General features: G+C 46.7%; 1 protein-coding gene across 2 annotated transcripts; it reads left to right on the forward strand.

Annotated features, from left to right (window-relative positions):
* The first annotated feature begins 254,328 nt into the window (after positions 1 to 254,328).
* Positions 254,329 to 882,683, forward strand: TMEM123 (transmembrane protein 123). Of its 2 annotated transcripts, XM_069639062.1 has the most exons (6): positions 254,330 to 254,578; positions 486,929 to 487,093; positions 546,944 to 546,985; positions 774,322 to 774,411; positions 839,692 to 839,842; positions 880,272 to 882,683. In XM_069639062.1, exons 1-6 carry the CDS (start codon positions 254,485 to 254,487, stop codon positions 880,294 to 880,296), a joined length of 567 nt encoding a protein of 188 aa, XP_069495163.1. In that variant the 5' UTR covers positions 254,330 to 254,484; the 3' UTR covers positions 880,297 to 882,683. The 2 variants fall into 2 exon arrangements, with proteins under 2 accessions (XP_069495164.1, XP_069495163.1); XM_069639063.1 differs by lacking the exon at positions 546,944 to 546,985 and having other exon boundaries at positions 254,329 to 254,578.
* Positions 882,684 to 1,094,735: the final 212,052 nt, after the last annotated feature.

The following is a 1,094,735-nucleotide window of genomic DNA, read 5'->3' on the forward strand; positions in this document are numbered from 1 at the left end:
TTATGGATCATTGATAAGAACTGTTTTACAATATGGACTGCATATATACCTAAACTAACATGGATTGAAGCATGTGAGACTCCAGTAAAAGTGCAACCAGGAGATGAGTATCAGTTTTGTTTTCGAGGGCATGGAACTGTTCCAGCAGTCACTGACACCAAGTTTAACAAGACAATGTTAATTCCAGATCTTGCAAAAGGAACAGTGGCATCAATGGACATGAACTTGGTATGTGGCCAACAAGCATACCTGTATCTTTCACCTTCTTGCCAAGGCAGATGCGCAGTAACAACATTGCATTCAGCTATTTTGGTGGTGCCAGAAGTACACTTGACAATAGCATCCAAACACAAGATGTTGCAATCTATTTCACCTTCTATCCAACCCTCCCAAATGAAGAGGAGGTGGTCAGTGAAGTCGAGAAGGAAGAGATAAAATTATCTGTCAGAAGAATCGTCCAAGTTTCTCAAAGCAATTCCAGAAAAATACCGGCTGTACACTAAAACTGAAATTTTGTTTGCATCCCTTTTAAACCCAGGAATCCAGGCTGCTGTGAATGCCAAGGGGTTGCAGATTGTTTGATGGGAGGTGATCCAGTCGGCGAATGACATTGAACAAGGTCTCAATGCCATCAAAAGTGAACATAGAGCGATTCGGTTGAAAAAGATATGTCCTGGATCTCCTGATGGTGATGGAATGGGGCTTGTACAAAAAGATTGGGTTGTCATGTTGTACATACATACACCCAAATGATGCAGAGAACGGGTCCCTGACACACATCATAGGGTCCCTGCATAAGCTGAAGACTGCCATGGGAAATTAACCAGGTGTGTAGGCCGAGGATATCGACACATTGTTCTTATTGGCACCGTCCTGTCTTGGTGCACTGGTGAAGATAGTGGTTCCAATGGTGGTGCTCATCTTGCCGTTGTTTGGTATGTGCCAGATGACGCATGGATGCTGTGCCAAGAGTATTCCGAGCTGCACAAGAATGATGGTAACTATTGGGCTGGGATGGCTCTCTCAGGCTCAAAAGATGGGCAGGCTCAAACTGAGTATCCGAACAAGCCACGTATAATCAGAATTGAACAACCTATCCACCCGCCAGGGACATTAACATCACCCCCACCAGATCCTGAAAACTGCACTGATCACTGGGTAAATTTAGCAGGTGACGGGGACTTTATATCTTACCTGTACCCCAGAGAAATATGCAAGTGATGGGGGTAGTTTGCTTCATGTGTGCAGGGCATGGGTTCCTAAAGATGGACCGGCTAGTCAGAGAGAAAGAGAGAAGTTAGTTAATGAAGTATTAACTAAAGGGGGAATGTTGGGATGCATGCCAAGATTGCAACCCCTCCTAGACAATTTAGACTATGAAAAACATACTGGAGAGTAGGTTCAGGATGGTATAGAGGGTATGGGGTTGCTTCATGGATGGGAATAATTGCCCGGAATGGGAAATCACATAGGGGAAACTAACCAGTACCTTTGCAATAGAATTAAGAAGGATACAGTATATATACATAATAGATATAACATTAAGTAGTGCTACGTTTAAGAGAAGGCCTAAATCCTTGCATGCCGTGTTTGAAGACACAGAACAAAGAGGCCTCATCCCTCGCTTGCATTTCACATTCCGATTCCCAGGCACAGCAAGGCACACACACATACACCCACATCAGTTAGGTCTTTGAACAAATTAGGCAGGAATGTGTGTAGTGAATAGGCGAAGGACTGCAGGCCAGTACAAAGGTCATATTCCTGCGAGCTGAGACAGAGATCTTGGGTTGCCAAAAAACAAGCCAAAATTTAAGACACTAGTGCCCCCCATAATGACGGTCATATGTCATGCATTTTCGACCATGGCCATTATGGTCCTCCTGGAAGCTTAGTTGGTCTAGTGTATGAGGCAGCCTATCGCCGGCTGCAAAAGGCCGCGTTTACTCATGTAATCGCAGACCGGAGCATACTGCATCTCAACACTCGGTATTCTGCGATACCCAGCTCAGCACTTCCTTTTTGATTCTCTGTCCTGTTCTGCTCACCTTGTGTCCTTCCTAGCTTGTTTCCTTTCTGTTGTCTTCTGCCTCGCTCCTTCCCTTTCTGTTCAGGACGCTTCCCCACTCTTGTTTGGAACCTGGCTCTTCATTCTGTGAATTCCCAGTTGATCTTCAGTTCTGCCTTCTTGCGAGCTGCTGAACCACTGGACCCTTGCTCCTGCTTCCAGCACGCAGGTGTTTCCCCTCCTTTTGGGGGTTTTCCTGCATTTTGGCAGTTCTTCCAGGGGTGACCTAGCCTGAAAATTCACCTATCAGGCAGGATGGCTTCTGGGGAGGCTCACCCGTATCTACATGAGACCTGCATAAAGCAGAAATCTCGTCAGGAAAAGGACCACAGCAAGCCATCTCAAAAGAAGACACATGTGAAGCATACCAGTGATTGTACTAAATCTGACATCATTCTATTTGAACTACCAGATGTGAAGGAAAATGGGTCCTAAATCCTTTGTGAACTGCATTGATTAGTGTGACACTAGGGGTACTCTTGGGAGGAGAACTGATAACAGGGAAAGCAGAGAACAGGGCTGCTGGGTTCGCAAGGACCAGGCTGACCTGCAAGTTGTCTGCTGAGTTAATGTTGATAACCACGTGAATATCACATGGTTAGGATCAAAGGTAGGGTGCTGCCAGTTGAATTTAACCAATTGCTTTGCAGCATTCCAAGATGGACAAGGATGCTACCCATGTGTGGTGTCGATGGAAGAGAAAACAGCGGATCCAATTGAAGAATGGGCTATAAGTAATCATTAGCATGTTTTAAAGGTGGTAGCCAATGAGGGTGGGGGATTAATACTGTATATTGAGGGCGTCACAAGTGCCAATTTTTGTGTTTATGATCTGAATCTTGTACGACAGGTGAGGGAGATTTCCATGGCAGTGAATTCATAATACCCTGTCACTTTTCCTTATTGTATACAAAATTAAAGATGTTGTATTTCTCGAAAAGATGGTGCACCTAGCCTTATTGCATAGTGGGTTGTATTTCCTTGGTTTTATTACTGCATCAATGTGTATTTACAACACCGCAGATCCAGCCTTCTAGATGGAGGATGGGTGCTTTTGTTAGCTATTACCATCATTATGTGACCATACCGTTCTGCCCATTTGCTGAATGGCCGTCTTTGGGGCATGCCGGCAAGGGCTTGAACATTAAGGTGTCGATTCATGGAATTCATGTGCGCCGAAAATTCCCATGCAGAGGTGCCAAAACGTGCGATTCGCAGTAAAAGTGCGAAAATCGCAGTGCAAGTGCGAAAATCGCAGGGAAACCAGCGCACATCGATTCATGGAAGGCCGTGCGCGAGAAAAATATCGGATGTGCGCTGAAAAAGTGTGCGGCGCACGCCGGCGCACAGGATATTTAACGGCGTGCGCCTCGGCCACAGCGAAATCGCACATAGCGCGGCGCACACAACAAAAATAGACGGAAACACGGGGCGTAACACTCGGAATGGGGAACAACTCGTCAAAATGTGGGCGTCACGGGGGAAGTACAGGAGGCAAGTGCGCGGAACACCCACACACTCGCCTACAACACGTATTCATGGAATCCAATAGGGCAAACCAGAGCACGGTCAAACCAGCGCACAGGCCCAAACACGTCCGCCACAAGAAAGCAGGCGGTAGTGTCCCTGCCCCTGAAATAAATGTGCGCCAAAATGTGCGCCAACAAAAAGCACCTATATACAGCCATGATGAATGTCACATACTGTGGCCCTCTAGGACAAATGACGTGCAAAGGGGTACGCGACAAACACGGACACCCGCTGTGTGAAAAATAGCGTGTGCGTGCATTCTGTGCTGCGCGGAAAGTCCCACATGCGAATTGCCTGGGTCCGTGTATTCCGGGGTGCGCGGGAAGTCCCACACGCGAAATGGCTGGGTCCGTGTATTCCGGGGTGCGCGGGAAGTCCCACACGCGATTGGCCTGGGTACGTGTATTCCGGGGTGCACGGGAAGTTCCACACGCTAATTCTGCAGGGTACGTGTATTCCGGGGTGCGTGTGAAGTTCCACACGCTAATTCTGCAGGGTACGTGTATTCCGGGGTGCGTGGGAAGTTCCACACGCTAATTCTGCAGGGTACGTGGATTCCGGGATGCGCGGGAAGTTCCACATGCTAATCCTGCAGGGTACGTGTATTCTGGGGTGCGCGGGAAGTTCCACACGCGATTTCAGCAGGGTACGTGTATTTCGGGGGTGCCGGGTAGTACTACACGTGAATTGACCGTGTGGGTCCTCCCAGGTGTTCCCTCTACACCCTCCACGGCCCCTGCAGGCAGCCCACACCACAGGGGACTACCCTGCACCCCTGCACATGTCCCGCAGGCAGCCCATCCACCATGGCCATGCCCCCCAGCCAACCCACATGTCACCTTGCACGACTGATCACCAACGCATGTCCCCCTGCACCCCCACCCCCCAGCAGCCAGGGGCATCCTCCACCAGGCCCCCACTCATGTCCCCCTGCACCCCCACCCACCAGCATCCAGGGGCACCCTTCACCAGGCCCCCACACATGTCTCCCACCACCCCCACCCACCAGCATTCAGGGGCACCCTCCACCAGGCCCCCACACATGTCTCCCTGCACCCCCACCCCCAGCATCCAGGGGCACCCTCCACCAGGCCCCCACTCATGTCCAACTCATGTCCCCCTGCACCCCCACCCCCCAGCAGTCAGGGGCACCCTCCACCAGGCCCCCACACATGTCTCCCTGCGCCCCCTCCCCCCAGCATCCAGGGGCACCCTCCACCAGGCCCCCACTCATGTCCAACTCATGTCCCCCTACACCCCCACCCCCCAGCAGTCAGGGGCACCCTCCACCAGGCACCCACACATGTCTCCCACCACCCCCACCCCCAGCAGTCAGGAGCACCCTCCACCAGGCCCCCACACATGTCTCCCACCACCCCCACCCCCCAGCATTCAGGGGCACCCTCCACCAGGCCCCCACTCATGTCCAACTCATGTCCCCCACCACCCCACCCCCCAGTAGTCAGGGGCACCCTCCACCAGGCCCCCACACATGTCTCCCACCACTCCCACCCCCCAGCATCCAGGGGCACCCTCCACTAGGCCCCCACTCATGTCCAACTCATGTCCCCCACCACCCCCAGCAGTCAGGGGTACCCTCCACCAGGCCCCCACACATGTCTCCCACCACCCCTACCCCCCAGCAGTCAGGGGCACCCTCCACCAGGCCCCCACACATGTCTCCCACCACCCCCACCCCCCAGCAGTCAGGGGCACCCTCCACCAGGCCCCCACACATGTCGTCCCACCACCCCCACCCCCAGCATCCAGGGGCACCCTCCACCAGGCCCCCACTCATGTCCAACTCATGTCCCCCACCACCCCCACCCCCCAGCAGTCAGGGGCACCCTCCACCAGGCCCCCACACGTGTCTCCCTCCACCCCCACCCCCCAGCAGTCAGGGGCACCCTCCACCAAGCCCCCACTCATGTCCAACTCATGTCCCCCTGCACCCCCACCCCCCAGCAGTCAGGGGCACCCTCCACCAGGCCCCCACACGTCTCCCACCACCGCCACCCCCCAGCAGTCAGGGGCACCCTCCACCAGGCCCCCACTCATGTCCAACTCATGTCCCCCTGCACCCCCACCCCCCAGGAGTCAGGGGCACCCTCCACCAGGCACCCACACATGTCTCCCACCACCTCCACCCCCCAGCAGTCAGGGGTACCCTCCACCAGGCCCCCACACATGTCTCCCACCACCCCCCAGCATCCAGGGGCATCCTCCACTAGGCCCCCACTCATGCCCAACTCATGTCCCCCACCGCCCCTACCCCCCAGCAGTCAGGGGCACCCTCCACCAGGCCCCCACACATGTCTCCCACCACCCCCACCCCCCAGCATCCAGGGGCACCCTCCACCAGGCCCCCACTCATGTCCAACTCATGTCCCCCACCACCCCCACCCCCAGCAGTCAGGGGCACCCTCCACCAGGCCCCCACACATGTCTCCCACCACCCCCACCCCCCAGCAGTCAGGGGCACCCTCCACCAGGCCCCCACTCATGTCCAACTCATGTCTCCCTGCACCCCCATCCCCCAGCATCCAGGGGCACCCTCCACCAGGCCCCCACACATGTCTCCCACCACCCCCACCCCCCAGCAGTCAGGGGCACCCTCCACCAGGCCCCCACACATGTCTCCCACCATCCCCACCCCCCGGCAGTCAGGGTCACCCTCCACCAGGCCCCCACACATGTCTCCCACCACCCCCACCCCCCAGCAGTCAGGGGCACCCTCCACCAGGCCCCCACACATGTCTCCCACCACCCCCGCCCCCCAGCAGTAAGGGGCACCCTCCACCAGGCCCCCACACATGTCTCCCACCACCCCCACCCCCCAGCAGTCAGGGGCACCCTCCACCAGGCCCCCACACATGTCTCCCACCACCCCCACCCCCCAGCAGTCAGGGGCGCCCTCCACCATGCCCCCACTCATGTCCCCCAGCCAACATGTCATCACAATCCAGATCCCAGGCTCCTATGCCCACCCAAATCCCACCCCACGTCACCCCAGTCCAAACACCCAATCAAGCTTCACATCCATTCAAAATGAAAATACCCATTATATGATAGATAACAAATAAGCAGTATGCGCATGAGTACAAGTCCGTCAGACCCACACAATGGCAACACATGACTGTGAAAACCCACATTCTGACAGGCATGAAACCAATGAGAGAAGTCCACACATTGAAGTAAGAAAAAAAAATGTATTACAGTGTAAATGAAGTGAATGAAATATAAACAAACAATAATGGCAACAAAAATCAAAAAGCAGCATGTCCACAAAAATAATAAATAACGAAAATGGGACTCCAAAATAACCGCAAAGAAATTGTGTCCAAAGTCACTGTCCAACAAAGCAAATCCAAAGGGAAAGTAAAGTGAAAATCCATTTCTCCATGGTGAAAAACATAATAAAAGATGAAGGCCACAAATCCACTGTCAAACTATGTACAAAGAGCAAATCCAGGGTCCATGATCCCAATGATGTAAATGAAACCTACAATAAAAACTACCTAACTAATAACTATATACAAAAAAGTGGGGCATAATCCAAGTGCCCCAATTAAAAAAAAGAAATAAAACCTAACACTAATTAACTATGTACAAAGGCCGCGGGCTAGTCCAGCGGCTCACTCCGTGGTGTCCCGGGCCAGGGCATCATCGAACTCCTGTTCGATGTCCGGAGGCGGTCCTGTTCCATGGCCACGAGGGTCTGCAGGGACGCCGACATGTCCTCCTCCAACTCCCTGCGGATTTCATCGAGGCACTCGGCCCGCCTCAGGGCCCTCCGAATGGAGTTCTCCGCCCTGACCATCGTGACCCGCGCCTCTTCCGCCCGCCGCCGCTCCGCACCTATCTGCTGGCCCAACCGCTGCCACACGGAAGACACTTCCCGTCCTGGGTCCTCCTGCCCTCCGGCCGATGCCTGCCCCTCCGATGTAGATTGCCCCAAGCCAATATGCCTCCCACGTTGACTCCGCTGCTGCCTCTGACACAACTGCCTCTGCCAGCACGACGGCATCCAGGCTGATGGAATCCACCGACGCCGTCGTGCACGTGCCCTGCCCAATGATGCCGGCACATCCTCCATCTGCTGGGGTCCAGTTGCTGTGGTGTCCACCCCTGCTGGACCTACGACTCCCGACTGTGGCAGGGATGGGATCCCCACCAAGCCGGCTGCGTTGGTCAGGGCAGGTCCACAGGGGGCCCTGGTGGCATCTGGGCCGGAAGACGGCATGGAGAACGACTGGCGTATAGTCTCCACAGAGGAGGAGAGGGCTGCCAGATTAGTCGACACATGTATGAAACCCCCGACCACGGCCGATCCCAACTTGGCCACGTTGGCACGGTGCTCTTCGTGATGACGTGCCAGCTCCTCCCGGGAAGCATGCACGTCATCACGAATGACACCCGTGCGCAACGCAACACCAATCAGGACCTTCTCCATATGGCCACGGGTCCCCTCGTCCGCGGGTGGAGGGGAGTCAGATGACATGGACATCCCCCCTACCTGCGGACGGGCCTGGGATGGGGCATCCCTGCTGGTGCATGGTGGCGCAGTCACAGTGTCAGGGACAGTGACATGCACAGACCCCTCCACGGCGACCTGTGCTGCCTCCTGCCCCTGCCCCTGGACTGCACCACTTGCACCAGCAGGGATGCCCCCACCAGGCCCCATGTGCGCCTCAGTAGCGTCCTCCTCCTCCTCTGTGGAAACTACCAACCTGGATGGCTCCACACCGTCTTCCGCCGTTGCAAGCCCCTGTGGGGGCTCACCCACCCCTTCCGCTGCAGCCGTGGGGGCATCCCCGCCGCTTTGCTCCACAGCGCCGTCTCCGCCCTCTTCTTCCCTTGCCGCTGTGTAGAGGGAGACATAGAACACAAGCATCAGGGTACTGTACAATGGTCCCCTAGACAGGAAGCAATAGCAGATGAGTGGCACTGTCAAAGATCACTTCCATCATGTCCCTCCACAACACATGGGTCAGTGCAGGCAAAACACACGCAGTAACAGGCATGGCACATGCTATGGACATTTGCATACATGACCAAGGGACTCTCCAAACATACAATGTTGTTATGGAACTCACATGCCTCATGGGTCATGCCTATCACATGCACACACATCAACGTAATTTCATCCATCCGGCCTTGTACACCCCAGACACAGTGGATACAAGGATAACTAGGCAGCATCTGTGAATCTGTACATTGTCACAGACATGTGTCATGCATCCATGGCATTCACAAGTCATACAGGCAGGTCAGACACACAGACATGGATAACATACATGTACATGGCATCAGCACCCATCCCTCACCCCCAACCATGTCCAGGAACAGAGACTGGCATGCTCTCATGTGTCCAATCCGCATAGGGCTCCCCATGATGCATTCAAACACATGCACCAACCGTGTGGTTCACACATTACTGGTCTCACATGCATGACCATGATGTCCCTGCACACATACATGCGTACATGGCCTATGCCACACATACAGGCAAGCATCAGACAACCAGCACACTGCAACATGCCCTGTCTCACACAGCAATGCTGGGTCTGCCTCGCAAGGATCTGGGCGTGGAGCGCTGGGTCTACACGTTCCAGGACCCTCACCTGGATGGTACTCGTGCGGCCCCGGCCCCCCTCCACGAGGCGCCGGGCCTTCAAGAGGGTCCTGGACCTCAAGTCCTCCCAGCGCTTCTTGACTTTCTTGACTTTCTGGATGTTGCGGGTTGCCACCCCCTCCGCGTTGATGGCAACCACCAAGTCGTCCCAGATCCTGTTCCGTCCTTCCTTGTTGGCGTGTGACGATCCGAAGAGGGCATCATACTGCCCCAGGACTTGCTCCACCAGGACACCAACTTCGGTGGCAGTGAAGCTGGTGCCCCTCTGCCTCTCTGGCCGGGGGTTGCCACTGGTGCCAGATGTTGCAGTGCCCGACATGGCAACCCCAGAGGCAGGAGTGGGTGGGCAACTGGGTCCTGGGGCTGGGCTGTGGAGCGATGGTATAGCAGTCGGGAGTCTTCCGTTCCAGCAGGGGTGGACACAGCAACTGGACCCCTGCAGATGGCAGATGTGCAGGCACAAAATGGCAGGGCACGGTGGCAGCAGGCAGGCAGGCAGCAGCAGATGGCTCGTGGGAGGCTGCTCGGGGCTCTGGGGGGCAGTAATTCGGCATTCTGGGCAGGAGCGTGGTCTTCCGTGTGCTTACGCGTGGCCAGCTTGATACGGAGTGAATTGGCACGTGAAAATCCTGCACGTCAACGTGAAATTTGAGAAAAGGGCCTTAGTGCATAAGCGCGTCAGCACGCATACGCGATTCCATTGGACCAAAGGCCCTCAGCGCGTAAGCGCGTCTGTGACGTGACGCGCGCGGGTGTTTCCCTCATAGCACGTGATGACAGTGCACACGTGGAAACACTGCACGTCAGAGTATCATTGCGTGTAATTGGATGAAAGTGCGCGTACACGCCTGGGTACGTGTATTACAGGGGTGCGTGGGAATTCTCACAGGCGATTTGCTTGGGTACGTGTATTACAGGGGTGCGCGGGAATTCTGACACGCGATTTGCTTGGGTACGTGTATTACAGGGGTGCGCGGGAATTCTCACACGCAATTGGCCTGGATACGTGTATTACAGGGGTGCGCGGGAATTCTCACACGCGATTTGCTTGGGTACGTGTATTACAGGGGTGTGCGGGAATTCTCACACGCGATTTGCTTGGGTATGTGTATTACAGGGGTGCGCGGGAATTCTCACACGTGATTTGCTTGGGTACGTGTATTACAGGGGTGTGCGGGAATTCTCACACGCGATTTGCTTGGGTACATGTATTACAGGGGTGCGCGGGAATTCTCACACGCGATTTGCTTGGGTACTTGTATTACAGGGGTGCGCGGGAATTCTCACACGCGATTTGCTTGGGTACGTGTATTACAGGGGTGCGCGGGAATTCTCACACGCAATTGGCCTGGGTACGTGTATTACAGGGGTGCACAGGAATTCTCACACATAATTTGCTTGGGTACGTGTATTACAGGGGTGTGTGGGAATTCTCACACGCGATTTGCTTGGGCACGTGTATTACAGGGGTGTGCGGGAATTCTCACACGCGATTTGCTTGGGTACGTGTATTACAGGGGTGCGCGGGAATTCTCACACGCGATTTGCTTGGGTACATGTATTACAGGGGTGCGCGGGAAGTTTTACACGCTCGCCAACAACACGTATCCATGGAACTGAACGGGGCTAAGGCATGCGCACAACAAAACGTGCTAATCCGGAAACACGTACGCCTGCAGGAAGCAGGCGTACGTCGACCCGCGCAGCATAAAAGTGCGCACAAACAACAAACAAGCTCAGACGCCAGGATGAATATACCGTTCCTAGCAGCAGTGGCCGTGGGTTACCAAAGAAGGAGGAGGAGGATAGTGAGGGCCGGCCAGAACCAGCCTTTTTGGGAGGCCTGATGACTAGGTGTATGGGAGGTACAGGTTTCCACCTCACATAATACTGGACCTGGTGAGTGAGTGGGAGGATGACCTCACATCACCCACCCTGTGCTCCCAAGCACTCAGCCCCCTGCAGAAGGTCCTTAATGTACTGCACTTCTTGGCCACTGGATCATTTCAGCGGACAAGTGCCATAGTGGATGGGGTGTCACAGGCCACGCAGTCACGCTTCCTACACCAGGTCTTGAACATCATCACTGCACGCCCATCAGTCCGCAGGCACATATACCTTCCCAGGAAACCTGCAGAAAGGCAGGCTGCCGCCCTGGATTTCTACGGTGTGGCACAATTCCCCAAAGTGCTAGGGGCCATTGACTGCACCCATGTGGCACTACGTCCCCCCAGGGCATCTGAGCACATGTATAGGAACCGCAAGCACTGGCATTCCATCAACGTGCAGGTAGTGTGTAATGCCAAGGGAATCATCACCTCAGTATATGCCAACTATCCAGGGTCCACCCACGACAGCTTCATTTACTGAATGTCTACCCTAAGCCGGGACCTGGAAGCTGGGCGGCATCGCGATACATGGCTGCTTGGTGAGTATGAATGCCACTTCACATGCATGCATGTCAGATGCAGAGTCATGTCACTACCCCACTAATGATACCCATCACCTCCTCACCAGGGGACAGTGCCTACCCTCTGAGCACCCACATGATGACGCCAATTCGGAACCCCATCACGCCTCCCGAGGTAAGATACAGCACAGCCCATATTGCAACCCGGGGCATAGTGGAGCGCACATTCGGAGTGCTCAAGTCACGCTTTCGCTCCCTTGACCGTTCTGGCGGGCAGCTGTTATATGCGCCCCCAGTAGTGTGCAGGATCATAGTGGCAGCATGTGTCCTGCACAATGTTGCAACACGCCGGGGCCTGGCTGTGGACATGGTGGTGCCCCCACATCCCCAACCACATGCACGCCTGATGCGCGTGGGAGGGGAAAGGGCACGGGGTGAGGCAGCACGTACGCAGCTGGTGGCTAATTACTTCACATAGAAATCACACCCCTGTGGAGTGCACACAGCCCTGGCACATACCATCTGATAATCAATGATGACTCGAGCTGACAATTATGACGAACAAAGGGACAGTCAACTGTCAGAACCATAGCAGCCTGAGATTGTTCATGTGGAAGTGTCACAATGTGTGCATCCCTACCTACACAAACACCACCAATGCAGTGTCATCAAAAGACACACTTCCATGCAGCAGAAATGAATACCCACTTGCAAAATACTACATGAGAACAGTGCCATGTCACCCAACCCCTCCCCGGCACGACCACACAACACACCATTTCATGTCATGCAATGTGAGAGCAAACAAATTAATCCCCACAACATGCCCCAAGTGTCACCAACTACAGTGTCCCTAATGGAAACTGGCAACACATGAAATGTTCACAGTATTGCAGGACCTACAACACACATTACCAAATACTTACCAAGATTACCAATCACCTACACAACCTCCAACCTACCTTGAACATGACAGTACAGACTTAAAAAATTGGTCGCCTCACTACCTGATGATGCCAGCACTTCGCACACTTCCAAGTATACAGTGTTAGCGCCACGCAAAAGTGTAGGTGCACTGCTTACAACATGGTCTCCAGTTCCAAAGTAGACCGCCTTGTGAAGACATGAGAAATGGACCTGCAAGTTAGGAGGATGAGATGTATGCAGAGTCACATATCAATACAGCATGCAGTGTACAATACAACAACAATATGCACTAGAAATGTATACACAGTATTGACTACAGACTGCCCACACATCAAATGGGAGTCCAACGTCACTGTGTACGTCAATGTCACTTGGGCACACCCTTTGCAAGCCCATGGAAACGGGAAGCAGGAGGGGTGTGTGTCACACAAACCCAAGCATCTCACCCAAATTCATGACAAGCCTGCATGTGCCCAGCCACAATACAGCGTATGCCCACGGGAGCCACACAAGGCAACACACTGTCCAAAAAATCAAAAGTTAAAAAAAAAAAAAAATGCCCGGGCCCGGGGGGGGGGGGGGGGGGCCACACAGGAGGTCCGAGGACAAGGTGCACACCAAAACACACCTGTGTGGATCTTGCGAAAAAAAACCACCTCCATGGGCTCATGGCCTGCACGGCTACCCTATTGTGGGAGAATCGCTGCTGTCGCTCTCCTCACCCTCTGCAGCTGCCTCAGGAGGTGGTGGCACTATGGGAGGCAGCCTACGCAAAGCTCTAGTCTGGTCCTCCATGGCAGCAAGCATGCAGGTGTGGAAGGTCTCGTTCTGGAGGATAATTGTGCAACAACTCACGGGATGCCGGGACCTCCGCCCTAGTTGCCTGCATCTCAGCTGAGAGCGTACATGTGAGACGCTGCAGCTGCTGTTCTGTCCTTGTGTTTGTTGAAGCCTCAAGCTCAACAAGAGTCCTGAGGTGACAGAGTTCCACCCTCAGGGCTTCCCTGTGGCCCTGGGACTCTATGGAAATGTCTTCCTGCAGAGTCGCCAGTGCCGCCCGCCTGTCCCTGTCGGACGCCAACATGTCCTCCCTGTGTGACTGGCAGATGGAGTCTGTTGCCTGCTGCAGTCGCTCCATCAGCCTTTCGGGGGGGACAATGGAAGTGGCCACCCTATCCATGGCCAGAGCCATCATCTCTGATGATGCTGCCTGTTGTGTTGCCATACCGTATATGGATTGCTCCTATGCGGTATTGCCAGGTGGCGTACGGCCACCACGTCGGCGGGCACCACACCTGTCTGGGGTAAGGCGAACTGCGCCTTGCTGTGCCGGCACTGCCTGCGGCTGCAGGACTGCATTCCCCCTCTGATCTGCTGGTCCAGGAACAGGATCAGATGTTGCGGAGTGTGACCCTGCATCCGTAACCACCAAAGGCGTACCTGCCAACACTGACATCCCCATTGAGGGTTCTAACCCTGGTGCAGGTGGGTCGGACAGAACAGAATCCCTCCCAGGAACACTCACCTGCGATGGCACATAGGTCTCATCATCCAAATCGACACCTGAATACAGCTCGGGGGAGGTGCAGCCAGAGACACCCCTTGAGAGCACGACCTGCAGCAGTTGTGGGTTCTCACCCACCACCACACCACGTCCCTCAGTGGTGGTCGGTCGGCACTGAGACCCCTCCTGGGTCTGCACCATCTCCACAACCCCAGCAGTATCAAGTGCGTCATCCCCTGCAAAGACATAAAAGAAAAGAAATGGAAACAGGCATTAGCACTATGGCACACAATTAGGGCTGAGAAGCTACAGAAACAGTACTTGATTGACACATGTCCCACATGACTAAAACCCTCCCATGCATGCACCGTCACTGCTTGTGAAGGGGAGGCAGATGGCACACATTGATGACACCAAGATGGAAGATGAACACATTTGCTGCATGCTGCCTAGCAGTGGCATCACACATTGGCCTGTGATTGGCAGGTCAAAAACACATGCCATCACACAGATGGCATGTACCCTAGCCATAAAGTGAAGAGGGAGAGGAGGGCACCAATTGTTCATTCAGTCTAGTTTGCTCATGAAATTGATTTTTTCATTGAAATGGTTCAAATGTTTAACCTGGAGCTGCCAGTCCAAAATGGTCCTATAGCACAGGGACATGTCTAAACAAATCGTATCCAGGAAACAAAGTCAGTCCACTGTACCATAGCCATGTCAGACATGTGACAATAGGACTGAGAAATGCCTAGTAAAAGTGGTGGTATGCAAACAATCTGCCTGAATAAACAGAGAAAAATAAGCAACAATGTTGTGGCAAGATGACACTTCAAGGGCAACTGGCGTGGTGTTGGGCTAGATGTCTAATGTTGGCAGAAGGGATACTGCTATACCCAAATGCTGGTGCGCAGAATGTATTGGATGAGGCACATGGGTGACCCAAACCACTCAGGCACACACACCCTCACCTGGCACCCAAACAGAAGCCCTCACACACACACCATGCACATGGATGACACACACATGCATGTGCACTCACCGGACAATGCCTCGTAATCTGCCAGTTCTCCAACGCCTTGGATCTGTTCCTCCGTGACGTAGGTCCCAGCAACATGCTCATGTGGAGTGAGTTCTATGTCCTCTGCTGGAGACCCACCTCCAGTCACTAGAGTAGCGGCATGACTTGAGGCCAGCTTATTCTTTGCCCTGCGCTTCAGGTCATTCCATTGTAGCATTCAGTAGCGGTGCGCCTCACGATTCCAAGGGCACTTATGATGTCCGCGATGGTCTGCCAGTGTGCCAGACGTTGTGCAGGTGTGGTCTTGGATCCTGCAACAATCACCATTTCGCGGTCATGTGCGGACACATACTCTACAAATGCATTCTGTTCGGCCTCATTGAAGCTGGGCTTCCTTGACGGGCCGGACTGTGTAGCCGTGTCTGGGGCATCAGCCTCTACTGGACGAGCACTCTTCCTCTTCCACTTGGAAGGTGGTGGGGATCCTGAGTGTCCTACGCCGCTCTGGACACTAGGGGCAGGAGCCCCGGTGGACTCTGTACTAGGAGTGTGGGATTGCATACTCAGCCTGGGAGTTGGTGCAGGCATTAGCTCAAGTGTGATGGTGTCAGGGGGAATGTCAGCAGGATGGACACCCCAAAAAAGGGAAGTAAGGTGCATGCAACCCCTCCTAGATCACGTGTGTGGAAAAATAAACCTGCACTACGCTGTGGCACCCAGAAACACAAGAATGAACGTATGCGTATGACACACAGCCTAGAATGACCTCTGAAGGGGTATGCGACACACGGGGCAAGCAGAGATGTTAAATATGTGCGCGACTCACCGTCTGCCAGGAACAAAAGCATGAAAAATATGCGTGTGTGCGCGTTGGCAACACCCCCGCCAAAAGAAGAATTGTACGCTGTCTGAGGAGACAGGACAACAGTAGAAGGGAACGCTGTTTGAGGAAACAGGCCCAGGAAAAAGAGGAAAAGAGAAAAAGCTGTCAGAGGTAACAGGGAGTACGAAATTGAAACGCCGTGAAGTAAATCGCGTGTGAACCGACAAGAAGTACAGATTTCACCCACTCGCTCTCCACGAAAAGCACGTACAAGGAAATGGCGTTCTACACGTACCTTTTATACACACGTCACAGACGCGCATACGCGATGAGGCCATTTCCACCAATTACACGCTTTGACACTCGGATGTGTATATTTATTTTTACACGCGCCATTCTCTACGGCCATGCGCGTGATGTCATAGATGCGCCTGGGGGCCTTTGGGCCAATGAATTAACGTACGTGTGCTGACGCGCTTACGCGCTAAGGGCCTTTCCTCGAATTACACGCAGACGTGCTGGATTTTCACGTGCCAAATCACTCTGTATCAAGCTGGCCACGCGTAAGCACACGGAAGACCACGCTCCTGCCCAGAAGGCCGAATTACTGCCCCCCAGATCCCCGAGCACGCTCCCACCTGCCATCTGCTGCTGCCTGACTGCCTGCTGCCCATGTGTCCTGTCATTTGCTGCCTGCACATCAGCCAGGGGTGCTGTTGCTGTGACCACCCCTGCTGGAACCGAATACTCCCGACTGGGATATCATCGCTCCACAGCCCAGCCCCAGGACCCAGTTGCCCACCCACTCCTGCCTCTGGGGTTGCCATGTCGGGCACTGCAACATCTGGCACCAGTGGCAACCCCCGGCCAGAGAGGCAGAGGGGCACCAGCTTCACTGCCACCGAAGTTGGTGTCCTGGTGGAGCATGTCCTGGGGCAGTATGATGCCCTCTTTGGAAGGTTGCGCGCTGACAAGGAAGGACGGACTCGGATCTGGACGGACATCGTGACTGCCATCAACGCGGAGGGGGTGGCAGTCCGACTATTCCATCATGTGAAGAAGCGCTAGGAGGACTTCAGGTCCAGGACCCTCAAGAAGGCCCGGCGCCTCCTGAAAGCAGCGGATGCTAAGGGGCGCCGGGGCCACTTGTCGGAAGATCAGATGAGGGTCCTGGAACGCATATCCCCAGCGCTCCACGTCCAGGTCCTTGAGAGGCAGACCCGTCTGGAGTTGAGCGATAAGTGTACATGCATACTGTTTGTAAGCTGTGCGTGTGGTGGTGTGGCAGGAGTGTGCAGGTTGCACATGTGGTTTTATGTGGCCAAGTATGGGGGGGTACAGGGCCGTGAGGCTGACACATGCGAGGGCTCTCATGTGTGACACATGGACGGTGCTTGTGTGTGTAGGCTTGCATGGCAAAGGATGTGGAAGAATGATTGGCAGGTGTGACATGGATGCTGATCTGAACGGTATTACCCAAATTGGTTGTTTACAATTGTTCGAATGAACAATTGACCGAATTTAAAGGGTCACAATTGACCTTTTCACAATTGACCGAATATATATATATATATATATATATATATATATATATATATATATATATATATATATATATATATATATTCGGTATATATATATATCGGTTTGGTAATATATATATATATATGGGTTTTGGGGGTTTGGCGTTGGGTGGGGGTTGTGGGGGTTTTCCCCCCACATATATGGTACAATTGACCTTCACAATTCGGTCAATTGTGAAAAGGTCAATTGTCATTCGAGCAGTTGTAAAACGATCAATTCGTATACAACCGATCTGAACACTGCGACAGTTGGCGGAGGTGTACACATGCATGCAAGTGTGGTGGTGTGTGTGCATGTGTAGTGCACTCCCTGTGTCACATGTGATGTCTGGCTCACCTTTGCCTGCTCATGCTGTTGTATGCGTATGGATGGTGCTGGCTGTTGCAATATGGCTGTGGTATAGCTCATGTGTGCAAGTTGAAATGACATGTGTGTTGGGGATTGTGATGGCATGTCTGAGGTTTGCCAATGCCACTCATGTATAACTGTCATGTGTTTATGAGTCCATTATACAGTGCCCTGATGCCTGTGTTTTATTTCTCCCTGTCTGCAGCGTCAACTGATGAAGAGGGCAGAGAAGGTGCGGTGGAGCACAGCGGCAAGGGTCGCACCACCAGCCGGAGATGCAAGGCCTGGCTCCCCTCCCAGGTTGTGATCTCGTCGGGGAGTGAGGAGTCCGGTTCCGCGTCCGAGGCCGCAGCTGCCAAGGGGAGGTCCAGGAGGCGGAGGTTGGAGTTGGACTCCTCGGCAGCAGAAGGGGCAGCTGGGACCCCACAGGGCCCAACGGAGGAAGATGGCACAGAGTCATCCAGGTTGGTGGGGGGTTTGGTGGAGGAGGAGGCCGTGCAAGCAACAGAGGCGGGGTCTGGAGGTGGGGATTCCACTGGTGCTAGTGGTGCAGTGCAGGACCAGGGACAGGTGGCAGCACAGGCCACCGCGGAGGTGCCTGTGTGCAATCCTGTCCCTGCTCCTGTCACTGCATCATCTTGCACCAGCAGGGATGCCTACCTCCAGACCCGTTCTCAGGGAGGGGATTGGCTTACACCAACTGGCCTTCCTCTCCCTGCGGATGTGGCTATCCTGCAACAGGTTGAGCCTGTCCAGGGTGGGGTGGCGTTGCGTCAACGGGCCATGCGAGCTGACCTGCAGTCTTTCCATGATGAGACTGCACGTCTTCTCACATGGCTCGTTGACCGCGTTGACCCACTGGGACAGCTCACCATGGCCGGATTCCTCCGTTTCCTGGACCTTGTTCCGACCCCTTCCTCAACGGAACCCCCTATGCCCCAGTCGTCCTCCATGCCATCTTCCCACCCATGTATCACCTGGTGTGGAGCTGCCTCTGACCGTGCGGCCAGGCTGGTGGACAACGGATCCCTGCCACAGTCGGGAGTCGGACGTCCAGCAGGGGTGGCCACATCAACAACTGCACCCCAGCTGGAGGAGGATGTGCAGGCACCATCGGACAGAGCACATGGACAGCAGCAGCAGCAGGAGGCTGTAGGTGGGAGCCACGATGGCTCGGGGCCTTCGACATCGGAGGGGCAGGCATCGGCCGGAGGACAGGAGGACCCAGGACGGGAAGTGTCTTCCATGTGGCAGCGGTTGGGCCACGCCATAGATGCGGAGCGGCAGCGGGCAGAAGAGGCACGGCTCACGATGGTCAGGGCGGAGAACTCCATGCGGAGGGCCCTGAGGCGGGCCGAGTGCCTCGAGGCAATCCGCAGGGAGTTGGAGGAGAACATGTCGTCGTCCCTGTGGACCCTCGGGGCCATGGAACAGGACCGCCTCCGGGACATTGAGCAGGAGTTCGATGATGCCCTGGCCCGCAACAACCAGAAGTGAGCCGTTGGACTAGCCCGCTGCCATTGTATATAGTTAATTAGTGTTAGGTTTTATTTTTATTTTTTTAATTTGGGGCACTTGGACTATGCCCCATTTTTTGTATATAGTTATTAGTTAGGTGGGTTTTATTGTAGGTTTCATTTACATAGTTGGGATCATGGACCCTGGATTTGCTCTTTGTACATAGTTTGACAATTGATTTGTGGCCTTCACCTTTTATTATTTTTTCACCATGGAGCAATGGATTTTCACTTTACTTTCCCTTTAGATTTGCTTTGTTGGACGGTGACTTTGGACACAATTTCATTACGGTTATTTTGGATTACCATTTTCATTATTGATTATTTTGGTGGACATGCAGCATTTTGATTTTTGTTCCCATTATTGTTTCTTTTGATTTCATTCGCTTCATTTACACTGTAATACATTTTTGTTTCTTACTTCAATGTGTGGACTTCTCTCATTGGTTTCATGCCTGCCACAATGTGTGTTTTCACAGTCATGTGTTGCCATTGTGTGGGTCTGACGGACTTGTACTCATGCGCATACTGCTTATTTGTTATCTATCATGTAATGGGTATTTCCATTTTGAATGGATGTAAAGCTTGGTTGGGTGTTTGGACTAGGGTGGCGTGGGGTGGGATTTGGGTGGGCATAGGAGCCTGGGATCTGGATTGTGATGACGTGTTGGCTGGGAGACATGAGTGGGGGCCTGGTGGAGGGTGCCCCTGGATGCTGGGGGGTGGGGGTGCAGGGGGACATGAGTGGGGGCCTGGTGGAGGGTGCCCTGCACTGCTGGGGGGTGGGGGTGCTGGGAGACATGAGTTGGACATGAGTGGGGGCCTGGTGGAGGGTGCCCCTGGATGCTGGGGGGTGGGAGTGATGGGAGACATGAGTTGGACTTGAGTGGGGGCCTGGTGGAGGCTGCCCCTGGATGCTGGGGCGTGGGGGTGCTGGGAGACATGAGTGGGGGCCTGGTGGAGGGTGCCCTGCACTGCTGGGGGGTGGGGGTGCTGGGAGACATGAGTTGGGGCCTGGTGGAGGGTGCCCCTGGATGCTGGGGGGTGGGGGTGATGGGAGACATGAGTTGGACATGAGTGGGGGCCTGGTGGACGGTGCCCCTGGATGCTGGGGGGTGGGGGTGATGGGAGACATGAGTGGGGGCCTGGTGGAGGGTGCCCTGCACTGCTGGGGGGTGCTGGGAGACATGAGTTGGACATGAGTGGGGGCCTGGTGGAGGGTGCCCTGCACTGCTGGGGGGTAGGGGTGCTGGGAGACATGAGTTGGACATGAGTGGGGGCCTGATGGAGGGTGCCCCTGGATGCTGGGGGGTGGGGGTGATGGGAGACATGAGTGGGGGCCTGGTGGAGGGTGCCCTGCACTGCTGGGGGGTGGGGGTGATGGGAGACATGAGTTGGACATGAGTGGGGGGCTGGTGGAGGCTGCCCCTGGATGCTGGGGGGTGGGGTGATGGGAGACATGAGTTGGACATGAGTGGGGGCCTGGTGGAGGGTGCCCCTGGATGCTGGGGGTGCAGGGGGACATGCGTTGGTGGGCAGTAGTGCAAGGTGACATGTGGGTTGGCTGTGGGGCATGGGCATGGTGGATGGGCTGCCTGCGGGACATGTGCAGGGTAATCCCCTGTGGTGGGGGCCGCCTGCAGGGGCCGTGGAGGGTGTAGAGGGAACACCTGGGAGGACCCACACGTGCAATTCACGTGTGGTGCTCCCCGCGCACCCCTGGAATACACGTACCCTGATGGAATCGCGTGTGATACTTCCCGCGCACCCCTGAAATACACGTACCCTGCTGCTTTTGCGTGTGATACTTCCCCCGCACCCCTGTAATACACGTACCCTGCTGCTTTTGCGTGTGATACTTCCCGTGCACCCCTGGATTACACGTACCCTTATGGAATTGCATGTGATACTTCCTGCGCACCCCTGAAATGCACGTACCCTGCTGTTTTTGCATGTGATACTTCCCGCGCACCCCTGGAATACACGTGCCCTGATGGAATCGCGTGTGTTACTTCCCGCGCACCCCTGATGTACACGTACCCTGCTGCTTTTGCGTGTGATACTTCCCGCGCACCCCTGAAATGCACGTACCCTGCTGTTTTTGCGTGTGATACTTCCCGCGCACCCCTGGAATACACGTACCCTGATGGAATCACGTGTGATACTTCCCACGCACCCCTGAAATGCACGTACCCTGCTGTTTTTGTGTGTGATACTTCCCGCGCACCCCTGGAATACACGTACCCTGATGGAATCGCGTGTGTTACTTCCCACGCACCCCTGATGTACACGTACCCAGGACAATCGCGTGTGAAACTTCCCGAGAACCACTGAAATACACGTTCCCCGCTTGGCGTTTGCTGTTTGGCAGCCCTGTGAACTGGCCCAGGGTTAGCGCAGCCCTTTGCGATGATTTGGGAATTTTGAGGGCTTTTCCTTGCGCGAGGTCGTTCTTGGGGGCGTAACTGGCGCTGCTGCAGGGTCGCTGCGCCACTCTGTGCCACGGCTGGTTTCGGAGGCTAAAATCCATGAATACGCTGTGCGATGAAAAGGATTTTTTCGCACGCGGCTGGCGCAGTGTATCGCACGGGGACACTGTGCGCCAGCCGCGTGCGCCACTTTTGTGCGAATTTCTATGAATTACCCTGAAAAAGAGTCTAATTTGTTCTTATCATGGCAGCCCCAGTTAATGGCTCCACACTCGTACATGGAGGAACAACTTCATTGTTGTTCCTGTCCTTTTCATTTGGGTTACATTTTTTACCCTTCGTACCAAAATATTTTTAAGATATTTAAAAAATTCATTTTCCATACATTTTTTATGGTTGTCGTGGTGGATCACTGGGGGTGCATGGACTGCCTACTGACATCCCCGTCAAGTTGTAAGGAAGGCATGGTATCAACCAGTAGACACAGACACATTGGATACAAGTTTTAAAACATTTATTTATGAATTTGGTTGGGGTGGTGAAACTCCTAACTTGCCCTAACTCTACAATGGGAGCAATCTTGAACATTAAACAATAATAAATACGTCCACGTCAGACTGGTCAAAATAAAAAGGTCTATTCTAAGAAAACCCAACCTTGCCCTCCTTCGCAAGATAACAGAGGGAATATAAAAAGGAAAATAGTGCGTCAAAAATAAATGTCAGAATAGCTTCTGCACCAACTCCCTTCGCCGGGTGCAATCCCACAGGGTCTAGAGAGTTTCTCAATAAACCAAGGATAGGTGGATGGCATAGTTATATCAGTCTTGCACACTTTGGCTTACTGGTACAGTTCAATCTCAGGCTTTTAACTCCTGGTAGTTCAATCACTTCCTTAGGCTTCAGCCGCCTTGTGATCAATACTTAGTGCATATGCTTTCAATTTCCCACAGTTCTGCACAGGCTTTCCTCTGCCTGGCTCGAACCTGTCTTTATTCTCTTTATCACACAACTTCTTATAGTTCTGCACAGGCTTCACTCTGCAGGGCTCAAGACTGTATTTCCATGGGGGTTCCCTTCCCCATGTTTTATCGAAGATATCTTGCACTGTCGAAGACTTTCGAAACTGCAAAGAATTTACATAGACTTCTGCATGACCACTTCGACCTCTCTTTCCACATTCCTTCAGTTCACAATCTTTTCTTGCAGCACCAATGCCTCTTGGTACTTAAAGTTCTTATTCTCTTTCACTTGCCTTCTTGGCCTTTTCCAAAGTTCTTAAATGTGACTTTTGCCCTCTTGGCTTCTTTCCCAATTTACATATTTAATGTTCCTCCTATTCAAATTTCTTTTGTTTGCGCCCCGCTTATAGCACGTTTCAAAACAAAGTTCATAACATTTCACAGAGACTTTTCAATTGTGCACGTTCCTTGAGAAGGACCACTCTGCTACTTTGTTTCCTTTCCCTGTAACAATTGTCCTCTTCATTCGCATTTTTTTTTTACTTTGTTTTTATTAAGCATTTCGGCATACAAGAAAACAGCCCGGAAGCACCTGGTGAAAAACCTCAATACATTAATTCAAGATAAAATGCCATTTTCCTTTTATTTTATTACCCCCCCTCCCCTCCCTAACCTCCCCCCAGCTCATTAGCCAACCAAGCTCCACAGTGCGGCAGGTTTGAGAGGCAAGGAGATGTAATGGAACTTTTCAGGGTGAGCAAGACAAAGAGATCCAGCGCTGTATTAACAATAAACACTTAGGGACCAGGAAATGAGGATGACAAAGTAAAATACAAGAACACAATGGCTCAAGCAGCTTATTAGGACTACACTCTCATATCAACACATTCCTCATTCAAAAGAACAACAGTCCAGTCCTGCAAAAATGTAGACATTGGCCCTCATTCCGAGTTTGGAGGTAGCCATGGCGCTATTAGCGCCATGGCTGCCTCCAAGATCGGTCCGACTCCGGTCTGGTGAAGGGAGTAATTACCGGTCCAGTCCGAGGTCGGCGGGACCGGTAATTCCCCATTCACCAGAGCCATTCCCCATTCCCATTTGAGCCCCCATAGAGCTCAATGGGAAGGGGGGAGGCGGCAATAACGGTAGCGCAAATTGCAGTACCGTTATTGACCCGGGTATCTCTTTGCGGGTCCCATACTTAATGCCTGCTAAAACCATGTGTTAAGGGAGGGACCCGCAAAGGGACCTCGGAATGGGGCGCAAAGGGATTACCGGCACCGGTGTCATTACCGGTTGCTTGTATCCCTTTCCGCCCACCCCGTAATGAGGGCCATTGTATCATTGGCGATAGCAGTCAATTTCCCATAAGTGAAAATAGCTAATAGCTTATTGAGCCACTCCGACTTCGTGGGGACTGAGGAGCTCTTCCATTTTTGAGCTAGGGCTAGTCTCCCCACTCTCGGCATAGCAACTATCACCTTAGGGAATGAATGCAGTTCAAAATCAGGCATAGGCGTACCCAAAAGCATCTCCAGGGGCAGAAGGGAGGGGCTCGAGCACACAATGTCTTTGATCCAGCTGAGCAATTCGGACCAGTACACCTGAATAACCAGGCACTCCCACCACACATGGAACCAGGTACCCTGATGTGAGCACATCCTGGGGCACAGAGGAGAGACTTTCTCAAACATCTTCGACAAAGTGGCAGGGGGCCATGCCAAGAAGGTAGAATCTTGAAGCTGTGCTCCATGGCTCAGGTATATAATGACCCTGAAAAGATTTGAAGATCGCCCTCCATGAGGATTCCTCAAGGACAAATCCCAGTCTTTCCTCCCAGATCCGTTTAAATGGCTGCCTACCCTCTAAGTTGGATGTGATAAGAACCTTATGAATCTTGGCCAGAGAGCCCTTCCTGGAAGTGGATTCCACTAAAATCTCTTCAAAGGGAGTAAAGGGGCGAGTCACATCTGATAACCAGGTGGGGTGAGTGAGGATCCCCTTAAGATGCAAGTTTTCAAAGACGGAAGGCGGATTGTCCTTTATCGCCTCAGACAGTTGAGTATGTTCAATGAAAACACCCTGGCGAAAGAGCTGCGCCGCTCTTTCCAGCCCCTTGTCCGACCAGGCTTGGGAATCCTGAAAACCCCTAGCTCCGAGGTTAAATGGGGGGCCCCAGAGAGACGACAGTGAGGAGGGCCAGGAAGAGAGACGTTTATTATCCTTATTAGGCTTCCAGGATGCCCACAGAACCACCAACGTTGGGTGAGACCTGAGATACATAGGGAGGGATTTTGGGGGGGCCCAGAGGAGATCTCTAACTTTTTTGGGTGGGTTTGGACATCCTCCACATAAATCCAGTAAGTCCCCAGGTCGTCTCTCATGTGTTCTAACATGACACGCAACTGGGCTGCTTTGTGATACAATCTGAAATCAGGGAGACCAAAGCCTCCACATGTTTTTGGGAGGGTTAAGGTTGAAAATTTAACTCTAGCCCTTTTGCCATTCCAGATAACCCGGTGGACACGGGTCTGTAATAGATTAAAGAACGTGTCGGGATGACGCAGGGGAGAGCCGAGAAGATATAGAGAAGTCGAGGCAGAATGTTTATTTTAATCGTGACCATGCGCCCAAACCACGATAGAGTGAGAGGAACCCAGCGTACAAGGTTGCTGCTTATCTTTGCCATGATTGGGGGAAAATTGGACTCAAATAGTTTACCTAGATCTCTAGGGATAATGGTGCCCAAATACAAGGTGGCCTTCCTTTCTATTCTCATTCCCAGCACCTCGGATTTACTGCTAATTGCATGGTCAATTGGACCCATCGGCATTATGCAGGATTTGGTTACATTAACCTTAAGCCCTGAGAAGGAACCAAAGAGGTTGATGAGGTTGAGCAAAAGAGGAAGGGAATCCTTAAGGTTGGTCAAATAAACCAAAATATCGTCCGCAAACAGCAATAGTTTAAATTCACAATTCCCACATTGGACGCCCAAGATCTCACTATCAGCCCTGATCACAATGGCAAGGGGTTCCATTGCCAAGGCGTATAAGAGGGGAGACAGGGGGCATCCCTGACGGGTGCCTCTGGATAGGGGTAGAAGTGCTGAGGTAGAGCTATCAACCAGAACCCTTGCCAAGGGGCCATTGTATAGGGCCGCGACCCACGCGTGAAACCTATCTCCCAATCCCATTTTCTGGAGCACCTTACCCATATAAGGCCATTTGACGCGATCAAAGGCCTTTTCAGAATCGAAAGAGAGGAGATAGGCCTCTACATCTCGACTCGTAACCTCATGCATGAGGCCCAGGGTTTTCCTCACATTATCTGACCCCTGACGACCGGGAATGAAACCGACCTGGTCTCCCTGCACCAAGGTCGGGAGGAGCTTCGCCAACCTATTGGCTAGGAGCTTGGCCAAGATTAACATCTGTGTTAAGAAGAGAGATGAGCCGGGAAGGGACTTTCCCCTCCTTGGGGAGAACCACAATAAGAGCAGACATCATGGAGTGCGGAAGGGCTCCTGTGTCAAGGGCCGAGTTGAACAATTTGGCCATGAACGGAGCCAAAGTGGAACGGAAAGTCTTATATAAACAAACTGTGAAACCGTCGTCCCCCGGTGCGGTACCACTTTTCAAAGAGGAGATGGTATCTATTATTTCCTGGGGCGTTATAGGGAGCTCCAGGAGGTCGGCCCTTTCCAGGGGGAGACGGGGAATAGGGAGGGAGTCCAAGAATTGGTCCACGTCAGCCCCATCCCCTGCATACTCAGAAGCATGCAAGCGCTCATAGTACTGCCTAAACTGTTCTGCTATCGGGCCGTCATTTAGAATTTTCTCCCCCTCACGGGAGGAGATGGAATTCACTCTTTTGCTGTTCCTAAGTTCCCTCAGCCTCCAGGCTAGAATCTTATCCGCCTTTTCCCCCTTCTCCATCTACTTCTGTTTTAGAAAAGCTAGTTTTCTTTCCGTCTGACCCACCATGAGGTCGGCTAGTTTCGTCCTGAGCTTTTGTAGTTCTGCCCACTTGCACGGGAGCATCTGCGTCCTTAGTTTCCCCCCCGGTTGAATAGTGGCAATTTGCTCTCTTAATTTTTTCTCCTCATGGTCCCTGTCCCTCTTCTTCTTTGACCCCATCCCCCTAAGGATACCCCTGATCGAAGCTTTAAAGGCATCCCAAACTCCCATGACACCCACCTCCCCATTGCCGTTGATGGCAAAGTATTCTTTTATAGCTGCCAAAGGGGACTGTCTCAGCTCCTTATCTTGCAGCAACGTGTCGTTGCACGTCCAGACCCGGGAAGAGGGGGGAGGGGGGATCCCTAAGCTGATCTTAACCAGATCATGGTCAGACCACGGGATAGCCTCTACCCCAGCCTCAGAAACATGCTCCCGAAGTGAGGAGTCTATCAGAATATAGTCAATTCTAGAGAACGCTAAGTGGGGTTTGGAGAAAAAAGTGAAATAGGGGTTGGGGCCATGACCATGGGTATGCGAGTCAAGCAAGCCCAGATCTTCATTGATCCGAAGAAAGGTGGCCGCCAACTTCGTCTGGAGGTGCCAGTCAGGGCATGGGTTAGGTGACTTCCTATCCCTATCCGGACAGAGAACCATATTGAAGTCCCCACCCACCAATAGGGTGCCTTCCGTGAATCCCATGATTGTTTCCTTCAGCCCCTTCCAAAAGATATCTTGCCCCTCATTTGGGTCGTAGACACACACTAAGGTAAACATCCTATCTCTCAACACTCCCTTAACCATTACATATCGTCCCTCCGGGTCGAACCTCTGCACCTTGGGGGAAAAGTGGGCTTTGGGAGAGACTAGGAGAGCAATCCCTCGTTTCTTTGCGGTATAGGGTGAGGCGAACACATGCTGTATGGTCCTGGCCCTGAAATTCGGCTCCTTCCCCTTAACCCAATGGGTCTCCTGCAAAAAAAGAAAGTGTAGTTTGAGCCTATCAAATTCCCTCATCACCATCGACCTCTTAGTGGGCGAGTTTAAACCTCGCACATTCAAGGACCCCACTGTCAGGGAATGTAGGGGATCACCCATCAAAGAAGTGGAAATATCTCTCAGCTCCCAATAAGGAGCCTGACTTGTCTGTCTTAACACCTTGCCTCTGTGCCCGTTAGCTAACCCTACAGAAACCAGAAAAACCAATACCTCTTAGATGCTCTGGAAGGCTTAAAAAACAACTAGAAAGAACTGCCTGTAACCCCGTTCCCCACCCCCCAACCTCCCTGCCCCTAAACGCCTGGACACTGAGCGATAGCAACATGACGCTAGTCCAGGCCACCAGCATCTCCCCCCTCTGGGCTCAAAAGCTCAACAACAACATGAGGCCCTCCCTCCCCCCAGAACAACATGCAAACGCAGCATAAACATAGCCTAAATGAATCAAGCATTAATATATCTGAAGCCCCCTACTCAGGCCTCGCTTGAAGCCACACCCCTTGGCCTTGATGCCAACATTAAACAATCAAATCAATTAAATCACCACTTTAAGACCAATTGAGGCCCCATGTTGGGACCTCCCTAAAGCCCATATACGCAACTGCCAGGAGCTGGATCATCCTCTCCACTCCAGCCAGTCCCTGGAACGACCAGAGGGCCGTCACCCATCCTTTGATCCCGGCGAGGCTGCAGCAACTCTTCTGAATTTTCTATGACCCCAAACTTTGCGTCTTTCCATGGCTAACTTGGGTGTGTGAGGCCCCGTCGGACCTCTTTCCCGCTCAGAGCCTGAAGGTGCAGCGTCCGGATCACCCAAAAGTTCCTGAGATACTCTGCGGATATCCTCCTCCGTGACTAGGGCATACTTATAGCCCTCCAGTTCAAAAGAAAGTGAGAAGGGGTAACCCCACCTGTACCGTACTCCCTTTGATTGGAGCATTTTCATCAATGGAGCACATAGCTGCCGCCTTGCTAAAGTAAAGGCCGACAAGTCTTGGTAAATCGAGATTTGAGAATTATCCCAAGAAATCGGACCTCTCTTTCATGCCAGCTCCAGGATTTTGTTCTTCTCCGAAAAATAGGGACCTCTGCCTGAGGCACCTGCCCTGTGCGCTCTGTCGATGGTTGGCTTGTTAGTATTGGACCCGTCAAAAAGTGAGCTGACCACAGCGCCGACGGCCTTGAGAATGTCTGATTGCGTCTCACCCTCTCGCTCTGGAAAGCCCATAAATCGCAGGTTGCATCAACGCTCCCTGTTTTCCAGGTCATCCAGCTTCAGAGAACATTTCTCCTCCCTTCTCTCCAGTTCGGCCAGACGCATGTCAAACTGGGTTTCGAGTACATCGAATGACACCGTGTTAGCTTGCAGGGCCTGGACTCTGTCGTCGATGGTGTCAACCTTTTTGTCAAGGGCATCCAGTCTCGCAGCGATGTCCGCTCTAAAACATTGTATCTCTTCCAAAAGAGCGGCCATGCCCTTGGTGACGGAGCTGGCATCGACCATCTCTGGTTGCGCAGGAGTGGCCATGTCGCACGAAGGAGGAGGGCAGGCAGGAGTACGATGAAACCTCTGCAGAGATTTAGACCAACTCAAATGAGCCTCGGCCTACCAAGGGCACAGGTTGAGCAAACAAGGGAGCTGGGTGGAAAGGTTGCCCCATTACCTTTTGAGTGAAGTGCTTGTTAATCATTGCCGAGAAGCTGGCACTGGGGTGTCACAGGGGCAGAGGTTAGACCCCAAGCAGCAGACACGGCAGATCATGTGGGCCATGCTGCGAGGACAGCAACTGAAGAGACCAGTGAGTTTCTGTAACATGAGAAACCCGGTGCACGAAGCACAAATGAATTAACATTTCCATTTGTTTTTTAATACATTGTAGCTAGCAGCAGAGTGGTTGTGTGTGTTACCAAAGCACGTTTCCGATGGTGTCTTCCCCTAGGCCTTTTTCCATTGTGAAGTTCAAAGAGCCAGAAATATTTTGTATCGGAGTAGTCACGTTTCTTTTTTTATTTTATTTTGATTTTATTTCATTTGTTACAAACTTTTATCATAATATTTCTTTCATTTATTATCATTTGTGACTTTACATCATCAAGTCAGGCTCTTAATCAGATCAAAAAGTTAATTCAATTGCATAATTTAAAAACTTTGTTCAGGAATTTCGTTCCTGCTAGAGTATAGGAAACATTTTCTCCTGCTAAAAACAAAGTCCACCATTCATCTATGGACAAGGATTTCAAATCTTTACAACAGCTCATTAAAAATTGAATGAAGTTAGAGCTGTACATTCTGTTAGTAAATGTTTAACAGATTCAATAATAGTCATCCGTTGACAGAATCTGCAGCAGGCTTCAGTTTCCCTTTGGGTTAATACTTCTCGTGTGGGCAAAATGATTAAACGTAGGCGCATGAAGAAGTCTCGTAACTCTGGATAAGGAAATTTGGACAGATAGAGTAGGAGTTGGCCAATTAATCATTGACCTAGCCCCATCAACGCCATTAGCTTGTATGTATGTCTCTTTTCTTGTGTATTAATCCAATCAGCTCTCTGATGAATTTAGCCTTCGCTGGATTCATTATTAGAATTTCTTCTGTAATGTCTAGCGAGTATAGAAAGTTTAGGCATAACGTTTTCCATTTGGTAAAAATCATATTGCTTCGTGTCTGATCATTAGGACACAAGATTGTGAACTGGGGAAGGTTGTCCTGCATAATACATTTGCAATACAGTGCAAGGATCTTCCATAGGACAATTGAGTGAAGAGTTATAATCCCCATTCATATCTCACTAAGGCTATTGGTAGACTTTTAGGAAGTTGGAGTACCCATCACCAGAAGGCACCTTCAAGAAAATCCTAGGATTTCCTTGTTAAATGTAGTGCTGTTTTAGCACTGTAAGTTAAAATTGGCATTACTTTTTGTTTGTAGAATATGGCAATAGGAATTGCAGTATATTTGCCATATTTTTTCTTCAAAAGAATTGCCTGTGAGGATAGAGTCTTACATTTAGATCTTAATGTTGTCATCCATCCACTTTCATTGATGTTACGGGTAATATCAATTCCTAAATAGGTGATGGATTCTACTTTCTCAAGTTTTTGTTCACCAATGTAGCAGATTTCTGTTGCTTTTTGTTTACACGATGCACTCACTAGTGACATTGTTTTGGTTTTCTTAATATTAAGTCTCAAATTATTGGTATTGGTTTCCATGTAGTATTCTAATGCATTGATTCATCATTGAAGACCTATTATTGTCTAATCAAGTTGCACTAAGTCGTCAGCATATAAAATCCAAGGTATCTCAGAGGTATCTCAGTGTCATTCATTTTTGGTGGGAAGGCTCAAATCACAGCTTGGCTCAAGTTCATATCGGCCAAATAGATGTTAAATAGAGCAGCTGCGAGAGGACAGCCTTGCTTTAATCCTCTAAAGGTAGTGTTTTTTTCGGAGAACATACCTTCTTTAGGTAAGCATACTTGGATGGAAGTTGAAGAATAAAGAGCTTCAATTGCGTCTTGCAGATCTTCAGGGCAACCCCATGCATGCATCTTGGCCAATAATTTCTAGCGGCAGACGCTATTGAATGCTTGTTGAAGGTCAACAAATATATTCTTGATTTTGCTTTGATGGTTTTAAGCTTCAATAATGTCAACAAAAACAAGTTGAGATTGGTACCAACACCGCTTACAAAGCCTGATTGTCTGGTGTCTAGTCGGCCAGAACACTGCCAATTTATTTAGATGGTGTAGTAATATCGTGCCAAAGATCTTTCTTAATATATCAAGCAAGGCAATAGGGCGTTAGTTGCTAGATTCTTTACAATTGCCTTTTTTCATATATATCGGAATGATCAGGGTAGTTTTCCAATAGGCCGGAACTTCTTTAGTCATTAATATCTCGTTGAAAAGCAACAAACAGAAGTTGGCCCAATCTTCTGGGTTTTGTTTTAGGATAGCATTGGAAAGCCCATCTGGACCAGGAGCTCCCGAAGAGCTTAGTTTTCTAATAGGTATAATGATATCATATCGATCAAACTTAATATTCCAGGGTTTAGTTGTCGTCTTTTGTTTTGCCAATGTATAATTATTTTGTGCTGCAAATAATTTGGTAAAGTATATAAACCATTGATTTTCTGATACTTCCAGTGAAAAGGTGGCTAATTGGAAAGTCAGGTTGTTATTGAGCAGAGCCCGTAAATGCCGGGATTTCTTTGAACAACTACATTTCAGCATTTGTTCAGCATCGTGTTTATATCTAGCCGCACATGCAGCAATCAGCCTGTGTTTACATCATTGTTTCCTGGCTCTTACAAGCTCAATTTTGTGGATAGTCTTACTTTTTTTAAGTTGTCGCAGATCTGCTCTGTATTTTTGCCTGACCATCATCAGATCTTTATCATATACATGTAGTCTTTAGAATTGCTTGCAGCTTTTTCTTTTATGTCTCAGGAAGATAGCTAAGGGGTAATGCGCTCGCCTTGGGAGCAAGACGATGCAGAGCTACACAGGTTCGAACCTCGGGTCCGCACTTAGAATCCTCTGGGTATTTAGCATGTTAAAAATAAACAATAACAACCTAAACGAAAGAAGGTTGGCTCCGAAACACTGAACAAAAGGGAGGCTGCCGGTCACTCGCCATGACCCAGGCAAGAAGAAAATAGCCATCACAAGACTCAATCACAGGCTCTCACAGTAACCACAAGCCTGCTGTGGCCCCCCCTAATTCCACTCTGAAGTTGGGTTCCTGGAACACAAGGGGCTTCTCGCATCTGACCACCAAGACTTATGCAAATTTGTCAAATTTCGATGCGCTGTGTTTACAAGAAACTTGTCTTATTGATAAACCCTCCCTAGACGGCTTCGAATTAGCCCACTCACTGTCATGACCCTTAGCCCTGGCCCTCACTGGCAAGTCAGCCTTCCAGGTCAAAGGCCTTAAAACCTCATCCAAGACTCTCTTGGAGTCAGTCCTGGCGCCTTTGGTGCCAGGCTCATAACCATCATGAAGACCAACATTAGAATGGGACTATTTACTTGGGACTATTTAACTTGGGGGGTTCAGCCAACATGGAGGCACACACATAGCTCAGTTACAAGGAACTGAGCAATGCGGTCTAGTCTTTTGGGTGTGGCAGGCCTGGGACTACTTTACCTGGACTACTTTGGGTGTGGCAGGCCTGGGACTATTTTACCTGGACTACTTTACCTGAGACTATTTAAACCGCACCCAAACAGTAGAACATGCTTCGCATTATTCTGCTGTGGGCAGCGTAACGCTCACTGTGTCCAGTTCTTTGATGCCAGCTTACCTGAAACCAAGGACCTGCAGAGAGAGAAAGAACACTACGAAACTTACCTGGAACAGTATCCTGTCTTCAATCCATCGCCGACTTCAGTTCCACTCACCTGAAGGTACAAACTCCATCATCCGCACCGAATGCATCCTGGAATACCATAACCTGGAAAGAGGAGAAAGAAAGACAGCATTAGTAAGCGTTTACTCACGTTTCCTCCCGAACAAAGAAAGCCACACAATTCTTACCTAGGTAGTCATCTCCTGGTCAGTATCATCGCTGGAACGTTACGGCGCTCGGCGAGGAACATCGCGACCTGCAAGGAGAGAAAAGACACAGGTTAGCAATACAAAAGGCAAAACAGCACAGCGCATCGCGCATTACTCACCGGACAGCATCGCGCACACCGCGCTTTCGCCTATCGGCCCATGCTCATCTTCAAACTGCATGACAACACCAAAATACCTTTCCATACCTAAAAGGAAAGAAGCAAGAGATTAATATTCGAACTAAGAGGAACATAAGAACTGCATATAAAGACTGTAAAGCAGCAAACCAGCAGAGTCTCAGCAGGCCTGGATTCCCACAGGGGGGCTTGCTCCAGTGAAGTAACTTGGTTGCTGCCCGCCCCCCACAGCTACGCGCCCCTGCCACGAGGAGCAGAACGGAGAATCCACCTTTTACAATATTAAGGTGATGAGAAGGCCCAAGGGGGAGGAAGGAGTTGAGGCCAAGGGAGGTGGGAAAACATAAAAACAATCTGGTATTGAATCCAGCTCTCCTATATTGCAGACCCATCTTTAACCAGAGGCCTTACCAAGGAACCGGGAGAGGGTTCGAGAGTGCAAATCATACAACCAGGGCTGGGTGGCGTCCCCGTGGATACCACGTGAGCATAACAGAACGCGAAGCCTCAATAATATTATCCACCTGGGCGTCATGGAGACTTCAGAGGTTGACAAGTTAGCTCAGTTGTTGGGGCAGTTACGCGCTGAAGTACATTCAGCCAGGCAAGAAACCAATGCTCTTAGGAGGGATTTGATAGTTACTAAGGATCGTACCAACGAAATACATTGATGACATCTTAGTGTATTCTGTTACAAAAGAAGACCATGTCAGGCATGTCCGCTCCGTCCTTCCTAAACTCTGCCAACATAAACTGTATGCTAAACTTGAAAAAGGCTCTTTTAATGCCACCGAAGTGGAGTTCCTCGGTTTTATCCTCATCCCAAAAAGTATCAGAATGGATAGGCACAAGGTAGATGCCATTCCTAACTGGCCGTCACCAACTTCATTTAAAGGAATTCAGAGTATCTTTGGCTTTGCAAACTTTTACCGCCGATTCATCCCAGATTTTTCCCAAATAGTGCATCCAATTACATCACTATTGAGAATAAACAATGAAAAGTTCCATTGGACCGAAAAAGCAGAGAAGGCCTTTCAAGAACTTAAGGAAAAATTCACTTCTGCTCCAGTTCTACGGCATCCTCGCCCAGACCTCCCTTATATAGTTGACACAGATGCCTATAGCATGGCTATGGGAGCAGTTCTCTCGCAAAGGGACCCAGGAAGTGGCCAGTTACACCCTGTGGCCATCTGGTCACGAAAATGCTCCCCTCCCGAACACAACTATGCTATCACAGACAAAGAACTCTTGGCTATAAAATCAGCTTTCAAGGCATGGCGACACTATCTCCTTGGTGCTAGACATACTGTCACAGTCATAACTGATCATTGAAACCTGCAATACCTAAAAACCGCAAAGGCTCAATCATCCCGTCAACTGCGGTGGGTTCTTTTCTTCACTGAATATGACTATGTGATCACCTACGTGCCAGGAGTCCGAAACGGAAAGGCAGACGCCTTGTCCCGCATGGGTGTTGATGAAAAGGTATACATAACTCCAGATCCGGTAGCCATCATTCCAGAAGACAAACTCCTGGGTTTTATGACAACATTGACACAGGGTGAACTCCAAAACAAGATCCAACTCTTAATGGATCCCACTCTCTCACAAGAGTGGTGTACTCAAGGAGAACATTACACCATTAAAGAGCAGTTACCGGAGACCACCAGGGGGCGCAGAGGTAATGGCTGCCTAGTGCCAAGCTCCCGCCAGGACTGGGCCTTTTAAGGGGATTGAACCCCCCCAGACCCTCCAGGCGGAATCGCTGTGCTGCCATCGACCCCCGAGATACGCCTGCACGAAAGAGCGGATCTCGCCACCCCCGGGGGACCGGAGTTCGGGACGCAAAGCAGCCCCGGCTGAACGCCCGAGGACGGGGAAAGGCCTGCGGACGGGTGGAGCCCAGCTGGTGAGCCCAGCTGCTTGTCGGATTGCAGCGCTCCGCCGACACAGACGGGGCCAGCGTGCGCAGTTGGCCGACAACACTCCACGGAGGAGATAGGGGGGCCGCGGTGGCGAGACGGCTTGCTGGCCGGGCCCTCCCCTGACAGATCCCGGCAGACGGAACAAAGAAGCGACTCGCAAAGGTGAGGCCCCAGACGGGCGGGTACAGCCCCTCCCGCCGCCACCAGTTCTCCCCGCCGGCCTCACCCTGAACAATATCCCCCGAAAGGGGAGTCAGCCCCCAGCTCCTCCTCCCCATTCCCGGGGACTGGGCCTCCCCCCGACCGCACCGGCCTGGGAAGCACATATGAGCGGCCCCGAACCCAGCACCCGGGGCCTGGAAATGGCGACGCCGATCCCGAATATCCCCAGGAATCAGACATAGGAAAGGGGGAGCGCACCTGGGAGCAGCAGCCGCCGTGGCTTACCACGCAGCACACGCCGGCCTGTCGCGGCCGCGGCTCACCCCGACCCCAGCAACACAGGCCCACCAGGGCCCCGGCTGTGCCGCCGAGCCCAGCGCGAACAAACTGGGGAGACAGGATTGTACCTACCCATCCACCGAGGAACCCAGTGAGCCCTGAGGCACAGAAAAAAGGTCAGCTTCTATCCGCTTCTGTTCAATCAGGTGGTGGCCCCCGGTACCAATCCCGGGTCGTGTGCCCGCCTGACTCCCCCCCGGGTGGAGAACTCTGACAGCAAACAGAGGTTTGAACACGACGCCGGCAGCCCCCCCCACCCCACGAGACCTCACTGAGACGAGGAAGAGGCCCCGGGTGAGAGGCCCCCGCCCTGACGCCCTGAACGGGTGGGGCGTGTGCCCGCCTGGGGGTCTCCCCGGGGAAACCCCCCCAAAAAAGCTCTTGGCCGACGGCGGACCCCGAGTGGGGCACAGCGGAGGATCGCATGAACTGGCTAGAGTCTCTACAAGCGTGTAGGTACAGGGAGACGGGGAATCACAGCAACAGCTACACGGGCACCAGTGGCCCGACCCACCCGGGAAACATGACGTAATCTACGATGGCGATGGAGAGGGGCTTTGCCTCCATCCTTCAGGAAATCAGGGAAATGCGATCAGACATCGCCCAGAAGTTCGAAAAAATGGACCAGAGGGTGGATAAAGTGGAGGATAGGCTCCTACGGGTAGAAACCAACCAGTCCCCGTCAACAGCACAGGAAGTCCAATTTGACATGAGGCTTTCGGCCCTGGAGAAAAGGGACGAGGAGAAGGCCAGACAGTTAGATGACTTTGAAAACAGGGAAAGGAGGAATAACCTAAGATTTTTTGGGATTCCGGAAACGGAGGGGGAGACAGAGAGAGACCTAACTCGAGTTGTGAAAGACATTTTTACCTTTCTATTCGCGGAGGAGATGACCACGGAACTTACGTTCGACAGGGTGCATAGAGCAGGAGGCAAGGCGGGGAACCCCCGATCTGTCCTAACCCGATTCCACTACTATACGGAAAAGACCAAGGTCTTGGAAGAAGCGAGGAAGGCAGGGATGATCACTTATAACAACGCCCAGATCACCATTTTTCAGGACCTCTCCGCCTACACCTTGGCAAAGCACAGAATGTGCCGCCCCCTGACGCAGCTACTCAAGGAGAAGGGGGTGCGTTACAGGTGGGGGTATCCTTTCTCCCTGTCCTTCGAATACATGGGCCAACGCACTATGTTGGTCACAGAAGAGGATATTAGAGGAGCCATACGCGACTACGTGGTGGACCCTACCCCCCCAAGAAGCCCGATCGGCCTGGAAGCAATGGCTAGGGGTGGTCCAGGTCAGTCAGGATCCAGGAGAAGGAGGACCGCCTCGCGAAAATACAAAAAATTGAATACTCCGCCTCCCTCCCAGGAAGGAGAGCAAATGGATTCGGAGGGCTGACGGCGGGAGAGCCCTGACAAGCTGCGGGACAGGATTGGAAGTTTGTGAGGTCCTAGCGATGACACTGTCCCCCGGAACAGCAAGTATAGAGTGGGCAACCGACGGGACGAGGCCGGGGGGAAAAGGGGGGCTCAAGGAGATGAGCATTGTACTGCGGGCCTGGCCTGGGGAGGTCAGGCTGGTGGTCCGGCCATATGCCAGCAATGGCGGAACTTACTGGCTGGACGTCGGGTAGGGGGGTGGGGGGTTCTTTCAAGTTGGCAGGGGTTGTTCCTTCAGGGAGGGGGGAGAGGGGGATGTTTGGGGTCAGTTTTAGGCCCCCTCGGGAGGGAAGATGAGAGAATCCAAGCAATCCAGAAGCAAGACAAATGAAGCGAGATGGGAGTTTTGACATGATGTGGGTGGCCAACCGGGAGAGTTGCATAGATAATGGCTGATGGCTTGCCGGCCCTGGGGGTGGGTACCTTGAATGTGCAAGGTCTGAATACCCCCACAAAGAGATCCCTGGTTTGCAGGGAGTTTAGAAGGGCCAAACTAGACCTGCTTTTCTTACAGGAGACACACTGGGCCCGGGGGAAGGAACCCAAGATGAGGGGAGGAGGAATCGGCGAGATGTTCTGTGCATCACACAGGTCTAAGAAGAGGGGAGTGGCTATCTTGCTAGCGAGGTTCGTAGGCTTTGAGCAGGAAGCAACTCTGAGGGACCCTGAAGGCCGCTACCTACTGGTAAGGGGCTCACTACAAGGTGCCCCCCTAACTCTCGCAGTTGTATATGGTCCAAATGAAGGCCAAGCACAGTTCTGGGAGGAAGTAAGGGACAGGCTTAAACTCTTTGTGCATGGTAAGATGGTGGTAGGGGGAGACTTTAACATGGTCCTGGACCCGTCCTCAGATAGAAAGCGAATTGGTCCTCCAAACGTTAGACCTGCGGACGAGGCCATGGCACGCAGCTTCCAGAGGGTCAATGCCGAGCCTGGTCTGGTAGACACAATCCCGTCCCCTAGGTCTGACATCCCCTCATTCACGTACTACTCGGCCATACCCACCTCATTCTCTAGAATTGATTATATTTTGGTGGACGAGACTCTTCGCCCATACATCTCGGGCTACAGAGTTGACTCGATCCCCTGGACGGACCATGATGTGGCCCGCATCACTATAGCTGACGGCTGGCACGCGGAGCGCAGAGGCCGCTGGAAATGAAATGACTCCCTTCTTAAAGACGAGGTCCTCGCACAGGAAGTGCTAGATGCCATAACGGAGTTCTTTGATTTGAATGATAATGGGGAAGTCGGCATACACACACTGGCGACCCTATGAGGCGTGCTCATCAAAATAGAAGCCCAGAAGAAAAGGGAAAGGGAGGCCCGGGAAAAGACCCTAAGGGAAAAGATAGCCCAGTTCCAACCCGGTGGCCCTCCGGAACGGCCGCTCAAGCGTGACCAGGTCACTGCTCTGGAGGACTATAGACTCCAACTGAAGGACCTCCTCCTACACAAAACAGAGAGAAGCCTCCAGATGGTGAAACAAAAATATTACGACAAGGGGGATAAGGCAGATAGTATCCTAGCCTGGAAGCTGAGGGAAGTCCAATGTAGCAGAATGGTGAAGGCGGTGAAGGACGCCCAGGGGACGATAGGTTATGACTCTCCCCACATAGGGGAGGCTTTCCGCCACTACTACGAAAAAGTGTACACTTCAGAATATGACGAGGGTGATGCCCAGATAGAGGGCTTCCTGGAATCCATTCAAGTCCCGGCCTTAACAAAAGAGATGTCAGAGGGGCTAGAGGGTCCGGTCACCGAGGATGAGATAGACAAGGTGATTACTGGGATGAAGGGGGGAACCTCCCCGGGGGAGGATGGTTTTACGGTGTACTTTTACAAGAGGTTCCGCTCCACCCTGGCCCCGCATCGGGCGAAGGTTTTCAATTCTGTGCTCGAAGGAGGTATTCTCCCTGACTCCATGATGGGTGCCATCATAGCAGTACTGCCCAAGGAGGGTAAAGATCCCGCAGAGTGCTCCTCTTTCCGCCCAATATCATTATTGAACACGGATGTGAAGATCTTGGCCAAGGTGGTGGGGAGGCGGATGGAGGGGATAATGCCGAGGTTGGTCCACGGGGACCAAGTGGGCTTCATAAGAGGGAGGCAGGGGTCGGACAATATCCGCAAAACAATAGATCTGTTCCACTTCGCGCAGGAATCGGATCTGGACGCATGTGTCCTCTCCCTAGATTCCAAAAAAGTTTTCGACAGGGTGGAGTGGAGATACATGGAACTCCTTCTCCAGAAAATGGGCTTCGGGTCACACATTAGGAGCTGGGTATCGGCACTTTATAGAGCCCCCACAGCGAGGGTCCAGGTGAACGGGAGGTTGTCCGAGTCCTTCGCACTCTCACGAGGGACCAGGCAGGGTTGTCCCCTCTCCCCTTTGATATACGTCCTCACGATAGAACCATTAGCTATAGCGATCAGAGCACATACGGGCATCAGGGGGATTAGCAGAGGCGAAGTGGAATTTAAGCTATCCCTGTTTGCGGATGACATCCTTGCCTATGTGGTGGACCGGGCCGCCTCGCTCCCCCCTTTTTGTCCCTGGTGACCACATTTGGCCGCTTCTCCGGACTGAGAATTAACACAACAAAATCAGTCCTGTTCCCAATGAAAGTACGAGACCCCGAGCTAGACCCGCTGGACAGGTTTGAGGGGATTGCGGTGGGACAGACCTTCGTTCGATACCTGGGCGTCCTGCTAACTAGGGATCTGTCTAAACTAGCCTCCAGCAACTATGACCACATAATGGCAGGGATCACGTCAGATTTGAGGAGATGGGGCAAGATGATCCTGTCCTGGTACGGCCGGATGACAGCGGTCAAGATGAATGTCTTACCAAGGCTTCTGTACCTGTTCACAGCGCTCCCCACCACCGTCCCAGAGCAGACCTTTAGGGTCCTACAAAACGCAGTTCAAGAATTCATATGGCAAGGGAAAACCCCGAGGACCGGGAGAGCGACCCTGACATTGCCGAGGGAGGAGGGGGGGTTCGGGCTTCCTGATTTCCGCCTGTACTTTCGAGCTGCACAGTTGAGGGTCCTCTTGGAACACATGAAAGAAGGGATGGGGACATACTGGTCTTACTTAGAGGACATGGATGCCCACCCCCTGAAGGTCAGGGACCTCCTATGGGCCCCACGCAAATCTAACCCAGGAAAGTTAAGAGGTCACCCGACCCTGGGAGTCCTCTGGGAAATTTGGAAGGAGGGCCCACAGACAGCCTACCTCACTTCATGGCCGTCCCCGATGTCCTCCCTTTGGGGACTCCCCCTCAACCTGGGCAGGAGGGGGTTTCGAAATTCTCAGATCTGGTCTGACTTGGGGATGGAATGGGCAGGGTGGATGTTCAGGGAGGGAGAATTCCTCTCATACGAGGACCTGAGGGAAGCACTGTGCCAAGGGTCCCTAACCATTTTTGAGTACCTCCGTCTCAAGGGCATATTGTGTGACCAATCATGGGGCCAAAATTTGAGGAGGCAGCTGACTCCCTTTGAAAAGTTCCTAGACACAGCGACCTCGAGAAAGGGCGCGATATCGAACATGTATAAAATTTTGAACGCCATCAACCTCCCCGGGAGAAGGGGTTTCCGCTCATTCTGGAACGATTTGGCAGGGGAGGTCATTTCAGAAGACGCCTGGTCAAGGATTTTTTAAATTGCTTTCCACAGGAACTTATTCACCGCGGATATGGAGCATAATTTCAAGATATTGCAGGGGTGGCATAGGGACCCAGTGAAACTGTCTAAAATGTTCCCAGGTGTATATCCGATGTGCCCGAGGGGATGTGGCCAGAGGGGATCCAGGAAACACATGTGGTGGCTTTGTCCGAAAGTTGAGTACTGCTGGGGAAGGGTTCGGGCCTGGATTGCGGAGGTGTCAGATGAGCCTCTCCCCCAGGACCCTTTGTCGATGTTGTTGGGCTTACCCCCGGAGGACATGGAAATATATAGATATCCAAGGATGACGGAAACAATGCTGCGGGCGGGGAGGGTGGCCCTGGCACAGAAGTGGAAGAGCCTGGAACCCCCCTCCAAGGAGGAATGGCTGAAAAAGGTAAAGAATATGTTCTTGATGGACAAACTCACAGAAATGGTGAACAATGACTCAGGTTCTTTCCTGGCAAATTGTTATGGGGTGCAACAGTCTTGGGGATGGGACGTCCACTGACTTGAGACAATAGCCTGCACCTTGGGGGGTACGGGGGGCCCGGAGTCCAGCTGGGTCTGCTTTGAGTGCCCACGACCGGGGGAACGGCAATGTCACCTACCACATCATCTCCTGAGTACAAGATATGATAAGGTTGCTTATTGTCTCACATGTCTGAAGTTATAACAGGATTGCGGGGGGGGCATTGTTGCGGAGGGGGGGCAGAGGGAAGTCGGGGATAAAGGGTTGAACGGGTCAGCTAATCGCATCATGTGCATTCTTGTTTATTTAGCCCGGTTTGTAATATTAAGAAAATGCCAATAAAGCCAAAGTTAAAAAAAAAAAAAAGACCCGTTACCATATTTAAGGAACCGTCTATACCTGCCAAGTTTCGCCCACCGGCCCATGCTCATCTTCAAACTGCATGACAACACCAAAATACCTATCCATACCTAAAAGGAAAGAAGCAAGACATTATTATTTGAACTAAGAGGAACATAAGAACTGCATATAAAGACTTTAAAGCAGCAAACCTACGGAGTCGCAGCAGGCTTGGATTCCCACAGGGGGGCTTGATCCAGTGAAGTAACTTGGTTGCTGCTCGCCCCCCACATCTATGCGTCCCTACCACGAGGAGCAGGACGGAGAATCCACCTTTTACAAAATTAAGGTGAGGAGAAGGCCCAAGGGGGAGGAAGGAGTTGAGGACAATGGAGGTGGGAAAACATAAAGACAATCTAGTATTGAATCCAGCTCTCCTATATTGCAGACCCATCTTTAACCAGAGGCCATACCAAGGGACCGGGAGAGGGTTCGAGAGTGCAAATCATCCAACCAAGGCTGGGTGGCGACCCCGTGGATACCAGGTGAGCGTAACACTCACCCGCCCAAAAAGGAGCCACGGGTAGGCCAAGATCTGGCCTAATCACAGCTATCAGATCGGGCAGTGGCCTTCATCTAAAAAAAATAAAGGCATCGGAAATTCATCTTGGCTACCATCATCGAATGGTCTGGGAAATCTAACCCCATTGAAACCAATCAACAGGAGAGAGATTCTGTTGATAAATACATACTGGAACCCTAAACGAGTGAACAACGAGCACTTCATTGATCAAATGGAACGCCTAATTGATTTGTCTTTGACAAAGAGTAAGTCTAGTCACATCATTATCGTTGGGGACTTGAATGTTGTCCTAACCCAACGGTTGGACTCCTCACAAGGTAGAGCCCGCCTATGGACCAACGTACTGGATGCCAGAGAACTACAGAATCTTCAACAGACGTGGGGGCACAAGATCGAAAAAAATCCCAACATGGGAGAGAAAGGACCAAGCGCCGGCGATTGATTACATCCACGTCTCACGCAGCCTACTGACATTATTGGAATCATTCAAGGTGACCAGGACCATACACAGTGATCATAACATCTTCACTTTCGTCTGGTTTTCACGTAGACTCGACGTTCGCTGCACTAACCCAAATTTGGAATCCAACTTGAGTGGCACAAGGCTGAGATTGACAGAGTCAGCAATCGCCCTGCTCACTCAAAATTATGTAGAAGAGAAGAGCTGAGAAACCTCAGGTACAGACAAATTTAGCCGACTACTCCACAGCTCTATCAGTCTTCAAATCAAGAAAAAGAAAGAATGTAACAAACTCTAAACCAACTCAGCACATATTTAATTAACAACTGGTGGAAAGAAGAAAGCGGGTGAGAAAATTGAGACGCGAAGCAGCCAAGTCGAACTCCAAACTCAAAAGGGAGGAGGCTTCAATTGCATTTAGAAACTACAAATCTTGGCTGAGGTTAACCAGGATTTGCCAACGCCATCAAGAAGATGCAGAAGCAATGCTTCGCACTATCTGTGGAAATAATATACGAGATTTCTGGTCGCTAATTAAAGGCGATGCTAAAGGAGTGAACCAAGCACTACAAAACTCAGTAGGTGACCAAAGGTGGAAAACACATTTTGAGGATCTTTACAGAGCCCTGGAGAACTCGCACACACCACAACCCGCGAGAGCAGGGACCATCGGGTCGGTCCCGACGGATTTAGACACGATGCAATCAAAAATAAAAAAACTCAACAGATCCAGGGCGGCCGGTCCAGACAGCATTACCAATTTTGACTTTAAAAAAAAATGTGGAATCTTGGTAAATTTTTATAAAGGAGGTGTTCATGAACTGTATTCACTCAGCTGCAATCCCACCTTCTTGGAAAAAGGCGATCATAGAACTGATATTTAAAAAGGGCTCAAAAGACAATCCTTCCCACTATCGGCCACTCGCCCTACTAGATTCTGTAGGGAAACTCTTTGGCGCTCTGATTCTGGATAATTTACAGGCTTGGATATCTACTTCCAGTTTGGCCGACCCACTTCAGGCAGGCTTTGTGAGAAATGTGGGGACGACAGCAAACATCTTGGCCCTGAGCGCACTCAAAGCTAAAGTCCTAGAAGGCTGACCAAAAATCTTCATGGCATTTATCGATCTGCTCCAGGCCTTTGACCGGGTAGATAGAGTAATTTTGTGGGAAAAATTGGAACACCAAGCTTGCCACCCAGAGATCTTGGACCCTATAAATGCTCTGTACTCAGACACCTCGATGTGTGTCCGCCTAAGCCACAAAGGCTTACTATCTTTGTGGATAAAGACAGGAAGAGGGGTGAAACAGGGCTGCCTGTTGGCCCCTGCACTATACAATACCTACACAGAGGACTACATGGATTGCGAGGACAGAGTACAATCCTTCCCCCGACATTGGGCGAGAATAACATCTCAAGACGGCTTTATGCAGACAATATAATTCTCATGGATCACACGCCGATAGGTCTACAGAGACAGATCAACAATCTAGCTATATACCTGAAAGACAATCTTCTTCAGATGAATTTAAACAAAACGAAAATCATGGCCTTCGGAAAGAGTATCAGGAAAGTGGGGAAATTCACCTGGTCAATGCACAACAAGCCCCTGGAACTTGTGAACAACTTTAAATACTTGGGAATCATATTGAATAAAAAAAAACAAAGAAGTCCCAATACAAGAGAGCCTAATGACAAAATCCTGCCATCTAATTTCACAGACTTGTGTGCTGGCCACCAAATGTGGGCACTTTACAATATCCCCAACTCTGATCTTCTACAAATCGAAAGTTATCCCAAGTTTAACTTACGGGGCAGAAGCTTTGCACTATATATCAGCCAGCTTCTGGACAAGATTAGAAGGTCTAAACTGGAGGAAGGTTCTTAACCTCCCACAATCCCTACCTATTGCATTGATAAGGAGGGAACTTTCCCTGCAATCCTTGAGCTCAATTGTGGCAAGGAATGAAGCAATGCTTTACCGAAAAACCTTGCTCCCCTCACCCCCCGCACATCTTGAAGTAAATAAATCAGGAAATCCAAGCAGGGTCATGTAAAATGCTTCAGGAGGGAGTGTCCAGGACTCAAACGCTCCTACATTGGGTGGGCAGCTCGGAAGAAGAACTTATCAACAATCCAGTAAAAGTGAAAAAGCACATACTGGAGAGAGATTGGATAAACCCCCTGGAAGAAGCATCCTCCTCCAAATTGGCACAAGACCTGCCACCTAACATGACCAAAGTGAACTAAAAGCTTACCTGGCAAAATGCCTGTATAAGAAACTCCGCAAAAACTTCTTGAGAATTCGCTTAAATATCCTTCACACAAAGGAAATCTTGGCCAAAAGGAAACAATCGGAAACAAAATTGTGCCGGTTCTGCCTCCAACCAGATATGACCGAGACAATAAAAAATCTTCTGTTAAATTGTACAGGGGTGACAACATCACGCTCCCTCCACTTGGGCCATTTGTTCAGAAACTTGCACTGCTACGATGAAGAAGAATGGTGGAGCCGGCTCATGAGTGGGGATAAGACGTCATGGATCATCGCGATGGTGGGATTCTTCCGAAGCATCGGCCTACTCAACTGACAAACAAGGCCCATGGATGTAGAGACATTATCTCACTTGGGAAACTCCGAAAGACAAGCACTGAAGGAACTGATTGGAACAAATAACGACTTGACTAATTCAAGGAACAAGCCTTGTAAAAATTGTTTTTATACATTTAAACCAAGTAAAAAAATTATTTAAAAAATAAATTACATTTACATTACATGATTCGATCTGAAGGCAAGTAAAACTCCGGAACAATTTAGGGGCACATTCATAGTCTTTAAATTTGTGCGATAGCTCTCTATACTGTAATGAATATCGCATAGGTTAATTCTAAGTCTATTGCCTCCATATCCAACTTGTAGAGATGGTAGCGATAGAACATCATTATCTAGTTGAACTGTTTTCAAAGTTATCACTAATAAGTTGTGATTGCTATTGGTTGTTGGATTTATTGTAATAGTGTCTATTAACATTCTCATATTTCAGGAGACATAGAAATAGTCTAAGTGGGCCCTTTGTTCATTACGGTTCCATGTAAACCTAGCTGGTTCATCCCCATTTTGTCTGACCGTTTAATATGAACTTAAATCGCGATCCCACTGTGCTTCTGTGGGATTTAGATCACATTTTTCCATTAGCTTGCCACTACTGTCTATAATGTTGATGTTGAGATCACTGCATATAATTATATGTGGGTCGGTGAACTCAGAGTATGTTGCATCAATAGAAGTCGTTAGAGTATCAAGGAAACTGGAGGTTTCTATTTTAGCTGAATTCCAGTAAAGGTTGAATATAATCAATGTTTTTTTATCAATATAGAAGGTTCTTGCCAATCGAATGCTAGGCGTTGTATGAATGAATTCGGGTTTTGTTCATCAAGAAATGTCAAACCTTGTCCAAGTTTTATTAATGTTAACAGGCCCGAGTATGGTCGCCCTAGTGGTTCTTTTGGGGCTGGATTTAGATAGACATCCAATCTGTCGCAAATAGAATGCTCTCTAAGCCATGTCTCTTGGCAGCATATGATGTCAAGGGTTTGAAAATTCAGCTAATTTTCATTAAATAAATAAATGAATCCTCTTGTATTCCAGGATGCCATTTTTAGCACTCTTTGCTTGTTTTTTCATAGTTGTTAATTCAAGCATTTATTAGCCAGAGCTGCCAATATCCAGGACCAGTCTTGTTGATGTTTAGTTGACAAGTTATTTGGTTGTTCATCTGATATTTTTCTTGAGTGATCATTATTCACACTAAAGATTACTTTTATCTTCTTACCCGAAGTATCCAACAGTTCTTTTTGGAGCTCGTTTTATTTTATTTGATGTTTTTCTGTGATTTGAATTCCACAAATCATCACTGAAGTAAATTTTTTGAGAGGTTTCTCAAAATGTCTTTCATAATGTTCTATGAACGTTATCGGGCACTTGAAGGTCTCGAGACTGGGGTATCGGCACAATTATCTCAAAACCAAAAGTAAGGAGATCTTGCCTCGCAGCTAACAGAGTGCTCTTTATAAAACAGGAGTTTAAATGCCGGACAACCCAGTTGGTTCTAGATACGCTTACAAATTGCGCAATCGAATGTCATCAGAGTACATTTCTCATAACTTGAAGCAACAGTGCAATAGTTTCATTACATTTGCACAATTTAGAATAAGACTATCTTTACAAGTTAATAATCTCTCTATAGTTACTGTCATTAATCGTTGACTCTGAGATCTAGGTTGAGATTCAGCTCTATTTTTCTGTGAGTTGTTCTTGAAATCTGCTCAGGGAAAAATAAGGTTTTCCACATTGCAGCATTTCTTTTTTTCTGCAGTGCCTGAAAATGAAGGGCTTCTTGAGCCTGAGAGTCATTACCAGGAGGTTTGTTTATATGTTTAAAGGGGCTCGTTGTATTTATAACTTCAGGTTGTCTGGGATTATCAATCACAACATTTCTTGTAGTGATCGGAAATGAACTGGTTTGTCACGGGTATAGCAATCTTCATCAGAATATGCTGATAGATACATTAGGTCTATGGTATCTGAGATGTTGTTCTCTTTAAGAGCTGTAGTCAAATTAGGCTTACTCGAATAATCATTTACGGTTGCTTGAGATTATAGGTAAGCTTCCTTGGGTGAAGGTTTCCTTCTTGGGCCTGGGTTTGCAGTATGAGAAGCAAATTCAATTGTCTGCAGTGGGGTGGAGAGGTGTCTTAAAAAGGCACGCAATCCATTTTTTTATTTTCTTTTTTGACTGTTGGTTTTTCAATTTTTTATTTGCAAAACATTTGTTTTTTCTTTTATTGGTTCTGAATTTTTTTCCCATTAATTCAAAAATAGGAAAAAGGCGTTGTGGCACTAGATCGGACACAGGTATGCCTGAGGTTTGTAATGTTTCGTCAGTAATCTCGGATTGTCGAGTTTGGGGATCTCTCAAGGAAGACAGGGTATCATGAGCATCAAGTTCTTCTTCAACCTCTGCCTGTTCCTGAAGATTTTCAGTGCTTGAGATTGGTAGTTACTGTAGAGTTAAGATCGCATGGAATTAGTGGGCTTTCAGTTGGTGGTTTTTAATGAGGAATTGATAAAACCTCAACTGGTATCTCTTGAGGGATGCGTTTAGGTCTTATCTCGTTTCTGCAATTACGTGCCCGTTGATCTTTGGTGCACGTTTAACTGTCTCTAGAGTAGCAGCCGTCATATTTGTATCACTACCATCTCCACGGACCAGATCAAACAATCTCTGTTGCCACCGATTTGTTAATTCTGCTTCTTTTTTCAATCATGCTTGAACTTCCATGGTGAACGATTCTAAAAATATTAATTTGCTGTGAATCATAGCCAGAAGGGTGGCTTGGTCTTTAGTAGTTTCGTTCATCCCCTCAAATAATTTGATAAAAGGATTTAGTGTAATACTGAGGGAAGACATTACATTGGATTGGATTTGGGCCATATGTTGAAGGCAGGGATGTCGGCTGAAGAAAAAAGTGGAGATCGGCTGTTAGATTCACTTTCTAGCGATTCTGATGATTACGAAACATATGAAGCAGAGGATCTCGTCCTCTTAGGAGAGAGATGGTACAGCTCTCTTTCTATGGATGGTGCAGTCTGTGTTGTAGAAATACAGGGTCTTTGTTTCTGAGTTGCTTCTTCAAAGGCCAACTGTGTTGAATCAGATGGGTTAGGCAACAGAGGTTTTTATGGCTGACGTTCGCAAGTAAAATTAGTTTGTCTGATAGATCTCTCTTCCATCGAATTGTGGGTGATTTCGCTGCTTCTAGGTTTGTTTACATTTTTTTTGCTGAATAGTTGTTGATTTAAACACAGCAATGTATCGGGTTAATCTTGTTATCAGCGAAGATTGTTGTGAGGTTACATTTGAAGAATTTCTTGTTTTGTTTATAAAGGGATGTGAATTTCTTGTTTTTTTTATAGAGGGACATAACATGGGTCCCACGTTTATAGATGAATGCAATTGTTGGTATTCCGGGCAATCAGATCACATAATTAGTTTACCCATTAAGACACATTCATCTTCTGTGTACGATGACCAGATATGAATGGGATTTTGTGTTTTAGTCTGAGTAGAATCAGTAGCTGGTTCAGTTCGAAATGTCTGTTCGGAAGGCTGAAATTGTTTAGTGACGCAATACGTTGTCAAGACTTGATTAATTATATTGTTGGAACTACTATTCTGCGTCGTATTTGCAATTAAGTCATTAATTGGCATAGTCTCATTATCAAAGAAAAAGGTCTGTGGTTGCAGAAACGCATTATGAGCATTACGCATTTGAGAGGATTTAAATTCAAGGGACGGCGCAGTTGTCATTTGTGTCTTTTTTGGCAAAGAGTCAGCGTTGATTATCTTTGCAGCACTAAGCACCAGCGATACGAAATTCTCATTAGGATTGGATAACTTCTCTGAGCCTGGTAATTTCTCTCCCTCTGTTTCCACCAACTCACCCGGGGACGGGGGATTACAATCGGGATTATGTACTAAATTATTGCATGCAATGTTTTTCAGATGTTTCAAAGGACTGCAGCCAATCATTATTATTTAGTTTACTGGTGGTAGGTACAAACATAAATGCTGCTGCGGATGCAGAACTAACCTCAGGCTCAGTCACAGGTATTGTTAAAGTAGGTAATGAAGTTGTAGATGTTGGTGTTGAAGTCCTATCATCACAATGTTTCCCTTTGGCTTTAAAGCGCGTGCATAGGCCGTTTGGTATTTTCCTAGTAACAGGAGCAATATCGGGCCGTACAAGGTGGTGGTGGTCAAATGTAATGGCGCACTGTTTTCTTGCTTACCGAGACTGCGAGACTGCTCAACTCTGCGCACTTGCTGGGGGTTTTATAGGTAGTCACTCCCCTTACTGCAGCAACTGAAAGCAGACTTGTGTAGAAAGTCCAGAGAGACTGCGAGACTGCTCAACTGTGCGAAACTCACGTGGTCATGTTTCTTAAAGCAGAACGGTTTCGAAAGTCTCGGAGTATGGGGAAGTTCTCTTAAAGTGAAAGGCACCAATGTTCCATAGCCAGCTGAATGAAAACAAGAGCATAATCCAAACCAATGTCCAGAGAACACTGAATTGAATGCAAACGTTATAATTTAGCAGAAAATACTGCATGATACCTTCAGCAGTGAATTGAACTGTGCAATCACTAAAATTCATTGCATGCTGCATTTTGGACACAACTGAACTTTCCAGGTTAAATAAATTACTGAATGTTGGTTCCATTAACTATATGAAATCCTGAAAATAACTTTATTACATGAAGAAAAGAAGTGAACCTGCATGGGGCAAAAGAAGGATGAAGAAAATATCTAAGGCCTTCTTCTGTTGTGTGTTTCAAATTAAGGTGGAAAACATGACTCAGGGAAGGGAGCCCTGAGACTTTATCCCTTGTTCTTTTGAGTTGTGAATTGTGAAATACAAGTCCTGGAACAGGGTATCCTGAAACTTCATGATTCTATCTTTTGTGCTTTAAACGGTGACAACTTTGAACTGCGGAACTGTTTAATACTGGTGGAAGTGTGAGAAACCTGAAGGTGTCTCCCTGACAAGTGCCTGGTGGTCTGTTATCCAGGTGGCCAGGAAATGGCCATCGCTATTGGATCCAGTTCCTGGGGGTGGACCAACGAGGGAGGATCACCTGGATGGGGGTTCTCGGGGAGTGGAAGTGGGCCAACCATGGGTGAGACGCAGTATCCCCCTTCTTATGACAACCTTTCCTCAACCTTCCACATAGGATACACAAACAATTTACCCCCTGCCCCTCCCCTTTCCGACATGAACTCTTTTGCACATTACGAAGGACAACGGACTAACACTTAAGCTATTTACCTGACATGTCTCAACACCAGGGTCAGGCAAAGTCAGGCATTGACCCAAACCACACACACCTGACAGCCCTTTCACTTTCCCACAGGGATAAAAGGTGGAGCACAAGACAAGCAAGGCAGACCACACGTCCAGGGAGCTAACGCAACACGACAGTTTAAGAGGAGGAGAGAGATGGTGAATACCGAGAGGGTGACAAGGAGAGAAGTGACCGTACTGTTTCCGACCAAGGCCCGTGAGACCTCCGCAGAAGGAATCGTAAGACCGCAAACAATAGCCAGCGTATGTTGCAAGGCGAGCACTTGTTTTCAAAAATGATTAGCAGAGTTTGCTAATGAAAATGTTCTTGATTAGCAAACAACACCATTTGATTAGCAATGGTGTACTAATATTTGTAATGCCACCAAAAGTTACTTGTACCCTAGATATAAAGATTTGCCACAATACAGCAGTTATGTGTACCACTGAAGTAAGACGTTACTGAGATGAGTCAGGCCTTGCAAATTCTTTAAAATTCCACTAAACCTGCAGGTCTAATAACTTGGTTTACACACTTGACATAAGACAAATGCACTCGATCCATGGCAACTGATGATATCACATTTAAATGCACTTTCTGTGAAATGGTGCACGTCACCACAAACCCACTTTAGTTTGGCACACTGCTGCCACCCAGCATCAAGCCATGCACAGTGAAACAGTTGATATTTACTGCAAACAAAGTAAAAAAGTTGAAGAAAAGTTGCAAGCATCCCCTTCAATTAGTACTGACCCTTCTTAAAATCTACTCGACTATGCAAGTGGGCAAAAATACTTTGCGAGCCCTGGCTGAGTGTCTGTAAAATATAAAAGGTTAGCTGCATGAATGGACACAGATAGGTATGATAAAAAAGTATCTGAAAACAGTTTGGTCAGCTCATCCCACAGGTGGCAAGATATAATGCATTCATAGAGCAACGCGAGTTCTTGAGGATTACTACAGTGTATGGTAATGCAGCAGATCTAGAGATATACAGACTAGATAGAACTATTGATCACTTAATTGCGTAAACATCTGGTTAGCTTTGTTCATTATGTTAGAGGATAGAAAGTAAGAGACTAAGCAAAGTGTATGGCCTAGCAGGCAGAGAACTGGGCAAACTACGTGGAATATTGTAGTTTGTGGTTACCTCACTTTCGGCGTTGCTGGCATAAAGCAACAGGGTGAGAAGATAGAATGTCAAAGAGTATGGGATTGGCTGGTGGGTTGAGCACCAGTTGCAAGATGTATGTAGCCAGCAGATTACAGAACTAAGTTTGCCATCAAAAGCATTTGACTGTGTGATCATGTACATTTTCAAAAGTGTCCACTCTTCAACATGATGCATCTTCCCCAGCAAAATGAAATACAGTTGACACTGACATTTAGATACACTAACCTAAACTTTACTGTAAAATGCAGTGGTTTACAGTAGCAGTTCTGTGATAATGCATTACCTAACAAATTACATTTTTAGAAATAGAATGGCATGACTATTTAAAAAAATTATTAGCACATATTGGTCTTTGGCAGAGAGGATACAGTTAGCTTAATAAAAGTATTATCCCGATTACTTTTGATTTTCAATTATTTAAAAAAAGAAAGAACATTCTTGCCTGTCACTCCCACAAAGGCCTTTGGCACATAAGAGTGGAGGAGAGGATTACTGTTGTACTCTCTCTATTGGCCCCTTGGAACTTGCAATGAACAAAGAAAGGGAGAGTGGAGAGAGCCCTGAAGGGAAGAGGAATGTAGGGCGAGCTGTGCTTCCATTAAACACAGTAACTTAAAAAGCTAACTTTGCTACACAATTGCCAATTTATTTAGCAAATCTATAGAATTGCATAGCAAATTGCTACGCGACACTGCCTATTTTATGCCTTGGTGTTTCAGCAGATGTCTACGGTACCCAAGACCCTCCTCCACTGATAACCAAGACAGGGAGAGACGCTTGTCTCTGTGGTACCAACCTTGGTTCATCACAGCCACTTAGTTGAGGGGAGAGTCGATAATAAACCGAACTGTGTTGAACGAAAATTAGCAAACGGCTAATTGAACTTTGAAAGAACAATTGTTGAGAAAGGGGGAAACCAGCAACAGAGGAGTCTGGCACCACGTGGGGGCTCACTCAGGAAACTCTGTGCGATTACCCAAGGATTTGAAATACTGTAACAAGAAGTCCTTGGGAAAGGCGAGAAGACGGGTCAAAGTGGTCATACAGGGGTCTTGTAAAATCCTCTATACAGCCGAAAGTCTTAGACTGACAGATGATTGTAAAGCCAAGGGAAGTGAATTCTGCATCGAAAAAGTTGAATGGAAAAGACAAGACTGGCAAGAGTGAACCTGAACGAGGAATGCCGGTAAAGAGGGGGTGAAGTATAAAGTCCTGAAATACAGTGTGTTGACAAAAGTGAACCCGAACGAGGGATGTCCACAGTGAACTATACAAAAAGATATTCAGACTTGTGAAGAACGCCATAGTGAACCCAAACAAGGGAGGCAAAAAGTCGAGAAGTGTCTGAGCACGAATGAAAGAGATCCAAGGGGTGAATAGTCACCACCCGAAGATTACGTGCAAACAGTAAGGAACTTTGAACTTTTGTTTATTATTTTGAACCACAGGCCAATGAAAACAACGGAAAATAACTATCAGAGGTCCGGGTATCATTAAAGAACTTTGTAAGGGATCCTGATATCACTGAAAAGGAACTCTTTGTTCATTATTTGAATGCGTATTTGATACATCAGGCCCACGGTGGCAAGAGACTATTTGATGGAAAAGAGACTTAACCACTCTATGCCCTGATTGCTGAAATCGGAACTGTTCGCTCGTGCTGGGAAAGCTCAAGTGTGTTCTGTGCTCCAAAATCCACTCTTGTCCCGTGCTGAAAATGTGGGGAAGGGAGACCTTAAGTACTGCATCCTGACTTATCATTTGTGAACACTAACTTCTTTCTTAAGAACATTCTCCCACACTGCTTTTTGTATATAGCGTAAGGATTGGCAATAGGTTTGTCGTAGTATAGACCCTGTTATTTGACACAAAGCCACTAGGACTGCCTTATTATTATTATTTGATGGTTGAAGATTGCTCCGATCTTAGATTTAGGTTTAGATGAGGCTTTATTCCAACCTACCTTTACAGTTTAATAAACGCCCTTGAACTGTGATCACTTGTGTCTGTCTTTACTATTGCCACCATCAGTTCATTACAGAAGGGAGCTGAAAGAAATCTGCGAGCTGGAAGAAGGTCAGAACTTTTGGTTCAACACTGTTACTTTTGACTGTTCCATCCCTACACACTGGTTTGTTGTAGTTGTGAGGGCAAGGAAAGGTTTTGGACACAGACAGACTTTTTAGTTGAACTCTTTGACTTGCCTTAGTTTCATTCAGGTAGGAAAATCCCACCTTAGCGTGGAGCAAGGTAGGCTTTCAACCATCCTGACATATAAGTTAATAAATATCCTTTTGTTCAACTTGATGTTTCTTGTCTGTGTCATACATCATGATGCCTTCTCACTATATACTGATTGATTTATGTGGCATGAAGACCTGGAGTATTATCAATAAGATAAATACAGTTTTTGTATTTAACCTGGTTGTGATACGACAGGGGAACTAATTAGAGCTCTTTATTTTCTGTATATGTGTTTAAGTCAAGATATAATTTTTCTTTGATAATTCCTTTAAATGATTTTGTCAAATAAGGACTAAAATAATATGCAAGGTTTTTACTTTATATTGTAATAAGAATGCTGTTCTTTGTTCAGAAAATCATTTGTGAGTTGTAGAGAGTCGTAGAAACGTAGGAGTGCTGGTAGTGTTCCTGGCCGTCCAAGTCAAAGTCCATGTCCGGACATTATTTTTGTAGGCTTTAGTTCAGGGCTTGGGAGCCAACCCCTCGTGTACTACTAGCACCACAATGAGAATTGTTCTGTACCTGTATACATCCCTTAGCATTTAACAGTTGTGATTTGTTACACGCTGTTTGAGATTTGGAGTGCAGTCCCCATTCCATATAATATTTACATGTGGAACACCCAACTGGAGTATCAATGACCTATGTGCTAGATAAGAAGTACAGATAGAGGTTTTCAAGCGGAAACCACAACAAGACAAGGGTGGTCTACATAGTATTAAGCAGGAATCTAAACTATTGGATGGAGGACAAGGTGAATGCTATGGAGTGTAGACATGTCCTGTGCTGTCTTAATGTGGATAATACCCCTCTGACACTGTGCATTGTCTATAGTTCAAACCCCAAATTCCATGTTTTCTTTTGGGAATTAAGAAGGGTATCAAATGGGTTCTGATGGGGCAACTATGTGTTAGGGAGTGATTTTAACCTGGTTATCGACACATTTCTACATGTGTCCATGCCCAGATCTGGACCTGAGATTAAAAGGGAGGGAAAACCTTAAGGGATCTTGTGAAAAACTATTGTTTAAATGACGCATTAAATATTCTTCACCTGGATGAACAAGAATACACCTTTTTCTCCGGGATCCTTGATTCCTATTCTAGATTGGATTATTTAGTACTTTCTGATGCAATCATAAATATGATCTTAGATTTATCGGTCAAACCCCATTTATTAACCCTGATGCTGTAACCTCAAGTAGTCATGGCAAAGGTGGTGCTTAGCCGCTCATAGCCTAAGTGATGACTGATATACAGAAATGGTGTAAGGGAAGATCAGACCTTTTTTTGGAGGAAAGCAAAGGGTCTGCAGCGGTGGATGTGATCTGGGATGCCTGTAAAGCATCTCTAAGGGGTGCATTTGTAAGAGGTTGGCCTTTTTTTTATGAACTTAGAAGATGTTCTGTGCAGGGCCTGGTTGGGTGCTTGAAAAAAGCTCAAAGCTATTATGCCCTCACTGGCTCACTTGAGGATAAATGTCTACTAAGCACTGTGAATCTGACTTAGAAACTATTGTTGAAGGACAGGCAGAAAAGGTGGTTCAATCAACCTGACAATTCATCTGGTAGATAGGGTGGGGAGGCTACTAGCAGACAGCTTGAAGAAACAGGAAAAGAGAAGTTCACTAGGAGTCTTTGCAGAGCCCCTTCTTCTTCCCGTCCCTCCACTCTCTCCTCACCTGAGTCTTCAGAGTTGCCTGCGTTCCGTAGATTCCGCCGGCTCAGGTAGTCCCGTTCTTTTTTAGGTAGCACTTGCCTGTCTCGGTGAGAAGCCACAGTGACAACTGAATAGACAGCCGTCCTGGGGCCCCGTTACCGGGAACAGGCCGGAATAAAGGGAAAAAACCCACACGTGGGAAAAACCCTTAGGATACTTCTGGCAATGAGGTAGGTGAAGATCCAAGCTTGTAACCAGTAGGACTGGAAGCAGATGCGAGGTCCACAGGGTTGAACACAGGAGAGAAGTCCAAAGCGACACCAATGAGAGGTGAAGGGAGCCGAAGCCACCACCGGTCCAAGGACCTACCAGGCGTGGTAAGAAAGAGAGAAAATACAGGAGAGAAAACAATGGACAGAGAAAACAAGGGAAAACTGGAGAGCCGCGAGAGAAAAGAGCGGCAAAGAGGAGAGAAAAAACACACCTGCCGCCGGAGCGGCGAGACTAGAAGGAAAAAGCGAAGTAGTGCCGAGGGATCGGCAAGGAAGAGGCTGCAGAAAAAAAGGCCACCGCAGAAACTGAAACGGCCATCAGGTAAGTAGAAGAAACTTATCCCAAGGAGAAGGGAAAAGCAAACAGAGAAAACCCGCCACACGCCGAGGCGAGCAGAGGGCAAACGCTGGGAGCGCAAAAACCAGAGCTGCTGGTGCAAGATCCAGCAATGGGTTGAAACGCAGTGACTGCCGGGCTAGAAGGGCAGATAAACACCCGGCAGTGCTGTGATTGGCCATGACTTGTTACCAGACACAAAAAAGGGACTAAAACCTATCTACCTGCCGGTTAGCCTCCAACGTGGAAGGAGCCGCCACCCGCGGTAGCGATTGCGGATGACAGTACCACAGAATTTAAATGTTTGAATGACCTTGCTTGAAGATTCAGTATTCTATAGCCTGACGCAAGAAAGTTGTTTCTACGGCACCAACCTGTTGTTTTCTTATAAACGTTTGAAGAAGTTTAACGTTCCGCCTTCGGAACTCAGTTTTTACCACCTCCGCCGTCAGCAGTAGTGGAAGGGTAAGTTATTAGTTATCCGTGCCTTGGACTCTAAAGCAGCACGATTCTGTTTTCAAAAACAGCAGACTTCATATTGTTACATTCTGCTACAGACTTCATATTATTTCATTCCATTAAACAATTCAGAACAAGTTACGTCAGTCCTGTAGTACCACAGGTGTTTCCACAGAACTTCCTGTCGCACTTGCCAAAACCATTTGCTGGTGCATTTTCAGTCCCCCAAGACCATTTGAATCATCAAGAGCCCAGCAGCTGCTTGACACGTTTTCATTTCTCCAGAAGCTCATAATTTCCAGTACTCCTCCGTATTCTGTTTCAGTCAGGAAGAGTTTTTTCTAAGTTCCATTGTTAAAGTAAAGTCACCATTTTCTTCAAAAAACTCAACCCTCTGAGCAAACTCTCTCTTTCCTCGTGGAAGAACAATTTAGATACCAGATTTATAGTGCTCAACTACAGCAAAGATTTTTTCAGCCTCGGAGCCATCTCTTCAGTACACGCACCCCTGCATGTCAGCAGGATGGAGAGCTCACTAAAAATGCAATACTGGTAAGCTATACAACTACCTTCCATTCGAAAAAACCTTAGTTAAGAACACTACTATTGACACTGAGAACAGAGTTGAGGAGGTGCAATCTCAAACCTACTGAGAACATTACTGTTATACCTTGCAGGGTCTACCTGTTCCGCTCCCCATCAGAAAGAACCCCCCAGAGGAACGTCCATAGACCCGGTGCTCCTGCAGATTTCAGGTAAGCGTTACAGAACGCGAAGCCATACTGAAAAAACTCTGCCTGGGCGCCATGGAAACTCCAGAAGTAGATCAACTGACGCAGTTGCTGGTTGAGTTAATGGCTGAAGTCCATTCCGCTCGTTCCGAGACAAGCACTCTTCGATGAGAGTTAGTGATAAACCGAGACCGGACAGATGAATTGGCCCGTCAGTGTTGCAGGCACAAGCGGGACAAGCTCCACTGCCACATGGCAACCAACCGGCTCCAGTTCGAGCTGTACCACCGGTTCCTGTTCAAGTGGTTGTGCCGGGAAGCATCCCATTGGCACCCCCAGAGCGTTTCATGGGGTACCCGAAACAATTTGCAGTATTTTTGAATCAGTGTAGGTTACACTTTCTTTGTAGACCTGGGGCCTCATTATGAGAAGTGCGGAATGTGTTTAAAGGCGCCGGTAATTGTGCCGGCGCCGTTAAACACATTCCGCACTTTTACGAGGTCCCCTCGCGGGACCCGCTCTGCACGTCTGGTTTATCCAGACGTCCAGAGCGGGTCCCGCGAAGGGACCAGGGAGCTAACAACGGGCCCTCTTGTAATGGGCCCGTTGTTAGCTCCCTCCCCATTCCCATTGAGCCCTATGGGGCCTCGAATGGGAATGGGGAAGGACCGGGCCCGGGTTCCCTGAAGGAGGAAATACCGGGCTCTCCATACTCAGAATGGTCCGGTACTTCCCCTTTCAGGGTACCCGGACCCGGACACGATTTTGGAGGCAGCCATGCCCTTATTAAGGGCATGTCTGCTTCCAAAGTCGTAATGAGGCCCCCAGAGTTTTTCCCACAGATCACTCTACGGTTGCGTTTGTGTTATCCTATTTGGGTGGCTATGCTGCAGACTGGCCAATTCCACTAGGGAATATGGATGATCATTTGTTAACGAATTTCTAGGGTTTTCAGAGAGAATTGGAGAAGCTCTTCACCCGCCATACCCAAGGACAGGCATTGGACAATGAGTTGTTATCTTTGCGACAAGGCAACCCGGATTTACTGGCCTATGTGGCCATCTTCAACCGATTGGTAGCAGAAACTAATTGGCTTGCAGAGAAAAGGACAACCTTGTCTTACCAAGGGTTGCGCAGTGAATTGAAGGATGTTTTGGAGCAGGTGGTAAACCCACCGTAGGGTATAGCTGAATATATAGACTTAACCATTCATTTGGATCATCGTCTGCAGGACCGTAGGGCTGATCAAGCTCATGCAGAGAACCGAACATATTTTGTCCACCCAAAAGAAAATCCAGTGAGTTCAGGATCTGAGGCTCGCCCTGAACCTATGCAATTGGGAGGCGTCAGAGGACCAATCTCTCAGGCCGAGTGGGATAAGAGGCACCAACAGCAGCTATGTCTATATTGTTGTGGGAAAGCGGGCCATTTTCTTAAGGATTGTCTGGTGAAGGCACCTCGAAAACCCTTGGGTGGGGTCAATTCTGATAAAAAGGACCATAGTCTGGAAAACTCCAATGCCCGACAAGTTTAGAGATCAGCTTGTCGAGCATGGAAAAGGTTTCGGGAACCTCACACTTTGTGTTAGCCATAATCCTAATCAGCCAAGAGAAACCCACTCAAATGCATGCCTTGCAAGCTTACATAGATAGTGGGGCTATAGGCAATTATATGGATTTTAAATTGGCGAGCAAATTAGGGTTTCCCTTAATAGATAAGTTGGAAGCCGAGAGTGTCTCAGCGGTTGATGGCACCCCTTTAGTGTCAGGCCCCGTAACTCAGCGTACTGACAATCTTCTTTTGCTAGGCCAAGAAGGACACAGAAAGAGGATATTTTTTGACCTTATTAGTGTACCACAGTTTCAGATAATCTTGGGAATGCCCTGGCTAGAAAAACACAACCCTGCAATAGATTGGCGTTCAAGAATTCTGACTTTTGCACCGGAATGCAAAGATTTGTGCGGTCTGCTGGGAATTTCCAAGAAAACTGTGCAGATCATAATGCCCATGGAATCCACTCTGGGAGTAATTGGCAGGTTACCCCCTGAGTATAGTGAATTTCAGGACTTGTTGAAGGAAGAAAGGCAGGCAGAAGTGTTACCTCCTCATCGGCCATACGATTGCCAGATTGATCTTGTTCCAGGAGCCCAGATTCCTTGCAGTAGGATCTATGCACTAACAGAGCCAGAAAACATACATTTGAAAACGTATCTTGATCAGTACTAGGCCAATGGATTTATCAGACCATCTAAATCCCCTGCAGCTTCCCCCCTCTTTTTTGTACCAAAGAAAGAGGGGAATTTAAGAACCTGTATCGACTACCGGGCCTTGAATCCAATCACAGTAAAGAATTGGTACCCACTACCTCTTATTTGAACCCTTTTGGATCAAGTGAAACAAGCAAACATTTTCACCAAACTTGATCTCAGAGGAGCCTACAATTTAATCTGCATCAAGGAAAGAGACGAATGGAAGACGGCCTTTACAACGCGGTATGGTCTCTTTGAGTACCAAGTGATGCCCTTTGGGCTGTGTAATGCCCCGGCGGCCTTTCAATTATTTATGAATGACATTTTAAGAGAGCTGTTGGATGTTTGTGCGGTGGTATACATCGATGATATTTTAATTTTCTCTGCAAAACCTCAGGAACATGTGAAGCATGTGAAATCTGTTCTTCAGAAGCTTGAAGAAAACTCCTTATATGTCAAGTTGGGAAAATGCTCTTTTCACGTCTCTGAAGTTGAATTCTTGGAATTTCTACTCTCCTCTCAGGGAGTGAAGATGGACAACAGGAAGGTTGACGCAATTCATACCTGGCCAGCTCCCACGTCGATGAAAGGAGTCCAACATTTTTTGGGTTTCACCAACTTCTATCAGCGATTTGTGTCAGACTTTTCTCAGTTAGTGCATCCCGTCACGTCCCTGCTCCGGAAAAATAAGAAGTTTGAATGGACCAAGGAGGCAGGTGAAGTCTTCCAGAAGTTGAAAGAACGGTTCACTGCGGCTCCAGTTTTACAGCACCCATGACCAGATCTTCCTTTTGTGGTCGCGACAGATGCATCTAACGTGGCTATGGGAGCAGTCTTATCTCAGCGCAATCCAGACACTCAAGTCTTGCACCCAGTGGTGTTCTGGTCAAAAGAATTCTCAGCGGCTGAACTCAACTACACGGTTACAGATAAAGAGTTGGTGGCCATTAAGAGTGTATTAAAAGAGTGGAGACATTATCTGCTTGGAGCCCGGCACACAGTCACCATCTTTACTGATCATCGAAATTTGCAGTATCTGCGTTCCGCCAAGGCTCAATTTTCTCGGCAGTTGAGATGGGCTCTTTTCTTTGCCATGTATGATTTTGTTATCACCTTTCGGCTGGGAGTACGAAATGGCAAGGCCGATGCATTGTCTCGATTAGGAAATGATGAAGAGGCCTATGTGACTCCAGCTCCAGTGGACATTATTTCTGGGGAAAATATTTTGTGAGTGATGAGTACTGCAGATGCTTCCCTTGATGGATTGAGAAAAGAGGTTAAGTCTAGCAAGACCACAGCAGAAATGCAAGAGCGGAGTAAGCAAAAAACCCAATGTTCCCTTCAGGATGGCTTGCCCTTTTATCAAGGACGTCTATACTTGCCAACTCAAAAACTACAGACACAGATGATTACAAACTACCACAGCTCTTTGATGGAAGGTCATCCTGGGGTGACTAAGACCCTGGAAAAGATTAATAGGTGCTATTGGTGACCAACCTGGCGCATGGATTTGATTCAATTTATTAAGACTTGTGGGATTTGTGCTCAAAATAAGGCTCAGAAAAAGAAACCTGCAGGTCTTCTCCAACTGTTGGCGATGCTGCCCATTCCATGGCATACTCTTTCTTTGGATTTCATCACTGATTTACCCCCATGCGAAGGATTTGATACCATCCTGGTGGTGGTAGATTTATTTTCCAAGATGGCTCACTTTGTGGCCCTAAAAGGGCTTCCTTCAGCACCTGTTCTGGCACAGACATTTCTGGAAAATATTGAGAGGTTACATGGTTTTCCTTCAGCGGTAGTATCAGATCGTGCAAGCCAATTTATTTCAAAATTCTGGAGGAAATGTTATAAGTTGGCCAAAGTTGATATGCGCTTATCTACCAGCCAATACCCACAAACTGATGGGCAGACTGAGAGAACCAATCAAACACTCGAGCAATATCTTCGATGCATGCTTCATCAGACCGAAGATTCGTGGTTGGACATTTTATGGTTAGCTGAATACGCCTACAATAATTCAATGCATTCCTCCACTGGACTCAGCCCCTTTTACACCTTACATGGTCGACATCCACGAACATCTGCCTATAACCCTCCAGAACCTTTGGAGATGCCAGCGGTAAAAACCATGCATGACAATATTCCCACTGCAATATTTAAGGCCCAAGCCCACTTGCTCACAGCCAACGACTCTCAGACCTGATTTGCTGACCGCCTTCATAGTGATGCTCCAGAATATCAAATAGGGGACTCAGTATAGCTAGCTTCAAACAATCTAGCTCTTAAATGGTCTTGAAAATTTCTTCCGAGGTTCTTGGGTCCTTTTGAAATTGAAGCTGTCGTCAACCCAGTGGCTATGAAACTGGCTCTTCCGAAGAAAATGAAAATTCATCCAGTGTTTCATGTTTCCCTGTTAAAACCTGTTTGCCCAGATACCTAGATTCAAGAAGCCCCAGCACCAATAGAACTGGACGGTGATCAGCCGGAGGACGAAGTCAAGGCGATTTTGGATTCCAAGGTGGTGCACAAGAAGTTATTCTACCTGGTTGACGGGAAAGGTTATGGGTCTCACGATAGAACCTGGGAACCACTCAAGAATATCCATGCTTCTAGGTTATTGAAGGCATTCCACCGGAATCATCCATGCAAACCGGGAAGGAGTGACTCGAACATGAGAGGGGGATTGGGGGGAATACTGTCATGATCACTGGCAAGGTACCAAGCATAATCTCTCAGAAGAATTGGACATCAGCTTATCGCACTTGGTCTTTACATAAAAAGAATCCTGTAGAGAAGGAATTTCTATGAGTGGGTATGGAAGTCTGGATTACCTAAAATGGGCGCCAGGTGGAGCCAGTAAGTTACAGTGTTGCTCCACTCATTCAACTCTGTTGTCCTTATAAGCCCCGCCTACTGTGGGATCTCCGCTTCGCGATGATCCTGCTTTGCAGCAGTGCAACGTTTACCGCGGTTCCCATTTGAATCCTGCAGTCCCTTCACAGAACCCTCTTTCTCCACCAGTTTCCACAGTCTTCAGTTATTTCCCTCATTCCAATGTACCCCCTTTCTGCCCGTCCCGTTTATTACCTTATTTTACCTTTCATCATTCTGAAGCAGTTTTCAGTCAGACTCTCGTACCGTGATACACTCTCAAGCCTTCCCTAGCGTATTTATGTGTACACAGCGCTGTGCCTACATTCAACGAAAAACGCAAGTACCACAGAATTTAAATGTTTGAATGACCTTGCTTGAAGATTCATTATTCTATAGCCTGATGCAAGGAAGTTGTTTCTATGGCACCAATGTGTTGTTTTCTTATAAACGTTTGAAGAAGTTGAACGATCCGCCTTCGGAACTCAGCTCTTACGATCTCCGCCGTCAGCAGTAGTGGAAGGTTAAGTTATTAGTTATCCATGCCTTGGACTCTAAACTTGCACGGTTCAGTTTTCAAAAACAGCAGACTTCATATTGTTATAGTCTGCTATAGACTTCATATTATTTCATTCCGTTAAACAATTCAGAACAAGTTACGTCAGTCCTGTAGTACCACAGGTGTTTCCACAGAACTTCCTGTCGCACTTGCCAAAACCATTTGCTGTTGCGTTTTCAGTCCCCCAAGACCATTTGAATCATCAAGAGTCCAGTAGCTGCTTGACACGTTTTCATTTCTCCAGAAGGTCATAATTTCCAGTACTCCTCCGTATTCTGCTTCATTCAGGAAGAGTTTTTTCTAAGTTCCATTGTTAAAGTAAAGTCACCATTTTCTTCCAAAAACTCAACCCTCTAAGCAAACTCTCTCTTTCGGTTACATACCAGATTTACAGTGCTCAACTACAGCAAAGATGTTTTCAGCCTCAGCGCCATCTCTTCAGAACAAGCACCTGCATCTCAGCAGGATGGAGAGCTCACTAAAAAATCAATACTGATAAGCTATACAGCTACCTTCCATTCGAAAAAACCTTAGTTAGGAACACTACTAGTGACACTGAGAACAGAGTTGAGGAGGTGCAATCTCATACTAACTGAGAACATTACTGTTATACCTTGCAGGGTCTACCTGTTCCGCTCCCCATCAGAAAGAACCCCCCAGAGGAACATCCATAGAGCCGGTGCCCCCGCAGAGTTCAGGTAAGCATTACATTAGTGGAAAAGGAAATGGGGAATATCAAGGGCCAAATCAACATTAGCTGGGTAAGAGCAGCCATTCTGTTTATTAATTGTGGAAGTCACAGATCTAGATGGGTTATCTAATGAAATCTAAATCATTTTAAAGACCTACTGGGCCCTACTCTTCGAGATCTTTTTAATGACTGCAAAAGGGAGGAGAAACTCTGTGATACCCTGAAAGAGGACTAAATTGGATTGATAGCTAAACCAGGCCTAACCTGGAAATATGCTCTTTAGAACTAGATATGAATTTCTGTTTATTGGCTACATTGAACCTCACTTTCTGGAAAAAGGTAAACACTATAACAATGTGCAGTCTACAAAGACCGTCTACATGCTGCAAATGATCCCAGTAAAGGCTAGCACTAAAAGCTAAAAGGCCCTTTACAAGTCACTTAAATGCTTCTTTGGGAGAGGGCAAGAGGCCGTCTGTAAACTGGCATGTTATGATTTACATCAGCAAGATTTAGAGGGAGGATCTGCCCTGTTGGGTTTAGAGAAGCAGGCCATGAGAACAAACAACATGTACCAGTTGGTATGAAGAGGCCTGCGAACAATTTAAATAAATATACCTCCAGTGCTCAAACACACCCATGTTACCTTGAGGGTTTGGCTGATATTTAACTGGAACAACCCATAGTTGCACTGCAAAGCCTCTCTATTGGGCAATTTGCCCATTGAAATAAGCAATTGGTGACTGAACAGAGATGCTTGCCGCGGGAAAGATTTTAGAGCAGTGATTTGCCATCTTCTTTTGACCAGCTGCATGATAAATGTGCCCTTCCTGATGTAGAGTGTGACAGGACAACGGTATTTGGAAATTAGGTAAAGGGTAGGGTTCATATTTGGTGACACGCCCCAAGTTAAGAATCAAATTTGGGTTGTCTGTAGAGTCTGTTCTGAAGGCCTGGATATTGTCACAGTCATCCCACGTGTAACTGAAGAATAAAATGACTCGGGAAAAAAATGGGATGGTCCTGGAAAATCTTTACCAGCAGGAAAACATATCAGAAATGACCTCTCTCAGAGGCTGATCCATTAGCAGATAGCCCATAGGCAATACGGGACTCTTGTCTGGATGGTTCCATGTGATTACAACAAAAACAGGAATAACAAAAACCTTTTTCACAACCCGAAAATAACAATAGATAATGAATTATTGTATTTTATTTTAATTTGGGGGATCCCCCACCAAGCCCCCTGTTTCCCTAGGTCCACAACACCCGCCCATGACCCCTCCCGACCCGTTTTATATCCCTTAGCCCACCCCCATATATATTGCCAATAAAAAAATCGGTATTTTTCGTTATGTTAGTGTCGTTTAAAAAGTTGTTTCTTATTCCTAATTGGTTAGCATCACGGTATACCGTCTGGATGTGTGCTTTAGGGTTACTAAACCTAGATAATTGTCAAGGCTGCAATGGCTAAGAAGTCTCCATGTCTGCTGGTGAGAGATTTTTGGGCAGGGCACATTTAGTCTTCAGGGGTACAGTTGAATGATCGGTAAAAGGGACTGCACTTCAGATGCCCTGGTCCAGAGCACAAAAGGCATGGAGCATAGAAGTAGCTATTTAGGGCTTTACTTGTGGCCAATGATCAGATTCTAGGCGTGTGCAGGACCAGGGGAAACCAAAGGGTGGAAATTGCATTGGGAACTCTTGAGACTGGTGGCATTTTAGGACAGGATGTTGTCAAGGATCACTGATCAATACACTGGCTTCTGGGATGCATTTGTGGAGTTTTACTCTTCTAGGGTCGTGTACGAAAATCTTCCAGACATCTATTTATTTAGTGTTTTATCTCCCCATGTCCTGCCTTGTGCATTTGTCCTTTGTGCTTCGGGTGCCTATCCTTGGGTTGTTGCCTAATCCCCCTATTGTTTCTCCCCGTATATGGTTTAACGGCTTTGCTTGCTTAAAGGTTAGACAATCGAAGTATTGGGTTTTACTTTTCTCTGTATAGATTGTAATGTGAGATAACTATACGTTCTTCAGACCATTATGAATGTATTATATATGGAAAGACCAATACAATGTATCATAAAAAACATATATACAGCCAACTCTGAATTTTGTTCTGTCCAGGGTGCCACGATTAAAAAGGGTATCCCAAAACGTGTGCTTCCCAAGCAATTTCTCACAGCGAAAACATTGCTCTCACCTACAGTTAAACACAACGGATGGATTTGCACAAAACTCTCCTGAGACGTTGGCTATCCCAAATGCATGCCTTTGCTTGTTTCACGAAACTCGGGGCTGCGTTTAAAAAAAAAAAAAATGCACACAAATGAGGCACATTCCTATCAGAGATATCTTGGCTCCTGCACCGCAGGGGGCGTTTCTTTGGCCCCAATGTGTTATTGGCATTGGAGGGGCCAGGCCATGCCTGTGAATTTTCGGAAGGGACAAACAGCCAACATGATTGATTCAGTGTCTTTGAACATTTTCTAAATTGCCGCCTTTGTATCACGTTAAGTCTTTTTTAATTGCAAACATTTGAACATCTGAATCTCACCGCAATACTAGGCAGTGACAGCAAAAAAGGAAATGAAAATGCAATCCCTTTTTTAGGGCTCGTACATCGGGTCATTGGCTTGTGCTGCCCCTCGTGCCTGTCTTTAGCCAGGCCTGCAGGTTTGTGCTGGGCCTCCCAGCTCGAGTTAGGTCTTAAGCCAAGCCTGATCCTACCTTGAAACCACATATTGAGTTCAATCCCAGGGGCTGTGACCGTGGGACTAGTGGTATCCAATGGACCCACCATGGCCATTGGGGATTCACGGTTATGGCCAAAAAATATACACCCATTCTGAATACTTTAGTAAAGTTTTATGAAGTTCCAATTTGAGTGGGCAGGCAAATGTATTGGGTGGAGTGTTCTGAAATGTCCATCTAAAATGAATTTGTTTTAGGCAGATTGTGTTTTCGCCTACAGTTAAATCTGCAGGACCGCATTTGCGCCAAACTTTCACAAGCAGCTGGTGTTACTAGCTTGTTTGATGTAAGTCTGTCCAGCATTTCCCCCAAAAGTGCCCACAACTTATTACAGACATCTTGGCTTGTGGGCCTATCAGCCCAAAGCTGAAAAGGGAGTGAAACTTAAACAGTTAACGTTGAATAAACATATTAAGGGCCTGATTCGCAGAACGTTTTCCAATGGGATTGTTCCATTTATAAAAGGCTTCTTTGAATCGGGCCCCAAGTAATCATGTTCAGCAGGTTATTAGAATATATTTTTGATATGGCATGAAGACATGCATTGATGTGGGCTGTCACTGTGTGCCAGAATAAATACGGCTGCACGCTTGGCTGCAAGGCAGTCACGAGTGGGGACCAGTAAAGGCACCAAACCTTGTCCACGTCCTCATTTGCGCAGCAAAGCGTGGTGTGACACGGCCTACCCTCACACAGGACCCTGATGCGTGTGATCACAGTCACACAAAACAAATGGCGACGAGGCTGTTCCGAACGCGGACCGGCTGATTCTACCACCAGCAGGCAGACGCCCAGCATAGGAACACTCACGCTCGTGCAACCCTGCACAGCCAGAAAACAAACATCACTGATCACGGTATCCCGCGGGTAAGAGCCCCGGAAAATCTTTGTTACCACGATTGTATACACTCAATAGAGGCACCCCGCCTCAAATTTTGGGGATGCCTGATCCATTCAGCGAATTCACGGCCTGCATTGCCCCCACGCTGACTTACTCTCCCTCGAGGCAGAGCGAGCGAGCATGCCATCCACCCCGCTCTGGACCACTTTTGTGCACAACTATCCAATGAGAGTGCTCGTGCACCCGCCCACGGTCACCTGTAGGCATCCCCCGTCAACCACCACGGGTAAAAAAGGGTTGCGGCTCCATTGGAGGGCTCGTGTGACCCACCAGTATAAAGGGGAGGGGCACCAGTTGTCACAGGGTGGCACTGAAACAGTGTCACTATGTCTAGGGAAGGTGATGGTACTCCTGCACCGCCACCAAGTGGAAGAACATCCCTAGCCAGCCTAGGCCCACGGTGGATACTTTGGCGCAAATGCCTAGAAAGGTATTTTGGCACCACAGGTGAGCGCAATGACATGGCTAAAAGGTCCACGCTGATATACTCAGCAGGCCCTGCAGTCCACAAATTGTTTTAGACATTGCGCATGACGTATGACTCACTTGGTGCAGCAGTTCCGGCCCTGTCAGGATACGTTGCACCAATGGTCAACACTGATTACAAAAAGTTTGTAATGAGAACAGCTATGCAAAAAAAGTGACGAAAGTCTGGATGCATACCACAGCTGCCTGTGTATGGACTAATGAAGAACCGGAAGTAAGACTGCAAATAATAATCAGATGTTATTCTGTAAAGCTGCGTCGACTGATTCTCTGCAAGCCTGGAATCACGTTACCAAAAATTTTAGAGCTAGGACGCTCTCACGAATTTGCTGACATTAGAGCCCCCAGAATGGAGTCGCATTAAAATCTGTTAAGTTGGAGGAGGTATGGTGGAAAGACGCCCAACAAGGAACTTTGGTGGTAGAGGAGCCTGGCGATAGAGAAAACAGCGGGTTAGCTCCACCCCAGCTCCATGCATGCAATGCGGCTGTGACCTTCCTCACGACAAAGACTGTCCTGCAAAAGGGTACACATGTACCAGATGTGGCAATCAAAACAATTTTACACAGGTTTGCAGAGCACTGGCACCAGCTGCAGTATCCCGAGGGAAGGAACGACCAAGAGTGCCAGCACAAAGGAAATCACTGCTAAATGCTAATGCAACATCCGCAGAGGGAGTGAAAGAACAGCAACAGGGAGGCGAGGAAGACGAGGACGTCTTTTACATTTCAGCAGAAAAAGCAAGCACCAGCCGAATTACTCGGTGACCACAATGAACACCACCGTCCCTATACTCCTGGACACCAGAGCATCAGTAAATGTGATGGCAGAAGCCCATTATCCAAAACTGCACAACCCACCACCACTCCAGGAAACAAAGGTACGAATATTCACATTCGGGAGAAAGACTCCATTGCCTGCAGAGGAAGCATTCATAACCCCGGTAAAGCACAAAGACAAATCCATCAGAGCACGTTTTTTGTTGTGTTTCAAGTGGGTGACTAGACACTGTTACGATGGGCCGCTGCAGAGGCCCTCAAGTTGATTCAAATTGCACACTGAGTCATCGTGGAAGAGGTGGAAGCACTGGTGGAACGCTTCAAGGAGGTGTTCACAGGCATCGGGTGTATGTCAGGAGAACCCGTACACCTTCACATAAATTAATCAGTCCAACCTGTAGCGCTGAAACACTGACGACTTGAAAAAGAAATTCAAAACCTCATTGATCTAGATATCATCGAAAAAGTAGAAGGACCAAGGCCTTGGGTATCCCCAATAGTTGTCACCCAGAAGACAAAACAACCTGACAGTGTGAGAATCTGTGTGGACATGAGACTCCCAAACAAGGCCATAAAGAGGGAGCACCATATAACGCTGACGATTGATGAAATGGTGGCGGATCTGGAAGGCACTACCTTCTTCTCCAAGCTGGATCTAAGAGCTGGATATCACCAACTTGTGCTCCACCAGGACTGCAGATACATAATCACATTCACGCACGGCGGCCTATAATGATACAAAAGGCATAATTTCGGGATCTCGTTTGCTGCTAAAGTGTTTCAGAACACCATCCGAGGAGCCCTACCCAGACTACAAGGGACATTGAATGCAAGTGACGACATCCTGGTCTTCACGAGATCAAAAAGCGAACATCTTGAACGCCTAGGAGCAGTACTAGAAAGAATACAGTCACTGGGGTTAACGCTCATCATGTAAAATGTGAATTCCCGAAGAAGAGAATAGAGTTTTTTGGGTTCATATTCCAAGAAGGAGGAATATCAGCTGACCCAGCCAAAGCAAGGGAGATACGCGAAACCAAGGCACCAGACACCATCTCTGAAGTAAGAAGCTTCCTGGGCATGATCACTTACTGTGGCCTATTCATAAGAGATCTGGCAACCCTATCGGAACCCCAGAGAAACCTCCCCAAACAGTCTACACCACGGTAATGGACACTGCTAGAGCAGAAGTCATTAGAAGAGATCAAAGCAGCTCTATCAGATGACTGTACATTGGCTTTCTTCGACCCTGGCAGAAGCACCGAAATTGTTGTTGACACAGCCCGTTTGGACTGGGAGCAGAACTCACCCAGGCCGGTCAAGATGGAACTCCAAGGGCCATTGCCTACGCAAGGCGAGCTCTATCTCCAACTGAGCAGAGATACTTTCAGATAGAGAGGCCCTGGTAGTGCTCTGGGTATGCCGCCTTTTTCATGCGTATATATATATATAGGGGCAATAGGCACAGACACAGGAGACAAGGACAAGATGGTACGGAAGACGCGCTCAGGAACAAAAACATTATAGAGACGAATATGGAGCAACAAGATATGTCTATCATCAATCTTTCTTCGTACCCCGAATGACCATCTTAAAGTATTAAAACTTGGCCTCAATTTCTGCCCTGCCAGCCACTACAACTATGCTGAAACTTGAATAGACTTTGACAAATAAATGCGAAAAGTTTGGCTGAAAAAGTTCTTTGCCATCAACCCATCCAAGCAACCTGTTCAGGAAATATCAGAAGGGTACACCCCTGTCACCATAGAGGACATGGAAACATTTGCCAATCTCATAAGCCTGGGATTGGACTGTGCAGAATCTGATGATATTAGAGATCTGGACTGGAGTTCTATGAACATACATACAGATTGGCCGAGCACTAGCGAACTCAGGTGCAAATCCAGATTCAATCCCATGTTCAGTCCGGGAGGACACATAGAAGCGTTCCTGGTGATTAATTAGTTTAGTTTAGTTTATTATTTGATAATGCGCTCCAAACCCAGGGATAGCCGGGTGCAGCAGTCATAAGAATACTTAAGCTTAGGTTACATACATAGGATACATACAGAAGATTACAAGTGATGTTAACGAAATGCAATACATATATACAAAAGATATCAGATGTGGGTGCCTCACATCACAAAGGGCAGTGAGATAGTCTATAGTCTAGTTTCAGCTGTAATTATGAAGGTAATTATGTGCAATGGTCTGGGCCTAGAGCAGGGGATCATTTTTTTGGTCGTCTTTGGTCCAGATCCAGCTAATCACATTGCGTCTAAATCTAGAGTAGGGTAGATTCGCTCTCAATGCAGTAGGGAGTGCATTCCAGGCTCGGGCAGCTCTAACAGGGAAGCTTGCTCCACCCGCTTTTGTTAGTCTGAATCTGGGAGTTTCAAGTAGGGAGTGGTTAGAAGCTCTGGTGTGGTCGCCGAGATGTATGGGGGCGCAGTGTTGTTTAGTCCTTTATGGGTGAGAGATAGCGTCTTGAGGAGAACTCTGTCGTTAATTTTTAACCAATGATGGTCTTTCCTGATGTTGGAAATGTGCGCTCTGCGGGGTATGTCTAAGGCTGCTCTAAGAGCATTATTCTGCAGTATTTGCATTTTGTTTATGGCAGTTTTACTAGCTCCCGCATATAGGGCGTGCCAGTAGTCTAATTTAGACATTACTAGGGCATTGGCTAGTGTGATACAATTGGTTTTGGAAAGGTAGGGTCTGCAGGCCCTGATTAATTTGCAGGTGTAAGCAGTGGAGGATGCCAAGGAGTTGACTTGTTTTTTGAGAGATAATGTGGAATCAAGGTAGAAACCTAGTGTTTTGACCGCGGTTGCCACTTTAATTATATTGCCATCTATGTTGAAGGTGAGATAATTAGGGCTGCGTTTTTTTGAGGTTAGAGTCGGAACCCAGGATCAGTATCTCTGTTTTGTCGTCATTCAGGCAGAGGCCGTGGGAGGCCATCCATGCCTGAATGAGGAGGTAAATCTTGTTTACTAGAGCTGTGTCTTCGACAAAGTTGCCAGATAGTGGTATGAGGATCTGCGTATCGTTGCATAATTGGTATAAGTTACCCTCAGTCTGTCAAGTTTGTCGAAGAGTGGCTTAGTGAAGATGTTGTACATTGTGGGGGAGACACATGAACCTTGTGGGACGCCACAGGTGATTTGTATTGGGTCCGCTGAGGCTAAGGGGGAGAACACTCTCATCGTACGGTTAGCTAGGAAGGATTGTACCCAGGCTATAGCTTCGCTTGAGAAGTAGGCGGCGGACGCTAGGTGGTTGCATAACACTGCATGGTCCACCAGGTCAAAGGCCACCAATAAGTCAAGGAGGAGGAGCATAGCTGTTTTACCTTTATCCTTCAACTCGTCAATTTGTGTCTTAAGGTCAATTAAGGCCGTTTCAGTACCGTGTAGTGATCTGAATCCAGATTGGCGTGATCCTAATAGTTGGTTTGTCTCCAGGTAGTTTTGGATCTGGAGGTAGGCTACTCTGTAAATGATTTTAAGGAGAAATGGGACCGTGGTGATGGTCCTATAATTGGTAGGGATAGCAGGGTCAAGGGTCTGTTTTTTTAAGGAGAGGCAATACCCAAGATTCTTTGAGGTTTGAGGGTACAGTACTGGATCTAAAGGAGGCATTGATTAATTTGGAGATGAAGGGTGCTAGGTCTCTAGCTGCGTCCTTAATCACTTGTGCTGGGCAGCTGTCCCCCTGGCAGTTAGATGGTTTCAGGGATGATATCACCTTTTCAGTTTCCAATATGGATATTCTGGTAAATCTGAATGGTTTGCAGTTACTTTGTGTAGAGGTTCTAGGTGTATCTGTCAGATGAGTGGTATGAGTTCCAGTGGAACTCAGGGACGCTTTCTTCTTTGCAATTTTAGATTGTAGAGTTGTGATTTTATTAGCTAAGGCATTTTGGATGATGGTGCACCATTGTTTGTCCTTGGGGGCATTGTCTGTGGGAGCAATCAGGTTTACCATTTCCCGGAGGATGGAAAAGAGTTCTTTGGAGTTAGAGTTAGCTTTACTAATTCTCTCATTAAATGTGTCTTTTTTGGTTTGAATTATTTCCTTCTTATATGTTTTAGCAAGGTTGTCGAGTAAAGTTTTATTCTCAACTGAGGGTGTATGTCTCCAGATAGTTTGGAGTTTACATTTTTGGATTCGGAGATCTTTGAGGTGACGGGTGAACCATGAGTTGAGATGAGATTCTCGTTTACTTTTACGTAGTTTGATAGGGGCAATTATGTCCAGGGCTTTGGACATAGTGTTATTGAATATCTCAACTAGCGTATTAGGGTCAGAGTTAGTAGTGCAAGCCATAAGAGCTGGTAGGAGTGGGAGTAGTTTTACAGCTGTAATTTCTTTTTTTACTTCTAGTTGGCATAGGTGGTGCTATTTCCGGGTTATCTAATTTAGGGGGCTCTATAGTGGATGAGAAGCAGATGAGGTAGTGGGCGGTCCAGGTTTGTGGTAAGATATTAGAGATGGTAGTAGCACAGTTACGGTTGGCTATCCGATCTAATGTACGTCCTTTTATATGTGTAGGGGCTAGAACTTTTTGGGTGAGGCCATGATCGACTAAGATTGATTGGATGGATTGGGCCTGTTTGTCCTTATCATCATTGAAACCCAGGTTAAAGTGACCTAGTAGTAGGAGCTGGGTAGAATCTTTGATGTTATTAGTGAGGAGGCTGGATAGGTCTTCCTCAAAGTTACCTAGTGGGCCTGGTGGTCTGTACACCAGAAGGACAGTTAGTGTAGTATTATTGGAGATAGGTATTTTAGAAGAAAGAAGTTCACAGGATGTAATTGCTGGGTGTGGGGTAAGTCTTACAGCTAACTTAGTTTTGGCGATGATGGCCAGGCCACCTCCCCTAGAGTTGGGCCGATCGGCTCTTAGTATATTGTAGTTGTCTGGTATGGTAATCATGAGTGCGGGACCTGTGGCATCATGGAGCCAGGTCTCGGTGATAGCGAGAAGATCTAGGTTATCCAAAGCAAGTATGTCAGCAATTTCCGTATTATGTGCTATGAGGGACCTCGCATTGATAAGGGCTCCTGAAAAGGTAGGGGTTGTGATTTTTTCTTGGATGAGTTTAGGATTGGGAGGGTTGGTTCTCTTCTCGTTAAGGAGAAAGACAGTTTGTATTTTAGGGTGCCTTTGTGGACCTTGGGCAAAAGGGTTAGGGTCAGAGGCAGTTAGAGTTGATATAGTACCTGATGGTCTAGTTCTTTTGTTTTTAAGGTCATAAAGACGTGGCAGCCTCGCTCTAAATCGCGTGTTTCACTCTTGCACGTTGAAAGGTGTGGAGTTAGTGTGGGCCATTGTTGTGGTGATAGTTAGAATAGTCCAGAGTAGGGAGCAAAGAGTGTACATAAGACAAGTCTTGGTAGTGCACATGTTGGGAGAAAGATAGCAAAGGGGCACCTAAATTTGACAATCCCAGCAGTGACTTAAATGCATGCAACAAAAGGCACCTAAATTTGGCATTACCAGAAGTGACTAAGAATACATTCCGCAGAGTGCGCCTAAATTTGACAATCCTAACAGTGACTAAGATACATACCGCAAGAGGCACCTAAATTTGACAAACCCAGTAGTGACTAAAAATGCATTCAGCAGAGTGCACCTAAATTTGACAATCCCAACAGTGACTAAGATACATACCGCAAGATGATCTGAAAAAAATCAGGAAGACCGAAGATAGTTTCCATGGGAACCTTACCAACCAAGAACAGAACATTTTGAAACAACTCAGCAGTCTACCAGATTGCATCATAAAACCTTCAGACAAAGGGACCAACATTGTTGTGATGAATCGTGTGGATTACATCAAGGAGGCGGCAAGACAACTTACAGAGCATTCCTGCTATGCAATGTTGGAAGAAGATCCCACTGCAGGTATGAATACGAAACTCTTTGACTTGCTTACCATATATCGGGACAAAGGTCTACTCGAAGAAAATATGTGTACGTACTTACATCCTAAGTTCCCAGTGATGCCTACTATTTATTTTCTGCTCAAAGTGCACAAAAGTATGAGGAAGCCTCAGGGACGACCGATTGTGACACTTTGTGGAGCTTTGTATGAGCACACCTCCAAATTTGTGGATGAGACTTTGGTGACCTTTGTGACTACACTTCCATCCTATCTAAGAGATACCAAAGACTTTTAGAATAAAATTAATGGCATTACTTGGGAATCTACCTACTAACCCTTGATGTAGTATCTCTTTATACCTCCATCAGACACATCGATGGACTACGAGCGTGTGAATACTTTCTCCACACTGGGTCCATGAATTTCTTATCACACAGCAAAATGATATTGGATATGATCCATCTCTGTCTGACAAATAATTGTTTCTTGTTCAATACAGAATTCTATGTACAGCTCCAAGGTACAGCTATGAGTACTACATTTGCCCCTCCCTACGCTAACTTGTTTATGGGCTGGTGGGAAAAGTTTGTAGCTTGGCGACCAGAGAACAATCGCTACACCGCTAAAATTATCCTTTGGCTGCGGTATATAGATGATTTATTCATTATTTGGGACGGAACAAGTTCTGAATGGCTGGACTTTGTCCAGAAACTAAACAATAATGAGCTAAATCTTCATTTCACCGAGAGCCACAACAAGACTGCTATCGTCTATCTGGATATTCTTGTCAAAGTGGCTCAGGATGAACATGTTACAGAACTATACAGGAAACCCACAAGTTCTAATATACCGCTACACGCCAAGAGCAATCATCCCACCGCCCTGAAATGGAGTATACCATATGGGGAATTTATCCGCATAAGGAGGAATTGTTCAAAGTTGGAGACATTTGATGCAGAATGTGCACGAATGGCCTTGAAGTTTAAACAACGTGGATATCCTAAAATAATTCTTGAACGAGCATATCACAAGGCCAGGGACCAGGATCGCGCCTCACTTTTAATAGCCAAAGTTTTGCCATCCACAGACATATGCAGTAGTGAGACTCGACTCATTCTCACGTATGGCAAGGCTTCCCAGCATATACAGCAGATCATGCGTAAACATTGGCATGTTCTACAGCTGGATGAACACATGGGAGGAGCCTTGGGGGATAGAATGAATATTACATTTCGACGTTCGATTTCCCTGTAGGACAATCTGGTATCTAGCTTTATTATTTTTATTTTTTTATTTTTTTTATTTCACAGATTTATGTGGTTTTCCTTATTTTAAACCTTTAATCTGTTGTAGACCAAATTTCCGTAATTTGTCTACCGCCTTTGTGTAGCTCACACGTCTTTGGTAATTGGCCCTTTGTCTGTGTCACTACGAAGCCCTTCTAATTTTTTAAGTATTAAAATCACCAGTCTTACAAGCGCTATATTGATCTTCATTATTTCTTCTTCTATGAGGATCTTCCACCAGTCTTCTGCGCTCCTTGTGACGAAGCTTCTCAGGACATTGCCCAAACATTGCTCACGGGCTTCTCTTAGTCCCGTGCAATGGAGTGTGAGATGTTTCAGGGTTTCTTTTTCTCCTTTGAGCTCACACACTCTACATTTTGCGTCTCTGTTCATGACTTTCCTCCTTTGTAATATTTCTCCCGTTGGCAGGATGTTCAGTCTGAATCTTAATAAAAGAGCTCGAAAGTACCGGTTCGGGAATAAAGTCAAGTAGCTCGGAATCTGGTTCAGTTTTCGTGGTTGTGCCCAGAAGTCTTCATAACCTTTGTATTTGCAGATGGTTTCCTGGGTTTCTATCCAGTCTGCCATGTATAGTTTTTTCTTGGTTTTATCTGGGTTTATCCACAGTTCGTCCTCTGATTCGTTTAGGTTCACCAAGATCTCTCGACACGCTCCTTGCCACTCTGTTAGTGTTGCGTCTGTTTTTTTCTTTTATTGCTTTGTTCAGCACTTTAAAACCTCCAGTTGTGTTTTCCTCCAGGCATTTTCAATAGAAGCTTAGCGTTTTCCATATCACTATGGTTTTAAGTGAAGTTAAGGCCAACTCTCTCCGTATCAGCTCTATTGGTACAGATTTGGGGAGTTGTAATACTTTCCGCCAGAAGTGGCCTTCCAGAATTGACCATGTTTGTGTCGGTATGGGTCTTGGTGATTCAACTCCATATGTCAGTGTGGGCACGACGTTCATCCTGTAGAAAGTTACCAATGGTGTTAAAGTAAATCTACAGTATCTTTTCAGCAGGATTTTCCCTTGAGACGCTAAGTTGTTTGCTTTCCGTTTTAGCCCTTCGATTCTTGGTTTTTCGCTTTTCATGTTATTTATGCAGACTCCCAGGTATGTCAAGGCCTCCACTTCCAGGATTCTTTTGCCGTTCAGTAGCCAACCTGACTTTCTCGTTCTGTTTTTTCTCCCTCCTGGGCGCAGCTTTAGGATCCTCGATTTTTCTGGATTAATTACCAAATAGTTTTCATCCACATACTGTTGCAACGCCGTCAGCTGTCGTTGGAGGCCTATTTGGGTCTGGTCCATAAGGACAATGTCGTCTGCATATAGCAGTCTCCCTATTGAGGTCCATGCAATCTTAGGTGGAAAGCTGCGTATAAGTTCAAAGGAGTCCTCGATGTCTGATGTAAACAGGTTATAGAGTTCTGGCGCGAGTGGGCACCCTTGTTTTAGGCCCGTTCTTATCGGGATTTGGTCTGTCAGTATTGCTGCTTTGTCCAACCTGACTCTTATGCTTGTGTCTGTGTACAGGTCTTTGATGTTCTCTACCAGTATCTGTGGGCATTTCCAGTTCTCCAGTTTCTCCCACAACTTGGCTCTTTTTATTGTGTCAAAAGCTTTTGACAAGTCGATAAAAGCTACGTAGATTTCTAGATTTTTGTTCCTTATTGTTCTTGCTTTCATCAAGTTGATCAGAAAAATATTGAGTCCAGTACCTCTCCCCCTCACAAAGCCAGACTGCCAGGGGTCTCGTCGTCTACTTTGCTGTACCCAGGTAGCCAGAGCTTTCAGCAGGGTTGATGCGAAGACCTCCCCCCCGACGTCCAGGAGTGCGATCGGTCTGTAGTTGTCTGCCGATGTTCGAAGGCCCTTTTTGAAGATTGGCACCACTACCGCTGTCCTCCGGGAGTCTGGAATTTTTTCGGTATGTAAGATGTATTCAAACACGTGGTGTAGGAACTTTGCCCACTCACTTGTATTGCTCTTTAATATTACATTCGTCAGCCCGTCAGGTCCCGGAGCTCTTGAGTCTTTTAGTTTCTTTAATATGTTTTCAATTGCCTCAGTGCTGATGTCTATTATCGCGTTTTCCTTACTTGGCATCTAGCTTTATGAATCCAGTGATATTATCCACAGGCCAAACCTGGCTCAACACACCAACTGGAGGCTTCCACAAGTCCAGAAAATGCAAAGCCTGTCAATATGCCAGAGACACTTTGAATTATGAACATCCCATCTTGGCAAGAAACATCTCTATAGGATCACGCATCACTTGTGACACAGAGTATGTGGTTTACATGCTCGTTTGTCCCTGTGACAAGTGGTATGTTGGGAGCACAATAGGCAAATTGAAGCTGCACCAGCATATCTGTGCTATTAAACATGTAGATCCTACGTACCCTATGGCCTTACATTTTAAACAAGTACATCATGGGAAGTTAGATGGCTTTGCATTTTTTGGTATACACACAGTAGCCAAACACCCCAGGGGTGGCAATAGAGAATTATCACTCAGACAATTCGAAACTAAATGCATCTTGGACCTGGAAACAAAAAAACCCAGAGGACATAACTTAGATGAAGAACTTTACACCTTTCTGGGAACCTAGCATTAGAGGAAAAGATTATTGTTATTATGCATGTTCCTTGTTTCCAGTTGTAGGATTTTGGGCTCTTCATCTACATTATTATCATATCCTGGCAGTACTGTTCGTAGCATTGCCCAGTGGAGTTTTTCATACATATGGTTTCCAGTCTGAACTGTACGAGGTTACTGCTATTTAATCTAAGTATCTGCTTTTCTCTCCACTATTTTCTCTCTTTTCAAGACTTAGCCTTTTTTTGTGTAATGACATTGTCTGTGCTGAGAGAGCACAGTTTAGCCATGTACATTAAGCAACCTTTATTAGCCTTTTGGCCGTATAGGCTACTCCAGGTCTGATGGTTTGTTTGTTTTTGCATTTATTATGTACCAGGGACACCATTTGGTCTACATCTCAGGCAGGTCTAATTGTTATAGCCTTATATTGATACTTCTGTAGTACCCCTGACATATTTTTGGTAGTACACTTTTTACAGTTTTTTAGAATCAGAGATTTTTCTCTCTTACTTTATTAATTTTTTCTATTTTGTTCCATTAGGAACGTTCGATAGTCAAGTACATTTGGACATTTACAACAGCCTCTTTTTGTAGAATCACTCCTTAAGATTTATTAATATTGGCGGGCTTCTTTCATGAATCACACACTAGCACATATGCCACAGCCCAGCACACCACACTACCTGCAATTCCATATAGGACCTTGCACATAGCACTTTATTGATGGGATGACATATACATGAGAGGTTTAAGCATAATAGAGGGCTTTAATGTCATATCTTCTCATCTGGTATCCCATCCCTGTATTAAAATAGTTGTCTATGTTTGCATCCATTTACTGTAGTCAATTGTCATTCTGCTGATTTGCACTAGTCGATATGTTTACCGTGAAAGTTTACGGGCACTAAGCACTTTATCCAATGGGAAACATTATGTTGGAATTAATTTATTCCAGCTAAATTGCTGTGCTTATTTGCACCAATCAATATGTTTACAGTGAAGACATTCACCGGCACTAAGCACTTTATTTATTGATGTAATATAAGGTCCTTGCACACTTCTGCTTAACCTAGGCTAATAGTTTTGCACTGTGCGAGTTATAATCGGCCATTTATTTTGGTAGCATTAGTGTTTACAGGGTTAGTGTGGTGGTTTGGGCAGCGAATCACTAGCACATAGGCAGTTATTTAGCGAGAGGCTACAGTTTTTGCACTCTTTTGGGCAAGCATTATTGAGAGTTTTTTCGCAATTGAAATCAGCCCTATTTTAAAATACATTGCGATATGCCTAATGTCTGTGTTTAGATACATGTATAATAACGTTATATATAGATTGCTAGCAGTCGCTGACAACAAAGTGGTTACTTACTGGTGCATACTCTGTATTTAGCACACCTTCCCATGTGAAGAAATTATTCCACTTTCTTCCTTTTCTATCATTTTATAAGAGTAAACTCCTTTTATTGCAATGTGGTGTGATTTTTATACTTCAATAGATTATAGCAAAAGTGTTTGTAATTGTAAATTGAATGATGTCTTCCGTACTTTGCCTAAGAAAAGCACTTTGCTTTACAATGTGACATTCTATCTGGAGGGGATACCATAGAGACTGTTGTACTATTTTAAGTCACCTTCACAATGTCGACACTCCTAACGTGATCAAGTGGTGAGAGCACCGCGAAATGCGTTGTTTCTTTGCTTTTCCTTGTTATGTTGACCAATTAAAAATAAAGGGATTTGCCAGTCTGGACTTGCTTCGGTGACCCTGCCTCATTGCAGAAGGCAAGTTCAGCGTTTTTGCTCTTTTGGGAGAGCATCCCGTTTTCTTTCCTTTTTCTGCCCTTTTTCTGCAATGGAAAATAATGTTTCTCCTTTCAATATATATATATATTACACAGCCACAGTAGTGGCTGTGTAGTTATGGTTAAGTTGCTAATCCCATAGGAAGAGCACTTTTTGGGCGGCTTGTAACTTCACTCCCCCTGGCCGAATCCACACCAAACTTTGCAAAAAAAGTATACGGCCCACTCTGAAAGTTTGGTGATGTTTGGTCCAGGGGCAGCAAAGTTATAGGGGAAGTCCCAAAATGTCTCCATAGACTGAATGGGTAAAAAACGTCTCGCCTACAGCCCAAACCGCTGGACGGATTTTCACCAAATTTGCGGCAGGAGCAGCGGCTTGGTCCCAAAAGCGTGCTTTTGTAAATTTGGTGAAAATCCATCCAGTATTTTCTTTTAAAAAGACCAAAAAGTAGGTCACAAAAAATGTGTGATATCTATGTCCGCTTCGCGGACACATTTCCCTATTCGCTCCGCGGACAGGACACCGATTGGCTAATCGGCTTGAGTCATGTCCGCAGTCATGCGACGTGTCTGCTGATTGGCTGGAATGAAGTGTGAGGTGCGTCGTATTGTTTCGATGCGATATATGTTGGCGTATTCTAACTGTGTATTTCTTCTTATAATTTAGTGGTACTGATTTATCTGTTTGGTTGTTACAGAATTTTGGGGCAGTTATATACCTGTTGGCGTATTGTAGCTGTTTATAGTTTTCGAATTGAAGTTTTATTAATGTTTATGCACAGATTAGTTATTAAGAATATTAAATAAGCGTTTAAAAGATTTGCTGGTAATCTTTGCTTTAGAGTAATGCTACTATCATTACATTCGAACCATCCACATTTCTTTCTCCGCGTTCACAATGCTGGCCAGTATAGATAAATAGGGTTTAGAAAGGTAAGTCCTTCCTTAGAGTCTAGCGCAGCGGCCATACTATATTCATCCTTCCTCTGAGACAACCTTCCTCTGAGACAACTCGACCACCTGATTTAAATCTGAAAGCCTTTATAATCTATGTCTCCGGTTCCTTTCTCCATTTTTCCACATCCCCATCTAAATTTGATTCAAGCACGGGCTAATTAATTACTGGGCTCCACTTACACCCACACACTTTTGAATATTCAGAGCACTTTATATCACTCCAGTGACGACATGATAAATGATCTATGTAATAGCTTCCTCGAGTGACTTAACATTTCCTATGCTGCCAACAGTTTTACGGCAGAGTTTGTGTCCTAATGTTTTAAAAATAGGTTCACCTTTCACTGGTGTCAATTGAAGAAGATCTCCGAAAACAATAATATGTTTTCCTCCAAAGAGCTCTTCATAGTTTGAGTACTTCTTGTAATCTGAGGTGAATCAAAGCCAACTTTAGGTTGGAGACCATGCTCACTTCATCTATTAGTAGCATTTTCATTTGTTTTAACACTCTGCGTAGTTCCATTGCAACTTCTGTAGAAAGTTTGTAATATTCTAATTTGTTTTGGTGTTCTAATGGAAGGAGTAGTAATCGGTGTAAAGTGACACCGCCTATGTTGTAGCATCTAAACCTGTGGGGGCAGTTACAATAGTTGACAGTTTGGTGTTTGTCAATTGTTGAAGGAACTTGCTGATGATTTTGATTAAGAACGTTTTGCCTGAACCAGCTTCACCACTGACGTATAGTAGTATAGGTTTGTAATTTTGGCAGGTACATTCTTTATTTTCATGTTGTACACCATGTGCAATTTCTTTTGTTACTTCTTGAAAAATGGTACGCTGGTCTTTCTTCAGTTTTGATTGTAGTACAGTTAAGTCTTCTGTATCTTCTTCATAGTGACACATGGTGTTTTCTATTTCTGTCATAGCTAATTCTGCCTCATTTGCTATTAGTGGCTGTCCCAGTGGCTCTTGGCTTCCTGTTACCGAAGGCTGACTACTGTCGGGAGTGTCCTTATCTAGTTGGGCCTGGAGTTATCTTCGTGTTGCTGTTCATTGTGCAACAATGTTTTGTACTGTGTAAAGTTTGCATCGGTTATAGTGCTTTCATTTGCTTTGAAAGTGTCTTCATAGGATTCATAGATATCTAGTATCTCTTCTTCTTTTCTCCATGGTTTAAAAAGTTGTAGCAGGGACATGTAATATAGTTCTTTATGTTGAGGAGTTTTAATGACAATTTGATATGATTCATTACGCTTTGTTTGGTAAGTTTCACTAGGCTGCCTTCACAATTTGTCACTCTGTATCTACCTTTGTTTTCATCGGGTTTTATATTATTTTTGTATGTGAAGTTTTTGGCTATGTGGTATAGAAACATAGTTTCCAAAGTGGTACTCCTGTTTGGGTAGTATATGTCTAGTAAATTGTTTTTCAAAATGTCTTGGCTGTTGGGATAATTTTTGGCTATTGTTTCTATGTCGTCGTATGATTTGAGAACTCTTTTTCTAGATTTAGCAGGACCAAGACTTAGCCATACTATATTTTCAGACTTTCCATACAAAGCAGTACCGGTTAAACGATCTGCAGCTTCATAGCAGCCACATTCTCTATGAGAGAGCATTTTTATGCCTAACTGTACAATTTCTGAGTCAGTGTTTTGTCCGATGATAGGTCATTCCAGAGGTCTTGAAGCTCTGTTTTTTCTGCTTTGGTTAAGTAGGCTGTAACATATTGTTCAACTGCAGTGGAATTGTCTGCAATGTACTGCACATCTATGTTTGCATTCCATAAGAGGGCAATGATTGCATTGTAATCATTGATATATTTTGATTCTTCTGTTCTTTTTATGTAATATGTGTTCTTAGGTGATTTACCTTTAACACTATGGGCCTCATTACACGGTAGGCGGTAAACCATGGCGCTATAAGCGCCATGGTTCATGCCGGTAATTTACCGGTACCGCCTTGGAGGAAAGGGGAATTACCGCCCTATTCCAAGGTTGGGAAGGCGGTAATTCCTCCTTCCTCCATTGCCCTTCCCCATTCCCATTTTTGCCCCATAGGGCAAAATGCGAATGGGGAAGGCGCTAATTACGGTACCGCAAATTGCGGTACCGTAATTAGCACCCCGGTCCCTTTGCGGGTTTGTTTTTTAACGCCTGCAAAAAGCAGGCGTTAAATTCCCCAATCCGCAAAGGGACCTCGTAGTAAGGTGGTAAGGGTTTACCGGTACCGGTAAAATACCGGTACCGGTAAACCCTTACCGCCTACCGTGTAATGAGGCCCTATGTCTAACTGAAGACATGAAGTTGTTCACTTCACCTGTTTCTGTAACTGGTCTAGGGAAACCAAAGTGGCATTTGGTGTAGTATTTCCCTTTGTTTTTTTATTTGCAACAATATTTCCCACATTTGTGTCTTTGAAATTGTACAATTTGTGCATGAAGATCACTATTTGTTGCTTCTGATGGAATTTCACAAGTGACATATTTTTCGATAAACTGTAAAACAGTGGCATCACTGTCTTGACCGAATTTAGGAGCATCTTTAATCCATAAAAGCATGTGGATATGTGGTGCTCCTCTGGCTTGGTATTCTTTTCTCCAAAAGAAGTGTTGCACTTCTCCGAGGAGAGGAACAGTTTTAGTACAAATAAAGTGCAGCATAGCAATGAAGCGATGATGGAAATATCTTGAAACATTAAAAGGATCTAGAGAGCAAAGTTCTCCAGGTGTTAGTGTATCTATGTTTGTTTTGTTTTTGTTTGATATGCGTAGGAAACCATGTAAATCTTCCCATGCATATTCTAAACAACTTAATGTAACACACCAAGTGGGTGGGCCAAGGTTCTCTGTGACGTCGGAACCATCCGTGACGTCGGAACCAGTACTCTTTAGTAACACGCATGTTTGCTAACAGATTTGTAATGCTTGATTGTAAAACCTCATCTTTTTCCTTGCACCTTTTGTAGTAATTGCGTAGCTGACATATTTTGAAAGTGGGTTCCTGATTTCAATGTGTGTGCAACTCTGTAACATAGTCGCTAGTTCACTTTCAAAGAATAGGTGGAATATGCATTTCACATTTTGTCTAAATCTGGGATCTTCAGAATACATTTGTAACGAGCGGTATTCTGATGCTGTTATCTGAATGGGTCTATCACCGTACCTTCCTCCTTTCCCAGTAGGAAAGAGAAGAGGAAAAGCACGTGCATCTATACTTTTTTCCCATATGCTGATTGGTGATCCTTTGGTTAGTCGCATTTGGTACGTTTCTAGTGCATCATCTATGGTGTCATTAGAGTGTAATGGATGAATTGTATAATGGTCTAAAATATTGGATACTGTAGCAGGATCTAGAAGTTCAAATTGACCAGTTTCTGGTGACTCTTGAATTATTTCAATTGTTTCCCTTAAGTTTTCTTCAATATTCATTTCCTTGTAGTATTCATTATTGTATTTTAGATATTGCAAGGTGTTAGGGAGAATTCTCTGTTTAGGCTGAATTTCCTAACCTAGTGAGTGCCCCAGCAGTTTTGCTGGATTTCTGGAGTTTGTTTTTTTCATCCTGCCAAGAGTGAGACTTTTTTCCGCCCACTCTTGGACATGATTTGTGGTATTTCTTTGAATGTTAATGTGTTCTATGGGCTATGGGGTCTTTTACTCCATAGGGTCTCATGTATTTTGTTATATGTGTTACACAGCACCCTCCACGCCGTAACACTGGGGTGTCCTAGGTGACCCCCACCACAGACTCCATACCCTGGGACTGACTACTGTCTCCCAGGGCCTGTAAAGTCACCATTGGCTTTACTAGACCTAAATTTACTAACAGAACTAGTACAAACCATCCTATTGTGGACGTACTGGTAGGGGTAATTCGATTACCCCTGGGTCTGTTGTTCGAGGGGGCACTATCCCGTCCCCCCTCGTCGAGTTTTGGCTGGTGGCAGTGGATACTACTTTTTATATTCAACCACGAATATATTCCTATGGGATTCGTCCCATTGTTCGGGGCTAATACTTTTTCACATTAGTCTCTAACATACCGCCGGTTTATTTATCTTAAATAAATTCACCGGTTGGTATTTTCTGCCAGAACTCGGTTTTTAAAATGGCGTATGTTTTCGACTCTGTAACTCCAAACCAAAGGTTGAGCCCTTTGTTCCACTTTTGGCAGGCTTCTACACAGAAGCCCTCCAGAGTGGTGCCATTCTGTCTGGGTACCACAGGGAGTGTGGGAGGGGGTTTAGGCACCCTGGACTGAGTTGCCTTGCCAACTCAAGTCGCACTCTGGTGTGATTGGCCCAAGTGGTGAGCCGCCACGCTCACCACTTAGCATTTTTGATTGACAGCTAGGCTGAATGAATGGGGTTTTCTGCATAAAAGCAGGGCTTTGGGGACTGGGACTTCAGAAGTCGCCACAGGACCTAAGAATCCGACGAGGGTAAAGCTGAGCCGACCTGCAACGACGACACCTCCGGTGGAGCCCTGCTGAACCGACTCACCACTTCCCAATGACAGAGGAGATCTCCCTGCTGGAGAGTCTTCTTCCCTTGACTGGTGGGAACAACCGGTCCCTTGCTTTTTCTTCGCTTCCAGGACGTCTAGTGGTCGAATTGCCCGTGCTGAGCACCCCGGCAACCGGATAGCCACTAATCACTGTACCGCGACCAAAAGGTGGTGCCTTGTGACGGAGCACTCCGCGGCTGGTCTCTTCCCTGGTGGTGCAACGATCTTCACTTTCCTCTACGACAAGATCATCTCTTCTTCTGGCAAAGTCCCGACTTGCATCCACCACCAGGAACAACTGCCACCGCCGGAGCTGTCTCTTCACTTTCAAGGTACTGTGTCCGCCTGGCTTCCCTTGTGACGGTTAGCGTGAGGTGTCTTAAATCCTTACATTTCCACTGGGTCGCCTCCAGACCTTCTTAACTTTTGTTCTAAAACTGGTCCAACCTTTCTGTGACATTTTGCTACAAAGACTTGAAGTGCATTTCCACTGTGATACTTTTGGACATACCGCCATGCCTCTCTCCGAGTGGGCCTGGCCTCCGAACTTTGTGATCTACAGTAGACCCTGCCTTGCTTGCCTTGCATTTGCTTCGTAAAAGTGTTGGTACTGAGTTGGTTTCATACCCTGCCTTTTCTCTCCCTTTCTAACGAATATTAGAGTGCCATCTAGGTTAATGCACTCACCTCTGTCTGCAAATAAGTGGTGCCGTCGAACCTAGACTTGTCGAAATATCGTTAGGGGATTGATATATACTTATAGTAATTGTGATTGAAGTTGTTTGCCATATTAGTGCCAGTGTGTTTTTCATAGATGTGTTTTTTAAAATAAATAATTATATATCTTTACACCCAAGCTCTGATCAGTGTCTGCTTGTTCTACTGTGTGAATTGCCCTATTTTGTATATTTTGTATACTCTAAATACTGCCTAACTCATCTTGAGAGAAGTCTGGCTGCTACCAGGTAAATCTGGGTGGTACAGACTGCTACCAATTGGGTTTACTGCTAACTCCTATAGTCTTAAACTTTTTGCAGTGGTCCCAGAGGGAACTGCACAGGTTTCTGCCTAACACTGGTGTACAGCGGTGGTATTTGTATCGAGTATACAGTTTAGAGTGCTTTTCAACACTTTAGGATAACTAACCACAAAGCATAGCACTAAAAAGCAACTTTCTAAAAACATGTCTACATGGAAGTGTACAGTCAAGAGTCCTTGTCTGGTGAAAATACTGAGAGTTTGAGAGCTCTCTGTAGACAAGAGAATCTTTCTGTAAGAGGCAAGAAAATAGAACTAATAGCAAGATTGCTGGAAAACCAAAGTCTGGGTACTGGTTCAGAGGAACCAACTTCTCCAGCAAATGTAGATAACAGTAATGGTGTTGACCTAAACCAAAGTTCTGATGATAGTGATGAAGAGGCTGATGAGGAAGGAGAGGCTAATGAAACTGTCTCCCCTGCTCCTCTGTCTGCCTTACCAGCTGTACCTGCTGGGCCTATAGCAGGTCCCACACTAAGTCCTCAAGTCCTTGAACTAGAAAAAATGAAAATAGACTTGGAATTCAGAAGGATTACTGCTCAAACCGAACAGAAGCACCAAGAAATGCAACACATTCTTAGGCTCAGAGAAATGGAGCTCAAGCATGAGTTAGAAATTAAAAAGTTGTCTGTTGAAACTGCTTCTCTCTCTGGCTCCTCTAGAAGTTCCAGTCCAAAAGACCCTGGATGCCTAAGGAATTAATTGGTATGTATGAACCAAAGTTGGATGTGTTGGATTGGCTGAGTTTGTTTGAGTATAATCATGGGCTCCAGAACATCACAGGTAATGAGTTACTTACCTGGTTGTTCTCTAGGCTCCCCCCTGTTGCAACTGATGCAGTAATGGAGTTGGGGGAGGAGGATAGGAAAGAGTATGAAAGTGTGAAACTAGCTCTGATAGCTAGATTTGGGAAGACCCCCTTCCCAGTATCTTAAGAGGTTTAGATCCCTCAAAAAGCATGATGGTACCCCTTGGGCTACCTGGGTGAGTGAAGGGTTGAAAAACATAGAGGGATGGATTAAGGGTTACAAGGTGAACACTTATGAGGGTATGAAGAATCTTTTTATGTTGGAGTCAATTTATGATGCCTGTTCTCCTGAGCTCAGACTGCACTTGGCTGATTCAAAGGAATTGGATTCCAGGAAGCTAGCTAGGGCTGCTGACTTGTGGGTTGCCAACAGGGCTACTCATAAGGATTCTGGGGCAACTCAGAAAAAGGATGAGGGAAAACAGCCTTTAAAATATACTCAAAAGAGAATTCTAATAACTCAAATTCCAAAGAGGGCCCCAAACAAAACCATAAGGGTAAGCCACAAGGAAAACCACAGCAGAATAGTGTACCTTCTGGTGCCAAACCAGAGGGAGGCCAGAACAAGCCATCATTCCAGAAAGCATTCGGTAAATGCTTTGTTTGTGGCTCTACTGACCATGTGAAAGGAGATCCCAGATGCAAGGGTAAACCTTCAGGGGTCCAGCTTGTCTCCTTAGCCTTCGCTCCAGAGGAGGAAGTCCAAATGGCAAGTGGAAACTTTCTACTGCTGGCTGATGAACCCATTGGAGTCTCAGCCAGTGTTTCTTTAGTGTCTCTGGGTTTGTGGGAACAACAGAATTTAGATGTCTATAATTCTATCCCAGATAATACTAAAGAGTATTATCAGGACAGTGTCCAGGTGAATGGTCAGGAGACTCCTGCCATTAGAGACACTGGGGCCAGCATAACTGTGGTGGATAAATCTTTTTTTCAGGCTGAGGAAGTTGCTAAGGCACCCAAACGCCTCACCAAGTTAGCTGGAGGGCCTGTGCAGATGCTTCCCCAATTACCAGTTCTCATCCAGTGTAATGACATGACTGTGAAGATACCTGTCAGCATACAGAGTGAGGTACCAGGACGAGTTCTGTTGGGTAACGATTTAAAAACTCTTGGAGTTGTGTCTCATACCCCCAGACCTGCTAGTAAACGGTTACAGGAGCTAACCAGACCTGCAAGCGAGAGAACCATGAGAGGTACTCCCGAGGAGAGGATGAAGACGGATATCACTCCTGCTCGACTGGATTTGTCAGCTGCTGTCTCAAAGAAATCAGAAGCGAAAGGGAAACCTAAAACTTCTAAACTGAAACCAGCAGCCAGCACGTCAGTGCAGCCAACAAGGACTTCCCCTCGTTTGTCCCCAGTTACACCCGTAACTCCCCCTCCAGCTGAGGCTGAGAGGGTGGTACAACCCTGTGTGGTAGAATTAGACTCTGAGGAAGAGCTAATGGAAGGCCAGGAACTCATTGGAGATCTGGATCCTGTCGACCATCCTGAGCTGCAGTCTTTACTGGCAGAAGGTGGACCCAACAGGGCAGACTTCAGTAAGGGACAGAGAGAATGTCCAACTCTGGAAGGTCTTCGCCACCAGGCAGAAGCTCAGGCTGAAGGGCAAGAGCCTGGGAAATACAGGTTGCACTGGGAAGATGGCCTCTTCTACAGTGAACCGACCGAGTCTGCACCTGGAGACTACAAACGACTTGTAGTACCCCAGGAGAACAGACAACAGTTCTTGCAGTTAGCCCACGAGATTCCTTTGGCTGGTCACGTGAGTTTCAAGAAGACTAAGGAAAGGCTCTCTCTCTACTTTTATTGGCCAAAGATGGGGGCCGAAGTAGAAAAACACTGCAGGAGCTGCCACACCTGCCAGACCTCTGGTAAGGTTGGCTCCAAGAATGTGGCACCTTTAGTGCCTCTCCCAGTTGTGGGAGTCCCATTTGAGAGAGTCGGGATTGACATTGTTGGTCCCCTTGATCCTCCAACCTCCTCAGGCAACAGGTTTATACTTGTTGTAGTAGACCATGCTACTAGGTATCCTGAGGTCATTCCTATGAGGACTGTTACGGCTCCGGCTGTGGCTAAGGCCCTCCTTGGTATTTTTACCAGGGTCGGGTTTCCTAAGGAAGTAATCTCTGACAGGGGGACAAACGTTATGTCCCACTACATGAAAGCCATGTGGAAAACCTGTGGAGTTACTTACAAGTTCTCAACAGCTTACCACCCACAAACCAATGGGTTGGTAGAAAGGTTCAACCGAACCATGAAGAGCATGATAGGTGCTTTAGCGGACCCCCTTAAACGAAAGTGGGATCTTCTACTGCCATGCCTTCTATTTGCTTATAGAGAAGTCCCTCAGGAGGGAGTAGGTTATTCTCCCTTTGAGCTTCTCTATGGTCATCCCGTCAGAGGTCCATTGGCCCTGATTAAGGAGGGGTTGGAGAGTGCTCCTTCCCCCAAGGCAGTCAGAGTGACTGACTACGTCTCTTCACTTTCAAGGTACTGTGTCCGCCTGGCTGTGTCCTCCGGAGGAGAATGTCACACATGATGGCAGAAGCAAGTGATAACTTGAAAGCTGGACAAGCATTGGTCAAGCACTGGCATGATCAAAAGGCTAACATGGTTGAGTTCACTCAAGACCAGCTAGTTCTCGTTATGATCCCAACAAGGCAGAGGGCCTTGCAAGACAAATGGATGGGACCCTTCAGAGTTGTGGGTAAACTTGGAGAGGTCAACTATCTGGTGGACTTGGGCAATCCCAAGGAGGCTCCAACAGTCTTCCACACCAACAGACTCAAAGCGTATGTCTCAAGACCTGATGTAGGAGCGTTGCTTCTAGCATCATCAGAGGAAGAAGAAGAGAGTGAAGCTCTTCCTGATCTCCTCAGAGGCTTACCTTTAGACGAAAAGATTGAAGGAGTAAATCTCTCTTCAAATCTGACACCTGAGCAACAAGAAGAGTGCAAAGCTTTGTTGAATCAGTTTGCCTCTCTGTTCTCACTTTCACCAGGCTTGACCCCTTGGGGCCAGCATGACATATTCACTGGTGACTGTCTGCCAGTCAAAAGCAGAGGATACAGAATGTCAGAAAATGTAAGAACCCACATCAAAGGTGAGGTCAGCAAGATGCTTGATCTCGGGGTAATAGAGCCCTCTACTAGTCCATGGTCTAGCCCAGTTGTGTTATTACCAAAGGCAGGATCTAAAGAACTTAGATTCTGTGTGGACTATAGAGCTCTTAATGCAGTCACCAAGACTGATGCCCACCCTTTGCCAAGAACAGATGAGTTGGTGGATAGACTTGGTTCAGCCAAGTTCCTCAGCACATTTGACTTGACGTCAGGCTATTGGCAAATAGCCCTGACAGCCCATGCCAAGGAGAAAACTGCATTTACTACCCCAGCTGGCTTGTACCAATGTAAGGTAATGCCTTTTGGATTGAAAAATGCACCTGCTACATTTCAACGGATGGTAAACCAGGTTCTGCCTGGGATGGAGGACTTCTGCATGGCATACTTGGATGACATAGCAGTGTTCAGCAATTCCTGGGAAGAACATGTGGACCACCTAAGAGATGTTTTGCAGGCTCTTGGACGAGCCAATCTGACCATAAAGGCGAGTAAATGCCAAATTGGACAGAGTAAGGTAGTCTATCTTGGACATGAGGTAGGAGGTGGAGAAATAAGGCCTTTGCTCAGTAAGATTGAAGCTGTGCAAAATTGGACAACACCTACTACTCAGACCCAGGTGAGAGCCTTCTTAGGTCTCACCGGGTATTTCAGGAATTTCATTGAGAACTATGGGACCATAGCTTCTCCTCTGAATGTCATCTCCTCTCCAAAATTCCCTAAGAAGGTTAGATGGAATGAGGAGTGCAATCAGGCCTTTGAAAACCTGAAAAAGGCTCTTTGCCAAGCCCCAGTACTCAGAGCTCCTGATTACCACCAAACTTTCATTGTGCAGACAGATGCTTCAAATGTAGGAATAGGTGCAGTACTCAGTCAACTGGATGGGAAAGGTAGGGAGCACCCCGTTTGCTTCATCAGCCGCAAGCTAAAGGATCGTGAAATAATGGGGGGAAGCAATCGAAAGAGAGTGCTTTGCTATTGTGTGGGCTCTGAAGAAGTTTAGGCCATACTTGTATGGTTCTACTTTTGTCATTCAGACTGACCACCAACCCTTGAGATGGTTAATGCAAATGAAAGGGGAAAACCCAAAACTACTGAGATGGTCAATCTGCCTGCAAGGGTTTGATTTCACCATTGAGCACAGGTCAGGGTGTCACCACCAAAATGCTGATGGTCTCTCTAGGATGTATGTCATCGACTAGAGGTATGAGATTCATCCAGGAGTGGATTAAATCCTCCTGTCCCTTAGTCTGGGGGGGGCGAGTGTTAGGGAGAATTCTCTGTTTAGGCTGAATTTCCTAACCTAGTGAGTCCCCCAGCAGCTTTGCTGGATTTCTGAAGTTTGTTTTTTTCATCCTGCCAAGAGTGAGACTCTTTTCCGCCCACTCTTGGACATGATTTGTGGTATTTCTTTGAATGTTAATGTGTTCTATGGGCTATGGGGTCTTTTACTCCATAGGGTCGCATGTATTTTGCTATATGTGTTACACAGAACCCTCCGTGCCGTAACACTGGGGTGTCCTAGGTGACCCCCACCATAGACTCCATACCCTGGGACTGACTACTGTCTCCCAGGGCCTGTAAAGTCACCATTGGCTTTACTAGACCTAAATTTACTAACAGAACTAGTACAAACCATCCTATTGTGGAGGTACTGGTAGGGGTAATTCGATTACCCCTGGGTCTGTTGTTCGAGGGGGCACTATCCCGTCCCCCCTCGTCGAGTTTTGGCTGGTGGCAGTGGATACTACTTTTTATACTCAACCGCGAATATATTCATATGGGATTCGTCCCATTGTTCGGGGCTAATACTTTTTCACATTAGTCTCTAACATACCGCCGGTTTATTTATCTTAAATAAATTCACCGGTTGGTATTTTCTGCCAGAACTCGGTTTTTAAAATGGCGTATGTGTTCGCCTCTGTAACTCCAAACCAAAGGTTGAGCCCTTTGTTCCACTTTTGGCAGGCTTCTACACAGAAGCCCTCCAGAGTGGTGCCATTCTGTCTGGGTACCACAGGGAGTGTGGGAGGGGGTTTAGGCACCCTGGACTGAGTTGCCTTGCCAACTCAAGTCGCACTCTGGTGTGATTGACCCAAGTGGTGAGCCGCCCCGCTCACCACTTAGCATGTTTGATTGACAGCTAGGCTGAATGAATGGGGTTTTCTGCATAAAAGCAGGGCTTTGGGGACTGGGACTTCAGAAGTCGCCACAGGACCTAGGAATCCGACGAGGGTAAAGCTGAGCTGACCTGCAACGACAACACCTCCGGTGGAGCCCTACTGAACCGACTCACCACTTCCCAATGACAGAGGAGATCTCCCTGCTGGAGAGTCTTCTTCCCTTGACTGGTGGGAACAACCGGTCCCTTGCTTTTTCTTCGCTTCCAGGACGTCTAGTGGTCGAATTGCCCGTGCTGAGCACCTCGGCAACGGATAGCCACTAATCACTGTACCACGACCAAACGGTGGTGCCTTGTGACGGAGCACTCCGCGGCTGGTCTCTTCCCTGGTGGTGCAACGATCTTCACTTTCCTCTACGACGAGATCATCTCTTCTTCTGGCAAAGTCCTGACTTGCATCCACCACCAGGAACAACTGCCCCCGCCGGAGCTGTCTCTTCACTTTCAAGGTACTGTGTCCGCCTGGCTTCCCTTGTGACGGTTAGCGTGAGGTGTCTTAAATCCTTACCTTTACACTGGGTCGCCTCCAGACCTTCTTAACTTTTGTTCTAAAACTGGTCCAACCTTTCTGTGACATTTTGCTACAAAGACTTGAAGTGCATTTCCACTGTGATACTTTTGGGACATACCGCCTTGTCTCTCTCCGAGTGGGCCTGGCCTCTGAACTTTGTGATCTACAGTAGACCCTGCCTTGCTTGCCTTGCATTTGCTTCGTAAAAGTGTTGGTGCTGATTTGGTTTCATACCCTGCCTTTTCTCTCCCTTTCTAACGAATATTAGAGTGCCATCTAGGTTAATGCACTCACCTCTGTCTGCAAATAAATGGTGCCGTCGAACCTAGACTTGTCGAAATATTGTTAGGGGATTGATATACACTTATAGCAATTGTGATTGAAGTTGTTTGCCATATTAGTGCCAATGTGTTTTTCATAGATGTGGTGTTTTAAATAAATAATTATATATCTTTACACCCAAGCTCTGATCAGTGTCTGCTTGTTCTACTGTGTGAATTGCCCTATTTTGTATACTCTAAATACTGCCTAACCATCTTGAGAGAAGTCTGGCTGCTCAGCCACAGCTAGCAGGTAAATCTGGGTGGTACAGACTGCTACCAATTGGGTTTACTGCTAACTCCTGTAGTCTTAAACTTTTTGCAGTGGTCCCAGAGGGAACTGCACAGGTTTCTGCCTAACACAAGGTTTGTCTAACTTTATGTAAGTGTATGAGTTTTTGCCAAATTCTTTTGTCTTTTGTAGGTACACCATTTACTAAGACAATTAAAGATTGCTCTATTGGACGTTGCACTCCCAGAGTGTGCACATTTTCTTTTAGATCTAATGGTAAATAAACTACTTTGCCACGAATGCCTTTGACTAATTCAGAGGGAGGTAATTTTGCTCTTTTTGGTTGAAGGCGTATTATTGCTTGAAATGTGTGCACTGGTTGAATTATGATGTCTCATATAAAGTGAGTTGTTGCAGGGGTTTTGGTAGTGGGAATAATTCTAAGCTATTTGTGATAGCATGTGAATGAGTTTGGTTGTTGTCAAGATTTGTAGTGCAGTAACTGCAAATTATTAAGGGGTCAGTTATTTCGTATTTGTTTTCTGCTATAAGGTAGAGAGCCAATTCAAACCATTTGGAATCTTCATTGTCTTCTATTTTGTATGTTACGTCTATAGTTTTTGTGTTACTTTTATAAAAAAAAGTTCTGCTGCAACACACATACTCATGGTTTGGTACTTCAGCGGATGTACTTTTAAATTTTAGTATTTCTTTTTTGTATGTGTGTAGTAGAAGGTTGCCATCTGTACAATTGTTGCTAGTCTGTTGTAAAGCTACTGCATTTTGTAAGTGGCTTTCACTTGCAAAATATTTTCTCTGGATATGCTCTATTTCTTCGAGCAGGTCTTTGGCTGTACCATGTAGAAGATTGTTATTTAAATTGGCTAGTGCTAAAGCAGGACTTTTAGCATAGTACAGTTTATAGACTAGATTTCTTATAGTTGAATTATGTGTTGATATAATTTTAATATGATGGAAGGTGCCTTTGCAAATAGGTCCTGAAGCGCAGGCTAATGAATGTCCTTGTAGTCCTGTGTATTTGCGCACTGGACAGGTATCCATATTTTGTAGCAGTTTAATTTTGATTTTGTTTTTGCCTTTCACATACTGATTGAGGAACTGGCGTAAAGATTTTTTGCCAATGTTACACATTGACGTGTATGGCCATTTGTATAATGGACGTTCTGGTTCAGTCAAATGGAGAGGTGATACTGAGTTTTCTGGGGATATTTGTTAAGCAGTATTTCTTGTTGCATTATGGTATTAAGTTTTTCATACCCTCGTCCACTGCTATGTATGACAATTGTGTTTGTTTGCTTTTGTTTGTATGCTTCTTCATTGAAATATGGTTATGTGCTCGTGGTGTGACTCCATTCACCTCCACAGATATTTAAGAAGTCATTTTTGTTTACATTCCGTTTATTGAGAAGTCTTTTTTGTAATTTAGTAGTTAGTTTTGTTAGTGGTTTCATTCTGTTTAACACTAAAATAAATAACTTCCTTTTGAGAAGGATTGCACTGTCTATCAAAGCTTCTAAGATTAATTTTCTACGGTAGGTTTTAAGGGTTGTGCATGATTTGTCTCCTGTTTTTATAAGATTCTGAAGGACACTGTGGTGGACATTTTTGCTAAAATACTTCTTTTGGTATGGTTACTTGCAACTACATCAAGATTTATAGGAGCAGTGTTAGCAGTAGTGGCAGCTGAATTCTTGTTAGTCACTTTCTATTTTGTTTTACATTTTGATATAGGAGGCAAAGTTTCTCTACTGGAAGCTTGTTTTGTTTCGCTTATTGACTGTATTAGCTGTTTTGTTTGAACTTTTTGTACAAATTCTGCTACAGATGGATGCTTATTTTTGACACTTTTATTTTCATTTGATCTACTTCTGCGTTGCTTTCTAAGGACTTGCTTTTTGGTAGGCATTCTTAGGGATCTGTTGAAAAAAAAATAAGGTATGGTTGGGCTGTTCTGCATTGTATGTGTGCTGTGTGCATGAGTGTCTGAGTATGATGGTAAGGATGTATGTGGTGGTGTGTGATTGTGCATTGGGCAGCTACAACTAGTTGGGAAGTATATTCTTCTATTTGTGTGTTACTATACTGGGGTTCAGATGACAGTAGAAAGTAAGCTAGTGGTGAGGATAAGCACTAATACTAAATCTAATGGTATAGAATTAAAGTAGTTCTTTGTTCTGTAATACTAACATTCTAGGGGCTTAGTTATGTCATTTCTGCGCTGAAAAACAAAGATTTGTGCGCCATTCTGCCTGCTAATCCCAGTTTACCAAATGGGGATTTGTGGACAGAATGGTGCACAAATCTCAGTTTTTCGGTGCACAAATTCCATGAATCAACTCCACAGTGTGTTGAGTAACAGAAAGAATATTATGGTAGTATTGTACTTACTCATTTTGTGTGGAATGAGCAGGTTTCTTCTGAGTTGTTGTTTGTACTTCAGATGCTTCTGCTTTTCAGGAGAGTGGTCTTCACTGCAATTGTAAAAGAAAGAAGTTAGTAATTTTATGTGTTTATAGCACTGATGTTAATTTAGACGTTGATTTTTATGTTTTTGTAGTAGTATTCTTGTTTGATATCTGAACATAGTGTGTGCATGCAGTTTCCCTTGACTATGTGCAACCTTTATATTTTACTTACAATATGTTAGTTCAACATGCTTTGCAAATTAGTAGAATATTAAGTGTATGAAACTTACTTGGTTTTTTAAGGCTGTGTTATTGAATGTTAGGAGAAAGAAGAAATAATGATATACTTATTTTGCAATTTTTATAAGGTAAATGGCAGATACTGTATAGAAAAGCATGGAATGTATGCATTTGTGAAGGTGTGGGTAATAAATCAGAAGGATGTGATTTACAGGCAGTGGTGTTATTGCATCTGTGAGCTTTTCAATGATAGTGTCTATCTGTGTGAGTGTATGAAGATGCATGACCTTATCCTGGCTGTGTGTAATTTTACAATACACTACTAAGTGTTTTTCTACAATTATGCTGTTATTTCTCCCATCTGCTAATATTGTAATTTTTTAGATAGCTGCGTGTGTAAAAGAAATTTAGATAGCAGACAGGTTTGGAAGTGACAGTTGATTATGGCAGATGGGAAAAATTACAGTAAGTTCATTTTATAGGTTATACAGGTTAAGTGGCAGTTACTCTGTTTATATGCATTCATAAAAGTTGTACATGTACTGTGCAGAAATATGTATTCCTGTAGTTTGTATTCATGCATGTGGATATGCATGCAGCTGCAAGTAGAAATCTTGGAGACGTGTAGAGTAGTTTTTGTAGTAGGTGCTTTCCAATGATATGAGACTTGTACTCTTGTAGAGTGATCAACAGTACATTTGAAGTGCTGAACTCTGATGATGGAGTTAGATGTAGAGGTCTTGGTTGTGATTGGTGGATTGTTGTGTGACTGCTTAGCTGTATCCAATGAGGGAATGGCACAGAGAGTGATGTGGAAAGGGTAGAAGGACTGTCTAAGAGTTTCACGGTCTGCGGACACCGCAGCAGTCTGTGGACAGGGCGTGCCACATCCGGGGTTTTCCAGAAAATCCAGCAGGGAAAGGGGACTGTAGGGATCAGCCAATCAGATGTTGAGGTTGTGGATTTGTGTTGAAAGAGAGTGTGTGTAGTGAAGATGGCAGAGGTGGTGAAAGTCAGGGTGTTAGTGCTTGGAGATATGTTTGTGCATGGTTTACAGCAGTTTGCTCAATGCAGGCATGTGGCAAACAATTGTGATGTTAAAGGAGTGGAGGTGGTGTGGAGCACTGTGCCTGATTGCAATGTACAGGGAATTGTACAAGTTTGTGAAGATATGGGCAGGATGAACAGTCCCCATGTAGTAGCTTTGCACTATGGTGCTTTCCATTTGGGCTATGTTAGTGCCCCTACTTTGTTGGCAGATTTGGGAGACTTGGTTCAAGCAGTAATGAACATCCTTCCAAATGCGAAAGTAATTTTGTCTGGATTATTACCTAGGGCAATATGGGACAATAGTTCTGTTTTTTGTCCTCAGCGAAACATTGCTAGGTGTGCAATCAATCGAGGCATGTGTGCTTTCATGCTTAGAGCTGGTATGTTCTTCTGTAATAATGAGAATGTTGATTCCAGTAATGCTGTTTATTTTAAAGAAGATGGCTTTTACTTATCTTTTATGGGAAATGCCATTCTGTTTTGAAATGTAAGGGTTGCTTTGGAGAAGGTTATGTGAAGATTTTAGGAGTAAAGTAAGAAAGAAAAGAAGAAAAATACAAAATAACAGGTGTCTGTCAAGCATCTGCAAAAAAAACAAAAAAACGGCTCTTTTCAGAGACAACATCAAAGGGGAAATGGGGCACACTATTTAAATTTACATTCACCACGCTCAGATTTTCGATATGTCCACGGACATGACGGTAGTCCGCGGACAGCGCGTATTGCATGCAGGGATTTTGGGGTGGAGAGGCATGCAAATGAGAATGAGCAGAGCAAGGGATTTGTCAGTAAAATCTACTGGGTGTGTTGTGTAAGGAGAGAGTTTGTCAGAAAGTCTTTTTCCTGAGAGAAGAACAGATAGCTATCGTTGTGTGTTTCAGAAAACAGATTATCTGGATTTTGGGAGACTCATGGATACATTGGTTGGAGGTGCATGCAGAACGCTGTGGAGTAGCTGTAGATCTTGGATTCCCACATGTGGAAGTGCACTGGCATGGAGTGCGTGGAATGAAGTGACTGGACTTGGTACCTCTCTGTGCTACTTTGGAGACAGAGCATCATCCATACATAATTATAATTCATTGTGGGGGGAACAGTTTAGGACATAGGTCTGGAATTTCATTGCAATTTGCAATGAAAGAAGGATTTGGGAAGGTCAAGGTCACAGTGGAAATTCCCAAGTAATTTTTTCTCGTATTGTGCAGAGACAAATGTGGTTGCGTTCTTCTTCATTTGGTCCACAAATGGAGAAAGCGAGGCGCAAAGTCAATAAAGCTGTTTGTGCCTTTCTAAGAGATGTTGGCATGTCCTCTTTTCACAATGAAAATATTATGTTTCATAGCACATACATTTTTCGCAGAGATGGAGTCCATCTTACTTATGCTGGCAATCAGATTTTTCTGAGAAATGTACAAAAGGCATTGAAACCTTTTTTGGAGTTGCACCCATCTATTTTGCAGTAGATGTTGACCATTTCAAGTTTTTCAAACACACAAAAACACCACCAAAAGGCTCTTATCCCAGAGAAAAGTGCAATGGTTTTGATAGGGCAATACCCTAAAATTGTAGATGTCCGTGGACTTCTAAAAAATGCACAGGGCCCTGCACCATTTATTTGCCACTTCTATTTTTAAACTGTGAAAGGCGGCTCTGAAAAGAGCCTTTTTTTTGGGCATTTTTGTTGTTTTATATTTTGTTTGGTTTTTTACACACGACACACTAGGAGAGGAGGGGAAAGGAGAGTAAGAAAGGGACACCAACCACGGGGATAAGAAAGGACAGGTGGAGAGAGGAAGATGTAGGGGGGGCCTTACTTAGGTAGTTAGCAGGTCTTCTGGTACTCCGTGACCTCAGTCTCGAAAGCACTTCGAAGACTCTCCTCCCTGCAGAGTACTGCGTCGCAGTACATACACAATATTGTGACCCTCGAAAGGTAAGGGTCAACAGCATCATGAATGGTCTGTGAGGCAGCTGTAGGAATGCGCTCTCCCACAGGAGTGTCTCTTGTGGTGAGAGGAGCAGAAACGGAGGATGTGGTAGAGGAACTCAATCTACTAAATTGATCACAAGGTACAACCTTGCAAACGGCCCCACCGTGGAACGACCTTAGTTGTCGCTTCATGGATGCCGTACCAAAGCTGTACGAACCATGCCTCCCACAACTCAGCACCATTTTGCACTGGTTGCAGGTGACCTTGTTCGCACGTGCTTTTGGTACGTCACCATGAATGGTTTACAACCGCCACACCCAAGACTCACATTGGGTGCTGGTAGTATGGACTTCCACTACCTCATCCTCTTCATCCTCCTCCTCTACATCCTCAAGCCTATTCCCCTCTGCAGGCCCTTGGGGAGGTGGTGGTGGTGGAGGGGTTGGGGGTGGTGCTGGGGCAGATGTAGTACCAGCTGGAGCAGCAGCAGCCATGGATGCCATCAGGGTTGATGAGATAATCTCAGCAAGAGCAGCAAAGGCAGCAAAAGTCAATCTGCAATAGCCAGAAGCACAATGAAGATCAGCTCTGGGGTGTGGCCTTTTATAGGGGTGCTGGTGCAGGCTCCGCGGACAGCCGCGCTGTCCGTTGACAGATCGAACACCCCAAAAAGGCTCAAAAAGTTCCAAAAAGTATGTAGAAAGCCAGGGTCATTGTCTAGTACATGTTCAATGGTGAATTTTGACTGTAAAATTCTTTGGAGTCTCTGAAAAAGTACTTTTAAAATGTTCGGGGACCCGGACAGTGTCCGCAAATCAGGACAAACGCTCAGCGTGTGTGCGGTCACACGATGACGTTGCAAACAAGTCCGCGAAGGGAACGGGTGGTCGCAGGACACCAAATGCACAGGAACGGTCGTGCGCATGCGCGCGGGTGTTCTACGGACGGTGTTCGGATCCTCAAACTAATTAAAAGTGCGACACAAGTGAGACGGACAGTTACAGACAGGCGCGATGTTCGTAGGACTTATGGGTGTGGTGCGCATGTGCGTAGATGTTCTACAGACTGTACGGACAGGTATAGTGTCCTTAGAGCACCCTCATTTGGGTTAATTGTGAACATTCTGGACACCGGGTGAACAGTTCCATTTTGCTTGCGTACAGTACGGACAGATATAGTGTCCTTAGGACACCTCCATTTTGTCTATTTACGGACATCCCGGACACCGCGCGTGTTCTAAGAACAGTTCCATTTTGCTTGCGTACAGTATGGACAGGTATAGTGTCCATAGGACACCTCCATTTTGTTTAATTACGGACATCCCGGACACCGGGTGTGTTCTAAGAACAGTTCCATTTTGCTTGCGTGCAGTACGGACAGGTATAGTGTCCTTAGAACACATCCATTTTGTTTACTTATGGACATCCCGGACACCGAGTGTGTTCTAAGAAGAGTTCCATCTTGCTTGCGAATGGTACGGACAGGTATAGTGTCCTTAGGACACCCCCATTTCGGTTAATTACAGACGTTGCGGACACCCATGCTGTCCGCGAAAACCTTAACTGCCTTTTACAAAATATAAGACACAAAGGACTGAATTAAAACACACATCATATTTTTTTTATTATATACAGATACAACATTTATGAAAGAGAGGGGGAAATATGGGGGAATTAAGGGTTTGGAGAGGATGGATGGGAGGGGATGAAGGGATGGAAGTCTCATCAAAAGTTTTTCTTGGTGTTGAGGGTTTGGGGAAAGTTGACTGGGACATGGAGAGGGGGAACAGGTGCATGTGGGACAAAGATATTTAATTTTTTCTTTTATGTGGTCCTCCACACAATGTTTCAAAAGATTAAAATTTTCCATAAGCATGTCCATTTTTCGTTCCATGCGCTACAGAGTATTTTCTAATGTCTCTTTTGGTGTATTATTTTCAATGTTTGTATGGTCTGTTAAAAAAAAATATATATGTTAAGTGCACATAAAGTAATGATTATTAATTTGCTTATAAAGAGAAGTGTCTACCATTAGTATCACTGGGCCTCATTACGACCCCGGCGCTGGTCCATGCCGGGGTCCGCCTTGGTGAATGGCGGAATTACCGCCCCATTCCAAGGTTGGCGGGGCGGTAATTCCCCATTCACCATGGGCCCTTCCCCATTCCCATTTTTGCCCCATAGGGCTCAATGGGAATGGGGAAGGCGCTAAGTACGGTGCCGCAAATTGCGGCACCGTACTTAGCACCAAGGTCCCTTTGCGGCACCCTACTTTAACACCTGCTAAAAGCAGGCGTTAAGGTCGGGTCCCTTAAAGGGACCTCGAAATCAGGCGTTAAGGGTTTAATGGCGCCGACACCATTTACGGCGCCGTTAAACCCTTAACGCCAGCGTCGTAATGAGGCCCACTGTCTTCAGACATTTCCTCACGTGGGATATTTTCCTCAAGCCATTCCAAAGTACTGGACATTTCTGTGTGAAACAAAATGTATTACTTTTAGTGTACCTAATACAGAAAGTTTAGAAATATATAAGAAAAATTAAGTTTACTTACTAGTTTCTGGTAAATTGTGTTCTTACTGTTGTGTAGGTCTGCTGTTGCTCCTAGCTGTGCAGTTTCTGTGAGGTACTTATGTTGGAAGCATATCTTTTTTGTTTTGGTATATTCCATTTTAGTACATGTGGTATTTAAATGGATGGTTCATGTGTTACATATATAGGTTTCACTTCTTATTTATTATTACATATAATATGTTTATATGCTGCTTTTTGAACTTGTTCAGTGTTTATATAGCATGATAGAACAATCTAAGATTGCCCCTATGTTTTTGGGTAGTGTTGCTGTTGTCCGCGTCCGTCTGCGGACATACGCACAGTCCGCGGACATACGCACAGTCCGCGGACATCAAAATCACTAGCAAGGGGTTCGGCATGTTCTATGTTACATGTATATAAAGTAAGGGAATCCTAGTAAACATCTATCAAATTCACACTATGTATAAGTGTATATAGTAAAAATAATTTTGATAAAGAGAGGTTATGGTTAAGTTACGCTACTAAAAACCTATGAAATTCAGTAAAAAAAACTTTGTTAAAGGGACGTTATTGTTCAAAGTAAAACCAAATAACCCCTGAAATTCGCAAGTTATGGTAAGCTAAGCAACCATAACTCGCACCAACAATGTGCATTGCTAAGACTAACACCCAGGACATCAATGATGACATCACAAATGTCATTGATGACATCACATGTGCATGTACTTTTCATGAAAAGTCTGTACAAGGAATTATTATTATAATGTTGACAAAAAAAGTGTCAAGGATCATTGGAATAGATGTCATGAGCTATGTAGTGCAGTAAGCAATACATTACTAAAAATAGCATTCTATTATGAAGTTCTTTATAGTATAATAATGTACTCATGTATAAACATAAGCATTGTGTGCAGCATACATGAAGGAGGTGCAATATTCATAATCTTCCCATGTTAAATAGTAAAATGCTAAATGCTTTCTTATTAGAGTTTTGTGTACTGTGCAACATGTTATAAGTAGCTAATGAAACCCACATATAATTTCATTATTACATACACATCATAAAAACATAACAACACATACAAATATGAGTTTATACAGGGAAAGTGAAGTATGCAAAAAAGCAGCAGTAGAACCAGAAATTGTTCATAACCTACCTGATTATCTTTATGCACAGAAATTATTGTTCTGTTCCAAACCTACTACTTCCCTATGTATACCTATCACATGATGTGACTGCACCCTAAAGAGAGTAATGTGAATATAAATATGAGCATATCCAGAGAAAGTACAGTAATAAACAAACAGCAGAACAAAAAGAAAGTGTTGATAACCTTACTGATTGTCTTCATACACAGGCCCTCATTACGATACCGGCGCTAAACCATGGCGCTATTAGCACCATGGTTGGTGCCGGTATCGTAACGAGTCCGCCAATGTTCAATGGGGAATTACCACCCCATTCCAAGGTTGGCGGGGTGGTAATTCCCCATTGAACATTGGCCCTTCCCCATTCCCATTTTTGCCCCATAGGGCTCAATGGGACTGGGGAAGGCTCTAAGTACGGTACCGCAAATTGCGGTACCGTACTTAGCACCAAGGACCCTTTAATCAGGGGTTTTTCGGTTTTAATTTGAACCATAATGGGGAGGTAGAATTTTTTTTGTGAAGTACATAGGTTTTTGGTAGGGCAACTTAACCATAACATCCCCTCAACAAAGTTTTTTTTGTATTGAATTTTACAGGTTTTTGGAAGGGGAACTTAATCATAACATTGTGTCAATGAAGTTGTTGTGCTGAATATACACTGTCATCATGTGATTGTGGGAGATATGTAGTATAATGTATGTACTTGATATACTTTAACATAGAACATACAGAACCCCCTCCCTATTGATATTAGAAAGGGACGGACTGAGCGCATTTTTGCGGACGGGGGCAGACGGGATCAACATTACCCAAACATGCAGGGGGTATATGAAAATGTACTATTGTCTTACACAAAAAATCTGCAACATAGAAGAAGGACATAAAGACATTATAAGTAGTAATAAGTAAATATGGAAACCTAAAGGTGTGAAATGAAAACGACACATTTAATAACCATGTAGAATGAAATGGATGGTACCATAAAAAAAAAGGATGCCTCCATCGTAATCACTTCACAGAAACTCTGCAGCCTGGACCGACAGTGGACAGAGGCAGTAGGACGAAGGGAAATTACATCAAAATAGTGAGTGAAAGTCATTTTTTTGTATGTGTGTGTAATTTGTTCGGTATGTGGTGCAGAAATAATAATTTATTTCTGTTGTTTTGACACAGAAATGGCTAGTACTTTGGAGTGGCTGGAGGAGAATTTTCCGCATGGGGAAATGTCTGAAGACAGCGACAATAATGGTACACACTGCTCTGCATATGCAAAATAATGATCAGTATTTTATAGGCATTTAACTTATGTATATTTTTTTGTACAGACCAGGAAAGAAAAGAAGAAAGGCCAACAAACGAGACAGGAGAAGAGAGGATGAAAAGGATTCAGCAGAAAATGAATGTACTGAATGACAATTTTCAAAGTTTAAGGGAGTTTGTGGAGGACTGCGTGAGAGGAAAAGTACGTTAGCATTGTCCCACCTGTACCTGCCCTGCTTCTCCATTCCCTAGTGAACCATCGCCAAACCTTCAAGAAGAAAATAGACGTTTTGGTGAAACATCCATCCCTTCTTCCCCTCACAAATCTTCTCCTCATAACCAGCCCGTGTTGAATCCTAATTCCCCTATATCTATTTCAGTATCTGCTTCCCCCGCTATTTCTTTGAATTGAAGTGTGTGTGTGTGTGTGTGTGGGTGTGTGTTTGGAATGTTTTTGTATAGAATATGTAGTTAAAGAGTTTGAGGAACATTTTTTTTTTTAAAAAGACTTAAAATGTTTGCGTACAGCGCGCCTGTTCGACCTATCCATAAGGAATGTAATGTAGGTGTTGTAAAGGCAGTACACCTACCCTTGCTAATGTCAAGTAAGATGGAGTTGATGTTTGACCGCAACATCTGTTCAAGTTGTGCATACATAAACAGAAAGGGGCATCCTAAGGACATTATACCTTGCTGTGCCGCTTACAAACGAGATGAAACATGTTCGTAGAACACACCAGGTGTCCGGGATGGCTGTAAATGAGCAAAATGGGAGTGTGTTAAGAACAGTTTACCTGTCCGTATCGTCCGCAGCCAAAATGGTGGCGTCCGTAGAACAGGCGCGGTGGCCGCAAGTACGTAGTCAAACAAAATGGAGTTGTCCTAAGGACACTGGACCTGTCCGTACAGTGAGCATATCATGTATGCACATGTGCAGTACAACCGTAAGTATAGTGAACATTGCGCCTCTCCCTAACTGTCACTTGTGTCGCACTTTGAATTAGTTTGAGAACCCGAACACTGTCCGTAGGACACTTGCGCGCATGCGCAAGTTTGTTACTCTGCATTTGCTGTCCAGCGGACTCCCATTTCTGTCGCGGATGTGTTCAGGAGGTCATCATGTGACCGCACCCACGCTGAGCCTGTAGACTCATTTGCGCAGTTTGTGTGCTTCCGCAGCAGTACAAAAGAACTTATAGACACAAGGCAAAATATTGTAGAGCGTAAAAATATCATTTCACATATCCCAGACAATAGCTTACCTCAGGACTTGTTGTATAAAATTTTTGTACCGCTTTGCAGTGATGAAGACGATCACGAGGCACACCCCTCCACCCCTATAAATGGCCACAACCCCGAGCGCATCTTCATTGTCCTTCTAGCTATAGCAGATTGAGGTGTGCTGCCTTTACTGCTGTAGTGACCAAAATGAAAGTAATCAGTATGGCTTCCATGGCTGCTGTTGGTTCATTAGCCTCTGCACCACCCCCACACCCGCCACCACCACCACCTCCCCAAGGGCCTGCAGAGAGATATACGGGTGAGGATGTAGAGAGCGAGGAAGAAGAGGAGGAAGAGAATGAGGTGGAGGAACTCCGCACTACAAGCACTCGCCGGGAGTCGTGGGTGTGTCGGTTGTTTTCCGTTTATGGGAATGTACCAAAAGCACGTGCGAACCTGGTGAGGTGTAACAAGTGCGAGGTGGTGCTGAGTCACAGGAGATTCGGTGCGTACAGCTTTGGTACGACAACCATGAAGCGACACCTCACTTCGTTCCACACTGCGGACATTCGCATGGTGGTGCCATGTGAAGAGCGTAGTCGATTGAGTTCCTCCACAGCATCCTCCATGTCCGATCCTCCCACCACAAGCGACACTCCTGTGGGGGAGCGCCACCCTCCAGCTGCCTCACAAGCCTTTCGCAATGCTGCTGACCCTTACCTTTCAAAGGTGACAGTAGTGTGTGTGTATTGTGATGTAGTACTCTGCAGGGGGGAGAGTTTTCAAAGTGCTTTTAAGGCTACGGTAATGGAGCACCAGAAGATCTGCTCCTTACCTAAGTGAAGCTCACCCTATATCTTTCTCCGTCCACTTGCCCTTTCTTATCCCCGTGGCTGGTGTCCCTTCCTTACCCTCCTTTGGCCTCCTCTCCTAGTGTGTCGTGTGCTGAGAAGCAATAAACATGAAAACAACAAAAATTACAGAAAAGTCTCTTTTCAGAGCCGCCTTTCTCAGTTTAACAATAGAACTATGAAGTGACCGTTGTAGACCCCCGCGGAGTTGTGGAAAAGTTTGCGGACAGTCGTAGGGAAAAAAAAGGAAGGTGCAAGCGAAGCAAACACAATGAAATGTACTCTGGGAGTAAGTGGTGGCTCTGAAAAGAGCCTTTCGGTGGTGTGTTGTGTGGGTCAAAAACTGTGGATTGGAGAAAACGGATTGTCACATAGGCTATTGTGAATCCAAAAGAGGTTGCAATGCATTTTGTACATTTCGAAGAAAAATCTGATTGCCAGCATATGTGAGATGGAATCCATCTCTGCGGAAAATGAAAGAGCTGCGAAACAAAATGTTTTCATTGTGGAATGAGGACATGCCAACATCTCTTAAAAAGGCACAAACAGTCTTATTCACATTGCGTCTCGCTTTCTCCATTTGTGGACCAAAAGCAGAAGAACGCAGCCATATTTGTCTTTGTGCAATACGGGAAAAAAGTATTTGACAGTTTGGAAACTTGTCCATGAGCTTCGCAAGTCCTTGCTTCATTGCAAATTGCAAAGAAATTCCAGAGTCATGGCCTAAACTATCTGGAGGACGCTCTGTCAGTAAAGTAACACAGAAAGGTACCAAGTCCAGCCACCTCATGCCACGCACGCCATGCCAGTGCACTTCCACATGAGGAAATCCGAGATCTGCAGATAAACTGCAGCTTTCTGCATGCACCTTCAACCAATGCATCCATGAGTCTCACAAAATCCAGATAATCTGTTTGCGAGCACGCAAAGCCATGGCTGTGTGGTCTCCTGTCAGGGAGAAGATGGTCTTACTAAATCTCGCCGTTCAGAACACACCCACTGAACTTTATTGACCAATCTCTAGCTCCACTCATTTTCATTTGCATGCGTCTCCACCCCAGAATCCCCGTTGGTGCTATGCGCTGGCTGCAAACTACCGCCATATCCACGTACATGTTTAGGATCAGAGCGTGAAGACGGTACATTAAAGTATTATGCCCCTTTTTCCCCTTTAAGGTGGGCTCTGAAAAGAGCGGTTTTCTTTTGTTTTTGGGCAGATACCTTACAGACAAAACTGTGTATTAACCAAAGTCGTTAAATATAAATATCTTGGAGTTTATATTGAACATAAAAAAACCCTAAGTACTACGACAACTGAAACTAGGGTGAAGTTAAACTCCTTGATTTCACAATCGAAAATCATTCTCAGAAGATATGGGAAATTCACAGTGAAACATGTTGTGCAATTTTATAAGGCCAAAGCAATTCCAATTCTGCTATATGGTGTTGAGGCCCTGGTCCCACAAAATCGTAAATTTTGGGATAGCATAGAAGCTAGATATTGGAAAAAAGTTTTAACACTCTCGCCAGGAACACCTTTGGCCTTATTACGACATGAATTGGGTCTGATTTCCCTATATACCCATGTATTATGGAAGCAATGCGCTCTCCTCCGAAAAATGTTGGATGGTATGGGGAAACGTAGCCTTCTACATGTATTGGCCCAAAATTTATTAACCATCAAAATTGGTATGTCGTTGAAGTGGAGAAATCATACGCTAAATGCGATTTCTGATGCTTCAGTAACGATCGAGCTTCTATTGACAAATCCTGATCGTGCTAAAAACAAAATTCACCAAGCAGACTGGATATTCAACATGACAATCTGCTCAAAACTTAAGGATTTTAACCCCGAAGCATTTGGTGTCAAAAGATATGGGGTAATATCAGAGTATCTACTAAAATATCCATCACCTACATGCCGTCAGAAATATCTAAGATTCAGACTAAATCAATATGAAACTAATGAGATTTTATATAGAAGGAGAATAATATCAAAGGATCAGAATTTCTGTCGGCACTGTAATGACAAAGGACAATGCGAAACATTGCAACATCTTATAACTGAATGCCCCGCCCTATACAACATAAGAGCAAAATGCTTTGGAAATAAATTGTTGGTCCAGAGTGGTACTAGTCACAGACAGCTATGGAATCTCTTATTTTCTAACCCAAGATTAACAATACAGCTTGCAATTGTGCAATTTCTTAATCAAATATTTCCTGATACGAAGACTGCTTGTATCTATGTGAAGTAAAAGGCAATCTGGTAGTCATAACATTATACATTTTACTGTTTTATGCTGCCTTGTAATGACTTGTAATGATTTGTAATGAGATACAAAGAATGATTGACTTTCTTTTAACGTTGTAAGTATGGAAATGTAACTACAAAAATGATAATGAGTGTAAATATTTGAAAAGTTGGTTTACCAGCTAAAACAAATAATAATAAAAAAAAAAAAATAAAAAAAAAAAAGATACCTTACAGACATCTGTTATTTTGTTTATTTTTTTGTATTGTTTGTCCTTACTTTACTCCTACAACCATTACAGAACCTTCTCTAAAGCAAGCCTTACGTTCCAAAAGAATTTCCCAAAGAAGATAGCGCAACGCCATCTGCTTCAAAATAATCTGCATTACTTGGAACAATGTTTTCGTGGCTGCAGAAAAACATACCAGCACGTAACATAAAAGCATGCATGCTGCGATTAATGATACACCTCCCAATACTTTGATCTGGACAGAAAAAATAATTGTTGTCCCATTTTACTCTAGGGAGTAAACCAGAAAAAATGACTTTCGCAGTTGGAAAGATGTTCATGAGTGCTTGAACCAACTGTCCCAAATCTGCCAACAAAGTATGTGCAGACACGTAGCCCAAATGGCAAGCACTGTAGTGCAAAATTACCACATGAGGAGAGGTCATCGTACGTATGTCTCTGCAAACTTGCAGAATTGCCGCAACATTGGCATCAGTCTCAGCGTTCCACACCACCTCCACTCCTTTCACATCGAAATGGTGTGCCACATGCCTACTCTCGGCATAATGTTGTAAGCCATGGACAAAAATGTCTCCAAGCACCAAAACCCTGACCCTCTCCACCTCTGCCATCTTCAGTGTACGCACCGTCTTTTGACACAAAAGAGTAATGTGAACATCTGATTGGCTGATGCCTTCAGTCCCCTTTCCATGCAGGATTTGCTGTAGAAACCTGTATGTGACACGCCCTACCCGCGGACAAGCGTTGTCTACGTGCAGCACGTAACTCTTACCCAGTCCTTTCACCCTTTCCACAGCGGTAGCAAATTGAGTCCCTCATTGGACACAACTAAGCAGTCACACAACCATCCACCAATCACATTGAACATCGCTAAATCTAACTCCGTCATCAACATTGCGCACTTCAAAATGACTGTCGATAATTCTGAATGGAAGTCGCATATCATTGCAAAGCACCTACTTCAGAAGCTAATGTGCAAGTGTTGCGAATTTCTACGTACAGCTCCATGCATGCGCACATGTATGAGTGTACAGTACAGGTATGTATATTTTAATCAGAAAACATGTGCAACCCTTCTGATTTAATTTAAACAAATTAATGCCGCTAAATGTGCATAGGGCAATACATACCAACGCTCCCCCTTTTTAGTGCAAGATGTCCGATTTATCATTGACAAACCGCACGACTTCTTACTGTCTTCCGCATAACCTATACATACGTTGCAAGCATGCCTATTAAGGGCGAAACTCGATTTTGTATTAGAAAATGTCGGAGTTGTGTACTGTGTACGGCCTACAGTAATGCTACTTGCAATGTAATCGTATGACAAAAGTAAGCGCTCCCGATTGCTGTGGTGACATCTCCCTCTGAGGGTCTCGCGATTTTTCAGCATCGTGCTTTTAAATTGCAAGTAGAACATTTTTTCCCATCTACTACTATGCCCTATCGCTTACAAACCCCTCTCCTATAGATAGTACACCTTGTCAAAACAAGGCATTTTTATAACCTTAAAAATGTTAGCAATTTTGAAGGACTTGCAAGTAACATATTGCAAATACCATGCAAAGGCTGCACAGAGTGAAGGAGGCTCGATGGATCCATCGTTTATCCACTCACATTAATGGACTTAATGAGGATGACATGTTTTGGCTTCCATCCCACACCTGGGTTTTGCCTTGCGGGCGGCTGCCTCCTTCCAGCAGCATGTGTTCTGCTCCCCAGCCGGACGCTTCTCCGCAGGCTTCTGTCTGCTTTCCGGCGCGGCAGCTTTTCTTAGTTGACGTTACAGAGGCCGCTGTCATGGCGCCCTTTTGTATCCACCCAAGTGAGTGACATGTAGGTGGGGCAGCTCTCAGCCTATCCACACATCTTGTTTTTAGGCCCAATGAAATGGCGAGTTAGGCCTCCTGCCCTCTTTAGGCTATATGAACATTCGTGCTCGCTTTGCAGAGTGTTGCGAGAGGGTTTCAAGAAAGGCTGTTCCCCTCGTACATCTGCATTATACTTTGGTCAAGTCGTTATAGGTAAGACGCGATTTTCTCGTGGGTTCTTTCCTAAACACAGTTTAGTGTTTACTGCATATATCCGTCCATTCTTCTAACACGATTTCTCGTGGGTTCTTTCTTAAACACAGTTTAATGTTTACAGTATATATCTGTCCATCCTTCTAACACTATTCATCATTTTCTATTTTTCAGAGGCTGTACACCTTTTATGCCAGTGATATGGGACCACACTAGGCTACCCGACGCATGTGCTCTCCGCACTATATACTCCACAGACTGCACCTTTCAAATGTACATGCTATCTAGTTACAGGATTTAATCCACATGTAAGTACATACCTCTACACTCTTCTCCCCATTTGGATAACCTCTATTTGTACTTTTCTTCACTTTTATTCTGATAAGTTCCCCCTTCCATTTCAGTTGTTGTTTTTTCCAATGTGAGTCCTGACCCGATGCAGTTACACCAAGGGCCCTGTTGGCTCCGCTCTTCAGGCATTACTGTTGTGGGCCCCTGAGCCCGTCTTCACGCCTGTATTTCTAACTTATCCACAGCCTACAAAATTGAGGTAATTGATTTCCTAATTTATTCTCTTTTAAACAACAAGGGCAACTTTACTCAAATTTTGGAGTTCGCTCCCATTATGCTTTTAAATTTAATTCCATTTTCTTTCATGTCTGCTTCCCCACAGGGTTAAACTGTTGTGAGGTTCTTTCGCCCTGAGGAAGGCAACTTTCAACTATGTAAAGAAACTATGGCCAGACAGGCGGCATTTCAGCCGAAACGTTGTTGTGATGATGTCAACCTTGATTTTTCTTGAAACATTTTTTTGACACCTACACGTAGGCAGACCTGTCATTAGGAATATTGGAGTTAGAGTTTGAGAGGATACGGTTGTTCTGTGTAGAGAAGGAAGAACTTTTTACCTTAAGAACCGTCCATATATCTTCTCTCCACTAGTACTATATTCCTTTTTTATTTCAAATACCTTTCTAGAAATTTGCCCTTTTTGTTTTCAGAGAATTTCATAAAAATGCATGATACCAGAGTTTGGTACTTTTTTGAACAATTTAATCATGTTGATTTTGATACATAGCAGTAAGGGATCTACGGTGTTATCAGAGTGAAGTGAAATGCACACATGCACTGGGTTGAAATATGAAAGGAGAATGCTGTGACGAAAGATGCACAATTAATGTGTGCAGTATCAGCACTGCTGTAAACACACAAAGTAATTCATTTTGGGTTTTTTTAATCGCAGAATGGCCTCCTCTCCTGAGAATCAACAGCATCTACACTGCAGACGACATATCCGAAGAAACCTGGTCATTTTGCAAAAAAAAGTAAGTACAGTACTACCTTTATATTGTAACTACTCCTTAAAGAGGCTGCGTGGGTTATTTGTTTAATTTGGGCACCAAAGCAAACATTGATTTCTGAACCAGCAACCTACAAATATCCATTTATTGAACAAAGAATAACAGGCAGAATGGCTCACAAATCCCTGTGTGTTTGGAACTCAAATAACATACGTAATCCTTAGAAGGTTAGATTTAGAAAACAAGTTGCTGTTGCAAGTTTATGGCATTTCGTTTAATGATAATGCTTCTCGTCACCTCTAGCCCACTTTTTACTCTCATCTGAAGCACATTGTAGTAGTATACAAACAGTAAAATAGCCTTACCAAATCATTGCCAGAGTCCAATGCACATTCACACAACATGACAAAGAGCTTCCCCATCAAACTCATGCACGCATGCACACAGCACTCATACATTGTACAACAGACCAAAGTATGCCTTCTTTTTTTCAACAGACACCAAAGAATGCCTACCAAAAAGCAACTCCGTAGAAAGGAACGCAGAAGTAGAGCAAATAAAAATAAAAGTGCCCAATCTAAGAATCCATCTGTTGTAGAGTTTGTAGAGAATGTTGGAACAAACCAGCTAAAGCAGTCGGTTAGCAAAACAAAGGAAGCTTCAACTACGGAAACTTTACCTCCTCCATCAAAATGTGTCACAAAACACAAAGATGTTGGCAAAAAATCGACTACCAGTTCAGCTAACAATGCTCCTACTAATCCTGATAGTGTAACAAGAACCCATAGTAAAAAAAGTATTTTATCAAAAATGTTTCATCATAGAGTCGTTCAGAATCTACTAAGAAGAGGACCGAAATCATCCTCACCCCTTAAAACCTACCGTAGAAAGTTAATCCTACAAGCTCTCGTGGACAGTGCAATCCTTCTCAAAAGGAAGTTGTTTATATTAATGTTAAATAGGATGAAAGCACTAACAACACTAAGTACCAAACTACAAAAGAAACTCAGCAATAAACGGAATGTGAACAAAAATAATTTCTTAAATGTTTGTGGTGGTGAATGGAGTCACACAACAACCACAGAACCATATTTTAATGAAGAAGCATACAAACAAAATCAAACAAACACAATTGCCATCCATAGCAGTGGACAAGGGTATGAGAAAAGCAATACTACCATCATGGAACAAGAAACACTGCTTACAAAAGTATCCTCTGAAAACTCAGAATTACCTCTCGATTCAACAGAACCACACCGTCCAGTATACAAATGGCCGTGCACATCAATGTGTGCCATTCCAAACAAAGCTTTCAAATCTTTACGTCAGTTCCTCAATTAGTATGTAAAAGGTAAAGACAAAAGTAAAATGAAAGTGCTGCAAAATATGGATATTTGTCCAGTGCGCAAATACACAGGACTACAAGGACATTCATTAGCCTGCATTTCTGGGCCTATTTGCAAAAGCACCTTACATGATATCAAAAGGATATCAATACATCATTGAAATGTAATAAATCTAGTGTATAAAATATACTATGCAAAAAGTCCAGCTTCAGAATTAGACAATTTAAATAACACTCTTCTGCATGGTACACCCAAATACTTACAAGAAGAAATTGACTGTATTCAGAGAAAGTATTTTGGAAGTGAAAGCCACTTACAAAATGCAATAGCTTTAGAACATAGTAGCAACAGTTCTGCACATAGCAACCTTCTATTACACACATACAGAAAAGTAATAGTCAAATTTAAAAGGTCATCGGCTGAAGTACCAAACCATGTGTGTGTGTGTGTTGCCGCAGAACGTTTTACAAAAGGAACACAAAAAATTTAGACATAGCATACAAAATAGAAGACAATGAAGATTCTAAATGGTTTGAATTAGCTCTCTACCTTTTAGCTGAAAACAAATATGAACTACCTGAACGCCTAATATGTTGCAGTTACTGTACTACAAAATTAGACAACAAGCACACTCCTTCACGTGCTATTAAAAATAATTTGGAATTGTTACCACTACCAAAAATCCTGCAACAACTCAATTTGTATGAGAGCATAATAATTAAAATAGTTCACCCATTTTAAGCAATTATACGCCTTCATCCAAAAACAGCAAAATGGCCTTCCTCTGAATTGGTGAAAGGCATTTGTGGCAAAGTAGTTTATTTGCCAATAGACCTAACAGAAAATGTACACACTCTAGGAGTGCAACGTTCAATAGAGCATTCTTTAATAGTCTTGGTAAATGGTGTACCAACAAAGAACAAATTCTAAAAGACAATAATGAGTACTACAAGGAAATAAATATTGATGAAAGTTTAAGGGAAACAACTGAAATAATTCAAGAGCCATCAGAAACTGGACAATTTAACTTCTGGATCCTGCTACAGTATCCACTCTTTTGGACCATTACACAATTCATCCACTGCATTCCAATGAAAGCATAGATGATGCACTAGAAACTTACCAAATGCGACAAACCAAAGGGTCACCAATGAGTATATGGGAAAAAAGTTTCGAAGCACGTGCTTTTCCACTGCTATTTACTACTGGCAAAGGTGGAAGATACGATGATAGACCCAATCAGATTGGGGCATCAGAATACCGCTCTTTACGAATGTATTCGCAAGATCCCAGATTTAGACAGATTTAGACACTATGTTACGGAGTTGCACACATTTTGAAATCTGGAACCCACTTTCAAAATATGTCAGCTACGCAGTTAATACAAAAAGTACAGGAAAAAGATGAGGTTTTACAATCAAGTATAACAAATTTGTTTGCAAACATGCGTGGTACAAAGGAACACTGGTTTTGACGGCACGGAGACGTGTGTTGTATGATCAGAAACCTTGGACCACCGACTTGGTTTGTTACGCAAAGTTGTGCAGAATATGCATGGGAAGATTTACATGAGTTCCTACGCATAGCAAACAGCAACAAAAACAACATAGATATATTAACACCTGGAGAACTTTGCTCTCTAGATCCAGTTAATGTGTCAAGATATTTCCATCATCGTTTCATTGCCATGCTACACTTTATTTGCAATAAAACTGTACCTCCACTTGGAGAAGTGCAACACTTTGTTTGGAGAAAGGAATATCAAGCGAGAGGAGCACCACATATTCACATGCTGTTATGGATCAAAGGTGGACCGAAATTTGGTCACAACAGTGATAGCACTGTTTTTCAGTTTATCCAAAAATATGTCACTTGTGAAATCCCTTCACAACAGACACATAGTGAGCTGCATGGGCAGATTTTACAATTTCAAAGACACAAATGTGGCAAATATTGTCGCCGCAAATACAAAAACAAAGGTACATACTACACCAAATGCTGCTTTAGTTTCCCTAGACCAGTTACAGAAACAGGTGAAATAAACAACTTCATGTCTTCAGTTAGACATAGTGTTAAAGGTAAATCACCTAAGAACACGTATTATATAAAAATAAGGGAAGAATCAAAATATATCAATGATTACAATGCAATCATTGCCCTCTTATGGAATGCAAACATAGATGTGCAGTACATTGCAGACAATTCAACTGCTGTTGCACGATATGTTACAGCCTACTTAACAAAAGCAGAAAAAACAGAGCTTCAAGACCTCTGGGATGACCTAGCATCAGACAAAACATTATCACAGAAATTGTACAGCCTAGGCATAGAAATGCTCTCATAGAGAATGTGGCACCTATGAAGCAGCAGATCGTTTAACCGGTACTGCTTTGTATGGAAAATCAGACAACATAGTATGGCTAAGTCTTGGTCCTGCAAAATCTAGAAAAAGAGTGCTAAAATCATATGAGGACATAGAAACAATTGCCAGAAATGATCCCAACAGCCAAGACATTCTAAAAAACAATTTACTGGACACATACTATCCGAACAGGAGTAGCACTTTGGAAAACATGTGTCTATACCACATAGCTCAAAACTTTGCATACAAAATAATGTAAAACCCGATAAAAGCAAATGTAGATATAGAGTGACCGATTGTGAAGGGAGCTTAGTGAAACTTACCAAACAAAGCTTAATTAATCATGTAAAATTGTCATTAAAAACTCCTCAACAGAAAGAATTATATTACATGTCTCTGTTACAACTTTTCAAACCATGGAGAAAAGAGGAAGACATACTAGAAAACTTTGACTGCTATGAAGATGCTTTCAAAGCAAATGAAAGCGCTATCACCGATGTGAACTTTACGCAGTACAAAACAATGATACACAATGAGCAGCAACAGGAAGAAGAACTTCAGGCCCAACTAGATAAGGGCTCTTCTGACAGTAGTCAACCTTCTGTAACAGGAAGTCAAGAACCACTAGGACAACCACTAATAGCAAATGAGGCTGAAGTAGCTAGGGCAGAAGTAGAAAACACCATGTATCTGTATCAAGAAGATACAGAAGACTTAAATGTACAACAAGCAAAACTTAACAAAGATCAGCGCACCATTTGTGAAGACGTAACAAAACAAATTGTACGGTGTGCATGGTGTACAGCACGAAAATAAAGAATGTACCTGCCAAAATTACAAACCTACACTGCTGTACATGAGTGGTGAAGCTGGATCAAGGGAAAACATTCTTAATCAAAATCATCAGCAAGTTCCTTCAACAATTGACAAACAACAAACTGTCAGCTGTTGTAACGGCCCCCACATGTTTAGCTGCCTACAACATAGGCGGTGTCACTTTACACCGATTACTACAGCTTCCAGTAGAGCATCAGTAGAGCATAAATTAGACTATTACAAACTTTCTGCAGAAGCTGCAATGGAATTACGCAGAGTATTAAAACAAATGAAAATGTTACTAATAGATGAAGTGAGCATGGTCTCCAACCTAATGTTGGCTTTGATTTACCTCAAATTGCAAGAAGTACTTAAAAGTAACAACGAAGAACTCTTTGCAGGGAAACACATTATCGTTTTCGGAGATCTTCTACAATTGACACCAGTGAAAGGTGAACCTATTTTTAAAACCTTAGGCCACAAACTCTGCCGGAAAACTGTTGGTAGCATAGGTAATGTCAACCTTTGGCAACATTTCCAATACAGAGAATTAACTGAGAACATGCAGCAATCTGCAGATCTCACTTATGCCAACATCTTAAAAAGTATTAGAGTTGGTGTACTATCGCAAGAAGCACAAGTTGTATTGACAAACCGGCACATTCATGCACTTAATGGCGATAATGCATGTGCAACTGATGTTATGGAACAAATAGCGCACAAAAATATCAATTGTATGGCCTTAATGCCATATCTTGCAAGCTGTTTCAAATTCAATGAAACAATGTTAAATAAAGAAATGCAACCGATAATGGAAATTAGCGCCACAGACAAACTAGACGTACATGGTATGACAGTACCCACGTGTGAGCAAGCCACAACAAGACTAAATAGTTTAGAAAATTCAATCTCCAACACAGCTGGGTTGGAAAAAACATCCTTAAATTGTAGAGTAATGCTTAAACGTAACCTTGACGTCGAGCAAGGGCTAGTTAATGGAGCACTAAGTACAGTTGTTGGCTTTCAATCATACCCACGTGACAGCAACATTCAGTTTGTCAATATTCGCTTTGATACAGTTTCAGAAGTGAAAAGGATAGGGCACTCAATTGCTCGATTCCTTCTCTTCAAAGACATGTATGTACGTAGAGAGCAATTTTCTCTAACTCTTGCGTATGCAGTTACCATTCATAAATCCCAAGGTCTTACCCTACACAAAGCATTGATAGATATAGGAAACACAGTCTTTAAGGAAGGCATGAGCTACGTAGCATTATCACGCTTACGTACACTTGACGGTCTATTGCTAATGAACTTTGATCCAAGTAAAGTCAAAGCTGATATTCCTTGCATTCTAGAATACAATAGACTGCGTTCACTGTACACCCCTCATCTGAAACAATATCCTGTTCAATATAAAGTAAAACATGGTAAGAGAAAACTTAATGAAACAGAAATGCAACAGAATACAACAGCAAATTCCTCAAAGAAAAGAAAAGAAGCTAAAGTTTCAGCAATTACCACAAACAAAGAAGAACCTATTAGGGAATGTAAACCAGGGACGTCGTCAAAGAAGGAACAGAAATTCCAAAAAATGCTCTCAGATAAAGAACTAGCTGGTCCATTCAAATTTGCAAATGAAAGTGGGGTAAATTGCTATGCAAATGTAGCAATGATTTTTCTATTTCAATTGCTACCAATTGTTAACAATATTTACTTGCACAGTACAGACCAATTGTGTTTGCAAATGTTAGTGCTTCATAGAAATGCAACAAGCAATCCTGACAACACATACAGTGTTCATGGAATACGGCAAGAATTGGACGACTGTTCTGGAATGGTGAGATTCACTGTGAACTCACAAGAAGATCCACAAGAATTTCTAATGTACTTACTATTAGTATTGGAAAACAAAAGCATACCTGTAAATGAAATCTTCCAGATTTCGTACATGTGGAAACATACATGCACTCTCTGTAGCAATGTGATACAGGAAGAAATCCCAAATGAGCGATTTGTGTATGTTTCCATACCAAATTGTGTAAGCATTCCATTTCAGCAACTTGTACAGAATGCAAACCATGGCAGATTATGTACTATTTGCAATTCAGACAATTGCTCCACCTTACTGATACAATCACATAATGCCTCCATAATTGTATTGTATTGTTTATTTATTTATAGAGCGCACCTGGCCGTTAAGCAACTGGGCGCTTACAGAAAATAAATCTTGGGTTGCAGGTACATAAATAAGTTACATTTCTTATGTTACATGATCATATATCAAGCATTTCTTATTTACAATGTCGGAAGACTTACATGTGAGATATGTTACATATATCAAAACATTTCTTACGTTACAATGTTGGATGACTTACATGAAAGATATGTTACAGTTACAAATGTTTACAAAAAATAAACAGAGTATTTGGTACAGTTGGGGCATGTAGCAGTCGTTGGTGTTAAGCCAGAGTTTAACGTTAGCTTTGAACACATGGAAGGAAGGGATGGCTCTAAGTGCATCTGGGATGGAGTTCCAGAGATGAGCTGCTAAAACCGGGAAGCTGGACCCACCAGTTCTTTTCAGTTTAAAGTTGGGGTCTTTGATGCTGTTTGAGAGGGCCTTTCTGATGGGACGTTCAGAAGTGTGCTTTGTGAATTTTTCTGTGAGGTATGCAGGAGCTTTATTGTTCAGACAATTGTGTGTAATGTTCAGAGTTTTAAATTTGATACGGTCATTGATGGCCAGCCAGTTGACGGCTCTTCTATGGGCAGATATGTGTTGCCCTTTGGGAATTCCTAGGGCTGTTCTAAGGGCATTGTTCTGCAGGGTTTGGAGTTTGTTGATGTTATGTTTACTGGTGCCTAGGTACAGTGCATTACAGTAGTCTAATTTGGAGAGGATGAGGGCTCGCGCTATGGTGGTGCAGCTATCTGTGGATAGGTATGGTTTGCAGGCGTGGATAAGTTTGCAGGTGTAACTGGTTGCTGAGGCTGTAGCATTTACTTGCTTGTCGAGGGTGAGAGCTGAGTTTAAGTAGAATCCTAAGGTTTTAACTTCCTTGGCTACCTTGATTTTGATGCCATCGATCATGATGGAATTGTACAGCTGGGGTAATTTATTCAGTTTGTTGGTAGACCCGATGATTAAGAGCTCAGTCTTGTCATCGTTAAGACGTAGGCCAGGTGTGGCCATCCAAGTTTGGATGATTTGGTAAATTTTATTTATGAGTCAGGTGTCCTTTTCATAGTCACCCTGGATTGGGATAAGAATCTGGGTATCCTCGGCGTAGTTGGTATATGAGACCCCTAGTTTGTCCAATATATCAAAGATAGGCTTTGTAAAAATATTGTATAACGTGGGGGAAACGCATGACCCTTGAGGGACCCCACAGGTGATGGGGACTGGATCCGCTGATGATGAAGGTGAGAAGACTCTTATGGTTCTCTGGTCCAGGAATGAATTTATCCATGCCGTGGCTTTTGTAGAGAAGTTGGCTGCCGATTTGAGGTGATTGCAATATACCTAGTGATCTACCAGGTCGAAGGCAGCTGATAGGTCTAGGAGTAGGAGAATAGAGATTTCTCCTCTGTCTTTGTGCTTGTCTAGTTGGTGTTTAAGATCAAGGAGAGCCGGTTCCATGTCTTGGCCTAAATCCTGATTGTCTTGTCCCTAGTAGATTGTTGATCTCCAGATAAGCTTGGATCTGAAGATATGCAGCTTTATCTAAGATTTTAAGGAGGAACGGGACAGTTGTTATGGGCCTATAGTTCGTTGGGACATTGGGGTCCAGGTTAACTTTTTTTAGGAGAGGTAATATCCAGGCATCTTTAAGGTTAGTTGGCACAGAGCATGATTTAAATGAGGAGTTAATAAATGATGTGACGAAGGGGGCATCGGCATCGGGACGGTTTCAAGGGCTGTCATGATGCCTACCCCCGCGGACCCAGACCAAGTCCAGCAACCCCGGAAGCAGGCATCAAGTTATCCTAAGCAAGCCCAACAACCCCTGCTGGGGGCTATTTGGGTCCAGTCCTGGCGCCTATGGCGCCAGGCTCATATGGAGAGTCAGTCCTGGCGCCATAGGCGCCAGGCTCATAGATTAAAACTTACCTGATGCAGAACATGCTGTAAACTTACCTGATGCAGACCATGCTGCAAGAGCTCCAAGCCAAAAGAGGCTTGGAAGGGACTACTTTACTTAGGGACAATTTTTTTACTCGGGCGGGGCTGGGGAGGAATACTTACCTGGGACTACTTTGGTGGCTATTTAAACCACGCCCGAAGAGCAGCACACGCTTTGCGTTATTCTGCATCCAGCAGCGTAACGCTCACCGCGTCTGCATCCAGCCTTCTGCCACGCCCGCCTCGAGTTTGGAGCTCCTAGAAAAAGGGAGAAAGAAGGAGAAAAGGTTAGAACAAGAGCAATACCTTTGATCCTTACCTGAATTCCCGATCCATCGCGCCTTCGAGCTGGAAGAAAGAAGTTATTTAACGCCCGTCGCCTCACCTGCTGCAGCGCCGCGCTGAACTAACCGGCCTTCGCAGCATCTTCACATTCCACTGCATCCTCCTGCATGTTCCCGCCGCACTCCGGCACCTAAGGAGAAGACAAGAACAGCAAGGTGAGCCAAGGGAATACACAGAGGAATATTAGTTACCCCCCCATAGACTTACCTGATTTTACCACCGGGGGTACTATTCCTCTTCATGGGTCGGCGCAGCTTCCACTGCAACTTCGCCGAACCCCGGCCCCTAAGGGGAAACAAAAGGACAGCAAGGTGAAACAAAGGGACTAACAAGGGGAACCCTCCTCACCACAATAGACTTACCTGATTTTATCGCCAGAGGTATTATTCCCCGAGACTTCAAACTTTCTCTCAGCGCCTGAATAATCCTTACCAGAATACTACCGGTTGCCACGAGGAACTCGTCATTAGGGTCAAGCTGTAACCTACAAGGAATCGGACAAGAGTGAAAGTCAGGCATTTGAACTCTTACGAACTTTATACTTACGGCGTCTTGCCGGGAAACTCGGAGTCAATATTGTTCTGGAACTCACCAATTCCTTCGAGCCAGTGAAGCAACTGGTTATCAACGCGCCCCTGCGCTCAATGCAGGATGGAGAGCTCATCTTTTCAAACCATCAGGTGAGACTATAAGAGGGGACATCAAAGGTGATCTGTGGGGAGAACAGCGGGGGTGCGGGGATTTACGCTCAACTCCACGGGTGGTTAATTCCCTTTCTCCATTTGCAGAAGAATATTCATACGGGCCAAGCAAACAAAGCTAGGTGGGCCAGTCCAGTCCGTCATCTCGGCCCTACGCGTCACATTGGTGGAGACCACAGCTGTCCAGTTCCGATCGACGCCTCTGTGGGAGCCAGGTGAGTGTAACAAGGACAAGATGATGTTCTTAGTTTCCGCAGTAGAGATGGCTCTAAAGCTAAATTGGTTAGGGGGTTTAGTTTGGTTGGCGGCAAGTTCCTGGAGGATGGTTTCTTGCGTAGAGAGGGCAATGTTGTGGAGGGCGGATTTTTTGGCTAATATTTTGTCTTGTAACATTCTGATTTTGTTGCATAGGGCTTTTTGAATGTTAGTGCACCAGGCTTTGGCTTTGGTACAAGAGTCTATGGGTGCAATTGGGGATTCTAATTCTCTCAGAATGGAGAAGATTTCCCTGGTATTCGAGTTCGCTTTATTGATTCTGTCATTAAAGGTCTCTTTTTTTGCCTGAATGATTTGTTTTTTGTAGCTGTTAGTAAGGGCAGTGAGAAGGTTTTTGTTGTGGGGAGAAGGGTTTTTTCTCCAACAGGCTTCTGCATGTCGTTTCTCTTTGCATAGGGCTTTTAGCGTGGGAGTGAACCAGGTGTTCAGATGGGCAATAGGTTTAGATTTAGTGATTTTCAGCGGCGCAATGGCGTCGATCGCCGAGTTGATGGTGTTATTGTACAGGTCGACTAGATCTTTAGGGTTAGAGATCTGGCTAGAGTGATTAGTGATAGGTTGGATCAAGGGGAGAAGATTTGCGAGTGTTATATTTCTTTTAATACTTATGCTTCTACGTTATAATGCAGATGGTACCAAAAAGAACTGCAAACTGACTGGATTCACACACGGTCAAGTATCAGTTGGAAAGAAAACCTTTACAACAATAGGTATAATCTACCATGCAGGAGCTACAACCAATGCAGGTCACTACACTGCATACATTAAAAAGAAATGTGGATGGTTTGAATGTAATGATAGCACTATTACTCTAAAGCAGATATTGCCAGCTAATCTTACAAATGCGTATTTAATCTTCTTAAAGCCAAAATGTAATAAATAATGTGTACTTCAAGATTGCCAAAACATTATGTGAAAGACTACAAACAGTTAGAATACACCAACAGGTATCTAACTGCCCAAGAGGAAATAACAAAGACACAAATAAATGAATATCACAGATTTGTAGGAACAAATGCACAGTTAGAATACGCCTACAGGTATCTAACTGTTGTTAAGAATCGGCAGGAAGGCAACAAACATAACATTAATCAGAAAGATGAAGGAAACAGGATATAACAACAACACAAATAAATGAATGTCACAGATCTGTAGGAACAAATGCACAGTTAGAATACGCCTACAGGTATCTAACTGTTGTTAAAAATCGGCAGGAAGGCAACAAACATAATATTAATCAGAAAGATGAAGGAAACACTCAAAGGAAACAAGGAAGTAGTTAGTATCATAGCAAATGAAGGGTTTTTTTAATCCGACAAGGATTTTTTTTCCCCAGACCCAAGGATTAGAAAAGCAAACACAGAAACTGAGCACAATGCACAGTACACTGGTTTTTAAACTAAATATGAGGGTAAAAAAATGGTAAACTGTCTATTGTGCAATGTAGTAAGTTTTCATAAAATGCAAAGACTAACATACCTTTTTCTTTTATCACAGAAATTAAAAAAGGGATACTTCCGCCAAGTACGAAAGGCATTTAAAAAATATATGTGGATTCTGAACAAAGTAAGGAGTAAGTATATTGGCAGTCATTTTCTACACATGCGAATCTACACGTCTAATCTATGGTAGTAATATGCTGCAGTGGCTGTAGGCTGGCCCTTACATCTTCGGTGTGTAACCTACGCTTTACGACCAAGGTACAAAGAGTATAGTTCCTAGCCACAACCAAGGCTGCATATCGAAACCATGGTCCTTGTAAATTAGCTACTTATACATTTTCCTTTTGGGACCATCGTCTGCAGCCATGCAGCCAAGACATTAGGGCATGCACACAACTACCGCATTACACCACACCCATATTCACTTATAACTCCACTGCTTATGACTTCAGTCTTGGGTGCATGGCCTTTGGGCATGCAGTCAAGACTCTGGGTCCTGGCCAGAAACACCACAGCATATCAGAACCATTGTGCCTTGTCATTTCACTATGTACAAAGTTGGTTTTGGGAGCATGGCCTTTGGCCATGCTCCCAAAATGCTACGCCCTCCCCACAACCATCTTAATGATGTTGCATATTACAAGTGTACCAATAGCTGTGATATGGTGCAGTAGTTTGTAGCCACAGGCTACAGACTTGAGTTTGAAGCCATAGAATTATGAATGTATGGGTGTACAGTATATATATTGCACAGTTGCTTACAACTGCAGTGCTTATTACTTTGTTCAAATACTCTGCATCCTGGACACTACTACCACACCATATGACATCCATTGCGGCATATAACTACACTACATACAAATGTGCTTTTGTGGGCATGGCCTTTGGCCATGCACCCATGATTGCAGCCCCTCCCCACAGCCGCCTGAGTGATGCACTACCACACCATATCACACTCATTGTTCCTTGTAAGTACACTACATATAACTGTGCTGTTTGGTGCATGGCCTCCGGCCATGCACTCATGACTGCAGACCCTCCCCACAGCCACCTGACTGATGTTGAATACTAGGGGTGTCTCTGTAGCTCTGAAATGCTGCACTGTTTGTGGGCCGGGCCTACAATTTTAGGTGTATGTCTATACATTTCAATATATGGTTGTGAAGTGGCTTATAACTCCAGTGCTCACAAGTTTCCTTTTGGGTGCATGCTTGGGTGTATGGCACACAGCCTGCAACCATGCACCCAAAAGTACACATCTTGGCCAAAACCACTGCACTAGATATAACCCATGTGGGCTTGTAAGTGAAGAGGTTATAGCTTTGTTGTTGGGTGCATGGCCTTCGGCCATGCACCCAAGACTGCACACCCTCCCCACAACCAGGCAATCGATACGCATTACTATGGGTGTATCCATGGGTGTGACATGCTGCAGTGTTTGTGGCCAGGGCCTAGAGTTTTGGAAGTAAGGCCTTCGGCCTTCGGCCGTCGGCCATGCATCCAAGACTCTAGGCCCTGGCCACAACCACCGAAGCATGTGACACCCATGGCGGCGTACTAATGAATACAATACCCATAGGAAAAAGTAATGCAATTACGGCATGTTGGCAATTTCAATGTTCCCTAACACCACGCGTGTCCTTACAACAGTTACAAGTTCCCTGTGCACTGCACGGACTGAAATACTGCCCTTATTGAACCCCTCATTTTCTGTGCGTACAAGGTTGCCATAGAAAATACATCATGAAGAGGTTATAACTTTGTTATTGGGTGCATGGCCTTCGGTCATGCACCCAAGAGTGCAGGGTCTCCTCACAACCACCTCAGTGATGTGTGGTAGTGGGGTTTTTTCTATAGGTGTGGTATCCTTCACTGCTTCTGGCCAGAGGCTTCACTCCTAGCTGTATGTCCATAGATATTACATGGGATGGGTGTGCAGTGGCTTGCACGTCCAGTACTTATAACTTTGTTCTTGGGTGCATGGCCTTTGGCCATGCACCCAAGACTGCACACACTCCCCACAACTTAGCAAACGATACGCAATACTACGGGTGTATCCATGGGTGTGACATGCTGCGGTGGTGGTGGCCAGGGCCTACAGTCTTGGAAGTAAGGCCTTCGGCCTTCGGCCGACGGCCATGCATCCAAGACTCTAGGCCCTGGCCACAACCACTGTAGCATGTGACACCCATGGCGGCGTACTAATGAATACAATACCCATAGGAAAAAGTAATGCAATTACGGCATGTTGGCAATTTCAATGTTCCCTAACACCACGCGTGTCCTTACAACAGTTACAAGTTTCCTGTGCACTGCATGGACTGAAATGCTACCGTTATTACACCCCTCATTTTCTGTGCGTACAAGGTGGCCGTAGAAAATACATCATGAAGACCGACCCCCAGAACAAATGCATTAATCACCCATGTCTTACTGTCTGAACCTGTCCCAACGCTCTGTGACACAGCAAATGAGTTTTATAAATATAGCATGTGTACACTGGTTGTTGCTCCGCTATCGGCAAATCCAAGATGTTGGGTGCAGCCAAACAATCTGACGCAGAACACGTCTCGCAGAAGCCAATCGGCAGAGACGTCGCGTGTCCGCGGTCATGTCTGCGGTCATGACGCCAGCCCCTCAGCCAATCGGTATCTTGTCTGTGGACCGAACAGGGAAGTGTGACCGCGAAGCGGACATAGATATCACTACTTTTTTCAGTCCTACTTTTTGGTAATTTTAATGAAAAGTACTGCACGGAAGGTCACCAAATTTACAAAAGCACGCTTTCTGGACCAAGCCCCTGTACCTGCCGCAAATTTCATGAAAATCCGTCCAGCGGTTTGACCTGTAGCAGTTTTTCCCCCATTCAGTCTATGGGAAAAAAGACATTTTGGGGAGCGGAGTTATAGGCCACCCAAAAAGTGCTCTTCCTATGGAAACAGTAACTTAACCCTAACTACACGGCCACTACCGTGGATGGGTGTGCAGTGGCTTGCACGTCCAGTACTTATAATTTATAACTCGCAGATGGGGAGCAGGTGCAAGTGGATCTAGGTCACCTGGCCTAAACCCTGCCCACCTGGTGCCTTCCTGCCTGCTCCTCTTTTTCACCACTTAGCAAGCCCCGCCCACCTGGTGCCTTCCTGCTTCCTGTTCTTTTTCACCAATTAGCAAGCCACATCCACCTGGTGCCTTCCTGCTTGCCGCTCTGTTTCCCTACTTAAGGAGCCCTCCAGCTTCTTTTCCTTTGCAGATGGGGAGCAGGTGCAAGTGGATCTAGGTCACCTGGCATAAGCCCCGCCCACCCGGTGCCTTCCTGCCTGCTGCTGTTTTTCACCACTTAGCAAGCCCCGCCCACCTGGTGCCTTCCTTCACCATCACCGTCGTGTGGCCAATGCTGGATTTGACTTTTATGGACTTCATTCATTCACGGTGCGTCACTCTTTCTCAACTCTCATGCTGGACTTCCTTTGCATCTTGTACTCATGGTGGCCCTGAATCATGCTATTCCCATCCTCATCTTGTATCCTGGCTTGCAACATTATGTGTTACTACTGACTTCTGCAATTGTATTCGCTCTCCACTCTTGCTTCTCCACTCTTTCTGACTGCTTACTCTCTGTTCTCTCCTCCTTTCCCCTCTCCCTTTTCCTATCTCCTCCCCTTACTTTCTTCTATGCACTTACTCTATCAGAATTGTCCCTGGACCTAATACGATAGCAACCTCGTCTGTTTCCTCCACCCTCCCATTACTGGTTTTTTCCTCCCCACCACCTCTCCAGCACTATCTGAAATGTCTTCAGGCCTAGTATGATAGTTGCTTGTTTTGTTCCTCCCCTCCCTTTCTGCACCCCTCTCCCTCACCTTTTGTTTTTCTCTGGCTCCACCAGAAATGTCGTCAGGCCTAGTACGGTAGTCACCTGTCTGTTTCCATTTCCTTCCCACTCTCCCCCTCCCTTCCTTATCTATGTCTTAGCTCTTGCACTATCTGAAATGTCGTCAGGCCGAGTACGATAGTTCATTTCATATCCTTACTGTTCATGGCCTGTAAGAATGTGGTTGTATTTTCCCTTATTCCCTCCCTTGCTTTGAAGCGCTTTGAAACACATTGTGTATAGGCGCTATATAAATAAACTATCATATCACATATATATATATATATATATATATATATATATATATATATATATATATATATATATATATATATATATGGAAAACGCACAGGCCCCTGAACGGTGGTAACACTTAAAAAAACCGCTCAAGCAGGCATATGCAAAAAATATTCCAGCACACAAGACTTTAGCTATTCTAAAATGTCATTTTATTTAGGCATAATACAGCACATTACAAAGACAGGGATAAATAATGCATCCCTGTGACAGACACAAGGTGCCACAAAGCACTCACCCCACGGGTGGATGAAAAGTCACACGTTCCGCCTGAATGCTCAGGCTTCCTCAGACCTTCTAAAATCCAAATGCGGCTAACACATCATGGAATATAAAACCACAAAGCAATTACAGAGCGCCTCCGTGCGTTGCACATCACGTGCCTGTTTTGCGGTCATGTGACTGCTGCTAATGTAAGAGTTGAAATCTCTCCAACACAATGACCTCCATATTGGAATGGTCAAGTGTCTATAGAATAGATATACATGAAGGCATGTATATTGGGGGGGATCAGAAAAGGGGGATCAATCCGAAAGTTTGAGACTCTGCTTCGTTCAGACGCCTCCACTGAAGACGCAGATCAGATTTACCAGCCAGCCTGTGACAGACCCCCTCCAGCACACATCTTGTGCACAGAGGAGGAACTTGTCCCCGTTTCAGACACTCTGAAACTTTCGGATTGATCCCCCTTTTTTGAATCACGGTCCTGATGAAGATGGCCCTAATTTTGAGTGCCATTGAAACTGGTCGACCCCACAGGTCATGAGGGCTCTCATGACCCACACCAAATATCTTCACTGAAAGGAATAAGATATTGCGAGAGAACAACTGTTCCTGCGCACACCCAGATGGAAAGAGTGTGCAATTTTTAGAAGAGCTTTCCCTCACCATTTTGGCCCCTTGGCCATTTTTAATTTGTGCATTTCCAATCGTTGAACCTCAAGTATTCCTGACTCCCTGTGAGCCACGGGAACCATTAAAATAACAACACAGGAAAACAGAATATGAACAGTTGACCTTTTCCAGGTCGGATTACCACCACACAGCTACAGAATCTAATCTTCAGTTCTGGACAGCTATGTAACAACCCTATTGGATTTGCCACTCTCTTGTCACCCCTTGCACTTGAGTTCGAGGATATGAACTCCCAGTTTTTTGCTTCAGATACTCTGAGTAATTAAAAACATTTTCCTACAAAACCGCTGTTTTGTGCTACCACGTCTGACCCCTTTAACGGTTAAAAGGAAACCAACGGCTTGCCCGTGCCCTCCCTTGTTTTTTCTACAACAACGTAACCCTGTTTGTTGTTATACACACAGAATACCAAACAACCGCCCGATCCCAGGGGCAGCACCCCATCCCATCATCGCCAAATTACTACATTTCAGAGACTGCAACCTAACACTCAGGCTGGCCAGAGACAAAGGCGACATTCAATAAGATGGAGACAAAATCCAGATTTTTCCAGACTTCTCATCAGCGGTACAAGCATCGCACAGAGCCTTCGGAGGGGTAAAACGCTACCTATGAGAGGGGCAAATACAATACTCAATGCTGTTTCCAGCTAAACTACGCATCCTCCACGCAGAAAAAACACAGTTCTTTCTGTCCCCCGAAGAAGCCAACTCCTTCCTAGATAAAATCAGATGCCGCCCACTGCAAGATCTGCCTAAGCCACAAAGAAGAGAGAGAAACGGCAGAGAACCACCATGAAAATAATCGAACAGGCACACTTCGTACCATGTTAAAGTCTTAAGAAGAAGCATGAGCACATGATCTCTGTTAACAATTCGGGATCAGCAGTTCTTGGAGGGCACTAGCGCCCTGAGCACAGCACTGTTTATGTTACCACGGGGGGAGGGATCCACATTTGGCGGGTTGGGGATTGCTCGACAGGGGAGGGGAAAGAGAAGACGGGACTCAATTTGGGGAAAGAGTTCCCAGTTGGAACAAGTTAGTAATCTGAAGCATGCACCAACCAGAACCAAGACATCCCACATCCACACCCGACCAGAACCGCTAACCACACATCAATCACTAAGGCGGCTAAATCAAAACAATATATGGCTAGGGACAACCACCCAAACCCACGAAGTTAGTCAACCCAAATCCTCACAGCTTAAACAACGAAAGGAACCCAGACAAATTCAAACCGGCTACGTGGAACATTAAAGGAGGCAACCAGCCAACCAAAATAAGGAAAATAATTCAATACCTACGTCGGCACAAAATCGATGTGGCCTTCATCCAAGAGACACACCGACGCCCCACCTCAGAAAACCATTGGGTGAGAGAATGGGAATGCCACAGATATTTTGCCTCTTTTTCCTCTTACACCAGGGGTGTGGCCGTGCTGATCAACAAAACAACCAACTAAAAGCTGATACAAACCCAAAAGGACTCTGAGGGCAGTACACTACTGGTCCACGGAACTATAGATGGGGAAGAACTTATCCTGATCAACTCCTACGGCCCCAATATAGACAGCCCCATCACCTTCAACTGGGTCCAGACACACCTCGAATCCAACGGAGAAGCTACAATAATCTGGGGTGGCGACCTCAACACACCACTTGACCCACGCAAAGATAGAATCACACAGAACATCGTCCTCATCATCCAAGGCGAGTCTACAGGTCATAGAAATATGCAAAGCCTACAACCTCAGAGACATCTGGAAAAACAAACATTGGGATTCCCAAGAATATACTTTCTACTCCTGGGTCCATAAATCCAGTTCGAGACTCGATTACATACTTGTATCAGCACATAGCAGACTCCACTGGGGTGAATGCCGGTTTCTACCCAAATCACTTTCAGACCACTCAGCAGTCACTCTTGAATGTATCACATCCCTAAGCAACACCACTAGACCCCAATGGAGGTTCAAACACGGATCCCTCCTGGATCAGGTCTTCGCCAACGAGCTACAAACCGAATTGATAACCTTCCGTAAAACAAACTAAGGCACTGTGTCATCAGCTGGTATACTCTGGGAAACATTAAAGAGCTTCATTAGAGGAGTGTGCCTAGCCAAGGAAAACGGAATCTTAAAGCTGATACATAGAGAATTGTCAGCAAGTGAAAGTCGCCTAAAACACTTGAACAGACTCTATTGTCTGCAAACAACCCCTGCCCACTGGCAGCGCTCATACTGGAACTGGAATCCTTCAATACAACAGCAAAGAGAGAAGTCAAGTTCCTAGCGAGGCACCGCAAGATTCAAGCACTCCTAGCTAGACTCGTTACAGCGGAGAGGAAGCCCACGACAGTCGAATCAGTCCTAGACCAATCTGGCAATCTCGTACACTCCGAGGAAGATATTGTAGAAGCATTTTGCAAGTTCTACCAAAACCTATACGACTCCCACTACATCATGGCTTCCAACGAAATAGTACAATACCTAAACACAATAGAACTCTACTGGACAAACGCCGGACTCCGGGAGCCCCTGAATGCACCCATCACCAAAGAAGATATCCTGGAAGCAATAAAAGAACTGGCAAACACCAAAGCTCCTGGCCCAGACAGCCTGACAGGCGAATTCTACAAATTCTTCGCAGATCTCCTAGTCCCACTCCTGCTTCAAGTATATGAGGAAGCTGTAGAAAAAGACCAGCTACCACCAACACTCTACAAGGCAAACATCATACTCCTCCATAAACCAGGCAAACCAAAAGAAGATTGCGCCTCCTACAGACCCATTTCACTAATCAATTTAGACAATAAAATCTTTGCGAAATCCTCACCAGGAGGCTGATGCCACTAATGCCTGCACTGATATTGGCAGACCTAGCAGGGTTCGTCCCAGGCAGAAATACATCATTCGGCCTGAGAAGGATGTTTGGAGTGATGGGAGCCCTTAACCCGGAAACTTAGGCATTAGCAGTCCTTTTAGACGCTGAAAAAGCTTTCGACTCTGTCGAATGGCCCTTCCTCTTTGCTGTACTAGAACGGATGGGCCTCGGCAAACGGTTCATACAAATGATAGCCCTCCTGTATAAACGACCGACATCCAACATAATCCTTGGCAATGAATGCTCTATTGAAATACACTTGCGAAGAGGGACAAGACAAGGCTGCCCATTATCGGCGTTGCTATTCGCCCTGATTATAGAACGCTTAGCATCGGAACCCAGGCTATGTCATCTGCACAGAGGCCTTGCCCTAGGACCACACAAACTAGTGGTGTCACTGTACGCCGACAACATTGCACTTTTTCTCCACAACCCCCGGGAAAATCTGAACCCAGCGATGCGAGCAGTGCTCAAATTTGACAATTTCTCCGGGCTAAAAATCAATAATTCAAAATCAATCATCTTTCCTCTCACAGAATCAATGGAGGAATTTGCAGACGACTTTGGCCTCAAGTGGCAGCATACAAAAGTCAGGTGCCTAGGCATCCTAATGTCCAGATCAAGCCTTGACATTATGCAGGATAACTATGAAAACACGCTAGACATAATCCAAATCAAAGTGAACAGATGAAAAACACTCCCACTCACACTCTGGGGCAGAGTATCTCTAACCAAAATGGTAATCCTCCCCAAACCGCTCTATTTTTTCACAAACATCCCCCTAATACTGCCACAGCGGTTCCTCCAGCGAATTAGGACTATGATCCTTGACCTAATCTGGGCGGGCAAAGTTGCCAGAGTGGCCCACAGCACCATGATTCTCCCTGTGGCACAGGGTGGACTCGCCCTCGCGGAAATAGAAAGCTACTACTGGGCAGCACAGGCACAATACCTCAGCCACTGGTACGCGGTACAATTCATTCGACCCCACGTACAGATCGAGAGAGCCTTGGCAACCCCCCCCCTCCGAGCAGTCATTTTTGGCCAACAACAATTACCCTCAACACCAATGAATACCATGTACACGATTTACGCAATCTGGAAAAGAATAGCCAAAAGAAGTGGAATCCAAACCAGATATTCCCCACTCCTCCCAGTGAGAAGCATACCAGGAATTCCAATCACGTCGGAAAAAGTATTCCAACAATGGACAATAAAATTATAAATGAATACACTGGGGGACCTCTTTCCAGATGGTACATTCATGTCCATGCAACAAGCTTGTGAAAAAGGCTGCAATAACGCCCTAGACATCTTTATCCGTGATTCCTACCTTCCCACTCCCACCCCCAACTTGGCCACTGCTACATGGCGTAATACAAGCCCAAGGTGAAGGCCGATTAGTAACAAACATCTATAAAGCCCTACTGGCCGAAAAACCCTCACGCTGCCTAAACTCCAGAAGACGATGGGAAAGGTCACTAAATACCACGATATCCGAAGATGATTGGACATACATACGAAGACTCACGAAAAAAGTAGCACACAAGATACAAACAGGTACACTTTAATTACTTCCACCAAGCGTACTACACCCTAGCAAAATTACATGCCCAGAGAGCAACGATAACCGCCACATGCACCCGATGAACGCAGACTTCGTCCACCTCGCACGGTCATGCCCCGAGATAGCAGCATTTCGGAACTCCGTATTAGAGAGAATGTCAACAATTATCGGGGTACAACTGAGCCCCGACCCGATGCTGACCTTGCTGAGCTTGACCAACCAACTACCCGAACACACCAGGAAATTGACAAACCTGCTGCTTGTTTTAGCACGCACACGAATAGCATGCAACTGGCGGAGAGGCCCACCACCGAATATACAGAAATGGCTACGAGATGTCACATACTGTCAAGACGTTGAGCCCAGCTATATTAGGACATTGCCCCTCCACGCCCGTCCCCCAGATATTTGGGGCCTGTACATATCATATCTAATGACAACAGATGAAGAAGCGCTACCGCAGAATCCATCTCCGACACAAAGCCAAAATGAACCACCAGAGACTGAGACAACAACATCTGATGCAACGCATCATTCGGACCTGTAGCCTCGGACAACACAATCTCGGCTGCTTGGCAGAACACGGGAAGAGACGGAAGAAGAAGAGGGAGGGGAGGGGGGGAGACTTGGTTTATGTAGACCGGTGCATGGTCTTGTTGCTTATTGTTTAATGGTGTTGAAAACCCAATAAAGAAATTAAAAAAAGAAAACATTCACAATTCTGTGTAGAAGTGACGCAAGCTTATATTCACAATTATATCTAAATATGGCACTGGCTAACATTCACAATCCTGTCTAGAAGTGACGCAAGCTTATGTTCACGATTATATCTAAATGTGGCATAGGCTAACATTCACAATCCTGTCCAGAAGCAACGCAGGCCAATATTTACAAACAGGTCTAGAAGTGATGCGAGCTAATATTCACAATCCTATCTTGATCTGAGGCAGGCCAAAATACACAATTATATCTAGGCAGGACTGGGGATCAGGAAGTGGGACAGAGGGTGTAGGGGGAGCACAGGGGTCTGCTAACTGGCTAGTGCTTTTGGGGGCAACCAAACTAGCACCGCTTACCTGTAGCCTGGGTATAAAAAGGCCCGGGAAGCGTCTGTGCAGAGGGTTAGGCCCTCACTGAGCGCATCCTGATTTGATCAATCAGGGCCTGGGGGAGGGCGAGGGAGGCTGGAATGGGGCTCGGGAAGTGGGAGAGAGGGTGTAGGGAGATCGCAAGGGTCTCCTAACTAGCCAGTGGTTTTGGGAGCAACCAAACTAGCACGGCTTACCTGTAGCCTGGATGGAAAAAGGCCCAGGAAGCTTCTGTGCAGGGGGTTAGGCCCTCACTGAGCACAGCCTGAATCGACGAGGGCCTGGGGGAGGGAGGCAGGACTGGGGATCGGGACGTGGGAGAGAGGGTGTAGGGGGAGCGCAGGGTTTGCTAGCTGGCCAGGTTCCATGTGTTAATATCCCCGCAAAAATATTGCGATACAACAACATTGCCATATTTTTGCGGCGATATTGACCCATGGAACCTGCGGGGGACGCACCCGCAACCCCTGCATTATTTTTAAATGTGCGGGGGACACCCCCGCAACCTCCGCTCCCACAAATTATCGCCCCAAAATATATCACCTATGGCGAGACAAACGACCAATGTACGTAGATATTTTTGGTGGGGATAATAAGTAGGAATACCGCTGGCCGGTGGTTTTGGGGGCAACCAAACTAGCACCGCTTACCTGTAGCCTAGATGGGAAAAGGCCCAGGAAGCATCTGTGCAGAGGGTTAGGCCCTCACTAAGCACAGCCTGATTCAACCAATCACGGCCTGGGAGAGGGTGAGGGAGGCGGGACTGGGGATTAGGAAGTGGGAGAGAGGGTGTAAGGGGAGCACGGGGTCTGCTAGCAGGCCGGTGGTTTTGGGGGCAACCAAACTAGCACCATTTACCTGTAGCTTGGATGGAAAAAGGCCCAAGAAGCGTCTGTGCAGAGGGTTAGGCCCTCACTAAGCACAGCCTGATTTGACCAATCAGGGCCTGGGGGAGGGCGAGGGAGGCTGGTCTGGGGCTCGGGAAGTGGGAGAGAGGGTGTAGGGAGATCGCAAGGGTCTCCTACCTGGCCGGTGGTTTTGGGAGCAGCCAAACTAGCACGGCTTACCTGTAGCCTGGATGGAAAAAGGCCCAGGAAACGTCTGTGCAGGGGGTTAGGCCCACACTGAGCACAGCCTGAATCGACGAGGGCCTGGGGGAGGGAGGCAGGCTGGGGATCGGGACGTGGGAGAGAGGGTGTAGGGGGGGCGCGGGGGTTTGCTAGCTGGCCGGGTTCCATGTGTTAATATCCCTGCAAAAATATTGCGATACAAAAACATCGCCATATTTTTGCGGCGATATTGACCCATGGAGCCTGCGGGGGACACACTGGCAACCCCTGCATTATTTTTAAATGTGCGGGGGACACCCCCGCAACCTCCGCTCCCACAAATTATCGCCGCAAAATATATCGCCTATGGCGAGACAAACTACCATATGTACGTAGATATTTTTGGTGGGAATAATAAGTAGGAATACCGCTGGCCAGTGGTTTTGGGGGCAACCAAACTAGCACCGCTTACCTGTAGCCTAGATGGAAAAAGGCCCAGGAAGCATCTGTGCAGAGGGTTAGGCCCTCACTAAGCACAGCCTGATTCAACCAATCACGGCCTGGGAGAGGGTGAGGGAGGCGGGACTGGGGATTAGGAAGTGGGAGAGAGGGTGTAGGGGGAGCACGGGGTCTGCTAGCAGGCCGGTGGTTTTGGGGGCAACCAAACTAGCACCATTTACCTGTAGCCTGGATGGAAAAAGGCCCAAGAAGCGTCTGTGCAGAGGGTTAGGCCCTCACTAAGCACAGCCTGATTCAAACAATCATGGCCTGAGGCAGGGTGAGGGAGGCAGGACTGGGGATCAGGAAGTGGGAGAGAGGGTGTACGGGGAGCGCAGGGGTCTGCTAGCAGGCCGGTGGTTTTGGGGGCAACCAAACTAGCACCACTTACTTGCAGCCTGGATGGAAAAAGGCCCAGGAAGCGACTGTGCAGAGGGTTAGGCCCTCACTAAGCACAGCCTGATTCAACCAATCACGGCCTGGGAGAGGGTGAGGGAGGCGGGACTGGGGATTAGGAAGTGGGAGATAGGGTGTAGGGGGAGCACGGGGTCTGCTAGCAGGCCGGTGGTTTTGGGGGCAACCAAACTAGCACCATTTACCTGTAGCCTGGATGGAAAAAGGCCCAAGAAGCGTCTGTGCAGAGGGTTAGGCCCTCACTAAGCACAGCCTGATTCAAAAAATCATGGCCTGAGGCAGGGTGAGGGAGGCGGGACTGGGGATCAGGAAGTGGGAGAGAGGGTGTACGGGGAGCGCAGGGGTCTGCTAGCTGGCCGGTGGTTTTGGGGGCAACCAAACTAGCACCACTTACTTGCAGCCTGGATGGAAAAAGGCCCAGGAAGCGACTGTGCAGAGGGTTAGGCCCTCACTAAGCACAGCCTGATTCAACCAATCACGGCCTGGGGGAGGGTGAAGGAGACGGGACTGGGGATCAGGAAGTGGGAGAGAGGGTGTAGGGGGAGCGCGGGGTCTGCTAGCTGGCCGGTGGTTTTGGGGGCAACCAAAAGCACCGCTTACCTGTAGCTTGGATGGAAAAAGGCCCAGGAAGCATCTGTGCAGAGGGTTAGGCCCTCACTAAGCACAGCCTGATTCAACCAATCACGGCCTGGGAGAGGGGGAGGGAGGCGGGACTGGGGATTAGGAAGTGGGAGAGAGGGTGTAGGGGGAGCATGGTGTCTGCTAGCAGGCCGGTGGTTTTGGGGGCAATCAAACTAGCACCATTTACCTGTAGCCTGGATGGAAAAAGGCCCAAGAAGCTTCTGTGCAGAGGGTTAGGCCCTCACTAAGCACAGCCTGATTCAACCAATCATGGCCCGAGGCAGGGTGAGGGAGGCGGGATTGGGGATCAGGAAGTGGGAGAGAGGGTGTACAGGGAGCGCAGGGGTCTGCTAGCTGGCCGGTGGTTTTGGGGGCAACCAAACTAGCACCACTTACCTGCAGCCTGGATGGAAAAAGGCCCAGGAAGCGACTGTGCAGAGGGTTAGGCCCTCACTAAGCATAGCCTGATTCAACCAATCACGGCCTGGGGGAGGGTGAGGGAGATGGGACTGGGGATCAGGAAGTGGGAGAGAGGGTGTAGGGGGAGCGCGGGGTCTGCTAGCTGGCCGGTGTTTTTGGGTGCAACCAAACTAGCACCGCTTACCTGTAGCTTGGATGGAAAAAGGCCCAGGAAGCATCTGTGCAGAGGGTTAGGCCTTTACTGAGCACAGCCTGATTCGACCAATCAGGATTTGGGGGAGGGCAAAGGAGGCGGGACTGGGGATCGGGAAGTGGGTGAGGGGGTTTAGGAGGAGCGCAGTAGTCTGCTAGCTGGCCAGTGGATTTGGTGGCAACCAAACTAGCCCCGCTTACCTGTAGCCTGGATGGAAATAGACCCAGGAAGCGTCTGTGCAGAGGGTTAGGCCCTCACTGAGCACAGCCTGATTTGACCAATTAGGGACTGGGGGGGCAAGGGAGGCGGGATTGGGGATCGGAACGTGGGAGAGAGGGTGTAGGGGGAGCGCGTGGTCTGCTAGCTGGCCGGTGGTTTTGGGGGCAACCAAACTAGCACTGCTTACCTGTAGCCTGGAACGAAAAAGGCCCAGGAAGCGTCTGTGCAGAGGGTTAGGCTTTCACTAAGCACAGCCTGATTCAACCAATCAGGGCCTGGGGGAGGGGAGGGAGGCGGAACTGGGGATCAGGAAGTGGGAGAGAGGGTGTAGGGGGAACACAGGGTCTGCTAGCTGGCCGGTGGTTTTGGGGGCAACCAAACTAGCACCGCTTACCTGTAGCCTGGATGGAAAAAGGCCCAGGAAGCGTCTGTGCAGAGGGTAAGGCCCTCACTGAGCACAGCCTGATTCGACCAATCGGGGCCTGGGGGAGGGCGAGGGAGGCAGGACTGAGGATCGGGAAGTGAGGGAGGGGGTGTTGGGGGAGTGCGGGGGTCTGCTAGCTGGCCTGTGGTTTTGGGGCAACCAAACTAGCACTGCTTACCTGTAGCCTGGGTGGAAAAAGGCCCAGGATGCATCTGTGCAGAGGGTTAGGCCCTCACTGAGCACAGCCTGATTTGACCAATCAGGGCCTGGGGGAGGGCGTGGAGGCAGGACTGGGGATCGGGAAGTGGGAGAGGGGGTGTAGGGGGAGCGTGTGGTCTGCTAGCTGGCCGGTGGTCTTGGGGGCAACCAAACTAGCACCGCTTACCTGTAGCCTAGATGGAAAAAAGCCCAGGAAGTGTCTGTGCAGAGGGTTAGGCCCTTATTGAGCACAGTCTGATTCGACCAATCAGGGTTTGGGGGAGGGCAAGGGAGGTGGGACTGGGGATCGGGAAGTGGGTGAGGGGGATTAGGAGGAGCGCAGGGGTCTGCTAGCTGGCCGGTGGATTTGGGGGCAACCAAACTAGCGCCGCTTACCTGTAGCCTGGATGGAAAAAAGGCCCAGGAAGCGTCTGTGCAGAGGGTTAGGCCCTCACTGAGCACAACCTGATTTGACCAATCAGGGCCTGGGGGAGGGCGTGGAGGCAGGACTGGGGATCGGGAAGTGGGAGAGGGGGTATGGGGGGAGCACAGGGGTCTGCTAGCTGGCCTGTGGTTTTGGGGGTGTGATGTGTGAAGGAGGCGTGAGGAGGAGCAGGCCCAAATGATGTGATGCACGCAATAATACGGGCAGTAACTGACACGGACAGACAGTGTTGGAGTCAAGAGCCGGAACTGCCGTTGGCAGGCTCTGCGCTCGTCTTTATTTTCAGATGCGGTCCTGTGAACATCACATTCCTCCCCAACTTTGGGATAATTAATCAAACATAAATGATGTTCAGTATTTAAAACAAAAATGCTCAACATTAGGAAAACTTTTAAACAATCTGTTTAGACAATAAAGCATCTATGTTGATAAGAAATATTTTCATAAAACATTAACATTAGTCCTTTAATCTCTATTGGCTCTCATATGTTTTCCATCAATTACAACTCTGACTTCTTGTAGATACTATGAAGAACATAATCTTTCAGCCTCGTCGACGGTAGTGGTTGTCTCCTCAGTGTGTACCTCTCGCTCCTCTCTCGTATGGGAGTGTGAGGCATTTCTTCATCTGTTTCTTCTTTTCTCAGATAAGATGGAGACCTGTAATTTGTCTCTTTACTTGGTCCTTCGTCAGAGTGATTGTTTTGAGGTTGTTGATTTTCATCGACACAGTTTTCTCTTTTTCTTTCCTCCCACAGAACTGATGGTATTTTTTGGAAGTGGGAGGCATTTCTTGACACAGACTCTCCATCGCGTAGCTGACACGAGGCCATGTTTTCGTTGGGTTACTGTCCAAGGTTCTGATTCATATGGTAACGACATCTTCCCTTTCCGACTTCTAGTTTTCACTAGTACGGTGTCACCAACTTGTATTTTACTTGTCACTGCTTTCCTTTTTACATCCTCTTTTGCATTATGTAATTGCCTCTTCAGCTCACTGTTATCCCAAACAACCTGGGATGGTTTCCATGAGGGGTGCAAGGGCAAACCACCCTGGATGGGCACTTGGAACATCAAGTCTGCTGGGCTCACATGAGTAGAAGAATGTGGTGTCAGACGATATGTGCGTAGAAATCTGTAAAGTTCAGGAAGCCACCTGCGGCCTTTGTCTTTTGCAATTCGAATAACTTTATTGATAGATGCCATAAATCGTTCCACATCTCCATTTGCTTGAGGCTAGTATGGTGTAATATGATGATGATGACGTATCCCTACCTCGTTTACATATCGGTGAAATTCTTTACTTGTAAATGGCGGGCCATTGTCACTGCGAATCACTGACGGAATGCCATGTATAGCAAACATTTTTTCCAGAGCTGTGGTAACTTCTTCCGTTTCTGTTGAGTATACCGGTTCTATTTCAGGATATCTTGTGTGTTCATCTATTGCTACTAATAAGTAGGCTTCATTAGCGATAGTACAAAAGTCAATGCTAATAGATTCCAACCGGCGAGTACTCCTTGGCAGGTATTCCATGGGTTCCTGCGGCCCAAAACGACGAGAAGATCGGCAAGCACTGCAGGTCTCCATGAAAGCTAACACTTTTTGTTGCATATGAGGCAGCTAGACACGAGACTTTAAGTATGCTAACGTTTTGACAACACCCTGGTGTCCTTCATGTGCCAGCTGAACTCCTCTCTCGTGTAATGACAATGGCAACACAATTCTATGTCCTTTTAGGATCAGCCCTTCTTCTGATATGGACAGTTCATGGCGTATCCCAAATAGTGTCTGTAAGAAGTCTTGCGCTGACTGTGTCCTTCCAGCAACAGCCGATAAGAAGGTCTTCCATTCACCTGTCAGAGCAGCGGTTTTCACAAGCTGTAAACATGGGTAAATATCTGTTTCAGACAGAATTTCCTGTAACGTCATGGTTTTTGGTCTAGCCAGTTCAACAATTTGGCAGACATGTTCTTCAGTAATCTTTGCAGCTTCTTCTTCAGATGCAGTGGCTGCTCGTGGATGGCGTGATAAGTAATCTGCTGGGTTGTCAGCTCCTGCACGATATTGTACATTTAAATCAAACTGCTGCACTTGCAGTAGCCATTGTTCAATTCTTGCAGACGGGTGTGGAGCTGTGCCTCCCAAAATTGGGATGAGTGGTTTGTGATCACTGAGTACGGTTACTCGTTGCCCTAGGATATACACCTGAAAATGCTTACTTTCCAACATAATGGCTAGTGCTTCTTTTTCTATTTGAGCATAGTTCTTCTCTGCCGGAGTGAGTGCTCTGCTTGCGTATGCAATAATATAGATGAGTCCATTCTTGTCATTTTGTGTTAGCACTGCTCCTAAACCAACTGGACTAGCATCCACAAGTAATTCCGTTTTACGAGTAATATCAAAAAATGCCATGGTGGTATCACTGGAAAGTGACTCTTTTATCTTCAGAAATGCGTGTTCTTCTCTGACGCCCCATTGCCATGCAGTTTTCGCTTTTGTAAGTTCTCGTAGTGGGGCAGCAACCGTGGCAAGATCTGGGATGAAACGGCCACAATACGTAGCCATGCCTAAGAAACTTCTTACTTCCAATGCAGTCAAATGTGCTTTTGTATTTTTGATATTGTTTACTTTACTGGGATCTGGTGAGACACCATTTGTATTGAATACGTAACCAAAGAAACTCAGTGACTTCTTTGCAAACTCACATTCCTCAACATGGAGTCTGAGTCCTGATTCTTCCAGTCGTCGCAAAGTCGCTACTAACCGAGTTGTATGTTCTTTTTCTGTTTTTCCATAGACTAAGATATCATCACTAAAGTTGGTGACACCTGGCCGATGCTGGAGCACTCGTCGAATTTCATTCTGGAAAATCTCCGCTGCTGAGGAAATCCCAAAATTGAGCCAACGATATCGTCAGAGCCCTAAATGTGATGAGAAAGTGGTAATGTAGTGCGATTCTTTGGCACGCCGAATCTGATGATAGCCAGATCGAAGGTCAAGTTTGCTAAACACAGTTGCACCAGTAAGGTCTACAATCAGTTCATCAATTGTTGGCGTAATGCGTCGTTCACTGCCAATAGCTGCATTAGGAAGATGCATATCAATACAGATACGCACTGCATTTGGTTGCTTTGGTTTTGCCGTAACTACCATGGGAGAGACCCAGGGGGTAGCTCCTGTCGTTTTTTCAATCATTTTTTGATCTTCTAGTTTATTCAATTCAGCCTCTACAGCAGCTCTCATATGAAAAGGGACCCTCCTGTGCCTCACTACTCTGGGTTCAATAGTTGGGTCAATATGTAATTTCACTGAACAGCCTTTGAGGCATCCAATTCCATTGAAGAGTTTTTCATGTTTCTTTAAAAGATTCTCAATGTTCTCAGGTTGTACTACAAGATTGAACTGTATTACCTCTAGGCGTTCAGCTGTGGTGCAACTGAGCAATGTTTCAATGCCAGCATCTACAACATGGATCCAAGTTTTTGCAGTTTACACCACGATGTGAAAGTTTTGTTTTAAAATATCCTGTTACGGGGAGTGGCTTCTTACACCCATAAGCATACAACAGGACTGAGCGCCGTTTGAGCATCGGTTGTGGTTTCAAGTTTGTCAAATCTGGAGACAGGTATGACATTTACAGTGGCTCCAGTGTCTATCATCATGGTAACTGGAATGTCCTCCACTAGCACTGTGCACAGTCGTAACTTGGCATCACTGTGATTATTATTGTTTCCTGGTTTCACAGCTGATATCATATGCACTTTCTCTTTCTTCTGACTGTAGTTCCATCTGGAGCTGCTTGGTGATATCTCCCTGCTAGATTGACTTTCTTCACTGCTGCTAACACTGTCAGACTCTTCACCTCCAATGGCACGTGCGCGCCCACTTTTGCTTTGCCTGGGTTTGTCTTTTGTTCTTTCCCAATGGTGCTGTTGTTTTTCTCTGTGCGTGGCAGGTCCTCTGTTTCCTACACCATTTCTGTGTCGTGGTGTTTTCCCCTTGCCAGTAGTATCTCTAGTTGGCTTAGAACTTAAGCATACTCATGCGTAATGGTTCTCTTTCCCACACTTATGGCACGTGGTGCCGTATGTAGGGCATGGCTCATTTCTGGTGTGTTGTTCTCCACACCAGATGCAGTCTCTCAACTTCTTGTCGGCTGATTTTCCTTGTGGCCTCTGATGCCTCAGGGCATTTACAGTTGGAGGATTGCTATTTAACAGATCAGCGTCTAGTGATAAACGGCTTATAATCTGTTCCATCTCTGCTGCATGTTCCTCTGTCCTTTCACGTAATCGTCCCATTGTCAGAATAGTGTCGAGTGGGAGGTCTTCTTCAGCTAAAACGGCACGTCTTAGCTTCTCTGAAGACAGCCCGTGTATAACTTGTTGCCGGACTGTAAACTCCTCATCTGGAAAATCACATGACAGTGCCATCTCTCTTAGCCGACTGTGAAAATCATCTATGTTTTCTTGTGGACGTTGTCTGGCTTGACTCATCTTGAATCTCTCAAAATCATGGCTGGATTTTGGTTTGAATTTCTTTGTGAGTACATCTCTAGCAGTGGCGTAGTCATCATCCGTACCTCGGTTTGGCAGGGCATTGAAAATGTGAAGGGCCATGGTGCCTAGATTAAGCATAAGAAACGCTCTTTTCATCTCTTCATCTTCACTTTTACGGGTGTGGAGGGAAAGTTCAAATTGTTGTAACCACAATTCCCACCTAAGACCAATGCGGGTCCCAAATGGTTGAAAAGGTTGCATGAATGTACCCTGTGCAGTATCTAACCACGTGCTGGTATCTGGGTTCCGGCTTTGGCTTTGTAATCTCTGTGGCGTTGTGATATCATCTGCCACATTTGCACTTATTTCTTTGCCACCTCTTCTTGACAGAATGTGACTTGGCTATTGGGGAGTTAATAGAGTCACCACATATGTGAGGTTTCAAAACATGCTCTTCACGTAAAATGAGATAATTGAGATGCTATATTTGAGTTTCAGTTTTTCTTCAGACACTGCAAAATTAGTGTATATGCCACTAAACGCTCAGCATCTGCATGTGCTGTGTTGTTGTTTTTACCTGTAGTAGAAAATGTGTGTCTTTTAATTGGGTTGCTGTTCCTGTATATGTTCAGTTCTAGTATATGTTGTATTACTGTTTTCACTGATACAGCACATTTTCTGAGCTAAAGTTGGGTTCCTTGTTGTTGTTCTCTCTTTTCCTTATAATGTCCATGAAGTAACTACTCCTCACACATGGATTTTCCTCTCTTCAGATGAATTATTATTATTATTTTTTTTTTCACAGCCCCTCCCTCACGCGTTATGCGGGCGTGCAGGGGCACAGCTGGGCTTGTCTAGTTAGCCATTAATTGTTGCGCATGGGACAGGAGGCTCTGCACTTACTGATCAAGTCCGCGACGGCGGGCTTGTGACATCGTGTTTTTTTTTTTTGTTTTACGCTCCCCGACTTTTCCTGCCTGGCGCAAGTAACTCTGCGAGCCTGGCTATCAGGGGAGCGTGAACAGCTGGGGGTTCACAGGGAATCTGACGGGTTCACAGGGAATCCCCAGCCTCGTCGCCAGTGTGATGTGTGAAAGAGGCGTGAGGAGGAGCTGGCCCAAATGATGTGACGCACGCAATAATACGGGCAATAACTGACACGGACAGACAGTGTTGGAGTCAAGAGCCGGAACTGCCGTTGACAGGCTCCGCGCTCGTCTTTATTTTCAGATGTCCACGTGACTGCGGTCACGTGAACATCACAGGGGGCAACCAAACTAGCACTGCTTACCTGTAGCCTGGATGGAAAAAGGCCCAGGAAGCGTCTATGCAAAGGGTTAGGCCCTCACTGAGCACAGCCTGATTCGACCAATCAGGGCCTGGGGAGGCGAGGGAGGCGGGATTGGGGATCGGGAAGTGGGAGAGAGGGTGTGGGGGGAGCGTGTGGTCTGCTAGCTGGCCGGTGGTTTTGGGGGCAACCAAACTAGCACCCCTTACCTGTAGCCTGGATGGAAAAAGGCCCAGGAAGCGTTTGTGCAGAGGGTTAGGCCTTCACTGAGCAAAGCCTGATTCGACCAATCAGGGTTTGAGGGAGGGCAAGGGAGGTGGGACTGGGGATCGGGAAGTGGGTGAGAGGGTTTAGAAGGAGCGCAGGGGTCTGCTAGCTGGCCGGTGGATTTGGGGGCAACCAAACTAGCACTGCTTACCTGTAGCCTGGATGGAAAAAAGGCCCAGGAAGCGTCTGTGCAGAGGATTAGGCCCTCACTGAACACAGCCTGATTCGACCAATCAGGGCCTGGGGGAGGGTGAGGGAGGTGGGACTGGGGATCGTGAAGTGGGAAATAGGGTGTAGGGGGGGATCAGGGTCTCGCAGGTGTGCATATGGACTTCGGCTCCACACATCGTGACTCTCACTTCCTTGTGATGGTGGACCAATGGTCACAGTACCCAGAGGTGGAGTTTGTGCCATCCATGTCCCTGCACGATGTAGTACCCGTAATGCAGAAAATCTTTGTCACTCACGGATTCCCTAAAGACAGTATGTTATGACAACGGACCACCGTTTTAGAGCGCTGGCCTGGACGAGCTCCTGCCAAAACGCAGAATTAGACACCGAAAGATCACCCTGGTATGGCCAGATGGGGAGACTGAGCGTCTAATGCGCACCCTAAACAAAACCATCCGGATTGCTCAGTCAAGGGCTATGCGAAAAGAGGGCCTTGTTTCAATTGTTACTTGAATATCGCATTTCCCGCATTGTTCAACGGGGGTGGCTCCTGCAGAAGCAGTGTTCCAAAGATGCCCATGTACCTTCCTCCCCAAAGTGGAAGGGAGAGCCCCAGACACCATAGACAATGAGGTAGTGCATGTGAACAGAGAAATGCTGATTGAGTGAGAAAACACCCGCTGAGGCCTCTGACACTATGCCATTGCAATAGGGGACATGGTTCTAATCCAGACCCAAAACCCTGGGGCGAAGATGTCACTCAACAATGAACCTCCACCGCTCAGGGTGGTTAAAGTACATGGATCGCAAGTAACAGCAGCAGACAGCCACGGACAGGTCACCAGCTCCAGTTTGTTCCATAAACTGTCTGAGTCACCAAACCAAGAAAGAGAATGGCATGGGAGAAGAGCGAGTGGTCAGGCCTCTCGCCTAGAGATGAGTGATGTGGCGATGACGACCATGGATGGACGCCTCCAGACAGAGCAGATGACCTGATGACAGGAGCCCCCAGTGAGAATGCAGATGTGCCAGATCTGGTAAGTGAAAGAGGATACCCCATGTGCAAATCCAGGTGCCAACCGACATATCTGTGAGACTATGATACAAACACGTGAGCTTAGTCATGGGACTAGAAAGATTGCCCAGTTGGCAATTACTTGCATATGTTATGTTGAACACTGGTGGAAGTCTTGGTTGCTTGCATATGTTATGTTGAACACTGGTGGAAGTCTTGGTTGCTTGCATATGTTATGTTGAACACTGGTGGAAGTCTTGGTTACTTGCATATGTTATGTTGTACACTGTTGGAAGTTTTGTTTCTGTATAAAAAGGGAGGGGTTTGATGTGGCGTGAAGACACGCGGTGACGTGGGACGTCACTACGTGCCGGAATAGATACGGCTCCACGCTTGGCCGCAAGTAAAGGCACCACCTTGTCCATGTCTGCACTTGCGCAGCGAAGCGGGGTCTACCCATGCCCTGCTGCTTGTGATAACAGTCACACACAACAATATTGAGCAATAAACATTGATAATGAAAAAAATGAAAATATAAAGCACGATGGATCTGTTTCCAAGAACAATATTGTAAACATGTGTGGAGAAAAATGTCTCATATGGAATAGCCTCCTGATTTTTGATGTGTGCTATGCTAACCAAATAACATCCGCAAACTAACTTTTCAATATGGAGATTTAGTGTCGCAGCCCGCAGATGGCGCCATAATACAATAAAGCTCAATACACCATTCCCAACAGAACTTTCAGTCAGTCGCATATAACCGGTTAAATAGCGTACTAGCAGTTTGCAACAACCTACGTTTAATACTTTGATCAGATTAATCTCGGATGCTTTTGTATTTGTATGTGCTGAAAACGAAGAAATGCAATGTTTTTACGGTTACATTCTGTATAATCAAATCTGCCGTTGCCTGCGTCATGGATAAAGACCAAAGCGTTTTAGGTTTCGCAAGATGTATTGGCTTTAAAAGAATAAGTAAACTAAAACTCGTGAATGACATCATTGAAGCAGTGTTGTTCCGATGTGGACACTGAATGATAACAGTTTACAGTGTAGTGTACCAGCTGTTAAAACTAATCCACATCCCTCGTGACCACATGCATCTGATCCCTGGTCACCCGGACTTCGTTTGATATGCATCATCATACGCAAGGATCAGGCGTGCTTTCTGTACAGTAAACATCGTGGCTGAACTCTTGCACAGGACCTTCCCCCAAAACACACACTGCGCCGCCGTGTGCAGAGCATGGCTTGACGGCAAATCCAAACAAACCCAGACCAACGAACCGCACGTGACAATAGAAATCCTGCGTTATTGTGACCTGGATAACCTCTGACCCAGCTGATGTACTTCCTGCCTGGGCTAGGTCACGTTAATGACTTCCAGGTGTCAGGAAGCAGGGCTCATATACTGATTATTAGCTAGTTGCAGCCTGCTAATTATAACGCATACCACCTCAATAGAAAAATATGTGTGATCTCTTTAGCTTGGTATCTGTGGGACTGCACCAAATATTGATCATTGGTATTTTGATTATTGATTCGAGCATTCACTATGGTAGCCATGCACCTAGACGCTATGGTATCATATATGCCAGCATGCCCAATTAAATTATTTATTGATTGAACATTTGAATGGCGCCTATACAGCAGAAAGTGTTTCAAGACGCCACAAGACTAAGGGGAGAGGGGAACAGAGGAGGATAAACAACAATAAACGGTCTTAGGCCTTGTGACATTTGGATCGTGCAAGTGCAGTAAACAGGAAGTGCAGGGGGGAATAGGGGAGGGCGGGCAGGAGTGGGTCCAGGGACTGGGAAATGCTGTGGATAGGGGGCCCCAGGGGCTGGGTAAGTGCTATGGGGAGCCCAGAGGACAAGTGCGCTAGGGGACAGGATAAGGGTCAACTAGTGGGAGGAGGGGGCTAGACCAGACTTACTAGTCTAGTTAGGGAAGGGGGCCCGAAGGTAAGAGCTGGTAAGGAGGTGCTGTCATCCGCCGCCGCCGAGACTGGGGGATACTTCTGCGGTGTCGCTTGCAGTATGGATTTAGGGGCTGGTAGTCCTTCCTCAATTTTAACGGCTCTAGCTGCCGTCCCAGTTCCCTCAGCGCGGAGCCCGCCGGGAGTATTTATTCCTCCTCCTCCCGGTGGATACTGCGTTGCAACCCCTCTGGATAGTGTTCCCAGCTTCCGGGGTTACGCTTGCTGCTGACACTCCGTCTGGATCGTCAGTGCTTTTGTCTGCTACTGGCTTCGTCCTCTGTACGAAGTTTTCCTTCTCTTCGCTACTTTGCCTCTTACCGGTTTCATTCCGGTTCCTTCACCCGGGTCGCGTCTCCCTCCTTCAAGACCCGGTGCCTTTGCTCTTTCTGCTTTCTCCTCTCCGTTTCCCCTAGTCCCCTCTCCAGTTGGTTTTCCGGTCTGTTTCCTATTTTTCGTCTTTCTCTTCTCTTACCTGAGTCCTGTGCTCCCTGTGTCCTGCTTGGCTGCACTGGATACCAGCCACGCCTTCTGGCTTCACGTTTGCTACGGATTCTCGTTGTTTTGAGTCTGCGCCACTTCCTGCTACAGCCTTCCTTCCCGTCTGCAACACCACTTCGGAAGTTCCTACTTGGAGTCGGACAGAGTGCATTGCGGTGCCTGACAATGGTTTTTTCTGCCGCTTGGCTTTTTCCCTTGTGTATCGGCTTGTTCCCGGAAAGGGAGCCACAGGCTTGCTGTTCCATCAGCGTTCACTGTGGCTTCCCTCCGTGATAGGCAATTACCACCAAAAAAGGAGAAAGACCACCTCGCCAGACGAAACCTGTCCTCCAAAAGCTTCGACTCAAGCAGCTCAGGTGAGGAGAGCTTGGAAGCAAGGGGTGAAGTGGGAGCAAAAGGGTCACAGAAAGGACAGGTGCTGAGGCAGATTGGTAGAGGGGGACCTGGCCCCTGTATGACTCAGAAGGAGCCAGGCAGCCAGTTGCAGCAACAGGGGGCATTAGCAAGGAAGGGGGAGAGGGAAGGAGGAAGAGAAAAGGAAGGTATTGAGAAGCTGCCCGAACTTAAGGAGATCCGGCTCAAGTCTGAGAGGGGCGGGGAGGCCATTCCAGAGGGAGGCTCCTGTCGAGGAAAGAGATCTACCCCCCACACTCTGCTTGGAGAAACATCTGACCTGCAGAGAGTTAGAGCTAGAGGACCGAAGGACTCTAGCAGGGAGGTATTTAGGGAGAGAACGCTGGATGTAGCATGGTCCCAGGCCCCAGAAAGCATCGTGCATGATACAGAGGTTCTTTAATTCTATCCTTGCAGCCACCGGGAGTCACTGGAGAGATTTTAGGGCTGGCGAGATGCAGTCCTTGGGCTTGAGGCCAAGGATAAGTCTTGCAGCCCTATTCTGGATTAGTTGAAGAGGGCGGAAGGAGGAAAGAGGCAGATTGAGGAAGAGGCTGTTGCAGTAGTCCAGCCTTGAGAGAACCAGAGCTCTAGAGACATTGAGTTTCTGGAGGAAGGTGAGGAAAGGGAGAATGCCTCTGAGGAGGTGAAGCTGAAAGTGAGCCTCCTTGGCAAGATCAGCGATATGAGGTGAGAAGGAGAGCAAGGAGTCGAAGATGACACCCATGTTTTTGCCTCACAAGACAGTCAGGTGAGGGGGCCCAAGGAGGACGGCCAGAGAGTAGAGGAGAAGAAAAGAGGGGAGTTCCATTGCGAAGGATCTCGGTCTTACTGGCGTTAAAACAGAGATCATTTGCAGCACACCATGCCTGAATAGCAGTCAGAGAATCGGGAATGAGAGAGGAGGGAGAGGAGGGAAGCTTAAAGGTGGGATGAGTGTCATCCGCGTAACAATGGAAGTGAGGAGAGAAGGTAAAGATCAGGTGGGCAAAAGGGGCAAGGTACATGTTAAAAAGCTACGGCGAGAGGATAGAGCCCTGAGGGACTCTGCAAGTAGAGAGTGAAGTAGAGGAGAGAAAAGGGCCCATTCAAACCTGGCAGGGCCGGTTTGAAAGGAAAGAGATCAGCCAAGCCAGTGACTGGTCCGTGATGCCCAGAGTATCGCGCAGTCGATTTAAGAGCATGGCATGATTGACAGTGTCGAAGGCAGAGGTCAAATCAAGGAGGATGAGAACAGAAGGAGAGTTGGAGTCGAGGTTTGAGAACAAGTCTTCACAGGTGTTCAGGAGAGCAATTTCCGTGCCTCTGGCTGCTCTGAAGCCAGATTTGTGGTCGTAAAGACAGCCAACAAATTCAGAGTGGTGGATTAGTTGGGAGATCATCAACTTCTCCAAACATTTGGTCAAAAAGGGGGTAGTGGAGATAGGGCGGTAGTTAGCTGGGCAGGAAGGGTCTGCAGACAGCTTTTTAGGAGGGGCTACACAAGGGAGTGCTTGAGAGGTAATGGGAAGGTGCCAGTGGCATCAGCATGATTGCAGAACTCAGCCAAAGAGGGAGCGAGGGCGGCAATATTGTCCTTGCTAGGTCTAGAGGAGCAGGGAAGCACAGATTTGGAGGAGAGCAAACAGTCTTTGTGACCTCTTCCGGTGCTGTGGGTGAGAAGGAGGAGAGTAGGAGGGATGGAAAGAGAGGGGCCAAGCAAGGCCTAAATTCAGGGGGGGCGAGGGGAGTAGAGGAGGGTGAGGACAGAATGTCCTGAATTTTGGTTGTGAAGTAGAAGGCCAAAGCCGTGTAGAGCACCTGGGAAGGAAGAGGAGATGTAGAGACTGCAGTAGGATTGGCAAGTTCCTTGCAGAATTCGGAAAGTTCAGCCGTGATGTTAGTGTCCTCAGATATGCAGGCTTGAATATCGGCCCACTTCTTGAACTGGATGGAGAATCTGTAATGCCCATGGAGAAGCGACAGGCCAGCTTGTCAGAAGATGTGCGAGAAGCCAATCACTTCCGTTCTGCAACTCTGCACTTGCTTTTCAGCGAGGCTAGGTCGGAATCATACCAACTGTTGCACTTGGAGGCAGGCTTCATGCGGACCCTCTTGGCAGGGGCAAGGATGTCAAGGATGTTGGAGATGGAGAGGTGAAGGTTAGCAAAGACTGAGTAAGAGCATGAGTGGAGGGGGGAATAAAAGAGGTGGCAATTGCGGCTACTGACACTCTCTTCATCGGTCAGATGACGGAGAAGAAGGCTGGCAGTGTGAGCAGTGGCTTAGCCAAGGAGCCCAGGAGCTCCAGATGTGAGGAGAGGAGAGATTGATCATACCAAGAGAGAGGTGTACTGAGAGGGTAAGAGTAGATAGGGGAGATGGAGAGCTGCACAGTGCACAAAAGACCTCACCAGGCAGCCTAGCAGCCAAGCAGGCACAGATGAAGCAGGTACTTTAAACAAAATTCAGACAAGGGCAGCAGATTTTAAAATACACGGTGCGCCGTGTGTATCCGTACTGCTGAGAGCTGAGGAAAATCTTTTGGACACTACCAGCATACAATGTTGCTAGTCTGCTTTCCATTGCTACTGTTGGAGCTACAGAGGGTAGGGCTCAAAAGCCCAACACACGCAGAGCGCGCAGTGTGCGCTGTGTGTTTCCGTACTGCTGAGAGCTGAGGAAATTCTTTTGGACACTACCAGCATACAACGTTGCTAGTCTGCTTTCCATTAATACTGTTGGAGCTGCAGGAGGTAGGGCTCAAAAAGCCCTACACACGCGGAGCGCGCAGTGTGCGCCGTGTGTTTCCGTGTTCCTGCTGTGCCCTCTGAGTCCGCAGTGCTGTGCTACGCTTGTGATGTGACGTAGAAGAAAGCTTCAACCAGGTACTTTCACACATACACTTATATTTATTTTTGACTGAACAGTGTCGAAGCTACGACGAGTGGCAGTTTTAGGCAGTCGATGGCTGCCCCTCCGCTCATGCCTGCAAAAGCCCTATCAACTATAACCCAGGAAGACGACCGCAGAAGCATCCGCCGACTTGAAGATACTCCTGAAAACGGACTTAGGCATTCCACAACGACAACAAAGACTTCCATTCAAGCCCCAAATGATCCACCTGTAGACTGCGGTCTGACACTGCCTCTCAGAGGAGAGACGGCGTCTGACGCAGGGTGTGGATCTCCAGCGACTCCCTTGTTTCTTTCGCCATGCCTGGATAGCGGGTCGGCTGCCTGTGGGGCTGAAGGGGAGGCGGGCGGGGCTACGGTGTACCCCAGTGAGCGGGGGCTGGAAGCGGACCTGGCCTGCACTGGGGTGGAAGCTGAGGGACGGAGGGACTCCGGACATGAGGGTGAGCCATTGCCAAATCTTTGAATGGAGATGCGCGTGTGTGCGCAGGTCCATGGAGTGCACTCTGGACCGACGTCTACACTGCTTCAGGATGATGGTATGAACGAACCAGACATTCAAGTTCACCCATTGAGTGCAGCGACCCCTGTACTACATGCCCTGCAAAAAGAGGGGTGCACCACCACCATCACCAGGGGGAAACACTCGACTCCTAGATATGTGACAAAAACAAAACTAAGACTCAAAACAAAGAAACCTTGGTGAAGTTACCTGGACCTGATATTCAAAGGAAGCAAGACAAAACAACCAGGCCCCGACTAAAAAGACTCCAGTGGGGACCCTCTACAGAAAGAGTTCTGGTCAAGTTTGCCTGAAGCCAAACAAATATGTGTCCAACAAGAGGGCCCAACAGAAACCAGCTCTGGACCAGCCTCATTTGGAAAACACTTTAAAAGCCTTCTTTACAAAACAATGTAAACGGAAATTTGACTCCTTGACAGAAGTCTCAGATGTGGAAATGTTGGATGCTTTTTTGGCACCTGAAGCTCAAATGAAACAGCGTAAAGTGGACAATGGAGTTAATGTACCTGTCAAAAGCCCGGGGAAGACTTCTCTAGAACAGCTGGGTGAGACGACAGAACTACCCACTAACTCAGGGCTACACCCCCCACTTGAAGTACTAAATCCAAAGCCCGACAGTAGTCACTTTATCTCTGATACAACGAGGCCTTCGGTGGCAATATTAATCCATAACACCATGAAAAGGACGACAAACCAAGGCCTACCGAAGCTTTTTTACATCTGTCTGGCACAATATGTAATTTTGAGCAGCTGCCCTAGCTAAACGGCAATGAAATGAAAAAAATAGTTAATTTCCAGACACCAATTTTAGAGGAACACCATCTGGTTAACTCAAACCAAGTGCTACCCTCTAACTTAAGACGAAAGCAAGCAACCGCAACCCCTGAAGAAGACGTCATCTTCATAGAAGAGAAGAGTAACATCAAAATGACGAATACTCAGACCCAGGAGGACGTGTAGAAAGACTTTGCAATTTTTGATCGACCTAACGTCCAACCCAAAGCCAACTCATCAACTAACAAAGTCTTAGTCCTGTGCCCTAATCCACCTCATCCCTCTACTTCATTAGCCACTTCACCGCCAGACACTAGTACTCTTCCTGTGACCAAGGGTCTGTCGGAAAGGCCATTGAGGGAAAACAAAGTGGCCATTAATACAACTTTAAACCAATTGGTGAAGTCTACGAAGAAACCATCATCACCAGGAACAGTCAAAGACTTCCTTGAGTCAAGCAAATTAATGGAGCTTAGTCAGCATCATAAAACCTTGAAGAGCTTTCCTCTTCGGAACAAGGTTCATTAACTAGTACTCGACCAGATAAAGGAAAGCGTCAATTAGCAGATGAAACAAGTCTTCCAACTTTAAATGATCGCTTTAAAAACCTGCTCCACACAAAGTCTGACCCCTCCAAAGTGGATCCTCACTTGGACTACTCAAGAAGCAACAAACTAACTCAATCATCCCATTGGTCACCAAGGAAAAATTCTGATACGTCAAGGCATATCGCTACGACCTCAGCAGTGAGCCCTTCACAAAGACAGCGCAAATCCTCTTATCCAAAAGACCAAAACTTTTCTACAAGACGTGATTTTGCCCGTCCAAGTAGGAGGGAAAAGATACACTACCACTCACAGACCACAACGAAAATGTTACCTACTTTCAAGTTAAGACAACGCACAGCCAAAAATAAATACACTGTCCTGAACAGACGGACTGTTTTGAAATTATTTCAAAGCCTATCATCTCTTCGTGCTTTGAAATCAGAAGACTTCAAAATCATTGAACCAAGCCACAAAGCAAAGAAAGCAATCTCCCACCTTTACACTTCCTCAGAAGCGGTAAACACCACGCTAAGAGACTCGGACAAGCAGCTATACAGACAAAGTTTTGAACTGATGGAAATAAAAACCTGTCTTGATTCTTCTCCATCTAAGAACCTGAAAACTCTAGTAAAAAGAGACCTTAATCGACCTTGTGAGTTAGACCTCTCGTTCCAACAGGTTAAAACTGATTTGTCAGATCAGAATCCCTCTTCAACTAAGAGACAAGTCTCAAGACGAAATAGTCCAGCAAAACTAGAAACAAATGATCAACTCTTAAATGGAAACGTAAGATGCCCTCCTGACTCCAGAGCAAAAGGCTCTGCTGCCCGTACTACGCAGTTAGACCCTGAGAGATGCCCTTGTGGCCCACCACTAATGGTAAGGAGAACTATTATCCAGGACATAGAGGGAAGACCTCTGTCATCTGAAGAAAAACTAGAAACATCTCCAAAATTTCAATTGTGGTCTTGGCTTCCTAAGATCTTATCGACACGGCTTCCAAAATAGCAATCCACTACCTTGGGGTCCCAAAATTTAAGTCCACCAGCGACAACCTTGTCCCTGGGTTCCTGGAATACCCTAGGCTTTCTGCACTTAACAGTGTCAGGTACAATCGACCTCGGGTCTTATGACATCTGGTGTCTACAGGAATTATGGCTGACCGACAAACCAAGTCTGGATGGTTTCTCCTTGGCCTTCTCTCCGGCGCGAAAAGGAACGAAAGGACGTCCTTCTTCAGGCCTATTGACGACCATACTTTCGGACATCGGTCTACAGTTGGAAGCAGTATTGTTGGCGTACCGTTCCTTCTTGACAGTGCTCCTATCTTGGTCACATGTTGAAAGCATGACTGGTAATCTCCAGTCTATACCAGTTGTGACTATTAACATCTACTGGAACCCATGTGCCATACAAGTGGAAGTCCTACTCAACAAGATCACCTACCAAATCGACCAAGCCTACGTGAACCACCAAGACACCCACTTGATCATCTGTGGCGACTTAAACGCAATCTGTAGACCTGCTGGCCCACAAAATAAAGTATCAACAACTGCTACTTCAGCGGTAAACAAGGAAAAGCTTGGCTAGAGTTGATGACATCAAGAAACCTTGACGATACAGCAAATATTTTAAAGCCTCTCAAGGCCATACCCACGTGGGATAGAGGAGTATCATCTGCCTCGATAAACTACATCTTTGTCTCATCAGTCACTAATTTCAGAATTGAAAAAAGTAAAAGTTACAATTACAACAGAAAGCGACCACAACTTGCTGTCCATTGAATGGGCCTCAGTAAACCATGCATAAATGTATCCCAAATTTAGAATCTAACAATCGGGGCAACCGCTTGAAGTTGACGGCACAAAACATCCTGGCGCTATCAAATCACTACAAAGGAGTAAATGAGGACAAAATAACAACTGAGGCGCCCCTACAAGTGGACTATAAACCACTCTTAGACCTATACGGAAGCCACCCAAACAGGAACAGTAAAAAAACAAAAACAGGAAAGTAGAAACCACTTGCATAGATTTGACCCGTTTTTGATGGCCAAACGAAATGAAGTACGAAAAGTGAAAAGAAGAGCTGCCAGAGACGATACCACACCTAATAGTGAAGCAGCTTGAGTCTTGGCTCAAATCCCATCGGCGGATATTATACCAACGAGATTCCGAAGAAATGCTGAAACACGTCAACAACCGGAATTCTCAAGACTTCTGGTCACTAATAAGATTTACGGGTAAAGAAGCTATCAATGCTTTGACAAATGCCATAACTGAACACACTTGGGCACCTTATACTCGAATTTGTTCAAATCGCCTTCAACTCCAATCCAGAAGGGTATCGTTGATCCGATCTTGCCTGGATAGACCTTCATGACAAGGAATCCATCAGATCGACGATTTCCAAATTAAAGAACTCGAGAGCACCTGGCCCCAATGGGATTTCTAACATTGACCTAAAGAAAGCACCGGAAGAATGGTCATCCTTTATAAGCCTTATTTTCAAGAGGTGTGCAGACCTTAAGAAAATTCCATCACCTTGGACTGAATCAATCATAGTGCCGATATTTAAAAAAGGCTGCAAGGATGATCCCCTAAACTTTCGACCAGTTGCTTTATTAGACGTTATCGGGAAGGTCTACGGTTCACTAATTTTGAGCAAATTTCGAACATGGGCAAGCAATGCACCATGTGCTGACCCCTTACAAACAGGCTTTAAGAAGATCACGGGGACAAGTGCTAACATCATGACCTTGAGCATCATAAAGGCTAAGACTCTCAAAGGGGGGGCACAAGTGTTTCTTGCATTTATAGATCTTACCCAAGCATTTGACTTAGTCAATCGTGTCAAACTGTGGCAAAAGCTGGAAAATTGGAAGTGCCCGTCAGGAATCTTAGGACCCCTAAAAGCTTGCACAGCGACACCAACGTTTATGTACGGTTAAACCAACAAGGTCTACTCTCAGCTGGCATTTGTACTACTAGAGGGGTAAAACAAGGCTGCCCCCTGGCACCAGCACTTTTTCTATCCTATTTTGGGGATTACAAAGATGTAAACTTCTTAACAAGATGCTTTCCTCCGTCTATCGCAGACGACCTGATTCAGCTTGACCAGACAGCTATCGGGTTACAACGTCAACTAGACAATCTCTCCAACTATGTATTGTCAAATGACCTAGAAATCAACAAGGCAAAAACAAAGATAATGACCATTGAGAAAAGCAAAAAGAAAGGAGAAAACTTGAAATGGTTTCTGGATGGTAAGCCGATAGAAAAGGTAGCTGAGTTTATTTACCTGGGAGTATCACTGGACAGCTCGAAAACAGAAAGCTCACAGCAGCAACTTCTCCAGAGGAAAATATTAAATCTGTCCTCGCAAGCTAAAATCTTGGACAGAAAATACGGCAGCTTCTCACTTTTGCCAACAGTGAATTTTTACAGAAATAAAGTAGTACCAGCCAACACTTACGCAGCGGAAGCCTTACCCAGTATTCCTACAAAAACATGACAAACCTTTGAGAGCTTCTTCTGGAGATCTGTTTTAAATCTCCCAAAATCTACACCCATCACTCTAATTAGAAGGGAATTGTCCCTGACTTCCTTAGAGGCAATTTTGGAGCGAAACACAATTATGCTATATAGGAAAATAGTGGACCCATCAAGTCCGCCGATATTTAAACTGATACGGACGGAGATGGAAAATGGTTGCTGCATAATGTTGATTTGCTGGGAAAAAGCTTGCAAAGACAAACTTCTGCTGATTGGGAGTTCGACTGAGGAGCTAGTCCAAAATCCCACCAAGACAAAAAAAAGGTTGGACGACCTTGACTGGACCACTACTTTAGACAAAGCAACAAAATACAAGCTCACATCACATCTACCGGCAGTAGCTAGAAAATTAAATGACCTCCAGCCTTTTTTGAAGAAACATCCAAGCAGACGAGTTTGCGATATCTTACTTAGAGCAAGGCTGAATCTCTTGCCTTCTAAAGAAATCTTAAAAATCAGAGGCCTTTCAACTTCAAATAGTTGCAGATTCTGTGGAAATGTCCTTGAGACTGAAACAATACACCATCTTCTTCTGTTGTGCCCTGGCACAAGTAGCTTCAGAGCTCCTTTCTTTAATAGAACTTTTGGCTGTATCACGAACCCATGAGGAAGAACTTTGGTGCACCCGCCTTATTGGTGGGGTGAAAACTCCCTGGACAATTGCAACAGTCAAAATTTTAGAACAAATTTTCTACTCGACAAAACGACTATTTCTTCACCTTCAGTTTTGCCCGCATAATCTAAGAAAAACTCGCTACACAAGTCTTTCTCAGATTGGAGTAGTTTTAACAATTCTAACTAGACTTGAACTTATCTTCAACTGCACTATTTTCATGTAAAAATCACTAATGTAATTGAATCTCGTAATAAAAAATAGAAAAATGACTCAGATTTTAGGTTCAACATACATGAGAAATGTCAGCAATTAAAAAGGGCAACAGGTTTTAAATACACCCACATTTGGAAAAAAAGCAGGGAAAATGCAGCAATTCAGCACGGGTAACAGATCATTACATACACCCAGATTTGAAAATCACACATACATGAACGATGTCAGCAATTAGGCAGGGCAACAGGTTTTAAACCAGCATAGCATTTGGCACAGCCAGAGGATTTTGAGCAGCAGGATTCAATATTCAGCAATGTAGACAACATACAACTATTAAGTATAGCCTGCAGAGCCAGAAAAACATCTAGTTTTGAATTTAAAATAAGCAGCCACAAAAGCATCATTTAAGAATTACGTCAAAATAGTTAAAATGCAGATTTAAAACATATCTAGATTCAAGTTTCAGGAATACAGTAAAAACAATTAACAAAATGCAGAATTTAACTAGAGATAGTAGTTTCATAAAACAACCCAACATACAGATATGCAAGACGGATCGGGGTTGAAAGACTGAGGTAGAAATGTTCGAGGGAGAAAAGACTGAAGATTATTTTTTCGAAATAACCTTTGGTCTTTTCTCCCCTGAACATTTGTGACCTGGCCCACACCCCAACACTCCTTTACCCCCACCCCCCTACTACTTACCTTACTTCCCACTCTCTGGTCCCTGCAAAGCCTGTTCCCTTTCACTTTCGTGATCGGGAACCGGCACCGCAGGGTCCTTTGCTTTTTTTTCTTTTCAGGACAGCTGCGGGGGACACCCCTGCAGCCCCTGCTCACAATACACACAATATAGTGAGCAAGGGTGCGGGGGACACTGCCATAGCCCCCAGCACCGAATGCGTGATCTGGTCGAACTTTTGGGCAGTTTAGAATTTTCGAACGTCTGAGATTTGGCCAAATCACGCATTCAGTCATTTTCTTTCGGTCATTTTGGGTAATTCCATGCAAGAATTGCAAATAAGGTGGCACAGTAGTCAAGCCCTGGTAATAACTGCATCCAGGGCTGCCCGAGGCATGGGCAGTGTGTTTGGCTGAGCAAGGACCCGCGGCCATAGGGGCCCTGCAGGCAAAGGCATTGCTAGGTGCGAGGGGCTAAGCGGGCTATAGACCTGGGTCCTTTGGTTGTAGCCAGAAGCTCAGGGGCTACAACCAAAATGCTAACTAGCCCTGAGTCCCGACAGTCCCGACATTAGCATAGACCCAGATATTTTCCAGACCTAGCAACACCCCTGGCACCAGCTGCCTGGCCGTATCACGAACCCATGAGGAAGAACTTTGGTGGACCCGCCTTATTGGTGGGGAGAAAACTTCCTGGACAATTGCAACAGTCAAACTAAATTTTAGAACAAATTTTCTACTCGACAAAACGACTATTTCTTCACCTTCAGTTTTCCCCACATAATCTAAGAAAAACTCGCTACACAAGTCTTTCTCAGATTGGAGTAGTTTTAACAATTCTAACTAGACTTGAACTTATCTTCAACTGCACTACTTTCTTGTAAAAATCACTAATGTAATTGAATCTCGTAATAAAAAATAAAAAAAATGACTCAGATTTTAGGTTCAACATACAAGAGAAATGTGAGCAATTAAAAAGGGCAACAGGTTTTAAATACACCCAGATTTGGAAAAAAGCAGGGAAAATGCAGCAATTCAGCACGGGTAACAGATCATTACATACACCCAGATTTGAAAATCACACATATATGAACGATGTCAGCAATTAGGCAGGTCAACAGGTTTTAAACCAGCATAGCATTTGGCACAGCCAGAGGATTTTGAGCAGCAGGATTCAATATTCAGCAATGTAGACAACATACAACTATTAAGTATAGCCTGCAGAGCCAGAAAAACATCTAGTTTTGAATTTAAAATAAGCAGCCACAAAAGCATCATTTAAGAATTACGTCAAAATAGTTAAAATGCAGATTTAAAACATATCTAGATTCAAGTTTCAGGAATACAGTAAAAACAATTAACAAAATGCAGAATTTAACTAGAGATAGTAGTTTCATAAAACAACCCAACATAAAGATATGCAAGACGGATCGGGGTTGAAAGACTGAGATAGAAATGTTCGAGGGAGAAAAGACTGAAGATTATCTTTTCTAAATTACCTTTGGTCTTTTCTCCCCTGAACATTTGTGACTTGGCCCACACCCCCAAGACTCCTTTACCCCCACACCCCTACTACTTACCTTACTTCCCACTCGCTGGTCCCTGCAACGCCTGTTCCCTTTCACTTTTGTGATCGGGAACCGGCTCCGCAGGGTCCTTTCCTTTTTTTTTCTTTTCAGGACAGCTGCGGGGACACCCCTGCAGCCCCTGCTCACAATACACACAATATAGTGAGCAAGGGTGCGGGGGATACTGCCGCAGCCCCCAGCACCAAATGCGTGACCTGCTCGAACTTTTCATCAGTTTAGAATTTTCGAACGTCTGAGATTTGGCCAAATCACGCATTCAGTCATTTTCTTTCGGTCATTTTGGGTAATTCCATGCAAGCATTCCAAATAAGGTGGCACAGTAGTCAAGCCCTGGTAATAACTGCATCTAGGGCCACCCGAGGCATGGGCAGTGTGTTTGGCTGAGCAAGGACCCGCGGCCATAGGGGCCCTGCAGGCAAAGGCATTGCTAGGTGCGAGGGACTAAGCGGGCTATAGACCTGGGTCCTTTGGTTGTAGCCAGAAGCTCAGGGGCTACAACTAAAATGCCAACTAGCCCTGAGTATCGACAGTCCCGACATTAGCATAGGCTCAGATATTTTCCAGACCTAGCAACACCCCTGGCACCAGCTTCCTGCTGCCTCGACAGCCCGAGGGCCAATCCCTGTCCTGACATGACATCCTTGGAACTATCTTAGAGTTTATTTCTTTCGACAGCCAAAATAATCCTTATCTGTAGCTTCTGAAATAAAAGCATATTGCTAGTTTGGACAATATGGGCAAATATATCCACAATACAAATAAAAACAATTGGGAAATGCCTGCAAAAACAGTAGTTAAGGTCAGTTAGCAAAATACAAGCACCATATTTTTGCCTTGCCTTCCACAGTCAGATGGTGTTTTCAAACAAAGATTTCAAAACTACCTTTTATAAACAATATTTCTACCAATTACATCTGGGAAGAGATGTGTTCAAGTCCCCGAATTGCAGACTGGTCACAAAGCCGGGCTTCTCCACTTAATCAAAGTGTGTGCTCCCGGCCAAATCCTTTTATCTCACTACCCCTTATCTGCCAACATTAAAAGTCTATTTAAGGTGTTCAGCTCACACTGTCTGCTTCTTCAAAAAAACTCTCACTCCTGATATTTCCACAAAGGTAAATATTTATAGTGACAAGTCATATACTGGAAACTCACAGTTTATTATTTCTCCCCTACCTTACTCATGGGAACATGTTTTTATTTTAACTTCACATGATGCCATTGCGTATTGAAGATTTTCCTGTGATATCTCTGATGTCACTATTTAGGCAAATAAAGGGGGACCCCCACACACCTTTTGCCACCAAGTGCCCCGCAAATCCTAGGGCGGCCCTCACTGCACTATGGGCCCTCACTGCATTATGGAGTTTGTATTCTACAAGTTCCAGACTGGAGAGAAAAAAAAACAGGACTGGTATAGCTTCTCCAGAATGGCAAGGGGCATGTTAACACACATGATACCATCATGCCCCATTCCAGTCGAGCCATTACTCCAGTCATGGATTTTGACATTATTGATGCAGAACTACAAATCCCAGAGTGCAAGAAAACAGGGCTGGAGTAGCATTTCCCAATTGGGATGGGGCATGTCGATATGCATGTCACAATAAAATATGCAGTTAGTAGGTGGCATTGAGGAACCTATTTAGACCTGTGCAAAAATGTACACCCGATATTTAGACGTGCCCTGATTATATGCAAATATATATACTTTAATTAAACGTGCCCTATGCAATCAGCTATATTAGAAAACTCTACAAAAACCCACAACTGTGGAGAAAAAAGAATATGCAGAACATAGAAAGATGCAGCACTCTGGATAATAAAACGGGGGTCTAAGGTTAATAACCACCATGTTTGTCAAAAAGGATATGTTTTTGAAGAAAAAGGTGCAACAAGGTGGCTTACTAATATATATAGGGTCTCATAAGTGGACAGGGGGACCTGGCCTTTTTAAAGTACCTTTCTGTTATTTGGTGGTCCACCGCATCAAAGCAGGCTTCTGTGTGACATTCTGCAGGTCGAACCAGTTTGAAGGCTTCAAGCAGCGGTTCGGAGATCAGCAGAATGCCAAAGTAGCACTGCGGGTCCTGTATTTGTTCAAAGGGCGTTGAATGCAGTTTTAATTCAGTTGAAACCTGTCTAACCAGGTGCCCTGTATTGGTTCAAAGAGTGTTGCATGCGGTCCAAATTCGGTTTGAACCCGTAATGGTACATATGGTTCGACAAGTTTTATTAAAGAAAAAGAAAACCCCTCACTAACCCTGTAACTATAGGTAACTAACTTCAAAGAAAATAATAAATTGGTGCTCATCAGGATGTCCTCTGTCCAAAACCTATTCTATCCTATGCTCTCACTACCACTACCACTACAACTAAACAATGTAACTTGGCCTAAGTAAGTTGACTCCCACTTTCCTTGGTTTCTGGTGGCTGGTATCTGACCCACACCCAGTTGTAGCTTTAGTTCTCTCTCCTGCCCAAGCCCTGGCCTCCTGAAAGAGTTCAAAGTTGGGTTCTGTCAGTCTTTCTCTTCTGCTGGAGACGATTACTCAGGACCCCATGCAGTCTGTCTCAAAAGTTCAAAAAGTTCCTTTCCACATAAGAGTGGTTGGTGCTCTTGACCTTGCCTTGCTTGACAATAACAATGAGTCTCTTGTTCACCCTGATCGGGTCTGGTAATGTCTTTATATCTTGTAGATCGAGTTGAGCTGTCTGGTCCTTCAGGCCGTTGCTCTCATGGTGTGCTTTCACCCCCTTATGCAGTGTTCTCACTGTCAGTGCCACCTGGGCTTGCCGGTTTCTCAGGCCTTTGAGTTCTTGGGTTGCTTTTACCCTTTGTGGGGTATTCTCAGTGTCAGCCCCTTGTGGGCTTTGCACCTTCTCGGACTCTTGGATACATGGGTTGCATTCAGCTCCACATGGGGTATTCTCTGTGTCAGCCCTTCGTGGGCTTCTTCGGAACCGCTCCACCCTCCTCCAGCTTCCTCTGACCTGCCGCGTACCTGTTTTCACGCATCAGTGTGCGACGGGGAAGGCGGCTTCCCCGGGTACTGCAGAATCGTGACTCCAACATCTTTGAAGTCGGGTCTTCCACCACAGTTCCTCCTGGTGACAAATGACAGGACTTTGCCATCAGGATTGTGGAAGGCCGGCGGACTGCTTTGGCAGTGGTTTAGTCTTCCGTCAGTTAGGCGGCTCTGGACTCTCAGCCTTCCTCCTAGGCTCAGCAGCATTTTGTGGGCTCTCTGCCCACCATGCCTCCAACGTGGGCATACCTCCAGGGTCCTGTAAGGGAGATGTCCCCTCATCTACACTCCAGCGCAGGTTCTCGGTTTCACCACCCAACTAGCTCTCTCTCCATCTCAGCATGGTCCCAACTATTTTAAGTTTCTTCTGAGAACGCGAGAAGACATGCCATTGGTCCTGTGCTTCAGGTAGGTGTGTCAACAGAACTGGGTCTGAAACCAAGCCAGTCCCTTTTAAAAATCCCTGCACATTAGGATACTGCTCAACTACCATATATCCAACCATTACCTGGGAGTCTGAATAACAGGGAGGTATGGTAGAAGCTCTGCTTGGGATGCCCTGACCCCTAAGGGGGGTCACGCCCAGTGAGATCCCACTTGCCACGTCCCCTAGGGAGTGTTTTGCTTAGCAGGCTCACCTCCCTAGTCCCTGTGTGAATAGGGGTTCTGTTTTGATTCATATTCAGTTTGAACCTGTGTAAACAGGCGCCCTGTATTGGTTCGAAGGGTGGTGAATGCGGATCAAATTTGGTTTGAACCTGTGTGAGTAGCGGTACTGTATTGTTTGAACACGGTTTGAATGCAGTAAGAAAATGAGTTTGAAAACGGACAGCTTTCCAGGTGCTTTGTCTTCTCAGGTGCTGCGGATCCCTTCCAGGGGCTTGGGGACAAGATCGGTCCTTGTTCCCATTTTCCCAAACACAGGGGAGGCTGGCACGCACTTTCAGGAGTCCTACATCTCCAATGACTTCCTGGATACAGCTGTAGCTGGCAGAGAGGCAGGCTTACTCCAGAAGCCAGTCATACCCAATGTTCACTCTCTGGGAATGGTTAGGAAGCAGTGCTTGCCTCTACCTTGGACACTCTGTCTTCAACTCACTGGCGGAGGGCTTTGGAAAATCAACTCTCCCAACAGAGGTCCAATGAATTCTACATTAAGTGTCTGTCCAAATGAGAATCAAAGAAGGAGTGAGAGACCCCAGCTTTTGTAGGTAAAAGTCTACAGGTGATTGGACTAATGAAAGCATGGTTTAAGGTGTCCAATCCCTGTCCTTGAGACAAGTGTTTTTTGTCTTCTGACATCTAACCCAAAGTAGAGGGTACTGGAATGAAAAGAGAAATATAGAGAGACAAGATGGTGGAACCTTCCTCCAACTATGCTGAGCTCCCTCTCTCTACACTAGCTCCTCCCCCTACCCTTGTCAATGGCATCAACAGATGGGTGTGTCATTTGACTTCTATTTCCAGGACAGCTCTTATGGAAGGCCTGTCTTGCTGAAGAGAGGTGATACCAAACCTCACAAAGGATCAAAGGAGAGACACAGCCATTCAGTATCTTGCTCTGCGGGCTGGCAAGGCCAGGCTGTCAGATCAGAATACACACAATCCTTCCACAGCTGGCCTCGGCTCACAGTGCTGACAGATGTGTGATATCAATCTTAATTGGCTTCTTATAGTTATGCGAATTACTAACCACTGCGTCCAAAACTCAGGTATGGCTTTATGTTTAAAGGTTAAACTCCTTCCAGAATAGTAATTCCTCTTGACTATCTGATTTTGGAACATAGATGCACACTTTAAATGCAACATCTGCACTGAATTGGCTTGGCTGCCAAAGCAGCTGTCAAATGGGTACCTGTGACCTCTGGACTTGCTCTGTGCCACTGGAGAGCAGGCACTGCAGATCAGGAAAACCCATTTGCATCAGATACTTTGATGCCCTGCATATATTCAGTTAATTCAGACACTTGGGACTGAATAGATGTAAATGTGTTGGAAATGTTCAATATCCCCATGTATAGCTGTTATTGGACTAACCAATGAGTCTGCACATGACATCCAAGATATCTCATAAATCACATAAAGATTAGATGATTACACTCAACCGAGATGTTGTGTCCCTGTTTGACAGTATCTAGACCATAAATTAATCGTCGTTCCAATCTGTGTAATTGTTCTGCCACATTACCTCCACAGGGGTGTGACTTGAAGGTCTGTAGAATGAACTAGAAAATGTCCCTAGTTCGTGTAATGCAAGAAACAGAAGGTATGCACTATTGTGTTACAATTCATTTGATTCAGAACATTATATCAGATGATTAATTCATTTATAAAAAGCGATGTGCAGACAGAGCTTTTAATGGGGTGTAATTTGTTTTTATTGTAGACACTTTGAACACACCGAAGTTTAGTAAGGAGGGCAGGCTATTTGGATGCCACTCTTTGTCCCGATGATGGCTGGAGCAGGATTTAGCATGAATTTTTAGCTAAAGAGCTCCGCTTGAAATACATGTCGACAAAAAGATCCACCATCTGTTAAACATTGAAAGGACTATGTGAACACTGTATTGAGTCATTTGAATTTGGTGCATAGGCCAGAGGATATGATATGCTAGTTTACCTAGGAAAAGCAAATGTGCATGAGCTTCAGATATGCATGGATTCAGTCGAAAAAATTAAGGTGTTTTTTATGTAGAAATGTTGTGTCAGTATTTTTATACAGATTTGTAAAGTGCTAATTTAACAATTGTATCGAAAAGAATAAATGAATAGTTAATGTGAATTAAATCGCTCAGCTTCTATTTTTAAGAGGCGAAAACACTAATTCACTGGTGCTGTCCTCTGTTCTGTGCAACTGGTATTGATCAATATTTTGTATAAAAATGCCAAGAGGGGACAGCGCCACACCCCAGGATCTACATTGTTCTGGCCAGCACCTTTGGGCAGGGGACCGGGCAGGCAAGTGGCAAAAGGTGGGGGCCAGGTCCAGGCATTTTTGGCCGCTCGCCCAAAGCTAAGGAGGAGACCAATGGAGTTGGGGTCCCGGATTTCAACTAGACTGACAAAACGAAATCAAAGCCATAAAGGTGCAGGGGGAAATAAACCAGCAGCCAGCAGAGGAATGCATCTCACAGGTGAATCTGAGTGAAGAGCACACTGGAGCAGAGGAGAAAACCCGGAACAGCCACCCCTGAAAGGTGGGCTCAGAAGAGGCGATCTTACGGTGTGCACGTGAGAGTAGGCCCAATGCCAGCCAACAAGGGAAAGGGCAGCCCCAGCAAATGATCGAAATCGGCAGCGGCCTGGGATGGCCCTATCCAGTGCTGTTGGGCTAGGGAATTTGACTCCCAGGACCAGCACTGCTTCCAGCATGCACCCCCTGACCAACCAGATGGAGAAATGAGTAGTGTCCCCTCCACAGGTGCTGCATCCAAAGCAGACTTTGAGGCATGTTTTCAAGTATTCCAAGGTAAACTAACTGCTTCCTTCCAAGCGCAATTTGCCACGTTTGTGGGGGAGGTGAAGCAGGCACTCTTGGATATGAAAAAGGACATATCTTGTATGGAAGAACATGTGGATACGACAGAGCGGGCGCTCTAAGAAATTGTCAAAGATAACCGCAAAACCGATGAAGCTCTAGAAGTCAAGATCGAACATCTGCATTCATAATTTGCCCGAGTTAGTGGGGGACGTGTAGCTAAAGGAAACGGTCTTGCAAATCTTCACAGAGATCCAGGGAGAAGAAGGGCCTGCGGATATCCCTATCGACAGGATTCATAGAAACAGACCTAAAAGGCAAGAACCAGGCACATGGCCTAGAGATGTACTGGTGGCTTTGGCAAGATACCCCCAAAAATAGTCCATACTTCGGCCACCCACCTAGTGGAGCCAATCACATACAACGGTGCAGAAATACAACTCTATTAGTACCTGGCCCAGGCAACCCTACAGAAGCACAGAGAGATGTGGGCCCAGTGGTAAAAGTGTTACAAGTGAATTCGGTCAAATATAAGTGGACCTTTCCATTTGGCCTACTCTTCCAGTGGGAGGGATGACAGCGCAGAATCACTACAAGGGAGAAGGGGATGCATCTACTGAACATCGATGAGGAGGACACTCTACCAAAGACAAAAGAAGGGTCCGGTCCCCCACTGACCCAAATCATGGGAATGGTTGCAGACAAGGAGGAATCGCAGACTCAACCACCCACATGGTCCGCACACCCAAGACAACCAGGATAGGTGCAACCAAAGCACGTCACCCAGGTGAAGGAGTATGTAAAAAGGGGACAAGAACTGATAGCGGAAATGGCAAGTAAAAATTCAGGCCCATCAGGCAGATTGGAATCCTGTTCAGGGCTTTAGGATGGCCCACAAGTTGGCCCTGGCTCTATATGCGAGCTGCAGCCACGGGCGTTCGGCCCCGGGACAGTGTAGGTACAGCGGCTCGTACTGGGGGGGGATGGAAGGGAGAGGGAGGTAGGACTGTTAAAGGGAAGTGTGGGGTGTACAGCAAAGGAAAGGAGCCCAGGAAAGGGAAAGAATCTAAAAAGCGGTTATTCCAAAGAAAGCAGCTACGGAGGATAGGACAAACAGACACACATGGTCAAGCTACTAACACTTAACATTCGGGGGCTGAACACCCCGGTAAAAAGAAAGAAACTTGAAAAACTCCTATCACACCATAAGCAGAACATTGTGGCATTACAGGAAACACATATTAAGCCGGCGGACAGGCACACATTCAAGCTACGGCATTATCCTCTAACGCAACAGGCGAATGCCCGGGGGAAGGGATTGATGTGGCAAATACTGAATACATGGGTGGACAAGGAGGGGAGGTTCCAGTTTCTTAATGTACAAATTAGAGGATTGACACTAACGCTGGCGGTCATATATGCCCCAAACTTGGGCCAAGAAGGCTTCATAAGATCAGTGCTGTCGGACCTGGAAACATTTGGTAGGGGCGAGAAGATAGTGATGGGGACTTTAACTTGGCATGGGACCCCAAAAAGATAGAAGAAACAAAAACAGATTCGGTCACACACCGCCATCCTCCTCCTTCAAGATAAGAATGGAACACCTAGCTCTGAAGGATGTGTGGGAAGAGGTGGGCTTTACCTTTTACTCACATGTGCACCGTTCCTTCTCTCGAATGGATTACTTTTGGGCATCCACCACACTCTTGGGCAAGATAACACAAGTAGACCTACACACAAAAGCTCTGTCGGATCATGCCCCACTCTCAGATGACATTAAACCTCCAGCAGAGTAAAAGAGCAATCTGAAGTTGGGGATTTCCCACTGAGATACTAACAGACCCAATTATACGGGAGGAGATGGGAACCAAAATGAGGGCCTATTTTGAAACTAACTCTACCCAGAGGTGCCCGAGAATATTTTGTGGGACGCCTTCAAGGCAACTCACAGGGGAGAAATTATAGCCCTTAAAGCTCAGCGGCAAAATCAAATGAGAGCCCTGAAAATGGAACTAGAGCAGGATTTACAGGATCTCATGCAGAAGATGGTCTCGGACTCCATCACAAGGCTACAGAGGGCTTACAGGAATGCAAGGTGAAAATTATACCTTCTCCAGACGAAAAAAGCGCAGATGGATCTTCTCCATTTAAAACAAAAATATTATGTGAAGGCCAATAAAGCGGACAGACTTCTGGCCAGACATCTTAAACAAAGGGCCGCCGCACAAACAATTCAGGGGATAGTAGGTCCACAGGGGGTTAAAGTAAACACCACCCCCCCCAGAAATCACTGAGCAGTTCATTGATTTCTATTCCACACTAAATAGTTCAGACAGCCGGGATAACGCTAACCAAAAGTCATACCTGCAGTCACTTCCGCTTCCCAGGATCTCTCCAGAAGACTGGGAATCTCTGGAAGCAGATATCACATTAGAAGAGGTGACCCACATGATTAGAAACCTCCCACTAAATAAATCCCCTGTTCCAGACGGTTATCCAACTGCATTCTATAAGACATTCCAGCAAACCCTTGCGCCCAAATGAGTCCATCTATTGAATCCATTCGGCAAGTGTGGCCAAATAAACCAAACAATGGAGCAGGCAAATATAATACTATTCCCCATGCCGGCCAAAGACATGACACAGTGCAGATTGTCCCGGCCCATTGCCCTTATAAATGTAGAAGCGAAGATTTATCCGAAGATACTGGCAAATAGATTAGAGGCCCTCTTACCAAAATGAATCCATACAGACCAAACAGACACATGGCAATATTCGTAGAGCTTGCCATCTCATAGAAAAGGTTTTGGGGAAGGGGGTCCCAGCCATTCTTCTCTCGTTGGACATGGAAAAAGCTTTCGACAGAGTCGAATGGTCTTTCCTATTCAATACTATGGAGGCAATGGGGTTCGGGTCAACTTTTCTGAATACAATTTGGGCAAACTACCAAAACCCAGTGGCCCCACTTCTAAATAATGGTCAAATTTCCAGGCCAATCCTACTTCAGACGGGCACTAAACAAGTATGCCCCCCCTCCTCGTTATTGTACATGTTACACCTGGAACCCTTCCTAATTAGGTTATGGACTAAACAGACAATCCGAGGGATCCCTTTCAGAAAGGAAGAGCATACAGTAATGCCATATGCCGACAGCATTCTCCTGACCTTATCAGATCCAGAAATCTCCCTACAAGTCAACGTGTCAAAGCCCGAAATCCTGAACCTTTCACTGGCGGGGGACAGCCTACAACGGGCTATGAGTGGGACACAATTTAGATGGGTGCAGGAGGGGTCAAAATAACATGGAAACTAGATGGGCTATACAGGGTAAACTATGAACCTCTGCTTCCACAACTTAAACATTAGTTACTCAAATGGGGCGCCTTATCGGTTTCATGGTTACGACAGATAAATGTGATTAAAATGGTGGTTCTCCCCAAGATCTTGTATTATTTTCAAGCCCTCCTGAGACCGGTCCCCCGTCATTTTTACGAGCGCTGAACAAAATGATCACCCCATTCATTTGGAACAACAAAACCTCCTACATAGCACTGAATACTGCCGACTACCATGAACAAAGGTGGCCCAAGGCTGCCAAATTTCAGAATATATTATTTGGCTGCCCAACTCTGAGTGCTTAGGGATTGGTGTGTGGAGGGCTCTGAGAAAAGGTGGATGCAGATGGATTAGGCGGTAAGTGGGGCCCCGCAGGGAGAGGTTCTTTGGCTTCACAGAACAGATCGCCTACCAAATATGCACAACTGCGAGATTACAAACAGTCAGGCACCAACAGATCAGCTCTTTTCCGTCCCACTTCACGCCAAAATTTGGTAACCCCCAATTTACCCCTGCGCAAGAAAGGGGCACCTTTCTCTGCAGGAAAATAGCTAGATGCACCAAACTAAGAGACATGTTTCAGGGGGAGGAAATCACCCTTTACCGAATGCAAGAGCAAGCTGAGGTTGACAGAAGGCGATAGGCTGCAATACTACCAATTCCAGCATTGGCTCCTAGCTCCTATCAATGAGGGGGCAGCAAGCGGACCTCTAACAGCACTTGAGAAATTCTTGGTAACTAGCTCAGGAGATAAACACCTCATCTCCGCCCTCTATAAGGTGGTGGTTGAAGCAGAAAAAGACCCTCTCCTAAAGTACATGGCCAAATGGGAAAAAACTGTGGGTGAACCCATCCTGATGCAGACTGGGAGCAACTTTGGAGAGATATCCCCAAACTAGCACAAGCCATACACATCAGGGTGTTTTGCTATAGATTTGTGAGTCAATCGCAAGACACCAGAGCGCTTACACCGGATGCACCCCAATGTCTCTAAAGACTGTTGGAGGGAGAGCAGGGGCTTAGATGACTGCTTACATATCTGGTGGAGCAGCCCTAGATTGGGGGAATACTGGAAGATGACAAATAGCAATATTCAAAAGTTGTTCGGAATCCACAGCACCAGAGGTCCCAAAGAAAGACTGCTGTGCATTCGGGAGCAGAATGACCGAGCATGGACAAATGTTACGCTCACCTGATATCCACAGGGACGCCACACAATGCTGGATGGAGGCTGTGCGCAGTCCTGGTGCCCTTTCTGCTTGATTGTATGTTGGCTGGTGGACTGGTCCTATGACAGGAGAATGGGGGTTTAGATACTGAGCCTGTGATGGGGGTTCCCACCACCCACTGACCAAGTCCCTTCCCTTAGGGTTATGCCTCACTTTATTTTCTTGTGCGTGAAGCTCTCCGTCCTGCGTCTCCGTGCAGGGGCGCATGTTGGTTGAGGGCATTCTGAGGGCCTAGTTACTTCACTGGTCCTGTGCCCTTGTGTCGGGTCCAGTCTGGCTGTGACACCGACTTGTTTGTGTGCTCGGGTGAGTGTTTTTAGTCTTTGTTCCCTCTCCTGTCTTCTTTTCGTTCCCTGTGCTTTTCGGTGTTCTCTTTCCCTTCTTTGCTCTTAATGTCTCTTTCTGTCTTTCACAGAGATTGTTGCTGTTGCGGAGCCGCAGCGCCGGATAGTTAAGGCTGAGGTAAGTAGATTAGCGCGAAGCACGGCGCTGCACAAGGTGAGCCAGTTTGCTAACTTGTATTCCTTTCTCTTCTTCACGCAGGATACAGTGCGCTGATGATCCGGAATGCAGTTCGTTCGGTGACCGGGTATGCAGGTAAATGGTTAATGGTGTTTTGCGTGTTTTTTCAGTCACCGTAGCAGATTAGCGTAGCGCGATGTTAGAACCCACTGTTAATGTTGTCCTTTACCTTGCAGGTTGCAGAGCACTCCGGAGATGGCGAAGTCACTGAGCGCGGACGGATGAAGAAGCTGTTACAGGCAATTGTTCCCTGCTAATGCTGTTCTTATTCTTGCAGGCCGTAGAGTGCTCCGGAGATGGGTGAGCCACCGAGCGCGGGCTGATGCGCGGATGGATTTTGGAGCGGCTGGTCACAGGTAAGTGTTTCTTGATAATGCTGTTCTTGTTCTTGCAGGTTGTCGGTGGAATCCAGGGATGATTCTGCAGATTCAAGCCGCCGGAGTAGCAGATGAGCTGGAGCTGGACACGGTGCGCGTTACGCTGCAGGAGTGCAGAATAACGCGAAGCGTGAATTCCAGTTCGGGCATGGCTTACATAGCCAGCCACACCTGAAGATTCGACCACACCCAAAACACTAGCCTGCATGCTTCAGTTCATGAAACTGAGCTGCAGGAAGTGCCTCCACGTTGGATTAAGGCCCAAAGTGGGCTTGTCTTATTCTTGATAATGAGCCTGGCCCCAAAGGCGCCAGGACTGTCTCCATGTCTGCTGTTGATGGGTTCTTAAGCCCTTTGGAGTCACTGTGGGGGGCTGTAACCTCACTGCTGTCAGGGGGCTGTTACAACTGAGGGGGTCAGGGAGAGGGATCATGACACCGAAGCATAGCCAGAAGGCATTTGTTATCCACAGTCTTGCAGCACTGTTGGTCATTGCACAGAAGTGTAAATCCAAAGATATCCCTCATAAACATGATTGGCTAGTGAAGGTTTGAAACTTTGTCGCTCTGGAATGGATCACGTACTTCAAACTGGAAAAGCAGTCAAGATTCTCGAGCGAATGGGAGTCAGTGTTATCCTTCCTGAAAGATGATTTCAGGGATCTATATGTTCCTCAAAAACTTGGTATCCTATGGGATTGAGTGACTGTAGTGGGTACTCTGCCCACCCTGAACTTCAGGGAGGGTGGGAGGGTGGCAGGGGGACAGAAGAGGTTGTTGGGGTTAATAGTGATGTTTGTTTAATTAAAATGCCAATACCAAGAAATTTCAAAAAGAACAGGTAATTAAATGAAAAGGTCAAGTGCCAATTTCCAGCAAATGTAATGTGCCATTGGATCCCTTTATAGTCCAAGGTAGCTGAAAGCTAATAGCTGCTTAAGATCATCCAAAGGATTCATAATTTAGTAGACAGCTGGGAGAGTTGTCAAGAATCCTGCCACGAGGGAATTCACATTATATCCCTCTCAACACAAATCCATTTCTGGGTAAGGTCCATAATAGTTGAAGGCTAGTTAAACAGACACATTTTCAAAATCCCAAAATATGTAATCAGTTTCTTATATTGCGCTTCATGCCGGACTACAGACTCTAAGCACAATACTGGGAATGGGTACCGAACCCATGCTGCTCACTGGAGTTTTGTTTACAAGACCAGAGCATTGCCCTGAGCTATCCTTTCCAGACAACATGAAGTTATTACCCAGAACCTTCTCTGACCACTCTGATGTACAAGCCAAGATAAGTAAAACTGGGCCTTTATGAGACTAATGTAGATCAAAGCTGGATAAATCAGTTTACCAAGAAAGCATCCTTTAACCAGATGATTTTAGTGTAGACTGCAGACTACTTTAGCATTCATTTGGGATCTGGTCATTTTTACTTTTTTTTGTATCTAGTTTAAATTAAACCATTACAAAACAAACCATCACAGATAAACACAGAACAAAATTTAAACATAATAAATCAGAACATTAACATAGATTACACAAAAGCTGGGCCACTGCTAAACAAATATAGGAACAAGCAAATACTTTCATAGCATGACCTTTCAGTTACTCAAATTACAGTTAAAGAAAGAAATATAAAACCTAATAACAGAGCACATCACATTTAGTCTCTGACAATGGAGACACACAGATATAACAGCAGATTGAGGCTTTTGATAAAACCCAATATGGCTAATCCTTTATGGGTATTTTGGATGTTTAAACAACGTTTCCATAGGTTTTCATCTATGCATCCTAATCGATACTTCAAAAGGGGCTCCATATGTTTAGTCCTGCGTGGTATTAGCACAACACAGTCAAGTACCAAATGCTTTATCGATTCCAAGCCAGCATTACAGAATCTACATACACTCTTAGCGTCAGTAATTAAGCTTCTCCTAAGTAAGATCTCCTTTGTAGGAAGCAAATTCCAACCTAGCCAGAGAGGTATGCCCCTATGAAGTCGATTAGGGAATTGGGAAAGCAATATAGACAGAATTCCCCAGCGTTTGTGCTCATGACATAGGTGTCTCATAGATTAATAAGAATGGAATAAATCAGTTGTTATTGCCCAATCAAGGTCAAACAGAGCCCTTTTTACCTTGGTCTGATTATTAATTACGGTCTCCAAATCCAAGCAGATTCTTAGAAGGATAGCTTCACATCTCTTACCAAGCTGAGCCAGATAGTGAGAGTTCACCTGCAAGTACTTTTTTACAATTAATAGAATCACCCAAGGTCTCATACAAGGAATCTACAAGTGGTGAGGCTAATTTTGAATATAAAGTCAGCAGCTGGCACTCAATTTGGGCTGTTAAGCATATCACCCCCTGTTTAAACCTAATAGCCGCAAGAGGTATAGCATTAGGACTACCCAAGATCTTTTGCCACAGCTTACCCTTGATCCTATTCAGTAGTTTAAATATTGCATTGTTCTAGAGTTCAAGACCATATATTAATTTTGGAACAAATTTCCCTTCATAAAACACGAGAGCCGGCCTAAGGGAAAATCTGGTCCTTTGTATTGTATTATATTGTATTTGTCATTTATATAGAGCCTTTTACCATTAGTATAGTCTCAATGTGGGAATGCCCTCGGAGGACTGAAGTCCAGATTGTTGGAGATATTGGAGTAAGATTAGGATGTGCGTGTGCATTTGGCCAAATAAGGCTTAGCAGGGCTGACCAGGCTCAGGTAAAGAGCATTTGATGAATCACTGGGATTCCTGCAAGGCATGCGTATTATAAATGCTGACACAATTCCTAAAACTAAAGCTTAGATGTAAGAGTGAGGAATATAAAGGGGTAGGATGTGAAATTACCAGCCTTGAAGTGAAATTTGAGGAAGGTATTTAGGCAGGCTTAAACTATGTGAAGGGCATAGCGTGGCTTCAAAGCATAGCAACACAACAGTATTTCTCTAGAGCAGGAGTGGTCCAGATAGGGGGAACTTTTAGAATATGATGACAGAACTGTGGTGCTTTTCTGGTATGCAGAGTTAAGCTGCAATGCTTAGGACATGTTATAACATGAATAGGAGTCCCCATAAGGGCTGTTAAAAATCACCTTTAAGACAAGTACACCTTTACATATGATCCACCTAGTGCCATGACTCCTGTTCCTCCGACCTTATGATGTGATGCCTCGTTTGGTTGAATCCTTCTTTGCTTGTACGACTAATCAGTACACCCCCTTCACTTTCTGAGCTTCATCAGTCATGAAAACTGTGAGCTGGAAGCACTCACCTAAGGTTTTTCAGTCTACTAAAATTCCCACGTTTTATTGTCTGTTGGATTGTAATTATAACACAGTTGATTTGCCCTCTTTCCCTTTCCCTGTACTGTCACTGGTCTGAAGCCTCCAAGAACTGTGCATGACCTTTTAATTGTACTTATCCTTTCTCTTTGTTATCACCCCTCCTTCCTCTTGGGGCACTACAAAGCTATTGGTGCCATTTACATGAATAATACATAAATACATCATAAATAAAGGTCTTCATGCCATCAAATGATATAGATATGCAAGCATTCTTTGTGCAATTCAATCCCTCACCATATTGGTTAGTTTTCTCACTCAATTATCAATTTGTAAAACAATAATTTCATAGCTTACAGCTACCAAGACTGTCTCCTTTAAATTTATATTTGCATTTATTTGAAGACAAGGATGTCAAGTTCAATCAAAAACCACATACAATTTGCACATGGCAGAGGCATTATTGTGCATTGCTGGAGGGAGTCCCTGGGTTTATTAGGGACAGTGAGAAGAGGTTGGCAAGCTATATCTGAGCAGCAGGTAAAGGTTAAACTGAGGATTTTAAGAGATCCACAGTCAGCGTTGGCTTTGATTGTGATGTATAGTGTCAATAGAGCGGGGTGAGTAGAGATTTTGAGAAGACAGAGATACAGACAGCCAGGTACTGAGGAGCAAGACCATTGATAGCTATATAGGTGAGGAGAAGGAACTTGAAAAGAGAGTGGTTGTGCATGGAGAGCCTTTCAGCATCGTATAGGTGGGTAGAAGTGGGGGTGGATCTGAACGTGGAGTAGAGACTGTGGGTAGTGAAGTTGAGGACTTTATCTATAGGGAGGAAGGAGTATAGGGGCAGCCCAAGGAGTACATACATGCGGCACTCAGTTTAAATTTGCAAAGCACAAATGTTATGAGTAAGAAATAGCTGAATTCTCTAATTATTCAGAAGGCTAATATCAGTATCAGTGGCCATTGTAATGAAGAATTAATGACGTTCGAAGTCACTATCAAATAGGACCCCAATGCAGCAAGCCTTGGTGGGAAATGAAAGTAAAATGAAGATAGGAGAGTGGAGAGGAGGGATGGCATTGGAAGCATGTAGAAAGATGACTTAGATTTTGAAGAGTTCAGCATGAGGCAGCGGAGAGCCATTCAGTGGACAGATTGCAGTGAGGCAGTTCTAATTTGGCTGGGGTGAAGAAGGGAAATGACAAAAAAGATTTAACTGTCTTTGGCAAAGAGTTTCTACTTAAAGCCAAAGGAAGAAATACATCTATCTAAGGCAGATGTATAGAGCGTAATGAGCTTAGGTACAAGGAATGATCCTTGTGGGACACTGAGAGGGGTGAAGTGTGAGGTTTTTGAGTTCCAGGAGATTTCAAAGGTGCATCCTTCTAGGTAGGAGGACATCCATTGCTAGAGGAGAATTTGCGAAATATAGGGTCCAGAGAGTAAGGAGGAGATAGTGTTGAAAGCAGCAGAGTGGTACAAAAGGATGAGTGTAGAGTTTGGAGTGGTGAGCATGAGAGAGAAAGTTGGAAGCATGCATTAGTGCAGTCGCAGTTGAGTGCTTACTACAGAAGCCAGATTGAAGAAGAACTCCAAGGTCATTATCCTCCATGTATTTAGCGATCTGGTTGAAGACCACCTGCTCAGTGACCTTTGAAGAATGGGGTAGGAGGAAAACTGGGCCATAGTTTCGCCGGGAAATGTGTGTGGCAAGGAGCTTCTTCAATACGGGTAGAACAGTTGCAGGGTTGAAAGAGGCAGGAAAGAGTCCAGTACAGAGGAAGATAGGTTACTGAACTCAGAGAGATAAGGTCAGGAGATTGGGACTAAGGCTTTCAGCATTTAAGGAGCATTGCAAAATGGGTTAGAACTGTGAAGGATTGGTGCTAGTTCAATGGGGGTGAAGGGCAAAGTAGTCAAGAGTAGACTAGGTAGGGGGTGGTAGACAAAAAGGGGCCATTGCAAAGTGGCAGTCCAGTAAGCGATGGATGCAGAGCAGGGCTTCAGGCTGGTTAGTTAATTCCACCAGCCCAAAGGAGGAAGGCAACCGGTTTACGTCTTCCAACTCAATCTGAGGGAAGAGGTTCTAAATACAGTGGTTGGCATGACCAATCCTGGTCGTGGCAGAATTCCTCTGCTGGGTCTCTGGTGGTCCTTCAGCTTCAGATGCTCGGATCTTGTGATCAACGGTCTCAAATGGTTTTAGGTCCTCTCTTTTTATCCAGATTTCAGGCTGAGGGCTGTTTCAACTCACCTATGGAAGGGACCTGCAACATTCAATCAGATGGAAGCTGTCCAATCAGCCTACCACATCACATTCTGCCCAGCAATAGGACCATTGGCATACTTTTAGGGGGGGACAAGGGTATTTGTCCCCCCCCAAGTTGCATGGCACACCATTTTGTACCCCTCATTTGTCAGGGGCCCCTTTCCTTTAGATGTTATGTCCCACACAACATTTTCAGCAAAGTTACTCACCTCAGGAGGATATTCCTTGGATGAAGTGGAGATTGGAACTACACACCCAAAAACACCTAGTTCCAGATAGTTCATTCACACAAACCACTGATCGATAGTCCGGAGCTGGACGACTGTTACAGTGCATGCCCTTATTTGGCCATTTCTGACTGGTGATGATACTCAAAAGGTCATTGCCACTGTAAACAACAAAGGTGCACAGCAATGAACCGCGAAAAGATGAAAAATTATCTGATGCCACCAACCTGTTCAGTATACTTCATAAATGTAGCTGGAATGTTACGTAAAGAACAATAAAGGGGAGGCAAAGCATTCCTGCAGCACACCTCTGCAGGTGGGATGTGTTACATTGTAACAATCAAGGTGAAAAATAAAGAAAGACATATTCCTTGTACTGGTATCCTTTGGTACTGACTAGTACAGCCTAAATGAAATGAGGGAAGCAGGTTAGTAGAGCAAACAGGACCTTATTTCCCCCAAAAAGCCAAAAGGATCAGACAAAAAGTCAATTTGCTTCGGGATGCCATTGAAATGAATAAAGGAAAGGTGCAAAAAAAAAAGAAGTCCTAACACCCAGAAACCTCAGTGCACCTGATAAGGTACTCAGTGGGATGGCACACCTACAGCAAGGGGACGCAGGGATCCTCTGTACCCAACGGAAAATGGGAGCTAGCAAGGGAGGAATATATACTAAAAATAAGGGGAGTGGCCCACTGGCACATGAAAAGTAACGAAGGAAGACTAAGTTCCAAATAGTCCACAGTTCAAAATGACCCTTCTAGGAAAGTAATTCCAGAAGTCTAAGCATGCAATGGAAGACATCCAAAAGTTAGATTGGGATCCGGAGTAGGAGAATGGGAACCAGAAAGCAGACAAGTGCATAAGAGAATTAATTCAGATGGTCAGAACTTTATTGGGCTAAATAGAAAGTGTAAAACAGGAACTGAAGGCAGACAGACAGAAGCAGATGGAGCTCAACGAGGCAAAGATGCAGAGAAGAGTGGGAGCAGGAGGAAGAAGGGCAGCCTAACAATAAAATAAAGCAAGGACCAGAAGAGGAAAAATAAATCCATCCAGGAATAGCACAGGGACATGAGGGGTGGCTAGGTATGTGACAGAGGTACCTGAGGGCAGACACAGGTGACCCAGAAAGCGGGATGGGATCAGTGCTAGATTAAACCCCTTTGGAGGCCCCTAGTTACTCTAAATTTCAGGGGGGCCCTCACAAATTATCTCCTAGTAACCCTTCTTTTCGGGGGTCGACATTATGGGTCTACAAAAGACAGATGACAAACAATGTTCATGCTTTGTTCAAGAAAATGAAAGAATTCTTAAGTCTCAGCCGCAAATGAGTAAGTAAGTGCCTGAACAAGATAGATTTGTTCTGTTACGGTAGACAGTGAAGTTAATTAAACTTCATAACAACTCAGAAAATCTAACTCACTTAGTAACACAGACGTCGGGTATATATACTCGTCAGTGTTCTCAAAGCTTCTACTCGCGAATATTCTACTAGGGTCTGGAGTCGGCTGGAAGTCACACCACACTAACTCACAGAAAACGTAGTTTCTGGAGGTTTCTCGGCCACGCGATCTAGTGGGCTAACATTGAACTAAGTAGGGTGCGCGTTGGCCGCTAGATGGAGATTACCATCACTACTGTACATTACACGTATGTAGTTTGCACCAGATTGTTTTACAAACTGACAGATGCCAGAAGATGAACTTTTAAGAGACACACTGTTATGTAAATCTGATATCTCTGGTTTATATAATTTCATTTGTTAATGAGTCTTTAATATAAAGTTTTATTTTCTTTGAGTTGATTCATTTTTTTCTATCGTTTGGAAACAATTTAAGAAAGCTTGGTTGTAATTTTCTTTCAAGATCAAATCAATATTATTTTGATTGGTTGTTGCGGGGCCCCCAAAAGGAGTGGGGCCGATAGGCCGGTGCCTACTTTGCCTATTTGGCAATCTGGGGCTGGATGGGATAAGTAGACTAACAAACCAAGTCTGTGGGAGAATGCAATTATCAGGTCAATAAGAAGGCAAACAGGAAACAGTTATCAACAGTTCAGGTGCATACACAAGGAGGTGCTGAAAAACGCAAAAGTATTCTGGGCTACGACAGGCGTCCATTATGTGATGTCTCAACCTCAGTGCAGCTGGCATGTATATTCTGGGACAGGTCACCATTGGTACAGATGCCATTCATGCTACCTGTAAGTAGTACAGCACAGGCCATACAGCCAGCCCCACAACAGCCAGGGTCGAGGTGTCTGGAACCTGGCACTTAAACACCTGCCAGACTTTCACCCTTTTCCTTGTGAGCACTTTAATGCCAGGGTTGCTTTGTACGCTGGCGAGTTACCTATTTTCATTTCAGACACAGTGTTAAGTATGGAAGTGATTGCCCTGAAACTTTATACATATTCAACAATAATTCAGGGTTTAAGTTTAAGATGATAAAAATGTAAAGGGAATATTGGGTTAACAGAAATCTGGGAGACGTAAGCAAGCAAAGGAAGTCCAGCATTAGGTATTTGGGGATTAGAGTTTGGAAGGGGTTTGGTGAATATGACGATTCACAGTATTTCGTCACTTCTCCCCAGAGGGAAGCCCTTCCCTTTGAGGCTAGGGAGGTGATCCCACTATGCAACTTTCCCCCTAAGGGTGGCGGCAAGCAGGACCTCACAGGGAGGGACTCCCCTCTTGGGGACAAGGACTCCCGTTCCATTAAGAAACTCCCTAAGCCCCTCAATGAAAGTCCAAAATATCATCAGGACTTCCTGAGAACCATCCCACCCAGGTCAATGTTTGTTATTGCAACATCACAGAATACAACCAACATCAAGACGAACATACTGCGAAGAAGAAGAGTCTGCAAGACATGAAGATTACTCAATGCTTGGAAGCTAACCATACTGGGATGAAGAAGATCGAGCGAGTAATAAAAAACACTCCAGGAAGAGAGAAGAAGGACTTCACTTATACACTGGGCAGGACCCAGCACTTTCCAATGAAAAGGAAGGAAGGACCGACATACAGTGTTGTGAAGCACTGGAGTCTCAAAGCTGTCGAGACATAGAAACACAGGGAGCCAGGGAAGTCCTAAGTCAAGAGGACTCTAGGAACCGAGAACGGAAGGAGGCACATAGAGGGCACAAACCCAATCCATGGATGTTCAAGAGAAGTACAGGCAGTAGCGTGACCCAAAAGAGGTGGACCGCCAGGTCCTCAAACAACTCAGAGACCATGAAAGAACATGCTCTGTGGAGCCGCACGTTGAAGCAGGAAGAAGGCAAGAATGCAAGAAGGATTCAGGAAACCCGAGGAAGCCTCTCCACAGAAAGACCCAGTGATGCCGACCCGGCAGTACGACGTGTGGTGTGGTAGAGTAAGGAGTGGGACAAAGGGGTGGCATGTTTCAGCAAAGTTTTATTTAAGAAATAAAGAAAAGAACCTACCTCTACCTATCTCTAAAGGATTATCCCTACCTAAACAAATATCAACTTGTGTGCTCATCGTCAGGATGTTTGTCCAAATAAAAAGTGTCCGTCCTCTGTCCAAAAACCTACTCTACCCCTACTACTAATCTACAAAAGGGTTCAGCATCCAAATGAAAATAGTACCAGAAAAAATGACTCCCTTCTCCTGGTGAATGAGTTCAGTCTATATCTCTTTTCCATCAATCCTTTGCTCTGGTTTCTGATTAAACAAAGAGAGTATAGTCACGTGAATGACTCCTTTCTCCTGGCCCATCTTGCATAGCATTGAGGGCTGTTTTAGGATAGTCTTTTGCAATAGTCCTCAAAAGCCTATTCACTTCTTCCCAAGGGCTCCTGAAAGCTTGCTTTACAGTTCCAGCAATTCGTCCCTGTCTTATGACATTATGAAGATTACTTCCATACAGCTCTTGTTGTCTAGTATCCTCTTCACTCTTACTTGGATTACCACGGTGACAAGGGAAATTCCTTACGATGCGCTCTTGCCTCTTAGGTCTTTGGATTTCACTACTGACACGAGGGAGATTACTCCCAAGGCTCTCTTGACTCTTGACTTTTGGGTATCACTGCTTTGACAAGGGAGAACACTCCAGAGACTCTCTTGACTCTTGGTTCTCTGGGTATCACTACTGTGACGAGGGAGATTACTCCTGAGGTTCTCTTGACTCTGGATTCTCTGAATGTCACTAATGTGATGAGGGAGATTACTCCTGAGGTTCTCTTGACTCTTGAGCTGCCCCAATCCCCTACCGGGTCTCACACTTCTCCTGTTACCTGTTGCATGTCAGGACTGCATCACCATTCTTCTTGGCCTTTCATATTGTCTCGCTACAGAGTATGTGATTCACTGTGTCAAAGCTGGTCTGATCTTGTTTTTCCCATCAGAACTTTTGTGGTTCTGTATTCTTTATTTATCCATTAAACATGATGTTATCATGGAATATCTAGGAATACATCTATGATAGTACCCTGTGAGACCCAGAAAAGCACAAAGATCTTTCTTCCTCTTAGGTAGTGTCTTGGACAGCGCTTACTTTTTCTAACTGGTGCTGCACCAACCCCTTGCCAACAAAAACCTCAAGATATTTCATGGCTGACTTATCCAGATGGCATTTCATGAGATTGACCATCAGCCCTGCCTTTCACAGGGCCCTCACAACTTCATATAAATGGAAAAGGTGTTCTTCCCAGGTTTGCCTTTGGATTAAAATGTCATCTAGGTATTCGCCGCAAAAATGGGAAATCAGTCACAATTCCTTATCCATCAACCTTTGAAATGTTGCTGGTGCCCCGTGTATTTATTATTTATTTATTTATTGTATTTCTTTAGCATGAAACAAAGGTCCGGAGCCATGGAGGCGCTTAACAAGACACACAGCAATCAACAAACATTAGACTTAGTAGAGAATGGAGAAAAAGCTGAATGTAGTCCAAAAGCGAGATCCATGATCTGAAACAAACCCCAGGGAGTGGAGAAAGTGGAGTGGAGAAAGCTCAAAAGGAGAGAAACCCAACGAAGCCTATGTGGGGTTTCATATAGCAAAAAGTAGCCAGGGTACCATTGTATCCCAATTGCACCGATCAGCTTCAACCAGCTTCTTAAGAATGTTTTGCAAAATCTGGTTAAAGCACTTCACTGAGCCATCCGTTTGTGGATGATAAACAGAGGTACGCAATGTTTATATAAGGTTATCAAAATGGATGTTGGATTGTTTATGGTACTTACATTTGGGCACAGTAGAAAAACACTCACAGAAAGATGTAATATTCAGGTATTCAGGTGAGAGGTGGGCAATTAGTGATGCCCACTTTTAGCCCTGTTACATGGCCCTTTGTAAAAACGTGTTTCACTCTATTGAAGGGCAGCACCTGCACTTCCCTTCTGTACATTAAAAAAGTTTTTAAAAAATGTGGGGTCAATTTGTACTTTTTAACTCCATCTCCAAGGTGAAGGTAAAAATATTTAGAATTTCTGCAGAAAGTCTGCCTAAAATTCCTCTGCTAATATTCCCATGGAATACCGCTTATCGTATTTGATCAAACTCTCAATCGAGTGGATGGTATAATTGGCGGTACTTGCCAGATTTTACCATTACCGCTCAACTCTAAATGACTCCCTAATTCTGTGATCATTTTGCATTGTCATGTCCAGAACATTCTTATCTTATTTGAGCCACAAAGGACACGCATGCAAATCAACAATCGATTTAGATATTTAGCTACAAAGTCACACAAGCATATGTACATCTACACTTTACAAAGGGACAAATATGCTCAAACACATCACATATACATACAAAAAACACACACACATACACACACACTCCACCTTACTTGAAAACAAACAATAAAGTATGCAGCTCAAGCTCCCTCTCCATCACCAGATCCCAGGAGGATTCCCCTTGCAGTTCCCTCTGCTTCCATGAACTGAAATATGCAGCCGACTTTCCATGAAAGTGCATGGCATATTTTACTCTGTGTTGGCCAAGTGCAGACCCCATAGCCACAATTACCAGGAAGTCTGCAACCATGGTTTTGTGTCTGGTAGAGGCTGACTGGCAAATCATGGTGTTCTACTGTCTATATGTGAGCCAGGGCAAAGGTATATGTTGAGGTGCAAGTCATGCTCTTGGTGTGATCGTTACCTTAAGGGGGTGATTTGCAAAGAATTGATGACTGTGTAATGAGGACAAGCAAAGGAGGTGTGTTCAAGGTGAGGGGATGGGATTTAGTTAAGGGTTAAAGTATGGAGCAGAAGGGGGACATGGGCATGAAAATTAATTATAAGGAACAGAGAGGCATTGAGAATGTGGTGCGAGTGATGAGTAAGGAAAATAGGGTAAATTAGATGAGATGCGCATCTGGAAAGGTCAGCAGGTTGACAGACAGTTGTTGTCATCTGTGCCTGACCTGCATGCCACTGCACCTGATTGTGGGACTGCTCAACCTCTTCCATTGTTCTGACAAACTGATGTATACTTGTTTTATTAAAATGGTTCCATTACAACCTCTCTTCTATTTTTCAGATTGCTGTATCATGTGATTTGGTGCTTTTAAAGTACATTAAATTGTACAGACTAAAATTATAATTATAGTGAGTTTTCATTATAATCTTAGACTGTACAATTGTTTGCACTTTCAGATGTATTTGCCTCAGGATACAGACAATTAATAAGCGTCCCTCTTGCAGATCCATTGGTGCATTGAAAGCTCAATTTATTTAAGAGTGTACTAGCTTATCCCTTAAATAACAACTTTGCAGACAGTTATTTATTGTTTCCAAAACTGAAGATGGATTAGGAGAACATGAAGTCTGCCCTGCTCTCTTAATTGGAAACAGTGGAAACAGGAAGACAAGACAGCGCTCAAATTCCCACCTTTCACGCTTGTTACATTATGTGATCTTGGGCAAATCACTTCATCAATGTTACTTATTTTCTATCACTATCTGTAGAGTGAGTCTCACTCATATGGGTTCATAGTCTATGGTGTTAATCGATAAATAATTATGATTTTAACCATTCACATAATGTGTACTGGTGGGCAAGCAGGATGCCAAGTGAGGGTCTCATGTTGTGGAGAAGGGATAGACATAGTACCCGGTGTGAATATTGTGCTGTGGGCACGAGGGGCAGGAAGCCAGGTATGGGTCTTTTACCATGCCATCTCATGTTTTGCTTTGTGAGAGAAGCCAGACACCCTGGTTCAGCAATGGCTCGGCTCTACCAATGAATTATCTCGCTTCATCACTTCTTTACATTGGCCTAAAACTAAAGATGGTATAGGATGGGAAGTTATGTTGCCTACTGTCTAATTACAAAGTGGGGCACAATGAAACCTGAGCTCAAATACCAGCTTGCACATTTCGCCAAATATATTATCCTGGTGAAATCATTTTACTATGTTTGGTATGTGGCAGAGTTTCCTGGGGTCCCGGGATGTCATTTCACCAAAATGCCAGGGGTAGCGGAAGTGACATCACACAACCCTTCATCTCTGATGACATCACAGGAAGTGATGTCATGGGAAGCGATGGCACACAACCTTTCACCCCTTGACAAAGCAGCAACTGGCATCACATAGCATTGTTCCTAAGTACACTACGAAAAATATGGTTACAATATCACTGTAATGTGATATACATTTCATACAGGAAAGGATCACATATGTATCGTTAATATCAGTGTGTATAGGCCCATATTACTGTGAATGCTAGCAGACTTCAAAGGTCAAATGATAATGAGGTGTTATTATATTGCACTTAGAGCAAATGTGCATACAATATCATCAAACCTGTGTTGGTACTCATGTATTGAGTTGGCCTTGCTAGGATTCGAACCTGCAAACTGCAGATCACACAAACATCGCAGTATCGCAGCATTGAGCGCTCAACCCACTGAGCTATTTTACCAGCTATAGTAACATTAGCAAATACATGCCTGAATGTTCTCAAAGTCAGAAAGCAAATTACACTCTGTAGTGGATACAATTAAACTGGTAACTGAACAGCAGGCCAGTTCATCTGCAGGTCTGGTACATATTTGTCCACATGTCAAGCTTGTGTGGATCTATTTTTCAGGCTTCAGAGGTTAGCAAAATACATACCGTTGAGAGGGTTCATAACTGTGCATAAAAGAATTTAAAGTAGCGCACGGAAAGCAGCGCACTCACACGGCATTACTCTAGGCACTCGTTACCTGATACATGCAAACATCCTGAACAGTATGCCATGGAGATAGGAAAGATAGACACATTGCAACAAAGCATTTATTGTGGCACAATGAAATCAAGAGCCACTTTATGTGCTATGGTCAAACATGTCTACACTGTACACAAGCTTTTCGGCACAAGGATTTTGTCAAGTGACCTAGGACAGCGAGATGGAATGTCTTGTGATGATCGTAACAGAGACAACGGCAGAAAAAAACATGCTATAACTGCAAACTACGAAAAACAAAATACATAGTCCGAAATGGATACTTATTCTACTCTGAATGCTTTTTGGAAGTTTGTGTCTGCATTGTGAATTTGAGGGGTTTAAGAACAGACTAAATCACTGTTTCAACCCCTGAAGTGTGCCTAAAATAAACCTTTAATGAGTCTAGCAATTATTGTATACAATTCCAGAAAGCCTAATTATTTACTATTTAGAGTCACTGTTACATTTGTGGGACCCCTTGTGTTCTTTAAGAAGCCTGAACAAGAAAGCCTTTCACTCCAGAAAGAAAGAGCCACATGGTGCTGGCCACCGCCCAGGAGCTTCTGTTTTTTTTTTTAAAAAAAAGAAGGGGGAGGGGAGTTTATGGGTAGTAAAGGAGACCACAGGGTTCCCATTTGCGACCCCTGGCGACCCGTAAATGATGTCCCTGAAAGTAATGTCAAAAATGTCTACTGTGTATACTTAAATTACACTTGCCCCGTAGGTTAAATGTTGCCAGTCCTCCCCTGCGTGTGGTTCACCACGCCAACCCCTACCATGGCCAAACCCGAGCATTCCAGTCAAGCGAAAGTACATGAGGAGTACATCTTTGGTGGTACAGGGTGAGGGAAATTAGCCTTCTTTTGGGTGAACTGATACATTGCAGATTAAATGTATCGCTTCTACCCTGCGACCACTCTTCCTCTCTCGACCCCCAAACCAGCTGCTTCACCAACCTGAAGACACTTTCAGGCCAACAATTAAATCAGGCTGTTATGCAGTGCTGTTGCAGGAATCATATGCCCTCTCATTCTTTTATGTGGGAATTTATGGTTACTGCTTCTGTATGGTTTCCATTTTCAGTGCAGGTCTCGGTTTTGATGAAGTTTCTGCAATGTTTGCTGTTTCATTTCTTATTCTTGCTGTACTCCATGTTCCTCTCCTGTTCTTTTTTTGTCCTTTCATTGGTGTCACCAATCACCCATCACTCTTCATAACTGACAGACTTTCCCGCTTGGCCTATTTGTCACCTTATTACTTCATTATTCTCTTTTTTCACATAACAAAACATATTTCCCATAAACCACGTGCGTGTGTTTTTAACAGTTTCATTTGTGCCTGTCCCTTGGTGTGATTTCCAGTGCACTTCCTGCTTTCACCTTCCTTCTCGAGTGTGTGAGCTCTTTTACACGTAGTTATGGATGTGGTCATGTACAACGTGACTCTGTGGTGTAGTATCGGTTCTCGGTTATTGTCATTGGCGGAATTTTTCAAGATGTGTAAAGATTTAGCTATAAGCGTGGGAGAGTCAGGGCCTGATTTACAAAAAACTCTTTTGAATGGGAAAACCCCATTTAAAAAGGCTTTGAAAATCAGGCCATAATGTTTCTGGTGTCTGTTACACTTATCTGATGTTTTAACAAAGGGAACAAGAATACAAAATAAGGAGAAGCAAAATTGTTGAGGCTACCTTGACAAACTATGTCAAAAAGAAACTATGATGTGGGGTGATTTCATTTACTCTATTGTTTGAGGCCAGGTGTTTTTGTTGTATGTCTAGTGAGCACCATGAGGCCTTCTTAAAACTTAAAAACGCAGTATGGGCCCAGTCCCCATTCAATTTGCCATTCGACAAAAAAGAACATTTTTGCTTGAGCACGCAGCGAAAACCACTGGACCGAATTGGACCAGGTACAAAACAACTTGTGCTTGAAACATTGACTCGGTACCCAGGATGGTCTGGGGTTATTGAGTCCAGTACTTTTGTAAATATTTGACGGAGAAGTGGGTGCCACCTTCTCCCAAAATTATAGGTAGATCTCCCATGGTACATTGGTACATTGCAGCAGAAAGGCTTTTCAGAAATGAAAAAGCTGTCATTTCCTTTTTGTCCAATGCAAGAGATATTCCCGAATATTCTGGGTAATATTCAAGGTAATCAAGGTAAATCCAAAAACGTAAAGTTGGAAAAATGCCATTCATTTTTCAGGACAACATGTAAATTGGGAAGTTAGGGGGACAGGGGACCAAGTTCAGAGCTCGAATGCTTTCACATATTCAGGGTTATTTTTTTCATATTCGGGGGTTATTTTGAAAGCGTGTAAAGGGCCCTGGCTAGTGGCTCCGGATTTCATATACAATGCCCATGGCCAAAGGCCGTGGCCACCTAGTGGGTCAATAAGAAAAATATTGGGGGAACATATACAGTGGACATGGTCAAAGGATGTGCCTAGTGGCTTGGTAGCTTTTTAAAATATACAGAGGGCACGGCTATTGGCCGTGCTCACTTTGGCCCTGGTCAGTGGGCCTGAAAGACATGTATAGTGGGTCTGTGTCTACCTAGTGGGTCCAAAAGAAGCATATTGACCCATGGTCAAAGGTCATGGCTAGTGGCCCGGTAGTGGCCCTAGCTGAAGACCATGACTAGTGGCCTGCAAGAAAAATATAGTATAACAAAACCCTTGAAATTCACTGAAAACCCTTAGTTAAGGTGCAGTTAAGTTGGGCAGACTTAACTCAACAAAACCCTTCCAATTCAGCAGATGTGGGAAGTCATGACCAGATTAACTCGGCACGTTACCATTGCAAAGCCCATGAGCACATACATATTATAAGAGATGGGATTTACAATGACGTACAATATGGCATTATGGAGGACATGGGATTGTGGGTGACATCAATGGGGAACATGCCAAGTTAAGCTGGTCATGACTTCCCACATCCGCTGAATTTCAAGTGTTTTGTTGCGTTAAATCCGCGCAACTTAACTAAACCTTAACTATGTTTTGTAAGTGAATATATATATGTATATATATATACGTGAACAAGCTGCGAGTAGGCGGCGAAACGCGTTGTACCGTGCGCTTTTAAATCTGGCAGATGCCTAATAAAACTGGATAATGAATTTAACCCTACACTGCATTGGTTTTTGATTCGAGGAAGTAACTGACACCAGCGTTTTGTGTGTTGCCGCGAGTGCCATCCCTCCCTGGGAGAACTGGAAATTCTTTTTCCCTGCTTTGCAAATATATATATATATATATATATATATATATATATATATATTGCAAAGAAAGGGGAAAATTACTCCTTCTTTTCCCCTAAGGAGGATGGCACTCCGGACAGTGAGGTACTCCCCAGGATAGGGCTTCGTCCTTGATTAAAAGACAATTAGTTTTATCTTTTAAAAATCCAGTTTTATTAAGGCATCAGCCAAAAATTAGAAAAAAACACGGTACAACGCGTTTCACAGCCTACTTGCTGCTTGTTCACGTACAAGTGAGTGCTCTAAGACATTGTGTATATATTCCCACGAATTCCCAACTCTATGGTTCTACAGGCTGTGTTTGTCCCTTTTCAGTTTTCATTACTGCCTGTGCTCGGTACCTCGCAGTTAGTAGACATGGTTGCCATTTTGTAACGGCTATTGCCAATGCTTAGAAATACTAACTGCTGATGAACCAAAGCCCGGACAGAAGAAAACACAATGTGACCCCCAAATATCTCTGCTGAAATGGCAATATGTTTCTTACAATTAAGAGGCATGTTGTCCGTAGTGGAAAAAACAATTATGTAAACTTTTTGCCATAAAGTGCATAGTGCTGATAAATAGTACATGGGTCACAAAAATACATACGGTTAATAACAAGTTGATCAATGCATAGTGCTTCGTTAAGCATGGCCATTTTAAAGAGCAGTTTTCTCTATGTGTAGAAAAGAGAAAAGATGAAAAAATCTAGCTCAGAATAGGTTCGTAAAGTGCTTAGTGCAAATGTAATCCTGGTAATAGATTAATAAAGTGCATAGTGCAGGTATTATCCATAATTAAAAATAACATTTGAATAAACATAAATCAGAGCTAAACTTTAAATGTCCAAATAAAGGTAGTAAAATTGGCTCCTGCTTAAAATCATTCTTGTAAACTCTATGCTGGGACCACCACAGAACCAAATTTAAGATAAATGCAACCACATGTGTATAAAAGCACCAATAAAAACATACAATACACATATATATATATATGCACTTTACTGATATTGTGAGTGCACTACGCACTTTAGCGTTTATTTGCAGCACCATGTCACTACTTATTGCATGACTCAGTCACCAGCATCTGGAAGTCCAGCCTGCATGCTGCTAACGTGGGGGGAAAAGTACTGATGGATGTAAGAGTGCCAACCAATTGTAGGGGGCTGCGTAATTAAGAGCCCTATAGCTTGTGTGACCAATAGGACGTTGTGTATTTAGTGACGTTAATAGTGGCTTGTTTGAGGGGCGGGATTAGTAGTCCCACCTGATGGTGAAGAGCCTATCATTTTATAGACTAGTATGGAATGTACACTTAGATATTCCCTTTAAGCCTATCACATTTGCCACTAGGGTTTTGTAGTTTGCCACGTATGATGACATCAGCCAATACATAGGTTAACGTCATTAATGACAAGTTTTTGCTATAGAAAGAATGATTTTTATGAAATGCATTGAGAGACCATGCTATGAGACGTCCGTTGATGTCCGTTGTACTCCCTGTTTTAGATAATTCATATTAAAACAGTCAACTTTGCCAACTTCCTGAGTTGTTTTGATTATTGATGTTTGAGTATCTTCTGCATCCCCATTCATCTCAAAGTATTGCTACCTCATCTGAAAGGGCTGGGTAGGCTGTCCCGGTTCAATATCAGTCCCCCATATTACAAATACTATATACTCACCAAACAGTACCTATAATTACTATACACATATAACTATGGCTGTGGTCAGAGGCCACAACCACCACAATAGAATTAAAAAATATCACAAGTACGTACAATAAACTTACAAATAAACACACTCACCCTGAACCTCCCCACTCCCAATGACATCCGTGGAGAGTAAAATTGACCCCGGACTCAGTGGCCCCATCATGGCTTTTTTCACCGTTGAAAACATCTCCCAGTCAACTGTTTCCTATGTAGTTATCTACATCCGTTCTTTAACTCATGAGGTGTTTGGTACACTTTTTCAACACAGTGAATTGCATTGGTATGGTTTTTACCCTTGGATACTACAGTTGGGAACCAGTTTTGAACATACTAACTTTATTTTGGTACTTCTATCACCCAATATTTATATCACATAATACAGAATAAATATGACCCTGTCTTTTGGCTAGTGGGTACTCATTATGAAATTTGTGCACGTAGGACTATACATTTAATATAAACATACCTTGAATATTTGGAATTGACTATGTACTTACACATTGCAGTTTTCTACTATACTGACAGTCTGTCAATTACATTGTAGATTAATGAAATGCACCTGGTGAAGGGAACCTGCATCTCGAAATGCATTGTGCTGATGACCTTGAATATAAAGAAAGATGTGAACACTAAATGTACCTCAATTTGTATCATTACCACTAAAAGATTTTCGTATGGAATGTCATTTGCCTTTCAAGTTTAAAATTGCTTATCTAATTTTGGCTGATTTACTCAGCATCAAGGTGTGCAGAGGGTAGGAGTGTCCGATACTTTGGACACCCTTTTGTTGCTCTTGATATCCAACCTCGTGTCAGGGTTGTGTTACCTCCTCTGCACCCAAATTTGTTTTGAATCAGAACTGATGACCATTTTGTAACCTTATTCTTAAGAAGGAGTGCACATATACCATGTGGTTGTTTAAACTTTTTCCCACTGTCCCACCCTTTATAGGCCCTCTTTCAGCTACAATATAACCCCAAATTCATTTTCCAGACTTTTTTCTCACTGAACTGTCCGCGGTTAGCTACGATGTTCACAGACCCAACATGGCGACCATTTCAAAAAGTCAGACGCACCTCACTATTTTTAACATCCCATCAGCGTGCTATTTTAGTGTCCACGGACATGGAGCCGCCCCTGATTGGTCCAGGGCTGTCTGCGGACTCTGAACCAGCAAATGAGTCAGCGGACTGGACCCAGGTGTCACAAATTGTTTGGCCTACTTTTTGGCCATTTCTAAAAAAAAATACTGGAAAGATTTACAATAAATATAAAGAAGCAAGCTTTTGGGACTAAGCTGCCGCTCCTGGCGCAAGTTTGGTGAAAGGGATTGCAGCAAATATGCATGAGGAGGGTGTTTTGTGCCCTCCCTGACTCTACGTGTAAAAATGAATAAAACAGACACTCCCTGGACAGGGAATAAGGCACAAAAGAGCAGGCTGTGAGAGTTCAAGGAAAAGTTTATCTAGATCTCTGAGAGCGCTCTGACCACATCAAGGTTACAACACATTTATATAGTACATTGACATTTTTAACATATGATGCTACGTTAGACCTGGATTGGTCAGCCGGGGTGGTGTCATAGGTGTGGGCATCATCTCTTTCTCCGGGTTGGTTGCTTGGTTGGCGGGAGGATTGACGTCAGACATCTGTGCTCCGGATGGGTGAAGGTCAGGTCGCTGTGAAACACGGTGGTCACTATCTAAACTAAGAAAATACATTCAGAATAATGCATGCACTAAATAATGGTTGATCAAAAAGACCCTCAGTAGTGTATCATGTCATTGTACAAATCACTCAAGGGTTTATATCATCTATAACATTTGGGTGATACAGGTCACAGGTTTACAGACCTTGACCACTATAATACTGTCATTGAACTGTAGGGTTAGTCTCACAAGAATCTCAGGTATGTGGCATTTGTTAGTATTGGGCACGATATACTGCAGCAGGGGTCTAATGTTAGTTGAGGGTTTGTTGGGTGGGTTTCATAGCATGGTTGGCAGTCTGGCACATGAAAGGAATGCCTTGCAAGGACACAGGGTTAGAATGGCAATAAGTTTCAACTGGCGAAGGTAAGAGGGCAAGGACACTTTTGTAGAGATGGGCGAGCTATGTGCTTGGCTCATGTTGGTTCACATGCAGGACAGTGATCTCAGAGGAAAAGAGATGTGTTACATTTATTATTTGTTGCAAGCAGCTCCGGCTTCAGCGTGAGAATGGAGCTGCAGAGTTTTCCAGTTAGAGTGGGAACGAGGGTGGGGGCCATGTGCTCGAGCTGCTGCGGCGGGGAAAAGGGAGAGAGGCATTTTGTACTATCGCAGTGAGGCCTGGTCACCAAGATGGAGTCGAAAGGGGTTACAAAAAATGGATGCCCCTTGTCCTGCTCGGTGGTCCCATCTACGCGAATGTAACCCAAAGTTAACATCGCGTAAGGGCGAGGGGCGTACCCACCACTAGAGGCACTTGGTCCGAGTTTTGTACTGAGAAGTGATGGCAGAGAGGGGCCCATTGGCCCCTCGCTCCCACACATTCCCCCCTTTCGTTACATCAAAAAGTAACGAATATTTCTACTTTTTATTCTTTTCATTCTCCCTTCGGTAGTACTCAGCTTCCGCCACAGCCTCGTCCCACGCAGGGGTGCCTTTTATTGGCATCCACGCTCTGCATACACTTCTTAAGCTATTCCCTCTTCTGGCATATTCGTCTGGTGTACACATTAAGTAAATTCCTCCATCCCGTCTAGATCCACCCAAACTTCTTGGTACCATTGCAACTCCCTTGGTTCTTTGATCGTTGTATGATGCAAATTATCAACTATATCCCCATATTGCCTGTAAATTGCAGTCATCCTATATTGAGGTGTACTGTACTCCCCTGTTTGCATTTGTGCATCTATCATGGTAGCTACCGTTGTCGGTCGGCTCATTGTTACCATCATCATAGCTGAGGTTGGCATGCTTTTCTCACAACACCGTAGTCCCAGTTGGCACACACAAAAGAACAGGAGCACAAAGACGATGATGGGGATCAGTATTTTCATTGGCACATTTACCCATGATGGTATCCAACTGAACAAACTGTCGAACCATGTGCTTTCTTCTGCTTCTCCTTCCGTTCTCATTCTCTCTGCTAGATTGTGTACTGCTGTTATCACATGAGAGAGTGTCCCATTACCAGCATCTTCAGTTGGCACGAATGTGCAACACGCCCCCCAATTTTTCAGCAAACACCACTGTCCATCGCCGTGAGGAGATCTAGGACATATCTGTTTTGCATTGTCATTAGGCGCAGCGCGCGGAGCTCTATTTTTATCACGTTGAACCCCTCTTCAGTGTCGTTAGCCAGTTGAATGAGCTCCCAGCGCACTATCTGCAACCATTTGGCATTTGCTCGTGCTTGCAGTCCCGGGACAAGAAGTGAGGCGAAGAATGTCTCTGCTGATGAAAAGAGCTTGTATTTCTACGGGATCTCAGCAAGGAGTTTTGATGATTCGGATGAGATGTAATTGGAGGATCTTTTACTTCATGTCAATCTTTTCTTTAGTCATATTCTGACAATAGTTCATACTCTGGAGCTTCTGTTATTATTAGTTGGGGCGCTGTCGATGGTTCATCCGATTGCCCTGCTGCCGATATGCCAGCCGATTGCTCTGCTGCCGATATGCCAGCCGATTGCCCTGCTGACCCTTGGATGTGGCTCTCTGGTATTACCATCAGGGCTTTGAGGAGGGTGGCTAGAGCACAAGTTCCTTTCCACGATGCGAGTAGGTGCAGGTAGGCTTGTTTGCCGCAAATCCAGTACATGTCCATCAGTGCAGCGGTGCCTTTCTTCATGTCAGGTATTATGACCGTCTTGTTACATTTCCTTGTCTCTCCCATCTTCACTCTTCCCTCCCCATGGAAACACAGCTCATGTGGCACCTCTTTCTGTATTTTGATAGGCTTTTCTAATGCTGTGACCCACGTTAGCTTTGTGATATGTCGCAACCAGATGGGGTCACATACCTCCTTTATCCATTGGAAAGTGTCATTGGATAGGCCTTGAAGCGCTTCTGCTTTGCATTCGATAGTTTCTTCGTGCCACTTATTTTCTGCATATCGCGTCCCCTTGATCACAAGAAATGGCTCCTTGAGGCAAATTACTCTTGGCGTCTGCTTTTGCACGTTTTCTCATTCTCCAGTTTTTTCAATGTGACGGTGTGCACTTGGAATGTGCTCTTTATTCTGCATAAAACCAGATGAATTAAACATTGGGCCTCCGACAAGGGCACTTCCTGCGGTACTAACATTTTCGATGTTCTTGATGCGTGCAGAATGAGTGAACAGACGTAGCAGCTTTCATTTGTTGCTTGCTTCGCCGTGGCACTCATATCGGAATACCATTTATTTGATTGATTAGGGTGGCGGGGATCTTCTATTTCGTCTTACCCCAAGTCATGATGAATGTCGTATCTTTTCCCTCCCGCCCCCCTTTTTCTCTTCCTCCTCCCTTCCTTGTTATTGTTTTTCACCTTTTTGGAATGTATTGGAAACATTCCAGCCCGGGTTGTATCATTGCTATTCAATATGGTATGTGTATCGTCATCAGTAGCAGCAATGTTGTGTGATGTAGGGTGTGTGGTTGTCTGTGAATTAGTACTAGTGTTAATTAAATCATTTGGCCAATAATAATCTCCATCATATTAATTATATCCATAAGCATTACTCATATTTATATTGAAACGTAACACTGACACACTTGTTGATCCTACAGTGATGTATTCTGAGAGTTGCATCACATCTGTATTGTTGACGTTAATCTCATGTGACTCTTTCCATATAGTCTTTACCCCAGTCCATATCATGTGCGATCCTTCTCGTATCATGTTAGCCCCGCTTCCTCCCCTGTGCATGTCATTAACAAAAGATAAAAGGGTATAATACCAAGCTGCGAAAAACAACATTACTGATATCAAAATTGCAGCACATTTCAAAACACATTCAATGTTACTGAACCTTTTAACCCTAATGGCGTCCCTATCACTATCTAACATTAATTGGTTCTCCGCGATTGCAGTTCCTTGGGCCATTTGTCACCTGGAGGGGCGATATAAATTCGTTAAGTCACCACAATATATACATGTATGTACATTTTTTTGTTCAACTTCATGTTTAACCATTATTTTTAGTCATGGTTGTTCATTTACTCTATTGCACATGTACTTTTGCTATGGAGAGAATGATAATAAAACAGTGATGGAGAAAAGCGTGGCACAATAATCGAAACGAAGGTGGGAGATAGAGAGAGAGAGAGTTGAGGTGTATGTAGAGGATATTTATCAATCAAAGAGGAAAGGAGGAAAACATAGAAAAGAAGGAAGTAGGAGATAAGTTGTGCAGAAAAAAATACATATCATAACTTTTATCTCTGCATGTTCTCTTTACAGACAATTTGGTTATCCTTTTTCAACCTCATTTGTGGTACCAGTGGCACCATCTTGCGCCTCCTGGGGGATTGTACTATCGTGGGCCCTCCTCATGTCTGATAAGTGCACCCAATACTTCAATCCTTTCACCTCACCACAGTGGGTGTACTATAGATGGCCATGAAACCTGGGTGAATTCCAACTATTCACAAAGCTCCGGACGTACACATGTGATCAAAAGGTGGTGCTATTTGTTGCGCTATGCTGCGTACTGCGCGTGTTAACTGGGTCAGGTATTCCTTGAACTCTTCCCCCAGCACTGTGGCAGCCCTGTGCGCATCCGATGCTCTTCTAGTCGGGGATACTGGCGTGTGTATTCGCCTCCCAGTCACAATTTCGTGGGGGCTCAGATGGTGGTCTTTACATGGTTGCGTCCTGAGTTGGAACAGTGCTAAGGGCAAGCAATACACCCAGTTCTTCTTCAGTGTGTTACACAGCTTAGATAACTTACTCTTCAGTAATCCGTTGATCTTTTCTACCATCCCATTTGCCATTGGATGATAAATTGAGCATCACTTCCTTAAAGAGGTCATTCACGAAGTGCGTACCGTTGTCTGATCTTATCACATCACATATTCCCCATCGGGAAAACACTTCCCGAACAAGGAACTTGGCCGCACACTTCACGTCTGGGTGGGGACATGGGCCCGCTTCAACCCATCTTGAAAAGGGGCACACCACCACAATCAAATATCTTGCTCCATTACACCGCTCCCCCATATCAGCATAGTCTATATAGAGCTCTCTAAATGGTCCTGTTGGTCGGGACAGGGTACCGCGCAGTGTTCTCAATGTTATTCCTGAATTATATGTTTGGCATGTTGTGCATTCTACAATGAATTTCGACAGGTGCTCTTGCAAATTGGGGACGAACCACTGTTCCTGGATGTCTGCGGCAATGTGTTGCTTTGCTACATGGCCGGTGAAATGCAGCTGTTGGAATGCTATTTCTAGTAACTCTATGGTCATTACAACCTTTCCTGTTGTCTCCTGTCTCCAAATGAGATCTGTGGCTGATTGTTTACATCCCTGTTTGCTCCACAGTTCTTGCTCCTCCTGTGGGGCTCTTCTTTGTAATTCTATTATCTGTGCTATTGGGGTATTATTGTATGCTTCTTCTAGTGGGTCTGTGGTGGTTGCTTTTACAATGCATTCGAGTGTTGGTGTCACATTGAAATACGAGGCCTCCTTCGCTGCTGCGTCGGCTGCCGCGTTTCCCAATGAGATTGCATCTGTGTTGTTGGTATGGGCTTGGCATTTCACCACTGCCACTACCGATGGTACTGCTAATGCATCTATTAGCTCATTCAACAATGTTGCATGCTGTACCGGAGACCCGTCTGCCCTCCTGAATCCCCGTCTATGCCACCGCGCCAACCCTGAGTGCACTGTGGTAGTTGCATATGCTGAGTCTGAGTATGCCCTTGGCTGTGTGCAGTGCTTCGATCAGGGCAGTTAGTTCGGCTGCCTGTGCTGAGTAATGGGATGGGAGGCGCTTCCTCCATGCGCACTACCGCCATTCTGACGTATTTTTCCCCTGTTTAAGGGTTTTTTGATGCTGACCCATCTATGAAATATATTTCTCCCTCCTGTAGGGCATTTTCACTTGCTTTTGGGATGTCATCACCTTCCCCCTCATATGTGGCACAATCGTGTTCCTGTATGTCCTCTGTCGTGCATGGCTCTGTAATAAATGTTGCTGGGTTTACTGTTTTGCACCTTACAACATGTACGTTGGGGCTTGAAATTATTATTTCATACGCTGTTGCTCTTTGTGTCGTTAGTGTTGATTTTGATCGCTCAAGGATGGCGAATAGGGAATGCTCCGCATATAGCGTTACTGAACATCCCATGACAATGGTGGCGCACTTTTCAATCGCGAAGGCCGCAGCTGCGAGAGCCTGTTCGTACCTGAAATGGCCTTGCATTACTGGGTCAAGTGTCCCACTGTAATACGCCAATGGTTTGTGACCTAACAATGTTTTTTGCGTCAGTACTGCCGTCATCAGTGTTCCATTACAGTGTGAAAACAATAAAAATTCCCTCTCATAATCTGGGTTCGCGAGGACTGGGGCATCAGCAATGAGGTATTTTAATTTCAAATACTGTGTTATCATTTCCTGCGTCCATTTTATTGCAGCTCTGTTTTTCTGTGCTTCTTTTAACGCTTGTAGTAAGGGGCGTGTGTAGGCCGCGTAATCAAGGATCCATGCTCGGCAATATTTGCAAATGCCAAGAAACTTTTGCATGTCTTTCACAGTTTCTGGGATTATTATTTTGCGTATAGCAGTTGCTCTGTCTGGGAGTATTGGCTTCCCATCTTTTGAAATTAGCTGTCCGAGGTATACAACCTCGGCGAGACAGTATTGCAATTTTCCTTTGTCCACCTTGTACCCCTTGGTAGCTAGCACATTCAGTAGTGCTATCGAGTCTTCTCTGCACTTTTCTTCTGTATGGCTACAGACGAGTAAATCGTCTACGTATTGAATGATGGTGCTCTCTACAGCTATGTTTCCAATGTCTTCCCGTAACACCCTGTTAAAAATGCTGAGGCTTTCACAATACCCTTGTGGGAGTCTGCGATGTTCATACCTGTTGTTCCCTAATGTGAACGCTGTCAGGTATTGGGATCCTGGGTTGAGTGGTATGGAGAAGAAAGCATTCTTCAAGTCAATTACAGTGAAACATGTTGATTCTTTTGGTACGCTGCACAATATTGATGCCGGGTTAGGCACTAATGGGAACTCTTTTTGAATGACGTCATTGAGTGGGCGGAGATCCTGGATCATCCTCCACGCCCCTCATTTTGCTTTTATGATCCGGAAAATCGCCGTATTACATGGGGAGTTTGATGGCACTATGATGCCTTGTTTTAGGAGTGCATTTATGGTTTCCCTAATTCCCTCCTCTGCTTCTCTTGATATAGGATATTGCTTTACCCTCAGCAGTATTGCACCTTGCTTGAGTTTTATTTTTATTGGTGTCACCTCATGCAGTAACCCTACATCGTGTGGCCCTGTGGTCCAAATTTCAGGTGCTACCTTTGCCATGTCTTCCTCAAATATAGTCAGTGGGGCATTAATGCTAGCCATCAGTGGGTTGTGTACCTCTCTGTACTGGATCATAATATCACATGGTATGCTTATTTCCATTATTATTTCTCCATCATTTTCACCATCAGTGAATAATTCCTCGTCTGTTATATCTCGTAGCATTATGTTTGGGTCTATGCATAACACAGTTCTCCACTCGCACCCAAGCGCGTCCAGTCCTATGACCACAATACGTTTGCTGGATACTTGAACTGCCTCGATGTCTATGGACATTATCGTGCCTGGCACGACGTCTGTGTGTGCAATTGGCCGGAATATGAAATCTGATGGTGTTCTCCATTCTTTTCTCGTTATCTCTGGCACCGCTCGTGCTAATACCTTGATGCCATAGATAAACATACTTATATCAATGGGTATTCCTCGCACCACAACTTCGTTCATTACTGTGCTGATCATTCATATGGCTCGTACTGGGCATACTCCTGGGGTTGAGCACACTATTCCTCGTTCTGTAAACGAGATGGTCATATTTAATTTGCTTAACAAATCTTTCCCCAGCAAATTGATTGGCGCGTCTTCGTGGTATAGTAAGGGTGCGCACATGGTTTTTCCCCCCACCGTTATATCAGGATCTTTAGTGTAAGGAACTTTTAAAATAGCCCCAGAGAACCCCTGCGCCTCTAAATTCCTGCCTGAGAGCGGAAACCGCCCTTCCATAAGACATGATTTCTCTGCTCCTGAGTCTACCATAAAGATAAACTGCTTATTTCCTATCTCTGCCCCCACTAGTGGTTCCTCTTCTGCACATAGGGTGGTGGGTAGGACTGGACACGCAAGTGTTCCCTGTGGGCTTCCTAATCTGAATGTCTTTCTTGCCCTGGCACTGAAAAGACATTGGGCCTCATTACACGATAGGCGGTAAGGGTTAACGGTCACCGGTAATGGTACCGGTTGCGGTTAACCCTTACCGCCGTTTTACTACGAGGTCTCTTAGCGGGTTGGTAATTTAACGCCTGCTTTTAGCAGGCGTTAAAAACCAACCCGCTAAAGGACCTTGGTGCTAATTACGGCACCGCAAATTTGCGGTACCGTAATTAGCACCTTCCCCATTCCCATTATGCCTTATGGGGCAAAAATGGGAATGGGGAAGGGCAATGGTGGAAGGGGGAATTACCACCCCGCCAACCTTGGAATAGGGCAGTAATTCCCCTTTCCACCAAGGCGGTGCTGGTATTTTACCGGCATGGACCAAGGTGCTATTAGCACCTTGGTCCACCGCCTACCGTGTAATGAGGCCCATTGTCTCCAACCACGGTCACGCCACGGTATGGTGCGGCGCCACGGTATGGTGCGGGCGCACCGTTTGCAGCTGTTGCATAACAATTATTGTTTGCGTTTCGTACTGCGTTTTGTCTTGCCATAGGTTGTGGCGGTGGTTGCTGTCTGAGGTTCATTATAGCATTGGTCTTGCTGTCTTCCTCCTCCCATTGGTAGTCCATAGGGGCTACCTGGGTGTGGGCACCCCCAACCTTGTTCGCTCTCCATGGGCTGTTGCCCCTGGAAATACCCTGAAGGCCGCATTCTACAATCTCTGGAGTAGTGTCCCCATCTCCCACAATTCCAGCATCACCCTTGTAGTCTGCCTCTCATTCCTTGACCACCAAATCCTCTATTCCCCATACCTCCAAACCCCCCTCTCTGGCCACGGTACCCACCTCTTCCTCTTGCTGGTCTTTCTTGCCACTGTTGTCCACCGTATTGCTCTTCTCCGTTCCAATGTCCTTGTCCTCCTGTGGCCCGCAGTGCCGCTATTGTTGCTGGTCTGTTTCCTGCTCCTTCATCCCCCTCGTTTTCTCTGTCTGTGGCTATGCTGGCGTTGACGGCGGCGACCTTCACTAATTTGTTCTGTACCAGCTTTGCTTCGTCTGCCAGCCTTTTTTGTGCTATCTCCTTTTCCCTCTCTTTGATCCTCCGTCAATGGTGCACAATTATGCAATGTATTTCAGGCCAGCCCTTAGCTTCTATCCCAGCTATTTTGTCCAAGGCCTTCTGCACCTTCTTCGGGAGCCCCTTTTTAATGATAAAGTAAAACAAGGCGGTGGACTGGTTCCACGCCGTGCCAGTTTCGCTTCTCCATAAATCCTGCACCCGCAGTATGAATTGCGTAGGATCCTCGTTCTCCTCCATTGTGCACTGCATCACTAAATGTAAATCTGGAATATCTGGAAACTTGCGCCTCAATGCATCCCATACTTGTGCTCGAACGTCATTGAACGCCGACCCATCGCGGCGGTCACAACTCATCGTTACTCTGGGGAATCCGGCCTTTTCCCACACTGCGCCTGCTTGGTCACCAATTGCTGACACTAATAAACTTTTCACATCCCCTATCGCTAATGGCACTCCTGCTGTGTTTTTCTCAAAGGCGTGTATCCATTTCCCAGCCCCTCCCGATAGTGGGGGGAGGACCTTTAGCAAGTTGTTTTTATCCATTTGAGTCCATGGAATGTAGTGTGGCCTACCTGCTCCTTTATGTATCAATGGCATTTGTAACTTGTGTTTCTTTCCTACCTTACTTACCGCACCTTTCTTTATTTTACTTACCATCATATTTCCCCCTCGCTGCCTTAGTCTACCCTGCCATAGTGGTGGCGATGGTGTGTCTGGGTAACGGCGGTTTGGCAGTGGGGACCCGGCCTCGGCAGCTGCCTCTTCATATTCGTCTAAGTCACTCCACACCTCTTCTATTTCTGATTCTTGCTCATTGTTTCCTTCACATCCTTCCCCTCTCTCACTTTCTGGGGTGGGTGGGCGTATAATCCTCACGGGTTTCTCATTTAGATGAAACAGGAACTCCCCTGACCGCCAATCTTTCTCTTGCCCTTGTGGTATGCGTGTTCCTTGTGATGATACTGATTATGCTGGCTCTGAGATCGCTTGCGCCACTTCCCCTGCTGTGCTCAATGTTGGCGTTAGATCCGCCATGGATAATGGTGGCACCTCTCCTCCCCCTGGCAGCATTTGGCCTCTATCGCACAATGCTCTTAGCCGCGTTATTTCCATCTGTGCATTGCGCTACCTGGCGGTCTAATTCTCCAGTGAAGTGTGCCAAATTCACGGGGGGTGCACTTGTTGGGCCATACAAACCTCCTTTATCATAGGGTGGCGGTGCCGTGGCAACTGCTCCGGTTGAGGGTGCGGGGGTGGGACATGGTGGTATGTACAGGGGCTCACTGTATCCTACTGCTGGCCTTGACATTAAAGGATATATTTTGGTTGTATCACTTTCAGCTGTAGTGGTTGTGCCCCTTATACCTTGCTAACAAGTGTGTGGATACTAAATCTAACACCCTTTTATCGAATGACCCGCCTTCTGGCCAAATTGGCGTCACACTGTCTCCTTTTATGTCCTTCAACCATTGATCGTGGTATTTTTGTATTTTCTCACTGTATAACGGAAGGTGTTGACAAATATGTGCTAGTGGTGTTATTCCCCCCATGATGTTATTTTTTCTTCTTTCCCTTTGTCTGTACTTGCCCTTCAATCTCTCTTTCCCTTTAATCACTTCTTCACTGGTCTTTCTTTCCTTCTAGCTGGTCAATACACCACGAATCTTCTCAGTTACTTGTAGTTTGTATGCACATATATGTATCAATATATTTATATAAATCAATTTTCAATGGTACCCTTATACTGGTTGCATGTTCAAATTCAACAGTTCATTTTTGCATATTTTGCCACTTTTATCCACAAATCAATCACAGTATTTGGATATCCTTGACAAAAATGGACAGAACACAAAAGCACATATAACACTACCTGCGCGCTTTTTCTCCCCGTTTTGTTCTTTTTTATCCCCCTTCCCTGTTTCGCCTACTCTTCTCATTCACTCCCCACCTCTTACACCCTCTTACTCTTTTCCAATAATCCTTTCGTACCGAGAAAAAGAATGTTCTAAATAACTACTCCTAGTCTACTCAATATACAAGACTCCTACTATTTTCTCTGTATCTTCACTTATTTATTCTGCACTGGACGAGACAATGCTACGCGGCGCGCCTTCTACCCCGTTCGGGCTAGGATACCACTTCTCTTTTTTCTCTTCACTTCTTACAAACACCTAATGGCCATATAAAGGACAGATCAGAAAAGCCTCATCATCACTCACACAGGCCCTACTCTTCCCTATAACCCATTACCACCTGTCCCCCCTATTTCACCCTTACCTTTCCTTCGTAACCTTCGCAACCGGCACTCACGTGTTCAGTCAGGTGACTAGAGAGTCGCCGCTCGCAGTCCTACCCCAGTCAGGCTCGCACCCCAACCAAGCTGTGGCCCGCCTCGGCGAGCAGCTTTTCAGTCGGGTATTTGTCAACCGGGAACCTTTGACCCTTCTTCGTAGTGCACACAGGCTGGTCGGCCGCGGAGGCGATGGTTTTGCTGGGGGGCATCCCGGATCTCGCCGCACGGCGCCGGCCTCAAGGCACCTCTCCGATCACGTCGCTGGGGGTCACCAAATGTTTGTGCCCTCCCTGACTCTACGTGTAAAAATGAATAAAACAGACACTCCCTGGACAGGGAATAAGGCACAAAAGAGCAGGCTGCGAGAGTTCAAGGAAAAGTTTATCTAGATCTCTGAGAGTGCTCTGACCACATCAAGGTTACAACACATTTATATAGTACATTGACATTTTTAACATATGATGCTTCGTTGGACCTGGATTGGTCAGCCGGGGTGGTGTCTTAGGTGTGGGCATCATCTGTTCCTCCGGGTTGGTTGCTTGGTTGGTGGGAGGATTGACGTCAGACATCTGTGCTCCGGATGGATGAAGGTCAGGTCGCTGTGAAACACGGTGGTCATTATCAAAGCTAAGAAAATACATTCTGAATAATGCATGCACTAAATAATGATTGATCAAAAAAGACCCTCAGTAGTGTATCATGTCATTGTACAAATCACTCAAGGATTTATATCATCTATAACATTTGGGTTATACAGGTCACAGGTTTACGGGCCTTGACCACTATAATACTGTCATTGAACTGTAGGGTTAGTCTCACAAGAATCTCAGGTATGTGGCATTTGTTAGTATCGGGCACGATATACTGCAGCAGGGGTCTAATGTTAGTTGAGGGTTTGTTGGGTGGGTTTCATAGCATGGTTGGCAGGCTGGCACATGAAATGAATGCCTTGCAAGGACACAGGGTTAGAATGGCAATAAGTTTCAACTGGCAAGGGTAAGAGGGCAAGGAAACTTTTGAGGAGATGGACGAGCTATGTGCTTGGCTCATGTTGGTTCACATGCAGGACAGTGATCTAAGAGGAAAAGAGATGTGTTACATGTATTATTTGTTGCAAGCAGCTCCGGCTTCAGCGTGAGAATGGAGCTGCAGAGTTTTCCAGTTGGAGTGGGAACGAGGGTGGGGGCCATGTGCTCCGAACTGCTGCGGCGGGGAAAAGGGAAAGAGGCATTTTGTACTATCGCAGTGAGGCCTGGTCACCAAGATGGAGTCGAAAGGGGGTACAAAAAATGGATGCCCCGTGTCCTGCTCGGTGGTCCCATCTACGCAAATGTAACCCAAAGTTAACATTGCGTAAGGGCGAGGGGCGTACCCACCACTAGAGGCACTTGGTCCGAGTTTTGTACTGAGAAGTGATGGCAGAGAGGGGCACATTGGCCCCTCGCTCCCACACAAGGGTCAGGAAGAACTGGAAAGCATGGTTTTGCAAATATGTGCAGTTTTTTGTTTTTTTAAGTGTAAAATGTAAGTACACAACACTGTGATATCACATTGGTGTCTGGGCAATGAGCCTGGCCATCAGCAAGGAGAAATGTGTTCTGTGATTTGCTTAATGGGGTATGCAGCATGGCCGGAGCGGTAGCTTTGAATAGGAACACATATTCTGCTTGCGATTGCAGCCTGAAGTGGTGGACTAGATTACAACACACTTGCTTGATGAGCATTAACAAGGACCTGAAAGCCTGTTTTTGTAAATATGTATTGTTTTTTATTTTTTGAAAGTGTAAGAATGTAAGTAGAAAAACTAGTGATGTACATTTGGTATCAAGGACCTGAAAGCATGGTTTTGCAAATGTGTTTGTGTTTTATTTTTTGAAAAGTGTCATAATGTAGGAAGAAAAAAAAGTGACATACCTTTGGTGACTGGGCATAGCCTGGGGCTATGGGCAGTGGCCAGATTGACTGCGTCATGACCTAAGGCCATGATCCGGACAATGTGGCTACTGGACATGACTACGAGGGACCAGCAATGGGGTTAAAGTGGGCAGATGGGGAGCAGGTGCAAGCGGGTCTTGGTCACCTGGCCTAAGGATCGCCCAACTGGCGCCTTCCTGGTTACGGCTCTTTTTCCCGACTTAAGGAGCCCTCCAGCCTCTCTTCCTTTGCAGATGGGGAGCAGGTGCAAGTGGGTCTAGGTCACCTGGCCTAAGCCCCGCTCACCTGGGGCCTTCCTGGTTGCCCCTCTTTTCCCAATTTAGCAAGCCCCTCCCACCTGGTGCCGTCCTGGTTGCCGCTCTTTTTCCCTTCTTAAGGAGCCCTCCAGCCTCACTTCCATTGCAGATGGGGAGCAGGTGCAAGTGGGTCTAGGTCACCTGGACTAAGGCCGCCCACCTGGTGCCTTCCTTGTTGCCGCTCTTTTTCCCTACTTAAGGAGTGCTCCAGCCTCTCTTTCTTTGCAGATGGGGAGCAGGAGCAAGTGGGTCTAGGTCACCTGGCCTAAGCCCAGCCCACCTGGTGCCTTCCTGATTGCTGCGCTTTTCCCCCCTTAGCAAGCCTCGCCCATCTGGTGCCTTCCTGGTTGCTGCTCTTTTTCCCCTACTTAAGGATCCCTCCAGCCTCTCTTCCTTTGCAGATGGGGAGCAGGTGCAAATGGGTATAGGTCACCTGGCCTAAGCCCCGCCCACCTGGTGCCTTCCTGGTTTACGCTCTTTTCCCCACTTAGCAAGCCCAGACCACCTGGTGCCTTCCTCTTTGCCGCTCTTTTCCCCTACTTAAGGAGCCCTCCAGCCTCTCTTCCTTTGCAGATGGGGAGCAGGTGCAAATGGGTCTGGGCCACCGGCCTAAGCCCCGCCCACCTGGTGTCTTGCTGATTGCCGCTCTTTTCCCCACTTAGCAATCCCCGCACACCTGGTGCCTTCCTGGATGCCGCTCTTTTTTCCCTACTTAAGGAGCCCTCCAGCCCTCTTCCATTGCAGGTCACCTGGCCTAAGGCCGCCCACCTGGTGCCTTCCTGGTTGCCACTCTTTTCCCCACTTAGCAAGCCCCGCCCACTTGGTGCCTTCCTGGTTGCCGCTCTTTTTCTTTACTTAAGGAGCCCTCCAGCCTCTCTTCCTTTGCAGATGGAAAGCAGGAGCAAGTGGGTCTAGGTCACCTGGAATCAACCCGCCCCCCCTGGTGCCTTCCTGGTTGCCGCTCTTTTCCCCACTTAGCAAGCCCCGACCACCTGGTGCCTTCCTCTTTGCCGCTCTTTTCCCCTACTTAAGAAGCCCTCTATCCTCTCTTCCTTTGCAGATGGGGAGCAGGTGCAAGTGGGTCTGGGTCACCTGGCCTAAGCCCCACCCACCTGGTGCCTTCCTGATTGCCGCTCTTTTCCCCACTTAGCAATCCCCGCCCACCTGGTGCCTTCCTGGATACCGCTCTTTTTCACTACTTAAGGAGCCCTCCAGCCCTCTTACATTGCAGATGGGGAGAAGGTGCATGTGGGTCTAGGTCACCTGGCCTAAGCACCACCCATCTTCTTAGCCCTGCCTCGTCCTTCCTTCTCTTAACTCTTAGATCAAGGGCGTCTCTAGCCCGGGCATCCGAAGCAAAGGGCAGACAAAGAAAATGGCACTTCATGTTTGGACCTGTTCGGACCAGGAGGACCCAGGGCCCGAACCCCTGCTCAGACAGCAGGTAAGCATGCTGTGATGTTGTGGGCCGTTCCCATGCCCCCCACACCTCCTTTCTGTTTGCTTGTGTTTCCTGCCTTGGCTTACTCCTGTCTATCCTGCCTTCCCATCCCTCTTTGCCCTCTCCCTCTGCCCCCTCCTTACATCATACCACTGCAGGAGTTTTGTCTTGATACACTATTGCTCTCCCATCACAGTGTTGTTGCAAATGTTTGATTTTGATTTTGTTGACTCTTGTATCATGCTGTGCCATTTTCATCTTGAATCCTGTCTTGCATTTCCTGTTCCCTGCAACATTATGTGTTATCACAGACTCTGCAACTGCATTAGTCTCTCCCCACTTTTTTATGTATATTGTGTGTTACAGTTTAAAAAAAACTTTTCACACAAATTGCATGGAGAAAAGAAAAATGTTTGCACATACAGTTACATCTTTACATATAAAAATGGTGAATGAACAGCTATACAAAATTAAAATCTGTCTAATTAAAAACAATACAAAACCAATCGGATATGTTCAGAATTAAAACATTCAAAGAATAAGAGATCAACCTTCAACATGACAGTGTGCAATGAAACATAGCTTTGTCTCATATTATCTCTTCTTGTACGCCTACGCAATCCTGCTAAATTTCATTAAATTGAGACCAACGTTTAAGGTGAAGAGCAGTGCAATTCATTTGCCTTTACAAAGATGTGTGTCTTGCCTTTTAGTTAACCATAGCGTGATACAATATACAACATCTAAACAAAAAATAGTTAGATGAAAACCTTTTAGGATCTTAAACTGTGTAAACACTCAATTCCACAGCTCATCAAAAACAGTCCCAGCGACATCTAGATTTCTCTGCTTGCAGTAAAAATCAGATTTTCATATGGGCTGCTCTAACAGTAGCATACATATGCATCAAATGGCGTATAACCATTACATGTGAAATTCTAAATGGTCAACCCCAGTACATTAGAAGTCATAAAAGCTGAAGTGTGCTTCCATCTAAGTAGGCGGTATTAGCGTAACATTCATCAATGCAGCATGAATATTTGTTAAAAGGCGTCCATGTGAAAACATGAATGAATTGTTGGGCCTCATCATGCATTTAGAACATAATGATTCTCTCGTCAAAGAAGTACTTCTAAGATTGTTTTCTCCCAAACAGACATTTCTCACACTCTCAAAGTGGGGACAATAGATAACTAAATGCTTGATGGTAACTTTCTGGCTGTAATTGTTGGAGACAAAATCTACAACTTGCTGTCGTACTTTTAATCCAAGGTTTAATGCTCACTCTGTTCTCTCCTCTTCTCCCCTTCTTCGTTTTCCCTTTCTCCTCTCACCCTTTCCCTTCTTTACTCTATGCACTTACTCTATCAGAATTGTCCTCGGCATAGTATGATAGCTGCATTGTTTGTCCCCCCCCCCTCTCGTTTCTCTTCCTCCCCCTTCCTCTACAGCACTATCTGAAATGTTGTCAGGCCTAGTACGATAGTCACTTGTTTTGTTCGTCTCCTTCCTTCTCCTCCCCCTCATCCACTCCTCCTGTAATCCTCCGGCTCTATCATAAATGTTGTCAGGCCTAGTACGTTAGACACCTGTCTGTTCCCTTTCCCTTCCCACCCACCTCCTCCCTCCCTTATCCGTGTCTTAGCTCTTGCACTATCTGAAATGTCGCCAGGCCAAGTACATTTCACATTCTTATTGTTCAAGGCTTTATAAGAATATTCGCTGTTTGTATTTTTCTCGTGTTCCCTCCCTTGCCTTGAAGTGCTTTGAAACACATTGTGTATAGGCGCTATACAAATAAACTATCATACCATGGTCACCAGGACCAGCATTGTGATACGGTTTTTCGAAATTGGGATAGGTTTGAAAGGGAAAGAAAATGTGCTTGTGGGTATAGGTTGAAGTGCGGGATGGGATTTCAGCAAATATGCACGAGGAGGGTCAGCAAGAACTGGAAAGCATGGTTTTGCAAATATGTCCTGTGTTTTTTTTTTAAGTGTAAAATGTAAGTACACAACACAGTGATATAACATTGGTGTCTGGGCAATGGGCCTGGCCGTAGGCAAGGAGAAATGTGTACTGTAATTTGCTTATTGGAGCATGCGGCTTGGCCGAAGCGGTAGTTTGAATGGGAACAAATATTCTGCTTGCAGGTACAGGCTGGAGTGGTGGACTAGATTACAACAAACTTGCACGGTGAGCATTAGCAAGGACCTGAAAGAATGTTTTTGGAACTATGTCTTGTGCTTTATTTTTTTCCGGAAGTGTAAGAATGTAGAAAAACTAGTCACATACATTTGGTGTCTGGGTAGTGGGCCTGGCCCTTGGCAAACGCAAATGTGTACTCTGATTATCTCATTAGATAATGCGGCATGGCCGAAGCCTATGCCCCATGGATTTGGAGACTGGCCATGGTTGCAAGCCATGGGAACTGGCCATTGGTTACATTATTAGGGTATAGTGGACACTGAGCTCGGATGCAGGGTATGTGCAGTGAATTATAGGGGTGGTTTGGTTCGGCTGGGATCATGTTGGAGCCTTATGCCGTTGGCAATTGAACAATGATTTTCATTCCCAGCATGCGCGGCAGTTAACGGCAGACATAAGTATGTGTTGCAAAAATATGTCTCTTAAAGGAGGTTTATAGTTCTTTCATATATATGAAAAGAGGAATTATTAATAATGTATATGTAGTGATGTAACACCATGAAACATTTTCACTTATAAAAACCTATTAAATTGACAGAAAACACGTTTTTAAAGGGATGTTATGGTTAAGATGCATCCCACCGTTGGGAATCCTCTGCCCCAGTAGTTACCCAGTGGTGTCCCACCTTGGCATACCTTGGCATTTTCCTCCTGGGTTCTCATGAGGGCTTCTCCATCCGTACTGCCTCTTCTATTTATGCACTTCTCTCACTGCACAAAGCATATGTGCATTTATAGGAGCTTTGTGTACATTTGTTTTGTAAAAGTAAGGGAAATGCAGATGCAAAAAATGTGTAAAAGATTGTTAAGTAGCAGTTGGTGTGTGGAAGCTGTCGCCCCCCTTTCTTGTTTTTCTTGGGGTCAATTGTTGTCCATTCCCAGGTTTTCTGAGTAGCTTTTTGGCTGGATGGCGAGGGGTGCGAGGTTTGGGTTTAATCATTGATTCCAAGGACGGCTGCACCCTCCTTGCATGTTGTTACTCTATGTAGTTTCCCTTGCCATTTGAAGATCAGCGCAAAAGGCTACAGCCACCTGTACCGTACTTGCTGACTTTGTCGGTGAGTCAGGACTGGAGCCATACATCGCCTTCTGTTTAATGTGGTCTGGGATATGTACTGGCCGAGCTGTATCTGTGAGTCGTTGTATGTGATTTGGCCAGCGGACCCAGCCTTGGCCAGGATCTGCTCTTTTAGAGTGTAGCTGTGGAAAGCGATTAGGACGTCTTGCCCCTGGTTCTTGCCCCTGGTTCTTGGTGTTTCGGGCCCACACTGTGGATCCTGTCGAAGCAGATTTCTGTGCTCTGATCTGCGTCTACCAAGTAACTAAAGATAGATTTCATGGTTTGGGCAAGCTCTTGGTCTGGAATGGATTCTGATAGGGATTTCACTCGTATGTTGGAGCGGCTAGAGCGGTCCTCTAGGTCTTCAGCCCGTAACTCCAGGTTATGGGTGGCCACGGCTAGGGTCTCCAGCAAGGAGTCTGCTTTGTGTGCTTCTTCAGTTATTTCCTGGATTGCCCTCTCATTTATGTCCACTCTCTCCTCTATCTTGTTAATGTACCTTTTCATTTCTTGGATCCCCTCAGCCAGGTCTTCTCTTAGAGTCTCCATTTGTTTTTGTCCCGCGCTGGTGACTTTCTTCACTAGATCCCCAGTAGATCTTTGAGGGCGGAGTAAGTCAAAGGTCTCTCCTAGTGGTCCTCTGAATTTTCTGTGCCAGCTTGTGCTCCCCAGGCGGTATTAGTCTGGGCTCCCGTTGTTTCCATGTCTCTGTCTCAAATCTGCGTAAGGGTGCCCTCCTGTACCTTCTTTGCCATTTTGGTGGGGACCGGAGTGTCCCTACTCCTGTTCCTACACATCTTGGGAGGCTGGTCGTTAGCTCCTTCGCCGGAGGCGTGCCAGGGGAGGCCCCCTGCTTTAGTTGGCCACTGGAACTGGGTTCCTTGACAGGGGTGGTTACTGCTGCCCCCCCCCATCGTTCGTGATCCTCCTTGGCGCCTACGCTTGCTTGTGGGTGTATGTTTGTGCGGGGCTCCCCCTGCACCCAACCCAGAGCTGATGTGAGGTTCAAGGCAGAACGGGTGCCCCGTCGGGTGGTGGTGGAGTTCAGAGCTGTGTGCTGGGGGGCCCCACGCTTCCCGGCCGAACAAGGAGGATGCTTTATTATGGTGTCACTAGCAGGTCGGGGGGCGGGCAGCCCTCGGTCTGCTCCGGGCCGCGGGTCTTCAGCTGGATGCGCCTCCGGGGCGTTCGGTTCCGGGTGGCCACAGAGTAGCGGTGGTGAATCGCGGGGCGCTCCTGCACCCTCAGGTTCGGCCTCGTGGAGCGTGTCAGGATTTACTGGTTGCTCCCCCCGCGGGGGTGTTTGTCGCAGAAGGCCCACTTGTGAACGGCCAGCAGAGTCTCCCCGTTCAGCCCTCCACGTACTGGCAAGGTTAGGTGGGCTGCTGTCCGCACTGGTGCCCCTGTCCTGTAGTTGCTTCTGTGAGGCGAGGAGGCCCTTTGCCAGCTCAGTGCTTATCGCCGCTGTCCTTCCCGCGCGGGGGTCGCGAACGGGTGTGCAGGCCACCGTGCACTGCTGGGTTGATCTCGCTGGGCGTCCAAGGGCACTGGGTGTCGGAACCGCTTCCCCCACCCTGCCTCGAGTCTATTGCCGGTGGCTCTGAGCAGCGGTTCCTGGGGAGGGCGTATCCGCTATTTGCTATTCCATTTGCCAACTTTTCGGTGCGAAGCTGAGGGGACGTGCTGCTTACACCCCGGCGGCCATCTTGTAATCCCTTGCACAGATTCTTGAGATGCCACCCTCCTTTTCCTTTATTTGACATCTCCATGCAAATGCGTGAGTTCACATGAGGGATTACTCCCAAGTTCATAAGAGGGGGGCTGTGGCCTGAAGGGTAGAGGCTTGCCATATTGGGATCCTCCAGAGCCACCGCCATGGTTTCATCACTGTCCCCAATCGTCACTTTGTCTCCCGCCATATTTATATGTTTTAGGTTCAGCTTCTTACCAGCCGTTCCAGGGGATTCGAGCAGCCACATCTGTTGGCATGTACTAGTTGCAGCCATTGACATAGTCCTTCCCTCTGCAGCGGATTGCTTTGCCTCCTCTCTTGTCAACGTGATTTGATCTCTGCCCAGTCAGATGTTTAAGTAACCTGGCGCAAGCTCACTCTCACACCAAATACAAAACACTCTGCGCACTCCGCTGAGGCTTGATGTTTTATAGCCCCGCCTCCAAATTTCAGTTGACAGGAATGACAGACTCCGATCTGCAAAAAGTAATAGACAGCAATGCACAGCAAGGCACACAGCGCACTTCACAGGGTGCTTCACAAAACACTCTGCGCACAACCCCCGTGGCTCAGCAGAGGCTTGATGTTTTATAACTTTGCCTCCAAATTTCAGTTGACAGGAATGACAGACTCCAGTCTGAAAAAAGGTAACAGGCAGCAATGACACAGCGCGCTTCACAGAGTGCTTCACAAAACACTCTGCGCACTCTGCCGCGGCTCCACCCAGGCTTGATGTTTTATAGCTCTGCCTCCATATTTCAGTTGACAGGAATGACAGACTTCGGTCTGCAAAAGGTAACAGGCAGCAATGCACAGCAATGCATACAGCACGCTTCACAGAGTGCTTCACAAAACACTCTGCGCACTTCACAGTAAAAAGGTATCTACACGCTTCTTATAACTGCTGTGACTTATGTGTGTTTAAAAGCGGGAAAACGCTACACAGCAGTCCCCTGTTACTGACTGCCAATATCTTGCTGAGCACGTCTTTGATGATCCCGACAGTGACCGCATATTTATAAACTCAGTTTACATGGAGACAATACTTCCAGCACCAAAAAAGTGGTGGAAAATTGCTTGTGAACAGGTCAAGGGGATAGAAAACCGTTTCTGCTGTAATATCTCCAGGCTTATAAGATCATATTTTCAGGGAAGACATTTAAAGGAAGCATGAAAATGTGAGATTCACTCCATATTACTTACTCTATTATTAGTATATAGTCAGTGAAAAAAGGGTTTGTGACACATCCTGTGAGGCAATAATGGCACAGGAGCCCTTCTGTATTGCTTCCTCTAGAGAATAGCATGGGTGTCCTTGGTAAGAATACCCCAATGCTGACAGCCTACTGGAAATGGGTGGCACTTCGGCGGCAAAAAGTGAGAATCAGTTTAGGCGTGAACTTCTACAAACACCCACCCACTACCTCGACAGGCCCACTGTCTCCACCCCATAGCCCCACTCTCTCTACCCCACCCACCCCACTCCCATTCTCTCTACCTCCACCCACTCACCCCACCCCTATTACATGAGTAGATTGTTTTTTGTTTCGGCTATTTTGGGCTACTTTTCATAAGTCTTCCCGAGGATTCTTTGTTCATGTTTTTCCCCAACCAACTTACATCACATACCCACCCATCCACCACTATCTCTAACCCCACTCACTGTAAGTGATTTCAATCCGGCACACACCCAAGTCAAAGCCCAGCATGTAGTGCACAACTGAAACCCTTATTTATTTTTGTCTATAAATTCAATATTCTGAACGATATACCACTCATTTCACACCCTTCTCCTGAAACCCCCACTCCCCGGTCACACTGAACCAGGAATCAGGCTGGTTTGCAAAGGTCAATATTTATTTATGTATTTAAAATGTTATCACAATATGTTTTAATGGGTAAACAATAATCACCAATGGGGTGACAGAACCCTGAATTATATCTTTAATTCACTAGGAATAAGTAATAAGCAAAACATATGCAGCACATAAAATAATATTTTTGTGTTGGTTCAGATCAGATAGCACTATGGTTAGAGGTTCCCCCTACAACACCCCTCAACCCCCAATAGGCAATGTAAAGAGATAGCAGGAGAGAGCAGGAATTCAGGAATAGCACAAATCAAACAGAATATCAGTCCCACCTTCCCCCCATAAAACACAAGAAAAAAACGGAATTGACCTTTCAGCTGTCAGAATGGCTTTTTACAATTGTCTTAAGAATTGGATTCTCTGGATAGCTAGGGATGTTAGGTACAAGTGGGAGTTGAAATTTCGTTTCTATCACAAAAACTGAGGGAGTTATAGGGGTTTTAGTAAAGGTCGTTTTTGTAAAATAGGCGTGAGAATGGAAAACAGAAATGCACTTTTGAAAATGACAAATGGGTTTGCTTACACTAGAGGATGACTATGAAAAAGCAAATACCACACAGGAATCTTACAGTCACTTGATCAGGGTGACCCGCCTGCTAAGGAAACTCGACTTCTTCAGATGAGAAAAAGGTCAGCGCAAAGATGGTTCTAACAATACTGGTTCTGAAGGAAAGCTAGGATGGGTTTGAGATAGGGATAAGACAAAGTAAATATACTATAGGCCACAGTTCTTCCTATTAATACTCACAGGCTAAGTTTTTAAATGAGACCGTCAGCTCTGGTCAGGGGATTGAGTCTGGTCTAGGAAAGACAGCACATCAGGCACGGTACTGGATCATCTAGGCCGGTCGCAGGATTGGCACAGGATCTGCTCTCCTAGTCTGTGGGTATTTGAATCAGCTGCATGGCGAGTTCCTCAGGCAAGCCTAGTGGTGGCAAGCCAGAGAATTTCAGGATACTGGTTCAAAAGGCCTTCTCACACCACACAGCGCTTTACTGAGTGGAGAGAATAAAATTGAGGATTTGGGCCTTGCTGGAAATCAATGGAAATCAATCTCTATTGCTGGCAAGAGATTTGGCATCTGGATCTGAAAGAATATTAAAGCTGGATGTAGAATGCTGGATCAGAGTGCTTCGCCGGAATCAGGAAAGTGGTTGGATCAGTGAGTCCCTATGTGTTGTCAGCTGTTTCTATTTATCCTTTAAAATGACATCACAAAGGGGGTGTATGGGCCGGCTTGGCTAAGTTTGCCCCTGTGAGCTGGGATAGGACCACACTTCATCTCTGCCTTGCAATTTGAGTGATTGGATCAAGGCTGGATGATTTCACATTTTATGATTTGCTTTACAGTCCTCAGAGACCTCCCTTTAGCCACTAGTCTCCAAATCAGATTTGATACTAAATGTACATTTCTACATTGGTCACCTTTATACAAATCACAAAGGGGGTGTATGAGCCGGCTTGGCTAAGCTTGCCCCTGTGAGCTGGGATAGGACCACACTTCATCTCCGCCTTGCAATTTGAGTGATTGGATCAAGGCTGGATGATTTCACATTTCATGATTTACTTTACAGTCCTCAGAGATCTACCTTTAGCCACTGGTCTCCAAATTGGATTTGATACTAAATGTACATTTCTACATTGGTCACCTTTATACAAATCACGCACAAAGATGCCATATTTTACGTAGCAGCTATTCCTCAAAACCCTGCAGCGGTGGGATCTTGTCTCAACTTTCTACAGAATTTTACCCTTTTCGCTATGAACACAATTTCCAAATTGTATGCAAATTTCCACAAATGTGCATGTTTAACATAGGGATATGCGTGTCAATTTTCACAATTCTAACAGTCATATGTTTTTCATAAAACCACATTTATTGCCATTCCTGTCCAGAACATGTCACACAGTTCTAATGCCTCTTCACACGTGCAGCCAGATATTAAATTAACAACTATGTCCTTTTTTTATATTTTTCACCATTTTGAATAGCAAGTTATGAGTCTTTTAAAAATGTGTTCTTTGTTCATGTTTAGCAACAGATGGTCCGCCCCTTTTTGTCTCCATGCAGTCCAGGCCATCCCCTCCTTGTTTGAGGCCATTTACGACCCCCTTCACACTTCCAATTTCCTGGGCTGAAGCTTGGTCATTGTTCCTCCGCTTTCTGTAGACAAGATTCTGTTCTAACCCGCAATTAACACCTCCCATTGAGTTTCTGCTGAAAGGAAGGCCCTCCTTCTGGGAGAAAACCCTGCTTTTCCAGTTCTTGCAGCTTCAGCCAGGCTAATGAACTTCTTCAATCCAGCAAAAACTAAATTTGTTATATCAAACATAAATGCATGTCTTTCTTGGCCTTAAAATCTGTGGGAAAAAACACAACTAAAATCTGTATTCCTTTTTGGCAACAATCCTTTTTATGTTTGCTAATCCAGCAGACATTTTAGTATTAGGTCATTTTAAAGTTTCCTCAGTACTCCTCTGACAGCTGTCATTCAGGTAGCCCCGGGTACTGCACCCAGATTTTGGCATATGCTGTCAGTTTTCAGACAATCCAGTTTGTCTGAAGAATGTTTTGCTCTTCACATTGGGACTCTGTATGTTCACAATGTTTCATTAGATACATGAATTTTAGCACTAGGCAAGATTTTGAATGTTGAGAAGTGTTGTGTTATGGCCATTTTGGAGTTTTTGGCAACAAAGCAAATGTCATTTGTAGGCACATTTTGGGGTTTCACTTGCAAAGTGCTGCTTTTCTCTCTGCACTCTGTTTGCTGGTAATGGAGTCCACTGGCACATTTCTGCAGGGTGTGCTCTATTCCACCGCACATGTACCATGGGTGGCAGGTTGTGCATCCCTCTTTTTGTGTGCTGAAGTACACGGTTTTTGTAGGTTTTTGTAGGTTTTTGGCACGCACAAGGGTTTTGCCGGCATTGTTGCTGTTTCTTTCCCCATAACTGGCAGGGTGATGCCGCATAGCATAGCGGAGTGGGTCAATACATCCCACAGAGCCCCCCCTCCCGACTTGGTTTTGACCGCCCGTCAAGGGGAAGTCAGAAGATTGGGATGTTCTTTTCTTTTGTCCATGTGGAGAAATTTAGCTGCTTCTCCCGTCAGTGCTGGAGACGACCCGCTCTCCTCGCCGGTTCTGGTCAGTAGTATTGCTGGTTCTGGTTGGGCATATTGCTGGTTCTGGTTAGGAGTATGGAGTGGCATTCCGGGCTCCTTGGGTCTTTCCTCCTGGTCCCCGAGTGGTCCTCCTTGGTAATCCTTTGTATGATTCTTAGTCCAGATGCTAGAAGATAGAACAGAGCATGGTTATGGATATTTTCCCACTACTGTGTCCACACGTCATCTGGGGATGTCAGCAGTGGGAAAGACACTTGCATTGGTTATAATTGGCAATATTCCCCATCTATGTTTACTAATGGTCTTAACACTCTTTTTGCACATACACGGTGAACATTTAGTGATTCTTCTAGGTTTCTGGATTTTCCCCCTCTGGGTTTCCGGTCGGCTCCTCTATTTGCCGCAAAGTATGCCTGGGATGGCAACTCTTCAGCTGGTTTATGTGAACCCACTTGTCTTCCCCTTCTGTCAAACTGCCCTTGGGGATGCAGATTCTGTAGGCGACTGCTGAGATTCTGTCCCAATTTCAAAAGGGACCCGCCAAGTTGGAAGGAATTTGCGCTTTTTGGCTTGGTTCCTTTGGAAATTGTAGTAGACCGGTCTCCTACTTGGTATTCCTCTTTAGTTGTCTTGAGATCATAGTGGGTCTTCATACTGTCTGCAGATCTCTCTAGATTCCGCTGAGCATAGGCAAAAGCATGTTGAAGGTGTTTTCTCAGATTCTCAACATACTCATGAGTTGTGGAGGCATTTATCAAGGTCTGCTCTTGGGTTCTGTAGAGCAGATGCTGGGGAAGCACCATCCTTCGTCCAGTCATCAGCTCAAATGGAGACATTTTTGTTGCAGAAAAAGGGGTAGATCTGATGGCCATCAAGACAAGGGGTAATCCAATGTCCCAACTTGGCCCAGAATCTGCCACAAACTTTTTTAATATGCTCACAATAGTTTTATTGTACCTCTCAACTCCACCACTAGAGGACCGCCGGTAGGCAATGTGTAGTTTCCTTTTGACCCCAAGTATCTCCCACATCTTTGTCATCACTTTGCTAGTGAAGTGGCTACCTCGGTCTGACTGAATCCTTTGGGGTAGTCCAAAACGCGAGAAGATGTGATTGATCATCAGGGCAGCTGCTGTTTCTGCCTTGCAATTTGGGGCCGGGAGACATTCCACCCATTTAGTGAAGAAGCATGTTACGGTCAACATGTACTTGTTCCCCCTAGAGGAGCGAATCATGGGCCCGATAAAAACGACTTGCAAATCTGACCAAGGCAGTGTCATCCCCCTCTTTTGGAGGGGAGCACAGTGTGTGAGTGATGTTGGCTGAAATTGTGCACACACAAGACACCCCTTCAAGTATTGGTCGAGGACCTGCCCCATGTGTGGCCAGTATGCAACCTCTCGCAAGATTTCTAATGTCGTATGAAACGCCTGATGACCGGCTGTGGCCGCATCATGGGTGTGACTTAGCATCAGGCTTCGGAATGAGGTGGGGACCACCCACTGGTCATGGCCAGCTATGGATCTCAACAACAAGCCGTCTTGGATTCGGAACATTTTTGGACATTTCATCAACACTCTGAGGTCCTCTTTCCCAATGTAATCGGTATCCTTCAGGGGAACGTTCTCAGGGTCCTCAATGTGTTGATAAAACTTAAAAATTATTGGATCCCCTTTTTGAGCCATAATCAAATCAGCATCTAGGGTCTGTCTCCTTACTCCATTGTGCAGTTGAGAGTTCATTGTGAGCATTTGTCTGGGACCTAGTGATAGCAGTGACCTGGATTTTCCCCAACAGGGACTCGATCTCAAGTAGATTCCCTTGGATGGCTCCGGTTCTGGCCAGCTGATCAGCTAGGTCATTTCCAGTTTTGTCTGGTCCCTCTACTTTAGAATGACCCTTGATCTTTTTCCAGTAGATGGTCATCCCATTTGATGTGAAGAGATCATCAATATTTTGTATTAATTTTCAGTGTTTTAATGGTTTATTATTAGCGCATAGCATGCCTCTGGTTTTCCAGTTAACCAGGTGCTCCACTAACCTGTTCCGTACATAATCTGAATCAGTGATTTTGACCAGTTTGTGGAGTTGGTGTTGGACAGCAGGGAGGATGGCTTGATGCACAGCCTTCAGCTCTGCCACTTGACTACTTCGGGGACCGATTTTGTACCCAGCGGAGGGTTCTGGGGCATCATTCACCGATGCATTCCCCACGCCGGCCACAAGTTCCTTTTCCCCGTTGTTGTCAACATGGTATGAGCACCCATCCACATAGACAGTGGGCATTCCCCCACACTTGTCTTATTCATAGACTTTGTGTGGGGAATTAAGGTATGCCTCCATGTTGTCCTTGATTTTAAGACTTTCGTCCTCGAGACAGTTTTCTCTGGCACAATCATGCAAGTCAGCCAGACTTTGCGCGAGGGGACTCTTCTTGTTTTGGCCATATCTGACCTCCACAGAATCCAGGAAGTAATTTGGGAATTACTCACATTTCCGTCCCAGATTCTGTCACTTTGAAGATATTGCAATTGTTGGTGTGGAGTCTCCACTATAATATGTTCCCCCTGGATAAACGGGCGGTAATTCTTCAATGCCCACACCGTTGCCAGGAGTGCCTTCTCACAATTGTTGAATTTTTCCTCCACAGCGGATAAAGTCTTACTCGCATAGGAGCTTACTTTAATGACCTTGTCATGCTTTTGATATAATACTGCAGTCAAGCATGTATTTAAGTACCCTGTTGCCAAGAAGAACTCCTTGTTTTTGACAGGGTAAGCTAGGCAAGGTGCTTGTGAGAGGCTTCTTTTGAGTTGTCTTACTGCCTCGTCTTGTTCTGGACTCCACTCCCACTTGACCCCTCCTTCAACAGATGGATCAGGGGTCTTGTGATCTCTGCGTAGTCCTCAATGAACTTTCTGCTGTAATTAGTTAGTCCAAGGAGGCTCCTTAATTCCCGCAGAGTTGTGGGGTCTTTTATTTTCTGGAGTGCTTCTACTTTCTTTTCCTGGGGACAGAGACCTTCAGGAGTATTCTCATGCCCCAAGAAATTGACACGGGTCCTGCACCACTGTGCCATTTGGAAAGAGAGTTTTGCTCCGGCAGCCCTTAACTGTGTTAGAACATAACGGATCTCTGCTATGTGTTCCTCCACAGTTTGATTAGAACATCATCTACATAGGCCAGGTTACCCCTTTCACCCAAGTCGGGCATGGCCTTATGTAGAAAGATGTTAAATTCATTGCCGGAGTTGATGTATCCAAAGGGAGTCCGGGTCCAAGTGTACTGCTGCGCCCCCAAAAGTAAAGGCCAGCTTGTATTGTCCTCCCTACTGACAGGTACAGTCCAGTACCCATTGGTCAAGTCAATGGCAGTGTATACCTTTGACCCCTGGATCTGGACCAGCCCTTGGTCAATGCAGGGAAGAGGCCATCGGGAAGTATGGACCCATTTGTTGAGCTCCCTTAGGTCAGCACAGAGTCTCCACTAGCCGTTTGGTTTCAAAATCCCCAGCACCACATTATTGAAGGTGCTGTGGACTGGACAAATTATCCCATGGGACTCAAGGTTCTTAATTATTTCAGTAAGGGACTCCATTGATGCGTGAGGCAAGCAATATTGCTTCACAAACACTGGAGTCATGCCAGGGTCCGTGGGAAGTGTTGTTGTGTGGATGTCGGTGCGACCGCAGTCATATGAGTCCACCGCAAAGAGATCTTGAAAATCAAAGAAAACGTGTTTCAATTTTTGCTTTTGCTCCAGAGTCTCACAGGCATCAGCTAGGTTGAATCTCTCTTCAACCACCTGCTTGAAGCCTGGAAAGACTTCTGGTTTGGCTATCTCAGCTGCCTCCTCCAGCTGGGTGGAGAAGTCCCCGGTCAAAGTATTGACTTGGACTGATGGCTTCAGGTGGGGAAGGCAGTCCTGGTGGACTTGAAAGATCACCTCATCCCTCCTGAAGTCACAGGTCACATCTTCCTTATCATAAGGGCAGGAAGAGTACACCAGGAAATTCGCCCCATGCCGCGTGAAGATCCTGTCTGGTGTTCTGTCATCATCGCTATCATTGTCAAAACAGTCCTTGGGGATTGGTCCTAGCAGTTTGTTACCTAAATCTATGGAAAAATGCTGGTCATCAACCACCATTCCAATAATGGTTCCTGTGCCCAGAGTGATACTCTTTAGGTCGCTGTTATCTACCTCTATTGGAATGGTGTTGTGTTCTATATTGACTAGCGATGTTGGGTTTACCCCCAACCTTTGCTGTTGGAAATGAGCATTGAGATGAACATAGGCGTCAGGATTTTTCAGTTTCTATCCTCTTTTCATTTTTACTTCCAGTGAGAATTGTCGGGTCTGTTTTGGGATGGTGACTTCCCCTCTAATCTGAATTTCAACTGCATATGGCAGCAGTTGAGCTGACTGAAATGCTTGCTCTGAGTCATCAAAGTCCATGGGATTACCCGCTAATCGGGACCAGGCTTTGAAGTTTATTAGGTCCAAACTAATGGCAGAGCGATTGAGAATGTCACTGCCTAAATAAAATGCAGCAGGGACTTCTCGCACGACCCAACAATTATGGACTATGCTCTTGTTGCCTATGGAAATTTTGAGCATACACCTGCTAGGAAGGAGATGTTTGGAATTAGGTGTCCCCAGGTCCATTTCCCATTTGTCTACCAATTTAAATGTGGGAATGGCTGGATCTTTTGGGAGTTTACGGGACATTGCCTCGCTGATGAAGCTCTTACTGTTGTTCACACATACTCGGGCGAGAATGGAGTCCTTCCCTTCATTTAACTGAATAGGGATGAACAACTGCTCTCCAATTTTCTGAATATCAGCCAAGCTTTGAGCTGATTTCTCATCATTTTGGACTATAGGAGTAGGATTTTCTGATAGCGAATTTGTATAGAATTTCAGAGTGTTGCCTTCCAGTGTGGAATGTCACCTTAGACTGGAAGGAAGGTTGATTTTCAGAAATAGAGAGGACTCCCCATCACCAGTTTGTTGTCCTAATGCAATTACTGTCACGTCTGGGATTTGGTTGTTCTGGAAGGGGAATTCAATTTGGTTAGGTTTCTGTTCAACCATGTGGCATGTGCCATTTAAACTAACATGGTTGACACTATGCTTCAATTTTAATGGTCAGTTAGTCTGGGTCCAGAGGACCTTGTTTACACAATCTATGAGGGGACACAATCTACGCAGGATGTCATTCCCTAGTAAACATGGTGTGCCCTCTGGAGTCACAACTATGACCGGGTGCTTCACCTTGTGTCGCCCAATTTTAATGTCTAAATCCGCAGTCCCCTCGACAGGAATTTCCTTCCCATCGAAGTTCTGAAGTTGTCCAGGAAGAGGGGTGAGAGGGATTTGGTATTTCTCCCCCCTTCCCGAATTCAGCTGATCAATGGCCCTTTTTGACAGAAGGGTGGCTTGGGATCCAGTGTCCACCAGTGCCAAAATTGTACATTGCCCCTGTATTTGGACCGGGGCATAAAATCTTCCCTCCTTTTCCTCAAGGGGGCAAAGATAATGCACATTGTTGGCCAATTGGTGGGTTAATTTCTTTGCTTTGGATTATGACAGCGGGGTGATTTGGGCAGGATTTTGTTTGGGATCTTGGGAACCTGTAAGAAAAACGGTGGCAATTAGATATGTGTGAAGGTTTGGGCTCCCCTGGCCCTGATTCTGGGCTGCCCCCCCTTTTTGGAGGCAGTCACCAGAATTGATTTGAACAAGGGGATTTTCTTGCTTGTCATTCTGGGGTTTGATGATGGGCGGTTTTAACTCGGTCCCCACATCTACCCAGTCTTGATCATGATCTATTGGGACCCATTTTTCTTTGGGAGGAGTTCCCCCATCCCTGAAGGAGAAGATCCTTTTCTCAGAATCCTCTGAGGACCCCTCTCCTTCAAATTGGAAGATTTGCACCTCCTCCACAAAATGGGCCTTTTTAGGCTCTTTATTTCTCCTACCCACCCTCTGTTCCTTAGATTGCAGACTTCCGGGGGCAGGAGATTCTGGTTCCGGTTCCTGGGTTTCCAGGGGCTTTTCACAAGTGGGGAAGGAAGCTTCCTCTAAGGCTTTGCACCCCCCTTCCCCCTGTGCCTCCTCCCTGGGAACGGGTGGGTTGTCGGGGTTGTCTCCCAGTCATTGTTCTGGAGCACCAGACCCTTGATTTGAGAAGTTCTGAGTCGCAATGCTCATCTGGGGGTTCTGTTGAGCCCTCAGCATGCGACCCAGATCCTGTGCCATGTTCTGGACCTGGCGCTCTAGTTGGGACACCCACTCTGGCTGGTACTGGGTCCTCTGGTCTACCCTTGGTTGATCACGGTAAGGGTAGATGTCCCTTCTCCCCTAATACCCTTGGTTGGGATAGTTTTGGTACCCCTCCACCCTTGGCCTCCCCTCTCCCGGATTGGGCTGTCTGGGCTCAGGAAAGTGGGGAAAGAAAGAAGGGTTGTTTTGAGGGTTGATGTTTGGCAGGTACCGGGGAAAGAAACTCACCCCGGCATTTGGGGGATTACTGCCCTCCTGGGGAAAGTGAGGAGGGAAGTTTCCTGGGTTGGCAGCTGCCTGGTTGGATCCCCCCCCTTTGGGCTGGAGGAGTCCACACATAGCCCAGGATGGGTCTGTTGCCCTTGTAACGGGGGCTGATGTAGTCCGGGGACTTAGGGGTCCCATTCGTGGGGTTACCTCCCTGACTCCCTGTTTGGGATTGGCCAGAGGGCCTTCTGGGTCTTGGGTTAGTAGGATTCTGTGTGGAAAGGTTTTTAGGCCCCCCCATCTCCAGACCTAAAATGGGGGCAACCTTCCCCCCCCGCCACCTTAGCAGCAGCAGGGGTGTTGGTTGGATTTGGGCTTTTGTTAGCACTTTTAATTTCTAGTGGCTTCCCCACTTCGTAGATGTGAGTTGCTTGTTCAATGACCCAGTCTAGGGATCTTTTCTCATGAAAGTCCCTCACCAGCTGGGTCAAAATGTATTTAGGGAGTGCATGAAAGAAGGTATTAGTAAATTCCCTACTGTCAGTGCGCAGCCTCCTGGTGGTTTGCGCAAAGGCACGTTTCAGTTCTTGGACAAATTCTTGTGGGGCCTGGTCTTCCTCACATTGCAGGTTGTAGGCTGCCTTGCGGGCCTCCTGAGGGTTTCTATGGATTGAAAAATGCTTTAAGATGGCCGTCCTAAATGTGGACCATCTTAAGTGGTTCTGATCCTCCAGCCCCGCAAAGAAGCTGGAGAACTCAAGTGAAAATGCCCACTTGACATACTGAATACAACTTTGGCTGTCCTTCAGGTGGAAAGTCTCCATCATTTGCTCAAACAGCTCCAGGCGCTCCCAAACTGAATATTTGGCATTTTTATGGCAGGGCATGATGACGCTCCTAATAGCCTTGATTTGCTTCAGGGGATCTTTCAGTAAAGCTCTCTTAACTTTGTTGGCCTTTTTATTTCTGGTCACCCTGGTCCACTCATCCTCTGACTCAGAGGCACTGCTACCTGAGGTGGCTGTCTGATCTTCTAGGCTCTCCCTGATTCTGCAAGCTTGGGAATGGCTGGCAGAATAAGGGGGCCTAGTTTCTTGAGACCTGTGGTGCTCAGAAGAGTCTTCTGACTCTCCCTTGCTCCCAAGATTGGCTGAGTACCCCCCAGGCCCCAATGTCCTAGCTGGGAAGAGGTTTTTAAGATGCTCTTAGTGGGCCTAGTCTCATGGAATTCCCCACCAAATTTGACTGACTGATCTCTAGGTAGGTGATATTTCTGAGGATCCAGTTCTCTGATTCTCCCCTCAATGGAGTCTCCCTGATCAGAGAGACTGGCCCTATTATTTGGGGCCCTGTACATAGATGCCCGCCCATCCATTTCTGGGAGGCGTTGATCTATCAGTCCCATATTTCCATTGTTTTGAAGTCTACCATCCCTGTGGCCCTTGGGTCATATGAGCCAGTGGACATGAGGGTGGCAGAGTCCATGGAGTTGAAGGGATTAAAGTCCCTGATGCCAGGGTTCCTGAGGTTATGCTCAGGGGTTTCTCTCTCCCATCTTACCTCATCTTTTTCAACCCCTATTTCCTAATGACATGCCAATATCTGACCTTTTTGCTCCTCTATTAAGGCCTTACTGGTCTCTATGAGTTGTTCTTGCATGGCTATCTGTCTATGGAGCCTGTCATTCTTTTCACAGAGAGCCTCATTGTCTCTCTGTGCTTCCTACCTGAATTGGGAGTATTGTGCCAGTTTTTGCTGCAGGAGACTCACCTCCTGAGTTTGGTCCTTACTTGTCTGATCATTCTTCGCCAGAGCATCCGCCACCCGCCTGGTGTGCTCTAGTAGCTTTTTGTAATCCATTTTGATTTAACTAAGTTCCTGAAGGGCCAGGTGATTTTCTTCTTTCTTTTTTTTTAAATGGCTGACTTCCTGTCCTAAGGCGTCCCTTTCCTGACATAGAGTGCCACTCTGCTCAGCCAGGTCATCCCTCTGCTTTTTAAGTGCCCCAGCTTTCTGGCGCTCCTCATCAAACTCTGTTTGAGATTCTAGGTCTTTGATAATGAATGTGTAATTTTCCTCTTTTAATTGGTCTATCTGGTCTTGTAAGACAACCATCTGTTCTGCGCAGACTCTATTAAAAGTGAATTGTTGCACCAGTTTTTGTTGGCTCTGTTTTAAAGAGTCCAACCTTTCTTGACACTCTTTTTGCAGTGTCAGTACCTGGGCATCTTGCTCTGCATTCTTTTGCATTAAGAGCGTCAGTTCTTCTTGCAGTTTGGTGGCATACTGCGTAGCCTCTGTTTCAGATTCCTTGCTATCCTGGAGCCTTTGCTCTGCAGAGTCCAGATTGCTCTGGAGTTTCTGCAGGGCTTCCCCTGCCTCTTTGTGAAGTCTACATGGTCTGCATACTTTTCCTTTATGACTCCAAAGTGGAGGTACAGGTAGTCCGTTATTTTGGCAATTTTGCATTGCTCCTCTTTTATTTTAGGGGCCATGTACAGCTCACTGAGTGCTTGATGTAATGGACCCTTATCCTGCCAGATATTAAGGTTGATTTCAGTACCTTTTTGTTTTATTCCCTGCAGCTATACCTGTTCGTCCTGTTCTAGCCATTCCCCCCTGACAAACAATTTGTGCAGTGGGTGTTCCCTTGCAATATTGATTTCCACTGGGGTTGCCATTCCAGAAATATTAATTTCCTTCCGGCTTATCTCAGGGTTACTTACTTTTGCAAACAGGCCCAACTCCTTTGAGTATTTCTTTTGAGGGGTGTTTGTACAGTGTAGCACAATATGGTAACCCAACAAGGTGTGTGTACCCCGTCAGGTAGCACGCTGTGTTAGACTGTCACGAGTGCTATGTCTAATTCAGGATCCCGGATGAGCCCCCAAGCTGAAAGTGATTTCAATCCGGCACACACCCAAGTCAAAGCCCAGCATGTAGTGCACAACTGAAACCCTTATTTATTTTTGTCTATAAGTTCAATATTCTGAACGATATACCACTCATATACACCCTTCTCCTGGAACCACCCCCCCCCCGGTCACACTGAACCAGGAATCAGGCTTGTTTGCAAATGTAAATATTTATTTTTGTATTTAAAATTTGATCACAATATATTTTAATGGATAAACAATAATCACCAATGGGGTGACAGAACACTGAATAATATCTTTAATACACTAGGAATAAGTAATAAGAAAAACAAATGCAGCAAAGAAAATAATGTTTTTGTGTTGGTTCAGATCAGATAGCACTATGGTTAGAGGTTCCCCCTACAACACCCCTCAACCCCCAATAGGCAATGTAAAGAGATAGGAGGAGAGAGCAGGTATTCACGAATAGCACAAATCAAACAGAATATCAGTCCCACCGTGCCCCAACAAAACACAAGAGAAAAACGGATTGACCTTTCATCTGTCAGAATGGCTTTTTACAATTGTCTTTAGAATTGACTGGGCAAAAACACCAAATGTGGTCAAAATACTTAAATTGTTCTAAATTCTTATGGGAGCCGATGTGAATAGTTACACACAAGCAATAATTTAGTCCAAAGAAAACATCTGAGATCTTAACGTCCAAGTCGGAAGCAGTTCAAAACTATTTTACACGTGTAAACCTTTCAGATTTTTTAAATCATGGCAAACGTTTCATTGCGCGATATTCGTGATAATGGGGAATCGCAATGTTTTGGGTTCTATGGATAGCTAGGGATGTTAGGTACGAGTGGGAGTTGGGAGTTTAAAGGTCATTTTTGTAAAATAGGCACGAGAATGGAAAACAGAAATGCACTTTTGAAAATGACAAATGGGTTTGCTTACTGTGATGCTGGAAATGCATCAGAGGGACAGGGCCTCCGTATCCTTGTCCTTTACTGTTTTTATCGTGTGTTCTGTCGTGTTTTCCGCGCTGGAGTTCATGTGGGACTCCTGGCAGTGCAGCTCTCTCTCTCTTGATTTGGTGAACAGACTCGTGGGATACCCTTATGGCACCCATGGGTAGGGGTACAACCCTGTGCCCCTGGTGTATGTTTTTGGGCACCTTTGTGTGACCCACAGAGCAGGGTACGGGCTGGTGGCATCTCCGTGCTGAAATGACTGGTGCCCTGAGCGTCCTCCATTTTGGGATGCCCAGGCCCTGTCATTGGAATCGGTAGATTCCTGATGGAGACAAAATGGCCCCCATGGCCTCTTGCCGTCCATCACATGTTACCTTGATCTTCCCGAAGTCCCGGGAAGCCCTGCCTCTGTCCCTTCCCCCTGACTGGCTGTTGGGTGGAAGTTCTGTATATGGTAGTGTGGGGAAGTGCCGACCAGACTGGCTGGAGCCTTCTCAACGACCGTATGTTATGGGTACGCCTGTGGGTGGGACCTGGGTGAATGGAGTGTGTGACGAATATGCATTCTATGTTGTGTCTGTTTAGTATCTGGTGTTTGACACAATGGTTGAGACAGACCTGCCCGAAACCGGTATGAATGCAGCTTGGAGTGGCTCGATACTTGTCCCAATACTCATAACTTGTTGTGAGTGTCTGGAGAGAAGTGAATGGCCTGAATACCTCGTGTGCCTGATTGGCTGCCTGCCTGCATGAATGCCCGTAGTCATGATTGGATGCTTGAGTATGACCAGCGGAATGAATGGGAGATCAACAGTATATCTGGGGACCTCTCACTGCTAGGAATCGTGTTCGGAAGCTGAAGTCCACTACGACGAGTAACTGGAGTAACTGAAGCTTAACCTTGATCCCTGCTAGATGAGAAGAATTGCTGTTGCTCTACTTCACAATCTGAAAGCTGCTGTGCCTTCAAGGACTGACCCAGAGAGGACCTGGTAAGGCGCCCTGTTCCCGAGCTACGAGGGACCATCGTGCACAGCTAATCTTTGTCTAAGCTCCCTGGTAGACAGACCTTCGACAGGCTGCCGACACGATACGGGGATTGCTGCGGAACTCCAAGGAGAAGCGCCCGGACTGTTGCCCACCACCGTCGCCGACCGCCGTCGCCGTCTGGAGCCGCCGTGCTCCTGCTGCCTAAGAATTTCATTGATCCAAGGACGCTCTCGTCCGCATCGTCACCGCTGTATCCTGCCGGAGAAAGCCTGACCGTCGACGCGCCGAGGAGCATCCACCGGTGGGTTTCCCACCACCCAAAGACCACAGAGACGCCGATGACTCGACGCCCTTGCTGGGCCACAGTTCTTCAACTCTTTGCAGTCCAGAACTATTGACACCGAGGTGCCCTGCACGCCTCTTCCTTGCAGGACGTTTACGCTTCCCCATCAACGAGCACCGCTAGATATGACGCGGCCACTTCCCTGTCGTAGCTCGACCTATTCTCCGTCGGACGTTCAACGACCCGTGACTCCTGCCTTAAAGGGAAGGCACTCAAGAAGGGTTGTCGATTTCCCCGACGTGGAACGCTACAACGCCAGGTACTTTGGGGTTGCAGAACTATTGGAAAGTCTAGTGCGAACAATATATGGACTGGGCTTGTATCTTTCTTCTACAGGTTGCCCAGGTGGGGGGGATCTCCACACGGAGCTGTGTTTAACGGTAGTTACCAGTACTCTGCCTATTGCTCAACCATCTTGCTTTCCTTTCTCTCTCTACTGCTGGTTTCATCTTTATTTTGAACTGTGTGTCATTCTGACCATATGCACTTTAATGAGATCTAATAACGTTAGTGGTACGACTTTAGAATTGTATATATTTGCCATTGTTGATTTCTGCGTACAAAGTGAGTTATCGTGATCGTGTACACCACTTCGAATATTAATTATATAAAGACTGTGTTTTGACTGATACAGTGCATGGACATTCCTTTGTGGGTGCTTAAGGACTACTTAAGAACCAGCTTGCATCCACTCTTGAGAAGCTAGGCCTTGATTGCTCAACTACATTACCAATATAAGAGAATCTTTGCAAGGGTCTCTGTGTCTCTCCTCTACCAAATAGAGAGCGGAAGTACAGACCCCCCCCCCGGTCTTTACAGCTGGTGGCATCGGTGGGATGCTTATGGTTTTAAGACTCAGTGTATAACCGTGCCACTTACGAAGGATATCTGCAGTTTGTTAAATTAAGGTTTAGTCGTGTACAAGATAACTACATTACAAGCAATGGAATCTATTGCGAATGGTAAATTGACTCGGATGAGCTTAGAGGCTCTCCAGAGTGCTTGTGAAGCCAGGGAATTAGACTTTGTGGATAAGTCTAGGGCTGAGCTGATAGCTGCCCTGGTGGATTACCAGATCGATTGTGAAACTCTTGAAGGGGGGATGCAACCAATGAGGACTCTACCCCGGGGGTTGGCACCGAATCCGATTCTGGGAATGCCACCCTTCCTGCTGCCTCTGTTCCAAACCCCAGCAGTTCTTTAGAGCTTGAGTTATTAAGGATGAAGTTGGCCTTTGAATATCGCAAGTTGGAAATAGATGCTGAGCTCAAGAAAGAGGAGCTGGCACAGCAAGTGGAACTCAAAAATAGGGATCTTGAACTCAAAGACAAGGACACTGAATGTCAGCGAATCCAGCTAGAGAAAGTTTGAGTGGAGACTTCAGCGAACCAGTTGAGAGTGTCAGGTTCCCAGTAACCAAGTTTATGAAATATTTGGTTGGTGCGTATGTGGAGGGTTCTGATATCCTCCAATGGATTGAACCGTTTGAAATGGCTTGTGCAATTCACAATGTTGAAAAGGGAAATTGGGCTAAGTGTTTGTTACGAAGAGTGCCTCAAACTGGATATGACTGTATTCTGAAACTGAGTGTGGAAGAAAGGGGTCAGTATGAGTGCATGAAGTCTGCTTGAATTGCCAAGTTTGGCAAGACGCCTACCCACTATCTTAAACAGTTCAGGGATTTTAAGAAACAAGAGAATATGTCTTGGATTGACTGGATGAGCGCTACGCACATGAACATGATGGGGTGGATTGATGGTTACAAAGTGAAAACGTTTGTTGAATTGTCTCACCTCTTGTTTTTTGAGCATTTTTTGGAAGCCTGTTCACCAGAGCTGCCTCAGTATGTTGCTGACCAGAACATTTTAGACCCCTTTAAGCTGGCTAGGTTGGCTGACAATTGGGTCTCCCACCGGGTGTTCCCTAAGGACTCCAGTGGGAAGGACAAGTACAAAGAAAAGGGGGCCTCTCAGAAAGCTGAGGAGTCCCAAAAGCAGTCACAGTCGGGTAAACCCAAACCTTCCTCTCTGAAGACCCAAAAACCTAGTGGGGATAAGTCTGTTGTGGGTGGGAGGAAGAGTAGTGGTCCGCCTGCTGCAAAGCAGGGTCCCAGTGGCTCCAGTACCGTACCCCACACTCATGGCACTTGTTGGGATTGTGGGGCTCTGGACCACCGAAGGGGTGACCTCAAGTGTAAGGGTAAGGTACTTGAAGTCCAGGCTGCCAGCCTGACCTACCCCTACTCCGTACCTGAGGTGAAGGCCACTGTCCTCCCCTCCTCTACTGGAATCACCTTTGGTGCTCCCGTAGAGATTTCCTTAGTGTCCCTTGGGGCCTGGGACCAGTACGCAGAAGTACTGGCGACTATCCCACAAAACACTCGTAGGTTTTTGAGAAGTGTCCTCTTGAATGGCCAGCCTTCTACTGGTTTGAGAGACACTGGGGCAAGCATGACAGTGGTGTACAGGACCCTGCTCAAGCCAGAGGACTATGTAGGTGCTCCTCTGAGAACCACCAGGTTAGCTGGTGGGCCTCCCAAATTATCGCCTGTAGCCTTAGTCAACATTACAATTGGAGACAAGAAAGCAAAGCTTCCGGTCCTGGTTCAGGACAACATGCCTGCGAACATTTTGTTGGGAAACTATTTGGTCGAGTTGGGGATGATCACAGATGGTATACCCATGGCTGCTGTGGCGGTCACCCGGTCGCAGGTCACACAGGGTCCGGCTGCGAGCCCGGTATCCTTGCCGATGGGGAAACCCAAGGAACGAAAGAAACAGAGGAGTAAGAAGGCCGCCACTGTGGAGGGAGCCCCTACTCTTCCCTCTGTTCCGACAGCACCCATTGGGATCCATGCTCCGGACGGGCTGGGTCCAGTGGTGAATCCCGTCTCAACTCCTGTGGGAGACGAGCCAGAAGACTTTCCTGTGGGAGAGGCTCTTAACCCAGAAGATCATCCCGACCTTCAATGCTTGCTAGCTGAAGGGGGACCCTCCTGGGCAGACTTCTGTAAGGGACAGAGAGTCTGAGGACACAGGCCCTGTCCCAGGCACAAGGAGAAGTGCCTAGGATGTTTCGGATTTATTGGGAGGCTGAGCTCCTTGTTAGTGAGCCCACTAAGCCTGAACCTGGTGCCCTCAAGAGGTTGGTGGTACCCCAGGTTTTCAGGCCCTTCCTGCTGCAGTTGGTGCATGAGGTGCTCTTAGCTGGTCATCTTGGTACCAAGAAGACTAAGCAGAGGCTTTCGGCACATTTCTACTGGCCCCGGATGGGAGTAGAAGTGGAGTCCCACTGCAGGACCTGCCGAACTTGTCAGTTGTCTGGTAAGACTGGAGGCAGAGTCATTGCCCCACTGCAACCGTTGCCAGTGGTTGGCACCCCGTTTGAGAGGGTGGGCATCGACATCATCGGTCCCCTTGACCCTCCCACCTCGGGTGGACACCGGTTCATCCTGGGCTTGGTAGATCATGCCACCAGGTACCCTGAGACGGTTACGGCCAAGATGGTTGCCAGGGCTCTCCTGGGCATTTTCACCCGTGTTGGATTCCTTAAGGAGGTTGTCTCCGATAGAGGATCCAACTTCATGTCGAGTTACATGAAAACAATGTGGAAAGAGTGCGGAGTAACTTACAAGTTCTCCACCTCCTACCACCCAGACCAACGGTTTGGTTGAGAGATTTAACAAAACTCTCAAAGGCATGTTGGGTGCTTTGGAAGAGCCCCTCAGGAAGAAGTGGGATCTTCTCCTGCCATGCCTGCTGTTTCCCTACAGAGAGGTACCTCAAGAGGGTGTTGGTTTCAGCCCCTTTGAGTTAATCTTTGGACATCCCGGAAGGGGGCCCCTTGCCTTGATTCGAGAAGGTTGGGAGGCCACCCCTCCAGGTCCCGCCAAGCAAGTGGGGGACTATGTGTTAGGCCTCAGACAGAGGATGACACAGATGATGGGTCAGGCAACCACGAATCTTAAGGCCAGCCAGGAATTGAATAAGTACTGGCATGACCTTAAAGCATCGCAAGTGGATTGGACTCTGGGACAGGAGGTCCTCGTGATGGAGCCTACCAAGCCTCTGGCTTTGGCAGATCAATGGACTGGACCCTTCAAGATAATCTCCAAGATGGGTGAGGTCAATTATCTGGTTGACATGGGAGCCTCGGGGGTAGCCCCTCAGGTATTTCATGTCAACAGGCTCAAGCCTTTCCACAGGCGAGCCGAAGTCTCATGTCTCTTGTTAGCTTCAGAGCAAGAAGAGGATGTGAGTGAGTCCCTTCCTGATTTGCTACATAGCAACCCTCAGGATGGCTCAGTGGAGGGAGTACATCTCTCTCCAGATCTGACAGCAGAGCAGCAGAGGGCCTGCAGGGCTTTGCTCCGGCAGTACGCCTCTCTGTTTTCCCTGACACCAGGCCTTACACCGTGGTGTAGGCACAAGATTGACACTGGTGACAGTGTGCCTGTCAAAAGCAGGTGCTACCGTATGTCAGATACCGTCAAGAACCACATCCAGGCTGAGGTCGCCAAGATGTTGGATCTGGGTGTTATTGAACCCTCAACCAGTGCATGGTCAAGTCCTGTGGTCCTTGTCCCCAAGGCAAGTTCCCAGGCAGGTACCAAGGATTGGAGGTTCTGTGTTGACTACCGAGGAGTCAATGCTGTCACCAAAACTGACGCGCATCCATTGCCCCGGGCTGATGAGCTTGTGGACACCATAGGTGCTGCCAAATTTGTGAGCACCATCGACCTTACCTCAGGTTATTGGCAGACAGCTCTGACGGACCATGCCAAGGAAAAGACAGCGTTCTCAACACCAGAGGGACTCTACCAGTTTAGAGTCATGCCTTTCGGGTTGAAGAGCGCCCCTGCCACTTTCCAGAGATTAGTCAACCATGCGCTCAGTGGGCTGGAAGCCTTTTGTGTGTCTTACCTAGACGACATTGCCGTCTAGAGTTCCACTTGGGAAGAGCATTCGACGCATCTGGATAGAGTGTTGCAGGCGTTAAAGAGGGCTAACCTCACTATCAAGGCCACCAAGTACCAGATAGCTCAGGGGAAAGTCACGTATCTTGGTCATGAGGTAGGAGGGGGTCAAATCCAACCCCTCCCCAGTAAAGTACAGGACGTACATGACTGGGAGACTCCCACTACTCAAACCCAGGTGAGAGCCTTTTTGGGCCTCAGTGGGTATTATCACAATATCATGGCAGACTATGGAACCATAGCTGCACCTCTGACAGCTCTGACTTCGCCCAAACAACCGCGGAAAGTTAATTGGACGGAAGACTGTCAGAGGGCCTTTGATGGCTTGAAGGTCTGTGTAGGGCACCCGTGTTGTGTGCGCCTGATTACAGCAAGCCCTTTATCGTTCAAACTGATGCCTGTGACACCGGAATTGGAGCTGTACTGTCCCAGTTAGATGACAAAGGAAGAGAACATCCGATCATATTCATCAGTAGACAACTTAAGGGTAGGAAAGTTAAGTGGGCTACTGTTGAAAAGGATAGTATAGTTTGGAGCCTTTGGCGTTTTAGGCCCTACCTTACCGGGTCTACCTTCAAGGTCCAAACCGATCATAAGCCCCTTAAGTGGCGTATGCAGATGAAGGGTGAAAACCCGAAACTGCTCAGGTGGTCCATTAGTCTGCAAGGGCTATACTTTACAATTGAGCACAGACCAGGGAAGAGTCACGATAATGCAGATGGCCTTTCCAGAACGTATGTTGACCGTCTGGATGAGGGTGTCTATCTCGTGGGAGATTAGGCACCCTAACCTCCGTCTGGGGGGGGCAACTGTGATGCTGGAAATGCATCGGAGGGACAGGGCCTCCGTATCCTTGTCCTTTACTGTTTTTATCGTGTGTTCTGTCGTGTTTTCTGCGCAGGAGTTCATGTGGGACTCCTGGCGGTGCAGCTCTCTCTCTTTTGGTTTGGTGAACAGACCTGTGGGATACCCTTATGGCACCCATGGGTAGGGGTACAACCCTGTGCCCCTAGTGTATGTTTTTGGGCACCTGTGTGTGACCCACAGAGCAGGGTACGGGCTGGTGGCAGCTCCATGCTGAAATGACTGGTGCCCTGAGCGTCCTCCATTTTGGGATGCCCAGGCCCTGTCATTGGAATTGGTAGATTCCTGATGGAGACAAAATGGCCCCCATGGCCTCTTGCCGTCCATCACCTGTTACCTTGATCTTCCCGAAGTCCCGGGAAGCCCTGCCTCTGTCCCTTCCCCCTGACTGGCTGTTGGGTGGAAGTTCCGTATATAGTAGTGTGGGGAAGTGCCGACCAGACTGGCTGGGCCTTCCCAATGACCTATGTTGTGGGTACGCCTGTGGGTGGGACCTGGGTGAATGGAGTGTGTGACGAATATGCATTCTATGTTGTGGCTGTCTAGTATCTGGTGTTTGACACAATGGTTGAGATAGCCCTGCCCGAAACCGGTATGAATGCAGCTTGGAGTGTTGAATGGCTCGGTACTTGTCCCAATACACATAACTTGTTGTGAGTGTCTGGAGAGAAGTGAATGGCCTGAATACCTCATGTGCCTGATTGGCTGCCTGCCTGCATGAATGCCCGTAGTCGTGATTGGATGCTTGAGTATGACCCAGCGGAATGAATGGGAGATCAACAGTATATCTGGGGACCTCTCACTGCTAGGAATCATGTTCGGAAGCTGAAGTCCACTATGACGAGTAACTGGAGTAACTGAAGCTTAACCTTGAGCCCTGCTGGACGAGAAGAATTGGTGTTGCTCTACTTCACAATCTGAAAGCTGCTGTGCCTTCAAGGACTGACCCAGAGAAGACCTGGTAAGGAGCCCTCTTCCCGAGCTACGAGGGACCATCGTGCACAGCTAATCTTTGCCTAAGCTCCCTGGTAAACAGACCTTTGACAGGCTGCCGACCCGATACGGGGATTGCTGTGGAACTCCAAGGAGAAGCGTTCGGACTGTTGTCCACCACCGTCGTCAACCGCCGTCGCCGACTGGAGCAGCCGTGCTCCCGTTGCCTAAGAACTTCATTGATCCAAGGACGCTCCCGTCCGCATCGTCACCGCTGTATCCTGCCGGAGAAGGCCTGACCGTCGACGTGCCGAGGAGCATCCACCGGTGGGTTTCCCGCCACCCAAAGACGACAGAGACGCCGACGACTTGACGCCCTTGCTGGGCCACAGTTTTTCAACTCTTTGCGGTCCAGAACTATTGACACATAGGTGCCCCGCACGCCTCTTCCTTGTAGGACGTTTATGCTTCCCCGTCAATGAGCACCGCTAGGAACGACGCGGCCACTTCCCCATCGTAGCCCGACCTGTTCTCCGTCGGACGTTCGATGACCCGTGACTCCTGCCTTAAAGGGAGGGCACTCAAGAAGGGTTGTCGATTTCCCCGACGTGGAACGCTACAACGCCAGGTACTTGGGGGTTGCAGAACTATTGGAAAGTCTAGTGCGTACAATATATGGACTGGGCTTGTATCTTTCTTCTACAGGTTGCCCAGGTGGGGGTATCTCCACACAGAGCTGTGTTTAATGGTAGTTACCAGTACTCTGCGTTTTGCTCAACCATCTTGCTTTCCTTTCTCTCTCTACTGCTGGTTTCATCTTTATTTTGATCTGTGTGTCATTCTGACCGTATGCACTTTAATGAGATCTAATAACGTTAGTGGTACCACTTTAGAATTGTATATATTTGCCATTGTTGATTTCTGCATACAAAGTGAGTTATCGTGATCGTGTACACCACTTCGAATATTAATTATATAAAGACTGTGTTTTGACTGATACAGTGCGTGGACATTCCTTTGTGGATGCTTGGGGACTACACTGTACTTAAGAACCAGCTTGCATCACCTCTTGAGAAGCTAGGCCTTGATTGCTCGACTACGTTACCAATATTAGAGAATCTTGGCAGGGGTCTCTGTGTCTCTCCTCTACCAAATAGAGAGTGGAAGTACAGACCCCTCCTCCGGTCTTTACACTTACTCTAGAGGATGACTATGAAAAAGCGAATTCCACACAGGGATCTTACAGTCACTTGATCAGGGTGACCCGCCTGCTAAGGAAACTCAACTTCTTCAGATGAGAAAAGGGTCAGCGCAAAGATGGTTCTAACAATACTGGTTCTGAAGGAAAGATAGGATGGGTTTGAGATAGGGATAAGACAAAGTAAATATACTATGGGCCACAGTTCTTCCTATAAATACTCACAGGATAAGTTGTTAAATGGGACCGTCAGCTCTGGTCAGGGGATTGGGTCTGCTCTAGGAAACACAGCACATCAGGCACAGTACTGGATCATCTAGGCCGGTCGCCGGATTGGCACAGGATCTGCTCCCCTAGTCTGTGGGTATTTGAATCAGCTGGATGGCGAGTTCCTCAGGCAAGCCTAGTGGTGGCAAGCCAGAGAATTTCAGGATACTGGTTCAAAAAGCCTTCTCACAGCACACATCGCTTTACTGAGTGAAGAGAATAAAATTGAGGATTTGGGTGTCATGATCACTGCTTCCAAGGAGCTAGGACCAGCCCAACGTCCTTGGAAGCAGGCCCCTAACCTTCATCCTAGGCACCAGCCGGTCCCCACTGGGACCTTTTGGACCTTGTCCTGGCGCCGGTGGCACCAGGCTCATCAAAGTCACTGGTCCCGGCACTGGAAGCGCCGGGCTCATAATTTGTATGAAGATGCTTGGGTGGACTTACCTGCAGCAGACCATGCTGCTTACTTACCAGCCACATAGGAATCCTCTGTGAGCCGGGACTACTTTCTTACCTGGGTGGGGCAAGCTCCACTCCCTGGATACAACACTGGAACTCTTCTGGAACAGGAACTCTTTTCTTACCTAGGCGAGGCCGTGGAGGCCGTGGAGGAAGACGCCACACCCGATTGATGAAACGTGCTTCGCGTTATTCTGCATCTGCAGCAGAACGCTCACCGTGTCTGTTCCAGTTTTCTTCTTTCCGATCCTGAACCTGCAAGAACAAATGCTTACCATTCCTGTATCCAGCATTCAGTAGCACCTGCAAAGACAAGAAACAACAGGTTAGCACGGCAACCTTCACGCGCAGTGCTTTCCTCACCTGATCCGTCGGCAGCTACCATCTCTTCACGCTGCTCCTCCGCCTGTGAAGACAAAAGCATAGTTATTCCTGTGTGGAATTACTAACCGGCACTCCGCAAATTCCGGTTTTCTTCAACACTGCAATCCTGCACCTGAAAGACAAAAGAAGAGACATTAGACAGGTATTTTACTTACGCGCCATCGCGCCCGCCACAATAGGGCGCCTGCAAATACTCTGGCGTTTCCAGCGTCTCTTCAACACCCGAACTCACAACTGCAAGGGAAAAGAGACAGTTAGAGAGCTTTTGAAAAGCAGGCAACCGGCATTTACTTACGCATTTCCAAGCGCTTCATTCCAAGACTCTGGCTCGAACTTCGGCTTTCTTCACACCATCTTCTACCTCAAGAGCCCTGCAAGACAAATAGAAAAAGCATTATACAGAGCCCTGTTCCACATTAACGTGCCCACGCACCTAAAGACTGTAAGGACTTAAAAGGTGTCCGGAAACTCACCGTTCGTGCAGTTAACGACGGTAGCAATCCTCTGATGTCAAGAGGCCTACGTTTCACCCAGTGAAGGAACTGGCAACGGCACCCTGCACCAGACGCAGATGGAGAGTCCAGCATTCACCTATCTAAGGTGAGCACGTTGACCTTGGGGCTCCACGGAAAAGCGAGGAAGGGAAAGGGAGAGAGATACCCGACAACCCCAGATCATTAACCCCATATTCTTTCACCTGCAGATATCTCACTCTTCGAGTTAGACACACAGTGCGAAGAGGCTCAGCCCCGGAAGCCAATCGAGTCCTGCACTTAACTTTTCGAGTCACAGACACCATCCTGCCAAGACCGGCGCCTCCGTGGGAATCAGGTGAGCGTTACAGAACGCGAAGCCCACCGCAAAACTCCTACCCAGGCGCAATGGAAACCTCGGATACTGATCAATTGGCCCAGTTGCTTGGGGAACTAAGAGCAGAAGTACAGGCAGCTCGTCAGGAAACAAACGCTCTAAGAAGAGAGTTGATAATATCCAAGGAGCGAACAGAGGACCTCGCTAGGCAATTGCTACAAACGCAGGCAGGACAAACACCTTTGCCCGCTCCAGGAGGAAATTATCCTTCAGCATCCTCCTCATATCCAGTGCAAATCAATCTACCCGGTAATGTGCCCTTGGCTCCGCCCGAACGCTTTTCTGGTGACCCAAAGAGATTTGCAGTGTTCATTAACCAGTGCCGCCTACACTTCTTATGTAGACCAGCTGCCTTCCCAACAGATCAGACCAAGGTGGCTTTTGTGCTTTCTTATCTCAGTGGCAGTGCCGCAGATTGGTCGATCCCTTTAGTCACTCAGGATGATCCGGTTCTTCATGATTTCCAGGCCTTCCAGTCCAGCATGGAGAAACTGTTCGCAAGACATGCACAAGGGCAGGCCTTGGACAATGAACTCCTTTCATTACGACAGGGTAATCAAGACCTCTTGACTTACATTGCCTCATTCAACAGACTTATAGTGGAAACTCAATGGCCTGAGGATAAAAGAATAACGCTTTTCTACAGAGGCCTGCGTGGAGAGCTCAAGGATGTGTTAGCTCAAGTTGTGGATCCTCCACAAGAATGCTCAGACTATATTGACTTAGTTGTTCAATTGGACCACAGATTACAGAACAGAAAGGCTGATCGTTCCAAATTTGATACCCGAGTGTTTTCTAAACCGCAGACCTCTACTAGGGGAGCTGACACCGTGGAACCCATGCAAATAGGGGGCATGAAAGGACCTTTAACCCAAAAAGAGCGAGAAAGGAGAAGACAGCTGCAATTATGCCTCTATTGTGGAAACTCGGGGCACTTTCTTCGAGACTGTCCGGTGAAACCAGCTAAAAAGGCTGTAGTAGCCGCAGATACCTGTACCACAAATTCTGAGCAGGGAAACGACCTAGCCCGACAAGTGTAGAGGTCCTCTTGCCGAGCGTTAAAATCTGTTCCATGACCTCGCATTTCGTGGTGCCTATGGTCCTCATTAGCCCTGAACATCCGGATCGTTTGCATGCAACTGAAGCTTACATCGACAGCGGAGCAATCGGTAATTATGTGGACCGTGAAATGGTATCAAGGATGAATCTACCTCTTGTCCCTAAGGCAGTAAAAGACGTCATTACTACAGTGGATGGCACGGAGATAGCCTCCGGACCAGTAACTCACGCCACCCAAGAAGTGACGTTAGTGAGCCAAGAGGGACACCGGGAGAAAATCGTGTTCACTCCCTGGATACAACACTGGAACTCTTCTGGAACAGGAACTCTTTTCTTACCTAGGCGAGGCCGTGGAGGAAGACGCCTCATCACTCCAAGGCTATTTAAACCACACCCGATTGATGAAACGTGCTTCGCGTTATTCTGCATCTGCAGCAGAACGCTCACCGTGTCTGTTCCAGTTTTCTTCTTTCCGATCCTGAACCTGCAAGAACAAACGCTTACCATTCCTGTATCCAGCATTCAGTAGCACCTGCAAAGACAAGAAACAACAGGTTAGCACGGCAACCTTCACGCAGAGCGCTTTCCTCACCTGATCCGTCGGCAGCTACCATCTCTTCACGCTGCTCCTCCACCTGTGAAGACAAAAGCATAGTTATTCCTGTGTGGAATTACTTACCGGCACCCCGCGAATTCCGGTTTTCTTCAACACTGCAATCCTGCACCTGAAAGACAAAAGAAGAGACATTAGACAGGTATTTTACTTACGCGCCATCGCGCCCGCCACAATAGAGCGCCTGCAAATACTCTGGCGTTTCCAGCGTCTCTTCAACACCCGAACTCACAACTGCAAGGGAAAAGAGACAGTTAGAGAGCTTTTGAAAAGCAGGCAACCGGCATTTACTTACGCATTTCCAAGCGCTTCATTCCAAGACTCTGGCTCGAACTTCGGCTTTCTTCACACCATCTTCTACCTCAAGAGCCCTGCAAGACAAATAGAAAAAGCATTATACAGAGCCCTGTTCCACATTAATGTGCCCACGCACCTAAAGACTGTAAGGACTTAAAAGGTGTCCGGAAACTCACCGTTCGTGCAGTTAACGACGGTAGCAATCCTCTGATGTCAAGAGGCCTACGTTTCACCCAGTGAAGGAACTGGCAACAGCACCCTGCACCATACGCAGATGGAGAGTCCAGCATTCACCTATCTAAGGTGAGCACGTTGACCTTGGGGCTCCAAGGAAAAGCGAGGAAGGGAAAGGGAGAGAGATACCCGACAACCCCAGATCATTAACCCCATATTCTTTCACCTGCAGATATCTCACTCTTCGAGTTAGACACACAGTGCGAAGAGGCTCAGCCCCGGAAGCCAATCGAGTCCTGCACTTCACTTTTCGAGTCACAGACACCATCCTGCCAAGACCGGCGCCTCCGTGGGAATCAGGTGAGCGTTACATTGGGCCTTTGCTGGAAATCAATGGTTCTCTATGGCTGGCAAGAGATTTGGCACCTGGATCTGGAAGAATATTAAAGCTGGATGTAGAATGCTAGATCAGAGTGCTTCGCCGGAATCAGGAAAGTGGCTGGATCAGTGAGTTTTATGATTTGCTTTACAATCCTCAGAGACCTCCATTTAGCCACTGGTCTCAAAATCGGATTTGATACTAAATGTACATTTCTACATTGGTCACCTTTATACAAATCACACACAAAGATGCCATATTTTACGTAGCAGCTATTCCTCAAAACCCCGCAGTGGTTGGATCTTGTCTCAACTTTCTACAAAATGTTGCCCTTTTCGCTATGAACACAATTTCCAAATGTTATGCAAATTTCCACAAATGTGCATGTTTAACATAGGGATATGCATGTAAATTTTCACAATTCTAACAGTAATACATTTTGCATAAAACCACTTATATTGCCATTCCTGTTCAGAACATGTCACACAGTTGTACCGCCTCTTCACACGTGCAGCCAGAAATGTAATTAACAACTCTGTCCTTTTTATATTTTTTACCATTTTCAATAGCAAGTTATGAGTCTTTTAAAAATGTGTTCTTTGTTCATGTTTAGCAACAGATGGTCTGCCCCTTTTTGTCTCCCTGCAGTCCAGGGCATTCCCCTCCTTGTTTGTTCTTTTCAGAGTCCATTTACAACCCCCTTCACACTTCCAGTTTCCTGGGCTGGAGCTTTGTCATTGTTCCTTCGCTTTCTGTAGACAAGATTCTGTTCTAACCCGCAATTAACACCTCCCAGTGAGTTTCTACTGAGAGGAAGGCCCTCCTTCTGGGAGAAAACCCTGCGTTTCCAGTTCTTGCAGCGTCAGCCAGGCTAATTAACTTCTTCAATCCAGCAAAAACCAAATTTTTACATCAAACATAAATACATTTCTTTCTTGGCCTTAAAATCTGTGGGAAAAAACACAACTAAAATCTGTATTCCTTTTTGGCAACAATCCTTTTTATGTTTGCTAATCCAGTAGACTTTTTAGCTTTAGGTCATTTTAAAGTTTCCTCAGTACTCCTCTGACAGCTGTCATTCAGGTAGCCCCGGGTACTGCACCCAGATTTTGGCATATGCTGTCAGCTTTCAGACAATGCAGTTTGTCTGAAGAATGTTTTGCTCTTCACATTGGGACTTTGTATGTTCACAATGTTTCATTAGATACATGAATTTTAGCACCAGGCAAGATTTTGAATGTTGAGAAGTGTTGTGTTATAGGCATTTTGGAGTTTTTGGCAACAAAGCAAATGTCATTTGTAGGCACATTTTGGGGTTTCACTTGCAAAGTGCTGCTTTTCTCTCTGCACTCTGTTTGCTGGTAATGGAGTCCACTAGCAGATTTCTGCAGGGTGTGCTCTATTCCACCGCACATGTACCATCAGTGGCAAGTTGTGCATCCCTCTTTTTGTGTGCTGAAGCATACTGTTTTTGTAGGTTTTTGGCACTTACAAGGGTTTTGCCACCATTGTTGCTGTTTCTTTTCCCATAACTGGCAGGGTGATGCTGCATAGCAGAGTGGAGTGGGTCAATACATCCCACATCACCCAACCCCTACCCTGTGCCTCTCTACCCCACCTACCGACCCAATCCCCACTCTCTAACCATACCCCCATTCTCTCAGTCCCCACCCACTCTGCCTCCACTCTCTGCCCCCACTCACCCACCCTACCTCCGATCTCTCTACCCTCAAACACCCACCCTACCCCCACTCTCTATCCCCACCCATCCACCACTTTCTACTCCACCCATCCACCCTAGCCCCATTCTCCCTACCCACACTCTCTCTACCTCCACACACCCACTCTACTCACCACCACTCTCTCTACACCCAAATACCCACACTACTTCCACTCTCTCTACCTCAACCACCCACCCTACCCACAAACATTCCCAATCTCTACCCCCACTTTCTCTAGCCCGACCCATCCAACTCTCTCTACAACCCATCCACACTCTCTACTCTTCTAATCCTTCCTCTCACACTCTTGCTTTATTTCGTACCCTTTCACTCTCAACCTTTCTCCCTCATATTTCCTCTTGCTTATAATCGAAGCCACACTCTTGTTTCTTCGTGTTTACTCCCTTCGTCTATTCTCCTTCCTTCTCATTCTCTTGCACAACCTCCTTTCATACTGTCCACTCTCCTTTTTATACCTTAGTAAATCTAAATGCAAAATGCAAATGTAGCCGCTGGATTGCCGGCCCTGGTCTGTGCAAGGGCGTGCTCTCCCCTTCCAGGAGCAGAGACTGTTCCCATGAATACCACCCCCACCCCCCAGTCAGCTGTGTAGGGAGGGGCGCTGCACCTGCCATAAAACATTTCTGTAAACAGGAGATGAGCTACACCCTGAGTTATGTGATGATTAACAGACATAGACACCAGAGTGAACTTTTATAGGGATCCCAATGAGGACCCCTCTTTATTGAACATATCCATTCTTAAAATCTAGACCATAGGATTCCCCTGACGTGAACCTCCATCTAAGCGGGATCAGCTACGTCAGCTCATCCTTCCTTGGGGGGGTCTCATCAGGGGTGTCCAGTCAAAGGTTCGACTGCAAAGGGTCGAATGACCTTTTGATCGAAATCAAAAGGACCGAAAAAAAGGATTGAATTTTTATTAAATGTATTTATTTATATATTTTGTAGTTTTGCATGTATTAAAAACTTTTTTATAAAAGGAAAACGGGGGGCTGGGGAGGAACCCCCCCATAAAAAAAATGAAAAAAAACATTTCAATCCTTTTTTTCGGTCCTTTTACTGTCGAAAAAAAGGCATTCGAGCCTTTTGTATTCGAAAATGTTACCTAGAACCAGTCTCAGGTACTCTAAGGATGAGCTTGCCGCGACCAATCCCCTTCCTAAACCCAGGTACCACCCACATGGAGAGCGAGGCCAGCGGATGGCCTTTGTGGATGCTCCCATCTTGCTAGGCGGCCTTGGGCAGGCCGCCAACCAAACCCCCTATCTCTACCTCCAATTAATAACAATGGCCATCTACCTAATATCGTATCTATCCCTACTTAACAGTTACCCTACTTAACATTCCCCTAATACCCCAACTCTCTACTTCCCCCTACTTAGCATTTACCCTACATAACATTAAATAAAATATACACATAACTACTCATACATATATACATAGACTCACAACATACATACAACATAAAACACTGTATTACAATGTGTGTCTGCTGCAGTCAGTCACCCCTTCACAGTACCTTGCAGGTCTGTCCTTGTGCAGGGCTGCTTGCTCTTGATAGCCACAGATGATGGGGCCTGACTCCCTCCTCATCCCCCAGGGTGGCCCTGTCCATCACGTGGGGCCACCACACAACATGCACCGTTAATAATATCCTAGGTGGCCCCCTATGCATCTGGGGTCCACCCACACTCAGCGCCATGACCCGTGGTATATAGCTTAACTTAGGGTGGGCCCAGTTGGTGGGGGGTCCACCCAACATCACAGCCGCGGCCCGCAGCATATATATCATTTTAGGGTGGGCCTCATTTGCTGGGGGACCCATCCGATATCACTGCCACGGCCCACGGCATCCTTTCATTCCATGGGTGGGCCCCGTTAGCAATATGTTGTGGAAACGCTGGTGGGCTGGTGTGTCTTCACCTGGGCCGCTCGGCTGTGCAGCCCAGGGCTTCCTTCATCCAGGCTGCTCAACGGAGCAACCCGGGAATTCACCACAGCTTCAATCTTCACTGCTCCACCCTCTGGGGTGGAGCGGTCTTTCCTTCCGCACAGTGCTTCTCTGCATTCCCTCTCAGGCTGCTCGGGAGGATTTCATTGACGACAGGCCTGCCTTGCTGGCCACGTCACGAGGTGGGCCTTTGGGGGTATGGCTGGGCAGCCTGGTCAGGGCCGCCTCTCACACGCGGTCCTGGCAGCACTGTTCATGATGGGCCTGTGCAACCACTGCCATGCTACCCGGGCCATAATTGTCTCTGGGGCCAGTCTGGTCTGGCCCCCGGGCGGGCCAACAGACGCCATGGCTCAGGGGTGGCCGAGCTGCCCCAGACAAAGCAGCTCATCCCCCCTGCTCCTAGTCCCTGCGGGCAGCCCCATTCACTGCACGCTGCTCATCAGGAGATTAAGGCCCTAGGGGGCTGCTCGAGACAGCGACCGCCAGGTAAGTCCCTCTCTTTCTTCTCCCTTTCTCTTAACTGTCTCCCCAACTGCCTTTCTTTTGTTATCCCTCTGGATTCTTTTCTCTCCCCTGCCCAGCCCATTCTTGGGCAGGGCAGTTCTTTTCTATTGTTCCTTTTTCTTGACATTTCATCCAGCCCCATGGTGGGCTGGATGGTTTCTCCCAGATACATAAATATAAATAAAACACACACACACTACACATTCAATAAAACATTTATTACTACAATGGTGTCTGTGTCGTTTCTTTCCTGTGTGTTCCCTCAGAGGGCCAGCATCTAGCCCAACTAGCCAGGCTCCGTAGGGCCACGGGTTACATTACTCCCATCCCTGGGAATGCCATCTACAGGTACGCTAGGGACATCGCTTTGAAGACAACCCCAGGCCCTCAAGGGCCTAGCCAATCTCAGTAGTGCCACCAGTGTACCCCCTGGGTTCCCGGCCTTGGTCCAGGCAAGGGTGTCCTCTCCCCTTACCAGGAGCAGAGACCATTCCCATGAATACCACCCCCACCAACCAGACCACTAGCTAGGGAGGGGCGCAGCACCTGCCAAATAAAATTGCTTAAACGCGAGATGGGATACACCCTGAGTTCTTTGATGATTAAAAGACACAGACACCAGAGTGAACTTTTATAGGCATCCCAATGAGGACCCCTCTTTATTAAACATACCCATTCTTAAAATATAGACCCTAGGATTCCCCTGATGTGATCTCCATCTAAGCAGGGACCAGCTACATCAGCTCACCCTTCCTTGGGAGGTCTCAGGGACCTTAAGGATGAACTTGCCGCCACCAATCCCCTTCCTAAACTCAGGTACCGCCCACATGGAAAGTGAGGCCAGAGAATGGCCTCTGTGGGTGGTCCCATCTTGCTAGGTGGCCTTGGGCAAGCCGCTAACCTAACCCCCTATGTCACGCCAGAGTACTTCCCCTCTACTCCCAATTAATGACAATGGCCATCTACCTAATATCCTATCTATCCCTTAACAGATATGCTACTTAGCATTCCCCTAATATCCCAACTCTCTACTTCCCCCTACTTAGCATTTACCCTACATAACATTAAACACATATACACATGACTACTCATACATATATACATAGACTCACAACATAAAAACTAAATTACAATGGGTGACTGCTGCAGTAAGTCACCCCTTCAGAGTACCTTGCAGTTCTGTCCTTGTGCATGGATGATTGCTATTGATGGCCACAGATGATGGGGCCTGACACCCTCCTCATCTTCCAGTGTAGCCCCGTCCACCACGTGGGGCCACCGCACAACCCGCAATCTTTATAATATCCTGGGTGGCCCCCTATGCACCTTAGGACCGCCCACACTCACCGCTGCAACCCGCTGTATATATCTTAATTTAGGGTTGGCCCCGTTGGCTGGGGGGCTCACCTTACATTATTGTTGCGACCCGCAGCATAAATATTATTTTAGGGTGGCCCCTGTTGTCTGGGGGGCCCACCTGACATCACCGCCGTGGCCTGGGGCATATATATTATTTTAAGGTGGGCCCTGTTGGCTGCGGGGCCCACCAGACCGTATCACCGTGGCCCGCGGCTTCCTTTAAGTTCATGGGTGGGCCCTGTTGGCTGGGGTGCCACCCGAAGTCACTGCGTGGCCCGGGCACCATTTTTTATTTTGGCAGTGTCCCTGTTGCTATGGGGACGCTGACACGCTCACACTCCGGCCTCCTCCTGGCCTGCCCCCTCAGCAATGCGTTGTGGAAATGCAGGGGGTGGGCCGCGTCTTCACCCGGCCCGCTCTGCTGTGCAGCCCGGGGTTTCCTTCACCTGGGCCGCTCAACGGAGTGACCCAGCACTTCACCATGGCCTTGCAGGATGAAGCAGGCTTTGCTTCCGCATGGCGCTTCCCTGCATTCCCTCTTGGCTTTTCCTGACATACACAGCCCGGGAGGATTTCATTTGGGGGCACGGCCGGGCAGCCGAGTCGCGGCCGCCCCCCAAACGCGGTCCTGGCTGGGCTGTTCTTGATGGGCCCTGGCAGTGTGAGAAATCTGAGGATATTCTCCCAGGTTAACCTCAAGAATCCCTTATTCAAGTGGCCATGGAAGGGCTGGCAACCTCAGATCCCAACCCTGGGTGGACGAGAGAGGGAGGATCACCTGGGCAGGTGAGCCCAGGGTTGTACTGTGGGAAATGCCCCAGGTGAGACGCAGTATATTACTGGGGAAGAAGAAGAGGAGAATGAGATCCCCGAGACCTTTTTAGGATACTCCAATTACAAAAATCCTCCTCCCAATGAATCTCCTTTGTCTGAAGCCAATAACCCATCCGTCATCCATAAACCCTGTAAGAACCCAAAACCTGGTGCCGTGGGAAACTACATCTCCCAGAATCCTGGTCTTTCTGTTACGTGCCCAAATAATCTGATCTTTCTTTTCCACGTCCCTCTGATGATTCTTTTTCAAACACCCAGTATACCATTAACAGACGCTACCATTCCCACAAAACCACCTGTCCATCTCAAGATAATATTCCCGGTCATTCCTGACTGTTTCATAAACCCTACCAATCTTCCCTTTCTAATGTCACCAACCCTCCTGATATGAGGGTTGTAATTCCCTATAACACCTCTTCCTTATCCTACCCGGTAGGATACTATGACACTCCAACCCCTCCCCTTTCCAACACAAACACTGTTTTACCTCAGGAAAGACAACGGACTGGTAGTAAAACTGTTTACCTGACACGTCCCGATACAAGGGTCCGGCAAAGTCAGAATATTGATTTAAAGCACACACACCTGATGACCCTTTACTTTCCCCACAGGGATAAAAGGTGGAGCAAGAGAGCACAGTACAAGCAAGGCAGACCACAATACGAGACAGCTATCCAGACCCGGCAGATCAAGAGGAGGAGAAAGGCGGCAAAGATTGAGAGGCCGACGAGGAGAGACACAACCTTGCCCTTCTCGACTAAACCTTGCAAAACCTCTGCAGAAGGAATAACCCAAATATGACCACCTATGGAACCCTCCCTCTAAAGGAACCACTCAAAACCCATGTGGGGTTGATAAGCCTCCGATAGACCGTCCATTCCTCTCCCCTGAAGACCCAAAGCCTGGCAGACAGGAAGTAAAAGCCCTAATAACACACCATCTCCCTGGGCATAGGAAATATAAAATCTCGTTGATCGATAAGTTACTCCCAAACTCATTTCAGGGGAAAAGAGGAAGTGTCAAGGAAGATGAAAGAAAAGTAGAAAACCAAACACCTAAGGAACCCAAGTTGGAGGAAAACATAAAACAAATACCAGAAGAGAACCCAATATTTAAGATCATCTTGGGGGGGGGGGGTGCCATCTTGTGAAACATCAGGAGGAAGTCTTCAAACCCCTTCTATCGAGAATGAAATCCAGGAGTCCCATGTTTGCTATTTAGAAGGGGAAATAGATGGCAAACAAATAATAGAAGAGGTAAGACACTCGAATGAGAGAAGGTAAAAAGAGCAAAAACTATAGACCCCTAACACCCTAGACATTTTTTTAGCCCACTGAACAAGATCAGAAGAGGGTCAACATCTGCTGTATCTCCAGATGGGTCAGAAACCTCTCAGTTCGAACAATGCTTATTTTGTGGAGAGTGGGGCCATGGTACGGAAATCTGCCCTGATAAAATAGAGGAGGAACTGATGGACATTCAAGAAAGGGGGAGGAAAATAGAGAAAGAAAGAGAGGTAAGAGAACTCTTAAAATCATCTCCCACCCAATCCCTGATCAAGCGTTTTAAAATTTCGAAAGGACCAATAATAACAATTCAGGTCATATGCTGGAATACTTGGACCAACAATCTGGGTGTTCCACGACAGAATATCTTAGTGAAACACTGCAGTCCAACAAGCACAGGGGAAGGGCATGTGAGAAACCTGAGGATATTCTCCCAGGTCAACCTCAAGAACCCCTTTTCAGGAGGTCAGAGAAGGGCTGGTGCTCTCAGATCTCAACCCTGGGGGTGGACGAGCGAGGGAGGATCACCTTGATAGGGAAGCCTGGGGTTGTACGCTGGGAAATGCCCCAGGTGAGACACAGTATATTACCGGGGAAGGAAAAGAGGAGGATGTGATCCCAGAGACCTTTGTAGGATACTCCAATTACAAAAATCCTCCTCCCAATGAATCTCCTTTATCTGAAGCCAATAACCCATCCGTCTTCCGTAAACCCTGTAAGAACCCAAACCTCAGCGCCGTGGGAAACTACATCTCCCAGGATCCCTGTCTTTCTGTTACGTGCCCGAATACTCCCTACCTTTCTTTTCCACGTCCCTCTGATGATTCTTTTTCAAACACTCAGTCTACCATAACCAGATGCTACAATTCCCACAAAACCCCCTGTCCGTCTCACAATAATAATCCCGGTAATTCCCACCTGTTTCATAAACCCTACCAATGTTCCCTTTCTAAAGTCATCAACCCTCCTGATATGAGGGTTGTAAATCCCTATAACACTGCTTCCCGATTCTGCCCCGGAGGATACTCTGACACTCCAACCCCTTCTCTTTCCAACACGAATACTGTTTTACCTCATGAAAGACAACAGACTGGTAATAAAACTGTATACCTGACATGTCCCGACACAAGGGTCAGGCAAAGTCAGGCAATTGACTTAAATCACACACACCTGACGACCCTTTACTTTCCCCACAGGTATAAAGGGTGCAGCAAGAGAGCACAGTACGAGCAAGGCGGACCGCACGACGAGACAGCTATCCCGACCCAGCAGTTCAAGAGGAGAAAGGTAGCAAAAATAGAGAGGCCGGCGAGGAGAGATACGACCTTGCCCTTTTCGACAAAACCCTGCGAAACCTCCACAGAAGGAATCGTAAGGCCAAGGACAATAGCCCAAGTGTCCTGCAGCAGATGTCAATGGTACACAGAGCGTGTTGGCACTAATATGCCGGAGCGCGGGAGACTCCTGCTTCCGTGGTACCGACCTTGACTCCAGTTAAGAGGAAAACCAAGCGTTTCATCACAGCCGGTGAGTTAAGAGGAGAGCCATTAAGAACTGGGATGTGGTGAATGAAAGACGCAAAGTGGCAAAGTTAAAAGACATTCAATGAACTGTAAAAGTTATAAAGGGGAGACCAGCTGCAGAAGGGGACCGGCACCACGTGGGTGCTGCTCCGAGAAACTCTGGTTGAACCCCGTCTGAGTAAAACTAGATACCAGAAGGCCGTAGGAGAGACGACAGGATAGGTCAAAGTGGTCATACAGGAGGTCAAGCAAAATCCCTGTACAGTCGAAAGCCTTTGACCTAAAATCTGTTAGAAAGGAAGGGAAGTGAATCCCGCAAACCAACTGAAGGTGAATGTGAAGTTGGCAAGAGTGAACCCGACCACGGATGCAGACGAAGAGGGGGCAAAATCTAAAGTCCCAAGAAACAGTATGGTGACAAAGGTGAACCCGGCCGAGGGAAGTCCACTGGAACCCGGGGTGGAGCTATCACCCAAAGTTTACTGTTTAAAAAGACATTAAGATTTGTGCCTGACGAGAAAAGCCATAGTGAACTTGGTGGAGGGAGGCTGAAAGCAAGGAGGGGTCTGCCCCCGGAAGAGGGGGACCAAGGGGTGAAGCCATCACCCGAGAGATATATAGACCAGAACTTTGTGTTTGTAAGTTGTTTTGTGAACCTATCAGGCCCTCAGAAACAGGAGACGCAACCACTGAAGGCCTTAATATCAATATGGACTGTTTTGGGATCTAAGCACGGAAGAGGGAGATCCAGGGGGTGGAAGCCTGTCACCCAACAACATGAGGAACAAGGGTCAGCGACCCCGAAGCGGTTGATCCAGGGGTGAAGAATCCTCACTCTAAGTGAAACCAAGAAACAAACTTTCATTTTGTTGAAAGAACTTTTGTTTTGTTACTTGAATACGTCAGATCCTCGAAGGCAAGAGACTTTCAAGTAAAACAAGACTTGGCCATCGACGGCCCTAATAGCTGGAAGAGGAACTGTCATCTTGTGCTGAGGAAGCTTGACAGTGTACTGTGCTCCAAGATCCCACCTTACCCCATGCTCAAAATGTGGAGGAGACCCAAGCTACTGCATCCTTACATATTATTTGAGAACACTTCTTTCTTTTTTTTTAAACTATCCCGCATCCTTTTTTGTATTAGTTGTAAGGTTTGGCAATAGGTTTCTTAGTATAGGCCCTTTTTTCATTTGACACATCACCACTAGGACTTGCATATTTTTCATTTTGATGGTCGATGCTTGCTCCCATCTTAGAGTAAGGTTTAGATTAGACGTTTTTCGAACCTGCATTCAGTTTAATAAACACCCTTGAACTGTGATCACTTGTGTCTGTCTTTAATGTTGGCAGCATGAGTTCCTTACAGCAGGCGCTGCCACGCTGCCCAGGCCATAAATGTCTTTGGGCCCTGTGTGGGCCAACAGGGGCAGCGACCCAGGGGTGGATGAGCTGCCCCTGATATAGCAGCTTAGCCCCCCTGCTCATAGTCCCTGCGGTGAGCCCCATGCGCTGCCCAGTGCTCATCAGAAGAGTATGTCCCCAGAGGGCCGCTCGAGGCAGCAAACCCCCAGGTAAACCTCTCTATTTCTTCTCCTTTTCTCTTAACTGTCTCTCCAACTGTCTTTTTAAAAAAAATCCCTCTGGATTCTTTTCTCTCCCCTGCCAAGCCCATTCTTGGGCAGAGGAGATATTTTCTATTCCTTTTTCTTGACATTCCATCCATCCCCATGGTGGGCTGGATGGTTTCTCCCAGACACATAAATAAAACATACACACACTACACATTTAATAAAATCTTTATTACTACACTGGTGTCTGTGTCCTTTCTTTCCTGTGTACAGACATGCCAACATTCTGGAGCCCCTGAGAGGGAGCTTTCACCACAGAAATCGGGAGAATGCATTTTCCCCATAGGATTGCATTGGGGATACAATTATTTTAGGCGGGAGACGGTAAATAATAGCACTATTTTTAATGTAAAAATCGGGAGTCTCCCGCCTAAATCGGGAGTGTTGGCATGTATGTGTGTACCCTCTGAGGGCCAGCATGCATAAATGCCAACAATCCAACGCACCTAGGAGGGAGTTTTGGGAGAGAAAATCAGGAGACATAGCATAGGAATGTATTGGCGCTGGAATTATTTTAGGCGGGAGAACATGAAAAAAAGCAATATTTCTCACTGAAAAGTCGGAAGTCTCCAGCCTAAATCGGGAGGGTTGGCATGTATGCACATGTAGCCCAACTATCCAGGCCCTGCAGGGCCATGGGTTCAAAGAACAGCAGTAAACACCAAAACTGTTGGCTTTGTCAATGCTTGTTTTATGTTGAAAATCCATCACTTTATTATGGGGCAATGTGTTACAAAGAGGTAACTCTTGCAAGAGGTTGAGGACGAGTTCCCAAAGAATAAATACTTTTCTCTGAAATTCTTCAGTACACCTTATACAAAGCAACTTGAGTGGAAAATGACTCTGAAAATGCTACTAGAAGAAAAAAAAAACAAGTAACAGAGATCTCTATTTTGGTGAGGATAACTAGCAAGGGACCTACTCCTGTCCCCCAACTCATTCTTTTGCTCGGTCACTCACTCGCTATAACAACAAACACTGGCGTCCCAGATTCAACCGATATAACGCTGGTAACCTTAGGCATAGTGAAAGGCTGTTTGATCGAGATAAACATTAATTCGCCTACGAAACGCTCCAGATGATTCAGCCAACTACGTAACCATGTAGGCGTTATGGGCGTGGCCGTAGTAAAACTGCGCGGCCATGTCAGAATCAGGCATCGGGTCCTAGTATAGCAAACGGGTTTACTGACAAATGTGTCACGTTCACAGACTTCGACCATAGAACGTCTTAATTAGAACTCTGGGTCACGTCCTGGCTGAGATGCTTTTTACTTCGGCCGGAAAACTATGCCTGACCCTAATATGGCCGCCACTGAACCTGCTCCTAGCCTTACCAAACCACGGCTTGTGCCGAGCTTTGAATGCGCGTGGTGCTCCCACGTGACCGGTGACAGCTCTGGGATGTGCAGCTCTGGAGGCAGAGTCGCCCATTGAGCCCGGACAAGCGGTGTGTTGTGATCTCTTACACTGACAGCATGAGGCCTAACCCTGCACCCCGGCGGCTTTGGCTGCTCTTTGCAGCTGTGTGTGTTACCTTGCATTACTGCACCGCAAACGAGAATGACACCGGTGAGTACCGCTAGGAGGGGCGCAGCTTAACTGCGATCATATACCTCTGTGTTCAGCCTGTGTGGCAACCCCGTCCTGATCGATCCAGCGCTTCTTCAGCCTCATCCCGGGAAACCACGAACCGAATCCCGTGTACCAACCCAGGCGTCATCCCGTTTGACCCGAGTATGCCCTTTTGTTCCACAAGTTAGCCCTAGTGCCCCACCCACCCACCCTGCCATAGTGCACTCTTGCCTGGGATTACACCAGAGTGAAGTTTTGAGAGAGATCTAGGATTTACTTCTATGGATAAAAATAAGTTTCGGCTAAAAAAAATCAGCGCTGGCTTGAATAGTGACAGCTACCCAGCTGTGTGTGCCAACCTGACCGCACGCCTATTCTGTCACTGTGTTGCCCAGCCCACCCATGTGTACCTCATGCTTGAAGCCACCCATAGTTTACCCCTGTGCCTGTGCATCCCGCACCATCTGAGTTCTGGGGCATTCTAATTTTGTCACCTTGTTTTTTTTATGTTACACGGGATTTATGAAGCTTAGATCTGTCGTTTATACTAGACTTAAGTCCTTAAAAAATATTGTTTGGAGGTGGAGGGGTCATGAATACATGACAAGGAAAGTGGTGTCGTGTCACCCTAAATTAACGTATATGCAAATTTCATTGTTAGTCATGCCTAATGGAGGAAAGTGTACGGGAAGAATGAGCTGCCCCCTTTTCCCCTGAAAATCAACAACACACGAAAAATAGCACGAGAGTGTGTGCTTTCTTAATGATTGCTTGCAAAGTAGAAAAGGTGACCACTTTGTAAGCCCAATGAACTGTATATAATATTTTCTGAACAGCCTCCGGCCTGCGCACCTGTAGACAGCTGTTCGAATCCCAGCATCTGAACTTAATTGCAAGCTAGCTTGTTTTTAATACCAGCCTCAAAAACGCCCAAGGGACTCCGTCCGCCCTGAGGGAAAAAGTGGGCAGATGCCGTGTACCCTCGCATTGAGAATTTAAATGTTTTTTTGGTGTTGATTACCAACACGAGTGATTGCCGATGGGCAGTACTTTTTAATGTATGTCATGGTCAGGGCTCCAGGTAAGATTTTCATGTAAGTGTTTTTACTTCCTATTCTTTGAAGTTGGGAGTAAAAAGATGATTACCATTACCAATGTGGTATTTTCTGGGACAGTACAACCATACGTTATAAAACATATATTTTTCTGTAATCCATAAGTACTTATATTTAAGAAGTCATTAGCTCTATTTCTGTAATGTTTCTAGTGGCACAACTCTTCTGGTGCCAATGATCTAAACGTGTCCAGTTAGAGCTGGATGGGTGGAAGCATGCTCCCATGTGTCTATTGTTTACTGTTTTTTGTTGAGAATATTTTTGCTCTGTTTTATTTTACTGGGAGTATTTGCCTGTTTCTAGAGTAAAACCTGCTCGTACATCACTAATCTGTTTGTTGATCTGGCCATGGCATACCTGTTGTGTAGATGATGCGAATTGTGCTTATGGGTTGAGGGGGGAAGATGGTATCTACAGGTACTACCCATCTTCTATCAGCCTTGGTTTTTTAAGGTGGTTTTACATGAGTTTGGACGATTTCCTCAGATACGGAAACCATGCCTGAGCCACCACACGCTTCAGCCACGGTGCTCCAGCTTTTCCCTGAACACGTAGAAGAACCTACCTCAGAGGATCTCTACTGCAGTTTCTTTGTTTTGCGTTTAGTCACATTACAGTGCCATTAACTGAATGGTTGTATTGAGGGGTGATTTGGACCAGCAAATGTTTCTTTAGAGATGCTTTTGGTGGCTTATTAGAAATGGGAGGGTGTTCTTCATTTGCTTTTAGTGTGGTTCTTTAAACAATTTTACCCAATGCTGGGGTTTTCATTTAGCCCCGTATTTTGTTTACACTTTTTATAAGCCTATCACAGATTACAAACTCAGGAATCAAAAGCCCGTGCCCTTCCAAGCCACCATAATACACTGCACCCAAAGTGAAATGGCTACTCCCAATGCCTGAAGATATTCCGTGCTCAAACATCTCTGATTTCAGCTTGTGAATTTAAGCATATTAAAGGGCAGTTAACATTACATGGCTGCAGAAACAGCAGTGAGTGACTGGTTAGGGGTGTGAATGGTAGGTTATTAAATATGGGAGTGGTACATAAAACTGCATAGTGTGTGCCACAGTGATTAAAATTGGATGCATTTTCTTTCACTGTATTTCTTTCCAGATCCACAGGTGTCTTTCTTTTTAATGACTTGCGTTAATCTGCATGCTGGCAGTTGTATTTTATTTTCAAATTTGTTTATTGGCATTTATTATTTAACACATTTGCAGAACAGCATATATGTCTAAGGTTCAAGGATAATGAGCATTACTGAGAAAAAACAATAACAAACGAACGATACAACATTAACTTTCTCCCAATGATTTGCGTGTTGAGCAGATGCCACGCAGTGGGCCGGGGGGGAAGGGGGTTCCAGGTGGTTTGGAGAGGGGGGGGGGGGGGAAGAAAAGAAAGAAGGGGGGGAAGCAGCATGAGGGTTTGCGAGCTCTAGTCCCAGGTCTGTTTTACGGTGGACACATACCAGTTCATGGGGGCTTGTCATCTGAGGGGTATAACAGGGAGTCTGTGAGTTCCTTCCAAGCTTCCAGGGCCATACTGGAGTCCTCTGTGGACCTGGTTACACTGTCCTCCCAAGCCGAAGTTTCTGCTCGTATCCAACGTTTCAGCTCAGAGTACTAGCTTTTCTGTTGGGGCCCAGCTGCTTTCTTCCAGGACATTGCCATAGTCCTTTTTGCCAGTATGCACATAATGTCCATTAGTCTGGTGAAATGCTTTAGTTTAGCTGGCCTAGTATACATGCCCAATAGGCATTCCTCAGGGGTCCATTTGTGTCCGGTCGCCCTCATATTATTGCTTGTCTGCTGTATGGCGGTCCACAAGGATTGCGTCTTAGTGCACCACCAGAACACATGAATCAGGTCCGCATTACTCTGTCCACACCATGTGCAATTGGAGGGCAACTTGTTATTGAGTTTTGTCAGCCTGGATTGCGTCAAGTATGTTCTATGTAGCAGGTTAAGTTGTATTTGTCTGAATCTGTGGTTTCTAGAGACAGATTTAGGGAATGACAAGGCCCTCTCCCATTCTTCATCAGACATTTCCCGGCCTATGTCAGCTTCCCATTTACCTCTCAAATTGGCGCTCCGTGGGTTGGGGATGTCACTTAGTTGGGCGTATATCTGGGACACCGGTTTCCATCCTTCTCCCAAAGCGTAAAGAAGCATGATTAGGGGGTTTGTTTCCGGTTCCTCTGGCCATGACGTCCACTTGGTACGTGCTACGGCCCTCAACTTCTGGTACCACAGGAACTGGCCTGTGTGGACTCCATCTTCTTCCTGGAGTGTTACAAAATCTTTAAAAACCCCGTCCGTAAACCGGTCCCCCCATGAGTATATCCCCTTTCTTTCCCAGTGTCTGAGGTGATGCAGATCTGTGATGGACCCACATAGGTCCGCGAGTAGTGGTATGTCCGGGGCGTGCTGGTGCTTGGAGCATGTAAGGGTTTCTGTCCTGCGCCAGATTTTTTGTCCCAGGGCGGCCATGAAAGGGGCATTCCGCATTAGGTGGGAAGGGGCCCAGATGAGTTCTCTCATGTGCAATGGGGATACTAGGGTCTGTAGCAGGGTGGTCTCAGATGTGACTTCGTCTGCTAGCCATTTGGTGACGAAACTAAGCTGTGCCGCCAGATAATACTTTTCGAAGTTTGGGAGTTGGATTCCCCCCTGGGTGTATGGCAGCATCAGGGTGGAGAGTGCAATTTTGCGTCTTCCTGACCCCCACAAAAAGTCCCGGATTATCCTCTCTAACAGGCGGAAGAAAGGCACATTGATGTAAAAATGAATATTCTCAAACCCGTATAAAAATCTGGGAAGGACAATCATTTTAATTATTGCCGCTCTGCCCATCATGGATAGGGGAAGTTTCGCCCAGAATTGCATGGATTTTCTCAGGGCAGGAATCGCAATCTTCGTGTTGTGCTCATGCATTAGAATAGGGGTATGCATTATGTGTATCCCTAAATACTTGAATGAGGCAAGTTCCCATTGTATTCCTACCACCGGGAGATCTGTTATGTCTTTCCCCTTGAGGCCTGCCAGGGGGAATGGGCAGGATTTCGCCCTACTGAACTGGATACCAGAGAACTTTGCAAAGTTGTCTAACATCGTGGGCACGTTGTTTAGTGGGTCCCTGACGTATAGCAGTACGTCGTCAGCATAAAGGGAGATAATATGATCAACTCCCCCAGCCGTATCCCAGCGTCAAAAAATTGTCTACGGACCCTAGCACGTAAAGCATGGGGGAGAGCAGGCATCCCTGCCTGGTGCCCCTACATATATCCCAGGCCCCGATACGTATTTTCCTGTTTTTACTCTGGCTTTAGGTTGGTTATAAAGTAACTTGATCCAACTAATGAACCCCGGGCAGAAGCCGAAGCCAGCAAGAACCGCCACTAGCCACTCCCAAAATATTGAATCGAACGCCTTAATGGCATCAAGGGACAGCAGTGCATATGGCTCCGTGCTAGCCTCTGTCTGAGCAATAATCTGTTGCACTCTACGTAGGTTCATGGTCGTGTTCCGACCCGGTATGAAACCACATTGATCCTCATGCACTACCTCCCCTATAATTTTGGCCAGTCTATTTGCTAATACCGTGGTCAATATCTTCACATCATAATTAAGCATGGCTATCGGGCGGTAGGAGTCACATTTGTCAGCAGGCTTATTGGGCTTGATGATTGGAATCAACAGGGTCTCCCTCATACTATCAGGAAGTATCCCTCTCTCATGTGCTTCTTGGAAGACCTCATGCAGCAAGGGCGTTAGGGAGGTCTCATATGCCTTGTAGAACTCAGTGGGCAGGCCGTCGCTCCCAGGGGTCTTACCAGTGGCTAGAGACTTGATTGCCTCAGTTATATCCTCTGCTGTGATAACTGCGTCAAGAACTGCAGTCTGTTCCAAGGAGATTTTGGGGAGTCCTATTTCCTCCAGGGTGTCTATGATTTGTTCTCGGGGAACCTGGTCACTATGAGAATAGAGGAGTTTGTAGAAGCCCTTAAAAGTGTCATTTATATCTTGCTGAGTCTGTACTACCATACCTTCTTCAGTCTGTAACTTGGTAATAGTGTGTTTAGGGTGCTCTTTCCTACATAGCCAGGCCAGCATTCTACTAGGTCTATCAGCTTCTCTGTGCATTCTGTTTGTTTTGGTAGCATAATCAAATTTAGCTAGTCTTTCCCATGCGAGGGCACATTTAGTTCTGAGTTCCTTAAGGTTGTCTTCCCTTTGGTGAGTGCTCACCGGGGTGGCTTCAAGCTGCTTAACCTGACGTTCCCACTGATCCAACTCTCCCCTCAATTGTTTCCTAATGCCCCCTGCTTTTGTGATAATTTCACCCCTCGTCACTACCTTAAGAGTGTCCCACATCGTACTCAGGTGGTCAACGCTCCCCCTATTTCTTTCAACGAAGTTATCTATGAATTCATGCAGTTCTTCCCTGAACGCAGGGTCACTGAGAGCGTCTATCGGCATCCTCCACATAGGGATGGGGGGTCTGGGGCCAGTTTGATTCCATTCTATTAAAAGCGGGGAGTGGTCAGAGATGGTTCTGCCTAAATGCTGTGCTTCCTCTATTTGTGACAGGTGTTCTTTGCCTATGAAGATGTAATCTATCCTCGTGTGGAGATCATGCGGGGAGGAGAAGTATGAGTACCCCCGGGAGTCCGGATGACGTTCCCTCCAAGTGTCGGCTAGGTTCAATCTATTTGTTAATAGGGACAGGGCTGTGGTTGCCGGTAAGGGGCCTTTCGGGTGGGGCTGGGATCTGTCTAGGTTCACATCATGGACACAATTAAAGTCTCCCCCCCCCCAGAGAAAAATGCCATGCCTGTAGGGTGCGATTTTAGCATACATGGCGTTCAAATGAGCTGGGATGTTAGTATTGGGGAGGTAAGAGTTTATTATGCATACATCTTCGTGTTCCAGTCGGCCCCAGAGTATGACAAACCTCCCCTCAGGGTCAATATCTGACCTGATTAGATGAAATGGGAGTTGGGGGTGGATCCAGGTGTACACACCCCTTGCAAATTTAGAGTAGGTAGTGCCCACTCCCTGTCCTCCCCAGTGTTCCCCCAGCCTGGCCAGGGAGTCCGCCGTGCAGTGTGTCTCCTGCAACAGTGCAATTTGCACTTTTTTCAAGTATGACTTGATTCTATTTCGGCGTAAGTAGGTTCCCAATCCCCTCACATTCCATGTCATTATCTTTATTTTTGCGTTGGATGCCATGCCGGGTCACTCAGATTGTCACCGAAACAGTCCGGCACCCATCGATGCCTTCTGAAAAATTCTCCTAATCCCAACCATCCCCCCACCTGTCCGCCCTTTCCAGCAGCATTTGTTTCGCTCATGGGAGATTTTGTAACTTGGGTAACTCCCATTGCCTTGAATGGGGAAGGTGAACAAAACAGTAAAACCTTGAACTGCCCCCAGCAGTTGCTTCGAACTTGCAACGCTCAGGGGTCCCGAGCCTTCCAGGCCAGTCCTGGTCTTCCGGATCGGGAGGCGTGTAGGTAGATTACCAACACAGTTTCCGGAGTGGTGGGTCATTCTGCAGGTGCTCTTGTGGTTCTTGGAGTTCTTGCCCTATCTAGCGTTCGTCTCAGTAGGATTCTGGTATGGTGTAAATGTCTGCTTGATTAAGCTCGCGGGTAGAGATCTCGGTATACCTCTTAATTCAGTGTGGAGGTGGTCATCCCATTTCCGACCTCGGGGGTCTTCCTTGTCGTCGGCCAGGTTGTTATGTTCTAGCCACAAATTTGCTGCGGCTGGGGTCTCCAGAAATATAGCTCTTCCTTTGTAGAGAATCTTGAGGCGTGATGGATAAAGCAGCATGTATTTTAAGTTGAGCTTTCTTAATTACGCTTTTATTGGAATGAAGGAGTTCCTTGCTCGTTGCACAGTGGGGGTGTAATCTGGGTATATGACTATTGTCGAGTCCTTTCGTTTGATCTCGCCTCCTTCTCTGGAGTATCGCAGTATTATTTCCCGGTCGCGAAAATTCAGAATTTTGGCTATAATTGGGCGTGGGTGTGAGCCTGGAGGTGGACGTTTCTGGAGGGATCTGTGGGCTCTTTCCACAGAGAACCCCTGTGAGAGGTTCCCTGGGTCAATTTCCTGTAGCAGGAGTGTTTCAACAAGTTCAGTCAGGTCTGAGCCTTCCATGTCCTCGGGGACCCCCAGCAAGCGGATGTTATTTCGGCAGGCTCGGCCCTCGGCGTCCTCCGAGCGCGCCTCCAGCCTTGCCACCTTTTGTTCCAGATCCTGGACTCTCGACTTCAGGTCCTGGGTGCCTTCCACATTCTCTTGTAGGGTGTTTTCTGCTTCCGTCACCCTCTCCGTGAGGTTACGGGCATCCTGACGCATGAGCTGCATATCCGATCTCATCTCCTCTATCTTCCCCTCCACTGACGTGCGGAGGGCCGCTATCGCCTGCAGGACTTGCACATGCTTAAGGTCTTCATCCTGCTGAGGGGGCTCTTCTAAGGTTTCCTGGGCCTGTTGTGGTAGCCTTTGGGGCCTGACTGTCGTGAAGGAATCCATTGTGACCAACTTCGGCTTGCTTTTGGTGGGAGACATCTCCCTCCTTAGGTCCTTCAGCTTCTGGACCAGGTCCTGCTTTACAAGATATGAGGGTGTCACTTACGGCCCTTAGTCAGTGTTTCAGAACTGGAGTTACCCACTGAGGTTCCCCAGACAGAGCCCCCTATCTGGCCAATGTCCAATAGCTGCAGTTATAGTGCGGACCTTGCAAGTTCAATTTCCCCGCCCACAGATGCACGCAGAGGGGGTACCGTACAGACCGGCTTCTGGCTATTTCAGGTGGGTTCGGCCTTCCGTGGTGTCTCAGCCACGAGTGCTTTTTATTGTTCCAGATGCCAGCTCCAGCAGCAGGGGGCCCCTGGGTTAACCGTCAGTTAGTAGTCTTTCCACTGTGCTTGTTATGCCACCTGCTTAGCTCCAGGAGAACCCTCGCCTGCCAGTGGGTATCAAAGTATGGCTAGGAGAGCCCCGGGCTCCAGGTGAGCCAGCGAACCTAGCCACCTTCACCTTAGTTATTCGGAGACTCACAGGTCGCCATGGTGTCCTCTCCGCAGCCTCAACGGCGCCGCAGTGGCCGATCAAATGGGCTGCGCTCACCCCCTTGGAGGAGCCGTAATGTTTGTGGGCCTACCCGTAACGTTGGGGCTCTGCCACTGTTCTAGGGGTCAAGTTGTAGGCACCTCCCCAGCCCCCCGCTTGCCAGGCAGCCGTGCAGATTGGGATCGGGGGCCACTGATAGGGGGGTAATGGAAGGGGCGCCCCAAGCCTTGCGCTGCGTTATGCAGCAGCCCACCACCACCACAGCTCCGGCAAGCCCGCTTAAGCGTGGTTCCAATCAGGCTCACCTGTGTGTGGGCAGCGTCAGCTCCTCAAGCCCGGAACCTCGTCTCCGTATCCTCACGTCTCGGCGGATAGGCCTGTCCGCCCCGCTTCAGCATGTCTGGTCCTCCAATGCGTGTTGTCGTTGCTGGAGCAGCAGTCCACAAGGTTTCTCAGGAAAGTAGCCTCACATTAGCTTCGGTCCTCGGCGGTCGTCGCCATCTTGCGGGTTCTGGGAGCGCGAATTCCGGCTTCCAGCTTCGGGTCTCCGGTGCTGTTTTATGCTGATGTCCTTTGCCCACGTTGTACAGGCAAGTCCGCTTGAACGCGACGCCAACCTCTCCGGTGTGCGGGCGTCATTAGTGCCGCAAGCTTAATCCCTAGCTTCTTTGTTCACCCGTCTCGGCGGGCAGGCCCCAGTCCACTCCCCCCTCAGCCCAACAGGTCCTCCACTGCGTGCCGATGTTGCTGGTGCCGCAAGGCTCCTGCCTCGATCCCTCCGTCTCCGAGTCTCCCCTGCTGGAGCTGGGATGCGATCAGGGGAGCCGGCGGGCGGCCCCTCGACGTCAGCGCCAGAGAAAGCTCTTCGTCGTAGCGGTCTGCGGGGCGTCCTGGGTCTGCCGCTTCAATTAGCTTCTCTCCTTCGCGGGCACCGCCATCTTGTGGGTCCGGGGGGCGCGAGTTCAGACTCCCCGTTTCAGGTCTTTCGCCTCAGCAACGCCGTCGGGCTCTGGTAATCGGATCCCCTTCAAGAATATGCGTTTGTTTTATTCCGCAGAGTGGTTTGTAGCGATAGTTATTTGATTATCAAGGATCGCGGGACGGAGCTCCGAAGAAACCTGTCTTCACGGCATGCCTGCTGGCCACGCCCCCCTGCATGCTGGCAGTTGTAGCTTTCCATTCAAGAAAATGAAGCTATAATTGTATTCTTTTTGCACAACTCTTTTGTCGGGTTGGTTTATTATGTTTGTGTTCGTTTCAAGTAATCTCTTCAGAACGTAGTGTTACTTTAGTCCCATTTTTTACACCCTACAAGCCTCTCATGGCTTCACCCCTGGTTCTCCCCTGTGGAATCCGTCATTTTCTTTCTATTTCCAGTATATGAACATTGTCATTATACCCAATCACGGTTTATGGTCATTGCATCAACATGCATTTGCATCCAATTTTCTCCCATCTAAAAAATTTGCATCAAATGCATTTTTTTTTTCGGGCCCCCCTCAAAACCCCTGTTTTTTACCCTTTAAAATGCACCTGAACAAAAATGAACCCTTTACCACCCAAAAATATGCATTAGATGGACATTTCTTTTAGATGTAATGACATTAGATGCAATGACCAGATACCCCCAATCACTGCTGTTCGCCAAATCTAGATCGTTTACTTGGGGGACACGGGATGCCGTGGTTTAAGATGGAGAATTGGGTAATTGTGCAGTTTTGGCAGGGACTCGCGTGCCTACAACCCCATCTTACTTAGTTCCTTTCATTGGCGTGTGAAGGTGATCAGAGGGTCTCCAATTCTTTTGAATGCTTTGGAATGGTTGTTGATGCACTGGCCCATGGAAGGCCTGCCATCGTCTAAATGTATGTGGTAGGTGAGCTGCGCAGTCCTATGAGGGGGCCGGTTACCTGTATGCCCTCCCCACATGCCTGACTAATTGTAATTAAATCTGATCCTTATGATGTATGAATTGAAAGGTTTAATGAACATTTATGAAATTGTGTTTTATGTAAACTTTTTATGAAATGGAAACACTTTAATGTAATTGTGTTGATTGTTATAAACATAGTGTTAAAAGGTTTATTTAACCGCAAAACACTTAAATAAAACAATTGTTCTTTGTTGATTTTGTGTCTTTGTGATTTATTATAAGTTCTCTGCAGTGGATGCTGCCACTGAGAAGTTGGCGTAAAAAATCAAACAATGCTCTACCTACATTAAATTGATTCTCAGTCGCCACAATACCCAGGGCCTAACCTAGTTTCAGTCTCTGCTGATGGTGAATCATGCACTTATTCTAGGGGCCTCCAGTACCCTGGGGCCTCTGCAACACACAAGCCTGTCCATGTTGTCTAGGCTTCTGGATGAGCGTCTGTGTGCAATCTGATATATTAAAGGATTTACCTTGCTCGGGTTGGATTAGTGCTTTTTAAATGTCTTATCTTGTTTACTGTTGTAATTCATGTTTTACCTAGTGTGGAATTCTACTGTAGTAGAATTCCACACTTGCTCCTACTTGTTGTTTACTTCTGTTGTGGGTTCTATGTTCTAAGGGGGAAGCAGTTGAGTCTTGCAGTAGAGAAGTGAAGAGCAGCCTGAGTACTGCTGGGCTCAGGCTGGCTACCAATAAAGAGACTTCGCTTACCTCCAGTGTGTGTCTCTCTTCCTACACTGGCGACAAGGGTAACCAGCCTGCCAAACCCGTGCTGCCATCTCAGCAGTCCAGCAGTTGCCTGCTCCTCTCCTAACGCCCGTTGTTCGAGGGGCGAGCACCCGGTGTCGGAGCCGGCCTGTTGCCTTCCTGGCAGCCGACGTACCAGGCGGAGTTCCCGCAAGGAGGGGAGGAGTGCGCGCAAGGAGGGGCACTCTCCTGTCAACGCCGTCCGCGTTGAGCAATCACCACGTAGAAGTGCTCGTTCCCAGTGTGCTGTGAGCTGCCTGTCTGGGAAGGGAAATATTCTACAAACGCATCGACTGCCGACGTGCCTGCAGGCCTGTGCTCCCCAACCGGGGTCGAGCGCGGGCCACCGCATCTGCTTCCTGGAATCTTTGGGACACCCAGTTGAGAAGGGAAGGCTCCCTGCTCCCTGTTGCGTGCCGTTGCGGCGGGGAGGAGGGCAGGGAGGCCAGAGGGAGGCAGCTATCTGCAGACTGTGTCTGTCAGTCATGTCCTCATCTGCCGAGCTCCGCAAATGCCGGAAGAAACGTGTCGGACACTCCTCACCCAATCCCTGTACGCTTTCGTCAAGGGGGTGTTCCCTCCAACAAAGGTTTGAGAAGTTAACCACTGGTGAGCTCGCTGTGGATTTCAAGTCTTAAACGAGGTTCCAGTGCATAGGAGTGCATGCAGGTTGCACTAGCCACTCATACACGGTCTTGAATGGTGATTGCTTATGCTTATAGTAATTGCTTCCTGCCAAGCACGGTGGCCATAGTGACAATTGCTAATTAGCTTCCTCAATACTCTGCTGGAGTTTATAACATTAACATGCAGCACAGCAATGCACGCCCACCTCCTGCATTTCTTCCCAGTCCCGGTGAACCAGCAATTGCATGGGACTTGTGGGTTGACACATTCAAGGTGTACCTCAGAGCGGCAGGCGGTGCAAAATTTACAGATGATGAGAAGGAAGCGGCTTTGCTGAATTGTCTAGGGACTGAAGGACTCTTCCCGGTGCCAATGTGTATGCTCCCGAGCAGAGGGTACTGGGGATGGCGAGGCCGTACGAGAAGTGGTACTTGCTTATGAAACGGCTTTGAGCAAGTTGGAGGCGCAATTTGGCAAGAGGGCCAATCTTGTAATTGAGAGGTACCACTTCTTCTCGAGGGCTCAGGGGGCTAGTGAAGGTATTGATGCCTACGTCACGGCTCTATGCACCCTGATAGCAACGTGCAAGTTCACCGGTACCATTGATGAGTATATCCGTGACCAAGTTATGATGTAGACATGCGATGCGCGTGTCTGGGAGAGACTGTGGATAGAAAAGGATCCATCCCTGGAGAAAGTTATTGAGATTTCTCGTGCCATTGAAGAGTCCAGGAAAAGTGTGAGAGAAATGGCAGATAAGGGGGAAGCAGTGCATGCTGTAATTCCCCGCAGCACTATTGACGTCAAGGGAAGGAACAAGGATGGCAAGGGAATGCCCGTGCCAAAGGAGGTGTGCAGAAGATGTGGTTGGCGTAGACATGTGGCAGGGGCAAAAGAATGTCCTGCTGGCAATGTAGAATGTAGGAGACGCAAAACTAAAAGACATTTTGCGCGCATGTGTAGGAGTGCTGCACCCAGTAGAGAAACACTGAGAATGGTGAATGCCAACGATGATGAGGAGGAGGAGGTACATGGGTTGTTTGGACAAGGAAAGTGGTGGTGCAGCTGAGGGAGCGTTGTTGAGCGTAGGGTGCTGCAAGAAGAGAGCATGGGCAATGCTCATGGTCAATGGTACCCCTATAGACATGATGGTGGACAGGGGTTCTCCGTACACAATGATATCCCCGGAACTGTATGTGTCCAAATTTCAAAAGAAAGTGTCTGATTTGTCTCCCTCGGATATAAGTCTGTGTGCGTATGGGCATGTACCCATCAAGGTTCTAGGGTTTGGAGACCGGATGGCCAAGGGAAAGCTGTATGTGGCTCACAAGGGTGATCCGGTTGTAGGGTGGGATGAGCAAGCTGCCCTGGAATTGGAAATAAGACCGGGGAAAGCAGTTCCTGTAATGGCCGTGAGTGAAGTGAATGGGGTTTCTGAGTCGCCCATGGAAGTCACGGCGGAGGTTCTTGAAAGCAGATATCCCTTGGCTTTCACTTCCAAGTTGGGAAAATTGAAGGGGTTCGCACACAAGATGGTCCTCAAGAGAGGTTCTGTGCCTAGTGTCCACAAGGTCAGTAGAGTTCCTAAAATGGCTCGGGATGCCTTGAGGGACGAGCTGGCCAAACTTAGAGTCCGGGGTCATTGAGGAAGTGCAGAGTTCGGAGTGGTTGGCCCCAGTGGTTTTGGCACGCAAGAGTGATGGGGGCATGAGAATGTGCGTTGATCTCAGGGACCTGAATTCGAGTATATGGGTGGACAGAGACCCCCTGGCTAATATGAATGAAATGCTCTCTTTGGTGAGTGATGCCTCCTGTTTCTCCACCTTTTGACCTTTCTTCTGCCTATCATCAGATAGATCTACATGTTGAGTCCCGCCCCCTCACATCTTTTATTATCCCTTTCGGGGCATTTCGTTTTTGTAGGATTCCATTTGGATTAGCGTCCGTGTCGGCTGTATTCCAGAGGGTAATTCAGAAACTTTTTGCTGGTGTGCGTGGGGTGGAGTGTTTCCAGGATGATATTCTGGTATGGGGAAGATCTCGATCAGAACATGATTGTAGAGCCCTCGAGGTGATGGACGTCTTGAAGGCCAGTGGTCTCTCTGTCAAACTTGGCAAATGTAAGGTGGGCGTTCCCTGTGACGTATCTGGGTCATACTCTGGATATCGAGGGTATTCACCCAAAGAGTGAGTTGATGAAGGCGTTGAGTGATGCGCCGTCCCCTGAGAACAAGGATCAGTTGAGGTTGTTCATGGGTCTGGCAGAGCATTACAGTAGATTTGTGCCTTCCTATGCTGATAAAACTGTCTGCATGAGGTCGTTGCTTAGGAAGGGTGTGCATTTTTCTTGGTCTGATCAGTGCCAAACAGAATTTCTTAGGTTGAAGGGAGAAATTGAGCGAGCCCCATCCTTGAGTTCCTTTTCTCCATTTAGGAAGACCTTTCTCACAGTTGACGCGAGTGAATATGGCATAGGTGCTGTGCTGGAGCAAAGGGTTGATGGTGGACTTCAGCCCATTGCCTTTGCATCTAGGGTGCTTAGGGATGCTGAAATGAAGTACGCAGTCATAGAGAGGGAAGCTCTCGCTGCGGTGTGGGCTTCAAAATATTTTAGGATCTTTCTATGGGGGATTGAGTACACTCTTCGTACCGACATAAGCCGTTGGTACATGTATTAACAACGAAAGGGTTATCTCACGCGTCTTCAAGGATCATGAAGTGGATGGCTGACATGGCAGAGTTTAATTTCAAGGTTGAATATGTTCCAGGCATGAAGAATGCAGTGGCAGATTGCCTGTCGCGCTTGCCGAGTACCGGTTGTAGTGGAGAAAGTCAAGAAGTGATTGAGGACGATTGTACCTTGGTTGCCACTGTGTTACCCGCGGTGTCTGAACAAGTATGGAGCGTAGAATGTGCGCGTGACCCTGTGTTAGTTGAAATCAGGGCAGCACTCAAGAGTGGTCTTATGATTGCAGAATTGTCCAAGCTTTGCGGCCATGTTTGGCAAGAATTGTCTGAAGGTCCTTGGGGTGTGGCCAGGGGTCTGAGGTTAGTTCCCCCTGACTCCCTTAAGGGGAAACTTGTCGAATTGGCCCATGAGGGGCATTTAGGCAGGTCCATGACCAAGAGGAGGCTAAGGGAGGTCTATTGGTGGCCCAAAATGGATATTGATGTGGAGCAGGTGGTGAAGGATTGTGCGGCATGTTCGGCCAGTGACAAGAGCAAGGTTCCCACCCCCAACCTGTTTACCCAGTAGAAGTGCCCCGTGAGGTGTGGTCCAAGGTGGCCCTTCATATAATGGGGCCCATAGACTCTTTGGGGGGAGGTTTAAGATTCATAGTAGTCATGGTGGATTATACATCTAGATGGGTTGAGGCCACTGCTTTGTCCACTGTGACGGCCGAAAAGATTGTGGAATTCCTTTCTGCGGTGTTTGATAGGGAAGGCGTGCCCGCTGGTATAGTGACCGATAATGGGTCTCAGTTTGTGTCAGAACACATGCAGAGATTTTTGGATAATCTAGGTATACGCCATCATAAGGTTGCGTTGTATAATCCTCCAGCCAACGGTCTTGTGGAACGCATGAATCGCTTTGTGGAGGGAGCCATTCAGTTGGCTCTTGCCAATGGGCTTCCGTGGAGTAGTGTAGTGTCTGAGTCGCTCAAAGCTTATAGGCTGACTCCTTCTGTTGCCACAGGTTGTTCTCCATGTGATTTGATGCGGTGGAGGAAACCCGGCACCAAATTGAGAATCCCCGCGTTAGGTGGTGGTGTTCAATCTCAAGTCGACATGCAGGGAGTGTTAGATCGGGTGCGGGGTAGGCAGGAACGTTTCTTGCAAGAGCAACTTGCCCGTAGGAAGCCCTTACCAGTGAAGACTGGTGATTAAGAATCCTAGGTTCGTGGCAAAGGGGCACAGCAAATATATGCAACCACGAGTGGTCGTCAAGTGTGGTCGTGGTTATGTAAAGCTTGACGACGGGTCCAGGTGGAGTCTCAGGCGTGTTGTAGTGGTGGATAAGGTCAAGGTGTCTCAGGGAGATGGTGAGTCCGTGGGCAGTGGAGGTGATGCTGGGGTGGTGTTTGAACGTCCGTTGGGACGTTTTTCCGCTGGGGAAACCAGTGATTCACGTGTTGCCTTGCAGCCCACGGGCAGTGGGGTGTCTTTGGAGGGCCAGGATAATGAGGTTGGTTCTACACCGGTTTCTGTTCCCATTCCGGTTTCTGTTCCGGTTCTTGATACCACCGGTAGTGTAGTGGATGAATGTGATAAGGGGTTGTCCACTGCGGCCGCAGGCTCTGTCGAGAGTAATGCCCGTTCTGTCAGGGAGAGGAAGTTTCCCTCCAGGTACAAGGATTATGTGTTGGGAGTCATAGTTCAATAGCTTCTTTAGCGCAAGTAGTTTTTTTTCTTGGTACTTTGTTTCATTAGCATTATTCCACCATATTTTCTTCTCTTTTCCTTTGGGGTTGTTTGTGAGTGGTGTGAGTGTATGTCAGTGTGGTGTGTCTGTGTGTGTGTGGGAATGCATGTAGATTGGTGTTATTACGTGTTGCTGAGTAAGGGGGGGAGAAGTGTTGTAATTCGTGTTTTACCTAGTGTGGAATTCTACTACAGTACTACTACAGTAGAATTCCACACTTGCTCCTACTTGTTGTTTACTTCTGTTGTGGGTTCTATGTTCTAAGGGGGAAGCGGTTGGGTCTTGCAGTAGAGAAGTGAAGAGCAGCCTGAGTACTGCTGGGCTCAGGCTGGTTACCAATAAAGAGACTTTGCTTACCTCCAGTGTGTGTCTCCCTTCCTACATTTACCAACCCTTTTGTCAAATTGTTTTGTGGTCTTCAAAGAAAAAAGAGTTCAGTCTTTTCTGTCAGTGTTCTTAGGGGATGATACTTGCTACGTGGAGACTGGACCGGCATCAGTGAAGTAAGATGCAGTCTTTAAGTTGTTAGATAAAGGTTGTTCATGTATTGCGGTCTGACTTTGCAGCCTTCCTCATTACTTGAATGCAAATGTTAGTGCAAGTTTATTCTCTAGAGAAGGTAGTGAGCAGTGTGACTTGTTCTCTCAAGGTGTCCAGCCTCCCCCCGACACGTGAATGCTGGTGTAGGTGTGCTCTGAAGTGGTTGTTGAGTGTGACTTTTTCTCAAAGGATGATAAGGTTTTTCAACCCTCACTGACATCTAATGTGTACTTTGCATGGAGGTGGTAGTGATGATGCTGAGGCTGATGGCGATGCAGAGGCTGAGGGCGCATCCTCCTGTACTTGTGACAGTACCCAGTGATTTCAATGTAGAATATCCACCACCCACCTTTTCAGTGCAGAATATTCATCCCCAAGAAATTAACCTGCAACATATCATTTAAAAACGTGTATATATAGTATGTTTGGGACAGGTGGTAATGTTTTTTAGGGGTGGGGTGAATATTGGTTGTTGTCCCCGAACATTTTGTGGCTGTACAGAGTTCAAAATAGTCGGTGAAAAATCAAAAATGAAACCTTTCGGGGATGACAAAAATCAGGGGTAAAACGCATCGAAATCTTGTGACACCTGGCCAATGCAGCAATCCGGCTCTAATATTACTCCAACATCCAGTTACTGCTTCCTGTAGCAATGTGGCGTCTTTGTCCAATGGCTTTCTGGCCCTATAACCTCTTGTTCTCTGAAAGTCTGGTGGTGTTGTCCCTTGTGCTTGTCAAAGACTGATTTGGTGCCACCTTATATATTTGAAAGCCTGACCCTTCCACCTCTCATGCATCACAATGGCTGTTCATGTTGGTTCCCCAAACACCCATTGCCTCCAATCATTGGACAGTACGGCCCTCTTGTCGGCAGGACGTTTCACCCTCTATAATACCAATAGCATTTTAGCACTTAATCCTATGACCTATGCTTCTGCCAGCAGCTGTATCCTGCGGTACCCACCATGTTACAGTCTGACCCTGTGTGTTTCCTGACACAGATTCCACTCACGTGTAACACTACCTCCTTACAATGCAGTTCCCTAGTCTCTGTCATCTGTTTGAAGAATTATGATCCTATCCGTTGGACACCTGGTTTTGTGCAAAATAATTATTTATAATATGAATTTTTCAAAATGTCGTAACTAATGGCATTTGTAAAAAATAACTTTTTGCAAGATTGAATAAAATGTAATTCTTGAAACATTCCTACAAATGTGAGAATCAGTTTCAGGGGGTGTGTATACAATGTTTATTGCTTTATCATTAGTTGTACCCTTTAGTATCTCTTTCATGTGATAGTCCTGAGGTCTCTGTGGCAGCCTGACTTTGCAATCGCCTCAACCCTTGTGGTACCAAGGGTCTTATAATCCTGGCACCCTACCTTCCGGCGCCCACGCCTGCCGAGTACGTTTTAGCCACACCTTCAAATAATCAGCAAAACGCCCGATATACAGCCGTGCCTATTGCGCATCTTATCGAACTACAAGGCAAAGTGCCAAAGGAGGAGAAAGAACTGTGGATATGTAGAGGGTGCAAACAATTCCCAACTGACTTGTTGTGGTGCCAGGAGTGCACCGGCAAAGCAGTAATGCCATATGAACTGCTGACGTTAGCTATTGACCAACTCCATCACCCCTCCCACAGTTCAAAGCAACATATTTCAGCAGACATACAGGAAGATTGGTTTGTGACCTTTCTTCAAGAGCACCTCACGAACGTGATCATACACTGCACCACATGTCAAACGTTCAGCACAGGCATGACACTCTGAACCTTAAAGGGGACCTTGCCCCGCCCTATTGGGCCATTCCGCGAGTTACACATAGATTACGCGACATAGGAGAAAGATGCAATGGGTCCCGGTATTTAGTAGTTGTGGTCTACCCCTTTTTATGGTGGGTTGAAGCAGGACCATGTGCACATCCGGATGCCAGATGTGCAGCCACATTTTTAGTTTGTAAGGGTTTTCTCTGATGGGGTGTCTGCGATGTATTAAGGTCTGAAAAACAGCACACATTTTTACAATGAGCTCTTTAAAGAGATCACAGCACTACTTGGCATCAAGCACTGGATATGCTCCCCCCAGGCCAACTGCGTTGTGGAGAGGATAAACAGCCTTCTTAAGAGCAAACTATCTAAGCTTTGCAACATGTTGAAAAATAACTGGGTACATTGCTTGCCCTTGGCCCTCTTAAGTTTTTCTACGCGCACAGCCCAGCAAGGACCACCATTTATCACCCCACGAAGTGGTAACTGATTGCCGCATGAATACGCCCATATCCCCTGTCAGGAGGGCATCAGATGCCCATAGTGCAGAAACGATTTTAGCTGAAGAGTTTAAACAATATTTTACAACCCTATTAGTGCCATGCCATTAAATGTATCTCCCGAGAGATCGCCCCACCCTGACCAGAGGACACATTAGGCACTGCAAACACAACTGCAACAGGTTCCCCAACCTACCAACCGCAGCTACCTGGTGACCTCATTTACATAAGGAGTTTTGTCAGGAAATGGAATAAGCCCAGATTTCATGGTCCCTACGAAGTGGTGTTTTCCTCACCCCTCACTGTAAAAGTGAAAGGGCTTCGTTATTGGATACACCTTTCTGATGTCTGCAGGGCGCCCCCAAGCAGTACTCAATCGCCTTAAAAGAGCACTCCGTATTGTTCATACACCTCAGGATTAGTAATTGATATCAACCTTCCTCTCATTACTGCACATGCATGGCTACAGACATATTTTATAAAAAAAATCTTTCTTTCTTTCTTTCTTTCTTTCTTTCTTTCTTTCTTTCTTTCTTTCTTTCTTTCTTTTCCCCACTCTACCTTTGTGTGCATTATTTTTTTTCTTCCTTGGGTGTGAAGACAATGGAACCAGCAACTTCAGATACTTTAATTTGTGTTAGAAAACGTGCTACTTATGAAATTATTCCTAGTTGTTCATACTCCTATATGTGTGATTTGCATTTTTAGTGCTTTTTAGTGCTTGATTATTTACCATTTTAATTGTTATTTTAGGAATTTATTGAGGGGGTTCTTTTATATGGGGAGCTCATATAAAAGAGGGGGTTAGGGGGTGCACTCAAAAACATAACCAACATTACTGTGAATATGTATAGTAACAGTGGTGAGCGTAATAACAACGATCACAAATCAACAAGCAACCCTGTACGTCTGAGTGTGACTGTGAGCACGATATTAGAACACTTTTTTCCATTTGTTTTTAAAAATGTTTACCACAACATAACCATTTATGATGATGTTAGCAATAGAAGTGTGCTTAGCGAGGCCACAGGGCTTCATAAAAGAATGAAACTGCAAGCACGAAGGGCGAAATATGACGCCTATCATGGGATTGGCCTTCATGCTATTGAGGATGTAAGGCAACCCGAGATGGCCAACAGTTGGTACACAGATATGAGTGCGTTAGGGAGACAAACAGCAAATGGCAGCTGCTATGTCTGTTCACTAATCCCACATGGGTCAGGCGCACCCAAGGTATTAGTACCCCCAAGAAGTACCAATTATAGAGGCACAGTGCCTCGTTCATCTTGCGCTATGTAGGGTTAAAGGCACATTCCAGGCACACAGAGTGCTACTCGAGCTCATCGATTCAGATCCCTTGCAATGTAATGATAATACGAGAGACATTAAATACCTGCAGCAACCATATTTGATGATGCGAGGACTTAAATATATAACCAGCAAATGGCAAGAGACGGCAGAAAGCCTCCTTAGATATGAAGAACTACTCCTGGCTTGAGTGGAAGCAACGTGCCACAAATCTGGACAGAGCACATTACAAAGTTGACATGGATAACAGCGATGGAAAAACCAGTGAAAGTGCACCGAGAAGAAACATATGAACTTTGCATCCACAGTGAAGGAACTATCTTTATCGGCTCCAATGACACAACAGGACCCTCCTGATGCCAGACCTGAAGAATGGCACAGCAGCTGTGATGGATTACTATTGGGTCTGTGGCCAAAAAGCATACTTGCACCTCCCACCATCGTGGAGGGGCCGTTCGCTGGCACCACTGCACTCAGCCCTATTAGTAATCCCGGAAGAACACTTGCAAGGGGGGGCCAATGCCTGATACGGCCCAATCTTTTCTCCCGTGTTCAAGGAACAGAATCTGTTACCACCACCAGAGTTTCACATCCTACCCAGAAGAGGGCAGTATGAGCAGTTGCGGAGGAAGAAAATATCAAACTACCTATCTAGAGACTCAGCCGCGTTGCTCGCTGAAATCCCTGATGAATGTCGACTATTCAGCACACTGAGCGGAAAACCTTCTTCGCCTCCCTGTTAACTGGCATGCAAGCTGCGGCCAAAGCAAAATGGCTGCAAATTGTACGCTGGGAGCTGGTCCAGTTGGCGAATGATACCGAACAGGGGTTCAATGTCATACAGGTCGAGCTGCGTGCCCTAAAATAGATGACGAAGTAGAACAGGTACGTCCTTGATATGCTGACGGCAATGTAAGGAGGTCAGTGCCGAAAGATTGTGGATTCGTGCTGCACATTCGTACCTCCCGTAGACGCGGGGAATGGGTCATTATCCCACATAATTGCAGCCGTACATGGCCTTGAAGTTTGCATGAAGAAAGAAGGGGAAATACAAGGAAATTACTGATTTGATGTTGGATTTGATTGGGCTCTGCCCTCGTTAGACGCCATTGTGAAGTTGTTGGTACCTGTCATCATGCTCTTCTTCAGTTTGGGCTGGACGGCCCCTTTTGGGGTAGGACAAAGCCTGATTTGCATATGGTTTTTCGCCTTCTGTAATGGCTTGGCAGGCTGAAAAACGATGGTCTGGAGGGTTGCCCAGAGCTGTGCCTGTGGTTATGATTAATTCAAAACCTTCCAGCCATCACCTTTTTGTTTTGCTAAGATCATGTTTATCTTGGTCATCTTCTGCACCTGCCAAATGGGCCTCCGCTGTTGTGCCAAAGCAGTACCTAGTAACGTAATGATGATGGTGTCAATTGGGCTTTCAAAAGTACCTCGCACTACAAAAGATACAGAAATACAAACTGGCCACGCCATCCCTCACATGATCCCCATCCCCCGTGTAGACGAGGTAGACTGTTTATATCGCACCACTGTTGTCCCACCCCTTGACCCTGAAATCTATGAACAAGTACAGGTGGATCTTGCAGGCGATTGGGAATGCATTTGTATGACCTGTACTCCCGAAGAATATGTGCGATCAGGGGAATGCTTAGGTCTGTGTGCAGGGCCCGGATACCACAAAAGGGAACCCCACCATATGAGGCAACAGTAAGAAGGGAAAATGAGCGCATTCGTGGGTGGGAGTTTGTTACTGTAAAAGTAATGAAAGGTGGTTATTTTGGGAAGGGAGCAAACCTATCCCACCCCGTAGGCACTTTAGGGTGAGGCCAGCCCAATTGGAAGACCTTGAATAGCCCAGGGGAGCGGGGGCATCCTAAGGTCCCCACACAACCATAATATTATACATAAGTTAGACTTTTAAACAGTGCACGCATATATGCAGACACCATTTTGTAGCTATGGTCAGAGCATAGGGCCTGCTTGGCTATGCAATATTTAGTTTGTTAGACACAGGCTGTGAGCCTGAAGAGGAAATCTGAATAGGCCCAAGCGCTGATGAGGGAGGCCGACGCTGATAACTTCCACAGAAACCCTTCTTTGTTCTAAAATTGTTGCCAATATGTTTGTTCTAAGAAAGAATGTGCCCTACAAGGCCACGAGACATTACTGGGTGCAGTGGTGTACGTGTTATCAAAATGGGCCAGAGCAGTCCTCTGACCCCCACCCAGCCAATTACTAGTTATAGCCCCTGCAACTGCCCCAGCTCTAAGACCGCTGAATTCCGAGATACCAACTGACCCCAGACCACTGACCATAAACCAACCGGCCATAAACGATCTAAGAGCATGGTTGTCCCACCTTTATTTCACAATGGCATGATTTGTAATGCGAGGTACAGGGATGGATAAATTATAGTTCAAAATCGAGGGTGGAAGCCCTGGAAGCTGATGGAAGCGATCGGGATGAGTGATATGTGTGTGGGTTAGTGTGTCCTCGAGAATCCCCCTCTGCCAGTCTTTGAGCATGCCGGGTGCACTATATAATGATAGATTAGCACTATTCGCAAATGTAACTAATTGCTTCTTTGGCGTTGGTTCCTTGGAGATGAGCCCAGCAGACCCCACTTGATAGAAGACGGACGGACGGACGGACTGGGCTGGGACCAATGGCCTGGCATCACCTATGGAGTAGGCCAATCATGTATAGGGTCGAACAAACCAGCCATGCAGGTTTTTACTATATATAATGTCGTCTATGACGCTGTGCCTCCTTTTAAGCTTCTGTTTGTACCCTTCTTCCTCAGAACGTTCCTTGGCATGTTAAGGATTTCAATCAGACGACGCACACCTTAGTCTCGGCCTAGTATGCAGCGCGCATTTGAAATGCTTATGTTTTCATGTTAGATTCAGTATTGAGATGGTACACCACTCATATCACACCCCCTTTTCAAATACCCCGGGTCACAATGGACTATGAACCAGGCTGGTTGGTAAAATATCATATTCATTTATTTGAAAATTAAAAGAAATCATACAATTTTTAATATGGGACAGCAATCGCCAATGGGGTGATAAGAACAATAGGAATGTAAACAACACCTTCTGTTGACACATCTACAAAACACCAGGGAATAGGAACACTTTTTGATTTTAGGTAAGATAGCAGTTGAGTTAGAATTTCCCCCTGCAAGGTTCCCTCAACCCACAAATAATCAATTCTACTTGGATAAACAGAAGCAGCAGGTAATTGGGAATAATAAATGGAAAACAGAATTGAAATCCGACCTTCCCTCCCCAAACAAGAGAGAAAAACAGATTTTAAACCCTGGCAATGCTAAAAATGACACTCGGAAATGGATGAATAAATCAATGAATGTGCGCAAAAACCTTAAACAAATACAGTTCTACACTAGAGCAACAATGTAAAAGTGTAAACCATCACAAGCAATGGATTAGCAAGAGCATACAGTTCGAAAATGAGTGGCAGGTTTTAAAACATGTTTGCAGCAAATGACACGTTGGAAAATTAGCAAACTTTGCAATTCCCGCCTGAAATTATCAAAACGGTTTTTAATGGAGTGTAGCTATAGATCATAGGTACATTATGGAAGTGAAATTAAGTCTGTAGCTGGTAAATTGAGGGAGTTATGCAAGATCTAGAAAGGTGCGTTTTGAGTAAAAAGAAGCAAGGAAAAAGGAAAGGAAATCAGTTTTGACAAGAACAGTTTTACTCTACACTAGAGCATTCAGGCTAGGATACCAAAGAGGGACACAGTAAGCTCCAGGGTTGATTCGCAAATTCAACCCTAGTTCCCCAGCGCCGGCCCTGGCGGAACCAGTCCGATCACTCAAAATAGGATTAATAGTTTAGGATTTACACAAGGCAAAATTACTACAGAGATGGCGCTAGCACTAGAAATCCATGACAGGGTGGCAAGAATGATTGTGACAGTTTGAACAAGGTATCAGGATAAGGATAGGGTGACTTAGAGAGTGGGATGAGGACAAAGACAAGATAGACTATAGGTTTAGATGGGGTGGCAATTTATAATCACAGTCCACTTTTTAGTTTTGGATTTTGGACAGTCAGCAGTTCTGGTCACCACATGGATCTGGTCTAACAAAGGACAGCCGGACAAAATCGGCGGGACAGGATCAGCTGGGTAGGGACTAGTTACCGGGTAGCACTTCTGGACTGGCAATTCTGGTCACTTGATAATATAGGTTAGCAGGATGGCAGCAGCATGCAGTGAGTGGCAGCAAGCCAAGCTGGATCAGGATGCCAAAGGTACCACAGTTTTCCCCTTTTAATGGGAAATTTCCGTGGCTTTCAGAATGTGAAGCCTTGCTGGAGCAGGATCAGCATAGCTTGGCCTTGTAGTTGGGATTTGGAGTCTGGATAGATTGAACAGGAACGCAGCGCAGGATATCGGGGAAGCGTGTGTGTGTCTAGGGTCTTGTCAGGGACCCTTATTTATAGTGCAAAATGACATCATCAAAGTATAGGCTGGGCAAGGTTAACTACGCACGCCCCTAAACTACTTGGATTGGACAGGGGTGCTAGTCTCCGCCTTGCTCTCAACTGGTTGGATTTCTAAGGGAATGATGTCAGGTTTATGAGGTGAGTTTTACAATGTCCAGAAACTCCCATGTTTACTTTACTGAAAATCTGATTTTACCAAAAAGATACATTTCTACAATTGCAATCTCTTGGCAAATTATACACACAGGTTACATATTATGTGCATCACATATCAGTCCAATACTCAAGTCTGTGCGATCTTGTTTCGCCTTTCTGATACATTTTGGTAATTTTAAACATGAAAGATTCAGCCTAAAATTCCACAATTTTATACACAGATGCAAATTATCCCCAGGGATGTATGTACAAAATATGTTTGCATCATTACTACTTTCCGTGGAATCTGTCATATTTTGTAACTTCTGTTCCCCATGCGGCAATGGGTTCTACCAAGTTTTAAAAGAAAGACCCATAATTATGTTTGAAACTGCGAACAACATTTTTACTAATTCTTGCTGCAGAGATTAAAAAGTCTTTAAAGTTTCTTTATAAAATAGTCTTTGTAACCAAAAGGCAGTCCATTGTTACTAGATTGTTTTTGTTTTCTTTTTTTTTCTTCCTCCAACTGCAAGCAACTGTCATTTCCTTCAAGGCAAGGGGTTTTTCTCATCTTAATTGAAGGTTTTATTGCCCCTTACACTTGACAGGTTAGTTCTATTGTCCCAGCCTGGAACACAGACGAATGTCTGATGAGCGTGTGAACTTTCTTTGTCCTAGCCCATTAAAAGTTTTTCAATCTGGTAATTTTCACTTACGTGTCCTGGATTTATGGTGTGTCTCCCTTCCTTGGGGAAGTTTCATGGCTGGCAACTGGAATGACTGGTTTTTCTGAGAGCTTGCAAATCCAGCCCACGTGTTTTAAACTCTTTAATTTCTTATTTTGAGTCCTCGATTAAAACAACCTGTGAAAGAAGATAGCCTATGTGTGTATTATCACCACTAACATGATCCCTTTACATTGCTAAGTAAGCAGGCTTTTATTCAACAATTTATTTTTAAACAGGCCAATTTTTTTCTTCAGTCAGCAAAGCCCATTTTCCACATGTGTTAAAACTGCTAGCATTTTTTTCTTTACATTCGGTTTGGCAACTGCCTCAGATTGCCCATACTGTCTTTGCAGCTGTAGTCTTTTCCTTGAAGCAGGAGTTTTATCTAAAGCATAGATACATTTGACACTGACCTGGCTCAGAGAGTCTCTTTGAACTGCTGAGCCTGGATACATTTGGAAATAAATAAACACGTGTACCCTTGCAAGTGAAAGTGAAGTTGCTTATTGGTTTCTCTGAGTTGGTTTGACTGGGCCTGTCACTCAGGAATTATTCCTGGTTTTGGTGAAGCACATTGAAATATCCTGGGAATGACAGGGCCTTTTGAACTCACAGTGGTTTCAAAATGAACAGGTGGAATTAGCGTCAAAGCAGCATTTTTAAGGGGATTTTTGGCTTTTGCTGCAAAGCAACGCTACCTTTTCACTTGATTCCATTTATACGTTTCAGAACACACTGGCATTTTTTTTCAGTGTGTCCCCTTGTAACATTTTGCCTGAAGTGTGCTAGGCAGGATGGTGCAGCCACCTTTTTGTTGCTGCCAAAACGCAGTTTTGAGGTCCTGGTGTGCACAGGAGCCAGCGCAGCCAGGTTGCTGTTTCTTGCACAAATGCAGCTTAGTGATGTGGGTCAATATATCCCACAGGCAGCAGAGTTCTTTGCTCACAACTATTTTTGTAGAACTAAAACGTGTTAACCTTGCAAGAGTTTCTTGGGCCTTTTTTCCCTAGTGGGTTGTATTTTCTTCTGGTGTGAGCGTTTAGGATGTGCCTTCACATGGCACAGGGATTTGAAGATTTCTGCAGAGTTAGAATGGAAAAGTGATCCAGAGAACTTGCACCTTGCAGGGAGAGACTCTAGTTGGCAGATGGGGAGGTGGGAGAAGGAAGGGACAACTGTTGGGGTTGAAACCTTTGGAGCTGCGTTACTTGAAATATTTTATCTGACAATCAGGATCTTGCTCTAGAAGAAGGAAGCTAGGTAACTGAAGATTTCTGTAATGGGAATGTGAGGTGTTGGAGTCCATTTGCTTCCTTGCCCTTCAGCAGTGAGATGCAGTTGCCCAGCATACCCTCCCCTGCAGTCATTGTATTATACCTCGGTTTTCCTCCCATTCACCAGCGTAATACTGTCTAGCCTTCCTCTATTTCTTGTAGTTGGTGGAACCCCCTTTTATTTCCCTGTGCTGCTAGTAGGGTCATTGCTCTTTTTCCTCTAACTCGTACCCATCAGCAAGATTTTTTCCTTCATTACTTAGCTAGCCCCACCATGCATGCAACTGGATTCCATCTCTTACTCATCCACACTCCCACGGCAGCAGCAATAATCCCCCCAACCCACCTTTTTTAACAGCAATAAAATCCTGTCATTCTTTCCCTCCTCGATCTCAGCAGCAGCTAGATCATATGCCTTCATCTACCGTGTAGCAACATGATCCTGCACCAAGCACCAGTTTACACCCAAGCTTTTGATTTCTTAGTTGCGCCTGTTTTTGGGCTCAATTCCCCATTATCAATGGCAGTTAGACCTCCACTGATCTACCTATCCTATATCTAGTGCCTTTAGCGAAACCATATCCAACTCCCTCAATTGCAGAAGCCATTTGTAGCTCAGTTTGATAGGGTTTAATCCCTCGGCTACCTTTCCCCGTCCCACCTTAAATAAACAGTACAGTTTACCTGCTCTACTTACAAACCAGATATTCCCACAGTTGAGAAAATCTACCTGCTAACCAATGAGTTATTGAGGTTTTCCTCTAGGGATATAGACGGTGCATTAAGTGGGATTAGAAATCGAGGGGGGCTCTCCCTGTGGGAATGGCCTGCGTAGGGCACGCCCCCAAGGAGAGCCCCCCGCCTAAGTGTGGAAGGTGGTGGAGCTGGCACGCACTGGCATTATTATCTTTGATGCGCCCAGCCCCTATTTTTAAACAAAACAAGGGGCTGGGCGCACCAAAGGTGTGACACCAGTGTGTCCCAGCTCTCACACAGCAGGCAGTCCTTTCATCCAAGGAGCCGGTGGTAGGCAGTGCCTTAACCACCAGCTCCTTGAATGAAAGGTCACCCTGCTGCTGATGTCTCTGTACTCAGAAACAGGAGGAGGGCTGGACTGCCCAGCTCTCCTTTTGTTTTCGAGTTAGGTCATCAAGCAGCATGAAGGCCCTTGGCTTCATGCTGCGTGATGGCTATTTACTCGGAAATAGTAAAAAATTGTAGAAAAATGTACTTGCCTGCATGCGATTCATACCTTAACCCTTAAGAGTTGCAACAGATCCTACCTCTCTGCATAGAGCGTTATTAGCCCTTATCTTAACTTTCACATTTAGATGGACCCTGCTGTTGTTATAAACAGTACCTCCTAGCCTCTGTTTGTGCTCCCGCTGCCCGCCTCCAAAATATTGTGCTCCATACCTACCGCCTTCTACCCCTGTGTAGACTCTTCAGTATTGTATGCCCTGCCTAATAACTGCCTTCAGCTGCTAATGGACTGCCTGCAAACGTTCTCCTAAGAATTGTATGTACTTCTTTTAAAAAGGCCCACGAACACACTACTTGCATATGTCTGCGATCGTGCTTCTTGCACATTGTGTAGCTGCTCCTTTCATGGACCTGCATAGTGCATTGCCCCATCTCTACGCCTCCGCTGCCATTACCTATTAATATCACTGGTCATTGTATGACACATGTACCTAATGCACCCCAAGCTCACTGTGCAACTGATTCCACGGTTTTTTCTATGCATTTGTACACTTTGGCCCGCTCAGGTCATTATGTTGTCTGCTGATATTTAAACTATGCTAGACATTTGCTTTCATCATGTCATTTTGGTCACTATATGGCTAATGCTATTTAGTCAACTCTAGGCATCTGTTTTCATTGTGCCGCTTTGGTCACTGCTACCACAGTCCCATTTAATGAGACCCAATTTTGACTCGGTGTGAACAATTTCGACAGGCATCTAGTACTACCACCATGCACGTCAGTGTGCTCCTTCTACTATGCTATACTCTAGCCCTATGGGCGGCACCAGTCACTCAGTTACCCACTGCAACAACCCTCCCCCTCTGGGCCAAACCTGCTCAGCTACCTAATAGTCTGGCCCGTCTGAACTGACACCACCAGGCACTGTCCACTATGACTGTGACTTCTATAATGAGCCTTGCAGCAACCACCATAGGTTCACATTACTCCAGTAACCATACTAACCAATACCTTAATAACCCAGCTTTGTGGCTGGAACACTTCGCCAGGAAACCCACACCTAACCAACCATGCCCTCTCTTTCTTAGAAACAAGAGACTAGGCACTAGACTCCGCCTACGACACTCCCGCAACACCACCAGGCTCACCCTCATCTACCGCTACATGCAAATCCACTACCACTGGGGCTAAACTCCCTGTGTTCAAGGGTGCCCTTATCAACGCTAGATCTCTCCCAGCACACGCACTAGACATCGCTGACCTCATCACCACCTCTGACCTTGACTTCATCGCTATATCCGAAACTTAGCTACATGCCACATCTGGCCCCTCACTATCCTTGGCTTTACCGCCTGACTTCGGCATCACGCGATGTGACCGCACCACTGCCCAATCCAGAGGCGGTGGCGTGGCCTTCATCCATAAAAACTCTCTTGATCTAAGAGTGGTACCCGACTCCAAACTCGAATCTGCTGAGTCGCTGTCAGTGAAACTATCACTAACGCCTAATCAAATAGCCACCCTCCATCTTATTTATAGGCCCCGGGTCCGGCACCGACCTTTATCGGTGAAATATCCACTCTCCTCCTTGACAAAACTAAAACTCACAATCAATCATCCTAGGCGACCTTAACTTAGGTCTTGGTGACCCAAAAGATCCTGTGATTTTAGATCTGGAGAATGCTCTAACTGACCTCGGCCTCACCTTGTATATCCAAGAACCTACCCATATCAAAGGCAGGACCCTTGACTGGTTAGCCGGCTCTAACTGCAATATCAAGGTTCTCGACAACACCCCTTGCTTATGGTCTGACCATCACATCATAACTTTCAACATCGAAGCAACCCGGCGAGCCCCGACCTCGATAGCCCCAGCACTTCCCACTAGAAGTAAAAAGGACATAACCAAGGAGAAACTCCTCCCACTGTTACTCCCATCCCTCAATGCGGCCACCAACCCTTGCTCTGATCCCACCTCCCTAGCAGACACCTACAACCAAACCATGCTTACTGCTATGGACTCTATAGCACCCATCAAACTTAGGAAGGCCAAACCACGAGCACATCTTAACTCATGGTTCACCCCACAATTAAGAGCGCTCCGCAAAGCTAAACGCTGTGTGGAAAATCATTGGAAAAGCCACCCTTCTGATGAGCATAAAGATGGCTTCCTTCTTGCCTCACTCACCTGCAAAGATGCTATCATCTCTGCTAAAAAAGAGTCTCTTAATAACCGGATTCTGCAAGCTGATTCGAATACAAGAGAACTCTTCAGGATCCTAAAAGAGCTAGAAACTCCTACCTTCCCCCCAGACACTTGCACTAAACATAGTAAATGGTGTGCTAACATTCAAGCAGCCTTACTGAATAAAATCTCTACGCTACAATCTAAAATTAAAGACAAGCAGGACAGTCTGAAGCTCGACAACCGCTAACTCTCCCCTGAGAGGGCCCTCCCTCTAGACACTGCTACCACCAAACCATTTGCCTTCTCACCGCTCACCGTCACTGAGGTAGAAAATATCATCCTGAGAATTAAACCATCCAACTGCTAAGGTGACCCTTGCCCAGCTCCCATCACCAAGGACTCTGCACATGATCTAGCCCCATTCATTACGCCCTTCATCAACTCCTCCTTTAAAACGGGTATCGTCCCGGACAACCTTAAGGACGCTTGGGTGATCCCATTGCTCAAAAAACCATTGCTAGACCCTAGCATACCTACTAACTTCCTACCTATCATCACAGTACCGTTTTTGCTTAAGATATTGGACCGTGCTGCATACCTTCAGATCCAAGACTACTTGGAATCTAACAATTTGCTAGGTCTACGACAATCAGGATTTCGTCCCAGACACGGGACGGAAACTGCTTTAATAGACCTAAAAACCCAAATTGAGGTATTGAAGGATGAGAGTAAACTAGCAATGCTACTTCTCATAGACCTCTCTGCCGCATTTGATCTGGTCAACCACCAGATCCTATGCAGGCACCTCCACTCTGCGGCCAACTTCTCGTCCTCTGCTGCTGCCTGGATCAAATCCTTTTTGAGCAATAGATCTATGGGGGTCTTTGCCCCATCTGCAGCCGCAGACCCCTGCCCAATTCATTGCGGCGTACCTCAGGGATCACCTACACTTTATAACATCTTCACGAAACCACTCTTGATGTGCTTGACTATCTGGGTGTCTCCTACACCAACTATGCGGACGACACCCAGATACTCATTCCCATCACAGGTGATTATCTGGCTGACACCAAGGCCCTCAACGACATCTACTTGGTCATCCAAGCCTGGATGGCTCAACACCAGTTATGCCTAAACAACGATAAGACGGAGCTCCTTATCTTGGGCACCACGCAACGCCTGAGCAAATTAGAGCCATCCTATCAGTCATTCACCATAGACGGTAATGCCATAAGAGTCTCGAAAGACACCAAAACGTTAGGTTTTTACCTTGACGTCCCCTTATCTCTATCTCAACAAAGAAATGCAGTCAGATCTGAATCTGCATACACGTGCAAACTTATTGCAGCTTGCAGACCGTTTCTTACCACCCCTAACAGTGTCACACTAGCGAGAACTCTCATTATGGCCAAAATTGATTATTGTAGTGCTCTTTACCTAGGTACCAGCCAAGAGAACTTGAACAAACTTCAAACAACCCAGAACAATGCCATTCGAGCTGCCCTAAACATCCCCCGTAACCACCACATCTCAGAATCCAGAACTAACCTAAAATGGCTACCTGTCAAGCAGAGAATCTCACTAAAAACACTTTCCCTCACGCACAAATGCTTGGCTAACAAGGCCCCCATCTACCTCTGCAGTCGGCTATCTCGCCAATCGACCTCCCGACCTCTAAGAACTGCCCAGACCCATTGCCTTTCGATCCCTAGGTTTAAACTTCAAAAAGCGGGTGGCACTAGCTTCCCTGTCCTAGCCTCTAAGCTTGGAACTCCCTACCCACCACAATCAGATCTGAAGACTCATTCAACACATTCAAGTCCAAAACCAAATCCTGGCTCTTCGACCAGCACTAAGACATGTTCTGCTCCCTTGCCCTACATATTTGGCCCGCTGACCTCCTTACTATATTCTGCACATCCTAGGAGTATATCCACTGTCAAGCCTGTAGCGGCACTGTAATTTTATGTATATAGAAACTTTTCTAGTAGTCTGTTAATGTAATTTTTATGTCTGTATATTTGCATTATTGTAACCTTGTACAAATTGCTCCCTGATGCCTCCGGGCCTGATGGTCTGCGCGTTATAAATAAATACAAATACAAATACAAAAAGAGAGCTGGGCAGTCCAGCCCTCCTCCGGTTTCTGAGTACAGAGACATCAAGCAGCCTGTGTAGCTGAAGCGCTGCAGGTTACACAGGCTGCTTGCAGGTGTCAGTACTTACGAAGTGCTGACACCTGTCAGCAGCCTGTGTAACTGCAACACTTCAGCTACACAAGCTGCGCCACGACTAGCCCTGGCTCACGTAAAGCCCTGGATATAGATATGATTCATGGCGCCAGTAAGCAAGCTTATGGTGTTTAGCGTTCACCTTATCCTTGTGCAAACAGCAGTGACGGGTACGAATCATTCAGAACTTCATCCTTCCGAGTTTGATGAATTGGTAATACCTGCTTTTATTGTTATTGTTCTTTAATAAAAAAGAAAAGCCAACTAATCCCTCAGTTCTTGCATGTTCTCAATGGTGCACGCATGGTAGTTTCAGTTTTTGTCTGGCGGTCCTAAATCCTTGCTGCTGTTAGCACAGAAGCAGAGCACACCATTTCAGTTACTTAAACAAGTAGCCTTCCTTTGTGTTTTTGGCACTAGCTGCTGTAATTTGTTTTTACTGCGTCATTTCGACTCTGAGGTACTTAAAATAACAGCTATAAATAAATTCAGGGCTCGCTACAGCGTCTGGGCATAGGGCGAGGCCTGAAAATGCAAGTCTCGCTCCCTCCACAGCTCCCCCCATACGAGAAAATGACTGCAAATGGTAATCAGAGTCCCAGCATAATCTGCACCCCTGGACCCACTCGTGCACCAACGCAATGCTACAGGGTCTGGGGGGAGCTTTCATTAACATCCTGTCAGTTCTAGCTGTGCATGCCAAAGGAATTGAGAGGAAGTGCCTATAGATGTTCTTCAAAACGCACAGCCCTTTCTCTGTAATGAACCACCCAGCTGAAACATGCCCCCCTTAAAGACTACCTAAACAATAAGCTAATTCATATGCATTCATGTTTTCGTTAGTGCAGAGCGAAAGTATTCGCTTGCAGCAGAACAGCCGTCATATTGTGTGACCTCAGAAGCAAATGCAATATACAGTGATAACCTATAGTTCTTGGAAGAGCCTATAGCACTATAATTGAAACTGCCAAGAAGTATTTACAAATGTAACTGCACAAACAGATACATTTTTTACATCATATACACAGCGTAAAAAGTTGGTATTTAGATAATTTTCATGAAGTGGAGGCAAGTCTGAGCAAATCTTTAGAGCTTTTTAAGTTGTTTCCGTTTTAAATTCAGGGGCCACAGAAAGCATTGTCAAAGTTGGATTTCGAGAGCCAACTTTTGATCTAAAGTGAGCATAATTTCCTCAGCTTTGCTGTGCTGGAAAGCAAAACCCTGGATATTCCATGGCACATGCAATATCTTGGCTGATTGCCAGCATTCTATTGCAGTTTCAGATTCAGCAACTGACCTTACGTAAAATATGAACACAGTCAAGATCCAAAACTCCCTTTCGCCTCACATTGGCAAACTAAGCATCAACAAGATCACTGCAAAGATATACGGTTTGTTGGACTTCAACATATCATGCAATTGATGTGAGGCCTGCATGATTTGTAAATTGCGTTGTCTCAAACTTGGACTCAAGAACGCAAACTAAACGTCTTTTTGTGAAACTTTCTCGCAGTTGCGACATATATGGGACTTCAATATTTTTCTCTTTGAGAAACGATGTTGTATTAAGGTTCTTAGACTCACAAGATCGTTATCAATCTAAACAGTAGTACTTAACAGTTGAATTATGTTTGTGGCTCAAACAATGTTTTGTTTTAGCATATTTGTAATTATGCACCCAGGCATAACGAGTGAGGAGCCAGGGCGTATGATCAAATAATATCAAGAGAATCTCTCTTGCGTTACACCTTTTCTATGCATTTAGTTCATCCTTGTTTGAATTAGTATTTACATTACCAGTCTTTATATTGGTAACACATACTCCGGGTACCAATATGAAACTTGATGTTTGTCCACCATAGCATCAGAAGAACATATCGGGGAGTTCAAATTAGTTGGCATAAAGAAGCCCATTTCACTAAATATGCTTCTAGTACCTACATGCACTATATGGCGCAATATCGGTGTGCGCCATTATTTTTCTTACCATAGCAGTATTTAAATGCGTATTTTAAACAACTTGCACTGCCAAGACAATAATTAATATTCACAAATGGAACTGCTCTTTGTTTTAACCATATAAACGGCACTTAGACTTCTCTCCGTTTATGCTGGTAACGATGGCAACTGTGACGTATCACGTGATAATTCACGTGACAGGAATGCGAAAGTAGAAATACAGCGGCGGTAGAGACTTGCGCCCCTTTTTTTGTCAAGCCGTCAAATCCAATCTGCAATTGAAGCAGTGCATATTGTGTGGCCAGCATTGAAGCTAAAACAGGAAAGAGCTTAATAGAACATGTAGCTATAACGAACGTAGTGGCCTCAATCAGACATCAGGTAACCCTAAACAAGCATGAGTCCAATACTTTGTTAATTTTTACTTTCAAATGCCTATAGACCAATTACTATAGCAGAGCTAATATCCACAAGACTTATTACCTGCGCGGCAGCAGGTGAGCTATAAAAATGTTTTGGACCAGTAGTAATGACAATATGTTAACTGTGCCAAGGTCATATATTACCGAGCCTTTTCTTGATACTAATTTTGATGCGTTAATAATTTCTTTTTATTATAAATATTACTATAGCGCGAATGCTCACTTATTTCTAACTCATTTGCCCAACAGGCAGCATGAGAACTTAACTTAGCTAACGCGTAGAGAGATGCAAACCAATTATATGAATCACATGGCGACCTGCCCATTAATAGATTATTATTCTTCAGCCATTATCACGTATGCTCCAAGCAACTCGGTAATTATGTGTCTACCAATGTATCAAATAATAATGCCCTAATACAATATCTAATTCTATGTTCCCTCTTTTTCTTCCTCTCCACCTCCCCATATTATTCCCTTTCTTTGTGTCAATACAGGCACACTTGTATATGCTAACTCTGTGTACTTAAAGTTGTTGCATGAATTTAGCCCTGACGACGACCCCAAGTGGTTGAAACACGTCTCGGCAGTCAGATATATACTGTACCTATTGGATAGTTCAATTACGATTCTCTTTGTATATATTTCAGAAGGTGTTGGTAGAAATTCTCTGTGTTATCAAATGTTTCATATAAGTTGTACCAGGAATATAGTTTGTGAACATAACAAACACACCAGTAACACAGTGCAGCATAACCCCTAGAGGCTCAATTGTATTATTTCAGTATTAGACATATAATGAGGACAAGATATTTTCATATCAAACTATTTGAAGTGTTCACACCAATAAATATAGCCTTTCTGGCAAACACCTTAATGGCATGTTCTGCGTATTTTGCATTTGACTGGGAATATTGTGTTCAGCGCGGCAAGTAGAGGACAACCACCCCCTTTTTTCTTTAATTACCTAATAGGTGACCTAGGGTAGTCACCAGTTCCTCCACTACTGCAGCACATTATCACCAACAAAACTTCCCTCACCTTTCACGTAACTCAACTTTCCTTTTCTCAGTGATTTTGAGTGTATGCGCACTCCATTCCTACCTTCACAATCAGACATTTGTGTAAGAATCTTTAGAAAATGTAGCCTTGCAAAACAGCTTCACAGGTCGAAACGCGTGCCGGCAACAACAACTCGAGAATAAGGAATTTGAGATAAATGTATTGTAATGCCCATTTTGGGAAGACACCGATATTTTCGTGTTTAATAATATCGTTCTTCACTATTTTTTATGCAAGTAAAAATATTTTGTAACTTGAAAAATTAGCGCTTTCTCTTTTAATCTAAACTTTCTTTGTATTCCCTTAAATTAAAAGAAGCATTCTCAACATGTAGTATGTCTGCACACAAGGCACGCCTTTAGTAGAGGCCCTCTTTGGGAGTATTGGGGCTAATTGTATGGAGTCAAATGGAAAGCTGCACCAATTATCTGAAGCTCTGATACTAGAGATCTGCAACAGTCTGAAATGCTGTGCTGTACTTGTACTGCCTTTCTGTACATTTTGCAATGCTTCTTTAGGGCCAATCCGAAATCCCTTAACAATCTCCCTTCATGCCCGCAGCTTGCGCATTTGGGATTCTGTGGTGGTGCTGAAGTGGGGGAGTGGATTTGTAACAGACCGGTCAATTCATTCTTTGTAAGGTTTCACTGGTTAGTCGTTCAGCAGCAAATGGCTCTGGAGGAGTTAGATGGAATTTGATTGGCAATAGATATTAAATATGTACGTGTGGCTGTTGAATAGCAGCATGCATTTCCCTAGTCCGGTTCTTCCCCCAACTGTTGGGCACTTTCTATACACACATAAATACTTGTTTACGGAGCTGGGTGTGCAGGGTTTCTGTGGGCATTGCGTCCAATTCTGCATGCTCATTTTGGTGCCACCAAAATATCACCAGCACCATTGCTACAGAGATGAGAGATAGAGTAAAAGGGGGACAGAAAGAGAACTTTCAGGTTGGCATGACAACTGGAAAGGCTGTTGCATAACCAATGCACTATATATAGTTCCCTTACGCCAATGTTATCCAATAATGACTTGTTTAATTTCTTTTCTCCCAATCAGGAGTACTGTAACATGTCATGTGTGTGTGTGTCAATTTCAAAGCTGGCGCTGCGTAGTGATCTTTATTTTCTCCTGAGTCAGAGGCCTCTGTATGTTGTCAGTGGTACAGTATCTCTCAAAAATGATGCTTGTAATGCAATGTAATGCTCAGATCCCAGGGTTTTCATATCTGCCTTACATTTTAATTGCTGGAAAAACGTTTGTGCTCTGAGTGTGTTGTGTACATCGGTCAAACATTTCTATCTCTGTTGGAGGTATACAAATTAAAAATGGCATCACCGGGTCATGAATGACCTGGATATGGATTATGCATTATCCTGCTCCCAACCGAAACATGATTTATGCACATTTCAAATCACATCTGGTTCTGAATTTGGGATGCACTTTGAAATGGGTAGAAATGCCTCTGGATGTACATCTTGTTCAATTGCATAAAACGTGGGAAAATGGGTATTGTTATGTGTTCTTCTATGACTATTAAGAAATGTCAAATTTCTTTTGAGGACATCTGAGCCGGGCCCAAAATGAGCCCCATTAATAGCAAAACTACAATATAGGACAACTATGACCAGGCTGCAATTATACATACAACCAACAGATGTACTCCCCAATTGCGCTGTTGCTCCTTATCATCCTTTGGGCTTCCTCTCATCCCCCCAATTTGCGCTTTCTCTCCTCCCACCCCTTTGCGCTTTCTCTCCTCCCCCTTTGCGCTTTCTCTCCTACCCCCCTTTGCGCTTCCTCTCCTCCCCCCCCTTTGCGCTTCCTCTCCTCCCCCCCTTTGCGCTTCCTCTCCTCCCCCCTTTGCGCTTCCTCTCCTCCCCCCTTTGCGCTTCCTCTCCTCCCCCCTTTGTGCTTCCTCTCCTCCCCCCCTTTGTGCTTCCTCTCCTCCCCCCCCCTTGCTCTTTCTCTCCTCCCCCTTTGCGCTTTCTCTCCTCCCCCTTTGCGCTTTCTCTCCTCCCCCTTGCGCTGCCCCACCTCGCCCCCCTTTGCGCTGCCCTTCCTCCTCCCCCTCTTTGCGCTGTACCCCCCCCAGACCTCCCTTTGCGCTGCATATTTGTTTCCATGCAGGATTGCAAAGCTGCTGGTGATGTGGCGTGAATCATTGACTTGCACTTCCAACCTGGACAAATTGTTATTTGCAGCACTATTTCTGAAAAATGTCTAAAGGCGGGTGATTGTATTTAATCTCACAGGGCTGTCCGGTCATTTTAACTATCTTCTCTTGACCCTTTGCAATTTATGCTGTTTGAACATCTAGCAATGATTTACAGGAAGAATGTAGCAAACTGGTGGCATGGAAATCATTGTGGAGTGGAAGCATTGGGCATTGTGAAATGGAAGCATTGGAATTCTCTTTAATGGCACATCTAGAATAAAGCACATTGGCTAAGCCTGTAGGTCTGGCTTTTCAAATGTAGAGGGTACAATGTTTTTTTCCTGTTAGCAAAGGTACCCAACCTTTTGTGGGAAGTGAGCAACATTTGCACCTCACATGAAATGGGGAGCAACAAGCACACCTTGATGGAACATATTAGCTTTAAGGTGATGGCAAAATTATTGCAACCCAACTCATAAATGTAAAATTACAAAGAGAACATGCTAACGCGCAGCAACCAACAGTAAATCTAATCCGGGTGCAAATCTAGTCAAAGTGGATTTGCAGTAGCTGATAACTTTGTTTGGTGTTCAGTTGATGTTTATAAGTAATGTTTAGCAATCTAAGTGGAAAATTGGGAATTTATAAGCCCACAAAACCATTAATTGTGGTCGAAACATATCTGATTTCAAGACCTTTACTGGGGATTTGGAGTTATTCCCCAAAGAAATTTTGGGAAACATGCTAGCAAATGATGCATTTCTAAGCCCATTAGGCCAAAAACATTACTCACAAACTGAAGCCTTCAAAGACCGCTGTACAAAACAGTTTGGGTGTTGTATTGATATTTCGGGGTATGAATTAATGAATTGGCATTTTAATAAAACATATTAAGTGTTTATTTGATTTGAATGAAAAAGTATGCACATAATTAAGTAAAGGACTATTTGCCAATTATCTGAATGCTGATAGGTGAAGTATCAGGCGATGGCTATTTTTTACCAGGACACTGCATTGAGTATGGAACATTTCTGACAAATGAGCATGACAGCATCAAACCGATTTGTTGCCTGTACAAAATAAACATATGCAGATTATTTAATGATGGTGATTTTATACTTTAATTGAGTGCTGGATTACCGCGGTCGCGCCCAGTCCTCTTTATTCGACTTCTAGGCGTTCCTGCGCCTCGTTCTAGTACTTGCTCACAGCAATTATGTGCCGGTTCCTACTCCCGCGCAGCGGGCGCGCCTGCCTAGGCTGGGCCCTGGATGTGCCCCAGCTCTGACTCCTCCTTACAAGATTCTTGTTATCCGTGGGCAGAGATTTTGGCTCTGGCCCCCGCTGCTACTAATTGGCCTAATAACTTCTGTCTTCGCCCTACATCTGAGGCTATAACGCTGGTGTACAGTCGTTTATTGAATGCTCGTTCGTTGGCAGCTCAACCTGGCTGGGTCCACACTCGGACTGTAGTATTATTCAACTGCTTCCTCCCAATTATTTAATAATGAGATGTGACCGCCCGCCCCCGGCATTGGCGGAGGTGTTGCTGTTGTTTTTAACTCGAGTTTTCAAATTCGCACTATGTCATTGGATCATGACTTTAACATGGATGCAATTCTGGTTAGCATCTCTGTCTGTTTCCAATACCCACTAAGTACTACTGATCTATCGCCCTCCAGGCTATGACAAAAGGTTCTGTGATGAGTTTCCTGGGCTGGTCGCAACACTCCTCCTGAAACATTCCAACCTGATTATTATGGGTGATTTTAACCTTCCAATAAATGAAACTGGTAGCTTATTGGCCAAGCAATTTTCGCTTTGTGTTTGACTTGGGTCTTCCTCAGCAGATTAATTATCCTACACATCGGCTTGGGAATACTCTCGACTTTATTTTTGCTCCGTCCACAACTTTGACAGTTGCTCCAGTGTTGCCTATTATCTGGTCTGACCATTTAGTGGTCCCTTTTTCTATGCCTATTGAGTCTCTTCCTACTTTTGGTCCTCAACAATTTGCTTTTAAGCGAGGCTGGCATAAAGTCTCTCTTCCAAATTTGACATTCTTGAAATAGGGTTACTAGCTGCACACTGGCTACTATCTCCCATACTCTTACATCTGTTGCTGATAGCCTGGCCCGCGCAAACCTTGCCCTATAAGGACTTACCGGTCAGAGCTGTGGTCTACCTCTGAGATCAAAATTCTTAAACTTCACTGGAGACAGGCAGAGAGGATATGGAGGCATGCCCATCTGCCTGAGCACTGTCTTCTTTATCGGCGTGCCACTTTTGAATATCAAAAAACTATCCGGGTGGCAAAACAATTCTACTTTAGTAGTAGAATTTCAACATGCTATTAATCAGCCCAGAGCTCTTTTTGAGGTTGTTCAATCTCTTGCCGTGCAGGCTAAGCCCCTGCCTGGTTTTCCACTTCCCAGGAATTGTGTGACTCTCTTTCTCTCTCTTCTTTGATCAGAAGATGGCTAACATCCGAAAAGGCATTGTTTCATCCCATCCTTCTCACTCTACAAACTGTCTTGCCCCTTCTGCTCACGTCACAACTGCCAAATTGGTCTCCCAATGGTCCTCATTCACAGTGTTCTCTGAGGAGGAAGTGCTAGCCGCACTTAATGGCCTTAAGTCAGCCTCCCCTCAGGAGTCTGTTCCGTTATCCGTGCTTAAAAATATTTCTGGAGACATTGTGGTATGACTCACAGAGGCTGTCAATTACTCCTTTTCTTCGGGGATCATTCCAGAAAACCCGAGGCAGGCTCTTGTTATTCCTCTGCTGAAAAAGCCTGGCCTCGATCCAGTGGTGCTGTCCATTTTTCACCCCATTTCCTTACTCCGATGTTTGATGAAGCTGTTGGAATCCCTGGTATGGCCACTACTTAGCACTTTTCTGGAATCCTCAAATGTTTTTAATCCTTTTCGTTCTGGGTTCCGTCCTGGCAGGGGCATGGAGTCAGTCCAGGTCTCCGTTGTGGATGACCATACATGTCTGGTTGACCAGGGTGGGGTAGGTGCTCTGATTCTGCTCGACCTATCAGCAGCTTTTGATACCATCGACCATCCTACCCTGATCTCCCGGCTTTCCTGCGCTAGCCTCTCGGGCCAAGTATTGGCCTGGTTCTCCTCCGTTCTCACAGGACGTTCTCAGTCTCTTTCACTTTCAACATTCTACTCTCAGATAATTTCTCTCCTATGTGGTGTTCCTCAGGGTTCTTCCTTGTCCCCCACTTTATTCAATCTATACATTCGACCCCTTCTGGCCATTATCCATGCTTTTGGCCTGCTATGTCATTCCTATGCCGATGACACCCAAATCATTGTGCAGTTGGAATTTACTAAATCTGATTCGGCAGGTCAATAGAAACATTGTCTGCTAGCCATTGGTGAGGGGATGGTGAGAAATTGGCTTAAGCCTAATGCTGAAAAAACAGAGGTGTTGGTTGTGGGTACGGCTACTCCTTCTCTGTTTTGGACCCCAGAGTTTTGGCCCTTTTCCTCAGCCGGTTCCCTCAGTAAAAGATCTAGGCGTTAAAATCACTGCCTCTTTCCATGGCTGAGCAGATCTCTCTTGTCAGCCAAAGGGCCCACTTTATGCTACAGACTCTCCGTAAAGTCATTCCTTGCATTCCTGCTAAGTTCCACGCCCCTGTTGTCTCCTCCTTAGTCATTAGTAATATCGACTATTGTAATGCCCTCTACTTGGCTCTTCCTAAACATCTTCTGCAGCGTCTCCAGCTGCTGCAAAACGCAGCAGCCAGAGCTGTACTTCGCCCCCCATGGGGTGCTCATATGACCCCGCTACTGCGCCATCTTCACTGGCATACTGTAGAGCAATGTATTAGTTTCAAAGCTCTATGCATAGTGCACAAGTAATTTTATGGACTAGGGGCCTAATTTCTTCAGAATAAATTTGGTTTGTATATACCTTCCAGGCCTCTGCGTTCCTAATACCTGAAGACCATAAGCTCCCGAGGTTCAGGCTTGTCCGTATGGGTGGGCGTGAATTCTCGGTGGTGGCTGCATAGGCCTGGAACCAGCTCCCTTTCTCCTTGCGCAATATTGAATCCCATTCATTGTTTTGCCGAACACTTAAGATCTTCTTGTTTTTGTTTTCCTGTGGATTGGACGGACCCATCTCATCCTAGCGGCAAGATGCCCCTGGGCTTATACTGCGCTCTACAAGTTTCCTTAAAATAAGATGAGATGGAAAGTTGAGCATGCATGCGCTTAGTCATCAACTATGCACTTGCCAGATGTTTAAAAGGAACAGAGGATGACAATTGCTAATCAGGAGACACACATGGGCAGGTGGGTCACTTATTTTGTCCATTGATTAGTACATAAAATGTTCTAGTCTGAACGATATTGTCGCTTATGTCAAAACCAGTTAATAGCAGAATCAGGGAGTCATGTGTTAACTAGTTGCCCCAAACTACGTATGACATACCAGACTTACTATGGGGGATATGTACATAACTTTGATTTTATTTCAGAATTGGCTTTCTGGTGGAGCAGCATAAATTCACAGTATATAGGCCGCTTGATCGCAATGTATAATGTCTGGTTGGTAGTAGAAAGCCAATTGGGTATCTCCATCTGAAGCATCTGTGTGTTATGGCCATATATTCTTAATAGGGTCGGTACTTAATTTTTAAGTTGTGATTTATTATGAGTGACATTTAGGATTTTATAACTTTTGCATGATTTTAGGGTTATATGATTGAATAGCTCTGGTAGTATGTATTCATTGTGTAGTAGTTAATGTTTATATGGGAAAATAATATGTATTTGTATAATATTTTTTTCTTTTTCTCCTTTTTTTTCTTCTTTTTTTATGTGTAAAGTTTACTTATAAACTACATCACATTAAAAATAAATAAATAAAATTTCTAACAATACATGGGAATAGTGGATACAAACACTAGCCTCACATGTACAAAAAAGCCAATTGTATTCGATTTAACTGTGAATAGTGGGAATTCCTATCTCTAATTTGCCCATTATGCACTTGCTGAGCTACTGCTTAAAACCCAATTCCACCATACCGGGGTGCAGACCGGGCGAATGCAGTTGGTTACAGGGTTGTTGCACACATGTATTAACTACTGCTCACAGTGTGCTGCAAGCGGTGCAGCAATTGTAGAGTGCTGCTTCATTAACCTGGTCCAGTAAATGAAGATTAGAGGATTATTGCAGCAGTCACATTGGTCTTCCCTGGGCTTGCCCAGCTGGGCCAGTTTTTGGCTCTCAGGTTCACAATTGCCACGTCATTAGGCCACTCTGCATTGCACCCCTTAATGGCCAGCAGTGTCGTAGCAAGAGGTGGTTATTGCGTCTGTTTTCAGCAGTAGTAGTTTCGTTTTTATCATGAGGGGTGCCTAATCGATATCCACTTCAGTCTCCTCCTACCATGCTCCATTTGCAGTGCATACTCATGTGACTACCCAAAGTGATAGTGCAATAACATGCTCTCTATGCTTTAGTTTATCGGACCCTCCCACCAACCACTAGGTAGCCCACTGCAATGATGCCTCCACAACAAGTAATTGATCATACCTATCTGCAAGGGCAGGGTGCCTGGCTCACTTTCCCAGGTTTTCCTGGCTCAGTCTACACTGCTGTTTTTGTCTCATCACTGTAGCACCTCCCCTGCTTCCACACAGTGGCACAGAGCAACTTGTGAGCAACATTTTACGGTGCGTCGTGAAACATCTGTTGTTTCACGACCTCACTGTGTCAGGGACTTTACAAAAATGTTCACGCTTTTACATTTTTAAAACTAGATCTCTTGGTTTTGCCATTAGTTTTTCAATTTCTAATGGGAACTTGCCAAATACACCTACATGCATGGAAGCAGATGTACCAGGACCAAATCGGGTGGGAGCAGGGAATGAAATGGAGTTCATAAGGGGGGAGATATTCGCACCTCCTGGTTATGAAGCCTCACAAAACGAACAGGAATTTCCTCTGGGGAACAAAGAGCCAGTGTATAGCATGTAGCAAATCTAACTTCCACATCAGATGGAAGCTATAACTTGTGCATTATACGGGGCCCATTATTATTTGCATGTTTTCTACATGTGTCCTAGTGCTCCTTTCCACACACTATCAAACGCAGAGAATTCAGATTTTCCACACATACGTTACAGAAAGTCATAATTCTATTAAAGACACGGAGGCAAAGGATTATGCTTTTCTTCCTTTACTCAAACTCGAGCAGTGTACAATATAACAGTTTAACTCATCAAAGAATAAGACATCCAAAAAAACCGACATCTCCGAATATAGCCTTTTGTGTGTAGTTCATTCTTTTGATGCCCATGAAAAAACAAAATCACTTGACCCCTTCCACCAATCATAACATACACTGTCCTTTATCCCCCTTTACAGTCCTGTGTCCTTTCTCTTTCTTTGTCTGTGTCCAACTTTAATTTCAACCTTGCGTCCCAACAGGTAAAAGCTGTAATCCTCGACATTCTATTCCTCCCGTTTACATAAACAATTGACCTCATGACCCTTTAGATTTATTCTCCACTGTAAACCTGAAACACTGTTAAGTGACTTCAATTCAGCACTCCAACTAAGTCAATGCCAAGTCTGGGATGCCCAAGGGAAGCCCTTATTTATACATTTTTATGACAAGTTCATAGATCTGGATGATAAACCCTTGTATAACGCCCCTCTCTTTGAATCCCCCTGACCTCACTGAGCCAAGAAGTAGGTTTGTTTTGCAAATTAAAAGATTTATTGAAAATTAAACAAGATATATATCACACTTTTATGAATAAATTAATATTTGATACCACACTTTACATTAGCACTCTTTTTTAATTACTTAGGAGTTGGTATAGAGAGGATAAGGTAGCTGAGAATACTTTATGGTTTCAAGGAAATGCAATGATGGAAAAGAATGCAGCACAGAAATAACTGAGATGGTTTCCACAAGAGATGAATACGATCACTTTTTCTTTTGACAATCCACTCCCCCCCCCCTATGCAATTTAAGGAGATGGAAGGAGAGCACACAATTTTCAGGAATACAATCAAATGCAATACCAATTCAGTCCCCCCCCTAGCAAGCTCAGAGCAACAGGGATGATTTTAAAACACGGGCAAGAATACTTTAAATGGGATTTGCAAAGAAGTGAAAATATGCTAAAAATTATTTTAATTCCCTATAGGAGATTCAGGGTAGGTGATAGCTACTTAAGATTGGTTCAGGTCAACACTAGCAATGATTCATGAGGGATTATCAGGTTGAAAACGAATTTCAGCAGTTGCTAGCAAAAGACAGCGATTTTGACAGGTGGAGAAATTTGATTCAAATTGCATTTCGCGGCACTTTTTCCGAGTGCGTCGATTACGGAAAAACTATAAGGAGTAGAAAGCCCGGGTTTGGGCTTGTTGGAAAGCGTAGATTCTTAGCTTTAAGATGACAGTTAAATCTCGTTCCTAGCACGTATGGTTCAAAAGATACGGACGATGAAGTGGAGGTAGATTCTCAGAAATAAAGTAAGATTTAAATGACAAATGACACTTTCGCAGGTTTGAAATTACAGAATGGACACACGATTTCTATGCAGTCCTAAATAGGTGGAAATGGTTTGAATTAGATTATTTTAAACTAAGAGATTGGTTTTGCACAGCTCTGGCTGGATACTCATTCCTAATTTTGGAAGGAATGGACCTCGTCACAGATCTGGTCAACAGGTTTAGCTGCAGTTCTCTCTGCTCTGCTGGTCTGGATCTCTGGTTCTGGAAAAAGTTCTGGCACTGCACAGCGGTCTGAGTCTGGTCTTCTATTGGCACTGCACGGTGGTCTGCATACAGCTCTGCTTTCTGGGTTCTGGCACAGGGTTCTAGCCAGAATCAAACAGCTCGCCCGGCTGTTGAATAGTTTGGTTAGGTGGCTGGATTCTGAGGCCTGCTGAGAAGGATTCGGCTTTTGGTTCAGGCCTGTCTGCTTCAAGTTCTGGAGTCTATCTGGAATCTATGGTCCTTCTGGATATTGTCTGGTCCGGCAAAGTGCTTTGCAAGAAAGTGGAAAGTGACTGTCCCTATCTGGCTTTCAGTGGTTCTTTTTATGTCTTTTGAAAGTGGGTGGGAAGGCTGACTTTCTATGCCCAACCCTCTGAGGATCCTGATAGGCTATTTGGATTCTCTGTCGCCTGACTGGGGAACTGAATTGTGAGTCATCTGGCATCCTTTTTATGGCATACAGAAAGAACACTCCCCTTGTCACTTTGCACACAAATCTATTTTTGACTTAAATGCATATTTATCTATGTACAATTTTTCTGATATTATATGTCCAGTTAACATATATTTCTGTAGCGCCAAACCATCCGATCCCTGTCTTTGTAAGATGTTGTGTTCACTTCTAACAGAATTCTGCCCTTTTCATCCAGATTACAACCTCTAAACTTTTCCAGAATTTACACAAATGTGCGCAAGGAATATGGGCTTCAGATGATGAAGTGTCAGATTTTTAACATACATACATTTGGAGTAATACCCTATTTTCCGCTACTACCCCCCAGAACATACCACAGAGTCCTAACACCTCTTAAAATGTGCACAGAAAAATCGCAGGAATCATGATATTATTGATATAATTTTGACAATTATGTACTATGAATTATCCATCTTTCTAAAATTGTGCTTTGGCCCAGATGGGTGTGGTTTAGGTCCCAAAGCACATGGGGAATTCCTTGTTCGTCCCCGCCTCCAAGCTCAGCTGGCTCACAGAGGCAGTGCCCCTCCCATTTCCTTCCAAGAGGAAGCCATTTACGACCCCCTGATTTAACATTTGCCTGAGCCAAGGAAAGTTCATTGTTCTGTTTCCTGCAGTCTCAGGTACCCCTCCCCTAATTCAATCAGAGAGGTGTAATCTCTTTTTGTTGGGGGCAGGAGAAGACAGGCCAGGCCTGTGAATGCAGTTGCTGGGCAAGTTTCCACTCCTGTAGGGGGTAGTTGCCGGACAGAATTCAATCTCTTTAAGCCAGGCTTCAGCCAAATGTCACTTTTGTTCCCATTTTTCTTCATTCAAATCAAACTTACAATTTTGACACATGCAGCTAGAACGCTGATTCTAAGTTCAAAACTATGACATTTAAACAGTTGCAACCTATGTGACACTCCAAAGTAAATCACTTATTTATTTTATACATTTCGATTTTAGTGGCTTTAAGTCCAATTTCACTTAACCTGCTGACATCCACAGCTCAGCCAGTTTTGTTATGAACATTATTTTAGGCTCTTCATCTTTCCAGATTTGGTATGCGCACAAGACTTCATTCTACCAGACGTCTGCTGGTGTTCAGTAAGATTTTTGAATATCTTGCGATGTTTGAAATAGGCATTTTGAGCTTTCATTCAGAGAAACAAAGGTGATTTCAAAGCGCTTTTTGAGCTAACAGGCACTGCTGTTTTTCCTTTGGCACCACATTTCACTCATGGCGCTTCTGGCCCCTCACGCTCGCACTAGTGGGTGGCAGGTCAGGCAACCATTTTGGTGTGCTCAAAAACTGCGTGGTTTTCCTGGATTCTGGCGCAAATGTGGGCTTTACGGCCATCTTGGATTTTCTAAGCCCACGGCACCAAATGTTGTAGCATAATGATTCAAACGTGGGTCAAGACACCTGACAACACAAACCATATTTCAGACTACTGTCCCAAGGGTGGGTAATTGACATGAAAAACTTTCCCTTATATCTTTTGTCAACAATACAATCTTTTACATTATCATCACAGAATGCAACACATTCACATTTATAACATCGGTTATTGGGTGGGATAATCCTTCGCCTCTGTGTCTTTAATAGAATTATGACTTTCTGTAACGTATGTGTGGAAAATCTGAATTATATGTCAAGACACAGAGGCTCGTATTATGCTTGTTTAAAGCTTACTTACCACCAACGTAGCTACTTTTCCCACTGGCTTAAAATAAAAGGTTTTAAATGTTGATTCTTTGGACCAGTCTGCTGCCTTCATGATGTCCTCTAGTCTGGCCCCTGCTAGGAAAGTCTTAGAGTCCATTGCTCCTCTCACTGAGTGAGCCCCATAGGAATCTGTATCTACTTCAGCCTGTCATCACCCATCTAATCCATCTCGCTAGCGTGGCTGTCGCTACTGCCCCAAACGGTTGCCTTATGTCTATGATTAACTGATTCACCTCGGTGGGTCTCCATCCCCTAGTCATGGACTCGTGCTGTAATAGATCTCACTGGACATGATTTTGGTTGTTCTTGGAATGCTTGATATGAAATTGATCTCAAACACGTTTTGGTCCCCTTCACTATATCAAAGTTTAATCCTTGAGGTGATGATGACTTCCTATTCATCTCTAAAGCCTTGACGTCTGATACCCTCTTGCATGACCGTAAACATAATGGCATAGCTTGCTTGGCTGATAATGCCTTCCTAGTTAGTTTGTCATTGTCTGCCCATGATAGGAACATTCTCAAGACTTTGTTTACGTACACTACTTGTTCATATTTATGCCTTGGAGGTCTAATTATTCTAACCCCTTTCAAAAGTCTGCAAACTAAAGGGTGTTCTCTCATGGTTTTCCCTTCTATTCTCGGGTGTCCCGCAGAAATAGCTGAGTGGGCTGTGTTAATCGTCCTATACGCTTTTCCCTGGGCTGCTAACTGTGCCAGATAATTAACTACATGAACTACATCTGTTCTAGTGGGATTTATGTCCCTTTCCACACACCAATTGTGCCAACCTGACCAGGCTGTTCTGCATGTCTTCTTGGTCCCAGGTGCCCAAGCTTTATCGATAATCTTTTCAGCTTGTTCCGATCTAGTCCAGGCTCCCCTGAAATTGTCCATGCAATGTAGTTGAGGATGCCTGACCTCACTAGTGGATGACCTTCTCCCGTGAGATCCCTCACTATGAGGTCTGATCTTGGCAATGCTATCGGATTGTCGTAGGTCATCTCTAGCATGTCCGGGAACCATGCTTGAGCCCTCCAATCCAGCGTAATTGGTACCATGGATACTCGCTGTCTCCTCACCTGCGCTAGAGTGTCCTGACTGCAGGTGTCCGCCAACTCCCGTTCCTCCCCACTCTCCTCACCTGATTCCAAGTCCTCCAGGTGCAGTTGTCTATGTGAGAGGTAGTCCTTCTCCTTCTTGTGTGAAGCGTGTCTGTCTCGAGAGGAAGCCACAGTGAGCGCTAATAAATAGCAAACCTGGGACTTCCTTCCCGCGAACAGACAATTGCGAAGGGAAAAAGCCTGAACAGGCAGAAAAAACCCTCCGATGAGAAAAGCAGCTGAAGATGGTCCGGAGCAAGCAGCTGGTAGCAGAGTCCTTGAGGTAGGTAGCAGAAGAAAGCAGGCGAAGCCGGAATCCAATGTAGAGGAGGAACCGAAGAAAAGGCAGCGCTACTGGAAGAGAAACCAGCTAACGCCTCCTCCGGAAACCAACAGAGAACCAAAGCGGCTGGGGGGAGAAACACAGCCGGGAGAGGAGCAGCAAGAGGCGGGCGCGGGAAGGGAGCCGCAGCTGGCAAGGAAAGGCGGAAGTCAAAGGAAGGGAGCGAGTGGAGAAGGAAAGCGGAGCAGAGAGAGGAGAGAATCGAAAGGGTAAGGCGGCCCGGAGAGGAAGTGGACCGAAGACCAGAGAGGTGGCCTGACAGGCCAAAGCAGGAAAACTAGAGACAAGACCCAAAGTTGCGAGGAAACGCAGTAAGGAGGGTTGCAACGCGGCAATCGCTGGGAGAGAGGGAAAGGAGTACTTCCCAGTGGGCGCCATGTTGGAAAACCTCTAGACCGTCAAGTGCGCTGGGAAAACAACATAGTGGAACATCCGCTCGACCTCCCACCACGTAGCCGCCAACGCGGATACAAACGCCAAACAGGGCGGCGGATGACAGAGTCCTTGCGATCATCTCAAAGGGAGGGAAAGTGTATTCTTTGCTCGGACCCCACTGTTGTAGAAAAGCGTCTATCGCTTCCGCCTACGGTCTCCAGCTGAAAAACCAAGAAAGTTGCTTGTTCAACCTCGATGCTAGGAGGTCTATCCTGCATGGACCCCATCTCTCCATCAGTGTCTGGAATACACTTTCGTCCAGCTTCCAATCGCTGGCATCCCCAAGGAATCTGTAATTCCAGTCTGCTATCTCGTTCTGATAGCCTGGCAAGTATTCTGCTGTCACTGATGTCCCTCTCTGTAGGCACAGATGCCAGAATTCTTTCGCTGGCACTGCTAACATCCTTGACCTTCATGCCTCCCAGTCTGTTCATATAACAAACTGCCCACACGTTGTCCATCTTGAGGAGTACGCAACATTGTGCCCTCTCCTGTGTCCAGCATCTCACCACAAATGATCCTGCCAGAAGTTCTAGGCAATTTATGTGGAGATTGAATTCTTCTCCTGACCATCTGCCCCCTGTCGACAGATCTCTGCATCTGGCTCCCCGTCCCCACCCGCTGGCATCGGATTCTATCACTAGGTCCGGGGATGAGCCAAATATTGCCCTTCCATTCCAGGCATCCATGTGCTGCAACCACCATTGCAGTTCCTCCTTTGCCTCTATTGAAAGGGGTATCTTATGTTCGTAGGATGGTCCACTCCTGAGGTGTTGGATTTTCAGTCTCTGAAGGGCCCTGTAATGTAGAGGGCCCGGGAATATCGCCTGAAATGATGAAGCGAAGCGTCTCACTAATCTCGCTAGCTCTCTCAGGGATATCGTCTCTGATGTTAATCTGTTCCGTATCTCTTTCTTTATATTGTTCACCTTGCTCAGAGGGAGGTTTAACGTTCCCTGCACTGTCTACTCTGAAGCCCAGAAATCCCATGTTCTGGTCTGCCTGCAGGCTCGATTTCTCCCTGTTAATTAGGAACCCCATTAGATTTATAGTAAGTTCTATCTGTTCCTTGATCAGCGTTTTGTCCTGGCACATTATACAAATGTCGTCCATGTAAATGATTAGTCTGATCCCTCTTTCTCTGAGGAAAGTCACTACCGGTTTCATCACCTTCGTGATGCACCAAGGGGCAGATGCTAGACCGAATGGTAGGCAGTGGAACTCCCAAACTTGCCCCTGCAAGCGAAACCTCCGAAATCTGTTGTTCCACTGCCATGGGTATGGTCAGATAAGCATCTCTAAGATCTATTCTCGCTAGCCAATCCCCTTGTTGCAAAATGTCTCTCAGTAGGTGTATGCCCTCCATTTTGAAATGTCTGTAGACTACGAACGTATTTAGTTCTCTTAAATTTATTATCGGCTTTGTCTTGTGACGGCCTCTCACTATAAACATGTTGCTTATAAAGCTTTCTGCTATGTTTAATACCTGTTTTATAGCTTGTTTCTGTGCTAGTTCTCTTATTTCTGTATCTAATAACTCTTTGTCTGTTGTGCTGAGCATTAATATCTTAGGCTATTTCTCTTCTTTTGGAAAACTTAACCAATCTATGTGGAAGCCCTCTATGGTGTCTAACACCCAAGTATCTAAGAGATCAATCTCCATTTCTCTACACATTTCGCTACTCTTCCCACCCTACTGCGTGAATATGCGTTTGTGTTTTCTCCGCTTGCGCATTTATTCTCACCTGTGTTAGGCTGATTTTGGTTTCCTGGGTGTCTCGACCCTCGCACTCTTCCTCTTGACGGGAAGAATGGGTTTGGTTTTCTTTCGTCCTGTTTCCAGTGGTATCTGTCACTTTGGAACCTGTTACTTGTGAAACGGCTGGCGGAGTGGCCCCTGCCTATTCCAGCCCTGTCAAAAACCCATCTGCCAAATACTTTTTTCAGAGAGGCTTGTGCCTTGTCTATCACCACATAAGAGTTGGCGAATTTCGTTAACTCTTTTTTAAAGGCATCTCCAAAGAGCTTCCCTTTCGCAGAAGCTGCTGCCTCAGATGTGGCCAACTCACTCGGCTTGGGATCAATCTTGACCAGAATTGATCTTCTTCTTTCCGCCATAATCACGCTGTTGGCGTTACCCAGTAGACATATCTCTCTTTGGGCCCAACCCGATAGAATAGTCGGGCTAATAGATTCATTTTTTCCTTTCGCCTCTTCTGCCATTTCCATTATTTTCGTAAAGTGGTCTGACCACATCCAACATTATATCTTGGTATGAGCGCCAGGATCTATCTAATCCTCTTTTAATATCCATACGGTCATCAATGTCCGGGGTTTCTGCGATGCCTTTCCGGCAGGTGTGGCTTTGGGCATTCGGCCCTCAAATTTGTTTCTGGCTTCTTTTGCTAGCAGTGTTCTCAATCTCTTCTTTATTTACACCGCTAGCTTGTCTGCGGCTCCCATTCTGAGGACCAAGGATGTATCAATGTGTCCGGGTCAAATTCGTCCTCCCCTGCCTCCTCTTTTTTTGTCCTCTGTTCTCTTTTTCTTGGAAGCCCCATCTTCCTCCTCTTCCGAGGATATGACTTCTACCTCTTCTTACGATGATTGGCTCCCCCAATCATCCTCCTCATACCCCTCTGAGCTGTCAGATGTGTCATCATGCTATTTGCGCTCTTTAATTTTACGGCTTATAGCCTTTCTCTTGCTCTTGCCTTTCAGTGGCAGGCCCGAGGAAGGGAGTCGGAGGGGAGGGGGTCTTGGAATTCTTGGCCTTGCAGGCTTTCTTTGTTCCCCCTTTCTCCATTCATGTACCCCTTGTCCCCCTCAGCTCCTCCATACCTCTGGAGAACTTTAACCGGTCCTCCATGACTGCCAGCTGTTGGGAATTATGCCCCATAGTGTGACTCAGGCCCTGTTGCAATATCTCTCCCATACCAGGCTGCAGCCTTTTTTGACTCACTTGAGCCCTTCCTTCTTCGCTCGAGCTGGACATGATGGGGTTTATTGGAGACAGGAGTGCGAATGTATAGATTATCACAGGTGTCTTGGGCCTGTACCCATTTTAGTGTCTTTAGGGCAGATTGTATCCTTCTTTGACGTGTTAATTGCTTGTATTTTCGTTTTGAGAGGCTGTTATGCCCCCTTTTGGCCACCAGGTGGCGCGGTTGTAACATTTATACGTTTCTTTCACACGTTCTAGACATGTAAATCTGTATCCCCAGAACGCTCTGATGCGTTCGTTCTTGAATCGCTTTCTCCTTCGTTTGATCGAATGTTTGGAAATGCTAGTTTATAATGCTCTTGAATCGCTGTTCTACCGAAATGCGGGCCAATCTCTGCTACGTCACGGAAGTCCTAAACGAGGAGTACCGGAACTCTAAAGAGTCACTGTCGTGCTCCTCGTCCTTCCGTGACTGCAGTGCCCTCAAAGTAGTATGTGCGTGCCTGAACTACACATGCTGTGGCCTATGGAATTTACTCTCATAAACTAAAACCTGCAGATATGCTCCGCCACTATTCCTGCACGCTGTGCGCATTGTCCCTCGCTATGCTTATACAACAGCTTACACCATGAATATCAACATCATATCTAACACAAACCTTACCACGAGACTCGCTACCCCATCCGCATTCCAATCATGCGAGGTACTTGCAGCCAAACTTCTTCTATGCAGTAACCGTACCTTAACTATTCATCTAGTATAATAGACCGCCTGGTCCTTTGGGAACCTTTGAGGAGGATCTAACTAGCCTCTTGACCAGCAACACAAAAGACTTCTCACAGATCCTACTAATGACCCTGATAATAAACATGCCCAATCAGCAGCTGCCTTATTGGCAGATCATGGACTAGTTCAAAGAATCCTCTCCCCGACCCACATAAAAGGCAGGACCCTCGACTGGGTGGAAGACCTGAATTGCAACATTTCAATTACCAATATTGACCCGCAATCATGGACGTAGCACCACCTAATCACCTCCACTTCCACTCTTGAACTCCTTAGCCCTAAAACTATTGCCATGGCGCCACCACTTCCAACTAGAAGTAAAAAGGATATCACAGCCGAAAATCTACTCCCCCACCTCCTCCCGTCCATTAATGATCTTGACAGCAATACTGACCCTAACAGTCTAGTGGAGATCTTCAACAATGCCATGACCAAAGCACTGGACACTGTTGCACGTGTCAAACTCTGCAAAAGCAGGCAGAAATCACATCTCAATGCCTGGTTTACACCACAACTCAAAGAACTAAGACTTCAAAAGAGAAAACTTCAATCCACCTGGCGCCATTCTCCTACTGCTGGGAACAAAGCCAAGCTAACTGACTATGCCAATATGTATAAAAAAGAAATAATCCGCACAAAGAAGAGTGTTCAACAATAGAATCTCAAAAGCGAATTCCAATACCAAGGAATTATTTACTATCCTCCGGGAAATGGAAGCACCTAACCCACCTTCTGATAATGTCCCCAAAGATAAGCAATGGTGTACCGACATACAAAATGCTTTGTCTAACAAAATTGCATCACTCTAACTCAAAATAGCCAACAAAAAAGCGTTGCTGCTCCCATCTGAACTGCAACCCATCCTGCAGTCCTCGCCCGACAGCACTACCCTACCATTCAGATTCACCAAAATCTCCATCCTTGAGACAGAGAAAATCATACTCTACCTAAAACCATCAAACTGCCAGGATGGTAATTGCCCGGCTCAAATGATAAAGGATACAGCTAGAGACCTAGCCCCATTCATCTCGAAGCTCATTCACGCCTCATTCAAGACCAATACAGTCCCCAACAATCTCAAAGAATCCTGGGTCCTCCCACTGTTGAAAAACACTAGACCCCTCTATCCCGACTAATTATAGACCCACAGTCCCCTTCCTCCTCTTATGTAAAACATTTTTACCAAGCCCCTCTTGGATAAGTTGGACAGACTGGATGTCACCTACACTAACTATGCAGACGACACCCAGATCCTCATTCCCCTTTCGGGCAACTTTCTCGAGGACACAGCCTTGGTAAACAAGATATACCTCCTCATTCAGGCATGGATGGCATCCCATGGCCTCTGCTTGAATGACGACAAAACTGAGATACTGATACTGGGCTCAGAGGCGAACCTAAAAAAACGTGGCCCCAGTTACACCTCATTCAACATTGACAATAACACAATCAAGGTGATGCCTGCAGTTAAAACCTTAGGCTTCTACCTTGACTCCACTTTAAATCTCAAGAAACAAGTCAAATCACTAGCATCCTCAACTGCCTACACTAGCAAACTTATCTGTGCTTGCAGACCATTTCTATCCGAAACTAGCTGCATCACTTTGGCTAACGCACTCATAATGTCCAGATTGGACTATTGCAATGCCTTGAACCTAGGCGCCAACAAATATATCCTTTACAAAATTCAAAGGCTTCAAAATAACGCCTTGAGAGCAGCCCTGAACATCCCCAACCGTGAGGATATATCCAAGTTCAGAAGAGATGCCCAATGGCTAAATATAAACAACAGGATTCTTCTCAAAACTGCTTCACTCGCCTCTAAATGTCTGAACAACATAGCACCACCATATCTATCATGAAGAATAAACAGGAGAACCTCAACACACCCCACCAGATCTGCTAACCCCCACCAACTGGAATTCCCCAAATTCAAGCGAACCAAAGCAGGTGGTTCCAGCTTCCCAGTTAAAGCAGCATTAGCCTGGAATGTACTCCCCAGAACTTTAAGAATGGAACAGCCCTACCCTAAATTTAGACTTGACATGTTAAACTGGCTACAAACTAACGACTATTAATATATCACCCTACTCTAGCCTGGACTCTGCCTGATGCCTGACACCCTCTCCCCGGCCTCACATCTAATGCGACTGTCTTATGGTAGCTACGGCCGGGCCGCTACCGTTATTTCTGTATCTATATGTATCTATGTGACCCTTGTACTACTTCTTGTATTATGTGACCTACTGTATCATTGCCTCACTGTAACCCGCAAGTGGCAATGAAACCTGTCTTTACATGTTTTACCCACTGTTCTTCTCTGTAACCAAGCCTAAGTATACTTGTTCTGTGGCGCCCGACTACCCAAGGGTTCGGTGCGCATTACCAAAAAAATAAATAAATAAACAAACATAAAAACATCATCACTTTCACTCAATGAATTAAGATAACGCTAGGTACTTAACTGGCTGTCCGAGCAGCAAAGAAAGAGGAAGAACACGCGAGTGTAAAGGAGGATAAAGGGCATTATATGTTATGATTGGTGGAAGGAGTCACGTGATTTTGTTTTTTCATGAACATCAAAAGAATGAACTACACACAAGACTTTATTGGGAGATGTAGTTTTTTGGATGTGTTATTTTTTGATGAGTTAAACTGTTATATTGTATGCTGCTCGAGTTTGAGTAAAGAAAGAAAAGCATAATATGAGCCTATGTGTCTTGACATAGAATTAATGTCAAACCGATGTATTTGCGTGGCACCATTTCGCCAGGACAGTAACGTCAGTGGCACCAACTAAGAGATGGCTGGAGTTTTAGTTCCTAACCCTGGAAACCTATCGACCATGGATTACAGGGGATGAGAAGCAGCCAGAAATGCCCCTCTTCACCTAGTGGCAACAGTGATAGATCGACAAAGTACAACCATTTTCTAAAACTGAAAACCACCATTTAATGTAACTTCATGTATGCTTAGTTTTTTGGTGTGAATGCAACTTGTGTTCACATCACCCATATCAAACCGACGCGTTGCTGTTTAAAATACTAAGAGTGGATGATATTATCACACATGCTTATTAAAGACACGCTGGCCCATGTGAGATGCTATGTGAGTGCTGGCTTTTAGGCTCCCATCTGATTGCATTCTAATACATGAAGTTTCTTTTTATACTGGCAAAATAAAACAAAAAATACTGTACAAGAATACAGAATGATGTGAGGGAAAAAAGTCAGAACTTGCCAAGGGTCCATCCGTTACCCGGAACAACTGAAGATGCAACTGGAAAATGAACAGTGTGAAGCACAAAAATGTGCAAAATGTGTAACAGAAAACCAGGGGTCACAGCCAGGCTTCCCCATGTGAACAATGTAGATTCTAGGCAAATCACTCTACCTAAAAGGATTTTATTTTCTTTGCTGGCCATAATTGGGACCACCTGGAATCGATTTTCTAGTGTGAACTATACAAAAAGCCTCACTCTCGCATGTTATATGGCTTTTATTCTGCAGAATCACCACTGTGGTGGTCTTAAAGCGCTGAGTCCTTGACTGTGGTTGAGCTAATTGTGACCCCGCCCCAGGGGTTAAACAAAACCATAGTCTGAGGGATGGGAGGAAAAGGAGAAAGTGAGAAGAGGGAAAGAGTGAGTTGGGGAGAATGGGTGAACGAAATATGACTAACCAGGATAAAATCACAACCGGTTGAATGCAGTTGTGAGCAGGGATGCATTTCTGAGATATATAGCAGTTGTTGGGAAATACAAGGTAAAAAACCGGGAGGAAGAAAGAACGTTCCTTAAGGGCTACCTCTTCCTTTATATTGTTTGCAAATATAAATGTGTTTAGGAGATTTATTAGTAATAGTTATGGAGGTGTGATGGTCTTGAGGTGTGCGCAAGAGTTCCAGATAGTTTTGTTGGCTGTTTATACTAAATGAGAATGTCAAGACCCTCTCTTGATGAGAGTTCTTGTAGGCTGCATAAGGCAAGTCTGGTTGAATGAAGTGTTTCAGAGCACAAGAATTGCTATGAATAGAGAATATGCAGCTGAAAACGATGGGAAAGGGACACGAGGGAAATCCCAGCATGAGCCAAAATCAAAGGCGTCTATCTGGTCTGAGAAAGAAAATGGTCCTCAATGCAAGTTTAGTGGTATCACGCCGGTAAATCCGGCGGGATACCACCAAACTGGGTTACCGTTACTTGGTCTGCCGAAATTACCAGCAGATTGCAAGTGCAAGTAAGGGTAGTTACTCCCCATTCCATGGAGTCCCATAGGACTCCATGGGTGGGATTTGCTGGTATTACCGGCACCAGCAATTCCTGCTGGTGGTGTGGTCAAATTCCAGCCACCCCACCTGCAAACTTGGAGTTTGCTGGTGCGTTAACGTGCCGGTAAACAGAATTACTGGCATGTTAATTCCGCAAACTCCTAATGAGGCCCAATGTCTATTCTCAATTAGAATGATACTTAAGGGGTTTGGGCCCTTAGTTTATTGAATTATCCTACAGAGATATCGCTAGAAGGTGTCGGTTGTCATATAGACATTGATTTTTGTGTAGAAATCAGTTTTATTAAGCAAGACTACACAGTGTGCACTTTATGGTTGAGCAGTAAACTTTTATTATTGAAAAGGGCGACTAAGGTGCCTATACATACAGTAGGGGGGAGAAGGAGAGTCATAGATTTGGGTATGGAATGAGTCGGTAGTACAGCCAAAATGTGATGAGCAAATATAATCGCAGTAGAGCGTATTGATAATCAAAATTGTAGAGTACACATGTGACCGCATGAATTTAAATAAATAGAGCAAGAGGTATCCAAGAAAATCACAGCCCATTGATTGAGAAAGATCGATCTGTGAAAAACTAAGCAAGAGACAACACTGAGCGAGGGAGAGAGATCTATCGGTCTCTTAAGATCTAGATCTTGAATACCAAGAATCTGCAACCTTTGGCTCTCCAGATGTTCCAGACCACAGCTCCCATCCGCCTCAACCAGCATACTCCAGGGTGAGGGGTCATGGGAAGTGTAGTCCAAGACACCTGGAGAGCTGCAGGCCGCTAGGCCTTAGTAAAAGAACAGAGAAACAGACTCAGATGGAGAACCGGGCTCTGAAAGACCAGCCAAGGGGGCAGAACCAGACGTTAAGCAAGAACAGAGGAGACCTTGGCTCAGAACGATGGGTAACCCTGGACAGCTGATATAAAATAACAGTCTGACATCTATACTAAGTAAGGGGAAGACCTACTTTCTGGTTGGTGAGTACCAAGTGTTAGTAAGTGTTTCCTGATGCCCTGGTCCTGTCCATTTGCTGTATCTTCCTGACCTAGGTACTGCTAGTCATTCCCTCAAACTCTCCAAGTGGTAGTCGTGATAGAGGAGCCCCCTTCTAACCCAGGAGGTAGAAAACTGGTATGGTGTGCACATTTTAATCTATACCCAATGGGAGAATGTCCACAATCTATATTTTTATAAATTGCAATCTTTATAACAGAAAAGGTAAAGAAAAAGGAAAAATCACTATTCTACAGATTTTGTAAAACAAAAGATGCCACAATGCATCTAGTAAATAGAAACCGTTTCAAGGAGAGTTCTCTGGGGTTCAATATAATTATTTCCTAAAAAATGAAAATGCAGAAACCGGTAGCTAAAGAGTTCCCCTACGTAAGCCAGCAGTTTTCAAGAGACCAGTAGTGTGAGTAGAGTCAGTCTTTGGGGACACTTTTGCAGAAGGTTAACTCTTTCCTGCCAAAGATCAGTTTCATGTGCTCCAGTCGGGTGAATCCCACAGTAATGCCTTGGTGAAAAAGAGTAAGAGGAAAAAGGATGAGGAAATGCACAAAGAAGAAAAGGACTTCCCATCGTTGCCAGAGAGTCAGGTGAGCAACGCCCTGGGACAGAAAAAGGAGTTCTGTAGCATTGGTTGACGGTTTCCAGAGGAGGTCACTGTGCATGTTGTTGGAAGACCACCTTAACTCCCAGTGATGACACAACGTTAAGGGGAAGACTGCAAGACCCCTTGGGAAAGACGATTATTGAAGATTTGTTAATTCTCATACCGAGGTTTGGAGCCAGAGGAGCAGAAAAGTCAGTCAGCTGTGGTCCTTGATAGTCCTCTATGCAGGGTTGCTACTTCGTCATCAAGCACAGAATTTGGCTTTTGAGGAAGGGGTGCAAAGGGTAAAACCCTAAGGCAGAACAAATGTTCAGGAAAGGTTGAAGAAGTCACACCGGAGAGGAGCCAGCCACGGAAGAAGGACCCGGAGGTGAGTTTGGCCGTACCGTTGCAGAAAACGAAAGGTAGCATAGTTCCCTGGATCTTTCAAGTTGGGTGGGGTAGATCGAACTAGAGTGCTTGCCTGATGTCCTAGGATAAAGTTCCTCTGGTTGGTTCTCAGTATAGTCTTCAGAGTTCGGTCAGTGGAGGGGCACCTGCTTCTGGGTCCAGCAATGCAGGCACCACTAGGACCTTAAGGGACAATGGGCCATCGAGGGATGTGATCCAGTTGTCTGATGATATATTTTATTTGTATTGCGCTCATACACCAGTGTTTCAGATCAGAGGAAAGGAGCAGCACAAAGGGTTCCTTCTGGTCATGAGGAGCAATGCTTTGCTGTGATTTGTCAGAGCTGCAAAGAATGCTGGGGGAAAGCTCTGGTCTTTCATTGAGCAGCAGAACCCTCTAGGAATGCAGGTACAGAGTTCCAGTAGTAGACCAGGTGAAAGTGGATAAGGGAGGTATTATTTTATCCCCCCTCAGGAGTGTGATAAGTGAGACATCAGAGCCAGACAAGAAGACATGTTTCAAGTGTGTTTATTAAAGAAAACAAAACCTGGTTAGCCCTATGTCTACGATGAGGTTCCCTATCCTATGCTAACCACACCACTAAAATCAAACAATGCAATTAGGCTCAGTATACATTTGGCTCAGGGTGGCTGGTTTCTGACCCCCCACTCAGTTCTCGCTTTGGTTCTCTTCTTTAACTCAGGCCCCGGCCTCGTAACGAAAGAAATGTTGAAAGTTCAGTTCTTGAACTAAGAGATGGCTCTGGGTCTCCAGGAAGATTGTCCCATTAATTTCCGAAACTCTTGTGCAGTGAACACTGATAGGTATTCAGCATCTCTCTCTGCTCAAAGTAAGTCTCTAGTTCTAGTGAACACAATGCTTTTACTCTGTCACTTAAAGTTTAGTTTGCACTATCTGGCCCATCAGGCCTCTGGCTTGCTTTTCCCTCCTGGGCCAGTTTTGTCAGTTACTAATCAGCTTGTTGGCATCTTTGTTTTCAGGCTTCAATTAGGACCTCTACTCCATCTCTGAGGTCCTTACTCTTGTCCCTTCTTGCGTCTACTCGTTCTCTTGGTATTCTCCTTCTTGGGATATTGGTACTTCTATACACCTTAGGTTATTTTCTGTTTCGTCCCCTTCTAGGTCTTTTACAGTATTAGCCCATTGCGGGTTTCGTCGTTGTCCATCACTGCCCTGTGGGGCAGTCTCATTCGGTGCCCCTTCTGGGTCTTTTGATTCACTAGGTTCTCCCCTTCCCATGACATTCAGACTTGTAACCCCTCAGGTTTGTAGCAGCTTCGGCCTGTCCTGGGCCCTTGTATTAGCACCTTGCGGCCTCCTTCGGCATGCCTCCGGCTTCCACCTGCTTTCAGTCTCCAGCCGTGTACCCGTTTGCTTGCTTGGAAGGCAGCGTCTCTTCTGGTAGTGGAACCGTCTCTTCTGGTAGTGGAACTGCAGGTCCGACTTCCTTGCTATCGGATCTCCATTTGTAGTTCCTCCGATAAGTCGGTTACCAGTCTTCAGTGTCTGCTTTCCTCTATGCTGGGGTGCCACGCCTAAGGCGTTTTTTCCTCGGCGGCTCTGGTCTCTCCGCCTATCTCACCTGGACTCAGCAGCGTTCTGCAGGCTCTCTGCTTACCGCGCCTCCAATGTGGTCATGTCGCCAGGTGACTGTGAGGGATAGCGTTCCTCCTCTGCGCTCCAACTCAGACGGCTGTTCTCCAGCCACGGATTGGCTCTTCCTGCTGCTTGAGCCCAAGCCTTTAGTCCCTGCTTGAGGTAAAAGAGAGAACTACATTGGTCCTGCAGGGTCAGAAACCAAGCCAAACCCATTTAAAGAGACCTTTTTATATTACAAGTTTCTACTGCCATGTATTCGGCAAACATTGGTTATTCATCAGAATAGGGAGGTATATAACCATCTTTGCTTGGGGAAGTCTTGTTTCCTAAGGAGGGGTGAAACTGCAGTGTTTGCTCTATGTATATACGTATCATATATAATGTACATCATCTGTTGCATTGTCTCTTGGTTTGATCATTGCTCATGTCACGATCACTTATGAGCCAAGGTGCCATGGTCACCTTCTAACAGAAGGAAATGAATTACATTAGGTTCTACCATGTTTGCTTGGCAAGGAGGCTTGGCTGGGCCTTGACTGTGTGTAACAGGTCTGCCAGCCTGCACCTATCTGGTGTGTGGCGAACCAGACGAAGGACTCTGACCGCTGGGAGTCATTTTTAAGGACTTTATTGCAATGAAAAGGATCAAAATGTCTAATTTGCCCTATTTGCATGAGGTAATTGCCCTACTGTGACGAAGTGCAAGGCATCGTCACTGATAAAAGAACTGGACAATGTAAACAAGTTCCCATAACTTCCCTTCCAATGACTACTTCAATCTCAGACAAATCAATGTATTTTGAACCCATTTCATGACGTATAATAATACAAAGAAGAGGAATCACAGAAGTTCAATGAGAACTAAGGATAAAGAGAATGGGAGGAGGAAGCCCCACACAGAGGAAAGACGATTAGAAAATCCGAAGCAGTGCTCTAGTCCTTTTTGCATAACAGAAAACAATTTAAACGATAAGAAAGAAAAAAGACAAGACCCGTTGTTGTTGAGGAAGAGGAGAATTAGTAGCAGTGATAGTAGTGGTCCAGAGCGGGAAAGAAGTGGAGGCAGGCTGAATAAGAGTAGTAATTGGAAAAGCAGTTGTGGATGCAGTGGCAGGAGGGTCAGAGTCGGAAACGACGTTAGAGAAGGAGAGCAGAAGAGAAAATCAGAATAACTTTAGCTGGTTCTCGATCCATAAGCGAAGTGGAAGACCAGAAGGAGAACGGGATGGTTGTCTTCGAGAAAACTTTGATCGAGTGGCTACACCGGCAGCCCAGGGTGAGACATCGAAGCCTCACATGGGACATAATATCCAAGTCCCGCCCTGAAAAGGCAAACCGACTAGAACAGCCGGCGAAAGTCTGGGACTGGGATGTGGCGGCAAGTTGGGTTGAGAAACTGTGAGCGGGTATCGGAAATAGCTCTTCCATGACACCCAGTCGAGATGCCACCCGCGAGGTCGAGAGAGCAGCCTGCTGAACAGGGGCTTCAGCAGCTGGTGTACGGATCAAAGGGAGAGTTGCCACATCCCTGAAAGCCTGTAGGGACCTCCACAAGCAGCTGGGAGGCGAAGCATAGAGCAAATTCATCTGCAAAGGTACCGCCTGGGGAGAGTGTTCCAACATCCTGGATGCGTGATTACAGGGTTGACCGGCAGTGAATATTATTGAAAGAGTATTGTCAACCCTTAGAATTATTGTACCACATTAACTCCCCCGCCATAAAATAGCAAAGCATAATCGGGAGCAAACAAAAATAAGTAGAACAGACATGTTGGAAGTTTACCCTGTTCTCCCTCAGCCCATTGTTTTGGGAAATGACTGAATATACTTGGCAGGCTAGTGAAACAAGTGTATTTGGCCATTGAATAAGGAACACAGACCTTGGCAAGATAGTAAACCAGGGCTGTGACTCGAGCAAAAGTTAATTAGAAGGAGTAACGCTCTTGGGAACCATAAACACCATGAAAGGGAAGCGAAGCAAGCCCTTTGAGTTTGTGGACCTTTCTTTTTGGAATTCTTTGGTTTTGCTTTTCTTATTGGAACTTTATCTGGACAAATTGAAATTGACTAAGACAAATGTCCTAAAAAGAGGAGAGAGCCACCAGAGTGGAAGCTTTTTTCTGGAAGTACTAATTTTGACGTTAAAGCAGTGCTGCAGGAGGGCGGCCCACAGACGTTTTTACCCTGTTCCTTTCCTTTTTATTAATTATAAAGTATGAGGGTCCGATTAGGTTTTGGACGTTCTAACAGAGACATTAGTTAGTTTTTGTTGAGGTAGGGAAAACCCTCTTGGTGTTGGGGCTAGCGAGGCATTTCCCCAAATCCCTTCTTTTCTTTTACTTTCAATAAAAGTAAAGTCAACACTCCTGTGTCTGTCGCCTACTTCTGATTTCTTACACTACCTAGCAAAAATAAACTAAAGGTGGATGTTAAAGTCCAAATTAAAATTCTTGAATCCGAATCCTAACCACTCACTGGCTGTACCACTTAAAAAAATAAAAAAAAAAACGCATGTAACTAAGAAAATGAAATGGGAGGCTTGTTACACTAGCCTCAGTAAGGCTTCTGCCTGGCCCACTTATACTTGATTTTCTTCAGTTCCGTTCAGTACACAAAAGTTTCTTTTTTACCACAGGATGTTCTTCTTCTCCTTGGCATAAAATTAAAGGTTTCATTCTCTCCCTTTGTGATAAGGAAAATCGGTTTCTTTATCCAAACAATTCCAACCCTTTTGTATCTTTTCCTTAGGTGAGGCGCTGGGTCTCCCCAAAGTCCTGTAACTTTCATACTTATGGTTTTCCTTTACACAATTTATTTGTGTAGGGCTGTGGTCCGCATTGGTTGATCAAGATTTTCCAATTTCTTTGACTTTCTTGGCCTTGGATCAAAATGTTCATAACTTTCTTTCCTCTTTTCAGGGTGCAAGATTTCAAGCTGAAAGCTGCTAGCCGCACACAAAAGTCACTCGCCCCATTTGTGAATGAAAGGCAGTGCAATTATGCGACTGAGTGCACTACGCATCATAACAATGTACCTGTGTATCCCGTCTAGGGATGTAACGGTATACCGTTAAAGATACCGTGAACCACTTAATTGAACAATAATAACCGTCACATTGTTTATACCGGTATACCGTTTATACCGTTAAGTGTGCTTTTCAATCTGATTTGGAAAGGCTGCAGTAAGCAAGTGCTGCACAGTCTTGGTCTTGCACTGTTGGATGTGCCGTCTGCCAAGTAGTTTCAGTTGGAGCAGTTTTTAATGCCATTCCATAAACCACACATGCCTGACATAAAATCAATATGTTAGCAATAGGAAGAATAAATACAGTGCCAAGAAGGAAACGGGTTTACTTTGGGATGGCGGCTTTGGGATTTATATATTTATAATGGATATTGTTTGCTAAACATGTGACAATGGGGGATTTCCCTGGTTCCATCATTGAATTTACATATAATGAGTCACACTGCGAAATTCACTCAGCTCTGTGGGTATTCCCTGCTGCCATACCAAAGGGTAACATGTCCGTGATTACTGAACACCTTTTGGCCCGCAAGTAAACTAAAGGCTGTAAAGTAAAGAGAGCGTGTGTGCGTATGCGCACAAGCGTATACTACCATCAGCCTCCATTGATCTGTCGCATGCAGGTTATCAAGATGGCAACATGTTCATCTTCACCAGTAGCCCGTGGGGGAGCTAAAAGCCTAAATGACCACTTAAGAAAAGCTATTCAGTTTGCTTTGCCAGTCGCAGCAGGGCTCCCCCCACAATCCCCTCCTCCTCTTCACACGTGTGTTTGGTGGAAATAAGGGGTGGCATTTCAGTGGAAAGTATGTTGAAAAGCCCAATTCTGGCCCTGGGTGGCTGGTTTTGTTTGTGATGATAAATCTGACAATTTATGACCTTTTAGGAAATATTTGTTAAAATTAGTTAACTCCACCTGCTATACCGCGATAACCATGATATACCGTCATTTGGCAAGAAGGTTATCGTACCGTCATAAAACTAATACCGTGACACCCCTAATCCCGTCTAGCACAAACCATTACATGTACATATTTTCAATCACTCTATACTAAAGGAAACAAGTCCAGATATGTTGCACCCTGTCCTAGGCTTAAACAAAGAAAATATTGCAGTCAATTTTAAAATAATTCACAATAAATATATTTGTGTGGGTTTGCTGGTTATAGGTTTTCCTGCTGTGCCAATATGTTTGTACGAAACTGATGTAGGAGGAGAATTAGAATTTGCGACCAGGAATCGACCTGTATTCCAACCTTGGCTTCCTTGCATCACCAACTCTTGTGGCCGTGTGAAGTGTACATTTCACTCTCGATCACAAAGTGTCATCATCCTGTGCACAGACCCACAATCTTTCAGGCCTCAGCACACAGACCTGGACTGACCCCCAAGATCAGCTAAACCTTGAGTGCTTTAAGTGCATCAGTGAGTTGCCTTCTGCCTGGAGGGCAGACCTGCTGCATCTGAAGGGCGGGGGAAAGATTCGACATGACCTATAGTTCGTTGCACAGGATGAAGTGTTTATGTGCTCTAAGTATGCCCATACTGCCAACGGCCTCTTTCCATGTGGCCCCCCCCTTTGCATTTCTCTCAAAAGGACAAACGTGTCGAAAAACAAACACGAGTGATTGGTGCCATGAGCACAGTATGGAGGGGCAGCATCTCCTGCTTGATTTTCTTTTCGAGCGTTCTTTTCACTTTTCACTAAGCAAAGACAAATGAAGCAGGAAGCTGTAGGTAGAGTACATGTGCCGCATGCACATAATTACTTACTCGCCCCATTTAATGACTGTTAATTTTGCGGCCTGCTCTTTTCATATGTTTGTATATTTGGGCTTTTCAGGTTCCAGTAACCTAGGCAGCTTTCATAGCCATTATTCAAAGTGTTAGTACTTTGTATCGTTTTTTTTTATTCTCGGGTTTCTAAGATAGCTTTTCCAGCCAATATTTTTCACAAAGTTTGTATAATTCTCACTCCTCCTTGCATAGGTTATTTGTACACTCATGTTCCTCAAGCTCTTATAACCCGGATAGCTTCCACAACTATTACTCACAATCTTCTTGTTACTCGCAATCCCCCTTCCATAGGGTATTTGCACATTCAGGTTTCTCTGGCTCCCGTAACCTTGATGGTATTCACAATATTTGCACCTTGTAATGGTAGGCTCTCCCATCTGGTTTCTTAGGCTCCGGTAACCTTGTCGACTTTCCCAGCGGCTACTTGTCTCTGTAGATAAAGTCCGACGTGTGTGGAGCTCGGAGATCCATAAGGTCTGGGCTTGGTATTCGTTGCTGGCCCTCCAGGTTACCACTGCTCCTTCCTGGTCGCGCCACCAGTCTGAACGCCCACCGGTCGACCTGGACTTCTCGGTCGATTCAAACGCCAACCCACAGGCGTTCGGTTAGCATTCTCTTTGTGCTCCTTGCTTCCACTGGACCCGTGGCCCAATGTGGCACCGCCCCTCCAGGATGTCAATACAGCAGAGGCTCGCCTCTGCACAACAATTCTCCTGTCTCCGTAGAAGCCCCAACCCCCCATTGTACAATCAACCTTCTTCTTATACACGTCGTAGGGGCAAATTGAATGTTGTCCTCTGTTGACTGTGGCATTCAGGCTGTGTTCAGCAATGCCTGAAGCTAACAGGATGGAAGGAGGATGGATGGGTGTTGTGGTGAAAGAGTTCGAGGAAATGTCACTATTCATTGAAAGCAAAGCGATGTCCCAGCCAAGGGGATTCTGTTGATTTTCTTTGCCTGTGGTGTTCAGGGGAGATCCGAGAGATCCAGCACTATCTTAAACCAAAGAGATAGAGGAACTGTCACTGTTTGGTGTTTTCAAAACTGGAATATTTAAGACAGAAGTAACAACAGTTTTCTTAGTTTTCATATATGCAGACCAAGTGTTTCGGGCTGGGTGTTCCTTATCCGAATGGTAGTCCTTGTCCCTGAGAGGGAAGTCACTCCCAGTGAGGTCCCACTTGCCTAGACCACTAGGGGAGGATCTTGCTTAGCGGGCTCACCTCCTTAGCCTGAAAGGTGGTGGCTCCCCTATGAGGAGAAGGGATGAATACTCTGGGTTCGTCAAAGGTGCCTTTGAATTTTTCTCACACCATTCATACAGCTACCTGCAGATCTCACGTTTGCCTGCTGGGGAACTGTCACCTAGGGCTTAAGCCTGTACTAGCTCTGTTTGCAGCTTGTCTGTCGCTTGCCAGGTTACTCATTATATTAGCCTTGGAAGGATTGAGTAATTGCTGGCGCATCCAGGATACAAACGTGTGACCTACAGCTTGCATAAAGATTGTTGTAGCAGGTGCATCAACCAACTGAGGCACTTAAGAAATTATATTCAAATGTAGTTATTCTGTGGGTTTAGCTACTTTGAGGACAGGTGAATTATAAGAGTTGATTTATGAGAAATACAATTCTGAAAGGGAACGCAGAGTAAACAAAATACTATGTAATGTTAGTGGGTTTAGGATGGCACGTCTTATTCAGTTTGGGTGACCTCTGTGCACTGCCAAAATGATAGAGGCAATGCTTTGAATTAATAATGACCAAAATCATTGTATAGGAATACATCCAAGCCATCATTTTTTAGCAATCATGCCCGAGTGCAGAACGGGACCAGCCAGTTGTCACCCAGTCTTAGTCCTGCAGCCAAGGTTTGGTATGTAAGGTTGCCCAGAGCAATGCTAATAGTTTTGATTAATTTAAAAGATTCTAGCCATCATTTTCTATTTTTGGTGGAAAGCAGACAGTAATTAAAAACCAGACCTGGGCAGTGTGTCACACACAGGTACATGCCTATGATGGCAACTCCTTTGACATCACTTCCCATGACATCTCCTGGGCCAAAGGTTGCACCATAAGATTCACCCCCACAAGTAATGTAAAATAGCTTCATTCAGCTCCTGGAAGCGGCCCATTGTCACGTGGTTGAAGAGAAGGGAGGGCAGAGGGAGGAGGCGAGGCAGATGTAAATATTATGGGGATGATTGTTGCAGGTCACAATTACTTGAATCCTGTGTGCAGGTGTGTTTCTAGGTGATTTATGGTGGTGACACTTGGGTATCGCTATCCAGAGGGGAGAACTCAAGATAAATTGGTTACCTGTATCAGTGTAACGAGAAAGCCTTTGGCCAGGGAGCGTACGTGTGGTAAGAGGTAGAGGTGTTGCACTGGTTAGTGTGGTGATAGGGGTGCTAACAAATGTTATGTGCATGTGGTCAAAAGTAGCTGCTTGTGTCGAGCTAATCGGACATTTCTAGCCCATCCTGGAGAGCAAACAACTAATGTAGGGCAAGTGCAGACACCTGCTCTTACATTACAGGCACGCGCCCAACCCTCCACCCCCAAAGCGGAAAGACCTAATTCCTCCCAACCTGTTGTCTCTCCTCCAATGGTTAAGTCAGGTTGTTTAGGTCGGAGGAATTGAGGTCAGTGTGATTCTTGTGTTTGTACATGACCTATTGAATTGCCATCGTTTTGTCCACAGTAGCATCATCCAGAAAGGGTAGCGTTTCCTCTCCCACTTAAAATGCAAAGCCCATGGCGGCAAAGGGCCTCCCCCTTATTGCTTGGTGTTGGCTATTCAAGCTAACTGTGTCAGCTGAGGATGAGATATGAACAATTCATATATTTTATTTAGGATGGGGGAGTGAACAACTTGTGATGCACGCTCAGTACCCCCCCCCCCCCAGACCCTTTTAATTCAACATTGGTTTAAAACGGTCAGCCTGCACCCAAGAGTGAAATAATCTAAAAAACTATATTATCCATTTGGAGATAAAAATGTTGACTAGTACATTGGTTATAATTAAGCGTGTAGCAAGGGTGTTTAACGAGGGACTCTGGGCCGATGCCACTCGACCCGGCATACCCGATAGGATAGTAACGCTATTAGCACCCCCGGTTGCCTATCTGGTAATTTGGGGTGCTGAGAGTAAAGTATTTTGTTTGAATGAGTAACACCTTGTGTGAAGGTTTAAAATAAAGAAAGGAAGGGGAGGGAGGATGGGGCGGTGGGTGTAAGATGGCAGCGGGGGAAGCAACCATCAGGTGGCTCTGAACGCGGGCTTGCACTCGGAGATACAACCTGCTTGGTTGCACACCCGTTCCCGGGTGCGCCGATTAATTGTATAGCACCCGCTGGTGGGCAACTTCTTTCGGACACCAGACCATACTTACATATTTAGACTGGCAATTCTGCTGAGGAACTATCTTTTCATAAAAACTGGGTCAGATGGTAAATAGACATTTGTCCTAAAAATGGCACTAGAGGAATACAGTGCACACCCGGTGTCCTGGCTTGGCGAGGTAAGTGCCCACTATTTTCACTCTTGGTGCCCCCTCTTCCACTTAGGCCTGTTTCTTTCTTTCCTTCTTTCTTGCCGTTTTCTTGCCCTTTTCCTCGCTTTTCCCATGCATTCTCTTGCTCTATCTGGCTCTTTTCCCCTCTCTCGACCTCTGTGCACCCTCCTCCCTGCGGCCTGTTTACTGCTTTCCTGGTGTTTTCTTCCTTTTTTCCTTGCCTTTCCCTTGCATTTTTAATGCATTTCTCTTGCTCTCTCTTGTGCTCTCTCTTGTGCCCCCCTCCCTCTCTCGCCCTCTGTGTGCCCCCTTCTCCACTGAGGCCTGCTTTCTTGACTTTTTCCTGGCCTTTCTCATGCATTTTGAATGCATTTCTCTAGCTCTCTGGTGCTATTTTCCTCTCTCTCGACCTCGGTTCCCCTTCCTCCCTGAGGCCTGTTTCATGGAATTTTCTTGCCTTTTTCATGCATTTGTAATGCATTTCTCTCATGCTCTTTTCCCCCTCTTTCGCCCTCTGGGCATCCTCCTCCACTGAGGCCTGCTTTCTTGCCTTTTTCTTTACCTTTCCCATGCATTTTCAATGCATTTCTCTTGCTGTCGCATACTCTTTTTTTTTTTCCCCCTCTCTCACTCTCTGTGCCCCTTCCTCCAGTGAGGCCTGTTTCCTGCTTTCTTGCCATTTTTTTTGCCTTTTTCCTTGCCTTTGACGTGCATTTGTAATGCATTTCCCACTCTCTCGAACTCTGTGCCCCCTCCTCCCTGAAGCCTGTTTCCTGCCTTCCTGGCGTTTTCTTGCCTTTTTCCTTGCCTTTCCCATGCATTTGTCTCATGCTCTTTCGCCCCTCTCTCGCCCTCTGTGCCCCCTCCTCCAGTGAGACCCCTTTCCCGCTTTCTTGCCGTTTTCGTGCCTTTTTTTGCCTTTTTTATTTTTTTATTTATTTGCATTTGGTTATAACATCACCTTTACAAAATGATTTTATTTACTTTTTAACATAAAATACAGTCATTGTTGTTTCCTCTTCACATAATAAAACATATATAAGTTAAAATCCCACTATAGTTAATTCCATATATGAGAAAAAACATAAATAACCTTAAAAACTAAATGATCACACATATTCTCCAAACAGTATATATAAAAAGCCAATTGCCGAATATCATAAACTGCCACATAACTTATGCCATCAGCTAAGACAACTCCCACTTCAGAGCCTCTGAGTTCAAACATTAATATTTGACATTCCAGAAACTCAAAAATGAGACCACACTATAGCTCTCAACCATGTACCATTGGCAAATGAGTACCACTAACGTGGATACACTGAGTAGTATATACAACTGCATTCTAATCTGAGTTGACATCAGTGCATGGGCCAATATATAGAAACCAATACTCGCTACAAATTCTTTACTATGCTCTTATCATGTATTTAACATCTTCTTTGTAATGGTATTTAAAGTGGGTTATCGCATCAGAGTTTCTGCTTCACTTAACATTTGAATCAACATAATTCCCAACCATTGGTCTTCAGGTTTCGAATCAATAGAGAAAGGATTCTTAAGCCATATGATCACTTAAACATTCTTCCATATATGCAGGTAAAGCTGACATTAAGTTGATCAAATCAGATTCAAGTTTTGTTAAGAAGCGACCCAGTGCAATGTGCAATAAAAAATGAGTTGTTAGTACCCACCATACACTTATGCCATAATGCTTCCCTTGCCAGTGCCGTATTTCTTATGTTGTTTTCCCCCATATAATGAATTCTCAAAGTTTCATAATATAAACAATAGATAACTAAGTGTTTGATAGTTTCTGGTTGTTGTGAATGCAGACAAAATCTACAACTATCTGATACACTTTGATGCCAATGTTTAGTACGCTCCAGAGTATGAAGCTGGTTCATTCTAAATCGAAACGCTTTGTATCGTGAGCTTTTAATTCCGGCGTATGCCAAATAAAACTGGAAAATGAAACGGACTTCATGCTGCATTGGTTTTCATTTATGAAGGAAGTGACTTTCACCGGCGCTTTCTACACTGCCGCGAGTGCCATCCCTCTGGGAGAATTGGAAATCCTTTTTTCCCTTTGCATATGTATATATATTATTTCATCTATAGTTTGTACCCAATCCCATTTATACAGTTGCTTCTTTGCATATGCAGGACGCAACCATAGATCATCTTGTGTGATATTGATGATCTTTAGAATTTTTTTCCATTCTATTTTGAAAAGTTAAGATAGATTGAGGGTTTGACATCACAAGCATCTTTACAAGTTCTTGATATAATGAGTTTCTCTGAGGTTGGAGAATCTTTGCATAAGTATTCAGTTGCCTCCTCTGATAGTGAGCGGACAAAGAAGATAGACCCAGTTCAATTCGTATACAAGAGTTTGGCACCAAATTGGCCAATCCAAGCGTTTGCTTCCATGTTCGTGCTTGTATTGAATTGAGGAAACTATTCATATCATGCAGGCATAAGTCCAAGCCATATAATAATATTGGTTAAATTTTCATTAAATAAAATTGAATTGCCGGATGTAAAGAAAACTTGCAGTATCTTTTGAACACAATTTTTTGTTGTGAAATAAGAGGTCTAACTTTATGAGATAGTGATTTGAGCTAATTGGGTTGAGAAGACACATACGATAGATCGTAGCCCAGATATCTACGTTTGGGCAACCTTTCTATAGCTATGCCATTTAATGTCCAGCAGTAAGAGGGACTTTTCTTCCTGCTAGTGAATACTAATGTTTTGGATTTGGTAACATTAGCCCAAACGTTATTTTCAGAGGCATATTTGGAGAATGCCTGTAGTCTGTTCTGTAACCCATATGGCGTTCTGTCTAATAACAAAATATCATCCGCAAACGCAAGCCAATTTAATCGTAGATGTCCTATTTTTATCAGAAAAGTAACCAATTGATGCCAAATAGTCAGTATCGCAGAGGTACAATTTGAAAAGGGTGGAGGCGGGGTTTTCACCCCTGCTTCACCTCTGTCTGTGTAGAAATCTCCCCTGTCAGAGCCCCTTGCCTATTGATTCACACTCTGTAGCATGTATCCTTGTGTAACATGGCGATTACTTAAATGATCTCGGTTGAGAAACCCAACCAACTCATTTTGAACCATAGAAGATTGCGAATAACGCAATCAAAAGCCGAACTTAAGTCCAACGAGGCCACAAAAACAGTGCCTCCTGTAGTTGTTTTAACAGCATCAAGCACGTGAGCTAGAACGGTTGCCTTTAAGGTAGTCCCCATATGTTTCCGAAAAACCTGTTTGATATAGAGATAAAGAATCATGCACTTGTATGAATTCTTCAACTCTATTTAATATTAGGATGATAAAGACTTTGTATGAGGCATCCATCAAGGCTATCGGACGATAGTTGTTTGGTTCAGACGGACTGCCTTTTTTATAAATGGGAATGATTAACAAAGTTCTCCATGAAGATGGAATTCTGTTGGTATTGAAGATGTTTTCAAATTTTATCTTGAGAATACCTGCCCAAAACAAGCATCCGTTTTTAACACACATGCTGGAATGCCGTCAGGACCTGAGGCCTTCGTAAAGTGTAATTTGCTAATGGCCCATATGATGTCATTTATAGACCATTTGTATTCTCGTTAGAGAAGATAATTTGATTGTTTGAAAAGTGATGGCACGTTACACATCAGGAAGTTGAAAAGCCTCCATAATATGTTCAGACCAGATATCGGCTGAGATGGAACTCTTCATGTTGTCTAACTTCTTATATGTTTTATCTTTAAACATGTTCCACATGGATTATGTGTCATGTTTGCAAAGAGAATTTACAATAGCCTGGTTATCAGCTATCTAAAGTTTATATTTGAGAGTCACAGACATTCTTATGTCTCTGACAAATACGTTTTTTTAATGCTAAGTATAGTTTACTGTAGATAAGTTTGCTCTTGCTAGTATCCTTAATTCTTTTGACGCTTTGAATCAGCAATTTCCCACTGATAATTGTGTTTGTTTATTTATTTTAATTCTTGTAATGCGCCAACATGCCCATAGGCCTCAGGGCGCCCATAAAACTGGACGAACAAACAGACACACATGGCAAAGAAAGAAGAAGGGTCAAAGAGTTATTCCAGATTGAAGAAGTGGGTTTTTATGGCAGGTTTGAATACATGTGTGTTGAAATGTATTGGAAGTATTGTTGCGTGCTAAAAGTACAAGTTGTTCATGAACAATAGTTATTATATTCTTCTATGCAAGTGATGTCATGTATTGAGTACACTCGTCTTGGATTAAATTTCACAGTAGATTCAAGATTGGAAACCAGACGATTACAAAGTTTCTTGTTCCAATGAACTGAGATGAGTGGACGCTCTATTTCCACTAAGCATAGTTCTGGAACCATTTCAAGATGTTTACTTATTATAGTCAGTTCGATTGAGATGACACAATAATCACTAAAACCCACATTGGAGATTTTACATATTCCACTCAGAAACAAATCTATGATTGAATGTGAAAGCCCTCTTTGCCAAGTGTGAATTGGAACATCATGCCTTTTTTCAATTACAAACATATTCCATGTAGCAAAGTAATGATTCCAACATCGACTGAAATTACCATAATTGTGGTCAGTGTGTGAAATGTGTTATTACTGGATAATTTAGAGCAGTTCGAATAAAAGTCCCCTCCCACAATGATCTTCTAAAGGGGATTATATAATCGGGCATTTTGGAAAATAGTACGCAGCATCTCAAAAAGATTATTTAACATCATTCATGGTGGATTCCAATAAAGAGAATTAGAAGGAAAGCATCCAGATCATTATTATTGTGAAGTAATTTGATGGCTAGTAAGGCATCGGAGGAATGAATGAGAGTCGCGTGCACATTCAAGGCATTATTAATTAAAATGGCAAGACCGCCATTAGGGCGTCCCAAACCTGTTTTTTTTTTTTTTGCATGAGAGGAGAGAAAAAGGAGGTGTACCCATATACACACAGCTGATTAATATACATTGTTTCCTGCAACAATATTACTGAAGGCATGTCAAAAATAGATTGGGACTTCAAACAGGCAAAAAGATTAACAAAACCACATACATTCCATGAATGGAATTTAAGCTTGCTGCAGCTAAGAGTTTGCTTTTGGAAGCTCTATGGACATTATCGTTTTCACGAGGTTTTGCACCCACGACCAATCTTTAATGTTTGATGCAATAGCAGTGAATTGAGATAGAAGATCCGTTTGCATAGTGGCAGAAGACAGATTGACTGATGATGGGCCGCGACACTTGCAGCCCGAGGTAGTTGGTGCTCAATTAAATCATGAGCATGCTCATCTTCAGTAAAGATGACCATTTGAATTCCCAACAAGATATGGTCATCGCGATGTTCCCATATTTATCACGATGTTCCCATATTTATCACGATGTTCCCATATTTGTTTTAAGATAATTGGTGAATTTACTTGACATATCAATCTTTGATTATTGTCAATTGCAAGTTTCACCCACTCTAGAGTTAAGTAATCGTAACATGCGAATCCCATTAAACACTTTGAAAATGAACAAGCGACTAAGCCATGAGAGACCGTTGACTGCCGGATCGCTAATCCATCCGATGATTGTGGATGTGTTAGCGGATAGGATCAGCACTCCATTAAAGTCTAATTGTTCATCTTCATCATGTGTTTTCTGCTCAATATTCCCAGTTACATCAAGGTGGCTTGCCTCCACAAGCTTGAGTTGCTTTGTTTTATGTGCTTCTTTGTTGTCCATAGTCATCCCTTCAAGCTCTGCAGGCAAAAAAGATTGCTCTTTGCCGTCAATACTAGCTGTTGACGTACCCGGAATGCTGGAGCTATCGAGGTCATGCTTGAGAGAGGGTTTCTGACCATCATTGTTTGCCACTTTTGTGGTGTTTTTTATGAGCAGGTAAAAAGCAGATAGTTGAGATTGTTTATGTTAGGCTACCAGACAGTTTGGGAGGCGTAGAAACCTTACAGTTGACCTCAGAAAGCACATTTTTCACTTTTTTTGTGGCAAATGTATTGTCACTGGGTCAGCAGATGAGTTGAGGGCGGGGCCATACAATTGAAGCGCTCTCCTGCTTTCCTCATTCAACTGCTCTAAATCCAATACTACCTCCTCCTGTACGAGAACACCAGTATCATTCCAATTGACACTAATACCAATGGAATCTGAAGAGTGAAAGAAAACCCACCAAGGCAGGCTCGTCAGTACCCACATCCACAGTTTTGTTATCACTTGGAGGCATAATATCTGTCTCTTGATTTCTCAAGCCCATCTCTTCCTGGTCAATGATTTTTGTTAGGCCAGAAGGGCTATCAGGTGTAACATTAAAGGGTGTGGTTTCTATATCGCTAAAGCGAACAGCAATATGATTGGCCAGATGCGCTAAATTGATAGAAAGATAAATCATGTTTTCCAATTTGAGCAATTGCCCATAAGTGCGGGCAGTGTTTGGCTGCCCATTGCCAACCCCCTCTTGCCTAGGATCCGGATCAATACAAGTAGGAGCACTCAAAGCCTGAGCATAGGAGCATGTAGTAAAGGAGAGAGAAGACCCAGAAAGGTGTCTGTGACTGCTTTCAACACACTGAGTGTCCGTATGTTTGGGAACTCTTCATTTGAGTTGGTTTACCTATAGGTTCCTCTAATGTGCCTTTGTTGGAGTTGGCATAAATCGACACTTTTCCGCATAAGAACCTCTGCATTTGGCTGATTTTTGCAATCGGTTCCATTGAGGTTCGTTTAAAATCTCTAATTCCAAGATGGGTCAGTTTGTGCCCTTTGTCGTGCAAGTTGAGTATGCGGCTTAAAACTGGAAATTGTTGCTCAGTTTTCTCTATGTCCTGCAAAGCAGATGAAGTCCCCTCAAAAGTGATATGGGATGCTTCATGAATAGCCATTGGGGGTTGTTTGGGGTGGACAGGGCACAAACAGATTTGTGGAACTTGTTCGGTGTCAAAGTTTGGATTACTCGCTTGGGGTTCACTAGACAGAGTGAATATCCCAAGGGGTTCTTGCATGCAGGAAGCAGTACAGTGGGCATATTCATACGCGCTGTAGATTGCATATTGTGTAAAATGCACATTATCAATCCCCCCTCCCATCCCACTAGCGGGCATGGACGGTCCAAGGGGCAGATGAGTGTGCTTACCTAGTTCTGCCAACACCGCATGTGCAATCATAGAGACGTCCGGTGCCACTGGGGGCAAACCTATGGATCAAATGGGTTCGCGCATTCTAAGAAAACTATGTTGCACAGAATTATCACAACCATTCATTTCTTTAAGAGGAAACGATTTCCTTTTATGAGCATTATCAACATCTGCCTGAATTTGCACATGCATAAAAGAAAGCGCCACTTCTCGACCAATGACCTCCTTTCTTGCTAGCCTGCATCGCATTAGCAGGGACTGATTCTCCTTTTGTAATACATAATGAATTTGATGTAACTACTGACACTATGCCGCCACTCATCACAGGAGGAGAACGAGTGCAGAGAGAACCTACTTTATGTGTGGAGCTAGAAGCTGGTATAAATGTCTTGCAAAGTTTTCCGCTCCATAGGCTACTTGCCATGTTTGCTTTGAGAAGCAAGCAACAATACCGCTATGACACAACTTCGTCGAAAGCTAAGGGAACAGAGCAACCCTTCAAGATGAAGGATACAACCCCAGTATACTCGTGGAATGTGCTCTCCCCCACACGTCTCAATAAGCCACCTACCGTGTCTCTATGATTTGCAGTACTTTGTTGCAAAGAATATGATACCAAGAGGAGGAGGTGTTAAGGATTTCAATCAGGCAATACACCCTGGTCTCAGCCTAGTATGCATTGCGCAAATTAATTACTTATTTGATTGTGTCTATAGGTTCAATATTCTGAGTGATATACCACTCATATCACACCCCTTCTCAAAATACCCCCAGGTCACGATGGACCAGGAATCAGGCTGGTTGGTAAAGGTAATATTTATTTAAAATTCTAATCAAACATATCTTTTAATATATGGGGCAGCAATCACCAATGTGGTAACAATACAAATAAGAAAGTAGGTAATGCAGTGGAATTCACTTTTAACAACACAGAATAGAAAACGCAGAGAAAAGAACTGTTTTGGCTTTTTTGAAAGATAGCTCTTAAATTAAGATTTTCCCCCTGCAAATTCCTCAAAACACAAATAAGCAATTCCACACAGATGTAAGGGAGCATCAGGTATTCAGGAATACAGAACAATCAACAGAATCTAAAGATAACCTTCCCTCCGCAAACAAGAGAAAAAAGGTTTGGAAATCTTACACTTTTAAAATGACATTCAAAAATGGCTTTGTGAAACAATGAAAAGTGTGCAAAAATCCTTAAACCAACATAAATTCGTATGGGAGCAACACTGAAAAGATGCTAAAATCACACGTGTAAACATTTGCACGATTGCGAATTCCGGCCTAAAATTCACTAAACTGTTTTTAAGAAAAACGGGTGAAATACACTGTATGATACGATTTTTGTGTTCGGATGTAGCTACAGGTCATATGTTTGTCAGAGTTGAAATGAAGTCTCTAGCTATTAATTTGAGGAAGTTATGCAAAGTTGAATGTGTTGGGTGTCTTGACCCTAGTTCAAGTTATTATGCTGCAACATTTGGAGCTGTGGGCTTAGAAAATCCAAGATGGCCGAAAAGCCCACATTTGCGCCAGAATCCAGGAAAACCGCGCAGTTTTGCGCACACCAAAATGGTCGCCTAACCTGCCACCCACCACTGCGAGCGTGGTGGGCCAGAAGCGCCATGAGTGAAACGTGGTGCCAAAGGAAAAACAGCAGTGCCTGTTAGGCATTTGTAGCTTGCATTTCAGAGAAACAAAGGTGATTTCAAAGCGCTTTTTGAGCTATTTTAAACATTGCAAGATATTCAAAAATCTCACTGAACACCAGCAGACATTTGGCAGTCTTGTGTGCATACAAAATCTAAAGATGAAGATCCTAAAATAATGTTCATAACAAAACTGGCTGAGCTGTGGATGTCAGGAGCTGAAGTGAAATTGGACTTAAAACCACTAAAATCGAAATGTTTAAAATAAATGAGTGACCTTCTTTTGAGTGTCACATAGGTTGCAACTGTTTAAAGGTCATAGTTTTGAACTTAGAATCAGCGTTCTAGCTACATGTGTAAACATTGTAAGTTTGATTTGAATGAAGAAAAACTGGAACAAAAGTGACATTCAGCTGAAGCCTGGCTTGAAGAGATTGAATTCTGCCCGGCAACTACCCCCGACAGGAGTTGAAACTTGCCCAGCCACTGCATTCGCGGGCCTGGCTGCCTTCTGCTGTTCCCACCAAAAGGAGATTACACCTCTCTGATTGAATCAGGGGAGGAGCACCTGGGAACAGGGACACAGAACAATGAGCTTTCCTTGGCTCAGGCAAATGTTAAATTAGGGGGGGTCGTAAATGGCTTCCTCTTGGAAGAAACTGGGAGGAGCGATGCCTCTGTGTGAGCAACCTGAGTTGGAGGAAGTGGACAAACCAGAAATTCCACCATTCTTTGGGAAACCACACCCCTCTGGGCCAGAGCATAATTTTAAAAAGATGGATAATTCATATAAGGACTTGTCAAAATTATATAATTAATATCATTATTCTTGTGATTTTTCTGTGCACATTTTAAGAGGTGTTAGGACTCTGTGGTATGTTCTGGGGGGGTAGTAGCGGAAAATAAGGTATTACTCCGAATGTCTGTATGTTAAAAATCTGACAATTTATCATCTGATGCCCATATTCCTTGTGCATGTTTGTGTAAATTCTGGAAATGTTTAGAGGTTGTGTTCTTGATGAAAAGGGCAGAATTCTGTCATAAGTGGACACGACATCTTACAAAGACAGGGATCGGATGGTTTGGTGCTACAGAAAATGTGTTAACTGGACATATAATATTAGAAAAATGGTAGATAGATATGTATTTGGATCAAAAATAGATTTGTGTGCAAATTGACAAGGGGAGTGTTCTTTCTGTATGCCATAAAATGGATGCCTGCTGACACGTCATTCCTTCCCCCAATCAAGGGAGAGAGGAGAGCTTGGCCAATAAGTTGTGAGGGGCAGGCTTAGGTATGCCCACGCACACACCCATTTTCAAAACACATAAAAAGAGACTGCTTTGGACAGGCAAGACTACACTTTCCCCTTTCTTGCGAAGTGCTTTGCCTTACCAGACAATATCCAGAAGGACCATCTCCAGAACTTAGAATCCAGACTTCAGAACTTGTAGCATTGAGGCCTGAACCACCAGCTGAATCCTTTTTCAGCAGGCCTCAAAATCTTTTGCAAATTATTCAAACAGCCGGGCTGAACTGTTTGATTCTGGCTAGAACCCTGCACCAGTACCCAGAAAGCAGTGCTGTATCCAGAATCCACTTGATCCAGACCAGCAGAACCAGAGACCCAGACCAGACTGCAGTGCCGTTAGCAGACCCAGACCAGATCACTGTGAGCAGAACCGGTACTAAAGACCGCCCATGGCGAGAGAACCGCAGCCAACCTGACCAGATCTTGAGGCCTATTTCAAATTTATAGTGTGAGTACTCAGCTAGAACTGTGCCAGAACCAATCTCTTAGTCTAAAATAATCTGATTCAAACCATTTTAACCTGCCAGAACTGCATCATAGGAATCGTGTGTTCATTCTGTCATTTCAAAGCTGTAAAAGTGTCATTTTGTCATTCTGAAGTTTACTTTAATTTCGAAAAAAAACTACCTTCACAAAATCGTCCGTATCTTTGGAACCGCGTGTGCTAAGACTTTCTACTCCTCATACTTTTTCCGTAATCGCGCTCGACACACTCGGAAAAAGTGCCGCGATTTACGATTTGGCTCAAATTTCTTCACCTGTCAAAATAGCCGCTTTTGCTTGAACTGCTAAAATTCATTTTCAACCTACTAATCCCTCATTGAGTATTGCCAGTATGGCTTGGACTAATCTTAAATAGCTATCACCTACCCTGAACCTCCTACAGGGAATTAAAATCATTTTTAGCATATTTTTCCCTTCTTTGCATACCACATTTAAAAGTACTTTTGCCTGTGTTGAAAACCATCCCTGTTTCTCTAAGCTTGCTAGGGGGGAACTGAAATTCGTATTGTATTGTGATTGTATTCCTGAAAACTGTGTGCTTTACTTCCATAGTGAATTGCCACAAGGGGAAAAGTGAACATATCTCTTGTGAAACCCTATCAGTTTATTTCTGTACTGCAATTTTATTCATCATTGCATTTCCTTGAAAACATAAAAGTATTCCCAGCTACCTTATCCTCCCTATACTAACTCCTAAGTAATTAAATCAGTGTGCTAGTGTAACATCATCCATTGTTGATCACTGTCACATGCCTAAGTGTGCTATCAAATATTGATTTATTCATAAAAGTGTGATATATATATATATATATATATATATATATATATATATATATATGTTTACTTTCTCAAACCTTTTAAATTGCAAAACAAACCTACTTCTTAGCTCAGTGAGATCAGGGGGATTCAAAGAGAGGGGCGTTATATAAGGGTTTATCATCCAGATTATAACTTGTCATAAAAATATATAAATAAGGGCTTCCCTTGGGCGTCCCAGATGAGGCACTGACTTAGTGGGATTGCTGAATCGAAGTCACTTAACAAATGAGAGGTGTTTTTAGAAAAATTGAGCAGTAAAAAACAGAAAATCGGTCCTAAAATGACAGGTTACTTTTACTTAAACTAGATTTAATGGCTAAGAAAAAGAGAATGCCACCCGTGAATCTCCACAGTTACTTGGCCACTGTAAGCCTTCACGTGGTGGATACACCGTTTCCTTTATGGGAATTACTTGATTTAATCCAAATCACTAATGGCTTATGTTCCAGTAAAACAAAAATGAAGATAAATAGGCGCTAACACTAGGAATAACAGACAGGGTTGCAAGAATGGTTCTGACAATATTATAGGTTCTCAAGGTAAAGACAGGATGGTTTAGAGATGGGGATAGGATAAGGCAAGATATGCTATGGTTTACTATGATTCCTATTTATACTTACAGTCCACTTTATTTTAAGATTTTGGACCGTCAAGGGTGCTGGTCATCACACGGGTCGGGTCTAACAACGGACAGCAGGGCACATCTGGTGGGATAGGTCAACTAGGCGGTTCTGGTCAGCTGGACTGGCACCTCGGACTGGATTGGAGTGGCCGTTCTGGTTACTGGACACTGGAATCAGTGGGATGGCGAGTTTGGAGCAGGCAAGCATTTAGTGGTAGCAAGCCAAACTGGATCAAATTGCTTCCCTTAAGTTTTGGGATTGCTTCAGGATTTGGGCCTAGCTCCAAAAAGAATTCAGCAGTGCAGAGGCCTTGGTTTTCCAAAGAAATTTTCCAAAGAAATCTGGAATCAGGAACAAAGATGGAGAATTCAGGAACAGGGCGCCACACAGAAAATCAGGATTGAGTCGGGAATCAGTGTGTCTGTGTGTTGTGAGGTTCCCTTATTTATCATGCCAAATGACATCACTAAGTTTATGGTAGGGGCAGACTTACCACCCACACCCACAAGGCTATGATTGGTCAAAGGCACAGTTCCTGCCTTGCTCTTTGCTGGTTGGATGACAGAAAGGTGTGTCATGTTTTATGATGTGAGTTGGAAACCTCCCATAGGTATTGGGACCAAAATCTAACTTTCCCACAAATACATATTTATGTAGTTATGCCCTCCTAAGAAAATCGGATACATAAATTACATATTTCGTGGGTCGCATTCTAATCCAACTCCCAAGTCGGTGGGGCCTGGTTTCGTCTTTCTGTTCAATATTGGCAATTTCCACCATAAAAGGTTTGACCTAACATTTTCCAGTTCTGTACATATATGCCCAATTACCCCTAGAACATGGGTACACAATATTACAATTGCAACATTAATAGTTTCTGCGCCATTCTTCATAACTCCAGTTCCTTACGCAGTAAGAAATTCTACCAAGAGTAGCAGAAATTCAGATTTAGATGTATGTACTTTTCACTCTTTTTCTTATTCTGGCTGCCAAGTTAAAGGTCTTGAAGTTCAGTGGCCAAATAAGCATTTTAAACCCAAAAATAACATCAGTTTTTTTTCCCTTCCCAAGTGTGAGCACATGGCAAGTCCTTTGAAGTTGAAACAGTTGAAACCTGGGGCACAGACGAATGTCTAATGAGGTCCTATGTCGTGAGTATGCGAGGCCTCCCAGCAGCAATTAGCTTTTCCTACCAGCAGTGGAGTTGTCAACCTTTCTCAGGCTCAGAACAGGGTATTTTTTGTTTTTATATAGTCAGAATAGGCTTAGCTTTAAGTTTCACCTAAATCTTTCATTTAAACATTAAAAATTAATCCGGTTTATAGGTGGATTTTTAACATTAGCAATCCTTTGACATTCTTAAAGAATTAAGCCTTTAAACAAGAATATACTTTAAAACAGGCGATTTTGCCTTTCATTCATGAAAAAGCACATTAAACTGATCTCTTAACATCCGATTTTCCTCTGCAGCAAATACACGAGTGCTGGGATGGTTTGCAGCATGGATACATGTATCATGCCTTTGTTTAGATTTTCTCTGCACAGCTGATTCTGATACTTGTTGCAAAGTTTAGCCGTGTTGTTCCCGTGGAAAATGAAAACAAGGGTTCTTGGGTTGCTTTTATAAAGATACATTTTGTAGCAGCTGTCATTAAATGAGGCCCGGTTCCTCTGAGCCACAATGGATGGTCCTGGGCATTGCAGGTCCCTTTTAATCTCAATGATTCAGTAGCAAGGAAGGGATCTAGCGCCAAAAACAGCACTTTTTAAGGTTGAAAAAGGCATTTTCGGTTTTCAGCACAATTCCTTCACTTTGCTCCATGTTGACTGTGGCAGAGCCCACTGTCATGCTCCTGCAGTGAGAACTCTGTTTTCGAACCCCCCCCTTTGTCTGAATGAGGCAGGGTGTGCATCTTTTGTTTTTATGGTTGTGACCCAAACGCAGTTTTGAAGATTTTGGCGCGCACATGAGCGAGTGCGGTCATTTTGGGCTGTTTCCTTCACCATTTCAGTACAGTGATGTAGTAAGGCACTTTTGAATGGGTCAAAATATCCCATAGAGGCAGACACTCTTTTCAAATATTTACACTAAAGGTTTTCACTAACCCGCTCTCTGTTAGAAGGAGCAAAAGAACAGCGTAATGAAACTTAACCTTGCAATGGTCATAAGTGGCAGCAAACTGCACCCGACTATACACAGTGTTAATCCAATGAAGTGGTTGAAACAGACAATGAACCCATCTCTGACACCCCCACAGCCCCACACCCTAACAGCCCAACAGCACTTGCAGGGCACTTCCAGGTGCACATATACCAGGCAATTTAGTGGCTTGCCGGGAGTAAAATGGAACGTAACGTAAGAAAAGAATAAAGAGGAAAAAGACTCCCACAATATAATCGGATAACGTAGCTGAGAGTTCCACTATGTTGCTGCAGAGTACAAAAAGTCTCCAGCTTTGAAAGAGTTTCAATACGTTGATACAAGTACCGAGATGGAGAGTTATATTCACTTTGGGAAACAAAGTCCTCTGACACGTTTCGCTGCAGTCACAGTCGGTGAAGCATCATCTTGAGCATACACGTGCCATGAAGTTTCTCCACCATGGATTGGGTCAAAAGGATTCCGGCAGAAAATAGCCTAGCGCACAGCACAGCCCAACAGCACTTGCAGGGCACTTGCCTTTCCCTTACGCTTTTCTGTCTCTTTTGTGCTCTCCCCTCTGCTTTCTTTTTCCCTGATTGCGACCCCTACTCCCTCCCTCCACCGCCCTCCCCTACCCATGATTGGCTGCACCTGTCTGTGACGCTAAAGTACCTCTACCGACCAAGGCCAGGACACTTTTTCACATCCCGTGTCCTGGCCTGGCGAGGTAAGTGCCCACTCTTTTCACTCTCGTTGCCGTCTCCTCCACTTAGGCCTGTTTCGCTCTTTCCTTCTTTCTTGCTGTTTTCTTGCCTTTTTCTTCGCCTTTCCCATGTATTTTGAATGCATTTCTCTTTCTCTGTCGTGTCCTTTTCCCCCTCTGTCGCCCTCTGTGGACCTTCCTCCACTGAAGCCTGTTTCCCGCTCTCATGTGTTTTTGCCTTTTTTCCTCGCCTTTCCCAAACACTTTTCTGGCTCTCTCGTGCTCTTTACCCCCCTTTGCTTTTTTTTTTTCTCTGATTGTGATCCCTCCACCGCCCTCCCCCACCCGTGATTGGCTGCACATCTCCCAACCAAGGCCAGGACCCTCTTTCACATCCTGTGACCCAGTGGTGAGTACTTTCCCTGCTGCGGCATCCCATACTGCATCCACCTATATTTGGCCTTTTAAAATAAGTTTTGACCAAAATTCGCATTGAAATAGCAAAATAGCCCAGGCGATTCCTGCGTCTCCCCTCCAGCACCCTGTCGTGATTTGCGTTCCCTGTTCCCACCCACCTCACGGCCCTCCGGCCACCCCTGATTGGCCCATCGTCCTTTATTACTCCACTCCCAAAGGCAGCCCCCTGCCCATTACAGCCTTCTCTGCAAAGGGCCCCAAGGCAAAGGGCAGCTCCTACAGAAGCAGCTCCAGATCGTGTCTGCCGGTGTAAGCCGGGGAAGTAAGAAGCCAGCAGCCGTCAACCAGCAGCGACTGACGAGGTTAGTGTGGTGCGGACAGGGGGCGCAGCAATCGCTGCACCCCACAAAACTGCCCCACCTCTTATTACTCCTTCTTCACTCTAAAGCTTGCATTCAGACACACTGTGTTAGCCCACCATAACTAGGCAGACTGTGTAGCCTAGAAACCTCTCATCTAGGTGAACTGTGTCCTAACTGTGCCAGTTAGCAACATCTTGCATCTGGTCCAGACAGGGAGAACAAACATTACTGCCCCCCTTTGGGCTGCCATGCCACTCTTGGTGCCTAGCGACTTTAGTATGATGCACAGGGCCTGCAATGGGTTGGTGATCCTATCCTGCACTAAAGCCATTATGTTAGCTAGTCATTCTGGATAACCCTCTAAGTACCCACCTGCAGCATCACCAATCTTCCTACTCTGCCTCCCTATTTCTATCGGCCATGGTCGGCATTTACCACACTTGTACAAGGTAGCCATCCTACAACCAGCCTCATTGTGTAAGTTAAGCACACTTTGCATTGTGCCAATGGTGTTGGCCACCCACGGTTTGCATTCGAGCATGTAGGGATGGGATAGTATTGTGAACTGATTAAAATGCGTCACATCTACACCGAATTGTGGAGATAAGCTTGCGTCACTTCTAGATAGAATTGTGGAGATTAGCATACGTCACACCTAGCTAGAATTGTGAAGATAATCTTGCGTCACTTCTAGATAGAATTGTGGCGATTAGCATGTGTCACATCTAGATAGAATTGTGGAGATTAGCATGCGCAACATATAGATAGTTATTAAACAACCCTACTGAAAATATCACCCCTCTGCATACACCTCTCATACTCAAACCAAACACAACCACACCTTGACCCGGTATTAACCATCCTGCAGCGATTAATGATTCAGCTGGTGTGATACACAGCTCCAACTAGAGCACATTCTGGGCAGGCATTAGTAAAGCAGAGGCTGGCCTTCTGCGCGGATTAATTACACATCATCATCCCTTTAGAAGTCCTCCTGCTTACATAGCTGTGGCAAGAGCTAATGAATGACTACGTGGCTCAAGGATGTGCAGATGTTCCGGTACAGAAGAACGCAGCTATGTTAAGACTCTTCTATGTAGTTTCAATTGAGGTTTCAGGTTAAGCCAAACTGCACAGGTGTAGCACGCACATAATTTAAATTCAGGAGCATGCTGGACAGGTTTCTTTTTTAAGGCGACGCTCCTTTTTATCACATTTGTCAACTTTTGCTATTTGAAATTCTCTTTAAAGCCGTAATGCTCTCTCCTTCACTGAAGTTTCGCCTTTCACAACATTTCGCTGCAGTCCCACTGGCCTAGTATTCAACTTTTATAAAATGTCACAAATCCTTCTGCAATGGTCTAGCCAGATCCGCCATGTACGTGATACCGTTCTGTAGACATTGTCAGCTACTCGTCTCTCTTTATTCTATATTCTAGTACGTGGCCATCTCTCTCTTCTCCCAATAACTTTGATGTAGCCTGAAGAGAGCATCATTTTTAGTCCTTTGTGTCAGCTTCATGTTAATCTCGTTTATCTCTCAAATTTCTCTGGTGCAGGTGTGCATTCTTTACAGAATAATTGGACTCTCTCTTCAGAACCTTCGGCTTCATTTCCATACGCTTACGGTCTTTCCTAGCTTTTTTAGTGTGGGTTATTAGGTGGCAAAGCCACCTATAAACCAAAACTATTGCATTAGAGTACAGATGAGGAAAAATGGCAAATGGGCGGGGACACAAAGCTTGAAGGTGTAGTTTGATCATTTGCACACCCATTGACTGCCCCTGGCCATGCTAATCCCTTGGGCCATTCCCACGCAGTACCTGCCCAATACACCTCTTCATGGACCTCCTTGAGCTCCCTTTTCTCAAGCCTTACCATCAAACTTTGCACTCAAAGTACCTGCCAGTGTTTTTTTCAAAGCAGTCTTCTTAGAGTTCATGACTTAAATGGCGCTGTAAACGCACTACTGCTGTAATAAAAAATGTCTTATCCATGTTTGCCTTCAGTCACTCAATTTATAAGCACTATGCTTGTCCTTCACTGAAGTCCTGTTAAAAACGAGCATTGGCAAAGTCAACCGTTTTGGCTTGTGTATAAGTATTAGGCGTTTGCCAGGCATTACTATTGGATGCCCAGGTACTCGCACCATTTTGCACATACTACCATCAATGGACAGTTAATACCACTATAGCAGTGCCTGGCAAGTGCCTTTAACAATGCCTACACAAAAGACTAAACTGTTGGCAATGCCAATGCTCATCTTAATAGTGGCTATGTGTGCAATAAAAAGCCCCTTTGGGTAGGCCTTTCGAGCTTGCAATACTCTGAACCAAGCCTATATTTCGAATAATAAAACATTTGATCTCATTCTTAAAGGAATGATTTTTTTTTGTTTGACTTTTTTCTATAAATGAATGTGAAGAGTCAGAATGTTTAGTCCGGAGTGAGTCCAAATGTGTTATTTAAATACAGAGCTTTGTCGCCTTTGATCTTGGAGAAGAAAACTTGGCATACCGCTGAAATGTGCCACTTTCATATATTTCAAAGAATATGAAGTGACCAGAATAAAATACTGTCCAGGAAATCACCTGGAAAGGCACTGTACAAAATAGTTATTTATTTTTCACTTCATACATCCAAAAAACCCGTATGGATGGCACACAGTCACTCACCTTTAGGTGAACACTTGAAGGTTCAGTAGGACTGATGAAGACTGAGATTTTCCAGTGAAAAGCGCATAGGTTTGGTTAATAGTTAATGATGCCACTGGCACTGCCCTGGCCCCACTGCATTAGATGCTAAAAAATTAAGTACGCAAAAATTATGACAAAATACCAACGATTTGAAAATGAATTGTATTTCTACATGGACAAGTTGAGATTTATTTTTTCAACTTTCGTTACCCTGCGTGGAGTTATGCTTCAATCTATTATTTCGAAACCATATTTTATTGAAAGAATAATATTTAACCTAGTGTTATGTAGGATCTCATTTGTTCTATTGTTCATTATTTTCACACGTGACCACTCAGAGCTGTAACTTGGTCCTATCGGATAACTACCAGAACACTGGCTCCTGTGTGAAAGGCGACATCATGAATTGCTTGTGAAGAAACATTTTCACTGCATTCTTAATGGCATCATTAAGCCGTGTTGCAACCTGTTCGTTTGCATGCCCAGCTAGAGGAGCCAGCACTTCCCCCTATCCGTTTTTAATCTCGATAAATGTATTAATATCAGGCATCTTTATAGGAAGGATCACTCTGAAGAGGCTAGATTTCGAATGTAACGTCAAGCAGCAGCTATTTCCAATCTCCCCTTGTGCTAGGCGCCTAACCTTATTTTCTGTCTTTCGTTGGTTTATTGTTTCGAGTGTCATCTAACATTGTCTTATGCTCAGACTGTTGTGCACTGTTGACTTCTTGAGACTGCATCATTTTCTTCATGCTTGGATCGTGCCTCCCTCTTAAACCAGACGCGTGCTTGGATCGTGCCTCCCTCTTAAACCAGACGCATGCTTGGATCGTGCCACCCTCTTAAACCAGACGTATGCTTGGATTGTGCCATGCTTGGCCATTGCATTCAGCTCACATTTCTCATGTGGTCTTCTCTGATGAATCAGACTGTCTGTATTTTTCATATTTGGCCTCATGGTGGATTCTTCTCCTGTTTTGTGCGTTCAATGCCTATCATGTCTGAGTTTTAATCTGGTTGGTGTATAAACTGTGCTGTATATTTTTAGTCCAGCTAAAGTTCCTAGGTTTGAAGGGCACTTACGTATTGCACGTCCTTGTATATATTTTAGTGGTTTTCAGCCATTGGAATAAGTATGCTTCATTGCCTTTGGTAGCAACAGATTTGCTTGTTTAGTTTTTGCGTGCTGAGTTCAGTCCGGACCATTCGGCATGCAGCTTTCTTGGCTCGTAATAAGACAGATCAAGCACTTTCTATTTAGGTCAGTGTTCGAAAGACATGGGTGTCAAATATCAAAAAAACTGATTCAAGATTTCATCTTTTCAGGGATCCATTGCCGATCGACTGAGTGCCGTTTGTTTGGATAAACATATTTATATGGATACAGAACTTGAAGATCTATTGTTGCAAACAGTATTGTGTAGGGTCATGGGTATGGCCCTGTTCAGGCGGGCCGAGGGACCCTTTTTAAATTTGGGGTAGGCATCTTAGCATGGCAATGCCATAGCTAGACCTACCCCAGAGTACTGGCGTGCTTGGAGAAAGTGAATGTAAGGTATCTGGACCGAGAGAGAGGCACCAATTTTGTTTTAAGTTTGGTTGTGAATGTGAGAGCAAAAAAGAGAGCGAGAGAAAACATATTTGTCATCCCCCTGTATAAAAACAAAGTTAATATAGTTATAGGCTGCAGGCTGAAATCCGTTCCAGTATCATGGATTCTGTCATCGTTCTTTCCAGATCTGTGCTTTCTAATCCATACAGGGTTAATGTCCCAAGACGTCCACCCCTGTATTTGAGAGTCCCCTTTTCAATATGCCCGCTTTCTTGTATGCTCGGGGGCTAATTTCAAGTCACATCTTCTCTACCCTGTGACGGGCATTGAGAAATTTTGGCTTGCCCTATGCTTTATTAGGAGGTGCAGTTCTATAGTACACCTCCCATGAGGAGTCATATGCTTCAATCTCGAGCCTACAGAGAACCAGATCTCTGGAGACAGTGAGCTTCTGGGGGAATGTGAGGAAAGGAAGAATACCTCTGAGGAGGTGCAGCTGGTAGTGTGACTTCTTAGAGATGTGAGGAGAGAAGGAAGGTGTGGAGTTGAAGATGACCCCGAGGTTTTTAGCCTCACACGTGGGAGCGGGCCAAAGGAGGCCGTCCAGAGAGTGTAAGGAAAGGAGGGAGCAGGTGTGCTGATGAGAAGAATCTCAGTCTTACTGGCATTAAGGCAGAGATCAATGCACGCCACTCCTGGATAGCAGACAGACAGACAGTCAGAGATGAGAGAAGGAGAAGAAGTGGAAGAAGGGAGCCTGAAAATGAGCTGGGTGTCATGCGCACTGAAAGTTGGGGCAGAGAGCGGCAATGCAGTGGGAAAAATGTCCAAAAGGGATTTGTATTGCCAGAGTTTAAGAAGGGTCCAATCTCGAAGCATAGAGGCACATAGACACACTACATTTAAATTTTCCTCATGTCCCGACTAGGCAAACACCTTTGAACAATGGCTCTGCTTGTAGTAATACTCTGCTTGTCTCTTGCCTGATCCAAGGTCTTGACCTTTTCCAGAACCTCCACAAGTCCTAAGGGAAGACACTTTACTTTCTTGATACTTGATGCTCAAATAGCATTGCACGCACAGCTGCCAAGACAAAGTACTTCCCACTCATCATGGAAAACCATCACAGAGTTTGCTTGTCTAATCCTGTCTTGCAATCCAATAATTGGGCAAGTTGACACCAGCCTGTCTCCTTGTAATATGGTCACAGTTATCCCCAATATGCGAAAAGGTTTGTGGGTTCTAGTTTGGGTTTTTTGTACAGATTATGGGTTACTTGGTTGATGGAAATGCAAGCCCCTTAAAGTCATTAAACCTAGATTAACCAAACTGCCTACTACCCTTGTTACCAGCATTGTTGTGTTAATGCCAAGTGGAAATGTATTCGGTTTGAGGTACTCCACGCCTTGTGCCACACTTCACTATAAATCCAGTATTGCTCACACGGTTCTATGTGAAAATGTCTGCAGGAAAATGTAGCCAGCGAAAAGTCGTTTTAAAAAATGTAGTTATTTAATACAATCATTGCAAGTGTAAACATGTCCAATAGTAAGGTCATCAAAAAAGCGATTTATAAATACACAAGTACAAAGTTGTACCCCTAACAATGACCCAAGCCGTTAATAAAACCTCCACTATCATCCTAGCTCCATTCCTAAACCTTCCCCCAACTCTATTACTACCCTGAACTCTTGCAGAATACAAAAGATCCAGCGCGTTAAAGCATTTGCATGTTACTCAATACAAAATCAATGGAAAATGAACAGTGAACCTAACTCCAACCCCCATCAACAGCTTGCAACAAATGACTTTGCCCTAACCCAAACCCTTGCTCCAGTCCTAACCTTAGCCTTACCCTAACTGCAACTCTAACACTTACCCTAATGCTTACTTTGCTCTAACCAGTAGGTTTATCCTAACCCCTATCCTACGCCAACATCACCCAGCCCTCCCTAACCTTTCTATCCCTTTCTTTAACACTTACCCATACCATTACTCTGTTAGCCTTAGCCTTATCATAACCCCTCTCCTAACACTTAGGACCAGACCCCAACATCACCAGCCCTGCAGCAACCACCTGACCTCTTATTCTAATTCTAACCAGAATCTTTACTCTATCCCTAAACCCTATCTTTACCCTTAACCCAGCAATTACAAGCCCACAAAACCCTCCTTAACCCTAACAATTATCCTAGCAGCACTACATGTTTGGCTACATTTCAGCTGCATTTTTGACTACTTTTTGCTTTGCAACTTCATCACTCCAGGGGTATTTTCACCACAACTCTTTCACTGACTAAATTGTTTTCTGGCAACATTTTCACCGGATACTGCTCACACCTGACTAACTTGAAAGACTTGTCTCTCTCCATGCTTTGTGTCACAAACCACAACCATTCGGTATCGTTCACACCTACTCTCTTCATTCCCAGGAAGCTATCAAACTAGGTGTTCCCAAGCGATGTGATCTGCATGTATTGTGATTTTCCAGACACTAATGTGCAACTATTAGCATGCACGAGGCACTAAACTGTTGAATCAATTGGAAGAGAGTGCCCCGGCAGCGTCGACTCACGCATTGGCTGGCTCTACGAATAAAGATTGTGTGGTTCCATGTGTTAATATCCCCGGAAAAATATCGCGATATAAAAATATATAAATATATCGCCATATTTTAGCGGCGATATCGACCCATGGACCCCAAAAATATGTATGGCAATATTTTTGGTGGGGATATTTTGTAGGGATACCGATTCTGTGATATTGTACACTTTGAAATTGTGGTTTATTGGAACTTCCTCTTTTTACAATTACTTGAACTTAGCTGGATTGCAAGGGGTATCCTGTTTCTTTTTTACTAATATGCAACTGTAGGTTAACCAGGTGTGGCTGGAAGCAGCCCTTCAGATAAGGGGTGTATGATCCCCTTTTACTACCTAAAATGGGCAAATCCTCCCAAAGAAGAAAAATAGGGAGTAATAATACTCTGTTTCCTGTGGCCATGCGTGATGCCATCAAGTTCTGCTTTTTCCCTCTGGAGTCTGGTACTTGTAGTTTTATTTGGGAAAACAAGAATTCCAAGCAAAAACGGGGCTGGATGGCCTCTCACACATGACGACAGGAAACGTGTGAGCTCTGCTATTTGCAAGTCGAAAATCGCCTTGTCCACCACAAAGGAACATCGCAGGGGTTCCTGTTCTGCTTCTTCTGACTGCTTTTTGCAAAGCACTGGCAGTGACTTGCAAGATGTTCTCTGGAGCTGAACATGCAACCACATTATTTCTTGTAGAGTTTATGTAGCATGTATACAGTCATGCAAAATCACACTTTTCTCTGTCTTTTTGCATTGGTGAGTTGTGTACTGGTTATTGACATTGTTGTTCTGTTTTGTAACTATTCCTGCATCTCTCTTATGTACGCCATAATTACTAAGGTAGTATTTCTCAACTTACATCAACTCTTTCCGACGGATGGTACTTCAGCCATTGCAGAGTAGGTCAAGCCAAAACCTAGCTATATGCAACTTCACTTGGCTAATCAGATTTGATATATATTGAAACGGTCATCTCCCATCCGATAGCAAAACTGTGGCACCAGATCCCAATGGAGATTACTAAAAAGATGTCTATTCAACTCGCTGAGAGAGACTTTGAGCAACTATACACCAATTACTATCTGCTCACTATTCTCTGTCTACTTTCTGAAATGTACAATCTCTAAAAGGCAGATGTTTATCTCAGTTAATCATTTTGCATAGTTTAAAGATGCATGTCTGGGCACAAAATGTGCACTTGTCATTGGCCACTGGCTAGTGATATTTGACTCTTGGTAAGTGAGAAATGCTGTGCTCTCTGTATGTATAGAATTGAGGTGACGAGTGACTTTTTTATGGCTGGCTAGTAACTTGCAACTTGACGTCTTGCCCCATTGCATGTTTATGGGGATTTAAAATGATATCTGCAGCCCAGACAGATCCCTGCCGCTGGCACACGTCCTATAATTGCTAGGCTTTTGAACTACATGGACCTTGTGTTCCACCGTTGCGGAATTAGGAGTCCAAGCTCCTCCTATTTCTGAATTATAGTGTGGTGATGCAGCAGCACAGGACAACCTTTTTGTGGTTTGGGAGCAGGGGAGTTGATCACCAGCGCATGTCAAGAATTCATTGATATTCGCAGTCAAGTTAAGACTAGAATATAAGAATAAAACTCAGTTCTTTGGCACACAAGAAGCTACCCATTACTTGATGAAGTGCCAGGGTCTCTACTAGTCAATCTGGTGGGGAGCGACGACCGTACAAGGCTTAGTCCTCTGTTAACTATTTTGGTCCGCTGCATGAGAAGCTTCTATGACAATATACATTGTTGAATTGTTTAATATGTGATGGCCCTTCTCATAATTGCCTTGTTTAGCCGTAACTGTGCCCTGGTTCCCAAGGGAATTGAATTGATTTTAGAAAAAAAGCCCTCTGGTGTGTTTGGGTTGTAGAATGTTACATTTTTCGCATGCTGCCACCACATCCAAAACTCTATGTTAAATCACAAAAAAGTCACCACACTCGAAATGTAGGCCTCTAAAAATGCCAGCAGGGTGTTCAAGGTACAGGTTATAAAGCTAAACGTTGCCATTTAAAGAGCTCCTGTTCTAAAACAGTGATGGCTCTTGGCCCTTGGCCTGTGCTTAGGGAATTGCATGTACCCATGGGGCAGAATGCATGTTTGCCCCCCGTTTTAACATTCTCATCTGCTGTGCATTAGACAAGATATTACAAAGGTTGAATTGGCACAAATGTATGATTTGTGGTCTGCAGTGCCAACAAGTCTTCAACCTGAGTTGCAGTAAAACGAGGAGTGCCGTAAAAAGAAACAGAGGGGTAATTCTTTGCTTTGTTGCAAATATATGGACTCTTTTAAATATTCTGTGTAATTTGCTTTCTAAGCCGAGCCCCCAACATTTTACCTGCAATCCGAGTTGAAGCCTTGTTTGTGGCGTTGCAGCCCACAAATCACAAATGTTTGCCAATTCAACCTTTATATCATCTTGTCTAATGCACAGCAAATTCATTTCAGATTTGTATTGCTAGTTTAAAATACAGATGTGGTTATGCAAGACTGCCGGAAATCATTATCACTGTTGCTTTCAACTTGCTTACCAGCAAGAAGGCATTTCTAATTGATCTCTTCTGTTTTTATTCTTTGTAAGGCCGTTATTTTATTTTTTATGATTTACTTCCTGGGCCCATGTCTTGCACTCTAGGTTGTGGCAGAGCTATGGTGTCTTGTGGTGGATGCTAGAATAACGAAGTAATGAATATATCACAAGCTAAGTAATGAATATATCACAAGCATTTCACTAACGTTGTTGAGCATCAGTCCTGGGACCTGGGCATCGTGAACAGTGTGGTCAGGTCATTGATGTAAATTTTAATCAAAGTAGGGCCGAGCTTTCATCACTGTGAAACGCCACATTTATGTTGGAAGGTCCCAGTTTTACGCTGTTTACCTTCATCTTTCAGCTGTTCGGGAAATGCATAGGTTGTATTATATTATAGAACACACCCATTCTTCACAATTCCAGCCTTCCATAATGCATTATATAGTCCTAATTGGCTCATCAGTCAATTGCATTTCTAAAATGTGTTAAACAAGCACATAGTCTGTTTGGACAGTTTTTCTGAAGTCCAACTAAGGGCTTAGTAAAATCATGCAACTGAGACACTACAAAACTCCACTCTTAGTATAAGGCTGTAGCACCCGAGTATTGGTTGTGCCTATTCCCAAAAGTAATGCTGTTGGCTTCACTTTACTATTTCTTTTAGGATATACATGTAAACGTATACCAACTGGGTCTAGCTTCCCCTGACCTGTTTAGCCTGTCAAGAATAAGTCTGCCTTTGGTTTTTCCCGCCTTGAATAGCTGTGTGCCATTCCTAATACGTGTAGAGTCATTGCTTACCTTGGTCTGTGTTTCACTGGTCTGAAAGGTTTTACCTGCCTACAATAGCTGTGTGCCATTCTTAAAAAGTAAAAGTGTCCCCTAGGTGTAGCTGACCTTGGTCTGCCTGGTGCAATCCTACATTAGTGTAGAAAGTTATTGCTTACCTTAGTCTGTGTTCCACTGATCCAAAAAGTAACTGTAAAGTACACCATTAGGTCTTACTCAGCTGATATAACTGTATGTTATCCTGAATGTAGTTTAAGGTTTATACTGTTCCTTGAATTTGTGTTCCACTATTCAGAAATGTTTCCTGGCAACAGGGTTGGTTTACTAAGTCATTCCTTAACTGAGTGTCACTGCATGACTGACCAGGTCTACTACCCTTGATTTACTGTAAAATAAATAGGTGTGTCCTATACTAAATGTGTTTGATAAGGTCCGAGTTCCCTAGAAATACTGTTAGGGAACAGGGTCTATGCTTTGGCCTGTGTACTTTAAGGCAGTTTGTGGTATTTATAATGTGTTTATGACTCCTTGTACTTACCCCAAGACTTAACTTGGCCTAAGTGTCTTTATAATAAACCTTTATTTTGTATAATACTTCTGGTTGTAAGTGTTTGTTGAATCCTTGGTATACTACAAGTACTTTGTACTTTCCTAAGAGCCCTCTCTCCCTGCTATAAGCCTGGCTGCTCTGTCTACGCTACCATATACTCGGGTGGTACAGCCTTATAATAATGGAGTTTTAGTCTCCTTTGTTTTTGTTTTGGTAGACACACTCTGTCAGGTCTCCTATTTGGCTCGTAGGCAAACTGCTGTTGAGGCAGGCTAGCTACATTCAGTATTTCTGGATTATAAAACTGCAAAACGTTTGTGGATGGTACAGTTATAGCAGACCCCACTGTAACTGTTTGGCTCCAAGGTATCCTGTCTTATTGAATTGTGGTGATTAGTTTGCAAGATAAAGGTGAAGCAAATTCGGTTCATTGTATTGTGGACTGACTTCGAACTATATGTATATATGTATGCATTCATAGTATCAGGGTCATGTGACTTTTTTTAGTAGTCCTTTTAATTCTAGTGCTACTTATTTGTCAGTGAGGTATTGCCAAGCTTTAAAGATTTGCTGATGGAAGCATACCTTTTATACAGTAGTAAAGTGTTTATGGGTTTAGGAAGCGGCACATTCAGACTTCACTATTCTGGATAACGTGCACAGATTTTGTAACTGATTGAAATTCTGCCACTGCTTCCAAAATGTTTAGGTTTCAATTCCATCTTTAAGTTGTGCCATTGATTTTGGGCCAAGTGTTGTGTTTTATTTTTGCCCTTTCCTGGTCGTTAATTTGTGTTTTCTAGAATGTGATTTGGCATGCATAGAGAAATACAGAATGTAATGTGTAGGGTTACCTGTATTTCTGGTGCAGTTCCTTAATTTTGTTATCAATTGTCCCCAAACCATGTGCCTAGTTCATCTCACGGTTTTACAGTTATTACTTGAGATTAACTGACTGTCATTTTATGGCTCTTGTTGTCCAGAAGGCAGGTTCTGTAGTGTTCATCCTGCTGATTACGTTTTGGCTATTAATAGTAGACCTAGAATTCCAACCATCTCACTGTGACCAAATGAATTTGGTACGACGTCCTTTCATCGCCTGCTTTTACATCCCCAGGCTTTTAAACGTGCACATTACATCGAATGTGCTCATCGAATTTTTTAGGGGGGGGGGTGGGAAAGGGCAAATAAGGGTTTGGGGGGGTGGGCAATAGTAAAAAATAAGTGTGGGTGGAGGGTTTGGGGGGACTCCCTCCCCCCCAAAAAAACAACAAAAAAAAACCATGAGCACATTCGATGGAATGTGCACGTTTAAAAGCCTGGCGATGTTAAAAGCAGGTGATGATGAAATGACATGGAATCATTAATTTGTCTTGAAGGATGTATCTTTTCTTGGGTCTTTCCACATTTATTTGATCATTCAGTGAGTTCTTCATGTATATGATTTTATTGTGATGCGAGTTTGTAGATTTTTGTTTTGCCCTATGTGATGAGTCAAAATCAATGGTACTATTAACATTTGCACTGCTGCCGCGTGTCAAGGTGAACTGCCCAGATAGTAATCTTCTCAGCTTTCCAATTAGAATGAGGAGATCTATTGATTATAGCCATTTGTTATCACGTGATGCTCTTACAGCTATTTCAGTGTGCTTGTGTTCCATCTTGTAGGGAATATTTCCTGAGAATAGTCCAAACTATCTTACTGGGATTCATAGGAATTAACATCGAACAGGGTGAGCAGTATGGTATGATTGACAGCAATATTATTACTTGTGAAAAACAAAAATGAGGAGGGAACATCTCGTGTGATTGTTGATCATCTTTGAGAAATATGTTTCATAGTGCGAATGTACGACTCCCAGATCTCTTTTGGACAATGAAGATTAGTAACAAATGGGCAATTGAGGCTTTTATATCCCTACCTCTAGCTGCATTGTGCCACGTCCAACAAATGTACCAGTAGGGATGTTTTAACACTTTGACAGTGTTTCCTCCTGTTAAATGATGGAAATGATTGTTCCCTCGGAGATTTGTCTGTGTGCATTCAGGTTTTCTGTTTCTCATTCAAAGCCAGGCAAGCTGCTTCCTCTTCTACCTCCTGCTGTCATCCAGCCCTCAATTTAACAGTGCAGCGCTAAGTCACTCTGCATTTTTGCTGCTCGCCCCTTGCACAATTAGTGTCTCATCCTGTGGGAGAACTAGCAGTTTTGTGCCCAGCATCCTCCATGTCCCTAATGCCCCCAAACGCAACCACAGCCCTCTTAAAAGTGGGGTTTATACAGTCCAGTCACACAAGCAGTTGGAACCTGTCCCTTAGCACACCAGGCTGTGTGAGCTCACTTTAACGTTTGTCATTGACCCCTGTGAAAAGCCAGTCAGCCTAGTGAAAGGAAGGGGTGTGCACTTGGTAGTGCTCCCCTCCCTTGCACTTCCCTTCCTCCCTTTCACTCTCTTTAGCTCTGGGCTCCCAGGTAAATATCTCCATCAGGGAGAGCCTGGGAATGGAGGGCCTCTCTATAGACTCTGTTGGAGATACTAGTGGAGAATAGATAACGTCATTCTTGGGAACTCTTAGTCCTAGTCTCGTTCTCACTGTGCTCTTGATCTATGCTCTACCTCACTGACAGATCCTGTTTCTTTTCACGGTCACCCCCGATTTTCTTCTGCAGCCTCACCACCTCTTCTTTCCTTCTTCCTCCTCTACCTTTTCCTTTCTGCTCTTCCTTCACAGCACTTGGAAGCAGCCTGAAGGCGACTTTAAGCGCCATACATTACACAAGACACCTAAATACAGCACCTTTCTTTAGGGATGAGGACGTCTACTATTTCACCATTGTGCCACACAAGATTCTTCCCTCTTCCCCCGTGTAGCTTCGTGGTTTTGAAAGCCCTTACTAAAGCCCTGCTAATTTGGCAGCATAGGACCCCAAAAATAACGCACTTTGCAGGACGTCTGTATTTAGGCTTCCAAATAGGGATAAGAACATACCCCAGATATGATATATGATAGTTTATTTATATAGCGCCTATACACAATGTGTTTCAAAGTGCTTCAAGGCAAGGGAGGGAACAAGGGAAAATACGATGACATTCGTACAGGCCATGAACAGTAAGGATGTGAAATTAACTATCGTACTTGGCCTGATGACATTTCAGATAGTGCAAGAGATGAGACATAGATAAGGAAGGGAGGGGGAGAGTGCAAGGAAATGGAAACAGACAGGCGACTACTGCACTAGGCCTGACATTTCTGCAAGAGCTGGATAAAAACAAAAGGTGAGGGAGAGGGGTGCAGTAAGGGAGGGGAGGAACAAAACAAGCGACTATCGTACGAGGCCTGACGACATTTCAGATAGTGCTGGAGAGGGGGGGACAAATAAGGGGTGGGGGGAGGAGACAGACTGGGTTGCTATCATACTAGGTCCAGGGACAATTCTGATACAGTAAGTGCAGAGAAGAAATTAAGGGGGGGAGGGGAGGAGATGGGAAAAGGGAGAAAGGGGGAGGAGGAGAGAACCGAGAGTAAGCAGTCAAAAAGAGTGGGGAAGCAAGAGGGGAGATATGCATTTTACGATGGTGAAGGGACTTTTGTTTGGGGTTCTGGGGTTAGTCTGAGTACACAACACAATATTACTAGCTCAGAGTACTGTTACAGATGGGGGTGAACACATTTGCACAATACACATCATAATAACTACACCATAAAAAATATACCTAATAATAGATAATCTAATTGCTAGACAAGTATACACAACAAGTGTATTAATGACTAATTATAATGCTAAGTATCTCGGTAAAATGTTATGAACTAGCAGTAATCCGATGCGTCTGACCAGAGCAGTGAAATGCATTCATCTTGGGCTGTGGATATTTGAGGTCCGGGTTCACCATTGTTATTAAATGTGTTTGTATCTGATTCACTGCAATTGCTTAGTTTGCCTTGTATCCTTGTCTTTTTGGGCCATTCCTCTGGTCCTGGCTATTTGCGTTAATTCCTTAAAACTCCTGTTCCTCCTGTGTGCAAGAAGGTCGTCTCTGTGCTATTGGTGTCAGTTCTGGGTGTCCTTTGAATTTCCATACGATTGGGTGTCCTGGGTGTTTGGGAGTTCTCAGACAGGTTGAATCAGTTTGCAGCATTCTCGTGCTGATTGATGATGCGATAACTTGCTCTGTTTGGCCCTCCTCCTCTTACTGCTGGGGTGCGAGGTTCAAGTAAATTGATATTTAACATTACATAAGGGGGCAGGATTGGAAGGTGTTGAATCTTTTTTGTTATTTTAACAGTCATGCGCTAGAGCAGTGTGCTTTTTTCTTTTTGGAAGTATCTGCAACTCTGCTTGGTTAAGGTGCCCTGTGTCGTGCAGATGATCTAGTTGATGGATTTCATGGCAATGGTCTCCTTAGCTGGACCTGAGCAGGACTTGAGAGCTTTAGGCCCAGCTGATCTTCTTACTGCCGGTCACGCTTATGCACCTATATAGCAGCCAGACGAAACTTGCTGCCAGCTTTTCATTCGTTTCCAAGCTCGCTCAGCTTTGTGTGGGCTCTCTGCCCTTGTGTACATATCATATAAGCCATTGGGGATCAGGGGAGGTCAGGGGGTAAACCGTTGTTATTTCAGGTGTGTTGGATACTTTGAGCTGTCGGTTCTACACAGGCACTTTCTGTCTGAAAATCTGTGCTGTTGAGAGTTCCTCCCGCGGATGGTTCTGCTGTTCTTTCTGTGATGTTACACAAGGAGAGCTTTTGGTTAAGCGGACCGTTCCTGATGGTCTCCTTGGCCTGAACTCTCGGGTAACGTTTCTTCCTGCCCATCCTTTCGTTGGTCATTGCTGCCTCTCTGCTCATTTATAGAAAGATGCGGTTCATTCAGGTGTAATTTTTCTAGCTGCTTTACGACGCTCCTCATTTCTTCTTGTAGTTCCTCATTTTTGTGCCTGTGTTCGGAAACTTGAGCTTGAAGCTTTTGCATATCGTTTTTGTGCACACACATGTGCTTTGTGAGTTGATCCTGGAGTTCTTCAATCTTCCGAGTGAGCGCCTCAGTTTGTAAGGCCAGTTGCGGTATGGCACTGTGCTCCTCGAGTTTTGTGGGAGACTGCTGTAATTCCACAATATCTCTCTGCAGCTGCTGTGCACTGTCAGGTTTTCTTGTGTTCGATGGGTCGTTAGCACTTTGCTCATGCCCGGATGGAAGGGTGGTACGGGTGCCTTCAGCAATGGTCTCAGATTGTAAGGTCTGTTGCGGTATGGCACTGTGCTCCTCGAGTTGTGTGGCAGACTGTGGTAATTCCACAACATCTCTCTGCAGCTGCTGTGCACACGCCTTTAACAGTACCTCAGGTTTTCTTGTGTTTGATGGGTCATTACCACTTTGCTCATGGCCGGATGGAAGGGTGGTACAGGTGCCTTCAGCAGCCCTTGCCGTGACGTCACCTGCTTGGCGAGTATTTCCAGTTAAGGCTTTGTTAACCTCTGCCTTAGATTTTAATGTTTCGAAGTTATTCTCAAAGGCTTCAAGATCATCTTCACGTCCCTGGATCAGTACAGTGCCAGTGTTGTTGTATATGTGTATGGTGTAAATGGTGGTCTCTGGGTCATTAGTTGCATATGTTTTGATAGATCCATCCACCGTGTCCTTTGGGTGAATGTTGAAATGGCCATCAAATGCCTCTTTCCAGGCACCGCAACGTCCTGTAAAGAAGACAAAGTTAGTTTTGTGCTTCACTCCGTTGGTGATCTTGAAATCAGCAAACAGTTTGTCTGGGTAGGCTTTCAAGATTTCCTTTTTAAGCTCTTTTCTTTTTTTGGCTGTGAGCCCTGCATCATGCCTAATCTCAAAGCTAGCAGTCCCACATTTTGCAACTGTTGCTAACCCCTTCCATGCGCCCCTGTTTGCAGGCTGCATCCTGCTAGCACAGAGATTCTGCTTTCAGGCTGGTGCAAGGAATATTCGTATTGTTTTCCTCTGGGAGGTGTGGGGCATCAAGGTCTGGACAATGCCTCTGGTTGCTGCGAATAGCCGCTTTGATGCCAGTATTTCTTCCACTTGCCAGAATGTATTTCCTTTCAGTTGTACCTCTAGTTCATCTTCCCGTTCCCGTAAAATTGTCGTTTTTGTTTCTAAGATTGTCCTGGTGAGATGTTCGCTCTGTTCATTGATGCGGATCTTCCTGTCGGGATGAGCAGTGCTGTAAAAAGAGAAGAGAAGAGAAGGTGAAATTATTCATAATGCTTTGAGGCGTCGGCAGTGAACCACATCTAGCCGTTTGAAAACGTGTTTTACCTACATCATGAAAAACGCATTAGACTGTTAGGGGGGCAGGCTGCAGGGCAACGAACACCGATTAGTTATCCAGGAAGGTGAGTGTATGTAACTTTGCTCAGCATTTGCCTTTCTAACCGCCCTTCCTGGTTTGATGCTGCAAGTTGTGTGTGCCCTTCCTGTGTGTTGCATTAACTCTGTCTCTACATTTCCCCATCGTCCAAATGCTGCAACTTTTCAGATGCTTCTTCTTTTGAAGACGGTAATAAGTAAAGCGGTAAATCAGTTTTGACTTTCTGATGTGAAAATAATTTCGAAAACCAATTGAATGAGGAGGACATGCACATCTGGACTTCACCAGTGCCTGCAATACAACAGAAAACAACTATTCCTGAAGGACTGAATTTTCTCACTGGATGAAGCATACACTTTTCATGCCATCTTTCTGTTCATTTTTCCTCAAAATTGCGCCTGCCTTAAAGTGTTGTGGGGATACCAGAGCAGAGTAATCATTAGATTGGGCTTTCAGTGGTGGAAATTGGGTGAGCATAGGGGTAAAAACAGGCTGTCCGATTGGCTAAGTAATGGTGTGGCATCTTGGGAAGTGCTGGGGTCTAGACCGCTGCCAAGCTAGGGATTAATTTGCACACAAGGTCCTGGGAGCCAGAAAAAGTGTGTGTGTGTGTGTGTGTGTGTCTCACTCAGACAACACTAGAGAGAAAATGTATTTCCAACAGCATTCTATCTAAATAAATCTCGTCCTGTGTCCGCCCTATGGAAGGGGCCTCTGAATTGTCACCAGTGGGGTCTAATGCAGTTGTACTAGTGTGTAGGATGGGTAGACATGGAAGAAGATATTCTGTTTATGCTCCGAAGAAGCATGAATAAGGTTTAACTGAAATCCCCCCTCTCCTTTTGCCTCTGCCTCGCTCTCCCTCCACATTTGAGCAAAGTCAACATTCCTTAATGTCACACATTCCACAATGCTACCTAGTAGCCATTGCTGGAAGTTCACCTCCAGTTCCAAATGTCTGTCTTGGGTTTATTAACTATGTATAACGTAGCACTGTCCTCTAAGACGAAGACAATTGCAAGGACAACCACATACCTGGTTTCACCCTTATTAGGCATCATCAGTACTGCACTGATGATCCCTAATAAGGGTGAAACCAGGTATGTAGTTGTCCTGGCAGCCTTGCAAATGACGGTCTTGGGTTGATTAATCTATGTATAAAGTAGCACTGCCCTCTCAGACAAAGACAATTTCCTGGAGAAAAAGTTTTGTATATGGGCTAATTTGAATACCCACAATGCCTTGCTGATGTGGCGTGGAGGTGAACTTCCAGCGATGGCTTCCAGCGATGGCTACTAGGTGGTGTTGTGGAATGTGTGACTTGGCTCAAATGGGCTGTCTTACTTTATTATTTCAGGTATTTTTCCAAGCCCTTTTTTTCACATAGGTTTTTATTGACATTTGCAACACACACAGTTTTTTTAACTTGTTTATTTTTTTATTACTTGTATTTCTCCAGCATGGGGTCTGGCATGGATTCACATGCTCATGAATATTCCCCGTCGTCAGGCTGGGAATCCTCGGTAAAGAAAAAAACCAGTATCAGTTTCGTTTCTGATCTGTCTTTCGTAGTAGTAACCAATCACTGGTCTCTGCGTCATACTGACCACAGCCAATGACTGCCCTCTACCTAAGCCCCGCCTCTGGCAGCCATCTTCAGATTTTTACCGCACGTTCATGTGTTGGGATCCTCGTGCTATTGCTCTCGAGCGTTAGTGCTATTTTTTCACGTTTTTTCTCAAAAACTTTGTTTTTTTCGGTCAAAAGAGCCTCAAGCTCCACCGACTCTCCATCCGATCAACGGGGACCCGTGTCGGATTGTTCTACGCCCCTCAAGGGTGAAGATTCGTCGAGCTACGCTTTTGGAGGACTCCAGAAGTTTCTCAGGCCCATCTCGGTCATGGCCCAGGAGAAGGGAAGCTCGACGCCCGGAAAGCTGTTCAGGGTCTGCCCTGGATGCCAGCTGCAGAATGTCTTTAAGGAAGACGAACACTCCTTTTGTCTTTACTGCCTACATGAAGACAAGACGCACGTGGAGAAGGACTGTGCGTTTTGCGGCAACATGTCGGAGCGGACCATGAAGGACCGCCATCAACGTCTCGCCAACTGGCTGGAAGGGAAGAGCCCGTCCGGCGAGAAGAAGAAGAAGAAGAAATCCGAGCGGTCTTCTAAGACCTTTGAGGACGCCCCGGCGACAGGGGTCCAACATAAAGCCAAGCACCGCGAGTCCGCTGGCACCGGGAGCGCCGAACGGTCGGGCTCTACGGTCACCAGGCAGGGCGCACCCTCCCCGGCACCATCAACCACGAGCCAACGCTCTGGGTCGGGTAAGAGGAAGGCCGAGCACCCGACGAAGCTCCTGGAGAGACCCCGGTCGAGCTCGAAGGCGGAGTGGGAGCGAGGCAGTGTCCCCCCCCCTCAAGGAGAAGGCGGTGAGCGCACCAAGGGTGGTGAAAGCCTTAATCCATCCGGCCAAGGCCTCTATCGAGACAGTCGCGGCGGCCCTGGCTCAGCCTGTGGATGCTACGCCGGTGGTGGCGACCTCGGGGCTCAGTCTCCCTGCCACCACGGAGGGAGTCCTCTTTTATGCCCATCGACAGGACCCCCGTGAAACCTCCGACGGAGAAGAAAAAGGGGGGGCAGGAGGTTGCCGTGGATTCGGCCTCAACCTCTGAGGAAGAACTGATCGAGGTCTTAAGCCACTGCGTTGGCGTGGAAGAAGACCAGCCCGTCGGGAGGGATCCCGACGCAGGAGACGACGACATCGTCGAGGGTACCGACGGGGCCCCTGACCGCCCGTCGGATTCCCCTCTGCCAGTGCCGCAAGACAACTCGGCGGCCATTTTGTTGGCTATACAGTCCTTATGCTCAGAGATAAGGACGAGACTGCCGTTACCAGTGGAGGAACCACTCCCGTCAGGGGACCCGGAACCAGGCCCTTCGGGCAGCCCCGCTCCTAAGAAAAGAAGGATTCACCCTCCACCTCCTTTTCAGCCGTCGCGCCCCGTTCAGCCCTCCTCCCCGTCCACGACTTGAGGGGAGGATACGGGGACTGACACGGCCGCAACGGGTACGGACGACGAGGTGTACGACGAGAATCTGCCGTCGTCTCCTCCCACCCGGGCTTCCCCGCCCGACGAGATTGGATCTTTTCACTCCATGATCGCCAGGGCATCCGAGCTCTTCCAGCACTGCCCTGAGGAGAAGAAGAAGGAAGGTTTCCTTTATCAGCGGCGCGAGGCCAAGAGGAAGACGGTCCTTGCGGTACCTCTACTGGACGATATTTGGGATGAGGGCCTCGCCCTCCTCAAGAACCCATCCACGACGCCGGCTAGAAGAGACCGGTACGAGAAGAAGTACCGGGTCCCGGACGCGGCCCCCTTGTGCCTCCGGGCGCAGCCTACCCCGGACTCCGTCGTCTCCGCGGCGGCCAGGAAGAAAGCGGGGGGGGGGGTCGCGGCCTCCACGTCGACTTCCCCGCCGGACGCTGAGGGAAAGAAATTGGACACGATGGGGCGCAGGGTCATCTCGTCTGCAGCGACGACAATTAAGGCGGCTAACGCCTTGGCTATCGTAGCCCAGTACGACAGGGAGCTGTGGTACAAGCTGGCTCCCCTGCTGGACTTCCTACCGGATGACAAGAGGGCGGATGCCCTGGAGATCTTGCAGGAAGGTGAGGTGGCGTCGGACCACGCCATCACTATTGCGACGGACATCGCCGACACTGGATTTCGCCAGTTGGGCAACGGCGTGTGCCTTAGGCGGCGTGGATGGCTCAAGGCTACTGACTTCCGTCAAGACGTACAGACCAGAGTCCTGGACATGCCGTTCGATGGGAACAACCTGTTTGGGAAAACAGTGGACGATTCCCTTCAAGCCATTAAAGCGGACACGGAGACAGCCCGGGCTCTCGGGGTTCTCCAGCAACGGCGGCCGCCCTTTCGGAGCGGCGGAGGCAAGGGCGCCTCCAAAGGTTCCGGCGGCGGATTTTCCACCTACGTCAAGTGGCCCGTTCGTCGTCTCAAGAAGCTTACAGGGGACGAGGCAAGTCAGGCGGACCCCGCCGTCGTCGCCAAGGAGGTCAAGGCGGCAAAGCCTCGTCTAAGCAGGATTGAACCAGCCGTGGGGTCGGGCCCCCACCAAAGCACCCCGGTGGGAGGCCGGCTGGCGAGCTTCGTCAGCGTGTGGGAGTCCATCTCCACCGACCGTTGGGTGCTGGACGCCCTAGCCCAGGGCCACGCGCTCGAGTTTCAAAGAAGGTGCCTGCGTGTCCCCCCTGTGGCCAGGAAAGAGCTTCACGTCCCTCAGCTTCTCCGGGAGGTAAGGGCGATGCTAAGGAAGGGCGCCATTGAACTCGTCCCAAGGAGGCTTCGGGGCTCCGGAGTTTACTCAAGATACTTCCTCGTGAAGAAGAAGACGGGAGGATGGCGCCCCATCCTAGACCTACGACGGCTGAACAAGTTCATCAAGGCTCAGAGTTCCGGATGGTCACCTTCCAGCACGTCCTGGGTCAGCTGGAGGAGGGCGACTTCCTGTCGTCGTTGGATTTGGAGGATGCCTACTTCCATATTCCCATCCTAAAGGGGCACCGAAAATTCCTCAGGTTCGTGGTCCAAGGGCGTCACTACCAGTTCAGAGCCCTTCCCTTCGGTCTACGGTCGGCACCCAGGGTATTCACCAAGTGCCTTGCACCAGTGGCGGCGCAGCTGCGCCGAGAGGGGATCCACGTCTACCCCTACCTGGACGACTGGCTCATCCGAGCCAAGACGAGGGAGCTCGCCGTGGAGCACACGGCAAGGACCGTCCAACTTCTCACGGACCTGGGATTCTCCGTGAACTACGCCAAGTCCCACCTGGTACCCGCGCAAAATGCACTGTTTCTGGGAGCGAATCTCGACAGTGTCCCTTCTGGCCTCCCCGTCGGAGGAAAGGACCAGGTCCATCCTGGGCAAGGTACAGCGGATGTTGGTTTCCGACGCGGCCAAGGTGAGGTCCATCAAGTCCCTCCTCGGAATGATGTCTTCTTGCATCTACCTCATTCCCATGTGCAGGCTCCGGATGCGCCCGTTGCAGGAGTTCCTGGACGCGCGCTGGATCCAAACGACGGGCGGCTTCGAGGAGAGGATCACACTCGACGAGAGTTTCCGCCGAGCGATCCGGTGGTGGGGCACCCGCGCGCATCTGACGGCGGGCATGGACTTCCAGACCCCAGACCACCAGGAGACAGTGACCACGGATGCCTCCCTGGAAGGGTGGGGAGCGCACACCAAAAATCTGCACGCGAGAGGCCTTTGGCTCCCGACGGAGAAGTCCCTCCATATCAACGTCCTGGAGCTCCGTGCAGTGTTCTGGGCCCTCAGGTCCTTCCTTCCGTCCCTCAAGGGCAAGGTGGTGTGGATCTTCACCGACAACACCACCACCATGTTTTACATCAGGAAACGGGGCGGAACCAGGTCCCCAGCACTGTCCAAGGAGGCGCAGGACCTGTGGCATTGGGCCGTCGCCCAAAGGATGTTTCTGGTGCCGTTTCATCTGGCAGGGATAAAAAACGCCATCGCCGACTCACTCAGCAGGGAGCTGCGCTCGTGCCACGAGTGGGAACTACGGCAGGATCTAGTGGATCGCCTCTTCCGACGGTGGGGCACACCCCAGATCGACCTGTTCGCGACGGCGACGAACTCCAAGTGCCGGAGGTTCGCCAGCAGGTTTCCCCAGGCGAGGAGCATGGGCGATGCATTCTCGTTCCCCTGGGAGGGCCTGTTCCTCTACGCGTTCCCTCCTTTGCCACTGCTAATCCGGCTCGTCAACCAGCTCAAGAGGTCACGGTGCAGGATGATCCTCGTCGCACCTGCGTGGCCGAGGCAGATATGGTTCCCGGACCTTCTGGACTTGTCAGCGTCCCCGCCAATCAAGCTGCCAGTGGACGCGGATCTACTCTCCAGGGAAGGAGGCGCCATCCTCCACCACGACCCGAAATCGCTGAACTTGCAGGCCTGGCTCCTGCAGCGCTAGAGTTTGGAGGATACGACATACCGGCCGACTGCAGAGAGGTTCTTGCAAAGGCCAGGGCGTCCTCGACTCTTAAATGCTACGGACACAAATGGAAGAGGTTCTCTGTCTGGTGCCACGCACAGAAGATTAACCCTCTACGGATTACGGCTCCCCAGGTACTGCCGTACCTGCTGACGCTGGCCAAAGCTGGACTGGCACACGCGTCCATCAAGATTCATCTTGCTGCGATCTCCCGATACACCAGAACCACGGGGCGGACGTCCTTGTGGTCTCATCGTCTGGTGAAAGAGTTCATGAAGGGACTGTTCAGATCAATCCCGCCGGTGAAGGCTCCGGCCCCGGCCTGGGAGCTCAACGTGGTTCTGACCAAGCTCATGGGACCTCCGTTCGAGCCTCTGCACTCGGCCCCGTTGAAGTTTCTATCGTGGAAAACAGCGTTTCTTGTGGCCATCACCTCCGCACGACGGGTGGGAGAGATCCAGGCCCTTTCCTGCAAGGCCCCGTACTTGTCTTTTCACGACACGAGGGTAGTGCTCAGGACGCACCCGTCCTTCATGCCCAAGGTACTGTCGGACTTCCATCTCAACGAACCCTTGGTTTTGCCTGTGTTCTTCCCGTCGCCTTCGTCGCCGGCTGAGAGGACTTTGCACTCGCTGGATGTGGCTAGAGCGCTGAAGTTCTACGTGGACCGCACGAAGTGTTTTCGGAAGACGTCACAACTCTTTGTGAACTTTGGACCTGTCAATCAGGGGAAGGCTCTCTCGAAGGCTTCCATTTCCAGATGGCTCTCCGGCTGTATCATGTGCTGTCATCGGTTGGCAAACCGACCGCTGCCTGGCCGTCCGAGAGCCCATTCCACCAGAGCGATCGCAGCTACCACGGCGTTCCTTTCTGGTGTGCCCCTGCTGGACATATGTAGGGCTGCTACGTGGAGGTCGACGCACACCTTCACGAAATTCTACTGCGTCGATCGGGATTCCAGGGAGGAGTCCAGGGTCGGCCAAGCAGTGCTGCGCAACCTGTTCGCCTGAGGTGAGCCTGGTGAGGAGGTAAGATGCTTAATGTTGAGTTTGATGTAATGCTTAATGTTGAGCCTTTGCCACCTCCCGTGGTTGTGCATGTGTGTACTGCTATGTATTCTTTATTCATGAGCATGTGAATCCATGCCAGACCCCATGCTGGAGAAGGAACAAGTTACTTACCTGTAACTGTTGTTCTCCAGCATGGGTCTGGCATGGATTCACATGCGAACCCTCCCGCCTACCCCTCTGCGGCTCTTCACTTGGTCATACTGCCACTTCACGTGCTTCCAAATCTGAAGATGGCTGCCAGAGGCGGGGCTTAGGTAGAGGGCAGTCATTGGCTGTGGTCAGTATGACGCAGAGACCAGTGATTGGTTACGACTACGAAAGGCAGATCAGAAACGAAACTGATACTGGTTTTTTCTTTACCGAGGATTCCCAGCCTGACGACGGGGAATATTCATGAGCATGTGAATCCATGCCAGACCCATGCTGGAGAACAACAGTTACAGGTAAGTAACTTGTTCCTTAATCCTATAAAAAAGATTTTTACAAGAGTGAATTTCATTCTGGTCGATTTCATATTCGCATTGCGTCTTAAGATCAATGCCAGCCTTACAGTTAGATTAGTTGTTAGGTCGTTGTAAACCCAACCTCCGGTGTCAGTTTTGTTCTTTCCATTGCCAAGTTCAAAAGTTTAGCAGCTGCCGTAAGCAATCGAGTCTTTTCTCCTGTGGCGATTCCACCAGATGTATTCGTTTCCCGCGAAGGAGGTGGCCGTCAAAGGGGTGAAGTAGGCAATCCTGGCTTGATGGAGAGCAGGGCAGCGCATCAATAGATGTTTTATCGATTCAATCTCTTCGGGGTTTGCACAGAGTCTACAGGTTTTTTCCACTGGACCTGTTCTGATCGCTAGAATTTCTTGGGTTGGTAAGACATTTAGGCGAGCTTTTAAGAAAATTCTCATCAGTGATTTGTCGGGGTATCTTTTGCAATAATCCATAGGTTCCTTCAATTTATTAATATTCATAGGAAGGTGGGCTAGAAGTTTGTTTGCTGATGCTTTTTCAATCATGTTAATCCAGTCTAAACATTCCAGTTTTATTTTGATCCTAGTTGGATTATCCTTCAGTTCTTCTTCGGTGCACACTATTGTCTGTAGTTTTTGTTTTTGATCCATAGCCCACAGATTCATAGTGTGATTGGAGCCTTTTTCAATTTCTTCTGCTATCATTTGATAGATTTCGAGACTCTCCGGGTGAATGATTTTTCTATATAGCTGAAGTGAACTGTGGTCCACCACTGCTTTCAGGGACAGAAGGCCAAGTTCTCGCCTTATAGGAGCTATTGGGGTAGAGTTTGGTAGACCCAGGACCGCTCTCCATATGTAGCCTTCAAGTTTTTGCCAGAGTAGTGGAGGGATTGAAGGTGTGGCGTCCATGCCATAGGTCACCGAAGAACAATCTTCGCCTTGTAGTAGTTTATTGCCGGTTGAAGTGAGAACTTGCTGTATTTTCGGTCTACTAGTCTCAGTTGCGCTGTTAGATTTTTTTGTTTTCGACCATAAGCTAGCTTGCATTCTGCAGGATTTCTTCGAGCTGTCAAGTTGTACTCCCAGATATTTGAATGAGTCCACCACTTCAATTTGTGTCTCGTTGAGATGCCATTGAAACCGCTCCTTTTTACTGGCAGGTTTTTGTAGGATCATTATTTTTGTTTTAGATTTGTTAATCTCCAAGTTATTTTCCTGTATATAGGTTGAGAAATTATCCAGTTGCCGTTGGAGACCAACCTGGGTCAGATGAAGTAGAATTAGGTCATCCGCATACAGCAGTCTTGAAATTCTTGCTGACCCTATTTTTGGTGGAAATTACCTGATCTTACTTTCGCTATCTTTGAAATCCCCCAGAAAAGATATAAACCGCGCCGGAGCCAGAGGGCAACCTTGCTTTACTCCGCGACACATCGGAATGGAATTTGATAGTAAGCCTTGGTTGTTTAGGCAAACTTTTATGCTGGTGTCGCTATGTAGACTGATTATGGGCTCCAAGATCGAGTCCGGACAGTCCCATGTCCTCAGTTTTGCCCACAGTTTCTGCCTGTCCACTCTGTCGAAAGCTTGAGATAAGTCGACAAATGCAAGAAAGATTTGAGGGGCTCCTGTCGGGACTCTTTCTTTAAGTATGGTCAGACACATTATGTTTGCGCTGGTACTTGCATTTTTCTGAAAACCTGTTTGCAGAGGATCAAAACACGTGGAGGTAAGTGCCCATTTCCGAAAATGTGACAAGAGGGTGGAGGCGAAGATCTTTCCAATAACGTCAAGAAGGGCTATTGGCCGATAGTTCAGGGGGTCTTCTCTGGAACCTTTTTTTAAAGATTGGGACGATCTGTGCTTTTGACCATGATTCTGGACCAGTTCTTTTTTCTCTACACATTTTGAAGATTGAGCTGATAAGATTAGACCACTCGTCTGGATGTTGTTTTAAGTCGCAGTTCGCCAAGCCATCAGGCCCTGCTGCTCCTGATGAGTTTAGTTTCATTATTGTGGCTTTGATGTCACTTATGTCCGTCAAATCCACCCACGGTGAGTCGGTTGCTCGTATAATCTCCTCCTTGTTGCCTTCTGGTGGTTGAAACAAATTCAGAAAGTGCATACTCCAGTTTTCTTCCGGGACTGGGTTAATCATGTGTGAATTTGAGAGCTTATTGGGTTTGTTTATCAGTGCCCAAAAGTCTTGGGATTTTTTGTTGGCGAGTGCCTTCAACATCTGTTCCGCGTCCGCTTGATATAGGAGGCTTCTTGAATTTTTCAACCATTGCTTGTAATGTCTTGTTTCCTCTTTAAGAGTTTCCCGATCTGATGGTAGGGTCCAAATTACTGCTTCTCTTCTTAGTTCTCTTATAGCTCTGTGTTTGGCGACCAAGTTGCATTGTATTCATGGGTGTGCTGGTTCGACTGTGTGTTGACATTTTTTCTTGGCTTTTTGAAAGCCAGAAGAAGTGGAATGTTACTCGATCTAGCCATACCATCTTGCAATGCAGGGTCAGACATTAAGGTTGTGAACTGGTCTATAAGTTTACAGACGTCTGATGTGATCATACGTAAACAAGTTTGTTGCGGATTAGTCTCGATTTTCAGATCATAGAACTGCGACTTGGTCCCCTTGTTTCTGCATGTGACATTCAGTAAGTTGTGATCGCTATGGCTTGTTTTAATGACGCTGAAGGAGGCTATATAGAGATATAGAGATTTGGAGACAAAGATGTAGTCCAGAGTGGCCGATGACGAATCACGTTCCCAGGTTGGAATCGGGGCATCTGAGTCAGTCACCATGGCCGAGTTAAGGAGATTACGAGATTTCATAATTGCGTTCCATGCCAAACCCCTATTTGAAGCAATTGAATTTATGGATTGTTTTCTTGGAGTCATGCAAGATGTTGCGCAATTGGCGTTGAGGTCACCGCAGATCAGAATATTAGAAGATTTATAGTTAATTGCGATTTCGTCGATTGTGTTGGTCACTTCCTCACACATGTTCGCAGTTGAGGTCTTTTGAGGGTTCCAATACACATTTATTATTGCTACAGTATCCTGTGTTCCAGACTTTGTCAAAAAGGTTTCCGGATTCCATGTGGTTTGAACTGCCAAGATTTCATAGGTCCGCTTTATGACCTTTATGATGGATAGACCGGAACCAATCCGGATAGCTGTGAGTAAACCTGACGAAGGACGTGGGCCGGAGATATTTCAATGCAGTAGCCGTCAAGTGCCGGTTTTTCGCGCAGCCACGTTTCTTGCAGACATATGATGTCGTAGGGGCTTAGGTCGTGACTCTCATGTTCTGTAAAATGAACATGTCCCCTAGTATTCCATGATGCTATGCTTAGGATTTCCCTCACAGGTGTTTTCGAAGATGGATGGGATGCGAGTAGCATCGACTTAGCATCCCCAGATGATTGCTATCTTTTCGACCCCGGAGTTAGGACACTGCGAAACCAGCTCCATTTGTCATTCTTTATTAATTTTTCTGGCTCAGTCGGGGTTTGCTTAGAGGCTCTTCTTACGGACCTGTCATTGAACGGCGAGGTTCTTCGTTCATGGTCTCGAAGACGTGGGGTTGTAGCAGGTTTTAGACACCGATCAGACTTGTGTTTTTGTCTCCGATCTTCTCTATGTTCAAATCTTTCGTCGCTGCTTGTCTTATGTGTCAGGTGGCCAGTTCCAGAAACTCCTTCCGATGAAGTGCCGTCGGATCTCAGGATCTTGTTCGATACTGATATTGGGCTTCTTCCCCTTCTTACTGATCGATATAAATCTTCAGTTCTGGCTTTGAATCTATAGTTCTTTTTTGGGGAAGTTCTGTAGCCAAGTCTTGGAGATTCTTTGGGGATCGCAGCAGGAATCTCGCATAAGTTGAACCCCAAGTGTGCTAATTCCCCGTATACATCTTGGGAGAGTTCTTCCAAGGCACGTTTTTTGATGTGCAAGTACGCCTTTGCAGGCTTCTTTCTATGATAGGGCTCAATCAGGACAAAATCATCCGATTTTAGGTTTCGTAGAGTTTTTACCTTTTTACGTGTCTTGAGAACCGTATTGCGATTTAAGACCATGCAATGGTCAATTGTGGTTTTTTGTTCGATTTTGAAAAGACGTGTCTCTGTTAGAGACGGACCTCTTTGTCTGGCATGTTCGTTTCTAGAGCATCTCGATGGACTATTTTTGCGGTTTGTATGAGTGCCTGGCACTGGAAGTTGTTTTTGATGCTTCTGAGCCGCCGAGTCCGGTGCTGATTTAAGATTTATTTTATTCTGGTTCAATCGTTTGCACCGAGGGAGTAGTTACCTCGATAGGATCGATGGTTTGGTCGCGGTTCCCTTTTGTATTCACTGGGCTCGTTATTCCACCTTCTACTCCATCCAAATGTTGAGTTAGGTCCATCATCGAACTCTGGACTATAAATTCTTCCATCGACCTGGGAGAGGTGGAAATGCAAATTACTGAGTTGTTGACGCTTTGAGTTGACTGAGGTAACTTCGGGGTTTCTTTTGATGATTCCTTTTGTTTATTTCTCTTTGTCATCAGGGAATCCAAAGCTGACACTGTTTGCTCTCCGCTTCCTCTTGATTCGTTGATGGTTGCAATTTTCAGCAATGGTTTACTTTTAGTCGTCAATATTGTCGTTTGTTGATTTTCCGTAGTCTTCTGATGTTTAGCCACTATTGGATTGGCTTGGGGAAGCTTTTCTGTTTGTTTTTTAAAGACTGGTGCCAGATCTCGCGGCATATCCGGCACTTCGGTCTGGGATTCTTTTTCCACAGTAGCCGGAGAAGCTGGTTTAAGACGGGACAGGAGGTCTTCTAGTCAGCTCAGTTTTGCGTCCCATATATCTCTCTGATCTTTATTTTTTTGGTCCAGCGCTGTAATGAAACCTTCTACAAATATTAATTTGCTATGCATCATTGCGGCTAGGACCGAACTGTCTTTCAAAGAATCATTGATGGCTTCATACAGCTTTCCGAAAGGTGCTAGAGCTATTGTAATTGCTGACATGAATATTGGGAGATCTGTTATTTTTTTTTTAAGGCAAATCTTTGTTGCCTGAGGCTTTAATTTCACTGAGTCTTTGATTTTTTGGGGGGGATCTGGGAGACGCTAGGTTTGAAGCTTGCAAGTGGTCGTCAGATTGAAAAGACCCCACATCTGGGACCCGATGGTCAGGGAGAGGCCGTTTTTCTGGTGGCGTCGAGAATGGGCCAGCTTGTGATTCCGGGCTACGTTTAGGTGTGGACGAGATTTGTTTGGCCCGTGTTTGGGCAGAGTCTTTGGGGCTAGACAGCTTGGTTAACTCGTGTTGATTGTCCTGTGCCACACGAGAGTTGTCAATGCTAGATCGGTTTGCACCGATTGTGTTGCGGATCGCTCCCTGTGATTCTGGATTTTTGTTATATTTCTTTGTCCGATGGAACCTTGTTGATAAGGTTTGGTACACCCCTTTCGGGTAGCTCTTCTTGTCCGGGCGCCTCAAAGGCTTCTTTCGATCCCATTAATTGGTTTTTGATGGCCGTTTGAATCTGGGCCTGATTGGGCAACCCAGAGGTTAGTTTCCTTGCTTTGCTCACGGGTGGTAGGTCCTGAATGGCCTCAAATTTCTGCATCTGATAATTCTTTGGTTTGGTCCAATTTTCTTTTGAATTGCTTATTTATAAAGTCTTTCAGTGCACTGGAGAGAAGGGGTGCCGGTAGGGTTGCCTTTCCTGTTTTCTTTGCTCTATTTAATTTTGTTTTTGCATTTATCTTTTTTTTTTTCTCTTTTGACTTTGTTTAGTGGCTTCTTGAGTCTTTGACTTCTGATTCCGGCACAGTAGCTAATTCCAGATGGGAACTAGACAAATCTGAAAGCAAGTCCGTATGGAGAAGTGCGTTTGGATTCCTTGGATGGACAGGAAAACCCTTTAGGGTCGCACATGGTACTTCCACTTCCACTGCTGTTTCAGCGTTTCCCTGAGCGGAAAAATCCACCCGATCTGTTAATGGGGGGGGGGCTGAGGGGCCGAAAGACAGTCTGTATTGCTTGACACTTCTTGAGAGGCGTGGTATTGGGCCTCCACCGTTATTGTCATTGAGTTTGCGATGGAACTTTTGTCCGTCGTGGAACCCTTTATGGGGCCCTCTGGTTCAGACAGCAGAGCAACGACGTTCTGGGCGGGCTTTGCACTAAAGTCTTGCACCATATTGGAACTTGCCGGGCTCAACTTTTCTGCAATTTCCGCGGTTAGTGTCGGAGAGGAGTCCCGTTCTCCAGCGGCATCCGCCTTTACCTTTGCCCGAGGCGACCCGCTTCCAAAGGGGCACGTCCCACACCCATCGCCCACGACCGGCTGCACAGGGGTCTGGGCCAACCGTCCTTCGACGGGTAAGCCCAGAGCACCCCTTGTCTCGTTTTCGAGACAGGAAGGGCAGAGCCTGTCGGGCAGGGGAGTGGTTGCCAAAGAAGAAATGTAGCGAGCCGGCTGCACCACAACAGGACAGAAGGCGCCGGAGGACCCAAGCCCTGTATCCGAACCACTGGAGAAACAGGTATAGCAGGTAGTGTGTGCATGTTAGGCTCGGCAATTTCAATGGGCGTTATTGCTGTTTCTGAATCAGAAATGTCCGACACATTAAGGGTCGTATTAGCCGATAGACTTGATGATTCAGAAAGAGTTGTCGAGGTACTTAAGGGTTCCGCCGCGCCCCTATGAGCAACTTCTAAGTTCTGGTCCTTACTGCCAGTCAGAGCCGTTGTTTGTGTCGGAAAAAAGATAGTGTTCTCCGTGTTTGTTAAACTCGTACTGGTCGTGGGTATGACTATTTTTGTCTTCGGTGGTTATCTTTGTTGTTTTAGCTTTTTAAGGCTCAGCGCTGATTTAAATTTGATTTTCTTGTTGTCAGCTGTTTTCAGGGAGCTCTGTAGTATTCGGAGGGAGGCCTCAGAGGAGGAATCCATTTTGGCGGCGTTTACAAGCTGTCGAGGCCGAGTCTCGGGCGTACCAGTCGGCTTCAATGGCTCCATCGTCTGCAGCAGACTGCAGACGACTGCTCAATCTCTGCTCACGCTCTGCTCGCCGCTCCGCGGTGTTTAACTGAATTAAAGCGTTTTCCAGCAAAGGACAGCGTAGAAAGACCAGCGTGTGACTGCAGACGACTGCTCACCCTCTGCTCACGCTCCGATTTATTTATATTTCAACACACAGGCTAACAGAGCATTAACAAAGTTTACATCTCACAGGGCATATCAGACCATAGTGTCTCGTCCCCCACCCCCAAAATCCCGGAAGGCAGTAATATGTGTCTCATTCGGCCTGGGCAGGCAGCGAGTCCTCCCCTACCGTGTGGAGGGCTCTCGCGATCAAGCGTGGTTTGAAGGTCAGAGCCGGGTAGTTCTGGTCCTAGTCCAGGACCGGGGCCCAAGTGTCAGTAAATCGGTAGAGCAGACCCGAATTGGCTGCCGTGACCGTTTCTGCTATCAGTATGTCCCATAATTTAAGTCACCATAGGGTCACCAGTGGGCCGTCCGCGGACTTCCAGGTGCGGGCCACCGTGATTTTGGCGGCCAATAGAAGTTGGGATATCAGCCCTGCCCTCCTCCCCGTTCTCGGGTATACGCCCGGGAGTGGGATTCCCAGGAGGACCTGCTCAGGCATTAAGGGGATTACGATCTGGGTGATGTCCCGACACTGGGCCAGACACTGGGTCCAAAATTCCTTCACTCTAGGGCAAGTCCACCACATGTGGAAGTAGGAGCCTGGGTTGCCGCAGAGGGGCCTCTGGAGTGGGGGTCCAAGGCGCTCTGAAAGTGGTGGAGGCGTAGGGGAGGGTAATACCAACGCAACAGGAGTTTGTGGGCGCATTCCCGGTTGGTGACGCAGCGGGATGCCGTATGTGTTCTGGTCCAGACATCCACCCATGTGTGGTCCTCAATCGCATGGCCCAGGTCCGCTTCCCAGTGGCCCATATAGGAGGGCCTGACACGGAGGGGGTCTTCCAGCAATAGTTTGTAGAGGGCCGAGATCTTTCCCTGGGCTGGCAAGTCCTTCATTGTGAGCTCCAGCTGGGCCAGGGGCCTTGTTGTGGCTGCCCGGGTCTGGGGGTGGGAGCACCAGTGCCTCAGTTGAGCATAGGTAAATCTGTCTGCCTCCGTCAGCTGGAAGGTTGATTTACAGCGTTCGAAGGTGAGGGGGGCATCCCCCTTCAAAGAGTTTTCCCCAGAGTTTCGAGGCCTCCCGCTACCCAGTTCCTAAAATTCCGTGGGCAAGCCCCCGGGCGAAGGCGGGGTTGAGGAAAATCGGGGAGGATGCGCTGAGGCCTCCTGGGATGTCTCCCCGTTTGCGGGCCCACTCCCATGCCTTCATCAATTGCTTTGGTGGCGGTCAGCACATCTGGCCAGGTGCAGCGTAGCGCTGTAGGAATGAACGGGAGGAAGCGGAGAGGGAGGCAGGATTGTTCAATCTATACCCATTTCGGGCCTCCAGAGGCGAGGTTCCCATGCTTGGAAGTGGGCCAGTTGCGCTGCAATATAGTATTTTCGAAGGTCCGGCACCCTGAGTCCCCCCAGTCTTGTGCTGGCCATCAACATTCTCAGAGATCCGTGGTTTCTTGCCCTTCCAGATGAAGTCACTGATTTTCCGTTGAAGTCGTTGCAAAGGAGGGAGGGGAATTGCGGTTGGGAGGGCAGGGCACATATAGAGAAAGCGAGGAAGGAGATTCATTTTGCTCTGCGTTATGCGCCCCAGCAGTGAGATCTCTTGGGTTTGCCAGCGGGTTAGGTCCTTTTCCAATTCCGCAAAAAGTGGGGGGAAGTTGACCTGGTAGACCTTCGTTGGGTCGGCGGGAATCTGGACCCCTAGGTATGGGATCGCTTGGGTGCTCCATTGGAACGGGCTGTGGCTCTCCAGGGCTTCCCTTTCGCCTGGGGGCAGGCCCACTCCGAGTGCAATGGATTTGTGGAAATTGATAGCGAAACCTGAGACTCTCCCGAAGGCCCGGAATTCAGCCAGGGCCGCCCTCATGGAATTTCTGATGTTTGTGATGGTCAGCAGTACATCGTCCGCAAAGAGCAATTTTGTGGTGGGTTGTGCCGATCCTCGGGCCAGAGATCAGGGGATCCCGGCGAACTCGCTGGGCCAGCGGCTCCATGGCCAAAGCAAAAAGCAAGGGGGATAGCGGACACCCCTGTCGTGTTCCACGTGTGAGAGGGATCGGGTCCGACAGGCGGTCATTGACTCTTAGTCGGGTCCTCGGGGCCTGGTAGTTCGCCAGTGCCATCCTCATAAACGTAGATCCCAAGCCGAAGGCCGCTAGGGCGAGAGACAGATAGGGCCAGTCCACCTTATCGAAGGCCTTAGTGGCGTCTAGCGCGATCAAGGCTAGCTGCTGGGAGTCCTTACTGGCGATTTCAATCAAGTCTAGTACCCTGCGAATCTTGTCCGTTGATCTGTGGAAGATAAACCCTGTCTGATCCGGGTCTATTATGCTTGGGAGAACAGGAGCAAGGCGGTTGGTCAGGACCTTGGAGTAGATGTTGGCGTCCAAGTTCAACAGGGAGATGGTGCCTGTTCGAGCTATTTTCTTGGGGGTCCTTTCCAAGCTTGAGAACCAACACCGTGATGGACTCCTGCATTAATGGGGTGACTGTGCCAGAGGCAACAAACGAGTTGAATAGGTAGGTCAGAGGACCCACCAGTTGAGGGCGGAAGAGTTTATAAAAGCGTGGGGAGAACCCATCCGGGCCAGGGGCCCTCGGCTTTAGACTCTTATTGGCCCCTTCACTTCCTCATTGGTTATAGGTGTCTCTAGTTCCTCTCTCGCCTATGGTTTCAAAAGCGGTAGCGACGCCTCCTGAATGTAAGAGTGCTGCTCCTCTGGGTCCCACGGGACAGCCGTCATTATTTCTGATTGGTAGGCGACCGCCAGCCTTAGTTTTTCGCCCTCCGTGTGATGGATCTTCCCTTGTGCGTCGCGGAGACCCAGGATGAAGTTTCTGCTCTTTTCCTTGGCTAGCTTGCTGACCAGTAGTTTATTAGCTTCATTGTTATGAGCGTAGTACTACTGTTTGGTTCTGGTCAGCAGGTTAGCTGAAGCATCGGCGTAGTGCGCCTCAAGTCTTTTCCTTGCCATTTGTAGGACCCTGTAGGACTTCGGGGACCAGCCCTTATGTTTATGGGTGGCTTCGGCCTCCTGAAGATCAGCTTCCAAAGTGGCACGAGTTGCCCTCATCTGTTTGTGGTACGCGGCTCCTTGGGCAATCCGCTCTCCCCTAAGCACCGCCTTCATGGCGTCACAGGTATTAGCCGGGGAGGTGTCCTCGTCAGGGTTTTCCGCAAAGAAGTTTCTGATGGTTCTGGCAATCGTGTCTCTCGTCGCCATGTTCCCCAAGATAGGGTCGTACAAGGCCATTGGCGGCGGGGAGGGGGGATCCGGGTCGTGTGCCCGCAGGGTCAGCGAGACCAGAGCTTGGTCTGAGAGGATCCGGGAGCCAATTGTGACATTGTCCGTAAAGGTCAGGATCTGAGGGGAGACCAGTAATAAGTCTATTCTGGAGAAGGTACGGTGGACATATGAATAGAAGGTAAAGTCTTTCTCCTCTGGAGTTAGCACTCTCCAGGAGTCAACGACGTTCAGGGCGCGGAATAAGCGGAGCAGGGCTGTTGTCAAGTTCAGGTCCCTGGCCGTTGGGGGGTGAGATCTATCGCTGAGGGGGTCCGGGACCCCATTAAAGTCCCCGCCGACCACCACTTGCCCTAAAATAAATGGAAGAAGGGAGTCCTCCAACTCCTGATAGAATCCCACCTGGTGCTCATTCGGGGCGTAGGCCGAGACCAGGGTGTAAAGTTGGCCGAGGAAAGAGCACTTAACCGCCATAAAGCGGCCCTCGGGGCAACTCAGCGAGTCCAGCATCTGGGGCCGTAAGTCCTTAGCGAAAAGAATAGCAGTGCCTCCCTTCTTGGTTCCATTGGAAGCTAGGAATTGGAGAGGATAGACTACTTCGTAAGCGAGAGAAGTCTGCTGGGAGTAGGTGCGTTTCTTGTAAAAAAGCAATTGAGGTCCCTTTTAGGGAGAATTCTCTCTTTAGGCTGAATTTCCTAACCTAGTGAGTCCCCCAGCAGCTTTGCTGGATTTCTGGAGTTTGTTTTATTCTCCTGCCAAGAGTGAGACTCTTTTTCTCCCACTCTTGGACATGATTTATGGTGTTCCTTTGACTGTCAAAGTGTTTTATGGGCAATGGGGTACTTTACTCCATAGGGTCTCATGTGTTTTTACTATGTGTGTTACACAGCACCCTCCGTGCAGTAACACAGGGGTGTCATAGTGACACCCCACCCTAGACTCCATACCCTGCCACTGACTACTGTCTCCCAGGGCATGTAAAGTCACCATTGGCTTTACTAGTCCCAAATTATTAACAGAAACCGGTACAAACCATCATATTGTGGACGTACTGGTCGGGGCAATTCGATTGCCCTGGTGTCTGTTAGTCGAGGGGGCACATCTCCGTTCCCCCTGATCGAGTTTTGGCTGGTGGCAGTGGAAACTACTTTTTATATTCGACCGCGAATATTTCACTATGGGATTTTCCCATTGTTCGAGGCTACCAACTTTAATTATTTAATTCTCATAGCCTCGAACATACCGCCGGTTTATTTAATTAATATTAATTCGCCAGTTGGTATTTTTTGCCAGGACTCGATTCTAAAATGGCGTTTGTGTTCTCTTCTGTGACTCCAACCCAAGGTGAGCCCTTTGTTCCACTTTTTGGCAGGCTTCTCCACAGAAGCCTCCAAAAGTGGTGCCACTCTGTCTGGGTACCACAGGGGGTGTGGGAGGGGGTTTAGGCACCCGGGACTGAGTTACCTTGGTAACTCAAGTCGCACTCTTGTGCGATTGGTCCAAGTGGTGAGCCGGCCTGCTCACCACTTAGCATGTTTGATTGACAGCTAGGCTGAGTGAATGGGGGTATGCTGCATAGAAGCAGGGCTTTGGGGACTGGAACTTCAGAAGTCGCCACAGGACCTGAGAATCCGACGAGGGAGAAGCTGAGCCGACCTACCACGATGACACCACCGGTGGAGCCCTGCGGAACCGACTCCCCACCTCCCGACGACAGAGAAGATCTCCCGGCTGGAGAGGCTTCTTCCCCTGACTGTTGGGCACAACCAGTTTACCTTCTTTTCTTCGCACCCCAGACCGGTTTGTGGTCGAACTGCCCGTGCCAAGCACCCCGGCAGCCGGATCGCCACTTACCACTGGACCGCGAATCAACGGACCGCTCCTTGTACCTAAGAAACTCCGCGGCTGGTTTCTTCCCTGGCAGTGCAACGGACTCCTGTCTTCCTCCCCGACGAGATCCTCTCTCCCCCCGACGAAGCACCGACTTGCATCTGCTGCCAGGAACAACTGCCCCCGCTGGAGTATTCTCACCACTTTAAGGTACTGTGTCCGCCAGGCCTCCCTTTCTAAAGATTGCTACAAGGTAATAATAACCCCTTAACCTTCTGGACTGGGCTGGCCGCCTTGACCCTCTAACTGGTCCCTTTCTTTGGTCCAACTCCTTTTTGAACCGTTACAAGAGTTTTTGTGCACTGCAACCGTGTGACCTTGGACACATTTCGTTTTGATCCTCTTAAAGCGGATCCGGCCTACTGACTCTGAATTCACGGTGTTACTCTGCCTTCCTCTCTTGTTGTGTTCGTGAAAAAGTGTTGGGATCTGTTTCAATTTATTCTCTGCTTTTCTCTCCCTTTTTAAAACAAATTATTAGAGTGCCATCAACGTTAAGCGCTCACCGCTGTCTGAAAATAAGTGGGGCTTTACTTAAGACTTGTCTAATATTCTTTTAAGGGAATGTATATCTTTTAGTGACCGTGTTTTTGAATTGCTTACTATTAGTGCCTGTGTGTTTTTCTAGATGTGGTTTTAAATAAATGATTAGATCTCTTTTACACCAAGCCCTGGTCAGTGTTTACTTGTTCTATTGTGTTCTCTTGACCTATTGTGAATACTCTGTATACTGCCTAACTCTTCTTGAGGGAAGTCTAACTGCTCAGCCACAGCTACCAAGTGAATCTGTGTGGTACAGACTGCTACCAAGTGGGTTTACTGCCAAACACCTGTAGTCCTAAATCTTTTGCAGTGGTCCCAGAGGGAACTGCACAGGTTTCTGCCTAACAGTCCCCTCATCGTGCAGTCTTTGGAGGATGGATTTCCTCTTCGGGGGGGAATTCAAGCCTCTGGCTTTTAAGGTGGTGAACTTTAATTTTAGGTGTGGGGGCTGGTGCTCCAAGTCCAATTTCTGTGGGGGGGGGGGAATGGGAACGGATTAGGTCAGCCATAGCTGTGAGGAATACGCTGCATTGGGGTCTCCTGTGGCTGAGGGTTTTTTAGAAATGGTCTCCAACGGGAGATAAGAACTTCCAACGGCGGCCTCCAACGGGAGGGCCAAACTGTGACCGGGGGTCGATTTTGATCAATCGGTGGCTCCCCCGGCCACTCCGGATGTCACAAGGTGACATCTCCAACATAGTTGAGAGTCTCTCCAGGAGTAAAAAAGATGACATCCACCCTGGAGGAGGGTATGGACCGCATTGGGTCCGCGGCGAGCTTGCGGGAATCCTGGTGGTTCCTGCGCTATGTATGCTTCAGAGCTACCAGCCCCAGTTATTTAGGTTTACGGTTTCTCTGCACCCTTGACCACGGGGTCAGCCTTGGCTTGGGCGAGGCAGCGACCTGTTAAGAACTTGTCTGGCTCGAAGAGTGCGGTTCTATAGTCCCAGGGGAGTCCGGGCAGAGGATGGATGCTGCGTCATCCAGGTGACTAATGGTGCGGGGAGTGCCCTTATACGAAAACTGTAGTGCCGTGGGGAACAACCAGCGATAGGGGATCTGTTGGTCTTGCAGGAAGAGCGAGAGAGGGCGCAGCAGCCTGCGCCTCTGAAGAGTTAAGGGGGAGAGATCCTGGAAAATCTGTAATGGGGAGCCCTGGAAGGAGAGTTCATCCTTTGAGCAGCCTATAGCTGAGATGGCCTCCCTGGTAGTGTAGAAGTGCACTCTTGTGATGACGTCCGGAGGCGGATCCGTATCCGATCCTCGGCGGGGGCGCAACCGATGAGTGCGGTCAAGCAGGAGCTGCGTCTCATCCAGGTCTGGCAGCAGGGATTGAAAAAAGAGGCTTATGTATCCGGGAAGCTCCTTATCGGTGATCGCGGAGGGGACCCCGCGAATGCGGAGGTTATTGCGCCGGGAGCGATTCTCCAAATCCTCCTGTTTAAACTCTAGGATTTCAGCTCTGTCCATTAGTGCCTGGATGGAACGCTGGACCTCCGTCAGTGCATTAGAGTGATCCGATGCCAGCTCCTCAGACTCCCCCAACCGATGTTCGATGTTGCTGACTCGTTGTTCTGTTTGCTCCAGTTTGGTCGTTAGTTCGGCCATGCAGGACCTGAATTCCGACTTAATGTTGGTCATGAAAGCCTGGAGGTCTTCTTTAGTTGCGAGCGACACTTTATCTTCAGTGGATTTCTGGGGGTTGAGTTTGGGGGGGGTCGGTCTTCTTCCCCCTCTCCGGGGCCAGCAGCATGGTGGAGATGTCGCCAGACTTAGTGGTTTTTAAAGCTTTAGTCATGGCTCCAAGGTGAAGGACCGCTTCAGGGGGCTCGGCAACTGCGCACCGGGACTCCAGGCGCTGGTCAGATGGTCTGGGGATAGCAAGGGCTAGAGAGGTGGAGTGGGCCGGGGCGCCCCAGGAGGCTGTGCAGATAGTCAATGGTCAAATCCCCTCAATAGTGGTCAAATACCTTGGTGGCGCCGCTCCCAGAACCCGGGTGGTTGCAGGTCCGCAGGTCTCCTTCCGTGGACTAGTCCGGGCCACAGGGGTTGTCGGTCCGCTCCCTTCGGCTGTAGAAACAGCGGTGGGCAGGGGCGCCCCAGGAAGTCAGTGGCGTAGCTTAGGCTGCAGAAGAAGGGGAGCAGCTCCTCTGGGCCACCGAGAAGCAAACGCCAAGCCGCACCGCTGGAGGGAGGCAGCGGGCGAGGGCCTGAAGATGGAGTTGGCGGCTCAGACCCCGCAGGCAGGTTCGTGCACGCGGAGGACCCCCGGGCCAAAAGTCCTGGGCCAGCCAGAGTTGAAGGGAGAGGCCGCTCAGCTAGGCAGCGCCCGCATCGGCGTACCTCCGGTTGGAGCTGGAGGGGGTCCAGTCTCCGAAGCTGGGCCCTGGCGGGCTAAATGCAGCCAACGAGCCGTGGGGGGAGGGGCACACAGGAGCGATCGCCATCTTGGGGGATCATCATGCTGGCGCCGGAGAGCCGCCCTCGCCGTGTTTCGGCAAGCCCGGACCCGTTAAGCGCCCAGAGTGCGGACGGCGATGTAGGGGAGGCTTCCGCAGCACATCTCAGGTCGTGCAGGTGAGTGGCATGGCAGGAACCGGAGAAATTAAGTTAATGGCCGCGGACCCGTCGGGAGGCCATCAATGGAGCTGCCACATCGCTGGCGCTCCAGGCCACGCCCCCCAACACACACAGTTTAAGCCCTTTCCCCAGCTCTCCCCCTACCCCTCTCACAACCCCTGTCTTGACCCAACCTTAGTCCGTTGCACTAATCAAATGCACCCTCTCATACCTCCCCTCTCGCTCCCTTCTTTCCCCTCGATCGATCTGGCATTCTCCCCTTTTTCTCTCTTCCTTGTATCATTTTCCCCAATCTTCGCTAACATCCTGGCCATATGAGTCTAAGACAATGGGGAGGGTGGGTCCGTTTTAGTCGTATCATTCCCAATAGTTTCATTTTCCTCGGGCACCAGGCTCATCTAGAATCCTTCTGAATAAACATCATTACTAGGTCCCAGTTCGCCAAGAAATCCTGATGGTCTCTTTGTATGGAGTAAGTTACCCACTCTAGAGCCACAAAGTTCCACACTTTTCCCACCCATTCATGTGCTGCGTGTGGCTCCCTCGCTTCTGCACCACCGAAGGGGCTCCTGCCATCATCAGTACCACTTATTCCTTTTGCTGTGCTTTAAATGGCAATTCCTCCAGTATCCCCCTTAAGCCCCAAATTGACAAACCTTGGCAGCCCTCTACCCTCACCCCCAGGATCTCATTTATTGCTCCTTGGATCAGTTCCCAAAATGGCTGTATAAGTGGGTACCCCCACCAGATGTGGATCCAGGTCCCAACTGCAACACAACCCCTCCAGCACTCCTTGGGAACAGACTGGAAAAACGTATGTAGCCACACAGGGGTGAGATGCCACTGCAACATCATCTTTACCCATATCTCTTGTACCTGCATCGATCTGGTGAGTTTGGGAATGCTCGCCCACAACCATGGCCACTGCTGCTACTAGATCGGGTGACCCACCTCATTTTCCCAGTTACCCATGTATCGCCCTACCCCTAGCTCCTCGCCATCCTTAATATATCAGTATATTGCTCCGACTATGTGTTTATCCTGTGTGTTTGCTGTGAGAAACTTTTCAAAGGGAGTAAGGTATCTTCTTAACTGATGGGTTCAATAACCATTGTCTCAATTGGTTGTAGGGAAACCTTTCCCCCTCACCCACTCCGAAGTCTAGCTTGCATTGGGTAAAAGATTGTATCTCTCTGCCCCGTATTTTGTAGCAGCCTCCCTCTTGCCATTTGTGGAATTCTATCCCCCTAGCTCCTGGAGAACGGGTTTTGGAAGATCGGAGTGAAAGGGGATGGTGAAGTGGTTTATCTTGCTTGTCTCGCCGGTTCGTCCCAAGATTCTCCCGCCAGGGACGCTATGTCGCTGCAGTACATGTCGTGCGGTCTGTCTTCCCTGGTCTTTCAGAGAACTTCCTCAAGATGACCCCCAACCACTGCACTATCCATGGATCCCCAATTTTTATCCCGGTCATCCCTTGACCAATTCCCGACGACTTTAATCTGTGCCGCTAGGTAATATGCACTGAAGTCAGGTTCCCCAATACCCCCTTATTTCTTAGCATACCCATTACTCGTCTCGGCACTCTAGGTTTTTTTATGATTCCAAATAAAGGCCCCTGAACATTTATGAATTGTGCAAAAATAGGACTTGGCTACCCATGTTGGGTGAGTCATCAAGTGATACAGGAGTTTCGGAAGGATAATCATTTAAAGGACATTGAACTTTCTGAGCCAGGATTTTGATAATGGATGCCAGTCAATTATAATTTTCTTAATTGTCTGTAATAAGGGTGGGTAATTGGCCGAACATTGAGTCAGTAGTTTTAGTGATTTTGACACCTAGAATTGTATATCCAGGTAAATGGAAGGGTTTCTCTAAGCAGCTTTTCCCTTTGAGGGGATCGTCAGATTCAGGATCTTCAATTTATGTGTATTTATTTTCAGTCCTGCCACTTCCCCAAATTGATACAATTCACTATCCAGCGCTCTAAGGGACTTTTCGGAATCTGTGATTGTTAGCAACATGTTTCCTGCAAATGCGGCCACTTTGTGTTCCCTCCCACCGAAGGCTATTCCTGCAATTTCCCTGGTTGCCATTAATGTAGCTAAGAGTGGTTCTTGATGGATCGCATATAATAATCGAGGTAATGGCCACCCCTGTTTTCATCCCTCTAGTCACTTTTATAGGTCAGGACAGATGACCATTGATCATGAGGTGCAGGGACGCATTGCAGTAGCTAGCCTTTATCCTGGCCATGGATTTAGCTCCAAAACCCATCGGAACAGCAATTACCACTCCACCATATCCAAGGATTATTCTGCGTCCAAAGCAATGAGGGCCAGGATATTCTTTTTGTTTACTTTTTCTATCAGATGGGTGATCCTACGGGTATTGTCGCTAGTCTGTCTACCTCGAATGAACCCTCATTGGTCAGTGTCAGTGAGCATAGGGAGAAGCTGATCCAGACAGGTTGCTAAGATCTTTGCATATATTTTTGCATCTATATTGATTAATGCAATAGTCTGTATGAGCCACAATTGGTCAGGTCCTTACCAGGCTTTGGCAGCAACACTATCTTTGCCTCTTCCATGGTTAGTGTGGTTCTCCCCGCCTCCCCAAAGCATTTAGAGTTGGACCAGCTGGGAGATTAAGAGTTCCCTGAATGCTTTATAGAAGACGGCCGTGAAACCATCTGGACCAGGTGATTTATTGGTTAGCAATGCCGATATGGCCCTACGTAACTCCTCTGCTGAAATCTCTCATTCGAACTCTATTTCCTGTCCATATATTTTTTGAAGGTGACATTTGTCTATGTAGTCGAATTGGGCCTGCTCTACGGGATTATCTGATTTATATAATGCTGTGTAGTATTGGGAAAACTGCCTAGTTATATTGGACAGCTCAGAACTTTATCACCCGCTACTTGTTTTGATTTTTAAAATGGTCCTAGCTTTTTCTTCCTTCCTTAATAGCCTGGCCAGGAGATGATCTGCCTTGTTTGCTTTTATGTAATACCTCTGTTTGAGGTACATTAATAACCGTTTGCCTGCTCTAGTTTGTATGATTTCCAATTGGCCTCTAATCGCCCTGTATTCCCTCCTAAGTTCCCCAGTTGCTTCCAATACCATCCGGAACATTACCTGTTTTAGTTTCTCCTCCAGCTCTGATTCCAGGAGTTTTGTCTCTCTATCCCTTTGGGCCTTTATGGCAATTATTGTCCCTCTGAGCGTAGCCTTAAAATGTGTCCCATATCATATGTTGGCGCGTTTCCACCTGATTGTTGCTCTGAATGGATTCCTCCATCCCTATTTGTAACTCCTCCCTCAGTATATCATCTTTGAATATGTGTGTAAGGTATCTCCACCTCCATAGCCCAGGGGAGCCAAGCATTCTTGTAAAATTCAGGATAATGGGAGCGTGACTGGAAAGAGCGATTGCACCTACTTCTATGTCTGACACCTGGCCCAACAAGGAACTTGAAAGCCATATATAGTGATTCCTAGAGTAGGTCCTATGTACATGCAAATAGAACGTATACCCCTCCTTGTTTCCTCTTTTACCCTATACCTCCACCAAGGAGAGCCTTGTGAATTTCTCGCACATTTCCTTTGAAGGTTTGTTCTGGGTGTGCGACATCTTTGCACTCCTATCTACCTCAGGATCCCATGCCATATTAAAATCCCCTGTCAACACTATTCGACCCTCCGCAAATCCCTCCAGTTTGTTGACTGAATTAACCGATCTTGACCAGTATTGTGCGCATAGATGGTGGCCAACGTGTGTTGTTCCCCCCCCTACCCTGAAGAATCCGTGCCCAGTATCTCCCTTTGGAGTCCATATTCGAAGCCAATACCGTAAGGTCCAAGTTATTCCTGAACGCTATTAAGACCCCTCCCTTCTTAACCGTGTCGTTGGACTGAAACATTTGGCGGTATCTCTGTATCCTAATTTTGTGCCTATCTCGGGCTTGGACATGTGTTTCCTGTAGGTTAACGGGTCCGGCTTTTCCCTGTGCAAGCGCTGTTCCATGTTTTTTCCTTTCCACAGGGGAGTTTATACCATTAATAAGCAAGGTCATGTTTAATGTGGCGGCCCTAGCCATGGTCGAAGTAGTTCATCGAGGCAGCTCTACAAAATACAGACATTCGATTGGGTTCCCTCATTGAATCTCCTCCCCCCACTCATCCTCCCCCTCCCCTGCGGTGGGTGGACTCAACCAGCCCCTAACCCCCCTCTCAGGGATTGAACCCAGTTAGTGCCCTAGCCCATTCTAGTGCGGATCCCCCCCAAATCCAAAGCGAGTTCCTAAATCCCACCTTCCCTAACCTCCGTTATCTTTGTCGTAAAAATGACTAGTCAACTATTTAATTATCAGGCTCCTTGGTTTATCCTCTCAGGTGGTTGCAGCATCCTTCAACGTGAGGGATTGATCTCCTGTATTGTCCCCGCTAGGCTCCTGCAGGCCTGACAGAGCACGTTTCTTCTTGGTTACTTTTGGCTTAACTAGTCCATTCCCATACCTTCCTCTTGAGTGAGCTCATTGCTGGGGCATTGTTTGGTGACATATCTTCAACTCCATCTGTTCTGAGAATTCTCGCCCCTTCTTCGCAAGAAGAGATGCAGTGTTGCCTTCCTTCCTATTCAAAGATCATACCAAAAGGAAATGTCCATCAGTAGCGTATGCACTTTCTTTCCTTCTGATTATAGTTGTGAAGGGCAGCCAATATGTCCCTGGGCCTGGTCCCTGGTTCTCTCCTTAAGGAGTCCACTCTGTGTACTCTGTCAATTTTAAGGCTTGTGTCCTCGTCTATTTCTATTAAGTCAACGAATATTTGCTTGATCACAGCTTTGAGCTCTTTGTCGTGCACCTCTTCTGCCAGGCCTTTTATTTGAATATTTGATCTTCTCAACCTGTTTTCAGGGTCTTCGGTTTGACTCTCCAGGTTATGTGTTGCTCTTGCTAGCTGTCCTACTACCTCATCTGTCTTAGGTGCTTTTTTGACTAGTTCCTGTAGCGCGTTTTCGGTTGTGTCCACACGTTCCTCAAGCCTGTTGATGTCTCCTCTTCTTGTAACTTAGAAGTTAGCTCTTCCCTCATTTTGACCATTTGTGACTGTATGGTGCTTGCAATCTTATCCTCAAAGTCATGGAAAGATTGTTGAAGGACTTGTGTAACTGCCTGGTCGGTCCAGCTATATTTTGGGATCCTTCATATTCTGGTTTATCCGAGCTTTGTTCTTCTTTTAGTGGAGACCCACCTTCCCTTCTCCATAGCTTTTGTAAGTTACCCATGTGTTTTTTTTGTCCCTTTCGTCCCGCTTTGGGCCTCTTTAACTTTGCTTTTATACATAATGACCGCCGTCCACTCTTGTGGGATAGTGGCCTTCACCAGGGTCTCTGCCCTTTATTTGTCCAAGTCTGGTCCTTTTCCGGGTCTTGTACTCGGACTGGGTATATAGGCGGCTGTCCCTTTCTTGTCTGTCCTCCGGTGGTATTCCCTGCCTTCTCACGGAACGGTCTGGGCCCTATCAAGCTGCCCTCTGATTCGTATTCATTCCTTGTTTGCTTGTGTGCTCTTTCGATCCCCAGAGCTTCCCTGCCCCTTGGAAATCCTGCTTTTTTTATATGGGCGCTTCGATGAATGTCTCTTTATTTGTCTGTGTATTGCAAGGGCACTGGATGAAGTGTGAGGGCTCAACAAGGTTGATTGCCTCTCTTTAGTCTGCTTCTCCGGGCTACTGAGGCTTATGGTGAACGGGGAGAAATAGTCCACATAAGAGGAGTTTCCTGAACCGCTACCGGCGGGTTAACCCTTCTTCCCTTGCTCCCCAATGGTTTACTGCGGCGGCTTCTAGACAAACACGTTTTGATCTCTGGATGGACCTATGTGGAAGCAGTGGTTTGGAGCACTGTCCGTCACCCCCACGTCCTCGATTTCAAAATGAGGATTTTCACTTTGTTGGAGCTGCTGAGGGGCAGAGCCATAGAATATTCAGACTAGGCGAACGCCAGGATCCAGTGGTCATGCGTCCACTATGCGCTGACTAGGGAGCAGGCTATTCCCCCACACATCCCCAAAGCTCTGCGTGTCTCCCCGGCGCACAGCATCTACCACAGGGTCACTTGTCGGAGGGCCTGTACCCGACGAGCTGTTCACCTTTGTATTGTTCTAGTCCAGTCTCGCCTTGTCACTTCCCTGCAGGAGAGATCTATTTGTCTGCCCCGGTTTGCTTTCGGATGTGTTGATTTCAGCACCGTACAAATGTAATAACCTACAAAGCCTTTAGCGGGTTGTATCCGTCAAAAGGGGTGCACTCCTGTTGCCTTCCTGCTTTGTTGGGAGTCCTCCGATCCCCTGTCCCACTCAACGTCGGGCCACTGTCCTGCGGGTCCAGTCATGACGCCATCGGCCACAGTCTACCGGAGCTCCATGCCTTTCCCCTCCTACAACGGAGCAGTCCTGGCCTGTGCGGATGCACTGCAAGCGCGCTGGGGTGCTCTCCTTTCACAATGCGTTTCTCTGAGATTACTAATCTTTAGAGCTCGGGACCAGGATGATTGTTGTCCCCCAGTTTAACTGAGCTTTATTCCTGATGTTTTTGCGCCCGGGGAGGGATTCGCATTGCGGTTCTCTTAAGGAGGTCCTGTGGGGCTGGAGAGCGTTAATCACGGTGCTCTCCTCCTAGTGGCCATTTTGAACTTCTCATAGCCTTTAAACCCACCATAACATTTTTGTTGGGGGGCAGGGTTGGGAGGGGGTGGGTGTGTGTGTGGGGGTGTGTGGGGGGGGGGTGTGTGTGTGTGTGTGTGTGTGTGTGGAGGTGTGTGTGTGTGGAGGTGTGTGTGTGTGTGGGGGGGGTGTGTGGGGGTGTGTGTGTGTGTGTGTGTGTGTGTGTGTGTGTGTGTGTGTGGGGGCGGGTGTATGCGTGCGCGTGTGTGTATGCGGGGGTGTATGCGTGTGTGCCTGCGCGTGTGCCTAAAAATATGCCTGTCAGGAATTAGAGCTAGGTTTTTACGCCCCAAAAATGTTATCCCCAGCTTCGGGTGCATCAGCAGGGGAGAGGAAAAGAGAAGGCGGAAGCGAAAAGGAAAGTCTTTGAGTTGCTTCCGGAACCGGAGGTGGTTCTGCTCAAGTTTCAGAGGGGCAGGGAGGCTGATCCAGAGGGAGTCTCCCGCCAAGGAGATGGATCTGCACCCAACTCTGCTTGGAGAAGCGTCTGACCGTCAGAGAGTTGGAGGTGGATGAGCAGAGAGCTCAAAAAGGAAGATGTTTTGGAAGAGAAAGTTGGAGGTAGAGTGGTCCCAGGCCTCAAAAAGCTTTGTGGACGATGCAGAGGGTCTTGAACTTGATCCTTGCAGCCACGGGGAGCCAGTGAAGAGATTTCAGAGCTAGAGAGGTACGATCCCTGGGCTTGAGGCCAAGGACAATTCTTGCATTCCTGTTCTGGATAAGTTCTAAAGGTCGAACAATAGAGGCATGAAGAATTAGAAAGAGGCTGTTGCAATAGTCCAGCTTAGTGAGTACCAGAGCTCTGGCGACAGTGAGCTTCTGGGGGCAAGCTGCATGTTTATACTCAGCAATTACTATAGTGTAACCTTATAGCGATGTAAACCAGAGGAGACTTTTCACACTTGCACTACTTTGCATTCTTGAAATGTTAATGGGTCATGGTCATTCCCATTTTAATTGCACCTTTTGCCCTATTGTGCAAAATGTCCCCTCCATGACATTTTCTCCTTTCCAATAAATGATGGAAAAGTGAGGAGTAAAACATTCACCTTTAGTGCTCACTTTTCCACCACGTTAGTGCAAAACTGTAAATGCCTTCTGCAAAGTATGCTTTGCAAGGGGCATTTAAAATGGATTTTTATGGATGATCCACTTGCTTTTTACCAGGTGTCAGGAATCCATTACGTTAAAACTAGCATGAAAATCCACGCTTGTGTTAATGCACCCAAATTTGTATGGCAGAGAGGGAAACGTTATGCCCTCCCTGTTCTCCAACTGCCTCATATAATTTAGCAAAATGAGGTTACCTAAAAGAGAGTCGGCAGGCTAAATGGGGCATAAACAGAGATATTAGTGGTGGGTCCTTCCCCTCTGCTAAATTCCTGGACCTTGCTCCATTGGCCGTCAGATCTTGGCCCTCTTCCTTGTGGTGGGTCTTCCCCTCTGCTACATTCCTGGACCTTGATCCATTGGCTATCAGATCTTGACCCTCTTCCTACCCCTGCTAAATTGGTGGAAAATCTTGGGGTGAAATTCTCTGCTTCACCAATCATGGAGGCTCAAGAGCCATCGGTAGTAGTGGCTTCCTGAAGCAAAATACTTTTTTTTAGAAAGTTCTACCTTTTATTCCTGCTGAGTGTCACGCTCAAATCGTTGTAGCAACTTTAAAGGGCAATCAGGACTATTGCATTGTTTTATTGCTATCACAACTTGGTTATCTGTTGAATTGCTTGCAGATTTTACAAAATGCAGCGGTTCGATAGATCACAGGTATCCCCTATGTAAATCCAGTAACGGCAGCCTGGCGCAAATTGCACTGGCTACCCGTTGTGTCACGCGTCCACTTTAAATCTCTATGCCATATTCATCGGGCCCAGCGGGGTAAAGGCTGTAAAGCTATCCAGGAGAGAATCAAGCCATATGGCCCCCCTAGATCCATGAGATTGGCCTCTCTGGCCCAGCTTGTAGTTCCATGTTATCGCCTGGAGCGCTGCGGAGGACGGGCCTTCGCTGTGGCAGGCCCGAGGTTGTGGAATTCTTTGCTGGTAGTGCTCTGTCAGATTCAGGACTTTAACAAATGTAGGCAGTATTTCAATAACAATTTTGTCAACTAAAATCGATTAGTCTCTTTCATGGCCCTTTATTGGCGCACTGATGTCCATGGTGAATTTTGCGCCTTACAGGAACCTGATTGATGGGTTTGTCTTTATTCATTTACTTTTTATAAATGCTTGCTAACATTCTTCCACTGAACCCACCTGCCCAATTAGTAAGGACATCACTATTGTGTGCCTTTATTTTTTTAAACTCCCTCCCATGGGCTTCTCGTTGCAGTCTTCCACTACCTGCATTACTGGTGTGGACTGACTAGAGCCTTAGACCGTAGGTGTGTGAGATGACTGGCAATGATACATTGAAGAGGTACATTTTTTAACAAAAAATTGTCTGTTGTGTGTATGTTCGAAAGTTCTTGAAAGAGTGTGTGAGACTGAATTTTGGTGTGTGTGGCATCGGCATCATGAATTGTGAGGGCCTGGTCCTTGAATGGAATTTACTGAGGCAATCTGACATATATTGTGGGTATCACCGTGAAAGGGTTTTGCAGTGGTATTATTGGCATATGTTTGGGCACAGGTACTGTAAAGTGTTTTACAGGCCAATGCTGGAATATCATAGATACAGTTGACATGAACATGGGCTTTACATTTGCAGCGCTTGCAAATATTATGAACAGGACACTATCATGAAATTATTTAACAGTGGCAACACTGGCATATGTTTCTTCACAGGCAACATGAAAACATGTTTGAAAGGCAGTGCTGGCATAATTCATAGACATTAGCACCATGAACATGTGCTTCACAGTGGCAGTGCTAGCATATATGTTTGGTACCATCATGAAAGTGTCTCACAGTGGCAGTACTAACATATCTGCTCACAGGCAATGTGGAAAAGTGTTTTATAGGGCAATGCTATCATACGCTATAGATATAGTCCTCATAAACAGGCTTTAGAGTGGCAACGCTGTCATAATTGCACAATGCCATGTGTACACTTTGTGACCTTGCATCCATCAATAGGAGATTTTCACAGAACAAATTGTATGGCTTTTTACCAAGTTTTCTATCAACAATTGCACTGTAAATTGCATAATGTTCACCCATTATTTAAATAAATTCCTCAGGGGGAGAAATCCATATCAAACCCTCCCACACTGGTTCAGGCTCCCTCCCTACGCTCGGTAGCTCATACAAATTCAGGGGGAACCATTAGCGCACCATCAGTGAAAACATCTCCATCTGCCACTGACCGGGCATCATTTGTAATAGAGGTGCCCTCTTACTAACCCCGTTTCACGTGGCACCAAAAGCTGCCTCAACTACTTCCACCACTGTAGAATAGCAGCACCCTTCGCTAGTTTACGATTTGGAGAAGGATGAATGAACTTGGAGGGGAAAGGCTGGTTTTCTAATACTGAGCATGGGCAGTGGTAGAAGAACACTCAAAATAAAACTAAGAGTAGCAGTATATCCTTAGAAGGCATACTTTCTCTATTTCCTCTTTAATTTTCTTTCATTCACCTTTCTTTTGTTTTTCCAATAAAGTTTAGTTCACCACATCATTTAGTGAGTAAAAAGATTGTCCATGTTTTCAACTGCAACCCTAGTACTGTTACCAATGTATGTTTTTTCTTTTTTATTACGATGATGTGTCCACAAAATGATGGTACATAGCACACACAAGCTCTGGTCACATGTGGCTAACCACAGATGAATCACTGGTAACCATGTTTTGTGAACCATCGTAAAACTGAGAAATCTCCCCGAGTCTCCTGTATTTAGGAAACCATCCTTTAATGATGCAAGTCCCAGCATGTTCTGTTTAAAGCTAGGACTGCTTGAAAGTGGCATACATGATATGGAGCCACTTGACAGCTATGCACCTCTTTTAATGTACATACATCTTCATAAGGAACCTCACAAATATGAAAAAGAATGTCTAAAGGAATGCAGGTTTAAGGGTAAGAGATTGTTTTATTTATTTTATTTGTGTTCATTTGTTACACGCCCAGACCCTGGGGTATCACGGCGTGGTTACCGACATCTTTAGAATATATTGACATATACAGTTGGTTATACATAAGACCGTGGTATTACATAGTCAATACAAGCCCTTACAGTGGTGTTGCTTCTGTTCTGTGCTAGTATAAGTTAAACAACCATGTTTTCAGTTGTTTTTTGAAAAGGGGGAAGGAGGTCTCTTTTTTAATATGGACCGGGAGAGAGTTCCAATGTGTAGGGGCTAGGACGTAGAAACTGCTACCCCCTGCTTTATTAATGTTGTAACGAGGTGTTACTAGACTTTGGTTATCGTTAGATTTTAGGGATCTCACAATTTCTTTTTTTTTGCAGTACACTGTTGGGTGCTTTGTTGGTGATACATTTGTGTGTGATAAACAGTGTTTTAAAGATAATTCTTGCTTTAATGAGCAGCCAGTGGGCATCCTTCCTGACCTTGGATATATGCTTGTGTTTTTTTATCCTTAGTGCTGCTCTTAGGTCTTTGTTTTGCAAGAGTTGGAGTTTGCTAAGGTTGGTAGTGGAGATCCCTGACAGTAGTACATTACAGTAATCCAGTCTGGAATAGTACCAATGCTCTGGCCAGGGTGAGGCAGTTGGTCAGGATTAGGAGTTGTCTACTTAGTGCTATGAGTTTTGATGTATATGCTGTAGAGGATGCAAGCGTATTGGTGTGCTTGGTCATTGTAAGGTTGGCGTCTAGGTATACAGCTAACGTCTTCACTTGTTTGAGGACTGGGATCAGGGTGCCGTCAATGTTGATGGAAGAGTAGTCGGAGTGGAGGGCCGCAATTTTGTTAGGTGATCCAACGATGAAGATTTCTGTCTTTTCATCGTTGAGACAAAGGCCATTTACTGCCATCCAATTTTGTATGATGGAATACATTTTGTTAATGGTTTGGGTGTCTTGGTCATAGTCGCCTGTGATGGGATGTGGATCTGGGTGTCATCTGCAAAGTTGGTGTAGATGACACCCATATCATCTAAGGCGGAAAAGAGGAGTTTGGTGTAGGCGTTATATAGTGTAGGTGAAAGGCACAAACCCTGGGGGACTCCTATCGGTACGGGTATGGGGTCGGCGGCTTCCTTACCTATGGCCACTCTGGAAGTACTTTCAGCAAGAAAAGATTTGACCCACTTGGTGGCATCATTAGAGAAATTGAAATCATTGGTTAGGGATGTGCATAATTTGCCGTGATCTACCAGACCAAAAACTGCAGATAGATCTAACGGCAGAAGCATGCAGAGTTTCCCTGAATCTCTGATGGTATCCATATGGTTTTTCAGATCTAAAAGGGCTGTTTCAGTACTGTTAGGCCTCAAGCCTGATTGTCTAGTTCCTAGAAGTTTGTTTTGTTCAAGATGGGCTTGAATTTGCATATAGGCAATTTTGTCCCGAGTTTCAGGAGGAAAGGGACTGTTGTTGTTGTGCGATAGTTGGTGGGTACCGTGGTGTAGGGAGAGGCTTTTTTTTTTTTAAGAGTGGGGTAACCCAGGCTTCTTTAATGCTTGCTGGCACTGTATTAGTGTTGAAGGAGGTGTTGACAAAATTGGTGATGGTGGGGGTAAGATGGTGAGCACACTCTTTCACTAGTTTAGCTGGGACACTATCTCCTTTGCAATGGGAGGCTTTCAATTTAGATAAGGTGTTGAGCATCATTTCTTGGGTGACTGGGGCACAGTTGAAAGGGGTATTAGTCCTTTCAGGGGTGGTGATGAGCGGAGGGATGGGTATGTTTTTCTCTGCTAGGGATTGTCTTTTAGTGGAGATTTTACTTTGAAGCATGTTGATTTTGGCTGAGAGTGCGTTTTGGATGGTGGTGCACCATTGATATATGATATGATAGGTTATTTATAACGCGCTTAATACCCAGAGGTTATTAAGCGCGGACCCGGGGATCGAACCTTTGTTGCTCCGTGTCATCTTGCTTCCAAAGCGTGCACGTTGCCCCTGAGCTATCCTCCCGAGACGACGTTAGTGACGTTGTCCTTTACTGACGTTAGTGGGTGATGATGTGGGGGTAGTGTTTTCTAATTCCCTAGGGATAGTGAAAAGTTCTTTGGAGTCTGAGGCGGCATTACTAATGCGTGTGTTGTAAACGTTGGCTTTCTGTGATATAATGGCTGCTCTGTACGTTTTATTAGCATCCTTAAAGGCTTTGGCAGTGTCAGGGGAAGGGTGTTTGGTGTAAGCATGTTCCAGGGATTGTTTGGTTTTTCTCAGTGATAGGTTTTCATCAAACCAGAATTGTTTTTTTTTGTCGATTCAACGTGTTTTGCAAGAGATGGGTGCTACTTCATCAATGGTTGAGTGTGAGGCATTTGTGGTAATAGTCGGCAATGCTGTAAGGGTCATAACTATTAACTAGATTGGTTTCAAGAAATTTGTTGAGGGTTGGTACGAATTGCTCCGCCATGAGTTTACGGGAGTTTCTGGATTCAAAGGTGTCGGTAGTTTTTGTTTTAGAAGAAAAGGTTCATCACTATGGAGAGTGAAATTGATGCAGTGGTGTTCTATGCTGATGTGTTGAGTGATAAAATCCAGTCCAGGATTCTACCTTTGAGATGTGTTGGGGCATTCACCTACTGAGTAAAGTTCATGTCCTTGAGTGCAGAGTGCAGTTTGGCTGCTTTGGGGTCAAGTTCATCATTATACCCGAGATTCAAATCTCCAAGAAGGATGCATTTTGTATTAGGCTTAATCAGAGGTGTGAGGAGTAATGGAATGTCAGTTTCAAGATAGTAGTACTGGGTGTTTTGTAAACCACTATAATATTAATTGTGGTTTTCTCGTTCATTGCAAGTTTAACAAACAGTAGTTCATAGCCTGGTATTTCTTCAAGTTGGCTGGTTCTAAATTGCATATTGTTTCTCGCTATAATGGCTACGCCACCTCCTGTGGCATGAGTTCTATCGGCTCTGAAGATGTTATAATCTGGTGGTAGGGCCAGAGCGAGAATGGGGTCCTGAGGCTTGGGGGAGCCAGGTTTCTGTGACCATCAGTAGGTCTAGTTTATGTTCAGTAATTAAGTCGTGAATTTCGATGGCATGGGCTCCTAGTGAGCAAGCGTTAATGAGAGCACTTTTGAAGGTGGACAAGGGCTTAGGTTTGGTTGTGGAGGCTGATTTGGGTTGTGCTCGGAGTTTTGTTGGTAGTCGGATAGTGGATCGTCTAGGTGTCTTGTTACTTATGTTTTTAATCTGGACGTAGTTGGGGTTGGGCAGTTCTGGTGTTCTGTGTGTAGTGGTAGGGAGCGTATAGAAGGGATGGGTGCGTGATCTAAGGTGCGATATTCTATCCGTACCAACACTAGGGTAGGATTCTATCGGTACTAGGGCCTCAGTAGTTATATGGGAAGAGGTATTCTCTCTGATGGTGGTGTTGGTGGTCAGGTTGAGGTTGCGTGTGAGGTTGTTGAGAGGTGGAAATGGTTGCAGGGATGGGAGGAAGGGAATAGGGCTAGGGCAGGGTATCGGAAAGTGTCTGGGGCATGCTAACCTGGATAGTCCATTTCTGACTGCTATAAAGTGGTTGTCTGTGCAAAGGGTGTAGCTTGGAATGAGGCAGTATGGGAGCATGATGATAAATAGCCAGCCTGGCATTGTTGGAGACTGGCCAAATAAGAGGATGGGTGTGTGAGGCAGGGTGGCTCACTAATCACTAGGATCACAAGGGCTAGATGTGGGGGTACTGTGGATAGTGTATCCTGAGATTGCACTGAAAACACAATAAACTGAGTGCGGTAAGAACACGGTTCACTAGTTGCGCTAAATATAGTAGGCTAAAGTCTTAAGTCTTGGTTAACTAAATTCAGTAACAAAACAGTAGGCCAGATGCACTAGAATCGTGGATGGCTAAATGCAGTAACAACGCAGTAGGTCAGATGCACTAGAATCATGGATGGCTAAATGTAGTAACAACGCAGTAGGTCAGATGCACTAGAATCGTGGATGGCTAAATGCAGTAACAAAACAGTAGGCCAGATGCACTAGAATCATGGATGGCTAAATGCATTAACAACACAGTGGGCCAGATGTGCTAGAATCATGGATGGCTAAATGCAGTAACAACACAGTAGGCCAGATTCACTAGAATCGTGGATGGCTAAAAGCAGTAGCAACACAGGCATACTAGGAGCGGAGTATGGGAGTTTAACATTGCACATGAGATGTACAGTAGATTAGATGCAGCAAGTACCAAGTCCTGATGGCTGGGCGAGTGGGCCCCGGGGGCTTTCAGTACTGCTAGAAGTTAGTTCGGTGAGACAGATGCAGTTAGCGGCTAAGAGTGGCATGAGGTGTCAGTACTCAAAGTGGACAGTAGGAGCGGGTTCGTGTGCCCGTCCGCATCGGACCGCGGACGGACGCAGACAGGCCCTTTTGTTGGCCCTTCTGTTGTGGACTTCCTGCCCACGGCTTCTGCCTGTCGGTCTAGGCTGGCTGGCGATAAGCTGCTGAATAGCCAATCGGGGGTTATGATTCGGGAGGCTGGCCCTGCAGGCACGGAGCTGATCGTGTGTTGCTGGCGCGGCGGCCATTAACCGCATTGTATACAATGGCGGTCTATGGGTGAATGGCTTCGGTTTACTGCTAAAATGCACATCCAGGCCGGCGATGGGGTGTTGGAGGCCCTTAGAACAGTGCAAGCAGTTCGAAAGCAAATCTCGTGGCATTAGTCGGTTGATGGCAGACAGGACTTCGGTTGTGGGGCATAACTGCTGAAGGGGCTCTTACCCTAGGAGAGAGCAGTTGGAGTGGGGTAGAGGGCTCCTGCCCTATCTCAGCGACGATGTTCTCAGGATGGGATGGGCTTTACAAATGTTACGCAGCATTGCCATTTGAAAGAAGCACTGGCATTTCTCCAGCTGTAGCAAATGAAACATGTGCAATCACTCCACCACTCACTCACTATCTATATCTTTATCACTCTTCCTTCTCTGTGACTAATACTCAGCAATAGGAAAATGTTAAACAGTGGCATACATTGGTCAGGCAAGTATCATGATGATCTCTGGGCACAAGCAGCATATAAATGATTTACGATGGCGTATATTGTTGAGGCAATACTCATGACCGTCTTTGGGTACAAGTAGCATGACAATGTTTTACAACAGCTTATATTGTTGAGGCGAACCCCATCGTGGTCTTGGGCACAAGCTGCATGAAAATGTTTTACAGTGGCAGTGCTGGCATATATTTGGATGGGGACTCTGAATTTTCTTTGAGCACGCCTAACTGAAAAAAGGGCATGTGCTGGCATATAGCCTCAGGATGGTTTACAGTGGCAATGCCTGCATTTTTAATTTGGGCAGGAATTATAATTTTCCAATTTACAAGGGGGCAGTGCTGGCATATATTGGTAAGGAAACATCCACAATTTACAGCGTTCTAGCGCATTGAGACTGCTAAAATAGACAGATTGTTCCAGAAGTAAACACACTGTAAATAAAGAGATTTAAAAACTGTATGTCCATTCTCTTATATTGAATACATTTGTTTTGGGTATGTTACAAAATGTAAGCATTTAAAATCGTTCTCCTTTCATGACCCCACCCCCTTGGTGTTGCACCTTTGCAAACTGTTGAAAGCCGCCAGTGCATAGGAGGATGGTGTGGTTAGTGTCAAAAGTAGAAGGATCTGAAAGTACCAGTGTAATGACACGCTGCCACCGTCCTTTATACTGATATTCATCACGGTAGTGACCACAGCGCTAGTCCCCAACCCAGGGTGGCAGCCTACTTGGAAAGTGTCTAGGAAATTAGCATTTTTCACATGCCCCTGCCATTGACAGGCAGCTGGTGTTTTCAGCGGTTTCTGGACATTATTTTTAGAAATATGAGCCAACAGCTGGTGTGCCAGTGAAACTTAAAAGAAAGGATGAACAGTAGTTTGTTTACCTTTTGCTAGCACCGGATAAGATGTCAGTGAGCTCTTAGCATTACGCCTGAGATTTTGACTACTGCGCTGGGCCACGAGTGCTTAGGTGAGCCAGATGATTTAGCACTTCTGAATAAACTGTCAGATGTGTAAACGGCTAAAAGCTTTGAGCTTGCTGAGGTGGCAGAGTTCCAACAATGACTCATAATCACCACTGTGCTTATAGACAGAGACCAAAAAGTGCCACCAGGGGTAAATGGGTGAATGGACGCAAGGGAGCCAGATCTGAATTACTGAGGAATGGGAACCCAATAAAAATGGCGGCAGCAATAAAATGTACCCAAAATCACAAGGACACATTATTTTACGATTTGTCTGACAAAATGTTTACTTCAGTAGAAATGTCAGTACTAACAGAAGCCCTTCATTCCCATTAACTGATGCAATCGTCAGACAATTGGAAATTGACATGTGCCCATTTTCCAGAAAGCTAAAACTCCCAAAAATTATTTGCAGACCACCTGAGACGAAACCCTCGCCAAGAAGGCAATGAACATATCTCTGAATTAGCAGTGATAAATATGGAAGATATTAAAGCAATATGACCCGAGCGGCGGGGGCATTACCAACTCAGGTAATGCCCCGGGGCCCATAGTTATAGGCCCGAGCGAAGCAACCTGAGTCGGTAATGCCCCCACTGTGAGAGTCATATTGCTTTTAGTACCCCGGCCTGCAAGATTTGCATGACCGGGGCACTAAAAGCATTTTTTTCTGTCCCGAAACGTTTCGGGACAGAAAAAAAAAAGAACAAGAAAATGGCCACTGGGAAAGGGAAAACGGAGTCTGTTTTCCCTTTCCATGGCGGCCATCGGGAGCAGACGCGCTGGAAACAGAAGTGTTCCCAGCGTGTCCGTTCCCGAAAGAAGACCGAGAAGAAGGTAAGTGGGGTTGGGAGGGAGGGAATGGAAAAAAACTGAAAAAAAATCGTACCTGCGTCCCCAGCGGGGGGACGATGGTAGCCTACAGCCGTGTGGAGGCACGAAGCAGGGCCCCGCTCCGAGTCTCCACACGGCTGGAGGCTGCCATCGTCCCCCACGAGGGACAAAGGAGCAAGAAGGTAAGTGGGGTGGGGAGGGCAGGGAGGAGGGTAAACAAAAAAAAGAAGCCTTACCCGAGTCCCCGGCGGGGGCGAAGGCAGCCTCTCAGCCGTGGGGAGGATCGGAGCGGAGATGCTTCGAGCCTCCTCATTGGCTGAGGGGCTGCCACGCCCCCCACCGGGGACAATGGTCCCAGCCGAGTAATGCCTCGGCGAGAGCCAATCAGAATGGCTGTTTCATTCTGATTGCGCCCTCGCCGGGTACTAAAGATGCTTTATTGAATCGGAATGATGGCAATTACATGAATTTACAGTCCTTAGCGGATCTGCTTAGCGAGTAAAAGTTACTTGGCTTCCCCCATCTCATTAGTGGATGTTGGGGAGATTCAAGATCCAAACTCTGGAAAACATGTTCAGGATGCGAAAAAGGAGAGCAGATTAATAAAAAAAAAATCCACCTTTGTTCTAAGCCCACACCAGGATAATGCCATCAATGTTTTTCATGAAGCAAAGTAGGATATTGCAAAATGGCAACAAGAAAATGACGGCCAATTTGATTAATTTTCTTGTATGAATGTTCACTTGTGTGAAACATATAACCACGGATTACAAGTAGTGTCAGATTTCTTTTTTCACATTAAAAGAAAATCTGCATCGTTTTACAAAAAAAATAGAATTGGCCATTGGTGTGAATATGTTTTTGTTAAAAAGCAATACTTTCTGTTACCAATCAACTATCGTCAACCCAGGACACAGTGATTGGTAGAAAGCCCTCTTTTTAACCGATGAGGCACCCCCCTGTACTTTTGACAGTTTATTTGGATTTTATTTTCCCTCCCAGTAAGGCTTAATTCAAAGCCGGTCTGATGGTGGCTCTGTTTTTTTGTACTCAGCCATAAGATCCTCTGTAAATCCTAAGGCAGGGGCCCAAAAGTGTCCCTGAAAGGCTACCCCTTCTGTTAGGTTTGTGGTGTCTTTCACCTGTGAAATATGGTTCCACAAGGTGGAACCCATTCTACTTGACCCCCCCCCCCCCCCGCCTCCTTCATTTTACAAAATGGAGGCTGTCTGTCTCGAAGATCGCATGACTATCCCTTGTCTCACTTTGTGTATGTTTGAGGATGTGGCACTCAAAAGGAAAAACCAGTTACCCCTCTCTCGGTTCATGTTATGTTAACTGATTAGCCAAACACAATACTTCTACATTTCTCCGCCATGAAACATAAGTGGGACGAAATAGAATATTTCAAAACAGTGACAATTTATTTTCAAAAAATTTGCACATTTTATTTTCCACAAATAAATTTGCAAATGTTTCTGAAAATAAATTGTCAATGTTTTGAAATATTCTATTTCGTCCCACTTATGTTTCATATAGAGGTAAGTGTTGTAATTTATTTCTTGCCTTTTCTTATATAAAAATAATGTTTTATTTAAATGCAGTGTGTGTACGTTCTCACGTTTTGGAATTTGTGAAAAGTGTGCAGTGTACCTGTTAACCACCCAACTCCACCTTCCGAAAGTTAGTCCTGGGCTGCCCTGCCACACTACCACTTTGAGAGCCTGGTGAGCTGCAGGCAATTACTGGCACCCCTTGCGATAAACCTAGCGGTATCACCCGTTCGTCTGGGACAGCGAGCACTACTCCCATGGTGACAAAACAGGTCCAAAACATTTTTTTGACTTTCCCTACTGGTAATACTAATAAAACACAACATGACATGCATTCTAATAAAATGACAGCAGTCATGAATGAATATACTACTGGGACGAGGAGGCCACGTAAGGAGGCACAGAACTGCGTCCAACGGTCTAGTGTTTTTCCAATAATAGAAACTAACCCATCTATAAAAACACCCAGAAAACAACACAAGTCTAGGGGCTGGGAAGATGCTCTCAGGAAAGGAGGCGACTCTGAAATCAGGAGCAGTGCACAAGAGGACCAGGGCACCTTAAGGTACCGGCTGCAAAAGGCGAACAAGTCAGCAAACCATTGCCTGATCGACAATAGCAGAGACAGATACCAGTGCGGAGAGACTCACGGAGCAGAAGCTGAGTGACAGCAGGACGAGCTATCCGGTAACTAGGAAACGCAGGTACCGGGTGGGGAAGGCAGACTCTTGCACAGGGATTTATAAAAACTGTAGACTAACAGAACTTCCAGATAACACTATGGCACAAAAACGTGTGACATGGAATTAAGTTGAGGAAAATAGAGAAATAAGTAAACCCGCTCCCAAGAGGGGTTAGGATAAGGGAGCCGCAGAAAACCCTGAAACCCAGATGAGAGTAGTGGGTCCTACTCTTCCTCGTTGTAGTGATTCTGGGAAACCTATGTGGACATAGCCTGGCAGTAAAAGAAATTCAAGTCTAATATAGATAAGAGAGCACTAATTTTGTAGTGATTTACAATTACCACTGGAAAGTAAGACCAGGGGAAGTTGATTGTCCCCCTGGCATGCTATGTTCCGCTTGAAGGGAAGGATACCACTTTTCCTAGCCATAAGAAGACCGCAAGTAACATCTTACTGGCAGCTTTAGGAAACTGTTTTGAAATTTCAGTTTGAGTTGCTGGACTTCTCTGCTTAAACCTGGTATAAGCAAGTGCAGAAAGGCTGCAGGGAATCCGCCAAGTACGCTCTATTTTCTCCTATAGTCGTTTTTGCGTCAGTGTGAGGTTATGAACAGGTTTTGGACACAGGATGTGAACTTTATTTCTGGACATCCTGACGAGGACTCATTAGTTTTGTTGAGCATGGGAAACCCCTCATGGAGTTGGGGCTAGTGAGGCATTTCTTTACGTCCCCTTTTATTATTTTAAATCAAATCATTGTGGAACAAGTAACAGTGTCTGTCTCCTTACTCCGACCCCCTCATGCCCTATACTTAAAGAACATGACCACAGAGCTTCAGGGAAGGTCTCCCTAACAGCAATCAAGTTGTCTTCACCCCTCCTGTACTATATTGTCTATGGGGCATATTGAGAAATCACACTTGCACAACGATGTCCAAAAAATTGCTTAATGGGGACGGCTAATAGAATGTATCTTAATCAGTTGGGAAGGTGACTTGCATTCCCACAGTGACCATTTAGACTTTGTGAATAACATGTACAACATAGATCTTACTCTGGAGTATAAACGGTCTACATTAACTTTCATAAACTGCTGAATATACATTAAGAACAGTGAAGTGCATACTAGACTGCATAGAAAAAAACACAGCAACAAATTGCATACTCCATATTAAAAGCTGGCCTCCGAGCAATTTATCAGGAAAATACCATACTGCAAAACATGTCCCTGCTTAACACATGTCATGAAACTCACTTTTTCTTCGCTACTGCGTCTGAAACCGAGACGCCCTATGCAGCACTTCACAGTCTGACTGTAGTAGCAGACTTTGATACGGATCCGCAGCAGTCCTCCCTAACTTTGACAGGGAAGAAATGAGCAGCTTTTAGCTCAAACCCAGCACCGCTCAGCCCGAGCAACACGCTCCAGACATAACAGCCTGCACACATCTTCGCTCCTACGATCTAACCTCAGGGATCTAACCTCTCTCCCTGGCTGTTCAACCAGTACTTGGCACTTCTTGCCCACTGCATCGGCGCTCTGTGCCCCAATTTTCAGTGCTATGCGGATGATACCCAGCTCATTTTCAGGCTACCCTCGGCCTCCTCCTCTCCTTCCCTCTTCTCTGACTGTCTTTCTGCTATCCAGGAATGGTGTGCCGCCAATGACCTCTGCCTTAATGCCAGTAAGACTGAGATTCTACTCATCGGCACACCCACTCCATCCTTCCCTGCAGCTCTCTGGCCGGCCTCTCTTGGCCCTCTTCCTGCTCCTACCTGCAAGGCTAAAAACCTTGGGGTCATCTTCGACTCCACACTCTCTTTCTCTCATCACATATCTGACGTCTCTAAGAAGTCACACTACCAGATGCACCTCCTCAGAGGTATCCTTCCTTTCCTCTCCTTCCCCCAGAAGCTCACTGTCTCTAGAGCCCTGGTTCTCTCGAAGCTGGACTACTGTAACAGCCTCTATCTGAATCTGCCTGCCTCTACTCTCCGCCCTTTGCAACTCAAGCAGAACAGGACTGCAAGACTTGTCCTTGGCCTCAAGCCCAGGGACCGTATCTCTCCAGGACTGAAATCGCTACACTGGCTCCCAGTGGCTGCGAGGATTAAGTTCAAAACCCTCTGCATTGTCCACAAGGCCTTCTGGGGCCTCGGGCCAAAATACCTTCAACTCTCTCTTCCTAAATATCTTCCTTCTGGAGCTCTTCGATCATCCACCTCCAACTCCCTCAGGGTCAGCCGCTTCTCCAAGCAACGAGCTGGGGGTAGATCTCTCTCCGCAGAAGGGGCATCCCTCTGGAACAGCCTTCCTGCCTCCCTGAAACTTGAGGAGAACCATCTCTGGTTTCGGAAGCACCTCAAAACCTTCCTCTTTGCCTCCGCTTTCTCTCCCCCTCTCCCCTGTTAACATTACTGAAACTGCACTGAATCTGCAACAGGGCCACTTACCTATCCCGGTCCGCGGCCCTGCCACTCTCCCCTGCACTGCCTCCCTGGCAACCCCTGCACTGTGGGACTGTCTCTGTATTCCCTACAGCCCCTCCTCCCAGCACTTGTCTGCGCTTATGCTGCACTTGCCACCAGCTGGCCCTTATTATTTATCTTGTTGTACTAAACCTGTTCTGCACTTCTCCTCTCCCTTTCCCCCTTGCACTTTTCCCTTCCCCTCCACCCTGCACTTGCGCGATCTGAATGACACCTGGCCTAGTAGGATTGTTGTCTGTCTCCCCTTGTTCCCCCCCCACCTCGTCGCGCCATGAAACACTTGTGTATAGGCGCGTTATAAATGCCATATATCATATCATATCCTACGACAGAGCCTCCACCTTTCCCGTTTAGATACTCTACCTCTTCTGGCGAAGTCTACCCGGTCATTCCACCCTTCAAGACCCATCACGGGTATGCTCAGATGCAGCTTTGCATGTCATCTCATGTTTAAAACATATGTCAAGACTACCCTGACCCCTCCTGCGCATATCAGCCCAGAGGGTCCCACTAAGAAATTGTATACAGTCCTGATGAAGGCAAGGGTCCAGTAATAACCTGATGCCGAAACGTCTTCCCAAATGGACGGATGGGCCAGCAGCCATCATCTCTTGGTCATTAGGGGAGATACAATTCATAATTCCCCCTCCATCTAAACTATGCAAATGTATTTTGTTTGACGTAGACCCGCATTGTAATTGAGTTCAACAGTCAGCCTAGATAGGTAGTGGCTCATCCCCGGAAGCACTGCCTGAATAGTCTGATTCACAGAACGTACACTTCAAATCATAACGTGTAAAGCATTTTGTTTTATTTGGTTCAAAATCTTTTTAATCTGTTGCATATGACTGTGATGTTCTGGTGCACATAATTTCAAGGTACAGTTATTTTTGTATTGTGAACACTGATGAGTACTTCCTTTTCTCCCAGAGGTGCTTTTTTAGTATATGTATGTCTATCTAACTATCATGTGTTTTTTATATCAACCTATGTATTCAGAGTCAATGAATAAAATTGACCCACACAATATCCCTTATGTGTCCACATTTATAAAGACAAATGTGTTTTCCTCCATTTTAAGGAGAGAAATATATAAAGTTAAGCTTCTAGGGCTTCTTGCTATTACAAAGAACCTCCTCTCTTTCTTCTTTATTTATGTATCCTTAACAATTCTTTGATTTACTCACCCTTCTAAGAAACCATTTTTTGATTTAGTCACTGTTCTACATTGTGACATCGTTTGAATACTACTACAGATGTTGCGTGCCCACCTATGTAAAGTCATGAAACGCAGGAACAGAACAAATGTTTAATTCAAACTGGTGACAGTTTGAAACAATTCTATTTTACACCAAGCATTGCGTTCACTCTACAGACTTAATTGTGTCTCAAGGAAACATCTACGTATGCCCAAAAACCAAAAGAAAGGAGAACAAATTAAAGTCCTCAGACTAATTATACAGTACAATACTAGCAGCCAGGATATTTTTAGACTCTACAGAAAAAGTGTCTACAACCAGAAGCTTGATTAGCCCAGGTTTCATGATCACAACACCAGAAACTATATTGGTAGCGCTATAAACTCCTCAATGAAACGTATACTGAAACCTCCATGAGCCACAAAAAATGTCAATATATCTATGTATCCAGGCTGTTTTAATTTAAATGGATATGAAAGTGTACAAACTATGAAATAAATGGTTATCTTTTCAGTGTTAACCAGAGGTTAAAGTGTTACATTAACAATGTTAATTAAGCCTTATTGGCTGAAGCAGGGGAATGGGTCATGATCACAGGACAATGACTCTCTCCCAAATTATTGACCGGGGTGAACCTGAGGACAATCACTTGGAAATGTGTCATTATTTTAAGCAACCATGAACTCTCCAGAGGTCTTTGAGGCTATTAGCACATGGAGTTGTGCAAAGTGAAAGGAAAGTGAATGATTTTAGGCTGCTGGTCGTGTCAGAATGTTTAGCATGAAGTCTATAGTAGTGATTGGCACCCTTGGCAGGTGCAGGAGCCAATCAGGTTGCGCCAAACCCGGGCTGTATCAAACAATGCAAGCCTGGGTTCAGAGCAACCCAAGTGCTCTCTGCGCCTGCCCTCCACCCGGCGCTTCTGTTTTTCCCCCCTCCCCTGAGTGATGAATCCAGTGGCATCATCACGGATTCCTTGGGTGGGTATTTCCTCCCATGTGGCCAGGGGAAGGCAGCCGCTTTCTGACCCTGTGGGCAGCTTTATGAGAGAGGATCACATGTGAAGAGACGACTGCCGGGGAGATGTTGTAACTTCATTGGATGAAGTGCATTGTTTCCCCTATTTCCCTAAGGAAGATACCCAATACATTAATGACATGTTGTCATTTAACACTTCCCCTTTTAAAGGAAATCAAGAAAACTTGACCTCAGAGTATTCCAGTCAGGCCCCCACCTTTCACCACACACCCACACACCCACTACCCACACATACCACCTTTTGTGTCTAATATGCTTTATTGTAAACAACCTTAGAAAAACATTTGAAAAGTCGACGCCCAATAACCTCCATGGGCTCAAACTTCCATAATCACTCAGGTACTGAGACGAGAAACAGGAGGATGCGAGAGTTTGTGCAAAGTGACCAGTGCCCAAAGTACATCGTGACGGCTAGTTCTTTTTCAAAGCCTACGTTGTGCAGCACATTTAAATATGGTGTACGCACTAAGAAGTGGAGCAGAAGCATGAGCAGCAGTGCAGGAGAGGACTGTGCACTCCAGGCGGAGACTCGCCAATGTGAGCAACACAGAAAAGCTTACCAGGACGGGAATAGGGTATGCAGCAGACGAGCAGGATAAACTGTGGGGACTCTAGGAGCTGTGCAGAAGCTCCTGGGTGTCGGACCGCTTGTGGAAGCAAAATTCATCCATCTGGGAGGAGAGGGGAAGCCAGCATGTGACCACGGGGAGGCACAGAACGCTGGAGAGACCTCTGCTGACTCCAGGGAGCAATGTGAACGAAGCAACATTTCCACAAAGGTGCAGAAAGATTCAGAGGAGAGACCGGTGAGTCTACCCAAAGTAGCTGAGGACCCTCAGGCGTTCCGACAAGTGCCAGCCCGCATTTGATAAATATGAGATTGTTAATAATGAAAGAGCATTAAGACGAATATTTGAATTCAGTCCAGACAAAGTATTATCGCAATACCCAGAAGGAAGAATGTTTGTATGCAGACAAGACACAGAGCCAAGAGAAACCCCATCCCAATAAAGGGGCATGAGATGCCCGTGTGGGAGAGAGGTTTGAGCAAGTGCTACCATAGGCAAATATTCCAAGTACCTCACGGTATAAGCCATTTTGTATAACCAAGGAACTGTGAGTCAATTAAGAGATTTCCTGGCAGGTGAGTATACCAGGTGGATGAGATTGAATGAAGATTCCTGGCAAGGGAGTACACCAGGCAATCTGCAGAGTTAAAGGAAATCTTACAGAAAGACTGTTGTGATTCAAACAAGAACTTTGTGAGTGCAATGACAGAACAAAGGAACTGTTATAAGAAACCAGGGAAAGGGAGCCACTCCCTGGATCCAAGGGTCTCTAACTTGGAGAACGTTTTTCTTGGAGTCATTATTCCACTTTGGTTTCAAACACTTTTTGCTAAAAGACATTTTCCTTGCACGCTTTGTTGTTTTGTTTTAGTGTGAGGCTCAGAATACGACGTTTTTGACACAGGCACGACTTTTTATTTACAGACTTCCTGACATGGACTAATCCTTAGTTTTGATTTTTAGGTAGGGGAATTCCTCTTAGAGTAGGGCCAGTTGGGCAGTTTCCTAACCTGTTCTAGCTTCAATAAATGTCTTTACTCGAGAATATGTCCAACTCTAATTTCTGACTCCTCACACCTGCTTCCCTCCACCAAATGCAGCCCCTGAACACCTCCCTGCACCTCCTCGCCTATCCTTTACCTCCAAGGAGCTCCTCCGCCCAGTTTCTGGTGAAAGCCATGAAATGGAAGAGGGGCTCTGAACGGAGCCCCACCTTCCATTTCCATAGCAACCCTGCTGCATTCTCCCCAGTCCCTGCTGTGAACGGAGCAGCGCGGCCAACATTTTATTTTATTTGTTATTTTATTAGCACCTCAAGGGTTTGCCTCAGGATGCTAATATCAATAATCCCACGTTCTGCATGCTACACCGGCCTGTAAACGGCACTGGGGCTCGGCGTTACAGGCCTCGTTTCTCGCAGACCTGTAACTTGGGCCCGGACCGTTACTGGCCGGTGGGGCCTGCAGAACTTCCTAACATTCTGGTTGTCTCAGAGGAAGTCTATAATGGAATCCTCATGTTTATTAGTGTAAATGTTAGTCATCACGGGGACTGACACATTTCCATTTCGAAACCAAAACCTCCACATACTCTGCAGCTACAAGCTCTGGTCCTTGTCAACCAGTACCATAAGCACATTATCTGTTAGTTTTGTACCATGAGTCTAAGGTGGTAAAGCAGAGAAGTTTGTTACAGAGATCTCAGGTTACCCCTGCTATGGGTGAGATCGGTATTCATTCCTAGCTTTTTAGCTACCCTCACTTTGCATTCTGCAACTTCTAGTCCGGCGTTTCTATTGTAAAATAAAACTACAAAGACTCTTCAGGAATTCAAAATGATCTCAGTTTAAAACACTGGACTTACATTAACTTGTGAACTCTAATTTTTTCAAGTGTTTAAGATATTAGTGTGAATTACAAAGCGGCCTTTGAAAAAAAGGGCAGTAGTTTGTAACAATACTATATGTAAGAGCCTGCAGAATGTACTTGCTCTGCAGATACTTTTTAACACAGGTTACTGTTGTTTGAGAGAAGGGACACATATTCTAGTGATAGACTATAATATTTTTGAGGTAGAAAAAGGGAGTAGCATTGAGCTTGGTAACGGCATAGGTTGAAAATCATAATAGGATGAGTGTTCCTTGCAGCTGTACACATTTTTGATTAACTTTGGCATTGCTTCATATTTCATAGTTCCTGTGGCTCATGATTTCCATACTTTGTTATCTGGCCCTCTGCAAGCTTCAGAAACGACAATGCCCAGGTTGGGAAAGTGGGTGGAAACCAGTAGGGGCATGGGAGAGCGCAGGTGGGCAATTAAGTTTCAAATGAAATGCATGTTCTTTCAAATATAATTCAACATTCGTTCCAGGCTTAAACTTTCTTTTAAAAAGCAATTGCTTTTCTGTGAGTTTTCAGTCGTGCTTGACTTTAATTGAACTAATGGGACTAACCCACCTGATAACAGTGATGTGTAAAAGCTAAAACCGAACACTGGAAATGTGGTGTCCCTATGATACAGCATTGTGCTAACCGATTACCATAAAACCTGCCTCGCTCTCCAGTTCTTCCTATTTCCTCCTTTACATCGCTCTTCTATCTCACTTCTCCCTACCCCCTCTCTCTCATGCTCCTTCTTTCCTTCTTTCTCACTTATTCTCTCTCTCTCTCCCTTCATCTTCCCTTCCTCCTGCAGCATCCTGTTCTTCTCTCTCCCACCTTGCCTCTTGTATAACTCATATTGGTGAATTCATCCTCCTGGAGAGGCCATGCAGATAGGACTCTTGCAGGGCAATTTTCATTTGTTGCTCCCTACTCCCCCTTCCCCACTGTTTCACAATTTTACACCTTCCTTTGACAGCCATTACTTGGCTCTGTCACTTGTGGCGGGTCAGAAGAAGGGCACAGACTCTGATAAGTTATTTTACTATAAGGTTTATTAAAGAAAAGGAAAAAGGCCTAACTTTCTCTGTTATAAGGCATCCCTACCTAACAAAATTAGCTAAGGTCAATCATCGGTGAATGTCTAACAGAATCTGTCCACTGTCCAAACTAAGCCTAACTGTCCCTACCACTATAATAACTAAAGACAGGAGACTTCTCCTGCAGTCTATTTGCTTCTTGCAAACTTTTGTCCCAATAGTTAATTTTTCAGATAGTCACTGGTGACTGTTTTGATCAATTCATACAATTTGTTCAAGACTTTGCTTGACTTCGCCTTTCCTTGATGGTTACCCTTTTGGGTTCTATTACTTACCTCTTGATTCTCTCTACAGAGATTTGTTCTTATCTCTACCCATGGTAAAGTTATCCAACATTTATAAGTCTCTCCTTCGAATGGATTGTGTCCTCCCACGTATTTGTTAGCTTTGATATTTCCAATATCCAGCTTTGCTGCTTCTGATTTTTTTTTTTCAGAATGGGGCGCTGTGCGTTGATGCCTGTCGACTCAATGTCCCTCGGAGGCCACTGTCTCGATGCTGACGTCACCAAAGGTATATGTAGCACGCGCAGCGCCCGTTGGCCTCAGTACTATTTTTCTGCGCTTACGCTTTGGATGTGGTACGCCTCGTTCCTTGACAGCAATATCTTCGATAACGTCTTCAATAATGTCTTCATTCTTCGAGTGAATATGTGAAGATGGCTTTGCTTCTGCGTCGTCCGCTCCCAGATCCGACTTCAAAAAATGCTGTGACTGCGGTGCGAAGATGTCCGTGACGGACCCTCTCAGGATGTGCCTGGGGTCGACTCACCTGTCATCGGAGTGTGAAGACTGCCTATCCACGATGGCCAAGGACCTGAGAGAGCGTAGAGGGAAGCTTGCGGCAGGTAGGACCAAAATATCCCCTTTGACTACGTCAGAAAAGCAAAAGGCTTCGGACGAGTCGAGAACAGTTTCTCCTTGTCACAAAAAGAACAAACATTCCCGGTCACAAAGTGGTTCATACCACTCGTCGACCTCTAGACACGGAAAGAAACGGCGCCATAGATCGCCATCTTTCTCGTCTAAAAGTTCCTCAGTGTAACTGGTCGTTTGCCCCACTAAGTGTAGTTCACTGGCCCAGTGGAAAGAGTTTTTAGATTACGAATGTTGAAGGTGTTCGAGAACGCGGCCTTGCCCTTCGACTACACCCAAAACCCATGCTCTGGTCGAAATACCTCATAAGCACAAGAGCCGTGCGTCTTCGGTCCAGGCGGGTAACACTCCTCGAGAGCGATAAAAAGATCCCTTGAGTCGAGAAAAAGTCCCCTCGAGGACTGAGCGATCAACGCCGAAAGATTCAACACCATCTGCGCCGATAACTTTAGAAAAGCCATCTATGCTTCGAGCGTCAACCTCCTCGACGCCACAAATGTCGAAGCCATCGACGCAACCGTCGATGTTGACAGTCTCGACGGCTCCTCTAACCACTAATATAAAGACAATTACATTGGAAAAGACATACTCCTTTGCCACGGTCCGATTTTTTATTTAAGTGCCTCTCTATTTATGAGGATGCAGAGGAATCTTCTGATTAATCCAGCCCCTTTGGTTTAAAATATGGAACACCATCAGTGCCCGAGGCATTCATTTCAGAATATTCTAGAATGAAAAACCTACAGGGATGCCTACATGAGGCCAGTGGGATAGACGCCTCACCAGAGGTTGAATTCGGCTGAGCAGACCCCAGTGACCACGCAGAAGTGACATACAGGCAACTGATGTCAAGAGTTATGGAATATATAGCCGGTCCGATAGCACAGCGAGTAGAGCGCTCGCTTTGACATCTGTGCAGAGCCTGCTGATGCAGGTTCGAATCCCGGCAGGGCCAAACTCAGCCTTTCATCCTTCTGAGGACGATAAATGAGCACCACACACCGTGGGTAATAATAAGCAGCGCTCAGATACCTGAGGGTTTGTAGCGCTATATTAATGCTAAATTAATATTATTATTATATGGGGTGGTCAAGATCTACACCAGTCTTTGAGCAAGACGATGTAACTGATATCTTGGACAGAGGGCCACAAGAGGACCCAATTGTGCCTTTTCATCAAGCCTTACAAAGGCGTGTGGCTATCAACTGGGAGATACCAGAGGCTCATTCCTGCTGTCAACAAAATGTTGACCGCAAAGTACAGAGTTTCAAGCTCTGACCCTTTTTACTTGTCCAAGCACCCAACACCAGAGAGTCTGGTGGTTCAGGCGGCCACCTCCACGAGTAGGCGGAATGCCTATCCTACAATACCTCAGGATAGGGATGACAAGCGTTACGGCGCCATGGCCAAAAACGTTTTATCGGCTGGGAGTATGGCATTGAGATCGGCCAATGCTACCTGCACGTTAGCAAGGTTTACACACACCCTTTGGGAGTGCATTTCCATGGCGGTTGACCATATCCCCGAAGGGGAAGAGCGAGACGCATGTCTAAACATTGTCAAGTATGGGAAAGATGCAATGTGCAAATCCCTCCAGACTGGTCTCGACTCTGTTGACAGTATGAGCAGAGCTATGGCGGCAAGTAAGTGATGCACAGATTTGCCTGGTTGAGAAAGTCAGGATTTGCCCCAGATGTACAATCTATGCTTCTCAACATGCCCTTTGACGGCACGTATTTATTCGGAAACAAAGCTGATGAGAGTTTGGGGAAGCTGCCAACTTCCAAGGCAGCAGCCAAATCCCTCGGTGCTGCAATCAGACAGCCTCCAAACCGCCCCACGGGTACACCCTGAAAGGGTAGGTCCTTTCGTCACTACTCCACAATTTGAAGGAGCAGAGGACCGCCAGCTCAGAGGACAAAGAAGATTCCCCTGCGGTGGACAGGGAAGAAATACTAAGACCGCGACAGCAGCGGCTACCTTACCTTCAGCCACTGCGTCAGCCTCTCCAAAACCTCTCTGAGGTCTTAATTTCCAAGATTGGAGTAGGAGGCAGGTTTTCACAGCATCTGACAGAATGGCAGGCTATTACTTCAGATGCATGGGCATTGGAAACAGGTGCCCAAGGTAACTGCCTCCCTTTTTTCCAAAAACCTCAGAGTCATACACCAGGGAAAGTTCCAGATCCGCTCCTTATGCAGGAGATTTTAACCCTGCTAGAGAAAGGTGCTATAGAACCAGTACCTGTAGCGGAGAGGAACAAGGGTTGGTACTCCCTGTATTTTCGAATCCCCAAGAAGGACGGAGGATTGAGACCCATCTTGGACTTAAGAGACTTGAGCAAGTTCCTCAGGAAGGACAAATTCAAGATGGTAACCCTTTCTCAGATCCTTCAGGCCCACCAGCTTCAGGATTGGATGGTATCATTGGACCTTCAGGATGCTTCCTTTCATGTGCCGATCCATCACAAGCACAGACAGTACCTGAGGTTCGTAGTTGGCAGTTATCAGTTTTGAGTCCTGCCATTTGGGCTGACCTCCGTCCCGAGGGTATTCACCAAACTGATGGTGGTTGTGGCAGCGAGTCTCAGGAGAGAGGGAGTTCATGTTTACCCCTACCTAGACGATTGGCTGTTCAGGGCCAGTTCCCCAGAACAGGCCTTGGAACATCTCCGCTATATCTGCCACTCCCTTCACAGACTGGGCTTCTCCCTCAACTTCAAGAAGTCCCACAAAGACCCTATTCATTGGATCAGTCCTGGATGCTTCCCTGGGAAACGCCTTGCTGCCAGTGGGGAGGGCTCAAGACATTCTGCAGATGGTGACCACATTCCAGAATGGCCAGCATCAACCGGCCTTCGATTTTTGGAGGTTGCTCGGCTTCATGGCATCCTGCATCGAGTCTCACTGGATCTTCAGTGGTGGGCCTGTCGGGAGAACATCTTAAAAGGAGAACCAATCTGGCAACCATCGCCGGAGATAACAGTAGTGACGGCCCCGTCCCTCACGGGGTGGGGAGCGCATACCAGCGAAGGCTTTTCTGCCATCTGTACGGGGAAAGAATGTCCTGATAATGACGGACAATATAGTGGCCATGTACTACCTCAACAAGAGAGGTGGTGTAGGGTCTCTACCACTGTGCAAAGAGGCAATTCAGCTCTGGTTCTAGGCAATACAAGAAGGAATTTCTCTGTTGGCAGTTCATTTACCCGGAGAGAAGAACACAACAGCGGACACTCGCAGCAGGCAGAACAGTCTCAGGAAGTCCTTCAAGAGATCTTCACCCTTTGGGGAACCCTTCAAGTGGATTTGTTCGCTGTACTGCTCAAGGGAATTTCCCCCAAGAGGAGCTCTAGGAGACGAGTTGGTAGTTGACAGGGAATTTCCACTCCTATACGCGTTCCCTCCAGTCCCCGTCATTCCTCAAGTAATCAGGAGGTTGAGAAAGTTCAGGAAATCCATGGTTCTAGTTGCCCCAGATTGGGCCAGGAGAACTTGGTACCCGGACCTTCTGAATATGTCCATCTGCCCTCCGATATGTCTTCCACAAAGAGAGTACCTTCTCTTGCGAGTTGAGGGTTGGGTTCTCCATCCGGATATCAGGACGCTCGGCCTTCACGCATGGTTTCTGAGAGACTGAGATACAAGGATTGGGACCTCCCAGATGACGTAATGGAGATTTTGCTTTCGGCCAGAAGGCCAGCAACCAAATCTTTGTACCGCTGCCGTTGGTAGAAGTTATGCAGCTGGTCTAGAGATAAGAATGTTGATCCGTTTACATGCAATACACTGATGGTGTTATCATTTTTGCTACATCTGGCAAATCTGGGACTCCAGATTGGTACCATCAAGGGATATTTGGCAGCGCTTTCTATTTTTAAGCGCACTTCAGAGCAAGTCTCTTACTTTAAGATAACTCTAATAGTACAATTCTTAAAGAGGCTGACAAATGTTTTCCCTCCAATCCCCTTTCAAGTCCCACTTTGGGATCTCATCTTAGTGTTAAACATTTTGATGGCAGCTCCTTTCGAGCCTTTACACTCCTGTCCTCTAAAAACCATCTTTTTGGTAGCAATTACTTCTGCCTGAAGGGTGAGTGAGCTACCAGCTTTATCTGCAAGCCTCCTTACACTATCTTTTATAAAGACAAGGTGGTACTGAAAGTGAAGGCCACTTTTCTCCCCAAAATTGTCTGAGTTTCATCTCAATCAAAAGATAATGTTGCCATCTTTTTATCCTCCACCACATCCTGGGAGGGAAGAGGAAAGGATTCACAGGCTTGACCCTAAATGTGCACTGAGCTTTTACATCTCCAGAATGACAAGGTTGAGACGGGATGACCAGTTATTTGTGGGATATTCAGGTCACAAATTGGTTTTGGCTATTACCAAACAAACTCTACCCAGATGGATTATATCGGCAATATCGGAATGCTACAAACTGGCGGGGAAAGATCCTTCGGAACACCTAAGAACTAATTCGACCAGGGGCATGGCAACTTCTTCTGCTTTTCAGAGGGGAGTTCGAGTAATGCATATATTTGCAGCTGCCACATGCTCGTCTTTACATACCTTCACTAAACATTATAGCTTAGACTCTTCTTCGGGTCAGGAATCTGCATTTGGCAAAGCAGTGTTGCATTCAATGCATACACAACCATGACATTTTATGTCATACTAAATTCTACTCCCTCCTCCAAATTATTTAGACTGCTTTGGGAGTGTATCAAAGATAAGGAATACGTGGGAGGACACAATCCATTCCAAGAACAAGTTACTTACCCCTGGTAACGTTCTTTAGACTGGATGTTCCTCCCACGTATTCCTTATCGCCCCTCCCAACCTACCCCGACGTAGAATTTCCCTTGCGGTTACAGTCTACGCTCTCTCAGGAGGAGTAACTGTCAGACACAAGATAAATGCTTCACTCGTAAAAATGGAACTGCGACCAACGGGCGCTGTGCATGATACATATACTTTTGGTGACGTCGACATTGAGACGGAGGCCTCCAAGGGACATCGAGTTGACAGGCATCGACACACAGTGCCCGCTGCTGAAATATTTTTTCCCGCAAAGCTGGATATTGGAAATATCAAAGATAAGGAATACGTGGGAGGAACATCCAGTCGAAAGAACGTTACCAGGGGTAAGTAACTTGTTCTTCTATTTTACTTTCTTGGACTTCACTGATATTTCAATATTGATTTCCATTCACTTCTTGATGTTTCACTATTTGTATTTCTTTATCTTGACTGAGACGAGTAAGATTGGTCTTATAACGATTCTCATTCATTCCTTTTGGTTTAAGAGTCGGTCTCTTTACTTTGACTGAGACGAGTATGATTGGTTTCATAACAATTCTCTGTTCCCCTCCTGGGCCTCCCATTCTCCCTGTACCTGGAGCTCCTAGGGATAACATCACTAGCTGATAACAAGCTGCTTTTGGCCCATGCTCTGTACTGTCCGTGTTTTCTCTCTTGCTTCTGTAATGCTTCCTCTTTCATGCCGTTGCTGAGGATGGTCGTATGGTACTTCCCGTACCATTGGGTTCTGCATCTCCATCTCTGGAGTGGTTTCAGCGTTGTTTGGGGGACTCCTGGTCCACCAAGAGTCTTTCCCGGTCATGCCACCACCTTCAGTCTCCCCCTCCCTAACCCCCCCCACCCTCCCACCTTCCAGGATGCTCAGCGGCCGACCACTTTGCTCGCTCTCCTCCAAGTAAGACGCTGTGCATTTAAATCAGCTACACGTTCCTTTCTGGTCACAGGATGCTGTACATTGAACCCTCTCTCTGCCGCAGGTAGTTGCCACCTTTTGTAACTCGGAGGCTTTTCTCTTTGCCAGTCTCCTCCAACCTCATGCGTGACGTGTGCTTGGGGCTTCCCTAGCATACGCCTGGGTCTTCCTCTTTCCCTCTCGCATGGCTTCTCTCTTCCTCTGTATATCTTCCTCCTTGTCCCAGTTGAATTGGATATTTCATTTAAAGAGATATTTACAATTTCTGGTTGACAGTAGCAGATATTGGTTTCCTCTTTGTACATGTTTCCATAGTAAATATTCTTAGAGGTATTGTTTAAATGGCCTTTAGGGAGTTCTTCATCAGAACTAGAGTCCTTGTCCCCAAATGGGGAGTCTCTCCCGGTGTTACGATATCCCCTCGCCTCGGTGCCTCCGCCGTATGGCAACGCTGGAGGTTACCATGGAGACGGGGACTCCCGTTCTCACAGTCCCGATTCCGTGGAAGTCATGTGACTTCACTGTCACGTTTACGGCGGGATAGGCTCCGCCCCCCTACAACTAAGAGGTGTTCAAAAGGAGCCCGCGGAGACCAGAACGCTGCTTCTACTTAGCGTTACTTTACCGGACTTACTTACCTTGTGCTGATCAATTGACCTTGGAATTCCTTCACCGACCCTTCTTTGCCTGTTCCTTGGATTTGTCGACTCTGCTTCTTCGACAGTGGTCTCGTCCGTCTGCCGAACACCTTGCCTCCGGGCACCATCCTACCCTTCCCTTCCGCTGGCTCCGCGGAGTATTTCCTTACCTCTACAATCCCTTCCAGCCTTGCGCAAGCGGCGCTGTGAACTCCCAGCCGCCCGACCCTCCAGCCTTGCGCTAGCGGCGCTGTGAACTCTCAACCGCCCATAGATCTCTATTCATCACGTTTCATAGCTGCCTACGAAGAACTGCTGCCTTTCATTCCTAAAGTTAGACTGTTCTTTCTTTTTCTATCTCCTTTGTCAGTACTGTTGTATATTCGTGGTTTAGACATTTTTCTCAGGATTGAGATTCGAGCTACTGTGCCTGGCCTGCTTTCCTTTGGATCAACTTAACTGGAATACTTCAACATCATAGTGATTACTGTGCACCTGAACGCTATCCTGAACCAGTGCACCATCCCGGACCTAGTTGCGTCCCTCGTGCCGTTCGGGGTAGTATCCCATACTAATTACCTATTTTTTATTTTATCCTGACGTTGATTTTCCTATTCTCTAACTCTCTCCTATTAGGGTAAGCTGTCCAACTATATTCTGTACATTCTGGGATTCTGTACGGGCATAATTAAGGTTAACCCAACATTTTCTTTTTTCTCTTTTCTTAGTAGTTGCCTCTCGACTACTCTTCTTGATACCTTTTACCAAGCCCTTATCAAGCCTCCTTTTCAGGTATTGTTCTCTCCTGCAAACACCGTACTTGTGTTGTGTTACCCAATCATTGCCTTGTAACAGTGTTTCCTTTTTTTCCACAGCTTGGTATAGCGGTGTGGGTATCTCCGCTCTTTTGGGTAACCAATTCCTTTGCTTGTATTAACGCAAACAACAAAGGGGTGTGTTGCATTAAAGAGCTCCTCCGGTTGAGGAGGTCTGGTTCTGGAGAGTTCAATATCTTGAACATACCAGCTTAGACTGAAGGCTTACCGGAGCTGCTCCCTCTACCCTAGTGCCCAAAGGTTGAGCAACGCCCCGGCCTGTTAAACTAGCGGTGAGTAACACCCGGTGAGGTCCCACTTGCCTCTACCCTTACGGAGGGTATTGCAGTCCAGGTTCATCTCCCTAGCCTCACAAGGGGAGGACTTCCCCTTGGGGAGAAGGGATGAAGTCCTGTGATTTGTCACACACGTGATTTGACCCTTAGCCCGACAGCCCTAGATTATAATCATATTTGTAGGGGGTGCCTTTAGAAAAAAACATTACCTGGTAATTCTGGCCTCCACACTTCAAGGGCTACCAAGCACATCTCAGAGCCATGTAACGAATCCAAGGATTTTGTCCCCTTTCCATCTCCGGGGCGTTGCTCGACCTTTGGGCACTAGGGTAGAGGGAGCATCTCCAAGGAAATTCTGCTCCAGTGACTATATCCCACTGAGGCCAAAAGCTTCTTACAGCTTTCCCTATTAAGGAAACACACATACCAGGCCAACCAGTGTATCTTTGGAGAAGGGAATTAATTCTCAGCCCATGTAATACTGCGACAAGGAAAAACCCTAAAAGACGTACATTTAATAATATACTTTTTACTATGACTAGGAGGCCCTGCACGGATGCAAAAGAGAAGCTCCAACAACGTTCTAGTTGTTGCTCAACTACTGAAGATTCATCAGATAAAAAGGGAAGAAGGATGAAACGGACACAGAAGCAGTCCTATTCGCAGCAGTAGTGGGTGCAGACGATGTTGTAGTAGCAGGAGGAATTAATTGAAGGACAATCTAAACTATGGAAGCAGTGGCCTTAGAGTACAGAGTCACAGACGAAGTGAAAAAAGAGCGGAAGAGAAGAGGAAAGTAACTTTAACCAGTGCTCAGCCCCTAAATAACACGGAAGACCAGAAGGAGAATGGGATGGCCTTCTCCAAGGAGGATTAGTATAACTAGCTGTGCCGGCTTCGCGAGGTGAAATATCTCACGGGACGAAATATATACGTTCATGCTGGCAGGGAGAGTTTGGGAGCGGGACGTGACTGCAGACTGGAGCGAGGAACTGTCTGTGAGCGGGAGTCGAAAACCGCTCCTCCACGACACATACTCGAGTGGAGACGCCGGCAACCGAGATGCTTGATCCGGCACTGCACAAGTCCCATAAAGCCGGAGTCCTGTAACATCCAAATGGGACACTGGAAACATGCAGTGCCTGCCTGTACTCACCAGATTGGAGCCCCGTAATGTCGGAGCAGGACACTGGAAATATGCAGAACCTAAGAGGTTGCAGGGGTCGGTGGCGGAGTTACACATGCGACTGATCGATGGGCGCTTTTCCCAACCTTCAACCAGTTCGTTATTACAGTATGTAGTGCTGGACCGCAGACAGAGTGAACCCAGCCTGCCAACAAGCTAATAAGAAACAGACCTGGGATACTCAACAGCAGTAAGGATTTAGGACACTGAAGACCTCTGCTATATACTGAAGTAATAAAGACCCCTTGGCAATGCGAACAAAGACTAGGGGAAGAGGATTGTCCCTCCTTGGCAATGTAGATTACCCCTGCTATCTGCGCAGGGAGTATTAATTCTATTAAAGACTAGGAGGCGAGCATTATGCTTCATCTAGAAGATGAAGCATAATGCTCGCCTCCAGTCTTGTCATAGAATGAGAAAGCAGAAAAAGTAAAAAGGGAGAAAACGTTCGCATCACCTGAAGATTTGTGTGTAAACTATATATAGATAGAATAATATAAAACGGGCTAACATGACACAAGGGAAGTTCAGATGGAAGTTTCCATTTTTTTTCACTACGTTTTGAACTGTTATTTTGGGAAACTGCAAGGCTGCAGGTGAACAGCGGAGAGACATTTTTTTTCCTTTTTGTAGATTTTAGATGTGAGGGTTAGATTAGGTTTTGGACACCGGATGGAGAACATTGTTTGGGACATCTTGACGAAGACTGTTTCACTAGTGAGTATTGTTGATGCAGGGAAACTCCTTATAGTTTTGGGGTTAGTGAGGCATTCTTCCAAACCCCATTATTATTTAAATAATCCTTGGCAAGAAACCTACCACCAGTGTCTGTCACCTATGTCCGACTCCTCACAGCCATCGTACAACATGCTTCCACTAATTCTAGTACTTCTTTCCAAGCTACTAAACTGTCATCACTTACAAATTGCTTGCTACCACCTTATTTCTGAACTTTCCTCTTTCATGATCACCTTTCTGTTTGATACACTGCCTACCATTACACTCGCAAACCTACTTATGCAACCACATTCCCTTTTCCTCAAATCCACCATATTGTCCCAATTTGTTAGAACTGTGCGTCACTTTTCTATTCCCCCGGGCCCCTAGTTCTCACCTTTGCCTCTTCTTTCTCCGTAGAGAACAGTCTAGTTACCCTGGATGGGGGCACAATATGCCAATCTCTCTGAAAAGGTACCAGCACCGTAAGATCACTATGGTGATGACTGTCTCAGTATAAAAGCTTTATAACAGAAGATCCCATAGCATTTCTGTTGCAAATGAAGCTATATCTTTTTCTTGAGCAGAGACCCAGGAGGCCGTAAAATGTCATTGGTGTACTTTAAAATCTTTCTTGCCTCACCTGAGCAAAAAGAATCCCCATTCTGAGTAATTTATGCCACAATGTGTAAATAATGGCTCTCTGCAGAGCATCAGCGCAGAGTACAAGGTGGCAAAGAGGGCAACTGCCCCCATTGTTCTTGAGCAACGGTGACCGCAACATCATTTTACCCCCACTGAGATCCCCATTAGAGTTATGACAAAGAATCTGTTCTTTGTTCACTACAGTACATGCTGTTGATTTATGATACACCACTGGGCTTTAGCCCACCACCCACTTGCTAGCCTATGGAGCTTTGTGGCAAGATGCCGTTAACAAGCAGCGGGCACTGCTGTTTGGTCAGCGCCTATGCATGGAAATTACTTTTTTGTTTTTACTACTATTACCTCCGTTTTGAACAGTGCATTTTCGTGAATGTTTAGGCAATTAGAGCTGTGATGGGACATTTACAGCTGAAAGACCTCACATAACTCCAGTTACCAACCAAGTATATGCTTGCTGTTAAAGATTCTAATCGGGCGTCGCACACTAGACCAGGACTCTTGCCACTGGCCTAGGATGCAGCGCACAATTAAAGCACTCTTACTTTATTTCCTAAGAGTTCAGATTGAGATGGCACACAACCCGTCTCACACACCCTTTTACAAATACCTCGGGTCACAATGGACCAGGAACCAGGCCGTTAGGTGGTAATACAAAATGTATTTATTTTAAATTCAAATGAAATCACACATTTAATATTGTGCAGCAATCACCAATGGAGTGATAATTACAAGGTACATTGATGAAATACACTCAGTTTGACCTTCTAATATAACATAAACAAAGCACAAAAGAATGATAGCAATATTACTTTTCGGGTAGATAGCACCCCAGTTAAGATTTCCCCCTGTAATGCTCCCTCAAACCCCTATTAACTGAATTTTGGGTAGGTAGGAATGAGTAGCAAGGAACCAGGTATACTAGGCAGCAAACAGGTAAAATCTGACCTTCTGCCCACAAAATGAGAGGCAAAATCGGATTGAACAAAAAGCACTCGGAATTGGTAAATATTTAATTTACATGTGCGGTTGAATAAATGAGGTGAATATGAGTTATAAAAGCATCAGGGATGTAAGAACACTAGCAAGCTGTCATGATGCCTACCCCCAGGGATCCAGACCAGGTCCAGCAACCCCGGAAGCAGGCATCAAGTTATTTTGGGCAAGCCCAAAAATCCCTGCTAGGGGCTGTTTGGGTGCGGTCCTGGTGCCTATGGCGCCAGGCTCATATGGAGAGTCAGTCCTGGCGCCAGGCTCATAGAGTAGAACTTACCTGATGCAGACCATGCTGCAAGAGCTCCAAGCCAAATGAGGCTTGGGACTATTTTACATAGGGACTATTTTTTACTCGGGCGGGGCTGGGGAGGAATACTTACCTGGGACTACTTTGGGGGTTATTTAAACCACGCCCAAAGAGCAGCACATGCTTCGTGTTATTCTGCATCCAGCAGCGTAACGCTCACCATGCCTGAAAGTCTGCATCCAGCCTTCTGCCACGCCCGCCTCGAGTTTGGAGCTCCTAGAAAAAGGGAGAAAGAAGGAGAAAAGGTTAGAACAAGAGCAATACCTTTGATCCTTACCTGAATTACCGATCCATCGCACCTTCGAGCTGGAATAAAGAAGTTATTTTATGTGTGTCGCCTCGCCTGCTGCAGCGCCGCGCTGAACTCTCACCGGCCTTCGCAGCATCTTCACATTCCACCGCATCCTCCTGCATGTTCCCGCCGCATTCCGGCACCTAAGGAGTAGACAAGAACAGCAAGGTGAGCCAAGGGAATACACAGAGGAATATTAGTAACCCCCCCCATAGACTTACCTGATTTTACCACCGGGGGTATTATTCCCCGAGACTTCATACTTTCTCTCAGTGCCTGAATAAGGGAGAAAGCAACAGGTTACATATTGACATTATTTATCGAACTGTGTTGGAAATAGAAATCCTTACCAGAATATTACCGGTTGCCACGAGGAACTCTTCGCTAGGGTCAAGCTGCATTCTGCAAGGAATCGGATAAGAGTGAAAGTCAGGCATTTGAACTCTTACGAACTACATACTTTTAGGAGTCAATATTGTTCTGGAACTCACCAATTCCTTTGAGCCAGTGAAGCAACTGGTTATCAACGCGCCCCTGCGCTCAATGCAGGATGGAGAGCTCATATTTTCAAACCATCAGGCCAAGCAAACGAAGCTAGGTGGGCCAGTCCAGTCCGTCATCTCGGCCCTACGCGTCACATTGGTGGACACCGCAGCTGTCCAGTTCAGATCGACACCTCTGTGGGAGCCAGGTGAGCATAACACAAACTACAAGCAATGTCCTAACAACGGGCATACAATTCAGAAAATCTACTTGAAAGCCAAATCACACCAGTAGAAATTGCATTTGCTTACTTTCACAGGTTTAAATGTCAAAACGGTTTGAAAAACGGGTTGAATAGGCAAAATCGGAATGCGGTTTTTATGCTGAGTGACAGATGCACATCACAGGGATAATATGAACGTGAAAGAGCGACTCTAAATTAATGACAGGATGAGATTCTCAATGGGGAAAGGAAATTCGGTTTTAAAAATAACAGCAGTTCCGGGGGCGTGGCTTGGCGCCATGGTGAACGGTTGGGTCCGGTGAGAGCTCCCGGCCGCGACCGAGTATTACCTAAAATGCCCCAGTAAACAGCAAGACTAGGCGAAGGAATTCGTTACCCTGCAAAGCCCGGAGGCTCGGGCGACTCATGCCTTGATCTCAGCAGTTCGAAGTGGGGATTGTGCTGGGCCTGTCTTCCCCCAGTGGAGGACTGCGATTTGCGCAACGTACCAAGATGGCGGACTGCGGCCCTACATCACGAAGGCACCTCTGATGTCCGAACGAATGCGGAACTAGAGGAGCCTCCCCCTCCGAAGCACACAACCGCGGATCTCCCCGGAGGAGCCTGACTGGTGGAGCCGCCCGCACCCCCCGATCGCGGAGATGGGGGCCGAGCCCGGTCCGGGGATCATCGGCACTGGTTCTCCCCTCCCCCGGCGTTTCCGTGAGCCGCAGTGCGAGCCCCGCGGAGCCCGCGGCTCCCACAGTCACCCACCCCTAGGGGGGCTGCAGGGGGGAGTGGCAACAGGCGGGGGACCCGCACAATACTCCGCCATGCACAGAAGCAGGGTGAAACCCCCCCTCTCCTCCCCGAGAGCCCCGCTGCGGACCCAGATCTCCCGCTCCCACCACCCTTGCATAGCTGGGCCCGCGCCCTCCCCCCGATAACTGTTGGCTGCTGCCGGGGACTCTGGGGGGCCGATCACACCATACAACGTCCCCCAGTGACCGCCAACGGAGAACGCGGGGCCCGGCCTGCCTCCGGCCTTCCTCCGGGGACTTGCCTCCGCCCCAGACCTGCACGAGGAGCCCGGCCGGCCCCACCAGGCGAGGGGGAAAAGAAGACGGCCCCCCCATCCGACGGCCTGGTGGGTTCGGGGCGGGAAGATCCTCGTAGCCCTGAACAAGGGAAAAGAGACTGGGGGACCCAGCCTGCCGACCCCCCCGGGGGCGCGGTGCCTGAAGAACGCTCCTGGAGGGAAGGTAAGGCGGCACCTGCCGCAACTGCGGGGGGGTTTCCTTGCCCCTCCGGTCTCTCCTAGCACCCCTGGAGCGGCCAAACTAGCCGCCTAGATGCGGTCCTTTCCGGGGAGCGGCTCCGAGAATTGAATTGGCGGGCCTGTGGAGGAGGCGTGGGGGGGGGTCCGGAGAGAGGCCCAGGTGCTCCACAGCGGTCACCCTACCCCCGAGTGGGTCGGGCCCCAACGTATCCCACAAGAAGCAATGTCCAGAAATCCGAAAGTAACCAAACAGACAGACATCGCGACCCTGCTGTCCACTAACATGGGTGAAAAGAACAAGAAAGGAGACCGCAGTGACATGGGGGGGAACTGCCCAAGAATCCACCGGGGGGGCCACAGCCCAAGCGGTGACTAAAGCCGACCTACAGGAGCTCCTCTCCGCCATAACCAAGGAATACCAGAAAGGGACAGAGGAACTGAAAGACAAAATTGCGTCCCTGGACAGGAGAGTGGGCGAGGTCGAAACCAGAACAACAGAAATAGAAACCACTCTGTGTGAACAGAACTTTGAAATTGGGGAGGGGGCCGATAGACTCTCCGCTCTCGAGGCCAGATGTGAGTCCCTCGAGAACAAACAAGAAGAGGCCGAAAATAGGTCTAGACGCAACAATATTCGCCTGAGGGGAATCCCGAGCTCAGTCTCCGACGAGGAGCTCAACTCCTATGTCAACGACTTCTTTCGCTTCATTATAACGCTCCCAGACGGAGCCCCTTTAGAACTGGATAGGGTCCACAGAGTTAGAGCTAGACAAAACGCAAATGTGGCGCCTGACGTCCTCGCAAGAATCCACTTCTATAAAATAAAGGAAGAAATTATGCAAGAAGCCAGAAGCTCCGCCCGAATTCTCTTCCGGGACGCCGAAATATCCCTATACCAGGACCTAGCGGCGTCCACTCTCACGAAAAGGAAGGCTCTTAAGCCACTAACCGAGTGGCTGCGTGAACGAAAAACAACATACCGTTGGGGCTTCCCCACCTCTTTACTCTTCACCTGGGAGGGCAGATCCTGGTCTATCCCTTCCCCCAAAGAGGCCGAGCGGTTCATGAACCCGGAGAGCGAAGAGGGAGCCCCCCCTAATGCTGCCGAGGTCCCCGGAGATTCACGCGGGGAACCCACCAGAGCCTGGTCCAAGGTACCCAGCCGCCGTAGACCCCGTGGTCCCGCGGGCAAATTCAAAAGGGACAATAACCACTAAAGGGGCAGTCTAGAACACGGAAAACACAAGCTCCCCCCAGGCCGAGCCCTCGGCCCCTCTGATGGTGGAGCCGAGCCTCCCTGAGACGACTACCGTACTCAAATCAGTTAAACTTATCCTGAACATTTACTGGCCAAAGGAAGAGGCACAGTTGCCTCCACGCCGAATTCACATACCGGTCCGGCCGTATGCCCCGTTGGTTGAAGGCTGGCCCGGAAGCCTTGTTATGATCTGGGGGGTGGGGGACTGGGGGGGGGGGCGAGGGGCAGAGGACAGCAAGTTAAAGACGAATGAACGGAGAACTTTGTCACGAAAGAACAAGGAACAAGAGAGCTTCAAGGAACTATCTGAATCGACTCACACGAAATCCAAAAGATGGGCTCGCTAGATAAAACCCTGACCATCACAACCTGGAACGTGCAGGGGCTCAACGCGCCCAGAAAGCGGAAAGCAGTGGAACACAAACTAGACCAACTAGCAGCCGACATTGTCTGTATTCAGGAAACCCATCTCATTGCGGACGACCAAAGCCGACTAAGATTCTGGCGCTACCCAAAATGTTACTTCGCCTCACCCACACAGAAAAAGAGAGGCGTAGCTATCCTACTAAAAAGAGATCTCCCACTTACACAGATCACCATCAAAAAAGACCCCGAGGGCAGATTCCTACTCCTGAAAGGTCTCCTAGTGGAGCTACCGATCACCCTGGTGGCCGCTTACGCGCCAAACAAAGAACAAGACCAATTCCTCCTTAGCCTCCTCCCAATCATCACGTCCTTCGCAGAAGGCTGCCTAATAATCGGAGGGGACCTCAACCTCCCCCCGGATCCGACGATGGATAAGACGCTTCCAGCCTCGAGGGAGGACTTCCGCAAATCCCTCGCCTTGGCGAAACTCTTGCGGGAAACTGAAACAATCGACATATGGAGATTCCACAACCAAGGGGAAAGGGACTACACCTTCTTTTCGCACGTGCACAAAGGCTACTCACGCATCGACCTCCTGCTCGCTACGAATAACCTGGCCCCCTGCGTGGAGAAGATTCAAATCGGACCAATCGCAATATCGGACCATGCTCCAGTCACGATGGTGGTGTCTATCCACGGGGCCCCGGAGCCTACGCAGAGGCAATGGAAACTGCAAGATTACATCCTGACAGATATATCGACGAGCTTGGACCTCGCGGAGGCAATTCGGAATTACTTCTCAGAGAACACGACCCCCGACTCCTCAACAGCCACGGTGTGGGACGCCATGAAGCCGGTGATCCGAGGGGTCGCAATGGACCTAACAGCCAGACTCAAGCGCCAAAACCTACTCGAGCAACAAAAGCTCGAGCAAAAACTCACAGCCCTAGAAGACAAACTCAAAGCCTGCTACAAGAAAACAACGCACCAAGAACTCAAGAAAACTAAAAGGGAGCTCGAGATCCACCTGGCGGACCGAGCCGCCAAAGCATTAACTTATACCAAACAATACTATTACCTGAACAGTAACAAAGCGAACAAACTCTTAGCATACAAACTGAAAAAGTTACATCCCGGGTCGGGGTACCCAAGACAACATTCGCAGAACCATCAACATCATTGAATCAGCGAACAGACTGGGCAAAAAACTGGCAGTCCTCTCCTTAGATGCGCATAAAGCTTTCGACATGCTCGACTGGGGCTATATTAGGAACACACTAGAGTACTTCGGCTTTGGCCCAAACTTCGCAAAATGGGTACTGGCCATCTACCAAAAACCCACTACAAACCTTCGCCTCAACGGGACAAAATCCAGTAGAATAAACATAACTAGAGGCACGAGACAGGGATGCCCTCTTTCCCCACTTATATTTGCCCTATCTATGGAACCATTCGCTGAAAGGGTCCGCCGAAATGCATCAATATCAGGCCTAACGTACAAAAAAGAATCCTACAAAATTGCGCTCTACGCAGACGATGTGCTCCTCACACTCACCAGTCCGGAAGAGTCAATAAGAGCCCTATGGCAAACACTCGAAGAATTCCGAGCAGCCTCGGGATTCACAATAAATATCTCTAAATCCATTGCACTGGGCATTAACATCCCAAGAAAGACCAAGGCTCATCTCGACGAGGAGTTCCAAATTCCCTGGGCCGGAAGCAGCTTCAACTACCTCGGGGTGCAGATACCCAATAAAACAGAGAAACTGTACAAGACCAATTTCCCGGCACTCTTCAGAGACCTGAGAAAGGACATTAACCGCTGGAAAAAACAGGAAATCTCCTGGTTCGGCCGAACGACTGCGATAAAAATGAATCTCACGCCACGGCTGCTATACCACGCCCAAGCCCTGCCGGTGTCGATCCGGGAAAAGGCCCTGCAAAAACTGCAAAGGGAGGTGTTGAATTTAGTCTGGGAAGGAAAGAAATCCCGCATCCCAAAACGCATCATGCTCCGAAGCACTGCCCTGGGTGGCCTAGGGGTCCCAGACGTGTCAAGATATTGCCTCGCAGCCCAACTAGCCCCGGCCTTTGCCTGGACGCTTCCAACCAACCGACCCCGGTGGTTAACTCTGGAGGAAGATTGGTGTCAGACCCCACTGGAATCCTTGCCCCACTCCAGGGAGCTCGGGGGGGCCAGGGACCTTGGCCCCCTATCAGCAACAAGAAACACAGTTGCCAGCTGGAGGGCGGCTGCACGCCGGTGGAAATGCAGGAGCACAATGGGTCCACTTACGCCAATTTGGAACAACCCTGACTTCTCCCCCGGAATCACACCAAACCAGTTCACGGAGTGGCGAGCCGGCGGCTTAGAAACGATCTCCGATTTCTTCGAAAACGGCCTCCCCCTGAACTTCGAAGAGTGCAAAACAAAGTTCAAGATCCAGGAAACAGAGGTTCCGCTACTCCCAGCTGAGGCACTGGCTATCGCACCCTCTGGTTAGGAAACTAGGCAGCAGGGAGCTAACAGCACTGGAACACTCCCTCTTGACAACCCCCCCTAAGGGGAAAATATCAGCCCTGTACAAAATCCTAGACAGAACAGACCCCGGAAAAAAAGAGCCATATATGGTGAAATGGGAAGAGGACATCGGGAGACCGATTGAGCTGGAGGAATGGCAACACATCTGGTCCCGCGCTCTGAAAAGCTCGAAATGCGTAACGAACAAAGAATGTGCGTTTAAAGTTTGCTATAGGTGGTACAGAACCCCGTCATTCCTCAACAAATGCAACCCGGCTATCCCAGCGCAATGCTGGAGGGGATGCCCGGACCGCGGGACTCTATTCCACCTCCTCTGGTCCTGCCCCAAAGCCGCCCTATTTTGGGAAAACATCCTGGAACAAATTAAGACAATCACCGGACTCAACATCCCCTGGGACCCAGGGATTGTGCTTCTGGGGTCGACAGGAGAAGGCCAATTCCCTCTGACCGGCAACATGGCAGACCTATGCTCCCACCTCTTGACAGCCACCAAAATCTCCATCGCCAGACTCTGGAAAAACCCGGAGGGTCCATCCACACAGATGTGGTGGTCTAAATGCTGGGAAATCGCCGCAGCGGAGAAAGTCACAGCCATCAGGTCAGGCAATAAACCCAAATTTGAATGCACATGGGCGCCCTTTCTGGACTATGCGCAGCAATTCCCCGGGGTGACAAGGCAGCCACCTAACTTACGCTGGATGGAAACCCAAGACTGAAAAAGAAAACACAGCCCTAAGCCAGACAAGCAACTGAGTTCTTCCAGTTCTCCGAAATGCCACGAACGATAAACCGAGTTCCCCGGACTTGGAAGACCTGACACCAAAGCACCCCAGCAGAATCCAGTGAAAGTGCCACTCCGAACCCTTGAAACAGACTCCTTGGCGAAACAGATAGTAACCTGTTCATGTGTAAAATCAGCTCCTTGTGAAAACTGCTCCTTGTCTCTTGCCCCCCCCCTTCTTTCCCTTTCCCCCCCCCCATCCTGTTGTAGTTGTTACTGATATTATTTCTTTTGCTTTTATTAATGAAGAGAACGCAAGATTAGCTTAGACTAAAGCACGCAAAGTAATGTTCTCCTATCTATACGTTCTAACAAGCCGACATACATGTAATGATCTTAACCTCAGCATGACTTGTTACGTTGAAAATAATAAAAATAACTTTGGAAAAAAAAAAAAAATAACAGCAGTTGACAGAGAAAATCGGGTTGGAAAGGAAAGGACAAGTTTCACTTAAACTAGATTTTAGTGGCTAGAAAAGAGAAACGCCACACGTGAATAGAAAGGTTAAGCTGCAGTTTTAACCCCTTCACGCTGTGTGCCTCTTTTCCAGAGAATTTATTTATTTAATCAAAATAGTAATAACGACTTACACCAGGACAGGCATGAGTGGAAGAATGGCACTAACACTAGGAGATCACTACAGATGTTCCTACACAAGGTACACAAAGGATTCTGACCGTTTTAAGGATTTCTGCTAAGGCAGTTATGGGATTTCTATTGGATTGGACCTAATACAATGTAACAGAGCAAGGGATGCAGTTTGTGGTTGTTGGGGAAGGGAAATACTCACAACCAGCACTTGAATGGGGTATTTTGGACAGCGGCTGGGTTTCTATCTAAACAGCTGGGCAAGGTCTGGTCATGGCACAGTGGCACCTCAGCCAGATAAAGCGGGTAACAGGACAAGCAGGTAGCACTGGATAATCCCAATGAGGACTCAGCCACCTTTCCCCTTTCTCCCTGAGTTATTAGGATTTTTAGTGGGGTTTTTCTGGATCAATGGTCCTACCTGGATAGGGTCAGCTGTGCTCCGGCCTGGCAGTGGAATCTGTAATCTTGCAGAGTGAATACGAAAAATCTGGATACACAGGAGCTGGAAAATTCAGAAGAGTCTGTTTTGTCTCTGTGCCTCTACCTTTTATAAGGCGGGTGACATCACAGGATTCACTATGGGGGCAGATCTTTGGCTTGACATGCCTCCAACAACTGGATTGGTCAGGGGTGACTGTTACCGCCTTCCTGTCAGCCGATTGGACTTCAAGGACATGACATCAGTTTTAGGGGGTGTGCTTATAATGCCCATGCCCTCCCACAGTTAATTTTGCCAAAAATCAGTTATGACATAAATAGCATATTTTTACAGTTGTGGCACTTTTGAAAATCACATAGGCAGATTACATATTTCACACAGAGCATACCATTCCAACTCCCAAGTTTGTATGACATTGTTTCGCCGTTCTAATAATCTTTCACCATTTCTAGTGTGAACTGCTTCACCTAAAATTCTACAATTTTAGATGTGTACCTATTATCACAAAGCATGTTTGCAGTAAATTTAAAAGTTGCACAATGTATACTTTTGCCGTGATTTTCATTTTTCTGCCGTTTGCGTCCCCCACATGCGAGGGAAAGCTAGAATGTCATGTTTTAATGCCACGGGAATTGCATTTAAACTGTTAAACTGTCGTATGAATTGCGTTTTCCGGTTACAGAAATAAGTCTTAAAGTTTGTTAATTCAGAACAGTCTTTTGCCCCAAATGGGCCAGGATTGCCTTCCAAATAAGGGATTTTTTTCCCAATCCACAGCCAACTGTCAGGCACTAGCCCTGTGTTGCCATGGATTTGTCTTTTGAGCTCCCCAGTTTGATTTGAGGGCAGGTGCTGCTAAAAAGTCACACCTATGTGTCCAAGAAATCCATTGTACCAGGCTGGAGCACTGCCACAGAGTCTGACGAGGGTGTGAGATCCACCACCCTTGCCTATTCATATGCCCCGGGGGCTATCCACTGGAAGGGAGGCAGATCCTGTTCCTAGGAAGCAAAGTCCTTTGAAGACAGGCCAGGAAAAAACATGTTCTTTGGCTTTAGCGCTATTTTTTTTTTCCTGAACCAGAAAGCAAGACTGTTGGAATTAAATATTCTACATCTATTTTTAAACAAACCCCACTCACTTTTCTATGTAAGGACAGGGCCTTAGTTCAACAATTTACTTTTAAACCGGCATTTCCTTGTTTGGAAAAAAAAAATACCCATTTTACACGTGGTTAATTTTCTTTGGCTGTCACTTTACAATGCGGTTTTCTGTTACATATAGATTCTAAACATTATTTGTAGCCCTAGTCAATTTCTCATACACAGAAATCTGTTCAAGGCAAGCATCCACTGAAACTGACATAATCGCAGAGAGATGGGGCTTCTTGTGAAGAGTTTAACATGTGATATTTTGTTGCAAAAAGTCGAGCATTTTTCCATACGGCTTAGAGTGAAGTTCTTTGTTATTTCACAGATCTTGCCTGACACATCCTGTCATTCAGTGAGACATGCCCCCTTTTGCTGGAGCACAACCTGAATATGGATGGACATAGCTGGGTCTCACTGAAACTGAACTGTATTGTAGGACCGGTGGAAAAGAGCATCTGGGCGCAATCATTTTAAATGCAAAATATTTCCTTTTTCAGTGGTAAATTTTTAACTAGCAGCATTGCAGCTAGTTTCAATTCTTTTCTTTGGTGCACATAAGGAAAACACTGGCAGCCTTCCTCCGGGTGTTCCATGTTCCATCTTGCCCCATATGTGCTTGGCAAAGACAGTGCAGCCATTATTTCGGTGATTGCAAAATACAGTTTTGGTGCAATGCAATGGTGCTCACGGAGCCAGCGCAGCCATTCTGCTGGTACTGCTGAAAATGCAGTTTGGTGATGTAGGGAAGTTCTCCCAGGCACACTTTGCGGCTGATTGAGGAGCCAAGGGATAGTCCAATAGAGGAGACATCTGGAGAATGAGAACAAGAAAAAGAACCAGAAGGGAACAGGTAGGTCCATAGGTATAGCTATCTAACCGGGAGTACTTTTCTTCATTATCATTGCAAAAGTGCCTCACATAACCATGTTGTAAAAATCACTACCTTTGCCTTGTTGAGGAATTATTTGCTGAAATGGTTCAAATACAGTAATGGCGCATGTTCGTGAATGTTTAGGCAATTAGAGCTGTGATAGGACATTCACAGCTGAAAGACCTCCCATAACTCCAGTTACCTATCAAGTATGTGTTTGCCCCCAGGACCATTAATGTGACTCACAAAAATAAAATGGCTCCTTTTTTAAAGCTTAGATTACACCTATGACGTCTACTGGTTTGACTGTGGGATCGTCAGGTAGGTATTTGAGCAGTTTTGTAGCTCTTTGTTGAGGGATTTCTTTGCTTGGGTGAGAATCTTGTCTGACCCATGTTTGTGGGTAGGTTTCACATGATTAACATTGTGATGGGAGGATTGAAATGGCAGCAGGCAAATAGTTAACATCACTCCCAGTTTGAAAGAGGTGGAGAAAGTTCTCAGTCAAAACTTTGTCATTATTACAAAGCCGTAGGCAATTACAAGTCTGGTTGCGTTCAATGGACACCGTCCAATGTGCAGGAGTTTACGACAAATTGGCATAAGATCATGTTCGCTGGCTGTTTTTTGTATGACTTCAAATGTTTAGACGTTGGGCAAACGACCAATTGGTTTATAGGGGCAGGTTGGTTTATGGGGGCAGTCTCCATTTGGGTAGCTGTTCATCATATGCAGGTCTCGAGCTGTCAAAGTTTCCATTAGTTTGGCAGCTCGCTTAGCCTCTTTTGGAATTCTGAATTTTCACATCTGTATTGATACATGAGCAGTTGAAGTCCCCCTTATCCCCCAACAATGATGAAATGGGGATTGAAGGCAGCAATTCCTTCATCGATCACTGTAGTTGGAGCAGAGATACATTTGTCAATTGGTATTGCCGCAGGATTCCAATAGGCATTCAATACCAAGTAGCGTTAAGGCTGATCGTTTGTATGCAGATTGAATGTAATTCCTATAGCCTGTAGGAAATGAATTGGACATTCAAAGGCTTCGATCCTATTATTATTAGCATTTTTGATCAATGTCAGCAGCCGGTTGTAGGTCGGATTCAATATCGCTTTGTATCCGTCGAGCGATGGATTAGATAGTAGCCAAGTTTCTTGTAGGCAGATGATTTGAAAGGCTCCTGAGAACAGATTAGCATCGTTGGAAAGATGGGAAAAGCCTCTATTGTTTCAATAAGCAGCTTTCGACAAGAGTTTGTCGTGGTTAATGTGAACTTTCCAAATCTGTCCGTTTTCCTTTGGCAGATTGTGAGGAAGCCGATTTAGGCTTTTGAGATACTTAAAGAAAGAAACTCTTCTTGAAGATGTGTCTTTGGTTGCCGTGATGACAAGTTGATTATTGTGATCTTCGAATGAGAATGGCTCTGCTAGTTAATGGGAAGGAAGCGGTATGTACTTATCTACGGCAATCTCAATGAATTTTGATGTATGGGACTTTTGGTAGGAATCAGAGTTGTAAGGGTAGAAGCTGATGCGTGCTTGTCTAAGAGACGGCCTAAAGGTTCCCTTTGTGAAGACTGGAATCTCTCTACAGTCAAATCCCATCGGAAGTAGCAAATGAGCCATTTCTAATAGGGAGGACCTTATCAGGTTCGTTTTCAAGTGTAAGATCACTTTATCCAGGACGCTTTCTTTTGGAAATTCTACGATCCTGATGTCCTGATCACAGAAAACGTAAAGACGGAATAATAAGGAATAATTTCACAACATTGTTGCGATTCAAGATTAAGTCATTGTGCACGGGAAACTGACGTTCAAGCATACTTAACGGGTCTTCAGGCATAGATTTAATTTCATGTGGTTTGAGTTGCCGTCTCCGATGACTAAATCTGAGGCCAGATGAACCTCGGTTCAAAAACTGCACTTATGCGCATTGTGAGTCTCTTCTTTCCAGCATCGATCAGCGTTGAGAATCAATGATTTTCTGACTCTTCTCTGCCAGGGTCGAAAATGGCCAGGATGGGGTATTAAGATCAGAGTGGGCTTTGTGTAGAGCTGAGTCTATGTATTGAATCTTTGTTTGGGTGTTTTCAACCAATGGTTTCACATTTTTGAAACCGTCGGCCTCAGTGGGGTACAACGCCAACGGGACCCTCTCAGGTTGTACGTTGCCATCGTCTGTCATGCAAAGATCATCGTTGATGGTATAGGTTGAGAAATTCAGGCACTCTTCGTTGTCACTGACAAGGGAAGAATCTCTGGTCAGTGTGGTCTTTTCTGCACCATTGGAGTTAAAGCCAAGACAGGACTTGATAGCTGTCGTCTTTAGTAGAGAAGGCAAGTCTTTAGCAGCATAATCTGGGGTTTCACGCACATTCGGCACACTGTGAATAAATCGTCAACCTTGGTTAGAGTTTTTGTGTTTTGCATGGATTGGTTCTTTGTTTTCTCTCCTGACGTCTTCTTCTTTTGGGGATTGTCGAATCAACTTCTGTTTTTTTTCCTTTTAGGTCCAACAAAGAATGGGTGATATACTGCGTATGTATTCAAGAGTGTATCATCGTTTTTTATTGGAGGCAACTCTGTGACACGAATTGCTTCATCTTAGGTGGTTGTCCATTAATTGGTGAAGTCAATACAGTTGGTTCTACTATGGTGTTTAACAAGGGTGACAGACCGACTTGTAAAGTCTCACAGGTTGTCTTGTCTATGGGTAGCACTCCCTGTAGTAGAACCGTTGTCTGAGCAGGTACAAGTTCAGTGAGTTAAGCTGAACAAGATGTAACAAGCTGAAGTTACTGTCATCATGATTTGTTCTGCATTCTGTATCAGCGGTTTCAGATGTAAAAGGTCTAATGCAGAGTTAAGCAGGCATTTTCTAGATTAAGAGCAGCTTCCAGCTGCTGTCGGATAGACTCAGCACATTCCATCTCTTGTTCAACACGAGTTTGCAGCGATGTAATAAAGGCTTCTATGTACATCATCTTTGAATTAATCAAAGCAAGCAGATTTGCCTGGTCTTTGATGTTTTCATTCATCCCTTCGTATAGTTTAAAACAATGGTGCTAACGAGATGGAGAGTGCAGACCTCAAGTGTGAATGTGTTGCGAATGCAGCAGGATTTGTGTCGGACAGCTGCTTGTTAGTCAATGGTGCAAAGTGGTTAACATTATCTGTCGTGCTAGCTTCTGAGCAGTGATCTTGTATTCCTGTCATCGGGTGTAAAGGATAAGACTCGGAAGAGGGAGAGGAGGTCTTTTGTCCCCTGTCCCAGAGCAATTGCCGTTGTGATAGTGGAGTTGCCTGTCCAAAGCTTTGGAATTGTTGTAGATTTATCAGGGCAGTACTGGACAAGGGGGTTCATTTTGAGCAGAAACCGGGCGAGGGGCCGATGATTAACTAGGAGGGGCCACCTCGGGACTGCAGTGGACCGTGGAGGCATCAGGCAGTAGACATGGCATTGAATCAGGACACGTATACATAGCAGTTTGAGGAGCTGAGGGACTCGAGAATCTAGGTGACTCGGCCGTCTCGCTGTGTTCATTTTTAGTGTTTCATTGCAAGCTCTCTTGGGAACACATCAGGGAAATTAAGGTCTGTTAAATCAGACTGCATCAAGCCGCCCTCACCGCGGCAAGTCACTGCGATGGAAGAACTGCCGGTCTTTGGAGGGGAAGGAAAGTGTGTAGCTGAGGTTGCCACATCAACGGACGCGGGCAATATCACTTTTCGTAATGAGGATGCATTGTTGGACAGCTTGTTGTTTGTAGGGGCTGTATCCAATAGAACAGCGGACACATTCGCTAATGTAAAGGCAGGGTCAGAGTCCGACATAACTGCTTTGGTTTCTAAGATTTTGGTGTCCGTTCGGTCTAACTGTTGGTGATCTCTTGGATCGTTGAAGGGATGACCATCGGAAGAGTGAATTTCGATGAGACAGATGGCGGGAGCATCGAACGCTGCACTGTTGGAGGCGATTTTCTTCTTTTTAAGCACAGTGTATAGTCCCATCCATTCAATTCCTCCACTAGCGTCATGCAGCCAACTAGTAAGGGTGTTTGGTGCTGGTTCACCAAGAGGTTTTTTGAGAGCTTTAGGGTGGGGTGATGGACCAGTGTCCACTTTGGACAAGTTGGAGGAAGAGTCAGAGGAAGGGCTCACCCGTGTCTTGAGATGCTGTCTTGATCTCGTCATCAGGAAGAAGCAAAGAGCGACTTTCGTCTTCTCCATAGGTAGAGACCTGATGCCCACGCAGCCACCCATCCAACACAAACAACACTCTGAAGCACTCTGCTGGTGGTTATATGCACGTAGGGAGGAGTCGTGTCCCAGCAGCAGCCACAATGGTAGAAAGACTTGCACAGGCACATAGACAGAGTAGCAGGGAGCCAACACAAACAACATTGAAGCACTCTGCTTCGCTCCGCAAGTGTTTGGTGGTTATATGCAGGTTGGGAGGAGTCGGGTCACAGCAGCAGCAACAATGGTAGAAGTGAATTGCACAGGCACGTAGAAACCGAGTAGCAGGGAGCCAACACAAACACTGACGCCCAATGTATTTCTTTACATTCACTCTCCCACACAAGCCCATTGCCAACATTTTTATTTGAGCGTTCCTTTTATAGATTTTAAGTGTATGCAAGATTTACATGTTCAAAATGTCCCCACTAGCCCACACCTTCCACTGATTCTGTGATCTATTGCTGAAAGATTTGTGTCAACTTCCTGTTTGTTCCATTACAAATGTTCTGTGTTCTCCTTGCCTGCTACATTTCAAATGCTTATTGTTTTGCTGTTGGGAATCAAGGGAGTTCAAAAATTATTTTAATTTGTGCTATAAAAAGTATTTTGTCTATGTAGCCTGGGATATCTTGACATGTTTGGAACACACCAAACCCATATTGTCAACAGGTGTTAGCCCCCCCCCCCCCCCGGAGTTAGTGACAGTTTTTCCCTGCAGTAAGTATCTTTCTGCTCTAATTCATTATGCAGAGAAGGCCCACCCTGTGGAACCTAATTGAATGGTGAGAGCGTGTTACTCACCTAGACAGGCAGTTTGTGGCCAGAGGGGACTGTGAGTTCCCCAAAGTGGGATGGAACCATAAGGAGGTTACTAAGATAGATGGGATCCAACATGCCTTGGAACATCAACGGGTAGCTGTAAGCTGATTTAATACACCGACCAAGAATTTGGTTTGTTTGACCAGTCTGATTGCCCCACATCCCCCTAAAAAACACTAGGATAAAGGGTTTAACCTGACCAGTATTGAAAAGGAAACCTTTTCGAAAATAGAATGTATATACAAGTTTATTTGCACATAAGGCTTCTAGTAGAAAACATGAATCGATATAAAATGGCAAAGTTGCATCTGCATCATGCCGGAGCCCAATGTCCATCTTGATTGTGCCAGGTCTGGTGACCCCACGCGTGGGACCAATATACACTGACTGAAAGCCTGGCAGACTGGAGACCACTATGGCGGTAGTTGGCACAATACAAATTACTTTTTAATTTCACTCACACCCCACTTTCCATCCCTGAGTGGTCAGGATGAACTAGGGCTCCCTTGCTGATGTGAAATGGTTTCCTTGATATTTCCATACTCTGTTTATTGGATGGGTTAAAGATAGATCTGAGATAATACCAAATGCAGTGTAGGAAATGGGTATACACTGTGAAGCCCCCTGCTTTGGGGTACCTGTGACAGTTGTGGGATCCAGTGATGGGACATAATGCAAGAAGAATGGATGATGGTGATACCCAGTTATCGGGACACAACAGGTTCTTGAAACAAGGTTCTATGGTGATATACAGGGGTCTGTGTTTTGGTTTAATGCCAACCCACCAACTTGACCAAGCACACACAGATGTACTTAAATGATCCACGTTCAGGCTACTGGGCTCCGAGGGCTTGGGTAAAGTTGTCACCCTCTTATTCATGTTCCTGTTCATCCTCCTCCACCTGTTAATCACTGCTCAATTCCTCAGATGGTATCTTTACAGCAACTGCAGTGGCCTTAATATTCCGTGTGGGGACTGCTGCCATCAGGGTGCTAGGGATTCCCGCTCCATCTTTCAGAGCAGAGCTTCAGGAGCCCCTCAGCAGTACGGTCCTGCCCTCTGTTCTGATGGGTCTTCCTATCACCACATCTTAGCATTGGATTACGATTTGTCATCAATTTCTCTGTTTTCCCAAGGAGGGTTTTAACATGGGTCTAGCTTGCTCGTCCCTTTGGGCTAATTGGGCGGATGTCCATGCTCCAGGATTCTCTGATTGGAGTCTGGTCCTCATGACTATGCTGTTTTATAGAGTCTTTGGGGAACGTTCATCTCCTGCCCTAGCTACTTTTCCAGTGTCCTAAAGGAGCCCCTTTCGATTCTGTCTCGTCGAGTTTAACACCTTACATTCTGCTAGCATGTTCAATTGGCTGTGCGCCCTGCTCTGCATAGCCTTTAGTGATGCTGCATTCAGTCCCAGGGCGGTTGCTACTTACATGTGTAGAAATGTATTTATTTTGACACGCTTAAATTCTGTATTGTGTGGCGTTAAAGACGTAGGAGACTTGACCCACTGGTACTTTTATACCAAGTTTTTATTTAACAGAAAGAAAATGCCTATCTCTCCCTGTACTAAGGTGATTTGCTTACCTAACAAAACTGTAACTGGGGCAGTCAGGATATCAATCGCGCCCACTTAGTCTGGATCAAAAACCTACCTACTTACTGTGTTTATGGCACAGCGCCGTCAGGACAACATTCAGGTCCCATGGCGGGTGCGGATTACGAACTGGAGGGTAAAGGCGTGTTAAACCAGCGAAATGCCTCTTTACCACTGGGTTAGTCAGAGAATATGAACACTGATACGTAGAAAGATAAGCGGAGACCGCTAAAGGGTAAGTCCTGCATGACAGAACATGAACCCCTGACTCTGCTAGGGAGGGCACAAAGGACAACACCGTGTCAACTGTAGCTCCCCTTGGATCCAATTTCTTCTCTAGACACCAATGACAGAACCTGAGCCATTTACTCTTGTACAGAAACCTGTCAAGGGTTTTCTGGCTGCCTGGATAATACGCATGTTATCCGCAGACAAATTCAAATGCTCTAAAGACCTGAACTCAGGCACCATGCCGCCAAGCTGAGCGATTGTGGGGAGGGGTGCCACAGCTGCTGCTCCCCCTGGTGGAGAAGATCGGGAGTTACCGGTAACCTGATCGGCGGATAAACCGACAGATGTTGGAGTTCTGAGAACCAAAACCTGGCCGGCCACCACGGGGGCATCAGTAGAAGAGAACAGTTCACCGAGTTCTTCAACTTCCAAATTGCCCGGTGAACTAGAGGCGGGAAGGCGTGAGCTCTCATGTTGTGCCATGGAATCTCTAGAGCATCCCCCAGAGAGGAGGCTCCCAGCCCCGCTCTGGAGGCATACAGAGGAAGCTTCTTGTTCGCCGCCGTCGCGAAGAGGTCCACCTGCGGTGTGCCCCAGCGCGAGAAAATCCCTGAAAGCACCTCCGCCTTCAACTCCCACTCGTAGCTGACCACTGTCCGCCGACTGAGGGCATCTGCTGTGACATTCAGCTGGCCCGGGATGTGCACTGCAAGCAGCCAGACACCATGAAGCACGGCCCACTCCCAAATCTGGATGGACAGGTCCACGGGGGGGGGAGACTTCGTTCCCCCCTGCTTGTTGATGTAATACATTGACACCACATTGTCCGTTCTTATGCGGGCCACTTTGTTGACAATGACCGGTCTGAACGCCCTGAGCGCCAAGAAAATCGTCAGAAGCTCCAAATGATTTATGTGCTGGAGCTTGTCCTGAGGCGACCAGAGGTCCGAGACTTGAAGGAGATCTAACGTCGCACCCCACCCGAGGAGGGAGGAGTCCATCGTGATCGTCACCATAGGGACCGGGTCCTGAAACCCTGCGCCCCCAGACAGATTGCTGAGAGATGACCACCAGTCCAGGTCCACTCTCATGGAATCCGGAATCATTATCCGCATGGAGTCTGGGTCCACTGCCTGACGCCATGAATTCCGAAGGGCCATCTGGGTCCGTCTCATTTTGAGACGAGGAAGAGCCAGCACACATGAGGCCCAGAAGCCTCTGGAACCACCAGGCCGACATGCTCTCCGCCTGCGCAAACATCTGACACGTGGCCAACAGATCTGCCATTCTGTCCCCGGTCAGGTATACTCTGCAGTCGATCATGTTCCAACGAAAACCCAGAAAAATCAGGTCCTGAGACCGTCATGGAGGATTTCCGCCAGTTCACCGACAGCCCAAGATGGAACAGGAGCTGAAGGAGAGACTGGAGGTTGGGCCTCTCCATCTGCTTTCTGTAAGCATTACTGCCTCGATATGAGTTCTAGAGCTGATGCTCAGTTTGGTCAGGCTGTGCTGAAGAACCTTTTCCAGTAAGGGGTATTTCCATCCGCCCGTAGTTCCTGTAAGGAGTGCTTGGGAATTTCCCACAAGTATGGAGGAAAGGGGACGGGACATAGGAGTATTACCAGGTTACTCACCGTAGTGACCACCTTACTCCTAGTCCATAGTCCCCTTTCCTCCATACGCCCGCCCGCCGTCCCCTCTAATAAGGTTCCTCTGTTATTGGTAATGGGTCTCTGACCTGGCAAAGAAAAGGACTGAGGGGTGATGCGCGGGGCAAAGCCAAGGTGGGCGGGATTACGGCCGCGTGCCGGGCCCCGCGCAGGAAAGAGAGGAAGGACACATTTTTGGAAAAATTTGGATGCTTTTTACAAAGTGCTCTGGTCTCATCCCACAGGACGGAGAGATGTCCCACAAGTATGGAGGAAAGGGGACTATGGACTAGGAGTAAGATGGTCACTACGGTGAGTAACCTGGTAATTTTCTTAATTCACTTATGAAGTGACCCAGACAACCAATTACACTTGGCTGTCTTTACACCTCATGGGGCTTGTACCAGTTTATAACCTTTCGAAGATTGAACACAGACTATTGTAGCAGAAGCAATTTCTGCCAAGGAGCCCACAACTATAACGAGGACTCTTGATTCAGCTTTTGTAAGGAAGGCATGGTATCAAACAGTAAGACCGACACAAGTGATCACAGTTCAATGGTGTTTATGGAACTTCAATTGGGTTTGAAAAACGCCTATCTAATCCTAAATCTAAAGATGGGAGCAAGCTACGACCATCAAATAATAACGCAGTCCTAGTCGACTCTTGTCAAAATTAAAGGGCCTGTACTAATAAACCTATTGCCAATCCTTACTTCTAAATACAAATAGTGTGGGAAACAATGTTATGCAAAAAGTTTTCACAAGATGATATGTCAGGATATTCAAGCCATTGGCTTCCCTTCCCCACGTTTTCAGCACGGGACAAGGCTGTACACTCAAGCTTTGCACACTCTCTAACTTCTCTAGCATGAGGATGCAGTTCAAAATCTCAACATCGGGGCCTTTTTTCCCAAAGTCTCTTTGCCATTCAAAGTCTCTTATTTCAGTGGGCCTGATGCAACACAACAACCATTAAAGTACTTTTCTTCTTAGGATTTCACACGTACAACTTCTCAGGTGATATACTGTCCACCCCGGGCCCCCCTCTGATGGGCTCAGATTCACTTTAACACAAAACCTTCAATTGGTCTCCCTCTGCCGGGCTCATACCAAATTCATCTAATTTTCTAAACTTTCTTTACTTGGACAAAATCAAAGACTTCTGACTGTGCATGGGATTTTGCTCGACCCGTCGCAGGACCACTTTGATTCACAATTACTTGTTCTTTTCTTGATATAACCTTTTTCTCACTTTCACTTTTGCCACTTTTCAGCTGGATATCTTACAGAGACCTTCGATTGAGCACCCACGCTGTGCCAGACCACTCTGTCAAAGGTATTGTATCTTGGTTTTAAAGTTCAATCACTCATCAGCAGTTCAACTTTACTTGCGTCTCTTATCACATGCGTTTTAACCATGTTCGTTCCATCACTCGCCATAAAATGTTGCAGCTTGCAACCTTGGCTTCAACACAGACCAGTCTTGTATCGGTCTCTCTGACTCACCGACTATGTTGAGTTCACTGACGCTGCTTTGTGCTTGGAGCCAAGGACGGTACCACAGCAGCTGCTTCTTCTCTCCGCCTTGATGATTGACACACGAGGGCCCCGGGTATCTCCGACACACAATGCAGGATTCTTCAGCCTGGTGGTCCTGGTCTTACTCATTCTTTTCTCGAGGGTTCTAGAAAGCAACGGTTCCTTGTCGAAAATGTCAAGGGAATTTCCCTCCTTGCGACCCCCCCCCTTCTGTTTTGCTGTCTTTCTTCTCCCGTTTAGCTGCTGTCTCGAAACTTCTATTTCCGCGTGTACTTTGCCTCGCTCAGAGTGTTCTCTTGTGCTCCGCCTTTTATCCGTGTGGGGAAACTTAATGGAAGTCAGGTGCGTGTGATGGTCAGTATTTGCATGACCTCGCTTGACCATTGTATTGGGACACGTCAGGTATACGGCTCAGGTGTTAGTCTGTTTTCTCCCATAGCGGGCTGTCTGTGTGCAAGTGTTCGTGTTGTAAAGGGGTAGGGGTAGAGTTCCTAAATATCCTATCTGGTTGGATGGGGTAAAGGTGTTAAAGGGAAAGGGATACTGAGTCTCACCATCCGGTGTCCTACTCACACTCCCGAAGACCTCTCACCCAGGTGATCCTCCCGCACTGGTCCACCCCCAGGAACTGGATCCAAAAGCGATGGCCGTGTCCTGCCACCTGGATGAAAGATACCTGGTCACTAGTGGGTGAGACACCTTCTGGTTTCTCACACTTTTGCACTCCTTATTTTCTTACACCTTCTCCAATTTGGCTTCCTTTTCTTACGATTTGTAGTTGATTTCTCAACAGGTACCCGATTATCCACCAATAGAGTAGTAAATCCATACTCGGGTGAAACGATTACAGGACAACTTCCTGCAGGCCCCTAGTCAAACCACCATCAAGACAACTAGTCTCTAGAATGACGCCCACGATACAGCTCACCACATGAACCAGTTCTTTGTTCATGTGCCATATTAGTACAGAGAACATATAATGCCTTTACTGTCGTAAGAAGTTCAGCAGATTCAGAATGTTAGGGCACCGACCCAAACGAAGGATGCTCATCATCAACTTCTCCATATAATTCATCAGCAAGTTGCTCTAAATCGGGAGTTTTTGAAGCATTGCAGCCTATAATATTACTACACAGCCCCGATAAGTAACCATGTGCAGTGATCTTTTGAGGACCCACAGAGTTGCGCTCTAATCAATAACAAAGATTCAATAAAGATTGTCTATTTCTGCAAAAGTAGAAGACTCTGGTACCTCCTCAGTACTATCCGAAGATAAGCAGTCTATGGGTAACGCCTGCCCCAGGATAACCTTTATCGCAGCGCTCTCAGATGAGGGGTGGATAATTTCCCCTTTGGCCTTTGGATTCATAGTCTTCCTTCCCACGCCAACAGGCGTTGCAACAGTTAATAAGGAACTACTCACTTCCTAGGCAGTTGTGCTAACATTCGGCAAACCGTTGTTGATCTGTTTTAGAACGTGCCGATCTCCATAGTTGATACTTCCTTTATTTTGTCAGAATTTTAAATGAAATTATTCCCTACTAGTAAAAGATTGACAAAGCTCAGCAAAAGAACACTTACCCCAGCGTCCGTGTGAGAAGTTAGAAATGAGAGCCAGACACAAGGTTGTCATGTTTTCATGCAAAGACATTTATTAAATAAAATGGGTTGGAAAATGCCTCTCCGACCTTATGCTAGAGCGGAAATTCCCTACCTAAAACCAAAACTAAGGATCTGTCTGTGTCAGAATGTCAATAACTGAAAAGCCGTCCTTTTGTCCAAAGCGTCCTATCCTGACCCTTGAACTACAAAACAAACCTCCAAAAATGTGCCAGGAAATGTCTTCCGCTTGATATTGGCAAAACATGTTCACAACTAAATAAGACTAGCTCCAAGAAAAATCTTCTCCAAGGTGGAAGTTCTTGAATCCAGAGGGTGGGCCCCTTCCCCTGGATTCTTAAGTAGGATAGCAAATGTCTCTTTTGCCAACAGTTTCTTGGTGTCTCTCCTTGATTCACAAGGTTCCCGTTTAGGCAACAAGTTTTGTAACAGTCTTTCTTCGACACCATTTTTGCCTTGCTTTAGAAAACAGTCTTTCTTTAATAATTCTGGAAGCTTTGCAAATTGCCTGGTATACTCCCCTGCCAGGACATCTTGAGAATTTCAACTACCTGGGGGTTTGCCTTGCCTGGATTTCTGATGCAGGGTAATTGCATGGGCTTGCCTTGCCAGGACTTCTCATATGTTTCTCTGTATCACCAATATTGGATGTATTGCTCTTGGCTTGGTGAATGTGCTTGCAGTAAGGTTTGTTCAAGTTTTGCCCCACACTTGCGGCACGGCAACATAGCTTTATTCGGCGAAAAAAGCCATAAAAGCATAAAATACATTGCATTACAAACGAAGATAAATCAATCATGCAATTTATCAAATTACAGTACATGAATAAAAGTATGACAAAACATGTGGCGACATTTCATAACATTGTAGAGAATTACAGCCATTACACACATCCATAGCTCATTGGGGGTTGCATTAATTCAGTTTTCTTGTCGCTGTAACGTTATCATATGCAAATGTTTCTTGGCACGGTTGCCCGTATGGCCCGGGGTCCCCGCTGGCTTTGGGTAGACTCTTAGGTTCTCTCTAGCGTCTCTGATCCTGTTTGAGCTTCTGGGGTGTGAGGCTTTCACCCGCTTCCCACACTGGAGTGTGCGTCAGCCCTTCTGGCTTCCTTCGCGGCTCCGTGGTCACATTCCTGCTTCCCTTCAGATCCTAGAATGGAGAACACTGCCTCTGCAAGCTGCCGAGCACCCAGGACCTCTCTCCCGGCTCCCAGCGTCTCGACAACACTTCTGTTTCTTGTGCAGCGGTTCCCCTTCCGACTTGGTGGCCTTCTATTCTCCGCCACACCTGTACATGATCTTCAGGTTCATGAGCCTTCACACAGGAGCCAAGGTCGTCTTCTGCACTGCCTCCCTGATCAATTAGCTTTCCATGTTTAAATGCCCCGAGCACAGGTGGTTTATTGAGTAGAGAACAACTAGACTGCATGCTGTACTTCAAGTTTTGTCACCTTGTTCAAACTCCTTCATATTTATCGTCTCAGTACTTGAGTGATTCTGGGATTTGAAGTCCATAAGTGCCATTGGACACTTAAATAGTCTGTTTTAATGTCTTTACATAAAGGCATCTCAGAAGCAGAAGGTTTTGTGTTGGAGCCATTTGTGTTTATGTCACAGGTGTTAGACAATCCAAATATAAAGAAGAGGGTTCTTTACTTCCTCTACAAGGGGGACGAGCAGCTGACAACATGCCATTAGGGCCTTGGGTATTAGAGGGTCTTCCTCATGGAAAAAAGTCTTGGGAATTAGAGGGTCTTCCTCGTGAGAAAGTGGGAGATACGGCGTCTCGTCTATTGAAGTCATGACATCTCCCCGGTAGTTGTCTCCTCCCATTTGATCCTCCCTCATAAAGCCGCACCGAGGTCAGGATCATGTAGCGGCTGCTGTCCCCTGGCCAGGAAAGGAGGTCACCGCTGGGGAATCTGGGATGACTCCACTGGATTCATCACATCGGCTTCAGATGGATTCCCACAGCAAGACAGTTCATTGGGCAATGCACTGGAGCTGTGCATGTGCTGTGCGCACCAAGGGGAGTTTAAATCCGTACAGTCAGATGATATCGTAGAGCCAATAGGAAGAGCCTGGTATTTCAATACATCCGTCCAAGCAAAGAAGAAATGCCAAACACTGAGCGTTTCATCAAGACTGTGCACTCCGTGATGTACTCGAGCCGTGCCAAATCATATTTTAAGAGATTTCCATATTTAACGAAGTAGGAATATGCCACTCGCTCATCTGTTCTGCCATTAAACGGCAGAGACTCACTCCAGACTGGGCCCGGAGGACGTGGTATCGGGAGTTGCTGAACATGTCTATCTCCCCTCCTTGGCGCCTTCAGAGGACAGTAATCTTTCTCTCCCAATCAGAGGGGCAGGTTATCCGCCCTAAACTCAGCATTCTCAATGTTCATGCTTTGATTCTGAAAGGCTGGGATACAAGGAGTGGGGCTTGTCTGACAATATCCTTGCTGCACTCCTTTCAGCTCAAATACCCACCACAAAGTCTATTTATGCCTGCAGAGGGCGTACATTTTCAGCTTGGTGCTCGGAGAGGTATCTGGAATCTTTATCATATCCGCTATCCCGTTTTAGATGTTTTGCTGACCTTTGCCCAAGCGGACCTGCCGATTTGCACTGTTAAGGGATACCTTGCTGCTATTACGGTCCCCAGAATGGGGCTTGTTCTTCACAATCCAATCTATCATGCAGTTCTTGTGGGGTTTGTGTAACCAGTTTTCTCAACGCCACTTTATGGTTCCGGCGTGGGATTTAAATTTGCTTTTGACATTCCGAATGGGTGCTCTGTTTGAGCCCCTCCAGTCCTGTTCTATTAGATGGCTCACCTTTGAGATGATTTTCCTGGTTGACATCACTTCTGGGAGACTGGTGAGTGAGCTCCAGGCATTCTGCCACCTTTTCTCTTGAAGCGTAAGGACGAGCCAGTAAGAAAGCCTGTTTCCCTACCCACTGTAAAATCTTTTGGGAAAACGGAAGTCAGTGGAGCTATGGCAAGACCCATTCCGCCCATCGAACCAACCTGTTTTTCATGCGGGGCAAAGGGGTATTGCCTGAGTGCGCCCCAGGGACCAACAAGAAGAACTGATGTAAATAGGGTGGTTGGATGCAGAGGAATTGCATAGGTAGGAGGAAAGAGGACTGGAACCATCGGTTTTACACACTGATGTCCTTGTGTGTAAAACCGACTCCCTCCCATCTCGAGAAATAGTGACTCAGGGAGTAAAGAGGCTGCTATCGGATCGTACCTCATCTTCACTAACACCTTATACTCTAGGGAGGCTGTACAGATCACTCGTGTACATGGTGATGCTGAGCTCTACCCAAAAATACTGATCACCATGGAAGTCCAGGTAAGTCCAACATTGCTAAAAGCAGTGATGGTTGCTGGACTCCTAGAGGTGGTGATTATCTGTACTTACTTCCCTCATTCACAGGATCTACTTCAATTTTCTCCCAAGGAGAGAATCTAGAAATGTTGACCTCAAAATGGGGTTGGAATAAAATAGTCCTAACCAAGATTTCAGACACACTAGGGAGGGCCTAAATCAAACGGTGAAACAGTGGGGGTATGGAACGTATCGAAGGGGATAGTCACCTCTTCACCCAGGGGAGCAAACCCACTTTGGGACTAGGGAGGTGAGCCCGCTATGTTTGACCACCCCCTATGGGACAGGTGAAGTGGGATCCATCCAAAGGTGACACCAGAGAGGGCTATAAATCATCATCCCTCCCCAGATACTAACACCTTTATGGGGTAATGAGATGCCAGGGCGTATGAAACTGCTATAAACCCTTTATATTGGTTGACTTTGCTTTGGACCCATGCCCTGCCCAATATCTATGGAAGATGGTAGCGACACGACATGAGAAAACCAGCCCCCTAGAGGAGCATCTTTTAAATAGCGTATCAAAAGACATATTATGTTTGCTTTTCAACAGCAATGTCCGATTCCCGTATGGACTCCGATGAACAATCTTTGTCTTGATCATCATCCATATAATCATTATTACGGTCTAGCCCAGTGGTTGGGGTGGCAAAGATGGGGACCTGGGATTTTAAGTCTTCTCCTGCTGTTCAAGTATTCTTGTTTGATTTGCCCTGATCTTCAGTAGATAAGATCTTCGGCTGAGATCGTGGATGGAACAAAAAGCAGAGCCTTTTCTGCCAGTCTTGGTGGATGTTAGTTGTCATGTTGTGATATCCACGCATTTTCTTGTACTGGTCCATGTACTTCAGAGAGACTTGTGACTGGGCATGTAGCACATGAGTTGGATGATGCCCTCAGTTGCCAGTGTGCAATTCTGGCTTCCCCAGTACACACAAGTGCAGCTGAAGGAGTGTATAGACTATGAGCAGCACACCTCCCCCTGCCGCCGACTCATTGGGTGCTGACAAGTTTCCTCAAATATGTGTTGCCTGCAGCCTCCCCAAATCTGTGCTGCTCCCTCCCAGCAAAATCAAGTGTTGGTGCCTTTCACACAAGCTGCCCTTGGGGATTCCCGGCTTCTCCCACTCCTCCTCAAAGGCGATACCCGATGGCAAGTATCACTTCCACTCACTGCCAGCAACGGACACTGACTGGTGCGTCACTTGCTGCCTCCCCGAATCTCTGCTGCTCTCTAGCAGCAGAATCTGGTGTGTGCCTCTACTACAAGCTGTCGTCCCTGAATCTTTAGTGATGGCACTTGTGTTATTCACACACTGCAAATCACTGAAAGTGCTGCACTGCATGGCATAATTAAGCCCAACCCTGAATCTCAATCTGACTTGATCCCGTTCAATCGCTGCCTTGGTCCCAGTCATTAACTACCTCTCTCTACCTTTAAACTCCTCTAAATGCACTGCAGTTTATTAGGCCTTCCTTAAATATTTTAAGCCCCTCTCTAGCAAGGGGGTCTTGCCTCTATGAAACCTGCTTGAGACTGAATGATTGAATGGGAACTCCAGCTATATATCCCACTTTAAGCCATGTGGACTAACATTAGACAAAGTTTCCCAAAATTTTTTCCTTTACGAGTTACCCAAAACTCAGCAGATTCGGTTTTATGGTCCAGGCCTACCCACAGAGGAAGAATTATTCTTTTTACTTTTTTAAAAACTTTTTATTGCTCAGTGTCACAGACATCAATATCACAGTACGAATTTGCAGAATGCTACTAGTCATTTGTGGTGCAGTATTGACATTAAAGGTATACCTTGTGAAAGAGCAATTACATCAGACTTCATCCACCTGTTCTGATATAGAGACATCATTCAGCAGATACATTTTGTATTTATGCCAGATATTGATAGGTCGATTGTAGATTGGTGACAGAGAGATCTACATTTCCTCTAGATTATTGGGCCAAGCTACAGCTTCCAACCATTGTTCTTTGGTGGGGGCTCGCTGGTGTGTCCATCTTTGCTAGCAGAAACGCAATTTAATAATTTACGTTAGTATGTATGCATTTCATTTTACTGACCAAATAGGCACGTGATTGCTGTAGAGTAAGTCTGGTTATTTTCCTATGAGTGGTACACATCTTCCCAAAATGCCATAATTTCAGACAGGACCATATCATATGCATATATGTTGTATCTACCGATCCACATCTGGAGCACTTGCCCTCACAATGTTGTCTAAATAGGCGCATCCTAGCCAGCGTGTAGTGCCACCTATTTAGTATTTTCAGTTCTATAGGCCAATATCTTGTGTTTAGCGATAACTCTCTCGCGTCATGTAGCACATGCTGCGCCATGTATCCTCTGTTATATCAACCCCCAAATCATTGTTCCATTTCACCCGAACTTTGGATGTGTAGTTAGGGGTCCGGCTCAATATTAACTTGTATAACGCTGATATTGACTGGCAACATCCCTCGTTACTAAAATGAGAGGCGTGGGTCGTTTGGGGGTTCCCCTGGGAACTTGGCGCACCTAGATTGGAAGGCTGAGCACAGTCTGTGATATTGCAATAATCTTAGGGAATTTCGTCGCACGTCAGGAATGGCGTCCGAGTTAGTGATAAAATGTTTTTCGCAGTACATGTCCCCCAGTTTAGTGTAGTGTAGCCTGGACCAAGTTGTAGCCAGGTGCGAGGGCTAGGCGGTTCCACAGGGGCATTTCTGTACAGTACGATTCAGTCACCTGTGTGTACATATGCAGGGGAAAATATAAAAGATATGACATCATATGGGCTCACTATGTTCCTCTCCATTTGAGAATGTGGGACTTCGATTTCCGGCCTGAACCAGTAAGATGCATTGTGGGGCTCTGCAGCTATGTAGTATAATCAAAGGTTCGGGGCCATAAATCCTCCTCTATCATGTGGTGCAGTCAATGACCACCATTTCATACGACCGCCCCAGAGTGCCACATGAACTTTAATACCAGTGAATCATGATCTTTAAAGGAGCGTCGCGGCCATATGGGTATATTTTTAAATTAATTTAGAAGTTTCAGGAGGACCACTATCTTTAGCAATAAAATGTTGCCCGCCATTCTGATTGGCAATCTCTGCCATCTGTCTATTTTACTTGCCAACGCACTGGTTATGGTCATGCAGCAACTCGCATGTGTTAGATACTCTGATACACAGGTATGTAGTCCTTTGTGGGTACGAATTAAAGTCATAGGTATCTGTAGGTTTCACTGTTATGATAGTGAGGGGGAACAGTTTGGATTTGGATCTAGTTACCCACAGTCCCAATACACGTCCAAATGCAGCCACACCAACCATAATTGACTCCAAATTATTTTGTGGCCCCAAACGTGTAACAAAACATCATATGCATAGAAGTAGATAATATTTGTTAGTGTTCTTATTCTAAGCCCTTTACGTAAGTGGTGGAGTCGCACCATGTCACTCCCTACCTGTATTTGTCTGCAATAGCTGATCGCACATGCCACCTCGCACTTCTTAGTCTGCACATACGATATCGCGCCTCTGGTAATCGTAACGTATAGCTAACTATGCCTGTGCTACTGACTTCGAAATAGTCTGACCTATACCTCCACAAACTCATCAATGCCACCCCGTTACACCTGAGGATGCCTTGATCAACTGGGTATATTTACATCCCCCTTTAAAAGTTGGCCATTTTGCTTTCTCACGATAATTCAGGCATCCCAGCCTTATAGTTGAACATACCTGCTCGTTGTTTTCAGCACTCGGACCTCCTTCACTTAAACGTACCTGCGCCCTCACTGCCTCTGCCTAGTATCTTATAATAGCATCCAGTTTCTAGTTGCTTGCTACCTTGCACGTTTTTACGGCCACAGTTGCCCGCCCTCCTCCATGCAGTGACTTTAGCAGTCTTTGCTCCCTCTCAACTGCCACCTGCCATAATCTGCCACCCACGCCTGCACGTCTGACCGCGGCAGCGACTCCCAGTGTGAGTTCACACCATGCCTTCCCTCACCTAAACTTACTTCACCGTATATGTTCTCTGTGCCCTGATTGATCTCTACACACTGCAGTCACTATCTGCCCACCTTGGCATTCGCCGTACTTTTGCCTATTGTACACTGCCTATCGGATGCATATAATGGGTCTCAATCTGAGTTAATTTATTGTTTGTAACGTGCTGTATACTTTACCTAACTGTACTCTGCTTACTTACTGCCACCAAATACACCAATAGAGCGGAAGCCAATCTAACCTCTCCGAATGAGTGGCAAAACTCTGTGCGTTCCGCCCCGCATGTTGTCTCTTTAGCCCCATTCTGTATATTGCATTACAATATTGTATTTCCTAAACTTGTGTTACCACTGCCCGCCGCATTGTGCTTGCATCACTATATCCAATGTTTAACCTAATTTTGGCACAAAGCTTACGCGTTCAGTTATCACTCTGCATTGTATTAGGCTATTACATTTGTTCTCCACCCGCCCAATGACACTTTTATCTTCACACCAACTATCCTTAATGTTTAAGCTGGCTCCTCGTCCCCAAGGTATTGCCACAGCACTACCACACTGCTTGTGTGCTTGCTACTGCAACACAGCAGCTCTCCACATTGTTGGGTATTACTGCACTACTTGGCACCACTGCACTCACTGCGCCACACAACTCACAACACTGCTCATCCTTGCTTTCAAGCGTCCCCAGCTTCACCCTTATCTAGCATCATACCTGTAAGCTATGACCGCTTTAAGGAGAGTGACACTCACAATGGCAACTTTTCTCCCTTTATACCACAAAATATTTCTTTCCAGGGTTACCCCACACTGTGGTGATGATCCCTCCTACCAAGTGAGGATACAATCTTTATGTTCAACCAAAGGAAGGGATACATAAATAACACAACATATACCCTATGATATCAGGTGGCTAGACACAACCATTTAGCAAAATATGGGTTGCGTATTGTGTAATAGATAACTGATGCAATTTTTTAAAAAACTTTTATTTTTGTCGGCAGAGGTTCACAAGGCCCATACGTCAAGGCAACAAACAATGAAATCAAGCATAGCATAAAGCATCGTAATGGTTACAGAATACAGTTCCAACAGTGGGTATAGAGCATCAACAATACAGAAGTACACAACAAAATCACGGTGCATGGATAGAGACCGGAGACAAGCCAGAACCGGGCGTGTTCTCACTTTGATTGTTGAGATATGTATTAAATTCGCTCCAGATGTTCCTGGGGCGTGATTGGGCGGGCAGCGTTGTCAGGTATTCCTCCTCACAGTTCCGCGACCATGTGAGCATACCCAGCCATTTCTGAGAGGCCGGTGGGGAGGTGCGCTTCCAGTTCTGAAGTATACATTTTTTGGCAACCATGCAGCTTATATTCAAAAACTTTTTCAAGCGCTTAGTTTCGTCAGACCCCCAGACCCCAAACAGAACTGCCAAAGGATCGGGATCAATTACAGTTTCAGTTACCGCACTTAATGTATGAAGGACAATGTCCCAGAAACCGGACAATTTGCTACAGGTCCAGAACATATGCAAGTGATCAGCATCCTCCGCCCTACAGTCCGGGCAGAGGTGCACCTTTGAGCGAGCAAACCCCGATGTCCTGCGTGGTGTATAGTAAAGCCTATTGAGGAGCTTGTATTGCATGGCACGAAAACGGAAATTGAGGGACACTTTTTGTGTGTGGCAGCACATATCCTCCCACAATTCATCAGATATTTCTAGACCCAGTTCAGCCGACCATCCGTCGCGTGCCCCAAGAGTCGGAATGGGGATGATGTCTTGTAGGATTTGATGCAGTGAAGACACGACGCCACGTGCACCGCCCGAGTTGGCGATGTAGGCTATCGCCGGGTTGTCTGGGGGCTCATCCGGAAAGGAGGGCCACATGGTGCGGAACGCGGCGCAAAGCCTGTAGTATTGGAGAGTCTCTAGGGGGGATCTGGTGTGCCCCGGTCTCCAGGTTTGGGGGCCTATGAATGTGCCCTCGGGATAGAAGTCGGACAGGGCCCGATACCCCAGTGCACCCCAGTGTCGGGCCAAAGCGGTATCAAGCGTGGGCTCCAGGCCCAGAAAGGCCCACACGGGAAGCCATTTGTAATATGGGGAGGGCCCACTTGTCGAGTGTAGCAGACGTGACCAGGCATACAGAGTCACAGCAATGGGGTCAACGGGGGAATCAGATGTGTAGCGTCGATGTAGTATTAGGGACATCAAGTTGATACCAGCGGAAGCAAGCCGTTCCAGTTTGACATGTGGGCGCACTGGGGAACCCGGGTACCAATGAGTAGCATGCTGGGCCTGGGCCGCAATCCAATATAGTTCTAGGTCCGGAGCAGCAATACCACCCCGTTTGTATAAAAGTGCCATGTCAGTCCACTTCTTGTACACCGCACCGGAGTGCCAGAGAAATTGTGCGCAGAGCGTATGCAATTTAGTGAAGTAAGCCCTCCCGGGCCATATAGGAACGTTGCAAAAGGTGTATAAGAGCTTGGGGAGCAAGATCATTTTAATAAGGGATAGACGACCAGCGACGGACAGCTGGAGAGTGTGCCATTGTGAAATTTTTGTCTCAACTGTTCGTGCTACAGCCGAGTAGTTATCGGCAAGCAAGGTGGGCTTAGTGAGGGACATCTGCACCCCAAGGTATCTCACACCCTCAGGGGCCCAGTGCAGGGGGTACTCGGTGGTAGGCTGCAGGGTAGCCTTAGTGAGCGGGAAAATCTCAGATTTGGAATAGTTAATCGTAAATCCGGAGTGGGTGCCGATCCGGGTGATGTCTCTCAGTATGGGATCCAGATGGGTTGTGGGATCTCTGACGTATAGTAGGACATCATCAGCATATAGAGATATTATTTCAGGGTCGTCAACCAATCATACTCCTTTACGCGAGTGCCGTGCTCGGATAAAGTCCGCCATCGGTTCTATCACCAATGCAAAAAGGATCGGGGAGAAGGGGCAGCCCTGTCTGGTGCCTCTGAATAGAGTGAACATCTCGGATGTTAGTGAGTTGACTCGTACCCGCGCAACGGGGGAAGTGTACAATAGTTTAATGAACCCTATCATGTTAGGGCCGATGCCCATTGTTTCGAGGACCAGCCACATATATTTCCAAGAGACCATGTCGAAGGCCTTCTGAGCATCCAACGTAACCGCTACGGCCTGGACGTCTTGGTCTATACGGGACATGCCATTGAATAATCTCCTGATGTTATGGGAGGTGGATCTGCCGGGGACAAAGCCTGCTTGGTCCTCTTGTACCAAGTGCGTCATAATGGGCAGAAAGTGGTTAGCAATGATCTTAGCAAAGATCTTTGTGTCTAGGTTCATGAGGGAGAGAGGTCTATAAAGACCCGCACCCGTCCTCAGGTTTACCTGGTTTGAGCAGTACCGTGATGGCCGCTTCCCGCATGGAGGGGGGGGAAGGATAGCGGCTCGGAGTGCCTCATTCCATGCCTCCAACAGCCGGGGGGGCCAGAATAGCCACGTGCTCTCGATAGAAGTCCGCCGTGAGGCCGTCAGGTCCCGGCGCCTTATCTATAGGCAAGTCTGAGATAGCCGATACTATCTCGTCTAGCGTGAACGGGGTATCCAGCTGGTCCCGGATCTGTGGGGAAATTTCCGTGGTGGGGATCTGGTCAAGGAGTTCTCGCATATGTTGTTCAGTGTGCTCTACGGGCTGGGAATAAAGGGATCTATAGAACTCGGTAAATATATCCAGTATTCGATGGTCTGCCCATTGGGCGTCACCGTTCTGATCTTTTATGGAAGTGATCTGCGTGCGGCCCAGTTCCCCCCTCACAAGTGTCGCAAATGTCTTACCGGGTCTGTCCCCCTCCCCATATTTCCTAGCGGCCTGCGGGCGGCTGAAATAATGAACTTCGCTGGTTGCTAGAGTGTTAAACACCTGGAGCTTGTCGGAGATTTGGGCCAGAGTGGTGGGGTCAGACCCGGAGGAGCAACATTGCTCCAACCTTTTCAGTTTGGCCTCAGATCGCCCAAGGGCGGCTCTAATAGCTTTCAACACCCCCGCCTCCCGGGAAATGGGAATACCCCTAATGTAAGCCTTAAAAGCCTCCCATCTGATCGCGGCGGTCGTGTCTTGAAGAGAGTTGAGCTCAAAGAAGGACTCGATGTCCGCTAGAATCTCAGATTTAAACACAATGTCTTTTAGAGCTTCGGACTTAAAGCGCCAGGTGCAGAGTGTTGGGATGGGAATTCCCAGCCCCAAGGACAGTATGATTGGAGCATGATCCGAGAATGTGCGGGGCAAAATGCGTGTATCCTCCACCCTACGCATGACCTCTCTCGAGACCAGAAACAGATCTATCCTGGACGAACTATCGTGTACAGAAGAGTAATAAGTGTAGTCCCGCTGCTGGGGGTGAAGTGTTCTCCAGGCGTCGCAAATGTTGAGCGACTGCATGTGTCCATGCAGCCTACGCGCCGCGCCAGACAGAGCTCTGGGTGTAGTGGCAGTTCTGTCCAGGGCAGTGTCCAGTATAAGGTTCAGGCCCCCCCCCCCCCCATATGATCTGCACCCCCACAAAGCCCAGCAGTATGGTAGTTACAGTGTCAAAGAATTCTGGAGAATCTGCATTGGGACAGTAAGTGTTAACCAGCAAGTACTTTTTATTGACCAGCGTGTAGTGTATTATAACATAACGACCCTCAGGATCAACATAGCTTTTATGCAGCACAAACTTGATTGATTTGTGGATCATTGTGCTGTCACGCTCACCTGATTCCCACGGAGGCGCAGGTCTGGCTTCGAGTGCTGATGCAGGCAGGGCCCCTCTACTCCGGCTTCTCTGGCTCACAGGAATATTCCCCTTAGGGTCTGGAAGGATGAGTTCTCGATCCTGCTTCTGATGCAGGGGCGCGTTGAAACCCAGTTACTTCACTGGAATGAGGTTTGATGGGAGTTCAAATAAGCTTGACTATTCAGGTAAGGCGCTGTAAGAGTTCTGTAGCAAGTTCAAAAGTTCAAGCTTATAATAATGTTCATTGTCTTATTGCAGCAAGCGCTAACGCTTATGTCTTTTTCCCCTTAGGGGCCGGGGTTCGGAATGCCGGAGATATGGCGCTGACCCGATGTGAAACGTGCAGTTCCAGTAAATGACAGGTAAGTTTTAGATGAGCGTTCGGGTAATGTCTTTGCATTCGCTCATTGAATGTCTTTGTCTTTTTTCCCCATAGGGGCCGGGGTCCGGAATGCCAGGAAGCGGCAGGGCCCGAAATGAAATGGGAATCACCCAACAGGTAAGTCTTGGAAGGAAACTGAGCTTTTCCTATTCCCTTCCTTCTCTCACTTTGTGTTCTTGTCTTTTTCTCTCTAGGCTCTGGGAAGTGGCTGCGGATCCGGATGATCGCTGCTGAAGATGGAGGTGCCCAGGAAAGGTGAGTGAAATGCAGCGCTGCAGCGATCGAAGCGAAATGCTTTTAAAAAGATGTCTTCCCTTTCAGGATCGTCGGTGTGATGTCTCCGTGATGCAGCTTTAGCAGGTAAGGTCTTCTTTCTCTCCAATTCTCTCTTAGCAGGTGACCCAGGATGCTGACAGGCGTGGCTGAAGTCCAGATGCAGGAGCTGACACAGTGAGCGTCCAGCTGCGAGGAGCAGAACAACGCGAAGCGCGAGTTGCTGATCGGGCGTGGTTTAAATAGCTTTGGAAGAAGTTCCAAGGTATGTATCCTTCCCCGACCACACCCAGGTGGAAAGTAGTCCCACAGGTAAAGTAGTTCCATTCAGGCCTCAAGAGGGCCTGGATGTAGCAGCATGGTCTGCATCAGGTAAGTGCACATTAAAACACTTGAACACATGTCTAACAGAGCCTGGCGCCTAAGGCGCCAGGACAGGGGTCCAACATGAGCCTGGCGCCTAGGGCGCCAGCTAGGGCCCGCTGGCACTTCCCTGGGGGAAATGATGCCTGCCTCTGGGGTTGCTGGGTCGGACCTGGCTCCTTGGAGGTAGGCATTATGACAAACGCCCCTAGATTGTGTGGAGTAAGAGGTAAAGAACCTGGCAGAACCCCATGATGGGGCAACAGCCCTCGGAATGAGGCCATCGGAGTGTGTCTCTTGTAGAAGCAATATCTTGCAATTGTGTATGTTAGCATATGCAACGATCTTGCGGGCCTTAGTGTGGTTGCTCAGCCCCCCAATGTTCCAGGACATTATGAAAGTAGCCATTTCAGAGGTAGGTATCTACAGACACAGTACCCATAAATCGGTGAACATCCCAGCTCCCGTGATGGTATGAGTTCCCAGAGTTGGAACAGCAAGTGGGCATGTGGCCCTTCAGCATGCGCGCCGCGAAACCTTGTGTGCCTTTTTGTAAAACAACCCCTTTCCCACCCCCCACCCTCACCACTAACCATGGATCAGCAGTGTAAACATCACCCACCCCTATCAGCTCACAGTTGGGCCGTCCCCAACCTGGCCCGATCTGCCCCGAGGCCCAACTGGGGCCAACACACAACAATAAATTGAGCAAAAACAGTGCAATCGCAATGGGGTGCGCCGTTGCCGTGCACCAACACGCTTGGAGCCAAATGTCTCAGTTGCAAAAACGAACAGTGGTGGCGGACTCGCGGCGCAGGCCCTGCCTGCGAAGCGGGTGATCGGGGACCGCACACGAGCCCCTACGGTTCCAAAATAAACCAAAACAGTTTCGACAGTCAAATATTGTACATCTACGCATCTCAAATGCGGCGAATGGGGTATATAACTGAGAGATTAAGGACCTGAACAATAGAAAGACAGAAATTGAGGTAGGACAACAGAACAATGTGAGACCAGCTCTGTGGAGTGCATAGCAAGGATGTGTACACAAACGCTGCAGCTCGCAGGGACTGCAGGGGCAGAGCGTCACAATAAACAGAGCAGCCTTACCAGTACCACAGTGCAGATTAAGTAAACAAGTTCAATAAGTGTCCACAGTCCGAGTCATTAGCAGTTGATTAGCATCCACTCAGCCTTCTCCAGAGCTCTGAAGCGGTATTTGCATCTTGATGAATTTCACCGCCTCGTCTGGGACTGTGAAAAAGTACAGTTTGCCCTTATGAGTGAGTTTGAGACGAGCCGGGAATAAGATGGCAAACGGTACATTGCGTTCCCTGAGCATTTTCTTGACGCCAAGGAATTGGCGTCTCTCCGGCTGCACCGCCACCGAAAAGTCTGGGAAGATCCTGATGACGTGAGACTCCAGTCGCAGCTCCCCTTTCTCCCGCGACAGGCGAAGGATGAGGTCCCTGTCACGATAATTAAGAATCTTGGCTATAATGGGTCTGGGGATGTCGCAAGGTCTGGGTCGCGAAATAGGGGGAAAGGTCCGGGTCCCCCAGCAAGTCCTTGATTAGTTGTTCGACTGTTTCCTCCGTGCGCCCCTTCAGGGCAGTTTCAGGAACCCCAATGATGCAAAGGTTGTTTCTGCGGGAGCGGGACTCCAAGTCATCGCACTTTGCTTTAACACTCTTCATGTCGCGCGATAAGGTGGCCACTGTGTCCTGAAGTACGTGTATCGCATCTTCATTAGTGGAGATCCGGTTTTCGGCCTCAGTGATTCTAGATCCAGCCTGATCTACCCGGGTCTTGAGCGAGGCGACATTCGCATTGATATCGTCAAGCTTCTCAAGAAAGGAGGCAAAGTTCTTAGCCATCGATTCCATCATGGCGGTGAGGTCAAGCGCCGCCACCCCCGGATTAGGGTCGTTGTCAAATTCTTCCTGCGGAGTCGACGTGTGGCCCACCTCCGGTCGAGGGACCGTCTTAGTGAATTTGTCCATGGCACCCCCTTTAGCAGATCCTTTGGAGCGACTCGACATGGCCGGAACCAGAGGGGGGGGGGGCAGCAAGATGAAGGGATCCGGCCGCGGGCACGATAAAGCTCGGTCGGTTCAGGCAGTGAGTCGGGTATTGAAGAGATCCCGTGAGGACACGACAGCTGTCCCTGCCGGCCAGCACCAGGCAGCCCAGCCCAGGCCCCCGCAGCTGCTGATGGGGCGCCGGCGTGCCTAGGTCGTCTGTGGCCTAGGCCCCCAGCGGATAGGATTGTCCGGTGGGACCGGGGCAGGAGCAAGCCGGCCCACGAGTGTAGTGTGTGCCCCAGGGTACCAGGAGCAGAGCAGCCAGCAGCGATTCCGGCGGGAGGCACCCGGTCAGGTCACGATGAGAGCAGGGCCCAGCGAAGGCCCAATGGCGGCGAGGCACGGCGGGACAAGTATCTCCCGTTCCGAGAGTCCAATTTCTCCCAGAACTCGACGTGCGGATAGAGCTCGATGGCCACAGTGCAGGGATCGTGGCAGGTACACAGGATCCAAAGCAGAACCGCAGATGTCAACAGATAAGAGGTGGCTAGGCACGGAGCTCTTACACTAGGCAGCCATCTTGCAGGCTGCTCAACAGCGTCCCCACTAACTGATGCAATTTTTCCTAAAATATCATTTTTTAATTCATTAACAAATTCAAGCACAAGTATCAAAAAGCACATAAAAAATACATATACACGACATGGCAATATACAATGATAAAAAAGTTCATATTCCACCTCACACAATCAAGTTGACAATTACTTGAAATCCCAAACACAGTAGCAACCCAATTTGTCTTGCTTTCTACTGTATTGACATAGCCCAACTTATATAAGTTTCTGTCCTTATTGCTGTAAATAACGGGACATTCTTCAGGGGCAGAAATTTGACTTGTGCTGTTGGTAGATCTCTTTTCGTTCCTCTACACATCAGACTCCTATATCTAAGGGTACATACAAAAAAACACATACACATTACTAAGTGGGCATCTTGGGTTTGATTAATAAACCTAGCCAAACCCTAGTCACCAATAGGGAGGACAAGTATGTAATTAATAATATACCTGAACCGTGAACTTGTAGAGAGAAATGTCTTCAAGTTCGTAAACAATTCCAATTCTTGTTCATCACTTTTCTAGTAGAATGGAAAGTACACTCTCATGGACCAGAACCTACAACCAATTGAAGAAACAACTACTCTCAATATTGTGCAATGATAAATATTCACCAGTTTATTAAGTCTCGACCCCACAACTATCAGTGGATATAGATTTTAGCCTCACCTATGACAATGGAGACAGGGCTCTTCGTAATGGAGAAAGGTATTTAATCCTCTCTTGAATCATATGGCGACAAATCTTCAATGTTTCAATTCCATGGATACATGCCAGACTTTTGATTTCTACAGACCCAAGGATATAAACAAAACAAAAAGCTCAATGAGTACAACTTCTACCTGTACTGATATGCCTACATGTATTTCAGCCCACTTCGGCCCCTTACCTTAATTACTATTGTCTAAATGCTTTCAGTCGAAACAATGGCCCGTACTTGTTCAGGTGTCGTATATCTTCAAAAAAAGCCCTTCTGCTTTATTCCAGGCAAAACCAAAACACCAATGCCATTCGAATACCTGTAGTTCAATACAGACTCCACATTAGTCCAAACATGCTAGACAAAGTAACCCAAATGTCAACATATCGCTGGATTTAGCCACTCATACCAGCCTTCCTCTTACCTCTAACTGGTGACACAAAGTGATTCAATACAGCGTCTGACCAAAACCTCTGTAAAAACGTAACAGATCCGAAATCGCGTCCGTTTGGTACTACAAACGCGCGGGTATGTGCAACGTGATGATGTCATCACGTTACGTATAGCGCGATGACGTCACGCGTCATCGCGCCCGCAATTGCAAACAATATCACGGCACCAAGTATGCACAGAGAATACCCCAAATAGGATGCCAAAGTAAAACCCAGACGTATAGTAATCTTTTCAGCATCTTACAACATATTTTCAATTTGAATTATGCATCATAAATACAATGTATTCATGTAAATGTACATAAAGTAGAATGACACCCTTTATATCTATTGTACACATACAGTATGAGCATAATAAAAGAAATAAGACAAACTACTTTGGTAAATAATGTAAGTTACAGATATTTCATAATCATTAGACTGCCCCATGATCATTTTTACTTTCTTACAGGCAGAACAATTATAGAAAACTACATAGGAATTGACCAATCCGGAAGTGCAACACTCTGATTGCCGTGCTCCACTCATATTGATCTTATTTGATATTATGCCACTCAATATTTTCATTTAACCCTGTCACGTGGCTATTTGTTAGAAAAATGAGTTTCTGCTCCAAGTTAATTAATTTTCTATTTATTTCTTCCTGTGTTCTCCCCTTAACCTTCTTCAAGATACACCATTCAAATTCCAAAAAGGAATGACCCATTTCATCAAAATGTTTGACTAACGGGGCTTTGTCAGTATGGTTCTTAAGACAGCTTTTGTGTTCAATCATACGTGTCTTGCACTTCCTGTTGGTCTTACCGATGTATAACAAGGCACAGCGACATCTGATCATGTAAATTACATTTTCTGTTTGACAATTTGTATGTTCCTTTAAGTCCCATTCTGAATTCAAACCCAGATTTACAGAGGTCATTTTGCCTGTCAGAGGGCACATAGCACAATCGTCGCAGGGGTGGTGTCCCACTACTGGAGGTAACCCCCACAGTGTACTTTGTGTGGCCTCAATATCTGTATATCATTTTTCATTACTAAGTCAAGGATGTTAGTGCTCTTTTTAAATGCCACCAGTGGAAGAAGAATGGTCATGGTCTTTTTCCAGTTCCTACAAATAATGTTCTTAACTTTGTAGGAGACATTACTGAAAGTCTTGATGAACACCAGAAGAGTCTCGTGCTTGTCTTTACTTTTCTTTTCAAAGAGGGCCTCACGATTATTATTAAAGGCACGCTTTGCAGACTGTTTGACAATTTTCGCAATTTTCTATCAGTTTGTTCATTAATATATTAGCCCCCTCTTCATAGTCAAGTCTGGTGCTACTATTGCGTTTAAGACGCAAAAATTGCCCTAAGGGCAGGTTGTCACGAACATGCTTAGCATGATGGCTCTTATAGTGGAGAAGAGCATTTCTGTCAGTACTTTTCACAAACGGTTTTACCCAGAGCTGATTATCTCTGGAAAAACTGGAAAAAGACCATGACCATTCCTCTTCCACTAGTGGCATTTAAAAAGAGCACTAACATCCGTGACTTAGTAATGAAAAATGATGTACAGAAGATTGGCAATATTGAGGCCACACAAAGTACACTGTGGGGGTTACCTCGAGTAGTGGGACACCACCCATGCGGCGATTGTGTAATGTGCCCTCTGACACGCAAAATTACCTCTGTAAATCTGGGTTTGAATTCAGAATGGGTCTTAAAGGAACATACAAATTGTCAAACAGAAAATGTAATTTACATGATCAGATGTCCCTGTGCCTTGTTATACATAGGTAAGACCAACAGGAAGTGCAAGACACGTATGATTGAACACAAAAGCTGTCTTAAGAACCATACTGACAAAGCCCCATGTTAGTCAAACATTTTGATGAAATGAGTCATTCCTTTTTGGAATTTGAATGGTGTATCTTGAAGAAGGTTAAGGGGAGAACACAGGAAGAAATAAATAGAAAATTAATTAACTTGGAGGAGAAACTCATTTTTCTAACAATTAGCCACGTGACAGGGTTAAATGAAAATATTGAGTGGCATAATATTAAATAAGATCAATATAAGTGGAGCACGGCAATCAGAGTGTTGCACTTCCTGATTGGTCATTTCCTATGTAGTTTTCTATAATTGTTCTGCTTATAAGAATGTAAAAATGATCATGGGGCAGTCTAATGATTATGAAATATCTGTAACTTACATTATTTACCAAAGTAGTTTGTCTTATTTCTTTCATTATGCTCATACTGTATGTGTACAATAGATATAAGGGGTGTCATTCTACTTTATGTACTTTTACATGAATACATTGTATTTATGATGCATAATTCAAATTGTAAATATGTTGTAAGATGCTGAAAAGATAACTATACTTCTGGGTTTTACTTTGGCATCCTATTTGGGGTTTTTTCTGTGCATTCTTGGTGCCGTGATACTGTTTGCATAGTGCGATAACGTCACGCGTCATCGCGCTATGCGTAACGTGATGACGTCATCACGTTGCACATACCCGCGCGTTTGTAATACCAAACGGACGCGATTTCGGATCTGTTACGTTTTTACAGAGGTTTTGGTCGGACGCTGTATTGAATCACTTTGTGTCACCAGTTAGAGGTAAGAGGAAGGCTGGTATGAGTGGCTAAATCCAGCGATATGTTGACATTTGGGTTACTTTGTCTAGCATGTTTGGACTAATGTGGAGTCTGTATTGAACTACAGGTATTTGAATGCCATTGGTGTTTTGGATTTCCCTGGAATAAAGCGGAAGGGCTTTTTTTGAAGATATACGACACCTGAATAAGTACAGGCCATTGTTTCGACTGAAAGCATTTAGACAATAGTAATTAAGGTAAGGGGCCGATGTGAGCTGAAATACATGTAGGCATATCATTACTGGTAGAAGTTGTACTCATTGAGCCTTTTGTTTTGTTTATATCCTTGGGTCTGTAGAAATCAAAAGTCTGGCATGTATCCATGGAATTGAAACATTGAAGATATGTCGCCATATGATTCAAGAGAGGATTAAATACCTTTCTCCATTACGAAGAGCCCTGTCTCCATTGTCATGGGTGTGGCTAAAATCTATATCCACTGATAGTTGTGGGGTCGAGACTTAATAAGATGGTGAATATTTATCATTGCACAATATTGAGAGTAGTTGTTTCTTCAATTGGTTGTAGGTTCTGGTCCATGAGAGTGTACTTTCCATTCTACTAGAAAAGTGATGAACAAGAATTGGAATTGTTTACGAACTTGAAGACCTTTTATCTCTACAAGTTCACGGTTCAGGTATATTATTAATTACATACTTGTCCTCTCTATTGGTGATTAGGGTTTGGCTAGGTTTATTAATCAAACCCAAGATGCCCACTTAGTAATGTGCATGTGTTTTTTTGTATGTACCCTTAGATATAGGAGTCTGATGTGTAGAGGAACGAAAAGAGATCTACCAATAGCACAAGTCAAATTTCTGCCCCTGAAGAATGTCCCGTTATTTACAGCAATAAGGACAGAAACCTATATAAATTGGGCTATGTCAATACAGTAGAAAGCAAGACAAATTGGGTTGCTACTGTGTTTGGGATTTCAAGTAATTGTCAACTTGATTGTGTGAGGTGGAATATGAACTTTTTTATCATTGTATATTGCCATGTCGTGTATATGTATTTTTTATGTGCTTTTTGATACTTGTGCTTGAATTTGTTAATGAATTAAAAAAATGATATTTTAGGAAAAACTGCATGTGTTATCTATTACACAATACGCAACCCATATTTTGCTAAATGGTTGTGTCTAGACACCTGATATCATAGGGTATTATATGTTGTGTTATTTATGTATCACGCCCTTTATACCACGCCATAACACCTTTCAACTTCCTACCTGCCTTGCTGCCCCAAGTTCCTCCAGTTACACTGGTTCCAGTCACCTCCATTATTGAATTGCCGCTATCACCAACAGAATGGATCACCCGATTCGCCACCCCTCTAACACCGCTGATTCCATGCCCAACCCATATGAGAAGCGCAATAGTAGGCCTTCCTCGCTGTCACAGAAACTTGTTTACACCCGGCTGCAGGTCTATCACAATCTCTTGCCATTCCTGAGAATTACACTATTATCCGGGCAGATAGAAACACAGGGAAAGGGGGCGATGTGGCCTTCATAGCAAAATCCCACCTGAACCTCTGAGAAGTCCCCAATCCAGGTCTACCCTCAGCAGAACTATTATCAGTCAAACTCTCCCTATCCAACACCCGCACCATACTACTCCACCTTATAAACCGACCCCCAGGTGCCATCGCCTCTTTTGAGGAAGACATTTCCCACCTACTAACATTAAATACCAAACCAGGCTCACAAATCATTCTATTGGGCTACCTTAATTTAGGTCTGCATGATCCTAATGCCTCTCTGCTTGATGACACCATCACACAACTAGGCTTCACACAACGTATCAACGAGCCTACACACACCAAAGGCAGAACATTGGACTGACTGGCCGATTCTAACAGTGACACTTCCTTACTTAACATTACACCCTGTGCCTGGACAGACCACCATTGTTTCACCTTACCTAAAGATTCTCACAAGAGCACACCCACCACCACTGCACCACAACATTTGTCCAGGAACAAACATAATATCGCCATAGAGAACCTGAGACCACTTCTACAGCTGATCACCAACCTTCAGCCCAACACTAACACAGAACCAGCCTCCCTAGTTGACCTCTACAGTGTCACCCTGGAACAAGCCCTAAACCAATCTGCACCACTAAAACTGAGAAAGGCTAAACCGACCGCCCATCTAAACAAATGGTTCTCCGCAGAACTAAAAGTGCTAGGGAATATCAAAAGAACATTGGAAGCTAGCTGGAGAAATGCCCCATCCTTTCCCACCAAGGAAAGGTTCTCCATCGCAGCTGCCACATACAAAGCTGCCATTGCTAACACTAAAAATGAGATATTCAACACCAGAATTCAGAATGCTGAATCTGGTACAAAAGAACTTTTCTCTATCTTAAGATAATTGGAATCCGACGCCGCCTACCGATGACTGCACTAAGGACAAAGCTTGGTGTGATAACATCCAGCAAGCCTTATCAAACAAAATAGCTCTCCTGCAAGCCAAGATATAGTCTTAAAAGGCCATCCTCGCCCCTAAAGACCATTCACGTAATGTGCCTAGCTGTCTTCGACCAGACTGTCCCCCTTTCCACTTCTCCCTAGTCACTGCGGACGAAGTAGTAAAGATAATTGCAATCCTCAAACCTTCTAATTGTCAAGGTGACTCATGCCCAGCTTCAGTTATCAAGGATGGTGCTAATGATCTAGCTCCCTTTATTACCACCTTCAATAACTCATCTTTCAAGAACTCCTCAGTCCCTAACGACCTTAAAGAAGCGTGGGTCATGCCACTACTCAAAAAACCCAATCTAGACCCCCACATACCAACTAACTACAGACCTATTACGACTGTACCATTTCTCCTGAAGATACTAGACAGAGTTGCATACCTTCAAATACAACATTTAGAAGCCAGCAACCTCCTAGGTCTGCGGCAATCTGGCTTTAGACCCAGGCATGGGACTGAAACAGCCCTCCTGGACCTAAAAATCCAAATGGATGAAGCAAAAGACAAGGGCAAGCTGGCCATCTTGCTCCTGTTGGGTTTGTCTGCAGCTTTCGACCTGGTTGATTATCAAATCCTGACCAAACGCCTCGCCACGGCTGCGGCATTCTCCCAGAATGCCACTAACTGGATTCAATCCTTCCTTTCCAATAGAACGACTAGGGTCTTTGCTCCGTCGGCTGCGGCTGACCCAGTCCCTATCCAATGCGGAGTCCCCCAATGGTCCTGTGTTTCTCCCATGCTTTACAACATCTTTACCAAGCTCCTTTTTGATAGTCTTGACGACTTGGGTGTCACATACACGAACTACGTGGACGACACCAGGTCCTCATCAGCCTCTCCGGTTGCTATGAGAAAGATGTTCTGAAACTAAATCAAATTTACCTTTAAATCCAGGCTTGGATGGCAACACATAGCCTCTGCTTAAACGATGACGAGACAGAATTGTTGATGGTCGGACCCCAGGCCCGCCTTAACAAGCTCAACCCCCGTTACTAGTCTACCACTATTGACGGTAACATCATAAAAGTCGCCAAAGAAGTCAAAACCCTGGGTGTCTATCTCGACTCCACTCTCTCGCTTAAAAAACAAATAAACGCCACAGTGTCCTCCACTGCCTACTAGGGATGTAACGGTAGAACGGTATACCGTTAAAGATACCGTGGACCACTTAATTGAACAATGATAACCGTCACATTGTTTATACCGTTATACCGCTTATACCGTTAAGTGTGCTTTTCAATCTGATTTGGAAAGGCTGCAGTAAGCAAGTGCTGCGCAGTCTTGGTCTTGCACTGTTGGATGTGCCGTCTGCCAATAAGTTGCAGTTGGAGCAGTTTTTAATGCCATACAATAAACCACACATGCCCGACACAAAATCATTATGTTCGCAATAGGAAGAATAGATACAGTGCCAGGAAGGAAAAGGGTTTACTTTGGGGTGGCGGCTTTGGGGTTTATATATTTATAATGGATAATGTTCTCTAAACATTACAATGGGGGATTTCCCTGGTTCTATCATTGAATTTACATATAATAATTCTCACTGCAAAATTCACTCATCTCTGTGGGTATTCTCTGCTGCCACACCAAAGGGTAACATGTCTGTGATTACTGAACACCTTTTGGCCCGCAAGTAAACTAAAGGCTGTAGCATAAAGAGAGAGAGAGAGAGAGAGAGAGAGTGTGTGTGTGTGTGTGTATGCGCACAAGCGTATACTACCATCAGCCTCCATTGATCTGTGGCATGTAGGTTATCAAGATGGCAACATGTTCCATCTTCACCAGTAGCCAGTGGGGGAGCTAAAAGCCTAAATGACCACTTAAGAAAAGCTATTCAGTTGGCTTTGCCAGTTGCAGCAGGGCTCCTCCTCCTCTCCACACGTGTGTTTGTGTCTGGTGGAAGCAAGGCATTTCGGTGGAAAGTATGTTGAAAAGCCAAATTCTGGCCCTGGGTGCCTGGTTTTGTTTGTGATGATAAATCTGTCAATTAATGACCTTTTAGAAAATATTTGTTAAGATTAGTTAACTCCACCTGCTATACCGCGATAACCATGATATACAGTCATTTGGCAAAAAGGTTATCGTACCGTCGTAAAACTAATACCGTGACACCCCTACTGCCTACACTAATAAACGTATCAAAGCATGCAAACCCTTCTTGTCCACTAACAGTTGCCTCACCTTAGCGAGGGCACGGATTCTGTCCACACTGGAGTACTGTAATGCATTATTTCTCGGCTCCACTAATCACAACCTGAACAGATTACAAGTTCTTCAGAACAACGCCCTCCGATGCGCCCTTAACTTACCTCGTACCACCCACATCTCCACCTTCAGAAATGATGCTCGCTGGCTTCCAATACGTGACAGAATTAAGCTACGGGCCCTTGTCATCACTCACAAATGCCTTTCCGTGACAGCACCCCAATACCTATCTGACAAATTCACAAGACCGTGTCCCACCAGACTCACCAGAGTCCCATGTTTACACCAACTGAACATTCCCAAGTTTAACTTGAAAACAACAGGGGAGCGAGCTTCCCTGTTCTGGCAGCAAAATGCTGGAATTCGCTCCCCACAGACATTAGAGCTGAATCCTCCTTTTGGTCTTTTAGAGCCAAGGTGAAGGACTTGCTTTTCACTCAGCAGTGCTAATCCCTCGCTTTCAGACTTGCCATATGTTCTACAAACAGTTTTTTGGTTTGATTCATGTACATTGTTTGCTTCTACTGTTCCATGTTTGATGTATTCTTGTTGTTAAACTGTAAAGCGCCTTGGATTAAGGCAATATACAAATACAAATACATATCTGCAGTCAGATCTATATAGCCTGCCTGCTGCAATTTACTGTATTTGTAACGTATGCGTTGGCCTTCGACGATGACCACTCTGTAACCTGGTCCTCCTAATGTATGTATTCTATTCATTTGTAACCATTCTCTCACATTGCACTTTGTATGTGTAACCTATGTTTTGCTCCAAGTTTAATGCGCCCAGATACCCCAGGGTTTGGCTGTGCTATACAAATAAATAAACTAAACTAATATCTCTTTGATAATGACAAATAGTAGTGCGAATAATGGGCATTCCTGTTGAGTGCCTTTTCCAATATTTATAGGGTGTGATAGCTCACCATTGGTGCAGATCCTTGCCGTGGCTTATGTTTATAGGAGGTGAATATGAGAGATGAATAAAGGACCAGTTTGTCAGCACCCTGTACATGTATTGCCAAAAGCCTTCTGAGCATCCAGCATGGCCAGGACTGCTTGCATAGACTGGTCTATATGAGCCATGACTGTAAACACCCAGCGCAGATTCAAGCTTGTAGACTTGCCCGGTATAAATCCTGATTTGGTCTGGATCTATTATGTGTTCCATCCTTGACATTAGTCTATTTGCCAAGATCTTGTCGAAGATCTTACCATCAGAATTTATTAACAATAGTGGCCGATAGGATCCACAATTATCCACTGGTTTCCCAGGCTTCAAAAGTACTTTGATGATGGATTCTCTCATTGACCCCAGTAGCGACTGCCTAACCACTGCATCTTCCCAGACCTCCAGTAGATTCTTGCTGAGAAAGTCCTTGTGATGTTTGTAAAATCCTGCAGTGGGACCATCAGGCCCAGGGGCTTTGCCAGATGGAAGTTCATCTATGGCTTTGTGGATTTCTTCTAAAGTTATTGGTGTTTCTAGCTTTGTTTTGGTGTCTTCTGATAACTGTCTCAGCAGTAATCTTACCAGAAATTCATCAATCTGCCCTAGGTTGCATGTGTCTTGCTGCATCTAAAGGGTGTCATAAAAATTATTTAACACTGCATTTATTTCTACATTAGTATAAACTTGTTGACCCTATGAATGGTGAATGCAAGGCATATTAGAGCTCATTTTTGTCCTGCTGGATAAATCGTGCCGAGGTCTTCCCAGACCTCTCCCCTTCACCATATCGCCTCGTCATCGCCAGGGTTCCTAAGAGTTAAAGTCCCCTATCTGCATTTGCACGAAACTTGTCTAATGCTTCGCTAATGAGTCAGAGCTGAGCCGGTTTAGAGATGGCTGAGTAATCTTGCTCAAGTCTCTGAATTTCCTTCTCACTATCATGTATGCTTTTTATGTATGACTTTCAGTACTCCAAATTCTGTCGACATAGCTACTCCCCTGATGTACACTTTTAAGGCATACCATAGTGTTCCCGTCCCCTTAATTTTGCCTTTATTGATATTGAAAACCATTTTGATATTGCCATGAACATTGGAAAAGAATGCTGTATCCTTTGATGCACAAAGTGCTAAATTGATCATGTCTTGGCGTCTGCCATAAGTGCAATAGGATCGGCAAATGGTCAGAGTATGTCCTGGGCAGTATCATTGTGGAGGTGAATGTTCCCATTAACACTGGAGAAAGGCACCCTAGTTAAGTTCTATATGAGGAGTAGTGTGCTGTGTACGTATATTCCTGCGTGTCTGGGTTTTGTGCCTGCCACACATCAATGACCCCAAGAGACTGTATACCCTCCAATATCACTTTAGCTGAACGTTATCAGGCTTCTAGAGGTTGTCCCAGTGTGATCAAGTGTGACATCTAAGATCATATTAAAATCTCCCCCAGCCCCAATAGTATTGGTACTAGCAGGAAGGAGTGGCACATGTATATGATAGCAGTATAGAACTGAGGGTCGTCAATGTTAGGTCTGTATGTATTTAACAGCAACATTTCTCTAGTCTCTTTTCTACAATGCACAACCACATATCGACCACAAGAGTCCACAAGCGACCTAAACCGCTCAAACTGAAGTCTCAGGTGTACCAGAATCAGCACTCTTCTTGTCTATGAGGTGTAGTATTTGTTCCCCACATGAGCGAGCACATTGTGGCGTGATGTTATCTGTAGCATGTGTTTCCTGTAGAAATAGAATCTGTATCTTCACTGCATTTCGATAGGGTTGCCCATACCCCGGACGTTCCAATTCATACACACAATCTCACCTGTCATACCAGGGTGTTATCATAAGCAGTGCAGCAGATGGACATCGTCTGCAGTCTCCCCAATCCCCCACAGTTCGAAAATGCTTTGCACATAACATACGCCGTCTGTATTCACTGAGAATAGCTTTTACCCTTTTTCCAGCCCCCCCCGACCCTCACTGCTATATAGAACCATGTGATGTAGACTCCCACCCCATGACCCTCAAACAAGAAGAAACTTAGCCCGGGGAAGGCTGTGGCAGGCTGGCTCATCACCGTCCGAATTCCAATAGATCAAAATATAACATAAAGGTATGATATGATATTTTATTTGTATCGCGCTCATACACAAGTGTTTCAGAGCACGACGAGGCGAGGGAGGGGAACAAGGGAGGACAAAACAACAATCTTACTAGGCCCAGTGACATTGAGAACGCGCAAGTGCAGGGGAGAGGGAAGGGGGAAAGTGCGGGGGAGAAGTGGGAAGTGCTGAGCAAGAGATAAAAACAACAGATAGTGCACCCACCAAGGTTGAAAGTGCAAGATTTAAAGCGCAGACACGGGGTGTCTGATAAGTGCAGGTAGGGGGAATGTAGGGTTACAGATACAGACCCAAGTACAAGGGTTGCCAGGAGGCAGTGCGGTTGTGTGGCTGGGTGGGCAGGGACCTGGGCCTGAAATTAGAGGGTAGCCAGGTGCACGGTGCCGAAGCAGGCCGATCAGCATGGGAGAGGCAAAGTGAAGGCAGAAGCAAAGAGGAAGGTCTTGAGGTGCTTCCGGAACTGGAGATGTTCTCCTACAGTTTCAGAGCGGCAGGGAGGCTGTTTCAGAGGGAGGCCCCAGCTGAGGAAAGATCTACCCCCAACTCGTTGGTTGGAGAAGTGACTGACCCTGAGGGAGTTGGAGGTGGAGGACCGAAGAGGTTGGGTGGGAAGGTATTTACGGAGGGAGAGTTGAAGGTATTTTGGACCCAGGCCCCAGAAAGCCTTGTGGACAAAGCAAAGTGTCTTGAATTTGATTCGATCCCAGGGCTTGAGGGCAAGGACAAGTCTTGCAGTCCTGTTCTGGATGAGTTGCAGAGGGCGGAGATTAGAAGCAGGAAGATTTAGAAAGAGGCTGTTGCAGTAGTACAGCCTAGAGAGAACCAGAGCTCTAAAGACAGTAAGCTTCTAGGGAAGGAGAGGAAGGGAAGAATACCTCTGAGGAGGTGCGGTTGGTAGTTTGACTTCTTAGAGACGTCAGAGATGAGAGGAGAAAAGGAAAGTGTGGACTCGAAGATGACCCCGAGGTTCTTAGCCTCGCAGGTGGGAGCAGGAAGGGGTCCAAGGGAGGCTGGCCAGAGAGTGACAGGAAAGGTGGGTGCAGGTGTGCCGATGAGGAGAATCTCAGTCTTGCTGTCATTAAAGCAGAGATCATTGGCGGCACACCACTCCTGGATAGCAGACAGTCGGAGATGAGAGAAGCAAAAGAGGTGGCAGAGGGAAGCCTGAAAACGAGCCGAGTATCCTCTGCATAGCACTGAAAGTTGGAGCAGAGAGCGGCAATATGGTGGGCAAGGGGTGCCAGGTTTTGGTTGAACAGCCAGGGAGAGAGCTTCGACCCCTGAGGAACATGACCGGTAGAGAGTGAGATAGAGGAAAGGAAGGACCCAAGTTGGATCTGGGAGGGTCGATCAGAGAGGAAAGAGGAGCCAGGCCAGGCCCTGATCAGTGATACCCAGGTTATCACTTAGACGGTTGAGCAGGATGTATGTAAACTAAAGCACCCAGTAAATATGAGCAAAATCTCAAGCAATTGAACCAGGATTTCACTTCACCAGAGACCGATCTCCCTCTCCATGGCAGGGGCTATTATTTTCGATGAAGGCAGCCATTTTGCTTGGTAGTGTAAAGGAGTATGATTTGTTTTAGGAAGGAAATCTCAATTTTGCCAGATACAGCATGGAATATGCAATGGATATGTCCCGTAGGAGTTTCTTCACCCCCAGGATTGTTTTGTTCTTGTTGGGCCACGACCGAGATGTCTGGATAGAGGAAAACCCTGTGAGATCCAAGATGCCATTTGCCTTTCGCTCGGGCTGCCCGTAATATAACATCCTTGTCCCTGTAATTAAGAATCTGTGCTATCTCAGCCTGGGAGGGGCACCCGGTTTGTGGCGGGGAAGGAGCATCAGGGACCTGTGGGCGCTTGTTCCACCACAAAGTGAGGAGACAGAGGGGGTTGATCTAATATTTCCTTTAAGGTGTTTTCAACTAATTGTTCCATACTGTCTCCAGTTGCGCGCTCCGGAACTCCCAGAATTTTAACGTAGTTACTTCGTGATCACAATTCCAAATCACTGCACTTCCTCTGGGTGTTCTTATATGTGGTGGCTAGGGCATCCAGCGCGGGTTTTCATGGAGGCTACATCATCTTCTACCAGCCCTACTCTTGTTTCAGCTTCAGTGATGCGGAGCTGAGCCTTCTCAAATTTAGCATTCAATGCTGTGATATTAGTGGTAATGTCATCTAACTTGGAGTTGGCAGATGAGAATCCCACCGCCATAATGTAAAGGATTTTCTGAAAGTCCCATGGTTCATTTATGGCTGCTGGAGCATCAGTACAACTAAGGGTTGGGACTGGGGCCCCTCGTTAGTCTTTGCATAGTTGTCCATGCTTCCCTCTTTTTTTTCTGCAACCCCTTTGTCTTCCTTCCACTTTCGGACTTGAAGTTCAGCGCGGTAATATTTATCTTTGTGTACCCTCTGTACCGGCAAGGAGTTGGGCGAATCAAACATGCATTATTACTCGAGCTCGGTATGACCCCAATAAGACGACATGCAAGTAGAATTGCAGGTACCAAACCTCTTCCCATGCACGAGTACGGGACATGGCTTAGTCCATCCAAAAGCCTTATGTCAGATCGTTTGGGAACTTGAGAGAAAGGACTTCTAGGAAAACATACTAGTGCTGAAAATCATGACAATGCTATTCTACAGTTCCGATAAAGTGATCTTTATAGATCAAGGTTAGACATTTAGGAAACTGAGAAGGGTGAACTAACCTCTTAGGTTTCCCCATAGTAACTGAAATCCAACAAGAAATCAAACCTAGATTAATTTGCTATCTAGCACCACTGTCAATAAAGAAAATATAAAATCAAATTACCTTACCAATTCTCAATACGCCTGGAAATCTGTGTCACAGTATGGAGCTACACACGTGTTCACCTGAAGTAACTTATTGCTATCAAGCCATTTGCTCATATGATTTGAAATGAAAATAAAAAGTCTTAAGACAAGTAAAGATCATCACAAACATTTGAAGATGAAATAATCTTTGATTGTTGACTTTAAGCACTTAATCCCAGCAATAGTTTGGCACCTTTGCTTTAACATGATTCCAGGATTCAAAATTTGATTAGCTGTATTGTTTACATAAAACCTTCTGCTAATATTTAAAAAGTAGATGTTAAATAGGTAGATTGATACAAAGCAACAGAAAATTATTTAAATAACAATAAACCTCCTCCTTTTTACAAAAGTATAAAACTGAAATTATTTAAGAACTAATTAACTTGTTCAAACATATTTATTCTACAGATTTTGTAAATATTTGCTAAACACTGTAGTCCAGAATATTACAGTTGATATCACCAATGAAGTTTGCTTCCATGACATCTGTCTTCTCCATAATGTATCGCTCTTTAATGTTCCCACGCTGTATACAAAACGTCCAAAACAAGGGCCTTGGAAATCTTGGAAATCAATACACTTCGTATGTAGATGATGCAATGATCACATGCAGTGAGATCCCTGACCGATACAACAAATTAGATGATATGGGACCTTATCCCAAGCCCACGCCACCTTTTTAGCTGGGAACACATTTAGTAGAAATCTCATAGATTCTTGCTTATGTTTTGTTTTTTTAAAACAATGTACCAAAAAGCTTTGTCTCAGATGGCAAGAAAATCTCCACATCTCAGTGGTGGTTTAAGGGTTTTTATTGAAATCGCGTTATGCTCTATGGCCGTCCCTCTCATTCTCTGATCAATGCACCTCCTCTCTAGCCAAGACTCCCTTAGCCACAGGTTAGTATGTAGTGATGGTTTCATCCTCCATATGCTAATTTCTAAGTGAATGGAAATGTTGACCTAATGGCATTTGCCCTCATCTCCCTAAATTCTCTTGGGGACTTCCTAACTTTACCAACTCTAGCCAGTTGTTAGTGATCTCAAGGGATGTGGGATTTGTGCCCTGCATACACTCTGCTTGATTCCGTCTTTTCCTCTCGCTCACTCTTCGCCTTTCTACTACAGTCCATCTGCCTCTATTCCGCCTCCTGTCCTGCCAATGTCTCTCGTACCTTTTAGTCCTCCCCCCTTGAGTGTTACTCCTCCTTACTACTACTCCTTCCTACTCACTACTCCTTTCCCCCAAAACTACTCTTCTCGCTACTATCTCCTCCTTCAATACTACTCCCTTCTCCACTCTGCTGCTTCTCCTCCCTCCACACTCCTACTACCACTCGAATACAAACTCCACCCATCTCTAGCCCAGACAGTCTTTCACTCAACACATTCACTCCCTACTCTCCATTTAAGCCCTGCTCACTTCCGCACAGGCCTGCTGCTTACCAGCAATGGCGGCCCAGTAAATTGAATGCACTTATTTGTGTTAGGGGACCTGAGTCCCATGGTTGCAAGGGCTTTGGTCTCTTGATTAAGTACTCGGTGGTCTCGGGGGCGCTCAGTGACGCGCGTGCATGCTCGCCACCATCACTCAGCAGCACGCGATACTCTGTATGCTGCGCATAGATGGTATTGCTGCGTCCCTCTCTCTCTGCTGGTCGGTCTTTGCCGGGAGTGTTTTGTGGAAACCTGGGGCGCTGTCTGCTAGTGGTCAGGTTGCAGGATTTCTGCGGATGGCATGCATCTCTTGGAAAAGGCTTTGACTTTGATGCTTCTTGTTTACTTGCTCTGATGGTTGGTCACTAGAAAAAACACAAAAAGGCTGGGAGACCTTGTTGGGGAGTTAGGGCATGGGACAAAGGTGCACTGCTCAAAAACAGACTGGCATATGGTGGGGGGACAGGAATTCGAGCCCTCTCAATTACTGCCGTCCTCTTTGGAGGTGGACTGGCTGTAGATTTCTCCCTTGTATGCCTCCGACTCCCAGCTGAGAGGAGTTCCCGTCTCCCCTTGACAAGAACAGGGTACTATCACAGTTGAGTCTTTATAAATTGGGATCCCTTAATATTTTTTGCTAGACATGGTTTCACACTAATAAAATCATAATTCCTAATTTGGTCCGACAATGCAATTCTATATGGCAAAATGTTTCTAAAAACCATAATATCAAATGCAGTTTCGTCAAATTCCATAGATTTAATGAAACCTTGACTTTCCTTAATAAATATTTGTACAAATTCCAAGGCCATTTATGTATTTGAAACACAATGTTGTGCTGTCATTGCAGGAAAACCTGGCCTAATAAGGGGCTATATTGGGGGCTATATTTTACAAGTTCCATTTACTCATTTCATAGACACCCATCTACTGTTAAAAGCAATGAAGCGTGAAATGCAATAGATTTCATGAATTGAAAAAAAGCAATAATTCTAACGCTCCTCAAATCACTCCAAATCTCGGGGGTGGTTTAAGGGTTTGTATTGAAATCTCATTTGGCTCTATGGCCGTCCTTATCACTCTCAGATCAATGCACCTCCTCTCTAGCCAAGACTCCCTTGGCCCCAGGTTAGTATGTAGTGATTGTTTCATCCTCCAAGATCACCTCATAGGGCAAGGTAAGTTTTGTGGTCTCATATAGTACCTTTCAGACAATAAAGTTGGCCTCACTGTGCGTGTCTCTGTAATAGAAAGCGAGTGAGCTTTCGGGGTGTTGGTAGCATAGTAGGAAGTAGCGGAAATTGTGGTGTGGATGAGGCCAGGTCAGATGCACACATTGCCTGTGTTTCAGTATGAGTTCTACTATATTCAGAGTGGGTGTGATGGATTCACTTGGGCAGGTTGGTCCTAAGAGATGCCGCAGGGTTGAGAGATTTTTGATGGGTGCATTGGATGTTGATAGTAACTGGACAGAGTCTGTTTAGTATACTAGACCTTGTGTGTTGTGTGATGAATCTGAGTCATCACTTCTTTCCCGGCGGTAGCCTCTCCTCATGTGGCCAGGGGACGGCAGCCGCTACCTAATCCTGACCCTGGGGGAGGCTATTTGAGGGAGGATCACACGAGGGGAGGCGACCCTCATGGGTTGTGGGGTATGATGGGGGAGGGATTGGTATAATCAGATGAGACATAGTATCCCCCTTTTCCTTTTAGGGATGGCCCCTCCATTCCTCATGCCTTAATGGCATATTGTGGTAACCCCTTCAACATCCCACCAGAAATGGAAAGTGAGAATTGCAAGTCCATGATTGTTAGAACCAAGGGACAATATTTTAGTAAAGGTATTCCTAAGCATTTGTCTTTGTCAGTTGAGGGAATTGAGGGAGGAGTTGGCATTGTCACAAGAGCTGTGCTAGATTTATTGGTGGCACACCACATAATACTTTTCCAGCATCTGGTGTGTCAGATGGTCGTTGCACAGTTAGATTTAGGCTGAATAAATACAATTTAGGTTGATCATCTTTGAGGATTGAGGTCAATGGATGGTTCTACCTATGAGAGTTGCTTAGGTATATGTGTGTGGCTTGTGAATTTGTTACAGATGCACCCCAATGCAATGGGTGAGAAACAGAATGTTTCATCACTACACACTGTCCATCAATACAAAGCAGGAAGCATAATGCCCCACCACACAAAACTCAACTAAACAATAGTCCCAAGGATGGTCACCCCACGGAAACCAAAGAACTAGTCAGGATAGAAGGATACGAACGTCTGAATACACAGTCTTACCAAGACGGATCCACCAGGACAACACATCAACACGACTCCGACCCTGAACCATTCAAAGCCTTAACCGACCAGGGTCACACTAGATAACCTGAGAATAGTTATTACCCACCCAGTCCCACACCTGAAGATTAGGTTGAGACGCACCTACCAATCCAAACTACTCAATAGGATACAGTTGGATCAGCGCAACATCACCAAAGCGAGTCGGCCCACGAGGAACCAGCAACATCCCAACCCACAGGTATACAACTGTAACGGAACCATAAGTACCTGAATAAGGATACAGACCCCACTAACCCAACCCTCAATCTTCTGCATACTTAAACCCACACAAAACCACACAACCATGTCTCTCCCAGCAATCCGCACGCACTTTACCACACAGCATCAACAACACATAAACTTTACCCACAGCACTCGAGGCCTTGCCCCGATCCGATACTAGCACCAAAGCCCAGCACTCGGTGTATACCGAGCTGAAGCTGCCAACAGCACACCACCTCTCCGACTCACCTCTTCCCGACTAACCCTACCCACCCTTCCTGTTTACAGATCCGCCAGAGCGCCTGGGGACCAATTCCGTTGGTGACGGTGCGCTATACAAGTACCGCTAACATAACATAACTTGCTAATGGCATCCCACAATATCCTGTAATGACAAATACTATATAAATAAGTCCTTTAAAGATAATGGGACGAGGAGGAGGAACGAAGTTATGAAGATCGCAAGAGCATTGAAGCCCACGCCACGCTCTAGTTGTTGGAAGGAGTGGCACTGTGGCGGGAGCTTTAAATCCCTAACAGCTGATGAAGCCAGAGAAGCTGACGGGAGCAGGTCGCTGCCGTTGGAAGGAGAAACGGCTTGGCAAGAGCCCAGCTGCATGTGAAACCCGCAGAAAAGAGAGGAGCAGACCAAGTGTTGCTTGATGCGGAAGGCCTGACGGTCCCGTCAGGAAGGAGAAGCGGTAGAACCGGAGCCCTGCATTGCTTTGGCAGCGACAGCGGAACTCTGCCCCAAGTATGTGGAAGTCAGGCGACAAGGGACGGGACGCTCTCCTGACTTACCAGAGTGTTGCAGCAACCACAGAAGCTCGTGAAGGACGCCGAAGCAGCTGCACATAACTGGTGAGCCCAGCTGGGGAAGATGGGATGCAGGGGCGCTTCATGGCAAGTGCTGCATACCGTGGGATGGGGGGGAGCCTTGTAGAAGAGATTGAGAAAGGGTCGCTGACTAACTGGATATCAAAAGCATGACAAAGGCTGATGCCTGCAGTTAATGAGTCTAAGACCCACACTTGAAAAGAGAATTGTGAACCTTTTGTAACATACAGTCCTGCCAGGAGGCAATGTCCGGCATTTGCGAATCTGGGATTCGCACCCAAATTGTGTGACTAAAGAACCTGGCAGGGTGTACACCAGGTGTTTCATGAGACACAGAATCCTAAAGAAGACCCATGCCCTTGGGATTGTGAATTGAGTAGGAAAGTCCTGGCAGGAGAATATACCAGGCAGAGCCAAGTCTGTGAAGTGAATTGCAAATATCTGGAAGAGGAAGTTCTCTTCTTGAGTTAAAAAGAACCTGGACTTGGTTATATTTTTTGAACTTTTGTTTTGCTGAAAAGAAACCTGAGGAAGGGAGACATCCCCAGGAAATGTGAACACTTTGTAAGTGGAAACCTTTGTGTTGGAGTTCATATTATTGAACTTGAACATTTGACACCTTAGAGTTACTTTTAAAATGTGAGGGCCAGAATAGGATTTCAGACATAGGACATTTTGCTTTGGACATCTCTACATTGGACAGACCCTTAGTTTTGGTTGAGGTAGGGAAATACCTCCTAGAGCAGGGACAGCGAGGCGTTTTTCCAACCCTCTTATTATTTGAATAAAAGTCTATAACAATCAACATGACTCCTCTGCATACACGTCTCACTCCTGGTTTATCACAGTTCTCTGATCGGGGATGAATGTTGTGTGAGTTTGATAGATTTTAGTAGGGCGGAGTTTAACAAGAGAGGGGGAAAAGGGAATGGGGTTATAGCTTAGAGAATTCGTCAGGTGTGACGGTAGAGTTCTTTTTCTGTTTTACATCTCGTGGGCTGATGTCGTAAGAGGAAATGGGCGTCTGTACGAGGTACCCCCAAATTAAATTGTTTACTCGCATGGGTACAGCTGGCCACTCTCGATTATACTGTCGTGGATTGGTAATCTATGTGCCTGGTCTCTGTGCAAGCCGAGACTCCTTATGCATGCATTGTGCCGTGTGGTATGTTCAAAACCTTCCATCCTGAGGACTCTGACCACTGTGTTTTGTACTCTTTGTAGTTTTTGCATGTGGTACCCAGGAGTCCAAGACCTAGACTCCTTACATAGATTTGTCTTGTTGGGACTTTTGTTCTCCCAGTCCAAATTAAAAAAGCATGGTGCTTGCAGTTTGGTTCATGGACAATCACATGTGGGAGAATGGGAGGAGCTTGCCTTTGGCTATTTCGTATTCAGCTTGTTTCTACACTAGGTGAAAGATTTAAGATTTGATTAAAACACATACATCTTCACGTATTGAAGTATGCATCGTGCCCCTGCAACAGCATGATGATCATGCGCATTGCACATGCTTGGTTTGGAGGGTGGCACAGCCTGTGCTTTGTTGATGAGCTTGGGGGGAGCCCCACATTTCATGTTACATTTCATGTTACGACACTGAACATGCAGCCTATTCCAATGTCCTCCCCCGAGCCACATGCTTCCAGTTTTAGTAATCTCCTGAGAATCATACATCTACGAACTAGGGATAATGCTTGCCCAACCGGGTGTACTAAGCTCAAATAACTTAGCTGGGAACCAGCCACGCCATTGCCACGCCATTGCCCTAGAAACTAGACAGTCAGGAAAGAAAGAGAAAGAATATACCTATTATTCGCACACGCACCCATACACTTGCTCATTCATTCATAAACACCCATTTTACGAAATACACCCTGACATGCAGACAAACTTAATAAACATGCAACACCGTCTCTCTCTCTCTCTTTCTCCCTCTCCCTCTCCCTCTCCCCCCACACAGACAGGGAACCGGGAAGCTGGGAAAGCTTCCTGTTTACTAACTTGCGCACTGGAGCCAGAGGGCCTCCAACTCGCACCTCAACCAGAGCTGAAATAATTTCTTTCTGATGTTAGAGTGCATGAGTCTGCGGTTTGAGGGCCTCCTCCACCCCCGCCCCCCAGGAGATAGGCCCCCGCTATGCCAGTGTTATGTTAATTAAGTATTGTAGTGGACTTTACATGCCAATTCAAGATTAGGATACAGCGCTAAAGACCTGGTGTCCTCGGCCAGACGGCCCGCAACAAAGTCCCTGTACCGTTGGCGTAAGTTCTGCGACTGGTGCAGGGTTAAGAAGGTGGATCCTTTTGCATGTGACATTCCCATGGTTTTGTCTTTTTTGCTTTCTTTGGCTGACAGGGGCTTGCAAGTGGGTACCGTTAAAGGTTACCTGGCGGCGCTGTCCATATTTAAGCGCTTGTCTGAAGAGTGTTCCTATTTTAAAATTCCTTTAATGGATCAGTTTCTGAAAGGGCTCACTAATGTGTTCCCTCCGTCACCTTTCCAGGTGCCCGGTTGGGATTTGAACCTTGTTCTCAAGTTTCTGATGGGTGCTCTGTTTGAGCCTTTGCATTCATGCCCTTTGAGACTGTTAAATCTTAAAACTGTATTTTTGGTTGCGGTCACTTCCACTCGCAGAGTGAGTGAGTTACAGGCACTTTCAGTTAAGCCACCATTCACTGTGATTCATAAAGACAGGGTTGTCCTTAGAGTTCGTCCTTCCTTTCTTCCGAAGGTGGTGTCGGAATTTCATTTAGGCCAGAAGGTGGTTCTTCCAGCGTTTTATCCTCCTCCACATCCTGGTAAGGAAGAGGAGAGGCTCCATAGGCTTGATCCTAGGAGAGCGTGAAGCTTTTATATTGCACGCATGTCCTGGGACAGAGTGGACGATCAATTCTTCATTGGTTACGCTGGAAAGCGTTTGGGACTAGCTGTGATGAAACAGACTTTGTCTCGCTGGATTATTTTGGCTATCTCTGAGTGTTACTGCTTGGCGGGGTAAGGACCCACCGGTCGGCTTACGGGCCCATTCTACCAAGGGTATGGCTGCCTCTACTGCCCTACAGAGGGGTGTTCCTATTCGTAACATCTGTGATGCAGCCACCTGGGTTTCGCTACATACTTGTGTACGTCACTACTCCCTCGATTCCATCCGGGGACCGGATCTGGCCTTTGGCAAGGCGGTCCTTTACTCCGCAATTTGATTGGGCATTCTAAATTTCTGTTTTCTAAATTCTTTTCCCACCTCCTTGCATTGGTACTGCTTTGGGAGTCTGTCATAGATATGGAATACGTCGGAGGACCCAATCCCCTCGAAGAACAAGTTACTCTCTTACCTGGTAACGTTCTTTCGATAGGATGGTCCGACGATGTATTCCATATCGCTGCCTCCCTGCCTTCCCCGCTACAGAATTTCTTATGCGATTGCAGCTTACGTTTCCGCAAGGCTTTGTGTGTCAGTCTGGCACAAGACTGGTGCCACACGTTCTGGGAAAAAAGTATAACTGAGGCTACGGGCGTCGTGCGTCCTACTTATAACATCTGGTGACGTCGGCCGTCAAAGGAGGTCCTCGAGGACGGCGTATCAACGTCATCGACGCAGGACGCAGACGCCGAAAGATTTTCTGAAGCAGCACAGCTGTGGCGATTACTGTCATAGATATGGAATACGTTGTCGGAACATCCCATCGAAAGAACGTTACCAGGTAAGAGAGTAACTTGTTCTTCTCGCTGCTTGCGGCCCCCCAGCCGACTCCACAGGCAGTTCGGTACCAGCCCCTGGCCTCTGTACGTACCCCAGCCCCCGGCTCCAACTTCTTCTCCGCAGGATCAGGAGGAGGAGGATCCGGACACACCATCCTCAGCCAGGGCCTTCCACTAACGTCTTGCGAGGCTGGCTTAGTATCTGGGCCTACTCCAACCTGAGGTCGAGCAGCCGGCAGAGGGGGTTCTCGCTGAAGTCCTCACGAGACGCCCCTCTGCCAACACAGGGATTCCACTGCAAACCGATGTAGTCTCCCTGTCCAAGAAGGGTTGGCTCAAGCCCCATTCGGTCCAGCCGGTCAACCGACGCCTGGACGCCAAGTACATGCAGATGGAGGGGATACACTCTTGCTCTCGACCCATCCTCAGCCACACTCCTCGGTGATCGCTGCGGCATCACTATACTCCAAGCCTCAGCCGCCTCCTCTGTGGCGCTGCTAGGCAAGGAGGAGATGATCTTGGAGACGTACAGCAAGAAGATCTACTCCAATGCCTCCTTGCACCTGCGTCAGGCCAATACAGATGCCATGCTGGCTGCCGCCAACCATCGGTTATGGTGGGAAATTGCGGACTTCCTCCCGGAACTCCCCACCCAATGCCAATCACGTACATATGGTGGGTTCCGTGGCTTCCAGGAACGCAGATCCAGACAGCCAGACCGCTCGGCATCTCAGGACCAGCGCAAACAACAAAAAGGAGGGGTCGGGGGGAAGTAAGGGCTTTTTCCAGTCCCCCTCCTCAGTGTTGGCCCTACTGTCAGTGGTCCTGTTAGCCGTGCCGCACACGAGACTAAGGATGAGGATTCATGTGCACTTCGCGGCCTCATGGAATCTGGAGCGGGGCTCGCAATCCGAGATCAACGTTCCTCCATCTCTCCACCTGGACCTAACTTGGTGGTCCATGGACTGCAACCTACGGACGGGCAAGCCCTTTCGGCCGCCCTCTCCGCAGGCCACCATCACCAGACTCCTTGTTTGAAGGCTGGGGAGCCACTCTGGACAATCTCTCGGTCCACGGCACCTGGACTCGAAAGGAGCAGGAATACCACATCAATTGGTTGGAGCTGAACGCCATCTGGCTAGTGCTCAGAGCATTCCTACCACTTCTCAAGGGGAAGGTTGTCCTCGTCCAGACAGACAACTCGACCAGCATGTATTACGTCAACGAGCAGGGAGGCACCAGATCCCCTCTTTGCAGACTGATGATCAGCATGTGGGAATGGACCCTGAAATAACATTTTCCTCTCGGCAGTCCACCTCCCAGGGGAATCCAACCTGGAGGCGGACATGCTCAGCAGGCTGGCAGCAGACAATTATGAGTGGCAGCTAAACAACCTCGTTATTCAGGAGATCTTCAACAGGTGGGGTCACCCCAAGTCGATATCTTTGCCGCCTGACCGGTATGAGGGCCTCCGCCTTTCCTCCCACTCCCCTGATCCACAGGGTAATTTGCAAGATCAAGGAGTCTCACCGACTCCTCATTCGGCAGCCCAAGGCTAATGGCCCCAAGGCAAAGGACGGCTCCAAGACGTGTCTGCAGTTGTCCGCAGGGGAAGCCAGTGAAGCCAGCCGTCAACAGACACCAACAAAAACTGTAAGTGTGGCATGGGCGGGGAGTAGAGCAATTACTCTGCTCCAGAAAGCCCTTGCCACTCTACCTTACCTTTCCTTTAACATAACATAACATAACATAATAGCGTCACTGTGTTAAAGTTGAATCTAGAAAGTATGACCTAATGGCGTCACTGTGTTAATGTTGAATTTAGAGGGTACTCCCAACATCATTGAGTGTGCCTTAGTAGCATCACTGTGTTAGAGTTGAATCTAGAAAGTATGCCATAATAACGTCACTGTGCTAACATTGAATCTAGGCGGTATTCCCAGCTTCACTGAGTGTGCCCCAATATAGGGGCACTGTGTTAAAGTTGATTTAGGATGGTGCCCCAATGGCTTCACTGTGTTAAAGTTGAATCTAGAAGGTATTCCCAACATCTTTGAGTGTGCCCTAATAGCGTTGCTGTGTTAATGTTGATTATAGGAGGTACGCCCGAATAGCACTACTGTGTTAATATTGAATCTACAAATGTGCCCCATTAGCATCACTGGGTTAAAGTTGAACTTACAAGGTGCACCCTAGCAGCGTCACTGTGCTAATGTTGAATCTAGACGGTATTCCCATCATCACTGTGTTAAAGTTGAACTTAGAAGTATGCCCTAATAGCGTCACTGTACTAGAGTTGAATTAAGATGGTAAAGGGTCTTTAGAGGGTATTCCCAACATCAATGAGTGTGCCCTAATAGCGTCACTGTGTTAAAGCTAAACTTAGAAAGCGTATATAATAGCGTCACTGTGTTAATGTTGAACCTAGAAAGTGCACCCCAATAGCGTCACTGTTAAAGTTTGAACTTAGAAAGTGTGCCCTAATAACGTCACTGTGTTAAAGTTGAACTTGGAAATATGCCCTAATAGTTATGTTGGCAATACCTTCTAAATTCAAGTTTAATACAGTGATGCCGAGTGTGCCTGGTCGCATACACTTTACTGATTACCACAATATCACACTACTACGCTTACTCTCTCCTATACACCATCATTCAACTAGAACACAGCAGTACTATGACACATTCGGTAAAGCTGTTCTCATACTAACATGACTCATCAAACTACCCATCATCCTAATAAAACACAGCAAGATAGCACATACCCGCTAGCTTAGGCGTCTCCTCGGGCCTAACGCAGCCAAAACTCAGTCTGGATGTCCACCCTCCAGACTGAACACATTCAACTGATGTCCTCAGCACCACACCTACTGCTATGAAGCAGCTATCCTGCAACAACCACACCAGCTGCACATCTCTCTCTCTCTCTCTCTCTCCCTCTCTTTCTCTCTCTCTCTCCCTCTCTTTCTCTCTCTTTCTCTTTTTCTTTTTCTCTTTCTCTCTTTCTCTCTTTCTCTCTTTCTCTTTCTCTCTTTCTCTTTCTCTTTCTCTCTCTTTCTCTCTTTCTCTCTTTCTCTCTTTCTCTCTTTCTCTCTTTCTCTCTTTCTCTCTTTCTCTCTTTCTCTCTTTCTCTCTTTCCCTCTTTCTCTCTTTCCCTCTTTCTCTCTTTCCCTCTTTCTCTTTCTCTCTCTCTTTCTCTCTCTCTTTCTCTCTTTCTCTCTTTCTCTCTCTCTCTTTCTCTCTTTCTCTCTCTCTCTTTCTCTCTTTCTCTCTCTCTCTTTCTCTCGAGGGCGTTCAACCTACCAGCGCCTTGAGATCATACCAATGATACATAAGGCGCTATACAAATGCAAAATAGCATAACGTATATAATTATAATTGTTCTTTTATAACGCGCTTAATACCAGAGAGATTGGTTTCTACGCGCGGAATAGGGATTCAAATCTGTGTTGCGCTGCATTGTCTTCCTTCCAAAGCAAACCTGTTGCCCCTGAGCTATACCCCCCTCACCATGAGAGAATGTTAATTATCCTCGCTCCTCTCATTTAAAAGATTGTTTATATGTCTTATTCCACTGCTATAGTTCATTTCTCTTTTGTTGGTAAATTCTTAATAAAGATTATAATTCAAAAATATTTAATACAAAACAAATAGGGAGATTCATCACAGAAATTAAAAAGGGAATTGCCTTTTTTGCAGTTAAGTTACAGAGATCTATGTAAACTAATGAAACACTAAACTATAGAAGAAGCAATGTTAGCGGATTATGTTAATGTAGAAATGACAGCCATTTTCTGATCTATTCTAAATGTGCAGATTGACGCAGGCTATATGTATATGTTTGTAACTTGTCTTTCATCAAAGCAATACTTAAGCACATTGATTACAATCTTGGAAAACCAACAACTCAATGTTATGGCTTTTGAGGAGAACTTGCGCTATAAATGTTGAATTGGTAAAAAGTGTGATTTGTGGGCTGCAACACCAACAACAAGGCTTAAACCTTGAGTTGCAGAGAACATTTGTAGAGGCGGGGTGTTGAATGCAAATTATACAGAATATTGAAGTCAATATATTTGCAATAAAGCAAAGAATTACCTCTCTGATTCGTGCATTTTTGCCTACTAGTTTAACCTAAAATGGATTTTGCTTGGCATGAAAAGGATATCATAACGGTTAAATTGGCACAAATGTATGGCTAGAGGACTGCACACAATGAAAAGGCTTCATCCTTTGGTGCAGAGGTAATGTCGGGGAGGGTAGAAAGCAAATTATCCACAATGTTTAAAAGGGAGGCTGTAATAAAGCAAATAATTGACTATTTTGCTTTACTCCTCTCATCCTGCTTTTTTTGCACATTTGAGAGCTTGCAAGATATACAGAGACGGGTTGACAAAAGAGGAGGGGATTTACATTCCAAGGGAATGCAGTTTGCTTCAGAACAAAAAACCTTAGGGTGTTTTTGCAACCTGTTCTTGTAGAATGCTACATACTCGCCTACTGCCACCACGTTACACTCAGAATGTGGAATCACAAAAGTGACCAAATTCACGGTGTAGGTTTTTAAAATGCCAGCTTGCTGTACAAAGTTTAAAAGAATTAGGAAAGTTTAAATAATGCTGATTAAGTAATTTTGAGCTAGAACAACATCTACATTCTAAATTAGTAGAAGGACACAACGATGTGTAAAAGTTGCCTGGCACATTTTGCTTGAATTTGATTTTTTTGGTAAAAATGTCATTTCTATAACAAGACGCTCCTGTAGATAATACATAGTTTGATCAAATTGAAAAGGTTTTGCCTATAGCAAACGGAATTGGTGTACGTTGAATACCGCGTGGCAGAAAACATTGAGGATGAAAGGGTTCTAATTAATGTGGGGGGAGTGGTTATAATTAATGTGGGGGGGTATGAGGGCTCTGCCGGGGGTATCCCTGCATATACTTGCATTGAAATTACCTAAAAGAAAAAAAACCTCAGTTTTCGTCTATTTTCTTTCCATTACTAAATAAGGGTGTGTCGCGCAAAGGAAAAATGTAATATTTTAGAGGATTTTCTGTGATGCTTGTTTTAAAAGTATTCAAAATGTTTAAATAATGCCTATTACATATCTTTTTCGATTTGTTACAAGGACAGGTGAGCAACCCTTCAGATAAACGGACCAGCAGACACTTTTACTCTAAAAAAAATAAAAAAATTTTTTGTAAATAAATATTATAGGGATTATAAAAATTCCCAACAAAAAATGGAAAACAGACGCATACTAATATGCAGAAGAACATTAAGCTAAATGTCAATTTTTTGATTTTCAACGAAGTATGGATTACAAAACTAGATTTGTTTTTGCGTTAAAATATATTTATACTCCCTAAAAATCACTCTACTTCCAACTTCAAAAGATGGGCAATACAATTCTTATAATATCTGGAGCTCTGCAGATCTGCATGTGAATGCCTTTAATTCAAAACAAAACTACTCTCTCCAATAATTTAAGCCAATCTGTTGTGGGTGGATGGATAATTCTGTAAGGATATAACAGTTGGTGACAAGGTCAATATAATGTCAGAAGAACAATACAATATTTGTCATGTCTGCTGAGCTGCGTAGATGGATTGTGTTCCAAAAGATGATGGTATACATGTGTGGGCCTTTGAAATCTGATGGAAAGTGATGCATAAATAGCAACTGTATTTAATTTATATGTTCTTCTCTTACAGTCTTGACTCCACCTACCAGTTCTAATGGGACAGCCCAAGATACTACAGCCCTCCCTCAAACTGTGCCTTCTTCTAGTGCAACTGCAAGCACCAATGCACATACAAACACCAATGCAACCACTATGGCACCTGGCAGTAATGCCACATCAGTGACATCACCAAGCAGTAAGCCATACATTATATTTTTATACTTTTAAAGAATAAATGTGGATGTGGCGTTTATAAGCAAAAATAATTAATTACGAAGCGGCACAAAGGAATGATTTACAAACGCTATATGGCAAGATCATTGTTTTTCATACTTTCTTTTCCACAAATGGTTATAATCAACCTCTCGGTACTATAATATAATTTCTAAAGCCTACTATTGTACCAAATGAAATAATTCATAGGTCTGACTTTTAAGTCTGCTTTCAAAGACAAATATTTGTCTCGTACAGCTGTTTCTGCAAATAGATTTGTACATGTAGTAATTGCTTTGTGTCTTATTGCAGAGTGGATGTTTGTAATAGCGTCCATTATTTATTATTAAATACTTAAAAAGGAGGGGTGGAGCTTTCTGTTCTCAGGAAAATTAGCTGCGTGCATGTTCACTGGCTCTACCACGTACTCCACGCATGCCAGGAGTTTGACATTTTCACTGAGAAGACTGAGGAAATCTAGGTGAGTACAGGGCAAAGTCTGGGTTGACGCTTGAAGATTCAGGATGGAGGATATGCATTGCTGGACCGCAGGTAAGGGGAGAATTGTTGTAAATGGCCATTGAGAAGGCCACCTGGCGGCGCAGGCAAGATGGCTGCTTGAGTCTTGAGCACTGTCCCAACCCCGGGCTTCAGGCGGTGATAATGTGATAAGATAATGCGATCCCTGCTTCTGGATCAAATTTAACTAGGTGGGAACCTAGGGTCGAGCGAGGGGTCGCTAAGCGAGGACCCGAAAATCTCTGGAGCGCTCTTAAAATAGCCGGGAGTCGGCTGGCGCCCCTCTCCCTCTGCTGTGCACTGCTCACCGAAGGAAGAAAGTGAAACTGCTGCACCCGCAGCTTCGAGGAGCGAAGCAGCTGTGACCTGGGCTGTAGGAGTGGCGATGCCATGGCCGTGGTAGTGACTTTGCCGGGCTGGTGCTGAGGGAGCCCCCGGGTCCAGCATGTGCGAGGAGTGGGGTGAGGAGGCCCCCCTAGAGCGTGGTCTCCCCTGCCCAGGCCAAAGCAGGAGCACACCCTTGCCAACGCAGGCTGGGAGACTGGGAAAACAACAAACTACGCGACAGGTGAGGAGGCAGGACAAACACCAACCCCCCCCCACGCAAGGAGAGACGGCAAAGCTAAGGCTCCTACGATATGTGCTGGGGGCTGGGTGCAGGGGAAGTAAGGTGGCCAAAGCCTGGGGGAGGAGCTGACCACCCTGTGGACCCCAGAGCGCATACGGAGGCCCAGCGGGGGGAGTGAGATAGGGAGCCTGCAGGGAGGCATCACAAACTGGAGTCTCCCCCTCAGGTGCAGACAAAAGTGGTGGCATGCTTGGGGGGACAGCGGCCCATAAATCGGGCACACGGCAACACAAGCAAGAAGAAGAAGAAGAGGAGGAAGGAATGGACGGGGGGCAAAAGGGAAGGGGGCCTGAATCTCGAGGCCTGCCGAGGAGGAGTAGATGCATCACAGCACACAGCAGTGACCAACGGATTAGGCACACAACAACGTAAGCCCCAAGAAGAGGGAAGAACGACTACAAAGGAGGCCAGAACTGAGGCCCATGGGCGAGAATTAGGTTTACCACAGTATCCAGTAACATAGGTTGGACACCTAAGGGTCTGCGCTGAGGGTGAGACCAGGCCCTGCTGTAACAGACAATCATTCTCCCGCAAGACGGGATGCGCCAAACCCCAGGGGGCATTGGCTATCGAGGGGGATTGATGTGAGGGGGCTGGGATCAAACCTGCATCCCACGTACGTGGCAGAGGAGACACCCTCTTCCATACTGACCAACGAGGGGGACACAGAAACCCACCCTGGGGACAGAACATCAACAGGGGGGGCACCCTTGGGGAGTAGAAAAAGCAGGTGACTAAACACACAAGCTGCGGGGACAAACCTGGTGGTACTGGTGCTGCCCCCACACCCATGAGCAGGGGGCCAACCACCAGCGTTCATCAGTTCTGACACCGGGTGGACTGCCCATGGACTGAGTCGCGCTGCAGATCCCTGGAGAATAAAGGAGGTGCGGGAAGTGGGCAACTCATGAGCTGGAGGGGTCCTTGGCGAAATTCCAGTCTCAGGCGGACGACACAGTGATGGAACCCGGGTGTGCTTCTGCGGGCCCGGCGGAGCTGGGCTCTATAAAAACATCCAGACCATCCTTGAGGAACTCTGAGGGATGAGGACGGACATGGGGGCACGACTAGCCGACCTTTCAGCTAAAGTGACCACATTGGAAGACAGAATGGATGGGATAGAGGCCAACCAAACATCCACTGGGCTCCTGGAGACACAGATGGAGGTGCGCTTAATCGAAATGGAGCGTGGAGAAGAGGAACTGCACCCCAAGGTGGACGACATTGAGAACCGCAAGAGAACCTTCGCTTCTTCGGATTGGTGGAGGCAGAGGGTGAGACCCTGTTTGGAACACAAGGTGCAGGACATAATAAAGATAGTCCATGGAGCGGAAGCTGGGGAAGGAATCATGATTGATAGAGTCCACCATGCAGGCGGAGGAGCAAGGGGCCCCCGAAAAGTACTGGCACGCACGCATGCACTATTATGGGGACAAGGCGAGGATTCTCGAAAAGGCCAAAAGCCTAAGGGAGATACAATACAGGGACTCAAAAGTGGCCATTCTCAGGACCTCTCGGCCCACACCCTAATAAGAAGGAAAATGTGTGGGGCCCTCACCAAATGCCTGCAGGAGAAGGGGGTCAGGTATCGTTGGGGATACCCGTTTTCACTGGTCTTCAAATGGGAGGGGGAGATGCACCATCTGATGGCCGAAGAGGACATTCGAAGGATCACGGAGGACTTGGTCGGCATTCGGGTGGGCCCTTCAACGGAGCGTGGTGGGGCGGCTAGACCCCACCCAAGGGCCCCGAGGCATGAAATCGGCCAGATGAAAGTGTAAGGCGAAGGGAGCTAGAAAGTTTCAGAAGCTGAGCACTCAGTAGGGAGGAGTGTGAATGACGCTGCTCATCCGCACCATATCCAAGTTGCCTTTGACCTGCTTGGAGGCCCGGTGGGTCGAAGTTGCCTACGGAACTCCCACTGTTTGGCTGCTGGTTGCTGGCATGCAGGGGGCTAGCGATACAATGTTTATGTGGTTTTCCTTGTTAAACTGCGTGCACTGTTCCAAGGGTTTGTTTTATGGGGTGAAGTAGGGGGAAATGGGTTGTCGGGGGTGGGGGGGGGAGTTCAGGTCCTCTGCTTGGTACTATCGGGGCTCAATTGACCCTCCGGATTGGCTTGAGGGCATGGAAGCAACAGACCTGCTTGACAAGGGTACCCGGGGCAGGGGACGAGTCCCTGGTGGTTCGTTGACCATGCCCAGTCTTGCTGGGAGTTGCAGACGGACGCCTCAATCCAGGGCAAGGGGGGGCTGGGCAGGGGGGAGAGAGTGGGGGGAAGGGGAAGGGTGTGGGAGGACAGGGAGTGCCATGGATTCTTGATACAGGGAAGGCCTCGGGCTAAATGGGATGTAAGAGACGTCATGGGTGAAGGGTGACTAGGGTTAATGGTTAATGGTTGAGGGTCTAGTTGGTACGCTGAACGTCAAGGGCTTGAATTCTCAGAATAAACGATCCCTTACTAGTAATATGTTTCGCAAACAGAAACTGGCGGTTCTATTTTTGCAGGAGACGCACTACAGACGGGGCGCAGTCACCAATAAAAGGCAAGGGGATAGGAAGAAACTTCTGGGCTTCTCATAAATCCTCAAAAAAGGAAGGGGTGTATATACTCATCACTTCACTTGATGGAGATCAAGACCAAGAGAGGCTTCAGGGGTAGATTCTTGGGAATAAAAGGCCCTTGCAATCGAACGCGGTTCGCACTGGCCACCCTTTATGCCCCAATGTGGGTCGGGTGGGGTTTCTGCGTCGGGTGTTGAGGGTGATGGATGGATGGGCTGAGGGTGCTAGAATGCTGGGTGGAGACTTCAATTTGATTATGGCTACAAAGGATAACCTCGCTCTGGGAGATCTTCTGCAGGAACACTTTTGGGTGGACGTGTGGCGTATGTCGTGGCCGGGACCGGGGGGCTATACGTTCTTTTCTCCAATCACATCAATCGTATACGAGAATAGACCACCTGCTGACATCTGAGGAGGGGAAAAGGGAAGTCGGAAGCCTGAGGGTGGAGGCCCTCACATGGTGAGACCATGAGCTTGTGGTAGCTGAGTGGCGGATACCGAAGGTCCCGCTGAGTTATAGGTGGTTATTGGGGAAGGAGATACAGGCCTACTTTGGAATTAATGATAATGGGGAAACTGGTATGGCGATGGTGTGGGATGGGGCCAAGGCCACTTTTCGCAGTCTCTTTGCAGACGGCTCCCGTAGGAAGCGTGAAAGAACGTTGATTCAGGGTAAGCTACGAGAGGAATTGAAAGCCATGCGGGTGCAGCTAAACCAGAGTGGGATAGACAGGGATACTCTGTTGGGGGAAATGAGAGACAAAAAAACAGGCACTTCACACAATCCTAATTGGACTGGTTGTCAAAAGAATGAGATACACCAGGCAAAGGTACTATGAGAGGGGAAACACGGTGTGGATCCTCCTGACAAATAGGACGAGAGGTTGTAGGGTGGATAGGAGGGTAGAAGGTATCTGAGATACAGGGGGACGAATTTCGAAGGGTGGGATGGACGTAGCAGAAAACACTTTGCAAGTTTCTATAAAGTGTTATACACTGGGCAGAAGGAGGAGTCTGTGGAGGATATACATGCCTACCTGGCCGGGCAGAGCCTCCCTAAACTTACGGACGCAGAGAGAGAGGCCTTGGAGGGGGAGATAACTGGGGAAGCGGTTGTGGAAGCTATTAAAAGGTTGAAGATGGGGAAGGCTCCGGGAGGTGACGGCTTCAGTCAACTTCTATAAGCAATACCAAACTCTGTTGGCGAAACCTCTGACCAAGCTGTTTAATCTGATAATGGGGCAGGATACAATACCGCCAACGTTCCTTCAGGCTCTGATCGCGGTGATTACGAAATCGGGGAAAGACCCTGCAGAATGTGCATCAAACGGGCCTATCTCCCTTCTAAATGTGAACGCGAAGGTCTTCGCTAGGGTTCTAGCATCACGTTCGGAGGTCTATATCTCTCGACTGGTTCACCCGGACCAGGCGGGGTTTGTGCTAAACGCACAGGGTGCGGACAGTATGCGGAAGACTCTCCACGTGCTGAATACACAGGCAGGTGGGGAAGAGGGTGCACTCCTGCTATCCCTAGATTCCGAGAAGGCGTTCGACCGGGTGAGTTGGGCCTTCTTGAGGGAGGTTTTCTTGACATTGGGGATGGGCTCGAGGTGGAGGGGATGGATATCGGCTTTGCATTCAAAACCTACGGTGAGAGTTGTAGTTAATGGGAATTAATCAGGGTCCTTTCCGTTAGGGATGGGTATGTGACAGGGATGCCCCCTACCCCCCCTCATATATGCGCTGGTTATGGAACCATGGGCTTCCTCGATTCGGGGCAATGAGGAGATTAGCGGCATCATGGTGGGTGGGACATAATGTAAGTTGAGCTTATTTGCGGACGATGCACTACTTTATATCACCAGGCCATCCCAATCGATCCCCAGCGTGTTTCAATGCCTGGAGCTTTATGGGAAATTGTCAGGCTTCAAGGTCAACCTGGAGAAGTCCGGGGTGTTCATAGCAGGGGGGTTGTCGAATGGAATATGGGTATCTGGGGCAGGGCTCCCTTTCAAGGTGCAGAGGGAAGTGTTCCGCTATATGGTGATTCAGGGGACACAAAGTCCTAAGGGGTCTCTTCACGAGCAACTTTCTTCCACTATGTACGGCAGTGAAGCGAAACATGGAGAGGTGGACAGGGGCTGGGCTGTCACGGATGGCCTGTTTGAGCTCTATAAAGATGGTGGTTCTCCCTCAGTTCTTATTTTTATTCCAGATGCTACCAGTATCGTCCCCAGCTCATTCATAATGAAGGTGAAGCGTTCTGTGCTGTGGTTCCTCCGGGCGGGGAAGAAACATAGGATCTCCTATGTGATATTAATAAGGCCAAAGGAGGAGGGTGGAGTGGGACTCCCAGACCTAGGGACGTACTATAGGGCATCCCAGTTGAGAGTCTTGGTGTATCACTTTAACCCAGGGTCGGAGAAGCAATAGGTTGCAATGGACAATGAGGTACTGGCCCCGGTTACGTTAGACGAATGGTTGTGGGTCCATCAAATCTGCATTCCAAGGAGAGTTCTACTACACCCGGTCCTGGAGGACCTTTGATCCATCTGGAGGGAGGGAGGGGACAAAAGGTGGCCAACGACATGGCCATCACCCTTGAGCTGTATCTGGGCACCCCCACTCAGGGACGGGATCGAGGAGCTGCTGGCTTTGCAACCTTGGTATGAAGCAGGGCTCAACCAGGTGGGACAGTTGTGGGATGGGGGAGTCCTTATATCGCTGAAGGTATTGGATTAGGCCCTGGGTCTGAGCATGTTGTCGCCCTTTAGCTACCTGCAACTGAAGGGAGCCCTGACTGAGGATAGATGGTGGGAGAACCTCAGGAGCTGGTTAACAGACTTTGAAAGGTTTTTGATCATGCAGAAGGGATCCAAGGGATTGATAGGCAGCTTGTACAAACTGCTCCTTTTTGGCGGCTCCAAGGGAAACTCCCCCAGCCATCCTCCCTGCAAGAGTGAGGTCGGGACAGGACTGGGGTAGGGATATTGAGGACATGTGGGCCGGCATGTGTAGGTAGGATAATCGCTCCACCTTATCCCTCCAGTACAGCCACCAAGCCCTGAAACTATTACATAGGTGGAACTACCCCTCAGTGAGGTTAGCTCGGATACAGGATAAGGATACAACCCCCACTGCTGGAAGTTTCACAGTGAAAAGGGGTTATTACATACACATGTGGTAGAAATGCTCGAAGGTGCAGGCATATTGGAGAGCGGCCTTGTCTTGGATAAAGGGGGCAAAATGGGATCCAGAGGAACCTCTCCCCGTGGCTTGTCCTTTTTGATGTGAGCATGGAGGGGGGCTTGGAGGTGGCATGGGGCCACATGTTTTAAATTATGTTGGTGGCAGCAAGATTCTGTTTGGCCCAGCAGTGGAAGAGTCCGCAAATGGCGGGAGAGATGGAGTGGATCTCCAAAACTCATGCAATTTATGATATGGAATATTTGACCCACCTCCTAGATGAGTCCAGGTCCAACATTGAGGGAATGTGGCTCCCGTTTTTTTAGAAATATGGACTCCTGGCCCATTGAGGCTGGAAGATGGTGGGAGGCAGGTAGGAACTGAGAAAGTTTCTGTACAGGATTTTATGGTTGACTGATATATGGCCTAAAGCCAGGGATTCGGGTGGGAGGGGTTAATGAGCACGAAGTTCTAGCGTTTTTTTTTCTTTTTAGTGTTGGTGTTAATGAGTATTGCATAACTGCTCTTCTGTGTTGTTACAATTTAAATGGCAATCAAATTTGATTTTCAAAAGAAAATGGCCATTGATTTGTACCTGAGGAGGCACCTGATGATTGTGCAGAAGGACATGCATCAAGCTTCAGGGAGGCCATTTTTTAACCAGAGAGAAGTACAAACAGGAGGAGGGTGATGGAATGCCACCAGCAGTTGCAGAGGCAAGCTCACCTGGAAGATGCTGCCAGGGGAGTGCTGACAGTTCCCCTCCCCACTGACGGTCCTGACAACCAGCATTTGAAGGAGACTGGCTACCCATGGCGATGTGAATCACAGATGGGCAATACCCTTCACCTACCCCTACCCCCATTTTGACAATTATTGGTGCGGACATGCCTCCAGGCTAGTGCACCTGGTAACTGAATGAATGCACTTTACGATGGATGGTTCACAGTCAACAGCACGTGCTGTGGGACTTGTGTAACCCCTGGTCGGAGGAATGAATGAATCAGTCAATCCCCAGCGCGTAAAGGATCCCAAAAATGATAAAAAAGAAAATCTGATCCCTGGCATGAGAGCCGTGCTGGGGACCAAGGGAGAAAAGCTAGAGTAAGGGACCTTTGTGCATTACACTTAAATTCTTTTTTTTTTAAACTCGTCACCTCCGGCGTGAGCGGAGTGCCTGTTGACAATTGTTGAAACCTTCCACAGGATTTCAGGTGCTCCACTCGACACCCTGACACTGCCGTGTCCCTGATTAGCAGGAGAGTGCCTGTAAGTATTGCCCCCTCCACCCCCCCTTCCACCAGGCAGCATCCCATCACCTGGGCCCCGGGCATCTTTAATGACTGGCGCTCCCCATAGTAGGGGAGCACCCAACATTTGTTTTTAGCCCTCCTGTAGCCTGAATTTAAATTGAGGGCCACCCCCTTTCAGGTGGCCCACCTAAACTCCCTGGGCCACACCTGGTAGACGTGGAGTGAGTAGGGTGTGGCCCAAACGTTGCCTCTGAGTGCTGGGCTGCATCTGACATGCGCAGCCCAGCCCATATAAAGACTTTGGTGCCCCCACACACTGTTGTTGCCGCTGCTGCCTGTCGCCACCTACTGCCAGCCCTACCAAGACTTTGGGTGTCCCCAACACTGTTGCTGCTATTGCTGTCTGCCGCCTACTGCTACAAGAACCACCACCAAAGAGTGCAGGAAGAAAGAAGAACTCGAGCAGCAGTTAGCAGGTAGCAGCAGTTTGTAAGAATGGACATTTTAAACTGTGCATACTCATGGAAAGTCCTCCTTTTTGTGCCAATAGAAAGTCGGGGTCCGGTGGTAGCAGCACTCGTTCTGAGTGGCGTAGACTACAGCAGCTCACTGTATCTCGCCCAGTCCCGCTACGTGATCCATTGATTACAGTTACTGCAGAACGCCACTGACACCTATTCTGCGGCCTCCTATGGGAGCCCACAGCACTCCCCTGCTCAGGCAGCTCCACTGGCTCCCGGTGGACAAGAGAATACTGTTCAAATCCTTGTGTAGAGTACATCGGGCTTTCAGCGGCCGTGGGCCGGAATATATCCAAGAAAAGTTTCCCCACTATTTTCCAACACGGTGTCTCCGCTCTCACTCTGCCTACCTGGTCAAGGTGTCCCCGTTTAGACTGACCCGTACCGGCGGCCGTGCCTTCTCGGGGGCTGCCGCCAAGGTCTGGAATGCCATTCCCCTGGCGCTACTAATGACAGCCGACCATCTTGCTTTTCGCCGTCTGCTCAAAGGTTGGGTGTTCTAATTGTTGTCAGGCAGCTCTGTATTCTTTCCAGCGCCAGGGTGCCCTCAGGTGTTTGTGCGATCTATAAATTTGCATAACATAACAAGGACCTTGAGACAACCCTGGCCAGGTTGTCTTGCAAGTAAGGTCTTTATAAATAGTTTTTAATACAGTACACTTTATAGACTTGTATATATTCCTTTAAATACTCTTTTACATTTTTTATATTTTAGTTAGGCAGCTGCTAGGTTTAGTGTAATCTGTATATAGTGTCTTGTGTTTGCCCCTTGTTATACAAAAACCCACAAAACCATGCGGTGTACCGGAAACGTAAATGTGAGCTTTAAACAGCTAAAGAACCGTACACCAGCATTCCTCTTGTCTGCATTTCCTTTTGTGCTCCCGTTACTCTAGCCTTGTGTTTTCTACTTAGGGGTTTTTGGGGAACCTGCCTGCCCTAACCTCTTGATCTTCCCTAACCTTACCACTTTTAGCGAGACACACCGGGGTGATCTTGAACCCAGGAGAGCGAGGTTTGGAGATGGGTAAGAGGTGGGTCAAGTTACAAGTGAAGGGTTTAGCTGTCTATTTTGTGCCTGCCTGCACCTGTCTCCCTATAAGGTGTGTTGGAAGATCAGCCCACAACATTTTTTGGAGGTACTGCTGAGATCACCTTTGATGTACCTATACCATCCCTATCCTACCTACTTACCCTATAAATGCCTTTTTTGCTTTCTGGGGTAGTGTATGGTTTGCTAGCATAAGTTTCAGTTTTTTGCAGTTTTTTGTGCATGTTTTGGATGGGGATTTGTATATAGTAGTATAATCGCAGTGTCTTGATTTTACCGGATTTGCCAGCTTATCTGACAGTTACCGCCCATCCTCATGGATCAGCTTCAGGTAGCTAGCTGGGCTGAGGGTGAGGGGATTAAGCCGGACCATTGCGTTATTATAGGTGGCGTCTCTTGGAGCACACCTCTACACCAGGTGCTCAGGTTGACGGAGTCCCTAGAGCCCCTAACTGGCCAGGTACAATGCCTGGTTAAAGCCCCTGGTCAGGGTTGCAGGCTAGTGCACCAGTCACACCACCTATGCTTAGCCCAAATCCTGCATTACCCAGCGCTGCGCCCCGTCATCCTGCAGCACCCAGTGTAGATGCCAACATGGCTGCACTCGTAAGCGCCCCTATCTTACAGGGCCTAGAGCGCATGCATGTCAGTGTTACACCAGAGGATAGAGGCGCCAAACTAATCTCTTCCTCTATGGCCAATGCTTTAAAGGACGTGTTCCACGAGGCCATCACAACACCATCTGATCATGGCCCCTTTGTCTGCCTGTGACCCTTCTCGGGGGTGAAACCACCCCTAAGGGTTGAAGAGGAATACCAACTTTGGGTGGACCAGACCAACCAGATACACAACTGGAGAGCTACAGACCGGGAGAAGAGGTGTTGCGTCATTGAGAGTCTGAGCAGTCCTGCATTGAGTCATCCAGGCGATCCGTGGCACCCATCCAGACCCCACAGCGAAAGACATCATGTACACGCTGGATGGAGTGTTTGGAGTAACTGAGTCTGGTGCAGAGCAGATGGTGACATGTTACGCCATCCGCCTCCAACAGGGTGAGTGTCTCTCCGAATATCTGGCCAGGACCAAGCCGATTTTTCAGCTGGCTTTGCAACGGAAGGTGAATGAGCGGAACAGCCTGAACCTGGTCAGGTTGCAACTGGTTACGCACGGAGCCAAATCACTGCTGCTGTTACTTCTGCAGCTACGACTCAGAGAATGGATCCAGAAACCACCACCCTTTGATGAACTGGTCAGAGAGGTGCATACTCTGTTGGGCGAGATGGAGGATGCAGTGTACAGTTTACTGAGTCAAGAGTCTCCATGCGCTGCCCCAGAGTATGATCTATGACATCTTGTGGAGGAGTTGCGCCAAACCATCCAGGCGATGCAGCTGTAGAGGGTGCAGGCCAAGCAACCGCCTGTAATGACATCCAGGCCACCAGAGCGCAGAAGGGGCTCTACACCGCCATCCCGAGAGAGAGAACACCAGCTCTTCCGGTGCACTCGAGAGCAACGGCAGCCCCAAGTGAGCCAACAGCATACCACACTGCTCCAGCCTTTGCAGTTAAACCATAGGTGTGGACAGGAAGGTGATTATGGAGGTGTTGCTTTCGGCTAGAAGACCAGCAGCTAAATGTCTATCCCACTGCCATTGGAACAAGTTTTGTAGCTGGTGTAGAGCTAAAGAAATAGACTTTCTCTTGCAATAAACCTTTTGTACTTTCCTTTTAACTGCAGCTTGCCCATCAAGGGCTGCAGGTGGCCACCATTAAGGGGTGCTTGGCGGCGCTTTCAATATTAAAGCGCACACCAGAGCAAGGCTCTTATTTTAAGATGCCTATTGTAATCCAATTCCTCAAAAGACTAATACCTGCCTGCTGGTCCCTTTTCTGGTTCCATCATGGGATTTTAACCTGCTTCTTAGATTTGTAATGGGAGTGCCATCTGAACCACTCCACTCCTTCCTTCTCAGGCTACTAACCTGGAATAACTTCTTTTTAGTGGCAATCATGTATGTTCGCAGGGTTCGTGAGCTGCAAGCCACCATTAACAGTATTCGCCAAAGTGTTCGTCCATCCTTCCTTCCCAATGTGGTATCTGAATTGTATTTAACACAGAAGCTCACACTGCCAGCTTCTCTCACCTCCCCTCATCCTTTGCAGATGAAGAGAGGGTACACAGACTTGTTCTGAAAAGAGCTCTTAGCTTTTATATTGCAAGAATGTCAAATATCAGACAAGACGATTAGCTATTCATTGGCTAAACTGGTCACAAGCTAGGCAAAGTTGTAACCAAGTAGACACTTTCAGGATGGGTGATTTTATGCATTTCGGAATGCTATTCCATTGCTGGAAAGGAAGTCCCTGATCATTTCAGAGCCCCTTCCACTAGGGAAGTGGTAACTACTTGAGCTCTACAACGAGGTGTACCAGTGCAGGACATTTGTAATGTCGCAACGTAGTCCTCCCTCCATACATTTTCAAAGCACCATTGCTTAGATACCCTGTCTGATCAGGACGCTCGATTTAAACATTTGAACATTATGTGCTCATTAAAACATCGTAAGGTTCCGCTTCTCCTTCTTCCATCTTTAAAACTGCTGTGGGAGTCTATTTAAGATGAGGAATCTGTGTGTGGACGCAATCCATTATAAGAACAAATCACTTACCCCTGGTAATGTTCCTTCTCATGGATGTTATATTGTATTCGTTATTTATATATTTATATAGCGCTCTTTCCCCATTTGTATGGCCTCAATGCGCTTAGTGGTTGGAACACCCTCAGTAACCGCAGTCAATGTGTAGGAGGTTCTAAGAGTTTAGATTAGGAGATGCTTGTGTGCATTTTCACCGGCTTAGGACTTAGGTGGCTGGCTAGACTCCAGTAAGCAGCCCAGAGGTCAGGCACGTGGGTGGGCGCTGTTGGTGGTTTAGGATAGACTGCTATTGCTGAATATTCGATGTGTGCCCAGCTATACCGAATTTTATTTTAGTTGTTAGTCGCTGTATGCTAGTGGCAGAGGTGTTGAGGTACGTCAGGGTTTCAGTGTGGACGGCTATGTGCGCTGCTAGACCGGAATGGCATAGCCATAGCTGCATTCATGGATGGATGGCCGTGCCTGCGGCCTGTGTCCACAGACGCGGTTTAAGGTATACGTACCGTATGCTTTGATGTAGTTCGGCTGCTGCATTCCTTTTCTTTGTCGAATGTGGACGGCATGGTCTCGTTATTCGTGGTCTCTATGGAACGAAAATCTGAGCATCATTGCGAGTCCTAGAGGGGGGTGGGTGTGTGGGATGAGGAGGACGATAGGGGCAGAGGGAGGACAACTGTGAGGGTATAAGTTTGTTGTGGAGTGCCCTTTGCGAAAGCAAAGGGGGAGGGGCGAGCGCCTAACAAAGGGTCCTACAGTAGGAAGTATGGTGCTTTAGAATCTTTCTTGATTTTGGGATGAGGGGGGGGTAACAATGAATGGTTTAATGCAGTGGCACCTGGATTTGGGAACAGCTTGGTGGTGGGAGAGACGCCTTACTGGCGTACAGCAGTAGACACTAAACAGACTGGCACCTAGATTTGTAGGCAGTGAAGCACAGAGGTACCTGGGTTTGGGACACCTGTATAATGGGAGAACACACCTGATGGGTCTTTTCAACAGCCAAATACAGTAGCGCCTGGGTTAGGGGCACCTGGATAATGGGAGAAACGCCTAATGGGTTTTGTTAGGCAAGATGTTTAGTAATGATAAATCTTCTTGACCTGTGTCAACCCCAGAACTGTTTGATTTTACTGGTGGATTATTGTTCCTTATACCTCTGTGAGTGGGAACCTTTTCCCACACTCACATAATTGTTTACTCTTTTTATGGGTGTCATTTTTGAGACTATCCATAGTGTCTTTTAAAAGTTATCCTCTTTCACAACCTTTTGGTGATAAGTGCCTAATGTTGCTGGGTTGCCCTAGGGCTCCCCTTTTAACTTTCTCTGGCTAATTTTGTGTGAACTACAGTTTCCATGGGTAGAAATGATCTTTGGATCCCTTTTACATTTAATAGTGAGACCAGCACCCCCACCGCATGTGTAGTGCTGGGGGAGATACGGAGTATTCCCTTTCTCATTTTAAATGTAACATTTATGTTACAGTGACAAACTTACCTTTAATGGCTGGTGGCAGTGATACCTTTTATTAATTTGGTTCACAGTTAACGCGGGCTGTGTTCACAGCCCCGGTAAAGGCACCCATGGGTGCTCATTTGACCAAAATAGTTCCCGTCTTGTTTTTTCACCATTTTAGTGATCCTTGTCCTTTCTTGTACCTTCCCCAGGACGGGAAATTCTTTTGTGTGATTTTTTTTTTTTATCTTTGGCGGGAGTCATTTGGACTCCCCACCCAGGCTCCAGAGTGTCTGTGAAGGCAGGAAGTAAGGGAGGAGTCCAAAACTCTGCAGCCCTTTGTCTTCCAGCCTGAGTGTGGGATTCCAGCTCAAATTGGAAGACTGGCTGATTGCCAGCCTCCCCAGTATGAATGTTGCAAGGCTGTTTGATTGACTGGGTCCCTGCATAACAGTCAGAACTGGAAGCTGAAGAGATAGTCGACCACTGGAACCAAAACCAAAGAGGATGATGAAGCAAAATTGGCTGAGACGATTTCCAGTAAACTGAGTCTCCAGTTGCCCTTCCTTCCAATCGACCTGGGGACTCTGAAAACGACGACCCCGACGCAGAGTCTGGTGAGACTCACCAGACTCAAGGAGACCTGCATTTTGGGCCATCCCACGCCATGCTGCGACCCTGTGGGGCTGCAATACCCCAATACCCTGAGACCTCGAGCCATTGTGCGGCGCACAGTCTTCCGAATCTCACTGAAACTTCGTGGGCATCTTGCTGGATCTCCAGAGACACAACTCAAGTCCGAAAAGTCCCCTCACCAGAGTGCTGGACCTTTTGTAACGATGAGAATCCGACTGGTGATATTCTGTCTTCTGCGCTCCTGAAAAGGCGCCAAATTCACAGAATCACATCCAGTCGCGAGGAAAACCTTTCCTAAAGCCTTCTCCGTTGATTCCTGCCTCAAAGTCCCTTCCAAGGTCCTGTTTTCAGTCACCATAACAAAGAATCCACCGACCAGGTTTTTGGCTGCTGATCCTGAAGTCCTCCTGCTGCAAAATCTAAAATCTTCTTCTGTGCTGAAGTACTGTGCTGGCTTGAGTATTTACTTACCTCAAGTCTCTTGTGATTCCTGTGTAGTTTTGGGGTGCTTACTGTGATTGGGGGACCTCTCGTCCAATGCACCCAGGCTCCTGCTGGTATCCTCCTTGGGTGTTTTCTGTGAAGCCCCTGGACCCTCAACTTACTCTAAAGTAAAATACTCACCTGTTTGAACAGTCTTCCTAAGGAACTCTGACTTTTGCTACTTAAGAACCTATCCTGACACTGCCTGTTGGACACTAGCCCCCCTTCTGCCACTGAGAACACTCATGCTCCAAGAATAATGGAAAGACTTTTAAAGGATTGGGCCTTTTGCCTAGAAAAGAGAATTTGTGTTTAAAAGTTACTTACTTGCAAAAGAAATCAGTTGGTAACTGTAACTCTGAGAGTGAACAGTTACAAAAGTTCTTACTTACCTTGAATGTGTGTTGCACTATTCTGAAAAGTCTAAATAAGGTTAAGTTACTCACCTGTGAATTGGTTGTGCCTCTTCCCCAAAAGTAATGCTGTTGTTTTTTTTTATTTTTATTAAGTTGTTTTAGCTGATTATCAACTTTACAACACATCAAAAGAATTATCAAAAAATAAATTAATACATTCCCTTTTTGTTATAAAATCTTTACATAAAAGTTTACATAAACTTAGCAAGTACGAATAGACTCGCATCTGTGACATGTGTAAAAATGTGGTGACATAAAAATACAGTCTTTCAGACATCCTGCATTACATCATACCATGAACAATACTTCCAAAAATCTGTTTATGGCTACATACACAGATGTTTGATTTGTTGAAAAAAATATGCTCCATCTCTCTTCTTGATTAAGAGTTTCATATTGCTGACAATATGTATACAAGAATAATTCTCGCTCTCTCACCACCCCTGGACACTCCATAAACAGATGTCGTAAGGTTTCTTTCACTTCTGTATTTTCACAGAATCTACAGAAGTTTAAAGATATGGCAATTAGTTTTCGCTTACCCATTAACGACTGTGTTGGCCATAAATTTAGTCTGAATCGTAATATGGCTGAGCGAAGCGACATAGATGGAGACCGGTTTAGATAAGGTTCACAATTACCAAACTTTTTAATTGCAAATGGGTTGTCTCTGAAGTCTCTGTATGCGCCACATAGTTCTCTAGTTCGAATCCAGTCATGCATGTATAGTTTTTTTTTTGGCTCTATCAGGATTTTCCACTAATGTCTGCAATGATACATCTGCAGCAGCCATTGCATCATACGCACTTTTGCACCAATTGAACGGAAAACTATGTGCTGATTTCATGATGTATGATGCAAGAGAGAACAGCAAGGTATTGGGATTGTCGGCAAGAACACATTTTCTCAGCAGAGCACACTGCCGCCACTGGAGTCTAACGTGCAAGGACAATAAGCCAATTTCATGTCGTATACGTACAAGTGGCGTACACTGTGGCAAGTTAAGAATTTTCCTCCAATATCTCCCCTCCAATTTTTGCAGAGTGATTTGGTTCACATTGGACCATGTATCTAGGCCATACAAAAGTATTGGTACAGTCTTCTGATTATAATAGGTAATTACCGTTTTTATGGAAAATTTTCCATGTGTGCGCAGTATTTACTTCAATTGCCGTCAGCCGTTGCTCCAGTGTTTCTAAGTGTGCTCTGTTCAGTTGGTGATCATCAATTCGCATTCCCGGGTATGTGTACCTGGTCACAACGTCTATCACTGCACCTTGTAAAACCCATTTGTATCTATTGGAGCTCTTCTCACAAGCATTACAAACTATGATTTTGGTTTTATCAGCATTCGCTGTGAGCTGATTAGCATTTATATACGTAGTCGCAGCATGTAGTAAGTTTTGTAGGCCGGTAGGCGTTTCCGAAAGCAAAAATAAATTGTCCGCGTATAATAATGTAGGCAGTGTTCCAATGCCCAAACTTGGAGCATCCGTGATTAAATCTTGAGACATCGGGCAAGTCGTGGATGAAAAAGTTAGAGGGCCGAGAGAACCCTCTTTTAGTCCACAGGGGAGTTGACAAGAGGCCCTCCATATTCAATCTCACCTGCAGCGAAGTGTCCGTGTGCAACTCATGTATAATGTCCACAATAGTGTTTGGGCATTCTGCCCTCTGCAATTTGGAGATCAACAACTCTCGGGACACAGAGTCAAATGCTGCGTGGAAGTCTATATATGCGAGATACAGCGGTTGTTTCAAAATATAGGCCTGCTGTTTAATGGCCTATAGAGACATCAAGTTGAGACCCGTGCCCATCCCGCGAATAAAACCAGTTTGGTGGGGGTCTCGTTTGTGATGTTGTACAGTCCATGAATTAAAGTACAAATTGTGCAAATACTTTCCCAGTGACATCAAGCAATGATATCGGTCTATAGTTAAACGGAAGAAGACGGTCACCACTTTTATAAATTGGTACTACCACCGCTTTGCACCACGACTCTGGAATGGTTTTTGTTTTTAGGACATTTACAAAGATGTTATGTAGGATCCTTGCCCAATCCTGAGGAAAGGCCCTAAGCATAGCATTGCTTAAACCATCTGGGCCCGGGGACCGTGAACTGGAGGACTTTTTAATAAAGCCCACTATGTCTTCCACCGAAATATCCAGCTGCCAGGTGGTACATGTCGTGATCAGAGCCTGTACCGTGCTCCATTTAGTTGGGCTGTAAAGCTCCTGAAAATGTTGTAACCAACAATCCTCCATGACTCCATTAATCTGCACCAGTCTTTTATTGTCTCCGGACTTGTTAAGAATTGACCACATAAGAGCTGTGCTTTTCGATATCCAGACTCGTAGCATTATTTAACCATCTCACTGATATTTCATCGCGCTCCGGCTACGTGTCCAGTTTCTATATCTCCATTTTATGGAGCGTAGAACAGTTGTTCTATCAGGCTCAGATAGTGAACTGGCAGCTTTTTTTATCTCTTCTCATCTGAGCTTTCATATTCTTCTGTTCAAGTTCAAAGGAATGGGCTATGTGAAGCTTTAGCTCACTGACCGGCACATTTAATCTAAATAAGAAGAGTGCCATAGTATACGGGGTCTTTTCATCCTTAAGTAAATTCTGTAATAGTACTTCATTAAGTTTTTACAGCTTGTGTTCGTTCCATCTAAACCTGATTTCTGCACTGTTGATCTCCAAGTCATGAGTGTAGTAATTCCTCGCTTCAGGCGCTTTTCTCAAATTTGAGTTCCAGAGCATTGTTAGCATGTTATGATCACTAAATGACTGCTCCAACACTTGAAGCCTGATTATATAAGGCTCTGTCAGCATATATGAAGTCGATTATGCTGTTTGACTGGCCCCTGGACCATGTAGGTCTTGGTGGTAGATCTCCAGGGAGTGATCCATTGATCATGATCAATCCTCGTTCTTCCATTAAGGCAGTCCACTTGGACACATCTGGTCTTTTTTGTGCTACTCCGTCAAGACAACGTAAATTTAAGTCTCCCACCAAGATTGTGCTGGTCACTTGTGTGTCAAGAGCGATTTCATCCAGCATATTTATCAGATCTTGATAGAACTTGGATTCAGATATGCCAGCAGGATTTCTATAGATACTTAACAATGCGATCACTTGTTTGTGCTGGAATATCTTGACCAGCTGGATGTAATTGTTGGGTGTCAACCATGGTTGCAAAATGCATCCTGTACTAATTTTAGTCGCCACCATTAGTCCAGACGTAGGTCGGCCTTTGGTGGCAGCAGTCGCAGGAAGTAACAGGGTATTATGGTCTTTCCACACTGGGTCATTTATTAACCACGATTCTTGGAATGCAATTATATCAAAGTCTTCCAGTTTGCTACTCAAGGATTTGAACAAGTGAGAATGTCCACGAGTATTCCAGCTGACCAAACTAGTCTGTTTCAATCTGATATCCTTGTCATGATCGCTTAGTTTGAGATCCAAGTTATGTTTGGCGAGTTCCCCACTCTGTGCCTGTGTAATGTCCAGCACTGATGTATTTTTTTTGTTGATGGTCTCACCATATTTAAAGGCTCATAGCCTTGGTTGTCTTGCAAGATGATAAAGTCCAATTCAAACAGTTCGAGATTTGCATTCCAAATTGCCTGCGCCACCATGCCTGATGGAATTCACAGCCTAACAGTCTCCGGTTTGTATAGGTTCGGGAACTCTACTTGCGCAATATCAACTGAAGTAATGCTATTTAAGGTAGAAGTGTCCTTAGAGATGTTTAAAATGTTAGCACGACACAGCCTGAATTGTTTAGAAGGTGCTGGACGACACCTCATAATCAATGTGTGTTGAGCTGGTTTGGTTTTAACATTTGTGTGGTTGATATTTTTCTGATTTCCCACAAGACCCACTAGTGAGTCTTTGCTTATACGAGTCCGCCGCTATTTTCGGCGGTATATTGTGCCCTTCTTTATGCTGCAATTGACTATATGCTTGACTGCTGGTTTGCGTGTTGGCAGCTGCATTTTGAAGCTTGCTCGAAGGTGGCACATGATGGAGCATTGCCAACACTGCTAAATTGAAGCTCATTATTAGGTTTAGCTGTCGACGGTATAAGTAATGTATTGTTTCTATCCTCTGGCAATCGCTGATTGCAGAGTTGATCCTCTTGTTTTTTAACATTACAACCACATTCTGAGTGCTGGGGTAGTTGGCATGGACTGACATATTACTTTCTGGCTGAATCCTCTGTTGGGTATGTTCATTTCTTTGGGAGCTTAGATACACGTCAACCGCCTCTCGAATTTCTTTCCTTTGGGATTAAATTGCCAACTTATCCAGTTCTTTACTGTCAATTTGATCCGTTTGTTTTCCCTTTCGTGCGTTAGGTAGCTCAGATCTAGCTTCCTGTGCATGGTTATGTTGTTGTTTAGTTATTTCGTCGACCAGTTCATTTAGCGGCTCGTGGGTAGGAACTTGAGCCAACACTGAGCCTTCCAGGTCTACTTCCCTATTTTTCTGCATGTTTTTGTATTTGTTTAGAACTGCCAAACTGGCATTCTGTTTTTGAACTAAAACAATTTTCTTTATGAACTGCTTTGCTGCTGGTTGACTCGCAGTTTTGACGTTTTTTATATTCTTAGTTTTTTTCTTCATTTCCACTTATACATTTTTTTCTTTTGATAGATCCTTTAGAGGCACGTATGGCTTGTAGATCTGGTTGGAAGATATCATAGGTTTTTTGGGCGATTTCGTTTGCACTCACAACCAGTGGGCTCTTTTTTCTAATGGCAGCTCCAGTGGTCTGCTCTACAGCTGGTCCAATTATTGTATCGAAAATCGGTAAAACTGGAACCAAAGTTACATCACTCTGCAACTCCTGCACTGGTGCACTGGCCATTTTTTCTTCCCCACAGCTTTTATCTGTTGTGGATGGCCGTACTTTGGTTTCTTTTGTATATTTTTCCCTTAGCATCCATTCAGTGATTTGATCTATTTGCATCGTTAGATGCATGATTTTTGCATCCATGGTTTCGAATAGCCGCCCCAGACTCACTAAGGCATTATTAATCGCCGCAAGAGTGATTTCCTACAGCGGCTGTTGGGGATTCATCTCCCTTGGTTAAGGGCAATGTTGTGGGACGCGTTGGAGTAGGGGCGACAAATGATACCGAGACCGAAGGTGAGTGGGAATCTCTTGTCTGTGAGATTCGTGATGAGCTTAACGCGTCCTGGTCCTGCAGGGGTTCCGAAAAGCTTGCATGTAATAACAAATCGGATAGTGTTGCCTGGGCTTAATCAATTGTGGGAAAAGCCTGGATATCCGGCGATGAAATGGCCTCTATGGTTTCGTTCAGTGAGTGAGGTTCACATAAAGATGTTTCAGATTTATCCAGGTAAGCTCTTTTATGTTTGTTCCCTCTTGTTCTAGAGTAGTTAGGTGGGGAGCTTGGCGTTCTTGGTACGCAGTTTTTTCCTTTTTCTGTTTCGCTCCCACATGTCGTCTGCTCCAAGTCTATTGTAATTGGTACCTGGGCATCATGTTCACTTATTCCGCTGTGTGTCTGCAGTTTTGCATTCGGTTTTACTATTTTTTTTGTTCGAACTCGAACCAACACAATATTCCCAAATGTCACTCGTAGCAAGGACTTTCTGGTTTACCGGTGTTAACGTTATAGATTTTTTGGACACCTTCCTTAATGTGTGAGGACTAGGTCTGGTTGGCAGAATTTACACTGTAGCCGTTGCATGTTTGTTTTAAGTGTGTAAGGTATATTGGCCATAAGTAACGATTTCGACAATGAAATCAACACAAGAGGGGGGACACACCAAAATTATTCACGTAGTTACCAACAACCAAACAATGATAACTATGTGGCTAGAAACTCACTTGTAACAAACATGCAATTGTTTTGTAGTTCTCATTTAGCATGTGTCATTGACTCTTAGCACGGAGCACACGCTTGTGGAATCGTTCTAAAGAGTAAAACAGAAAAGCAAGAAGAACCCACTTTGTAGCTGGCTTGACTTCCAAAGGGTGCCCCCCACCACTCTCACCAGCCGTAGACAGCCCTTACTAAACAGCACTTCCTTAAAAGCGTGTGCGCAAAAGCGCAAGATCTTCACTCTATATGGATTGTGGGTAAAAAGGGCAGAGACCAAAGGACTTTGCAAAAAGTTCAGAGTATTTTCTCTTTCCTACGGAAAAGAGAACAATAAAGTCACTATTAAAGTAAATCTAGCATAAGCTTCCACAGCTCCCTTTTGTTAAGTTCTTGCGATCATACCAGTGATGTTGTATCCGCTTTCTCAGCGGCAGCAGGCAGGAATCCAAACAAACAGCGTCCCTAGCCGTAGCCGTAGTTGGTTTCACTTTATTATTCCTGTTTGGATAATTGTATGAGTGTCCCCCAACTGGGTTTTGCTTCCCCTGACTTGCTGTCAGCCTGTCCAGAATAAGCCTGCATTAGGTTTTACCTACCTAGAATAACTGAGTCATTGATAAAGTGTAACACTGGGTTTTGCTTTCCCTGGTCTGTTTTAGACGGCCACAAAAAGAGTCTTAGGTTTACACCTTCCTTTAAGTTGCTTATAGCTCCTGTAAAAAGTGTATAGGTTTTACTTACCTTGAGTATAATTGTGTTATCCTAAAATAAGTTAGTTATTGCTTCCCTTAGTCTGTGAACTGAAAAGCAACTGTAATTGTATATTACACAGCAAATATCCAACTCCCCTAGAATAACTGTTATCTTGAATCAGAGTTATAGGTCTATACTGTTCCTAGGATCTGTGTTTCACTAGATAAGAAAAGTATATTGCCCAGTTGGTAGTACTATGTGATTTCCTGCTGAGCGTCACGGTACAACTGATCAGGTCTACTACCCTGGTATTACTGAAAGTAATCTAAAAAGTAACTTTTGTTTTTGACTCCCGTAGAACTCCTGTTAGTTGTTCCAAATAAGGTTATATGATTTGGTCTGTACACCTTCAGGCATAGTGTTGTGTTTTTATAATTGTGGTTATATATAATGTGATAGTACTTATTTCCCCCAAGATTTATCTGGGCCTACTTGTGTTTAAATAAACCATTTATTTTTGCAATGCATAGTGTTTCTTTGGACCAGTTGTATTACAATTTCATTTGTACTGATTCTACAGCCCGGTCTCCCTCCTAAAATAAGCCTGGATGCTTTGTCTATGCTACCCTGAACTCAGGTGGTATAGCCTTATACTAAGAGTAGAGTCTTGTACTTCCTCACTTGAATGATTTTACTAAGCCCTTAGTTGGACTTCAGAAACACTGTCCTAACAGGTCTTTCAACAGTCAAATACAGTAGCACCTAGGTTTGGAAACCTAGATAATGGGAGAATGGATTCCTCATCGCCCTCCAAATATTCCTAGAAAATGAGGAAATCTACTTCTCCAGCATTGGATCTTTCATGGATTCACATGCTGTGAATATTCCCCGTCAGGCTGGGAATTCCCGGTTACTTTGACTTAATAATTTTCCTATGGAAAAACTTGACACTTTGAGTGTCCCATCGACGTCGTTGTGGGTGCTTTTGGTCCCCACCAATAGGATGTCGAGTGTGTAGCTCCACCCCAGCAGCTTCCCCTCAGATTTCAACCGTCTTTCGATCTGGTGGGATTCCTTGCGTCGTTCTATCCCGAGAGAAATTCACATTCCTTGAAAATATTCATATTTCTTCAATTTACTCCATCCGGAGCAACCGCTACGACTAACGGTCCTGTGTGCGCCCATGGAAACCTCTGGACCTAAGAAGTCCTTATTCACGCCTTGTGACACCTGCTGCCTAAAGAATGTCTATGAAGGCGACAGACATACAGAGTGTCTTTATTGCCTCTACTCTAACCATTACATGGAGGAATGTGACATCTGCCAGGGGTTCTCCCAAAAAACCCTCAAGGACAGAAACCGTTGCTGAATTTGTTGGCTCAATGAAGGAGCATACCCAGCGTCGTAAGTGGGCTCATCAAGCACCGGCAGAGCTATCACTCCCTCTGACAAGAGGTCCCATCACGTTAGAGATCCAAATCTGAAGAACCGTTGGCGAAAAAACAAAAAACAGGTGAGCCAAACACTCCTCTTCGTTTAAAAAAACACCAGGTAGCGGTGAGGGGTCCCATACTGGGTCTAAACACTCGTCCAAGGGCCCGCCGACAAAGACGCCGTCTGAAAAAGGGATAAAGCCGCACACAGTCACACGCATCGAAACCCACATCCGTTTCGTCGAGAAGGTCCTCTCGGACGATGGACAAGCATAGATCCAAATTGCCCATGAAGGCTTCCTCCTCTTCGTCGTTCGGCAAAAACGAAACATCATTCGTCCCCAGAGTCTCACAAATTCTCTTCTTGACAAGAGTCGTCCTTGAGACACCCACCGACAACCAAATCGTCATCATCTACTCCGACAACGACTTCGGCGACAACAACAGGACGTTACTCGTCGACGACCAAAACACACAAATCGCCCGGGAGTAAGCTGGCGCAGCCTTCAACCCCGTCGACCACTGTTGGGAAGGAGGCCACAGGGATACCTGTACAGGACAACATATCGTCCTTCAAGAGTATATTAAAAACCCTGACAAGGAACACGGTAGAGCATGAGCATGTTCCTCTAGGAATATCTCTGATAACCTACCCAGACATCATGCCTGTAGACATTTTACAGCACAAAATCACTTTGGATTTTGAGCCTCCATCAGGGGTCACTGACTCTGATCCAGAGAAAGGTACTTCCCATCCTTCCATTCAGGACAAACCCTCTGATCGCCTGCCATCAAGAGGAGAAGACACACCTACTCTACCTACAAAACTATTGTTAGGCAAGATAGTATGCAGTACCCTTTGGGTGCACTACAACAACCATGACCTCCTGGCAATAGGAACCCGACCTTTGGGATAAGCTTGTACTACACAGGTTGGTAGCGTGTTGAGCAAGCAGGCTTATCTCAAGAGGGGTCAATGTGAGCTGTAGGGGAGTTAGAGATTCACAGTGACAAGTATTCAAATAAACTCTTACCCACAAGATTTCTTGAACAAACAAGTATTATTTATTTATCAGTCAGTTAGAATAAGCCTTCTTCAGAAGGGAGCTATATAACAGTAACACGTAAATACACCTAAGAAATACACTCTTAATATTTCTAAATCCATAAGTACCCTTTTGGGATGGTCCACAGACACTACCTACACCTTCAGGTGACTTCAATAGTTAAGGTGCTGGGGACATTAATATATCACTGTTGCATTTAGAATCAGGTTTAAGAGTTTGTCAAAGAGAAAGGTTATTATGACACAACAAGAGATCTCACAAATATTTCTCAAAGCAGGTAAGTACTTTTGTAAACCCCCAATGCAAAATTAGTTAACCCTTTCCTGGAAGAAAGACCAAACACATTCACAGAGGGAAGAAGAGTCATTCAGGGAGCCAGGCTAAGCCAAAGCCAATTGAGCAAAAGTCTAGGTGAAAATTAAGCACTTCTCAGAGGTAGGTAAAAGTCTTGCACAATGTTTTTAAAAGTCGTTGTAGAATGAAGAATTCAAAGTAGGGCCACAAGCTGTTTAGGCTTGTGAGGTAAAGAAGCTATCGGCAACTCTACAGAGCAACCACACCAAGTCTCACCAACAGAGAACAAGTGCAGCTACACAACAAGAGGTAAGTTCTCTTAGACTGTACAGTACCTTTAGGTTGAAGGGCAGCAGATGAGTTCAGTTCCTGTGCAGCTGTGCAGATCCTGGTGTTCCCGTGCCTCAGTCATGGGGACAAGAGGGAGGACTTCTGGGGACTCCTACACTGCATTGGGACGGTCACCGACCACAACCGGCAATCTTCAAACAAGTGGCACTTCAGTGTTTCAGTTCCTTGGTCTACCGCAAACAGTGAGGTGGCTCAGGCTTGGTCAGTCCTGCTTCCTGGGAGTCCAGAGGATCTTCCTGGATCTTCCTGTAGCTCTTGGCCAGCTTAAAAGCAACACACACAATCTGGTGTTCCTCTCCCTGGTGTTTCGGTTTCCAGCAGCAACTCTGTGGAAATGCAACTAGATCCGAGAGGATGTCCAGTTGGCTTACTTTGGAGTTGATTGGTCCCACCAACTCATAGGAAGAAGGCTTCTCTGTTGATTCGAATTTGGAGTTTCAGCACAGCAGCAGTGCTTCACCGGCCAAACCAACGGTCCAGGAGTTGCAGCAGGCATCCTCTTGAAGTTCGTCTTCGGTTCCTTCATCCAGTGGTCGACTCTTGCCTTACAGGCCAAAAAGCCTTGCCTTTTTATGCAGGTTTCTCCCATTCATTCCAGCCAAGCTTGCCAGACAGTCAGCGGCCAATCACCACAGAGTGCATTTGGGTCTCCTAGGAGGCTAAGCACAGGCACCTCCCTCACTTCCTGCCACCACCAGACACCCTGGAGCCAGAGACAGGCTTCACTCGTGAATCCCACCAAAGGCAAAGCAAACAAAGCGACCAAACCTGGTTTGGCGCGCGGAATAAATCGCAAGGAGGACCTTTCCAAGAAGAAATGGTGAAAAAAGACCCAGGCCATTTTGACAAAAATGGCACCCTTGTGTGCTTTACTGCAGCTGCAATGGCAGCCCGCGGTAAAAGCACACCATGGTAGTTAAAAGTAAACCACTGCCACCAGCCATTCATCGAGGAAAGGGTAACATAAAATTGTTACATGAGAAGCTAGGCATAGGGGATACTAGGTAACCCCTCCAGCACCCTATGGTAAGATAGTGTGTACTGGGTATAGAAAGTTACAATTATAAGTAAAGTCAATTTCACTTTACTGCTCTTGGAAACAGGAGTTTATCCAAGAGAAGGTATTTAAACCTTTGGGAAATCTGAACGATTTCCCTGTGTCACTGCACTGAGGGTGCTGTGTGACACAATGTAAAGGATGATGCCTATGGAGTTTGTCAGACTCCATAACCAAAAGAAACACAAGAGTTCAAAATCACAATAAAATACATGAGAGAGTGGGAATAAAGGGTCTCACTCTCTCCAGGTAAAAAAATCAAGTCCTCAAAATCCAACAAAGTTGCTGGGGGTCTCTAAGGTAGAGGTGAATTAACACATTTCTGAGAATTCTCCCTAACAACCATCGGGAAGGGGGGGTATAAATCTGCAATACCCCCTCCTAAACTTGCAATCCTTGCTCTCCCTGCAAGTGCTTTCCACACTACAGTCACTATTGGGACAGCTCAATGCCAGGCTTCCATCCCCGCAACCTGTTCATGTATTCGGAACAGACCAAGGTATGCCAAGGTAGCAACATGAAAGGGATTCAAGCCATCCCCTTAAGGACCAAGACAAACGTCTACGAGCTCAATCCCCTCCTAGACCTCCACTTCCACAAAGACAGTCCACGTATACGAGTGCAAGAAGAGGGAGAATTGCTAGACACGGACCAAGACACCGGTCCACGGGACACAAGCTCCACTGCCTCTTCGTCTCCTCGCAGAGCCGACACGTGGGACACGGATGACCCGCACCAAGATATGCAGGGTAGTCCTGCTCAACCCTCACCTCCAGATGGCATTGGAGATTTCCACTCCATGGCTTCTAAGGCATGCCAGGAATTCGGCTTAATCCCTGCAGAGGAAAAGGACTGTTTCCTTTTTGACCACATGGGGAAGCGCAGGAAAGCAGTGTTTTCCATATCCATCCTGGATCATGTTTGGCAGGAGGGTCTTCGCACTCTTAAACATCCATTTACAGAGCCGACAATTAAAGGGAGACTGGATAAAAAGTTTAAGGCTCCTGAAGCAACACCAAAATGTCTCACCTCACAACCCACCCTAGAGTCAGTGGTGTCAGCGGCAGCGAGTCGCAAGGCTCTTATGCAGAACAAATGCTCCACTCCCCCAGACAATGAAGGCAGGAAAATTGAGGCCTTCAGTAAGAAGGTGCTCGCCATTGTTGCAAAAACTGTCAAGGCAGCAAATGCCCTCACTATAGTTGCTCGTTACGATCGAGAGATGTGAAATTGGTTGGCTGGTCGCCTTATGCGGGGCTCGTACATTGCTAAGTTATATTTAATTTTCCACAACCAACGGTCGTTTACGGTCGTTTAATCTTCGTCCTTTCATCATCGACGACTACTTCTGGACCTATGCCCAAGACGACTACAGATTTCGGCGGCTGGTGCTTCGGTCGACGCTGTTGACCACGTGGCCTCGGCTCTCCGACCAGGCCTATACAGTAGGGGGAGTGGGGCCCCGGGGTTTATTTCTTTTGTAGAATGCATTTCCTCTCCACCCCTCTTTTCCGTTCTGGTCTTGCTGTCACTTTTCACCTGAGCTATGTACAGGACTCTAGTTTTGCCCGTCCTGCAACAGCAAATACCCATGGAAAGACCCTCACCGAAGGTGTAACAAGTGTCTGCCTCGTGATCACGATGAGCAATCCAGCAAGTCTTGCCAACTTTTACGTCCAAAGACGCTAAAAGTTTGGTGGACGGCCTACGCTATGCAGCAGGCCGAGACTGGTTCCCCCATCGGCGCAGGCGCCCCGAGTGACGAGGATTCAAGCGGCAGCTATGGCTCCGATGTGGAGGCCATCGAATTCTCTGCAGAACCAGCAGGTTCCGAAGTGTCCGGAGCACACAACCCTACAAGCTGCCTCGACAGACTCGTCGAGGAAGCTACAGACGCCAACGGGCCAGTCAAAAGATTCAACGGCGCCCACTGATCCCCCTCCCCCCCCTGATTGGCCGCCCTCCCTGCAACCTCTGTCACGGCATGTGTCCGGGCATACCCATAAGGGTGCCTCTACCAAACATAAGAGCGCTGAGACGCCTCATAAAAGCGCGTCAGCACCAAAGGTTTCGCCGGTGCCACAAACATCGATGAGGCCCACAAGCACGTCGAAACCCTCCCCGATCCGCCGAAGCTACGTGAGAGTCTTGCGGCCATTGTTTTGGCAGAAAATAAGTCTACCGTCAAGAGGAATATTCAAAAGAGTCATGGCCCCTCTCTAGGGCTATGACTGACAAATCTCGACCTCCTAGGGAACCCCTGTCCCCCAGAAGAGCCCCCTGCCCCCCTCTAGACCCCTTTGGTTCATCGCTATGGACCAGAGTTAGGTTTGAGGGTTATATGGACAAACTTTCAAAATTTGTTGACTTCTCTGAGAAATATATTACCCTAAAAAGACCTAGGGAGGAGGATTTCTGCCCTACTCTTTCAAAGGTACAAAGAACCTTCCAGTACATTCCCCCAGGAAGAGGGTTTCGAATTCTAAGAACCTGAAGAACTCTGAGGACCCCTATGGTCAGGAAGAAAATCCTTTTGAGAAGACACCAGACCAATGCCCAGACTGGGGTCAGGAACAGCCAACAGGGGAAACGCCATGGCTTTCCTCCACTATTACCCCAGATCCAGATGCCCTTTGTCTAGATCCTCACTCCTCGCCTCCTCAGAGGCAAGCCTCACCCATTGACGACCAAATGGCCTTCAACACAATCTGGGCGGCAGACCATTTTGAAATGGTCACACAAGAGGCAGTACAGGACACAGACTTTGTGGAAGATATATTAAAAGAAACCCCCCTAACCCCCCCCCCACAAGTCAGGCAATACCACTGCTTAACTCTATCAAAAAGCGCCTTGCGCCCTCATTGTACTCCCCATCTCTTACAAGACCGGTCAACCCTCGGGTAGAGAAGCTTTTTCACCCCTCCCCTTCAGACCCGCTGTACATCCGGGGCCATGCCAATCCAGACTCCCTTGTAGTCACCACTACAAGAAAAAGGGCCGGACGGCCGTTGTCAATGTCCGAGGCACCACCAGATAAAGACTGTAAAAAGTAATACGCCCTCGGAAAGCACATCACTAAGTCAGCGGCATATTCCACCTGGATTGCCAACAACACTACACTGCTGGCAAGTTATAATTACATACAATGGAAATTACTTCAGGAGGGCCTACAAGAAGTCCCGGAACCGGTACGATCTCGCCTGCTGACGGTTGTATCGGAAGAGAGACAAGTCAACCAAAATATCCTGAAGAACACCTTGGATGCAGCAGAAACAGCGGGCCGGGGCCTAGCCCAGGGTACCCTTCAATTCGGGCTTTAAACCCGAGACACAGGCATCCCTTCTAAGCAAACCAGTGGAGGAGGCTAATTTGTTTGGAAAGGCAGTAGATGATGCCTTAGAAACAGCAAAAAAGGAGCATGAGACTCTCAAGTCTCTAAATCAAATTACAGCAAGACCCTACCAACAGCGAGGAGGTAACTCTCGCCGTTCCGTTTGGGGGGGCAATCCTTCTCACGTTTTCCCCACAACCAGTATGGGACAGGGAGTGCACCATGGTCCTCCGGATAGGGCACAACTGCCACAGGGCAATACCAACGGAGGGGTCAGCGGAGAGGCAAGGGCAGGGGTAGGAACTCCACCCCAAGAGGCTCCCTGCCTTCCTCTCAAAAATGACTCGCCAGTCTGGGTCCCCTCCCATGCCTCCCTGGTCGGGGACGAATAACCTCTTTCCTTCACGCATGGGAGTGGGTCACTTCAGACCAGTGGGTGCTCAAGACCGTCGCCTACGGTTATTGTTTCGAGTTAAGCCGGCCACCTCGATACCGTCCACCAACATCCAGACGCCTATCGCCAGAACACCTGAAGATTCTGCTACAAGAGGTGGAGATCCTTCAAGAAAAGGGCGTCATCAAAGTCGTCCCCTTTCTACAGGTAAACAAGGGTATTTATTCATTGTACTTCCTTGTACCCAAAAAGGATCTCACCATGCGCCCTGTGTTAGACTTGCGCCCAGCGAACAAGTCTGTACTTTCATATTTCAATGTTGCCAGCGCACAGAAAGTACCTAAGGTTCATGATAGAGGGCAAGCACTATCAGTTCAATGTCCTCCCCTTCGGCATTGCCTCAGCCCCAATGGTGTTTACGAAGGTACTGGCGGTAGTAGCGGCTCACCTGCACAGACAGTTCATCCCAGTCTTTCCTTACCATCGACGACTGGCTAATAAGAGGGGATTCGTACAGAACATGCCTAAATACCCAGAAGACGGTAGATCTCTTCAGTCTGGGATTCTCGATCAACGAGAAAAAGTCCAGCCTAGACCCCAGCCAAGTCGAGCAATTTCTGGGGGCTCTAATTCGGACCAAGGACGGCCTTGTCTTCCCCTCCAATGAGAAGTTCAGAACATGCTGTTCCAGATCCCTCACTATGTAGCCAATCGCAAGGTGACCGTACCCAAAGCCATGCAACTGTTAGGGATGATGGCCTCCTTCATTTATCTAGTCCCACACGCATGTTTGCGCATGCACCCCATGCAAGAGTGGCTCTCCAGCCAATGGTGTAAGGCCAACGGACAATGGGACGATCTAGTGGTTGTCTCGGCAGCCCTCGTTCTGGCTCTGAAGTGTTTGTTTGTTTATTTTATTTATATAGCGCACCTGACCCAGAGGTATCTGCCGCTGAGGTGAAGGATGTGGTTACATACATGCAGTGGTGGTCGAGGGAAAACCTTTTGCAGGGGAAAACCGTCGCCACCCCCGCAGTAGAAGCCACTCTTAGCACAGACTCATCTCTCACGGGGTGGGGGGCTCACCTCCTTTATCACACAGCGCACAGCGTTTGGTCCCCAGCAGTAGCATCCAACCATATAAACCTGTTGGAATTGTTAGCAGTGTTCAAAGCCCTGAAAGCTTTTCAGACACAACTACAGGGAAAGACAGTAGTGGTCCTCACGGACAGCACCACGGCCATGTATTACCTGAACAAACAGGGGGGCACGCACTCTCCAGGGCTATCCAAACTGTTTCAGAACATATGGAAGTGGGCTCTCAAACACAAGATGTTCTTCCTGTCTCAACACGTTCCAGGGGAACGCGATCTTCTGGCAGATGTGCTCAGCAGACTTCCCGCTACACACAGAGTACGAATGGCGATTACACGGAGACATCGTGTCCAACGTCTTTGCAGAATGGGGCTTCCCGGAGATTGACTTGTTTGCAACTCTGGAGAACGCACAATGCCCAGATTACGCCTCCAGGTACCAGCAGAACCGCTCCAAGGGGAACAGTCTCTGGATAACATGGTCAGGGAAATTTGTTTACGCTTTTCCTCTGACTCCCCTACTCAACAAGATAGTGCACAAGATGCACCAGAAACCAGTCACTATGATTCTGGATGTTTATCTGAGGAAACAAGGCGGAATGCGGTCAAACACCTTGTCCCAAGAAGCACGGACCATTTGGCACTGGGCCATTGGCAACAACATTATGCTCCAAGTATTCCACCTCTCGGGAATATAAAACAAACAAGCGCATAAACCAAGCAGGGATTGGTCACAGTCCCACGAAGGGCAACTACACAACAACCAGATATCGGAAATCTTCTCGACATGGGGCCATCCTCCTCTGGACCTATTCGCCACACAGAGCAACAAACAGTGCAAGAAGTCTGCGAGCAGGGTCCCTCAACCCGACTCTCGGGGGGGACGCATTCTCGTTCCCATGGACCGCAATGTTCACATATGCGTTCCCGCCGTTCCCTCTCACCAGGAAGACAATACAGATGATATGCAAATATCACTGCAGGATCATCCTGTTAGCCCCGTACTGGCCCAGACAGACTTGGTTCTTGGACCTCCTTCAACTGGCAGCGGACAATCCAATCCATCTAGGATCTCACGCCAATCTTCTGTCGCAAAACACCGGGCTGATTCTGCACCACGACCCGGCCTCCCTCAAATTAACAGCGTGGCTCCTGACCACTCCGAATTTGGCCACTTAAACATCCCTCAGGACTGCCAACGCATTCTCGCGGCGGCTAGGGCTCTGTCCACTAACATTTCCTGCAACCACAAATGAAAAAGATTCTGAACATGGTGCGCACAGCAGTCCAACCTGCAACCACTGGCCATAAAACCTCAACAGGTTCTTCCCTACCTTCTCAAATTGGCACAAGAAGGTCTCGCGCTCTCCTCCATAAAGGTGCACTTGGCGGCAATTTCTAGATTCACAAGGAAAAGAGGATCTCCTCATCTATACAGCGACAGGCTACTCAAACACTTCTTAAAAGGCCTTTTTCATACTTTTTTTTCTTCCAAAGAAAAAGATTCCACCAGTATGGAGCCTGAATCTCGACCTGTCCGGTCTTATGAAAACTCCTTTCGAACCTCTATCAAAAGCGCACATTAAGTTTGTGACCTGAAAGGTGGCATTCTTAATAGCCATTACATCCTCTCAACGAGTTTTGGAGCTACAAGCTCTAGTAGTAGATCCTCTATATCTCCGATTCGCAAAAGACAAAGTGATACTTTCCACAAATCCTCACTTCATTTCAAAAGTGCCATCAGAGTTTCACAAGAATGCAATCATAACTCTGCATACATTCTTTCAAAACGCCACTTTGCCAGCAGAGAAAGCCCGGCATTCCCTGGATGTGAAAAGGGCACTAAAATATTATTTAGACCGGACAAAGTAATTTAGATATACTAGTTTGTCCCATCCAACAAGGGGAAAATCAATTTCAAAACAGGGCATTGCAAGATTGGTTTCATCCACAATCTCCTTCTGCCACTCGAAGGCCAACGGGCCTCTGCAAACTGCGGGCTAGAGCGCTTTCTACAAGGGCTACGGCTGCCTCTGCGGCCCTCTAGACCGGAGTGCCCATCAAGGATAATTGCCATGTGGCAACATGGCCAGTGCCTCACACTTACAGGCACTACTGCTTACAACAACAGCACGCTGAAGACGTGCGCATGGGACGAGCAATCCTTCAACGACTGTTCCAGTAAGGAATGCCCCGCAGCTTCCGGTGTCTTTTATTTCTTACACTTAGGTATATTTACTTCTCGCATTAGCACAGAAAAATGTGCAAGTGTCTAATTCCGGATTGCCTGTTTTATCTCCTCCTAACATGTATACTGCTATAAAATCTATTCACAGCATGTAATTCCATGAAAGAGTCAATGCTGGAGAAGGGAGTAGTTCCTTACCTGTAACTCCATTTCTCCAGCGTTGGTATCTTTCATTGAATTACATGCGCCCTCGAGCCTACCCCCTACATGCAAACCTCCTCTACAGGGGGATATCCCACAGCTGGAGTGGTTAAAATCTGAGGGGAAGCTGCTGGGGCAGAGCTATACACGCAACGCCCTATTGGTGGGGGGACCAAAAGCACCCACAACGACGTTGATGGGACACTCAGTGTCAAGTTCTTCCATAGGAAAATTACTAAGTCAAAGTAACCAGGGATTCCCAGCCTGACGACGGGGAATATTTACTGCATGTGAATCCATAAAGGATACCAATGCTGGAGAAATGGAGTTACAGGTAAGAAACTACTCGCTTAGCCAATGAAGGCATACCTGAATAGGGCCTCTTAATCTTTATTTGAGAAGCCATAAGAAAATGTCTTAATCTCCTTCAGAAAAAAAGATCAGAATCACGATCATTCATTTTTGGGGATGTAAAGCCCCTAATCAAGTTCTCCAAAGCTTTCTCCACTACTTACGTAGTCAACTTCCTAGCATTGTACGAGGTATACGGCAAGGGTCCCTTACCAAAATCCACACAAAACACTTTGATAACGCTTCTACTGAAATGGGAGAAAACAGTGGATTTATTTGGGTACCATTGCCCTATTTCCTTAGTTATTTTTCATAACCATGTTTTTTTAAATGGTCTGCAAAAAAAGCGAATTTGTGTCCATTGATTTCACTACAAGAGACTTGTTAAGATTGTAGCTGGTAATCTATACTGTCTTTATCTACCTGTTCAATATTTAATCAAGTTTATAGATTTACACTATCTCAATCCTCTTTGTAAGGGAAAAAGGCATAGCCATATTGGAATTACTTTTTTGGGAAAAGTATTTTTAATTTATAATTAATTCCTTATACTTTAGCATGTCTTTAACAAACTTCATTTTCCAGAATCGTGGCACACAATATATGCCAGTTTAAATGATTTTGAGTAAGATTACATAGCATTCATTAGGTTGAAAGTGATGTCCATTGGGTTTCCTTCCATTATCGCATGAAGTTATTCTTTGAATTGATTTTTCGGTAGAATTAACACATAATTGTGTCCATTTAATTGTCTTCCTGTATTGAATGTAGAAATGTCTAGCGCCAAGATGCCCTTTGGGTGAACATGCACAGTATGTTTTCTAACAACAAAAGGAAACACTGTTCCAAACCTATGCCCTCAAACCTCACCACAGCTTCCTCAGGAGGGATTGCCATCTTGCATAATAATTTAGATTAGTAGATGGCAATCCCTCCTTTGGAAGCTGTGATCCTCCACTCTGTTGATTTTTTTAAGGCTTCTCATGCCCATTACAGCTTTCCTCACAGAACAGTGTAGTTAGATGGGATTATACCTTGATGGCAGCATATATTGCATAGCTAGGTTCACTTGTTGCGTAGCCAGACTTGATCCTGCACAGCCAAATTAATTGTTGCATCGCCGGCTTGGCGTCCCAGAAGAAAGACTCGGACCAGAAGGCATACTTTTACTACAGGAGTTTTGTTTAAATTAATGAAAAAATCTTACTGACCCTATTGCTAATAGGGAAGCTCCATACCTAACAAACTAAACTAAGGGTGCTCGTCAAAATAATAAACAACTGAAAACGGAAAGCAGGCAATATGGGCTGCCCTCTGTGTTTTTTTACTGTGTGCTCCCCCAGTGTTTCCAGAAATCTCTCCTAGTTTCATTTCCCACAATTATTTAATAAGAGACAGGTCTCCTGACTTTCAGTTTGTGTCCATCTTGTCAGAGTTCCAAATAAAGAAAAGGTTTTCCTCCGGTAAATAGCATGATGAACTTTCAGGTGTCAAAAAAAGTCAATTCTCTCAGTGCCGTAGCTGAAGGAATATTTCTTTAATGCTCCTCCATCTACTGTGTGGGTCTCTCCCCAGGAGATTCCAGTCTTGCTTGTTTCTGATTTCCCCTTGGGATGATTCTTTACTTGCTTGATGGGACCCTCTTGGCTCAATTGATTCTCTTGTTCCCAGTTTCTCACTTGATTCATAGGGATATGGGCATCCCCCTTACTATATCTTTCTCTTGGTTTTTGTGTGCGGCTTTGAGCCATTTGGCTGATTCCAAGGCTCAGGTTTTGAGGACTCCTGTAACCACTTGTATTTATGTCCGTCCACCTCTGTGGACCTCGTTGCACTTTGTAGGGATCAAGACTCTTTGTTCGTTCTCCTGGTCTGATCTCTGTGCTCCCCTCTACACTGCCAGTGTACCTTCTCTGTAGCAAGTCCTGCTCCAGTGAGGTGGCTTCAACCTGGTGGCACTGGTGTTCTCCACGTTCCTGGACATCCTCTCCAGAAAGCAAGCGGGAGTGTTTCTTCACTCGCTACTATGTTGCTCTCTCTAGTTTTGCATTGCGGGGGCTGTGCTTGTTCCTCCCTCTCTCGCCGGGTTTGGTGTTGTTTCCTGGGCACCAGGCCCACCACGTGGTCACGCCTTCCCTTAGTCCCGCCTCGTCGGCCACGTTTCTCATTCTCTCTGGCTTCTCTCCTGGTTTCGCTGTAGGTCTCCCTCCGGACCTCCTTCCGGGTCCTTCTCCACACCAGTCGGCTCAACTCAGCAGTGCGCTCCGCCTCCCAATGACATTGGTAGGTTGGAGGATAGCCTCTGCATGCACTTCTCCTCTTCCATTCAAGGGGGAAAGTCTTTTTATTGCGTTGTGCCAACTGTTCAAATGCACATACTACATTATTTGGAGTTCCACAGCTGACAGTCAGATCCACTTCGGGTATTGCCAAATATGCAGACAATGGGCCTCATTACAAGCAATGCAGTCCAGACGGTGCCGGTAAGCTCACCGGCACCGTTGTTTCCGGACTGGCACAGTACAACTCTGCCGGGCGGGTGCCCTCCCTCACTCCCACCCGGCCGGTCTGACCTGCTGGGCAGAACGGTACCCGCCTGCAGAGTTTCACGGAAGCAACAGCACCGTTATAAACGGTGCCAGTACTTCTGTGGTCCCCACTCCCATAGAGTCCTATTGGACTCTATGGGAATGGGGACCAACATTTTACTGGCACCTGACTTCCCGGCCGCCGAGGTTGTAATCCCCCGGTGTTACCGGGTAGTCGGGCACCAGAAAATATTTACGGGTCTGGTGGCAACCTGCCGCTATCACCGGCACGGTTACCGCCAGACCCTTGATGGGGCCCAATGTCTCAGTTGTAGGGAGTTCCTTACCAAAATGGGAGTCACTGCCCCCTGGTGAGGAGTTACTCCCAGTGAGTCCCGCTTTCCAAAACCCCAAGGGAAGGTTTTGCTTACAGACTCACTTCCCTAGCATTAAAGGGAGTGGCTCCCGCCCCCAAGGAAGAAGGGGAAAAAACCTCCAGATTCGTCACACTGCGCATAATCCGATTATTTGCTAAATAAACAGATTTACCTTCCACAGCCAGATGTATGTGTTTTATACTCAGGTTAATCGGTTAATAGTCAGGCTTAGCATATCCACATGACTATTGCATAGCGAAATTCACTTACTCCACAATAGGATAATTCTTGCATAGCCAGATGTAACCTTACATATACACATTTTCCTATACCATGGCCCGCACCAAAGGTAGATCACAATTGTTTTGTACTTCTATTTTGGCACTTTTAAAAAATAAAACCATTGATGGATTAATACCAAATTTGCAAAAACAGGCTTCCAGGACCAAGCGACCGCTCTTCGTGCAGGTTTGGTGCAAATCTGTCCTGCCGGTTGGGCTACAGGTACTGCAAAAAATGTTTTACCATTCAAGTCTGTCCTGAGTTTGAAACATTTGGGACCCCTCTCTACAACTTCTTGGCGATTCCGCACCAAGCGGATCTACATTTAATTTGCAAAGTTTTGTTCAGTTTTGCTGAATGGTGCCAAACATATAAACTGCGCAATAAGTGCTTTTCCTATGGGAAAGCCAACTTAAGCATAACTACAGGGTCGCTACCGTAACCCCTGTAAAGTAGACATAGCCTTGAATGTTCTGAACATCTGTGAAGTTCACTAACCTCATAGCAAGGCTCCTAAACATCAGAGATGTTTGCGGACATCGAAAGAGAAAAAACACCTGTTTTCTTGCTCTTTACTGAAATATTCCACCCCATCCTTACCATCATGTGCCTCCCCAGTGGTTGTTTCATTTGTCAGACAAGTGTAATGGTGCAGTTCTGATTATTTTATCACTCCGATGTTCGCAGACAGCGGGCGCAGTTCACGAATCCAACTTGGCGGATGTTTCATAGGTTTTGACGCACCTCACGTTTTGACATTTTTTTTAAATTAACCAATCGGCGACCTCGTACAATTTCAGCCGATGTCACAAGGCTCTGATTGATCCATAGATTTCTGCGGACACTGAATCATGAAGAGAGTCTGCAGATAGGACCAATATATCATTCATTTTACTAATCTAGTTTGTGGTCATTTTTGGTGCAAATCCATACAGCGTTTCGGCTGCAACCGCTAGCAACACTTTTTTCCCTTTCAAGTCTAACCGAATTTCAAAAATGTTGAGACCCCCTACAACTTTGATCCTCCCTCCCCCTTGATGAAATCGCACCAAACTTTGCAATAAAATTCAGTCGGGTCCATATTGTTTTTGCAAAGTTTTGTGCACATTCATTGAACAGCGCCAAAGTTATAAGCCGCCCAAAAACTGCTCTTGCTATGGGATCCGGATCTTTTATTCTCTTATCGCTATGGAGGGTGCCGCTCACCATCTGTCTGAATGGAATAAATCAGTAAACTTTAAACATATATATATTTCTGAGGCTTGTGGAATCTGCTTGGATCACATGCTGTGCGTAGGCCGACTTCTAGTGGAAGCTGCAGAGTATTACAGTTGTTGTTTTCGAAACTCGAAAAGGGAGGTCGACAGGACGTGCCAGTAATACTATCGCTAGTGTGACGTCTACTGTACCCATGATCCCTCACGCGTCGAGGTCCCTCAGATTGTTTTTGTCCACCATTCTAGACCGACGCGTATAGCGTAGTTCCTCTTTCGGCATAAAGCCATTGACTTATTTCAATTATCATTAGTTCATTCTTTCTGTCCTTTACTTCACCGACCATCGAAACATCATGCCGGTGAAGACAAAGAAACTGCCCGTCGAAAGACTTAACGCGACGGACCGTTCGGCCTTGGAAGGCCACCCCAGGCCTGTGCCCAGACAATAGGGAGAGAGGGGGGAGGTCATTTTAGGATGCATATGCCCCTTTTCCCACACTATTTTCGCCCAGCTGCCATAATTTGTGGTTATGGACAAGACCCCATTTAAATTCTGCTCCAAGTGCAATCGTAAATTCCCATGGGTCGACAAGCATTTAGTCTGTAAATTGTGTCTCCAAGAGACCACGTCGAAACGTCTTGTCGAGCGTACACGCTCTTCAAGCATAAGAATTTAAAGGACCGCTCCACAAAACGCTGGGCCCACTACGCCAGGCAACTCGAGGCCATGGAGGTAGAAGGCGCTTTCAGTGATGGCAGCAATGTCACCGTTTCGGACGGTGAGTGCGGCGGGGTAGCTCCGGCTACCCAAGCGCAGGCCCCCGACCCCGGAGGACAGGTCGGCGGCGATGTTGTGGGGACTACACCCGGCGGCAAAAGTGCATCAAAATCACACACCACTAAACACATAACCCCAAGTCGAGACTCGACACATGGGTCGAGTGTTGGAAAACGCATGGCACCCAGGGAAAGGTCCGTTGAGTCCCTGTCCTGTGGACGTTCTCGTTCGAGATCGCTGCATGATAGGACCCAACCATCGAAAGACGGAAAGGGTGTCACGCACAAAACTCTGCGAAGGCCGGTTGTCTGCAGATGAGGCTTTGGCCCTTCCTACTCCCGAAAGTCGACGCTCGGCATGAAATCGGGTAGTAGGCCCCAAAAAGCCCAAACAGTCGGATACGCACGGCTCTGGGCGCTGGGGGGGGACAGTACATAAGAAGTCCTCAAAGACCCCCCATAGGGATAAAAGCCCTAATAGGGAAAAAACTTCTCAGACAGAGAAGCCTAAGGAAACTAGGCCCATCCCTAATAAGGACAAATCTGTAGAGACTAGGCATAAAAAATCTGGGGTTATTCCTCCCACAGATGAAGACTTAGGACTTCCTTCCCAACCCTTGGTAATCCCAAGTTCAGCAGAATGGTCTTCACAAGACATTGATAGGGTCATGAGGAGACTGTCCTTTATTGCCAATTTCTATAAAAAAGACCCTGCATACTTCCAGAACTTCCAATGCCGCACCCCCAACCCCCCCCCCCCCCCTGCCCACCACGTCTCCCCCTGGGTCTCAAGTCTCTGCTCAGCCTTCTCAACTTGCTTTGAAATGGTCTCGTACAGAAACTCAGTGCATAGCACAGTCAAAGACCTCTGACCCGGACTCCGGAAACGAGGACCTCTCAATTGTGGAGGCAGCTGACCCTCAGTACGACGAGGAGCCAGCAGATCCTTATTAGGGGGACGATGAGGACCAAGAGGCTGACCCAGAGGCCAATATGTACCCGATAGACTAACCTATCGATCAGGATCCTCCTATAGTTGATTCTCCTATTGACAACCAACCCCTTCTTATTGAGGTGCTAGCCAAGGCGGCAGAACACTTTCAAATTGACACCCAAGAAGTGCAAGAGGATAAAGACTTTGTAGAACAGATCCTTGGGGACAAGAAAACGGTGGGCATTTTACTCCTTTGCTCAAGTCAGTACAGCGCAGGATTCAACCGTCATTAGAAGCTCCTAACCTCACACGGGCTGTGATCCCACGTGTAGAAAAGCTTTTTAAACTTGCACCTTCAGACCCACTGTATATTAGAGGGCAGCTGAAGCCAGACTCATTAGTTGTAACTACAACTAGGAAAAGACCGGGCACCCCCCCCCTTGCTTCCTCTGAGCTCCCACCCGACAAGGAGAGCAAAAAGATTTACACCATGGGTAGGAACGTCGCCTCCTCCGCCGTTTACCAAACCACAATTGCAAACAATGCTACCCTTTTGGCTAGTTATAACTGCCACAAATGGGAGTAAATGTCGGCTCTACTATCGTCTGCCCCAGAACCACTGAAATCCCAGCTAGCACAGGTGTCCGCAGACGGGAGGGCAGTGTCAAGCTGCTTCCTTAAGACCAACCATGACGCGGTGGACAATGCCGGAAGAATCATTGCTCAGGGTACGGTTATCAAATGTTGTGTGGCTGCGGCAATCAGGTGGTTTCAGACCAGAAAAGCAGGCCACACTAATTAACATGCCTATTGAACCCAATGGGCTCTTCGGCAAGGCCGTCGAGGACGCCCTTAAAACAGCCAAAGACGAGTATGACACACTTAAATTGTTGGGCCAACTCACCAAAAAACCATAATGACAATTTTTGCCGTTTTCGCGGCCAAGGTTCTCAACGGGGGTCCAATTGCAGTCAAAACCAGGGTTCCTCCTGGGGAAATAATCAGAGTCAATCCTCCCAGGGCTATCCTAGAGAACAACGCAGAGGTCGTGGAAGTGGCAACCCCTCTAGAGGTGGCACCCCACCTCGGAAGCAGTGACATTCCGCTTCAGGTGCCCTCCCATGCCTCTCCAGTAGGAGGGGGCATTTCCAGCTTCACCCACGCATGGGAGGGTATCACCTCAGACAGATGGGTGCTGTCCACAGTAGCAGGCGGATACTGTATCGAAATCCTCCAATGACCCCACGACAGAAGATCCACTCAAGAGAACACCAGCGTATCCTCTAATAGCCTCTGCTCCAAGGGTATTCACAAAGGTACTGGCGGTGGTGGCAGCGCACCTACGCAGGGAGGCAATCCCAGTGTACCCTTACCTGGACGACTGGCTCATTACAGGGCAGTCCCCCCTAATTTGCAGACAAAACATTCAAAAGACAATCAACCTCCTTTTTCAATTGGGCTTCTCCAAATGGAGAAGAGTCGTAATTTGGTGCCAGTCTAAACAAATAAACCCCATAGAATGTACTCCTTCCCACATTCTAACTTATATGCTCCATTTGCTAGATGCAGGGTTAGTATTCAACTCCCTAAAGGTCCACCTGGCGGCTTCATCAGCCTACACCACTTCCCATAATAAGGTTTCATGGTGGAAGGTACCTATCATCAAGGCATTCATGGAGGGAGTAAAGAGACTCCACCCTCCTATTTCTAACCCACCGCCGGGATGGGATCTCAATGTGGTACTCGCTAAGCACATGGGACCCCCTTTCGAGCCGATGCACAAGTCTAGTCTAAAGCACCTGACTTACAAGGCCGCCTTCTTAGTGGCTATCACTTCCATGAGAAGATTGAGTGAAATACAAGATTGTCGGTGCAGGATCCTTTCTTTGTTGTACACAAAGACGAGCTGGTTTTACTTACTCACCCTAGGTGCTCCCCTAAATTCATCTCCAGATTTCACGTAATTGAGCTACCGGCTTTCTTCCAGGAACCCAACAGCTCAGCTGAGGTAAAACTCCACACAATGGATGTGAGGCGGGCGGTCCTCTACTATGTACTATGTAGAGATCAATTGTTTGTCTCCATTGCGTCAGGCAGAGAAGATGACTGCATTTCAAAGAATGCCATCTCTAGGTGGATAGTCGGATGTATCCAACTGTGCTATTCCCTATCAGATAAGACATTGCCTTTTACACCCAGTGCTCACTCCACAAGAGGCACAGGAGCCACCCTGGCTTTCATTGCAAATGTCCCCTTAGACAGTATTTGCAAAGCAGCTACATGGAGCTCAAGACATACTTTCACTCAGCACTACTGCTTTGACACTCATTCCAAGACAGATGCACAAGTGGGACAAGCGGTTCTAAGACATTTATTTGCTCATGAACCTTCTCACATCCCACCTCCTTTTTCTAACACAGCTCACTAATCTATGAACAGCATGTGATCTAAGCAGATTCCACAAGCCTCAGAAGGGATACATTAATCACCGTAATCGTATTTATGATGCTTGTATCTGCTTAGATTCACATGCGACCCACCCTTCCTCCCCTCTGAGAGAAGGCGCATGGATGCTTATGAGCTTGTCTGATACGTATCTGCTTGGATACAACTGTACTCACGCTACACCTCATGTCAGAAAAATAACAATCTGAGGGACCTCGACGCGTGAGGGATCATGGGTACAGTGGACATCACACTAGGGATAGTATTACTGGCATGCCCTGTCAACGTCCCTTTTCGAGTTTCGAAAACAACAACTGTAATACTCTGCAGCTTCCACTAGATGTTGGCCTATGCACAGCATGTGAATCTAAGCAGATACAAGCATCAGAAAATCAGAAATACGATTACGGTGAGTAATGTATTATATATATATATATATTTCTGAGGCTTGTGGAATCTGCTTAGATCACATGCTGTGCATAGGCCGACATCTAGTGGAAGCTGCGGAGTATTACAGTTTGTTTTTCGAAAGTCGAAAATGGGCGTCGACACAGGCGTGCCAGTAATACTATCCCTAGTGTGACGTCCACTGTACCCAAGATCCCTCACGCGTCTAGGATCCTCAGATTGTTTTTTTCCGCCATACTGGTCGGAAGCATCTTGCGGAGTTCCCTGGCCTTAGCCATACTTTTACTGTTATTATAATTATAATTCTTATTCATTCCCTTCCCCACCCCAACGTCGACCCTCGACCTCGACGACGGCTGGAGAAGTCATCGACCGTCGACTGCTGCACGACGGATCTGGGCCTCGGAAGGCCGCTGGCCTCGGCCCGGGCCTAGTAGGCCGCTGGCCTCGGCCCTTACAAGTAGGGAGAGTGGGGGGGTGGTACATACTCTTCACTCTTATATATTCCTACACTTAGCAGCCCGCTGCCTTAAGGTGCGTATGGAGAGTACCCCTTTTCAATTCTGCCCCAAGTGCAATCGCAAATACCCTTGGGTCGACAGGCACGCCACGTGCAATCTCTGCTTCCCGAGGGATCATCCCGAAGCGAACTGCAGAGCGTGTAGTAGGTTTAAACCTAAGACACTTAAGGACCGTTCGACAAAGCGTTGGGCCCACCACGCCAGGCAGGAGGCCATGGCAGCAGAGGGCGCCTTCAGCGATGGCAGCGACGCCGTACTTTCGGACGGTGAGGGCATTATGGCGTCGAAAGACAGCCGGCAAGCGCAGGTCCCCGACCTCGGAAGGTCGTCCGGCAGGGCGGCTATGGGGAAGACCCCCGGCGACGCAAGCGCTACACACCTAACACACACTAAACACACTAAGACCAACCGGACCTCGACGACGTCGACTTCCCGGAAAGAGGCACAAAAAGAACGGTCCGACTCGGTGTCCTCTGGGCGCTCTCGATCGAGATCACCTCACGACGCAAGGCAATCATCCACTCTTGCCAAGAGTGCCTCGCTACACACATTAACGGAAGTTCGATCGTCGGTAGACGAAGACGACTTCCACCCCCAGGCCGCGCTCCAAGATACCGAGACCGCGGTTAACACCAGTGAGGCCCCACGCCCGAAGCACACAGATACCTCTCCAGACCCTCGGCGCCAGGCGTCGAAAGTCTCTGGGGCCTCCAAGGGACAGGGAAAACATTTTTCCACGCACGGGGAGGGGGGGAAACAGCGTAAAGCACAGCCTTCCACTCCTGTAAAGCCATCCTCTCACCCTAGGCAGACAAGCAAACACAAGTCTACCCTTGAAAAGTCCCATAAATCAGCACCTACTAAAGTAATACCCTGTTCCAGGGAATGGTCCAGTGAAGACATAGACAGGGTTATGTCTAGAATGTCGTCCTTGGCTGATTTTTATGATAAGAACCCAGAACATTTTCTTTCATAAAACCCTCAAGGGGCCACACCCTCAGGCTCCTCCGATCCTATCCCGCTAAGTAAAAAGCCCCGGTTCGAAAGACCTGAACCCTTCGACGTTCAGCCTTACTCCACTCCATATTCTACTCCACTCCCCAGTTACCAGGGACAAGTTTTCCCTGAAGAGGACCAGGAGTTTGAAATTATGGAAGAACAAACCGGGACAGATTACTATGCAGATGATGAGGACCTGGAGGAGGGAGAAGATGAGCAGGAAATTTACAGAATAGATTCCCCAGTACAAAGCGAAGCCCCAGTTACCGACTCTCCAGTTGATAACCAGCCCCTCCTTAACGAGGTTCTCGCTCGAGCAGCGGAACATTTCCACATCGACACCCACGGTGTACAGGAGGAAAGGGACTTCGCGGAGGAGTTTGTAGGAGAGAGGAGACCGGTCGCTCAGACCATCCCTATCCTCAAATCCATCCAACGAAGAATAGATCCTTCCCTGGTGAATCCTAACCTCACCAGAGCTGTCAACCCCAGAATTGAAAAGATTTTCCGGGCAGCCCAGTCTGACCCTCTGTATATAAGGGGACATCTTAAACCAGATTCCCTAGTGGTTACCAACACTAGAAAAAGGGCTGGCACGCCCTTATCTTCATCAGAAGCTCCTCCCGACAAGGAGAGCAAAAAACTTTACGGGTTTGGCAGGAAGGTAGCCTCAACGTCCGCCTACCAAGCAAGGATTGCGAATTCCACCACCCTGTTGGCTAGTTACAACTGCCATCAATGGGAAGAAGTCGTGGCGCTCATTGCCTCTGCTCCAGAACCGTTAAAGGGCCAGCTGGCTCGAATCTCGGCAGAGGGGAGAGCCGTGTCTGGTTGCATTTTAAAAGCAACTTTCGACGCCGCGGACAACGCAGGGAGATTGATAGCAGAAGGTACTGTTATCAAGAGACATGCGTGGTTACGGCAGTCGGGATTCAAGACAGAAACCCAGGCTTCTTTAATAGACAAGCCAGTGGAACCCGACCTATTGTTTGGGAAAGCGGTCGAAGACGCACTTAAAAATGCCAAAGATGAATATGAGACTCTCAAATCCCTTGGCCAGCTTACCAACAAACCCCCTAACCAGAGGGGGAACAGTAATTTTCGTCGCCCACGCGGCCAAAATTCGCAAAGAGGCAACTATGCCCAGGGACAGGGTACACAATGGAATAACAACCAGCAGTCTACCCAGAGTTACGGCAGGGGTAACAAGAGAGGTCGTGGAAGAGGCAGAGGCAGCCCCAACAAGGGAGGTGGCACGCCCCCACCAAAACAGTGACGCTCAGTTCAAGGTCCCTTGTCACGCAACCCCAGTAGGGGGACGCATTTCCACCTTCACCCAGGCTTGGGAAGGGATCACCTCAGACAGATGGGTGCTGTCAACAGTATCCGCAGGATATTGTATAGAACTACTGCAGCGTCCCCGGAACCATCCTCCACGACAAAGAGTGCACTCCCTAGAGCATCAGAGGATCCTTCTTGAGGAGATCGCCACTCTGCTAGAAAAGGACGCGATAGAACTCGTCCCAGGACACCAGGTAAACAAGGGTATCTATTCAACTTACTTCCTTGTGCCAAAGAAAGATTTGACAATGCGCCCAGTATTGGACTTACGGCCTGCCAACAAGTATGTCAAGCCCCAAAAATTCCGTATGACCACGCTACAAGAGGTAATCCCCCTCCTAAAAAAGGGGGATTACATGGCAACCTTGGATATGAAAGATGCTTATTTTCATATTTCCATGCTCCCAGCGCACAGAAAGTACTTGCGCTTCAAGGTGGACAGTCGCCACTACCAATTCAAGGTACTGCCCTTCGGGATAGCTTCAGCACCAAGGGTATTCACCAAGGTACTGGCGGTGGCAGCTGCACACCTACGCAGGGAGGCAATCCCGGTGTACCCTTATCTGGACGACTGGCTCATAACAGGGGAAACCCCAGGAATTTGCAGGTCAAACATTCAGACTATCGACCTCCTCCACGAATTAGGCTTCTCTATCAACGAGAAAAAGTCAAGTCTGGTGCCAAGCACCTCAAAACAGTTTCTAGGAGCTATCCTAGATACTCAGAAAGGATTGACCTTCCCTTCGGAAGAGAGAATTCGGAATATACTTCTGCAAATTCCGCATTATCAGTCAGGTCAACAGATAACAGTACGCAAAGCTATGCGGCTACTGGGCATGATGGCGTCATGCATTTACCTGGTCCCCCACGCGCGTCTGCGCATGCGTCCCATGCAGGAATGGTTGGCGAAACAGTGGTCTCAGGCAAGTGGTCAGTGGGACGATCTAGTGGTCGTTTCGCCAACACTCGTACAGAGCCTACACTGGTGGACAAGAGAGAATCTCGCAAAGGGGAAACCCTTTTACGATCCCGAAGTACAAGCCGTGGTGACTACAGATGCATGCCTGACTGGGTGGGGAGCTCACCATCTCCACCACACAGCTCAGGGTCTCTGGTCTCACTCAGTAGCCAAGAACCACATCAATCTGCTAGAGCTTCTGGCAGTATTCCGAGCGCTAAAGGCGTTCGAGCCCCATCTACTGAACTTGTCGGTGCAGATCAGGACGGACAGCACGACAGCCATGTTCTATCTGAACAAGCAAGGGGGGACTCGTTCGCCAAATCTGTCCAAGCTTGCCCAGAAAATATGGATATGGGCACTCAGACGGAACATCTTCCTGTCATCGCAACATGTTCCAGGGGAGTTCAATTCCCTAGCGGATGCTCTAAGCAGAGACTCCCTCCCAGAAGAACACGAATGGGTCCTTCACAGAGACGTAGTAGAAGATCTCTTCTCTCAGTGGGGTTTCCCCACTATAGACCTATTCGCCACAAGCGAAAACAAACAATGCCCAGGATTTGCATCCAGGTTCCCCCAGCCGGACTCCCAAGGGAATGCCCTGTGGATGAACTGGTCAGGGAGGTTTGCGTACGCTTTTCCACCAACTCCTCTCATCAGGAAGGTGGTGTACAAGATGAACAAGGAATCGATGACGCTCATCCTAGTTGCTCCCATGTGGGCGAGACAACCATGGTTTCCACACCTACGCAGGATGGCGGTGTGCGAGCCCATCAGACTCCCAGCCTGGTACAACCTACTGTCCCAGCAACAGGGTCAAACAGTGCATCAGGAACCCAACTCTATGAACCTAGCAGCATGGCTCCTGAAGTCATAGAGTTTGGACATCTCAAATTACCACAGAGGTGTATGGACATTCTAAAGGAGTCCAGGAAACCAAATACAAGGCACTGTTACTTTGATAAGTGGAAAAGATTCGTTATCTGGTGCCAGAATAAACAAATCAACCCGGTTGATTGCACTCCTTCCAACGTTGTGACATACATGCTCCACCTGCTGGATGCAGGGTTGGTTTTTAACTCGCTGAAAGTACACCTGGCAGCCCTCTCGGCTTACACCACATCCCATAACAAGGTCTCGTGGTGGAAAGTACCAGTGGTTAAAGCCTTCATGGAAGGAGTAAAGAGACTTCACCCTCCTATTTTGAACCCACCGCCAGGATGGGACCTCAACGTGGTGCTAGCTAAGCTCATGGGACCCCCATTCGAACCCATGCATAAAAGTAGTCTCAAACACCTGACTTATAAAACGGCCTTCTTAGTAGCCATTACCTCCATAAGAAGGGTCAGTGAAATTCAGGCTCTGTCAGTGCAGAATCCTTTCTTTACTATCCACAAGGACAAACTGGTTTTACGGACACACCCTAGGTTCTCACCTAAATTCATATCCAAGTTCCATGTAAACCAGTCCATCGAGCTTCGAAACTACACACCCTAGATGTGCGTAGGGCGGTCCTATACTATGTAAATAAAACCAGACCGCTAAGGAAAACAGATCAACTGTTTGTCTCCGTAGCTACAGGCAAAGAGGGGGATCGCGTCTCTAAGGGCGCTATCTCGAAGTGGATTATCAACTGTATACAGCTGTGTTACTCTCTTTCTGAAAAGACTCTGCCTTTTACGCCAAGGGCCCACTCTACTAGAGGCATTGGTGCCACTCTGGCTTTCATTGCAAATGTTCCCCTCGACACCATTTGCAAAGCAGCTACTTGGAGCTCTATTCACACTTTTACTCAGCATTACTGCATTGACACTCATTCCAAGACAGATACACAAGTGGGACAAGCGGTTCTAAGACACCTGTTTGCTCATGACCCTTCTCACATCCCACCTCCTTCTTCTGGTACTGCTCGCTAATCTATGCACAGCATGTGATCTAAGCAGATTCCACAAGCCTCAGAAGGGATACATTACTCACCGTAATCGTATTTCTGATGCTTGTATCTGCTTAGATTCACATGCGACCCACCCTTCCTCCCCTCCGAGAGAAGGCGCATGATTACTTGTAGTCTTACCTTTCTGTCTATCTGCTTGGATTATCTGTACTCACGCTACTCCTCATGCTTCCTCATGTCGGGAAAAAAAAATACAATCTGAGGATCCTAGACGCGTGAGGGATCTTGGGTACAGTGGACGTCACACTAGGGATAGTATTACTGGCACGCCTGTGTCGACGCCCATTTTCGACTTTCGAAAAACAAACTGTAATACTCCGCAGCTTCCACTAGATGTCGGCCTATGCACAGCATGTGAATCTAAGCAGATACAAGCATCAGAAATACGATTACGGTGAGTAATGTATCCCATATATATAGCTTGATATGTGATCAAGCTGCAAGTCGTAGCGAAACGCGTCATCGCCGGGGTTTTCCTCTGTGAGAAATTTTAACCTGAAGGATGTTGCAGTCAGCTCTGTGAGAAACGTAAGGACTAACTTGTATTTTTGGCACAATACTCTGGGAGTGCGGCTCAAGACTGCATCGTGTTCACGGTGCGGAGAATGGTGATTTTATGTGTGTATATATATATATTTTAAAGAAAGGAAAAGTAATTGCGCTTCTCCACACAGGGACAGCACTCAATGCGGTCAGGACGCCAGTATAAAACTCCAAAAAGTAAGTCAATCCACCATTCGCCAGAGTTCTTATGCCATATCCAGTTTTATTCAAGGCATTACAACCTATATATAATTTTTTTTTTCTTTTTTCTTTTCAATGAAAAAACTTTGTTAAAGGGACGTTATGGTTACAAGTAAAACCGAAAAACCCTTGAAATTCGCCAGTTATGGTAAGCTAAGCAACCATATCTCGCGTCCCCACCGTGCACTGCTAAGACTAAAACCCAGGACATCAAAGAGGACATCACAAATGTCATTGATGGCATCACTGGTGACATCACATCACATTAATTCTGATGAAAAGTCGGTAGAGGGGATCGTGTGTACAATGTTGGAAGCAACATATCACAGATGATCAGGGGACCTCTAATGAACTATTTAATGTATTAAAAATATGTACTCATTTAAAGTAAATGTTATATTGGAGTGTTCTTATTAATAAAACAACCTAATAATACATAAACATAGGAAATGGGTGCAGCATACACCACAGAAGAACAGTATTTTTCATCTGGTAATATCGGTCAGTGAAATAATGAATGCAAGGCTATCGGAATTATGTCTGTTAAACTTGAAAATGAATAGCGAACAATACAAGATTTACTACACACTTGTGTTAGTACAAACAATACATGTAAAGAGACACAATGCATTGCAATCTGAGGCACATACAGTGAAACTGCAGTAAGAAGGAAAGAGTATCACCAGAAAATGAAAATAAGTTTAGAGTTTATTATCATGTATACAAATTGTGTGTTTGAGGCGTGCTTATTTCCCCATGTATGTGTACCATGAGCTGAGGGCAAACTGTAAGGCAAGTACCTTAACAACATAGAGCAAGGCAACATTTAAGCCATCTAAAAATGTTGAGCCCCCCCCCTAATGTTGCCCCCTCTTGACAAAATCCCACCAAACTTTGCAAAAGCATTAAAATATGAGTCTAAAATCTTTTTGCAAACTTTTGTGCAGATTTGTCAAGCAGCACTAAATTTGTAAGCCTTTCAAATATTTTGGGACACCCCGTCTAATTTTGCTCCCTCTTGGCGAAACAGCACCATAATTTGCAGAACCATTCAGGGCGAGGTCCAAAAGTATATTGCAAGATTTATTGCGGTTTCATTGAGTGGTGCCAATGTTATAAGCCATCCAAAACTGCTTTTCAGCAACCCTGTAAGTGCAGAAATATGTATGGATGTGCCTGAACATCCAGATCGTTTGTGGACTTCGTAAAAGAAAATCACTTTTTTTGCTTTTTACGGCCATATCCCATCATCATCACCCCTCACCTCCCCAAAGATTGATTCATTAGTTTTACAAGTGCAATGTTGTGTTTTAAAATATGCTTTTACCGCGATGTTCGTGGACACCGGCCGCTGTCCGCAGATGCAACATGGCGACCGTTTAAAAAAAAAAAATGATGCTCCTCACGTTTCTGAACATCCAATCGGTGGGAACATCGGCCTGTGCATAGGCCGACATCTAGTGGAAGCTGCGGAGTATTACAGTTTGTTTTTCAAAACTCGAAAATGGGCGTCGACACAGGGCGTGCCAGTAATACTATCCCTAGTGTGACGTCCACTGTACCCAAGATCCCTCACACGTCTAGGATCCTCAGATTGTTTTTTTCCACCATACTGGTCGGAAGCATTTTGCGGAGTCCCCTGGCCTTAGCCATACTTTTGCTAAAATATTGATTAATTTACATCCTTTCCCCATCCAAACGTCGAACTTCGACACTGGCTTGGAGAAGAAATCGACCGTCGGCTGCTGCACGACGGATTTGGGCCTTGGAAGGCCTCTGGCCTCAGCCCTGCAAGTAGGGAGAGTGGGGGGTTGGACATACTCTACACTCTTGGTATATAGGTACACCCTATACATTTCCTACACTTACCAGCCCGCTTCCTCAAGGTGCGTATGGAGGGTACCCCTTTTCAATTCTGCCCCAAGTGCAATCGCAAATACCCTTGGGTCGACAGGCACGCCACGTGCAATCTCTGCTTGCCGAGGGACCACCCCGAAGCGAACTGCAGAGCGTGTAGTAGGTTTAAACCTAAGACACTTAAGGACCGTTCGACGAAGCGTTGGGCCCACCACGCTAGGCAGGCGGCCATGGCAGCGGAGGGTGCCTTCAGCGATGGCAGCGACGCCGTGCTTTCGGACGGCGAGGGCATTACGGCATCGAAAGACAGCCGAGCGCAGGTCCCCGACCTCAGAAGGTTGTCAGACAGGGCGGCTATGGGGAAGACCCCCGGCGACACAAGCGCTTCACACACCACTCACACAAAACACACGAAGTCGAACCGAGACTCGACAACGTCGAAAGAGGCACAAACAGAACGGTCCGAATAGTTGTCCTCTGGGCGTTCTCGATCGAGATCGCCGCATGACTCCAGGCAATCATCCACTCTTGCCAAGAGTGCCTCGCTCCCTAGGCTAACAGAAGTTCGATCGTCGGAGGACGAAGACGACTTCCACCCCCAGGCCGCTCTCCAGGAGTAGGAGCCCGCAGACGAGATCAGCGCGGCCCCACGTTCGAAGGACAGGGACTCTACCCCCGATCCTCCGGAGCCACAAAGGGACAGGGAAAACACTTTTCCACTCACGGGGATGGGGGAAAACAGCAGAAGAAGCAGCCACTGCACTCTTCCACACCTGTGAAACACTCCACTCCTCCTAAACAGACAGACAAGACCAGGTCTGCTGATATTTCTAAAACCAGCAAATCTACTCAAGATAAATCTCCTAGACTTTCTGAGAGAGTCATTCCCAATTCCAAAAAATGGTCGAGTGATGACATAGATAGGGTCATGTCAAGGATGTCTTCTTTGGCAGACTTTTATGATAAAAATCCAGACCATTTCCTTTCATATAATCCACAAGGGGCTACACCCTCAGGTTCTAATGATCCTATCCCCCCGAGTAAGAAGCCCTGGTTTGAGACACGGATGAGGTCTGCAGACCCCTTCGAGGTACAACCATACTCACGACCATACTCACTGTATCAAGGAGAAACTTCCTTTGGTGAGAACCAAGATTTTGGCATGGTAGAAGAGCAATCCGGGACGGGCTACTATGGGGATGATGAGGACCAGGAAGAGGAAGACCCTGAAACCTACAGAGTAGATTCCCCGGTAGAGAAGGAAGCCCCGGTTACCGACTCCCCTGTCGATAACCAACCCCTCCTGAACGAGGTGCTCGCACGAGCAGCAGAACATTTCCATATTGACACCCACGGTGTCCAGGAGGAGAGGGACTTCGCCGAGGAGTTAGTGGGAGAAAGGAGGCCTGTTGCCCAGACCATCCCTATCCTTAAGTCTATTCAGCGAAGAATAGACCCGTCCCTGGTGAACCCGAACCTCACCAGAGCAGTCAATCCCAGAGTTGAAAAACTTTTCAGGGCAGCCCAGTCTGACCCTCTCTATATAAGAGGACATCTGAAACCAGACTCCCTGGTTGTTACTAACACTCGTAAGAGGGCTGGAACACCCTTGTCATCGTCCGAAGCTCCTCCAGACAAGGAGAGCAAAAAACTATATGGTTTTGCCAGGAAGGTAGCCTCAATGTCCGCCTATCAGGCAAGGATTGCAAACTCCACCACCCTGTTGGCCAGCTACAACTGCCATCAGTGGGAAGAAGTCGCGGCACTCATAGCCTCTGCACCAGAACCCTTAAAGGGCCAGTTAGCACAAATTTCCGCAGAGGGTAGAGCCGTGTCTGGTTGCATTTTAAAAGCAACTTTTGATGCAGCGGACAACGCAGGCAGATTGATAGCAGAAGGTACTGTTATCAAGAGACATGCGTGGTTACGGCAGTCTGGTTTTAAGGCAGAAACCCAGGCATCATTGTTGGACAAACCGGTGGAAGCTGATCTGTTGTTTGGTAAGGCGGTCAAGGACGCACTGAAGAATGCCAATGACGAATACGAGACACTCAAGTCCCTTGGCCAGTTAACCAATAAACCCCCTAACCATAGAGGGAATAGTAATTTTCGTCGCCCACGCGGCCAAAATTCCCAGAGAGGATCGAACTATTCCCAGGGGCAGGGTACACAGTGAAACAGCCAACAGTCTACCCAGGGTTACGGCAGGGGTAATAGGAGAGGACGTGGTAAAGGCAGAGGCAGCCCCAGTAAAGGAGGCGGCACGCCTCCACCAAAGCAGTGACGCTCAGTTCAGGGTCCCTTCTCACGCAACCCCAGTAGGGGGACGCATTTCCAACTTCACCCAGGCTTGGGAAGGGATCACATCAGACAGATGGGTGCTGTCAACAGTATCCGCAGGGTACTGTATAGAACTACTGCAGCGTCCCCGGAACCATCCTCCACGACAAAGAGTACACTCTTTAGAACATCAGAAGATTCTCCTCGAGGAGATCGCCAATCTGCTAGCAAAGGACGCGATAGAACTCGTCCCGGGACACAAGGTAAACAAGGGTATTTATTCAACTTACTTCCTTGTGCCAAAAAAAGATTTGACAATGCGCCCAGTATTGGATTTACGGCCTGCCAACAAGTATGTCAAGCCCCAAAAGTTTTGAATGACTACGCTACAAGAGGTAATCCACCTCCTAAAAAAGGGGATTACATGGCAACCTTGGATATGAAAGATGCCTATTTTCATATTTCCATGTTCCCAGCGCATAGAAGGTACTTGCGCTTCAAGGTGGACAGTCGGCACTACCAGTTCAAGCTACTGCCCTTCGGGATAGCTTCGGCACCAAGGGTATTCACCAAGGTACTGGCGGTGGCGGCTGCACACCTACGCAGGGAGGCAATCCCGGTGTACCCTTATCTGGACGACTGGCTCATAACGGGGGAAACCCCAGTAATTTGCAGAACAAACATTCAAAGGACTATCGACTTCTTCCACGAATTAGGCTTCTCAATCAATGAGAAAAAGTCAAGCCTGGTGCCAAGCACCTCCAAACAGTTCCTAGGAGCAATCATAGATACTCAAGAGGGGTTGACATTTCCTTCAGAGGAAAGAATTCGGAATATACTACTGCAAATTCCGCAATATCAGTCCGGTCACCAAATAACGGTACGCAAAGCAATGCGTTTGCTGGGCATGATGGCGTCATGTATTTACCTGGTCCCCCACGCGCGCCTGCGTCCCATGCAGGAATGGTTGGCGAAACAGTGGTCTCAGGCAAGTGGTCAGTGGGACGATCTAGTGGTCGTTTCGCCAACACTAGTACAAAGCCTTCACTGGTGGACAAGAGAGAATCTTGCACAGGGGAAACCCTTTTACGATCCCGAAGTACAGGCAGTAGTCACTACCGATGCATGTCTGACGGGGTGGGGAGCTCACCATCTCCACCACACAGCTCAGGGTCTCTGGTCTCCCTCAGTGGCCAAGAACCACATCAACCTGCTAGAGCTTCTGGCAGTATTCAGAGCGCTTCAAGCGTTCGAGCCCCACCTACTAAACCTGTCAGTGCAAATCCGGACGGACAGCACGACAGCCATGTTCTACCTGAACAAGCAAGGAGGGACTTGTTCGCCAAATCTTTCCAAGCTTGCCCAGAAAATCTGGATATGGGCACTCAGACGGAACATCTTCCTGTCATCACAACATGTTCCAGGGGAGCTCAATTCCCTAGCGGATGCTCTGAGCAGAGACTCCCTCCCAGAGGAACACGAATGGGTTCTACACAGAGAGGTCATAGCAGATATCTTCTCTCAGTGGGGTTTCCCCACTATAGACTTATTCGCCACAAGCGAAAACAGACAATGCCCAGGATTTGCATCCAGGTTCCCCCAACCAGACTCCCAGGGGAACGGCCTGTGGATGAACTGGTCAGGGATGTTTGCGTACGCTTTTCCACCAACTCCTCATCAGGAAGGTGGTCAACAAGATGAACAGAGAGTCGATGACGCTTGTCCTAGTTGCTCCCATGTGGGCAAGACAACCGTGGTTCCCACACCTACGCAGGATGGCGGTGTGCGAGCCCATCAAACTTCCGGCCTGGTACAACCTACTGTCCCAGCACCAAGGTCAAACAGTGCATCAGCAACCCAACTCAATGAACCTGGCGGCATGGCTCCTGAGGTCATAGAGTTTGGACATCTCAATTTACCACAGAGGTGTATGGACATCCTAAAGGAATCTAGGAAGCCAAACACAAGGCACTGTTACTTTGACAAGTGGAAGAGATTTGTTATCTGGTGCCAGAGTAGACAAGTCAACCCAGTTGATTGCACTCCTTCCACTATTGTTACATACATGCTCCACCTGCTAGATGCAGGATTGTTTTTTAACTCACTGAAAGTACACCTGGCAGCCCTGTCGGCATACACCACTTCCCATAACAAGGTCTCGTGGTGGAAAGTACCAGTAGTTAAAGCCTTCATGGAAGGAGTAAAGAGACTTCACCCTCCTATTTCAAACCCACCACCAGGGTGGGACCTTAATGTGATGCTATCTAAGCTCATGGGCCCCCCTTTCGAGCCCTTGCATAAAAGCAGTCTCAAACACCTGACTTATAAAACGGCCTTCTTAGTAGCTATTACTTCTATAAGAAGGGTTAGTGAAATTCAGGCTCTGTCAGTGCAGGATCCCTTCTTTACTGTCCATAAAGACAAACTGGTTTTACGCACACACCCTAGGTTCTCACCTAAGTTTATATCTAAATTCCACGTAAACCAGTCCATCGAGCTTGCGGCTTTCTTCCAGGACCCTCAAAGCTCGGCTGAGGTGAAACTACACACCCTAGATGTGCGTAGGGCGGTCCTCTACTATGTAAATAAAACCAGACCGCTAAGGAAAACGGATCAACTGTTTGTCTCCGTAGCTACAGGCAGAGAGGGGGATTGCGTCTCTAAAGGTGCCATCTGGAAGTGGATTATTAACTGTATCCAGCTGTGTTACTCACTCTCTGAAAGAACTCTGCCTTTCACGCCAAGAGCCCACTCTACTAGAGGCATTGGGGCCACTCTGGCTTTCATTGCAAATGTACCCCTTGACACCATTTGCAAAGCAGCTACTTGGAGCTCTATTCACACTTTTACTCAGCATTACTGCATTGACACCCATTCCAAGGCAGATACACAAGTGGGACAAGCGGTTCTAAGACACTTATTTGCTCATGACCCTTCTCACATCCCACCTCCTTCTTCAGGTACTGCTCGCTAATCTATGCACAGCATGTGATCTAAGCAGATTCCACAAGCCTCAGAAGGGATACATTACTCACCGTAATCGTATTTCTGATGCTTGTATCTGCTTAGATTCACATGCGACCCACCCTTCCTCCCCTCTGAGAGAAGGCGCATGGTTGCTTGTAGTCTTATCTTTCTATCTGCTTGGATTACCTGTACTCACGCTACTCCTCATGCTACCTCAGGTCAGAAAAAATACAATCTGAGGATCCTAGACGCGTGAGGGATCTTGGGTACAGTGGACGTCACACTAGGGATAGTATTACTGGCACGCCCTGTGTCGACGCCCATTTTCGAGTTTCGAAAAACAAACTGTAATACTCCGCAGCTTCCACTAGATGTCGGCCTATGCACAGCATGTGAATCTAAGCAGATACAAGCATCAGAAATACCATTACGGTGAGTAATGTATCCCATATATAATGTATATTTATCAGATTTTTAATTTTGCACAATTTCTGGCTTTTCTCCGTTTGGCTGTCATTCAGGATATATTCCCATCGTCACTGTAACACTGAATTGTGTGTACAGTTTCCAAAACATCCTTGTATGTCTGTAGCTTTTAAATCTGGTATACCATCAGGGACTTTGGTGCGGCTGGGACAAGTGTGAGAAACCTGAAGGTGTCTCCCTGGCTAGTCCCCAGGGATCTGTCATCCAGGTGGCCAGGACACGGCCATCGCTATTGGATCCAGTTCCTGGGGGTGGACTAGTGAGGGAGGATCACCTGGATGAGGTGTCCTTGGGGAGTAGGAGTGAGACACAGACGGTGAGACACGGTATCCCCCTTCTCTCAACACCTTTCACCATCCCACCACGTAGGATATTCCAAAACACTTACCCCTCCCCCTTTTCCGATACAAACACTTTCACACAACACGGAAGGCAGCGGACTAACCCCAGAGCCGTTTACCTGAGATGTCCCAATACAAGGATCAGGCAATTGATCTAAATCCCTCACACCTGACAGCCATTTCCCTTCCCCAAAGGGATAAAAGGTGGAGCACAAGAGCACATGATGAGCAAGGCAGACCGCACGATGTGAAGGTTAACTCAGCACGGCCGTTCAAGAAGAGGCGAAAGATGGCGAATACGGAGAGGGTGCCAGGGAGAGACGTGACCTTGTCCTTTCCAATCCATGCCTGTGAAACCTCTGCAGATGGAAACCTAAGACTGCGAAAAAAGGCCAACGTGTGTTGCCGCAGATGTCTTTTGTACGCAAGACCCTCCTCCGCTGTTAACCAAGCCGGGGAGAGACGTTTGTCTCATTGGTACAAACCTGGACTCCAAAGCCAAGCGGTTCGTCACAGACGGTGAGTCGTGGAGAGTGTCGATAAGAAACCGAACTGTGTTAAACGAAAAATAGCCAAAGGGTAATTTGAACTTTTAAAAATACGAGAAACAAGGGGGCAAACCAGCAACAGAGGAGGCCGGCAACATGTGGGTGCTGAAGATGCAAACACTGAGCGATTACCCGATGGTAGAAAAACTACAATAATCAAAAGGCCTTTGAAAGAGGCGACGATAGGTCAAAGTGGTCATGCAGGGGTCTTGTCAAACCCTATGTACCGTCGAAAAGTCTTTGACCGGCAGTTGATTGAAAAAGCTATGGGAAGTGAATCCTGCATGATGAATATTGATACTTGAACTGTTTTCCATAAAGATTGGCAAGTGTGAACCCTGTAGAGGGATGTCTACGAGAATGGTTTGAAAAGACATTGAGATTGGAGAAAGTAAAAAAGGTGAACGGTCTTTGTGCAAATCCATAGTGAACCCGGAAGAGGGAGGCTGAGAACCGAGACAAATATTTGAAAGGGGTTTGCACCCGGAAGAGGGAATCCAGGGGGTGACGAATCCTCACCTGAAGTTCAAAAAGCAAGTATTGCAAGACAAGGGGAAGGGAAGTGTCCCCCTTGTCATTTGGGACTCGAGCCCGGCCGAGGGAGATCCAGGGGTAGAAAGTTATCACCCAAAGTTCACTGAGAAGGGAACCATCTTGTGAATTTGTTAAATATGATAGTGTGAAGGGTCTGTGCCCGGAAGAGGGGGGAACCCAGGGGTGAAGCCTTCACCTAACTTCTACATGAAGCAGAACTTAGTGTTTGTTGAGTACATCAGGCCTCGATGGAAAGACTTTTATTGAAAGGAGACTTTACCCTCGAAGAACCTGATAGCTGGAACGGAACTGCCAACTCGTGCTGGGAAGGCTCAAGCGTGTACTGTGCTCCGTCCCACCTTGTCCCATGTTAGAAACGTGGGGAAGGGAGACCTCAAGGCAATCACATCCTGACTTATTATTGGAACACTATTTCCCTTATTTTGATACCCTATCCCACACTCTTTCTGTAATTAGTTGTAAGGAATTGGCAATCGTTTTTATTTTAGTATAGGCCCTTTTATTTTGACACAATGCTACTAGGACTGCCTTATTTTTAATTTGATGGTCGACGCTTGCTCCCATCTTAGATTTAGGTTTAGCTTAGGCATTTTTTCCACCCTGCATTCATTGTTCATTAAACACCCTTGAACTGTGATCACTTGTCTGTCTTTACTGTTGCCACCAGGAGTTCCTTACACAAGATGCTGCTGTCATCTGGCACGGTCTATGAAAATCGAGGATGAACCTTACCCATGACAAACCCCTCTGTTTGCCATATAACCTATGCTCATAGTGTTGCTTCTTATGCATCTTCCTTCCTATAAATCACCAATCTCCTCTTTCACGTGCTTGTTTTCTGTACTCTTCCATTGTTTTCATCTCTGCTTGTGTTCCTCCCATACTCCTTCCATGTGTTCTTTATCCCTATGTTCCTAAAGTCTAAGCCCCATTCCGCCTGGACCCCTGAAACAAAATCATATCATATTACAAAAGCCAAACACATTGGCTTGGGCAAGTCATGTTTTGCTAACATCTGAAGCCTTATACAGTGGGTCGACAAATGTGGTGTGGACACTTTATCTTAAAGGCATCACATCATGGCGTCTCCTAGCCTTACTGGCTAAATTGTGAGCTTATTTGAGTTTATTCAGCATAGACGGTGGCATGTGAAGAACGGGTCCAATTTTTGCTATATTAATGTGAAGAACAGGTCCCTTTTCCAAGTCCTGAAAAATCGAAATCACATGCATGTATTAAAAATTGAAGAGTAGAATTGCTGGGTCATGTTAAGTGTTTAAAAGCTTCAGTTTAATTTGGTAACAGGCACTTGTGGTATATCAGTGTACTATTTACAATAAATGCACAATATACGTGCACGCATTTGAGCTAGCATCTACAGCACTCTATTATTGTTGGACAGACTATATTCATCCCCATGATGTGGATATTGGCCGGTCCTGAATGCGGAAACCAATTTCTTTAGCTCGCCTATCTCCTTGTACTTGGCTAGTGAGAGAAGTCCTTGAAGAAACAACTGTGAAATTACTGCTTTGTGAAAAAGATTTAAAGGAGCAGGACGCAAAATTACAAATGCCAAATATGGTAGTTATTTATGTTTTTTCTTGGGTTGTGTATTTGCAGGTAATAGTACAGCAACAAGCATTGTGACGGCTACCACACAAGGTATTCTTATGCAAATAAAAGCAGTTCTTTTTTTGCTAAAAGATGAAAAATGAATGCCTGCTTCTCCTATTTCGTAAGTTTATTTAAACAGTATGTCTAGAATGTAAATTGCATTAGGTTATTCTGAGATTTTACCTGACTCTATATTAATTTAGGTGCAAAGGGACATTGTATATATATGGATTTCTTTTTGTATCATGATACAAGCAATACAATAAATTCGACCTATTGAACAGTAGGCAAGAAGGATGGCTAAGACGAGGAAAGTTTTGCCAGCGGTAGAGGAAGAGTAGGAGAGAGCAAGGGTGGGGGAATAATTGGAGTGAGACCATTTTCAAAAGAAGTCCTCTGAGGGAGAGAGGACGGAAAGAAAGGGTATGGTGAGGGGGTGATGACATTTATACCACAAGGTGTCAACTTGCAGATCTCTAATGAAAACCTTTCGATTTGTCGACTCTGAAGAGCTTATGCCGAAGAGCTTGAGAAGTGAGTTCTGGAATGCTTGTTTGAAAAGGACAGTCTTTGGATCTTGGGTTTAAGGTGATTGCGATTGGCGAGATGTTAATTATGATTATATAATTGGTTATTTAGAACGTGTGGACCCGAGGATCGAACCTGTGTTGCTCCACATCATCTTGCTTCCAAGGCGAGCATGTTGCCCCTGAGCTATCCTTCCGTTATGTTCTTGATGAGTATAGTCTGCAGGTCCTTCCTGAACTGTAGGATGCATGGGGTCAGTCTTATTTGGTAACTTGTTCCAGAGGCAGGGTGCCTAATTTGGCTGATCTGGCAGCCCCGGGGAATGAGCTCTGAGGAGGGAGCCATCCTGCCGTGGGAGAGTGGTGGTGCGGCCGGCTCTGTGAGGCTGGCACTCGGCTCATCGAGGCGGGATCTGGCAGCGCTCTGACATGGGGGTTGTGTAGAAGGCGGCAGCCGACCCAGAGCAGTGGTTAAGAGGGATCGGGAGGGAGAAGAAATCCACCCAAAGCTCAGCCCCAGGGTGCAGGGGCCAGCAGGGAAGTGCAGAGTCTGGGCATGGTAACTCAAGAAAGACGAAGGAAGCCTGAGCAGAGCTCACGTTGGGAGACTTGATTGGGGGCGGAGGAGCCCTCTGGGCACTGGGGCCTGAGGACGGCAACCCATGATTGGAGGCGGAGATCCTTGCCTGATGGGCCAGTGGTACCTGGACAGAGCGGTCCACATGAAGAGAATTGAGGCCCAGAGGCGTGCCAACGCTGCCTGCGGTGCATGGTAGTAGGGCGTGAAGGCCCACTTGGCAAAGATGAGCTTTTAACCTGAAGTTCTAAGTGGTAAGGAAGCCAGTAGCGGGACAGTGGCTGAGAGTAGAGAGGTGTAGAACGGAGCCCAGGAAGAGCCCCCATCAAAGAAAAGTGAGGCTGAGTGATTTAGGCAAACCCAGGAGGGCCGGCGAAGGGCTAAGAAACTGGCAGTAAGGAGGCCCTCACCCCAGAGGTATAGCACTCATGACACAGCGTGGAAGAGGAGCCCTGGGGTACCGGAGGATGGCTCTCACGAAGCAGTGGGGACTATGGTGAAGGGGATCAGGTCCGACCGGGGATCGACCAACGGTAGATGCCATCGCGCAGGACGACGCAACAAAACTAGACGATAGTCTTTCTCCAGCATGGGGTCTGGCATGGATTCACATGCTCATGAATAAAAGAATATTCCCCGTCGTCAGGCTGTGAATCCTCGGTAAAGAAAAAATCAATTTCGTTTCTGATCTGTCTTTCTTAGTAGTAACCAATCGCTGATCTCTCGGTCATACTGCCCCCAGCCAATGACTGCCCTCTCCCTAAGCCCCGCCTCTGGCAGCCATCCTCAGATTTTTACCGCACGCTCAAGTGTTGGGAGTCCTCGTGTTTAGCTCTCGAGTTTTTTACTGCGTTTTCACGCTTTTTCAGGGGAATTTCTAATTTTTTCAGTTTAATCGAGCCACAAGCTCCACCGTTTCAACTTCCAATAACGGGGACCTGTTTCGGAATTCTTCTACGCCCCTCAAGGGTGAAGTTTTCGTCGAGTTTACACTTCTTGGAGGATTCCGGAAGATCTGCGGCCTACCTCAACGGACATGGCCCAGGACAAGGGGAGCTCGACGCCCGGATCCAAGCTGTTCAGGAACTGCCCTGGATGCGGATTATATAACGTTTTCAAGGAGGACGAACATTCGCAAGGCCTCTACTGCCTCCCTGGGGACAAGACGCACGTGGAGAAGGACTGTGCGTTCTGCAAGAAACTTTCAGAACGGACCAAGCAAGATCGTCGTTCCCACCTCGCCACCTGGCTGGAGAAGGGCACAGCAAGTGAGAAGGCGAAGAAGAAGTCTGAGCGGGCTTCTAAGTCCTTTGAGGGCGCCCCGGCGACGGATCCCAACAGAAGGCCAAGCACTGCGAGTCCGCGGGCTCCGGCAGCGCCGAAAGGTCGGGCTCTTCGGTTGCCAAGCAGGGCGCTACTTCCCCGGCATCGACCACGAGCCAGCGCTCTGGTTCGGGGAAAGGAAGTCCGAGAACCCGGGTAGGCCGCTGGAGCGCACCCGGTCGATCTCGAAGGAGGAGTGAGGCGCTGACCCTCCCCCCAAGGCGAAGGCCCAGGACGCACCTAAGGTGGTGAGGCCTTTGATCCACCCGGCTAAGGCCTCTACTGAAGTGGTCGCTGCGACCCTGGCGGAGCCGGCTGAGACTACGCCAATGGAAACGGCCTCAGGGCCCAGAGAATCCCTGCCGCCGCGGAAAGGGAATCCTCTTTCCAGCTCATCGCTAAGACCCCCGTGAAGCCCCCGGCTGAAAAAGAGGGGGGGCGGTGGCCATTACAGACTCGGAATCAGCCTCGGAGGTGGAACTGGTGGAGACCGAGAAGGGCCTCAAAGAAAGGTCCATAGGCCTCAACGAGAGGTTCAGAAACCTTAACGAGAGGTTCGAGAAGGTTCGATCCCAGGGGACGGTCCCTGCTGACGTGATCGAAGATAGCGACAACAAACAGGGCCCAATGGAGCGGCCATCCCGTCCGTCGCAGCTATTGCCCGAGCCCCAGGATAGCTCGGCAGCCATTCTGTTGGCAATCCAATCCTTATGTACCGATATAAGGACGAGATTACCACGCACCCAGATGGAGGAGCCAGAACCAGGCCCCTCAGGAAGCCCTCCGAACAAGCGGAGGAGAGTCCAGGACCCCTCATCCCCCTCAGCGGGAGAGGATACGGCGACTGATACGGGGACGGGCGATGACACAGCGGACATCCGTCGTCAAAACCCCCTCCACCCCTGCGGGCGTCCCCAGCTGACGAGGTTGGCTCTTTCCACGCCATGATAACTAGGGCATCCGAGCTCTTCCAGCTCTGCCCTGAAGAACAGAAAAAGGAGGGGTTTTTGTACCAACGACGAGAGACTAAGAGGAAGACGGTCCTCGCGGTGCCTTTACTCGACGACATCTGGGACGAGGGGCTTGCTGTCCTCAAGAACCCTGCCACGACACCGGTCAAGAGGGACGGGTACGAGAAGAAGTACCGAGTCCCGGATGCCTCCCCCTCGTGCCTCAGGGCCCAGCCCACGCCGGACTGGGTCGTCTCGGCAGCGGCTAAGAAGAAGGCAGCGGGCGCGGCGGCTTCAACTTCCACTTCCCCGCCGGACAGCGAGGGCAAGAAGTTGGACTCTATGGGACGACGAGTCATCTCATCGGCGGTGACGACGATTAAGGCTGCCAATGCCTTAGCGATCGTGGCCCGCTACGACAGGGAGCTTTGGTTCAAGATGGCTCCCCTGCTAGCTTTCCTGCCTGATGACAAAAGGGCGGAGGCCCTTGAAATTCTGCAGGAGAGCGAGGTGGCGTCGGATTACGCCATAACGGTGGCGACGGACATCGCCGATACCGGATTTCGCCAACTGGGCAACAGAATTTGCCTCCGATGACGGGGATGGCTCAAGGCGACAGACTTTCGCCAGGACGTCCAGACCAGAGTGTTGGACATGCCGTTTGATGGCAACAACCTCTTTGGTAAGGCGGTGGATGAGTCTCTACAGGCCATCAAGACCGAATCGGAGACGGCCCGAGCCCTTGGGGTGCTTCAGCAGCAACGGCCCTTTCGGAGCCCCGGAGGCAGACAGGGTGCCTCCAAATGAAACAGCGGTGGTTCCTCGGCTTACCGCCAGGCGGCCCGCTCCTCTACCCAGGAGGCCTACAGAGGTCGCGGCAAGCAAGGCGGTTCCCGCCGTCATCGCCAAGGAGGCAAGGCCTTTTCCAAGCAAGACTGACCCGGCCGGGTTGTCGGGCCCCCACCGAAGCACCCAGGTGGGAGGCCGGCTGACGAAGTTCGTCAGAGTGTGGGAGTCCATCTCCACCGATAGTTGGGTGTTGGACATCCTGGCCAACGGGCACTCGCTGGAATTCCTAAAGAAGTGCCCTCGCCTTCCTCCCGTGGCCAGGAAGGAGAATCACGTCCCTCAACTGCTGTTGGAAGTAAAGGCGATGCTCAAAAAAGGTGCCCTCGAGCTCGTCCCCAGGAGGCTTCGGGGCGCCGGAGTGTACTCGAGGTACTTCCTCATCAGAAAGAAGACAGGCGGTTGGCGCCCCATCCTGGACCTGCGTCGGTTAAACAAATACATCAACGCGCAGAAATTCAGGATGGTCACCCTCCAGCACGTGCTGGGATAGCTGGAGGAAGGCGACTTCCTATCGTCGTTGGACCTGGAGGATGCTTACTTCCACATCCCCATTCTAAAAAGGCACAGGAAGTTCCTCAGGTTCGTGGTTCAGGGACGCCACTACCAATTCAGAGTCCTACCATTCGGATTAAAGATTGCACCCAGGGTTTTCACCAAGTGCCTGGCACCACCGGCGGTGCGGCTGCGCCTGCAGGGGATCCACGTCTACCCCTACTTGGACGACTGGCTAATCCGGGCAAGGTCAAGGGAACTCGCCGTCGATCATACGGCGAGGACCGTCCGGTTGCTCACGGAGCTGGGGTTCGCCATCAACTACCCCAAATCCCACCTGGTTTCATCACAAGTAGCACTGTTTTTGGGGGTGAAGCTCGATACAGTGGAGCAATTGGCCTCCCCTTCAGAGGAGAGGACTAAGACCATCCTGGGCAAGGTGCGGCGCCTGTTAGCCACGGACGTGGCCAGGGTGACGTCCATCAAGTCCCTTCTCGGGATGATGTCCTCATGCATCTACTTTGTGCCCCTTTGCAGACTTCGGATGCGTCCGCTACAGCAGTTCCTCGACGCCCACTGGTTTCAGGCGAGGGGCTGCTTCGAGGACAGGATCCCCCTCGACGAGGAGTTCCGTCGGGCGATCCTATGGTGGGGCACCCGGGCTCACCTCACGACGGCCATGGACTGTCAAACCCTGGCGTTTCAAGAGACGGTGACTACGGACGCCTCTCTGGAGGGTTGGGGGGGCCCACACCGGAGATCTCCACGCAAGAGGCCTTTGGCTCCCGGAGGAGAGGTCTCTTCACATCAACATCTTGGAGCTCCGAGCAGTGTTCTGGGCGCTCAAGTCGTTGCTCCCGTCCCTCAAGGACAAAGTGGTGAAGATCTTCACAGACGACACCACCACGATGTTCTACATACGGAAGCAGGGAGGCGCCAGATCCCCAGCCCTATCCAAGGAGGCCCAGGATCTGGGGGATGTTTCTGGTTCCCTTCCACCTGGCAGGAATAAATAACACCATCGCCGACTCACTCAGCAGGGAGCTGCGCTCATGCCACGAGTGGGAACTGCGCCAGGATCAAGTGGATCGACTCTTCCAACGATGGGGCAAACCCCAGATCGACCTGTTCGCGACGGCGACGAACTCCAAGTGCCAGAGATTCGCCAGCAGGTTCCCACAGCCGAGGAGCATGGGCGATGCTTTCTCGTTCCCTTGGGACGGCCTGTTTCTATACGCGTTCCCTCCATTGCCGTTGCTGCTCCGCCTCATCAACCAGCTCAAGAAGTCCAGGTGCAGGATGATCCTCGTCGCACTGGCGTGGCCAAGGCATGTCTGGTCCCCGGACCTTCTGGACTTGTCGACGTCCCCGCCAGTCAGGCTGCCGGCGGACGTGGATCTTCTCTCCAGAGAAGGGAGCGCCATTCTCCACCACGACCCACAGTCGCTGAACTTGCAGGCCTAGCTCCTGGAGCACTAGAGTTTGGAGGGTACGATATCCCAGCTGATTGCAGAGGCCAGGGCGTCCTCAACTCTCAAGTGTTACGGTCATAAATGGAAGAGGTTCTCCGTCTGGTGCCGTGCACAGAAGATTAACCCTCTGCGAATTACGGCCCCTCAAGTGCTGCCGTACCTGTTGTCGCTGGTCAAGGGTGAACTGGCTCACGCGTCCCTAAAAATACATCTGGCTGCGATCTCCCGATATACCAGGACGACAGGACGGGCGTCCTTGTGGTCTCATCGCCTGGTGAAGGAATTTATGAAGGGACTATTCTGATCATTCCCGCCGGTGAAGGCTCCTGCCCCGGCGTGGGAGCTTAATGTGGTGCTGACCAGGTTCATGGGGGCCCCATTCGAGCCTATGCATTCGGCACCTTTGAAGTTCTGTCATGGAAGACGGCGTTCCTCGTGGCCATCACCTCTGCACGACGAGTGGGAGAGATTCAGGCCCTATCTTGCAAGCCTCCATACTTGACTTTTCATGACACAAGGGCTGAGGACGCACCCCTCCTTCATGCCCAAGTTGCCGTCGGACTTCCACCTCAACGAGCCCTTGGTGTTACCAGTTTTCTTTCCGTCGCCTTTGACGCGGGCCGAGAGGACTTTACACTCGCTGGATGTAGCTAAAGCGCTGAAGTTCTACGTGGACCGCACAACGAGTTTTCGGAAGACGTCACAACTGTTTGTGAACTTTGGGTCTGTGAATCAAGGGAAGGCTCTCTCGAAGACTTCCATTTCCAGATAGCTCTCCGGCTGCATCATGCATTGTCACTGGTTGGCAAACCGACCGCTGCCCGGCCGTCCGAGAGCCCATTCGACCAGAGCGATCGCTGCTACCACAGCGTTCATGTCCGGTGTGCCCCTGCTGGACATCTGCAGGGCTTCTACGTGGAGGTCGACGCACACCTTCACAAGATTCTACTGCGTCGATCGGGACTCCAGGGAGGAGTCCAGGGTCGGCCAAGCAGTGCTGCGCAACCTGTTCGCTTAAGGTGAGCCTGGTGAGGCGGTAAGAGATGCTTAATGTTGAGTTTTTGTATTGCTTAATGTTGAGCCTGTTGCCACCTCCCGTGGTTGTGCATGTGTATACTGCTATGTATTATTTTATTCATGAGCATGTGAATCCATGCCAGACCCCATGCTGGAGAAGGGACAAGTTACTTACCTGTAACTGTTGTTCTCCAGCATGGGTCTGGCATGGATTCACATGCAAACCCTCCCACCTACCCCTCTGTGGCTCTTCACTTGGTCATACTGCCACTTGGCGTGCTACCAAATCTGAGGATGGCTGCCAGAGGCGGGGCTTAGGGAGAGGGCAGTCATTGGCTGGGGGCAGTATGACCCAGAGATCAGTGATTGGTTACTACTAAGAATGACAGATCAGAAACTAAACTGATACTGATTTTTTCTTTACCGAGGATTCCCAGCCTGACGACGGGGAATATTATTTTATTCATGAGCATGTGAATCCATGCCAGACCCATGCTGGAGAACAACAGTTACAGGTAAGTAACTTGTTCCTTCTGGCCCTCGGTAGGAATGTTTGCAGCCACTGAAGGAGGGGCAGACTCAGTCGGTCCGAGCAGAAAAGATGTACGCCACAGAGGAAATCGGGAAATCAATAGCAGAGCTGTCAAGGGACACGCAGCAATTAAACAGTAGGATGGCGATTCCGAAACATCAGTATAATCTCTTGAGGAGGATGTGGTGCATCTCCAGGAGGAGTTTGCCAGCGCCAAGCAAGATATGGTGATGCTTGGAACAACAATTGAGGACTTGGTCAACAGACACAGGTGAGATAACCTACGGATATGGGGAGTAGCTGAAGGGGTGGACGTCCCTGATCTTAGAAAATGGGTCCAACAGGTGTTCCTATCAGTGTTCCCAGGAGTGGCAAAAGGAGGCATCGTCCTAGACCGAGTCCATAGGGTAGGTCAGCTGAGGAGGGGATCAAGGACACTTCCAAGGGACATTATCATGAAGTTCCACTCCAACACAGCTAAGAAGGAGAACCTCTGAGCCTCCAGAGGGATAGGCACGATTGCGATCCAGGGTCAATCTCTCCTGATATTCCAGGACCTAGTGGCACTGACTTTGCAAAAGAGGCAGGCATTTCCCCAAATTACTGAAAAACTACAAAAGAATAAAGTACTATTTATTTATGTATTTATTCATTTTGAGTTTTTATACCATTGCTCCACAAGCCTGCAGGCCTCAGTGCGCGCAAACAACAAGTAAAAGACTGAACACCAAAACAAAAAGAATCAGTAAGCAGAAGACAGCCAGGAGACGGAACTCGGAGGTCGGGAGAGAAACCTTGATCAGATTAAACACTTAATCAAGTGAGAAGTTGAAGAGGAAAGGTTTCAGATCCTTCTTGAACTTTGTTGGAGTTTCAACCGCTCTAATACTGAGAGGAAGCGCATTCCATGCAATGGAGTCTTGGGCATTGAAGCTGCTCCCTGCACCCTTGAAGATGGACATTTCCCTTTGGTCTGGTGTTCAGCTGGAATGGGAAAGAAATTAGATTTACATCCCACAGAAGAAGCAGCACAGATTGTGGGATTCCAACTGTCAGAATGCTCCGGTGAGCAGGGAAGCAGGCTGTGGTCAAGACCCGGTGGCCGCAGGAGACCACGTGGGCCGAGGGATTTATGGAGGAAGCAGAGGGGCATCAGCAGATTACCTGAGAATGGGGTTCCTCGTTGAATTCTGTACAAGTGTGGGCGAGTTTTCTCCCTGGGGCTACAGTGGGTAGTGGGCGAAGTGGGCGTTCACGCAGAGGAGGTTGTTGGCCCAGACCACCATCTCATGCCTCAGTGTGCAGGTTTTGGGCTAAGGGGGTTTCTTGGGGTGGGGTAGCTAAGCAAGGGGGGCTTAATAATGTTCATCTACATTAAGTGTTGGGAACACTGTGATAATCCCCACTATGGATTTGCTACTTCTCAGGGGATGGAGGTCTTCAGTTTTATTTGCAGCTCTGTTACTACCAGACTGGTGAACATTCAAGTTACTCGCCTATAACGTGAGGGCTCTCACACCCTGCAAAAACGATGGAAGTTACTGTCTGAACTTAGGCGCCAGTAGGTGAATGTTGCATGCCTCCAGGAGACACATTTGAAGAGAGAACATTGGGGAGGTTAAAGTGTTAAGTATTTTCCCCACCAATTTTTTGCTGCAGCTAAAAAAAAAAATATGGGGTTGGGTATCCTGATTAGCAGAGATGTGCATCTTGAGGTGGTTAAAGGGGAAGTTCGAAGAAAAAAAGTGTCCGGTGAAATCTTCATCCGACCTGGGGTCACCAAAAATGTAGTGGAGACTACTGTATATTATGTTTATATACTCAATTTTTCCTTGGTTGGAATTTGTCACCACAAATGATGAAGCCCTATATATGTTGAATACAAAAGTTTCTTATTTTTTTTAGTTTCATTTTCCATTTAGGTTGAGCAGAAGCCTCTACCGCAGATGCATTTCGAACTGAGGTCCTTCTTCAGGGCGGGTTCTGTCACACACGCATACCTCTTCCGCAGTGGGCGTGGTTTACTGTCAGGCTCCACTTGGTTGTCCATCGCGTGGGCATAATTGTCTGTGTACAGTGGCAGCCGGGACCCTCTGGAAGTTCGCCCAATGGATAGGGCATGTATTTTTTAGCATATATCGATCCTAAAAAAAAAATTCCAATGCATCTTACGCTATATTTTGTCACATTAACAGATGCAAAATTCACGCATATGGAAACCTTGTGCTAATCTTATCCTTCGATTCATCACCCTGTGCCCCGTGCCAGTAAATCATGTGACCCTCCCCCCTCAAGCTGACATCTTTAGAAGCTTACGCCAGTCCACGTCTCTCAAGTCAACATCTCCCATCAGCAAGTCTCCCATCCGCAAACCAACCAAGGTTGATCCTGCTTTCCTTCACGGCGGCAGGGTCGAGCACATCCAGGCTGTAAAGCCAAACAATATACCCTGAATGCACCTTATTACCTGTGAAGCTAAGCATGGTCGGCCTCGGTTGGTTTGCGAATGGAAACCGCTGGGATAATAACAAGCTTAGTGATTGATGCACATGGATTGTGTTTATAAGTTTTAATTTAATTTGATCAGGGCTAACTCGAGAGACCCACTTGCTGACTGGTTAGAGCCTGGGTTTACCAGGTCCAGGGTCCAGGGTTCAGGTTTCGGTACACACATTGACTCAGCACAGTTTCATCTGTGGGGAAGTTCACTCCAAAGTTTTGATATGCCCATCCATGTGTAGCAATCATTAAGCTTGGTATTTCCCAGGCAGTCTCCCACCCACAAATCAACCAAGTCCGATCCTGCTTAGCTCCATGGCCGGCAGGGTCAGCAAATGATTAGTGGCATTAAGGGTGCTGCGATGAAACACTGATTGTATTGGGCTTTACTGCCTGGATGGGCTTGACACTGGCGCTCGTGAAGCTAAGTAAGAATGGCCTTGGTTGGTTTGCAGATCGGAGACTGACCGGGAAACACCAAGCTTGGTGATTTCTGTACATGGATTGTGTTCATAGGTTTTAATTTAATGTGCTTAGAGCTTGGGTTTACCGGTGGCAGGGTGCAGGTTTCAGTACATGCATTCACTCACCACAGTTTCATCTGTGGGGAAGTTCACTCAAAAACGTTATGATTTTAAAAATGTTGCCCATCCACGAGCAGCAATCACTAAGCTTGGTATATTTCTTCTATTGACCAAATAGAAGAACTTGGTATACAAATACTAGTCACAGCTTGCAGAAATGTGTGTAGACTTATGCACTCTTGCAACAGCATTTACCATGATGGCTGTACTGGCTGAAAGATTCTGGCCCTGACTTGCTGGCTGGAGATGCTCACCATCTAGCGAGATGATATGGTATGTCATTTATAATGCACCTGTACACAAGTGTTTCTAGAATCTAGGGGAAGGAGCAAAGTAGCCCCTCCAGAAATCAAATAGCACTGGTTTAAAACCTTGTGACAACCATTGTCATTTTTGGCTTTGCGTAAAATAATAATCACAATAGTGCTTCTTTGTGACATCTAATGTTGAAAGGTGAACTGAGGTTTTTGTATTGTGACAAATCGAGGGCATTCGTCTCTTCTCCCCAAGGGGAAGCCCAGTGAGTCTGGGGAGGTGAGCCCGCTCTGCAACAACTTCCTTTAGGGGGTCGAGGCAAGCGGGACCTCACCAGGAGAGACTCCCTCTTTGAGGACAAGACCCCCTGTTCCCACGAGGAACTCCCTAAAGCTCTGCAAACTGTGGCCTACATGGCATGCTCCACAATGCCAGAAACGTTTAAATATCATGACTGGGATGAAAAAAAATTCCTAATAGATGCCAATATCTTACAGAAAAGAAACATGTCCCTTTAAAGCCAAATGCCGAGTACACTGGGACGAGTAAGTTAAATGACGTACACTTAATGAACCACAGAGAGAGAGAGAGAGAGAGAGAGAGAGACTCATACGCTGAGCCGGGAAAGGCCCTGCGCTGTACACCTGGAAGCGTCAGGGCAAGCACAAACCAGGAAACCTGTGCGTTTCAAACACGCCCAAGACTGCAGACTGGGACAACAGAGCCACGGCGTGGCCCCACCACGAGAAACCCATAGGAATGTGGTTGCGAGACGATGGAAGACCTGTGGTGGACGACCGGTCCTACAAACCTCGCTGATACCACCGCTTAGAAAGTCATAGGGAGTCCGACCCTTTATCGTTAGACCGGGGACACGAGAGAAGAGAAAGACCACAAGAAGGAACACTCTGAGGAAAGGAAGGTGATGACGAGAGAAGGCCACAGAGGAACAAGGCTTCCGATTGCGTTCTCCTTCACAACAGAAGGTAACTTGGAGAACGGGAATAAGGGGAGGCAGAGAAAGTATCATTATATCCTGCTAACCACTTGTCTCAGTGGGAGTCACAAGGTAAAGTTACCCTTGAAGCAAATAAACCAAAACTGGTGGGATACAAGAGAGAAGTAATATTAAGAGAAAAGCACAGCGGATCACAATACCGTGGGAAATGGGGAAGGCACTAGACATTTTGTACAAGAAGAACAGAATATAAAAAGGAGAGAGTATTGTGAGCAAGCGTTCGGAGGAACTATACAATTGAACCCAGTAAAGAACCAAGTAGGCCAAAGCAAGCCGAGTTATAATTGGCCAGGAGAGAAAAACTATCCGAATAATACTTTCTTCCCAAGATATGCTGGAGACAGCAACCAGGAATCTATAACTTGTAAAAGATTCCCAAAAGGGGCCCCCAACGAGAAGGGAAAACTCCAAGCTTCATCAGAGGAATTAAAAAGATTGATCCAAGAAATCGGTAGAGACTATTAAAGGATTGCATATTGGTAAAGAATCCTACATCACTGGTGCCCGAAGTACCCTCAGGAGAAGGGAATCCTTCTTCACATATAAGTTAGTTTTCATAGTGGTAGGGTGAGTTAGGGTCGTTTTGGGACAGCAAACTTTATCCTTTTGGACATTCAGGACTGACTGACAAGCATCTTAGAAACATAGGCAGGGACTACCCATAGAGAATAGGGGCAAGTAAGGTCTTCTATTATATTTGAATAAAAACTTGTGACCCATGTTCACAAATAGTCTGCGTCCTTCTTCTGACTCAACACAGCGTGCAGTATGGATAGTGAGGCACCAGAAGGCCGGGGCAAAAAAAGTCCAACAAAAAAGCGTTCTGTGCTGTGCCCCGAGCTTCCGGGGCCTGCGCTGTCTAGACCGCACAAGGAAGGAAGCTGGAGGCCGAAGCACGCAGCAGGTAAATGGGGGAGGGAGCAGGAGCGGGTGGACAGGGCGGAGGGTGCCATGTAGCAGCTGGGGGTTCACACAAAAGGTTGCATCTGCGGAATGTGGCCTTTTGTGCTGCAACCGTGGGTGCAACCTTTAGTGCGCAGCCCGTAGACATAGAACCGCGGTTTGGGCCGCCTATTTTAATTTCGGACCTTTCTTGCAGTACCTATATATTTTGGCTTTTAACCCCATGCAGAAATCTTAAGACTGCTTTGATATTCATCTTTTCACATGGGACCTAGTTGCGTGCAGGTGAACATGGGGAGAGCAGCTTGAGCACTTAAGATTTGAACACACATTTTTATGAAGACGTCTGCTTATTTTAATTCTGTAGTTCTGTAGGTCTACAATAAACAAAAAGAACAAATTATAATGCCAATTCCAAAAGGAGCTGTCGGAAGTGGTATTCAGACCTAGCACTCACGACTGCTGCTTTTTCAGAGAGCTTTGCCAAATCCACTTGCCAAGCCATTGCCATGCAAGTGAAGCCCACAGATATATGGGCTTTAACACATCCTCCTATGTCACCCTTGGGTTGAGCACAGAAAGTGCAAGTGCGTAACATGGTTTCCGTCTTGCACCACACTGTACTGTGGTGAAGGTATTTTCTCATAAGGTGTATCAGCGACAGGACACAACATGCAGGGTTATCACAGCGAGGCAACTGGTACTGTATGTGTTTGGAGCCAGGAATAAAATGGGAAAACCTGGCATGTTAATGGGTGTATCTGGGCATGAGAGTTGTACCTAACACACATGGCTTTATTTGGGATATGAGTTGCAGCTGATCTGATGGCAACACCTGACACCAAAGCCGGATCTGGCCACGGGCTGGCTGTATTTGCTCAGGTTTTACACAAATGCATATGGGTGCCTAAGCAACTGAAGCAGCACTTTTCATATCATGGCAGCAACTCACTCTGTAAGGTTGCATCCTAGTATCATGGCATTACTTTTTCATGCGCAGCAGTCCCTGTTCCTATTGTATGTGTATTTGACATACGAGACTGGAAATTGCATAAAATCAAGCTAGACATATTAAGTCAATCTTTGATATTTCAATCTTGAAATGTTAACATGCGGCTCTCTTAGACTTGTGCTTGTCAGCATTTTCTATTCAGGCCTAGGAGTGTCCTTACTCACCTGTTCTAACAGATGTTTCGCCAATATTTCAAGTCTGTGTACCCGAAGCAAATGTGGTAGAAAGAAACGAAGGAGTTTAGACACTGTGTTGTTGGTGGCAGTTGTACCCTAATGTTGTGGTCTACTTATTGATTGGTACGCGCAGTTAATGAACAAAAGTAAATCAGAAGGTCAAATCTGGTCCTCTAGTATACACTGCCAATGTTGAGCACAAAGGATAATAAGTTAACATTGGTGAGAGCAGGGAAATTGGATCGAACGCGTTGCTTAAGCAGCAATGCAACCTTTGTTCTCTCGTGTGAGCAGTGTTTGCGTTGGCTGTTGCTATGTTACTTTTGACCCGCTTTAGGATGGCAATTTATGCAAAAGATTGTTTGACAACAAACACTGCAGTCCCTGTGTTTGCAGCAACAAACCAGCTCAGACTAGTTCTAACTAAGGAGTGAAGTGATAGTTCTGTTTGAATAATGGGTAAGGAGGATGAATTCAAATACACGGGCACATCTCCATCGACATGGTTAATATAATGCCACCTTTTGCAGGGATCGAAATTGAGATTGGATAAGCAGGAACTACAAGCCGCTCCTGGGTATCCAGCAGTGACCAGTCACCAGGAGCTAACACTGGGGAACGAGGAGCTAGTACATAGCTACGCAAATCTAGCTTTAACATACAATGCAAACATACAATTGTATCTATTTATGACCCCTTATGCTTTAAATGTCACAAAGATGTGTCCTATGGTGTATTTAAAGATTGTCCCAAATGCACAGAGTTAAATTCAAAGTTTGTTTTGTTCTTGGCATCAGTTGGAGTGGGGAGCCAAAAGTAGTTCCTGGTAACTGTTGATTTTAAGCTAACCGGGCTTTTCTAGGCTATAAGCAGGAGTTAAATAGCTAGCAGCTCCCCTCAATTTCAAACCCTGTTTTGTTTGCTTTGGCATTTAAAAGTTTTGTAAGACGTGACCTGTTATTATTTTTATTATAAGTTTTAAGTTTGAGAAGTATGTTTTAAAATTCTTGAAACTCTAATTTCAGAAATGCATATTTTATATAGTTTGCATTTCTATGTCTTTAAGTTTGAAAATATTTACATGACACATTTCAGTAATGTATATCATGTTCACAGTGTTTCCTTCTCCTGCCTCCTAGATATCCCTCTATCCCTTCATATATTCTACCCTCGAATTTAGGTTTCCCATGTGTTTTATTGGATCATTATAATGGGGACTTTACCCAAGTTTTGCCTTGCAGACTTTGCTGCAGGCCAGGCACATGGTGATGGAGGGGATGAGAGTAGGCAAGTGGATGAGGATGAGAAAGCCTTTGACATAGAGGGAGAAGAATGGCACTCAGTTATGATGAAATCGTTGCTTTGTCCTTTCTGAATAGGGGTTTGGTCATGTCCTTTCTGAATACCATTCCACGTTTCCAAGGGAAGTGCCCGAGCACCTGAGGTTGTTGTCTGTGAGGACTGTTTATACTACCGACTCTTTCTAGCACACAGTTGAGACCGTGCATGGGATTCTCCTACCACATTCTTTTTAAATCTGGAGGCAGATCTTTGATCAGTGGTCGAAGTGTATGAAAGGAAGTCGTGGAACTATGTTCACTGATGGCATGCCCCATCTCACCTGCCACGCACAATCCAACCCTCAAACAAACACATCTGCTATTTATGGGATTGTTCAATCCAGTGCACTGTAGTGCAAGTTTCAAATTGTTCCTACACTTTTATTTTAAAACGAAACCATTCAGAAATGGTTTCTTTTTAAAATAAAAGTATAGGAACTACAAAACTTTGTTTTTGAAAGTAGAGGAGCACCGCTCCTGCCCACTTAGACCACTGTCTTTGATGATAGGTCGTGCAGGATTACCCAGAACATAAATGTTCAGTTGGATCCACAAGGGATCAATGACTTGAAGTTGCACTTCTTCGGATGTGGTAGAGGAACATAATGCTTTATGGTAAATAGATTTGAGTGGACATAATCTACCTAATAGTTCATAAACGCGATGAGCTGGATTGGTCAGTCATGTTTATTTTGTCTGCTCATTTTAATGATCCATGATGTTTTTCTTTTTTCTTTTTAACGAAAGTTAAAAATGTAATTATTTATTGGTACTAGTCACAGTAAGTGGTGCTACTGCATGTGAACTGAATATACTTGTCTGGTTTGGGTCATCCAAGAGGATTTCCCTTCAAACCTCCCAAAGTCCTGCCACCACCTTCCCCCAACCAGACCTCACTAGACTGACGCCCAGGGACTGAGCTCAAAGGTGGAAGTGATGGGCAGCACAAGTTGCCGCCCTACCCCTCGGCTGTCGAGTAAAAGTTGATGCAAGTGAGTACCACCTAGAAACAACAAACAAGGTATGCACAAGGACAAGAAGGCAAACAAAAAAAATGTACACTACACTGAACCACATGAAATTGAGGCCCAGAGAATGGGCATGCAGACGTTTAAGTAGAGTGTCGGCATAGTCACAAGGAGGGCTAGCTGAAGCAGGTTTGATACCATTGTAGGGACTCTGGATTAGTGGAGAAGAAAGAAACATGAAAGCAAAGGAGAAGGAGGACATAGAGGATTGAGCACACACAACCAGACGACTCTGAGATCATAATGACAAACTGAGATGAAGACCCAAGTAGGTACTCTGAGAAGTGCTGAGAGACTCTTGATTAGGAACGGCACTAACAGAAAAACACAAAGCAAGGACTGGGAGGGTTGGGAGGTGGCATTAACCACTGGATTAAGGACAGTGTAGCAGGGCAGTCAGTGACCTATCAAACCGGCAAGGGGTATGTCACACTGCAGAACACTGCAGAACACGGCGGAGGGCAGAGACAGGTCACGCAGTCATAGAGATCAGAGATCATGAAGCGCAAACACAATCTAAGTACTAGTGGGAATGTCCACATTGGAGCTTGTTGTTGAGTACCGAGTGCAGGGAGTTGTGCAGATTTACTTCATTATGGCCATGCCAGTGACATCAACACTGTCTCCAACACATGTCTGAAGGCTACGAATATAGGCAGTGCTGCACATTTCAGTTCCCCTAGTGGTACCAATCTTGGAGATGCCACTGCATCCGCCAGTCTCGGCGATCCAGAGTGTGAGGGACACGCATCATGCAAACTCTGACAGTAATCTCCCATGCAACGATAGATCACTGCACGTCCATGTTTGATACAGATTCTCACGTCCGGACCTTAGTTCTGTACTCCTCCCAATCCACCTGGTTGCATAAATGTCCATGATGAATGTGAGAGTCCAGAATGTCATGGACCTCACATTTCTCACCCCTTGGTACTGGCCAAGCAGCCAATCATGTGTCTGCTTGGCCAGCAGTAGTGGTAATGTGAAATTGTGAAAGTGTGACACAATGTGTCTTCAAGGACGAAGGTAGTACTAAACCTACTGCCCCAAGATTGATAATCCTTCCAACGCTGTCGGCACGCATATTTTGGCAATAATATATGTTTTCCTTTCAGATGCTGTGCATATAGACAGACCTTAACCCCCATGTTGCAATTCGGACTCGTTGAACGTTACCTATCTGCATGTAACTTATGTGTCTCTTGAGCAGCTTTGAGGCTCTCATACTACGTATATGTGCTGTCGGTATGCTGTTGGAATCGGGGTCATAGGGAGCATGCAGCGTGATAACCTTGTGATGCGGTTGATCCTGTTTTGATCCTGATGGAAAGGTGCGTCCACGGGGGCCGGCCGACGCTGGAAATCGATGTCCAGGTGTGGGAATGCCACCACTACACCCGCTGAAAGTTTGTGATGTCTGGGAGACCCGGAAACCGAAACAAATGCGATTGACTGGGATGAGCCCTGAGTAGGCGGACAAGACAAAATGGCGGCGACACTTTGTGAACACCGAGGACCGTGAAGTCAGCGTCGCGATCACGAGTGCAGGACCTACGGGTCCCTTCGTTTGGGGACTAGTACACGTGAGCACCGCCTAGGACGCACGGTGGCCCGGCGAGCTGGAGGGCCGAACGGATGTAGCTGTGACGACGAGACCGTGGGCCCGGGAGCTGGGGTGCTTTGGGTGTGTTGGACGCCCCATGGTGTGGTGGGCCAGGCTTTGCGCATTGAGTGGCGTGATTCCCCTTCGGTGCCTGGCGGGACGGGCCCCCGCCCGACTCCTACAACAGTATGACCACGAGAGGTGTGAGACCCAAGGCCAAACAGCCCACGATGGAGGCTTACGCCAAGTCCCCCTCAGGGGCGGAAGGAGGCAAGAACAAAGAGACCCCCGTGACGGTCGCAGAGTCGCCGGGCACGATACAGGAGGTGCTGGCGGCGATTGCGGACTTAAAAGTGTCATGGGAGACCAAGTTGGGCCTTGCCATGAAAGGGCTGCAGGAAGGCTTAAACCTTAAGATCGGTGCCGTCCAGGAGGAGGTGAATCTGCTAAGACTGGATGTGAGGGCGATCTCGGAGCGCACGGGGACCATTGAGAAGGAGACGGCCACGAACACGGCAGACTGCGCTGCTCATAAGAGGGAACTACACGCCCTTGTGCAACGGGTGGGCAACCTAGAGGACAGAGCGGAGCAGGCGGAGGAACGTGCCAGGCGCAACAATATTCGCATTGTGGGCCTACCTGAAGGAACGGAAGGACCAGACCCCACGGAATTTGTGGAATCCATGCTTTTGCAGGAAATTACTGGCGGGGTGCTGACCCAGGGGTTTGCAGTCGAGAGGGCGCATGGGGCCCTAACCAGGAGGCCGCCTCCTGGGGCCCCCCCGCGGCCGGTGATCGCAAAAATTCTGAACTACCGAGATCGCGAAAAGATTCTTGAATTCTTTCGAAAAGGGGGAACGATTGACAGAGGATCGGCCAAGATCACGGCCTACTCTGACTACATGCTACAAGTACAGCGGAGTCGGATGCACTTCGGGGCGGTGAAAAGGAGACTGCGTGAAGCTGGCCATCGCTACATGCTACTCTACCCGGCCAAATTGAAAGTTTTTTACAGAAACAGATCCCTGTTCTTTGAAACACCGACTGAAGCAATGGACTGGCTGGACGCGCTGGGCAGTCCTCAGGAACCGGGCATCCAGGCGGAGACTACGGAAGATAAGTAGCTTACGGCTGTGTCGCCTAGGGCAATGGGGCCGAGACATTGGGACTCGAATATAGTCATTTATACGGCATATGGTGCGTGTGATGTGGTGCTGACTGGCTGGCCCATTGGGCGTGCCTACCCGTGGTTACTTGGTTGGGAGCTCCGAGAGGCTTCCTTTGTCCCCAGTAGTAACATATCTAGTTAGTTAGGTCGCTATTAGATCGGCCACGCCCAGCGGGGTCCTACTCCTTGAATACGGGATGAGACCAGACGCGGGTGGGCCTGAGATCCAGAGATGGAGCTGGGCTTTTGTTGGGGTGGGATGGGTTGTTTGCTGTGGTGTGTAGTTGGGAAACAGGGAGGGGGGATGGGGATCAAGGATGGAAGAGCCGGCGGAGAGTTAGACAAAGGGAGCATTGTGGGGAGGGCGGGGTTGAGTATAGACCGAACTGATGGCATCGGATAATCTTCGCATAGCTACCTGGAATGTCCGAGGCCTCAATAGCTACCTCAAGTGGAACAAGGTAATGCTATACCTGAAAAGGATGCGGATAGATATAGCCCTGCTACAAGAGACCCACCTCACTAGGGAGAAATTGGAGGTGGTCAAGAGAAAGTGGAAGGGCAATGTGGTGGGTGCCACATACTCGGCGTATGCTAGAGGGGTTATCACCTGGGTGGCGCCGCACGTGCCGTTCCGGGTGCTTGACTCGATAGTGGACCCGGAGGGCAGAATGGTGGCGATAACAGGACTCCTGGAAAACAGGGAAGTACACATCCTCAACCTGTATGCCCCCAATCATGATACTGCAGCCTACTTTAGATCCCTCTATGGCAAACTAGGCCCCCTGGTAGGGGGTGCGATGGTGTGGGGTGGGGACTTCAACTGCGTCTTGGATCCCAGAATTGACCGGTCCGCTGATACCAAAGGGAAAATGTCGCCGGCGGCCAAGGCGCTCGGGACATTGCTGGGAGACCTGGGACTGGTAGATGTGTGGAGGAAACTCCACCCCACAGATAGGCAGTATTCGCACTATGCGGCGCCATACGATTCATACACGAGATTGGATTATGTGTTTGGAACTGCCGAGATAGCGGGTGAAATAGTGGGGGCAGAATACAAGGCCCGAGTATTGTCGGACCATTCGCCCCTGGTGGTAGAGTGGCGACACCAACCCCCTAGGCCTCGGGTCCCCACATGGAGGCTTCGGTCGGAGGCACTGCAGGATGAGGGATTCCGGGAGGACCTGAGGGTTGCCATCGGGGAATACTTTGAGATAAACACGGGTAGCGTGCGCTCTGTGGGAACCCTGTGGGAGGCCTTTAAGGTAGTGGTGCATGGAGTGGCCATCTCTAAATCCAAAGGACTTCAAGGGGGTATCGAGAGGGAGCTTCAGGACACCGAAAGGGAACTGGAGAGCCTAGCTCGTCTCGAGAACGCCACTCAGGAGGACAAGACTAAGGCGAGGGACCTTCAGGTGGCGTGCAGTGCTCTTTGGGATCGACTATGCAGATTGAACCATAGGAAATACACCGAGAGGCTGCACGCGGGGGGCGACAAGCCAGGCAGACTGTTGGCTTGGCTGTACAAGAGCGAGTCCCCCCGGGTGGTTATTCATGAGATCTGTGGTGAGGACGGTTGTCTTCGCAACACTCAGGACGGGGTGAACGAGGAATTCCTCAGGTTCTACAAACGTTTGTATGAGGACACTGGGGAAGACAGGAGTCAGGACATCCTGAACACACTCGAAGACATTGGTCTGCCCACCCTAGACGACCTGGAGCGGGAGGAATTGGACACCCCTGTCACTTCAGACGAGCTGGAGGTGGTGATCCGGGGCCTCCCCACGTGTAAGGCACCTGGAACGGATGGACTTCCTAGTGAGTTTTACAAGGTGTACGTGCAGGAGCTGCTCCAGCCACTGCTGGCCTTGTTTAACGAGGCATACGAACAGGGAGAACTCCCGTTGTCCCTCCCTGAGGCCATGATTGTCCCATTGCTGAAACCAGGCAAGCCGGCTGTTGAGTGTGGATCTTATAGACCTCTGTCCATGCTAAACCAGGACAGCAAAATACTCACGGCGGTGCTGGCCAACAGGTTGAAGAAGGTGATCGGCATGCTGATCCACCCGGATCAAACGGGATATGTCCCAGGCAGGAATATCACTGATAACCATAGGAGGCTGCACCATGTTATCGACCATACTAAGGATGACATGGGCGAGATGGCGGTAGTGTCGCTGGATGCGGTCAAGGCCTTCGATTCAGTGAGATGGCCTTGGCTGAAAGCGGCCCTGCAGGGATACGGCGTGGGCCCTGGGTATATCAGATGGGTCCAGTTGTTATATAGCAGCCCGGTGGCGAGGGTCAAGACAGGGGCCACAGTCTCGGATGCCTGGCAACTCAGCAGGGGGACCAGGCAGGGATGCCCTTGGTCACCCATGTTATATATACTCGCGCTGGAGCCGCTGGCAATATGCCTGCGGCAACAATACGGAGAGGTGGGCATTAACACCGCCAGCGGCAGTCACTTAATATCTCTGTATGCGGACGATATGCTGCTTTACTTGCGCTACCCGGAGGAGAACCTGCAGTACGTACTGGAGGTACTGGATCATTACGCTGTCCTCTCGGGCATATCAGTGAACCCCAGGAAGTCTAGCCTGTTCCCCCTGGGCGGGTACAGGGACGTCCCGCTGGAGAGGCTGCCTGTGTTGCCAATACCATGGCGGACCGACACGTTTAGGTACCTGGGGGTAAATATTTACCACCGGACTGAGGCGGTACACAAGCATAACACAGAGAGAGCCATAGAGGGGGTCAGGAACAGCATGGCATTCTGGTCCAGATTGCCCCTGTCCATGACAGGGAGGGCAGCTTTGCTGAAAATGGTGGTCCTTCCCAGACTCCTGCATTTCTTCGTGAACGTCCCGTATTTGATCCCTAAGAGCCTATTTGTGCGACTTCATAGTATGTGTAGGGGCTTCGTGTGGGGTAACTCCAGGAATAGGGTGGCCCTGTGGAAGCTCCAGAACCCGCACGAGAAGGGGGGTATAGGCTTGCCCAACTTCGAAATATATTATCTGGCGGGGCAGCTGTTGTATGTGGCCAGGTGGTTGTCTGATGGAGATTCGGCGGAATCTAGGTTGCTGCGGGAGGATGCGGCCCCATACTTCCTGAGAGAGGTGGTGTGGCTACAAAGGAATAAACTGACGGGAAGAGGGCGGCTATTGAGGTTGGGATGGGAGGTCTGGCATAGAACGTGGAAATTGATGGGGGAGCCAGAACCGCTATCTCGGCAGGTCCCGCTGGTGGCTCTGTGCGAAAACGACTCCCAACTGTTTCAGTCTGTCCGTAGGCACTGGGAGCCGGTGGGCCTGGCCACGCTCGGGGACATATGGCAGGAGGGGGAGGTGTTGGACTTCCAAAAGTTGCAGGATGAGACAGGGGTGCATAGAGGCCAATACATCACCTATGCCAGGCTAGTGAAACGAGTAAGAGAGAGATGGCCGGTGACGGCACTGGCAGATGACCCTGATGCCTCCCTTGAAACTATGTATGATGTCTCAGAGGGCGGGCATGAAATATCACGGATATACGAACTCCTTAGAGCGAAGGCTGGGAAAGAGTTGCTCCAACTGAGGCATGAATGGGAGGAGGAGATGGGTGGACTCATGACGGAGGGTCAGTGGAAGAGGGTCCTGGGGTATCATAAAAAGGTGTCCCGAAATGCACGGCTCCAACAACTCCAGTTCTACATTACACACAGGGCCTACCTGACTCCCCAGAAGATCGCACGGTTTGGAGGCTCGATCACTCAAAAATGCCCCAGGTGCGGGGAGGTGGACGCAGGGTTGCTACACATGTTTTGGGCCTGCCCGGAAGTGTATAGATTTTGGGAGGAGGTCAAGATGAAGCTCGCAGGTGGGGGAGTGGTGTTGGACGTGGGATCGGCCTGGTCGTGTATGCTTGGGATCTTCCCCAGGCCCAGACACTCTAGGCACCTGAGCAAGATAAGGGACCTGGCATATGTTCTGGCCAAATGCAGGATTGCCATGAACTGGAAAGCGGCCAGCAGGCCGAGAGTGGAACTATGGTGGGCGGACCTCGTGAGGTGGGCGGAGGCGGAATCCGTGGTATGGTTTGAAGCGGTCACTAGAGGGGGCGAGGTGGAGATAGGGCCCTTGCTGGCCTGGCGACAATTGGTGGCCTCTATGACCAACCCACAACAGGGTTTGGACGAATCTGAGAATTCGGATGACGGGCATACGGACAATGCTCCACCTGACGGTGCCCCGACTGAGGATACAAGGGAGCCGGCTCTGGCTTGATGGGGGTGGGGGGAGTTTTTTCGTATTTTCTTTTGTGTTTCTGTAATGTAATATGGTGCTTCGATGCTGTAACAGTTGTATTGTGTTGTGTGTGGTTTGGTTTTCTAAAATATAAAATCAATAAAATATTTTAAAAAAAAAAAACTTTGTGATGCAAAGAACACAACCTCCACAGATCCATGTGTCTTGTTATTATAGGCAAACTCCACTGTACATAACAAAAACCAGTCTGTCTTTACAAATCAAACCAACTCTGTTAATGCATCATCGTCTGGATTAGCCGATCTTCCTTCCTATCATTATGCTACTAGTAGGCAGATAAAAGCCATGGTCGTGGGCAAGTAAGGATGTCAATGCTTTCAGAAAACGAGAACTGCAAAGAGCCCATGTATATTGAAGATGTGCTCGAAAACAGGCAAACCAAGATGGTGAGTGTAAAAACACGTTGCATGCAGTGAAATGTCCGGTCTTTGTCAATGAATTGACCACCAGCAATATGGTGTTATTTCCCTAGACTTCAGGCAACTTGACAATGAAATCCATGGACACTGTATGACAGAGGTCTGCTACCTATGGCGCTCCAGAAGTTTTGGACTACAGCCCCACCATTCCTTGCCAGCTTATTTAATGGTGAGGGATCATGGGAGCTGCCACAGATTGCAGACTCCTGCTGTATGGTAGTGTGTAGTCAAACAGGAATTGCTTGTTACAGACCAATTGCTCAGAACACATACCACGCACATTAACACGTTTCATCGACAGTCATTTTACATAAATGACTTCCAAGACCAATTGAAGCAATAAGTCCATAGTTCTCTGGTAACCAGTATCCCCTGCAAACTTAATTTCATGGCACCAGGTCAATTCTCCTTGCTAAGCTGGTAGACTGTTGAATCCAAGAACCGATTGGCATTGCAGCATTGTTTCTCCGAGTCATGTAAGTCGGGGAAAAGCTCTTTCGGTGTGGTGCACAACCAAACACTGTGACTGATGAGAAGAATTGATTCTTGTGTGAAAGATTTTTGGTCTTCAGCCCTGTGCATCAGTAGTTCAGCACAAAATCACATGTAAAAATAAACAAATGGCACCAGCATGCCTATCATTTGTACGTTGTGCCAAACCAAGCACATGGGTGTTTTTATGATCAATGTAAATATGTAATATGGCGAGTCAATGTTAGGACTTGGACAATGGGACCTATTCCTAGTAGGGTTTATTCTAATTAAGTTCAAAAGAAACTACTTTCCCAAATTCTATGGTCCAGTACGTAAGGGGTGCTTATGTTCTCGTCAGTAACCGAATACAACAGTCCTCTGTCTAGAATATTCTAACCTGCACACTTAACCTATTCCAAAACAAAAAACCTAATAACAAAACTAAGAAAAGGAGACTGTTGGGGATGGATGCTGGCTTCTGACTCCAACCCTGTCTCCTTAGTATAGGTCATTCCCCATAGTCCAAGTTTCAAACAAGCAGTTCTTCTTGTGCTGGAAGATTATCCCAGGATTCCAGGCCCAGTATCACACTGTCCATTTCCACTTTGAGGTTCTTTCTTTCCTTCTCCTCACTCTCTACTGTTGAATTTCCCTATTTCTTTCCATGCTCTAAGGGGAGGGGGGGTGCTGTTTATTTTTACTCTGAGGCTTCTATTTTACTTCCTCCCCACTCTGGGTTTCGGTTTCCCCTCTTTCTCTACTTCGGGGTTTCGGTTTCCCCTCTTTCTCTACTTCGGGGTTTCGGTTTCCCCTCTTTCTCTACTTCGGGGTTTCGGTTTCTCCTTTTGCCCTACTTCGGGGGTTCGGTTTCGCCACTTTCCCTACTTTGGGGCATTCGGTTTCTCCTCTTTCCAGACTCCAGGGATTGGTCTCTCCTTCCCCCTTCCCCACAAACACCCACCCCTCTGGGTTCCTTTGCTTGCTTGGTCGCCTACCTCCCTATATTGTTGAGGAACTACGTACCTGCTCTCCTCTCCATTGGTGGTGCTCCTCAGGGGGGCTGTCAAGCTTCTCCTTTTCTTCGGCTGGCGCAAAGCTGCTTATGTGACTTTTCAGCTTGGTGCCAGGCCCCTCTTCTGTGGCATCTCTCTTGCTTCATGGTGGCCGCTGTGGTATGTCAGAAGAAGGAAACTGACGAGTATTTATCATGTTTGGAAAGTCGTTTAAGTAATAAGAACATGACCTTTCTATCCCTATTCTATGGGTTTCCCTACCTAATAAAACTAACTAGTATGCTCGTCGTCAGTAGTGAAGCCCAAAAGCAAACAGTCTGTCCTCTGTCTCAAACCTAATCTATACTGGCCCTATCACTAAAAGAAAAAATCAAAAAGTCCAGGAGAATCTCTCCCTACGCCTGGATGGGCTTTTCCAGCCCTATTAGGTCATTTTTAAATAGTTATTTGCTATTTGTTGGATTAGATTGATCAATTATTCTAGAGAATTTAACCCCTTTGTTCTTTGATTGTTCTTTGATTTCTTGAAGTGTCTCTTTAAAACTTCCTTTCTCCAGCACCTCTGGGAAACTGAAATATCTCTTGTCTTGATCTTGGTTCTGTGTTCTGTTGATTCTTTACTTTCTCATGAATAGCATGTGTTATATTTCCGTTGGTTTGATATCCTGACTTTCTCTTTGGTCCAAATATAGCAGTGCCAAATACTTTGTTTCTCTCTCTGTTTGGTTCCTGCCTTGTTATACTGAGCGAGACAGGTTCCACTGGCATTCGCCTTCTCATGGGTCTTTGCCTGTTTGCTGGGACAAGTAAACTGAGTCTCAGAATTATTTTCACTCCTATGGGCACTTGTCGATCCACTGGGACCAGAAGGCTGAGTCCCATAGTTATTCTCACTCTTTTGGATACTTGTCCGTTCACTGGGACGAGTAGACGGAGTCCCGTAGTTGGCCTACTCGTCTCACTGAATGGACAAGTGTCCATAAACGTGAGAATGAGTCCCATAGTTATTCTCACTTTTATGGGCACTTGTCCGTTCACTGGGACAAGTCTGCTTAGTGTGTCCCTGATCCCTGTATCCCCGCCCGGGTCTCCCGCCTCTCCCGTTACCTACTTTCTCACAGGCTAGCGTCACCAGGTCTTTCTCCAGGGTCGAGCGACACTGAGTTAAACGACTCCTGCGCGACTCGCCTACACTGTTGCTCTCCAGGTCTTCTGTAGCTTCCAGCTCTTCATGGTTCGAACTTCCCATGCTTCACAACACTTCCTTAGTCCTTCTTCCATTTTAATGGTCAACTGCTGGATCCTCCCCAGTGGAGAATTAAAGTTCTTTCCAAGTTTTTGTTGAGCATTCTTCCTTGCTTATTCATTCTTTATCGTCAGTTTGTCTGGCTTCCAACTGTGGAGCGATCAGTATTACTTGCTCACTTTTCTTCTTCTCTGTATTTTTATCAGCCATTTCTTCAGGTTGGCTGTTTGATCTAATGTTACAATAACAAACAGTGGCTTGTTCTGATCGACTTCTCTGAAGCCTGGATGTTACTGATGGCCCACAGGAAAGGTGTCCAGGGAGTTCCTCAACGAAAAGGGAGTACTTGTCCTCAAAAGGGGAGTCTCTTCCTTGGAGATCCCGCATACCAACACCCCTAGAGGGAACGTTGTGTAGCGGGCTCACCTCCGTAGCCTCACAAGGAAAGGCTTCCCCCTGGGGAGAAGTAACTGAACCACTCGATTCATCACACTTCTCAGGGCTGCTACAACCGGTGTCCGTGAAGTACTAGTGAGCATCCGCAGGCCTGGCGGCAGTGCTCTTGTAGTGAACTCGCAGGTCTCTCCTTTCCTCTTGCTGACTCGGTGCCGCTTACGCGGCACTTCATTGTACGTCGCATCAGGCTCCCTTCACTGCTCTGCTACACCTTCCCGCACCGTCTCCCACCTCGGCACACCAATGCTGGAGTGCACTCTGTTTCCGGCCCCACCTTCTTGTGGCTGTATCCCTTAATGAAACTCTGCGGGCCCTCTGACACTATTCCGGGATTGGCTGTATCCTGGACACCCCTCCAGGGGGCTGGTTGATAAGTCTGTTATCAGGGTGCAAACATTCAGGTTGCAAGCTACTAGCTACCCATACAAAATTCCCTCTCCACCCCAATTCTATACATACACAAAGCATACTATTTATTACTCGACAAAAGTCAAATATCACTAGCCAATGGCTAGCTGCAAGTCCACATTTTGCACTCTGTTGTTATTAATTGTTGGAGATTGTACACATTCAGGATCAGAAGCCAAGTCGGCCATGTCAAAAGGGAGTATATGAGACCCTGCACACCCCATACATTAACAAGAGGGGGGGAGGGAGGATGACTGGTGTCCCTGATAGTGGGTCTCTGTGTCTGAAGGAGGAGTCTCCTCCAGATGGATCCCGCTTACCTGCAGAGGTGTTAAGCATAGCGGGCTCACCTCCCTAGTCAGAAAGAAGGTGGCTCCCCCTTGGGGAGAGGTGACAATCTCCTTGGATACATCACAGTACTTGATGTTTGGCCCCCCCAGTAAGTGGTAACTCCACTCCTGAAAGGATGCCTGGATGGACAGCAGCTCTTTTATCAGTGATCATATGATTATTTGGTAGGGTGAGTTTTGTTGTGAAAAACACTACTGGGTGTAGGCAATGATTCGGAGAGCACTGCTGGTGATGTCAGAGGTTCCGCCATAAGTATGAACAGTGCTTTGAGTTCATAGTGCGGTACCCTCCGTGCCAATGTGATTGCTTGTTTGAGGTACTTTAGCCTCAGAGGTTCAGTGAAAAGGGTACCTTTTACATGCCAACCTTGTAAAATTAGCTGTCAACCAGAAGTAATCCTGAATAAACCTGGGGTAAAAATGAAATAACCCCAAAACAAACAGCCTGTAGGGTCTCTAAAGGTGTTCAGGACAAAACAGAAGGACCTTAGTTTTATCTGTAGTAATCCCACCTGGTAAGAAAGAGGTGTGGAACAGACATTTCTCAAATCGGGCAAACTAATGCTGTTCCCTTAGTCATTGTAACATCTTCTTTATATTATGTGTTGAACATTTTGAGATAAGAAGGTAGCGAGAATGATGTCATTGAGGTAGATGACCACTTCCAAATGAAAGATGTCCTGGAAAACCTAACTGACACATTTCTGGAAAGTGGCACTGGCGTTAAATGGACACAGGGTATGATTGTATACTTGCACAACCCATAACCTTCACGAAATACTTCCTTCTTCACCTACTTTCATACGGGCGGCTTTATACAACCACTATGGTTGAGTTTCATGTACATCACCACCTATTTTTCCTTCATGATTAGAACAGTTATCAGGGGCCCAATGCATGGGGCCCTTTTACTGCTTCTTTCTTCTTAAAAGCATCTAAGTACTCTTGATAACAGTAGGGGAGGGCAACCTGTACCACTCAGATATCATGTATCGAACTGATCAGGATGTTGCTGGTACTGGCGAACGTGCCTCAATTTCTCTAAAATAACAGAACTCTTTGCAATGCGCAGACCAAAAAGTGACTGTTCTTCCCAATTAATGTCAGGGTTATGCAGGGCCAACCAAGGAAGCCCCATTATGATTTCAAAAGGTAGGACTGCAATCAAGTCCACCAACAATTTATTGGTATGATCCTGTGCACATTTCATGGCCAACTCTGCATTGTTCTATGTGATATGGCCCGAAGACTACTCTGTGCTATTGATGGTCTTTACAGGCACAGGGTGTGGTTTCTTCAGTCCTAGAATGGACGTTTGAAGGCAGAACTCGTACCCATACTGTAAGGAACTCATGGTGGCAACAGTAAAGATCACAGTTCAAGGGTGTTAATTAAACTGTAAATGTAGGGTGGAATAACGCCTAATCTAAACCTAAATCTAAGATGGGAGCAAGCTTCGACCATCAAATGAAAAATAAGGCAGTCCTTGTGATGTGTCAAAATAAAAGGGCCTATTGCCAATTCCTTACAACTGATTACAGAGAGTGTGGGATAGGGTTTCAATAAAGAAAGGAGTGCTCACAAATAATGCATCAGGATGGGATTGCTAGGGGTCCCCGCCACGTGTTCAGCACAGGACAAGGTGGGACCTTGGAGCACAGCAAATGCTCGAGCTTTCTTAGCCCGAGCCAACAGTTCCATTACAACTATCGGGTTCTTCGATGGTTAAGTCTCTTTTCAATAAAAAGTCTCTTGCCTTCGAGGGCCTGATGTATTCAACAACAAAAAAACAAAAAGTTCCTTTCCAAATTGACTTTGGGTGAGTACCTTTCACCCCTGGATCTCCCTCGACAGGGCTCGGACCCACTTGACCAGGGGGACAATGCACTTCCTGTAGTCTTCTAATATTTCTTACTTTTCACGAGTCTTAATGTCTTTTTAAACAGTTCTTCAGGATTCGCCCCTTTGTGTCGGCTTCTGCCAGGTTCACTCTTGCCAACTTTTACCAAACAGTTCACTATGGGACTTTAGACTTTGCCCCTTCTCCAGCATGGGGTCTGGCATGGATTCACATGCTCATGAATATTCCCTGTCGTCAAGCTGAGAATCCTCGGTAAAAGAAAATCTGTTTTGGTTTCATTTCTGAACTGTCTTTCTCCGAACAACCAATCACTGAGCTCTGGGTCAAAGTTGCCCCAGCAAATGACTGCCTTCTACCTAAGCCCCTCCTCTGGCAGCCCTCTTCAGATTTTTACCACACGTTCAAGTGTTGGGAGTCCTTGTGCTTTGCTCTTCGAGCTTTTGCTGTATTTTTCGCTTTTTGAGAGTTAAACTCTATTTTTCAGTCAATCGAGCCTGTGTGCTCCATCGATCATCCTTCCGACTAACGGGGACCTGATTTTCGGATTTTTCAACACCCCTCGGGGGCTATTTTCCTTGAGTGTTCTTCTTGGAGGCTTCCAGAAGATTCCTCAGGCCTACACCGCGTGGGTCATTTCAGACGAAAAGGAAAACCCTTCCCTCTTCAAGCTGTGCTCTGACTGCGTTTTGCGGAATGTATGCATGGACGACAAGCATTCCCAGTGCTTGTATTGCCTGCACCCGATGCAAAAGGAGGAATATTGTCCATTTTTCCGTGGCTTCTCAAAGCGCACGTTGAGAGACCGACATCAACGGTTGGAAGCGTGGCTGCAGGCCAATGCCTCTGCACCGGATGGTACCCAGGGGCATGCCTCTTCTGGATCCGGGAAAGCTGAGCGGGCTTCTCAGTCCTTTGAGGGCCTTGCACTGGGTGGTACCCAGGGGCATGCCTCTCCCGGATCCGGAAAAGCTGAGCAGCTTTTGAAGCCCTTTGAGGGTGCCCCACCCTTGGGGAAAAAAGCTGTGGGTGAATCCCTCCAGGCCATCAAGGTGGAGACGGCACATGCCCTAGGCACTCTACAGCAATGACGGCAGTCCTTTCGTTCCTCAGGGGGGAAGTCTAGCCAGTTTTCGAGGGGTTTCGGCAGGGGCTCCACCTCTTAACGCCGGCCCCCACGCTCCTCGACCCAGGAAGCTAACAGGGGCCGCTCCAAGGACTTCGGGGGCAGTCATCGTCAGGGACCGCAGGATGGCCCGTCGACCTCCAAACAGGATTGAACCGGCCAGGACGTCGGGCCACCACCCGTGCTCCCCGATGGGAGGCCGGCTGGGGAACTTCATCAGCATATGGAAGACCATCTCCACCGACCGTTGGGCACTGGACGGTCTCGCCCATGGACACACTCAAGAATTCCAACAAAAGTGTCCACGAATGCCACCGGTGGCCCGGCAGGAAAACCACGCCCGTCCCTCAGCTGCTGCTGGAGGTGCGGGCCATGTTAAAGAAAGGGGCGATAGAGCTAGTTCAAAAGCGGCTCCGGAGTATACTCAAGGTACTAACTAGTACGAAAGAAGACCGGGGGCTGGAGACCCATCCTCGACCTACGACGACTGAACAAATACATAAATTCCCAGAAGTTCAGAATGGTCACTCTTCAACACGGGCTCGGACAACTGGAATAGGGAGACTTTCTGTTGTCTTTGGACCTGGAGGATGTGTACTTCCACATCCCCATCCACAAAGGACACCGCAAGTTTCTGCGCTTCGTCGTTCACGGGAAGCATTACCAATTCAAGGCCCTTCCCTTCGGACTGAAGTCGGCACCCAGACTTTTCACCTAGTGCCTGGCTTTGGTGGCGGGCCATCTTCGACTGCGAGGGATCCACGTCTATCCTTACTTGGACGACTGGATCATCCGGGCCAGATCAAGAGACCTCGCCGTCGACCACACAGCGAGGACCGTCCCCCTACTGACGGATCTGGAGTTCAGTGAATTATGCAAAGTCCTGCTTGATTCCATCGCAGGACACCCTGTTCCTGGGATCCCGGCTCGACACAGTGCCATGCCTGGCGTCACCGTCGGAGGAGAGGATAGCGGCCATCTTGGGCAAGGTGCAACAGATGTTAGCACTGAAGACCGCCACGGTGAGGACAATCAAGTCTCTTCTCGGCATGATGTTGTCATGCATTTACCTCATTCGGCTCTGCAGGTTGCGGATGCACCCACTACAGGAGTTCCTTGATGCCCGTTGGGCTTAGGTGTCCGGAAGCTTCCAGGCCAGGATCCTGCTCGACGAGAAGTTCTGTCGAGCAATCAGGTGGTGGGCGTGCGCGCCCATCTAGCCGGAGGCAAGGTTTTCCAGACCCCCCCCCCCCCCGTACCAAGAGCCAGTCACGGGCGGACACTTCCCTTAACGCCAGAGGTCTGTGGTTGCCGGAGGAGAAGACATTACACATCAACGTCCTGGAACTACGGGTGGTATTTTGGGCCCTCAAATAATTTCTGACCTCCCTCAAGGGCAAGGTGGTGATGGTCTTCACGGACAATACCACCACAATGTTTTACATCCGGAAACAGAGGGGCACCAGATCCCCAGCGCTCTCCAAAGAGGCGCAGGATTTATGGCACTGGGCCGTCGCCCAGGGGATATTCCTCATCCCATTTCACCTGGCAGGAGTAAAAAAACACTGTTGCCGACTCCCTCAGCAGGGAGCTACGATCTTGCCTCGAGTGGGAGCTTCGGCAGGATCAAGTGGACTACCTTTTCCTCAAGTGGGGCAATCCCCAGATCAATCTGTTTGTGACGGCGACGAACACCAAGTGCCCGAGGGTTGCCAGCCGGGGAGCATAGGGGACGCATTCTCATTCCCTTTCGGAAGGCCTGTTTCTGTATGCGTTCCCTCTGTTGCCATTGCTTCTTCGAGTCATCAATCACGGACGGTACCGGTGCAGGATGATCCTTGTCGGGCCGAGGCAGATCTGGTACCCGGACCTTCTCGGCTGTCAGCGTCGCCGCCAGTCAAGCTACCAGTGGATGCAGATCTTCTCACCAGGGAAGGATGCGCAATTCTTCATCACGACCCGGGGTCTCTGAACCTTAAGGCCTGGCTCCTGCAGCACTAGAGTTTGTGGCTACGATCGTCCGGCGGACTGCAAAGAGATTCTCGCCAAGGCCAGGGCGGCATCTACCTTAAAATGCTACGGACACAAATAGAAGCGCTTTGCAATTTGGTGCCGTTCTCAGAAGATCAATCCTCTGCGGGTCACGGCACCTCAAGTACCTCCGTATTTACTGTCATTGGCTAAGTCGGGACTGGCTCATGCCTCTATTGTACATCTGGCGGCTATCTCCCGCTACACCAGATCTCCGGGACTGTGTTCTCTGTGGTCACACAATCTAGTTAAGGAGTTCATCAAAGGACTGTTCCACTCGTTCACGCCGGTGAAGGCCCCGGCTCCGGCGTGGGAACTTAATGTGGTGCTGACTAGGCTCATGGGGGCCACATTCGAACCTATGCACTCGGCTCCGCTCAAGTTTCTGTCATGGAAGACGGCTTTCCTGGTGGCCATCACCTCTGCAAGACGAGTAGGTGAGATCCAGGCCCTGTCATGCAAGCGACCTTACTTGACTTTTCACGAGACGAGGGTGGTGCTGCGGACGCTCCCCTCCTTCATGCCCAAGATTCTGTCGGAATCCCACCTCAACGAACCCTTGGTATTATCTGTGTTTTTTCCGACACCTTTGTCGCCGGCTGAAAGGACTTTGCATTCACTGGATGTGGCTCGAACACTGAAGTTTTACGTAGCCCGCACAAAGTTTCCGGAAAACTTCTGAGCTTTTCGTGAACTTTGGTCCTGTGAACCATGGGAAGGCACTGTCCAAGGCTTCCATTTCCAGGTGGCTCTCCGGCTGCATCACTCACTGTCACCGGTTGGCAAAACGACCGCTGCCTGGCCGTCCGAGAGCCCATTCTACCAGAGCGATCGCTGCTACAATGGCGTTCCTGTCTCGTGTGTCCCTGCTGGACATCTGTAGGGCAGCTACGTGGAGTTCGACGCACACCTTCACGAAATCTTACTGCATCAACGAGGATTCCAGAGAGGAGTCCAGAGTCGGCCAAGCAGTGCTGCGCAACCTGTTCGCTTGAAGGTGAGCCTGACGAGGAGGTAAGAGATTGCTTCTGTTGAGCCTTGCCACCTCCCGTGGTTGTGCATGTGTGTACTGCTATGTATTCCTTATTCATGAGCATGTGAATCTATGCCAGACCCCATGCTGGAGAAGGAACAAGTTACTTACCTGTAACTGTTGTTCTCCAGCATGGGTTTGGCATGGAGTCACTACCAGAATCTAGTTCCTAGAGGGGTTTCCCTGCCTCAACTAAATACTAACGATTCAGTTAGGATGCCTGTCCAAAGTAAACAGTCCACCGTCCTGTGTCAAAACCTATTTCTGACCCGTACACTCTAAACTAAAGAAAGTAGTGATCTTCTTGCTCCAGAAGAATGACTCCCTTCTTCTGGATGTTTGATCAAGTGATGGAGAAAAATAATTCTCCACCAAAAAGCGTAAATCAAAAGTCACAGAGGTTTTCTTGCTCTTGTGCTCCACCAGCATGTAACGCAAAGAAAGTCTCATAGGTTCACAAATGTCAAGTTCACCAATGTTGGTGGGATGACTCCCTAACCCTCTTCAGGTTCTCCAACTTGTTTCATGTCAGGGGGAATGACTCCCTTTCCCTGGCCTTTCTCAGATTTAGGCAGTTTGCAATGCCAGGGAGAATGACTTTGTCTTTCTCAAACGTTGTTGGGCACATTCAAGCTGGTTCACTACCCTGCCAGGTGCTGTCACTATGGAGAACAACAGTGATTTTTCTGTCTTACGGTTGCGGGCCCCAGACACTCCTTTTGTGCTTGGTTTTCCTCCTTGATAGATGTGGTTCACTCTCCTAAGTACTAGGGATGTAACGGTATTAAGGTATACCGTTAAAGATACCGTGAACCACTCAATTAAACAATAATAACCGTCACATTGTTTATACCGGTATACCGTTTATACCGTTAAGTGTGCTTTTCAATCCGATTTGGAAAGGCTGCAGTAAGCAAGTTCTGCGCAGTCTTGGTCTTGCACTGTTGGATGTGCCATCTGCAAAGTAGTTTCAGTTGGAGCAGTTTTTAATGCCCTTCCATAAACCACACGTGCCTGACAAAAAAAAAATATATGTTAGCAATAGGAAGAATAAATACAGTGCCAAGAAGGAAAAGGGTTTACTTTGGGTTGGCGGCTTTGGGGTTTATATATTTATAATGGATAATGTTTGCTAAACATATGACAATGGAGGATTTCCCTGGTTCTATCTTTGAATTTACATATAATAAGTCACACTGTGAAATGTACTAATCTCTGTGGGTATTCCCTACTGCCATAACAAAGGGTAACATGTTGGCCCGCAAGTAAACTAAAGGGGGGGGGGGGGGGGGGGGGGGGGGGGGGGGGGGGGGGGGGGGGGGTGTGTGTGTGTGTGTGTGTGTGTGTGTGTGTGTGTGTGTGTGTGTGTGTGTGTGTGTGTGTGTGTGTGTGTGTGTGTGTGTGTGTGTGTGTGTGTGTGTGTGTGTGTGTGTGTGTGTGTGTGTGATTAGTTAACTGCTATACCCCGATAACCATGATATACCGTCATTTGGCAAGAAGTTTATCGTACCGTTATAAAATTAATACCGTGACACCCCTACTAAGTACTATCGTGCGGCCCAAGGTGTGACAACTTTTTCACTAGGCCAGGATGGCAGACCCCTTTATTCTCGGCTCCCCTCTCCCCTCTGGATTTTCCACCACCTTCTCCGGGCCCCAGCCCCTTCCTGGCAACGTGCATAACTTTTCTTGTGTTCCGCGATGGGTTACGGGTCTTCCTAGATGCCTGCAACCTTGTGGTCTTCCTTCGGGATGTAGCGCCTGAGCAGTTGTAATCTTCCTGTGGGCAGCACAGCTTTTCCTTCCCGTGCTGCCCAGGCTTCAGGATGGCTGGAGCTTCTCTTTCCTGGCTTGCCGAGCGGTCCTTCCACTATGGACCGGCTCTGGACCTTCTCACTCCTGTCTCCGCGTCCCGGTCTGCCGCCTTCTTCTTTGCTGTACCGTGCTGGCTCTCGCGGTTCCTCAGGTGAGGGCTCGACGAATGGTAAAGTCCTTCTTCTATTTTATTTGGATTTTGACCAGTAGGAAGCCAGCAAACGCTAGACCGCTCAAGGTAGTTCCCAGAGGTATGACATGATATGGCATTTATAACGCGCCTGTACACACTTGTTTCCAGGTGCCACAAGACAAGGGAGGACAAGACAAATGATCCTCCTAGGCCTTATGTCATTCGGATTGTGCAAGTGCAACAACGAGAAGTGCAGGAGGAAGGAGAGGAGGAGATGTGCAAGGGAGAGGAAAGGGGGACGTGCGATCAGGGCAGCATGGCTCTGAGTAATTGCAGCCAGGTCAACGCGGCTCTAGGTAAGTGCAAGGAGGCAGGGAGGTTGTAGGGGTTACAGTTACAGCCCTTACGTGCCTGGAAGGACAGGAGGTAGTGCAAAGGAAGACTGGTCGTGTAGGAGCCTGTTACCCAGTGAGACTCTGAGGGAACCAAGCAACCAGTTGGCGCAGAAGGCAGTTAAGTTAGCAAGGGAGCGAGAGGGAGAAGGCAGAGGAGAAAAGGAGGGTCTTGAGCTGCTTCTAGAAATTCAGGTGGTCCCTCTCAAGTCTGAGAGGTGCTGTTCCAGAGGGAGGCACCTGCAGAGGAGAGAGATCTAGCCCCCCAATCTCTGCCTGGAGAACTGTCTGACCCCAAGAGTTGGAGGAAGCTGGGCGAAGGGCTCTAGAAGGAAGGTATTTCGGAAGAGAGAGTTGGATGTAGTGCGGGCGCTGGCCTCAGAAAGCCTTGTGGATGATGCAGAGGGTCTTGAACTTTATCCGTGCAGCCACTAGGAGCCAGTGGAGAGATTTCAGGGCTGGAGAGATACGGTCCCTGGGCTTGAGGCCAAGGGTAACTCTTGCAGTCCCGTTCTGGATTAGTTGCAGTGTGCGAAGAGTAGAGGTAGCCAGATTGAGAAAGGTGCTCTTCGTATCCCTGCACTTCCTCTCGTCACAGTACTAAACTGACTATTCCCCACGAGTCAATAGAGTTCTTCTTTGTCTCAGTGGTTGGTGAAGAGGCTCTACTTCGGTAGCTCCTACTCATCCTCGTCCCAGTACTTTCTGGGGAGCTGGGTTCCTTCACCCTACAAACATACATAGAGGTCTGAGGTTCAGAGGTGGAAAGGATATGTGGGTGAGTGGGGTTTAGATGGTGTGAGGGATTTGGGTAAATACTGCTTTCCCTCTTGGATGTTTGTCCCAGGTCCCATAGGGGGTTGTGATGAATACTGCAGTGTCCTCACAGAATCCCTGCCTGAAGTCTACTCCCAGGTGGCCAGTGAAAGGCAGACGCTTCCTGATCCTAACCCTGGGGATGGCATTGGTTGGGTGGATCACCTGAGAGTAGAGGGCCACCAAGAATAGGGTGACTCTGTTAGGAGAGATGCAGTACTCTTCTTCGGAGGAAGAGACTTCCATAATGCCAGAATACCTAATGGCGTGCAGTCAGAGTAAGGCTCCACTTTCCAAAAACACTCAAAAGTGATAGTAAAAAACCCTTATGGTCAGCATGGGAATAGAACATAGAAGGATCAGAACATCAATACCATTACTTCTGGTAAATGTGATTTCCCCCATTTATTTGAATTATGAAATCAAGAATCAACCATGGATTGCTCTAAAGCCATTTTCTAGAAATACATTCTATAAACGGAATTAGTTAGAGAAAGCTAAAACTGAAACCTTTGATAAAAAGGGAAATAAGAACATTAGGCACTTCGAGTCCCATAATGCCCTATGTACTGGGACGAGGAAGATTTGCTTAGAGGCGCAGAACCACAGTATGCAGTCTAGTGTTTCTAATGGCCCACACCTGAGTGGGACTTTTGATTATTTAAAGCCCCTTCATGTGCAGCCCATTAGAAGGAGTTGGAGAAGCAGACATCAGCCGTGTATGCAGCAAAGTGCCAAGAAATTCTGACACTGGTACCGCCGTTGTTGGTGTAGCGGATTATTGTTTCGAGAGAGTCGCAGGAGTGGGAAGCCTAAACTGCAGAGGTCGCGCAGTGGGAAGCGTTACAGTGACAGGCTGCCCCATGAGAGAGAGAAGCTCTCCATTCCCTGGTCTTTACTCCGGTGGCTGGCGAGCATCAGAGAACATTAGAAACAAATCAGGCTCCTTTGGTGACGGACTTGGGATACAGGAACCCAACTGGAGCTGTCAGAGGCTCCGAACACGAAGACCGAAGAAGTGTCAGTAGCAGCAGTTAAAGTAGATGTGCAAGGAGAGACCAGTGAGTTGGCCTGTGATCGGTGACTCTGGGGCGCTCCGTGAAAGACTGCTGGCTGCTTGTAGAGATTTTGAATGCTGAACCCAATGAAAGAGATGTGTGGTACAATCATTATATTAAAGAGGAAACCAGAGGAAGAGGTTTACAACTATCATTGCCCAAGTAAAGAGGGGATAAGTTTGAACCAAAATTGGAATCAACATTACCCAAGCCAACAGGGGGCAATATTGAAAGCATACTATAACCAACATTGCCAAAGTAAAGAGGAGGCAATAATTAAGCCTAATAACAATCAGCATTGTCCAAGCCAAAGAAAGGCTATTACAGAGAATAGGCAAAACAGTTTGTTTAAAGAAAGAAACTTGTATAAGAAATCGTATTAGCAGTATCCAGTGTGATAGTGGAAACCCGAAGGTGGCAGGAGAGATCCGGGAGGAATCGGGGAACAACTACAGAGCACGAGATAAGAGGGTCTGGGACCCTGAGAATAACAGATACAGAAAGAAACCATTGTATGCTTGGCAGGTGAGTAAACCAAGCGGGCAAGACACATTACTGCGAGTGTGGGACCTGCAACCACATGAAAGCCAGAGAATAATAGGGCCTGGGACCCCAAGAGAAACAGAGACAGTCTAGAAAGGAATATAAGCTTGCCAGGAGAATAAACCAAGCAATTGTGATAGCGCACTGCAGGTCTGGGATCAGCACCCATATGAGAAACGGAGAATAAGAAGGTCTGGGCCCCATTAAAGCAAAAGAGGCAGATAAGGGAATATATGCTTGGCAGGAGAGTACACCAAGCTGGTATAATACACTGTTGCAAGTCTGGAACTTCCACCCATATGAAGGTTTAAGAAGTATGTGAACTTCATACAAGAAAAAACAGGGTCTGGGACTGAAGGAGTTAGAAAGGAAGATACTAACCAGGGGTATGTTTGACAGGAGAGTGACACAGACATAAACCCTCTGTGAACAAGGAAGCAGTGTTATAATCTGTGCTTGGGGCCTGATTATGGCAATGTCTTGTTATGAGGGCCTGATGTCACTGTGTAACCTGGGAGGTGCCTGGGTATTCTAAGAATGGCAGTTGGTGCTGCTGATCTGGATGGGAAAGGATGTCCCGATATTTTCTCTACTTGTTATCTTGGATGTGGCGATAAACTCACATATATATATATATAACTTACCTGACTCGGGTACTTCAGTTATATCACTGGCGACGAGGGTGGGATGCTGCTGGGAAGGGGCAGCTGTTTGAGTAATACCGCCTTCCAATGGTGACATCTGTTCCAGATCCTGCCTGCCAGAGGAGGTTGGTCGGTGGGTCTCTGCTAGCCGGGCGGTGGCAGAGGGCAGCCAGGGTAGCGCAGCAAGGGTGCGGCAGTGGTGTCCAGGAGGAGAGCTGTGGTGCGGTACAGGGATCAACAGTCCAGTGGTCCTTGTTTTGCCAGGCAGGACAGCAGGGATAGTCATCCCAGGCAGGCTGTCGGGAGGCTGAGGTTGCCGCTGCTGGCAAGGGAAGGCCTGTACAGAGTGTCGGTGGCCCGGACATTGACCGGGGAGGAATGGGCCGTTTTGGTGTTGCCTGAAGGCAAAGGAGGTTGGAGAGCGCCAGTCAGGTGCTGCACAGTTGCGGTGGCCATGCTCAGGAGGCAGTCGTTGGAGGCTTAATGGTGTCTTGGATGCGGGCTGCATTTTTTCTAAATCTGGTGCCCGTTGTGGACATGTTGGCCTCTATGTGTCAGCTGAGGGGGGCTGTGATGGCTGTTCAGGAGCAGCAGTCAGCAGGTGCAGGGCTTCTGGAGCTAATGCTGGGGAGCGGAGGTGTTTGCTACTTGGAGCCGGCGCAGAGAATGATGTCGGCTAGCAGCGAGGGTATGTTCCTACGTGAACAGTTGGAACGCGACGTTGAATCTCAAGGCGATGTTCAAGTAGAACGCACAGCGGGTGCCGTAGTATCTCCAAGGGAGCCGGGGTCACTCGTTGATGAGGCGCAGCCTGTTGCAGGTGCGGCGGGCGTGAGATACGATGCCCGGATGACCTTGGGCAGTTGGAAAGAGTTTGGTGCTATGTGGGACTTACAATGGTATGGTTTGGAGGCCAGTGCAGGAATGGAAAGTTCGTGCGACGATGTTAATGGACGGAACAATGAAGAGTGGAGCAAAGTACGGACACTACGGCGACTCTGTGCTAATTACGCGTAGGTCGGCTCCGGTGGGCACATGATCATGTGCCGTGTGGTTGTGCAAAACCTCAGGGAGTTGAATCCCGATCTATGGGGTCTGTCTTTGAGGATGAAGGCACTCAGGAAGTCGGAGGACTAATCAGAGGTAGGCGTTGGGGGAGGCCGTTTTGCTGTAAATGCCATTTGTGTATATGTTGTGGCTTCCGTGGTTAGTACATGTATTGGTTTGGTCCTGGGTCATGTTAGTTTGTTTAGGGCCTGTGATGATGAATTGTGGACTGTTGTCTTCATGTGGTGGCCTGTTTTGTTTAGGACTCCTTTTTGGGGTGATTTGTGGACTGGTGGGTGCGGGGTCGTGAATTTGCAGTGCACATGTGATTTTCTTTTGCGGGGGTGGTCTGAAAATTTCCTGTGGGGTTTGACCTATTGTTTTATTTTTTCCTCTCCTGCATCGTGGACTTGAGGTTGTGGGGTGGAGCGCGGGACTTTAGCGCAATGGACATTTGGTTAGGGGTATACCTATTTGCATCTCATTATGGGACCTTATTTCTATTTTTGTTTTATATGTTTGTGTGTGTTGTTTTTGTTTGTAGGGAAGATTTCCCCTGGTAATCTCTGGGGTGGCCGGGTGTGCTCTGGGGGGGGGGGGGGGGGCAGTGATGCCTATTTTAGGTTGACAGTTTTGTTCTGTTTGTCGGTTGACAGTGGGGTACTGTCTGTTTACGTTATAGTTAGGTGTTTCTTAGTTAATATGTGGGCAATGAGGTGCTTTCCAGGTTAAGGGGCAGTTAGGTGCTGTCTAGGTTTTGCTGTCTAGGTTAAGGGGCAGTTGGGTGCTGTCTAGGTTAAGGGGCAGTTGGGTGCTGTCTAGGTTAAGGGGCAGTTGGGTGCTGCCTAGGTTAAGGGGCAGTGAGGTGCTGTCTAGGTTAAGGGGCAGTGAGGTGCTGTCTAGGTTAAAGGGCAGTGAGGTGCTGTCTAGGTTAAGGGGCAGTGAGGTGCTGTCTAGGTTAATAAGGAGCAGTTGGGTGCTGTTTAGGCTAATGGGCAGTGAGGTGCTGTCTAGGTTAAGGGGCAGTGAGGTGCTCTCTATGGTGCGGTTAAGGGGCAGTTAGGTGCTGTCTATGGTGCGGTTAAGGGGCAGTTAGGTGCTGTCTAAGTAGGTTGTGGGGATAGTGTGTTGATGTCTGGCGGTAGGCACAGAGTTTTGTTTTGAGTTTGTGGGCCATTGGATTGGAGTTTTCGAGTTGGACGTAGACATGGTGGCCACATGTCTGTGAGGGGCTTAGAAGTTGATTGGGTTAGTTTTCGGTTATGGTCTGCGTGGTCTCCACCGGGGAAGGATCTGTTGTTTGGTTTCTTCCATTGTTGTTGTTCATCAGTGGGTTTTATAGCTGGTGTGGGCGTTCAGGCTTTGGGGTGGTCCGTGGTTTTGGCTTAGTTTATCTTGTGATTTCCATTTAAGATCTTGGCAAGATTTTTCTGGCGGTGCAGTTTGTTTCAGTGGTAGTTATCTCTGAGCTAGTGTGAGCCGCGTATTTCTCTTTTGACGATTGGGTGTTTTTCCATCTTTGTGGGTTGGTGCGCAGTATTGCAATCAAAGTGTTGTGTTCTAGATTATGCTGTGTTAGCTGGTGTAAGGAGGGAGGTGGGTCATACTCTTTCTTGCAGTTTGATTATTGAGGTACAGCTTGATTATTGAAGCTGGTGATGCTGTGTGAATTGCTTGTGGCTTGTTTAAGTGGTCCTCGGTTGTTCAATAGTTGTGCCAGTGGTAAGGAGGGAGATGTGTCATAGTCTGTGCTTGGGTCCTGATTATGGCTATGTCTTGTTATGAGGGCGTGATGTCACTGTGGAACCTGGGAGGTGCCTGGGTATTCTAAGAATGGCAGTTGGTGCTGCTGCTCTGGATGGGAAAGGATGTCCCGGTATTTTCTCTACTTGTTATCTTGGATGTGGCAATAAACTCACATACATATATATGTATATATATATATATATAACACTTACCTGGCTCAGGTACTTCAGTTATATCACAGTGTTCACGGGAAAGCTCAGAACTTTCATTGTGCATCTTATGAGAAAAGCTTGGAAAATCCAAGGGAAAGGAGCCAAACCTTTGTCATTGGTATAGAACATTGTGGAACACTTTTTGACAACCTGAGACATTGGGACCTTTCTGTTGGCAAGAACTGTCATCACTTTTGTTGTGAATATAGCATCCTTGCACATTAGATTTAAGTTATTAGTGTTGGGGTCAGAAGCAGGGTTTTTGGACACAAAAGTGGCAGACTATTTATTTGACATCCTGACATTTTCTTTAGATTTTTGAGCCAGTGAAAGCCCTCTTAGCTTTGGTCGTTTTTCCAACCCTTTTACTAGTCAATAAAAGTTTATAGCCGAAACTGTCACCTTTGTCTCCGAGCCTTACCTCTGCACACTTGCAGTTAAGACAAACTGATATTGACAGTTGGAGTGCAGGGATACAGAGAAGAATGCTGATCACAGATCTAACCCTGTGAAATAGGTTGCTTCCCGCAGGTATGCAAGACTGAATGGTTGCAGAGTTAGGGAAAATTGAAAAAGTGGACAGAGCACCTGCATTCTCAGTAAGGAGATCTTGTACAAAATAAGAAGTCTCCTTGCAGCGATTCAATGACAGCTTTTATAATCTGATTTTCTTTTTTCTTTTTTTTTTTAATGACTCCTTGTTGGGCGCAGGGAAGCAATTTGACTGAGTTCAGAGTAATACATACAGGTTTTACACTCTTTCCTTTTGCGTATACCTTTTGCGTTTAGTATGAGGATCATAGTTTTGGAGGATTGAGGTCCAGCCGTCCTGTTGCAAAGAGAGAGGATTATTACATGGTTCGTTTGTCATTCAGACGGCAGATGGTTCCTGTAACACATCCAAAAATTAGTATTCCCTTTAGTGTGACCTGTGAAGAGGGAGCGAGGACCCCTCGCAACTTGGACAGGATGCCTACCAGGGTGTTTAACAGTGCCAGCCCTGCCCCAGAGATGGGTTGAGGAAATTGGGAGTGCCCCAGTCTGTCTCCTCCTAGATGTGCCTGTATAACCTTGCACAGTAAGACTTTTGTTCTTTCTATACCTGCCGTACAACCTGCTGGCCAGTGTTTTCTCTCTCTCTTGCCTTTCAGGGCTGCACAGACCAGCATTCCTTGCGAAAGAGAATGGAGCATAAACCTCACAAGCGAGAGAGGCAGCGGCGGACAACAAGCCTGCAGAATGGCACTCACAGCGGACCAGTAGTCCAGATGCTCATCCAAAACAGAATACGAACTTTGAAAGAGACTTTGGTAGTAGCAGGCTACCATTGTGGGACAGTAGCTGACCCACACTTGAAAAGGGGCAGAACCTAATTGGTGTTTTGTTTCTGCTCACTGTAACTCGGCCCCTGGGTTAAAGCAAGGCAGAGATTGGTCCAGGGAACTAGCTTAGGCTGAGAGGCGTAATGGGTTATGTGAGAGTGAGTACAAAGGGTGAATGATCGAGTGAAAGCAAGGTGACTGAGGGGAGCAGTGGTCAAGTGTAGTGTAGAGTGGGAGGAGAGAATAGTGGGAGTAGAGTACTAGAGAGGGACAAGTCGTAGAGTGTTGTGGTTGAAGAGAGGAATGGAGAGTAAGAGTAAGGAGAGAAGGAGAGAGCACAACATTGGAGGGACAGAGGAAGAGGAGAGTGGGAGGAAGAGAAAAGAAGAAAATAGAAGGAAGGGAAAGGAAGGAAAGCGGAGTACGAGAGCATGAGCGGTACAGATAGAGTGAGACCTGGGTGGTTGGAAAGCACCACTTCCTAATATCATTCTTTTTGTGGGATCCCAGGTTAAGGATCCAGCTAGAAGACCCGTAGGGAGTAAGAAAGAGAAGGCGATTGCCAGCCAGACTACAGACAGTCGGGGTTACCAAGATGATAATTAGCAAAGTGTGGGGTAAGGTGGAAGGAGACCCAGCAAAGAGTGGGGGAAGAGGGCGAGGGAGAAAGAGAGACAGGGAGATTGATTAAAATACTTAATAAAACCCCCTGAACCATCTTGGAGAGTTGATGTGTTCTTGAGGCCATCTGTGACACTAGGTACCTCCATCTGGGAAACAATAAATGTTGCATGTTATGTTACACACAGATCTACCTCCAAAAGGTTTACAGGTGACGAGGACTCAGCAGGAAAGCATGCTGCTCAGAGATGGGACCTAACACTCATGAGTCAAGCACCAGGGTATGATCTAGTCTGACCTCCAATGCCTATTTTGACGTTGGGCATGTGGAAATTCAGAGGTCTTTTAGTGTGGAGTGAAAAGTCCCAATATCTCCAGACAAGACACATTTCTACCACCAACAGAACGTTTTACATAAGGAGCAGATGGAGCAAGCTAAATTAGCAGAGCAATGATATTGCTAGGTTTTTGGCTGTCTTATTGGATGCTAAAGGAAAATGGGGGTGGAGTGAAAGATTTTACAGTTTGCTGTGCTGACCAATTCAGACATTCTGGCATCCAGTGTACAACTTCCTTACAATAATAACGCTGACTACTGTATGTATTGAACACAGGCAGGGGTTTGGATTGGAATAAACAAACCAAATCCCTCCCCTACCCTTTCCCCTGCCTCCTTGCCCCAGTCCTGCAGTGTCTCTTGTGTTTCTCTGCCTTTTCATTGGCTTGCTGGGTGGCCAACAAAACATCTGTTGATTTCTTTCTTTCCCATCCTTATCAGTACTCAATTTATACTATACCCAAACTTAGACTGCAGCGCCATTACAGACACGGACACAACAGATTGTTGTACTTGCTCTGTTTTTTGGGTTATTCCACAATACTGTTCAAAACAGTTTTTCTAGTAATCTGCTGTATTCTCATTCTCATTTTTGTTCAGTTGGCATGCATTCTTCTTAATCCGAGCAGTCTTTTTAGGGCATATCTCTAGGATGATACAGAGAATTCTAGAAGTAAATAATTTTACATTTTCCTGTGCTGGTTCTTGTTGAGGCCAGTTGCATATTTGTTGAAGTAGAATGAATGTACCTAGGGCTTTAGTAGCCTGGAGTAATAGTTTTAAATGTGTGCATGTTGCATTATAACCAAGTATTATCACCTGAAGTTCTACTTCAAACCTAGCAGTATCATCTTGTACTTTTGGGGAACGCTCAACAATGTTAAACCAATCTGCGGAGCTCAGTGGGGCATGGGCAGTTAGTTACTACTGGTTGATCGGGTGGCATATTCAATTAGGCTGGACTTTAAGGGTTAAGGATATCTTCACAAGAAGACATCCTTTTGGTGGAGATCCCCCTTGCAGCAATGGATACATCCGGCTATAGATTTGGTTTGGTCTTTGAGAGTTCAGTTTGCTCTGACGTCTTAATTTATTTAGTTGACCTTGCAATTTCCCTTGACCATTTTTTAGAGCTCTTGTCTGTGACTTGGTTCGTCATTTGCTGGTTTCTCTGTACCAGTCGGAAAAAGGCAGTCTGTGCTAAATGGACAATTGTACCCAAATCAAATATACCTTTCGAAGGGATTGTGTCCTCCGATGTATTCCTTATCTTTGATAATACGTTTCCAGCTTGCTGGCCTCGGAAATTTTTTCTGTAGAGGGCGCTCTGCGTCGACGTCCGCTGAGTCGATGTCCCTCGACGGCCACCGTATCGGCGCCGACGTCACCATGCCCATTAATAGCCACGCGCGGCGTCCGTTGCTCAGTTCCGTTTTTCCGCGCTTTGTGGGGCCTCAGAACATCGTTGCTCAGTTCAGTCAGATAATCTAATCTACATCTACTCGAAATATACCAACTCGTTCTCGATGGCATCTTCATCGGAACCGACAACGCCGCGATCCGGCTTCAAAAAATGTCGAGACTGCGGTAAAAAAATGTCGATAACGGATCCACACAGGATCTGCTTGTGGTGCTTGTGAGCCGAGCACCATTGTTCGCATTTGTCGAGATCAAGACACTCAAAAAAGAGACATCGAAGATCCCCTTCCTCGTCGTTTTCTGTTTCCCCAGAAAGGGTCTCCTGCCCCACAAAACGCAGCTCTCAGGCTGAGTGGGAGGAATTCAGGAAGAAAATGTTAAGCGTCTTTGAGAAAGCGGCCTTGACCCCCTCAAAGACAGCTGAGGGTGATACCCTGGGTGAAAAACCGGTGTCGAAGGGTTCTTCGGCGCATCGGTCGATCGACTCGACGCCGACATCGACGCCGATGAAAGAGAAGACCACGGCTACTCCACAGCCAACGGTGATTCCAAGAGCCTCCGCACGACGCCGAGACTGTCGTCGATGTCCTCGAGTAGGATCCCGATCCTCTCGAGTTCTTCGAGGCCTCTTCCGGTTTTCTCGACGCCGTTCTTCGGCGCCTTCGAGGCCTGTCACATTGGCGTCGACGACATCGACGTTTTCTCGCCCAATAATGACGAGTTTGGCTCCTTCTGCCTTAGAAATGGGTTTTATACCATTTCAGAGGTCAGAGTACCCTGGATTATCTTCAATTTATGAAGAAGGGGAAGATTCTGACCAGGAAACCTTCGGGTTGCAGAGGACCACACTACCTATTTCAGAGGATTTCACCTCTGAGGAAAGAAGGTTGAAAGACCTACAGGATTCATTACATGAGGCAAGTGGGCTGGACATTTCCCCAGAAGTGGATTTTGTTAAGCCAGAGCCAGGGGAACATGCCGAAACACCCTATAGAACCCTGATGGCAAGAATTATTGAATTCATGGGTTGGTCTGCGCCTTCGCCTGTTTTTCAACAGGATGACCTGACAGACATATTAGACAAAGGTCCACAGGAGGATCCTGTGGTCCCCTTCCATACAGCCTTATAAAGAAAGATTGCATCTAACTGGGAAACTCCTGAAGTTATCCCTGCTGTCAATAAAAGATTATCAGCCAAGTATAGGGTAGCTGCTGCTGACCCTGAATACTTATCGAAACACCCGACCGACTCCAGAGAGCCTGGTGGTCCAAGCGGCAACTTCATCAAGCAGCAGGACCACTTACCCTACTGTCCCACAGGATAGAGATGACAAGAGGTACGATTCTATGACAAAGAAAGTCTTCTCTGCTTGTAGTATGGCGTTGAAGTCCATCAACGCCACCTGTACGCTCGCCAGGTTCAGTCACACACTGTGGGAGTGTGCTTCATCAGTGGCTGACTGCATACCCAAAGGAGAGGAAAAGGAAGCCTTCCTTAACATTATTAAAGATGGCAAAGATGCCATGTGCGAGTCACTTCAAACTGGCATCGATTCCGCTGACAGTATCAGCAGTGCCATGGCGGCAAGTACAACAATCCGCAGGCATGCATGGTTGCGAAAGTCTGGCTTTGCTCCAGATGTACAGGCCAGACTTTTGAATATGCCCTTTGACGGCTCTTCATTATTCGGAAAAAAGGCTGATGACAGTCTGGAAAAGTTGCAGACATCTAAAGCAGCAGCAAAATCTTTAAGAGCTGCTATCTGCCAAACTCCTTTTCGCCCCTCAGGAACCTCTGGGAGAGGAAAGTCCTTTCGCTATTATTCCGCATTCGAGAAAGGCAGAGGACAGCTGGCTCAAAGAGGCCAAAGGAGATCCACCCGAGGTGGACGGGTCAAAAGTACTAAGACCGCAGCAGCAGCAGGTGCCTCTTTACCCTCGGCATCTGCAATAGCCGCCCCCAAACCACTCTGAGGTCTTTCCACACAAGACACCTGTAGGGGGCAGGTTAACTCAACATCTGACGGAATGGCAGGCTATTACGTCAGATGCTTGGGCATTGGAGTCAGTTGACCAGGGTTACTGCCTACCCTTTCTACACATCCCTCAGTCATCCACCGGGGAACAGCTCTAAAAGTTCCAGATCCGCTCCTCTTGCAGGAAATTATAGACCTGCTAGAGAAAGGTGCCATAGAACTGTTACCTGTAGCGGACAGGAACAAGGGCTGGTACTCCCCCCTACTTTCTCATACCAAAGAAGGACGGAGGACTGAGACCCATCCTGGACTTAAGAGAATTGAACAAGTTCCTCAGGAAGGATAAGTTCAAGATGGTAACTCTCTCTTAGATCCTTCAGGCCCTCCAGCTCCAGGACTGGCTGGTATCTCTGGACCTTCAGGATGCTTATTTCCATGTGCCAATCCATCTCAAACACAGGAAATACCTGAGGTTCACAATTGGCGACTCTCATTATCAATTTCGAGTTTGCCATTTGTGCTGACCTCTGCCCCGAGGGTCTTCACCAAGCTAATGTCGGTAGTGGCTGCGGCTCTAAGGAGGGAAGGGATCCACGTCTACCCCTACCTGGACGATTTGCTGATCAGGGCTGTATCTTCGGAACAAGCTCAGAACCAGCTAGATTATGTCTGCCACTTCCTTCACAAACTGGGCTTCTCCCTCAATTTAAAGAAGTCACAGATGATACCATCACAGAGACTCCAGTTCATTAGAGCGGTCCTGGACACTTCCCTGGGAAAAGCCTCGCCACCAGAGGTGAGGGCTCAAGATATTCTACAGATGGTCAACAAGTTTCAAAATGCCCAACGTCTCCCAGCCTTCGACTTTTTGAGGTTGCTAGGCCTCATGGCATCCTGCATCTTCCTTGTGCCAGAGGCTCGCCTGAGAATGAGATCTCTTCAGTGGGCACTGAGAACTCAGTGGTCGGAATTCTCAGGGAGAATGACAGATCTCCTCCGGATTCCAGACAAGGTAGCCCGCGACCTTCAATGGTGGGCCTATCCAGAGAACATCTTGAAAGGAGAACTGTTTTGGCAACCATGGCCGGAGATAACAGTAGTCACAGACGCCTCACTCACGGGGTGGGGAGCCCATGCCAACGACTTGACCATCAGTGGTCGTTGGCCTCCATCGGAGTCCAGACTACACATCAACCTATTGGAGCTGAGAGCGATCAGACTAGTGCTGAAAGCTTTCCTGCCATCAGTACAGGGGAGAAATGTCCTAATAATGATGGGCAACACGGTGGCCAAGCACTACCTCAACAAAAGAGGCGGCGTAGGGTCACTTCCACTGTGCAGAGAGGCAATGCAGCTCTGGTTTTGGGCAATTCAGGAAGGAATCTCTCTATCGGCAGTCCTAGCCGGAGAGAAGAACTTGACAGCGGACGCTCTAAGCAGGCAGAGCACAGTCTCCCACGAGTGGGAGCTAGCTCAGGAAGTCCTTCAAGAGATCTTCGCCATTTGGGGAACCCCTCAGGTGGATCTGTTCGCCACAAGCACCAACAGGAAGTGTGATCTGTTCTGTTCAAGGGAATTTCCCCCGAGAGGAGCTCTAGAAGACGCGTTCGTAGTGGACTGGGAGTTTCCACTCCTTTACGCGTTTTCACCAGTCCCTGTTATTCCTCAAATGATCAGGAGGTTGAGAAGATTCCGGAAAACCATGATCCTAATTGCCCCATACTGGGCCAGGAGAACGTGGTACCCGGACATTCTAGATATGTCCATCTGCCCTCCAATCCGTCTTCCACTCAAAGAGAATCTTCTCTCGCAGAAGAGAGGTCAGGTTCTCCATCCAGACGTCAGAACCCTCAACCTTCACTCTTGGCTTCTGAAAGGGTGAGGTACAAGGATTGGGATCTCTGATGACGTCATGGAGGTGTTGCTTTCGGCCAGAAGGTCAGCAACAAAGTCTTTATACCGCTGCCGTTGGAACAAATTTTGCAGCTGGTGTAGAGAAGAGAATATCGACCCTTTTTCATGTGGTACACCAACGGTGTTATCGTTTCTACTCTACTTGGCAAACTCAGGCCTTCAAGTTGGCACAGTAAAAGGCTATCTTGCAGCGCTTTCAATCTTCAAGCTCACTGCGGAGGAACCATTGTATTTCAAACTACCTCTAGTGATACAATTTCTCAAGTGGTTAACTAATGTTTATCCTCCAAAACCATTCCAAGTTCCCTTATGGGACTTAAATTTAGTCTTAAACGGGGCGGGAGGGGCGCTGTTGCACGCAACGCTGATGGCCGCCTAAAGGCAGAGCTCCGGCCCGGAATACATCCTGCTCTGAATCAATCCTCGTTGGGGCTACCGGCACACTTGTAAAGCACACAGACTTGTAGTGGTGGGTCTGCGGCACCATCCACCCAAATCCGGAAAGAAATCGTACGTGAACCCGTGAGATACGGCTCGAGGAACTTTTTGCCAGGACAACAGGTGGAGGCGGCCCGCGCTGCGGCTCCACGCCAAAATCAATATACGCCGGTGGCGTGCTTCTGCCGTTGGGCCAGGTGGGGAAGGGGCTGTGCTGCGCGCCCTCCGGCTTTGAGTCCAGCCGTACACCGTGCTTCCTGACCTCCCGCCTGCTGAGGGAGCTGATCGCCCGCACCCCCCTCCATCGACTGCCCGCCGCGGAGGAGCCTGCGGCTGCGGCCGCCCCCGGTGCTAGCGGCGTGTCACACCCACGTCCCGCGTTTGAGGGACGTGGGCACAGAGACCATCCTTGTTGAACGGGAGCTGCTGCTGGTCCGGCCTCCTCCCCCCCAACCCCCCACCCTCCCTCCCCCTGGGAGCTACATTCGAATCGGCGGCGGACCGCCGGACTTAGACATCTCCCCGGGGCTTCCCCCAGGGACTGCTGCTCCTCGTGTTTCGACCCCCATTGGGATACAAGACTCTGCAGAGTCCGCTGCGGACGCAGGATTGGGCCGCTGATGTGCAGTGCGCGTCCCTGGCAGACTTCATCCTGGTTCCGCGGCTGAGACGCCCTGCAGTGGTGACCCTGGGTGAGGGGAGCTGGCGCCCTGATACCCTGCATTCAAGAAGGTACCACCCCTGCACCCACACTCCCCTAGCCTGCATATGGTCAAGCCTGATAGTGTTTCCTCTCCTTTGGGGCCCTGGAGCTCTGGGGAGCCCGAGATAAGGCGTGGGCGGGAAGAACACAACGCCAACCATCCAGGCCTAGTGGACACTTGCGTAGGCCACATATTGACCCCATTCTGTGGCGTGGGACCCTGCGAATGCCGAACTGCTAGACGGGCGAGGCTCGAGTAACTCCTTCAACATTGGTCCTTGGCCCTGCTCTAGGGTGCGCACTTCAGCATACACATTACAATCCGGGACGGAGGTGTATCGGGACCCGGCCTGCGGGGGCAATCACCATTGTGGTTCACTACCATACCACGTCCCACCCAGAATACATAGCCACAATACAATATATATAGGAGCGACGTGGGAGAACACAAACCACTCGGTCTGATATATGGGCCGCCACGACAAGAGGGGAGTAGGCCCAAAAAAAAACTGGCCCAATGGACTCCTTCACCAATTCCCAGCCGCAGGGGTCCACCACGCCGCCGCCCGGGCCGGCGGATGGGCAACCAGAACCTCCGATGGACGAGAGAGTGGACAAGCTGCTGTCAATGGTTCAGAATGGTTTTTGGGCAGTCAATAGTAAGCTCAATGATATTGGGGCAACGATTAGTTCCTTGAAGGCAAGGGTTGACAAGGAGAGCGCGCGAACCACTGAAGCTGAGGGCAGGATTAGCGCCGAGGACTCAATCCTTCAACATGGTCGGGACATCGCACAACTGAAAGGGGAGCTGCAGAAAACCCTGAATACGTGCGAGGACCTTGAGTCGCGGTCCAGAAGGAACAACATCCGACTGGTCGGGGTGGCTGAAACCTTTGGTAAAGGATCGATGGAACGACAGGTTGAAAACCTTTTGAAATCCCTTCTGGGCCCCGACTCTTTCTCAGACCATTTTCTTGTGGAACGGGCGCAGCGCACCTTGGCGCCCCCTCCTTAGCCTGGAGCACCATCCCGCACCATTATCGCTCGCCTGCTCAATTACAGGGACAGAGATGCTATCCTGAGAATCTCCAGGGAGAAAGGTTCCCTATTTTATGAGAACAGAATTCATAGATACCCACGAACATGCTGGCTGACGGTGATTGATCTACGTTGCACCACCACGACGCTGAAATCCATATGACTGGCAAGGTGGCCCCAACTACCACACATGTTAAAGGCCATGAGCCCCTTTTGGTAAACGGCCACGTGAGTACAGCTCTTACCCCCAAGAGATTTGTTAAGCTATGTTTCAAGGGATACATCATCTAGTTGGGGTTGATGATGCGGGTGGTGGTTGGTGGGGAAATCGAGAAAGGGTTCATCCCGGCACTGAGCTGGGACTGTTTGGGGGAAGTTAAATTGTTAAAATCAGAGAGCGGTTTAGTTGCAGGATACCCACACCTCTGGAGGCAGGGGCAGCTCCATCATGAACAGAAGATTTTACCACGGCATGTTTATGACCCAGGCTAATAAGGGATTAAACATGAAACTACTCTCATGGAACATCCGTGGCCTCAATAATCCGATTAAGGCAAGGAAAATCGCAGCATACATTGCACGTCACAACCCTCACATCCTCTTTCTACAGGAGACACATGCACTGGGGACTGTTAATGCCAAATTCTTCCCTAGGCGGGGCCCGTATAGATATTATACAGAATACTCAGCACAATCAAGGGGAGTGTTGACCCTCATACACCCCAATCTGGGCTTCAAGTATCACTCCAGTAAAATTGACCCACAAGGCAGGTACACACTGGTTTGGGGAGACCTGGTAGGACACCAAGTCATTCTGGTCAACACATATGGTCCTAATGTGAACGACCCACAATTTTACTGTACAATGCTCGATTTACTGGCCGCCTCTAGTGAGGCACAAATTCTTTGGGGTGGAGACTTCAATACGATACTGGACCAGTCCCTAGATCGTTCATCGACCTCCCCCAGAACCCCATCCAAAGCTGCACTAGTCGTGAAACAGATAATGAACAGGCGGATATGGTAGATGTGTGGCGCGCGCTACACCCAGGCGAAAAGAAATTCACCTTTTACTCGTCTGTCCATGACTCCCACTCACGCATAGATTATTGGCTCATTAGTTCATCCCTGGCCGGGACGGTCACTGATTGCGCAATACACCCCCTCACTCTTTCAGACCATTCACCGGTAACACTTGACATCCAGTTGGGCGACACCCCACCACCGGTTAGGAGATGGAGAATGCCCCCTGCGATCCTTAAGGATCCCAATGTCTGTGAAACCTACATACAGAGATAGCAGAATTTCTGGAACTAAATGAGGGATCGGTGACCACCTATTCTACCCTATGGGAGGCATTCAAGGTCTGGATCCGGGGTACCATCCTGGGCAAATCTACGGGTATGTTGAAATCTGTTCATAGGGAATTAGGTATAGCCGAATCCAAACTGGACTCATTACAAACCCAATATGGTGTTGTGCAGGACAAGAAAACACTATCGAAGATTCAGGCCACGCTAGAGGAATTCAGTGAGTTAGCGAGGAGGGAGGTTTTGTACATGGCCGCACCAGCCAAGGCCCGCAGATATGGGGAAAGTAACAAAGCCGGGAAATTTCTAGCCAATATGCTAAAAACCGACAGGCACCACAACCCAATCCCCGGCATACAGACACCAGCTGGGGTTATGGTCAATAGGGAACAGGACATCAACTCCACCTTCGCTGAATTTTATTACGCCCTATACTCCAACCACGATAGAAAAACGAGAGAGGACACGTTCCGATACTTAGATGGCCTTGACCTCCCCACACTGACCACTGAGACACGCAATATTCTAGATCAACCTATTAAAGTGGAAGAAATTATAGAAGCCATCAATTATAGAAGCCATCAAATCCCTATCCGGAGGCCGTGCTCAGACGGCCTAGGTGCTGAACTATACAAAGAGTTCCACGGCGAATTGGCCCCAATGTTACTGAAGGTGTGGGAGGAGGCGCTGAATCATGGGGTCCTTCCAGAGTCAATGCGTGAGGCAATCAGAGTCCTCTTGAAACCTCGTAGACCGGCACAAGACATGGCATCCTATAGACCCCTCTCCTTGATAAATACTGACGTGAAGATTTTCGCCAAGGTACTCGCCACCAGACTCCTTCTGTATATGCCGATCCTGGTCCACCCCGACCAGGCTGGATTTATACCAACTAGATCCACAGCCCTCAACTTGAGGCGCCTGTTCAACGTAATGGCGCAAATAGACCCCGATGCAAAGGCGGCCGTGGTGCCCCTAGACGCCGAAAAGGCCTTTGACTCCGTCTCCTGGACATACCTCTTCCTGGTACTCGAACGGTTCGGCCTTGGCCAGTATTTTATTAAATGCGTGCGGCTACTATACACCCAGCCATCCGCTAAAGTCCTCACCAACACCACCTTATCCTCGGCATTTCAATTACACAGAGGGACCAGGCAGGGTTGCCCCTTTTTACCTATTCTTTTTGCACTCACCATTGAGCCAATGACGGAATACATTGCTCAGAACCATTCACATAGAGGTCTTAGGATGACCGGTCCCCCACAGATCATATCATTGTACGCAGACGATACCCTGCTATATGTCCGAGACCCACAGGAGAATGTGCAATACATTATGACAGACATACATGAGTTTTCAGAGCACTCTGGGTACAAAATCAACGTCCCCAAGTCCGAAATATTCCCCTTGACCGATGGTACGGGTGACCTATCCGAGATAGCAGGGCTAAGACCTGCTCCTACCCAGGTACGCTATTTGGGAATTTTGGTGGCCAGAGATAAACAACTGCTATACACACATAATTACAGTGAATTGCTGTCACACCTGACAACTAATTTCCAACTGTGGGCCAACCTCCCGCTGTCCCTGTATGGCCGAGTGGCATTGCTTAAAATGATAGTCCTCCCCAAACTCCTATATTATTTTAACAACATCCCAATCTGGCCTGGTAAACCCTTTTTTGCGAAGCTCAAGTCGCTTGCCTCCTCCGTCTGGAACGGGAAGACGGCCAGGCTGGGCTGGGATAAGATGGTGGAACCTTTTTCACAGGGCGGTATTGCCGCTCCAGACTTTGAACTATATTATTTAACTTCACAGGCACAATTTGCGAAACATTGGTTCCACCCCGAAGATACGGCCCCGCACACTCCTCTTGAAAAACATGCTGTCCGCCCCAACGACATACAATCAGTGCTCCTTAACCCTGTCTATGGGGATATTTGCCCGTTCGACCCGGTGTACACAACAACGCGTGCGTGGTCCAAGATCTATAAAAGGATCGGCCTTGAGACCCCCTATGATCCAGAGGTTCCCCTATGGAACTTCTCCAGCATATCCCCGACATTCGATAAAGCCCTTCAACAGTCCTGGGATCCCAATAGGCTTTTCACGTTACGGGACATGTTCCTTGATGGCATGTTCTGTGAACTCACGGACTTCATTGGATCGGTGGGAGGGGGGTCAGCTCAAACGCTTCCAGTACCATCGCATGAGAGGTGCTTTTGCAGGTAGATGGCCAACGTTCCCGGCAGAACCCCAATCACACAAATGTATCAGAACGATAGTGTCAATGAACAGCCACAATAAGGGGGTCTCGATGTTATACTGTCTAGTGCAAACCCATACCCCGTCTCGTAACACGATAAAAGAGACCTGGGAACGAGACACAGGCACCCAGATCGATGATATCCGATGGGCCCGGTACTGTCAACTCACTAGATCGGTCTCCATGAACTCTGGGCTCCGACTGATCCAGTTTAAAGTCTTAAATCAACTACACTATGCCCCGTCCAAATTAGCTAAATTTGTGGAGAGCTGTTTGGAATCGTGTCCCAAATGCAATGCCCCAAATGCGGGGCCATATCACATGTACTGGTCATGCCCCCTAATTGTTGAATTGTGGCGGGAGGTGGCGGACCTTCTTGAGGATATTACGGAGATTCCAGCAACCCTTTCTCCTTTGAAGTATTTACTAGGTGACATTGGCAAAATTAAGGAAACCACGAGACACTTATTTAATATTGCATGTATTGTCACTAAGCGCTGTATCCTCAAATGCTGGAAATCGGTAACTGGACCGACACAAACCAATTTCCTAAAAGACCTATGTATGGTCAATGACGATGAGGAACTCTTTGTGCTATCAGTCCCATCACCTTGCCGCCCTAAAGACATTTGGACACTCCTGCGCCTATACTTGTGTAATCTAAAAATGTAGTCTTAAACTTCCTAATGGGCACTCCATTTGAACCACTTCACTCTTGTTCGCTGAGATTTCTCACGCTTAAAACTGTTCTATTGGTAGCACTAACATCTGCTAGGGTGAGGGAGCTACAAGCTCTCTCCTGTAAACCCCCACATACAATTTTTCACAAGGACAAAGTTGTCCTACAGGTGAAGCCTAATTTCCTCCTAAAGGTGGTTTCTGAATTTCATATTACTCAGAAAATTACCTTACCTCCGTTCTACCCTCCTCCCCACCCGGGGAAAGAGGAAGAAAGACTACATAGTCTGGACCCAAGGCGAGCTCTAAGCTTTTACATCAGCAGAATGGCTAGGATCAGGCAAGCAGACCAACTGTTTGTAGGATACTCGGGTCACAAGTTGGGATTACCCATAACAAAACAAACCATTTCCAGGTGGATTATTTTGACCATTCTGGAATGTTACAAACTGGCAGGGAAAGAGCCACCCCAAAATCTTAGGGCTCATTCAATCATGGGTATCGCAGCCTCTTCGGCCCTCCAAAGAGGACTACCGGTCAGAGACATATGTGCGGCTGCCACATGGTCGTCCGCACATACATTCACAAAATTTTACAACCTGGATTCCTCCACTAGTCAAGAGACCAGATTTGGCAAAGCCGTATTACATTTGGTCCATCCCTAAAGGGATACATGACATTCTTACTCCCACCTCCAATTACATGCCACTGCTATGGGAGTCTATTAAAGATAAGCAATACGTCGGAGGACACAATCCCTTCGAAGAACAAGTTACTTCTTACCTTGTAACGTTCTTTCGATGGGATGTTCCTCCAACATATTCCTTATCGCCCCTCCCATCCATCCCCGCAGTAATACTTCCCTTGTGGTTGCAGCTTACGCTCCTTCAAGGTCAATAACCAATTCAGGCATGACTTTTCTTATGCTACAAAACGGAACTGAGCAACGGACGCCGCGCGTGGCTATTCATGGGCATGGTGACGTCGGCACCGATATGGTGGCCGTCGAGGGACATCGACTCGGCGGACGTCAACGCGCAGCGCCCTCTACAGAAAAAAATTCCGAGGCCAGCAAGCTGGAAACCTATTATCAAAGATAAGGAATACGTCGGAGGAACATCCCATCGAAAGAACGTTACAAGGTAAGAAGTAACTTGTTCTTCTCAGGGAATTGCTTAGTGACATCATCACTTGCAAAATAGTGCCATTGATCCAGAAACTTGTACGTTTTGGGAGAGTAATTTATGTGCACATATAATAAACTGGGCTCCCTTGGGAGTGAGTGCACTTCCTTCGACTGACCATTCACACCAGTGTAAGCCGAGGGACTTGAATAGGGGCCTGTGCCGCTCTTTCACAAAGCTCCTGCCACTGTGCCAAGACAGTTCAGGGCCACGTCTCATTGGTGCCACTTGGTTACCCTGCCCCTGCTATAGCACCTAGGCAACTTTATACCCACCAGTGGTTCATTGATGAGGATAAGGGAAGGAGACCACCTTACATGCAAGTGGGAGTGGAAGGCAGAAAAGCAGAATTAATTTGACTCTTACTAGGACAAAAGAAGGGTGGGAATAAGGATAAAAAGACATAACTATTTTATGAAAGAAAAAGACAGATCATAAAATAACAAATGAGTGCTGAGTTGCAAAGGCCTCCTTATGGAGGGCACATGATATAAGACTCGCACCGAAACGAAAATCGGAAGACTTCAAATTCGCATATGGCTTTGCACAGTGCCACTAAAAAACAGAGTGGTTGTCGCTGCTGACAGTTTCTGTATGACAACCTATCCCTGGTTAAAGTGCCTGTTGGAGCTTACGTTGGGTGTGCTGGTCACTTTTTGAATTGTTGGTAGACCATACATTTTTAAAACAATGACTCAAAATAAGGTAAAGCAACAAACTCATTCAATTTGAACAGCGTTCTTGTGAAAAATAGATTCCCTGCACTGAACCCCTTAAGTGCAATACATGGATACACGTCTTTTTCAGTCGGTTACATTTTCTTTCAGACGGATTTTCAAGAGCACGCTACCATTACAGCCCTGTATAATAGTTTAAAATAAATACAAAAGACAGAAGGGTCTAGATTTTTGAACTGACCTTAAATACAATGGCCTTGGTTCATGAAGTGTCTAGCAAACAAGTCACTTTTCGCAGAAGAACACAAACTCTACTCACTCAAACCACATTCACCAATACTTTCTCTGCATGCCTTATCCATTATTTGTTCTATGCCTACTGCCCCATGCTCATCCTGAAAACTGTGACCCAAATGTGTTCTGCACAACCTCGCCCAAATGTATTGCACAGTGTGATGGCACACGCACTGCACTGCCTAACTCGTACTCTCACACTGCCCAGCCTAACACGTACACTGCAGACCCTAACTGACCTGATTCATGGTCACACTGCACAACCTGAACCAGACTGTGCACCCATCAGCACACAATTTTGCTCTGCTCACCCTGACCCACACTTAGTCTGCACAGTGACCCACATTCACTCTGTACCGTCTGTCATGCTCTGTTAAGTTTCCGCCTTCTTGGGTGTGCTCCCAGCCATGCTGTGGTGCATCCTCAAACAGTCCCTGCTCAAATTTAGCCATGCTGTGTGCGCCATCAGCCACATTCCACACACCATCACCCTCTAATTCACACCACTGCCCTGCTCACTGTGCACCTGTAGGTAATTCGCTCTGCATTAATGTGCACAGTTAAGTGTTGTTACACTCTTATTCTAAAACACATTTTTTTAAGCCCCATAATTTTTTTTTCTGGTTTACCTTTTCACCGGTTGCATTTTAGTACTGCTCCTACTTCTACTTCTTATCATTTATGCTGCCTCTACTATTTTTTTATTTTTCTAGTATCTTCGCAGGTTTACTTCTGGTAAAGTGGAGGTGACAGAAAAATACCTACGTTTGTGGGGGAGTAAAGATTAAAGACTGTCTGAGAAACCAGGCTCACACACCAATTTAGAGTGATTACAAACAGTCATATTTACTTGTTTTTGTGCAAGCCAAGGAGAACAGCACTCTACACCTAATCAGAACAGACCACACTAAACCACCCGTGTTCCTTACCCCTCTTCATAGGTCGGTGGTCACCTGACCGAATTTAAACTCAAAAACATTTGAGAACATACTGCTAGGCCTTCTGACATACTTGCCCGCCTCCCGCCAACAATGACCTCATTCATCCCCACGTTCACTACCAGTTATGATGTGATGTGACAACTTCCGGTCCCACTTGAGGGCCATTGGTCCTCTACCCACATGATGACTTGTGGTTGCTGATGAGCAGTCCTATTGTCTGGTCTAGTTTAAGCTGGTTATATCAAACACGCGGGTGTCTTCAGCTTTGGCACAGTGGTCCCACTGGTCAGCGATTTTCCAGTTAATTTTATAGAGCACATGCTCAAGCAAGTCCATAGAGGAACACACAATAGCAAAGCCAAATGGAATGGGGAAATGTCTTTAAAAAGGTCAGCTGAAAAGTAAACCTTGCATGAAATGGGCGCGTGTCCAACTTTTTCATCCAAGGGTATTGTCCCCCTGCAATTTGATTTGCTTTATTTATGCATTTTATTTTTATGAATGTATTTATCATCGGTTTCCCCATCAGTACCCAGTTATGTACTAGAGTGCAACCAAAAATAAATCAAAACAACCTTATTTCAAACATTTCCTAGTCCTCTCCCTATTGCAAACATAACATTTCGAGGGGATTGGGTCCTCCGACTTATTCCATATCTATGACATATAATCACCACAGCTGTGCTGCTTCGGTAAATCTTCGGTGTCTGCGTCGATGACGTTGATACGCCGCCCTCGAGGAGCTCCTCCGATGGCCGACGTCACTGGAAGTTATAAGTAGGACGCACGATGCCCGTAGCCTCAGTGCCGTTTTTTTCCGCAAACGTGTTCGCTTCGGAGATCTCGGCGCGCCTCGACTCTTTGGAGTTTCTGTTCTTTGAACCTGTTCGTATTGTGAAGCATATTCTTTGTGAAGATGTCTACCTAGACTTCCACCCCGCGTCCAGGCTTTAAGAAGTGCCGGGACTGTGGGTCCAAGATGTCGGTGACAGACTCGCACGACGCCTGCCTCTGGTGCCTCAGGGAGGCCCATGACACGGATGACTGTGTCGACTGCCAATCGCTCACGTCCAAAGCCTTGCGGGAGCGCAAGAAGAAGTTGTCGGTAGGTAATGTGTCCAAGCCACGGAAGTCGAGGTCTGCGGGGCTTTCGACGGACGATTCAAGGGGCGACTCTCTGCATCGTCGTCGGAAGTCCAGTGGGTCTCGGTCCCGCCACTCCTCTGCCTCTTCGAGGCACTCCCGGACGCGCTGTCATCGCTCGCCTTCCCTGTCCTCATCCGAGGACTCCGCCTGTCGGCGGGTCGCTTATCCCACCAAGCATGCAACGCCGGAGGAATGGGCTTCCATCGGGAAGAAAATGTTAGCGATTCTCGAATCGCAGGGCACTGGTCCGTCCGCACCTCCGAGTGGGGTCGGTCGTGATCAGTCGAGGGACACAGCTCGCACGCCTTCGGGCTCGGGTGGTCGGCATGATTCGCGGGAGAGGTCCCGCTCGGACAAGGGGAATCGTTCTCGTCATGCCCGGTCCAGGTCCCGGTCCTCGATGCGCTCGAGACCGTGTGCACCTGTGGTGTCTTCGAGGAAGACGTCGACGCCAGTGGCGCCGAGGTCGTCGACGGACTCTTTCAAGGCCCCACCTCCGAAGAAGTCATTGACGCCATTGGCACCCAGGCTGTCGAGTGACTTGGGACTCGATGCCATTGATGCTGTCGGCGCCGCGTTCGGGGTCGACGCCGATTCACTCGACGCTTTTCGAGGCTGTTTCGACGGGGGTACCCCGGGGCTCGGTGGAACCCCCTAGAAAGGCTCTGGCCAAGGTCAAGCATGGCTTTGTTCCACATTCTGTGCCTTCTTACCGCCATCTTGAGTTTATTTCAGAGGTGGATGAGGGCTCTGATGATGGCATGGTTCCTGATACAGTGCCAGACGAGATTCTCTCGGGCCATAGCCAAATTGAGGACCTGAGGCAGTCCCTGCACGATGCCAGTGGGCTGGACACCTCTCCGGAGGTGGAGTTTTGTAGGCCTGAGCCTGGCACTCATGCCGACTCCTCGTACCGGCGCCTTAGGTCTAGGGTCACCGAGTACTTGGGGTGGTCTGCTCCCCCAGGGGATTTTCTTCAGGATGACCTTACGGATATTCTCGACCAAGGTCTACCAACTGACCCGGTAATGCTGTTCCATATGGCTCTACAGAGGAGGGTGGCAGCGGCTTGGACTGCTCCGGAGAGTCTCCCGGCAGTGGGCAAGTCTTTGCCGCGAAAATACCGCCCAGCCAGTAGCGACCCCTGCTACTTGACCAAGCACCCCACTCCAGAGAGTTTGGTGGTGCAGGCGGCTACGGCCCCGGCAAAGCAGGCGTTGTATCCTACCATCCCTTCTGATAGGGGCGACAAGCGTTTTGACGGCTGGGCAAAGAAAGTGTTTTCTTCAGGGGTTATGGCGCTTCAGGCGGCCAACTCCGTATGTGCCTTGTCACGTTTCACGCACACTCTGTAAAACTGTTTCCTTAGCGGCTGAACATATTCCCGAAGGGGACGAACGGGATGGTTTTCTTGCCTTGCCATGGTTCAGGATGGCAAGGATGCCATGTGTGAGGCCGTTCAGTCGGGTTTGGACATGGCAGATTGCGTCAGCCGGTCCATGGCGGTGAGCACCGTAATACGCAGGTTTGCGTGGTTGAGGAAGTCGGGGTTTGATCCTCATGTGCAGGCCCGGCTCCTCAACATGCCCTTTGACGGGGAACATCTTTTTGGCAGCAAGACTGACGAGAGCCTTGAGAGGTTGCAGACCTCAAATGCTGCAGCGAAGTCGTTGGGAGCTGCAGTTCGCCAACCTCTGCCTTTCCGTCCTAGGGGATAGCAATGGAGGGGAGGTTCCTTTCGTTATTACTCCTCCTTTGGTAAGGCAAGAGGAGCTGTCAGTCATTGGGGCCACCGTAGACGTGCCAGAGGTGGTAAACAAGGTACTCGAGGTGGCAAGGCCGCTCGGGCTATTGCCTCTTTGCCCTCAGGCAACGCCGCAGCCGCTTCAGCTCAGTCATGAGGCCATGTCCCATGGTTCGCCGGTTGGGGGAAGGCTGGCGCAGCATCTTGTAGAGTGGCATGCCATTACTTCAGATGTGTGGGTTCTGGAGATCATAACCCACGGCTACTGTCTTCCTTTCCGGCAGAGGCCTCGAGACAATCCACCGGGGAATCTCTTTGAAGAGTCCGGATCCGCTCCTTGCGCTGGAAATTCAATCCCTGCTGGAGAAAGGCACCATTGAACTTTTGATTTCCAAGAAAGACTGGGGTTGCGACCCGTCATGGACTTGCGCGGTTTGAACAAACTCCTCAGGAAGGACAAGTTCAAGATGGTTACTCTCTCAAGTCCTCCAGGCCCTTCAACTTCAGGACTGGTTGGTGTCTCTCGACCTCAAGGACGCTTATTTTCATGTGCCGATACATCAAAGCACAATAAGTACCTGAGGTTCGCAGTTGGCGACTCGCACTTTCAGTTTCGGGTCCTGCCGTTCGGATTGACCTCCGCCCCGAGGGTCTTCACCAAGCTCATGGTAGTGGTGGCAGCTCACTTCAGGAAAGGGGGGATTCACGTCTCCCACTACCTGGACGATTGGTTGATCAGGGCGCACTCTCCCGAGCAAGTCGTGGATCATCTGTCAGTCACCTGCCACTCCTTCCACAAGCTGGGCTTCTCCCTCAACTTAAAGAAGTGCCATTTGACGCCAACTCAGAGGCTCCAGTACATCGGAGCATTGCTCGACACGTCCCTGGGTCAGTGGTTTCCTCCCCAGGTGAGGAATCATCACATTCAGCAGATGGTGTACAAGTTTCAGCTTGCCCAGAGTCTCCCAGCATTCGAGTTCTTGAGATTGCTCGGCCTCATGGCATCCTGCATTCTTCTGGTGCCAGAGGCCAGGTTGCGGATGAGATCTTTGCAATGGGCACTCAAGCTCCAATGGTCTCAGTCCTCCGGCAGGTTGTCGGACCCTGTTCGGGTGCCGTCCTCGATCGCCCAGGACCTTCTGTCGTGGGCCGTCGAAGACAATCTAATGATGGGGGCTCCATTTGGCTACCCTGGCCGGAGGTGACAATCGTGACGGACGCATCCCTCACGAGATGGGGAGCTCATGCCAACGAGTTGACAGTCAGCGGTCGTTGGTCTCCGTCGTAGTCCAGACTCCATATCAATCTGTTGGAGCTGAGGGCCGTCAGGCTAGCCCTGAAGGCTTTTCTGCCGACTGTGCGAGGGAGGAATGTCCAGATCCTGACAGACAACACGGTGGCCATGCACTACCTCAACAAAAAGGGGGGGGGCAGGGTCACTTCCTCTGTGCAGGGAGGCGATGCAGCTCTGGTTCTGGGCAATCCAGCAGGAAGTTTCGATCTCGGCAGTTCATCTGGCCGGAGACGAAAACAAGACGGCGGACGCTCTGAGCAGGCAGAGCGTGATCTCTCACGAGTGGGAGTTGGCTCAGGAGATTCTCCTGGAGATCTTCGCCCTTTGGGGGACCCCTCAAGTGGATCTCTTCGCCTCCAGTGTCAACCGGAAGTGCGAGAGGTTCTGCTCGTGGGAATTTCCTCCAAAAGGAGCCTTAGGAGACGCGTTCGTGGTGGAGTGGTCATTCCCACTGCTGTACGCGTTTCCTCCAGTCCCTGTCATCCCGCAAGTACTGCAGAGGTTACGGAGGTTTGGTTCCCGGATGATCCTCATTGCTCCGGCGTGGGCCCGGAGGACGTGGTACCCAGACCTTCTCGACTTGTCCATCTGCCCTCCACGTCGTCTTCCCTACCGAGACGATCTGCTCTCACGGGAGGGGGGTCAGGTTCTCCATCCAGAGGTCAGATCCCTCAACCTTCACGCTTGGTTTCTGAAAGGTTGAGGTATAAGGATTGGGACCTCCCTGAAGACGTGATGGAGGTGTTGCTCTCGGCCAGACAGCCAGCAACAAAGTCCCTGTACCGTTGCCGTAAGTTCTGCAACTGGGGCAGGGTTAAGAATGTGGATCCTTTTGCATGTGACATTGCCATGGTTCTGTCTTTTTTGCTTTCTTTGGCCCACGGGAGCTTGCAAGTGGGTACCGTTTAAGGTTACCTGGCGGCGCTGTCCATATTTAAGCACTCGTTTGAAGAGTGTTCCTATTTTAAAATGCCTTTAATTTCTCAGTTTCTGAAAGAGCTCACTAATGTGTTCCCTCCGTCACCTTTCCAGGTGCCCGGTTGGGATTTGAACCTTGTTCTCAAGTTTCTGATGGGTGCTCCGTTTGAGCCTTTGCATTCATGCCCTTTGAGACTGTTAACTCTTAAAACTGTATTTTTGGTTGCAGTTACTTCCGCTCGTAGAGTGAGTGAGTTACAGGCACTTTCAGTTAAGCCATCCTTCACTGTGTTTCATAAGGACAGGGTTGTCCTTAGAGTTCGTCCTTCCTGTCTTCCGAAGGTGGTGTCGGAATTTCATTTAGGCCAGAAGGTGGTTCTTCCAGCGTTTTATCCTCCTCCACATCCTGGTAAGGAAGAGGAGAGGCTCCATAGGCTTGATCCTAGGAGAGCGTTAAGCTTTTATATTGCATGCATGTCCCGGGTCAGAGTGGACGATCAACTCTTCATTGGTTACGCTGGAAAGCGTTTGGGACAGGCTGTGACGAAACAGACTATGTCTCGCTGGATTTTTCTGGCTATTTCTGAGTGTTACCGCTTGGCGGGTAAGGACCCACCGGTCGGCTTGCGGGCCCATTCTACCTGTGGTATGGCTGCCTCTACTGCCCTACAGAGGGGTGTTCCTATTCGTAACATCTGTGATGCAGCCACCTGGGCTTCGGTACATACTTTTGTACGTCACTACTCCCTTGATTCCATCCGTGGGCAGGATCTGGCCTTTGGCAAGGCGGTCCTTTACTCCGCAATTTGATTGGGCATTCTAAATTTCTGTTTTCTAAATTCTTTTCCCACCTCATTGCATTGGTACTGCTTTGGGAGTCTGTCATAGATATGGAATACGTCGGAGGACCCAAACCCCTCGAAGAACAAGTTACTCTCTTACCTGGTAACGTTCTTTCAATGGGATGGTCTGACGACGTATTTCATATCACTCCCTCCCTGCCTTCCCCGCTACAGAATTTCTTATGGGATTGCAGCTTACGTTTCCGCAAGTGTTTGTGTGTCAGACTGGCAGAAGACTGGTGCCACACGTTCTGGGAAAAAACTACAACTGAGGCTACGGGCGTTGTGCGTCCTACTTATAACATCCAGTGACGTCGGCCGTCGGAGGAGGTCCTCGAGGGCGGCTCATCGACGCAGACGCCGAAGATTTTCCGAAGCAGCACAGCTGTGGTGATTATATGTCATAGATATGGAATACATTGTCGGACCATCCCATCGAAAGAAAGTTACCAGGTAAGAGAGTAACTTGTTCGTTTCATGGGAACAAGGCCTATGCAGAGAGGGCTTTACTTCTACCCTACATTACAATATAGATTTTAATGTTCATCAGGGAATCCACTTCTAATTCATATGGCTCATAGTAAAGATCTTGAAATATTACTCTACGGTAATACAATTCATTATTAAGCTTTTTTCAAAGTCTGGAGCAGGTGGTATTAACAATTATGCAGTCTTCTCTATCTCGGCAACTACAGCAACACACAATAATTCCTGCTAAGAATAGTACTCGACGCACAGTGGTGGTGGGAAAAGGACTTTCTTTTATATCTTGACAAATCAGATCAGATGTTGGGCACATAGTGGCACTTGGGTGAGCAAACTGAAAGGCCTACTTCTTGCTATTAAACACAACTTCTTAGATATGTAACTCACTTTGAACATCTGTTATCGTTTCAACCTAGTACCTTATTCTAAAAGTCCTTCTGAACTTCGAGGGATACTTTTTGTCCAATCCTGCTAAACTTCAACATGCAACCTTACCATCCGCTTCTTTTCTGCCCGACAGTAAAAAAAAGTTGTTTTGTTTAAAACTATAAAACAAAATGAATATCTATGAAATGCAATTTCGTCAACTAGACACAACTCTTATTCACTTGAAAGAGTATCATACTTCAATTCGGGGTGCATAACCTTTTTTCTTAACTTTTTTGTGCATTTGGATTTAAAAAGAAACCTTAATCACATTTTAACACATCATCATTACATTTGTATACAATAGCCTACATAATTTGATGCATAACCTTCCCAACATATCCCACTAACACCACCTGCCCACTTTCTAGCTTTCTAAGACATTGCAGCTATGGAGTTTGCAAAGGCCATAAGTACCAATTGTGCCTATGCCTGTGCACAGATCAGGGGTTATTTCTGGGGCAGAAGTCAATTAGCCATTAGGACTTCCTGGGGGTTATACCCCCAACACATCATGAGTGACCCAGTCCCAGTCTGCACAAGGACCACCTACAATTTTACTGTAGGAGCGCATTTTGAAAGGAGCATGCTCTTCTTCTGCATCTCCATGCATTGTATTTCCGCAGGTTTTGCCAGGGCCACAAGTCTTTAGGGACTCCAGAATTATTCCAGCTGGCTCTTGACCTGCTATGACTAAGCACAACTTCCTGGATGCTGAATAGCTGATTATTCTGAAAATCTTGAACTTCGGCACAGGCGAAGTGGCAGTTTTCTGCGGTCTCTCCAGCTGTTACCATTCCACGAATCAGCAGGGTTAACACCTCCCCTATGATAGTGCTGAGAGTACCAATAACGTGGAACTCACCCAAGCACCCATATGTGTTGCTGAGCTGTGCTCCAGCAATATGTTATGTTGCTCTTTCTATGCAACCAAATTGATCATTAAGTGATTTGCCTTGATATACACTCCAAGCTGCAAGGGTTGTTTTTGCTCCATCCCCCACCTTGTTCGATGGCTCCTAGGCAAAAACATTTCCTTCTTTTGTTCCAACTGTATAGCAGCTCCTCTTGAGCAATTTACAAACTGAGTAATAACCTGGAAAGCAGACAAGGGGTTGGGAAGGCAATCACTCTTAGAAATGAGTTTGATAACATATCTATTTCCTGACTTATCTATCTCACTAACTGTAAGATGTTATAAAGGCTGAGAAACCACTTTAATAATGTTATGAAATACTGACACTTCAAAGATTTGTGATGTTGATTGTTGTGTTACCGAACATGTCCTGTTTTCTTTACCCACCAGTGTGCAGGCAAATTACCTGTGATTCATTTGAGCATACCATATTGGTCACTGTTAAAATTCATCGGATTTATAGGGGATATTAAAAAACGAAACCTCTCTTTAGACTGATTAGCTGTTGTACCAATGTCTGACTCTAGCTTGCTTATACCACATTGTTCCATCACTGCCACTGTGTGTGTGCGCGCTCCCTGTAGGATATTTACCATTGCGTGAACCACCTCATTACTGGTCTGTTTACCGGTCACATAAACCACTGTTGTGTCCATAGTACCATCTTCGTCCAGTGAATCTGCCTCGCCATATCACAATCTACAAAATACAGTACAGAAAAACAATAAAAAGACCAGTCTGATAAATTTATAATTTCATGCTAGACCATTTCATTGGGATCTGCTGTGGGTGATGCAGTCAGTTTTAGTTTGATCAGCAGGTGCTGGGGTTATTGACTGCAGCTTTGCTGCTAGGGCCCCAGATAATCCGAATCTGAAACCCAATTTGGAAGGCCTTCACACAAGTAGGGAATATGACCTGGTTCACATTCAGCTGGTTCTGGGAGTGGCACAGTGGGTTTGCACTGTAATATGTCGATCCAGGTAGAGAGCTCCTTCACTTTAATTGCAGAATTTGTAACGAGGCACACTTGGAATGGTCCATTACATCTAGGAGCCAGTGCTAATTTACATTGATAACTTCTGGCCAGGTACACAATCAGATGGCTGAAGACTAAATGATTACCAGCACATATACCAGAGGAAATAGATAGTTTTGTTAAAAAAGGAGACATGGTTCATGTAAAAGAACAACAAAATAACACATAGCAGCAAACCACCAACTGCTTGGTAGGTGTCTTTGCAACAAGTAATATTTACGGCGAGACGATAGTGTTCACACCATAGAGTTGGTACACCACCTGTGTATCTATATTATACTTTTTCATCGCCACAAACACAAGACGTTTCTTAAACACAAGGTGTAATATAATGTATCACACTTTGCTGAGCCTAATACATGTAAACGGATACACGTATGTCGATTTTAACAGTTTGACCCTGCTCATGTTGTGATAAAGAAATTCTATTGTCCTTTTTACGATAGGGACTAGTAACATTAAATGTAAAGTCCGTTTGTAAGTCGACACAATGTGTTTGGGCCATATTGACCAGATACGTCTGTCCTAAAACGTTCTCTTAAGATTTTTCAGTGGGCCTTCATCGGGACGAGAGATTTCTTTGATGTTGCAAATCAACATGGTGAACCCCGTTGTCCTTAAAAATGGAGAACTACAAAACAAACACGTACTAAAAAAACTTTAAAATGTTTTCTCTGGACTCCTTGAGAGATTTTTATTTCTCTGCAAGATGGTAAAACCCAGAACTGACTTTGGTTTTTCCATGGAGTCTTTAGGGCAAATATAATATCAAATATCCTAATTCTTTTCTTCTCAAAATCAATGCAGAAGGCTTTACTCTTCCACTAAATTGGGTGAGAGAAATAGCCTAGACAGTTGCCCTAAACACTCCATGAAAGAACAAGGTCAGTATTCGGCTGGGCAAAGTATGATGCATTACATTACGTGTTTAAGACATTTCTTGTGTTTGTGGTAATGAAAAATGGTCATATAGAAACACAGGTGGTGTACTAACCCCAGGGCGTGAACACCATTGTATCGCCGTAAATATAACTTGTTGCAAAGACGCCTACCAACAAGTTGGTGGTTTGCACCTATGTGTTATTTTGATCTTTCACATGTACCATGTCTATCATTTTATCAAAACTAATGAATGTTTGAAATAATGTATTTAATCTATTTTCTCTGGTATATGTGCAGCTAATTGTTTAGACTTCAGCCATCTGATGGTGTAATCTGTTGCAGTTAGTGTGTATAAAGGAGGGAGTTCCAGGTAGAGACCAGCCTGCCTGCCCCGGCGGCCTTCCGTGTGGGTCTGAGGTGGGGCAGAGCTGAAAGAGGGGTTGGGCCCATGATTCCTCAATATGTTTCCATCTGGCCGGATCATTGGTCTCTTGACATGCGAAGGAGAAGGATAATTGCGCTGCCAGGCAGTCCCTGGAGCCATCTGGGATGCCAAGGCTGACACTGGGGACCCCGTGAACATAACCCTTTTGGCAACCCGCTGTTTCTTCCTGCCCCATACGAACTTCCTCAACCCCCTTTGTAGTTTCCCCAGCTGCTTCTAAGGTATCGTAAAAGGCAGTGATAAAGGAGCCTCGGGACTGGATTCATTTTAAGGGCAGAGATTCTCCCAAATCACGACACCTCTTGCTTGTGCCAGCGGTTCAGGTCATCCATCAGGTTACTAAATAATTGCTAAAAATAGGCCTGAAAGACTTGTGTAACCTTGTTTTGGGTCGGGACACCTATGTAGGTGATGTGGGCCTGGACTCCCGCTCGCCACCTGCTTTTGCCGTCTCTGTGGGTTGTTTACCCCCATAACCCTGGATTTTGAGTAGTTAACCCTAAAAACCTGACGCTTTGCCAAACACATTGATTTCGTGCCATATCGTCTTGAGGGGGGAGCCCAGTTGTGTGAAGGTCAGTAGCACACCGTCCGCATATAAGGAGATTTTGTGGCAGTGTCCCTCTACTTGCATACCCTGTATCCGCGGTTTGGCCCGTATGCTGGTGGCAGATGGCTCCATTGATGGTGCAAAGATTACGGGCGATAGGGGGCAACCCTGGTAGGTGACCTGCAAGATTTCTAATTTCTAGGATCTGCACCCGTTGGTTCTCAGTGAAGTTGTGAAGGGTGCAGTGAGCTAAAATGTGATTGTAGACCAGGGTTGTCCGACTCCAGTCCTTGCGGGCCGGAAACCTGATGGGTTTTTAGGATACCCCTCATTAATATTCATGAGCTAAAATGTGCATACATTTGGAGCCATTCAATGCAAATGTATCTCATGAATATTAATGAGGGGTATCCTAAACATCTGACATGGATTGGGCCTTGAGGCTTGGAGTTGGACAACCTTGTTGTAGACCCTCCTCAGTGGAAGAAATTCCATAGAATAGGGTATACGACCTATGTTCATTCTCAGGAGAGGGGCTCCCACAGTGTCTTTCAATAGTGGGTCGTTGATAGTTGGCTAGGACCCATTTTTTAAAGTTCAGGTCCAACCTGTAGTGGGCGAGAACCCTACTCATGTACCCCCAATCCACCAGATCAAACGCTTTGTGTGTGTACAGTGAGACGCGCCCAGTTCCACTCCTTCCCTGGAGGCGCTCTCAATAAGGTTGAGAATTTGTCTGATCTTGGTGTGGGTGGTGCGGCCCATCATGAACCCCGCTGGTCAGGATGCACCTAATGGCGCAGGACCCCAGAGAGTCTAGATGCCAGGATCTTAGAGAAAATGTTCGCGTCATCGTTCATCGGTGTTATCGGCACGCAGGAGCCGCAGTCTTCTAGGTCTTTGCCCGGCTTGGGTATGAGCATAGTTAGAGATTCCTTCATGTATGGTGAGAGACGCCCCGTGACTAGGAAGGAGTTAAAGAGGGTAGTGAGGCGGGGGTTAAGGTTTGGGCATATACCTTTTATAAAATTGCGTTGTTAAACCTTCGGCTCCGGGGCCGTGTGTTTCAGGGACTTAACTGCCCACGTTACCTCCACAGCCAAAACCCTCCAGGGTCTGCAGTTTTGAGCCCACAATCACAATCTCCTCCTGGAGGATTAGGTCTTAAGACTCTTTGTGACATGACTTGTTCTTTTGGGCCCTCTGTACATTATCCACTTACAATGTGGACCTTGTTTAAGTGACTGACGGTGCCGGTACTTGAAGTCAGCTGGATTCACTCTGCTGTATCTTGATCATATTTGAACATGTATTGGCCAGCATTTTATGCTCTACATCGAATACAAAAGTTTTTTAGTAAGAGCTAATAAACACCACTCTATTTTGAACACCTTCTCCCATAAGGCATACATCAAGGCAATGGCCTATTGTACTCAGGGACGTCATTTCACCAAAATTCCAGGGGTAGTGGAAGTGACATCACATGACCCTTGACCCCTGACATCACAGGAAGTGATGTCATTTGACCCCACCCCGAAGTGACATCATGGCAAGCGATGGAACACAACCTTTCACCCCACGACAAAACAGGAAGTGGCATCACATAGCATTGTTTCTGAGTACACTACGAGACATATGGTTAAGATATCACTGTAAAGTGATATATATTTCATACAAGAATGGATCACCATATGTAGGTCACCATATGTATCGTTAATATCAGTGCGTATAGGCCAATATTTCCAAATTACTGTGAATGTAAGCCGACGTCTAAGGCCAAACGATAATGATGTGTTATTATATAGCACTTACGCTTAAGCGCTTCATATAGAACAAATATACATACAATATCAACCAACCTGTGTTGGTACTCATTTATCAACCTCAGCAGGATGAAAGGCTGAGTTGACCTTGCTGGGAGGCGAACCTGCAAACTGCAGATCACGCACACATTGCGGCAGCCAGCACTCAACCCACTGAGATATCGTACCAGCTATAGCCATCAGAAAACCAGCCACTCCAGAAACAAAGAGCCACATGCTGCTGGCCACAGCCCATGAGCCTCAGTGTAAGTAAAAAATAAAACAAATTACATTTCTTTTGGCCTTTTTTTTTTTCAAGGGAGACCACAGGGGTAGCAAGGGAGACCTCAGGGGTCGCAGTTGCGACCCCCAAATGACGTCCATGATTGTACTAGTGGTGTCAGACTCTTTTGTAACATATGAAATGTAGCTCCTGAAATCTTGATGAAGCACATGCCAGTTAGTCGCTTATCAGCTGGTTAGCCTTGTTTACTAAACCGATGAGTAAAGCAACTGTGCTAATAAAGATTGAAAACCTCCTTAATGATATTCCACTAGGAAGTCTAGACTTATTTAAAATCCTGTAACATCTCACACAAGGATGTTAGGCAGTAAGAGGTGACAAGGCAAATGGGCCAAACGCATCGGACTTCATAAGGGAGATGGGAAGCCATTGCTGAAACAAACTAGGATCAACTTCCCAGACATTGGAAACTTCTCCATCACTTTGTTTGTGCACATTTTCTTAATAGACCTACCATCCTATACTCAACCAGGCATTGCTGTAGTACTGCCCCATGCACCAGATCAGGAATCTGGATAGTCTGTCATATGTAATCAATGGTTGTGTTCCTTTAAGTAACATGTTTTCTCCATTATTTCATCTGTCCCCATTAGCTGATGTTGGATGGGGGTATTTGTATTTTGTATTTTTATTGCATTAGTATAGCGCTTAATGCCTAACTGCGGAACAGAGTAACCAATGTAAGGAAGGCATGGCATCAACAGTAAAATGGACACAAGTGACCACAGTTCAAGGGTGTTTATTGAACTTCAAAAAGGGTATGATAAACGCCTATCTAAACCTAACTCTAAAGATGGGAGCAAGCTACGACCATCAAATAATAATAACGCAGTCCTAGCAGCAGGACCTATACTAAAAAACCCATTGCCAATCCTTACCTCTAAATACAAATAGTGTGGGATAATGTTAAGAAAAAAAGAAAAGTGTTCAAAATGATGTCAGGTTTTCAGGCCATTGACCTCCCTTCCCCACGTTTTCAGCACGGGATAAGGCGGTTCACTCGAGAGTAGCACAGTCTCTGGCTTCTTTAGCACAAGGTTACAGTTCAATCATCAGCATCAGGGCCTTCGGAGCGTAAGTCTGTTCACTCAAAGGGCCTGATACAACCAAATAAACAACAAGTTCTTTTCCTCTTTAGATTTTCACAAGTATTCTCATTGGGTGAGTCACTCTCCACCCCGATCCTCCTCAGCCGGGCTCGGATCCTTTTAGCATAGAGTTCTGCACAGGCTTCCTTCTGCCGGGCTCGAGGCTGTCTTTCACCTTTCACTTTATCACACAATGTTCGTAGGTTTATTTTTCGGGGTGATTCACGATTCAACACAATTGGTCTCCCTCAGCCGGGCTCCGACCAATGTCAATTTTACATCAAGTATCGAAGACTTTCGAATGTGCACAGGGTTTTGCTTGACCCATTGCAGGACTTATTTGATTTCACAATTCTCTTTCTTTTAACATTCGCACCGTTTCGGTTGCATACCAAACAGATACTTTAGAATTAGCACTCAAGTGATGCCGGACAACTCAGTCTATGGTATCGTATCTTCGCTTCAAAATTCATTCACTCATCTGCTGTTTTAATCTTCTTTATACAATGTTGCCGCTTGCAACCTTGGTTTCCAAGCAGATCGGTCTGGTATCAGTCATTAACTCACCGGCTGTGCTGAATTCACTGGTGCTGCTTTGTTGTAGGAGCCAAGGACAGTACCACGGCGGCAAGCGCTTCTCCCCGCCTTGACTATCAACGCTGGAGAGCCCCGGGTACCTCCGACACACAGTGCAGAATTCTTCAGCTTTAGTTCTAGGTCTTGCGTTTCCTATTCTCGAAGGCTTATGAAAGATGCTGTCTATCGGTGAAAAGGTCAAGCGCATTTCCCTCCTTGCAGTCCTCTTCGGTCTTGCCGTCTTCCGCCTTGTAAACTGCCATCTTGGAGCTTCTGCTTTCTCGTGTGCTTTGCCTTGCTGTGAGTGTGCTTTCGTACTCCGCCTTTTATCCATGTGGGGAAGTGTGATGGAAGTCAGGTGTGTGTAATGATCAGTAATTGCCTGACCATTGTATTGGGACATGTCGGGTATACGGCTCGGGTGTTAGTCCGTTTTTGCTCACATTGAGTTGTCTGTCAGAAAAGGGGGCTAAAGGGGGGGTGTTGAGTCTCTACATATCCTACATGGTAGGATGGGTAAAGGTGTTACAGGAAGGGGATACCTTGTCTCCTCATCCGGTGTCCCACTTCCACTCCCCGAACCATCCAGGTGATCCTCCCAGGAACTGGATCCAATAGCGATGGCTGTGTCCTGGCCACCTGTATGACAGATCCCCGGGGACTAGCGGATGAGACACCTTCAGGTTTCTCATACCAACTGTACAATACAAGTGAGAAAATCAATAAGGCAAAACCAACAGATCAGTGAGAGTGAAAATGGGCTTTAAGGCAGGACCTAAAAAGAGGAAAGGAAGATATGGAACGTAAATAAAGAGGGAGAGAGTTCCAATGTGTAGGCTTGAGCAGAGCAAATGAACGAGAGTGGGATGGGGCACAGGGAGAACTGGGTACAGCTAAGAGAAAAATGGATTGGGAATGGTGCAAGTTGGCTGGAAAGTAGGAGTTTAAAGAAGGATAAGGAGGAGCACGGCCCTAGAGGCACTTAAAAACAATACAGAGAACGCTGAAGAGCACGCAGGTTCAAAATGAGAGTAGGTATAAACAGTTCAGAGCAGAGGTTATAGAGTTCTGAAAAGAGAGAATGCAAAGTACACGAATAATAGAGTGGTAAATTGAGCAAAGCGAAGCAAGATATGATATGTCATGTCATTTATAACGCACCTGTACAAAAGTGTTTCTAGGCGGAGATGCAGGGAGACCAACAAAGAGAAAGGAACAACAGAACAGCCTTGAAAATACTAGAGTAGAAACAAGGAGTTTAATGTAAGAGAAAGTAAGGAACCAGTGTGCTTTTTGGATATTGAGCAATTGATAGCGGCAGGAACGATAGATGGAGGAGATGTTAGCAGAGAAGGAAAGTGAAGAATCAAGAATGCCACCAAGATTGCGGGCCAGCAAAGAGGTCGAAAGAGTTCGAGGGCGAAAGGAGACAGAAGAAGGGGGAACAGGGAGGGGAATGGTAGAAGCAGGGAAGAGAACCTCACTTTTTGAGGGATTGAGATGGAGATAGCGAGAGGACAGCCACGACTGAATAGCGAGAAGACAGGCAGACAAAGAAGAGTGAATGGGCTCTTTAAAAGAGGTAAACGAAAGAAAAATTAGCAAATTATCCACATAGAAGTGATGAGAAGCCAATAAAAGAGATAATGAGCCAAGAGCACAGATGTAGAGAGAAACCAGTAGAGGGGCAGAATAGGGGAAGAATGACCAGCCCAGGAAACGGAGAAGGTGCATCCTGAGAGGTAAGAATGAAAACAGTTAAAAACAGAATCACAAAAGCCACGGTTGACGAGAGAAAAGAGAAGAATAGTGTTCTCGAACGTAGCCAAGAGATCAAGAAGGACGAGAAGAGTTTAGAGTAGCGAGAAGTAAAAAGTGAGTTGGTGCCGGACAATAGAGCAGTTTCCTTAGAGTGACGGGCCTAAAACCAGACCGGAAAGGTGGTAGGAAAGAATGCAGATCAATGAGAGGATTCTTGAGAATAAACAAGGGGCTCCAGAAGCTTTGAGAGAATGGGAAGAAGAGCAAGGGGTGCTGGTGCCCAATCCATGACATTTAAGAAACAAAATGAGACCATAGAGCAGCATTAGGTCCATTCAGTTATAACAAACCATGAAGCGAGAACACCTGCTACCTACTCACTCAATACAAATAACTATTGTTTTGTGCCAATCCACCTGATTGCCACCATTAAGGGATCAGCATTACTCCCAGAGATCAAACTCAAATGTATGACCTGCTGGATCCCCCTCGCACAGAGGATAATGCAGTGATGTACATGACAGGGGTACCTAAACTTGCTAAGGGGTCCCATGAATGTGGATACTCTCTCCTATATAAGTATACCAATTGGTTTAAACATAAGCGCAGTTTCTTACCTATCATACGCAAAGGTATAGTGTGGGTTAATTGATACCCGGATGAGTGTAACAAGAAGTTTAAGTAAATTGGTTATTTTACACAAATCTCTTGCAAAGGACACCCTGATGATTTGAGCCGGGTGTGCGGGGGGAGAATGTCACAAGCCCAACTGCCGAGGTGATTACTTAGATCAACACCATCCATCGCCCACTGGACTGTTGGAGTATTGCTGAAAGGTTTTCCTCTTTAAACATGTTCACTTGGAGTGTGTGGCTGGCTTAAACAGTGGACTTATGTATAGCATCTGGCAGGAGTTCATAAAAGAAGAACAAATAGTTTGCTTTCAAGAGGAGGGTCAGTAGAGCCCTAGACTAAGCCAGCATATGCCACATTCCGTAGCCCTGCAGCAACAAATCAACAAGGGATGCCAAGTTTGGGTACAGGATAGATCAGCGGCAACGTGCTCGCCTTGGAAGCTAGACGACACAGAGCAACACAGGTTCGATCCCGGGTCCACGCTTAGAAACCTCTGGGCACTAAGCATGTTATAAATAACATATCAAATATCATACAGGCACAGTTAATTCACATTTCTCTTTATTCGCATGACATCCAGAACATATGAATCAACAACATGGTTCTTAAATTTCCCATGTTTCAAATGTATTTAACTTCTAATTGAGACCATCCATTTTGGCGTTACATTGATTTGAAAGATTCCTGGAGGATGTCCGGGTGATTTCCCCCTTTTTACAAAGTATTTAGGTACTGGGTGACTTAAATATTCAATTTTAATCCCTACAGCTGATTTTTGAATTGTATTGTGAGGAGGACGAAACTTGAGGTATACCAGCTGGGTGGAATCAGATGAAGGCCTACCTTCCCCTTTCATTTTGGGTTGTCCCTGCCTGTTACTAACTAAGGTGCTTGTTCGTCAACTGTAAATGTCCAAAACAAATCGGTCCGCTGTCCAAAACTACCCTATCTGACCTTACCACTTATGAAAACTAACTTAAATCCGGAGATTGACACCCTTCTCGTGGAGGTACCCCTGGTATTACTATAAGTGTTCCTGTTCGGATAGGTTGTCCTTACTGAACAGTTATATGTCCCCTTCAGTTGGGCTGCTTCTCTCGTTATATTTTTCAATTGTCTATATCTCTCAGACCTTGGCTCACACTGGGTTTGCTCCTTCTCGTTATACTTTTCTTGTGTGATGTTATTAGTTACTTTCCCCTTTTCCCACAGTATTTCATCATTGATTCCCTTTCTAGTATTATCACAATCCCAGTTAATTTGTTTCAAAATATACTTTTTTTCATATTCGTCACTGGGACAAGTTTTTTGTGTTGTACAATGATTCCCTGGGTGTTCCCCGTCCTTCCTGTACCTTCGTTCTTAACGGGAGACGTCCTCGGGAACTTTGTCGTTTTGGCACCTCTTCTCAGCTCACAGACTACTGTTGGCTTTGCTTCGCTGGTGTTTCCCTTTATGCCTTCCTTGACTTCTCTGTAGCATCCCGGTCTCTTATGGCATGACCGGATGTCTGCAATCTCACTTCTGCTGGTGGTATCGGCGACCGTCTACCTCTGGGCAACCTCCTCTCCTGCTGGTTTCTCTTTGATCGGCTTCTCAATGTCACGGGTGTCCTGCATTGCTTTCTCTGGCGAGTTTGAAACTTGCAGGCTTCCGGGTTTCCATCTTCCCCAGGTATGACGAAGCAGGGTAGTTCCCCAAGCATATGTACGTGCTTGTGTCTCTGCTTCTCTCTGGCTTATCACAGAGTATTCCTTTATCAACCTCCTCATCTCAGTAGCTTGATCACTTCTATTTAAAGGGGTATGCTAGTCTTCCATAAGATAATATCATTAGTTAGTTGCTTCTTTATCCCAGTTTGGATACTTTATATCATCTGGTTTTCTAGAGAATCTGGTGTAGGCTACAATATATCCAGCCTGGGTACGTTCCTTATGGGAACGGGAGACCTTGTCCCAAAAGGGGGAGTCTCTCTCGGGGAGGTCCCACTTGCCTCTACCCCTAGGGAGGGTATTGTGGAGCGAGCTCACCTTGCTAGCCTTGAAGGAAGGAGCTACCCCTGTAACGCTCACCTGATTCCCGTAGAGGCGCCGGTCTTGACTGGGCGTATACCGTATCTTCAAAGGTGATGTGTAACACACGGCTGGCTCTTTGGGCTGGACCTCTGTGCACTGTTTGTCTGACTCAAAGGGTAAGATGTCTGCAGATAGAAAATATGGGATTAAGGAACTGGCTTATTGAATGTCTCTCTCTTCTTCCCTTTCTCTTCTCCTGTAGAACCCCAAAGGTTAACGCTCTCACCTTAGGTAAGTGAACGCTGTGCTCTCCATCTGCCTCGGGGCAGGGTGCTGTAACCAGTTTCTTCACTGGATAAGGGGAGCAGGCCTCTTGACTTCAGAGGACTGCTGTCCGTCGTTTACTGCACGAACTGTAAGTTTCGAGTAATTCTAATGTCTTTAAAGTCTTTAGTAATGATGTCTCTTGTTTTGCAGGGTTCCGGCGATGGCGGATGACGGGCTGAAGTGAGTTGAAGATGGAGCCCATGTGATGAATAGAAGCGCCTGGAACCACGTAAGTAAGCGCTTGTTGCCTGCTTCACGATGCGCTCTAACTGTCTTTTTATTTTGCAGGCACAAGGTCGGAGCGGCTGCAGGGTGCCGGAATACCCACTGGGTTAGATGTGGAAAGGAGTAATGGCACGTGAGTATTAAAGTTCCCCAATGTCTTTAAACGCACCTCGTTTTGTCTTTCAGATGCGGGATGCAGCGCCGAAGGCCTCCGGAGCGTGCGAAGAGTTGGTAAGCTTTTGTCTTTCAGATGCCGGAATGCAGTGTGAAGACCTCCGGATCGCACGAAGAGTAGGTAAGCCTTTGTCTTTCAGATGCCGGAATGCAGCGAGAGGCGTTGGTGACAGCCGATGGACCAGGTAAGTGAAGAGCTGTCACTGAAGACCGTAATGCTAACCTGTTCTTTCTTGTCTTTATAGGTGTTGCTGAAGACTGGATTCAGGATGGTAAGCCTTTTTCCTTAGGCCCAGGATCAGATGCAGAAGACACGATGAGCGTTCTGCTGCAGAGGATGCAGAATAACGCAAAGCAAGATTCATCCATCGGGTGTGGTTTAAATAGCCTCCTGTAGTGCTTAGGTGTCTCCTTCCACAGCCACGCCTAGGTAAGAAAAGAGTTCCTGCTTTCCAGAAGAGTTCCGGTGTTCTGAATCAAGGGAGTGGCTCCTGCCCCACCCAACAGGAAAAGTAGTTCCAAACAGAAGAGGATCAGAGGCTCAACTGGCAGGCAAGTAAGCAGCATGGTCTGCTGCAGGTAAGTCCACCCAAGCATTATGAGCCCGGCGCTTCCAGCGCTGGGACTGGGCATATTTATGAGCCTGGTGCCACTGGCGCCAGGACTGGGTCCAAAAGGTCCCAATTGGGACTGGTTGGCAATCGGAACCTGAGTTATGGATCTGCTTCCAAGGGAGTTGGGAAAACCCTGACCTTTTGGAAGCAGAGATCATGACAACCCCTTGGGGAGAAGGACTAATTCCCTTGATTTGTCACACAGCTCTATAAGCCTCATGGCAGTCTTGTCAGTACTTTAACACCCTCAGATGATGCTCAGCTTTAAATTGCACAGGCCTATGGGAAACCAACCAAACCCACTCATAGGTTTTTATCAAAACAGAGTGTAAGGTGTCGGAAGCATGAGGCTGACACAGTGGTGGCATGTTTTAAACAATGTTGCTTTATTTAAAAGAAAAGAAGGAAATCCTACCTATCCCTATGTCTAAGAGGGGTTTCCCGGTCTCAACTGAAACTAAGGCAACTCCCAAGATGTCAAAGAAAACAAAGAGTCCACCATCATGTGTCCAAAACTTATTTCCAACCCTTACACTAATACAAAAACGAAAGGCTTTGCCAATGTTGTTGGTCCAGGAGTATTACCCCCTTCTCCTAATCGTTGCTTCACTATTCGTATGAGGGAGAGGATTGTTCCTTGAGGGGATGGCTCCCTTCCCTCCAGATTATCCTTTTTAGGTGCAAAAGAAACGTTCCCCAAACGAGACAAATCAAAAGTTCCAAAGTTCAACACTAAGTCTCATAAAGGATATCAAAGCAAAGTTAGATCATCAAGTGTTCTTCATACAGTTCATAAACACCAGTGGGTATGCTTCCCTTCCCATGGCTTCTTGTAGCTTTTACCGGGTCAAGAGGATGCCTCTCCTCTCTGGGCTGCTTGACAATGTTATTAGACATCCCTGCTATACTCTCCTGCCAGGAACTGCCTTAAGTCCTTCGACTGCTTCCTATTGGTTTGCAGGCATTCAAAAGTTAACCCTGGTATAGTCGCCTGCCAGGGTTTGACTTGGACCTTATGTCTCGTTCTTGTTGGTTTGCTGATTTTCTAAAGACAGTTCTGGTACTCCTGCCAGGGTTTGACTTGGGTCCCAGACCCCTATATCAGACTACTTTATTTGTGGGTTCCAAACCCCCTCTCTTTGGTTTCTTAATCGTGGGTGCCAGACCCTTTTATACAGGTTGCTTTATTGTGGGTCTCAGCCCCTTTCACACTGATTTCTTGCTTGTGGGTCCCGACCCCTTTATTTCCGGTTTCTGGACTGTGGGTTCCCGACCCTTTTATACTGGTTTCTTGCTTGTGGGTTCGGGAAAGTTACTTTGATTCCTTGAGTTTCCCTTCTCCTGTTTAGCTGGGCCAGGGTATCCCACTTCTCCCTTCTGCCCCTACCAACCATCCCAGTCACCCCTGTACCTTTAGGGTTTCTCCCGGTAGTCTTTGGTCGGTCTTGGGTCTTTCTGTTTCGCTTTTGGGCTTCTGCAGTCTTCTCCCCTTCTCTGGTATGCTGCTGCTGCAGCTCTGCAGCATCTGGTCCTTTACTGCGAACACGTCTCCTCTCGACCGCGCAGTGCCCTGACTTTGCCTGCCTGGACTTCTGCTTCTACCTCTAGCGAGACAGTCCTTCCATTTTGGAATGCTTCGGAGAACCTCTGCAGCCTCAGTAAGCCCCTGTTCTGCAGCCCCTTCTGTTCACCTGCTTCTCTGTCGGTTCTTCCAGGGAAGTCTTGACTCTTTGTCAAGTCTTTTAGAGAGGGATTCTCCTGGGCCTCCCCCAGTCCTTAGCACTTTACCGGCGTGCAAAGGTTCCCCCTCTCTCTGGCAAGGCCTCTAGTACACAGCCCCTTCTCCTGCAACATGACTTTCCTTCTCCCTGCTCCTCCAGGGAGGCCGACAACACTTCCTGGTTCCCTTTCTCTATTTCATCTACTGTTCAATGGGGAACCATGCGCTACTAGACCGCTCACTGTGTTTCCCATAAGTAATCTCTATTCCTCTGCCCCTCTCCCTAGTCTCAGTACTGATGTTATGGCTCCCTTGTGGGTTATAGGGTAACTCCACAACAACCAGACATAGAAAAAACAACCCACTACGGAAAAAGGCTAGGTGCACCCTTTGTCGAGAGAGACAAGAGCTTTATTTTGTATACAAAAAGGAATGGGCGACAGGGTATTATAAGTCCACTAACACCAGAGCTCTCTCTCTCCTCCTCAAAGTGATTCATCCTATAAATGTACAAATCTTCATTCATGACACATTCGATATATACAGTATTCATCCCCCACCCTCATAGGCTGCCGCCTATTTACATGCTAATAGTCGCATATAGGTCCTTCTCTAATTGGTTATGTCATCTTCTCCTCCATCTTCTCCACACGTGGGTGACGGTCTCTTCAGCTCAAAGCAGTCTCTTCACCTTAAACTATAAATGGCACCACCCTGTTTTTACTCCTAACCATGTGATGTACACCTGTTCGTCAACATGAACCCGTCAGATAACTTCAAGGTCAGCCTGGTCTTTGCAAACAAAGCTACTCTTTTCTCATCCCAGATATGCAGGTGCCCCCATCATGCCTCCCCACTACAATTTTGTAAGCATTGACATCACCCTTTGCTCTCCCTGGTACAAATTATAGACCTTGTTGTTCGCTGCTGCTCCCAGTATCAGTTACCCCTCCCAAGAGGTAGAGCTGGTGTCCCGCTAATCCATCTACTTTGTGAAGGATTTAAGAGTATTATTCCTGTACATCTGGTAGTTTAAATGGAATGACCATTATTCTGGGCGGGTGCTAGTGTCCTAAATCTCAGTTCATGTTTTGGCAGCTCAAGACCTCTGCCCAGCTCCCATGAGTGTGGCCTTCTTACTGGGCTGCAGCCCTTTTCCCATTTAGCTGCTTGCATTCCTACCTAATTGTTCAAAGGTCTGACTTGATACATTTCTATGTGGGTCTACGTGCGTGTTCCTTTGCCGCACCTGGGAATTGGAATGTGATAATCAAGCAAGAGATGAGGCCTCGTTTTTCTGTGTCTCCAACACGGCCTGCAAGGATTCAGGACTGCTCTTAAATACAACATTAGTTCATGTTATGACTGTCACGCAAATGCAATCTGTTTTACATGACACTATCGCAAAGCAATTGGTAGTTCTCCCCTATATAAACTTCTAAAATACATGTGTCCCCCACCGGTGGCTTCCACCCATACGGTCCCCCTAACCCCTTACACCACCCTCTACGCATTTTCCACATGTTAATATATTTTCTGCAATCTAAAGCGTTTGGGAGGGACTGGGATTTGCATGTGCATCCCAACATTATCAATTGACTGCCTCCTCGTCACAGTACTGGGAAAGGGATCTTCACTTGGGTAATTCTTATTCTTCCTCGTTCCAGTACTTACGAGGGGGGATGTTAGGGTAACAGTAACTCGTGACCCTCTTAGGGAAGGGGTTGCAGTTAAGGTTGTAGGAAGTGGGTCTAGGGTCAGGTGATTGGCAGGGATACTGCGTTATCCCGATATGGTCGTCACTGGTCCCACAGGGGGTTCCCCCTCCCATAAGATCTGCCTGCTGAGAGCCACCCCCAGAAGGACTATCGGGTAGAGGCCTCAGGGGAAGTGGCTCTCCCTATGGAGGTAGTGGCAATACCCAGAGATTCCTCTCAAGAGCCTTTTAGGTAACGTTTTGGTGGATCTAGCATCATGGTATGTGTTAGGCTGAATTGGTTGAGCACATTGAAAGTGATCAAGTTTCATTAATATTGGCATAACAAGCAAGTTGGGAAAACAGAGTAGGAATAATAGCGCAGGGGCAGGTAGCCAAATGTCCAGTCTCTCTCCCCAATTTGTGGACAAGGGTGAATTTGGAGGCTTTTCTCCCACACCTATATGCAGAATGATTGTGCTTATTTGAAGCAGTTTACTATTCCCTGTGCTCTGATATCGTAGTTTCTAAATGTATTACAAACCTACCTAAATCCTAAATAATCTAGCCAGTTGTAACAAATGAGTATGATCATCAGAGGAAACACTGTAAAGCAGTTGGCTTATTTGATTTGGAATTGTGGTAAGCCAGAGATAGGAGACCGACTAGATGACATGAGGTAAGGTAGAAATGTATTAAAGAAAAAAGAGAAATACCTCTCCTGTCCCTGCCAATTACGGTGATGATGTTGTTCCTTACAAGGTAAAGGAAATAACAAAACCAGGGCTCGTTTGTACGTCTTACAAAGATTCAGTCCTCCTTTCCCAACCTGATCTGTCCTATACGCTCCCTTGCACTACTGATCTAAATAACAGAAATTCTATCTAACTTAGTTAAGTTCACTAATGTAGGCATTGGGTGGCCGGTCCGTGCTCCCCACCCAATAATGTCTTGGTCTCTCTCCTTCTCCAGCCTGCTCGACAAAAAAGATAAAAACAAAATTTCCTCTAAAGTTCAGTATTCAAGGGGCTGATACAGTTTATTTCCTTCACAAAGTTTTGCTCCCTCTGCAAACATTTATTGTTTCAAGTTCTGGAATTCCTCAGCTTGGTATAAGCGGTCAGGCCCTCCAGGCCTTATCCTTCAGTGTATGGGTTTATCCCATGGTATGGTATCCTCTATTCCAGCCCTTTGTGGGACTCTCTGCCCTCCAGGCCTTATGACTCAGGGTTCGGGTTTACCCGTTGGTATGGTATTCTCTATTCCAGCCCCGTGTAGGACCTTTGGTCCTCCAGGTCTGATGACTCTTTAGTGTAGTCCACCCTTCTGGTTCAAACCCTTGTAGTTTTTTTCAGCTATCTAGGCCTTGATTCTCAAACTGGTTTCACCCCTTTGTTTGGTATTTTCTAGTTTTGACCCCTTTGGGCTATTCAGCCCTCCAGGCATGCTGATTCTTTGATGCGGTTTACCTCTTTAAAGGATAATTTCTGGTACATTCCCTTGTGGGTTGTTCAGCCCTCTAGGCTTTGATTTTCAACTTCATTTCACCCCTTTTAGTATTCCATAGTTTCACCCCTTTTGGGCTACTAGGCCCACCGGGGCTGCTGATTGTTTTGTGTGCTTCACCCCTTCTGGGATAATTTCTGGTCCAGCCCCTTTTGGGTTTTCAGCCCTCAAGGCTTTATGCTTCTTTGGTTTGCATTACCGTTTTGTTTGGTGTTCTCTAGTTTCACCCTTTTGGGTGGGATATTCGGCCCTCCTGACCTGTTTGTTCTTGGGTGCAGTGCACGCCTTTGTCGGGTGTTCCCAGGGTCTGGCCCTCCAGGGCTTCTTCGACCCCCCCCCCCCCCTCGTCGTCCTCCTGTTTCTTTCCCGCGGCTGCGTACCTGCTCTCCTGCAGTTCATCATGACTGGGGAAGCTACTTCCTTCTGCGTCCCTGGACCGCAGCTCTGCCGTCCTTGCCATCGGGTCTGGTTCATCGGTTCTTCTCGCCTCTTCTTGGCAGGATTTCGGCATCAGAACAGCTGCATGCCGTGTGCTGCTGCAGAGGAACTAGACCTCCCCCTTCGTGTGGCAGCTCTGCATCTCTCGGGCTCTATACGAGGCAAGGCGTTAACATTTATGGAGGGGAAATATTTATACCAGTAATACAGATCCCGCGTAGGTCAATAGAAGTAACTTGCCACATAAATCTCGGTCTCTTGCAGGACCGCAATTCGTGGTAGATCAACATCAATAGAGGAAACCTTATGAGTTTGATCTGTTCTAGCTCATATCTGTTGACCCATTTATAATATCCACTACATGTGGAAACAATCGGAGTCTGGCAACATCATGATTTCTTTTACATTTTAGCTTTACTTTCATCATCTTGCCCACTGTGAGAAAAGAACAGTGAGTAGCGGATATACTTTTTAATCACGTTTGACCAAGACATGCACTGCTTTACATATTGGTGACCCGAATTCCCATTGAGCAGAAGATTAGCTCATTTAATATTCCTTATAATATTTTTATATTCTTTTACTAGTTCATCCATATCAGAGGCTAATTGAGATTGTTGTGTCCTGAGCACAACCGTGACATCGCAAAGTCAGTACATCCTGATGAGGTTTTCCTCGAAGTGTGAATAATATTCCCTTTGTCATTGAGATTGAGGCTATATTTAACTGTATTGCTTCATTTGAGAAAGACAGAGTTTTATTTCACCATATGAAGGGAGAGCAATATTTCCGAAATGCGTAGTGATGACAGGAACCCCATCTTTGAGCACAACATCTTAGTTAAGAAATGGGACACTACTCCTGTGTAACTCAATTCTGTCATATTTCTTTGAAGAACTTTTGAGTTTTTAAAAATAAGGTTTGCAACTTTTTTGCAGAACTTAACGTACTTGTGAATTAACAATATGTGAGGTGAAACCAACTCATGTTATGTATCTGAACAATATTAGTTTATAATCCCAAATGTATTTTATGAATTCATACATAAAACATTTGATTTCTTTTAAATAGTTGTGAAATATTGTTTTGCTTATATTCAATATTTGTGAAATCTTGTTTTGCTTATATTAGTCAACATGTTAATATAATTTTTTGCATGAAAACATTTGGGATTTTTCCCATAAGAGGGCTTTGGCATTTCATTGATACATTTCAAAGAACACTCCTTTTCTCTAGGTTTAGGTTCCCTGCCAGATCTCCACCTACTTCAACCCAACCTTTCCAAAAACTAGAGATTGACATAAAGCTATGTGCCCTTGGAAGGATTGTTGCAGTTCTTACGTTGAAGCAAGGCAATTTGTGAGAAAATGGAGGCAATATATGTTTTTGCGACTGAGCAAGGCATCAAAACATTTGGGCTTAGCCGAAGGAGTCCCAAACAGGATTTATTTGGTTCTTAATTACAGACATTTGTTAAGGGAATGCTAGGGGACTAAAAGAGGTACATTTTAAGAACAAGTGCCACCTACCAAAAGTAAAGCATGCATAAAGAACTGGTGATTGACAGGTATGAGCACCAGTTTTTCCAGGAACAACTGAGAAACCTCGATCCATTTGAACTGGTCTGCTTTCCCGTGACTAGGTTAAGAATTTGCAAAGTTGAGAAACTAAGGAAAGACTAAACCAGTTTAAGATTGGTCTAACGTATTGGCACATTGTGATTTTAATCTGTCTTTACACCTTGACAGACAACTGATTTGCTGATAGGCATTTATTTTTAACAGGTCAATGGCGCATCAGCAATGGGAATAATAAATGTGAGATGCATTATTTGCTAATATTTAGCGTATTGTTTCATGAAGTGCAACACATAAGGTAACAGTTAAGATTATTTACAGTGTTAAACTGTACCGTACACAAAGCCTTAATCTCAACTTGACTTCAAAAAGCTTATGACCTCTATTGAGAATTCCTCTGGATTTTCCAATGAGTCTGGGGCAGGTTTGAAGCAGAAGCCATTGATGCAGGTGAGTGCTTTTTATTCCAGACAGTACTATCAGAGGAGTACAGTGGTAGGTGGAATGGAAGACAGAGGCAGATTCAACCAGAAGACATGGCATCACCACATCCAGGATGGAAAGATATACTGAACTAACTGCCACACTTGGAACTCTCACACAAAACTTCACAGCCTCACTCTCTCAGAACACACACAACATTCTAACCACAGTAAAACAGGCATGACAATGCATACACTCAAGTCAACAGAAACATTACGGATATACAAGACAATATGATAAAAACCGAGAAGCATGACAGGGCCCTTTTTCTTCCCTTCCACTTGCTACAGGATTTATTAGAATTTTCACCATGGTCTGTATTTTCTTTTTATCCTTACTGATGATCACGTCTTCCCTTTACTTAAAAAACTTTCCCTTCTTAAACTCATATCCGGCATTGACTTTATTCAGTGGCCCACATCTCCATCTCATCAGTTATCACAAAGATAGCCCTTGCTTCCCTAGTACAAGTGGCTCTCCCGGACACGTTAAGCAAACTATTATCCTTAATGCTTTTGATTCTTGTGCACAATTTCTTTAATGTACATCACTCTGTTACTTGCCGGTTAAGTTTGGCTATAAAAATTCCTTTACATAAATCACTGTACACCTGACAAATAGCATGTCAGACAAATAAAAGCTCTGGCAAGTATTCAAACATTGATAAGGTATTACATATATTTGGTTGCTGACTTTCAAGACTTGGGTCCTTTCTTCAAGTAGTTATCATACAAATTAAACTAATCCTGCCTTTATATATGTAGTAGCAGTCTAATTGCATTCATTTTGCATTCCTGGATACCGCTCTTGCATGCATTTCCCCCCTATCATTCCGATCCATCGTTTGGAACCTTGGTACTGCCACGCTGCAAGGGTGTCTCTAATTACGCTCACACCAGAATGAATACACCCCTATAGTGAAATATGGCCAAAAGGCGATCTTTTAAGGATAACAAGTTTAATCTTACAAATGAAGATGGTAGCAAAGGATTCTGCTGCCTGAACGGTCTTCTCCTGTCCCTCTTCCCGTTCCTTCCTGCCAAAGTGGTTTCAAGCAGGGGTTTATATAGGTCATGCTTGCCATGATGATGTCACTGGAGCTGGATCATGACTTCAGCCAATTCCGTCCTTTTTCCATAATAGGTATGCTCCAAAGCCGCCTTTCTTCGTTGTTAGCAGTTTTGTCAGGGCATGCCGTTGTACATTTTGCTAGCTATGCACAAACACACTGCAGCTCATGCTTTCCTCTACTTTGCTAACTATGCAAAAACACACTGCAGCTCTGCAGACTTTTACAAACCTTGAGGCCTGCCCCAAAGAAAACTAAACATTGTTATCTATGTACAAACAATTTTCATTCATTCTATCCATATTTCACTCATCCTGCTCACGTTATCTGTAGTTTTCTCCACAATTTACACTTATAATTTATCCCATTCTGCATTTTGCTGCACTAAACAGGTGAATTCTATTTTTAACCCACATGGACCCTTGACGGACAGTGGACACCTGGGGCCAGATTATAGAAACCTTTCACCGATGCAAGTGCAATGTTTGCACGCCATTAGCACTAGGGCAAAGTTTGCCCTATTTTTAAAAACACTGGGATACATTAAAAAACCATTGCACCTCGAAAAGTGCACTTTGGCATATTAAAAGCACCAGGGCTAAAATTGCCCTAGTGCTAAAAAGATACATTTTTGCATCAGGGCAAATTTGCCCTAGTGTTAATACCATTCCGTATTAGCACTAGGGCAAACTTTGCCCTGGTGCAAAAATGTAGTGAAAATGCATCTTTTTTGCACTAGGGCAATTTTTGCCCCGGTGCTTTTAATATGCCAAACTGCACTTGTCGAGGTGCAATAGGGCAAACTTTGCCCTAGTGCTAATACCGTGCAAACTTTGCCCTTGCACCCGTGCAAAGTTTCCGTAATCCGGCCCCTGGTGAGTCAGTTCGTGCTGGCCATAGTGAGAACACTGCACACTAAGCCTGTGGTCTATTTAGATCCCATGGGCCACATTCCTTCTGGGGAGGAGGGGGGAGTTTGACTCCTCTGCAGCACTAACTAAGCTTTTAAAATGCCTGGGATCTGACATTATAAATCTATCCAACTAATAGTTAGTGGCGCCTTATATTAAACAATAACTACCTTCTTCAGTGCTTACCTATGTCTGTGATTTATGCTTGTACAAGAGAGCCTTCCCAGTGCCCCTCCTCCCCCCTGGTCCTTTATAGTGCCTTAAAGATGTCTTGCCTAACTCTAAAGCACTTAGGGGTTCGGGAGGTTGCTGGTTCCTTCCCAACATTCCCCCTCTTTCGTTACTTCTACACGAACAAACTCATTCCCATCCAACATATCGACAACCCCAAAAGTATCAGTTTGAGTTTTGTTGTTGATTATATGTCAAGGTGCATTAGAATCCCAAATTGATACCATAATCTTTGCGCTACTATGTACTACATTGGTACAACATCGGAGACCCAATTGGCACGTGCAGAAGAGAACCAAGAAGAACACGATAATGGGCACCAGTATTTTTACTGCTGCCCCCAGCCATGACGGGGCCCAATCAAAAGCAAGCGATAGCCAATCCGTGTTCCGAACTACACCTTCTTTCTTCATTTTGAACACCTAGATTGTGCACCGCCTCAATGATATGGGATAGTGACCCATTATCGGCATCCTCCGGGGTACAAAAGTGCAGCAGCTGCTTACCAACTTTTTACACACTCCTCCTTCTATGGCTGTTAACAATCCAGCATATAGCGATTCTGCTTCGTCATGAGTCTCAACGCACGGAGCTCTACTTTGATGGTGTTGAACCCATTCTCTGTATCATTGGCGAGTTGGACTAGCTCCCATTCAATAATCTGAACCCACTTGGCGTTAGAAGCTGCTTGTACCCCAGGAGCCAAAAAATATGAAAAAGTCTCTGCTGAGCTAAAAAGTTGATACTAGTCAGGTATCACTCTTAGCAGTGTAGAAGAGTCTTTTAAGATATCCATCTCTTCTTTCTTTTCAGCTGTTGAAATCGTTCTTTTTCTGACAGCATACGGAATTCTTGTGTGATCTGCAAGTCTCTCCCTGCTTCTTTAGGTGCTGGAGTGGTTGTTGGCACCTTGACGGGCAGTTATTTTCCCTTCAGGTGTTCTTCTGGGATTGCTAGTAGTAGTGAGTGCAGGGTGGCCAGTGAACACTTGCTCCTCCAGGATGACGGGAGGTGCAAGTAGGCTTGTCGGCCACAAACCCAGTAGTAATCCATCACCATTGCTGTACCTTTCGTCATATCAGGGATCACAAGAGTGTGGTTGCACTGTGTTTGCGCCAACAGGAACTGTTCCTTCATTGCTAAAACAAAGTTCATAGTCTTTATCTCTATGTATTCGCACTCGCTTCTCCATTGTCGCAATCCATGTCAGCCTTGCGATGTATTGCGGCCGTATTTGCGCACACATAGTCACTACTCGGGCTATTATTTCTTTGCTGTAGTCTATCAGTCCATCTGACGGGCACGTCACTGTGGTGCCCTGCCATTTGTTGTTGACATGTGAGTGACCTCCCAAGGAAAAATATGGTGCTTGTAGACACTTGCTATATTTCATACTGGCATTGCATAGCGCTGGGTCTAGATCGATGCTCCTCAACTGCACGCTGTGTGCCTGGAATGTGTTTATCCTACATAGTAGAAGATGTACCAGGCATTGTGCCTCTATAATTGGGACTGGTCGTAGATCTAAAACCTTAGGAGCCCCTGACGCATGCGGAATGAGTGCACATACATAACAGCTTTCATTCATCACATCTCTACCCACAGTACACATATCGTATTACCAGCTATTAAATAACTCTGAATGCTGAATATCAGAAATGGCGTCAAAGCCCAACCCCTTGTATAAATTATACGTCATTTATACTGCCTGTCTTATTCATCTAAGAAAATACGTGTGGGTGGTCGTCAAAAAGTGAGACATTGGGGCTCATGACGGGTCGGGCAGCAGTAACTGTGCCAGTGTTACTGGCGGGTTGCCGCCGGACCCGTAAATATTTACCTGCACCTGACTTCCCGGTGCCACGGGGGGATTACAACCCCGGCGGCCCGGAAAGTCAGGCGCCGGTAAATGTTCCCCATTCTGAATGGGGACACGGAAGCACTGGCACCGTTGTTAATGGTGGCGGTGCTTCCTTGCGGGTCTGTCTATCGTGGCCTCTGTGCCTGGCAGGGTCAGACCTGTCGGGCACAGCGGCTCCAGCAGCCAGACCTGTAATATGCCGGTACGGAAACAACGGTCCCAGTAAGCTTACCTGCACCCTTGTTTCCGGACCGGCACTGTCTGAATGAGGCCCTTTGTTTGATTCTTATTTATCATAGACCTATTCATACCATTGATCATAAATCTACTAACATTATTTTCCTTTATATGACTTTCCATCCCCCCTTTATATGGCCACCCATATAACAGACATACCTTCATACACTCCGACAACCACGACCAGTGTCGCACAAAACAATATAATCATCAGTCTACCAAGAAAGTATAATGCAGAATTCCTAGAATGAATTACATTCAGTTTATCATTATCCCTACATAACAGGGAGGTTTGAACACGTCGGTCGGGTATCCTTGCTTATCCCTGGAGAGGAGAAAAAAAAGAGGGAAGAGAGAGAAAGAGAGGGAGGGGGGAGAGAGGAGAAAAAAAAGAGGAAAGAGGAAGAGAGAGAAAGAGAGGGAGGGAAGTAGGGGGGAGAGAGAGACCCTTTCCCCACCGGGCCAACCAGGTTCTGGATCTTTAAAAATTAAAAAATCAAAACATTGAAAAAAAGATACAAAATAAAAGAATTAAAAATCAAAAAAGAAAAGGAAAATCAGGGGTGTGCCACTGGACACCACCCTGGCATGGATCCCTTACTAAACGTCTTCTTCATCAGTTATGTCCTTGATCTGTCAATTGAGCTATGTAATGCACTTTGTCTCAGGTGCTCCTCGGACATCCGAGAGATGCACCCAATATCGTAACTCCTTCATGCGGACGGCGAGAGGCGTACAGAAAACCCCCTCATATGGACCTTAAAACCTGGTACTGTTCCATCGACGAACTACATTTTGCACGTAGATCAGCTCCCCAGGTAATAATGGTCCAGTTGTGGCAGATATGTTTGCAGTTGCTGTCCCTTCCAGTGTGCCCCGTCCTTCGCTCCTGGGAGGCGCAATCTGTCGGGAGATATATTTGATAGCACGTGTTAGTTCCGTTAAAAATTCCCTCAATTCCTCTACTAGTACTGTCGCTGCCTGATGTGCATCTGGCGCTTTTCTCACAGGGGATATGGGGGTTTGCATGCACCTGCCTGTGACTATTTTGTGTGGTGTCAAATGATGGTCCTTAATAGGCTGCGTGCATAAACTGAAGAGGGCCAAGGGCAAACAGTCTACCCAGTTTTTCTTCAATGTGGAACACAATTTTGACAGTTTAATTTTCAAAAGCCCATTGATCATCTCCACATCGTCATTAGCCTGAGGGTGGTAAATTGGGCACACTCAATGTTTTATGCCCAATAGCGCTGCAACATGCTAAAATAGTGCATTAAAGAAATTTGTGCCATTATCCGATCTTAATACTTCGCACACGCCCCATCGTGAAACCACCTGTCTGACCAGGAACCATGCTGCACACTGCGCATCTCGGTGTGCAGATGGTCCTGCTTCCACCCATGTTGAAAAGGGGCAAACCACCACAATAAGGTACCTATATTCATTGCACTTTCCCCCATATCTGCATAATCTATATGCAATTCATGGAACAGCCATGTAGGGCGAGGCAATGTACCGCTTAATGTGCGTATGTCCTCCCTGTGCTGAAACTTTGGCATGTCAGACAGTGTATTACTTTTTTTGAAATGCTCTCCTGGAGGTTTGTCACAAACCAGTCCTCCTGGCTATCTTCCACAATATGTTTGGAGCTGTGGGAGGGGAAATGTAATTGCTCAAATGCCACAGAGTAATTCTTGGGGCATCACCACCTTCACAGAACTCTTCTGCCTCCACAATAAATCAGTGGGGAGACTGTTTGCATCCCCTGCGCAACCATGGCTCCTTTTCCTCCTCAGGTGCTTTCCGTTGCAACTCTATGATCTATGATATGGGCAATGCTGTACGGAACTGTGGTCTCGCTTCCTACATGGTTGGTCACTATACACTCTGTTAACATTGTATCTGGGGGATAGGCTGCCAACTTGGCTGCCTGTTCCGCAGCCACATTGCCCTTAGAGATTTTATCCGTGGTGTTGGTATGGCCAGCGCATTTAACAACTGCCACAGCGGAGGGCCATGATAAGGCTTCAATCAGTTCTTCCAACAGCCTTGCATGCTGCACTGGAGCACCATGTGCCCTCCGAAACCCTCTCCTCTTCCACCGAGACAGACCCGCATGCACTGTTGTCATGACATATGCCGAGTCTGAGTAGATGGTGACACACCGCCCTTGAGATGCTCTCAATGCCTCGATGAGAGTGACAAGTTCTGCTGCCTGAGCTAAATAGTGCATAGGTAATCTTTTCATGATTAGAACTTCATGCTCTCCCCTTTGCCAGGCACCACTGCCGCCCCTGTGTGCCCCCGTCCTGTCTACTGGTCAATTGTTGATGACCCATCAACATATAATATCTCCTTCTGTCAATGCACTGTCTCTAGCTTTAGATTTACCCTCCTCTTCACCCTTGTATGTAGCACAGTCACGCATTTTCAGGTCATCATCAGTGGGTGCCTATGTCAAAAATGTTGTGGGATTCACTGTCCTACACCTTACTATATGAATGAGGTTTGGATATTATAATCTCAAATGCAGAGGATCTCTGAGTCGTCAAGGTCGATTTGGACCTTTGCAAAATGGCGAATAACATGTTCCACAAATAAGGTAACAGAGCACCCCATGACAATCATGGAAATTTTCTCTATTGCCAATGCAGCCGCTGCAAGTATTTGTTCGCACGCAAACTGTCCCTGCATGAATGAGCCGAGTGTCCCACTATAATGAGCAAATGGCTTGTGGCCCATTGTGCTCTTTGGAGTCAACACTGCAGTCATGAGCCGTCCATCAGAGTTGGAAAATAAATTAAACTCCTGTGTATAATCTGGAGTTGCTAAAACAGGGGCCGTGCAAATAGCTTCTTTCAAGTCCTCAAATTGTCTATTGATTTCTTCAGTCCATTCCAATTTACAGTTTTTTGTCTTCTGTCCTTCTCTGATACTTTGTAACAGCAGCCTTGTGTAGGCTGCATAGTCTAGGATCCATACCCTGCAATAATTACATAAGCCCAAAAACTGCTGCATTTCCTTGGCACTACTGGGTCTAGGAGTGGCGCGTACTGCCGCCGCCCTATCTGGTAGTATTTTTTTCCCATTCGCAGAGATAAGTTGCCCCAAATATAGTACCTCCTGTTGGCAGTTTTGTAGATTCTTTTTATCTGCCTTGCACCCTTTGTAAGCCAGCAATTGCAATAATGCAATACTATCCCTCCTGCACTGTTGTTAATTTTCACTACATACCAGCAGATCATCCACATACTGGATGATCGTGCTAGGCACCTGAATATTTCCCAAGTCGGCATGTAGCACTCTATTGAAAATACTCACTTTCAAGGTACCCTTGTGGCAATCTCGTGTGCTCGAAGTGCCGTTGACCATGCGTAAACGCAGTGAGATAACATGAATCAGGGTGGTGTGGTATTGAGAAGAAGGCATTCTTCAGATCCACCACTGTGAAGTGCGTCGCTGTCTTTGGAATACTACATAGGATGGTCTCAGGATTCGGAACTACCGGAAACTCCTTCTGCACCACTAAGAGGCCGTAGGTCCTGGATCATCCTCCAATTACCCCCTGTAGCTTTCTTGACTGGGTATATGGCCGTATTACACGGGGACGTGAATGGCACAACGATCCCTTGCTCTAATAGAGCCTGAATAGTGCCTTTTATCCCGACCTCCACTTCCTTTGACAACGGGTACTGACGCACCCTCAGGAGTACTGCTCCTGACTTCAGCATAATTTGTACTGGGGTCACATCTCTCAGCAACCCAACATCATGCGGATTAACGGTCCATAATTGTGTTGGCAAGTATCGCATGTCCTCCTCAAAAAATAGACTGCGGCACCACTGCCATCAGGGGGCCCTGTACCTTCCTATACTGCAGCATGATATCACAGGGGATGCACATTTCCCAAATCATCTCCCCATTTTGCTCACTGTCCTCAAATAACTCCTCGTCAGTCATTTCCTTCAATTGTACTGTCGGATCTACACATAGTACTGTGTGCCACTCACACCCGTCCTGATCTGTTCCAATCAGGACTACTCTTTTGTCTGACACTACTAGTCATTGCAAATCTAATGACAATGTTGTCCACACCACAACCTCAGGTGGCACCATGTGTAGGAAAATAAAATTTGTGGGCACTCGCAAAACATTTTGTCGAAATTTGAGGCGCTGCTTTTGCTAGTACCTTGATGCCATAGACGAATATGTCCGGGACCACAGGAGCTCCATGGATTACTGACTCCCTTGCCATTGCATTGATTATTACCATTGCTCGAGCTACCCACATCCCCAGAGTGGAACACAGTACCCCTTGATTTTTGAATGATAGTTACATTTAGTTTACTGAGCATATCCCTACCCAAAAGTTACATGGGGAACTCTCTGAATATAACAAGGGGGCTCGTACTACCCTTCCTCACACTTTTATATCCAGCTCCTCAGTGTATGGAACCATAGAAATAGCCCCAGAGAATCCCTGTGTGTCAAGAGTTCTACCTGATAATGGAAAGGTCACCTCCATAATGCATGATTTAGTTGCACCTGAATCTACCATACATATAAATTGCTTGTTTCCTATTTCCGCCTCCCCCAAGGGCTCCTCTTCAGGGTGTGCGATTGCCAATAAGATTGGACACGCGAGTGCTCTCTGTGGGCTGTCTTAATCATAATATGTATTTGCCCCGGGGAATGAAAAAGGGCCACCCCCACCATCGTAACTCCTTGAAACGGGGCGTACGTTCCCCCTGCCATCCCTGCTGCTGCGGTTGTTGCCCACATTGCCCTTGCCTGTCAGACCCATAAGGGAACTGATTTTGGCCCCCTTACCCAAATTGCGGGTGTCCCATTTCTTGAGGCCCTTGGAATCCCTGCCCTGGAGGGTGATGGTCTATAATGAAATCCTATCCTCAGCCTGTTCCTTCATTCCCTTGCAAAATGCCCCCACCTCCATCAATACCAGCACTGTGATGTTCTCAATCCTCCTCCCTGGGGCCCTATCCCCCCCAAGCCTCCTGCCCTTGCTCCTTAAAATCCCCCTCTTCCCCCTGGTGCTCCTCCATACTGCCACTGTGGGTTGGAGTACTGTCCCCCTCCACCCAATCGTCCCAATTGTCCCTGTCCTCCTTCGGCCCATAGTGCCGCAACTGTGGCATTCACAATCTGTTGAGTATCTCCTGTCCTCTCCCCCTGAGCCAGTGTCGTCATTGGTGCTTAGACTACAACCTTATTTACCTTATTTAGTTTCTTTTCCACTAGATTTACCTCGTCCGTTTGCCGCTTCTGGGCGGTCTCCCTGTCCCGCTTTGATCTTCCCATTCATTTTCCCTCGCTGGTTTGGCTTCTTGTCCCAGAACCGTCCAAACCCTCTCCCAATCAACTTTTTCGACACAAACATTTCTTATTGCCCCAGGGTTGAATCTAACAAAAATCTCCTGACTTCCAGTCCCCTATTTTCTGCACTGTTACACTTATTTCTGGTGGTACTTCTCCAGGTTCTTTTAACCTGACAAATCTTTCGCGCAACGCTCTTAACTCGTTCATATCTGCTTGTGAACCCCCTGCGTACACTGATGCTACGGGCATGTCAGCGCTTGTGGGTGGGTTATATGGAGGTGGAGGTGCAGAAGCTCTTGAGTTCCCCCCGTAGTTGCTGATCCTGACGATACTGTTGTCGACAATTTCTCTACCACTGGAGGCTTATAGACTGGATTCGTATATCCTACTGCAGGTTTAGACGTTACGGGGTATATCCCCTTATATTGGATCTCTTTTTTTTTTTCTTCCTGATCTTCCATATCCTCGAATAACCGCCAGAGATCTAAAATCTCTTTTCTTTTTTGTAACTTATTTCCCTTCTATTTTGCTGCTAAAAAGATGGTCATTTTTTCTAGTGTGTTTCTGTTATGGGAGCCCTACTCTGGCCAGGAGCAGGACAGCCCCCTTCCTTTGTTTCCAACACCCATTGTCTATATTATTCTCTCCTGTCACAGTACAGTGCCAGGGCCCTATGCATGTGTCTTATTGGTGTTTCTTCCCCATACTAATATTGCACGCGTCCCTTATGCTTCACTTAGACCTTACTGCTATGCTGCGCACAGTGCTGCTTGTTACACCGAAATACAGATCAACCCACTTTTTCCCCCACCCCTTTTTTCCCACTTTTTCCTTACACACAAACACACCGCCTCTCATCCACCTTCCTTCTTTTTTACCACAAAAGACAGCAAGAGCAAATATACTAAAATAATGTACTAAAATCCAGGCCCATTCCTTCTACCGAGCCACTACTTATTTTTTTCCTTATATCCTCCTAGTACCACTTTCTCAGCTTTTTTTACAGGCTGAGGATCCCATTGCTTTTATCATCATAAAGGAAATCCGTGTGGCACTACCTTCTCAACCAATTATGGCTGATAATCCCTTACCACCCAGTCTTTCTATGCTGAGGCTCCCTTTCTTCAGTCTTTACACGCTGAGGCTCCCTTTTGCCATTAGAAAAAGTATAAAAACAGAAATGCGTGACAATTTCAATACATAACCCACATCCTATCCAATCTATACCTTAACACATTACCGAAATCCTATTCAATCTATACCTTAACACATCACCAAAAGTCCTATCCATTCTGTCATTGACCTCGTACTCCATCCATCCACACCTCACATACTGTCATACATACACGTCTCCTTCTTGTTATCTCTTACAAAAGTCTACTTATATGTGCGTGTTCCCCTGAGTTTCTCCGTTACGTGGTCCAATACCGGCCTGTCCTTCTCTCTGGAGCCATGCCCCGCTTAAGAGAGCAGAGAGGATTTCTATTAAAATGGCTCCTTCTAAAACCGCTCAGGAAAGACGTGTTTTTGATTTGGGGGACTGGTCGCTGTAGGTGGGCGTGGCTCCTTCCTGGAGAAGTGGCCTGAAGCCTCCGCAAGGTAAGGGGAAAGCTGGGATCACATCTGGATAGTTGCCACTTGTAAGGGTGTCCCTAATTACGCTCACACCAGAATCAATATACCTCTCTAGGGAAATAAGGCCAAAAGGCGATCTTGTAAGGATAACAAGTTTAATCTTACAAATGAGGATGGTAGCAAAGGACTCTGCTGCCTGAACTGTCTTCTCCTGTCCCTCTTCCCATCCTATTCAATCTATACCTTAACACATCACCAAAAGTCCTATCCATTCTGTCATTGACCTCGTACTCCATCCATCCACACCTCACATACTGTCATACATACACGTCTCCTTCTTGTTATCTCTTACAAAAGTCTACTTATATGTGCGTGTTCCCCTGAGTTTCTCCGTTACGTGGTCCAATACCGGCCTGTCCTTCTCTCTGGAGCCATGCCCCGCTTAAGAGAGCAGAGAGGATTTCTATTAAAATGGCTCCTTCTAAAACCGCTCAGGAAAGACGTGTTTTTGATTTGGGGGACTGGTCGCTGTAGGTGGGCGTGGCTCCTTCCTGGAGAAGTGGCCTGAAGCCTCTGCAAGGTAAGGGGAAAGCTGGGATCACATCTGGATAGTTGCCACTTGTAAGGGTGTCCCTAATTACGCTCACACCAGAATCAATATACCTCTCTAGGGAAATAAGGCCAAAAGGCGATCTTGTAAGGATAACAAGTTTAATCTTACAAATGAGGATGGTAGCAAAGGACTCTGCTGCCTGAACTGTCTTCTCCTGTCCCTCTTCCCATTCCTTCCTGCCAAAGTGATTTGATGCAGGGGTTTATATAGGTCTGGCTTGCCATGGTGATGTCACTGGAGCTGGATCATGACTTCAGCCAAATCCGTCCTTTTTCCATAATAGGTATGGTCCAAAGCCTTCTTTCTTCGTTGTCAGCAGTTTTGTCAGGGCATGCTGTTCTACATTTTGCTAGCTATGCAAAAACACACTGCCGCTCATGCTTTCCTCTATTTTGCTAATTATGCAAAAACACACTGCAGCTCGGGCAGACTTTTACAAACCTTTAGGCCTAGCCCAAAGAAAACTAAACCTTGTTATCTATGTACAAACCATTTTCATTCATTCTATCCATATTTCACTCATCCTGCTCACATTATATGGGTCCTGTAGTTTCCTCCACAATGTACACCTATATTTTATCCCATTCTGCATTTTCCCGCACAGATCCTATTTTTAACCTGCATGGACCCTTGACGGACAGTGGACACCTGGTGTGTCAGTTCGTGCTGGCCATAGTGAAGAACACCATACACTAAGCCTGTGGTCTATTTAGATCCCACAGGCCACATTACTTCTGGGGAGGAGGGGGAGTTTGACTCCTCTAGAGCACTAACTAAGCTTTTTAAATGCCTGGTATCTGACATTACAAATCTATCCAACTAATAGTTAATTGCGCCTTATATTAAACAATAACTACCTTCTTCTGTGCTTGCCTATGTCATGTGTATGTGATGTATGCTTGCACAAAAGAGCCTTCCCAGTCCCCTCCTCCCCCCAGGGTCCATTATAGTGCCTTAAAGATGTCTTGCCTAACTCTAAAGCTCTTAGGTGTTCAGGAGGACCCCGGTTCCTTCCCAACATTCCCCCCCTTTCGTTACTTATTCAGTAACAAACTCATCCCCATCCGACATATCGACAACCCCAAAAGTATCAGTTTGAGTTTTGTTGTTTATTGTATGGCAAGGTGCATTAGAACCCCCAATTGATACCATCATCTTTGCACTACTAGGTACTACATTGGTACAACATCGTAGACCTAATTGGCACATGCAGAAAAGAACCAAAATAAACAAGATAGTTCATCAAAGATGCATTCATAATATATAAATGTACATCAACAATACTTTTTCCGTATTTGACAGATCACTCATAAATGGTCAGGAGATGTTAATCTGTCTTCCTATAAGATATAACATTATACGTAAATACTGTTGTAGCAAAAAGGTATTCCAACTTCATGCTTCAAAAGTTATCTACTAACATTTCAGTTTTCAATGATCTCCAATGTTCTTAACATTTCAAGTACCATAACAAAATAGGAAACTGCTATTTTCTGTTGCACATTGTAGGTCTGTGGTTCTGCAGACTAATGCATTCATTACAGGGGCCTGTGATTGACTTCATGGTCACAAGTTTGAATCCCGGCACCTCCACTCAGCCCTTCATCCTTCGGAGGTCGATAAAATGAGTACCATTAAGTTGGGTAACAAACATCCGTTATCTGTCAGTAGCACTAAGATAACCCCCACCCCGGGAGTGAACAAGCTCCACAAATACACCTGCTATGTTATGTTATGTTATATAATCTCTCTAAAATTAAGAAAGGGAAAAGATATATTCGCAGACTGTCAAATCAATTATCTAATGTATCATAAAGTCAATCACATATACTCGCATATAAATATGATCCCGTTGTTCTTAGTCCAGTTCAAACAGCGTATTATGTGGTATTCTGTTGTATGTAGTAACCTCTAATCTCGTTCATCAAATTCCCTTTCAATCATTATATGATCCCCCTGTAGTCCAGAGAAAGGGAAAATGTATTCCCAAACTGCCAGATTAACGCTATAATTCTTATGAAAGACAAGAGTATACTCACATCGATATGTGTATTTCACAAGCTGTTTATATGTTTTAGAATATAGCTTTATTGCTTGGTAATCCAATGATTCAAAAGCTGCATGGATTTAACTACATGCTGAAAACAGTTGGGTACGGAATTCAGGAAATTACTTCATACAAATAACTTATTTGTCAGTTGGCCTACTTGGAATAGTGTTTAATGCAGGTATAAAAAATAATCACGGTGAACCATTGATTTCATTATTTAAGAAATACTGGACAACGTATCCAACGATCTTTGAGTGATAAAAATCCAATGTAACAGTCAAATTGACTGATTTGATAGCCCACTAATTACTATGAAGTGTTGTTAGAGCTGCCCTTTTTTTCACATCATTAAAAGGGCAAGACTGACAACCTATATTTCTGTTCCTCCCAAAATCTCCTAACAATTCATTTAGACCAATAATTGAATGCTTCTGTAGCCAAAATAACATTTGAGAGTTCCAAGGACCAAGTGTAAGATCAAATATGGAATGGGAGATCTAGGTTTGAAATGTGCATAGATTTGAAGTAACACAGACATGCACATTTCTGCAAAGGAAATGCTTGTGCAAGGGTTCTCGTAAGACACTTGCAGAGGCCCATTGAGTTTTAAGGTAGTCAACAAAGAGACCCAGAGAAACCCCTTTCCTAAAGAACATTCAAACTTTCTGAGGATCATAAGAGCGGAACCAGCCCAGTCCTTGAAGCTCAAGCGAGCTGGAAGATAAGTTGTGGGTGCCTAGATGCCTATAAGGATAGGCATATCTGCTTTGGAATGCCCCTCCCTTGAAAGCCCTACATTCATACTTAAGGCAGTCAGATGCAAATTGCAGAAAAAAGAATTTTCACCTCCAGAGGGGGGCATCTTCCCTTGAGCTATTGTGAATAACCTAAGCTAGAAGGGGGAGAGAGGGAAAAGAAGTAGCGCATCGAAAGGTTACCTGAGAGAGGGTAAACGGCTCACATCTACACCTGGGATCTTCACCATGGAGTAGTAGCTCACAAGCAACCTGTTCTGACTGGAAGCAAAGCAATCTACCTTCAGAATCATTTGTCATATCTGTTGGAAGATGCAGAGAGGCAGGGAACAGTTCACCAAAGAAGTGGCGGCTTAGCTTATCTACCACAATAGTTTCAACCTCGCAAATGTAGGAAGCTTTGAGACACAACTCTGCAAGCTCAAACAAAAGGAGGGCAATCCCAGTCGAGTGGTGTGGGAAGAAGTACCGGGCGTGGAGTAGCCTGGTTTTTCCCCTTAAAAAGGTTGAACCCATTCAACCACCGTTGAAAGGTTTGGCAAAGAGCTTTTGTGACTGGATTTAAGCTAGAGTAGTTTTAGAAACAGTGACAGTCTTGTGCCTGACCGCATCCCAAAACCTGCAGGGGTCTCTACAGCCCAAAAAAGTCTGCCTGCCAGAGCCTAGTTCACAGAGCCATGAGCTACCTTAAAGCAATACACGGGAAGGGCTGCATAGGCTACCACATGTTCCAATCCCCTTCCAATTCTCAAGGACCTAGCTTCTGATTGTAGTTAAGTATCGGTGCCCCTCCTTTATGTAAGAACGTGGTAAAGGGTCCCAATACCAGAAATATCCCATAGTTATATATCAGGCAGGCTCCATTTCAAAGCAGCACAGGGACCCCCATAGACACAAAACTGCAAGAAACCAGTAAACAGAAAGATTATTACCCAGTGACAAAGAGAAGGAAGACCTGTCGGCAGGAAGCAAAGCCAGTGAGAGCGGATATACACCCATTCGCTTTGCTGGGTCCCGTGTGGATGAAGGATTTCCATGGTCACTTACCAGGAACCCAGCTGAAAAAAAAGAAGGACTGGAAGGTAGCATTACTGCCAGAGTTCAGGATGCCACAAGAGGACCAATTGGAGCATGGCCACAGATGCATGGCAGGTGGTCTTCCCATAACAAATATGGTCATCAAGGCTTTTAAATCTTTGGGATAAAACAGACCCACAGTGACTGGGGAAAAGGGAGGCCAATGGAACAAGAGGGCTGTGAGCAAGAGACACATGGGCCCAAAGAATCAGAGGCCCTGTTAAAATGGGACATGGACATGGAGGCCTAAAAAGCAGGGGCTGACTCGGAGGAAGGCAGTTGGCCCGATGCAGAACAACCTGGATGCCAAGAATCTAGTTATGAAAGTGTAGGTACTGCTGGAAGCCTGAAGGAGCATGAACAGCTGAAGTCCCTGGAGAAGATATTGAGCCTGACTGAGCTGGTGATCGGGCACCAACTAGAGAACCTGGGAAGCTGCAAAGCCTAACCGCCCTAAGAGATCTGCAACCATTAAAAATATTAGAGGTTCACTATATAGCTTATAAGTGAAGAGGGCACTATGTCCTATATAAGAGAGAAGGGTGCTATCTCCTTTGAAGCTGTTAGCGTCACTACTATACTGGAATGTAACAAGTGATGCTACTGCTTGAGAATGAAAGGGACTCTAGCTCCCTTAAAAGGACACCACATCCCTTGACCTTGTGAGTGACCCTATAACCTTGGAAGTAAGGGTGCTCTATATCCCTGATGTGCAAAAGCAGTGTCCCCCTTGAAACTGGAAAGGACACAATATCACTTGAGTTGTGCCGTATATCTAAAGGGAGAGCTGGACATAATCTTCAATAAAGCAGGAAGAAGCGAGCTAGGCTCTACCATCCTGGATGGATTACAAATGGCAATCTGAGCGCTGTGTACCTGTGATTGTGATTTCTGCAAAGACGCCAGTTGGGTTCTATGTATTTAGCTGTAACTGTTATTTGGCACAAAGAGGCAGCTGGATGTTATATCACAGCAATCGTTATTGTGAGTGGTGATCCTGAGAGACGATTATCCCTTGTAGGAACCATAACACCTTTTAGTTGGACCCATCCTGATAACTTGTGCTCAGTTCCCAAGAATAACGTCTGTTTCAGTTGTAGATGAACACTATAATTATTTAGCCCAACCTTATCCTGACCAGAAATGAAACCTAAAAAGCCTATCTTTTGTGTTGCATGCTTTGTCCGTCCACTAGAGGACTTTGGATCCCAATATTTTTGGGTGTGCCTCACTAGGGGTTGAGGTGGAGCCCTGTCCACTGGCACGATGCAGACAAGGGGTGTCACCATGTAACTACAAGCTTTGAAGAACCGGATAAAACTGAACCAGAAGAAGGGAAAGGACATGGGGCCTCATTACCAATCAGCCGGTCCGAAAAGAACGGTGGCGGTAAATCCACTGCCACCGTTGTTTCAGGACCGGCTGACTCCGAGTCCTGCAGGTGGGAGGTGTCACTCCCGCCAGGTCTGACCTGGCATGAGTAACACCACCTGCCGGCAGGCGGACATGGAAACACCGGTTCTGTCATAGACGGAACCAGTGTTTCCATGGTCCCAATCCCCATGGAGTCCTATGGGACTCCATGGGAATGGGTATTTACAGAATTCCGCCTCCGGAATTACTGGGTCACCGGGGTTGTAATGCCCCAGTGATTCCGGCAATCACGGAGGCGAAATGGTATTACGGGTCCGGCGGCAGCCTGCTGGTTTTACCGGCACGTCTACCGCCTGACTCGTAATGAGGCCCATGGTCGATAATATGTCTAACCTCTATGGTATAAAAAAACTGTCCTAATTCCTTTTTAAAGTGTGCTCTGATAACTCCAGCTGTCTGAGCACCAACGATCAATTTAATAGTCATATGCAACTCCTGGAGTATAATACATACTCTGAGTATACCTCACTATCTAGAGGCTCAAATCGGCCTGCATAATTAGTTTTTTCCAGGTACGTGTTGAACTAAGAATCAAGTGATGAGCACCAACCAGTATGGTTGTCCTCTTGGGGAGCGGACCTCAACACAAACTGAAGTACTCTGTTTTGAAGCTAGCACTCCTGGCCCATGAAGTGTAGAAAGGTCTGGGTTGCTGACACCACAGGGTTGTCGAAGTGTGCCTCCTCCACATCTGTGGAGTTTGTCCTCTTGATGGATTACAGGGATCATTTCCTTATCTCCATCTTCAGTGTGACGATGCTGCCATACCTGTTCACTCTTTTCAGGTTCGTGATTGACCTGAATTTCTCTCAGGTTTTGTGGACCAGGGAGATTATTGGGAACACTACAAGGCACTGGAATAAGACCACCTTTTCTCAAGAGTCCTTTAATGCCTTGCCTCATTGCCTCCCTTTTTTAATGGTTTCCCTGTGTGTTAGAATGACTACAGAATTCAGAAGGAGGTTGAGGAAATTGATGATATTTCCTCCCTGACCAATTCCTGTAGCCACGTGTCTGAAATGCAACACACTTGGGTGGAAGCTAAGTGATGTAGTCTTCCCCATCTTAAAGAAACAACAGTAACCTCTAACTGTAAGCCTGCCTCGTGACACAATCCTTCTTATGAATGGATGGCGGCTAGCTGTGGAGGTCGTTTGACCCTGACAGAATATGTATGTTTAGCATTGTTCACAGCCTGCTTAACCAGCTCTTCTAACTAAGAGTCGGAGAGCTTCTGGTCATAAAAGGGAAGTTTGAGAAGCATTGCTCTTTAAAAGGCTGCTCCCTTCCATAAAGTCAACCAGAATTGTCTACTTCAAGCCACTATTGAGAACACTCATGTAAAACGTCAAAGAAGATGCCAGAAGATGCAGTTGGCTTCTTCATTTTCTCACCAGAATGGGGCCAATGTCAGAGCCCTCCTGTGTTTTGAGAGGCACACTAACATCTCCAAAAAGGTATTGGGCTGTGTGAGCCACATATGTTTCTGCCTCTGTGGCAAAAGTAGATGCGTCAAAGGACCCTTTAAGGGAGGAGTCTTCATTTATGTAACATGAGAACTGCTCGGCTGCAAAGGAGGGAGCTGCCACTTTAGTGAACTCCTCTTCAAATCCCTCAGTAGGGTATGTGTTAGCCTAGTATTTGGAAACAGAAATGTTCTTTGGGCCTTTCCCTTCCTCTAGAAGCATGGTAATGAGGCTGGGGAAGATGAGCAGCTCCTAGACAGGAGCTTGAACATATTAACTGTATGCATTTTTCACTCTAGGGACAGCTCAGGAGGTTCCTAACGTGCCGTATTATCCTGCAGATGAAAAGAAACACGGGTGAGAGGGTAGAACACACTGTGTATATAGGGTGGGGTAAAGACACAAGAACAAGGGCTCTTCACCAGTACCATCATAGTCTGTTTCACTAGATCTTGTGCATTTGTCCTGAGAATTATTAAACGGCTAACGTTGATTGAAATTCTAATCCTAATATAGTCTTCGAAAATCGCAAAAGGTGCAATGCTCAGTGGTCAAGTAGATCTCCTTTTAAACTCACCTAACTCAGAACTTCCAATATCATTATGTACAACACGAATTGCAAAGAGAGTAGAGAGGAAAAGATCCAAGAAATTGTTTTTGTGGCCTATCCAAAACCAAAGTGTAACCACATAATGCTTCAAATGATTCAGTAGTGCTTAACATGTGTACCTTTTTAAAAGGCAACTTTTTAAAATCACAAAGGAAACTTCCCCCAAGACATTTTAGATACTTTAACTAATGGCTTCACCATTTCAAAATACTCCCAAAAAAGTATCTTAAGAATTAAAAATAAATGCAATTCCAAGTCGTTTGAATCATGAAAACAGGAGACCTGGCTGCTTTGGCCCTTTGGATGCCGTGAGTCCCACTGCAAGAGGCTCTAGGGAAAGTTGAGTACTTTTCCATCCATGCTTTCTGAGCCAAAGGGGTTTTTGCAGACAAGTCGTAGGCTTTGGTCCACATAAAGTTTATCTCAAAGGTGCCCTATGGGTGGGCATGAAATAGAGCTTTCCTCTGCCTTGGCACACCAGTCTCCACCTATGGCAGAGAGCTTTCTTAAAGGACTGCTCTCCCAACACAGTCCAAACACATTCTTCCTGATGTCTTTAACGGTCCAAACGAGAATCAAAGGAAGAGTGAGAGACCCCTCTTTTAAAGGTAAAATCCCACAGGGATTGGATGAGAGCAAGCCTGCTTTAGGGGGTCCAATCCCTGTCCTTGAGACAAGTGACCCTTGCCTTGTGATGTCATACCCAGAGTGCCTTGTTCTGAAAGACCTGGAGTAGGCAGTAAGGGAAGAATAGACCACAGTAAAGCTTGATGAGGAACTCTTCCTCAAGCCCTTTTGTGCTCTCCTACTGACCTAACTCCACCCCACTCTCAACCTTCAGCTTCAAAGGCTGTCGATTGTTCACCCCCCTATTGTGAGGCAGGCCTTTGATATAGAAGTGCCTTATTGTTGCCAGGTTCCCAGAAGATCTCCTGGTGAGAATTACCAGGTCTGGAAGGGAAGAATTATCGATCCTCCCAGAAAGCCAACAGAGGTAGGCATTCTGCCTTTTGTCTCATTCGCTGGAATGCAGACAGTCAGGCTGTCTGGAATCCACATAGCCTCTCGTAGCTGGTCTGATCACACACAGGTGACACTGGCGTGCTGCAAATCCGACGTGGCTTCAATAAATATGTGAGCTACCAGCCACCATACCAAAATGTAGGTATGGCTTATTTTGTAAGATTATCCTGTCACTAAGCAGGAGTTAATCCTAATTTTATGGTTTTGGATCAGAGATGCAGATTTAAATGCACCGTGTCTCTGCATTGACTTTGCTGTTAGCTACAGCTGCCAAACAGGATACCTGTGCTCTCTGAACATGCTGTGTGCCTCTGGAAGGCAGGCACTGCAGAGCAGGCAGACTGATACACTAGGACACAGATGAACACTATGCATTTGACGCAGAGCTTTCCGAAAGGGAAATCTGGTTAGCAGACACCCCTTTCAGAGATGGATTACTTGAATTATTTTATCGCTAATATAAATTGAAAAAGCTAGCACTTTTGCACCCATGCCAGATGGCAATCCTTCACAACCACTGTCAAATACCATAACAGAAACCCCTACATGCCTCAGTCAGTAGATTTTACCCATTTATTGCATGGATCATCTCATTTGCATGGTCAAGCGCAATATTGCCTTTTCCTGAAGCACATCAGTTGGCTTTGTTAGAGAATGACCCTCCTTATGGTCCTTTCATAAGATGGTTGAGGTTGAGAACAGTGGCCTTCAACGTACCCTCATACAGTTTCCTATACTGTGGTCGTATACAGCCCAGCCCATGAGAACATTTGTCTGCAAGCCGGATTTGAAGGTCTGTTTCTTGTCATTTGTTGCCCTGGTTGAAAAACAAAATGTCAATTTCACTTTTTTCCAAGGCCCGTCATTCCTGCAAATTAAAATGCGCGCACCAAGCCAAGTACCAGCGAAGTACCGCTTGACTGCAATCTCTCTTCTCTGCCTCGTGGATTTGTGACATTTATTCAAGCCTACGGTATATATTGCTCTGAATTTGTTGTATTTTTGTAAAGACTTTAAATAGCCAACTACAAATCTGTATTTCTTTCTTCTTGTAGAACGTTTTTGGGTTTGATTTGTGCAGAATTGGCAGAAAACAACCACAGATTGCCAAACCACGCCCATCTGGGCGGAAACCTACAAATTTGGCCAGCACGCGCACGCACCGAGCCAAGTACCGGCGAAGTACTGCTTGACCGCTTTGCCGCGGCGTTGCGGCCAAACGGTACTCCTTGTCACCCTTCCAGTGTTGCTCGCTCTCTTTTGATTCATCATTCGCTGACGGCCGTGGTTGGTACTGTGCAGTTTGACGGCAATCGTCATTTGTCGCCGCCCAGTTTCGAAGTTAACCAGCCTTGCTTGTCGGCAGGAAAGAGTGATGCAGTGCGTGCTGATGACTTTGAAGTCAGGCATGCCGAATTCAAATTTACTGTCTCTGCATAAAAAGACCCATGGATAAAAGCTTTCCAATACATCCTAACAAAGACCAGGAAATGACGTATGTTTTTCCACCCAGCTAACCCAGAAGATTAACCCGCTTCGCAAACGTTCAACGGGAACAGCAGGAAATACTGATATGCGTTTGTTCTGTAAAGAATCTAACGAAAGCGCTAAGAAGGTAAATGAACCAGTGGTGGCAAAAATTCCATCTCCAATTACTGCGACACCCATAATTGTTCCCGAGACTACATCACTGGTACATGCTATTGCAGGTATGGTTTATACTGCTGAACCGGATATCTCTTTGATTGTAGTTGAAGTTGGACCACCTGATTTGGCGATAAATACTACTGAGAGGTCACTTACTGATAGCGTTCTGTTGGGTAATGTATTCACAGCTCCCGCACAAAATAATACTAAACAAACACAGGACAAAATCTCTGGCCAGGCTATATTAGAACTTGGGAACAACACCTCTTGTCAGTTTTCACACACCACAATACAAAATCTGTCTGCTTCCCCTGATTTATTCACGGATATTAGCCATTCGCACTCAGAGCTAGCGGTGACTTACTCTGCTCCAACTCTGTGTGATCCGAGGAATAATATGACAGGACTGGAAAAATCTGGTGCTATAAATCCAACGAATAATTTGTTGGAAATTACGCTAAATTCAATGAATTTGGCCATGCAATCTATGGCCAAACTCTTTGAGACACTTGATTTAAAACTTCTCTCTCAAAATGCACAACTTGAAAAAGTCCTGCAATGGCAGAACTCGATCATGCAAACACCCCATTTCAAAATGGATCCTATTCAGAATACAGATAAAGAGATTATCACTGCCATTTGTGTTGGCACTCAAACTGGTCCTTGTGCGGAACTGATGTCTGCTTCAAATAGCATACCAATAGCTATTCCTGAATCACAATGCTCTTTACTCCCACACTTTCCCAATGTTATTCATGATAAAGAACATACAGGAATACGATCAAGTAATGAGGGTCAGTCTGTTGATACTCATAATAGCATCAATACACCAGCTAAGCCATCTGTTTATACAGTTTTTGAATCAAAACAGAATTAAAAAAAATAGCTGTACAAACAAAAACGATGAAAAATGTGAGTACAACGAAGAATAACTATTTCTAAAACTAAACAGTTTATTAAAACAATTACACACTCGCATAAAGGTGCATTGTTAGTTTCAAATGCAATTACTAAAAAATATCAGTTGCAGCCGCAAGCTCGAAAAGATACAGCCAAGATCAGTAACCCAGCTAACATTTAATTTTACGGTCCTCTTGATGAGTTACTGGAGGCAGCAGCGGTCCTGGATGGGAAAAAATCTGCACCGACCCCACTTATACCTGTAACAAATGATACAAGAAATGAGTTCCATTTGACTGGAATTACACAGCAGGCATTGGAAAATAATGGGAAGGAAATTAGATGTGCTGTAGATGTGTATATGAGTGCCCAGCCATCACAGAAACATTTGACTCACTGTGAATCTAGAACAGAATCCCAATTACAGGCTAAACCTCCTGTGGATAAACTGGCCAAGACCATGGTTTCATCACAGTTGGTTCATAAAGAATCTTGTCATTGTCAAAGCAATTTTCCAGTTCAATCAGATACCATACATAACCCATCATCAACTCAATTCCAGGTTGATGTACCTCGTCTGGCTTCTTTACCATCACAAGGAGTTGGGGAATTGAACATGAAAGTTGGAAGCGTAGATAACATAGCTGCATTAGCACCTGAAATGTATCGCTCAATTCAAACAACACTCCTAAAGACAGCTGAAGCAAAACCTTCCATGGTCTCATCCAATAGTAATATTAGATTTGAACCCTCTAACCTGAAAAAACACTTGAAAATGAATACCAAACGGCCGGCATTATATTCATTAAGTATAGCTTGCCGACCAATGCCAAGTATTCAGTATGATCTGAATCGCAAATCCATTTTAACCATCTTTTCACAAATTCCTGAATTGGAAGATATCAACTCTGTTGATATACAACTGGTTGAATTTGATGATATACACACACTTTCCTCAGTAAAACTATGGATCAATTCTAGAGTAGTTCTGAATACAATATGGCTTGCAAAAAGACAACTCTATGATCTAGGATTCATTATTGATGTTAACTCATCGAGTCTCCCAGCCCCATCCATTATGCCTTTGACAACTACAACTGCTAATGGACAATATCCCACAATCGGAATCAAATGTAAGAGAACTTGTAAAGAAGGCTTGTAAGTGTCACTCAGACCAAAATACCCATTAACTAGACCACTCCATAAAGCAAATTCCAGTGTCTCTCATTAGCTGGAGTACAAGAGGGTTCCATCATCTTATAAACAATTCCAACATGGGCATTGAGAATGTCGATATAATTATGTTACAAGAAACATGGTTTACTGAAATGCCAATCTGGGATCGCCTTTGAAATCTGAACATTGGCTTTCTCCCAATCCATTTTTGCAGGCTATAAAACTTAAGGTTGGTGGCATTTCATATGCCTTAATTAATATGTATTGGAACCCGGCAGGTATATCCGAGTATTCCTTTATGAAAGATCTGAATTGCTTAACGGATTTGATATGTATCGATAAAACAATATTGTATGTGATTATAGCAGGGGATCTTAATTTGCATTGTCTAGGACCATCAAAAGACACTACTAGATTAGCCATATGGACTCATTTTGTTGAGACTCGAAACCTCCAAATGTTAAATGGTACATTTATAGATGATATCCCTCCACACCCCACATGGCATAGAGGTACATCCTGAGCAATAATTGATTATATCTATGTTAATCAGGCTTTCATCATAGAAATTACTAAATTTCGAATGAATCCAACAACTTTAAGTGATCATGATATCCTATTCACGAATTGGAATATTATAGAAACTATGAATGACCTGCCATCCAAATTTCCAGCAAATTTGGTAACAGCCAATACAGGGTGTAACAGATTGCGGTGGTCTGAAACATCTTTGAAACAATTTAATCAATTCGATGCAATGGAAATACACAGAGCCAATGAGGGATCATCTAGAGAGATATTTCATGATTTGATGCAGATGTTTCAGACTAGACCAACTAACCATACATCGCCTAGATTGTCACATTTGCATGTATTTAACAAAGAGGTTCAAACAGTCAAGAAAATGTACCGATCTATGAAGAGACAGATTTTAAAATTGCCATTAAAAATCAAACTGAAGACAAAACATAAGAACTGGATACGGAGACAGAAAGCAGTCTTATACCAAGATGATGGTTCAACAATGCTGAAAAATATAGCTGGGAAAAATACAGCCCAAATCTGGGCTATCATTAATCAAACAGGGCATCAAACTGCATTACAATCTAATAATGTATCAGAACAATCGTGGATCAAGCACTATTCAAATCTGTATATGGCACCACAAAATTCAAGTTCCAAGACTACAAACTTGGGGAATGATAGTTTTTTTCTCATTTTTGACAAAAAAGACATAACTTACTATTTAAATAAGGCTAGCAGTTCGAGGGCCCCGTGGCCTGATGGACTATCGAATTTTATTTTAAAACAACATCCAGAAATTTGGACTAACATACTATTTAACAACATCAACCAAACTCAAATCATTCCCCAGTCATGGAAACATTCCATTATTTTGCCGGTCTACAAGAAGGATTGTAGGGACAGATCCAGCCAGTTATAGGCCCATTGCCTTGTTAGATGCACCTGGAAAAATCTTTAATCGCATTGTTCTCAGATATCTTAATATCTGGGCCACCAATCAACGGAAAAGAGACCCATTCCAAGCAGGCTTCGCCTCTGGTTTAGGTACCTCCCCAAATATCATCAGTTTAAATATGATAAGATCTAACTGTGCCACCCGGAATCAACCTCTGTATTTGGCATTTCTCCAGCATGGGGTCTGGCATGGATTCACATGCTCATGAATATTCCCCGTCGTCAGGCTGGGAATCCTTGGTAAAGACAAAATCAGTATCTGTTTCGTTTCTGATCTGTCTTTCTTAGTAGTAACCAATCACTGGTCTCTGGGTCATACTGCCCCCAGCCAATGACTGCCCTCTCCCTAAGCCCCTCCCCTGGCAGCCATCCTCAGATTTTTACCGCACGTTCAAGTGTTGGGAGTCCTCGTGCTATAGCTCTCGAGCTTTAACTGTGTTTTGCGTTTTTTCAACAAGTTTTATCTCTTTTTTTCGGTCAATCGAGCCTCAAGCTCCACTGTTTCTACTTCCGATCAACGGGTACCCGTTACAGAATTTTCTACGCCCCTCAAGGGTGAAGTTTTCGTCGAGCTACGCTTCTTGGAGGATTCCAGAAGATCTGAGGCCTACCTCGTGGACATGGCCCAGGAAAAGGGAAGCTCGACACCCGGATCCAAGCTGTTCAGAAACTGCCCTGGATGCGGATTACAGAAGTGTTTGCCTTCGACGACGGGGGTGGCTCAAGGCAACTGATTTCCGCCAGGACGTGCAAACCAAAGTTTTGGACATACCCTTCGACGGGAACAACCTGTTTGGAAAGACCGTGGATGAGTCACTTCAGGCCATCAAGACCGACACGGAGACGGCTCGGGCCTTGGGAGTTCTGCAGCAATGACGGCCGCCCTTTTGAAACTCCGGAGGCAAGCAAGTTGCCTCCAAAGGATTCGCAGGTGGCTCCTCGACGTACCGTCAGGCGGCCCGCTCCTCGTCGCCTACAGAGGACGAGGCAAGTCGGGTGGATCTCGCCGTCGTCGCCAGGGAGGCCAAGGCGGCAAGACCGCCGCCAAGCAAGACTGAACCGGCCGTAGCGACGAGCCCCCACCTGAGCTCCCCGGTGGGAGGCCTGCTGGCGAAGTTTGTCAGCATGGGAGATTTTATCTCAACCGACCGTTGGGTGCTGGATGCCCTGGCCCACGGGCACACTCTCGAGTTTCTAAAGTGCCCTCACATTCCTCCCATGGCCAGGAAGGAAAACCACGTCCCTCAACTGCTGTTCGAAGTAAGGGCGATGCTCATGAAAGGAGCCATCGATCTCGTCCCAAAGAGGCTCCGGGGCTCCGGAGTATACTCAAGATACTTCCTCGTCAGAAAGAAGACAGGCGGATGGCGTCCCATCCTGGACCTGCGGCGATTAAACAAGTACATCAAGGCACAGAAGTTCAGGATGGTCACCCTCCAGCACGTGCTGGGACAGCTGGAGGAAGGCGACTTCCTGTCGTCTTTGGACTTGGAGGATGCGTACTTTCACATCCCCATTCTGAAAGGACACTGAAAGTTCCTCAGGTTCGTGGTCCAAGGACGGCACTACCAATTCAAGGCCCTCCCATTAGGATTAAAGTCGGCACCCAGGGTATTCACCAAGTGCCTGGCACCAGTGGCGGCACGGCTGCTCCTGCAGGGGATCCACGTCTACCCCTACCTGGACGACTGGCTCATCCGAGCAAGGACAAGGGAACTCGCCGTCGAGCACACAGAGAAGACCGTCCAGCTGCTCACGGACCTGGGATTCTCCATCAATTTCTCCAAATCCCACCTGGTTCCGTCGCAGGTCGCACTGTTTCTGGGAGCCAAGCTCGATACAGTAGCACGATTGGCCTCGTCGGAGGAAAGGACGAAGGCCATCCTGGGCAAGGTGCAACGTCTGCTGGCCACGGACGTGGCAAGGGTGAGGTCCATCAAGTCCCTCCTCGGAATGATGTCCTCATGCATCTCCTGGTTCGCCTATGCAGGCTACGGATGCGTCCCCTTCAGGAGTTCCTCGACGCCCGTTGGATCCAAGCAGCGGGCAGTTTCAAGGACAAGATGCCGCTCAACAAGGTTTTCCGCCAAGCAATTCGGTGGTGGGGCACCCGCGCGCATCTCGCGGCGGGCACAGACTTTCAGGCCCCGGCACACCAGAAGACGCTGACGACGGATGCCTCCCTGGAGGGATGGGGAGCGCACACCGGAGATCTTCACAGGAGAGGTCTTTGGCTCCCGGAGGAGAGATCACTCCACATCAACATCCTGCAGCTCCGAGCAGTGTTCTGGGCCCTCGGGTCGTTTCTCCCGTCCCTCAAGGGCAAGGTGGTGAGGATCTTCACCGACAATACCACCACGATGTTCTACATCTGGAAGCAGGGAGGCACCAGATCCCCAGCCCTGTCCAAGGAGGCCCAGGACCTGTGGCACTGGGCCGTCGCCCAGGGGATGTTTCTGGTGCCCTTCCACTTGGCAGGAATAAAAAACACCATTGCCGACTCACTCAGCAGGGAGCTGCGCTCGTGCCACGAGGGGGAACTGCGCCAGGATCAAGTGGACCATCTGTTCCAAAGTTGGGGCAAACCCCAAATCGACCTATTAGCGACGGCGACAAACTCCAAGTGCCAGAGGTTCGCCAGCAGGTTTCCCCAGCCGAGGAGCATGGGCGATGCTTTCTCGTTCCCCTGGGACGGCCTGTTCCTGTATGCATTCCCTCCGTTGCCGTTGCTGCTGCGACTCATCAACCAACTCAAGAGGTCCCGGTGCAGGATGATCCTCGTCGCACCGGCGTGGCCGAGACAGATCTGGTTCCCGGACCTTCTGGACTTGTCGGCGTCCCCCCCAGTCAAGCTGGCGACGGACGCAGATCTTCTCTCCCTAGAAGGAGGCGCCATCCTCCATCACGACCCGGAGTCTCTGAACTTGCAGGTCTGGCTCCTGTAGCACTAGAGTTTGGGGAGTACGATATCCCGGCGGACTGCAAGGAGGTGCTTGCAAAGGCCAGGACGTCCTCAACTCTCAAGTGCTACGGACACAAGTGGAAGAGGTTCTCTGTCTGGTGCCGTGCACAGAAGATTAACCCTCTGCGAATTATGGCCCCTCAGGTGCTGCCGTACCTGCTGTCGTTGGCCAAGGCTGGACTAGCGCACACTTCCATCAAGATGCATCTGGTCCTGTGGTCCCATCGCCTGGTGAAGGAATTTATGAAAGGACTGTTCCGATCATTCCCACCGGTGAAGGCCCCGTCGTGGGAACTCAACGTGGTACTGAACAGGCTCATGTGGCCGCCGTTCGAGCCTTTGCATTTGGCGCCGTTGAAGTTCCTGTCGTGGAAGACAGCATTCCTTGTGGCCATCACCTCCGCACGACGGGTGGGAGAGATTCAGGCCCTATCCTACAAGCCTCCATACTTGACTTTTCACGAGACGAGGGTGGTGCAGAGGACGCACCCCTCCTTCATGCCCAAGGTGCCGTCGGACTTCCATCTCAACGAGCCCTTAGTGTTGCCAGTTTTCTTCCCGTCGCCTTTGTCGCCGGCCGAGAGGACTTTGCACTCGCTGCATGTAGCTAGAGCGCTGAAGTTCTACGTGGACCGCACGAAGAGTTTTCGGAAGACATCACAGCTTTTTGTGAACTTTGGACCTGTGAACCAAGGGAAGGCCCTCTCGAAGGCTTCCATTTCCAGATGGGTCTCCGGTTGTATCATGCACTGTCACCAGTTGGCAAACAGACCTTTGCCCGGCCGTCCGAGAGCCCATTCGACCAGAGCGATTGCTGCTACCACAGCGTTTCTGTCTGGTGTGCCCCTGCTGGACATCTGCAGGGCTGCTACGTGGAGGTTGACACACACCTTCACGAGATTCTACTGCGTCGACTGGGATTCCAGGGAGGAGTCCAGGGTTGGCCAAGCAGTGCTGCCCAACCTGTTTGCCTGAAGGTGTGCCTGGTGAGGAGCTAAGAGTTGCTTAATGTTGAGTTTATGTAATGCTTAATGTTGAGCCTTGCCACCTCCCGTGGTTGTGCATGTGTGTACTGCTATGTATTCTTATATTCATGAGCATGTGAATCCATGCCAGACCCCATGATGGAGAAGGAACACGTGACTTACGTGTAACTGTTGTTCTCCAGCATGGGTCTGGCATGGATTCACATGCGAACCCTCCCTCCTTCCCCTCTGCGGCTCTTCACTTGGTCATATTACTACTTTACGTGCTAGCAAATCAGAGGATGGCTGCCGGGGGAGGAACTTAGGGAGAGGGCAGCCATTGGCTGGGGGCAGTATGGCCCAGAGACCAGTGATTGGTTACTACTAAGAAAGACAGATCAGATATGAAACTGATACTCATTTTTTTCTTTACCGAGGATTCCCAGCCGGACAACGCGGAATATTCATGAGCATGTGAATCCATGCCAGACCCATGCTAGAGAACAACAGTTACAGGTAAGTAACTTGCTCCTTATTGATTTCCGGGTCGCGTTTGACTCTGTTGATCGTGAACTCTTGTATAAAAAAACTAACACAATATGAATGTCCATCCTCACTGCTTTCTATAATTAAAAATCTACATACCAATACTACTTTGCAAGTTAGATTAACAACAGAAGGATTACTCTCTGCATCAATTTCTACAGGACGAGGCCTTAAACAAGGCTGTATTTTAGCCTCATTCTTATTTAATCAATTTATTCTGGACCTGGCTCAATCGTTTGCCACTATAACAACTGATGCACCAAAATTGGGGGCGCAATCCATAGCTTGGATGTTATATGCAGACTATTTAGTCCTTTTATCAAGAACACCTAGCGGGTTACAGAACCTACTAGACAAATTATCCGCTTATTCATCAGAAAATAACCTTGTCATTAATCTGGAAAAAACACAGGTGTTGTACAAACAACATTTTTGGCAAAAAATATAAATGGTACCTACAGGATGCCGAGCTAATGAATGTACCTGAATATAAATACCGAGGCATAACAATTTACAACAAACTGTCTGAAACTGCATATTTTACATCATTGAACTGTAAGTTACAAACATTGAAATCACAGTCAACCATACTAATGTCTAAATATGGCAAGTTCTCATATCAGCATGTTATGACCTTCTATCAGGCGAAAGCGGTTCCAATTTTATTGAATGGTGCCGAAACTAAAGTGGTGATTAAATCAAAGTCTTGGGATCTATATGAATCCCGATTCTGGAAATCAGTGCTAAAACTACCAAACTGCACCCCGCTACCCATAATAAGATTTGAACTCGGTCTGCTTTCACTACATGTGCAATTGATATGGAAAATGTGCAGTTTTTTCCAGAAATGCCTACTGGGTCTTGCGAGCAACAACATTCTAAGTGCTGTTGCACACGATCTTGTAGTTTCAAACCATCCCTTTCCATGTACATGGAGAAGTAGTGTTTTAAATGCTTTATCTGATGCCTCCATAACATTAGATATTCTATTAACAAATCCAAATCGTGCCAAGTCAAAACTGTACCAAAATGATTGGATCTGTACCAGAGCAAAATGTTGCACCTACAAGGACTTTAACACGCAATTGTTTGGTTATAAAACATTTTGCATCATGTCAGATTATTTAGTAAAGTTTCCTTCACCTTACATAAGACAGCAATATTTGCGATTCAGGTTCAATCTATTACGAACAACTGAAATCATGGCTAGGAGAGGCTTAATTCCTAATGAATTGAATCATTGTCGGTTCTGCCATAACAAGCAATGTCGAGAGACATTGAAACGTGCAATAGTGATTTGTCCAGCTCTAAATTTGATGAGGCAAATTCATTTTAGCAAATTGCTACGGTTATACACTCCAATGAACGATGATGAAATCTGGTATATGATTTTCATGAGTAAAAGATTGGGAATAAGAGTTGCAATAATACATTTTCTGGATGCCATCTTGTCAACTGATAATGAGAGTTTCAAATAGTATCTTGAATGATGTTTTGATATGAGATGCTATATAATTGGAACATAAATGAGATGAGATCATAATGCTTTTGATTCCGCACAAGCTATAGTGTATGAATTCAGTTTGAAAACAAATCGAGATGATATGATTAGCTTATTGAGATTTTAAATTGTTTTGTATAATTTTATCTATTTCCTAATTGTAAATTGTTGATGATTGGATTTCATTGGATATTATTTTTGTATTTGAAAGGTTGATTTAATCAGCCAACCAAATAAAAAAAAAAAAAAATTTAACTGTGAACTTGTAAGTTCAGGAAATTGAGCATGAAAATGCAGGAACTTTGCAGGAAAGAATGATCTTTTTCTGGCAACTACATTTTTAATTTCAGCAAGGATCACCAAGCTATTTAACTGTCCTTTTTCCCTCCTTACACTGGTTGAACTTATGGTTCAGTCATAATGAAGTTCCATCGGGGCTACACCCGTAGCTAAGAGATGCAGTTATCTCCAATCACATTTTCATGAGTGAGGTTGCTCGTGTTCCAAGTACAATTTTACCATTGATCTCAAGTCTATGCTGTTTGTTTTGTTGCTGATTTATTGCTGCTTTCAACCTGGATGACCTGTGCAATGGACATCTGCACCCTGTGAGGTAGTAGCTTTGATTGACAGAATGGTTAATATTATATTAAGATCCCTAACCAAGAAATACCTTGCCTGAAAAAAATACATTTAGATGACAATCTCCTGGCGAACGCTCACTTAATTTCCAGCCTTCACTTTCTGGGGGAAGATCACCAAACTATATTAAGGCTCCAACTAATGTGTTGCCTGGTGCTGTGTGGACAGAGGATATATGTCAGTTGTTGAGATTCCTGAACTCTGTGTTTTTTTGCTCAATTGCTCAAGGGATACTGCCATGACTTATGCAGTACCAGTAGTGGGTTGACTGTTTTACAATGTACCTTACCTGCATAAAACAGCAAATCGATATGGTTATCCCATTCGTTGTCCTTCCTACTTGGGTCTACCATCATTTGATCGTGGTTGATTCTGTCGGCCATGTTACATCGTGAACGTTTGTAGCCAATGGATTATTTTGATATGGGTTTTTATTAATGTGCTGGTGATCTAGATGTTTTATCCGAAATTCTATTTTATGAATTCCAAAATCTACTTTGGTTAAACTAGGTGGAGAAAGAGAAACATCTAATTATTGGGGTCACATTTCTTCCTTCTGTACCTTAAGTGTGACCACTGTGTCCTTAATAGGCAGTCCCAAATAGTTGCAGAAGACATAGCAGCGTTTTACAATCTGAGTGCTAGCAGAATGTGGCTATTTGTTTATGCCTAAGACCTAAAATCAATCATTAATGGTCCACCTTTAGTTAAAAACATAGCTTCCCTTTGTTCTGAATTGGAGACTCCAGTTGGCGCAAAAGTCTAATTTCTCAGATGCTGGCACGCTTCTCCTTTTTAAGACATCAAAGCCAATATCTGTACTGGCTTCAAGTGCCATTTTGCATCTCTTTAAAGTTGACTACTATAACATGTCACGATCTGCAGTGGAAGGTGCTTAACTACCTCTTGTATATATGGGCGACACCTTGTGCTGGTCGTTTTGCCCACATCTTCTTAGAGAAGTACTTGCTCACTGTGCCAGCGTTTCACCCACTAGACTGTGAAAGGTGGACCATTTATTGTGTCCAGAGACCAGAATTTGAAATTCCCTGCTCCCAGAGAGGTGTTCATGGAGTATGCATCAGTTTGGGAGGCTTAGAAACGCTCAATTTTGCATTTGTCCTATCCTTTCATTTTTTCTTTGTCTTTTTGATTATTACCATTTTATGATTTGTTTCATTTCCAGTATTGTGATTCTTTAGTGTTCTGTGGTGTGATGTTTTTCACAGTTTGCAAATGTACTGTCCCCATGTTTAGAAGGTATAAAATACTACCTTTTTGGGGAAAGGCAGCAATTTGTTTAATATTGGATTACAAAATGTAAAATCTGGTTTCAATGAATGTCCCTGTGCCTATGTTGATTACATCTCAGGCTGCCTCTCCCTACATAAAGTAGTATCTAACTAACAACTAGGGAATTGTTTGCTTGCCAATAAAATTTCATTTGAAGACATCTATTTTATGAAACGTGCAACATAATATAACTGCATGTGTACCATATCATAAGCTAGACTTCCACTTAAAGTACATGTGTTTAGTGATGATAGCTGTTCATTGACTAATAATGTTTGGGGATAGGTTTGCCATGTGTTTGTGATGTTTGTAACACCATGTTTTTTCGTTAACTAAACACAACTATGCAATTCAACATGTATTTTAATAAGTTTATTTTACACATGCTTCATTAAGGAGCCACACTCTACAATTGATGTAAGGTAAGCATGCTTAATCTTTTTATGTGCTTGGATCAGAAATTATATATGTCTAATCGATCCAAAATTCCCCTTGGAACTTCAGCATTTCATTAATTAATCTCAGAACATAAAACTAAATTCATATTTTAAGATGTTGCCATTTCCATTTCATTACACTCTGATTTCAAATCCCATTTCTTTGAAAGACATTTTGAGCAGATTTGGTTTACCATCGGTTATTTACACCCACAAAATGTTTTGCATTCTTAAATTCTGAAGAATGTAGTGCTCCCCAAGCTAATCGTAAAATAATGTATGTAGTCCTCCATTCAGAACACTCCATTTTCTATTCTCGTGGGCTGGACGCTCCGCCTGCCCTCTCGAGGACTAGAACATTTTCCATAGCAAAAAGAGAATAAAAAAGCTTTTGAGGCTGAATTCAAGTGCGATCCTGACCCCATCCAGGCCCGCACCCAGATTGCATGCTTTTGCTTTTCCCATTCTTTGCTTTGACCAATGGTGTAGCAAATGGACATTCTGTTAAGCCTCTCCCCTCTTTGCAATGAAGCATAGTGTTTTTTCTTTCTCTGAATGTAAATTCTATCAGATTGTTTTTCTGCCAGCCAGCGCCCTGCCAATATTCCAGATTTGCCTAACTTGCAGAGGAATGCTGCTGAAGAAGTTGGATCCTGTAACACAGGTTCCAAAACCTGAGCCTCTCCGTCACACTTTTCAGTGTCTTCCGAATATCTCCCCCATCATATTTGTGCTATTATGTATTCCATTTTGGACAGAACTTTGAAAATCTGCCTGCACCATTGGCAAGGCAAATATAGAGTTCATCGTCCTCAAACCTTTCAGTACTTTCGGAAGCAGAAGGCAACTGATCAAATGTTCCCGGGCTTACCTGCAAGAGCAATATGAGTTGCATACCAGATATAAGTGATCGAAAGGACAACAGGGGCGCCTGCAAGAAACCGTTATGACGTTGCGCTGGATAACTGCAGTAAATCCCCCTCGCTTAACACTAAGGGGGGTCTGCAAAGTGCTAATAAAGCCTAATGCCAGTTGTAGTGTTAAAATGCTCCCAGACCCCATACAGGCTCATAATCCCAGTAATGGTTTGAAGTGCCCTAACCCTGAGTCACCCAGGAATCCCAGGCTACTCCAACTTCCTTATGTGTTTTCAGATAATGGTAGAAGCATTCAAGATGCTGGATCCCACTAAACGTGTATTGGTGCTTCATTGTCCTCCTACACAGTTTGTAGGTGTGACCTGGCTCCTGTGTGATCTACATAGGAATAGAACAAGGCATCATGGTCCATTATAATCCTATTGTCGTGCAACATGTAATTGCTGCAAAGGAAGGCTTAGAACAGGTACATTATTTTGTTTAGGCAGGTGAAATTGAAGGCTGTCAGAGGTAAGCTTGATATGTTTCTCCCTACTTGAAAAAATAGAGCTCAACAAACCGAAGAAGTGCCCAGAGACCTTTTTGACTACAACCAAAAGATTACTGTGTACAACTAACTCAAAGGCTTGCAATAAATCCAGACGTATGTGTGGAGAAAGGGAGCACTCATCAGAGGAACAGGCTTTCATCCTTGTTGGCAACCAAGATAACCATGATTCTATGATGTAGCCAGTAGCATGGTTGTGGATGGGTTTGTGATGAAAGCTGGTAAATTACTTCTGTATTTAGGATCTCAGATAACTTGGGGATCAATTCCTGATGAGAATGAAGATTTTATAACGGCCACTCTTGACCAGCTTCTAGCTTCTCTAATGAAACAATGGCAACAAGCACCTCGGTATAAAAAAATGCAATAGGCAAGGCATATAGGATAGAGAATGTTTTAGGCAGTGCTTTAAGTGGGGTAAGAAATTGAAGGGGGGCCCTCATTTGGGGGTGCAGCCTAAGAAGTGATGGGCATGGCCTAATCGATGGGCGTGGCCTAAAGACAAACATGTAAAACTGGTCTGGCCTACATTGCTATATGCCTTAAAGTATAACAAATCAAAGCTCAACACCGAAAAAGGTTGAGGGGAAATTAAACAGGGCTTGAGATTTGTGTGAGTTGCCAAGTGGACTATGAGGGCAAGCAGTGGCAAACCGCACACATGGCGGCATTCAAGAACAAACCTTCATTCCATAACGCATTAACAACTCCAGCTCCCCGCTCAATTCTCACCCACATCAAACCCCAGAACATAGTTACAGTTACAATAAACACCAGAGCCATGGGAAAAGCATGAAGCAAGGGAGTGGAAACTCAGAAGGCTGCCTTACTCTTCCGTATCACAGCCATGGGGGCTGTGGCCTGCAGCCGGAGATGTCTGTTTGGGTTTTGGTGACATTTAACTCCATCCCTCTGCTGTGCATTGTGCCAGCAGGACTCCCCGAGCTTAAGAGCGCTCTCTCTCTCCAGGCACTGTCATTTATAATTAAGCAATGGCAATGGGCACGTCTTTCCCTGGCAGCAAGCATCCAACTGACTGCTGCGAAGCAAGCTGTCAAGGGCAGCCAATGGGCCCGGCCCACACAACCAGGCCCTTCACCAACTGCCTCGACACGAACAAACGGGAGTGGGCGAGCAGGTCGTCACTCATAGGCATGCCAGCAGAATGCATAAAAAACACAGCACTGTATGTGGGGTGTGTGTGGGGGCCACGGGGTTGGTATGTGCGTTTCCTTGGTAACTTCAATTTGTTTACAATAGTTGCTTTAAAAGCCCCACTCCAGAAACTCACAAGTAATATATAAGCATGATTATTCTGAACTGTTATCACCTTCACCATCCAGCAGACCCTCTCTGACTCCTCTTCAACCCTAGGACCGTCAGCCCTCACGTTAAATAAACGTAACATTACAGCTGAGAAACTACTGCCTTTATTACACCCTATCACTAACTACACAAACAACTCTAATCCGGACCCATCTTTGATGGTTGAGCTTTATATCCAAACCTTACTTAATGTTGTAGACACAGTAGCACCGTTAAGTATGCGTAAAGCCAAGCCACTTGCCCACCTTAACACATGGTATACCACCAAGCTTAAAGCTTTATTATCGCCTCTAACAAATACAAACAAGCCATCCTCCAAACTAAAAGTGACACGTACAACGAGAGAATCACGAAAGCAAACTCTGGTACCAAAGAGCTATTCGCTTTTCTTCGAGAATTAGAATCTCCTGTGCCACCGCAAGATTCTTGCCTCAAAGACTCAACCTGGTGCATAAACATTCAAAAAACCCTTCTGGACAAAATCTCTTTACTACAAACCAAAATTTAAACTAAAAAGTCTAGCCTATCACCTGACGTACAATTACTGAACCCAATTGATACCCTACCGAAACCTAACATTCAATTTGATTTTGCCCCGGTCTCCGTAACGGAAGTGACTAAAATCATTTTGAGCCTCAAACCGTCCAGATGTCAAGGGGACATGTGTCCAGCTTCAGTCATCAAAGACTCGTAGATGAGCTCTCTCCCTTCATCACCTCACTAATAAATGCCTCCTTCGAAACAAGCACCGTCCCGACTAATCTTAAAGGTGCCTGGCTCCTCCCGCTACTCAGAAAACCTACGCTAGATCCTAACAGCCCAACTAACTATCGGCCCATAACAACAGTACCATTCTTACTCAAAATTCTGGACAGGGCTGCCTACTTGCAAATTCAAAACCACCAAGAATCCAATAACCTCTAGGGCCTTCGCCAGTCAGGTTTCAGACCTGGTCACGGCACAGAATCAGCTCTTATAGACCTTTAAAATACAAATGGACGAGCTCAAAGACAAGGGCATTCTAGCACTCCTCCTCTTACTAGATCTATCAGCAGCCTTTGACCTGGTCAATCATAAAGTACTCTGTAAGCACCTTGCCTCGGCTGCCCATTTCACAACCAAAGTTACACAATGGATACAATCCTTCCTCCCGAACAGAACCATGAGTGTTCCCCCCCGACAGCAGTTGCCAAGCCCGCCCCAGTCTCCTATGGAGTTCCACAAGGATCATGTGTTTCACCTACACTATACAACATCTTTACGAAGCCACTTTTTTGACCATCTGGATGACTTGGGTGTCACCTATACTAACTATGCGGATGACACTCAAATCCTCATTCCTATCACAGGATCGTACGACACTGACTCTAAACTACTAAATGAAATCTACCAAACCATCCAGGCCTGGATGGCTATCCACGGTTTATGCCTAATCGACGATAAAACGGAGCTACTCCTTATCGGCTCGCAAAACCAACTGAACAAACTAGACGACCAATTTAAATCCTTCGACATTGACAGCATCACTGTTTAAGTATCCAAAGAAGTCAAAACCCTAGGCGTCTACCTCGACTCTGCCCCTAGGCTAACTAGACAAGTCAATGCGACGGCTTCTGCGGTGGCCAATACATCAAAACTCATTACTGCCTGTCGACCCATTCTTTCACTTTGGCCAGAGCCCTCATATTATCCAGACTACACTACTGTAATGCCCTATATGCTGAAACAAACAATCGCAACTTGGAAAAACTCCAGGTGATAATAAATAATCCCTTAAGAGCGGCCCTGAACATCCCTAGGAAGAATCACATTACCTCAGCAAGACGGAATGCTCATTGGCTCCCAGTGCAAGATCGAATTTCCATCAAAACCCTATCACTAATGCACATGTGCCTCAAACTCAGCCCCTAAATATCTAACGCACAAATTCGCAAAAAACCTAACCAACACACCTACGCATCTACACAAGCACACCTTCCAACTATACCTAGATACAAACGTCAAAAAGCAGGGGGTAATAGCTTCCCTGTGGTAGCAGCCAAACTCTGGAACACTCTGACATTGATATTAAGAGCTGAAACATCCTTTTGGACCTTTAGAAAAAGTTGGAAAACCTTTCTTTTCGCACATGAGTGGTAATGTGCCACTGTTCTCATCTACAATCACGCGGTTTACCAAAAGTTGCCTGTATACCAACTGCCACGCATTTCCATGTTAGCCCTCCTCTGTAATTATGATGTAACTGTACATACTGAAATGGTAGCTACCTACTCTATTTTATTTTTTAAACTTTATTTAATGCTTGCGGTACATAACATTGCAACAACATCACATATTGTATATCTCTGGAACAGCAACATTCAGTTCAGTTTTACAACAGAATACACAGTATTACTGACTTTACACTACATCGGGTACTGCCGGGCTGTTACCGGCTGAGTCTGCTTCGCATAAATATATTCTAAACGGGCCCCAAATGTCCTTCGGCTTACATGAACTCGGGAGTGACATTACATAGTGTTCTTCACATTCATTGACATACATCAATTCCTTAAGGAAATGGCTTACTTGCGGTGCCTGCGCACTCTTCCATTTTTGCAAAATGCATTTCTTGGCCACTACGCATGCAATGTTGAAGAGCCTTCTTGTCACCTCTGACTGTTTTCCAATATCCCCAAACAGATATTTCTGTGGAGTGAGGTCTGCCGGTATCTGAGTTACTTCCTCCAAGATGCTTGCTATCTTGCCCCAGAATGCGTGCACCTGAGGACAGTTCCAATACATGTGTATCGAATCAGCCTGATCAGCTCCACATTTCTGACAGCTACCGGACTGTTATTTGTAAACTTAGCAACTTTTTTGGGGGTATAGTGCATTTTGTTCAATATCTTAAATTGGATCAGCCTGAGGCCCGCATTCATGGACACTCTCTTAGTCAATTCACAATACCTCACCCAGGTTCTGTCATTTATACTTTCCCCCAGATCTGCTTCCCAGGAGGCCTTTATCACATTTACCGTTGGAGTGTTAGCCTGCACGGCGCATATAGCCCCGAAACACTTGTTCCCGATCGGGTTGACACGGCCAGCAGACACGGGTGTGGCGGGGGTTCATCAGGGAACATTGACCATCTGGCCTTAAAGGCCATTCTCATTCTATGATATTGTAACACCATCAGTTGGTCCCTTCCCATCCCTATTTTAAATTCTTCCAGCGTTATAAACTTGCCATTGGGGAATATGTCTCTGATTTTAAATTCCTCCTCCGGGTCCCATTTGTTTTGTATACCTGGATCATATGTGGGTGTTATACCAGGGAAGTTCCAGAACGGGGCTTCTGCATAGTATGGTGTCTACTCCAAGCCTACGGTAGAGTCTGTTCCAGGCCTGTACGGTTGTACTAACTGGGTCAAATGGGCACTCATCTCTGTGTTTGGTTTCAAAGATGACTAACCTTATATCAGTTGGGCGTGCAGAATGTTTTTCTAGACAGATGTGGGGTGAGGTGTCTTGTTCATCGTACCAGTGCTTAACGAACTGAGCCTGTGCAACTAGATAATACAGTTCGAAATCAGGAGCTGCTATTCCACCTTTGCTATATGGTTCCACCATTTTTTCCCATTTCATCCTGGCCGTCCCCCCGCACCAGACAAACTCCACCGCCATGGATCTAAGAGTGTCAAAGAAGCGCCTTCTAGGCCATATTGGTATATTAGTAAATATATACAGTAGTTTGGGGAGAATGACCATTTTTAGTATAGCTACCCGACCGATAAGCGAAATGGGGAGTTTAGCCCAGAAACGGAGTTTAGTGGCGATCGTATTCAATAGAGATTCGTGGTTATTCAAGAGTAGGGATGCTTTGTCTCACGACACAATTACCCCCAGGTATCGTATCTTGTCCGGGGACCATTGCCGGCCGTGCGTGTTGTTTGGGCATCTAGTGGCCGGGGTAATGGGAAAAATTTCAGATTTAGAAAGATTAGTTTTATATCCCGAATATTTTGTAAATTTATGCTTTGCCTCCATCGCTGGACCCAGATGTATGTCTGGTTACCGAATGTACAATAGGGCATCATCTGCATATAGGGATATTGATTGGGTCAAGCCCGCCATCCATATACCCCTCTGTCCCTGGTGTTCTCTAATAGCTGCCGCAGCTGGTTCCATTGTCAGGGCGAATAGTATGGGGGAGAAAGGACAACCCTGTCTCGTGCCCCTCCCTAGCTCAAACCATTCTGACATGGTGCTGTTGGTCAATACCCTGGCCTCTGGGTTGGTGTATAGTACCTTGACACATTTCAGGAAGTATGGACCTAGCCTAAATTTCTCGAGTACCATGAATAGGTACGTCCATGACACAGAGTCAAACGCCTTTTCGGCATCTAGCGACACAGCCACTGCCTGGGCCTCTGGCTTAATCTGGGCTATGATCCCAGACAACCTACGCAGATTGAGTGCTGTCGATCTAGTGGGGATAAATCCGCATTGGTCCGGGTGTATCAGTACTGGCATGTGTGGCAGGAGTCTAGTGGCCAGGATCTTCGCAAATATTTTAGCGTCACAGTTTATAAGGGACAGGGGCCGGTACGAGGACATCACATTGGGGGGGTCGCCTGGTCTTAGGGAGTACTGTGATAATGGCCTCTCTCATGGATGCTGGAAGCGTCCCCACCTCTATGGCCTCCTCCCACACGGACCGCAATATCGGGGCAAGCTCCTCGCTGAGTTCCTTGTATAATTCAATCCCCAGGCCATCTGAACCGGGGGCCTTCCCGTTGGCTAGTGATTTAATCGCTTCCTTTATTTCTACAGTTGTGAGGGGCTGGTCTAACAGTGATTTGTTTTCTACTAACATTCTCGGGAGCGTAATTGTTTCCAAATATTCCCTAATGTCATTTGGAGTTTTCAAGTCATGATTGGCATATAATTCTGTATAAAAATGGGAGAATTCTTTATTTATTGCCTCCTCGCTTGTTGCTATTGTGCCGTCCCTCGCTATTACACTAGAGATTGGAGTGTGGTATCTTTCTGTTTTCAGTAGGTTAGCTAGGGTGCGCCTCGCCTTATTTCCCTCACCATATCGGCGTGCCCTGGCCGGGGTAGCCATATACAACAATTTCCCTGGTAGCCAATTTATCGAATTCTTGCAAGTTGCTATTTATGCCTGCAAGGGTGCTTTCTTCATGCAAGGAAGTATATTGTTCTAATTCTCCCAGTCGTTTCTCCACCTCCATCAGTTCCCCCCTGACCACCCTCAACAGTCCCGTGGATTTGGAGATCAGGATACCCCTCACCCATGCCTTAAATGTCTCCCACAAAATAGCAGGGCTATTTACTGAGCCTTTATTAGTTTCAAGGAAAAATTCGACCTCGGTGTGTAACTCCTCCGCCACCGCAGGGTCCCCAAGAATGTTGGGGGGCATCTTCCATCTCCTGACCTGGGGTCTAAGGTCACCCAGTGTCATGTCTAGCAATATAGGGGAATGATCTGAGAGGGTGCGGGGATATATTTCACTGCCAACAATATTACACATCAGAGACGCAGTCATCAGCCAGTAATCAATGCGGGACTCGGTGTCATGCACAGAGGAGTAAAAGGAATACTGTCTTTTTTGGGGATGTAGTGTTCTCCAGGCATCTACTAGCGACAATTGCGACATGATTTGTTTCACAGTGTCAGCTGTTTTTGTGGGGTTCCTGCGTGTGGAGGTGGATCGATCTAGGTTAATGTCTAATATAGTGTTGAAGTCCCCTCCCCACAGTATTCGCTCATAGTCACACACACTGATCTCTCGCATTACATCTATGTAGAAATCGGGGTCGTCCACATTTGGTCCATATGCGTTTACCAAAATCGGTTCTTCCCCTGCAATGCTCCCCCACACTATAACGTATCGGCCCAGTGGGTCTATTTTACTTCTCCCCTCTCGAAACCCGACGGATGGATGAATCAGAACAAGTACTCCTCGTGCCTGTGAGGAGTATTCTGTACAGTATATATGCTTACCCCATCCTTTCAAAAATTTGGCGTTAACCTTCTGGTGCGCATGAGTTTCTTGTAACATAACAATCTGAGGATGGTGACGAGTGACATAGGCACCCACTTTATTCAGCTTGGCTCGGTTGTTCAGTCCACGCACGTTCCATGTAAGTAGTTTCAGTTTAAGCCCTCGGGCCGTTCTAGCAGGATTAGCCATGTCTGTATATCCATTTTGCACTTTTTGGCCTGCTGTTGCTTAGGAGAGTATCATGTGTTGCAATGTCACTGCTTTTCGTGACTTGAGGGACTCCTCCAACTGAGTCCTGACCCCAGAACTTCTCCCCCCTTTCCCCACACGGCTCAACGGAGCTGAACTTCCCATAACATTTCAGTCCCCCACCCACATCATCTTCCCCAACTTGACGATGCTGCCCTGTAACGTACATCCCCGTAAACTTGTGGAGCTTTCCTGAGGGTCTCCTGTTGCATGCACCTGGCTTGTCACGACGGAGGCTCTCGGCTTGCTTCACTATAAGGCATTCAGTTCGTCTTTATTTCAAAGTTTCCCTTTCTCGGGGCGGCAGAACTTCGGTATTCGCCACTGATATGGAGTCTCCTCATCTTGTCCCAGTTCTTTCCCCAAATCAGGGCCTGAGGATGTATTCCGGTTAGTCAGCCGAATCTGGTACCTCATCATTCAGTTGTGGTCTGGCGTTTTGGTCGACCCCCCGGTCTCTGGGAGGTAAAGGAATGGATGCCTCAATGTAAGCCGTGGCTTCTGTGGGGTTTTCATAGAAGTGGGCTCTCCCGCCGTGTTGAATTCTTAATTTCGCTGGAAAGATGATGGCATATGGTATATTGCGTAGTCGTAGTTATTTTTTAACCAGCTCGTAGGACCGCCTCTGTGCCTGTACACTAGCGGAGAAGTCCGGATATATGTGAATTCTGTTATGTTCAAATTGCAGAGTTACTTTCTCCCTGGACAGTCTAAGTATCACGTCCCTATCTCTATAATTGAGTGCTATTATGGTGCGGGGGGGTGCCCCGGGCTTCAGCAGTGGCGCCAACGTGCGGTGAGCCCTTTCCACCAGGAAATGGTCGGAGAAGGAATCTGTTCCCAGGATGTTTCTCAAAAGGGTTTCCACTTGCCTCTCCATGTCGCCCTTCCCGAAAGTTTCTGCAACTCCGACGATCCGGATATTATTTTTCCGAGATCTTGACTCTAAGTCTTCGCACTTATTTTGAGTTTTCCGCAGCTCTGTCTGGAGGTGGGCTATGTCTCGGCCATGTTGTGATAGCGTATCTTTGTTAGTGCTTATCCTGATCTCTGCTTCCGTGATGCACACACTCTTTTTCTACTCTGGCTTTAAGGGACCCGATTGTTGCGACTATGTCGTCTAGTTTGACGTTGACTGCCATGAAGCCATTCTGGACCAGTGCTGCCAGGCGGTCCAAGGGATCTTCCCTTTGATTGTCGTTTTCCTGTGGCGCCTCCTCGGCCGCTCTGTCTGGCTGGGATCTGGCGAAGGTATCCATCGGACCTGTCTTTCTCCCCCCCCCCCCCGTGCCCTTCTTCTCGGTACGTCCCATGTATTATGGTGTGCGATCCCTGAGTGGACTGCGTCCTCCCACGTAGCGCAGGCTTCCGTGTAAATGTTCTTGGGTGGGCAACAGTGTGGGTATTGTGGGAGCAATGATCTGCCACACACCTTCCGATCTCCTGATGTTCAGCTATCTTTGTGTTTCTTCCACAGGGCTAGGGTCTTCCCCGAATGTTCGTACACATATACTGTCCCCGCAAGGTTCATAGCGGGATGACCCTCTCGTTCCACTACAGGTGCCGCCAACCTTTGTCTGCACACATTTGGGTGTTAATAATGCACCCATCCCTTCACCTCATAAGTGTATAAGTGTTACTGGTGTCCTAGTGGGCGAACCCCGCCGAGTGCCGGGGGGGAGAGGGGAGACTCGGCTTTCTGCCCCAGGATCCAGTTCCCCAGCTACCACGTTCTCGGCAGCTCCGCTGCACCTCAAGGTGTGTGTTGGGCGCTGTGTTTATTCAAATGTAATCCAAATGTTGATCTGCAGTATTTATCCTCCCTTCTGCCTTTCCATGAGGATTATGGTGTAGACTAGGCAGTTTTCGTTGGGGGGGGTCCGCCCGTCCCACTTCACTTACTTGGATTGGGGTTGTGACACGACCCCCTTGCGTGTCCCTGCGCCGCTCTCCCGTGTCCTTCCCCCTCAAACCGTTAGCCCGGAGGAGAAGGGGCCAGCCTGTCAGCAGTGGTCGTGGCGCCAAGCGTGCGGCGGCCGAGAGAGCCGTGTGCTGCTCCCATGGCCTCTCGGTTGTGCCCCCGATCCTCCTTTCCGAGTGCAGCAGCCACGGGCGCCGGGTACACCCGGCGGCTGCAGCAGCGGGCGTTAGTTGTCTCCGGCGGCAGCAGCCGTATGGGTGTTGGTGCCCTTCGTCCACGGTCCCCAGAGCTCCAGACCTCCCCAGCCGTGTCTTCCTTCTTTTGCAGGCAGCGCGGCACAGGATCTCTGCGCCCCTCCCCCACTGCGGCCCGCTCCTCCCAGCAGACCTCGGGGCCCACAGTAGTCACGCTGTGGAGCCGGCGGCTGGCCGCGGCCGAGCCTTCAGCCCGCACAGGACGATTCTGAAAGGATTAATTTGATTCAGGATTGATGATAAAGCCGGAGCGCTCCTATCAGGCAGCCATGTTGGTCGTGCGCAACAGCGCCCCAGCTACCTACTCTATTTTTAACCGTAAGGTAATGTCTGTTCCTGCTGTAACCTTAATGTATTCTCAATAACTGCGCCTAGATACCTTTGGGTTAGGTGCGCTATATAAATGCATAAATACATTTCTGAGGCTTGTGGAATCTGCTTAGATCACATGCTGTGCATAGGCCGACATCTAGTGGAAGCTGCAGAGTATTACAGTTTGTTTTTCGAAACTCGAAAATGGGCGTCGACACAGGGCATGCCAGTAATACTATCCCTAGTGTGACGTCCACTGTACCCATGATCCCTCACGCGTCTACGACCCTCAGATTGTTTTTTTCCGCCATGCCGGTCGGAAGCACTGAGCGGAGTTCCCTGACCTAATCAGATTTTGCAAATATTGTTATATATTTCCCCGTTTATTCCACCTATACGTCGAGTCTCCGAACATCGACACTCGACGCCGGATCGGAGAAAATTCAACCGTCGGACTACAGCGACGGATTTGGGCCTCGGAAGGCCTCTGACCTCGGCCCGGGCCTCGGAAGTCCTCTGGACTTGGCCCTGCAAGTAGGGAGAGTGGGGGGTGGCACATATCCTACACTCTGATTAATATAGGTACATTACCTATATTCCTACACTCCCAGCCCGCTGCCACAGGGTGCGTATGGAGGGTACCCCTTTTCAATTTTGCCCCAAGTGCAACCGCAAGTATCCTTGGGTTGCACTTGGTTGACAGACAAGCCACGTGTAACCTGCTTGCCGAGGGACCACCCCGAGGCGAATAGCAAAGCGTGCAGTCGGTTTAAACCAAAGACCCTTAAGGACCGTTCGACAAAGCGTTGGGCCCACCACGCCAGGCGACAAGAGGCCATGGCGATGGCAGCAACGATGGCAGCAACGCTGTACTTTCGGACGGCGAGGGCAATGTGGCGTCGATGGACAGCCAAGCGCAAGTCCCCGACCTCGGAAGGTTGTCCGGCAGGGCTGCTATGGGGAAGACCCCCGGCGCCACGAGCGCTACCCACGCCACTTCCAGCAAACAAAGGTCCAACCGAGACTCGACACGCACGTCGAGTTCTCGGAAAGAGGCACGAAGAGAACGGTCCACCGAGTCAGTGTCCTCTGGCCGTTCGCGTTCGAGATCGCCTCATGACACCAGGCAACCCTCCACTGTTGCTAAGAGTGCCTCGCTCCCCTTAGTGACTGAGGTGTGGTCGTCGGAGGACAAAGCCGACCTCTACCCCCAGGCCGCACTCCAGGAGTCGGCGTCTGCAGGCAGCGCGAAGGCTGCTACCGAATCCCTTACACTCTCCAGAGACAGGGACTCTACCCCCGAATTTCGGCGCCAGGCACCGAAAAGCTCTGATAGGGCCCAAAAATCGGGGAAACACTCTTCCACCTGCTGGGAGGGGGGAAAACAACGAAGTAAGCAGTCCCAGCCTACTTACACTCCTAAACTACATTCTACTCCACCTAAACAGATGGACAAGTCTCAGTCTCTTGTCCCTAAGGCCCCTGTTCAGGCCAGTAGGTCTAGTCAGGAGAAATCTCAGTCTGTTGTCCCTAAGACCCCTGTTCAAACCAGTAGGTCTAGTCAGGATAAAACAGGGAAAGCACTCCAGGAAACAGTTATTCCCAGTTCAAGGGAATGGTCCAGTGATGACATAGACAGAGTAATGTCAAGGATGTCATCATTGGCAGATTTCTACGCCAAAAACCCGGAACACTTTCTCTCTTATACCGCAGAAGGGTCAACTCCCTCAGGCTCTAAGGATCCAAAACCCCCAAGTAAGAAGTCCCGGGGTGAAGCACCAACTCAGTCTTCAGACCCCTTCTATATACAGCCCTATTCTCAATATCGGGAAGATCCATCCTTTGGTGAGGATCCAGACGTGGGCATGTTCGAAGAACAAACTGGGACAGGCTATTATGGGGATGATGAGGACCAAGAGGAGGAGGAGGAGGAGGAGGAGGAGGAGGAGGAGGAAGACGACCCAGATACATACAGGGTAGATTCCCCGGTAGAGAAAGAGCCTGCGGTTACCGACTCCCCTGTCGACAACCAGCCTCTCCTGAATGAGGTCCTGTCCAGAGCGGCACAGCACTTCCACATTGACACCCAAGGTGCTCAGGAAGAGAGGGACTTTGCAGAGGAATTGGTGGGAGAAAAGAGACCTGTTGCTCAGGCCATCCCTATCCTTAAGTCAATACAAAGGAGGATAGACCCTTCCCTTGTTAACCCCAATCTCACTAGGGCAGTAAACCCCAGAATTGAAAAGCTTTTGAGGGCAGCCCAATCTGACCCACTGTACATAAGGGGACATCTCAAACCGGACTCCCTGGTTGTTACAAACACCCGTAAGTGGGCGGGAACACCCTTGTCATTGTCCGAAGCTCCCCCCGACAAGGAGAGCAAGAAGATTTATGGCTTGGGCAGGAAAGTAGCCTTCACTTCCGCCTACCTGGCAATGATTGCCAACTCCACCACCCTGCTGGCTAGTTACAACTGCCACCAGTGGGAAGAAGTCGCGGCTCTCATAGACTCCGCCCCAGAACCCTTAAAAAGCCAATTGGCACGAGTTTCGGCAGAGGGGAGAGCCGTGTCAGGTTGCATTTTAAAATCAACCTTTGATGCCGCGGATAACGCCGGCAGATTAATGGCTGAAAGCACGGTCATCAAGAGGCATGCTTGGTTACGGCAGTCTGGTTTCAAGGCCGAAACCCAAGCATCATTGATAGATAAGCCGGTGGAGCCGGATCTATTGTTTGGAAAGGCGGTCGAGGAAGCGCTGAAGAATGCCAAGGACGAGTACAAGACACTCAAGTCCCTAGGGCAACTAACCAACAAACCCCCTAACCAGAGAGGGAATGGCAATTTTCGTCGGCCTCACGGACAAAACTCCCAAAGAGGCTCAAACTATTCCCAAGGCCAGGGTACTACATGGAACACTAACCAGCAGTCTACCCAGAGTTATGGCAGGGGTAACAAAAGAGGTCGTGGTAGGGGTAGAGGCAGTCCCAATAAAGGAGGGGGCACGCCTCCACCAAAACAGTGATGCTCCGTTCAGGGTCCCTTCTCCCGCATCCCCAGTAGGGGGACGCATTTCCATCTTCACCCAAGTTTGGGAAGGGATCACATCAGACAGATGGGTGCTGTCCACAGTGTCCGCAGGATACTGCATTGCTTAGAACTCCTAGAGCGTCCCCGAAACCACCCTCCACGACAAAGAATACACTACTTAGACCACCAGAAGATCCTACTCGAAGAGATCGAATATCTTCTCGCAAAGGACGCGATAGAACTCGTCCCGGGACACCAGGTAAACAAGGGTATTTATTCAAATTACTTCCTTGTGCCAAAAAAAATTTGACAATGCGCCCAGTATTGGACTTGCGGCCTGCAAACAAGTATGTCAAGCCCCAAAAATTTCGCATGACTACTCTCCAAGAGGTAATTCCCCTCCTAAAAAAGGGGGATTACATGACAACATTGGATATGAAAGATGCCTATTTTCATATTTCCATGTTCCCAGCGCACAGAAAATATCTGCGCTTCAAGGTGGACAGTCAGCACTACCAGTGCAAGGTACTGCCCTTCGGGATAGCCTCGGCTCCAAGGGTATTCACCAAGGTACTGGCGGTGGCGGCGGCACACCTACGCAGGGAGGCAATCCCAGTGTACCCTTATCTGGACGACTGGCTCATCACGGGGGAGACCCCAGTAATTTGCAGGACAAACATTCAAAGAACTATCGACCTCCTCTTCGAATTGGGCTTCTCCATAAACGAGAAAAAAATCGTCTGGTGCCCAGCACCTCCAAGCAGTTCCTAGGAGCTGTTCTAAATACTCAAGAGGGTTGGCTTTTCCTTCAGAGGAGAGAATTTGGAATATACTACTGCAAATTCCGTAATATCAAACCGGTCGCCAGATAACTACGCAAAGCAATGCGTTTGCTGGGCATGATGGCGTCATGTATTTACCTGGTCCCCCACGCGCACCAGCGCATGAGTCCCATGCAAGAATGGTTGGCGAAACTGTGGTCTCAGGCAAGTGGTCAGTGGGACGATCTAGTGGTCGTTTCGCCAACACTTGTACAAAGCCTCCACTGGTGGACAAGAGACAATCTATCCAAGGGGAAACCCTTTTACGATCCCGAGATACAGGCGGTAGTCACGACGGACACATGCCTGACAGGATGGGGAGCTCACCATCTCCACCACACAGCTCAGGGTCTCTGGTCTCACACAGTGGCCAAGAATCCCATCAACCTGCTAGAGCTTCTGACAGTTTTCAGAGCACTTCCAAGCGTTCGAGCCCCACCTACTGAGCCTGTCGGTGCAGATCCGGACAGACAGCACGACAGCCATGTTCTACCCTGAACAAGCAAGGAGGGACTCGTTCGCCAAATCTGTCCAGACTTGCCCAGAAAATGTGGATATGGGCACTCGGATGGAACATCTTTCTGTCATCTCAACATGTTCCAGGGGATCTCAATTCTCTAGCGGACGCTTTGAGCAGAGATCCCCTTCCGGAGGAACACGAATGGTGTCTACACAGAGAAATCGAAGAACATCTCTTCTCTCGGTGGGGTTTCCCCACTATAGACCTATTCGCCACAAGCGAAAACAGACAGTGCCCAGGATTCGCATCCATGTTTCCCTAACCAGACTCCCTAGGGAACGCCCTGTGGATGAACTGGTCAGGGATGTTTGCGTACGCTTTTCCACCAACTCCTCTCATCAGGAAGGTGGTGAACAAGATGAACAGAGAGTCGATGACGCTCGTCCTAGTTGCTCCCATGTGGGCGAGGCAACCGTGGTTTCCACACCTACGCAGACTTTCAGTGTGCGATCCCATCAAACTCCCGGGCTGGTACAATCTTTTGTCCCAGCACCAAGGTCAGAAGGTGCATCCTCTACCCAACTCCATGAACCTAGCAGCATGGCTCCTGAGGTCATAGAGTTTGGACATCTCAATTTACCACAGAGGTGTATGGACATCCTAAAAGAGTCTAGGAAACCGAACACGAGGCATTGCTACTTCGACAAATGGAAGAGATTCGTTATCAGAATAAACAAATCAACCCAGTTGATTGCACTCCTTCCACAATCGTAACATACATGCTCCACCTGGTGTACGCAGGGTTGGTTTTCAACTCACTAAAGGTACACCTGGCAGCACTGTCAGCGTACACCACCTCACATAGCAAGGTGTCGTGGTGGAAGGTACCCGTGGTTAAAGCCTTCATGGAGGGAGTAAAGAGACTTCATCCTTCTATATCTAACCCACCACCAGGATGGGACCTGATCGTGGTGCTATCTAAACTCATGGGCCCCCCATTCGAGCCCATGCATAAGACAAGTCTCAAACACCTGACCTATAAGACTGCCTTCTTAGTAGCCATTACATCCATAAGAAGGGTCAGTGAAATTCAAGCTCTGTCACTGCAGGATCCTTTCTTTACTATTCATAAGGATAAGCTGGTTTTACGGACACACCCTAGGTTCTCACCTAAGTTTATTTCTATATTCCATGTAAACCAGTCCATCGAGCTTCTGGCTTTCTTCCAAAACCCACAAAGCTCGGCTGAGGTTAAACTACACACCCTAGATGTGCGTAAGGCGGTCCTTTACTACGTAGACCAGACAGCTTAGGAAAACAGATCAACTGTTTGTCTCCGTAGCCACAGGCAAAGAGGGAGATCGCATCTCTAAGGGTGCCATCTCCAAGTGGAATATCAACTGTATCCAGTTGTGTTACTCTCTTTCTGACAAAACTTTGCCTTTTACGGCCAGAGCCCACTCGACAAGAGGCAGTGGAGCCACTCTGGCTTTCCTTGCAAATGTTCCCCTTGACACCAACTGCAAAGCAGCTACTTGGAGCTCTATTCACACTTTTACTCAGCTCTACTGCATTGACACCCATTCCAAGACAGATACTCAAGTGGGACAAGCGGTTCTAAGACATTTCTCAAATCCCACCTCCTAACACTGCTCGCTAATCTATGCACAGCATGTGATGTAAGCAGATTCCACAAGCCTCAGAAGGGATACATTACTCACCGTAATCATATTTCTGATGCTTGTATCTGCTTAGATTCACATGCGACCCACCCTTCCTCCCCTCTGAGAGAAGGCGCATGGATGCTTGTAGTCTTATCTTATCCATCTCCTATCTGCTTGGATCATCTGTACTCACGCTACTCCTCATGCTACCTCATGTCAGAAAAAATACAATCTGAGGGTCCTAGACGCGTGAGGGATCAGTGGACGTCACACTAGGGATAGTATTACTGGCACGCCCTGTGTCGACGCCCATTTTCGAGTTTCGAAAAACAAACTGTAATACTCTGCAGCTTCCACTAGATGTCGGCCTATGCACAGCATGTGAATCTAAGCAGATACAAGCATCAGAAATACGATTACGGTGAGTAATGTATTCCATATAAAAGAAGCACCACTTAGTCCTGGCAGTAGGTGAGATGAGCAGAAGGTGGGTGGGACAGGGCTTCTGGGACCATGAATCTCTGCTTGGGGCAGGACAGGACGCCAGGGAGACACCACCTGCCCCTAGAATAGCAAGATCATTTTTTTCCTGTGTGTGCATAGTTTTTTCATCTGGTGCAGGTGGGGTCTAAGACTCTGTTCCGAGGGCACATTGGCTCAAACCTCGATTTGGGCTCCAATGACCCACATCTGGCTGGACTGGCTGTATTTTTGTGGTGTTTACTGCTTCAGTTTCTTCTATCACTCCGTGCTTCAAAACAGACCGTACCAGGATGACGTTTTCTATCGTCACATTGCAACATGGTCCTCTATTCCCAGGCTGGACTTCAACTGGATGGGGCTCACTCTAGCTGGGCTTGCCTGAAATGAACCATCAGCACTAGTGTCCCAAAAAGCAGCGTTTTCTTGTACCAGCCTTAGACTGATGGTATATTTGCGGTTACTTACACTATACAGGGTTTGAAATTGCCAGCAGCTGGGAGCTCTTCAGCTCCTGCTTGTAGCGTAAAGTCTGGTTAGCTTGAAACCAACAACAACAAGGAGCTACTTTTGACTTCGAAGGAAAAGCGGTGTCATGCAAACCTAGCTTTGTTATTACTTGGATATGTTACACCATTAAAGCATAATGGATTGTAAAAGGGGCATTTAAAGCATAATGTATAATATATGGTGGACAAAATCTTGGTTCGCATCTTGCGCACAAGTAAGATTTGCTGTCCACGGTGTACCTATCTCATGGTTCCATAGAGGTAGCTCCTGCCTAACGGGTGATGATGCCTCCTATCCAGGAACTGTTTTTGGCTCCTGCTCATTAAATCCCAATTTTGATCCCTGCTATAGATGTACTTTGTTTATGTTGAGGCTATGGCAAATCTTAGAAAAGTACTTTCTCCTTGGAAATGCCTGTATAGTGTTTGCAAATATATTTTGTATAACTCTGTTTAAGGATCCAAACAAAAGAATACTTCAAGAAAGTGAACATTTCTCTGTTGCCAACAGACATTTTTCTGCGTCAGATTGGTTAATGGTCTCTATGATGTTGATTATAACCCAAAATGTTGCTTTTTTGTTCTGTGCCGAATCGCTGCCATAGTGGTTTGAAACCTTTGCATCCTTGTCTGGGGTTTATTGTGCCCCACCTCAGACAAGAGCATTGTGGGTGCCGTTTTTCTTTTTTTTTTATAAGAGTCTTCTGTTGCAGTGTCAAGGGTTTTCTTTGTCTAGTTAGCCATGGGGGGAAAGGGAAGCACAAAATTTTTTTTTTACAGATAAGAGTAAAAGGAAAACATGGATGACACCTAGGACGAATTGGAAACTACCTTAAGAAGCTGAAGAGTAAAACTTCAGAGGTAGGAGGAAACGTCTATGCTGATAGTAATGGCATTTTGCTTCATGGTTTTGGGAGATAAGGTGATTTAATGAGGGTGGTGCAAATAGGAATATTGTGGGCCATTGTAAAATATACAGGGTAGTGCTCATTCATGTAGTAAATCTATGATTTTTCCTCACCTAGTTTGTTAGGCTTGGTTGAAATATAGAAGAAGTGGAGTGATTAGTACAGAAGGAAAGCAAACTGGGAGCTGCATTTAGAGGTTAGTTTTGTTGATTCTCCCCAGTCCTCTGAGATGGTTACAGTTGCTCTAGAAAGTGATAGTGCTAGGGTGACTGGGTCAATCTCTCATTTTAAGATATCAACAAGAGAAAATATTTTAATCTTGAATGTGGTAGATAAAGTACAAGATCTGAATACTCATGCCTCTAATGGGAAACCTTCTAAAGAGTTATGTTGCAGTATATGGTACTGTCATTATTGAACAAGGTTGATTGTTTAAAATGGCTTCCGAATTAAAGGAATTGACATTTGGGCCAGTAAGACAACCATATCATATCAGAGCATTGTCTCCTATAGAGCTAGGCAAACATATACACAAATTGAGAGCACAGGAATGGAGGATGCAGGGAATTGTGGGCTACATTGACCCACTCAGCAGAATTTCCATTCATAACCAAGCTGTGCTTTTGCAGTCAACAGCAAAATGGCTGCGCTGGCTCCTTGGAGCACCATTGCATCAAAACTACGTTTTGCAACGACAAAAGGATGGCTGCACCATCTTGCCAAACCCCTATTGGGCGAGTTGGAACAGGGGGCACACTGAAAAAGGTGCCAGTGTGTTCTTGGGTACACCCAAAAGAAGCAAATCAAAGCAGCGCTGCTCTGCTGCTTGCAAAAAGTTCCCATTGAAAAGGGAACATTTTACAATGAAAAGGATGCTGCCCTGATGCTATTTTCAACTATTCCACATCACATTGTTTTTCTCGAAAAGACCCTGCCATGCCCATCCATATCCACATTGTGCTTCAGCAGAAGAAAGCATGATCCATGAATGACAGGCTGTGCCAGCCAAATCTTCATTTTCAGCCGCAGAAAACGCTTGACATTTGAGTCACAAAATGTCAAAAAGATCAATGCTTTAAAGAAACCCCAGCTCTCTGGGCCTATGTCAATTTCAGTGCATCTGTGTTTCAAATAAATTGCTGCATACATGAAACTAACTATGGCTACAGAACAATGTGGGAATTCAGATGGAAGAGAAAAACCGAATTTGAAAGGAAAATGCCAGCAGTCACCACCTGTTTAAACGAACTTTTGCAAATAAGAAAAATACCTGTTTAAAAGTGTATGTTGGATAAGGCCCTGCCCTTATCTAGCAGTTTAAAGGGGTGTGCTGTGAAACATATATGGGAGGTTTTATTCAACAGGCTTTCTTCTGATTCAGAACAAAAATAGATAAAGTAAGGATTTACATTGCATTGGCGACATGGGGGAAATCAGCCCCAAACCGGTTTCTGCTTGGTGGTTGCTAGCAACAGAAGGCCCCAACAGTAGATTCCAGGGCACGCATGGGTGATAATTGCTACCTTGACAGACTTTTGTCTGGGCTGAGGCCTCTTACAATAGACATTCTGGAACACCAACCTGTGAAGTAGAGAAGTGGCAATAAACATTCAATCAAACTGGGAAACCCCCATCCCACCTTAGGCTGAAATGGCAGTTGGTGGTAGCTGAGAACAAAATGGGCCAAGTGAAGGACAAAGGCCCACCCCATTTGTTTGCAAAGACTATGTTATTCATAAAATGTAAGACTTTTATCTTTGCAACATGACTTTGCAAAAATTTAAAAGGTTAACAGTGTAAATGTAATTTTGTGGTTTTTAGTTTAAGACGTGGTAGCTTTCACTGCCATGTTGGGAACAGAAATGGCAGAGAAGTGGACATTCTGAGGAAAGTGTACATGATGCCATTGTGAAATTCAATACTGATATGCCTAATAATAATCTATAGACTTGTATAGAGTTATAGAATTTTAGGCCAAATAGTTCTCACTGAAAACTACAAAAAATTGTTAATCGGACGTAACAAGGTCCTACAACTGTGAGAATTGGACTGCCAGGCTCTACATAAAATATGTAATCTGCCCATGTCATTTGTTAAGATGCCACAACTGTAAAAATGTGCCATTTATGTCAAAACTGGGTTGTGGCAAAATTAACTGTGGGAGGTTCTGTACATAGTAAACCCACATCGTAAAGCTGATGTCATGTCTCTAAGAGTCCAATCAGTTAACAAGAAGGCGGTAACATTCACTTCTGACCAATCCAGTTGTTTAGCGGCGTACTCGGCTAAGCCTGCCCTACCATAGTTCTGTGATGTCACCATGCTTTATAAGAAGGGTGGCTGACAGGACTCTAGACACTCTCTCCTGAATTTCCAGCGCCTGCGTTCCTGATCTTCTACACTCATCTTGCCAGATTCCAGATCCCACATCAAGGCCAAAGCATAGCTGACCCTACTCCAGCTAGGCCAAAGCATAGCTGACCCTACTTCAGCAAGGCCTTGATCTAAAAACCCCACTAACCAAGGGGAAAAACTGTGGTACACTTTTTGGGGAGCATCCTGTAACCAGACCGGCTTCTTGCCCGCTAGCTGCATGCCCGCTGTACCTCTGTCATCCAGCTGTACTGCTATCCAGTGACCCAAATTGCCCAGCTGTTCGCTACCTGGTGACCCGAGCTGCGCAGTGACCAGAACCCGGTTGACTGTTCCAAAATCCCAAATTCAAGCGTGGACTGTGAGTATTCTCCCCATCCCATAGAAACACATAGCCTATCCCATATTGACCCTTTGTCTTTGTTCCACTCTTTAAGCAACCCTATCCATGCCTTGGTAATTTGTCCAACTGTCGGAATTCTTTGTGCATCTTGTCTGTGATTTCCTAGTGTTAGCGCCATTCTTTCATTCACCCCATCTGGTAACTCCTTAGCAATATTTTGAATAATTTAATTAATTTCCACGCAAAGAGAAACATTGCATGGAGCAGGTTAATGCGGCCCACTTAACCTGTTTCATAGGCAGCGCTATCTAGCCTTGATAAATCAGTTTAAGTAAAACTTGTCTTTCTTTCCCAGACGATTTTCTCTCTTTCACATCTTTATTTTGCCAAAATCGAACCTCCTTTGATGTTGCAAATCTCATCCAAATCTTCAGCTACAACCATCCTTTCACTCTTATATTGTCCCTGTGATATACATCTATTCTCCAGCCAAAAAACTGCATTCCAAATCCGAGTATTTCACCCGTTTTTCATAAAAACCATTTGCGACATTTAAAACTGCATCCGTGTAAAATGCAACTTTCCAACGTGTGATTCGGCTGTATCTTGTTCTTACTTTCAACTTGTTATTGAACTGTATGCCTTTTGTTGACAACTTGCCTTGTGATTGCTACTGTTTATCCATCCCTGCTATCGTGAGAAATTATATTTGCCTCATAGATTTAACCGCACAAAAATTATTTATTTGTCAATTTCCGAGTGTCATTTTGTGCCATTGCAGAGGGCGTTTGCCTCTTATTTTATGGGGGAAGGTCGGATTTTGATTCTGTTTGCTGCACAATATCCCTGCCTCCCTGCTGCTTCATTCTGTCCACTCCAAAGGTGGAACAATGTACATGAAGATTGTGTGGCCATTTCATTTAGCGATCCAAGCTTTATAAGATATGTGTTAGATTCGAATATAACAAGAAGCCATCAACGCAAGGGCTTGATGGTAAAAACTCTTGCTTTACTTTTCTACCCCAGCAATTCAGGAGGGACGAAAATACTGGGTTGGGGGGGGGTTTGGATAACTAATGTTAGATAGGAGCTTAAGGAGTCTTTTGATTGCACACGGTTAAGACCCCAAAAAAGGGAAAACTGAGGTGTCTGTACCGTGTATTGTGCACATTGATCAAGGAGTGATTGTGTCATCTGCTCTCAGCTCGCCTACTATAATTACATTAAGTAATCATTACAATATTTTTACCACCATTGAAGTCAATGATTGATCATTTACCATGGCCTAGGTTCAGCACATACGGTTTTGCCAAACTTTTTGCCAACCTGGAAATGCTGTGATGCAGCCAAGGCCGTGGGGAAAGAGAAGATTAAACATTCTTCCTGGAAAGGTTCTGGACTTTTATCAGTGTTTAAAGTACCTTCTTTCACATAATTCATTAATTAATTGGATGTGGTGATAGTTGCAAATAACTTGGGCTGTTTATGAATTTGATTGTTGAATACTCTAGGGGTAGAGAATCCCGTTGTTGATTTGGGTGTCAAATGAAATATGTTTTTTATACAACTCGATTTACATTTAGAAAGTGTTGTGATTACGGCTCCTCAATATCATGGAAGCATATTATGTTGAACACATTTCTAGAACTGAATTGATCCTACAAATAGAGGTAAGGCAGTGTCTGTATTGGGGGACGGTGCAGAATGTTGCAGAATTTGTTTGAAGGTAGAAATGTATTTGTTGATTGGAGGGGAATTTACTGCAATGTTAGGCAACAGCCCTCCTGAAGGGCTTTTTGATTACAACAAAGAATTTGGCTATGGAATCCGTGCCCTTGTTATGCTAGACAATAGTTGTTTAAAGATCCATGCATTGCTTCATGAATAGGGGAATGTCTTCCCTCAATGGACATTTTTAACAGTGCCTGGCCTGGAAAACGGACTTAAGTTTGCATGAGGGGTGAATCAAAAACAATTATTGTGTTGCAAGTCTTCTCTTACACAGTGATCTGTCTCCTCTCAGCAATTTTGAGCGGTTCAAAAAACATTTTTAGCAGTCACTTCCTGTTAATAGTAACATTATGGATTAATAATGTATTCAACACAAGGAATTGTAAAACTATAAGTAATGGCCAATTACCTGCAAATCGGAGAAGAATGAAGTGGGATAGTCCATTTAACTGGTAACATAAGAGCTAAGATGTATGCTATGATTATGAATGACATAACCTTTTGCCTAAATGATCACTAGTCCAAATAAACGAAAGAGATACTAACAGTAATAAAGTCAGTCCTACAGATAAGGGATGTATCGGCCACTGTACTAAAAATAGGCAAATACGGGCAAAAAATAAAAATGGAGTAAAAATACTTCCAACAAAAATAGGAAAGACGCACATAGGAGCCCGTTCCACGGCTTTCATCCACACAGCTCCATCGATATGTTTGCACCAGTAGTACAAGTAGTGCCCAAGGAAGAAACTACTTTTATTACTGCCTGATCCAAGTGGTAAAAATGTATGTTTCAATGTGCATAACTAACTAGGTGAAAAGAAGTGTTTATTACAAAAAACATTACTGCTTTACGGTTAAACATACTTTTACTTGCTTATTAAAATGACTTCCATTGTGAATGGCACTTCGTTTTTTACTCCCTAAAAAATCATTTTACTCCCAACTTTAAAAAATAAGGCGTAATACTCCCACTGCAAAATCTTATCTGGAGCACTGAATATAGTGAATTCAGTGGGGTAACTAGTTCTAAATTAGCCAAATGTTAAAGTGGCTATTCTTCTAAATTAGTGTATTAGTGGTTCTCACCAGAGTGCAAACTGGCTAGAGCATTTCTAAAACTAGTGCTCATGGACTCACCTGCCAATTGGAAGGAGATCCTTAGGACTCGGTTCTACTCTAAACTGTTATTGGAACAGGCAGCCAAGACTCCGAATTAGATGAGGTTTTGGGAACTGGTAACTCATGGCCCTGAGGGAGGTGATAGAAATATTATTGGCACTCATATCTCCCCTCACAAGGGATTAAACACTGTCAGAATATATATCTAATTGGGCAGTGTGAGCCTGATAAGTATGGATCCCCAAATCCTGTTGATGAAAATGTATGGGGTGACAAAGATTTCACACGCTGACAGTGCCTTTAACCTCTGAGGAAGTTCTTAAAGCTATTCATTCCAAGAGGATGGGTAACGTGACGGGTTTGATTGTAGACCAGATTATTTCAGTGAATGTGCTCAGTGCAGTGGCCTGAATCCTTCTCAGTCATGGCACTGTGCAATTCTCACTATTTACAAAGCGTGCCACCTGAAGATATCATCTGACTTCTTATAGTCCAATGTCTTTATTTGAAAATTCTGTTAAAATATATGTGAAGTTAATCCTATCCGGGATAATGAAATGGGTGGATGCTAATGTCATTTCAGCCATGGTACAGTATGGTTTCAGACAGGGTGTTAAGACTATTGCTCCAATTCCATTTTTTTCCTTGGTTTTGGACAAAACACTGTATATTAAGAATGACAATATTTCTTCAGCCTTTATGGATCACTCCATGACCTTTGATCTGGTTGATTTGGGGGGTTGGAGAAATATGGGATTGCCATCTGGACTTAGCAAGAGTTAGATATACCTCCCACCAATCACGACGGAACAATTAACAAGCCTAGTGAACAGAAGCAACACAGCAGGCTAACTGACAGACATGTACAAGACTATGCTTACCCAAAATATACCTGCAGACTATCACAACGCATGTAACCACCCACTGGCAACAGGAACATTACCATGAAGCTTCAAATTGGCAAACATCAAACCACTCCTGAAAGAGCACTCTGGAAACACAGAAGACCCAACCAACTACTGACCAATATCAAACATCCCATACCTGGCAAAACTCCTAGAAAGCTACTTATACAAACAAATCTTGGAACATATAGAAACGTTTCCCAGGGTGACAATACAAGTACAAGGTAGAGCTATTATTTAAATTTTATTTATCAGTTTCTAACGCGCCAGAAGCCTGCGGGCAACAGGGCTCACATATACACAGGACAATAAAGCGAGGTAACAGGACAGGGTTGAGGAGGGAAGCCCACGTTCTAAGGATCAGTTACTTGAACAGCACAGTCTTAAGTGATTTCCTGAAACTGAGCAGGTTTTCCGCCGCGCGGACTGGGAAAGATCTACTAGGCCTTTAGAGCGTTTAACTACCGGGCAGGAGACCAGGGCCAGAATCCCCTACCAATCAGATGGAAAGGGCTGTAATGAAGGAGAAGAAATGACTGTGCAATGAACAGTGACAAAGGATAAGGACTATAATGAAGCACAAAGACCTTGATGAAGGTCTGTGATCAACGAGGAAGCATGTGATGGACTGTGATTTGAAGAAATGGTCTGTGATGAAGGAGCAGGACTGTGATGAAGGAAAAGGACTATGACTATTATGTGTGCATCTGTTTCACTTTGTAAACTGCGTGACTTGGCTCATCTGTGTGCTGTGTATAAAAAAACAAAATACTATATATGGAGATATTTTACATGCTTTCTAAAATTCTTGAGACAAATGCTGGCTTTCACTGAAATACAACTCTTTTTTTTCTGCTGCTTAAGGAACGTAGTTAAGGTGTTGCAAATTAAAATATCATTCCATTTTTCACAGTGTTCGTAAAAGCTTATAAATCACCAGCTCAGTGCTGAAATTTTAAACGTTAGTGCATTCATTCCAAAGATTGTGTATGCATAGTGCAAAGTACATTTACTGATATTGTGGCTCTTTAACCCATGTAAGTGAGGCGGACTAGCATTTCACAGAGAAGTGCCTCTCCTGTTTTAGCTGTGTCATACCAATCGAGGGTGGGACTCTTAACTCCCAGCAGCTCTGCTCAGCGCACCACTTGCACATCATCTAGTTGTGACCTGTAAGCTCAAAAGGCCTTCGGAGGCGCAAAGAGCCTACGCAAAGGCATATTTAAAGCAGATTGGAAGCTGGGAAGCCAGAGATGCTGCCCTCTTAACCTTCTTTTCTCTACCATGCCTCCATTCTTTTTTTACCCGCAACACCAACTATTGCGCTTGCATGCTCTGTCTTCCCCTTTGTCTAGCAGAAATACAAATTACTCTGTTTAAAGGCACCATCTATGCCAAATCTCCTTTTGCTAACACCTGCCTCACCCGTTCTTCAACTGATAAGACATAATGCACAAATCCCTATGTCCCCCAATACCTACACCTCGTGGTTATGTACTCCTGTTCGGCTAATGCACATGCCACGGACATTGCCCTGCACATTACAGAGAACAACATTGATGTTTGCGCCATCTCAGAAACGTGCTTGTGATTTATTTATTTGTGAAGCGCACCTACACCAACGGGAGCATCATGGCGCTACCTGGGGGCAAAAAAGCAGCGAAGAGAAAAGAAAGAACCGCTAGAATAGCAGCGTCTTCAAGGTCTGACGAAACTGGAGATGATCCTGTGTTGCACGTAAATCCAATGGCAATGCATTCCATAGCCTGGCAGCCGCTACTGAAAAGGCACCGTCACCGGACCTGGAGTGACAAAAACAGGGGATCTGAATGAGCAGTAAAGAAGCAGAACGGAGAGGACGAGTGGGAACATATGGGGGAATCTTTTTTTCTGTACGAACTCTGGCCCAGTAGCGTAGAAAGGCCGGTGTACGGTGCCCAGTGCCTTGAATTATACCCGTTTCACTACAGGGAGCTAGTGAAGTGAGGCTAGTATGGGGGAGGCAGAAGCCCAAAAGGGAGCCCCCTTGCCATTCTAGCTGCAGTGTTCTGTAGGACTTGCAGCCGATGGAATAGGTAAGAAGGGTGAGCCAAATACAAGGCATTGCAGTAGTGCAGAGAGCCTGCCACCATAGAAAATACCACGACTGCATAAAAGTACTCCGGGAGGAAAATGAGAACTTTACGAAGAACTTTGAGCTTGAAATAAACAGACTGGCAAACCACTCCTTACGGGGGCTCAAAAGACAAAGAGGAAGATAATGTAATGCCTAGTTTCTTCACTACATGCACCAGTTTAGGCAGCCGGCCGAGAGAAGGCGGCCAAAAATCAATGATCCGCAGAACAGAGCTTGAAGGTGGATCGACTACCAACACCTCGGTCTTGTTTCCGTTCAAGAGGAGCCAGTTGTTGCTCCAGCTGTTAATCGCGAGGAGACATGCCTGGCAGCGTGCTGCCATTTGTAGCAGCAGCAAGTCCAGGCGAACAAAATGTGGGTGTCATACGCATATGAGTAGCACCTAAAACTGTGAAGTGAAAAGCTCAACATAGGGTTAATATAAATGTTGAAAAGAAGAGCGGAAAGAGCCGAACTCTGTGGCACCCCACAAGAAATAGGAGAAGGGGCTCAGGAGAAAGAAGTAAGCAAGAGAGAATGTGACCGCCTAGACAGAAAAGAATAGAACCAGGCGAGCACTGTGCCCTCGATGCCCGCCGGTTCACCAAGATGGAAGGATCGATGGTGTCGAAGGCAGCCAACAGGTCAAACAAAATCAGCGCCCAACACCACCTGAGTCCACCCGGTGGGCCAGATCATCCACAACGGAAACCAGCACCGACTCAGTTCCTCGCCCAGGCCATAAATCTGATTAAAAAGGGTCCAAGAAACCAGAGCCTTCCAGAAAGGACTGAAGTCAGGGCATCACCAATAAGCAACTTTATGAAGAAAGGAAGGAGAGAAATAGGCAAACAATTCAAGAACAATGGGATCCAAAGAAGGTTTTCTTAAGAGAGGAATAACCATAGCGTGCTTAAGACCAGAGGGGATACACCTATTACCCAAGGAACTATTAACAGCGGATGACACCCAAGGACTGATCAAAGGAATAATCCTCTTCAGGAGGGACAAGAGGATTGGATCTGACGGAAAAGCAGATTTGAGGGCATTAGTAGTCCTTGTGATATCCCAAGAATGAGAAAGGACGAGAGGGCTACTGGGGTCGGCAGTGGAGAACGACCGGGATCCTGCGTCAACTATATTCTGACAAATCGTTGCTATGTTGTTAGAGAAAAACCTGGAAAGGAAATCCCACAGAACTTTGGAAGGAACGATAGGATTAGCTGAAACAGAGGATGGCAGAGACTGGACAAGCCTAACAGCTCTCTAGGCTGATTGACAGCAGACACCACGCTCGAAGAGAATCATCCAGCCCAAATACTCTTTTATGAACTCCTCTAGTTTTCCTCTCCTCAGACAGAGGTGGCGGACTGGCTCGGCCATATCACAACTAAAACCCCACATCTAAAAAAATTCTGGTCACTCCTTTGAATGCCTAGTAACTAGAATACATCCTGATGCAAACTCTTCCATCTTAATAGCAAATCTTTACCTCCTGCCTGACTCTAACAAACCCTTGTTCTTAACACAAATGTCAGAGTTACTTTCAGAATTCATGTCTGCATATTAGCAGAGGTGTATCGGAAGCGCAGCAGATGGGCGCAGCGGGCGAGAGCCTCGTGCGCAGACCGGGCCTTAGAGTTTACCACCAACTTCAGCTACGTGTGCTTCCTCTGCTGGCCATTTATTACGTGAGGATCTGCTGTCTCTTGCTCCTTTTTAATACCATTTATCCACAGTATTTCAATATGGCTGGCCAAACTACCATTGACCAGTCTAATACTGGGAATTCCTTTTTGAATAGTTATTTATTAAATGCGCGTTCATTAGTTGCTCATGCTCATGATTGCTACAATTTGATGGCTGTGTGAGCACTCCAACCCCTCTGTAATTTTCGCTTTACCCCCCAATTATGGCATTCTCTGTCTGGATCGAGTGTGGATCCATTCGGGTGGAGTTATTGCAGTGATTTTTAAAAATCTTTGTTGATTGGTGGAGGAGGGATGGAGGGAGTGATGTAATCTCTGATGGATGGCATAGTTTATCGACTTTGTCGTAAAAAAACTGATTCTGTTTATCTGCCATCTCCCCATGGAATGGGGGTTTATTCTCTAGCTCTTGAAGGGATTTAAAGATTTCTCTGGGTGAATTGGTTGCCGCTAGTATTTTTCTGGTGAATGCTTCTTTTTTTAGCTTTTTCGAATTTCAAGTCTGTATTTTTGTTATTTGATATTAAGCTCCTTTTTATGGGTGTTCCGTCCGATTTGACCCATTTCCTTATAAACCTACGAACCGTGATATGGTGTGATTTCACATCAGGGGTAAACCATGCGTGTCTAGTAGATGGATGGCAGGTTTTATTAGATAAGTGGTGCCAGGAGGTGATGACTTCAGTGTGGGAGATATAGTATAATTCTGCGAGTAGGGCTGGGTTGTTCTTTACCAAAATGTTGTAGTGGCCGAGGTCTGTTTCTACAGCAGGACCCAGGAGTTGCAGTGATAGGTGTTTTTTGTTCCTAATCAAGATTGTTTTAGGGCTAAATTGCGTGACTTGTTTGTGTGGGAGTGTGAATGAAAGTATGTTGTGGTCGGTCCAGTAGACCTGAGTGTTGGATTGGTTGGGGGTGTTATATTATGCTAGTATATCTATAACGCGCCAAAGCCCGAGGGTATATAGGGGCCGAAAGATGAGAAATAGGGAGGCCTAAATATACTATAATAGGGAGCAATCTTATTCGTTATTCAGGAATAAGGCAGTTTTCAGCTGTTCTCTGAAAATCAAGTGATTGTTTTGCGCAACTGTTCTGGTAGGGTATTCCATGCCCGTGCTGCGTGAACATGAAAGGCGCGGGCATATCCACGGGCTCGCTTTACGCAAGTTACTTCCGGCAAACAGGCCGAGGATGATCGCAGATTTCTTCTGGGTTGGTAGACAGTCAGTCTGTCTTTCAGGTAGACTGGGACATTTCCAAAGACGCACTTATGGCAAGTAGACAACAACTTGAACTGGATCTGCGCCGATACTGGCAACCAGTGCAGTTTCTTTTGTGCCGCCGATGTTCGTTCAGAGCGCTTCATCTGGTATATAATACGGACAGCAGCATTTTGGATCTTTTGCAGTCCTTGAATGTCTGCCCCATTGGCGCCTCCCATCAAGGCATTGCAATAGTCTATGCGAGGGAGAATCACACGATTTGCTACAGAAACTAGTGGGGCGACTTGCCGAAGCACCTTAAGATGGTAGTTAGTGCTTTTAGTAATAGCTGCCACATGGACGTTGCTGTCTAAACTGTCTTCCAAATAGGTGCCTAGGGTCTTTACCTTGCGCACTGCCATAATCTGACTGCCATCAATTTCGAAGCTGGCATACACATGAACCAATCTAGCTCTTGCTTGCCGGGGGTCAAACAACATAAGTTCTGTCTTTGTCGCATTCAGGCAAAGCCAGTTAGTTGACATCCAGCTCTTAATGATCTGATGCATTGAGTCCAGCATCAGTTGGTCCTTTTTATGGTCCCCACTGATCTCCAGGGTGAGCTAAAAATCATCAGCATAGTTGCAGAAAAACAGATCTAGGGACTCCAGATCCATGCATAGTGGGAGAATATAAATGTTAAACAACAAAGGAGAAAGACAAGCCCCCTGAGGCACACCACAAGTGATGATTTCTACTTCGGACGCACTGTCACTGCAATGGACTCGCGAACAGCGGCCCTCAAGAAATGACTTAAGCCAGCTTATTGCTTCCATGGAGAGGCCCCGCACAGTAGCCATCCGGTCCAGGAGGATTCCATGATATAGCAAGTCAAAGGCTGCTGATAAATCCAACAGCATCAGCAGCCCTGACTTGCTGTGTTCCAGTTTACCGAGCATGCAAGTCTGCAAGTCAAGCAGCGCACTTTCAGTGCCATGGAAGCTCCGAAAACCAATAGTTTTTTATGTAGGATACCAGCTCCCAAGACATGAGACTGAAGCTGTAGGGTGGCAACCTCATCAATTAACTTAAGAAAAAAGAGGGTGTTTGTGATGGGCCTAAGGTTAGCCGCATCATTGGGTTCTAAAGCCACCTTTTTTAATAGTGGGGTAACTGCAACACTTTTTATGGCTTGTGGGATAAGGCTGGTTCGAAATGAAGCATTTACGAACCTGCAGAGGAATGGGGCAACAAGGTCCTTATGCTCCAATATATTTTTAGATGGAAATAATTCTCCAGGGCAATTAGTGGGATGCATAGTTTGAGGACGTTGAGTACCTCTTCCGTGGTTAAGTCCTTGAACCTGAAACCAGTGAAAGGTTCCGGCTGGGTTTGGGTTTCTCGTTCCAGACGTGAGGGGCCCTTTTGAATATTAATAGGATCCTCTTTCTTCATAGTCTTATTGCGAATCGCTGTAGTGGCTAAAAGGGGGGAACCTTAAGGTATTTATTTATTTTGCATTTCTAAAGTGCTCACACAGCCCGGCCATCGAGGCGCTGTTACCGGAATATGTCTTGGTTGTGTATTTATAACGCGCTTAATACCCAGAGGTTTCTAAGCGCGGACCCGGGGATCGAACCTGTGTTGCTTCATGTCGTCTTGTTTCCAAGGCGAGTACATTGCTGCTGAGCTATCTTCCCGGGACAAGGGTAGATTCTTCCATGATCTTTTTTTGAGCCTTTTTCAATTTATCAGCAAAAGCTTTCTGTACTCTGTTACAGTCTTCATTAGTAGGTTTAATGGAGGGACTGGTAACTGCAGGTTTTTCCCAGGACCTGAATAATCGAAAGAGCTCCTTTGTTTGATCCCTGGCATGGTTAATTTGATCGTTGTAGTAGCTACTTTTAGCTTCTAAGATCTTAGCCTTATATTCTTTGTCTTTAAGTTTCCAGGCTGTCAAATTTTCCAAAGAATTCTCTCTCAACCAAACATGCTACGCCTGCCTTTTTATTGGCTTTAAGTTCTGCTAAGGCTGGGGAAAACCATTTCTGGTGGTTTAGCGAAATCTCTGACAGTTCTAGCTTTTAATGGGGCAATCTGGTCTAACATACCTATGATTTCTTCATTGTAGATGTTAATCAAAATCTCAGGACCATCAGAGTAATTTGTTTTGGGGGTCTGCATGAATGATCCAATCCAATGTGTTGCCCTTGTCATGGCTGGGACTAGTGTGGAGGGGGGAGGAGAGATTTAGGCCCAGGAGTTGAGAGAGGAAAGAGGTGACTAGAGGGTCTGTGGTATCATTGTCTCGTAGTTTAAGGTCAACCCAGACAATACATTTCTCTGTGTAAGTTTGTCTGTGTGGGAAATGTTATGTTATGAGAATTTTTAAAGCGCAGCATTCACCCGAAGGCATCTTGGCGCTAGACCAGAGGTAGACCGATTAAAAACAGGCCAATAGATCAGAGAGCTTAGAAGAGATAGGTCTTTAATGCACGACGAAAGGACAAATGATGTTCCATTTCACGCAGGACAAAAGGTAGGGTTTTCCATGCTCTCGATGCAGCCACAGAGAAACCACGCCCACAAATACGAGAACGTTTAATCCAGGGAATTTAAATACTCAGAGAGGTTTGAGAGCGAAGCGCTCTAGATGGAATATAGGGGGTGGGAGGACCTCAGGTTGTGCTCGATAGACCGCATTGCAGTAGGCAATACCGCTCATTACCAAAGAGGAAACTACAGGAGCATGACAATGTAATGGAATGTAGGGAAGAACCTTACGAATAACTCTTGACTTAAAATTGCCTGTTTGGCAGATAGATGATACCTGACCAGACATTGAAAGAGTGCTAGACATTTTAACACCTACATCCTTCACTGTAGTGACAGGAGAAGGAAATGAACCCAAACTAGGTTGTCAGAAATCAGGAGTCAAGAACAATAGAGGATCAGCTGTACCCACAACCAGCACCTCCGTTTTATCAGCATTTAGTTTCAGCCAATTCCTGAACATCCATCCACACACAGCCTCCATGCTCCCCCTAAGCCGAAAAGGCAGTATCAGAACAGGACAGATCGAGCCGAAGGAGGATCTGTGTGTCGTCGGCAAAGAAGTAACATAGGAAGCCGTGGGACTGGATGAGACCGAGAAGAGGCTGGATATAGATGTTAAATAGAATAGGTGAAAATGTGGAGCCTTGAGGGACTCTGCAAGACAGAGGAGCTGGTTTGGATTTAAAAGGAGGAAGAGAAATAGATTTAGATTGACCTGAAATAAAGGACGTAAATCACTTAAGTACTATGCCAGATAGACCAGCAGAGGAAAAGCGGGCAACCAGGGTGGGGTGGTCAACGGTGTCAAAAGCAGCTGATAGATCTAAAAGAATCAGTGCCCCAATCTCGCCCTCGTCCACCAACCGGGCCAGATTTATTTATTTATTTGAGTTTTTTGTAAACCACGCCACATGCCCAGAGGCCTCAGAGTGTGCACATACAATGGACAGACAAAGCAGAAAGCAGTTCAGGGAAAGCAAGAGATCCATGGGCAAAAGGACAAAAGGGAAGGGTAGGACCAATTAATCAGGGGATAGGTTGAAGATGTATGTCTTCAAGCGTTTTAAAAGAATTTTTTTAACTCCACAGTTGTCGGAATAGTTCTATGGCTATACGGAAGCCAAGCAATTGGACTCTGGACATTAAAGCTGCATCTACCAGCCTTAGCAAGTTTAAATCTGGGCTGTACAATTCTGAGTTGGTTCTGTGACCTGAGAGTGCGCGATGTAACCTAAAGCAAGGGACGATCCGCATGATATTTAGGAGCAACATTAAGAAAACATTTATGAGTCAGCGTAAGAAGTTTGAATTATTCTGACCTTCACGGGCAGCCAATGAAGGTCCCGCCTGGACACCATTAAGATAGCTTGTATTCAGAGACCAGAGATGGCACGAACTGCTTCGTTCTGTGAGACCTGAAGAGATGACAAGTTGGACTGCGAGCAGCCACTCAGAAGGCTGTTACAGTAGTCAAGGTGGGAGTTAATGAGAGCAGTGGCAAGAATTGCTGCATTTCTGTGCGTCAGAAAAGGTGGAATGTTACACAATAGTTTGTTGATCAGCCCACAGGAGGATTGGGTCTGAGCAACAGCTGATTCATTGTTAGCTCTGCATCTAAGATAACACCGAAGGTCTTCACATTTTTGCCTCAGGAATCATTGTGCCAAAGATGAGAAACCTCTTATATTCAGGTGGTAAAGATTTCAGTTTAGAACTGGAACCAAGAATCGACAGCTCGGTCTTCCTGGTATTCAGAGAAATACAAGCGATTAGAGCTAGGGGGTCCTCTTTTTTTAGGGGGCTGTGTGGCTGAGGACCAGATACAGGCATATACAACAAGAAATGCCACTGAACAGCTACCCACCTACACACACACTAGGTGTGTCTAGTTGCAAACAGTGCTACCAATCATGTCGGTCAATGGAGCAAGACAGGAACAATAGAGATAACCCTTTTTTTAATCAATAAGTATAAAAACACTCGAACAGTTTCCATATAAAAAAGACAAAAGTACATTTTGTTTACACAAGATATCACATAAAACAACATTCTGTGAAAATCACTGATTGCGATGAATCAAAGCTACCGCAATTCCCAAATTCTAACAGTATTGTGAGGTTAGTAAGGGTGTGTGGTGGACATTTAGTTGTTTCGTATGTCTCTAATTCATATAGCTTGTCCAGGATAGCAAAAAGTTCCTTAGAACTGGAATTTGCAAGCATAATCCTATCATTATACAAAGCAGATTTAGCAGAGATAATAGCTTTTGTATTGCTAGACCAAAGTTTTAAAATTGGCCAAAGTGGTGGATGATGGGTTCTTGCGCCAGCAACGTTTACCAGTCCGTTTCTTCAGCCTAAATTGAATTATGGTGTCATCAAACCAGCCTTTATGAATCGCTTCACTTTTTATGGACCAATTTTCTAAAGGTGCTAGCTGATTAATAACCCCCTCAAGGGTATTGGTGATATGACAAACTAGCTCTTCGGCTTTTCAGATACCCTCCAGATCCACTACCGCAACCAGCACTGATTCAGTACATCTACCAGAGGCGAAAATCAGACTGGAAGGTGTCCAGAAAGTGAGAAGATTCACAAAAGGCACATTTCCCCAACGATCAACTAGAATTCGCTCTTACTGAGGTCTACAATCCAAGTTAAGATTAATTTACCACCCTCTTCTGATTCAAGGTTATTTATTCCTTCTAACCTGTGCTTAACACAACCCAAGCTTATTAGAACACCTTAGCCATTTGGTTAATCATGATAACAATCCAAATTAGCATTATCACTAAGAAATTACTAACTTGCACGTGTTACTTTTGTGCTGTCACCCATTTACGTAACCCTGCAATCGCCATGAATAAGACCATATATATGCATGATTTACGTATTACAGAGTGCTTTTGCTAACCATGTGCTTAGGATTTTTCTTTTCTTCCCTTTTTTTTGTTATATTCTCATTAATTTTATTTGTATACTTACACACCTAATGAATTAATTGGAATATAACTTGCATTGCACTACTACTACCTACAAACCTCTTTCCCCGTAACTTTGGACACAGTTATCCAAACAAAAACAAAGAGATTACAGACAATTTAGGACGCCCATAGAGTAAAATACTAGAACTGTATATTACGTATTTCCTTGAAAAAGCGCTAAGTGAGTAAGTGGGGTTATGGCACATTAAGCTGAATTGTCATACAGTAAAGTCACTCATTTACTAACTGAGTAAGTGTAGCAAACAATTGCAGACTAAAGCCCAAACCCAGCACACAGTGACCGTTTATTTCAAACCGAAACTACCAACACCACATCAAAGCTCTTGTGCGCTCTCACTCTTGATCCCACTAACTAATCCTCTGAAACCCTTCTTCCTTTTCAGATCGGCCAGAGCACCTGGGGACCATGAAAATGGCAGTCACACGTGGTATAAATCACAATAACATAACCTAACATTGCTTTAAACTCAAATAATTCAGCAAGAGTTATATATGCTCAAGGAGGGGTTTGCATCAATAGTATTAGGGCAAAGCTGTGGCCTTACCCCACTGCTTTTCAATCTTTTTACAAATGAATTCCCTTAACACTGTTTTAAAAATACTAGTGTTCCAATGATGTTGGGTTCAGATACCCAATTCCGGTTTATGCCAGCGGCAGTCTTAATTGCACCAACCCCTAGCACTCTACAGAGATTGATTGCAGCTTATGCTTGTTACATGAATACCAGGGGTCTTGAAATAAATACCCAAATCTGTGACAGTGGTTTTGAGAGCAAAAGCCTTGAAGACGCATCATCATAGATTTAAAGTGGGGGAAGGAATCCCATGGTAGACCATACCTATTTCTTAGGAGTTCGTTTTGGAAAGAACCCTGAGGGGTATTTTAATTTTGAAGTCAAGCTGTGAGCATGGCCCACAGTGTGAATGGTATATTTAGCTTTGGTAGACATTATTCATATCATTTGGTAAAAATGGTAGTGACTGTTTATAAGGCCAAGGAGATTGTATTATATGAGGCTGCAATCTGTGGCTTTGACGATTGTTATGATTTATAAATAGTTGAAAATAAATTAATCAAGCGATAACTTTCTCTCCTGCCCCTTGCACCATCATAATCCACCCACTTGGCGCTTGGCCTGACTCTGATGGAAGATGAGCTGCGGATTGCTAAATCTTCTAAGTATGTGTGATGTATATGATATGATAGGTTATTTATAATGCGCTTAATACCCAGAGGTTTCTAAGCACGGACCCGGGTATCGAACCTGTGGTGCTCCGTGTCATCTTGCTTCCAATGCAAGCACGTTGCCCCTGAGCTATAAGATTGTGTGGCTTAAAACAGTGTACGCACTCCTGGTAGGATGTGATCATGGTCAATGTTTTGAAAATCCTTCATACTTTAGCAAGAGAATTAACTAAAATAAGCCATTTGAATTTTTGTAAAATTGTGAATACTAAAAGCAGCCCTACAGATTATTTGTGTTGGGCACTGAGGCAGGTCAGAAGAAGGACACAGACTCTTAGATGACATGATGCACAGTATTTTATCAAAATATCTTAAACAGGCCTATCTTTCCCTATCACTTTGGGTGTTCAATGCCTACATTACCAACTAAGGTGCTTGTTCATCAGTCGTGAATGTCCAAATGAACAAGTCTGCTGCCCAAAACTACCCTATGTGACCCTACCGCTACGAAAACTTACTTAAATAGGGAGAATGGCTCCCTTATCCTAAGGGTACTCCTAGTACCAATATAGGGGTTATTTGTTAGTATTTAATGTGCAAATAGTGTCTTGTGACTTTGTGGATCAGTCCTCTCTGTATTATCAAATCTTCCTTTCTTTTTGGGAATCCCTGTTGGGACTTTCCCATAGTATTCATATCTCTTTCCATTCCTGTTAGTGTATCCTGTTAAGGTATTGTTGTTCTGGTAGGTCTCCTGGACAATTGTATATCCTGTTCACTTAGGCTACTTCTCTTAATGTATAGTCCAATTGTCTAGTTCTCTCAAACTCTGGTTCATACTTTGTGCTCGCTCTCTCACTCACATTACACTCTTCTTGTAAAAGGTATTTAGTTACTCTCCCCTGTTTCTAATTGATCTCTGTTTTATTTTCTTTACTGATACGAGTTGTTTGTGTGGTATAACGATTCCCTGGGTGCCTCCCTTGCTTTCCGTCCTTCCCGTTACCTTTGTTCCTGACAGGGACGTTCTTGAGAGCTTTCTCGGTCGGGCACCTCGTCTAGGGTCACAGACCGCTATTTGCTTCATTTTGCTAGCGTCTCTCTCCGCCTTCACTTACTTCTCCGTAGTGTCTCAGTACTTCACTGTGTGACAGACACCTAGTGGCTTGCTTCTGGCAGTGGTCTCAGCCATAGTTTGTGGATAGTCTATCCACCATGACTTCTCATTCCTGATCGAGCCACCACCTTCTTGCAGGCTCCTGCCTTGCTGGTTTCTCTTTGTTAGCGTTCGCATTATCATGGGCGTCCGATGAGGTGAGTTCGAAACTAGCAGGATTCTGGGTTTCCGTCCCTGGTTATGACGTAGCGTGGGAGTTCTCCGAGCCTACGCACGTGCCTGTGTCTCTCTTCTCATTGCCTGCTCATGGAGGACTCATTAATCAATCTACTCGTCCCAGTAGATTGGTAATTTTCATTTGAATGGATATGCTTGCTATTCATAAGATTATGGCATCAGTGTTGTGTTTCTTCGTGTTCTTTTATATTTTATATCTTCTGGTTCTTTTGAGCATCCCATGTAAGCAACAGTATGTCCAGCTTTAGGGAGGCCCTTATGGGAACGGGAGTCCTTGTCCCCAAAGGGGGGAGTCTCTCCCAGTGATGATCGACTTGCCTCAACCCCTTGGCAGGGTACTGTCGGAGCGGGATCACCTCCCTAGCCCCAAAGTGGGGGGGCAGAGAAAGGACAAATTCCCTTGATTCGTCACAGCACCTACTGCTTTGAGCAGATTATTATGCTGTTAAAACAGTAACCGTGATTTGGTTGAAGTTTCAATTTCACTGTATATCCAAGCTGCCATTCTGCAGTGGCGATGGTGCTGCATTTGCTTTTGCTTTGTCCAGCTTCTGATGCTACTGGAACCTATATGTTTAAAATGCTATTAAAAACCTGGTGTTCATCAATGTAAAGTTGCCCTTATGTTTCCTCAAATGATGACTGGACCCCCATGTTCCTTGGGCCATTGGATCTTATATTAAACGGGCCTCTACGTTTCATAGGAGAATTATAAATGACGCTATTGAAGATGTTAGACTAACTCAATGAACCCTAATTTTCTTTTTTTTATTTGTTCAGTGTTTTGTAGCTACAGCTTAATAGATAATTGTGAGAATGTCTATTGAATGTATGCTGAGATTTCTGCTAGTCGAATATTTTAATTATCAAATTGCCTTAGACCAAAGATTGAATAAATGATTGTGTGCCCAATTTTATGGTAGGATAGTGGTATTTGTTTGTACTGTATTTGGTAGTTTATTTCTCCTGCTTTTATTGATTTGGCTGCAGTTTCCTTTTTTACTTTTCTATGTACCTTTATGGATTGTGTTTCATTTCCAAATAAAGTTGATTTATTATGATAATGAGACAAATATTAAAAACATGATCAGAAAACCCTAATGAATTCAAACACCTACATAAAAACAAAATCCATTTTATTAAACAGATTACATTTAAATAATTACAAATAAAATTAAATTCTCATAATGTCACAGTAATATTTGCATTCGTTAGATGATGCATTCACATTACCCGTAATGGTTTGCGTTGTTGGGTGCATAAAATGCAATCATAATTAAGGTGATTTTTGTAAAAACTTTGATCTTGCTTGCCAGGCCCTCTTCAGAAACGTTGCTAGAGGAAAAACCATGTGCTTCTGAGAGGTGGATTTAGCAATAATTGGAGCTTGACTCAGTGTCCTCACATTGCATCCTTTCAACCACTTTTTGAGTAATTTTTGTCCAGTAAACAAATAAAGGCGAATGTCGTACCATGGACCGCGACCTGAAGCAATGCACCTTACAAAATATTGTATGTGTTTAAGTTTTATTCTAACCCTTAAAGGTAGTGTTGCAAAGCAAGAAAATAACTCAGTAACTTGGGCAGAACTCCACTCTAATCTCCCCGCGCCTGAGGTTCCTTAAGGTTGACCCTTATATCTTCTCTCAAGTTCTTTCAAACACCTCTTTCTGAAACAAATCACAGTTCGAACCAATCAGGATGGTGTCTCCGGGAATGATTTGCTCTCGCTCTGCAGAAACAAAATCTCAGTCCCAAAGGTAAAGATTCAGGCACCTCTCCATCACTGAGTCTCTTTCTTTCAAGTCTTTTGGCTTGGGTCCAGTTTGCCAATGAGATATGACCATCTCCACGTGTCAACTCTTGCCACCGTAACTGTGTTTTTGATGCAAGTTTCAGAAACCGGAGGAGTTCCTTTTTGACTTTAGAACAAGCAAACCAGTTGGCTCTGTGATCGTTTTCAGAGGAGCTTCACAAAACCCTATCACCTCTCTTGATTTCTACTCTGTTGACTCTTTATACTCCTGTTGTGGTCCTGGTCCTCCTCCTGTATCATGCCACATGCTCTTTCCTACCGGATAGTGGATTTGACGGCTACCTACCTCTACCCATGCCTTAGGCTTAGCATGCCTGCATGCGTGCTCTTTCAATACTGCAGTTGTGTGATTGGTGAGCTTTTATTGGTGTGATTTGATCAGCAGTGGGACTGTGACTTTAAAACACTGCCCCACCATTTTGGATTTTCTACCAGCATACCTCTCCACATGCGGTTCTGCATATCACCATAGGAGCCACGTCTGCAGCGGTACAGACACAAACCCTTTTAAGAGCCTCTTTGTTGGTTTGACATCTTTGAGTGATGGGATGGGGGGAGCTTGCGCTTGGTTGGTCATTGATTAAGAAGCAGAAAGTATGCTCCTGCCGCCCCCACGGGGCCCTCGCATGTCTCAGATTAGCCCTTAAAGAGCAAGTGACTGATTGCTACCCCATCGTGGGGGCTCAGTAAAGACAAACAGGAGGGGGTCCTCTCCGTACTGCCACTGTGGCCATCATCCACTAACTCTGGGATGTCCCCATCCTCCTTGGCTGCTCCGTGTAAAGTCCCTAGACCAAGGCAGTAGGTTATTTCACAGAACATAAACATTGAAAGTGCAAGATGTGCTTCCTGTTTGACAGTGGGCACACCCATGTGACTAAAATGTAATCTTTATAAAGCCCCACTGAACATTTTTAGAAGTAGCTGCTGATGCACAAAGAGGAGTATCTAAGACCAATTCAAACAAATGGCAACCTGTCACATGGCATGCATACGGATCCCCACATCTGGCTGCTCATGCACATGTATTGTGGAGATCCTGTGCACTGCAGGTTATGTGTTTTGTGTGGCTAGTTTGCGGATGAGCTAGGGAGTAGGCATTTGTAAATAAAGCAGTTAGTGCCTCCCACCTGACAAAACTGTAAGACCTGATCCTATTAACAAGAAACCACAAACGCCCCTACCTAGTCATTTTCTATTATCACAACAACCTTGAGCCTACACTTGCTATCCCAACTCACAGGCCCTCCCAGACACCTTTTACAGTACCAACCCCAAGTATTCCCTCATAGCACCCCCCCAATACCCGTGCATTCTCTCTGCAGCACTACTGTACAATCACTATTACCTTCCAACTCACACCCACATCTGTCTGGGCTAGTTACACAGCTGTGCCTCCTTATCTGCCCATGGGAAAATGTACCATGCTTTGCCCTTAAGAGTGTGTGTGTGTGGGTGATTTGGATCCCTTGGTCGACCCATGACAATGGGGGCTTCAGGCAGGGGGGGGCAGCCATGTGAATTAAGAGGCCACTACGGGCCCTTTAAAGGAAAAGATTCCTGATGTGGGATTGACATCCACTGGCCCTGTGATCCTGTACATGTAGAGTTCTGTTTGCACTAATATTGTTTCAAAGCTAACCAGTTCATAATCATTTCCACTTTCTTCTATGGCAGAGAGCGGGCTGAGGCCATACAAGCAATTGTGGGTCCTGCTGGCTCTGACCACGGAGTGCAGAATAGCAATTCCTGGACGTATGCATTTTTCTGCTCATTCCAAGATAGCCAACTGCCCTTTTTAAAGTGCCGTACATGGTTGGGGCAAAAATGAGTAACTGCAAACAGGATACACGTGAGTAAGTGAAGCTCACATACTCAAACCAATTGCTGTGTAGAGAAAATGAGGGCACCCAGCTGCAGATCTTCACCCGAAGCCCAGTCAATGGGCCAGGAGAAAGCCACTATAAAAACTCTTGCAGTAGAAAGACGGTACAACGTTCATTCATTGCCATTTCTTTCACTGAGTTTTTTACCAAACATTTGTTGCTGAGAAAAACTCATCTCAAAATATGGGGGATTGGGGTAAGGGCATATAAGGGCTAGGGTGGGGGGATAGGAAATACATAAAAGGGGAGGGGGCTTGGGTGAGGAACCCCCACAAATAAAACATTCTAAATGATAAATGTTTTTTCTTCAAAAAACTGCGCAGGAAAAAGGGGTATAAAGAAGAAGCGTGTGAAGGACCAGTGCCATTTCAAGTGTGGATGTTTTGGAGGTACAGGATCATTTTCAGGAGTTAGAAGTACAAGAGGAGAGCTAACCTTTAGAGGGAGAATCGGAGGCAAAGCGTGAAGAGGAATTAATGTGAAAATGAGGTTGAAGAAGGAAAATAGAGAATACATAGAAGAGACCCACTCTTAGAGGATGGAGAAAGGAGACAGAAAATTTGAGAAGCTGACAATGAGAAATTCCTCTGAATAGTAGTGAGAGTACAGACAGAGAATAGCAACAGTAGCCTTTTTGGTGTCAGGAAGAGGTGGGAGGAAAAACGGGCATGTAGTGGAGCGGGATGGTGGTTAGGCGACAGCCAGCTCGAGGGCTAGACATGAACATTAGTGCGAGGCTCAAAGGCACAAGTGAGTGATGGCTCGGAGAGGAACACAGTGAGACAGTGCTTGGAGAGAATAGATTGAGAACTCTGAGAGGGAACCGAACGAGGTTCTGATCAAGCACTCCGTCTCCAGGCCTGCCTCAACTCTGGAAGATGATGGAGAACCTCTCCAGAGAGTTTTGCAACGGAAATATCTGAGGCATCATGGCAACCTCATACTTGGTCGCTACCCACCCACCAGGACTGTATTCCAGGGAACAGCCTTGTACATGAGGCTGTGAGTGACAGTGGGCGAGACTCAAAGACTTTTAGAAAACTCTTATATTCAAGACAACATTTTCCACTCTGAATCTTTTGAGTTTCCTAATACTGTATATAATCTCAAATAAAACTTGTGAAATTACTTCATGGCTTGTGTCCTTTCTAGAGTCCACTTGCATTTATGATGCCCTTCTCCCTTATAGTTCACAACTCTCCATTTCAGCTCAAACTTCACACTCTAAACAGCCTCCTCACAACCCTTGATGTTACTGCATTTTAATAAAACATTAAACTGCAGCTCCTCACCTCCTAAAAATGTTTACCATGACCACTAGTATCCATCATCTGGCCAGCGTATTCCAAAAATGATTGTACAGTGATGCACCATATTAGGACACAACAGATCACACATTCAGCAACAAATGGCAGTTATTCAAATATTGTCTGCCATGAAGGCCATATGTCATGTCCCATATTCTTTGTCCCAACAGCTGTACTCCTACGTCCACCTTCTTTGATACTCTCCAGGTGCTGGCCTCTACCCACCAGTCCATTTCTTTGCACCAGGTGGGTTGAAGCCTCCACCTTTTGGTACGCCTCAAACTCTTAATATTTCCCCTGCTTTCATTTTTTGATCATTCTTTTTCACTTTAGGGCCCACACTGCACATTGGGTTGTTTCCACAACTTTAGCTGGGTGATACTGGTTTCTTTTCGTAGGCTAGTAAAGACAGGCAGATTTTTTCTGTGGACCTACACTCCTAGCTTGGAATGTTTGGTTCTGAAACACCGACCATTGCCTCTACTGTGACGCTCTTTCTGTCAAGATGTTCGACTCTGGTGCTAGAAAGACCTTCTCTCTCATCCTCTGCCACAACACTTGAAGGGTGTTTTGGATAAGAAGAAACCGCAGTAGGTGAGCAATGCACTTGTTTAATGTTTTTAGAGCACTCCAAACTGGGGTCTCAATTCTGAGGTCTCCCAGTCAGTAGGGGATCTGTGTGACCCTTCTTTGATTGGCGGCAACTCAAGGATTCCCACTTAAGGGCTAAAACTGGGGGCAACACAGAGGCTCTCTTTAGTGGGGCTAAATAGAGGCACAGGCCCAAAGATCTCAGTCAAGTGAAAAGGCCCAGGCCCACACCTGAGGGTGCCCATCAAGAGGCTAAGAATTGGGCACACGCCCGAGGAAACTTGTGTTGAGGCTAATTCATGATCCAAGTATCAGGTCCTCCGTGTAAGGGTTATGCCCAGGATCCTTATAAGAAGTATGAGAGATGGACTCTTGGCAGGGTCCACTGATCTCCAGGGACGCAAAAGAGGTTCCCATGCTTCCGAGGGCTGTGGTGTCAGCCTCAGTGACTCGATGCAGACAATATTCTGTGGATCAAGCCTGGGTGCTCAAGAAAATGTGGGCAGCATGCCAGAAGACAGGGAAATGGGAGCCATTTCCTCGGCAGTGCCTTGTTGCTTTCAGGAGTGTCTTCTGCAAGGGAGTCTCATCCCTCCGCAGCACTGCGCATGCTCCTCCAGTGGACGAGTGGTTAGCGCTTATGTACATGTTACTTGTGCCTATACGTGACCTCCAGCCCACATCCTCGTCACTATTCTATAACGTTTGTTGGCTGTCACAGAGTGAGGGAGCACTCAGGGCTCCCGGCATCTACCACCTCTTGGGGTCGTCCTGCGCCCACAGCTCCTCCATCAGAGGAACAACTACTTGGTTCCTGCAGGTCCTTGATGCATTCCCCAGCTATGAGTGGTTATTTCATGAACATCCTAAGAGAGTTATTACTAAAACCACTAGGCCCTATGTTCCCCCAGGTGGTGTTCTGGCTCAACCTGACCCGGTGATGGCAGTTTCCTTGTGTTGACGGCCAGCTCTGATCCTGTTCCTTTGCCAGTGGAATCGGCACCTATATTTCCACTTGTTCATTTGCTGCCTTAGGGCCACCCCTGGCTCCCTCAGCTCCTCTGCTGTATCATTGCAATTGCTTCCCCTCAGATGAACCCCATGGCTTTGTTGGTGCATTTGTGGTTGTTGAAGTGGTGCCTTCCTCTGCTCATGCATTTGATATGGGATTCTGGGTCTCCCACAATTCCTGAAGATTCCTGTGCCGGAGTCTCCGCAGACAGACCTGGGTATTCCTTCAGCCATGCTGGCCTCCAGCAATGCAGAATGTTTGGAGATCCCGGTACAAAAGGGCTTGTTGGAAGAAGCCATGAAATTGTGGCAGAAGCCTCATTTGTCAACTGTGGTGAATAGGAGGATCGACATCCGCTGGCACCCCCTACCGATGAAGACTTGCCTCACCTGCATCCCCTGTACTCTGTGTCTGCTTTTTGTTCAGCATTGTCTGTTCTTGTTTGTTTTTATTATTTGTAAAGCGCACCTAACCCGTGGGTAGCAGGGTGCAAAGCAACAGGAGGAGTGTACAGCTTAAGTTACAGAGCACGCAGAAGATGAATCCAACTAAGTTACAGTGTTGGAAGAATCAAACATTTGGACCAATACATCAAAGTATAAATTATTGGTGAATATACATAATTTACAAGTTGTAGATATATCTAGGCATAGAGGTGAGGGGATATACAATTTATACACAATTTACAGTAGGCACGGCAGTGGAAGAGATTAGATGTCATAGCATTAGATGTCATGTTCCTTGATCCAGCGGATGGTATTAGATCTGAATTGTGGGTAGGGAAGCTCTTCCCTAAGAGAAGGTGGTAAGGAATTTCAAAGCTATTCCCTCCAGACATGGTACGTTTGAATCTTGGGACAAGGAGGAGGTTTGAGTGGGCCTTTCTAGAGAGGCGGCAGGAAGTCGGTCTGGTGAATCTCGTTATCAAATATTGAGGGGCCGCTTGGTGTAGGCATTCATGGGTCAGAGAGACCGATTTAAGGAAAATGTTATCTTTTGTAGATAGCCAATTGTGCAATCTTCTAGTCTCTGAGATATGTGCTTTCCTTGGGAGACTTAGGGCTGCTCTTAAGGCATTATTTTGTAGGGTTTGAATTTTATTTGTAATGTATTTGTTGCTACCTATGTATAGTGCGTTGCAATAATCCAGCTTGGATAGAATCAATGCTCTGGCTAGAATGATGCAGTTGTTTGGAGAGAGGAACGGTTTGGATGCCCTGATAAATTTACATGTGTAAGATGTAGCGGAAGCCATGGCATTGACTTGTTTTTTGAAAGTGAGCGTTGAGTCAAAATAGAATCCTAAGGTTTTAACCTCCTTAGCTACGGTGATGATATTATTGTCAATGACAAAAGAGGAGTAGTTTTGGCCTAATTTATTGAGGTTAGATGCGGTGCATAAGATGAGGAGTTCAGTCTTGTCATTCAGGCATAGACCATGAGAGGCCATCCATGCCTGGATGATGAGGTACACTCGATTTACAAAGGCCAAATCCTTGTCATAATCCCCCGTCAACGGGATGAGGATCTGGGTATCATCAGCATAGTTTGTGTAGGTGATACCCAGGCCATCTAGATCATCAAAAAGGGGCTTTGTAAAGATGTTGTACAAGGTGGGGGAGACGCAAGAACCCTGTGGCACACCACAGGTAATGGGCATAGGGTCAGCGGCCGCTGAAGGGGAAAAAAACTTGCATAGTGCGGTTATTGAGGAAGGACTGGATCCATTCAGTTGCCTCCTAGGAGAAATGAGCTGCCGGCTGTAAGTGTGTGGAGAGGATCTCGTGGTTGACCAGATCAAATGCAGCTGAGAAATCGAGAAGTAACAGAAGTGCTGTCTTGCCCTCATCTCTCAGCTCATCCATCTGTGCCTTAAGATCAATAAGCGCAGTCTCGGTCCCATGCTGAGGTCTGAAACCTGACTGTCGGACTCCTAAGAGGTGGTTGAGTTCAAGGTATTGTTGAATTTGTTGGTATGCTATTTTATCAAGGATTTTGAGGAGAAACGGCACTGTAGTGATGGGACGGTGGTTAGTAGGGGTGGCAGGGTCTAGATTCGGTTTTTTAAGGAGTGGCAGGACCCAGGATTGTTTCAGATTGTTAAGTATGATACCGGCTGTAAAGGATGCATTTATTAGTTTAGTTTAGTAATAAATGGTGAGAGTTCTCGAGCTGCATCTTTTATCAGTTGTGCATGGCATAGGTCCCTATGGCAGTTCGAAGGTTTCAGTGCAAGAATAACTTTTTCAACCTCTTCAGTAGAGACTTTGCTGAAGTTGAAGAGGGGGGTGGGCACAGGAGGAGACGTCCGGGTGGGCTGAGGTGGAGTAGAACTGGTATTACTCAATTTTGAGATGGAGAGAAGGGAATCTTTTTTAGTACTGATTTTGGTTTGCAGAGAAGTAATTTTATTGGCAAGAGCATTTTGAATATCTGTACACCAGTTTTTGTCCTTGGTGCATGAGTCAGGAGGCTGGACGGGAGTTTCTATTTCTTTTAGAATTAAGAAGAGCTCTTTGGTATTAGATTTCGCTTGAGAGATTCAAAGGTTAGAAGAGGTTTGTTTTGCAAGGATAATTTCTTTTTTGTACTGGGAAGCTAAATTACTTAAGTTTATCTTATTAATTTCAGAGGGACCTGATCTCCAAAAAATGTCATAGCGTCGTTTCTCCTTAAGGTGAGGAGAGAACCAATTGTTCACATGTTTGCGAGGTTTGCTCTTTATCACTTTGAGAGGTGCTATGGCATCAAGGGAGGATAGCATTACTTTATTGTACTGATCTACAGTGGTTGAGGGATCTGTATGGTCAGGAATAGCGCAAAGAGTAGGTAGGATCAGAGGAATAAGGTTTTCAGGAGTGATGTTTCTCTTATTTCTAGTTGGGACAGCTGGAGCTATGCTGTTAGATTGTAGCAGTGGTGTGGGCTCTAGGGAGAATGTGATCAGGTGATGATCAAACCACGGCTGTGGAATTATAGATAAGACTGTAAGTGGGCAGTTATGCACGGCTAGCCAGTCCAAGGTTCTACCTTTTGGTATGGGTAGGAGCTGTGATTTTCTGAGTGAAACCTAGTTCCTCTAGGATGTTATTAATTATTGTAGCATTATTGTCTAGCTGGTCGCTAAGACCAAGGTTAAAATCTCCTAGTATAATGCTTTGTGAAGAGTTCTTGAGATTATACGATATAATATTTGTTAGGTCATCTTCAAAGGATCCTAGTGGACCAGGAGTTCTGTATATTAGGTGAATGGATACAGACTGCATATTAGATAGTTAACTTAGCCGTTAGGGATTCACAAGAACTTAAGTTGTGTGGCGGTGAGAGATTCACTGATAGGTTGGTTTTAGCTATGATAGCAAGGCCACCACCTCGAGAGGTGGTACGGTCGAGTCTTAGGAAGGTGTAGTCGTCTGGCACGGCTAGCATAATTGCTGGGCCGGCTGCTGGGTGGAGCCAGGATTCGGTAACAGCTAAGAAGTCTACGTTTTCATTGTGTAGTAAGTCAGCTATGTCAGTAGCATGAGCTACCATAGAGCATGCATTTATAAGAGCGGCTCTCATCCCAGACTGAACTGGTTTCAGGATTGCTAGTTGTGTTTTAGGTTTGCAACAGAAAACAAACTGTTAGATGCTAATGATAAAAAAATATTCTGGAACGTGTCCCTCCAGTTCAGACAGGCTAACTGTGCAACCTTCTTAACTGCTAATCAGAGGCTGTGGAAGGATTTGTGTCTGCGTTAATGTGGTTTCTTGAACCCTAAAGTGGGGATTGTTCATGGCAGGATTTGCAGAGGCTCGTAAGGTGGCACAGGAATTGCGTCAGTCATCAGTGGATCACCTGGATACTTTCTCCAGGAGTATGTAGGGATTGGCATCGCCACTCGCCAATAGACCTTCATAAGGCAGCCACCAAGTTCAATATAGATATTCAGAGCAGGATTCTGTAAGGGAGCAAGAGTAAGACTCGGACACAGTAATCGGTTTCAAGATGATTTATAACTTATTTTCAAAATAACAAAAGGGTTGGGAAAAATCCTATCTATCCTTAATCCTAAGAGGGTTTCCCTGCCTCAACAAAACGAAGGTACGTCTGCATCAGGACGTTAAACAAAAGAGCATCCTCCATCCTGTGTCCAAAAACGCTAATCTGACCCTCAAACTCTCAACTTAAAAGAATGTGCAGAAGGGGATTTTTATAGACTATGCATTTGTAGTCTCCTTTCAGAGTCCCAAAAATATAACGTTAAGCTGCAGAAAAGAAATAAAGTTCCACCAGGAAAAGGGATCATCCCGTTTCCCTATGTTTCTTCGTATCCTTCTGTATTTATCCAGTGCTTCCTGATAAAGTTTCACTATTCCACAAAAGTAGAGCTCGTTCCCTGTGTTTCCCTTCCCTTTTTAAGGCTACCCTTTACAAATTCAACAATAACAACTTCCCCCTTGAGCTTCTCTATCTTTCTTTAGGCCTTCACACTTTTAAGGAAAGATTCCTCTTTTCCCTTGTATTCCTTCACCCGTCAATGCGTTACTTAAGTATTCACAATCGTAAATTATATGAATCTTTCCATGAGTTTCCTTTACACATATGGTGCTCTTTACTTCACAATTACATATGTGTCATTAGAAATTTTTACTGCAAGACTATTTTGCTCTAGTATTCTTCTGTCCCTCTGGAGATTGTCTTCCCCTACGTGGTGCTCCCGCAGATAGCCACTCCCAGTGACAGTCAGGTAGCTTCTGTTTTTCCCTGGCCACGTAGGAGAAGCTTCCCCCAGAGAATCCGTGATGATATTGCTAGATTTGTCACAGATCTATCTCATACATCAATGCTGTGTATACGTCGATGTTCCCTCTCCGCCCTTTGACGTGGCCCCATCCATTCACCCCCTGTCGCCAACACCTTCGAAGGGGCAGTTCCCGCCCTCATTGCAACGAATACCTTGCCAATTCCCCCACACTTACCTTCTTCTAGCAACACTTCTTACTACCCGGGACGCATGGGATGTATGGTGTCCCTGGCCCTGCCCCCTTTTCGCCCACCCACTACCTCATCCCATACCCTCCAGCAACTCCCGCCGACACATGGTATTTTGCTGCGGTGCAAGGGCAGCATGGTAAAAACCTGCGTTTCACTTGCAGCATAGCAAAGACATGCCACACAGGGCAGAATCCTGCATCTTTCCATTGAGGGTTCAGCCCTGTTTCACTCTTTTATTGACAAGGAGCTCCTAAAAATGAGAACAAGCACTCGGATGGCTAAGTCTCTAGCTGTGTTGTTTAAGCCTACTAAGAAGTCCTTTCCGTCTCAGATGTTATGTGAATTTTGGCAATCTGCAGGTACATTAACTTTAATCTCAAAAAGAGTAGTTTCCACATAAACATCTTAGAACTGCAGACGATATTCAACACGCTGAAGTTATTTCTACCAGTCTTAAGAAGACCCCTCAATGCAAGCCCCAACAGACAACACTGCGGCCTGTTCGAACAAACTAGGCACCACCAAAATACCCTCCACTGGCTCTTATATTTGTGGACATTTATATATATTACATGGCCTGCGGTTGTGGCCGTTTAGGTATGGTTAAGTTGCTTAACTCCTAGGAAGAGCACTTTTTGGGTGGCTTATAACTTCGCTCCCCCTGGACAAATCCTCACCAAAATTTGCAAACAAAAGTATATGGCCCGCTTTGACATTTCTTGGCAAGTTTGGCGAGGTTTAGTCAAGGGTGGGCAAAATTATAGGGGGGTCCCCAAAAAATGTTTTTTCTATAGACGCGATGCAAATAAATTTTGCTCATGCCTAATGCCCAAACCGCTGGACGGATTTTCACCAAATTTGCGGCAGCAGCAGCGGCTTGGTCCCGAAAGTGTGCTTTTGTAAATTTGGTGTAAATCTGAATGGTGAAAAGTGTGAAGTGCGTCAGATTTTTGGAAACGCCAGCCATGTTGGATTAGCGGACAACGCGGTAAAAACATAGAAAAACACGCAACATTGCACTTGTCAAACTTATCAATCTCTGGGGAGGTGAGAGGTGATGAGGATTGGATGGGATATGGTCATGAGAAGCCAAAAAACATGTGTTTTTCACCACCGAAGTCCGGGGACAGTCCTGTGAAGTTCGCGGACACTTCAGATGTTCGGGGACATCTATGCCTATTTCTGCATTACAGGGTTGGTGAATAGAAGTTCTTGGATGGCTTATAACTTTGGCGCCACTCAATGAAACTGCATGAAATTTTGGGATTTTTATTCTAGACTCTGTTCTGAATGATTTTGGAAAGTGTGGAGCTGTTTTGTCAAGAGGGACACATTTAGAGGGGGGGTCCCAAAATATTGTAAAGGCATATAAATGTGGTGCCATTTGACGAATCTGCACAAAAGTTTGCAAAGCAATTTTAAATCTAGATATAAATGTGTTTGCAAAGTTTAGTGGGATGTTCTCAACAGGGGGCTAAATTAGAGGGGGTGTCTCACCATTTTTAGATGGCTTACAACTTTGTTGCCGTTTGACGAATGTGGACAAAGGTTTTCAGAACGATTATAGACCCAACCTGTATATACACGTAAAAAGTTATATACTTTTGGTGACTGTGGTATAGCCTGTGGCCATGGGCAGTGGCCAGATTGTCCGGGTCATGATATAAGGTCATGACCCGGTTAATCTGGCTACTGGCCATGACCGCTAGGGACGAAAAATTGTGTTAAAGTGCCCATGTCCACCCGGGACCGGCTATGTGGCAAAGTTATTAGAAAGTGGGATAGGTTTGAAAGGGAAAAAACTTTCATTAGTTTGACAAGTGCAATGTTGTGTTATTGTAATGTTTCCACTGCAATCTCTGCCGACGACGGCGGCTGTCCGCGAATCCAACATGGCGGGCGTTTCAAAAAAATCTGATGCAACTCACGCTTTTCACCATCCAATCGGCGGGCATGCCCAATGTCCGCAGACATCACGCCGCCCACTGGACCAATCGGAGGCCCGTCCGCGGAGCAAACTGGAAAGTGAGTACCCGGACCGAACCCAGATATCATTAATTTCTTTTTACCTACTTTTTGCCTGTTTTAAAAAAACAACTGGACGGTTTTACACCAAATTTACAGAACACGCTTTCGGGACCATGCCGCTGCTCCTGCCACAAATTTGGTGAAAATCTGTCCAGCGGTTTGGGCTGTAGGTGTGAGCAAAATATTTTTTCCTTCACGTCTATGGGAAAGACCCCACATTTTGGGACCTCCCCCCCTATAACTTTACCCCCCTGCATGAAACCTCGCCAAACTTTGCAGAATAAATCTGACTATGCCATAAACGTTTTTTGCAAAGTTTCATGAGGATTCATCCAGGGGGAGCGAAGTTGTAAGCTGCCCAAAAAATGCTCTGCCTATGGTTTGAGCAACTTAACCATAACTACAGGGCCGCTACCGCAGGCCCTGTTTTTTATATATATATCTTCTTTTTGTAACTTGCACTTTGCATACCAATCAGGGGAGATTGAGAGGCAAATTTCTGAAAATAATTGCACCCTGCGTTAAATGCCACTGTATGTATAGGGCTTGGAGATGGTAAAATGGGATATTAAAAGACGATTGTATTGAATAAGCTGTACTCCATAATAGGATTGTACTTTACGAGGATAAAAGCTGGCCACTACAACACCCATCAGGTGTGCACACTTGCGATGGCCGAATGGATGCTAGAGTGAAAGGGGCTGGAATAGCAAGTGATGAGGGTTAGCCACATAACATTGTACATTCACTGAGGCTCAGATAATGCAGTGCCGTGTATATCAAAGAGTAGAACACTTTCGATACATGCAACAAAGACAGTACACTATATGAAGTGTGAAAACATGTTATGTTACGAATGAAAATGGGATAAGAAAAGTTACGAACATATTGAATTTAATTTCATGATGTGTAACAGTCAAAAGAATAAGTGTACTTATAGTATAGATCAAGCGTTTCATTTATTCACGCCTTGAAACACTTGTGTATTGGCGCGTTACAAATGCCATTAATCATATATCATTATGTATTGGCAGTTATGTAGGACACACAGCGATATTCAAGCACTAGGCTGCAACAAATGATATGTATGTTTTAAGATAGCAGTCTCTATGTATGATGCTGAGAATGAGGAAACATATGGGCCAATTAAATGAACAAGGGACTTAGTACGGTCTCAACAGAGAAGTGGTGTTGACTCTGCCGAAGTCCAGAATGGGTGAAACCCGTTACTATGTATGTTTTTTTCCTTTTTCCACTTGGAGCCTAATAAAGATGATTTAGGTACTTCTACTAATGGGCTGAGCTGATATATTTTTTACCTGGAGTGAGTGCTGCAACATATATATAATTTCTGTGGCTTGTGGAATCTGCTTAGATCACATGCTGTGCATAGGCCGACATCTTGTGGAAGCTGCAGAGTATTAGTAGTTTTTTCGAAATACGAAAAGGGACGTCGACAGGGCGAGCCAGTAATACTATCCCTAGTGTGACTTCCACTGTACCCATGGTCCTTCACGCGTCGAGGTCTCTCAGATTGTTTTTTTCCCCCATCGTAGACGGACGCACAATAGCAGAGTTCCTCTTTCGGCATATCGCCATTGATTATAATAATTAGAGCTAGATCTCTCTTTCTATCCTTTATTCACCGACTATCGAGAACATCTTCGACAACAGTGAAGGAAGACGATCTTCAAAGAAGATCCTTCGGCCCACGCAGTAGGAAGAGAGGGGGGAGGTCATTGAAAATGTATTTGCCCCTTTTCCTACATTACATTCGCCTGGGTACCATTACATGTTATCATGTATAAGACCACTTTTAAGTTCTGCCCAGGTTGCAGGAAACAATTCCCGTGGGTCGACAAGCACCTGGTGTGCAATATCTGCCACAAGACCACGTCGAGGAGAAGTGTCGAGCCTGTAGGCTCTTCAAACCGAAAACATTGAAGGACTGTAAAACGATACGCTGGGCCCACCACACCATGCAGGCCAAAATGCCACCATAGACGTGGAAGGGACCTTCAGCGATGGTCGCAACGCCGTCATTTCGGACGGCAAATGGGAGATGCTAATTTCCCAAGCGCAAGCCCCCGAAACCAACAGACAGGCCCACGGTTCTGTTATGGGGATGACCCCCTGCGGCACAGGTGCTCTCACAACCCCTACCTCCACTAAACACACAACCAAGGGCCATGACACGACGAGGTTGTCGTCTAAGGCCCCACGTACGACGTCTAGGCAGAAGTCCACAAGTTCACTGTCCTCTGGGCATTCGCAATCCTGATCGCCACATGACAGGCCCTGACTGTTGAAAGACAGAACAGACGTCATGCATAAATCTGCATCCAAACGTTGCATGGCGGCTGCCAAGGTTTCGGGCCACTCCACGACCGAGGTTTGACGTTCTTTGTCGAAATCAGGTAAGGCCTCAGTGCAGGCAGGACTAGCCCACTTGGTGGAAAAACACCCCCGAAATGGCTTAGAAAGGATAAGTAGTCTAAGAAGCACTCTTCCAAGACGCTTCATAAGGCTAGGTCACTCTCCAAGACTTCCCACACTCACAAGGGTTCTCAACCTCAGGGGAAAGGTCCCTTACCAGAGATTCCTTACTCCTTAGTAGGCACTGTAACCCCTCAGGCTTCCACACTAGGCGCTATGTCCATCCCGAGCTCAGCCCAGTGGACATGTGAAGACATAGATAGGGTCATGAGGAGGGATGACCTTTAGGGTCATGAGGAGGGATGACCTTTGTTGGCAATTCTTTTGAAAGAAATCCAGAAGCTTTCCAAAGCATCCAGAACACTCCTCCTACTACAGCTGTCTCTGGCTAACAAGCCATTGCAAATGCCCCTACTAATCAACCCCCATCTAAAAAGTCTCGTCCGGACACCCTGGATATTTCACCACAGGTTAACCCTCCCTACGTAGATCTTTGACACAGACTATTGTGATGATGATGCTGATGCTGTAGACACTTATACAGCTCAAGAGGGCACCGAAGAAAACTATGGTGGCGACGAGGATGAGACAGATATGTATATAGTCTCTCCCATTAACCAGGACCCTCCGGTGGCTGATTCGCTTGGCAACCAGCCCCATTTGAATGACATGCTTATTAAGGTGGCTGAACACTTTCAGATCAGAACACAAGAGACTCAGCAGGACAAGGATTTTGTTGAGGATATCCTGGGGGATAAGAAATCAGTTACCCAGTTTATACCAATCGTACAATCTGTCCAGAGAAGGATCCAACCGTCTCTGGAAACACCAAATCAAAACGTGTGCGGTTAACCCACGCATAGAGACGCTCTTCCGCCCAGCACCCACAACCCCCTCTATATCAGTGGACAGTTTTAAACCTGACTCAATCATGGTCACAACCACAAGAAAGAGAGCGGGTACTCCACTAGCTTCCTCTGAGGCGCCACCTGACGAGGAAAGCAAACTTCTTTACACCATGGGCAGGAAGGTAGCCTCTTCTGCGGTTTTTCAGGCTGGAATAGCTAACAATACAACCCTCTTAGCTAGCTATAATTGTCTTAAATGGGACAAGGTTTCCGCACTACTATCATCAGCCCCGGAACCATTAAAGACTCAATTGGCCCAGGTAGCAGCAAAGGGCAGAGCTGTCTCGAGCTGCATCCTCAAGAATAATTTAGACGCCACTGACAATGCCGGAAGAATAATTGCGGAAGGCACTATTCTCCAGCATGGGGTCTGGCATGGATTCACATGCTCATGAATATTCCCCGTCGTCAGGTTGGGAATCCTCGGTAAAGAAAAAATCAGTATCAGTTTCGTTTCTGATCTGTCTTTCATAGTAGTAACCAATCACTGATCTCTGCGTCATACTGACAACAGCCAATGACTGCCCTCTACCTAAGCCCCGACTCTGGCAGCCATCGTCAGATTTTTACCGCACGTTCAAGTGTTGGGAGTCCTCGTGCTTAGCTCTCGAGCTTTTACTGCGTGTTTCGCGCTTTCAGATGAATTTTCAAATTTTTTCGGTTAATCGAGCCTCAAGCTCCACCGTTTCTACTCCCGTTAACGGCTACCCGTTGCGGGATTTTCCTACGCCCCCCAAGGGTGAAGATTTCGTCGAATCAACTTCTTGGAGGATTCCAGAAGATTTGCGGCCTACTTCGAGATGGCCCAGGATGCGAGTTTGTCACCCGGACCCAAGCTGTTTCGCAGCTGCCCTGGATGCAGGCTGCAGAATGTGTTTAAGGAAGACGAACATTTGCGATGCCTCTACTGTCTTCATGGGGACAAGACTCATGTAGAGAAGGACTGCCAGTTCTGCAAGAACTTGTCAGAGCGGACCATGAGGGACCGGCGACGGGGGCCCAACACCAGGCCAAGCGCTGCGAGTCCGCTGGCTCCGGGAGCGCCGAAAGGTCGGGCTCTTCGGTCGCCAGGCAGGGCGCACCTTCCCCGGCGCCGTCAACCACGAGCCAACGCTCTGGTTCGGGGAAGAGAAAGTCAGAGACCCCGGGAAAGCTTCGGGAGAAGCCCAGTCCGATCTCGGAAGAAGGGGAGCGAGGCGTCGCCCCACCCCCGAAGGGGAAGGCCCAGGACGCACCTAAAGTGGTGAAGGCCCCTACCCAGCAGGCGAAGGCCTCTATCGCGGCGACTCTTGCCAAGCCGGCAGAGACACCGCCAGCGGAGACTGCCTCCGGGACTAGAGTTTCCCTGCCGCCAAGGAGGGAATCCTCTTTTCAGCCCATCGTTGTGGCCGCCATGATGGAAGAAGCGAGGGGGGGCACGGTGCCCTCCTCGAGCTCGGATTCAGCCTCGGAGGAGGAACTGACCGAGGCCGTGAGGAACCTCGAAGTCCAACGAGCGACTTTCGAGAAGGTTCGACCCCGTCAGGTAGATCCTCAGGAGATAACCGAGGAAGACGACGAGGGTGAGGAAGAGCGGCCTTCCCTTCCGGCGCAACCGGATCCTAGGCCTCAGGATGGCTCGGCGGCCATTTTGTCTGCCATCCAGTCCTTATGCTCCGAGATAAGGACGAGATTCCCGCGGCCCAGGCCGGAGGACCCGCAACCTGGCCCGTCGGGGAGTCCTCAGAACAAACGACATAGGACCCAACCCTCTCCTCCGCTCGCCCCCGTAAGGCCTACAGTTCCCTCCTCATCCTCCCACGAGTCGGGAGATGACGGTGCGTTGGGCTCGACGACGGGTTCCGAGGGCGACGACAACGGAACGGGTCTCCCGTCGCACGGGCCTCGCCGCCCGACGAGATTGGCTCATTCCACGCCATGATCGCCAAGACGTCCGAATTGTTCCAGCTCTGCCCGGAGGAGCAGAAAAAGGAAGGTTTCCTATATCAGCGCCGGGAGGCCAAGAGGAAGACTCTCATCGCGGTGCCCCTAATCGATGACATCTGGGAGGAGGGCCTGTCGGTTCAAAAAAACCCTCCACGGCACCAGCCAAACGGGACCGGTACGAGAAGAAGTACCGGGTCCCCGATACTGCCCCCCCCCTGTGCCTCAGGGCCCAGCCAACACCAGACTCGGTCGTCTCGGCGGCGGCGAAGAAGAAAGCGGCGGGGTCAGGAGCCTCGACGTCAAATTCCCCGCCGGACGGCGAGGGAAAGAAGTTGGACGCCATGGGGCGGCGGGTCATTTCGTCGGCGGCGACGACGAGCAAAGTGGACAACGCCCTGGCGATCGTGGCCCGTTACGACAGGGAGCTCTGGTTTAAGCTGGCCCCCTTATTGGACTTCCTGCCTGACGACAAGAGGTCCGAGGCCCTGGAAATACTGCAAGAGGGCGAGGTGGCGTCGGACCACGCCATAACGGTGGCAACCGATATTGCTGATACCGGGTTCCGCCAGCTGGGCAACGGTGTTTGCCTACGACGACGGGGTTGGCTCCGGGCGACCGACTTCCGTCAAGACGTCCAGACCAGGGTGTTGGACATGCCGTTCGACGGCAGCAACTTGTTCGGGAAGACGGTGGACGAGTCCCTCCAAGCCATAAAAACGGAGATGGCCCGCACCCTAGGAGCCCTTCAGCAACGACGCCCCTTTTGGAGCTCCGGAGGCAGACAGGGTGCCTCCAAGGGATCCAGCGGTGGCTCGTTGTCCTACCGCCAGGCGGCACGCTCCTCGTCTCAGGAGGCCTACAGGGGTCGCGGCATGCAGGGAGCGCCTCGCCGCCGTCGGCAAGGTGGCCAGGGCGGCAAGGTGGCCAGGGCGGCAAGGCCACCTCCTCCAAGCAGGACTGAACCGGCCGTGGTCTCGGGCCCCCACCGAAGTACCCCGGTGGGAGGCCGGCTGACGAATTTCGTCGGCGTGTGGAAGTCCATCTCCACCGACCGTTGGGTGCTGAACTCTATCGAATTCCTGAAGAAGTGCCCTCACGTTCCACCCATGGCCAGGAAGGAAAATCACATCCCACAACTGCTGTTGGAAGTAAGGGCGATGCTCAGGAAAGGTGCCATCGAGCTTGTCCCGAAGAGGCTCTGGGGCTCCGGGGTGTACCCAAGATACTTCCTCTTCAGGAAGAAGACGGGCGGCTAGCGCCCCATCCTGGACCTTCGTCGTTTGAACAAATACATCAGATCACAAAAGTTCAGGATGGTCACCCTCCAGCACGTACTGTGACAGCTGGAGGAAGGCGACTTTCTATCGTCGTTGGACCTGGAGGATGCTTACTTTCACGTTCCCATCCTCAAAAGTCACCGAAAGATCCTCAGGTTCGTCGTCCATGGACGCCACTACCAATTCAGAGCACTGCCGTTCGGATTGAAGTCGTCCCCCAGGGTCTTTACCAAGTGCCTAGCACCAGTGGCGGCGCGGCTGCGCCTACAGGGGATTCACGTCTACCCCTACCTGGACGACTGGCTCGTCCGCTCAAGGACGAGGGAACTCGCCGTCGAACACACTGCGAGGACCGTCCAGCTACTCACAAACCTGGGATTCGCCATAAACTATCCGAAGTCCCACCTGGTGCCGTCGCAGGTGGCCCTGTTTCTGGGAGCGAAGCTCGATACAGTGAGGCGCCTGGCGGCCCCGTCGGAAGAACGGACGAAGACCTTTCTAGGCAAAGTGCAGCGCCTGCTAGCCACGGACGTGGCCAGGGTGAGGTCCATCAAGTCCCTTCTGGGGATGATGTCCTCTTGCATCTACCTGGTGCGCCTCTGCAGACTACGGATGCGCCCCCTTCAAGAATTTCTCGACGCCCTTTGGTTACAGGCGACGGGCACCTTCGAAGACAGGATCCCCCTCAACGAGGTGTTCCGGCGGGCGATTCAGTGGTGGGGCGTTCGAGCGCACCTCACGGCGGGCAAGGACTTTCAGATGCCGGCGTACCAGGAGACGGTGACGACGGACGCCTCCCTGGAAGGTTGGGGCGCCCACACCGGAGATCTCCACGCAAGAGGCCTCTGGCTCCCAGAGGAGAGGCCCTTGCACATCAACGTCCTGGAACTCCGAGCCGTGTTCTGGGCTCTCAAGTCGTTCCTCCCGTCGCTCAAGGGCAAGTTGGTGCGGATCTTCACGGACAACACTACGACAATGTTTTACATACGGAAGCAGGGAGGCACCAGATCCCCAGCCCTATCCAAGGAGGCACAGGATCTGTGGCACTGGGCGGTCGCCCAGGGGATGTTCCTGGTTCCCTTCCACCTGGCAGGAGAAAGCAACACCATCGCCGACTGGCTCAGCAGGGAGCTGCGCGCGTGTCACGAGTGGGAACTGCGCCAGGATCAGGTGGATCAACTCTTCCGACGATGGGGCAAACCCCAAATCGACCTGTTCCCAACAGCGATGAACTCGAAGTGCAAGAGGTTCGCCAGCAGGTTACCCCAGCCGAGAAGCATGGGCGATGCATTCTCGATCCCCTGGGACGGCCTATACCTGTATGCGTTCCCTCCGTTGCCGTTGCTGCTTCGACTCATCAGCCAGCTCAAGAGGTCCCGGTGCAGGATGATCCTCGTTGCACCGGCGTGGCCGAGGCAGATCTGGTTCCCGGACCTTCTGGACTTGTCAACGTCCCCTCCCATCAAGCTGTCGGCGGACGCGGACCTTCTCTCCAGAGAAGGAGGCGCCATCTTCCACCACGATCCGGCGTCGCTGAACCTGCAGGCTTGGGTCCTGCAGCACTAGAGTTTGGAGGCTACGATATACCGGCCGATTGCAGAGAGGTTCTTGCAAAGGCCAGGGCGTCCTCGACTCTCAAATGCTACGGTCATAAGTGGAAGAGGTTCTCTATCTGGTGCCGAGCACAGAATATCAACCCCCTACGGATTACGGCCCCTCAAGTGCTGCCGTACCTGCTATCGCTGGCAAAGGCTGGGCTAGCCCATGCCTCCATTAAGATTCATCTGGCGGCGATCTCCAGATATACCAGAACCACAGGACGGACGTCCCTGTGGTCCCATCGACTGGTAAAAGAGTTTATGAAAGGACTGTTCCGGTCGTTCCCGCCGGTGAAGGCCCCGGCCCCGGCGTGGGAACTTAGCGTGGTGCTGACCAGGCTCATGGGGCCCCCATTCAAGCCGATGCACTCCGCACCGATGAAGTTTGTGTCGTGCAAGACTACATTCCTGGCACCATTACCTCCGCACGACGAGTGGGAGAGATCCAGGCCCTATCCTGCAAAGCACCGTACTTGACTTTCCATGCCTCGAGGGTGGTGCTTAGGACGCACCCCTCCTTTATGCCCAAGGTGCCATCGGACTTCCATCTTAACGAGCCCTTGGTGTTACCTGTTTTCTTCCCGTCTCCTTCGTCGCCGGCCGAGAGGACTTTGCACTCGCTGGATGTGGCTAGAGCGCTGAAGTTCTACGTGGACCGCACGAAGAGTTTCCGGAGGACATCACAGCTGTTCGTGAACTTTGGACCTGTGAATCAAGGGAAGGCTCTCTCGAAGTCTTCTATTTCCAGATGGCTCTCCGGCTGCATCATGCACTGTCACCGGTTGGCTAACCGACCGCTGCCAGGCCGTCCGAGAGCCCATTCGACCAGAGCGGTCGCTGCTACTACGGCGTTCTTATCTGGTGTGCCCCTGCTGGACATCTGCAGGGCTGCTACGTGGAGGTCGACGCACACCTTCACGAGATTCTACTGCGTCGATCGGGATTCCAGGGAGGAGTCCAGGGTCGGCCAAGCAGTGCTGCGCAACCTGTTCGCTTAAGGTGAGCCTGGTGAGGTGGTAAGAGATGCTTAATGTTTAGTTTTTTGTATTGCTTAATGTTGAGCCTTTTGCCACCCCCCGTGGTTGTGCATGTGTGTACTGCTATTAATCTTATATTCATGAGCATGTGAATCCATGCCAGACCCCATGCCAGACCCCATGCTGGAGAAGGAACAAGTTACTTACCTGTAACTGTTGTTCTCCAGCATGGGTCTGGCATGGATTCACATGCGAACCCTCCCGCCTACCCCTCTGCGGCTCTTCACTTGGTCATACTGCCACTTCACGTGCTACCAAATCTGAAGATGGCTGCCAGAGGCGGGGCTTGGGTAGAGGGCAGTCATTGGCTGTGGTCAGTATGACGCAGAGATCAGTGATTGGTTACTACTACGAAAGACAGATCAGAAACGAAACTGATACTGATTTTTTCTTTACCGAGGATTCCCAGCCTGACGACGGGGAATATTCATGAGCATGTGAATCCATGCCAGACCCATGCTGGAGAACAACAGTTACAGGTAAGTAACTTGTTCCTTATTAAGCGCCATGCTTGGTTTCGGCAATCTGGCTTTAAACAGGAGACACAAGCAACACTGCTAAATATGCCTATCGAGCGCAACATCCTCTTTGGAAAGGCAGTCGAGGAAGCTCTAAAGTCTGCAAAGGACGAATACGATACTCTGAAATGCTTGGGACAGCTTACAGAGAAACCCTCAGGCCAAAGAGGGAATAGTCATTTTCGTCGCTTCAGAGGACGAAATTCCCAAAGGGGTTCAGGGTATGGTCAAAACCAAGGGTCATCCTGGGGTAACAATCAGGGCCAATCCTCACAGGGTTATCCAAGAGGACAGCGCCGATCTGGTGGCCGGGGGAGGTCCTCCACCTCTAAAGGTGGAGTAACACCTCCAAAACAGCGACATTCTGCTTCAGGTGCCCTCCCATACCTCTCCAGTAGGAGGGTGCATTTAAAACTTCACCCAAGCATGGGAGGGGGATCACCTCAGACAAATGGGTGATATATCCACCGTGGCGGGCGGGTACTGTGTGGAACTAATCCAGCGACCCCGGAACCATCCCCCACGCCAGAAGAAAAACTCAGAGGAAGAACAACGCATCATTCTCGAGTAAATCGCAACGCTGCTCCTAAAGGACGCCATGGAAGTCGTCCCGGCAAACCAGGTAAACAAGGGTATTTATTCAACCTACTTCCTTGTGCCAAAGAAGATCTAACAATGCGCCCAGTATTAGGCCTACGCCCTGCAAACAAATATGTCAAGCCACAAAAATTCTGCATGACTACGCTACAAAAAGTAATCCCTCTGCTACAGGGGGACTGCATGGCAACTTTGGATATGAAAGATGCTTATTTTCACATTTCAATGTTCCTAGCGCACAGAAAATTCTTGTGATTCAAGAACGCAAACCAGCACAACAAACTGAAGGTGCTAACCTTCTGCATAGCCTCTGCTCCAAGGGTATTCACAAAGGTACTGGTGGTAGTGGCAGCACACCTGCGCTGAGAGTCAATCCCAGTGTACCCTTACCTGGACGACTGGCTGATTACAGGGGAAACCACCCAAATTTGCAGGTCAAACATTCAAAGAATGATAAATCTTCTCTTTCAATTGGGCTTCTCAATAAACGAGAAAAAATCAAGCCTAGTGCCAAGCACAACCAAACAGTTTCTAGGAGCTGTAATAGACAAAAGGGATGCCTTAGTCTTCCCCTCAGAAGAAAGAGTCCAAAATATGTTACTGCAAATACCACATTATCAGGCTGGTCGCCAGATAAGCGTACGCAAAGCTATGCGATTGCTAGGCATGATGGCATCTTGCATTTACCTGGTGCCGCACGCACGCCTGCGCATGCACCCCATGCAGGAGTGGTTGGCGAAACAGTGGTCTCAGGCAAGCGGTCAGTGGGACGATCTAGTGGTTGTTTCGCCAACACTAATACAAAACCTCCCCTGGTAGACAAAGGAGAATCTTTTAAGGGGCAAACCCTTCCACGACCCAGAAGTGCAAGCTATAGTGACGACGGACACGTCGCTTGCCGGTTGGGGGGGCTCATCACCTTTATCACATAGCTCAGGGTCTGTGGACTCATGCCACGGCACAGAACCATATCAACCTGTTAGAACTGCTGGCAGTATTCAAAGCCCTGCAGACATTCGAGATACAGCTAGCAAATCTGTTGGAACAAATTTTCACCGACAGCACAATAGCGATGTTTTAAATCAACAACAGGGGGGCACACGCTCTCCAAATCTGTCCGAACTAGCACAACGGATTCGGAAATGGGTGCTCAAATGGAAGATATTCCTATGCTCACAACACGTTCCAGGGGAACTCAATACGTTAGCAGACTCTCTAAGCAGAGATCCCCTACCAGAGGAACACGAATGGCAACTAGACACAGAAGTCGTAGATCACCTCTTCCGAAGACGATAAAAGAACGACGAGTAAAGCGATGGGCAGCCTACGCCATTCAGCAGGCCAAGGTTAGCTCCGCCACCGGCCCAGGCGCCTCGAGTGACGAGGAAGTAAGCGACAGCCGTGGCTCAGATGCAGAGGCCATTGACCTATTTACGGAACAGCCAAGCAGGCCACCGGTTCTGCTATGGGGAAAGTACACCCCGGCGACAAGGACACACACACCCCCCCCCCACCCCCTGAGCCTCCTCGACGAACTCGTTGGTAAGGCCACAGATGCCAACGCGTATGCTAAGACTCTCGACGGAACCCACCGATCCTCCGGATCGGCTGCCCTCCCTGCAACCGTCCATACGGCATGCGTCCGGGCAACCAAGTCAGAAGGGCGTCTGCATCAAAAACCATAAGAGTGCCGAGACGCGCTATAAGAGCGCATCAGCGCCAAAGACTTTGGCGCACCGAAGACCGCGACAAAGCAGTTAGGCCCGTCAAAATCCCTCCCAGATACGCTGGAGATCTGTGCGAGCCTCGCCAACATCATCTCAGCAGCAAATAGGCCTAAGGACACGTCGAAAGACATGTTGAGAACGTCAGGAAGAATATTCAGAGGGTTCCCAACCCCGGTCTAAGACTCTCGCAGACAAATCCCGACCGCCTAGAGACACAAGCCCTCAAGAAGAGTCCTTTCCAACTCCACACCCCTCTGGGTCATCCTTATGGACCAGGGACAGGTTTGAGGGGTACATGAATAAACTCTCCAGGTTTGTGGACTTTTCTGAAAGATGTATCACCCCTAAAAGGCCAAGAGAGGAAGACTACTACCCTACTATGTCCAGACTTCAAAAAACATCCAGTCAGACTCCTCATGAGGAGGTGTTTGACCTAACAGAGCCAGAGGAAATCCCTCAGGACCCTTATGATCAGGGAGAGGATCCCTTTTGATGAGACTATCGACCAGCCCCCAGATTGGGGTGATGGACAACCAGTGGGTGAGGCACCATGGCTGTCACCGTCCACTACCCCTGATCCAGACACACTGTGCATAGATCCTCCCTCCTCACCTCCTATAGGACCAGCCTCTCCCATCGATGACCAGATGGCAGTCAATGCTATCCTTAAGAAAGTAGCTGAGCACTTTCAGATTGCCACTCAAGAGGCGGTACAAGACACCAACTTTGTAGAGAATATTTTGAAAGAAAAACCACCCTCAAGTCAGGCGATACCTCTGGTAAACTCAATCAAATGGTGCATCGCCCCCTCTTTGTTGACTCCATCGTAAACGAGCAGTAAACCCACGAGTCGAGAAACTCTTTCGCCCCTCACCTACAGACCCGCTATATATCCGGGGACATGCCACTCCCGATTCCCTAGTGGTCACAACAACTAGGAAGAGAGCAGGAGTACTCCTACTGAGGCACCGCCGGACAAGGATTGCAGGAGGTTGTATGCCCTGGGGAAGCGCATTACGACATCAGCAGCCTAATCCACCAGGATAGCTAAAGCCACATTGCTGGCTAGTTACAGAGACGTCCAGTGGAATTTGCTCCAGGAGGGCCTGCAGGAAGTCCCAGAGCCAACACCATCGCAGCTGCTGGTGATTGTGTCGGAGGGGAGGCAGGTTAATCAAAACTTTATTAAAAACACCCTGGATGCTGCAGAGACAGCGGGACGAACACTGGCCTATGGTACCTTGCTGAAAATGCACAAATGGTTAAAGAATTTGGGATTTAAACCTGATCCCAGGCATCCCTCATTAACAAGCCAGTAGAAGAAACTAACCTATTTAGAAAGGCGGTGGATGAGGCTTTAGAGACTGCAAAAAAAAGAACATGAAACCTTAGGGCCTCTGTGTAATCTGGTTTAGTGACTATCAGCAGCGAGGGGGTAGCTCTTGCCGCTCCTTTCGGGGACAATCTTTCGCACGTTCCCCCCACAATCCGTACGGAACAGGAAATGCATCATGGTCCTCAGGACAAGGGGCAGCTGCCACAAGCCAATATCAGCCAAGAGGACAGCGATGTGGAAAAGGAAGGGATAGAAGCACCACCCAAAGGGGCTCCACGGCCTCAAATCAAAAATTCAAAAATTACTTACCGACCCTTGTCACCTCCCATGCCTCCCCGGTCGGGGGACGGATAACATCCTTCTTCCATGCATGGGAGGGAATTACCAGAGACCAGTGGGTGCTCAAGACATCCATGGTTACTGTATCAGGTTCAGCCGACCACAACGTCCAGAAGCTTATCGCCAGAACATCTGAAGATCCTACTGCAAGAATTCAAGATCCAGCAAGAAAAGGGCACAATCAAAGTCATCCCTGTTCTACAGGTAAACAAGGGTATTTATTCAGTGTACTTCTTGTACCACAAAAGGATCTCACCATGCGCCCTGTGCTGGACATGCGCCCAGCAAAAAATGTATCAAACCACAAAAGTTCTGAATGAAATGACAACAGTGCAAGAAGTAATCCCTCTACTAACACAGGAGGATTACATGGCAACATTGGATATGAAAGATGCATACTTTCATATTTCAATGCTGCCAGCGCACAGAGAATACCTAAGGTTCATAATAGAGGACAAACACTATCAGTTCAAGGTCCTTCCCTTCGGCATTGCCTCAGCCCCAAGGGAATTCACAAAGGTGCTGGCAGTAGTAGCAGCTCACCTGCGCAGGCAGTTCCTTCCAGTCTACCCTTACCTCGACGACTGACTAATAACGGGGTTCGTATGGAACATGCCTATCAAACACCCAAAAGACGGTAGATCTACTCTTCAGTCTGGGTTTCTCAATAAACGAGAAAAAGTCCAGCCTAGACCGCAGACAAGTCAAACTATTTCTGGGGGCTCAAATTCGGACAGAAGACTGCCTCGTTTTCCCCTTCATTGAGCGGGTTCAAAACATGCTGTTCCAGATCCCTCACTATGTAGCCAATTGTGAGGTGACTGTTGGGGATGATGGCCTCCTGCATTTATTTAGTCCCACACGCACGTTTGCGCATGCGCCCCATGCAAGTGTGGCTCAACAGCCAATGGTTTCAGGCCGGCGGACAATGGGACGATCTAGTGGTTGTCTCGGCAGCCCTCGTTCTCTCTCTGCATTGGTGGTCGAGGGAAAACCTCTTGAAGGGGAAAACCTTCACCATCCCCGCAGTAGAAGCCACTCTACGGACGCATCACTGGCGGGGGGGGGGGAGATCACATCCTTCAGCACACGGTGCACATCGTTTGGTCCTCAGCAGTCGCATCCAACCACATAAATCTGTTGGAGTTGTTAGCAGTGTTCAAAGCCCTGTAGGCTTTTCAAACACAGCTACAGGGGAAGACAGTACTGGTCCCCACGGACAGCACCACGGCCATGTATTTCCTGAACAAAAGGGGGCACACACTCTCCAGGGCTATCCAAACTGTCCCAGAACATTTGGAAGTGGGCACTCAAACACAGGATGTTCCTCCTGTCTCAGCAAGTTCCAGGGGGACTCAATCTTCTGGCAGACATACTCAGCAGGGAATTCCCTCTGCCCACAGAGTACAAAGGCGATTACACAAAGACATCGTCTTCGCGGAATGGGGCTTCCCAGAGATCAACTTGTTTGCAACTCTGGAGAACGCACAATGCCCAGATTACGCCTCCAGGTACCCCCAGAACCGCTCCAAGGGGAACGGTCTCTGGATAACATGGTCAGGGAAATTTGTCTACGCTCCCCCCCGACTTCCCTACTCAACAAGATAGTGCACAAAATGCGATTCTGGTGGCCCCTATGTGGGTCCGCCAACCCTGGTTCTCCCATCTGATCTCAATGTCAATCTCTCCTTTGATGAAGCTACCTTGCCCATACAACATGCTCTCACAAGACAGGAGGGGGGGCACTACATCCTTGCCCGCAAACTCTCAACTTAGCGCCCTGGCTCCTGAAGTCCTAGAGTTCGGGCACCTCCAACTTCTTCAGAGATGCATGGACATTCTTAAAGAGGCAACAAAGCCGAACACTAGACAATGCTACTCCGTTAAATGGAAACGCTTCGTTATCTGGTGCCATTCTAAGAGCATCAATCCCATAGACTGCTCTCCAACCCATATTGTTTTATACCTAACTCATCTACTCGACTCAGGTCTGCTTTTTAATTCCCTAAAGGTCCACCTAGCTACACTTTCAGCTTACACTACGTCCCAAAAGAAGGTGTTGTGGTGGAAGATCCCAGTGATCAGTGCATTTATGGAAGGGGTTAAAAGACTTCATCCTCCAATTTTAAACCCAGCTCCTGGATGGGACCTAAATGTGGTATTGACTGATGGGATCTCCCTTTGAACCTATGCACAAGGCTAGCCTTAAAGCACTCCCTTACAAGACCACCTTCCTACTGGCAGTCACTTCAATAAGAAGAGTTAGTGAACTACAGGCCCTTTCAGTTCAAGACCCATTTGTCACAATTCACAAAGATAAGGTGGTTTTGCACACTCACCCAAGGTGTGCACCTAAATTCATTTCAAAGTTCCATGTGAACCAATCAATAGAACTACCCACCTTCTTCCAGAACCCCACTTACGTGGCAGAAAGAAGTCTACACACGCTTGATGTGCGCAGGACAGTCATATTTTATCTGGAAAAAACAAAACCATTAATAAAGTATATCAGTTTTTCGTTTCAGTAGCGGCTAGTAGAGAAGGGGACCATGTCTCGGTCAGCCATCTCAAAGTGGATTGTAAACTGCCCCACACTCGGCTACATTCTTGCCAAGAGAGATCTGCCCTTCAAGCCTAGAGCACACTCTACTCTGGGCACTGGGGCTTGCATAGCATTCATTGCAAATGTTCCTCTCGAATCCATTTGAAAAGCTGCAACCTGGATTTCTGTACACACCTTTAGAAAACACACTACTGCCTAGATACTCACTCTAGGTCTGATTCTCAGGTGGGACAAGCAGTACCAAGATATCTCTTTACTACTGCTCCTTCTTACACCGCACCTCCGGATCTGGGTACTGCTTGCTAGTCTATGCACAGCATGTGCATGTGACTCTAAGCAGATTCACAAGCATCAGAAGAAGCGCATTACTTACTGTAATAGCATTTCTGATGATTGTATCTGCTTAGATTCACATGCGCCCACCCTTCCTCTCCGCTCGGAGTAGAAGGAACATAGACCTCTTACTATTCTCTCTCTATCTGTACTCGCGTTAGTCATAAGACTCCCTCATGGCAGAAAAAACACAACCAGGGGGACTTCGACGCGTGAAGGATTTTGGGTACACTACACGGCACGTCTGGGATAGAGTTACAAGCATGCCCATGTCGACGTCCCCTTTCGATCTTCGAAAGAGAAGATGCAATACTCTGCGATTACCACTAGATGTCAGACTATATAAACAGCATGTGAATCTAAGCAGATACAATCATCAGAAATGCTTTTATAGGCCGAATAATATAGTGGAAGCTGTGGAGTATTAGTTTGTTTTTCGAAACTCGAAAATGGGCGTCGACACAGGGCGTGCCAGTAATACTATCCCTAGTGTAACGTCCACTGTACCCATGATCCCTCACGCGTGTAGGACCCTCAGATTTTTTTTTTTTCCGCCATACTGGATGGAAGCATTTCGCGGAGTTCTCTGGCCTTAGCCATACTTTTGCAAAAGAAAAGAAATCGACCGTCGACAGCTGCACAACGGATTTGGGCCTCGGAAGGCCTCTGGCCTAGGCCCGGGCCTCGGAAGGCCTCTGGCCTCGGCCCTGCAAGTAGGGAGAGTGGGGGGTAGACATACTCTACACTCTTTTGGTATATAGGTACATTCATATATATTCCTACACCCAACAGCCCGCTGCCACAAGGTGCGTATGGAGGGTACCCCCTTCCAATTCTGCCCCAAGTGCAACCGCAAGTACCCTTGGGTTGACAGACACGCCACGTGCAATCTCTGCTTGCCGAGGGACCACCCCGAGGCGAACTGCAGAGCGTGTAGTAGGTTTAAACCAAAAACACTTAAGGACTGCTCGATCAAGCGTTGGGCCCACCACGCCAGGCCTTCAGCGATGGCAGCGATGCCGTGCTTTCAGACGGCAAGGGCAACGTGGCGTCAAGAGACAGCCGAGCGCAAGTCCCCGACCTCGGAAGGTCGTCCGGCAGGGCGGCTATGGGGAAGACCCCCAGCGACACAAGCGCTACCCACAGCACTTCCACAAAGCACATGAAGTCCAACCGAGACTTGACGCGCATGTCGAGTTCTCGGAAAGAGGCACATAGAGAACGGTCCGAATCGGTGTCCTCTGGGCGTTCTCGATCTAGATCGCCGCATGACTCCAGGCAATCATCCACTGTTGCCAAGAGTGCCTCGCTCCCCAAGGTAACGGAAGTTTGATCGCCGGAAGACAAAGCCGACTTCCATCCCCAGACCGCGCTCCAGGAGTCGGCGCCCGCAGACCGCGTAACGGCGGCTCCTGAGTCCCTACCTCCACGTTCTAAAGATGGGGACACTACCCCCGAACCTTGACGCCAGGCGTCGGAAGGCTCCGAAGGGGCGAAAGGGCAGGGAAAACACTCTTCCGCCCACAGGGAGGGGGGGAAAACAACAAAGGAAGCAGTCTCAGCTTCCTTACACACCTCTAAAACTTTCCACTCCACATAAACAGACCGACAAGTCCCAGTCTTCTGTTATCCCAAGGACCCCTGCTAAAACCAGTAAGTCTAGTCAGGATAAGGCGGAGAAAGTCCCAGAAAGGGTCATTCCCAGTTCGAGAGAATGGTCTAGTGATGACATAGACAGGGTTATGTCAAGGATGTCATCATTGGCAGATTTTTACGCAAAAAACCCTGAACACTTTCTCTCCTATGCTCCCGACGGGTCAGCACCCTCAGGCCCTAAGGATCCAATACCTCCAAGTAAGAAGTCCCGGTTTGAAGCCCCAACACGGTCTTCGGACCGCTTCTATATACAGCCCTACTCTCAATATCAAGGGGATACATCCTTTTGTAGATTTGGGAATGTTGGAAGAGCAAACTGGTACGGGCTAATATGGGGATGAAGAGGAAGAGGAAGACCCTGAGACCTACAGAGTAGATTCCCCGGTAGAGAAAGAACCCCCGATTACCGACTCACCTGTTGACAATCAACCTCTCCTGAATGAAGTTCTGTCCTGAGCGGCAGAACACTTCCACATTGACACCCAGGGTGCTCAGGAAGAGAGAGACTTCGCTGAGGAGTTAGTAGGAGAAAGGAGACCTGTGTGCAGGCCATCCCTATCCCTTAAGTCTATTCAGAGAAGAATAGACCCTTCACTCGTAAATCCCAACCTCACCAGGGCAGTGAACCCAAGGATTGAGAAACTTTTCAGGGCAGCCCAATCAGACCCACTATACATAAGGGGCATCTGAAGCCGGACTCCCTGGTAGTTACAAACACCCGTAAGAGGGCGGGAACACCCTTGTCATCGTCCGAAGCTCCTCCCGACAAGGAGAGCAAGAAACTATATGGATTGGGCAGGAAGCTAGCCTCCACTTCCGCCTACCAGGCAAGGATTGCCAACTCCACCACCCTGTTGGCCACTTACAACTCCCACCAGTGGGAAGAGGTCGCAGCACTCATAGACTCCGCCCCAGAACCCTTAAAGAGCCAATTGGAACGAATTTCCGCGGAGGGAAGAGCCGTGTCCGGTTGCATTTTAAAAGCAACCTTTGATGCCGCGGATAACGCTGGCAGATTGATAGCAGAAGGGACTGTTATCAAGAGACACGCTTGGTTACGGCAGTCTGGATTCAAGGCTGAAACCCAAGCATCATTGTTAGATAAACCCGTGAAGCCGGATCTCTTTGGTAAGGCGGTCGAGGACGCACTGAAAAATGCCAAGGATGAGTATGAGACACTCAAATCCCTAGGCCAACTAACCAATAAACCCCCTAATCAAAGAGGGAATGGCAATTTTCGTCACCCACGCGGACAGAATTCCCAGAGAGGATCTAACTATTCCCAGGGGCAGGGTACACCATGGAACAAGAACAACCAGCAGTCTACCCAGGGTTATGGCAGGTGTAATAAAAGAGGACGTGGTAAAGGTAGAGGCAGCCCCAGTAGAGGCGGCGGCAGGCCTCCACCAAAACAGTGACGCTCCGTTCAGGATCCCTTCTCACGCAACCCAGTAGGGGGACGCATTTCCAACTTCACCCAAGCTTGGGAAGGGATCACATCAGACAGATGGGTGATGTCCACAGTATCCGCAGGGTACTGCATAGAACTGTTGGAGCGTCCCCGGAACCATCCTCCACGACAAAAAATACATTCTTTGGACCACCAGAAGATCCTCCTCGAGGAGATCGACAATCTGCTAACAAAGGACGCGATAGAACTCGTCCCGGGACACCAGGTAAACAAGGGTATTTATTCAACTTACTTCCTTGTGCCAAAAAACATGCGCCCAGTATTGGACTTACGGCCTGCAAACAAGTATGTCAAGCCCCAAAAATGTTGCATTACTACTCTCCAAGAGGTAATCCCCCTCCTAAAAAGGGGGGATTACATGGCAACATTGGACATGAAAGATGCCTATTTTCATATTTCCATGTTCCCAGCACACAGAAAGTACTTGCGCTTCAAGGTGGACAGTCCGCACTACCAGTTCAAGGTACTGCCCTTCGGAATAGCTTCGGCTCCAAGGGTATTCACCAAGGTACTGGCGGTGGCGGCAGCACACCTACGCAGGGAGGCAATCCCGGTGTACCCTTACCTGGACGACTGGCTCATCACGGGGGAGACCCCAGTAATTTTCAGAACAAACATTCAAAGGACGATCAACCTTCTTCTTCGAATTGGGTTTCTCAATAAACGAGAAGAAGTCAAGTCTGGTGCCAAGCACCTCCAAAAAATTCCTAGGAGCTATCCTAGACACCCAAGAGGGGTTGACCTTTCCATCCGAGGAAAGAATTCGGAATATACTACTGCAAATTCCGAATTATCAGGCCGGTCGCCAGATAACGGTACGCAAAGCAATGCGTTTGCTGGGCATGATGGCGTCATGTATTTACCTGGTCCCCCATGCACGCCTGCGCACGCGTCCCATGCAGTAATGGTTGGAGAAACAGTGGTCTCAGGCAAGTGGTCAGTGGGACGATCTAGTGGTCGTTTCGCCAACACTTGTACAAAGCCTTCACTGGTGGACAAGAGAAAATCTGTCCAAGGGGAAACCCTTTTACGATCCCGAGATACAGGCGGTAGTCACAACCGATGCATGCCTGACAGGGTGGGGAGCTCACTATCTCCACCACACAGCTCAGGGTCTCTGGTCTCACTCAGTGGCCAGGAATCAAACCAACCTACTAGAGCTTCTGGCGGTATTCAGAGCGCTTCAAGCGTTCGAGCCCTACCTGCAGAATCTGTCAGTGCAGATCCGGACGGACAGCACTACAGCCATGTTCTACCTGAACAAGCAAGGGGGGACTCGTTCGCTAAATCTGTCCAAGCTTGCCAAGAAAATTTGGATATGGGCACTCAGACGGAACATCTTCCTGTCATCTCAACATGTTCCAGGGGACCTCAATTCTCTGGCGGATGCTTTGAGCAGAGACTCCCTTCCAGAGGAACACGAATGGTGTCTACACAGAGAAATCGTAGAAGATATCTTCTCTCAGTGGGGTTCCCCCAATATAGACCTATTCGCCACAAGCGAAAACAGACAATGCCCAGGATTTGCATCCAGGTTCCCCCAACCAGACTCCCAGGGGAACGCCCTTTGGATGAACTGGTCAGGGATGTTTGCGTACGCTTTTCCACCAACTCCTCTCATCAGGAAGGTGGTCAACAAGATGAACAGAGAATCGATGACGCTCGTCCTAGTTGCTCTTATGTGGGCCAGACAACCGTGGTTCCCACACCTACGCAGACTAGCAGTGTGCGAACCCATCCGGCTCCCAGGCTGGTACAACCTACTGTCCCAGTACCAAGGGCACAAGGTGCATCCTCAACCCAACTCATTGAACCTGGCAGCATGGCTCCTGAGGTCGGAGAGTTTGGACATCTCAATTTACCACAGAGATGTATAGACATCCTAAAAGAATCTAGGAAGCCAAACACGAGGCACTGCTACTTTGACAAATGGAAAAGATTTGTTGTCTGGTGCCAAAATAAGCATATCAACCAGGTTGATTGCACTCCTTCAACTATTGTCACATTCATGCTCCACCTGCTGGATGCAGGACTGGTTTTTAACTCACTAAAGGTACACCTGGCAGCTCTGTCAGCATACACCACCTCCCATAACAAGGTGTCGTGATGGAAAGTACCAGTAGTTAAAGCCTTCATGGAAGGAGTAAAGAGACTTCACCCTCCTATTTCAAACCCAGCACCAGGATGGGACCTTAATGTGGTGCTATCTAAGCTCATGGGCCCCCCTTTCTAGCCCATGCATAAAAGCAGTCTCAAACACCTGACTTATAAAACGGCCTTCTTAGTAGCTATTACATCTATAAGAAGGGTCAGTGAAATCCAGGCTCTGTCAGTGCAAGATCCTTTCTTTACAGTTCATAAAGATAAACTGGTTTTACGCACAAACCCTAGGTTCTCACCTAAGTTTATTTCTAAATTCCACATGAACCAGTCCATCGAGCTTCCGGCTTTCTTTCAAGACCCACAGAGCTCGGCTGAGGTGAAACTACACACCCTAGATGTGCATAGGGCTGTCCTCTACTATGTAAACAAGACCAGACCGCTAAGGAAAACAGACCAACTGTTTGTCTCCGTAGCTACAGGCAGAGAGGGGGATCGCGTTTCTAAAGGTACCATCTCTAAGTGGATTATTAACTGTATCCAGCTGTGTTACTCCCTTTCTGAAAAAACTCTGCCTTTCACGCCAAGAGCCCACTCTATAATAATACATTTATTGTGAATTAGTTCATATTGAACTTTACACAAACCATACAAATACATATAACTAATACATACATACTTAATGCATACATACTTACAATCAGAACATTAAATATAACGCTTATATAAAAATCATATAAAATTATTTAAAATATATCTTTCATATGAATACATAAATACGATCACGATACATATCCAGGTATCAATCATAGTCATCATACTTGTAATCATAAACATACTCATAATTGTAATTGTAATCGTAAGGGGCCATGCCACAGGGTTCCAATTTAGGAGCAGGTTCCGTGAGGCCCCCCTCATAATGCCGATGTAACCGGCTGATTTTGGAATAAGCTTTTAACTTTAACCCAAAACCTGTAGAGGGCCAACTGAGTCCTAATCGAGTCCGAGTTTAAACAATAATCCCAGAAGGCCTCTCCCTTAATAGTCTTGTAATTGTTTACCAGTTTTCCCAATAGGCACATGTACAACGGACCCAAATGAGGGCACAAGGTCAGGACGTGTCTAGTAGTTTCTAGAAGTTCTTCCTTCTCACAGATCCGGCAACACCTATCCTTTGATGGAATGCCCAACTGTGGTCCAGTGACCGCTAACACCTGAAGCTGGTTCGTCCGCAACCTTAGCATGAATTGACGCACCTCAGGATCTGGACATAATAACAAATATTGTTGAGGCTTTCTATATCTGTATTACATGCGTTACCGCTTCATACCCCTTCAAAGTAGCCAGGTGGATGTAGTTCTGAGTCCAATTCCATCTGTTCATTTTTTGTATAAAAGATTTTTTTTGGTGGATAAATGGCATTAACTGCATCTTCTCGTGGGACCAGTCTATAGCCGCAAAGAGAGACTCATTTAACTGTTTATAACTGTTCCCTTGAGGTGACTTTTCTTTATCAAGGTTAGCACCAACCAATTTGAGCAATTTACACGGTGGGGAGGACATAGCTTTCAGATAAAACACACCTCGGGCTCGCAATGCCATACCTTTCAATGATGTTAAACCCAGTTCTAGCCTAAGGTACTGAACTGAACACGCCGGGCCCATGCCCAGTCTACAAGAGGCATTGGGGCCACTCTGGCTTTTATTGCAAATGTCCCCCTTGACACCATTTGCAAAGCAGCTACTTGGAGCTCTATTCACACTTTTACTCAGCACTACTGCATTGACACCCATTCCAAGACAGATACCCAAGTGGGATAAGCGATTCTATGACATTTATTTGCTCATGACCCTTCTCGCATCCCACCTCCTTCTTCAGGTACTGCTCGCTAATCTATGCACAGCATGTGATCTAAGCAGATTCCACAAGCCTCAGAAGGGATACATTACTCACCGTAATTGTATTTCTGATGCTTGTATCTGCTTAGATTCACATGCGACCCACCCTTCCTCCCCTCTGAGAGAAGGCGCATGGATGCTTTTAGTCTTACCTTTCTTTCTATCTGCGTGGATTATCTGTACTCGCGCTTCTCCTCATGCTACCTCATGTCAGAAAAAATACAATCTGAGGGTCCTACACGTGTGAGGGATCATGGGTACAGTGGATGTCACACTAGGGATAGTATTACTGGCACGCCCTGTGTCGACGCCCATTTTCGAGTTTCGAAAAACAAACTGTAATACTCCGCAGCTTCCACTAGATGTCGGCCTATGCACAGCATGTGAATCTAAGCAGATACAAGCATCAGAAATACGATTATGGTGAGTAATGTATCCCATATATATATATATTTTTTTTTAATTATTTTTATTTTTTCCTGGAGGAGTCGAACTAGGAAGACCAACTTGCTCAGCAGATGGGGTCTCCAGTCATGAATGGGGGCCTCCATCCACTTGTGGTGCACGATCTCTCCATGAGATTCAGTTTCTTTCAGTAGGTGTTTTTGCCACCCAACAGAATGCCAAATGCACCCTGTTTCCTTTGCAGCAGAGCTGCATGTCTCTTTGCAGCCGTCCAGGTTTTGGTTTTCAGACCTCAGGAGCCTGATCAGGGTTCCCCATCTTCACCTGCTGCAACGACCAGACATTCTGTCACCGGGGACGAGGAGGGTTCATCACCTTTCCCCCTCAATCCCTGCACTTGTCACCATATTTCCTGAGCTCTTGACCTTCAGGCTTATGGGACTGTCTGATTGCAATGTGATCATGGCAGCCTGGAGGACCTCCACCAGGAGTCAGTATAAGAGCAAGTGTTCCTGGTTTTTCTATTGTTCAGGTTAATCCTCTTTCACTTGGGCTGGATTTTGTTCTGTTCATTTTGCTTAGTTTAGCGAAGTCCAAATTAGTGCTTGACTCTTATTGGACTTACATCTCGGCCCTGGCAGGTTTCAGGACTTTGCAACAGATGTCCTTTTCCCTATCCAAACTTCTGGTTAATCACCAATATGAGTGTCTCAAACTGTGCTTTCCACCAATTCGACCCCTCCTCGCTCCTGAGACCCTAATATGGTGTTCTCATTTCTCGCCCATATGGGTTTGAGCCTATGGCCTCAGCCCAGTTAGTGACTGACAAGATTCTCAATAAGTCATAGGTGACCTACACAGCGTAGTCTTGAATGCCCTGTTGGGCCTTTCCTCCGATGAGTCTTTCATTCGTTATCCTGCCTCTCCTCTCGCTGCTCCTGTGTTTGTTCTTCTCCTCCCGCCTGATTGCACCGCCCTTTCTCACTGTGCCTCGCTACTCTCCTTCTCCTGGTCTTGTCATTTCTCCCATTCTCCCTGCCCCCACTCTCGCCCCTCCTGATCTTATCAGCCTCCCTCTTGATGTTACTTCTCCCCTTGCAATTCCTTTCACTCTGCCTCTCGATTCTCCTTAGCCCTCCTGGGTTTATCAATCCTCTCACGTCTCCCATCTCTTCAATCTGCCTTCCTTCTGGCTCTGCTGCCAGCTTCTTAAATATCCTGATCGTACACCTTTCAATCATGCCCTTTCACTCCCTTCCCAATGCACAACACAATTGTTAGCACTCTCAATCCCAGCACCTTACACTTGCTCCCTTCAAACACGCCAAAACTCTCCTCAAAGTCCTGCACCTATTGATGCACCCTTCTCGCTGGTTCTTGGTCATCCTTCACCCCCTCCACCCTCATCCAAACACCTGTCACTACAGTCTGATACTGCTGACTTTGTATGGTCTCCTCTTTGTGTTTCGAAGCCTTCTTGCGTCTACATTGGATACTTGAGTGAGCTGCTTCCCTGGGCCAATCTCTTTCTGATTGGTCCCAACTCCTACCCTTGTGGGCTCAAATGCCTCTTGGGAACCCCCATAGGGGCCTTTTGCCCCGTCCCTTTTAGTCCCCATTTCTCTCCAGCCTGCCATTCTGTCTTTGGCATTCTTGATCCTGTTGTTCCCTCCTGTACTGGGTAAGCCATTGTCCTAACAGTCTGGGTTTGTGTTCCCTGGTCTCCCCTAGTATTCTGTATTCCTAGACTGGTCCCAGCTCCCCCTACTCTTCTCCCTTATAGCAAGTAGTAGGTGTTGGGTGTCTCATCTCATTTGGCTCCTGAGTCAGTGAGAATGGTCCATTTGCACCAGAGCACAGATTTCTTTCCTCCAGTGCTGGGTTTTGGCTGTTGTAATGTGCCTTGTGATACTAGTAATCTTTTTTTCTCTGCTCTGGTACATGCTGGTAGCTATATTCCCTTGTGTCGAGATACCAAGCTGTTCTGTTCACCAAGCCTCAAGTCAATCACCTGCCAAATTAGCAAGAGACCTGACCAGGGCAGCGGCTGATGGGCACCAGTATAGAGAAGAGGTATCGATACACCCAACTCCTTGCCAACTCCATGCATACCAGGTACAGGGATCACTCTAAGCACCTTCAAACCACCTATGGGGGTAGGTCTGGCTCCGGCATCACCCTGATGGGCTGTCTACCCCAGCTTGATAGTTTTTCTTATAGCCCACTTGACAAGAGAATATCCCTCACCATGATGCACCTAAAACCTCACCTTGACAGTTCAGTGGGCTGCAGTCCACATTTCAGCTGTGGAACCTTACTCGGTTTCAATCAGTTTATTACAAAATAAAAACATCCAAAAACATTACATACATTATAGAAATTAGATAAAACATTGACATACCATCAAATACCAAAATATAAATAAATACATTAATATGGAGCATGTAAATATTCAGTATCTTAAAGTTTGCAAGCAAGTTAAAATGGATAGAGGCAGCTCTATCTAGTTTTACTTGTTTTACTAAGGAAACCATGTGGTTCTCCGAACACATCCATCTCTTATTCCCAAGGTGGTTTCTGGTTTTCACATTAATCAAGAGATTGTTTTGCCTATGTTTTTTCCAAACCTTTCTTTGGAGGGTAGGACCACCTCTGTAGAATTTGGATGTTCACAGAGCTCTCAAACTCTGTCTAACCCTTTAGTGGTTTGGAAAGTATTGATGTTGTTTATTGAGGATCCTCTTGGGAGCATTTGTCTCTAAACTAAAGCAACTATAGCCAGATGAATTGCTGGCTCTTGAGCCCGCTAGTAATGACAGTGTGGGTTAGAAAGGTAAGTCTGAGTAGCTAGTGGGTCGAAAGGGGCAGGAACGGAAGAGACACAGAAGGGGGCCAGAGGCATAGAGTAGGAAAGCGGACGAGTGGAGCAAGGGCAGAAGAATTCTATCGGATCATGGCCAGAGGGAGATGGCAAGGGCGGAGAGGGGGTGAATGTGAACAGACCTTACTTCGATGAAAGAACCATTGCACAGAAGAGTGAATTGCGTCGGAGACAGCGCAGCAAATGATGATGCGTTGCAAAGACATGTAAGCGTCTCCTTTCAGAGGCATGTCGCTTTGTACTTTATTGCCTGGGGCTGCTAGATGCAACTCGCACTCTGCTTTTGTAAGCATTACTGTCTACATCCAAGCACTTGGGCTGTTGCTTAATTTGGTCAAGCAATGCTGCAGAACCTCTAAGGGTAGATAACATAGGATCTCTCATGGTAATATCCAAAGAGTGTGAGGGAAGTATAACGGGAGGTCAGTGGTAAGTGAACGTTTCTCAATGTAGTGACTTCTGTACTCCTAATCCATAATCTCCCTCCCTTCATATGTCCTCCCAGCTTTCCTGCTAAAGTTAAAACATCAGTAAGCTACGACGAATGTGGGTGGAAAAGGACAGGCAGGGTAAAGCATGGGTGGGCCCTGGATTAACTATTTTTTTGGTGGCAAAAATGGCTCTAGCTCATCCCTGTGAGTGGGTGGCCCCTAGATTATTTAGGATAGGGAGACTATAGAAGTCCAGGGGTAAACATTTTAACTTGCAAGATACCAGCCATGCATAAAAAGTCACTTGCAACCTTAATTCTCCCCATGCACACTGCACACCATTTCATACTCCCCAATAGTCAATTATCACTCGCCACTAGCTAGCCTCCGTTGGTCCCTATGGTGAGCAACTCTTATTTTTCTCACGTCACAATGCGGTATACTTAAGCGATTTATAAAATATATGTATATATTGTATAACATTGTTTAAGTGTTTTATTGGTGCACTCTTTTGTGTATTTGGCTATATTCCTTAGCACATCTGAATTTAATCCCCTGAGTGAAGTTGACTTGCTCTTTGATGAATTTGTGGGGATCTCTGGTGCTGTCTGGGCATAGTTTCTGGTGTCGTTTGGCATATGTTCTGGTATAGTTTGCCACCAATAGCGTCAGCAAATATGCCAGTCCGAGGCATACATTTGTTTTCAAAAATAAATTAGCGGAGTTTGCTAATTAAAATGTTCTTGATTTGCAAACAAACCCATTCGATTAGCAATGGTATACTAATATTTTTAATGTCATCAGAAGTTGTTTGTACCCAAGACATAAAACGAACAACAATACAGCATTTTTGTTTACCGCTGAAGTAAGACATTAGTGAAAAAGAGTCAGCCCTTGCAAATTCTTTAAAATTCCACTAGACCTGCAGGTCTAGTAACCTAGTTTACCTACTCGACCTAGGGGAAATGCACTCCACCCTTGGCAACAGATGACAAAACATGTAAATGCGCTTTCTGTAAAATGGTGCAAGTCACCAAAAACCCAATATGTTTGACACGCCAGCCATGCACAGTGAAACTTTTCTTTTAAATTTCATGAAAACAAAGTAAATATTAAATGAGAAGTTTCAAACGTCCCCTGCAAATGGTACTCGCTCTTCATAAAATCTACTTGACCATGCGAGTGGGTGAGTAGACTTTGCATGCCCTGGATGAGTGTCTGTAAATGGTTAGCTCCATGAATGGACACAAATAGATATGATAAAAAGGCTCTGAAAACAGTTTGGCCACCTTTCATGTTTGTCCTATTATACAAGACAATCCTAATCCTATAGCAAAGTGAGCTCTGGAGGCTTAATACGGTGGATGGTATTTCAGAAGATCTGTAGATGTACAGATTGGATGAAACTATTGATAGTTACTTTGCATACACATCTAGTTAGTTCTGTGTATTCAATATGTAAGAGGCAGGAAAGTAAGAGACTAAGCAGAGTGGATGGCATAGCAGGCAGAGAACTGGACAATCTACCTGGAGAATTGTAGTTTGTGGTAATCTCACTTTCAAGGTAGCTGGTATAAAGCAACAGGGTGATAAGACAGAATGTACAGGAATATGTATTGCAGATGTATGCAACCAGTAGGTCACAGAACTAGGTTTGCCATCAAAAGTATTTGGCTGTGTAATCATGTACATTTTCAAAAGTGTTCACTCGTCTATATGATGCATCTTCCCCCAATAAAGTGAAATCTAGTTGACACTGAGATTTAGATATACTAAGCTATGCAGTGTTTTACAGTAGCAATACTGAAATTATGCATTATGTAAGGAATGGAATTGCATGACTGTCTTTTAAAAAAATATATAAAGTTAACACATACAGGACTTTGCCAGAAAGGATATAGTTGGCTTAATAAAAGTGTCATGCCGATTACTTCTGGCTTGCAATTATATGAATAAAAATCATTCTTGAATATCACTCCCACACAGGCCTTTGCCGCTTAAGAGTGGAGGAGATGATTACTGCAGTGAACAGAAGAAAAGAGGTTGGAGAGGGGCCTGATGGCAAGACAGGAATGCAGGGCAAGCTCGGCTTTCATTGAACAGGGTAACTTAAATGGCTATTTTGTTACGCTCACCTGGTTCCCACAGGGGCGTCGATCGGACCCGGACAGCTGCGGTCTCCACCAACGTGATGCATAGTGAAGAGATGACAGTCCGGACTGGCCCGCCTAATCTTGTCTGCTGGACTCGTAGAAGTATTCTCCTGCAAGTGGAGAAAGGGATTTAGCCACCCGTGGACTTTAGTGATGCCCCCCCCCTCCCCCTAACTGTTCTCGTTCTCCCCACTAATCACCTCCGATATCCCCTCTTGGTAACCTCACCTTATGTTTTTAAATGATGAGCTCTCCATCCTGCATGGCATGCAGGGGCACGTAGATACCAGTTACTTCACTGGTTTGAAGGTACTGGAGGAGTTCCGGAGGAATATTGACTCCAGTGTCTATAAAGTTCAAAGAGTTCAATATGTCCGATGTTCCATTCCCTCGTTAGGTTGCAGCTGGGTCCAAAAGAATATTGCCTGGAGGCAGCTGATGGCGTTCAGGTAAGAGTCTGTATTACCAAACACTGTCCGGTAAAAGTTGCATGAGTTTAACTTGCTGTTTTCTCTCCCTTTATAGGTGCGGCATAGAAAGATGCAGCGAATTAAAGGATAATACCTCCGGTGGCAAAGCAGGTAAGCCTATGGTGGCAAAGAGATTGTCTTTGTCGGTTTTCTCGGCTCGCCTTGTTATTCCTTTTGTTTTCCCCCCAGGTGCTGGGTTTCGACGAAGAAAATGATGGAGGCAGCACCGAGTTGAAAGATGCGGTGGACTGGTGAGTATAACGCGGCGCTGCTGCTGGCGAAGCAACGCGTGCTGAAATAATGTCCGTTCCAGGCTCGGAGATGTGCTGGGACCGGAATCAGGTAAGGAATCAAGTAATGTCCGTGATCTAACCTCTTCTCCTTTCTTTTCCTTTTGTCTAGGAGCTCCGGATTCGAGGCGGGCGTGGAAGAAGACTGGATGCTGACTTGCAGACACGGTGAGCGTTACGCTGCTGGATGCAGAATAACACGAAGCATGAGCTGCTGTTCGGGCGTGGTTTAAATAGCCTGCAAAGTAGTCCCAGGTAAGAAGTTCCCCAGAACCACACCCGAGTAAAAAAATAGTCCCTGTTATAAAATAGTCCCATCCAGGCCTCACGTTGGCTTGGACTCATTTGCAGAATGGTCTGCATAAGGTAAGTAAAGTCTAAGAGCCTGGCGCCAGGACTGATTTCTATGATGAGCCTGGCGCCTAAGGCGCCAGGACTGAATCCAAACAGCCCCCAGCCGGGGCTGTTGGGGTTTTCATGAGTATCTGGATGCCTGCTCCCGGGGCTGATGGACTCGATCCGGATGCACGGGGGTAGGCATCATGACAGCACTCCCCCCCAAGGCCCTCCTAAAGTTGTTCTTCCCCTTGGCCCTGGCTTGTCTGGGAAGTCCCGATGGAATTTTTTCACAAATCGAGGAGCATGAACGTGGTCACTAGGTTCCCATGACCTTTCTTCTGGTCCGTAACCCTTCCAGTCGATTAAATAAAAAAGTCTTGATTTAACCATTTTAGAGTCCAGGATTTTTTTTTATCTCGAATTCAGGTTCTCCATCTATTAGGATGGGGTCAGGTGGTTTGGTTAATCTTGTCCCGGGTTGAACTGGTTTTAGAAGTGAAACATGAAAGACAGGATGAATCCGCATATTAGAGGGTAATTCTAATTTGACGGCCACCGGGTTGATAACGGCCTTAATGGTGTAAGGTCCCAAATATCTAGGATTAAAAGTCTGAGTTCCTTTCAGAGGTATATGTCTTGTAGCCAGCCAAACTTGGTCTCCGATTCGATATGGTGGGGTCTCACTTCTATGTTGATCAGCATTTTTCTTGAATTTCACTTTTGCTTGTTTCAAATGTTTTGTTGCCTCTTTAAAAGCTTGTGTAATAGTAGAATGCAGATGAGTTACTGCCGGCATTTCTAAATGCTGGGGCGAATCGAGTTCTGAGGTTCGAGGATGATGTCCATATATGGTATAAAAGGGGCTTTGTCCGGTTCCTGAATGTACAGAGTTATTGTATGCGTATTCAGAAATCCATAAAATGTCCTTCCAATTACTTTTGGTTTGGTGGAGCATACAACGTAGGTATTGTTCAAGAGTCTGGTTGGTTCTCTACGTCTGACCATCGGTTTGGGGATGGTGACTGGTTGATAACCTTACGTCGATTTGTGCCAATTGACAACACTTCTGCCAAAATTGCGAAATGAACTGACTACCTCGGTCAGAGATCAATACGGAAGGAAATCCATGTATTCGAACAATATTTTCAAGAAATTCCTTGGCCAAGATTGAAGCAGAAGGTAATCCTTTTAAAGGAATAAAGTGGGCCATCTTGGAAAAAACATCCACAATAACTAGAATGGTGTTGAATCCATTACATGGCGGTAGATCTGTAATAAAGTCTAAAGACAGAGTGTGCCATGGTGTGGGTGGAATATCTAAAGGTTGTAAAAGACCAGCTGGTTTCTTCTTTTGACTTTTGTTCTGGGCGCAGATGCCACAAGACAGTACAAATGACTTTACATCTTTTCGCCAGGTGGGCCACCAGAATTGTCTTTTAATTTTAGCTTCAGTTTTTGCAATACCTGGGTGCCCTTCCATCAGAGCTTCATGGTAATTGGAGATGACTTGTTCTTGTAGTTCCTTGTGTGGTAGAAATAGACACCCTTGATAGTAAGGTAGGTCATTGACAACTGAATAATCTGGGCCCTTTTTAACCCAGTCCTGCAGGGCTGCTGAATCGAAAAGTTGTTGGATCTTTAAATGAATATCTTCTAAGGTCTGTAGAGTAGTTATCCCAAGAATTCTTTGTTCAGGAATTATAGGCACCGGTTCCGGGTCCCAATTCGGGATAAAGCGTCTGCCTTACCATTCCGGGGAGGATAGCTCAGCGGCAGAGTGTGCGTCTTGGAAGCAAGACGACACGAAGCAACACAGGTTCGATCCCCGGGTCCGCGCTTAGAAACCTCTGGGTGTTTAAGCGCGTTATAAATACGTAACTAAGACAAAAAAAAAAACACAATTACGCAACTAAGAAAAACAAACAGCGCCTCGATGCCTGCGGGCTGTGTGAGCGCTTTATAAATGTAAATAAATAAATAAAATAAATAAATAAAATTCTTACAACCTGGTCGATAAGTGATCACGAAATCGAATTCGGCAAGGAATAAGGCCCATCAAAGTTGACGCGATGATTGGGCCTTGGCTGTTTTTAAATACTGCAAGTTCCTGTGATTCGTGATTACAGTAATGGTATGCCTGGCACCAAGAAGATAATGCCGCCAAGCCTTAAAGGCGGATTTGATGGCTAACAACTCTTTATCGGTAACTGCATAGTTTAATTCGGGGGCCGAGAATTTTCTGGACCAAAATGCTACTGGATGAAGTTGACCGGTTTCCGGATCCTTCTGGGACAGGACAGCCCCCATGGCTAAACTGGATGCATCGGTTTCAACTATGTATGGGAGCTCGGGCGTGGATGCTTTAAGACAGATGCCGACGTGAATTTCAATTTCAGTTCTTGGAAGGCTTTTTCAGCCTCTTCGGTCCACAAGAAGCGTTTGTTTTTTCACAAAAGTGAAAAGTGCTGTGATGGTGCTGTGTACAACATATGAGAAGTCAGGAATAAATCTGCGGTAGAAATTAGCAAATCCAAGCATGCTTTGCACCCCTTTAACTGAACTGGGTGATGGCCACTTGAGAATTGCGTCAACCTTTCGAGAGTCCATTCGGACTCCTATTGGAGTCAGGATAAATCCGAGGAATTCAACTTCTGTAGCATTAAAAAAACATTTTTCCAATTTTGCATATAACTTGTGATGGCGTAGTTTCTCAAGGACTGCACGAACGTGCTTAACATGGTCTGATTCTGAGGAGGAGTACACTAGAATATCGTCTATGTATACGACAACACAGACGTCAATGAGTTCACGAAGGACATCGTTCATAAAATACTGGAAAGCTGCTGGTGCATTGCACAACCCGAAGGGCATCACCTGATATTCGAATAATCCGTACTTGGTGCGAAAAGCGGTCTTCCATTCGTCGCCCCTCTTTACACATACCAGATGATATGCCTCTCGGAGATCTAATTTAGTGTAGATGTAAGCATCCTTTACTTGGTCTAGTAGTTCGGGGATCAGAGGCAATGGATATCGGTTCTTCACCGTGATCTGGTTTAATGCGCGGTAGTCTATGCACGTTCTTAGGTCACCTTCCTTTTTGGGCACGAAGAATAAAGCTGAAGATGCGGGGGACCTAGATGGACGAATGAAGCCATTAGCAAGGTATTGGTCCAAGTATTGTCGTAGGTGACGGTTTTCGGGTTCCGTAAGGGCGTAGATCCTACTGCATGGAGGTTGTGCACCGGGTATGAGTTTGATTTGACAATCGTATGATCTATGAGGTGATAAGGTGTTTGCCTGTTCTTTTTGGAAAACATCCTGGAATTCTTGATATTCCTGAGGTAACTGCATGACTGGATTAGCGACTGTGGCCAGGCTTTTGTTCAAGGTTTTTTTCCGGGTAACAGGTGTGTGCACACTGGTTACTCTCTTCTCTCGCCAATCAATACAAGTATTATGTGTTTCCATCCAAGGTATCCCCAGTATTATTTGGAACTGCAGGGTTTTGATTAAGTCAAACACAATAGTCTCTCGATGCCCATCTTGACTCAACAGAGTCATCTCTGTGGTGGAATGAGTTACAGGCCCAGAAGCAATTTCAGTTCCATCGACTGTGGTGATAACATCCGAAGTGGTCTTTTTGCAGAGAGGTAGATTCATCCTAGAAGCCAATTCGTGGTCCACATAGTTTCTTAAGGCCCCGCTATCAATGTATGCCCTAACTGCGTGCATACGTGATGGCTGCCATGGATCAATAAGGACCATTGGTATGATTAGGTGCGAGGTCTGAGTGTCCTTCTTTAAGCTCGGCAAGCGGACCTCTACGCTTGTCGGGCGTGGTCGTTTCCCGAATCAGGCTCTGTTTGATTTCTATCAGCAACTCCGACTACTTTCTTGGATGGTTTTATAGGGCAATCCTGTAGAAAATGTCCTGAGGGCCCACAGTACAGACACAACTGCATCTGTCGTCTCCTTTCTCTTTCTTTTTGAGTAAAGGGTCCCTTAACCCCCCCGATCTGCATTGGTTCTGATGCATCTGTTCCTTTGGGAGTAACACTGGGTTTAACCAATACCCGATTCTCGAATTTAGCTCGATCAGCTTTTCTATTCTGAAGTCGGTGGTCTAGCTGGACCACTAAGTCTATATATTCTGCGCAATCCTGAGGTGGATTCACAACTTGGGCCAAAACATCTTTGAGTTCACCCCGAAGTCCACGATGAAATAATGTAATTCGCTTTATCTCTGGCCATCCGGTTTCCACCACCAACCTATTGAAGGTTGCGATATAAGTTAGCAGGTCCTGGTTTCCTTGTCGTAGGGATAGAAGTTCGTTATCCAGGGCCTGTCCCTGTGAATGTCTGGCGAATAGTCTTTCCATGATCAATTGAAAACCCTGAAAATCCCGAAGAAGAAGGTCATCCTGGTTGACTAATGGAATTGACCAATCCGCTGCACTGCCACTAAGGTATGACAGTACAAAGGCTACTTTGGCTTGGTCGTTTGGAAAAGCTCCTGGTCTGCATAAAGTGCAAGCGGCATTGGTTCATAAACACGGCAAACCTTTTTGGGTCCCCAGCAAAGCGTTCGGGTGGAGCTAAAGGAATGCTCCCTGGTAGAACCACTTGCACAGGGCTACTCGATGAAACGGGGGTTGAATTCACCCCAAGTCCAGGTAGTGGTGTTTGCCCGGCTTGGTTTTGCAGCAGTTGTCTGGCAAGATCATCAGTGCGCTCCTTGACACAATCAGTTCTCTCTTGAGGGCATTAGTTTCTTGGCGCGCGGAGTGTACTTCTCCCCTAACAATTGGGCTAGTTGGTCAGTTTCTGAGGTCTCCATTACGCCCCGGTGTGGATTTGTAGATAGGCTTCGTGTTCTGTTATGCTCACCTGGTTCCCACAGGGGCGTCGATTGGACCCGGACAGCTGCGGTCTCCACCAACGTGATGCGTAGTGAAGAGATGACTGTCTGGACTGGCCCGCCTAATCTTGTCTGCTGGACTCGTAGAAGTATTCTCCTGCAAGTGGAGAAAGGGATTTAGCCACCCGTGGACTTTAGTGATGCCCCCCCCCCTCCCCCTAACTGTTCTCGTTCTCCCCACTAATCACCTCCGATATCCCCTCTTGGTAACCTCACCTTATGTTTTTAAATGATGAGCTCTCCATCCTGCATGGCATGCAGGGGCGCGTAGATACCAGTTACTTCACTGGTTTGAAAGTACTGGAGGAGTTCTGGAGGAATATTGACTCCAGTGTCTATAAAGTTCAAAGAGTTCAATATGTCCGATGGTCACTCTTGTTCCATTCCCTCGTTAGGTTGCAGCTGGGTCCAAAAGAATATTGCCTGGAGGCAGCTGATGGCGTTCAGGTAAGAGTCTGTATTACCAAACACTGTCCGGTAAAAGTTGCATGAGTTTAACTTGCTGTTTTCTCTCCCTTTATAGGTGCGGCATAGAAAGATGCAGCGAATTAAAGGATAATACCTCCGGTGGTAAAGCAGGTAAGCCTATGGTGGCAAAGAGATTGTCTTTGTCGGTTTTCTCGGCTCACCTTGTTATTCCTTTTGTTTTCCCCCCAGGTGCTGGGTTACGGCGAAGAAAATGATGGAGGCAGCGCCGAGTTGAAAGATGCGGTGGACTGGTGAGTATAACGCGGCGCTGCTGCTGGCGAAGCGACTGTGATGCTGGAAATGCATCAGAGGGACAGGGCCTCCGTATCCTTGTCCTTTACTGCTTTTTATCGTGTGTTCTGTCGTGTTTTCCGCGCAGGAGTTCATGTGGGACTCCTGGCGGTGCAGCTCTTTCTTTTGGTTTGGTGAACGGACCCGTGGGATACCCTTATTGCACCCTTGGGTGGGGGTACAACCCTGTGCCCCTAGTGTATGTTTTTGGGCACCTGTGGGTGGCCCACAGAGCAGGGTATGGGCTGGTGGCAGCTCCATGCTGAATTTGACAGGTGCGCGGAGTATCCTCCCTTTTGGGATACCCCGGCCCTGCCATTGGGATCAGTTGATTCCTGATGGAAAACAAGATGGCACCGGTGGCCTCTTGCTTTCTATTACCCATTACCTTGTTTTCCCAAAGTCCTGGGAAGCCCTGACTCTGTCCCTTCCCCCTGACTGGCTGTTGGGTGGAAGTGCCATATATGGTGTTGTTGTGAAGGCCCAGTCAGACTAGCTGGAGCCTTCCCGATGATGTATGTTGTGGGTACCTCCTGTGGGTGGGACCTGGGTGAATAGAGTGTGTGACGAATATGCATTCTGTGTTGTGGGTGTCTAGTATCTGGTGGTTGACACAATGACTGAGACAACCCTGCCCGAAACCGGTATGAATGCAGCTTGGAGTGTTGAATGGCTCGGTACTTGTCCCAATGCACATAACTTGTTGTGAGTGTTTGGCGAGAAGTGAATGGCCTGAATACCTCGTGTGCCTGATTGGCTGCCTGCCTGCATGAATGCCGTAGTCGTGATTGGATGCTTGAGTGTGTCCCAGCGGAATGAATGGGAGATCAACAGTATATCTGGGGACCTCTCACTGCCAGGAATCGTGTTCAGAAGCTGAAGTCCACTACGACGAGTAACTGGATTAACTGACCTTGAAGCCCTGCTGGATGAGAAGAATTGCTGTTGCTCTCCTTCACAATCTGAAAGCTGCGGTGCCTCCAAGGACTGACCCAGAGAGGACCTGGTAAGGCGCCCTCTTCCCGAGCTACGAGGGACCATCGTGCACAGCTGATCTTTGCCAACGCTCCCTGGTAGACAGACCTACGACAGGCTGCCGACCCGATACGGGGACTGCTGTGGAACTCCAAGGAGAAGCACTCGGACTGTTGTCCGCCACTGTCGACGACCGCCGTCGCTGACCGGAGCCGCCGTGCTCCCGTTTGCCTAAGAACTTCCATTGATCATCGGACGCTCTCGTCTGCATCGTCATCCGCTTGTCTCCCGCTGGAGAAGGCCCGACCGTCGACGCGCCGAGGAGCATCCACCGGTGGGTTTCCCGCCACCTACAGACCGCAGAGACACCGACGACTCGACGCCCTTGCTGGGCCACAGTTCTTGATCATCTCTTTGCGGTCCAGAACTATTGTCACCGAGGTGCCCCGCACGCCTCTTCCTTGCAGGACGCGAACGCTCTGTCGTCGACGAGCACCGCTAGGAACGAAGCGGCCACTTCCCTGCCATAGTTCACCCTGTTCACCATCGGACGTTCGACGATCCGTGACTCCTGCCTTAAAGGGAGGGCACTCAAGAAGGGCCGTTGATTCCCCAACAACGAACGCCAAGTTCCCCGACACCTCTAGACGATCCGTGGCTCCCGCCTGAAAGGGAGGCACTCAAGAAGGATCGGTCGGTGCATCGTCGGAGAACTCTACTCCACCAGGTACATTGGGGGGTAAAACCTTAATAGGAAGAAGTAAGACTATCGAACCTTATATGGACTGGGCTTGTGCTATATATCTTTATTTACAGGTTGCCCAGGTGGGGGGGGGGGGATCTCCACACAGAACTGTGTCTAGGTAACGGGGCCAGCATTCTGCCTATTGTTTCAACCGTCTTACGTTCCTGCCTATCTCTATTGCTGGTTTACTCGTTATTGATCTTTGTGACATTTTAACCGTACAGTTGATGCACTTTAAAGGATAGTTCCGGGACTTTTTTTTTATTGTTCCTATGGTTCGGCCATGTGTTTTTAAGCATAAATCGGTAGATCGTAGAAAACTTTCCTATGGACCTTACCCGACTTTTCGTCCATTAACGCACTCGAAAACATCCGCCATTTTATGATAATCCTCTCACTTGCCGCATCGCCCTGGCTCACCTGCTTTTGCGGCACTAAATCAAATCCCCCGCCCCTGAAACAGACTTGATCAAAACATTCATATTCCCCGCCTCTATCCGTGACGTGACTGAGCTGCATAGGCAAACGCGCCCAGGCGTCTTCTACGCGACTCCACACAGAACCAGGAAATCAACACAGATGAGCTCAAACAACACAGCGCGCCACAATTGGGAATATGAAACTGTACTTTTAAATTAAACCGCAAGATTGTAAATTTGGTAAAGTACATTTATTTGACATCAAATTTTTTGAGAATATTCAGCGATTAGCATTTTTATTTGCTCACGTTCCAAAAAGTTCGTTTCGAGGCACACGATGTTCCTTTGCTGTACTCAGGGTCTTAGATCATCTCACAATACAGCGCCACAATTCGGAATATGAAACAGTGGTTTAAAAGCAAACGGCAAGATTGTACATTTGGCAAAGTACATTTATTTGACATCAAATGTTTTGATAATATTCAGCGATTTGCATTTTTATTTGCTCACGTTCCGAAAAGTTCGTTTCGAGGCACACGATGTTCCTTTGCTGTACTCAGGGTCTTAGATCAAAGAATTTTTATTTGCTCTCGATCCAAAATATTTCGTCTTGAGGCAAGCGATGTTCGTGTGCAGTAGACAGGGTGTTGGTTTACGATAAAATAAGCTCTTCGGTCGCACTGATAATCGCATGGTTATTCCAACAACGAGGCACTAGGGCACCACAACGGTCTGTATGTTGCATCTAGCCGTTAGTACCGCGTAAGGGCATACTTGTACTTGGCGATCGTCCCACAAAATGGTCAGGGTGCTAACGTTGTTCACGCGGAGAAGCAACTGGCGATTATAGAAGCCATCCGCCGGTGTCTGGTACTCGTGACACAGACAATAATGGACGATGTATCTATTTGAAAAACATAAAAAAAGGAAATTAGTCTCACCATCAGATCTTTATTAAAATTATTCATTTTATATATTAGGTCTGGAAATTATTTCATAGCTAGGACAGTGCAACTGGGTTTTATACGTCAAGGGGGGGCTGTAGGATACTGAGACAGTCCCCCAGTGCAGGGGTTGACAGGGAGTGCAGGTGGAGAGTGGAAGGGCCCAGGACCGAGGTCGCAGACAGTAGACAAGTTGTAGCAGGGGAGAGGGAGAGAGAAAGCAGAAGCAAAGAGGAAGGTTTGGAGGTGCTTCCGTAAAAGGAGACGGTTCTCCCCAAGATAGTGCGCGGTACAAAACAATATGCCACATAGAATGAACAAGTACAACTTAACCCGTCTTTAAAGCTACTGTATAGTAATTAAATTGCAGTATAAACTCATCTAAAGAGTTACTTACATTATATTTGCATTTTCCATTGTGTCTGTGCGTAGGGCAGCCCCGAAATACAACTCCTTCTATGCCGACGTTTTATTTCTTCTAATGAACGAACATGAAATGGCTTTCGTTTCTGAAATTATATTCATTATCGTTTCTTACGTGGTCCTGGCCTGTCGAGGTCAAATAACAATAGAACCTTATACTGAGTCGTGGGCCATTCTGGCACCCGAGAAAAAATCAAAGCAGCTGACCTTCACTTTGAACGAACACACATTCCTAGTTAGCTACATTCAGTGTAAGGCCGTCTTACAGGACTTGAAATTTACACTCCATCTTTGCATTTTGTCTGCGTGCTTTGCTGCCCCACAGAACCATAAATACGGAGACATTCTATATTTTTGGAAAAATCATTTATATTACTGTTTGGTTTAATTTAATGCGCAAATGAACAAGGTTGGATAGATAAACATATTCAATGGGCCTGCGACATGAGGAGACTCGAGAGAACAGACAATCAAATTACAATCATTTAAACCGTGATGTGTATTTCTCAATGAGCTCTTCTTTAGGTGGACATGGAACAGAGGCAATGTTGGGTGGCAATGCAGTTGTCACCTGCACAGGTTCGTTCACAACTCCATTTATGTGCCTATCTAGGACGTCAACAATAAGTCTCTCAATAAACTCATATTGCATATCCTCAAACACTGGTTTGATCACCCATTGTTTACTTCTTTTAGTGAAGGCCTTATTGTAGCGAAGCGTCCCTAAAGTTCCGGTCGTCCTACTTTGTTGACGGCCGACATTATGGTTATGTGCCAAGACCGCTAAAAGAGTCCGATTTATCATGTCCTCCATGCCAAAATGCAATCGTTTTGGCCTGTACTTTAGGCACATATTGTGGAACACCTCCAAATCTCCTGTGTGGCAGAATTCCGCGAGTCCCCTCAAAGCTTTTGTTATAGTTTTATCAAATACAATCTTTTCAATGGCTTTGTGAGTGGGTGATGAAGGAATCAACCACTTTTTCTTCCGTGCCTCCTCTGTGGACAAATGGCCATGTTCACAATTGTGGAAATGTTGGTTCGTGTTCCAGCTGTGCACGTTTGTACAGTGTAGCATTACTGACCGCCATTTTTCCAGTAGAATTTCCAACGACCCTCCACATGTTTTTGAGCTCCACCAAAGATGGTTGCTGATTGACTTGGACCACTTTGAAATACCTTGCATATCTTTTTTTTTTACCTGCAGCCGACAATTTTTTATTGATTGTTTTTGCAAGATGCCAAACGTCAAATTGGTGATTTATATTTTTGTACTCTTCTCTCATTGTCTTGGCAATTGAAACGTGTCTGTCCGTGGCTATCAGGTCGATCACCATTCCCCGCGATTGTAGTTCTTGCAATGATGCTACAAAGCCAACTTTCTCCATGGCCACTGAGGATGTACTTTGTGACACCTGCACGACCACCGAACTCACAATTTTCTTACTTTCCATGTCCTGAAAGTGGTAGGTGCAGTACTTGGCTGAAAATCCTGGGCTGTCGCACTGTCCATCACCGGCTAGCCTGAACCGTTTGCCCGCGAATGTACTATCAATAGTCATTTTTTCCATTCTCCAAGCTTCGCTAATGGCTGGAAATAGATAATCGGTTTGGTATTTGTAGGACTGAGTTTTCGCAATGAAACGGATTCCCACAAACTGAAAGAAAGACTCTAATTTTTTAAAACTTGAACCACTAAAAAGTGCAGCCGCTGCACAAAGTAGATTGCCTGCTGGCAGTTGTCCCAGCATGGGTTGTGCAGACCATGAGAAAGGATGATATTTTGTACAGGTGGCATGTATTTTAAGGTTAGTGCCTCGAATTGCACGAGTCGCATTAATCAATGGCTCCCCACATACTTCCCCACCTACCGAATGCCCACATTTCAACCGAATAATAATATCAATCAAACAACTATCGAATACAATGAATTTGGCCTCTTTCCTTATACTGTCACTCTGCATCCCAGCTGGTTCGGCCTGTAACGTTGAGGACATGTCACTCACATGAAAGGTAGAATCTCTGATATCGTCTTCCGCTATGTTCAGTGATATTGAAGGTGTTTCATTGTAGTCCACTTCATTCTCTTCCATTGCAACATCTGTTCCTTCTCCGGCAATGGGTGAATAGGACAATTTCTTCAACTTTCTCGCGGTCTTAGTTTTTGCGGGTGTGGATTCTGTGAATTTATCTCCAACTGCATCCGAACTACCAGGAGGACATTCACTATCAATGGCTGGTGGTGGTATAGCTCCGTTGTCAATCACTTCATATTCTTCCCATTGGCACAATGCATCTCCAGTCTCAAGTCCCTGCCAAAATGTTTGACAAGCAACATCTCTCGTTCGCTTCACTGTCTGTGTAGATCTAGTTCGTACACCCACTCGCAACTAGAGGACAGATTGGAAAAGGGATGTTCAGTTTAAACACAACTTACAGTATTGAACTATTAACAGTGAAAAACAACATAATATAGTGACCAGGACACTAACCTTCTTTTGCTTTCTTTTCTTTGAAACTTTCTTGCCTCGAACTTCAACATCAGGACGCTGTTGCTCTGACTCGTGTGTGCATGTCTCCACTTCCTCTTGCGCTGCAACGACTACATTTTCATGATAAGCACATCCATCACGCACTGACGCTCCATCGACTCCCTGAAACATAGAACTTTCTTTAGTATGTATAATAATATCGAAAACACAAAATGTACTTGGGGACCAATACCGACGTACATCTCAATAGCAAAACACGAATGAACGCTTTGTGTAGAACATTCAAACGACAATTATTCACGCATTGTTCATCTAGTTAGATGGAACTGTCAAGATCCATACCTCGGGCTCCTCATAGACTTCCATTGAATATATTATTGAAGATGATGCTTCAGTGACTCCCTGAAACACAGTAATTGCATTAGTATGGTTTTCTATTTTGATAAAAAGAACAGAAACTTTGTGCAGGCGTGAACGGCTCATCTAAATAGACCTGCACAAATGATCAGTTGTCTAAAATAAATAATGGATATGTAAATATGATTCGATTTGCTCGATCGTTGGAAGTGTCACCACCCAGAGATCTGCATTAACTACTAGGGGTGATGTTCTTGTAGAAGAAGCTCCGTCATCTCCCTGAAATATAGTACTTGCGTTAATAAAGAAGGAAGTATAGCGGATGTAATCACGTCATATGATTTCGCTTGATCGAACTGTCAGTATCCATACCTCGAAATGCATAAGAACATCAAGGGACGATGTAACTGCGGTGCACACTTCTGCAAGCTGTTGCGCCGACCCGTAACTGCATGCTCCCCCTTCTTCTTGGACTAATGCTCCATCGACTCCCTGAAAAGTAGGACTTTCATTAGTAATGAACACAAAATTGAAAAAAGAAGACACATAGGAGGGCGACGGAACTGTCCTGAAACGTACCTCGAGCATCTGAGTGACATCAACGGTTGTCGTCAATACGTTGGACTCCTCAGCATCTCCCTGAAAGACAGTACTTGCGTTATTTTGGATAACAATAATTATAACTGAAAACAAAGACTAGAGGACGAGTACAAGGGTGTACCATTAGGTAACATAATTACACGATAAATTAAAACTATTGATTTACATGCCTAAAACAAGTCAGTGGCAGAATAGCCAAGTAAGATTACCCGATAGGCGCTTGAAGTGGCTGATGACTGCAATAACGACACGGATGGAGAATCTTCCGCCTTCATATTGAGTGGATACATAAATGGGGAAATTATTGTTAGCTAATGCTACACACTACCGCAAGGCCAAGAGATAAATACGTAAACTTGACTCACCAGTGGAGGGATGTGGACGAATAGAGTGGGAATAGCGGTTGAGAGCAATTTTCGCCTCGCTCGCGGTGTGTTCTTCTTTATTAGCAATGATGTGGAGTACATGTCAGAGGTAAAGTGCCTGCTGCAGATGCGGTATCGATCACCCCTCTTGTCCGCAAAGACCTCTAGGACTCTACTTTCAAGCTCAGACGGTGGATATCCGCAATATCGGACCCATTCTCTTATCTGATCTATTGTCTTAGGGAAAACATGCATTATAGTACCTTCAGATTTATTATGGGTCTTCGAAGGGCAACCGCCAATGGAACAGGCAGGCATTGTGGAAAGTTCTGAAAAGTAAAGATCAACAATTCTCTATGAATACCAATGTAAACTCAGAACATGTGACTAGTTCCTTGCATGTACTGTCTTGAACGAAAAGAAATTGGACGCAAAATGATTATGGTACATGGCCTTACCTTGACGAACAAACAGTTAGATGCAGGGATCAGAGTAGTTTCTTGTCGTAGAACAGGGAGCAGTTCACAGGTTGCAAACTGACGAGTTTCCTCGAAGTGGTCACGGAAGTTCACAGAGACGAAGAGCAGATAACCAGCACCTTCACGGGTTGACTAGCAAAGCGCAAAGAAGTGCTCATTAGAAATATGAAGTGGGTTATAAAGAATTCGAAACAGGGGTGTGTTTGTGAATGAATGACGTGTATATGTCGTGGCATTATGTGGATTGCAGGGGGCCGTCCAGCGTGAGGGGGGATGCTTGGCAGGAGACACGGGGTCTGGAGGTAGACATGGGAACAACAACCCATGCTCTATAGACCACTTTGAAGTGTACATGGTCTTTGGCACCTCTTGGCCTTTATCGCTCCCTGACTGCTCCAGTTGCCAGCACAAGTACCCCGGTGCGAACTGCCTTTGATAGGGCGGGGGGTGGATTGGGGCGGTGGTCGTGCAGACAAGATACAGGAAGACTCGTGAATGGAGACACACTTATGTGGATTGCAGGGAGCCGTCCAGCGTGAGGGGGGATGCTTGGCAGGAGACACGGGGTCTGGAGGTAGACATGGGAACAACAACCCATGCTCTATAGACCACTTTGAAGTGTACATGGTCTTTGGCACCTCTTGGCCTTTATCGCTCCCCGACTGCTCCAGTTGCCAGCACAAGTACCCCGGTGCGAACTGCCTTTGATAGGGCGGGGGTGGATTGGGGCGGTGGTCGTGCAGACAAGACACAGGAAGACTCGTGAATGGAGACACACTTATGTGGATTGCAGGGAGCCGTCCAGCGTGAGGGGGGATGCTTGGCAGGAGACACGGGGTCTGGAGGTAGACATGGGAACAACAACCCATGCTCTATAGACCACTTTGAAGTGTACATGGTCTTTGGCACCTCTTGGCCTTTATCGCTCCCTGACAGCTCCACTTGCCAGCGCAAGTACCCCGGTGCGAACTGCCTTTGATAGGGCGGGGGGGTGGATTGGGGCGGTGGTCGTGCAGACAAGACTCGTTTGCCGCAGGGCCTCACCAAGGAGAGGCCATCTAACTGCATGTAAGAGGCTGGCTGCAAGATCTAGTACATGGAAGGCAGGGGGGTGAGTTTATAAATACCTCACCCTCCCAGGAGAATATATGGGTGCAGTTCACCCTGGAGACCCTGGATGCCTAGGCAGTTAGTCAGCAGCAGGCTGGCCTGTGGTGGCAAGGCGGCACGGGCCAGAGGTGGTCATCTCTGTACCCGGTGCCCAAAAGGATGATTTATTATGATCAACCATATTTACCTATAACCATGTTTTGTATCAATAAAATACAACGGCCTTCCTTTTATTGCTAACGCTTGAACAAATCAAAACAACCATTGTTAAAATATATATTGGGTTTTATTTTGGATCTTAATTTCAATTGAACATAAATAAAAAACATTACACATTGTAAATTTGCGGTTGCAGCACATCCAGGGAAAATCCGCGGTATTGTCCACTGTCGCTGGGGAAATGTTGTCTAATGGCAAGTACCGCACAGGCAGGTATTACTCTCCGAACGCGGTGTCCGAGCCTCCCGTGAAGCCACCAAGTGAAGCAACGATAGGCCACCAGCCTGTACCACCTGTGAAAATGAAAGATGCAAACTGTATTAAAATGACAAAACTTTCTTATCACTGTCGATTCAGGTAAAAAATGTCATTCTGCTTTGAAAAAAATTCTATCTAGAAAATGCACAATATGGAACCAATTTACATGCATTCGAATGATATATAGATGTAATTTTATATGTGGGAGACGACCATGACATAGTAGTGGCATCACTGACATCACAACCAGAGTATACTTACTCGTTACTCGGATTACGCGGACGAACAGTGCCGCGAAGTTCGTGCATAAGCACCATCATCATCCTCAACACGGTCCGTGAGAGGCAGGCTTCCCTGAACTCTGGCAGCTCGGTGATGCATTGCGGACTTGGCTCGCCTTCCGAAATGTAGGCCAGGCATCCCGAGTTTTCTCGGCAGCAGCAGTTCTCCTCCTCAGTTGGCATTAGCTCGCACCGTTTGCACGTGCACCAGGTGGAGACGCCGTCCATGCGACATGGTCCAGGCTCTTCATCCGTTGACTGGTCCTCCCAACTGCCGTCCGAATCCCCATCGTTTTCGCGTGCTTGCCTTTCCAGTAGTTCTTCCTCGGTGTACTCGGGCTCGTACATATACGGCATTATTGTAGCCATTATGTGGTAAAGAAAGTAAAATAATTTATAGCGGTGGTACTGGTATCTGTTCACACGGGCTACAATCAACGAAGGTAGCTGACCAGAGCACAGAAACGAGTCACAGAATACTCAAAGTAACACAGAGAGAGGAATGGATTCGAAAATCTGCTGCTGTGTGTTGTGAAACGGTCTGTTTATACTTATTGAGGAAAGAGGCGTCCTGCCATTTCCATGGTGACACTTCATTAGCTGAGGCGCAGCGATTGTTGACACGAAACGGGAAATGGGCGGTACGCGTCTGCTGATGTCAGGCTCAGGGGCGGGGGATTTGATTTAGTGCCGCAAAAGCAGGTGAGCCAGGGCGATGCGGCAAGTGAGAGGATTATCATAAAATGGCGGATGTTTTCGAGTGCGTTAATGGACGAAAAGTCGGGTAAGGTCCATAGGAAAGTTTTCTACGATCTACCGATTTATGCTTAAAAACACATGGCCGAACCATAGGAACAATAAAAAAAAAGTCCCAGAACTATCCTTTAATGAGATTTGATAACATTAGTGGTACCACCCTAGACGTGTATATATTTATCATTATTGACTTCCAAGTACAAAGTGCGTTATTGTGATCGTGTACATACCTTTGAATATTAATTATATAAATACTGTGTTTTCAGTAATACAGTGTGTGGACATTCCTTTGTGGGGGTTCGGGGACTACACTGTACTTAAGAACCAGCCCGCATCACCTCCTGAGAAGCTAGGCCTTGATTGCTCGTCCATTGCTACCACAATAGAGAATCTTGGCTGGGGTCCTCTGTGCCTCTCCTCTACCATATAGAGAGCGGAAGTACAGACACCCCCTACCAGTCTTTACAGCGACGCGTGCTGAAATAATGTCCTTTCCAGGCTCGGAGATGTGCTGGGTCCGGAATCAGGTAAGGAATCAAATAATGTCCGTGATCTAACCTCTTCTCCTTTCTTTTCCTTTTGTCTAGGAGCTCCGGATTCGAGGCGGGCGTGGCAGAAGACTGGATGCTGACTTGCAGACACGGTGAGCGTTACGCTGCTGGATGCAGAATAACGCGAAGCATGAGCTGCTGTTCGGGCGTGGTTTAAATGGCCTGCAAAGTAGTCCCAGGTAAGAAGTTCCCCAGAACCACACCCGAGTAAAAAATAGTCCCTGTAATAAAATAGTCCCATCCAGGCCTCACGTTGGCTTGGACTCATTTGCAGCATGGTCTGCATAAGGTAAGTAAAGTCTGAGCCTGGCGCCAGGACTGATTTCTATGATGAGCCTGGCGCCTAAGGCGCCAGGACTGAATCCAAACAGCCCCCAGCCGGGGCTCTTGGGGTTTTAATGAGTATCTGGATGCCTGCTCCCGGGGCTGATGGACTCGATCCGGATGCCAGGGGGTAGGCATCGTGACATATTCTTACAACACAAATGTCAATTTAATTAGCAGACCTTCAAAATTGCATTGCAAATTGCTATACGACTCTACTTATTTTATGCCTTGCAGTCTCTGACACCATTGGGTGAGTTCTCTGGCTCCATATTGCAGAATCTCCAGCACAGAAGGCAACATTTCCAATTGCAAGCTGCTAGGCCGCCATAAGTATTACTTGCCCCTCAATTCAGCACAGCACACCATTTCTTACAAGCCAAAAATCATTTTGCACTAGCGGCGAGTGTACAACTTGAGGCCTGCTGTAGCACCATTAGCAGTGTTCTCTGGCATCCCTTGGCACAGTTTCGGGTATTTTCTGACACCATTGAGTGTGCATCTGTGCACATTTGTGACGATTATCTGTTGCTCTTGGGCATGTGTTCTGCTGCCATTGGCAGTATTCTGTGATGCCTTTATATGTAAGTTCTAACTATGGCGAGCAAGCCTCCCCCACACCCCCATTGTCACTGAGTATACCCACCAGTGCCTTTGGCATACTCTAGTGCTGTTGAGCGTACACTCTAATGGGTCCTTGGGTCCCCTCCCCCCCACGCCCTCCTGTAAGGCTAACAACCTTGGGGTTATCTTCGACTCCTCCCTCTCCTTCTCTCTGCATATCACAGACCTTGTCAAGGAGTCCAACCTTCAGCTCCTCCTCCTTGGGGGCATTCTTCCTTGCCTCACTTTCCCCCCAGAAGCTCAATGCCTCCAGAGCTCTGGTTCTCTCTATGCTGGACTTCTGCAACAGCCTCTTCCTCAATCTGCCTCTGTCTTCCCTCTGCCCTCTTCAACAAATCCAGAATATGGCTGCAAGACTTATCCTTGACCTCAATCCCAGGGACTGCATCTCTCCAGCCCTAAAATCTCTCCACTGGCTCTCTGAATGCAAGGATCAAATGCAAGACCCTTTGCATCATCCACAAGGTTGTCTGGGCCTGGGACCTCTCTACATCCAGCTTTCCCTCCCTAAATACCTCCCCGCTAGAGTTCTTCTATCTTCTAGCTCTGACTCTCTGCAGGTCAGATACTTCTCCAAGCAGAGAGTGGGAGATGGATCCCTTTCCTCGGAAGGAGCCTCCCTCTGGAATGGCCTCCCTACTCCCCTCAGACTTGAGCCGGATCTTCTTAAATTCCGGAAACTCCTCAAGACTTTTCTTTTCTCCTCCTCCTTCCTTTACCCCCCTTGCTAATGTTCCCATGCGGCTATGACTGGTGCCTGGTCCCATATGAGTCTCCTGTGGCCAGGCCCCCTTGACCAGTCTCCCACCACCATTTGATACCAGCACTTGCCTTCTGGGCCTGGACTAGCCTGATTGTGGTCCACCCTGTCCTTGCACTTCTCCCTTCCCTTCTTCCTCTGCACTTGCCCTCTGTGTCTCCCCCTATCAGTTGGTCAGTGCCCCATGGCCCCCTACTCCTCCACTTCTCCCCCTCACTCCAAACCGCTCTTCCCTGCCCCCTATTTCCACCCTCCCTGCACTTGCACGTGAAGAATGTCACAAGCCCTAGTACGACCGTTACTGTTTTTGTATCCTATGTCTCCTCCCCGCATAATACTGAAAGTTAGCAGAATGTAGAGATGTGGTGGGCAAGGCAGTGGTTGAAGAGCCAGGGAGAGAGGTTAGACCCCAGGGGAACACCACAATTAGAAAGAGGGATAGAAGAGAAGAAAGACTCAAGTTGGACCTGGGAGGGTCAATCGGTGAGAAAGGAGATCAACCAGGCCAGGGCATGACCAGAGATACCCAGGTTGTCACGGAGGCGATTGAGCAGGATGGCGTGGTTGACTGTGTCAAAAGCGGAGGATAGATGAAGGAGAATGAGGACAGAAGTAAGTTTGGAGTCCAGATTGGAGAGCAAGTCTTCACGGTTGTTCAGGAGAGCAGTTTCTGTGCTTCTGGCAGCTCCGAAGCCATACTGGTGGTCGTGCAGACACCCAACGGATTCAGTATGTAGATTAAGCTGGGAGATGGCCAGCTTTGCAAGGAGTTTGCCCATTAAAGGAGTGCTGGAGATTGGGCGATAGTTTGAATTAACAGTCGACTGTAAAACATGTCGTATTCTACACAATGAGAGGTTATAACTTCAAACCAGTTAGTCTCACTATCCAAATTCAATATGTTCTTGGTAACATTTTCCTTCAACTTTCTCGTTCGAGTGGAGGACCATCCATAATGCCTTTTTTAAATCAAGGTTGTCTATGTTCTAGCCCCTCATCCAAAAGATGGCCTTGAGTGCTGGCTCGACCGGCTGGGCCGCGGAAGGAATTGAGGCTCTGGTGTGGTTTCTCCAAGGTACACCCAGGTAGTTGAATCGCTGGGACATGTAGCTCCCTGTTTATTTTGCCAGTGGGAGACATTTGAGTTGAGTAGCTTATCCTCTTTGGCAGAAAAGGGGTTTTCAAGATGGTAACGTCTGGATGCAGTGGAGGAGGCACACCCCCTTGTTAGTAATGCGTTGCAGCCTTGGTGAGTCTCGAGTGTGCCGGGGCGAGATGGACCCTATGGAGAGTGGTGTCATACTGAATCCAAGACTTTGGGTCTTTTGAATGTCACATTCTAAGAGGCAGAGTCGTCCATGGATGCTGGAGCTGAGTGGGTATGTAGCTTGAGTGTCCTGGAAATCCTGCCCCCCTGACTTCATGATGAGTGGGACCGAGCACCCATCTATACGAGGCCGAAGATGAAGATTGAGTTTGGTATCGAGTCTCTGGGAAATGCCAATGTGGAGCAGCCCTTTTATTTGGCCGGGGAATGGAGTCTGGCTCCTATTCGGAAAGCTGCAAGAGATCCGTCAGACCCTTGATCGGAATTTAGATCTAGTTGGCAGTTGTGGTAATTCGGCAGTTGTGGATTAAGATGAAATGGATGGTGTATTGAGGAATGCATTGATGGGAATGGTGTGTGGGGGGAGTATCCTAACAAATGGAAGACAAATGCATGCTGTATACAGGTGGCAAGGTGTTCCCGGCACTAGATTCCTGGAAGATGAGGCATGGTCTGTTAAGCTGGCATTCACTCCCCACATCTGGCAATGCCACTGGCGCAGGGCAAAGGAATGCTTAGCCTTGAGGTTGCAGCCTGAGAACAGAGGTGGGTAAAGCGTCCCTTCTGCTTGGGCTTCATTTAAACTGTTAAATGAATATAGGGAGGTAATATGGGCTGGTCTGAAGGGTTCAGGCATTGGGTGGTTGAGACATTGGATATATTATGGTATTGTCTGATAATTAGTTGCAAAGTCGAGTGTCTTCCTTTTGTTTCAATCCTTCCTCCTTTTTTCCTTATCAGTGTTTTGTGGGAGGAAGTATGCTTTTGCCTAGGAGCAGGAATGCAGGTGAGGAGGTAAAGATTATCTGCACGAATGTCATTAGTCATGCTATTTGGTGGTATGTTATGGTGGTGATGCAAAAAGGAGATTGATGGTATGTTTCTCTCCAGTGAATGCCCCAGTTTAAATGATCATAAAAAAGATTCCCCTCCGAGGGACAGGACGTGTTTTCCTTTTCATTCCTATATCCCAACAAGTAAGAAAAACGTCAAGCCCAATGTGGGTCTGGATCTTTTAACAACTGTTAAAAAAAGAAATACTTAAGATCAGTGTTTGTCCAAGTAATTTTTAACTGTCGGAGAAGGTGGTATTTGTATGTTCCCTAGGTTCCGATACATTAACTTTACATCGCCACATGACCAACATACTAACATTTTTTATTCTAATTCAGTCCTCATTCAGCGTAAGCACATGTGTACAAGTGTTTAAAAAGGCAGTCAGTGGTGACTGCTAATCTGCAGGGTTTACCATATGTAAACATCACTAATTCATCAGTGCTCTTTTCTAAGAATCAAGACTATTTGAATATGCAGATCACTACTCTAGTTCTCAACTTTTATTTTACTATTAACTAGGAGCAGTCTTAGTTGCTCACATCTCAGTGCTGCCTTTTTTGGGCTTGATTTTAGCAATCGCATGACATGTGTTTCCATCTCTCCTGTCTATGCTTTGAAGTGCCTTCCCCTACGCCAGCGTTTGCTTTTAGTAGTCATTTTATTTGTACTATTGCATTGTCATTGTGATCCTCAAGCAGCTATTTATCCTGAAAAAACTCCTCTCTGTTACTAATCACTTCACATCTTGTAATTTTAAACTCTTGTCTATACTCCTGCTAGTTCAAATGTCTGCCGTCTTTCATACTTGCATCGTTTGTTCTTTTGGGTGTCACTAATACTGTTCTTTTGTTCCCATCTCACTGTATAATTTTCAGAATCCTGATTTGGTCTGCACCTGCTGCTCTTTTACCACCCCTTGTTTTGTCAGTGGTATTCCTTTCAAATTGATCATCTCAGGGGCTGGAATAAAGATGTGATGAGCAGGAGATGCAAGCGGTCTTGTTCATGAGGCATCACTCGACAGGGATTACGTGTGGGGATCGCAACACTAGTAGATGGTTTGCTGCAAATCTAGTTTCTACATGCGATGGAAGCTATAACTTTTTGTCCATTGTATGCTTTAAATGTCTTCTAGATGTGCTACTACTCCTTCATAGACAACCAAAACAGAGGTAATGTCACATAGTTGGCCTGGAGAGTCAAATGTAGCCCCCAGTAGCTGTTATCGTGAACCTACCAAGGCTTTTTTAGGTTACGAGAAGGAGCTACTTAACTCCCAGCAGTATCAGGCCTGCCATCACTTCCTTTGACTTGTCCTTTAGCAGAGGCAATTTCCAAATATCCATACCCTTCAAATCCCTGTCCAAGTCTATACAGAAGTCTAGTTCTGACAGCATGCGCTCACATTCCCTTTTTCTTAGCCTCTCCAAAACTGCTATCCTCTTCTGTTTTAGCCGTCAACCCAATGCTTGTGTTAACTCCTCTGCTGTTTCCTTTCCCTCGTCTGTGCTCCTCCTATCCTCTACAGTTTGCACCGCTTGCTGTTGTCTTTGATTCCTCACAATTATCTCTACTTCTCCCCTACTTTAGACTATTAAAAGGGAATGTTTGGAAACTGTAACCTCTCATTGCCTTTTATGCCACCAAACTCCCAATCCTTAATCTGTTCTATCCCATTTTGAAAAAAACACGCCTCATGCCTAATTAATTTCCTTTGTCATTTGGCCACGTTTTTTCTTGGCAATAGTGTCTTTGTTATATCAAATTAGTATGTCTCAAATCTTGGAAGATGCTTTGTAAGGTAGATAGCTGAAGGTTGCTGAGCTTGTGCATCAGATTAAATAATTACGTCCGGTCATCTTCTCTTTGTGAGTTTTGATCAAAACGGTATACATAATTGTTTTTTGATGTAGCTGAAGATGCTGTTCCGGGTTGACTGTAGGATTCCTATTATACATTAAATAATAGGGTGTCAATCATTATGCCAGATATTGTGAACACATTTAAACAACCTTTGCTGTTCTTACTTACCCTAATGAGCTAAAACCAAATGTTGGTGGTACCTTGAAGAGAGAGCAAGACCCGGTTTGTTTCAGGTGACTGATCTTGGTTCATAGTGACCTGTTCTGAACTCACAAAACAAGTATCTTTGGTCAGGGTGACAAGACAGTCTAAAAAATATTGAATGTCCTAATAAACAATTACCATGATATTCTGTATGATGTAAGAATATAAAAATGAAGAAATATTGATTCTGTTGTTGATGGGGTTTTTTTTGGTTTTTTTTTTAGTTTGTGTGTTTTCATTTTTTGTTTTTATATGACTTGGAGATGGCAGAGAGAAATCCATTATCTCAAAGCTAAGTGCACATGTGCAATACATTTTCCTCCGTTTTAGATATATATTTTAAATGTGGATAAACTGATAGCTTCTCCTCAGCAGGCTAAACAAACAAGTAATTTAGTTGTTCTTGTTACTTTTCTGGTGACCAGTGTTATTGGAAAATATGTTGTAATTGCAGGGTTTAATGATGGGTAATGGGTAATTACTAACACATTTGTATTTGCATCATTTAGCTCCCTCCATTTCGAGTACCTCATTGACAGCAACAACAAAACCAGCAGCAACTAACTCCACCTTCCCCAAGACATCAGCAACTGTGCCAAGTAGGTGTTTCTCTGATGTCATGCTATTTGAGAAATGTCCATGTGCTCTAGTCTTTTTTGTTAATCAGGTCTTTATACGATTTCTTGATGTTGTGTGTTATTGTGCTTTGTTGTGGCTCTTTTATCAAGCCATTTACTGTGTGTATGTGCATATTTAATATACACTCTGTACTCCTATATCCTGTCCCCTTTCCTCCATTCACCATATGGAACGTCAAACAGTGTCAGAAATGTCAGTCACCTTTATCCTTGCAGACGTAAAAGCCTTGTTTGGGTACTCATGGAAAGGGGGTCAGCAAAGTTTCCCTGAGAGCTTTGAACATGGTAGTATGTATTGTCTGTAGCCATCACTGCAATGCTTTGTCAGATCATTGTTGGAATTGCATTGAATAGGTGGAGAACCGTAATCTGGAAAGACATATTTTAGAATTAAGATCATAAGAAAAGGCCAATCCATTCACAGGGGCAAAAACTAGTTCCTACGGGAGCATCAAGAAGAATACAGGAAACGTGCATGAGAAATCCCAAATGCTTTTTTGATTACCATTTGAAATCTGAATATGCAGGGATAAATGAAAGACACATGTAAACTGACCAAACTACTCAATTTGAAGAGAAATGTGTCTGATGCCTTAAGGGCCTGGATTAGCGCAAATCAAATTAGCTTTCCCTATTAATGGTAAATCAACCAAGAGCAACAAATGTGGAGTCCAAATTGAACAAAAGGTCTTTCTCGCACACATGGCTGGGGTGCCTTATATTAATGCCATATAGACTTTTAGACTGAGGGAGTGGTCTTCGCTGAGGGTCATAAGTTGGGGAAGGGTCATTACACCAAGCAATAATTACTGGTCCTGAGGTCTATAAGGCTACTAGCACATAACAACAATAGTACTAGTAGCAATACATGTTTTGGAGCAGTGGTTCTGAAGTTAAAAATGTTAGTTTAATAATGAGACAGTAAAAAAACAAAACTGGTTGGGTGGGCTGCGTAAAAGTAAACAGTTTATGGATAAGATCTCACTCCGATTGGCTCACTCTATACTCTTAAAGCCACCTCCCCAAGGCAGCCCTCTGCCCGGCAGCCCCCGCAGTTTAGGGCCCCAAGGCAAAGGGCGACTCCAACAGAGGTGGCTCCACAAAGTGCCTGCAGGTGTCAGCAGGGGAAGCCAAGGAAGTCAGCAGACACCAACAAAACTGCGAGTGTGGCTTGGGTGGGGTGTAGAGCAATTACTCTACTCCAGAAGGCCCCTGCCACTCTACCTTACCTTCCATAGCGTAGATTGCCATAGACTTAGGCAATACGTACTTAGGGAGACTAGTGACCACTGTAAATGGATTGTAAATGTTGCCTTGTGATGCATATCAACTTACATGCCAATTTTAGCTAGTGCCACACCTGCAGGGAACTGAAAATTAGCCTGCGTCGCATCCAGATAGAAATGTGATTGTTAGCATGTGCCACACTCGTAAGGAATTCTGAACTTTGGCTTGCATCGCATCTAGATAGAAATGTGATTGTTAGCATGCACCACATTTAGAATTCTGAACTTTGGCCTGCGTCACATCTGGATGGAGATGTGAATGTTAGCATGCACCTCACCAAGATGGAATCCCATAATTGCAAGGATAGCAATGCCAACTAACCAATCTACTAACAATTTCATCCCCCTGCATACACTTCTCAAACTCTAACCAAACACAACCACAATCCTAAAATGCAGCAATCCGCACAAACTTCACAACACTGCAACAACAAAACAAACCACACAGACTTGCACAACAGCACACGATGACTACCGACCGTAAAACACCCCAAGCTGAGGGTGCCAACAGCACATCACGGCTCTCTTGCACTTTTCCAGTTTATTCCCACTAACCCACCCACCTCCCCCTTTTTCAGAGCGCCAGGGGACCACTCCGGTGATGATAGTGCGTGGTACAAATATCCTTTAACATTAACATAAGAAAGTGAAAGCATTTCCCCATGTTTTAGCTTTCATTTTGCTGTGCTAAATAAGATATTGCAGTGAAATGAAAGGTTCTCTTAGACTGGACATGTCTTGTGGAAAGACGTCTTGCCTGGAAATGGCATAATTGCTTCCCGGTCTGCTTTTAAAGTCGTAATGCATTCAATACCAGTAGTTATTAACTGCACTCTGAGCATTGTGATTGGCTGAGAGGAGGTCCATAACGATTTTCATGTGCTAATAGTACTAAGTAGCCGTGGTAAATTTACACTGGGTATAGTCTGATGCAATGAACAGCAAGAGAGGACTCCACAGGCAAGATCAGATTAAAATATAGAGAACAAGATTGACAATACAGTTTTTTTACACATAATAAAGTATTACCACATGTTGTGTATACATCAATGTTTAGGAGAAGATAAGGAACCAGCAGGGGAGGGGAATACCAAATGGCAACTGAGGTGTTCCTTCCAGTGTGACGAAATGCACTTTTAGGGCAGTTTTCAAGCCCAGTAGAGTGAACATGAACTTGATGTTAGGGGGTTGGGAATTTCACTGGTGGACTGTGTGAGTAGGGTGAGGGAACGAAAGCGAGAGATAGCATAGGGAGTACGAGAAACAGAGCGGTTTACATGAGCTTGAGATCTCAGAGTGAGGGGAGTAGCAACAGTGGGAGTTAGCTATGTGTGGAGCCAAAACCTAGTTAGATTTTTAGACTAGAAGGAGGAATGTAGACCAGCAGCGATTGTGCATAGCTAGCCAAAATACATTAAAGTAGTGCACAGAGGTGGGTGAAGGCTGTGCTACGTTGCTGGAAGTACTAAATGTAGTAAAGGAGTTATCCAGTCTTGACAGCATGAACGGTGAGAAAGAGGTGGATTTTACAGATGTTGAAGAGGTTACGCCTGGCAGCTGTACAGGTAAACATACTTCATTGTTGTACTTTCAGATGTCTGTCAAATGCAACCTTAAGGTTGTGAGCCATTTGAGGTGGGGTAAGGCTTTTAGGAGAAAAGGAAATGGAAGAGAGCAGGGGGGTTGAGACACTAGAAGCCACGAGTAAGATTACGTCAATTTTGGAGCTTATGTATTCCTTAAGAAAACAAATGGTCGGATCAGCATACTTATCACCCATGGTCAATGAGGGCGTCACTGCTACCATAAGCAAACAACAATCCCACATGTCATCTGTGGGTTAAGTCAGATACACCTTTAGTTTACAAAAGCAGTCCTAATCCAAACCAATGATAAAAAATATCATCTTAATCCAAATAATAAGAGTACATAAACAGAAAAAATCAAACCTTCATTGCTTGATTCTTCAAATTTTTCAGTATGCCGAACAAGGGCAGGGTTTTGCCAAGAAAAATAAAATGATTCAAAAAATAGTCCCAATAAGGCTTCCGAAAAGGACAATTATTTCTGTAATGGTAAAGTCCTCTCTATCCTTTCAGCAGAGGCCTGATTGGATTCCAATTTAAAGCAAAGAGACTTAGTCTGATGAGGACATATGAAAAGGAAACCCTTTCAGTATCCATACAGCCCCCCACCTTTATTTGATTTCCAGCCAAGCCCAATAGTTCTGCGAGAAATTCCTATTCTTAAATCGCCAAACGTTCTTCCTACGCAGGTGTCTCTTATAGCATAGCAATGTCTGCATCAAGGTTATTGAGATGCTTCAGGATTGTCTCACCTTTTGGGAGAATTAAGACCATTCACATTGAGGCTAATAAAGTTATGACTCACGGGTCTTGCAACAATAAAGCTCATCCACTAATGACATCCTAGCCCCCGCATAGATGGGCCTAGCGATGTCTCCACCAACTCCATTTCCAGACCCCAACCATCAACAAACCATGCCCATACATCCCTAGGTAGGGTCAGCAACAAAGCATTTTTTTGTAAATTGATATGATATGATATGGCATTTATAACGCGCCTATACACAAGTGTTTCAAGGTGCGAATTTGTCAACCCTTCACCCCTTTTGCCTCCGAAAAACTCCCAGTCCATTGTGTCCCACACTAGTGGCATTAGTACAGGATATTGGAAAAATAAGGAAGACTTTCCAGGAACCCTCTCTCCTTTCAGAATGCACCCCCACTGTCCACAAGAAACATCCCATCGTCAGTTTTGCGAATAATTGGAACCCCTGATCCTCACCAGTCTACCATAACTCTGTTTAAGCCTTATACAATGATCAATATCCAGGGGTCACAATTGGACGTCGTGGAGCAGGAGCCGTAAGTAGCTCCTAGACGTCAGGATTTTCCTCTAGGCAGCAGCTACTCATAGTGGCCTAGGAGCTATCTGTGTGTGATGAAAGAGTACCCAGGATTGTGAGCCTTTAATTAATGCAAAGGAATGAGTGCATAAGAAGACTAAAAGAAATGCAGAGATTGAAAATAAAATCTATTTTTGTATAGTGATTTAACATTAAGAAATACATGTGCCGGAATAGCAGATCTGAAGTGCTGAAAGATGGTAGGATTTGCTTATCGTACCTAAAACAAACTGTGGCGTGCACACACAAATTCACACACTGTAAACCTGTCTTACTATTGCTCTGTTGCTCTGTCATTCACTCTAGGGCTGACTGTTTATGTTGCATTCCTGTCTCTTTGATTTCCTTGTGCATTTCTTTCCTGCTAGCTATTCTGTCGTACTGCTATTTCTTGTTTGATCATTCACTATCTTTGTGGTACGTGCAAAACTCTACCAATACATTTGTTTCTGTATCAATCTCTGTTGCTGTTGCTTTATTACCACAACATTTTTATGTGTGGCCATCTCTTTTCTCTGATGACACCTTGCTCATTCTTTGCTCTTTTTCTCTCGGCTGCTCCTGCAGAATTAGGAGCTTATACATAGCAGGCCACAAATCTAACTTTCATAAGAGAAGCAAATTGTAACCCATCATGCTTTGAATGTCTTCTAGAGGTTTCCTAATGCACCTTTTATACAAATTCCCAGACACAAGAGTGCATGTCAGATAGGTATGGTTGTAGGGCACCAGGCACCAGGAGCCAAACGTAGCTCCTGATAGCTTGTGATGTCAAGTTAACATTGCTCTCCTATACTATATGCAGGAGCTAAATAGTTCTTAGCAGTTTCGAACCCTGAAAATACCTTGCATAACCATAACTGAGAAAAATTGTAGTTTTTGAATCCATTGTTCAAGTCTCGATAATAACATCCACTGAACCCATCAGCCCAAGCTCACATCATTTGCCTCCTCGGCTTTCCGTCAGTTGGTGCCCATCTTGTGCTGAATTTGGCTTGCTTCCCTTTTCTAGATATAGCTCTAGTTAATGCTGGTTTCTGTCCTCGGTTTTCCATAGCCTCATTATCTGTATCTGCCCCTGTGGTAGGGTGCCCCTCAATACCCATTAGAGCAGTCGCTTCCTCCACAAACAATGTGGTTTTGATGAACCATCAAAGGTAAACCTGAATTTACAGGATAATCCCCATCTGTGTTTGATCTGGCTGTACTTTAGCCCAGACAGGCCACCGCTTGACCTAAGTTGTTCTGCTTCTGCAGAGTAGATACTAAGAGATCTTGAAACAATTGAGTCCTAGCTCCACAGATCCTCTCACTCTATTGTCATGCTTGCCGTAGGATGTCTTGCTTTATTTTTTAGACATGTACCCTTGTCAATCTCTGTAGAAGCAAGGTCTTCAGATGCTGGAAGGCTGAATAAACTCTATGCCTCCAGTCCAACCTTTGACCCACATCATCCGTTGCTTGCACAATGCTCTTTAAAAGGTCATGGATCTACTCCTTCATGTCATCATAGCGAACATCAGCTGGTACAACTCTCACATGGTGGTCATTCCTCTAGGATGTGTTATATGCATTTTCCACTTTATCCGAGAGTAGAGTGCCCAGCATTTACTCTGCAGATGGTTCACCTTGTTTGCAAGCTCAGAGTGCTCATGTACCATCGCACAGTGTGCGGTTTTCAAGGATTCCTCTCTGGCACGCAGAGACTGGATGCTTTTATTTAGGTGCTCTCTGGAGTGCATGTCCTCATCCCTCGAAGTAATTTCTTTCTTGAGCTCATCGAGACAGTTCGTTTTTAGTCTGAGGTTGTAAGTTGTTCAGAGTAACTGCATGGGCCTCTGCTACTATGATCAGTTTTCTAACAGAGTCCTGTGATTGTAGCATGTCTTTTATTTGCCCACCTTTGCATCCTTACTCTTGGGAGTGAGGATCATTTGTATTTGTATATATTTATAGTTAGTTAGCGATTTTGCCAAAGCGCTTTACAAATCTTTAATAAACAAACAGTACAATAATTGCCAATGATAACAATCAAATTAAAGGATAGTTCCGGGACTTTTTTTTTATTGTCCCTACGGTTCGTCCATGTGTTTTTAAGCATAAATCGGTAGATCGTAGAAAACTTTCCTATGGACCTTACCCGACTTTTCGTCCATTAACGCACTCGAAATCAGCCGCCATTTTGTGATAATCCTATCATTTCCCCCCATCGACCTGGCTCACCTGCGTTTGCGGCACTAAATCATATCCCCCGCCCCTGAAACAGACTTTATCAAAACATTCATATTCCCCGCCTCTATCCGTGACGTGACTGTGCTGCGTAGGCAAACGCGCCCAGGCGTCTTCTACGCGACTCCACACAGAACCCGGAAACCAACACAGATCAGCTCACAACACAGCGCGCCACAATTCGGAATATGAAACTGTACTTTTAAATCAAACCGCAAGATTGTAAATTTGGTAAAGTACATTTATTTGACATCAAATGTTTAGAGAATATTCAGCGATTTGCATTTTTCTTTGCTCTCGATCCAAAATAGTTCGTCTTGAGGCAAGCGATGTTCGTGTGCAGTACACAGGGTGTTGGTTTACGATAAAATAAGCTCTTCGGTCGCACTGATAATCGCATGGCTGTTCCAACAACGAGGCACTAGGCCACCACAACGGTATGTATGTTGCATCTAGCCATTAGTACCGCGTAAGGGCATACTTGTACTTGGCGATCGTCCCATAAAATGGTCAGGGTGGTAACGTTGTTCACGCGGAGAAGCAACTGGCGGTTGTAAAAGCCATCCGCCGGTGTCTGGTACTCGTGACACATACAATAATGAAGGATGTACCTGTTTTAAAAACATAAAAAATGAAATTAGTCTCACCATCAGATCTTTATTAAAATTATTCATTTTATATATTAGGTCGGGAAATTATTTCATAGCTAGGACAGTGCAACTGGGTATTATACGTCATTTCCAGTAACCCACCCCCTCTCCTCCGCCTTTTTCAGAGCACCCTGAGCGCCAGTGGACCACTTCGTCACTGATATGATATAATATGGCATTTGCAACGCGCCTATACACAAGTGTTTCAAGGCGTGGCGAGGCAGGGAGGGGGGGGGGACAAGGAGAAGACAGACAACGGTCCTACTAGGCCAGGTGTCATTCAGATCGCGCAAGTGCAGGGGTAGGGGAAGGTAAAAGTGCAAGGGGAAGGGGAGGGGGGAAGTGGAGTACAAGGTAAGTAGCATAAAATAATAAATACATAGGGCCAGCTGGTGGCGAGTGCAAGGTAAGTGCAGAACAAGTGCTGGGAAGGGGGGGCTGTAGGATACTGAGACAGTCCCCCAGTGCAGGGGTTGACAGGGAGGCAGTGCAGGTGGAGAGTGGAAGGGCCCAGGACCGAGGTCGCAGACAGTGGACCAGTTGTAGCAGGGGAGAGGGAGAGAGAAAGCAGAATCAAAGAGGAAGGTTTTGAGGTGCTTCCGTAAAAGGAGATGGTTCTCCTCAAGATAGTGCGCGGTACAAAACAATATGCCACATAGAACGAACAAGTACAACTTAACCCGTCTTTAAAGCTACTGTATAGTAATTAAATTGCGGTATAAACTCATCTAAAGAGTTACTTACATTATATTTGCATTTTCCACTCCTTCTATGCCGACGTTATTTCTTCTAATGAACGAACATTAAATGGCTTTCGTTTCTGAAATTATATTCATTATCGTTTCTTACGTTATTGCACCACGCCCCCAAATAGAAGTCTTTCGGGATGGTCCCGGCCTGTCAAGGTCAAATAACAATAGAACCTTATACTGAGTCGTGGGCCATTCCGGCACCCGAGCAAAAAATCAAAGCAGCTGACCTTCACTTTGAACGAGCATACATTCCTAGTTAGCTACATTCAGTGTAAGGCCATCTCACAGAACTTGAAATTTACACTCCATCTTTGCATTTTGTCTGCGTGCATTTGCAGCCCCAGAGAACCATAAATACGGAGACATTCTATATTTTTTTGAAAAATGATTTATATTACTGTTTGGTTTAATTTAATGCGCAAATGAACAAGGTTGGATAGACACATTGCATGTACACTGAGCAATCACTTTTATTTACACAATACATAGCTACACATATTCAATGGGCCTGCGACATGAGGAGACTCCAGAGCAAAGTCACAGGTGACACCCGGGTGGTTCGCACTACTGCACGGTGAAGGGAGGGGCAAGGGTGGAGAGACACATTGCATGTACACTGAGCAATCACTTTTATTTACACATTACATAGATACACATATTCAATGGGCCTGCAACATGAGGAGACTCGATAGAACATACAATCAAATTACAATCATTTAAACCGTGATGTGTATTTCTCAATGAGCTCTGCTTTAGGTGGACATGGAACAGAGGCAATGTTGGGTGGCAATGCAGTTGTCCCCTGCACAGGTTCGTTCACAACTCCATGTATGTGCCTATCTAGGACATCAACAATAAGTCTCTCAATAAACTCATATTGCATATCCTCAAACACTGGTTTGATCACCCATTGTTTACTTCTTTTAGTGAAGGCCTTATTGTAGCGAAGCGTCCCTAAAGTTCCGGTCGTCCTACTTTGTTGACGGCCAACATTATGGTTATGTGCCAAGACCGCTAGAAGAGTCCGATTTATCATGCCCTCCATGCCAAAATGCAATCGTTTTGGCCTGTACTTTAGGCACATATTGTGGAACACCTCCAAATCTCCTGTGTGGCAGAATTCCGTGAGTCCCCTCAAATCTCTTGTTATAGTTTTATGAAATACAATCTTTTCAATGGCTTTGTGAGTGGGTGATGAAGGAATCAACCACTTCTTCTTCCGTGCCTCCTCTGTGGACAAATGGCCATGTTCACAATTGTGGAAATGTTGGTTTGTGGTCCAGCGGTGAATGTTGCTACAGTGTAGCATTACTGACCGCCATTTTTCCAGTAGAATTTCCAACGACCCTCCACATGTTTTTGAGCTCCACCAAAGATGGTTGCTGATTGACTTGGACCACTGTGAAATACCTTGCATATCTTTTTTTTTACCTGCAGCCGACATTTTTTATTGATTGTTTTTGCAAGATGCCATACGTCAAATTGGTGATTTATATTTTTGTACTCTTCTCTCATTGTCTTGGCAATTGAAACGTGTCTGTCCGTGGCTATCAGGTCGATCACCATTCCCCGCGATTGTAGTTCTTGCAATGATGCTACAAAGCCAACTTTCTCCGTGGCCACTGAGGATGTACTTTGTGACACCTGCACGACCACCGAACTCACAATTTTCTTACTTTTCATGTCCTGAAAGTGGTAGGTGCAGTACTTGGCTGAAAATCCTGGGCTGTCGCACTGTCCATCACCGGCGAGCCTGAACCGTTTGCCCGCGAATGTACTATCAATAGACATTTTTTCCATTCTCCAAGCTTCGCTAATGGCTGGAAATAGATAATCGGTTTGGTATTTGTAGAACTGAGTTTTCGCAATGAAATGGATTCCCACAAACTGAAAGAAATACTCTAACTTTTTAAAACTTGAACCACTAAAAAGTGCGGCCGCTGCACAAAGTAGATTGCCTGCTGGCAGTTGCCCCAGCATGGGTTGTGCAGACCATGAGAAAGGATGATATTTTGTACAGGTGGCATGTATTTTAAGGTTAGTGCCTCGAATTGCACGAGTCACATTAATCAATGGCTCCCCACATACTTCCCCACCAACCGAATGCCCACATTTCATCCTAATAATAATATCAATCAAACAACTATTGAATACAATGAATTTGGCCTCTTTCCTTATACTGTCACTCTGCATCCCAGCTGGTTCGGCCTGTAACGTTGAGGACATGTCACTCACATGAAAGGTAGAATCTCTGATATCGTCTTCCGCTATGTTCAGTGATATTGATGGTGTTTCATTGTCGTCCACTTCATTCTCTTCCATTGCAACATCTGTTCCTTCTCCGGCGATGGGTGAATAAACCAATTTCTTCAACTTTCTTGCGGTCTTAGTTTTTGTGGGTGTGGATTCTGTGAATTGATCTCCGACTGCATCCGAACTACCAGGAGGACATTCACTATCAATGGCTGGTGGTGGTATAGCTCCGTTGTCAATCACTTCATATTCTTCCCATTGGCACAATGCATCTCCAGTCTCAAGTCCCTGCCAAAAGGTTTGACAAGCAACATCTCTCGTTCGCTTCACTGTCTGTGTAGATCTAGTTCGTACACCCACTCGCAACTAGAGGACAGATTGGAAAAGGGATGTTCAGTTTAAACACAACTTACAGTATTGAACTATTAACAGTGAAAAACAACATAATATAGTGACCAGGACACTAACCTTCTTTTGCTTTCTTTTCTTTGAAACTTTCTTGCCTCGAACTTCAACATCAGGATGCTGTTGCTCCGACTCGTGTGTGCATGTCTCCACTTCCTCTTGCGCTGCAACGACTATATTTTCATGATAAGCACATCCATCACGCACTGACGCTCCATCGACTCCCTGAAACATAGAACTTTCATTAGTATGTATAATAATATTGAAAACACAAAATGTACTTGGGGACCAATACCCACATACATCTCAATAGCAAAACACGAATGAACGCATTGTGTAGAACATTCAAACGACAATTATTCACGCATTGTTGATATAGTTAGATGGAACTGTCAAGATCCATACCTCGGGCTCCGCATAGACTTCCATTGATGATATTATTGAAGATGACGCTTCAGCAACTCCCTGAAACACAGTAATTGCATTAGTATGGTTTTCTATTGTGTTAAAAAGAACATAAACTTTGTGCAGGCGTCAACGGCTCATCTAAATAGACCTGCACAAATGATCAGTTGTCTAAAATAAATAATGGATATCTAAATATGATTCGATTTGCTCGATCGTTGGAAGTGTCACCACCCAGAGATCTGCATCAACTACTAGGGGTGATGTTCTTGTAGAAGAAGCTCCGTCATCTCCCTGAAACATAGTACTTGCGTTAATAAAGAAGGAAGTATAGCGGATGTAATCACGTCATATGATCTCGCTTGATCGAACTGTCAGTATCCATACCTCGAAATGCATAAGAACATCAAGGGACGCTATAACTGCGGTGCACACTTCTGCAAGCTGTTGCGCCGACCCGTAACTGCATGCTCCCCCTTCTTCTTGGACTAATGCTCCATCGACTCCCTGAAACATAGGACTTTCATTAGTAATGAACATAATATTGAAAAAAGAAGACACATAGGAGGGCGACGACAGAAGGACATATCAATGGCTAAAAACGAAAGAAACATTGTGTGTAACAATCACGCTACAAGAATGCAAGATCTGATGATCTCCATCGATGGAACTGTCCGGAAACGTACCTCGAGCATCTGAGTGACATCAACGGTTGTCGTCAATGCGTTGGACTCCTCAGCATCTCCCTGAAAGACAGTACTTGCATTATTTTGGATAACAATAATTATAACTGAAAACAAAGACTAGAGGACAAGTACAAGGGTGTACCATTAGGTAAAATAATTACACGATAAATTAAAACTATTGATTTACATGCCTAAAACAAGTCAGTGGCAGAATAGCTAAGTAAGATTACCCGATAGGCGCTTGAAGTGGCTGATGACTGCAATAACGACACGGATGGAGAATCTTCCGCCTTCATATTGAGTGGATACATAAATGGGGAAATTATTGTTTAGCTAATGCTACACACTACCGCAAGGCCGAGAGCTAAATCCGTAAACTTGACTCACCAGTGGAGGGATGTGGACGAATAGAGTGGGAATAGCGGTTGAGAGCAATTTTCGCTTCGCTCGCGGTGTGTTCTTCTTTATTAGCAATGATGTGGAGTACATGTCTGAGCTAAAGTGCCTGCTGCAGATGCGGTATCGATCACCCCTCTTGTCCGCAAAGACTTCTAGGACTCTACTTTCAAGCTCAGACAGTCGATATCCGCAATATCGGACCCTTTCTCTTATCTGATCTATTGTCTTAGGGAAAACATGCATTATAGTACCTTCAGATTTTTTATCGGTCTTCGAAGGGCAACCGCCAATGGAACAGGCAGGCATTGTGGAAAGTTCTGAAAAGTAAAGATCAACAATTCTCTATGAATACCAATGTGTTAAAAAATTAAATGACACACAAAAGGTTCAATGCAAGGTTCGTTTTGGTTCTTGGAACTATACACGTTATTCACATGCGGATAAGTATTTGAATAACTTTAAAAAAATAGAAAAATAATTTGACTAAACTCAGAAAATGTGACTAGTTCCTTGCATGTACTGTCTTGAACGGAAAGAAAACATGGATGCAATTTGATGACTACTAAATATAAATTAAAAAATTGGACGCAAAATGATTATGGTACATGGCCTTACCTTAACGAACAAACAGTTAGATGCAGGGATCAGAGTAGTTTCTTGTCGTAGAACAGGGAGCAGTTCACAGATTGCAAACTGACGAGTTTGCTCGAAGTGGTCACGGAAGTTCACAGAGACGAAGAGCAGATAACCAGCACCTTCACGGGTTGACTAGCAAAGCGCAAAGAAGTTCTCATTAGAAATATGAAGTGGGTTATAAAGAATTCGAAACGGGGGTGTGTTTGTGAATGAATGACGTGTATATGTCGTGGCATTATGCGGTTTGCAGGGGGGCGTCCAGCATGAGGGGGGGATGCTTGGCAGGAGACACGGGGTCTGGAGGTAGACATGGGAACAACAACCCATGCTCTATAGACCACTTTGAAGTGTACATGGTCTTTGGCACCTCTTGGCCTTTATCGCTCCCTGACAACTCCACTTGCCAGCACAAGTACCCCGGTGCGAACTGCCTTTGATAGGGCGGGGGGTGGATTGGGGCGGTGGTCGTGCAGACAAGACACAGGAAGACTCGTGAATGGAGACACACTTATGTGGATTGCAGGGGGGCGTCCAGCGTGAGGGGGATGCTTGGCAGGAGACACGGGGTCTGGAGGTAGACATGGGAACAACAACCCATGCTCTATAGACCACTTTGAAGTGTACATGGTCTTTGGCACCTCTTGGCCTTTATCGCTCCCTGACAGCTCCACTTGCCAGCGCAAGTACCCCGGTACGAACTGCCTTGGATAGGGCGGGGGGTGGATTGGGGCAGTGGTCGTGCAGAAAAGACTCGTTTGCCGCAGGGCCTCACCAAGGAGAGGCCATCTAACTGCATGTAAGAGGCAGGCTGCAGGATCTAGTACATGGAAGGCAGGGGGGTGAGTTTATAAATACCTCACCCTCCCAGGAGAATATATGGGTGCAGTTCACCCTGGAGACCCTGGATGCCTAGGCAGTTAGTCAGCAGCAGGCTGGCCTGTGGTGGCAAGGCGGCACGGGCCAGAGGGGGTCATCTCTGTACCCGGTGCCCAAAAGGATGATTTATTATGATCAACCATATTGATTATTTACCTATAACCATGTTTTGTATCAATAAAATCCAACGGCCTTTTATTGCCAACGCTTGAACAAAGTGGTGTGGTAAGTATTTTTGGGGGAGGAGGCAAGGCCGGGAGGCTTGATGCCAACCCGAAAAACAACATATGTATGTCTGCTGCATATGGGTTCAACGGTTATGTGGATTGAAGGTGGGCGGCCAGCGTGAGGGCGGATGCTGGCCGGAGACATGTGGTGTGACAAGACAAGGCACAGGAAGACTATTCAATGGAGACACACTAGATTCATTTAAAAAATCAAAACAACCATTGTTAAAATATATGTTGGGTTTTATTTTAGATCTTAATTTCAATTGAACATAAATAATAAACATTACACATTGTAAAGTTCCGGTTGCAGCACATCCAGGGAAAATCTGCGGTATTGTCCACTGTCGCTGGGGAAATGTTGTCTAATGGCAAGTACCGCACAGGCAGGTATTACTCTCTGAACGCGGTGTCCGAGCCTCCCGTGAAGCCACCAAGTGAAGCAACGATAGGCCACAAGCCTGTACCACCTGTGAAAATGAAAGATGCAAACTGTATTAAAATGACAAAACTTTCTTATCAATGTCGATTCAGGTAAAAAATGTCATTCTGCTTTGAAAAAAATTCTATCTAGAAAATGCACAATATGGAACCAATTTACATGCATTCGAATGATATGTAGATGTAATTTTATATGTGGGAGACGACCATGAAATAGTAGTGGCATCACTGACATCACAACCAGAGTATACTTACTCGTTACTCGGATTATGCGGACGAACAGTGCCGCGAAGTTCGTGCATAAGCACCATCATCATCCTCAACACGGTCCGTGAGAGGCAGGCTTCCCTGAACTCTGGCAGCTCGGTGATGCATTGCGGACTTGGCTCGCCTTCCGAAATGTAGGCCAAGCACCCGGAATTTTCACGGCAGCAGCAGTTCTCCTCAGTTGGCATTAGCTCGCACCGATTGCACGTGCACCAGGTGGAGACGCCGTCCATGCGACATGGTCCAGGCTCTTCATCCGTTGACTGGTCCTCCCAACTGCCGTCCGAATCCCCATCGTTTTCGCGTGCTTGCCTTTCAAGTAGTTCCTCCTCGGTGTACTCGGGCTCGTACATATATGGCATTATTGTAGCCATTGTGTGGTAAAGAAAGTAAAATAATTTACAGAGATGGTACAGGTGTTCACAAGGCCTAGAAGCGGCGAAGGTAGCTGACCAGAGCACAGAAACGATTCACAGAATACTCAAAGTAACACAGAGAGAGTAATGGAATCGAAAATCTGCTGCTGTGTGTTGTGAAACGGTGTGTTTATACTTATTGAGGAAAGAGGCGTCCTGCCATTTCCATGGCGACACTTCATTAGCTGAGGCGCAGCGATTGTTGACACGAAACGTGCTTTGGCGTTGGGAAATGGGCGGTACGCGTCTGCTGATGTCAGGCTCAGGGGCGGGGGATTTGATTTAGTGCCGCAAACGCAGGAGAGCCAGGTCGATGGGGGGAAATGATAGGATTATCACAAAATGGCGGCTGATTTCGAGTGCGTTAATGGACGAAAAGTCGGGTAAGGTCCATAGGAAAGTTTTCTACGATCTACCGATCTATGCTTAAAAACACATGGCCGAACCGTAGGGACAATAAAAAAAAAGTCCCGGAACTATCCTTTAAGCAGTAGAAAGAGAAAGAAGGAGGTGAGCTTTTAGTTGAGAACGAAAAATGTTGTAGGTTTAAGAAGTACGAAAAGAAAGCGGAAGAGCAGTTTTTAGTTGCAAGGAGTTAAAAGAACAGAAATGAGAAGAAGCACAAGGTGTAAATGAAAACAGCAGGCTCACCTGCTGTTCAACTGAACACTCTTGTCACCTTAGGGACAACCCCTATAGTGTGATAAAATAATCATTTGAAGGGTTTGTGTCCTCAGACGTATTCCTTATCTTTGATAAATCCACTTCCAGCTTGCTGGCCTCAGACAAAATGTTCACAGTAAAGGGCGCTGCGCATCGACGTCCCTCGAGTCGGTGTCCCTTGAAGGCCTCCGTATCGGCGCCGACTTCACCATGGGTACAAATAGTCTCGCGCAGCGTCCGTTGCTCAGTTCCTTTTTTACGCGCTTCATGAGCCTCGGAGACGTAACACTTGGTTCCAGTCTTCTAAAAAAAATCTTCATAAATTCTTCGAAAATCTTTCCAACGATGGCATCTTCACCCGAACCATCGACTCCACGATCCGGTTTTAAAAATGTTGAGACTGTGGAAAGAAGATGTCTCTAACAGATCCTCACAGGATCTGTTTGTGGTGCTTGGGATCAGAGCATCAGTGTTCAGAGTGTGAGGACTGCATGTCCATGACGGTGAAAGCCTTGAAGGAGCGTGAGGAGAAGTTAGAAAGCGGTAAGGCTGTTAAAACTTCTACCCCTTCAAAAGTTTCCTCGGCTGAGTCGAGATATTAGTCTCCTCGCCGTCAAAAGAAACATTCCCGATTGAGATTTCGAAGCGGTTCCCATCACTCTTCGAGATCGAGACAGTCTAAGAAGAGGTGCCATAGATCTCCCTCTTCCTCAAGTTCCCCGGAAAGGGTCACCTGCCCCACAAAACACAGCTTTCCAGCTAAGTGGGAAGAATTTCGTAAAAAAATGCTTAGGGTCTTCGAGAAAAAGCGGGCTTGACCCCCTCGGAGATGCCTAGAGGTGATACCCTTGGTGAAAGACCCATGAAAAACAAAAACGCACCGAGTCGTTGATCCCAGCGAGCAAAAATACTCAAGAGCGCCATGAACCCTCGAGTAAAGGCAAAACATCATCGGATAAAACTGTGTCATCGACGCCGTTGTCGACTCCGATGAAACATAAGCCTTAAACCTCTACTATGCCACGGGCACCAGAGGTGTCGAAAGCCCCGACCATGACGTTGAGAGTGGCGTCGACAATTTCGCCGACGCCGAGTAGGATTCTGATCCTCTCGAGTTCGAGGCCTTTTTCGACGTTTTCAACGCCTTTTACGGGTTTCTCGAAACCATCGTCTACGTCAACAACCACAACGTTTTCACTGGTAGTAACCACACATTTGTCTCCTTCCTCTCTAGAAATGGGTTTTACTCCCTATCCAAGATCTGATTACATCACAGCTTTATCTTCTATATATGAGGAAGGGGAGGACTCTGACAATGAGAGACCTTTTGGACTACAAAGAACAACAGTACCCATTCCAGAGGAATTAATTTCTGAAGAAAACAGATTGAAAGATCTACAATAGTCTTTACAGGAGGCCAGTGGTATAGATACTTCTCCAGAGGCAGAATTTGCTCGACCAGAACCTGGAGAACATGCAGAGATACCTTACAGGGCCCTTATGGCTAGAATAATGCAATTTATGGGGTGGACTACACCTGCACCCTCTTTTCAGCAAGATGACCTTACTGACATATTAGATAAAGGACCCCAAGAGGATCCCATCGTCCCTTTTCATGCTTTACTGCAGAGGAAAATATCTGTAAATTGGGAGACTCCTGAAGTTATCCCTGCAGTAAATAAAAAACTCTCTGCTAAATACAAAGTGTCGGCTTCAGGCCCTGAATATCTAAGCAAGCATCCAACTCCAGAGAGTCTAGTTGTGCAGGCAGCAACATCATCAAGCAGTAAGTCTGCATACCCCACTATACCACAAGACAGGGATGACAAAAGATTTGACGCCATGTCAAAAAAAGTCTTTTCGGCATGCAGCATGGCGCTTAAATCTATCAACGCCACTTCTCCAGCATGGGGTCTGGCATGGATTCACATGCTCATGAATATTCCCCGTCGTCAGGCTGGGAATCCTCGGTAAAGAAAAAACCAGTATCCGTTTCGTTTCTGATCTGTCTTTCGTAGTAATAACCAATCACTGGTCTCTGCGTCATACTGACCACAGCCAATGACTGCCCTCTACCTAAGCACCGCCTCTGGCAGCCATCTTCAGATTTTTACCGCACGTTCATGTGTTGGGATCCTCGTGCTATTGCTCTCGAGCGTTAGTGCTATTTTTTCACGTTTTTCTCAAAAACTTCGTTTTTTCGGTCAAAAGAGCCTCAAGCTCCACCGACTCTCCATCCGATCAACGGGGACCCGTGTCGGATTCGTCTGCGCCCCTCAAGGGTGAAGATTTCGTCGAGCTACGCTTTTGGAGGACTCCAGAAGCTTCTCAGGCCCGGACATGGCCCAGGAGAAGGGAAGCTCGACGCCCGGAAAGCTGTTCAGGATCTGCCCTGGATGCCAGCTGCAGAACGTCTTTAAGGAGGACGAACACTCCTTTTGTCTCTACTGCTTACATGAGGACAAGACGCACGTGGAGAAGGACTGTGGGTTTTGCGGCAATATGTCGGAGCGGACCATGAAGGACCGCCATCAACGTCTCGCCAACTGGCTGGAAGGGAAGAGCCCGTCAGGCGAGAAGAAGAGGAAGAAATCCGAGCGGTCTTCTAAGACCTTTGAGGACGCCCCGGCGACGGGGGTCCAACACAAGGCCAAGCACCGCGAGTCCGCTGGCACCGGGAGCGCCGAACGGTCGGGCTCTACGGGCGCCAGGCAGGGCGCACCTCCCCGGCACCATCAGCCACGAGCCAACGCTCTGGGTCGGGTAAGAGGAAGGGCGGGCACCCGGCGAAGCTCCTGGAGAGGCCCCGGTCGAGCTTGAAGGCCCCATCGGAGGGGGAGCGAGGCAGTGTCCCCCCCCCCTCAAGGATAAGGCAGTGAGCGCACCTAAGGTGGTGAAGGCCTTAATCCATCCGGCCAAGCCCTCTATCGATACTGTCGCGGCGGCCCTGGCTCAGCCTGTGGAGGCTACACCAGTGGTGGCGACCTCGGGGCTCAGAGTCTCCCTGCCACCTCGGAGGGAGTCCTCTTTTGTGCCCATCGATAGGACCCCCGTGAAATCCCCGGCGGGGAAGAAAAAGGGGGGGCAGGGCGTCGTCGTTGATTCGGCCTCAACCTCGGAGGAAGAGCTGATCGAGGTCTTAAGCCACGGCCTTGGCGTGGAAGAAGACCGGCCCGTCGGGATGGATCTTGACGCAGGTGACGACGACATCGTCGAGGGTGCCGACGGGGCCCCTGATCGCCCGTCGGATTCCCCTCTGCCAGCGCCGCAAGACAACTCGGCGGCCATTTTGTTGGCTATACAGTCCTTATGCTCAGAGATAAGGACGAGACTACTGTTGCCGACGGAGGAACCTCTCCCGTTGGGGGATCCTGAACCGGGACCTTCTGGTGTTCCCCCACCCAAGAAAAGAAGGATTCACCCTCCACCTCCTTTTCAGCCGTCGCGCCCCGTCCAGCCCTCCTCCCCGTCCACCCGAGGGGATGATACGGGGACTGACACGGCAGTGACGGGTACGGACGACGAGGTATACGACGAGGATCTACCGTCGTCACCTCCCACCAGGGCTTCTCCGCCCGACGAGATTGGATCGTTCCACTCCATGATCGCCAGGGCATCCGAGCTTTTCCAACTCTGCCCTGAGGAGAAGAAAAAGGAAGGATTCCTTTATCAACGGCGCGAGGCCAAGAGGAAGACGGTCCTCGCGGTGCCTCTACTGGACGACATTTGGGATGAGGGCCTCGCCCTCCTCAAGAACCCTTCCACGACGATAGCTAGAAGAGACCGGTACGAGAAGAAGTACCGGGTCCCGGACGCGGCCCCCCTGTGCCTCCGGGCGCAGCCTACCCCGGACTCGGTCGTCTCCGCGGCGGCCAGGAAGAAAGCGGGGGGGGTGCGGCCTCCACATCGACTTCCCCACCGGACGGCGAGGGAAAGAAATTGGACGCTATGGGACGCAGGGTCATCTCGTCTGCAGCGACGACGATTAAAGCGGCCAACGCCTTGGCTATCGTGGCCCGCTACGACAGGGAGCTATGGTACAAACTGGCTCCCCTGCTGGACTTCCTACCGGACGACAAGAGGGCGGATGCCCTGGAGATCCTACAGGAAGGTGAGGTGGCGTCGGACCACGCCATCACTATTGCGACGGACATCGCCGACACTGGGTTTCGCCAGTTGGGCAACGGCGTGTGCCTTAGGCGGCGTGGATGGCTCAAGGCTACGGACTTCCGTCAAGACGTACAGACCAGAGTCCTGGACATGCCGTTCGATGGGAACAACCTGTTTGGGAAAACAGTGGACGATTCCCTTCAGGCCATTAAAGCGGACACTGAGACGGCCCGGGCCCTTGGTGTTCTGCAGCAACGACAGACGCCCTTTCGGAGCAGCGGAGGCAAGGGCGCCTCCAAAGGTTCCGGCGGCGGTTTCTCCACCTACCGTCAAGCGGCCAGCTCGTCGTCTCAGGAGGCCTACAGAGGACGAGGCAAGTCTGGCGGACCCCGCCGTCGTCGCCAAGGAGGTCAAGGCGGCAAAGCCTCGTCGAAACAGGATTGAACCGGCCGTGGGGTCGGGCCCCCACCGAAGCACCCCAGTGGGAGGCCGGCTGGCGAGCTTCGTCAGCGTGTGGGAGTCCATCTCCACCGACCGTTGGGTGCTGGACGCCTTAGCCCGGGGCCACGCGCTCGAGTTTCAAAGAAGGTGCCCGCGCGTCCCCCCCGTGGCCAGGAAAGAGCTTCACATCCCTCGGCTTCTCCTGGAGGTAAAGGCGATGCTCAGGAAGGGCGCCATCGAACTCGTCCCAAAGAGGCTTCGGGGCTCCGGAGTTTACTCGAGATACTTCCTCGTGAAGAAGAAGACGGGAGGATGGCGCCCCATCCTAGACCTGCGACGTCTGAACAAGTTCATCAAGGCGCAGACGTTCCGGATGGTCACCCTCCAGCACGTCCTGGGTCAGCTGGAGGAAGGAGACTTCCTGTCGTCGTTGGATTTGGAGGATGCCTACTTCCATATTCCCATCCTAAAGGGGCACCGAAAATTCCTCAGGTTTGTGGTACAAGGGCGTCACTACCAGTTCAAAGCCCTCCCCTTCGGACTACGGTCGGCACCCAGGGTATTCACCAAGTGCCTTGCACCGGTGGCGGCGCAGCTGCGCCGCGCGGGGATCCACGTCTACCCCTACCTGGACGACTGGCTCATCCGAGCCAAGACGAGGGAGCTCGCCGTGGAGCACACGGCAAGGACCGTCCAACTTCTCACGGACCTGGGATTCTCCGTGAACTACGCCAAGTCCCACCTGGTACCCGCGCAAAACGCACTGTTTCTGGGAGCGAAGCTCGACACAGTGTCCCTTCTGGCCTCCCCGTCGGAGGAAAGGACCAGGTCCATCCTGGGCAAGGTACAGCGGATGTTGGTTTCCGACGCGGCCAAGGTGAGGTCCATCAAGTCCCTCCTCGGAATGATGTCTTCTTGCATCTACCTCATTCCCATGTGCAGGCTCCGGATGCGCCCGTTGCAGGAGTTCCTGGACGCGCGCTGCATCCAAACGACGGGCGGCTTCGAGGAGAGGATCACACTCGACGAGAGTTTCCGCCGAGCGGTCCGGTGGTGGGGCAACCGCGCGCATCTGACGGCGGGCATGGACTTCCAGACCCCAGACCACCAGGAGACAGTGACCACGGATGCCTCCCTGGGAGGGTGGGGAGCGCACACCAAAAATCTGCACGCGAGAGGCCTTTGGCTCCCGACGGAGAAGTCCCTCCATATCAACGTCCTGGAGCTCCGTGCAGTGTTCTGGGCCCTCGGGTCCTTCCTTCCGTCCCTCAAGGGCAAGGTGGTGAGGATCTTCACCGACAACACCACCACCATGTTTTACATCAGTAAACAGGGCGGAACCAGGTCCCCAGCACTGTCCAAGGAGGCGCAGGACCTGTGGCATTGGGCCGTCGCCCAAAGGATGTTTCTGGTGCCGTTTCATCTGGCAGGGATAAAAAACACCATCGCCGACTCACTCAGCAGGGAGCTGCGCTCGTGCCACGAGTGGGAACTACGGCAGGATCTAGTGGATCGCCTCTTCCGACGGTGGGGCACACCCCAGATCGACCTGTTCGCGACGAACTCCAAGTGCCGGAGGTTCGCCAGCAGGTTTCCCCAGGCGAGGAGCATGAGCGATGCTTTCTCGTTCCCCTGGGAGGGCCTGTTCCTCTACGCGTTCCCTCCTTTGCCACTGCTAATCCGGCTCGTCAACCAGCTCAAGAGGTCACGGTGCAGGATGATCCTCGTCGCACCTGCGTGGCCGAGGCAAATATGGTTCCCGGACCTTCTGGACTTGTCAGCGTCCCCGCCAATCAAGCTGCCGGTGGACGCGGATCTACTCTCCAGGGAAGGAGGCGCCATCCTCCACCACGACCCGAAATCGCTGAACTTGCAGGCCTGGCTCCTGCAGCGCTAGAGTTTGGAGGATACGACATACCGGCCGACTGCAGAGAGGTTCTTGCAAAGGCCAGGGCGTCCTCGACTCTTAAATGCTACGGACACAAATGGAAGAGGTTCTCTGTCTGGTGCCACGCACAGAAGATTAACCCTCTACGGATTACGGCTCCCCAGGTACTGCCGTACCTGCTGACGCTGGCCAAAGCTGGACTGGCACACGCGTCCATCAAGATTCATCTTGCTGCGATCTCCCGATACACCAGAACCACGGGCCGGACGTCCTTGTGGTCTCATCGTCTGGTGAAAGAGTTCATGAAGGGACTGTTCAGATCGTTCCCGCCGGTGAAGGCTCCGGCCCCGGCGTGGGAGCTCAACGTGGTGCTGACCAAGCTCATGGGACCTCCGTTAGAGCCTCTGCACTCGGCCCCGTTGAAGTTTCTGTCGTGGAAAACAGCGTTTCTTGTGGCCATCACCTCCGCACGACGGGTGGGAGAGATCCAGGCCCTTTCCTGCAAGGCCCCGTACTTGACTTTTCACGACACAAGGGTAGTGCTCAGGACGCACCCCTCCTTCATGCCCAAGGTACCGTCGGACTTCCATCTCAACGAACCCTTGGTGTTGCCTGTGTTCTTCCCGTCGCCGGCTGAGAGGACTTTGCACTCGCTGGATGTGGCTAGAGCGCTGAAGTTCTACGTGGACCGCACAAAGTGTTTTCGGAAGACGTCACAACTCTTTGTGAACTTTGGACCTGTCAATCAGGGGAAGGCTCTCTCGAAGGCTTCCATTTCCAGATGGCTCTCCGGCTGTATCATGTACTGTCATCGGTTGGCAAACCGACCGCTGCCTGGCCGTCCGAGAGCCCATTCCACCAGAGCGATCGCAGCTACCACGGCGTTCCTTTCTGGTGTGCCCCTGCTGGACATATGCAGGGCTGCTACGTGGAGGTCGACGCACACCTTCACGAAATTCTACTGCGTCGATCGGGATTCCAGGGAGGAGTCCAGGGTCGGCCAAGCAGTGCTGCGCAACCTGTTCGCCTGAGGTGAGCCTGGTGAGGAGGTAAGATGCTTAATGTTGAGTTTGATGTACTGCTTAATGTTGAGCCTTTGCCACCTCCCGTGGTTGTGCATGTGTGTACTGCTATGTATTCTTTATTCATGAGCATGTGAATCCATGCCAGACCCCATGCTGGAGAAGGAACAAGTTACTTACCTGTAACTGTTGTTCTCCAGCATGGGTCTGGCATGGATTCACATGCGAACCCTCCCGCCTACCCCTCTGCGGCTCTTCACTTGGTCATACTGCCACTTCACGTGCTTCCAAATCTGAAGATGGCTGCCAGAGGCGGTGCTTAGGTAGAGGGCAGTCATTGGCTGTGGTCAGTATGACGCAGAGACCAGTGATTGGTTATTACTACGAAAGACAGATCAGAAACGAAACTGATACTGGTTTTTTCTTTACCGAGGATTCCCAGCCTGACGACGGGGAATATTCATGAGCATGTGAATCCATGCCAGACCCATGCTGGAGAACAACAGTTACAGGTAAGTAACTTGTTCCTTGCACGCTAGCAAGATTCAGCCACACCCTTTGGGAATGTGCTTCATCTGCGGCTGACTGTCTTCCAGAAGGGGAAGAACGAGAAGCATTCTTGAACATCATCAAGGATGGGAAGGATGCAATGTTTGAGTCCCTCCAAACAGGCATTGACTCTGCTGACAGCATCAGCAAAGCCATGGCGGCGAGTACCACAATCCGCAGATTTGCGTGGTTGCGAAAGTCTGGTTTTGCTCCTGATATACAAGCCAGACTTCTAAATATGCCCTTTGACGGCACTTCTCTATTTGGAAAAAAGGCTGACGGCCTAGAGATCTTGCAGACATCCAAAGCAGCAGCAGAATCTCTTGGTGCTGCAATCTGGCAAACTCCAAATCGCCCCACAGGTACACCCTGGAGGGGTAAGTCCTTTTGTTTTTGTTCCGCATTCCGAAAAGGCAGAGGACAGCCAGCTCAAAGGGGCCAGAGACGATTTACCCGTGCTGGACTGGTCAAAGGTACCAAATCCACACCAGCAGGTGCTACTTTACCATCAGCATCTGCGTCAGCCACTTCTAAACCCCTCTGAGGTCTCCCCTCACAAGACACCAGTAGGAGGCAGGTTAACTCAGCATCTGGCAGAATGGCAGGCTATTACCTCAGATGCTTGGGCATTGGAGACAGTTGCCCAAGGTTACTGCCTGCCTTTCCTACAAACTCCTCAGAGCCATCCACCAGGGAAAGACTCTTTGAAGTTTCCAGACCCGCTCCTTATGCAGGAGATTTTAGACCTGCTAGAGAAAGGTGCCATATAACTGGTACCTGTAGCGGAGAGGAACAAGGGTTGGTATTCCCCCTACTTTCTAGTACCAAAGAAGGACGGAGGATTGAGACCCATCTTGGACTTGCGAGAATTGAACAAATTCCTCAGGAAAGAAGAGTTCAAGATGGGTAACCCTTTCTCCGATCCTTCAGGCCTTCCAGCTTCAGGACTAGTTGGTATCTCTTAGACTTTCAGGATGCTTATTTCCATGTGCCAATCCATCCCAAACACAGGAAATTGGTAACTCTCATTATCAATTTCGAGTTCTGCCATTTGGGCTGACCTCCGCCCCGAGATCCTTACCAAGCAAATGGCGGTTGTGGCTGCAAGTCTAAGGAGGGAAGGCATTCACGTCTACCCCTACCTGGACGACTGGTTGATCAGAGCAGTATCCCCGGAACAAGCTCAGATCCATCTAGATTATGTTTGCCACTTTCTCCACAAGCTGGGCTTCTCCCTCAACTTAAAGAAGTCACAGATGATACCATCACAGAGACTCCAGTTCATTGGAGCGGTCCTGGACACTTCCCTGGGAAAAGCCTCGCCGCCAGAGGTGAGGGCTCGAGATATTTTGCAGATGGTCAACAAGTTTCAAAATGCCCAACGTCTCCCAGCCTTTGACTTTTTGAGGTTGGTAGGCCTCATGGCATCCTACATCTTCCTTGTGCCAGAGACTCGCCTGAGAATGAGATCTCTTCAGTGGGCACTGAGAACTCAGTGGTCGCAATTCTCAGGGAGAATGACAGATCTCCTCCGGATTCGGGACAAGGTAGCCCACGACCTTCAATGGTGGGCCTATCCAGAGAACATCTTGGCAACCATGAACTGTTTTGGCAACCATGGCCGGAGATAACAGTAGTCACAGACGCCTCACTCACAGGGTGGGGAGCCCATGCCAACGACTTTGTTAGGGGGAATTCTCTGTTTAGGCTAAATTTCCTAACCTAGCGAGTCCCCCAGCAGCTTTGCTGGATTTTTGGGGTTTATTTTTTTCTCCTGCCAAGAGTGAGACTCTTTTACCCTCACTCTTGGGCATGATTTGAGTGTTTCTTTGACTCTAGATGTGTTTAATGGGCTATGGGGTCTTTTACTCCATAGGGCTTCATGCGTTTTTGTGATGTGTGTTACACAGCACCCTCAGTGCAGTAACACAGGGGTGTCATAGTGACCCCCCAGTATAGACTCCATACCCTGGGACTGACTACTGTCTCCCAGGGCATGTAAAGTCACCATTGACTTTACTAGTCTCAAATTCTGAACAGAACCGGTACAAACCATCATATTGTGGACGTACTGGCCAGGGCAATTCGACTGCCCCGGGGTCTGTTATTCGAGGGGGCAAGTCTCCGTCCCCCCTGATCGAGTTTTGGCTGGTGGCAGTGGATACTACTTTTTATATTCGACCGCGAATATATCCCTATGGGATTTTCCCATTGTTCGAGGCTACCAACTTTAATTATTTAATTCCTATAGCCTCGAACATGCCGCCGGTTTATCTAATTAATATTAATTCTCCGGTTGGTATTTTTTGCCAAGACTCGGTTCTAAAATAGCGTTTGTGTTCTCTTCTGTGACTCCAACCCAAGTCGAGCCCTTTGTTCCACTTTTTGGCGGGCTTCTCCACAGAAGCCTTCAAAAGTGGTGCCACTCGGTCTAGGTACCACAGGGGGTGTTGGAGGGGGTTTAGGCACCCTGGACTGAGTTGCCTAGGCAACTCAAGTCACACTCCTTCCTGATTGGCCCAAGTGGTGAGCCAGCCGGCTCACCACTTAGCATGTTTAAGTGACAGCTAGGCTGAGTGAATGGGGGTTTTCTGCATAAAAGCAGGGCTTTGGGGACTGGAACTTCAGAAGTCGCCACAGGACCTAAGAATCCAACGAGGGAGAAGCTGAGCCGACCTGCTACGACGACACCACCGGTGGAGCCCTGCTGGACCGTCTCACCACTTTTCCCAGCGACAGAGGAGATCTCCAGCCCGGAGAGTCTTCTTCCTTCAACTGGTGGGGATAACCAGTCTGCTTCCTTTTTCGCTTCCTGGAACAACTCGTGGCCGCCTTGCCTGTGCCAAGCACCCCGGCAACCGGGATACCACGTTTTGCCACTACCGCGAATCAAAGGGTAGTACCTTTAACCGGAAAACTCTGCGGCTGGTTTCTTCCCTGGCAGTACAACGACCTTCATCTTTCCTCCACGTCGAGATCTTATCTTCCTCTGGACGACGCCGCGACTTGCACCTGCTGCCAGGAACAACTGCCCCCGCTGGAGGATCCTTTCCACCTAGGGTACCGTGTTCCGCCTGGCTTCCCTTGCAACCGACTGTACGGGGTAGATTTAGCCCCCGGCTTTCGAACCTGGGTTAGCCTGGGACACTCTGGCTAAACTTTTCTGATCCTAACTAAAACCTCTCTGAACTCCCTGCAAGACTTTTTAAGCCTGTTGTCATTGTGTGATCTTGGGTACATGTGTGCCCTGCTCTCTCCAAGAGTGGGCCCGGCCTATGGACTTTTGCTCACAAGTAACTTTTGACTTTCCTGCCTTGCTTAAGAGTTCCTAAGTATTAGTGTGGTGTATTTTCCTACATTCTGCCTTTTTCCCCCTCCCTTTTTCGTTAACTTATTGGAGTGCCATCTATAGTTAAGCGCTCACCTCTGTCTGGAAATAAGTGGTGTTAACTAAGACTTGTCTGATAAGGAATAAGGGATGTATAAAAATAGTAACTGTGTTTAGAGTGATTTACAATATTAGTGCTGGAGTGTTTCAATAAGTGTGTTTTTAAATAAATAATTATATACCTTGATACCAAAGCTCTGGTCTGTGTTTGCTTGTGCTATTGTATCTGAGTGGCTATTGTGTATACTTTACATACTGCCTAACTCTTCTTGAGGGAAGTCTGACTGCTCAGCCACAGCTACCAGGTAAATCTGGGTGGTACAGACTGCTATCAAGTGGGTTTACTGGCAACACCTGTAGTCTTAAATCTTTTGCAGTGGTCCCCAAGGGAACTGCACAGGTTTCTGCCTAACAGACTTGACCATCAGCGGCCGTTGGTCTCCATCGGAGTCCAGACTACACATCAACCTATAAGAGCTGAGAGCAATCAGACTAGCGCTGAAAGCTTTCTTGCCATCAGTACAGGGGAGAAATGTCCTGATAATGACAGACAACACGGTGGCCATGCACTACCTCAACAAAAGAGGAGGCGTAGGGTCACTGCCACTGTGCAGAGAGGCAATGCAGCTCTGTTTTTGGGCAATTCAGGAAGGAATCTCTCTATCGGCAGTCCACCTAGCCGGAGAGAAGAATTTGACAGCGGACGCTCTGAGCAGGCAGAGCACAGTCTCCCACGAGTGGGAGCTGGCTCAGGAAGTCCTTCAAGAGATCTTCGCCCTTTGGGGAACCCCTCAGGTGGATCTGTTCGCCACCAGCACCAACAGGAAGTGCGATCTGTTCTTTTCAAGGGGATTTCCCCCGAGAGAAGCTCTAGGGGACGCGCTCGTAGTGGACTGGGAGTTCCCACTACTTTACACGTTTCCACCAGTCCCTGTTATTCCTCAAAGGATCAGGAGGTTGAGAAGATTCTGGAAAACCATGATCCTAATTGCCCCGGACTGGGCCAGGAGAACGTGGTACCCGGACCTTCTAGATATGTCCATCTGTCCTCCAATCCGTCTTCCACTCAAAGAGAATCTTCTCTCACAGAAGGGAGGTCAGGTTCTCCATCCAGACATCAGAACCCTCAACCTTCACGCTTGGCTTCTGAAAGGGTGAGCTACAAGGATTGGGACCTCCCTGATGACGTCATGGAGGTGTTGCTTTCGGCCAGAAGGCCAGCAACAAAGTCTTTATACCGCTGCCGTTGGAACAAATTTTGCAGCTGGTGTAGAGAAGGGAATATCGACCCTTTTTCATGTGGTACACCAACGGTGTTATCGTTTCTACTCTACTTGGCAAACTCAGGCCTTCAAGTTGGCACTGTAAAAGGCTATCTCGCAGCGCTTTCAATCTTCAAGCGCACTGCGGAGGAACCATCGTATTTCAAACTACCTCTAGTAATACAATTTCTCAAGGGATTAACTAATGTTTATCCTCCCAAGACCATTCCAAGTTCCCTTATGGGACTTAAATTTAGCCTTAAATTTCCTAATGGGTACTCCATTCGAACCACTCCACTCTTGTTCGCTGAGATTTCTCACTCTTAAAACTGTCCTATTGGTAGCACTAGCATCTGCTAGGAGGGTGAGCGAATTACAAGCTCTCTTGTAAACCCCCCCATACAATTTTCCATAAAGACAAAGTGGTCCTACAGGTGAAGCCTAATTTCCTCCCAAAGGTGGTTTCTGAATTTCATATCACTCAGAAAATTACCTTACCTTCGTTCTACCCTCCTCCCCATCCAGGGAAAGAGGAAGAAAGGCTACATAGGCTGGACCCAAGGCGAGCTCTGAGCTTTTACATCAGCAGACTGGCTAGGATTAGGCAAGCAGACCAACTATTTGTAGGATACTCGGGTCACAAGTTGGGACTACCCATAACAAAACAGACCATTTCCAAGTGGATTATTTTGGCCATTCTGGAATGTTACAAACTGGCAGGGAAAGAGCCACCCCAAAATCTTAGGGCGCATTCAACCAGGGGTATCGCAGCCTCTTCGGCCCTCCAAAGAGGGGTACCGGTCCGAGACATATGTGCGGCTGCCACATTGTCATCCGCACATACATTCACAAAATTTTACAACCTGGATTCCTCCACTAGTCAAGGGACCAGATTTGGCAAAGCCGTATTACATTCGGTTCATTCCTAAAAGGGATGCATGACATTATTACTCCCACCTCCAATTACATGACACTGCTGTGGGAGTCTATCAAAGATAAGGAATACGTCGGAGGACACAATCCCTTCGAAGAACAAGTTACTTCTTACCTTATAACGTTCTTTCGATGGGATGTTCCTCCGAGGTATTCCTTATCGCTCCTCCCATCCATCCCTGCAGTAATGCTTCCCTTGTGGTTGCAGCTTACGCTCCTTCAAGTTCAATAACCAATTCAGGCATGACTTTTCTTATGCTACAAAACGGGAACTGAGCAACGGACGCCGCGCGTGGCTATTTATGGGCATGGTGACGTCGGCGCCGATACAGTGGCTGCCGAGGGACACCGACTCGGCGGACGTCGACGCGCAGCGCCCTCTACAGAGAAAACATTTCCGAGGCCAGCAAGCTGGAGACGAATTATCAAAGATAAGGAATACGTCGGAGGAACATCCCATCGAAAGAACGTTACAAGGTAAGAAGTAACTTGTTCTTTACCCTCGTTCTATCCTCCTCCCCATCCAGGGAAAGAGGAAGAGAGATTACACAGGTTGGATCCAAGGCGTGCCTTAAGCTTTTACATTAGCAGACTTGCAAGGATCAGGCAAGCAGACCAATTGTTTGTGGGGTATGCAGGGCACAAATTAGGTTTGCCCATTACAAAACAAACCATTTCAAGATGGATTATTTTAACCATTATAGAATGCTATAAATTGGCAGGAAAAGAGCCCCCTCAACAGCTTAGGGCTCATTCAACCAGGGGTATCGTATCCTTTTCAGCTCTCCAAAGAGGAGTTCCAATTAAGGACATGTGCGGCTGCCACATGGTCGTCCACACACACACACACACAAACTTTTACTAAATTTTACAGTCTTGATTCCTCCTCTAGCCAGGAGACGAAATTTGGAAAAGCTGTGTTGCACTCTGTGCATCTTTAAAGGGGAAACATTTCATTTTACTCCTGCCTCCTATATATACTACTGCTATGGGAGTCTATCAAAGATAAGGAATACGTCGGAAGACACAATCCCTTCGAAGAACAAGTTACTTACCAAACTGGTAACATTCTTTCGATGGGATGTTCCTCCGACGTATTCCTTATCGCCCCTCCCATTCTTCCCCGCAGTAAAACTTGCCTTGTAGTTGCAGTGTACACTCCTTCAAGGTTATTAACCAACTCATGCAAAGCAAAACAGCACCTCAAAACGGAACTGAGCAACGGACGCTGCGCAAGACTATTTGTACCCATGGTGATGTCGGCGCCATACGGAAGCCTTCGAGGGACACCGACTCGAGGGACGTCGACGTGCAGCGCCCTCTACTGTGAACATTTATTCCGAGGCCAGCAAGCTGGAAGTTGATTTATCAAAGATAAGGAATACGTCGGAGGAACATCCCATCGAAAGAACGTTACCAGTTTGGTAAGTAACTTGTTCTTCTCCGGCATGGATTCATATGCTCATGAATATTCCCCATCGTCAGGCTGGGAATCCTTGGTGAAAGAAAAAACAGTTTAACTTTCACTTTAAAACTGTATTTCTCCTCTAAACTAATCACCGTCCTCTGGGTCATACTGCCCCCATCCAATGACAGTCCTCTCCCTAAGCTCCACCCCTGGAAGCCATCTTTAGAATTTTACTGCACGCTTCAGTATTTGGAGTCCTGAAGTTGCTCACCAAGCTAATTTTGTGTTTTTCATAAAGAAAATTACAAAATAGTTAGAATGTGACAGATTTTTTTCATCTTCGACAAAGGATAGAGAACAGCAGCAGGGCTCCGCTACCGGCGAAGATCTTCATCCACCGTCGGATCATCGAAGTTTCAAGAAGGCCCGGCCTTGGGGCCTACTTCGCGCCCTTTCAGCATGGCTGAGGAGAAGGCCGCAGCCTCTTCACACTCTGCGCGAAGTGTGGTTTAAGAAACGTCTTCTTAGAAGATCAACATCATACATGCTTGTACTGCCTGCATCAGGACCACAATGAGGAGGGATGCGAGGTGTGCCATGGTTTCTCAAAAAAAACAAGAAAGGCTGGTACAGCAGACTGTCGGCTTGGCTCAAGTCGAGCAAGGCCTCTGACGCAGCCTCAGGGCAGGGTCAAGCCTCATCCAGGACCGGCCGGTCCAAGAGGCGTTCTCCCTCTGGGAGGAGGTCGAGATCCTTTGAGGGCGCCCTGCGTGCGGGGGTCCAAGAAAAGGCCAAGCTCTGCTCCGCTAGCTCCGCTGGGTTTACCGCTGATGCGGGTCCCAATTTGGACAAAAGGCATTCACATCACCATTATCCTCCACAGTGAGCGTGCCAATAAAAGGAGCGTCTTCGAAGAGAAAGTCGCTAACCCCATCCAAGCTCCGTGTGTCTGCGGATAATCCGACGAGGGAAAAGTCTGAGGAGGACTCGTCGAAGCCAGCTAAGGCTTCAACCAAGGCCAAGTCGATGACGGCACTGTCAACGAAGGCGGCCACAAGCAATTCATTGTCTGTCAACGAAGTCCACCGCGGCTCTGAAACTGAGCAGGTCCAGGAAAGAAGGGGCTACCCAGTGGGTGTCCTTGCCCCCAAAGCGAGATACGGCTGAGGAAGCAGCGGTGAAGGAACCAGCTCCAGGTAGAGACCAAGCGGCCGCTCTGGCCCAACAGCCTCCTGAGAGGGAGAGGAAAGCAGTCCCACCTGTGGACCCTCCTAGGTATGCGGACCAGCAGACTACTGAGGATAGACCGGAGCAGATCTACTCTAGTACCGATGAGGACAACGATCCTCATGAGGGGTGCTGCTCAGACCACGGAGGTGGAGGCCCTGAGGGAGGACCTCGGTCCCCAGTACGGAAGAAGAGACGCATTAGCCCGGATCCGCCTCAGTTGGCTCAGTTTACCCCTAGACCTACAGATGTGTCTCTGGACATTCTATCCACCCTGCACACACTGGTAACCGAAATCCAACAAAGGTTGCCGCCATCGGGCTGTCACCTCCAGAACCTCTGAGGGTAAACTCTACCCCGCTGAAGAGTAAGTCCAAGGGGGGGGCGCGGGTCCTCTGCATCATCCGAACCTGCCGCCACCACCTCGTCACGACAATACTCCTACCGGAGCTCCAGATCCACAAATGGACACAGGCACGGACACAGCTACCACGGGTACTGGTACCGACGAGGATGACTATTTCACTGTGGCAGACGGGGAGACTCTGCACGCGGACGTGCCCCATAGGGCCTCCCCTCCGGAAGAAGTTGGGTCTTTTCATTCGGTCATCTCGAGGGCCTCAAACTATTTCAGTTAGTCCCAGAGGAGACGAAGAAGGAGGGCTGCCTGTACCAACGGCACAAGTCGAGGAGGAATACCATCATGTCCGTTCCCTTCCTGGATGAAATCTGGGAAGAGGGCCTAGCCCTAATGAAGAATCCAAGTACAGCCCCGACTAAACTTGACAGATTTGAAAAGAAGTACAGGGTACCCAACTCGGCTCCCAGGTGCCTAAGATCTCAGCCCTCGCCGGATTTGGTGGTCTCGGCTGCAGCTAGGAAAATCTCAGCAAACCCGTCATCGGCAGCCATGGCAACTCCGGACCAGAAGGGGAAGAAGCTGGATGCGATGGGCAAGAGGATCATTTACACGGCAGCCTCTAACATCAAGGCAGCCAATACCCTAGCCATTTTGTCCCGTTATGACCGGGAACTCTGGTACAAGCTGGGCCCTATCCTGGACTTCCTACCCAAATAAAAGAAGGTTGAGGCACTGGAACTCTTTTCAGGAAGATGAAGTGGCCTCGGATCACGCCAACACGGTGGTGGTGGACATCGTAGACACAGGTTTTTCGCCAGGTGGGGAACGGGGTGTCTCTGTGCCGCAAGGTTGGTTGAAGGCTACAAACTTCCGCCAGGACGTTCAGACAAAGGTGCTGGATATGCCGTTCGAGGGGGAAAACCTCTTTGGAAAGGCAGTCGACGAGTCTTTACAGGCGCTAAAGACTGACAAAGAGACGGCACGTTCCCTTGGAACTTTGCAGCAGCGACGATCCTCGTCCTTTCGCTCCTCCAGAGGAAAGCCAGGAAGATCTTCAAAGGGTTATAGTACCCCTTACAGACAGCCCTTGCGCTCTTTCACTCTAGAAGCGTACAGGCGGCGCTCTCAAGGCAGCAGCAGAACACCTCCCCCCAAGCAGGCCTGAACCGCCCATGGCTCTGGGTCCCCACTTATGCACCCCAGTGGGAGGCCGACTGGCAAAGTTCATCAGCACGTGGGAACAGATCACCATGGACAGATGGGTGCTGGACGCTCTCGCACAGGGCACACCTTGGAGTTCCAACACAAGTGTCCTCGTATCCCTACGATTTAGCAGCAAGAACTACACGTGCCGCAGCTTCTGCAGGAGTTGTGGTCCATGTTACAGAAAGGGGCAATAGAGCCCATCTCCCAGCGATTCCGGGGCTCCGGAGTATATTCCAGATATTTTCTAGTTCGAAATAAGACGGGGGGTTGGAAGGCGATTCTGGATCTACGTCGTCTCAACAAGTACTTAAAGTCTCAAAAGTTCCTGATGGTCGTGTTGCAGCACGTGCTCTGCGAGCTGGAACAGGGAGATTTTCTGGTGTCATTGGACCTGGAGGATGCCCAATTCCACATCCCCATTCACAAAAAGCACTGCAAGTTCCTGCAATTTGTAGTTCAGGTTCAGCACTACCAATTCAAGGGTCTGCCTTTTGGCCTGAAGTCGGCCGAAAGTGTTTACGAAGTAACTGGCCCCGGTGGCGGCAAATCTTAGTCTGCAGTGTGTCCACGTATACCCCTACCGGGACGACTGGCTGGTGCATGCTCTCTCGCAGTCCCTGGCCAGCGAACACACAGCGAAGACTGTACGTCTGCTGACAGAGCTGGGATTCACCATAAACTATCCAAAGTCTTGCTTGAAGCCATCTCAGGACATTCTATTCCTAGGCACACAGCTCAACACTGTGAGGTGCTTGACGTCTCCCTCGGCGGCGAGGGTGAAAACCATACAAGGCAAGGTGCAGCGCGTGTTGTCGGCCCAAGCAGTCTCTTCTGAGCATGTTGTCCTCCTGCAAAACCTTGTCCGCCTCTGCAGACTGTGTATGAGACCTCTCCAGGAGTTCCTGGATGCGAGATGGATGCAAATATCGGGTACCTTTACGTCAAGATCTCTCTCAATATGCCTTCAATGTCATCATCCTCGAGAAATTATCTTTCCGAAGCAGCTAAAGCTGGATATCGAATATCAAGATGAGGAATGCATGGGAGGAAATAAGTAATTAAAAACTGTCCATGAGGTCCTGGCGGACCATTTGTCCTTCCCTCACCTCCCCACGTATGTCCTGATGCGTCCTGTATTCACCTGCAACGTCTTCCTCATCAGGGCTGTGGGGGGGTACGGTCCTCATCTGGAGGAATTTGTATGTTCCTTTGTATGCACATGTTGGGCAGCATTGCACATATGACTACGATTATTTCCACTTTCTCAGGGCTGTATATGAGTGCACCACCTGTGTGGTGGGGCCACTTGAATCTATTCTTCAGCCGTCTAAAGGTGTACTCAATACATGTCCTGGTCTTCCTCATTATAGGCATCCTCCTGTGGTTTACCAGGTTCCCTCACAGGTGTCATCAGCCAGGGTAACTGCGGATAGCCAGAGTCACCTACAAGAAATTGAATGTACAGTGTTGGACATGGCCGTTTGTGTGTAGAGGTACATGTATATGGGCTTATTGTGCCATTGACCCATGTGCGCTCATCTGTGCATGTTGATGACGCACCTTGCATCAGTTGTGGTGGAGGGGCATTGGCCTACAGAGTGAACTTTCAGTCATTCACAGTATATGCAACATCATTCATCGTATGTTTGTCTATGTGCTGGCGTCACGCATGCAGTTCACACTATGAAGATGGCAGTAGGCCATGTACAGCCCCATGACCATGCATTAGCAGGGAATGGCTTTGACCGGTACCTTGCTTGGTGTCACTGATTGTGTTCTGCTACCTTGTATTAATTATGGAAGAAAACCAGAGGATACAATTTTGGAGACAGAAGGAATCAAGAAATTTAATTGAACCTGATCCATTATTTAAATATCAAATTTTAATCGAGAATTAATCATTCAATAATTTTACATCGCAGGAAAGGAATTAAGAACACATAATTTCACATAGTTTCACATATAATGCTACCTTGTATGCCAGGATGTCCTGTGGAGTCACCTGAGGTCAGTATGCATCCTGGGTTAAGTCAGTAATGGTTGCTCGCCTATTCATTGCTTTGTTGGTGATGCATTATGGGAATTGTAGTTCTCCAGCATGGGGTCTGGCATGGATTCACATGCTCATGAATATTCCCCGTCATCAGGCTGGGAATCCTCGGTAAAGAAAAAATCGGTATCGGTTTCGTTTTTGATCTGTCTTTCTCAGTAGTAACCAATCACTGGTCTCTGGGTCATACTGACCCCAGCCAATGACTGCCCTCTCCCTAAGCCCCGCCTCTGGCAGCCATCTTCAGATTTTTACAGCACGCTCAAGTGTTGGGAGTCCTTGTGTTTAACTCTCAAGCTTTTGCTGCGTTTTTGCGCTTTTTCAAAGAGAATTTCTCATTTTTCGGTCAAATAGAGCCTTAAGCTCCACCATCTCTACATCCGATTAACAGGGATCCGTGTCGGATTTTTCTACGCCCCTCAAGGGTGAAGATTTTGTCGAGTTACGCTTCTTGGAGGATTCCAGAAGTTTCCGAGGCCTACCCGAACATGGCCCAGGAGAAAGGAAGCTCGACGCCCGGAAAGCTGTTCATGGTCTGCCCTGGATGCCAGCTACAGAATGTGTTCAAGGAGGACGAGCATTCAAAATGTCTCTACTGCCTTCATGAGGACAAAACGCACGTGGAGATGGACTGTGTTTTGCAGGAACATGTCGGAACGGACCATCAGGGACCGACGCCTTCGTCTCTCCAACTGGCTGGAAGGAAGGAGTCCGTCAGGTGAGAAGAAGAAGAAGTCCGAGCGGTCTTCTAAGTCCTGTGACGGCGCCCCAGCGACGGGGGCCAGCAGAAGGCAAAGCACCGCGAGTCCGCGGGCACCAGGAATGCCAAACGGTCAGCCTCTTCGGCTGCCAGGCAGGGCGCGCCTTCCCCGGCACCATCAACCACGAGCCAACGCTCTGGTTCGGGGAAGAGGAAATCCGAGAACCCGGGTAAGCCTCTGGAGAGGCCCCGGTCGATCTCGAAGGATTTGGCTGAGGGGGAGCGAGGCGGTGACCCCCCCAACCCCCCCAAGGTGAAGGCCTCAAGCGCGCCCAAGGCGGTGAAGGCCTTCATTCACTCGGCCAAGGCCTCTATCGAGGGAGTCGCGGCGGCCCTGGCGCAGCCTGTGGAGGCTACACCAGTGGAGGCGACCTCGGAGCCCAGAGTCTCCCTGCCTCCGTGGAGGCAAGCCTCTTTCAGACCCATCGAAAAGACCCCCGTGAAGACCCTGGTGGAAAAAGATGGGGGGGGGCAGTGGCCATTGTGGACACGGACACAACATCCGAGGAGGAGCTGGCAGAAGTCCTCGACGAAGGCGTAAAACAGGCCCGTCCCCACCGGAGGGATCCCGACGAGGGTGACGATGAGAGTGACGGTGGCACCGGCGAGGGTCCTAGTCAACCGTCGCTTACGGAGCCGCAGGATAACTCGGCGGCCATTTTGTTGGCAATACAATCCTTATGTTCAGAGATAAGGACGAGATTGCCCTTACCACCGACAGAGATCCCAGTACCCGGTCCAACAGAGGAACCAGAGCCGGTCCCGGCGGGTAGCCCCCCGAACAAGAGAAGACGGATCCATCCAGCCCCGCCTTCTCAGCCTGCTCGGCCTTTACCCACATCCTCCGTCCCTGGGGATGACACGGGAACAGACACGGCCACGACGGGTACCGACGACGACGGCGGTGACGAGGGGACGGAGCTCCCATCACCAGCCCGGGCCTCCCCGTCCGATGAGATCGGATCTTTCCATGCAATGATCACCAGGGCATCCAAGCTTTTTCAGCTCTGCCCCGAAGAGAAGAAGGAAGGTTTCCTTTACCAACGGCGCGAGGCCAGGAGGAAGTCAAAGTCCTCGCCGTGCCTCTGCTGGATGACACCTGGGACGAGGGTCTCACCCTTCTCAAGAACCCGCCTACGACGCCTGCCAAGAAGGATCGGTACGAGAAGAAGTACCAGGTCCCCGACGCGGCCCCTTTGTGCTTTAGGGCACAACCTACCCCGGACTCAGTCGTCTCAGCGGTGGCCAAGAAGAAAGCGGGGGGCATCGGTCTCAACGTCAACTTCCCCGCCGGACGGCGAAGGGAAGAAGCTGGACGCAATGGGACGCCGAGTTATCTCGTCGGCGGCAACAACAATTAAGGCGGCCAACGCCCTCGCGATCGTGGCCCGCTACGACAGGGTGTTATGGTACAAGATCGCTCCCCTGTTGGACTTCCTACTGGATGACAAGAGGGCCGAGGCCCTGGAGATCTTGCAAGAAGGCGAAGTGGCGTCGGACCACGCCATTACGGTGGCAACGGACATTGCCGACACGGGTTTCCATCAGCTAGGCAACGCCGTTTGCCTTAGACGTCGAGGTTGGCTCAAGGCGACGGATTTCCCCCAGGATTTACAAGCCAAGGTGCTGGACATGCCGTTCGACGGGAACAACCTGTTTGGGAAAACGGTGGATGAGTCCCTCCAAGCCATCAAGGCAGACACAGAGACTGCTAGGACCCTAGGCGTTCTCCGGCAACGGAGGCTGTCCTTTCGGAGCGCCAGAGGCAAGCAGGGTGCCTCCAAGGGATTCGGCGGTGGCTCCTCTACGTACCGCCAAGCGGCCCACTCCTCGTCGCAGGAAGCCTATAGAGGACGAGGCAAGTCGGGGGGGGGGGGGGGTGCCCCCCGCCATCGTTTTCAGGGACGCCTGCTGGCCACGGACGTGGCCAGGGTGAGGTCCATCAAGTCCCTCCTCGGGATGATGTCCTCCTGCATATATCGTGTGCGCCTGTGCAGGCTTCGGATGCGCCCTCTGCAAGAGTTACTCGACTCCCGCTGGATCCAAGCGACGGGCAGCTTCGAGGACGGTATTACGCTCGACGAGACCTTCCGGCGAGCGATCCGGTGGTGGGGTACCCGCGCTCATCTGACAATGGGCACAGACTTTCAGACCCCATCCCTCCAGATAACGGTGACGATGGATGCCTCCCTGGAAGGGTGGGGGAGAACACACCGGAGATCTTCACGCAAGAGGCCTTTGGCTCTTGGAGGAGAAGAAGCTCCACATCAACATCCTGGAGCTCCGTGCAGTGTTCTGGGCCCTCAGGTCCTTTTTCCCGTCCCTCAAGGGCAAGGTGGTGAGAATTTTCACCGACAACACCACCACGATGTTCTACATCCGGAAGCAGAGAGGAACCAGATCCCCAGCCCTCTCCAAGGAAGCCCAGGATCTGTGGTATTGGGCCGTCGCCCAAGGGATGTTTCTGGTGCCCTTTCATCTGGCAGGGATAAAAAACACCATTGCCGACTCACTCAGCAGGGAGCTGCGCTCGTGCCACGAGTGGGAACTACGTCAGGATCAAGTGGATCGACTCTTCTGACGATGGGGAAAACCCCAGATCGACCTGTTCGCGACGACGACGAACTCCAAGTGCCAGAGGTTCGCCAGCAGGTTTCCCCAGCCAAGGAGCATGGGCGATGCTTTCTCGTTCCCCTGGGAAGGCCTGTTCCTTTATGCGTTCCCTCCGTTGCCGTTGCTGCTCCAACTCGTCAACCAGCTCAAGAGGTCCCGGTGCAGGATGATCCTGGTCGCACCAGCGTGGCCAAGGCATACCTGGTTCCCGGACCTTCTGGACTTGTCAGCGTCCCCACCAGTCAAGCTGCCGACGGACGTGGATCTTCTCTCCAGAGACAGAGGCGCCATACTTCATCACGACCCAGAGACGCTGAACTTGCAGGCCTGGCTCCTGCAGCGCTAGAGTTTGGAGGGTACGATATCCCGGCTGACTGCAGAGAGGTCCTTGCAAAAGCCAGGGCGTCCTCAACTGTCAAGTGCTACGGACATAAGTGGAAGAGGTTCTCTGTCTGGTGCCGTGCACAGAAGATTAACCCTCTACGGATTACAGCCCCTCAAGTACTGCCGTACCTACTGTCGCTGGCCAAGGCTGGACTGGCTCACGCCTCCATCAAGATACATCTGGCTGCGATCTCCCGATACACCAGAACCACAGGACGGGCGTCCTTGTGGTCCCATCACCTGGTGAAGGAATTGATGAAGGGACTGTTCCGATTATTCCCGCCGGTGAAGGCCCCTGCCCCGGCGTGGGAACTCAACGTGGTGCTGATCAGGCTCATGGGGGCGCCATTCGAGCCCCTGCATTCGGCGCCGCTGAAATTCCTGTCGTGGAAGACTGCGTTTCTTGTGGCCATCACCTCCGCATGGCAAGTGGGAGAGATCCAGGCCCTATCCTGCAAGCCTCCATACTTAACTTTTCACGACACAAGGGTGGTGCTGAGGACGCACCCCTCGTTTATGCCCAAGGTGCCGTCGGACTTCCACCTCAACGAGCCCTTGGTGTTACCTGTTTTCTTCCCTTTGTCTCCGGCCGAGAGGACTTTGCACTCGCTTGATGTGGCTAGAGCGCTGAAGTTCTACGTGGACCGAACGAAGAGTTTTCGGAAGACATCACAGCTGTTTGTGAACTTTGGACCTGTGAACCAAGGGAAGGCTCTCTCGAAGACTTCCATTTCCAGATGGCTCTCCGGCTGCATCATGCATTGTCGTCGGTTGGCAAACCGGCCGTTGCCCGGCCGGCCGAGATCCCACTCGACCAGAGTGATCGCTGCTACCACGGCGTTCTTGTCTGGTGTGCCCCTGCTCGACATCGGCAGGGCTGCTACGTGGAGGTCGATGCACACCTTCACGAGATTCTACTGCGTCTACCGGGATTCCAGGCAGGAGTCCAGAGTCGGCCAGGCAGTGCTGCGCAACCTGTTCGCTTAAGGTGAGCCTGGTGAGGAGGTAAGAGATGCTTAATGTTGAGTTTTATGTAATGCTTAATGTTGAGCCTTGCCACCTCCCGTGGTTGTACATGTGTACTGCTATGTATTCTTATATTAATGAGCATGTGAATCCATGCCAGACCCCATGCTGGAGAAGGAACAAGTTACTTACCTGTAACTGTTGTTCTCCAGCATGGGTCTGGCATGGATTCACATGCGAACCCTCCCTCCTGCCCCTCTACGGCTCTTCACTTGGTCATACTGCCACTTTGCGTGCTACCAAATCTGAAGATGGCTGCCAGAGGCGGGGCTTAGGGAGAGGCAGTCATTGGCTGGGGGCAGTATGACCCAGAGACCAGTGATTGGTTACTACTGAGAAAGACAGATCAGAAACGAAACTGATACTGATTTTTTCTTTACCGAGGATTCCCAGCCTGACGGGGAATATTCATGAGCATGTGAATCCATGCCAGACCCATGCTGGAGAACAACAGTTACAGGTAAGTAACTTGTTCCTTTTCTCACATTACTTCAAATTCTGTTCTCCATCTGTCACAGTTGTGATAAACATGAAGGTGTGCCACCTGCTAGTCCCTGGGAATCTGTCATCTAGGTGGCCACGACTCGGCCGTCGCTTTTGGATCCAGTTCCTGGGGTGGACCAGTGCAGGAGGATCACCTGTGTGAGAGATCTTTGGGGAGCGGGACACTGGATTGAGAGACGCTGTATCCCCTTCCTTGTAACACCGTAACCCCATCCTACCAGGTGGGATACTTCGGAACTCCCCGCCTCTCCTTTCCCAACACAAACAGTTCCTCACGGACAGCTCACTACAAGTGAAAACGGACTAACACCAGAGCCGTATACCTGACATGTCCTAATACAATGGTCAGGCAATTACTGACCATTACACGCACCTGACTTCCATTACACTTCCCCACACGGATACAAGGTGGAGCACGAGAGCACACTGAGGAAGGCAAAGCACACGAGGAAGCAGCAGTGCCAAGATGGCAGTTTAATACAAGGCTAAAGAAGGCAAAACCAAAGGAGAACACAAGGAGGTAAGTGCCCCTGACCTTTTTAAAGAAAGACTGTTACTTTCATGAACCTTCGAGAATTGGAAACGTAAGAATCAAGGTCAATCAAGATTGAAGAAGCCTGCATTGTGTCTGAGGTACCCGGGGCTCTCCCAGGTCGATGGTGAAAGCGGGGAGAATCGCTTCCCGCCGTGGTACTGTCCTTGGCGCCTACAACAAAGTGGCACCAGTGAGGTTGTCACAGAGAGTGAGTTGGGGAGACTGATGCCTGAAATGTCTGTGTTGAAGCCAAGGTTGCAAGCGGCAACACTGTATAGTGAAAGCTGAAGAGACCTGTGTATGAAGCATATGTGGCAAGCGACGCAAACAAAATTAAACTGATGAGTGATTGAACTTTGACGCCAAGATACGATACCTTGGACAGAGCGGTCCGGCACCACGTGTGTGTTAATTCGAAAGTCTCTGTTGGGTATCCAACTGAAAGGTAGCAAATGCTAAAGAGTGGTAAGGAATTGTGAAATTGAAGTGGTCCTGCAGTGGGACATGCAAAACCCTGTGCACTTTTGAAAGTCTTCAATAGTAATAGCATTAAGAAAGTAGATGAAGTTGCTCCGATCCTGGCGGAGGGAGATCAGCCAAGAGCTTTGCTTGAAGCAAGTTTGCGTTAAAAGTTTCATTGGAAATTGAAATTGGTCCGAGTCCGGCGGAGGGAGACTAATTGAATGTTGTGTTGAAAAGGGATCTGAGCCCGGCTGAGGCGGGTCCGCGGTGAACAGTGAATCGCCTGAGAAATTGAGTACTTGTGAAAATCTGAAAGGGGAAAAGAACGTATTGCTTGTTTGTCACGCCAGGCCCTCTGAAAGAAGAGACTTTGAAAGGCAAAGAGACTTGAGTACGAAAGGCCCTGATGCTAATGATTGAACTGTATCCTCGTGCTAGAGATGCCAGAGACTGTGCTAAGCTTGAGTGTACAGCCTTGTCCCATGCTGAAAACGTGGGGAAGGGAGGCCAATGGCCTGAACATCCTGACACATAATTTTGTGAACACTACTTTCTTTTTCGTAACACTGTTTCCCACACTATTTGTATTTAGAAGTAAGGATTGGCAATCGGTTTATTAGTATAGGCCCTTTTATTTTGACAAGGCACAACTAGGACTGAGTTATGTTTTGATGGTCGTAGCTTGCTTCCATCTGTAGATTTAGGATTAGATAGGCATTTTTCAAACCCTTTTTGAAGTTCAATAAACACCCTTGAACTGTGGTAACTTGCGTCTATCTTACCATTGATACCATGCTTTCCTTACGCAGTGCTATTTCTTTGTCAGATTGACTACTACTTACCCACAACCCAGGTATGCTGTCCTCTGTGTGTTTCCCGGTAGGCTGGTAGGGTGCTGTTCCTCAGTATCATGCCATCATGTGTATCCGGTACAGCAGTGGCTGATTGTGAGGTCGGCATCACATGTCATTTGGGCATTCATGGAATGGAACTGTTTCCTGTTCTGGTATGCCTGCCCCATTGCCTCGGTGGGAGGTCTAGGGGGCGGAGGGGTGCTAATGGCACATTGTGAAATTCACTTCCGCTATGGTGTGGAGGAACTAGGTAGTGGCGTAGAGACGTGCCTTCGCTGCGTGCACCTGGGTGGTGGGCACGGAGATGTACAAGTGGGCATTCCTCATGATCGCATCCAGGACTTGTTCCAGCACCTTTGAGAAAGTTGGCTGGGACATCCCATGCAGTGTGGTGGAATCTGCCTGTGGCACAGAAGTGTAGGATGGACACAAGCTTTACCAGAGGGGAGAGCGGGGTCAGCATTTCTGATTGTGATGGCTATCTGGAGAACAGCCTCGATCAGGGTGAGCAGGTCTGTGATGGTGCGACGGTCCAAGCGATATAGTGTCACTAATTGGTTGTCCGTCAGTGTCCAAGGGGATGGGTGGACACGTGGTGTGGGTGGCCTCCACAGCACATGTCTCCTGCACCTTTGTGGTGCCTGTCTCCTTCCCTGCTGGGGTCTTGCATGCTGCTGTACCTGGATAAATAGAAGCAGGTTGTAGCTATTGTAATCGACATCTGCTTGTGGCTGCATGTTGCTTGGATGTGTGTTTGGGTAAGGTGTGGGCCTTTATGTATTCCCCCTGAGTGGATTGGGTGCACCTGTGACTTGATTTTCATCACCTGTGTGCATTTACATCCAGCTTTTCGGTGGAGGTAACTGTACTGTGTTATTGGCTGAATTACTGCCAATTTCCAGTGGTAATGCAGCTGTTTCTCCAGCATGGGGTCTGGCATGGATTCACATGCTCATGAATATTCCCCGTCGTCAGGCTGGGAATCCTCGGTAAAGAAAAAACCAGTATCAGTTTCGTTTCTGATCTGTCTTTCGTAGTAATAACCAATCACTGGTCTCTGCGTCATACTGACCACAGCCAATGACTGCCCTCTACCTAAGCACCGCCTCTGGCAGCCATCTTCAGATTTTTACCGCACGTTCATGTGTTGGGATCCTCGTGCTATTGCTCTCGAGCGTTAGTGCTATTTTTTCGCGCTTTTTCACAAAAACTTCGATTCTTTCGGTCAAAAGAGCCTCAAGCTCCACCGATCCTACATCCGATCAACGGGGACCCGTGTCGGATTCATCTGTGCCCCTCAAGGGTGAAGATTTCGTCGAGCTACACTTGGAGGACTCCAGAAGCTTCTCAGGCCCGGTCTCGGAGATGGCCCAGGAGAAGGGAAGCTCGACGCCCGGAAAGCTGTTCAGGGCCTGCCCTGGATGCCAGCTGCAGAACGTCTTCAAGGAGGACGAACACTCTTTCTGCCTTTACTGCCTTCATGAGGACAAGACGCACGTGGAGAAGGACTGTGCGTTTTGCGGCAACATGTCGGAACGGACCATGAAGGACCGCCATCAACGTCTCGCCAACTGGCTGGAGGGTAAGAGCCCGTCTGGCGAGAAGAAGAAGAAATCCGAGCGGTCTTCTAAGACCTTTGAGGGCGCCCCGGCGACGGGGGCCCAACATAAGGCCAAGCACCGCGAGTCCGCTGGCACCGGGAGCGCCGAACGGTCGGGCTCTACGGGCGCCAGGCAGGGCGCACCCTCCCCGGCACCATCAACCACGAGCCAACGCTCTGGGTCGGGTAAGAGGAAGGCCGAGCACCCGGCGAAGCTCCTGGAGAGGCCCCGGTCGAGCTCTAAGGCAGAGGAGGAGCGTGGCAGTGCCCCCTCCCTCAAGGATAAGGCGGTGAGCGCACCTAAGGTGGTGAAGGCCTTGATCCATCCGGCCAAGCCCTCTATCGAAACGGTCGCGGCGGCCCTGGCCCAGCCTGTGGAGGCTGCACCAGTGGTGGCGACCTCGGGGCCCAGAATCTCCCTGCCTCCTCGGAGGGAGTCTTCTTTTGTGCCCATCGATAGGACCCCCGTGAAACCCTCCGTGGGGAAGAAGAAGGGGGGGCAGGGCGTCGTCGTAGATTCGGCCTCAACCTCAGAAGAGGAGCTGATCGAGGTCTTAAGCCACGGCCTAGGCGTGGAACAAGACCAGCCCGTCGGAATGGGCCCCGACGCAGGTGACCTGTAACTGTTGTTCTCCAGCATGGGTCTGGCATGGATTCACATGCGAACCCTCCCGCCTACCCCTCTGCGGCTCTTCACTTGGTCATACTGCCACTTCACGTGCTTCCAAATCTGAAGATGGCTGCCAGAGGCGGTGCTTAGGTAGAGGGCAGTCATTGGCTGTGGTCAGTATGACGCAGAGACCAGTGATTGGTTATTACTACGAAAGACAGATCAGAAACGAAACTGATACTGGTTTTTTCTTTACCGAGGATTCCCAGCCTGACGACGGGGAATATTCATGAGCATGTGAATCCATGCCAGACCCATGCTGGAGAACAACAGTTACAGGTAAGTAACTTGTTCCTTTTCAACTTTTCATGCAGTGGAAATATCATTTCTGGTTCTAGCCGGGAGGATAGCTCAGGGGCAGCACGTTTATCTTGGAAGCAAGACAACGCATAGCAACACAGGTTAAAATCCTGGGCTTGAGCTTAGAAACGGGTCCCCGCTATTAAGCGTGTTATAAAAGAGCAATTATAATTATAGCAGTAATTCCAGCGGCAGAATCAACCCTGGTGCGAATTCCTCCGGATCTCAGTGGTAATTCCGCTGGCGATGATTCCCCCAGTGGAAATTCCACCAGTGGAATGTACGTGGAGTCTGTAATTCGGTCTTGTGGTAAAAGTGTTGATTACTCCGTTACTGCCACTTTGACCACTTACCGCCAAACGAATAATGAGCCCCTTGGTGTCCAAGGATCCCTGTGATGAGTAACCTGTATGATTTTCACCAGTCAGAAGTGATGCCAGATGTTATGTTGTGAGTGTACTTTTAGAGCATCAACATTTGTAGTCTCTTAGCACTATACACTAACACCAAAGCAAGGTCAGAATACACGAGCCATTGTTATTACTCAGTCTTAACGGAAAAGATCTGTGGAAAATTTTACATGGCCTGCCTACTCTGAGATACTAGTAAAAATACAGAAAACCAAACTTCTACCAATACAATGGCTTCAAATGCTGGGTGCGAAAACAGGCGAAAAAAACGCTGATAATGTCACAATAAATCCCAGTGTCTTTACACAACGTGATCCCACAATTTCCAGCATCCCTGATTTTGAAAGCAAGCATCTCCTTAATGTGTCTGTCTGTTTTTATTTGAGCTTTTGCGTGCAAATCTTCTAAATATCTTAGCAAGGCGCCAAGCTGATAGATGTTTCTGTATCGCAACTTACAAGTACAAATATTATACCAACTGAATATGATATGTCATTTATAATGTGCCTGTACACAAGTGTTTCTAGGCGTGACAAGACAAGGTGGAGGGAACAGAAGGAGGACAAAACAACGATCTTACTAGGCCATGTGTCATTCAGATCGCGCACCTGAGGGGAGGAGGGAGGGGAGAAGTGCCGTGGGTGCGGGGGGAGTGCAGGTTACTCAATAAGTGCTGCTGGAGGGTGGCTCATAAGTGCAGAGAGACAAGGGGCTGTAGGGTTGCAGATACAGACCCTTTAGTGCGGGTGGAGTGCAGAGGCAGTGCAAGGGCAATTAAACATGCAGGAGCCTGTGCCCGAGTTTCAGTGGGTGGCCAGGTGACCAGTGTGCGGAGCAGTCCGGGACATCAGCAAGGAAGAGGAAGAGAGAAAGCGGAATTGAAAAGGAAGGTCTTGAGTTGCTTCCGGAACCAGAGGTGGTTCTGCTCAACTTTGAGAGAGGGGGAGAGGCTGTTGCAGAGGGAGGCCCCAGCGGAGGAAAGAGATCCACCCACTTACTCTGCTTGGAGAAGCATCTGACCCTCAGAGAGTTGGAGGTGGATGAGCAGAGGGCTCGAGAAGGAAGATGTTTGGGAAGGGAAAGTTGGAGGTAGTGCGGTCCCAGGCCCCAGAAAGACTTGTGGACGATGCAAAGGGTCTTGAACTTTACCCTTGCAGCCACAGGGAGCCAGTGGAGAGATTTCAGAGCTGGAAAGATACGATCCCTAGGCTTGAGGCCAAGGACAAGTCTCGCAGTCCAGTTCTGGATGAGTTGTATAGGTCAAAGAGTGGAGACAGGCAGATTTAGCAAGAGGCTGTTGCAATAGTACAGCCAGCCTAGAGAGGACCAGGACTCTGGAGACAGTGAGCTTCTCGGGGAAAGTGGGAAAAGGCAGAATACCTCTGAGGAGGTTCAGCTGATAGTGTGACTTCTTAGCAACGTCAAAGATGTGAGGAGAAGGAGAGGGTGGAGTAGAAGATAACACCAAAATTCTTAGCCTCACAGGAAGGAGCAGGAAGAGGGCACAGGGTGGGCGGCCAGAGAGAGAGAGGGGAAAGGAAAGTGCAGGTGTCCTGATGAGAAGGATCGCAGTCTTACTGGCGTTAAGGCAGAGATCATTGGTGGCACGCCATTCCTGAATTGCGGACAGACAGTCTGGTATGAGAGCTGGGTGTCATCGGCATAACACAAAGTTAGAGCAGAATGTAGCGGAATGGTGGGCAAGAGGTGCCAGGTAGTGGTTGAAAAGCCAGGGCGAAAGGTTGGACTCCTGCGGAACACCACAAGCAGAGAGAGAGAGGGATAGAAGAGGGGAAAGACCCGAGTTGGGCCTGGGGGGGTCTGTCGGTGAGAAATGAGGTCAACCAGGCCAGGGCCTCGACCAGTGATACCCAGGTTGTCGCGGAGGCGATTGAGCAGGATGTCGTGGTTGGCTGTGTCGAAAGCAGAGGATAGATCAAGGAGAATGAGGACAGAAAGAAGGTTGGAGTCAAGATTAGAGAGCAAGTCTTCACAGGCGTTCAGGAGAGCAGTTTCCATGCTTCCGGCAGCTCTGAAGCCAGACTGGTGGTCGTGGAGACAACCAACCTATTCAGTATGCAGATTAAGCTGGGAGATGGACGGCTTTTCCAGGAGTTTGCCCAGGAAAGGAGTGTTGGAGATCAGGCGATAGTTAGTCGGAGAGGAAGGATCGGCAGAGGGCTTCTTTATTTTTATTTTTTTTAACTTTCTTTATTAATTTTCTAACAATGAAATAGTGAGACATTACAAGACCGTGCACCGGTCAGAGGACCCCTTAACCCCCCACCCCGCCTCGGAACGATCTACGCTTAATGTCGGGTTCAGTTTCATATCAGTTCTAGTGTTGTTGTTGTTCGGCACTCGTGGCTGCTATTCAAGTGTCCGGTTGCTCGCTACAGTTTTGTATTGGAGGTGAAGACTGCGAACTCGAGTTGTCATCTGCGTTTAACAGCTATGCAATATAGAGGCCCCAGATATCGGGGCAGAGTTCGTAGGTAGTTCGTTTCGGTGGTGTTTGACAGTAGGTGACATCTTGGAGCCATCGCTTTAGTGTTGGTGGCGGTCCTCTGCCCCAGTTACAAGCTATTCGTCTGCGTGCCAGGACCAAAAGTAGATTCGCCAGTTTTCTGGTATCATCTGGTAGTTGGTTGGTTAGTCCTAGCATGGTCAGTGTTGGGTCAGGTTCTAGTTGCACTCCAATTATTGCTGAGATTTTCTCTAGGACTGCTGTCCAGAACGCTCCTATTTCGGGGCACGACCATGCCAGGTGGACAAAGTCGGCTTCCGGGTGCCCACAGCGAGAGCAGGAGGCAGATATTGTCGTCCTCTGGGCGTGAAGTCTTGCTGGAGTGTGGTAGACCTGATGGACAAAGTTGAAGTGAATTTGTTTGTACCTTGTGTTTATTGCCACTTTTTTAGTGAGTCGTAGTATGTATGCCCAGTCTTCGTCGGGTATCGTAGTGTTCAGCGCTCTTTCCCACCTTGTTCGGGCTTTTAAGCAGCGAGTGAGTTTTTCTGTTAGCAAGGCCTTGTAGATATTTGACACGAGGCGAACATCACCTTGGGCTTGAATCACTCCGTGGAGCAGTGGCCAGGTCGGTGGTTGGAGCGAGAACGTGGCAAAGCTAGACTGAATGGCGTGTCGGGTGCGGTTATACATGAAAACGTAGAGGGCGTTGTTTCCACCTATGTCTCGAGCTTCCTGAATCGAGAGGAACGAACCGTTCAGAAACAGGTCGTCTAGTGCATGGATTTGCAGTTTCTTGGAAAACCTTTTCAGATGTTATGGGTATCCCTGGGATACTTCTCACCAGAAGGAGGGGGGAATATCTGGTTTGGATTCCGTTCCTTTTGGCGATTTTCTTCCAAATCGTATGCGTCGTGACCATTGTGTTCATCGGCGTTGAGGGCGCCAGTGGTTCATTAAGTATAACTGCGCGGAGAAGGTAGGGTGTTGCTAGAGCTCTTTCAATTTGCACATGTGGCCGGATGAAGTGTGTTGCATACCAATGGCTCAGGAACTGCGCTTGCGCTGCCCAGTAGTAGCTTTCTATATCAGGTAAAGCCAGTCCGCCTTGCGTTATGGGCAGGATCATAGTGCTGTGTGCTATTCGGGCAACCTTGCCAGCCCAGATAAGGTCGAGGAGGATGGATTTGATTCGCCGTAAGAATTTTTGCGTGAGTAGTAGGGGGATGTTTGTAAAAAGATAAAGTAGTTTAGGGAGGATCAGCATTTTCACTAGGGACACTCTGCCCCAAAGTGTGAGGGGGAGCGTTTTCCATCTGTTCACTTTCGTTTGGATAGTGGCAAGTGCCTTCTCGTAGTTGTCTTGCATGATGTCGGTGCTGGTTCTGGACCTGAGGATCCCCAGATATCGCACCTTCGAGTGTTGCCAGAGGAAGCCGAAGTCATCCTGGAATTCTTTGGTTGATTCCGTGAGAGGGAAGATTATCGATTTTGCATTATTGATTTTTAGCCCAGAAAAGTTGCCAAATTTAAGGATTGCTCGCATCACCGGATTCAGGTTGTCATACGGGTCGCGGAGGAAGAGTGCTATGTCGTCGGCGTAGAGTGAAACCACCATTTTGTGAGGGCCGAAGGCGAGACCTCTATGCAGATGATAAAGCCTTAGGTCAGACGCAAGGGGTTCCATGACCAGGGCGAAGAGCAATGCTGACAGTGGGCAGCCCTGTCTGGTTCCTCTGCGTAAGAGGATTTCGGAGAAGGATTTGTTGCCGAGTTTGATTTTAGATGTCGGGTATTTGTAGAGAAGGCCTATCATTTGGATGAATCGTTTGCCAAGGCCCATTCTTTCTAATATTGCAAATAGGAAGGGCCATTCCACAGAATCAAACGCCTTCTCGGCGTCGGGAAGCACTGCCACCGCTTTGATTTTCTGGGTTGAGGGCCTCCATCGCTCCAAACATTCTTCTGAGGCCGAATGATGTATTTCTACCTGGAACAAATCCTGCTTGATCCGCCAGAACCATTGCGGGCATGAGTGGCATCAACCTCCTGGACAGGATCATTGCAAAAAATTTGGTGGCCAGATTAATTAGTGATATGGGCCTGTAGGAGGCGCATTCGTCCTTGGGTTTACCTGTTTTGTGTAGGAGAATAATATTCGCTGTGTAAAGAGTTGGTGGAAGTTGGTCCTTGGCTATGGCTTCTTCGAAGACTTGGAGCAAGAGCGGGGCAAGGATGTCTGCGAAAAATATGTAAAATTCACCTGTTAGGCCATCAGGACCTGGGGCTTTGGTGGACGGTAATTCTTTAATGACGTCTAGGATCTCCGCTGAGGTGATGGGTGCATTCAATGGCTCGTGTAGATCGGCGCTCGTCCAATATAGTTCGCTTGTATTTAGGTATTCTGTTATTTCGGCGGGCTCCCTGGAATAATTGGAGTTATATAGGTTTTGATAGAACTTGTGGAATGTTTCCAGTATGTCGTCTTCAGAGTATACGAGGATTCCCGACGTGTCCCGCACTGCTTCGACTGTCATGGGTTTTCGTTCCGCGGTGATTAGCCTTGCAAGTAGCGCACCGGGTTGTTGCCCTCGCCGTAATGGCGGATTTTGTGGTGGCTTGCTAGGAATTTGGCTTCTCTATCTGCTAGTGATCTGAAGGAGTCCAATTCTGTCTTGAGAGCGGCTAGCGAGCTGGGAGTATTTGTAGCTGTAGCTGATTGCTCAAGTATTTTGAGGCGATTTTCGCATGTGTTTAGCTCTTCCCTTAGCCTCTTTAGGATTCCATTTTCTTTTGCTAGGCACACTCCTCTGATAAAACATTTCAGTGTCTCCCAGAGTGTTCCCGGCGAAGCCACCGTGCCTTGGTTTGTCTCAAGAAATGCGCTCAGTTCGGAACGCAGTTCATCGGCAAAGAGTTGATCTTTGAGGGCTCTGGGCTTGAATCTCCATTGGGCCCTGGTAAAGTTGCTCCGAGATGTCGTGCACACTAAGGTGACCGCTGAGTGGTCTGAGATGGACCTGGGTAGGATTTGGCAATCACCCCATTGGAGTCTGCTATGTGCCGACACTAAGATGTAATCGAGTCTCGAGCTGGATTTGTGTGCCCAGTAATAAAAGGTGAATTCTTGGGAGTCACAGTGTTTGCTTCTCCATATATCGATGAGATCGTGCGCTTTACATATTTCGGTTATCTGCATACTCGCCTTGGAGCGAGGAGCGGTTGTTTTGTGTGTTTTTTCTGTACGGGGATCGAGCGGGGTGTTCAGATCGCCATCCCATATTATTGTGGCTTCCCTGTTTGATGCGATGTGGGTCTGGACCCAGTCAAAATTGTTGGAACCGTCGATGTTAGGGCCATAGGAGTTGATCATGATTATTTCTTCCCCGTCTATGGTTCCTTGAACGAGCAGTGTTCTCCCTTCGGAGTCGCTCTGGGTCCGAATTAGTCTGAAGTTTGTTGATTTGCTGATGAGTATGGCGACTCCTCTTGCGAGGTGAAGTATCTGTGGCATCCCCACGTTTTCGCCCAGTGGTTTTCTGAGTTCGGTCGTAGATGCTTCTCTTGTATGAGAGCCACTTCAACGTTGTGGCGTCGGAGGTAGTGTAGTAGCTTCCTGGTTGTGGAGGGCTGGTTGCCTCCTTTAATGTTCCATGTAGCTAGCTTGAATTTTGCTTGGAATTGCTCCGTTGTTTCTGCTGCGCTGTCACTGTTTGGTGGTTTTGAGTGCTTAAGGCTGCTTTTTTAGAGTGTATGATGATCCAAGTCCAGGGTGGGGACTGACTCGAGAGATTGGGCGGGGTATTGACTCGGTTTCTTGTTCCATGCTTGGAGATGGCGCCATCTCTCGATTCGACTGCTTGGGAGTTTTGGCTATGGCCCCGGTTTCAAACAACAATTTTCGCTGCGATTTGTCCATTTTGCCCATGCTGATATGGATTCCCGACTTCGTTTGGTGCGGCGGGAAAGGGCCCACTCGTCTGGCTTGGGTGACAGTTGTGTGGCGCTGTGGTCGACGTGTCCCGGTGTCGGGGCGCTGAAAAACAGCAGAGGCCCTCCACGCGCGCGGCCGCCGCTGCCGAGGAGTTGTCGCAGCACGTCGCGGGCCCCAGCAAAGAGTTTTCCCGCTATGTCTTTTAGTCGCTCGACCGCGCTCGGGGCCCCCACCGGCCGGGCGCCTCGGAGATGACGGGGCCCGGGCCGTGTAGATCTAGAAGGCTGGAGAGTTTGAGTTTTAAAGCCCTTTCACGGCCGGGCTCGGATGGCCTGGGTGGGGCAGCCGCGTGGGCCTCTCGTCTGATTGTTTGCTGGAGATGGGCCTGTGGTTGGGGCCGTTAGCAGTTCACGGAGTGGGAGGCCTGTAGAGCGCGGCCGGGCAGCCGTGCGGGGATCTGTGGGCCGGGGAAGAGGCCCGGGGCGGGTGGGGGGGGAGCTGCTCCTACCTGGTGCCGATGGTGTGTTCAGGTGTGTTCCCTCACTCTCCGGCTGGATCTGGAGGGCTCTGTAGGCTGGATGCAAGTGTCAGCGCCCCGACCGACCGGAAGGCCGATGGCGCAGGTGGGCCGGGCGGGCTCTCAGCCGTCTCCGCTGTTCTCGGGCCGTGGATTTCGGGCATGCCGCGAGCGCCACCTCCAAGGGGCCCGGGCGCCGCCCACCTCACCTGGCAGCCCGCTCCTTGATTGAATCCGGGGACGGTCGCTCGGGCGAGGATGATGCTGGAGGGTCGGACGCCCCACCGCCCAAGCGCCGCGGCCTCGCCCCTGCTGCCGCTGCGTTGACCAGGATAATGGCGGACGGCGATGAAGTTGGGAACTGCTAGTCGTTAGAGACTTGGGGTATGTTATCGAGGTGGATGGGGGGGGGATTCGGGGGAGAATAAAGCTATTTTATCAGGATCTTTCTCGGGATCGGTGCAGAGCTCTCTAGTGAGCAGCCATCTTGGACGGCTCTCTAGCCGCAGAGGGCATCTTTAGAAGGGGGTGCACAAGGGAGTGCTTAAGGGGGGAGGGCAAGGTTCCAGTGGCAAAAGAGTGATTGCATAAATCAGCCAAGGCTGGAACAAGGGTGTCGACATGGTCTTTGATGGTTCTGGATGAGCTGGGGAGAACCTGCTTTGACAAGACTTTCATCATAGATCGGACTTGTCTAGAAACATCGTCGGAGGTGAACAGGGGAAAGGAGGAGGAGAAATGGACAAATGTGTGCCAGGGGTGGTAGAAGAGGAGGTAGAGGAAGAGAGTGTGAGTTTTAGTGGTGAAATGAGAAGCCAGGTCCGCGCAGAGGGCCTGGGAGTGAACAGGAGAGGTAGAGACTGCAACAGGATTGGCCAGCTCCTTGCAGATTTTGAAAAGTTTGGCCGAGCTGTTAGATGCTGCAGAGACGCGGGCTTGGATGTAGGCTCTCTTCTTAGAGAGGACAGTCTGGATTGGCCTTGCAGCTGGCAGCAGGCCAGTTTGTCAAGGGGTGTGCCTGATGCCCTCCTCTTTCTCTCAGCTGCCCTACACTTGCGTTTAAGGGTGGCAAGGTCGGAATCATACCAAGAGTTGCACTTGGAAGTGGGCTTCAAAAGGATCATGACAGGGGCAAGGGCGTCCGTCAAGGGTGTTAGAGATAGAGGGATGAAGGTTGGAGAGGGCTGTGTCAGAGTGTGAGTTAGCCAAAGGTGAAGGAGGAGGAGAGAAAGTAGCGGAAAAAGCCTCAACTGACAAACGCTTAATGGGCCGAATGACCAAGCAGGTGGGTGGCAGTGCTGGGGTCGGCTTCACCTGAGGGGTAGAGGGAGAAAGATAGGAGAAAAGAAAAAAGTGGTTGCTCCAAGAGAGATGGGGCTAGTAGCATCCAGGTGGATGTTCAGGTCTCAGAGGAGGAGAAATTGAGAGGTAGAGGCAAGGAGGGAGGAGAAGTGGTCAGCCCACTCAGAGGAAGAGGGTGACCTGGCCAGGCGGCCTGTAGATAGTGGCCACAGTGAGAGAGAGGCCAGGAGAGATGGAGAGCCTGCAGACCAGGCATTCAAAGGAGTAGTAGTCCTGCGTTGGAATGACGGAAGCAGGGATCCACCCTGCGAAAATCAGGGCTACACCCCCGCCAGGACAGTTGGTTCTGGGGTCGGATAGGATCTTGTAGCCATCAGGAAGGAGAATGTCAAAACATGTGACAGAGCTGCCAGTGAACCAGGTCTTGTGAGACCGAGTACATCCAAATCAAGCTCTTCCAGAAGACTGCAGATATCAAAGAAATGTTTGACAACAGAGCGAGAGTTGAGAGTAGCGATGTGGAACAGGTTGCCACCTTTGAAGGATTTCCGGAGAGGGGTAAAGGTCAGAGGTACGCCCTGCAGTAGTGTTGGAGGTGCCCGAGAATGGGCAGAGGAGGAAGGAAGAGAAGGCAGGGTAGTCGGAGAGGAAGAAGAGTGCCAGAGAGGTGGCAGAGGAAGGAGGCAACAGGGTGGCCAAAGAAGCAGCGAAGTGTGCCGGAGAGGTGGCGAAGGAAGGAGGTGGCAGAGGAGCTAGAGAGGGTTAAGTAGCGACTGAAGGAGAAGAAAGGACGTTTTTAAGGCGCAGGAAGCGTCTATCAAAAAGGAGGAGATTGGCCTGAGGGCCCTGGACCAAGACGGTGCCATTTAAGTAGACATTAATGATGGTTTTAGAAGAGTGGAAGGGAGCCAGGAGGGCCACCCACCGGGTGCCACCATTAATGAGAGATGAGGAAGAAGGAGAGAGAACAGAGACCATCTGGGGGTCCATAGGCCTGGAGGATGTCGGTAAGGGTCTGTCTGGAGGAAGCACCTGGTGTTGAGTATCAGCGATAGGAAGGCCTGGATTGGAGGCCAGGATGTCCCTTTTGAGCTTCCTCCTGCCAGACTTAGTGAGAGGGATAGAATAGTCGATAGAATAGCAGTTGGAGAGGATAGGGGAGGCAGAGCACCATAGAGAGTGCGGATGGAGAGTAAGGGGTGGGTGGGAGGATCGAGGGGAGTCCAAGCAGGGGTGATTGCTAATGCTGGGGGCAGGATGCGAGAGGAAGGTAGGGAAAACGCTGGGAGAGGAAGCGTAGACAGGATGCTGGGGGCCTAAGATGCCTAGGAGCGCATGCAACTAGGTTTAGCGGGAGTACACACACAGCCTAAGTTGTGGCGCAGCCTGATGCAAGGGAATGCATGCGGCCAGATTAGCAGGGAGCGAGTGTGGCCGAAGTTGCAAAGGAAGTGCGCAGCCTCAGTTGCGAGGGAGCGCATGTTGGAAGGGGAGAGGCAAGCGCGTAGGGGGGGGTGCGAGGATGGTTGCAGGGCGAAAACATGTGCAGAGGGAGAGGGGCACAAGGTCGGGGGGGGGCCATAGTCAAGTATAATCTCCTAGCACTGTAGACGAATGCCAGTGCCGGTGAGACGTAGAGTAGGAGAGCTGGGCAATGGGAGGACGCATGAGGAAGTGGCAAGTGTAATCACAGAATTCTTTCTGTGGGGGGTTTCATGAAACAATACAACTGTGTTCATACAGTGGTCACAATCGGCATCTTCCCTATGGCCTGCACAAAGCCCCTAGGCCCAAGTCTACTTTGCATCTGTGGTACTGTGCTCGTGCTATGGGCACATTGTTTCCAAAATTAGGCTGGGCCCTTTTAGATACAGATCTGTATCTGTACAGGGGGATGGAAGAACCCATGAAAGCGCATTTTCGAAGCTTCAAAGGGCAAAGCGAGGCAGCCTAGCAGCAGACAACAACCCCACAAAAGAAACAGCAGAGGTGACCTAGGATGGCCCAACAAAACGGGAGATGCACGGGATTGAGGTGCCAATACCCATCTGAGCGACGGCAGCTTCCTAACCCAAGATGCAGAGCGAAGGTGGTAAAATGGAAAATTAGCTGTAAAACGGCCCTGAGCCAGTCCTAGTCCAGCCAATGACGAGGATCAGGGAGAGTTACATTCAGCAGCCAAAAATCCAAACTGCAACTAAGGTCATGAGACCAACCCTGCCAGTATGGCCATACTTGGTCCCAGATTTCAGCAGCAGCTTTTCGCCAAGAAACCTTCCAGCAGGTAAGAAAGCCTGCAGACCACTACCAAAAATCCAACAGAACAAAGACAGCGGCATGGCTAAACGAATAAACCTATGCACTCATGGGCTAGCTTGAGCCAGCCTTCCAATCACTCACCAGGGCACTGTCACGGGTCAGAAGCAAGACACAGACTCTGAGTACATTTAAACATGGTTTTTATGTAAGAATAAGGCCTAACTTTCCCTATACCTATTCTTCCTGATGTAACCTGTATGTGTGCAACCCAATAAGGTAACGTAAGGACTTACTACAAAGATGTCTTCTGAACTTGCTTTGTAACACTTATCGGGCCAACTGAATGGGTTTTGATCAGCTTGGCATGCGCTAGTTATTAATTGGTTTTACATTAGTTTGTTTTTCAAATGTATCACTGGACTCGGCAAGCGGGCGTTCACAGAGCACTCCAGGGTCACAATGCAATAGTGAACTCACTCGGTGTGGCTTGTGCTTCCGTTTGCCTTGCTGCATCCAGCTCTTCTGCTTCTGTATTCTTACGCGGTCTGGCAGTCTTCTCTCTGTGGCTTCCTGCGGCTCGCGATTTTCACTTCCAGAGCCCTTGGGGCTCTCCCAGCAACCCGATGCTCGCCTGCCACCAGTGAATGCTCGGCAATGGGGAAAGTAAAAAAAAATATAAGCGCTTTGCGCTGCGTGTCCTCTGTAGACAGAATCTCTAGCACATATGACCCTCTCAGGACCGGCACCAACTTCACTTGCCAAAATGGTCCCAGCGCCCTGCCTCTTCCGCAATTCCTTCCTCTTCTGCTTAGTGGAGAATCCAGAACTCCTTCCTCCACCCACTACTACTGCTACTGCCCTCCTCCTGCTGCGGCTGCCTTGCCCGCTTCTGCCTTGCTCTAATGGCCTGCACCTGAGGGGGTTTTTTAAGCCTCTCAGCCACCCTCAGGTGTGGATCGTTGGCCTTAATGGGCTTCACTTTGCAACCTTGGGCCTCTGCAGCCCTCTTCCTCGTCTCATTACCCCGGGAATTTTGAGACTTGAAGTCCACCATATCAGAAGTAGTTTTCTCAATGAAATTTGTATCACCAAGTTCTTTTCTCTTCTTATGTATATTCCTTAAAGGAATATCATACAAATTCTAAGATACATTTGGTTTTACAGAATAATGAGATTTGTCAGGATTGAAAGGAGTAGCCTTTAAAGACTCCCCTGCGTGATTTTCCTGGGACTCGTAGGGTTTCTTAATTTTAAGAGTGTCAGAAGTTTTACAAGAGTTATTCTCATTCTTAATACATGACTGGTTAAAATTGTCTTCACTCATATTCCAACACTTGACTTTAGGGAATAATGGTTCCTTTTTACAACATGCCATTACATGTGCTGGCATTAATGATATTCCTTTTCTTGAGGGAGACAAATACTGTGTCTCATCCCACAAAGTCCTCCTGTTACCGTGGGACCCTGCTCCTCCCAGGTAATCTTCCCGGCTACCACTGCCCCCAGGGTCAGGATCAGGCAGTGTCTGCCTTTCCCTGGCCACCTGAGAGGAGGCTTTAGGTAAGGCTATTGTGAGTACTTTGTAGGATTCATCACATCCCTCTTCTCCACTATTGCTTTCCAAAAACGTTTTCTCTCCTGAATAATATTCCTCACATCTGCCTTCCAGATGGTACCCCTCACATTCCTCTCCAAGGCAAGCTCTCACATCTCCCTCCTGCTCCACACAACTATTACCCCCCTCCTCTAACAATACAAACTCTTCCCGCAATCCAATCTCTCGCTCTTCTGTGCACTTTATTTAATGCTTGGAATGTGAACAGTGTGTCTTCTGCGATGCTTGCCAGGGCGGCAGAACAATGCCTGCTTGTTCTGACTCTTGTGCATTTGTTTTTTTCTCAGGATTGTGTTCTGACAATGTAAAAATATTACTCCCTTCTCCAGCATTGGATCTTTCATCGATTCACATGCTATGAATAGATTTGATAGCAGCAGACATTACAGGAGGAGAAAAACAGGCAAACCGAGATCAGAAACCCTGCATTTTATGCCTGTGCAAGAAGTGTACATGCATAATGATAACCCTGGACGCTGCGGTGTCTTTCATAGAGCCACATGCTGTGAATATTCCCCGTAGTCAGGCTTGGAATCCCTGGTTACTTATATTTTGATTCCTTTCCTAAGGAAAACCTTTTGACACCCTAGGTGTCCTACCCACATCATTGTGGGTGCTTTTGGTCTTTATCAACAGGACGCTGAGTGTATAGCTCCGCCCCAGCAGCTTCCCCTCAGGTTTTAACCACATTTGCTGGAGAATTAGCCCATACAGAGGGTGTTTGCCTGGAGGGGAAGGCTGGAGGGTGCATGTGAATCTATGAAAGATGCCAACACTAGAGAAATGGAGTTCTAGGTAAGAAACAATCGTGGGAGTCCTGCAAACTCTCCCTTCTGATCTCCCTGGCAAGGGTGTTGAAGGCAACGAATATGCCCACACACCTGCCTGGGGAAGTCGGAATGTTGCAAGTTTATTTTCTTGAAGGCAAATAGTTTTTCTCTCGTTGTTGGGTTGCATCTGGCTGATGGGAGCTTCAGGCTCTCTCCATCCTTTGGGGATTCTTTCTCTTGGCTCCCACTGGCTCCAGTGGGTCGTGGGGTCCTCAGAAAGGGCACCTAGGGCCTGGATGCAAGGCATAGCTAAAACATGGTTATAGAATTAAGAATGCTTCCTACTTGTGTATTGTATGTGGCTTACTGCAGTAAGACTATTGGTATTGGAGGAATCTGGTATAGTACCATCATATTTCTAATATAAATGACTATTGTTACGGATATTGAAAAATAAATTGTTAATAAAAATACAAATGTGAGTATGGCTAATATAGCTGGATATGGTGTGGAGGGAGATGGGTGGTGTGGCCTCTGTGCCAATGTTTGGTAATGCTCTGCTGCAGATAACTAATTTTCTGTCTGGTGTTTTAAGGGGACACAACTTGGTCTCAGCCATCGGAAGACAACCGGTCATTGGATATGGCACTGATGTTTGTCGGTACCAAGTGACTAGTGCTACTGTAAAAAAGGGTCCCCAGGCTCTGGCTGTTAGGGTATCTTGGGTGGCTCAGTGAGTCCCAGATAGCAGACCCTGGACCTCACAAGCTTGTCAATTAGGGATGTACTTGGTACAGACAAAGAAAACAGAAACGGGAGAGATTACAATGGCACTCCTGCTACGAAAGCAGTCTGACACATAGAGAGCTGGTACATAAAGAGGGCGAGCTGACAAAGGCATGCATGCATGGATATAGTCACTGTAGATTAAGTGATTGAGCGAGCCTGGCATGCACATTCACCCAACCAGCCAGCCAGTCAGTCAGTTGCATACTGGCTCAATCTCGCAAGGATCACATTTTTGCTATTCTGGCCTTTTAGACAGTGGCACTTTGCATGAAGGGGCTTGTGGTTTTTACTATGTTGTGTTATGAGTATTGGGATTCATATATAACCATGCAAAGTATTGTTCGCTAAAAGGCCAGGAAAGGCTAAAGATGACCCTTCCAGTATAAGACCAGTTGCCAGCTATGCATCCTGCTATTACAGTGCTTCGGGCTCCCACACACAGCTCTGTCAGTGTGCCCAATCCTCCTGACTGCAGCAGCTTCTCCAACCCTGCTATTCCATTAAAAGAGAGATCCACACCGCTGTCGGTGCAAGTAAATCCTATTCTGTAGCACCCCAACTATTTCAGCTTGGAGTCGGGCTCCGATTGCCCCAGCCCAATCACAAAGGTGCCCTTCAGTGGACTCTGAATCATAGTGACCTTGGCCACTTTGGCGTTTGTCATCAGGAGGGTCCTATAAAAGGTTCCCAGCTTTTCATTGCACCTCAGCACTAAACTCGAACAGTGCTTACTACCTCTTACACTGCACCAGCAACACCTCATATACCTGTATTAGATGTAGCACCCCTGCCTCTACCATAATTTACTTTATTCAATTTATATAGCGCAGGCCATGGTCCCTGAGGCTTAGGGGCGCTTGACCAAAAAAAAGACGCATGAAACATAAATTCAGAGGGGTGTATCAGCTAGTCGGGAGTAACTGCACTTTTCTATAACAGGCATTAGGAGAACAGTGTTAAGGATTTTAAAGATGCGGCACACTCCAGACCAGAACTCTTTCTACTGGCCAGGGATGCAGCGCACAATTAAAACGCTTTTAAGTTTATTGCATTCAGATTCAATTTTTGAGAAGGTAGCCAACCCGTCTCACACCCCCTTAACGTACACCCCGTGTCGCAATGGACCATGAACCAGGCTGGTGTGTAATAATTAAATATATATATATTTTTTTAATTAGGAATGAAAAATCAAATGCATTCAATATAGGGCAGCAATCACCAGTGTGGTGATAATTACACAATAAAATGATAGGATACACTTAGTTTAACCTTCTAACATAAGATAAACAATGCACGAATGAATGAAAGCAAGATTACTTCTCGGGTAGTATTTTCAGATAGCACCACAGTTAGGCATTCCCCCTGCGCCACTCCCTCAAACCCCTGTTAACCAAACTTTGTGTGGGTGGAGAAAAGTAGCAAGGAGTCAGGTATACTAGGCAAAATTTGGAATGAAAATCCGGCCTACCACCCCTGAATGGGAGGCCAAAATCGGATTAAGCTCCCTTGGAAAAATTAGCAAAATGGCACTCAGCATTACTAAATAGTTATTTTACATGAGCGGTTGAATGGATAAGGCAAGAATGTGTGTGGCTTTATCAAAGAAGCAAGAAAACTCGTAAGCTACAAGGCAAGGTACTAAACAACGGGCATACAGTTTAGAAAATTGACTTTGGAAGGAAAAAACAGTGCATCAAGAATCGCACGTGGCAAAATTGCAATTGGTTCATTTCACAGGTTTAAAATAGCAAAACAGGTTAGACAATGAGCTAAACGGATGGAATCGAAAATCGGTTTTGCAGATGAAGGACAAAGGCACAACAGGTATGATACTAAAGTGGAAGGGTGACTCTGGATGGGGACAGTATGGGATTCTTAATGGAAGGGAAAACTTGGATTTTATAATAAAAGTAGTTACACAGGCATAATCGGTTTTAAATGGAAAATGACAGGTTCTACTGAAACTATTTTTTAGTGGCTAGATTATTAAAGAAAGACTGCCTGCGAAAAGGTTAATTTGCAATGTTAACCCATTCACGCCGTGTGCCTCTTTATATGGGAATTAATTAATTTATTCTAAATAGTACTAAGGATTTATACAATGGACTGAAATGATTTGGAAAGAATTGCGCTAACACATGGAGATTAACACAGATTTTCCTAAGGACACGATACACAGAGGATTCTAACAATTTAAGATTTTACTAGGGTATTTATATGATTTCTATGGGATTGGACATAATACAAGGTAACAAAGCACTGGATGCAGCTTGTTGGTTACTGAGGAAGGGTGATACTCACAAAAAACACTTGAATGGAATAGTTTGGACAGCCAGCCGGGTCTTGGACAGCGGGACAGAGGTCTGGTCACTGTGCAGCGGCGGCTCTCCTCTAGGGACACAGCGAGGCAACTGGGGTCTGGTCTCAGTGGACAGCGGGGTGCATCAGCTGGGCAAATAGGTAGCGGGGAAAAGCAGGTCTGGTCACTGGATACTCCCAAAAGGGTTCAGCAGCCTTTCCCCCCTTTCTCCCTGAATTATTGGGATTTTTAATTCTGGATAGTGGTTCTGCCTGGATAGGAGTTACAGCATGGATCAGGATCAGCTGGCCTGACACTGGAATCTTGCAGGGTGAATGTGGAATGTCTGGATCTCTGGATGTTGCGGGTTGGATTTTGAATGCTGGATTTTTTTTTATGTCCTGAATTTTGAATGTCTCCTCCTTTATATAGGCTGTATGACATCAGAGGATTTTTACTGTGTGGGCAGAACTAAGCTGGACATACCTCTAAAATCGGTTAGGTCAGCCTGAGGAGGTCGCCGCCTCCCTATAAGCAGATTGGACTGAGGGAAGTGGCTCAGTTTTAGTGTTTGTGTGTTTTTATAAGGTGCTTTGTTATACCAGTTACTTTTGCCAAAATCAGTTATGAAACAAAACCCTCATATTTATAAACGTCACCCATATAAAAATTAGATGGGCAAATACCATATTTCACATGGAGCATACTATTCCAAACCCCAAGTCTGTACGATGCTGTTTAGTCCTTCTGGCAATTTTTCGCAATTTCTATGGCAAATAGTTCCCCTAAAAATCTACAAATGGGTACACTGAAGCTTATCAATGTCGGACATATTTGCAATAAGTTTCATAACTGTACCATGTATGATTTCCCCAGAAACTTAATTTTACTGGCGTTTGCGTCCCCCACATGCTATGAAGATCCACATCGTCTTATTTTCATGGTGCAAAAATTACAAACTGTCAAAATGTTACATTGCTGCTTCTTTAGATTACTGACATAAATGTCTTCATATGAAAAGTCTTTTCAATTATATGGTCCGGCTTTGTTCCCAAAAGTAGGCAGTCCTTTCAACCCCCAAGCCACATGTCCTTCACTGGTCAACCTTGTACAGGGGTTGCCATGGATTCTCCTTTGAAGTCCTTGGTTTGAATGTAGAGGATTTTCACAATTCTGAGGGAAACACATGGGTTGGAGTCCCCCTTTGTTCTTAAGAGCATCACACTTGGCAGTCCACAGAACTAGGTCCCTGCCCTGGCAATAGGAAACCACGGGGAGATGCGAGATTTGGCCTTTGAGCCAAACTGGTCTAACAGAAAGGCCTGAGTCAGCTAGGCTGTTGAAATTCTTTTTGTATAGACAATAAAATACAATAAAATACTAAATATACCTATATTGTTGCAGCTTTTCTTCCCCCAATGTACAGTTGTGTTTGTGGGCATTTTACAGTATTCTTTCCCCTTTAGCTTCAATCATGTCCTTTAATTTCTCTGCAGGGCAAAGTAACACAGATACATTTTATTTTTATACATTTAACAAAATGCAGTTTTCCTCACATTTTGCTGTCTGAAGTTTCCCGAGCTCCAGTCAATTTCTGTACACAGGGATAGGTTCAAGAAAAGGGGTCTTTGAAACTGACATAAGCAAAGGGAGAGAAAGAGCTTCTTGTGAAGAGTTTTGCCTGTGTTACTTTGTTGCAACAGTAAACGCTTGCCATACGGCCTGAAACTAATTTCTCTGCTCTTTCAGAGATTTTACTTGACACGCAATGCCTTTCAGGGAGGAATGGCCCTCCGTTGATGGTGTTCATTCTGAAGGTAGCTGGGCATGGCTGTGTTTTACTGGAACCAAACTGTGTAATGTTGAAAGATGAAAATGGCACCAGTGCAAAAGCCATTTTAAACGCACAACATTTTCTTTTTTCAGTTGAAGGTTTTGGGCTGGCAGCATAGCAGCGCTGAGCCAGGCTGCCTTTGGATTCTTTTCTTTGGTGCACATGTAGAAAATAAATGCAGCCATTCTCGGGGTGTTCCATCTCGCCCCATATGTGCTCAGCAGAGACAGCGCAGCCATTATTTTTGTAACTGCAAAATGCAGTTTTGGTGCTGCAGTGGGGATTCTGCTGGGCTGGTAAATGTACCCCACAACAGAAATGTCTTCGGTTTCTTTTTGAAGACCTCTATAGCTTCTATGCTTCTTAGCTCCAAAGGTATGTCATTCCATGCCCTCGGCGCACAGGGCATAGAAGGCTCCATTAATGGCTTTCTCTGTGCTACACTTGGGGATCATCAACTGATCCTGCTTGCTTGACCTTAAATTTCTACTGTGGGTTTTATTCACAAGCAAGGCTTGGAGGTAACCTAGCATCTTCCCCTGTCTACACTTTTGCGTGATGACCAGGAGGCGGAAGCAAATTCTTGCTTCATTCGGCAGCCAATGAAGAGCCCTTCTAGCGGAGGAGACATGATCTCTTCTAGAAAGGCCCATAACAGCCTTAACAGCGCCATTTTGCGAAACCTGCAGTCTCTAGTACAGAACACTGCTCTGCCAAATCTCATTTCTTTTGACCCACAGCACAGTGGTAGTGGAACGCTCTGCTTTCCATTACTGAGACCCTGAAAAGCTTGTTAGGCCTCTTTGTCACTAACAGTTCCTCCTCTCTACCGTCAGGCTCGGACTGGCTTATTGGGCAATAGGCCCATGTCCGAACCAAAAACGCTAAATGATTGTGTGGCCCATTTATTTGGGTCAAAATGGGGCACGTTTTTGGCCAATGTGGGACAATTTGATGAGTTACTGCGACTAATAGTTTTGACCAGTGTTGCTGAATAAATATTCTTTAAAATGTACAATTTGCACAATTTGCATCACATATTATCAAAAACCTCCCCCTTGGTACTATTCAAACAGTCACAAAAGGAATAAATTCCCATTTGCAACTGTGGGCAACTTTTTCGTTGGTGCCCGAGACCATTTTATGCCCCAGTCCGACCCTGTCTACCGTCTGTCTCATGCATGGGCTTTGGCTGCTGCAAATGTGTGGGCTGTCATAAAAGGCAGTGTAGGAGGAAGTGTTATTGTAAGTATGTCAAATTATTAATAGTATTCACTTCTGCTATGAGTTGCATTTTTTTATTTTTCTAACTTTTTTCCAGTGGTACGTGAAGTGAAACTGAACTTGCAGGTAGCACAGCTGCAGTGGAGTGCATGCAAGGGAGAATCACCACAGTAACCTTTCATACAAAACCATCTAGTAGCTTTTTAAAAATGTTGTCACTTGAATTTATAACATTGCTAGTTTCATTTGCCCTCGTTGACCACCTCCTGCCTCCTAGATTTTGACCCAAATGTGAGGCATGGTCTTTGACCAGTTGGCGTGTTTCTGACTCTGAGATGGAAAGGTTGCTTAGGATGCTTGGATGAGAGTAGGTAGTTTGAGTGGATAGAGCTTTAAGTGGATGTGGGTATGTTGTGTATTGAGTGGATGTTGGTGTATAATGTTGTGAATGGATCCGATATTAGACACTATTATTGTGGATTTCTGGCCAATGTCAGTTGCGTTTTCTGTAGATATTGTTGCTAGTAGGATACAGGTTGTGATATTCAGTAAAGACTGCTCTGGGATTCAATGACAAACGATGCAAGAACATGAATCAATAAATAATGCCATCAGAATCGGTGTTACATGTAAGTAGTTTTTCATTTCATTCTCAATCTGTTCATTAAGTTCATCAGCGTTCATTTGTCTGTTAAATATACACACATGTTAAAGCTGCATCTAAAGTGTCTTTATTTTCTTCTTTTAGATACCACGGGCACTGCTGGGCAAAGCAAATCCTCCAAATTTGATGCAGGCAGTTTTGTAGGTGGCATCGTATTGACATTGGGAATTCTAATAGTTCTCTATCTGGGCTGCAAGTTTTATGCTTCTAAAAGAGGTGTTCAGTATAGGACTATGTAAGTTTTCCCATTTACTTGTGGACTTGTAACGTATGACATGGTTACTTATTTTGACACACGTAAATAAAAAATATATTTGCATTATCCGTCACAATCAACCTTTACAGGAAAGGAAGAGAGATCGACACTCTCTCCCGAACCACGGAAGCCGAATGAACTCGACCCTCCCACCGTGGTTGGCACAGACACCTGATATATAAAACAGGTCGCCACGTGGCAGCCAATGGGGGGGAAGAGGGGTTAGGGAGAGGTTGTGGATAGGATGGGGAATTTAGGAACACCGGAAAAAGGGTAAGGAACTCCTACTTTGGATGGGACAGGGTAAACACCAGGAAAGAACCCTACTCTGTCCAGCATGTAACACAGACCACGTATATAGCCTAACTTCCTACCTAGTACACCTTACTACGTGTACTAACCCCTGTTGGTTCACAAGAAAACACATAAGCAAGCAACATGATGAAAACAAACATTAGGAGAACTTCCCATCATGATAAACTTCCCATCATGATAAACAAGACACATGGCCCTTCGGGCAGCAAAGCAAAATATAACATAAAAGATTTCCCTCCTACACTAGTTTACTGCACCAGTGAAGATTTGGTGAACTTGATAAACGTAATGTCCATGCATCACATTGAGTCTTTTGTCAGTAAATAGTTCATTACTCATAGAGACCCATTAAAGATGCAGATTCACTATTACTTGATACACACTGGGTTTGCCCAACACAACGGTAAATGAGTGAACACCCTGGATTTCCCAACGCTGCAGTACATGAGTGAATACACTGTGTTTTCTCAGCACAACATTCCAAAAACGTTCGCCGCTACTTATCTTATGTCTGGGAGCCCCTCGGGACTTCCCAGACAAAATGCGCCCGCTGTAAATCACTCCCAACAATGTAAGCAATCGCCACGCATTTCCCCGTACTTATCTTTGGTCTGGGTAGCCCCACGGGACTTCCCAGACAATGACCGTACAGCCGTGATCCTTATCTGCACTCTCCTGCTCCTTCCGAAATGCGGCCGGCTGTAGTTCATGCAATCCTGCTCTCCATCGTTCCTCTCCGCAGGCGGCCTGCCTCCACGCTGAATCAGAATAAGCCACACCTGCATGCTGCGGTTTCCAGTTAATATGCTGTCCTTAATCCCAGACAGCTGGCCAAGCGCGCGCGTGTTGAACTACACGCAGACCCAGAGAATGCTGGGAATTATAGTTTCTAGACCTTCCCAGCTTAAGAGGCATATCTAGACACTCCTCGTCTTTGCCAGCCCCGAGTCCTGACATTATCTATCTTTGCGACATCACAGTTGGCAGACATTTTTATTTTACTATTATCTTAAACTCTTTCTGCATTTTGGGTTTGTTAGTTGAAGAAACTGACTTCAATATTCTGTGACCTGGATTCAATACGCAGCAAAAATTGTTTCCAGCTCTTTTTGAAACTGAATGAACTGAATGAACAAATGTTTAGCTTTACACATTGAGGCTCAAGTTGAATGAGCTATAGTGTAAAATCAATGCTTAAATGTCATGAGTAAACCTTCCACATAATGACTTTACGGTACACCTTATTTTCATCCATTTGTATGGTGGAGAGGGGGCACGGATCCATTTCCGCCTCCCTCAGCATTTGCGCCAGCATAGCATTTTCATGCTCGTGTAAATGTTGTGGATTCCTATGGAACCTGCTTGATTTTTACACCACCAAAAAGCAGGCGTGTTCCATATGAAACCATTGTAAAGGCTGTCAGCCATGCATAAAGGCAGAGAGCGTTCACTCAATTTTCATGGCAGCGTGCATAAGGGGGATGTAAAGGCGAGTACACCTCCACTTTGCACCCCGATGATGCAAAATGAGCCGCATTATGTTTCAAATGGTAGCACTCTAAATACTGATTGTATGGGACAGGGGTTTTCAGGTAAATGCAACTGTACAATGCAGACTGCTGTCGTTTAAAAGAAATCACTTTATATTGTGTATGGGGTGGGTCTAATTTGTGTTACAAATATATAGTTGCTTCTGACAAACGATGTGTGTGTGTGTGTGTGTGTACACGTGTGTGTGTGTGTGTGTGTACTATTTCTACTGCTGTCCCCAATTCCTACCTTCGCTCTGAACCTTACCATTCTACCACGTTTTCTCCATCTCCCCCCATCCCACTTTCTCCCTTATGACACCTCCTCTTCCATTCTTCCTCTCTCGCCCATCTCAGGGGATGGGGGTGGCTTCCACTCACCTCTGCGTCTGATAACTGTCTGTGGTGTGTACATTCCAGTGTATGTGTCATCTTTCACCTCTACTACTCGGGTACCTCTCTCGCACAGCTGTGTGGTTACAGACATTGCTGGCCGCACTTTCAGTGCTGCACTAGCTTTTGAACCTCTTCTATTGTTTGGGTGCTTTTAAAAATGCTATCACCCCTGAAATAGCCCCTGAATACATTTTTATAATAAGAGACCCAAGTTTACATATATAGGGGAATTCAAGGGTTAAGAACATTCTCAATAAATGCATACTTTTTTTACTTTGCTTTTATAAATATGCTGCTGTTTTTCTGTTCCTGGGTTCCTGGGTTCTAAAAAACAAGAATTGCACAGTTTGGGCGTTTGTGTAGGCATAGGAAAGGCACTTGCTAGCCACAGCCATAGTGGTATCAACTGGCCATTGTTGGTAGCAGGTGCAAAATGGTGTGAGTGCCTGTGCATCTAATTGTAAAAGCAAAAGGAAATATCAAGGCTGAGTACCCCAAAACGAAATACACCAAACACGGGCTTATAAAGATTCTCAGATCTTTATTCCAAAAACTGTACAGTTTAACAAAGAAACAGTCAGATCTGATACAGATAGCTATCTGGCCCTCAGTACATCACAGCGAATACCAGCCCTTTCAGTGTGAGAAGTGAGAGGTACTGGACATCTGGACAGTTGCAGCTTTTATACATTTCTGATCATAGAGTCCAGCCCCCCTACAGGTTAATCAGTCTCGGTCTAAGGTTCGTGCCGAGTTCACTTATGGCTCACATAACAATATGCACATGGATTACATTTGGTTTACATACATACAAGTTACAATGGAAGCAATGTATTCCCAGATTTAGTAGTAAGCCTTTGCACGTATCCCTTCACAATGCAGTTCAACAAGTGTCCATGTTCAGTATTTTGACAGCATTGTATTTGATGTATGTCCGTGGATCGGACTTGTTGGCACAGATAATCCTCTGTCTACAAGTCAGGCATGGGACAAGGCCTCTTTACTTAACCCAGACTTTCGGCCAACGTACAGTTATACATTAATGTATGTACAAAGGTCAGGATGGCTCAGTTACAAACGGAAAACACTGTCAACCATTTTAGAACACAGAGTTACATTTGGACAGAAATCAAAATGGCGGATGGACCCAAAATGGCGGCTAAGTCGATCTAAGATCAGAACTTTGCAACGTGGATTTCTTCGCAGAGCGGCTGGGCTTAGGCCAATATATACAATAAAGGAGGCACAATATGATATCCCGTTTAACAAACCCTCCTTTTGGCCTAAGCCAACCGCTAAACTACTTCTAGTCACTTTACGAGTAACTCCACGTCTCAACGTCCATACATCCTGAATCACTATCAGAGATATCATACATCCTGAATCACTATCAGAGATATCAATTGCCATAAGGTCGGATACCGAGATCTCCTTCAGCACAAATTCGTTAGATATTTTCTCTGGGGCTTATACCTTATTTCCTAATGTACCCATCGCTTGTGCACAAAATCCTCCGAGCATCGAACACATGCCAGGAAGACATTGTATACAACAATAAAAGAACAACAGAATACCCAGAATGATCAGCTCTATTGAGAGCAGCTTCCATCCCCAAAATCGTAAGAAGTCCCAGAACCAAGCGCTAAGATCCCAGTTTCCCTCGGGAACATGTACTTCAGAACTAAGGACGTGCAGATTTTGGATCGCCTTAAAGATAGTTGAGGAGGAATCTGGCACGAAAACAAAGCAAGCGGACCCCACTAATTTACATACCCCTCCACGTTCAGCCAGGATGACATCTAATGCCATCCGGTTCTGAAGTGCCACTAACCTTATTGCTTTCTCTTCTAACGTCATATTATAGAGTATGTCGGTGGTCCGGTTGATGGTCCTCTCCAGTACTCTTGCTAATCTTCTGATATCTTCAGAGTTCAGTATTTGCCCCAAAATGGCACAAAGGATTTAGCTACATCGCCCAGAACTTGTGCTGAAGTATCGCCATTCTCGTCCCGCCGTGGACGAGCCTTTGAAATTTCTACAGTGCTAGCAATGAATACCCCGGGTAACAGAATGCCCAAATAACAGGTTCCCTGCCAATCCCTGGGTAACCATGGAAATGATACATTACCACAAAAAAAGTAGACAGGTTCGCCTACATACAAAGGTCTGTCCTCACTAGTCAAATTCGCAACGTTGGCGCAACCCTTGAAATCACCCATTGACTGAGTACCATTCCTTTGTATGCAGAAAGAAACTGAATCGGGGCTGTGGCTAACAGAATAAGAAGGTGGCGTGGTATCCTCATTGCCTATAGGAGCCATATTGAAAGAGATCAAAGATTGAAAAGGACGGGACAGTCTATCAGAAGGCCTAATAGAAGCAACATTTGGCTTGCTTCTGTTCGCGAAGAGTGAGCATCCCAGGGGCGTTGGAACACGCCTCTCAAAATCATTCAGATTAGTCCCATCAAAGTTCCCTGAGATGCTATCGTTCCATCGGCCAAAGAATAGTGCTCTAAGAGAAGCATAACAAGCAGTTGTCAAAGGTAAAGGATGAATATACCAACCCAGCCCCTTATCCCCGTGTTGCGGTAAATGCGAACAGACCCAACAGTTGGACCTATTAAAAATGGCATGTGTAGCATTCATGATGAGTAAGGGAGTGTTGTTGTGGTAACTTTGTCTGTGCTGAGAGTCTCTAGGAGATAGTGTGCAGATGCACGAAAGGAGTAGAAATAGTGGTTGCATTTTCAGTGGGTAACACATTTACAAGCAGATGTACTTCCTCCAGATACCAAAATCCTAAGGCAATGACTATTGTGAAACCAGTTAACATGATTATAATACAACAATACGTTTTCGGGGCCTACACGTTTAACTGTTCGTTTTCATATCCGGTCAGGCAGTCTCTTATCTGTTTCGTACAGGCGGGAGCGGTTGCAGGCATTGTTCTTCAAACGATTTCCACCAATGTTATTTGCTGGCGACCTCCAGGCCGAGAGTTTTCTTAGTCCTTTCACAAACCCTAGCCAAAAGAATCCCCTTATCAAAAAGATTGGGCAAAGAGACAAGCCCTCGGATAACTTTCTTTGATGGCACAGCCGAACCGTGCAGTAGGTCTATTTCCTCGGACACAGATCGTACCGTGTGCTTCCTGGTACTGAGTGATCTGTGAACAACGTGTCGTCACTACCCGATGGAAGCGATGAATCCAAAGGTGCAAAATTTGGAGCAAAAGACGGAACTGTTCGAGAGTGTGGAGATGAAATGGCTGTTTCTTCAGGCCCCACAGGCTCAGGGAGAGTCTCCGATGCACACTCGATGCTGTTTTCTGCTTCGTGATCGTTGGTTGCAGTACTGATGAGGGGTTCTGTATCTTCTGTAGCGTGTGGCACAGGGTGTGGAATTCGTTTGGTATGCGACGCGTGGATCCAGTGCTTCCGTCCTGCTACCCACACCGCCGTCTGTGTGACCAGAAGGACCTGGTATGGGCCCCGCCAACGAGTTGCGAGACAAGAGGATTGTTCAAATGGTTTGGTGAGGACCCAGTTCCCTGGACGTATGCTGTGACTTGGGCCCTCGAATTTAACAGGTAAAGCCTCTTGCACCTGGTGATAAATCAAATACAGATTTTTAGTCAACTGGCCACAGTAATCAGAAAGAAGTACATTTTCGACTCGCGCAAAGAACGGGGCTTTCGGATGTTCCAAATATTGGCTGGCCTACCCAGGAACACCTCAAAGGGAGAGAGCCCATTCTTAGTTTGAGGGGTCGTCCTCATGGACAATAACACGATCGATAAGGTGTCCGGCCATTTTAGTTTGGTGCCGGCACACGTCTTAGCGAGCTTGTTCTTAAAGATGCCGTTTCTCTCTACTAGTCCAGCACTCTGTACGTGCCTGGCCGAATGGAACCGTTTATCGATCTGTAATCCCGCACATATCTGCAGAATTACAGCAGCGATAAAGTGTGGACCATTGTCCGTCCAGATGACTCTCGGCAGACCAAATCTAGGAAAATATTCCTTCAGCATAGTCTTTGCTGTGGTCATAGCTGTGGCATCTTTGACGGGAAAGGCTTCGACCCACTTGCTAAAGGTGCAGATAATAACTAACACATATCTATAGTTATTACAATGCTCCATTTCAATAACATCAAAGTGGATGACCTCAAAGGAGACAGACGGTGGACCAAAACTACTCCTAGGAGTTGGTGTACCTTTTCCCACATTATGCTGTAAACAAATCATGCACCCTTGAACGAAACGTTCAGCTACCTTGGAGATTGTCATTTACCCACACCACCTGCAACATTTTGGTGACCTTCCGTGCACAAATATGGGTAGGACCATGAGCCATAACAACCATCATCATAACATATGCGTCAGGCAGTAACCACTTCCCTTCAATCTTGTCCACCCAACACCTATCATCATCCAATTCTGCCAAACCCTCAGCCCATTTCTTAGATTCTTCTAATGTGGCATCAGCTTGAATGTTCTTTATGGGCTCAATACCCTCATCCAAAGTACAGGCATTTATGGCTTCCCTTGAAGTATATATTTCTGAAGAGAAATCAGTGGCAGTCTGTTTGGCTATCTGGTTAGCGAAAGCGTTCCCTTTTCCTACATTATCTATGATTTTCTGATGTGCTGCGCATTTTATGATAGCTAGCTGAGTAGGGAGTGCAAGCGCTGAGAGTAACTGTACTATCAAGGAGCCATGCTGGATTTTTGTACCATGTGAAGTCAAGAAACCTCTTTCTAACCAAAGTCTACCAAAGTTGTGAACCACCCCAAAGGTATACTGACTGTCAGTATATATATTTACTGTAAGCCCTTTGGAAAGTTCACAAGCTCGGGTCAAAGCTATAATCTCTGCGGCCTGCGCGGAGTTATGCGTGATTCTTTTGGTTTCCACGACCGTGCTCAATATGGCGATTGCATAAGCAGCTGTGGATGTACCATCCGGGAGTTTGAAGCGGGAGCCATCGCAAAATAGCTCCCCTTGTGGATTATTCAAAGGAGTGTCTTTCAAATCGATTCTGCCTTTTGTCTCTTGCTCTTTGTTGTAGAGACTGTCATGTGACTCTTCGTCACTGCAAGCAGTACCTTGCGGAAAAGGTAAAAGTTCAGCCGGATTAAGGACACAACACCTCTTGATTTGGATGTGCTGTGCAAACCAGATCAATTCATATCTCGTTAATTGTGCGGAAGTGAGGTGTTGCGTTTGTGTTCTGTTTAATAGAACATCTACAGAGTGAGGTACCATCAGGGTTAAAGCATGGTCTAGGACCATTCCCTTGCTCTGTTTTACAGACGCATCAGCGACAGCTATCAAACATCTTGGCAAAGCGCATGCAACAGGATCAAGGGCGGAAGAAAAGTAGCCGCACGACCTATTCTTCCCTCCATGTTCCTGCGTTAATACAGCCAAAGCACATCCATCACATTCATGCACATACAACACAAAGGCCTTTTCATAGTTTGGTGTGCCCAAAACCGGTGCAGAGCACAATGCAGTCTTGAGCAGATCAAATGCTTGCTGGTGTTACAAGTTCCACGGCAATGGCAAAGAAAGGCCCTTCTTCGTCAAAGCCAAAATTGGTTTAATCACTAAGGAGAAATTTGGGATCCACTGTCTACAGTAAGAAGCCATTCCTATCAAGGCTCTAACTTCCTTCTGTGTATTTGGGACAGACATGCTAGAAATGATTTTTATTCGTTCAGGCGTCAACCTTCTTCCCTTCTTTGACAGGAGATAGCCCAAATAGGCGACCTCCTGTCGACAATATTGAAATTTTTTAAGTGAAGCTTTGTGTCCATGTTTTGCTAGATGGATAAGCAACAACGCGGTGACCTCCTTACAGGCGCTTTCTGAGTCAGCAGCTAAGAGTAAATCGTCTACATACTGAAGCAGTGTACAAGTAGTGGGCAACTCGAGTGTGTCGAGCTGCTCTTTCAAAGCCCTACTGTAGATGCTAGGACTTTCTGTGTATCCTTGCGGTGCACGGGTGAAAGTAAACGAGCGTCTGTCATGATCTCTGCTTCCAAAAGGTCAGGGTTTTCCCAACTCCCTTGGAAGCAGATCCATAACCCAGGTTCCGAGTGCCAACCAGTCCCAATTGGGACCTTTTGGACCCAGTCCTGGCGCCAGTGGCACCAGGCTCATAAATATGCCCAGTCCCAGCACTGGAAGCGCCGGGCTCATAATGCTTGGGTGGACTTACCTGCAGCAGACCATGCTGCTTACTTGCCTGCCAGTTGAGCCTCTGATCCTCTTCTGTTTGGAACTACTTTTCCTGTTGGGTGGGGCAGGAGCCACTCCCTAGATTCAGAACACTGGAACTCTTCTGGAAAGCAGGAACTCTTTTCTTACCTAGGCGTGGCTGTGGAAGGAGACACCTAAGCACTACAGGAGGCTATTTAAACCACACCCGATGGATGAATCTTGCTTTGCGTTATTCTGCATCCTCTGCAGCAGAACGCTCATCGTGTCTTCTGCATCTGATTCTGGGCCTAAGGAAAAAGGCTTACCATCCTGAATCCAGTCTTCAGCAATACCTATAAAGACAAGAAAGAACAGGTTAACATTACGGTCTTCAGTGACAGCTCTTCACTTACCTGGTCCATCGGCTGACACCAACGCCTCGCGCTGCATTCCGGCATCTGAAAGACAAAGGCTTACCTACTCTTCGTGCTCTCCGGAGGTCTTCACACTGCATTCCGGCATCTGAAAGACAAAAGCTTACCAACTCTTCGCACGCTCCGGAGGCCTTCGGTGCTGCATCCCGCATCTGAAAGACAAAACAAGGTGCGTTTAAAGACATTGGGGAACTTTAATACTCACGTGCCATTACTCCTTTCCACATCTAACCCAGTGGGTATTCCGGCACCCTGCAGCCGCTCCGAACTTGTACCTGCAAAATAAAAAGACAGAGCGCATCGTGAAGCAGGCAACAAGCGCTTACTTACGTGCTTCCAGGCGCTTCTATTCATCACACGGGCTCCATCTTCAACTCACTTCAGCCCGTCATCCGCCATCGCTGGAACCCTGCAAAACAAGAAACATCATTACTAAAGACTTTAAAGACATTAGAATTACTCGAAACTTACCGTTCGTGCAGTAAACGATGGACAGCAGTCCTCTGAAGTCAAGAGGCCCGCTCCCCTTATCCAGTGAAGAAACTGGTTACAGCACCCTGCCCCGAGGCAGATGGAGAGCACGGCGTTCACTTACCTAAGGTGAGAGCGTTAACCTTTGGGGTTCTACAGGAGAAGAGAAAGGGAAGAAGAGAGAGACATTCAATAACCCAGTTCCTTAATCCCATATTTTCTATCTGCAGACATCTTACCCTTCAAGTCAGACATACAGTGCACAGAGGTCCAGCCCAAAGAGCCAGCCGTGTGTTACACATCACCTTTGCAGATACGGTATACGCCCAGTCAAGACCGGCGCCTCTACGGGAATCGGGTGAGCGTTACAGAACGCAAAGCCTACCACAAAACTCCCGTCCAGGCGCTATGGAAACCTCGGATACCGACCAGCTAGCCCAGTTACTTGGGGAACTAAGGGCAGAAGTGCATGCAGCCCGTCAGGAAACGAACGCTCTAAGAAGGGATCTGATTATTTCCAAGGAGCGAACAGATGATCTCGCTAGACAATTGCTACAGTCACAAGCCGGACAGACCCCGTTACCCGCATCTGGGGGAAATCTTACTTCTACATCCTCTATGAATCCAGTGCAGATCAACCTACCTGGGAATGTACCTCTTGCTCCGCCAGAACGATTTTCTGGTGACCCAAAGAGGTTTGCAGTATTTATCAATTAGTGCCGGTTGCATTTCTTATGCCGGCCAGCAGCCTTTCCAACTGATCAAGCCAAAGTAGCTTTCGTGCTTTCGTACCTTAGTGGCAATGCGGCAGACTGGTCGATCCCTCTAGTAAATCAAGATGATCCTCCATGATTTTCAAGCTTTTCAGCTCAGTATGGAAAAACTGTTCGCAAGACATTCACAGGGGCAGGCCTTGGACAATGAGCTTCTTTCGTTGCGACAAGGTAATCAAGACCTTTTGGCTTATATTGCGTCTTTCAACAGACTGATAGTGGAAACTCAATGGCCTGAGGACAAAAGGATTACGCTGTTTTATAGAGGTCTACGTGGAGAGCTCAAAGATGTGTTAGCCCAAGTAGTGAATCCCCCACAAGACTGTTCGGACTATATAGACTTAGTCGTTCAAATAGATCACAGACTGCAGAACAGGAAGGCTGATCGTTCCAAGTTTGATGCTCGAGTATTTTCCAAACCGCCAACTCCTTCCAAAGGAGTAGACTCCGAGGAACCCATGCAAATAGGGGGTCTGAAAGGTCCTCTAACACACAAGGAGCGGGAAAGAAGAAAACAGTTGCAATTATGCCTCTATTGCGGAAACTCAGGGCACTTTCTTCGAGACTGTCCGGTGAAACCTGCCAAGAAGGCAGTAGGAGCTGCAGTTACCAAAGTTACAAACTCTGAGCAGGGAAACGACCTCGCCCGACAAGAATAGAGGTCCTCTTGCCGAGCGTGAAAACCAGTTCCGTGACCTCGCATTTCGTGATACCTATGGTCCTCATTAGCCCTGATAATCCGGATCGATTACATGCAATTGAAGCTTACGTCGACAGCGGTGCCATCGGCAATTATGTGGATCATGAAATGGTTTTGAGGATGAATCTAACTCTTTGTCCCAAGGCTGTAAAGGACGTCATTACTACGGTGGATGGAACGGAGATAGCCTCCGGGCCAGTAACGCATACCACTCAAGAGGTGACGCTAGTAAGTCAAGATGGACACCATGAGAAGATCGTGTTCGATGTGATCAAGGCCCCTCAGTTTCAGATTATTCTAGGAATACCTTGGTTAGAGAAACACAATCCTCTGATCGATTGGTGAGCAAGAACGGTCCAGTTTCCAGAATGTGTCTCTACTTGTCACCCTCCACCTGGTGTTGCACTGGCAGCAATTTCTTCAGAGACTCCCCAGTTACCTCCCGAATACCTAGAATACCAAGATGTTTTCCGGAAGGAACAGGCTAACTCTCTACCTCCTCATAGGTCTTATGACTGCCAGATAGACCTGATACCTGGATCTACTCCTCCTTGTAGTAGAATTTATGCCCTCACCGAGCCTGAGAACCTTCACCTTCGACAATACCTGGATCAATACCTGGCAAATGGGTTTATTCGTCCTTCCAAGTCCCCTGCTTCTTCAGCTTTGTTCTTCGTTCCAAAAAAGGAAGGAGACCTTAGAACTTGTATAGATTATCGCTCCCTGAACCAGATCACCGTTAAGAATAGATATCCGTTACCTTTGATCCCTGAACTCCTGGACCAAGTCAGAAAAGCATGCATATATACAAAGCTGGATCTTAGAGGAGCTTACCACTTGGTACGAGTAAAAGAGGGCGATGAATGGAAGACGGCCTTCCGCACCAAGTATGGGCTATTTGAATATCAGGTCATGCCCTTCGGACTTTGCAATGCCCCGGCCGCCTTTCAATATTTTATGAACGATGTCCTCAGAGAGCTCATAGATGTGTGTGTTGTTGTTTACATTGACGACATCCTCGTTTATTCTTCATCGGAATCTGAACATCGGAAACACGTGAGAATGGTCCTCGAAAGATTGCGTCAACACAAACTTTTCGCTAAGTTGGAAAAATGTGTTTTCAACGTGACTGAAGTTGAATTCTTGGGATTCATATTATCACCTGGCGGAGTGCGTATGGATTCAAAGAAGGTCGATGCAGTTCTCAAATGGCCATCACCATCCTCCGTAAAAGGTGTGCAAAGCATGTTAGGCTTCGCTAACTTTTACCGCAGGTTTATCCCCGAATTCTCTCGAATAGTCCAGCCCATCACTGCCTTGTTAAAGAAAAACAAACGTTTTGAATGGTCTACCGAGGCGGAACAAGCTTTCCAGGATTTGAAGACTAAATTTATCTCTGCACCAATCTTAAAACACCCTCGCCCCGAACTCCCCTACATCGTGGAAACTGATGCTTCAAGCCTTGCCATGGGGGCAGTTCTATCACAAAAGGACCTGGTAACCAATCAGTTGCATCCCGTGGCATTTTGGTCCCGCAAATTCTCGCCTCCTGAAATCAATTACACGATTACTGACAAGGAACTTCTGGCTATCAAGTCTGCCTTTAAGGCTTGGCGGCATTATCTGCTGGGGGCCCGACACACCGTTACTGTGATTACGGATCACCGAAACCTGCAATATTTGAAAACCGCAAAAGCCCAATCCTCTAGACAACTCCGTTGGGCATTATTCTTTGCCGAGTTTGACTTCATAATTACCTATCGACCTGGTACAAAGAACGGTAAAGCTGATGCCCTTTCTCGGATGGGAGTGGAAGAACACTTGATCAACCCTAAACCTGTACCAATCATTCCCGAACAAAGAATTCTGGGTGTAATCGCCACAGAATCCATAGAGGAAGTTTAGGATAAGGCCAGGCAACTTGTTACTCCAGCAGACATACAGAATTGGCATCTGCAGGGAAAGGACTTTGCAGTAAAGGACAACTTATTGTATTTCCAAGAACGATTATACCTACCCAGCACAGATTTACAGAAAAAAGTAATCTCTTGTTATCACGATTCTTTAATGGAAGGACATCCCGGTATGGCCAAGACCTCAGAAAAGATCAAGCGCTACTTCTGGTGGCCGTCTTGGAAAAAAGATATCAGAGACTTTATAATGTCCTGTGGAGTATGCGCCCAAAACAAGAGTCAAAAGGAAAGACCAGCAGGCCTCTTACGCCCTATTGACATCCCACCTCGCCCTTGGCATACGCTTTCTATGGACTTCATCACCGATCTACCTCCATGCTCCGGATACAATACGATTCTAGTAATCGTGGACTTATTCTCCAAGATGGCGCATTTCATTCCGCTCAAAGGCTTGCCAACAGCAGCAACTCTGGCCCGAGAATTTCTCGAAAACATCGTCCGACTGCACGGTTTCCCTTCGGTTCTAATTTCGGATCGAGGTAGTCAATTTATTTCTCATTTTTGGCGAAGTTGCTGTCGGTCGGCTCAAATTGATGTGAGACTATCGACCAGTCACCACCCTCAGACCGACGGACAAACCGAGAGGACCAATCAAACTCTGGAACAGCACTTACGCTGCATGCTGCAACAAACTGAAAAAACTTGGAAAGACATCCTTTGGATAGCCGAATATGCCTACAATAACTCTGTCCATTCGGGAACTGGGAAAACCCCGTTTTTTCTTTTGTACGGCAGTCACCCTCGAACCTCGGAGTTGGATCCCCTCCAAGATCTTGAAACACCGGCAGTAGACTACCTGCATTCTACAATCACCCAAGCCTTTAAGGAAGCTGTTTCTCACCTTCAAAGGGCTAAAGAACAATACAAGAAAGGAGCAGATCAACATCGGAAGGAAGCCCCTCAATATCAAGTAGGGGATCAAGTCTGGTTATCCACCAAATATCTACCTCTAAAAGGGCCACGCACATTCAACCCAAGATACCTTGGTCCCTATTCCATCACTACCATAGTAAACCCAGTAGCGGTCAAGTTGGACTTGCCCCCGCACATGAAGATACATCCGGTCTTCCACGTCTCTCTATTAAAACCCGTGCAACCTCAAACCCGACTAACTAAATCTCCAAAACCTATCCTAGTTGATGGAGAACTCGAGTTTGAAGTCAAAAGCATTCTGGACTCCAAGATCTCCAAATCTAAACTATTTTACCTAATTGACTGGAAAGGCTACGGCCCCCAAGAGAGATCCTGGGAACCTGCTGAATATGTCCACGCTCCTCGCCTAATCAAAAGATTTCACCGAACATTTCCTGACAAGCCAAAACCCCCGGAGAAGCCCGGTTTGGGAGGGGCCTTGAGGGGGGGTACTGTCATGATCTCTGCTTCCAAAAGGTCAGGGTTTTCCCAACTCCCTTGGAAGCAGATCCATAACCCAGGTTCCGAGTGCCAACCAGTCCCAATTGGGACCTTTTGGACCCAGTCCTGGCACCAGTGGCACCAGGCTCATAAATATGCCCAGTCCCAGCGCTGGAAGCGCCGGGCTCATAATGCTTGGGTGGACTTACCTGCAGCAGACCATGCTGCTTACTTGCCTGCCAGTTGAGCCTCTGATCCTCTTCTGTTTGGAACTACTTTTCCTGCTGGGTGGGGCAGGAGCCACTCCCTAGATTCAGAACACTGGAACTCTTCTGGAAAGCAGGAACTCTTTTCTTACCTAGGAGTGGCTGTGGAAGGAGACACCTAAGCACTACAGGAGGCTATTTAAACCACACCCGATGGATGAATCTTGCTTTGCGTTATTCTGCATCCTCTGCAGCAGAACGCTCATCGTGTCTTCTGCATCTGATCCTGGGCCTAAGGAAAAAGGCTTACCATCCTGAATCCAGTCTTCAGCAACACCTATAAAGACAAGAAAGAACAGGTTAACATTACGGTCTTCAGTGACAGCTCTTCACTTACCTGGTCCATCGGCTGTCACCAACGCCTCGCGCTGCATTCCGGCATCTGAAAGACAAAAGCTTACCAACTCTTCGCACGCTCCGGAGGCCTTCGGTGCTGCATCCCGCATCTGAAAGACAAAACAAGGTGCGTTTAAAGACATTGGGGAACTTTAATACTCACGTGCCATTACTCCTTTCCACATCTAACCCAGTGGGTATTCCGGCACCCTGCAGCCGCTCCGAACTTGTACCTGCAAAATAAAAAGACAGTTAGAGCGCATCGTGAAGCAGGCAACAAGCGCTTACTTACGTGCTTCCAGGCGCTTCTATTCATCACACGGGCTCCATCTTCAACTCACTTCAGCCCGTCATCCGCCATCGCCGGAACCCTGCAAAACAAGAAACATCATTACTAAAGACTTTAAAGACATTAGAATTACTCAAAACTTACTGTTCGTGCAGTAAACGACGGACAGCAGTCCTCTGAAGTCAAGAGGCCTGCTCCCCTTATCCAGTGAAGAAACTGGTTACAGCACCCTGCCCCGAGGCAGATGGAGAGCACGGCGTTCACTTACCTAAGGTGAGAGCGTTAACCTTTGGGGTTCTACAGGAGAAGAGAAAGGGAAGAAGAGAGAGACATTCAATAACCCAGTTCCTTAATCCCATATTTTCTATCTGCAGACATCTTACCCTTCAAGTCAGACATACAGTGCACAGAGGTCCAGCCCAAAGAGCCAGCCGTGTGTTACACATCACCTTTGCAGATACGGTATACGCCCAGTCAAGACCGGCGCCTCTACGGGAATCAGGTGAGCGTTACAGCGTCCCCCCTAAGGTGAAAGCGATCAAGTATCTACTGTCTTTATGTATAGGGATATTAAAGAAAGCGTTCTTAAGATCCACCAAACTAAAGTGAGTAGCTGAGGCCGGAATCATGGTTAATATTGTTGTCACATCAGGCATAATAGGAAATTGTCGAGCAACAAGCTTATTAATGGCATGTAAATCAATAATGAAACGGAAAGGAATTGCATTATCACCTTTCTTGTACACGGGCAAAATCGGACTATTGCACAAACTACCTGCAATTTCCTCAATCACCCCTCGATGCACAAAATCGGAGACTATGCATTTCAAAGCTTGCTCACCATCGACCGAAATCTTATACTGGGGAATAGGTGGCAACTTCACTCCATGTTTCAAAATAATCTTAACAGGCTCAATTTGCAAAACTGACATCATTGTCGTCAATTTCCCACAAACACTCCGGAACATTATTGAATTCCGGCGGCAAAGGTCTGGTTAAGAATTGAGAGACAAAGTTGCTGTGGTGAAATCGTCAAACGCACTCCATCAGAAGAACAATGAATTACCGCATTTAATTCCTTCAACAGATTCAACCCCAACACATTCTCTCCACAATTCGTAGTCAAAAGGAATGGACAGTGGTCCGAAAACGGACCCAAATTAATAGCTACCGGCGAAGAAACCGGACAGACAACTGGTGTGCCAGAACACCCTACAGAAACATTGGTTTGCCCTGACAGTGGAATGTTTGGAACCTGTGAATGGTCAATGGAACACTTCTGTGCCCCTGTATCTATTAAGAATAGATGTTTCCTATTTCCCACTATCATCTCAACTAGGGACCTTTCTGATTAACGAGAAGAGGCGTTGCTTCCAAACCCTGCTTCGGGCAATCCTAGCGAAACAGAATGTCGTCGAAAGAAAGTTCTTCAGAGAGGTAAGCAGCAGAAGGATGATCAAAAATGTTTCTATTGTCCACACTCGGTGCCTGATTGTCCTGTGAAAAAGGTTGCTGTGAATCCTGTGAAAACTGACTTCTACCAGGGCGGCCTCTGGATAGTCTACCCATATTCCCAAATGCGTTATTTGACCTCTGCTGGATGATCGGGCATTGTGCACGCCAATGACCCTCTTGTCTACAATAAGCACACTGGTCTATGTTTACAGGACCCAATGGCGCATTTCCCTGTGGAACATACTGACCCCTAAATTGCGAATTACCCCCTCAAGGGCCTCTAACAATTTGTTGCAATAATACTTTTGTCTTTAAGTCACCTTTTTTCTTTTGAACTCTTTCCTTTTCGTTATTGACACGATTCTCATAGTACTGAGCCATATGCAGTACTTCTGACTGAGACTTTGCTTGCCAAGCGCTCTCTGAGGACATAATTTGTGACTGTATGTCAGGCAGAAATCCACGCACAAATGTGTCCACGAATAGTCGTTTCCCAGACTCTGTGCTCAAATCTTGTCCACTGAAATCTGAAAATACTTGTTTGAACCGATTAAAAAAACTCGGTAGCACCCTCAGACTTCCCTTGGACACAGGCCGTAAGCTTGTCCCAAATAATCCTTCTTTCAGGAATTATAGCTTTCAATTTTGTAACTATTCTATCAGGCAAAGTTAGTATTACCTGTGGTGGTCTCTACCCAGCTGGCATTTCTCTATCGAGTCTAGCCATGTTATTCCATGTATCTCCTAACCCTGGTACATCGTCTACAGTTCTAATCTGTTTCCACAAATCGACAGGCAGGAGTACTGGAAATAACAGATCAATATCACTTAAGGTGAATACTGATGATTGCAAGACAGACTCTATTTCTTTGTAGAACCCTGTCGGGTTCTTCCTAATGTCAGGAATAGATTGTTTAATGTTGTTCACTTTCTGTCTCGAAAATGGGACGTGAACAAACTGCGACACATAATGTGCAGGAATGTCTTGAGCAGGTGCACCCGTCGCAGCGTTAGCGGGGATCTCAACTTTTGGGACAAATGTCGGAGGAACCTCTCTCATAGGCAACGGAGAAGTAGGCAACTCCGAACGCTTACTGAGCAACAAAGCTAGATCGAGCGCTAAAGCAGCTGAAGAAGTGTCAAGCGAAAATATTCAACAGTTCTGCGGGACAACGAATCTTTCTTCTTATACATTCATCCTGCAGGTACTCTACCATCACCTATATCGCTTTCCTCTGCATTTCTGGCGTATACTGACTTTATACGTGTCATATACTTCAACAGGAGTTATCGACGTGTCTGAAATCCACCTTATACAAATTTGTGTCTCCTCATTCATCGACTTACGACAAGGAAAGAACCGTTTCTGTACTAACATAGAGTTCAAACTATCACCATCTACATCTTCATTCCATAACCTTTCCAACTCCCTTCTATACTCAAAAACCCTCTCGACGTGCTCATTTACTTTCTCCGCAGTATGTCTAGAAAATGGTAAAGTATTCAGATCCCTTAACCCTTCTGGGAGATCTATATCATTTAGCCTGTTCCACATTATACATAAATGGATCCCCAATCCTTCAATAAAAACGTTTTTCTCAGGAAAATTGTCTAAATTAGAGAGTGTGGCAAAAACATCAGCTCGTTCACCCCTCTCCATACAATGTTTAGCCCATGCAGTCAATTCATGCTTCCTCTATGGAGACACAGTATTACGAGTTACAATCCTTGGCCCCGCTCCCCGATCAACTACAAGCGGTGTAGAACCACTTGCAAGAGGGAGAGTAGGCAAATCTTGCACATTCGGTAACAGAGGTGCTATCACTGGTGCAGCAGGCAAACCCACCGGACCCGTAACAGCATGCAAAAGTGGAGGAGCAGGTGGAGGAGCAACGACAAGAGGAGGAACAATAACCGGAGTAAGAGGAGCAATAGGCGGAGCAGGAGGAGCTACTAGAGGAGGCAAAACAGCAGGAAGAGGAACATACGGAGGTGGTGCAGTGGCACCAGGCCTTCGTTCATTTAAAAGTTTATCAATGAGCTCATCAGATACATGAAAGTCTTTAGAAGGATACAGTTTCTGGACACCAAGCGAAAAAGCCCTATCCATATTCCTGACTGACTCAGACTGTTCATTCTGGTCATATAACAACGCTTTTTGGCATTCATCATGTGTCGGCGCGCATGCTTTTTTCTACTCTTAAGTTGCTGCATAGCTTCTTTCTTCCAATTCTGTAATACATCGAATGCTGCAGGTCTAGCCTTTTTCTTTAATAATATAGATTCTAAGTATTCAATACGAGGAATTTCAAAACTACCATTGATTGGCCACTGAAGTTCGGAAGCATGTCTAGTTTCTGTGCCAAATATCATTAAACACTATACTGCCAATGCCATGCTTACAGTACATAGTACACGCCGGAGACCCCTCTGTTGGTGCTGGTCGGCCAAATTCCAAAGATTCTGTCCGTACGGAATAATGCCCTGAAGCAAGCAGTCAATTTCCCAGGCATATCAGAATACTGGTGTTACCTGGTCAATAATTGTACTCGCGAGTGCAATGCACCAAAACAAATTATCAGGATACTTAAGAATCGGGTCACGACTCACCTGATCAATCCTAAGGAGGTCCGATCGGATTACAAATTTTCTAACCAACAAAAGTCCCTCGTAGCTGGTGATTTTGGCAAACCTGCCCGCCTCGATATATGGACCCTCGTCAAGATGCCGGCTCGGACCGCGTGCTCACCGTCCAGGGATCGGATCGTGCAGCGCTGTTGAGGTGTTGCGTCTCATCCAAGAAAGGGGCCCCCTTTTACACCGTCCGATCCCGGTCCGATAGCCGCGTCAACCTTCAACGAGCTGGCATCAATCTTGAGGGTCCCTATTCGGGCGCCATCTGTGAAAGCAAAAGGAAATATCAAGGCTGAGTACCCCAAAAGGAAATACACCAAACACGCGCTTATAAAGATTCTCGGATCTTTATTACAAAAACTGTACAGTTTAAGATAGAAACAAAGTCAGATCTGATACAGATAGCTATCTGGCCCTCAGTACATCACAGCGAATACCAGCCCTTTCGGTGTGAGAAGTGAGAGATACTGGACATCTGGACAGTTGCAGCTTTTATACATTACTGATCATAGTGTCCAGCCCCCCTACAGGTTAATCAGTCTCGGTCTAGGGTTCGTGCCGAGTTCACTTATGGCTCACATAACAATATGCACATGGATTACATTTGGTTTACATACAAACAAGTTACAATGGCAGCAGTGTATTCCCAGATTTAGTAGTAAGCCTTTGCACATATCCCTTCACAATGCAGTTCAAGTTCAACAAGTGTCCATGTTCAGTATTTTGACATCATTGTATTTGATGTATGTCTGTGGATCGGACTTGTTGGCGTAGATAATCCTGTCTACAAGTCAGGCATGGGACAAGGTCTCTTTACTTAACCCAGACAATCGACCAACTGACAGTTATACATTAACTTATGTACAAAGGTCAGGATGGCTTAGTTACAAGCGGAAAACACTGTCAACCATTTTAGAACACAGCGTTACATTTGGACAGAAATCAAAATGGCGGAGGGACCCAAAATGGCGGCTAAGTCGATCTAAGATCAGAACTTTGCAACGTGGATTTCTTCGCAGAGCGACTGGGCTTAGGCAAATATATACAATAAAGGAGGCACAATATGATATCCTGTTTAACATAATGGCAACGCTTGACACTTGACACATCCCTAATACTTATACACAAGCCAAAATTGTTGGCTTTGCCAATACTTGTTTTTACCAGGACTTTAGTGAAGGTCACGCATAGTACTTATAAATCGAGTTGCTGAAGGCAGACCTGCTTAATGCTTCTTTATTACACGAGTACGTGTTTACAGCTCCAATTAAGTCATTAACTCTCAGATTTGAAAAAACACTGCCAGGCACTTTGAGTGCAAAGTTTGATGGTAAGGCGTGATTAAAGTGAACTCAAAAGAGTTCTCATGAGCAGGTGTGTTGGGCGGGGAGGGACAGAAACTGGGAATGGCCATAGGAATTAGCGCGGTCATGGGCAGTCAATGGGTGGGCAAATAACCAAACCACCTTCAAGCTGTGTCCCTCCTCTATGCCATTTTTCCCTATCCCTATCTGCAATAATGTTGGCGTATTGGTGCTGCCACGTAATAGCTCAAACTAAAAAGTAATTCCCTTTGTGGGCACGATGGTATTCAGTGCACATTCTGCAGTGTACTGTCCAAGGTCATAAGGTTAGAAGCGGAAGAAGGAAAGGGGCGCTTGCTTTTCTTTTCACAATTCTGTTCATTGTAGTTTTGTCCAGAATCAATGTCATAGCATTATTTTCCATTGTGGTTAGCAAATCAGGAACGTTGACATTGAATAACTAAATGTAATTGAAAAGATATGCATTGTTAAATGGTGCCATGAAAACCCAGAATGACTTTTAGTGCCATGAAAACCTAGAATGCATTTTAGTGAGATGGTATGGGGCCACCTGGAGAAGGCTCTGAACAGCACATTGATGCCGTCTTTCTTTTTTAAACTGTGCATTAAATATGAGAAGTATTCAGAGAAAATGTGTCCTGTAAGCATGAGAAGGATTTATTTTATTTATTTCAGTGTTTGGCTTGAATAATCGAAATTTTCGCTAAGCCAAATCACAAAAGGAAGAATAAAACAACAATATTCATATGAGTCACCATAGCATACAACTTCCACGTTCGTCATAACAATCCAAGTCACCAACCCAAGTCCCCCCCCCCTGCATTTGCGCGATCTCAATGTCACCTGGCCTAGTTAGATCGCTGTCTCCGTCTTCCCTCTGTTCCCCCTCCCTTGCCTCGTTGCACCTCGAAACACTTATGTATAGGCGCGTTATAAATGCCATATCATATCATACTAAAGGTGTAAAGGTGTATAAATAAAAATACATCAGGTTAAAAAAACAATCTTAATTTACAAATGGAAACACCAGTCTGATCCATTAAAATAAATAAGACATTAATCTAATATTCTAAAATATTGAACACTTACCTAATACCGATTAACACAATTTGATTGTTAGAATCAGATATGCGCTCAAAGTTTAGTTGATTCATATGTGCTAGATAACTCTTAATAGAAACTGCAGGATTACGGTTTTAAAAATCTTACTACTGCACGAGTTACATTAACATATCGCCCGCTAACCATAATGGACAACTAATCCTCTCGCGATAAAATTCTATGCTGACTAATACATTTGTCAAAGACTTGCCTTCTCATCTCCACTAACTCTAAACAGGCCTGCAGCAATCAAGTCTCTTATCCAGACTTTATCTTTGGCTTCCTCAGGATTGTACAATAACAGATCTAAACTAATATCAGTCGTTCATTATTTCGAAACAGTCCTTCTCCCACAAGGAAAGGACACAATCCAATGTTGCTATGAAAGCACCTTTCAGTAGGGAGAATAAAGAATTCTTTTGAGCCAACAGACATTTCTTAAACAGTGCAAGGACTTTCCACTGCACCATTGCATGCAGAGAAAGCAGGCACAACTCAAATCGGATTAATTGGATAGGTGTGCCTTTCAGAACAGCCCGAACTCTGTTCCAAACACACACCCTCCAAGATGTTCCAATGCAGGAGCGGTATATCCAGTCTGCTCTCCGCTCCATAAACCAAAGTAGGCGCAACTTTCTGCATATAAAACTTCAAAACAGGGCATAGGGTGTAACGACCAAAGCTATAATGCACAGCCACCCCTCTGCCTTTTGCCTAAAAATACAAATATTAGGCAAATCCTTAGCATTATCATTCATATTGAGGCCCAGGTACTGATATTCATCCACTCGGGTAAGAGATGAATTATACAGATACCATTTAAAATGTATGCTCTTCTTTCTTCTCGCAGTCGCCAATAGCACGATCTTTGATTTTGACAGTTATTGTCAGATTCTTCTTGGAGACATAATGCTGGAGTGTGTTTAGCTGCCTCTGTAGCCTTATGGGCTTCTGGTCCAAGATCATCAGCATATAGGAAACACTGGATAGAATCTCTACATATCCGAGAGGGGATTGCCTGAGCTTTCTTCATAATCAAATTAAACCGAGCTGGGGCAAGTATACACGCCTGCTTTAAACCCCAAAACCTCAGGATATGCTTATAGAGCTTCCCCAGCTGATTTAATCGAACTAGTAGAGAGATCTGGCTATAAAGGTTATTTAAAAAAATATAACAAATAATGTGTACACCCCCATGTTCTAAGTTTATTCCACAGTAATGCTCTATTCACACTATCAAAAGCCAGTTAAAAATCTATAAAAGCTGAGAGTTGGCATTAGAGAGTCCAGCCGAGATGGGATGGCAGCAAGCCTGTGAGCTTCCTGCCACTAATTAATCCGGACATGATCTTGCAGTCAACCGACTTGCCACCGCTGCGATTGGCATTTCATCTGCCGTGTGAAGTTTGATGGTTCCTGACCACGCCGTAGTGCAAATTTGAGGCGGCGTGGGAGCGGTGTGCTCCCTGGAGTGGTGGCGCTTGGGCGGGTGTTCGTCCCATGTAGAGAACACTAGGGAGGCCCTGTGAGAAGCGTTAGTGGGAGTGCGCTCATCGGAGCCTCTGTCCATTAACCTGCTGGATTCTGCAGCGCGACTCTGCGAGTGAAGATCAGATCCTGGACAGCGGAGGAGGTGACTGTGGTGGGGGCCTGCAGTGCGGTGCCCACACCAGGTACAACGTGGTACCAGTCCAGGTGGCTCGCTGGTGTGTGCCGCGGCCCTGTGGCCACGCGGCTGCAGAGGGAATCGGGAGACAGGAGTCTGTGTGGAGGGGGGGGGACTCGACCACTGGGGACACCTGCACCAGCAAATAACTTACACAGCCTGCATTGCAGGGAAGCAGCGCAGGAGCGGCCCTCAGCTCCTGATGGCGTCATCTATTAGGTGAGGCGCCATTGTGTTTGAATCACAGGCGACACTGGCAGCATTGATGTTGGTGGCATGAATATTGGTGTTGGGCCTCAGCTGTGAATTACAGTCTTTCCACTGCTCTGGGAGCTGATGGCAAAGAAGTCTGTATGAACAGTGAGTGTTGTCCGCCTCAGAACTGAGAGCTGGTGGATCCCCTAGAGACCCAATGTGTCTAGCTCCTAGGCGGGACAGTGCCTGAGTAGCAGAGCGCACTGAGTTGGGATGGTGAGCCAGTGTGGGGACTGGAGCGATATCTGGAATCGGGAACAACGCTCTGCCATCTTAAACCCTGGTATTTCGCCCTTTTAGCGAGGGACTGAGGCGACCCATAGATTAGAACCTGCAGCCTGGGACCTGGGGGCACAGTATTAAGCCATACACTCCTTAATGTTTGGATATGCAGTGAGCTGGACAAAGTGTTGCTGTGGATTGCTGGATTGGAGTGTGAGGTGCAGAATTTGATTACTGGGGTGCCAATAAGTAGTCAGTGCTTCTGGCTCAGGAGGAGGTAAGGCCATTAATAGAGAACCAGTGTGCAGACCTGCGGAGTGGCTGTGTACTGTGCAGAGAGAGCATTGCTGCTTTGGTGACCTAAGGGTCCGTGTAACCCCTATGGCCTGGAAGGGGGAAGTGTCTGCTATAGGTGGGTGCCTGAGCAGAGAACACTGCAGACTTTGTTGCTCCATTGGGATCAGTACTTCAGCAGAATCCCAGTGGGACTGTGGGTATCGTAGAGGGCCAGGGCCTGAGGCTCAGCAGTATGTCTGAATCAGGAAAAACAGGGAAACAGCAAAGCTACAATTTAAGATGCCCACTCACGTCAAAAGTAATAAAGTAATGGGTGATCTTCCGGGTGCGAGCTCTCATCTTAATCCCTAGATTCAAGTGGAGCATTCAACGATATAAAAGTAATGTTCAATCAACTACAGGCCAATATACAATCGTTGGATGGTAAGATGGACACTTTGGCGTGCAAGGTGGACCACATGCAGGTTTGCTTGGGCAAACATGGGGAGAGACTAGGTGAAGTTGAAGTGCGGGTCTCTGCGGTTGAGGACCAGTCTTCGGCTACATCACGAGTCCAGGTCAAGAAGACTCTTAAGGAACTGGCTGACAAACAGGAGGATCGCGGATCAAGGTCTAGAAGGAACAACCTGAGGATAGGAGTCCCTGAATCGGTGGACCAGCGGTCCATGGAACCACTGATCTAATCAATCCTGCGTGAGGCAGTAGGAGATGAGGGCTTCTCTGCAGTTTTAATTGTAGAAAGAGTGCATTGGATTCCTAGTGGCAGGAAACCGATTCCTGGAGCACCTGCCCGACCAATCCTAGTTCGAATGCTAAATTACCGGGACGGGGATCTAGCTCTCCGCGAGGCCACGGAGAAGGGATCACTGATGTACAAGCAGGACTCTATTAAAACGTTTCCAGACTTCCCAGATAAGGTTCAGGCATCAAGAAGTACATACATTGGCGTTAATAAACAGCTCAGGTAGAGGGGCATGAGATATGCCATGCTTTTCCCTGCAAAACTCAGGTTGGAGCATGATTGGCGAGTACTGTTTTTTCACTCCCCAGATGATGGTAATGCTTTCCTAGAGTCGCTGCCCAGAGCTCCTAGACGCAGGGGCAACAATGATTGCGGGGGGGGGGGGGGGAGCGCAGTGATTCCCCATGAAGATTTGCTGTATGGTACTGGTGGATGACTAACATTGTGCTATTTTGGGTGGAGGTGATGAGATGGTGGCACCTGTTGTGGTTGGGGGTGCTAGGGTGGCTGGGAGCTGGAGCTTCCCTTGAGCGGAAACTTATGAAGGACAGTGTTTATGGGTGGGTTGGAGGTAACTGGCATTTTGGGGTTGCCGGTGGGGAGGGGGGGGGGGGTTGTAGGGATTGGGGTTGTTTTTGGAGGGAAGCAGCGATTAAGGGGTTCAACGTTGTCTGGTTTCTGAGTCCCCCCCCTCCTATATGGTACTGTTGTGATGGAGGAGTCTTGATGAGGTTTATTTGGGTTTGCAGGCATTTCTCATGTTTGGGAATAGAGGATCAGACTGGAATACCTGGGGAACTGTATAGATGTTTTGCAATGGCAAGGCTAAATGGCTGAAATGTATGACATGGAATATTAGAGGCCTGAAATGCCCGTCCAAATCCTGCAGGGTGTTGTTATACATGTTATCAAATAGATATAACATTTTTGCAGGAGATGCACCTGACCTCACCCGTGTAGTCCTGATTTGGGGATGGTTGGGGTTGTCATCGATATTTTTTATCTTATTCCTCTTACTCCAGGGGGTTTATACATTGATACACAGCTTGGCTGGTTTTCGCCTGACAGAAGTGGTTAAGGACGAGGAAGGGAGAGCGCTGTTGGTCATGGGGGTTGTACATGGTCAGGCGATCACCCTGGTGAACTAGTATGGTCCTAATTAAGTTCCATGGTTCACCAGTCAGCATCTCGGCTGGATTACTTTTCGATCTCGGATAAGATCACAGGGTGGGTGCCAGAGGTTACCAATTTGGTGCTTACGCTGTCTGACCACACGTCGGTGGTAATGGTGCTGGATGTGCTAGGGCGACCTGGGTGTTTAAGAATGATGGTCTCTCCGATGTGGTGTTTCAAACGGGGATCACACAGGTTATTGAAATTTGTTTTACTGAAAATGTGGGTTATGTTACATAGTTTTCAGTACTGTGGGAAACTTCAAATGTGTGGTGAGATGGAATGTATTTTGAGGGCGTCTGGAATATTGAAAAAGTTAGGGGAGAACTGGCAGATACTGAAGTACACATTCAGCGTTTGCAGGTGGAGGCTGGCTTTATGGGAGACTACACTAAGCAGAAGGTCAGGGGTGAATTGGATAGATTTAGGAAAGCTGTCCAGAGGGAAGTGAAGTTCCTAATGGGGAAAGCAGCAATTAGGCAATAGAGCGAGGGTCAACGCCCTGGTAGACTGTTGGCGACACGCCTAGAACACACGTTACATCCATTAAGGATGAGCAAGGGAATCCGAAGCACACGGATAAGGATATCGTTCAGGCATTCTATGAGTTCTATACATGCTTGTACTCTTCACACACACTGGTTTCGCAGTCGGAGTTATACCGATTTCTTCATCAAGTAGTGCTTTATTATGTACTGTGGAGGAGAGGGACTGGCTGTGTCAACCCATCACGGTGCAGGAAATTCTTCAGTCGATTAAGGCGCTGTCATCGGGGAGAGCCCCACGGCCCGATGGCTTTACGGCCGAGTTTTATCAGCATGTTGCATCGCTTTTGGCCCCCACATCTTTTAGAGGTGTATCAGCAGGCCTTGCAGGATGGGAAACTCTCGGACTCGATGAGGGAGGCGGTGGTCACCTTACTGTTGAAGCTGGGAAAGCCAGCAGTTGAGTGTTCCTCCTACTGCCCTATCTCGCTTATTAAATGTGTTAAATCAGATCAGTCCGGCTTCATCTCGCGGTGTTCTACCTCCTACGGGTTGCAGCGTATATCTGGTTTGATGTCAGCTGTACGACGAGAAGATTCCATTGTGACAGTGCTGTTGAATGCCGAAAAGGCGTTTGACCCAGTGGAATGGCCTTTTCTCTTTACAGTTTTGAGGAGGAGAGGGGATGGGGAGTTTGACTATGGTTTTGTTGCTTTACACCTCTCCTAATGCTAAGATTAGAGTGAACAGCCAGATTATGTTGATAATTCCGTTGGGAAGAGGCACCAGACAGGGGTTTACCCTCTTTCGCCCATGTTGTTCACCTTGTCGATCGAACCACTGGCCGAATTGATTAGAGACAGGCATGTACACAGAGGGATACAATGTATAGCCATTAGTTGGTGGTGTTTCTCTATGCAGATGACATGGTGCTTTATGTCAAGAATCCACAGGATAATCTGGCGCCGATGATGAAGGATGTGTTGGACTTTGGAGAATTCTCGAGGTTGAAAATAAATACCACAAAGTCTGTGCTTTTCCCACTCACTGCCTCTAGTGGGCAATATTTTTTTATTTGTTTATAGTTTATAAAAACCTTTATAAAAATATATATTTTTTAATAGAATCAACAAGAACATTAAACCTTTACTCACATTACTTAAATCTTCTTAATATCTGATCAATAACTTTTACATTCCCTACACAACAGGTGCATATACACTTTGTCCTTACAGACTAATTACCTTTTTAATCTATTTTACATACATTTTTTAAAAATGCTAAAACTCTTAACCTCAATGACAACTCTTCAACATGTAACATCCTAAGCCATAAGAGGTCTCTCAATACACCATCCTTATTTAAAAATTCTCCAAAGTACCTTAATCTAGCCGACAAAGGTTCTGGACATTCTATCATTAAGTGTAATAACGATTGTATCTCTCTAGGATTTTTACAGAATCTACAGGTTCCCTTTTCCATCTCCTTTTGAAGCTGTATACATTTTATTTCATTTGAGGAAAGGACATTCATTCTGAATATCATGAAACTTTTCACCTTCTTACATGGCAATTTCTTTAAATATGATTCCAATTCTCCTGGGATTTTTTCCGGAGATAATATATGTGCATACATTTTTGATTTTGAGATTGCAATTCGATTTTCTTTTCCCAATCCATTCCCTTAAGTATTTTCTTCACCTTATTTCATCATTTCCATTGATCCTCCAATATCGTTCCACATTCCATCCTTAGGTTATTTATACAACCCACTGTATCATTCATACCCATTTGTTGATAGTGTTCCCTCTCTTGAGTATTCACATTTACACAAAAGGCATAGTTTCTTCCATTGAATTAAGCTTACGATCGATTGCACCCCAACCTCGTACCTTATTACCTCTAACGGTACACATTTCGGGAGGAAATATAGTATGGATCTCCATATACTACTTTCAGCTAATCTATATTCTGCCTCCAGGACTTTTGGCTAGAATTCTAACCCATATAGTATGGTTGGAATTACTTTACTTTTGTAAAATTCTCTACATGGTTCAAGAGAAAATCTTCCATATTTGCAATCCACCCGCTTCATTTGATTTAACATACCACTTACTTTTGTTTGCAAGTAATTTATATAGAACATTTTCCTATACTTTGCCACTATAGGATACCCCAAGAATTTGAAGTTATCTTTCACTGCCAGTGCATTGTTTTACCAGTTCCATGGCAACTTAAGCTGTTCTTTCTCTTGTCCTTTAGATATCTTCATTATGACGGTTTTAGATGGATGGATTGATTTTTAATTCCATCGTTGACATGTAATTACCGAAAGCTTGTATTAGTCTTTGCAGGCCCACCTGCGTATTGTCTATGAGTAGAAAATCGTCAGCATATTCTGCCCAGTTTACTTTGAGTCTACCAATTTTGGGTGACACAAGGGTGTTTGTCAAGAACCCGTCCTACATCAGAGACATCCAAGTTGTAAAGGGTGGGTCTGAGTATACACCCTTGTCTGATTCCCTTGTCAGTTTTACACTCTTTAGTTAGTAGGCCTTCAGAATTAAGTCTGACTTGAATTTTAGAATCATTGTGTAAGTAAATTATCATGCTCAGTAAACCTTTCGGAATTCCATAATTATCCAATTTCTTTCAAAGGATATTTCTATTTACAGAATCTAAAGCTTTACTAAGATCCGTTGATGCCACATATATTGGGGAGTTACTTGATGTCCAAGCATGCTTCTGCAGACAGTTCAACAATAGAGCCCCACAGTCCGTTCCTATACGGAATCCGATTTGTCTATAGTCCAAAATGTTGTTTTTTTCAACTCCATTCATTTATACTATCCAGCACCAATGAGGCAATAAATGTTGAGTCTGCATCCATTATACAGATTGTTCTATAATTTGACTGTAACAATCTGGATCCTTTCTTAAATATCGGGACCATGTATGATCTTTTCCATGTCTCTGGGATATGGGTCTCAATGATATCTTTGAATTCAACACTTAATATCTTGGCCCACAGTAGTGATGTATGTTTTAACACTCCATTTGTTAATTTATTTGGGCCAGCTGCCCTTGATGGATTAGCCTTCTTAATTGTTGCCTCAATTTGGTCCAGCGATACTTCCAATTCCCATTCCACTAATTCCTCATTGTATGGACTTATTTCCTCACTAGTAAAGTTTTCTCTGATGTATTGTATTCAGGTATCCTCAGCTATCGGATTACTCGGGCGCAGCACATTTTTTTTCCTCAGTTTTATTAATTGGATCCCAAAAGGCCCTCGATTTTTTTTTTTTCCCTTGGATGCTATCAAACATTTTTTCCCCGTCTGCCTGAAGCACTGTCCAATGTTCATACTTTAACCAATTTTTATATTTTTGTTTTTGCAACCTTATGGCTTCCACTTTATCCATACATGTATCTTTTGATTTCGAGATTTTCCTGATCTCCCTAGGCAGGGCATTTTGTTTCTCTTATTTCTAAATTAAATACATGTTTATTCTTTTTATTCAACTTAATTTTTTTATTCACTCTCTCTAATGATTCCTCTACCCTTGATTCAAGATATTCTGGAATCCCTTAACTGAGTATTGCTCAACTTTGTCTTCTAGTGCAAACAATTCAAATTCTTTTAACATGACTGTGTTCGTCCACCTAACTCGGTTTCCTTTAGTATTGATACTTATGTTCTTTAAGTTGCTATCCACCTTTGCAACTGTCATTTTCCCCTCATTATTCCTATTCACTAGTCACTGGGCCATTCTAATTCCAGTAGTAACATAGCATGGTCACTTACATACGAGTCTTTGACATGGAACCTCCTTATGTTTTCAAAGACTTTAGCAGTCGTAAATATGAAGTCTATTCTGAGTAAGAACCTCTTGCTGCCCACGTTGGTTTATCATTTAGGAGCCGCCTCAAACCCCAATTTGAGGCCCAATTCAACCACACCCCCCCTTCCATTTTCTTTCTCTGACCCATAGCAACATGATCATACTCAGTCATGAAACAGTCCCTTCTATCCCGCTGGTCTAGATTGCAACTTGCTTTTAGATCCCGTGCTAGAATTACGTACCTCCCTTCATGTCAAGTGAACCACTCCTCCAATTTATGATTTAGTTTCAATAAAACCTTATACAGGCTCACTTCAGATGACCTATATACGTTGACTAGGAAAATAGCCACCCTTTCAGCCCACCCTTTCACTTGCCATCCCGTACCCAGAATGTTATCATTTATGCTCAATTCCTCGCATTTTGCAAAGCCCTTTCCCATCTTTACAAATGTGGTTATACTTCCCTTAGGTCTCCCTAATGCTCCCTGGGTTGCACATATGCTGGCCGAATCATAACCATCCCAAGTCAATTTGGCAGTGGACCAATACATTTTTTGTTTTTAATTCTGCACATATTTTGCTGTTTTCAAGTAGATGTTTATTCCCCTGGGAGTTCCAGCTGAGTATATTCAATACACCCGCTCGGTCTAAAGAGGTTGACTCGGAGCTCTTAATTGCCCAATCGATTCTTTTAAATGCCTATGCCAACCATCTTAACTTTGGATCTTCCATTGCATTTAGTTTTTCTGAACTTTCTTCATGATTTACAGTAACTTTCTCATTGTACCTCCTTTCTTCTCTATTCTTTCCTTCTCTCACACAACTTATATTATCCCAGATAGAGACATCATATCCGTATTTATGAAGGCTTTCCGCTTCCTTCATTATATTTCTCACCAAAGGCGAGTATATTAACGATCTTACATAATCGTACCTCCACGGATGGATAAAATCCACCAATTGAATGTCCACAGAGGAAATTAACCTAATTTCTGGAATAGCGTCAAACAGCTCCAATATTCTCTTCCTATTTAATGAATTTGGGCCCCCTTCCTCAGACAAATACTGCAAGATCAGACCTGGTGCATAGGGCTGCTTGGGTGTTCTTAATTTCAATTTATTTGGAACAAACATCCATCCCTTCCCCTCTCCAAAACTGTTCTCCTTCCCCCATTGATCTTTTGCATCTTTATCTATTTCTTTTCTCCCCTCCTCCCCTCCCTCTTTATAATCGCTCAAACTCTCTTCCAAATGACCTTTCCCCCCCTCCTCAGTTCCTACAATTCGTTTCACCCCTTGAGGCTTTCCCAGGTTTTTGCCTTAAGTATTTCCCTAACTATGTTCCTCACATTTTCTTCTGAGAATATAGTTGCTCCATTGTTGCCTTCATCTTCGCTAGCAACCTTCTTTTTTCCTTCATTTTCCCTCTGTACAATCATTTTGGCATCCCTCCCGTAATGCCCCAAATTTTTCGCCGGCTTTAGCACCCACATCTTCTATCTCCCAGACACTCTCCCCACTTGATCTTTGAGAGATATAACGTGGCCTAGGTAACTTTCCCACTAGATGTACTGGGTGGTTGAATATCCCAAACAATTGTTGCCCTTCCCTCTTATTTTACCCGTTTCTCAGGTTTTTTTCTGCTTCAATACATCCTTCAATCTTCTCTCTGTCTTGCTGTAATCCGTCTGCTTTCCTTTTTCAACAAACTTCTATTTCTTATAGGGGCACTCATTATTCTCACTCATCTCCTCCTCTCCCTCGTCTTCCCTTATTGTCTGTTCTGCATTTAACCCCCTTCCCAAATGCCACAGAAATGTTAACGAGGATACCTTACTCGTTGTCAATTCTGCTGCTTTTAAGATCTGTTTCTTTTTTTCCCTTTTTCTTGCGTTTTTGGAGATTACGACACAAAGCGGTTCATCCTCTCTATCATCTTTCTCTTTTTCTTCTGGTATATCTTCGGGGATCACTATCACCTCACCTTTACCATTTTTTCCTACATCTATTAGGCCTTCCCCTTCTTTATGATTTTCTTCCCCTTTCCCCGATTTTTCCCCTCCAATTGCACCTTTCTGTTGTATTTCGACTTTTTTGCCCCCTTCAAATTCATGCCTTCACAAACTAGAGCATCTTTCTCCACATTTTTGCCACTCGGCTCTAGTTTCATTATCCTTTCTAGGATACTTCTCAAGCAGACTGATTGTTCTTTCAGTTAATTTTTTACCCAGGCTCTTGTTTCAAGTAATGTGAGCAGGATGAGTTTTCTCTCAGATTTCCCACTACTTTCTTCATCCTCCTCTTCCCCTTTCTCATCTCCTCCTCCTGCTCCATAGTCTATTGGTTTGACCATCCTTGCCATTTGTGTAATGATACCTTTTGAAAATATCAAAGGCGTATCAGGCATTGGGCGACCTTGTTCTTCATCATTAACCATGCCTTCTCCCCCTTGCTCATGTCTACTTGCTGCCAACCCCCACCCCTTCCCCATCTTCTTCAAACAGCGATTGTGACTTCCCTGTGTCAATTTCTCCACTCTCCCCTTTCCCACCCTCTAGCTCTTCTATCGCCTTAATCATTTCCCCATCAGAACCCGGCAGGCATCCGTTGTCTTCCGCTTCCTCTTCACAATTCAATGTCTTTTGCCTCAGTGTTTGCGGAAGAGGCATAGCTAACGCCCTTGCTAGTGTACTTCTCCTAGTTGTAAAGACCAAAGGGCCTAGCACTGTATCCTTCCTAGAGCAAATTATTTTTTTCCTCATATCTTAGGTTGAAGGTAACTTCAGTTCACTTATAAACTCCTTTTATAAACCACGTTCCTAGGTAGGAGTACACTTATATTATCACTCCTCAACCACATTCATCCAAATTATTAGGGGTGAAGCTCCCTAAGAAAAACAAATACTTGTTGCACATTACTGTTCTGTTTATTTATCTCATCGGTTTGTACCCTTGCATTTGTGTGCCATCCCTTAAGATCAGTTGTTCAATGCACCTTAAGCACTGTTTAGACAAAGTTATGTTTTTTTTCTTTTTTTAGTACTGAAATTGCGCCCGCTGTGATTATTTTCTATCAGGCATATGTGTCTCAAATTTCCGTTTACTTTTATTTTCTATTACTCACTTCTTTGTTACTGTATGACATATTATGACCACTTTAACCCATTACATTACTTTAGTTCTACTTTTACCAATCCTAAGTTACCCTGCATGGCTCACTTGCAATGTCCAGGAAGTCTGTGCCGTTCTTGTTCCTCTATTCCGATTTTCATATGCTGCATGTGAAACTTTCAATACAATTCTGTATGCTGTATTACATCTCACCTTGTGCACAGCAACTTTCCAAACGTGGAATATCCTCGGCAGCATGACCTCACTGGAAACAGCCTCCCCAGGCTAACCGGCACTTCTGGGCACTTCTTTGTGCACGTGCGCAAGTGCGCGCGCCCGTGCCTTCTTGTGGAATTCTGGGGCTGGTGGGCAGGGCTTATCCTGTGCACAGCAACTTTCCAAACGTGGAATATCCTCAGCAGCACGACCTCGCTGGAAACAGTCCCCCCCCCCCAGACTAACAGGCACTTTAGGGCACTTCTTGGTGCAATATAATGATGGTTTAGCGTTTCAGTGGTACATGGATTATACCTGGTACCTGGGGATAGACATAGCTCACTCGCTCCCCGAGGATTTTGTATCAACGCAATTATGAAAGGGTGTTGGAGCAGCCCAAGGTGGTCGTAGGGAGGTGAATGGGGCTGCCCCTTAACCTCTATGGGGGGATTTCACTGGTAAAATGGTCACGTTACCTCAGTTTCTTTGTGTATTTTAAAATGTGCCCCATGTGTTGTCTAGGTCTTATTTCAGTGAGGTGTAGTCTGCTTTCCCAGTTCATTTGGGTGGTTAAGCAATCACGTATGAACTACGAGAAATTGGATACGCCACTGGATAGGGTGGTTGGCGCTGGCCGATTTTGTGGCGTATTATGCAGCAGCTGATGTGGCATTCCTGGTATATTGGTTTAGTGTTGTTGCGGACAGGAAGCACATGGAGATAGAGCCCTTGCAGCTCTGTCCTTATTACGGGCAGTTATACTAACAGCCCCTAGTAAATTGTCGAAGCTGAAGAACGTGGTGGAGCTGACCTGCAGGGCCTTGGTTCACTTTGATTCACATTCCGGTACTGCCGTTGACTAACGAGCTTGGATTTGTACACTGTATGAAGAGGCTGCGCATCTCTCGCTTTCAGGATTTATTCCCGGAGGGGCAGTTCCTTTCTGTGGAAGTGTTTAAAGAGAGGGGACATTTTTACGTCCCTGGATCTGTTCTTGTATTTCCGGCTATGAGACTCCCTGAAGGGTCTGTTTTCGACATTTCCAAGATCGCTGGAGGTGGCCCTTGTATTGGATTGAGTGATAGGGATAGCAGACACAAGCAGGATTGTGTCCAATCTCTGTAGTAAAATATTGGAGGCTAGAGTGGGATGGGCGGAGTCATCCTGAGGGAAATGGGAGATAAGCCTGGGCTCTGTTATTACTGGTGGGGTATAGCGGTATTGTTGTGCACAAACTAGGAAAATAGCTATTAACTGCAGATTTAAGCTGATACATTTTAAATACTTTCACCAGTTTTACTACACACCTATGATGTTACATTGGTTTTTCCCCAACACCCCGGATGAGTGCGCTAGATGTGCGGTCTCACCGGTAGACTTCCTCCACGTGGCGTGGAGCTACCACCGAACCCCTTTGTTACGATTCTGGGAGGTGATTTTCGTGATATTGGGTGACATTATAGAGGAGTGGGTCGACCCTATACCGGTGGTGGGCTTATTGGGATACACTAAGAAAACTACTGGTTGTGTGAGGAGGTAGGTGGGGCTGTTATTACTTTTGGCAAAACGGAGAGTGGCAATGGTTTGAGGAAGGGTGCAGCGTCCTGCAATAGAATGGTGCAAAGAGAATGTTCTGTATTGTAATGAAATGGAAATGGAGTATGGAACGATGGTGCATCCCTTTGCTAAACCCAAGGATATCTGGTACCCGTATAAACAATATCTTATCTCACAGGCACAAGAGATCGGGTCAGAATCTGAGGATATGACCTGAGAGACTGGCAATGAAGAACAATGGCAGACTTGATGAGGGATGTGTTTGATGGGTATTTTGTTGATGCTTGTTATGTTAACTGCTTCTATAAAGTGTGCATTCACCAGTGGTATCTTGGCGGACAGGAGGACAAAAGGGCGTGTGGGGGTCCCAACTGTTGTTGGTGGGGTAATTGGGCAAGAGGGGAATATATGTTGTACAGTAATTGGGGAAGGAGGAGGCTGAACCACTGTTTCATTTGACTGTTAGCTGTTTGAAAACAATAAAAATATATTTGTTCAATATAAAAGCCAAGTAAATTGCTGTACCCGTTTTCAGGGCGCTTTAAAAAAAAAAAAATACTTAAAATAAAACTATTTAAAGGAATACAAATCTTGATTGGTTGGTGTCAAATTCAGAACTTTTTCACCCATTCTGTCAACTTAGCCAGTATTAATGATACAAAAATGTTTCCCGGGGCATCTGGGAGGGCAGTAAGCTGATAGTTCTTAGAGCAAGTTTGAGCGCCCTTTTTAAAAATTGAAATAACTATTGACGATTTCCACAAAGGTGGAATTTGCTTCTTTTTTTCACATGGGACAAAACCGTCAACCGTTCATCGGCCCATAGGTCCGGGTGGGCTTTAAATCTAGAATATCTTCCTTGTCCAACTCCAGAGACCACTCTTCCCCCAAAGGCCGCCACTCCACACTTGGAGAGGACAGAGTATCTGAAAATAAATTGATAAAATACTCTACCCAGGCCTCCTCCTGAAACCGGGTTTATGTGGAGCACAATCTGAGGGCTGTCTCCGCTCTTCATTATTTTCCAGACTTCCGAAGGATTTCTGGAAGTCAATGCGGACAACATGCCTTCTGCACCATTACCACTCTATAGCCACGCAACCATTTCTTGTATTTGAGCCTCAGTTTCTTAATTTTGGAGCACAAATTTTAGGGGCCAATTTCCTAATCTCAGACCTTAAGCCCCTTTTTTTGTTTTTGTATTAATAAATCAAAAGTGCGCTTGTAGCATGGTCTCTTGTATTCCGTTTGTTAGAAACCAAAGGCATTCAAAACTGCCAATTACGACTCAGCAGCAAAGGTTTTATCTGTCTATACTTTGTCAAATTGGTCTAATAAGTATTCATTTAACCTTTCCACAAGGGGTTCACTCCATATTATTCGATTTCTACCTGTGCCAACTTCCAGTCTTTGGGCATGTTCACCTTGCACCCGTGTCCTGGAGGGAACTATCCATCTTGTGCTTACAATTCCATGATCACTATGAGGGGCAATACTACCTCCAACTCAGAAACACACATGAACATATTACCTGAAACAAAAATGAAATGTAGGATGGCTTCCTGGGTGTCTCTTCTCTAAGTTGTCTAGGTTGGATTATCCCCCCTGATACTGCCATTTTTAGCACGCACAGCCCCCTAGACTCCATTAATGAATTCCAAACCTTTCCACAAATCCTGGTGGGTGCCCAACCCTGCATTTGTGAAGGCAAATGGCCAGCCACATTTGGACGTGTGATGTTTAAATCTCCACACAAAATGATCACTGACATTTTGGGATCCGCCAAACATGCATCCAATATACCTGCTACAGATAATGGCCCCAACCAAGAGGGCAACCGGAGTCCAATACACATTGATCACAACAAAGATTCCTAAGTCAACAAAACTGGAATAATCCCAAATAGGTTTGGAAGACTGCAAAAAAGGGTTAGGTGATGACCACTCCTGAACAACCGTCCCTCTACTGTTACAGACAACTATCATAAGGCCTGACATGGGTCTTCCTTTAGGTACTTTTAGGGCCGGATTCAGTATAATAGAATACCCATCCAAAACCGGTATATCTGTAAGTCAAGTTTCTTGTAAATAAAAGGGACATCAAAAGACGATAAAATATTATCATCATGTTGAAAAAGATGGGTGAAACCCTGTGGATTACATGAACCAATAAACATATCAGTCGGCCCTATGACGTGTTCTAGTTATACACACTTTCTGCCACCCAGTAAGTTGCCTGCTAACCATAACAAACTCTCTTCCTTGGCCTTAGGCCCAAAAACTATACAAAGTTCCAAAACTCTTCTAGTTTCTGAGTTTGCATATGAACAAGTCACTTTCAGAAGTGAAAATGGAATTATCATTCTATCCACACTACTTTCAGAAGCCTCTGCCTTGATTAAGGCTAGGATATCTGCACTCTTTACTTCAGATAGGTCATGCCCCATAGGGATCAATAGAGTAGCAGCTTCCAATATAATATTCATTACCAGCCTAGAGCCATTGTGCAACAAAACCTGATCTAAAAACAGATTGTTACAAACTGTATCTTGTTCAGTGTCCCTTGATTGATAAAATGTAATGTGGGCACTGAAACCAACAAGTTAAGTGCATTGGATCGATTCAAGATGGTAATGTCCTTGGATATGGGCAAGTGTTGCAATACAAGTAATATGTACTGATCTTGTTGGAGGGAACGTTGGGGCACCTGTCTCTGAAGCTTAGTGTCTTGCTTCCTAAGACCATGGCTTAAAATAACTTTTTTTAAAAAAAAATGTTTGTTCCAGAGTGTAAAAGCAAGAGTCCACGCTAGCAGTTCCTTTGATTGCAATCTGAACTCTGGTATATAAATTAAATGATTCTGAGGAGTTCACCTTCCTAGGTTGCTTGTTTCCATTTTCACTCAGCTTGATTGCATTTGGGTCTGGCTCCACCTTTGGCGTACCCACTACTCTTTCAGATGAGTAGATGGATAAATCCATCAAATCTCCCATTAGTACCGGTTCCATTGCTATTATCCACCTGGGGTGAATCGCTAATTAGGCTGTGCTCTAGCAGCTCTGGGATCTTACACACTTTTTCTTTTCCCCCACTTTTGGACCCCATGTAGCTACTGCCTCAGCAGAATGAATTAATGGAGATCATAAGAACTTCCTAGAGTCACAGTTGCACGATTTAGCCATGATTTTCTGATTCTTAGATTTCTTCAAATTATTGTTCTTCTTCCCCATCTGTCTTGGCTTTCTCTGTTGATAAAAGATAGAGTAATTAGCCTGTGGGTCAGAGACAGCGTCCACTGGGATCGAAGGTCGTTGGGAGAGGAGGGTGGGCTGGAATAGATCATGTACTGAGGAATGGTCGTCTAAAATGACAATAGCCGATCTCTTATGTTCAGGGTGCTGTGTTCATTAACTTTCCGACCTCCTAGTTGTGTCTTGCTCACTCGCGTTCTACATAATCTCCTCTTCCGGCAGGATGCTCGAGGGAGGTCTACTAGAGTTTGTTTGTTGGAGCAGTGGTTTACAGGCTGTAACGTATCCCTCTGTGAAGGATATTTTTGAATTCAACAATGCAACATGGTCATTTATTTTAGTGTTAAGTGATTTGTACAGTTTCGCCAGGGTGATTAGGTGACATTTTGTGCCGGCAAGGCTAATGGACCTCAGAGAAGCTGACGGGGATGTTTCGGTGGAGCTGGAAGACTTATCTGGATACAGAACTGGTGATGCCGACAAAGGAACCTCTGAGAAGGGTCAATCGGCATTTGTGAACCAATTTGTCCTTATTACTCACAACTTCTCCTGTAATCGTGTTACTATCCCGAACATCATGTGCTTCAGTCGGGGGGTGGGGGGGAGCCTGGTAACACATTTGAAGCGGTCCATATTCATTCAGCTTAGTTTTCAGATGATGGCGGAAGTAGATTTACAATAGCTGCTTTCAAAGCCTAGTTTAGTATATTAAAAGGTGTGAAAGCCGGCTGATAGTCTTTCAAAGTAAGTTCCAGTGCTTGATCCCCCAATAAAAGGGAAGCAACCGGGACCTTGCACAGATCTATCAATTGCATCACATCAGTCTCTTTAGAGAGCGAAGGATGAGGCACATGTTTTTGAAAAAAACGTCCTAATTTTAGGGGTAGAGGCTTTTGGTGAACTGAACTTGGAGCTAGAAAGCGAAGCCAGCTGCGAGTGTTAATCAGGCACAAAACGATTCTGAACTGCCAATTTCAGAGTTAATGTGGAATTCTTCCGGCTTGTAATTGTTGGACTACCGATAATACACCATTTTGGACCTATCATCGCGGGATACAAAGAGGTCTCTAGAGCCAGTACATTAGCCTCTACCATAAATGCCTTGCTCCTTAAATCATATGCGTCCAACATCCTACAAAGTCGTCTCGACTTCATTAGTAGGGAAGGGTGCAAAAAGAAAATGATATACCCTTACTGAGTCTTTCTTAAATCTGCCGCCTTCTGACTCCCGTTGGACTACCGGTAGACACCAACACTTGCCACTGCACTGCAGCGCCGGCGCTACGTGTTGAAGGCTTTATAGTGCCTCTCCGCCACCAGCCTTAAAGGAGCAGGCCCACACCGCACACAGTGGTTAAGAGTCGTCTTCTCAGTATTTCCACCGCTAGACTTCCACCAACACTTGCCACCGCACTTTCAAAGCCTTTAATTAAAGCCACAGTTAGGCGTTTTACCCTTGGCCATCATGAAGAAAAAGCATGGGAAATAATCAAAGTGCTTGCTGTCATGAGAAGGAGACTGCAGCACTTCATATTCTTCTGTTCCTGTTATCAAAGCTCTCGATCCAGAAATCTCACCATCTGTTTGAAATCATGGCAGAAATGCATTAAATTCAGCTAAAACATTTTACAAAAGCACCATTATTTTGTTTTTTTGCAGTGGCAAATTTTGTCTGTAGTGCTTGGTCGCCAAGAAAAAAGTCTTTAAGCATGTGAAGTTCTTTATTTTTTTCAGAAGATGTTTGCTGTAAATGTATGTATTACGTGCGATGTTGTATACTGCTTTTATGTCTGAAGTCGAATAAAGCATTTATCAATCTGAATGATATGAGCACTGCCCTTTCTTATATACATAATAACAAACTACCCGTTTTCCAGACATCTAGCTGAACGAATAAGTAACGTGATTTTTATATTTTTAGAAATGAATGTATGCATTGTGAAGGTTAGGTGGTTCAGTGCTTCTTTTTGTATTGCATGTACACTGCCATCCCTTCCCAGTGTTTGATCATTATTATTTTTCTGTTGCAGAGATGAGCACGAGGCTATCATTTAATCTCATGTCACCAATGAAGAGGAATCTTAATCTTGGACCAAACGGCTTTATTGTTTTATGTTATCTTTAAAAATCGGATGTAAACATTATATATATACTGGGAGGCGTCCGAAATCTTGTGTTTTACTCAGTTTAAAATGATTTGCCACAACAGATTCATTTTTTGTACTGTGAAATCTAACTTGGAACCAGTAAATCTTTGTTGTCTGGCCACCTCCAATTCTATTGTTTCTATGATCATCACCTACTTTGGAACCATAATCCTTAAGAATAAAATGTGATTTTAGCCAAATATATTCAGAACGCATCTATGTGGCAGTCATATCAAGAAACTTGGGGAATACATTTTGTACTTCAGAGCATATAGTGCCCAAAGGACTGCATCTCTGACCAGCTCAGAGTCAAAACACGATCATGTTCATAGTTTGTGTCTTCTAATTTGAACCCTTACTGCGGTCACCTGCTATGAGATCGCAGTGTGCCGATCATTTGTCACTGAACAGTTGCAATACAATGTAAGTACCACTGGGTTCCTTGTTAAACCACTTCCAGGGCAGTTCTTTTAAGCACTGTGCTTAGACGGTTCGGATGCAGGATAGACCAGGCTGACCAATTTGTCTTACTTTGTAAAAGCCATCCTTGAACGTGTGTATTTCTTTTATTAGCCTAAGTATTGGAGAGGTGTGCTACCATCTAAATCCAGAATTATAGCATTCTAGATTGGTTACAGTGTTGCTATAACATGCCACGAAGGGCATTGATGCATGTGTAGGGGATGGAAATAATACTACTTACGGGCCACGTGTCATTATTTTACCCCATTGTTCAGTGTCATCTACCACTCAGTGCTTCTATGGTAGTTACTGGAGATAACAATCACGTGTAAGAGCCTGGATGAGTTTACACATACTCCATTGCCCTGCGATGGTAGTTTGTGATATTACTTCACGGCTATCTGTTGTCCCCAATTGTGCTAAATGAATATACTGGCTGACATCATTGTTACTCTTGAGCAACCTTTTTTACTCAATTGGATTTAATCAAATTTACTATAACTTCATTTGCTAGTGAATCAGACCAATAGCATCCCTCATTGCATGGTCAAAGAGTGGATGGAGGTGTTCTGAATTTTTGCAATTAACATTAGCCATAAAACGACCAATGCTTTTCCACTAAACAGAGGTTGACCATAATGGCTGCACTTCTGTGTTGTGCAAACAGTTTATTCTGTGTGTATTTTTTCAAACACATTAATTTCTAAGATTTAGAGCGAAAAGACATTTATTCAGACCCTTGTGTAACTATATTGGGAGTCATATCCAGTTTTCCACTATCCTTAAGGTAAATCCGCTAGGATACCTGCAAACTGTATTTCCTTTACTGCCACTTGGTCCGGCGCCCATTGGACTCGATGGGGCATTTTTGTCAGAATTACTGCTGTAGAAATGCCTCTGAAAATGGGCAGAATGTCAGTGGATTTAACTCCAACTCCGAGCTGGAGGTGAATCCTCTGACTTTCTGCCAAACTTCTAGTTGGGCGGTGTGGGAATGTGGCGGTATATGGTAATAATTCTGCTGCATTTTTCCTGCAATGCCCAACTCAAAATGAGGCCCTTTTTTTGTCGATTGTAGTTTTCATTTACGTGAAGATATTTAATTGCCTCTTGCATACAAGCTCTTTCTACTGGATCCAGGACAGTTTGGTAAATGATGTCACAATACACAAGATGCTCTCAAACAATGGCACATTTGAGAATAGTTCTTGTTGGTGTTTGATTGGGTAAAGAGAACTAGGATATTTTCTTCTCACTAGCTGGGCCATCCCTTCAAGCGTCACGAGCCTATTGTCGTAGCTTTTCTGGATAGGTAATAGTAAGCCATTCGTATACAGGAGCTGTAGTGAGGATTAACAAACTATGTCGAAGAGGAATACAAAAACAGTGTCTTAGTGTAAACACACAGAATGTTTTTGATGTCACTTCTTATCCAGCGCACATATGTATGAATGTTTTCATTATGAGGTGTATGGCTTTGGACGTATGGAATTTAGGAATTTTGGTTTTGCTTTAACAAAATTATATAACATTTTCTTTTGCACTGCAGTAGAACACGAATGAACAAGAGAATATTTTAAGCGGTTTTTTTTTTATTCCTCACATGTGCTGTTTCTCAACTGCATACACCCAAAAAAATGTAAATAGAACTTTGTGTTTTAATTTTACTGGCAAATACATTGTAATTGAAGTGTATGATATTTAAAAAATGTCGTTTTTCTGAAAGCCAAAGTGTTTCTTCTGCTACGGTTGTTTAAGCACGTGGTGCAAATTCCCAATGTTTTTCTCTTTGCACTGGAAACAAATAAAATGACAGATTTGCACTTTCCGAAAGACGGTGTCCGTTGTACTGCATTCTTTTTCATTCAGCAACCAAACACCAGCATGAATGTTATTTGTGTCTAAGCTGCTTGTGTGAGAGCAGTCAACCTAATGATGTGGTCGCGAATGTTCTTGGCTCTTTCCTGCCCACGGATGCAATCATTGTGCTGCAGCAGTATTCGCTCTTCAACCATTGCAAGGGTTGCACAATGAGACATTCTATTTTTCTCTGTACTATTTACATTGCAGTTACTAAACCCAACGTATTTAGTATTTCTTTGAGCTATGCTGTCCAAGTTTAATGTCAGGCCTTTCAGGCTACAAGATTGTCCCGCCCCTTGATCCCCCAACGTGGGGGACGATGGATGGGTGAGTTAGTCTGTTCTTTTATGGAGTTACTAGGTAGATGGGTATTGGATTGGTGCCTTTGTGTTTGGATCGGTGAGAGAGTAATAGATAGTGTGCGTTGGAAGGTGGGTGTGTGTATTGATGACAACATTCTTTTTTGTGTTAATTTGCAAAACTTGATACAAAAATGAACATCAGCAATTAACATTATTGGCATTTGCCAAATACCGTAGGAAACATTTAACAAAAATAGTGCTTTTTGTAATCATTATATCAGCAAATAAACCCAAAATATAATAAACACTACACTCCATAACTGGACAAAAAGCTGAAAATTGGAAAACTTAGGTAGTGGTTTAAAGTAGAAGTAAAGAAGCAACTATTGCCAAAAGAAATTGAAGATGCTGGCATAAAAGGAGAAAGTGCACAAACTTTATAAAACAGTAAAGTAACATATAACATGTTTATTATTTCCACAGCTGTGTTTTTTGCATTTTGCTCGACCAAAACACTCAACATACAAAGCATTGTCCCACAAACCAAATTCCAAAATCTCAAATTAATTTCCACTAATACGCCAATAAGAACACGGATTGGTATTACATTTGTTTGCTATAGACTCTTAAGGTCAAGAAAGGATTTACAAGATTTGGCCCCCAGTAGACTCCTCAGGGGGAAGGGGACAAAGGGGGCCATTGAGACAGTTAGGAGGGGACACAGGGGGCCATTGAGACAGTTAGGAAAGGAAAGGGTGACAAGGGAATGGGAGGGCAGAAGGACAGTAAGTAGCTGCATACATTTTTTATTTTATCAAGACAGACAATACTCAAATGTAAAGCTTGTTGAACGTGGATCATATCAGCTCATAGGTGTCAAAAAATCCATGATGCTTGTGCAAGATTTTCTCTTAAACAGAGAGGGTAAACAGTCTTCCACTAGGAGTTTCAATGGGCTTTTCCAACATCTTAACACTTGTTTAAGCGCCACTTTCCAGGGACGGCACAACCATCTGTTGGGTTGCCAGGGCTGTGCCGAAGATCACCCTAATAGAGACAAGTGGGGTATGTGGTAACCAAACGAGAGCACTAGATACTTTCCAACACCTCCTACCGAAATGGTTTGGCAATGCCATAACCTATGCCCCACTGAGCCTTTCCCCTTCTTGCATGACCAACAGGTGCTTGTTTCTAATAATCGAACCCTATGCATTTTACACTGTGACCAGTTTTGCCAGAAAATGATACGTTGTTAAATAAACCTAGAAAAGATATCTACTTTCATATTCACCAGGTTGGAACAGATAGACTTCAATCGTGAATCACTAATCTTCAAACCAAAGACCATTTAAAACTTCTTTTTGTACTTCGATATCATAGAAACATGATTTGGAGGGCCAATACATGTATGCAAGTTGGATGCATAGGATGTGCAGTCAATGTTAGAAGTGCAGGGGTTCTCGGGTATGGAATGCATGTACAGAGACCAGTGAGTCCAGGATCCGTTTCAGTAGTAATATCCGATTCTAGCTACCTTCTCCACCTCAGGCTCTTTTAGTTAAGTGCAATTACAGGAATCGTCTAGAGGGTTGCCACTTTATGTAAAAGCTATTTTTCATCAGGGAATAACTTTGCATCAAACCTAAGCCATGGCAGGGACATATAAATCATTTAATATATTTACTGTCAACGAGTAGCCAGATCCAAATCTAAAATGCAATCTCATTAATCTAGGGCTAACATTTGTTAAAAGGTATTGTTTTACTGGAAGTTTAAAATCTGACAAACAGGGTTTTCTCAGCCATCTGTAGGGAGCCTTTAATAGACGGACTGCATTAACCCTGTGGATTTGCTGTCTTTGACTTCTTTGCGGTTTTTTCACTCTCAGCTTTAAATCATTTTCAAAGTGCAAGAATGTTTTGGACTATAGTGCTCCACAAAGTTAGACAAATAGATGAGAGCCATCCCAGATGCCTATTGAAATGGTCTTCTATTATGCGCCAGTTATAGCTGAATCATGCTTTTGATACTTATTTTCCTGAGTAATGGGATAGAGCACATATCCTGGTTTTTCATTGCTTGTATTTGTTTTCAAATATATTTTTGCCCGAGTAGAGAGACATGCAATACTGCATCCTGGGCCTTCCCACAGCTTCAACCAGCATTTTCCTAATGATTTGGATACAGGAGGGTGCAAACCATCCTAAGGTTAAAAAAGATGGTAATGAGGCATGGCCGACGGCGCACAAAATGGCCACAGTCTATAGTTCTCCGGGTGGAATTGGCCCGCACGCAGGCCATGCTGGGGCTCCAGTGTGAGTCCCAGAGCCTTGCTAAACCGCCGTAAGATGGGTTTGGGTCACTGACTGGGCCCAGTGGATGACAGTGACAGGGGCCACAGCGAGGCTTCCAGAGCCAGGCGGGTCCCACAGCGTGGTGCCCAGTGGTGAAGCGGGTGAGTGGGGCTGTGGGTGCTTGAGGCAGGACATGGTCCCCTGTCCGTGGAGGTGGGTACTATAGGAAGATGGGGGAAGGGGAGCCCAGGGATAGGGGTGGTCCTGCTACATGGTAGGTACACACCTCGCCTCCCTCTGCCCTCACCTTTTTCGGTACAGGGACTGCGCTGCGGGCATGCAATCGTGGCCTTCCCTGCTTTTCCCGTACCTGGCTATGAGCAGCTGTGTCGCCACGAGCAGCCTGTTTCCCTTAGGAGGGAAGCGGACTGTGGAGCCAAGTAGCCAGAGCTTCCAGTCTGACTCTCGCACAGGGGGCACACCTGCTCTCCCACGCAAACTAAAGAGCATCAAGCGGATTAGTCCCTTCTCCCAGTGGGGATGCCCCCTCTGAGGCTAGGGAGGTGAGCCCGCTCTACAACACCCTCCCTAGGGTTCGAGGCAAGTTGGGCCTCACTGGGAGAGACTCCTGTTCCTGTGAGGAAACCCCTTAGTCCCTAAATCACATGCCATGGTGGCATAGATGGGAATGTCCACTGCACAAAACAGTATACAATCCAGAGAAAACTAAAATATACTTTTGCCAGCCAGAATGATGATCTGTCCCTTTAAACATAAATTCCCATGTAACTGGGATGAAGAGACTGGAAGAGGAGAAGACGCTGACGTGACTCGAGGAAGAAATACAAATATACATGCAGAGGAGGCCCCCTTACTGCGTAACACCTGTGAGGGGAGGATTCCCAGGGAGCCGTATAGCCTGCAAGCTTCAAAACTGCCTTTGGAGTGAGAGAAAAGGACCAGACATGCCGCAGCCACCAAGAGAGAGAGAAATCGAGGAACTGATGGTGGTGACGTGACGACGTCATGGTGGGCAGGGTGCCCCCAGAACAATGCCGAAACCACTACACTGCAAAAGCAGAAAACTGTCTGGATACCCGCAACGTCACCAGCTCACATGGAGAGGGAACACGCCGACCGGGACTCCAGTGAAGACAGAGACGTGAAGAAAGGAGACAACCGAGGAGACCCAGAGCGAATAGAAGCCCCAGAGACATTTACCCACTGTATCCAAGGTAATTGGGACAACGAAGGGCCGAAAGGGGATTATGGAATAGCCGAAAGTCGTCTCAGTAGAATGGACGAGAAAGTAACATTGAAGCCGAAAAAGTAGAACTTTGATAACGAGACAGAGAGTAACGATAATGTTGGAAAATAGGTCAAAGACTGAGATGCCTATACCCAAGGAAGAGGGGAGAATCCTGTACATGCTAAGGAATAGAGACTGTAAACCAGAAGGATAATCCTACGAAGGGAAGGAAAGGGAGAGCCCCGAGAGTAGAGCTAAGACAAACAAAACACCCCAAGAGTTGGGCAAATTTAACTATCAGGAAAGCATATCACAGCTAAGAAAACCTGTGCTACAAAAGTACAGAAGTTACTTCATTGTAAAGGAAATTATACAGTGGAGAGAGACCATAGCGACTCATGGAACGCAATCCATAAAGAGCAGATAAACCCCACAAAGCTTGTGAAAGAACTACAAGAACTGATAGCAAGAGTTTCAGACTATTTGAAATGAACCTACTAATAAGAAGCTTGAACCCAAAGAGACTACCTTGAGTTAAGACAATTGGGAGAAGGGGAGGCATTCTCCTGACTTTATTTTTGTTAGAATAATGGTAGGGTCAGTTAGGATTAGTTTTTTTGGACAGCGGACCTTTTTTGTGCTTTGACTTCCCAACAATGGACGAGCACCTTAGTTAAGTAGAGCTATCCCAAACAGTCCAGAAAGACATATGAAGAACACGGAGAACATGGAAGTCTCTGGCCAACCTGGCTGGGCATATGAAGCAAGTTGCACGATTCTCATTAAAAAAAACATATCTTCTTCCATGCACTTGAGACATAAGTAGAAACATCAAATATGACATCCACCGTTTTTAAAGTTTTACAAAGATGTTCAGCAACAATCATAGTTGGAATGTCCCAGTTCAGCATGCAAGCTTTTAAATTCCTTTTCCTGATTATATCATATTGCGGCCAAATAATAAAGAAAATGTTGCAAAGACCCTCTCTCGCCAGGATAAAAGGGGCACATAAGGTGGCAGATTTTCATCCCTCTTGGCAATCACTGGAGCTAAAGTTAAATTATCAAGCTGCATCTTAATGGAGTGTGCATTCCGGGATCATCCACGAGGGATAGATATTCTTCCATTACAAAATCATCCTTGTCCAGCAAATATTCATACCTATGGCTAAGTTTAGACATTTTGTAACATAGTCACCCCAGAGAAGTTCAGTGTACTTCTCTACAACTGTTGTTTTACATGAAGCATAAATGGACTCATGATGATATCATATCATTACTTTGAGACAGCATATCTCTCAATGCCTCGCAGAATTTCTGGTGGCTTTCCCCTGCCCAAATGCATATCCACAGAAAAATTGGTTTAAGAGCAATCAAATCAACTAAACAAAAAAGCCCAATTCCAAATGCAGTGGTAAATTAGCAGTACTGCTCTGTAACCTCGAGTTTTTTCAGAAAATTATTTTCAGTTACTGCCACCATTCTAGTCTTGCTTGCCCCCCACATTTCTGCTCCATAGAGGGCACCTGCTAGAACTTGGGCCCTATAAATTTCGACCGCGGGTGGCAGAGAGTTGCATTTTGCCCTGTTGGAAAGAACCAAGATTCCAGAAAATATTCTTCCCATGCTCACTTCAACCTTGGGAATATGCTGTTCCCACGTTCCATTAGAATAAATGTTTACACAGAGATTCTCAAAACTAGAAACATCTTCAATCTAGGCACCATTAATTTCAGGGATCATATGCGAGCGCCACCCTGAGCTGCTGCCACACCTCATATATTTGGTTTTGGCAGCGTTTACCTCCAAACCTTTTTGTTGTCAAAACTGAACAACATGGGCGATCTGCTTCTTTAAGCCCATCTGGGTGCGTGAGAGGAGGACAATATCAGCGAAAAACAGGATACCTATTTTCTCTCCTGCCAGCATTGGGGTGTCTGATGACCCAATCAGGAAATCATCCAATACTTGAAAAATAAATTAAAGAGTAAAGGGGCCAACGTGCATCCTTGCTTGACACCCTTCATTACTCCAAAGGTGTCAGTGGTTTCACCCCCCATACCTCATCTTACCCCTAGCACTGGAATCATTGTACAATTCAATGATTGCCTTCAGCAGACTCAATGGGACCCCTTCCTATATAGCAACTCTCATAGAGCCCGCATCAGGATGCTATCCAAGGCAGCCTTTAAATCCACAAATGGGAGATAAAGATTGCCCTTGTTTAGCCTCACATACATTTGCCAGATCAGGCTCAATGATATGATATTTTATTTATAGCGCGCCTATAAACAAGTGTTTCAAGTCGCGACGAGGCAAGGGGGGGACAGGAGAGGACAAGACAATTATCTTACTAGGCCAAGTGACATTGAGATTGCGCAAGGGAGAGGGAAGGGGAAAAGTGCCAGCGGAATGGACGGAGGAGAAGTGCAGGACATAGGATCAAGACATAGAAAAAAGAGTGAGGCCACCAGGTGGCAGTGCAAGGGTTAAGTGCAGACAACTAGTGTTGGATGAGTGCAAGTGGGGGGACTGTAGGGATGCAAATAGAGCCCCCTAGTGCAGGGATGCCAGGCGGCAGTGCAAGTGTGCAACGGGGAGGGCAGGGACCTGGGCCCGTGATTCAGAGGGTGCCCAGGTAACCAGTGCATTATCAGACCGGAGATCAGCAGGGAAGTGGAAATGGAAGGGAGAAGGCAGAAGCAAAGAGGAAAGTCTTCAGCTGCTTCCGGAACCGGAGGTGGTTCTGCTCAAGTTTCAGAGGGGCAGGGAGGCTGTTCCAGAGAGAGGCACTGGCCGAAGATAGAGACCTGCCCCCAACTCGTTATTTAGAAAAGCAACTGACCCTCAGGTAGTTGGAGGTGGAAGAGCGAAGGGCTCGAGAAGATACTTCTGAAGAGAAAGCTGGAGGTATTTTGGCCCCAGGCCCCAGAAGGCCTTGTGGACAATGCAAAGGGTCTGGAATTTGATCCTTGGAGCATTGGGAGCCAATGGAGAGATTTCAGTGCTGGAGAGTTACGATCCTTGGGCTTGAGGCCAAGGACAAGTCTTGCAGTCCTGTTCTGGATGGGTTGCAGGGACAGAGACTGGAGGAGGGTAGATTTAAAAAGAGGCTGTTACAGTAGTCAAGCCTAGAGAGAACCAGAGCTTTGTAGACAGTGAGCTTCTGGGGAAAGGAAAAAATACCTCTGAGGAGGTGCAGTTGGTAGTTTAACTTCTTAGAGACGTCACTGATGAACCAGTCAGTAATTGGCTGAAGATTGTGTGTTGTCCAGATCCCCAAATACCGAAAGCCATGTTGTTCGATTCTGTACGGGCAGTCTTGTGGGGGGGGGGTAGCCTGCACTCCACCCTTCACTGGGAAAAGGACAGATTTCCCCCAGTTGCTTCTAAGTCCGCTGAAGTCACCAAAACGAATAAGCATCTGTGTCACTATGGGGCAAGTCTGGACTGGGTCTCCCAAATATATCAGAAGAACGTCTGCATATAGGGATGTCCTGTCCTCGTATCCCTCCGGCCATCTGAATCCCGTCCAAGCTGTGCTCTGGCGAAGCCACAAAGCGAGGGGTTTGATCGCAAGGGTGAAGAGGAGGGGGGAAAGAGGGCATTCCTGCCGTGTACCTCTACCAAGAGGGAAAGGTTGAGAGGGCCACCTGTTCACCTTGATTTCTGCCTGAGAGTTGGTATTTAGTATTTGTACCCAGCCCAGAAAAGTGTAGCCAAACCTCATGCGCTGCATGGTCTCCCAAAGGCTGTCCCAGCGAACCGAATCGAACGCCTTTTCAAAGTCAATTGCCAATAAGGCAAGTGGCGTATCTATGATGGGAGCCCGTTCTAGTAAGAGATGAAGGCGTCGCAGGTTCATTTGTGTCGATTTATGTGGCATGAATCCGCATTGGTCCGGGTGAATCAGGGTGGAAATAACCAATTGTATTCGGTTAGCCAGGAGTTTGGCAAGGACCATAGTATCGCTATTAATTAACGATATAGGCCTATAAGAGGCACATTGTTCAGGGGGTTTGCCTGATTTGGGAATAACTCTGATTGTGGCCTTGCATAGGTCTGGCGGGAGGATGCCTTATTCCCGGTCACAGAGAAACATTTTGTGAAGGGGGGATGCTTTTTTTTCCCCAACCAACTTCTTCCATGTTTCGACCGGGAATCCATTAGGTCTCAGCGTTTTCCCAGACTGCAATTGTGCCATGGCTTCAGTGATATCCGTTTCAGAAAGATCAGAGTCCAATTGCATCTTCTGTTGTTCTGACAGGTATGGCAGCGTAATTTTGTCTAAGAGGGAAGGGTTGAGTGGGGATGTCGGGGCTCGATATGGATCGGCGTAGAATTCAGCAAATGCTTCCGCAATTGCAGAATCCAATTGCCATTTTTCATTTTGTGGGGTTATGATCTCCCTAACATGGCGTTTACTCATCTCTTTTTTCAAGCCAGGCCAGCATTTTGCCCAGCTTGTTCCCATATTCGTATATCCTCGCCCGGGAGTCCCAATGGGCCCGTTTAGCGTTGTCCAGCATTATATTTCGAAGGTGTTCTCTGGATCGCCTAAGGGACCCATGGATCTCGGGGGTCGATGGAGAATATATTTGGTTTCCCAATCACTCATATCTCTTTCAGCCTCCGATATTTTTTTGAATTCGTTCTTTTCTTTTGTTTGCCGTCCAGGAGACTATTTCTCCTCTCAGCACCGTTTTATAGGCCTCCCATACCGTCATGGGGCTGTCCACTACGGCTTAATTTATTGCGAAGTATTCCTTAATTACTTCAGTAAGGCAATCAACAAAGTCTGGGAACCCGAGGTGATAGTTATTCAGTCTCCATGACCTGGGGGCGTAATACTATGCATACGCAATTCGACCAACAGTGCTGAGTGGTCTGAGATACCCCGGGGAAGCAATTCAGCAGATATTGCCCTGTGTAGTTCTGTGCTCGGGAGGAAGAGGTAATCCAGTCTGGACAGGGAGCCGTGGGCTCCCGAGTGGAACAAAAACCACTTGACTCCAAGGTGGAGTTCCGCCATACATCATAGAGGGCAAGGGCAGATATAAATGTGGCTAGCTTTGTGGGGGTGTCTGGGTTGCGATGCCTAATGTGGGTGCAATCTATGGTGTTGCACATGACGTCATTGAAGTCGTCCCCCAGGATCCACACATCGGGTTGGTGTTTTGCCATAAGCGTGGTCAGTTCGGCTAGTAATTCTTCCCCTAGTCCCAGTGGTGAGTACACTGAGACAATGGCCAACGTCTCTTCCCCAGAGCATACCAAGGATTAGCACATAACGACCCACGAGGTCATGCTCCACCACCTGTGGGACGAACGGAAGGCGCTTATGTATCAGGATCAGAGTGCCCCTGGATCCCATCGTGTATCCCGCATGTAGTGCGGAGCGGTAGTTGGTTCTTTTGAAGAAAGAGCAGTTTATTCCTGACAGATGTGTTTCAGTTATTAGGGCCACATCAGGGGAGTGTCTGTCTATTCAGAAGTTGCGTTACAAGGCGTCTTTTGATCCCGGAGCACATCCCATTCACATTGCATGTGAGCAATTTTAGAGACCTAGTATTACCCACAAATGGTATTTGGGATCTTGCTAGCACCATTTAGAGCATGCAGTAGAGGATCTGCAGGATTTTGTAGTCCGAGAGAAGGTACGGTGTCCTACCAGCAAGTACTGCGGGAATGTGGTGTCTATGTGAGGTGACATGAGATATCGCATATTGAGAGGTGTGATTGCTTTGCCATGTGAGCATGCGGTAGTTTAACAACAATTGAAAAAATACAAACTCCCCGACACCCCCCTCCACTCCAACTTGAAGTACCTGTTGCCCGAACATTGCTGGCCCACAAGAACTAGGGCGTCAGCTTAAAACCTGAAAAGGAGCTATTCACTCTCCGGAAGGAAATGACTCACAAAACCAACCGGGAGTGTGGGGTCCCAGGTGGTGGCCTCATTGGCCGCTGACATTGTAGTGTGCGATATGGCGGGGTGGTGAGCGCAGAGATGATGCCACCATCCCTAGACGGGTATGATTTCCTTTGCGATACAGTGGCCACCAGGAGGGCTGCTAAAGTCTTGGGTACATCACTGGGTCCTGGACAAGTTGAGAGCGAGGGTAGAATCTGATGGGTTCCAGCCGGAAACGGGATCTTGATGGGGATTGCAGATCCAAGTCCCACTTGAAGAAACCGGGCTGGAGGCAGCAAAATTATCTATGTCTGCGAGACTCCCTGGCTGTGAATAAGGCCACCGAACTGTTGATGAGGTGGTGGGGGGCTGTATTCGTCCAGAGCTAGAAGGGTGTGGTTTCTCAGAGTAGTAGAGTGCCTCCTTCAATGAGTTTGGAACAGACGATCTCCAACCTTCAACGCCTACTGGTGTTAAGTGTTTGAAATTCTGCATGTTTTTAGAGTTTGTTCGTGAAGCGTAGGGTCAAGAATTGGGCCATGTTTCTTTCCAAAGCTGGCGTATTAGGATATGTGGGCGATGCAGGGGTTTGGGGGCCTCTCTGGGGGAGCGGGTCGATGCTACTAGGGGCAGTAAAACATAGGATTACCCCCCGGGTGGATGGAGTGAAAGTATGAGACACACAATGTAAGGGGCCTTAACTCCCCCAGAAAGGGGTCTCCAATTTTACAGAAAAAGAAGCATGATATGATTGACATAGCACTCATTCAAGAGACCCATTTGCTTAGAAAAGACACCCTAAAACAGCAGATGACTCTTCCCACACCAGTTCTTTGCCAATTACTGCCAGAAGAGGGGAGTGGGGATTGTCATAAGCAGTAGAGCCCAATTCGAGGCTGCTCATATCAAAGTTGACAAAGAAGGAAGATATCTATTTGTGGCAGGCACCTCGAGGGAAACCAGGTTACACTTGCATCGATATATGAGCCAAATGGAAGTCAGAATGGTTTTCTCTGCACTGCCCTAAAGGAACTTCTGGCCTTTGCCACTGGGCATAGCAATCTTGCGGGTGACCTTAACCTCCCTATGGAGCCCAACTGGGGCATATTGAACGGGACCTACTGGGGGGCCATGCATCTGTCAGGGGACCTAATCACGTAGAGAGCTGAGATTGATGTATCAAGACCCACCCACCCCACTTCCAGAGATTATACCTTTTTTCACATTCCCACGGAATGTACTCCGGAATAGATTATGTCTGGGTCAGCAGTGAATTGGCTCTGATGCTAAGGGGGGGTAGAAATTGGGAACATATGTTTCTTTGGCCGCGCCCTATAGTTAGGACTCTAATAAGAATTCCGATATCATTAATGATATCGAGTACAGACTTGATTACAGACAAAGGGCTTTGAATGGAAAATATCACAACCATGTTTTTCTGTGTGAGAATTAAAGAAATATAAATTACTTTGATTTGTGAAATTGGGTGGCTCTGTTATTGTTCCTGTGTTGGAGTGCGGACCCTCAGTGGAGTTTCCTTCCTCTGGCTCTTGGGCATTTAAGCATTTCAGGACCAGAAAGTGGAGTAAATCAATTCAAGATTAGAGTATCCTTTTTTAAAAAAAACAAATTGTTTAATTGTAGAAAGACCATTCCAGAGAAATTAGACATAGTGAGAAGAGGTACAAACAATCAATACCCAACCAAGGTCTTCAATTTGTACATTGACGTCATGTTAAGTGACATTCAAAACACTTTTACATGAAGCAGGAAGGAAGAGAAAACAAATACAATACAGAGAAACACAGCAGTAAACCCATGGATTAAACACATGAACTCTGCTAATTTCTTATTTTGGTAGCAATCTGTGAAGGTTCCCCTACTCAGGAAAAAATGATCAACAGCATGATGAGAGAGAAAAACTAGTCTGGAAATACAGTCCAGGACCAAACTGCCAAAGCACACCTAGTCATAAAATTCACAGTATTTTTTCCAAATCCTGAGGGACTTCAGATTTCCTTGACGATAATCCTCTGCATCGGTGCCAGTTGTGACAGTACCTCTGTTCATTGTTCTGCTCTGTGAACCTTTGTTTTTCAAATTCTGTATTATTAGATTCTCTGTAATTGAAAGACTCCTAATTGCACATAACGGCACGTTTCTACTCCTGGACCTCAAAGTTGATGTGTTTAATAGAGCCATTTTTATGTCTATTGTAAAGTGATACATTGTATTCTTTTAATGATTTTGGGACAGTCCATAAACATATTATGGTAATTTGCCTCTGGATTATTGCAGTGCAAATGTGTATAAGGCGATCCATTGTTCAGTTTTCCTCTGGGTCCAATATACACACCATTTCCAGAGAAGGTAGGATCACATGCCTATTGGAACAAGGGTAAGTCTTTATAAACCAAAAGGGAGGTTTCCATGTAAACATTTCTCTTAGAAAGGACATTCTTTTTACCATGCTTTGAGTCTCTGTACTAGTCCAGCCACTCTAATCTAAACACAAAAGGTATTCACAGTTCAATGAAGGATCTTTCTAGACCATCGAATCCTCCTGGCCCTTTAGGGTTTTTCCTGCAGACCTTGCACCCTTCATGTTTCTCTGTTGGTTTCTTTGTAGACTGTGTTGATTCTCTCAGTAAAACGTTTCTCTGCATTCTCTGGTGGTTTTTTGGTTGAGCTTTTCTCTTAATTCTCCTGAGGTGTCACAGTAGATCTTTTCTGTAAATTAATTCTCGTTTCTTTGAAGGTCTTTTTTCAGACCTGGTGTTTGTACATCTTCAAATTTTCTTCAGAGTCTTGGGTAATTCCGCCTTTCATTTAGGGTCCTTTGCAGGCAATCAATATTCTTTTATACCATGGGCCACCTCTTTCTGTGGGTCACTGATGGAAAACCTTTCCCTATGTCTTTCCAAGTACCCCAATAACTGGCGAGGAACTGTTGTTTCTTGGCCAGCCTTCTTCCCCCAGTGCTTCATGGTTTAGCAGCTCTACCACCTCCACTTCCAGTCTCTCCAAGCTTCCCTATTAGTCCAGTTTGAGTATTACTTTATTGGGTAATGGCTTCTAGAACTGTAAGATTTCATAAGCGCCTGTGGTGTGCAGTCATGGCAATTAGTTGGACGTTTGCTGTGGCTCTGCAGCATTCTGTGGTTCCCTGGAGGTCCTTAAAGGTAGAAGTGCTTTATTTCTTCTTTGTGCATCTGCTCAGGTTCTCCCTGTTTCAGGAAACATGCCCTGCTCTGCTGCCAAGTGTTCAGGGTTCTCTTTGGCACTGAATGCAAAGTTTGTGAGTGTCAGTGGGGTTCGGTCTGTGAACCACTGATATTGACAGGCCGAGTGGATATCTGCTTATCTCTCCCTGTTTCATTGGAAGAACAGTATTGTGTCTAGGAGGGGGTCCAGAGTCAGAGGATCCTGCTTCCACCACATAACTTTTAGCGGCCAGACTAACCTAGTCCGTGTGGCTCAGCAGCCATACTAACTCGGATGGGAAGCGGGTCCAACTCACTACATATCCCTTCTGTTTCTCTGTGCCTCTAACATGGGTTCCTGTAAGAAATGAACTCACAAAGTCTGTTTCCTTGTTCTCTTTCCTTCTGGTGTTGTACATCTAATTTGAAGATTAGTAACCAATGTATTATCCAAGCCTTAGTGTCCTGGTTTTCTGGCCAGGTCAGTGGGGCATAGCCCAGTACTCCGAGTACATTGCCTGCCTTCTAGGTAGTAGTCGAGAGTTTTGACGGTACAATTACTCGCAAAGGCCTCTAACTCAATTTTATCATAGTTGTATTCTTTTGGGAATAGTTTTCATCTGGTGTGGAGGACCAGATGTTCATGCACATAATATATCTATAATAACACCGCACACAGCCCAACTGTGGAGGCATCTATCTGGAGGAAGAAAGATTTTGTAAAATCGGACATCCTTAACATAGGTAGGCTGCGCAGGCACTCTTGAGTTTTTGAAAGGCTTGCTGTTTTTCGTTTCCCATATAATCTTGGCTGGTTGGTGTGTATTTAGTTTCTCTGTTAATGTGGCCACTATAGAAGTGAAAGATGGAAAGATGGTATGCATCTTCTATAGTACCCAATCAGGCCAGAGGAAGGATAGCTCAGGGTCCACTCATTTATCTTGGAAGCAAGACAACGCAGCGCACCAAAGCTTTGAATCCCGATCCCGCACCACTCATTGGTATTAAGCGTGTTATAAATGAACAATTAAAATAAATAAAGTTAAGGTTTATTTTCATGGCAAATGTAGAGGTGTTTCATACAGCCTCCATTTTCCTTTCCTGCACTTGGATAAGTTAGTTGCCCAGTTAAACCCTGGGTACTTAACTACATTCTGGGCCAGATGACAATTTGTGCCATTAGCTGCTAAACCGACTTACCTAAGGGTCCATGAGTAAGTGGTTGGCCCGAGTGTTAGTAAATATTATGATGTAATCTGGGTAAGCCCCGGCGAAGAATCTATATGGTTTTAATAATATGTCCATCAACCTTTGAAAGGTGGAAGGAGCCCCATGTAATCCAAATGGTTAGATAGTGAAGTGGAAAGTCCATTTGGGTTTGAAAAAGTGTTTTTTCCTTATAGGAGGGAGCTAAAAAAGAACTGCCAATCAGGTCAAGATCCGAGATGTATTTGGCTATCCTTAACTACTTGTTAAGATAATCAATCATGGGCATTGGGTAGGTATTGAAGGTGGAGATGTCATTCACGTATCTAAAGTCCTTACTAAATGTGCATGTGCCATCGTATTTTACAACACTATAGGAGATCAATGATGATGGGTTGATGACTTTTAAATTTAACATCTTCTCCAATTTGCAGATGACCTTGTGTATAGGCTCTGGTATTCCATAGGATATTGCCCGACTTGCTGTTTGAGTGGAGTACCCATGTGATGATAAAATCATGACACTCCACCTTGGTCTGGGGAAAACACGTTGAGAAACTGATTAAATAAACTCCAGTATCGGGCTGTTGCTCATCTGTCATACGGATTGAAGTGGATGTGGTGGAAACGTTTGGTGTTTCTTTCTATTCTTTCATTAGATTGACCTGTTATAACTTTCTTTAGATCAAACAGTAGTTTAGTTTTCTTACTACCTCCATAGCCTTGTAGGGCCCATGTAATTTGGCAAAAATGTATTCGAAGTTGGCAACAGAACCAGGAACCCTGTCTCTGACTTAAATCTTCCAAGGTTTGGCCTTTGTCATATAAGGTTTTCTGGAAGTCTTGGACTTTGTTAGGTGTTAAACTCTGAGGTCTTGTATATTAGACATCCTGGCTCGGCTATTAATTGTTTGTTCTGCCAAATTCTCTCCCTGATCTGGTCGTCTCTCTGGATTTTCTCTCAGCATGTCTAAGACATTTGAAGGTTGCCGTCCTTAAACTAATTCGAAGGGAGATAACCCCATAGATGCCAGAGAGCACATCCATAATGCAAAGAGAATCCCACAGAAGTAAGATGGCCCAGTTTTTCCTCATCTTTTTCTGGAGTCTTTATTAGGATGCACTTTAAGATGTGGCTGAACCACTTGACTAATCCGTCGATTTGAGTGGTACACAAAGGTTCGTAGCATACTAATATGTAGAAATTCTTTACCTCTGCCATCAGCTTTGACATAGAGGCCCTCCTCTTAATTGTGAGGATCTTTTTTGGGAAAATCCAACTCGGGAGTAAAAGGGTCACTGCGGTGGAGTACCAGCGGGTTGTTTCTAACAGTAATGGCAAGAAGACGTGTGTGAGCAGAGCTCTAGCTTGAAGCCGCAACGATCCGCCTATAATTCTAATCCTTTTAAAGTGTGGAGGAAGCAATTATCCTGTATGATGAGATAGACTAGGAAACAAAATACAAACGGACCACCAAAGTACAAACCCGGAAACAGTATTTTCATACTCCTTCAGACGGAGATACAATAAGGAACTCTTTATGGAGAGGGGGAAATTGAGATATATTGGCAAGAGAAACACTCTCATACTCTGATGGACTGACTCCTCTGATGGAGCCATATGTCACTCTCTACAATGCATAGACGGGAGACAGCCAGGTATGCTAACCGCATAGCCCACAAAACCAAATGGCAAGACATTAGGGAAGTGATAGAAAGTTGCAATTGCAGCTCATAATTTACACCAGAAAACATGCCATTGGGAATCTAAGCATAGGAATCTAGCAGGTGTTGGGCACTTGCCAAGTCCTAAGGTCAAAGCAGGTGAAAAGGGATACCTTTTCGTGCCTTGAAACACTTGTGTATAGGCGCGTTACAAATGCCATATCATATCATACCTGTGCACACAAACTGCAGAGAAGGGCAGTACAGAGGGTGCTATACAAGACAGAGCCCCAACAGGAGAATTCTGGGGACCAACAGGTACTGCCGGTGCTTCCAATGTCCCTGGAATCCATGATTGGAGAAGTGAAAGATTTGTTGTGGGGTGTTATTGCGCAATGGAAATACCTGTGCATTTCTGGTTGCATGTTCTAAAATAACTAGAACGTATTTGTTCTCTTGGCGTAATGTTTCCAGGGAACCAACAAGATCCATGGTTATCTTAGCAAATTGCACTTCTGTAATGGGGAGAGGTAGGAGTTGTGCCTTTGACAAAGGGGTCAAATCTGGTCACAATTGGCAATGTATTGCTGGATTAGCATGTGTACGCTGGGCCAGTAAATGCTGGATGTTCTATACATGATGTTGTCTGATAAATTGCCATGTGATCCCCCATACCCCTGTCTCAACCTTTCATGCTGTTTATAGTATTGCAAAGTTTTTTTTTTTCCTCACAGCAGAGTATTCAGTTAAAATATTTTTATTCGGGAGAATTGTCAAATTGACCTCACTGCATTCCACCTGCTGTACATGTTCGAATCTCCAGGTTGGAAAAGTCGTGTGAGCTACAACCGGAGAGATAAACCAATTCCAATTTATAGAACTGGGTGTTCTTTGTAGGAAGAAACTACTTGATTGAATAAACATACCGTGACCTGATGACCTACTGTAAGTATGCCTCTAGTTTAATACTGGCGATGAGCATATTGATCGCCATGTTTACCTAGAACACTGACTGCAGAGCTTACTAAAAGCAGATTGCCCCGGGTGCTGGCCATCGGCAACCATCTCAAGAGAAACCTCAGCAGATTGTGGTTTGAGCAATTTATTGTGGAGTTGATCTGGTGATATACCACGTCTTACATCTGAGCGCTGCAACACTCTGCCTGTGAGCCAGGAAAGGATTTGGTTTGTGCAGGCGGGAGCATAACGTACACAGCTGGGTATTTGTGGCATGGCGGGGATTGCAGGCTGTCTCGATTCGATATGTGCAAGCGAATGAATTGTAAAAGAGGACAGCTTTGTAGCTAAGAGTCAATTGACCCTAGATTCAGAAAGAAGGGGAGAAGGTCAATTCAATTTGTACAGCCTGTTCAACTATTGGCTCAACCATGTCAAACATACCTGGTCCTGTACTATTTTTGCCATCACAGGGCGAACGGTCCGTAAAATGGAAAGACTGGAAGGAGGGATTTCTCAATTACATGTAAGGGGGGTATGGGCCTAACTTTGCTAACTACAGGCAAGATGCGCTGCTGTTTCACTGTTTGGGTCGTGACGGTCAGACTATTCTTAAGGTTGCCAGAGCTCACTGCTCAAGAGATAGATGGTCTCAGTACATTTGAAGTGAATCTGTGCAGGTTGGACAAACACCTAATGACAAAGGAGTATAAGCTATTAGTTGTGTACTGTTTGACGAGAGAACAAAAGAAAGGCAAGTACATAGCTGAGTTTCTTGGAGGTCTGAGAGCTTTGGCCATCAAGTGTGATTTTGAACACTGCCATGAAGAACATTTGGGAGATCAGCTAATGATTAAAGTGTCTAATCACAAAGTGACAGATCATCTATGGAGAGAGAAGAACCCCTTATTAGAGCCGTCAATTAAAATAACTGAGATGATTGATGATACTGAAACTTGAATCGCTGATTAGAAGCCACAGTTTCCCAAGGCTGTTGGAGAGACATGGAGGAAAGAGGTGATCTGATGGGGAAACAAGACAAAGGATGCAGGTTCTGAGAAGATTCCTGCAGCTTAGTGCTCAAGCGATGTTTCTGATCTGGCAGTACAGAACATTTTGCCAATGATCAGGAGGGTTTTGTACTTGGTCAGCTGTTGCAGGTGGTGATTATAACAAATCAATACAAAACATTTCAGACTGCTGTTTTAACCTAATGCTGCAAGAAGGGAGTGAAGAAGTTTACACTGTCGGTGCAGTTCAATGTGCAGCTCAAAGAAGAACCAAGCCTCATGTGACTGTGAGGACCAGTGCCACTGTTACCGACTTACTAATTGATACTGATGCAGATTGCACATTGATCAAGGCCCACAGTTGGTGGCCAAAATTCTTTCTGCACGCTTAAGGATACAGATGTGGGGCAATGCCTATGGTGAGATTCCAATAAAGATATTGGGGGAGTTTGCTGTGGGCTTTGAGTTTAAGAATTGCTGTTTTACTGGAATTGTACATATTACAAATGAGCAGGCAAACCTTGTAATTAATCGGCATACCGACCACGTGTTGTCAGTATAGATTTGGGGTATGGCAATGGAGGGAGCCACTGAAGAGATCAGTGTTCGAAATTGAGGGGAGCTAGAGCTATTTTTTTTAATTTATTTATTTATTTTGAATTTGTAAAGCGCACTGCAGCCCTCTAGGCAACGAGGCGCTATAAGTATACTTAAGGAGGCTTGCTTGTGGGTTACAATAAGCGGCCCAATGTGTGAAGCTTAACAATATGCAGTTGTTTATACAGTAGAGTTACTGAGTACAATGTTCTACAATACAGAGTATGTGGTATAACAGTCGTATGGACATTGTACACGAGGAATAATACATTAGCCAAAGAGCCTTGTTTTTAGGGCCTTGCGGAAGACGGCATGGGACTCGATAGATCTAATCTGATCTGGGAGTTTGTTCCAGAGAGTGGCAGCCATAGTTGGGAAGCTAGAGCCTCCAGCACGCACTCTGCGTGTGTGAGGTACTGTGATGCGGTTAGCATATGCAGTTCTTGTGGGTCTGGTGGCTGTTTGTCTGGAGATCCTTTGCGTAAGGTATCTGGGGGTGAGGCCATGGATACATTTGTGGGTAAGGGCTAGTGTTTTGAAGACGACCCTTTCCTTAATAGGTAGCCAATGGGCCTGTCTCCTGATCGTGGTAATGTGTTCCCTGCGTGAAAGGCCAGTGGCAGCCCTTAGGGCGTTGTTCTGTGCTATATGAAGTTTGGCCAGGTTCTTTTGAGATGTGCCAATGAAGAGGGCATTGCAGTAATCCAGTCTAGAGCCAATGAGGGCTCTAGCTATGGTAATACAGTTCTGTTGGGTTAGGAATGGTCTGACAGCGTTAATCAGTTTGGCATGGTACGCTGCAGAGGATGTGATGGCGTTGACCTGCCTGTCCATGGTGAGGTTTGGTTCAAGGTACACGCCAAGTGTTTTGATAGTTTGTGATACTGTGATAGGGATGTTGTCCGGTGTGAAGGTGTGGTACTCTTTGGCAAGTTTGTTGAGCGTGAAGGGGGATCCTATAATCAGGAGTTCTGTTTTGTCACTGTTTAAACATAGCCAATTGCCTGCCATCCAAGATTGTATGGTGGAGTAGATGAGGTCGAGGGTGTTGGAGTCAGCTGTATAGTCTCCTGTGAGAGGTATGAGCACCTGGGTGTCGTCTGCATAATTGGTATATGAGATGCCCAGTGAGTCTAAGATTTTCAATAAGGGTCTGGTGAAAAGGTTATACAGCATAGGGGCTATGCATGAGCCCTGTAGGACCCCACATTTGATATGGCTCGGGGTGGCATTGGCCGATTCAGAAAAGACCTTCATTACTCTCTTGAAGGAAAGAGTTGATCCATTCGCAAGCCTTAGAAGAGAAGTTAGCCGTGGAGGTGAGATGGTGACATAAGGTTTTGTGCTCAACGAGGTCGAAGGCCGCAGAGAGGTCTAGTAGCAGGAGGAGAGCAGGTTTGCCTGCATCCCTGAGGTTGTCTATTTGGTTTTTCAGATCTAGCAGTGCCGTTTCTGTGCCATGGCGAGGACGAAAGCCCGATAGGCGAAGTTCAAGAAGGTAATTGTCCTCAAACTTTTAGGTAGGCCGCTTTGTCCAGGAGTTTTAATAAAAATGGAACCGTGGTGATGGGTCTATAGTTCCCTGGTGTCATTGGATCGAGAGAAGGTTTCTTTAGTAGGGGTCTCACCCAAGCTTCTTTAAGGGAAGTGGGTACATGGGCTGTTTGGAATGATGAATTAATGAAGGCAGTAACAAATGGCGCAAGTGCAGGTGCACATTCTTTGATGATGTGAGCTGGGCATGCGTCCCCCTTGCAATTTGAGGGCTTAATGGATTTTATGAGGGCCGTGACCTCTTTTTCATTCATGGCAGTGAATTTGAAATTCGGTGTCCGGTTGTCTGCAATGGGTGTGCAGGGTGCTTTGTGGGAGGCTATGAGGCCAGCAAGGGCTTCTTGATGGGCAAGAATTTTGGTGTGCAGGGTGTCAAGTTTATCAAGCATGGCAGATTGGATTTGGTTGCACCATGATTGATCTTTGACAACTGTGGTGGGTGGCGATGACGGTGCTTCCAGTTCCCTAAAGATCGCAAAGATTTCTTTGGCCCCTGATTTAGCATTGTTGATCCTAGTGTTGTAGGAGTAAGCTTTGGCATGAATGATGGCTGTTTTGTATTCCCTCGCAATCGTCTTGAATGCGGTTTTGTTCAGGTCAGTGGGGTTATGTTTCCATGTGGAAAGTGATACCCTTTTTTTGGCTCGGAGATCCATGAATGCTTGGGAGAACCAAGCATTAGAGTGCTTGGTTTTCTTGGCTTTTTTGGCTGTGAGGGGGGCAATGATGTCTACCGCAGTGGTAACCACCTGGTTGAAGGTATTGGCTAGGATTACAGGATCGTTTAAAAAGGGAGGTTGTAGTGCTGTAACTAGAAGGTGAGGTAGGAGAGTGTCTTTCGTCAGCTTCTTGGAGCTCCTAGAGAGAGTGGCAGGAAGAAGGATGGAGGGTTTAGGGGGGAGCTGAGGATAAGTCAATGTGAAAGTTGATATAGAAGTGGTCTGACCACGGTAGGGGGGTGGCGGTGGAGAATGGGATGGGACAGTTGTGATGTGCAACCCAGTCCAGTGTACGTCCTTTGATGTGGGTGGGCTCGGTGATGCTTTGAAGAAACCCAAGGGAGGCTAGTCCTTTCTGAAGTGTGGAAGCATAGGAATCATGGGGATCACCTAGGCCGAGATTGAGGTCGCCAAGTAATACTACTTTGGAAGTAGTTTTCAAGTTGTGGGAAAGGGAGTGGATGATGGATTCTTGGAAGTCACCCAATGGGCCTGGCGGGCGATATATGAGATGGAAGGCAATGGAGGAGTTGGGGGATGTCTCGAGTTTAATGAGGAGGTATTCCGCATTATGACCAAAATCACATTGAATTATTTTAATGTCAAGGGTGTCCTTGGCTATGATGGCAACCCCTACCCCCCTTTGACCCAGCCGGTCCTGCCTGAATATAGTGTAACCTGGTGGGATGGCCAGCGAGAGGGCAGGGCCGGAGGTATCTTGCAGCCAGGTTTCGCACACAAAGAGAATGTCTAGCTTATCTTTGGAGATGAGATCATGCACGTCAAGTGTGTGTGCAGGGATGGAGCGGGCATTAACCAGGGCGCATACGAGGAGATTGGAGTTGGGCCTGCAGTGTTTGGTAGGTGCGGTCGATGTGGGCTTAGGGTCAGCAGAATCTAACGAGGCACTATCAGATGCAACTACTGGCATAGAACTGGCAGCAGCAAAATCTAACAAGGCACTGTCAGATGCAACTACTGGCACAGAACTGGCGGCAGAGTTTAACAAAGCATCATGCATGGCAGTTACAGACATAATACTGGGGGTATCTGTATGTCGCAGGGCATGGTTGGCAGTGTTGCCGGATTGGGCACAAGATAAGGCAGATACATTATCGCAGTTAGCACTTACATGGTGTGCTGAGGGTGCTTCAGCGCTCGACTCCATCCAGTTACAATGGCGCGATGTGGTGGCTGTGGTAGTGAGCAGCTTCAGCTTCAGGTGAAAGTCAGCTGCAAACGTCTGGCGAAGCATTGGATGGGGAGCAATGTTCTTGTTCCCGAGTGGATCAATATGCACTCGGTTTAAATACGCCTTGCCCATGTTGGTGAGATATTGAATATTAGCTCCTGCTTGTAGCCTAGAAGAGCATGGTTAGCATGACAAAAAAAAGCTACCATAAATAAACTTTTGGACACATCGATGACATTTAAAGCCCAAGTGGTCATAAATAACGGATTAAAGTATGTTTCTCCAGCATGGGGTCTGGCATGGATTCACATGCTCATGAATATTCCCCGTCGTCAGGCTGGGAATCCTCGGTAAAGAAAAATCAGTATCAGTTTCGTTTCTGATCGGTCTTTCGTAGTAGTAACCAATCACTGATCTCTGCATCATACTGACCACAGCCAATGACTGCCATCTCCCTAAGCCCCGCCTCTGGCAGCCATCTTCTGATTTTTACCGCACGTTCAAGTGTTGGGATCCTCGTGCTGTTGCTCTCGAGCTTTATTGCTTTTTTCGCGCTTTTTCTTAGGAACATTTTCTCTTTTTCGGTCAAAAGAGCCTCAAGCTCCACTGTTTCTTCATCCGATCAACAAGGACCCGTGTTGGATTCTTCTACGCCCCTCAAGGGTGAAGATTTCGTCGAGCCACGCTTTTGGAGGACTCCAGAAGTTTCTCGGGCCGATTTCGATCATGGCCCAGGAGAAGGGAAGCTTGACGCCCGGAAAGCTGTTCAGGGTCTGCCCTGGATGCCAGCTTCAGAATGTCTGAGGACGAACACTCCCTTTGCCTCTACTGCCTGCATGAGGACAAGACGCACGTGGAGAAGGACTGTGCGTTTTGCGGCAATATGTCGGAGCGGACCATGAAGGACCGCCATCTGCGTCTCGCCAACTGGCTGGAAGGGAAGAGCCCGTCAGGCGAGAAGAAGTCATCTGAGCGGTCTTCTAAGACCTTTGAGGGCGCCCGGCGACGGGGGTCCAACAGAAGGCCAAGCACCGCAAGTCCGCTGGCACCGGGAGCGCCGAACGGTCGGGCTCTACGGGCGCCAGGCAGGGTGCATCCTCCCCGGCGCCATCAACCACGAGCCAACGCTCTGGCTCGGGTAAGAGGAAGGCCGAGCACCCGGTGAAGCTCCTGGAGAGACCCCGGTCGAGCTCGAAGGCCCCATCGGAGGGGGAGCGAGGCGGTGACCCTCCCCCCAAGGAGAAGGCGGTGAGCGCACCTAAGGTGGTGAAAGCCTTGATCCACCCGGCCAAGGCCTCTATCGAGACAGTCGCAGCGGCCCTAGCTCAGCCTGTGGAGGCTACACCAATGGTGGCGACCTCGGGGCCCAGAGTCTCCCTGCCACCACGGAGGGAGTCCTCTTTCATGCAAATCGACAGGACCCCGTGAAACCTCCGACGGAGAAGAAAAAGGGGGGGCAGGAGGTCGTCGTGGATTCGGCCTCAACCTCTGAGGAGGAGCTGATCGAAGTCTTAAGCCACGGCATTGGCATGGAAGAAGACCAGCCCGTCGGGAGGGACCCTGACGTAGGAGACAACGAGAACGTCCAGGGTGCCGACGGGGCTCCTGACCGCCCGTCGGAATCCCCTCAACCAGTGCCACAAGACAACTCGGCGGCCATTTTGTTGGCTATACAGTCCTTATGCTCGGAGATAAGGACGAGATTGCCGTTACCACCAACGGAGGAACCTCTCCCGACGGGGGACCCGGAGCCAGGCCCTTCTGGGAGCCCTCCTCCTAAGAGAAGAAGGATTCATCCTCCACCTCCTTTTCAACCATCGCACCCTGCTCAGCCCTCCTCCCCGTCCATGACCCGTGGGGATGATACATGGACTGACACGGCCGCGACGGGCACAGACGACAAGGTTTACGACAAGGATCTCCTGTCGTCACCTCCTCCCCGGGCTTCCCCGCCCAACGAGATTGGATCGTTTCATGCCATGATCGCCAGGGCATCCGAGCTTTTCCAGCTCTGCCCGGAGGAGAAGAAGGAAGGTTTCCTTTATCAACGGCGCGAGACCAAGAGGAAGACGGTCCTCGCTGTACCTCTACTGGACGATATCTGGGATGAGGGTCTCGCCCTCAAGAACCCATCCACAACGCCTGCGAGAAGGGATCGGTACGAGAAGTACCGGGTCCCGGACGTGGCCCCCTTGTGCCTTCGGGCACAGCCGACCCCGGACTCAGTCGTCTCCGCGGCGGCCAGGAAGAAAGCGGGGGGGCCTCGGGCTCTACGTCAACCTCCCCTCCAGACGGCGAGGGAAAGAAATTGGACACGATGGGACGTAGAGTCATCTCATCGGCAGCGACGACGATTAAGGCTGCCAACGCCTTGGCCATCGTAGCCCGCTACGACAGGGAGTTGTGGTACAAAATCGCCCCCCTGCTGGACTTCTTACCAGACGACAAGAGGGCGGAGGCCCTAGAGATCTTGCAGGAAGGAGAAGTGGCGTCGGACCACGCCATTACGATAGCGACGGACATCGCTGACACTGGATTTCGCCAGTTGGGCAACGGCGTGTGCCTTAGGCGGCGTGGATGGCTCAAGGCAACTGACTTCCGTCAGGACGTGCAGACCAGAGTCTTGGACATGCCGTTCGACGGGAGCAACCTGTTTGGGAAAACAGTGGACGATTCCCTACAAGCCATCAAGACGGACACGGAGACGGCCCGGGCTCTTGGTGTTCTCCAGCAACGACGGCCGCCCTTTCGGAGCGGCGGAGGCAAGCAGGGTGCCTCCAAAGGTTCCGGCGGCGGATTTCCCACCTATCGTCAAGCGGCCCGTTCGTCGTCACAGGAAGCCTACAGAGGACGAGGCAAGTCGGGCAGACCCCGCCGTCGTCGCCAAGGAGGACAAGGCGGCAAAGCCTCGTCGAAGCAGGACTGAACCGGCCGTGGGGTCGGGCCCTCACCGAAGCACCCCGGTGAGAGGCCGGCTGGCGAGCTTCGTAAGCGTGTGGGAGTCCATCTCCACTGACCGTTGGGTGCTGGACGCCCTGGCCCAGGGTCACGCGCTTGAGTTTCTAAAGAAGTGCCCGCGCGTCCCCCCCCGTGGCCAGGAAGGAACATCACGTCCCTCAACTTCTCTTGGAGGTAAAGGCGATGCTCAAGAAAGGCGCCATTGAGCTCGTCCCAAAGAGGCTTCAGGGCTCCGGAGTTTACTCAAGATACTTTCTCGTGAAGAAGAAGACGGGAGGATGGCGTCCCATCCTGGACCTACGACGACTGAACAAATTCATCAAGGCACAGAAGTTCCGGATGGTCACCCTCCAGCACGTCCTGGGTCAACTGGAGGAGGGCGATTTCCTGTCGTCGTTGGATTTGGAGGATGCCTACTTCCATATCCCCATCCTAAAGGGACACCGAAAGTTTCTCAGATTAGTGGTCCAAGGGCGTCACTACCAGTTCAGAGCCCTTCCCTTCGGATTGAGGTCGGCACCCAGGGTGTTCACCAAGTGCCTTGCACCGGTGGCGGCGCGGCTGCGCCTGGAGGGGATCCACGCCTACCCCTACCTGGACGACTGGCTCATCCGAGCAAAGATAAAGGAGCTCACCGCGGAGCACACGGCGAGGACCGTCCAACTACTCATTGACCTGGGATTCTCCATAAACTACGCCAAGTCCCACCTGGTTCCCGCGCAAGACGCACTGTTTCTGGGAGCGAAGCTTGACACAGTGGCGCTTCTGGCCTCTTTGTCGGAGGAAAGGACGAGGGCCGTCTTGGGCAAGGTGCAGCGGATGCTGGTTGCGGACGCGGCCAGGGTGAGGTCCATCAAGTCCCTCCTCGGAATGATGTCTTCTTGCATTTATCTCATCCGCCTGTGCAGGCTTCGGATGCGCCCGTTACAGGAGTTCCTGGATGCTCGCTGGATCCAGACGACGGGCAGCTTCGAAGACAGGATCACACTCGACGAGAGCTTCCAACGAGCGATCCGGTGGTGGGGCACCCGCGCGCATCTGACGGCGGGCATGGACTTCCAGACCCCGGGCCACCAGAAGACAGTGACCACGGATGCCTCCCTGGAAGGGTGGGGAGCGCACACCGAAAATCTGCACGCGAGGGGCCTTTGGCTGCCGACGGAGAAGTCCCTCCATATCAAAGTCCTGGAACTCTGTGCAGTGTTTTGAGCCCTCAGGTCCTTTCTTCCGTCCCTCAAGGGCAAGGTGGTGAGGATCTTCACCGACAACACCACCACCATGTTCTACATCAGGAAGCAGGGCGGTACCAGATCCCCAGCCCTGTCCAAGGAGGCTCAGGATCTGTGGCATTGGGCCGTTGCCCAAGGGATGTTTCTGGTGCCGTTTCATCTGGCAGGGATAAAAAACACCATTGCCGACTCGCTCAGCAGAGAGTTGCGCTTGTGCCACGAGTGGGAACTACGACAGGATCTAGTGGACCGCCTCTTCCGACGGTGGGGCACACCCCAGATCGATCTGTTCGCGACGACGACGAACTCCAAGTGCCAGAGGTTCGCCAGCAGGTTTCCCCAGCCGAGGAGCATGGGCGATGCTTTCTCGTTCCGCTGGGAGGGCCTGTTCCTATTTGCGTTCTCTCCATTGCCGCTGCTGATCCGGCTCATCAACCAGCTCAAGAGGTCACGGTGCAGGATGATCCTCGTCGCACCTGCGTGGCCGAGGCAGATATGGTTCCTGGACCTTCTGGACTTGTCAGCGTCCCCGTCAATCAAGCTGCCAGTGGACGCGGATCTTCTCTCCAGGGAAGGAGGCGCCATCCTCCATCACGACCCGAAGTCGCTGAACTTCCAGGCCTGGCTCCTGCAGCGTTAGAGTTTGGAGGTTACGACATACCGGCCGACTGCAGAGAGGTTCTTGCAAAGGCCAGGGCGTCCTCAACTCTTAAATGCTACGGACACAAATAGAAGAGGTTCTCTGTCTGGTGCCACGCACAGAAGATTAACCCTCTACGGATTACGGCTCCTCAAGTACTGCCGTACCTGCTGACGCTGGCCAAGGCTGGACTGGCGCACGCTTCCATCAAGATTCATCTTGCTGCGATCTCCCGATACCAGAACCACGGGACGGACGTCTTTGTGGTCTCATCGTCTGGTGAAAGAATTCATGAAGGGACTGTTCAGATCGTTCCCGCCGGTGAAGGCCCCGGCCCCGGCGTGGGAGCTCAACGTGGTGCTGACCAAGCTCATGGGACCTCCGTTCGAGCCTCTGCACTCAGCCCTGTTGAAGTTCTTGTCGTGGAAAACAGCGTTTCTTGTGGCCATCACCTCCGCACGACGGGTGGGAGAGATCCAGGCCCTTTCCTGCAAGCCCCCGTACTTGACTTTTCACGACACGAGGGTAGTGCTCAGGACGCACCCCTCCTTCATGCCCAAGGTGCCGTCGGACTTCCACCTCAACAAACCCTTGGTGTTGCCTGTTTTCTTCCCGTCGCCGGCTGAAAGGACTTTGCACTCGCCGGATGCGGCTAGAGCAGCTGAAGTTCTACGTGGAACGCACAAAGAGTTTTCGGAAGACGTCACAACTTTTTGTGAACTTTGGACCTTTCAATCAGGGGAAGGCTCTCTCGAAGGCTTCCATTTCCAGATGGCTCTCCGGCTGTATCATGTACTGTCATCGGTTGGCAAACCGACCGCTGCCTGGCCGTCCGAGAGCCCATTCCACCAGAGCGATCGCAGCTACCACGGCGTTCCTATCTGGTGTGCCCTTGCTGGACATCTGCAGGGCTGCTACGTGGAGGTCGACGCACACCTTCAGGAAATTCTACTGCGTCGATCGGGATTCCAGGGAGGAGTCCAGGGTCGGCCAAGCAGAGCTGCGCAACCTGTTCGCCTAAGGTGAGCCTGGTGAGGAGGTAAGAATTGCTTAATGTTGAGTTTTGGATGTAATGCTTAATGTTGAGCCTTTGCCACCTCCCGTGGTTGTGCATGTGTGTACTGCTATGTATTATTTTATTCATGAGCATGTGAATCCATGCCAGACCCCATGCTGGAGAAGGAACAAGTTACTTACCTGTAACCGTTGTTCTCTAGCATGGGTCTGGCATGGATTCACATGCGAACCCTCCCGCCTACCCCTCTGCGGCTCTTCACTTGGTCATACTGCCACTTCACGTGCTACTAAATCTGAAGATGGCTGCCAGAGGCGGGGCTTAGTGAGATGGCAGTCATTGGCTGTGGTCAGTATGACGCAGAGATCAGTGATTGGTTATTACTGCGAAAGACAGATCAGAAACGAAACTGATACTGATTTTTCTTTACCGAGGATTCCCAGCCTGACGACAGGGAATATTCATGAGCATGTGAATCCATGCCAGACCCATGCTGGAGAACAACAGTTACAGGTAAGTAACTTGTTCCTTCCATTTTATGTGGAAATTCGATTTGTGCAATGCTATGTACTAGCGCCTTGTTCCCCAGTGCTAGATCCTGGTCACTGGTTAATGCTTGATGCCCAAAAGCTGCTTTTAGTTTCTGCTTATGTAATCTGAATTTTGAGTCCTGGATATTGCGAACTAGTCTCAAGGTTTTAGCATGCTACATTAAACTGGTACTCGATGCTCAATCTGTATCATTCAAAGTTAGGACTGTGTTTCTGACGTTAAAATGAGATGTGGGGAAAACCTTGAAGAGAATGCTTGCGGAAGAGATGATAGAATTTGTGGATGCTTCTCAGTGAATCAGCCCTATAGTTGGTTTACAAAAGAACAATGGAACAGCCAGGATATGCATTAATTTGAGGGGCCTGATTTTAAATGTTGTGGCTGAGAAATTTCTCTAACACGAGTCAATGATTTAATTGTATACATTTTAGGCACAGTAGTATTCTCTTATTGATCGCAAATCAGCATACCATCAGGTGCAGTTACATCCACATTCAATGGCCCCAACAACATTTATCACACCTATGAGTTTGTTTAGATGCAAACGTATGCCATTTGGTATAATCTGGGCAGACAGCATTTTTCAGAAAATCATGCACAAACCAACAGGAGGAGGGCACAGGTGTCAAATGTTATCAGAAAGACATTCTTATGTGTAGAAGTAATGTGCAAGAGCATTACTCACACCTACGTCAGGTGCCTGGTTTTATGGGGAATGCCGGATTAACAATATCACTGGAAAAATGCACATTTGTGGAGAGAAAACTGAATTATTTTGGGCATGCATTGTCAGCCAATGGCATACGTCCAAAAATTATGCAGTTAAAGCTATTGTGGTGATGCCCTGAAACAAAAGGAAATTAGAGCTGGCATCATTCCTAGTTATGTTGGGATTTTATAGGGCATTTCTTCAGACTCTCTCAAACACGACATGTACTCTTAGATCACTCCCAAGGAAGTACACTCATTTTAATTGAAGAGATGAGTGAGGAGGAGTTATGGAACATCAACAAGGATTAAAAGCTCCTGCATTTAAAGATTTTGATAAGCAATTGCATAAGTTGCTCTTCACTGATGCCAGTGAGGGTTGCTTGGGTTAGATCCTGATGCAGATGGATGGGAAATATGAGTTCACAGTGGCGTTTGCTTCCAAGATACTTAAAGGACCTGAACGACGCTATTCTGTGGTGGAGCGAGAAGCCCTAGTATGCATGTCGACTGTGACCAAATTTAAGACCTACTTTTGGGGCAGAGAGATTACAATAGTGAGTGATCACAAACCTCTTGTGAGGATTTGTAACACAAAAGGGTTGGATGGGAGAGTCACAGACCATAGTAAAGTGGATAGCAAGTCTTGGGTTAGATTTTACTGTTGTACATGTGTTGGGGCGGAGGAATATGGTGGTGGATGCTTTTTCACATAATGCAGTTTGACTTCAGCTGGTGATCAGGATGGGGAGAATGACAGTGTGCAAGACATTGGGGCCATATTTCAGGTTGTGAAGGCTCTCAAAGACAAGGATTGGTGATGCAAAATGTACTGCAAGATTGTCCTTCAGTGGGTGTGAAAGAGTGTCTCATAAGTTTTGGGAGAGTTGAGGATGAACTGGACATGCAAGGAAAATTCATTCTGAGACAATATTGTCTCGTGGTATCTTTGGGCATGAAGCATAAAGTGGTAGAGTTTGGCCATCTTGACATATGCAAAACCAGGGCCTTAATCAGGGAGGATTTTTTGTTGGCCTCCGATGGATGCGTGTATTGAAAGGAAATTGGCTGATCGCTATCAATGTGCTGAAAGAGACAAAAAGTCCTTGTGACGAGAATGCCACCAATGTTGGTACCACCTAGTACTACAAGACCTTGGGATGAGATTTCTTTGGAACTTCTAGGCCTGCTGAACTGGGAATCTGTGATGCCTATTCAGTTTTTGCAGTTGACTTTTACTTATTTCCCTGCTCCCCTGAAGGTGACGAAGTGTTACATTCCATCCCAGTGGTTGCTGCATACTGGTGAAGCAAGTGGGTTATATCCATTGGGGCATGTGATAAATTGGTATGGGATCACTTATACCCCTGTCTCACACTATAATGCTGTTTATAGTGTAGCAAAGAGTTTATCTCACAGCAGAGTTGCATCTTGCTCTATCAGAACCATGCCTCACTGACATCACCCCATGCCACCCTCTGTTTGAGCTCGAGGGTGGAGGTAATGCTCGGCGCTGGAGACTGAAATCAACCTAGGTTTGTCTGTCTTTGTAGGAAGAAACTACTTAGTTGAATAAACCAACTTGTGACACGAGAACCTCCTGTGAGAATGCCTGTTACTCAATACTGGCCAAGTCTTGGGTCTTTGAGACCCCAAGGTGGCCCACAGTAAGATGTGTGTGCGTGGCCCCATCACCTCTTTCTGGAAAAGAGAAGGGTACGAGTAATTGGAAATGGAGTTTCCCATCTACATCCAGGTTTCTTTCTCACTTGTACAATAGGCTATGCCTCTGCACAAAGTATGGTCAGTCCCTCTTTTTTTCCTTCCCTCTTCCTTGGAAATCACCGGCTAGAAGGTATCCCTCAATGCTGCGTTATTCTGTTGGGTTCTCGCAAAATGTAGGGTGGAGGACTACGAGATGTTCAGTCCAGCTTATTGATTCTGGCGTGGAGGTTTTACTCTTTTGGAATCTTCCCAGAACTGAAACCAAGTCCCCTTGTTCTCTCTGGGAGACGGATATAGGTCCCTGCAGTGTTGTAGAAGCGGCATCCTCTGCAGTGTACAAGTCCAGTGCGTCTGTGCGTGTCCTGATGGGAAGTAGGGCTGTGGGGCCAATTAGTTTTACCTGTAAAGCTGAAAGGGAGGTCTGGGTTGGATGTAATGTGTTAATGTCCTTACCTATAGGTGAATGGCTCCTAACCAGGAACACCAATGAATGCCCTAAACTAATTACCTACAATAAATACCTGAAGTACAAAACACTGGATGCATGGATTCAGGTCTACAAACAATATGGCCGTTGCGGGAACGGCACTGCTGTGCGCCTTCTAAGGCTTTATAGCCGGTGTGTGCCTAAGGATGCGATAAAGGACCCAGGTAATGTGGTAGGTCACATGACCCAAGTCATCTCCGCGTATTCCTAGGGATGCTGTTTGACTTCCTGCAGCCGCCAGGGCAAGCAGTACCAATATAAAAAAAAGTTACCCAGAGTCCTTCTGCGTTGACGGGACCCATCTGAAGAGCAGGTAAGAGTGGGGTCGGGGACCGGCATGACGAGCGTCTGTCCCTGGTCCTAACAGAATGCCTCTTCCCAGCAGAACATGAGGAAGAAGACATTGGGCCAGGTTTTAAAGGAATCAATTTATTAAACTTTTGTGGAAGTAGGAAGCAGGCCAAAATGGGGGAGGCCATGTGGGAGACCCCAGTCGGCCCATTTTTGGACATCGGGGTGCGTTGTGTATGCAGACGGACTGGGTCCCCCCTCTGGCAATAACAGGCAGGCTGCATTGAAAAGTGGGAACACAATGAATACCCCAAAGTCTTTATAGAACCCAGGAGCAGATTTATAACAGGAAGAGGAGTAAACTCATTGCAGCAGGACAAATTAGACACATGCGATTGCCTACACTGGGCTGCAGGCACAAGGCGGGGCATTGATGGCAGGCGTACTAGCTAGGCACACCCACTGGCATGGAACCTGTGGGCCCAGGGACTACTCTTGGATGTAGGGGGGGCAGGGACCCAAAGGGAAGGGTTGGAGAGAAAATGGGAGAAGGGGGTAGGTAGAAACAGATGGCTGAGTGGGGGTGGCAGAGAGAGAAAGGAAGGGAGAAGGCACCTAGTGAAAGAGTGTTAACATGGGCACACGAGGGAGAGAGAAAGAGAGAACGAGAGGGACAAAGAGACAGTGATGGAAATAGAAAGTCCAGGGGGAAGCAGGACAGAGAGGAGAAATAGAACAATTTGGGAAAGAAAGAGAAAATGAAGGGTAAACTGGGGACAAGGGTACCGTAGATAGGAGGCCTCTCTGCCCTCAACCCTCACGGTCAGCATACACTGCCAGCATGCAAAAAAGAGAGCCCCAGTCCTCTACACAGGCTTATATAAGACTTGCTCTGGCCCACTCCAGGGCCAGTCCCTCACCCAGGAACACATTTGCAGTTGGTTTGTTTGTTGGGGCGGAGGAATAAGTTTTAAGGGATAAGTTTTGTTTGTGGTTACCAGGGGAGATGGGATGCATGGCTGGGCACACATGTTCAGGTAATTACAGGGTGGAGGATAAGTGTACTTCTTGAGCCCGCCGCCACCCATTCCTACAACTGTGGAAACTAGATTCTGTGTGATTCCCAGGTCAGGAGAGTTGCAATTATAGAGTGCAGGGAAGTTGGGGCCCAGAGGGGAGGTTAATTGTCAGGTGTGGGGCAAGTGGCCTTCTAGAGCCTGTCTCCCCACCCATGATGGACACACAAGTGGAACTCATTTTGCAGGGCTCAGGGAGGACAGAACAAAGTGGGGATGGATATTACAGGGTAGGACAAGTGGGTAAAAAGGTCAGGCCAGATTGTTGGCTCTGGAATTATGGGAGATGGGCGGGGAACAGGTTTAACAACTGGGTAATTGGTTTTCTTTGGAATCCTTTGCCAGGGCTGGAGGGATTCCACAAACCGCTCGCATACCCCAGATGCAGGGGACAGAGTCGACTAAACCCAATGACAGAAACTCAACACAGGTCCACCCTAGTGCGCCCTGATGCTTGCTGGATGTCGGTGCACTATAAGTGCAAATAACAAAACATAACATAGCAAAGCAGGATCCCCTACACACACACACTAAAGACACAATTTCAATGATGGGCGACGCACAGTTTACCAGATGCAAAATACACACCCATGGGGGATTAAATCATATGCAGTGCAAGGTGTTGGGAAACCTGAGAGTCACACATGGCTATTTCCACAGCTCCCCTCTAATCCCGAAAAGGGGCCACGTCTGGGCTGCGGACCAGCATTGCACCTTGATACAGGTGAGTTCTTGGTTTACGGAGTCTGGATTCCAGGATGTGAGGTGGATATGGTCAATTAGGGTCCAAGGGTTTGACAACAGTTTGATATGAGGTACCAGAGTAGTTTGCAGATGATAATTAGTACAAGCAACCCCCCAATAGCATACAGGATATATGAAAGCAGTTTTCCCCAGGAGGAACTGAACCAGTCTTTTATTCCTTCTAGAAAGTCTTTGGATCTATCCTTGGGGGTGGCCCCAAAGGAGGTGATGTGAGTGGCATGGTCAAAGATTTCATCAGAGGAGTCGGACACAAAAGCACAACACTCTGACCCAACAAGTGCCACACTCCACCATGGAAAGCGAATATCATGTCGAGGGCCATGCGGTTTTGGAGAGCCCATTTTCTCAACTCCCTCTGCTCAGTGGCCAATGTTTCCAGTGATACAGCAGTCTAATTCGCCACCACCTCCATAATTGCTTGCAACCGATAGACAGCCCACACTATTCTCATGACACCCATCTGTGGTACTAATGCAGTGCCATTAAGCTTTGTGTCCATTAGAGGAGTGTAGGTGTTCACTATGTCACAGGCTTGTTGTAGGTCACATGCATTTCAGATCTTGCCAGAAGGTCTTTCTTTGGTGACCCTAATGGCGGGCACCACGTGTCCTAGGGCACACCTGCCACTCTAAAGTTGAGGCAACTGCTTGTAGGCTTTGCTGCTGCAGATCCAGAAGAGGTCTTCAGGTGCCAACCAGGTGTCTGTAGGCTGGCACTCAGACAAGGGTAGGTTCCATACCCAGCAAGCAATGTAAGGTAGGAGGCATAGCTGTATTGTTGAAAAATTAGTTGGGACGTTTTTACAGGGAGAGGACGTGCGGTTAGTTGGGTTGTCAGGACAGTCCATATTGGATTGTGCCAGTTTCTTCACAACCTGGGGGCCCTTGTGTGACTGGAGTACCGTGGACTGGCATCTGGTAGTGCCCACATCTTCTGCCCCTTCAATTGTCCACTCCAAGCACACAGGGAGCCTTGTACCACACTGTTAAAGCTGCTTTTTCCGGGTGTGCACTGGGCTTCCCGGGATGGCGGAGGAATAGTTTTGAGACGCTGGCAGGTACTGCTTGGAGCGGGAACTCTGTGCCCTGATGAGGAGACATATGTGCACAGACCCAGCAGTTGGTTTGATTGAGTTTGCGGGCTGCCAAATGGCATATCTGGAGGAAAGCGTTCCCTTGGTAGTTCATTAGCGCAGGAGGGAGGAGCAGAGCAAGCATGACTATCTGGCTGATGACAGACATTACGAATTGGCTTTGGGGATCCACGGGGAGCATGAACACCCGGTTGTTGTAGAGCATTTGTAGAGTCAGAGTGTCTGTTTTTTAAGTCCTTTGGGGAGCAGATGAAGAGTTCACTTGATCCAGAGGAAAGCAGAGATCTCATAAGAGAGCAAGCTGGAAAGAAATCAAATATAAAGGCAGGAAAAGGGAAGGCTGGTATGCTGGAACAGTAAATTAAAAATAAATGCACTTAAAGAAAAGTGATCTTGATACACTGTAGCTGTATGGTGGTCACACTGAGATACTAGGGAACAATCAAAAACGTAGGTCGAACTGCAAACATATGATACTCCAAATATTGCAAATGTTGAAAAAAATGATATTAAAAGGATATCTGCTTCTAAACAGATACAAACACAAATTGAAAGTTCCACAATTAAAATCCAAACATAACTAATTATAATTTGAAACTAAAATCAATCATAACATTTGACATACATTAAATATGAAAGTTTAAAATGTTAAAATTAAAAAATGCAAAACATTAAATTGAATTAAATATTAAAATTTAAAATTTAAAAATTAAACAAAAGGTAAAAAAATACAAAATGTTGTCCAACAAAATCACTATTCAAGAGACCAGAATCGGAAACCGATTTCCAAAAACAGTGGTGTACCCACATGTATGGTGTTGTGTGCCAGGCGAATCAGGTATTCCTGTGCAACACTTGGTGCCATTGGTTTCCCTTTCTGGCAGTGCCACAATCCTGATTCATCCTGGGTGCACCCTATCCTTCTATGTTTCTCTAGCTCTGGTGTCCCCTGGGTAGCCTGCAGTGTATGTAGCAATGTTGTCAGTTCTGTGACAGGATCTTGTACTGGCAAATTGGGGAATATGAGAGCTGTGTCTTGTGTCAATTCAGAAGTGCTTTGGGCAGCCTGTTCAGCTGTCTGGTCTGCCAAGTTGTTACCTGTTGCCTGCCAGGATGTTCCGATCTGGTGCGCTTTACAGTGCATTATTGAGATATTGTCGAGTAAGAGCAAAGCATCTAAAAGGGCAGCAACATTGGAAGCATTCCTGATTGGGGTCCCAACTGATGTGAGATATCCCCTTTCCCGCCAGATGATGGTAAAATCTAGGCACACGCCTAGTGCATACCTGCTGTCAGTCAAGATATTAATTTGTTTCTCTGACATCAGTGTGCAGGCTCTGGTATGGGCCACAAGCTCTGCTACTTCATCAGAACACGGAGGAGATATGTGCTCTGCTTCCACGACATGGAGGGTGGTGTTCACCTCATCTCAGGACACAATGGCATAACCGTATATATGGGGGCCCCATCAACATTGTCTGTTTGCCGGACCCATTCACAAATAGTGTATTTGCCCCTGGGATTGGAGTGTCTGAGAGGTCAGGGCAGACAGTAACCTGCTGATGTACTACCTGGAGGCAGTCCTGCTCCTCGAGGTACTGATCACATGCTGGTACTAGGGAGGCGATGTTGTAATCAGGAGTCCGCTCTGCAGTGATAATGTTCCTGTTGAAAAGGATCTCATCATATCTCAGTTTGTGGGCTGGAGAAAGATGTTGGGTCCTGCTATGTGTCAAGAGAAAGAGAGAGTGCACTGAGTGGGGTACCCTAACAAGGAGATCACTGTCCAGCATAATATTTTTGCTCTTCTGAACCAGTGACACCGAGCTTGCAAAAGTGCACAAGCAAGAGGGTATGGCAGCAGCGACAGGGTCAAGCCGAGTGTTGTAGATGGCCAGAGGATCCACAATGATCTTGAAGCAGTACCCCCTGAAACTATTCCTTTCCTCTCATGACCGTAAAGGATTAAACGATTGTCGTAGTCAGGTAAGCCCAATGAAGGTGCACTGCACAGGGCTGCTTTGACTCGTACAAAAGGCTTCTCTCTGCTCAGGGGTGCAAGGCACAGGGTCTAGCTGATCCAACAGGATGGCATCCTGCAGTGGTCTTACTGAGATGTTATAATCATAGATCCACTGTCGGCAGTATCTACCTACACAAAGGAATGAGTGCCGGTCACTTTGAGCCACTGGGGGAGGTAGGGTTGAGATAGCCATCTCTCTATCTCTCTCTGGATCCAGAGACCTGCAACAGGCTTCGACTGTGATGCCTTGTGGCCTCTGCTAGCCAGCTCAGTGAGCAGATGAACCATTTCAAGAGTCCAGAGTTCCTCTGTCATAGGACAGATCAGCAGATCATCCACATAGATCAAAAGTTGGCTGGAGCCGGGCAGCACTATCTCTGAGAGGTCCTGGTGGAGAATTGGGGAGAACACTGAAGGGGCATGGATATACCCCATTGTTGATGTTGGATTGATGCCCAAAACCATGAAAACCACAAATATAGAAATTGTGCTCTGGACATGGAAAGGTTACAAGCACAAGCTTTCTTTTGTTTTTCAGACTTGCCTGCTCTGGCCAAGGATTGAGGTTCATTCTTGACATTCATGTGTGCAAAAATGCACTTGCCCTAGTGAGACCAACTGAGAGATTCAGATCATTAGGTAAATATTTTGCATTGAACAAGGAGCTCCTTGCAAAGAAATCACTATTTAAAAAATAACACCCTCACAATAGAGTTACCCATTGAATTTTCTGAATGTGAAACAACTTTCATTGAAACTGGTTATGTTTCAATGAAACTGGTTATTTATGGCAATATCAAAGATGTCACACTGAAGAGAGAGAATGTAAACGTTCTGAATGCTCCAAGGCTTGAACAGAAAAGCATAATGTATTGATACATCAGGGAAATCTCACTGGGGTGAAACCATATACATGTTCAGAATGTGAAGTTTTTTAAGCAATTGAGTGAACTTGTGATACATTGGAGAAATCACACTGGGAAGAAACCATATACTTGTCCTGAATGTAGTAAGACTTTCAGTGAAATGATCAACTTCTGAAACATCAAAGAAATCACACTGGGGTGACAATGATCAGAGGCTGACACTGGTGCAGATTTGATTGCAGGACGCATGGTTTTTGGAGGCAGCCGCAGGCTTTGTCCTTGAAGGATACATGTATCAGCCAGAAGACCCTGCAGTGTCTGACTCTGGACACCTTGTATCTCCCTCACCATCAAAAGTTGCATCAGATCACTCCACCCTCGTGCTTGGCCCTGGGGCTTCCCCCCTTCTCACTGCTGTAGCAGACCAACACCGTTTTCCAGCGACCTAGGATGTCTCGTGCACCTGACTCGTCTGCGCCTGTCTTGCTGCTAGGATGCCTGGTAAATTCATCATGCAGTTTCTCAGTCTCTATCACGCCCCCTTTCCGTCTCTCTGCTCTCTCCTTCCATGTTGCTGTCCATATCGCCTATTTACTCGCACTGCTACTCTATCACCTATCCTACCTCTCTTTCGAAGCCTGGAAGGAAAATGTTCAAACATTTCCTGGTCTCCAATCCAGGCCTGCCCATCGCGGACACCTGAGACAAGGCTTTTTCCAGGCAGACTGTCACTGACATCGGCACTCATTACGGGGTTGCTGGAAAACCCGCCGGTAGGTGGCAGGTTTCCGGCAACCCTCTAACAGCCATACCACTGCCTGATGTCCCAGTACCACCGCGATATCCCAAGTGGCGGAGGTAATGGTAAATTTCCATGGAGTCCCATAGAACTCCATGCAAATGGGTTCACTAAAGCACTGGCACCATTGCTAATGATGCCGGTGCTTCAGTGAGAGACATGCCGCTAGGGGCCTGAAAACCCGGTATGTCAGGCCTGCCAGGGGATCTATGGCCCCTACCGCCATTCTCATAGTATGGCGGCCCGGAAAGGGTGCTGCTACGTTACTACCGGCACCCTTATTTCTGGACCACCATAAATGAAGGCCATCCTCTTTGTCGCTCCCTCTCCGGACCTATGGACTCCCCACATAGTCTCAGTCCTCTCTCCTTTCTCTTCATCTTCCTTTAATGATGGAACCAGATGGGTAGTGCTCTTGGCATGCTTTCCATCCTCTAGGTGCATCATTAATGTCTTTAATGCCTATCAGAATGGCACTGTCGTGCCCCAGGGCTCTCAGCCCATCCTCCTCCTTCTTGGTAGGCATCTTCCGTCTCTCATCAACTTCCTCCCCTCCCCTGCCACTCCTCCGTCTTCCACCTCTCTTGCCTCTTCTCCACCACCGACGGGCATACCACATCCCTGTAACCCTCCTCGGACCTCTAAAGGTGGCAACCAGCTTCACCTAGCTACCCTCCACTCTCGTTCTGCTGTTAAAGACTCCTCTGATATCTTTCTCCTTCTTGAAGATTTTGACCTTGATGTTCTCGCTCTCAGTAAGACGTGGTTCACTGCCAGCTCTGTCACTGTTTTTGACACACTACTCCCTGAGGGCTACAAGATCCTCTCTAAGACCAGGCCTAACCGGTCTGGAGGCAGAGTGGCCTTGTTCTTACCTGAATGGGTCCCTGTTACTATCATTCCCACTCAGACCTACTCCTCCTTCGAATCCCTTGTCTGCAGGCTTGGTGTCTCTCCAATCCTCTTGTTGACTCTCGCCACCATCTACAGGACCCCTGGTCCGGTCTCCCTATTCCTCTCAGAGTGGTCTGAACTCGCCTCTTCTCTTCTTGCCTCCACCTCCAAGCTTATCTTCCTTAGAGACATCAATACCCGCCTTGACTCTCCTGATTCGGCCACTGGACTCTTTCGCAGCCTCTGTGACTTTCTTTCCCCCACCATTCTTTCATCCGGCCCGACGCACTCAGCCGGACACACCTTGGATGCTCTTAGCAGACATCTGCATCTCCAACCCTCTCACTACACCTCTCTCCTGGTTTGAACATGCTCTCCCGTTATCACACCTGCATCTCTTAGGTACCCCGGCTATGCCTCTACCTGTACTGCCAGTCTCCTTCTCTGTCATTCGACCGATGAAGCGAGTGTCAGTTGCTGCTTTTGCCACCACTTTCATTCCCGCTCCCACTCCTGCCATGGACATCCACACTGCCTCTGCCATTGCTAATTTTCACCTCTTGATCACCAACACCCTCGGTATCCTTGCCCCTGTTGTAAAAATCTGCATGAAGCCCGCCTCAAAGCGCAAAACCTGGTATGACTCTGACCTAGCCTCTCTGAAACGCAAGTGCAGGGTTGCTGAGTGGAAGTGGCAGGCTTCAGGCACATTCTCTGACAGACTGGCCTGCTGCCTGTTCTCTCTCCATCTGCTCAAAGAATAGGGCGCATATACACACCCATATCTCTGGGGCTACCAACAACATGGGTGAACTGTTTAAAATCTGCAAGGAACTTGCCAATCTTACTGCAGTCTCCACTTCACCCCTGCCATCCCTGACCCTCTGTACCTCACTGGACTCCCATTTCTTAACCAAAACTCAAGACATACTGTCCTAACTCACCTCAACACCCATGTTCTCCCGTCCTCCGTCCCCAGCTCTCAGGCCTCCCTCGGTCCCTCTCCCTCTTCCAACCTACTATCCTCTTTCTCGCCCATAGCACTGGATGAGGTCTCTAAACAAGTCCTCTCTATGAAAGTGTCCTCCAAACAGGTGCTCCCCTGCTCCTCCAGAACTATCAAGGACAACATTGCCTCCCTTGCACCAGCCTTGGCCGAGTTCTGTAATCCCACCTTTGCCACTGGCCCCTTCCGGCTACCCCTCAAGCACTCTCTTTTGGTTTGTCTCCTCAAAAAGCCCTCCGCCAACTCCTCCTGTCTGGCTAACTACCACCCTACCTCCATTAACCCCTTCATGGGCACACTCTTGGAGAAGCTGGTCATCTCCCAATTGATCCAACACACTGAATCTGTTGGTTGTCTCCACGACCACCAGTCTGGCTTCAGAGCAGCCAGAAGCATGGAAACTGCTCTCTTGAACATCTGTGACTTGCTGTCAAATCTCAATTTCAACTCTCCATCCATTCTTATCTTTCCTCTGCCTTTGACACGGTCAATCATGCCACCCTGACAAATTGGCTCTGTGACACCCTTGGCATCATGGGCCTGGCACTGCACTGTGTGACCAAGGATTGACCATCACCCTACTAATGTGCAAGATTTCACTATATAACAACAGAACTTAGCTTCTCTAACCAAATTGCATAAAATCAGATTTTGTACCTGAGATGTGTGCTCCTATTCTCCTGACCACAATGTTTTGTAAACAGCTACTGAATAGGCACTCACAGAACACGTGTGTATTTTCTGTTTGGTATAATCGTACTATATTCTGATGCCTTAAAACACTGACTGTACTAGGGAATACTTTAACTCTGCCAAACAGACCACAGCAGCAGCATAATTGTGTACACAGACGATTTTTTAGTTTCCGGTTCAAATATCAAGAACCCCTCTCTGTTATATATAGGTTCATGTAAAGGCAATATCTTTCTAACTAAATACAAATGTTGGTTGTATTCCTGTATACAGAATCTATGCTTTGCTTTGAATAAGGACAATCCTAGTGTTCAACATTGTTTAATTTTCTTTGATCCACACACCATGGCAATACGTTGCACAATGAGTTATTTTTGCCTTAAGATGTCAATGTGATTTTCCTTTAGACTACATGTAAATAAACACATGTCCCCTGATTGAATAGGGTGTATAATAATTGACATGACTTACTCTGTTTTGTTTTACCATAGAACAAAGTTCTTGCAGTCTTGGAATAGGGTGATTACTTTTAAAACATCACTACAGTTTACTCTAAATAAAACATTCTAAAATCGAAGAATTGTTCAAACTTGATCGGCGGCAACCAACCCCCCCTTGTTATACAGTTTGTACTTAGCCTAAGGTTCCGCCAGTACGGCTTCCCCCTTCTGTGACAACACTGCACTGTGCAAAACCTTCCCAGGTTCAGTTGGACCCTTTTCTCTCCCCTATCACACACTCCACCTGTGTCCTCCCTGAAGGCTCTATCCTCTCGCTGTGGCTCGTCAACATCGACCTTGCCCCTCTGGCCCACCTAACCTCCTCCTTCTCTCCCCACTTCCAGTGTTATGCAGATGACACACAGCTCTACTCCAAGCTTCCCTCCACTGCCTCCTCTTCCTCCTCTTTCATCCCTGACTGTCTGACTGCTATTCAGGCATGGTGTGCTGCCAATGATCTCTGCCTTAATGCCATGTGAGAATGAGATGCTTCTCATTGGGACCCCAGCAGCTCCCTCCTTCCCCCCTTCCCTCTGGCCATCCTCTATGGGGTCCCCTCCTTCCCCCTCTTGGGAGGAAAAAAACCTTGGTGTCATCTTTGACACCTCTCTCTCCTTTTTTCCTCACATCGCGGACCTTTCCAAGAAGGCCCACTATAAGCTGCACATCCCCAGAGGCATTCTCCCTTTCCTCACCTTCCCCCAGAAACTCAATGTCTCCAGAGCCCTAGTCCTCTTTAGGCTGGACTACTGCAACAGCCTCTTCCTCAATCCTCAATTTGCCCGCTTCAACTAATCCAGAATAGGACTGCAAGACTTATCATTGGCTTCAAGCCCAGGGACTGCCTCTCTCCAGCCCTAAAATCTCTCCACTGGTTCCCAGTTGCTGCTAGGATCAAGTTCACAAGGCTTTCCGAGGCCTGAGACCCTGCTACATCCAACTCTTCCTAAATACCTCCCTGCTAAAGCCCTATGATCGTCTAGCTCCAACTCTGCACATCAGATGCTTCTCTAAGCAGAGAGTGGGTTGATCTCTCTCTCCTCCTCAGGAGCATCCCTCTGGAATGGTCTCCCTGCCCTTCTCAGGCTTGAGCCAGACCTACTTAAGTTTCGTAAGCTCCACAAGACCCTCCTTTTCTCTTCTTCCTTCCCCCTCCTCTGCTAACACCCCGTCTAGAGTGACTGGCTGCCTGGTTTCCATCTGAGTTCTACAGGGCACCAGGCCCCTCGCCCAGTCCACCCCCTTCCTCGCACTTAGCATGTAGACCCTCTCCCCCTGCACCCCATTCAGCCCCTGGCACTTGTCCACCTGTCCTCCCCTTAGCACTCTCCTTGCTCCTGTGACCCTCTTCCCCCCACCCCTTCTTCCAGGCCTCCTCTCACTTGCACTCTCTCCTCTTAGTCCTGCACTCCCCTTCTCACTATACCACTTTGCATTTCACGCAAACCAGCACCCCCCCCACACTCCTTTGCACTTCTTGTTACTGACCTTGCACGATCCGAATGTCACAAGGCATAGTAGGACCATTATTGTTTTCTTTGTCCCTTGTCCCCACCCCTTTTTTGTCTTGTAGCGCCTTGAAACACCATATGTTGTATAGGCGCCTTACAAATATCCAATAAATAAATAAATTGCCATTCTTTTCCAAATCATCTGGACACCCTTAAAGGAAAAGGTGAACAGATGCCAGGAGTCTGGGTGCAGAGGAACACTGAAGAAGGCACTGCAAATATCGATGACACTGAAGTGGGAGTCAGTCACAGGGATGGCAGCTAAGAGTGTGGCAGGATTTAGGGTGACGGCCGTCAGGGGCTCCAGTATAAGGTTAATGGTTATGAGGTCCTGAACTATGCAATGGGTGTTAGAATTGGGCTTTTGCACTGCCATGATGGTGGTATTGGCAGGGGACCGTGCCACTGCCAGGATGTCCTGTCTTAATAAGGCATTAATGACAGGGACCAGCCCCTTTCAGTGTCTGGCTTCATAGGGTACTGTGGATTCTACGGCAGGGAGGACCCAGGGATCACCTGAACATGCAGGGGTTGAGCAGATTTGAACAGTCCCATTTCTATGCTCTGGGTGGCCCACAGGGTGTCTGCTCATCAACCTCATTCAGAACCAGGGCAGAGATTTCTGAATCCTTCTGTTTGGGCTCTGGTTTTGCAGATCTCCTGAGCTCATCGGGATTAGAGAGAGCACCTTGACCCTTTTTGCAAAACATCACTGCATCCACCTTTCCCAGGAAATCCATCTCCAGCAGGTTTTCAGGGGAGGAAGCGCTCAACATGAAAGCCTGTGGGCCACTAAGGGGGCCCATACTAACCCTAGTGGGCAAGCTGATGGACACATTAGAGGTGATGCCCTCTACCCCTACAGCTGTGACCGTCAGTCCAAACACTTGGGTATCCGGGGACTCTCCCAGCCTGAGCCTGCTGAAGGTGGCTTCTGTGTCCACCAGCATCCTGGTGTGCTTTTTACCTACCTGGGCTGTCACATAGGGGCCACTGGATGGAAATGGGATGGGTAGGGCAAGGGGTTGGGGTGCCGGGGGTACTTCATCTGGGTCCAGTTCCTGTCAGGCCTGAGGGAACTGGAAAGGGCTATGGCCTGGCTGCTGAGAACTGGGTTGCAACGTGGTGCCAGAGGAGGCACCCTGGCTGTTCTGACTGCTGGCTGAAGGATAAGCATTTGTCTGGGTTCCGGCCTGTGGTTGTCCAAGCTGGGGTGCTGGGTCAGAACTAGCATTCTGATTTGGGGGTCTAGGCTGAGTGAGGAGCTGAAAGGGACCAGGCGAGTATGGTCCAGGTAGCTGTGATTGGGCCTGAGCAGACGGGGCTGCGGCTTGGTTCTGCTCATGCTGGATCCGCTGAGGACAGTTGTACGGTTACATGTGATTTTAACAAATCACAAAACAATTAATTAATTTTTAACTAACCCAAAATACCTACACAAAATAATAATGAATTGTTTTTGTTGTTTTTGGGCGAATACTTTTCCCACACCCCCAAAACTACTATTCCCATTCCCAACCACATATATATATATATAGTTTTAACAAGTTTGTTATTTTTCTTTTAGGTGTTTTGGGTTCGTTAAAAATTCAATTTGTTGTTTTTCATTCGTTACAATCGCTGCATACCCAGTTGTACTTCCAAAGGCCCTATTCCTTACAATAGGTGCACTGGTCCTGATGCAGGAGGGGGCCCAACTGGGATGGGTACCGACCTGGGGGTGGATACTGTCCTGGGACAGGCTGAGGCATATACTGGGGATTTTGATATCCCCAGTACTGGGGGTTGAGACTGGGCATCTTTGAGTGGTAAATGATTCCTCCTCCTCCTCCTCCCCTGCTAAATCCATGCTGTCCTCTAGAGGCCCCATACTGGCCCCCATAGGATGCATACACCATCTGGAGGGCAGTCTCATCCAGGTCTGGAGATGCACGCCTAGCAGAAGCAGTGGCAGCAGCAGCTTTCTGCATTTGCAGAGTGGCAAACTTCAGCTGCATTATGCCCCTTCCTATGCTGACTGCAGTAGTGCCTGGCTTGTGCCAGGATGCTTGAATAGGACATGCTGTCCCACCCCACACACATCCGCTTGATGTCTGCGCATGGCTTGGCCAGCAGACCATCTACAAACTAGGTGATGATCTGGGGCCTAGCTGTCTTCACAGGGCCATCCATCCCAGAGTATTGCTGGAAGACCTGTTTTACCCTCTCAAGATACTCAGCCATATCCTCATTTTCATACTGCTTACTTGATTTGATCCTTTCAAAATCTGTGATTGCAAGGTAGTGTTTTGCTATTGCGTTTACAATTTCTTCTAACTTCCGGGACAGGGCAGGTTTAGCTGGAGTCACTCCGTCACCTCCTATCTTCTCATGCAGATTTTGAAGTTCCATTTCTATGGTCCAGTTAGCCTTGGTCATAATGGTGGTCAACTGGTCAGAGGATAGGAGTGTCCTCAGTAACGGATTCATATCAGCCAGATAAGGGGCATAGGTGTCTATAACATCCCTCAGAAATACTACTAACATTGGGGAACTGGCCCTTTAGGCTCAGTGTCTCTGCTGGGGACCAAGGCTGATCGACCATGGCTAATGGGAACACCTGAGGGGCCGCCACAGTCCTCATGGGTGCTACCACCCCCTCCACCTCTTCTGAAGAGGAAGAAGAGTCAGTGTCAGAAACCCTGGCCTTGTCAAACAGGTAATTGATAACATCAGCCTCCCTACATTTCCGGCAAGACAGGGCTTGGCCCAGTAAATTCTTAGTTAACCTTGGATCCCTTGCCCTCTTGGGGTACTGCTCAATGACGGGGTGTTCCACTCCATACCTTTGGACAGTTGCTCTGGTCCTCCTACACTCTACGCATGGGGGAAAGGGATCTGACATATGCGCCTCTAACCGCTGAAGGGCTCGCGCCTGTTTAGAGGTTGGCACTCGGGGTAACGCAGGAACCAGGGAAGCAGGGAACTGGTCAGTAGACCTGGTAGACACAAACTGGCTGGCCAGCACAGGTTCCTCAGTGGCTCATACTACAGGGGGCGCAGGTGCAGTGGGTTCAAACAGTACAGGGGCTGGGGCAGCAGGGGCATACACACACAGGCCAGGGGCTGGAAAGGAAATAGAAAAGCTGGGTGGGGGAGCAAGCGCAGAACATTCTAGAACATCCTCTGGGGGCAGAAGGGGTTATTGGGGGGTAATACTGAGAACAGGCAGGGGTCACACCTAGAACGGGTCATTTCTCTTCTTCTCTAGATTATGCTGTTCTAGCTTTTTCTCTAGGTTCACTTGTTGTTTCGGCCACTTACTCTTTGCCACAGGCACACTTTGCTGGGACCACAAAGTGTAGGCCTCCCAATGCCTAACTGCTGAGTTCCCTTTCTCCATTTTAACAACCTCATGCACCGCAGCTAGGTGAGTCTCAGCAAAGGAGCCTTCTTGGGGCCAGACCAGTAGGTTCTGACGCTTGGTCTGTTTATGCAATACTGGCATCCATCTGACAATATCTGGGCCATACACTGTAGCAATGAGTGCCACAGGGGAATCGAGGGGAGGGTGGGTGGAAGGCTCACTCCCCGGCTTGCAGAATTTCTCATTCAGATAGGCAAAAAGATGTTGTACATAAAATAAGATGTATTGATAAATACTAAATCACTGTAAGGTGATATTGCGACTATTCCAACAGGTGCTAAGCACAAAATGCGTACCAGACTCCTGCTGTGAAGCGTTGGTAGTGCCAATTTATAAGAAAGGTGATCGAGCGGATCCCAATAATTACCACCCTATTGCGCTCCTGGACTCGATGGGAAAAATATTTGCCGTAATATTGCTGCGAGACTTAACAGCCTGGGCCAATAGCGCTCAAATCCTGGATAACCATCAAAACATTTTTGTCAAGGGAATAGGAACCTCACTCAACATCTTTTTACTGGGAATTCTGAAAACTAAAGCATTAGAAACTAACTCCAGAATATATACAGCCTTTCTAGATCTTGAAAAAGCTTTCGACTGCGTGAATCGTAACAAGCTATGGGAGAAGCTGAAGAACTGGAACTGTCCCTGTGACTTAATTGAAGCAATGCAAACCCTTTATTCCGACACCACTGTCCAAATTAGATTGACGAATTTGGGAGCATTGTCAGAGAAAATTCCAATTTACCGCGGCCTAAAACAAGGCTGCACTTTAGCAGCATTTTTATTCAGCTTATATATCTCAGATCAGGGAATATTGCAAAGTAAAATCCATGCATTCCCTCCAAGTATGAATGGCAAACTAATCCCTTGGATTCTTTATGCAGATTATATTGTTTTTATTGATCTAACGCCAATAGGTCTGCAGCGAAGACTCCAATACTTCTATCAATATCTTTGTGAAAGTGAAATGAAAATCAATGCTCCTAAATCAAAGATCTAACAGCTGAGCCATGCTCGATTATTAAATCTGAGGAACCACAACTGGTGGATCAACAATGAAAAATTAGAAATTGTTGATTCAATGATCTACTAGGGCGTAAACATTAATAAAAATGTCAATGATGCAGGTCATTATCAATCTCTGACAAGTAAAACCAAGAATTTGGCAGCCCAAGGAAGGCTCTTCGCATTTCATCAGCAAAAGGTAGCCGCCATACTCTCGTACGGAGCAGAAGGTATGGTTTGCTTACCATGGACTATTTGGTCAATACTAGAGGGATTATTTTGGAGGAGTTGTTTGACCCTCCTGAAGTGTCTGAAAATGGCAGTAATTTGTGAAGAACTAAAACTTCAATCACTGCAAAGCATGGTACTGTGGAAGTCCATCGTATTATACAGAAAATCAATGCTCCGTTAAAAGAAACTGACCTCTAAATATTCTTCAACCTAAACAAGGGAAAGATAAAACATTCCAAAATTGGCATACAAAAATCTCAGATATAATGCACGAGTTTCATCTAAGTGAGGAAGAGCTAATCGGTAATCCTATGAAGATCAAGAAGAAAATAATTGAACATGATTGGATTAAGACAGTTAATGAAAGAAATGTTGATCGTTTGAGACCAGTAAAAGAACTAGAGAAAAGAGGTCTTAACCTTCCTAACTACTTTAAAAAATTCCCTTCCATTCTTCTATCTATCGAGATCTGCTGATTCGTGTGAGGCTGAACATCCTGCCCACTATTGAAGTTGCATTGGAGAGAAAGTTGATACCTCAAGATGATGCAAGATGTCATTTTTGTGGGGATACTGAATCTGTGGAATCTCTAACCCATTGGGTGATGACATGTCCTAAATTAAGACACTTACGAACTAAGTATCTGCAAAAAACTCAGCAAATGAACTGCCTAGATTTAGATAAAAATTGGTGGGACAGAGTTATAACGGGCGAACGCTCAATTTTATGCATAGAGCTGTTGAAATTAATCAAAGCAATTTTGAAGGAAATCAAGCAAATGAATCTGGTCGCAGAAAAGACTTGATGAGTCGATGAGAATATGTGAATTTATTTACACTGAAGTGAAATGAACTAAGAAATTGATGGAATGGAAAGGAAGAAATAGGAAGAAATGTAAATGGTTATTTAAAATTTTGTAATACTTTCCTGTGATAAAGTTTACTTATTTTTTCTTTATAAACCAATAAACATTTTAATACATTTTTATTTTATTTTTTTAAATCCCTACAGGGCGTAGGTCAGTACCACTGAGTCCCTACTATCCAAGCATGTCAATCAGGGTTACTCTAGCACACTCGCAATCGTTCACAGAAACTCACCGATGCACACTCGCATGCGCTCAACTAGGGAAGGGGTTGGATGATAAACTGTTGCAGGACAGGGGGCACAGTAATACCACGCTACTGGTCCACTTCCAAAAGGAGTACCTGGAAAAATACTCTCATTGAAGCAGGCAGATCAGGCCGGCACTCTGCACAAAAGAGTTCCAAGCAAAGATGATCCTAAAGAAATACCCAGCTCTCATGACCAGGATATGAACCCAATAAAAATGGGTAAGTGGGTAAGGTTGGGCCCTCTACCAGCCTTGTTCACTCCTAGTGAGTGTCAGGGAGATGAGTTTGGTACATACTAGCTGGCTCCGGTGTTAGTAAACTGAATTAGGCACTTTAGCGGGGTGAGGGCTTCAGCTGCCCAGACAAGCAAACTAAAGAGTGCCAAGTGTATACTCCAGGGAGGTATCTATAGGTTGGACTTACCATAAAGATGCCACCTCACCCCTGGGTGAGGGCTCCAGCCAACCAGACAAGCAAACTGAAGGGTAACAGGGCACACTCCACAAAGGTATCTACAGAAGGACTTACTATTAAAATGCCACCTCACCACTCTTTGTACCCAGATTCAGGCAGACTAGTAAACTGAATTAAGCGACAGGTAGTGTGCTCTTAAACAAGGGTCAAGGTGGATCGGTACCCTAAGGAGAACAATGAGCCACAGCTACCCTTGTTCTTCCTTCAGTATGGGCCTAGAAGGTGAGTTTGTTACGGGGTAGGTGACCCCCCTCTTCTGAGGAACTCCGAGTGTGAAAGCCAAACACAGGACAAAAATAGGGTTTCAGATCTGGATGCTATAACTAGTTGGGTAGATTATCCGGAAAATGTACACCTTATAATTTGCCAGTACAATTGTGTGATGTTGTGTGGGTGTTGTAAGGAAGGCATAGTATCAAACAGTAAGACAGATACAAGTGATCACAGGTCAAGGGTGTTTATTGAACTTCAGCTGGGTTTGAAAAACACCTATCTAAATCCTAAATCTAAAGATGGGAGCAATCTATGACCATCAAATAATAATAACGCAGTCCTAGTGGTGTCTTGTCAACATACAAGAGCCTATACTAATAAACCTATTGCCAATCCTTACTTCTAAATACAAATAGTGTGGGAAACAATGTTATACAAAAGAAAAGTGTTCAATAAATTATATGTGTGTTTGCATTACCTTGGAGCTTCATTTTGCAGTTTGAACTCTACCCTGCTATTCACAGCATTGCGAGCTGCAGATAGCTCTTGCTGTGGCCCCTTCTGCTTCTTGGAGGAGGCGGAGCCACGCTGCATCACGTGACGGATCACGTGACTTATCCGGACCTTTTATTCAGCCGTGAGTCACCCTCGCGGCGTTAAGCCCGGCGGGGAAAAGCCCATCAGCTGTTGTGCGGCTGTTAGGCGCTGGTGGTGCCAGATTCTCTCGGGAAGTGCGCCTATGTGCAGACTGTGGCAGGGAGACGAGAAGGCAGCAAGGTAACTGCAAGATCTATTTATTCTGAAAAGACCTGTATATCAACCTGGTACTTCTGAAATCTTAGTAATTCGGCCTGGTCTTACTGACTAACTGTTCACAATGGCGGACTCACCGGTCTCAAAGCTCTCGCCATATAGGACAGGGGTGGGCTGCTACCCCGAGGTAGCCATTACATGCAGCACTGCCTCATTCGAAAATATTTTACAAACAAATGTGGAAACGGCTGAGGAGGTGGTGAACGGATCAAGTATAGGAGAAGGGTAAGGCTCCCGCACACAGCTTCACCTACAGCCCCAACAGTCTTCCAAGACCCCGGATACATCAGTGCCCCCCATAGAAATTGAAAATCAGGGACTTTTTAATAGCACGGTGGTCATTGACGATAGGGGCCAGAACGCGAAACCACAAATAGGACTGTCCCCCAAGGCCACAGTGTGGGAGGTTTCGCCCAATTCGATTCCCTTAAATTCTACTCTCTCCTCCCCAAAGGACTTGGGCGCAACTTATGATGATGAGACGGGTTCTCTAAGGCCAACCGCACCTCCTGTTGTGAACCCCTTTGTCTTCGGTTCCTTAAATGGGAACAAAAGAGATCAGCCTCCAGCAAAAAAATCGGACAACGGTTGGAAACCCTTCGGGATTTCTTTACTGAACACCGATTTCCACACAAACTATTCAAATACGAACCAGCAAAACAGGGTGACTATTCGAGAGTGTCTTCTGGACCCCTCTACGCCACGGTCTAGATCCCAACAAATGACCACCCCAGGGTCGTACACATTTATCCCTGAGCGTAAGGGGTCATCACCAAAAAAATGGGGGGGGTCTCTTGCCTCAGTCAACAAAACTTTACCTCAGGGACCCCCACAAAGATTCCATAAAGGAGTATTCCCCCAGCAAGCGCTGTTTCCAAGTAAACGGCAAAGAAGACAACCCTCTCCCACAGACGAGGATCTCTTGTCTGTCTTGGAATCAACTCAAGGAGATGCTCCTTCTAAAAAGGATCCCCAAATCGATCCTGGAATGATCACAGCTTTTGCTCTTGTAATGGCCCCCTTTATGAAACTTATTGAGTCGCAAAATGATCAGCTTCGGGACCATACGACAACAATCGCAATGATGTTTTCTAAAATGATCTTTATAGAAGGCTTTGTTTCGGCAATTCAGTCGAAACTCGAAAAAAATGACGAACATACGACAAACATTTTGAAAAGTATCATCGAGCCAATCATAAAAGAAAAAGAAATAAGAAGATCGGAAAGGACAAGTCTCAGGTTAGGGAGTGCAGGTGGCCCGGAGAGTGGTCCGACTTCCCTGGAACAGACTCATAACCAGCAGGTGGTTCTGTCTACAAAGAGTACTTTTGAGGAACTTTCCACTACTAAATACAAGGACAGTTCTACCAACACGGACCCTGCTGTGCGGGCAATTAGCCCAGTAATGAAGGAGGGTAGGCTAGCACCGAAGGAAGGTTGTTCAGCATCTTCCATTGCAACTAATACTCTGCGCCTGTTTACACGGGATCAGCTCGAGGCTCCAGTGCCAACTAGCAACATCAAATTATTTGACTTATTTAAGAAACCAAAATCAGGTTTATCCCCAATGAAGGAAGGTCTACTTAAAGTAAACAAGAAAGGCGACAAAAACTATGGGAAAATAGTCATACCAACGGACAAACCTATAGGACAGAGACCTTTGCCTACAAGAAAACCCACATTGAGATCTAAAATTGCAACTGGTCTATCCCTTCCAAGGAACTTGGCACTTCCCTGCAAACTGCCAACTCATGAGAGACCAGTAATAAAAAAAACAGAAATTGCTCCTGCTGCCCGCCTAAAAGTAACTCCTGATGAGTCCCCTCGCCCACTGGACATCACGTCGACAAATGACAACATGGACACCTCTCTCATGGACTTATCTGTTTATTCAGACATAAACACCACATGGGAGGTGGAGTCAGGATCGAATACCTCCGGAACAGAAAGTGGTATTGAGGAAGAAGATCCAGAAATATACAGCAAGATAAAAGAATTCGACCTTAAAGAGACGAAGGCTCAGACGATTAAAGACAGGGCGGTGCGGCTGGTGTCCTTCAAAAAGCCCTCAATGCCCACGTTATCGATTCCGAACTCGGTCTTCGATAAAAAACTCAAGTGGAAAACTAGAGTGCACTCCGGTAGAGAAATATCGGCCAGCCCCACAGAAAAAGAGAGGGCAGACATACACCCATCTAACGCCTTGGTTTACACAACACTGGAAGACAGACAGAACTTTCTTGTCCAGAGATCCCTGGAAACTACCAGTAATAAAGGAGCCAGCCCTGACGCGTCAAAGGAAACAAAAAGAACAGTGTCATGGGCAGAAACGATTGAGAGAAAACCGACATGTGGGCCCAACAATCACAATGCCCACAATGGACCGGGGGCAAAAAATGCCAAGGAACATTACAGAATACTATTGGAAAGAACAATAGGCTACGAAGACAACTTAATTATGAATCGGGCTAACGTTATGAGGCTCTTACAATCCCTGGATCTTCTGGAGAAATTAAAATCGAGGGATTTAGACTGGATCGAATTTCATAATGAACAGCGACACGACAGTGTGATTCTTCACACAACTGATCAAAACACTAAAAATGTACTCTTAGAGTTGGGCCCAAAACTTAACTTATGTGGATTCGTGCTTAGGGAGTTGGAGGAGGAAAACAGATCCGACCGTGTAGCTACTCAGAAACATCTACTACACAACCACCGACGTACCACTACCAAACCCTATAAGGATCATCTGATGAAAGCAGGAAATAGTGGTAGAGGGACCCGAGAGGTTGATAGTGGAGGAGACCAAGTGCATATTCAATCAGAAAAAGCAGGACTAAACTTGGTGAATAGTCAAGACGACTGGAGTTGGCTGGCTGGGGTCCTATCTGCTAAGTCATAAAGCCAACACCCATCTACGAGTGCCCACTCCAACTCCAAACCAAAAGGGATAAAGATCATGAGTTGGAACACAAGGGGTTATGTGCATTTACTTGGCAATTCAGCAACACACCTGTCCTCTTACGACCTATTTTGCTTGCAAGAAACCTGGTTGTGTGATCTACCTCTTCTGGACAGGTTTGAGCTATATCTAAACCCCGCAACAAAGGGCTCAAAAGGCAGACCTAGCTCGGGTTTACTGTTGGGGGTAAAGCGCACCAGTGGCATAAAAGTGCTCTCTTCTCTAAACAGAAACCCTTGGATCCAACTTACTAGGATTTCATCCACATCAGAACCAGCTTCACTTACTTCAGACTGGCAGTTGCTTATATGCAACGTATACTGGGGCCCGACAGCCCGAGATGAGGACAAACTTATGGACGTCCTACTGGAAGCCATAGACGACGCCAGGATTGAATGCCCACTACTTGAAATTCTGCTATGTGGTGACTTGAACATGGAATGTTACGACAAGAAGCAGAGGAAAATAGAGTTCCTGCCTTTGAACGCCTCAAAAAAAATAACGAGAGGCGTGGTCATGGAGAAGGAACTACTCGCCAGAAATATATACTTGGTAAACGGTAACTTGGCGGGCGACAAACCAGCCGCCCGCACATGGAAACGGGGTGCCCAAACAAGTACACTGGACTATGTTTGCATCAGAAAATCTCTTTGGCAAATTAATATCGTTGGAAGTGATCCCCACGATCCAGAGTGATCACAACATCCTGGAACTCAAATCTGAGGCCTGGAACAAGCTCTCGTCTGTACCAGGCAAACATCTACCAAACCAGTTTCTTGAGTCAACTCCTGGTGGCAATAGACTACGCATGGGAAGAAAAGAGATGGCCCTGGTGCTGGATTCCTTAATCAAGGACCAAGGTCCAAACCTGATAGAATATGCTGAAACACTGAAGATCTTTCGCCCAAAAGTAGTCGCCAAGGAAATTCACCAATGCAAGCGGCACCACTATGACCACCAAGTAGTGACAAAAAAAAAACTGGTTAAAAAAGCCAGGAGATTATATGTTAAAACTAGAGCACCAGCTGGCTTAGTCCTGTATAATAAAGCTAGAAACACCTACAGGAACTGGCTTAAGCAACACAAACATCAAATAATGCAACAAGACAGTGAGAAGATGCTTCACCTACTATCTACTAAAAACATCTTTGGTATTTGGAAGTTGATCAATGAAATAAACATCCCTTCCGACTCAAAAATGGTAAATCCAATAGCCTCAGAAGTTTGGGAAACTCACTTTCGGAACCTTTACTCTATGGGGATAATCTGTGGTCCTGCCCCATTCTTACCATCGAATGAGCCCTGGGACTTTAAATTTGGAAAACAAGATATTCTAGACCTTATTAAACAGTCCAATTCTTCAAGGGCTGCAGGACCTGATGGTCTCACCAACGACATCCTCAAAAGGGACCCGGAAAAATGGGCTTCGTTCATGCTGGATTTGTATAACAACATAACAAGACTAAAAAAGTTACCTAAATCTTGGACAACGTCCATAATTGTGCCGATCTTTAAGAAGGGAGATAGGTCTGTGCCCACTAACTACAGACCGATTGCCCTTTTGGATGTCGTCGGCAAAATATTTGCAGTACTAATCTTGAAACATCTAAATGATTGGAGTCGGCTGGCAGACCATCTGGACCCTTGGCAATCAGGCTTTCGAAAGGGCATTGGAACATCCTTAAATGTGCTACTCATCAACATAATCAAATGCATGGTTAAGGCCAAGAAATATAAGAACATCTATATCGCGTCAATAGACTTGGAACAGGCATTCGATTCTGTTGATCGCGGAATGCTATGGCACAAATTAAGGAAATGGGGATGTCCGACCAACCTGAGAGAACCTCTCGAAGCACTACACACGGGGACAACCCTCAGAGTAAGGTTGGACAGACAGGGCAACCTCTCAAACAATGTGGTGGCCATGCACGGTCTGAAACAGGGCTGTCGGTTGGCTCCCGCTGTTTTTTGCCTTTTTATATCCGACATGCAGGAAGCTTTCGAAGCAGTGAGGTGTTTCCCCCCAAAAGTCGCGGAGACCGTCGTGGGAAGGCTGTTATTTGCGGACGATCTTCTGTTGCTAGACCAAACGGCCATCGGACTTCAGCGGCAACTAAAGGCACTCGAGTCATACACACAAGGAAACGGCCTCCGTATAAATCCAAAAAAATCAAAGATCTTGAGGCTAGGACCTATCATCGGCATGAAAAATCTAAGGTGGTACCTTTCCGGGGAAGAAGTACCAGTGGTTTCGTCCATGATATACCTTGGAGTAACTTTAAACAACAGCATCCAAGATGGTCCAGGTATCTGCAGGCTTAGAAGTTAAGTTACGAACTTAGCTTCGCAAGCCTTGTTAATCAAGCGACGATACTGTTCTTTTTCCCTTCGTCCTCTGATAGATTTCTACAAACTGAAAGTTGTGCCAATTCTCACTTACGCAGCAGAGGCGAATTTCTTCATCAATTCAGATGTTTGGAAACTGTTGGAGGGCCTATTCTGGAAAAGAGTATTGGGCTTACCGACATCAACTCCAATGGAAAGTGTGCGTAAGGAACTAGGCCTATCGTCCCTTTACATATCTACGGTCTGGAAATCCCTGACACTCCTCTGCAAATGTCTGCACCCCCAGGAAAGAAGTGGATTTGTGGCAATTAACGAAGCAATCAAAAGACAATTGATTCCGGTCCTAACCAAGTGGCAATTAATTTGTTTAGAAATCCTGAATACCATAGCACTAAAACCAGACAATCTCATGTTAAATCCGCTCATGGTAAAGAGAAAACTCTTGGACTGGGACTGGATAGCCACCCTGGACAGGCTCAGTGCTTTGCCATCAATCACCCAAGGCATGGACGAGCACTATTGCAGAGGCACCGTCCACCCTTACTTGGATAAATTTCCCTCAAATACGGAAAGACAGCGGTTCTTAAAATTCAGACTAAACCTCTTCCACACAAGAGAAGTCTTAGGGAGAAGAACCAAAAAAGAGGAAAAACCCAGTCTGCTGTGTCGAGGCTGTGGGCAAGAGGCTGAAACCTTACAGCATCTAGTGATGAATTGTGTTACTTTAACTAAGTTCAGAGAGAAATGGTTGGGGACGCACCTTTCAAATTTAAGCACTTTAACCTTGCAGGACAGGTGGCTAATTCTGAGAAGGGGGGGGGAAGTATCTACGACCCTGGCTCTGTTGAACTTTGAGAGAAACCTTTACAATTTTGGACATTTAGTTATTTTTCTCGGGTTATACTGTTTCCCCCCCTATATATATATAATTGATGTAACTGTGTTTTTTTTTTTTTTTTTTCTTCTTCCTTTTCATCCTTTTTTTCAATTCTTTTCTTTTCTTTTTATCTCCACAATGCATTTAAAGTTTCCTTTGGTAACTAATTGATGCAATAAAATAAAAAAAATAAAAAATCATATGCCAGGATATTCAAGCCATTGGCTTCCCTTCCCCACGTTTTCAGCACGGGACAAGGCGGCACACTCAAGCTTAGCACACTGTCTAGCTTCTCTAGCACAAGGATACAGTTCAAGAATTCAACATCAGGGCCTTCTGTGCCAAAGTCTCTTTGTCATCCAAAGTCTCTTGTTTCAGAGGGCCTGATGCAACACGATAAAACAATACAGTTCCTTTCTTCTTAGAATTTTCACTTATACAACCTCTCAGGTGATTTACTGTTAACCGCAGGCCCCCCTCCGCCGGACCACTTTAACACAAAATCTTCAATTGTTCTGCCTCTGCCGGGCTCAGACCAGATTCATGTATTTTTTCCAAACTTTCTCTATTTCATCAAAATCGAAGACCTTCGACTGTGCGCAGGATTTTGCTTGATCCATCGCAGGACCACTTCGATTAATATTTATTTGTTTATTTAAAATGATTTCCCTACACCGGGCTCGAATAAAATGTATATACATTTGTGCCGGACCACTCTCTAAAAGGTATTGTAGCTTGCTTTAAAGTTCAATCACTCATCAGTTGTTTAACTTCACTCGCGTCTCTTATCACACATGTTTTAACAATGTTTTTTCCAGCGCTCGCCATACAATGTTGCTGCTTGCAACCTTGGCTTCATCACGGACCGGTCTTGTATCGGTCTCCCCAACACACCAGCTGGGTTGCTTTCACTGATGTGGCTTTGGAGCCAATGACGGTACTGCGGTGGCTGGTGATTCTCCCCACCTTGATTATTGATGCGGGAGGGCCCCGGGTATCTCCGACACACAATGTAGGATTCTTCAGCCTGGTTTTCTGGTCTTACGTTTTCTCTTGAGGTTTCGGGAAAGTAACGGATCCTTGTCGAAAAAAAGGTCATGGGAATTTTCCTCCTTGCGATCCCCTTTGGTTTTGCCGCCTTTCCCCTCTTGCTCAGCTGCCGTCTCGAAACGTCTGTTTACTCATGTGCTTTGCCCCGCTCAGAGTGTTCTTGTGCCTCGCCTTTTATCTGTGTGGGAAAGTGTAATGGAAGTCAGGTGTAGTGTCGATAATTGCCTGACCATAGTATTGGGACATGTCGGCTACACAGCTCGGGTGTTAGTCTGCTTTCCCTTAGAACAGGCTGTCAGTGAGAAAGTGTTTGTGTTGTGAAGAGGAGAGTAGAGTTCCTAAATATCCTATAGGGTAGGATGGGTTAAGGTGTTACAGGGAAGAGGATACCGCGTCTCACCATCCGGTGTCTCACTCCACGAAGACCCCTCACCCAGGTGATCCTCCCGCACTGGTCCACCCCCAGGAACTGGATCCAAAAGCAATGGCCATGTACTAGCCACCTGGATGACAGATCCTCAGGGACTAGTGGGTGAGACATTCTGGTTTCTCACAGTATGCAGGTCCTCCTTTGACAATGGCAATGTGCCAGTGCCTTGCCACTGCGGGAGTGGGACCTGTATTGACTGGACCTACCCTCAGTGTTACCACCCCCTCAGAGACTAGGAGCCCTCCACTCAAGCTACAAGCTGGCAATGTCAGTCCGCGTGACTGATGTGGCAGGTCTTACCTTACTACTTGATCCGGCGGACAGACACTGGTACAGCAGGCAGCATGGAGGGCAGATTCACCTTTTCTCTGGGACTGGTAGCACTTGGTCCATAGATTGCTGGATAAGGGGAAAGTTTGAATCCACATGGCTAGAAAGGGCAGTTGCTAAAGCCAGGAAAAGGACAGAGGAGAGGTGTGCTAGCCGCAGAAAAGGGGTGAGTTTAGTCAGAGGAGGTGCAGACGTTAAGGTGCTCTTAAGGTGATCAGGGACCTAGACCTGGTTCTGGATCCTACGCACAGGCACCAGAAAACTTTGAAAGTGAGAGGCAGGACAAAAAGGGGGAGGCCATGTGCGAGAGAGCCGGTCAGGATCACAGTTTTGGATCCGGGAGCCAACAGACCCTTTGGGGCTGTATCATGTACGCAGATGGACTGGGTCCCTCTTCTGGCACTAACAGGCAGGCTGTACTGAAAAGTGGGAACAAAATGAAGGTACCAAAGTATTTGAATAAACCAGGAGCAGATTTATTACAGGAAGAGGAGTAAACTTATTGGCAGCAGGACAAATTAGACACACTGGAGACAGGTGATTGCCTACAATGGGCTGCGAGCACAAGGCTGGGCATTGATCACAGGCATACTAGCTAGACACACCTACTGGCAAAGGATCCCATGAGCCCAGCTAGTACTTTGGATGCAGGGTGAACATAAGGTCCTTAATCAGTAACACGTCATGCAAAGGATAGGATGTAGAATAACTCTTACACCAAATAATCTGACTGACTCAGGAAGTTGGCAAAGTCTAATTTATACTGTTTTAATTTCAATTGTCTAAAACAGGGAGTTACAACGGACATCAACGGGAGTTTTCTCGAGCTCTCAATACATTTTACATAAAAACACATTTATATACTGAACATCATACGTGATGTCATACTATGTGGCAAATAAGGAAAGCCTAAAGGGAACTGTGGTTGGCTCACGGGGAACATCGAAGTATATTTTCTATATGGGGGTAGGTTGTGATAGGACCTCTACTGTCAGGTGGACAACTTAAGCCTCCCTCTAGTGCATATCATCCTCAACACTTATTAAGTACACAGAATACTATTGGCTCTTAAACTATACAGCGCTTAGTTATATGGCCCTCTACAATTGGTTGGCACACTCGTGCCATGTCTGGAACATTTGGCTCCTTAGCAGCACGTAAGCTCAGACCCACGTGCCGAGGGGTGGCCATGACTTTGCTTTCCCACCCAATTAGCCCAACATCACTCCTGGTCTATGCCTTCTGCCATGAATATTGCCTTTGAACTTGGCCTTGCAATGTATTCTCGTCTCTGGGAATATAAGTGAGCACGGGCAGCCTCTTATCACAGTTATGGTCTGCATGCCTAACTCCTATTCTCATCCTTGGTCCACGTGACAGGAGACCGCAATTCGTCCTGGTTTGCAGCATTTAATTGTCTTGGATTAATAAACTTGGCACTCATGGTGTTCTTTCTTTGCACCTTAATAAGGAGTGATTTAGCTTCTTACATTTGCTACCTTTGAGAATAGATATGTGGCCTTGGTTTGCTCCAACTTTGATACCAGGCCAAAGAGCTTCACACTTCAAATCCGCGATCCCCAGCTAATTCTTTGCTGCAACATGCACAGCTATCAATCCTTCTTTCTCCGTAGGTTTGAACTTACTAATGGTTATGGCACTGAAGTCCAGACACTATCTGATGGCGGCTTCGCCTGCAGTCTATTCATTATGTATAGCTAGCTTCTATTATCACTCAGTCTACTTGCGTTGCTGCATCTGTACAGTTATTAAACGGCTTGCATTTTCTTCAGTGCGTCACACACACATACAATCTTCTTTCATCATAGCAAATTTTAATCGATTCCTTATTTTCGTCATCAGTTTCTACAGGGACATACATCTTCTTCTCCTTATCTTCTTAATGCATTACTCTTACTTCTTGTGACATCTCCAGCTTCTCTTTCTCTCGTTCTCATATGTCTTCGGAGACCTCTTCCATAAGATTGTCATTTCTTGGAGCATACATCCGTTACGGTCTTCTTAACGGATACCTTTTTTTCGTACACTTGTCGCGGTATGGTCACAACTACTGGCGTTGAAGCATGGTTCAATTTCAAACTTCCAACATACAGGCAGTACAGGGGCGGAACTCCCTGCATAGGCACTCGGCTGCTCCTCTACACTCCCCCCTCTGGTCGAGTCATCGACCACACCTTCAACAGTATTCATATCTTGATATCTTCGCTTAAAGAAGAGCTTCTTCGGGGGCCATATCTTCATCACTCCCTTCAGGGCACCTGCTGCTTTTACATGTTCATCAACACTCCAGGTCATGTAACTGCACTGTCCATTCAGATTGCAATAGACCCATCGCCCTACGTACTTTTTGTGATTTCTTGAATGCAGAAACTTCGTTCCCTCAGGAGCTATGATGCTGGCTTGTATACATTTTCTGATTTCTTCATCAGTCAATTCCTTGGATCCTGGCCTTGATTCGATATTGATCATAATCTTCATTCCTACTGCCTTCTTTGCTGTCTTCTTGCACTGTGTAATTATTATCCTGATCACACAGAATCCAAACATTATCATCACCAACATTGCTCCAAGAAGCTTGAAGTTGTTCGGCATCCAATGTGGAACCCATGAGAAGATAGATGCAAACCAACTGTCGTCTGCAACATCCTCTGTCTCGTCTTCCATCTTATTGTGCAAGCTTGTCAGCAACGTTATGGCCTCTGTCAAGCTCCCATTCTCGTCATCGTGAGAAGGTATGAATGTGCAACATGATGGCCCGATTTTGGCACAAACTCCTCCTTACATCGCTGTAATCATGTCAAGGACATATCTGTTCTGGAGGGTCATTAATCTTATGGCGCTCAATTCTTCCCTGATAGTATTGAATCCCTATGGTAGTGTTAATTGTCTGCAGAAGCTCCCAGCAAGTGATTTGCAACCACTTTGCATTGGCCATCATCTGGATTCCAGACATAAAGATAGTCTTGAAGATTGAAGCAGTCTTGCTGAACAACCTATTCTCATATGGGATAGCCTCATATGCGTCTATTGATTTTGCTGAGAAATAGTTCTCTCTCTTGGTTCGATTGAGAAATTCGAACGATCTCCTCTTTCTCAAATGGGCATCTGCTTTCGGAAATTCTCCAATGTTCAGGTCACTTTGCGGAATCACTAATGCTGGAACATGAATAGGCACTAGGTGTCAGGACCCTGGCAAGTGTTGGGGTGGTGGCAGGGAAAAGGGCCCCTATGTTGGGTTGTGGAGGGAGGAGGGGGCCTCTTTGGCACCCAACTGGCTTCTCAAGACGTGTTCTCCACCCCTTTAGCAGGTCGTGAGGCCAGGGGTGGAGAACAGCCAAGAAACTACGTTTCCCAGCAACCCCGGCGGCAGGACACATGGGAACCGCGCCCACGCGAGGGCGCATGCGCGAGCCATGCCCCACGAGCGCCGCTCGCAATCCTGACCGGCAACCTGAGCTGACGTGTATTTGATGAGCTCCGGTCGGCAAGCATCAGCGGGGCACCAGCCCGCCTGAAAACATACCCCAGGCCCCGCGTCACAATTAAGATAAGTAGCCCATGGTCCTACGCGCAGTGGCTAATTGCATGGAAGGGGTTTTTTCATAAACTAACAAGAAAACCACGAAAACCAAGTCGCGTGCAAAACGAAACTAACTCTTGGGGCACAAACTATTAATCCTGCATGGGTAGTGCTTGCATAACTACTGCATGCATCTTGGGGGGCATTGCATGGTCCAGACTACTAAAGACCCGTGTGGGGAAAATGAAAGACACGGGCCGCTCGATCTCAGAACAATTAACCCTTTAAGGGTAGAACTAGCGCACGCATTCGTTCTGACATTCCTTGTTTGTTTCTAGTGGAAGACGACTCCGCGGAACGGTGCGTGGACAGAAAAGACGGCAGTCGCCGCAGATCACCTGAAAACGAAGCTAAGTTCAAGTTTATGTTTCTTGTTGCTTTTAATGACAGAGTGAGCCTAGTGAGTCACGTATAGCAGAACTGCACCTCACATGAAGCAATGTGGGGAACGCTTATTTCTACAAGCAGTAATGTGGGAATCTTGCATGCAATAATCTGGGAAATGTTTTGTAGGTGTTTGTGAACAACATTGGCATCCTCACAGGCTCTGCAGAAGCAGTAGGCCAAACTGGTTGGAGCTCCAGCACAAAGGCTCCCGTATTGAGAGTTTACTAGATGTTGTAAAGAGCATTGGAGTGACAGGTTACAACTTCACCGAAAGGAAGCAGGAGCCAAGGAGCATGTTACCCTAATTCCCTCATTCCTGTCCACAACTCCTTCCTCTACCTCTTTCCGGTGATCCTAAAACCCTCAACCTATCCATTCCACGGACCCTAACCCTCTTTCCCCGAAGGGTCGCGGAAGCCTGCGATGGTGTAATCTCCAGGCCCCAAGACCTAACGGGAAGGGAGGCGTTTGTGCTGCCTCTGCGCCAGGAGAAGAAGACTGAAGGCTCTGACACTAGGGAACACGTTCCTCCCCAGTCTTTGGGCAGCTTCATATAGGCTCTGGTTCCACAAGCCCAATATCGATCCACCAGGACGGCTGTCCCCGCTCCCATTCTAGAGACATCAACTGTAGTCTTGCAACCTATATTATCTCCCACATGCTTGTTTCCTTCTCTTCGAAAGAACAGTGTCGCATTTGTCAATGGGAACATGAACATTGGGCCTGATTTACCTTCGACCCACGTTAGTAATTTGGCATGCTGGGCCCATGACTTCAAAACTTCATTGCTCGCTTTCTGTACCTCTCGTATATATTTTGACTTCAATAGATGAGCTGCACAGGACATCAACCCTGCTTCCCATCCCTTCTTGGATTTCACTTGTCCATAGACTAGCAGCTGGGATTGTTCCCAGCATCCAGGTGCCCAAGCTATTTCTACTTTGTCAGGACAGTCCGTTTTCTTAATTTCTTCTATGACCACTTCATCCTTTTTTGCCCTAGGATACGTAAGCATCTTGCTCTTCCATGCAGGCTCCTTTTTCATCTGTGTAGTCTTATTATAATCATGCTGGAATGGAAAAAACCATTTCGATCTCCATTGCAGAGTGGCCCAATTTCTTTGGAACAGTCCTCGAGTCATGCATGCTGCAAGATGAATAAGACACTTGGCATCGTGTTCTGGCACTTCTCTTTGGACAGCATTCGTGGCATAGGGTATGAGAGCGCAAACGTAACAACTCTCTTTATCTGTTCTCTCTCCCACCTTCCTCGTGCTGATACAACATGTTGTGACCCAAGTGTGCTGCATTATCCAAGTATGTATTTATCCCCTCATTATCTTACTCACTTCTCCTGTGTCTAACAAAACGTTTGCAGCCCATGAAACGACTCTAATGCAGCACTACTGTCGGGAGATAGCACAAAGGGTTTTGGCTCTTTGGTAATAAGCAAATCAACAGTAGTTCCTGGAGTGGGGAGGATCAAAGGGACATCTGCCTTGGCCAGAGCATTAATATAATGAGGAATGCTGATCAGAAGAAACAGAAAAGCACAGAATATAGTTTTACATAAGTATATCACAAACCAACATATTAACCCCCACCATTTGTGGCATTCTGAAATTGGTTGGGCTTGCTCATCCTCTAAATTTGTACTATCTACGGCATTCCTCATTTCTACTGTAATCATTTAAGGAAAGAAAAACATTTTACTCCTGCAGTAGTAACACTTCCTCTATTATTGCCACAAGCAATCTTTTGATTACAGGGCCATTATTAGGATCCTGTAAAAAAGTGTGAATATTAACATTTCTTCTGATAAGAGCAGGATAAGCTTGAAGGATAAATACAAAACAGCCAATATAAGTCTGTGGGCATCCCTGTCTGTTAAGACCATAGATTCAACCAAACGGGTATGCAGTGAGAAACAAATCGGGCTACTGCACTCGCTTCCAATCGTCGGACTCAAAATCCAAATCGGGCATATTCGTGATACATTAATACTTTTCTAAAGTAAATTTTCAAAGGATTCCTGTGACTCCTGGCAAAAAGTTGCAAGCCTGCTATAATATCTATAAGGAGTGTCCAAGGTGAGTCACAGTCCAAATGCAAATCTGCGTTTATCAGCTAGTAGATTTATCATACTTTTTCTTGGTCATCGATCGAGTCTGCACACGCTGAAATTCTTCTTCTTGTCTTGCTTCTGAATCCACAGCTGGGGGTGGTGTGGTCTCACTGGTGTATGACTTCATGTCATTCAAATTAACCCAAGCTCGTCTGCCTTGGACATTTACTGCTGAGGGAGTAACATTTTCAACAATGAATGGTCCATTAAAACGTGGCTCATGCCACTTCCTGGTAACATTTCTAATTAATATGGCATCGCCAATAAACAGTTTAGGTGTCGATAATAATTCAGTTGATCGGTTTGCTGAATGGTTTTCATCTGTGTTCTGAGACCCACCCCACTGGCCCTTAACTTGATCTGAAATGAGAGAGATGCTAGAGGTCATAAATTTCAAATATTCACTGAACTAATTTCCTAACATTTTTGCTGTGCTCTGGGCATCATTTCTACTCCTCGATGGAGTTGTAAGAGGCGTTCTCATTCGCCTCCCTTACACCCCCCTCATGGGGTGTGAGATGGTGGTCCGAACCAGGCTGATGCCTAAGGGCAGGCTATATAGCCATCCCCTTTTCAACGTTAGCTTGAGTTTGGAAATCGTTTCATTAAGGAGGCTGTTGAGTCGCTCACATATCCCATTCGCTTGAGGGTGATAAGCAGAAGAAAACTTGTTTTTAATACTCAACAATAGTCCTATCTGTTTGAACACTTCATTGACAAAATGTGGTCCATTATTGGATCTCAGCACTTCACACACACCCCATCTTGGAAAGAATTTGCACACTAGAAACTTTGCTGCGCAAGTGGCATCAGGGTGTGTACACAGACCTGCCTCGATCCACACCACCACTATCAGATATCTGTTTCTACTACACAAATGCAGCATGTCAACATAATCAATATGTAAATGCTGAAAAGGACCATTTGGTCGAGGAATTACTCCTCTAACTGTTCACAGTGTATGCCCAGCATTGCACTTTTAAAATACGATGCAGTTTACTACTTAAAATGCAATGTGTTCTAACAAATTTGGAATAAACCAGTCTTCTGCAATCATTGCAGCAAGACTTTACCTAGTTACATGCGCGGGGTAGAGCAGCTGTTCCAGCGCTACCTTTAACAATGCTACTGTCATCACTGGCTTTCCAGTGCTATCCTGTCACCATAATGTTTCTGTGGGGGGATAAAGAACACCCCCTTCGCTTCCATACTTCCAGCTCTTCCTGCGGCGCACTGCCTTGAATTTCCATTAGTTGGGTCATGAGTAATTTATTAAACCCTTCCTGCATCACCATAACTGTTGCAACTTTTTCTTTGACATTTGGTGTATCAAAACTTGAAATATCTGGAGAATATGCAACCCTTTCGGCTTCTGTGTCTGTGGCTTCGTTCCCGCAAGAAATAGTCTGTTTGCCTAGTGTGAGCTATGCACTTGACGACCGCTATTGCTACTGGGAGTTGTAGTGCTTTAATAAACCTGTCCAATAAAGATGCGTGCTGCACTGGAGTGCCACCCGCATGGAGGTAGCCCCTCCTTTTCTAGCGTGCTAGCCCTGCATGTACGATTGACGTCATGTAGGGGGAGTCACTGTACACCATCACTTGCTGCCCTTTGTCTTTCTCGAGCGCCACAATAAGCGCTACCAATTCTGCTGCTTGAACTGGAAAGTGAGACGGAAGTCTGGCACTTGATACAAACTCGCCATTTTCTCTGTGCCTCACTACAGCTGCGCCAGAATACCTTTGTCCACTAGTTTGATCAATTTTCGAAGAACCATCAATAAATAGAATTTCCCCTCCTGGCAAGGCATTCTTTTTCACACAAGGTATATCATCATAGAATTCAATGTAATTTGAACAATCATGCACAAAGTCACTTTCTGTCACTGGCTTAGCTATAAACGTGGCAGGATTCACTATTTTACAACTGACAATTTTGATTGTTGGGTTCAAAATCATTACCCCATAGGCTGAAGCTCTCTGAGATGTCAATGTACCTTTCGGTGTCTCTAAAATGGCAAATAAGGTATGCTCCTTGAAGAGGGTCATAGAGCAGTCCATCACAATACTTGTAGACTTGTCAATTGTGAACGCGGCAGCTGCCAATGACTGTTCACAAGGAGAGTGTCCTTTCATAACTGGGTCTAACATCTCACTGTAATATGATAAAGGCCTGTACCCTAATGTGGTCCTCTGTGTAAGCACTGCGGTCATGACTGTGTGCGGAAACAAATGCAATTCCTCATCATAATTGGGAATTCCTAATATAGGAGATGTGCAAATTGCTTTTTTCAACACTTTAAATCCTCCCTGCATCTCCTCATTCCATTCTATTGTAACTTTGTCCACTTGTGCCTTTTTTAAAGACTGCAAAGGGGTCTTGTGTATGAACTATAATCAAACAACCAGGCTCTAATATAATTATATAATCCTTAAAACTGTTGCATCTGTTTTACCATGTGCGGTTTTACAGTTTTCATAATCGCCTCAGGCCTTTCAGGTGTCACCTTTTTTCCCTCATGTGAAATCAACTGTCCTGTGTATAACACCTCTTCTTGACAATACTGCAATTTCTCCCTGTCTACCTTGTATCCCATGTCTGCTAGGATAGCCATCAGCTGAATCGGGTCTTGTATGCACTCATCTTCCGTCGTGCTACAGATTAAAATGTCATCTATGTACTGTATCACTGCACTTTTCAAATCAAAATTGCCTAGGTCCATCTGTGGGACCCGGTTAAAAATCAATGGAGAATCACAGTACCTCTGGGGCAAACGAGTATGTTTCAGCTGAGTTTGGCAAAATGTAAATTAAATCAAGTCTTGTGAGTCCTTGTGTGAAGGGATTGAGAAAAACACATTTTTTCAAATCAATCACCGGGAATTATCGAGCTTCTACTGGGATACTACATAGTATCGTCACTGGGTTGGGAACTAAAGGAAACTCTGCCTCTGCAATCTGGTTAATCGGTCTCATATCTTGTATGAATATCCATGATCCTCCCTTTGATTTCTTGATAGGATACACTGCGGTGTTGCACAATGTATCTGATGGCACTAAAATACCTTGTTCCATCAGTGCTGAAATGGTTTTGAATATACCCTGATCAGCCAATGGAAACATGGGATACTGTCTTGCTCGAGGTAAAATCGCCCCTGGCTTCAACTTTATTTTGACTTCCCCCTATCCCTTTTAACAGACCTTTGTCATAGGGACCTGTGGTCCATAGGACACTGGGCACCTTCTCCAAGCCCTCCTCAAAAAATGTATATTCTATTCCAATATGTGAAGCTCATGAAGAACACTACTTCATCGTCTGTTGGGTCACCTCTAACCATGTCATTGTCAGTAATGTCAGTCAACCTGTACCGTTCTTCAATAGCTATCACTGTCCTCCATGGTCTCCCCTCGTCATCCGTCCCTTCAAGCATTGCCATTTCCGTACTGTGGCTGCTTCTAATTCTAGAGGGATAGTCTGTCCCCTTAATGGATACAAACCTTCATCTTCTATATCAGCTCCTTTCACTTCAGGCGATGCAAGGGGAGCTGAGGGCTCGACACCTTCCTCCTTACACTGGTCAAGCTTCCACTCCTCGGGTGGCAGATCTTCCTGGTACATCTTCCAAAGCTCTAAAATAGCAAATATTTTCTCTAATTTCTTCCCCTTGTACACATCGTGTAAGTATGTGGTCATGTGTTGCAAAAACGCTTTTGACAGCGATCTCCCTTGTGGCCATGGCATGAACACAGTACCACGTTTATCTAATATAATCGCGGTAGAAAAGTTAGGGTAGATACCACTGCCACCAGCCAAGTCTAAATGGTAAAAGAGCAAAACAATGCTCTAGGAGATACAGATAAAAAGGGATACGAATTAACCCTTTCCAGTACTCCATGGAAGATGGGGTGTACTGGATCTGTGGTAGATTGACTATGTAAGGTTAATGGTAACTTTACCCTTTTCTGGGGGTCAGTAGTCGCCTCAGAAATGGAGTCGAGGGAAGTCTCAAAGGCAACCCTGTGCCACGGCACTGAAGGTGCTGTGTGACACACAAAAAGAAGAGGGCTACTGAAGTGGTGTACTTCAGAGTCCACAATCACAAAAAAAGGTGGAAACACATAGCAAAACACAGGTAAGAGGGGGGAAAAGCTCTCACTCTTACCAAGTGGAAAGAAAATAAACTCCAAAAGTCCAGCAAAGCTGCTGGGGGACTCACTAGTTGAGGGAAATTAGCCATAGATGAGAATTCTCCCTAACACTTGGCAGTCACAGTTTTCAATGGGATGGCCTCAGGATACCTGGTGGCATGTTCGACCAGCACCAGGATAAACCTATTGCCTGAGGATGTTTGGGGGTCAAGGGGACCAACAATGTTGATCCCTACCCTCTCAAATTGTACCCCCACAACTGGGAGTGGTACCAATGGAGCTTGGATTGTTGAGCCACTCTTACCAGATAACTGGCAGGAGGCACAACTCCTGCAGTGACTTTCTACTTGCACCCCCATCTTGGGCCAGTAGAAGTGCATGGATAACCTTTGCTTGGTCCTCTTAATACCAAGGTGACCAGCAAGGGGCACTTCATGCGCCAGCTGCAGGAGGAAGGGTCTTACAGCAAGGGGAATCACCAACCTCCTATGGTCTCCGTCTGTAGACTCTTTAGGCTCACTATACCTTCCCAATAAATCCGATGCTTCCCAGGAGGTTCACCCTCAAGCTGGGAGCAGGCCTGTCTCATTAAGCCTTCCAGAGATGGGCACTCACATTGGCCTTTACTGAATTCTTCCCTGTCAGGACCACCTTCTACTAACAAATTGTTTAGTTCAGGATGGTCATTGGGGTCAAACACTTCAGGTATCACCACCTCCTCATCAGGTCCTGGTGATAGACCAACTACCTCCACCTCAGTGGTAGGTGAAGTAGGGGGAATATTCTCTTTCCCTCTGTTTGTTTTTTTGACTCCTTTAGCTTTGGGTTTCCCCTTTGGCTGGGGCAGTGCATTGGTCTTGGCCAGTGCTGCCCTTGTTTGAGACCTTGTGCAGGATTTGTCAGCAGTATCTCCCATAAGCCCTAGAGCTCTGAGATCATTGCCCAACAAGACCTTTCCTGGAACACTCCTCTGAATCCTCACTGGAATCCTGACTGCTGTACCATTGATAGTAAGTTTCACAGGTATTACTGGGAACATGAGAGGTGGGCCGTCAGCCAATTTAGTGGGCATCAGAGTAGCTCTGGCAACTTCCTCTGGGTCTACTAAGGTAGAATCCACTACAGTTTCACTGCACTCACTATCCATAAGAGCTGGAGTATCTACTCTATTGATCAGCACACTGTCTTTAAAGTAGTCCTTGGTGTTATCTGGATTCCTAGCATAAGCCTATGAGACTTTAGGCTCCCAGGAACCCAGGGAAACTAAAACTACCTCAGCTTCTATTCCACTGGGGAAGGTGTCTGAGGAGAAGAATGCTCCTGTAATCTCTTCTTCCTCATAGGAGGAGAAGGCCAGATTAGCAAAGTGGACCCCCAAGGTTTTGACCTTACATCTGGGATCCCCCTTCACGTGGTCAGTTTCTCCACAAGCAAAACAAGGTCCATTGGGTCCGTTCCCATAGGGAGGCTTACTATAACCAGAGTTCTGTTTCGGAGGCTGACCTCCACTACCCTGCGAGTTCTCTTGTGTCTTACGCTTATTTTTCTTTTTGTGGCCCTTTTGGGAAGAAGATTTATCAGTTTCCCCACCCTCTTTATCTTTGGACTTTTTCCCTTCCTCCTGCTTAACAGCATGAGTCTTGTCCTTATGGGACACTCGATGTGACACCCACAAATCTGCTGCAATAGCTAGCTTCTTCGGATCTATCTCCTTTGAATCTGCCAGGTGCTGCTGAAGCTCAGGGGAAGAAGATGCAAAAATATGTTCCACCATGACAAGACGTATCATACCTTCAAAGGTAGAAACCTTATAACCTTCAACCCAGCCAGTCAAGTTTTTTAAGGATTTGGTTACATAAGATACCCAAGTACCACCTTCTTTTTTTCTTATACTCTCTGAATCTTTTTAAGTATTGGGCAGGAGTCTTTCCAAACTTTAAGATGAGAGTCTGCTCCAACATTGCAAAATCTGCTCTCTCAGCTTTTGACATTTCCATAATGCCACTGCAGCCAGAATGGGGCAGTCTGCTACGTAACCAGGCAATTTTATCAGCATTGTCAACTTGTTGAACTTCACAAGCATACTCAAATGTATTCAGCCAGTCTATAATGTCATTCTTTTCCTCACACACACTGAGCAGATCTTTTGGAAACCTGGGATGAGAGGAGGCCCCAGACCCATGTCCTGGACCCTTGGATCCATTGGCAACTTGAAGCTTGGCCAGTTCCAACTGGTGATCCCTGTCTTTCTGTTTTTCTGCCTGCTCTATCTTTAGTTTGGCCATACTGAACTCAAGCTCCTTCTGCCTAAACAGTAGTTCTTGCTTCTTGAATTCAAGTATGGCCTCCCCATCAGCACTGGCAGAGGAAACATTAGACATTACATCCTCCATGTCCTCATGGTTGCTGTGGATCAGTGCAGCGGCAGAACCATCAGTTCTACCAGTGAGAGCAGCCCCACCTCCTTCTGCACTGTCCTCAGAAGCTATAGCTCTAAGCTGAGCTTCTTGCCAGTCCATGATTCTTTTGATCATTTCCACTTTCGTGCCTTGAGAGGAGACACCTCTCTGAGCACACATCTTTCTTAATGTGTCAGATTTAGAAGCATTTAAAGTTATCAAGGTACTTGTTTCCATACTGTTAGATAGGACTATGGCCTTTTAAAAGTTATACTACAGCAATTCACTATGTGTACTGGTAGAAATAACTCAAAATGCCTCCACTAGTGCGCAACACTGGATACCTTCAGTCCTATCCCACCGCTGTACACCAATTTGTTAAGATGGATTTCTGAACTCTGACCTGGAGGGGCAGAGGTTCGGAAGGACAGCCTAGTTTCTTGGAACAGGGTAACCTCTGGACAAGCCAGACCAAGTAGGGTAGCGATGGCGGCGGTCAAGACTAAGTCTCAAGAGGGGTGAGGGTGACTGAAAGACCTCAATGAGCACACAAAGTAAGGACACTTATGAATTACTCCAGACAGGTGTTATATTAAAAATATAGACACATTTATTACAAGGCCTTTGCAACATAGACCATAGCAAAGAATTACAGTAACACTAAAGTAAACCAATACATCACAATCAATACAATATATATACAAGACCGAGGGGTCTAAGGAGTTAACAGCACGGAATATGTAGACCACCTAGATGGGGAGGAAAACAGGCAGTGCAGGTAATCTTTAGACCCAGTTCATCATCAGAAATACACCTAACTAAGAGGCAGTCCAAGCCCTACGAATAGAGGAGCCTTATACTCAATAGTACCTGCACGCACTGGTGCCAATGGACAAAATAGGGTCTTTTCAAGGGTCACTAGCAGCTCAGGAAGGTGGATGCGGTCGATGAAGAACAAGTCCCCACTACTCAAGCAGGACCTCCACTTGCGGGCAGAGGCAGGTTAAGAGTGCGGGATTGAGTCGCTATTTCGCAACAGCGGTAGAAAAGAAATGGGCTCCTGCGCTAGGGGCCACCGGTTGGGGTATGGACTACTCACCGGTCCCCGACGCAGGCAGACCCAGACTTCGCCAGTTCCGCTCACTTTGCTGGCAGGTTCGAATGCGACAATCAGGACATCTCGACACCGTATAGTTTCCGTGGTAGCAGGATTCAGGGTCAAGGGGGTCACCAATGCAGCGAACGTGCACAGGTTGTTGCCACAGCAGGGCAACACGGCAACCGCGTTTACTCGGGTCCGGACGCACTCGTCTCACTTCAGACCTAGGAATGCCAAGTGTACGAAATTCAGTGTGAGGGTGCCGTGGACACAGAGCTAGCAGTATGCCAAGTTCCGAGGGCTTCCTCAAAACGGTGGCGGTGACAGAGCAAACATCCCATGACGCTGGTCAGCCCACTGGTTGGCCCAGGGACACTTCCGAAGAGGCTTACTTGCAGGGTTTGATGAAGGTGCCGAAAATAGTTGGTCCCACTATTCCAATGTGTCGAAGCGCCTTCGCAGACCTTCTAGGACGATCAGATGCAGAGGGGTCTCGCAGGACGACAGCAGGCTCAGGGTGCCAAACCTTCCAGCGGATCACCAGCGGTTGCTCGACTCGGCTTCTTGTTGCAGGATACCTGGCTCCTTATCCTTTGTTCGGTGTGAACTCAGGAGATCGACATGGTAGTGGGGTTTTCGGCCTCCGCTTATCCAAAGTTCCCTTTGCGCCAAAACGGAGAGGACCCAATGGAAGATCTGCTCACAAACACTCACTCCATACGTGGACCAATCATGGACCACAGTGGTCCTAGGTATTCAGGACACTCTAGACTCTCTGGCACCCGGGATGTGTATTGGGAACAGACATCCCAGCCCACATCCTGGAGGCACACACACAAGGCATGCAGAAGCCCGCAAAAGCATTGGGTTTCACGGGAAAGTGCATGACCAAATAAGGACTTGCCCGGGTCGGCTCGACCTGGGGAAGGTGAAGGGGCAAGATGGCCAAAGGACAGGACAAAGAACCTCGTGGCATGGCTATTTTGGAGCCAGGCCACCTATTCGTGCCAAACACGGTTAATGCGGTTAACATGGCAAAAAAGGGTTCAAAACATAAGATAAACGATAGCTGCCACCAGTCCTGTCCGCGACACACCTGCACAGTTCATAATAAGTCCAGCGAGAGTTCCTAGGGCCTTTGGAATGACTAGAGACACAGGTGTACTGTAAGGTAAGTTACATTGTACACCTGTTACATGTTGCACAAAAGCTGCAAAATGAGGAAAGGACTAAGGGAAAACGAAGTCTCCCAGTACTGACTGTCTTAAGGGCATGTCAGTTTCCCCATAAGAATTGAGCGAAAGTCCAGAGGAGTGCGGCTAAGGGCTGCGCTTCTCTGGCAAAGGTTAGATCAGGGTGTAGAACAGCAGCAAAAAGTTTGGGGTTGACACATTGAGGGAAAATTACATTCAAATATGAAATCTTTCCTAACACCTTCACTTCTCTAGTTACCACCCGGTGGGTTTGAAGTACAATCTCCCCTACAGACAGTTCCTGAGGGTCAGGAGGAACTGTAGCGATAAGATGAAATTGACACAACACGCAGAGAATCTTCAACAAAGGGCCTCATTACGAGTTTCCCGGTCCGGAATCCGTTATTTCCCTGACGACGGTGACACCGTTTCCGCGACCACAAGCATGTGGAATCAACGGCTGATTACGGCCTGGTGGTCGCACGCACCAGTCCGTTGCGGAAACGGTATCACCAACGGCATGGAAACCCCCACGGACATGGATGCACCGTGAATACAGCAGTGCAATATCCGTATCTGCCTCCGCCCTCACGGAAGCGGAAATACCGATTCTGGAAACACTGTGATCGCGAAAACCGGAAAGAGAGCAGCTGCCATTACTTAAACCACAATCCACTGCCATCCTCTGAGACCACAGGGCACATCAACTCCTGGAACTGCCAAAACCCACCACCACAATGGCATCTCGCATCCCGGCCACCAGACAGCGCAAACCACGCCTCAGCGAGCCAGAGCTGACGATACTCGTTGAGCACATAGTGGAAAATGCACCCATGCTCTTCAGCGCTGGCCAGAGACCCAGCAGCGGCGTAAGGAGGTGTGGGCGGAAGCAGCATGGAAGTGCACTGCTGTCGGGGGGGACCATGCGGACAGTGAAAGATTATCACAAAAGGTGGGACGATCTACGGCTGCGAGTGCGCAACCTGATTGCAGCACACCGCCAGCACAGCACTGGCACAGGTAGAGGCCCAGCATCGTCTCTGAAGCTACAGTCATGGGAGGAGAGGTGTAGCAGTGTCCTGCACCTCGAAGGAATACAAGGCGTAGTAGATGCAGAGGCCGGAGTCAGCCCAACTGGTGATGCTAGTAAGTACACAGAGTTTAAACCAATGAGTGTCAATGGCCCCCTGCCAGCCAGGGCAGGAGTGACCTGACACATCAAACAATGAACCCCCCCCAGCCAGGGCAGGAGTCACCCAACACATCAAACAATGAGCCCCCCAGCCAGGACAGGAGTGACCCGACACATCAAACAATGAACTTCCTCCCCACCCCCCCATCCAGGGCGGGAGTGACCCTACACATCAATGACCCAGACCACAACCAACACGCACATGAGACATGCAGACAGCGCGTGACTGAGTACAAGCTGAGACACACACACCTGAGTGCATCACCCGTCAAATGTGTGCACATGCAAGTGGACGGAGAATGTGTAGTGAATTGCATGGGATGGACCCTTTCACATCCCACCACACAACTAACAGCATGCCCTCCATTCCCCCACAGGCACTTCAACCGACAGTGACACAGCGCAGCAGGCTACACCACATCCTCCCGCACATGGCCGATGCAACCGTCCTGCGCAGGATGCCACTGCCAGCACCTATGCTACACAGACACTGGCACCACCGACTTTGGGCACAGATGCCGCAATCCCCGCTGAGACCCCTGTGCTGCCTGTTGCCACACAAGCTACACCCGTTACCACGTTGGCCGCAGAAATCAGTGCCCATACTGTTGCCACTGGGGAGGAGGTGGAATCAAGTGGCAACGGTGCACCAGTTGTACTTTCAGATGATGCACAACAGGCGCAGGATGACATGGGTGACATCACTCCCCTACCTCACCTGGAGTTCAGCCCCTCAGGACTCCACAGCCCCATGAGGTTGCCCACACCCTCGATGGCCGAAATGTGCACACGCCTCCAGCGCATAGAACAACAACAAACCGGCCTCACACAGCTTGTCGAAAAACAACTGGAGGAGGCTTGGCAGCAGTGGGAGGAGGCAAGGCAGCAGCGGGAGGTGGCAAGGCTGCAGCATGACTGTACTGCCACCTCTGTGCGCCGGCTGTCGAGGGCAATAGGCCATTTTGCCACCAATGTGACCCTGTCACGGCATGTGAGGGAGGGTAACAGCATGAAGTCCTCCATTGCAGAGTCAATGTTGGTGGCCCAGCAGGCTTATTTTGGCAATATGCCACCAGTTACGCCACCAGTGCCATCCACCAGCCCCACCCCCTCCAGTTCCGTAGTGAGTAGCCCACGGAGGCGCTCAAGCCGGCTTGCCAGACCCTCTGGGAAGGACGCATCCGCACACAAGCGCGGCCGTAAATAGTAGGATGAACATCTGACTGTCGTCAAGACATTTGGGATTGGTTGGCTGTATGGGGGTGGGTACATTGGGGGGAAGGTACATTGGGGAGGTGGGTGGACACGGGTGCACAGCTTTCCCTTCCAATTCACCTTTATCCCTGCATAGTTGAGAATAAAGCACTGTTGAAAAGGAAGTGACGAGTGGACATTCCTGATTTAATTTGCATTCAATACATTTGATGTTGTGCTCCATATATTTGTGCCATGCCATGCATGTAGAGTCCCTAAAATAAAACTGTGAATGAGTGCTTCCCGTGCATGTTGTCCATCCTGTGCGCCCCTGCTAGGGAGTGCACCATCCCATCCCCATTGTCGTCATCCACATCATCATCATCCTCTGTGTCTGGGGGCAGAGGAACGTTCCTGCACATGCACAGATTGTGTAACATGGCACATACAAGCACTATTTCAGTCTTCACTGGCCTGTACAGCAATGATCCACCAGATCGACTCAAGCAGCGGAACCAGGCCTTCAGTCATCCAAATGTTCTCTCTATCATGCCACGTGTACGAACATGCACCCTGTTGTTGGCCTCCTAATGCCTGTTCCTTGACCTTAGTATGGGGGCGTCATCAGCCATGGTGTGAGTGCATATCCTGCATCACCTACATGGAATTGGGAGGAAGGGTACATGTCAGTGTTCGTGGTTTCCATGTCTGAATCAGATGCAGTACAATCATGTTCCATTTGTGATTTGGCTTGCCATCCGGACCTCTACTGGTGAGTGGGGCTTCCAATGTGACCCCAATTTTTAGCTAGAAATCAGTGAAAAGGGCATCCAGGCCCCCGTGTCTCTGTCTCCCTTCCCGGCACCTTCTTCCTGCCTCTCCCTCCCTCCTCCCGCCTCCCAGGACCTGCCAACCGCCCTGATTTCCCATTTTGGGTGACCCGTGCTAACTCGTGCCTCCTCTTTCCATCCAGACCTCTGCAACCCTAAACTTGATCCCCTGCCCTGTTTCTGCCCCAGCATCCCTTTTCGCTTCCCCACTTCCTAGTTCTCTCCATCCCGCCACCCATCCCGCTCTGATTGGTCCCGACTAGAGTTTTCCCCTCCATTGCCGACTCTCCCAGGGCAGCCCCTTGCCCGACAGCCCATCGGCTAAGGACCTGAGGCAAAGGACGGCTCCTGCAGAGACGGCAACAGGTCGTATCTGCAGGTATCCGCAGGAGAAGCAAGAAGCCAACAACAGGTAAGTGTGGCAAGGGCGGGGACAGAAGCAACTACTTCACGCCATACTACCCTACCACTCAACCCTGGAAGCTAATCTGTTGTAAAATCTTCATTCTGCAGAGTAGTTTGCCTTCAGAATGTCTGCCCAATAGCATATCTGTGGCATAATTGCATTTAGAAAGTCCACCTAATAGCATACCTGCGGTGAAGTTTACATTTAGAAAGTTTCATTAAAAATCCACCCATTAGCATATCTGTGGAGTAGTTGCATTTAGAAGGTGTGCTGAATAGCATATCTGTGGTCTAATTGCATTTGTGGTCTAATTGCATTTGAAAACCTCCTAATAATCGGATCTGTGGTCTAGTTTGCATTTAAAAATCCACCCAATAGCATATCTGTGGAGTAACCACAATCAGACATATCTATGGTCTAGTTGCATTTGAAAGTCTGCCTAATAACATATCTGTGGAGTAGTAGCACTCTACAACCTAATAGCATATCTGTGATCTAGTTTGCACTTAGAAAGTCCACCCAATAGCATATCTGTGGAGTAACCGCAATCAGATAAGCTGCCTAATAGCATATCTGTGGTCTAGTGGAATTTGAAAGTCCACTCAATAGCACATCTATGGTCTAGTTGCACTTGAGAGTCTACCTATTAGCATATAGGTGGTCTTGCTTGCATTTGAAAGTCTGCCTATTAGCATATCTGTGGTCTAGTTTGCATTTGAAAGTCTGCCTAATGACATATACATGGTCTAGTTTCCATTTGAATGTCTGCCTAATAACATATCTGTGGTCTAGTTTGCATTTAAAAATCCACCCAACAGCATACCTGTGGAGTAGTAGCATTAAGAGAGTGTGCCGAATATCATATCTGTGGCCCAGTGGCATTAGATAGTCTGCCTAATAGCATATCTGTTGTGTAGTTTGCATCTAGAAAGTCCGCCTAAGAGCATATCTGTGTTGTAATTGCATTTAGAAAGTGTGCCGAATAGCATATCTGTGGTGAAATAGTATTTAGAAAGAGTCCCTAATAGCATCTCTATGGTGTTATTGCAGTTGGGAAGTGTGACCAATAACATATCTGTGATGAAATAGCATTTAGAAAGTGTTCTTAAATAGCATATCTGTAGTATAATTGCATAAATATCATATCTGTGGTCTAATTTTGCTTCTTGGTGTAATTGTATTTAGAAAGTGTGCTTAATAGCATATCGGGGGTGAAATAGCGTCTAGTAAGGGTCCCCAATAGCGTATCTGTGGTGAAATAGCTTCTAGAATGGGTCCCTAATAGCATTCTGTGGTCTAGGTTTGCCATTGGTGTAATTGCATTTAGAAAGCGTCATATAGCATTTAGCATATCTGTGGTGTAATCGCACTTAGAAAGGGTGCTGAATAGCATACTTGTGGTCTAACTGCATTAGAAAGTTGGCCAAATAGCATATCTGTGTGCAGTAGTTGCATTTAGAAAGTGTGCCTAATAGCATCTCTGTAGTCTAGTTGCACTTGAAAGTCCACCTAAAAGCATATCTGAGGTGATGTTACATTCAAAGGTCTGCCGAATAGCATACCTGTATCCTAGTCTGCTAGAATAAAATCGAAATAATAGCGTATCTGTGCTGTAGTTACAGCTAGATAGCCTGCCTAATAGCATATTTGTGGTCCAATTGCATTTACAGAATCTACCTAATAGCACGTCTGTGGTGTAGTTCAGCTTAAAAACGTGTGTTCAATAGCACATCTGTAGTCCAGTTCGCATTTACAAAGCCCACCTTACATCATATCTGTGGTGCAATTGCATTTGATGGTCTGCCTAATAGCTTATTCTGTGGTCTAGCTACATTTGAAAATCTGCCTAAAGCATATCTGCGGCCTAGTTTCCATTTATAACAGTAAAACTTAGAATACGTGAATAATATCTCCATGTCTAGTTGAACCTAGAAACTGTGAATAATCTCACCCGCTGTATAGTTGAACTTAGAAAGTGCAAATAATCGCTAGGTACAGCTATATCACAGTTCAAACCATGAGTGCACCCAATCCACCAAGGTCTGCCGAAAATGACCTTTGTGCACCCCCCCGCTCTACCCCCAGCCCTACCTCCCCTTCCCCTTCCCTAAGTCATCCCACCCTCCACCACACTCCCTACACATCCCCTTTCCAAACACCAAGCCGGAGGGGCACGATGGCGAGCCAACCACCCTAAAACCACTGCTCCTCCCATCCCCTCCACCCATCAGCCTACTATGATCATACCCGCCCTCCTCACTAGCCTCCCAGGCACACCCAGCCCAGCAACCATTTGTATTTGTATTTTATTTATTTGTAAAGCGCACCAGGCCCAAGGGCATCCGGGCGCATGATTTAGGTTACAGGCATGTTAAAGGGTCCATACAAAAGGAGAACAAGGGAAGGGAATAAAGGCAATTTAGAATAAAAATGCAATTTAGAAAATATACATGTTAACAATCATACAGAGCAGCTAGCAGGTTAGTGCAAGTGTAGCGGAGTGCCGGTGGGTGCTAGTAATCAGACTGGTCTAGGGCTGCCAGCCAGGCTTTGGCTTTGCTCTTGAAGGCCAGGAAGGATGGTTCTGCTCTGAATGGATTGGGTAGGGAGTTCCATAGTTTCGCAGCCATGACTGGGAAACTGCTCCCGCCTGATCTCTGGAGGTTGAAGCGGGGGATGGAGAGGCAGTTGGTTTGAGCACTTCTAAGTGGTCTTGAGGAGGTGTGTAGAGAAAATCTACTAGCCAGGTAGCTTGATGCGAGAGGCTTTTGTGTGTTAGTGATAGTGCTTTGAGAGAAACTCTTTGGGAAACTGATAGCCAATGGAGACTTCGTCTGGTGTCTGAGATTTGGAGGTTCCTAGGGATGTTTAGTGCCGCTCTAACGGCATTATTTTGAATGATCTGTAGTTTGCTGATGTTGCATTGGTTGGTGCCGAGGTAGAGGGCGTTACAATAGTCAATGTTAGACAGAACCAGGGTCCTGGCTAATGTAGTGCAGTTGGCTGGTGATAGGAATGGACGACATGCCGTGATGAGCTTGCATTTATATGATGCAGCAGAGGAGACAGCGTTAACTTGTCTCGAAAGTGATAAGGTGGCGTCGAGATAGAAACCAAGTGTTTTAGTATCTTTGGCCACTTTGATGGTATTGCCATCAATTATGAAGGATTTGAAGGACGGGTCCAACTTGCTAAGTCTTTGGTGAGATCCTAGGATGAGAATCTCCGTCTTTTCATCGTTCAAGCACAGTTCATGCTGCGCCATCCAAGCCTGGATCACTTGATAGATGGAATTGATGGCTAGAGTGTCAGTTTTGTGGTCACCTGTGATAGGGATGAGTATCTGGGTGTCATCGGCGTAATTGGTATATGTGACACCCAGATAGTCCAAAATATCAAGGAGTGGTTTCGTGAACACATTGTAAAGTGTCGGGGAAACACACGAACCTTGAGGAACCCCGCAGGTGACTGGCGCGGGATCAGCAGTGGCAGAAGGGGAAAAGACTCTCATGGATCTATTTTCCAAAAAGGAGGTGATCCAGGCCGTGGCTTTGTCCGAGAAGTTGGCGCCGGTTGTGAGGTGACGGCAGAGGATTTGGTGATTTACTAAATCGAAGGCTGCAGTGAGATCTAAAAGGAGTAAGAGGGCAAGCGTGCCCTTGTCTTTTAGGTCTTCAATCTGAGTTTTTAGATCTAAGAGGGCAGTTTTCATCCCATACTGAGGGCGGAAGCCTCATTGTCTCGTCCTAGGAGATTATTAGTTTCCATGTAAGCTTGGATCTGCAAGTATGCTGCGCGATCAAGAATTTTTAAGAGGAAGGGGACTGTGGTAATGGGTCTAAAGTTAGTGGGTATGTTAGCATCCAAGGTGGGTGTTTTGAGGAGGGGAATGACCCAGGCATCCTTTAGGTTGTCAGGGACAATCCCAGAACTGAATGATGAATTTATGAGTGTGGTAATGAAGGGAGCTAGACTATGCGAGACTTCCTTAATAATGGCGGGAGGACATAGGTCGCCCTGACAGTTGGACGGTTTGAGGTTATTAATGATGTGCTCAACTTAAGTAATGGATAAGGGAGAGAAGGAAAATGGTTTTAGAGTATCGCCGCTAGCATAGTGCAAGCACTGGTCAGATGGATTTTGTGCTGCACGCTAGTCTGTAGGCTGTTTTTTTGTCACTGATTTTGTTTTGGAGAGTGGTGATTTTGCCAAGGAGGGCCCTTTAAATGTTAGTACACCAGGTACTGTCTTTGGAACAGGTGTCAGGAGGAGTAGCAGGAGACTCCAGTTCCTTTAAGATTCTAAATAACTCCTTGGTGTTTGACTGAGCTTGTTCGATGCGTTTGTTATACTCATCTCTTTTGGCCTGAAGTATGGCCTCTATATAGTTTAGAGTGGCTAGAATAACGCTAGCTTCGTTAGTTTCAGTGGGGTTACTTTTCCAGTGTGATTTGAGGCTCCTTTTTTCTTTGTGAAGGGTTCTCAGCTGTGGCGTGAACCAGGAGTTCACCCCCGCCTCCCTCATCAACTCCCACCATCATCGCCCTCTGACAGCACTCCTTCCCCTCCCTAAAAACTGCATGTCTTGCCCTTGCAAGAACAGTAGCCACGTCCCTTTCCCCTTCTGACCCCCCTACCCTCTCTCACACACTGATCGCAACAAAGACACTGAAGAGAAAACATACCTGGTCTCCCGCAATCTCTCAGTACTCATCACCTCTCCTGTCTCGACCAACCACCTCTTCCTCCCATTCACGATCATCACTACCCTCCCCCCCAGCCTCCTCCTGCCTGAAACCCCTCTCCATCGAATTCTCACTGTCCACAACTGAAACTGCTAACCCCCCACAACCCACCTTCAAATCCCCTGTGCCAAACCCAATCATCCCAGCACACCTGTCCATCCCCTCCACCCCCAAACCCACCAACGCTTTGGCTCGCCTACTCTTCCCTTCGACCACCAACTACCCCATCCCTCTATCCCTCCAGTTTCCACCCTCTCCCCTCCCACCCCCATCTCTGCCACTCCCACATCATCCTCCTCTACCGAAGTAAATTGCATCCTCTTTAATGCCCAATCTGTAGCAAAAACAGACACAGCATCTTTGACCTCCTCGCCTCTGACAAACCAGACGTGGTCTTCATCACGGAAACCTGGTTCTCTGACGACTTTGCCCCTATCGCCAATGAAGCCTTCCCCCCTGACTACTCTCTCATCCCACTGAACCGTACCTCTAGAGAAGGAGGAATAGCAATCGCCTTCAAGTCTCACTTCCAGACCTCAATCATCGACAACCAACCATCCATCCCTTCCTGCGAATCCCTCCTCGTAAAAGTATCCCTCCCCCCGCATTCTCCCACAGCTTCCTAATCATCTATAGACCCCCCGGCTACGATAGATAATTCTCAAACTACCTCTGGAACTCCCTCGCGACCCTCCAACTAAACTATCCTAACCTCACCCTGTTCGGAGATTTCAACATATGGCTTGACATCCCCACCAACCCTATGACCCACTCTCTGGCTGACGGCCTAGATGTGATTAACCTCCAAACCCACATAAACGGCCCGACTCACTATAAAGGACACACACTTGATGCCATCTTCAGCTCCCACAACCTGTTACATCTAAACCCACCTCCCCTATCATCTGGTCCGATCCCTTCATTGTTTCTTTCACCATTCGCTCACCCAACCCGCTCCCGTTTCCCAAACCAGAACTTCCAAATCTACGCAAATGCTGGAAGAAACTAAAAATCCTTCCTGACCTAGCTAACGCCCTCCTTCAGTCTCCTCCGCCTACCTGCCTACTCAATGAACAATTAACCTCCGACGCCTTTGACTCATGGCTCAACACTGCACTGATGCGGCTCACACCCTCTTGCAAACCATCAGCACGCCGTGGCCTTTTTCCTAGGTGGTTTACACCCGAACTGAAGACCACTAAACAACTATATAAATCCTTAGAACATAAAAATGGCGTAAAGACGAAACACCCCTGAGCAGATCCACCTTGGCCTGGCACCTTCGGCTGTACAAGGCTGAAATCCGGCAAGCAAAAAAAAAACCATTACAACTCCTGAATCCTAAACTGTAAAAACCCCAGCAAAGAACTTCACAAAATCATCACGAATTCACCAAACCGACATGTACCACCACCTTTCCGACCCTCTCACAATCGCTGTGCGACTCACTCTCTCTCCACTTTTACACCACAGCTCTCGAAAAACGCTCTAACCAACAAACTAGCTCTCTTACACCAATCCAGGCTATCCATCCCCCATACCAGCCATCCCACCGCCTGCAACCACTACCCAACCAACGTTTGACTCCTTCAGTCCAATATCAACCGACCAATTTCTCAAACTTCTCTCTGCCCCAAACCATCCGTCTCTCCGCTTGACCCTTGCCCAGCCACAACCCTCAAAGAAATTTTCGCATCCACCTGCGCAGGAGAACATGCAAGAACCATCATAAACGACTCCCTTTCCTCAGGAATTTTTCCCGACGCATTCAAAACGGTTCATGTCAAACCTCTTATAAAAAAAAACTTCCCTGGACCCTCTCGAGCCTAAAAACTACCGCCCCATCTCAAACACCAGGTTCCTTGCCAAACTAATTGACCGAACCGCCTACTCCCAACTAAATGACTTTGTCGAAGCCAACAATCTCCTAGAATCCGCTCAATCAGGTTTCAGAGCCCGACACGGAACCGAAACCACCCTAACCTCAATCTGGGATGATCTTAAAAACACTGCAGATTCTGCGGGATGCGCCGCATTAATCCTTCTTGACCTATCCGCTGCCTTCGAGACAATCAACCACTCAATCGTCCTTGACCGCCTCCACTCCCTAGGAATCTGTGGAAACGCTCTCAAATGGATAGGATAGGAAATAACCCTACTCTCCACCTATTCTTCCATCGCCCGACCAGTCAACACTGGAGTTCCACAAGGAGCATGCCTATCAGCCCTCCTGTTTAACCTCTATATGGCCACCCTCCCACGAATAATTTGTGCGCACAATATCCTGTGCTACAACTACGCCGATGACACTCAACTAATTCTAAAACTCCTGAACTCAAATCCCAACTGCCAACCTGACCTCGCTTCCTGCATCCTTGACATAGATCACTGGATGACCACAAACCACCTCTTGCTAAACCCCTCCAAAACTGAAATCATGGTATGTGGCAACACCGAACTTCCACATCCGCTACCCTGGCCATCTGCCATGGGAAACTCACCGACACCCTCTATTTCAGTAAAAAACCTTGGATGCACCCTAGACTCAGACCTAACCCTCTCGCGCCAAGTCAACAAAGTCTCAAAGTCCTGCCACTACCACCTTAAAACTCTTAGGTGCATTTTTCCATACCTCTCCTTTCCCAACAGACTCTCTGCGGTCCAATCAATTGTTATGTCAAGACTCGACTATGCTAACCCCCTCTACCTCAGAGTCCACGCATACCAACTGACTAAACTACAAAGAGCACAAAACGCTGCAGCCAAACTGCTACTAGCACTTGGCCCAAGAGACCACATCTCCCCAGCCCCCAAAACTCTGCACTGGCTTCCGGTTGCCCGAAGAGTGACCTTCAAAACCTTATGCATCTCGCACTGAGCAATGCATAAAACCGGACCTCAATATCTTCAAACTAAAACCCTATCACCCTGCACGTACTCTAAGATCAAGCTCGGCCTCCTAGTCATACCAAAAACAAACTCAGTCAGGTTAGGTGGATCATCATTCTCAGCCATGGCCCCCACTCTGTGGAACGCACTCCCACCCCACATCCGAATCACTGAGGACCTCATGTCTTTCCGCAAATTACTGAAAACATGGCACTTCCTCTAAAATCGACTCCTAACTCAAACTGGATAACAATGACATTAGCCTAAACTTCTAGATCATAAATAACATTCCAGTATCATGATCTGAGCGAGAAACCGAAGACTAATAACCACTAATGTAAATTAAAAACAACAAACAAAATCGTACGAGTAAAATGGAAGTAAGCAGTGAAGCGGATGAAAAGAATAAATTGTATGAAAACAGTAAAGTGGTTAATATTAATGAAAACGGATTAAATAAATGTAATGGACGAGAGGAACAAACTTCTAGATCATAAATAACATTCCAGCATCATGATCCGAGTGAGAAATCAAACTAATAACCGCTAATGTAAATTAACAAGGTCAAACAGAATAGAACGAGTAAAGTGGATCAAAGCAGTGAATTAGATGAAAACAATAAATTGTATGAAAGCAGTAAAGTGGTTAAAATTAATGAAACCGATGAAACAAATGGAATGGACGAGAGGAACAAAGTGGATGAGAGGAATAAAGTGGAGGAGAGGATGGAAAATATGAATACATGATACGGATGAGTGCACAGAGTGCATAGAATAGATAGAATACATGTAACGCATAGATGGCATGGAATGTAAGAGTGCATCGAATATACAGAGTATGGAATAAATGGAGCATGGAATAAACGGAACAAATGGAATAGACGAATCAAGTGCATGAGATAGATGTAGTGCATGGGACGAATGGAATACATGGGACGGATTGAGTGCGTGCGACGAATGACGTGCGTTGAACAGATAATGCAGGATGAACAGATGAAGTGAATGGAGCGTATGAAGTCGATGGAGCGTATAAAGATGATGGAGCGTATTAAATCGATGTGGTGTATGTATGGCGTGGAGCGGATGTAGGGGGCGGAGCGAACATAGAGTGTGGAGCGGATGAGAGTGTGGAACGGATGAGAGCATCCATCGGATGTAGAGTGTGGAGCGGATGTAGAGTGTGGAGCGGATGTAGAGTGTGGAGCGGATGTAGAGTGTGGAGCAGATGTTGAGTGTGGAGCGGGTGTAGAGCATGATATGTGGGAGGAACGGGTGAAGTATGTGGATGGAACAGGTGAAGTATGTGGATGGAACGAGTGAAGTATGTGGATGGAACGGATAAAGTATGTGAATGGAATGGGCGAAGTATGTGAATGGAACGAGTAAAGTAGGTGGATGGAATGGGTAAAGTAAGTGATGGAACAGATGAAGTGGACGGAACGGATGAAGTGGATGGAACGGATGAAGTGGATGGAACGGATGAAGTGGATGGAACGGATGAAGTGGATGGAACAGATGAAATGGAAGGAACGGATGAATTAGATGAAACAGATGATGCTTGTAGAACAGATAAGGTGGGCAGAACGGGTGAAGTGGGCAAAACAGATGATGCTTGTAGAATGGGTGAAGTTGGTGAAACAGATGAAGCTTGTAGAACAGATAAGGTGGGTAGAACGGATGAAATGGATGGAACAGATGATGCTTTTAGAGCTGATAAGGTGGGTAGAACGGATGAAATGGGTGTACAGAGAGGATGAAAGGGTAACATGCATAGATCGGACGAAGTGCATGGATCAGAAGGAATACATAGAACTGATTGAACAAATGGTGTGCATAGAACTGCGCGAGTACATGCAACGGATGGAATGCACGGAACAGATAAAGGGCACGGAATGGACACTGTACAAAAATGGTTAGGGTGCATGGAACGGTTGGAGTGCATGAAACGGTTGGAGTGCATGGAACGGTTGGAGTGCATGAAACGGTTGGCGTGCATGGAATCGGTTGGAGTGCATGGAACGGTTGGGGTGTGCTCAATCACAATTACCTAATGTAAACCACCATATCACATCTCCACGCTTATTCTCTTCTATCCACCACCACTCAATTAGAACACAGCCATACAATGACACATCCGGTATAGCTGTTCTCATACCATCACTTGCCTTATACTCCCCATCATCCTAATTAAACACGTTAACAAATTAAGCGTTCTCCTCAGGCCTAACGCAGCCAGAATCGGTCTGGATAACAACCTGCCAGAACAAACACGTACTCATGATCTCCCAACCACCACACCTACCGCTAAGAAGCAGCTATCATACGACCTGCTGCACACATATCCGGTGTTCACACACACCTTATGACTCTCTCTCTCTCTCTCTCTACTGACTTGAACCACGGTTCCAGAGGGCGTTCAACCTACCAGCGCCTTGAGGTCATACCAATGGTACATAAGGCGCTATATAAATGCAAAGTAACATAACATAACATATGGGGCATCCTATGATCTGACTTGTACGTCTCTACCATTCCAGGGCCATTGGTGGTCACATTGGTGCTTTGTCATTGGGCTAAGACTTGATGCACACAGGTAGATGGCCATGAGCCCATGTGTGGCTGGTAAGTATGGCATTGTGGAGTGATGTGCAGTAATGGAGCAGTGAGACAATGGTCACTGTGAATTTGTGGTCAATGCACAATGCCGGATAAGCACACATCATGTGCATTGTGGGGGCACAGGAGCATTGGGCGGGTGAGGGACTTGCTTCCTCATCTCGGCTTTGCTTGTCGTGCAACGTCATGTCTAGGGTGTGCATCGCCTTTGGTAGGGTGGGTACGTGCACACTGTGCCAATTCGGATTGTGAAGCAATGCGATGTGTGGGGTGTGGTGACTGTCCATGCCATTGTCCAGGGGTTATGCATTGTCAGTTGTACCAACACATACACACAGGACATTTCTTTAGCCACCCCACCTTGCACAGGGGTCATGCATTGGCAGTTGTACCAACCCAAACACACAGGACATTGACTTAGCCACCCCCCTTGCACAGGGGTCTTGCATTGGCAGTTGTACTCACCCAATAGCCATGTGCTTTGTCATGTGTCGACCACGGGAAACATGCACAGCAATGGGTTATCACTTGTCCAGCATCACATACCATCTGGACATTCAGTGAGTGGTATTGTTTCCTATTGCGGTACACCAACTCAATTGCACGTGGTACTGTCAGCTCTATGTGGGTGAAGTGTAATGTACCGATGCAATTTGACATGCCAGCGATGGCATGGAAGGCCAACTTGATGGCAATGACCTGGGCAGGGTTACGGGGGAGGGCAATATATTCCGACACATGGCGCAGCAGGGCATCCAGTACCTGGTCAAGCATTTTTGAGAAACAGGGTTGTGACAGCCCGTGCAGTTCACCGACAGTGTGCTGATATGTTACAGTTCCAAGGAAATGCAGTACCGAGACCTCCTTCAGCAGGGGCGGGATTGCTGTACGGATGCCGATGCGGCTGCTGATGTCATCCTCGATCACGGTGACGATGGACATGATTGTTGGACGGTCAAGCCGGTATAATGTGTGGATCTACCCTGGGGTCAGGTTCCAGGGTGAGGCCCTGATGCAGGGTATTGCAGGCTGCCTGCGGGGTCGTGCCGGCTGCACATTTGGGTTTGGTATGGGTGCCGGGTTAGCAATCTGCCGCCTGCGCCTCCTCCTCCTCCTCTACTGTAATGCTGCCATAATGTGCACTGCTGCCCAGTGTTGCTACAGCGGCTGGCTGCATGGTTGTGTTTGGAGTTGGCCTGGGTGTGGGTGTGGCCCTTTTGTAGGCTCCCAGTTACCTGCAGGGTGCAGCCAGGCTCATTTTGTGCACCTATGGCTTGATTCAGCTCACCTGCCACTGTTTAACGCCATATCCACGGTGGCGGCGGTACCGCCACAATGTTCACGGTGTTTCTGCCATTGTTGTCACAGTGTTTCCGTTTCTGTGCTACTCATAACGCACACAGTGTTACGTATTGCCGGTAACTGGGGGTGCGTTGGTGTGTCGATGTGCTGTTTCCGCCGACGCAGATTCCGGGTGCGTTGTCTATGCGGGGGTGGCTCCAAGGTGATGGTGTTTCTGCTATCACAGGTCAGAATTCGCCGATCCGGTAAATGGTGCCAGTACGGTTTTACCGGCACGGTTAAGTCCAGACCGGCATACTCGTAATGAGGCCCAAAGACTCATTGACAGGGGGTATCCAAGAAAAGCGGTCGGATGTCCAAAAAGAGTGCAGCGCACACATGTAGAGAAACATGTCTCACGCCTAAGACATAAGGACCTTTGTAGAGACTGGTATGCGTCACCACATACAGCCCACTGAGCAATGTGATCAAAAGCACAATCAATAAACATTGGCATTTAATCAAGAACAAAGGAACCCTTTCAAAAGAAACTTTCTTCGCCTTTAAGAAAAATCGCAATCTTAAGAAAAGATTGGTTCACACCTGAACCAGCCAAATCATCAACCACTGAAAGTCTGTGGGGGCTACCGACCGTAACGTGCCACTACAAGTGTGGCCGGTGCGCGGCATGCAACTTCACTGACACCAAAAAGGTGTTTGAATACAACATCCGATGGGTGCTGCAAGCACACACCAATTGCAACAGCAACATGGTCATCTAAATAATGGAATGTCCTTGTGGCCTGCTTTACATTGGCAAAACCATCTGGGCGGTGAAACAACATATTTCGGAGCACCGTTCCTGTATCAACCCTTGGTTGAGCACTATGCCATTAAGAAACACACCAATTAAGAACTAAAATGGTTTGTCCTTCAAATGATCTCCCTGCAAAAAAGGGAAGAAGACATTAAAAAAGATTTAAGCACTGGCCACCAGGGGGTGCGCGGATGTGGTCTGACTTCGCGTGAGCTCTGCCACTTTGGGTCCCTAAGAGGGATTGAGCCCCCACTTTGACGACCCCCCCAAGATTCTACGTCGGTGTGCCACCAGCAGAGGACCCCCCCCTCCGTTCGGTCGAAAACGGCCCCTGCAAACCAGAGATATACATCCCTCAAAAAGACGTCACACACAACGGCTCCGCGGCCCGCTCGCAGGAAACTGCGCAACGATCGGAAGCGGACCCTAGGCCTGCCAAACTGAGAAAACCTGAAAGACCCTGAACCCCGGCCACGGAATTCACATTCCCGGTGACGTTCCTCGCCGCAAAGGGGACGGGACAGCCTCGGTCGAGTCGGCGGAGCCTCAGAAGAGCGGGAGCGGCCTAGGCCCTGAGACGCACTGAGCAGGGAGATGGTAGGCCCATTCCATCTACCCCGTGAACAGCGGCGCCATCACCACGCAGCAGCGGTTTGGACCCCTCTCGGCCTGAATGTTTCACCCTGCACAAGAGGAAAACACCCCCAAAGCGTCGCCGGACCTGAACGCTGCCTGAAGGGCACCCCGGGTAACCCATACGCAGTACTGAACCGCCCGTACCCTGGGCATATCAATAAACGCACAACAGACATCTCTCCCAACACCTAATTTACAGAGAATGTCGACATCGGAGTGCAGAGGGTAGGGCCCCCGACCCAGGGGCGTGTGCCTCCTCTGCCCCGACTCCATCTCCCCATCGAACAGCATTGGTGACACTAAGGAGCTTTGGGAGAACCAATGGACATTAGGGAGAAACTAGCCACATTCTCCTACATCTCGACTTCATCCGTAAACTGTGCCCATACCATGGCGAACCCAAATCCCTCGGGAAGTGAATCCACAGCTACCAAAGGGGACATTGCCGCCTTGCTGGGCGAAATAAAGAATATGGGCGCCAGCATTGGCTCCAAAATTGACAAGATTACCCAACGTCTAGATACCATGGAGGAGAGGCTCGAAGGGGTCGAGAACAACCAAGCGTCCATAGACACTCTTGAAACGCAACTCGACCAGCGGATGACCGAACTGGAGCATCGAGAGGAGAACTTCAAACTCAAGCTTGATGACTTGGAAAACCGAGAGAGGCGGAACAATCTGAGGATTTTCGGAATCCCGGAACGAGAAGGGGAGACGGAGAGCGATCTGAAGAACACCCTGCACGACATCATCAAACTCTTAGTCGCCGACGATGCAGTTGACAAACCTAAGACAGAGAGGACACACAGAGCCGGAGGGCCCCCAGGCGGACCAAGATCTGTCCTTGCTCGATTTCACCGCTTTCAGGACAAAACACAAATCCTCGAGAAAGCAAGAGGCAGCGACTCAATTACCCTCCAAGGATCCGGAATCTCGATATATCAGGACCTATCATCCATGACCCTGGCACTTCGATGCATGTGCGGGCCTATCACCAAACATCTAAAAGAAAAGAACATAAGATACAGGTGGGAGTACCCCTTTTCTCTATCCTTTGAATACGACGGAAACAAAATCAAGCTAAGCTCAGAGGGGGAGATCAAGACGTACTTATCTGACCTCCTTGGATCAAACGCAGAGGGACACGATCGGGGAGATCCGCGTCACAAAGAAAGAGGATGGCGTATACAGGGCACCAGAAGGAAATGTGTCAAGGGATCGAGGACATTTCGGAGAGGTAATACCCCCCCAGGGGGTGAACTGATGATCCACAACACTGGTAAGACGACATATACTCTAATACATATGTCCGTGGCCCGAACTGCGTAAGGATGTCTAGGCTCAAAAGAAATTCAGACCATGTAAACAATGGTGGGGGGTGAATGGGCGCTCAATCAAGATTATGATGTTATAATAATCTTGGGGACCCAAGGCGACGGTCCATAAAGGTGTTCGATGCAGGACCAGAGTCTTTATCTGGGTCCGCACGGACGCCGTCAATGTGGGGAGGGTGGAGGGTGGGGGGCTTGGGCAGACAAGAAATGTACAGAGGATGAAGCATTATCGGCAACACAAAGGATCACTCAAGACGATGTGAGTCCTTATCAGCAATATACTCACTTGACATGGGTCTCGAATCCACAACCGAAATACTCTGATAATGGCACCAATTGAAGAACAGAAGGGTGGGGAGTCCCTAAGGATAGGAACACTTAACGTGAAAGGCCTCAACTCGCCGACCAAGAGATCACTTGTGGCAAGGGAATTCCGCAGATCTCAAATAGACATTCCCCTTCTACAAGAAACAAAGTTTGCCAAGGGGGAGGAGAGAGGAATACTTGGAAAAAGAGGGGGAACGGAATTTTGGGGCTCAGGCCCACTCAGGAAAGGCGGAGTCGGAATCTTGATCAAGAAAGGAATCCACTTCGAACTGGATAAGACCTAGTCTGATGTAAGCGGGCGGACTCTCTTGATATCTGGGACAATCGCAAAGGTCAAAGTAACAGTCGCAGTAATATACTCCCCCAATGCAGGACAAGCCAAGTTCCTAGAAAAGACAATACCCAAAATAATGTTGGAGGCATCCGGCCAGGTTGTCATTGGAGGAGACTTTAACCAGTGGGCAGACCCGACCAAAGACTGGGAACCAGGCAACTCTGAGATAAGAAGTCAAGTTAGAAGTGAACGCACTGGACTTTCAGACATAATGAAGATATATGATCTGCAAGATATGTGGAGAAGTAAACATCCTGATGAAAGAGGCTACACATTTTACTCCAATCCGCACAAAACATTCACCAGGATTGATTACCTATACCTCACCAAGGACCTCCTCGACACCACAACACTATCTGAAATAGTTCCGATAACATGGTCAGACCATGACATGGTCCTATCAGATATAAGGTGGGCAGACTTACCTGTTTCAGGAGGGAAGTGGCGCTGTAATGAAAGCCTGTTGAAAGATTCAGTATTTAAAATTGAAATGGCAACTGAAATTGAGGAGTACTTCAAACTGAATAACAATGGGGAAGTCTCCAAGCAGACAATATGGGAGGTGGGCATCCTGATAAGAGAAGGATCTACCAAAAAAAGAGAGAGAAAGATCATTGAGCACAGACTTAGGTACGAAATATGCCAACTGGAAAGTGAGAACAGGGAACACCAGGGCACGGACGGCGACAACATCAACATAGCACAACAAAAAAGGGAAGAACTCAGACTATTGGAGCACGAGCAAATTGCGCGTAAACTCTGATTCCTCAAACAGAAATTCTACGAGAAGGGGGACAAGGCCGACGCGCTGTTGGCAGCCAGACTCCGAGAACAAAACGCATAACGGAAAGTGAAAGAGATAATTGAAGAAAACCCTATGAACCCCCCACACTATCCCGGAGAGTTTTGCCAGCTTCTACGAGGCGTTGTACACCTCGGAAGTGACTTCAGGGCAATCGGATACAGAACACTATCTTTCCCAGATAGATATGCCCAAAATCTTGTGCCCCGAAACTTAGCTCTTAGAATCTCCGATATCCGAACCTGAGGTCCAAGAGGCAATTAAAAGACTAACTGTAGGCAAATCCCCTGGAGAGGATGGTTATACCGCTGGGTTTTATAAAACCTTCAGCGACCAACTAACACCATTCCTGACAGAGCTCTTTAACGAGATATTAGAAACAGGGACGGCCCCGACTCCTTTACGAAGGCGCTCATAACAGTGATTGCAAAGGAAGGAAGGAACCCCAAACTTTGTGGTTCATACCGGCCAATTGCGTTGCTCAACTTGGATGCGAAAATGTACACCAGGGTATTAGCCGCTCGATTGGAAGTACTGATCCCTCACCTCATACACAATGACCAAGTCGGATTTATATTGGGTAGGCAAGGGGCTGACACCATGTGCAAAATGCTACATCTCATCCACTCAACACCAGAACTTCCAAGTGACCCTGCCCTATTGTCAATAGATGCAGAAAAGGCTTTTGATAGAGTGGAGTGGGAATTCTTGAGGGCAGTCCTTCGCAAGGTGGGGATAGGGTCGAGATTTAGGAAAGGGATACAAGCAGTATACACATCCCCAACGGCACCTATCTCTGTTTATGGGGAGTATTCCAGATGGTTTGAAATGGGACGGGGTACTAGACAGGGGTGCCCCCTCTCTGCAATACTTTTTGCGCTCTCCCTAGAACCCCTGGCCCAAAAGATATGATCCGACTCCAGAATAGAAGGCATGCGATTGGGAACAAAAGAATATAAGATAGCACTCTATGCTGATGACATACTTTTACACATTACCAACCCCTCTATATCTGTCCCCAATGCTCCAACTATTAGAGGAATATGGCAAAATCTCCGGGTTTAAGGTGAACAAGACTAAATCAATATTGTTCCCTTTGCAAGGAACGAAAGAGGAAAACGAAACTAAGTTCTTGCCCTTAGGCCTCAAACTCCAACACTCTGCCTTTAAATACTTGGGCATCCAGATCACCAAAAACATAACGGACCTATATGAAGCCAACTTTCCTCCCCTCCTCCAGAGCTTCTCAGCCGATCTGAACAGGTGGGACAAACTTACGATTTCGTGGTTAGGACGGATTAACGCCATTAAAATGGTATGCCTCCCCCGATTCCTACACCCTTTCCAGAAGTTACCTATCAAGATACCAAATGCGTTTTTTGATGAAGCTAAAAAACTTATGCTTAGGTTCCTCTGGCAGGGAAAGAAGGCGAGGATTGCATTCAACACTCTGACGCTCTCCAAGGACAAAGGAGGAGTAGGTCTCCCCGACCTGTGAGCATATTACAAAGCCTCACAACTACGTATCCTTATCCCACACTTACGTGATCACAACCACCTACAATGGGTCCACATGGACAACCATTACTACATGCCGGCCACTGTGTCAGAATGGCTATGGACCCCTCACATAAGGATACAACAGAAAATTAAGGGCCACCCGATACTGAGTACCATCTGGAACATCTGGCAACCAAGCAAGGCAATGAAAAAGATCACCACTTGGCCGTCCCCACTTAGCCACTTATGATCCCCTGGTATAAACTATCATACATCTGAGGTAGGAAGATTCCAATCCTGGTACGAGGCGGGACTAGAAAGGGTAGGGCAACTCCAGCAGAAGGACAAATTCATTACTCTTCCAGACTTAACTGAAGCCCTAGGAATAGGTCCATTATCCACCTTCCAATACATCCAGATACAAGGAGTCCTCACAAAATCAGCATGGAAAGAAAAACTGCAGAGAGAACTCGCCCCATTCGAACAACTCTTGGATTCCAAGTATGAAATGAAGGGTTTGATATCGGCTATGTACAAAGAACTTATCGAAGCAGGCACCGGGTCCACAGAACATCTTAGAAGCAGATGGGGGAGGGATTTAGGAGAGGAGATAGACCCAGAACAATGGGAAATGATATGCAAAAACGCATCCAAGACGTCCTTATCCAGCCAATACAAATCACACACCATCAAACTCCTACACAGATGGCAATACGACCCACTCAAATTGTCCAAGATGTTTCAGACCCTGAGCCCGAGATGTTGGCGAGAATGTGGAGAAACTAGCGACTATTGGCACATGTGGTGGAGCTGCCCACGCATTAATGTATTCTGGGAGGAAGTCCTGGCATGGATTAAAGACATAGATGGCATACAAATAGACGTTGATCCACGTTTGGTTCTCTTCGGAATGGAAAAAAACGAGGATGAGTGGTCTAGACTCAGGGGTCTTGCCCCACACCTACTACTAGCAGCCCGTGCACTCCTAGTAACAAAATGGAAATCCAAAAAGGTTCCAAGTAAGAAAGAATGGATCAATTTGTCAACCAACATTTACACAATGGAATTGATCACGGCATCCCTGAATAACAAAGCATTGCAATAAGAGACCTTATGGTCGGACTTTCGAGGCAAACACCTCTCCGACACGACAGACTCCCAACCCGAAGACGCTACAGGATCTTAATTGAACCAAGAATCCCAAAAACTCCCAATACAGGACAGTTATGGCCCCAAAATCAAGGAAACCTCACAATAGTGAACCGAACATTACTCGCTATGAACATGTCAACAGAGAAACGATGCCGCAATGTCGTCTGCCCAACCATGTGGTGGAGGGGGGTGGGTAAGGAAGATGTTATACTGATTGTTAGTACTAGAGATCGGAAACGAACACAAGAACGATCAAGTGTATGAGACTTTAGTTTTGTTCTGTTGATGTAACCATATGCTAACAGAGCTGTAACAATTGAAACGCTTAAATCCCTTGTTCATTTTTTGTTTTTATTTTTGTTTCAAAATCAATAAAACCAAATTAAAAAAAAAAAAAAAAGATTTAAGCAAACTGGAACAAAGATGGATACATCGTCTAGACACTGTAAACAATGTTTTAAACCTCATGGTCAAGTGGAACCATTTTCTAGGGCCCTGACAATCTAGTTCCATGCCCAGTCTCACGCGGGTATGCTCCATGGACATTATCTTTTCGAATTCATTGTATTTCTTTTGTTGTAAAAAGAGATTTGTGATAACCAGAAAATGTTTAGGTTATTCTCTGTTATAAGGCAATATGAGGTAGAATTGTCTGTTTTTGTAAACATCAAAAAATTGCCTTTCAGTGAGGATCAGATACAGCAAATCAGGTACTATCTGGCCCGTATGCTGTGTTTTTCTGTGTTGCTTGCTACATTTGTATGCTACCATATACGGGTGCCTATGCATACGCCAGCACTTGTCCTTACGCATCTCACATGTTTTTCCATAGACCTCTAAGAACCTGTGTTTTAGACCTCCTTGCCCTGGACCTTTGGAACGTTGTCCGGTTTTTTGGAACTTTGTCCAAATTCTTTATTGCCTTTTGTTTACATGCTTAAGAACAACATGGCTAGGATTCCAGCATTAGCACCGGGGTCTTTTCCAAAACCAGCATATTTTGCTGGCCTGTATACCCTTCCAAAATGGCCACCATGCTCACAATCTGTCGCCATAGCAACGGATACCAAAGGCTTTATGCGTACGGCTCAGTTACTGCAGCTTCCATACTGAGACAAACGCCTATCGCAAGCGCCTCCATGCCGTCCTATTGATTGATTGAAAGCTAAACAGGGTATGATTTTTCTTTTTTCTTTTCCCTGATGCATGATCAGAAGACACTCATGATGTCACTGTAGATATCCCCAGTGCGTGAACGGATCACTGAGTAGGTAACTGCTGCATCACAGATACATCCAGTAAGTCCTTCACCAGCCTGCTCTCCACATGGTAACAATACCATATGTCTGTGGGAGCAGACCCGGTTTTGTTGCGACACACACAACATGTCCACGATCCGTCCCTCACTTTCATCTTCCCCTTCCAATATTGGTCTGACGCGTGGGTATTCACACGGTGCGCATGCTTGAAAAAAAGAGGAGGCACATTGCGATGCACTAACCACATTGGATGCTATCATTCTCACAATCAATCACACCAGTCGGTATGGAACGCTAGACATTAACAGTGCGCCTTACATCCACAGCGCATTTGACATGCGCACATTTTTCCTTTTTCCTATCCACTGTGGTCCACTTCCAGAGCATTGACCAACCACAACCTCGCTATAACCTATGTTTTGCTTCAAGCTCAATGCGCCCAGTTACCTGAGGGTTTGGCAGCACTATATAAATAAACTAACTAAACTAAACAGTCAGAGTCCACACAGTGTAATCGCAACCCTAAGGCGACTCTCTTCTATTTGTAACAGACCGTCATCCACAAGGCTTTTACATGAGGAGTTTGCTTCCCCAGTTTTTACCTGGACACCCTTCAACCAACATTAGTGTAGTCCCGCTCACACCGTGTTCAACAAGGTTCACACAGTAAGCCCCCTAAGAGTTCCCTTATTAACTGAAGCAATAATAGCTTATTAAATAATCAGTGATTTACCTGAATGGCAACCGAGTCTCTCACACACCACCCTCTGTCCAGTTTTCCACAGAGCAACACAGGATCCAGCATCTAATGCCCTTCCACCCACTTTTCTTTCATCCTGATGAAGGCCACCAAATCTTAAGCACCCCAGATTCTGCTACAAGTGGACGAAATACACCTGTGTTGGCATTTCCTTCTACAGCGTGAAACGTCAACACTGCCATTTCAAGGCTGCTTAAATCAGCAAATGTTTTAAAAAATGGGGTTCCCAATAGACTACATGGGGCCAATCTGTTCAGTAACCATGTCTTGTGAATAATGTTTCTGTTGTTTTTCCATATGTGCATTTGTCTTCTTGCCAATTCCATCAGATCACATAAATATAATGTTCTGTTTTGTCCTGTGTAACTAGGATAACTTTTTGTATTAGGCAATCAATATTGTGATGACTAACTTCTTTTGGTAACTTGTTATGAGTAAAGCATTTCGTAAATGTCTCTGCATCACGAGAGTTTGTCGTCCATTCGGGATGCCCTGATCAATTGTGCACATTATCATGATACCAAGGACCTTACTCTCTTTCGTGGCTCAGAGATAATTCCCTCACGCAGCTCCTAGGATCTGGAATGCTCTTCCTTTGGATCTGAGAGCATGTCATTCGCATGTTACCTTCAAGCAAAGGCTGAAAACTGTTCTGTTCACCTGAACTCCCTTGATATCTTTTTTCCTAATCTGCGTTCTTCATTATGCCCCTGGGCCTGTGTTACATACTATACAATCAAAATAAATAAATCAATCAATACATTATTTAAATTGAGTTTAAACCTCTCCACTCCCTTTAATTAGCCATGCTGTCGCCGGACAAGGTAGTAGTCTGCGGACCCACACGTGCCATCCAGGTTTTTTAAGGATGCCTGGCATGGAAATAGGACCGTGGAAACCGCAGCCTGTCACAAACATCCACGGACACCGGGTGATTAGCCAATCAGGTTTTGTGGTTGTGGTGTACCGGAAGACAGGGTAACAAGAGTTTTCTTTCTTGTGTGCAGTTAAGATGGCTATGGCTTTGAGGAAGCAGAGTGTCTGGATGGTGAGCGATTCTTGGTTCCATTGGTCAAAGTTGTACTGTGAGCAGTGTGGATTATCTTTAAATCTTGGATTTGAAGAATTTGAGGTTTCCTGGTATGAAGTTCGAGGAATGAGGTGAGCGGAATTGCTACTGTTTTGCGAGAGTATGGTTACTTTGAAGCATCCAGACATTATTATAGTTCCCTCTGGAGGCAACAGTTTGGGCTATGTCACTGGACTATTCTTACAGTTTGCCATGAAGGATACATTTGCAAAGTTAATGGAACTGTACCACGTTCAAAGATTGTTTTTTCTCGGATAGCACACAGGCAAATGTGGAAACATTTTCATTTATTTTGTCCACAAATCGAGACAGAAAGGCGGAATGTAAATAAAGCTGTATGTGCATTTTTGCAGGCTGTTGGAATGACATCTTTTCACAATGCAAATATCAAGTTTAATATTGTGAATATTTTCAAAGAGATGGAGTGCATTTGACGGAGATTGGAAATCAGATTTTTCTTTTGAATGTTCAAAATGCATTGAAACCGTTTATGTGAACACATGAAATATGTAGTGCAGTATTTGTTAGTAGTTGTCTTTATATATAAAGCTGAATGTATGTATGTGTGTATGTTTGTCCGGCTATACAAATCCACACCGTTGAACCCACGTCTACCAAATTTTGCATGGATACCTTTTTTGTCTGGGGCAAGATCGCAGTCTGTTTGTATGCAAAAATGTTATTTGCAAAAAGAAAATTGTATGTGTGTGTATATGTTTGTCCCGCTATACAAATCCACACCGTTGAGCCCAGTGCTACCAAATTTTGCATGGATTCCTCATTTGTCTGGGTCAAGATTGTAGTCTATGTTTGGATGCAAAAAATGTACTCAGTAGACACCCTCATTTACTGATTCTCACCCCGATTCACTGCAGTAGTGTGATAGAAGGAGGCAAAATCTGGAAGTGTCTGAAGCAAAATGTTCGATATGCTGGTTATTCTTTTAAAATGTATTACTACTGTATACAGTTCGAAACTGTTTATTAAACCATTTTTAAAGGGAATAAAAAAAAATGGTTACATTTTTTTTATCACACCACTCCAAATAGGGGAAATGACAAGGTTACAGTTCACTTAAGTTAATTCACGAGAAGAGAGCACAATCAATCTTTCTTGGACATTTTCTCAAATGTGCTAAAGCCATTGAGTGGCAAACATAGCGCACAAAAAATGAACATCACTTGGAAAAGCTCCATCTGATGCAAAGCGAAAATCAATATCAAGAGCTTCTGAAACCCAACAACAAACAGCAGCACAACTTGCCGACCAGAGCACAAGGGCAACTTTCTCCAGGGCAAATGAGATGCCAGAGCAAATTGAACCAAGACTTGCTGACATAAGGACAAGAGCAACATCCTCCAGGGCACATGAGACACCAGAGCAAACTGAAGCAAGACTTGCCGACAAGAGGACAAGAGCAACATCCTCCAGGGCACATGAGACACCACTCAATCAGGACATGGCAACGCCCGGTACCCCAGATAGTAATAAATAAAAAGCAAAAACAGAAACAAGTTAGAAGCAGTTTTTGTGAAAGTTTGAAAAAATAATTAAGTACCGTAGAACATTTGTTAGTTTAGCATATAACCCCCCCAAAAAGGTTATTTTAAGATCCACCATTTTTTAACCAACAACAAGTTAATTAATTTGAACTTCCACCAACCCTGGAATTTTTCTGGGGTCTGTGGACTATTATACTGTCTATGCAGGTTGCGCAGCCTATGCAGGGTACAAAGGGTGCTTAGGAAGTTATGGTCCTTATTGTATGCTAGAGAAAAGTATTTGGAACAGAAAATTGTTTGTCCTTTTTTCTTTATCTCTAGTATACAATCGTCCATTACTTTCATTAGCATAGTACACATTGCTAATGGAAATGTAGGATAATCTTATTGAGTCTAACTACTTTACTGAAAAATGTAAAACAGATGGAGTATGTTTTTTATTTCTATTTTTTAACTGTGAAAGGTGGATCCAAAAGGAACCTTTTTGGGGTATTTTCTGCTTTAGTATTTTTGGGGGATTTTCTTTTTTCCCCAGGAGCGACAAGGAGGTAAGGTGGAGGAGGGAAGGAGCACCAACCACAGATTTGAAGGGGCAGGTGGACAGGGGAGGATGTTGGGCGTGCCTTAAATTTAAGGTAGGTGGCAGTGTTTCTCATGCTTCTTGACCGCAGACTCGAAAGCACTTTGAAACTGCTCCCCCCTGCAGTGTGGTGTGTCACAGTACACACCGAGTATGGATCAGCAGCCTCTTCTATGGCCTGCGAGGCAGCCGCTGTGATCCTCTGCCCCACAGCAGTAGTCAGTGCGGTGGCAGGAGCAGTTGAGGAAGATGAGGTAGAGGAAGACAGCCTACTTCTCCCTGAGAAAGGAACAGCCTTTCTCAGAGTAAAGCGGTGGTTGCAGAGAGTGTGGCGGCGCATGGAGGTAGTCCCCAAGGAGTACTGCCTGTGTTGTCTGTGACTGAGTATGACCCCACAATCAATGCATTCAACACGGGCAGCCTGAGCCTTTGGTACACCTCCTACGGTCTTGAAGAACCACCTTCTCCAGCATGGGGTCTGGCATGGATTCACATGCTCATGAATATTCCCCGTCGTCAGGCTGGGAATCCTTGGTAAAGAAAAATCAGTATCAGTTTTGTTTCTGATCTGTCTTTCGTAGTAGTAACCAATCACTGATCTCTGCGTCATACTGACCACAGCCAATGACTGCCATCTCCCTAAGCCCCGCCTCTGGCAGCCATCTTCAGATTTTTACTGCACGTTCAAGTGTTGGGATCCTCGTGCTATTGCTCTCGAGCTTTATTGCTTTTTTTTAGGAAAATTTTCTCTTTTTCGGTCAAAAGAGCCTCAAGCTCCACCGTTTCTTTATCCGATCAACGGGGACCCGTGTCGGATTCTTCTACGCCCCTCAAGGGTGAAGATTTCGTCGAGCCCCGCTTTTGGAGGACTCCAGAAGTTTCTCAGGCCCATCTCGATCATGGCCCAGGAGAAGGGAAGCTCGACGCCCGGAAAGCTGTTCAGGGTCTGCCCTGGATGCCAGCTTCAGAATGTGTTTAAGGAGGACGAACACTCCCTTTGCCTCTACTGCCTGCATGAGAACAAGACGCACGTGGAGAAGGACTGTGCGTTTTGCGTCGGAGCGGACCATGAAGGACCGCCATCTGCATCTCGCCAACTGGCTGAAAGGGAAGAGCCCGTCAGGCGAGAAGAAGAAGAAGAAGTCTGAGCGGTCTTCTAAGACCTTTGAGGGTGCCCCAGCGAAGGGGGTCCAACAGAAGGCCAAGCACCGTGAGTCCGCTGGCACCGGGAGCGCTGAACGGTCAGGCTCTACGGGCGCCAGGCAGAGCGCATCCTTCCCGGCGCCATCAACCACGAGCCAACGCTCTGGCTTGGGTAAGAGGAAGGCCGAGCACCCGGCGAAGCTCCTGGAGAGACCCCGGTCGAGCTCGAAGGCCCCATCGGAGGGGGAGCGAGGCGGTGACCCTCCCCCCAAGGAGAAGGCGGTGAGCGCACCTAAGGTGGTGAAAGCCTTGATCCACCCAGCCAAGGGCTCTATCGAGACAGTCGCGGCGGCCCTGGCTCAGCCTGTGGAGGCTACACCAGTGGTGGTGACCTCGGGGCCCAGAGTCTCCCTGCCACCGCGGAGGGAGTCCTCTTTCATGCCCATCGACAGGACCCCCGTGAAACCTCTGACGGAGAAGAAAAAGGGGGGGGCAGGAGGTTGTTGTGGATTCGGCCTTAACCTCTGAGGAGGAGCTGATCGAAGTCTTAAGCCACGGCGATTGCCGTGGAAGAAGACCAGCCCATTGGGAGGGACCCCGACGTAGGAGACGACGAGAGTGTCGAGGGTGCCGACGGGGCTCCTGACCGCCCTTCGGAATCCCCTCAACCAGTGCCGCAAGACAACTCGGCGGCCATTTTGTTGGCTATACAGTCCTTATGCTCTGAGATAAGGACGAGATTGCCGTTACCACCAACGGAGGAACCTCTCCCGACGGGGGACCCGGAGCCAGGCCCTTCTGGGAGCCCTCCTCCTAAGAGAAGAAGGATTCATCCTCCACCTCCTTTTCAACCATCGCGCCCTGCTCAGCCCTCCTCCCTGTCCACGGCCCGTGGGGATGATACATGGACTGACACGGCCGCGACGGGCATAGACGACGAGGATTACGACGAGGATCTCCCGTCGTCACCTCCTCCCCGGGCTTCCCCACCCGACGAGATTGGATCGTTTCATGCCATGATCGCCAGGGCATCCGAGCTTTTCCAGCTCTGCCCGGAGGAGAAGAAGAAGGAAGGTTTCCTTTATCAACGGCGCGAGACCAAGAGGAAGACGGTCCTCGCTGTACCTCTACTGGATGATATCTGGGATGAGGGTCTCGCCCTCCTCAAGAACCCATCCACAACGCCTGCGAGAAGGGATCGGTACGAGAAGAAGTACCGGGTCCCGGACGCGGCCCCCTTGTGCCTTCCGGCACAGCCGATCCCGGACTCGGTCGTCTCTGCGGCGGCCAGGAAGAAAGCGGGGGGGCCTCGGCCTCTACGTCAACCTCCCCGCCGGACGGCAAGGGAAAGAAATTGGACACGATGGGACGCAGAGTCATCTCATCGGCAGCGACGACGATTAAGGCTGCCAATGCCGTGGCTATCGTAGCCCGCTACGACAGGGAGTTGTGGTACAAAATCGCCCCCCTGCTGGACTTCTTACCAGACGACAAGAGGGCGGAGGCCCTAGAGATCTTGCAGGAAGGAGAAGTGGCGTCAGATCCACGCCATTACAATAGCGACGGACATCGCTGACACTGGATTTCGCCAGTTGGGCAACGGCGTGTGCCTTAGGCGGCGTGGATGGCTCAAGGCAATTGATTTCCGTCAGGAAATGCAGACCAGAGTCTTGGACATGCCGTTCGACGGGAGCAACCTGTTTGGGAAAACAGTGGACGATTCCCTACAAGCCATCAAGACGGACACGGAGACGGCCCGGGCTCTTGGTGTTCTCCAGCAACGACGGCCGCCCTTTCGGAGCGGCGGAGGCAAGCAGGGTGCCTCCAAAGGTTCCGGCGGCGGATTTTCCACCTATCGTCAAGCGGCCCGTTCGTCGTCACAGGAAGCCTACAGGGGACGAGGCAAGTCGGGCGGACCCCGCCGTCGTCGCCAAGGAGGACAAGGCGGCAAAGCCTCGTCGAAGTAGGACTGAACCGGCCGTGGTGGGAGGCCGGCTGGCGAGCTTCGTCAGCGTGTGGGAGTCCATCTCCACCGACCGTTGGGTGCTGGACGCCCTGGCCCAGGGTCACGCGCTCGTGTTTCTAAAGAAGTGCCTGCGCGTCCCCCCCGTGGCCAGGAAGGAACATCACGTCCCTCAACTTCTCTTGGAGGTAAAGGCGATGCTCAAGAAAGGCGCCATCGAGCTCGTCCCAAAGAGGCTTCGGGGCTCCGGAGTTTACTCGAGATACTTCCTCGTGAAGAAGACGACGGGAGGATGGCATCCCATCCTGGACCTACGACGACTGAACAAATTCATCAAGGCACAGAAGTTCCGGATGGTCACCCTCCAGCACGTACTGGGTCAACTGGAGGAGGGTGTTTTCCTGTCGTCGTTGGATTTGGAGGATGCCTACTTCCATATCCCCACCCTGAAGGGACACCAAAACTTTCTCAGATTCGTGGTCCAAGGGCGTCACTACCAGTTCAGAGCCCTTCCCTTCGGATTGAGGTCGGCACACAGGGTGTTCACCAAGTGCCTCGCACCGGTGGCGGCACGGCTGCGCCTGGAGGGGATCCACGTCTACCCCTACCTGGACGACTGGCTCATCCGAGCAAAGATAAAGGAGCTCGCCGCGAGGACCGTCCAACTACTCACGGACCTGGGATTCTCCATAAACTACGCCAAGTCCCACCTGGTGCCCGCGCAAGACGCACTGTTTCTGGGAGCGAAGCTCGACACAGTGGCGCTTCTGGCCTCTCCGTCGGAGGAAAGGACGAGGGCCATATTGGGCAAGGTGCAGCGGATGCTGGTTGCGGACGCGGCCAGGGTGAGGTCCATCAAGTCCCTCCTCGGAATGATGTCTTCTTGCATTTATCTCATCCGCCTGTGCAGGCTTCGGATGCACCCGTTACAGGAGTTCCTGGATGCTCGCTGGATCCAGACGACGGGCAGCTTCGAGGACAGGATCACACTCGACGAGAGCTTCCGACGAGCGATCCGGTGGTGGGGCACCCGCGCGCATCTGACGGCGGGCATGGACTTCCAGACCCCGGGCCACCAGAAGACAGTGACCACGGATGCCTCCCTGGAAGGGTGGGGAGCGCACACCGAAAATCTGCACGCGAGGGGCCTTTGGCTGCCGACGGAGAAGTCCCTCCATATCAACGTCCTGGAACTCCGTGCAGTGTTTTGGGCCCCCAGGTCCTTTCTTCCGTCCCTCAAGGGCAAGGTGGTGAGGATCTTCACCGACAACACCACCACCATGTTCTACATCAGGAAGCAGGGCGGTACCAGATCCCCAGCCCTGTCCAAGGAGGCTCAGGATCTGTGGCATTGGGCCATCACCCAAGGGATGTTTCTGGTGCCGTTTCATCTGGCAGGGATAAAAAACACCATCGCCGACTCGCTCAGCAGAGAGCTGCGCTCGTGCCACGAGTGGGAACTAGGACAGGATCTAGTGGACCGCCTCTTCTGACGGTGGGGCACACCCCAGATCGATCTGTTCGCGACGAACTCCAAGTGCCGGAGGTTCGCCAGCAGGTTTCCCCAGCCGAGGAGCATGGGCGATGCTTTCTCGTTCCCCTGGGAGGGACTGTTCCTATATGCGTTCCCTCCATTGCCGCTGCTGATCCGGCTCATCAACCAGCTCAAGAGGTCACGGTGCAGGATGATCCTCGTCGCACTTGCGTGGCCGAGGCAGATATGGTTCCCGGACCTTCTGGACTTGTCAGCGTCCCCGTCAATCAAGCTGCCAGTGGACGCGGATCTTCTCTCCAGGGAAGGAGGCGCCATCCTCCATCACGACCCGAAGTCGCTGGACTTGCAGGCCTGGCTCCTGCAGCGTTAGAGTTTGGAGGTTACGACATACCGGCCGACTGCAGAGAGGTTCTTGCAAAGGCCAGGGCGTCCTCAACTCTTAAATGCTACGGACACAAATGGAAGAGGTTCTCTGCCTGGTGCCACGCACAGAAGATTAACCCTCTACGGATTACGGCTCCTCAAGTACTGCCGTACCTACTGACACTGGCCAAGGCTGGACTGGCGCACGCTTCCATCAAGATTCATCTTGCTGCGATCTCCCGATACACCAGAACCACGGGACGGACGTCTTTGTGGTCTCATCGTCTGGTGAAAAAATTCATGAAGGGACTGTTCAGATCGTTCCTGCCGGTGAAGGCCCCGGCCCCGGCGTGGGAGCTCAACGTGGTGTTGACCAAGCTCATGGGACCTCCGTTCGAGCCTCAGTACTCAGCTCCGTTGAAGTTCTTGTCGTGGAAAACAGCGTTTCTTGTGGCCATCACCTCCGCACGACGGGTGGGAGAGATCCAGGCCCTTTCCTGCAAGCCCCCGTACTTGACATTTCACGACACGAGGGTAGTGCTCAGGACGCACCCCTCCTTCATGCCCAAGGTGCCGTCGGACTTCCACCTCAACGAACCCTTGGTGTTGCCTGTTTTCTTCCCGTCGCCTTCGTCGCCGGCTGAAAGGACTTTGCACTCGCTGGATGTGGCTAGAGCGCTGAAGTTCTATGTGGACCGCACAAAGAGTTTTCGGAAGACGTCACAACTTTTTGTGAACTTTGGACCTGTCAATCAGGGGAAGGCTCTCTCGAAGGCTTCCATTTCCAGATAGCTCTCCGGCTGTATCATGTACTGTCATCGGTTGGCAAACCGACCGCTGCCTGGCCGTCCGAGAGCCCATTCCACCAGAGCGATCGCAGCTACCACGGCGTTCCTATCTGGTGTGCCCTTGCTGGACATCTGCAGGGCTGCTACGTGGAGGTCGACGCACACCTTCACGAAATTCTACTGCGTCGATCGGGATTCCAGGGAGGAGTCCAGGGTCGGCCAAGCAGTGCTGCGCAACCTGTTCGCCTAAGGTGAGCCTGGTGAGGAGGTAAGAATTGCTTAATGTTGAGTTTTGGATGTAATGCTTAATGTTGAGCCTTTGCCACCTCCCGTGGTTGTGCATGTGTGTACTGCTATGTATTCTTTTATTCATGAGCATGTGAATCCATGCCAGACCCCATGCTGGAGAAGGAACAAGTTACTTACCTGTAACTGTTGTTCTCCAGCATGAGTCTGGCATGGATTCACATGCGAACCCTCCCGCCTACCCCTCTGCGGCTCTTCACTTGGTCATACTTCCACTTCACGTGCTACTAAATCTGAAGATGGCTGCCAGAGGCGGGGCTTAGGGAGATGGCAGTCGTTGGCTATGGTCAGTATGAGGCAGAGATCAGTGATTGGTTACTACTACGAAAGACAGATCAGAAACTAAACTGATACTGATTTTTCTTTACCGAGGATTCCCAGCCTGACGACGGGGAATATTCATGAGCATGTGAATCCATGCCAGACCCTTGCTGGAGAACAACAGTTACAGGTAAGTAACTTGTTGCATACTGATGATGCTCTCCGGGTGATGGAGGTAAACACTTTCTCTACCTTATCTTCCAGGTCCTCTTGATCCTCCTCTGCATCATCGCGCCTGTTCACCTGTCCAGGCCCTCCAGCTGGTGGTGGTGTGGTGGTCCCTGGGAAGGAAGGATGGCCATGACTGATGCCATTTTTGATGTCAAATAGCAGGTCTGCCAATGAACTCCAAGAAGTCTTGCAAGCAGGTGCTCTCTCCTGGATTGACAGATTGAGAATGACTAAAAGTAATGGGTGGGTCCCTTCAGAGAAACCATCTGTGGACCTTGTGACTGTCCGCAGACTACCGAGTTGGAAATAGGCCTTGGAAAGTTGTAAAAAGCTGAGAGATCAATTGAGAATGACTCTACGAGCTCTGGAAGGGTAAAGTTTCAACTTGAAACTCTGCGAAGCACAGACATTGATCATGGACACGTCATCACGCCAGACGGGCACGGTCACATGATGACGACTGCGATACTGTCAGACGTTCGCAAATTTCTGTGAATTTAAAATGGCATAAAAAGTTGTAGAAAGTTGATAGAAATGTTATGAATGTTGTTAGGAAGTGGGGAGTGGCAACGTTTTTACTTGAAACTTCCTAGATTGGCCGAAAATGAACTTTAAAAATGTCAGAGATCGTGGACACGTCATCACGCCACATGGGTGCGGTCACATGATGACGTCTGTGGGTGTCCGCGATGCCATAGTGACGTCCGCGGACCTCAGCGCGGGTGGCCCACGGGTGCATGCGCAGTCACGTCCGCGATCAGGCGTGCAGGTTCATGAACTAATTCAAAGTGCGTCATGCGAGACCGGACATTTCCATATAGGGCGCGTTGTCCGCGAAAGACATCCTTTGCGTAAAGGGACCCCAAACATGCGTATGGTCCATGGACTATCAAGTGGAGTTTAAAAAAATAATATGTATGACAGAATAATAAACAAGATATTTATAGTATAAACAATAAATGTATTTATGAAAGGGATGGGGTATCGGAATGGGAAACATAAATGGGAGAATTTGGAATTTCAGTAAAGTCATCATTGGGGAGGGAGAAATGTTTTATCAAACCGTCTTTGATTTGTTTTCTGAATTTGATTGGGGTGATGGCTGGGGACAGGTACAAGTAGGACATTGATAATCAACATTTCTAATAACATGATTTCTAACATAATTTAGAAGTTCTTTGTCATTGCTAAATTCATCAATTTTGAGGACAAAGGGGCTCATTACGGGTCTGGCAGTAACTGTGCCACCGGACCCATAAAAAATGATCAGCGCCTGACTTCCCGATGCCACCGGTCTATTCCAAGTCTGGCGGCCGGGAAGTCAGACGCCAGCAATTTCCCCATAGACTCCAATAGGACGGTGCCAGTACTTCTGTGACAGGGTCTGCCTACCGTGGCTGCTCTGCCCGGGAAGGTCAGACCTGTCGGGCACGGTGGCTTCGGCAGGCAGACCTGTAAAATGCCGGACCGGAAACAACAGTGCTGGTAAGCTTACCGGCACCTTTGTTTCTGGACTGGCAGGGTCTGAATGAGGCCCAAGGTCATGATTTGATTTTGTACAGTTGGGATTGGGATTGTCTTTCTGATTGTTGGGATTCTCCATCATTTATCTGTGGTGTAGTTTCTTCATGTAAACTATGAACTATAAGAAAAGAAGACATTATTTTAATGAGCTCTGTATAAATTAAAAAATATATTGAAAGATGTATTGTTTACCATTAGAGATTTCGTCTTCACTCATTTCTTCTTTGGGAAGGTTTTCTTCTTGCCACTCAAGTGTGTTTGCCATTTCGGTCTAAAACAAAAAATGGTGATATTTGTTTATGAGAATTTTTTTTTAATGAATAATAGACAAATAAATACAGTGTACTTACTATGTGGTAAGTGGTTCTTTTGCAATGAGCTCCTGGCGTATTTCAGTGTCTATGACGAGTTAATAATATGAGGTGATAATATGAGGTGTGCAGTTATGGTTTGTGCTTGGTACTGTGAGGAAGGCATGGTATCAAAAAAAGGACGAGGACACAAAAGATACAAATCACCAGTTTTATTTACTTCAAAAGGGGGTTGGAAGAACTCCTGTTTTGCCCCAACACTAAAGATGGGAGCACACTCTACCATCTAAATAAAAAGAAAACCGTCCTAGTCTGTCCTAAGTCCAAAACAATAACAATTAAACTAGAAATGCCTTTTACCTGCCCCCACTCTAATAACATACAAGTGAAATAGGGAAATGTAATGCAAAGGGAAAATCAGTGGGAAACAAAAGGATATCAGAATGGCATATACAGATTCTTGCCCACATTGTATAGCATGTGGGTGGGGTTTAGCACTTGATGTATGGGCACACTCTGCTATGTGAGTACACCTGGGGTAGCTGGCTCAGCCCTCCAGAGCCTGCTTGGCATTCACATACTCTGTCTCAAAGTTCAGGGTTTTGACCTCTCTGGAGCTCCCTTTTTCCACCAAGTCCAAGTCAATCCCTACTTTTTACAGCACAAACACAAAAGTTCCAAGATTTTCAGCATGAACACAAATGTTACAACGAAAAGTGTATTTTTAAGTCTCTACAGGCCCCGTAAACCGGGCCCTAGCCTCTTACTTTCAACTTGTTTCTTGGTTCCCCTCTCTTCGGCTGAAACCGTTTCAATTTACTGTCTCAGGGTTCGCTTCCCCTAGATTTATTCTTGAGCGTTTGCTATGCCTTTTGGTACTCATATTCTTTTCACACAGTTCCAACTATTTTACCAGATTCAATAGTTTGCACAATCTTCTCAGGCTCTCTTCCGTCTTGCTTTGCCTCAATACTTTATCCACAGTTTCTGTACCGTTCTACACGTGCAACCTCTCAGGTGTTCCTTACCCAAGTCCAGGCCTCGCAGAGATTGCAAAGTCTCCCAACTTTTGTCAGAATAAAACACAGTTTTCATACAACTTCTTCAAGCACAATTCTCATGTAGGCTTCCCTCTGTCGGGCTCGAGCCTAAACACAGTGCACAGAGTCTTTCGAATGGGCGTATGTTTGTTTGCAGGGCCACTCTATTACTTTATTTTTGCAGTTCAATTTCACTTCATTTAAAAAAGAACTTCAAGTCACATAATGCCTTTCATGGGCCTTTTTATTTCCTGCTTTCTTTCTCAAATTCAATTATCAGGTTCCCACTCCAGCAAAACACACTCACCAGGATTTCCTCTCTCTTGCCATGAGACTCACCCAGTTAGCGTGGCTCTGACAAGCAACTTCCTGGAGCTCTCTGGGTCGAGGTCAGGGTCTTCCCACCTGCCCCTCAGGTACCTGGGCTTCCGTTCATATGCTCAGGGAAAACAAGTACTTCTGTGGACAGAGTCAGCAGGATATGATCTGCCCTCTCTGGCTCTTGGAAGGCACAGCCCTACTGCAGCCCTTCAAAAACACAGGATTAGCATCTTGGCCTTCAGCACCCTTCCAGACTCTACTGGGTTCTTTAAGCACTCCCCTCTGCTCCTCAGTTCCTCTGATCCACACTGCAACCCCAGCTCGCTCAAAGTGTGACTCAGTGCTCGCCTTTATATTGACAGGGAGTGTTAATTGGAGTCTGGTGTGCGTGGTTGAAAAGGGAGGTCTGACTCTGTCTGTCCTCTTTAATGGGACAAGACGGAGACTGCCCGTAGGAATCTATGGTACATTGTTTCCTATGGGCAATCTTCATAGCTCTATTCCTCTTCTTCATCCCAGTGGTTTTGAAAGAAAATGGGGAGGAAGTTTGGGAGTTGTAGTGTTCCTTCATTATGTATGTAAACTTCTGTAAGTGTTTATCAGAGCGAAGGGGGCATATGTGTGGTTGTAGTTGAATGGGTTTTAGATGATAATGTCCCATAGTGACTGTGGAGATTTCGGATAGGGATATATTTCTTCGCCTACGTCTCCCTTTAATGTTAGTACCTGTTGGAATTGGGGAGGGGGCAAGAGGACAGGATTCATAACAACCTATAAGGGTGCAGGAAGTGTCGGGTAGGGGTTTGAGAGAAAGGGAGGAATACCGCGTCTCTCCCGAGGGCATTCCTCCAATTGTCTCCAGGGACTCCCTGCTCAGGTGATCCTCCCTCAATGTTCCACCCCCAGCGTCTGGTTCCAAAGGCAATGGCTGTGCCGTGGCCACCTGAACAAAGAATCCCTTGGGTCCATATGTGAAAAAACCCTCCGGTTTCTCACATACCTTTCCCCTAACACCTTGGCCTTCCGCACAAGGAACATTTCTAACTGTCACTTCCATGAGTTTTTCCTCCCTATTTACGGGACAATCTTTTACAAATTATTCTCAGGGGGACTGTCATTCTCTTTCCTAACTTTTTCCAGGGTCGTCTCTTCTGGCACTACGTCTCTCGGATTCTCTGAACTTGATGTCATAGGAGAAAGCATGGGCTCACAAATATATTCATCTCCATCAGATGGAATAGTGGGGTTTTCTAAATCCTGGGGAGGTATTTTAACCAGGAGGATCTTGCTTTTTGCTTTCTCTCCAACCCTGGATTGCATACAGGGATTTTTGTAAAGAAAATTGAGGGTTCCAATACCACAGGACAGAGGAGCTCTCCCTCCTCTTCCTCACTTTTCTAAACTTTGGGGTATGAATTTGAGAGATGTATCTGGGGAGAATGATTCCTGTTCCCTAAGCTCAAGAGTGTAATGACTGAAGGGAAATCTCCACTCTTCCCTCTAAGGGTTCTGAGTCCTGCAAGGAAATGAGTGGACGTTTAGATGGTATCCTATTGTCAGAAAAAGATGTTATTCCCTGGGTTTTATAGTTCTTAGGATAAATTACCTGTTCCCGTTCTCCTCTGAATAAGTCAGGATGACTGCTCGAGGAGAGGTCAAACAGATGCGTGTTCTTGTTAGTTTTCTCATACAAAGGGTCTTGCAGGTTCTCATATATTGGGCTTCCCAGAAGTTTACCCCTATTGATTTTCATGGGATCAGTGGAAAATGTCATGACCACTATTAAGGGCCACAAGTTGTGCCACACGCAAGCACCCACAAAACCTCTGCAAAAGGGCTCCTGGAGCCAGTCCTGGCGCCTATGACACCAGGCTCATATGCTGTAAGGAAGACACATAGCAGGTTTGCTTTCAATTATAAACATTGGAACTTTAAATCCAACATGGAGGCCACTGCATAGCTCAGTTCTTAAGAAACAAGCCATGCGGTCTAGTGCTTTAGGTGTGGCTGGGCCTGGAACTACTTTGCCTGGAACTACTTTAACTGGGCTATTTAAACCACACCCAAACAGCAAAACACGCTTTGCGTTATTATGCATTTAGCAGCGTGACGCTCACCGTGTTCAGCTCCTGGTCTTCAGCAGCTCCCTGCAGTCCTACAAGAACAAGATTACTCTGCCTTACCTGTGAGTACACGATCCAGCATCCAGCATCTCAACCATCTCTCGCCGGAAGACCGCAACCTGTGGAAATAAAGAGAGAAGAAAAGCATCAACATCACTCACCTGTCAGTACTAGCTTGAGGAATTCCTGCAATCCGCTCCAACATCGCGACCTGAAATAACAAGAAAGGGAATAATATTAAAAAGTGTGCGGTTTCAGAACATCGAATTTCATTATTCTTACCTGAATTCCATCGCGCTACGTTGCGCTTTCATCCAGAACACCACAGCAGCATCCTGCAAGGGAAAGGGAAAAAATATATTGGTTTGCTTTCAACATTTAACAAACCCGCTGTGCGCTATGCATTACTTACCTTAACGGATGCCTGGGCCCAGGTTTCATTGTTCTCTCGTCCACTCGTAGCTCCACAGTGGCCTGTGAGGAGAAGAAGAAGAGAACACAGGTTAGTTTTAAATAGAAAATAAAAGAACGCTGCGCTTTACGCTTTCTCTTACCTAAAGTGTGCATCTCCACCCAGCACGCCAGCACCAAAAGACTTTCATACCTGTAAAGAAGGAAATAAAGACATTAATGAAACTTCTACAAACCACCATATAAGAGCAGACAAAGACTGATAAAACATCAAACCTACCTGTATACAGCAGACTTGGGGTCACAGCAGGCCTGGACCCGAAGGAAGGCACACTGCACCATGTGAAGTAACGCGATCGGAGCGCCAGCAACCCCTAAGCGCCCCTGCACAAGAAATGCAGGACGGATAGCTCACCATACTCGAAAATAAGGTGAGAAAGACTCGGTGGGAGGGGGATTGATTTGAGGGAGGTGGGAGATTCACCCACTAAAGACAGTTATTACAAATCCTCCCTCCTGTATTGCAGATTCATTATTTCCATGTTGGGCAACTACTTATCCAGGGTTCCAGACCTCAGAGCTTTCCAGGTGCCCCCAGAGATATCAGGGAGCGTAACAGAAAATTAAGTAGAACTAATCGCAAGTCTTTTCCACTAGCAAGGAGAGGTACTGTTTTTAAATATTTGTTACTGGAGGGCATCATGTAGACCATCATATTTCTGGGGAAACTTATTGTAGTTCCAACGATATCAGGCTTTTATCTCTCCCTGGTACTAAGTGGTTGTGGGGTCATATAAGGTGATAGATGTTCCCTTCTACACACTTCCTCGCCGAGAGGATAGCTCTTGGAGTCAAGGGATGAAAGGTGATCCCCATCCTATGACTTAAGTGCTCATGTGTCTGGTTCGGGTTTGTCAGGCGGCTTGCTTCACTATTTGTCCCTGCTCAGGTGATCCTCCCGCACTGGTCCATAAGTGAGCAAGCCCTCAGGTTTCTCACAGTACATTGCATAATATTGTTTACTAAATTAAAACATTATTTTGAAATGTTGAATTGTGCAAAATGGTATATTTGGGTGTTGTAAATAGAAGTAATGTTGTTTTATGTATATGTGTATATGTTTTTCTTGGTCTAAGGCTACAACATGTTATTTTGTCCCCTGTGCTTCTGGGTTTTGTTGATGCTACCTGCTGTCCACAGATTTTCATGCTGTCCACGGATATTAGAGCAGCTACATTGGAGGTGAATGTGATTTTTAGGTGTATTAAAAATAGGTATAAGGAACTTGTAGGAAATTAGGATGCACGGGTAAAAACCTATGAAATTCAGTGAGAAAACTTTGTTAAGGGGACGTTATGGTTAAGTTGCACTAATAAAAACCTATTAAATTCAGTGAAAAAACTTTGGGACTTTATGGTTACAAGTAAAATCGAAAAACCCCAGAAATTCACCAGTTATGGTAAGCTAAGCAACCATAGCTCATGCAGCTACTGTGCACTGCTAAGACTAACACTGAGGAGATCAAGGATGACATCACAAATGGCATTGATGACATCACCGATGACATCACATATCAGATTAATTCTACAAGGGGTTGTGTTTACAATGTTGGTAGCAACATGTCAGGGATGAGAAATGTACCCATTTAAACAAAATGCTATATTGGAGTGTTGTTGTTAATACAACAACCTAAAATTACATACTCATAGGCAATGGGAGGAGCATGCACCACAGAAGTATAGCTTTTTTAATCTGCTAATATTGGTCAGTAAAATAATGAATGCAAGGCGATCAGAAGCTTGACTAATGTTAAACTTGGCTGGATTACTGCAATAGCCTCTTCTTTAGTCTGCCTCATTCCTCTCTCTGCCCTCTTCAACTAATCCAGAATAGGACTGCAAGACTTATCCATGGCCTTAAACCCAGGGACTGCATCTTTCCAGCCATTAAATCAAATTCAAGACCCTCTGCATCATCCACAAGGCTTTCCAGGGCCTGGGACCACTCTACATCCAACTCTCTCTCCCTAAATACCCCCCTGCTAGTTCTTCAGTCCTCTAGCTCCAGCTCTCTGCAGATCAGACGTTTCTCCAAGCAGAGAGTGAAGGGTAGATCTCTTTCTTCAGCAGGAGCCTCCCTCTGAAACGGCCTGCCTGCCCCTCATCTCCTTAAGTTCCGGAAGCTTCTCAAGATCTTCTTCCATTTCTCCTGCTCCTCCCCCCACCTCTACCCTGCTAGTTTGCTCCTGCCGCTGCGACTAGTTACCAGTGCCCCTTATGAGTCTTACTGGGGTTAGGTCCTCATTCGACCAGTCCGTCCCCTCAGCACTTCCTTCCAACACTTGCCCTTCAGCAAGTTGTCCCTGACCAGTCTTCTGAGATTGATCCACCCCTGTCCTCGCACTAGTTGACCCCTACCCTGATTCCCCCTGGCACTTGCCCTTCTGGGCACCCCTCAGCACTTGCTCAGCCCCCCTTGACCACCCTACCTCCTGCACTTCTCCCTCTTAACCCTCTTCCTATCCTGTCCCTTTGCCCTGGTTCCCCTGGCACTTGCCCCTCTGGGAACCCCTTATCACTTGCCCAGCCCCTTAGGCCCCCTACCTCCTGCACTTCTCCCTCTTTACTCTCTTCCCTAGCCCATCCCTTCACCCTGATCTATGCCCCTGCCCTTCTTGATACTGCACTTGCACGATATGAATGTCACAAGGCCTAGTAGGACCGGTATCGTTGTTTTTCTCCTCTGCTCCACCCCCCCTCATTTGTCTTGTAGCGCCTACAAACAGTTTTTGATGTATAGGTGTCATACAAATGTTCAATAAATAAATACAATAAAATAGGAATCTGAGACACATACAGGGAAACTCCACTAAGGAGGAAAGAAACAACATCCCCATAAAATGACAATAAGATTAGAGATTATTATCATGTATACAAATTTATTGTGTGGTTGTGGCGTGCTTATTTCCTGTGTATGTGCACCATCAGCTGAGGGCACACCCTAAGGAAAGTACCTTAAGAACAGAAGACAAGGTTAACGTCTAGATATAAGGCAGCTTTTTATTATTTTTCTTTTATTATTTGCCTTTATCAAATCAATGATTTTGCAAAAAGAAAGATTCTTAGGAATTCAGTCCATACGTTTTCAGTGTTTTCAGAGTTTTGTTTCTTTTGGTTTCTGATGTTGGAACTTAGTTCAGGTTCCTTGGATAACCAGGGCCTGATCGCGCGTCACGATTGGCTGTGAAGCACATTCCTCTAAAGCTGCCCTTAGAACTTTTGCAGTCGCTATTGACCATGATGTCCTAGTTCCACTCAGGAGGTGGTTCCACCAGACTTCTTCTTTATACAGGATACTAGATTCAATTAGGGGACCGAAGTATGCTCTTCTCCATTTTATCGTTTGAGGGCATTACATCAAGAGGTATTTTACTGATTCGGTTCAGATTCGGTTTCACATAGGCGGCAGTGGTTCGTTTGAGACTGGCCCCTAATGGCCCGTATTTCGTTGGTCGGGAGTAAATTTAGACATGACCTCAAAAAGATGGATCTTAGGGGTTTATCTGGGAACCTTTTAAGGACTTCGGTGGTTGAGTGCAGTTTTTTGGCCTGGAAGGCTAGTGGAGAAAGAAGCTTGTTTTTTTCCGCAGATGTTAATGTCTCAATCCAGTCCGCTTGGTCCATTTTTCGTTTAACTTTTGTGGGGTTCTGAATCAATTCTTCTTCAGAGCATCCAATATCGTCCAGGTGGGTTCGCTGCTTGGCCGCCCAGACTGCGAGTGCCTTGCAACCTCCTGCTGACATTTCAGTTTTGATTATGCTGTACAATGGCGGCGAGTCCTGCATTATTATTATCCTGAACAAAGCCATTTCCCCTGCTTCGATGACTGCTTTCAGGGAGAGTGCTCCCAGTTCTCTTCGAATGGCCGAAATAGATGTTGAGTTGGGAAGTTGAAGGACTTTGCGCCAGAAATAGGCCTCCAATTTAGACCATTTTATCCTAGGGATTGATGGCATTGCTTCTCCTCCATACATACCATATTTCCTGTCAATTATTTGGGTCTGAGAGGTGAGTTTTCGGACCTTGTCCCACAGATGGTTTTGCATCGACGTCTCTGCTTTAGAACTGTCCATCATCACGCCCAAGTATTTAAAGGTCTTTACCACTTCAATGGTCGAATTTTCAATATGCCACCTGAAGGTTTTAGAGTTCTTTTTTTTTTAAGGTTGTCCAAAGGTCAGGATTTTTGTTTTCCCTTTGTTTATCTATGAGTTATTTTTTGAGATGTATTCGGCCAGATTATCGAGTTGTCTTTGAAGGCCAATTTCGGTCTGATTGAGGAGGATAAAGTCGTCAGCATAAAGTAGGCGAGTCACAGGTGTCTCGCCTATTTTGGGAGGGAAGGATCTTATGCAGCAAGTGTCTTCTCTAAAGTCACCAAGAAACGAGATAAACAGGGCCGGGGCCAGCGGGCAACCCTGTTTTACCCCTCTGAACATTGGGATTTCCTCAGACAGTATGCCCATTTGATTTAGCTTGACTCTCATGGAGGTCGTGTTGTGAAAAACCTTAATCGGGTCAAGAAGTTTACTCGGACACTTCCAATGTTCCAGTTTGGACCATAGCAGAGCTCTGTCTATTTGGTCGAAGGCTTGGGAGAGGTCTATGAACGCCAGGTGTACTTTCCCAGATCCTGGCATCAGTTTGTTTTTTATGGCGCTTAGTATCATAATATTGACTGTTGTTCCTGAGTTTTTCATAAACCCTGCTTGGAAAGGGTCATGACATGGGGCTGATTTTGCCCAGGCTTGGAAGCTCCTTAAGAGAAATGATCCATATAACTTGCCGATTGTGTCCAGAAGCGCAATAGGGTGATAGTGGCCCGGGTCAGTTCTCTCCCCTTTTTTGTAGATTGGAGCAATTACGGCAGAGCACCAGGACTTCGGAATCATTTTAGAGAGGCAGCATTTTTTGAACACCTGGCTGATGAAACTCACCCATTCTGTCGGATGGTTTTTTAGGTCTATATTAGTAATTCCGCCCGGGACAGAGGCTCTAGAAGATTTGAGTCGCCTGATGGCCGTCACAATGTCATCTTTGTTTGAGAAATCTTCCCAGATTGTTGTTTCTGGCTCCGCCTTAGTAGTGAGCCTAGTTGGCCTGGGGAGCTGGAAAATCCCGGTGAAATGCAGTTTCCAGGCTTCTTCTGAGACGCTGTTTGTCCCTGTTGAGATAGATCCGCCACCGGAATTCCTAATCAGTTGCCAGAATGCCCCTGGGTTTTTATCTGCCAGCTTTCTCAACATTTCTTCTGTGTCTTGTTGATAGAGAAGAGCTCGGTGGAATCTTAACCAGGATTTGTACAGTTTTTGTTCGTCTGAGTAAGCTTTCTTTGGACCGTCCGAATCCGCGTTTGCGGCCAGTTTCCTCAGTTTTCTCAAATTACGTCGTTTTGTTACCAGCTCCTTACCGTAATTATGTAGTGGTTGTTGGTTTCCTTTTGGTTTTGATTTCCTGGCTGCGTAGTACGGGAGTAATAAAGGTTGGTAGTCGGTTGGATTAATTGCCCCTCTTTCTTTCCGTGGACGGTGTGTTGCATAATTTTTTGAGAGCTCTTTCATTCGTTCCGCCGTAAGTCTTAGGCGGTTTCCTTGGGCGTTAGGTTCGGTTGTTTCAGGCATTTGAAGTCTAGGGCAGCCTTCAGTCGGCCAGACGATTTTCAAGATATTGTGGTTGCTTGCCTCGGCCCGTATGACCTCGAAAGATATGATCCGTCTCAGCATTGCTTCCGATACGAAGATGTAATCGTTAGTCCCTACTTGTGAGCCTCTTTCCCATGTCGGAATATAAGAGGCCGGAGGTAGAGACTGCTCGATGTTGTAGAGATTTCTAGAGTCCATGAGTGATTGCCATAGTTGGCCACGCGATTCTACCTGGCATGTCGGACGTGTTGGATTACTTCTTGGAACTCCGTTCGGGCATTTGGCGTTCAGGTCCCCGCTTAGTATTATGAGTGGGTCATTTTGCTCGGTCATGATGCCGTCGATCTCGGTTTCAATGGCGGTTAGGAAGAGCTTGTCCGAGATAGCTTGCGGATTCCAATAAGTTGTAATTATGGTGATCAGAGAGGTCGTCATGGAAAGAGTCTGAGCGTCAAATCGCTCCCACTTTACTGATACTGCTAGGTGCATTTGGGTGGCAGCAAGCCTTTTTTGGATTGAGAGGCCAGACCCAGATCGGACTGCCACTAGAAGACCAGTTGAGGGGCGGCCCAGGCGACCTTTAGTTGCTGGAGAAACCGCAACCGAGAAGCCGTCAGTTGAAGGGGGACCTAGGAGCCACATTTCTTGAAGGGTTATGATATCGAATTCCCCCAAGTTGATGCCTCCTGTTTTTGTCAGGTGGGTATAGCCCCTGGTGTTCCATGACATCATTTTGAGGGTCCGGATTGGATGTGCTTATTCAGAGCTAAGGTCTTTTAGGTTTGCTGGATCTTTGAAACTTCTCGAGGTTTCGCTGGATGGTATTTGTTGCTATTTCTTCGTGTGATTTGTTGAAGTTTTCGGAATGCCAAAAGTTGTTTAATTGTTGCAAATGTTGACAAGTTGTTTCGGGTAGTGGGAGTTTCCAAACGGCTCGAGGCATTGGGGGGTCTGTCGGAGAGCTTTTGGTCTCTCTTAGTTTCAAAACTAAACTGGGTCCGGCTTTTAGGGGACTTTTGTGCTTCTTGAGTTCCTCTTGATCGATTTGAGTTCTTTTCGATAGGTCTCCTTGTTGGAGAGTGTTGGTACTCATGCTTGTCGGTGTTAGCCGACGTTCGAAAGAAGTCCCGCTTGGGTGTTTGAAACAGGTTCCGTGTGTTGGATTCGGTTTTCAACCTATAAAGTGTTTTTTTAGTTGGATGAGGGTCCCCCCGGCTCTGAGTTGGTTGCTCGTTTGATGGTCTTTTTAGATCTGTGGCGTAATGGCCCCTTTTCAGAAAGTCTGCTTCACCTTCCTTGGACCGTCTGCCTAAAGCGTTTGCTCTCACGTGGAGGTAGGCCTTTGCTTTTTGGTCTTTATGGTAGGGTTCAACTAGTATCAGGTCTTCCGTCATCAGATTTTCGAAGTCTCTGATGTATTTCAGGATTTTGAGAACCGTTCCCCTGTTAAGGGTTATAGGCTCCGAATTTTGCGGAATCTATTCCACCTTGTGAATGGTAGACGGTGCTTGCCGTTGTTGATTTGTTGTTTTTTGGGCAAGGGCTCTACCCCCATGGGAGAAGTTTTCTTTCTGTTCGGGAGAATCCTTTAGTCTTTTGTGCGAAATTGATCTTTCTCTTCGCTCTTCATTGACTTTATTGGGTGATTTTGTTTCTGTATAATTTCATTTTAATGTCGAGGGTTTAGTTCTAGAAGGTTCAGGCCCCCTAGGGTGTCTCAAATTGGATCCTTGTGTGTCAGTCCTCTTGTTGTCATTGTTCTTCCTTCGTTTTTTTGATATTGTGGGAACTGCACAATTAATTTTGGAGGTCTAGCTTTTACACTCGATTTCCTCGTTTTGGTTTTGAGAGAAACTCGTCGGTGATTTATGAAGGGTGATGTTCATAGATGCTTCGTCTCTCATAAAGTCTTCGGCGGTAATTGGCGAGTGCGCTGAGGATGTCTATGTAGAATTTCTGGCGAAATGGCAGACCTGAGCGGGAGAATTGGGGATTCTGCAGTTCTCATTGGGTCTTGGAACCGGCTCTCTTTTCCTCAAGGGGGAGTCAGGCCCGTTTCCCAGTACTGGGCCCGAAAGAGCTGAGGCTGCCCCTGGTAGTTTGAGGTTTTTTTGACCACCAGCTGGCTTGGTGGCAGGGAATGTGATCACCTGGGAGGAGCCTTGAGTTGAGTTTGCAGAGTAGGGCAGGGGTGCTTGTTTTAGATCAGGTTCTTCAAGCAAGATTTGGTCTCTCCTTTTTTGCCCCCTACAAATAGAAATTGATAGGTAGATGCAGAGGTTTCCTTCGATTTCTGTTTTTTTTTTTTGAAAGTCAAAACAATTTGTGCTAGGAGTCGGCTTTTCCACCGTAGGTTTTTGGACCTGCGGCACTGTTTCTTTAGGGATAATGGAGTCTGTTTGAGACGCACTGTCTCTTGAGTCCTTGATTTGAATTGGTTGGGACAAAGGAGCAGATGAGGAGAGGTTGATTTGTGCAGGGTGTCCTATAATGTTGTTGTATATCGCACTGTCTGCTTTTTCTTTGGCTGTAATGTATCCCTCAAAATAAGTCATTTTGGTATGAGTCATTGCAATCATCGTGGCTTGGTCCTTCAACGTGTCATTTAAAGACTCATACAGTTTTCCAAATGGAGCAAGCACAATTGTTAGTGCTGACATCAATGTTGTCAGATCAGGTTTTTTGGACGGTGTGTCCTTCTGAGCTTCTTCTGTTGGTCCCGCCCCTCTGCTTTTCCTTCGAGGTGGAGTTTGGGAACAGATCGGTGGGGTGGATGCTTGTAGTTGGCTCTTCAAAGAGCGCTGCTCTTTGGTCGATAAGGAAACAGAACGGTCAGGGTCAGGATGATTTTTTGCTGAGGACCCGGGAAGTGGGGCAGCCACCCCCTGCGTTGATGGATCTTCTGCTCCCGCCCTTGTTGTGATATTGTTGGGGTGGTCATCTGAAGTAGGTTTTGCAGGGGGGAACAACGTCTCCATGGGTTCAAAAACCCATAGCATAGCAGGAGAGGAAGAGGGTAGTCCCATTGAGGAGGTATTGAGTGGGACTTCTCTCGAGCCCTCAAGTGTTGCAAATGAACAAGCTTTCGGACTTGGCAGTGGGCTAAAGTCAAAAGGAATATTTACGGGAATTCCGGGGGTCTGGGGCGTTCCCCTAAAAGGCTCTGGTTCAGTTGAAGTTCCCTCTTTTGGGATAAAGGGGGATTTGCAGGCTTTTGGGCCAGCAGGAAGGTCTGACGTCGTGTCCAGCAGTTCTGCGTTGGTCAGTTCAAGGAGGACGTCATACTTCCGTTTACCTTGACTGGCGAAATATGCTTTTAGCGAATTACATATCGCTGAGTTGGTTAGGAGGTTCGCCGAAGATTTCTTTTGTTTGTTTAGGGATGTCTGGCCTGCTGGTCTTTTCTTTTTTCCATGTGTTTTTTGATTGTTTTTTATTTTAGGAAGAGAGGACTTTTTTGGGGGGGGTGGAAGAAGCCGGGGGGTCGGCGTGTATAGCTTCAGTTTCTCCGTTAGGCTGGATTTGGGGTGTGATGGATGGCTCCTCTTTGAGGGACGAGGGCCCTCCTCCCTGGTGATCCTTGGCCCCGCCCCCTTGAGGAAGTGGAGCCTCGCTCTCGGCAGCGTGTACCAGAGCATGCACCTCCCGCAGCTCCGATGACACACGCGGGGCCGAAGGGGCTGCAGGTGTGCTTCTCTGTGGGCTCGAAGCAGGTGGGCCAAGCAAGAACTTCGCCCGAGTCCACACGCAGGGACCGGCTGACGGGGACAGATCGCTGGGTCCCGTGTGATCGCATCCGTCCGCGTCTCAGCATTCACGGTAGGTGGTGAGAAAATCGAAGATATTCTTTGTTGAGCCTCCTGTTGTATGGCGGGCGTCATGGACCGGGGGTCCCCTTGCAAGTCCCTCGCAGCCCACCCTTCGGTCGGTTGCACTGGGAACTTGACCACGGGGGGTTGCACCGAGTCCTGCACCGAGTCCTGCTCACGGCCCTCTGGCTCAATACAATTGTCTTCTTCGCCGGGTTGAAGTGTGTTAGCGGATCTTCCTCGTGTCCCATGGCTTTTACTGGTAGCGGGGTATTTTGCGGACAGATTAATGGAAGCTCCTCTGCACTCTGGGGTGGCTCTTCCAGAGGAGGCGCTTGCTGTGTGTGTTGGGGGCGTTGGCATGGCCAGACCCCTGTTTCGGCGAGGACCGAGATCTTGAGGGGAGGCAAGCCGGCGGGGGGCGTGGAAGATCAAATCAGTAGTGGCCATGCCTGGAGCTTCTCACCTCCTCGTCTTCTCTGCCCAACGGCGGTGTAATGGGCATGGCATCGCATCCTTCCTCCATGTTGGTGAGGGCCTGCCCAGCCTGCTCACAGACTGTCACAGACTGCCACAGACTGCCACAGACTGCCACAGACTGCCACAGACTGCAGCAACTCTGCAGCCAACTCCGCGGCTTCTTGGGGTTTTTATGGAACCTCCCACAGAAGGTAACAGGAACTGTAGAGACACTCAGTTCACCTGAGTGTAGAGGAGAGTAGACTGCCACAGACTGCAGCAACTCAGCAGCTAACTCCACGGCCGCTCCGCGGCTTCTGGGGGTTTTTATGGAACCTCCCACAGAAGGTAACAGGGACTGTAGAGAGACTCAGTTCCCCTGAGTGTAGAGGAGAGTAGACTGCCAAAGACTGCAGCAACTCAAGCACCTTTTTAATGTAACTTTTTTTGCTGTCAGTGAACAAAAACAAGTTGCCCAGTTATGTGATGTCATCTTTGATATCCTGGGTGTTAGTCTTAGCAGTGCACGGTGGTGGCATGAATTATGATTGCTTAAATTACCATAACTGGCACCTTTCTGGGAGTTTTCGATTTTATAGGTTTTAATTGGTGCAACTTAACCATAACGTCCCTTTTACAAAGGTTTTTCACTGAATATGAACAAGCCACAGCTGTGTGGCGAAACGCGTTAGCTAGCCTCCCTGCTACTGGGAAGCTGTTTTTTATTGTAAAGATTATAGAATTAATATTTGAACTTTTTAAAAAAAGCAAACTGTTTCAGTGTAGTCGTTCGCTGTTGGTTTCCCTTGGTTGGATCCTTGGACAAGCAAATGCTGCAGGATATTTCTGGATTTCGTTGTGATGGGAGTGCAGCTTCTTAAGAGACAGGACCATGCGGTCCGTGTTTGCTTTCTTTCTCATATATGTATATATATATATATATATATATATATATATATATATATATATATTCACTAAAAAAAACTTTGTTTAGGGGACATTATGGTTAAGCTGCACTACTAAAAACCTGTGAAATTCCCTAAAAAAAACATTATAAACGTCAAATTATGTTTCGAAGTAAAACCGAAAAACCCCTGAAATTCGCCAGTTATGGTAGGCTAGGCAACCATAACTGCCCACACCACTGTGCACTGTTAACACTAACACCTAGGACATCAAAGATGACATCACAAATGTCATTGATGACATCACTGATGACATCACATGTGCATTTACTTTTCAGACAAGGGGTTGTGAATGTAATTTTTGGGAAAAAGTATCAGGGGTTATCGGGACATGTGTAATGATGTACTTACTTAATCACCTAATGTAGTGTTGCAAAGAAAATTCCATTGCAGTGTTCTTTCTAGTACAGGAACCTACTCATACAGAAATGAAGGTATAGGTTGCAGCGTACACCACAGAGGTGCTATATTTGTATTTTCCAAAGATGTATAATGTAACGGTGAATGCTTCTGTACCAGACTTTTCTGGTCTGTGAAACATGTACTAAGTTGCTAACAATGCATCACTTGATACATATTTCTAGTAATATGCACAAAACAGAAATAGACTACAAATCATACAAATATGGGGCTTATATGTGGAGAGTATAGTAAGCAAACAAGAGGCAGTATCATTAGCAACTGTGTATAATCTACATGATTGTATACAGGCACAAAAAAGATAGCTGTGTTTCAGGCCTGCTTCTTCCCCTATATATGTACATCATAAGATGCGAGTAAAATGTAAGGAAAGTATTGTAAGAACATGTGAGAATACCAATATCTATAAATGTGATACCTTTTGAAAGGTAAGTTTCTGACTGTCAGTAAATAAACCCACCTAGCCTAGATGTGGCAATGAACAACAATGAAGGGGCTACACATGTGATGTCATCAGCGATGTCATCAATGACATTTGTTATGTCATCTTTGATGTCCTAGGTGTTAGTGTTAGCAGTGCACAGTGGTGTGGGCAGTTATGGTTGCCTCGCCTACCATAACTGGTGAATTTCAGGGGTTTTTCGGTTTAACTCCGAACCATAATATGACTTTTATAAAGTTTTTTTAGGGAATTTCACAGGTTTTTAGTAGTGCAACTTAACCATAACGTCCCCTAAACAAAGTTTTTTTAGTACAGATTTTTAGTAGGGAAACTTAACCATAACGTCTCCTTAACAAAGTTTTTTTTAGTGAATTGTACGGGTTTTTAGTAGGGCAAATTAACCATAATGTCCCTGTAACAAAATGTTTATTGTAACTGAATTTCACAGATTTTCTGGAGGGGAACGTAATCATAACATTGCGTTAATAAAGTTTTTCTGCTGAATATACACTGTCATCATGTGATCTTGGGAGATATGTAGTATAATTGGAGTACTTTATAAACATAGAACGTAGACCATACAGAACCTCCTGGCTATCGATATTGTGAAAGCGCGGACTGAGCGCCTGTCTGCGGACGGACGCGGACGAGGTCATCCCTACCAAAACAGTCAGGGGCCATCTGAAATTGTACTAATGTATTACAGAAAAAATGTTCAACTTTGAAAAATGACACATAAAGAAATTATAATTACTAGTAAATAAATAGGGAAACCTAAACCTCTGGAACAAAAACCATGCATTTAATGACCATGTAGAATGAAATGGATTGTACCATAAAAAAAGAAAGTATGACTCCAGCGTAACTACCTCTCAGAAACTCTGTAGGCAAGACCGACATTAGACACAGGCACTTCAACAAAGACAAATTACAGCAAAAAAGTAAGTTAACTTCATTTTTCTTATATAAGTGTGTAGTTTTTTTATTATGAGAGGCAGAAAAAATAATTGCTTTCTGTTCTTTTGATACAGAAATGTGCAGCACTTTGGAGTGGCTAAGGGAGAATTTTCTGCATGAGGAAATGTCCGAAGATAGCGACAGTAATGGTACACAGTGCTATTTGTAGCACACCAGGAAAAAAAAGAAGAAAAGCCAACAAACGACACAGAGGAAGACAGGCTGAAAAGGATAGAACTTAAAATGGAGACACTAAATGACAATTTTAATAGTTTAAGGGAATTTGTTGAAGAATTTGTTAGAGGAAAAATACGTTACCACTGTCCCACCTGTACCTGCCCCCTTCTCCATTCCCTAGTGAACCGTCCCCAAACCTTCTAGAAGAAAATAGACGTTATGATGAAACATCCATCCCTTCTTCCCCACACAACTCATCTCCTCACAATCAGCCCGTGTTGAACCCTAATTCCCCTATATTTGTAGTTTTTTAGAAAGTTTTTGTATAGTTGTTGTTGAATACGGGGTAGAGAAACATTTTTTTTTTTTAAAAAGACTTAAAATGTTCGCGAACAGTGCGCCTATTCGAGCTAGCCGTAAGCAATACAATGTGGATGGTCTAACGGCAATACACCTACCCGTACCAATGTCTACCAAGATGGAACTGATCTTAGAATGCACCATCTGTGCAAGTTGTGTGTAAAGGAACAGAATGGGGCGTGCTAATGACATTATACCTCTCTGTACGCCTCACAAACGAGATAAAACATGTTCCTAGAACATACTTGGTGGGCTGGATGTATATAAATGAGCAAAATTGTAAGTGTCCTAAGTACACTATATCTGTCTGTATCGTCCGCAGCAAGATGGAACCGTCCGTAGAACAGGCGCGGTGGCCAACATGTTCGTTATCAAACAAAATAGAGTTGTCCTAAGGACACTAGACCTGTTCTTACAGTCAGCAGATCAGGTACGCACATGTGCAGTACTCCCATAAGTACTGCGAACATCCCGCCTGTCCCTAACTGTCCATCTCACTTGTGTTGCACTTTTAATTAGTTGCAGGAACCAAACACTGTCCGTAGAACACTGGCGCACATGCTCATGTTTGTTAGTCTTCATTTGCTGTCGCGCAGGCATGTTTTTCCCTTGCGGATGTGTTTAGGACGTCATCATGTGACCGCACCCACGCTGAGCGTGTGGACTAATTTGCGCACTTTTTCTGCCTCCGCAACATAGCAAAATAACAGACACATACATGGGAAATTATTTTTCAGTATGAAATCACCATTTCACATTTCCCATACAATAGCTCCACCTGTGAATGTGTCGTTTACAATTTTTGCAGCGCTTTTCAGCGAGCAATATGGTCATGAGCCGCATCCTTCGACCCCTATAAATGGCCACACCCCCAAACTCATCTTCATTTTGCTTCCGGCTATAGCAGTTAGAGTTGTGCTGCCTTTACTACTGTAGCGACCATTTGGCAAATAATCCTTATGGCATCCATGGCTGCTGTTGCTGCATTACCCTCAGCACCACCCCCAAACCCTCCACCGCCACCACCTCCCCAAGGGCCTGCAGAGGGATATACGGGTGAGGATGCAGAGATCGAGGAAGAAGAGAATGAGGTGGAGGAACTCAGCACTACAAACACTCACTGGGAGTCGTGGGTGTGGCGGTTGTTTTCCGTTTGTGGGAACGTACCGAAAGCACGTGCAAACCTGGTCAAGTGCAACCAGTGCCAGTTGGTACTGAGTCGCGATAGACCTGGTGCGTACAGCTTTGGTACGACAACCATAAAGCGACACCTAACGTCGTTCCACAGTGCGGACATTCGCAAGGTGGTGCCATGTGAAGAATGTAGTAGATTGAGTTCCTCCACAGCATCCTCCGTGTCTGATCCTCTCACCACAAGAGACACTCCTGTGGGGGAGCGCATTCCTCCAGCTGCCTCACAAGCCATTCGCAATGCTGTTGACCCTTACCTTTCGGGGGTCACAATATTGTGTGTGTACTGTGATGCAGTACTCTGCAGGGGGGAGAATCTTCGAAGTGCTTTTGAGGCTACGGTCACTGAGCACGAGAAGAAGTGCCCCCTACCTAAGTGAAGGCCACCCTATATCTTTCTCTCTCCACCTGGCCCTTCTTATCCCCGTGGTTGGTGTCCCTTCCTTACCCTCCCTTGCCCTCCTTTCCTATCGTGTCGTGTTCATAAAAGCAGTAAACTGAAAAATTATAAAAAGTACAAAAAAGGCTCTTTTCAGAGCCGCCTTTCTCAGTTTAACAATAGAGCTATGAAGTGACTGTTGTGGGCCCCCTCGCTTTTTTTTTTTTAAAAGTCCGCGGACAGTCATGGGACACACAAAAATGGAGGGTGCAAGCAAAGCAAAACCAATGTACTTTTCGCTGGAGTAAGTGGTGGCTCTGAAAAGAGCCTTTCGGTGGTGGTGTGTATGCCTCATAAAATGTAGGTTGGAAAAAACGGATTGCCAAATAGGACCGGTTCATAGACATAATTTCGAATACAAAATATTCGAAAGTCAAAAAGTCGAAAAAAAACGTCGAAAAAAAAAGTCGAATTTTTTTTAATGACGTTTTTTTTTTCGAAATGGGGGGGTTCCCCCCACCCCCTTTTTTTTATTTTTACCTATTTTTTTCACAGAAACTAGAGCCCAAAAAAAAATATCGAAAAAAAAACAATTCAACATTTTTTTTTTCGACATTTTTGATTCGACTTTTTTGACTTTCGAAATTATGTTTTCGAAATTATGACTGGACACCGGTGACTATGATTCCAAAAAATGTTGCAATGCATGTTGTACATTGCAAAGAAAAATTTGATTGCCAGCATATGTGAGATGGACTCCATCTCTGCGAAATATGAAAGAGCTGCGAAACAAAATGTTTTAATTGTGGAATGAGTACATGCCAACATCTCGTAGAAAGGCACAAACAGCCTTATTCACATTGCGCCTCGCTGTTATGCTTGAACTAAAATGGCACTAGTGCGCAGTGTATTCTGGGAGCGCTCGGAGCCATGATGGATATTTACTTCATGCCGCAGTGAAAAGCTGCACACATTTTGCTGAGTGTTAGATTCACGGTGCTGAGGAAAACATGCTTTCCAAACCTGGTATGCGGTCAAGGACATTTCTGCTGGGAAAGCTAACTTTGTTATGGTTTGTTACGAGCGTGTTTTTAGAGAAGGGAGGCACTCTGCTCCTTGAGGGTGGCTGTCGATTGACCCAGCTGGCAACCGACGACTGCTCATCGACTGCGCAAGAGCCATTTCCAGAAGGTTCGAGAACTGCCACCCCTTTTCGGAGTGTGTATATATGCGGAAACCCGGAGGTGGTCAGGTGAGACTTCAGCCGGAGGAGGACGCTGACGTCCGGCATTCCTGTGAACTGTGGTGCTCTCGGCCTGGCTGTTCCCCGGGTCTTCCAGCCGCTTCTGGGCGAGATGAGGAATCCAGTTACGCTCAGGGTGATGTATTTCCTTTTGAATTCTTTGCTTCTTCTATGATTTATGTCTATGTTATTTCTATGTTATCACTGGATGCTTCTAAGCTTTGAATAAATAGCCGTATAAGTGCTCATTATTTCTGTAAGAGTGTGTGGTTGCGAGTTATTGAGTCTTTCTGCGTTCAAAGTATTTGCTCTATAATTGCATTGGTGATTTATGTTTTTCCGTGAACTCTGGGGAGAGCAATACACTCGCTTTCTCGATTTGTGGGCCAAATGCAGATGGACGCAGCCACTTTTGTCTTTGTGCAATACCAGAAAAAACTATTTGACAATTTGGAAACATGTCCATGACTTTCACAAGTCCTTCCTTCATTACAAATTGCAAAGAAATGCCAGAAACATGGCCTAAACTATTTCCTCCGCAATGAATAAGTATATCAGGATGACGCTCTGTCTGTAAAGTAGTGCAGAGAGGTACCAAGTCCAACCACCTCATTGCACGCACACCATGCCAGTGGACTTCGACATGAGGAAATCCAAGATTTTCAGATAGACCGCAACTTTCAGCATGCACCTTCAACCAATGTATCCATGAGTCTCCCAAAATCCAGATAATCTGTTTTCGAGCACACAGAGCCTTGGCTGTCTAGTCTCCTGTCAGGGTAAAGACATTCTGACTACATTTCTCTGTACAGAACACACCCACTGACCTTTACTGACCAATCCCTACCTTCGCCATTCTCATTTGCATGCGTCTCCACCCCAAAATCCCTGTTGGTAATAGGCGCTGCCTGCAAACTGCCGCCATGTTTGTGGACCCGTACAGGAGCAGAGCGTGACGACTGTACATTTAAATATTATTCCCTTTTTCCCCTTGAAGGTGGGCCCTGAAAAGAGCCATTGTTTTCTTTTTTTTTGGGCAGATGCCTTACAGACACCTGTTATTTATTTTTATTTTTTAATATTTTTTGTTCTTACTTTACTCCTACAACCATTACAGACCCTTCCCCAAAGCAAGTGTCACATTCCAAAAGAACATGGCATTTCCCAAAGAAGATAACGCAACACCATCTTCTTCAAAATAAGCCACATTACTGGGAACAATGTTCTCATGGCTGCAGAAAGACATACCAGCACGTAACATAAAAGCATGCATGTCGCGATTAATGTTACACCTCCCAATAGGTTGATCAGGACAGAAAACAGAACTATTGTCCCATTTTCCTCTAGGCAATAACCCAGAAAAAATTAATTTCGCAGTTGGAAAGATGTTCATGACTGCTTCAACCAACTGTTCCAAATCTTTCAACAAAGTACATGAACTCACGTAGCCCAAATGGCAAGCACCGTAGTGCAAAAGTACCACATGAGGAGTGGTCATCGTTCGCATCACGGTGCAAACTTGGAGAAGTGCCGCAACATTGCGATCAGTCTCAGCGCTCCACACCACCTCCACTCCTCTTACATCAAAATGATGTGCCGCGTGCCGACTTTCGGCATACAGGTGTAAACCTTGCACAAAAATATCTCCAAGGATCAAAACCCTGACCCTCTGCGCCTCTGCCATCTTCAGTATGCGCTCCGTCTTTCGCCACAAAGGAACAATGTGAACATCTGATTGGCTGATGCCAAAAGTCCCATTTCCATGATCGATTTGCTGTAGATACCCGTATGTGGCAAGCTCTACCCGAGGACAAGCGTTGTCTACGTGTGGCACGTAACTCTTAGCCAGTCCTTCTATCCTTTCCACATCACTCGCGATTCCATTTCCTCATGGACACAGCTAAGCAGTCACTCAACCATCCACCAATCACATTAACCATCCCTACATCTAACTCCGTCATCAAAATGTTGCACTTCAAATGTACTATTGATCACTGTGAATACAAGTCGCATATCATTACAAAGCACCTACTTCAGAAACTACTGTACAAGTGTCATGGATTTCTACGACGTACAGCTCCATCCATGCGCATATGCATGCGTATAAACTACAGGTATGCATATTTCACTCAGAGAACATGTGCAACCCTTATGATTTCATTTAAACAAATTAATACCACTAAATCTGCATAGGAAATACATACCAACGGTCGTCCTTTAAGTACAAGGTGTCTGATTTTTCATTGACAAACTGCACTACTTCTTACTGTCTCCCGCATACATAACCTATACATACGTTAGAACCCTCCCTATTTAGTGGGAAACTTGATTTGCCATTAGAAAATGGAATAATTTTTTACTGTGTACCGTCTACATAAATGCTACTTCCAATGCGATCGTATGAGAAAAAGTAAACGCTCCCGATTGCTGTGGTGACATCTCCCTTCGAGGGTCTCCCGATTTTTCAAAATCGTACTTATAATATGAAAGTACAGAATTTTTCCCCATTTACTATAATGACCTATCGCTTACAAAGCTCTCTGCTATAGATAACACAGCTTAAAAGAAACAAGACATTTTCGTAACCTAAAAAGTACGCATTTCTTAAGCACGTGCAACTGACACACTGCAATTAACATAGAAAGGCAGCACATAGTGAAGTAAAATGCACACATGCACTGTGTTTAAATATCAAAGAAGAATACTCTGACGAAAAATACAAAATTAACGTGTACTGTAACATCACAGCTTTAAACACTCAAAGTTACTAACTTCTCCTTTTTACAATCGCAGTGAAGACTACTCTCCTGAAAATCAACAGCATCTACACTGCAAACAACATATCCGAAGAAACCTGGTCATTCTGAAAAAAAAGTAAGTACACTACGACCTTTATATTCTAACCATTCCTCAAACAAACTGTGTGGGTTATGTATTTAATTTGCGCACCAAAGTAAACAGTGATTTCTGAACCATTCTACCCACAAATCGCCATTTACTAAATAAAGAATAACAGGCAGAATGACTCACAAATCCCTGTATGTTTGGAACTCAAATAACATACAAATCCCTTACAATGTTAGTACTAAAAAAAAATAGCTGTTTCAATTTAATGCCAGTACGTTCACTATTGATGCTTCTCCTCACCACCACCCCACTTTCTACTCTCATCTGAACCACATTGTAGTAGTATGCAAACAGAGAAGTAGATTACCAAATCACTGTAAGAGGCCAATGCACATTCACACACCACCACAAAGTGCTTGCCCATCGAACTCATGCACGCAAGCACACAGCACACATACATTGTACAACAGTCCAAACCATGCCTCCTTTTTTTCAACAGACCCCAAAAAATGCCTACCAAAAAGCAAGTCCGTAGAAAGGAACGCAGAAGTAGACCAAATAAAAGTAAAAGTTTTCAGCTTAAGCATCCATCTGTAGCTGAGTTTGTAGAGAACGTTGGAACAAAACGGCTAATACAATTGTTTACCAAAACAAAGGAAGCCTCATCTACCGAAACTTTACCTTCTCCAACAAAATGTGGCATGAAGCACAAAACTCTTCACAAAAAATCGGCTACCAGCACTGCTAACAATGCTCCTATTAATCCTGATATAGTAACAAGAACCTATAGTAAAAAAAATATTTTTGCAAAATTATTTCGCCATAGTGTCCTTCAGAATCTAATAAGAGGAGGACCGAAATCATCCTCACCCCTTAAAACCTACCGTAGAAAAAGAATCCTAAAAGCTCTTGTGGATAGTGCAATCATTCTCAAAAGGAAGTTGTTTATATTAGTGTTAAATAGAATGAAACCACTAACAAAACTAAGTACCAGACTGCAAAACAAATTTATCAATAAACGGAATGTGAACAAAAATAACTTCTTAAATATTTGGGGGGCTGAATGGAGTCACACAACAACCACAGAGCCATATTTTAATGAAGAAGCATACAAACAAAATCAAACACACAATTGCCATCCATAGCAGTGGAAGGGGGTATGAAAAAATCAATAATAGCATCATGGAACAAGAAACACTGCTTAGAAAAGTATCCCCTGAAAACTCAGAATTACCTCATGATTTGACTGTATCAGACCGTCCAGTACACAAATGGCTGTGCACGTCAATGTGTACCATTCCTAACAAATCTTTCAAATCTTTACATCAGTTCCTCAATCAGTATGTGAAAGGTAAAGACAAAATGAAAATGAAAGTGCTGCAAAATATGAATACCTGTCCAATGCGCAAATACACAGGACTGCAAGGACATTCATTAGCCTGCATTTCTGGACCTATTTGCAAAAGCACCTTCCATCATATCAAAAGGATATCAATACATCCTTCAAATGTTAGAAATCTAGTGTATAAAATATACTATGCTAAAAGTCCAGCTTGAGAATTAGCCAATTTAAATAACACTCTTCTGCATGGTACACCCAAGTATCTACATGAAGAAATTGACCGTATCAACAGAAAATATTTTAGAAGTGAAAGTCACTTACAAAATGCAATAGTTTTAGAACAGACTACCAACATTTCTGCACATGGCAACCTTCTATTACACACACACAGAAAAGAAATACTAAAATTTAAAAGTGCATCGGCTGAAATACCAAACCATGTGTGTGTGTGTTGCCGCAGAACGTTTTACAAAAAGAACACGAAAAATGTAGACATTGTATACAAAATAGAAGACAATGAAGATTCCAAATGGTTGAATTAGCTCTCTACCTTTTAGCCGAAAACAAATATGAAATAAGTGAACCCCTAATATGTTGTAGTTACTGCACTACAAACCTAGACAACAACCAAAGTCCTTCACATGCTATCACAAATAACCTTGCAACAACTCAATTTGTACGAGAGCATCATAATTCAAACAGTTCACCCATTTCAAGCAATTATACGCCTTCACCCAAAAACAACAAAATTACCTCCCTCTCAATTGGTGAAAGGCATTTGTGGCAAAGTGGTTTATTTGCCATTAGATCTTACAGAAAATGTACACACTCTAGGAGTGCAACGTTCAATAGAGCATTCTTTAATTGTCTTAGTAAATGATGTACCAACCAAAGACAGAAACATTTGGCAACAACCGGTGGGCTTACATAAAGTTAGACAAGCCTTGCAATATCTAAAAGACAATAACGAATACTACAAGGAAATAAATATTGAAGAAAGCTTAAGGGAAACAACTGAAATAACTGAACAGTCATCAGAAACTGGACAATTTGAACTTCTGGATCCTGCTGCAGTGTCCACTCTTTTGGACCAGTACACAATTCATCCATTGCATTCCAATGAAAGCATAGATGATGCACTAGAAACTTACCAAATGCGACAAACCAAAGGTTCACCAATGAGCATATGGGGAAAAAAGTATAGAAGAACATGCTTTTCCACTGCTATTTCCTACTGGCAACGGTGGAAGGTACGATGATAGACCCACTCAGATTACGGCATCAGAATACTGCTCATTACGAATGTATTCGCAAGATCCCAGGTTTAGACAAAATGTGGAATACATATTCCACCTACTCTTGGAAAGTGAACTAGCAACCCTATGTTACGGAGTTGCACACATTTTGAAATCTGGAACCCACTTTCAAAATATGTCAGCTACGCAATTAATACAGAAAGTACAAGAAAAAGATGAGGGTTTACAGTCAAGTATAACAAATTTGTTTGCAAATATGCGTGGTACAAAAGAATACTGGTTCTGACGGCACGGAGACGTACGTTGCATGATCAGAAACCTTGGACCACCGACTTGGTTAATATGCATGGGAAGATTTACATGAGTTCCTACGCATATCAAACAACAACAAAACCAACATACATTTATTAACACCTGGAGAAATTTGCTCTCTAGATCCAGTTAATGTGTCAAGATATTTCTATCATCATTTCATTGCTATGCTACACTTTATTTGCAATAAAACTGTTCGTCCCCTCGGAGAAGTGCAGAACTTCTTTTGGAGAAAAGAATACCAAGCGAGAGGAGCAACACATATTCACATGCTTTTATGGATCAAAGGTGCACCTAAATTTGGTCACGACACTGATGCCACTGTTTTGCAGTTCATCCAAAAATATGTCACTTGTGAAATCCCTTCACAACGGACACATAGTGACCTGCACAGGCAGATTATACAATTTCAACGACACAAATGTCGCCGCAAATACAAAAACAAAGGGAAATACTACACCAAATAGACCAGTTACAGAAACAGGTGAAGTGAACAACTTCATGTCTTCAGTTCGACATAGTGTGAAAAGTAAATCACCTAAGAACACGTACTACATAAAAAGAACTGAAGAAAGGAAATATATCAATGATTACAATGCAATCATTGCCCTCTTATGGAATATAAACATAGACGTGCAGTACATTGCAGAAAATTCCACTGCTGTTGCACGATATGTTACAGCCTACTTAACAAAAGCTGAAAAAACAGAGCTTCAAGACCTCTGGGATGACTTATCATCAGACTTATCATCAGACAAAACACTATCTCAGACATTGTACAGCCTAGGCATAAAAATGCTCTCTCATAGAGAATGTGGCGCCTATGAAGCGGCAGATCGTTTAACTGGTACAGCTTTGTACGGAAAATCAGACAACATAGTATGGCTAAGTCTTGGTCCTGCTAAATCTAGAAAAAGAGTTCTGAAATCATATGAGGACATAGAAACAATTGCCAGAAATGATCCCAACAGCCAAGACATTTTAAAAAACAATTTACTGGACACAGACTATCCGAACAGGAGTAGCACTTTGGAAAGCATGTGTCTATACCATATAGCTCAAAACTTTGCATACAAAAATAATATAAAACCCAATGAAAGCAAAGGCAGATATACAGTCACAGATTGTGAAGGCAGCTTAGTGAAACCTACAAAACAAAGCTTAATTAATCATGTTAAATTGTCATTAAAACTCCTCAACAGAAAGAACTATATTACATGTCTCTGCTGCAACTTTTTAAACCATGGAGAAAAGAGGAAGACATACTAGATAACTATGACTGCTATGAAGATGTTTTCAAAGCAAATTAAAGCACTATCACCGATATGAACTTCACGCAGTACAAAGCAATGTTGCACAATGAACAGCAACACGAAGAAGAACTTCAGGCCCAACTAGATAAGGACTCTTCCGACAGTAGTCAACCTTCTGTAACAGGAAGTCAAGAACCACTAGGACAGCCACTAATAGCAAATGAGGCAGAATTAGCTATGACAGAAGTGGAAAACACCATGTGTCACTATCAAAATAATAACGAAGACTTAACTGTACAACAAGCAAAACTTAACAAAGATTAGCACACCATTTTCGAAGACGTAACAAAACAAATTCGACATGGTGTACAACACGAAAATAAAGAATGTACCTGCCAAGATTACAAACCAATGCTGCTGTACGTCAGTGGTGAAGCTGGGTCAGGAAAAACATTCTTAATCAAAATCATCAGCAAGTTCTTTCAGCAATTGACAAACAACAAACTATCAGCTGTTGTAACTGCCCCCACAGGTTTAGCTGCCTACAACATAGGTGGTGTCACTTTACACCGATTACTACTTCTTCCAGTAGAACACCAGAACAAATTAGACTACTACAAACTTTCTGCAGAAGCTGCAATGGAACTACACAGAGTATTAAAGCAAATGAAAATGCTACTAATAGATGAAGTGAGCATGGTCCCCAACCTAATGTTGGCTTTGATTCACCTCAGATTGCAAGAAGTACTTAAAACAAACTACGAAAAACTCTTTGCAGGGAAACACATTATCGTTTTCGGAGATCTTCTACAATTGACACCAGTGAAAAGTGAACCTATTTTTAAAACCGTAGGACACAAACTCTGCCGTAAAACTGTTGGCAGCATAGGAAATGTCAACCTTTGGCAACATTTCCAATACAGAGGGCCTCATTATGACCCGGGCGGTAAGTGAATAACGGTGCCAGTAAAGGATTACCGGCATCGCTTACCGCTCCACACGATTAGGACACGCCAAACCGCTATTAGCGGCACCGTAATTAACGGTGCCGCTAATAGTGGCAGGAGCGCAGGCACGCAACCATTCATGCCACCAATACCGGAATGGCGCAAACAGGGGAACATCACAAGTCAGCTGTTGTAACTGCCCCCACAGGTTTAGCTGCCTACAACATAGGTGGTGTCACTTTACACCGATTACTACTTCTTCCAGTAGAACACCAGAACAAATTAGACTACTACAAACTTTCTGCAGAAGCTGCAATGGAACTACACAGAGTATTAAAGCAAATGAAAATGCTACTAATAGATGAAGTGAGCATGGTCCCCAACCTAATGTTGGCTTTGATTCACCTCAGATTGCAAGAAGTACTTAAAACAAACTACGAAAAACTCTTTGCAGGGAAACACATTATCGTTTTCGGAGATCTTCTACAATTGACACCAGTGAAAAGTGAACCTATTTTTAAAACCGTAGGACACAAACTCTGCCGTAAAACTGTTGGCAGCATAGGAAATGTCAACCTTTGGCAACATTTCCAATACAGAGGGCCTCATTATGACCCGGGCGGTAAGTGAATAACGGTGCCAGTAAAGGATTACCGGCATCGCTTACCGCTCCACACGATTAGGACACGCCAAACCGCTATTAGCGGCACCGTAATTAACGGTGCCGCTAATAGTGGCAGGAGCGCAGGCACGCAACCATTCATGCCACCAATACCGGAATGGCGCAAACAGGGGAACATCACAAGTCAGGCGGACATGCAAATAACACCCTACTGAAGCCTGAAAAGTACCTTACCGGCATGGAGCTAATACCGGCATTGCGGACCACCCGTAAACGGCCATATGCAGTGTTCCCAACTGCCACAGGTGCACACAATCAGCACAGGTGGAGGCAATACAGACTGGGCCAGCACAAAAGGAGCACACCCCACCCCTTCCCACACCCAGTCACACTCCAAAATGATTCCAATACTACTAGCAATGCTGGGGCTGGAGGACATGATTGCAGTGGAACTGCTGCAACAACAACAACAACAACAGGCAGCACAGAGGAGACGCAGGAGGAGAAGGAGGGCGAGGCAGAGCCAGCATGCCCCACCAGTGCAGCCAGTGGCACCACGCAGGCAGCCCCCAATCCCTCGCATCAGAGCCAGTCCATTCAACCTAACCCCTGAGCAAATCCACATCCTGTACCGTCTGGACCGGGCCATCATCACCACCATTGTGGACATGCTATATGATGACATTGTCAGCCTGATTGAATCACGCACCGCCATCCCACCTCTACTGAAGGTAGTGTCTGTGCTCCACTTCCTGGCCACAGGCACCTACCAGCACACAGTGGGGCACATGCATGGCATATTACAACCATTATTCTCACGTACGCTGAACCAAGTGCTTGATGCCCTCCTGAAGCACACAGGCGACCACATTTCCTTACCACGGTCTGCCCAGGAGATCTCAAACACCAAAGTTGGTTTCCATTCACTAGCCAGCATCCCTGGTTGCATTGGCACCATTGACTGCACACATGTGGAATTGGTGGTCCCACATGCCATGGAGGTAGCGTACCACAACTGTAAACTATACCACTCAATCAACGTGCAAATGGTATGTGACTCAAACAAGATCATCACACATTGTTGTGCCCGATAACCCGGATCAACCCATGATTCAATGGTCCTGCGGAACTCCACGATACCACGTTACATGGAGCGACATGCAGGGCAGAGATCCTGGCTTCTTGGTGAGTCACATGATAGGCTCATGGAAATGCGATGTGGGTAGGCGATTGGGGGAGAGATGCATACTTCACCTGGCTGAGATGGGGGGGAGAGATGCATACTTCACCTGGCTGAGATGGGGGGGAGATGCATACTTCACCTGGCTGAGATGGGGGGAGAGAGATGCATACTTCACCTGGCTGAGATGGGGGGGGGAGATGCATACTTCACCTGGCTGAGATGGGGGGGGGAGATGCATACTTCACCTGGCTGAAATGGGGGGGATGCTTAATTCACCTGGTTGAGATGGGGGGGTGGAGATGCATACTTCACCTGGCTGTGGTTGCCTGAAAGAATGGACCATGCTCATACCCCAAAGCAGGCCAGACCGGACCTGACACCTGACCACATAATGCATGATGAAAGCTGCCCTACCATGTAAATGATGCAGTGTCACAACCATTCCATAGCCATCTACATGTGCACTGTACTTAATCAGACCGTATCCCCCTCAACACAATGCAGCTACAAGCAATTACTATGGCCAATACACAGCACCAAATACTATCAACTGAAAGGACAGTCTCCCATTACTGCGTACAAAGGAGTCACATGAGGGCCAAATACATTAATACACCACTACACTGACACAGAGCTCCAACAAAAGTGCCTGTCACCATTTGTTGTGCATAGTGAGATCATCATGAGGCTGACATCAACGGTGCCAGGATGAAAGCATACAAATTACTGGACATCAGCCAGATCATGGAAACAATCGGCGTGGACTAACACAGTGCATGAGCACTCACAAGGAACTGGACCCCCCTGCGCCCACTAGTTGATGGCACACACACCAGTCCATAAGTGGAATACACACATAGCAGTCACATTGTGTGTCTCCATTCATGCATGGGAATGTGGTTGCTATCAGGAAATCAATGCATGCTATGGTGTCATTGATACAGGTCCCATATGATGTGATGACTTACACATATACATTGTTGCCCACATGCAGGTGATGCAGGATATCCCTTGAAGAGGTGGCTCCTTACCCCAGTCCGGAACCCACAGAACGGGCACGAGGAGGACTATAATCGTGCACATACACGTACCCGTGTGGTGATTGAGCAGACATTTGGCCTCTTGAAGGCACGGTTTCGCTGCCTCCGCAGGTCTGGTGGGGCACTCCTGTAACGCCATGAGAAGGTGGCCAAGATCGTCATGGCATGTGTCATGCTACACAATATGTGTATCAGACGGAATGTGCCCCTGCCCCCTGACGCTGAACTGCAACCACCTGACGAGGATGAGGAGGGTGGGGATGGGGCAGCACCTCAAGGAGGCAGCGATGCACAGGAGGGACGTGCCATGCATCAGACTCTGATCAACCAATGTTTCTAGCACACATGGACGGGGAGTGGGTCATTACCGGCATGGTGCAAAGCTTGTGCCCACGTACTCGTAATAGGGTGCTTTTAGCAGTCTATTGCCAGCACGGACACGGTACTTCTGCCATGCCGGTAATAACCGGTACTTACCGCCCGGGTCGTAATGATGCCCAGAGCATTAACTGAAAACATGCAGCAATCTGCAGATCTCACTTATGCTAACATCCTAAAAAGTATTAGAGTTGGTGTACTATCTCAGGAAGCACAAGCAATATTGAAAAACCGGCAGATTCATGCACTTTATGGCGATAATGCATGTGCTACTGATGTTATGGAACAATTAGCGCACAAAAATGTCAGTTGTATGGCCTTAATGCCAACTCTTGCAAGCTGTGTCAAATTCAATGAAACAATGTTAAATAAAGAAATGCAACCAATAATTGAAATGTGCGCCACAGACAAACTAGATGTACATGGTATGACACTACCCATGTGTGAGCAAGCCACAACAAGACTAAGTAGTTTAGAAAATTCAAAATCCAACACAGCTGGGTTGGAAAAAATATTAAAATTATCCTTAAATTGTAGAGTAATGCTTAAACGTAACCTTGACGTGGAGCAAGGGCTAGTTAATGGGGCACTGGGTACAGTTGTTGGCTTTCAATCATACCCACGTGACAACAACATTCAGTTTGTCAGTATTCGCTTTGACAAACTTTCAGAAGTGAAAAGGATAGGGCGCTCAACTGCTCGATTCCTTCTGTTCAAAGACATGTATGTACGTAGAGAACAATTTTCTCTAACTCTTGCATATGCAGTCACCATTCATAAATCCAAAGGTCTTACCCTAGACAAAGCATTAATAGATATAGGAAATACAGTCTTTAAAGAAGGCATGAGCAACGTAGCACTATCACGCTTACGTACAATTGATGGCCTATTTCTAATCAACTTTGATGCAAATAAAGTGACCGCTGATATTCCTTGCATTTTGGAATACAATAGACTGTGTTCACTGTACACCCCTCATCTGAAACAAAATCCTGTTCCAGAAAAATTCAAACGTGGTAAAAGAAAACTAATTCAATCTGAAATGCAACAGAATGTAACAGCAAATCCTTCAAAGAAAACAAAAGAAGGAAAAGTTTCATCAATTACCACAAGCAAAGAAAAACTCATTAGGGAAAGTAAACCAAGTACTTCTTCAAAGAAGGAAGAGAAACTCTGAAAAAACCACTCTGATACTGAACTAGCTGGTCCATTCAAATTTTCAAATGAAAGTGGTGTAAATTGCTATGCAAATGTAGCAATGCATATTCTATTTCAATTGCCATCAATGGTTAACAATATTTACTTACACAATACAGACCAATTGTGTTTGCAGATGTTAGTCCTTCATAGAAACGCAACAAACAATCCTGACAACACGTACAGTGTTTACGGAATAAGACAAGAATTGGACTACTGTGCTGGAATGGTGAAATTCACTATAAACACACAGGAAGATCCACAATAATTTCTAATGTACTTACTACAAGTACTGGAAAACAAAAGCAAACGTATAAATGAAATCTTCCAGATTTCATACATGTGGAAACATACATGCACTCTCTGTAGCAATGTCATACAGGAACAAATCCCAAATGAGCGATTTATGTATGTACCCATACCTAATTGTGATTCCATTTCAGCAACTGGTACAGTATGCAAACCATGCCAGATTATGTACTATGTGCAATTCAGACAATCGCACCACTTTGCTAATACAAGCACATAGTAAGTACATAATACTTATGCTGCTACGTTATAATGCAGATGGTACGAAAAACAACTGCAAGCTGATCGGATTCACACACGGTCAAGTGTCACTGGGAAAGAAAACCTTTACAACAGTAGGTATAATCTACCATGCAGGTGCTACAACCAATGCAGGTCACTACACTGCATACATTAAAAAGAAATGTGGATCGGTGGAATGTAATGATAGCACCATTACTCCGAAGCAGAGATTGCCAGCTAATCTTACAAATGCGTATTTAGTCTTCTTAAAGCCAACATTTTATGACTAATGTGTACTTCAACATTACCAAAAAATGAAGTGAAAGCCTACATGCAGTTAGAATACGCCAACAGGTATCTAACTGCCCAAGAGTGTATTACAATACAGAGAAATGAATACCACAGAAGCATAACAAGAAAAGTACAGTTAGAATACGCCAACAGGTATCTAACTACTGTTAAAAATAGCAACAAGGCAACAGCATAACATTAATCAGAAAGAAGAAGGAAACACTCAAAGAAAGCAAAGAAATAGTTTGTAGCACAGCAAATGAAGGTTTTTATTTAATCCGACAGGGATTTTCTTCTCCCAGACCCAATGATTTCAAAAACAAACACAGAAACTGAGCACAATGCACAGTACACTGGTTTGTAAACTAAGTATGAGGGTAAAAAAAAAAATCAGCTAAACTGTCTATTATGCAATGTAATATGTCTTCATAAAATGCAAACTCTAACATGCTTTTATCTTTTATCACAGAAATTAAAAAACGCTAGGTGCGCCAAGTACTCCAGTCATGTAAAACATATGTGGATTCTGCACAAATTAAACAGTAAGTATAATTACAGTCATTTCATACATATGCGAATCATCACGGCTAATCTATAGCAGTAATATGGTACAGTCGCTGTAGGCCGGACCTAGCATCTTTAATGTATAACCCACCACCTACCCCCTACGGTTAAGCGAACCACATTATAGGTCCTACCCACAAACATCGCTACATATCAAAACCATGGTGCTTCTAATTTCAGTACTTTTAAGATTAGTTTTGTATGCATGGTCTGCAGCCATGCACCCAAGACGGTGGGTCCTGGCCAGAAACAGCAAAGCATATCACAACCATTGTGCCTTCTAATTTCACTACTTATAAAGATGGTTTTGGGAGCATGGCCTTTGGCCGTCCTCCCAAAACGCTACGCCCTCCCCAAAACCACCTCACCGATGTTTCATAATACGAGTGTACCTATGCCTGTTATATGCTGCTGTAGTTGTGGCCAGAGGCTACAGACGTGGGTGTAAGGCCATAGAGTTTTGAATGTATGGGTATGCAGTGTATAAAATCCATAGTGGCTTATAGCTCCAGTGAATATAACTTTGTTCTTGGGCGCATGGCCTTGGGCCATGCAGCCAAGTCTCTACACACTCTCCACAACCATTTCACCCATAAGCAATACTACAGTTCTATCATTTTCTGTAATATACCGCGGTGGTTGTGGCCAGGGCCTAGAGTCTTGGAAGTATGGCCTACGGCCAACGGCCATGCTCCCAAGACTCTAGGCCCTGGCCACAACCAGCACAGCATATAACACCCATGGTCACTTATAAATGAGTGACACACCCATACAATGAAAGATTATAAGCATAGCATGCACTCATTTTGTACCCAGGACTCTGGGCCCTGCCCACACCTACCACATACATAATGGAATATGTGGGTGTGATGTATGAATGAGATATCATGCACTGCTTGTGGGGAGGGTCTGCACTCTTCCGTGTATGGCCTATAGCCTGCAGCCATGCACCCAAAACTGAAGGTCCTGGCCACAACTACCGCATTATGGAAAATCCATGCTGGCTTATAACTTTAGAGTTGACAAGTGTGTTTTCAGGTGCATCCTCCCCACAACCACCTGAGTGATGTGCGGTAGTACGGGTGCAGCGATAGGTGTGGTATGCTTCAGTGGTTCTGGCCAGAGGCTAGACTCCTACCTGTATATCCATGGATATTACAATTTATGGATGTGCAGTGGCTTATACCTCCAGTGCTTATAACTTTATTCTTAGGTGCATGGCCTGCGGTCATGCAGCCAAGACTGTACACATTCCCCAGAACCATCTAATCGATAATCAATATTACAGGTGTATGCATAGGTGTGACATGCTGCAGAGGTTGTGGGCAGGGCCTAGAGTCTTGAAAGTATGGCCTTCGGCCTACGCCCATTCATCCAAGACTCTAGGCCATGGTCACAACTACTGCAGCATGTCACACCCATGGCGGCGTACTAATCAATAGCACACCCATAGGAACAAATAATGTAATAACGACGTGTACTCAATTGCAATGTTTGCTAACACCACGTGTGTCCTTACAACATTTTCAAGGTGCCTCTGCGCAGCACGGACTAAAATAATACCCCTATTAAAACCCTCATTTTCTGTACGCGCAAACATTACGAACAAGGCGTGATTATAGAACACAATATTAACACCTACCGCCTGAACAAATACATTTTTTCACCCATCTCTTACTGTGTGAATCACCCCAAGCACTATGACACAGCAAAATATGTTTCCAAATAGCATGTTGCCGCTGGTCGCCTCTGTGCTGGCGGCGGAATCAAGATGTCGGGCGCATCCAAACAATATGACGCACAACACGTCTCACTGCAGCCAATCGACAGAGACGTTGTGTGTCCGCGGTCATGATGCCATCCCCATAGCCAATCGGTATCGTGTCCGCGGAGCGAACAGGGAAGTGTGATCGCGGAGCGGACATAGATATCACTAATTTTTTTAGACCTACTTTTTGGTCGTTTTAAAGAAAACTACTGGATGGATTGTCACCAAATTTACAAAAGCACGCTTTCGGGACCAAGCCCCTGCCGCAAATTTGGTGAAAATCCGTCCAGGGTTTTGGCCTGTAGCCACGCGCAAAGTTTTTCCCCCATTCAGTCTATGGGAAAAAAAAGACGTTTTGGGATCCCCCATATAACTTTTCCCCCCCTGGACCAAACATCGCCCAAAAAGTGCTCTTCCTATGGAAACAGCAACTTACCCATAACTACACAGCCACTACGTGGCCGTGTAATATATATATATATATATATATATATATATATATATATATATACAGGGTTCAAAACTGAGGGGAGCTGGGAGCTGTTTAGCTCTTGCTTGGTGCCTAGTAGAGCCTGTTTAGCTTGACACCAACAGCTACCAGGAGCTACTGTTGGCTCCCCAGGCCAACTGATGCTGAACAAACACACCAAAGTGACTTTTAAAGCATAAGGGGATCACAAAACCATAAATAATGGACACAATTATATGTTTCCATCTTATGTGAAAGTTAGATGTGCGGAAAGCTATGCACTAAGTTCTCGTTCTCCAGTGGTAGCTCATGGCCACTGGTTAAAGGAATAGTGCGCTCAAAAATGTTATTGTCCTGAGCGTTCGGGCATGTGGTTTTAAGCAAACTGTGAACGATCATAAAAACATGTCATGATTCCTACCCCCGGGCATCCGGACCAGGTCCATCTGTCCCGGGAGCAGGCATCCGGATACTTGGGAAAAACCCAGCAGCCCCGGCTAGGGGCTATCTGGGTACAGTCCTGGCGCCATAGGCGCCAGGCTCATGGAAGGGGTCAGTCCTGGCGCCATAGGCGCCAGGCTCATTTGCTTTCACTTACCTCATGCAGACCATGCTGCTCAGCATTCAAGCCAATGTGAAGTCTGAAGGGGGACTACTTTGTCAGGGACTATTTTCTTACTCGGGTGTGGTCTTGGGAACTTCTTACCTGGGACTACTTTGAAGGCTATTTAAACCACGCCCGAAGAACAGCTCACGCTTCGTGTTATTCTGCATCCTGCAGCGTAACGCTCACCGTGCCTGCAAGCCAGCATCCAGTCTTCTGCTACGCCCGCCTCGAGTCTGGAGCTCCTAGAGAAAAGGGAGAAAGAAGGAAAAAGGTTAGAACAATAACAATACTTTTTCCTCACCTGATTCTGGATCCATCGCGCCTTCGCATAGGAAGAAAGACATTATTTGATGCACGTCGCATCTCCTGCTGCAGCGCTGCGCTATACTCACCAGCCTTCGCAGCACCTCCACGATCCACCTCTGTCTTCTTCATTTCTTCACCAAACACCGGCACCTAAGAGGAATAAAGAACAGCAAGGTGAGCCGATAGAATAATAAGGCAATATTAGTCACCACAATAGACTTACCTGATTTTACCGCCGGAGGCATTCTTTATCTCCACGGGCCGGCGCAGTCTCCTTTCATCTTTGCCGAACTCCGGCATCTAAGGGGAACAAAAGGACAGCCAGGTGAGCCGAAAGAACAAACCAAGAGAATCTCCTTCACCATAATAGACTTACCTGATTTTACCGCCGGAGGTATTATTCCTCAAAACACCATAATTCTCACTCAGCACCTGTAATAAGGGAGAAAGCAACAGATTACATACAGGTGCCATTTACCGGACAGTGTTGGATACTACAGACTCTTACCTGAACTTTACCAGCCGCACGAGGCAATCTTCTCTAGGGTCAAGCTGCAAGCTACAAGGAATCGGACAAGAGTGAAAGTCAGACATTTTGAACTCTTACGAACTATATACTTACGGCTCCTCGCCAGGAACCTCAGAGTCAATATTGTTCTGGAACTCTCCAATTCCTTCGGACCAGTGAAGTAACTGGTTATCCACGCGCCCCTGCATTCTACGCAGGATGGAGAGCTCGTCCTTTAAAAACCTAAGGTGAGAATATAAAAATAGACATCGGAGGTGATTAGAGGGGAGAACAGTGGGGTGGGGGGGGGGGTTATCACTCAAATCCACGGGTGGCTAATTCCCTTTCTCCACTTTCAGGAGAATACTTCTTTGGGTCAAGCAGACGAGATTAGATTGGCCAGTCCAGTCTGTCATCTCTGCACTACGCGTCACGTGGGTGGAAACCGCAGCTGTCCAGTTCCGATCAACGCCCCTGTGGGAGCCAGGTGAGCGTAACAAACATTTCCTATGCACCTTACCATAGTTTTCCGCACTTTTACCCAGTGAAATCAGGCAGCGGGGTGTGGCCATCTTGTGCCAATCTTATCCGTTGCCGCATCCCCCTTAGTTGAACTGCCCTCGCGGCACTAATTCATATCCCCTGCCCCTGAAACTGACATCACTAGACGTGTACGCCCCATTTCACAACGCGAATGCACGTGTCATGTCAACGTTCTCTGTGCGCCAGCTAATGACACGTCTCTGTGGAAATGGCAGGATGCCTCTTTCCTCAATAAGTATAAACAGACCGCTTCTCATCAGACAACATCAGAGTTGCTTTTTCAATCGTTTCATTGTCTTTTTTTGTATATCATGTGACTCGTTTCTGCTCTGTTCAGCTATCTTCGTTGCTCGTAGCCTGTGCGAATGATACTAGTATTAGCATTACTATCGATTTTAATTTTGTCGTATAATGGCAACAATACAGCCCTGCCAGTACGAGCCAGAGTATTCCGAAGCTGAATTAGTTGAAAGAGAAAGATGAGGAAATGATAGGGCATCGGACGACAGTTGGGAGGACGAATCACTGTATCATGAGCCAGAGCCTAGTCGCATGGACGACGTCTCCACCTGATGTACCTGCAATCGGTGCGAGGTCATGCCTACCGAGGAGAAGAACTGCTGCTGCCGAGAAAACTTTGGATGCTTGGCCTACATATCGGAAGATGAGACACGGCCGTTATGCGTTACCCAGCTGCATGACTTCAGGGCAGCCTGCCTCACAAGGTCCGTCTTGAGGATTATAATGGTGCTTATGCACGAACTTCGCGCAACAGTTCGCCCTCACAATCCAAGTAACGAGTAAGTGTACTCTAGATCTTATGTAACTTAGGAAACCTAACATTTTAGGTTTGTCTCCTATATTATCGTAACTTTGATCTATCACTTCCAAATAAATGTAGTCTGGTAACTCAATACATCTCTCGCGATTTGAGGAAATCATACTGGTCATCTTATGTGTCTTTCACGTACAGCCATGAAACAATATTTCTATGTCCCCCAAATGTTATGGATTGCATGGGTGTTCACATTTGTAATGTGTCTACACTTCAATGCCCAAGTCGATTGATCCATGAAGTCACATTTGTACTGGCAACTATGCCATAGGATACAAGATTGCATTTTCAACTAAGGTGTGTATACTTATCAGGTTCATTGAAATACACTTTGTATGTTTCTCTTCCACAAGTGGTACAGGCTGGTGGCCTATCGTTCGTTTACATGGTGGCTTAATGGGAGGCTTGGATACCGCGTTCGACGAGTAATACCCGCCTGTGTCGTTGGAGCCATTCGAGCCAAATTCCCCAGTGACAGCGGTCAGTACAGGGGATTTTCCCACACTGTGCTGCAACCCGAAGTATACAATTTGTAGTACATTTGTGCCATCAATATCAGCAACAAAATAAAATAAAAATCATCTTTATGAATAGTTGTTTAACTTTTTCATTGAATCAAGGACACGCTCACTTGTCCTGGCAGGGTGGGAACAGCCAAGGTGCCAAACACCATGTACACTTCAAAGGCATCTTCCACACAGGGACAATTGTACACATGGTCTCCCCTGACCCAGTGTCTCCGGGCAGGCTCCCATGAAGTAGGCCGGACCTCTGCAATCCACATTAGTGTGTCTCCATTCAGCAGTGTTCCGGCCCTTTTCTGCATGCCCCATGTCCCTACATCCCCCCTCCAGTATCAATGGCAGTTTGCACCTGTGGCCATGCCCTCCCAAGGGGTCTGGCAGGGTGGGAACGGCCAAGGTGCCAAACACCATGTACACTTCAAAGGTATCTTCTGCACAGGGGCCATTGTACACATGCCCTCCCCAGACCCAGTGTCTCCGGGCAGGCTCCCATGAAGCAGGCTGCTCCCCTGCAATCCACATAAGTGTGTCTCCATTCAGCAGTGTTCCGGCCCTTTTCTGCATGCCCCATGCCCCTCCATCCCCCCTCCAGTATCAATGGCAGTTTGCACCTGTGGCCGTGCCCTCCCAAGGGGGCTGGCAAGGTGGGAACGGCCAAGGTGCCAAACACCAGTTTCATTTTCTGACCGTTATTGCTGGATTAAATTGTAATGGGTTGTTGGTTGGGGCAGATTGTGACGACACGCAAACACAACCTGTATGCATTTGTCTTTGTCCGGGACACATGGGAAGTCCAGCACCGAAATGCATGTAGTCCACATCTGGGTTCTCCCACGTTGCACCAACGCCAAGTTCGTTGCTAATATTCAGTTAAAATGACATCTATCTGTTGTTCTAATTCTTCCGTCACCTTCCGCATCCCGATCCCATTGCAAGCTAAACATACTCCACAGCACTAACCTCTCAAGCACATTGTGTACTCAAACTATCCGCAATGTTTTCTCTGTGTTTCCATTGCTTCTGGTTTGTGTTCATCATTAGTTGTCACACGGTGCAGAATTAATGGTTAAATGGATAAATTAGAATAAAGAACGGTTATTCAGACACATTTCTCTTATGTTGTTTACACAGATACATCCTACCATTCTACAAATGTCATCGTTTCCATATACCAATTGATGGCTTCTTTAGCAGGCAGATACAGATACACCTAAATGGCTGGCTTTCCATCACGCTGTTGTGGAACGATCGCCCCTGGCCGATATGCCCTTTCGCTGTACCAGCGACTAGGAGCAACCTGACATTGTTTACAATGGTCTAGCAAGAACCTGATACCAAAGACTTGGTGCGTCCAATCCGCTTCTTCTACCGAAATGAACACTGTGCGCCTCATGACAAACAATTGATGTTCGAAAAAACACATTATACATAGCAGAGTATTAGTGTTACCTTTTAAAAATGGTGTTTTCTATTCTGATTTGGGATGCGCTGTTCTGTGAGAGGATGTGTGTGTTGATATTTTGGGTTCTGCGTCAACTGACGTTTATACGTATGTGATGACTGGGTGCGTTTGGTTTCGCTGCCCACTATTGTCATGAAAATAGGTGGAGAATATTGCTAGGAATAGTGATGTCAGCTTCAGGGGCGGGGGATATGAATTAGTGCCATGAGGGCAGTTCAATTTAGGGCGATGTGGCAATGGATAAGATTAGCACAAGATGGCCTCGCCCGCTGCCTGATTCGCATGTGTAAAAGTGCGGAAAAAGTATGGTAAGGTGCATAAGAAATGTTTTTACGATTGTTCACAGTTTGCTTAAAACCACATGCCTGAACGCTCAGGACAATACAATTTTTGAGCGTGCTATGCCTTTAATTCTGGAAACGCAGGAGCTGCTTTTAGCTCCAGCTTATCCAGTCTGAATTTCGAGCCCTATATATGGTCCGTTATGTCTTCAATAACTCCCAGCCTCTGAAGATATGGAAAGGTTTTTATTTTCCAATTGGTTAAAATTACTGTTTTTATTCTAGTTGGGGTGCATGTAGGGTAAATTAATGAGCTTCCCTCTCTCAACCTCCTTTGGTCACCCTCCACGCTAACCCAGGTGTACCTAAACCCCAGGTTTTCCAACTAACGGTCATTAACATCTACTAGGCAAGTCTTGTTATGGGTGAGGGCTTAAAGGCAAAAGGCCTGATCTGTCTTGCTCTTTCCAGAGATTTCCTAGGGTTGTCCTAGCCTAACACTCCCCAGATTCCTCAACAGGAAATATTTCTAATGTGCCAGTGTCAGACACTCTGGTTCACCTTCTCCCACAGTCATTCCCTTTCTTTGCTCTCCCACGATATTACTACTCCCCTTATTCTATTTTCTTTCAAATTCACTGATCTTACTATTGCCCTTATTCTATTTTCTTTCCATTTCTCCCGTCCTGTCTCATGCCCTCCGGTCATCTTTTCTGTTCACACTCTTCTGTCCCTCCGATGTTTACACTTTCTCTTAGCTCATTTGATCTCATGCCTCTTCTTTTCTATCCTCACCCTTCTCCTCATCCCTCTCCACAGCTCTTGCCTCACTACTCTCCTCTCTCCCCTCTTTCTCCCTCCGTAACCCGTGGCTACTCCTCTGACTATTGATCGTATGCATTGTCTGCCTTGTTCCCCAATACCTTCCTCTTTTACCGCCCTCCCCACTAATACCAAATTTTACTCTCCATCACACTCCAGTCACACACCCTCTGTCACTTACACTTACACCCTCTCTGAATCCCCATGATGCACTCATTACCCAAATCACAACTGGTACCATGTAAAGTGTGCAGTATACTATGTGTACAGCACCCAAGAATCCTAAACATAATCAATGCAGATTGCTGCTTCAACACATAATGCTCACCGCACAGTGCCAACTGTATTAAGGAGAGTTGCTATGTGTTGTGGCACCACTGCATTGTACTGAGAACTGTTTGGAACAGTGTATTCATTCTTGATACGATGATATAATACTGGGAATAATTTCCTTTTTGTTCGTATTGAACTATTGCAACTGCCTTGATAATGACTGGTTGGTTGAAACACGGGTTGGCACAGGGTATGTTAATTGGGGTAGCACATGTAAATTGATCTATAGCACAGAATATGCCAAATGTCTCAAGTCAAACTAATTTAAACACCCAACGAATCCCACTGACCACCAGAGAAGGCTCGGACAGACCCAGACCCAGAGTCACATTTGGGTTGTCTTCATCATGGCAATCCCTGGCAGGAGGACAAACCAAGGGGGCCGGGTAGCAGAGGAGAACCAGGGTTGAGGACCCCAATGAGAATCTACCCTATGAGTCATCTTCCTCGTGGCAGTCCTTGGCCAGAAAGTGCATCAAGGGGGCTGAGAGAAGGAAGAGAACCAAGGGTCATGGACCCAACCCATGAAATTCTGCATTCTGAGAAGTCCTCGTGTCAGTAGTGGGCAGAGGCAATTCATTGCAGGAGAAGAGTCATTCCCCTGGTATTTACCAGCCAGGAACAATTGAGAAAGAAACCAGGGGAAAGGTAGTCATTCCCCCTGGGATTTTTGCTGTAAGAAGAAAACACTTGTTTTGTGACGTTTGTTTGAATCTAACAAAGGAGACAGGATTAATTCTCCTGGGAATGGAACTTTGAGTTTTTTAGACTTTTAGGTTGAGGTCTAAGGGACAATGCAAGGATTTGACATGATTTCAGTTACAGACATTCTGACACCCCCCAACCTTTCCTCTTCCACCACCCCACTCCTCACACCACTTGTCCTACAAGAAAACACCCCATGACCCTACCCCGGGCAGGCCCTCCCACTCACCATTCTTCACCAACAACACACACAGATTGACCCCTGCTTTCACCAGTAATACACCCTGCACCCCTCCCCCCTCCCGGAAATCGAACCTGCTTCTTAGACACTCATCAATGCCAGGTCTGTCTCCAAAAACAAATTTAATATCTTTGATTTTATCTCAGATAAAAACCCAGACATCCTCTTCATCACAGAGACCTGGTTTGCAGATGATTATGAACCTATTGCACACAAGACCTTCCCTTCCCACCGGGTACAATCTGACTGTTCAGGACAGACCCAGAGAGGAGGAGGGCTGGCCATGCTAGGAAAACCCTAGATCCCAGTCCTACGTAAGGACACCTTAGCCTGCAGCACTGATTGTGAATCATTGCTTGTAAAACTCCAACTCTCCCCTGCAATCTCCCACAGCTTTCTACGCATATACAGGCCCCCTGGCTACAACAGGAATTTTGCAGCCTCCCGGATTGATGTACTATCGACCACCTCAAATCAGCATCCTTGTCTCGCCATACTAGGAGACTTCAACATCTGGTTTTACACCCCCTAAAATCTCATGACCCGCTCTCTTACAGATAACCTAGAAGCCTTCCACTTGGCACAACTCATATCCCTCCCAACCCACACCACAGGCCACACCCTTGATGCAGTAGTCAGTACCACAAACCTTATATCCAGCCTCCCCGTCTCCTAATCTGGACAGATCACTTCTTCTCGCTCCTGACCTACCTCCCCCCTCTCCCGGGTCACCAGCCTGCCCCCTCCAACCACATCCTCCCACACCCCTCTCTGGAATAAAATCACTATTAACCCGGATCTAGCCAATTTCCTCCTCAACTTTCTCCCAGCACTCTCACTCCAGAAAGGTCCTCCCCCATTGAACTCTTCGATCACTGACTCTCCAGCGGCCTCATCCCCCTCACTCCAACCAAATGTACCTCTGAGATCCTGGCCCCAGCCCCAAATGGTACATAACCCACCTCAAATCTATCAAAACTCTCAAGCACTGAATGGAGCAGACTTTGAGAACCAACCCCACTCCTCAAAACACATCCTCTCTTAAAAGACTGACAAGAGCCTACTGGTCAGAAATTAAGAAAGCCAAAAAAACTCCTACCGCAACCAAATCCTGAACTCCCGCAACCCAAGAAAGGAACTGCACAGAATTATCACAGAATTCAAGACGCCAGGTTGCTCAACCACCTACCCCGCTAACTCCCAATCTCTATGCGACGCCCTGTCTGAACACTTTCACAATATCGCTATTGATAGATACAGTGCCATCCGTTTTAAAATAGCACTTATTCCCCCTGCTCTCCACCCGACCCCAGACCCACCTCCCTCTCTATGCCAGTCTTCTCCTCTTTCTCCCCCATCTAACACCAGGAGTTCATCACACTCCTAGCGCAAAGCTGTCCATCAGGCTCTCCTGGAGTCCCCTAGTCCCCGCTCTCCTCAAGAGCATCCTAACAACAACCTATGCAGGCAGCATTGCACGGTCAATCCTTATCCAGTCCCTCCCCTCAGGAATATTCCCAAAAGCCTTCAAAACCTATATTAAACCTCTCCTCAAAGAACCCTTGCTCGACCCACTCATTCCCCAGTACTACGGGCCTTTTTCTAACACCTGCTTCATTGAAAAACTCCTGGACCACACATCATATAACAGCTCTGTCTCTTCACAGAATCCAACAACCTTTTTGATCTAGCCCAAACAGGCTTCAGAATGAGTTCCTCCTTGTGTCGGTTTGGGGTGACTTAAAAAGAACAGTGGGTGTAGAAGGATGTGCAACGCTCATCCTTCTTGACCTACCTGCCGCCTTCGATACCATTGACCACATCATACTCAGAAAGGCTACACTCCTAGGAATCGAGGACTCTGTTTTAACATGGATCTCCTACTTTGTCTGGAATCACTCGCAAATCATGATCCTCTCCCCTTTCTCCTCCCTCTCTCCCCAGTACTGAAAGGGTTTCTACAGGGAGCTTCCCTGTCTCCCCTCCTGTTCAATATCTACCTCAGCCCTCTCCCTGCACTCATCTGATCTCATAACCTCATCGGTCAAAACTACGCAGATGACACCCAGATCATCCCCAAGATCCTAAAATCGCCTGCCTCTGCTCACCCGGACCTCTCCTCCTGCCTTTCTGATTGATTTCGACCATTGGATGACAACCAACCACCTCCTCCTCAACCCTGGCAAAACAGAAATCCTAGTATGTGGCAAAACCGCTCTCTTTTCCCAGCAAATCCCCTGCCAGACTCCGTAGGATCCCCCCACCCAGCAACATCCGCATCTGTGAAAAACCTCAGATACATACCAGACTCAAATCTCTCCTTCTCCCAACACATGAACTCCGTGTCCAGAACCTGCTTCCTTTCACCTACACATCCTCAGGCGAACCTTCCCGTACCTCAGCTACCAACACCGAATCTCTGCTATCCTTGCCATCATCCTCTCCCGCATAGATTATGCAAACTGCCTTTATCTAGGGGCCCCAGCATTCCAGCTCAGGAAACTCCAAAGAATCCAAAACGCTGCTGTCCATCTGCTCATTGGCCTCTCACCTAGAGAACATATTAGCCCTGTACTCAGAGTCCTACACTGGCTACCTATCGGTTAACAGGCTACCTTTAAAGCCATGTGCATCATTCACTTTGCCCTCCACAACACCAGACCTGAATTCCTCCAGGATAAACTCATACAGGATTCCTGCCGGATAATTTCTCTCATCCCCTCCTAATATTGTCCCTTCTCGTTCTGTGAACTCTGGACCTCCCACAGCCACCCCACCCTCTTTCCCGTCCTTTCCTCTTTTCTCTCCTGCTGAGATCGCTAGACAAGTCTGATCTATTAAAGTCTCGTCAAAACAGGTTACTCCCCGTTCTTCCAAAACCATCAAGGACCACATTGACACCCCCGCTCCTGCCCTGGCTGATTATGGCAACCACTCCTTTGCCTCAGGAGCCTTCCCTTCCCCTCTGAAGCACACCCTTGTGCACCCTCTTCTCAAGCAACCTACAGCTGACCCTTCTTGCCCTGCCAACTATCGCCCAAACTCCATCACTCCTTTTCTGGGCAAACTACTGGAAAAGCTGGCCATCTCGCAGCTTACTCTTAACTCTGATTCTGTTGGTTGTCTCCACGACCATCAGTCTGTCTTTACAGTGGCCAGAAGCATGGCAACTGCTCTCCTGAACATCCATGAAGATATGCTGTCCAACCTTGACTCTAACATCCCCTCTGTCCTTATCCTACTCAATCTCTCTTCTGCCTTCGACATGGTCAACCATAACATCCTGCTCAACCGTCTCGGTGATACCCTGGGTATCCCCGATCAGGCTCTGGCCTGGCTGACCTCTTTCCTCTCTAATCGACCCTCCCAGGTCCAACCTGGGTCCTTCCTCTCATCTATCTCGCTCTCTACCTGCAGTGTTCCCCAGGGGTCTAACCTCTCACGCTGGCTTTATAACCAATACCTGGCAACTCTAGCCCACCGTATTGCCATATTCTGCTCCAATTTTCAGTGCTTCTCTCGGCCACCTCTTCTCCGTCTCTCATCTCTGACTGCCTATCTGCCATTCAGGATTGGTGTGCCGCCAATGATCTCTGCCTGAATGCCAGTAAGACGGAGATCCTCCTCATCGGCACACCTTCACCCTCATTTCCTGTCACTCTTTGGCTGGCCTCCCTTGGCCCTCCTCTTACCCCCACCTGCGAGGCTAAGAACCTTGTTCATCTTTGACTCCACGCGTTCCTTCTCTACCCACATCTCTGATGTCTCAAAAAATCGAACTTCCTACTACACCTCCTCAGAGGTATTCTGCCTTTCCTCCCCTCAGAAGCTCACTGTCTCTTGAGCCCTGGTTCTTTCTAGATTGGATTATTGCAACAGCCTCTTTCTAAATCTACCTCCTTCTATTCTCCGCCCTCTGCAACTTATCCAAAACAGGACTGCGAGACTTGTCCTTGGCCTCAAGCCCTGGTATCGTATCTCTCCAGCCCTGAAATCTCTTCACTGGCTCCCATGACTGCAAGGATACATTTCAACACCCTCTGGATTGTCCACAAGGCCTTCTGGGGCCTGGACCCAAAATACCTTCAGCTCTCCCTCCGTAAATACCTTTCCTTCTGAGCTCTTCACTCCTCCACCTCTAACTCCCTCAGGGTCAGTCGTTTTTCAAAGAAATTAGCTGGGGGTAGATCTCTGCATTCAGCTGGGGCCTCCCTCAGGAACAGCCTCCCTGCCATTCTGAAACTTGAGGAGAACCATCTCCGGTTCCGGAAGCACCCCAAGACCTTCCTCTTTGCTTCTGCCTTCTCGCTTCCTCTCCCCTGCTGATCTGCTCTGTCTCAGCATCGTGCACCTGGTCATCATCTGACTTTCGTGCCCAGGTACCTGCTCACCCTGGAACCCACCAGCATTGCCTTCTGGCAATCCTTTGCACTGGGGTCTGTATCTCTAACCCTACAGTCTCCCCCATGTTCCTGTTTTTCTGCACTTATCAGACACACTCTGTCTGCTGCCTCTATCTAGCACTTGCCACTTGATGGCTGCACCACCACTGTTTGTTTCCTTTATTATTTATCTATTTATGTTTTATTTATTTTTATTCCTTTTTGCTCAGCACTTTCCACCTCTTCCCCTCCCATACACTTCCCCTTTTCCCCCTCCCATGCACTTGCACGTTCTCAATGTCACTGGGCCTAATAAGATTGTTGTTTGTTCTTCCTTGTTCCCCTCCCTTACTTCGTCACGCTCTGAAACACTTGTGTACGAGCTCGATACAAATAAAATATCAATATCAATATATGGTATCAGGAACCTCAGTTATAGCTCTGCTTGTCTCCTCGTTATCCTCCATTACAACTTCACCAGATTGGGAGGATCCTCTTTCTCTATCCATGCCCATGCCATCTGAAACTCGCTTCCACATCCGCTGCATTGATAGCCACCTCTCATTCAGAAAGGCCCTCAAAACTTGGGTATTTCCTACTATAACCTGAATCCTCTCCCTCTCCTCATTTCCATAACCACAGCCTTGTACACAAGCACCAGCCTCACTCATCAAAACACTAACACGTCATGTTTTCAGCAGATGCCAGCCATTGTCGCAGCGGTACGGCCCTGCCCTGCTAACTCAACCCGCAGACCACTCTTTGCACACAATCACACATCAGCACCAATGCCTCCTTCGCTCTGGCTGGTGTGGTCAGGCTACTGGTATACAACACCCAACAGTCTGATGGTAGCTTGTACATTACCAATAAAAAGGACAGTCAATCGGAACTTGAAATTAGATGCATTTTTTGGGGGTAGGAATTGACTCAATTAGATGGATTGTTGTGGGTAGGAAATATATCAAACCTACATGGAGTTTGGGGGTAGGCAATGTGACGCAAAAGGTTTTTGGGGGGAGGAATATGTCACACTAGGATGGATATTGTGGGTGGGAAATGTGACACATAGAGATTCATTTTTTGGGGTAGGAAATGAGGTTCACTTAGAGGAACTTTGGAGGGTGGGAAATTTGATGCACTGGATGTATTTTAGGGGGAGTCGGAATGGTGGAAAACTCTCTCAGTAGCCCGTCCATTTACACAGATATTTTATGATGCTATCCCCAGCAATCTGAAATTATAGGGAGAACCGGCCCAATGCGCCTGAAGTCCTTTGAGCACAGACTGTTAATTGCACCAAGAAGAAGTATTATCTTGGGGTTCTCAGGAACAGAACACAGGCCTCACGACTTGGGGTTACACAGTAAACACTCAGAATAGCTCTAGCACAGATCCCCAATGGATGCGAACAGTAGCCGCAAACCCCCATCCACAACCTCAGCCTCCCGCACTCATGCTGGGATTACAGGCGCGCGCCACCACGCCCGGCGAAGAAGTATGAGGATTGCCCCTTCGGTGCTTAAAGATCTGTGAGGATAGCTTGCCACTGCTCTGGGACCTGGTACTGGACATGAGAATTTCTTTATTTTAGCCTGCTTATACACTTATAATACCTGTAAGGACAGCCATGGAATTGTACCTAGAGATGTGGGTAGCCTGGCAATGCAACTAGAAGAAAACACATGCAGGTTAACACATAGGGCCTCATTCCGAGTCCGGCGGTAACCCTGCTGGTGCTACCGGTGGGTTGCCGCCAGACTCATAATGAATTACCAGCGCCTGACTTCCTGGTGCTACCGGGCTATTCCAAGTCCTGCGGCCGGGAAGTCGGGTGCCAGCAAATTCGTTAATCCCTAATTCGCATAGAGTTCTATAGGACTCTATGGGCATGGGGACACAGGAGCACTGGCACCATTAACAATGGTGCCTGTGCTCCCATGCCAAGTCTGCCTACCATGGCCGTTGCGCCCAGCAGGGTCAGACCTGCGGGAGCAGGCAGACTTGTAGTTTGCCGGTCGAGAAACAACGGTGCTGGTATAGCCTTACCAGCACTGTTGTTTCCGGACCAGCAAACTTATAATGAGGCTCATTGGTTATACCTAGAGCATTTACGCCTTATAATGTTTAACCGGCCCGTGACACACAAAGATATATGTTGGTAACCCTCCATTGCACTTATAACTGCCTAGGTTAGCCATTGTAACGCACATTGATTATATGCAGGTATCCTTGATATCACACTTAGCAGACTCCTTTGGCTAGCGTTTGTAGAACATGGAAGATATGCAGTAAGACTATAATAGTAATCTGTCTATTGCGCTTAGAGAATCACATTATCCTTTAATTTGGTCTAGCTGTTCACATAACCTCTCCGCAATGAAACACAAGACTTGCCTCAACACCCATGTCATTAGAATACAGCGACAACCTACGACCAATTTCAGTCTAGCTGGGTACATATCGAGTCTCCTACACTAGCGCTCTGTCGTGACCTCCCTAAGCACCCGTCCACATGCCTGGGCTCTTGGGTTGCTTACTGGAGCCCAGCCAACCATCCTAATTCCTAATTTTGACCAAATGAACACAGACACATCTTAAGCCTCCTCTGAGAACTTTCCGAAACCTGGACTTTAGGCCCCCAAAGGCGTTCCTACCCCAAAGCGCTTTGATGCCATACAAATGGGAAGAGGCACTATATAAATGACTACTACAATACAATACATTAATATTTTAGTTGAGGAAGGGAAACCCCTCTTAGAGTTAGGGAAAGCTAGGTTTTCTCTTTCTTTTCATTATCTAATAATAAGCGTGTATAGTCCCAAACATTCCATCTGTGTATCAGTCTCCTTCTTCTGCACCCTTACATGTGGTGTCAGGGTTGGGATACTAATCCATCTGATAAATAGTAGAGGAACCCTGAGATGTGCATGGCCAGGGCAGGCGAAGGCTTACCACACATAGGACTACTAGGAATAAAACCCAGTCTGAAAGACCACCCCTTTTACCTACTGTAAGAAAATACCTAACCTCCTTATTACCAGAGAGCTCGGGGAGTGAGGAGGATATAACAACCCCCATCCAGGAAAATCCAGGAAACCTTATAGAAGAGGAGACCAGGCCACTTCCCCATGGGCCAGCTCTCTCTGATATGTCAGAGGAAGAAAGATCAGAGACCTCTGACCGTGAAGAACCCCTAGTGAACCCTCAGACATGTCTGAAACAGACAAAGAGGACAAGGGGAATTCCCAGGACTGGGAAGAAGTAATATCAGAGACTTCCCAAGACTCAAAATCAGTAAAGTAGAAAGGAATTCCTAATTCACCAGTTCAACTACCGCATAATCCCACAATGAATTCCCTAGAGGCCTTATTAGAACGCCTTGTGTACCATCAGATAAAGGCAGACCCGAGACATCAGGAGGGTATTGAGAAAATAGCGGCTAATCAACAAAGACCACTTCTCCCACATTGTATCTTACAACCTTACCAAGAGGGAGAAGATCACAGACTTGTTTTTAACTTTGAAATATTAGCCTAACAGTTTCAGTGGAGTGATGCAATTAAAACCTGTTACCTCGCTCCTTTGTTGAAAGGAGAGTTGCAAGTCTCCTACCAGACCCTTAACCACTTAGGAACTACCTTTTTTGAGGAAATCAAAAGGCCGGTTACATAGAGTATGCCAAACCAAAGGGTTTTATCAGCAGAAATTCAGAGAAATTAAAATGGTTCCTAGTGAAACACCTTTAGAACTGGGGGCCAAAATGCTAAACACCTTGTCCCAATGGCTAGGAAAAAAACTTGTCAGAGGTGATGGAAGTTCTTGCTTTAGAGCAGTTGATTAATAGTTTACTGCCCTCTCTACAATGTGCGGTTCTAGAATTAACTAAACCGACATTGAATAACACAATCGAGACTGCCCAAGCTTATGCAGAAGCCACCAGACATTAAGATTCATGCATAAAGGTGAGGATATAGGGAATGACCCCAAAGTAAATCCTAAAATAATACCCCTAAGGAGTTACGGTACAGTACAGAGAAGAACCTAAAAATTATAAAAGTAGAGCCCCGGGAACTTAAAAAGACAGAAGAGAAGAAACAATCATCCTTTAGGGGAAAAAGTTTCACAATGCCTGAGGAGGGAAACAGCTCTATGACTCTATCCCCCATCTGTTTCTCCTGTGGCACAAAGGGGCATATGGCCAAACAGTTCCCTAAAAATCAGAAAGAAGAACCCATGAAGACTGTATGGGAGGAGAAGAATGGGAAGAAACAGAGGCCACAAAAGAGACCGACCTAGAAGTGGTCAGCAATTGTTTCTGTCTCTCTACTCCTTTTCAGACCCACAAGCCCATTAAGGTTAATGGAACCCCCGTATCTGCATTAATAGATTCTGGCATCCAGCAAATGGGGGTAAGAGCTGATTTGATCTACGCTGATGAGGTATAGCTGGGAAGACCAATTAAGATCACTTGTGTCCACGCAGAAGAAGTATATCCCAGGGCCCCAGTTACCCTTAACACTAGGGGTAGGGATACTATAGTAAACTCTGCAGTGGTGTTAGGCAGAATCACCTGCAGTACCCTTTGGGAACACTACAGGCAATTAGGACTACAAGTGTAAGCACAAAATCACCTTTGGTACAAGCCTCCACTACACAGTAAAGTGGTTGCGATGGCTGAGCAGCCAGACTTATCTCAAGTGTTTAAATGAGCAGTAGAACAAGTTACACAAAGGACCAGCCAATACAGTGATTCAAGCATAGATTGTTAACCATACGCCTTTCTCGTTCGGCCTTTGTTAATGGGTCCCTGGTTGTCCCTATTTGCATGGGTTCAGCATCTCCTTGTAAAGCAGGAGTAGCTCCATCCGATCTGGAAGAGGTGCGAATATCGGGGAACCGACGTCCCCACATCTTTGCCGAAGTTGGGCATGGACCTGCAAGACTAGGTCCAATAATTCAGGAAAACCGGATGGAAAAGCAGGTACCACAGACAGGGCATCTTTCAATTCATCTGATAGTCCTTTATAGAATACAGCTGCCTTCTTTTGTTCTGGCCACGTGGTCTCAGCCGCTAATTGATTAAAGCGGGCGAGATAGGTCAGGAGATCTGCCTTGGCTAATAGCCAGGAACTCCAGATCTGAGGTCTGCACTCTATTACGCATATCGAAAACACTGTTCATCGCTTGAATTAAGGCATCAAAGTCATACAGAGCTGGGTTGTTTGCTTCTAGCAACGGGTTAGCCCATGCTGCTGCAGTGCCACCCAAGTGATAAAGAACAAATGCTGCCTTAGTGGTAGCGTCTGGAAACGCCAAAGGGCGCCAAAGGAAATTCAAGCAGCACTGATTCACGAAAGTCCGTTAAGCTTTGGGGTCACCCAAAAAAGCGTTCCGGTGGGGCCAAAGGAAAAGGCCCTGGAAGAACAACCGGGGCTGGAGTAGGAGGTTACTGGGGGTACAGGCTGTGGCAGCAGCGTCACCAAACTCCTAATTGTGAGGTAATGGCTGCACAAAACTCTGTAATACGTCCATGCGTTGATGTAAAGTCTCATGGGCAGATGCCATGTCGCTACGTAAGGCAGGAAAGGCCTGCATAAGAGCAGCCATTGGATCCGCCCCAGGATCCATAACCAACAGGCAATAGTAGGCTCCTTAATCTGTCACAACCTGAGACGATACCACAATCTAAGGCGATGCAGATACAACTCCCACTTTGGGTGTCCCTTCACTCTTTTGCGAAAGTCTAGAACGCGATGTAATTAAAGACTTTCCCCCCAAGAGCACAGCTTGCAGGAACTTAATACACCTGTTAGGCCGGGGGCTTGAGTGAAAAGGCAGGAGCAGCAACAACAGAGCTAGGGCAACAAAGAATAATACAACAGTTCAGAAAACGCAGCCAGGAATGCCGGAATACAGCAATTGCCACCCACGATTTCCCACTCTTACCTGCTCAGCCGAAGAAGAATAGCAGCAACCTACTTGTATTCAGTGAAAAGGTGATGGCAGTGTTTGATGAAAAGAGGAAGTCCCAAATCCAACACAGTTGTGCAGCGCCACCTAACCCGAACGGCACGAGGGCGCAAACTAAAATGATAGTTCAGAACCAATCCAAAATGTGAAAACAGCAGAACGTTCCAAAGGGTTCAAAAAGCAATCCAAGTGTGGAAACAGCAGAGCATCCCAAAGGGTTCAAAATGCAATCCAACTAGTGATCTGGTGAGCAGAAAAGCATCCAATAGGCCACTGATGTGTTCAGGAATCTTGAATGAGTTGGTGAGTCAATGAGTGCTAAATAAAAGTTCACAAAAAGAAAACAATAAACTTAAACCAGGGATTGCAGCATTATTATCACGCTAGTCCCTACGAATAGCAAGGTCCAAAAATCAGAGGCGTCATAACATAATGGATAAGCAAAAATAAGTCGATATAACGTGTAGCCGAGTTCGATAATCCAAGGGGACAGCAGAGGGAGCCAGGCATCGGGAGACCAGATAAGGACAAAGGCAGAGGCAGAGTCCTTATTCACAAACCGGATAGAAGTAACAGAATATAGATACCAGGATACAAGTGCTCATAACTAATTCAGTTAAGGAGCACCCAATGTTTGAAACACTAGGAATTAAATACGGCGGTCACGGGAAGACGTGGAAGCGCATTACGTGCGTGTCACGTGACCACGGGAAGGAGGGCTGATGGGAAATGTAGTCTGATGAACACTGTGCGCCAAATAGTGCTGTGAAAGACGCCAGGGTAGCCTCCAGGTGTTGCTAGGCACCCCCAGGCGCCGCCACCTAGGAAACCGGGGTATGACACCGGGTCCTGGCCACCTGGATGACAAGTCCCTGAGGGCTAGCGGGTGAGACACCTTCTGGTTTCTCACATACCCTTCCCTTATGCGAGGTGGATATGCTTGGTGTTTTCTTAGGTCCTCTAAGTTTAGGACTTAGGAGCAAGGAAAAGATGTATCCAGGTGCTCTCGCATATTCTGTGAGTTTTGCTTCCTCTGGTTTAGTAGAGGCGGGGTTTTTCGCGTTTGACTCCTGAAGATATCCTATTAACTGAGACTGAGGTGGTGACGTTGTTATTAGATAATTTTGAGGTTCAAAAGGTACCTCTTGGCTAATGGTAGGTTCCTGAAATTCGGTGTCTGTCCACTCCCACAGCAGAACTGTTTGGGAGCAACCATCAGGTTGCCAATACGCCTGGGGTATGAACTCTCTAGGGGAATTTGGGAGATTGTGTAAGAGAGTAGAAAATGCATGAAAGTCTCTTGCCATAATGACTTCTTCGGAGAGTGCAGGAATAATGGCGAATGACACCAGCCATGATTCTCCCCAGATGTTAATGTACACAGGTGCGATAGATTTCATTATCTCTGTGTATGCATGTGACTCCAAATAGACTATAATTTTCTAGATCTGCTGTCGTCACAAAATCAGCCCTTATAGCGGTCTTTTTGCTACCTGAATCAATTAGCGCATTTACTGTCCTTCCATTTACTAGGGCCTTTTCATATGTAAAGTCAGTTGAAGAACGTCATAGACATATGCTTAAGGTTTCTAGATCGGCTTCTGTTTCTTCCCACTCGTCTTCTCTGAGACACCCTATTTCCATTGGTTCTTTTTTTAGATTCTTAGGGCAATGTCGAGCCAGATGGCCTGTTTCTTTACACGAAAAACAAATAGGAGGTGATGGCTTAATCCCTTTAAATTCTTCTCTTCTGCCTTCCTCTCTACCTTTCGGATCTGGCCGTCTGATTTCTATTCTTTCTTTCGGGATCCATTCTTTGGTTTTAGGGAGCCCTCTATCTTGTACCTGGGTTTGAGAATGGTATGTAGGTTTGTGATCGTTCCGTCCTTCACCTCTTTTTAAAAAAAGAAAATGTTTTGCTGCGTGTTTGAGTTTGGGCAGTTTCAATAGCCATGACTAGGGTAGGTCGGTTTAGCTGTAATACTGCTTTCTGAAAGAAAGGAGTTAGAGATTTGGTGAATTGCTCCAGAATTATCATTTTGACCAAACTTCTAGGGTCTTGTTGTTAATCCAGAGGGCTAATGTGTTCTTAATTCATTCCCCCAATTGGAGGGGAAAGTCCCTGGGGTTTAATCTGAAAGCCCTTTGTTTCTGTCGATAAAAGTTACAGGTTTGGCCTACTCTTTTTAAGAAGTCCCACTTTTATGGATATAAAAGTAGCTCCTCGGGGAAGGTTGAGTAGCTGGTAGGTGGTTTGTAGATCACCTCTCAATAGGGGTCCTAAATAAAAAGAATTTAGATTTTCTTCCCACCCCAATTGCTCTGCTAATCACTCGAAATTCAAAAAGAAATTCCCTAGATCTTCGCCCTCCTGATAAGGTTGTAGTTTCCCTTGAGGTAGTATGGGTCTGGCCTGTAACTCAACACGTTTTGTTACATTTTCTTGAAGATGGGTTTCGGCCTGCATTTGATGGGTGGACAGTTTGGCCATGACATATTCAAGGTCGGCCATATCTTTCGGGGGAGTAAGGGTGACCTCTATGACATTTTCTGAATCGGAAAAAAAGGGTCTCAACTTCCGAAAGGGTTTTAAAGTCTGAATCTTCTGAATTGGATCCTGAGGGAGGAGAAGATTTGGGAGGGTTGTTTTTTATACCTGATGGGCCAGGAACTTAAACTAGATCGGTGTCAAAGGAAAAAGGTTTGGGGAAAGGTGGATGCAGGGCGCTTGGTCTAATGAAGATGTGGGCAGGTCTTATTTTTAAGACTATTCAATCTCATTGTTGGATATTATAATCGGAGAGTGCAAGGGTATCTAACAATACCTGGGTTTTGAAAAACAAATCTTGTTGGCCAGTTGGGATTTGAAGCTGGGAGTACAAGGTCTCTTTTATGGTATATATTCTATCAGACTCAAGGCGTTCACTAATCCTATTTTCTCCTTCTGGTGTTATGATGATTAATAGCGTGGGCTTTTACATTTTTGTCAGTTGCATCATATCCCACCCCTGACACCACATGTAAGGAAGGCATGGTATCAAACAGTGATGACAGACACAAGTGACAAGTGAAGACAGTTCAAGGGTGTTTATTGAACTTCCATGGGTTGGTAAAATGCCTATCTAAACATAAACCTAAGGCAAGCTACGACCATCAAATAATAATAACACAGTCCTAGTGGAGTCTGTGAAAATAAAAGGGCCTATACTTATAAACCTATTGCCAATCCTACTTCTAAATACAAAATGGCATGGGATAACAATGTACATAAAAGAAAAGTGTTCAAGAAATATGGCAGGATAGTTCAGCAGTTAGCTTCCCTTTCCCATGTTTTCTGCATGGGGCCAGGCGGCACGTGCGGGCTTCGCACAAACTCTAGCTTCGTGGCCACGAAGTAACAGTTCACCACATAGGCATCAGGGCCTCCTGCCCAAAGTCTCTCTCGCAATAACAGTCTCTTAATGCAGAGGGCCTGATGTAGCAAACAAAACACAAATGTTATTTTCCTTTGCCAAGGTTTCACTTTCAAAAGTTCAAGACTGGTCTCCCTCTGTCGGGCTCGGACCACTGGTCCCCCTCATCTGGGCTCAGAACCCTTTTCTTCAAGATTCACAGTTTGGTCTCCCTCATTCGGACTCAGATCTCCTTTTGATACCAGAATCGAAGACTTTCGAATGTGCAATGGGTTTAGCCTAACCCGTCGCAGGACCACTTCAATTCACTTCACACTGCACATGTATCATCTGCTTTAGTTTCCTTTTGGCAAGATACCATACAGAGACCTTAGATTGAGCTGGACCACTCTGTCAACAGTATTGTATCTCTTCTAATATTCAAATACTCACCAGCAATTTAGCTTCACTCGCAAATTACATCACATGCGTTTAACAATGTTTCTTCTTGCACTCACTTTACAATGTTGCCGCTTGCAACCTTGACTTCAACACAGACCGGTCTCCCCAGCTCACCGGGTCTCCCCAACACACCGGCTGTGTTGTTCTCTGTCGCTTCTTTGTTCTTGGAGCCAAGGACGATACCATAGCGTATGCTGCTCCTCCCCGCCTTGGTCAGTTCAACGGGAGGACCCTCGATATCTCCGACACACAATGCAGGATTTTTTAGCCTGGTTTCCTGGTCTTACGTTTTCTGCTTTGAGGGTTTCTTGAAAGTAACAGATTTCTGCCAACATGATCAAGGGTGTTGCCCCTTTCACAAACCTCTCGTGCCTGGCCGTCTTTCTCCCCTCATTCAACTGCCAACTCGAAACTGCTGTACCTTTATGTGTTTTTCCTCACTCAGTGTGCTCTCGTGCTCCACCTTTTATCTGTGTGGGGATGTGTCAGGTGTGAGTGATTGTCGATAATTACCTGTCCTCACCTGACCATAGAATTGGGACATGTCATGTAGACAGTTTGGGGGTGAATCTGTGTTTTCTCCCCGAATGGCTGTCTGTGAGAAAGTGTTTGTGCAGGAAAAGTGGGGGATGTGTTTGAGTTTCTAAATATCCCATCGGGTAAGATGGGATAAAGGTTTTACAGGGAAGAGAGGGATGCCGTGTCTTGCCATCCCGTGTCCCACTCCCACTCCCCGCAGACCCCTCACCCAGGTGATCCTCCCACACCGGTCCACCCCCAGGAACTGGATACGAATCGATGACCGGGTCCTGGCCACCTAGATGACAAGTCTCTGGGGACTAGCCCCTCCCCATGAGGCCAGGTAGGTGAGGCCGCTATCCGACAGTCCCCCTGGGGGTGGTACACAGTGAGAGAATAGCATGGGGAGGGACTAGGACAAACATCTAGCGGATAGCCCTTACAGGAATATCAGACTGCCCACACACTTTGGCCCCTCTTTCTTCTTCTAACCTCTCTTCAATCAGTAGAGCCACGTGTTATTGTCAGGCAGAAGACCACAGTACGTCTGAGGGCACTGGGACGAAGAGGGAGGCCAAGTGGTTCAGTTACTGGGACGAGTTGTCCCCGTGGAGCTGTGAACATAAATCCATCAAAAGAGATGAAGGACTTACACACTAGGCCCAGACCAGGTTACGAACATGTGATAAAAACTGACAATGGACTTATGTTATGGTCGAGTCAACCCAGGAGTAGCTGCAGGTGTGGAAGCAGTCAGGAGCGGGAGCCATTGCAAGGCACAGTCCGGATAGTAGAGCAGGCTGGCGGCAAGCAGAATGCAGCTCTACAGGACCCAGGGTCGACGGGTCCCACAATATACATGCGAGGCAGTGGTATTAGCTCAGTGAGAGGCGGGACTACATGTTTCCACCCGTAGTACCGATACTGCAGGGAGCCTACGTGCGTGAAATAGAGAACCGCTGAAGTGGACAGCCAGAGGAAGCAGACTGAAGACACACTCCAGTCCTGGCAAGTGCCGCCACCGTATGTGGAGGTCCCTGAAGTTAACGGGAAGTACGAGCACACCGACAGGGATACAGGGAGTGCAGGAGGTTCTCTGGAGCATGCTGCAAGGGTCACTGGACTGAGAAAAAGACTGAAGAGGGGCTGGGACCTTGAGAAACCAAGACAAGAATTGGGAGGAAGGCTGTCTTGGGCAGGTGGTCAAATGAATCCCACTGACCACCAGGGAAGGGTCAACCGCAGAGAAGCCACATTTTGAGTCATCCTCCTTGTGGCAGTCCTTGGCCTGAAAGTGCATCAAGGGGGCTGGGAGAAGGAAGAGAACCTAGGGTTTTGGACACAACCCAGGAAAATCTACATTCTGAGAAGTCCTCTTCCTTGTGGCAGTATTGGGCAGCGGCAAGTCATCCCAGGAGAAGGGAGTCATTCTCCTGGTATTTACCAACCAGGAACAATTGAGAAAGAAACCAGGGGAAGGGAGTCATTCCCCCCGGGTTACCATGGGTTACTGTTCTAAGAGCTTTTGGCCAGGGCAAGGGAGGCATTTCCTTTGGCTAATTTTTGGGAACTATAATTTTGGGACTTTTAACCAGGGGAAGGGAGTCATTCACCCTGGGATTTTTGCTGGACGAAGAAAACCCTTGTTTTTTTACTTTTGGTTGAATCTAACATCAGGGGAAGGGAATGGAACTTTGAGTGGTTTAGCAATAGGATTTGACATGATGGTGGACTCTTTAAGTTACTGACATTCTAACACCCCATTAATATTTTAGTGGAGGCAGGGAAACCCCTCTTAGAGTTAGGGAAAGCTAAATGTTCTCTTTTCATAATCTAATAAAGGTTTATAGTCCCAAACATGCCACCTGTGTGTCAGTCTCCTCCTTCCACCCTTACAGTACACTTTCACGTACAAAGGTCCCTACCACCTTATTTTCTTCATGTGCACCGTGCAAAAGAGAAGGGTAAATGGGTGGCATACACTCATGTACACTGCCCTTTTGCACTCTGCCGTATAAATAAGGTTAACGTTGCCTGCCATATATGCATGGCACGCAGCATTTACAATGGGTTTCTATGAAGTCAACCTGTTTTTTTCTGTTGCAAAAGCAGCTGGGCTCCATAGGAATCCACAGCATGTGCGCCGGTATGAAAGTACATGCTGGCGCAAATGCTGTAGTAATTGTATGGCGGAGAGGAAGGGAGCGATGGAAACGCAAGTCACGTTCCAACCCTCCTCTCTGCCATCCAAATTAAGGAAAATGAGCTGTGACGTGATTAGAAGGCCTAAACGCCGTATGCAAGGCTTTTAAGTCTTCCATTTATGTTAAAGGCTCATAAAACATGAGCTCCAAAGTGTGCAAGATATTGATCCATTCCTGCATTACATGGGCACCTCGTACTATTTCCGGCCCACTTCCTTCTAGCATTTAAAGGAAGAATATTTAGGCGAAGTATCAACACTAGTCTCCTGCAATCTGCTAACTTTTTTTCACAGCTTTGTCCTTCCCGCTGGGAATTGTGAGGGTTCAGAAATGTGAGGCGGACAACTTGGTAATGGTTTTTCAAAACAAGCCATTTTATTAACTCAAAAAGGTTGGATAAATGCCTAACTAACCCTAACCTATCAAGGATTTCCCTACCTATCAAAATAAACTAAAGGAAAACACTCTATCAAAAGGAATCTGTCCCTCACACTTATCCATACATCAAACTCATAAAGGAAATGTATGGCAATTCAACTATAACAGAAATAACAGTTATGTTCAACATAGACCTGGTAACTGTATATCCTTAATTTGGATCGGTTCCCCTTCCCCAAATTCAAAGCAGGATTTTCACTCCAAAAGTTTAAATAAGCAAGCTAATTTTTAGTAACCAAGTTTGTATCATAAAGTTCTCTTGCTCCAAAAGCCTTCCACTCAGACTTTAACCAATAGTTCCTTTAGAACATCCATCTTTGTCTTTCTACTTATATAAAGTTTCAGCGCAACTTCTTCTTCTTGAGCAAATAAAAACTTCTATAATTCTTCTGTATGAACGAGTGTCAGGATGATTCCACAACAATTCATGAAACACTTTAGTGACGTTGGCACTTTTTCTTCTTCTCACATAGTAAAGGTGTTATCAGGAAAATTCCAAAACTCACCAGTTCATAAAACACTTGGGTAATTCTTTTACTGCTTCTCCTTAATTCCTTCAACCACAGTATAGTACTTCAATGATTTCTTCCTGGTCCACTAACCTGCCAGGACTACCACTAAAAGGTCCCTATCCTGGTATACTTGCCTGCCAGGACAAAAGCTCCTAACACTACTATAAGTACGTTGTGGTAAGGTCTACTTCAAATCTTTAGGATAGTCTTCAACTTTTAATCACATCAATATTCAAAACTTCTTTTAGCAAAATCTGTTACACATTGGTTTTGTTTATTCCACATCTTGATTTTGCCACAGGCAATGCAGGTTATGCTGCCTTTCTCCTGAACACTTTATACCAGGAGGGCTTCTCTCCTCCTGTTTTCCCACTACCACATCAAGAAACTGCTTATAATGTTTCTTTCTTACTCTTGCTTCGGTTTGGCTTAGGCAATGCTTGTTGTTATCTTGTTTAATGATTGACTCTCCTTTACTTTGGCAACAACAGTTACAATCTTCCTGCAACAAAGTTATCTTGTCATTCAGCCAACGTAATTTACAAGCGCTGTATAGGATTGCCCCCTCTTTACTTTGGCAATGCTGGTTATAATTTGCTTGTTTCTGGATTGCCCCTTCTTTACTTTGGTATTGGTGTTTGCAATTAGCTGGCTTTTGGTAATACTGAGTAGAAAAAGAAGGTCAGGCGCGCACTCTAGTTCCCAGTCATTTAATCCTGATGCAAGTAATAACAGGGTTAAATCCCAAAATGTTAAAAAAATAACAGTTTTGAATCCCAGATACAAGTTTAACAGGGTTAAGTCCCAACAATGTTTAAAAAAATACCAGGGTTAAATCCCAACTGCTGCAGTTTAAATGCACAATAGTTCTACGCCTCCAAGTATTTTCAAGTCTCAAACTCTCTTCAGGGAAGCTGTGTTCCTTTTCAGGTGTTGCTAATTACTTGTTTCATTTTCAGTCTTAAGGGATTCTGGTTACTGTAGTGATGGCACAATTGTTTCATTCAGGAGACCAGGAACCAACTCCCCTCCAAACACACAAATCTTACCCAAAATTGGGGGAGGGGATAAAACCATGACTATGGCTCTCCAAAGTGGGGGCATAATAACCCCGGTGCTGCTGCCTCTGGAGCCCGGGTCTCCTGCAACATTAAGTAGAAAAAGAAGGTCAGGCGCGCACTCTAGTTCCCAGTCATTTAATCGTGATGAAAGTAATAACATGGTTAAATCCCAAAATGTTCAGAAAATAACAGGGTTGAATCCCAGATGCAAGTATTAACAGGGTTGTTGCCGAAACTGATTGGCCTGACAAAAAGAAATCTGCACTGTTTTACAAGGGTCTTTCAGAAGGCTTAAAGGATGTTTTGGCAACAGTACCAGTGGTTCCTACTGGTTTCCCAGAACTGGTTGATCTGGCCTTACAAATCGATGCCCGCCAAGCGGAACGTAAAGGAGAACAAAGAACCGCCCTAACTGTTCCTATGCCAGTGACTCCTGTTTCAGCTGCAGAACCAATGCAAATTGGTGCAATTTGAGGTCCGCTTACTCCCTCAGAAAGGGAGCTTTGAAAGCTCAACCATTTATGCTTCTATTGTGGTTCATCGGGTCATTTCCTGAAACTTTGTCCTAAGAAACCTAAGAAGGCGGGCAACACCAAAGCTCGACAATAGTGTCCCTTTGTCGAGTCAAACTGTCATGGACCCCAGATCCTCGGTTCTTTTCTCAGTTTTGCCTACTTTGTCTTGTACTCCTGAGACTATGTGGTCTGTTGAACCTATGATTGATTCCGGTGCTACTGGAAACTATGTGGATGCACAATTTGTACGTGATTATTCCATTCCTCTAATTCCCAAGAAAACACCGGAATTAGTGAATGCAGTAGATGGTACATCGCTGATTTCTGGGCTGGTGACAGAACAAACCATCGACCTTGTTTTGTCGATTGGTGACAGTCATTCGGAGAACATCCAGTTCGATGTCATTTCAGCTCCTCAACTTAAACTAATTTTGGAGTTACCATGGTTAATGAAACACAACCTTTCCATTGATTGGAGGTCACGTACGGTCGAGTTTACCTCTGACCAATGTCAGGAGTTTTGTCATCTGAATGTGGTTGAACCAGGAAGCCCTAGTGCTAGACTCCTAGATTCAGCCTTAACTATTGGGGCGGTTACCACAATGCTTCTTCCACATGAATACGATTCTTTTAAGGACGTGTTTGATAAGAAAGCGGTGGAAAAACTACCTCCTCATCGCCCTTATGATTGTCCAATAGAATGAATGGCTGATGCCCATATTCCCTCTGGAAGAATCTATTCGCTTACACAAAAGGAGGATGTGCATATAATCTGGTGAGAATCAGAGAAAGCGACCAATGGAAGACAGCTTTCAAAACCAAGTATGGGTTGTTCAAGTATTTGGTTTTGCCATTCGGCCCTTGCAATGCCCCAGCCACCTTCCAGTATTTCATCAACAATGTCTTCAAGGATTTACTGGATCGGTTCATGGTTCTTTATCTTGATGACATACTCATTTATTCTTCTACTTATAAGGACCACGTCAAGCATGTATGCACTGTTTTACAGAGATTGCGTGAAAACAACCTGTATGCTAAATTGGAAAAGTGTGTCTTTCATGTTGACCAGGTGGAATTCTTAGGGTACGATATTACCAGTGAGGGGGTGAAGATGAGCAAGAATGAAGTTAAAGCCATCTTGTACTGGCCTGTCCCAAAAGATATAAAGTCTCTTCAGTCTTTTCTAGGGTTTACAATCTTTTACAGGCGGTTCATACACTCTTTTTCGGCCATCGCAGCACCCTTGACTGCATTAACCAATGCTAAGAAACACTTTGTATGGTCTGATCAAGCCCAAACAGCCTTTGAAACACTAAAGTTCACGTTCACTTCTGCCCCGGTCCTACAACATCCAGATCAAAAGCGCATGTTTATTGTTGAGGCCGATGCCTCGGATGTGGCTGTGGGAGCGGTGCTGTCCCAAAGATGTGAAGACACTGGTCTTCTACATCCTGTGGCATACCATTCCAGAAGGCTCACTATGTACGAGATGAACTATACAATCACAGAACGTGAACTTTTGGTTATACGCGATGCGTTCTTGGTATGGAGACACCATCTATTGGGTACTATTACTCCCGTACAAGTCTTCACTGATCGCCGTAATCTTCTTGCTCTTAGGTCTGTACGGTGTACCACTGCTCGCCACACAAGGTGGCATGAATTCTTTTCCATGTATAATTTCCAGATCACGTATCGTCCTGGCAAGATGCATTTTAAGGCTGATGCATTATCAAGACTGAATGAAGATGGTATGATGCCTCACCGGGAAAGCACTGTGTTACAACCATTGTTTGTCTTTTGTTCTTGTACCATAGACTTATCCCTGAAGGGTATGATTACATCTTGGATAGAGACGAACCCTTCTGAACTCCACAATCCTGAAATACATATCATCAATTCCATGCCTTTTGTACAAGAACGGTTGTATCTCCCTACCTCAGAAACACGTATCTTGGCCCTGCATTGGTGTCATGATGCCTTGATGGCCGCATATCCATGGAGACACAAAACGCTCAAATTGTTAAAACGTTGGGCGTTCTGGCCTTCTATGGTTAATGATGTTTCGGATTACATCAAGGAATGCGCAGTTTGTGCTCAGTGTAAAGGTACGGTGTCTAAACCTATGGGTTTAATTCAGCCTATCCCTATTCCTAAAAAAACCCTGGCTGATGATCTCTATGGATTTTGTGGTGGAACTACCTCATGTTCAAGGTTATGATACCATATGGGTTGTCATTGACTACTTTTCCAAGATGACCTTGTTTGTACCATGCCAGGGTATACCTACAGCACCGGTTCTGGCGGATATGTTCTTGCAGAATGTGTTCCGTCGTTTTGGCCTCCCTGAGATCATCATTACTGATCGTGGCTCACAGTTTACCTCCCGTTTCTGGCGCCACCTGGTTACTGCATCGGGCATCAATGCTCGCTACTCTACGGTTTATCATCCTGAAACGGATGGACAAACTGAAAGAGCTAATACCACTATGGAACAATTCTTACGTTGTTTGATTACCCAGCATCTGGAATCATGGTTAAAAGTGCTGGGGGCGACAGAATTTGCATACAACAACTCAGTACATTCATCTACCGGTACTTCTCCGTTCTTTGCTCTTTACGGTCTCCATCCTAAGTCATTTCCTGAGGATCTAACACCTACCACTGAAGATCCGCCAGCCCAGGCTTGCATTCGTGATTTCATCTCCCTTACAGAAGCGGTCTTTGATCATTTGAAAACCGCTCAACAGCAAGCCAAACTTTACGCCGACAAACACCGGAGGCCGGCTCCTGATTATCAAACTAGAATGTTGGTGCAACGTAGTTGTCCACACAGGTCCAGTGCGAGGCGTGCTCACCCTTCCACTGGATGCTGCAGGACGAAGGCGCCAAAATATTACCCTTGATAGGATCACCAGCAGAGTTGGGCACTGAACTGTCCACCCCACAGCAGGATGTTCCTGATGATGGTTGTGCAGATGAACCCAAGCTTCAAAATTGTCCAAAACGGACCACAATCTTGGCTAAACACACAGCCTGTAGTACCCAGAGGCAGTGAAAGTTCAAAAAATTCGCGAAACACCCAGACGTGCCCACCCCACAGCAGGATGTTCTTGATGGTAGCTGTAGAAGTGGACCACAACATCAGAATAGTCCAAAACTGTCCACAAATGCGACTAGAAACACAGCCATAAGTGTATCACAGCTGTGAAGGTTCCAGAAATTGAGGGATACGGCGCATGAGCACCCCGTGAGGGGCCCCTACCGTCTGACACAAAATGGCAGCCGCATGTGCACCGCGCGGGTATCAAGTCTAGTGAGCGCAGAGTAAATTGTTGCAGAATCGAGTGATTGATCCCAAAATTCTCTCCCCACTCAGGCGTGACCTCATCGCCAGTGTTAAATGCCACTGCGAGCTCCGGGTCTCCTCCGTAGCTAGGCCCTCTGCCCCAGTACCTGAAAGAACACACAGATAGGTCTGCTTGCTACGGAGTCCCGGCTGCAACTGTGGGAACGGGCTTCCTTTATATTAAAGCACATGCTCAGCCTCGTTGTGGCCCGCGCATGCGCACGTCACTTTGTAACAGGCTGGACATGCTTGTGACCATGTGAAGACATTTTTTCACAATTCCATACATCAGGAAGAGTGCCAGCACTGTGAACCAACGAGAGAGCAAAGGGGCGGGAGTCATAGCTTTAGTATTGTGTCAGCTTAGTAGCTGACAGATGCATTCTCTGTTTAGAATGTTATTGCATTGAGGTCTTGATTTAGAGTTAGGAATGTTATGTTTTAATAGGGGACAGTTGAGATGCAGTTGTTCCTGCTGCAGGTCAGAGGTTGAAGCAGTGGTGCCCGTGGATTTTTATTACTTATATCATAATGGAGGCCTAAAGCATAAAGTCCTTGCAGCACAAGGCCACAGTGTTGTGTGACGCAGGTACACAGGAGACGCTGCCTGGTGACACGTAGCACTTAATGAAATTTTGCACGCTCCCGAGCCTTTAAGAACCGAGGATCGGACCCTCTGCGGCAAAGCCCTTGCAGGACAAGGCTGTTCTATTGTGCGACACAGGTGTGGCAGCGATGAAGTAGCGGCGCAGATTGTGAGCATGGACGATTTCTCCCTCCACCTGCGTCCACAAGGTAAGAAGATTGCTGCACTGCATGCAACTCCCTGACCTTGCGTGTCTGTCCCATTCTCCCTCTTCCCCCATGCGCATCCTCCTTGCATCTGTCCCCCACCTGCGCATTCTTCCCTTCTCCCTTCCGCAGTTGCATTCCTATGCAAATTAGGTTCTGCTTCTTGCACGCCACGTGCGTCCCCACGCAATCTGTCCCCGCTCCTCTGGCCTAGCGCATCCTTCTTGCGTTGCTCCCCACGCAACTTGCCCCCGCTCCCTTTCCCCACTAGCATTCCTTCCCAATTTAGGCCTCCTCCGTTTGCCCCTAGCGTGTAACCTCCTCCCATCCCCCTCCTACCTGGGCTGACCCCCACCCCTTACTCTCCGCTCGCACCCTATATGGCACGATCTGTCTCCACTATCTCCTCTAACTGCTATTCTATCGACTATCCTATCCCTCTCACCAGGTCTTGTAGGAAGAAGCTCAAAAGGGACATCCTGGTCTCCAACCCAGGCCTCCCTATCCATTATACCTACACCAGTGATCCCTCCAGACAGACCCACACCAACATCCTTTGTCGTTCCTTCTCCAGGCCTATGGACTGCCCATGTGGTCTCTGTTCTCTCCCCTTGTTCCTCCTGTCCCATTAATGGTGGCACCCGGTGGGAGGCCCTCCTGGCCCCCTTCCACTTCTCTAAGACCATCATTAATGTCTACTTAAATGGCACGTTTTTGGTTCAGGGCCCTCAGGCCAATCTCCTCCTTATTGATAGACGCTTCCTGTGTCTTATCAATGTCCTTCCTTCTCCTGCTACTCCTACCTACCCCCCTCTGGCTCCTCAGCCACCTCTCTGACATACTCCTCTACTTCTCTGGCTGCTCTGCCACCTCCTTCCTCTGCCACCTCTCTGGCACCATCTGCTGCTTCTCCGGCCGCTCTGCCTTCGTCTTCCTCTGTCACCTCTACAGCACCCTCTTCTTCCTCTCTGACTACTCTGCCATCTCCACCTTCCTCCTCTGCCCATTCTCAGGCACCTCTAACACTTCTGCAGAATGTATCTCATGCCTGTACCCCTCCACTGATGTCTTGCAAAGGTGAGAATCTGCTCCATGTCGCTACTGTTAATTCTCGCTCCGCTGTCAAACACTCCTCGGACATCTGCTGTCTCCTCAAAGAGCTTGATCTGGATTTACTCAGTCTCACCAAGACTTGGTTCACCGCCAGCTCTGTCATGAGTTTTGAAACTCTCCTTCCTGATGGCTACAAAATCCTCTCTGAACCCGGCCTATGAAGCGTGTGTCAGTGGAGGCTTTCTCTGCTACTTTCTCTCCTTATCCTACTCCTTCGGCTGCCTCACAATCTGACACAGCCCTTTTCAACCTTCTTCTCTAAATCTCTAATACTCTGGATGTCCTTGCCCCTGTCATGTGGATCCGTTTGAAGCCTGCATCCAGGTGCAACTCTTGGTACGATTCCGACCTTGCCACCCTTAAGCGCAAGTGTAAGGTAGTGGAGGGCATCAGGCTCATCCTCTGACAAACTGGCCTGCCACCTGCTCCAAAGGCAATACAGACTCTGTCCTTTCTAAGAAGAGAGCCTACATCCAAGCCTGTATCTCTGCGCCTTCTAACAACTCAGTCAAACTTTTCAAAATCTGCAAGGAGCTGGCCAATCCTGCTGCAGTCTCCACCTCTCCTGTTCCCTCCCAGGCCCTTTGCATGGCTCTGGCATCTCATTTCGCCACTAAAACTCAGGACATTCTGCCCACTCTCTCCTCTTCCACTACCTACTCCTCCTCTCTCTCTACCACTCCACACCCCTCTCCGGCCGTATCTCCTCTTACTTTCTCCTCCATCTCCCTGTTCACTCCAAACAATGTTTCTAGACAAGTCAGATCTATGAAAGTTTTATCAAAAGGGATATAGGGACTTTCTACAATCACTCTTTTGCCACTGGAACCTTCCCTGCTCCCCCTTAAGCACTCCCTTGTGCACCCCATCCTTAAGAAGGCCTCTGCCGATTCTTCCTCTCTGGCAAACTACAGGCTGATCTCCATCACTCCTTTCCTGGGCAAACCCGTGGAAAAGCTGGCCATCTGTTACGCTCACCTGGCTCCCACAGAGGCGTCGATCTGAACTGGACAGCTGCTGTCTCCACCAATGTGACGCGTAGGGCCGAGATGACGGACTGGACTGGCCCACCTAGCTTCGTTTGCTTGGCCCGTAGGAATATTCTTCTGCAAATGGAGAAAGGGAATTAACCACCTGTGGAGTTGAGTGTAAATCCCCCCACCCCCGCTGTTCTCCCCACAGATCACCTTTGGTGTCCCCTCCTATTAGTCTCACCTGATGGTTTGAAAAGATGAGCTCTCCATCCTGCATTGAGCGCAGGGGCGCGTTGATAACCAGTTGCTTCACTGGCTCGAAGGAATTGGTGAGTTCCAGAACAATATGGACTCTGAAAAGAATGTAGTTCGTAAGAGTTCACATGTCTGACTTTCACTCTAGTCCGATTCCTTACAGTTTGCAGCTTGACACCAGCGAAAAGTTCCTCGTGGTAGCTGACGAAGTTCAGGTAAGGATTTAGCTTACCCTACACAGTTCAATAGAATAAGGCCAGAATGTAACCTGTGGCTTGCTCCCTTATTCAGGTGTAGAGAGAAAATATGAAGTTCAGGGAATAATGCCTCCGGCGGTAAAATTAGGTAAGTCTATTGTGGTGAGAAGAGTTCCCCTTGTTTGTCCCTTCGTCTCACCTTGTTGTCCATTTGTTCCCCTTAGGGGCCGGGGTACAGCGAGGATGCAATGGAGACTGCGCCGACCCGTGAAGAGGATTAGTACCCCGCGACGGTAATCAGGTAAGTCTATGGGGGTAGTTACTATTGCCTCTGTTTATTCCCTTGGCTCACCTTTGCTGTTCTTGTGTTCCCTTTAGGTGCCAGAGTGCGGCGGGAACGTGCAGAAGGATGCGGTGGATCGTGAGGATGCTGCGAAGGCTGGTGAGTTAAGCGCGGAATTCAGGTAAGGATCGAAGGTTTTGCTCTTATTCTAACCTCTTCTCCTGTTCCTCCCCTTTTTCTAGGAGCTGCAGACTCGATGCGGGCGTGGCAGAAGACTGGATGCAGGCTTGCAGATACAGTGAGCGTTACGCTGCTGGATGCAGAATAACGCAAAGCGTGTGTTGCTCTTCAGGCGTGGTTTAAATAGCCTCCAAAGTAGTTTCAGGTAAGTATTCCTCCCCAGCCCTGTCTGAGTAAAAAATAGTCCCTAGGTAAAATAGTCCCTTCCAAGCCTCAATTGGCTTGGAGCTCTGCAGCATGGTCTGCATCAGGTAAGCTTGCAGCATGGTCTGCATCAGGTAAGTTCTACTCTATGAGCCTGGCGCCTATGGCGCCAGGACTGACTCTCCATATGAGCCTGGTGCCATAGGCGCCACGAACGCACCCAAACAGCCCCTAGCAGGGGTTTTTGGGCTTGCTCAAAATAACTTGATGCCTGCTTCCGGGGTTGCTGGACCTGGTCTGGTTCCCCGGGGGTAGGCATCATGACAGCACTCCCCCCCCCAAGGCCCCTCCTAAAGTAGATCTTCCCTGTGGTTTTGGTTTGTCTGGGAAATTTCGGTGGAATCTTTTCACCAATCGAGGTGCATGCACGTGGTCACTAGGTTCCCAAGACCTTTCCTGTGGTCCGTAACCTTTCCAGTCGATTAAATAAAAAAGTTTTGACTTCACCATTTTGGAGTCCAAGATGTTCTTAACTTCAAATTCGGGTTCCCGTCTATAAGGATGGGGTCTGGTGGCTTGGTTAGTCTTGTCCCTGGTTGCACTGGCTTCAAAAGTGACACATGAAAGACGGGGTGAATTCGCATATTAGCAGATAAGTCCAACTTGACGCCCACTGGGTTGATAATGGAATGGCCTTAATAGAGTAAGGTCCCAAATATCTAGGGTTAAAGGTCCGCGTTCCCTTGAGAGCTGTGTTTTGTGGCCAACCAACCATACTTGGTCCCCTATCTGGTACTGTGAAGTATCACTTCTATGCCGATCAGCATATTTCTTATATTTCTCCTTCGCCTGTTTTAAATGTGCAGTTGCCTCCTTAAAGGCTTGTGTAATCGTAGCGTGTAGATGGTCCACTGCGGGTATTTCTAAGTGTTGGGGTGAGTCAAGGTCTGAGGTTCGAGGGTGGTGCCCATATAGGGTATAAAAGGGGCTTTGTCCAGTTCCAGAATTTACTGAATTATTGTATGCATATTCGGCGATCCAAAGAATGTCCTTCCAATTACTCTCAGTCTGATGTAACATACAACGCAGGTATTGTTCAAGAGTCTGGTTGGTCCTCTCCGTTTAACCATCGGTCTGGGGGTGGTGACTGGTCGATAATCTCATGTCGATTTGCGCCAATTGACAACATTTCTTCCAAAAATGTGAAATGAATTGACTGCCCCGGTCAGAGACCAACACGGACGGAAATCCATGTATGCGAACAATGTTTTCGAGGAATTCTTTGGCCAGGATTGAGGCTGAAGGTAGTCCTTTTAAAGGAATAAAGTGGGCCATCTGCCATGATGCCTGCCCACAGGCATCCTGATCGAGTCCATCAGCCCCGGGAGCAGGCATCCAGATACTTATTAAAACCCCAACAGCCCTGGCTGGGGGCTGTTTGGATTCAGTCCTGGCGCCTTAGGCGCCAGGCTCATCATAGAAATCAGTCCTGGCGCCATATGCGCCAGGCTCATAGACTTTACCTACCTTATGCAGACCATGCTGCAAATGAGTCCAAGCCAACATGAGGCCTGGATGGGACTATTTTATTACAGGGACTATTTTTCACTCGGGTGTGGTTCTGGGGAACTTCTAACCTGGGACTACTTTGCAGGCTATTTAAACCACGCCCGAACAGCAGCCCATGCTTCGTGTTATTCTGCATCCAGCAGCGTAACGCTCACCGTGTCTGCAAGTCAGCATCCAGTTTTCTGCCATGCCCGCCTCGAATCCGCAGCTCCTAGACAAAAGGAAAAGAAAGGAGAAGAGGTTAGATCACGGACATTATTTGATTCCTTACCTGATTCCGGACCCAGCACAGCTCCGAGCCTGGAAAGGACATTATTTCAGCATGCGTCGCTTCGCCAGCAGCAATGCCACGTTATACTCACCAGTCCAGTGCATCTTTCGACTCGGCGCTGCCTCCATCATTTTCTTCGTCGAAACCCAGCACCTGGGGGGAAAAACAAAAGGAATAACAAGGTGAGCCGAGAAAACCGACAAAGACAATCTCTTGCCACCATAGGCTTACCTGCTTTACCACTGGAGGTATTATCCTTTAATTCGCCGCATCTTCCTATGCTGCACCTATAAAGGGAGAGAAAACAGCAAGTTAAACTCATGCAACTTTTACTGGACAGTGTTTGGTAATACAGACTCTTACCTGAACGCCACCAGCTGCCTCCAGGCAATATTCTTTTGGACCCAGCTGCAACCTAACGAGGGAATGGAACAAGAGTGAACATCGGACATATTGAACTCTTTGAACTTTATAGACACTGGAGTCAATATTCCTCCAGAACTCCTCCAGTACCTTCAAACCAGTGAAGTAACTGGTATCTACGCACCCCTGTATGCCATGCAGGATGGAGAGCTCATCATTTAAAAACACAAGGTGAGGTTACCAAGAGGGGATATCGGAGGTGATTAGTGGGGAGAACGAGAACAGTTGGGGGGCCATCACTAAAGTCCACGGGTGCCTAAATCCCTTTCTCCACTTGCAGGAGAATACTTCTACGAGTCCAGCAGACAAGATTAGGCAGGCCAGTCCAGACTGTCATCTCTGCACTGCGCATCACGTTGGTGGAGACCGCAGCTGTCCGGGTCCGATCGACGCCCCTGTGGGAACCAGGTGAGCGTAACACATCTTGGAAAAAAGATCCACAATAACTAGAATGGTGTTAAACCCATTACAAGGAGGTAGATCGGTAATAAAGTCTAACGATAAGGTGTGCCATGGTGCAGGCGGAATGTCTAAAGGTTGTAAGAGTCCAGCTGGTTTTTTCTTTTGACTTTTGTTTTGGGCGCAAATGCCACAAGACATCACAAATGCTTTAATATCCTTTCGCCAGGTGGGCCACCAGAATTGTCTTTTAATTTTAGCTTCAGTTTTTGCAATACCTGGGTGCCCCTCCATTAGGGTATCATGATAACGGGAAATGACTAGCTCTTGTAGTTCCTTGTGTGGCAGAAATAGCCGCCCTTGGTAATAAGGCAGATCATTGGTGACAGAGTAGTCCGGGCCTTTCTTTACCCTATTCTGCAGGGCTGTAGGATCAAAGAGTTGCTGGATCTTTACCTGAATGTCCTCTAGTGTCTGTAGAGTAGTCATGGCAAGAATCCTTTGTTTGGAAATTATAGGTACTGGTTCTGGGTTCACTTCTGTCTCTCCCATCCCTATTCGGGATAAGGCGTCTGCTTTACCATTCTTACAACCTGGTCGATAGGTTATCACGAAATCGAACTCGGCAAAGAACAATACCCATCGGAGTTGACGTGACGATTGGGCCTTGGCTGTTTTTAAATACTGTAAGTTCCGGTGATCAAAGTAATGGTATGCCTGGCACCGAGAACATAGTGCCGCCAAGCCTTGAAGGCGGATTTAATGGCTAATAACTCCTTGTCGGTAACCGCATAGTTTAACTCTGGTGCTGAGAACTTTCTGGACCGAAATGCTACTGGGTGAAGCTGGCCAGTTTCAGGGTCCTTTTGAGACAGGACAGCTCCCATGGCTAGACTGGATGTATCAGTTTCCACTATGTATGGAAGTTTAGGGCGTGGGTGCTTTAACACAGGTGCAGACGTGAATTTCGCTTTCAGCTCTTGGAAGGCATTTTCAGCTTCTTCAGTCCACATAAAGCGTTTATTTTTTCGCAAGAGTGCTGTGATGGGATGTACAACATGTGAAATATCTGGGATGAATCTGCGGTAGAAATTGGCAAAGCCGAGCATGCTTTCTACTCCTTTAACTGAACTTGGTGATGGCCACTTAAGGATTGCGTCCACCTTTCGTGAGTCCATTCGGACTCCCTTTGGGGTCAGGATAAACCCAAGGAATTCAACTTCTGTGGCATGAAAAACGCATGTTTCTAGTTTTGCATATAGTTTGTGCTGGCGCCATTTCTCAAGGACTGCTCGGACGTGCTTCACATGGTCAGATTCTGAAGAGGAGTATACTAGAATATCATCGATATACACGACAACACAAATGTCAATGAGTTCACAAAGGACATCGTTCATGAAGTATTGGAAGGCTGCTGGTGCATTGCACAACCCGAAAGGCATTACCTGGTATTCAAATAACCGATACTTAGTGCGGAAAGCAGTCTTCCATACGTCGCCCTCTTTTACACGTACCAGATGGTATGCCACCCGGAGATCTAATTTAGTGTATATACAAGCGTCCTTCACTTGGTCTAGTAGTTCAGGGATCAAAGGCAATGGGTATCGGTTCTTAACAGTTATCTGGTTCAATGCGCGGTAGTCTATGCACGTTCCGAGGTCACCTTCCTTTTTGGGCACGAAGAACAAAGCTGAAGATGCAGGGGACTTGGATGGGCGAATAAAGCCATTGTCAAGGTACTGGTCTAAGTATTGCCGTAGGTGAAGGTTCTCAGGTTCCGTAAGGGCATAGATCCTGCTACAAGGGGGTTGTGCACCGGGTATGAGATCGATTTGACAATTGTACGATCTGTGAGGAGGTAAGGTGTTTGCCTGTTCCTTTTGGAAGACATCCTGGAATTCTTGGTATTCTGGAGGTAGTTGCATGACTGCTGTGGTTACTGTGGCGAGGCCTGCGTTCTGATTTTTCTTTTGGTAACAGGTTTGTGCACAATCCAGGAAGGTTATTCTCTTCTCTCGCCAATCAATACAAGGATTATGTGTTTCCAACCAAGGTATCCCCAGTATTATTTGGAAATGTGGGGCTTTGATTAGATCAAACACAATAGTCTCTCGATGCCCATCCTGACCCAATAGTGTCATCTCTGCAGTGGAATGAGTTACAGGCCCAGAGGCAATTTCAGTTCCATCGACTGTGGTGATGACATCTGAGGTGTTTTTTTGGCAGAGAGGTAGATTCATCCTGGAAGCCAATTGATAGGCCACATAGTTTCCTATGGCCCGCTATCAATGTATGCCCTTACTGCGTGCATACGCGATGGCTGCCCTGGATATACGAGGACCATTGGTATGATGAAATGCGAGGTCTGAGTATGCTTCTTCAAGCTCGGGCGTGGTCGTTTCCCGAGTCTGACTCACTATGGCTTTTATCAGCAGCTCCTACCACCTTCTTGGGTGGTTTTACAGGGCAATCCCGTAGAAAATGCCCAGATGTGCCACAATATTGACACAATTACATTTGCCGTCTCCTTTCTCTTTCCTTCTGGGTTAAGGGTCCTTTAACCCCTCCGATTTGCATGGGTTCTGAAGCATCTGCTCCTTTGGGGTTAGCGTGGGTTTTGACCAACACACGATTCTCAAACTTGGCTCGATCAGCCTTTCTGTTCTGAAGTCTGTGATCTAACTGGACCACTAAGACTTTATATTCAGCGCAGTCTTGAGGTGGGTTCACGACTTGAGCCAAGACATCCTTGAGTTCTCCTCGAAGCCCTCGATGAAATAACGTGATTCGTTTTACCTCAGGCCATCCAGTTTCCACTATTAACCTATTAAAGGTCGCGATGTAGGATAGAAGGTCCTGGTTACCCTGTCGTAGGGACAAAAGTTTGTTATCCAGGGCCTGTCCTTGGGCGTGGCGGGCAAATAGTCTTTCCATGCTAGTTTGAAAGCCCTGAAAATCCTGAAGAATTGGGTCATCCTGAGTAACTAGTGGAATTGACCAATCAGCTGCACTGCCGCTGAGATATGACAATACAAAGGCTACTTTGGCTTGATCGTTTGAGAAGGCTCCAGGTCTGCATAAGAAGTGAAAGCGGCATTGGTTCATAAACACAACAAACCTTTTGGGATGTCCGGCAAAGCGTTCGGGTGGGGCTAATGGAATATTTCCTGGTAGGTTTATTTGCACAGGGTTACTCGATAACACAGGAGCTGGATTTCCCCCGGAACCAGGTAGGGGTGCTTGTCCAGCCTGGCTTTGCAATAGTTGCCTAGCAAGGTCATCAGTTCGCTCCTTTGACAAAATCAGTTCTCTCCTAAGAGCATTGGTTTCTTGACGGGCAGAATGCACTTCAGCCCTCAGTTCCCCTAGTAATTAGGCCAATTGGTCAGTCTCTGAGGTATCCATAACGGCCGGGTGGAAATTTGTCGGTGGCTTCGCGTTCTGTTACGCTCACCTGGCTCCCACAGAGGCGTCGATCTGAACTGGACAGCTGCGGTCTCCACCAATGTGACGCGTAGGCCGAGATGACGGACTGGACTGGCCCACCTAGCTTCGTTTGCTTGGCCCGTAGGAATATTCTTCTGCAAATGGAGAAAGGGAATTAACCACACGTGGAGTTTAGCGTAAATCCCCCCACCCCCGCTGTTCTCCCCACAGATCACCTTTGATGTCCCCTCCTATTAGTCTCACCTGATGGTTTGAAAAGATGAGCTCTCCATCCTGCATTGAGCGCAGGGGCGCGTTGATAACCAGTTGCTTCACTGGCTCGAAGGAATTGGTGAGTTCCAGAACAATATTGACTCCGAAAAGTATGTAGTTCGTAAGAGTTCACATGTCTGACTTTCACTCTAGTCCGATTCCTTGCAGTTTGCAGCTTGACCCCAGCGAAGAGTTCCTTGTGGTAGCTGATGAAGTTCAGGTAAGGATTTAGCTTATCCTACACAGTTCAATAAAATAAGGGGGGTAGTTAGTATTGCCTCTGTTTATTCCCTTGGCTCACCTTAGCTGTTCTTGTGTTCCCCTTAGGTGCCAGAGTGCGGCGCGAACGTGCAGAAGGATGCGGTGGATCGTGAGGATGCTGCGAAGGCCGGTGAGTTCAGCGCGGCGCTGCAGCAGGCGAGGCGGCACGCGTAAAATGCTTCGTTCTTCCAGCTCGAAGGTGCGGTGGATCCGGAATTCAGGTAAGGATCGAAGGTTTTGCTCTTATTCTAACCTCTTCTCCTTCTGTTCCTCCCCTTTTTCTAGGAGCTGCAGACTCGAGGCGGGCGTGGCAGAAGACTGGATGTAGGCTTGCAGACACGGTGAGCGTTACGCTGCTGGATGAAGAATAACGCGAAGCGTGTGTTGCTCTTCGGGCGTGGTTTAAATAGCCTCCAAAGTAGTTCCAGGTAAGTATTCCTCCCCAGCCCCGCCCGAGTAAAAAATAGTCCATAGGTAAAATTGTCCCTTCCAAGCCTCATTTGGCTTGGAGCTCTGCAGCATTGTCTGCATCAGGTAAGCTTGCAGCATGGTCTGCATCAGGTAAGTTCTACTCTATGAGGCTGGCACCTATGGCGCCAGGACTGACTCTCCATATGAGCCTGGCGCCATGGGTGCCAGGACCGCACCCAAACAGCCCCTAGCAGGGGTTTTTGGGCTTGCTCAAAATAACTTGATGCCTGCTTCCGGGGTTGCTGGACCTGGTCTGGTTCCCCGGGGGTAGGCATCATGACACCATCTCCCAGCTTAATCTACATACTGAATCTGGTGGTTGTCTCCATGACCACCAGTCTGGCTTCAGAGCAGCCAGAAGCACAGAAGCTGCTCTCCTGAACACCTGTGAAGACTTGCTCTCTAAACTTGGCTCTAACCTTCCTTCTGTCCTCATTCTCCTTGTTCTATCCTCTGCTTTCGACGCGTTCAACCACCAATCCTATTCAATCGTCTCTGTGACAACCTGGGTATCTCTGGTCAGGGCCTAGGCTGGTTGATTTACTTTCTCTCGGATCGATCCTCCCAGGTCCAACTTTGGTCCTTCCTCTCTTCTTTCTCTCTCTCTACATGTGGTGTTCCCCAGGGGTCGAACCTTTCTCCCTGGCTCTTTAACCACTACCTGGCACCTCTAGCCCACCGCATCTCTACCTTCTATTCTGACTTTCAGTGTTATGTGGATGACACTCATCTCTCCTTCAGGCTCATCTCAGCCTCTTCTTCTCCTTCTCTCATACCTGACTGTCTGTCCAGAATTCAGGAATGGTGTGCCTCCAACGATCTCTGCCTTAATGCCAGTAAGACTGAGATCCTTCTCATTGGGACACCTGCTCCCGCCTTCCCTCTCTCACTCTGGCTGCCCACCCTGGGCCCTCTACCTGCCACCCTCCTGTGAGGCTAAGAACCTTGGTGTCATCTTCGACTCCACCCTCTCCTTCTCTACTCACATCTCTAAGAAGTCACAAAATCTGCTGCACCTCCTCAGAGGTATTCCTCCTTTCTCACTTTCCCCCAGAAGCTCACCGTCTCCAGAGCTCTAGTTCTCTCTAGGCTGGACGGGTGCAGCTGTGCATATCCGTGGACTGCTGCTGGGGCGTGGCCCGGACCGCTCTCCCTGCTCCTGGACTGTTTATCAGAGCTGCCTGCGATGTGCGCTGTCTACCCACCCACAACCCGAAAAGAAGAGGAACGACTGGCTCCGGACTTGACGGTGAGTCTCTCTCATGGGCCCACCCGGTTTCTGGATTGGGCGCAGCATAATTTGCATGCCCGAGAATACATTAGAGACCACCACACAATCACGGAGACTGAAGCCCTGGCCTGAGACTAGGAGCTCACTAGACTGTGGCGGGGTAACCTGCTCCTCCTTCATCCCCATCCGGACTAAAGGGAGCGCAACCGGTCTGATTAGTCTCCCCCGCAGACTAGTCTACAACATGATATCGCAGCACAACAGCCTCTGGGAGTGCAGGCTGCGCAGGACCCAACAGGGGGGTGTGCATAGATTATGTGCTGTGCGGGCTCATGGGCGCTGGCATCACGGCAGTAACCATACGTGCTTATGAAATCCAGTTGAGAGATCACCACTGATCTCCCTTGGTAGACACTGCAACTGAGCCGTACCGTCCTACAGAACAACGAAGATCAGGAGGATCTAATTAATTATCCGCAATGAGTCTCTCTGTATAGCAGCAGTTGATGCCACCCAGGCCATATGACGACTGGGCTCCTACTTCATCGGATAGCTGCCTTCAAGCTTGCATGTGAGTGATTGGGGAATCCTGTCCTCAGCACCCGGCCTGACATTTCCCCATACTGAAAGTTGGAGGAATAAGCGCCAGTGGATCGGGCAGCCTGCGACATCAACAACCCTGAATCCCCCTGCATGAGCACGGAACAATACCCAGCAGTCGGGCTACCCCGCTTCGGGGTAGGGTCATATAGAGGGAGCTAAAATGGAGGGCGACTACGGTGGGCCCGCACGGGATGACTTCACCCTGGTTTGCTGTGTGAGCTCTGGAAGCAGGGCGGACACGGCTGAGACCACATTGGCCTTACCCAACTGGTGCCTCTCCGCACCGGAACTCTGAACATGGACTCGTGTAGAGGGTGTGATATACCGTGATATACCGTGAGGAGAACACCCGCTGGGCGGACTGTCTTGGGCACGTGGCAAACCAGAGCTACGACCACTCCACATAAAGTAAACAATGCAGATGAATGGTCAGCACCCCAGGGCAACTGATCTCACAAACGAGACTACTGGAGGTAGATTACCCGTTTACTCAACAATAATTTACAACATGACAAAAGGGAGCAAATAAAAAGAAGGGCCCAATGGACTCCTTTGCAGGACCCGACCCTCACCCGCAGAAGCTGGGCCAGTGACAGGCACTGACCAGGGAGAACCATCAGAAGCACATACAAGAGATTATCACCTCCTTAATGTTATGCAAAGCAGATTCATGGCAATCAACGTAAAACTTGATGACATTGTGACAACCATAGGATCCCTTGCGGCAAAGGTGGAGAAAGAAGGTGGGCGCATGACCGAAGCACAAAAAAAGAATAGGTGCCACAGAAGACACAGTCGGCCAACATGACCTAGAAATGGCAGCCCTTAAAACAGAACTCGCCAAAATGAAGACCAAATGCGATGACTTGGAATCGTGCTCAAGAAGTAACAATGTACGAATAATTGGTGTGCTCGAGTCAGCATGTAAAGGTCCAAAGGAACACTTCACTGAAGCACTCCTGCAGACCCTCTTTGGTTCAGCTGCCTTTTCAACACAATTCCTTGTCGAACAAGCACATCGCACTCTAACCCCGAGACCACGACCCAGCACCCCACCCATACAATTATCACAAGAATGCTGAACTACGGGGACAGAGAGACTATCCTGAAACTGTCCAGGGAGATGGGTACACTGCGATATGAATCAAACAACATCCACCTTTATCCAGACTTTGAGGCCAGAATCCAGGCACAGAGAAGAACCTACGATCAGGGAAACAACTGCTGAGAGCGCACCATGTGCCCTACGCCTTAATATTCCCAGCACAATTGAGAATCCAATACGGCGGAAGAGCACATTTCTTTGAATCCCCCGCTGAAGCAATGACATATGTGAAAGCAACAATTCTTGGACTACCGCCGGTCCGAGATGGTGACCGTAACCGAGCCCCAATGGAAGGGAATGAAATAGAAGACATTGATGGCTGACCTGGGATTGATGCGCTAATGACTAGGATATTTCAAACTGATGATGGCAAGCACGCCAGATAACTTGTTATAGCTCTGAGCCGGAGCTCTATCGGGGTGGACCGAGAGCCATGGTCACAAGAGATGCACCCCAGGGAGCATCCAAAGTTTTGTTGGGTATACATCATCAAGTTGGGGTAGATGGTGCGGGTGGGGGCGGCGTACAAAGCTTTTACAAGTTGGTAAAAAGGTGGTAGAGGGGTAGTGGGGATGCCTAGGGAGAGGGCACTTAAGTGTAACAGAACCAAGTTATAAAATTCACCGATGGGCGAGTGGGTTGACAACACCTAGAAATACATTTTGGCGATTTTAAAAACAGACGTCGAGCCACCCGAATCAATCCTTGATGGATGAAACTCTGACGTTGATATCATGGAATGTTAGAGGCTTAAACAGCCCCATAAAAGCTAGGAAAGTGTGGTCCTACATTGAAAGGCACACACCCAATATTGTGATGTTGCAAGAGACACACGCCCTTATGGCGGTACACCAAAAACTGGTGCCGAAGTGGGGGCAACAAAGATATTACACTTCATACTCATCTCAGGCTAGAGGAGTGATCACACATATACATTAGCCATTGAGATTCCAAACTAGCAATGCCCAAATAGACCCCGAAGGGAGATAAGTCGTTGTCTCCGGGACAATCAATGGAGAGAGCATCACGCTGGTGAACACATACGGGCCAAACATTGATGACCATAGCTTTTTTGCCCATATATCCAACCTACTAGGGAAGACAACTAAGGCCCCCGTCCTGTGGGGAGGAGACTTTAACACGATCGTCGACTTCACTAGGGATAGATCTAGCACCAGACATCGGGGGTCCCTCAGGCTGCCCAGACGGTGCTACAAGTTATGGCAGAACATGCACTCATAGATGTATGAAGGGAAGAACACTAATGCTAAAGAATTCACATACTATTCCACAGTACACGATGCATTATCCAGCATAGACCTTTGGCTGGTATCCACTGAGTGGTCAGATAGAATATGGGGAATCAAGATCTTGCACCGTACACTCTCGGACCTTACCGATGTTGATAACCCTTGCATTGACAAATACAACAAAACCCTGCCCATTATGGAGGATGGCATCGACCGCCGTATTAGATACTGATTTGGTATCCACCCTCAACCATGAAATAGAACAATATTTTACGGTAAATGAAGGGTCTGTGACAACTTATTCCATAGTATGGAAGACATTCAAGGTGTGCGTGCGGGGCATCATGATATCTTCTACATCTGGGAAGCTAAGAAAAATAAGGCAGGACCTAGGTGAATTAGAAAAGACACTATGAAAACTCGAGAATGAATATAGGCTATCTGGGGATAGAGCAATCCTGGAGTTAATTGGTGGCAATCTATCGAAATTCTGTGAAATGGCGGACCAAGAGGTACATTTTATGGCAAAGCAGGTTCAGGCCCGCAGATATGGGGAGGAGCACAGACCTGGGCAACTCTTGGCCAGAGTGGTCAGGGGGGAGAGAGAGAGGCAATATATAACAAGCATAAACGGGCCAGTAGGTCAACATATAACCAAAAGTGAAGACAATAATGCTGTATTCTTGGCATACTACCAAGAATTATATGCTAACGCAGACACTTGCACCATAGATGCAGTAGATGCCTATTTAAGGGAGATTGCCCTACCCAATTTAGGCGCCGATGCCAAGGAAAAATGAGACAGTCCTATCACAGTTGAGGAGGTTACCGAGGCTATCTCAGCCCTGGCCTTGGGCAAAGCCCCGGGCGCAGATGGGCTGGGAATAGATTTCTATAACACATATAAAGATATCCTTACACCTCGCCTGCTGAAGGTTTGGGAGGAGTCGTGCTTGAGCGGTATCTTTCCGCCATCGCTATCAGAAGCAGTAATAATAGTCCTCCCGAAACCAGATAGGCCCCCTGAGGACGTATCCTCCTATCGCCCATTGTCATTAATAAACTCTGATGCGAAGGTATTTGCGTAATTTTAGCAAATAGACTGGTCTTGTAAATGCCTGACCTGGTGCACCCTGACCAGTGGGATTTCATACCAGGTAGATCAACGGCCCTGAATTAGCGGCATCTACTTGGGATTATAGCGCAGATCGACCCGGTGCCTCCGCAGTTGCAGCCTCCCTAGAGGCCGAAAAAAGGCATTCGATTCAGTCTCGTGAAACTTCTTATTTGGAGTACTTAAACGCTCTGGCATGGGAGAACGATTTATACGATATGTGAAGTTATTGTACACTAATCCATCAGCCAAGGTGTACACAAATGGGGTACTATCGACTACATACCCACTTGCTAGAGGCACTCAGCAGGTGGGCACCTTCTCTGCCCTCTTGTTCGCACTTACCATAGAACCACTGGCGCGACGAATTAGAGACCATCATGAACATAGAGGAATACTTATAGCGGGACCCCCGCAGATAATCTCATTATATGCAGATGATACTCTATTGTATATATGAAACCCTAACATAAATATAGAACCAGTAATGGTGGAAGTGGCAATGTTTAAGAAACACTCTGGATATAGAATTAATACCACCAAGTCCGAGCTATTCCCACTTACGAAAAACACAAAAAGGAACCAGAGAACATTCATGGTTTTCGGTGCGCACAAACAACTGTTAAATATTTAGGGATGAAATTATCTCGCACGAGACAACTGTTATATGCGAAAAACGCAAATATGTATTTGAATGCACTGGAAGTTAAATTGCATCTCTGGACCAAATACCCCATATCATTATATTGGAAAATGTCCCTCCTAAAAATGATAGTTGTACCCAAATTACTATACTATTTCAATACCATCCCAATTTGGCCAGGGCGCAAATTCCTTAGCAGACTGCGATCATTAGCGGTGCGGTTTATATGGGGAGACAAAACTGCCCGAATGAATTGGGAAGACATGACAGAGCACTACGAAAGAGGAGGCCTGGCAGCCCCGGATTTCGAATTGTATCATATAACATTGCACGCTCACTACGCAGAGTACTGGTATAGGCAGGATCTTAATCCGCCACATTTGGTACTAGAATGCTATGGAGGTTCCCCAGCTGACCTCAGATCAGCTATACTTGACGATCAATATGCTGACTCATGCGTATTTGATCCTGTGTGCACAACGGTAAATGCCTGGAAGCAACTGCACACTAGACTGGTCATAAAAGATCCCTATTGTGGTAGCATCCTGCACATACTCCCCCCTACATTCAATGTCGACATACAAAGAGCATGGGACCCAGAGGGAAACATGAAATTAGGAGATTTATACCCAGGAGGGTAGATTTGTCACGTTGGGCGAATTTACACTGCAGCTAGGAAACAACCCTGTTCGGATACTACAATATTATCGTATGCATGCAGCGGTTAGGAAGAAATGGCCATCCTTCCCTCAAGAGCCGGAATTATGCGTCTGCATGGAAATGGTGGTCAAAGGGGATGCCCAGAGAGGGATGCTGTCTAGACTGTATAGGAAAGCGCAGGGCGAAAAGGAACACACCGCACAGTTAGATAAAAATGGGAAGACGACACAGGGGCGATTATAGATGAGACCAAATGGCAGAGATACTGTTCACTTACAAAAGAGGTCTCGCTCAATGCACGACTTTGACTCATACAGTTCAAGGTGCTGAACAGACTGCATTACACACCAGCGAAGTTAGCGGGATTCTCTCCCAACACATCTGATCAATGCCCAAAATGTAAACAAGAAGGAGCAAACACAATACACATGTTCTGGAACTGCCTGGCAGTACCGGGATTTTGGCAAGAGGTAGCCAAAGCGTTACATACAAGGACCAATATTCCCCCCACACTTCTCTGTCTCAAATACCTGTTGGGGGACATCGGAAAGGTTAATATTAAAATGTGCCAATTGTTTAATATGGGCTGTATAATAGCTGAGAAATGCATTTTGATGATATGGAAATCCAATTGTGCACCGACCCTATGCGAATGGCTTATAGAACTGGCATATGTAAATGAAAGGGAGGTAGGATATGATAAATCAGTGATCACAACGAGCAGGCCGAAAGACATTTGGGGACCGCTCTGGAACTATTTGAACGGCACCATGACAGAGAGTTGACATCACACAAACTCTTGACTAGAAAGTCGAATTGTACCATTGTGTAATTATGATATGGATGTATATTGTTTTGGTCTTTCTGTAACTCATCTGTAAATATTTTAATAAAGTTTGAAAACTTGAGCAGGACCAAGTTTGGAAACTTGTGCAGGACCACCTAAGGTTCCGGAAGCAACTCTAGACCTTACTTTTCGCTTCCACTTTCTCTCTCTCTTGCTGATGCCCCTGTCTGCTGCACAAACTGGTTACCTGGCCACCCACTGAACCTACGGACCAGGCTCCTACATGACTAGTTGCCCCCTGCTGGACTGGGAGCACTTGCCCCCACCCTTGGACTTCTGTCTGTGCACTTGCACGACCTTGAATGTACTAGGCTTAGCATGTTTGTCTGTTCCTGTCCTCTTCTCCCTTCCCTCCCTAGCTGCCTGCATGCATAGGCGCATTGATGACCAACCCATTCTTTGTCTTGTATGTGCCTCCCACCCCCACATGTCCCCCCCCCCTCTTTGTCACGCACTTATACTAGTAGAAATGCCCTAGCATAGTATCCTAATTATTGCTGTTAGTTCATTCGGAATCTTCCTGGCCTAAGAATGACAATGTTATCCCCTTGTTTCCCCACGCGCTTTGAAGCACTTCACTTGTGTATAAGCACTTTACAAATAAAAAATTACAAGCGTAACCAATTACTATTCTTGGGAGTGATTATTTACTACATGCATCACTCACACAAAGCAAACGAGGGGCAGGCAGATATACCAGTGCTGCGATATGGTGCAGAGTATCTGTGTGCTGTTTGGCTTGCAGGATAAATGCCTACAGGGTAAGGAAGAATAAATTGGCCTGCGCACACGGTTTCCTGCACGGCGCTGCTGAGGGCTGCAGTCGGCGGTTTGGCGCGCAGGCTTTCCCGGGGCTACGGGTGCATTTCTGGTTTGCTGGCGCTGGCTTTCCAGTTTCTCGCAGGCGCTGCACGACTAGGGGTAGTGCAGGTTTTTGGCATGGGAGAGGGAGTGGGATCGATGTTCACACTGTCCTTTTGAAAAAATGGGAAGGTAATGCAGTACAGTAGTCCGGTGGGTTTAGTACTGGCGGCAGCCAGTGTACAACCTGCTGTTGTCATGATTGGAATGTGGTTGATTTGTGCCCATCATTACTACGCTCTCGAAAGTAGGAGTAACGCTGAGTTGGGTCGATTAATTAGCTTGCAGAGCTGTTACAAGATATGGTGAGGCCCGGCGCAAAACATTTGGTGAGGCCCCCTTAAGATTGTTTGCACTGGGCCAGCCGCGGTACCTCCGCAAACAGCAGACTCGAGAAATATCCCCTCGACTTTGTGTAGAGGAACCCAAATATGGTTTATAAATGCAAATAAACTAAAGCAAAGTTAGATTTCACTACTGAAGACCGGTTTATGGCAGATTAACTTTTGTATCATATGCATAAATATATATAAGACGGCATGGCAACATGTGGTGCGTGATGCCAGCTTTAAGAACACACATTGACAGATAGCTGATGTACAGTGGAGGCTGGTGAATTTCTGAACTGAAGAGGCTTAAATGTTTGCACCAATTATGCAGGATCGACAGAGCACGGTGAGGAGCCCCAACCAAATAAGGGTTGCTTGAGGGGGTTTCTCACTCCCATGAAAATGTTTGAAACATTGGGCTAAAATTATGCAATTTACAGCACTTTCTTTGCAAAATTGGGTAGAAATCCTTACAGTTGGTTTTGTATAGAAGCACATGGAAAAACACAATAGTTGCAAGTCACCAACCATGCACAGGAACATTTTCCAATACATTTCATGCTTGCTGCTTTTGCACACAACATATAATAGTATACAAATATATTCTTTCTGGTTGTTCCCATGTATGTCCATGCAGGCTGCACCAATATATGCCATTATTACCATGTACGGACTCCCAGTCAGTAAAAATGCCATGCCACAGAATGTATGTCCAGGCTGACTGTGCACCATAAGTGTTACTACTGGCTAGATTGGTCTAAATTCAATGTGGGACAATTTAGCCAAGTAGTATGTTTGCTTTTACCTTGATGCATAGTCCTGTGCATCATGGGTAAAGCAAAACAAGCATTGGCAATGCTAACACGTTTGTGTAGGCATGGGAAAGGCACTGCTGTATTGGTATTAACTGGCCATTGATGGTAGCAGGTGCAAAATGGTTTGGGTACATGAGCATCGAATAGCAGTGCCTGCCAAATGCCTAATACTTATGCACAAGCCAAAGCTGTTGGCCCTGCGAATGTTTGTTTTTACCAGGACTTCAATGAAAGACACGCAGGGTGCTTTTAAATCGAGTGGTTGAAGGCAGACCTGGTCAAGACATTTTTATTACACCAGTACCATGTTTACAACTACAATTAAGTCATTAACTCTCAGAAGACTCCTTTGAGAAAACACTTGTGGGCACTTGGAAGGCAAAGTTTAATGGCAAGGCTGATTAAAGCTATCTCAAAGAGTTCCAATGAGGAGGTGTTTTGGGCGGGGAGGGCAGGAACTGGGTGAGGGTTTTAATAGGGATTAGTATGGTCATGAGAAGTCAATGGGTGGGCAAATAACTAAACACAATCTACAAGCTTTGTGTCCCTCCTCATATGTCATTTCTCCCTATGTGTACTCAATGCTGTCATTGGGAAGGATCGTCCCAGATCCGGGATCCAGCAGAAAATGACTCACCGGATCTCAGCTCCACAGTCCTGGGAAATCTATGTGCACTACAAGTTTATTTTACAATACTGTGGTGTGTTTGTGCTTTAAATTATGCTGTGCAGGGATTTGAACTGTGGCCGCCAGGTTCCAAAGTTAGACCCTTTGCCACAATGTCACTTGGGGGTCTGAGTAGGAGCCCTGTGAAATCCCTTGTCAATGTTGCACTGTACTGGAAATATTGATGTGCATTTTTTAGGTTTAAAAGGGATACAGATTTTGAACTTTGCCAACGATAAATCCTCTGAGAGCAAGAGGCAAATGTTCATGGGGGTGACTAACATACCTGCCCTACACCCTTCTAATCTTCCCGCCACTGGACCCAGCCCCTTACTGCGGTAGGAGGGATGCCCTAGTAAAAAAAAGTCTATTTCCACCACTGTCTTTCCGCTAAAGAAATTGTTTTGGCTTATTGGTGGCACACCTAATAACCCAAGCCCCACATTGGGCGCGCTCACTATCCACTTTCAAAACTGTCACCCAGCCCCTGCCAGGCTGACCAACAGAGCCGTAGCCAGACAGAACAGGACAGACGTTAAACAATGCCTGGGCTGCGCTGTTAACAAAGGCCCTGCAAGCACCTGCATTCATATGCATACATGTTTAGGTAATTTATATTGTGATGTGAGGTTAGCACTTGCATGCCATGGGAGTGATTAGAAGGGAAGTGATGACATGAGTCATCTCATTCCACAGCAGTCCTTAAGTGTGATGTTTCAGAAATGAAGGAGAGAGATAGCTGCATGTAACATCTAAGCTTCACCAGAGTAGTTTAATTCGAATGTGGAATGATGTTAGATGCCTCCACACAAGTAGGACTGCACCCCCCCCCACAGCCTCTGAAGTTAGCGCCTCTCCCAACATTTGAAGTGTTAGTACCACCCCCCATAATTTTAGCCTAGGGGCACCTCTGTTGCAATGACCCCCACTCCTCAATTAAGAGGGCAGCTAAATTTAGGTGGGGGCTGGCACACACACTCACATACAACACTTTCACCCATCCATTCCTCCACCAGTCACAACTCCTTGCAAGCATGTTAAGATGGATTTCTAAACTCTGACCTGGTGGGCAGAGGTTTAGGAGGCCACCCTAGTTTAGTGAAACCGGGGAACCTTCTGGACAAGCTAGACCCATCTAGGTAGCTTGGCAGGCAGTCAAGACTAAGTCTCAGGAGTGGTGAGAGAGATCGGAAGCCCACAATGAGCACACACAGTAGCGAACCACAAATTACTCTTAGACAAGTGTATATGAAACATATCTATACATTTACTGTCGGCCAGACCAATTGACACAATTAACCGTTAGCTATATGAAAACTCTTACTACAAAAAAACAATACAAGATATTATATATACAATACGTTTCCTAATGCAACAAAGGAGTCAAACACAGCCACAGCCTGTAAAGAGAAGGGTGAGCTAACACACTAGGTGCATTAGACAATCCATTCAGAATCGTTCCCTAACTTTTGAGTACAGCCATAAGAAGTTGGGAGCCTTGTGCTCAACAGTACAGTTGTGTGTAAAAAGGCACGATTGCACAGATGGAACAAAAAGTGAGTCTTCTTGAGGGGGCTGTAGCGAGTCAGGAGAAGGGGGTTAAGGTGATGAAGAATTGGTTCCCACTATTCGAGTAGGATCTGTCCTTGGTGGCAGAGCAGTTTTGAAACGGTGGGAGTAGCTAGGGTGCACAGGCTAACCCAGCCAAAAGTGAATATGTTTTTGGGATATTCCTGCGTAAAAGAGATCAGTTGTGCCAGGGGGCCACTGGTAAGTGATGCAAGTACTCATCGACCCTCAGCACAGTCCGGACCAAACTTTGCCAGTTTAGTCACGGTTGCTAGTAGGTTCGGGTCCTGCAGTTTCGTGGCGCTCTGGCTCTCAGCGGCTGCGGGATAGAATCTTCTTTGACGGGACAGTTGCCTTTTCTCAGCTTCTGAAGGAGATACAAGGAAAATCCTGGTGCAGCAGGCTTCAGGGCACAGGAGAGCAGGTCAGCAAGACACCTATAGCGACTGTCACCAACAAGTAGTGACGCAGGAATCACAGATGTGTGCGACATTACACACTCTCCTAATTCTGGACCCAGAGGAGCTAGGGCTACAAAATCTGGCGGGAGAGGGCACAGGACCACAAGCAAGTCTCAGGTTTCAACTTGAGACGGCTGCGGTTCTGTGGGACAGCCCCAGGTAGAGCTGGACAGTTCACTTGATGGTCCAGGAACACTTCCGAAAGGGCTCCTTCAGTGGATAAGCAGAGGGCACTGAGAGTAGTTGTTTTCACTACTCCAAAGGGGCAAAGTATACCCTTGCAGGCCTTCTTGATTGATGATGAAAACAGGGGTCTGATGGCACAACGGAGGGCAAAGGATGCAAAACCTTTCAATGTGCCTCCAAAGGAGGCATGAGTGTTTCTTCATTGCAGGATACTTAGCTTCTTCTGTAGTTTCAGGAAGAACTCAGGTGATCGACCTGGCATGGATACAGAACCCCTTCTCTTATCCAAGATTAGCTTCACGCCAAAATTGGCAACTTCCAATCGAAGATCTACTCTCATGCAGGCATCCGAGTCGTGGACCAATCACGGCCCACAGTGGTCCCAGTCATTCAGGCACTCCAGACATCATGGCACCAGTAGTGTGGATTGGGACCAGGCAATCCCAACCCGCTTCCTGGGCACACACGTGGCATGCAGAAGCCTGCGAAAGAGATCGGTTTTCGCGGGAGGCTGCATGCCCAAATAAGGAAAACTCGGGTTGCTAGATCTGGGTGAAGGCAAGGGACAAACTGGCCAAAGGAAAGAACAAAATGCGGCAAGGCCATTTTCCGACCTGGCCACAGTCTTGAACCAAACGCGGTAAGCGCAATATGATTCAGTGAAAAGAAGTAAAACGAAGTAACTGCTGCCACCAGTTCGTCCTAGGCACGCTTGAACAATCACCAACAAATCCTTCGAGGGTGTCTAGGGCCATAAACCAAAAAGGACCCCGGCACACGGTACTGGAAGGTACATTGTGCACTGTTAAAAAGTTACCAAGAAATGGCAACATAGTCGAAGACTACGGAAACAGTTTCCCAGTACTGACAGTCTGAAGGACTTGTCGGTTTCCCAATAACAAGTGAGCAAAAGCACAGGGGAGCCCAGCTGAAGGCTGTGCTCCACTGGCAAAAGTCAGGATAGGATAGCCAAACAAAAGCAAAATGTTTGGGGGGGTCCACAAATGGAGGGAAAATTACACATTGATGAAATTGTTCATAACAATGCATGCATACATAAAACCCAAACACAGCTTTGACACAAACACCAACATGCATGCATTCATACACATATACATACTAATTTAAAAACACACATATACACATTTAATTTAAAATAAAAAACACTTAGCTTACCTCCATGCACCCTTCAAAAGCACCCACGCAGCCAACACGTAGACATGCTGCCTGACAGGAGAGAACTCCTCTCCTATCAGTCAGCCTGTTCACACTGAGCAATGTGAACACACTGACTCTCTTGTCATTCAGCAGGTCTACGTTGTCAGCTGAATAACGGGAGACAGCAGAGCTCACTTCGGAGCCCTGCTGTCTCCCATTATTTTGCTGTTTGTTGCGGAGCCAAACGACTTTGCAACAAACAGCAAAATCATTGCGGGGCAACAAACAGCAAACTCATTGCAAGGGCAGAGAGCAGACAAAACAGTTCCCTGTGTCAATAAAGGACACGGGTGGACTGTGCTGCCTTCTACTCAGGAGCGGGTGACGCGAACCCCCCAACAAGCACGAGGCCTGGGGCAGTTTGCCCCTCTTGCCCTTACCCCTCCTGTGACGGCCCTGCAAATACATTGTTGGGCATCTCAATTTTGCCGGCAGAATACCACAGCCCAACTTCATCAATTGTTTGCCCTGTATGAACACAAGTGAAAGTGTAAAACAGTGTTACATCCACCTCACGTCTTGCAGGTGAGGGTCATCAAGATGGGAAGCCGTTAGCATAGACTTCTGCACAGTACAGGATGGGACATAACTTCTCGTGGCCATCAATGACTACTCACGTATCCAGAGGTAGAGATATTGTCGTTGACAGCAGCAGACACAGTAAAGCCAGCACTCGAAAAATAATCGTCACACACGGACTACCGAGGCAGGCCAAAAGTGACAATGGACGACCATTTCAAGGGAAGGAACTAAAAAAGTACATGGAAGAATTACACATCCAGTGAGGTGCGAATAAAGGACCTGCAACACCAGAGGCTCTGCAGTCTGGGACATGCAAGGCAACTGGTGTGACGTGCATTTCTTTGCCTCTGTGCTCTGCAACTCAGGGCCTATGCGCCCAGCCCAGCACGGCCTTGATCCTTGCCGACAGCACCGACCAGGGATCTAACACTGGCGATAAGTACAAACAACTAGCACATGCACGCAGCTGACAACATGATCTCGTTCTGCTGAACGAGGACATTTGCAGAATTTTTGGAAACACGGAGGAGCCAGTCTCCTCCTCACGTGGAGATATCCCAAGCATTTTCACGATGTACACATGGAATCCAGCCCAGGAGAAGTCACAGGAGACCCATCCTGACCACAAAACAACCTGCAGCTCACCTCAACAAACCAACAGGTGAGAAGGAGTGATCGCTCAGCACCCACAGCTACGGTTGGGGACATGCACAAAATCCAACATGGCCACTGGACTATCCACATCAAGGCCCAGCACTCCAGCAAGAATGGCAGCATCACTAACACCTTTGGTGACACCATGGGGTGCCACGGCGGCATTGGGACCTTTTGACCCTTACACGGATCCATCTTCAGTGGGGCTCCGCTGGACTATATGGATTCAGAAGTTCGAGATGGCAATGGATTGTAAAGACGTCACGACACTGAGAAAACTGAGATCACATCTCCTACTCAATGTTGGCGACGATGTGCTACACATCTTTAACTCCTTGTCTGTGAGTGATGGCGTGGTTGTGTACAAATTAGCAAAGGATGCCCTGATGGCACACTTCGTGCCACAATTGAATCCTGATTATGAAACCTTCAACTTCCACACCACCGTGCAAACGGAAGAAGAGACGCTCGATGCATACCACACAAGACTAGGAGAATGGCGCTATCATGCAAATTTGACGATATTGAAAAAGAAAAAAGCTGCCAAATCATCAACGGGATGAGCTCGGAGAAGCTAGGAAGAACAGTACTGAGTGAAAAAGGAATCATCCTAGCCAGGATATTGGAATACGGGTGGCAACGACTCTTCAACAGGCAAATCTGGGGAAGAGTATGAGGAAGCAGCAACGATCGTGGAAGCGGGAAAAACAAGAAGAGGAACAATCTACCTCGCCTCGGCATCAGAACTTGGAGGCGACACACCGAAAAAGAAAAAAGAGAAGACCGAAGTGCCTCGTCAACATACAAGGTCAGGGGACAATGATGACAATCGACACAGGGGCATCGGTGAACGTCATGCCAACTGATATGTTCTGACGATTGAGTCCACGGCCAGCACTCAAACACACGGAGAGACTTCTTTTCACCTACGGCAGCAAAATGCCACTGCCAGTGGTGGGACGATTCAGAACCATACTGAGCAGAGGCGAAAGGACAATTTAGTCAAAACTGTACGTAGTCAACGCAGGAATTGAACGCCTACTAAGTTGGGAGTCAGCTGAGGAACTAAGACTCATACGTTTCATCTGTGATATCACCGACTCCATGGACATCACAAGCCTGCTGGCCAAGCACCCAAGCATTCTCCAAGGCATAGGATGCCTCAAAGGCAAGCTGATAAAGTTACACATCGACCCCACAGTTCAACCCAGAGCAGTAAGACACAGAAGGACCCTGTTCCACATGCAAGACTTAGTGGCAAAGGAACTACAGGAGCTGGAGAAGGCTGGCATTATCGAACAAGTGACTGGGCCAATGCCATGGCTATCCCCGATGGTCGTCACGAAGAAACCCAAGCAACATGGAAAGTAAGGATCTGTATAGACATAAGCCTACCCAATGCAGCAATAAAAAGGGAATGGCACATCACCCCCATGCTCAATTAAATAATAATATACCTCACATGATCCAAAATAGTCTCAGAACTAGACCTCAATGCAGGCCACCATCAACTGAAACTGTACCGTGATTCGAGACACATCACAACCTTTTCGACTCACATGGGCCTAAGACGATATAAGAGGTTACGTTTTGGAATATAGTCGGCGGCGGCGTTCCAGCAAGCCATTCAAGAGGTCATCCAAGGAATTCCAATGGTGTTAAATGTCAGCGACAACATCCTCATTTACGCCTGCAACAGGGAGGAACACATGAGCTGACTAGAAATAGTCATTAAGAGACTAGCAACAGCAGGCCTCACAATTCACTGCGACAAATGTGAATTACTGAAGGAAGAAATAACATTCCTTGGGTACATCTTCAACAGTGACAGAATATCTACCGACCCTCACAAGGTGGCAGACATAAAGGGAGCCACCCCACCCAATACCCACAGAAATATGCAGCTTCCCGGGTATGGCCACATTCTGCAAAAGGTTCATCCCTAACCTCGCAACCATGTCAGAACCACTCAGAGCTCACCAAATCCAACATCAAGTGCGACTGGATCCCCAAACGCGAGGAGGCATTTGAACGGATCAAGGAATCATTGTCGTCGGACACAACCATGGGATAATATGATCCACCCTACGAACAGAATTATACGTAGAACGCGAGACCCGTCAGACTGGGAGCAATACTGGTACAGCAATCAAAAACTGGTGAGACCAGACCCATTGTCTACGCCTTCCGAGCTCCAACACCCACCGAACAACGGTATTCACACATCGAGAAGGAGGCCATAGCTGTTCTTTGGGGCTGTACACATTTCCACATTTATCTCTATGGGCGGAAGTTCAAAGCCTACACAGACCATAAGCCTCTCATCCCAATCTTCACTGCCTCATCAGCACACCCACCAGCCAGGATCGGGAAGTGGCTGCTACACCTCCAACAATATGAGTTCGAACTGGCATACCAGGCAGGGACCGACAATCCGGCTGACTTCCTGTCCAGACACCCAAGAGCTGCAACACAGCGAGGTGGAAGAATCGGAAGAGCACATCTGCCAAATCCTCAACTCCATGAAGCCTAAGGCAATCACTATCGCCGACATCGTGGAAGCCACACAAGCTGAACCGTGCTGCGACATCATAAAGGATACCATACTGGCAGGAGACTGGAAATCGTTCCTCCACCACGTACACAATCTCACGCTGGCGGCCAAAACTTCCGCACAGTGATGTTACCGGTACGCCAGTAACTATCAGTTACCAGCAAAGGGCTCATTCAAAGGGGCACCCACATAGTAATACCCATCAGCCTACAAGACAGGATTGTCACACTAGCCCATGAGGGACATCAAGGAATGGTCAGAACAAAGGACAGAATACAACAGAGTGTGGTTCCCACAAATAGACACCAAGGTGGAAGAAACCATCACAACCTGCCAAACATGCCAAATAACAGGGGCACCGGCAAACCCTGAGCCGATCCAGTCAGCAGAGCGAGGGTCATCAAGATGGGAAGCCATTAGAATAGACTTCTGCACAGTACAGGAGGGGACATACCTGCTGGTGGGCCTCAATGACTACTTGCGGTATCCAGAGGTAGAGATAGTGTCATCGACGGCGGCAGACACAGTAAAACAGCACTCGAAAATAAATTCGCCACACATGGACTGCCGAGGCAGGCCAAAAGCGACAACGGATGACCATTTCAAGGGATGGAACTAAAAAAGTACATGGAAGAATTACACATCCAGTACCACCACATCACGCCCAGGTGGGCGCAAACCAAATGGAGACGTGGAGAGATTCATGAGGGCGCTCAACAAAATCCTACGAATATCCAAGGCCCAGAACAGCTTGCGGCAAGTTGACCTGTACCGTTTTCTATGCAACTACAGAGTGACTCCACAGCTCCACAAACATTCCCCCAGCAGACCTTATTTATGGGACGATGGTAAACTCATCAATACCGCATGAGCTTGACAAGAAGGCAGAGGATCTCAACAGTGAACGCATACAAGCTAAGAGAGTAGCGGCAAACAGACGCATGAGCATCAGGAGGAGAGCAAGAGAATCTAAGCACAGGGTGGGCGACTAGCTCCTGGTGCTACGTAACCTCACAAAATCAAGGTTGGAAACTCGATATGATCACAAGCCGTGGAGGATAATCCGAAATGAGGGAACAATGGTAACAGCGAGCCAAGGGCAAGAGACAATTGCCAGAAATGCATTGTGGTTGAAAAGGGTGGCAGAAGAGATGTGGACCGAAGGGGAGAGACAGCCAAGTGAAGTAGAGATACACACATGGCATGCCCCAAGACAATGGACTGAGGAAGGCGCTACACAAGACTGTGACCCAGGAGAAGTGTCAGAAGGAGACAAACCGCCTCCCCAAGGTATAGGTGAGCCAAAAGGGGGAGGGGAATCAGAGACAACACCACAACAGTGACCCAGTGGTTTCAACCCGAGGGTAGCCCCCCCGGGCCTCGCGGAAGCTGAGAGACTATGTGCAGGGAAAGCACATGTGACTATATTGACTTTCTAAATCTTTGGGTGAATGAACCTGTGCAGGACTAGATAGCACAGAGGACAATGTAGGTTATGGTTAATGGTTTTGTTATTTGGGATAAAGGAGGAATGTTACACCCGCCTCAAGTCCCGCGTGCGTGGTGACGTGAGGCATGAATAAAGGACCCACGACGCCAGAGGCTCGGTAGTCGGGGACATGTAAGGCAACTAGTGTGACGTGCATTTCTTTGCCTCTGCGCTCCGCAACTCAGGGCCTATGCGCCTGGCCTCGATCCCTGCCAGCAGCACCGGCCAGGATTCTGACAGCTCTCCCCTCCCCCAAAGCACTTTTACTATTTTGACCAATGATTATGAAGTGGCTTGATTCCCACTGTGATATCCATGTGATCTGTGACTGACAAGGTCAGGACAGATCACGTGAAATAAAGTAAATAAAAGGGAGCGAGAAAGCCCACCAAGGCAGTCTCCGCTCCGACGCCTGAGCAGAGAGTGTCGTGTCCCATTATTACATTACGCAGCGTGCTCTGCAAGCAGGCCCTGCCTCCCGTTCCCGCTAGCTCACAGGCCTGCCTGCCCTGCTGACGGTACACATCACACTGGGACGAAGAGAGGGAGCGGACACACGCCAGCTGATCCCACAGACCCGGCACCGTGCCCAAGGCACCCAGGGCCCGCAGAATCATGTTGCACCCTCCCCCGCCCACAGTGCCTGGGCATCGGTGGAACACCGACGCCAGAAAAAAATTTACATTTTAAAAAAAGAATTAAAAAAAAATACAGGAGGTGCGCTGGATGCACTACTCGTGCCGGTAGAAGCAGCACCCCCACTGCCACACATCGGACCACACAGCCCCCTACGCTGACAACCCCAGGGCCCCGAGTCACCACACCTGCCACAGCCCCACCAGCAGGAGGCCCTACACATGCACGAGCTTCCACAACACCGGCAGCAGGAGGCCCACTACGGGCCAGGAAGCTCAAGCTTTTACAACACAAGACACAGTGCACCGCTTCCAGCCCCAAGCCCTCGCAGCCACCAATTATAGCTCAGTACTGGCCACTTACTGGCCCCTGTACCTCACCCAGTGGCCCTGCCAGCAAGGAACCACCACACATCACGGCAGCTGGTGCTGCACCTGTCACCAGCCAGTACCAGAGCCACTGGTAGGACACCCACCGAGCAAAGCTGCTGGGTAGCAACAGCTAAGGCACATCTGAGGGGAGAAAGGCGATCACTGAGTGCCCGTGCCCGCCTGTGAACCACACACCATGGCAGAGGACACTGCAGCAAGGCCAGAACCCCGACACCAACACGTGGTTAAATACCATGCAAGGAACATTCATGCAGCCTTTTCAACATTTTGGCCCCTGTGCATGGCTCCGCTGGGAGCTCTGGAACCAGCAATCTGAACTGAGCCTCAATACACGCGATATCACCATGGTTGAGAAGAAAAGGACATTCCTTATGCTCAACCTTCGCATCATGGCACTCAGGCTATTCAACACACTCCCAAATACAGGCACAGAAGACAACTATAAGACAGCGAAGGCTGTCCTCATGAGGAAATTCAAGCCCCAGGTCAGCCCAGACTTTGAATGGTTCAAAATGACCCAAGCCAGACAACGGCCACAAGAGAGCATTGATGACTTGCATGGCCATCTGAGGGAGATGGCCATCGGCTGCGACTTCCCTGACGACGGGTTTGCAGTGAGACAACAGGTCATACATGGCCTCTCCTCTGAAAAACTCCAGAGGTCCATCCTGTCAGAGACGAATCTCCTGCTAGACACCATCCCGACCATGGGGCGACAACGAGAAAGAACCGATGAACACTTGGCAGAAATGGAGCAAATGATCATCCGCCTGCTACTCGCTGCTAGACGCCATGCAACAGCATGACCACCATCAATGCCCTGCGGCAGAACAAACCCCCACAGGGGCAAACAGGAAGCAAGCCCAGAGAATGCCTTTGGTGTGGAGGACAACACAAAGGAGAACCCTGCCCAGCATACGGCACCACATGCTACAAGTGGGGGAAATTCAGCCATTATGCGTCAGTATGCCTCAACTCCCAGAGAACCAGAGACCATTCCCCCCAGAGGATAACTCAAGACTGGAGGAGTGACACGAGGTCCAAGAACACACAAACGTTCCGCCCAAGACAATCCGACCGCTGCCAGCAGAGACAACCCAACCCGGACCTGGAACACCCGGAAGGGACGGGCCCGAGCAATTGAGGGAGAACACACGGACAGCCGCAGCAACGATGACAACCACCTGAACAGAGAACAGTCCCCAAGCCACACATGCTGGTACCGCAGACCAATCCGACACACGGCTGACCCAACGACGACAGCAGAACATGCAGTAGCTGCACTGTCACCGTAGGGGACATCCCAGTGACAATGGTGATCGACACCGGAGCAACTATGAATGTTATGCCGACCACACGGTTCAACAAGCTAGACCCCAAGCCACCCCTGTGGCGAACAACTGTGCTATTATTCGCATCTGGATGCAAAAAGCCCCTCCCAGTCGTGGGGTACTTCAAGATCACTCTCACACACAATGAGAAGAGCTGCAGAACCCGCATCTACGTGGTCGATGCAGGAATCGAAACGCTATTTAGCTGCCCAACCGCAGAGAGGTTGGAATTAATCCTGTTCACCTTCACCATCTACTCCCCGGAGATTGACCACCTGCTAGCCAAACAGAGGAAGCTATTGCAGGGCACTGAATGCCTAAGGGGAGTACAGTAAAGCTCCACATCGACTCCACCTTTCAACCGAGGGCAGTCCGGCATCGAAGATCCCCCTTCTGCATGAGAGCGGTAGTAGAGCCAGAACTAAACAAGCTTGAGGACCTTCGAATAATTTAGAAGACAACAGGCCCCACACCCTAGTTTTCCCACATGGTCGTGACTGCGAAGCCCAAGCAACCCATAGCAATGCGGATATGCATTGATATGTGTCTGCCAAATGTGGCAATTTGGCGAGAGAGACATATAACACCAACAGTAGATGAACTAATTGTGGATCTGACAGGCGCCACAGTCTTCAGCAAGCTGCACTTAAGGTCAGGGTACCACCAGATCCGCCTGGCAAAAGAATCCGATATATCACGTCTTTCTCGTCGCACCTGGGGCTGAGGAGATACCGCTGGCTTAATTTTGGAATTTCGTCTGCAGCGGAAGTATTCCAACACGAAATACGAAAAGTACTGCAGGACCTCCCTGGGGTCACAAATGTCAGCGATTACATCTTGGTGTATGGCAAAACCGAAAAGGAACACAACAGCCGACTGGCTGCCACACTACAGCGGCTGGTAGAGTCAGGGCTAACGCTTCATGTAGAGAAATGTGAATTCGGGAGGTCTACATTAAGCTTTTTCGGGTACGTCTTTAATGAGAAAGGTGTGTCCCCAGACCCAGAGAAAGTAGAGGACATCAAAAATGCCCGAGCCACCAGCATCGCCACCGGAGTCCCCAGATTCACCCCCGATGTGGCCGATTGCCACCCCCCTGCGGGAGCTCACAAAAGCAAAAACGGCATGGGAGTGGGGAGCGACCCAAGAGACAGCATTCCAAAAGATTGAGGATTCACTGTCCAGCAACGCCACCATGGCATTTTTCGACATCCAGAAAGACGGAACTACTGGTGGACGCCAGTCCAGTCTGCCTCAGAGCTTTCCTCACCCAGACTGACCGGGATGGCACCGTTGCCCCCATTGCATCGCCAACCGAGCCCTCACTTCCCACGGAGAGAAACTACGCACACAGGAAAGGAGGCCCTCGCCATCATATGGGGGTTCAGACACTTTCACGTATACATCCTGGGCCACCCTGTGACGGTACTAATAGACCACAAACCCCTGGTACCAATATTCAAGGGATCAGCACCATACCCCCCAGCCAGAATTTAACGCTGGATGCTGCAGTTACAGTAATTCGACCTTGAAGTACAGTACCGTGCAGGAGCAAATAACCCTGCAGACCTCTTATCCCAACACCCCGATCAGCCACAGCAACTGAATGTGAAGCGGCCAAGGAGACAGAAGAGCACGTTTGCCTGTGCCGAACCAAAGGACATGAAGCTACACAAAATCGTGGAAGAAACAGACAGGGACCCCTGCCTCCAAAAGACCAAAGAAGCAATACTCTCTGGGGAGTGTAAAACGTTCCTCTCTGATGTTGCACTCCGAATACTGCACGTGCAGATGATGCAATCCCTGTTCGGAATACAACACAAGCTGTCTGTGTCTCTGGGAGGCCCAATCCTCAAAGGACACTGCATCGTATTGCCCACCAACCTTCATGAGAGAGTGCTCCAGCTTGCGCATGAGGGGCACCAAGGTATCGTAAAGACACAGGCCTTACTCAAATCTCGAGTGTGGATGCCACAGATACAACTGAACGTCATGAATCTTGTTGAGGCCTGCCCAGAGTGCATAGCCACCCGCATATCAGGACCGCCAGAGCCCATGGCCTGTCCCCCAGAAGTGAGTGTCGCTTGGACGCAGCGAGCACAGACTTTTGCACTATCACCAATGAGGCCTACCTTCTGGTGGTATTAGACGAATACACAAGATACCCAGAGGTTTAGCAGGTCAAATCAACCGAAGCAGCCTCTGTCACAACAGCGCTGGAAAAGATGTTCACTGTCCACAGCATACCATCGTCGGTAAAGAGGGATAATGGGCCCCCATTCACGAGCAAAGAGTTCAAACGCTTCATCGATGACATGGGAATCCGCCACCACCACATCACACCATACTGGTCCCAGGCTAACGGTGACACAGAACGATTTATGGCACTAAATGGAACTAGAAAAAAATTATAGGACAGATGAAACCATCACAGTGCAGAGGAGATGCTTGTGCATCCACAATAATCAAATCATGTGCTCCAGCTCTAGTAAAAGCAATCTGCACATTCGTTAATGCCTCACTTAAGGAGGGGAAAGTGCCATTGGAATTAAAACAAACTAAAGTTACCCCAATTATTAAGAAACCAGGGCTGTCAAGAGACAATACACTGAACTTTTGTCCCATCTCGAATACTCCATTCTGATTTAAAATTCTTGATAGGGTGGCTTACTATCAAATCGCTGAACATTTGAATAAGCATCCTATCCTGCATTCTCACCAATCAGGTTTTAGAAAACTATTTGGGACTGAGACCTTTCTTCTGGAGCTTAAATCCAGGCTATTAACACAAATGGATAAGAGTGGGCTCTCACTGATCACATCACTGGATCAATCTGCAGCCTTTGATTTAATTGAACATTCCATATTGAATATGAGGATCAAGGAAGTGGCTAATTTCTCCAACCAGGCTGCTGCTTGGATCGCTTCCTTCTTAGAACATAGACACAGTAGTGTCTGTTCGGATACAGCGGAAGCTGACTCAATCCCGGTTCTCTATGGAGTCCCACAGGGGGCTAGTACCTCGCCATGTATTTACAATCTTTTCATGACACCTTTCTTCTACATGTTGGCGCAGGAGGGTGTAATTTTTTCAAACTATGCAGACGATACCTAATGTGTGGTTCTCTTAACTGGCTCCCATGAACAGGACGAGCTTGAAGTAAACCAGAGTCTTTAGCCTGATTGAAAACTGGATGTTGAATAATTATCTGGCTCTAAATAGGGCTGAGACTGAGCTAATGATTGTCGGCTCCCCACATTCTCTTAAGGTTCTAAATCATGCCCATAGCTTTTTCAAGCTAGGGGATGATATTATAAACCCACTTCCAAAAACCAAAATATTGGGATACATCCTTGATCAGTCTCTCAATATGAAAGAGCACGTTTCGGTTGGGTCTTCCTCGGTTTATTATGTTAAACTGTTGTCACACTTGAGGGCTCTCCAATCACAGCAAAGCACAGAAACCATCGTGAGAGCGATAATAGGGGCCAAGCGTAACTAAAGGCACAGTGACTTACGCCATAGTGATACAGGTCAAGACAACTCCTCATGGTGCGTTTAAACCGTCTGTTTTGCCTCTTGCCCTCAGAAACAATTGCTTTCTCGTCGTTTAGTTTATTTGATAAACACATGTCGTGCCATGCTCCTTCCTTAATTTTGACACACTGACTAGTGAGAAACTCGTGATTTTGAGGAACATGCAGCGTCTAATTTTGTTTGGGCAAAATGAAGAATGTGACGTCTGTGTCGCAAGATAAATTGGGGATCCTCTGCCAACTCTTTCTACAGAACTTCACTCAAAAGTCGGGGAGGGGCACAGGAATTACTGGCCGTTCTTTAAACACAGAATGTAATTTTATCCAGCCCAGGAAATGAGCCGGAACAAGGCAATGTCAACGCTCCGTCCTCCAGATTCCAAGGGGTGCCAGACACGACTCTCACAGATCACTGAGCAGACCACTTTCAGAAGACTAGCAGTCTGCTCCCGCTCCACAACCCATTTGAGCGTGAAGAGCGTGTTCAAACAGTATTACAGACCCTCCAGTTTATAGAGATTTTGCGATCCCGCAAAATGCCGCAAAAACGGCCGTTTTGCGCAAAATGCTGCAAAAACGGCCGTTTGGGGCAAAAACAGCAACTTTTTTTAAAAAAAGATTTTTTTTTACATTTTTTTTTTAAAGTCATCTGCAAAAATTACTGTTTTAAAAAAATTAATACTCAGGGTGCCAGGTTCTCAACTTTTTTTTTACACAAGAAATGAAATGCACTAACACATCTCATCACTTGCGCCCCAAAAAAGTGCAACCCAATCCAAGGATGGCCCTTTTCACCTCCTTGATCAAATAAAGTGGCGCTTCTGTCAATTTAAAAGCACATCCCTCATTTCCAAGCAAGATGCACTTTTAAATGTGCAGAAATTGTAGGCAACCCTATGTGCACGGGATGTGGGGCTGCCACTGCATGACAGGGTCTTTCCTGTCATTTTTTGGATCGCATTTTACAGCAGCAGGCACCTGGAGGGCCTGTCCCTGTGAAAGGCCCTGGGAGCTTGCAGAACACTGTCGGGAGAGCGAATCTATTCAAAGTACTGCCCATTTTGATGACAAAAATCTATCGAATGTTACATTTTGACCTATTTCGTCCAGTACTATTCGATCGATTTTTATAAATACTGAACATGTGTTGCGGGGGTGTCACCCACTCCCCATGTTCAGTATTTTTGGTCAAGGGTGGTTGCAGAACTGTTTTCCCCTTTTTCCTCAAAATTGGAGGCGGGGACAGAAAAAAAAAGAAAATAACGAAAAAGGGACTCTGCAGAGTCGGATCCGACCCACGTTAGAGGGACGATCTGGCACCGCAGGGTTGCAGGGGAAGCGGCAGCGACCAAGCAGTTAAGTAGGGGAGGGGGTGGGGTGGTGGTGAAAGGTACTTTTTGGGTTGTTTGGCTGAAGTGCAAATCAATTCACAGCGAAATTGACTACAGTCAATTCTGCCGCAAATAATTACACTTCGGTCAAACAACCCAGAACACCATTCAAGGCAGCTGGCCAGCGCACAATTTGCGCTACAGCTCAAGCCTGTGGAAATGCACCGGTCACCTTTGCGAATAAGGTGACCTGCTCATTTCCAAAAATGGGTTGTCTAAAAATAGCATATCCTCTGTTCTTTTTTTTACATGCCCCATTATTTGAGGAACTGGGTCAAAATCTACATTTAAAAAAGGAATTGTAGAGTGTAAGGTGTGAGTTGGGAGTATGATTTGGAGTGTGGCATGGGTTGGGCA

This window comes from Ambystoma mexicanum, chromosome 7q (genome assembly GCF_040938575.1).
Source record: "Ambystoma mexicanum isolate Mex_15411 chromosome 7q, UKY_AmexF1_1, whole genome shotgun sequence".
Lineage (NCBI taxonomy): Eukaryota > Metazoa > Chordata > Amphibia > Caudata > Ambystomatidae > Ambystoma > Ambystoma mexicanum.

Coding starts and splice junctions, on each gene's coding strand:
- TMEM123 (XM_069639062.1), top strand. CDS start 254,485: ATGAGGCCTAACCCTGCACCCCGGCGGCTTTGGCTGCTCTTTGCAGCT. Junction 254,579..486,928: donor CGCAAACGAGAATGACACCG/GTGAGTACCGCT, acceptor CTTCTCTTACAG/TCTTGACTCCACCTACCAGT. Junction 774,412..839,691: donor GACATCAGCAACTGTGCCAA/GTAGGTGTTTCT, acceptor TTCTTCTTTTAG/ATACCACGGGCACTGCTGGG.